We start from the raw sequence: 1,153,433 nt of genomic DNA, 5'->3' as shown, positions 1-1,153,433 counted from the left end.
TAACCTTTATAACAAAGGTGGAAAAGAAGTCATAAAAAATATTAATTATTAATTTAATTAATTAAAATTGATTTTAAATTTTGAGGAGAAAAGAATATAAAGGAGCAATAAGATTATTAATAAAAATTATATTTTAATCGAAATTTATACATTTCTTTTTCGCCACCGCGGAATATTCCTGTAAATTTGTTTCCAGAATAGAAAAGGAGATAAAATTTAAGCAATTTTAAATAATGATATTAAAAGAGTGGATGTGTATATATTATATGTTCTTTATATATTGTTGAATACTAAGATTTCGAGAAGAAAATTTCTGCCGTGTTGCAAAAATATGATCCTGAGCCCCAACTTGAAGCGCATTATCGTTACATCCTTTTAGTACTGAGAGAGTTCTCAAACAAGAAGGTGAGAAAAGAATAATAATAAAAATGGAAAGTGTAAATGTATTTGAATTTTCCGCTGCAATGACTGCATTGGAGTTAGTTCGAAATAATGTGACTGATAGTGATTCTTTGCTGTCATTTAAACAAGCAGAAATTCAACAGAAGCTGCAAACCAGAATCCGGAATGGCGAACGTGGGTAAGTTTACTTATGTTCTCTTTCTATTTGATGTTTGTAAAAAAAAATTAAAGCATTAATTAAATTAGTTCTGAAAACCGAGGTATAATTTACTAACAAGTTCTGGTTTTATTATTTTGAATTCACATTTGTCCTTAATGAAGTTAAACATTTATATTCTCAAAACAACCATTTAGCAAAAAAAAAAAATTTTTTTTTTTTTTTTTTCTTTTTTTTTTTTGATTTCTTTTACTATAAGTATTTTATTAGTAATTGTAATTTAGTTATATTATCATAATTGTCCAAGATTGTTAATATTTCGTTAGGATTAATAATTAAAAAAAAAAATTTTTTTTTTTTTATTATTATTATTAATTGTTAAACCATTTATAAACAAGATAATTATTTCTAAAAGCTTTACAAAAAATTATTTTCTGATAACGATTAAGAACATGATTTAAAGGAAATCAATTTTATGGTTAATAGATCATTTCCATTATTACAATATGTATAAGACACAAACTGAAATTTTTTTTAGTGTTCATGTAACTGTCTCACACTGGAAAGAGGCACCTCCTAGGGCTGATTGGCATTATTGTTGGCCCTTGGACGAAGAGGCGTCCAAAGGGACTCCCTGTGCCCAAGAGGATTACACTTGGACACAAGAATATCGTTGGGTATGGGGACAACGTTATGAGACGAGGAATTATTGGTGTCCCTCGTCATTCATATTTCCATCAGTGATTGCCATTCCGCAATCAGAGCAAATGGAGAAAGTCATTGGTCCGTTGGGCGTAAATATCTCCCAATTGTAAGTAATACGTTTATTAAATATTTAGTAAATTCTTCCACAATTATTTAATAAATTAACTCAACCGACCCCTGGAAGACGCACACAAAAGGCAAAAGAAAAACACTCTATACACGTCCCCCAAAAATCGAGAGAAAAAAAAAATCAATTTAATATTACATTTATTTTAATAAAATGTTAATCTATATATATTTGTACCTTACTTTCTGTTCTATTTCAGCGATTATTGTCATATTTATGCAATTCCACGGCGTCGGGGATACCGCCCTGTAAACCCGGCGATTGAATTGATTTTTATACAGGAGTATGAAAAAGATTGGGAAGAATTAACCTTATTGCGTCATCGCTGGGAAACAGTGAGTAACAAATATACTAACTACTTGAAAAATTAATATACGAGTTTTTCTTTCTTTAATGTTGCTTTCTCTCCCCTTTTTTTTAGAGATGGGCTGTGGAATTGAACACCGTTTGGTTGGGGTGTTAAAATAAGGTTGGCTGGGACATGTATAATCAGGCAACGTGTTTTATAAGTATTAAATAAGCAATAAAAATTATTTTATATCAATGTCTTATTTTAACGAAACTTTAAACAACACAAAAAAAAATTGTGGAACTATATTAATGTATTTTATAAGAATTGACATTCAAGTATTCTAGTGTAACCTTCAGGTGAATTCTTGAAATAAATATAGTAGTCTCTTTTATTTTTGCAATTCTGCTGACGTGTTTAATTCATGATCCCACGTCTTTATGTTAGTACACACATTAGTATATAAATTGTAACTTTTCTCATTTAACTTATTTATTCATTTGTTTTAAAGAGGTCTTTCTAGATTTGAAATTATTTGTTAAGAATCCATCAAATCATTTAAAACTTTAAGAAAATTAAGGTTTAATACTATCTTAAAATGAAACAAATTGTTCGATAATAATTAACGTCATACCAATTTTGATTAGTTATGATTTAAGAGAGGGAATAAAATTCTAGATTTTAATATAAAAATAATTATGATGCAAGAGAAAAACAAAAACAACAACCAACAACCAATTACGACAACCTTTAATATTTAAATTTTTAATATCCAAACAAATATGTCAATAACGGCTAGGGTCATATTACTAGATTTTATTTTAACTAAAATCAATTATTTCTCATATATATATTTAAATAAGTACAATTAAAAGCTTCAAATTTTGTTTTGTTGATTATGATCTAAAATAAAAAAAAATGCAAGGTCAAGAGACAATTATTTGTTTAATAATATGCATATATTTTTAATACCATATTTATTAAATATTATTTATAACCATAACATTAAATCATTAATTATTTATTTATTTTACTTAAATAAATTTTATTTATAATTGTTTATTAATCTGTTTATTTGTTAATGTAATTATTTCATTACTAAATCTACATGTTAAACATATTATAATATTCTTAAATATTAGAATTAATTAATTAGTTAATTATTGTGTTATCATTACTAATACATAGCATATTATTTATTGTATTAATAAATTTAATATTTTTATATTGTACATCTTATTGTTATTGTTGAAAATTTATTAATTGGGAAATTAATAAAATAAAAATGTTGAAAATTAATTGCAATTAATGCTAAAAATCATATCGTTTAACTATAATTTTAATAAAACTTATTTTTAACTAAATTCAATTATTTACATATAGGAATAAATTAAAATAATATTTTATAAATTCACTTTTGTTAAATTACTTATTTAGCTTTTTTTTTTTTTCTTCTAAATGATAATAATTATATTAATAATAATTTTTTTTATTATTGTTTATTATAATTTTATTTACACATATATTTTTTTTTATATGCTAAAACTTCTATCCTAAGAATTCTACTATATATATATATTTTTATTTTTTTTATTTTTACTTAATTTATTAAATTTATAATTATAATTTAATTAGTGATTGTAGAAATAATATAAACTAGCCATCCACCTGGACTTAGATAGCTAGTGTTATTATCATGTCTATTATTTTTGAAAATCCTTAATTATATTTGTTGATCATATTATCTTTATTAAATAATTAAGTTTTACTTTCATTTATATTTATTTACTTATCGATTATTATTTATAATATAAAAAAAACTTATTTACAGTTTAGCCGATATTACAATTTAATTGACTTAATTTTATTTCGAGGTTGATGTTTTGATTTATCATGATTCTTAAATCCTTTGAAAGAATCACAAATATTTTAATTTTTTTTTTGTAACTGTTTTTCTTTTCCATTAATAAAAGACATTTATTAACTGTTAGTAAAAAAAAATAAAAATAAATTTTTAGTTGTATTGTATTGAAATATTAATTTTCAAGAGAGAGAAAAAAAGTTGAAATAAAAAAAAGATAATTTAACAGATTGTTATTTACTATTAGTTGTATTTGAGTATTTCTTAAAATTATGCGGAAGATTATAATTACAAGGACGTAATGATGTGACCCAGTATACTCGCGTTTAAAGAGTCATGGTCGTTCTTTGTAACTCGATACATGAAGAATGATGACAAATACTTTCTTGCATTTAATAGAGGAAATAAGAAAACAATTATAAAATTTAAATCACACCCTTTTTTTTAGGAATCAAAGAAATTTTAAATTAAAATTGCAAAAATTTTAAATTTATAAAATTAGATATTTATGAATTCCAAATGACAGGTTTCTTTTCAACTGTTTTTTTTTTGATAGAATAAAATTGGAGTTGCGATATTTTTTTTTTTTTTTAATGTTAATAATCTATTGTTTATATTGCCACTAGAAAAATATTTTTTTTTTTTTATGAATAATTAGATTATTCTTGGAGACAAATTGGAGAGCATTATAAACCAATTAATTCATAACTGATATTTTATTCATTTGCATACAAAAAAAATAAGATGAAATAAGGAAAAGCATATAGGGAAAAATATTTTCCTTTCTTTCCCGATTCTAATTCCATTTTTAAATTAGTGATTATTTTTCATCGCCACCGCGGAATATTCCTTGTAACTTGCATGGAATACGCATAAAAAAAAATGGAAATGGAATCAAGAAAATACTTATTCTCTTATAATATGTGATTCTAAATTTTGATTCTGTGTTAAAACAGAAAAGTCCAAAAATAAAAAAAAAAGAAATTCTCCCAAAAAAAAATTAGAGAAAAATTGTTAGTTGGAAAATGAAAGGTTGCAGGGAAAATTGTCTGAGAGATGGTAGAGTTTTAGAAAATTTTACCGCTTTTCCATCTAATGAAAAATTTCCTTCTGTTTATTTATAAGTACAAATATAGATTGATTTGATTAGAATTGTCATATTTGATTTTTCTCTTTGGTCTATTCTTTCTGCGAGTTTTCTTTTCTCTTTGTCTAAAATTATTCGACATTGTGATTTATCATAGTAACAAAAATTCTTCTCATTCTTTCACAACAAATAAAATATTTTTAGGATTATTTTGTAATAGATTTTCGGAGACTTGTCTTCCAGTAAGCGAATCACGGAGACTTGTCGTCACGGACTATCTATAACAAAAATCAAAAATTAAAAATTAAACGTCTAGTTTGAATTTTTAATTTATGAGAGAATAAAAATATTTTTATTTGAGAGAGAATAATTAGAGAATGTATTTAAGAATAAAAATTAAACAACACCTTATTCTTTCCATAGAGTGATATATTATTTTAAAAATTATTTTGTGATAGAATTTCGGAGACTTGTCTTCCGGTGAGCGAATCACGGAGACTTGTCGTCACGGACTATCTATAACAAAAATTAAAAATTAAAAATTAAACGTTTAGTTTGAATTTTTAATTTTTGAGAAAAGAAAAAAAATATATTTTCACTTAAGAAAGGATAATTAGAGAATTTACTTAAAAATAGACCAAAACACTTATCCTCTCAACAAAAGGAATGTATTGCTTAGGATTATTTTAAGAGTAGAATTTCGGAGACTTGTCTTCCAGTGAGCGAATCACGGAGACTTGTCGTCACGGACTATCTACAATTAAGGTCCCAAAATTGAATTAAAATAATTTTTAATTCCATTTCAACATACCCATTGTTAGAAAGAAAGAGGTGATATAAAGAAATTTGAAAATTTAAAAATAAGAAAGAATTATTAAGTGAAAATTTCGAAAGGAAATAGAAATCCCTTATAAGAATTCCTCCCTTAAATTCTGAGGGGTAGCAACGTCAGGAAAAATCCCACCGCTGCCACCATCAGTTTGTTACGAACGAGAAAATATTTAAATAATTAATATAGTTGATTTAACTATAATGATTATTTTGGGCTTTTGAGATGGCCCTATTTTCCAGTTTGTTGGAGGAATTCAAACTGCCAGAGCGTGAGCTCTGTTTAACTTACTGGGATTCGTGTTTCCTAGTTGCCAAAATTCAGAAATTTATTAGGAAGGGGGGGGGGGTAAAGAGAATATAGGAAATTAATAGAAAGAAATTTAAGAGTAATAGTTATGATTTATTGTAAATTAAAGAAAGGATCCATCCGCCTCTCAAACAATAAAAGAAAGGAGGATGGGGTAAAACTAGCCAGAACGATACAGTTACTTACCCGTTCTGGAACCTTAAGTCTACCGCCAGAATTCTCCCGACGGGCGAAGATTTCACAATACGCACTATTTATTGTCCTTGAAAAATTGTTATAAACAGAAAATATTTTGTAATTAAATATATTATAATTATTAATATATTTAAACACCGTGGGCTTTTGAGATGGCCCTATTTTCTTTAATCAATTTCCTAAGTTAATTCCTCAAACCATTAAAACAGGGCGGACGCGGCAACAACCGAAACCGGCCGGTCTTTTGACAAGAAAGGATTTTTATTAAATTTATTTCCCCACTATTTTAATTTTTGAGACGACCCCGCGGATTTCGAGGTGTTTAAAATTTTATTTTACGTCCGGCCAAATTGCTTGTATAAGCATACAATCAATTTGGATCCTGTATACCGGACGGGAACGTTATAGGAAATTTAAAAAAATTTTAATCCGACAGAGTTCAAGTCTCTGTGCTGTGGGAAACCGTACTGTTCTCAAATTTTGAAAATGGCCTCCGTGGACTTCGGAGTAATTTGTATTTTTATTTTCGTCCGACCGAATTATTCGTGTAAGCACACAATTAATTCGGATCCTCGGTATCGGACGGGAACGTTATAGGATTTAAGAAATTTCTTTTACACCGATGCCAGAGTCTAGCCTCTGGGGGTCGCGGCAACCGAACTGAACAATTTAGATATCTAATTAATGTGCTTATATAGTTTTACTTCCTTAAGAAATATGGAAAGGTGGGGACAGGGCGTTGGTCCTGTTGCCATGCCAAAATTGCTGAACTTGCATTTTGTGGAATCGGTTCATTGCACTATGTTGAAATAAATTCCTTTTTCTTGTATTCTTAGAAAGAATATTTTCTTTTTAATATTCTTTTAATTATTGAAACAATTTTTAATTTGTTTATTTATTTATTTTTTTAATTAATCTCTTAAAATAGGATTAATGTAAGTTGGAAATAATGGACATTTCAAAATAGAAATTCCATTCTATTTTGTAACCCTAAAAAAAAAGGTTGTTACAATTCCAACGTTAAATCATTTGTCAATAATTATTTTAATGTGCATTGGAATCTTCCGCAAGTTTGCAATTTATGGCGGGCAAGGTTTATAAGCTAGGTTGGTACAGGGAAACGAGAGATAAATTATATTTTTGAAAGAAAAGAAATAATAATAGAATTAATAATAATAATAGCCTAAACGTTCCCATCTTTATATATCGTATAATTGTTAATTGTATAAATATTTTTAATTAAGGTTGGGCCATCATTCACCCTGTATTTAAAGATTTAAAGAATTAAAAGATGCATTTTAATTTTTAAAAGACGATTACAATAGTATTCGCCATTGGTAAGAGGGAGAAAGAGCTACAGGACAGAAAGAGTACGCAATACTCTGTAAGAACAATATGCCTGAGAGAGAACGCTTCGATGCTATACACAATCTTCTTTCTCTCTCGCACAATGTCAAGGGGAGCGTGGGGAGCGCGGGAAGTCTTCACTCAACGCGTTGAGTGTAGCCTCACGTCTATTCTTCGTGTATATATATATATATATATACATATATATATTGTATTTTATTATTTTAATTCTAATATAGTTAATAATTTTTCCTTTACATTTTATTTTAAATAAAATAGGCAACATATATATATATATATATATATATATACACGTATACACACACACTCATTTGCTTATGTAGTTGTTGTTTCTTGAATCATAAAAATAATAAAAATGATAGCCCTTGATTAATTGATTTACCTGAAAGTCATGAAAATAAAACAATTTAATTGCTGAAATAGTACTTTCAGACGGAAGAAAAGGCTTACGGTCTTTGAACCGAGTTCATTTTCTGCGCGATTTCAAAATGCTAAGCATGCATTTCATTAATTACTTTTAATTAATGATAAATAAAATATAAAATTTTTGTAAAATTTTTGTTACGATAATGTGGCGTAACAGTAAGAAAATCCAACAAATCAATAAGATTGCATTTATAATTATTTCCACACCAATAAATCTAAGATTATTCCATGTAAATTAATATGCTGCAAGGTATCTTATGCGATTCGAAATATTATAAAGCTACAAATAATATGTAACATAAAATAAAAACTGTAAAGAATAGTTAATAAAATTAATTAAAATTAATAATTCCCAGTGATTATTTGATGGTTGTTTTTATATATATAGTCGAATAAAAGATATATCCTATTAGAGGTTATCCACGGACCTTATATAGTTGGGCAACTAATTAAAAGGCAAGGAACTTTAGCGTGAACCAGAGGAAACGAGTTTAAATCTGTTTCAGGCTAGTTTTCAGTGCGAGTACCTTAGTGGCTCCCTCGTGAATCGTTTCCAGCGTGACTGCACCCCCAGCACTTTATTACAAGTCTAATCTGTCTCAGCGCGAAACCTTTGGCGCGGTAGATATTTAACCCTCACGCTTAATTGCTAACTTGCAACTTAAAGTATTTAAAACCCAGGACCCATTACAACAAAACTTGTACTCCAAGTTATACATTGTTTCTTCCTTTCTTTCATTCTTTCTTTCTTGACTTCGCGAATTATCATTTCAAATGAAAACTATGTAATGCAATTTAACTAGCTCACAATTATCAAAGCATCTCTTGCCAATTATGAAAGTATTTAAAGTCACAATTTATTTTTTTCTTTTCTTCATAATTGTTTGAACAGAAAAGAAATATGTTAAATTTGTTGCATGTAGTTTTCAAGATGGTGTTATTTTAACATAATTCTGGTTTTATTTTAACGCTCGTTAAAAGTATTAATTAATTTAACACACTTCAGTGTTATTTTAACACCAAATGTAGTATACTAATTATATTACACTGCATGATTAGTTGCAGTTATTTAAACAAAATGTCATTAAACCGAACTGTGAATTTGACAAAGTTGACATTAAGTTTTCAAGGTCATGATGAAGGGATACCACGAAAATTAAATTTTGCTTTTCCCTGATTTACAGACAAAGTTTTGATTTTTTCCTGACCCTAAAGAATATTCTGATTCACTTTAAAAATGATTAGATTAAAATAAATATTTAACTATTATTATTTTTCCATTGGAATTAAAATTTTTAAAAATTTCAAATTCAAACATTTTTGAAATTTTACAACTTATAAGAAAATTATTATTAAACTTCTTCAAAATTATTTTAATCACTAGCAACAATTCGCGCGCTAAAGCACGCGGCTAACTTTTTAGGATAGAATTAGCAATTTTAAAAATAATAGAATTTAAAAATTTGTAGTTCAAATTTTTGTTGAAAACACTAAAAAAATCCAATTTTGAAAAAATTACAAATAATTGCTGAAATTCAATTATTTTCAAGAGTGATAAAATTCTTCCCATAAAATTTAATTATCTTTCAAATTTAAAAAAAATTCTCGTCAAAATCACAATTATCTTTATAAATAACAAAATTCTTCCCCAAAGTTCAATTATTTTCAAATCAATTTTAAATTTCCAAAAATAGTACGCAAACATTTAATTATTTTCATAAATAATAAAAATTTCTTAAGAATTCAATTATTTTCATAAAAAATAATTAAAAATTGTAGAAAATAATAATTGATTTGTAATAATAATTTATTTTCCAAAAGAAAAGAATGAGTTTCTGAACAATATTGTTATTGAGAAATATAAATTGCGCATAAAATTGGTATATTTTTTATTTCTTAATTCTAATTTTTTAACAATTAACAATTTTCTCATATTTTTTATAAATAAAAAAAGAGAAAATTATAGTAAATTTTAATTTAATTATTATTTTCTATAATTTTTAACTGAAATTCTTCTTTAAATCAATTATTTTTATTAATTTTTGAAAAAGTTCTTGGAGAATTTTTAAATCAATTTGTTCACAATTCAATTTTACGAAATTTCGATTACTCGGGAATTCTTCAATTAAATATTTATTTTCAATAGAAAATAAAAACGTAAAATAATTTTAAAAAGAATTCAATTAAACTTTTTCAAAAAAAATTAATTCTACACAATTGTCAATTAAAAGTATAAAAAAAATTCATATTTTCAAAGATTTTAATTTGAAACCTTTTCAAAATTTAATTATTTCTTTGAAATTCATGCCATAATGCTTTTAATATTCAATTATTATCAAAAATTTTAACTAAAATTCATTTTTAAATCAATTTTTATTAGAAAATTCTACGAGAATTCAATTATTTAAATACAAAAATTAATAATTTATAAAATAAGATTGAATGTTTCTTAAAATTGAATTCTCATAAAGAATTTTATCAACAAATTTTTAAATAATTCAATTCTTTCGACGATTTTTAATAAAAGGTTTATGAATAATGATATACATTTTCGTGGAATTCAATTAAAATTGTATTACAAAAAATTAAAATTCTGCAATGAGTTTTATTATTTATGAAAATAATTGAATTCCTAAAAAGAATTTTATTATTTATGAAAATAATTGAATCCCTGTAAAAAAAATTTTTTATTTATGAAAATAATTAAATTCCTAAAAAGAATTTTATTATTTATGAAAAAAATGGAATCTGTGTAAAAAAATTTATTACTTATGAAAATAATGGAATTATTGCTAAGAAATTTATAAAAAATTTGTAAATAATTAAAGTCCTGTGAAATTTTCATTATTTATGAAAATAACTAAATGTTTGCGTAGAATTTTGTCCAAGTTTATTTAAATAATTGAATTTTTTTGAAAAGTTTTATTAAAATAGTAGATAATGACATAATTGAATTTCTACGAAGAATTTTTTTACTTTTGAAAATAATTGAATATCGACAATCATTTGTAACTTCCTCAAAATTCAAATTTATTCTGTTTTTAACGAAAGTTCTTTCTATAAATCCATTATTTTTAATAACTAATTAAATATATTAAAAAATGTAACTAATTTGTTCATAAGAATTTGAATTATTAAAAGTTTTCGAAAATCTAAGTTCTTTTAAATTTCTAATTAAATTCATTCAGAATTGAAATGGTAATAATTTAATGTTTGTTTTTCAAAGAATTAAGTTATTTAAAAAGAAATTGTCAGAAATAGAAAAAATTGAAGGCCGACGACACAATTAAAAATTAACTGGAATGTCTTGAAACTTGTTACTCGGGGGTTTCTGAGGTTCCTGATTACGAATTTTATGTCAGTTTTTAAAAATTTTAAATGCCCTTTTGAATTTTTAAAAACTAATTCCAGATTCGTAATAAGGGTCCTCAAAAACGCACGGGTAACAAGTCTCAATCCATTTCAGTTAAATTTTAATTTTAAATCCACCATTTTGAATTTTGAAAAACCGATGTCAGATTCGTAATCAGCGACCAAAAAACCTACGAGTAACCAGTTTTAGGAATATTTGAGAAGTTTTTAATCACTTTTAAGTTGTGCATATATACATCTTGAGCACTTTTGACCAGATCCAGATCCAGATCGTATATTTAACTAATAAATCGGTTAAATGAAATTTCGGTCGAATTCGGTCAAATGACACTGATAAAATTTCAATTGAAAATTTTCGGTACTACGCAGGAATGTTATCTGAACCGGTTTGATTTTAACTCCCATTCGAACAGACAAATTATTATCGCAATTATAATAAAGTTAACCACAATTTCCTAATTTGTTTCAGAAAGAATAGTAATTTCATCCGTAAGATTATATTCAATACAAGATAATTTTTAATAATGGAGATTCGAAAGTAAAAAAACCAAACTTTTTATATAGGTGTATATTAAAAAAACGTTTCAATAATAAATATATCTGTTTCGCCTTGAAAAATATTGAATCATTTATATACCGGATATAAAATACATAAAACATTTATCATTAAATCATCGGATAATAAAACATTTTGCATATGTGGGACTATATTAAAAGCATTCACACTTTATGGGGAAGAAAATAAAATAACAAGACGGTCAGCGAAGAACTGCGGGACATGTGGTGGACGTGACCCATGCCCAGGGCTAGGAGAGAGTGATAGAGGAGGGGGGCCCTTATTATTCATAATTGCATCTTACACCAATACGCAACGAATTACCAGGTAATATATTACCCTAAATTATAGGCGATATCCGGCGGGACATTAAATTCGCCACTATTGGACCAGATGGGTCGACGGTTTTCGGTGGCATCATCGGGCATCGTGGCATATGGGACCTCATAAATATAGACACCTATTTATGTGATTTCTGCGGTTCGAGAGCCAAACAGCAGGTCCGAATTCTCGCCGGGACGACTATTTCTCTTCCAATCGCGCAGGATCTTTGACTTTTTAAACTTTAAAAACGAATTCACAAGTGTGCAGAGAATTGATAAATCACTAAGATGCCTCATCTACTTTCACTTCTTCAGCAAATTAACCCTCATCTTCATCATGTTTTTAATCCCTTTTTTCACGAAAGCTAATCATTTATTTTTTGACTCAATGACTAGATTTATTAATAATTAAGGGTCTCGTTTCTTTTTCAATTAACAAAAATTCTATTCAATTAAGAATTTAACTATTAAAAACACTTTAGAGACAATAAAATGACAAATTGTTTCTATACTATACAAAATCCATCGAGTAACAAATTTTAATAAAATCCAAACACTTTTTAATATTTCATATAAATTCAAATTACTTTGAAATGCCTTTTAATGTTATCAACCTTATTTTCAAAGTATTGTTTTAGTTTTTGAATTACTCAAAAGTTAAATTACATGAAAGATGCAATCCCTTACATAGTTATGTCATAAAAATGGAAGAATTTCAAAAATGAAATTTAAAATTTGTTTACACAGTTTCATGGTTAGTTATTCCACGTTAATTAAAGTTTTTCAAACACAAGGTTGCTAAAAAAAATTTAATTTTGTTTTTCCCTGACTTTTCCCTGATTTTCAAACCAAATTTTGACTTTTTCCCTGACCCTGAAGAATATCAAAAACTTCTTTTTTAAATAAATATTAAATCATTATTATTTTTCTATAGGAATTAGGATTCTCAAATTCAATAACTCATGCGAATATTATTATAAAATATGAAGAAATCGATCACTCCCAGTCGAAGATTCTTCTTCTTCTTGTTTTATAATAAATTTAAGATGACAGAGTGATAAAATCATTATTGTATATTATAAGAATATTGTTACTATAAATTCAAATTTTCAAAGATTTTAATTTGAACCCTTTTCAAAATTCAATTATTTCTAAAAATTCACTCTATAATGCTTTTAATATTCAATTATTATTTAAAATTTTAAGTGAAATTCATGGTTTAATCAATTTTTATTAAAAAATTTTTCGAGAATTTAATTATTTAAATACAAAAATAAATAATTTATTCAATAAAATTGAATATTTCAAAAAATTGAATTTTTATGAAGAATTTTATCAAAATTTTTAAAAATAATTCAATTCTTTTCGCAAATTTAAAAAAAAAATTAAGAACATATGCAATTTTATATCACTTTATTTAAAATTGTGTAAAAAATAATTGAAATTCTGCGATAAGTTTTGTTACGAATTTTATTTAAAAAATTTTTAAAGAATTGAATTCCTGTGAAAATAATTGAATTTCGGAAAAAAATATTATTAGGTATTTATAAAAATAATTAATTTGAATTCTTTCGAGAAATACCGTAAGTGAGGCTAAATTCGCTCAATTTTTCAATTCTTTTTTAAATAACTTCGGGAAACGATGAAAATAAACATTGGCACTGAAAATATATAATCTTTAACCCTTTATCTTTCCTATTACTGCATAAAGAAATTGAAATATGTTGCAGAAAATTATTTATAAGCCGTTTTTTTGTGAGCGAATTTACCTTTAAATGATGGGTAAATTCGCTCACCATTATTATTCTGGCAAAATATATTATAATCTGCAAAAATGAAACTAAATATTCTTTAGAATCAATAAAGAAAAAAATTAAGAACAATATTCAAAGTTATTGGAATAAATATTTAATATTGTTTTATCAATAAGTAATTAGATTCAATCATTCAATCAAACGTACTCATAACCATAAAAAAACAAGGTTAAGTTTGACAGTTTAGTGCTTAAACCGTTTTAAATCGTTTAATTTTCAGTTATAAGAGTACTATTATTTAAAAAAATCGAATTATAAATTAAAGTAATTAACATACTTAAAATATCCAGGCCCAAACATCTTTTTTGTAGACTTATTTCCTGAGCGAATTTACACAACAAATTTGAATTTTTTTTTTTAATTGATTTTTTGCAGAATCTGTTTATTGCTTTAATTTTTGTGCTTTATGAATATCATGTTGGAGATACAGGAAATGTAATGTTCAGAAGTATTCAACTTAAAAATTTTGAAGTAAAGCTTTATTTCCTACTTTTTCATACTACTTGTTCAATATGAAAATTATTCACTTGTGTTTTAAATATAATTTCTACTGAAAGTTACCAATGAATTTGCTGCAAATAAATTTTAAATTAAAGTTTACCATTTATATTAACCAAAACAATTGTAAATCTTAAATATTTCTGTCTAAAAAGTATGTTAATCGAATTTTAAAAAATAGACATCGGTTGAGCGAATTTACCCTACATGAGCGAATTTAGCCTCACTTACGGTATCATGAAAATATTTTTAAAAATAATTGAATTGGCGCGAAGAAATTCATAAAAAATTGGTAAGTAATTAAATTCCTGTGAAATTTTTATTAAAATTTTGTTTAAATAATTGAATTGTTTTGGAAAATTTTATTAAAATAGTAGATATTAAAAATAACTCAAATGAGGAAAATTTTTGAAAATAATTGAATTTCAGAGAAGAATTTTATTAATTATATAAAAGATAATTGAAATTTTGACGAGAATTTAAAAAAATGTTTTAACATAATTGAATTTATGCGAGGAAGTTTATCACTTTTGAAAATAATTGAATTTTGTATAATTAGTTGTTTTAAAAAATTCTATATTTAAATTAATTAAAAATTGAAATTTTCTAAAATTGCAAATTGAAATCTTTGAAGTTCGTCTATTTATGAAAATTGCAAACACAACTCTTTTGAAATTCAATTAATTTTGAATTTTTTAAGTAAAATTATTCATTACATAATTTATAAGTAATAATTTTATGATAGTTCTTTAAGGGGACCCGCACCCGAAATTTCAACTATAACAGAATATATAATTGAAAAAATTTGGTATATTTTTTTTCTGACACTATTTTGATTCAGAAATAAGGTGAACAAAGAAAAAAAAATTTCATGATTTTTTCGAAAATTAAAATTTTTTTTTTTATTTTTTTTTGTAACTTTTGACAAAATTAAAATTTTACAAAATCCATGCCCTTAATTGTACAGGGGGTTGTAAGGAACTCATTAAAACAAAAACCATGAAAAAATAATATAATTTGTGAAAGAAGAAGCATTTTTTTGTAAATTTATGGTTTATAATGTTATACCATAAACTTATAAAAAATGCTTCTTCTTTCACAAATTTTATTATTTTTTAATGGTTTTTGTTTTAATGAGTTCCTTACAACCCCCTGTACAATTAAGGGCATGGATTTTGTAAAATTTTAATTTTGTCAAAAGTTACAAAAAAAAATAAAAAAAAAAATTTTTTTAATTTTCGAAAAAATCATGAAATTTTTTTTTTCTTTGTTCACCTTATTTCTGAATCAAAATAGTGTCAGAAAAAAAATATACCAAATTTTTTCAATTATATTCTGTTATAGTTGAAATTTCAGGTGCGGGTCCCCTTAAGAATTAAGTTATTTAAAAAGAAATTATTGTCAAAAATAGAAAAAATAGGGAAAAAACAGGAATTCTTATTAAAAGTGCTAAAAAAAATTAAATTTTTAAAATTCATAAGAAAATTCTAAATTTTTGTGTCTTTTTAGTCTGACTCATAAACCATAAAATTGACACGAATTCTAATACAAAACCTACAATCTTTTTAATTTCTGCCATAAATCTCTTTTTAAATAACTTAAATCTTCAACAACTAGGGTAAGTGCGGGTATAGTCGAACAGTACTAGTAGTCGGACACTTTCATGTTTTTTGGCAAATAAATAATAATGCATTGTGATATTTACTTAAAAAAATATACTGGACGAATGTGTAAAGTTTATATTTTATGAAATTAGTGTTATTTTACAAAATAATTAAACAATAAATATTTTATTTAATATTTTAAAAATCGTGGTGTCCGACTATAGATACAACCATTTTCGAGTAGCGCGATGAGTGGCACAAAGTTTTGTTGATAATTAATCATAAATATTAAAACGTATAGGGTCTAAATATTATATTAATAACTTCTAATATGCTTTAATTCCATTTTCCAGCAGATAGCAATTAAAAAATTATCTTTTTCACTTTATAAATTCAACATATCTAAAAGATGTCCGACTATAGAAACAAGGGGAAAAAGTGTCCGACTACTAAAGCATTCGTAATTTTTCATTAAAATGTTTATATTTTATTAAATACTCAAGTATTTGTAACAAATTTATATGATTTTTAATCCTAAAGAACTCCTTTAATTGATAATGTGCTTATAAACACAGTAGATATTTGTTATTTCAAGAAAAAAAGCATAATATAAGATCGTATCCTTAAGTGTCCGACTACTAGTGCATTTACCCTATTTGTCAATATATATTTAATTAATTATTTAAAAAAATAAAAAAATTCTTCAAAATTAAATTATTTTCAAAAATTTTCATAAAATAAATTCTTGTCAAAAATTAAATTATTTTCAAAAATGATCCTCAATTCAATAATTTTCAATATATTCTATTTTAATAAAATTTTTCATAAGAATTTAATTTTTTTAAACAAATTGTAATAAAATTCGACGCAAACATTTAATTATTTTCATAAATAATAAAAATTTTACAGAAATTCAAATATTTACAAATTTTTTATAAGTTTTTTCTCAATAATTCAATTATTTTAATTATTAGTTTTAAATGATAAAACTCACAGCAGAATTTCAATTACTTTTAATTAAAATTCATCAAAAGAATTTAATCATTTAAAAATTTGTTAATACAATTCTTTATAAGAATTAAATTTTAAGAAACATTCAATTATTCAGTAAATGATTGTTTTCGAATAATTTTACAATTAAAGATATTCGTAAATAAATTTAACAGAACATTTTTTTCAATAAAATGTTTTCCTTTATATTTTCTAAAAATTCAAAAGTTTTTAGTTTTATTTTCAATCAAATTTTCCAATTGACAAATATAATTTATAAACATTTTTTTTATTTTGAAAAAACTTTGAATTTTATTAAAACAATTGAAAATAAGAAATGGAATTGATGCAAATTATTTCCTTATGAAAATTGAGAATTTTCTACAAAAATATTAAGGGCATTTGAAACTTGATGACGTCACACATGCTTTGCACAAACTAAAACGTCATCAAGGTTTAAATGCCCTTAAGAAACGGGAATATCTCATGTTTTTCTTTCCAAAAGAAAAAAATGAGTTTGTAAATAACATTGTTATTGAGAAATAAAAATTATGCATAAAATGGGTATATTTCCTACTTCTTAATTATAATTTTTTAACAATTAACAATTTTCTAGTATTTTTTATAAATAAAAATGAAAATAATTTGCATAATAATTTAGATCAGTCAAACGAAAGTTATTATAGAAAAAGCATAATTATAATAATCAAAATGGGTATATTTTTCATTTGTTAATCATAATTTTTTTTTAAATTTTCTAATTTCTAATATTATTTTATTATGAATTATGAAAAAATACCTTCATATTTTCGATTTGTCAAACAATATTTAAAAAAAACAAAAAAAATAATTTCAAACTGCGGACAGAATGAATAAATTGCATTATTGAAAAGAAATTACAATTTGCGGGAGGAAAAGAAATTTCTCTAGATAAAAAAAAGTTTTTGACGATTAGGGACTTGAGAAGGTTGACTCGTTTCAAGGCAATTACTGGGACAGCTAATTTCCAGGCGGACTCCATGGCCGCTAACTTCGTTAATGCATAATTCCGGGGTGGTTCCCCGGGGCAGCGTTGGCGTGATATAAAATCAGTAAGCTTTAGTAAATTTCGTTTAAACAATCCAGTAAACAATTTTCCGGCCAGTGCTCGGCAAAATAATGATACCCATGTGGAAACTCTCTTTCTCTAACATCTATTTCGAGTTTATAGCGTTTATTCATAGCTCGACAAAGTATTTTCTCTCAAGTACACTCAGAATTCGATTTAACTTTTTCATTTATATAACATTAAAAAATCAATATTGTCCCGAGAAAATAACATCTCACAAGCAACTCGGTTTGGAATTCTACTGAATTTCATTTTGTATTGATCGACACAATTCTTTTACTAAATTTAAAGTTCCTGTCGTTCAACCATGAATTGTTATACAGAATTTAGTTTCGGTTCAACCTAACAATTCTTCTACAAAATATAATTTCACGATTACTTGGCTCAAAATTCTTCTACTGTATTTAATTTCTTAATTTCGAGTCGATTCTATTAATAAAATTAATTTCGTGTCACGAACAAAATTGTTCTGTAGGATTTATTTTTGATTCAACACGACAATCGTGCAAAAAAAACTTAAAAGACTTAAAATTCATGTTCTGAATTTAGTTTCGTAAAAATCCGTCAGTTACCTTTCGTGTTATGTTGATACAAAAACACTAACCACATGACGCACTTTATGCCCATTTGAAACAAAAACTAAACGAATAAATTTCCAATCCCTCGGAATGAAAATAATATTTACGAGATAAATTTCGTGTCACGATGCATTACAAAACTGAAAACAAATAAGTACACCAATTTATAATTTCATCTCAGTGTTGTCATCAGAAAAAAATAATCCCCCCCAACACTAAATCCCATTTCAATAAAATATAACACTCAATATTTCAAAGCCTACCCAGTACGACAGCATCAATACTTTCTAATCCTTTTATTAACAAATCTACCAACGCCTTCTTTACATACGCTATAATAATCATTTCTCATTAAATTTTTTTTTTTTTTGGTACATTCTAAACGAAGTGTAAAAACATTTCTCCGCAGTTACATAAAATTGCAATGAGAGACAGATCTCGACGACTCGCGCGGGACGGGAGTTAAAATAAAAATAAAAAAACTTCCATTTGCCAAAGTTCGATGATGTATCGACTTGTCATCAATGCATACCAGTAAATATTAGTGAGACATGGCGTTTCACTGAACACGTGTATGCACACACAAACATTTATACATTTACAAATATGTACAGATATGTATATATACAATTCAACCCACACTTTTAAGTTCTGCGGGGGTTCATATATGCCGCGCTGATGCATTTTCGTCATAAATAACATCTCGCTCGAATAAATAAATAAACCTGATCATCGTAACTCACAATTATTCCGGCGGTTTTCGCGGACCGATACCGCGAAACCGTCACTTTTAATTTGACCCCCATGCCCGGTGTTTGGCACGTTTTGATTTGGAATTTATGGCTGTGATCACGAGCTGAGAGATATATGATTTATCGAGTCGAATATAAACGCGGATAGGTTATTGCGCGGGCGCCAGGTGCATTTTCAAAACGATCGATACTATATATACTCGGTGGAAATCGATCGATCAGAAGCATATTCTCATTCTTTTTCATTTATGAAATTATAATTCTATGTTACTTCTATTCTAAGGACTATTTTTATTGAAAGAAGTAATTTTCATTATTTAATAAGAGTTACCATAGAAATTTAATTTTGTTTTTCCCTGATTTTCAGACAAAATTTTGACCTTGTCCCTGACCCTAAAGAATATTCTGATTCACTTTAAAAATTATTAGATACAAAAAAAATGTCCTATCACATTTATTTACGAATTTCTTTAATTAATAACTTCTTTTTAAATAAATCATTATTATATATATATCATTATATCATTATATATCATTATTATTTTTATATAGGCAGGGCTGGAACCAGTGAAAGTATTTAAAAATACGAACTTTACGGACCAAAAATAAAAAATTAAGGACCATTTACGGGACCAATTGCTGACAAAAATATAACCAGTTAGAGTTAAATAAGAGAACCCAGTGATAAAATTATTATTTTCAAGAATTTTTAACTAAAATTCTTCTTAAAATCGATTATTTTTAATAATTTTCGAATAAGTTCTTTGACAATTTTCAAATCCATTTGTTTACAATATTCAATTTAACGAAATTTCAATTATTCGTAAATTCTTCAATTAAATATATGGGGCCTTGAAATTTAAGGTCAAATTCTTAATTTCAATATATCTCAATATCGATTTTTTTTTATTTTTTTTCTAACCTATCCCAATGGAAAGCTTACCTTTCTTCCTATGAGCCATGTAAAAATCAGAGTGGGACCATGAAAATTTTTGAAGAAAATAAATATAAGTCATCATTTTCTATATAAAATGTAATGATAAATTATTTACTTCAAAAATTTTTATGGTCCCACTCTTATTTTTATATGGTTCATAGGAAAAAAGGTAAGTTTTCCATTGGGATAGGTTAGAAAAAAATAAAAAAAACGATTTTGAGATATATTGAAATCAAGAATTTGACCTTGAATTTCAAGGTCAAATTGAAAGAAAACAACTTTTTTTCATCACCAGCTTATAGCTCGTGAAAAACCCTATAAAAATCACTAATCATACTTTTAATTTGATTAATTTTACTTATCAATATATTAAATCGAAAAAAGATATTTTCAAAAAAATCAACATTTTAAAACTCCATAACTCAAAAAATATTTTATCAAATTCAAAAAAAATTTATTCATTGTTTTACCTGGGCAGTTGAGGAATTTTGCCCCATATATTAGAAAATAAAACCTTCAAATAATATAAAAAATCCTCAATTAAACTTTCTCAAAAAAAAAATTAATTCCACAGAATTGTTAGTTAAAAAATTTAAAAATTCAAATTTTCAAAGATTTTAATCTGAAACCTTTTCAAAATTCAATTATTTCTAAAAATTTATGCTACTCTAATTCTTTTAATATTCAATTATAATCTAAAATTTTAACTGAAATCTATTTTTAAATTAATTTTTATTAGAAAATTTAACCAGAATTCAATTATTTAAATTAAAAAATAAATAATTTATTGACTAATTGAATGTTTGTTAAAATTGAATTCTCATAAAGAATTCTATGAAAAAATTTTTAAATAATTGAATTCTTTTGACGAATTTTAATAAAATTTTTAAGAATAATTACATTTTTTCGAGGAATTTGATAAAAATTGTATTAAAAATAATTTAAATTCCGCAATGAATTTTATTATTTATCAGAATAATTGAATTTCTAATAAGAATTTTATTATTTACGAAAATAATTGAATCCCCGGAAAAATTTTACTATTTATGAAAATAATTGAATGATTGCGAAGAGATTTATAAAAAAATTTGTAAATAATGAAATTTCTGTGAAATTTTTATTATTTTTTGAAAATAATTAAAGATTTGTGTAGAATTTTATTAAATTTTTTTTTTTTTGAATAATTGTATTCTTTTGGAAAATTTTATTAGAATAGTAAATACCTATTAAAAATCATTAAATTGAGGAAATTTTTTTAAAATAATTGAATTTCGGAGAAGAATTTAATTATTTCTAAAAATAATTGAAATTTTGACGAGTATTTTTAAAAATTGTTCAACATTATTAAATTTTTGCCAATAATTTTATTACTTTTGAAAATAATTGAATTCTTACAATCAGTTGTTTTTAAATGATTCAGAAGCAAAAAGTCAGTTACTGATTGTCAGTTAAAACTATGTGCTTCAACTAATTCAAATTTAGAAAGTGGCCTCAACTATATAGAGTTGAGAAAGAATTCAGACATTTTTTCCTAATTGCTAATAAGATCCCCTTTAAGATTTCTAATTAAAATAACCCAAAATAGGTCAATTTCTACAAGGGGAATAGTGTGGAATTTCTATTTCACTTGAGTAGAATGATATTTATTTCGCCAAATAACGATTCATTTAAATAAAAATTCGGTTACATGCATTTCATTCCCCAGGTGAACGTCGACAACAACCGTAAATTTTATCCCATTTAGAGTGAAATAAAATTGCTTACCCAGTATACAGAGATCCTGCGCCAATTTTCCGTAAAAATCACCTTCCAAATTGCAAACACTTTTTATCTGAAACAAAAGAAAAACAAATTGCAAATTAATAATTTTATAACAATTAAATAAAATTTAATGCCAATTAAGGGGCCGTTCAAAAAATACGTAACGCTTTAGGGGGGGGGGGGTCAATCTATTTGTTACGGTCAGCAGAAAAAATGGCGCTAATGTATACAACATTGCGTTACATGGGGGGAGGGGGGGTCCAAATTTCCGAAAAATAGCGTTACGTATTTTTTGAACGGCCCCTAAAAAAGAATAACAATAATAACAATAATAATAATAACAATTCAAAAAGAGTCTAGAGTACAAAATTGATACGAAAAATGTGGATCAAACAAAAAATTGATCCAAATTTTTGATATCAACCTGATAGGGCCCAAATCGGACCATTAATTATCTATTAGGACCAGTTTCATACATTTCTACCCGTACTTTTATTAAGTAAACTTTATAAAATTCATCTACAATTCGAAAATAATTTACGATATTTTAATTACAGAGAAATGATTTAACCTATCATTCTTAATCCTGTCACGAAAAAGATAAAATTTCAAGAGACAAGGAGTTAATTTTTCATTTAAGGAGCAACTTCTCACTCCCAGGTGTCTACTTTGGAACACGACTCGTCCATCGACCTTATAGCGTCTCTTGACTTAGTCGCGCCGTTTTCGAATAAAGGTTGGATAAGAGTCAGTGAAGAGAAAGAGAGAGAGAGAGAGGAAGCGAAAGGAGGTGGAGGAAAACCCTTTAACGAGGAAACTTTTCTCGAAACGAGGTGCTTCTGAATTTTAGAGGGTAGCTTTAAATATTCGAAAGCGCCCACTCTCTCCCATATCCGCACTAATTTAACGCCAGCTTCCCACTCCTATTTTTATATACCACATACTCTCTCACACACACACTTCATCCATTCGAAAAAACACCACCTCTCTAATAGAGTTGGTGGACACTATAGAATTGTGTCAGTACGTGAAAAACTGTGGTTCCAATATAGTCTAGAATACAGAGAAACAGGGGAAAAAAAGGATTGAAAATAAAATTAAAAAAACAAAAAAAAAAGTATATAGTAAAAGAAATTCTCAATCAGGAAAATTGGCCCCGGGAGCAAGAGGAATAGCAGGAGCGATCTAACGATTTTGATTTAAAATTTGAAATTCCATTCGATACTCCAGGGGATTTTGGACGTATATGTGTGAGTGTGTGTTTAATATGTAGCCGATAGGAAAAAGCCGACGTCGAAATTGTCGTGAAACGAAATGGAAGAAACACGGGCATAATGAAAATTTTCAAATTTTACGCCCGATTATCTTCGTACCGGCTGCAAGAGGAGAAGGAAAAGGGAGAAAGAGAAGGAGTGTTTCCTGTGTGACATTTGGCACATTAAAATCATAATACCTTATCTCGAGAGCCCTCACACACCGCACTGTCTCGAATTCATTATAATCGCTTTCAATGATCTATCGACTTCTCCGTTGAAAGAAGAATAGTTTACACTGTGATTTACATTTCTATTATTGACGCAAATTCACATTTAATTTTTTCATAAAATTTCTTCTTGTACAGGACCTCGTCAATTTTCTTAGTTTGAAAAAAGTAGAAATTATCTCATTGTTTTTCAAATTGGTAGGTATTTATTAAAAAAATTTGTTAACCACCAAGGGGATATTTACTGGTGTATCATTTCTCAAGTCCTGAATACGACCTAAAATTTCGAAAATAACTTTCTAAATTCTAATTAGAAATAACTAATTTTATAATAAAATCTAACTAACTTAATAGTAACTAATTATAAGTTAAATTCACATTTAGATTATGTAAAAATAACTGAATTGGTAACTAATTCAATTAGTGAAATTTGACTATTTTTGTAGTTTATTTGCTAATAATTAGTTATTTTTTACTAATTTCTGAAGCAAAAAGTTAGACATGATTTTACTAATAAAATTAGTTATTTTTAACTAATTCAGATTTAAACTCTTTGCTTTTGAATTAGTATAAATTTTACTGATAAATTAGTAGAAATTACTACTTATTAGTAAAATTTTATTATTTCAAAAGCAAAGAGCCAGTCACTAATTGAAATTAGTAAATATTTTTACTATTTAAAATTTAAACTGAAAAAAATTAAAAATAATTTTTAAAATATTTACTAATTTATATGATATTGATTATTTGAGTCAATTAAATAGTATTTTCTTTAAAAACTGAAATTATTGATTCAAATACCATTTAATTGACTCAAATAAAAATTATTTGATTCAAGTAAATATTTAATTAATACAAGTAATCGGTTATTTGAATAAAAAGAAAATTTTTTCTTTCAGTGTAATTATCATAAAATTATCACCTATAAATTATTTAATGAATAATTTTACCTTAATATTTCAAGATTAATTCAATTTTGAAAGAGTTGCGTTTACAATTTTTATTAATAAATAAACTTAAAAATGTTGAAATTTTAGAAAATTTCAATTTTGCATGAATTTTATTATAAATATTTAAAAAATTAGATTTTTGAAAAATTATTAAAATTCAAATTCTTCTAAAAAAAATTAGTTATTTTCAAAAGTTATAAAATTCTTTGCAGAAAATTTTAATAGAATTTTTGTCAAAATTTCAATTATTTTCAAGAATTTTCTTCATTTCCATGTTTTTCAATATCTACAATTTTAATAAAATTTTCCAAAAGAATTTAATTATTTAGAAAAATTTTTGTTAAAATTCTACGCAAACATTTAATTATTTTCATAAAAAATGAAAATTTCACTGGAATTCAATTATTTACAAATTTTTTTAGAAATTTCTTAACAAAAATTCCATTATTTTCATAAATAATAGATTTTTTGACAAAAATTCAATTTTTTTCATAAATAATAAAATTCTTTTTAGGAATTTAATTATTTTTATAAATAGGTAATAAAACTCATCGTCGCAGAATTTCAATTATTTTTAGTACCTACAATTTTAATCGAATTCTTCGAAAAATGTTATTATTCTCAAAAATTTTATTAAAAATCGTCGAAAGAATTCGATAATTTAAAAATTTGTTGATAAAATTCTTTATGAGAATTCAATTTTAAGAAACATTCAATAAATTATTTATTTTTGTATTTAAATAATTGAATTCTCATAGAATTTTCTAATAAAAATTATTTTAAAAATGAATTTCAGTTAAAGTTTTAGATAATTGAATATTAAAAGCATTATAGCATGAGTTTTAAAGAAATAAATGAATTTTGAAAAGGTTTCAAATTAAAATCTTTGAAAATATGAATTTTTCATACTTTTAACTAACAATTCTGTAGAATTATTTGTTGTGACATTTGAAAAAGTTTAATTGCTGAGTTTTTTTGAAATTATTACAAGTTTTTATTTTTATGAATGGATTTGAAATTCTCAAAGAACTTTTCCAAGAATTATTAAAAATAATTGATTTAAAGAAGAATTTTAGTTAAAAATTCTGAAAAAACATTTTATTCGTGCAAATAAATATTTATTTAAAATTCAATGCACCTCAATGTAAATCTAAAAAAAATTGTCTTCTACATTTTTGAAAAGAAATGAAAAGCTTAAAGGAAAATTTAAAATCAAAAAGCCGTTTCAAATCATGACATTTTTAAAACATTCATACAAGAACTTATTACGAAAAGAAAAATATGTTTGATATGTAAAACTGTTTCACTAAAAAAAATATTAAAAAAAATGTGTAAAATAAAAGAAACATGTGCCCTATTTCTAAAAACTAATTTTATTACGCTTACAATTTTATTAATTTTTGGAAAACCATTTTTGCTTTCATTGTTATATAAAATTTCAATTCATAATTTTATTAGCGTGTAATCTCCTAAAATTACATCTAAATTCTTCAAATCACTATTAATACAATAATAACATCCAATAAATAAACTGTTAGACGATAAATTATTTATATTTCCTTTTCGTACCTAGTAACTTTTAATTGTCTGGATTTGAAATGAGGAGAAATCTTTAAAGGATCTTTACGGATCATTAACCCTCGTTCCCTATTGAATTTCCTCACACGTTCAATTCTCTAAACGTGATGGACTTTATCTGACTTTAAGTATCGTCAGCAATACACTTAAATACGTCAACGTGTATACATTTGATTTCGAGTTTCTGTATTGGTCCATGTAGTTTGAAATTTTTGGGGTCAGACAAGGAGAGAAAGTTGAGATATCGAGACAAAACGGATGGACAGATGGTCGTTTTTGGTCTCCCAACTGTAGAACCACGCGCAACGACAGGTTGCCAAGGTCCAGGGCACTACCAGCATTTCGTGGTTCATTTGCGGTACCCAGGGGTGCCATCTATTATGTGGGATGTGATTCCAACACTATCGTCTATATATACATATATACTCCCCCTAAAAAGTTCTCCATCTTCAACAGCACGCAGGGGGTTGTTTACATTTTTACCCCTCTCTCAAGGGCTAAGTCAATTTAATTTTCTGATTATTTTTTAACGAGAGATGCTCTTTTCTCCAATTTCCTTTTCATTACACGCAATAAAAAAATACTCTGCATTTTCATTGACACAGTGCTTAAATTTTGGAAGGGTCTAAAAATTCGTTAAATAATAAAAGAAAAACATTTTCACAGAAGGTTTTTGTAGTAGAAAGTGTAGGTTGAAAGTGGAAATATATAGTAGTGCAGAGTAGCCACAAAAATTTAATTTTGATTTTCCCTGATTTCCAGACAAAATTTTGACTTTTTCCCTGACCCTAAAGAATATTATGATTCACTCTAAAAATTATTAGATACTCAAAAAAATGTTCTATTAAATTTATTTACCAATTTACTTGGAGAGACCGGTGAAATTTCAACTCATCTAAATTTTTGTTTTATGGGTGGTTAATATTTCTCCTAACAAATTTTGGTATTTTAAATTATAATATGCTTCGAAAAATTAAAAAAAAATTTAATTAGTTAAAAAATTTTTAAATAAATATTAAAATTTCCAAAAAATAAAAATCTGAACTACTCTCGTAATTTTGATTAATTTTTCATTGTCGATATTTTTATATAGGTACTTATTTCATAATTCTGAACAATCAATCGTATAGATTTTCAAAAATTTTGATTTTTTCAAAAAAATAAATTTTTTGAAAAATAAAAAAAAATTTTAAATCAGTTAAAAAATATACTTTTATTAATTTTTTATAGTGTAATATGATTTCAGATACTGAAAAAGTGTAAAAAAAATGTTGATACCCCTAGAAATGGTCGCATTTTTGATTGGCTCAAATTTTACAATTAGTTCTTAAAAAATTCATCTACTTCCACATTTTTTATTATTCTTCGTTGACAAATTTTTTATAGGCTCTTCTTACGATTCTAAATAATCAATCGTATGAATTTTAAAAAATTTTCATTTTTAAAAAAAATAATATACCGTGTTACAAAATCATTATTAAATATTATAAGAATATTGTTACTGTAACTTCTTCAAAATTATTTTCATTATTTCAATTCAATTATTATTTTCTAGAATTTTAAACTAAAATTCTTTTTTAAATCAATTATTTTTAATAGGTATAGTTTCTGAAAAAGTTTTTTGAGAATTTTCAAATCCATTTGTTTACAATTCAATTTTACGAAATTTCGATTATTCCATAATTCTCCAATTAAATATACATTAGAAAACAAAAAATTGAAATAATTTTCAAAAATTTTCGATTAAGCTTTTTGAAAAAAATTAGATCCATATAGAATTTTTAATTAAAATTATGAAAAAATTTGGATTTTCAAAGATTTTAATTTGAGACCTTTACAAAATTAAAATACTTCTAAAAATTAAAATTATTAGTAACTTCTCCAAAATTCAATTATTATCTAAAACTTTAACTGAGAAATTAATTTTTAAATCAATTTTTATTAGAAAATTCTACTACAATTCAATTACTCAAATCCAAAACAAAATAATTTATTGAATAATTGAATGTTTCTATAAAATTGGAATTTTATACATAATTTTATCAACAAATTTTTTAAACAATTGAATTTTTTCGACGAATTTTAACAAAATTTTTAAGAATAATTACATTTTTCGAGGAATTGGATTATAAATATATTAAAAATAATTGAAATTCTGCAGTAAGTTTTATTATTTATGGAAATAATTGAATTATTACGTAGAATTTTAAATAAAAGTTTCAAATAATTGATTTCTTTCGAAAACATTTATGAAAATTATATTTTTAATAATTGAATTCTTGTGAAATTTTCATTATTTTAGAAAATAATTGAATATTAGCGTATAACTTTGTTAAAATTGTTTTTAAATAATTGAATTCTTTTGGGAAATTTTATTAAAATAATAGATATATACAAATTATTGAAAAGAAAAAATTTTGCAAATAATTGAAATTTTCTAATTAATTTTTTTTTAAATTTTTGAAAATAATTGAATTTTATTACTTTAGAAAGTAAATGAAATCTTGTGATGAATATTGTTATTTATGAAAATAATTGACTTCTTCAGAATGATTTTATTATTCATGAAAATAATTAAAGCCATGAAAAGAATTTTAAAATTTATGAAAATAATTGAATCATTGCAAAGAATTTAATGCCAAATTTTAGAACATTTAATTTTTTCGAAAAAATTTATGCAAATTTTATTTTAAATAATTGAATTCTTGTTAAATTTTTATTTTTTGGAAAATAATTGAATGTTCGTGTAGAATATTATGAAAACTTTTTTTTAGTAATTGAATTATTTTGGGAAATTTCATTAAAATAGTATAACATTAAAAATCATTGAATTAAGAAAAATTTTTAAAAATAATTTTTGAAACTTTCCCATCAATTTTATTTAAATTTTCGATTATAATTGAATTCTTGTGATGAATATTGTTATTTATGAAAATAATTGAATTTTACAATGATAACATTACAATGTTATAACAATTATAACAATTTACAATGATACATTTTCATTTTACAATGAAAAATTTTTACAATTTTTTTTAAATTCCTGAAAACAATTAAATTTTGTCGAAGAATTTTTCTGTTCATTAATAAAGATAATTGAAATGTTGACAATTTTTTTAAGATTTTTTGAAAATAATTGAATTTTTGCGAAGAATTTTATAAATTTTCAATATAATTGAATTATTGTGATGAATATTGTTATTTATGAAAATAATTGAATTTTACAATGAATTTTATAAAAATTCCTGAATATAATTGAATTTCGGCGAGGAATTTTGCTATTTATAAAAATAATTGAAATGTTGACGAGAATTTTTTTTAGATTTTTTGAAAATAATTGAATTTTTGCAAAGAATTTTAATATTTATTAAGATAGTTGAATTTTTTCAAAGAAATGCGTTAAAATTTTTAAAATTGAAAGTAATTTCAACAGAAAAATACTTCATTAAATGATTTATATTAGGTAATAACTTTGTGGCAGTTCTTTAATAGAATTAAGTTATTTAAAATAAATTATTGTAGAAAATAGAAAAATTTAAGGTTTTTTAGAATTTGTGGTAATTTTAAATTTTATAAGACAACCAAAAAAGACAAAAATTTAATTTAAAAAATTGTTTTTAACAATCTGTAGTTAAAACCGGGTAGAAGCAAAAAATACATAAATAATAGTGAAATGTTCTTTAACCTTTTGATTTTCCCAATAGTAATTAACAGATATAATATTAATAGAAAAATAAAATTCAAACAACTAGGGAGAAAGACATCCAGAGAACTATTATTTAAACTTGGTAAAAAATTGAACCAGTTTCTCTGGCGTGTGAAAAAACAAGAAAAAACCATCAGGAGAAAAGGTGAAATAAAGCGAAGGGAGTAGGACAACGTTAGACGATTACAGGTCAGTAATTAAATCTAAGTAAATTAGGCCAATCAGCTGTCCTGAGTACTTGACGTCGGCCGGTGCAGTGAATCAGGCCCCCTAACAGCGCGCTAAACCTGCCTCTTGCCCTCAAAGTTTTCCTCTTAATTTCCATTTTCTCTTTTTTTTCCAACTTTTTTTTAATCTTATTTTCTCACTTTCAATCCCTTCACTTTGTTCCATCCTTCTTCTCTTCTGTTGTCTTGTCCACGAGTATATAGGATAGTCCCTTTTTACCCACGTTCCGATGGGCCTCATCCTTTCGTGCTTGCCGACGCCTAAGGCCGTTTCATTAATCTCGCGTCTCTCAATTTATTTTTGTGTCTTGTTAGGTGCGAGCCATGGTGGTTACATCTCACTCTGGGTGAGCGCGTGTGATCCAGACACGCGAGAAATAAAAACATAAAAAAAAAGAGGTGGAAGAAGAAGAAGAAGAAGGATCTTATATACTTCAGAGAAAGCAATAAAAGAACATGTTGTAAAAATCAAGTTATAACTTAATTTTCAGAGAGAAAAGAATTGAAAAATTAAATCATATTTATATAAAAAATTTGAGCACCAAATGTTGATGATAATTGTAATTTCTATAACAAGGTCCATCAAACAATTATCAGAAATATCTAAACAAAAAATGTCAATGTACAATTACAGGGTTGCTACAAAAATTCGCTTTTGTTTTTTCTTAACTTTTCTGATTTTGAAACAGAATTTTAACTTTTTTTCTGTGAACAAGGCTCAAACCAGTGAAAGTATTTAAAAATACGGTCTTTACGGACCAAAAATAAAAAATTACGGACCAATTGCTGACAAAAATATAACCAGTCAGAGTCAAATAAGAGAACATTTTACTTAAAACAATAAATTAAATTTTAACTATAAAACATGACCCAGTGATAAATTTATTATTTTCAAGAATTTTTAACTAAAATTCTTCTTAAAATCAATTATTTTTAATAATTTTCGAAAAAGTTCTTTGACAATTTTCAAATCCATTTGTTTACAATATTCAACTTTACGAAATTTCAATTATTCGTAAATTCTTGAATTAAATATATATAAGAAAATAAAAACTTCAAATAATATAAAAAAATCCGCAATTAAACTTTTTTAAAAAAAAAATTAATTCCACAGAATTGATAGTTAAAAATATGAAAAATTCCAATTTTTAAAGATTCGAGGAATTCAATTAAAATTGTATTAAAAATAATTGAAATTCTACAATGAGTTTTATTATTTATCAAAATAATTGAATTCCTAATAAGAAATTTATTATTTACCAAAATAATTGAATCCCTGTAAAAATTTTATTATTTACAAAAATCATTGAATGATTGCGAATAAGAGATTTATGAAAAAATTTGTAAATAATGAAATTCCTGTGAAAATTTTATTATTTTTTGAAAATAGTTCAAGGTTTGTGTAGAATTTTATTCAATTTTTTTTAAATAATTGAATTCTTTTGGAAAATTTTATTAGAATAGAAAATATCTATTAAAAATCATTGAATTTTTGAAAATTTTTGAAAATAATTTAAACTTTGCCAAGAATATTATTAAAATTTTTGAAAATAATTGAATTTCGGAGAAGAGTTTAATTATTTTTAAAGATAATTAAAATTTTGACAAAAATTTTTAAAAATTTTTTAACATAATTGAATTTTTGCCAAGAATTTTATTACTTTTGAAAATAATTGGATTTCTACAATTATTTGTAATTTCTCTAAAATTATCCAAATTATATGGTACAATTTACGGACTTTACTGACCTTTTTTACGGACCTAGTTCGAGCCTAAAAATTATTAGATACTCGAAAAATTTCCTATTACATTTATTTACAAATTTCTTTAGTTTTGTAAATTATTCGAAAACATCAATAACTTCTTTTTTAAATAAATTTTTATTAAAAAATTCTACGAGAATTTAATTATTTAAATAATTTATTGAATAATTGAATTTTTTCTCAAAATTTAATCTTTTATCAACAAATTTTTAATTTAAACAGTTGAATTCTTTGAACGAATTTCAATAAAATTTTTAAAATAATAACATTTTTCGAGGAATTCGATAAAAATTTTATTGAAAATAATTGAAATTCTACGAGGAGTTTTATTAGTTTTGAAAATAATTAAATTTCCAAAAAGAATTTTATTGTCTATGAGAATAATTGAATCTCTGTAAAAAAATTTTTATTATTTATGAAAACAATGGAATTATTGCGAAGAAATTCATAAAAAATTTGTAAATAATTGAATTCCTGAGCAATTTTTATTATTTATGAAAATAATTAAACGTTTGCGTTAAATATTATCAATTTTTTTTTAAATAATTGAATTTTCAATTGTTGAAATTTTTACAAGAATTTTCTTAAAATTTTTGAATTTTGGAGATTAATCTTAATATTTAAAAAGGATAATTGATATTTAGACGAGTTGTTTTTAATTTTTGAACATAATTGAATTTCTTAGAGGAATTTTAGTACTTTTGAAAATAATTGAATTTTTGCAATCATTTGTAACTTCTGCAAAATTCAATTTTCTTTAATAATATTAACTAAAATGATTACTTTAAATCCATTATTTTTAATAATTAACTAGATATATAGTACAAAATTTAACTAATAATTTAGAAGAATTTGAATTATTAAAATTGTTCAAAAATCTAAGTTGTTTAAAATTTCTGATTAAATTCATTCAAAATTGAAATTTTATAAAATTTTAAATTAAAACCTTTTGAAGTTCATCCACTTATAGAAATTGTAAACGCAACTCTTTTAAAATTCAACTAATTTTGAAATATTTAAGCAAAATTATTCATTAAATAATTTATCAGTAATAATTTCATGATATAGTTCTTCAAAAATAATTTTGTTTAAATTTAAAAAGAAGTTATTGTCAGAAATAGACATTTCCCTAATCTGTAGCATCCCTGCGATTAACAGCATAGTAAATCATTGCATTTGATATACTTAATGGTCTCAATTTAAGATCCTCAAAAAACTATATAAGATAAAGATTCGTAAATTACCGGATTTGTTAATTCTGTTATAAACATTAACAATGTTAGTTTAAAGTACCAAATTGCAACTAATTGATACTAACAAAAAATATATTAAAGCATAATTTGATCCAATGTTTGTAACAATTTAAATTGAACAGGATTCCAGTTATGGTATTAATTTGATAAGTTCTCTAAAGAAAACTGTGGATTCGAATTTAAAAAGTAAATCTCAAATAACAATTTTTCTAAGGATATCAAATTGAGACAAAAAAAGAATCAAAAGTGTTGCGAAGCAACCTTTTGATTCGTTCTTTGTCTCAATTTTATATTCTTATAGAAAAACTGTGATCGCAATAAAGAATTCAAAGATCTATTCAAAGAGTAAAAATAAAACAAATTTCCTCTAATTTCCCGGTTCAAAGATCATCATCAACGCTCTTAATGAAACATCAATTTACACATTCACAAGTGTGTATGCATTCAGAAAGAAATTTTGTCATCGCGTTGTTTATGGCTCATGAAAGGAAAGAAGAGATCAAAAATAACTAGACTTATCGGATTCATTGATCTTTCCATTGCGGTGGTTTGCTTGGAAGATGATTCCCAATGGGCCGGGAAACATTGTTGCCAGCACTATTTTGCCGACTGACGAGACATGTAACGACAGGCTAACCAACATTCACCCTATATACACGCGTATATAACTGTATAATATAGAGGAAGGGGAAATCCCGTATGAACTGGCTGGCAAAAAAAAACAGAAGAGCCGAGAGACTAACGAATAGCGCGTTATACAACGAGTGTTATTCGATTCGCACCCCTGACCCACGGGGTTTACTATGCGCTATGCTAGATTGTCATCCCTCACAAGAATAAATGTGTGTTGTTGCGGGAGCACGAGCCCGCACCTTTTGTGTCCAGAATCATGTTTCCTGGTTATACGATAGATGTTTTCGTCACGCTTCACTATATACATTTCCTCCCCCGCGCTCATGATTTGCAACTTTTCATTGTACCAAAAACACCAATTAAATTGTATAACTCCTGTCATTGTATAATTAGATGGTATATAGACCATCTAATTATACAATGACAGGAGTTATACAATTTACTATTTACAAATTCCAAGTTTTTTTCTCTCTTTATATGGGAAAAAAAGAGACGAAATTTTATGAAAAAGGAAATGTAAAAACCTTTCCTTTTTCCTTATCAGCATGACTGATATTTTTATCATACTTGCGATAACATTAGATGTGTGAATGTTTATAGTAAAAAGTTCTTCAAATTTTACAGCAACAAATCAACTAAATGATTATTTTAATTTTAAAAATACTAAGAAAAACATAATCGCATAATTGCATTTCTCTTTTTGTGAAAGACAAGCAGAACAGCATAAACTGAACTTTGATATAGAAAAACAACTGAGTTGGTATCAATTCGGTCAAATTTGGTATCAATTTGTTATCTTCAAGAAAACATTACTGTTAAATTGAGATCATAAAGTATATTAACAGCATAATTAATTATGTGATTATTAGGTTCTCAATAGTAATTTTTTCGATCACTTTTCTCTTTAAATATTTAATAAATTCAGCTGAAATTTTGTACGAAAGTCTAAAATGTAATAAAGAAGGGCAGTGCAAAAGTTTTAATATTTTTAAAATTAATTATTATAAATCACTTTAAAATTATTAGTTGTCACGGTCACTTCTATATCAATTTCTCTTCTTTACCGATTGCAAAGTGTTTTATTATAATTTATTTTTGAATTATTAAAACTTTTCAACATCACTGCCCTTCTTTATTATATATTTTAGACTTTGTTACAAAATTTCAGCTCAATTTATTAAATATATTTAAAGAGAAAAGTGATCGAAAAAATTACCATTGAATTTCTAACCGTCACATATGCTGTTGAATGCAATATTTAAAAGTTGTTAATCGCTTAAATAAATTCTATAATAAATTTCTTAAAGTTCTTAATTGCAATCATTAAATCTTTTAATAATTGGTAAATAATTGAATTTTATCAGTCACAATCGAATGCACAGAAAATTGTTGGGTATTATACTTTAACACCAAAATGGATTAAAATAATCTCATCAAAGGATTATTGTATCAAAATATTTTTAAAATAATTTGGTTTTCATTTAAACACATTTTTTCCATGAAAGAAATTAGTCCAAAAATGAATTATTTTAATCTTATTTGGTGTTAATTAAGGCTGCAACACATTTTAACACCTTCTAGTTTACTGTGCCACAGCATGGTTGACAATTAATATCTATGTCATCAAAATTAATTTAATTCACAAATCATAAAAAGAAACCAAAGCCGCGATAATCAGCAGAAGATGAAAAATTATTTTTTAAGCGAACTTTATCTTCTGTTTACTAACAATTGTTAGTCAACAAATTTTTTACTGGACCCAAACTATTGCTAAAACAATTCCAATTAATATCTGTCGGGTGATCAAAATTAATTTAATTCACAATTCATATAAAGTAACCACAGCCGATAATCAGCAGAAGATGAAAAATTATTTTTTGAGCAATCTTTATCAGCTGTTTAACAACAATTGTTAGTCAACAAATTTTTTACTGTTCCTAAACAATGTCTCGAACAAAATTTTCTCAAAATCTTTAAAAACAGGCAAAATTCTTTCGTTTATCAAAACAAAAAAAATACTTAATTTCACCCCATGGGAAATATTATTATCTTGTGTCAAGAAAATCCCATATCTATATACAATTTCATAAAATTGCATAAACTTTCAAATTTAATTGAATAAATGTAAATTAGTTAAGTACAATGATTATAATATGACATACGTTTAAAGACGCCGAACTCTAAAATCAGAAACATCAGTCACACATTTATTTCCATCAAGATGCTTGTTTATCGACAAATTAATGTCAAGAAAACGAGAATATGATGTGGTATAAAAATTGTAGACACGTGCAATTAATATTTTTAAAACAAGACGGAAGTGAATGTCTTGTTTATAGAAGAAACCTCTTTCTCTCTCTCCCTCTTTCTCCCTCAAAATACACCCATATATGAAAATCATAATTTAACGAATTCGTGACACTGTCACAACATAAACCGCGCGCGCAGGAATATACAACTAGTTGTGAGATAAGCGGGTAATTATATTGATTACATATTTTCCATATAAGATACGGGTCAATAATTGCCCAAGTATTTATATACATGCATATATATATGTCTATACATACATAAATACATACATATATTTATACAAGGAATGGATATATTTAACCGGGCGCGAAACTTGTCAAGACTTTATATTACGAGTACAAGCATCATTAAGGGCATCGCACTTCATTATTGCTGTAAATACATGTGACAAGACACTAAGAGAATGAAGAAATGAAATAAGTAGACGAATAAGAAAATAAAGCGTAACTAAGGAAACGACAGGCAGATGTGGATTTAAAAGCACAAAAAAAGTGGATATTAAGCCAAAGGATCTGCTGTCGGTTTTCTCTCTGATGCGCACATAAATACGTTTACAGATCGCGTGAGTTCGTCCATATACATATAAGTAAGCGCTTGCATGAGCTCAACTCGTTACCGGTTTTGTCCCCGTAAATTAATTACATTCCCCATTTAATCTATTTTCACCAGTTACTGACACATAATTGCGCGCGAAAAGCAGACGTACGTATATACTTATATATATATATATATATATATATATATATATATATATATATATATATATATATATATATATATATATATATATATATATATATATAAAGACAAAACCACTTTGCCTCTTTTATTACTATATCTCTATTTTTCAAACGTCTTACAACCCACACGCTCATACTCTCCAACACAAATAAATGCGAATATTATTCATTTGTAAATAATATTAATTTAATATATATCTTGTTTGTGTTTAGAAAAAAAGGAAGTGTCTTTAAACGACCATGATGCATCAGCGGGTATTTTACTTATTTTTTTTTATCTAATATTTTATATCTTGTATCAAATTTCATGCATGGGAAGATTGTTTTTATTGCATTTTAATAGCAGGTTACCATGTTTGTCAGTATGCGCGCACAGCCCCTATATGTGACGTGCACCAGTTTTTAAAGACGTTTCCTATATTAAATGTGCAACAGTTAATACTTTTAAAGTGCATGTCATATATCGAGAACGGCATGAAATTTTTTATAATATCTTCATCTTCGGTTGTTATTAAAGCAATTTTTAATTTAGCATTATACTTAACTAAAATGTATTTCCCTCGTAAATAATATTTTAATCGTAAGGGAATGGAAGATATAAGTGCGTGCGCATATTAAACAGGTGTCATTAAACTTGTGCACATTATAATATTCTTTTTAGTGTGTGTTTAAAGCTTTTTAATAGTATATATTACATATTAATAGTATAAATATTAAAATGATCCGAAATTATATGTGTTATAATAGTAGAGAAACATATTGCAATAATATTCTCTCTGCGAAAAAAATTCCACAACTTATGCGCATAGAACAAAATTTCATATGTCAGATATACACAATCTTGAGTTGTGTGCTAACAACTACATAGAATAAACGAAGTTTGAAACTTTACATATCTTAAAATCAAAATAATTGAAAAATACACGGGAAAAAAGCTCCTGGAACAGCGAGAAATTTCACTGGAATAGCGAAAGTTCCAGAGGTGAAGCATTATTTCCGTGTAGCTTATTTTTAAGCTTAAAATGTTAAGTCAATTTTAGGAATTGCAATGCAATCATACCCTCAATGCTAAAATTCAGATTAAAAAAGATCCCCTGTCGGTAATGCAGAAATTTATTTCAAAATTTCGCAGTAAAATTTAGAAAACAAATACTAGAGGCATTTAGCTTATAGACATTATGAAACCGAATAAGATTAAAATTTATAAAAATTAACCTATAGTTTGCGGGAATTCTAAAAGAAACTGCGCTAATTTTTAAATATTAAGGGGATGGTAAAGTCGTTGCGATTTTTCTATTGAAATTCTTTGTAAACAGTCCAACGACTTTGACATCCCCTGGGGGTGTAAATACCATTGTGATTTTTCACTTAAGCTCCAAGCAGAAATTTTATCAACTTTCACATTTTCTTAAAGAGATCAAAGTAAATCGTAAGGTGTATTAAAATAACACCTGGAATGGATTAAAATAATCTAGAACAGTTTAATCCCTTTAGGATTAAATTAACACCAAAAAAAAGTCTTATTCACAGTTTTTATGAAAGTTTTATTCAAAGTCTTTGTCAAAGTCTTAGTCAAAGGGAAAGACTTATTAGTATTATACACAGTAAAAAGTAAATTTTAATTTAAGAGCTGCCTTAAATTCAACACTGTCTGCTATAATGTTAAAGGATACGAAAAACGTGCGTAAATTCAACATTGACTGTCTTAAAAATGTTGCATCTTAATTTAAGGCAGCTTTCGTGCCTTAAAATAAGATTTTCTTTTTACTGTGTAGACTGTGACTACGACTTTGACCAATACTTAGACTTTGACCAAGGCACAGACTAAGACCTTGACTAAGACTAAAACTTTGACTAAGACTATAAGACTAAGACTCATCGCTTTGACTTTCTTTTACTTTCTTTGACAAATCGTTGGCTTCGTTTTGAATTGAAGTCAAACATTCATATAGTAACAAACATTGAAATGGATTATTTTAATCTTTTTTGGTGTTAATAATAATCTGCAACGCTTTTTAATACGACAAATTTACTGTGATATCAAAGTCGATGCGATTTCTTCACAGAGCAACATTATGGAAAAATATGGCATTGACTTTGACACTCTGGCCCCATAAACTGTTTTCATGCAATAATGAAAAGTTCCTATCTGCTGTCGATAATTCTGAGATCAACCTTAAAATTTCTTAGTCAAATTCAGAAAAATATGAGAGGCACTTAAGTCAGACATTAAGTATTAATTGAATAAAATAAAAATTCTGTAAATATGACTTATAATTTGCGAGAATTCAAGCAGAAAGTAGCAAGTACACACTCTCTAAATTTGAATCAGCGAAAAGTCGCTGATTCACCAGCCCAGAGTATGCAGCTGATGAAACAGCGTATATACGCTGGAAAATCAGTGCATATACGCTATTTCATCAGCTGCATACTCTGGGCTGGTGAATCAGCGACTTTTCGCTGCGCTGATTCAAATTTAGAGAGCACTGTAAAAAAAGGGAGTTAAATTTTAACTCCCCAGGGAGTTCTATAAAAGTCGCACTAATTTGGGAGTTGAAACGAAGGAAGTTGGATGAAAAGAGTTGAAATTTACACAGTAAAAATAAGAAGTTATTAAATTAACTCCCTTTCGGAATTGACTTTTAACTCGAAAAATTTCACTCCCAACTCCAGTGACCGTCAACTCCCTAAATTTTTTACAGTGCGCGCACTATAAAAAATTTAGACAGTTGACGAAAGAGAGTTTTTGAAATAACTCCTTATTTTTACCATCTGCGTGACTTTTATAGAATCCTCTGAGGAGTTGAAATTTAACTCCCCTTTTTACAGTGTAGAAAAAATTATTCTTCTTTCCTACATGCTATAGGAACAAATTTCTTTACCTTCTGTCAATAATACATAAATCTAACTCAAAAATTTCGTAGTCAAATTTGTGAAAAAAATATTAATGGCATGTAGCTTTAGACACATTCAAAGAATAACATCAGAATTTGAAACCTTTCACTTTTAGTAAAGGAAAATTCGTGTACAAAAAGTTCACTAACTTTCCGAACATAATTCTCCAAATTATAAAGAGACATTTAATAAAGGGCATAATTATTTAAATCCTTGCATTCTCTTCATTGACGCTTCATACAATAATAAAGAAAGAACTTTGTCGTGCATGTATGAATAAGAAGCTAAAACTAATTCTGCTTTACACGCAGAAAATAAAGTTTAACACTTGATTAAAAATAGTGTTAATATAACACGCAACAAATATAACTCTTCTGTAGTTGGCGCCACGTTCTATGTGAAATTAAATAATTTCACACGCAACAAAAATCGCAGCAAATACTTTTTTTCCATATACCCATTCTAAAATTTCTATTTGAAAAGAATCATCTGAGAAAAGCATATATTTTGTAAAACATTTTCATCAAAAATGCTGAATTCTTTTTCTACTGTGTAGCAAAAAGTTCCTATTTTCAAACACGTATGAAAAAAATCTTCTAAGTAAAAATAAACCCATAAAAAATAGCAAAACATCTTTCAGCGATGTACTATTTCCTTTTTCAACATGAACCCAACAAGGCTAAATTTATCAGAATTAAGTACGGGAATCAAGTTGAAAATTGCGAAAAGAAGACCAATCATCTTGATCGATTATTAAGAGGGTGAGAATATGCGAATAGGTTTTCATCAACGGTGGCCGGGTAAGTACGAAACTGAAAAATCGAGTCGAGCGGTGGGGTAATAACGTGAAATTAGTAGCTAATGTGGATCGATGCCCCGTTCTGGCTCGGTTGTTTTAAGAGCGATAATAAAAATGAAATGATTCTCGACAGCATAGCGTCAAGAGGAGTAGGAGGTGGGGGAGGAGAGGAGTGGAAAGTAAACGGGAAAGAGGGACAGAGAGGGAGAGAGGGAGCAAGGAGGAGAAGAAATTAGGAGTAGGAGAAATAAAGGGGATTGTAGCAAAATGGGCGGGACTTGAAATATTAAGCCTCGACCTCTTCGTCCGTTTTGGCCCACCCCCAATCCCCCACTCCAGAAATGCCCCTATTCGCAGGCAACCCCTCTTTGTGATCCTCGGCTCGATTTCCAACTACCAGGCGCGTGACGCGTAGTCATGGTAACCCTCCCGGATCGGTCCGGGATTGTTCGAAACAATTATCCCGCGTTCAATTCCATTCGGACGCGTTCTGCCGTCTTGCCCGCGCGCCACGCCGCCGCAAATCGTTTTCGCGAATAAAAATCCCTGGCGGCGCGGAATTATTTTTAAATCACGCCTCAAGTGCGACACCGCACGACTTTCTTGAGGCATTCCGAGAGAACATATACCCACACACACACATATATTTATACACATATATAGCTATACAACTGAAACTGGTTATACCGCACCCTGAAATCGATGGATCATAAAAGATGGGCGTAAATTTAGATGAAGATGTAGCTTGGCAGTTGAAGGGCTATTAAGGATTATTAACACGCCATTACTGAAACGATCTTTGGGATCAATAAAGGTTCATAAAGAGATGCAATCGTACATGTTCGCTTCACTGTTAACGTGTTTGATTTTTCAGAGTCCTTAATATGATGGTTACATCTCACAAATGAAGGTTACATGAAGGAAGACTAATAATTTATGTTGTTTAACAGATGTATGTATAATTACAATTATCAGTCTTTCAAACTTGACTGATTTTATAAAACATAAAAATAAATTTTGACACTTAAAAGTATAGTAATTTGCAATTTATGTTTAACAAATAAACAAATCTGAAAATTGTACCTAGGGGGAAAAATTTAGACGTTGAGGATAAATTTTCCAACATCCAACAATGTATATTACACAACATTTTCTCTGAATTAGACAATTTTTTATTGCTAAAACCACTCACGAAATTTTAACATATCTTTCATATATATATAAATATAATAATACAAATTGCAAACGTATATTCTGTACACGCGAAAGGAATAGTTTTTCTTCATACTCTGAATTCTCGATACCTCCTATTAAAATGGAATTCGGCTCAGAGATCTAGTTATAGGAGTTATGGCCAAAAGCCACGTATAGAGATTCGCGTGACTAAAGGCGCCTTTTCCCGTTCGAATAAATGCGTTTCACGCTTGGCTAAGCGACGGCTCGATTTGAAATCAAGGTGGATGTATACATCGTCGCGGGGAGCTCATTGGAATATAAAGCGTATATCACATATACATGCACGTACAATAGCAGCGTCTTTCTGAGAGAAAAATTTTATTTCACGTTCCTCAACAAAATGTTGATGATTCTCGCATATATGTCCATGGTAAATAAATGTGTAACTTGATCCATGTTAAGGCATTATCGATCCAAGATCAACGCGGCTGTATATAAAAGTTCTCGCACAAGATCGTCCCGGCGCAAAATGGGTGCAATTTCGATACAGAAGATTTTTCATATTCTTTTTTTGATACTGATATCTAATAATCGTCCAGAATCCTTGCCAGGACTGTACAAAACGCTGTTATTTTGTGTAAATCGGAATATCGTTTCCGCGTCACGTCTATGCTATTCGCTTCGGTTCACCGCGAAATAAATAAGCACGTATCCTTTATCGCACCCCAGACTATATCCTCTTCGGTATATACCTTTTACTCTTATTTATCGATTGTACTTGATAGATCTCAGGCACTGAAACAAGTGCATTTAATTAAGCGCATAGATCATAGCTACTTCCATACATATTTCAAACTTCTAATCTATTGATACAAAATTGGAATTTTGAAAAGCCCATTAGCTTTTCGGGTAATACCAGCATCAACTGCAGTTGCTAATATTGAAGAAAGAGAAGAAATAGAAGAAGAAAAAGAAGAAATGAAAGGAGAAAAATGGATAACAATTTAGAATCTATATAATGTTATAACCATAATCTCAATTCTCCAATTGAGCATCCAACGATTAATGTTGTTGAGGACAACAACAACAACTGATCACTGGTAGTAATGTGCAGGATAATGTATGCAGTGCTTGTATATATCAGGGCATGTTTCCTGGTAGTTTGGGAAACAATACCAACGAAACATCAATAACAATCTAATCACCCGGGTATATATAGGACCAATCCGCTTGGTCCTGCGCAATTTCAACCTAAGCGTTTGCAACAAATCACACCTCGCGATTCGGAAATCCCAGCCAACATTTAAACTCGGCTGGATTATGGTTTTAGAGACCCCGACTACGTGTATAACCAGCGATTGCTACTGAAACTATTTGGCACACGGCAAAGGAAGTCGATAAAATCCGAATAGAATTAGCTTTTTACTTATAAGAAACCTTGTTTCTTGCTAAATTACACAACTTGTTTTTTGATACATAAAAAGGAACCAGAAGTTTAAGAATCTAACATATTTGCGTATACAAACTAAGGCGATACAATAGTTAAAATGTCCGTCTGTTGTATGATATAATGTCTTATCCAAATAAGTAGAAAAAGTTATTTTCAGTTTCGACTTACTCCCTAAATTAAAATCAGCTAAAAATCATAGTTTTAATTGACAATCAGTGACTTTTTGCTTCTGAATCAGTTAAAAATAATTGATTATCAGTGAAAGAATGACTGATTTCCAGTAAAATAAAACTGCAAAATTAGTTAAACTAGACTAATTGAATCAGTTAAAAAATCTACTGAAACATCAATTATTTTTAACTAAATGATGTGGATAATTATATTACAATATAACCTCTACACTGCAAAAACAAGTGTCTCATTTTGAGACGTTTTGTCCCCATATTTGAAACACATAAGATGTTTTAGTCCACATATTTGAAACAGATATGTGTCTCATTTTAAGACGTTTCAAAGTGTCTTACACATTTATCAATGCATTTTGGGCCACGAAATGTGTTTCAAGTATCCGTCTCACACTAAGAAGACGTTTTACGTGTCTTATACGCATTGAGTTATATATATTTAATGTCTTAAAATGAGACACGAGATGAAATTAAATGTCTCAATATAAAACAGATTTTGTATCTCAATGGTTTAAACACTTAAAGCAACTCATTTTAAGACACAAAAGAGATACCAGTTTTTGCAGTGTATTATCCAAACTGTAAATCAATGTTTCCATCCAAACTTCCATTATCCGATCTTTTTGGTCATGTTCAACCCAAAATATTTTTTACATTATTATCGGTATAAAAATCTCAAAAAATAAGGATATTTTATTTACTGATTTTTAATGTAAATACCAAAAACAAAAACAGATATAAATGCCATTCAATAATGCAAAGCTTTAAAAAAATCATTTATCCATAAATACGAAAAAATTTGCAATTTCTATTATATCTGAACTATCGGTTATCAGATGGCAAAATTAGTTTGGGTAATCAAGGTTCATGTAGATAGATTTATACCCAATATTTATTACAATAAAAATGATTCCTATTCTCAAAAAAACACCTTTTTTCCAAAGTACAATAAATCATCATCGATGTATGCAAATTTTATAACCCAAAAATCGAAAGAAAAAATGTGTTTTATTATATAAAAAGCATTATTTTTAATTATAGTATCCTCTATTATTCCTTAAAATCTGTAGTGTCTATATGTATATATGTATAACAATAATCCGTTTAAACGCAGGGGTCTATATAATTTCGCCATGTTCATAAATCCACTTTGGTGTGTAACAGTAGAGAGGCAAAAAGGAGGGAGAAAAAGAAATAATTCTTCCTGAATTGGTTTTGTCAGCGAATATAAACGAAATAACGATGAAATATAAACCAGACAAAAGGTCCAAGTATTGTCTCTCTTAGTGAGAGAGATGAATAATAACTATTCTGTTGAAAAATATTTATAATGTTAGACGATAAAAATTTTCATCAACTGACGAATCTCAACATCTATAGAAATATCAAGAATCAAGTAGAGAGAGAGTAATAACATCAAAGTTTTAATTTGACATTATAAATAAATCTAACTTGGGATAAATCAACTGATTTCAAAAACCAATTGTTTACATATGCGAGTGCAAATATTAGTTATAGAATTGATATAAATGCCACAGTAACTATGTGCTGGGATTTTCAGATAAATTCCAGACAAAAAAATTGCTATTCTGGCACTGTCATATTTACTAAATTTTTACTATTTGTTCAAAAAATTATGATCTCGAATTTAATTAATTATGTGAACTACAAAAGTCGAAATTTACAAATTTGTCTAAGTCCGATGGCTATTAGTATAGCTATATACTGCTGGCGGTTTCGCAACAGCGCAAGGTCCAGGGATCGAGTCATCGCAAATACGAATTTTCTTAATTGCAATTTTCAAACGTAAATTGTCGTGTTTTTGAAGATGCCATAAAGAATTAAACGATAAGAAGATTTTAATTATTTCCAGTTGGTCATATTTCAAGACCGACTGATTATGTGTAATTCCCGTGCAGAAAATGCCCCACTTTGCCCTATTTAAAACAGGGTTCTGGTCGGGGCCTCGACAGTTTTCCCTATTAAAATTTTTTTTTTTAATAAAGTTTTTAGAATTCCTTTTTGTTGCAGAAGCTATTAACAATGAAAGGCAATCATTATTTTAGTTATTTAATAATTTTTTTATTTTAGGGGTTTGACTAGAATTCCTAGCCAGAACCCCAGGTAGGGTGTTCATTAGATTTTAGATAGGGTACTGATCAGGGCCTCGACAGTTTTCCTTAAAAATAAAATAAATAAAGTGTAAAAAATTAAATCTCTAAAATTACTTTTAATAAAAAATAATGAACAATTGAAGAATACAATTAAAGGGAGTAATTATACTATCGTTTTAATAATTTTTTTATTTTGTGGGTTTGACCAGAATTTCTTGCCAAAACCCCAAGTGAGGTGTTCACTAGATATTAAATAGGGCTCTGATCAGGGCCTCGACAGTTTTCCTCGTTTGAATAAAGTGTAAATGAATTAAGTTTTTTAAATTAGTTCCCATAATAAAATTATAAACAATTGAAGAAATTAATTAAACGGAGTAATTATACTACATTTTTAACAATTTTTTTATCTAATGGGTTTGACTAGAAATTCTGGCCAAAACCCTAAGTGGGGTGTTCACTAGATATTAAATATGGCTCTGATCAGGGCCTCGACAGTTTTCCTCGTTTTAAAAGCATGTAAATAAATTTAATTTTTTAAAATTAACTTTTTTAAAACAGTTATTTAAGTTAAAAAAGCGTGTTCTTTTAAAACACTTTATAAAATAATTATGGTAATATATTTAAAAAACAAAAATACATATAATTTTTTTTTCTTTAAGTACAATATTATAATAAAGTTTATTCATTAATAATAACAACTAAATTATAAATAACGAATAATAATAGTTATTAAATAATTAATTATTATACATTTATTTAAAAATAAAAATTATGAATTTAAAAAATAATAATAAATAAACAATTATTAATAAATTATACTTAATGAATTTTAATAATTGTTCATTTATAGGATGAATTTATCATTTGGTTTGTGTATATATATATATATATATATATATATGGGACGTTTCACGTTAAGTGTGCCACCCCGTTGGCCAAAATTGAGAGCTTCCTAAAAAATTGGTTATACCCAAAAGTTATTCATATATATAGGTACTTTCGAAAAATATGTGGCCTTTTGAAAAATCCAATATGGCGGCTCCAATATAACCTATAAATGTATCTAAATTAAAAAAAAGCGGCCTAAAAGTGCTAATAAAAAGGGATTGAATGAGGAAATCACCTATGAATTGGGGGTAAAATTAGCACAAGGATACATACTTTGTATTCTATAAGCAAAAACGTTAATTTGATATCGAATTTCCGAAAATAAATATGGCGGATCCAATATGGCGGACAGAAAAATTTTAAAATGCATCGGATTTGCTTGAAAGTTGTTACTCAGGGGTTTTTGGGGTCGCTGATGCCGAATCTGATGTTTATTTTCAGAAATTCAAAATGGCGGATCCAATATGGCGGACAAAAATTTTTTTAATTCATCAGATTTGATTGAAAGTTGTTTCTCAGGGGTTTTTGGGGTCGCTGATGCCGAATCTGATGTTTATTTTCAGAAATTCAAAATGGCGGATCCAATATGGCGGACAAAAATTTTTTTAATTCATCAGATTTGATTGAAAGTTGTTTCTCGGGGGTTTTTGGGGTCGCTGATGCCGAATCTGATGTTAATTTTCAGAAATTTAAAATAGCGGATCCAATTTGGCGGACAAAAATTTTTTTAATTTATCAGATTTGGTTCAAAGTTGTTACTCGGGGGTTTATGGGGTCGCTGATACTGAATCTGATGCTGATTTTCAGAAATTCAAAATAGCGGATCCTATATGGCGGACAAAAATTGTATTAATTCAGAAGATTCGGTTGAAAGTTGTTACTAGGGGATTTTTAGGGTCGCTGATAAAGTGTCTAATATTGGTGTTTAGAATTTAAAAATAGTGCATACTATATGGAGGACAAAAATATTAATAGTCTACCGTATTCGGTTTAAACTTGTGTCTTCAGTGTTTTCAGGTAGAATTGTAGTATTAAAATAAAATCCTAATACTCCACAGTATTTATGGGTACTGTCGCACCAGAAAATCGCATCACTTGTAATTTTTTATTTGGAAGAACGTAGAATGCATGGCAGCTTTGGATTTTTTTAACATCAGGTGCTGCGGAAAATCTTCTTGTAAGATGTTTTTGCATTTTTTTGTGTTTTTGTTTGTCGTAATAAAATATTTTAATATCTTCCAAAGACTGAAATTCCAAGAATATTTTTTCCAAAGACCAATATTGGTCATAATATTGTCTTTAAACTTTCTCTCCATATTTCTATTTGTCTCCTTTATACATTTTTTGAATCTTTAATGTTTTTTAAAATTTTGGTACTTTACATATGAGTAGTAAGTTTTAAAAATCTGATAAATCAATATTTTGTCATTTCAAGAAATTTAAACAAATGAAAATTATCACATATCCATTAAAAATAACTGCAATGTAGAAAAATTATAATCAATTATTCATTTTTGAATATTTTTTCTATATTTACAACTTTCTGTTTGTAATGAAAGTATATTGTAAGAAGGGATTTTAAAGATTTTGGTATTTTTTCCAAATAAAAAAATTAAAATTAAAAATCGTCAAGGTTAGGTAATAATAAATTTTAATATTATGAATATGTTTATCTCAATTTTTAAAAAAATTTTACTCCTCATATATTGGAAATTATATTGGAACTTTGGTATTTTGGAACTTTTGTCTTTTTGTTCATTTTTATTTTGGACCTTCTGTATTTTGAAACTTTCGGATTGAAACATTTGTCTTGAAACTTTTTACTTGAAACTTTTGTTCTACAATCGTTTAAAGAATTGAAAAGATTACAGTAACAACAATTCAATACATTATTTATCCGTAGTAATCAATAATAGTGATTTATCTTAATGACTTCACACTTTTTTCCAATATAAAAAAGACGAATGACTTGGTGTGTATTATACTTAGAGTACATATATTGACAATAGTTATACATGAACAATAAGATGAACAATAATGAACAATAAGAAGTGTAAAAATAAATTTTTTTCCTCAACTATTAAAAATCATAGTAAAATTCAGCTTTTAATTCAATTTAATTATTTAATTATTTAATTATTAATTAAATATTAATATTAATAAATTATTATTATTATAATTAATATTAATAAATTAATTCAATTAATTAAATTATTTTGCCTAATATTTGGTTTAATGAATATCATTAGACTATGTTTTAACCTGAGTCAATTTCAATATTTTTTGAGATGTTTTAAATTTCTATACTCATTTTATAAAAAAATCTTGAAAATTATTTAAATAATGTATTAAAAAATAAAAGAAACAAATAAATAAATTTTTATTCACAATAATTATTATGTATTATTATTATTTATATCTTGACGTTAAGTTTGTGTTTCTAATGCAGTTTAAATTTCGCGCGTCATTTGTTTAATTTACGCTGTTGTCCGCTAGATGTCGATCATGATTGTATTCATTTCTATCTCGCAACTAACATTGAATCTCCATACATTAAATAGACGTGCTTTCGTGGCTATTCTTTTTTACGTGGTTAACCATTGACGCTTATTTAGTGTATATACCTTCGTAATTTTTTCCACATTGTAAGTTTGTTTCGAATTTCAGTTTTTTCTAATTTTCAGAGGATTAAAATTTTTTTTTTTTTTTTTAAACACTGAATATTTGCTTCAGACATATTTGAATCAGTCCTTTTCAAGACGAATAAATTTTAAGCAAATACAAATGAGCATTTGAATTTCGAATTTAGAGTTTCAAATTTCAGTTTTTTCTAATTTTCAGAGGATTACAATTTTTTTTTTTTTTTTAAACACTGAATATTTATTTCAGACATATTTAAATCAGTCCTTTTCAAGACGAATAAATTTTAAGCAAATACAAATGAGCATTTGAATTTCGAATTTCGAATTTCAGTTTTTTCTAATTTTCAGAGGATTAAAAAATTTTTTTTTTTTTAAACACTGAATATTCACTTCAGACATATTTGAATCAGTTCTTTTCAAGACGAATAAATTTTAAGCAAATAAAAATGAGCATTTGATTTATATTTTTGTTGCTCAATTGTTTTGCTAATTTATTCGTATTTAATTCCAATAAAATATTGCAGCAGTCGTGTATCAAAGAAATATTAAAATGAGTTCTTTGAAATCCAAAGTTCGGTCAGATAGATGTGCAAATCCTTTCCAAGAGGATGGGCACATTGGTAAAGACTTACGAAAAATTTCAAAACTCATGTTAAAAGAATTTTCTAATTTACATGAGAATTCGAAAATTTGTAAAATGTGTAGAACAAGGTTTTCACAAAATTGCGATTCGACACTCTCGACTGAAAACTTGAACGACGTGGTGAGTTCTGACAATGATTATTCAGATGTGGACGATAATGACTCTCCGAAGAAAAAATGTTACTCTAGACAGGATGAATTGGAAGAAATGTTAAATGATCTTAAAGATAAATATTCTAGTCTAGATGTAAATGATCCGCAACGTATTATGATACTCACGATAGCTCCAAAGTGCTGGAGTGCTCGTAGAATAGCTAATGAATTTGGCTCGTCCAGAAGAATGGCAAAAAAAGCTAAAAATCTCAGAAAATTAGAGGGTATTTTAGCTATGCCAGCTTTAAAAACTAGAAAATGTTTACCAGATGCAACGAAAAAGAAAGTTAATGAATTTTATTTGAATGACATTAATAGTAGGATCATGCCTCATAAAAAGGAGTTTGTAAATGTCACTATTGATGGACGTAAAGAGAAAATTCAAAAACGATTGTTGCTTTGCGATATAACGAGCCTACATAAACAGTTTAAAGATGAAAATCCAGAGCATCCAATTGGACTTACGAAATTCGCAGAACTGCGACCAATAAATTGTATAATTGCAGGAGCGAATGGTACACATAATGTATGTGTTTGCACTACCCATCAAAACTTCAAAATGATGTTTGATGCGGCAAATATTTCACGACTTACAAATGATCGTGAGACTAAACTATCGGATTACAAAGACTGCTTTCAATTGATCATTTGTAAAGTGCCAACAGATGCTTGTTATTTAAGAGAATGCGATCAATGTCCAAGTATCGATGTATTTTCTGATTATTTAACGGAAATACTTACAGAAAGAGCGTACTTCAGAAATTATTTTCAGTACATGGCAAAGTACCGACAGGTGCACTTTAAAAAAAGAATGCCTCTCTACCCAAGAGTTTATTTTAGAAATGTGCAATCGTTTAGAAATTTTACTCCCTCATCATTTCATTTCAAAAAATCAATCGAAATACGTCTCAGATCGAAAAAACAATTTACAACCAGACGAAGTTCTAGTTCAATTCGACTTTTCTGAAAACTATGCTTACGTTGCACAAGATGCAGCGCAAGCATTTCATTACAACAATGATCAATGCACTGTCCATCCGGTTGTCTTTTATTATGTTAATAATAAAAATGAAATTGTACACCAGAGTCTTATCTTACTATCAGATAGCACATCTCATGATACGGCTGCTGTGCGAGTAATGCAGGAACTTTTAATTCCTGAAATAAAAAAAGTTCGTCCTAATGTAAAGAAAATTATATACTCTACCGACGGCGCAAAACAACATTACAAAAATAAATTCCAAATGATAAATCTAGTTTATCATAAAGAAGATTTTGGAATTGAAGCAGAATGGCATTATCATGCAACATCACATGGCAAAGGAGCATGCGATGGATTAGGTGCTATTCTAAAAAGAGAAGCTACGCGTGCAAGTCTGCAGGCTAAACCGACCGAAGCTATCTTAAATTCAACAGATCTTTTTAAGTGGGCCAAAGCAAAATTTAAAGATATTAAAATATTTTATTACGACAAACAAAAACACAAAAAAATGCAAAAACATCTTACAAGAAGATTTTCCGCAGCACCTGATGTTAAAAAAATCCAAAGCTGCCATGCATTCTACGTTCTTCCAAATAAAAAATTACAAGTGATGCAAAAAAATCTTACAAGAAGATTTTCCGCAGCACCTGATGTTAAAAAAATCCAAAGCTGCCATGCATTCTACGTTCTTCCAAATAAAAAATTACAAGTGATGCGATTTTCTGGTGCGACAGTACCCATAAATACTGTGGAGTATTAGGATTTTATTTTAATACTACAATTCTACCTGAAAACACTGAAGACACAAGTTTAAACCGAATACGGTAGACTATTAATATTTTTGTCCTCCATATAGTATGCACTATTTTTAAATTCTAAACACCAATATTAGACACTTTATCAGCGACCCTAAAAATCCCCTAGTAACAACTTTCAACCGAATCTTCTGAATTAATACAATTTTTGTCCGCCATATAGGATCCGCTATTTTGAATTTCTGAAAATCAGCATCAGATTCAGTATCAGCGACCCCATAAACCCCCGAGTAACAACTTTGAACCAAATCTGATAAATTAAAAAAATTTTTGTCCGCCAAATTGGATCCGCTATTTTAAATTTCTGAAAATTAACATCAGATTCGGCATCAGCGACCCCAAAAACCCCCGAGAAACAACTTTCAATCAAATCTGATGAATTAAAAAAATTTTTGTCCGCCATATTGGATCCGCCATTTTGAATTTCTGAAAATAAACATCAGATTCGGCATCAGCGACCCCAAAAACCCCCGAGAAACAACTTTCAATCAAATCTGATGAATTAAAAAAATTTTTGTCCGCCATATTGGATCCGCCATTTTGAATTTCTGAAAATAAACATCAGATTCGGCATCAGCGACCCCAAAAACCCCTGAGTAACAACTTTCAAGCAAATCCGATGCATTTTAAAATTTTTCTGTCCGCCATATTGGATCCGCCATATTTATTTTCGGAAATTCGATATCAAATTAACGTTTTTGCTTATAGAATACAAAGTATGTATCCTTGTGCTAATTTTACCCCCAATTCATAGGTGATTTCCTCATTCAATCCCTTTTTATTAGCACTTTTAGGCCGCTTTTTTTTAATTTAGATACATTTATAGGTTATATTGGAGCCGCCATATTGGATTTTTCAAAAGGCCACATATTTTTCGAAAGTACCTATATATATGAATAACTTTTGGGTATAACCAATTTTTTAGGAAGCTCTCAATTTTGGCCAACGGGGTGGCACACTTAACGTGAAACGTCCCATATATATATATATATATATATATATATATATATATATATATATATATATATATATATATATATATATATATATATATATATATATGTATATATATATATATATACAGTCAACTCTATGAATAGTGCCGCAAAATTGCACAGCGTTTACGACTTTTCTTGGAACTGTAGTACCCCCACTGTTTGTATATTTCTCTCTTAGGGGAAACTCGAAATTCAGAAGCCGTGCTAGAGTCGCTAAAGTGGGGATAGAGCTCGAGCGTGAAAGAGGAGAAGTGGCACTATTGATAGCGGCACTATTCGTAGAGTTGACTGTATATTATTTTAATAATAATAATTATTTTATATTATATTAGCTTAAAGTGAGAAAATGATTCGGAGAGATTGTTAAATTTGACACCTTCAATATTTAATAACTATTTTTTAAACATAGTTAATAAATTTGAATAAAATATTTATTAAATGAATATTAATTATTACTTATACATTTGAAAACAAAAATTATAACCTTTATTAATATTATAAAATTAAGGAGGCAGAAAGGAGCGACAACCTCCAAAAGAAAAATGAATTAATCATAAAACCAAAAATTATATTTTTCAAAAATTTTTAAGTTTTTCTATTCTTGAAATTATATTATTTTTATCATTTTCACTTTTAAATTAGTCAAAATGACTATAATACCTCATTATGTTATGTATAAATATGTTGTATACACGGAGAGACCGAGATTACTAATTTTTGTATAAAATCACACTAGAATTTACTATTTTCACATTGCAACCACCGGAAATAAGGGGACTTTTTGTATTTTTTACTATTTTCTACACTAAGTCACTAATCCCGACAAATGTTCACCAAATTAGCAAAGTTTCTTACTATTTCGTCCAATAGTTCCAAATAACTGTAGTAAACTCAGAAGCATTGTGTACGTAAAATTACTACAGTCGTTTGTAAATGCAGAAAGAAAGAGTGAAAGAAAAAATACGGATTTTTGTCGCCGGTTTCCCGTCAATTCTTGACTAATGGAGACAAACTGGAAGGATTTTTACATACACAGACACACACACACTTATATATTTGAAGACACACACATGTTTATTTCACTTATATATATAGACGCGGTTAATTAATACACTAATACACAACTGCACGCACGACAACGAATTTCACTGAAAGTATACATCTTTGTTTCCTTATATATTGAATGATGAAAATTTACAGCACTTACGAGAAAGCAATTTACTTTTAACAACTTACTATAAGACATAGTTCTTGGGACAGGAATAAATGCAAAGTTTATTAATTTATAATGGTCAATTTCTGAGATACCGAACGACCTACGTTTCACTTTATATTTAATTATTGTAGATAATATCCAAATTTATTTTACATACGCGAAACATAGTCACTGTCAATGATCGGATGGCGTCGGCTCATTTACGGAGATTGACGAAGTTAGCAACCAATAGAAATGCAGGCGCCATATGACTGCACTCGCTAGCCACACTTGCTCACCAAAAATTACTACAGTGGATCGTAGGTTTTAGTGGAAAATGTTTTCATTTGTCAGATTTTGTCTAATTAAATTAGAGAAAACTATAATCAATTTTTGCTACATTTACAACTCTTACACAAAATATTAAAACTTGCTATTTCAATGTAGCAAATTTATCTATTTCTTTTGTAAATTTATCTAATTCTGTAGCACATTATGCTAAAAGTCCCCTTATTTCCGGTCATTGCAACCATTTTTAGTAATTTTTACGAATGTGGGTCTCTCCGTGTATATATAATGAATATGTTCATTATGTTTCTAATATAATAATATTTTTAATTACAGTAATTTTATTGTAATTTATTTTGAATAAAATTAGCCTCACAAAATAGGGCAATTTTAAGAAAAACTGACGAGGCCCTGACCAGTTTTTCCCTAAGTAGGGCACTGGTCAGTTTCTCTACCCAGATTCACACCAGAGATCGGGAAAACTGTCCAGTACCCTATCAGGCCCACATTTTAATTTCTGCACGGGTTATTCAAAAAATTCTAGGAAAATTTATATTTGAAATAAACTCTATATTTTCTTAAAAACTTAATTTTTAGATTATAATTGGTATGACTGTAAAAAAATCTTATTTTAAACCCAATTTCGAATAAAACAATTAACATTAGTCCAAATTGTGGGCCTAATTTCAAATTAGAAAAGTATATTAAAGACCTAAAGTTGCCTTACTTTTATTTAAATAATGAGTTGAATTTAAGAAAAAACGTATTTAAGTTGTAAGTGCTTTAAGATTTAGCTTTTAGTCAAGGTTTTCACAAAAATTTGTTTTTATTCTTTCCTGACTTTTCCCTGATTTTAGATAAAAATTTGATTTTTTTTCTTAGCCCTAAAGAATATTCTGATTCACTTTAAAAATAATTAGAAACACAAGCAACTGTTTCTAATGCATTTAATTGTGTATATATTTTTAATTATATAATTATTAGAAATATCAATAATTTTTCTAAAATAAACATTTAATTTCTTTAATTTATTTAATAATTCATTAATTTTGATTCAAATTTCACAAATTGAAATCTTCCAATCTTTAAAAACGTGTCAATGAACCTCTGAAAATTAAAGTTGAAAAAATCCGTATTTGCGAAGAATCGAACCTTGGACCTTTCTGTTACAAAGTAATACAGTCACTGAGCCATCTCACTCGCTAAAATTTAAAAATTTCGACTTTCGGAATTTACACGATTTTGAGTTTCAAAATTCTAAATCTTAATATTTACTATTTAATTAATTAATAATTTATTAATACAGGTACTGTTCAATTATTTTTCTACCAGAATTAAGATTGTCAAAAATTTAAAATTCCAAATCTTCTAAAATTCAATTATTTATAAAAATTACAAACGCAACTCTTCCAAAATTAAAGATTGCTGAACACCAAAGTTCAGAATTTATTTTTATTAATTCTAGCAATTTAATGCGTGTTCCAGGTAGAGTTGAACCTGCCGGGATGCAACTCTATTTAAAATTTTTTTTTTGCACTCAAAAATGTCAAATAAGAAGGATTTTTACTTAATTTCCGAACATTGTAAAAATATTACAAAATTAAATTATAAAAAAATGTTTTAAGAATTGTTTACTGCAATAAAATTTATAAAAACGACTTGCATTCCGACAAGTTTCACTGTGCAGTAAATTTTTGGTTTAAAGAAATAATTTTATCGTTAAGATAAAATTTTTGATTGAACCAAAAATATTGTCTTTATTTAACTAGAAATTAGAATACGTTTATTTGTTTCATTTAATCAAAATTCAGTTGTTTAAAATAAATTTTAGATGATTCACCAAAAATTCAGTTATTTCAAATAAATTTTAGTTGATTCAATCAAAATTAAGTTGTTTCAAACAAATTTTAGATGATCCAACAAAAATTCAGTTGTTGCAAATAAATTTCAGTTGATTCAACCAAAACTTAGTGGCTTCAAATAATCTTTTCCATGAGACATCAACCAATGCTATATTACTTTCTATCGGAATGACAAATTTCCACACAAACATGTTGAAATATTCCTAATATCAAAACAATAAACATAAGTAAAAAAATTGTTATTCCTTTTTTTTATAAAAGCACAAAAACCCTACAGGTCGTTATTTAAATTGGAATATGGGAATTCGCGATTATATACATATACATTCGGATGGTACGTGAACCGGCTGCAGATTAATTGTAACTGCATCGCGGCTACCGATTTGCCTAATTAATTCGGTTACTAATGGCTACCGTGGAACCTAGCACGGATCGAACGTGGCTAGCTTATCTCTATAGTTACATCCGTCCGGCTGCATGTAGTTGGTTATATAGATATAAATATATATATATGTATGTATATAGATGAATCCAAGTACCACGCTCTGCAGCGAAATTGAAGCAAAATTTAATTTCCTTCCGGAGTCTCGCGCAGAAATTCGATATAGCATATATATAGTCCACGGCTTTGAAAATGTGTCTGAATTTCGTATAATTATTCAGAAACTAAAACGAATTAAATTTAAAATTTGATAACGACACTGTTGCAACAACCAAATTACCATTTATGATTAATAAAACTTGTATATATAGGTATATATGCGAAAAAACAATTTCGTTATCAAACGAAATACTTTTCAATGCTCGCGGCTCACATCTCTTTTTCTATATGGGAATTTAATAATATTAAAATATAATATCAATGTTTAATAAAATAATCAGTGTAATCAAAATTAAAATTCACTTTTAACAAAGCGAAACTTATCAGTTATGGTCTTTAAAATAATTAAAAATAATATCATTATGATGTCTGTAAAGGTCTGCTGAATGATAAAATTAAATTATGCAATTTTTTAAATTGGACAAATTATAAAATTTTTTTCTACTTTTTAAGCCCCTTTACCAAATGTAATAATACCAGTTAATACTAAAATATTGAAAATAATACTGAATGTAATCCTATATCATTTAACCTTCTTGACACGCTTAATTTTTGCCACGTCGTTGACACACTGGGTCAATTTGACCCTAAATTTATCATCATGTCAGTTGCTAACAGCCCAGTCAATCTTTTGAAATAAAATTAATAATTATACTTTAAACTATTATTAATATGATTGCCTTCTCTCTAAATTAAAATCAGTGAAATTTCACTTTAAAAAAAGTTGGGATTTAGAGACTAAAGCACTTCAATAATTTTAACTGAAATTCAGTCGTATGTCACTAAAAACCAGTGAAATTATTACTGATTCAAACAGTTAAATCTATTTTATCTACAGTCGGTAAAACAGATTTGACTGTGTGACTCAGTAATAATTTTACTGAATTTCAGTTAAAATTCTACGGAAGTGCTTCAGTCTCTAAATTCCAACTTTTTTGAGAGTGAAATTTCACTGATTCAAATTTACAGAGTTATATTAAGTTTAAGAATATTTTATTAAACTGATTTAAAAATTAATTTATGAACTGGTGATTAACAGAAATTTACAGAATAAGCTACACTCTCGACATAAAAATTTAAAAATAGAAATTTAAACTTCATTTTTAACAGAATGAAAGGAAACATTCTTTTTAGATAAAAGAAGTATTTCGTAATCAATAATGAAAATTGAATTTAAAAATTTTTTATTTATTAAATTTGAATTGAATTAATTTTTAATCCGGGTCAAAATGACCCAGTCCAAAAAGGATTGTAGGACACTTTTCTCAAAACAAGTTTCCCAACGATTTCTTTTCCCAAAAAAACCAAGGATAAAATAACTCGCGCGGGTGTTGATGAAGGGAGTTAGTAAATTAACACTCTTTTGGAGTTGATTTTTAACTCGAAAAATTCAACTCCTGAGTCCGTTAACTCCCTAAATTTTTTACAGTGTAAGACAATTTTTATTTGTTTGGGAAAAGATTTTGGGAAAGTCATATTTCTTGGGAAAAAAGATTTTTGGGAAAAGAAATCGTTGGAAAACTTGTTTTGGGAAAAGTGTCCCCCTACCCCAAAAAGATAGTATTTTGAAAAAAGTGCGGACAGTAACTCAAAAATCATTTTTTGTTTATTTTTGATATGGGAGTGGTTTCCAATATATTTTTGTCCACTTAACACAATCCTGGATCTCAAAATTGACTGACACTTCTGAATTTTGAGGAAAGTGGGGGTAAAGATCCAAAAAAACGTTTTTTTACGAAGGATTGAAAGATATTTTTTTTCTTGGTAACCTGACGTGCTAAAAACTTCCAAGAGGTCTTAAATTATTTGAAACGTACACTTAAAAACCTCAATGCTCAATACCAAAAAATAGTATTTTGAAAAAAGTGGGGGTAAAGACTCCAAAAACATTTTTTGGTTATTTTTGATATAGGAGTGGTTTTCAATGTATTTTTGTCAACTGAACACAATCCCGGATCCCAAAATTGACTAACACGTCTGAATTTTAAAAAAAGTAGAAGTAATGACCAAAAAATTTTTTTTTTTAGCTTTAATAAAATTTTTCTGCTATTGACTTTAAATAAACAAAAAATTGCGTATATTTTATTATTGCTATATTATTATTACTCTTTTAATTCTTAAATTTTTCTTTCAAATTTGAGTAATTTCAATTTAAAGCTAGTTTGAAGTCATTAATTTAAATTTAGGTATAAGAGAACATATTGATAAAAACCACTGACAGAAAATAACATTTTTAGGGATTCAGGATCCATTTTTTTATGGTAAAATATTTTTTTATTACTTCACATATGAGGCATTTCAAGTGAAATGTCCTAAGTTGAAATTTCAACTTCTTGAAAAAAATTGAAACTCGAGGAATTTGTTGTTCTATCAAGTAGAAATGTGACCCAATAAATATTTTTCATTTTTTCGAAAAATTGGAGGGGGTAAAGGGGGGTCAATTTGACCAATTTTGCCAACATCGGCTACTTTGTGAATTTTTTCTGAACATACTTGTAATGGGAAAAATTTTTTAGAATATGTTTCTGAAAGGTTTTTTTGTCCTCTTTCCAATGGTGTATTTCAATTGTAATTTTCCATTAAAGCTTTGTGTAGAAATAGCATCAACTTCGACATCACCTTAATTAAAATTCTCTAAAATATTTAGGTTAAAAAGAAAAAAAAATCTATTTTTGTGATCTTTACCCCCACTTTTTCAAAAATCCTAACGAGACCCTATAAGCAATTTCAGGACCCTGGATCATGTTCATCAGCAGACAAAAATACATTAGAAACCACTCTGATATCAAAAATAAAAAAAATCATGCAGACCTGTATTATAGAAAGGAATGTTTTCAAACTCTTTATTGCTCTATATATATTGAAAATAGAAGTATATAAAAAAAGATGAGAATATAAATATATTGGCTGTATCGTCGAACGCGGTGATAATGGATTTTACAGTGAGAGGCGAAATAAAGCAAAATCGAAGCTGACCGCAACATTCGCACAATTGCTTAGCGAATGAAACTGTGTTCAGCCGTGAGAGGGCAAAAGAGAGGTGGTCCTTTCGATCAAGATCGCTGTTATGTACATGAAGTGGAGAAGGTTGTTGGATTAAAAAAATAAAAATAAAAGGAACGCGCACCTCTCATGATGTTCCAACGAGAGACCGTGAAGAGAAACGGTATCCGATCAAAAGCGGTTTCTTTGAGAATGAGGCATCTTTTACCAAAGACCGGTAGTCATAACAAAAGATCGTATATATACTGGTAAAGTCAGAGCCCTACAGCACCTGTCCTGTCGATATACAATATACATCACGCAGCGTTCGATAATTTACCCTGCTTTACTTTCGAGAGGTAGTGAAAGCATTCGATATAATTATATTTATATGGGAGTTGCAAGAAAAGATTCTTTCAAAGTTTCATAAAAGGATTAATTGAATTCGCTAGTATATATTTTTAGTGACATTGCGCCATTGAAAATCCCCACACTTGTTCTTTTTCGTTTATTGTCAGTATGAAATTAAATTCAATCTTTTTCTATTATATTTTATGGATTGTAAGAAATTTTATTAATTCCATTGTGCAAAAGAAATTACATAAGAAAATTAAACATTTTTTGCGCAAATTAAACTAAATGATATAACGTGGCGCCACCTACAAGGTTTATTGTTGCTAGTTTTTAAAAATAGTGTATTGTACGGAGATTATTTTAAATTCAAATTTTTTGTGCTCTAAATTTTTTGACTTAAATAGTTTAAAATATCCCCACTTGAAAGAATTCTATTTTAAGAGAAGAAACTATAATACCTGTGGGTCAATTATATAATTTTATTTCTTCTTTAACTTTCATTTTCACTTTTACTTTAAGTACATGAATATTCCCAAAATCATATTTAACATAATAGTCATTTGACACAAAACCGCATCTAACATAAATTTCATTTAACATAATTAACATTTGATATAAAATTCATTTGACATACATTTCATTATAGACATTAGTTTCGTTTATCATAAAATTCATTTGACGTAAAATGTGTTTTACATAATTGTCATTTGACGTTAAGTTTGTTTAACATAAATGTCATTTGACATAAAACTTATTGAACATAATTTCATTTATCATTAAAAACCATTGACATAAATTTCATTTATTTGTCGTAAAATTCATCTAACATAACTGATATTTCACATAAAGTTTATTTAACATAAATTCATTTAACGTAATTCTCACTTGACAAAAATTTCGTTTATTATAAAAATCACTTGACATAAATTTAATTTGACTTCAAATTCATTTGACATAAAAGTATCGGCCCGAATTTTTAAATTAATCAATCAGATGTTATGAAGAAAACTAAGATTGGACAATTATTAAATTCGCGCCTTTATTCTTATGTCAAATAATCTTTATATCAAATGAAAGTTATGTCAATCTTATTAGGTGTCATACGAGAATTATGTTAAAGAACTTTTATGTCAAATAAAGTTTACGTTAAATTAATACCAAATTTATACCAAATTAAATGTATGTCAAATGAATATTATTTATTTATTTAGTAAATATAGGCGGGCTTACATTATTGCCCTTATATATTATGTCAAATGAAGTTTACGTTAAACTAATTTTATACCAAATTAAATTTATGCCAAATGAATTTTATGTTAAATAAAATTTAAGTCCAGTGAAACTTATCGAAAATAAGTTTTATGTAAAATGAAATTTGTGCAAAATGAATTTAATACCAAATAAAGTTTATGCAAAGTGAATTTTATGTCAAATAAGAATTATATTAAATAACTTTTAAGGTCAAATAAAATTTATGTCAAATGAAACTTATTTCAAATGAATTTTATGTCTACTATAGTGAAATTTATGTCAAGTGATTTTTATGTCAAATAAAATTTGTCATGTGATTTTTATATCAAATAATAATTATGTTAAATTAGTTTTATGTAACATGAAGTTATGTTAAATGAATTTCATGTCAATTTTAGTTATGTCAAATGAATTATATGTGCGATGAAATTTATGTCAAATGTACGTCATGTTAAATGAAATTTAAGTTAAATATTTTTATATCAAAACACTATTATGTCAAATAAGATTTCGGGAGTATTCATACGTCTCTTTAGTTCTCATTTCCCCTTTGATAGATTTTTATTTTCACTTTGACATATTTTTGATCTCACTTTCATATTTTTACTTCAATTTTCAATTTCATTTCAATGGATTTTTATTTTCGCATTCACTTTTATTTTCACTTTCATTTTTATGTTCACTTTAATAGAAAGTGGAAATAAAAATCCAGCGAAGTAAAAGTGAAAAGAAAAATCTATCAATGTGACAGTGAAAATCATAACGTATATCAAAGTGAAAGAGAAAATAAAAATAAAAATGTCATTGTGAATGTGAAAATGAATGACAAAATAAAAACAAGAATTTATAAAAATGAAATTGAATATAAAAGTCAAACTAGAAATATAAAATTACATAAACAATCCCCTGGTGTTTCAATACATTTTTGATAATAATTTTTCTTACTCCCCGAGTAACTTTTATTATTTCTGAAGTAAATTTCACTATAAAAATTAAGAAAATATCCTCCCGACCGTATAGTAAAATCTACTCTACAAATATAGTCAAAACTATCAAAAAAAGCTCAAAACGATTAAAAATATAAATAAAACTCAAATAATATTAAAAAAAATCCACACCAATAATTTTCTTCTAAACTTTCCACATATAAATTTCCCAAATTTCAAGCGCAATGCTATAAAAAAAAAACTTTTTTAAACTTTTCCCGAAATTTTGTCAAAAAAAGTTTGCCTCCCAGTTTTGATTATTGCGAATAACTTTATAAGAGAATAGAGATTTGCTGTAGATTTGTGAAAAGTATATAATATAAAGATGAGGGAAAAAAAATAAGGGGGTTGGTTACAGGGCGAAAAAGTTTTTCTTTTCGTGGGTTGGAAAAAAAAAGTCGGCTACCACGATTGCTGCCACGCAAAACTTCTCTCCGTAGTCGCCTGGCGCCGTTCTTTATTCAAAGTTGTAATAACGTTTGGCAGATGTTTCTGATATAGTGGGCTTTCTCGCGCGCGCGGACCCCAAGCCATTTTATTCCACCAAGTTTTATCGAGTCAATTTAAGTTGCGGCCCGGGACCATCGCCCGGGTCTTACTCGTACCTTTCGTGTACCTTATATATTCTAGCTACATAAAACTACCACAAATATACCAAGACTGGGTGAAATTTTTTTTAAAATTCTCCAATTACACAGAAAATTTACATTCCTACACTGTCAGATTAAAAATTTTTTTTGATTTACTTAAATTTTTTTCTTAATACAGTTTTTTCACTCTTTTCTAATTGGAGTCCTATAGCACTAAGTTTAGAAATAAAAAATAGTATCGAAAATGTCATAAAATGTTCATAATAGTTGCAAATACTCGCACATTATTTTTGAAAAACAATAAGTATGTTTTGTGTTTAAATAAAAAGTGTTATAAAAGTGCACTAAAAAAACGATTTAAATTATTCTCTTAAAAACTTTTTTTTTTAATTATAAAAAAATTTTTGAGGAATGTGAGGTTAAATTTCTCCACTTGAGAAAGCCAAGGTCATCATTAGGTGGTGTGGAATCCGGTTTTGTCAACTGAACTGCCATCTAACGGTGACCTTGAAATTCGCAGGTGGAGAAGAGAATCTCCATATTTAATCTCAAGATGTTCTTCATTCCATAATTATTAATAATCAAATTTAGAGAGTTTGACAATTAATATATTAAAGAATTAAAATTTTAATTTATTTTAATTTATGACATCTTTATAATTATTCTCCCCTTTTTAGTGTCTTAGAATTAATTTCTTCGCTAAATAAATTTATATTTAAATCTTGGTTTAAGAAAAGTACCATTAGTGACTTTTTTTAATAAAATAAGTGACATTAATAACTTATTTATATTAAAATAGTAGCTAAGTAGTTGTAATAGGTGAAAAAAGTATCAATATAGTCACGTGAATCCGAGGCCTGCGCCTGTAATTGTCACGCGCTCTGAAGAAAGGTTCCTAAGAAGCAAATCATTTTTAGGTTATGTTTGTCCTTGTTTTTACCTTAATTGAAAGATTTTATGTTTAATTTAGAAATAAAATTAGTTTTTATTAATTATTTAAGTGTAATCAAGACTTAAATACGAGTGTTTAATATTAGAGTAGATCCCCTTTGTGTATTTTCATTCCAAAAATTACAAACATAACCTCAAATTTTTTGTATCTTAAGTACCTTTTTTCGGAGCGCATCACAATTGATACAAAAAGAATTGAAATTGATAGAAAAGAAATTTGTTTACATTCTCATAACATAAGAAAGTATTATATTCATCTATATACAAACATTCAATAGAACAATAAGCACAGAATTTTCATCGTATAAATAGAAAAGAATAAAGTTTTTGCAATGAAATGTCACGCGCCACGTGTTACTTCTAAGCATTGAACTATTCAACAAGAAATCATCTTCATTTCGCCTCACGTTCAAATCCAATACGAGACACGATTTTCCATTTCAAATCGAGCGTATATCAAAAGCCGAGCGTCTCTCATCCATATCAATCGTTACAGTTCTGAGTTCTGTCCTATACTGTATACATATATAAGACTGCGAGGATAAGATATAATATTTAAAAAAATCTGGTTCACGCTCAGTAAAAAATATGAATAAAAAGTATTTAGGAGCAAAAATAATCTAATATATATAACCTGGTGTCAAAAAATAAAAAAATCCCTTAAAAATAATTCTCGAAGGAAAAAAAGAGTAAGTATATAAAAACGTTATAAATTACAAATTTATAAATCGAATATAAGAAAATAATTTAAGGATAAGTGAACCAATTATTGCGCGTACACGCTTCATAATTAATTAATTCTTCGTTCAAAGAGTTAAACGTAACAATTTTTAAAAAGTATAAGTTCAGCAGCAATAATAAAATTTTAAAAATCCAAAATGGAGCATGCAATTTGTCGTACTTTTTTAATTTGTTGAATTCAATGTTTTTTTAGGACGTTTATTGCGAATTTGACATAAAATTCAGATTTTGAGGTTCTAAAAGTCCCTGAAGTACTAAGTTAAAGAAGTTTCAAGCGAATTTGGTGAAGTTTAAAAAAGATTGACTGCCATATTTGATTCTCCATTTTGAATTTAGAAAACCTGATGTCAGATTTGAAATTAGTAACCTCGAAAGTTGTCAAAGATTTTTTTGTATACTTTAAAGTTTAAAAGAATATAAATTAAAAATTAGATTCTAATTAGTTTTTAGTTGTCATAATGATTTTTTTAATTACTTAAATTAAAACGGCTCTAATTAGTTTATGAATATTAGTGAAACACATATTTTATGGCGCTTGTGCGCGGATAATATTGCTAGTTATAATTTTAATTGTAACTAAAATATTATAACAATAAAATTTATAATAATAATAATAAAAATGATAATAATAGTGATAATTATAAAAATAATAATGTTAATAATAATTATTATTATACTCTGTAATAATAAAAATAATAAGAAATATGATGATATAATCATAGCGATAATCAGAAAAATAAGAATAATAATAGTACAGAAAATATTAAACGTAAAAATTTAATAATTATTTCAGTAAAGGAAACTTTTAGTAGATACGAGGAATCGAATTCCAAATTAATTAAAATGTTTTTTCTTTTTTTAATAATAAAATCGATAATGAAGTCTGATAAAGTCATTGGCTATGCGCTTATTAGAATAATTTTCTAATTTCGTGTTTCTAATTTACTCTATTTGAACAGTCTGGAGAGTGCTGTGCATTTAGTGTATACTATATTCGGTGGAGCTGATCACCTATTTGTTAGACCAATTCTGACCAGATTGTACTTTGCTAAAGTGTGATTCGATGTTTCGATTATCTTGCGCTCTCTCAGACAATCATATATACATAAGTCTCATTTACGCAAGAACATTGATAACGTGAGTCTATGTAAATTATATATATATATATCAGAGAACAGAATAATGAAAGTGAGCTACTGAATGTACACATATGATTATAGTTTCAATGATTTTTCTCAATTTAAGATAAGCTTTTAATATTTATGAAAGAAATTATTGTCCTACATTTATTACTCATTTCAGATAAAAGATTTGATGCATTTGCTTTTTAATCAGATGCCAAAACCAAAAATTTGGCTTTACTATTGTCATAATTATTATTAATAAAAAATATTATTTCACAATTAAATAATTGAACAGTATTTTCCTATTATTTTTAAAGTATAATAATTAAAAATGAATAAAATATTAACGGTAAACTATTGTTTATCATTAATATATTTATTGTTTCATTGTTCGTTGAGTCAAGTAATATTCTTTTGAACCATCAATAAAATAAAAATTAGTACACTAAAAAATGTATTAATTTTAAATAAACAATTGCTTGTTTATCATAAAAAAATATCTCTTTGTATGGAATAATTTTTATTTATAACTTAATGAAATGGTATTTGCTTTAAATAATGAAATTATTAGTTCAAATACAATTTATTTGATTTAACATTTTAACCAACGGAAAGCACATGGGGTCATTCTGACCCCACGATTTTTTACGAATGATAATATAATTTGATAATATAATATTTTTTATAAGAATTTTAAAGTATACAGACTTATTTTACAGATTTTAAACTATATTTTTAAAAAATTCTTATTGTTAGTTTGGTCAGATAAACAGTTTAAAATTGGTTGAGCATTGAAAAATGATCTAAAAAAGAGGTGTTCTCCAAAGGTTAAATAAAAATTATTTTATTCAATTCTAAATATTTATTTCTCTAATATAAATTATGTCATCAATAAAAATATTAAGCATATGTATTATTTATATATTTATAAATTAATAATAATTTATGTAAATTATATTCAATGATATAAATATTAATAATAAAATAAAGTACCCCACATATAATATTATCAGTTCATAAAAGGAAAGGGAACTTTTACATTAATATTCAATTAATAAAATTGATTTCATAGAATTGTGGTGGCCTCTAGGTTTTAACCTTAACACTGAAGAAGAGGAATCTCTTCAAAAAAGAAGTGACGGTTTCGCCAGCTGGTATTACAGAAATCCTACTAACATCCTTTCACAGATACCCAAGTCTCCTTCCTTTAGAAGGTAAAACAAAAATTTAACTGACTCTTCTACGGTAAATTTTAAATAGACTTTAAATTATCAACAGTTATTAATATAAATTTTCGTTTAGCGATATACTTTTTTCATACAAAATTATTAACGAAATCATTTATTGTCCTGCATTCTTAAATAGCAAATATTATGCTTTTTTTTAATGCGAATTCTCTCTCTTTTATTTTCAACTTTGCCAAACTGATTGCTGTAAAAATTCTGTAATAAGGCGATTGCGTGGAGAAGCTAATATTTATTGCGCTGATGTTTAATTTTTTTGTACGAGAGGGCATTGACCGTTAAGCTTTAAAATGAGTAAATAAATTAATAAATGTACCGCACTTCAAAGAAAGGTACCTAAGAAGCAAACAATTTTAGGTTATGTTTATAATTTTTTGAATGAAAATACACAAAGGGGATTAACTCTCAATATTAACCTCTGATATTTAAGTCTTGATTACACTTAAATAATTAATAAAAACTACTTGTAGTTTCACACAATTAAACAAACTTCTAATGAAGGTAAAAATAACACAAACATAACCTTAAAGTTATTTGCTTCTCACTCTCTTAATCTGAATTACTAGAATTCTACTAAAAAATAGTAAAATTTTATTAATTATTGTAGCAATTTTCATGAACAACTTTTCCCCTTTGGGGCTATTTAATCAACTGTTTCCATAGCAATTGTTGTTATGAAAATGGTAACCTAGCAACCATTGCTATGAAAATAGTAACCACTAATTTTTTAACAGAATTTTACTAATTGCAATAGTTATCTAATTCACTAATTGAATTAGTGAAACTGTTTAATTCACACAGTAAGAAATAAATCTTAATTTAAGATCAGTCTTAAATTCAGCATTCACTGAGAAAAATAAACATGACTGGGTACTGTCTAGACAGGAGTGGTTCCTGTCCAAAAAATTTTTGTAATTAGACAGTACTCTTTGCTTTCTGGACAGGAACCATTCCTGTCTATAAAGGAATCAGTAATGTCTGGACATTAATCGTTCATGTCCAAACAGCACCGACAGCTGCCAAACTCAATTGTTTTTTTGGACAGGAACCATTCCTGTCTGGACAGCACCCAGTCATGTTTATTTTTCTCAGTGTTGAATGCTTTAAAAATGTTGTATCTTAATTTAAAACTGCCTTGGTCTTAGAATAAGACTTTCTTTTTGCAGTGGACTATTACTAAAAACTACTAATTTTAATTTAGTAGATAATTTAAATTAACTACTAATTTCTTAAAATGTGTTAAAAGTTTAAACTTAGAAAAACCCTTGTAACTTCTTTAAATATTAATATTTTGCAATGAGTTTTATTATATTTATCAAAATAATTGAATTCCTAATAAGAATTTTATTACTTTTGAAAATAATTGAATTCCTACAATTATTTGAAATTTCTCTAAAATTATCCAAATTATATCGCAGGTACAATTTACGGACCTTTTTCAATCAAATTACGGACTTTACGGACCTTTTTTTTAAAAAAACGGACTTTTACGGACTGCAAGCAAACTTACGGACTATTACGGGATTTACGGACCTAGTTCGAACCCTTTAATTAATTAACGTTTAATTATTTAAAATTTATTATTAATAGTAGGTATTTCCTATAAAAACAAAATCATTAATTTTCTTGCAAAAATATTGACAATCAAAAATTTTATTTATTACATACAATTTACATATAATCCATATATTTTTAATCATACCGCTTCTACAGAATTTTTTTTAAATGATTCAATTTTAATGTAATATGACTTATTTTCTTCAAAAAATAATTCTCTACAACGTCACCGTTCTGATTTTTAATAAAGCGTGTTGTTTTGAAAACATGCTTATTTGTTTAAAAAAACAAAATTTTCTTTTAAATAAATAAGCATATTTTTTAAACGGCGTGCTTGTTTAAAAATCTGAACGGTGACATTGTAGAGAATCATTTTTTAAAGAAAATAAGCCAGATTATATTAAAATCGAATCATTTTTAAAAAATTCTACAGAAGCAATATATATGACAAAGTATATTTGAATCCTATATGTAAATCTTTTAAACAAATACATTTTTTGATTATCAAGTTTTTTTCTTGAAAATTAATATTTTTGTTTTCCTAAAAACTACTATTAATACTAATATTTTAATTATTTTAGTGATAATTAATTCTTTCTTTAAAGATCTGTATTTCTATGGATAATCGTGTCCTTAACATTTCCGATATGTAAAAATTGTTAATTCTTCTGTAGTAAATTACAATAATACAGAGGTAATATAATAAAATAATAATAATAATAATAAAACTTGTTGATAATAAACTGACATGATTGTAAAATGATGTATTTCTTAGTAAGTCCATAAATTAATATTCCCTATCATACATTAAATGTTAGATAATAGTGAATATAGTATTATATTAATTTTCCTAATCGAGAAAGTAGTCAAATGACTTTTTTTTAAATTAATAATTTTCTATTTATAATTTATAATTGTTGATATAAATTTCTTGCAAAACTAGTTATCGCATGTGTGCTTGTTGATATTTCATTTTGTATATTTCTGTATCTTAATCCCACCGATTTTATTTTCTTTCTTTTTTAACACTTTTATGGAAAGTCTTAATGTGTCGTTATGCACACTCTCAGATATAGATTATATATTTTGAAAACAAACAATTTATGAGAGTCACATATATCGTGTATAAACGGTGAATTTCAACTACATTATATCTAGTTTATTATATTATATATATATACATGATGCACACTCACATACCAAATAAATTTTTATGGTCGCATTCTTTAAGACTAATGAAGAACAACTATAATGAGTTAACGCACTCAGCATATCCATGACCTTATTCAAGAAGAAAAACATTGTAATGCACATTCTAAACTCTTTTTGTCCATCGTATACAATATACATGTATATAATATAAGGGAGAGTTAGATGTTTCAAGGTTTAGACTCTTTTCTCCTTTCAAATCAGTCATATTATTCTCACAACACAATATCAACGTTTTAAACGAGTTTAAATTTAAAATTACATCAATTTTTTTATTTTATCAGAAAAACTGTGGTAATTGTGCTTTTTAGAATAAGAGAAAAATTTTATAATTATTAATGAGGTTGGATAAAATCATCAAAAGAAGAAAATTAAAATATAAGAGAAAAAAGCTTCCGTGAAGTTTTTTTTTTTGTTTTCAATTTATAATTTCAATAATAACGTTTCTTTATTGAAACGCAATGAAAATGTACATAACAGAACAATACAACAATAGTAATTCAACTGACATTAAAGAATAACATGCTTTATTAATTTACAAAATTCTTTATTGAAAAATAAAAAATAATTTCGTCTGATATGTTATATTCACACTGAATGTTTTCTCACCACAAAGCATCATTATCTCAAACAATTATTGTATTAGGTTTATTACACTCTTTTAACCATTTTCTATTGTATTAAATATAAATCTTGCAACTTTTCTCAGAGTGTAAAATATATGTACCGCTTATATCCGACCGGTTAGAGTAAGTTCACTTTCCATGTTGTTTCAATATATTCAACATATTCCTAAATTAACGGATACTGAACTTTAAAAGCAAAAAGAAAAGAAAAATAAGAAGAATCAAATAATATTCTACATTTAGAAACATGTATGGGAAATGTTTAATTTCACTCCAAAGTCAAACGACACAAGATGTAGAGCATATATCAAATGTGTATGCATACCTTATCTTTTATATGCATATGGAATAAATATTATATTGAAGAATGACATACATATCTGGAGTAACTAGACTAATGATTCAAACTGTGTACTTTCAAATATGTACAACATCTCATTACTAAAAATAAAAAGTGAAAAAGTCATTTTAATATCGACAAAGATCATAAAAGCAAGCGTTACTAATTTTTCTATTTTGATATTCCTTACAGATATAATGTTTCTTTTATAGTTTATAAACTAATGGAGAAATTCTTGATGACCATTAATCTATCTGTGGAAGATGTTACAGATGAGATTATTGATTAATGATCATTTTTCAAAAATTTCGTCAAATAATTCAACTAAATGAAGAGTCGTTTTTCAAATCAGGATTTCCATACAGAAATCAAAATTAAAAAATTTATATATACTTTTCCTGGTAAGATTTCAGATAACCTTTTATAGTGAAATTTGAAACTTTCCACGGCCTATAAAATATCTTACATCTAATACAGTAATTAATGTAATGTAATTATAAACAAATCTGCTTTTTAAAATAAAATCAGTGAAAAAATGTGATTTAAAAACCTTGTAGTAATGTCTTAATAAATTAGGGTTGAGAATCCTGAATGGTTTTTTGTAAAAGAATTATAAAATATTGTAGTAAATTCTTGTAATAGAATCTTGAGTAATAAACATTATAAGCAGAATTAAAGTAATACTGTTTTTTATTTAACTCAAATAAATTATATTTGGTTTAAATAAAATTTTTCTCTGGGTGTGGACTAGTATACGGCAAATGTTATCTTAGATCTGCAAACCTCTACACTGAGAAAAACATATATTTGAGTTAAACATATTTTGTTTAAATCAAACAAAAAAATCAACTAAGAGCCAAAACTAATGTAAATACTGCGTAATCCTTTTATAATAAAATAAAAATTATAAAAACTCATAAAACTATAATTTTGTTAATTTTAAAGTTAATTCTATTTTTAATTTTTAATTTTTAATTATTAATTATTAATTTTTTTAATTGTTAATTTTAAATTTCTAAATTTTTAAAACTTAACTTCTTATAAATTTCAATGTGCAGCATTACTTTTAGAATGTTATTCACTTTAACAACAATTTTTATCAGATGAGTTATTTGAAGAAATCTTTGTAATAATACGCCAAAACTATTCTTAGAAATCATGGAATTTATATTAGAACTCATAGAATTATAACTTTTTAAAATTTCACTGTAGTATCTCTAACGGATTTTTTGTTTAGAGCAAACAATTTTCAGAAGAAAATAGTACGATTATTTGTACAACTATATTTATAAATTTCAAGGTGTAACATAATTTTCGTATTCTTCAATGTAGAGCGAATTTTCACCTTTTTATAGAATTGAATAACAGAATTATTAGAATAATTATTTGTCAAAAAGACAGAATTTTGATTTAAATTTACGTAGAACAGTTTTGGAAACTTTGAATTTTAAATTTTTTGAAAACTTTTTTTTGAGAAAGAACTCGTACAACTGCGATTTGAACTCATAGATTTTATAAATTTTGAAAATGCAGCAGGTTTTTGAAATTCAAAAATTTATAATAATTAAAGATAACCGAGTGATAAGATCATTATTTTCCACTCAAAAAAATATTTTTACTGTAAATTCTTCAAAATTACTTTCAAATTATTTTTAACTAAAATTTTTCTTTAAATCAATTATTTACAATAATTTTTTTAAAAAATTCTCAGAATTTTTAAATGTATTTGTTTATACAATTTAATTTTACGAAATTTCATCGATTATTCGGAAATTCTTCCAATTAAATATATATTTTAAAATAAAAACTTTGAATAATTTCAATTAAACATTTTGAAAAAAAATAATTCTACAGAATTATTAGCTAAAAATGTGAAAAATTCAAATTATCAAAGTCTTCAATTTAAAACTTTTTCAAAATTCAATTATTTCTAAAAATTCACGCTACACTTTTAATATTTAATTATTACGTAAAACTTTAACTGAAATTTACTAAAATCAATTTCTATTAGAAAATTCTACGAGAATTAAATTATTTAAATAAAAAAAATAAACAATTTATATTGAATAATTAAATGTTTCTTAATATTGAATTCTCATAAAGAATTTTATCAACAAACTTTTAAATAATTAAATTTTTTCGACGAATTTTAATAAAAAATTTTTAAGAATAATTACATTTTTCGAGGCATTTGATTAAAATTCTACTAAAAATAATTGTAATTCTGCGATGAGTTTGATTATTTATTTATGAAACTAATGAAATTATTGCGAAGAAATTTATAAAAAATTTGTAAAAAATAGAATTCTTGTGAAATTATTTTATTATTTATGAAAATAATTAAACGTTTGCGTAGAATTTTAATAAAATTTTAAATAATTGAATTCTTCTGGAAAATTTTATTAAAATACTAGATATTGAATATCATTGAATTTAGAAAAAATTTTGCAAATAATTGAAATTTTGCCGAGAATTTTATTAAAATTTTTGAAAATAATTAAACGTTTGCGTAGAATTTTAATAAAATTTTAAATAATTGAATTCTTTTGGAAAATTTTATTAAAATACTAGATATTGAATATCATTGAATTTAGAAAAAATTTTGCAAATAATTGAAATTTTGCCGAGAATTTTATTAAAATTTTTGAAAATAATTGAATTTTTTAAATTATTTGAAACTTTTTCAAGATTCAGATTTTTTTTTTAGTTTTTTTAACTAAAATTCTTTACGATATCTATATTATTTTAATCATTAACATAAAAAAAACATATTTATATTATGTTGTGGTGTTAATAATCTGAATCAGAAATAAAACGCACTGAATTCTATAACATTGAGTCTAAATTTTATGATTACACTTTGAAAAAGGTTTCAAAAAAAGAAAAACTTATTTATTTTTGATTAGAAAAAGGTGAAAAAGTGGTCAAATCAGCGGAAAAAAAAATTCAAAGAATTATTTGAAAACTTAAAGAACTATAAATTTTGAAAATTTTTTATAATACTTTTGAAGATACATCACTTATAAGAAACTTATCACAGGAAAAAAGAAGTGTTATTTTAACATTAAAAGTAGTGTTAAAAGTACACGCAACATTTTTAACCAAAACTGTGTGATTTTAGCACAACATTGGTGTTAAAATAACCATAGAGTGTGTTAAATTAACACTAGAGGGTGTTAATATACATTTTTAATGGGGTTAAAATAACACCAAAATTGTGTTAAAACAACACCATCTGAAAACTACACGCAACAAATTTAACACTTATTTTTTTCTGTGTTTTTTGGTATAGAGCAAACTGTTTGCATATAGGATGATAATGCACTGAGAAAAGAATTTGGTTTTGACAACAAAACGTTTGGTTGGTACTTAAGGAATCAAAATTTTATTGGCACAACAATACCATTATGGTTGCATTTACAAAAGATTTGTCGTCAAAACCAAACTCTTCGTTCATTGTACTTTATTAATATTGTAGAACTCTTAGTAGTAATGTGATAACTCATATCAAGAGAACTCACAGAGTTCTATCATATTTTAACAAAAACAAATCTACACAAGATTAACTTTTGGATACGAAACGCTTGTAGCTTCATTTCTGCGTATATTCTTCAAATTCGCAGTAATGAACAAACAGTTCCTTATCAGACAATAAGTCCATTAAAATATCGATTGCCAATCGGTATAGGCTAACAAGAACATAAAAACATAAAATACATCGCCAACGAGAATTATCAGTTGTTAGATCCACTTTCTTATAAATATTCATAACTAATCAACAACTGAGCCTCTAATTACCGATTCCGCCTTTATACACCTGATCTATCTAGGTCTCCAGGAAGTTTAACAATCTCTCATTTGAATGACCCCCTCAAACCAGAAATAATTCTTTCTTCTAAAAACTAAACATTGTACATTAAAAATTAACATACTTCGATTTCATTCTGAGAAATTTAAAAGGTCTCTAGGTTAAGAATACTTGATATGAAGGTTGCATATATATGCATGACAAGCGAAAGATGGTCAACTACAAACTGGGGGACAATGGCCTGACGACGCGATTAGATGACCTCTTTGGGGGTCTCCACACCACTTTGTAAAACCTCTCTCGTCGAGAGTATTTGGGAAACAAGTGTGTGCGGATACAGAGGCCAGGTCCCACCTTGGAATGTGTGTTTATCCAAGTCTACAGGTATGAAAGCCACCTGTAATATACGCGTAACGGTACAGATGGAAGGTGGCGCCACGTGGAGTTGAAGGAAACTACCTCCTAGGCGAGGTCGACCGCATACCTCAATCTGATCGCGTCCGAAAGGCATCCAGTGCTCCGTTTTGCCTTTCGGAAACACAACATTTTTTTGCATTTTCAAAAAATACGGTTCAATAGAAAAAGTTTTCAAAAACAGTGCTTCCAATTATTCCTCACTGACAAAATTTATCTTATTCATCAAAACTCGAGAAGAAATCTGGATGATACCAGAAATTTTTATTCTCCCTGGTGACATCGATTAAAGATCCTTCTTAATGTGATTCAATGATAAAACAAATCATCAAATACTCTGGATATCAAAAATTATCTACAGGAAGTTTCATAACTTTACAAGTTTCATAAGATTCCATATAGGAAGTGCAATTTGCGAAACGTTTTCACTTTTCTTCGTTTTTATTTGTTTGTTACTACATAGTTTGTTGGGTGTTCATTTAGTGGATTCTGGTTTCTGTGAAATCTGTGCAAGGATTGAATTTCACTGGTGGTTCATAACGCTGGAAATCATTTCTAAATTGCAAGGTAGGTACTATACCTATACAGAATATATAAAAGAAAAAAAAAGTTGTACTTCAATTTCTTGTGCCCTGTGGAGAGTCGTCGTCGTCGTTGATGTCCGGTTCGACTACCTGCATGGTTGGTTCAAGTCTGGACCATCAGGTTGTAAAGAAGAAGCAAAGAAATATTAATATTATGCGCGGGGAGATTAAATTTTTTCAAACGCTTCAATATTTCTTAATTTGAAACATTAAAAAAAACTAAATTACCATTCTCATTACAATTAATAAAAATAATCGAATGAGAATAAAAAAAGGCATGTGGATGTTGACCTTCAATATCAAGCATACATATATTCGAAACCTTGAAAACGAAATTAAATTTCGCGAAACTTATTAATGAATCACTTAAGGAATATTGATACCAATGTTAATTTCTTCCTTATTGCAACAAATAGTAAATTATTCTGGAATTTGTGCAAATTTTTAAGGAAGGCAAGGCTGTTTTCTCTTTTTCTTAAAGCTTGCATATAATATCTTTAACTCTCTCCTATTCTATTCAGAAACTTACGTGTATATTATGAAGGCAATCTGCACATTAGTTTGCAACAAAATTCTATACTCTAATCATCTATTTGCATGTTTATTACCGCATAATTCGTGTCAATTGTATACAAAGGCCATTGAAGGAAAAAATGAATACCTCTTAAAGAAAGATTACTCAGTATTTAGCATTTTAGACAATATTATAGAAAATAACTTCTTAGTCGATAGAGACAAACGTTTCCAGAAAAGCAATAAAATTATGCACCATTTTTTCTCATTTTGCTTCAATTTGCAATACAATTTTACCATATTTATTGTTTCCTTATTAGAGAAATACTGTCTTAATTGAAACTGTTTAAAAGTCAACCGAAAATAATTTTTAAAAAAATTATCAACCTAAAAATACCGTTAATCCTACATTTAAACTATGATTCTACTATTTAAAATTCTTCTTCTTTTACGAAATTAATGAAAAAGATAAAATTCTTTTAGAGAAATAATGACAATATTCGAATATTTTTGGAAAGCGTTAAATGTACATTCAGTTAAAAATTCCAAATGAATTCAAATTTGAAAGCGTAGAAAATTAAACGTTTTCAAATGCAAATATTTAAAAAAAAACGCATTCAGCTCTGCCTAAATGTTCATTTTGACGCCCATTTTTTCTCTTAAACTATAATTAAATAAATTCAGCTAGTTTTTTGTGAATAAATCTAAAATGATGAGGAAGGGTAGTACTAGTGAGATGCAAAAGTTTAAATATTTATAAAATTAATTATTATAAAACACTGTACACAATTATTAGTTGTGACAGTCACTTCAAACCTCACTTTTTCTTTTACCAATTTGAAAGTGTTTTCTAATAATTAATTTTAAAAGTATAAAAACTTTAGGACATACCCTCCGTCATTATGTTTCAGATATATTCGTTAAAAAGCGGCTAAATCCATTCAGATTTTTAAGAGAAAAATCGGCACCAAAATTAACATTGAGGATCTAACAACCACATGCTGCTAAAGCGTTGCATATTATTTGAATAAATTTTAGTGTTTAAATTATTTACTTTAAAACTTAACAATAATTTCAGCCATGCTAAAAATACCGATGCCAACTGTTTAGGTATTTTTTCGAATTAGGAAAATCGAAAAGATTTAGAATCAGTAGGACTGTGATGGTAATCATCCGAACTAGAATTATTAATTTTTAGCGCAAAAATTAAAGAAATGAGGACAGTTGAAACATGTTTTCCGCAAAAGAAGGTTTTTGGACAGTTTGTCAGTTTAAAAGGATAATAAAAATTAATATTTTTACACAATTCTAGTTTCGGCGAAGATGTGGTAAAAATGTAGTAAGAATTGGTTCAGTATAGTTTCAGAGAAAAACATTACACAGCACAAAAAAATGTGGTTTTAAGAAAAACTCGTTTTTGTTGTTCAAAAACGCGCTTAAATAACGTCGTAAAAAATTTAGACAAGGTTCCTACAGAACCTATAGAAATCATGCAAATCCCTATAAAAGAACGATTTTTAAAGCTAACAAAACGGTATGAACCCTTAAATCCTTAAATAAAGGAAACAAAAACAAAAATTAACTTTAATCCTCTATAAAAAGAAATGAAAATTACAGTAAACATGTTATCTGATTATAAAAATAGATAAAGGAGACATTATTTCTGAGAGATATGACCTTGCAATAAGAGATGATGAAGATGATAAAAATTGCATTAATTCATATCGTTAAGGACACGCAGTGAAATGAAATGTCATTTGCAGTTGAAAGCATGGCGGAGATTAAAATAGCAAGATGGTAAATCATCTAGCGTGGAAATTCACTGTGACGGATCTTCAAGATCCGTTCAAGGATCTGTTAAGATTCCTTTCTCCACCTCGTGTGTTAGCCGATTAAATCGTGTTCGTACAAGAGGATCCTTATTCGCGTCACGTTACTCCATCGAGCCAACACTGCACTGCACTCTGTGTCCTTATAGACCAAGAATTATCGTGACAAAACTATCGCTCGTATCATTCGCATATTCTCTTGGACAATAAGGACAGTTTATAAGCTTCAGACAAATGGCGACTTATCCTATTTCATTTTACTCTCTGTAATATTTCACTTTTTGCATCTTTAGATCACTCCTAATGTCTATTGTAATCATTAAAACAATTTATTTTACACAAATATATATATGCCGCATTCACAGGGTTGTCACGCTTTTACACTCACGGAAAGAAATCTTTACCTGGAACAGCGATAAGTTTCTCTGGAATAGCGAAAGTCTTAACTGAAACAACTAAAACTTTCGCTAATATAGTCAAACTTATATTTGTTCCAGGTAAAGTTTTCTTAGCGAGCTTTTCAAATTCCCTGACTTTTCCAGGTTTTCCAGGTTAAAAAACGGAATTTTTCCAGGTTTTTAAAACGAAAATTATTCGAAAACATCAATAACTTAATTTTTAAATAAATATTTAATCATTATTTTTTTTAAAGAAATTAAGATATTCAAAAATTTGAAATTCAATAACATATAAGAATATTATTATAAAACATGAAGATATCGATCACTCCGAGTCAAAAATTATTTTCCTCATTACGGTTATTCATTTCTAGAATTTTCAACTGAAATTCTTCTTTAAGTCAATTTGTTTTAATAATTTTTAAAAAAGTTCTTTGTAAATTTTCAAATCCCTTTGTTTACAATTTAATATTACGAAATTTCGATTATTCTGACATTCTTCAATTGAATATATTAGAAATTAAAAACTTCAAAGAATTAAAAAAAATTTCATTAAACTTATTAAGAAAAATTAATTCTATAGAATTCTTAATTAAAAGTATGAAAAGTTCAAATTTTCAAAGATTTTAATTTGAAATTAATTTTTAAATCAATATTTATTAGAAAATTCTACGAGAATTCAATTATTTAACTGGAAAAATAAATATTTTATTAAGCAATTGAAAGTTTCTTAAAATTGAATTTTCATAAAGAATTTTTAAATAATTGAATTTTCATAAAGAATTTTATCAACAAATTTTTAAATAATTAAATTCTCTTGACAAATTTTAATAAAATTTTTAAGAATAATTGCACTTTTCGAGAAATTTGATGAAAATTGTATTAAAAATAATTGAAATTCAGGATTGAGATTTATTATTTATGAAAATAATTGATTCCCTGTATAAAATGTTATTATTTATGAAAATAATTTGTAAATAATTGAATTCCTGTGTAATTTTTATTATTTATGAAAATAATGAAATATTTTTGTAGAATTTTATTAAATTTTTTTTTAACTAATTATTGAATTCTTTTAGGAATTCTTATTAAAGTAGTAGATATTAAAAATCATTGAATTGAGGAAAGTTTTTAAAAATAATTATAATTTTGCCAAGAATTTTATGAAAATTTTTAAAAATAATTGAATTTCTGCAATAATTTGTAATTGCTTCAAAATTCAATTTGTTTTAGTATTTTTAACTAAAATTCTTCGATAAATCCATTATATTTAATAATAAATTAAATATATATTAAAAAATTTAACTAATTTCAGAAGAATTTTATTTTAAAAAGTTTTTTTAAATCAAAGTTTTTTTTATATTTTTAATTAAATTCATTTAAAATTAAATTTTAGAAAATTTTAAATCAAAATCTTTTGAATTTCAGCTACATACTTATGAAAATTGTAAACGCACGGAAAAAACGAATAAAATAACTTTTACTATAATTTTGTAGTGAAAACTAAAATCAATTTTTTTTGGGTAAAAGTTTGCTTTAAGTTGAAAAATTAAACAACAATGTTATCTTTGAAATTTATAAGAAACTAAATTATTAAAGATTAGAATTTTAGGATTTATTATTATACCTAATTTTTTGTGAGTTTTGATAAAAAAAAAGTTTTACATCACGTTACAAATAGATCTACAAATAATTCTACTATCTTCTTCTGCAAATATAGTTTGCTCTATAAACGAAAGCACCGATAAAGATACTACACTGAAATTTTAAATATTTAGAATCTTATGAGTTCAGATTAAAGTTCCTTATGTTCTAATAATAAATAGGGCATCATTACAAAAATTTTCTTAAAAAAATCTTAATAACAATTCTCTACAAACTGAAAATGCAAAAAAATAATGCTGCTTTTGAAAATAGAAAACAAAATTTTTGAAATTTTAAGATTTTGAGTTCTAATTATCTAAATTTCTATGAGTTTCGATTAGAGTTCTAGAATTAAAATTACAAAGTGTTTACTACAAAAAATCCATTCGAATTTTTTATCAGTTTGCTTTTGAGTAAAAATTTAAATAAACGACATTCAATTTTGACCTATTAATTACTATGTGCACTTTGACATTTTCAAAATTTAGAGTTCTATGAGTTCTGACTGTGTGACACAAACAGTATTACAAATAATCCTAATTTCAATTAGCTCTAAAATGTTAGCTCTAAGCAAGTTAACACTAAAAAGATGCTAATTAATTATATATACGAAAAGACCTTTTTGCACATGAAAAGATTCAAAAATTTAGAGTTTTATACAAAGTTCCATGAGTTCTAACAAGAATTCTACTTTCAATAAAAATTCATTAAAATTTTATGAAGAAATTTGTCCCGGTAAACCTTAAAAATGCCTACTGGAATTTAAAATTTCGATCTCTGTCTTATATTATAGGTATCCCGAATAGGTGCGCTATCTCTAATGTACATACAATGATAATTTATACCTAAAATTAATCCTATTAGGGAAAATATTTGCGGTTTCTGCGAGTCGTAAAAGTTTCTAAATTATCAAAAATACTTTTTCGAATTATACGAGTTTTGGGTGTCTACTTTTTGTTTATAAGAAAAGTTCAAAAGGTGTGATAATTATCATTCAAACTGTCAAGATTATTCTACAGTTCCATTGGCCATCATAACCGGTTATTCTCGGTCATTTTTCTAACGGGATGATGATCGTGAGAATGAAAAACATTGACTTTAGCCAAAACATCAACTTAAGTTATTTGCAAAAAACAAATTAAAATTAACAAATTTTGATGTAAGCAAATAATTTATATACATAGTAATAATTTTTATTGCTTATTTAGTCATCAAGAGTATAATTAATCATTTGGATTAATTTATTTTAGTCAATGCAATGTGGAAATGAAACTAAAACTATTTGCTACTTGAGTCCAGTCAAATTTGAATTTTTTCGAATCTGTTTCGTTTAGTACTACCTAATAAACTTTTTATTTGAACCAAATAAAATTTATTTGCAATAAATAAAAATTCTAATTAGCTCAAAATCAAATATAGCTTTTTCCCGCGGTATTATTAGTTGAAAGAACAAAGTTTCACTCTATTAATTAGTAAAAATTTTACTATAAATAAAATTATTCACTTTCTTCTATTAAATAAGAATTTTTCTACTAAAAATTAGTAAAAATTTTACTTGTTAATTGTTAAACGAATCAACACTCTTTAATTAATAAACAGCAACTAATTCAGATTTAGAGAGAATAATTAACAATTAGTTATTTTTAATTATTTAATTTTATTAATAAAATTATAAATATTGAAAATAGTTAAATTGCCTCTGTGAAAATGTTCCTTTTTTTTAAAATTGAAAATAGGGCAATGGATTCTATGACTGAAATGCCTCAAAGGCATTTAAATCTCCAGGCAATATGTCCCCAAACATCTACTAATCCGAATCCGAAAAGACATTCAGCATGAAAAGGTATATATTGATAAAAATCTTTAAAAGTAAAACACCAAGAATTTTCAAATTATTTTCTTTAGCATTAATTTTTTTAAATTAATCGTTTCAAAAGAAAAAAAATTTAAATAAAAATCTTTTTAAATCTAAAATTTTTTTGCATAGTAATTATTAATTTAAAAAAAAAAATTTTTAATAAACTTTCTGATTTTATATAAATAGATTTTTGAATATCCAATACAGAACATTGAAAAAAAATGTATTTGATTCAAATAAACGATTACTTGTCTATTATAAAATAAATATTTTTTTGTATCAAATAATTTTTATTTAAGTCAATTAAATATGCTTTAAATACTGAAAATATTGGTGCAAATACAATTTATTTGATTTAATATTTATTTGATTCAAGTTAATATTTATTTGATTCAAATTAATATTTATTTCATTCAGGTTAATATTTATATGATTCAAATTAATATTTATTTGATTTAAGTTAATATTTATTTGATTAAAATTAAAATTTATTTAATTCAAGTTAATATTTATTTGATTCAAGTTAATATTTATTTGATTTAAGTTAATATTTATTCAATTCAAGTACCTCACTATTTATTCGATTCAAATAAATATTTATTCAATATTTATAGAAAACTAAACGTTTATTTCAATCAAATAATTTTTTTTCAGTGTAAATCTTTTACACTGAATATGAAATAAATCTTTAATTGATTTAAAATTAATAAAATTAAACTTTTAATGAAAATATTATTTATATAATAGTTTAAAAGACAAACAAAAGAACTTCCTTTTAAGTGTTAAATTCCTGACACGTTTTCAAAATCTCTTATTTTATTATACAAATTCAAAAACTGAATTTTCTTTTTTTTGAAATATATTTTTTACGTGCTCCGAATGAGACAAGATTGGGTGAAAGTATTAGTGAGGTCAATGGATCGTGTGACCCCATGGCATTGTCTTGCGAGATGCATGCTTCATTATCAGTATCCTGCTTTTTCCTTAATTGCTATTGAAGCATAATTATATCACAAATGCGGAAACAAAGCTATAATCAAGTTTGTAACTTTTTATATAATGTATGAATAATTAATAATATCAAGTGAAACTTTTGTTTAACAAAATCTATATGACAATGTAAATAGGAATAAAAAAATATAGGAATAAAACAAAGTCAAAGTGTAACTAATTAGATAAAAAAAATTGGTATTCAACTCTATTTGGAAAATAAACTAATGAAATAATATAATTATTTATTATTATCGTTAAAATTATAATTATTATTATTTATATTATTATTATATTTATTATTATTATTATTATTATTAGCTACGAAGTACTATATTCTTTACTCTGTTAACTTTTTATCGAATAAATTATGGGAATAATTTTTTACTTAATGTTATAAACACAGAGAAAAAAATTAATTGATTCAAATAACAGATTATTTGCCTATTATCAATTAAATATTTACTTGAATAAAATAAATTTTTTTTAGTGAACCAAATGAGTAAATAAATAAAAACATTATTTCTACATAATATTATTATTATTATTATTATTATAAAAATAATAATATTATTATTATTATTATTATCATCAAATATTAAATTAAAAAGAGCTAAAGTGTAGTAAAATTCTGATTATTATTAAAGATTATTTTTTTTTTAAATTTAAAAATTAGAATACGAAAAAAAATTTAATAGAAAAAAATAAATTATCTCTTGGATCGTATATAACATTATTTTACGTTCAGATAAACGGAAGTTGCTTTGCAAATAAGTTTGTGACATCGAGTTAAAATATCTATGCGATTGCAAGGAGATAATAATGTGTTGCTTTACTGAAGAATTAACGAACTGTGTAAACGTAAACACTGGTTGAAATTAACGGAATAGAAAAATTAATCGCTGCTTCACGTATCACGAGAAGTTTTTTTTCCTTTCATCACAACTTTTTATAAGCGTATTAGTTTAATTAGGTTAAATGATACCGTCCAATATACAGCGTTTATTTACGTATATAATTAAACAGACACTTTAATAAATAATATATTGTACTTAAACTTTTTTTTGATAATAATATAAACCCCCATTTCCTTATAATGGACAACTCATTAATTATTTGAAATTAATGACTATTATTTTCATTCAATTACAGTTGTATTTGCTTTTAGAGGCAAATAATACAACTTTCCTTCGAAATTATAGAAACAATTTTTTTATAATATTTAAAAATAGATAGATATAAAAGAAATCGTCTTCTTTTTTTTAAAAAAAAAAGGTGTTAAAACCTATAATATAATTCTATATAATAGAAAAATAAATTGGTGCCTGTAAATATAATTACGAAATTTCGGTTTTATTGAAACTTCGAGTTTATCTTAATTTCAGGAGCTATAAAAACACTATTTTTTAATTATTCGAGTTTTTAATATTTAAATCCACTAAATATTGATACTTAACAGTCATTCAAAATTATAAAAGAAGAAACAAATTTTTTTCAATGTTAAATTATTCATTCTTCAAAAATACTTGAGAACAATTTTTACCATCATTTATCATAAGTAAAAAATTAAATTATTATTTTAAAAGACAATTATTTTTAAATAATAATAAACTAGAAATAATTTTTGCAATCTGACAATAAAACAAAACTATTTACAATACCTAAAAAATCTTTTTTTAAATAAATAATACTTTGAAATAATTGTTACATTCAAAGTTTAAAAGAAAAAATCAAAAACTAGTAATTATTATATTTAGAAAATATATATTTTTAAATAATACTGGAGATACAGTTTTTACATCCAAATTTAAAAATAAAAAGTACGAATTATATTTTTCAAAATGTTTTAAAATTGGTCCAATTTTACATTTGAAGTTGATAATGTTTTAAAAAGCATAAATTATTTTATTGTAAAATAATTTATAAAACAGCTGTTAAAAGTAATTATTTACACTTTTGATTTTGATTTCTAGCTTTGAATGTAAAAATATTGAAAAAACATTTTTTTAAATTATATATTTGAAATTATGTTCACATCGAAAGTTGAGAGTAAAAATCAAAAGTATAAATAATTACTTAAAAACCCCGTTTTTTTAATTTAAAGAAAGTAGCATTTTTCTATAAAAAAAAAATGAAGAGTTCAAACCATTAAATGGAATATTTTATCATTAATTCGACTAAAATTTACGACTCTTGAAATTAAAATTGGATATAAAGGAGAAAGTTTCTCAGGGCAAAGAGGTATATCTCTAAAAAGATCGCCAAGAAAGTATATTATAAGAAAAACAGAATAATTAACTGTGTCATTCTAATTTTATGATCAACAAGTTTTTCGAGTTATTAAAGATGAAAATCTTCTATACTTTGCACAAATGGATTGAAATCAAGTTCTTTCAGATCGGAAAATCAGAACTATACTAAGAAATTCGTCCTTTTTATTTAAAATTTTTCAATTTTATTTTTCCCAATTTTTAATATTTCAATTTTTCAATTTTAAATTTTCTAAAAGTTTTAGACTTTAAGGAAAAATCTGACGGACAATCAAAACAAAAGTTAGTAAAATGCTATAATTTCGTATTTTAAAATAAAAAATGAATAAAAAATAAATTTAATAAATTTTAATAAATTCGTTTTGGTGGAAAGAAGACTTTAATTTTCAATATTTTAAAGAATTGAACGTTGCATTTAAATAAAAATTACAATTTTGTCATTAAAGACCATTATTGTCATTAAAGACGATTATTGAAATCGTTTCTTATTGACAAGAAATTGTAATTTTCATTCAAATACAACAACAACTTGTTTAAAATATTAAAAATTAAATTCTCTACCCTTCCACCAAAATAATTTAAAATTTAATTAATTTTCTTCATTTAAATTACGAAATTATGGCATTGGACTAACTTTTGCTTTGACTGTAGGTCAGATTCATCCTTAAATTTATTTAATACAGTATAACTACAGTAAAAAGTATTAATTTATTAATTTTGCCTTTGAAAAACTAGTTCAATTAACAGAGAGAGTTTAATTAAATTAAAGTTTAATTATAATAAAATATTAAAAGAATTTGTGATCAGAATTAGTAAAACTGAGTTACTTTCGAGTGAAAATTTTTTTTCCACACAATTTCAAAATTGCATTCAAATAAGATTCAATTTCTCGAATTCGAGGAAGTCTGAAAATTAAAATGAAACGCATAATTTGACGAAAGATAATGTATTCTCTCGAAATTATATACGAACTTCTGTGAGGTGACCTAGACTCGAAATGGAGCAGGCAATATTAGTTTCAAAAATTTGCATCGATCAGTAATTCGACTCGAGTTTACATGTAAAGATAGTATTATTCAATAAGTATAAAACAAAATGACAAGCTACTACTTCAATTTATGGTGATTTTGTTCCCCATTTTCAAAATCCTGCTCCACTCTTGATTCTACATAGGAACGAACGGAATTTTAGAGAGACACAGTCAAATGTATGCAAAGAAAACACAAATTATTCTCTCTCTTTCTGATTATAATCGAAAGCTTTATCGTTATTAAATTATTATAAACTTACAGGCCTCGGATTGAGTATAAGTCGCAAAAAATGGCTTTAGTTGATTATAAGGATACAAAAACAGTCGAAACAGTCGTTTATTCTATTTAGCCTTGTCGAAAAATTTCATCTTGTATTTCCCTGACCTTTCACTGATTACTATAAATGCATTTATTCAAAACTTAAATAATTTTGTTAAATAAATATGTAAATATTATTTATTTATTATTCTACTGGAATAAAAATGGTTTTAATTTGAATTCCAAACTTTTTGAAATATTTAATTATTTCTGAAAATTACATCTGTAATTTCTCCCATTCTCCAAAATTTAATCAATTTCTACAATTTTTAACTGAACTTCTCTAAGTCAATTATTTTATATTTACTTCTTTCTGACTTTTTTAAATAAAATTAGCAATTTTAAAAATAATAGAATTTAAAGATTTTCTAATTTAAATTTTTGTTGAAAACACTAAAAAAATTCAATTTTGGAGAAATTATAAATAATTGCAGAAATTCAATTATTTTCAAAAAAAAAAATAAATAAATAAAATTCTTCTTATAAAATTCAACTATGTTCAAAATTTGAAAAAAATTCTCGTAAAAATCCCAATTATCTTTATAAATAACAAAATTCTTCTCCAAAGTTCAATTATTATTTTCATAAATGGCAAAAAAATTCTTGTCCTGATTTAAATTATTTTCAAAAATGTTTCTAATTTCAATTATTTTCAATATCTACTATTTTAATAAAATTTCCCAAAAAGAATTCAATTATTTAAAAAAAATTTTAATAAAATTGTATGCAAACATTTAATTATTTTCATTAATAATAAAAATTTCAAAGGAATTCAATTATTTTTATCAATAATAAATTGTTTTTAAGGAATTTAATTATTTTTATAAAAAATAATTTAAATTCCTGTGAAAAATCTTGTTCCAAAAATAAGATTAAAAATAAGAATTGTGCAAATATTTTTCTTCTTTTTCTAAAACAAAATAACATTTAAATTATTATAGCTAATTATTTTTCGAAATTTCTTCGAGAATTCAATTATTTAAATATAAAAAATTCAATTACTTATAGATAAATAAACTGTAAATCTTTACGGTTCTTTTTTAAAAATTATTAACAGGAATTATTTAAAATATGTAACCAAATATAATGAAAATAATAGTTATTTAAAAACTTACAGTAAAAAAATTCTTAAAATTAGTTTTTTAAGAAACGAATTTTAAGAATTTTCTTATTTTAATTTTAAAGATAATAGATTTTTCAATTATATATAAATGAAAAAAAATCCAAATAATTGAAATTTAGTAAAATTTTTGGAAAATAATTTGATTTTTGAAAAATATAATAAAATAATCAATTTGAAGAATTCTAATAAAAATTTGATAGAAAACCAGATACTTTAAAAATTTAAATTTACTTTTTTCGAAAATAATTAGATTTTATAAAATTAAAGGTACCAAATAAAAAAATTCTGAGAAAAGTTTTTCTAAAAACATTGTGATGTTTAATTTTTTATTCATCGAAAATAATTGAATTTGAAGACAATTTAACAAACTAATCAATTTTTGACAGAATTATAATTAAAAATTTGTTAAATGATTATTTTTTCCAGCTTTTTCATAATAATTTTAACAAATTAGATTATTTAAAAAATGTTATTATTGTAATTGTTTCTTGTAGATATATTTGAATTTTCGAAAAAATGTAATTGAAAATATTGAAAAGAATTGAATTTTAAAAAATTATAATGAAAAAATTCTATGAACTACTTAATTGTAAAAAATATTTTTCAGTTATTGAAAGATGGTAAATTTTTTAATTATATATAATTGAAAAATTTCGAAATAATTATTTGCAATAATTTAGTAAATTTTTTGAAAATAATTGAATTTTTTAAAAGAATTAGTTATTTTTAATTCAATTATCAGTATAGAAAATTACTATTTGAATGAGTGACTCGACTAACATTTTCCTTACGAATCAGTTACTTTTAACTGATTAAGATTTAGAGTTTAATTTTCAGGAAAAATTCGCTAAAAGATTTTTTAAAAATTTTAATTCAACTTTTTTTGAAAATAATTGAAAATTCAATTTAAAAAAATTATAATAAAAAAATCTACTCTTTAAATTTGAATTAGTGACTAACTTCTTGCTTTTTAGTAAATACCCTGAAAAAAATTATTAGATTCAAATAACCGATTACTTGTCTATTATCAAATAAATATTTACTTGAATTAAATAATTTTTATTTAAATCAATTAAATGGTATTTGAACCAATAATTTCAGTATTCCATTCAAATACCATTTAATAAACTCAAATATATAAATATTTGATAAACAAAATAAAAATTATTTGATTCAAGTAAATATTTAAATTATAATAGAAGTAATCGTTTATTTGAATCGAATAAAAAATTTGTTCAGTTTAAATTTCATTAATTCAAAAGCAGAAAATGAGTCACTAATTCAAATTAGTAAAAAATTTTACAAACAGAAATTTAGAGAATAAGAATTAATTTTTAAAAACATTGTAATGTAATTTTTCGAAAATAAATTAATTTCTTAACAGAATTTTTAGACAATTAAAAAAAATAATCAATCCTCAGAAGAATTTTAATTATAAATTTCGAAAATGATTGCCTTTTCCAACATTTTCATATTAATTCTAAAAAAAAATTATTTATAAATTTTAATGTACCTGATTATTTTTGTAGATATTTTAAATTTCGAAAAAAATTTTTGAAGCGGATTTTCATTAATTTTTATTTTCCAATTTTCATTTGAAGATTTTACATTAAAATTTTTTGAGAGAACTTAATCATTGTCAAAATTTCCAATTAAAATTCTTAAAAATACAATTCGAGGCCTGAACGTATAAAATAATTATAAAAGAGAATAAAAACTTAAATATATAAACTGACTGTATGTGATATGATCAACCACATATTATAGGGAAAGTTAATTCGCAAAAGGTGTTGAGAATATACTTTGAAAATTGATCTTAATTAATAAAGAAAAAAAAAGTCTTGCATAAAATTAAATTGGAATTATGCAACCATCTTTAGAAATAATTATTCTGCAATGTAAAGGTATTTACAACATTTACACTATATAGCTTTGCCTCTCTCGACGATTATCGCAAGTCTCGACTCTGTCAAGTAATGGTATTGCGTGCCCATAGTGGTTTTTGTGAACCCCGAGGATATAAGTGGTTATGAATTCCAGCCGAGGGATTTTGCACACAGTGATTACTATCGATATTCCTTGCCACCTCGAAAAATATCCTCCGCCCATTTAACATCCCAAATAACTCATATAAAAAAAGAAAAAGGACAAGATTTCCTGGTCTAAAGTGTAATAAAGTATAATTTCGTGAGTTGAATGAACTTCGGGTAATTGTACAGTTTTTTTCAGCAATTAAATTTAATTAGGTATAATTTAATTTAAACGAAATGGAAATTAAACGCAAATTGAAATTTAATGTTTATTTTAAATTATTATTTTGAAAAAAACTAAAAAAAAGTATTTGTAAAATAGTAAAAAAGTTGAAAGGGGATAAAAATTAGTGAAATTATTTTACATGAATGAATCCCTTTTTGTGTGCAATTTTAATGGTTTGTCTGGAAGAACCAGACTACTAGATGGTATCATCAAAGAATCAGGGTTTCATTTCGCGAAGATATCGAGGTCAGACAGAGAAAGCCAGCAGCTCAACCGTGTTAATACAAGATGCTTATGTAATTTATAATCGCGTCTCTTATATCAAAATAAAATCTTTTCAAGATGTGTGCTTCACGACGTTTAAGAAGCTTATTCTTTTTTATCAGTTTACTGATCTAACAAATTTTTCCCTTTATGAAATCTTAAATTGTATACAAGTTTATAAGACAGTTGAAAATTTATTAAATTACTATTTCCAAATAAAATACATTCATGGATATTTATATAAATAAATTTTTCAATATTCAACAAAATTTTTAACAGGGTTGCCACGCTTTTACTTATTTGAAATTCCCTGACTTTTAGTTTTTCCAGATTAAAAAACAGAATTTTTCCAGGTTTTTAAAACTACATTTATTTTTTATCAAATTAAATAACTAATAAATTTTTATAAATAACTTCTCCAAAATTATTTTCATAATTTCAGTTTAATTATCGTTTTCCAAAATTTTTAACTAAAATTCTTCTTTAAATCAATTGTTTTTAATAATTTCTGAAAAAGTTCTTTGAGAATTTTCAAATCCATTTGTTTACAATTCAATTTTACGAAATTTGTATTATTCGGAAATTCTTCAATTAAACAATTAAAAAAAAATTTTTTTTTAATAATTTCAAAAAAAATTCAATTTAACTGTTCCAAAAACTTTTAATATTCAATTATTATCTAAAATTTTAACTGAAATTAATTTTTATATCAATTTTTACTAGAAAATTTCTGCGAGAATTCAATTCAAATATTTAATATTCAATTATTATCTAAAATTTTAACCGAAATTAATTTTTAAATCAGTTTTTATTAGAAAATTCTACGAGAATTCAATTATTTAATTACAAAAATATATAATTTGTTGAATTTATTGAATGTTTCTTAAAATTGAATTCTCATAAAGAATTTTATTAACAAATTTTTAAATAATTAAATTCTTTCGACGAATTTTAATAAAATTTTTAAGAATAATTATTGCATTTTTCGAGAAATTTGACTGAATTTATATTAAAAATAATTTGAATTCTTCGATGAGTTTGATTATTTATGAGAATAATTGAATCTCTATAATAAATTTTATTATTTATGAAAATAATGGAATTATTGCAAAGATATTTACAAAAAAAAAATTTTGAAAATAATTGAATTCCTGTGAAATTTTTATTATTTATGAAAATAATTAAATGTTTGGGTATAGAATTTTATATAATAATTGAACTTCGAAGAAGAATTTATTATTTATAAAAGTAATTGAAACTTTGACGAGAATTTTTTACAATAATTTTTTAAAGTAATTGAATTTCTGCTAAGAATTTTATTACTTTTGAAAATAATTGAATTTTTGCAATCATTTGCGAAGAAATTTATAAAAATTTGTGAATAATTTAATTCCTGTTAAATTTTTATTATTTATGAAAATAATTAAATATTTCCGTAAAATTTTATCAAAATTTTATTTAAATAATTGAAATGTTGCCAATAATTTTATTAAAATTTTTGAAAATAATTGAATTTCTAAGAAGAATTTTATTACTTTTTCAAATAATTGAATTTAAAAATTTTTTTTAAATTTGTAACATAATTGAATTGCTGCATAGAATTTTATTACTTTTGAATAATAATTAAATTTCTGCAATCATTTATAACTTCTTCAAAATTCAATTTTTTTAGTTATTTGAAAAGAAATTATTGCCAAAAATAGAAAAATTTGAATGTTTTGTATTAGATTTCAAGAATAAACACAATAACCTTGAAAACAACAATTTTTCAGGATTTCGATCAAAATTCCCTAACTTTTCCAGATTTTTTCAAGATTTATGAAATTCCCTGACATTTCCATGTTTTCCAGTTTTCCATGTTGCGTGGCAACAACTCTATTATTTTACTAATTTATAAAATGTATATTTTTTTATTTTTCCTTATTTAATAAATTAATAATAAATCATTTATAAATTCAAGAAAAAATTTTGTTTAAAAGATTTAATTCAACTGTTTGAATTTTCAATAGTAAATATTTTATAAGATGAAAGAAAAATAAATGACATTCCAAAAAGCAATTAGAATTTTAAATGAAAGAAAAAGGGATGAGACGGTAATAATTAGAAAAAGAGAAAATCGTCCTTGTGGCTGATAAATCTTTTCCTGGATGATTTTCTCTCGTCGCGGTAAAGAAAGTCGTCTCATTGTATATATAAACGGGAGAATCAACAATAGGACAATTGTCAATGACGAAATAGCCAATATTGCTATAGGCTATTGTTCAAAGAATTTTTAAACACTCACTAAAGTTTTATTCCTACGTCAACCCCACGCGTTGATCGAGGGTGACTAACGAAATTAGCATAAAATTGTGAAATGCATTCCTTATTGAGAATGCGAGAATGTTATATTCTTATGGAATAATTTTCCCAGTATTACGCATATGTTGTTCGATAATATCGATAATATCAATAAATTTTCAAAATAATATAATCATTAGATTGTAAATGTAAGTATTTACCTTATTTTTTATTTGTTGAAATTCATAATTTACTCACACATTCCTCTTTGTTGCTCAAGTTGTCGTGGATAAAAAACATAACCTCAAAATTTTCCGTCACCGGCATTCTTGTAATTATTGCACTACTTTTTTCTGATTTCTTCTGATTTTGTATATTATGAAACGATGAATTCTTTCTAATTTACCTGAAACACGATAAAATATAGGAAATTCGAATTAAATATTACTTTTCGTGTTAAAAATCGCAATTTTCTGTGTTACAACGTATTCGGAAAGTTGCACAAATAATCAATTATTTCCACATAATGTACAAAATATTAACCTTATTTTACATAAGTTACTTTAAATTTCATCAATTCTGAGATAATTTGTTTAAAAACAAGGAATAATTAGGAAAAAATCAACAATTTTAACACTTCCGATGCGTCAGGTTGAGAAAAACAAATGCGGGAAGGAAGAAGAGAATGGGTTGCATATATACAGGGGCAATTTGTTATTCACCATTAACGATCTTTTGGCTATTTAATCAAAAATTTGGAAAAATATTACTAAAAAAGACTCACGGATATTTGCTACCAGAAATATTTTGAACACCATCTCAATTTAAACGGAATTATTACCAGAAAGGTGTATTTCGATAAACGCATAGTCTCCCCCACTCCATCCTCCCTCAAGCCTCACAATAACCATGCAAATTGGAAATTTTCGTAAAAAATTATTACTTCCGACTCGAATATTTTAATACGAAACAAATCTAAAGGCGTTAAAAACGTAGAGTATTAAAATTTTCATAGCAGGATGTTAAAAATATTACTCTTTTTTTCACTCCCGTGCGTTTCACAATTTTAGTGTCGATTTTCTATACCTACTTACCAATAATAAATATTGAACACTTTTCTTCTAATTTCACTAAATTTACATCATTTACATCAACTGGATAACTATTCTCGAAAAGATTTAATATTTTCGTGAATATGTAGTGAATCAGAACGTAAAATTTTCTAACACTTCTTTGTTATTGCAAAAAAGAATATAAATAAAAAGTTGCCATATTGGAATAATATATATAGAACTTCCGGTTTTGTCTTGTATCAATCGTACCAATCTAGTAAAATTAAAAATTTCCCCACCCCGATCAAAAAAAGTTCATTATTTACCAAAAATACATTTTACAGATTTGTTTTTATAATTTATTGCTAAATAAATTTAGAGAAATATAAAAACGAATAAAAATGAGAGAAAATCTTACAGGATGTAAGAAAACTACTGTTTTGTATGTAAAAAATATGAGATGGGTTTTGGCGGACATTCACGATTGATTAGATTATTGATTCTCTATATTTTTCTACAAATCCTGTACATTTATGTTAAAAATTAACGAAACTTTCTTTAAATTAGATCAGAGTTTCATAAAAAAATAATTATTTTTGTTAAATTGTTTATAATTACCACTTCATTTGTAATAAATCTGCGGAGTATCCTCCCTGAATAGCATCGCCCATGACAATGAAAACGGATGTAGCCATTACTCATATCAATTGAGCATCAGCATTCTGATTGGTGGATTGTAAATCGAACTTCCGGTTTTTTGAATACTAGATTCAAAACTTCAATTTGATTTTTACTTCTTTTTATTATTTATTTATTAATTATATATGAAAAATAGTAAAAAAGTTATTTTATTTATCTATTATTAATAGTTATTAATAACTATTATTAAATAAGATTTTTAGTTTTTAGAAAATAGAAATTTTATTTTTCTAACGGTTTAAATTTCGTTTCTTGTATAGCGGAAGTACAATAGATGACGCTTTAGTATCCATCAGAAAAAATGGCTACTTCCGCTTGACAACAACATGGACAAAGTTGACAAAGTTTTAATCTTTTAACATTTTTGGAGATATTTCTTGTGCAGAAGATTATATTATTCATAAGTGTTCACAATTTGGCAGGGTAATATTTAGTTTCCTGTAAAAGTAACAAAGTTTTGAGAAAATGGACAAAATGATCCGGAAATTTGGTTGCGGAATATTTCCTAACCTCAACGTTTTGATGCGTATTAGAAATTTAATTTCGCTGTTTCTTCGGTGAGTTGTAAAATTAATAAATACAGAATTTCTATAATAATATTATCTCTTTGAACTTAAATATTTGTATATAATATCGAAAAAATCAACGGGAAAGTGTTGAAATTGTGTTTGTATTTTGTTTTCAAATCTGTCAGACATGTCCTCGCGGAATCAAAATCTAAAATAATTTATACAATGGTAAATCTTCCATGAATGACTTTAAAAATTCAAAAATCTTGATTGACCGGTAACACCGCTATTTCTGAATCGCTCCACACATAGTTCGAGGATATTCGTTTATAAACTTGCAAGGACCACATTCCACCTGAATGTCAAGGCCACGTCAACAGACTGAGTAAATATTAGGAAACATTGAAACACTTTTCGCAAGAAAATTATGCCATTTTGTGACACACTTTTCTTTAGAATGCTCGTTTTTCATTTACATTCAAGGTTTATTCAGAGGTAAGCAAATAAAAGTTATAACAATTAAAAGTAAATAATAACTTGAATTTATTTTCACAATTTTTTCCCCACATTTTACAAACAATTTTATTTGAACTACATTTTAATAATACAAATAATCTCAGCCTATAAACACACGATAATTTACATACAGGAATTACAGGATTTGAATGTAATCTCAATTTCAAGTTTTGTCAACAAAAAAAAATACAGACTTTCACCAAGTAGTATAGAAAATACGTATATAATAATTTACAAACTTTGCAAATTCGCTTATATACAAAATGCTTTCACTACAAAACTATACGTCTAATGAAAAAAAAATTTGAATACTTTTAAAATGACATGGGGTTAAAGGGAAAGTTTTCTACCCTACAAAACTTGAATAAATTATAAACATTAAAATGACATTTTGTGAAAATTGTTGATTTAGAAACATAAGAGTCGTGAATCTTTGAATATAACCGAGTAATTTAATATTTTATTTTAGCAGAGTGTATTTTATCATGATTATATAGTGTAGATACTAAGTGGTATTTTAACAGATACCTGCATAATTTGTAGATCATGAAAACTGACAAGGTATTAAAACTTTAAAATACCTTCTAAGAATTAATAATCACTTGAACACGAGACTGTTTGGAGTCCAAATAGTCTTTACTTTACTTATTTCAAGTGATCATTAAAATCCTAGAAGGTACGTGCAAAATCCTTGACACATTTTTATTAAATCTCTTGTTATGACAAATTGCTTTAGTTTCAATGTATATTATTTTAATCAAATAAATATATTAATAATCAAATATTAATTAATTAAAATTAAACTAATGTCAGAATTTTTTTTTAATTTTATCCGTTTTTTCAGAAATTTTTATTGATATTGTCATTTTGATTACAGAAAAGAGTCGGGGTTACTACAGGACAGAAAAATTAAAGGGATCAGGGAAATGTCAGGGAGTTTCGTCAAAATTATTGGAAAAATACCAAATTTCTAGAATTGTTATAAAAATTCTGGTTTTTAATGTTCAGAAACATTTTTGAAAAACTTAACCTTGAATTTTCATTTTTTTCATTTTCAGAAATATATTTCAGAAGCAAGGTTTTAATTAAAACTTTTTGAAAATTTCAATTGATGTGAAGAAAATATCTAAATATTTAGAAAATTATTTAAGTTTTAAATAATTTTATTTAAAGTTCTGTAAAAATTAGATTTCTGAGAAAATTTAATTCAATTTTTCAAAGATACTTGAATTTAAAAAAAATTCGATTAAAGAATGATCAAATTAATTGAAATTTTATGAAATTGAACTGAAAATAATTATATTTATGTCAGTAAAGTCAGAAAAACAAAATTTTTGTGAGGAAAATGACGGAAAAAAAATTTTTGTCAGGGAAATTAAAAAAATTCAGACGTTTATCGATTTATTTTCAAAAATTGAGACTTTTTCGACTTTTCTTGTAAATATTGCAACAACATACCACATTTTTTAGTATAAAATGCAACTTATTTCGATTTTTATAGTGCGAAAAATAACTAAACAAATCTTTTTAAATAATCGAAGTTTAGTAAAATTTAATTGAAAATAATTAATTTTTTCAAGTTTTTTTTACAATTTTTTAAAATCATCTTTTGAAGAATTTTAATTGCACATTTTTAAAATAATTAAATTATTAAAAATGTAAATGAAAAATCTTTAAATGTATATTTAAAATTATAAATTAATGAAAATTAGCTTCTAATTTTTTAAAATTCAATATTTTCAGTATTTTCAATTAGAAAAATTAGAAATCAAATTTTTGTTTAAATCCTGACAATTACAAATTAATCATCAAAATGTTAACAGTCATTGCAAACCAAATGATTTACTGACATAATTTTTTTCAAATTTTTAAAATAATTTTAATCTTTTGGTTTATAGAGACATTTTTTGAACTTTATCAAATTTTTTAAAGAATTTTAATAATGTTGTCATTTGGTTTACAAAAATTTTTTCAAACATTTAAAAATTGTGAGAAGAAAAATGTTGTGTTTTAAGGTAATTAACATTTTGATGATAAGTTTGTAACTGTTTTTCTGTAATCAAAAGACTTTTAAAGTATATAGTTGCATGGGGGTAAGTTACGACGTGACCAGAAACGATAGAATCGTTTATGGCTTTCGTCGTCCAGACAGGTTCGATATAACGGAAGCATATACATAGCTCTGTATTTAATTACTTAGCGACTTCCGCAATTGCCCCTGTGTATTGATGTTGTTTTATTTAAAACCTAAGTGCTTCTTATCGATTATATTCTAGACAAACTGCTTGTAAAATTTACACGCACAATTTTCTCATTCCATTGAGAGAAATAAAAGAAATCTCTTTACTTTATACAAACATAAGCATGCATGTTATTTAATTGTGATTTATTATCGTCAGAAATCATCCCAGTCTCAAGGTTGAATAAACTCGTTCATGTTTTTCAACTATTTTTCAATCCTACTTTTAATATATTCATTAAAATACTATTTAGCTTTGATTTTATTTTATATTTTGAAAATTTACAATTTTTCTCTTTTTTCTTGCAGGGAAACGAAGAGCAGAGTAAAAATGAAGTGTTGTTCTTTTCAAGGATTCTAAGGACTATTCAGAATGCATTCCGAGTGGCTGAAGGTAAAAATTTGTCCTTTTATCAACACTTGTAATAAATATCAATTCATCAAAGTAAGTGATCCTAAAATTCCGAAATTTATTTATTTCTTATTCAAATTAAATTTTGTCACGTACAAAAAAAATAATTATAAAGTTTTTAAATGTAAAACTTTTATTGCAATTAGTAATTCATAAAAACTCATTCATTTGAACGTTCAAAACTTGTTGAATATCAAAGTAGTAAATTTAATATTTTTGCAGTAATTAGAAAATAGATTTAAAATTAAACAATAGTTATTTAATTTTGACATTTAAAAGAAATGGGGTAGAGAAAATTTTTTAGGGAGAAATTAGAGAAAACTTGAGAAGACGAATTCAAATATGAAGAATATTCATCAAGTTAAATAGAGGTAAAGGAGTGACCTTTCTCTCTAAATCGACAGAATGGATGGAAAACGAGTTGTGTATATAGAGAGAAAGAGACGAAGCATCATTTGCGGGGCGCATCTTTCGACATAAACTTATACGCCGTTGTTTGACACCAATCATAGTCGTACAGCTAAAAATTCCATTTAAAAGAAGAACTTTCACCGTGAAGATCCCACAGCATCAAAAGGCATTTGACCGCGCGACATTGCAATGTTGGGTGTCGTTTGCTCGTAATCGCGTGTTTTGTGTCGTCCAGTTGTCACGTGGCAGTAAACAAGCATGCAACATGTGCAAGGATTTACCGCAGGCATGTAATGAAACGTCGCTGCGGAGTCAATGATCTGTGTGTATATGTGTACTTCTTTTAAAAGTTCTTTTATAATACGTTCGTTGATATAAGCACATTGGCACGCACCGAAGAATCGCCTTGTGTGCTTGGCAAACTTTCCCAATGACTTGTATGCGGCAATCACGTTGCTTTGGAACTAGCAACATTTACCACCCGTATAACGAACGAATTCCTAGCGGACACACCAAGGAAAATGTTTACTATTTCATTTCTTTCTCTTCAAAAAAAAAAGAAAAAAGAAGGCACACAATTATATTGAGGAAAAAATTTATTTGCCTCACTGCAATTAATCAAATCTTAAAATAACAAAATCTTCATCTTGCTTCAATTTAAACCCGAATTTTTAATTTTTATGCAATGGAAATTGTATAAAAATAATACAAATTAAATTAAACAAATAAAATTTGCAGGGCTCGAACTAGGTCCGTAAATCCCGTAAAAGTCCGTAACTTTCCTTGAAGTCCGTAAAAGTCCGTTTTTTCGAAAAAAGGTCCGTAAAGTACGTAAATTATACGATATAATTTGGATAATTTTAGAGAAATTACAAATGATTGAAAGAATTCAATTATTTTCAAAAGTAATAAAATTCTTCGCAAAAATTCAATTATGTTCAAAAATTTTTAAAAATTCTCGTCAAAATTTCAATTATCTTTAGAAATAACTAAATTCTTCTCCGAAATATCAATGATTTTCAAAAATTTTAATTATTTTCGAAATTTTTCTACAATTTAATGATTAGAATTTAGATATTATTTTTAATAAATTTTTAATTAAATTTCTTTAAAGAATAAAATTATTGCATTCAAAATTTGTAATTCAATTCTTTGCGTAAATTATCAATTATCTTCATAAATAATATAATTCTTCTCTAAAATTGAATTATTTTCAAAAAATTTAATAAATTTCTTGGCAAAATTTCAATTATTTTCAAAAATTTTCCCTAATTTAATTATTTTTAATATCTACTATTTTAATAAAATTTTGCAAAAGAATTCAAATTTTTTGAAAATTGATTGATACAATTCTTTAAAAGAATTCAATTTTAAGAAAAATATGTAATTATTCAATAAATTGTTTTTTTTTACTTAAATAATGAAATTCTCGTAGAATTTTCTCATAAAAATTAATTGAAAAATAGATTTCAGTTAAAATTTTAGATTAGAATTGAATATTAAAAGTATTAGAGCGTAAAGTTTTAGAAATAATTAAATTTTGAAAAGGTTTCAGATTTAAATCTTTGAAAATTTGAAGAATTTTAGTTAAAAATTCTTGAAAACAATAATTGAATTGATAATGATTTCATCACTCTATCTTTAATTATTATAAAACATGAAGTAATCGATCGCTCCGAGTCGAAGACTCGGAGTTATCGATATCTTCATGTTTTTTAGTTATGAAAAAATCTAATTTATAGTTTTAAGTAAAATGTTCTCTTATATATTTTTGTCAGTAATTGGTCCGTAATTTTTTATTTTTGGTCCGTAAAGTCCGTATTTTTAAATACTTTCACTGGTTCGAGCCCTGAATTTGAGAAAAATAATATAAAAATTAAACAAATAAAAATTGAAAAAAATAATATAAAAATTAAACAAAGTGTTAATTGGACAAATGGAAATATTCTGCCAAGGAAAAAATTTAAATTGCAAGAAAGAAACATTCGAAGATGAATATTAAAGGAATACAAAATTACATGAATGTATGAACTCTTTTTAAATAGTATTGAGAGCAGTTATATATTCGAAAGTAAAGAGCATATAAGCAACTAAACAATGCATCGATCTGAATCGAAGTCGTCAATCAGCTGACTGAGAAAGTCTCCGCAGTTTACAACCATCCGTACCAATCCATCAATTTTATCTGCCTGATAAATTAATTTATAGCATGTCAACGTACATAAAGAATTATTCGGTAGTATTTTCTAATGCACATCTGATTTACATTCACATTATTGAGAAAATTATCATTTCGAAAGTTTCTCAATTTTAATAATACATTAGAATATTTAAATATAATTAAATATTTTACCGTAAATAAACTAAACTATTACTAAATATGAAAAATAAAATATTAAATATGAAACGTAAAATACAAACCTCGGATTGTTTAACTTTTTCGACTTTTTTCGATTCATTTTCAAAAAATGCGACTTTTTCGACTTTTTTTTAAATATTGCAAAAATAGGACTCGTTTGTTATAAAATGCAAATTACTTTAATTTTTATAGTGTAAAAAATATTTGTCGTCAAATATTTCAAAAACTATTTTTGATTAATTTTTCTAATAGTTAAACTTTTGAAATATATAATTAAACATTTTTTAAATAGTTGAAAGTTTGTAAAATTTCATTGAAAATAATTAAAATTTTTAATTAACTAAATTTTGAGAAAATTTAATTGCAAATTTTAGAAATAATAGAATTCTCAAAAATTATGATGAAAAATCAAAATGGAAATTAGTTTTTTAAAAAAGAATATTAAGAAATTATTTCAAATAAGTAATTCTCGGAATTTTGTATTATAATCTTTTAAAATTCAATGATTTTCAATATTTTCAATTACATATTACCGAAAATTCAAAATTCGCAAAAAATAATTACATTATTTTATAAATACTCAATTTTTTTGGATTTATTATTAAAATTTTGAAGGAAACACTTATTTTCAAATTTATTAATAAAATTTCATCAAAAATCTAATTAATTTAAATTGTCCAAAAATTCTCTTAAGAAATTCAATTATTTTTGAAAAATAACTTTGTAATTATGTACAAAAAAAATTTTTAAATGTGCTTTAACATTATAGACTTATGATTAAAATTTTTAAATCATATTTGCAATTAAAATTCGTCAAAAAAAACTTGATTATTTTTTACTATTTTGCAAAAATTGTTTTAAAAATTTTTACTAAATTTCAATTATTTGAAAATTTTTGAATTATATATAATTAAGAAATTTATTATTCAAAAATAATTTTTTAATATTTTTACAAAACAAATTTTAAGAATTTTTTTTATTAGAAATTCTTAAAAACGATTATATTCAATATTTTTGGTTACATATTTTCAATAATTATATTCTTAATAATTTTATTATTATTAATTATAATTAATGTAATTATATTCTTAATAATTTTAGAGAGAAATTAAGTTAATACAATTTTTTGTAACAATCCTGAAATATGAACGACTTTTTCCATTTTTTTTAATCTTCAATCGACTAAAGAGCCTTAAAGTCAATCCGAGGCCTGAAAATATTAAATAATTAAAATATTCAGAAAATAATTTCAAAATTGTTTGCTTATCAACAAAGTTAATAGAATTTTCCTTTTTATAATTTTTGCAATTTTTAATAATAAAATTAAAAGTTTCATTTATTGATAATTTAAATTTATTGACATGATAATTTTAATTTTCTAAATTATCTAAATTTTCATCTCTTTAAGAATCGCTTAGTTCCGTTAAAATGACAAATATAAAATTAATTTGATAATTAAGATGCGAAAGAAGAGAAGATAATCGTATTCAACTTTTAATCTGTATAATTTGTTTCTTGGAAAAGACATCAAAGCGTCAAAAATTGAATAAATCAATTTCTCACTAACTTTTCATTTGAAAGCGAGCGTGAAAAATGTGATTTCCACAACGTGATGAATTTGATATTTTATGTATAAACTTTTTAGTTTAGTTTCTATCGACATCTATAAAATAAACAACTTCAACAATTTTCTCTAAAAGCAAGAAAAAAGTCTAAAGCATAATATAATAAACGGTACTTTCAATTGATTGTAGTTTCCAATAAAATCTATACTACTTTTTAGTTTCTAACAATCGTAATTTCAATAAATGACACTTATAATTGATTGACGCTTTAATTGATAGGTTTATTTTACACTTTATGGGAAAAATTAAAATATCAAAACAATTATTTTACTGTCGAAGAAAAATTAATTTATTAATTGAATTGTATTTTTTTAAAATCTGAAATTGAAGTGTAAAATCAAGTTCAATTAAGTGTAGTTTTACAACATTCGAGATTAATTAAAACTACAAACGGAAGATACAATTAATTAAGATTGCTAACAAAGTCAGTTTCAATGGAGAGTTATTCCAATTAATAATAATTGTAAATAATAAAATTATTCATTTTTGAATGTTGCAAACAAATATTCACATTGCATGAAATATTTAGAGCAGAAGAAATGGAATAATTAAAATAGAAAAAGAAAGAATGATAGAATGGTTGTTTGAACTGTGAGTGCCTTTTTTTCTAATGATGATTAACCAATATTGAAAGGTCCTAATTACCAATCGTGAAATTGTAATCGGCCATGAATTCCATTGATGATCTCCGGTTCAGAAGCCTCGTTAGAGTCATTTCCCGTTTCTTCTATTAAAGCGAAGTCTGCACTATCCCTGTCTATCATGCACTGTGCCTACATGCAAGCGCGTATTTAGCGCGTAATTTATATAAGAAGAGGCACGCTTGGTTCCACCCCAAAGCACTTCGATTCACTGGCGTCTCCAAAGCTTAATTTAAAAATGAAAAAAGCGATTGCAAAATGCAAAATATTTTACAATTTTTCCGCTAATCTTGAACTGTACATATCGTCCCCACTCCGTAGGAGTTGCATTAATTTTTTTTCTTCTATGAATTCATCCATCCGTGGATTTTCCACACATCCCATTGCGAGTATCTCCAATTAACACTTAACTTTTTTTTTTTATTAAAAGCATACGCCAATGTGCGGAGGTAGCAATTGTTGCGAAGAAAGACTAGACTTGCAGTGTTGCATTGAACATCTTCGAGTTCAGATCGGTTGTGTTTTATTAGACGTGTGATTTTTTTTTCATATTTTATGTGACAACAGTTTTTTGAAATTCTTCTTTTTTTCCAGTTGGAAGATCTTTACTAAAAGGGAAGTCGCATTTTTACAACGGGAGATTATGAAAAATGGAACGTTATTTTATTCGACGGTCGTCTCACGAGTGCAGAAGTTTATTGAATTGGACAGGAATCTTTTTTTGTGCGACCTGTTGATCTCGATAACGTGCGACAGCTCGGCCTCTTAACTTCCTTTCGGAAGATTCAAGTATAAACTTAACATTCATGACGTGATTCACGTAACGACCTCGAAGTCACCGATAGTCTCGTTCGAGTTTATGTCGAACTAGTGCAGAGATTATATACCTTGTTTTTGTGTCTGATGGTAAATTATGACGATGATATATTGCATTTTGGACCAGAAATATTGAGAGAACTCTTGTTGTCAGTTGTAAACATAGAGTAATTTAGAAGGATGAAGTACCTGACAACGACGACCTTCGTTACTTTCTAACAAGAATATGAAAACTTTTCCATATAGACATATGCAAGCAAGATACAAATGCATTTCTCAAGAGACGAGACGTGGGTCGCGCCTCCGTTGGACGTTTCTCCGCGATGCTTGCGCACTCGAGCGAGCTCAATTCCTTGGAAAAATCGAGTCGACGACTCGCAGAATCACCGCCGCGAATCGACCTCAAAAGCAGAAAATCAATTTCACTCGAAAGCAGGAGCTTTCTATTTGAAACCGTTACCCACTCGTCATAAGTTGCATAATTTAACATCTGCTCGGATTCTCCAATGAATTTTTTGTTAGTCTTCTGAGGACTAATATTTTGATTTCCAGGGCTCGAACTAGGTCCGTAAATCCCGTAAAAGTTCGTGAATTTGACTGAAGTCGGTAAAAGTCAGTTTTATTGAAAAAAATGTCCGTAAAGTCCGTAATTTGTTTGAAAATGAAGGAAAAGTTCTTAAATTGTACGTTGTAATTTGGAGAATTTTTGAGAAGTTCCAAATCATTGCAGAAATTCAATTATTTTCAAAAATAAAAAAATTCTTCGCAGAAATTCAATTCTGTTCGAAATTTTTTTTAAATTCTCTGCAAAATTTCAATTATTTTTATAAATAATAAAATTCTTCACCAAAATTCAATTATTTTCTAGAATTATAATAAAATTCTTGTCAAAATTTCAATTATTTTCAAAAATTTTCCTCAAATCAATGATTTTCAATATCTTCTATTTTCATAATATTTTCTAAAACAATTCTATTATTTAAACAAAACTTTGATAAAATTCTAGACAAATATTTAATTATTTTCATAAATTATAAAAATTTCACAGGAATTCAATTATTTACGAATTTTTTTTATGAATTTTTTCGCAATCATTCCATTATTTTCAAAAATTTTTTACAGAGATTAAATTATTTTTATAAATAATAAAACTTATTGCATAATTTCAATTAGTTTTAAAATAAAATTTTCATCGAATTCCTCGAAAAATTTGATTATACTTCAAAATTTTATTACAATTCGTCGAAAGAATCTAATTAAATTTTCATTTGTAAATGATTGGAAAAATTCAATTATTTTCAAAAATAATCAAATTCTTCCCAGAAATTTAATTATGTACAAAAATTTTTGAAAATTCTCCTCAAAATTTTCAATTAACTTTCATAAATAATAAAATTCTTCTCTGAAATTCAATTACTTTCGAAAATTTTCTTCAATTCAATGATTTTCAATATTTACTATTTTAATAAAAATTTCAAAAGAATGCAATTTAAAAAATAATTTTTTTAGAAATAATCAAATTTTGAAAAGGTTTCAAATTAAATATTTTGAAAATTTGACTTTTTCATATACTTTTTAATTAAAAATTCGATAGAACTAATTTTTTTGAAAAAATTTAATTATAATTCTTTTGAAATTAGTTGATTTTTTAAATACATATTTAATTATTAAAAATAATGGATTTATAGAAGAATTTTAGTTAAAAAAACTAAAAAAAAAGTGAATTTTGAAGAAGTCACAAATGATTGCAGAAATTCAATTATTTTCAAAAATAATAAAATTCTTCTTAAAAAAAATTCTAAAATTTTAGAATTTAATCTTAATTTTTGTAAATGTTTAAAATTAAAATTTTTTTTTCTTCTTTAAATTCAATTATGTTCAAAATTTTTTAAAAATTCTCGTCGTAATTTAATTTATTTTTTTAAATAATTAAATTATTCTCCAAAATTCAATTATTTTCAAGAATTTTAATAAAATTCTCTGCAGAATTTAAATTATTTTTAATACAATTTTAATCGAATTTCTCGATAAATGTTCAAAATTCTTCAAAATTTTATTAAAATAATTTTAATTATTTTTTTAAATATTAAATTTATTCTCCGAAATTCAATTATTTTCAAGAATTTTAATAAAATTCTCTGTAGAATTTCAATTATTTTTAATACAATTTTAATCGAATTTCTCGATAAAGTTTTAAATAAATAAATTTTTTTCAAAATTTTATTAAAATTCGTCAAAAGAATTCAATTATTCAATTATTTTTAAATTATTTTTAACTTTATTGATAAAGTTCTTTATGAGAATTCAATTTTAAGAAAGATTCAATTATTTAATAAATTGTTTATTTTTTGTATTTAAATAATTGAATTCTCTTAGAATTTTCTATAAAAATTGATTTAAAAATGAATTTAAGTTAAAATTTTAGATAATAATTAAGTATACCTAATAATAATGATTAAAATGTTCAATTGAGTTTTTTTTTAAATTATTTGAAGTTTTATTTTCAAATATTTATTTAATTAAAAAATTTCCGAATAATCGAAATTTCATAAAATTGAATTGTAAACAAATGGATTTGAAAATTATCAAAGAACTTTTTCAAAAATTATTAAAATTAATTTATTTAAAGTAAAATTTTTGTGAGAAATTCTAGAAAATAGTAATTGAATTGAAATGATGAAAATAATTTTGAAGAAGTAGAATATTCTTATCCTATAATATAAAATAATGATTTTATCAATTTTCCATCTTTAATTATTATAAAACATGAAGAAATTGATGACTCCGAGTTATCGATATCTTCATGTTTTATATTTATGAAAAAATTTAATTTATATTTTCAAGTAAAATGTTCTCTTATTTGACTCGGACTGGTTATATTTTTGTCTGTAATTGGTCCGCAATTTTTAATTTTTGATCCGAAAAGTCCGTATTGTTAAATACTTTCAATAGTTCGAGCCCTGGATTTCGGATAATTTATTTTTATTTCAGATATTTTAGTTCTTAGTAAATATTTTTAAAGTTGATATTTTATCCAGGAAATAAAAAATAAAAATGAAATCAACACGTACGAAATCGTCAAACTATGGATCACGTAAAGATTTATCCCGTCAACGTTCAGTCCCCTCAACGACTTCCGAATCCTCCCTCGGTAATCCAATATCACGAAAGGAAATCATAAGAAGATGTTCCAAGTCCGAGGAAGATTCCATAACCAAATACAACGGATCGTTAAGAAATCGTTGGCGTCGTCCATTCGATGCGCCAGAGAATTCTGATCTTAGTCAAAATTCCTCACTTCGTCGACCGACAACTCTACCCTCAGTTCGTCGGCGATCGACAAACAGTGAAACATCAAGTCAACCCCGCCGCATATCAAGACAAGAAATAATAAAACGTCGCTCTGATGATTTTCATTCAGAAAAGAGGAATCACACCCTAGACAATCAAAAGACATTCGTGAAAAATGTCTCCGGTTTCTCCCGATCGAAAATTCTCGCCCGAAGTCGTGAGCGCTTCGAAACATCAGATTCAAGATCAGTTTGTGATTTTGGACATGAAGAAATTGGAACTCTCGTCCCCAGGCCCTCGACACTGCCAAAGATAACAAATTCAAATAAAAATTCGAGAATTAACGAAGAATCGATTATCATAAGATCGAACAAGGATTTGGGAAAAAAAGAGGCGCCAATCTACGGGAGGATTAGACGTAAGAAAGCATCACTGCCAAACGTGTCATGCGATCAGGATGTTACGAGAAAGAGCTTGAGTCTCGATACGAGGAAACAAGCAAATTCATCTAGAGACAGTGTTTCAACCAGCGAGATATCATTTCAAAGAAAGACTTATCGTTCGATTCGTGACCCGGTGAATGATCCAGTTTACAGACCCAGGTCACTATTGGACATGGAAGAGGTGGAGCGGAAGGAAGGTGTGATTTACGGAAGAGTTGCCGCATCGCGAGACTTTCAAGGTCACGATGATAGGCGAGAATGTCTCGACAACAACGAGAGGAGAAATCCAGACGTTTGCAATGTTCATCGGCAAATGTCCCGGAGGCGTATTATTAGAAACGTTGAGGATGTTCGTGAATTTAAAACACTTGGTAAACCAAAGTCGAAAAATTTTTTAGAACCCGAAAATGAAGATGAAGTACATTCACACACTCTTCCTGGTACATCACACGATCACGAGAGAATTAAACGTCGTCGTTCGTTGATGTCGACGAATGGAAAGAAGGAGCAAATTGGTGTAAATTCGAAAACTGATCGTTTTCGTTGGTCGAGATCGATTATTGATAGTTTCGAGAGTCCGGGTACATTATTGGGTTTCTCGGGTGGTGATGAAGTTTCTCGAACTCTACCGAGTTATATGAAGAAATCACGGAATTCTTATACACCGGCGAGAATTGACTCGCGAACAAGGGAAATAAGTCAGAGTTCTGCAACATTAAAATTGACGAAGGAACGAACCAATCAAGAGCGAAAGTCAGTGTCTTCTCATGCGAAAACTTTTAGTGATGCGATTAGTGTGCGTTCAAATTCGCCTGGCATGTCTTCATCAATATTTGCATTTTGCACTGGGAAACGAAAAGTTGTCTCACGTGTTCCTACCAAGGATAAGGATCATTATTATCGTGGTCGTACTCTAAAATTGGTGCGCTTGATTTTTAATTTCATTTACAAATTGAGAACTTTTATTTTGAAAACAAAATAAATAAAATGAAAATGAATCAAAATTAAATAAATAAAATGAAAATAAATAAAAATTAAATAAGTAAAATGAAAATAAATTAAATTATGTTGGTGAAGTTTACAACGATTAAAAAGAAGAAATAATTTTCTACTCAAATTTTTGCCTTAAGAAATTTTTTACAATGTTTTTTAAGCAATAAGTTAAAAAAAATTATAACGTAAAATATTATGATTTTCTGGGTAAAAGATTGTTAACTAATAGAAAGAATTTTCTACCAATCGTTAATGATAAACGTTGTTAATTTCACCCACGCAATGAAGTTAAGACAAAAAAGGGAAAAGTAAAATTGAAAATAAATAAAATTAAATGTTCCTGAAGTTTCGAACGCTCAAAAAGGAACAATATTTTTTTTTGCTTCTTTTAACTATTTTTATTAAATATAATTTTGTACCTAAATTAGAAAATTGATTTTTAACTAAGTAAAAGTTTAATTAAAATTATTTTTCTTTTTTGTGTAGTAATTTTGAAAAATAATTAAATAGAAAAAAAATTATGTTCATTTAAACTCGTCCAAGAAGTTGGCAATGTCATTAAATTTCCAAAAAAAAACCAATATTTCTGCTGATTTATGCCACTAAATTTTTTAAATAAAAGAAGAGTTGGAAATAAAAAAACAATTTTATGTCTAAAAAAAGACAACTTTATGAAATTCTAAATCAAAAGTTTTATTAACATGAAATTAAAATCGTGATTCGATCCCAAAACATAATTAAGTGGAGGGACCGGTGAAATTTCAGCCCTTCGATAATTACGTTGTTAAAAGGGGCCAATTTTTTTTCTGGCATTATTTAGGATCTAAATTTATTCTATATAGTTAAAATAAAAAAAAAAAATTTCGGACAGTTTGAAAATATTATTTTTTGAAAAAATTAAAATTTTTAATTTTTAATTTTAAATTTTAAATTTTTTTATCCATACGATTGATTATTCAGAATCGTAAGAAAAGACAAAAAAAAATTTGTCAATGAAAAATAATAAAAAATGTGGAAGTATAGTTGAATTTTTAAAGAATACTAGTAAAATTTGAGCCAATTAAAAATGACCATTTTTAGGGGTATCAACATTTTTTTTACACTTTTCCAATACCTGAAATCATAATTACACTATAAAAAATTAATTTAAAAGTAATTTTTAACTGATTTACAATTTTTTTCTATTTTTCAAAAAATTTAATTTTTTGAAAAAATGAAAATTTTTGAAAATCTATACGATTGACTGTTCAAAATTATGAAAAAAGTATTTTAAAAAATCGGCAATGAAAATTAATAAAAATTACAAGAGTAGTTTAAATTTATATTTTTTGAAAATTTTGATATTTATTTAAAAAAATTTTAACTAGTTAACTTTTTTTAATTTTTCGAAGCATATTATAATTTAAAATACCAAAATTTATTAGAAAAAATATTAACCACCCGTAAGCAACAAAAATTTGTATGAGTTGAAATTTCACCAGTCCCTCCTCTTAATTACACAAATTATTTAATTTTAATCAATTAAACTACTAATTTAATACCAAAAATTTGCAAAAATGATTTTTTCATAATTAAATTTGTCTTAGATTGTGTTTATCTGTAACACAAAAATAAAATTGTAATACCATCTCAAAATTTCATTAATTGCACAAATTTTTCAATATTATTACTAACTACCATTAATTTAATGTAAAAAATTTGTAAAAATGACTTTTTTCATAACTAAATTTTGTTCTAAATTGTGCTAATCTAACACAAAATAAAATCATGATTCTATCACAAAATATTACTAATTTTAGAAATTTTTTAATTTTCAACACTAATCAACTTTAATTTAATACTAGAAATTTGCAAAAATTCTTTTTTTCGAAATCAAATTGTGTGCTACATTTCGCACATTTAAAACAAAAATAAAATCGTGATTCATTCACATAACAGTTTTAATTACACAAACTTTTTAATTTTATTCTTAATTAACATTAATTTAATATCAGAAAGTTGAAGAAATTATTATTAAAAAAAATATTTCTGTATTAAATAATAAAATTGATTAATGAAATTTAAAAATTTTGTTACTTTAAATAATAAACGCTTTTTTTAAATTTCTTGTAATTAGATTTTAAGAACGATTGACAATTTTATTTTTGTGCTAGATAATCAAAATTTGGAAGAAAATTTATTTATGAAAAAAGAGTCATTTTTGCGAATTTTTTATATTTAACTAATGTTAATTAGTAAAAAAATTTGTAAGTTTCGAGATTTCACAATTTATGTTTTGTGATTTTATTTTTGTGTTCATAACATTTTTTATTTAGTTGCATACAATTGGAATTTTGTTTGGAGTTAAAAATGTTTTTCAATTTTCATCTCTAAGTTCTTTGAAAACTTTTTTTTCAAATTATCACAATTTAGCATTTATTTTGCTTTTTTTTAAACTGAAACTAGAAATTTTTTTTATTTTGCATTTATGCAAAAATTTTTAAGTTTAACAATTTTTTTCTAGTGGTAAATTACCATTCGTATTTACTTAACATGATTTTTATTTAGTATCATATAGTTGGCATTTTTGGGCCTTAAAATTGTTTTAAAATTTAATTTTAATTTTTTTGAAAAATTTTTTATAACAAAAATTAGTACAATTTGGCACATATTTTTTTTGTTGAAAATTAAATATAGCTTTGGGAACTTCTTGGACGTAATTTAAACGTTTAAAACTTTAAAAGAATGAAATGAGAAAAAATGAAAAAAATTTCTTTTTCAAACTTAAGAGCTAAGAACTAGAGAAAGAGAAGATAATTTCTAAACTAACAAATAAATTTGTTTTCAGGGTGATTTGGTGTGGTTTGATCCGGGAGTCGGTCATGTTCTACCAGGCGAGGTTCTGGAGCATCACAAAGCGGCGAACGTTTTGTCAGTTCAGGCAGTCATCGCTGGAAAGGTAAAGAAAAAGAAAAATAGAAAAACATACTCTTCCCGAAGACCTGATTTAGAAATCTCTGGATGTTAAAAACTGTAGTGTGTACGAGAATGATCAATGGTGAACGGTTGACGACGTCCTCTATGTGTATGTGAGTTGAATTTACAAACCATAACGAGGATATGTAGCTCAATGGAATAGAAAATACCGCGGTCGCCTAGGTTTTAAGTTGATCTCTGCCAACGCGACGTTTGTGCTTGAGGCTAAGGAACAACCGGTTAGACTGCATTTCCTTAAAACGACGCCATATAGCCACATAGAACGACTGGAGGCGATTGCTCACTGCGTTTATGTCGTCACTAGCATTTACCATATTTTCCAATGAATGACTTCTACCATTCATTGGGAAATCTTTTTTTTTATTAACTATTAAAGCGACCATCTGTCTAACGATTCATTAACGATTTGTTTATGAATGTTGAGAATTCGCCGCGTTAATGTTTGGAGTTATGAAATCTCCATTAGACAACTTTTGCCAGGGAAATATTTGAGACATGACTGTATTTTAAGGTAGTTCACCTCTGAAAGGTAGTTGTTTGACAAAAGCTTATACTTGAAGTCAAAATTTATCAATTCTTATTAAGCCCCGTTTTTTATTAATTTCTCATTTTATTATTTTCTCATATTTCTCATTTTCTCCAAAAATTACACTTTTTATTATCTTTTCATTTTATTTTTTCGTTCTTATAAAAATGATCGTATATTTAAAAATATAATAATTATTTTCAATTTTTCGTATATTTTTCCTACTTAATTTTTAATAAGTCAATATTTTTTTCTATTCTAAAATTTTATTACTCGCAGGCTTCGCACTCATCTACTAAAACCTATTATTTACTACTTTTTTACGTTATGCTACTATTTTGGTACTTTTTTTAGATTTCAGCCACTAAAAGCTACTATTTATGTTTTTTTTTCTTTTTTGAGAATTTCCACTACTTAAAATTCGCTAATACTAGAAATCAAAAAACTATTCTCAAAAATTATAATCAAATTCTTTAAAACGATTCAATTATTTTCAAAAAAATATTCGAAATTCAATTATTTTCAATATCTAGTATTTTCATGAAATTTCGCAAAAGAATTTAATTTTTTAAAACAATTTTTGATAAAATTCTAAGCAAGAATTCAATTATTTTCATAAATAATAAAATTCATCGCAGGATTTCAATTATATTTAATACAATTTTACAAGAATTGCTCAAAAAATGTTTTTTTAAAATTCTTTGGAAGAATTTAATTATTTACAAAAATATTAGAATTTTTCACAGAAATACAATTATTTTCAAATATTTTAATAGAATCGTTCGAAAGAAATCAATTATTTTAAATACAATTTTAATTAAATTTTTTTTTAAATAATTCAATTATTCTTTTAGATTTTATTAAATTTCTTCCCAAGAATTCAATTATTTACATAAATGAATCTTCGAAAGAATTCAATTATGTCGATAAGTAACAAAATTATTCCCAAAAATTCAATTATTTTGAGGCATTTTAATAAAATTTTTTGCAAAATTCTATTATTTTCATAAATAACAATATTCATCATATGAATTCAATTATTGTTAAAAATTCTTTAGAGAATTTAATTATTTACAAAAATATTAGAATTTTTCACAGAAATACAATTATTTTCAAATATTTTAATAAAATTGTTCGAAAGAAATAAATTATTTTAAATACAATTTTAATTAAATTTTTTTTAAAAATAATTCAATTACTCTTTTAGATTTTATTAAATTTCTTCCCAAGAATTCAATTACTTACATAAATGAATCTTCGAAAGCATTTTAATAAAATTTTTTGCAAAATTCAATTATTTTCATATAAATAACAATATTCATCACATGAATTAAATTATTTTTAAAAATAATAAATTTCTTCTTATAAAATTCAATTATTTTTAAAAATTCTAATAAAATCGTTCACGAGAATTCAATTATTTTCATAAATAATAAAATGCTTTTTAGGAATTGGATTATTTTCAAAAAAAATTTAAAAATTTTCCAAACAGAATTCAATTATATAAAAAAAAATTTTGTAAAAATCTTCGTAAGAATTCAATTTTTTTTCATGAGTGATAAAAATTTCTCAGGAATTCAATTATTTAAATTGAAATTTGCATAAAATTAGTTGAAAGAAATCAATTATTTATAGAATTCTTCGCAAGAATTAAATTACTTTTATAAATATTTAAATTCTTCCATGAATTATAAAATTCGTTGCAGGAATTTAATTTATTATCAGGATGAGAAAGAAGTAATAATATTTTTAATAAAAATTAGGAAAAAGTCAGGAAAATAAAATATAGAATGGAATTTTTGTCAGTTTTGTGAAGTGTCTAAAACGAGTTTTTTTGGTCGTCAAGTTTAATTTTTTGATAGCTACTTTTTTACTACTTTTTTTAGTTTTAGTGCTACTTTTTGCTACTTTTTTAAAATTAATTATCCAGTGCGAATAAACAATAAAATTTTTTAAAAAGATTTAATTATTTTCGTAAATACTAAAATTCTTTTTAGGAACTCAATGATTTTCATAAATAATAAAACTCATCGCAGAATTTCAATTATTTTTAACACAATTTTAATCGAATTTCTCGAAAAATGCAATTATTCCTAAAAATTTTATTAAAATTCGTCCAAAAAATTTAATCATTTAAAAATTTGTTGGCAAAATTCTTTATGAGAATTGAATTTTAAGAATCATTTAATCATTCAATAAATTACAGTACCGTCCGAAATTGTCAGTCCACCCATTTTCAAAGGAATGACAAAAATTTTTTAACATAAAATTCATGAAAAGTAAAATTTTTTTGGTTTATATTTTGAAAGACGATAAAATTTTGAAAAGAATAAGACCTTACAGAAGTCATTTGGCCAAAATTTGTAGAAGATATTCTTAAAAATCGTCATTTTCAATGTTTTACAAAAATTTGAATAACTTCTAAAATAATGAACGCTTTTTAATAATCTTAGGCTTATTTTAAAGACCATTTTCTACAGAATAAGAATTACTTATAGGCATTAACCTGCAATTTTTAACTTGGAATAAGCATGACGTCAAAGTTGGACAAAAAAATTCAAAAAATTTGAAATAATATTATTAAAAGAAAAATAATTTTTGAAATTCAAACATATATTTTTATTAAATTTTCTTGAAAAATCTACACCATATCATGTTTTATATATGTTCTAGAATAGTTTTTAGTACAAAAAATTAATTTCAAATTTTTCCAATTTTTTTGTCTAATTTTGACGTCATGCTTATTCCAAGTTAAAAATGACAGGTTAATGCCTATAAGTAATTCTTATTCCGTAGAAAAAGACCTTTAAAATAAGCCTAAGATTATTAAAAAGCGTTCATTATTTTAGAAGTTATTCAAATTTTTGTAAAACATTGAAAATGACGATTTTTAAGAATATCTTCTACAAATTTTGGCCAAATGACTTCTGTAAGGTCTTATTCTTTTCAAAATTTTATCGTCTTTCAAAATATAAACCAAAAAAAATTTTACTTTTCATGAATTTTATGTTAAAAAATTTTTGTCATTCCTTTAAAAATGGGTGGACTGACAATTGCGGACGGTACTGTATTTATTTTTATATTTAAATAATAGAATTCTAGTAGAATTTCCTCATAAAAATTATGATTTAAAAATAAATTTCAGATAAAATTTTAGATAATAAAAGAATATTCAAACATATCATGGCTCATATCATAGCTTTTTTCCCAGGTGCATCGGACCCTTAATAATTGAATATTAAAAGCATAAAAGCGTGAGTTTTTGGAAATAATTAAATTTTGAAATTAATTTTTTTAAGTTTAATTGCTGATTTTTTTGAAATTATTTAGAGTTTTTATTTTCTAATATATATTTAATTGAAGAATTTATGAATAATGGAAATTTCGTAAAATTTAATATTGTAAACAAATGAATTTGAATATTGTCAAAGAACTTTTTCGAAAATTATTAAAAATAATTTATTGAAAGAAGAATTTTAGTTAAAAATTGTAGAAAATAATAATTGAATTGAAATGATGAAAATAATTTTGAAGAAGTACAATATTTTTATAATATAAAATAATGATTTTATCAATTTTCCATCTTTAATTATTATAAAACATGAGGAAATCAATCCTTTTTATTCCTTCATGTTTTATAGTTATGAAAGAATTTAATTTATATTTTTAAGCAAAATTTTCTTTTGATTTGACTCGGACTTGTTATATTTTTGTCAGTAATAATTGGTCCGTAAATGGTCCGTAATTTTTCATTTTTGGTCCGAAAAGTCCATATTTTTAAATACTTTCACTGGTTCGAGCCCTGCGAAAGACAAATTCTATTTATTTGTATTTTTGTAGAATTTATCATAAATTTAAAAATTCCCTTCTTAACTTAATATTGAATAAGAAAGACACTAATTTTTAAAATTTTCAAATCGTCTGGTTTTTTTATTGACACTTATAATCAGAGTAATTTCCGTAAATCAGCAATTTTATGGATTTTTTAATAAGAAACAACTTTTTCTTCTTTTGAAATAATTTTTTATACCCAATAATAAAACAAAGATAGTAAAAATAATTTTTATTGTTTGTAATTTCTTCTTTGAACTTTTGATTAAGACTGTATCAGGTGAACTACCGTAATACGTTTTGTTTACAAATCTCTGGAATTTACATCTGTAAATGGAATTTATACGCTCTAATTCGTATCTCTATAATCGGCTACTCGTCTCGTTAAATTGGACTTCACTTGTGCAAGTTAACTTTTTTTTTGCGAGTTTCCACTCACTAATTTTAATCAATTAAACCAAGTGGAAATTTCAGTTGAATAACGTCCATACGCATTCTTGGCGATTTGAATTCTTTATTATTGCCTAATAGCCGAGTGTTTATGTGAATCTTTTATATTTGTTGGGAATGTGAAATATTCAACTTCACAAAGAATATTATTGACTTTTATTCGAGTATTTCTCATGGAAAAAATAATAATATGATGAATGAAAATTTCTTCTAACAATTTTCATAAATTTTACGTATATAAATATTTTTCCTCAAGAATTAATTATATACTTTCTTCAATTACGAAAGAAAAAATTTCTATTAAAGATATAGAATTTAAATAGTGAATGGCTTAACAAATTTAATCAAAATGAAAAATGAAATTGTTAAATATTTACATATTTACAAAAATTTGCTAATTGGGATAATTTAAAAAAAAAAAAAAAATTAACTTTTATAGAATAAAGAAGAAATGAAGGTGTGTTTATTATGGGTGGAAGAAAAAAAAAATTTGATTTTACAAGTATATGTAAAAGGGGAGTTTCTCTGGCAATACATCATTCTTTAATTCAACCTGAAATGAACAGGAGGCAATAATTTAATTTAATTTCGTCTCCTAACGGTGCATCAAAAACTCTTGAGGATGGCTCGATTATATGTAGAAAGTCGTAACAAGTTTCAAATTATTGGAATACCGTGCATACTTGATGAAATATATGGCACTTCCGTGAAAGTAACCGGCCTCTATTATACCAAAGTGCGTTTTGCTTACAACTTACAAACGAAGTGAGTGGGATGCCGATAATAATTCTCCGCGAAAGTATATACAATTGTACAAACGTAACGTTGATTTACAATTTACTCTCCTAGACGCATAATCGCAAGAAATTCGCGAGAAAGTTTATAGATCTTCGATAATCGTTTTATTGTCTCCAAATTCACATTTTCTTTCATATAATTGCAGAAAATATTATTTTCAGTAAATTGGTAAATTAAAATTAATTTAAAAACACAGGCCTCGGATATTATGACTTTTTCGAATTTTTACGACTTATTTTTATAAAATGCGACTTTTTCTACTTTTCTTACAAATATTGCATTAAATCACCACTTTTAGTAAAGATATAAAATGGTATAAAATATAAACTATTTCGATGTTTATAGTGAAAATTAACTATAATCAATTCTTTCAAAAATAATTGTTTTTTAATAATTTTTTATTAACTAATTTTCAAAATACATATATAATTAAACAGTTTTTAAATAATTGATTTTTTAAATATTTTATTAAAAGTTTTGATAATCAAATTTTGAAGAATTATAATTACAAATTTTGAATGTAATTGATTTCCTAAAAATTTCAATTAATGTAATTTTTAATTGAATTATTATTATTAATTATTAATCATTAGTTTTTTATTAATTAATTTAATTTAATTTAATTATTTAAACAAAAATCTATGAATGAAGACATAATAAAAGTTAGCTTCAAAAGTTAATATATTTTTAAAAAAAAGTAAATCTTAGAATATTTTATTGTATATTTTAGAATTCAATTATTTCCAATATTTTCAATTACATATTTCCGAAAATTCAAGTACTCAAAAAAAATGAAATTACAAATAGAAAAATTAAATTACAATAATTTCCAATTTACAAAAAAAAAATGAAAAAAAATAATACGTAATTGAATTTTTAAAAATTTTAATAAAAAATATTGAATTGAAAATTTGTAAATGAAAATTGATGAAAATTACCTACAAAAATATGTTCAAATATTTTTTAAAAGAATAAATCTTGGAATTTTTATTATTTTTTATATCGGTAATTAAATCTTTTCGAAAAGTGAAATATCTGGAAAAAATAAGATTACAAAAAGAAAAATTAAATCCCAATAATGTATAAATTTACAAAAAATAAGTAAAATAATAATTGAATTTTTAAAAATTTTAATAAAAAATCTTCAAACGAAATTTAAAAATCTAATTTATTGAAAATTAGCTACAATAAATTAAGTTACAAATTTTTTTAAAAAAGTAATTCTAAGAATTTTTTTATTAAATTGTTTTTTCAAATTTAATTATTTCCAATATTTTTGATTATTTATTTCCGTAAATTCAAATATCTACAAAAAAAATAATTACATATTACAAACTTTTCTAAAGAAATCTATTTTTTAAAAATTATTATTAAAATTTTGGAACAAACAATCTGAATCATTATCAAAATTTTTAATCAAAATTCTTTATAAAATTCAATCATTTTCCAAACGATTTTACTAAATTTCAATTATTTCGAAATTTTTCAAATGCATGTAACTAAAAAATCAATAATTTAATAATTTACCTTAATAGCTTAAAAATGTATAAAGAGTTGCACAAGTTTCCGAAAATTATTAAAAATTAGAGGTGTGCAAAAAGCTCGAAACCCGAAGCTCGAGCGGGTATTTTCGAGCTTTTCATTTTTCGAGCCGAGCCGAGCCTATTCAGTTCGAGCTCGAGCCGAGCTCGGGCCGAGCCGAGCTTTATAAAAAGCTCGAATAATTTCGGGTACTCGAATTTTTCGGGTACCCGAAACTTTCGGGTACTCGAAATTTTCGAGTACTCGATTTGATTCGAGCCCTTGAGAAAATCCAAAATTTTCTACATTAATTTTTAATTAAATTTTTTTTTGTAAAAAAAAAAAATTTTTTTAATTTAAAAGCTCGAATTAAATCGAGTACTCGAAAATTTCGGGTACCCGATACATCGAGCCCGGCTCGGGCTCGGCTCGGCTCGACTCGAAAAAATTGCGGCCCGGCTCGGCTCGGCTATTCGAGCTTTTTGCACACCTCTATTAAAAATAATTGATTTACAGAAAAAGTTTAGATAAAAATTCTAGAAAATGGTTAAATTTAGAAGGATTACAATTGTAATTTTTAAAAGTAAATAAATTTCAGGAGATGTTAAATTAAAAATTTTTTTCAAAAAGTAAATAATATTTATTTGAAGCTTGAAAACACGAAATTATCACAAAATTAAAATTTTCCAACATTGAATTATTTCAATTTAACTGAATTTTATTCATCAGAATAAATTCGTCCAAATTGAAATTCCTTTTCAAATGAAAATTGTCAAAATTTCGTTAAAAAAAATTTACAAAAAATTAAAAAATTCTGTAAATGAAAATTTTTATTTATTTTGTGAACGAGAAGAATTTTTTTTCATAGTCGTAATATGGAGCAATTCGCAAAAAGACTACAAATTTTTTCCTCTAGTTTCCTATATGTACCCTGAATAATTTTATATAGAAAAGATCGTTCATCCGTTCTAGAAATATTTCTTTATTATAAAAAGGAAGAATTTTTTTTTTTCAAATATATGTACGTGATGTATCAATTCAGTTCCTGTGATTGGAAAATTATAGAACCCGTTATATCTGCAATGAGATGTTATTTGCAAACGAAGGTTGTCGACTTTGTTATTAAAAAAGGAAAAAGAAAAAAAGAAAAAAAATTGAGGAATGAAAGAAAACATAACAGAACATATCAAACTTTATGCATCATTATAAACATTTCCTCTCTCGACCGGTTTTAACGAAATTGTGAGATCAAATCGAGGGCATTGAAGGGTATTACGTGTGCATAATTGATAGATTGAATATAAGCGTCTCACGACAATCCATTTAAAATTTAATAATTTTTTTTTCTTCATCTTCTGTTTCTTCGTTCTTTATAATATCGCTGCACACCGTTTTCTTGGTGCAGATATTATGGTGTATGGTCGTTGCGTGGCAAAACTGTAGTTGGGGCGGTGTCCTATTATACAAAAGCGTAGGGACAAGAAATATATATATATATATATATATATATATATATATATATATATATATATATATATCGAATTGCTGTATGTTGTTTACGATCCTGGAGAACATAGCACTTGATGTTCTTGAAACTCCTAAAGGACATGCACTTTAACCCTTTACACGAAAAAAAAATCGCACTCAACTTTTTTTTTCACCACTTCCTAAAATGGAAACTTGTTTCAAAACTTTATGTTGTCTATAGTTTTTTTTTTCTTTTTGTTAAGGTTTTTCTTCATTTTGCAAAAAAGTTGTGTTCAAATTTTCTCTAGAGTATAAATAACTTATGGAAATTATGAAGCTAATAACTTGTTTTAATAATCTGGTTCTAGTTATATTTTATACTTGAGAAAGTTCTTCTTGAAGAAGTATACACACTTCCTTTAGCGAAAAAAATTATATATTTCTGATATAAATTATTGAAAAATTAATACTAAAAAATTGTGTAAATATTAAAATTTATATGCTAATTAAAAATGTAATATTACATTTTTCATAATTGCAATAATATTTATGTCCAAATAAGCGTTCCTTCCATAAATTTGTTTATATCGTTTCGAAAAATTCTACTTTGCAAAACAAAATAGAAAATTCTGGTTTAATTAAATTTTTTTGCTTCAAAATATTTTAAACATTATAAAAATCTTAAACAACTGTAAAATACTTTTTAATTATTTTATTATGTTTTTGATTTAATAGTTAATTAATTATTAATTAAGCAGTTAATATAAATGTAAATTTAGTTTATTAACTTAATGGTTAACTTAATTATTAATTAATAGTTAACTTAATTGTTAATTAATTATTACTTAATTGTTAATTTAATTATTACCTAATTGTTAATTTAATTATTATTTTAATTGATAATTTAATTTGTTAATAAATTATTTACAATCAAGTTGCTAGTCACATTTTGTTAATTTAATTTATTAAGTTAACAAATAAATAATTAAATAATTATTAATTGAGAAGAAGGGATCTCCCCAAAATAAAATCAGCTTGTTATCAATATTTTGATATTTACCTAATAGTAAAATAGAACAAATTCTGCGCCAATGGGATTTCAAAGCCGGTATCCGGTTGGTTCTCCAACTAAAGTGGTTCGCGAGTCTTATGCGCTCGTGGATTCGCGCGATAGATCCTTTTTTTCCCGTGAAATTCTCTCAAGTTGCATTCAAAGAGACACTGAGAAAGCTGTGAAAAAAATCAGGAAAAGCGGAGACTCCAGACGTCATGCGAAATATATAAATAAACGCTTTTTTTTACACTCGTGATTCTCATATTTTTTGCGAAAAAAAATTAAAATGATCTGCTCTTGGGAATTGTTTTTTTTTTCGAAAAAAAAGCTCTTTAGAATAATTAAAATATTTCGTATTCTATTTCAGAGATTTTTAAATTAGGCCACTTTTATAAATAATTTTTTTAGGTGGAAAAATTTTGATTAGCAAAAAATTGTTTAGTAGTAGAAATTTAATTGTTTAGTAAAGAAAGAAATTAATTTGAAAAATACTTTTTTTAGCCTCAAATCTTCACACTGACGAATCTTAGTGGAGTGAAACCAAGACAGGACTTGGGTCAAAATGGTGTTGAGGACATGATTCAACTCTCGTAAGTTATTTAATTAATTTTTTTTTATAAGAGAACGCGAATTTGATATCCTCTTGTATTTATAAATTTTTGTTTCTTTCCAGCGACTTGAACGAGGCATCTTTATTATGGAATCTGAAAATTCGTTACGACAAAGAATTAATTTACGTGAGTCATTAATTTAAATTACATACCCTCTTTTAGAAAATAATTTTTATTATCTTTAAAACCAACTTTTTTTATAAGCATTTAACTTTTATTTTGAAATTACTGATTAATTATTATGGAACTACTCTTCATAAGTTTTAAATTCAATGAAGATTTATCGTGAATTAAAAATGTTATTGACAATTAAATTTAAAATTAAATTTAATTATCAGAAGTTAATTTTAATTAACAAGTAAATTTAATTAACCATTAAACTTTTATATAAACTGAATATCCAATTATTGAGTAATAAAATTATTTTAACTTTCAGACCTATACTGGAAGTATCCTAGTCGCCGTCAATCCATACAAGATGTTCGATATTTACGGTCTGGACCAAGTGAAATTATATGAGGGTAGAATCCTGGGAACATTACCACCGTAAGTTTTACTCTTTAAATTTTATTGTCGAGACGAAGGTATATAAAAATTTTTTTTTTTATTGTAATTGTGTACTTTTTTTTAACAGGCATCTTTTCGCCGTTGGATCATCGGCCTACAGTCAAGTAAGTGCTGCCAACAATGCAAGTGCCAATCAAGTTGTAGTGATCTCCGGTGAATCTGGTTCAGGGAAAACCGAGTCGACGAAATTGGTAATGCAATATCTCGCGGCCGTAAATCGAGCGCCTAGTAATTTAGTTACAGAACAAATTTTGGAGGCTGCACCGCTTCTCGAGAGTTTCGGAAATGCCAAGACCCCGAGGAACAATAATAGCAGTCGTTTTGGAAAATACTTAGAAGTCCATTTTCGAGAGTGAGTAACGCTTTAAGGGGGGAAAAAAACGTTAACGAGACGTATTTTGATTGATGCGACAGTTTAAAACAATTTTCAGAATTTTTATAATTTATACTTCTTAAAATTGATGTAAAAATGAAACAAAAATTGAAAATTTCCTCTTTTTTCAGTGGAGTTATTGTCGGAGGAAGAGTCACGCAGTATCTTCTGGAAAAAAGTAGAATCGTGACTCAAGCCACGGACGAAAGAAACTACCATGTTTTCTATGAACTTTTAGCCGGTCTTGATCAACAATTGAGGGATAAATACGGACTTTTGAAACCCGATAAATACTTCTATCTAAATCAGGTAATTCAGATTTTAGATAATTAATTAAAGTATTGCAGGGTTGCAACGCAACCTGGAAACCTGGAAAAGTCAAGGAATTTTGATCGGAATCCTGGAAAATTATTGTTTTCTAAAGTTATTGTGCTTATTCTTGAAATCTAATTTTACTTAAATATTTCAAAATTAATTGAATTTTAAAAGAGTTGCGTTTACAATTTTCATAAATAGGTGAACCTCAAAAGGTTTTAATTTGTTTTCGTTTAATTTGCCTTAAGTTTTAATTTGAAATTTTAGAAAATTTCAATTTTGAATTAATTAATTAAATACTAAAAATTCAATTATTTTCAAAAGTAATAAAATTCTTCTTTAAAATTCAATTATTTTCAAAAATTTTAATAAAATTCTTGGCAAAATTTCAATTATCTTTATAAATAAAAAAAATATTCTTCAAAATTCAATTATTTTCAAAAAATTTAATAAAATTCTTAGCAAAATTTCAATTATTTTAGAAAAACTTTTCTCAATTCAATTAAAAGTTTTTTAACAGAGATTCAATTACTTTTAATGCAATTTTAATCTAATTTCTCGAAAATGGAAATTATTCTTAAAAATTTTATTAAAATTCGTCAAAAGAATTTTAATTATTTAAAAATTTGTTGATAAATTTCTTTATGAGAGTTCAATTTTAAGAAACATTCAATTATTCCATAAATTATTTATTTTTGTATTTAAATAATTGAATTCTCGTAGAATTTTCTAATAAAAATTGATTTAAATATGAATTTCAGTTAAAATTTCAGATAATAATTGAATATTAAACTCTAAATTTTAATTAGTAAAAATGCTTTCTAATTTGAATTAGTGACTGACTTTTTGCATTTGAATTAACAAATTTTACCAATAAATAGTCGTTTCTACTAATTTAATAGTAAAATTTACTAATTCAAATGCAAAAAGTCAGTCACTAATTCCAAAATAGTAAACATTTTTACTAATTCAAATTTAAATTGAAAGTATTATATAGCGTGAATTTTTAGAAATAATTGAATTTTTAGAAGGTGTCAGATTAAAATCTTCGAAAATTTGAATTTTTCATATTTTTAACTAACAATTCTGTGGAATTAATTTTTTTTTCAGAAAGTTTATTTGCGGATTTTTTTTATATTATTTGAAGTTTTTATTTTCTAATATATATTTAATTGAAGAATTTCCGAATAATCGATGAAATTTTGTAAAATTGAATTGTAAACAAAAAGATTTGAAAATTTTCAAAGAAATTTTTTAAAAATTATTAAAAATAATTAATTTAAAGAAGAATTAAAAAATAAAAAAAAAATGAAAATAGTTAAAAATTTAAAATTCTAGAAAATAATTGAATTGAAATGAGAATAATTTTTATGAAGTAACAGTAATAATATTGTTATAAAATATAAAATAATGATTTTATCAGTCGGTCATCTTTAATTATTATTATAAAACATGAAGACTATGATTGCTCCGAGTCGAAGACTCGGAGTGATATCGAAAAACATGATATCGATAAACACTCGAGTGATCGATATCTTCATAAATTTTTTCAAAATTGTTTAACTTCAAAAAGGTTTGAATTTGAAATTTTTGAAAATCTTAATTCTTATGGAAAAATAATAATCATTTAATATTTATTCAAAAAAGAAGCAATGGAACATTTTTCTGAGTAATAATTTTTAAACTTATTGAGAATATTATTTAGAGTCAAGAAGTAAGGATTTTGTCTGGAATTTAATTTTGTCAGGGAAAAAGAAAATTAAATTTTTGTTGGCAACAAAATAATGTAGTTTTAAAAATCTGGAAAAATTTCGTTTTTTAACCTGTAAAACCTGGAAAAGTCAAGGAATTTGAAATGAGCAAAAGCGTGTGGCAACCCTGTTATTGTGTTTATTCAATTGAAAATTTCCAGGGAGGTAATTGCGAAATCGATGGTAAAAATGATACACAAGACTTCAAAGCTCTTTTATCGGCCATGCAAGTCTTGGGGTTCACGTCCGAAGAGCAGGATACGATATTTAAAATTCTAAGCAGTGTTCTTCACTTGGGAAATGTTTATTTCCATCGGAAGCAAATGAGACACGGCCAGGAAGGTGTTGAGGTAGGATCGGACGCTGAAATTCGCTGGGCTGCTCATCTTCTTCAAATTAACGCCGACGGTATCATCAGGGCCCTGACGACAAAAACCACTGTACGTAAATAGAAAACAATACAAATATTTTTTTTTTGCACTATCTTTGAAGAAAAAAATTTACGTACTTGAAAGAAATTAATTAACTTAATTGAGGTAAAAATAGAAAATGACTGTAATTACTTGCTTAATTTACTTTTTTTATCTTCAATGACTTGAGTGAGAAACAATTAATTTGCAGGAAGCGAGAAACGAAAGAGTATTGACTGCATTGAATATTGATCAAGCTCTTGATGCAAGAGATGCATTTGCAAAGGCGCTGTACAGTTCTCTATTCTCTTGGTTAGTTGCTCGAGTTAATCACATTGTTTACAAAGGCACGAAACAAACATCGGCCATTTCAATTCTTGACATTTTTGGTTTCGAGAATTTCACCGAAAATAGCTTTGAACAACTTTGCATTAATTACGCTAATGAAAATCTGCATTTTTACTTCAACAAACACATTTTTAAACTCGAACAACAGGAATATGCGAAAGAGAAAATCGACTGGACTACAATTAACTATACCGTAAGAATTAATTACATTAAATAAAATTAAATACAATAAACTTTCAATTTTATCCGATTTTAATTTATTATTTATTAATAATCTTATTCTCATTATCGATACTTTCATTTTGCGTATTTATTTATTTTTTATTTTTAGTTTCTTTATTATTTATATATTTATTTATTATTATTTCTTTATTTTAGTATCTCTTATATTTTATATATTTTGTTTTTTCTGTTTGGTTTTATTTTTACTGAAAACGTACTTTTTGCGTTGTAGGACAATTTTCCGGTCATTCACTTGATAGCGAAGAAACCAGTGGGAATTTTGCATCTTCTCGACGATGAGAGCAACTTTCCAAAAGCCACGGATTTGTCTTTCCTGGAAAAGTGCCATTACAATCACGCTTTAAGTGAATTGTATTCAAGGCCAAGGATGAACTCGGCTGAATTTGCAATCAAGCATTACGCCGGACAGGTTTGGTACAACGTTGACGGATTTTTGGATAAGAATCGAGACACATTGAGGTCCGATGTTGTCGAATTGCTCATTAGTAGCAAAATTCAGGTAATTTCTTTTTGTAATGTTAAAAAATACGAAAAATAGAAAAAAAATTACCTAATTATCCTGATTATTCTCTTCGTAGATGGTGAGCAAAATGTTTCAGCACGTGAGAAATACTCATGAAGCGAACAAAACCGTGAACAAACCAAATGGTAGATTCGTCACGATGAAACCAAGAACACCAACCGTATCTGCTCGATTTCACGATAGTTTGCAGCAACTCCTCGAATCCATGTCCCAGTGTGTATTTTGTTTATTTCATTTTTCTATTTTAATTTTTATTTGCAAATTTTGTTTTCCAAACAATTGTTTTTAAGCTTTTATTTTATTCTAAATGTCATTTACATCTAAGGAACAATTTAATTAACGTCGGTACAACTATTTATTAAGAAAAAAAAATTATTTTACAGATGCAATCCGTGGTTCGTTCGTTGCATAAAGCCAAACACTGAGAAAGCTCCAATGAAATTCGACATGCCTTGCGTTCTTGAACAGCTTCGTTACACGGGAATGTTGGAGACAATTCGCATTCGTAAAACCGGATACCCAGTTCGTCTTCTCTTTGCTCATTTTGTTGATCGATATCGGTATTTGGTTCCGAATCGGCTACCAAGAGGTGCACCAAATAAGGAACTTTGTCGTCTTATTCTCGAAAAAGCTGCCCCAAAGGAGGCTCAAAATCAATATCAACTCGGACTAACGAGGGTCTTTTTACGGGAATCACTCGAGAGAACTCTCGAATACAATAGAGCTTTGATTTTGGAAAAAGCCGCTATCACCGTTCAAAGGTAAAAATAATCTCAATAATTAAATTCTTCAGATTTTATTTACTCCCAAAGATTAAAAAAAAAGAATTTTTGTTTCTGAATAAGAGAAAGGAAAATTGAAGAAAAATAATCTAATTACGAGATAATTTGATGAAAAAATATTCATGTCAACAGTATCATGAGTTTTTCTAACTACTGTAATCAGTTGAAAGGTAACCACGTGGGCTGATAATAATTTGCGTGGCAACGCCGTTACCATGTGATATTTGAAGGGAACTCAAAACAGACGCGCAGGAAAACGTATTAGTCACACATCTGCAACTAAATACACCGCTTTCTGAATTCTTTTTTTGCTCTTATTTCATTTTAATCTAATTTATCAATTATCAATTTTGTTTTTAAATGCAAAATTGCGAAAAAATATTTTGTATTTAAATCTCTAGAATCGTAAAATTAATTTATGAAAAGAAAAATTTTTAACTATCGTCAATTTCGAAATTGGATTCTTAAGTAAATACTTCTAAACAAGAGAATGCTTAATTGGAATTTTTTTTGCACGTGACAGATACACTCGGGGCTTTTTGGCTCGAAGGCGATTTCTCAATATTTCCCGAAGTACGGTGCTATTGCAAGCAGTGTATCGTGGCTACAGAGAGAAAAAGAAGTACAGGGCACTGAAGAAAGGTGTACTCATGGCGCAAAAACTCTACCGTGGCAAAGTTGAACGAGAAAAATTCAATATTTTGAAAGAAGAAATGGCAAAACGAGCCGAAATTGAAAGAGCCAGTCGAGAAAGGGCCAAAGCAAAACAACAACGAGAGGAACAGGAAAGAGCCTCGAGAGCTGTCGCCGGTGTCAATCATCTCGAAATTCCCGCTGAACTTGCTTTTATTTACAGCAAACTTGACGGTGAGGAAATAATTTAACTAGTTAAATATTAATTAACATTTTTTTTATTTAAATAACTAGCAATTATTTTCTTTTCTTTATTTAAATAACTAACAATTTTTTTTATTTAAATAACTAACGATTATTTTTCTGTTATTATTGTTGATTATTAATTTTTTTTTCTAACTCTTGCAGACTGGCAGCCAACTCACACGGAGAGGAACTTGATTAAAGTTGTTGGTACAGTTGTTCCATTTCCATACAATTACAGTTTGCCCACTGACATTGATCAGCATCAATTCTCCAAGTTTACGAATATTTATTTCAAGAGTCATATTTTTGGAATGAAAAGGGAGCCAATTAAAACGCCATTTTTGGCGAAGGCACGCGATCAAGACTACACCGATTCTCTAATGATATTCAAAATGATTCTTCGCTTTATGAACGAGAATAATCTCAGTGGCAAGAGAGAGCAAGCCCTTGGAGATTATATTATTAATAAAGGAATTGTCAATGAAAAATTACGTGACGAAATTCTCTGTCAATTGTCAAATCAAACGTGGAAAAATGAGAATGACGCCAATAAGGAGAGAGGATGGTTATTGCTTTCAAATTGTCTCTCCGCTTTTCAACCTAGTCCAACACTTTTTAAATATTTACTCAAGTAAGTCAATCACTTAAGTAATTAATTGCTTAATTAATGAATGAGTGAATTAATTAATTAATTAATTATAGAAGTTTATTTTTTAAATATTTTTTTTTAAATATCAATTTTGTGTCAAAATGGAATCATAATTTTAAGTTTCCTCAGTTTTAAATAAAAGAAGATTTCACATATTAGGAAAATCAGGGAATTCAGGAAAAAGTCAGGGAGTTTTAATAGAAGTACAGGAAAAATATTAAATTTATAGAATTTAGAAGAAAATACTGGGTTTTGATCATCGGCTTTTGAAAATATTTAAAAGATTTAATTCTTCTTGAATTTCTTTTGCTTGTTTATAAACTTTAAAGTCCTAACTAATTTTTTCCTTTCTGATAATAATTGATTTTAAATAATTCAAGTCGTGAAGAACTATCATAAAATTATTACTTATAAATTATTTAACGAATAATTTTACTTAAAAATTCCAAAAAAAAAAAAAAAAAAAAAAAAAAAAAAAAAAAAAGTTATGAAAAGTTATGTTTACAGTTAATATAAATAATTGAATTTCAAAAGGTATAAACTTGAAATTTTAGAAAATTTTAATTTTAAAAAATCTAAAAAATTTTGAAAATGTTAGTTTTACATTGTTTCACATTGCATTATAAAAATTCTACTTTTTAGTGAATTTTGACCATATTAAAAATCATAAACTGTTCTTGAATTAACTTTTCAATATTAAAAGCTTAAAAGAAAATAAATGAAGAGAGTCATTTGAAATTTTTATAAGAATTGGAGTTTATTGAATTTTCAAAGAAATTTCTGAAAATTATTCAAAATAATTAATTTAGAGAAAAATTTTAATTAAAAATTCTAAAAATTGAATTTTGAAAGAGATGTAGAAAAAGTTTTTGAAAAGAATTAAATTTTAGAATTCTGAACAATTCTGTTTTTCCAAAAGTTTCAAAAAAAGGTTTTGTAAAATTGAATCGGAAACCATTAAAATGAAATCTGTTTCAAATTAGTTGAATTTTTGAATATAAAATTAATTGAAAAATTTTCAAATAATCAAAATTTTGTAAAATTGAATCAAAAAGAGTTGAATTTTAAATTCTTATTTAAATGAACTTTCCTTTTCTTTTTTTAATACTTCAATTTTCAAAGAACTGTCTAAAAATTATTAAAAATAATGGATTTAGGAAAGAATTTTAAGTTGAAAATTCTATAAAATAATTGAATATTAAAAGTGTTATAGAATAAATTTGTAGAAATAATTATGTTTTAAAACGTTTTCAATTGAAATTTTTAATGATACTAATTTTCAAATTTTTTAAGATTAATTATTTCGACGGTTTAGAGTGCAAACCAGCTAACTCCACTTTTTATCAAATTTGAGATTCTTTTTGTATTTGATAGATAAAGAGGTGATACATGAGTTAAGTAAAACAGTTTGACGAAATTATGTCTCTAAATTGCTAAAAAAGTGTTGTGAGTAAAACAGCTAACTCCATACCTGTCAAATTGCACTGCTATAACTCCACATAATATATTGTATTGTATTGAAATGTGTCTATATTTTGAGTGTAAGAGATATCAATTAAAATATATTTCAAAAGGAAATATATTAAAGTTAGCAGGTTTGCACTCTAAACCGTCGATTTATGATTTCGTAAAATTAAATGGAAAAAATTGAATTTTAGACGTATTATAATCTTTAAGTGCACTTTCTTGGACTTGTATAATTGCATTCTTAAAGAATTGTCGCAAAAAAATTTAAAAATAATTAATATAGAAATCTATTTTAGTTAAATATTTTAGAAAATAATTCAATTAAAATATTGAAAATAATTTTGGAGAAGTTGCAGTATTAATTCTTATGAATTGTTGAATTTTAAAAGGTTTAATATTTGAAATATTAGAAAATTTTAATGTTTATGGAAAAATAATAATAATGATTAAATATTTATCTAAAAAAGAACTATCGATGTTTCGAATAATTTTACAATTTTACATTCACAAATAAATGTATTAGAAACTATTTTTGTCTAAAAATCAAGGAAAAAAGAACTTAAATTTTTGTGACAAACCTGTAAAAGTAAATTAAAATCATAAAAAAAGTTAACAAAATAAATTCCATTATTTTTACAAACATTATTAAAAAGAAAAACAAATTTTGCTTTAATTTAACGATGTTAGGAATTGTATTTTGATTTTTCTTGCAGATACGTCTCAGATCATGCTTACGACGGGTACAAAGCTTTCTGTCAGCGAAAATTGCTCCAAGGTGAGAGAGCTTTACTAAGAGCGACAAGCAATGGTCAAACGACCATTCAACACGTTCCAAGAAATTATCCACCTTCCGTTTTGGAATGGCGAGCAAACAGAAATCGCGTAAATATGGCTCTAACCGTTGGATTCTACGATGGTAATGAAGTTTAATTATTCTTATTTTTAAATCCGTCGAATTTTGACAAAATTCCATGCACCGGCAGTTAATAATTTATTCCAATTTTTTGTATTTTTATTTCAAATTTTATTTCCACTTTAAACGAAATTTGCGAATTAATTTACTTTGGATTGAAATCTATATTTACGATTTAAATGAACAATTTTTGTTACTATTAAAATTATTAAAATCATTTGCGAATAAGTTGCTTTTGCATTTGAATCTATATTTACGATTTAAATGAACAATTTTTCTAACTATTAAAATTATTAAAAGTATTTCTTATAAATAATTTTTGTTATATAAATTGAAATTATTTTCGTTAGGTTTAGAATTAATTTTTGAATAAATAATTTTCTTCTTAAGGTGAAACCACAACATGCGCTGTCGATTCATGGACGACGTGTGAAGAATTGGCGAATCTAGCGATACGCAATCACGGCGTTGAAAATAACGGTTGGACAATAACATTGTGGAATCAATTGGACGGACCAGATGCAATTGTCACTGAGACAAATGGCTTTGATTATGTCCTTGATCTTATTTCCGAAATGGAATTAGCTCCCGCATTCCCTGCCGCTAAGCACATGTTTTTGGAGCAGAGAAAGAATAGCTTCCCGCCAATTAAGAAGAGAGAGGTAAGCCTTTTACCTTAGCCGGAACATAGATGATGAGTTGGGAGAGGGATATTAATGAGTGAAATGAGAGTACGAGCGTGAGAATCATTTTGTTATGATGATTAAACATTTTTCAGCACACACAAGTCATTCGTGAATTGGAACAAAGCAATGAGACACCTGTACTCAAGACATTTCAGCCACTCGAGAGGAAACCAGTGCCAAAAGTTGTTGACAAACCGGTCGAGCCGGAAATTCAATCACCAAGACGTCCGGCGGTACCACCACCTCAACCTCCAATTTCAAAAGCACCGGTGAGTCATTTTTATTTTCCTAATTTTCTTTCGTTACATTTTATTTGCTTAATATTTAACCTAGTATAAAAAATACCTACTTAGTGAATTTTCTATTTTACTTTTATTACTTTGCCTTTTTTTTGTATTTCATTTTTACACTATTTATCTAATTAAAGGAACAATTAATTCATATTTCATCCACTCTTCTTTGTTTGTTTAACAAAAATTTTTTACTAAATGATAACAAGTTTTTTTTGTGTGAGACATTGTGAAGGAAACTACTCGCGTCTTACGTGTTTAAAAAATAATATAACAATCGCACAATTCACAGATGAGAAAACAGTCACACGAGGGCATTCTAGAAACGACCGAAATGGGATTGTCGAGAAAGTCGGCATTAAACGACAGATACTTTGAAAAGGAAAAGCAACGAAGTAGAAGTTTGGATAATCTTCTACAACCAGAGATTATTGTACCTCCTAGTAAACTCGCTGGTTTAGGACTATCATCATCGAAATTAAATGAACGCTATCATAGTTTGGAGAGAATAGGCGAAGCGCCAGCTGTAAGTAACGTCGAGTACATGACAAGAAATGAAGTTGTGCAAGAGAGAAAGTACAGCAGAATTACAAGAAGTTCCGAGCCAAATATTCTCGAGGAGGAAGATCTCACCATTGATTTTGAATATCCCGACATTCAATCATCAGTCAGTCAGACGGGAAGATCCGAGGATGATAAAAATAGTTACATTCGATCGCAGACTAGATTCATAAAGTCGCAATATCCAGGTAAGAAGAAAGAATTTTAAATATTAAAAAAAGTTTCCTTCTTTTTATTTAAAAAAAAGTTCTCTTCTTTTTATTTAATATTAATTATTTATTTTTAGGAAAACGAGCATTGCCAGGAAGTCAATCAAGTAGAGCATACATAGAAAAAAGTGAATACGGACTAAAATCGTCTGCAATGTCAGACACGAGCGAAGCTCCATCCCTCGCATCACACGTTCGTCGTGTACGCGTTCCTAGTCAAGCATCGGATGTCGATCAATTTTTGGACGATCTTTTTATGCCAGTTCTCGATGGTAATTTAGATGAACTTTCAGACGCGAGAAGTCTCGCTGCCAGTATCAAAGGGACATTCGATAATTGTGCAATTGAATCGAAGAAAACTTCAAGTGAGGTGAATACAGTTGATGATTTTGTGAAAGTCATGATTAGTTCTTATGAAAGAGATGAATCACAATTGACAACGAGATTACTTGTGGAGAAAATAAAAGGCGATGGCAATATGGATAATGCAAATCAAAATGCGGCGTTTAATTTCAACGCACTTGCACATGGAATGATGCCACCAGCAATGATGATGCCAATGTTCAGTCCACCTGCACCCGTTTCGCCAGGACAAAATCAAAATATGAACAGTATGAATATGTCGTCGGGTTTTATGCCAATTCCTATCTATAATATGCAAGGTCTCAATTTACAGCAGTTCTCAAACTCACCACCAAATCAGAACAGTGACATGATGGCGTATCAACAAAATCTTCAGAGAGCATTTTTGCAGCGTGCAATGGCGCAGAATATTCAAATTCAACAGCAAATCTTGGCGCAAAATCAAGCTCTCCATCAGCTTTTGGTTCAAAGTCCACAGAATGCATCGCAAACGGTAAATTTCTCTACATTTATTATGAATAACTTTTTCTATTTGAGGTTTATTTTACTTTCAATCATATTTTATTTTTATTTTATTTTACTTATTTATTTTATATATTTAGTTACTTGTTTTATTTGATATTTTACTTCAAGGATCACAGACAGTCACATTTTCACCTTTTTTTTTAATTTTGGAACCTATTCCGTTAATTTTTACCTATTTCACACATTCTGAAAACTTTTTATAATATTTTCAATATAAACTAGTTTTTAAAAATTTTTAATGAATTAAATTTCAATAAATTTCAATTCTAATTTGCTAAAACTTTCATCGATTTAAATCTTAATTTATTCTGAATTTAATCTTTAAATTCAAAAATTTTTTGAATTCATTCTGTATTTCATTTTTAATTAAACTGAAATTCAGCTAGAATTTCAATTTTTTGAAACTTTAAATTTTAATTTTAATTTTCAATTCAATTTCTTGAAACTTCAATTAAGAAAAAATTTTAATTGATTTATCAGTTTGTACATTTGTCATGTTTAAAATATTTTGAACATTTGAACAAAATATTTTCAAAAATTGTTGATTTAAACAAAAAAAAATAAATAAAAACGTAATTTTTTAAACTTTATAAATTGTTTTTTATAAAGGTAATTCAATATCTTTTATAATAATAATAATAATAATAATAATAATAATAATAGTTTTATTCCAGATGTCTGTTATTGTTTATTTTGTTTGCTTTTTTGTTTTCTACAATTTTTTTTTATAATTATTCTTTTTAAATGTTTTTTTGAATTTTAAAATCTTAATGAAAATGTAATTTTTTTAATATTAAATACTAAAAAAAATAATTTAACGAAATTGCTTTGAATTAAAAATCGTAACTTAATATACACATTTCATTTAACAGTCCAAAACTGAAAAGAATTATTATTTATGAAGATAATTGAATTCTTGCCTTGAAAGTTATTAAAATTCTTGAAAATAATTGAATTTCCGCGAAGAATTTTGTTATTTATGACAATAATTGAATTCTTGCAAAAAATTGTATTAAAATTCTACTGAAAATAATTTAATTCTTATAAAATAGTTTTAGTAATGTTTTTGAAAATAATTGAATTCTTTAGAGAAATTTTATTAATTTTAAAAATTTTATTGGAAATAATTGAATTCTTGCCTAGAAAGTTTTAAAATTCTTGAAAATAATTGAATTCCTGCGAAGAATTTTATCAAAATTTAAAAAAAATTGAATAGTTTCAGAAAAGTTGATTGAAACGTTTAAAAATAAAAAAATAATTAATTAGTTAATTGTATTCATAATTATAATAACTTGAAATACAATTTTTTTGTCATCTTCTTGTATCCTACTTTTAGAAAATAATTTACCTTTTCATCTATTTTAATGGAAAAAGATACTGTGATCCTTATTGCTCTATTTTAAAATTTCATAAAGAATTAAAAGAGTTTTTCTAAAATACTATTTACAGGAGTCAAATGAAGCTGATCTCTGGTCACCGGAGAAACGTGCAATGCCCTCGCATTCAACGCCAATAAATCAGCGGCAAGAAACTGTAATGGTAAAAGCACAAGTACATCGATCTCAAAGTCCACCGAAGAAAAATTCTGATTTGAGAAAAACTAGCGCTGAATATGGACCGAGGAAAATTAGTATTGATAGAAAAGCCATGAATTCAACACCTGATTTAAAGAGAAGTGGATCACATAAAGGAAACGTTCAAAATAATTTTACAAACGTTCTCAGTGAATTGAAAAATCGAAAAAGTAGTGTTGATAATGGTCTTGTTTTCAATAAAGGCGTTCCTCCTCCACCACCAATGCCACCACCTTTAGAATCTCACGATCCATCCGAATCAAGACCATTTTTAGATCCCTACGGACGAGCGAAAACAGTTCGCATTGGAAAATGGCGGTAAACTATTTTTTTTTTCAGTCAAAAAATTTACAATTATTCAATTTTATCAGTAATTTCATAATATTTCAATTTGTTATTAAATTAATACTAAAATAAAAAATATCCTAAATAAATAGGAGAATCAAAATAATAGTTCGATTATAATTTCGAAATAAATATTTAATGTTATGAAAAAAGTTAATACCGTTTTCTACAACTTCTATGAATTTTTTGTTGTTATAGTTGGCCTCCATTGAATGACTCAAACGATGGTCAGAATCAAGACAGTTTTATTGAATTTAAAATGCGACAACACCACCAACAAAGAAAAATTACTCCTCACTATCAAGAGTATCAAGACGGCGAATCAATGACCGAAGGTGGTGTCGAATGGGAGGAATTTGAGATTGAAAATATTTCCAGTAATGAAGAGAGAACAATAGTCGTTCACTCGTCAACTGCTGTTATTAAAAGACACGAAAACGGCTATAAAGAAGACTCAGACAAGAAAAAGAAGAAATCAAAGTAAGTAATATCGATCAAGTCGGTACTAAAATGCAATAACTGAATATGTTTTAAATTATAATTATTATATAATTATTGAAAATAAATTTAAAGAATTAAAGAAATATCTAATTAAAATTATAGTTTGAAAATTAATTAACTGAATTGAATTATTGAAAATTGAAACATTTATTTTTACGAAAATAAAGATTTTTTTTTTTGAAATTCTTAATGTGTGGAATAAATTTGTTCTTGTCAGATCTGGATTTGAAGTAGGAGCGCAAAGACCTTCGCCTGGTAGCATAGGGAAACTAAAATTAAGTTCAGAAATGAAACAGAGACTTGAGATGGTAACTGCTAATCACAGTGTGAGATCAACAAAAACAACGGAAAAGCCAGCTCTTCCGAGAGAAGATGGCAAGGTTAAGAGGCTAGAAGACAACAGGAAGATTCTTCTTGAGCAACAACTTGGTAGCTATTTTCTTTTTTTATGCAAATTCATTTCTTACAAAACGAGCATATTTCTACAACACTATTTTTCATTTCTCTTTTTTTCATAGTAATATTTCTTTAAGAATACTTTTAAATGCATTTAATTTTATTTTTTAAATTAAACAAATTTGTTTTTAAATTTATTGCAAGATTTTTTTAAAAAACTTTTTTATCTATATTCTTTTTTCATTCCTCTACCTATACCGTCTTTTAATTTTTAGTATTGTTATTATATTAATATTTTGAAAAATAATATATTTATACTTGTAAAATTTAATGTTGTTGTTTGATAAAAAATTAAGTTTGATGTAATTTTTGGAAATGCTCTTAAATTTCCGGAATATGGCAAATTTGGAAGGGTGTAAAAAATTTTTGCGAGGATATTTTGGAAGGTTTGATTTTTTTATGATTTTTAGGAGGCCGATGGGACGATTATGCCTCGACTGTTGATGACACGCAGAGTGTAACTTCGAAGGGAACAACGGACATGATGACACAGGCGCAAGTTGTAAAAACTCAAATTGAAAGGATGGAGAGACCGATACCTCCACCTCCGCCAATTACGCCTCCCGAACCTCCCAGTCCAAGGGGCGGAAGTGTCTACAGCAACAGGTTTGTTTTAAATTGCATCTACTTGCTTTCTGTTTATCCACATAAAAAAATTTTACGAAAAGAAACCCCCTGAAAAATTAAAGTTTTGTAATAAAAAGAATCTTCAAACTTTACTGACAAAATACGGCAAAAAATTTTTGCTTTTGTTTGAAATATTTTCATTCTTTTTTTAATTCTTGGAGAAATTTTTATCGTATTTTCGATTACATATATTTTTCAAATTTCATCTTAATAACTTTTAAAAAAGAACTATAAAAAATTGGCGTTATAATTATTAAATAATTTCATTTTATATATAAGTAATTGAATTTTTGAAGAACTTTCGGAAAATTATTATAAATAATTGTTTTTGAGAAGAAATTTATTTAAATATTGTAGAAAATAATTAAATTGAGGAAGAGTTTACAGTTGTAATTTTTAGAAAGAATTAAAGTTCAGAAAATTTTAAATTCGTGTGGAGAAAATAAATAATAAATATTTAAATATTTAGTTAACAAAATTAGTGAAGTCGTGAATAATTGATTTTAGAAATCAAAGATAGTTCAGGGAAATGCAAAATCGAATGTTTGTGTTAACACTGAATAATGGAACGACTTTTTGTACTCTGTTTTTTGTATCTTCAATCGAATACAGAGACTTTTTTGCTCCTTAGAGTTAATCCGAGGTCTGAAAATAAGAAAAAGAAAATAGTTTTTTTTCGACAACAAATAGGATAATTATATAATTATAATTCCTCATTTTTTATTCTATCAAAAAGTCAGATTTTGAGTATAAGCAGGGTTGCCACAGGTTAGGGAATTCAGGGAAAAGTCAGGGATTTTTAGTAGAAGTACAAGAAAAAATTGATTTTTTAAAATTCATGAGAAAACTCTGAATTTTGATGTTTTTTTTTTTTTGTTTGACTCGTAAACTATGAAATTACCACGAATTTTAATCCAAAACCTTCAATTTTTTCTATTTCTGACAATAATTTCTTTTTAAATAATTTAATTTTTCAAGAACTATAATAAAATTATGACTTATAAATTATTTAATGAATAAATTTTACAATTTTCACAAAATACTAGATTGATAGAAGAATTTTAGTTCAAAATACTAAAAAAAAATTGAATTTTGGAAAAGTTACAAATGATTCCAGAAATTCAAATTATTTTCAAAAATTATAAAAATTCTTCGCAGAATTTCAATTATCTATGTTAAAAAATTTAAAAAAAAATTCTCCTCAAAATTTCAATTATCTTTATAAATAATAAAATTCTTCATCAAAATTCAATTTTTTTTTAAATTTTAATAAAATTCTTGGCAAAATTTCAAAGGAATTCAATTATTTACAAAATTTTTAATAAATTTCTTCGAAAAAATTCAATTATTTTTAAGAATTGAATTATTTTTATAAATAATAAAATTCGTCGCAGAAATTCAATTATGATAAAAAAAAAATTCTTGTCAAAATTTCAAGTAGGTATCTTTATAAATAATAAAATTCTTTTCCGAAATTCAGTTATTTTAGAAAAATTTTAATAAAATTCTTGGGAAAATTTTAATTAATTTCATAAATAATAAAACTTATCGCAGGATTTTAATTATTTTTGATACAATATTTTAATCGAATTTCTCGAAAAATGTAATTATTCTTAAAAATTTTATTAAAATTTGTCAAAAGAATTCAATTATTTAAAAATTTGTTGGTAAAATTCTTTATGAGAATTCAATTTTAACAAAAATTCAAATTATTCAATAAATTATTTATTTTTTAATTTAAATAATTGAATTCTTCTAGAATTTTGTAATAAAAATTGATTTAAAAATGAATTACCGAATAATCGATTTATTATTTATGAAAATAATTGAATTATTGCAACGAATTTTATTACATTTTTTTAAATAATTGAATTTTTTTGAAAAATTTTACTACTTGTACAAATAATTGAATTCTTGCGAAGGATTTTGTAAATAATTAACTTTTTTAAAAAAAATTTTATGGTAATTTAAATTATTATAAAACATGAAGAAGGTGATCGCCTTTTTCATGTTTTGTAATAATATTCTTATAAGTTGTTGAATTTCAAAAAGGTTTGAATTTGAATGTTTTGAAAAATTTTAATTCCTACAGAAGAATAATAATGATTAAATATTTATTTAAAAAAGAAGTTACTGATTTTTTTAAAAATAATTTTACAATGAAAGGAATTTGTAAATAAATGTAATAGATCATTTTTTTGAGTATATAATAATTTTTAGAGTGAATCAGAATATTCTTTAGGGTCAGGGAAAAAGTTGAAATTTTCTCTGGAAATTATGGAAAAGCCAGGGAAAAATAAAATTAAATATTTGTGGCAAACCTGATAAGAAAACTTGTAATTTTCCTAAAATTAAATTTTTTTTCCTCCGCAACAAATACAATCTTGATTCTAAGATTTGTTTTATTTTTCTTAAATCCAGTCAATCGGGAGTACCTCAACCGAAATCGCCGCCCGCACCAGTTGAGCCAAAGAATAGGGACATGTTCCGAAGTTCGCCCGATTCCGATACATTCGATCATTTTGCAAAGAATCAACGCGACATGTTCAGTCAAAGTCGTGACATTTTCGCCTCTCAACAGCATTTACGTGATAATCATGAATACCGTAACGAATCAAGAATTCAGGAATCAAAATCAAAGGACTACTTTGGCAAGGACAGCACTGATTTGGCAAGTTCAACTCGCGATAGAAATTCTGATTTCGATTCACGTAGAGATATGAATTCAGACATATTCTCCGAAGCGAAATATGCGAGAGAAATTTTTGAGAATAACAACGCTAAACGCGATCCATTTGGAATGACAAGGGATGTATCACCAAAATCGAGAGATAGTTTTGGAATGCCATCGCCACGTGATTTTGGTGTTGTTCCAAATACACGTGAATCATTCACTGTCACTAGGCAGAGTTTCAAAAAAATGGATAACGATATTGATAGACGATCGAGCATTGCCTCGACACATCGAACCGATAAAATGGAACGAATTGAAATTGAAGAATGGCCCGAATTTTTGAAACCCGTTTTGCCACCTGCCGATAAACCCGAAATTGAAAAGGTTCAAGAGATTTTGGACACGAAATTATATCCACAGGCGTCACAGGCGCATTTTACTTATAATAGAGTCACGTGGACTTTGCGAGTGAAGAAGGAAGTTTTTGCGCCCAATGAGAGTTTAACTACACCGCTCGCTTTGCATTTGGTATTTTGTCAAGTTGCCTACGATGTCTTGGCGACTTCGAATATTCGAATTTCGAAGGAGGACAGGCAAAATATGCTCAAACTCTTGGACAATTACGGAGTCACTCTCGATAATCTTCAAAGCACTCAACACAAGATTACGATTAAGAAGAATATTGTCGATCTGGCCAAGCAGTGGCCTCTTTACTTCGCTCGAATTTTCCCCGTTTCGGTAAACTAAAAAAATTTCTTTGGATTTAAAAAATACACTTATTTTCTAATCTATATGTTTTCATTCTAAAAGCATTCTTATTTAAACTCTTTATTTCTTCAGATTTGAAATATTCTCTAATTTTCTAACATATTTTTTCATTCCAAAAGAATTCTTTTTTAAATTCTTAATTGTCCTTTTAACAAATTACGCTTATTATTGTTTTTAAAAATTCTTTATAAAAAATTGTTTTTAGAAATTCTTTGTAAAAAATTGTTTTTAAAATTTCTTCTACAGATTTTTTCTATGAATTCTTTCTACAATTTCTTTACATATTTTATTAACGAATTTTATATTTAATAAAAAGTCAGTAATATTGAATTTATGATGTAGATTGGACCCCAGCATCCGGAAGTTCAGCACGTGGCGGTTTCGCATCATGGTCTGCGATTAATAAAAAGAAACTCGAATGGCAATTTAACGATCCTGGAAACATTGCCATTGGAGGACATCGTCTCCGTCGGCACATCAAGGGCTGGAGTTTGTATGTTGCAAGTTTCTTCTGGAGTGCGACTACCACTTCACACTAATCGTGCACCACAACTCGCCGATATGATTGGCAGATACATCCGGCTGGTGAGTACAAAACTAATTATTGTATAGATTTTTTTTTCAATCAATATGATAATGATCGCTGAGGTCATGAAGATGACATACCGATTGATCACTTACGTCATTTACAATGACAAACTCATCATTATTTTCGATGAACTTATTCCTCTCTCGTGTGTGCGTCTTGTTTATATTTCAAGGTTTATGTTTGATACAAGTTTTATAAAAAGGAGAAAAAAAAATTATTTTATTACGCAAGATGGTAATAATGCGTTAACGAGTACGTCCTGTGTTTGAGAGGTAAAAATTGTGGGTGCGGTCGACCTCAGAGTGCCTTTTCTCTAATCAACAATGAAGCGTTTCTCGACACGCATTCAATGCAGAAAGACGGATGTTTACTTTCAAATTCTAGAACGAGTATCGGTTTTTAGAAAATGGGAAAATATGAATGAATATTTGAAAAAATTCTATGAAGAGAAGTTTTTCTTTTTTTTATTTCTTGTTTACTAAATTGAATAGTCAACTGAATGAAAACATGCAATTAAATTTTATCATTTTTCTTCTTTTTGTAAATTTATTTTGACATTTTTATTTCTGCCAATCGATCATTAATTAAATTTCAATATTATTTTTATAAAATATTTTTAATCATTTAAAATTTTCAATTACCACAAATTACAAAAATTAAAAATAGTAATTTACAATTATTTTTTTAAAATAAACGAATAATTTAATTATTAAAAAACAGAAATTATAATTTGTAAGTTTCACAATTTTTTCATTTTCAAAAATCAATGTAAAAAAATGTAATAATTATAGATTAGAGAAATCAAAAATTATAATTTGAAATTTTCGCATTTTATTCAACTTTTTTTTCGTAAAAATTGTAAAATTAATATTTTAAAAATAGTTACTTTTAACTTTTCTACTTTTTCTACTTTCTATTTTTCAAAACAAAATGCAAAATTTATTTATAAAAAATTGAAAAAATGCGAAATCGTAATTTGTATTTTTTCAAATTTTTTGTATTTTTTAAAACAAATCAATTTTATATTTAAAATCCACTTACCTATTACCTAATTATTATTTATTAGTTTTTAAAAATTTTTTAAATTCTTCACAAGACTTCAATTATTTTTATATAAATAATAAAATTCTTTACAGGAATTCAATTATTTTTGTAAATAATAAAATTCTTCGTAGGAATTTAATTATTTTCATTACCTAAAATTTTAATATAATTCTTTTCAATACAATTTTATTTAAATTCTTCGCGAGAATTCAATTTTTGTTTTTCTAGATAATAAAATTCTTCGCAGAAGTATTCTATTATTAATTCAAAAATTATGATAACAGTTTTTATAAAAATTTAAATATTTGTAAAAAAAATTGAATAAGATTTTTCGCATGAATTGAATTATTTTTTATAAATAATAAAATTTTTCATAGGAATTCAGTTACATATTTTCAATACAATTTTAATAAAATTTCTGGAAAAGATTCAATTATTTTTGAAAATTTTAATAAAGTTCTCGAAAGAATTCAATTATTTATCAAAATTTTAATAAAATTCTACGCAAGAATTCAATTGTTTTTAGTTAAATTTTTATATAATTTCTCCGAATAATTTCAATTATTTTGAAAATTATTTGTAAAATTCTTTAAAAGAATTAAATTATTTTTGAAAACTCTAATAAAATTCTTGTAAAGATTTCAAATATTTTTATAAATAAAAAAAATCTTGCCATGAATTCAATTATTTTTCATAATTATAATTTTTCCAATTTTTATATTTTATTATTTTGCAAATCATATTTGGTAATTCAATTATCAAAAATTGGAAAAATCATAATTTGTAATTTGTGTAAATAAAAAAAATTCATTTTAAATGTAATTATCAAGAATTGAAATAATTATAAATTTCAATTTATAATGTATTTCAATTTTTTGCATTTTGCGATACAAATATAGGAATTAAGTTACAAAAAAGTTTGAAAAATCACAGTTTATAATTTGTATAATTAAAAAATTGTTGCATTGAATTATTCTTTCTATTCTACGCTTGTTAATTATTCTAAATTTCATTAATTGACTATTGAAATGAATAAGAAAAATATACCCTAATTGACAGAAGAAAATAAAAATAACATTTTTGTATAAAAAAATAAATATTGGAAACATTCTATAAACAAAAACTAATTTCCAATATAAGAACCAAACGTATAAAACTAATTTTTCAAACCGCACAGTATTACCGGCATTAACTTTTGACTGTATGGTAAAACGAACGAAACAACCTAAAAAAATATTACGTACTTTCTGGAATGTGTTTATTTATTAACGTTCTTTAAATTCCATTGGTTTTCGGTGCTTACAAATGTCAATTATAAAGTTACGACTATTTTAACTTCCGAGAAACGTGAAACTAAAACTTTTATGCTTTTGACTTGAGAATAAAAAAAAAATACAAAAACAAAACAAGGGAAAATTCAAATAATTGCGGTTTGCAACTTTTTTTGTGTGAAGATAATTTTATCTAGACCAAACTCGCGCGAGTTATGAACATAAGAATGGGGGATGGTCTTAAAGGAAGTTGAATAAAAAGAACATTAGATGAAGAAGAAATAAAGAAGCCGTTGGCCAGCATATATGACCACTGACTGGAAATTTACAGCGGGCGTTATTCCCTATTACGTTAGAGAAGTCACGCCGTTATGAATCTCGGCAACATACCGATTATCGTTAATTGGTCGAGCGTTGAAAATTAATCGGTTGGACGGATCGTTCCTGAAATCTAGAATAGATCATTGGCGAGGTATCGTCTTTTGCACATACACAGCAATATTTCCGGCCTTTTTCAAATTCATCTCGTTGAATGTTATAATAGCAATATCTCTTCAAAAGGTTCAATTAAATATTACATTGTTCTTTAATAACACCTAGGCCTCTAATAGTATAACTTTTTGAACTTTTTTCGACTATATTTATAAAAGGCGAATTTTTTCCACTCATTTTCGAAAATTCGACTTTTTTTTGCAAATATTGCAATAAAGCACCAATTTTTTGGAATAAAATGGAAATTATTTCGATTTTTGCACTATGAGGTAGAATTATAGTTGTCAAATCTTCCAAAAATTATTTTTGAATCATTTTTTTAAGTTGATTAAATTTTTTTTGCAATACATAAAATTAAATAGTTTTTAAATAATTGAAGTTTATTGAAATTTTATTGAAAATAATTTATTTTTTTTAATATTTCATAAAAATTTTTGAAATTTTAATTTATGAGGAATTTTAATTGAAAATTTTGACAACAATTAAATTCTCAAAAATTTTAATGGGAAATCTTCAAATGAAAATTTAAAATAAAAAGTAATGAAAATTAGCTTAAAAAAATTATATTCAAATATTTTTTAAAAAGGAATTCTTAAAATTTTTTTATTATAATTTTTTTAAATTCAATTATTTTCAATATTTCAATGATATATTTTGGAAAATTCAAATATCTGTAAAAAATAATTGCATTAACATTTTCTGAACAATCTAATTATTTGGAATTATATTGAAAATTTAAAAAAATTATTAAAAATAATTGTCTATAAATTCTTTTAAGAAATTCAATTATCTTTAAAAAAACTAAAATTAAAATTTTTAAAAAATCTACTTTTTTTACTTTATAGCATAAAAATTTTAAAGAAATCATGTATTTTTATTGAAAAATAAATTTAAAACTATGAAAAAATGTGTATTTTCGTGAAAAATTCTGCGAAAATTCAAATGTATTTTCATATTTATAATTAAAATTTTTCAAAGACTTGATTTTTTAATATTTTTATATTTATAATTAAAATTTTTCAAAAACTTGATTTTTTAATATTTTTAAAAAAATAAACAAAAAATTTTTAAAATAAATTCAAAGTAAATAAATATTTATTTTAGAAAATAATAGAAATTTTGAATAATTAAATTTATAAATGAATGAAAGGTCAATGAAATACAAAATAAAATTTCTATGATATAAATGTTTGCGTAGAATTTTATCAAAATTTTTTTTAAATAATTGAATTCTTTTGGAAAATTGTAGTAAAATAGTAGATATTAAAAATCATTGAACTGAGGATAAATTTTTGAAAATAGTTGAATTTTGGAGAAAAATTTAATTATTTATTAAAATAATTGATATTTTGAAGAGAATTTAAAAAAATTTTTGAAAATAATAGAATTTCTGCAATTATTTGTACATTCTAGAAAATTCAATTGTTTTTAGTGTTTTTAACTAAAAATCTTCTATAAATCAATTATTTTTAATAATGAATTAAATATAAAAGAATTTAACTAATTTCAGAAGAATTTGATTTATTAAAATTTTTCAAAAATCCAAGTTCTTTAAAATTTCTAATTAAATTTATTCAAAATTGAAATTTTACAAGATTTCAAATTGCAACCTTTTGAAGTTCATCTAATTATGAAAATTATAAACGCAACTCTTTTAAAATTCAATTAACTTTGAAATATTTAAGTAAAATTATTGATTAAATAATTTATAAGTACTAATTTTATGATAATCTTTGAAGAATTAAGTTATTTAAAAAGAAATTGTTGTCAGAAATAGAAAAACTTGAAGGTTTTGTATTAGAATTCGTGGTTATTTCATAGTTTATAAGGCACACAAAAAAGTCAACTCTGTCCTCCCTTGAATAAAGTGATCGATGGCAAGTAATCGCAAATAAATAAAATAGGACAAAATAATATAAAATGAAAGTTGTAATTGATGAAGTTATTTTCAAAATAGAAACTCTTCAATTTTCTCTAATTTCTATGTTTCAGCACAACATCAACTTGAATATTTATTTACAAAAATAAAGTTTTCGTTGAAAAAATCCATTTCATTGAGAAACGTAAAAATAAATTACATTTCTTTGACTGCAATTTTCACCTATAGAGTTGTAAATAAATTTCACATGTATGAGTTACAATATACACATTCACTTTGACTCATATAATAAAGTGTACATTACTAGAAATCCGATCTCTCTGACTTGCACGACACACACACCGACTGCAGGTTTTCTCTCTCTCTCTCTCTCTCTCTTTCCCTTCTGTGCGCTTAAAAATTAGCCGACGTTCCGGAGGCATAATTATCGTTCAGCATAAGGTGTGCGATCAAGGTCATCAGGGTCAAAAGGAGAAGGCGCGCTTTTACCCATGAATGTGCGTTATATAGTCGAAATATCGAATTATTCACATTGATTATACGTGTTTCCTTCTCTTCTTTGGCAAATTTTAATATTCCAGTTTTGCCTCCTTCATATATATGAATAAAACGACTATACTTCATTGATTACTTCCTACATGCGGAGAAATTGCAATTTTATTATTATATTTCCTTTAATTTTTCTTTTTTCGCCAATAATTAGACTCGAGTTATTTTCTGCTGGATTGATAGCGAGACACACTGGAATTTTAAAAAACTGTGAAATAAAATATATGTGAAGAATTCACGAGAGGAATTAAATACACGCATTATGTAGTAATACGGAAATTATTGACCTAAATCATCAGGTCTGTTTCCTTTAGAAACAGTTTTCATTGTATCTAATTAAGGAAACTTTTTGCTCTTCTTTTTGCAAAAAAAAGAGCTAAATAGATTCAAATAAATAAAAAAAAAAAAAAAATGAAACTTTTGAAAGAGTTTCATTTAGGAAGAAATATTTAGATTTTAGAAAAAAATTATTTGATTATTGAGAAATTAATTTTAAGAAAGCGGATTAATTTTAAGAAGCATAAAAAGTCGCTAAGTGAAAAAGTTCGAAAAAGTCGTTTATGAGCGACTTTTTCGACCATTTGTATTTTTTGTATTCAGTGTTATCATAGATAAATGATTTAAAGAAGAATTTTAGTTAAAAATTCTAGAAAGTAAAATTGAAATGATGAGAATAATTTTGAAGAAAATACAGTAACAATATTCTTATAATATAAAATAATTATTATATCACTCGGTGACCTTTAATTCCTGTGGAATAATAATAATGATTAAATATTTATTTAAAAAGAAGTTATTGATGTTTTCGAATAATTTGACAAATAAAGAAATTCGTAAGTAAATGAAATAGAACATGTTTTTGAGTGTCTAATAATTATTTTTGGAGTGAATCAGAATATTCTTTAATTATATTCTTTTCAGGGAAAAAGTCAATATTTTGTCTGAAAATCAGTGAGAAATCAGAGAAAAACAAAAGTAAAATTTTTTTATCAACTCTGGAGAAATATTTCCCGTATTGAACAAGAAAAATTAAATTTTATTTTTTTTTTAGTTGAAATTCGAATATTTCCGAATATTCTAATTGTACGATTTCAATTATTATTGGAAGTAAATGAAAATTTTTTTGTCTTATCATTTTAATATATCTCGTGTGTATAACACACCTATTATTTTTAATAGCCACGCTGAAGTTCTAGAAACATTGCTTGGAATCGTGATTTCCTAACGTTATTTTTCTCTCCTCTCTCTCTCTCTCTCTTTCTTTGCTTTTGTATGTTGCAATTCTTAATGCCATAAGTGCTGCTAATTCGCATCGCTGTTCGCTATCTTAGATTTCCTTCGACGGGTTCTCAGTTCAAGTAACTCATGTTTACAAGTGCACTCTTTCTTCTTACAATCAGTCAGACATTTAACCATAGACCGGAAGTTATTTAAATTGCAAATATTTAAGTATATTTTTCTGTTCGACATTTGGTTCTCACTATAATGTTTTTTTTCCGTTTCATATTCAAGTATTTCTGGTTCGATATTTTCATACCAGTTGACTTTTTAGCAATTTTTACGAAAATTTCCCTCCAATTTAGAAATTAAAATTTATATCATAGAAAAAAATTATTCCTGTTTTTCCTCATCAAATTGAAAATTTTGTGTTAAGGAAGCTTGACTCTTATCTATCGTATAATTCTAACACCTATACAGTTAATTGCAAAACACTTTCACGAATTGGATTTCCAATTAAGTGGATAGAAAGAGATTTTTCAATCTTTTTCAAATTCAATTAATATATTGCTGCGAGACAAGTTCTTTTTTCTTAAATAAAGATTTATTAAATCTGCTTCTCGATAAGAATTTCACTTTTCTTTCGTCCTGAACAAGTTTTTATTTTCCGCAAAATACAATAAAGCATTATTGACTTTTATATGAAAAAAAAAAAAAAATGAGAATGTAAGAACTAAAAGTATTGTAAAAGTGAAAGAACTAAGATAAACTTTTTTTTTCAACTAAATACAAAAATGAAATTTAGAAATTTAAAAGTGGTATAAGGAAATGAAAAAAATCGTAAATTGAGTCATAGACACAAAGAATTATTCTTTTTAAAAGAGCAAAACGTTATACACGCAGTTATATTCTTTTCACAGTGCGTCAAATGTCAACGATCTTGTGGTACGAGCAGAAAGTACAAAACGTGCACCTGTCCATTTCACTGGAAAAGGGAACTAGATTCGCTGTCTTAGAAAAAAAAAACTGTTCCCTGGGTGCCCGCCCGGCGAGAGTTTTCTAGGATCGATTCTACGACCGGTTTAACTGGAGAAAACCGTCTATGGACATCGGTAAATTAAAGTCTGAAAAGATTTCGTTCGATGTCCCTTTTTGCAAAGCAGAAACTGTATATAAACTTCATTTACGTCAACAGAAAAAAAAATGGAGGAAAAAAAGTCGGCCCGCACAAATTAAAAAAAAATACCTCGCATAGAACATAGGAACCGGTCGCGAGAAAGTATTTACAAATATAAACCGGAAATTGATTGGTGTAGTATAGAATACTATCAAAGAGTGGAATGAAGTTTGATATGGTACAATATATTTGTATATATACAAAGCCAGCACTGTTTTTTAATATTCGTGCGAGAGAATAAACCTTGGAAATACGAGTATATACCTGCTGCAGGTTAGTGCACCTGCCGGCGACGGAAACGGGCGATTATGTTCACCCGAAAAGGGAGTCGTTAACGTACTACATATACTCGCCCTTTCAAAAAATCTTCCTTCTCATTCTTTCTCTCTCTCTCAAAAAAAAGTCAATCCTATGGTGAAAATCAATTTTTTTTCGGTACTCATCAAAGGATCAGTTTTACCTCAACTTTGAGAATTTCAAGAGGCACCCCACAGACTGTATTATGTGTGCATTAAAAAAAAAGGTGTATACAATCTATTCTCGAAAAACACTTCAGACACAGACTTTTTTTTTCTACAAAGGGGCCCAATTCTAGTAAATTATAGCCATTGATCGTTTTATCGTTGTTTATTTTCAAATTTCGAAAAAAAGCAAAAAAAAAAAATCTCGACAAATTGTTGTGTCAATATTTACTCTTTTTCTCTCGCTTATTATTGAAAGAATTATTTTTCCAAAGAAGAGAATTTAAAAGGTAGTAGGAATTAATTATTTTTGAATTCTGAATTTAAGGGACGTATTAACTTTACGAAGAAGTAAAAATAAATTTTTAAAATGGAGTAGTTAATTATTTTTTGAAATTTAATTTTTTTCAATAAATAAAAATATGAAAAATTACCCCCGCGAAACATGATATTCAATTTATTATTAATATGTAAATTACAAAATTTTTTATTTTCAAATATAAACTTCAATTTTTTAAATAATTTCAGATTCAAAATTTAATTTTACTTATTACGAACATAAATAATTATTATTTTTTATTAATTTCAAGAATTTTAATAACATTTTTCGCAAGAATTCTATTATTTTCATAAATAATCATATTCTTCGGAATAATTCAACTATTTTTATAATTAAATAGTAAAATTCTTTGCAGGAATTCATTCTTAAAATTTTGAATGAAGTTTTTCGAACGAATTTAATTATTTCCTAAAAGTTTAATAAATTCTTCGAAACAATAAATTCAATTATTTTTTTAAAACTTTTAATAATTAAAGATTTTCGAACGAATTGAATTATTTTCTAAAATTTTAATAAATTCTTTGAAACAATCCAATTTTTTTAAAACAATTTTAATAAACGTCTTCGCCAGAATTAAATTATTTTTAGAGATAATAAACATCTTCTCAGAAATTCAATTATTTTCAACACAATTTTAATAAAATTCAACAAAATAAAATTTTTAATTTCAATTATTATTAACAGGCACGATTATTTTAAACACTTAAAAGAAATTCTTTATAAAATTGAATTACCAACTTTCACAGTTTTCAATTAAAATTATTAAAGAGTCTCCATTATTCACAAAAAATTCAATGAAATTCTTCTAAAAATAATTTTTAAATTAGGATTTTCAAAAATTTTAATAATAGGTATTCTTCGCAAGAATTCAATAATTTTTAAACTTAAATAAATTGAAAAATTCTTTGCAGAAATTCAATTCTTTTTGAAAATTCAAATTATTTTCAAAATTCAATTATTTTCATAAATAATAAAATTCTTTGAAGGAATTAAGTCATTTTCAAATTTTTTGATAAAATCTTAGCAAGAATTCAATGATTTTTAATTCATTAATTTTAAAATTGAAAAGATTTAAAAAGAAAAATTATTTAGAAAGTTAGGAAACACAAAAGGAAACAACAAACTTCAAACTGCGAAAAAATTACCGGAATACCGGATTATTATTAGGTATAAAATATATTTTAAAAATGAAAATTGCTTTTCTGGAAATAGAATAATTATTTCCCAGTTTGATTGGAATAAGTAAATTAAAAAAAAATTTATTAATTGAGTGAAGTTATTTTTCTGCAAATGGAATTTAAAAGTAACAGGGAGTAATTATTTTCGGAATTTGGTTTTTGTTTGGAATAAATAAATTTAAAAGTGGGTAATTGGAAGTAATTCATTTTGATTTTTTAATTTTAAAGAAAAATTTTTCAAAAATCGTTAACAGATTAGATTATTTATTTTTGAAATTTGAATTGTTTTCAATAAATAAATTTGAAAGTAATTTCCTTTCTAGTAAAATTGAAAGTAACAGGGAATTATTATTTTTGAATTCTGAATTTTAAAAAGTAATTATCAATTTTATTCAAAGTTTAAAAAAAAATTCTTAACGGAGTGTTTATTATCGAAATTTCAATTTTGTTTTGAATAAACAAATATTTTAAGGAAATATTAATTAAATTAATTTTCCTGAAAACAAATTTAAAAGTAACGGAGTAATTATTTTTTGCATTTTGTTCCGAATAAATAAATTTTAAAGAAATATTAATTGTGAAAATTATTTTTGGATCACAGAATTTTAGAGTAACAGGAAGTAATTATTTTTGCATTTTGTTTCAAATAAATCAATTTTAAAGAAATATTAATTATATAGACAATTATTTTTCTAATAAGAGAATTTAATAGTAACGGAGTAATTATTTTTGAAATCTAAACTTTGTTTAGAGTAAATAAATTTGAAAGTAATAGAGTAATAAAAAAAAACTATTTTTTGAATAGAGAATTTAAAATTAACGAGGTTTATTTTTGAAATTTGAATTTTGTTTCGAATAAATTAAATTAAGAATAATAATTATTTTTGAATCTTGAATTTGAAAGAATTTTTTTCTTTCTTGAGGATTAAATTTTTTTTTTATTTCTAAAATATCTAATTTTTAAAAATAATTTTCCAATGTTTTTTTTTAAATCTCGAGGATTTAATTTTTATTTATTTGTATTTCCACCTTCGAAAAATGTTGATGAATAATTGAAATTAATTTAATTGTCTAAAATTCTATTTTGTTTGAAGAAAAAAGAACTTTTCGTAAAATCGAATTCAATGGACATTATTTGTGGTTCTATGTTTAAACAAGCAATGAGAAAGAGAACAGTTTATTTTTTTCAAATCTCTAAATTTATTTATAAAGGAAACTGCAAATGATATTCCATTAGGTTACTTTCTTTCGATAAATTAATTACATTTGAAATTATAATTTCCCGTGTGGTACCTATGTGGTAGTCTTTTATAATTGAAACATGGAAACGGAACTAATATTATGCAATTATATACACTTTGTTGGCTAATGAGAGATCAAATTAACGTTAACATTTATTATCTAGTTGCTAATAAATAAATTGAGATCTACATTTTCTCGTACATGGCACAATTTTTCGTTAATTTATATTTACAAATACTGTCGCTATAATGTAGCTCTTCTTTTTAAAAAAAAAAATTCAAAAAAACAAGAAACGATTAAAATTAACATAGTTTAAAATATATTTATATACATACACCTCTTTATAGATATATGTGAGAAAAATTTTGCGGTACAATTTGAAATTCTTTTTTGGGTCAAATTTGTTTCACTTTTTTTTAAGGAGATAATTAAGGCGAAAGTCGACCGAGAGAATTTATTAAACTGACAGAGAAGACATCGTCGTTGCACTTTTATATTGGTAAAAGCAATTTGTGGGTCTTCTCCCTCTCAGCGAGAGATGAAACTCATTTTTTGTATCAATTACATCTCATCAATAATCCAAGAGACAGGGGCCGAAAGTCAATTTGAATTTAAACTGCGCGTCAATTTTTATGAAAAAGATTTTTTTTTGCTAATTTTTGAGAAAGCGACTTACACACACAAAGTTTATTACGAAACTCGATTAAAACGGGTCAGAAATTCATCTAATACATAGTCGTTTCTCATGTTGCGATTCTTTTTTTTTTAGAAATTTTACATTTTATTGGTTTTAGAATTTAGAAAATTTTGTTTTTCTTTGCAAAAAATATTTCGTAGTTTTTGCTACGTTCGAAATACGTTTTTCTAATTTTTACAAAAAATTTGTTTCGAAAGGAGTAAAATTTTACTCCGCAGGAAGTAAAAATGCGCTGAAATTACTGACCGATTTTTAAAAAAATTTTTTTCACAAACAAATTGAAGGAAAATAAATTTTTGAATTGGTTTCTAAACCGAAAAATTTATTTTCCATTCGATTCCAACTGAAGTGGAAGCAAAATTAATTTTTGATTCGATTCACCTCGAAATCGAGACAAAAATAATTTTGGTGTCGTTTTGAAAAAAATAATTAAATAATATTGAAATTAATTATAGAAAAATTTTTCCACTCTGCTGATTTTTGAAAAAAGCGAAAATTTAAATTTAATTTCAATGAACAATTCTAACTTTCTAAATGATTTTTAGATTTTGGGCGAATTTCAACGGAAGACAATTAAAATTTTCTATAGTACACGCACGTGAAGCAGTTGTACGGTTCATTCCTCGCCGGAAGTGTCACGTCACTGATACAAATCAACTCAAAATGTGTACAACGAGACATTGTGAACAGATAATTCCACTGCGTTTTCATCAAATTCCGCATGAATATTCAAAAGAATTTAAAACACACAACACACACACACAAATATAAAAGAAATTGAGCGTCAGAATTAAGGAAGATTCCCACGTTTCCTCGTGTGTAAGAGACCTGACACGACCTCTTCTCTCCATTTCTATGCCCCTTGTACTTTTCTCGAATCTACTATGAAGAGAGCCTGAAGGATTTTAGAAATCACATATAAGAATTTTATATTGGATTTATAGAGGAAGAAAAACGATTGTGCGTCTGTCGAGAGATTCATCGTGTGTCAAGAGGGCAAAAGTGTGAAGAGTTATAAATTACTCTGGAAATTTTTATTTTGCCAATATTGTATTTGTTTATATCAGAAAAATTGAAATTCATCTTAAGCGAGGAGAAAAAAAATTGTTCCACATGAGCTATTGTCATTTCCGGCATTTCTCCGTCTGGACAGACCTCCCTTATCCGGAGTTGATTTCTATTTCACTGTCATATAGACGCGCGAGAGTCTCGCTCACATTTTCCCCGTGGTTACAATTGTCCTTTGTTTTTTTTACGCATTTGTCTTCACCTTGAACGCCATTTTCGTTATTCTCACTTTTCACATTCAATTCGTTTCTATTTTCTTTCTTCGGCGTTTTTTCTGAGTCGAGACATTAAATGTTTTTTAGAAATCAGAAACATTTTTTTGAAATCAAAAAACCTTTTTTGAATTCAAAATAATGTTTCGGAATTCAAAAAAAATTGTTTTAAATTATCTGTTTTACTAAATTTTTCTCTTTCGTTCTATGTTTCCCAGATAGTTTTTTGTACTTTCGTTCTTCGTCGCATTTCCTTTTTCTAAGGCGAAATTTTTATTCTTAAATTCTTCTTCGCAAAATTCGTTAAATTTCTCTTTTTCTATTTCTTTGTTCTGACTCGAAAATTACTTGGAAATAATTTTTTGATTAAATTCTTCGCAAATTTATTAAGTTTCTCTTTTCCTTCTTTTCTCTTCAAATGTTATTCGACATTTTTTTTAAATTCTACGTGCAAATTTGTTAAACTTCTCTTTACCATTTCTTTCTTTATCGCATTTCTTTTTTTAAACCTCGTTTTAAACTACAATTTTTTTTTAAACTCTTCTTCCCTAAATTTGTCAAATTTCTTTTTTTCTCTTTAAATGTTTTTCGAAAAAATTACTGTTTCTTAAATTTTTCTTCACAAAATTTTTTAAATTTCTCTTTTGCCTTTTTTTATAACTAAAAAATGTTTTTCTAACTCGAAATTTTTTTTTTAATTCTTCTTCGTAAACTTTGTTAAAGTTATCTTTTCTCTTTAAATGTTTTTCTAACTTTTTTTAAAATTCTTTTTCGCAAAATTTGTTCAATTTCTTTTTTTTGTCTAACTTAAAAATGTCTTTCTAACTCGAAATTTTTTTCCTTAAATTCTTTTTCGCGAATTTGTTAAATTTCTCTTTTTCGACTTTTTTTATTTCTTTCTTCTAATTCGAAAATGTCTTTCGAAATTATATTTTTTCCATAAATTCTTCTTCGCAAAATTGATTAAATTTCTGCTTTTACATTTCTTTCTTCTAACTCGAAAATGTTTTTCGAAATTATATTTTTTCCATAAATTGTTCTTCGCAAATTTCTCTTTTCCTATTTCTTTTTTATAACTCAAAAATGCTTTTCTAACTCGTTTTTTTTTAATTCTTCACAAATTTGTCAAGTTTCTCGTTTTCGACTTTTCCTATTTCTTTTTTCTAATTCGAAAATTTTTTTTGAATTTATATTTTTACCGAAAAGGTCTTTTTCGAAATTTATATTTTTTCCATAAATTTATCTTCACAAAACTGGTTAAATTTCTCTTTTCACATTCTTTTTTTCAACTCAAAAATTTTTTTCTAACTCAAAATTACATTTTTTTTCATAAATTCCTCTTCGCAAAATTTGTTAAATTTCTCTTTTCCCATGAGATATTTTTTGATGATGAAAAACTAATGCCAACATTTTCAAATTTGAGAAATACCGGTTCTGTTGGTTCGTAATCGGTAGACCCCGAAAAATTACTGTAATTACCTTTTGCATAATAAATGTTATTATTATGTGGAGTAAGAGGACACAGCAATTTACCGAGAGCACGCTTCCATTATTTGTTCTTTGGATTCTTTCCAGGGGAAATTATGCCGGCGACCTTTCTTATCTTTTTCTTTTTCACTTTCCAAAACTTTTCTCTTGACTATTTATTTATTTTTGTCTTTTAAATGAGATGAATTTAAATTGCCATTAATTTTAAAGAAGACGATAATTTCTTTTGCATAAGAATTTTTTTTTCCATATTTATTTATTTTTTTGAATTTATTTATTTTTTTTTTAAATAAATCATACAGTTATTGAAGAAAAATATTATTAAAATCAAATAATCATTCTGTATTGATATGGTAAAAAAAGGGAAGGATCAACAATTATAAATTCAAGTATAAAAAAATGCTAGAAAATAATATATTGGAATTAGAAAGATAATGAGAAATTAATATTCTTGAATGTATGAGAAATTTATATATTTATACGATTTATACTTTGGGTGGTCCATTCGAAATGAGAGAAATTTATTTGAACCGCAGATATTGAAAATGTCTCTCGAGATATTGATAAGGAAAATATGAGAGTCATCTTGTCTATTGAGATACATTTTATTGACACAATAAATTTACATGTAGGTGTTAATAGTCATTGAAGTTCGAGATGATTACTTTTTCTTCGATTTTCCCCGCACACAAGATACCATGAGATTATATTATTTGTCGTGGTGGGGTACGACCCAGATATCTTTCGAAGGCTCTACACACTGCCTTCTACCAAACTCCCCAGGTTTTACCTTCGTGTTTGTACTAACTACCTATCGGAAGCGAACACCAGTTCGTCGACTGTCGTTGTACCGTATAGACTAACTAACGTTTTCTCGTGTCTATTTCAAAAACAGGATTACTAATAGTGCTCACTAAGTTTTAAGATTAAATGGTGAATTAAGTGGACTTTATCTCTTCTCTAAATTAAAGCACACATGTTGAGCTCGATTTTCACTCGAAATGTTTACTTTTAAATTTACAATTTTTAACATTTATTTAATCTATTGACGATTTTTTTTTTATTATTCCACTCAAGGAAATATTTCTAATCGAAATATTTACATTTCGTTCCCAATTTGTCTTTTCTCTTCTAATCAAAAACTATAGTTCATTTGAATTAAATTGAATATTTCGTACGTTTTTCTAATTTTTAAAAAATTATTTTGAATTTAATTTAAAAATAATTTTTATATACTATATAAATTATTTTTCTTTCTATTCTAAATAATTCTTCTTATTTATTTCAAATTAGTTTGAGTTTAAGTAAATGAAAATTGGATAAAAAATATTCAATTACACATTTTTTTAATTGGTTTAAAATTATTGTAAATTTATTTCAAACTTGATAAATTAAATAATTTAATAATTCGTATTTTTTTTTATTTATTTCAAATTTAACCTAAAGAAAATTATCTTGAATAAAAATTATTTTATCGCACATTTTTTCTAATTTCTTAAAAATTCAAAATTTAATTCAAACGTGATTTTCTAAATTTAATAATTCGGATATTTTTCCTTATTTACTTCGAATTTTTTATTAATTCTAAATTTTTAATTTCTGTGTTTAAAATATACTTTTCTCTCGATTTTAATTTAATATTTGGACTGTTCTTTCAAATTTGTTTTCAATTTTTTTTTCTTTTATTCAAAAGTAATTTGAGTTCAATCTAATATGTCGCATATTTTTTCTTATTTATTTCAAATTATTTCGAATTTAAATAAAAAAATTAAACTTGAGTTAAAATTAATATTTCTCTCACTTTTTTTATTTTTAATTATTTTCAATGGAAATCAAGAATAATTTGAACTAAATTTCCTAATTCGCAGATTTTTCCTTTTTTATTTTGAATTTACGAATTGTTTCTCTATTCGACTTTTGGAAATCAATAAATTTACTCATTTTTTAGAACCAAATTTAATATAATGAACTATTTTTCTTAATTTATTTTCAATTTTTTAAAAAATTTTATTCAAAAATAATTTCACTTGAATTTAATGTCTCATATTTTTTCTTATTTCTATTTATTTTTAATTTAAATAAAACAAAAATATAATTATTATTTCGAACCCTCTTTTCTATTCTAAATTATTTTCAATGAAATTCAGAAATAATTTGAACTAAATTCAACAATTCGCAGATTTTTACTTTTTTATTTCAAATCTCCGGATTTGATTTCTGGAAATCAAATTTTTTTAGAGCCAAATTTAATATTTCGACTATTTTTCCTCATTTATTTTAAATTATTTTTAGTTAAATTCAACAAAAGAATAATAAAATTGAATTAAAAACATTTCGCTTGTATTTCCTCGTAGTTTATTTCAAATAAGAAATCTAATTCTATAGTTTTATTATTCTTTTGTATTTTAATTCAACAAAAAGAAATTGTATTCAATTAAATAATTCGTGCTTTTTATTATTTACTTTTAATCAACCGATTTTTTTTCTACTTGTTGAAAATCTACTTTTTTCGAATGTATTTACAAATCTAATGACTTGCATAATTTTTTTTATTTTTAAATCGATTGTTAATTATTAAATCGATATTTCTTAGTAGAAAAAAAGATTTTTTCCACAGAATTTATTTCAAAGAATGAAAATTTATTACTATCAGTTAAAATTTCATTTCATTTTTAATTTCAAACAAAGAAAATTTATTTACACGCAGAAGAACTTTCGATTGTATGACTCTTTTTTATTTGTTTTATCTAGATCTATAATTTTTTTTAGGAGAGTATTATGAAAGACAAAACTATTATAAATTTAATATAATAGTACACTTTTTATGATTTTTCAATTTTCTTTTTATTGTGAAGTGCGTCACGTTTTATTTATTTGTCAAGTTTTAATCAATTTTTTGAAAATTGGAAAATTTTATTCCTTTTTTTTTTTTATTTTATTATTTTCTTATTTTCTTATAAAGTGAAATATTAGGTAAAAAATTTTTTCTCACTCGGACGTTTAGAAATTCTAAAACAAAGATTGACTATTGGACTTTTCCTCTTTGAACAATTATTGTGTCAAAGATCTCTATTGATTCGAAACTTTCTACAAATTTCCTGCTAATGCAAAATTTATTGGTCAATACTGTTTTCTCTGGAGAATTTTTCTTTCTTTAAAAAATTTTATTTATTATCAAGGAAATGAATTTTAATATTCTAATTGAGAAATACAAATTTTTGCTTTTTCAAAAAAAAAGGAAAACGTTTACTTAAAAAAGCGAAAATTAGAAAGAAAAATGTACGATTATCATCTAAAGGCTTCTGTTGTGTAAAATAAAAATTCTCGGCACTTGCTTGCGGAATGTATCAGAGGAGAATTTTTTTTTTCACTCAGGAAGAGATTAAGGGAATGCGATTCTCTCCTTTCAATTGCGTAAGAAATTGCGTACCTGTGTCCTAGCCTCGAGAATTGCACGATTACTTGATCGGATTGACTTTCATATAGTCACGGTGTAAGAGATAGTGTCATTCTGGAATCTGACTCTATGTACAAACTCGAGAAGCTGCGTTATTATTAAAATTGAATATTGAATGAATTTCGAAAGGATTGAATTCCAATATTTATTCTCATACAATATAGTATCTTTTTTTGAATTAGTTCTAATTTGTGTTTTTCGTTGCCTGTATTTGGAAATCTTTTTTCTCTTGAATTATTTTGTATATTTAATTTTTCTATTCTCATTTTCTCATGAAATAAATCTTTTTTAGTGAATTTAGTCGAATTAGTTCTAAATGGTATTTCTTCTTTTTTTTAAAAAGCTTTTCTCGATTTTGTATTTAATTTTTTTTTTAGAATTTTGATAATTGAGATTTAATTCTAACGTTATTTTGAAGATTTATTGTCGGTTTCTTTCATTTTTCGGTTCGAATTTTGAAGTTCACCGTTATAAGGAAACGGTCTTTTACCAAAAAATTTATTGTGGGCGATTTTTATCTCTTTTCGTCAATTATTTTTTTTTTCTTTGTGTTGTCTCTTAATGATGACAAAAGAAACGTCTCCCCTTTTATCTTGAGAAAAATGTTTCCTTCACTTTTTATTTTCCACGCGTGTATTTTTCAAATTTTTTTTTTTAATTTCGCCAAAAAAATATTTTTTTGGGAAAATTTTGCTCTTTAGTTTTGAAATTTCATTTCAATTCCTTTTATTGTACTCTACAGGTCTCGAATAGTATGAATTTTAGACTTTTGGATTTTTTCTGACGATTTTCAAAAAAGTCGACTTTTTTCAATAATTTTCAAAAAAAGAAACTTTTTAGACTTTTCTTCCAAATGTGGCAAGAAAATACCACTATTTTTGGTATAAGTAGTAACTTATTTAGGTTTTTATATTTTATACAATAAATAATAATCAAATGTTAGAAAATTATTTTTTAATAATTTTTTATAATTAAATTTTATTGAAATATATAATTAAAAAGTTTTTAAACAATTGAAATTTTGTAAAATTTTATGGACAATTTTTTTATCTACCTATTTTATTAAAATTTTTGGAAAATCAAATTTTGAAGAATTTTTATCACAAACTTTTGAAATAATTAAATCCTTAAAAATTTTAATAAAAAATTTTCAATTGAAAATTTGAAAATGAAAATGAATCAAAATTAGCCTAAAAAAAATTCTTAAAATTTTTTCATTACACTTTTTAAAAATTTAATTATTTTCAATATTGACAAATTAAATATTTTCGAAAATTCAAATATAAAAAGAATTACAATTTATTCTCGGAAAATTCTTTTAAGAAATTTAATGATCTTTGAAAAATTACATTACAATATTTTTAAAAAACTAGTTCTTAGAATTTTTTAAATTAATGTTTTAAATTTCAATGAAATTCAGAAAAAGTAAATGAAAATTTTTCCAAATCTACTTTTTTAGACTTTATCATTAAAATTTTAGAGAAATCATGTATTTTCATATTTTTAATTCCGATTCTTTAAAAACTTGATAATTTTTTAGTATTTTCCAAAAAATTTTTAAAAAAATTTAATGATCTTCAAAATATTTAACTAAATTTCAATTATTTGATCAATTTTCAATTATGTGTATTTAGAAAATTTATTATTTTTATAATACATTCAAAAAACTAATTTTAAGAATTTTTTTACTATAATTTTTTAAAAAATCATTAAAATTATTTAAATTAATTAATTTATTAATTAATTAATTTTTTAAATTATTTTTTATTTTAATTATTTTCAATTATTTTAATTACATATTTCCGAAAATCTAAATATCTACAAAGAATGTATTTTAAAAATCTTTATAAAAATCTAATTTTTTAAACTTTTTAAAATTTTGAAGAATTCAATAATGTTTAAAATTCTCAATTAAAATTCTCCAAAAAATTGATTAGTTTTTGAAATTGTCCAAAATTCTTTAAAGAAATTTAATTATTTTAGAAAAATTGCATTGCAATATTTTAAAAAAACTAATTTTTAGAATTTTTTTCTAATTAATTTTTTAAAATTCAATTTTTTTAGAAAAAAATAAATGAAAATTTGTAAAAAATCTACTTTTCTTGACTGATTAAAAGTTTGGAGAAATCATATATTTTGATGTAAATATTTGTAATTAACTGTATTCAAAACTTTATTTCAAATAAACTTTGATTTGAAACTTTTTCAAAACTTTAATTATTTTTTTACGCATTTTTCAAAAATTCTTTTTCAAAAATTTCATTACTTTTGGAAAATTTTACTAAATTTCATTTACTTGAAAATTTTGTATATAGAATTGAAAAATTTGTAGTCTCTCAAAAAAAAGCCATTTGCTTATTATAAAAAATTGAATCGTTGTATTTAAATAATTGAATTTTCAAAGAAATTTCAGAAAATTATTAAAAATAATTGATTTTGGAAAAAATTTTGATTTAAAATTGTGGAAAATAATTCAATTTTGGAACGGTAGCGGTTGTAATTTTTAGAAATATTTAAATTTCAGATGGTTTGAAATTGAAATTTAAAAAATTTTAACTCATGTGAAAACCTTAATAAGTTTTCAAATATTTATTTAACAAAATTATAGTTTTTTAATAATTGAATTTAGAAATCAGTAAAACACAAAATGAAATTTTTTTTGAAGACTGAATAAAATAATCGACTTTTTTTTATTAAAGCAATTTTTTGCGCTTTAAAATCGACCTTTCTTCTATTTCGAATTCAATTTTTTTATTGGAATTGTAATTACGAATTTAATTTTCTAAATTAATTTTCCAATGTTTCATTTCGTTTACTTCCTCATTGATCGTGACAGTTTTACGATTTTGAATAGGGTAAACGATTTCCGGGTGCAAAAACTTATATGGTTGTTGTTGTTTTGTGCGTACCAGACGACGAGCTTTCCCGTTCGGTGGCGCAAAAGAGTTTGTTAGCACGAGATCATTATAATTAAAAGTGCATATTGTTCGCGGTACCGGATCTCACGAGAGAGTCCCTCTCCCGATTTCTCACGGCGTGACGAAGAGGCGCACTCAAGGAAGAAACAGAGAAAACGAGGATTAAAAAAATTAAAGGAACAAAAAAAATAGGGATTAAACGATGAAGAGATTAGGTAGGGATTTTCCTTCCGTGAGTTGTCAAGTTTAAGATCCAGTTTTACTCGATTTCGCCATTTCAGGCGTTTAAATATCTTTAAATCCTTATTTGGCTTATGATGATGATGATGAGCCAACAGCTGTTACATATTGTCGTTTATTTATCAATTAGATCGTTGTATTATTTTTTCCTCATTCTCAAATGTGACAAAATGGATTATGCTATTAATTATAGCTTTTTTTCTTCTTCTCACGGATAATTATCAAAAATTTCTTTGCGTGAAGTAAAATGAAAAAAAAATTGCTCTGTTCCGGTATAAAGTACGCAACGATGCTTAAAATCGAAAAATCATAACTGGACGTGTGAATTGGGTTTTGGTTGTAAATTAGCTAACTGATTTCTTAAGAATAGTGAATAGTTGCTTGGTTAACGGGGTTTCAATTGAAACTTTTGATTCAATGTTTTTTTTCCACTATAGGTTCGAACGTGATTCTGGGACAAATCGACTTTTTGATAAATGCATCGTCACTCGATTAATGCGTACTACAATTTCTTGTGAGGTCACGTGAATTCTTTTGCTCATAGTCTTTTATACCAACATGAGAGAATACAGAGTCATTCGAGACAAATTAATATCTATCCACCATTCTCTTCCGGTGGATGTTCCGAAAGTACGATTTCTAATTTCTCCTGTAAAACACTCTTTTCTTTCCTCTTTTTTATTTTCTCATACATTTCCTCTCTGAATCGAAATTTTTTCCTTCGTTTTTCTATATATGCAAATTTTTTGTCATCTATTTTTTTGTATGCAAGTTTTTTAATCGAGCTCAACAAGTGTTTTAATATAAGAGAATTTTTTAATATCAACAAAATTAAAAAAAAAAATTGTTACAGTGAAGAAATGGACTATTTGAAAGTGAAGTGATTGGAAAATATTGAAAATGGAACGTGAAGTTTCGGACACCGAGGGAATTTTTACCCGAACATTGTCAGCGAAAACTTGGGCTGAATTACCAACAACATTGAGACGACGTCAAAAGCACAGACCTGAAATTCTCAGTCAATTTACCGATTTTTCTGAATCATCAGAAAATGAATTGCGTAAAGTTGAAACAAAACCGACAAACGTCCAACGAATTGTCAAGAGATCGGAATTTTTGCGAAAACTCGAACTCAATGAAATTCGTAAAAATGATTTGAATCATCATCACCATCACCACCATCATCATCATCATCAAGAAAAAAATGATCGTCGTAAATCGGATCATCGATCGACAAACGACGGCAAGAATAATTATTACGACAAGGAAAAATTGGGTCAACAGAGACGAAGTCATTTCACAAAATTTGATTATAAAAATTTTTCCGACGACGAACGAAAAACAAATTCACCTGATAGTCTTCTGGTGAAATCATCCGAATCGGAATCAAGTAGCGATGAATATGGTCACACTGACGATTCGGGGGCATTTTTGGAAAAAGTCTCAAATTTCGAACGTGGCTCGCGACTAAAGAAATATAAAAATCGAATTCTCTGCGAACAAGGTTTACACAGTAATGGATTTATTAAATTTTTTGCTAAAGACGAATGGAAATTGAAAGCAGGTCACGATGAGAAGTCATCATCGATTGTTGATGTTAATAAACTCGATGTAAATAAAAATATAAGAAAAAATTCCAAGACTGATGTTAAAAATATGAAAATTTTCGGTGGCGATGATACAATGAAATCGAAGGAGAATAAGAAGGATTATTTGCCACAAAAATACGAATACGAAAATATACCGAGAATCGATATTTCGAAATTAGATCAGAAAACGAATAATTTCAAGGATTTTGATGATCGCAGTCAACCGACGACAATTGAACAGCTACGAATCGAGCAAGGCTGCCAGCTGAGAAATACCAAAAATTCTGTTATTTCACAACAGGGTAACAGATCATGGAATAATAATGTTAAAGGTGTGCCTTGATTTATATCTAATTCGGTCAGCTTGATACTTAATAGTGTAATTTATGCTTGATAATGGCAATTTTTCTCGGTAGATCTTGAATTTTCTCGCAGCAAGACATTGAAGTCTTAATTTAGGTTTAACACAATTTAACGTGAAGGTTGGTAACGATAATAATTTATAGAAAAATAATTCTTTATTTCAATTCAGTTAATTATTTAATCTAAAATTCATTTTGTTTCTCATGTTTAACTTTTTTCTGATTTTAACATTAATAGTTAATTTCGAGACTAATATCACTTTAATCAATTTTAACTAAGCAAATCTTACACTTTTTTTTATATTCAGAATTTTTTTATTCTTTAAATTTCAATTTTTTTAATTTTTCATATTTTAAGTTTTTAATATTTTTATTTTTAATATTTTATCATTTTAATTTCTGTTTTATCAATTTCATTTCCTGTTTTATGAATTTCACCGAATGAAATCTAACACTATGTGAATAATTAAAAATTATAATTTTTTTAGCCAACAAAAAAAGTTGCTTTAATTCTTCAAAATTATTTATCTTTCTTTTAGATTTTTTTAAATTTAGAATTTTACTCTCTTTTAAATTTCAATTTTTCATATTTTTAATTTCCTAATAAATTTTAATTTTTAATATTTTATCATTTTAATTTCTTTTCTATAATTTATTTTCTTAATTTTCTTTTCTAATTTTAACGAATCTAACACTTTGGTAATAATTGAAAATTGGAAATTAATTTCTTTAAATAATAGAAAATGTTGCTTTAATTTTTCTAAATAATTTTTTCTCTGTATTTAAAATTTTTCCATAGTTTTAATTTTTTTTTTTTTTTGTATTTTTTAAAAATCATTTCGATAAAATTAGAATGATTTCAATTTCTTCAATTTCTATTATTGATTTTTGTCAGTGAGCAAGTTAACAACCTTAAAATTCCTCACATTTCGAATTTTCCAATTAAAGAAGTTTTCTAGAAAGTCATTTACGTAAGAAGAGAATTATAAAATCTTATTTACGTGTATCAAGTAGTCATTAAAAAAGTCATTATTATTGTTATTATGGTGATCCGGAAATACCTTCCGAAATTGGAAAATTATAGTTTTTTTACATTTTATTATAAACATTTTTTTTTCTTTTTCTAATTCCATATGAGAATTTGTCTACAATTTTTTTTTTAATTTCACAAATTATTCTATTTTCTCTGGGAAACTCAATTATTTCCTTAGATTCACATACCAATGAAAATAAAATTAATTTCGATATTATAAATAGAAAAATAAAAATTTAATTTTTTCAATTTTGCGAAAGTTAGAAAAAAAAATAGAAATTATCAAAAATTGGAAAGTTTTTTCATTTTTAAAACGAAGAGAAACATAAATTACTTTGTCTAAGAAATTCGATTATTTGAGATTATTTGAGAATTAAAATTAATTTAGATATTGAAAATGATAAAAATCAAAATTAAATTTTTTTACTTTGCGATAGTTAGAAAAAATGAAAATTATCAAAAATTGAAAATTAAACTTATCAAGCTGATTGAATTTGGAATATTTCGTAAAAGTTGATATTCTTTTTCATATTTTGTGAATGAAATTTTATTTTCTATTTTTTGTTTATAATGAATTTGAAACGATCGCAGATCACGTTAATGGGGATTCATTTGATCGATCGCAACAACCGTCGATTGGAGAATTACGACTCGAAGGTCTCATTCAAGATTTATACAACAGCGATCAGATGTCGGCGAAATCGAATTCGGAACGAAAATTGGGTAAAATGGAAACAATTACTGAAGAGCACGATGGCAGTAAGCTGAGCGTTCGGGAGATTCTTAAACGCTTTGAGGATTTAAGAACAAGAAACGACTCCTCGCACAATGGAGATAAATCCGGAGATCAAACACTCATGTCGATTCAGGAAACCTTGGACAAACTTGACGAGAAGGTCAAGAATTATCAGGTCGAGACTTATTTTTTTTTTCCTTACTTTTTATCAGATTCACGTACATAATTTTTAGTTTAATCGATCGATCGTACAATGGTGAGACCTTCGATTTCTCTTTTTAAGTTTCGTATACGCATATAAATACGTATGGCGAAAAAAAATTGACTGATTCGTCGCGAGATGCATTTTTTTTTGTTTTTGATTCTTATCTTTTTATAACGAGAAAAGGTTTTTTAATTCGAGCAATTTGTGCTTGTTGGGGACAAAAGTTTGTGACAGTGAAATATTTTTTTAACAAAAGAAGTTTATATAATGGCAAATTTTTTTAACTAAAAGAATTTATTTGCAGTTTCTTTGCTTGTTTTTTTTTTTGTTGAAAATAATTTATTCAGAGGTGTAGAAAAAATATTTGCAAAACTAAGAAATTTTTCTTTGTATCGGAAACTTTCTGTATTTACTTTTATATCGTTTTTTTTACAATTTTTTTCGACATTACCTTTTTACATTGCCTTTCAATTTTTGAATGATTTTAGATTCAAAATTTAAAAACATCCACCTATTAACAAATTAATTATTATTATTATTCTTATTATTTTCTAAAATATGAATGAAATTCTTTGAAACAAGTCAATTATTTCCAACAAAATTTTTTGCAAGGATTCAATTATTTTCATAAATAATAAAATTCTTCTGCTAGAAATTCAATTTTGTATAATTAAAAATAATTGAATTCTGACAAAAAATTGTATTATTTATAATTATTTGTAATTTTATCATTTATGGAAATAATTTTAAAAATTTTATTAAAATGTTTTAAAAAATTGAATTGATTTAGAGAAAATTAAAATTCTTTAGAAGAATTCAATAAATGATAACGAAATTCAGTAATAGAATTTTAATTTTCTTCGCAAGAATTCAATTTTTTTCAGAAATTCAATTATTTTTAGTACAATTTTTATCAAATTTTTCAAAAGAATTTAAATTTTCTTTGAAACAATTGAATTTGTATTTAATAAATTTTTTTTTATTTTTCTTATATTTTATGATAAAATTTGTTTAAAATTACCATTTTGTTTATTTTCAAAAATCTTAGTAAAATTAGTTTTTGTTTAATTAATTTTTGTTATTTTTTATTCTTCAAAGCATTAAATAAAAATTTCATAAATTTTAAAATTCAAAACATTTAAAAAGTAAAATTATCAAAAAAATAGGAAACGAAAGAATAGATAGAATTATTTTCGTGATTAGGTCTATGGCTTACTATTGTTATTCTTCTTTTTTCCAACAAGGCGGCTTTTTGTATTCTTTTTCATTTATTCTCGTCTCCAATTTATTTTCTTTTATTTGTATTCAAATCAAATTTCAAACGAAATGATCGAATTTGCATTTTTTAACAATCGTATATTTTTCTGGAATGATTGTACAGACGGATAATGCAATGATTTTTTTTTATAATACAAAGTTATATTAAAATGAAGTCACGTATCTTCAGTACCTATATATTTTGAAAAACCACATTTTTCAATAGTCGCAGTACTTTAATTTTATTTTGTATTTTCTTTGAGGTTTTAAAAAAAAAATTTCTAATTTTTTTTTTCATTTTTCAAAAAATTGAACACATTTTATGAAGTGTGAAAGGAATGTAAATGAAAGAAGATGGTCGATGAGTTAACGTTTTTGCTCCTTTTAATGCTCCCGTTATATACAAAACGCGAAAAATTCTCGTGTCTTCTCTTTTTGTATAACCACACCCTATATGATGCACTTGTTGGTACGCCAATCTATAGAATTCAGTTAGTAATTTCCACATTGAACTTGTTGCTCAAACTGGCAATTAATATAATTACGTAAAATGTGTACCACATTTAATGTAAGAAAGTCGATATAGAAAGGAATAATTTTTCTTTCATTAATATGTTGAACTTTCTTGAACCATTTCTTGGAAATTTTTTCTTTAATTACCTACATTTTTTTTGGCTGTAATTTGAATAAAATAAATTATAAACTAGAAAATGTTACGCGTGAAACGTGATATTCAGTTTATTAATGTTATGCAAATTGCAAAATTTTTTATTTTCAAATATAAATTTTTTAAATAATTTCATAATCAAAACTTAAAAAATTTACTTATTAAGTACAAAATTATTTATTACTGTTCATATTTTCAAAAATTTTAATAAAATTTCACGAAGGAATTCAATTATTTTCTAAAATTTTAACAATTCAATTATTTTTTAAATAGTAAAATCTTTACAAAAATTCAATTATTTTCAAAAGAATTTCAATTGAATTCCTCGGAAGAATTCAATTTTTTTTTTAAATTTTAACACATTTCGAAAAAATTTAATTTTTTCTAAAATTTTAATAAATTCTTCAAAAAAATTCAATTATTTTTATAAATATTAAAATTCTTCGCAAGAATTCAATTAATTTCAATACAATTTAAACTACATTCCGCGAAAGGTTCTTAATTTTCATCGAAAAAAATTTTAATTTAATTAAATTTAAATTTAAAAATTATTAAAATCTTTTAACCCAATTGAATTCTATCAAGAAATTTTATAACTCGTGAAAATAATTCAATTTTTTGCAACGAATTTTTTAAAAATATTTGAAAAGTTTTTCAATAAAATTTTTCAAAATATTTAAATTCTTTAGAGAAGATTTATTAAAATTATATTAAAAATAATAGAATTCCTGCGAAACACTTTATTGTTTATAAAAATAGTATAAAAAAATTATTAAAAAATATAATGAAAGTTTTAAAAATATAAATTCTATTATTTCAAAGAAAATTTAAATTCTTTCGAAGACATTAAATAAATTTTTGAAAATAATTGAATTCTTTCAAAGAATTTTATTAAATTTTTTTTAAATAAAATAATTGGATTCTATCAAGAAATTTTATTTAAATTGTATTGAAAATAATTTAATTCTTGCAAAGATTTTTATTAAAGTTTCGGAGAAAATTAAAATTCTTTAGTGTCATTGAGTTAAAATTGTGTTAAAAATAATTTAATTCTTCTAATGAATTTTTAATTTTTTTGGAAACAATTCAATTTTTTCGAAACTTTTAATAAACTCCTTCGCATGAATTCAATTATTTTCATAAAAATAATTAAATTCTTCATAGGAATACAATTGTTCGCAATTCAATTTTAAATAATTTTCTCAATATAATTTAATTATTTTCAATACAATTTTATTTAACTAATTTCTTCTAAGAATTCAATTATTTTAAAAAAATTTAGTAAATTTCTTCATAAGAATTCAATTATTTTAAAGAAAATGTAAATTCTTTCGAAGAATTTAAATAAATTTTTGAAATTAATTGAATTCTTCCAAAGAATTTTATTAAAATTTTTTAAAATAATTGAATTCTATCAATAAATTTTATTGGAAATAATTGAATTCTTGCCAAGAATTTTATTAAAGTTTCGGAGAAAATTAAAATTCTTTAGCGGAATTAAGTTAAAATTTTATTAAAAATAATTGAAAGAAAGAATTTTTATTTTTTTTTAAATACCTAATTCAATTTTTTTCAAAATTTTTAATAAATTCCTTCGCATGAATTCAATTATTTTTCTAAATAATAAAATGCTTTGAAGGAATTCTATTATTATCAAATTTTTTGATAACATTTTTTGCAACAATTCGACGATCTTCGCGATCTTCCGTACATTAATTTTAAAATTGAAAATATTTGAAAAGAATAATTATAAAAAAGTTAAGAAACAAAAAAACAAACAACAACTAACTTCAAACTGCGAACAGATTACCGGAACATGTACTTTATTATTATTAATTAATTTTTTTTTATTATAAATTTTTTTTTTTTTTATCATAAACGCTAAAAATCAAATTAAAATTTCTTTTTGATTATTAAAAAATACAATTATTTTTTATGCAAAAAATTGAGTATTTCTTTTATTGACGGTAAAATAATTCTGTAGGCATTATAATGGAATTGTTGTATTTTTATGCGAAATGTTCTTTGAGGCATAAATAATGAGTATTCGCTATAGGCTTCAATCAATTTTCTATGACCAATCAAGTTTACTTAATTTTTAATAATGAAACATTCCTCGTGTCTCTTGATTAATCTCAGCACATACACACGATGTGTTGCAAGTCAAATTAGATACTTATAATTTACGTTATAAATCATTTTGCGGAAAATTTACGTCATGTAGATTTAGAAAATTATGTACACATTACATTCGACGGTAATAATAATAATAATTTAGTTGTAATGAGGCAAACGTTTACTATTTGTTAATTTGGCACGTTTATCTTGACGCAAGAAAATTTACTTGCATTCATCAGCATATTGAAATCCTCTTTATATTTATATACATTATCTTCAAGTGAACTTCTCTGCTTACTCAACTTTTATTCCACTGTATATTCAAATTATAATATCAAGATTTCGGTACAATATATTTATTGCTGACTTTACGGGGAAATTATAAATGCGACTATTTTTATTATTATTATTACTTCACATATAATTATGTCTTGGAATATAGTGAAAGTTACTACTGTGACATTTAGACTTCGAAGTTCAATTAATTAGCTGTATTTTCCAGGAGATTTAAAAAAATTTTCCTAAATATCAAACATTTTCGTTTTCTTCGTTTTCTTTATATTCCGATTAATAATGAATTCCGGGAACTCGAATAATGAATGAAATTTTTAATTAAATGCAATTTTTTTTTATCAAGATAATATTTTTCATCAAGAAAGTATTTTTAATTAATGCGCACATTTTTAGAATTACAATTTTTCAATTAACGATGTTAATTAGCGGAAAATTCGACTGAATGAACTTCGAATTAACTATTAACGGAAGTTTCAATATTGAAATGTTCTAATGTTAATTATGGTTTTTATATATTTTTTCAGTGTTCTTCTTGATGATGATGGTCAGTTGGCGAAAATTTGTTAGGTGTTGAAAAAAAAAAATTGTTGGGGAAAATTATATTAGGAATAAAAATCATTGCAGCATGACGATAATGATAGAAACGGGAACTACTGGTGGTAACTTGGATTTTATAATATTTTCACCGTAAAGATATTTATAACTGGTCATGAATATTTTCTTCCTGGACACAAGTAAAATGATCTTAAGGCGTTGCATATTGCGAGATAAAAGGAGCGTAATCCAAATGCTTTTTTAACGTTCTCCTTAATCACAGCAAGTAACTGTATATTCAAAGCGTCATTATACGACGAATCTGGATGCATTAATGATTATGTAGGTCAGGGTCGACATCTCTTGCATTCTACTCAGTACTTTTAGAAAATTAGCCAGGAATTTATGCTGTGAGAGAGTAATGACTTCCTCGCTTTTCATCAACTGAAAATTGCATGCACATAATACGTGTTTACGATTTGCAGTCCTTGGATAGCATGACTTTTTCCACTAGTTTCAAAAAATTACACTTTTTTCGTAGTATTTTGATAAAATGTGACTTTTTCCAATTTTCTATCATATGTTGCAATAAAATAACACTTTTTTTTGGTATAAAATGCAATTTATTTCGATTTTTATAGTGTGAAAAGTAACTGTAATCAATTCTTTTAAAAATTGTTTTTAAATAATTTTTTTAAAATACATAATGAAAAACTATTTGAAAGAATTCAATTATGTTCAAAAATTTTTAAGAATTCTCGTAAACATTTCAATTATCTTTAGAAATAATTAAATTCTTTTCTGAAATTCAATTATTTTCAAAAATTTTAATAAAATTCTTGGCAAAATTTCAATTATTCTCAAAAATTTTAATAAAATTCTTGGCAAAAATTCAATTATGTTAAAAAATTTTTTTAAATTCTCGTCAAAATTTCAATTATCTTTAGAAATAATTAAATTCTTCTTCAAAATTCAATTATTTTCAAAAATTTTAATAAAATTTTTGACAAAATTTCAATTATCTTTAGAAATAATTAAATTCTTCTCCAAAATCCAATTATTTTCAAAAATTTTAATAAAATTCTTGGCAAAATTTCAATTATTTTCAAAAATTTTAATAAAATTCTTGGCAAAAATTCAATTATGTTCAAAAATTTTTAAAAATTCTCGGCAAAATTTCAATTATGTTTAGAAATAATTAAATTCTTCTCCAAAATTCAATTATTTTCAAAAATTTTAATAAAATTATTGGCAAAATTTCAATTATTTTCAAAAATTTTCCTCAATTCAATAATTTTTAATAGGTATTTATACTATTTTAATAAAATTTTCCAAAAGAATTCAATTAAAAAAAAAAAAATTGAAAAAAATTCTACACAAACCTGTAACTATTTTCAAAAAATAATAAAAAATTTCATAGGAATTTCATTATTTACTACAAATTTTTTCATAAATCTCTTCGCAATCATTCAATTATTTTCATAAATAATAAATTTTTTACAGGGATTCAATTATTTTGGTAAATAATAAATTTCTTATTAGGAATTATTTTGATAAATAATAAAACTCATTGTAGAATTTCAATTATTTTTAATACAATTTTAATTGAATTCCTCGAAAAATGTAATTATTCTTAAAATTTTTATTAAAATTCATCAAAAGAATTCAATTATTTAAAAATTTATTGATACAATTATTTATGAGAATTCAATTTTAAGAAACATGCAATTATTCAATAAATTGTTTTTTTTTGTATTTATATAATTGAATTCTAGTTGAATTTTCTAATAAAGTTAATTTAAAAATTGGATTTCAGTTAAAATTTTAGATTATAATTGAATATTAAAAGCATTAGAGCATAAATTTTTAGAAATAATTGAATTTTGAAATTAATTTTTTTGAAAAAGTGTAATTGAATTATTTTATATTATTTGAAGTTTTTATTTTCTAATATATATTTAATAGTAAAATTTACGAATAATTAAAATTTGTAAAATTAAATATTGTAAATAATTGGATTTGAAAATTGTCAAAGAACTTTTTCGAAAATTATTAAAAATAATCGATTTTAAGAAGAATTTTAGTTAAAAATAATTTTATCACTGGGGAATCTTTAATTTATTATAAAACATGAAGAAATCGATCACTCCGAGTCGAAGACTCGGAGTTATCGATATCTTCATGTTTTATAGTTAAAATTTAATTAATAGTTTTAACTACAAAAAATTTTAGGTAATACTAAACCTGTATTTGAATTATTGTTATTACGTCTAAAAGTTGTCTAAAAGTTACTTTAATAAATTGAATTACTTTCGAAAAATTACTTTCTTAGAAAGTTTTTATCATATAATTATTCAAAATTTAAACTTTAAAATTAAAACTTTTTGAAAAATTTACTTTTAATTTGAAATTAATTAAATTAAAATTCTTTAAATACACGAATGTTTTTTTATTTTTTAATAAATATCTTTAAAGATGTAATTTTTTTCAGAAAATTTTACCAAAATTTTAATTATTTGGAAATTTTTCAGCTATTTGTAATAGAAAAATCTGTTTTCTTTTGAAAATTATTTTTAAATATTTTTTTTTTAAATTATTTTAAGAATTATTTTATTATAATTTTTAAAAATTTAATTTTTTTCAAATATTTATTGTTACCTACAAATTTTCAATAATTCATCTTAGTAAGATGTTTAAAAGTCCATAAAAAGTTATAGTTACAATTATTATAAAAGAAGATTGTTAATTTTTTAAAACATCTAAATTATTATAAAAAAATGAATTTTTGTATTTAAATGCAATTCAATTCTAGAATAACATTCTGAAAATTATTAAAAATAATTGATCTAGAGAAGAATTTTAGTTAAAAATTCTAAAAAATAATTGAATTTTAGAAGAGTTATAATAAAAATTTCGAAAAATATAATTAAATTTCAGAAGCAGGTATCAAATTAAAATTTTTGAAAATATGAATTTTGAGTAACTTTAATTAAAACTTCTAAAAAACACAGTTTTTTGTAAAAATTTTTTTTAAAATAGTTGAATTTTTGAATATTGTTATTTAATTAAAATACTTTTAGATAATTCAAATTTCGTAAGATATAATTGAAAATATTTGAATTTTAGTAGAATTTTAAGTGAACTTTCTTTTTTTTAAATAAATTAAATTCAGAAAGCTTTTTCAAAATTCTTAAAAATTATTGATTTAGAGAAGGATTTCGATTAGAAGTTCTGGAAAATAAAAATTAAATTTTAGAAATGTACAATAGAAATGTTTAGATATAATTAAATTTCAGAAGGTTTAATATTAAAAGTTTTTGATAATATTTAATAATATTATTTAAATACTTATTTAAAAAATCTATTAAACTTTTAAGTAAATTTAGTTAAAAATTCTAGAAAATAATCAAGTATTAAAAGAGTTATATAGTTGTAATTTTCAAAAATAATTCAATTTTTATCAAGAAGAGATTTTAATACAATTTTTAAAAGTAATCGTGTTTTTCGAAAAAAAAAATTGTTAAGAAGTGTGAAAAAATTATTTGAAAATAATTGAATTTGATGAAAACTGAGAATTGAAGTCATTATTAGAATGAAAGAAAAAGTTAAAAAAATTCTAGAAATTAGGGGAAAATCAAGGAAATGAAAAATCAAATTTTATTCACAACTCTGATTAAAATAATCGATTTTTTCGACTTTTTTGTACTTTTAATCGACTAAAATGACATTTTTTGCGCCTTAATGTCTCAAGGCCTGGATTTAATTTATTTTCTTTTATTTTTGGAAAAATATTTCCTGAATCGTTTATTTTTTTATTTGATTTTCTTCGGTAAAAATTCCTTAAAAGTCGAGCTTTCATTTTCTGTAAATGAGTAAATTAATCTCGTGAAATTGAAGTATAGTTGTGTGATCAGAATAGAATCCGGTAATTAGGTAATGCGACTCGATTACAAAATAATGCTCCATATGAGATGAGAAACGCGGAATTAAAGATTATATAGCCAAGTTGTAAGATCAACGCATTCCTTGCGATGAAACAAGTCAGAAATGGAAGTCTGGCATGCGAGTTTTAAGTACCGGTATTCGATCGCGTGGAGGAACAAGTTCTTCGTGTTTAAGAGATCAATTGGAATTTAGACGAATTTGAGAAAAGTAATACGATTTATTACAAAATTGTTGTTGCTTTTCAAATTTAAGAAAAAGAATCTTTTTTTTTGAATTTTCAAGAAAGAAAAAAAGAAATTGTCCAGTTTATGATCAATCAATTTAATTTTGAATTTTATTTTCTTCAGGTCGAGCATAAACCATTACACAAGGCAATTCATCACGAGAATCATGTCTCGCAGATCACCAAATCGATTCAATCGCAAGCGAATCACGTATCATCTCACATGGTACACAACCAGTCGCACAACCAATCCAATTTCAATCACGTAAATGATCATGAAGGACATACGTCTGCGTCGAGGATTTCGAATCATGTGTCAACTGGAAATCAGATCAACAACGTTCATCATCAGAAGAATCAGATGAACAAAAACGCTGAGAATCAGGAGTGGCGGCATCAGGAAGAGACTGGCCGATCTCAGGAAGAAAGTATTTACGAGAGTGGACCAGTTGTCAATGATGGAAAGCATTCGCTTCTACAATACGCAATGCTCAATTTCCGACAAAGTACCGAAAAGTGAGTATTTTAATTTTTTTGCTTCAAAAGTAAATAAGAATTTAATTGAACTTTTTTTGAGGATAAAATTTCGTGTATAGAATAAGTGGAAACACTGAAGAAAAAAAAGAGTTTTTAGAATGGTGGTTTAGTAGTAAAATTGGGTAAAAGCAAACTCCTCACCATGCGCCTGACGAAGGGTTAAAGAATTTTATCAAAATTTTTGAAAATAATTGAATTCTTTTAAGGAATTTGGAATAATAAAAATGAAAATAATTTAATTCCTCTGAAAAATTTTATTACTTATGAAAATAATCTAATTTTCTTGGACGAATTTTATTCAAATATTTGAAAATAATTCAATATAGTTTCAAAGAATTTTATTACAACTTTTAAAAAAAATTTAATTGTTTCCAAGAAAAGTAAATTTCTCTAGAAGAATTCAATTAATTTCAATACAATTTAAACTACATTCCGCGAAAGGATTTTAATCTTCATCGAAAAAAATTAACATTTAATTAAATTTAAATTTAACAATTTAGAATCTTCTAACCAATTGAATTCTATCAAGAAATTTTATTAAAGTTGTGCTTAAAATAATTGAATTCAGTCAATAAATTTTAAAACTTATGAAAATAATTCAATTTTTTGCGACGAATTTTATTAAAATATATTTGAAAAGTTTTCATTAAAATTTTTCAAAATAATTGAATTCTTTAGAGAAAATTTAATAAAATTGTATTAAAAATAATTGAATTCCTGGGAAGCACTTTATTGTTTATAAAAATAATATAAAAAAATTATTAGAAAATATAATAAAAGTTTTCAAAATACAAATTCAATTGTTTCAAAGAAAATTTAAATTCTTTCGAAGAATTTAATTAAATTTTCGAAAATAATTGAATTCTTTGAAATAATTTTGATAAAATTTTTCAAAATAATTTAATTCTATCAAGAAATTTTATTGAAATTGTATTGAAAATAATTGAATTCTTGCCAAGAATTTTATTAAAGTTTCGGAGAAAATTAAAATTCTTTAGCAGAATTAAGTTAAAATTGTATTAAAAATATTTGAATTCTTTTAAAGAATTTTTAATTTTTTGTAAATAATTCAATTTTTCTCAAAATTTTTAATAAATTCCTTCCCATGAATTCAATTATTTTCATAAAAATAATAAAATTCATCATAGGAATACAATTGTTCGCAATTCAATTTTAAATAATTTTCTCAATAGAATTTAATTATTTTCAATGCAATTTTATTTAATTAATTTTTTTTAAGAATTCAATTTATTATTTTCATAAAAATAATATAATTCTTTTCAGGAATTCAATCTTTTTCATATTCTCGATATAATTCAGTTATTTTTGAAGAATTTTAATAAATTTCGATGCAAGAATTAAATTCTTTAAGATTCAAAATTTTTAAAGTTACAAAAATTAAAGTAATAAAATTATTTTAACCCGTTGCCTGTTTCCGACCCACGGGTGGGTCGTGAAAAAGTATGGCCATAACTGTTTCCGACCCACCCGTGGGTCGTGTTCACTATCACTCAAAATAAATATAATTTGTTTATAAATTGATAGATATTTTTCTTTATATCAATATTATAGGACATTATAAGGGTCATTAATGATATTTTAAAAAATAATTGAATAATTAGTTATAATTTAAATATATTATAGGTACTATTTGAAGAAGTATTAGATTCCGCTGGGCAGTTTGGGACAATCATGTTGTATTTTCCTCAAACAGTTAAGGGGTTAACAAAAGTTTTATTTTTTAAAATTAAAAACAATTCATTTTTTAACTAAAAATTGTGAAAAATAAAATCATTTCTAAACTTTTCTTGCAAAAATAGTATTATTACTAAACTTATTCACTAAATCTGAATGAGGGTATAGAAATAGAATTTATTTATTTTCAATACAATTTTATTTAATTAAATTCTTCTAAAAATTCAATTATTTTAAAAAATTTTAGTAAATTTCTTCATAAGAATTCAATTATTTTCATAAAAATAATAAAATTCTTTTTAGGAATTCAATCTTTACATATTCTCAATATAATTCAGTTATTTTTCAAGAATTTTAATAAATTTCCATGAAAAAATTAAATTTTTTAAGATTCAAATTTTTTAAAGTTACAAATATTGAAGAATTAAAATTTTTTTCACAAGTTTTATTTTTTTAAATTAAAAACAATTAAGTTTTTAACTAAAAATTGTGAAAAATAAAACTATTTTTATGTTTTAAAATTGTTAAATTTTGTAGGATCAGGGAAAAAGTTAAAATTCCATCTGGAAATTAGGGAAAAAACATGAAAAACAAAATTAAATTTTTGTTGAACTCTGTTTATATCTTACTCACTGAATTCAAATTTTGAAAATTTGTCACGCTTTATTTATAGAATTAAATTTTATCAAAATTTGCCTTACTTCTCTCTATAATTTGTCAAGATATTCTAAAAATGTTTGGAAATATTTCTATGAATTATTATTATCTAAAGAAGTCATAAAATTGATTTAATATTCAATATCAGATAATAATGAAATATTAACTGGACTTAGTATAAAAATAAAATTTAAATAAAATTAAAAGCCTTAAAAAAGATTCTAGTCCTGTATTTTATACGAAGAAATACAGTCAAAAAATACAAAAATACAAATACAAAAAATATCTAAAATTCGAATTCGACTTGAATTCTAACATCAACTTGAACTATTACATTCCAGTCAGTTGGGAAATTTACTAAATTAGCTATTTACATACATGGTGACTGGAAGATTTGAGAATATCATTTGAAGTGCAAGAACAATGGAGATTTTGCGATGAAATAAAGTGCGTCAAGATTTGACTGCATACGATGATATCTGAGAATCGTGAATGTTATGCTTTCTCAACACGACTTTTATATAAGAGCACAACAACAAAAACAATTCCGTATTGACGTTAGTTTAAATTAATAAATTCCAAATGCTTTAAATGAACACACAATTATTTCTGAAATGTAATTAAATATTTTTTTTTTTATTATTTATTGTAATGTTAATTATACTAGTAATAATAATAGTGATAATAACACAAAAATAGTAGATAAAATCTGTGAAAATTCGTCTACCTTTGATTATAGGATATTGAATTGTTTTTAATATTCCCTGAAGCGAAAACTCAATTTGCAAAGAACAATCGACTATTAAAAAGTAAGAAGGGGGGCTTTTTTTTAAGGAGAAAGGGAATTGCCATTTTCCGACTTTCTTTAATTAGCATGAGATATACTTTTTTTTATGTAACACTCATCAACATTTCTCGGGAAGTGCGACCGTGAATAACGAGAAACTCAAAGTGTAACAAAATTTTATGGGCAATATCTTCAACAGACGAATAAACCGCACTTGTAAATATATTGCATCTTGTTTCCTGAGGCGAGATTCTTAATTAACAATCCATCGTTAACGTCGAATCTGGTTTTTTTTTCTCTTTTTTTTCTAAAAGCTGAGTGAAATCTAAATGAATAAGGAAATGCACATATGGTTGACTACTGATTTGTATTCGTTATCAGGGAGCACTGTTTTTTTTCTGTGACGGGAATGTAAACACTTTCCAACGAAAGTTACATTTTCTCGAGGAATTCATGCATACATATACACAAGATATATCGAAACTGATAATTATAAAACGAGTATTGGCGAAAAAGTTGAAATTCGTGTTTTTATTCAGTGAAATCATGCTCAAGATTTTTTTGTTCCTTTACAATAATTCATGTGCGGTAAAATTTCTTGCCTTAGTAGAGTTTCTAGAAAATGAAAAAAAAAATGGGAATAAAATATAAAATTATACATATACTGATGATAGATTAGATGTATACATATTAGTTTACAAAAGGAGCTTATATATTATATGACTTCGTGATAGGAATTTGTGTGTCATAAAATGTATGCACATGTATATATGAATTGTAAAATAACTTTCTTTATTTACTTCACCTGATTATTAAAATATCTCGAGGAAACCTAGTTTACTGACATTTTCTGATGGTTGAAAAAGAAATTGCTATCTTGTGGTCTATTATAGTGCTCGCATTAATTTTAATTGTACCATTGTGTACCTAGAATCAATTATGATTTTCTCATGCGAGATTAGACAGTGAAGGAAATTAATGGATTATTCAAGACATAAATTAGGAAACGATGTCATAAAAAAATACTCTCCTTTTTGGATAAAATTCAACCTTAGTTGGAATTCAAATATTCCAAATTCTTCTTATAAACAAAACTATCCAATTTTACGAAGTGTTCAATTTAATATTAGAATGCAAATTGCTAAATTTTTTATTTTTAAATATCGACTTTAATTTTTGAATAGTTTCAGATTCAAAATTTTAAAAAATGCAATTTTTAACTAATTAATTACTATTAATTACTTTCCAATGTTTTAATAAAATTCTTCGCAAGAATTCAATTATTTTCATAAATAATAAAATTCTTCGCAGGAATTCAGTTATTTTCATAAATAATAAAATTCTTCTCAGGAATTCAATTATTTTCAAAAATAATAAAATTCTTCCAAAAAATTCAACTATTTTAACAAAATTTTAATTAAGTTTTCTATGAGAATTGGAATATTTTTATTACAATTTTAATTAAATTCCTCGAAAAAATCCAATTATTTTTTAAAATTTTAATAAAATTCTTAGTAACATTTCAATTATTTTTATGATTTATGAAATTTTTCACAGGAATTTAATTATTTTTAAAAATTTTAATAAAATTCTTGGCCAAAATTCAATTATTTTCATAAATAATAAAAATTTTCAAACGAATTCAATTACTTTTATGAATAATAAAATTCTTGGCGGGAATTTAATTATTTTAAAGAATTTTAATACAATTCTTCTCAAAAATTTTATTGTTTGGAAAAATTTCAATAAAATTCTCTACATAAGAAAAAAAATTAATTAAATATTTTGAAAAAATTAAAATCTTTTCCTCAATAATAAAATTCTTCATAGAAATTTATTTATTTTTCACTTCAATTCTAATAAAATTCTTACCCACCTTTTTAGTTATTTAATAATTTAGAACATTCCTGAAAAAATTCAATTTTTTAAGAATTTTAAGAATTTTTAATGAAATAATTAATTGGAAGAAAAATGTTTGTTAAATAATCTAAAAAATAAGTGAATATTGAAAAAGTTATAGAAAAATGTTTAGATCTCAAATGTCTACAGAATAATTAGAAATTAAAGTTTTTTCAAAAATCTAATTGAAATTAGAATTATTATTCTAATTTTTGAAAAACCAATCAATTTCAAAATTTATAATTAAAATAATTTTTCAAAAAGTTTATTTGTTTTCGAATTGTGTAAAAATTCTTTTAGAAATTCAATTTTTTCGAAAAATCACATTACAATTTTTTTAAAAAACTAACTCTAAGAATTTTTTATTATATATTTTATTAAAATTTATTTATCTTACAAAAAAGGATTTTAGATTATTAAAAAAATTAATTTAGAGAAGCATTTTAAACTAAGAATTCTAGAAAAAAATTGAATAATGCAAAATTTATGGTAAAAATTGTTCGACATTAATTTCAAAAGGTTACAAATTAAAATTTTTAAGAATTTGAATTTTGAGTAAGTACCTTTAATTTAAAATTCTAGAAAATTTGGTTTTTTAAAAAATATTAATTCTAAATTTTTTTAAATTAGTTGAATTTATGCATGAGTATTATTTAATTAATAAGCTGTCGAGTAATATAAAATTTCGTTATATTTACAATTGAAAACAATTCAATTTTATACGAATTTTAAGTGAACTTTTCTTTTTTTGTAAATAATTAAACTCTCAAGAATGTTTCTGCAAATTATTAACAATAATTGAGTTAGATAAGAATTTTAGTTAAAAATTCTAGAAAGTAATTGAATTTCGAAGAAGTTACAGTAGCAATTTTTAGAAACAATTATACATCAAAAGCTTTCAAAGAAAATTTTTGAAAATTTCAATTGAATTTTATAAAAACTTACAATTGAAACCATTATTTTGATGAGGGATAAAGTTTATTTTTATAAAAATCAAGAAAAAAGTCAGAAAAGTAGAAAATAAAATATCTATTACAAATCTAAATAAAATAAACTACTTTTTAGAATTTTTTTGTTCCTTAAACCGATTAAAATGCCTTTTTGATTCTTAAAGTCGATTTGAATCCTGCTGATTAGAATCTCTTTTTCTTTCTTTTGAGATAGTAATATTTAATTGAATTTACCATTAATTGAAATATTGACAAACCAAATCAATTTAATAGAACAAAAGGAATTCCAAATATTTTCAATTAAATTTAAATTGTTCGATTAAAATCGATATCTTCGTGATTCAATGCTTCGAAATGAATCTCAGGAATCTATTGAAAGTGCGCTAACGATCTGAAGAAATTTCAATCACGCTGTATATTCCATTGCCAGTGGAAACAAACTTTCAAGATTGTTATATTGTATTACGAAACATATTATTTTATCGTATTTGTAGATATAATTTTGAAAATGATACTTAAAGTAATTTGCCTCGTACACTTTGTTTAACATGAAATTACGCATGAGATGAACCGGAAGAGAAAATATAAAGAGAATATATATATATATTTTTTTTTAATGTGAAACAAATTATATATAATAGAAAATTTGTAATATATAATTTTAAATTGATTTTTTTTAAATTTCAGGTTCGAAATGATGAAAACGGCAGATGGTTCAATTAGTGGTTCTTTAAAAGTAATAGAATCATTGAAAAGTAAAAAGAAGAATAAAAAGAACAAAGGTCAACAGGATAGTGCAGAATGGACATGGAAGGAACAGGTAGACCTAGTTAAGTACTCGGCAGTTCCTATTGAAAAGAGTCTTCTACGTTTGGACAACGAGTTGAGTGCCCTTGCTGTAGAATGCTTCCTGTGTCTGATGATGTACATGGGCGATCAGTCACTTCCGCCAAGCATGAACGAAGTAAAGTGTGTCTACACAATACTAAAGGTGAGCAAAAGTTTAATCACTGTTTAAAACAAAAAAAACATCACTTTCTATAAATCTAAAATATCATTCAATTCCTCATTCCGGAAAATTTTAATTCAGAAAACTTTTTTTTTCAAATTTTGTTCTTCAAGGTTTTATTTATCGAAAGTAGACTTTTTATGAATTTATGGATTTTTTCAATACATTAAATATTATCAGGGCTCGAACTAGGTCCGTAAATCTTGTAAAGGTCAGTAATTGTGCTTCAAGTCCGTAAAAGTCAGATTTTTTTAAAATATGTCCGTAAAGTCCGTAATTTGATTAAAAAGGACGAAAAGTTCGTAAATTATACGATATAATATGGAGAATTTTAGAAAAACTACAAATGATTGCAGAAATTCAATTATTTTCAAAAGTAATAAAATTCTTCGCAGAAATTCAATTGTGTTTAAAATTTTTTAAAAATTCTTGTCAAAATTCCAATCATCTTTATAAATATAAATTAAATTCTTCTCCGAAATTCAATTATTTTCAAAAATTTTTATAAAATTCTTGGCAAAATTTCAATTAATTTAAAAAATTTGCTTTAATTCAATGATTTTCAATATGTAATGTTTTAATAAAATTTTCCAAAATTTTTTATAAATTTCTTCACAATAATTCAATTATTTTCATAAATAATCAAATGTTTACAGGAATTCAATTATTTTCTTAAATAATAAAATTCTTTTTAGGAATTCAATTATTTTCACAAATATAATAAAACTCATTGCAGAATTTCAATTATTTTTAATACAATTTTAATCGAATTTCTCGAATAATGTAATTATTCTTAAAAATTTTATTAAAATTTATCTTCAAAGAATTCAATTATGTAATAATTTGATGATAAAATTCTTTAGTAGAATTGAATTTGAAGAAACATTCAATTACTAAATAAATTATTTATTTTTGCATTTAAATAATTGAATTCGAGTAGAATTTTCTAATAAAAATTGATTAAAAAATAAATTTTAGTTAAAATTTTGTATTATAATTGAATTTTGAAAAGGTTTCAAATTATAATCTTTGAAAATCTGAATTTTTCATATTTTTAACTAACAATTCTGTGGAATTAATTTTTTTTTATAAAGTTTAATTGGGGATTTTGTTTTGAAAATATTTGAAGTTATTATTTTCTAATATATATATTTAATTCAAGCATTTCCGAATAATTGAAAACCTTTGTAAAATTAAATTGTAAGCAAATGAATTTGAAAATTCTCAAAGCACTTTTTCAAAAATTATTAAAAATAATAAATTTATGGAAAAATTTTAATTAAAAAAAAAAAAATTAATTTTGGAGAAGTTACAAATTATTGGCAATGAAAATTACCACCGCGGGCTCGGTGTCGCTAGTGTTTTACACCAAAAATGGACGAAATGGGTGTACAAATTTAAAAAAATATAAACTTAAATTGTGACTTTTCGGTTTTAATTTTAAGTAGTTTTTCAATAAAAAGATAAATAATGAACAACAATCTTAACAAATATTTCTTAAACATTAGAATACTTTAAATATTAACATTTTTTTCAACCTTGTACACCCACAGCAGCCATTTTTTTTAGTTCACTTTATGGTCACTATGTGTCGCATTGCAATTTTAAATCCCCAATTGCAGAAATTATTTTCAAAAATAATAAAACTCATTGCAGAATTTCAATTATTTTGAATACAATTTTAATCGAATTTCTCGAAAAATGAAATGTTACTAATCTTACTAATGAAATGTTTTATTTTACAGCACTGTCATGATTTTGAACAGTTGTGCGATGAAATTTATTGTCAACTAATGAAGCAAACGACAAATAATAAAAGTCCAAATCCAGAAAGTTGTCAACGTGGATGGAGAATTTTTAGTATTATCGCTGCATATTTTAATTGTAGCGATGGACTTAAGCCGTATCTCACGAAATATTTGGAAACTGCCGCCTATGATAAGAGACGAGCGTATCATGGTACGGCAACCGTTTGCCTGCAGAATTTACGAAAAACGGTTAAATACGGAGGCAGAAAGATTATTCCCAGCGTTGAAGAAATAATGGCAATTAGTGCTGGAAGAAATGCCAAGAGACAAATCTATAGATTACCAGGTGGAACTGAGAGAGTAATCAATACCAAGTGCACCACTGTTGTACAAGTTAGTACCAAATTTCATAATTATTCATTATTTTCAATTATTTATAAATGTTATAGATATTTAAAAAAATTTTCATTCAAATTTTTTAAAAATTATTTCAATTTTTGAATATATATTTCAATGAAAAATTTTCGAGTAATTAAAATATCGTAAAAGTTAATTAAAAACAAATTTTATGCGTATTTAAAATAAAATTTCGTTTTCTTTCGAATCATATTGAATTCACAAAAAACTTTCAAAATTACAAAAAATAATTGCCTTGGAGAAGAATTTTAATTAGAATATTTTAAAGAAATTTATTGCAATTTTTAAAAACTGTCTTGTCTTTAAAGGAAAAATATTTAAAAAACACAAAAAAATTATTTCAAAGTCATTAAAAGTCAACTTTTAAAACCTGAAAAAATAAAAAACAATTTGTAATTATTTTAATAGTTTTTAATTAATTTTTGAAAGAAATTGAAACAATTTAAAAATGTAAATTGAAATTTACAGGATGTTATTGAAGAAATGTGTAACGTGATATCCGTAAGAAGTCCAAATGAAATGGATGAGTTTCTGCTTTATTGCATCATTGATGGAGATGCCTTTACGATGCCTTTAGCTCGAGATGAATACGTTTTGGATGTTACTACCGCGCTTTATATGAATCAACAGGTGTTCTACCTAATATTCTGCAGGTATTATTTTTCAAATTAACTTTTTTTTCTCTTAATTACTATTCTTTCGTTAAAAACAGACAATAAATAAATACAATGAGAATATATTAAGTTTTCTCCTCTCCAAACAAAAAGACATGAATTATAAAAGAAAAGAACAAAAAGTCTAATATTTATTTTCCCTTGGAGAATAATTTTACTTTTTAAAGAGAATATTTGTGAAAGTAAAAGTTGCTCTTTTTGACCAATTTTTGAAAAAGGGGATAATTTTTTTAATTTCTAGATCCGTCTGGTATTATCCGCTTCGTCTTGATGCGCCTTTGTACATAGAAGTCATTTTCAATCAAATTGTACCAGATTATGTGGAAGGCCTGCTATTAGTTTTACCTGGTGATCATTTACCACAGGAAGTAATAGTGAGTAGAATATTTTGAATTAAAAAAAAAGAAATTAATGCCTTAATTTAAAAAAAAAGAAAATTCTTTGTTTTTTTACAAAGGAATTTTGGTAAATTATTAAAATGTAATTTTTTACAGTACGACATGGCGCAGATCGCAGCACTTTTACACAGGGCAGCGGATTACACACATGAACCAACCACGAAGGAAGTTAAGTACCTTCTTCCTAAACCAGCTCTCAGTTTAAGGGAACCACGACCACAGCAATGGAGCAGTATGGTTCAACAAGCGTGGAACAACGTTATGCATAATCAATCCGCTAGTTGTAAAGCTCAAGTTCTAGGTAAAATTTAGTATTTGTATTTTTTCTTTTATTTTCATTTTATTTCTATTTATTTTTTATTATTATGCTTATTTATGATATTTATATTTAAATGTATTTCTATTTCTCTTGTGATTTATATAAGAAAATATTTATGGTTATTTATAATTTATTTTTATTTATTTATTCCCAGATTTTCAAGAATGTTTGTTTTTATTTTTCTAATATTAATATTAAGCGGAATATTATATAAAGTCTGGAATTTTGTTTCGTTTTTATATAAATTTTTTTCTTTAATAAAATTTGATCAATTTGATAGGTAAATAAATTTTAAATTTTCCGTTAAAATTTAAATCAATTCATATGAAAATTTTCTTTTTTCAACAGAAATACTGTCTAAGTGGCCACTATTTGGATCCAGTTTCTTTGCAGTGAAGAGAGCGCCAGAGGGAAAAGAAGAAGGCGGAGACCACATCCTTGCTCTAAACAGACACGGCGTTCTTTTTATCGACCACATTACGCATGTGAGTTTTTAATTCACTTTTATTATTTTTGTTTTCTATTAGATTTTTCATTTTATTTCACATTTGCTTTAGTTTTCAACGTGCAATAAGATCTCTTAATTTGAATTTTACTCTTTACCTATTAAATTAAATGCTTAATAGTTTTGAAAATTAAGACCAAGCGGAAAATTAAAAAATTGAATAGTGCATGGCTAGAAAATAAAATTTGCTAATATGGTTTCTGTGCGAATGGAGAAATGGTTATAGGTAAATGTTTTCACTTTAGAAATAAGGCGACTCATCTCACGTAGTGCTTTCAAAATTTTCATCAAAAGGAAAATTCGAAAATCTCCTCGTAATTTGGAAAAGGAAATTACTTTTGGAGCTACTAATTTGCAATTCTCTACTGCTTAATCTTCTGCTTTATTTACTACTTTATCAAATTGAGACGAAGATACAAATTAAGTGAAATACTAATCAACTCAGCTGCTAATTTATTAATTACACTACTAATTATCTCAAGTAGTATTTGCAGAGCTCGAATCATTGAAAATATTTAAAAATACGGACTTTTCGGACCAAAAATTAAAAATTACAGACCCATTACTTATAAAAATATAGCCAGTCCGAGTCAAATACTATTTTCCAGAATTTTTAACTAAAATTCTTTTTTAAAACAATTATTTTTAATAATTTATGAAAAAGTTCTTCGAGAGTATGAAAAATTCATATTTTCAAAGATTATAATTTGTAACTTTTTCAAAATTCAATTATTTCTAAAACTTCACGCAATATTTTTTATATTCAATTATTATTTAAAATTTTAACTAAAATTCATTTTTAAATCAATTTTTATTAGAAAATTCCACGAGAAATCAATTATTTAAATACAAAATCAACAAAGTTTAAAATAATTGAATAATTGAATTCTTTCGACGAATATCAATAAAATTTTTAAGAATACCTAATTACATTTTTCGAGGATTTCGATTAAAATTGTATTAAAAATAATTGAAATTTTGCAGAGAATTTTATTAAAGTTTTTGATAATAATTGAATTTCGGAGAAGAATGTTATTGTTTGAACAAATAATTGTAATTTTGCAGAGAATTTTATTAAAATTTTTGAAAATAATTGAATTATTTGAAAATATAATTGAAATTTTGACGAGAATTTTAAAAAAATTTTGTAAATAATTGGATTTCTAAGAAGAATTTTATTACTTTTGAAAATAATTGAATTTCTGGAATCATTTGTAACTTCTCCAAAATTCTCTTTTTTTAGTTTTTTTAACTAAAATTTTTCTTATCTATTATTTTTGATAATTAAATAATTAATAATTAAATATGTATAAAAAATCAACTAATTTCAAAAGAATTATAATTAAATTTTTTCAAAAAAATTACTTCTGCAGAATTTTTAATTGAAAAGTAAGAAAAATTCAGATTTTCAAAGATTATACCTAATTTGTAACTTTTTCGAAATTCAATTATTTCTAAAAATTCATGCTACAATGCTTTTAATATTCAATTATTATCTAAAATTATAACTAAAATTCATTTTTAAATCAATTTTTATTAGAAAATTCAACAAGAATTTAATTATTTAAATACAAAAATAAATATTTTATTAAATAATTCAATCTTTCTTAAAATTGAATTCTCATAAAGAATTAAATTTTATTTTATCAACAATTTTTTAAATAATAAAATTCTTTCGACGAATTGTAATAAAATTTTTTTGAATAATCACATTTTTCGAGGAATTTGATTAAAATTTTATTAAAAATAATTGAAATTATGCAACAAGTTGTATTATTTATGTAAATAATTGAATCTCTGCAAAAATATTATTATTTATTAAAAAAGTTGAATAATTCCGAAGAAATTTATAAAAAATTTGTAAAGATTTGAGTTCCTGCGAAATTTTTGTTATTGATGAAAATAATTAAATGTTTGCATAGAATTTTAGCAAAATTTTGTTTAAATAATTGAATAATAATAATAATTCTTTTGGAAAATATTATGCAAATATCAGATACTGAAAATCATTGAATTCAGGAAAATTTTTGATAATAATTAAAATTTTGACAAGAATTTTATTATAATTTTTGAAAATAATTGAGTTTTGGAGAAGAATTTTATTATATTTATAAAGATAATTAAAATTTTCACGAGTATTTTTAAAAATTTTTGAACATAATGGAATTTCTGCGAAATATTTTATTACTTTTGAAAATAATTTGATTTCTGCAATCATTTGTAATTTCTCAAAAATTCTCCAAATTATAATGAACAATTTACGAACTATTCGTTCTTTTTCAAATAAATTACGAACTTTACGGACTTTTTTTAAAAATACTGACTTTTACGGGCTTCTATCAAATTTACAGACTTTTACGGTATTTACGGACCTAGTTCGAGCCCTGTATTTAATTAGAAGACTTATTAATTGAAGCAAGTAGCTAAATTAATATTTTAATTAGTACATTAATTAAACTATAATTTAATTTGAGTACTTAAAATAATAATTTTAATGTCAATGAACTAAAAATGCTAATAACTAATTTAAATCGCACCTAATGAAAATGCTTATTAAGTAAATAAAAATGGGTTACGAATTTTTTGATCAAGAGATCGAAATGATCCAATCTGGAAAATTAAACGCTACCTAATGAAAATGCTTATTAATTAAATATAAATGGGTTACGGTTTTCTGGAGCGACAGATCGAAATGATCCAATATTGAAAACTTAATTGCAGGAGACACTCTATCATTATCCATATTCCGAGGTGATTTCAACTCGCAAAGTGAAATCCGAGGAAGGAACTTTATATTTGGACATGAAATGCGGCAATCTGATGCAGCAGCGAATAACGAGACTTCAAACTGAGCAAGCTCATGAGATTTCGCGTTTAATAAGACAGTACATCACAATGGAACAGAGATCGACAAATAATCCGGGTCCTCCTATGGGATTCGATCGATTCAGATAAATCATCGACAAATCTTCTAATACAAATTTTTTGTATATCAGGGGAAAAGTTCATCTAAAGGGATCAGCCATTATTCTTACTTTATATATACGAGAACGATGTTCATTTATAGGATAGCGGTTCCAGAAGAAAAAAGAGATAGAGAGAAAAAAAACAAATGCTCAAATAATTAATCGAATTATCGATTTTGTAAATACGCGTAGGCACGGTTAGAATAAAAAAAAAGATTGACGACGACGACGACCACCTCTAGAGAACTTTGATTCATCGAGGTAAAATTATTGTATACAACCTCGAGAATTTCTAGATCAGAACAAGTGAGTTCTCTACAATCAAATATTTGTCCGACTGTTTTTAAATCTTTCGGTTGTTATTTGAATGTGCAGGAAATTAAGATGTCACGATTGTAACGTGAATCAGTCGTAGTTATTTAAAAAGAGAAGAAATACATTTATTAATTAATAATAAAAGAAGAGAGATCTGTTGTAAGTCTTTAGTAGCGAATGTTTTTATTTATAAAGAGTAAGAAAAAGGATAAAAAAAATGAAACTGCAAGTTACAGCAAATTATTTGTTTGTTAAGAAAATAAACATGTATAATTAGAAACTAATCTTAACGATTACGTTGTTAAGACAAAGACTAACAGCTTGCGAATATTAAAATTTTACATTATTGATAATGTATATGATGTATTGTCGGAGAGAAGATATCAATTTTTATTAAAAATTTTTATGCCAATTTTTTTTTTGATTTCTTGATATTTTCGAAGGAGACTATTGTCTCATGAATGAATTACAGTCTTATTTTAAATAAACTTTAACATTATTTATAAATATATATATTTAATATTTATGTATTTTTTCAACAATTTTATAAATTTTATTATTTAATTCAAAAATAATAATTGAATCCTTTAAATATTTTTAAGTCTGTTTAAATTTGAATACTTCTGCTATCATTTAAATCGAAACTTTTTTTCAAATTAATCAAATTTAATTTAATTAATCAATTAATTTATACCTAATATTAATTTTTTTTCCTTTCGCCAGGACAAACCTTTTTGATTAAAAAAATCGAATCTATTACAAATCTTATTTGCTAGTTCTTAATAAATCTAATTTTTGGATTTCAATACAATGCCAATATTTTTGATTTGCATTCTTATCAAAAGTCGTTTATATCAATGAATCCTTTATGAAGTAAAGTATTGATTTTTCTTGTAAATAATTTCTTTCCAGTGAGAAAGAAATGATTAATTCTTAAAAATAAAAAATACGATATGGTGGTATTATAATACTACTTTAAGTTCATTATTTTTTTGTAAAAAAAACTTCTAGCCAACTATTTGTAGCACACATTTTAAAAAAGACACACATAATAATTTTATAAATTTTCAGGCAGTTCACTTGTTGTATAGCTTTTGACAAAGTTAATTTTAATAGGAAGATTTGAAAGAATTATTTTAATTTTATTTGAATAAAAATTAGAATAATAAATCTTTGTTCAGAAACTTTTTAGTTATTTTGTTATTTTTTAAATGTGTAATTAAATTTTTCAAGACTTTTAATTATTTTTTTATTATTACAATATTTTAATTGAGAAAAATTTGAATCAGGAATTATAAAACTTGTTACCCTTTATAATCAGTTTACAAATATTAATTTCAGTTATTTAAAATAATTTTTTAATTTTTAATTTGAATTTTTAACAAATTTTTTAACTTTGTTCTTAGATGACAAATATTATTTTCATATTCTTTTAAAAAAAATTTTGTAATAATTATTTTAATCAAATCATGAATATTCAATAGGGCCGAACGTTGTAATTAAATAATCTGAGTTTTAATTTATAAAACAATGTATTAACCAATTACTTATTATTATTTATTATTTTTAATAATTTAGTAGGACTTTGATATTTTTATTGCAAAAATTTAGTTATTTTTTAAGATTTTACTAAAATTCTTCGAAGGAATTCAATTATTTCCATAAATAATAAAATTCTTTGCAAGAATTCCATTATTTTCAAAACTTTTAGTAAAATTCTCTATAGAAATTAATTTATTTTTAATACAATTTTAATTGAATTTCTCGAAAGAAATACATTACTTTGAGAAATTTGAATATAATTCTTTGCAAGAATTCAATTATTTTCAAAAATTTGAATGAAATTCTTGGCAACAATTCAATTATTTTCAAAAATAATACAATTTTTTCACACAAATTCAATTATTTAAAAAATTTTAATAAAATTCTTCGAAATAATAATTTAATTACTTCAAAAATTTTAAGAAAATTTTATATAAGAATTTTTTAATTTTATTTATTTTCAATACAATTTTAAGAAAATTCCTCGAAAGAATTTAATTATTTTTAGAAATTTTAATATTTTCATGTTTTAGAATACAATATTAAATCTACAAAGAATTTTTTAAATATTTCATCTCTATTTTTTAAATATAATAACATTTTTATAAACATTTTGAAAGTAGATATAGACACCCTTAAGGTTTAAATTAATTGTTTGCTTCTGAACATTATTTTTTTCATAATTAATTGAACTCCTTTTGAATTTTTTTATAATGATCAGAAAGAAAGTCAAAATTCTGTCTGAAAATCAGGGAAAATCGATTTAAAATTTTTGTCGCAACTCGGCATTTTTGAAATTGAGCCCTTTTTGAAATTTATGATTCAAATATTACTTTAATAATTTTTAAAAATAATTTTAATAATTTTAATAATTGTCCAATAATGTTAATAAATTTTATTTAAAAATTAAAATTGTATTTTCTAGATTTTTTTGGTGAGCAAATAGATTTTTGAAATTTTCCTTAAAAAAAAATTAACTTGTGTCAAAAAAAACACAATTTGGTAAAATTAAATTACCATAGATCTTTAAATTGAGTCTAATTTAAAAATTTATATTCTATCTCGTTCGGGACTTCCACCAGGTGTTTTGATCCGTTGATTTTGCGGCCAATTGCTGGCCGTATGACGAACATAACCCGGATCATTTGGCGACGAAGGCAATCGACTTCCCGTTTGTGTTCCAATTGACGCTGTTCTAAAATTATTAAAATACTCCTCGAGCATTTCAATTTCGTCCTTGGTTTCCTTCTGATGCTTGTACAATCTACTTGGCCTAGGAACACTGAAGACTGCGTCACGATTTTTTTTCGTGAATCCATTCGAGGTGGAAAATATTCGCGTAGGTACATTGTCATACTGACTTGAATTCGAAAGTCTGCAGAGGAAGAGATTTGACAAAAGAAATTATTTTATAAAAAATTTCCAATTTTCAGCAAAATAATTAGTGAGTATTAATTCTTTTTCTATTTATTAATTTCTCTCTATTAATTTTTTTTTAATTTGATTAATGAAATTACAAATTTATAATTAAGAAGCTCACCTGTAGTTTTCGATTGTTTCTTCAACGTCACGATCGACTCGCATAATTTTAACACCGGGATTAACGATTTTTGCAAAAATTGGTTCCTTCTTTTCTAGGGTCGCTGGAAAACGTGGAGTATCCAATTCGTCAATTGGTCGTTGATAAATGTCCTGAGCACGTAATCGTTGTCCAATATCAAAAGTGTCTTCGGTGTCTCTCAAGTGTCGACGATAATTATTATCAATATTCTGCGGATGATAATCCCGAGTCTGTTTCTCAGCGTTTTGAAATTTTTTATTCTCATCCTCCCTCGGAATTTCGGTTGACCTAAGACTAGTCAACTGATTCAGTTTTTTTTTGTCAAGCAAGTGCAAGAAAAAAAAATGGAAGACAGGGAAATATAACCGAGATTATAAACAATGTGAATTTTTATAGGAAAAAATCTCTACAAATTTTTCTCAATTCTGATTAAATAGAAATTATATAAAATTTTACACGAATTTAATTTTTATAGAATTAATTAGATAATAAAATTTTATAAAACTGTTCGAAAAATAAAATTATGTTAATTAACCACTTCACTGGCGGGGCGTTCCAAATGGCGTTCCACGCGCCGAGGCCCAGACTGGCAAAAACACCGAAATGGCGTTCCTAATAAAACTATTATTTTTAAAGAGTGTACACTACTTTTAACTTATACAAAGCAATATTTCTATAGTTTAGACATCATGGAACAAGATTATCACAATAAAAATTTCAGTTTTTGGGATTTTCAATGTTTTTTCAAACAATGAAATAGTCAATTTTTACCACTTTTCACCAAATGGCGTTCCACTTTTTTTCAATTTTTACACAGTAAAACTCATATTTTTTATTTAAAAAATATATTTACATACAAAACATTATAATATAATAATGTAATAAGTAAAAAATAAATATAAATAATTAATAAATAAAATTTAATAATTATTAATAATAACAAAAGTGGAACGCCATTTGTTAAAAAGTGTTAAAAATCGACTATTTCAACGTTCAAAGAAACATTGAAAATCTCAAAAACTGAAATTTTCATTGTGATAATCTTGTTCCCTGATGTCTAAACTATAGAAATATTGCTTTGTAGTAGTAAAAAGTAGTGTACACTCTTTAAAAATAAAGTTTTATTAGGAACGCCATTTCGGTGTTTTTGCCAGTCTGGGCCTCGGCGCGTGGAACGCCATTTGGAACGCCCCGCCAGTGAAGTGGTTAAACTAATTTTAATTACAGTGAATTAAACTGTAATGTAAATATTCACAACATTTAATATTAATGTAAATTATAAAAATTTTTACAATCGAAATTAGAATGAAACAAAGAATTTTGTCAGGAAAAATGAATACATCCGATATTTTTTGTTTTCCAAGTAATATATTTGTCCAATGTTACAATTTTCTTTTTAATATTCTACATACAAAATATAAAAATAAATCCATCCCGTAAAGTATTTTTTTAAATTATCTTGAAATTACAATCGTGTTTTAAAAATAATGAATAGAATATTCTTTTTAATACTAGTAAAATATTTTTTAGAGTTAATAAATAATTAAAATACTCGATTTTTCATAGTCTAAAAGGGTTAGCGAATAATTTACAATAAAAGTATATTATTAGATAAAAATAATAGAAATTAAAAAATAATTGAGTATGCATAGAAATTCTCGGTGATATTTCTCGAATTTAGAAAAAATTCCTTCTACCTATTACGCCTTTGCTCGTCTCTAGTGAAATTTCTATCAGTTGTGGGTCGATCAATATAATCAATACCCTCCAAATTGTCGTGCAGTCGAGATCCTTCAGATTTTTTAAATCCATTAATGACTTGACCCTTTGAATCGCGAGCATCATCCGCTTTTTCCGCACTACCATTGCTTTTTACAATTTTTGTCTCCTTTTCCACCACCAACGTTGTCATCGGCTTGACTGCATTTTAAATAATTAAAAAAAAATTATTCACACATTGGATAAAATTCAATATCATTATAGAATTGCTGTTAATAATAATTGACACGATTCACACCATTTTGCAAAAAGAATTAGAATAAAATTCGAAAAATGAAATGAAGAATTATTAAAAGATCTAGAGGAAGAAAATATGTTCTTTAATGGAAATTTTTTCTTATTCTCGAAGGTTGATGAAGAAAATGTAATGTTTTTATAATTAGGACAAAAAAGCTCTAAATCATTTTCTTGGCTCTTGAAGATAAAAAGATTAGGCCTTTTTTAGAATAATGTTGTTAAGTGAAGAACTTATAAGACTCCCGTAATTTTTATATAAAAATGAGTAAATTAATAAAAACGTCCCTGATGAAGGACCTTGATGTGCCCATGACGGGCGCCACCTTTTCCACGCCCTAGTTACGTCTTTCAATAGTGTTAACGAATTAACAATAATACAAAGCATTCGCTTTAAATCACATATCAGATTTTTTTTCTGTTATTTTTTTATGGCACCACATTAACCACACGTCTCTAAGAAAAATTACCGTCTATTTTATTTTTAGTACTTTTAATTCAAATTTAAAAAATAATGTTAAAAAATATTAAGATGTAAGCAAATTATCAATAAAAAAAATGTTAAATTATGTAGAAAATTTGTTAAACGAATTATTAAATTCAATATTAATTTAATATTAAATTCCTTAAGTTAGATATTAAAAAAAAATTAGATTTTGAAAATTATTAACGATTGAAATAAATTATTTTTAAAATGTTAGATAATTGAATAATTTGTCATTTTTTGTTAAAAAATTACAAATTAGAAAATTACTAACTGAAGTAAAATAATATATTCTGTGTGAATTTTTGGGAAAGAAAAATGCAAAACAGTAAAATTAGAAGATACCTGAAAATTTTGAGAACTTATCGGTGCTCTCGAGTTTTTTAATACTCTTCGAGTCAAATTTATTTACGTACTCCCTTTGTACAGTTATTTGTTTTGTTACCAAGCCTAGAGCAATAACTTTAATGAGCGTTACCAAAAAATATAATATAAAAAAATTAAACAAGAAATTTTTGTTCTTGAAATTATTTAGAATTTTATTTTTTATACAAATAAAAATTTCATTTCTTATTTTTTTAATAACGCGAGAATATTATATTTCATTCAAAAGAAAATGAGCAGAGAAAAATAATAAACATAAAATTGACCAAGAAATTAAAAAAAAGTTTTATTTTTATTACTTAAATACCAGTGGTTAGATAAATAATTAGTAATTGAAATTTGAATTTTTGCATTATTTAAATATTTATAACTTGGTATTGACAAAATATATGAAGAAACTCTCGTCTTTGACAAAATGAAAAAAACAGTGAAATAATAACTTTATTTCAAAATAATTGAGATTTGAAATTAATAAATTTTTTGTTCTATTTTTTAGATACTTGCCATTTTCTTTACTGCCAAAAGTTTGGGTGGCATCATGCTTTTTGCCTTGATGAGAGCTCATTAGTAAATCAACAATGAAGACCAAGGCTGTGAGGAGACACAATGTTCCAAGGACTGCTGCATTGTCTATTAAATCTTGCGGAACACTGTCTAAGGAAGCCAAACAAAGGCCTCCAACTATTCCAAAAAATATCACCCCCAAGCCAAGAAGAAAACATTCCTTGAGAACGAAAAACAGAAAAAATGGTATTTATTCATTTATTTTGCACTAAGAAAAGAAATTAACAAAAAAAAAATCAAAAAAAATTTCCGGAAAATTGAAAAATTCGGTTTTGAAACAATTGATTTTATATTTTCAAGAATAAAACATCAATTTTTGAATGATTACAGATTCAAAATTTAAAGAATACAATTATATTTAAAAATATTAATTAAATTCGATTATTTTCAAGAATTTTAATATAAATTCAATTATTTTTGACAATTTTGATGAAATTCTTTTTAAAAAATCATTATTTTCAAAATTTTTAATAAAATTTCTTCAAAAAATTAATTTATTTTCAAAAATTCAGATAAAATTCTTCGAAACAATTCAATTATTTTTAAGAATTGTAAAATCCTCCACAAGAATTCAATTATTTTCATAAATAATAAAATTCTTCAAAGGAATTAAATTATTTGTATAAATAATAAAATATTTCGGAGGTATTCAATTATTTTCAAGAGTTTTAATAAAAATTAAATTATTTTGAACAATTCTGATAAAATTCTTTGAAACAATTCAATTATTTTTAAAAATTGTAAAATTCTTGGCAGGAATTCAATTATTTTCATAAATAAGAAGATTCTTTGCAAGATTAAAATATTTTCATAAATAATAAAATTCTTCAAAAGAATTAAATTATTTTCATAAATAATAAAATATTTCGGAGGAATTCAATTATTTTCAAGAGTTTTAATAAAAATTAAATTATTTTGAACAATTATGAGAAAATTCTTCGAAACAATTCAATTATTTTTATTAATTTGAAAATCTTCCACGAGAATTCAATTATTTTTTTATTTTCAATACAATTTTTATAAAATTTCTAGGAAAAAATTCAATTATATTCAAGATAATTTTAATAAAATTTCTATAACAGGTTCAATTATTTTTAAAAAATTGTAATGAAATTTTTTTAAACAATTCAATTATTGTTCTCAAAAGTTTTTAATAAAATTCTTTGTAAATTTCAATTATTTTCAAAATTTTCAATTAAAATTATTTATATAAATTACATTTATTTTTACAAAATTTAATGAAATTCTTTTTAAAAAATGTAGGTAATTATTTACAAAAACTCTAATAAAACTGTTTAAAAGAAATTAATTTTCTATGAATTATTTTAATATAATTTAATAGGAAAGTTATTAATTAAAATTAATAATAAACACGACTATTTTAAAAACTTAAAAGACATTCTTGACAAAATTCAAATGTACTTTTAATATTTTCAGTAAAAATTATTTTAAAAAACTCTATTATTTTCAAGAAAATTGAAATAAATTCTTCAAAACAATTCAATTATTTTAAAGAATTTTAATAAAAATCTTGCCAAGAATTCAATTATTTTCATTACAATTTTAATTACATTTTCTCGAAAGAATTCAATTATTGAAAAAAATTTTGATAAAATTCTTGAAATGAATTAAATTATTTTGAAATTTTTTTATAAATACTCTTTGTAAGAATTTAATGATTTTCAGTACATTAGTTTTAAAATTGAAAACCTTAAACTATCCTTGAATTTTCTTTTTTAACTTAGCAAATATTTTAAACAAAACCATAAAGTGTTACGATTTCCAATTTTTATGAAAAAATTAATTTTTTTTATTTTTATAATTGAATTCTCCAATAACTTTCTGTAATTTATTAAAAGTAATTAATTTAGAGAAGAATATTGTAAATAAGTTATAATAAAAATTCTTAGAAATAATAAATTTTCAAAAGGTTTTAAATTACAATTTTGAAAAATTTTAATTTTGAGTATATTCTAATTAATACAGTAGCAATTTACAGAAATAATTAATTTTCAAATGGTACCAAATTAAAGAATTTAAAAATTTTAGTTGTATAAATTTAATTATAATATTCAAATTCTTTTTTTTATATTAGGTCCAATTTTTGAATAAATTGAGTTAATAATTCTAGAAAATAAATGAATTTTTGAAAAATTACAGTTCTAATTTTTCGAAATAATTATAATTCGACTTTTTTTATATTTTGAATAAACTAAAACGATTTTTTTATCCTTTAAAGTCGATCCTAGGTCTAAAAGTACACCATTTAATTTTGAAAAAGGTACAATTAAAAATTTTATTTAAAAAGTGACAACTTGTACAAATATTATAAAAAATTTATTATAAAAAAAATTAAATTTTTTTTTGAATCGAAGTTGCAAAAATTTTTATTTAAAAGAATCAAGAATTCGATTAAAAATAGTTGAATTTTTAAATAATTTTTCTGAAATTTTTAAAAATAATTAAGGAAAATTTGCCACATTACTTTAGACTAATGTTATCTTTAAAATAGATAGACAAAATTCTGTCTGTAAATCAGGGGAAAGTCAGAGAAAACCAAAATCAAATTTTTGTGGCAAAAAATAGAAAATTAAATTTTCTCTTCTCATAAATCGAATATTAAAATATTAAACGACTTTTGAAGGAAATAGAGACTTAATTTGAAAGAATATGACGGATAAGGGCGGAACCGAGAAGTAATATCGAGACCCAGATATATGACTCATTAAAGTTTATTGTTGCAAATAGATTACGTGTCTAATGATCGTTAAGATGGGATGTGGTTTGTAACTGCATACGCGTGCCTCATTATATTAAAGATAATTTCAACCTTGCCTTTCAATGACAACTTTCTTGGACACCTCCTTGTTATGTTATGCTAGTAAAGTTCTCACGATACCTTCTCTTGTTGCCGTTATGAAAAAAAAATAAATAAAAAAAAACTATCAACCGATCTTGACAAATCTCAATAATTCTACACTTTTTATATTTCACCTATTCTCAAGCATTCTTATAAATTCATTTAATATAAAATTCCTCGCGCATATACAAAAATTATGCAATGTCTCAGAAATGCTTTAAATAAGTATATAGTACAAGCGCGAATTTCATAAGGCAACTTTACGATTAACTGCAATTATAGTCATTTTAAATCTTATTTGGAGAGGAAAAAAAATATTTCACGTAATTTGAAATTCAAAAATACAATGAATATTGTTTACAGTTAAAATAGAAATAAAAATCTAATTCTTCAATTTCGAATTATTTTCTAGCTTCGTTGTCAATTTTCATCAAAATTAAATATTTTGGCAGAATTTATTGTTAAGAAACACTGCCAATATATAACTTTTTTATTGTTAAATTTTTTGATATTTTTTTTATCTACTTTTTAATTCTTTATTTTCAAGTTTTGAAGATTCAAAGGAACGAATATTTTTTTCTCCTTAAATATTTTCGATAATTACTAGAATTGAATAAAAAATAAAATAAATTCGCCATTAATTTTCAAAAATTAACAAAAAATTTTTAATTTTAACGAAATATAAAAAAATTGTTGTTCTAACATTTGAATATTTTGGGTCAAAATTCTTTTTATTTTAGAAGAATATATTTTTTTGTAATTATGGAATTTTGTTCTTTATTTCTTTTATTTATTCTATTCCTCATCTTTTACATATACTTTTCATGTTAGAAGATTTATGTTTAGAAGTAAAAAAAACAATGAAATGTCATTATAAATATCAACAATTCATAAAAAATTATTTCCTCTACAAAACTACATCAAGGAAAAAAAAGAAAAGAAAAATAAATTACCTAGTCAAAAAGTATAATTTACCGTAAAATGGAGGTTGAATTTTTAATACATACGACTGAATGTTATTTAATTTTATAAATGCGAGGTTCATTTTTAAACGTGTCAGGTGAGAAAACAATGACACACTTGTTTTTAGATTTAGAACACATACATTCCTCATATATATTATTAAGCGTAAGAAGAAAAAAATTATTATCAAGGTCCTGAGAATTGTGTATTTCGGTGCGATGGTCAAAAGTGTAAACAATATCATTTTATACCTATAATCGTGTTAAAAACATGCATATTGAGCAATTCATTCCGTGACGAATTTTATTACATATAATTGAAGACAAAAAAAAAATTGAAATCAGGAAAAAAGAATTAGTCTCACCTTATATGAATTTAAATTCGTACAATAAAAATCTATATGAATTGTAAAAAAAGCAATAACAAAGAAGTTCATTACCTCATAATGCAAGAACATTAAAGCAAAACGTTGTGATAAAAAGTTTTCATTTTTTATCACTTGCTCTATTTTTGTCACTGATTGTAGAAAATAACATTCATTATAATACTTATTTTTACTATTATTTTAATTCTCATAATTATATTAATTTTATCTCCTGGAGATGTTGATTTGATACAAAAATTAATTAATTATCAATAATAGTTATTATATTAATTTATTATTTTATTTATGACTATTATTTATTTTAATTTGATGTATTATATTTTGTAATATTAATTATTAATTTATTGTTAATTATTGTTATTAGAAATGAAAGTGGAGAAAGGAAGAAACTTACTGTTTTGCGACCTCTGAGTTCTCCAGAAGCGGCGGCAATAAGAAGACCTATTGTTATAATAAGATAGCCCCCACATGTGGTTGTCGCAAAAGCTTGTCCTAATGATGAGAACAAAGCACAATAGTATTAAGAGAAATTAAAAGACAAGGCGTAAAAGAAAAATGCAATTCATTATTTATACCAAAGGCTCCCCATGTTACGTTGTTGAGCAATGACCATTGGAGACTACGATTTCTGAGGTAATGAAAAACTCTTTTTGTCTCATCGTCAGTCACCCTCAATGCCACTACACATGACACACATAGTAACTAAAAAAGAAATTTTTTTTCCATTATTAATATTTTATTTTTAATTGAATAATTTTGTTAATTTAAATCAATTAATTAATTAATTAATTTTGTTAATTTAAATTTTCATTTCATTTTTTTTTCTATGTAATTATGACAATAAACGTTTTTTTAAAATTTGTTTTCTTTATTTCAGAATAAATGATAGAGAAGAAAAATTGACATCACTATATAAAACTTCCTATGAGGAAGCAAAAGAAGGAGAAGAAAAAGAAAAGAGAACAAGAAGATTAGAAAATAGAAGAAGAAGAATTTTAGAAACAAAAGAAAATCAAGAAGTAGCTAAAAATGAGATCGAAGGAGAGGTAAAAAAATAATATTACACAGTACAAGTAAAAATCAAAGAAATTGGAAATTTAGAAATTAGAAAGAAAACAGAATTTAGAAATGTAGAGAGAAATAAAAGAGGAAAAGGAAAGAAATAAAAAAACCATCTGAAAATGAGGTCGAAGGAGAGGTAAAAAAAACAATATTACACAATACAAGAAAAAATAAAAAAAGTGAAAATTTAGGGAAAAAAAACAAAAGAAAACTGACTTTACAAAGTGCACGGAGAGAGAATAAATATTAAATTTTGTAAAAGTATTTTACAAATTGGGAAAAAATGCGAAAAAGCGAAATTTTGATATAAAAAATACTAAAATTTAAAAATATTAAATTTAGTAAATTTTTATTAAAATTCTTTAATTATTTTTATATTCTATTATTATCTAAAATTTAAACTAAAATTCATTTTCAAATCAATTTTTATTAAAAAAATAATACGGGAATTCAATTATTTAAATTGAAAGTAAATTATTTATTGAATAATTGAATGTTTATTAAAATATAATTCTTATAAAGAATTTTATTAACAAATTTTTAAATAATTGAATTCTATTGACGAATTTTAATAAAATTGTTTAGAATAGTTACATTTTTCAAGGAATTTGATTAAAATTGTATTAAAAATAACTGAAATACTACAACGCTCTAATACTTTAAGTAATCAATTATTATTTAAAATTTTAAATAAAAATTTATTTTAAAATCAAGTTTCACTAGAAAATTCTACGAGAATTCAATTATTTAAATATAAAAATAAATAATTTATTGAACAATTGAATGTTTCATAAAATTAAGAATTTTATTATTTATGAAAATAATGGAATTTCAGTAAAATTTTTATTATTTATGAAAAAAATTAAATGTTTGCGTACAATTTTATTAAAATAGTTTTTAAATAATCGAATTCTTTTGGGTATTTTTATTAAAATAGTAGATAATGAAAATCATTGAAATGAGGAAAATTTTTGAAAATAATTGAATTTTGAAGAAGAAGTTTTTAATTTATAAAGATAATAATTGGTATTTTGTCAAGATATTTTTGTAAATTTTGAACATAATTGAATTTCTGCAATAATTTGTAACTTCTTTAAAATTCGAATTTTTTAGTGTTTTTAACTAAAATTCTTCTATAAATTAATTATTTTTAATAATTAATTAAATACGTATATGTGACGCGACACGAGAAAAGGGACCTATCGCCGCAAAAGAGAATTTTACAGGGAGAGCGTTTAAAGCGACGCCATGCGCAGAAAACCCGTGTATTTACGCGTACATGCTTAACTTTCGGGCTTTATATTATTAACACTATTTAAGTTTTTCAACTTTTGATTTTTTCACGTGAAAGAGCAAAGAATAATCTATCGAATAGCACCATAATCTCAAAATCGATTTTTTTAACGATAGGTCCCTTTTCTCGTGTCGCGTCACATATTGACAAATTTAACTAATTTTAGAAGATTTTGAATTATTAAATTTTTTCAAAAATCTAAGATCATTAAAGTTTCTAATTAAATTCATTCAATTTGAAATTTTATAAAATTTCAAATTGAAACCGTTTTTTTTAAAGTTTAGTATTTTTTGTATCATATTTTCGCATTTTTCCCAAATTATAAAATACTTTTACAAAATTTAATATTTATTATCTCTCTGTGTAAAAGAGAAATAGAAGAGGATAAAGAAAAGAAATTAAAAATGCATCTGAAAGAGAGGTCGAAGAAGTATAAAAAAAATTATTTCAGTAAAAATCAAAGAAAGTAGAAAAATTGAAAGAGAGATAGAAAAGGAAAAAAATTGTAAAAAGCTACTGAAATAATGAAATCGAAGAAGTAAAAAAATTGCGATAATTCCACCAAAGAATCTGAGAAAGTGGAAAAATTAGTAAAAGAGAAATAGAAGAGGAAAAAACAAGTAGATTGTAGAAATTACGGGAAAAGAAAACAAATTTAGTAGTAAAAGTAGCAACAAAAAACTTAAAAAAGGAGAAAAAAACAAAACAAAAACAAATGTTAGAAAAAAAATTATCTTCAAACAATTAAGAAAAGAAATATTTTGAAACTTTACGCTATTATAGGTCAAAAAATTAAAAACTGCAATAATTATTTATTTATATGATTTTTCCACTAAAGAGGAAAGAATTATTATTTAGACTTTGTCACTTTTTTCGAAAGCTCGCACATAAACTTGCGCATAAATTTTATCGCTTGTTGAGTTGATCAGTTTAACATGTGTGTGCATGAAATAAAGTACGTTTTAAATATCTTCGACCTAGTAAAGCAGTCACACCTATTATATCCTTGCTTTTGTTAAAAAGAAGTAGAAAAGAAAAACAATCATAACTTCGATGAATGAACATGTCTAATACGTTAAATGATTTCTTCTAACTTGTTCTCTTTTTCTTATATTATACAATTTGTAAAAGACTTTAAAAACGTGAGTCACATTCTTAATATATATATATGATCTTTTGTGGTGACTTCAACGACGGTTTATACTTCTAGAGGATGAATTGTATCTGTCTATGCAGATATTCCGTCTTACGAATCACCAAGTAGATCGACTCTTGCGAAATACAATTATTTTCATGTATACGTGATAGGGAGGAATGTGAAAAATGAAATTTTTTTTTAATTTAATGCGAGAGACGTGGAAAATTTCAAAAATAAGTTTTAATGGATTTTCTTTTGCCATGTTATTTTTTATTAAGTAATGCTATTAATTTGCAATTTCTTTTCTTTCTTATTTTTTTATATTTTTTCATTTCTTCTACTTTTTATATTATTTGCTTTTTTATATTTTGAAATTAAACAACTTTTTGTTTACCAATCCAAAAGTTGATTGATACATTTTTATTTTATTTCAAAAGAAAGTTATTTTTTCTTTTTTTTTCTTTCGATTTGATAAAAAATAGAATTAGTTTCTTTGCCAAATTTTTTTTATTTATTTTTTGTTGATGATAATTTATTATTTTTTTATATTTTCAATTAATTGAAGATTATGTTTATTAAGAATGAAACTAGTAATTTTAATTTAATTACCAATTTATTTTTTATTGTTTTCTATACTTTCAATTAATTGAAGATAATGTTATAAAGTAAGAGTAATTATTTAAACGTACCACTTCAATAATCCTGATGAATACTTTTCGATTCCACATGATTCACGCAACAGTAACACAATTATTCAAAAGGGAAAAAAAACTTATCAGAATGCACAAATTTTATTCATTGTCACTTTTCTCATAACATTAAGCACAGGCGTAACGAAAAATTACTTCCATTTTTTTCCACTTACAGAAAAACTGAAGTAATTATAAATTCGTCCATTTTTGAACAAATAATTTTGGATAATTCAAAATTTACAAATTTTAAATGTCTCGAAAAAAGATTCTTTGTTGAAGAATTGTTTCATAAAATTTTCTCCAATGAAGAAACTCTTAAAAATATAATATACAAATTATTTTCAAAAAAAGAAATTCTTGATTGAAGAAAAAAAACTAATTTTTCGTTGTATAGTTTAAAAATTATGGGGAAAAAAACCTCTTTACTGAAGAAACAATTTTCTAAATTTAACCTAAATTTCAGGACTAAATTTAGAAGTGGAAAATCTTGAATTACTAATTGTAAATATCGAAAATATTTTTCTTTGAAAGGAACTACAAAAAACTTGTTTTTTAATTTGACTGAAGAATTTTTTTTAATTGTAATTTCTGTAAAATATTAAACAGAAAAATAAAATAAATTTGTGAATGAAATTTGTGAATATGAATTATAGTCTATGGGAAAAAAAGAAGTTTTATTGGCAAAAATGTAAAAAAATATTTTTTCAATGCGGAAAATAAAATTAATAGAACCGTGAGAATTATCGAAAAATTATTGATTTTTACCGGAAGAAAAGAGGTAAATAGACACTACGAGTCTAAGTGTTGGACAACGACTGAAGAGATAGCAAGGTTCATATTGCATAGACATACGTAATAAGGCCTCCCGAGTATACAAGTTGGAAACAATACCATTATCACACGACGCAATGGCGTCGGACAATGCAAATTTCCATGGGCAACCATAAAAAATTCACTTTTCAACTGATTTGTATTTTGAAAATCCATTTCTTTTCCTTGCAATGGAAAATAGAAAAAAAATATTTTTCTATTTTTGCCATATATTAACTTCGATTCATCATTAAACTTCTATTAAGTAGATATTGAATGGATTGTTTCATAAACTAATTTTATGTATTAAACTTAATAAATTAAGAATCTAAATAATGTTAATTTACTATTCGATAATTAATTTATAAAACATTAAGAATCCGATATTAATTGTATTGTAATTGTACGCTTCTTTAATTTTAACATCTGAAATAAATTCTTAAGGATGACACACATGGTCATTGAAACGTGAAAAAAAAATACTTTTAAATTGACTAACCGAATCGATATTGGATTCTTAATTTTAAAATCTGCTAATAATTGTTCCTAAAAGAAAAAAAAATTGTAAAAATTGTACGTCTTTATTTCGTTTTCTTATTGTAGATCGTAAAATTATTTGAAATTAAAATTGGAAACTATTTTTACAATTACTCTTCATTAGGCTAATTATAGAATAATTTGTCGATTAATAGATTTTTTTAAAATGCAAAATACTATGTTTAATGTAAATATAAATATTTTATTGGCGCCGTAGGGTGATTCATTCAAATTTAATAATTTGAATGCGAATGAAGTAATCAAGTAATCGTCAATCTAGACATATAGGTATTAATCTTAAATAATTACAGTTGAAGACGGAATATAATTATTCCAGACGGAATATAATTATTCCCGTGAGTAAAAGAAAAAATGTCGGTTCAATAAACGTCACCTATTTCCGGCGTGATAAATTGACGTCATTTTTTATATAATTTTCTAAATACTTTTTATTGTTTGTTTTAATATTATTCTCTTAAGGAAACGTTTTCTTTCAAAATTCACACATTTTTCAAAAACTTTTAAATATGCATTACAAAAACAAACAAATAAATTTGAATGATGCGAAAAAATAGTACAAATTAATAAATAATTATTATTGTTTAATAATAAATTATATAATAATAAAAATAAATTAAATAATAAAGAAAATTACAAAATGTCTGACCAAATTTATTTGTTTGCTTTTATTATTTATTTATTTCAGTAATATTGTTATTTTTAATGATTAATTTGCAATAATGTAAAATTGACTAATTAACTAATTAATCGATTATAATAAAAAAAAAGTGTAATAAAAAAACGTTTTAATTAAAGAGAAGCTATAATGGCAAAAGAAAATAAAATTAATGTTCCTTTTTTATGAAAAAGGAAAAGCTTCGACCATGAGGGGAAAACAATGAATCTAAACATTGAATCCCACGTGTAATTGGAACGTGGGTACTTTCGCTAAATTGTGACCCCCATATTAGAAGTGAAGAAATGTTGAAGATCATTTTTGGAAGAAACGTTTTGTCTTCCTTTTATGTTTTACAAACGTCCTTGAATTTCTCTTTTTTTTCATATAATAAACATTCCATTTTGTTTTCCTAACATTGCAATTTAATTATCAACATTGAAAAACATTTAATTAATCATAATTGCTCTAATAAAATGTCAAGAGGAAAAAAAAACCTGCGTATATTGCATAATTGAAGACAATGTGCACTTCGAATTTTTTTTTCCTGAGAGGAAAGTTTAAAATTTATGTGAAATATTAATTAAAAATGTTGTGACAAAAATTTAACAGCTAAAAAGAATTATTTATAAATATAACTGTATAAAATAAATAAATTATTTTTATTTCTGAAATAATGCTAATTAGTCATTAAATTACAGATTTTAATTTTTTAAGTTTATATAATTTTGATAAAAAAAGAGAGTGAGAGTTAGAAATTAATTTTAGAGATTTAAATTAATTATTTAAACTCTATAAAATTAATAAACAGATTTATAAAATTTATGATTGAAAGAAAAATTGAAAGTTTAAATTTCGTTTTTCAAATTTCGCGCTCTTTCGGGGAGTCCCAAAATTGAAGTTTTAAAAAATTCAAATAAGATATGAAAGTTGTAAGGATTTTTAATAATATTGCCTCACGAGTTTAAATTAATAAATAAGTAACTAATTTCCTTAATTTAAAAAAGTACCTAATACGTAATTAAATATTTGAATTTAAATTCCAAGGGGGGATAATTGGAAATTTTGCCACGGGGTTGTTAATTTTATCACTAGAGGCAACACGATCGTTCTTTCTGGTTTTGCATGGTCGTCTGGTTGACACGCATTTGCAGGTTTTTATTATTTATATTATTTAAAAAATTAATAAATTGTTTATTTTACACTTTTAACAATTGTTTTGAAACTTTATTGTTAAGATTAGCGATTCACGTTTGTTTTTAATATTCATAAATATATCGAATTTGAGCTTATAATTTTTCAAAGTTTCTCTCACATCTCTGATTATATTTTTTGTGTTTTAACCGTTTTAACAAAAGCGTGTTTTTAATTATCAATTTCTTTTTTTGTTAATTAACGCATTTCTGTTTTATATACTAATTGCGTATGAAATTCCGTAAAGATAAGTAATTAGTATTTCGTCTCTTTTCTTATGTTTCCAAATGTTTTCTACGTCGGCATTTATTTGTTTACATTTTTCTAATTTTGTTATTTGTTTTTAAAGAAAGTTCTAACAGTAAAATTCAGTTTATAAAATATATTTTTAGTCATTATTGTGAACAATTTGATACAAGTGGAAAATTTTAAGGTTAGATTTAATAATTTTGGAACGTGGTTTTCTTTTTGGAAATTTTTTTCCCTTATCAGACTTCATTTTCATCTATACTAAAACCTACTATTTACTACTTTTTTTACGATTAGCTACTATTTGGATACTTTTTTTAAATTTGTGATGCTAAAAGCTACTTTATTTTATTTTTTTTTAAAAATTTGCACAAATTTAAATCTGCTAATAGTTGAAAAAAAGTATATTCTCAAAAATTTTAATAAAATTCAAAAAATTGTAATAAAATTTTTAATTACAATAATTAATAAATACTGTTATTTTAAGAAATTGAGATAAATTCTTCATAAAATTAAGTACGTTTAAAAGTTTAATTTAAAATTATCATTTAAATAAATTAGTCAAAAAAATTTAAATATTTTCAAAAATTTTAATAAAATTCGTCACAAGAATTTTATTATTTTTATTAATAAAAAAGATTCTTACCAGGAATTTAATTGTTTCGTAACAAATTTTAATAAAATTGTTTAATTACATTTATTAACAAAAACGATTATTCAAAAAAATTGAGATAAATTTTTTGAAAAAATTTAACTAATTTCAAAATTTAAATAAAAACTAAATTTTCAATTAAAATTTGTTAAAAATTAGTTTATTTTTAATAGAATTAAAGAATTTATTCAATTTTTTAACAATATTTTAATAAACTTTAATAATAAAATTATTACTTAAAAATTTTTAACAAAAGTAATTTAATTTAGAAATTATAAAAAAATTAATGGTTTGAAAATGTTTTAATTAAATTTTTTCAGGAAAATTCTCTTAAAAATTAAAAAGTTTTTATTTAAATTTCGAATCAATTGGAAATTTTGTCAAATTTAATTGAAATAAACTTTATATTTAAATAAAAATTATTTTTTTACTTTTAAGAATTATTTTTAAATATTTAAATATGTACGTATTTTAATAATATTTACTAAAAGTAACATTTTTACAGATCGTGAAATTTCCGGAAAGGTGAACGCGAGTGGAAAACAGAAAAATGCCATTTTCTCCGAAATCGAGTCAACGGATTATTGCTGCGCCAGAAAGAATTAAACCGAGTCAATTACCAAGATCTGTAGATACAGATAAAGTCTCACAATTTAATTTATTCGAAAATTTTACATTTTCAACGTCCGAATCTCATGAAGGCGATGTGGCAGCTTGCTCGACAAATTATTCAAAATCGATGACAAATCAAGTGCAAAAAAATGGACAATTAAAAAGTAATTGGGAAGAAGATATGCTCCCTCGTTTTTCAAATATGAATCTTCAATCCGCAAGTGTTTCAACAATTGATCCCAAAGCGCCGGATTTTGTACCATATGGAAAATGCATTGTTCCGAATAATAAATCGCAACAAATTTTCATAGCAGACGGAAGATTGTATCAAGGAAATCCAAATGGATATCAATACGTTTGCGGAAATCATCCTGCATATTATATGGTTCAATCACAAGGACCTTACGTCGAACCGTGGCCGGTGAGGAATGTACAGCAATTTCCTAATGGCGGTGGAATTCCAATTCCAACTCAGTTCTACGTAAATCATTTGGATGAACACAAAAACTTTTATCCAACTATAAATTACAGAACTGATATGTGCAACGCGATAAATTTCAATCCAAATTTCCACTATCAGGAGGCAGTGCCACCAATCGATTTTCCCAAAAAGGATATTGCTCACCAACAAATAGAGGAGGAGGCATTAAAAAATAAAATAAAAAATAAAGCAAAATCACAACAAACGACCGCAAAACCATTGAAGCCAATAAAAAAAATAGGTTTTCCAAAATTCCCTCGTCGTCGAAATTTTACACAAGAAGTTCAAGATGAGAATATTTTTTGCTCGACAACGCCAAATCCTCCAATTCCAAAAGGAGCGAGACCAATTTTATCAGCGAGAAAGTAAATATAATTTTACTTGGTAATTTACTTTATGATTTTTTATTACACTCAAGGAAAAGCATGTTTCCTCAATTTTTTTTTCGTGATTTTACACTTGCATTTAAACACTGGTCGCTAATTTGGAAAAAACTTTTTTTTTTGTTTCTCTCATTATGATTTTTGTTTGTAAGTGATTTTTATTTCTTTTTTTCTTTTACATGATCAAGAGTGACATTTCAGTGTAAAATAATTTTGTTAGAACTTATAGGATCGACATTTAATATAAAAAAAAGAGAGTTTATAGAATCATTTTTATACATTTATCGTATCTAAATGAAAATTTCGTATTTTATGTTTTTCGTAATTCGTAAATTAAGAATTTTGAGAAATTATCGGATTTTTGAACTATTTTTGCTCAAATATATATTTTATTTCGAAAAAAATCTATAATTACACAGAAAATGTTCTAAACAATTTAAAAATATTATAAAGAAAATGGGAAAATATTCTCAAAAAATCTTAATATATTTTGAGTGAGAAAATTTAATTATCAATATTTCAAAAAAGTTGATTTTTAAATAACACATCTGTTCAGTGTGATTGTTTAAACTACGAGAATAATGATTTTATATAATCATATTTTATTTAATTATTGTTGACAAAGTTTATATAAATTTTACAGTATTGTAACGATAACTAAAACCAATATATTTGATTTTGGTAAATTAATATTCTTTTTTTTTACTTTGAAACTTTGCTTATTGTATTATCGATGGTTAAAATTTTTTTTAATTATTTAATTGTAATCGACATTATTATGGAGTATTTGAATCTAGATGTATACTCAAGGAGAAAATATTTATAGACATGTAATTTCTATTGTCTGATTTGAGAAATGATTGTTAATTTGGTTTTTGTACCATTAAACATAGTATTTGAAAAAGTTCTTTTTATTAAAAAGAAAACAGTTTATCGACAATTATTATTATTGTTTACTTTATCAATATTTAAATTCTAATCGTTTATTGTCTTAATTTTTATTATTTGTTAAACGAACTTCGTACTTTTATTATTTTGTAAACGAAAATTAAGTGCATGTTTGTTTTTCTCGTTCGTAAATAAAAAAAATTTTATTAAACAAATTTACTTTAATTAAAACAAAAAAACCAATATGAAAATAATCATCTAGAAGTAAATTGAATATTATCGAAAAAATTGAAAATTTTAAGAAAGGTAAATTTTTTATTTTCCATATGAAAGATTTAAATAAAGTATTATTTTATTTATGAAAGTTTAATGGTAATTTTAAGTTTTGCCTTAGCCTAAAAGTATGCAACCTGACCAACATTAGTGCATGATGTAGTTTGATTATTTGTAGGTTAGGTTAGGTTTGTTAGTCCGGTGCAGTTTAAAAAGTCAGCTGACAGAAGACACATTTCTTTCCGCTTTCGTTTTGCGGCTTTCTTTTGTTCATAAAAAAAGTGTTTTAAGTGAGAAAAAAGTAACAATGAGTAGTTCAAGTGTTCAAATTTGTAACCACAGTGAATATCAAACACCTCTATCCACTCGTTATGCATCAAAGGATATGCGCTATAATTTTAGCGATGATAACAAATTTAGCACGTGGCGAAAACTCTGGATCTATCTCGCTAAAGCCGAGATGGTTTGTATTGTTTACAATTTCAATATCTCTTATTAATTACATAAAATAATTTTTCCAAATCGACTAAAACACTAAATCTTGCGCAATGCAAATAGTCAATAATTTTGAGGTTAGAAATTAAAAAATTTAATGTCTATTCGCCTATAAATAATCAATGAGATAATAATAATTGGAAACTATTTAATACATTGTGCCATAATCGTATTGAAATTTAGTTTTAGAAAACATTTTGAATTTGAAATTTTTGCAATCTATTGATAATTAATACCTCCTGCAAAGACGAAAAACAAATTCGGAATGAGGTTATCAGTATAGGTCGTTTGTTATCGTTTTTATCTTTTTCTTAATATGTTCAATTATTGATAAATATTTCTAAAATTGTTATAAATTAATTAAAATAACATTTTAGTTCTGTTTAGCACTGTCTTTTAATAATTTAATTTCACTAATTATAATTAATGTGATTAAATTTCTTTTATGTTATTTGACATTTTTCTAAAGTTTTGATCTTTTAAATGAACGAAATTTTGTTATATTTTTAAAAATGACTATCAAAAGAAGAAAAACAATTAGAATTAAACATTTATATAGTTGAGAATTAATTTTTTTAATATACAAAATAATTTTTGTAAAAAAAATACAAATTAAGAGTAAAAAAACTCGTCGTTCATTTTAACTCCAGTAACTTTAGGACATTATTTAACAATAATTAATGATCAATTATAATTAACTTGCTGTGAAATTGTTTAAAATATGCACAAATATAAATGAATTCATATATTTCATATTCACGTACAATTATATTGAACTATGATAAATATATTATCGTTAAATATTACTTAATATTTATATTATAAATTAATTAATTAATTTGGTAATCCTGATTAGAATTTCAATTTTTGTTACATGCTGGACATTTACAAGGCTGTAATTTAGAATTATATTATTGTTAATTATTATAATATTATTATTGTTTTGTTGTTATTATTAAATTAAATATAAACAAATACTCACTGGACTGAGTACTTTGCGGCATTCATAACATTTAATACACTTTTTCGCTGAACATGCTAATTTTTGAGGTATCTAAAAAAAATTTTTTTTGTAAATTTAAATTTAATTATCCAATTATTTACATCGAATTTCTGTTAATTACGTACTCTTATTGATTCCGGGGTTGCACACGTTTCACAAACAATTTTTCCCATTCGAGTTTGAAAAATATATTGAACTTGAATGGTGCACAGATCATGCTGTAAAATAATTATTTAAATCAATAATTTATTTATTAATTATGATTTGAAAATTATGTCTCACTCACTTTTCTTTTTTGTGTGATACACGAACATATTTCTTTAGATTTCGAAAATTGTTTCTCATTTTGATTTCCACAAATTTCCACTGTTGTTGTTTTTTCCAAAGGAAGTCTTAATTTTAAAACAGTTTCCCTAATTATAAAGGAACTTGAATAAAGAACCAAACTCAAAATTTGTAAATAAAATTTTTCTGTATTTTTAATTATTAGCTTACTTAATAATTGGCGGTAAGATCACATTGTTAGAATTAATGGGTTCAATTTTATTTTTTTTGGCGAATAAAATTGAGTTTGGTGTCGAGGAACTTAATTTTGAATAGGAGGCGGTTGAGAATAATAAATCATCTTGACTGTTTGGGAAAAAAAAATTTTTAGATTTAAAATTTAGAAAAAATTATTAAATAAAAAATAAATTCTTACGTTTTAGTTTTGCTGTAACTTCCAGGGGCTGAGAGTGTTTCTTCGGCTTTATTTATTGCTTCTTGTGACATTTGAATAATTTTCTCAGTCGTTGATAATTTATTGTCTTCACGTACATTATTATTGTGCAAAATTTCTGAATTTTTCTTGTTTACTGTAATTTTTAAATTATTATTATTTTAATAATGAGTAAAAATATTTTTCCAAAATATGATCCACAAGTTTTAAACGTTCAAATGAACGAAACACTTTTTATTAGAAATGTTTTTATAATTTATTGTTTGCAATAAAAATTAAAAACTTAAATTTTACACTTAGAAACTTTATAATTCATTTATTTTATATCGACAAATTATTGTAATAAATATTCAAATTAAAGAAGAAAATAAATAAATTTCGTTCATTTGAACGTTCAGAACTTTAGGATCATTCCAAAATTTTGATTCGTAGTGGAAATTAAATTTTTATTTTTCAAACCTTTTTTTTCGTTTGGAATATCGTCAGTCAAACTTTCTGTTCTTTCGTTTGTGTTTAGTTTTTTGTCTAATTTTCCATTTTTTAGTTGAAATTCTGTTTCTTCGGTAAAATTTTTGTCAGATCTGAATTCATCTTCTGTATTTTCAGGGAAATTTGTTTGTGTATTATTATTTCGTGTGTGATGGGAAAATACGCTTAATTTAGAAACTTTTTTTGTCAACGTTGTCTGTGAAGATAAATTGCTATCAAATGTTGGACACAAACCTGGAAAGTAAAGAAAAATTAATAAACCTAATTAATTAATTAAAGTTTATTCGAAAGTATTTGAAAATTAGAAATTTAGGGATAAAGATAATTTATTCCGTAACGTCTTTTTTGTAATTTATGTTGAAACTGGAACTTAAATAATAATTATAGTTTGATCACTTCGCTTTACAGGTCGCCTTATCTGCTCCTTTATTTTGGTCCACGAAAGATTCCGATGGTGTTAATTCTCTATTAGTTGATTGAAGAAGTTGAAGTTGTAAATGTTGCTGTTGCTCATGCATCATTGGTCCTTCGCATCTACAACTAAAATTTATATTTTTATTCGTTTTGCAATCTTTATTGTCTTCTTTTCTTTATCTTTATGAAAAATATTTCTGTTTCAGATTTATTATTTTCGACGAGTATTTTATTCATTTAGTTTTGAGACATGAATTACATTCTCAGATACTGGGATGCCATTTCTCCTCTCATTAGTTGAAGGACAGCAGGACATATAGAATTTGTTGATGGAATTACGCAGGAGGGCAAATCAGTTCGCAAATAATTTTCAGAATGCTGCAAAGTCTGGACGGGAGTTTCCTTTAATTCCAGTTTGTGAGTCTGATAAAGAAATTTCCTGTATAATTCATTTCGTAATGATGAATTATTTAATTCGTAAAAATGAAGCAATTTAAAGCAATTCGCGGAGAAATAATTCGTTAATAAAAAGAGGAATTCACTTTTGAATAAGAATTTTTGGAGATAGTGCATTAAATTAAGAAACGAACTAGAATTTTGATAAAAATACCTGAGATTCGGCAACAAAAATTTTTCTTGGTTCTGTTTGAACTTGAACACATTCTCCTGCTGCTAGAGTCGGAGTATTTTCTGAAAAATCTGCATATTCTTTTCGACGAGCCATTCCGATTTTTCTATACATATGATCGTTTTTGCTATCTTCGTATTCAATTGGTTGATTGAAATTACTAATACTCGTTGATAAATCACACTGAAAAATTTTGAGGAGAAAAATAAATCGGAATTAAACTGAATTTTGCAAAATTAGAAAAAAGAATTAATCTGATAAATTCTTTAACTAATTAATTCGTTTATTAAAATTTATCAAATCGAAATTTTCATTTTTTTTTAAAATTTAAAATTCAATTTACTTTCGGTTGTTTTTTACATCTTGTATCTTTCAATAGATGAAAAGTGTCTGCATCAGGATATTCATAATCTTCTATAGTTTGAGGATAACATTTATTTTTTTTCAAATAAATTTCTCTCCAGTAACTGTAAATAAAATAATAAAATAAATAAATAAACTAGAGAGTAAAATTCAAAGTTGTATGAAACTAATTTAAATTGGAAAAATTAAAAAAATATTCATTGAAATTTTTATTCTACTCGTCGTTTAGAGAGAATATTTTTATTATTTGATATAAAACTAATAATTCTTACCTGAAACATAAGATCAAGTCTGAGAGAAAAAGAATTGTGGATATGATGCATAAACACAGAATCATTATTATCACCCAAGTCGAATCACTTGTTATCATATAAAATATTATTATAATTGATGTCATTGAAAATAGGAGAAATCCCACAAAACTGAAACCAGCCATCTGATAGAAAATTTGTTTTTCAAATTCATTCAAAAAATTCTATTTATTATTTATATTCCTAAAGTTCTGAAAACGTTCCAATGAACGAAATTTATTTATTTCTGCTTCAAATAAAAATTTAATTTCAATAATATAACGTCACGTATGAAAAAAGTTCTTAATTTTTTTTGCAATCATTTTGAAAATATTTTGAAGCAAATACTACATTTTGTTTATTTGAACGGTCAAAACTTGTGGATCATGAATATTTTTATAAAATTAACAAATTATTACTGGTGTTTCTGACAGGCCATTTTTGTCAAATTGATTAATAATATCCACAGCAAGAACAAATACAAAAACTGTTGTCAAAACAAGAAGTAAAATGGAAAAAATAATTGTCAACGTTGGAGTGATAGTTTCATTTCGAAAAATTAAATTTGTCATGTAAACAACGAAACTGAAGAAAGTCAGTAACACTAACTGAAAAATGAAAACCATGAACAAATTAATCAAACTAGAGTTCTTTTATAAATAAATCAGTAAATTATATATTATATTAATTATATTATTATTTATTAATATTTATTAATTACATTATTATTTATTAATATTTATTAATTATATTATTATTTATTCATATTTATTAATTATACTATTATTTGTATTATTATTATTTATTTAAATAATTTACCAATTGTAGTACTCTAAGAGGTTTTGCAAAAGGTGGGATTTGAAAATCCGTCTTGTTACTTGCTCTATAAGATGATTTATTCATCTTGACGTATTTTATGTCATTGTAAATGTTAACTTGAAGAAATTATTTTTTTTTATGAAATTTTACAGATAAAATTGATAATTTTTCACGATAATCGTAATTGAACTTTCATGTATTCTTATTGTATTGAATATTGAAACGTATTGAACTATTATGTAAATATTTTATTAATTTTTACTACATTAATGTTACTTCTAAATTTTCTAATATTAATAATTATTTACTTTCTAGTTGATAATTTTATTAAAAAAATCTTTTTAATAAATTTTTTATTTGTGTAAAATATTTTCTTTTTCACATCAATCTGAAGTGACACTATTTATCTTTAGCCTTTTGTTTTTTATTCAACTCAATTAGGTCAAAGTAATTCATTTAAAACCGTTTAAGTATCACTATATTATTAAGTAAAACAATAATCATAATCATAATTTTAAAAATAATTGAAATTTATGACCAATTTCTTTCAAGTTTCTAAAATAATCGTGTTCTTTCATGAAATTTTTTCGAAAATAATTGAATTCTTGCAAAGAATTTTATTAAAATTTTTGAAATTGATAAACAAGAATAATTAATTAGTAAATTTGTTAATAATTGAATAATTTAAAGTTTGAATCTGAAATTATTCAAAAATTCATATTTGAAAATAAAAAATTTTTGTTATTTGCATAATAATAAATTGAATATCACGTTCCGCGCGCGTAACATTTGATAGTTAGGTAATAATATTAATAATAATAGTAATAGTAATAATAATAATAATAATAATAATAATAATAATAATAATAATAATAATAATAAAATAAATAAATAAATAATGTGAAATATAGCCATTTTTATATTAAAATCATTTATTTATTTACAACAGCGGAGGATTTGTAATTACAAAATAATTTTTCAATTAAAAATTACATTTTCTTATGAATTTGTGAAGTAAAAAAATGAAAATTGAATTAAAATGAAAATGTCAGTAGCCATAGAGGAAGATCATAATTACATCAAAAAGAAAGAGTAAAGAAGCTGCTGATGATAGGGCAATTGAGAGTGTTAATCTCCACACATCCTCGACATTTTCTTTTCTTGCAGCAAAATAAATATCCACTGTAGCAATGACATAGAGTAAAATACCTACCACGCCAAATAAGAACATCTGTATTAAAATTTTTTGTTGTATTTTTAGTTCATTTTTAAAATTTTCTATATCAAAAATTCAATGATTCCTCTAATTGATTTTACGTAATAAATAATTTTTTTCAATCCTTTTGCAAAATTCAGGAAAAAAGAAAAATATTTGAAATTCTTACTGGAGTCTCTGGTATGGGATCGCCTCCAATTTGACTAATTATATCCACTAGTGTGATAAACAAAAAACTTCCAAAGAGCACGGTTAGAAGAGTTCCTTCCACTTGATAATAGGGAGAATTTTTTGAAATCGTATAAATTGTTAGCGTAAATAAAATGCTTACCAGCAGCTATATAAGGGAGAAAATATTTTTTCTAAATCATTATTTTCGAAAAATGAGAATGTAATTATTGATTTTTATTTAATTTTCAGTAATTTGTGAAATATTTTTTATTCAATGGTTTTGCACTCACAAATTGAAATATTCTTATTGGTTTAGCCATTGGCACTGTACAAGGTTCTTCGCAACTTTCGATAATTGGTGGAGCACAATTAGAATTAAATCCACAAGTCGGTCTCATCATTTTGCTGAATTTTTTGTAATGTTCTTAGAAAAAAAATCTAAGAGAGAATTTTTAAATTTGCATATAGTTTCAAAATTTTTCGAGTTTGAAAAATAATCAAAAAAGTTAATCCTAATTTGACTGAAATTTTTTTAACCTTTTATAATAAAAGTGATAATTTGACAGCTTTTTTTTGTTTACGAACCGGAATTTTGAATTTAGTAGCCAAAGAGAAAAATAAGGACAACGTCAAGGAGATGTATTAGAGCGTTAAGAAAGCTTATTATTCCAATTGCAAGAAGTAAACTGGATGAATTTTTCGGAGATTTTGCAAATGTCGCTGTACTTCCGCCACATGCGATTAAAAATAATATCACTCCACACAAGCCAAAAACAAACATCTGAAATATAATATTCGCATTTAGAATTTAATTTTTTCCTTTGTGGAGATTTTTGCAATTTTTATTGTTTATTTACCGGTGTATCCGGTATGGGATCATTTCCAAATTGACTGACTGCATCGACAATTTCAATGACAAAAAAACTGAAGTTTATAATTCCCAGGAGGGTTAAATTTCCATAATCAAGAATTCGATGCGATGGATGTGTCAAACCAATCGTCAGTCCAAGCAAAACACTCGAAAAAATCTGGTAAGAATAACGCCAATTATTTAAAAAGAATTTAGAACCGAAATTTTGAAAAAAAATTAAAGATTTTGTTTTTATTTTCTCTGAAAATATCAAAATTTTCTCCAAATAATTACTACTTTTTCATTCTTCTACTGTTTACTAATTATTAATTAAAAATTAATTCATTTTAATTATTTAATTAATTTTTTTATTTTATTTATTAATTTATTATTTTTGCAGGTGAATTCGTCTTACGAGTTGAATAATTCGTATTGGTTTGACACGAAGATGACTTTGATTACTACAAGATTTAACGATACCACTTTCGCCAAATGGATCGATTTCAAAATTTTCTTCAATGGATTGACACTCCATATTGAAAACAAAATCTTTCAAGGAAAAAACAATTTGATTTTCTTCAAACTACAGCACGGAGAATTTCAATTAAATAATAAGAGAATATTGCTAAATTCGTGATGGGCAGGAAAACAATGGACATTCATCGTAAAATTGTTTTAATAAACGAAAACAATTTCTTATAAATCAATATCAGGAAGATACATCTTCGTTTCTGAAGGTATATATATCAGAAATTTAAAATTTCAAATATTTGACCAAATACATAAAACTAATAATTTCGCTAATAACAATTAGCGAAATTGGTAATTACTTTTTAATTAAATTAAATTTTTAATTCTGTATAAAATATTTATGAACCTACATAAAATGGAAATATTTGATCAAATATTAATTTTAAACGACATTTTTATTATTCAAAAAAATTTTAAATACTTCCAATGAAAATATAAATCTGAAATGCATTCAATAGACAAATATTTTTATATAAAATTGAAATCTAAAATGCATTTAGAAAAGAAATCTCAAGTATATTTAGAATAGAAATCTAAAGTACATTTAGAATAGAAAACTAAAGTACATTTAAAATAAAAATCTAAAGTACATTTAATCGAAATATAAATTTAAAATACAAATTTAGTACTTACAGAAAAAGTAACAGTAATTATGCACAATTACTCTTGGTAATAATACAAGTATATCTATATCTAAAGACAGTAAACTGTCATATTCTAATCTCAATTGGACGGATTGCGATTCTCAAGTAAAGATATTATTTATCTTGCATAAAAAGATAAAAATCTTACAAAAAACAAAATTACATATAATATATATTTAATATTTAAATATAAAAATAGGACGGAGTGCCTGATACTTAATTAATATACGAAGTGAAATTACATGAAATCTACAAGCTTATAAACTTTGGATTACAGCATTGTACGTTGAAAAATAATCGACACCTGAATTTTCGCTTCCTTTTTTGTAAAGAAAAAAAAATTTGGTGTTATGTACTGCAATAATCGTGAAATTTACGAATTTATAATTATATAGAAAATATTTTTAATTTTTATTTGTATTTATAATTATTTTGAAAATTATAACATTTTGTAAAATATTGTATCAATAATATATTAGTCGGATAATTATCCGTCGATAATTTATAATCTTTTGTTATATTTTCTAAATTTCACGATCTACGATTGACATTTTTTTTTATGTACAATTGCAATAATAATTGTCTTTTGTACTTCAAAGGCGATATACTCGTGGTATCCTTCATGCGTTTTAAACGTTAATTATAAAAAAAGCAAACACATTCGCCTGAGACTTAACGTTTCAGCGAAAATATTTTCCTAACTAGTAAGGCATTAAGATTCTGATTTGACAATTTGGATGCAGTGTAAAAATGCATATTTTTAAATTCTATTCGTTAAAAATTCAATATCTTTTCTATATTTCTATAAAATTTCGTTTCTTAAAAAAATTGAAATTTTTTTTAAAATTATCATTAAATAGTAAATTTGGTTTTAACTGTGCTTTCATTTTTCCGCTTATAAAAGTTGGAAGTTATTTTATTTTTTAATTATTATTCAAATGTATTATTTAAATAACTCATTCTTTAAATTTATTATTTAAGTCATTCTTATTTAGATTTATTATTTTGTCAGTTTGGATTATTAACTGCATCCAGATTTAAAATTCGTTTCTTTAGAATAAAACAGGAGAGAGCAAAATACTCTACAGTCTTAATTTGTTTTTTTTCTTCAATTTTTTACTAGTATCGAATGGTGACAAAAGCTTCAGCAACAAAAGCGGCAAATGTGACGAAAGCAAAAACTCCTCCGGATATTAACATGTCTAAATATTGTTTACTGCCGTACGTTTCATTGTTGTATGTTGAAATCAATGCTCCTTGCATTTTTCGCCAATTGTGAACAATTAGACTCGCGGCAATAATGTGAAAAAGACATCCCACTGTTGTGAACATCATTGCCTGTAAAAAAAAATTATTGTTATTAATCAAAACAATTTTTTAAAATTAAATTTTCAATGTTTTGAATTTTAAAATTAACGCAATTCTAAGTTAATGTTTTGAAGAAATACCAAACATTAATTAAATCAAATTGTATTCAATTAAACATATTTCTTTTATAATTTTAAATCTGAAATAATTCAGATCTTATAAAGAAATTTAAGTATCCAAATTTTTCGAAACAATTAAATTTCTTGCACAAAATTTAATTAAAATATTTAAAATTAAATCTGAAGAATTTTATTATTTATGAAAATAATTGAATTTTGGACAAGAATTTTATTAACATTTTTTAAAATAATTAAATTCTTGTGAAGAATTTCATAAATCATGAAAATAATTGAAATCTTACTAAGAATTTTATAAAATAATTGAATTTTTTCGAGGAATTTAATTAAAATTGTATTAAAAAAATTTCAATTCTCATAGAAAATTTAATTAAAATTTCTTAAAATAATTATATTTTTCCGAAGAATTTTATTGTTTTCGAAAACAATAAATAATTATATAATTAATTAGTAAATTAGTTAATAATTGTATTTTTAAAAAATGTTGAATCTGAAATTATTTATAAATTGAAATTAATATTTAATAATTAAAAAATTTTTTTTTTTGCCTAATAATAAGAAATGAAATATCGCGTTTCGCGCGTAAAATTTGCTAATTCATAATAATTACAAAACTTAGTTAATTAATTAAATTAATCGATTTTTTATTTCATTTATTAGTTTAATATTTAAATGTAGAAATATTTTTATTTTTCTAGAAATATGTAGAAATATTTTTTGAAAAACTGACACACTTCCTGTTCATGTAAATATTTTTTAAGTAGAAAATTACAGACGAGTGATGATGAGAACAATTAGTGAGGAAATTAACCAAGGTCTTTATAATTCCGTTAATTACAAAATAGGGCTAGTAATTATTGAATCATATAAGTAGGGCGTGCCTTTTTTTTGTCCTTATAAAAATGCAAAAAATGCAATAAATTTCCGATGACGGTATTCTATTTTCTGTTTATTCAAAGCTATAATGAAAGTTTTCGATTTAATCGCATCTATTGAATTATTATTTCTATTGTATCTATTCTTTTGATTATTTTAATCATTGTCATTTTGAATTTTTCTACTTATTTTTTTTTTTTAAACAAAATGCTACTTACCAATCTTTTTGGAATTCGCTCTCCCAAAATAGCGTGGAAAATGAGGAAAATTGTATTAATTATTAAGAATGATCCAAGTGTGATGTAAATGAATGCTATGTCGTCCAATTTTGCCGATCTGTGGCCATATGAAATTTTATGGAATGAATTGAATGGATCGACTATTAATCCCACTGAGAAAATGGCGAAAACCTGAAATTTAATTATGTTCAATATTATTTTCTGTGCTTAATTTAATATTTTCATATGAGGGGAGAAAAATATTTTTATTCTTTTTTAAACTTGGAAAAATTAATTTAATATTTGAATACAGGAAGAAAAATATATTTTGACTTGGAAACATTAATTTAATATTTCTATATAGGAAGAAAATTATTTTCATTCTTTTTTAACTTGGAAAAATTGAATTTGATTGTTTTGGAGGCAAATGAAAATTGCTTTTACCACTTGCGCCACTTTAGCCAAAATTGGATAAGTTCCTAAAAAATCTGATTCTGAACTTTGCACTCCGTCTTCTGCCATTCTGACTTTTTTGGGTTTCCTCGGGTTATCTTCCAGTTTTGTAATTTATCCACTAGCTTATCCTTTCGTAAACGTGTTTGTATTTGTTTTTGTTATTGAAAGTGAAGATTTGTCAAAACTTCTGTAAAAAAAATAATTTCCATTTTAGATTCTAATGTAATTATAAATTATAAATATATTTATATCTAAATGGATATATTTTTAAATAGTCTCACAAATGTTTCAAAAGCTGTGGAAAAATAATTTAAATAATAATTTTAGTAATTATATTATATTAATTTACATATAATAAATATCTGGTTTTCAATATTTGAAAAATTAAGAAATCAATTTTTAAATGCGACAATTAAAAACGCAATGCGATTAGTCATAAACAGTTTATAATGCATTTAGTTGATAACGCTTGTGAAAGCATTGAGAAATATTTTTGATGTAATTTCTAAAATGCAGTAAATTAATACTTTGAAAAAAAAAACTGTTACAGATCTCATTGAGAAACGTTTCTTTCCCCGTTTGGAAATGATTGCCAGGACAATAAAATAAAGGTTTTAAGCGCCCAGCATCGTTTATCAAGATAGCATATTCAGAAACTACAATCAACTTGGATAACTATCCACCTTTTGGGAACCACTGCTGGGTTATGCTAAGGTCTTTTGTACGAGGAATAACCGCTTCATCCACAACTTGTTTACTACTTGGAATTTACACGTAGCATGACGTGATCGAGGACACTCTCTTCCTCTCTAAATCTCATTAATTTACACAAAAATGAGAATGTGAAAATTCAATTCTGCGATGAAAATTAATTATCAAATAAATTAATTCTGTTCCGGAATTTGAAGAATCTTTGATCCAAGAAATTTCAAATGTGATGTCTGGATTTATAGAATCATCGGAGTGTGAGTAATATTTAAATTCATCGTATCTGCAAATTGGAGTATTTTTTGACTGGAATATCTTTGAAATAGAATATCTTCGAATTGGAATATCTTCGGACTGAATAATATTTAAATTTGCAGTACATATTTAAACTGGAATATATTTTAATTGGAATATCTTTTGAATTGAATTATCTTTGATTTGAAATATATATGGATTGGAATATTTATAAACTGAATACTATTCACATTCGTATTATCTTTGAACTGGAATATTTTTGAGTCTAATATTGAAATGCGAATTGTCTTTGAACTGGAATATTTTTCAGCCTAATATTTAAATTCCAAATATCTTTGAACTGGAATATTTTGGAGTCTAATATTTAAATGCGAATTGTCTTTGAACTGGAATATTTTGGAGTCTAATATTTAAATTCGAATTGTCTTTGTACTTGAATATTTTTGAGACGAATATTGAAATTCGTATTATTTTCGAACAGGAATATTTTCGGATTAGAATGTCTTGTAATATCTTTTGATGAGAAATGTCTTTGAAATTTTTGAACAACTTTAAATTGCAGTATCTTATTTGAATTTGAATATTGTGGAGTTTAAAACTCGATATTGCACTCGATTGTAGCAAGCATCTCACCTGGATTTAAATTTAAAAAAACAAACAATGCCTCAAGGAATGTTACTCCAAAACCACGTGTACTTTTGGCACACACTCATACACACAATACTATTCCATTTAAGCAGTGGTTTTCAATCGTTAATAACGAAGAAGCACTTGGATAACACACCTATGGAATTCTGAATGAAAGAAAAATCACACTGTAAACAAATCACTGTATGGAGAGAGAGACAACGCCCGATAAGTATAAAGTTAATTTTTATTAAATTCTACTTTCTCTACCTGGATTTTGAAGAAAAGATCAATTTTTTCAATGAGAAGAATTTCGAAAATAAAAATAACAATTATTTTCTAGGTTTTTTTTTTGTTTTGACTTGAAAATAGTCGATGTTTTCAAGCAAACCGGACCGTGGTGTGAGTTTAACTGGAACGCCAAGCGTGACACGGTGTCACGACAAGCCTGCGCAGGTCTGCTAAGCAACTTAAGCCGTATACAATTCCACTGCCTACGTTTTATGTTGAGAAATTCAGGCATGTGGTGTTGCTTTTTTTTATTATTTTTTCTATTGACTACGTATGAGTGCGTAGTACGCGAGAGAGTAGAGAATATTAATTTTGAGAAGAATTTGTTTTATGGCGAAAGGGAGAGCTGATGAATGACAAAATTGACAATTAAATAGTTGCAATAATTAATATGCACGTTTGGGACAAAAAAAAAAATATTGTAAGAATGAGATGTTCTTGAGTTGCATATAAATGAAGGGAATTACTCACTTGTTCACCGTAAAGATTGTCTTTGGAGGTGGAAATGTAAACACGTGATGTATAGTCGCAGGAGGCAACGCCACGTTCTTTAGGTGGGTCGTAGGTCTGGGCGCGGTCATTCCTCGTGTTAGTCAGGTCCTTCTTTTTTGTTATTAGGGATCATCCTGACCTGATTTTTACGGTTGGTCTGTACTCTTCACAAAATCTCCATCTCGATATCGAATTATTTTTTATTTATTTCTTGCTTTCAAAAATTTGTTTGATTGTTTTCATTTTATGTTTGTCAACAATTTGAATTTTGTTTTTTTAAATAGAGAATAGAATTGTCATAGGTCAGGGTAATGAGCGAGAAGTTAGGTAAAATTAAATTGATTAAAAAAGTTAAGCAAATGTCAGGAAATTTTATCAAAAGTGATGGAAAAATATCAAATTTCTAGAATTACTACAAAAATTCTGATTTCTGGTATCAAAACATTTTTGAAAAACTTGAAAACATTGAATTGCTTGACGTTCAATTTTTTTTACCTTTAAAACTTTTAAATCACAATGATTTTTAATATAATACCTTGATTTTTATTTCTATCAATAATTAAATTGATAATAATTATCAAAATTTTTCAAAACAATTGAATTCATTCGATGAATTTTTTTAAAATCGTATTGAAAATATGTGAATTCTTCCGAAGAATTTACTTATGAAAATAATTGAACTGTTTTAAAGAATTTCTTTAAATTTTTTTTAAGTAATGGAGATTTTTTAAAAATTGGAAATTTGGAATAATTGTTTTCTGGAAAATATAAATCCCAATTTTAATTTTTAAAATATTTGTATTCTTTAAAGAAATAATAAAATTTGCATAACCGAAGAATAATTACAAATTTAAATTAAAAATGTAGATAATTATTCAAATTTAAAGTAATTAAATTATTTTTCATTCTTTCTTTCTATTTTTTTAAAATTTTAATTAAATAATAAAGCAATCAGTTGATTTCATTTTATTTAACAATCTACTTTTTTCATTTTATTATAAAAACTTCAATTAATTGATTATTTAAAATTACATTCCATTTATTGCTTTTATTAAAAAAAATTTCTCCTTTAGAAGACGTTATGTAGATTAGAAACTATATTTGTTTCGAAGTGAATGAAATTAGATCATTTGAATTTTTCACCATTGACGTTCATGTTTCTATACCCCTATTCATATATTTTATTTTTGTCTAATTACGACGTTTAGATCAATTAACTTTGTCGTTTGTAATCATACTGTTAACCATCCGGATAGTGGGTGTAGGTCCTGTCAAGCATATCCTCAACGAGGTCAAGTAGATTAATTATAGTAGACGATCATTCGTACATTTAAATACATATTTTAAGAAACTAAAGTCACAGACACCTCCTTTAATAATAATCAAGTCTTACATTCCAAAGAAAATTAAATTAACACACCATATGAAATTGAAAATTAAATTTAGAAGAAAATATCAAATAATCATTTTTTCAATTAAACATTTCTATTTTATTAATATTAAATAAATAATTACTAATTATCCAATCAGCTCAAGTCAGGTCAAAGTATGACTTAGACTTTTATAATTAAACGTAATTATTTATATTAAATCTCTAAAAAAATTAAAACTAAAAATTAATTTCTATTATATTAAAAGATTTTTTTTTTTGTATTTTTTGTATAGACATTTTTTTGTATAGAAAATTTTATTTTATATTAAAAATATTTTACATAATGAAAGACTTACACTAAAAGTAAAGATACCTATACTTAATAAAAATTCATTTAATTAAAATATAAATAGAGAATTTGGTTTTTCTATTATAGAGAAATAACGTAGACATTTAATGATAATGTGTTTTTTTTTCAATTGTCAAATGAGTCAGTAACTCTTGAATTGAAAAATCGTGCGTTCCTCGAATGATTGTGTTAGTGTGTGAAAATTGTACTTTCATGACTAATGCTCTATTGATTTCAGTTTTATGTGTAACGTGATTCACTGCTTGAATGAAAAGATGAGATCGTTTTTCGTTGAATGCACCTTAATTATAAGAGAGTACCAGACAATTGTCATAAGTACGAAATAATTTCGAAATACTTTTTTCTAAATGCAGTAAAACAAAAGGAAACTGAATTTAAGTAGATAATTTGAAATTTTGTCAATTTAATTAATTTTACTAAACTAAATTTGTCTCAATTTTTTTGTCGTATTTAAATTTATTTTTCTAATTTTCTAAATAATTTTCTAAATTATTTAATTTCAATTAGATTGAAATTGTGAATATAATAAAAATCGAAAATAATTTAACGATTTTCAATCAGTTTGATTGAAATTTCAAAAAAATTTTTTGGAGCAAATTTTTAATAGTCAGGAACTTTCGTTTTCTTTTATCAATAGTTTCTTTAAAGATTTGTCTCTTAAAATTCTTCTTTGGCAAAATGTAAGAAACTCAAAATTAAGTCGATTAGATACGCCGCTCCTTCGACGACACAAAGTGAACCCAACGCCAGTCCAACCTGAAAATAAATTTTTTTCTCTTTGAATACTTTATTTCATATTTAAACATTTCCATAAACGGAAGTTGGTATTTAAATTTACCTGTCTTTCCGTTGTATCGTACATTAACTTATGCTCTGGTTGATAACCATGCCAATAATGAAGGGCCGTTCCACCAACGGCAAGAAACATAATCATTCCAACAAAATTCATAATAATTTCCTGTAGGGAAAAACAAATTTTTGTTAGAATTTTTTTTACTTTTAGAAAAGTTTAATTAATTAATTTTGTTATTTCTAGAAGAATTGAATTAATTAATTTTGTTAATTAATTGCAGATAATTACAGTAAGACTTCGTTTTTCTTCGGTACTTCCAAAGCAAAAGCCAAGTAAAATTACAGCCGTGTAAATGAAAAATCCAACAAAAACACCAGAAGCAACAATTTCTGCGTCTGGATTTTTGTCTTCATTTAAATTCCATGTCCCTCCAACTCCAAGAAATTCTCCCGAGTATCCAGTTCGGTAGAGAATCAAAATGATTAAATTTATTACCTAAAAGTGAAATGAATTTCAATTATTTTCTAATATCTAATTTTTATTTATTTAAATTTATTATTATTATTATTATTATTATTATTATTATTATTTCTTTGGAAAAATTTCTATTTTATTTTTATAAATAGTAAAATTCGTCGCAGAAATTTAATTATCTTCAAAACAATTTTAATAAAAATTCGCGAAAGGATTCAATTATTTTAAAAAATTTTTTGATAGAATTCAATTATTTCCTAAAATTTTTAAAGAATTCTTAGAAACAATTCAATTATTTTTACATAATATTGTAAAATTCTTCGCAAGAATTAAATTATTTTTATGTAAAATAATAACATTCTTTGGAAAAATTTCTATTTTATTTTTATAAATAGTAAAATTCGTCGCAGAAATTTAATTATTTTTAATAAAATTTCTCAAAAGGATTCAATTATTTTAAAAAAATTTTCGATAAAATTCAATTATTATTTCCTAAAATTTTGAAAGAATTCTTAGAAACAATTCAATTATTTTTACATAATATTGTAAAATTCTTCGCAAGAATTAAATTATTTTTATGTGAAATAACATTCTTTGGAAAAATTAAATTTTATTTTTATAAATAGTAAAATTCGTCGCAGAAATTTAATTATTTTTAATACAATTTTAATAACATTTCTCAAAAGAATTAATTTTAATAAAATTCCTCTGAGGAATTTAATTATTTTCAAATTTTTCGATAAATACTTCGCAAGAATTCAATGATTTTCAATACATTATAATTTTACAATTCAAAAAATTTAAAAAGAAAACTTATATTTAAAAAATTAAGAAAAGAAAACGCAAACAAAAACTAACTTCTAAACAACTACTATAACAGATTACCGGAATACAACGATTATTAATATAAAAGGTTTTTGGTTTTTGGTATCTGAAAACATTTTTGAAAAACTGAAAAACCTTGAATTTTCTTTCAGTCTTTTTATCTTAAAAACTGTTAAATCCCAATGAATTTTAAAATTTATTAAAATTATTAATTAATTATTAGGTATAGTTTTTTTTATATTCAAAATATCAATTTTCTTTTCTACATCCTACAGTTTTGCTTTATACAATTTATCTAATTATCTACGTTTTACAAATATTGTGTTATCATTATCTGATAAAAAGTGAATCACGAAAGCGTGTAAAATACATTTTGAATGAATTTATTGGTTTTAATAAAATCTCTCGCTAAATAAACAGAACCAATTGCATAAATATTATTTTCTTTCACTAGCAATATTGTTTTATTAGAAAGAGATTTTTTTTTACAAAATTTATTATTTTTAATTGGAAAGAGATTATCTCAATTTTCAGAAAAAAATTTATCCAAAAAATTAATTTTACAAATTTTGATTTACAACTTTTCCTAATTTTCATTTAGTTAATATTTTTAAATTATTTATTATTAAATATTATTGTTATTAATTATTAATAATCATTAGTAATTATTACTAATAATCATTAGATAGTAATTATTAGTATTAATTATTAGTAATTATTCCTTTTATTATTAATTATTAGTGATAATTGTTCTCATTAGTAATAATTACTGTAATTATTATTATCATTATTATTAATTATTAGTGATTTTTGTTCTCATTAGTAATTATTATTTTTATTAGTAATTATTGTTTTGATTGTTAATTACATTTATTTATAATTTAAAAAATTATTTAACTTAAAATGATAAATTTAGCGGTTTAATAATATATTTAGTTAGTGACTCAACAGTGACTGTTTAAGTTTTTCATGAATCGGAACAAATTGAAGGAAACTTGGAAAAAGTTTTTTACTATTTAAAAATTCTTGTGTTGAAAAATGATTGAAGGGAATTGTATGTGATTTTAATGCACTCACCAATTTTAAGGCTTTTAACACTATAGTTCCAATAGTTTGCACTGACACCATTTTTGTTTGTTTTTTTTCGCTTTTTTGTATATAAAACTTTTTTTGAACCAGTTCGTAAAGAGATGATAAATGAAATGCGATTCACATCGAGTTCGATGGGTTGTGAGAACCAAGCCCTCTTTATCTAATCAGAAAAGATGTATGTTAAAAAAGAGATAAAACAATGAGGCAATATACCTGAGCGCAAGCGTAAACTGAATGTCTTAAAAAAAGTTTTTTTAAGTCTTTTTATTATTCATGAAAATTATTATTTAAATATACTTCCTTTCGATTATAGTTTCAATGTAAGAAGGAAAGAAATACGGAAATAACTTTTCGCTTCAGTGTCTATGATTCTTCATAATACGAAATTTAAGGGAAATTATATCGGATCTGATAATTTATTATTTTATTTAATTTAAAATATAATTTGAAACTTAATAACTCATTTAAAATAATTTCCAAAGAAATATGGAATGAAGAAATAATAATGAAGAGAAGAAGGAAAGGGATAGGAAAAATAGAAGTTTTTACAAACTTGAATATGTGTGAATTTATAATTCTGGAATTTTTTAATATAACGTAATTAAATAATTAACAATTGAGTATTAAATGTAATTGTTTTTTTCAGGAGTTGGGATTGAGCGTAACGCAAGATCAAATTGAAGAAATGGAGGCCCACGTTAATGACATCGATTATGAGGCAGCGGCGAAGGAGGAAAGTTTAACGAGACACGATGTCATGGCTCATGTTCACGTTTTTGGAAAATTATGTCCAAAGGCATCGCCTATAATTCATCTCGGTGCCACAAGTTGCTATGTTGGAGATAACACCGTACGTTTTTTTTTCTCATCGATAAAAAAAATCAGTCTTCGCACTTAATTAGAATTTTTTTGGACCGGGAAAAACCGGGAAACAACAGTGAATTTTTATCTTGACCGGGAGTTTTGAAATTTTTTGTTAAAAACACTGATTTTTTCTAAGAAAAAATAGAAATATTTATTTTAAGACTTATTAATTATATTTCATTAAAAAAGATTGAACGATCTTTTATAAAATTGTTTTATTTTGTCAGGGAATTTTATCAAAATTATCAGAAGAATATTCAATTTCTAGAATTTATAAGAAAATTATGAATTTTGTGGTCTAACTTAACAGACTTAAGAAAAAAGAAAATATTCAATTTAATTTTAAATTCTTTCTATTTCTAACAATAATTGAACAAAATACAATTTTAATTAAATTCGTAGAAAAAATTTGAAACAGAAAAAATTTCACATCCTATAAAATAGTGAAAAATAAATCAATTTTTGAATTTTTTTGAAACAATATTATTACAAAACAAATTTGAATTAATAAAAATTTGAACTAATTAGAACAAAAGTGATACGAATTTTCTAAAAATTAATTTTTAAATAATAAATAAAGTAAATAAAAATAAATAAAATTATTTTTTCCTAGAAAATAAATTTCTAAAAAAGACGTATTTTGCATTAATATCAATTCGTTTTTCTACAAGAATTTTTAAGTAACTATTTCTATATTTTAGAATGTTAAATTATTATTACTAATATTAATATAGATTGAATTTTAAAAAGTTTTAGAAAAGTTGAAAATTGTAAAAAAATTTAATTAAAAATTCTGAATAAGTTAGTTTTTTGAAATATTTTAGTTAACATTTCTAGAAAATAATTGAATTGAAATCTTGAAAATAATTTTCAATAAGTTACAGTAGCAATTCTTATAAATTATTCATTTTTAAAGGATTTGAAATTTATTGAAATTTGAATACCTGAGGAAAAATACATAATAGATAATAATGAAATATTTATTAAAAAAATCTATTCAAGTTCCAAATGATTTTACAATTAAAGATATTCAAAAAAATGTATTAAAAACATTTTTTGCAATTTCAATTATTTTTGAAATAAACTAAAATATTTTTAGAGTTTTGGACAAAGTCAAAATTTTGTTGTGAAATCAGGGAAAAATAAAATCAAGTTTTAGAGACAACAATATTCATGTTTCATGTTGATTAACAAACTATGTATCAATATTTACTATACTTTCATCTTTCATGGAATAATTTATTTTGAGAGTTATTCTTTTTATGACCGGGAAAAATAATTCATGACCGGGAAATGACCGTGAATTTTTTTTTTTATGAAAAAAGAATATAAATTATTTAGTCTATAAAAATACAGAAAATCTACATAGGCTTTAAAAATATAAATTATTTAGACTGTAAATAAACATTCTGAATAGAAAAAAAAAATTTCTGAAAATAGTTCATCTTTTTCTTAATTTTTATACAGGATTTGATTGTTATGCGAAATGGATTCGATATTTTGTTGCCGAAAGTTGCGGCTGTACTATCTCGGCTCTCGAAATTTGCAATGGAATATCGTTCCTTGCCAACATTGGGCTTCACTCATCTTCAACCGGCCCAATTGACGACAGTTGGCAAAAGGGCAACTTTATGGATGCACGATTTATTGATGGACGAAAGAGCGATTCGCCGTGCCAGGAATGATCTCAGATTTCGGGGCGTTAAAGGCACAACAGGAACTCAAGCATCGTTTCTTCAATTATTTAATGGTATCATAATCGCTTTTTGTATAAATTGATCGAGAACTAGTTTTTTTTATAAATGATTCAGTTTAATTTTTAAAAAAGAGATTTTTCATATTTACTATTCAAAATAAAAAAAATCGAAATTAAACATGTTATTTAGAAATTCTGAAAAATCAGGTTTTTAAAAAATCGTAATTACAATTTTTTGAAAATTCTTAAATTCTCGAAAATAATTTTAAAAAATTGAAAAAATAGTAAATTTTCTCAAATTTCATTAAAATAAATTTTCAATTTCAAAGAATTTTATTTTCTCACTTTAAAAAATTTTTTTTGAAATATTATTGTAATTTTTTGAAGAATTGCAACTAAAAATTTTAAGAATTTTAAGAAATAATTAAATTTTAAGAGGTTTTTAAATTTAAATCTTTTTAACATTTTAATCGCAGTAAAAGTATAATAATATTTTAATGTTTATTTAAAAAAAATTAATACATTATTTTCCTTTAAAAATGATTAACGTTTTGAATAATTTTATTTAAAAATTCTAAAAAATAATTGATTTTTGGAAAAATTACAGTTGTAATTTTTAGAAATAATTAAAATTAAGATAATTCAAATCAATCAGTCCGTGATCCCTGAAATTTCTCTTTTGAGGAAATAGAATAAGTTTTAGTGTTATTACAGATATTTCTCAGGGAATATTAATTTTATTTTTACTTTCCCAGGCGATGGTGAAAAAGTAAAGCAGTTGGACTCATTAGTAACAAAAATGGCTGGATTTGATAAATACTATTCCGTAACTGGTCAGACTTATTCTAGAAAAGTCGACGTTGAATGTCTTAGTGCTCTGAGTTCTCTTGGTGCTACTGTTCATAAGGTACAACTCTTTGTGAAATTAATTAGTTACACATTATTGGGAATTTAATTAGATTTCGATTTAAAGTTAACTTAGTTCCCTTTATTTACATTTGAGAGACAATTTCTGTTTCATTACAAAATTGAATCTAAGTTTCTTTTTTTAAGGAAACAAAAAATTGTCTCTCAAATGTAAATAAAGGGAATTTCTCGATGATTAATAATTTATTTATTTTCTGTAAATTATTAAACATCGAGAAAGAATAAATTGAAATTTAATTAGAATTAGAAGAAAATATTGAGGAAAATAATAATTTTGCACTGATTGTATAGATTTGCAGTGATATTCGAATTCTCGCGAGTAGAAAGGAAATTGAAGAACCTTTTGAGAAAACGCAGATAGGATCGAGCGCAATGGCCTATAAGAGAAATCCAATGCGCTCTGAGAGATGTTGCAGCATTGCACGTCACTTAATGGTATTAACAAACAATGCACTTCAAACGGCTGCGACTCAATGGATGGAAAGGACTCTCGACGACTCTGCAAATCGACGCATTACTCTTGGAGAAGCTTTCCTAGCTGCCGATTCTATTTTGATGACTTTGCAAAATATCTCCGAGGGCTTGGTTGTTTATCCCAAAGTCATTGCCAGATTTGTCTCTCAAGAATTGCCTTTCATGTCTACGGAGAACGTTATCATGGCTATGGTCAAAGCTGGAGGCGATAGACAGGTTAAAAATTCATCCCTTCATCATAAACTCAGAGAATGAATATTTTTAATAATAAACTTTGGAGAAATTCAATTATTTAGTTCGATAATTCAGAAATTAGATAGAATTTTAAAATAATACCAAGTATTCAATAAAATATGAAGAAATCGTTTACTCCGAGTAGAAGACTCGGAATGATCCATTTCTTCATGTTTTACAATAATATTTTTATTAGTTATTGAATTTGAAATTTTTGAAAATCATAATACCTATGGAAAAATAATAATAATTAAATATTTATTTAAAAAAGAAGTTATTGGTGTTTTTGAATAATTTTACAATTAAGGAAATTCGTAAATAAATGTAATACAACATTTTTTTTGAAAATCTAATAATTTTTGGAGTGAATCAGAATATTTTTTAAGGTCAGGGAAAAATTCAAAATTTTGTCTGTAAATCAGGGAAATGTCAGGGAAAAACAAAATTAAATTTTTGTGGCAATCCTGTATAATAATAAAATTATCTGTAAATCTTTTGCTAGTAATAGATAAAAATTCAGAACTGAGAATGTGCAATTGAAAGATGAAAGTATTGAGATAATTTTTGTATTGTAGGTTTGTCATGAGAAGATTCGAGTTTTATCTCACGAGGCCGGAGCTCAAGTCAAGCAACACGGATTGGATAATGATCTTGTTGAGAGAATAAGGAAAGATCCGTATTTTCAGCCAATAATAGAACAACTCGACAATCTATTGGATCCTTCGACATTTGTGGGAAGAGCTCCAGAGCAGGTTTTAGAATTTCTAGAAGACGAGGTGCAACCCGTTCTGAATTTGTACAAAGATTTGGATTTAAAGACAGTCAAGCTAAGTATTTAGTAGATCTGTCAATTTTTGAATGGAAAAACGAAGGGAATCAATAAGTAATTCTGCAACAATTGTGAATAATAGTTATGCTCTTTTTTTATTAAACAACGTATAAATTGTCTTTATATTCGTTAGATAATACACATATTTTTTCATCAAGAAAAGGAAATTTCACGATTTTATTACTAAATATCGATGAATTAAGTACAAAATAAACTTTTAAAAAACTTAATATTTTTTATATTTGAAAAAACTTAAATTTAAATGCCTTTTCGTAGTACATTTTAAATTTTCATTTTTTTTTTTTTTTTTTTTGAACACATTAATTGATGTGATAGCAAAAATACGGTAAGACATTGGAGAGGGGAAAAGTAGATTGTAGAGATAAAAGATTTTTAAGGGAAAGAAAAAAGAACGAAAGAAAGAGAGAGAGAGAGAAAAAAAAAGAAAAAACTAGATTAAGAATTGATACAAATGAAACCATCATCTTGGAATTTACTTCTTTATGAGCTATTGAGATAAGATAAGATAGAAAGAGATACACACAGGTAGAAAAAGATACTAGAAAAGGGGAGATAGATAGAATGTTGAGATTTTTTAGAGTAAGAATATTTTGAAAATGAAAATGAAACAAGAAATATCGAAGTTTAGGTAAATTGTTTTATCGCGTAAATAGCAGATATTGGTTTCGTTTGGAAAAACTCTATGAAATTTATTTTACAGAAATGATGTAAGAAAAGAAGTTCAAAGATTCATTAAACATTGGAGAGTAAATAGAACAACAAAAGGAAGAAAAGGAGAAAACGATAAAAGAAAAAGTCTGAATAGTAGAAGAGAAAAGAGATAATTGAGTTTGAAGAAAGAAATGAAGAAATAGAAAACGAGGAAACAAATCAAGAAAAAAGGAGGAAATAAATAAAGAAAAAGAAGAAGAAATAAAAAAGGTAAAAAACAGAAAAGAGAATGAAAAAAAAATCAAGAAAAAGAAAACGAGAAAATAAATCAAGAGAAGAAACGAGGAATTAAATCAAGAAAAAAAGAAAAGATAAAAGAGATAAAAAAACAAGAAAAATTAAAAAAGGTAACGAAAGTAATAAAAATAAGAGATAGAAAATAAAAATTTATAAAATGAAAGAAATAAAAAGGAAGAAAGAAAAGATAAAAGAAGCTAACGAAAGTAAGAAAATAAAAGGAAAGAAAAAGAAAAGGGAAAACATGAGAAAGCAAATAGTAAAAAGAAGAAATTAAATTCAGAAAAAAGAAACTAAGTTTGAGAAAATAAAAGTGTAAATTGAAAAAAGAAGTAAAAAAGAAAAAAGTAATGTCAAGATATAGTTACAGAAAAAAATACTAGAAAAAAGAAATATTGAAAAACTAGAGGACGTAGAATAAGAACTGTGAAAATTTAAAAGTAATAAAATGTAAAGAAGAAAAAAAGAAATAAGAAGAGGAAGAAAAAGAAAAAAAAACTAGTTTAAAGTGAAAATTGGAAAAGTAAAGAGAAATATTTAAAAAAAGTAATAAAATTAATAGAAGAAAAAAGTGATAAGAAGAGGAAAAAGAAGAAGAAGAAGAAAACTAGAATAAAAAGAAAATTTGAAAAATAATAAAGAGAAATATTTAAAAGTAATAAAATAAAGAGAAGAAAAAAAGTGATAATAAAATAAAGAGAAGAAGAAAAGTGATAACAAGAGGAATAAGAAGAAGAGGAAGAAAAAGAAAACAAGAAGAAAACAAGAATAAAAAGAAAATTTAAAAAAAAATAAAGAGAAATATTTAAAAGTAATAAAATAAAGAGAAGAAAGAAAGTAATAACAAGAGAAAGAAGAAGAAGAAGAAAGCTGGAATTAAACGAAAATTTGAAAAATAATAAAGAGAAATAATAAGAATAATTACAGCAAGGTGAAGAAAGAAATATAAAGAACATAATTTATAATAAAGAAATAGAAGTAAATAACAAAAATAAATTTATGTAAGAAATGAGAAAAGAAAAGAAAATAAATTAACAGTAAAGAAAATAAGAATATGAAAAGAGAAAATAATAGAATAAAATAAGAAGAAAGATGTATCTAGGAAAAAGAAGAAGAAAGTGAAAAAAATAATAAAACAGATATAGTAGAAAGGAAGAAGAAAAGAGAAAATGAAAAAATACACAATTTATAACAAAAGGACAAAACAAAAAGAAAACAAAATGAAATGAAAGTAAAGTGTAAGGAAGCAGCATGTAAATAAAAGAAACATGAAAAATAAAAATAATGTAAAGTAAAAATTGTAGAATCAGAATAACAAAAGAGACAATAAAGAAGAAAAAAGGAAAAGCATACTGAAACGTAAAGGAAAGTAAAGGAAATTTTGAGAGAATAAATTGCATTGAAGAGAAAATCGTGGACAGTAAAGGAGAAAATACACAAATGAAAATAGGAAAGAAAGATAGCGGTTTTTTTAAAGAAAGATAGAAAAGAAAGAGAGCATTTTCAGTTTATTGAGAAGTAAAGCTCAGTGTAGACAAAATGTACATAAGAGTTTGGTAACACTACCGATTGCTACTAAATTTAGTAGTAAAATTAAGTGACAGCTGAACATAAAAATGAAAATGATAGAATATTTTTTGTAAAAAAATAATAAAACTGATCACAAATAAAATAGGTACATTTTGAAAGAATATGATAATAGTTATTTGTTGAACAGAAATAAGAAATATGAGAGAACAAGAAATCACAGCATTTGCTAAGAGAGAAATATATATGAATAAAAAATATTTAAAAAAATTGCATAGTGAGAAAATTATTCTCTATACGCAGTATTATTTTTGTGAATTTTTTTTTATAAATTTTGTTTTTTTAATTAATTTTTTTTTTTGTTTTTTGTAATAATAAAAAAAATAACAATACATAACATATCCAAAACCTTCTCATTTTTTATGAGAATGTAAAAATAAGAAGAAGAAGAGAGAAATAATCAAACGGATAAAAATATTTTTTTTTAATAAAAATAATAATTTTAACGAGAAGAATTAATAATGAAATTGTGAGAAATGATTTCTAAGAAAAGTGAGAAATAATAAATGACATGTATAGAATTGAATGTTTAAAGCATATTTGATCACAGCATTTAATTTATATATGGTATGAAAGACAAGTATGGTAAAGACACCAACAAATCCAAGTAAAGCGACATCGGTGAAATATTTCAGGCAAAAAGAGTCGAGTGAAAGGAGAAAAGTAGAATAGCCGTTGAAAGTGGAACGTTGGTTTCATTTTAAAAAGATATATGAAGAAAATGAAAGTACAGTACAGAGAAGGAAAAAAAGAGTAAAAGAAAGAAAGAAAGAAAATAAGGAAGAAAGAAAGAGAGATAGGGAGAAAAAGAGAAAAGAAAGAGGAAATAAAGAGAAAAAGAAAAGAAAAATAAATCGAAAAAGAAGCAGAAAGATAAATAAAAAAATAGGGTCAAAGAAAGCTTAAAAAAGGAATTTGAAAATGAGGCAGAATATAAAAGAAAACCAATAGTCTTTGAGAAAAAAGAATTCATAGTTGTAGTTTTTAAAAAGAAAATATAAGAAAAAAAGAAAAATAGAAAGGTAGAAAGGAAAAAAGAGATAAAGAGATAAAAAATTCATGAAAGAAAGAAAGAAAGAAAAGAAAGACAGAAAAAAAATGTCAAGGTAAGGAAAATGAAATTCGAAGTTAAAGAAAACTAAGAAAATGAGAATAAAGAGAAGAAAGAGAAAAAGAAGAAAATAGAAAAAGAACAAGAAAAAGATAGACAATAAAAAGGGAAAAGTAAAAACAAGATAACGAATAAGAATAGAAAAAAGAAGAGGAATAAAAATAAGAAACAAGGTGAATAGAAAAAGTAATAAACAAGAATTGAAAAGGTAATCAAGAAAGAGAATAGAAATATAAATGAGAAAAAGAATAAAGAAGAAGAGTAGAAAAAATAAACAAGAAAAAAGAATAGAAAAAGAAGAGAAAAAAGAAAAGGAAAAAAGTAGTTACAAGTAATCAGGTACAATCGTAAAACAAAATTTGAAAAAAGAATATCTAGAAGAAATGAAAAAGAAGTTAGAAATAAAGAAATAGAAAATAGAAAAGAAGAGTTGAAATCTTAAACGCGGCAAGAAGCGGCTAACGAATAGAAGATTAATACTGATAGGTGAAAAAGAAAAAGAATTGGAAAATTCAAAAGAAAAGATCACAGACAATAGATAGAAAATGAAGATAAAAGAAGAAGAGTGAATATTGGTACAGTAGAGGAAAGAAATCACGTTTATATATACAGAATTCTACACAGAAGACAAGAAAAAGTTCATAGACAGAGAAAGAAGACGGGAAAATAGAGAAATTGAAATGAAGAACGAAGAAACTTGAAGAAACGGAAATGATTGAAATTGAAAGATATAAAGTGAGTGAAATTAAAGAAACCAAAGTGCTTGAAATCGATAAAGAAATAGAAGTTTAAAATATAAAGAGTGTAAACAAACAGGAACATTGGAATAAAAAAATTACTTGAAAGAAAGAAATTTAACTAAAATAATGAAAAAATTAACAAAAAAAAAGGATAAAATTGGAAAAAAATAACAAATTTCGTTTTTTTTAAATTAAAAAAAAAGAAATCAAAACGATTTCCAAAATGATCTGCTATCACAATACGTTGTCGTTAACAAATTCTGACGAACGCGTTTATTTTGAGCGACCGCTTACTATTTCTAATTTTCTCAAATTATCAAAATTGCAAATTACAAAAGAAAATTCTAAAGAGTTTGAAATTTTACAAAGTTTGTTCTTCTTTTACATTTAATCGGATGTTTAAAACGGTCGTTTATTGCCTTCTTTTCGAAAAGGTTCTAAGTCATGGATGTGGAATATAGAAGTCAGTAATAGTTGTTGTGGTAAAAATCGCTTTCGGTCCAGTGTGTGTGTGGGGGATAAAATTTGTATAATAATTGAGAAAAAAATCACTTTTTCGAAACTCGATATCCAGAGAAAGTGGCTCCGCCAGTGATTTTTCCTTTTTCAACAAACACTGACAATTGATCGCCAACGTCAACGTCAAGAAGTACCAGATTTGAACCACCTCCTTGTCCCACACTCGCCACTGTTGTCCATTTTTCCGATTTATTAAGTTTTCGTTTTAGAATCAATTGTAGTTCAGAATCGCCATAGCCGGCGAAACTGAATTGATAGAGACCTGGACAATGAGTGGTGAATATGCCCGTTTCAGCGACGTATCCAATTCCTTTGTCAATCAATGTCTCGGCGAGGAGTAATTTTGAATCCTGAAAAAGTAATTATTATTATTATTATTATTATTATTATTATTTTAATTGTTATGAAATTCGTGAATTAATTTTTATTCCTTTTTTTTAGCAGAAGAAAAATTATAAGGAAATTTTGGAGAAGAATTTTGAACGTACTTTAACGGAGCCTTGAGTTGCTGAGAAGGCAATAACACCAACGCAGTCGGTTGCAGTTGCCAATTTTTTTGAACCAACGGTCGTGATACCGGAAGTCTTCGGATCTGATACAGCAGCTTCGGCCAAGAAGGCCACTGCCGCTAAAATCAGCGCCGTCCACACCACCCTGGAAAATTGGGAATTTATTATTCTCCAAACATTTTTATTTTTGAGGATTCTTGAAATTATGGTGAGAATCAATGGAAACTAATTAACTAAGTTAATTAATAACTTGATTAATAACTTAATTTTAGACAAGTTAGAAAAATTCAAAAATAATTGAATTCCTAGAAGAATTTTACTATTTTTTAAAAATAATTGAATCCCTGAAGAGAATTTTAATATTTATGAAAATAATTGAAGTATTGTGAAGAATTTTGCTAATTATAAAGATAATTATAATTTTAGCGAGAATTATTTAAAAATTTTTGGAAATAATTGAATTTCGGTGAAGAATTTTGCTATTTATATAGATAATTGAAATCTTGACGAGAATTTTTAAAAAAAATTTTAAGAATAATTGAATTTCTGGGAAAAATTTTATTCCTTTTGAAAATAATTGAATTCTTATGTTAAATTTTTGTTATTTACAAAAATTAATTGAATTCTGCAAAGATTTTTATTAAAATTTCTGAAATATAACGGAATTTCTGAGGAGAATTTTGCTATTTATAAAGATAATTATAATTTCACCGAGAATTATTTTAAAATTTTTAGAAATAATTGAATTTCGGTGAAGAATTTTGCTATTTATATAGATAATTGAAATCTTGACGAGAATTTTTTAAAAAATTTTTAAGAATAATTGAATTCCTGGGAAGAATTTGATTCCTTTTGAAAATAATTGAATTCTTATGTTAAATTTTTGTTATTTACAAAAATTAATTGAATTCTGCAAAGATTTTTATTAAAATTCCTGAATTTTTTTTTTAAAACTTATATAAAATTATTATTTAGAAATTATTTAGCGAAGAATAATTTTAGTTTAAAATTCAAAAAATAATTAAATTTTGCAACTGTTGCGTTTGCACTTTTGATAAATAATTGAATTTCGGAAGGTTGTAAATGGGACATTTTTGAAAATTTTAATTCCAGTGAAAAAAAATAATTATGTTTAAAAAGAAATATTGATGTTTGGAATAGTTTTACAATATTGAAGATATTTTATTATTGAAAAAAATTTTCGTTTATTTTTAGATTTTAAAAAGTAAAAGTAATTTAATTAAGACACAAATTTTAATTTCTTTTTCGTAATACTTACTAATTGCTTGGTATAAAAATTATTTTTAAATATTTGGTATAAAATTGTTCGAAATTATTCGATTCAAAATTATTTTAAACTATTTGATATTTAAATTTTTTGAAAATATTCGGTGAAAAATTATTTTATTAATTTGGTATAAAATTATTCTTAAATATTTGGTATAAAATAATTTTCTTTGAAGACCTTTTTTTATTTCTACTTTTCCGCTTAAATTTTTATCGTCAGTTAATAGTTTAATGTACGAAAAGTAAATTGAGTTTTAGAGTCTATAGGAGCATTTGTTAACGATCGTCTAATCAATGTACTTTGGGATTTCTTATAACAGAGAAAGCGAGTTCAACGTTACGCAACTGTCCTTTTTTTTATATTTCGTTTCTTTTCGTGCGCTACAAAAGTTTAGATAGCTCACCTAACCAGTGGTTCCTTTCACTTTAACCAAAAACTAAAATTATTTCCTTTGTCACTGATGAATTATTATTTTCATGTCTACAATATTATATTGAAGAATTACGAAAAAAAATTAAATCTCATTTATATTAATTTCATTCTAATCAATTCTTTCTGTAAAGAAAAGAAGGAAAAATTTAAAATCTATATTCAAGAATTCGAAATTTCGAAAGTGAAATTCAGTAAATTTTTCCTACTCGTATTTTTCTAATTTAATTTCCATTTTCTCATTCGAAGTCAAGGGATTTAAAATTCATTTTTTACAAAATATAGTTTCACTTTTCAATGGAGAAATTTAGGTAAATAAAATTTATTTTTTAAATTAATGTTACCACTGATGGAAAATTTATAAAACTAAAAAGTACTTATAACATAAAAGGACAGTTTCAGAATTAAAGTAATGATTTAGATTAGATTTATTTTCTCAATTGTGCACTTAATACAAGTCTTACAATTTATTTTCATTATTATTATTAGTTTTAGTATTAGTTAGTATTACATAAAATTAGATTAAAAATGCAATTCGCTTAAAAAAAATCAGTTTTGTTGCAACAAAATCAAATGAAACAAATTTGTTTTCAAAAAAAATAAAATCCCATTAAATTCGCGAATTATTGAAAAATGAACTATAATTAGAAATAAACACGAATAATGTGCAATTTTCCTTCCACAATAACCGGTTTAATTATTATAAAACTTGCAATGTGTCTGTTGCATATTTCTTCATTTGCATCTAATGAATAAATAAATACCGACTGTAGGAACCGGTAAAATCAGATATCAAAAATTTAATCGTATATATATGTGCATGATCGATTAATTTCAATTGATCTACTCCACTTTCTAGCGCATATGTACAATATTCAAACATGGGGGAAAGTTTTTTTTTCTTTTTTCTTGCGTCTCTAATTGCAAAAGATATATAATTTCGCGTTTTAATCGCTTTGATTTGTGAGCTTAATTTTCTTTGAAAGCATTGAAAAATAGGGAGAAGAAAATCCCAATTGAATAAATGATCGTTCGCAAATCAAGAAATGGTAATAACGGGACAATCGGACACACGGGACATGCAAAACGTGATCTCGCAAATCGTGTCGATCAAGTTGGGTGCGAGTTTAATGTTAGAAAATCCTTTCACTTTCCCGAGTTTCAAGGCAAGTTCGTGATATGTGAACGTCTCTTCGTAAATACAACATGTACACCTTTCGCTTTGACATATAGTGGCGAAACACGTGTCTATTGAAAAACGAAAATTAAAAACAAAAGAATAAATAACATTAATTGTTAAGAATTTTATTTTTATATCTTTTATTATTATACTTATTCCCAAGAAGCGAGTTTCAATTCTTTTTGAATTTAATTTACTTCTACTCTCCTTTCACTTCTTTTTCACATGCTCTACGATAAGAAATAATAATTTCAAGAAATTATAAATTTATAAATGGAGTAGGAAAAAACATAACGATAAATGCAACAATAATTATATAATGAAAATATTCTAAAATAAAATATTAAATAATTCGAAATAGAATTAAATAGAAATAGAAAAAGGTAAAAATCAAAATGTAACGATACAAAAATTATAATAGAAAAAATAAAGTAATTTTTGATAATTCGCTTTGTAATGCACTAATCAAAGAGTATGTGGTACATTTCTATTTACTAACAGTAGTCTTTCCTTTTTCAGGTCACTTTGATTGAATCAATCTATTCATCTTCGCAGCGAACGATTTTCTTCTCATTACATCTCGATGGTTTACATAATGAGAATTTAAATATGTTGAATATATTATCCAAGCAAAATTCCATTATTGACGTGTGGGATTAACAATTTCAATCATTGTATCATAATAAACAGCGAGAGAAAAAAATATACATACTTTAGATGCAGGTCAGTAAAAAACAAAGATCGTGACACCAATTATTTACGCAATTAATTTACATATATTGATTAGTAGATTTTTTCTTTTGTCTTAAAGAAATTAAAAATAAATTTCTACAATATTTTGTTACGTTAACGTAAATTTTTTTATTTCATAAGTTGGAAATTAGTTTACGTAACTTGATTCATTTTGTATTTTCACATAGGCAAAAAAAACAAACAAAACAAAAAATCTTGTTGTTAATTTAATCAAATTTAATTAATTTGATTCTATCCAACTGTAAAATCTTATTTAAGAAAAGGAAAAGTAAAAATTTCACTTGTCACTGTAAAATATTATTTTAACTCTTCTTTACCACAATGAAAAGGAATATTTTATTTTAAAAAATCATACTTTTTAACATTAAGGGCTGGAATTTCAACAAAATTTAACAAAATTAAATAAAAAATGTTTTAAGTTTTTTGATTCGTATAAAAAAATGTTTGGAAAAAATTTAATTATTCTAAGAAACGAAGAAAAAATACAACTAAGTTGTAAGCAAGGGTTAATAAATTTCATTTAAATTTTACAATTGGAAATATTTTGTGTAAAAAATCTGATTTAATTATTACTAATTTGATTAATTATTATTATTTACATTGATTATAAAATTAATTTAATTTAATTTTAATTTGCAATTGAAATTAAGTCTTGGATGGAAATCAAAAAGTAAATTAATAATTTAGGAAATTTATTACAAAATGTAAATTAAAATTTTTCTGGGAATTATTAGAAGATACATTTTTTTATCTTTGTTACAAAGCATTGAAAATTTGCACTTTTGATATTGTTTTTTTAATAATTAAAAGCCATTTGTTAATTTATAAAATTATTAAATATTGTATTAGCGGATAATTTTAATTATTTTCGAATTTTTTAGTAATAATTTTGAAATTATTTTCTATTATTCCAAAGATCACGTATTTTTGAATTTTCGTTTAGTAATTATTTAATTTTATTTCCAGTAATTATGTTTGGATTTTAATTCTAGTAATTATTTTTGAATTTAGTTTTTAGTAATTATTTTCGAATTTTGTTTAGTATAATAATAATTGAATTTTCATTTCAAAGCTTATAAATTATTATTAAAAATTTTCTAGGAAGGACTTACATGATGGTCGAGTGTGGTGTGGGACGGAGACACTTCCTGACCGAACTGTTGGTGTGATGTTTCCAGTGAACGATTTTCAGGTGCGCTAAAGTTGGTCGGAACGACGAAGGCCTTTATATCACTTCCGAGCTTAAACTACCTGATCTCCTACCCAATGCACACAATTCTCTCTCATTTCTTCAATCTCCCTCTCTGTTTCATTTCTCCCGCTCTCGTTGAATTATGTCCCACCTAATAAAACGGTTCTATTTTACGACTTCGGAGCACATTGACAATCGTCAATGACCGTCAAGATTATATTCCCCTGTCAGAGATAATAATTACAATCGAAGAGAAAAAAAAGAACGTTAACCATTTCGTTTAAAGTGCAACTAAATACAAAGAAGTTCCAGTGAACTACTTTACTTAATGAGCTTACTGTTTATTTTAGTTTCGCTTCTGAAGCGAAGTCTATTAAGAATAGCCATTGGGAAAATTAAAAGTTCTTAATTGTAATTTATTGTCGATGAATATTGATGTGACACTGTATCTTACTCGAGATTTTATTAATTAGTATTTCAAGTTTAATTGGCCACTGTTCAAGTAGTTTTCAATTATTTTATTTATTATTTTTATTTCTTCACTGAAAAAGCGAATAAAAAAAAAATTTTACTACAATCATAAAATAAAATCTAAACTATCTCTAAATTTTACGCACTTCAACGCTATTTTTTACTATTTCAAAAAACAAAAAGTAAAAAAAATTTTTACTTTTACTTTTTATAAAGTTTACATAGTTCTTTTTAGTATTTTTAATAAATTATTAAAATTTACTTCAGAAATAGAATGTTTGATAATATAATAATAGTTAATATTCACTATTTATCTGAAAAAAATTATTATTTACATTTTCGTAGTATTTTATATAGTTTTTCAATGAATTTACATATTTTTTCAAAGTATTTTAGTAAATAATTATTAAAATTTACTTTAGAAATAATAAATTTGACAATATAATAATAGTTAATTATATAAATTTTTTTTTTATAAAATTCTTCGTAATAATTCAATTTATTTTCATAAATGAGTTTACGCAGGGATTCAATTATTTTCGTAAATTATGAAATTCTGCTTTGGAATTGAATTATTTTCATAAATAAGAAAACTCATCGCAGAATATCAATTATTTTTAATACAATTTTAATTCAATTGCCTGAAAAATGTAATTATTCTTAAAAATTTTATTAATATTCGTTGAAAGAATTTAATTATTTGAAAATTTGTTGGTAAATTCTATATAAGAATTCAATTTTAAGAAACATTCAATTATGCAATAAATAATTTAATTTTGTATTTAAATAATTGAATTCTAGTAGAATTTTTTAATAAAAATTGATTTAAATATGAATTTCAGTTAAAATTTTAGATAATAATTGAATATTTTAGAAGCTTTATAGAATGAATTTTTAGGAGTAATTGAATTTTGAAAATTTTAATTTTAATTAACAATTCGGTACAATTAATTTTTTTGACAAAGTTTGATGGAAATTTTTTTGAAATTATTTCTAGTTTTTATTTACTAATATATTTAATTGAAGAATTTCCGAATAATCGAAATTTCGTAAAATTAAAATGTATACAAATGGATTTTAAACTTCTCAAAGAACTTTTTAAAAAATTATTAAAAATAATTTATTTAAAGAAGAATATTGTTCTCATGAACAATTTTATATTGTGGAAAAAAAGCTTTTGAGAAAAAAGTACTTTGGGAGAGACTTTTCTTTGGGAATACGATTTTTTGGGAAAAATGTCAGAAAAAAATTATTTTTTTATAGTACCTACTTTATATATTTTTTTTAGTAAAGTTTACATAATGTTTAAAAGTATTTTAGTAAATTTTAGTAAACAGTAAATTATTAAAATTTACTCCAAAAATAATAAATTTGACAGAAATACGTAGAAATAAATTTCCTTCAGTTTAGATTTTGCTTTGTAAATAGTAAAAATTACTTTATAATTTTTTCGTACTGTTTTCCTCAAACGTTTTCACTTTTTTGATACCTAAAGATAGAAAAAATTAATAAATAATCAATTTTTACCATTTATTTCAGTTTTGTATTAATTTTTCAGTCAATTTTAAATTAAAAAGCTTTTTCAAAGAACTTTGAATTTTGTTAAACAAAAATTTTGATATCGAAATTAATTTAAAGATATGATAAAATTTTTTATCTGTTTAGGAAACTTTTAGAAGTGGAATAATTTTAAATTTGTATCAAATTTAAAAATTTTTTAAATGAAAAGGACGGTAGTACCGTTGAAAAAGAAAAAAAGTTCTTTTTGTTTTTTATATCAGATGGACTGATAATTTTTCTCTTCTTGTTATTAATTCTAAAATTCATTTGCATTGGATTAAAATGTACTTCGTGATATTAGGTCAGCTCTCCTAAAGTATTGTTATTTACATATTATTAGTATTTTCTTTTTCTTCTTCTTCTTCTATTATTATTTTTTTTAAATTACAATTTGTTATCATTTTTTTATTAGTTAAATAATCTTTAACGCCCTAGATCTTTTATAAAATAAGACAAATATAATTTTTTATTCTTTCAATTAATTTTATTTTTATTTTATTTTATCAATATTAAATTCCATTATAATTTTCTGACTCCATCGTCAGGGCATAACATTAAGTCTTCGTTTATTTTAATTATTAATTTTTGGTAAGATAATTATTTATTTATTGTTAAATTATTTTTTTATTATTATTTTTATGTTTCTTGGATAGACTCCCCGAAGAGGAAATCATTCAGATTTCGAAAATTTTATTTGCCTTATTTTTTTATTATTACTTATTCTTTTCTGTCTTATTATTGCTATTATTATTATTAAAATAATTGATATTATCATTATTATTAATTTTCCCTCGAATCTTTTACACGTTGTTTAACATTTAGTTTAACTTTTTAAATTCTCATTACATTGTGAAGTTTAAAAATTTCCTTACTCGAATTTCTTTAATTTTTTTCTCGTGTTTCCTGAAACCACAATTATAAGTTATAAATTCATTGAAGCATAAATTATCGTAGCGTTACATTTAAAGTATTGGCTCATTAATTTTCATGTCTCGAGTCCGCTTAGTAATGTGAACGACTTTTTGCAAGAGAAGCTCGTAAGCGTTTTGAATACCAATTCAAGACAAGTGTTCGTAGATTAATCGTTATGTCGCAGTCAATAATATATATTTCTTCTTTTTTTTTATCACGAACTGTTAATTAAACATTAGAGAAAAATTATATTAGAAAATTAATGAGTCTAGTGGTAATTAATGACTAATGGCAACAATTATTTCTATTGAATATTTTTGAATTATTGAATTTTGTAATTTTTGATTTTTTTAATTTTTTGATGTAATTTATTTGATTTTTCGAGGTCTGTAAGTTGATATTAGACAATGTTTCTATTTTTATATTCAAATGGACGTTGAATTTTTTTTTTAAAGATAAAATTAGATTTTGGTCTTTGTGTTTTGTTATCAAAATAATTTCTTGACGAAAATGTATCAGTAGGTCATTTACAGCACCCTCACTTTTGTCGACACACTTTCTTTCAACGGTAGGATAGAGGTACTTGGTTTTATTCCCTTCTATCGCGCCTCCTTTCTTCCTCTTCTTTTCACTTTCTTTTTCTTTATTTTTTTTTCTTATTTTCGTTTCAGAGAGAGAGAGAGAGAGACAAGTTCTTCGCAGTCAAATATAATCAACGGTATATTAATGAAGCACAACATCAAAAAAGCGTTCTTGAAATCATTTGAATAGAACGTGTGTGCTATGGAAAGTTGTACAGTGAATAATTGAATCTCTCTCTTTTTTTTGATGATTTATTTCGACATCGAAGATCGAAAAACTGGGGAAATAGATTTTAAGAAGTCTAAGGAATAAAAAGAAGAAAAATAAATAAACGAGTAAAAATAAATAATTAAATAAAAAGTAATTTTAAAGAAATATTTATCGTACTTTGGGATTTGGAATATTTTCAATGAAATAATTATTCAAAGCTCTCTTTGGTGGATTTTTCTTCCTGAAAGACTGACAATAATACTTTAGAACCTTCCGTATTTTTTTTTTATTATTAAAATTGACTTTCGTTTTGTAGTTTCACTTGCAGGAATATTAATGTTATGAAACCTGGTCAAGTTTTCTTTATCTTCAATGCAACCGAGTCATACGAAGTTTAGGTGGAATAATTTTTATGATGCAAGTTTCAAAGTTAAGTGTGCGTGTAAAGTTGAAAGGATTTTAATTTATCAGCTTTATCAACAATCGCACTTTCAATTTCTGTAGATTTACTATTATTTTCTCTGGTGGAAAAATAATTTTAATTTATAATTACATTTCAAACTACACGTTTATAATTTTATCTGCAATTGTGTTTATTATTGTATTTAAAATTTTTTTACTATATTTATTATATTATAATTATATTTGTTTAATTACAAGAAAAAAATTTTATTTAATAATATTATTTATAATTACAAATATTATAATAAATATTTATACAAATATTATAATTACAATTATTATAATAATAATTGACAATTAATTTTCAACTGGACCAGAAAATTAATTTTGAACTGGATTTTTAAATAAACGTTAATACAAAGAAAAATTCTTCAAGCTAAGGAAGGTGATGGATTATTTTCTGTCAATTTTTCCGCGATCATCAAAGGGTCATTAAACTTTATTGTTAATATTCTCGAGTTTGAAAATTTAGTTGTTTCATCAGAACCTGCTTGGATTTATTATTTATCTTATGTGACTTGGTGAAAGTAGTTCAAATAGAGACTTATAATTTGTTCTTTTTGTCTCATTAATAGTTTAGACCACAATTATTGTTATAGGTGATTTTTTATTGTCTTTAAAATGTCCCTCAGTTTACTAAAGTTTTAGCGGTCGGTGAACTCGGCTTTCTATTGACCTGTGTCTTTTTCTCTTTTCTCTCTGTCTCTCTTTCTCCTTTCATGTACATTTGGAAATTGAATGGAGACCCCAACTATTGTAATTCTCTAAAATTCGGATACGTAACAAAGTTATTTACTTTATTTTTTTACACTAATCAAAGAACATCGACGATTCGGTTCGTCGCCCTTCCTCGAAAGTTTCGCATTTGTCATTTTTGCTCGATTTCGAATGCTGGTCGAGCATGAAAAAAAGAAGCTATAATATTATTGAACTGTATTCAGGAAATTTAACTCGACTTTCTTAACTTGCAATGCTTGCAATTAATATTCTTTTTTATTTTATTAATTAATAATTTATTCAATAATTAATATTTAATTATTTACTATTTCTTACTAAGCATGATTTAATTATTTATTCATTATTATTTACTATTTTTTGTTTAGAATTTATTTATATTATTATTCATTATTATTATTTATTATTCACTCTTCAGTATATATTAATTATTTATTCGCAAATTATTATTTATTTCTAGATTTTTTATTATAGTTTGAATTTAATTTAATAAATTTTTGTTTTGTTTTCTAATGAAGTAAACGAGCTCGGGTACCAAATTCAACGATCTTTATTTATAAAATCTGATTAATAATTCCTTTAACTCATACACTTGAAATCGAGAGAGCAATTATGACTTGCTTGTCGATTTTATAACTAGGCGAAAGTTTTATTTAGAACACGCATGAAAATCCGATATATGTATATTCTTTTTTTTTACTATTTTTCTAACGCCACTTTCTCTCTCGGCTGATAAGTAAAGTCGATTTACAAATAACTATAAGGCGATTTACATTTTACCATATAGTGTAGATAATAAAAATGATTATGAAAATTATGAAATATTTTTCATTCTTTTTTTAGTTCCCCATGATTCATGTAATAGCGAATCATAACAATTTGATATTGTACGTTTTGGTAATAATTTTCAATAACGTGGAATTACAAATATATATTTAAAGTTAATCTGCAATTTTAGTGAATCGTAAAATTTTTAAATTGAACCATAACTTTACGGAGTTTTTCCTTTATTTGAGTGGAAACCATTACGAATGGCATTACGTATTATTATGAATCATAAACGAATGGCACGTTATTCGTTCCATCACTAATGATATTAGTGTTAAAGAAATAATAAGTAGTGTCAAATTTAGCATTTTTTCGCAAATATTTTTTTTTTTTATTTCTACTTCAAAAAGAAAAATTCTTTATATAAAATATTTTCATCGTTAAAATTAGTTTATTATTGCGATAATGTTTTTATTTAAATTATTTCATTTAAGTAAACTAAAGTAAATGTAAAGAATAAAGTATAATTATTTTATCTTGTTTTATTTTATTTTGAGAAATAATTCTCGTGCATCTTTGTTAAGAGCTATAAGAGTCAGTATTACAGAAAAAATTTTATTTACAAAAAAAAATCAGTATCTAGTCTAAAATAGCGGTAACTATGGAGTTTTGATTCTTGTCTAATTCTATAAAGAAACAATGAAAATGAAAGAATTCTGAAGTTTTTTGTTTGAAAAAAAGAATCTTTTGATTCATGTTTCTTTTTTTTTTCTCTAATCGAATTCTATACGAGAGACGAAGTTATCATAAATATGTGATATGTACAAATTTTGAAGAAAATAAGATAATTATTTACATTATCATGGTCCTGTAGACCAACCTAAGGAAACAAATTTTTTTTTTCGAATCCGAAATGTTACATGAAAAATAAATAAATGAAGACATATTAAATTCCCTGCTTGAACTTTTAAAGTGATATTTTATGATCTTGAAGCAGGAGAAAGTTACAACTTTGTATCATCTTTCAAAAATTTTTTCGAAAAAAATTTCCCATGAGAAGGTTGGTTCGATTCATTTACGTTTATCTAATCTTCTAATCTCTTAATCTTCTACTTTTTAGATATTCATTCAAAAATTAATTTAAAATTGAACAAAATTTTCAAATTTGCATGGTTTTTTTTTATAGTCGAGTTTTTGAACTTTTTCAATTTTAAATTAATTTGAATTTTAATCTGGTGTTATATAATTTCAATTAATTGATTCACTCGGTAGAGAATAATTAATTAAAACTATAATGTAAATTAATTTTGAAATTTCAAGTTCTAATTATGAAAATTAAAATTAATTTAATAATGTAAATTTTATTCTAGGTTTTTTTGTTGAGTTTGAGCATTTTAAACGAGAAGATTGTCATCCTGACAGGCTGGACCTTTACTTGGCCAGTTACAAGCTCCAGCCGTTGAGTCAAAGGTTAAGTGAATTGGACAATTGAAAACGTGTCGAGAGAATTTCTGTTTCCATTCGTCCCAATGACACACATAGAATTTATTGCAAAGCTTTGGATGACGGAAAAGTCCTGGTCTCGCACATTCGCCATCATCATTATCAATTAATGAGGCGGCGTCGTGTTTGCTAATTTCAAATTTCTTCTTTCCTCTATCATTTGATGCTGATGGTTTGCCAAAGAGGGATTTGCCAGATCTACCATTTGCTATTCTACTGCCAGTAGCAATTGATGCACTTGCAACATTATTATCCGTGTGAATTATATATCTTGATGATCCTCGATTTTCACTTATTGGACGTCCCGATGTCTGTGCTGATGAGACAGGAGATGATGATTCTTCTGCCTCTGATTCTGTAAGACGAGCCGGTTGACCTGAAGAAATAATTACTATTATTATTTACTCTACTATAATTATTTCAATTATTTCAATTATTTTTAATTTAACATAGTTAACAATTTTCTAGTAATTGAATATTACACATTTTTTCTACATAGTTCATGCTTTTTACGTCGGTGAAATTTTCTATATTTATAAATGATCGACGATTGAAGGAAAGAAAATATTTTTCTTGACAAGAACAATGAAAAGTTTTCCTTATTAGATAATAAAAAAAAAATAAATAAATAAATAAAATATTTTGTCTATAAATTTTTCTTGTTCAAATTATTGAACTATTCATAAAAAATTATTCAAAACATTTTTTATACAAAAATATAGAAAAATTTAAATAGAAAAATATTTTTTCTTCTAAATCGTTGATTATAAACGTGAACTTCATACCAAAATATGCTTTTTGACATTGAACAAGAAAAAAATATTTAATTAATACGAATTTTTATCTGACAAAATTTTCTTTTCAGCAAATTTCTACTTAAAGTAATTTTTATTGAAGAAAGATTCTATTTTCTATCTAGCAGAATTTCTATTTAATGTAATAATTAATATTTGATTCAGTTTATTATAAAAGAAAAATTCCACTGAATAAAAATTCTGCCAAACGGAAATTCGAATGAAAAAATATTCCACGAAAACTAGTCAATAAAATAATAATTTTATTGACTTGTTTTCGTGGAATATTTTTTGATTCGAATTTTCGATTGGCGGAATTTTCATTCAGTGGAGTTTTTCAATTTTTACTCGGTAAAATATTTAATTATAAAAATTCCAATTAACGAAATTTGTATTTCATAAAATTCTTTTACAGCAAAATTGTTGAAAGGAAAAATTTTTTTCAATAGAATTTTAGTTAAATATTAATTTAGCTTATTTTAAAATTCTAAAAATAAAAATTATTATTGAATTTAAATATTTTGAAAGGCTATTCAATTTATTATTTATTTTAAATAATATTTTGCAATTTAGAACTTGTTAGTTCATTTAATTTAATTTAAACATTTTGAAAGACGTGTCAAATTTTTATTTTGTTTCAAAATTTCTTAAATTGTTACATGAAGTCAAATTTATTTCATTAAATTAATAAAATTCATTAAATTTTGAAATTTAATGAAAATTCTTTATTTTTTAAAAAACAATTAAGAGTTTTTCTTTAAATTTAATTATTTGAACAACTTGTATAGAAATCGCAAAGATATTTCTAACAGCAACTTGAATGTAAGATATTTTTAATTAAATAATTGAACTTTTGAGTTCAATTCTAAATTTTAAAATTCAATTATTTTGCAAATTTGCAATTGGAAGTCTTCAAAAATACGATTATATTTCAAAATAATTTTTAAAAGTAAACAAATAAAAGTCATTAAAATATAAAATTTATTTCAATGAAATTTGAAAAAATTTTCAGTTGTTTCAATTTTTCGAAATTATTTTCGGAAATACAATACAATTTTTTAAAAATAATTTCAAGTACCTCCTTTTTTGTCAAGAAACAATTTTTCGGGATTTTTAAATTAAATTATTCAAAACTTCAAAATTAAAAACTAATTCTTATTTATTTTTTGACAGGAATTAAAATTTCATATAATTTCAATGAAAAACCTTTTGAAATTGAATTATTTCTAAAAATTGCAATTGCAATTCTTCCTAAATTCAATTATTTTTTTTAGCACTTTTGAATTAAATTATTCGAAACTTTAAGAATTCTTAAAGAAAAATAATGTAGTTAATAATTTTTTAAATAAAACTTTAAACATTTTTAAAGTTCTCTAATTTAAAAACCTTTTAAAATTTAATTAATTCCTAAAATTCCTGTTATAACGCTTTAAATATTCAATTATTTTCTAAAATGTTAACTGAATTTTTTTTTAAAATCAATTCCCATCAGAATTCAACGACGAGAATTGAATTATTTAAATAGAATAATTTTTGTAAATTTATAAAATAATGTATATTCAAAAATTCAATTATATTTAAAGATAATTTTAAAGATGAAAAAATTATTACAGTTTTAACTAAAATTCTTTTTTAAATTTAAATTTAATTTTAAATTTTTTAAATTTTTTAAATTTAATGTTAAATTCAGTTATTTAAATATAAAAATGAATAATTCATAGAATAATTGATTATTTTGAAAAATTGCAACTGTACTTTTTTATTGAGTTTTTGAAATCGGAGTTTAATTTTCTTACTTCACTTTCTTCACTTATTTTATTATTTACAAATTAACTATCAAATTTTTGACATAATAATTCGAACTATAAAACAAAAAATTGGAATAAAACAACACTAACTTCAAGTGAGGACAGATTATGTCGATTATTATAATATAATAATTGATTTAAAGAAGAATTTTAGTTTTTACCTTGATGATGATCATAAACGCGGATAATCGGGCCATTGTACTTTGGAGGATCCTTCTCGTCCGTAGGACAAGGTGTAGTGCTTTCTTCGAGTTTCTCTAATCTCTCATCCGACTCTTGACTAATTAGCTTCTCAGCCTTAATTTGTCCCATAGATGCTTCAGCTTTTATTCTCTCAATCGCCTTATCAGCCTCGAGATCAACATAAACGTCGGATTCATCATAATTCGCTAAGTCAACAACTCCGCGTGACGATGGTATTGACACGTGCTTTCGCCTTGGACCACGGAATATATCAAATGGATCCGATTTACATGTACATTCTGCGCCCAATTTTCCAATTAAAATCGGATGTAAATCGGTCAGTTTCACTATTATCTTTCGACCCCTGCCATTCGTTTCTTCCGCCGATAGAGATTTATCGTCTTCGTACTTGGATGTTGTGGGAGATATTTTTCGATAATTTCCATGATAGGTGGTAATTGATGGTGTTATGGCTGTTGTGTATTGAGATTGTTTGTTATCAATAGGTTTCGCAGTGCCAAGGTATTTGGTTTTCATTTCATCAACATATGCGCTGTTTGGTGTGTACTTGATGGAGCCACGATTTTGATGATCGTAATCGAATTTCGTTCCATCGATGGCTGTGGTGATGGCATCGGAGCCTGCGAGTGTTTTACCAACCGTCGAATATTTCTCAGACGAATACGAAGGCGTTGTAAAGCTATATTCTGTCGTGTATTCTTCCGCATCTGTTGGACTATTTAGTGGAAATTGGGTTGTAAATGGTCTTCTATAGGTCACGCCACTCTCTGGAGAAATTGTTGTCGATGGAATGTACACCTACGAAAAAAATTAAAATAAATATTGTATTAAATAATATTAAAATAATTTATTTTAATTTCTTAAAATAATATCAAATGTAGATATTAATAACAGGGTGGCCGCTGAATCGGGAAATCGAGAAATGACGTGGAATTTTTTTGACCTGGAAAAAATGGGAAATGACAGTGAATTTTGATCTTGACCGAGATTTTGGAATTTTTTTTTTAAAAACACTGATTAATTTGTGAGAAAAAATAGAAATATTTATTTTAAGACTTATTAATTATATTTCATTAAAAAAAAATTGAATGATCTTCTATAAAATCGTTTTATTTTTTCAGGAGATTTTATCAAAAGTACTATAAAAATATTCAATTTCTAGAATTTATAAGAAAATGATGAATTTTGTTGTCCAACGTAACAGACTTAAAAAAAGAAAAAATTTAATTTAATTTTAAATTCTTTCCATTTCTAACAATAATTAAACAAAATATAATTTTAATTAAATTCGTCGAAAAAATTTGAAAGAGAAATAATTTCACATCTTAATAAAATAGTGAAAAATAAATCAATTTATAAATTTTTATGGAATAATATTATAACAAAACAAATTTGAATTAGTAAAAATTTGAACTACTTAGAACAAAAGTGATAGAAAATTTATAAAAACAAATTTTTAAATAATAAATAAAGTAAATAAAAAAATAAAAATAAATAAAACTTCTTTTCTTAGAAAATAAATTTTTATAAAACCTTATTTTTCATTAATATCAATTTGTTTTTTTACAATTAATCATAAGCAACTATTTCTATATTTTAGAATGTTACATTTTTAAAAATTCCTGGATGCCAAAAACTAGAATTTTTTTTATCAATTCTAGAAATTTGATATTTTTCCTGTCCTACTAATAAAATTTCCTGATTTCTGATTTCTGTGATTTTCCATAAATTCCCTAACCTGTAACAACCCTGTAAAAAATAAAATCCAAACAAAAATTAAAAATGTTCTTTTTTTTACAAGTAAAATTTTCGGTTCATAGAAAAATAAAATTTCTTTTTCCGGTCAACTTACGACTTCTGCATCTGTAGCTGATTCTCGATCATAATTACTCGACGTAACGTAATTTCGTTCATCATTTTTCGAAACTGTATATCCAGTTGTACTCGAACCACGATAAATCTGAAAAAGAATTTTTAAATTTATATTTTCGTTTCTACGTGCTTCGGATCGACTTTAAAGAACAAAAAAAAGTAAACCAAGACCTATAGGGGAATGTAGTCAAGGTTGGCCTACTGTCTAGGTAGGCCACTCGCGTTTTTTTTTCAAGTTCACTAGCGCCACCTACGCGCATTTTTGTCGAAGCTTGTCTTAGTGAAACCTAACTTTTTGTTCAATTACATTTTCGGAAAATCGAAAATTGTGTTTTCTGTGACGTCGGTACAAAAAAAGCTCAAAAAAAGTTTTGTGCATAATGTGAAAAACCATTAATAAAAGATAAAAAACAAATTGAATCGTCAAGGCAAGTATGCAGAAAATTTGTGGGACTCATGGTTGAAAGGAAAACAAAGTAAAAAATCGAATCCCGAAACGTATTTCTTTATGGTTACAACAATTCGGTAATGTTACTTACTGTCAAGGTCGGCCACTATGTGTTTAAAATGCGCAAAGTTGAGGACGAGCTACTTCATTTGCAAAAACTGCAATTCTGTATAACTCATAATATAATTGATCATCTTATTAATATTTTTATTTAATTTTATTAATATTTTAGTTCAAAACTTTTTTTTATTTATATTTATTTTTTTATATTGTTTATTGTTATTATTTTGTTATTTCATTAAGTTACAAACTGTAAACAATAAAGAATCAATTTTCCGTAACTCCAAACATGTTATTTTATTTTTTAACGATTAATGCCCTTTGAATTTTAAACATGGCCGACCTTGACTGTAATGGCCAACCTGGACTACAATTTTTTTTTTTTTTAAATCTTTATAACTTTTTCATTTTTAAACCTGTCAATTTACTTTGTACAGAAAAAATGTTCCTATTAAACAGGACTTTCCAACCATATACTTCAATTGTCCAAATTCATTTTTAAAAAAAAGTTATAAACAAAAGTCAAAAAGGTGGCCGACCTAGACTATGTTCCCCTATTATATCCATAGTTGTTACAAAAATTAGATTTTTTATTTCCTTTATTTTCACGATTACTTTTAAAAAATTGTAATAAAATGTTTTAAAACATAAAATTCATTTCAATAATAAAAATTTAATAAATTATTTCTAAACATTACAACTGTAATTCTTATAAAATTATATTATTTTATAGAATTTTTAACTAAATTTATTTAAAAGTTTGATAATTTTTAAAAATTAGTGTTTAAATATTATTGAATATTATCAATTGAAATTTTCAAAAATTTTAATTTGAAACCTTCTGATATTTTATAATTTCCAAAAACTGCTACTATATTTTCTTCAGAATCCAATTATTTTAAAATAATTTTTAGAAAGTTTTTTGAGAGTTTAATCATTTAAAAAGAGGAAAATTCACACAAAATTAATATTTTTAATACTCAAAAATTTTTAATTTCAAACCTTTTAAAATTTAATTATTTCTAAAACTTTTTATTATAAATCTTCCAATATTGAAGTAGGTATTTTTTTTAGAATTTTTAATTAAAATTTTTCTCGAAAAGAATTATTTTTAATAATTTTCAGAAACTAATTCGAAAATTCGAACATAATTTTTTTTTTAAATTCAATTGGCAACAGTTAAATATTAAGAAATTTTGATTATTCTATAGTTTTTTAATTAAATAAGAAACGTTAAAAAATTCAACTAAATTCAAAAGAATTTGAACTAAAATTTTAGAAAAAACTGAGATTTTTAGAATTTTTAATTAATATTTTCAATTAAATATTTTTAATTATACAAAATAAGTATTTTCAATTATTAAAAATTTTTAATTTGACACCTTTTGAAATTGAATTATTTCTAAAAATTCTTACTATGATTCTTTCAAAATTCAATTATTGTCCAGAATTTTAAAACTAAAATTCTTCTCTAAATTAGTTATTTTTAATTAATTGCAGAAAGTTATTGGAGAATTCAATCTTTTAAATACAATAATTCAATTTTTTTTATAAAAGTTGCAAACAGCTTATGGTTTTTTTTAAAAATGTTTTAAAATGAAAAAGAAAATTCAATGACAATTTAAATTTTGTAGTATTTTAAAATAACACCAAAAATCAGAAGTTTTTTACAACTTCTAGAAATTTGATATTATTTTACTACTTTGAATAAAATTCCCCAACATTTCTGATTTTTCTGATAACTTTCTTATTGTTAAAATTCATAAAATTGTAAATATAAATCTAACTCAAAAATAAATGTTGGAAAATATTTAAAACTAATAATTTATATATTTGTTTTAATTAATAATAATTTCTCTTTTTAGGACAAAATACTGTTTCATGCGTTAAAAAACTAGTAGAACATTATAGTTATTTTAATACTGTGAAAGTCAAAATAAATTGCATTTTATGCCAAAAAAATGGTTTCTGGAGAAAAAACTGGAAAGTCATATTTTATCAAAATAAGTCAAAAAAATACTATCCAAGGCCGGTATTTAAGTTCCCGTGGATAATTTTTCATCCTACCTGTCCCTTTTCTGCCTGGGCCGAAAGACTAACAGCCATATTCGGTTGACTGGTCTCTTTGTGTCCGAAAATTCCCCTATCATTAGCAGTAGTTGTCGCCTGTGAATAATCATTCGTTACTTGCGTTCGCTGATAAACAGGAGTTTCAATACGCGACGGTTTCACCGTAGAAATAGAATTTTGACTATCGTATTTCGCTGGTGTGACAATAACAGGAATTTTCGTCGATGAAACAACTGTCTTGTAACCATTGTCAACAATCGGTTGAACTGAAGTGCCACCGGGAATTTTCGCCGCTTGATAAATAGTTGTTTGGAATTGTTCCTTAGTTCCAGTTGTGTATCCCACTGGAACTATTGGCGACTGGTAACCACTTTGCAAATTCGATTGCTTATAATCCGTTGATTGATAAACCGTAGACTGATAATCTGTGCTGGTTCGATCAGAATTCGTGTACGATCCCTGATAGTTTTCGGATGTTGGCTGATAGTTTTTGTCTGATTGATAGTTGGGTCTGTTGTAATTGTTCGTAGCGGATTGTTCTCTATAATTGCTGACAGTAGATTGATAACCTGGGTTTCGATAATCGCTGGTAGCGGAAGGTTGATAAGTTTTGTCATTAACGATAGCGGAGGGTTCGTAACCTGGTTTTCTGTAATCGCTGGTAGCAGAGGATTGATAGACTGGTTGATTATAATTGTTGCCAAATCCTCTTTGTTCATTTACGTCGACGGATTGTTCTCCAGCTTGGTAGTTACTGTTACCAGATGGTTGCTGACCCCCTGTTTGGTACTGTCCAGCTCCCGTTGATTTGACATCGTAAGGTCTATCAGTGGCAGCAGAGGATTTTACTAGTACGAAAGTGCCGATAGGTCTGCTAGTAATTGCTGAGTTTTTAATTGGTGCAAAAGTGCCCACAGGTCTGTCAGTGATAGGAGAGTTTTTAATGGGTACAAAAGTACCTGAAGGTCTGTCAGTTATAGCAGATTTAATTGGCACAAAAGTACCTGACGGTCTATCACTCACAGCCGCCGATTTTACTGGTAGGAAAGTACCTGAAGGTCTGTCAGCTATAACAGAAGATTTAATTGGTGCAAAAGTACCTGAAGGTCTATCAGTTATAGCAGATTTAATTGGCACAAAAGTACCTGAAGGTCTATCACTCACAGCAGCCGATTTTACTGGTAGGAAAGTACCTGAAGGTCTTTGAGTAGCAGAGCTTTTAATCGGTACGAAAATACCTGAAGATCCATCAGATCTAATTGGTTCGAAAGTACCGGCAGGAACGTCGGTAACACCTGGTTGATATTGTCCTCCACTCAACTCTACATCACTGTAAGCGCCCGTGGGTCTCCCAGTAAAACTATTAGATCCAATTTCCTCAAAAGGTCTTTCAGTAACAGAACTTTTTATTCCCACAGAAGATTTCACTGGTTCGTAAGGTCTTTCGGTACCAGCAGACGACACGAACGGTTGATTTGTGGCAAGTACCTCGGCACTTATCAAAGGTGCCAATGTGGTAGCTTCCTGATACGAACTCGTTGAGAGCGACGGTTGAGTAGAATAAGATCCGGATTGAATATTCAAACTGGGAGTGGAAATACCATTGGATTGTGAAATTACCCGATTGCTATAACCAACATTGCCGGCGAAGGCATTTTCTCCAATATTATCCAGATTTGGTCTCGGTCTGGGCGAGGTGCCAATTACGTAACTTCCACTGCCTCCCAATTGAGCGGTCGTGAATCCAGTTCTTGTTGGTCCGGTTTTTGTAAAGCCTTCCGGAGTGAAGACACCCGGACCGGCGAATTGTTGCGGAGAAGTTGAAAGACTGGTGTCTTCGATGTCGGGAATAGTCTCTAGGGATGGTGAGAAATTTCGAAAATCGCTCTCGGGTATTTTAGTGACGACGAAACCGTTATTGTATCGAATGGTACCACGTCCGCCATTATCGTGATATTCATTTATTTTGTAGCCGGAGTTTTCTCTGTTGTAAACGGGCGTTGTCTGGGAACCAACTGGAATCGTTTTGGAATTGGTGCCTCCACGATAGGTGGTAATTAGTGGATTGGCTATGCGATGATCGGCTGTGAAGAGATTTGGACCACGATATGTGGTTATTGGTGGACCGGCTGTTACAGAATTTCCTTGATTAATTTCCGGTTGATTATTTTCTGCGAATATGATTCTTCCTGAAGAGGTTTGACCTGTTGAATAGTAAGCAGGTGTTGATATTACTCCTACAATTGGACTGTTTGGTACCGGATTCTTTTCTGCCAGTGCGATCCCTCCTGGAGAAGGTTGACCTGCTGGATAGTAATCGGGTGTTGTTTTTACTCCTAGAATGGCACTATTTTGTGCCTGATTCGCTAGAAAAACATTATTGGAATATCTGTTTGGATTCGTATAATCCGTTCCTGTATTAACATATTCTGGTTGATTGGCATTTCCTCGGGTGTAGTAAGAACCAGAGGAAGAAACTGGAGGTTGATTGGTATTTCCTCGGGCGTCGTAAGGATCAGAGGAAGAAACTGGAGGTTGATTGGTATTTCCTCGGGCGTAATAAGAACCAGAGGAAGAAACTGGAGGACTTACGAAGCTACCTGCAATTTTTCCGTTATCTGATCCCTCGAATTGACTAGAAGTTACTCCATTTGTGGAAGTGATATGAACGTTTGGATAACTGTTGGATATTGTTTTATAACCCGCTTGGTTGTAGATAGTTGTCGGAGTAGGTCCAGTGAATGCGGTACTTCCAATTCCGACAGAATCGGCAGGAATCCTGGATCCGTACTCTCCTGTTGAGTAATCGACAGTTGGTTGTTTAGAACCAATTGTTCCTGATGCATCAGAAGAGCCATAGTTGTTTGGTTGGTATCGATCATTACCAGTCTGTTGCCTTGTTTTTGTATAATCAGTCTGAAAACCAGATGAAGTGGAGTATTTGTTACTATCTTGATCTGCTTTTCCAGATGTTGCGAAACCTTGTTGAACTTCGGAAAATGATGGACGAGTTGAGTATACTTCACCTCTTGATCCAGTGTAGCCTTCAATTCTTGATCCAGTGTATCCTTCACCTCTAGAACTTGTATATCCGGTTCCAGTCTGTTCACTTATAGTTCTTCCACCAGATGCTGTGGAATAAGCAGCACCTGCCGAAGTACTTGAACCATACGCAGGAGTGACTCCTTTTATTTTTCCCGTGTAACCAACATTAGCTGAATATCCTGAGGAACCTTCAGGTCGTACCGTTGAAACTCCAGAACTGAATTTTGAGGATCCGTCAGCAGTGAATCCAGAATTTACCGAAGCAGGACGTCTTGTAGCTCCTGAATAACCCGCATTAGTCGAGTATCCTCTAATGGAATCGTCTGACGCGGTATTTTCCACTTTTCCATTAGCATGACCCGTGTATTGTGGACTTTTGTAAACAGATTGTGAACCATGTCTTCCTTTGTTTCCTCCCTCGGGAGACAGGGAGATTCGATGCGATCCCGCTGCAACTTGCTTTCTACCAGATCCAGAATTAATTTTTCCAGACGAAGGACTTTTTCTAAACTCTGATGAATCATTCTTCTTTGAACTCTCAATATAATCGTAATTACCAACATGACTGTAATCTCCAAGACTCTCGCCACTTTCATCGTGTTCTGCTGCTTTTGTTGTGTGCTCATCGGAACCAAATTCCAAACCAACGGTGACGTCATGATCATCTTTCTCATTATTGTCGTAACCAACGGTTGTGTAGTGGTCGTAATCGGAAGTTGTGTGATGGTGATAATCAGTAGTTGTATGATGATCATCTTTAGTAGTATGGTGATCATGTTCAGTAGTATGATGATCATGTTCAGTAGTATGGTGATCATGCTCAGTAGTATGATGATCATGTTCAGTGGTATGATGATCATGCTCAGTGGTATGGTGATCATATTCAGTAGTTGTGTGATAATCATGTTCAGTGGTTGTGTGATAATTATGTTCAGTAGTTGTATGATAATCATGTTCAGTGGTTGTGTGATAATTATGTTCAGTAGTCGTATGATGATCGTAATCATGTCCCTTGTCCTCATCACTGTGTTTATCGTCGTCATCTTTTCCGTGTTTATCATCATCATCCTTTCCGTGTTTATCATAATCATCATCCTTTCCGTGCTTGTCGTCATCATCATCTTTACCTCCGTGTCCTTTGCCAGGAAAAACTGGACTTGTATCGTGTCCACCGTAATTTTCTTCGGAATCGTCGTCTTTTTCTTGATCATCATGTCCTCCATTTCCACCTTTGTGACCACCTTTACTTCCTCCGTTACCATTATGACCGCCATGCCCTCCATTTCCACCATTGTGACCACCTTTGTTTCCTCCGTTACCATTATGACCGCCATGCCCTCCATTTCCACCTTTGTGACCACCTTTACTTCCTCCGTTACCATTATGTCCGCCATGACCGCCATTACCGTCATGTCCCTTATGTCCTCCGTTACCATTGTGCCCTCCATTTCCATCATGTCCTTTATGTCCTCCATTACCATCATGTCCTTTATGTCCTCCATTTCCATTATGTCCACCGTTTCCATCATGTCCCATGTGCCCTCCAGATCCACCGCGACCATCGTAACCTCCGTATCCACCGTGACCTCCATGGTTTCCGTCACCATCATGACCTCCCTTAACTCCATTGCCTCCAGATCCTCCATGCCCATGATCGATCATTCCGTAGCCGCCACCAGGAGAAACAGGACTCACGTGATGTCCACCATAACCATCGTCATCTCCATAGCTTCCAAGGCCTCCATAATCACCTTCTCTTCCATAACCTCCTCCATTATCTCCATTGCCCCCACTGCCTCCATGACCTCCATTACCCCCACTGCCTCCATTATCTCCATTGCCCCCACTGCCTCCATGACCTCCATTACCCCCACTGCCTCCATGACCTCCATTATCCCAACTGCCTCCATCACCTCCATTTCCATGACCTCCGTTATCCCAACCGCCTCCATCACCTCCATTTCCATGACCTCCGTTATCCCAACTACCTCCATGACCTCCGTAATCCCAACTGCCACCATGGCCTCCATAATCTCCATGTCCACCATGATCTTCATGACCTCCGTAATCTCCATTTCCACCATGATCTTCATGACCTCCATAATCATCATGTCCTCCGTAGCCACCGAAATGAGTATAGGTGTAGCCACCACCTCCGCATTTTGGCACTAGCCAAGGCCACTCGCAGATCAGTTTATCTTCATCGAAGACAAGTCCGAAAGGACAACGGAATTCGTATGGTATCATGTGTGGTCCACCTAAAAAAATGTACGAAATTTGTAGTATTGTGCGAATATTAGGTCAATATTAAGGCAATGTTTTGATAATGTTTAGAGAATACTAAAGCATTATTATTATGTGATAGTATTAAAGCAATACTGAGGCAAAATTGTGTCAATATTAAGGCAATACTGTGACAATATTATTACAGTCTTAAGGCAATACTAAAGCTACATTATAAAATTATTACTAAGGCAAAATTTAGAAAATATTGTGACAGTATTTACGCAATACTAATGTTATACATTGTAAAATTATTAAAGCTTAATTAAGGCCCTGCATTATCGTTAAGAGTATTAAGCAGGATTACCACAAAAAGTTTATTTTGTTTTTTCCTGATTTCCAGACAAAATTTTAACTTTTTCCCTGACCCCTAAGAATATTCTGATTCATTATAAAAATGATTAGATACTAAAAAAAATGTTTTATTACATTTATTTACGAATTTTCTTAATTGCAAAATGATTCGAAAATATCAATAACTTCATTTTTAAACATTTATATTTAATCATTATTATTTTTCCATAGAAATGAAGAGTTTCAAAAATTTCAAATTCAAACCTTTTGAAATTCAATAACTTATAAGAATATTTTATTTATTTATTTATAAAACATTAAGACCGAGTGATAAAATCATTCTTATATAATGTAAGAATATTCTTACTATAATTTCTCCAAATTTTTTTCATCATTTTAATTCAATTACTATTTTCTAGACTTTTTAACTAAAATTCTTCTTTAAATCAATTATCTATATTTTTAAAATAATTTTTGAAAAAGTTCTTTGAGAATTTTCAAATTTATTTGTTTACTATTCAATTTTACGAAAATTCTTCAATTAAATATATTAGAAAATAAGAACTTCAAATAATTTGAAAAAAAAATTCAATTAATCTTTTTTAAATAATTAATTCTACAGAATTCTTAGTTAAAAGTATAAAAAATTCAGATTTTTCAAGATTTTAATTTGAAACATTTTCAAAATTCAATTATTTCTAACAATTCTCGCTATAATTCTTTTAATATTCAATTATTATCTAAAATTTTAACTGAAATTGATTTTTAAATCAATTTTTATTAGAAAATTCAACGAGAATTAAATTATTTAAATACAAAAATTAATAATTCCTAAAAATTAATCAAATAATAGTTTTCTGTAATTATATCAACCTAAATCGAAGCAGGCGAAGAACCATCGACAATTTTCTGGATCGGCATAATAGCCGGGATGATCGGGACACTCGAATCTTGTTTTTGGTACTGGTGCTATTTCACTACTTCCTGGACATGGTGAGCCTTTTGAGAGTGATCCTGGCCACACGCAAACTTCTGTTATTTCATCAAATGCCAATCCTGCAGGACAATCAAACTCAAATACCGAGTAATCGTCTATCTGCTGATTGAATTTCACACAGCGGTAAAATCTGTAAAAAATTATTTTTTATTTTCATTTACGAATAATATAATTTAGATTTTTTTTCACTTTTTTTTATTTCTTAGTAGTAAAGGTAATTTTCACTCAGACAATGTTTTTAATTCTTGTAAATATATTTTTATTATTTTTTATTCAGTAGTAAAGTTCATTTTCAATTAATTAAATTATTAATTAATAATTAACCAATTAATTCAAATTTAATTCAATTTCAATTCAAAAATTTTCAATTCCAATAATTAAAATTCAATTTATTCATTTAGCAGCACAAAATAAATAGTGAAATTTAGTATTTAGTAATAAAATTAGTAATAAAAACAGTTGAAGTCAAAAAAAGATAACATTTTCTAATTTTAGTATCAATTAAATAAATTAATTACAGTCAAAACAATTTTTTTATATTTACTTATATTATTAAAAATAATTAATTAAAAAATGATTTTTAATAAATAAATCCCGTACACCGTTAAATAAATTGTTATCGTTTTTGTTAAAGTAGTAAAACTTAGTTTTAGTCAGACAAAACGGTAAATATCTTTGCAATTCTAGTGTCAGTAGTAAAAGCAAATTTCAGTCAGACGAATAATATTTTAACAATTTAAATATCAGTGATAAAAATTATTTATAGTCAGACAAAGCAGTTAGTATCATCAACTTTTGGTATCAGTAATATAAGAAAATTAAAGTCAGACGAAAAATATTAATTTTTGAAGCAGTAGAAACAGTGAGTTACAGTTAAACATTTAAATTCTTTTGTTTTTCCACATACGTAAAATTGCATTGCAATATTAGTATTTAAGTAATAAAAGACAGTATTAGTCAGCCAAAACGAATTATATTCTTATAATTTGAATATAAGTCTAGTTTTTAGAGAAATTTCGTGAAAATTGAAAGACCTTGTTTTAAAGACTAAAATTTATTCTCAAAAAGCAGTTAATTTAAAGTTTTATACCTATTACAACTTTTTGGGTGCACAAAATATCCCTGCCTCGTGCAAGTAAATTCTGTATGTGAATGCTCACGAGTTGCATGAATGTGTCCTTTAGTATCAACGACTCGAGTTATTCTATATCCACTTGGTTTCACATGGTTTGGATACGATAATTGCGTTGTCTTTAAAAAAAAGAATATTAAATGTTATTTAATTATTATTTACAATAGTATCAAAATAGTAATAATAATAATATATTATATTTTCAACATTTTTATTTCACTATTACAATTATTGTTAACAAAATTCAGTTTTTTTTATAGTAATGAAGGAAATTTTTTTCTATAAATCCGGTTTGTTAATCACAATTTTTAATTGAAACTAAAACAAGATTTTTATTAAATAAAGAAAAAAATTTTTCATAAATTCCATTCTTTAATAATTTTTTTGATATGAAATGTTCAGTTTTTTATTAAAACAAAAAACATTTCTGAAAGTTCTATATTTTTAAATTTAAATACAATTTTTAAAAAAATTATAATTTTGCTTAAATTAATGAAAAAATTTGCATAATTTCTACTTCATAATCATAATTTTTATACAATATTATTCTATTTTTCTTCCTTCTTTAAAAAAGGACATAAATTCAAACTATTTATATTTCTCAATTACAATATTTTAATAAGACTTACAGTTTATTTAGAAATGAATTTTAAAAAAATGTCATAATTTCTATTTCTTTGGCATATTTTTTTTAAATAAAATCTCAAGTATTTTAAAAAGTAAAAGAAAATTTTTTTAGAAATTCGATTTGGAAAATCAAAGTTCTTAATTGAGAATAAAATTGAGAATTTGAAAGAGTTTTCTAAAATAATAGGAAAAACTTTTATAATTTTGATTTGTCGATCATATTTTTTAATTGAAACTAAAACAAGATTATTATTAAATAAAGAAAAAAAATTGTAATAAATTTCATTCTTTAATCATTTTCTTGTTATGAAATGTTTAGTTTTTTGTAAAATAACATTTCTGAAAGTTCTTTATTTTAAAATTTAAAAACAATTTTTAAAAAAATTATAATTTTGCTTTAATTAATGAAAAAATTTGAATAATTTCTACTTCATAATAAAAATTTGTATACAAAATTCTATTTTTCTTTCTTCTTCTTCGTCTTCAAAAAAATAAATTCGGACTATTTATATTTTTTCTCAATTACAATTTTTTAATAAATCTTACAGTTTTTTTTAGAAATAAATTTTAAAAAAATTTCATAATTTCTATTTATTTAGCACAATTTTTTTTAACAAAATCTCAAGTATTTTGCGAAATAAAAGAAAATTTTTTTATAAATTCGATTTGGAAAATCAAAGTTCTTAATTGAGAATAAAATTGAGAATTTTAAAAGAGTTCTTTAAAATAATAGAAAACAATTTTTATAATTTGATTTGTTGATCATATTTTTTTGGTTTTCAATTTTTCAGTTTATTTTGAATACAAATTTCTATAATTTCTATTTCTTTATCACAATCTTTTAACAAAATCTCAATCTTAGTTTCCTAATAAGTATTAATTTTGGATTTTTATATAAAAAAATGAAAATATTGGCATGTTTTTGATTTGTCAATTACAATTTTTATATTACTACAAAATTATAATTTTTTTTAAATAAGGAATAAGAATGAATTATATTTAGTATTTTTTAAATAGATTATTGATTTTATTTTTTTTTTGCTCTGTTACGACAAGTTTTGAAAGAAGAAAGATAAATCATGCAAATTTTTTTCCTTATTTAAAAAAATTATAATTTTATAGTAATATAAAAATTGTAATTGCCAAATCAAAAACATGCGAATATTATCATTTTTTTCTATAAAAATCCAAAAGATTCATTAAAAAATTTTGTTTTACAAATCGAAATTATGCACGATTTTTTTTTTATTTATTTCTAATAAAAATTTAAAAATTATTGAACAGGGGTTAGTCCCTCATTTTTTTATAGTTTTCATTTACAGAAATTAGTGAAGAAACTTTTAAGTATTTTTTTAAAGTTAAAAAATTTACATAATTTCATATTTTTTAAACATGGTTTTTAAAAAATAGATTTTATCGAAATTAAATTTAAAAAAATTGTAAATCAAATTTTTTTTTACATTTATTTAAAACAAAAATTTGTTTAAATAATTTTTATATTTTATATACACCGAATTTTTTAATGCCATCTGTTAGAAACATTCACAAGCGCTACGGAAAATAACTTGGGTAACTTATTTTATTGCCTACAAGCAATTAGAAAGTAAATTTTCTTAGCTCTGTTGCTCAGTTTACCTAGAATCATGAAACTTATTTCTTGAAATTATAGATGGCACTATCAGATAATTTACTCGATATTAAAAAAAATTTAAACAAATAATTTTAATTTAAAAAAATTGTTTTTAAATTTAGAAAGTAATATTAATTGGCAGTATAGCTATGTATATAATTAAATACTATTACTTTTACAAATAATCTACAATTTAACTGATTTTTACTTTATTATCTACGTGCAATTAGAGATTTTTTTAAATTTGATGTAAAATTGTTCCAATTATTTATAATGTTACTTCCTCGTAGAAGACGATTTTCTAGAAGTATTTTAATATATTTAATGGCTCCTGATAAATATTCATAAATATACATTTATTAAATTTTTGAATGAAAAACTATTCATTAAATTACTTGTAATTCATTTTTATTATTTAATTTTATTAATATATTTAATAATTTTATATTTTTAATAATTCATTCATAAATATATATTTCATAAATATATATAATCAAATTCTTGCATGAAAAAAAATTCGTCAACTTACGTGCAATTCATTTTCAAGGGAAGACAGAACAGCTTCTCGTGTTTTTCTCTTTAAATTAGTGAAAGATTGAAAAATTTCCTGAGTTATTGGTTTACTGCAATTATTCTTCATATCATTTTCAATATCGTGAATTCCCAATCCTGCGAGATCTCGAAGGGATACGTATTTTCCCTAAAAAAAAGCAAGGAAAAATTGTAAAAAAAAAATTTTCTCATTTACAAAAAAAAAGTTGTAATTTGTTATATTATTTTTTGTTCTCACCTTAATTCCAATCGACGTACGATCCTCAAAGGAAATCCAATTTTTATTATTGAAAGCATAGGGCGCTGTGAGATCATCATCCCTTTCTAAAGTCCATTCATCAACGCTCATTAAATCGCACAGCTGAAAAAAAATATAGCGATTTACATAAGTGAAATTTGCAAAATTGCATTGTAAAATTTAATATATTCACGAATAATATAAGTAAAACGCTTATTCAAATAATGATTATACATTATAATACTGTATTTATATATTGGAAATTTTTATAATTTCCTTATTTTGATAGATTGACGGGGAAATATTTTTCCTGTAAAATATAATATTGTATAATGCAATCACTCAATAATAAATCAAATAAGAGAGTTTATAAATATTAATTTTTGTAAAATTCAAGGAGAATCGACAATCATTTTATCTTATTAATTTTTTTTTTTCATTAAAAAAAAAAAAACCACAAGTTCTCTTTTCTTTTAAGAATCGTATTATTTTTCTTCTCTATATATAGGAAATTGTTTACTGTAACTAACGGATTTTGTTTTCAGCGATGACTTTTCTTGTAAATAGAATTTTTTTTGTAAACATTGAATAAGATGCGATGGAAAAATCACCGATGACAGCATTACATCTCTTCTTTTTGTCCGTCTAGTTCGATTGTTTGGAGTTGAGAATTTTATTTTTATTTATCGATTATATTTAACTTGGCTTTTAAACCTTTTCTAAATTGTTGATATAACTAGCAAACTTTTAAATATCAACTTTAGTTTTTTATTAATTACAGGTTCGAAAGTTTTAAAAATCCACTTATTAACAAATTGTTTATTATTATTATTTAAAATTTTTTAAAAATTTGATAAAATTCTTCGAAACAATTCAATTATTTTTAAAAAGTTTGATAAAATTCTTCGCAATAATTCAATTATTTTTATAAATAATAAATTTCTTCTCAGGAATTAAATTATTTTCACAAGAATTTTTGTAAAATTTCTTGTGAAAATAATTGAATTCCTGAGAAAAAATTACTTTTAAAATTTCTCATTAAAAAAATTATTAAAAAACTAAATTATTCAATTCTTTATCAATAATTTTAATAAAATTTAATAATAAAATTATTAATTATTAATCACGTAAAATTATTAACGAAATCGATTATATTACGAACATTGAAAAAATAAATCAAAGAATTAAATTGTTTTCAAAAACTTTAATAATATTATTATTCTAAAGAATTCAATTATTTTTATAAATATAATAAAATTCCTTGAATGATTGCAACTATTTTAAAAAATTGTAATAAAATTTTCTACAAATTTTATAATAAAATTTTCAATTAAAATTATTAAAAAATTAGATTATTTTAAGAAGCTTTAAAGAAATTCTTCATAAAATTCAATTAAGTTCAAAATTTTTAATAAAAATTATTTAAAAAACTCCATTATTTTCAAAAAATTGAAAAAAATTCTTTAAAATAATTCAATTATTTTCATAAATAAGGAAATTCTTCACAATAATCCAATTATTTTTATAAATAATAAATCTCTTCTCAGCAATTCAATTATTTTTACAAGAATTTTTAAAAATTTCTTGAAAGATTTCAATTATTTTTAAAATAAAAATTTTAATGAAATTCGATAATCAAAATTTTAATTAAAACTATTAACAAACACGATTATATTATTAAAAACTTAAAAGAAATAAATTCTTCGTAAAATTCAATTACTTTGATATTTTCAATTAAAATTATTAAAACACTACATTATTCAATTTTTATCAATAATTTTAATCAATTATTTTCTAAAATTTTAATAAATGTTTCTAAACAATTCAATTATTTTCTTAAATAGTAAAATCTTCGCAAAAATTCAATTATTTTCAATACAATTTTAATAAAATTTCTCAGAAGAATTCAATTTTTAATACATTTCGAAAAAATTCAATTTTTTTCTAAAATTTTAATAAATTCTTCGCAAGAATTCAATTAATTTTATAAATAGTAAAATTCTTCGCAAGAATTCAATTAATTTTATAAATAGTAAAATTATTAGCAGGAATTCAATTATTTTCAAAACAATTTTAATTGAATTCCTCGAATGAATTAAAATATTTCCATAAATTTCAATTATTTCCTAAAATTTTAATAAATTCTTCGAAACAATTCAACTATTTTTATAAATACCAAAATTCTTTGCAGGAATTAAATAATTTTTATTACAATTTAAATAAAATTACACGAAAGAATTTAATTATTTTCAAAAATTTCCATAAAATTCAATTTTAACAAGAATTTGAAAATCTCTAAAAATAATTCAATTATTCTCAAAATATTTTTAAAAAATTCTATTTAAAAACTAAATTATTTTCAATGCAATTTTTAAATGTATTCGTAAAAAAAATTGAAAGAATTCAATTATTTTAAAACAAATTCTTCGCAAGAATTCAATTATTTTCAATACAATTTTAATAAAATTCTTCTTCATAAAATTCAATTGCTTACAAAATTTTCAATTAAAATTATTAAAGAAACTCTATTAGTTTATAAAAATAAATAAAAAAAATAAAAGAATTTAATTAGGTTTTTAAAAAAATTTATTATTCTAAAGAATTCAATTATTTTCATAAATTTAATAAAATGCCTTGAATGAATTCAACTATTTTAAAAAATTATAATAAAATTCTGAGGAGAATTACATTATTTTGTAAAAATTTTCATAAAATTTTTAATTCAAATTTTTAAAAAATTCGATTATTTAAGAAGCTTGAAAGAAATTTTTCATAAAATTCAATTATGTTCAAAATTTTCAATAAAAAGTATTTAAAAAACTCCATTTTCAAAAAATTCAAAGAAATTCTTTAAAATAATTCAGTTATTTCCAATTTTAATTTTATTCATTTAATTGATAATAATTCTCGAAGGAACTTAATTATTTTTAAAAATTATAGTACAATTCTTTATAAAAATTCAATTATTTCCAATACAATTTGATTAATTATCGAAAGAACTTAATTAGTTTTAAAAATTATAGTAAAGTTCTTTATAAAAATTCAATTATTTTTAATACAATATTTTAATTAAATTTATTAAAAAAATTTTCAAAATTTTAATCAAATTCTTTGCAAGAATTATTGTTCTAATGTTTTAGATTTTTAGAATGTTAAAAATTAAGTTTACAAATTAAATTATGATATTTAATTAAAAACAATTTTGTTTATTTAATGTTTGTTATTATTTGTTATTATTGATCTTTATTTAATCTTTAGAACATTAAAGTAGAATTTCATTCATTTTAAAATTCAAAATATTTAAATTGAAAAATTATCAAAAAATTAAGAATCAAGAAAGCAAACAAAAAAACAAATTCAGACTACGAACAGATATTCGGATTACAACGAATATGAATATAGAAGATATTTAATAAAAATAAAAATAACAAAATAATAACAAGAATAATAAACAATAATTAATAATAATACATAGTTAATCATAATTAAAAAATAAAATATTTTTTATTTTTCGTTTTAAATAGTATTTATCTATTTTTTTTTGTAATTTGCAATTAAATAATTTAAATATTATTTTTATTATTAAATTACAAAATGCAATTATTATTCTATTATTATTTTATGTATTTTAGTATTTTATTTCAAAGATCTTTGTTTGGAAAAATTCTTTAAAAAATTAAGAAAATATATTTAAAATTGTTATAAAATTTCTTTCAGTATTAAAAAAAATATTGTTATTATTGTATAGTTTCTTGATTGATGGCTTCTGATTTGTTACCTGCTTTCGATTGAGAATAATTGGCTTTTCGTCATTTGTCGGTGATCTGGGAGTATTTTCACCTTCATTCTTGAGAGCAAATTTATAGGCACTCGCTGGCACTGACATGATGATTTTTGATTTTGGCACTCCCAAACCTATTGTTAAATCGATTACACTGTCAGTGTTGAGCATATCGAACAAGCCCATCAATCGTGAGGGATGAAATGTACGAAAGGCCTCATCTTCATCCACCAAATAATGTGTCGATGTCGTGAAGAAATCAACATATCTAGACAAAAGAAGAAAATCAAAAATGTAATTTTTACGATAACGGAAAATTCAATTTTTATAAACAATTATTTTTAATTACATGTAAAATGTAATAATAAAATATAATAATAATATTAACAATATAATAATAAAATATGTGCAAAATAATGTAAAATAAATGAAATAATTATTATTATAAATATTATAATCTAATTTTAATATTTTAATTATTTTATATTTCTTTTAGATATTTTTATTGTCACCACGAGAAAAGTTCTTCGGATGAAAAAAAATCTGATTCCGAACAATTTCTTCTTCTAGACAATAAATTGATTTAAAAATTTAGTTTTTCAGGAAAATTTTTTGTCGTCTATATAAAATAATATGGAATTAATTTGAATAATGATTCAGGAAAAGAATTGCAGTGCGTAACGTCTGCCCATAATGAGAAGGATTGAAAGTCATTTCTTCTTTTTTCTTTTTTTTGTGGTTTTGAACGTGTGCCTCATGCCATTTATTGCAGTTCCTTAAATAGAGTAAGTTCAATTGCAAAAAGAGAGGAGCGTAAGAAATATTATTGCATATCATTATAGACGTACAAGACAGTAAAAATGTTTTTCCTAACGCATAAGTATATTCTTCGCTCGTTAATAACATCAAGGTGGACATAGAAATAAAGAATATAAATACTAGTGTATAAATTTTAATATACAGACTAACATTAGAGTCTTTGAATTTATTTTCTTTCGTTTTCGCAGAGAAATTTACATCACCCAGGAAAAATTCAAAATAAGAATTAATTCACTTACTTCAGTCAAGATTTATTTAGTTTTCAGTTGTAACGAGGTGAATCGTTACTTATTTCTCCAAATCTGTCGTGTGTAGGAAAAGTAAATTTCATTATAGTAAGTTGTTCGTCGTTCTCTCTCTTATCATAGTTTTGTCTTGTTTTCTTGTCAAGTCCCTTGTGTGTGTCCTTGGTTCAGCAACCCGAGACCTGTGTCATTCGTGAAATCTGAATTTAAATGATTTCGCGCATGATTAATTGCCAGAGACCGTCACATGACCAATGACCCTTTCCAAGACCATTTTAGGTGCTGTACAGTGGGGATAAGAAAGAAGGGTTTTTCCCAATTTTTCCATAGGAAAAAGGAAGAAGCAAAATATGATGAGGAAGCCAACCGGTGATGAGGAGATCGGATTTACACTTGCTTGTCACTTACTTGCAGAGGTTCAAGTAGTCGCGACGTGGTTTTTGACTAGTGTCAATTATCAAGATTTTTGTTAAAGATATTTTATTTTATATTTTGTTATTTAATTTAGAGTTTATTTGGTTTAATTAATAAATGGGTTTTATTTTTATGAATTAAGAGTTTTTAGTGTTTTATTTCTATTTTTTGTTTGTGCTGTAAACGGTTGAGAGTGCCAAAGTCGTTATAATTTGGTAGCGTCTCAACGGTCATTTGTGTAAAAAGGAATGGTCCATTGACAAAGTTGTTTTTACATCGCAGCTTGGAGAAGAGGAACTCCCCGATGAGATTTGTGAAGATTTTGTTGTGGTGAAGTTAGTTTCGGAGTAACGGGTCGAGATGTAAATTTGTGACGTTTTATTTTTCTTTGAAAAAATTCTATATTGCAAATTCCACCCTTACACAGTTTTGTGAATATTTCTTTATAGAATTAACTTCAATGAATTGTGTAATTTAAATAATTTAAATAAATAATAAATAAAATATAAATTAAGTAAATTACTAAATTGAGTGAAAATAATTGATTAATAATAATTAATAATAAAGTACATGTTCCGGTAATCTGTTCGCAGTTTGAAGTTAGTTACTTTGTTTGCTTTTTCATTTCTTAACTTTTTTCTAATTTTTCTTTTCAAATATTTTCAATTTTAAAATTAATGTATTGATACAATGAATTTTATCAAAAAATTTGTTAATAATTTGATAGTAATTTAATTTGATAATAGAATTCCTTCAAAGAATGTTATTATTTAAGAAAATAACTGAATTCTCGCGAAAAATTTTATTAAAAATTTGTAAAATCCTAATTAAATTCTTTTGAAGAATTTCTTTGCATTTTTTAAACTAATGGGAGTTTCTTTAATAATTTTAATTGAAAATTTTGTTAAAATTTTATTGAAAATAATTGAATTCCTGAGAAGAATTTTACTATTTATAAAAATAATTGAATTGTTCCGAAGAATTTATTAAAATTTTAGAAAATAAATGAATTTCATGTTAATATTTGAAAATTTAAATTCTTTCGAGGAATTCTATTAAAATTGTTTTGAAAATAATTGAATTTCTGCAAACAATTTTACTATTTATAAAAATAATTGAAACTTTTCGAAGAATGTATTAAAATTTTAAGAAATAATTAAATTGTTATTTTTTATGAAGAATTTTATAGAAATATTTAAAAATAATAAAATTTTTTCGAGAAATTCAATAAAAGTTGTTTCGAAAATAATTGAATTTCTTTAAAGAATTTTATTAAAATTAAGTATATTCAAAATAATTGAATTCATCACAAGAATTTTATTATTTTTTTGAAAATAATGGAATTCTTTCAATTTTTTTGACGAATATATTTAGAAATTTAATTGAAAGTAATTTAATTTTTATATAGATAATATTTTATAACTATTTTGAGAATATTTGAATTATTTTTAGAGAATTTAAAATTCTTGTTGAAATTGAATTTTATGGAAATTTTTGAAAATAATTAAATTCTTTCGTGTAATTTAATTTAAATTTGATTAAAAATTATTTAATTCCAGCAAAGACTTTTAGTAATTTATAAAAATAGTTGAATTGTTCTGATGAATTTATTAAAATTTTAGAAAATAAATTAATTTTATGTTAATATTTGAAAATTTAAATTCTTTCGAGGAATTCTATTAAACTTGTTTTGAAAAGAATTGAATTTCTGCAAACGATTTTACTATTTATAAAAATAATTGAATTATTGTAAAGAATTTTACTATTTATAAAAATAATTTAATTTTTTCGAAGAATTTATTAAAATTTTAGAAAAGACTTAATTTTTTCGAAATCTGTTAAAATTTTTTTTAAAAATTGAATTCTTTCGAGGAATTCTATTAAAATTGTTTTGAAAATAATTGAATTTCTGCAAACAATTTTACTATTTATAAAAATAATTGAAACTTTTTGAAGAATGTATTAAAATTTTAAGAAATAATTAAATTGTTATTTGTTATGAAGCATTTTATAGAAATATTTAAAAATAATGAAATTTTTTCGAGATATTCAATAAAAGTTGTTTCAAAAATAATTGAATTTCTTTAAAGAATTTTATTAAAATTAAGTATATTGAAAATAATTGAATTCATCACAAGAATTTTATTATTTTTTGAAAATAATGGAATTCTTTCAATTTTTTTGACGAATATATTTAGAAATTTAATTGAAAGTAATTTAATTTTTATATAGAATTTTTTAAAAATATTTTGAGAATAATTGAATTATTTTTAGAGATTTTCAAAATCTTGTTAAAATTGAATTTTATGGAAATTTTTGAAAATAATTAAATTCTTTCGTGTAATTTTATTTAAATTGTAATAAAAATTATTAAATAATTTTTAAATTATTTAAAAAAAAATAATTTAATTATTTAAAATTATTTAAATAAAAAAATTTAAATAAATTTATTTATTTATTTATTTAGTAAATAATTTTAATTAAATTTTAATTCCTGCAAAGAATTTTAGTATTTATAAAAATAGTTGAATTGTTCTGATGAATTTATTAAAATTTTAGGAAATAAATGAATTTTATGTTAATATTTTAAAATTTAAATTCTTCCGAGGAATTCTATTAAAATTGTTTTGAAAAGAATTGAATTTCTGCAAACGATTTTACTATTTATAAAAATAATTGAATTATTGTGAAGAATTTTACTATCTATAAAAATAATTGAATTTTTTCGAAGAATTTATTAAAATTTTAGAAAAAATTGAATTTTTTCGAAATGTGTTAAATTTTTTTTTTTTAAATTGAATTCTTTCGAGGAATTTAATTAAAATTGTTTTAAAAATAATTGAATTTTTGTCAAGATTTTACTATTTAAAAAAATAATGGAATTATTTAGAAGGATTTATAAAAATTTTAGAAAATAATTGAATTCTTTCGTGAAATTTTATTCAAATTTTTGAAATTATGAACAGTAATATTTAGTTTTGTACTTAATAAGTGAAATTTTTAAATTTTGATTATGAAATTTTTTAAAAAATTTATATTTGAAAATAAAAAATTTTGTAATTTGGATAACAATAATAAATTGAATATCCCGTTTTTTTAAAAAAATAAAAATTTTAACTAATAAACATAAATACAGTCGATTGTGACTCTTTGAAAAAGTCAATTTTTAGTAAATTCGATTCAAATATCATTTAAATGATTTAAAAAAAATTATTTGATTCAAAATATTTATTTGACAATAGACAAGTAGTAATTAAATTAATAAATTAAGAAAATTAAAAAAGAGTTTATTCTACATCCCTCAAATATTTTGTCTTTAAACTTGAATTAATTAAATTAAGTCAATTAATAAATATTTATAAATAATAAAATATATCTAATAACATAAATTAATAAATTAGTTGAATAATAAAGTAATTAAATTATTAAATTATTTTTAATGTAGTAATTAATTATTTAATTAAATTAAATTAATTAATTAATTAATTAAGTAAATTAATGAAATAATTTAGTGAATTAAAAATAAAGAATTTTACTATGAAGATTTATTATGAATAAAATTAAGATCTGTAATCATAAAAGCAAAGTAGGATTAATTTTTTCCTTTTAATTACATTATTATAGGAGTAGATAATAATAAAAGAAATTAAAAAAAAAATAAAAAAAAGAACCATCTTTGAAATGAATATGATATCGAACTCACTTGGAAAGCTCCTTAAGATCGAATTGCTTTGCCAACAGTTCTGGTTTCGCGGGCAACGCAAGAAAAATGACCTTCTCGTTGGATTTTCTGATCATCTCGTCCTTCAACCCTTTCACGAAGTGGACGAGTCGTTCTTTTGAGCCGGCAGTTACGTTCAACTCAACCCCATCGACCTTGAACAAAATCATAAAAGTGAAGAACTTGAGGAATGAAGTTGACTATAAAAAATTAATACCATTTTATTTTTACATTTCAAAGGAAAAATGTTAATAATAGTCAAAATTACTATAATTAAAAATTACCTTTCTTTTTTACTGAGAATATTTTTTTTATCATTTAGATATTAGGGATGATTATATAGGTCAACATTTATTTCGTCCATACAATAATAATTATTATTAATTTCGGAATTGTTTTGTTATTATTATTATTTTCAGCATTTTTCCTTTTCTTATTTTTAATATTTATAAGTGTATAATAATATTTATTTATTTTTTTGTTATCTAATAAATAATTTTTTCTTCTTCAAGGTTCGCAGAAAAATTTGATTCCGTTTTTCCCTGATTTCCAGAGAAAATTTTCATTTCCACCCCAAATCCTTATAAAAAATTTCAAAAAAAATTCGATTCTTTTTAATAGAATTTTTGGAAATTTCAATTATTTCAAAAATTTTCAATTATTTATTTACAAAAGTAAATTATTTATTTAATAATTATTAAATTCAAAATTCTTTGAAAAACTTTGAAAATCAATTCAAAATCAAAATCTTTCTTTGAAAATCTTTAACTAAAACAGATATAAATTTGACTATTAGTGAAAATAGTTGCTTCAATTAATTGTCAATTTTTTGCATCGTAAATAAAACAATATTCCAAAAATTACGATTTGAAAAAAGTATTAGTTTAAAAAGAAATTATTTGTTTTTATTTGATAATAATTTGTTTTCCTTAGATGGAATTTTTATCTTCAAGTAGGAACGAAATACTCCCACACACGAAAGTGGAAGTCTCTTAAAAACAATTAAAGAAAGTAAAAACGCAAAGTACCCCAAGGCGAATGCTCAGAGCGCGTCGACTTTCATAATCGCGCAATTGCCCATGGAATGCTTCCTTACTTTATAAATTTTACGATCAATTTCCAAGTAGCTTCTTCTGCTACTTGTTCTTGTTGTTCTTCTTTTTTCTCTTCCCTTTTATTCTTCTTTTTCTTCTTCTTATTCGACTTTACAGGGAATGCTGTCAAGAAGAGCAAAAACGGATTTAATGCAACAAGATTCTGTTCCGATTTTAAAGTCATACGTCAGACTAGAAGTAGACATAATTCCATTACCATAGCTTTAAACCCTTTTTTTCCCCTCTATTTTTAGATCGCGTTTGAATAAATTGAAAAAATTTGCATATATAAGAATTTCTTCTTGTTCTTCTTATTTTTTGTTTTATTTCTTGTAAAGCTAATAAAATTGGAATTTTTTCCGAAATTTGATAGAAGTAAACATTTTTCATAATAATAGAAAAATAATCATTTTTATTTATTTATTTATTCGCGAATTTTCAAAAAAATTTCGAAAAAAAATTATTTAACAAAATTTTATGCTATTTATTTTTCACAATAATTCAATTACTTTCACTAATAATAAAATTTTTCATGAAAATTCAATTTTCAAAAAAAAATTTGTGATTAAATTCTAAGCATGAATTTAATTATTTTCATAAATAATAAAACTCATCGAAGAATTACAATTATTTTTATTACTATTTTAAATTAATTATCGAAAAATTCAGTTATTTTCACAAATTAAGTTTTCCACAAGAATTCAATTATTTAAACTAATAAAATTTTCATAATATTTATTATATTTCGAAAAAATTAATTATTTAAAACAACGTTCATCAAATTCTTATAAGGAATTCAATTATTTTCAAAAATAATAAAAATTTTCACAGAAATTCAATTATTTTTAAACATTTTAATAAATTTTTCCGCAATAATTCAATTATTTTCAAAAATAATAAAATTCGTCTATGTAATTCAATTATTTTTGAGAATTATAATAAAATTCCTAGCAACTATTCAATTATTTTAATAAATAATAAAATTCATAGCAGGATTTCAATTATTTTTAATACAATTTTACAGGTATTGCTCAAAAAATGTAATTATTCTTAAAAACTTAATTTCAATTCCTCGAAAAAGTCAATTATTTAAAAAAATGTTTTTTTTGAATATTTTTTGGAAGGATTGAATAATTATTTTAAAAAATTTAATAAAATTATTCGAAAGAAATTAATTGTTTTAAATACAATTGTAATTAAACTTTTTTGAAATAATTCAATTATTTTTTTTAAAGTCAATAAAAATTTTTCTAAGAATTCAATTATTTACAAAAATAATTTTTCGAAAGAATTCAATTATGTCGATTAATAAAAAAATTACTCCCGAAAATTCAATTATTTTGAAGTATTTTAATAAAATTCTTTTCAAAATTCAATTATTTTCATAAATAACAAGATTCATCACAATAATTCAATTATTTTTAAAAGTAATAAATTTCTTCTTGGAAATTCCATTATTTTAAAAATTTCTAATAAATCGTTCGTAAGAATTCAATTATTTTCATAAATAATTAAAAAGTTTTTTAGGAATTCAATTATTTTAAATTTTACGAATTTTTGTTTTGAATTTTCTTTCTATTTCTTTTAAATCTTATTTCCTGTTTTTGTTGTTGATTATCTTGTACATTTTTTGATTTGCATTATTCGAATTTATTTTTTTTTAAATTAATCTTTTTATTTCTTCAATGTTTTTTTTAAACAATTTTCTTTTTTTTCCATTGTCTGGAAAAAATTTTCGCAAATTTTTTTAATTTCCTTTTCTTTACTTTGTTGAGTATTTGCTTTGTCATTATTCTTGTTCATCATTTTTCATTTCCACTTATGAAATTTATTTTTTTTCTTCATTTTTTCTTCTTTGATTTTTTTCAACTTTTTTGGCAATTTTCTTTTCAATATTTTGTTCACTTTTTTAATTTTATTTTTTTATTATTCAAAATTAAGTATATTTTTCTTAATTTTTCTGTTTTTGGAAATTCTTCATTTTTTCTGAAACAATTTTTTTCTTGTCTTTGTTTTTTTTAAATTAATAAATTTAGAGATCTTCAAATTTAAAAAAATATTTAATTTCAGTTTTTTAATTTTAATTAACAGATTGGAAATCTGGAATAAAAAAAATAACGAAATGTCCTTTTTTATTGTTTTATTTTCTTCATTGTTTTTATTGTAAACTTTTTCTTCTTCTGTTTTTGGTTCGCATTTTTAAAATTCTCTTATTTCTAAATTTTTAGATTCTTCACTGATTTTTACAATATATTTCTTCTTTTGTATTTTTGTTTTCATTTTCCAAATATACTTTCTTATATTTCTTTAGTATTTCTACTTTCTTCTTGAATTTTTGTATTTTATTTTTTCCTCCTTTTGTTATCAATTCTCTTCATTTCAATTTTCCTTTTTATTTTTCAAATTCATTATATTCTTGTATTTCTTCTTTTTTATTTTTTGTTATCAATTTTCTTCTTCTCAATCCTTCGTTTGCATTTTCCAAATTTATTATATTTTTATAAAACTTCTTTTTTTTATTTTCTTCATTTTTTGGTAGCAATTTTCTTTTTCTCCATTTTTTATTCGTATCTTCAAAATTTAAATTATTCCATTACTTCTCCTTTTCCTTATTTTCGGCAGTAATTTTCTTCTTCTCAATTTCTTCGTTTGGATTTTTAAAATTTGCTTCATTCCCTCATTTTTTCTTCCCCTTTAATTTCTTCAATATTTTTCTTAAAAATTTTCTCCTTTTCCATAAAAAATAATTTTTAGAGATGAAAATGCTAATAATTTTTTTTAACTTCTAAAAAATTTGAATTTATTTTTTCACGTTTGCTTCACTTTTGAAGATTCTTTGTCGGTCACTTTTCCTTATTCTCAACAAAATAATTATTGTGGCGTATACATATAATTGTATAAAATAAATCACGAAACAAAAAATCAAATTGTGAAGTAAGAGAAAAATATAAATGAAGTTTTATACTAAATATTTGAGAAAGTTATTCTAACAATTCCAAGATCGCGAGTTCCGGTTGTCGTGCAGAATCAGTATAAAAAAAAAGAAATAAAAAAAATCCAGCAGTGACTAGATCCAGAACGTAAAATGACATAACAAATCATTCATCATTATGTCTCGATCAGTTAATCACGTTTAAAGAAGCTACCATAATTATTATATTGTCAAGATTACATCAAATTATATCATTTTATTAACTTTTTTCGCTATTTTTCTTTATTTTTTTACCGTCATTGCTAATTTACAATAAATAAAAGTTATTTTCGAACATTGTTTAAAAATAATTATTTCAATTTTTGTATTTTTTTTCATATTTTTAACTTTTATTTTTTTCTAAATTTTGCTAAGCAAAAAAATAAACACAAGGAAATTAATTAAATAAATATAATTTGTATCTAAACAAACGTATAAATAAATAAAAAATAAATATGTAAATAAACATATAAATAAATATATAAATAAACATATAAATAAATAAAATTTTAAACGTCCTATTTATTGCAACTAATTACTAATTTTCTAAAATTCATTATCCCCAATAGCAGGAATATTCCAAGAATCAAGGAATGTGAGTGACAAATTCCGTGCTATTGATGAAGAAATTAAAAAAATTGTTTTTTTTTTAAATCTTATATAAAAACTTATTTACCTCAGCCAAAATTGTTGCCAAACGTGTTGCAGCTTCCTGTCGCATTAAACCGGAAGTTCTGAGGAAACCACGAATATCACTCACGGCAATAACAAATCGAAGGTCATTTTTTTTCTCCTTCAAAGAATTCCTCAGATCCTTGAATCCTGTAAATTAGAAATATTTTTGAATTAAATAACAGGGATTATTGCATAACAACTAATGATGCATCATCGGCCGGCACATTGAACTAGATTCTTGTCCTGTTTTAAAAACAAGTCGACTATAATAGGATTCATCGAATCTCACACGTAAATAATTGTGCTACTTTTTTTACAGAGTGATCAATTTAAAAGACAGATTTATATATATAAATAAAAATAAAAAAAGTAGACAAACCACATTATAGACTATTTGTCTCGTTTTATTTTATATTAATTAGAATGACGCCATTCTTCGTCAACCTACTGCATTTTCTATTATCCGATACATAAAATCAAAATGTCATATACAATGACAAATCCTCAATGATAACCGAATGAAAATATTACTTAATGTAAAAAGATATTTATAAATATTAAATATATAAATATTTATATTAATAAATATTACATAAACCCCGCCGATGGTTGTCCACTACCGAACATCATCGATGTCTTTGATGTGCTGGGAGAAGTGGATGCTTATCCACTGCCAGACATGATTGACATCATGGATATGTTCGGTAGACCTTGCCGTGGTGGCGGGGCTTTTCACTAAAGGGCAACCAACAGGGTGGTTCCCTGATTCTAAAACCAAAAAAAAATGAATGAAATGGATAAAGATTCAAATAAATTACTCCAAGCGGGTACCTCAAATGAGGGTAATCCCGTCACCGATTCTGATCGGGTTCAAGCCCCGGTAGTCGGTGCAGACGGCTCCAAGGATTTTGGAGGGAGCCAAATAAAAAATTCTGAGGATGTGGGACTTAGCAGATTCGAAGAAAATGTTTTAGAACAGGTCGATCTGATCCCAATAATACTGGATAGTATGTGGCGTGCTTGCAAAAAGCAAAAAAACATTAGCAAGGATGTTAAGGATGGAATGGTGGCAATGGAGAAGGTGCACGAGGTGCTTTGCAGAAACCTGCGATTTATACCTAAGCCCTTCATTAGCCCAAGCAAACCAAGGTCGAATCCTGAAACTCCTAGATCGATGTCGCACGCCACATCCAGCGAGAGCAAGTCCATCGACCCAAGGAAGCGCCCTAGAGAGTTTGAAGGTCCGGAGACTGATTCTTCTGTGACCACTCCCAAGGGTAAGAGGGTTAAGAGCAAGGAGACCAAGGCAAACCCTACTGTTATGGAGACGGAGGTGAGTAAGGCTGCTTCGGCCAGGGTTGCTTCTTATTCGGAGGCAACTGTGGCAAATAAGCCTGAAAACGAAAAAGACTTTGAAACTGTCTCCAATAGGAAACGGGAGGCCCGTAAGAAAAAGGCCTTGAAGAAAGCGGAGGAGAGGGAGCGACTTCAGAAGCGCCCCCCCAAAATTAGAACAACGGAGGCAATAAAAATTGTGGCCCGGAATCCAGAGACCTACCATGATCTCATAAAACTGGCAACAACTTCGGTAAAGCCAGAGGAAACTGGAACAGAGATTGTGAAAATTAGGAGAACTCTTAAAAAAGAGGTTCTTGTTGTTGTGAAAAAGGGGGGTGAAACTTCAAAGTTCGCTCAGAATCTTACCTCCGTTCTTCTGGACAAGGCCGAGGTTACGGCTCTTGTCAGTAAAAAGACCCTCGAAATTCGGGATCTTGTCGAAACAACTTTAGAGGAGGACGTTTTAACCGTCTTAAAGCAGAAGTTGCAAAAGCCCGAATTAGAGGTGACTTGCCGACTTCTGACACGTTTTGGTGGTACGAAAGTGGCACTAGTACGCTTGAATGAAACGGACAGCGAGAGTCTGCTTAAGCTGGGCAAAGTGCGTATTGGCTGGATAAATGCATCCATCCGAACGCACTTAGAAGTGACAAGATGTCAAAAGTGCCTAGCCTATGGACACGTGACCCGAATTTGCAAGGGCCCCGACAGAACAAAAAACTGTCGGAGATGCGGCGAAGCGGGACACTTCTCCAAAAAGTGTACTAATGACAAGCCAAAGTGCATAACGTGTACAGATTTGGGAAAAACGGAAGTCAACCATATCCCTGGAAGAATTTCCTGCCCGGTTTACAAGGAGGAACTGGAGAAACTTAAAAGGGCAAATCCTTAAAGCTCCTTCAAGTCAACCTGCATACAAGTAAGGATGCACAGGTGCTCCTGATGCAAACAGCTAGGGAAAATGAGGTGGATATCCTGTTCTGCAGTGAGCAGTATCAAGGAAGCGACCTCGCACCTTGGTATCAGGATAAGGCGAAGAGAGCCGCCATCAAGCTGTGCAACCCAGAATTGCGGGTTGACAAGTTCTTGGAGACAAGCAGCGGGTTTGTGTGGATAGAGGTGGCTAACATACGTATGTATAGCTGCTACTTCTCACCCAACGACCCGCTGACCACCTTCGAAGCCAATATAGAAGACCTAGAATCAAGCCTCATAGAATCCAAGCTGGATGTCATCATCACTGGCGATTTTAATGCAAAGTCGCCAGAGTGGGGTGAGACGAGGCTCGACAAGAGAGGAATTCTGATTGGAGAAATGATCTCCAAGAACGATTTATTAGTTGTAAACCGGGGAAAAACATGGACGTTTAGACGAGGTGCGATCGGATCGATAATAGATCTAACGATAGCATCGTCTAATATATTTAGCCGCATAAGCGACTGGCGGGTCTCTGAGGAATATACAGCAAGTGACCACCAGTACATTGAGTTCTCAGTCTCAATGGGAGACACACGAGGAGGAAAGAGACAGGAAGCTCCTAGTCGCAAAACCTTCTCGTGGAACATTAAGAAACTCGACAAGGAGAAGTTCAGCCGGTCCCTAAAAGAATCTATCTTAATTGAGGATTCTGGTTGGGTGAGGAGGCCGAAAAGTCTAAATGGAGAGGTGCGAGCGGTGCGAAATATAATCGTCACCGCTTGCAATGCGTCGATGCCACGTCGCAAAGGCGCCTTTCCAAGGAAAAAATCCTTGCACTGGTGGTCAGAAAAACTGTCCTCCTTGAGAAAGGAATGCCTCAAAGCAAGAAGGACATATACCCGTTCTAAGGGAGATCCCTTGCTGAAAGAGGCTTTTAAAGAGGCGAAAAAGAACCTCAAGAAAGAGATCCGCAAGTCGCGACGCCGTAGCTGGAAGGACCTAATCGAGGAAGTCGATAAGGACCCATGGGGTCTGGCTTTTAAACTCGTTACTAAGAAATTAGTGACGAGGCAAAAGACCCCCGGCCTGGACAATCCCGATTGGGTCAGAAAGATAATAAATTCTTTGTTTCCTCCTGCAGAGCCATACCTTAGAAGGGACTGGAGTTATTGCAAAGTCAAAGAGGAAGAACTCTTCACACTTAGTGAACTGCAAAAAGCAGGCAAAAGATTGAAAACAGGCAAGGCGCCTGGAATCGATGGGATAAGTAACGAGATCCTAAAGTTGGTAATCGACACTTCACCCCAGATTCTGCTTCGATGCTTCAATCTTTGCCTTGAGAGAGGAGAGTTCTTCCGCGACTGGAAGCGACAGAGGTTAGTCCTCCTAAGGAAAGGTGAAAAACCTCTAGATAAGGTTTCATCGTACAGGCCTATATGCCTGCTAGATACGATGGGTAAACTTCTAGAGGATATGGTTCTCCAGAGAATGCAGGGCCACTTGACCGAAGAGAATCGTCTATCCGATTACCAATTTGGTTTCCGTAAAGGCAAGTCCACAGTTGATGCCATCCAGGCAGTTGTGGACATAGCCAAAGCAGGAAAAAACAAATTGGGACCTGGGAAAAAGAAGTGCTTCTGCGCGTTGGTAGCAATTGACATACGCAACGCGTTTAATTCCGCAAGATGGAAAGATCTCATCGAGTCGATGGAAAAGAAAAACATGCCGCCCTACTTGTTGCGGATAATGGATAATTATCTTAGCGACAGGTGGGTTATATATGAGGGAGACACCTGCACTCTCAGGGAAGAGATGCAGCGTGGGGCTCCTCAAGGCTCGAGGGTGGGTCCATTTGTATGGAATGTATCTTACGATGATTTTCTGCGAATGGATTTGCCCGAAGGTGCGATGATCATCGGCTTTGCGGACGACGCGTTGTTCGTGTGCACTGCCGAGAGTGAGGAGGCTCTTGGGACATTGGTGAACGAATGTCTGCGACTAGCAAAAAGCTGGCTGGATACCAGAGGTCTTGAAATGGCCCTGGAAAAGACCGAGGCACTGCTAGTCACAGACAGACGTGGTTATGAGCTCCCACGAATCGTGATAGACGGATTCGAGGTCAAGTGGAGTAAACAAATTAAATACCTTGGTGTGGAGTTGGATGGAAGGTTAAACTTCCACCACCACATGGCTACGGCGTCGAATAAGGCGATCGAGTGTGCGGCTAATCTTTCACGGTTAATGCCAAATGTTGGCGGACCCCGTGAACAAAAAAGAAGACTGGTGGCGAGTGTCGCCCACGCTAAAATGCTCTATGCAGCACCAGCGTGGGCCCCATCCCTGAGGAGTAAAAGATGTGTTACCATCTGTGAAAAGATACTGTCGGCGCAGAGATCGATAACAACGCGTATCATCTCAGCATATAAGACGGTATCTACGAGTGCTGTGCAGGTCCTTGCAAGTGTCCCGCCAGCAGATCTCTTGGCGAGGGAAAGGGAAGAAATGTTTCTCTTTTCTAAAGAAAGCAGTTCCTGGGATCAGGAATTAAGACCAAGCAAGGGCCTGATCCGCAAAGAAGCGAGGCACAGGCTCATAGAAAGATGGCAGGAAAGATGGGATGGTGAGGGAAAAGGTCGATGGACCTATCGCCTTATCCCGGCACTCGCCACCTGGATAAATAGGAAACACGGTCAGGTTTCCTATTATTTGACTCAGGCGCTCACAGGTCACGGGTGTTTTAACTCGTACCTGTGTCGCTTTAAATTACGCGAGAACGAGGTGTGTGCATATTGCCAGTTCCCTGAGGACAACGCGGAGCACACCCTCTTCTCATGCAAAAAATGGGACTTGGAGAGGCGGGCCATGTTCGAAGGTGTAAACAGTCAAGTTACACCGGAGAATATGGTATCGCTGATGACCCAGTCGGAAGAGAATTGGCGGCAAGTCGAGAACTTCATAATCTCGGTTATGTCGAGGAAGGATCTCGACGGCCGCCAAAAAGCGTAATTTAAACAGCTTTTAATTTGTTTGTTTGTTTTTTATTAATTTATTTTGTGATTTATTTGTCCCTATACATTTTTTTTAATTTGTTTTGTTTTTTTTTATTCATCTTTGTACAATTTTATGTTTTCAATATTTTATACGCGTTTATTTTTATTTTTTTTTTTATATATCCGTTTATAATTTTATCTTTTGACTTTTTAAACTTCTTAAAATTTTTGTTTTTTATTGTTGTTGTGCTGTTAATTCCGCTTTTATATTAAAATAGTTTTAAATTTTTTAACTATTGACGCAGGAGAACCGCAGACACAGAACAAAGTCGCAGCAGCGATAGAGTTGGAGCGCCTCCCTCGAAGGCTAAAGTCTTACGACAGTTCCGAGGGAGGGTAAAGGGCTCCAAAAGAAGGGTTACGGGTTTTAGTGGGTCGGGCTGGTAGTAGGTCGCCAGTTTATTAAATTTATTATAACATTTATTTATTTATCCTTTTTTTTAAATTCCCTTTTTTTTATTTTACCAACCCCACATAACCTTGGAGTGCGGAATCCAAGGTATCTGTAAACAGATTTCCCAAAATTCCCTAAGCAAAAAAAAAAAAAAAAAAAAAAAAAAAAATATTACATAAATATTTATTTGTATGAAATAATTTTTTTTAAATCAATTAAATGGTATTTGAATCAAATACTAAAATTATTGATTCAAATATAATTTGTTTGATTTAAATAAAAATTATTTGATTCAATATTTATTTGATAGACAAGTAATCGGTTTTTTTTAAAATCAAATCAATTTTTTCAGTGCAACCATACATTGAATATTCCAAAAAGAATGTTATAACCATACTGAGGAAATATATAAAATAATCCAACTTTGGAACGATCCAAAGGTGGTTGGCATAGGAATATTGTACGAATATTCCATTGGAATATTCATAAATATTTCAGAGTACAGAAAAACAATAATTATATCGCAATTAAATTTTTTTAATAATAATTAGTTTTTTTTGTATTACAGAAATTAGAAACAAATACTCCACGAAATATTTCATTAACATTTCTAGAATATTCCACTGAAACATTAGAAACATTCCAAAGAAATAATCCATTGGAACATTTGGAATTTTCCTTTCACATTTTAGGAATATTAAAGTGTACGACCTTTGAAACGTTCCATTAAAATATTGTTGGAATATTCCATTGGAATTTTGTAATTGGAATGTAGTATAGGAATATTTTATTGAAATATTATACGAATATTCCAATGATTAAAAATATCATTAATAGCATTAATAATAATAAATAATATTTTGACAAAATTCCAATGGAATATTCATAGAATATTTTGAAGGAATATTTCTTTATTATTCCAAAGGAACGACATTTTAATATTCATTCTATATAATTTAAACATTCTCTTCGAATATTCCAGGAATGTCAATGGAATTTTCCATGCTATTGGGAATATAGTATTTTAATCATATAATAAACAATAAAATTCTTTTAGAAATTCAATTATTTTCATAAATAATAAAACTCATTGCATAATTTCAATTATTTTTAATGCAATTTTAATCGAATTCCTCGAAAAATGTATAATTATTCTTAAAAATTTTATTAAAATTCGTCCAAAGAATTTAATGATTTAAAAAATTTGTAGATAACATTTTTTAAAAGAATTTAATTTCAAGAAACATGAAATTAATAAATTATTTATTTTTTAATTTAAATAATCGAATTCTCGTAAAATTTACTAATAAAAATAGTTTTAAAAATGAATTTCAGTTAAAATTTTAGATTATAATTAAATATTAAAAGCATTATAACGTGGATTTTTAGAAATAATTAAATTCTGAGAAGGTTTCAAATTAAAATCATTGAAATTCTTAATTTTTCATATTTTTGACAAACAATTCTGTAGAATTAATTCTTTTTAAAAGTTTAATAGGATTTTTATTGAAATTATTTCAAGTTTCTATTTTTCAATATATATTTAATTGGAGAATTTCCGAATAATTGAAATTTTGTAAAATTCAATTGTAAACGAATGAATTTGAAAATTCACAAAGAACTTTTTTTAAAATTTTAAAAAATAATGGATTTCTTGAAGAATTTTAGTTAAAAACACTAGAAAAAAAATGTAATTTTAGAAAAGTTACAAACTATTGCAGAAATTCAATTATTTTCAAGAGTAATAAAATTCTTCTTAAGGATTCAATTATTTTTACTAATAATAAAACTGATCGCAGCGTTTCAATTATTTTTCATACAATTATAATTGAATTCCTTGAAAAAAGTAATTATGTTCTTGCAAGTTTTAATAAAATTCGACAAAAAATTCAATTATTTTAAAATTTGTTAATAAAATTCTATATGAGAATTGAATTTTGAGAAACATTCAATTATTCAATAAATTATTTACTTTTGCATTTAAATAATTAAAATCTTGTAGAATTTTCTAATAAAAATTGATTTTCATAATATGCATTTAGTTAAAGAATTTAGGAATAATTGAAATTTCGTGAAATTGAATATTGTAAACAAATGGATTTGAAAATTGCAAAAGAACTTTTTCCAAAATTATTAAAAATAATTGATATAAAGTAAAATTGTAGTTAAAAATTTTTGAAAATAATAAAGCTTCGTTCATAAATTAAGTCACACGTTTTTAGCCCATTTTTGACCCCCTCCCCCCCCTTTGTCACACTACGTAACATCTGAAGGAACTCCCTCCCTCTAAATTACGTCACAATTCGTAAACCCCCCTTTAAAAAATTTGACTTTTTTTTAAAAATTGGGGGGGGGGGTAGAGGGGGGCCAATTTTACCAATTTTGCTAACACCGCTTACTTTGTGAATTTTTTCTGAACATACTTGCAATAATTTATTTTTAAATAAAACGGACCGATTTTTGGGAAATTGAAAATTAAATATTAATTATCAAAAATTAGGGTAAATTTTTAAAATATTAAAAAATAAAATTCACCATTGGAAAAGGGACGAAAAAACCTTTCAGAAACATATTCTAAAAAAATTTTTCCATTACAAGTATGTTCAGAAAAAATTCACAAAGTAGCCTTGATAGAACTTGATAGAACAACAAATTCCCCGAGTTTCAATTTTTTTCAAGAAGTTGAAATTTCAACTTAGGACATTTCTCGTAAAATGCCTCATAATAATTAGTACACTTTTTAATATTTTAAAAACAAGAAATATATTTGATATTTTTATTTATTACAATTTTCTCATTATAATAAATAGAGTATAAAGTGTGACATAACAAAATAAAAAATCCCCACCCCCCCTTTTGTCACAATTAGTCACATTTTCATAGACCCCCTCCCCCCCTAAAAAGTGTGACGTAATTCATGGACGAAGCCTAATTGAATTGAAGTAATGAAAATAATTTTGAAGAAGTATAATATTCTTATAATATACACGGAAAAAATAAGTCGCGAAAATTTTCCTCGACTTTGTTGAAGACTCTCGGATTTAGTGGAAAGTGTTTTAAAAATCATATTCACAGTTTTTGAAGAAATAGACTACATTTGAAGAAATTTTCCGCGACTGTCGAAGAAAATGAAGACTCCACGCGCATGTAACCGATTCCGCCACAGTCGCGGAAAATTACAAACCTGAATTTACTCTACAGCGTTCTAATTTTTAATTGACAGTCGCGGAAATTATTTAGAATTTTTTAATGTATATATTAATAACGACACATTGAATAATAAAAATAATAATAATCTTGACAATCAATTGCCATAAATTGTTAAAAAAAAATGTTAAAAAAACAGTGTTTATTGGTTTTAACGCGCGCAACTTTTGTGCGCACCATTTTCCGCGACTCGTCGACGAAACCTTCTATGAAGTGTTAGAATAATTCCGAGACTGTTTTCCGCTACTAGGTTTCTAGAAAGTCCTCGACTTTTTTTGGAGAATTTCTGCTAAAATCGTAGAACATTTCTAAAAGTCTATAAAAGATTCGTTCATATCCGAGAGTCTTCGATTAGTCGCTGAAAATTTCTGCGACTATTTTTTTCCGTGTAAAATAATGATTTTATTACTTGGTCATCTTTAATTATTATTATAAAATATGAAGAAATCGATGACTTCGAGTCGAAGACTCGGAGTTATCGATATCTTCATATTTTATATAGTTATAAAAAAATTTAATCAACTAAAATTTCATTCATTGTAAAAAATAACACCAAAATTGATTATTTTAATCCTTTTTGGTGTTAATTTAATCTGCAACACTTTTTAATACCTCACGATTTATTGTGATACCAAAGGGGTAATATTGGCACAAAAATAAATATAGTTATGACAATAGTCATGATGTAGTAATTTTTTTTCAATATATCGGGGTAATAACTGTAATTTATTCAATATAAATCCAACGTATTTTTAATTAACAAAAAAAATTTTCTATATAATCATTGCTTCAAAGTAAATCACTGAATAATAATTCTTAAAATTTTTCCCCATTAGATGAATAACATTTCTATAATTATTATTAATTATTTACATGTGCGGATATATGAATGAATTTGATTTCCTGAAATGTGAATCAATATATATATGTCTCAAGGATTTATATATACATATTATAAATTATAAAAGATATATTGTTTTGGTATATATAACACCAATTAGTAGGAAAGTTGAGCGATTAGATCTTTAAAGGCAAGAATCCCGTTTATGTCGACGATAACGATTACCGATAGCTGGAAGTAAGTCCCAAGCAATGAAATCGAAACTAATGATAGATGTCTTAATTGATGTATATATACACGAACGTACACACACGAAGAAGGGAGTTTGTGAATGATTTTTATTTCATTGTGTATCGACTTTTAATTACAATGGGAATTTGAAAGGTTTTTGCCATTTCTTCCTTTCAATATTACACACATATATATAGCTATATATGAGGTTTCACTTTTATGATGAAACTTGTGTGGAATTGCTCACACTAGTGTCCACCTGGATTTGTTTTGTGATAGAAAAATAAATTCTCCGTATTTTTTTTTCTTCCTTTCGATTGAAGTAAGAAAAAAAGAGAAAAATTCTCATACTTTAGTTTTTGTCATGAAACGAATTGATTTCCATTCAAATATAGTAGATGATTCCATTTTTAAACAAACGGAGTTGACGATTACGTATTTTATTCTTTTAGGAGAGTATTTTTTTTCTTTTGCTTTTTTTTTTTTTATAAAAAAAGACGTTTTTAGCAATACACTATATAAGTGCAGAATCCTGAGAAAAAGTCTCGTGATAAAAAGAGAATTATATTTCACCGGTGAGAGATTTCAACCTGTTGAGTTTTGTATGTTTTGCTCTCGTGAATAAAAGTCATTCACGAAGTTCTGAATCATTTAACAGAAAAAAAAGAAGAAGAAATAGTCGTAAAAGGAATAATAGAATTTTAATTTATAATTTTTTCTTCAGGGAATCATAAATATAAAAGGGGACGTAAAAAATTGAATGATGGTGTTATACATATGGGGATCTTTTAATTTTTATGTTCCTTCTTTGAATCAGTTAAATATTTGAGTATGGAAAATAGAATTTTAAAAGTGTATTTTTATTTCTTGCATTTTAAATGCAAATATAAAATTGTCATTTTTAATCATTTTGTTGTTTTTAGCTACAAATTTTTTACTATTTATTAGTAAAATTTACTAATTTAAATAAATAAATAAATAAATAAATTCAAAAGCAAAAGTCAGTCAATAATTATTTCATAATTTTCTAAATTAAATTAAAATAAAAAATACAATAATTTTTTTAAAATAAATATTTAAATACCTATTTATTTTTCTGCAAGAAATAAAATATTTTAATTGATTTCAACGGTAAAGCCTTTTTGAAATTTTATATTTCTAAAAATTACAAGTGCAATTCTACCAAAATTCAATCATTTTTGTTGTTGAAATTTTTAAATAAAATCATTTAAAAATTTAATCACTTTATTTAAAAATAAAAATTTTAATATTATTACAGTTTTATAACAATTAAAATTTTCAAAGATTTCAATATAAAAATTCTCTGAAAGTTAATTATTATCTGAAATTCTAATTGCAATTCAATTTTAAATCAATTCTTATTACAAAGTTCCACAAGAATACAATTAGTTAAATACAAAAAAAATTAACTTATTGAACAATTGAATATTTCTTTAAATTGAATTCTTATAAAGAACTTTATCAAAATTTTTTAAAATAATTGAATTCATTCGAAGAATTTTAATAAAATTTTTAACAATATAGTTGCATTTTTACAGTAATTCATTTAAAATTGTATTAAAAATAATTGAAATCCTGTGATGAGTTTTATTATTTATGAAAAAAATTGAATTCTTGTAATGAATTTTATTAAAATTTTTAAAAATAATTGAATGATAGCATAAATTCAATTATTTTCAAAAGTAATCAAATTATTTTCCAAAATTCGATTAATTTTAAAATTTTCAATAAGATTCTTGGCAAAATTAATTTTTTTTTAAATTATTAATAAAATATTTGTCAAAATTTCAATTATTTTCAAAAATTTTCCTCAATTTCATATGAATTTGATTCTTTATAATTTTTTTTATAAATTTCTTCGCAATAATTTAATTATTTTCAATAAATAATCAAATTTTTTACAGGTATTGAATTATTTTCATAAATAATAAAATTCTTTTTAGGAATTCAATTATTTTCATAAATAAAATTCATCGCAGAATTTCAATTATTTTTCAATACAATTTTAATCGAATTCATCAAAAAAATGTGATTGTTCTTAAAAATTTTATTAAAAATCGTCAAAGAAATGAATTATTTAAAAATGTTTTGATAAAATACTTTATCAGAATTCAATTTTAAGAAACATTAAATGAATTATTTATTTTTGTATTGAAATAATTGAATTCTCGTAGAATTTTCTAATAAAAATTGATTTAAAAATAAATTTCAGTTAAAATTTTAGATTTGAATATTTATTATTCAAATTATTCAAATATTCAAATAATATTTGAATATTAAAAGCATCATAACATGAATTTTAAGAAATAATTGAATTTTGAAAAGGTTCTAAATTAAATTCTTTGAAAATCTTAATTTTTGATTCTTATAACCAACAATTCTGTATAATTAATTATTTTGAAAAAATTTAATTGAATTTTTTTCTGAAATTATTTAAACTGTTTTTTTAATACGTATTCAATTGAAGAATTTCTGAATAATTGAAATTTCGTAAAATTGAATTGTAAACAAATGGATTTGAAAATTCTCAAAGAACTTTTTCAAAAGTTATTAAAGATAATTGAGATAATTTTGAAAAAATTGCAGTAAAAATATTCCTATTACATAAAATAATGATCATATCACTCGGTTACCTTTAATTTCTTCATGTTTTATAATAAATATTTTTATAAATTCTTAAATTTCAAAAAGGTTTGAATTTGAAATTTTTGAAAATCTTGATTCCTGCGGAAAAATAATAATGATTAAATATTTATTGAAAAAAGAAGTTATTGATGTTTTCGAATAATTTTAAAATCGTTTTTAATAAATAGAATTTTTGTAAATACTTTTTCCAAAATAAATATTAAAATATCTTAAACAAAATTTGATTTATAACATTTTTTTTACTTAAAACTTGTACTTTGTTTATGAATTGTAATTGAAAAGCAGAAAATGTGCAAAATATTTTCTTCTTTCTAATTTTAATTGTGCAAACATTTTTTAATTTTTTTTAGAAAAAAGGAAAAAAATATCTGCATAATTTCAATTTGTCAAACAATTAAGTTTTTCATATTAAAAAAAGGATAATATTTTGCAGGATTTACATTTGTTAATTACCTAAAACGTTCGTCACAAAATGCTAATTTTTTTGAAACAAAAAAATAATGAATAATAACATTAATCATATTTTTAGATTAATAAAAATATTTTTGAATTATTTGAAAAAAAGATAATATTATTTTTATTATTTATTAAATAAGTGCAAAAATAAGTTTAAAAAATAAGTATAATAATAATGAATTTACCAATTTTTGTATTCCGTTCAATATAAAACAAAAAAATAGCCAAATTTCTTTTTAAATTTTAAATTATTTTTAAATATTATTTTACAACCCATCAAAATATCGTGTCAGTAATTAAATTCACACGAACTGATATTATAATAATCCTATTATTAAAAAAAAATCATGTAAATGAATCAAATGAATGACCCCTGTTCTGCACGATTTCCTTATTAAAGTGTAAAATAGCATCAACTACCACGTGCTAAACGGCTTTCGGTACATTATTATACCAATTACGATTATTTCGGCGGGCAATGTCTGGAACAAATTACTTTCACTTTTCGTATATATCGTTACGTTTCTTTCTCATGTAACTTTTAATATAATAATTTACAGTTGGATATCGCACGTTTACTTTTATTAATGAAGAAAATTTGTTTTATATATATAAACATTCATCCCGGCGGGTCTTTATAATCAACGTAATATATAGACTTTTCTCCGTAAAAATTATAAACAATGTTTATGTATATAATTATAATATACAAAATGAATTTTTTTTATGAAAGTTAATTTACAATTGTTACAATAACATGTTTAATATATGGTGAGAAAATAATTGAATAATACATGTGCTGCGAGTCAAAGTGTTTAACGATGTTTGACAATGATAAATATGTCATCAATATTGCATTTTTTCTTTTTGTATTTATTGTTTACCGTATATAATTATTTACCTGCTGTAATATTTCAGAGCAACCATTTTATAATAATTTATTATATTCGATTGTTAAAAATTAATAATGGAAACGAAATATTCCGGCAGTTGGACATAATTAATATATTATATAATATTCAATAAATTATAAATTACAAATAGGAATAATTAATAAGTATATTTAAACATTAATACCTGCATTATAATTGCAATTTATTGTATAATTAGTTATTATTGTTATTATTATATATATTGTGTATTTATTTTTTATACTAGTGTTTCGTCTTCCAACGTTTATTATTTTAATAATATTATTATAATTCTTCTTCATCTTTTTCTTTTTCTTCTTCTTCTTCTTTTATTATTATTATTATTTTTATTATTATTATTATTATTATTATTATTATTATTTTATTCTTATTATTGTATTATACTATTAAAATATAATTTCTAATACAGTCGAACCTTTCGGAGCGCAACTTTATTTAAAATTTTTTTTTGGATTTAAAAATTTTTCAACAAGAAATAAATTCACTTAGTTCCAGAATATTATAAAAATATTACAAAATTAAATTATAATACAATTTTTTAAGGATTGTTTACTGTAATATAATTTTAAAAATCAAGTTGCATTCCGAAAGGTTTCACTGTATATTATTTTCATAAAGCACATAAACTGAAATAAAGTGTAGAAATAAATTTCTAAATTAAAGGGAACTTTAGTTATGAAAATGGAACCAAATGACGATTTAATTTGCAACATGAGTAATCATATAATAATAATAATAGTATAAAATTATACCAAGTATACATTTATTAGGAAATATAGAATTTTTCAACGATTTTTTTTTAAAATAATTTTTAATCGAAAATTAACTTCTGATCGCTTTAATTAAGTTTGACATCATAAGTACCAAAAGTTTAATTAGAAATGTCAAGATAGTCTCACGAGTTTTATGTATAATTTAGATCACAATAGGGTTCAATTAAATATATATAAAACAAAGAGCATACTATAATAGTAAATAATATGAATTGCACTGAGAAAATAATTTTTTTTAATCCAAAAATAGGTAGCCGCAAACAAAAAAATATTTTTGAATAAAATATATTTTATAATTAAAATAAACGTGTAATTTTTATTGAATCAATTATTATGTGTTGAATCAAAATTATTATTTTTAATTCAAAAATAATTTTTTGTTGACTGTATAACAAAAGTAATACGAGTGATAAAATCATTTACAATTAAATTATTATTTATAAGAATTTTTAACTAAAATTCTTTTTTAAATCGATTATTTTTAAAAATTTTCGAAAAAGTTCCCTGACAATTTTCAAATCCATTTGTTTACAATATTTAATTGTACAAAATTTCAATTATTCGTAAATTCTTCAATTATATAAAAATTAGAAAATTAAAACTTAAAATAATATAACAAAAAAATTCCATTAAACTTTTTTAACAAAATTAATTTCAAAATTCAATTATTTTTAAAAATTCACGCTACATTGCTTTTAATATTCAATTATTATCTCAAATTTTAACTGAAATTCATTTTTAAATCAATTTTTACCATAGAAAATTCTACTAGAATTCAATTATTTAAATACAAAAATAAATAATTTATTGAATGTTTCTTAAAATTCAATTCCCATAAAGAATTTTATCAACAAATTTTTAAATAATTCAATTCTTTTGACAAATTTTAATACAATTGTTGAGAATTAATTAGATACATTTTTCGAGAAATTAGATTAAAATTCAAAATTGTATTAAAAATAATTGAAATTCTGTGAAGAGTTTTATTATTTGTTAAAATAATTGAATCCCTAAGAAGAATTTTATTATTTTTGAACAAAATATTTAATTTTTGCGAAGAATATTATTACTCTTGAAAATAATTGAATTTTCGCAATATTTATAATTTAAAATTTAATTTTTTTTCGTGTTTTTAACTAAACATCTTCTATAAATCCATTATTTTTAATAATTTTTGAAAAAGTTCTTCAAGAATTTTTAAATTCATTTGTTTACAATTCAATGTTGCAAAATTTCAATTATTAGTAAATTCTTTAATTAAATATATATTAAAAAATAAAAACATTAAATAATTAAAAAAAAAATCCGCAATTAAAGTTTCTCAAAAAAAAAAAAAATTAATTCCGCTGAATTGTTCGTTAAAAATATGAAAAATTACAATTTTCAAAGATTTTAATCTGAAACCTTTTCAAAATTTAATTATTTCTAAAAATTTACGCTCTAATGCTTTTAAAATTCAATTATAATCTAAAATTTCAACTGAAATCCATTTTTAAATTAATTTTTATTAGAAACTTCAACCAGAATTCAATAATTTAAATACAAAAATAACAATTTATTGAATAATTGCATGTTTCTTAAAATTCAATTCTCATGAAGAATTTTATCTATAAATTTTTAAATAACTGAATTCTTTGGACGAATTTTAATAAAATTTTTAAGAATTTTTTCGAGGAATTCGATTAAAATTGTAACTATTAAGAATAATTGAAATTTTGCAATGTGTTTTATTATTTATGAAAATAATTGAATTCCTAAAAAGAATTTTATTATTTACGAAAATAATTGAATCCCTATGTAAAAATTTTATTATTTACGAAAATAATTGAATCCCTGTAAAATTTTTATTATTTATGAAAATAATTGAATGATTGCAAAGAAATTTATAAAAAAATTTGTAAATAATGGAATTTCTGTGAAATTTTTATTATTTTTTGAAAATAATTAAAGGTAATTGTTTAGAATTTTATTAACTTTCTTTTTAAATAATTGAATTCTTTTGGAAAATTTTATTAGAATAGTAGATATCTATTAAAAATTCTTAAATTGAGGAAAATTTTTGAAAATAATTTAATTTCGGAGAAAAATTTAATTATTTCTAAAAAATATTTAAAATGTTGACAAGAATTTTTAAAAAATTTTGAACATAATTGAATTTCTGGGAAGAGTTTTATCACTTTTGAAAATAATTGAATTTCTGCAATCATTTGTAATTTCTCTAAAACATAAAATTCAAAATGTCTCCAAAAAACCCTCGATTAATAAGTTTCAAGCAAAGCCGAGTAATTTCTAACTTCTCTGTCCGCCACATTGAATCCGACATTTTGAATTTTTAAAAATGAACTTCAGATTTGTAAATAGTGACCTCGAAACCTCCGAATAACAAATTTCAAGCAAATCCTATTTATTTCTTCATTTTTTTCGTCAGTTTGTTTCCACCATTTTTAAATTTGACGAATTAGGGTAAATCTAGCAAGCAATGGATTCGAACTCAGCGTAAAAAATACGTTAAATTAAATATAAATTAAGTTAATTAAACTTAATATATGAAATTCATTGCTATCTAATCAATATAATTATTTACATATAAAATAAACAATAAATTATAAATTTTTTCTATCATATTAATTACAATTATGATTTATGAAAAATAAAATTCAACTATGAATAGAATTATTTGTATATATATATATATAGCAAATGAAGATAATGAGGTATTAGAACTTTGATTAATTACTTAATCTAATGTATTTATCTAAATGATCCAATAAACATAATAACTTTCTATATTAGTGAAATTGAAAGTAAAGTGATTGTTGAGTTCAAATTCAAGTTTACTTAAAAATTTTATATTCATATAAATAAATTTATAATGAGATTTTCCTTGCGATGCTTCGTTGGATTTTATATTAGTTAAGCTATTTCACACCCACTTTAAATATTTAAGTTGTACAATAAAATTCATAAATTTGCATAGTACATTTTTTCAACATAATATCGAATATAACAAAATTTGTAAAATATTTAAAAAGAAAATACTTTTTAATTTTCTCAAGAAGATTAAAATCGCTCATATTTTAATAATTATAAAATAATTACTTTTTTTTAAATACTTTGTATAAAGGGCCTGTCTCGTTTATTTTCTCTTTTTTTTTATTTTGTTTTTTAATATTCTAATAATTATAAAATAAGTAATTTCTTTTTAATACTTTGTATGAATAAAGGGTCTGTCTCGTTTATTTTCGTATATAAATAAATAAATAAATAAATAAATAAATAAATAAATAAATAAATAAATAAATAAATAAATAAATAAATAAATAAATAAATAAATAAATAAATAAATAAATAAATAAATAAATAAATAAATAAATAAATAAATAAATAAATAAATAAATAAATAAATAAATAAATAAATAAATAAATAAATAAATAAATAAATAAATAAATAAATAAATAAATAAATAAATAAATAAATAAATAAATAAATAAATAAATAAATAAATAAATAAATAAATAAATAAATAAATAAATAAATAAATAAATAAATAAATAAATAAATAAATAAATAAATAAATAAATAAATAAATAAATAAATAAATAAATAAATAAATAAATAAATAAAAAAATAAATAAATAAATAATTAAATAAATAAATAAATAATAATGTTTTTAATAATATTAAAATTAATTAAAAAATAATAAATAAAACAATACTAATAATGAATTACAATTACCATAATAGTTGAATTATAGAAAAAAATATAATTTTTTCCCCACTGGAAATAAAGATAGAAATTGCACGTGCGGAAGTTGTTATTACAATCGAAGAGTTGTAATAGACGGTGATTATAACGAAATCAATAATTTACACTCTGCCGCCCAACTATTTTGGCAAAACTCTTTGTCTTGTACTTTGGAGTAAAGTTTAAATTACTCACACGATTCTTTGTTTGTCCTTGTCCCAATTTCGTATAAAACTTCCCTTTCGTAAATAATGAGGATCATTAGAATTATTATTGCAGTGATATTTTATTTTTATTATTTATTATTATTTTTTTTTTTTTGTAAAGTAAAAAGAAACTGGTGTCAATTATAAAAATGTAAAAAAGAAAGAGAAAAAAGATGACATGTGTATATATGGAAGAGTACGATAGAGTGTGTAAAGAGAAAGGAAATTAATACACACACAATATAATGTGAAAATTATTATACTGGACATAATGAATTTATTTTGACATGAAGGTTTTGAATCTGAGGATACAATATCCTGTTGCAAGTGCAAGGTTGAGTTTACGGTATGCGGTTATGGGATTCCTCGAATGTGAGTATATCTTGTATGGCCTTGCACTTTAATGATAATCTCATTGAAGATACGGAAAAGTCATATATTATATAAATAGCGTAATTTATATTATGAGCCGCACAGGTTATTAATTTTGCGAAAATTTATTCCCGTTATTTGTTATATTATTAATTTTTTATTTCGTAATATTCATTTTATTATTTATTTCGATGTTCGTAAATTAATATAAACAGGGTTGACACAACAATTTAATTTTGCTTCTCCCTGATTTTCAGGCAAAATTTTGATTTTTTCCTTGACACTGAGGAATATTCTGATTCACTCTGATTATTATATTCAAAAAATACTCAAAAAAATGCTTTATTAGGTACATTTATTTACGAATTTCTTCAATTGTAAAATTATTCTAATTGTAAAATATCAATAACTTTATTATTAATAATGAAATTAATAATAAAATAATAAAATATTTATTTTTAAATAAATATTTTATTATTATTTTGCCATAGGACAAAAGATTTTCAAAAATTTCAAATTCAAATTTTTTATAATTCAATAACTCATAAGAATATTATTACAAAACATGAAGATGACCCAGTAATAAAATCATTATTTTATATTATAAAAATATTGTTACTGCAACTTCTTCAAAATTATTTTCATCACTTTCAATTCAATTATTTTTTTCTAGAATTTTTAACTAAAATTGTTCTTTAAATCAATTATTTTTAATAATTTTTGGAAAAGTTCTTTGAGAATTTTCAAATCCCTTTGTTTACAATTCAATTTTACGAAATTTTCATTATTAGGAAATTCTTCAATTAAATATATTTTACATAATAAAAACTTCAAGGAATTTAAAAAAAAAATTCAATTAAACTTTATCAAAAAAATTAATTCTACAGAATTGTTAAAGTTACAAATACGAAAAACTTCAAATTCAATTATTTCTAAAAATTTACGCTTTAATGCTTTTAAAATTCAATTATAATATAAAATTTTAACTGAAATCCTTTTTTAAATGAATGTTTATGAGAAAATTCTTTTAGAATTCAATAATTTAAATACAAAAATAACAATTTATTGAATAATTGAATGTTTCTTTTAATTGAATTCTCATAAAGAATTTCATCAACAAATTTTTAAATAATTGAATTCTTTCGACGTATTTTAGTAGCATTTTTACAAATAATAAAAATAATTGAAAATAATTGATTTTAATAAAAGAATTTTTATAAAAGTAATTGAATTCCTGTAAAAAAAGTTAGTATTTATGACAATAATTCAATTATGGCGAAGAATTTATGAAAAAAATTTGTAAATAATTGAATTCCTGTGAAATTTTTATTATTTATGTAAATAATTGAATTCTTCTAGAAAATTTTATTAAAATATAGGTATTGAAAATCATTGAATTCAGGAAAATTTTGAAAATAATTGAATTTCTGCAATTGTTTATAATTGCACAAATAATTGAATTTCTGCAATTATTTATCATTCAAAAATTCAATTATTTCTGCAATTATAAACAGTTACAGAAATTTTTTAATACCTTTGTATTACAAGAATATATTGTTACTGTAAATTCTTAAAAATTATTTTCATCATTACAATTTACATAATTATTTTTTTCTAGAATTTTGAAGTAAAATTCTTCTTTAAATCAATTATTTTAAATAATTTTTGAAAAAGTTCTTTGAGAATTTTGAAATCCATTTGTTTATAAATAGATAATTTATTAAATAATTGAATATTTCTTTAAATTGAACTCTTATAAAGAACTTTATCGAAAAATTTTTAAAATAACTGGAATTTATTTTAAATTGTTTTAAAAATAATTGAAATCCTGAAATGAGTTTTATTATTTATGAAAATAATTGAATTCTTGCAACGAATTTTATTAAAATTCTTAAAAATAATTGAATTTCTGTGAAAATTTTATTATTTATGAAAATAATAAATTGAATTATTGCGAAGAAATTAATAAAAAATTTGTAAATAATTGAATTCCTGTGAAATTTAATTATTATTTACGTAAATAATTGAATTCTTTTGGAAATTTTTATTAAAGTAGTAGGTATTGAAAATCATTGAATTGAGGAAATTTTTGTAAATAGTTGAAATTTTGCCATAAGAATTTTGTTACTTTTGAAAATGATTGAATTATTTTCAAAAGTAAATTTTTTATTAATTTCTTTTGCAAATATTTATAACTTCTCCAAAATTCAATTTTTTTTAGTGTTTTTAACAAAATTTCTTTAGTACCTAAATCCATTATTTTTAATAGAATTTTATTTTTTGATGTTTCAATATTCAATTGCTTTAGACTTTTTACACCCTTAGAATAGATAGATATTATTAAATTGAATTATATTAAAGTATTTAAAAATTTTTTAGGTAAAGTAAACTAATCTTTCTACTTTTTAAGGAGTATTATAATTTTTTCAATTTAAATTTTATAATTTATGAATTACTTTTCAATTATTTATTTATAAATAATCCTATAAGTAAATGTAGTTAGAAATCTTATTTAAACTTGAAATTTGATGAAAATTAATAATTTTTATTGTTCATTATTATAAATTAAATTCATAAATAAATAAATTGTTCTATTGAATTATTTTTTTTATTTATTTGCTAATAATTATATGAGTAAATGAACTAAGAAAACTTATTTAACATGGAAATTTGTAGAAGAAAAAAAGTAGAAGAAAGAGAAGAAGAAAAAGAAGAAAAATAATGTTCGACTTTCTGGCGTAAAAGCATTGAAAGACTTATAAATTTGTTCAGGCTTGGTAATCGATTCATTAAAAATAAATTAAAAAAGTAAAATAGAATGTACAAAAGAAAGAAATAATTTGCGAATAAATTCTTACCGGAATCAGGTAGATTCTGAATATCGTGACCTTGATGAACTAAAACTGTACAACTGCAGATAACATCTTCCAATCGTTGTATGTTGTAACTTTCAGTGTAACAGAGAATTTCCTTGCCGGGCGAAGTTCTCTGCCTCGGACATTCTGCAATATTTAAAAAAAATTATAAACTGAAGAACATTTCTCGACAGTTTTTTCTTTTTATTTTTCCAATCATTTTTTATATTCCATACACCAAGAGAAAAATTTTGTTTTAAACCAAATTTAATTTATTTAAGTTAAATAAAAGTGTATTTGACTCAGAGCCTACTAAATTATTTATTTGTTTTAAATACAAATTTTATTCGTCACAAATAAAACTTTTATTTGAACCAAATAGAATTTATTTGAAGCAAATAAAAAGTCTAGTTGGCTCTGAGTTAAATATATCTTTTTTTTACGTGTAGTAATTAATAAAAAATTAATTTAATTATACAAAAATTAAATAACTCGCTAAATCTGAATTAGTAAAAATTTGTAACCATTTTGTTTAGAAGTTGTAATTTTCTTTTTAATAAAGTTTTATAATGAAAAATGACTAAAAAATTAATAAAAAGCACTACTAATGTGAATTAGTTGCTCAATCTTCACTAATTCGTATTTAAAGAGAGCAATACAATAAATATACAAAATGAATTAAATTAAATATAAAAATTAGATATCAATAGAATAAAATTGATACATTTGTGAAATGGAAAAATTATCTTCTTCTATTTGTAATTTACAGAGAACCGGTTAGAAATATAGTGGAGAATCTTTTTCTAATTAGCATACTCGACCTGATTACAATGTGTATTATATTGATTAAATATTGATAAAAAAAATTTTATAGAAATAAATGGACTTCAAGTAAAACTGACTTGTCCCTTTCTCATCCAAGAAATGACAGATAAAATAAAATTTATAATTGTAATAAAACAAAAAAAAAACTGCGAATGTAAAAAAAAAATAATAATAATAATAAATGATTATAACCAGGCTTATTATATCCCACAAATGAAGTTGACTCAAATGACAACATTTTCTGTGATGTGCAAGCAAATGAATTTAATTTCAACAATAAAATCTTTCGCACAATTTCTCTCCACTAAAAAAAAATATAAGTTTAATTTTATTTTCTTAAAAAAAATTCCCTCTGTTTCATTTAATTGTACGAATTTTAAAATGTTGGTAAAAATGAAATTTTTGTGCAAAATTTAGAACACAATTTCGAAAAATCATAATTTTTTACCAAAATGTAAATTAATTTAATAAAAAAAATAGATAATTAAATAAAAAGTAGTAAGAATAAAATAAACACTCAGAGAAATGTTTTATTTAAACCAAATATAATTTATTTGAGTAAAAAAAAAGTATATTTGTCACAGAGCCTATAGTAAATCATTTATTTGAAACAAATAAAAATTTTATTCGATAAATAAAATTTTTAAAAAATTTTATTTATTGAATAACATTTTTAAGTGAACCAAATAAAATTTATTTTAAACAAATAAACAATTTAGAAGGCACTGAGTCAAATACATCTTTTTTATGGGTGAAAGTATTTAAAAAATGTATATATATAAATAAAATAACAACAAATTAATTTTTAAAATTATTTTCGAAATAAAATAATTAAATAATAAAAACAATAAAAAAATTACCAATAATCAATATTAATTGACAAAAAATAAAGAAACAAAAATTATAAAAAAATTTAAACAAAAAAGTAGTGTAGGTACAAATAAAATTAATTTCTAATTAATCGCGAGTATAAGAATTTCTAAGGAAATGTAATTCATCGGTGCGTTTATATGGAATATTTCTATATTAGGTAAAGAATATGTGATTAAAAAAAAGTGAAGTAATTGACATGATATATGTGAAAGAGTTGTTTAATTAAGAACTAATTATTTTTTCCCCCCCAAAAAAAAAAACATTTGATCGCCATAAATCAGGAAAACGGAATCTCCTCAACATCTAACAATAAAGATGTATGAGGTTTTTATTTATATATCAATTTATAGTTTTATTCCATGCGTTTGAAATCAATTCAATATATAAATATTACGTGCCTATTATTAAAAATTTTAATTCTTCTTCCTTCCTGAAACTAAAATTTTTTTTAGCGTATTAATTTTTCCGCAAAATTCATATCATTTTTCTCTCGCAAAAAAAAGTGCGCTAGCACTCTCGCTATTACGATAATAATTATTCAGCCTTGTCAAAAAATTTCAATCTCCTTAAATATTCAATCGACGTTTTCTGTTCTACAAAATTATTATTAACATTTTTTTATTTATTATTAATATTTCTATATTTATTATTAATATTAATTAATGATTTTTATATTTTAAGTATTATTGGAATAGTAGGTAAAAAAGTACACGAATACATTGAGACAAGTGGTTTTTTAATACAAAAATTGTTTTTATAAAATTCTTCGTAATAATTTAATTTATTTTCATAAAGGAGTTTACGCAGGGATTGAATTATTTTCGTAAATTATAAAATTATGCTTTGGAATTGAATTATTTTCATAAATAAAAAAGCTCATCGCAGAATAATCAATTATTTTTAATACAATTTTAATTCAATTGGCTGAAAAATGTAATTATTCTTAAAAATTTTATTAATATTCGTTGAAAGAATTCAATTATTTAAAAATTTGTTGATAAAATTCTTTACGGGAATTGAATTTTAAGAAACATTCAATTATTCAATAAATGATTTAATTTTGTATTTAAATAATTTAATTCTGGTAGATGTAGAATTTTCTAATAAAAATTTATTTATTAGAGATGAATTTCAGTTAAAATTTTAGATAATATTTTAATATTAGAAGCTTTATAGAATGAATTTTTAGAAATAATTGAATTTTGAAAATATTAATTTTAATTAACAACTAGCAACGATTCGCGCACTAAAGCGCGCGGCTAACTTCTTACTGCCTTTTTTTAAAATAAAATTAACAATTTTAAAAATAATAGAATTTAAAAATTTTCTAATTTAAATTTTTGTTAAAAACACTAAAAAATTGCAGAAATTCAATTATTTAAAAAAAAATAAAATTCAACTATGTTCAAAATTTGAAAAAAAAATTCTTGTAAAAATCCCAATTATCATTATAAATAACAAAATTCTTCTCCAAAGTTCAATTATTTTCATGAATGTCAAAAGAATTCTTGTCATAATTTCAATTATTTTCAAAAATTTCTCTAATTTCAATGATTTTTAATATCTACTATTTTAATAAAATTTCCCAAAACGAATTCGATTATTTTAAAAAAAATTTTAATAAAATTGTATGCAAACATTTAATTATTTTCATAAATAACAAACATTTTACAGGAATTCAATTATTTTCATAAATAATAAAATTTTGTTAAGGAATTCAATTTTCATAAAAAATAATTTAAAATTCTATAAAACAATAATTGAATTAAAATGATGAAAATAATTTTGATGAAGTTACAGTAAAATAAAATTCTTATAATAAAAAATAATGATTTTATCTCTCGGTCATCTTTAATTATTAGAAAACATGAAGAAATCGATCACTCCGAGTCTTCGACTCGGAGCAATCGATATCTTCATGTTTTATAGCAAATACTTTTATAAATTGTTTAATTTAAAAAAGGTTTGAATTTGAAATTTTTGAATTTGTTAATTTCTGTGGAAAATCCTGTTCCAAAAATAATATTAAAAATAGAAATTGTGCAAATTTCTTCTTTTTCTAAACCCAAATAATAAAATTTCTAGTTTTTATTTACTGATATATTTAATTGAAGAAATCATTTTTTTTTTTTTTTTTTTTGAAAAATGGCCGTTGGGAAAATGGGTTTGAGAAAAGTATTAAATAAAAATACAGAAATAATGTAAACTGAGGATAAAACGAATTATGATATAATTTTATCTATTTGTTTTACCTATTTTTCTATTTATTCTTAATTTGATTTTCATTTTCGTTTTTATTTCCTTTACTACAATTTTTATTTTTTAATTTAATTCAATTAATTAACTTAATTTTTCTATCTTCATTAACACATTTTATTAATTTAGTATTTTATATTTTCAGTTACTAACTCCAAATGTTACATTCCAATTTTTGGCTAAATTTTTAATTCCTTCGACATGTATTGTAAAACTTTTTATTTATTGGTAAGTTATATTTATTGTTTCTTTTTTTCTTTTGTTTTCATCAGTTTTCATTTTTATATTCATTTTAATTTTAATATTGTATTAAGTTCATTTTGGTTCCATAAGGAAAAATTTGATGTTTTTAAATTATTATTTAAAGTCTTCGTGTATTCTAATTATTGTTTTCTGTATTATTATTTTATTTATTATTTAAAGTTTCAAAATTATTATTAAACGTCTTCGTGTTTTATTTTCAATTTTTGTTTTCTGTTTTATTATTTTTATAGACTCCCTGAAGAAGAAATCGTATTGCTTTCGAAAAGTTGGAGTAATTTTTGTATTTAAAAAACACTCGGACGTAATAGTTTGTTTAATATTTAAATATTATTATTGAATTATTATTATTTATTAATTGTTACTTTTAAAAAAAAAGAATATTGCAGCAAAATGTTAATTCAATGTTGCCAGGAGATATTTAAAAAGTTAAACAATTTTTTTTTTTTTTTGATGAGATTTCTTTTTAATTGAAGATGCTATAAAATTCTAATATAAAAATAGATGCTTTGGAATGGCATCTTTATATATGAATAAGGAATTGAAATTTTGTGACACATACGACGTCGTCCTTGTGAGATTGTCTGCTCCATTTATCGGTTTCGCAACCCTACACTTAGAGAATACAACGAAATGCTCTTGATCATTAAGATCAATGCATCATTTTCGATTTCTCTCAATATAATCTCTCATAGGTGACATTGAATTAAAATACCACAGCAAAGATAATAAAAAGAAATACAAATAATAGAGCAAATCAAGTTCAGATCGAGCGATTAAAAGAAATGCGATACAATTATAAAGATAAAATTCTGCAGTCGCATAATATTACTGCAATTTTTATGTAAGTTTACATAGAAATAGTGCCTGAATATTTAGTCAACGTTGCACCTTCAATATTAAAATATTAAAGGTAATATTATTTTTGTGTTTAGATTTATCTTGATTAAAAGTTCTTTTTTTAATAATGTAAATTTTGAAACCAATTTTTATTGAATATTTTGGATGTAATAAAGATTTGAACTTGAATAATTTATAATAGTAATCGATACTCTTTCTGTATTTTTACTCCAAAAATTATAAACATAAATAAATTATAAATTATTTATAAAAATCTAAAATATGTAAATAAATAAATAAACAATAAATAAATTATAAATAAACTATTATTTTTTTACTATAAACAATTATCAGTTAGTTGAAATAAAAGTATTTTTGACAACACAAAAACAGTTCGAAATATTTTGCTTATTAATAGTTGGTAAAATTAAAGGCAATTTACTTATAGTTTAATTGAGGCAAATAACAGTCATTATACAAAAGTTAAGCTTTTTTCTAATTCCTTAATTGAAAAAAAAATTTTTTAACAGCTTTAAAGAAACATATTTTACGTCCTATAAACCAACATATATATTTTTTTTACTTCACTTTTAAGAAGAATTGTTAGTTTTCATTTTCAAATAAAATATTTTCAAGTTTATTCAAATAGTCTTGTAGACTAATTTAAATATTATGTTTATTATATGGACGTTCATTGATCCGTGCAAGAAAATCATTTTACGGATTATTATTATTATTCTACCTATATATAACTTTTAAGATTCAACTTTTCAGCTAATGAAATAAGTAATGCGCGAAATTTAATAATCTACATATTGTAGACGATTTGGTGAAAGAATACGAAAATTGTTATTTTTTTTTTCTTCAAAAGTTACAACAGGAAGTTGAATTTTAACAATGAATAATGAATTATGTATATGCAACTTTAAAGGAAGTCATACTTCACTTCATGATGATACCATTTTAGTAATACTTTATTCTCTGAGAAGAGAAGAATGAATTTTAATCTTTTAATTGCTCAATAATAAAATTGAAAAGTAGAAAAAAAAACAAAAATTTTTTATAAAAATGAGTAGGAAATTATTTATTTTTATATTTTCATTTAACTTTCGATGATTTTAAATATTTGCTAATTTTCTTTAATATTCTTTGATAATTTTATGTACTTGGTATTTTTTCATAATATTTATACTTTAAAGAAAATTATAAATATTGTAATAAACATTATGAATATTAAACCTAGAGAAATGTTTCACAATCAGAAATAATTTATTTGAGTAAAAAAAAGTATATATTTGTCACATAGCCTACTAAATTATTTGTTTGTTTTAAATATAAATTTTATTTTAGCACAAATAAAATATTTGTCTGAACCAATAAAATTTATTTGGAAGAAATAAAAATTTTAAAAATCCATTTTTAATAATAATTACAATTCGAAAGACTTGGTGACAAAAAGTCAGTTGCAGAAGTCAATTGCAAATAATATTGGACAACTTTTTATAAACAAATTTAAAAAATAATTTATTGTGATAAATATAGAATAAAATATCGATTTCACAAATGTGCACGAAATGTTTAAAAATGTATTTCCAACACAACAGGAAAAACGTGTGTTATATTCAAGTATTCTTTTCACATTTTTTTTTTTTTTTTTTTGAATTTAAAAATTATAAACAAATTGCAATTTACAGTTTTATCTTTCAACTATATGCGTATAATAAAAAGGTTCTAAAAAATAGACTAAATTAATAAACAAATCTTCAATTGTGCCTTTAATTTGTAAATTTCATTAGTGTAAATTTTATTTTAAACAATTTATTAGAAACGAAAATATATAAGTTTATTTTGTCTCCCCTCTGCTATTCATCATAACTTATTTATTATTATTATACCAATTATTGTAATTTATTTATTAATTAAATTTTCAATATTTTAGTTCTTTTATTCAAATTCTTTATGAGTTAATAATGAATAAGCAAACATATAACAAAATAATGTTTTATATTTTCAGTAAATAAAAAATAGAATATAAATTTCAATATAAAATAAATTAACAAATAATTTGTTAAATATATGTTTCGATGTAATAAATGAATTCATATATTGATGAATTCTTTGAAAATAAAACAAATTTTAATAAATTATTTGCAAATAAAACAAATGTTAATAAATTATTTGCAAATAAAACAAATATTAATAAATTATTTGCAAATAAAACAAGTATTAACAAATTATTTACAAACAAAACAAATATTTATTGGTTATTTACAATTAAAATATTTGTTGATAAATTTAGAAATAACAAAATTGTTAAAATTCTTAAACTATTTAATAATTATTAATTAATAAATTATTGTTTTAATCAAAAATTTATATTAAAAAATTAATAATTGTTTTAATCAATACTTTATATTAAAAAATTATTAATTGTTTCAATCAAAACTTGATATTAAAAAATGACAAATAGAAATAAAAATAGTTGCAATATGATCAGTTTTTTTTGGAAAAGATTCTTTAATAAATATATTATTTTTGCTGAACATTAATTACGAATTAAGACTTAGATCATGATTGACAAAGAAATTATTCTCATCTGTCATAGAAATAAAATCATTAATAAATTATATTCTGAGCACGCTTTATTGATTTTTCCGACAATATCACTTCATATACAATGAGTAATTGCATTTTATTGTTATCACTTTGAGTAGTATTTTTCAAATTTTTTTTCTGATATCATAATGTCTTCCTTCAACATATAATAACAATTTAATATCTAAATACTAACTATTTAATTATAATTTTTTTTTACTTTAAAATTTTTTTTAATCTATTATTTTTTTATTATTATTTATTATTATTATTAATTTCGTATTATTATTTATTTATTAAATTTTATTTTTCAAACATTGTTTTTATAATAAATAAAGATAAAAAATTTAATATTTTATATTCTTTACAAAAAAATAACAAAAATAAAGAGGAACTAGTTTTTATTTTTAAACAAGTAATTCAAAAACATTTTCTATAAATTTTCCATTATTATAGCTTGAAAAATAATATATTTATTTATTTTCATTATTTTTATTTTTTTCATTATTTTTTAATCAATCAATTTGATTAATTACTTAATTTTGTTGATTTTAATAATATTAATATTATTGATTTAGTTTATTAATAGAACTTTTAAACAAAAAGATTATTGTTTTTTTAATAATATTCTCCGAATTTAAATTAGTAAAAATGTTTACTAATTAGAATTAGTGACTGACTTTTTGCTTTTGAATTAGTAAATTTTACTAATAAATAGTTTCGAATTTTAATTTTCTAATTTCTACTAATTTTTTAGTAAAATTTACTAATTCAAAAGCAAAAAATCAGTCACTAATTCTAATTAGTAAACATTTTTACTAATTCAAATTTAGAGAGATAGTTCATTTTTAATCAAAACGTATCATTCATGACAAAATTTTTATTTTTTTTTATTAAAAAACAATTTTAAATAGTCTTTTTAAATAATTAATAATAATTAAGAACTAATAATAATTAATTATAAAATAATGATAATCAACAGAGAATTAATAATAGTTAATTAAGAAATAATAATAATTAATTAAAAAATAATAATTAACGAAAGATTAATTAATTAATTAACAATTATTTTGTTGCATAAAAAAGTAACTTGACTCACTTGCAGCAAATCCAATGTGCAGCAATCCCAATAAAAGGGACACTAGCCAAAGTCGCCCCATCCCCTAATTATTCTCCCCCTCACACTTTCCTTCACTTCCGTGTCAATTTAAATAAAATTTTAAACAACTCTCCCGAGATTAAAACCGGCGAATTACGACAAGAGTCCACACAATACAAGGTGTCACAATTCGCACAAAAATTCAAAGCTCCGGACATCGGAGCTGTTTAATTAAAAAAAAAAATTAATTTCAAAATTATAAATTTTCCCCCTTAAAAATGGTATTATTATATTAAAAAAAAAATAAATAAGGGACAATGAAAACAAAAGAAATAATTTTTTCCAAAATATTTTCTTCGAGGGATTAGAGACACCTTCGAGTTTCAGTGCGCAATTGAAACTAAACCCTCTTTGAGGTAGTTGGTGTGTTCGGCTATAGACTTAAGACTATAGTGAAACCACGGGTGCAAGATCGAATGTGAGCGTGAGCCAAAGTCACTCCCTGCCTTGAGAGATCAAGATTCCTCTCCTTCCAGGACGAACAGTAGAAACACACCGCGGCGACCGAGGTCGTCGGACCTTCCTTCCGTCACACACAATGCCGAGAAGGGGTTCAACCTGCCCCAGTTTGCTTCATTGGGACGTTCATTCGACTGTAAATTTGCCAATCAGTCCATGTACATATATATATGCTTTTCCCAGAAACAATATTGTTCCGATCTTTTTATTTCTTCTTCAAAACAAATTAAATACGAACCCTTATCGTCCTTCGCTTTTTTCCAATTAAGAGAAGAAGAGAGATTTGTTCCTCAAAATTGTTGTTGTATGGGATGGTAATAATTGACAATGATAAGGAATTTCAAATAGTCGTTGTGAGAATATTTTTGGGAAATTATTTTCTTAATTATGTACATAAAGGATATCCTAATTATTCTTTTTCTATAATTAACCTTTCTAATTAGTAGGTTATTTTAATTATATAAATAAGAGAGAAGTTTTTATTGAGGGTAGTTTTACATTTTCGAGAGTAACTTCGGAATACTAAATTTTGCGTTTTCTGTTCTAGTTTGTTCTAATCTTTGACTCTGCTTGATACTCAAAAAACTGTTCTATTACATTTAATTACGAATTTTTTTAATTATAAAATCATTCAAAAACATCAATAAATTTTTTTTCAAATAAATATTTAATCATTATTATTATTCCATAGGAATTAAGATTTTCAAAAAATTTCAAATTCAAACCTTTATGAAATTCAACAACTTATAAGAATATTATTATAAAACATGAAGATATCGATCACTACGAGTCGAAGACTCGGAGTTATTGATATCTTCATGTTTTTGTATTAATTTAAATTTACATCAAATTTTTCAAAAAAAAAATTAAATTATTTTAAAAAATTTTAATAAAATCCTTCCCAAGAATTTAATTAATTTTACAAGTAATAAAATTTTTCATATGAATTCAATTATTTAAAAAAATTTAATAAAATCCTTCCCAAGAATTCAATTATTTAAAAAAATTTAATAAAATTCGTTCTAAGAATTCAATTATTTTCAAAAATAATACAATTTTTCATAGGATTTGAATTGTTTTTAATACAATTTTAAATAAATTCCTCAAAAAATTTAATTATTTTCAAAATTTTTTTGCAAGAATTCAATTACATTTCACAAATATGAAATTCTTCGCTGAAATTCAAATATTTTCAATATCTACTATTTTTATAAAATTTCTTAAATGAATTCAATTTTTAAAAAAAAATGCAATGTAACGCGTTGCAAGAATTCAATTATTTTCATAAATAATACAATTCTTTACAGAATTTCAATTATTTAAATAAATGTAATAAAAATTCTTTACAAGAATTGAATTATTTTCCTAAATAATAAAATTCTTCACAGGATTTCAATTATTTTTAATACAATTTTCAGTAAATTCTTCGAAAAATGTAATTATTTTCAATAATATTCAAAAATCAATTATTTTTTAAAATTCATGCTATAATTTCTTTAAATATTCAATTATAATCTAAAATTTTAACTGAAATTCATTTTTAAATCAATTGTTATTAGAAAATTCTACGAGAATTCAATTATTTAAATACAAAATTAAATAATTTATTGAATAAATGAATGTTTTTCAAAATAGAATCCTCGTAAAGAATTTTATCAACAAATTTTTAAAAAATTGAATTTTTTCGACGAATTTTAATAAAATTTTCAAGAATAATTACATTTTTCGAGAAATTCGATTAAAATTGTGTTAAAAATAATTGAAATTTAATGATTTGTTTTATGATTCATGAAAATAATTGAATCTCGGTAAAAATTTTATTATTTATGAAAATAATTTAATGTTTGCTTTAAATTTTATCAACCATTTTTTTAAATAATTGAAATGTTTTGAAAAATTTTATTTTAAAGTAGTAGATATTGAAAATAATTGAATTGATAAGATTATTTGAAAATAATTGAAATTTTGTCATGAATTTTATTTAAAAATAATTGAATTCTATTACTTTTTAAAATAATTGACTTCTTGCTAAATGAATACTATTATTTATGAAAGTATAATTAAATTTTGCAATTAATTTTATTAAAATTCCTGAAAATAATTGAATTTTGCTATTATTCATTTATAAACATAATTGAAATGTTGGCAATTTTTTTAGAATTTTTTGAAAATAATTGAATTTTTTTTAACAGGATAAATTGATTAGTTTTAAAATGAAGAAGTGATAAAGATTTTAAAAAAATTTAGTCAAGGTTGGCCCTTATAGTGAAGGTCGGCCCATGTTTGAAATTCAAAGGGCATTACCGTTGAAACTAACGACTAACAAATTATTTAAACACAAAAAAGTAAATTATTTATTGAATAATTGAATGTTTCTTAAAATTTAATTAAAGAATTCTTTTGACGAATTTTAATAAAATTTTTTAGAATAGTTACATTTTTCAAGGAATTTGATTAAAATTGTATTAAAAACGATTGAAATTCTGCGATAAGTTTTATTATTTCTAAAAATAATTAAATTATTGAGAACAAAACTTATAAAAAATTTGTAAATATTTGAATTCCTGTGAAATTTTTATTATTTATGAAAATAATGAAATGTTTGCGTACAATTTCAAAACAAAATTGTTTTGAAATAATTTAATTCTTTTGCGTAATTTTATTAAAACAGTAGATATTGAAAATAATTGAAATGAGGAAATTTTTTGAAAATAATTGAATTTTGAAGAAGAATTTTTTTACTTATAAAGATAATAATTACGATTTTGTCTAGACTTTTTTTTGTAAATATTGAACATAATTGAATTTTGTAATAAGAATTTTATTACTTTTGAAAATAATTGAATTTCTGTAAAAAATATTATTTATTAAAAATGTTGAATTATTCCGAAGAAATTTATAAAAAATTGACAAATAATTGAATTCCTGGGAAATTTTTATTAGTTGTGAAAATAATTAAATGTTTGCATAAAATTGTATCAAAATTGTTTTTTTAAATAATTGAATTCTTTTAGAAAACTTTATAAAGATAATAGATATTGAAAATCATTGAATTCAGAAAAATTTTTGAAAATAATTCAAATTTTGCCAAGAATTTTATTGAAATTTTTGAAAATAATTGAATTTTGGAAAAGAATTTTATTACTTTTAAAAGTAATTGGATTTTTTACGAGAATTAAAAAAAAGTTTAAGAACATAATTGAATTTCTACGAAGAATTTTATTACTTTTGAAAATAATTGAATTTCTGCGAAGAATTTTGTTCGCTTTTGAAAATAATTGAATTTCTGTAATCATTTGTAACTTCTCTAAAATTCAATTTTTTTAGTGTTTTTAACTAAAATTCTTCTATAAATCCATAATTTTTAATAATTAATTAAATATATATTAAAAAATTTAACTAATTTCAGAAGAATTAGAATTATTAAAATTTTTCAAAAATCTAAGTTCTTCAAAATTTCTAATTAAATTTATTGAAAATTCAAATGTTATAAAACTTCAAATTAAAACCTTTTAAAGTTAATCTATTTTACAAAAGAATTGTAAACGCAGCTCTTTTAAAATTCAATTAATTTTGAAATATTTAAGTAACATTATTCATTAAAAATTTTTAAGTAATGTTTTTATGATAGTTCTTCAAGATTTAAGTTATTTAAAAAGAAATTTTTGTCAGGAATAGAAAAAATTGAAAGTTTTGTATTAGAATTCGTGGTAATTTCATAGTTTATAAGACAAACAAAAAAGACACCAAAAATCAAAATTTTCTTATGAATTCTAAAAATTTAATTTTTCCCAGTACTTTTCCTGACTTTTTCCTGAATTCCCTGAGCTGTGGCAACCCTGAGTATAGAACAGAATAACGCAGTAACTGAAGCACAACTGATACAAGAAATTAGTACGAGACACTTTTGATATTTTTTTAATCAAAATTCAAATTGTAATTAAATACTCTATTTTTTAATCAAATTTGAATTGTAATTAAATTCTCTATTTTTATAGAGTACTTAAATGTAAATATTTTTGTAAAAATTTCTCAATAACACAAACTATTAGTTTAACTAGCCAAACTATCCGCGCGCAAGCGCGCGGGAATGTTGTATGGGGCTGCTTATTTTAAACAATTTAAAAAATTTTAAAGAAATAATTATTATAACCTAACAAAGAGATTTAACTAACTAAAATTCAAATAATTTCACTCAATGGTCTCAATTTAAATAGAATTTACATTACTAGACTTAAACTATGGCTAGAACAATTACAATTAGTATCTGGGTCATCTTTTGCATTGCTTATTTTATAAAGCCATTTTAAATTAAATACTTTTTAAAGAAATAATAATTATTACACACTGAAAAAAGTTTTACTTGAAATAGCGATAAGTTTCTCTAGAATAACGAAAGTATTAATTGAAGCACTGAAAAATTTCGCTACTAAAGTGAAATCTGTAGTTCATCCAGCTAAATATTTTTTGCCGTGCATAACGAAAAAAGAATTAAATTAACATCAGATTTTCTACATTAAAAAAAAACGAATTCAAATAGAAATTAATCATTTTACAAATTAACCAAATTCACCCCAGAAATCACTGAATTCGATAATTTAGAAGAAAGTCAGACAAAAGCAGGGTTCCTACAGAATCTGGAAATCAGGGAAATCATGGAAAAGGCCTGGAATTTTTAAAAGTTTCTAAATTTTTTCAGTTTTCCATTTTTTCTCTTGAATAAAAATTCAAAATATAAAAAAGCTAAATGTCATAAAAGAAAAGAAAAAACAAAGAATTTTAAGAAATTCGATTTTTCGGATTTTTGATAATTTTTGATAATTTTAGATTTTTTACAAAAGAGTCGAGACAATTTAATAAGTAAAGTATTTTCCAAAAGCACAAAAATAATGAAGCTAAATCCCATAAAAGAGAGGAAAAAATGTTGAATTTTAAGAAAATCGGATTTTTGAATTTTTGATAATTTTCGATAATTTTAGATTTTTTACCAAAGAGTCGAACAATTTAATAAATAAAGTATTTTTCAAAAATCACAAAAATAATGAAGCTAAATCCCATTAAAGAGAGGAAAAAATGTTGAATTTTAAGAAATTCGGATTTTTGAATTTTTTCGAATTTTTGATAATTTTAGATTTTTTACCAAAGAGTCGAGACTATTAAATAAGTAAAGTATTTTCCAAAAGCACAAAAATAATGAAGCTAAATCCCATAAAAGAGAGGAAAAAATGTTGAATTTTAAGAAATTCGGATTTTTGAATTTTTTCGAATTTTTGATAAATTTAGATTTGTTACCAAAGAGTCGAGACAATTTAATATGTAAAGTATTTTCCAAAAGCACAAAAATAATGAAGCTAAATCCCATAAAAGAGAAAAAAAAATGTTGAATTTTAAGAAAATCAAATTTTTTCGAATTTTTGATAATTTTAGATTTTTTACCAAAGAGTCGAGACAATTTAATAAGTAAAGTATTTTCCACATTAAAAAGTTTGACTTAAAAAAATATATAAAAAATGCTAATACTTAACCCACAAAATTAAATTTTCAAAACAAACAAATGAATGCAGAAAAAAAATATAATAATAAAATAAAAAAAATTAAAATTAAATTAAATTAAAATTAAATTTAAATTAAATTAATTATATAAAAATTATATAATTAATTTGCTAACGGAAAGGAAACTTACGATTATTATAATGTATGTATATGTATATGTATATTTCTATTTTCTATCAAAACGTATAAAAAACAAAAGAATAACTATAACTAACTTCAAGTGTGGACAGAGATCCGGAAATCTGGAATCACGACGATTATTATATATAATTTTCAATTTCTTCGATAAAATGTTTTGTTCATCTAAACAGAAAATACATTAGTAAAAACACCGCACTAATTGATACAGTTATGATTAAAATCTTTAATACAACAAAAAAAAAGATCGGTTTTTAAAAGTAAAATATGCTTTTTTAAAGAATAAATATGAATTTATTAGAAAATGACTGGAATTATGGTATTAGAATCATTTTATCAGAGAACTCACTAGAGGGTAACAGTTATTATAATGGTCTATTAGCATATCAACATTGTGATTTTTATCTCGTATAAGGAGATTCATTGCGCGAATTCTTTACCAACAGGCAAACACTCTTGTAATCGTGAGAGAGGGAGTTGATGGCAAACAAAATTGCAACGGTAGTTTGCTCCAATGAACCGCAATCTTAAGTGACTGACAACCCTCAGGCACAAATCATCAATTTCTTTCTTTGTTATTGTATAACTATAGTGACAAAACAATTTCTCTAATCCCAAAATAGAAGATATTATTTTTACTGAAATTTTAAAGAAAAATTTTATTAAAAAAGTTATTAGAAAAGTTATCCTTTAAATCGTATAATAGAATCTGTCATTTTTTATCTGTTCTGTTGGATATTGTTCTAATCAGTTTTCTCCTAAATTGTTGTTTTTATTTTATTTTATACTCTTCTTATCTGTTCTATTAGACTATTTTTTATTTCTAAATTGTTCTACCCAGTCCGAACAATTCAAGTGGGTGTTGATAACAAGCTGAAATGTTTAGCTTCATAAAAAATTCTTTAACTTTTAAAATTTAATTTCCAAAGTTAAGTGGGTGCTGAGTTTAGTGTGTGTTAAGCTTAGTGGGTTTCAGCTTCATCAATAAATAGTAATTTCTACTAATTTGTTATATTTGTTATTGTTATTCCACAAATTAAAATTTACTAATTCAAAAACAAAAAAGTCTGTCACTAATTAAAATTACTAAACATTTTTACTAATTCAAATTTAGAGAGTGGATAAATTTTGAATTGATGTCAAAAAAGAAGAATAGAGAAAAAATTCACCTAGAAGAAATTAGCGCTATCGAACAGAAAAAAAATATGATTGACGCATGTTGAAATAGGAACGAAATGGGTGTTAATCGAGACGATACCATCGAAAATGGAGATTGATAAAGACATACATACAAAATCAACGAGAAGGTGGATACTTTGGCATTTGCAGACACCGTACATATAAGATTAATGCATCATCATCCGTTAAGGACGTTTGTGAGGCGTCAACTATATAATATACTCACAGGATCATCAACGAAATTTTTTGAAAGTTTATAATATTTGTTCTCATTTGCGAAATTACATCACATAGACATTTAAAAAATTGCGTCTGTCTGGGAATTTTTTTTGTTTTAAAAAAAAAAAAAATACAATAAAAAGAAATAATGGCTAACTGAAATCATAACAGGTCAAATTAATCTTTTGCTTTTATCAAATGCACGCGCATTAAGATAAAATGTGTGCTTCATTGAAACAAGAGATGCTACTTTCGTTTGCAGGATTAAATTTCCTACGACGTCAGAGGTGAAGAAATTGAAATTTAAAAACACTTTTACTTTTCGGTTATAGCTCATCGCAGATTTTTATCTGCTTATTCGGTTCTGAAATAGGTTTTTATCTGTTTGGGTTTTGGTTTTATTTTTTGGTCCCTTTTTGGTTTTGCTCTATTTGTTTTGTTCTTTTTAGCCCTTTTTCATTCGGTTTCGTACAAATTTGATCAGTTTTGTTTTATTCTGTTCGGCTCATATGATTCCTATTTTGTTCGGTTTTGATCCGCATTTTCTGCTTGCTTTGTTTTCTTTCTGTAATGTTCTGATCGGTTCTTTTCTATTCTGTCTAACCTCGATCATTTCTGTTTAATAGAGTTCTGATCTACTTGGCTCTTTTTTGTTTCGATAAAACAAAAATAAAACAAACACAATAGAAAATAACAATAATGATTAGAACAGTATAGAACAAAATGAAACAAAGCTAAGAGGAAAAAAATAACACAACATATCAGAAAAGAACATAACTGATTAGAATAGATTAGAACAGTTTGGAACAGAATAGAACGAATTTTAGTGGACCAAAACAGAACGCATATGCAGGGTAGCCACAAAAATTTTAATTTGTTTTACCCTGACTTTTCCCTCACTTTCAGACAGCATTTTAACTTTTTCCCTGACCCTGAAGAATATTCATTTCAAAAATTATTAGATACTCAAAAAAATTTTCTATTACATTTATTAACAAATTTCCTTAATTGTAAAATTATTCGAAAACATCAATAACTTCTTTTTTAAATAAATATTTAATCATTATTATATTTCTATAGGAATTAAGATTTTCAAATTCAAACCTTCTGAAATTTAATAACTTATTAGAATATTATTGTAAAACATGATGATATCAATTCAATTATTTTTACAAGTAATAAAATTTTTCATATGAATTCAATTATTTAAAAAAAATGTAATAAAAATTCTTTACAAGAATGGAATTCATTTTTTAATCATTTTTTAGTGGAAAATTTCTCGAGAATTCAATTATTTAAATACAAAAATAAATAAATTATAAAATAATTAAATATTTCTTAAAATTGAAGTTTTATGAAGAATTTTATCAAAATTTAAAAAAAATTGAATTCTTCTTTCTTTTCTAAAATAATTAAATTCCATCAAGAAATTTCATTAAAAAAATTGAAAATAATTGAAATCTGACGAAGTTTATTACATTTTTTTTTAATAATTGAATTTCTGTGAAAAATTTTATTATTGAAAAGAATTGAATTTTTGGGAAGAATTTTATTAAAATTTCTTAAATAATTGAATTGCTTCCGAAGAATTATATTTTTTACGAAAATAATTAAATTGTTTCGAAGATTTTTACAAACACTTTTAACAATAATTTTATTTCTAGGAAGAATGTTATATTTTACGAAAAAATAATTGTATTCTATAATCAATTTTATTATAATTTTTCAAATTTATACAGCATTTTATGAAAATTTTTTAAAATAATAAATTGATTACTTGCGAAAAATTTAATTAATATTTTTTTCAAATATAATTGAATTCCTATAAAAAATGTATTATTTATGAAAATAATTGAATTCTAAAGAAGAATTGTATTGAAAATAATTGAATTATATAGGAAAATTTTACTAAAATTGCAATTTTATGAACTAAATCTTTTAAAAAATTTTGTCAACATTTTTTTAAATAATATAATTTTTAAAAGAATTTTTATTTTAATTTTTCAAAATAATTGAATTTCTCAGAACTATTTTTTTCAATTCTCTGAATATATTTGAATTCTTTCGAGAATTTTCATTAAAAAATCAAAAATAATTGAATTGGTGCGAAGAAATTTATAAAAAATTGATAAGTAATTGAATTCCTGTAAAAATTTTATTAAAATTTTGTTTAAATAATTGAATATTTTTGGAAAATTTTATTAAAATAGTAGATATTAAAAATAATTGAAATGAGGAAAATTTTTGAAAATGTTTGAAATTTTGACAAGTATTTTATTAAATTTTTTGAATTTTTTAAAATTTTTGAACATAATTGAATTTAGGCGAAAAAGTTTATCACTTTTGAAAATAATTGATTTCCAATAATCAGTTGTTCTTAAAATTTCTATTTAAATTTATTAAAAATTGAAATTTTCTAAAATTTCAAATTTAAACATTTGAAGTTCATCTATTTATGATGATTGTAAACAAAACTCTTTTGAAATACAATTGATTTTTAAATTTTTAAGTAAAATTATTCATTAAATAATTTATTTATTTTATGATAGTTGTTCAAGAATTAAGTTCTTTAAAAGTATTAAGTAGTTTTAGAAATGTTTTTTTTTACTAAACTTTTAGTGCAAAATCACTAAAAATTAGAAAGTTTTGCAAATATTTAAATTAGTAGACGACTTTTTATTTAATTCAAATTTAAAGAGAAGTAAAATTCCAAGGTTTTTCCGCTTTTAACGCTAGAAAACAATTTTGAAAAAAAATGGGAAAAAATTATTTAACTCATCGCAATCAGCAAATAACTATTATACAAACGCGTAGTTATTTCTGCGTCTGATCCGCTTGACAATTATTTCTGTCGCAATGAGAAAAATAATAAAAATAAAACGACGAGTTCTCTCTCTCTCAGTCTCTCTAGTTTTTGCTTTTTCTATATTCCTCTCTTTGTCCTGTTCAAATAACTTTGTCACTGCCCTTATACAATAAATGTGGCTGATAAATCCGTGACACTTTTGCGCACATACATACAATTTTAACATTATTGTAAAAGTGTGAAAGGCCCTTGAGCTAAATATTAGGATGAGGGTGTGGTCCAATTCTGCTACTGGCATCGATTATCAATCAAGATTAAAAATCTCTTAATTGAAATTGATTATGAAGAAAGAAATTGTTGAGGACATTTCTTTCTACACAATGTCGTACTGTTTTTAGAGTCATTTTATATTATAAGAATATTGTTACTGTAACTTATTCAAAATTACTTTCATTACTTCAATTCAATTATTGTATTTCAAAATTTTTAACTAAGATTCTTCTCTAAATTTATTATTTTTAATAATTTTTGAAAAATTGTTTTGAAAATTTTCAAATCATTTTGTTTACAATTCAATTTTACGAAATTTCATCGATTATTCGGAAATTCTTCAATTGTATATTAGAAAATAAAAACTTCGAATAACTTAAAAAAAATTCAATTAAACATTTTCAAAAAAAAATTAAATCTACAGAATTTTCAGTTAAAAGTATGAAAAATTCAAACATTCAAAGATTATAATTTGAAACCTTTTCAAAATTCAATTATGTCTAAAAAGTCAGCTATAATATTTTCTCTCTAAATTTGAATTAGAAAAAATGTTTATTAATTGGAATTAGTGACTGACATTTTGCTTTTGAATTAGTAAATTTTACTATTAAATTAGAAGAAACGACTATTTATTAGTAAACTCTGCTAATTCAAAAGCAAAAAGTCAGTCCACTAATTCAAATTAGAAAACATTTTTACTAATTCAAATTTAGAGATATTTAGTTTAATATTCAATATTATTATCTAAAATTTTGACTGAAATTCATATTTAAATCCATTTTTGTTAGAAAGTTTTACGAGAATTCAATTATTTAAATATAAAAATAAATAATTTATTCAAGAATTGAATGTTTTTTAAAATTGAACTCTCATAAAGAATTTTATCAACAAATTTTTAAATAGGTAATTAAAAATCTTTTGACGAATAATTTTAATTTTCGAGAAATTATATTAAAATTGTATTAAAAATAATTGAAACCCTGCGATGAGTTTTATTATTTATGAAAATAGTTGAATCTCTTTAAAAAAAATTAATTATTTATGGAAAATAATTAAATTATTGCGAAGAAATTTATAAAGATTTTGTAAATAATAGAATTCCTGGGAAATTTTTATTATTTAATTAATTCATTCAAAATTGAAATTTTACCTTCTGAATACTATCTAAAAACTACAACTATAGTCCTTCCAAACTTCAATTATTTTCTACAATTTTTAACTAAATTTCATCTCTAAATCAATTGTTTAAATACAAAAATTCAATTTTTTATAATAATTGTTTATTTTAAAAAATTATTAAGGTATAATATTTTCAAAAAATTGTAATAAAGACTTTCTTAAAATTAATTTTTTAAAAATATTTTAAAATAATTTTTGAAAACTTATAGTGTTTTAATTAAATGTACAATTGAAAAATTTCCAAATAATTATAATTTGATAAAATTTAATAAAAATAATTGAAATTTGATAAAATCTATTAAAAATAATTGAAATTTGATAAATACTTTTTAAAATAAAAGAATTTAAAAAAAATATATAAAAATAAATAATAAAATTTTTAAAGAATAATATAAACATGTTTTTTTCCAAAATTTTATTGAGTCTAAAAAATTAAACTTTTAAGAATTTTAATTTACTTTGTTCGAAGATAATTGATTGTTAAAAAATTATGATAAAACATTTCTAAGAATTAGCTTTTTAAAATTATTGTACTGTAATTTTTGGAAAATAATTGAATTCCTTTAAGTTTAATAAAGAATTTCTGTAAGTTTATGAAAACTAATAAATTTTGTTGAAGAATTTTAATTAAAAATGTTGAACATTATTGTGTTTTTAAAAATATTAAAAATAATTCGAAAAAATTTTAATGTTATTATTCTTTGTGTGTATTTGGATTTTTTGAAATATATGTAAGTGAAAATGATGAAATATTTAAAAAATTTTAAAATTAGAATAGAAAAATTCTAAGAATTTCTATTTTCTAAAATTTTTTAATATAATTGCTAGAAGCAAATTGTCATTAATTTTCATTTTAAAATTTACACTTGAAGATTCTTTATTAAAATTTTTGAAAATTCAATTATTTTACAAATTTGCATTTAAAATTCTTCAAAAGTTGATTTTCAAAACTTGTAATAAAATACTTAAAAATATAAACTATTTTAAATTAAATTTTACAAAATTTCAATTATTCTAAAATTCTTTTAATTAAAAATATGTACATTTTAAAAATTTTATTATCTTAAAAGAATTATTCAAAAATGTAATTTTTTAAAAATTTGTTAATAGTTATTTTTCACACTATAAAACTCGAAATAAGTTGCATTTTATATTAAAAATGTGGTATTTTGTTGCAACATTTGGAAAAAAGTCGAAAGAGTCGCAATTTTTGAAAATAAGTCGAAAAAAGTTGCATTTTTTGAAAATAGTCGAAAAAAGTCATAATATCCAAGGCCTGAAAACGATAATTGTAAAGAACACAATTAATTTTATTGTGACAAAAACAAATTAGGTCTGTCACACTTTTCGACTATAAACACGTTAAAAATCACTCGCGCCCCAAAATGGTGCGAGTGTAATTTTAAAAATTTAAAGGATCATTGCTTTTAGTAAAATTGAGAGTGTTCTATAATAATAAGACGATATAGCACACACAGCTCGTCAATCATGAAATATATTGCTTTAGGCAGTTCTGGTGTAATTCTGACATGAGTGGTGTGTATAAAATAAGGGAAAGGTATATTTTAGAAAATTACAAATCTCCAATGCATAATCATGTAAAAAATTGTAACATCGAACTCATTGAAATTTATATCAGAGGTCAAATTTCATCTCTTGAAAAAAAAATCTCACTTTTTTTCATACCGACTCGTTTAAATTAATTTATTCTACATATATATACAAGATTTAATTAATTTTATCGCGCGGCTATAAATAATAATATACGTGTGTCGAAGGCAATTATATTTGAGTTATTTGCAATTAATTATTATTGATTTGTGATTTTTTATTTTAATTTTTTAAAATATGTATATTATCTAGATATATTGGGAAAATAATATTATTATATACTGAAAATAATATCAAACAATTTTCCTGGATTTTATCGCAAATGAAAAAAAAAACATTAGGAGATTCATATAATTCAGGAATACTTTCCCACGTAAAACGGACGTGAGGACTGATATTGAATACCAAAACAGAGGTGCAAGTCTCTAATAATATAAAGTTGTGCAAGAAATAATAACGATAATTATTTCTCAATATAAAGTATATCGCAGATTTTTTTCTATTTCAAATTTTTTGCGTGCGAAAAAATTATTTTTTTCCTAATCGCAAATATCACAAAACGAGAACTTTTGACGAATGTTTTATTTAAATTTTTAAATTTCTTTTTAAAATTTATTAATTATATATTGTAATCAATTATTCATTTTACTATTTCTATTATTATAATAATGTATAAAACCAATAGTAAAATATAAACAATTATAATTATTATTTAATATATGTTTATTTGAACCGTTTTTTAATTAGATAAATAAATAATGTGAAGGCTCATAATTATTATCTATTACAAATGAATAATATTTTTTTTCCCTCATCAATTTTTTGAGAAAACTGTTTTAAAAATGAAAAAAATGAATAAGACAATGTCAAATAATTTGCAAAAAATTTTTATTGTAACGATTAACGGTTATATTTCATTGATCTTAAAAAAAAGAACAGCGCATGAGTAACCTTTCTCCGAAAAAAAATTATGCTTGTCATCTTCACCACTTGTGCAGAAAGAAAGCTTAAAAAAAATAAAATTCGAGAATTATGTTACAGAATAATAACTCCATAAATTTCTGTATAAAATTTCAATTTTGTAATTTAAAAATTGTTAAATTTTTAATTGTTGTCCTCTTGCACTGTTCTTTTTCTTAAAAAAAATATAATAATAAATTTAACATCGTGCTTCAATTCTTGTAAAAATTTTTAATTACACATTCATTTTTCACCCAATTAAATGTCGTCACCGTGACATTAGTGGGCTAAAAAAATTGTATCGCAGAGAAAGTACCATTTCAAAAACAAAAAGAAAATAAATACAATCAATTTTTAAAGTTCACTAATTAATTTTTTAATTATTCAATTATGAAAATTGCCAAGGCCAATAAACAACAATTTGCAATAAAATTTTAAGACTGACGTTAAAAATTTATTTTATTTATTAAGTATTTTAATAATAATAATAATAATAATAATTTTTTTTATTATTATTAAGGGTTACGGTAAAAAAATACAGAAAAAATACAACATAAAAAATAAATAATTATAATTGTAATTGTAATAATTAATAATATTAATGATGAAGATGATAATTATTATTATAAGAATCATAAATAAATAAATAAATAAAATAATAAAGGATATAAATAAACTGTAAGTACGAAATATTTCCAAACGAATACAAATTCGAAAATTAGAAAGTACAAGCGAGAGAAAAAAAATTGAAGAAAAGTGTTTGCAAAAGAGAAAAATAATATGTTTCGAGATTTTGAGTGCACAATGTGTATAATGACAAAAAGAATGGCAGTGTATCATAATATAATTACGCGACTGCCTTAATTTTTACTTGGAGGGGAAAATTAAAAAAAAGCAAAAAAAAAATAGTTTAACCCTTCAGGCCGAAATTACATAATCAAAAAATCCACGCTGGCTGTTAATAGCATTATATAGTTTGTACTTGACAAGTGCAATCGTACATATAAGTTTCAATTGAAGTTTCACGATCGTATAAATACACTGAGCGGAGAATGTCGCGGCAGGTGGGTTAAAATTACGATATTCTTGTTTTTTCCCTCCCCCTCTTTCTTATAATGCGTCCAGAATAGGATTTTTTAAAACATAAAAACAAACGTTGCAAAAATGTGACACACAATACACAATTCAATTATTGCAAAAATATACTCAAAATAGGCTTTTTATTTATATTTATTTGTTACTTTTTTATTATATTTATTTCATATTTTTTACTATATTTATTTTAAATTTTAATTTTAGCGTATTTTTTTAATTTTTGCGTATTTTTCCGTATTTTTGCGTATTTTTTGTATTTTTCCGTATTTTTTTAATTTTAGCGTATTTTTTTAATTTTTGCGTATTTTTTTAATTTTTCCGTATTTTTTTAATTTTTCCGTATTTTTGTGTAATTTTTCATATTTTTTGTATTTTTCCGTATTTTTTTAATTTTTGGGTATTTTTCCGTATTTTTGCGTACTTTTTTGTATTTTTGCGTATTTTTTTAATTTTAGCGTATTTTTTTAATTTTGGCGTATTTTCCCGTATTTTTTGTATTTTTGCGTATTTTTTTAATTTTAGCGTATTTTTCCGTATTTTTTGTATTTTTGCGTATTTTTTTAATTTTAGCATATTTTTCCGTATTTTTTTAATTTTTGCGTATTTTTTTAATTTTAGCGTATTTTTTTAATTTTGGCGTATTTTTCCGTATTTTTTGTATTTTTCCGTATTTTTTGTATTTTTGCGTATTTTTTTAATTTTAGCGTATTTTTCCGTATTTTTTGTATTTTTGCGTATTTTTTGTATTTTTGCGTATTTTTTTAATTTTAGCGTATTTTTTTAATTTTAGCGTATTTTTTTAATTTTGGCGTATTTTTCCGTATTTTTTGTATTTTTGCGTATTTTTTTAATTTTAGCGTATATTTTTAATTTTGGCGTATTTTTCCGTATTTTTTGTATTTTTGCTTATATTTTTAATTTTGGCGTATTTTTCCGTATTTTTTGTATTTTTGCGTATTTTTTTAATTTTGGCGTATTTTTCCGTATTTTTTGTATTTTTGCGTATTTTTTTAATTTTAGCGTATTTTTCCGTATTTTTTGTATTTTTGCGGATTTTTTTAATTTTAGCGTATGTTTTTATTTTTGGCGTATTTTTCCGTATTTTTTGTATTTTTGCGTATTTTTTTAATTTTGGCGTATTTTTTCGTATTTTTTGTATTTTTGCGTATTTTTTTAATTTTGGCGTATTTTTCCGTATTTTTTGTATTTTTGCGTATTTTTTTAATTTTAGCGTATTTTTCCGTATTTTTTGTATTTTTGCGTATTTTTTTAATTTTAGCGTATATTTTTATTTTTGGCGTATTTTTCCGTATTTTTTGTATTTTTGCGTATTTTTTTAATTTTTGCGTATTTTTTTAATTTTGGCGTATTTTTCCGTATTTTTTGTATTTTTGGGTATTTTTTTAATTTTAGCGTATTTTTTTAATTTTGGCGTATTTTTCCGTATTTTTTGTATTTTTGCGTATTTTTTTTATTTTAGCGAATTTTTCCGTATTTTTTGTATTTTTGCGTATTTTTTTAATTTTAGCGTATTTTTTTAATTTGGGCGTATTTTTCCGCATTTTTTGTATTTTTGCGTATTTTTTTAATTTTTGCGTATTTTTTGTATTTTACTGTATTTTTTGTATTTTTCTGTATTTTTCTGTATTTTTTGTATTTTTCTGTATTTTTTGTATTTTTTTGTATTTTTCTGTATTTTTCTGTATTTTTTGTATTTTTTTGTATTTTTTGTATTTTTCTGTATTTTTTTATTCTGTATTTCTGTATTTTTTGTATTTTTTCGTATTTTTTGTATTTTTCTGTATTTTTTGTATTTTTCTGTATTTTTTGTATTTTACTGTATTTTTTGTATTTTTCTGTATTTTTTGTATTTTTCTGTATTTTTTGTATTTTTTTGTATTTTTCTGTATTTTTTGTATTTTACTGTATTTTTTGTATTTTTCTGTATTTTTCTGTATTTTTTGTATTTTTCTGTATTTTTTGTATTTTTTTGTATTTTTCTGTATTTTTTGTATTTTTCCGTATTTTTTGTATTTTTCTGTATTTTTTGTATTTTTTTGTATTTTTTGTATTTTTCTGTATTTTTTGTATTTTTTGTATTTTTTGTATTTTTTGTATTTTTCAGTATTTTTTGTATTTTTCTGTATTTTTCTGTATTTTTTGTATTTTTCTGTATTTTTTGTATTTTTCTGTATTTTTTTGTATTTTTCTGTATTTTTTGTATTTTTCTGTATTTTTTGTATTTTTCTGTATTTTTTGTATTTTACTGTATTTTTTGTATTTTTCTGTATTTTTTGTATTTTTCTGTATTTTTTTTTTTTTTTGTATTTTTTGTATTTTACTTTTTTTTTTGTATTTTTCTGTATTTTTCTGTATTTTTTGTATTTTTCTGTATTTTTTGTATTTTTTTGTATTTTTCTGTTTTTTTTGTATTTTACTGTATTTTTTGTATTTTTCTGTATTTTTCTGTATTTTACTGTATTTTTTTGTATTTTTCTGTATTTTTCTGTATTTTTCTGTATTTTTTGCATTTTTTTGTATTTGTATTTCGTGTAAGTATTTTTTTTGATAAATAATTAAATATTCACAGGAATTGAACTATTAACATTTTTTTTAATTTTTTTGATAATAATTCAATTATTTTCATAAATAATAAAATTTTTTACCAAGATTTAATTATATTTATGATTAATAAATCTCGTCATATAATGTAAATTAATTTAATTACAATGTATCTCGACTTTTAATATAATTTTCAATTTAATTACATTCTCATAAAAAATGAGAAAGTCTTGGATTTGTGCGATTTTGAGCAATGTCTAATTTTGCTAAATCTTTACGTTTCATGACCCCCTGATTCCGAGAAAATGGTTTTTGAAAAGTGTCTGTCTGTCTGTCGTCTGTCTGTAAAAAATTTGTCTCCACGATAACTCGAATAAATTTTTATGAATCGTCTTGCAATTTGGCACACTTTTTTAGTCAATGAAAATGAAGCCTCAGTTCGTTGAGCAGCCCATTTCGTTAATTAACAACAAAAATACAAAATTTTGAAATTTTCAAAATTTTGTATTTTTTACAATTTTCAAAAAAATTTTTTTTTTTTTTATTTTTTCCCTAAATTTGGCACCTTAAATTTGGTCGTCGAAGCGCGACGAGATTTATTAATTATAAAAATAATAAAATCTTGGTAAGATATTTTATTATTTATGAAAATAATTGAATTATAATCGATAAATTAAAAAAAAATGTTAATGGTTAAATTCTTGTGAATATTTTATTATTTATAAAAAAAATACTAATACGAAATACAAATACAAAAAAATACGAAAAAATAGAAAAATAAACGAAAAAATACGGAAAATTGCAAAAAAATCCAATTTTTGTATTTTTCTGTATTTTTTGTATTTTTTCGTATTTTTTGTATTTTTCTGTATTTCTTGTATTTTTTCGTATTTTTTGTATTTTTCTGTATTTTTTGTATTTTTCTGTATTTTTTGTATTTTTTTGTATTTTTTGTATTTTTCTGTATTTTTTGTATTTTTCTGTATTTTTTGTATTTTTTCGTATTTTTTGTATTTTTCTGTATTTTTTGTATTTTTTCGTATTTTTTGTATTTTTCTGTATTTTTCTGTATTTTTTGTATTTTTCTGTATTTTTTGTATTTTTTTGTATTTTTTGTATTTTTCTGTATTTTTTGTATTTTACTGTATTTTTTGTATTTTTCTGTATTTTTTGTATTTTTCTGTATTGTTTGTATTTTTCTGTATTTTTTGTATTTTACTGTATTTTTTGTATTTTTCTGTATTTTTCTGTATTTTTTGTATTTTTCTGTATTTTTTGTATTTTTTTGTATTTTTCTGTATTTTTTGTATTTTACTGTATTTTTTGTATTTTTCTGTATTTTTCTGTATTTTTTGTATTTTTCTGTATTTTTTGTATTTTTTTGTATTTTTCTGTATGTTTTGTATTTTACTGTATTTTTTGTATTTTTCTGTATTTTTCTGTATTTTACTGTATTTTTTTGTATTTTTCTGTATTTTTCTTTATTTTTCTGTATTTTTTGCATTTTTTTGTATTTGTATTTCGTATAAGTATTTTTTTTGATAAATAATTAAATATTCACAGGAATTGAACTATTAACATTTTTTTTAATTTTTTTGATAATAATTCAATTATTTTCATAAATAATAAAATTTTTTACCAAGATTTAATTATATTTATGATTAATAAATCTCGTCATATAATGTAAATTAATTTAATTACAATGTATCTCGACTTTTAATATAATTTTCAATTTAATTACATTCTCATAAAAAATGAGAAAGTCTTGGATTTGTGCGATTTTGAGCAATGTCTAATTTTGCTAAATCTTTACGTTTCATGACCCCCTGATTCCGAGAAAATGGTTTTTGAAAAGTGTCTGTCTGTCTGTCGTCTGTCTGTAAAAAATTTGTCTCCACGATAACTCGAATAAATTTTTATGAATCGTCTTGCAATTTGGCACACTTTTTTAGTCAATGAAAATGAAGCCTCAGTTCGTTGGGCAGCCCATTTCGTCAATTAACAACAAAAATACAAAATTTTGAAATTTTCAAAATTTTGTATTTTTTACAATTTTCAAAAAAAAATTTTTTTTTTTTTCTTTTTTCCCTAAATTTGGCACCTTAAATTTGGTCGTCGAAGCGCGACGAGATTTATTAATTATAAAAATAATGAAATCTTGGTAAGATATTTTATTATTTATGAAAATAATTGAATTATAATCGATAAATTAAAAAAAAATGTTAATGGTTAAATTCTTGTGAATATTTTATTATTTATAAAAAAAATACTAATACGAAATACAAATACAAAAAAATACGAAAAAATAGAAAAATAAACGAAAAAATACGGAAAATTTCAAAAAAATCCAATTTTTGTATTTTTCTGTATTTTTTGTATTTTTCTGTATTTTTTGTATTTTTTCGTATTTTTTGTATTTTTCTGTATTTTTTGTATTTTTCTGTATTTTTTGTATTTTTTTGTATTTTTTGTATTTTTCTGTATTTTTTGTATTTTACTGTATTTTTTGTATTTTTCTGTATTTTTTGTATTTTTCTGTATTTTTTGTATTTTACTGTATTTTTTGTATTTTTCTGTATTTTTTGTATTTTTCTGTATTTTTTGTATTTTTTTGTATTTTTCTGTATTTTTTGTATTTTACTGAATTTTTTGTATTTTTCTGTATTTTTCTGTATTTTTTGTATTTTTCTGTATTTTTTGTATTTTTTTGTATTTTTCTGTATTTTTTGTATTTTACTGTATTTTTTGTATTTTTCTGTATTTTTTGTATTTTTCTGTATTTTTTGTATTTTTCTGTATTTTTTGTATTTTACTGTATTTTTTGTATTTTTTGTATTTTTCTGTATTTTTTGTATTTTTTTGTATTTTTCTGTATTTTTTGTATTTTTCTGTATTTTTCTGTATTTTTCTGTATTTTTTGTATTTTTTTGTATTTTTTGTATTTTTCTGTATTTTTTGTATTTTACTGTATTTTTTGTATTTTTCTGTATTTTTTGTATTTTTCTGTATTTTTTGTATTTTACTGTATTTTTTGTATTTTTCTGTATTTTTCTGTATTTTTTGTATTTTTCTGTATTTTTTGTATTTTTCTGTATTTTTTGTATTTTACTGTATTTTTTGTATTTTTCTGTATTTTTTGTATTTTTCTGTATTTTTTGTATTTTTCTGTATTTTTTGTATTTTACTGTATTTCTTGTATTTTTTCGTATTTTTTGTATTTTTCTGTATTTTTTGTATTTTTCTGTATTTTTTGTATTTTTTTGTATTTTTTGTATTTTTCTGTATTTTTTGTATTTTTCTGTATTTTTTGTATTTTTTTGTATTTTTTGTATTTTTCTGTATTTTTTGTATTTTTTCGTATTTTTTGTATTTTTCTGTATTTTTCTGTATTTTTTGTATTTTTCTGTATTTTTTGTATTTTTTTGTATTTTTTGTATTTTTCTGTATTTTTTGTATTTTTCTGTATTTTTTGTATTTTTTTGTATTTTTCTGTATTTTTTGTATTTTACTGTATTTTTTGTATTTTTCTGTATTTTTCTGTATTTTACTGTATTTTTTTGTATTTTTCTGTATTTTTCTGTATTTTTCTGTATTTTTTGCATTTTTTTGTATTTGTATTTCGTATAAGTATTTTTTTTGATAAATAATTAAATATTCACAGGAATTGAACTATTAACATTTTTTTTAATTTTTTTGATAATAATTCAATTATTTTCATAAATAATAAAATTTTTTACCAAGATTTAATTATATTTATGATTAATAAATCTCGTCATATAATGTAAATTAATTTAATTACAATGTATCTCGACTTTTAATATAATTTTCAATTTAATTACATTCTCATAAAAAATGAGAAAGTCTTGGATTTGTGCGATTTTGAGCAATGTCTAATTTTGCTAAATCTTTACGTTTCATGACCCCCTGATTCCGAGAAAATGGTTTTTGAAAAGTGTCTGTCTGTCTGTCGTCTGTCTGTAAAAAATTTGTCTCCACGATAACTCGAATAAATTTTTATGAATCGTCTTGCAATTTGGCACACTTTTTTAGTCAATGAAAATGAAGCCTCAGTTCGTTGGGCAGCCCATTTCGTCAATTAACAACAAAAATACAAAATTTTGAAATTTTCAAAATTTTGTATTTTTTACAATTTTCAAAAAAAAATTTTTTTTTTTTTTCCCTAAATTTGGCACCTTAAATTTGGTCGTCGAAGCGCGACGAGATTTATTAATTATAAAAATAATGAAATCTTGGTAAGATATTTTATTATTTATGAAAATAATTGAATTATAATCGATGAATTAAAAAAAAAATGTTAATGGTTAAATTCTTGTGAATATTTTATTATTTATAAAAAAAATACTAATACGAAATACAAATACAAAAAAATACGAAAAAATAGAAAAATAAACGAAAAAATACGGAAAATTGCAAAAAAATCCAATTTTTGTATTTTTCTGTATTTTTTGTATTTTTTCGTATTTTTTGTATTTTTCTGTATTTTTTGTATTTTTTCGTTTTTTTTGTATTTTTCTGTATTTTTTGTATTTTTCTGTATTTTTTGTATTTTTTGTATTTTTCTGTATTTTTTGTATTTTTTGTATTTTTCTGTATTTTTTGTATTTTTCTGTATTTTTTGTATTTTTTGTATTTTTCTGTATTTTTTGTATTTTACTGTATTTTTTGTATTTTTCTGTATTTTTTGTATTTTTCTGTATTTTTTGTAATTTTCTGTATTTGTTGTATTTTTCTGTATTTTTTGTATTTTTTTGTATTTTTTGTATTTTTCTGTATTTTTTGTATTTTACTGTATTTTTTGTATTTTTCTGTATTTTTCTGTATTTTTTGTATTTTTCTGTATTTTTTGTATTTTTCTGTATTTTTTGTATTTTTTTGTATTTTTTGTATTTTTCTGTATTTTTTGTATTTTACTGTATTTTTTGTATTTTTCTGTATTTTTTGTATTTTTCTGTATTTTTTGTATTTTTCTGTATTTTTTGTATTTTACTGTATTTTTTGTATTTTTCTGTATTTTTTGTATTTTTCTGTATTTTTTGTATTTTTTTGTATTTTTCTGTATTTTTTGTATTTTACTGTATTTTTTGTATTTTTCTGTATTTTTCTGAATTTTACTGTATTTTTTTGTATTTTTCTGTATTTTTCTGTATTTTTCTGTATTTTTTGCATTTTTTTGTATTTGTATTTCGTATAAGTATTTTTTTTGATAAATAATTAAATATTCACAGGAATTGAACTATTAACATTTTTTTTTAATTTTTTTGATAATAATTCAATTATTTTCATAAATAATAAAATTTTTTACCAAGATTTAATTATATTTATGATTAATAAATCTCGTCATATAATGTAAATTAATTTAATTACAATGTATCTCGACTTTTAATATAATTTTCAATTTAATTACATTCTCATAAAAAATGAGAAAGTCTTGGATTTGTGCGATTTTGAGCAATGTCTAATTTTGCTAAATCTTTACGATTCATGACCCCCTGATTCCGAGAAAATGGTTTTTGAAAAGTGTCTGTCTGTCTGTCGTCTGTCTGTAAAAAATTTGTCTCCACGATAACTCGAATAAATTTTTATGAATCGTCTTGCAATTTGGCACACTTTTTTAGTCAATGAAAATTAAGCCTCAGTTCGTTTGGCAGCCCATTTCGTCAATTAACAACAATAATACAAAATTTTGAAATTTTCAAAATTTTGTATTTTTTACAATTTTCAAAAAAAATTTTTTTTTTTTTTATTTTTTCCCTAAATTTGGCACCTTAAATTTGGTCGTCGAAGCGCGACGAGATTTATTAATTATAAAAATAATGAAATCTTGGTAAGATATTTTATTATTTATGAAAATAATTGAATTATAATCGATAAATTAAAAAAAAATGTTAATGGTTAAATTCTTGTGAATATTTTATTATTTATAAAAAAAAATACTAATACGAAATACAAATACAAAAAAATACGAAAAAATAGAAAAATAAACGAAAAAATACGGAAAATTGCAAAAAAATCCAATTTTTGTATTTTTCTGTATTTTTTGTATTTTTTCGTATTTTTTGTATTTTTCTGTATTTTTTGTATTTTTCTGTATTTTTTGTATTTTTTTGTATTTTTTGTATTTTTCTGTATTTTTTGTATTTTTCTGTATTTTTTGTATTTTTCTGTATTTTTTGTATTTTTTCGTATTTTTTGTATTTTTCTGTATTTTTTGTATTTTTCTGTATTTTTTGTATTTTTCTGTATTTTTTGTATTTTTTTGTATTTTTTGTATTTTTCTGTATTTTTTGTATTTTACTGTATTTTTTGTATTTTTCTGTATTTTTTGTATTTTTCTGTATTTTTTGTATTTTTTTGTATTTTTTTGTATTTTTCTGTATTTTTTGTATTTTTCTGTATTTTACTGTATTTTTTTGTATTTTTCTGTATTTTTCTGTATTTTTCTGTATTTTTTGCATTTTTTTGTATTTGTATTTCGTATAAGTATTTTTTTTGATAAATAATTAAATATTCACAGGAATTGAACTATTAACATTTTTTTTAATTTTTTTGATAATAATTCAATTATTTTCATAAATAATAAAATTTTTTACCAAGATTTAATTATATTTATGATTAATAAATCTCGTCATATAATGTAAATTAATTTAATTACAATGTATCTCGACTTTTAATATAATTTTCAATTTAATTACATTCTCATAAAAAATGAGAAAGTCTTGGATTTGTGCGATTTTGAGCAATGTCTAATTTTGCTAAATCTTTACGTTTCATGACCCCCTGATTCCGAGAAAATGGTTTTTGAAAAGTGTCTGTCTGTCTGTCGTCTGTCTGTAAAAAATTTGTCTCCACAATAACTCGAATAAATTTTTATGAATCGTCTTGCAATTTGGCACACTTTTTTAGTCAATGAAAATGAAGCCTCAGTTCGTTGGGCAGCCCATTTCGTCAATTAACAACAAAAATACAAAATTTTGAAATTTTCAAAATTTTGTATTTTTTACATTTTTCAAAAAAAATTTTTTTTTTTTATTTTTTCCCTAAATTTGGCACCTTAAATTTGGTCGTCGAAGCGCGACGAGATTTATTAATTATAAAAATAATGAAATCTTGGTAAGATTTCATTATTTATTATATGGATTCTTTATTATATGGCCGCTAGTTAAAGCACGTGTTCGTGTTCTCTCAGATTGGATTAAGTGAAACTGTGACATTTTTCGTGTTTTTTATGCAGAATTTTTCATTATCCACATTCTGTGTTTGTTTTTTTTCTTATTTGAGTAACTGTGACTCTTTAAATGTGATATTTAAGTGTTTATTTTGTTGTTAATAACTTTTTGATTCTGTATATAACTACTACCCACTTTACATAACTTGACCAATGTGTCAGGCTCGTATAGTGTTATCTTAGAACCTGTCACTTGTTTCAACTTTGATTTCTCTTGAAACATGTCAAGCTCTCGTATGTGCACCGTTTGCAATTATAATATTGCGGGTGATGCTTTTTCCTGCCCGTGTGGAACCTTCTACCATCCAGCATGTGCAACTGCTGCTGTTAGTAAAAAAACGGGAAAAAGAAAATGCTGCTCCCACGTAAACACTTCTAATTCTCGGTCATTATCACCTAGTGGTTCCGGTAACATTACTATTGAACAAATTAGTCAATTATTAAATGACAAATTTGATAAGGCCAGGGATGAATCGGAAAAATTTTTTAGTGATAAATTGGAGTCTGTTATGTCTGTCTATTCTGACAGACTAAATGATGTTGTAGACAGAGTGGATAATCTTGAAGTGAGGTTCCAAGAATTTCAGGATAACAATATTAGATCAGATAATAGTTTACACTCCATCTCTGAAAGTGCTATTTCAACTAAATGTGTGGCCGAAATATCTGATAGACTAAAAAGAAATAAAAATCTAATCCTGTTTGGACATACTGAGATCGCTGATGATGGTAAGCAAACGAAAGAGACATTAAATAAGCTAGATTCTAACTATATAAATAGCTTAATTAAAAGCTTCCATCCGTCGCATGATCCAAATTCCTTAGTTTGCTCACGATTTGGTAAACATCCACAGGACTCAGCCCCTCCTCGTCCTATACGAATTACTTTCAACAAAGAAGACATCATGTGGGAAACCCTTCGAGCATACTGGAGAAAGAAAGCAGTTTTGGTTTTGGACAACCCGCGGATATCTTTAGTCAGAGATTTGACCCCACTACAGAGAACCATATGGAAGGAGAAACACACGGAACTTCAAGACCGTCAGAAGAGAGGGGAGTTGGACTTAGTGATAAGAGAGGTGAGAGGAGAGTTTATAATTGTGAAGAAGCGGAAACCGGCGAATGCTCCCTCTACCAAATAGAATCAACATTGATAGAGGGGAGAGAGAATCACAGCTTTAATTGTACGCATGTGGTTGACTTGGATTTGCTCAGTGAAATCGTCATATATTATCAGAATGTACGTGGTATAAACACTAAACTCAATCTCCTTCGATCTGGATTGGATGTTTCTGATTATGATATGTTGATTTTTTCAGAAACGTGGTTAAATTCTAGTGTTCAAAGTTCCGAAGTTTTTGATTCTAATCTGTTTAATGTGTATCGAGATGACAGATTATCTGGAAGGGGGGGAGGAGTGTTAATAGCAGTGAAGTCAAAATTAGAGTCTTCTAGTATTGATATGTCGCGCATTGTTGCTTCTGCTCCCAATATTAACGTAGTTGCAGTTAAAATTTACTCTGAAGGGAACACCTTCCTTATCTTTTCGATTTATATCCCACCAAATATGCCTTGGGAACATCTGGAGGAGTTTCTGGATTCTATTTCTACTTCATCATTGTGTTTGGACTGTAGGGTTTTGATTGTGGGTGACTTTAACATTCCTAATTTAAAACAATTTATTGACAATAATAAACCTGACCGAAAATCATCCATTTTAAATAATTTTATGGTTTTGAACAATTTACATCAATATAATGATATTAATAATATAAACGATAGATATTTGGATTTAATTTTATCTTCATTTCCATGCGAAGTAACAGACAATGACCTGCCTCTTTTACCAGTTGATAATTACCACCCGCCTCTTATCATTAAATTTGAAGTTGCTATTCCTTTTGATTGTTCTAATACTAAATTTAACTTTAATCCAAATATTTCAATGTACAATTTTAAAAATTGTGATTACTCTAAATTATACATTTTATTAACAAACACCGATTGGTCACAACTTCGAGAATCTCAAGATGTCAATTTAGTCTTGGAAAAGTTTTATAGTATAATTTATAGAATTTTGGATGCTGAAGTGGGCTGTGTGAAAAGTGCATTTATTTTTGGTTTATATCCTCATTGGTACACCAAGCACATTGTTTCTCAGATTCAATTGAAAAATAAGTTTAGAAGAAAGTATAAAGTCTCAGGTAATGAATATTTTCTTCAGATTTACAAAAATCTTAGACGAAACATAAAAAATGAATTACACAAACAGTATAATGTATATCTTAAAAGTATAGAAAATGAGGTTATTGGTAATCCAAATTCAATATGGACTTACTTCAATAAGTCTAAGAAGACTTCTAGAATTCCTGCTGTAGTCTACTATAATGACCTTGAGATAATTGATCCGCAAGAAATAGTCAATGCATTTGCTCACTTATTTGTTGGTGTATATAAGCCTTCTACTTTTGATATTAGTTCTATTTGTTCAGATAATTTTGTCCATTTTGGAGATGGAATGCTAATAAGTCTCAATGTAATTAAATCGAAAATTCGTTCCCTAAATAACAAGTTTACTTCGGGTATGGATAGATTACCAAGTTTTTTTATTCGCAAATGTTGTGATGCATTTGTTGAACCACTTTATATTATAATTAATCTATCCTTAGCTACAGGTGTTTTTCCGGATATGTGGAAGCGAGGAAAGATAACTCCTGTCTTTAAAAACGGTAACAAATCTCTTGTTGTGAATTATAGGCCTATCACAATATTGTGTAATTTTTCTAAAATACTTGAATCTGTCATTGGGGATATCTTGTGGTCCTATTTTTCTCCTTCACTTTCTTTACATCAGCATGGTTTTGTACCACGTCGCTCAACAGTTACAAATTTATTAACTTTTTTAAACAAAATAGAAACTTTTCTTTTATATAATCAACAAGTTGACGTCATATTTACTGATATATCTAAAGCCTTTGACACTGTTAGCCATGAAAAAATTATTTTTAATTTGGAACAACTTGGGGTTCCAGATAAAATTCTTAAACTTTTGTGCTCTTATTTGGCTAACAGGGTCATGACAGTTAATTATAATGGTTACTCGTCATTTGAATTTACGCCTACCTCTGGAGTTCCGCAAGGGTCCAATCTTGGGCCCATGCTGTATGTTATTTATATGAATGACTTAGAGTTTGCTTTGAAGAATGAATTTTTGTTATATGCAGATGATGCCAAATTGTTTAAACCTATCAATTGTATAAAGGATTGTGAAGATCTCCAGCTTGATGTTGATAATTTTTATGATTGGTGTAAAAAGGCTTCACTCGATGTTAATTCTAAGAAATGTAAGATAATGACCTTCACGAGGGCAAAGACAGCAATTGATTTTCAATATAAGATTGGTGATAAACCAATAGATAGAGTCTTTGTCATCAAAGATCTAGGAGTTCATTTTACGCCTAATCTTAAATTTAACACTCATGTTGACACAATCGTGTGTGAAGCTGGTAGGATCTTGGGGTTCTTATTCAGAACCTGTAAACATTTTAAAAATGAATATGCTTTAAAAATTTTGTTTTATTCTCTAGTTCGGTCCAAATTAGCTTTTTGTTCAGTAGTATTTCGTAATTATTTACCTGCCTACTTATCGAGTGCCATTGACAAATGTCAAAAACGATTTTTAAAGTTTTTACACTACAAAAAACACGGCATATGGATACCCCCTGGATCAGACTATGCACAATTGTGTCAACGTTTTAATGAAAACTCCCTTGAATCTCGAAGAACAATTGATACAGTGTTGTTTTTATTCAAAATTATTAACGGTTTAATTAATAGCTCATATTTGTTATCGGAGATTCCTATTGCTGTTCCTCAGTTCTTCTCGCGAGGGTCTTATCCATTTTATACGGGATTAAGAAATGTAAATAGAACAACGCCAGTATTAAGTATGTGCAATGAGCTCAATAGCATATATAATTATAATTCAACAACTTTCGACATCTTTGATCAATCGCTTGATTCTTTTTTAAAAGCAGTTCTCCACTTTATTAAGGAGAACCCGATGCTATAATTATTAATTGTTTTGCGCCATTTTCGAAATTAAAATAATAACCGATAATCCTGTAATTGGTCTTTGTGACTGTTGGATTTATTTCAATAAAGTTAAATTAAAATTAAATTAAAGATATTTTATTATTTATGAAAATAATTGAATTATAATCGATAAATTAAAAAAAAATGTTAATGGTTAAATTCTTGTGAATATTTTATTATTTATAAAAAAAAATACTAATACGAAATAAAAATACAAAAAAATACGAAAAAATAGAAAAATAAACGAAAAAATACGGAAAATTGCAAAAAAATCCAATTTTTGTATTTTTCTGTATTTTTTCGTATTTTTTGTATTTTTCTGTATTTTTTGTATTTTTCTGTATTTTTTGTATTTTTCTGTATTTTTTGTATTTTTTCGTATTTTTTGTATTTTTGTGTATTTTTTGTATTTTTTCGTATTTTTTGTATTTTTTGTATTTTTCTGTATTTTTTGTATTTTTCTGTATTTTTTGTATTTTTTTGTATTTTTTGTATTTTTCTGTATTTTTCTGTATTTTTTGTATTTTACTGTATTTTTTGTATTTTTCTGTATTTTTTGTATTTTTCTGTATTTTTTGTATTTTTCTGTATTTTTTGTATTTTACTGTATTTTTTGTATTTTTCTGTATTTTTTGTATTTTTCTGTATTTTTTGTATTTTTTTGTATTTTTCTGTATTTTTTGTATTTTACTGTATTTTTTGTATTTTTCTGTATTTTTTGTATTTTTCTGTATTTTTTGTATTTTTTTGTATTTTTCTGTATTTTTTGTATTTTACTGTATTTTTTGTATTTTTCTGTATTTTTCTGTATTTTACTGTATTTTTTTGTATTTTTCTGTATTTTTCTGTATTTTTTGCATTTTTTTGTATTTGTATTTCGTATAAGTATTTTTTTTGATAAATAATTAAATATTCACAGGAATTGAACTATTAACATTTTTTTTAATTTTTTTGATAATAATTCAATTATTTTCATAAATAATAATATTTTTTACCAAGATTTAATTATATTTATGATTAATAAATCTCGTCATATAATGTAAATTAATTTAATTACAATGTATCTCGACTTTTAATATAATTTTCAATTTAATTACATTCTCATAAAAAATGAGAAAGTCTTGGATTTGTGCGATTTTGAGCAATGTCTAATTTTGCTAAATCTTTACGTTTCATGACCCCCTGATTCCGAGAAAATGGTTTTTGAAAAGTGTCTGTCTGTCTGTCGTCTGTCTGTAAAAAATTTGTCTCCACGATAACTCGAATAAATTTTTATGAATCGTCTTGCAATTTGGCACACTTTTTTAGTCAATGAAAATGAAGCCTCAGTTCGTTGGGCAGCCCATTTCGTCAATTAACAACAAAAATACAAAATTTTGAAATTTTCAAAATTTTGTATTTTTTACAATTTTCAAAAAAAAATTTTTTTTTTTTTATTTTTTCCCTAAATTTGGCACCTTAAATTTGGTCGTCGAAGCGCGACGAGATTTATTAATTATAAAAATAATGAAATCTTGGTAAGATATTTTATTATTTATGAAAATAATTGAATTATAATCGATAAATTAAAAAAAAATGTTAATGGTTAAATTCTTGTGAATATTTTATTATTTATAAAAAAAATACTAATACGAAATACAAATACAAAAAAATACGAAAAAATAGAAAAATAAACGAAAAAATACGGAAAATTGCAAAAAAATCCAATTTTTGTATTTTTCTGTATTTTTTGTATTTTTTCGTATTTTTTGTATTTTTCTGTATTTTTTGTATTTTTTCGTATTTTTTGTATTTTTCTGTATTTTTTGTATTTTTCTGTATTTTTTGTATTTTTTTGTATTTTTCTGTATTTTTTGTATTTTTCTGTATTTTTTGTATTTTTTCGTATTTTTTGTATTTTTCTGTATTTTTTGTATTTTTCTGTATTTTTTGTATTTTTCTGTATTTTTTGTATTTTTCTGTATTTTTTGTATTTTTTTGTATTTTTTGTATTTTTCTGTATTTTTTGTATTTTACTGTATTTTTTGTATTTTTCTGTATTTTTTGTATTTTTCTGTATTTTTTGTATTTTTCTGTATTTTTTGTATTTTACTGTATTTTTTGTATTTTTCTGTATTTTTTGTATTTTTTTGTATTTTTCTGTATTTTTTGTATTTTACTGTATTTTTTGTATTTTTCTGTATTTTTCTGTATTTTTTGTATTTTTCTGTATTTTTTGTATTTTTTTGTATTTTTCTGTATTTTTTGTATTTTACTGTATTTTTTGTATTTTTCTGTATTTTTCTGTATTTTACTGTATTTTTTTGTATTTTTCTGTATTTTTCTGTATTTTTTGCATTTTTTTGTATTTGTATTTCGTATAAGTATTTTTTTTGATAAATAATTAAATATTCACAGGAATTGAACTATTAACATTTTTTTTAATGTTTTTGATAATAATTCAATTATTTTCATAAATAATAAAATTTTTTACCAAGATTTAATTATATTTATGATTAATAAATCTCGTCATATAATGTAAATTAATTTAATTACAATGTATCTCGACTTTTAATATAATTTTCAATTTAATTACATTCTTATAAAAAATGAGAAAGTCTTGGATTTGTGCGATTTTGAGCAATGTCTAATTTTGCTAAATCTTTACGTTTCATAACCCCCTGATTCCGAGAAAATGGTTTTTGAAAAGTGTCTGTCTGTCTGTCGTCTGTCTGTAAAAAATTTGTCTCCACGATAACTCGAATAAATTTTTATGAATCGTCTTGCAATTTGGCACACTTTTTTAGTCAATGAAAATGAAGCCTCAGTTCGTTGGGCAGCCCATTTCGTCAATTAACAACAAAAATACAAAATTTTGAAATTTTCAAAATTTTGATTTTTTACAATTTTAAAAAAAAATTTTTTTTTTTTCATTTTTTCCCTAAATTTGGCACCTTAAATTTGGTCGTCGAAGCGCGACGAGATTTATTAATTATAAAAATAATGAAATCTTGGTAAGATATTTTATTATTTATGAAAATAATTGAATTATAATCGATAAATTAAAAAAAAATGTTAATGGTTAAATTCTTGTGAATATTTTATTATTTATAAAAAAAAATACTAATACGAAATACAAATACAAAAAAATACGAAAAAATAGAAAAATAAACGAAAAAATACGGAAAATTGCAAAAAAATCCAATTTTTGTATTTTTCTGTATTTTTTGTATTTTTTCGTATTTTTTGTATTTTTCTGTATTTTTCTGTATTTTTCTGTATTTTTTGTATTTTTCTGTATTTTTTGTATTTTTCTGTATTTTTTGTATTTTTCTGTATTTTTTGTATTTTTTTGTATTTTTTGTATTTTTCTGTATTTTTTGTATTTTACTGTATTTTTTGTATTTTTCTGTATTTTTTGTATTTTTCTGTATTTTTTGTATTTTTCTGTATTTTTTGTATTTTTCTGTATTTTTTGTATTTTTCTGTATTTTTTGTATTTTACTGTATTTTTTGTATTTTTCTGTATTTTTTGTATTTTTCTGTATTTTTTTGTATTTTTCTGTATTTTTTGTATTTTACTGTATTTTTTGTATTTTTCTGTATTTTTCTGTATTTTACTGTATTTTTTTGTATTTTTCTGTATTTTTCTGTATTTTTCTGTATTTTTTGCATTTTTTTGTATTTGTATTCCGTATAAGTATTTTTTTTGATAAATAATAAAATATTCACAAGAATTAAACCATTAACATTTTTTTTAATTTCTTGATAATAATTCAATTTTTTTCATAAATAATAAATTTTTTTACCAAGATTTAATTATTCTTGTGATTAATAAATCTAATTAATCTTTATTATTTATAAGAATAATTAAATCTTGGTAAAATATTTTATTATTTATGAAAATGATTGACTTATAATAAAGAGATTTAAAAAGAATGTTCATAGTTAAATTCTTGTGAATATTTAATTATTTATTAAAAAAAATACTAATACGAAATGCAAATACAAAAAAATACGAAAAAATGAAAAAAAAACCAAAAAATACGGAAAATTGCATAAAAATCCAATTTTTGTATTTTTCTGTATTTTTTGTATCTTTCTTTATTTTATGTATTTTTCTGTATTTTTTGTATTTTTCCGTATTTTTTTAATTTTAGCGTATTTTTTTAATTTTTGCGTATTTTTCCGTATTTTTGCGTATCAAAGCTTACCGCGTCGCATGATGATTTAAAACAGAAAGTTTCTGATTTACATATGTTGACGCAAAGCAAGCTCTGAAAAAATGTGACAGTTTAGAAGTGAATGTGAAAAATTTGGAGTCTGATGTTTCTTTTATTTCGAAGAAAATGAGGGAAGATAATATCATTTTGTATAATATTCCCGAGGATTTGATTCAAGATTCGGTTCTGATTAAAGCCATTTTTTCCATTTTTAAAAAACTTGAGTTGAATATCCCGGATTACGCTATAAAGGACTATTATCGCCTGGGAAAAAAACGGAAGATGTGGTGCGTCCCATTCTGGTCAAGCTCGCAGGCTCAAGATGGTCCAGATTGATCTTCTCAAAAGCAAAGGATTTTAAAAAGCAAGGAGTTTTCATTTCGAGAGATCGTACTAAGGAGGAGAGATCTGCATGGAAGGAGATGCGTGGTTTGGTCCAAAAGTTAAAGGATCTAAATTACAGTCCCAAAATTGTACATAATAAAATTTTAATTGACGGTAAAGTTATGGAAATGTCTATGATTGATAATTTATTAAAGAAGAAGAATTTATCAAAAGGCCAGGCATTTGCTAATGATCGTCAAGAGGAAAAATTCAAAACACCAGAAGTACAATCGACCAAACCACGCAAAGGTCGTCCCAAGGGCTCTTACAAGGTGGATACCAGTGTCCGTAAGCAGTTGACAAATTTCTTCAAAACACCTGTACAGAAGCAAAATAGTGAGGAGAATACACAATAGCGATCTCAAATCGACAGTATATTTGGTAACTTGGCTGAGTCATCCTTGAGTTTTAATTTGAATTCTGATGTGGTGGGGAAATGTATCTTTTGGAATTGTCACGGTTTCAGGAATCTCAAAGACATTCATGGTGTAAGTAAAGATACTGACATTATATGTTTGTATGAAACGTGGTTGCTGGACTTGTCAATTTCTAGTATACCGTTATCATATCGATATGTACATATTCCGGCAAAAAAAGTTAAGTTGTATGGAAGAGCAAGTGGAGGAATTTTAATATTGTATAAAGAAAAATATTACTCCATCAATGTTATTGAGAAAACAGAAGTTTATATGTTCTTAAATGTCCGTACTATTAATAATAATTTTATTTTGGGAATTGTTTATCGTCCTCAGTCAGTGAGTGTAAGAAATTTTGTTGATGATTTGTCATTGTCTTTGGAAAAATTATTTTATTCTTTCCCGAACTTGGAAATTATATTGGGGGGAGATTTTAATTGTCGCGTTGCGCAGTTGAATCAAATTGATAATGTAGTAATTGTGAACGATTGTAATCTCTCAGCGACTAGATTCTCTTGTGATGAAGTTCTTAATGGTAATGGGAGGGAATTGACAAGAGTATTGGAGTCGTTTGGTTTCTTACTGCTGAACGGTAGAACTAAGAATGATTGTCGAGGAAATTATACCTATGTGAGTTCAGTTGGTACTAGCGTGATAGACTTGGTGTGGGTTTCGGTGAGTGGGGTACATCTGATCGAGGATTTAAAAGTAGCTCCAATTTTGACAGGCTTGGATCACTTTCCTGTTATAGTGTCATTTAATTTCAACATATTAAAAACTAGAAAAAAATGTGAAAAAAAAATAAAATTAATGAATCATATAAATTATTATTTGATGTTAATAAAGAGAATGACTATTATTTTGGGATAGAAAATTTTATTCAGGAGTCGAGTTTGTCTGATGATGTCGACTGTATGGGAGACTTTTTTAGTTTTGCAATAGATTATGTAGCCTCTTCCTTAGATATGAAGAAAAAATTAAGAACAGTTTCTGACTATTCTCATGTAAATAAGCCTTGGTTTGATAGAGAATGTATGGATAAAAAAAGGCGGATTAAGTCTCTTTTGAATCTTTGTAAAAAATTAAATTTTGAAGGAAATTGTAAATTGGACTATTTAAATTTGAAAAGAGATTATAAGAAATGCTTATTGAACAAGAAACGGTGTTATGAATTAAGTAGGGTTGATCAATTATCAAAAGCAAATTGCCCTGTCCTCTTTTGGAAAATTATAAATGAAGTAAAATTAAAAAAGGTTAATTCTAACGATTTGAGTATGGATGTTTGGGACCAGTATTTGCGGAACTCTTTTCCACCTCAGCGTACGCTTGAAACTAAATTAGATTTTCAATCTGATTCATATTTGGATTCTCACATATCAATAAATGAGGTAATACAAAGCTTGTTGAAATGTAAAGGCAATAAAGCTCCAGGTGTGGATAATGTAAAAGGAATTTTTTATAAAAATTTACCTCCTTCCTGGATTGCCTTTATGTGTAAATATTTTAATAAAATCATGGAGGTTGAAAGGGTTCCGGAAAGATGGGGTCATTTACAGATGTTTATGTTATTCAAAAAGGGTGATTCACAGGACCAACTTAATTATAGACCTATAATAGAATTAATCAATATATGATAGAAAATGATTTGTATTCTGAATTTCAGACGGGCTTTAGAAAAGGAAGAGGCTGCATGGACAATTTATTCACATTTTTTTCTTTGATTCAGATCCATGAGTATAATGAGAATAAAGCATTTTATTTGCGATATTTGTCGACTTTAAGAATGCATTCCCATCTGTTCGTCATCATTTGTTATGGTCTAAACTCCATTCTTTAGGTATAAGTTCAAAAATTATTAATATACTGATTGATTTTTACAATAAAGCTAAAATTTGTATAAAGTATAAGAATGAAAAATCTGAGTCAGTGTGGGTTACGAGAGGTCTACTGCAGGGCGAATCGCTGAGTCCATTGTTATTCTCAGCGTTTATGATGGACCTGGAGGAGTTCTTGATATGTGAGGGTTGTAGAGGAGTTTTGATTAATAAAGTAAAGGAAATTTTTTTATTGGCTTATGCAGACGATCTAGTTATATTTGCAGATACTCCATGGGAATGTGCTCGCAAGTTAAAGGCTTTATCAAAATATTGTAAGAAGTTTAGGTTAACTGTAAATACATCTAAAACAAAGATAATGATATTTGAAAAGGGTGGAAAACATACAATTAATATAAGATCATTTTTATTTGAAGAAAAACCAATTGAAGTAGTAAGGGAGTTTGTATATTTGGGTCTTACAATCTCAGATTCTCTTAGTTTTGAAAATATGACAAAAAGGGTAATTAGTTCAGCTAATTTAGCAATCACTTCTTGTATAAAAATAATAAACTCTATAAAAATAGAGAATTGGGAGGCTTGTGATAAACTTTTTCAAAGCTTTATTATAAGTGTATTGACCTATGGGGTGCAGTTGTGGGGTTTGATGTTTGTGGAGAAGCTGGAGTCTGTTCAATTAGCATTTTTGAAGAGAGTGTTGGGCCTTCCCATGAATACCTCTTCAAGAGCGTTAAGATGTGAAACAAATGTACTCCCGCTGTCCTGTACAATATTGAAGCTCACTCTCTCGTGGATTAAAAAATTGCACGTCATGGATGGGTCAAGATACCCGAAGATTTGTATTGAAGAATTGATAAGACAAGCACACCTGAATCCAAATAAAAATAATTGGTATATTCAACTTAAGACAACATTTAATTTAAGCGCCTTTTTGGATGTATGGGAGTCTTACTCTATAAAAAATATAGCAGAGAGTTCAGACGTAATTCTAGATTTTTATTGTAAAAGCTTGCGAGAGCATGATAGAAGTTACACTACAGTCTCTAAGAGTTTGCAATTTTGGCCTCACATTACCCTTAATGCACCTCGTGATTCATATATATTTAAAAAATTACCTAATAACTTTTTATACAAATTTTTTTATTGTATAATAACCAGTTTTTATAATTTTATTTAATTCGAATAATTATTTCGTATAATTTTTTTCTTACCGAAATTATATTTTAAATAATTTTTTTTATCGATTTTTTATTTTTCCTAATATTTATTTTTCCAAATAATTCTTTTTCATAATTTTTATATTTCCTAATTTTTTTTGTATTTTTCTGTATACAAAAAATACGGAAAAATACAAAAAAAAATACAGAAAAATAAAGAAAAATACAAAAAATACGGAAAAATACAAAAAAAAAAGAAAAATACGGAAAATACGGAAAAATACATAAAAATACGAAAAATACGGAAAAATACAAAAAAATACAGAAAAATACAAGAAATACACAAAAATACAAAAAATACGAAAAATACAAAAAAGACAGAAAAATACAAAAAAATACGGAAAAATACAAAAAATACAGAAAAAATACAAGAAATACAGAATAATACAAAAAATACAGAAAAATACAGAAAAATACGGAAAAATAAAAAAAATACAGAAAAATACAAAAAATACAGAAAAATACAGAAAAATATATAAAAATACGAAAAATACGAAAAAATACAGAAAAATACAGAAAAATATAGAAAAATACAGAAAAATACGGAAAAATACGGAAAAATACAAAAAATACACAAAGATACAGAAAAATACGGAAAAATACGAAAAAATACAAAAAAATACAAAAAATACAGAATAATACAAAAAATACAGAAAAATACAAAAAATACGGAAAAATACAGAAAAATACGAAAAATACGGAAAAATACAAAAAAATACAGAAAAATACAAGAAATACACAAAAATACAAAAAATACGAAAAATACAAAAAAGACAGAAAAATACAAAAAAATACGGAAAAATACAAAAAATACAGAAAAAATACAAGAAATACAGAATAATACAAAAAATACGGAAAAATACAGAAAAATACAAAAAATACAGAAAAATAAAGGAACTTTATTTTTATTTTTTTACTAGACTTTTTACCTTACTTTTTACTTAACTTTTTACTGTACTTTTTACTTAACTTTTTACTAGACTTTTTACTTAACTTTTTACTGGACTTTTTACTGTACTTTTTACTGGACTTTTTCAAATTTTTTCTACAATTTTTAAAAAATGTGCAAAGGTTGAAAAAAATTTAAAAAAAATTTTAATTTTAAAATTTTTTTGTCAAATTTGTGGATTGCTGCAATTTTTGTATAAATTATAAAAATTTTCAGTAATGTATCATTAATCGAAGAATTTAATAATCTTTCGAATGTTATATTTGTAAATTTTCTGACATTTGTATTTACAAAATAATCTTGATTTAAAGATTGGTATGTTTTTGGGCCGTGCGTATGCAGCCGTACCGATAATTCCCGACGGTAGTGTAATTTGAAAATTTAATTCTAATTATTTTTTCAATTATGTGTCATAATAAGTATTTCTTTAAAAATTATTTAAATTAAAATAATTTGAAATTGTTTACAATAATCAGTGCAATGAAACATTCCCGCGCGGATAATTTGACTAATAGAAATAATTAAAATAAGAAAAAGAACAAAAATGAAGAAGAAGATGAAGGAAAAGAATAATAAGAATATTGCCAGTTGTGATTTGTTGTAGTTATTATAGTAATTTTGTCAGTAATATTATAAATAATAAAACTACTAACTAATCCCAAACAATAATTTAAAGATTATTTTCTTCTTCATAAAAAAGGTGAGAAAAAATCAAGCGAAAAAAAAGAATAACCCGGGGGCAAAACGAACACAAAAGCCTAAAGCCATATAATGCTTTCCTTTTCTACACCCGACAGCTTGTAATTTACAAGTAAGATTTTTTTAGATTCTCTCGTAATCTCCTTCCGTATCTGAATTACATCCATCCGTGCTGAGAATATATTCAAAGATTAATTTATTATCCCCTTTAATAATACAGTTTGTAAACTTTTAACTTTTGTCACACTTATGTAATCTATATATTTATATTTTTGCTTGAATTACAATTAAAATATGTGGAACATTTTTTTTGTCACTACTATATACATATACGTACATTGAAAAATATTTTTGTTGTTATTTGTTTCAAAATAAGAAATTTAGGTGTCAAAAATAATTTCGAAACTAATGTTTATAAACAATATTGTACTCAATTTTAATAGAGAAGAAAATATTAATTATTGATTGATTTATTGTTTACCGAAAAAAAATATCGAGAGAAACAAATATATCTCGCTCTCGAGTGTCAGATAATTTTAACTCATTGTCCAATTAACGAATTTTTATTTTATCACCGATTTTGCGAATATTTTTAAGTTTTAAAATTTTTTACAGTTGAAAAAGAATTATCAAGGGACTTTTACTTTATTTCTTGAGTAAAATTTAAATTGTCTGGAAATATTGTCAACTTTTATCATATCTCTGGAAAGTATAAATTATACTGATAAAATAATTAAATTCAGAAATTGTAAAAATTACTCTGGAAGTAATAATTATTTTATTTGTAAATAATAATAAAAATTACTTTTTTTATTTTTTGTAATATTAATGTTTTGTTCTAGAATACAATAAACTGGAGGCACGAATGATAGAAACTTTGTTCAATTCTTTTTTTTTTAAAGACCACATTCTGCAAGGGACAAATATTTAACGGTCCGTATACTAAATATTGATGAGATATAAAGATTATCGAGAGAGAGAGAAAGAGATAAATCCTATCAATAGATTCATCGATTCAATTGTCAATTGTGTAGCCGATGCTGACTTCCATTTCACTTTAAAATGAATGAACGTACACATATTGTATTTATATATATAAAATCCTTATTTTGATAAAATTCTTGTTCGAATTAAATTTATATATGCCATGTATCCTTTTTCGTTTTTCTATTCCTCCAATATAATGTTAAATACTTAAAAAACTATTAAACATCAACAACAAATACTGATTACTCAATCACTACTATTCGATTCTAATGATTGGATTGATTTTGCGTCTCAATGTCGATTTTGTCTCAGTAGTGTAACAGAGTGAATTATTGACTTCTAAAGACGGACATTGGCGAACATTGATCCAAAGAAAATCGATTTATGATCGACTCGCGCGGGTGCGAGCACTGATTTTATTCTATGGCGGTTTGAAAAAAAAGATTCTTGAATTTCACTCTTACGAAACGAAATAATAATGAAATCGAAAAATCAATTCAATGACAGATTTACAATAAGCTAAATATTAATCGGAGACAATGTTCATTTATTTGGATATAATTCTGTGTTTCCGACAATGGAAGCAAATGGTGGCTATTATGTGATACATCGGAAATTGTATTCTATATTAGTAAAGGACATTATTTTAGTACAAGCACTTATTTTCTTTTTTTTTAATCTAAAATTTATACTATATATTTTTATTACAATTACTAGCAACAAATCGCGCGTTAAGGCGTGCGGTTATAATGGAAATAAAGAACAGTTCTAGAACGGTTCCAGAATTGTTCCAGTACGTGCACACTGGGAAGCAAATCCAAGTTATTTTTATATTTACGGCCACCATGATGAATCCGCCATTTTGAATTTTTGAAAGCAAACATTAGATTCGTAATCTTTAATACCGGAAATATATTTAAAGTAGATTATCGCTTCTTTGAGGTTTTTTATTTTGATTTTTAATAACAATGGTTAAAAGTAATAAAATTCTAATTATCTCAAAAACCGGAATGTGGATTCGAATTCAGCGTTAAAATTTTCCCTCACATTGCTATATTAAATAATAAATTTCAACCATTATTGTTATTTATTTGTTTTTCTTTTCATCTTCTCAAAGGAATGTAAACACTGACTTCATCATCAAAGTGAAAGTCTTTTACACGTGAGCGTGAATCTAGCTTATGAGATAATTTTCAATACATCAATGTGTATATATGTATATTATAGGAATTACATATACAACGTCCGGATCTAACGGTTTTTAAAAATGAATCGCGAATAAACCTGTGCAACGGTGACGTCCTTCTCCAGCCAGGAATAGAAGGACATTATATTGCAAGAGACTTCGAAGGATATAGTGGTACATGCAGAGTGCCTAATATAACGGGAAACCAATAATAATAATAATTGTATATGTGTATGTATAGAGGCGCCGATACATTCTGTATCAGAAACAATCGAAAAAAAATTCCCTTCCGGAAGAGAGATAAGGGCACGCTAAACAATAGGGCATTGCACACGTCTTTCATGTTTGAGAATATTTAATATGCTTTTTAATCATAGAGTGAGAATATTTTTTTTTTAAACACATTGATGCTTATAACTGGGTCGCATATATTTTTGTCATTTTTCCATTTTCATTTCATTTTTATTTTTCATTCAAAAAATTAGAAATATAAAACTATCAGTAAAAGAAATTAATAATTTTATTTCCATTTTATATAATTTTTAATTTTCCAAAATAATATTTTTTATTTTAATAACTTAAGAAATAGTCATACAAAAACAAAAATTGTAAAATTCAAAAACTAATAAAGTAATAAGTAATAAAAACATATAATAATAATAATACTCTCTAAATTTAAATTAGTAAAATTGTTTACTAATTTCATTTAGTGACTGCCTTTTTACTTCTGAAATAATAAATTTTACTAAAAATTAATAATCTCTACTAATTGATTAGTAAAATTTATTACACTGAAAAAAAAATTTATTTTAATCAAATAATTTTTATTTAAATCAAATAAATTTTATTAGAACTATAATTACAGTATTTGAAACACTACTTAATTGTCTCAAATAAAAATTATTTAATTCAAGTAAATATTTAATTGATAATAGTCAAGTAGTCGGTTATTTAAATCAAATAAATTTTAATCAGTGTAATTCAAAAGCAAAAAATCATTCACTAATTCAAAGTAGTGAACGTTTTAACTAACTCAAATTTATAGAGTAAGTAATTTAAAAATTTATCGAGAAGTTTCAATATACTTAATAAATAATTTTTTCAATTCTAATATTATTTTCTGTAAGTTAGCAGGTGGATTTTTTTGTATTTAAAATAAAATTATACCATATTTTTCTGCTTTTAATAAAAAGCAATCTGACTCAGTTAGCGTTGACGGATTTTTCTACTAAAAGGAAACAGCATGTCTGACCCTAATGTCTTTATCTACTTATAAATTCTAATCTTCCGCCAGAAAAAACTTCTCTTAAAAAGAAATGTTTTTTCACACGTGATAATTTCTTTTACCATTTTCTTTTAATATTACAAAAAATTTTGTTGTTAAAAGATAAGTGCTCAGTGGGTTTTTCTACTTAAAATCAAATTCATAATTGACTTGATGTCTTTTTCTATACTTAAAATTTATGATTTTAGCTAAATTAAATTATAATTCTTATCAGAAAAGCATGTTATTACATAATTAAGAAAATAATTAAATGTTTGCGTAGAATTTTATTAAAATTTTTGAAAATAATTGAATTGTGGAGAAAAATTTAATTTATTTATAAAAATAATTGAAATTTTGTGTGAAATTTTAAAAAAATTTTAAACATAATTGAATTTCTGCGAAGAATTATATTACTTTTAAAAATAATTGAATTGTTTTTTTAGAATTTTATGGAAATTTATGAAAATAATTTAATTCTTGTGAAGAATTCTTTTTAAAAATAATATTCAAAAGAATTTAGTAAATCTGAAGAATTTTGCTATTTATGGAAATAATTGAATTCTTTCGACGAATTTTAATAAAATTTTTTAAGAATAATTACATTTTCCGAGGAATTCAATTAAAATTGTATTAAAAATAATTGAAATTCTGCAATGAGTTTTACTATTTATGAAAATCGAAGAAATTTTAATTATTTTTAATAAAATGTAAAGAAATGTCAATTATTTGTTTATAAACATTCAATTATTTTGAAACAATAGAAATTGTAGAATTTCATAAATCTTATTTTTCAGAATTAAAAAAAAAAACTTTGCGAAAATTCAATTTTATTAAAAAATTTTAAGTGTGTATCTTTTTTTAAATTAACTAATAAAAAATTTAATTATTAAACTTCGCACTAAGAAACATGAAAACATTAGAATGTAGTTGTTCCCCTTAGAAAAATTTAGATAAGTTTTTTATTTTTTAAAAAATTCCTAATCAAGTCCAACAAAAAGATAAATATTTCAAAGATGGGAAAAAAGTTCCTCATTTCTTTTTTTAATTGAAAAATATTTTTACCTGTAAGAGTAATCATGCAACTAAAATTTCGACTTTTTAGTTAAAATAAATAAAATTCCTATTCCAGTCAATTAAATGAAATAATAAATAAAGTTCAATTCTCCTCACAGCTGTAATTTTTTTTCATCATGAGAATTCTTTTTTCTCGATTTCGCGGAAAGATACAAGGCGTATACTCAATATCATTATATACATCGAACATTATTAACTGAATGAGATGAAAATGTCGCTTTGAAGAAAACTAATTACATCTCTTGGGACACTTTTATATAGCAGAGAACAATGAGAGTATTTTGTACATATATAATTTGAAAGCAGGATGGTGTAATCTAAAAATTGTTCACTACTAAACTGATGTCGAATATAATCGAGCAAAGATTTTTACTATTGAAAAAGTGAAACTAAAATGGAAAACTCCTTAAGATTATTATACTACACACTCTACATAGGAAAATGGACATTTTATATTCTGTAGATATATATAAAAATCAAGAAGGGTATACATGATCCAATTTGCATTTATATTTTCATCATAAATTTCCTCTGCTTCTATTTACGGTGCATAGACAACTCTTAAACATTTCTTTTAAGTGGCTTCTGCCAATTCTCTACTACTTTTGGGCGAGGCACATGAGAGAATTTATATTTTGTATACATTTTACGTAAAACTGACATTGAGAACCGAGCGAACGGTAAACGTTTTCAAATCAAGTTCAAATAATAAATACTGCTTTACCAAATAAGATATTTACTGTCGTATTGTAAATTGTACTTTATTGTTTGTAACGCCAGTTATTTAACTTCACTTTAAGAAATACACACAAATTTTAATGATTTATAGCACAAAATTATGTAAAACACCACTCAATTTTGATTCTCTAAATTTACATTAATTAAAAGCAGGGTGTCTGATATTTTCGTTCAACAAAATTCCCGGTTTTTTTCCGGCTTTGTCCTGGACTCTAAATCTGAATCTGAAAATTTCACTGATTTCAAATGAGTGGCCCAGTTTTCTTTAATCCATCAGTGGAATTTCACTGAGAATCAGTAAAAACCACTGATTATCAGTGAAATTCCACTGATTCATCAAAGAAAACTGGGCCACTGATTTAAAATTGGTGAAATTTTCACTGATTCAGATTTAGAGTGTATAATTTTTCCCTGTTTTTTTCTCATCAAATTTAGATTTATTTGATTTCGAACATAAATAAATCTACAAATGGCTTCAAACATTTTTATTTGAGTTTTTATGAATAATAAAACTTTTTTGATGAGTTTCTTAAATTTCTTAAATTTAAAATTTTTTTTAAATAATCTTCCATGCTTATAATAAATTATAATTGAAAATTTGATTTTTCAATTTTATAAAAATTATATTGATAATATTTGAATTTCTGCAAAGAATTTTACTATTTATAAAAGTAATTGAATCCTTCCAAAGAATGTTATTTATAAAAATAATTGCATTCTTGCGAAGAATTTTATTAAAATTTTTGAAAATAATAAGCAGTAATAATTATTTACTTAATAAGTAATAAAAACTTAATTTGTTCAAGAAATAAATATAATTTATTTGAACATTCAGAAATTTTAAATTATATAAATTTAAGATTATTTTATCATTATTTTATATTTTATAAGAATTTGGTTACTGTAACTTCATAAAAATTATTCTCATTTCAATTCAGTCATTTTCTAGAATTTTTGACTAAAATTCTTCTTTAAATTAATTATTTTTAATAATTTTTGAAAAATTTCTTTGAAAAATTTCAAATCCTTTTGTTTACAATTCAATTTTACGAAATTTTATCGATTATTTGAAAATTCTTTAATCAAATATATATTAGAAAATAAAAACTTGAAGTAGTTTTAAAAAAGTTCCAGTAAACTTTTTAAAAAAATTAAATCTACAAAATTTTTAGTTAAAAGTATGAAAAATTCAAACTTTCAAAGATTATAATTTGAAACCTTTTCAAAATTCAATTATTTCTAAAAATTCACGCTATAATACTTTCTCTCCAATTTTGAATTAGTAAAATTTTTTACTAATTTGAATTCGTGAATGACTTTTTGCTTTTGAATTAGTAAATTTTACTATTAAATTAGTAGAAAAGACTATATTTATTAGCAAAATCTGCTAATTCAAAAGCAAAAAGTCAGTCACTAATTCCAATTAGAAACCATTTTTACTAATTCAAATTTAGAGTTTAATATTTAATTATTATCTAAAATTTTAACTGAAATTAATATGTATTTAAATTAATTTTTATTAGAAAATTCTATACGAGAATTTAATTATTTAAATACAAAAATAAATTATTTATTGAATATATAATAATTGAATGTTTCTTAAAATTGAACTCTCATAAAGAATTTTATCAACAAATTTTTAAATAATTAAAATTCTTTTGAAGAATTTTAAGAAAATTTTCAAGAATATTTTCATTTTTCGAGAAATTAGATAAAAATTGTATAAAAAATAATTGAATCTCTGTAAAAAAAAATTTGATTGAATTGAGAAAAGTTTTTGAAAATAATATTGAAATTTTGCCAAGAATTTTATTAAAATTGAATTTATTGAAAATTTGAAAATTTGAAAATTTGAATTTATTTAATTTATTGAATTTATTGAAAATAATTGAATTTTGAAGAAGAATTTAATTTATTTATAAAGATAAAGATAATTAAATTTTTGACGAGAATTTTTTTAAACTTTTGACCATAATTGAATTAAAAATAATTGAATTTTGATAAATTATTGAAATTAATGTAATTCTACGAAGAATTTTATTAAAATTATTTTGAAACAAAATTGAATTGTTAAACAGAATTTCACTAAAATTTTTAGAAATAATACATAAATTATAGGAAGGCTTTTTAAAATAATTGAATTTTTTTTTTATGAATTTTAATAAAATTTTTAAGAATAATTACATTTTTCGAGAAATTCGATTAAAATTGTATTAAAAATAATTGAAATTCTACGATGATTTTTATTATTTATGAAAATAATTGAAAACCTAGGATATGAAAATAATTGAAAAACTTTAAGAGGGACTGTATATTTTAAAAATAAAATTATAAAATTACGGTCACTAACTTTCCTTGATTAATTTTCGAAAAATTTAAATAAAACTCTTTATAAAAGAATCTAATTATATTTAATAGAATGTAAAGAAATTTCAATGATTTCAAAAAGTTTCAATTATTTGTTTATAAAAATTCAATTATCTTGAAACAATAGAATTAAAAAATTCCAAAAATCTTATTTTTCAGAATTTTTTATAAAACTTTGCGAAAATTTAATTTTATGTATTTGAAAAATTTAAATTTGTATCATTTTTTAAGTTAACTAATACAAATTTTAATTATTAATTTTCGCACTTTTTTGTAAAAGTATTTTACAATTTAAGAAAAAAATTCGTCAAAGCGAAATTTTGATTTAAAAAATACTATAAACTTTAAAAAAAACTTATGTGAAATTTAGTATTAGTTACATCAAATATATCAAGATAAATATTAATTAAATTTTAATATAATTTTACTGAATTTCACATAAGTTTTTTTTAAAGTTTATAGTATTTTTTAAATCAAAATTTCGCTTTGTCGAATTTTTTCTCCAATTTGTAAAATACTTTTACGCAAAAATAAAAATGTGATTTTTAAGTTCCTGAGGTCAAAGAACGTAAAGAAAAGTGAAAAAATCGAGTTTGAAAATTTTTGCTAAAACAATGCTTCCATGAAGAAGTAAAATAAATACATTTTTCGTACGTTGTTTTTAAATTAAAAATTTTTAAATACAAGCAAAAAACTGTTAGATATAAAACACAAAACCAAAATTTAATTATAAAAGAAAAGCACACAGTATTTCTCAGAATATCAAATTGAGACAAAAAAACGTATGAAAAGTGTTGCGAAGCAACGTTTTGATACGTTTTTTGTCTCAATTTTATATCCTTAAAAAAACTATGTCGTAAATTGAAATGAAGCAGTAACAAATATTAACAATCAATAAATTTTCTTAATTCCAGTAATAAATAATTAATTGAAAAAGTGAAAAAAAAAGAAAGTAATTGCTTATTGAAGCTAATTTGCGATGATTAATATCACATAAGAAATGAACGTAGTTGACAAGTTTTGGAGTCGTAGAACAAGTTCAGTTGGCCTAGCCACACTGGCACGTACCAAGTCAATAGGTATATAGAAATACCTTATTCGCGAAACTCGTTCAAAGTCAACTACGTGTTTACATGAATCACAATTTAATCCAATATAGAATCACCCTATTTTTTAAACTCTTTTACGATGACACCAATGTTTACATTTTTTTTTTAATTGATCAACTCTAAACGTCTGTGAAAAGATTCCTAGAAAAAAATCAAGGTTTTGTTCTCAATCCTTTTTATTCTAATTTATTAATCATTACTATATACTCTAAACGTGAAAGTTCTTCCTTTCTTTTTTGGAGAAGAAAAAAATTTTTTTTTTAAATTACATAAGAATATTTTTCTACAATTAAAAATAGATTATGCAATACATTCGCAGTAGCTCTGCTCTGTAATTTAAAAAAATTTGGCAGAAGACACTTGAAGAAGAAAGAAGTTAAAATCACTTGGAAGAAATTAATTATTCAAAGGATGAAAGTTGAGTGTTAATGATCAATTTCTTAAATGATCGACTGAAGAGTCTTTTTTAGTTTTTTTTTGTAGAAACTTGAACAATGCTTGACAAGGATTCAAAGATTATAAAATGTATTTTTTTTGTAGAAGAGTGATTCGTCTTCATATTACTTTTAACATTTAAGATTTATTATTTGTAAATCGATCCGTGTGGATGAGATTTCAATCTTGTACTACTTACAATTTTGTAATCCCTCTCTTTTTATAAAATAGATGATAATTATTTCCGAGATGAGTTCATAAAAGTAACTGATCATACTTAGCATTATCAGATTATTACATGACAATAACATTATAATTGTTTCTTTTTAACTTGGTGGTAAAAATATTTAATCGTATCGAATTTATTTATTGATTATTATATAACAATTAGCGAATCAATATAGCTTACCATCTACCATATCAACTACCATATATAATTGCCATTGTTTATAACTGCCATTTTTTTACAATTATCATTGTTTATAACTATCAATAATCATAACTTCCAATGATGTGAAAAAAATATTAATTCTTTGCATTATTATAATTATTAATGAGTAATAATATTTTTAAATAATAATGAAGTAACCGATAGAAGTAAATTTGCCGGAAAACAAAAGAATAAGAAAAAAAATGTAGTGTGACTCATGGGGAAAAAATATTGATGCAACATTGTGAAAAAAAGTAATGGCACACTACTTTCCTTTTGCAAATTCAAGAAATTAAAATGATAAGACAAGAGGCTTTATAAAAGTGAAGAAATTCTAAACGTGATTTGAAATTGAAGTGAGTGCAAATATCAAATCGTGTGATGGAATGACTCTGAAATATTTTTCTTCTTTAAAACAAACTTCAATTTTCTCATGAATGCCCTGAAGACATCTCGAAAATACTTTTGTTGTACCTTTTTGATCTCAAAAGAAAATGAATTTCTATCTAACTATATATATATATACATTTACCACAAAGAATAATTTATTATTGTCTATTATCTCCGTGGACAGATTTCTAATCTACAATAACATACACACATAATTTTCAAGTCAGATTTAAGATTTCTTCCTGGTTATGATAATAATGTTTTATTATAAAATTAAGATAATGTAATAAAAATTCCATGTAATTAATTATTTTATCTTGTATTACTTTAATAAAGTTGTATATGATACAATAAAATAATATAATATATATAATTAGAAATAATACTACAGAAAAAATAAACATTTTTCCCAATCGTAAAATACTCATTATTGTTTCTTTTACATTTAGATCTTTTAAACTTTTCTTCTATATGAGTATTCTCGTGAGTATTACAATGTTGTTAATTATTATTAAATATTCATTACAAAAATTATTAAAAATGAATATATGTAAATAGATATCAATTTTAAGTAATTTTTAATAATTAATATAAGTATTCAAAAACCACTTTTTTCACCAAAAAAAATTCGCGGTTATGAATTATTTTTCCCGGTCATAAAGAATGACTCTGAAAATAAATTATTTCATGAAAAATTGAAAGAATTCCCTTTTTTTTAGACGAAACTTTGACTTTTTCCCAAACCCTATAAAAATATTTTAGTTTACTCTAAAAATAATTGAAACTCCAAAATATGTTTATAATACATTTTTTTGAATATCTTTCATTGTAAAATCATTTGGAACTTAAATAGATTTTTTAAAATAAATATTTAATAATTACCTACTATTTTTCCATAGGAAGATTTAAAAAAATTAAAATTTCAAATCCTTTAAACACGAATAATTTTTAAGAATTGCTACTGTAACTAATATTTAAAATTATCGCTTCAACATTTCAATTCAATTATTTTCTAGAAATTTTAACTAAAATATTTCTAAAATTCACTTGTTTACAAGACAATTTTATGAAATTTTAAAGAATTTGAAATTTTTTCAATTTAAATTATATATTTAAAAATATAACTAATTTGAAAAAAATGGGAATAAAAATGTTTCAAAAAACTTTATTCAGAATTTTTAAAATCTTTTAAAATTCAACTTTTCTAAAACTTCAATTTGAAATTTTTTAAAATTCAGTCTATAATAATATTAGTAATATTAATTTAACATTATAAAATATAGAAATAGTTGTTTATGATTAATTGTAAAAAAACGAATTGATATTAATGCAAAATACGGTTTTTTTTAAAATTTATTTTCTAAGAAAAAATAGTTTTATTTATTTTTATTTACTTTATTTATTATTTAAAAATTAATTTTTATAAATTTCGTATCACTTTTGTTCTAATTAGTTCAAATTTTTACCAATTTAAATTTGTTTTGTGATATGATAATATTATTGCAAAAAAAAATTATAAATTGATTTATTTTTCACTATTTTATAGGATGTGAAATTTTTTCTCTTTCAAAATTTTTCGACGCATTTAATTAAAATTATATTTTGTTTAATTATTGTTAGAAATAGAAAGAATTTAAAATTAAATTTAATATTTTTTTTTAAGTCTGTTACGTTGGACAACAAATAAATATAACATTGTTATATTTAATATAATATTAAATATTATATTTATATATATATTAATTAATAATTTTTTTGATGAATAAAATTTATATCATAAATATTGTATGAAAAAAAATTGTGTAAAAGATCTAAAAATAAAAAAAACAAATGAGTACTTTACGAGTGGGAAAAATATGTTAATTTAATTTTATTAAGATTACACAGGCCGACAAAATTTCATCAATTGCATGTTGCCTAAAATGTTATTGCCGATTCTTATAGGATTTTGTCCGTAGAATCCAAATTTGACCTTGAAAATATTGGATTGGCTCTAGTTTTTAAGCAACTTACGTTTCAATACGCAAAATACGCATTTTTGGCATTTTTTGAATGAATGTAAAACCAAATACTGAAACAGTAAATTTGTCCGCATAGGACCAAATTAAAGCTTAAATACTGCTCTTTAATATCCAAAAACAAAAAATTTAATTTATTTACAATTTAACCTTTAATGTCCAATGGGACATACGCTGTTCCATAAACGTATTGAAAATAACATTACTTTTGACCAGGTAAGGCAATTTAAGTAAAAATTAGTCTCTCTGAAGGTTTTTGTGGTCGCTGCTTATAAATCTGCTATGAAATATAAAAATTAAAAATTTCGGACTAATTTTTAAAAATAGTTTACACCTTTATGATAAAAATGCCAAATAAAAAAAAAATTCGCCATATTAAATCCGACATTTTGAATATTAAAATCTGAATACGGATTTCTAAGCAGCGACTACAAATACCCCCAGAGAGACAAATTTTTACTTAAATTGTCTTACCTGGTCAAAAGTAATGTTATTTTCAATACGTTTATGAAACAGCGTATGTTCCATTGGACATTAAAGGTTAAAGTGTATATAAATTAAATTTTTTGTTTTTGGATATTAAAGAGCAGTATTTAAGCTGTAATTTGGCCCTATGCAGACAGATTTACTGTTTCGGTATTTGGTTTTACATTCATTCAAAAAATGCCAAAAATGCGTATTTTGCGTATTGAAACGTAAATTGTTTGAAAACTAGAGCCAATCCAATATTTTCAAGGTCAAATTCGGCTTCTACGGACAAAATCCTATAAGAATTGGCTTCCATTGGTTGGGCAACAAAATTTTGTTGGCCTGTGTTATATTTCGATCGACATTATTAAAATTTGATGTCATTGTTTTCTGGTATAAGGCTGACATGATAAATGTCATACATCATGTCACCGATATTTCAGAGCGAATACGTCTGTTTAAAATAATGCAATATTATTTTTTTCTCCGTATCCATGTGTCTCAAAGGTAAACTGGGTTGTCACAATATAATAATTATAATTGTAATCCCGAGAGTTCAACGAAAATAAGAATATTGTGCGAATTATGACGTTTGCTTTTAAAATCATTCATTGATCATATACCAATTGATATTTTTCATTCCTAATCGCCATTGTCTTCATAACTATAGAAAAAAAACCATTCTTTTTGCAACAATTATTTTAAAACTTCTTTAAAATATCTTTAACAGCACAGTTTTTCTAAGGATATCAAATTGAGACAAAAAACGAATCAAAAGTGTTGCGAAGCAACGTTTTGATTCGTTTTTTGTCTCAATTTGATATCCTTAGAAAAACTATGAACATGTAACTGTTAGATAGGCTACAATTAGGTATAATAATAAAAATTTCTGTTAATAATTAATAATTTGAAAATAATATAAAAAACAATAATAATAATATAAAAATAGTAATAAATAATTAATATAATAATAATATAATATCAATAATGATAGTTCTGATAAAATGTGATAATTTAATAGTGTAACTGTATTAAATTTTACTTCAACGCCTTTTAAAATATTTTCCAATAAAAACTAAGTAGCTTCTAATTGAAACAATGCAATAAATATTATTCCAAACAAAGAATACACAATTTTACTCTCCCATCATAAAAATCAGTTAATATCTTTTTCTCATTTTTGCAAATATCATTCATTATTTAGCAAAAGGAATTAGATGATGAATCTTTTTCTCTCCTCATTTAAAAAAGTCCATTACCAGAAAATTTTCTGAAGAGTCAATAATATAATACATGTACTTTCACCTATAATACTTTGTATATACATCGGTTTTAAAACAATATTGTTAAGTTTCTTTTCCTATAGCAGAATTTTTTTTTTCCACAAAAACGAAAATGGTACCAGGAAAAAATCATAATCACCATTGTAGAAAAAGAAATCATTAGACTTTTTCATGTTAGGAGTAATTACAGAAAAAAATAGTTTCTAAGTTTTCTTATCCATATATCTTTATATGTATGTTATCTATGACGATGACTGTATCGTCATTGCTTTTACTCACAATCGCGCAGTTAATATTATTTCGCCTGGAGGACTATTTTTTAAAGCGAAAGTTTCGTTGACCTTTATTCGGGGATTTTTAATTCCTTTAAGTGATATTCTAAGATTGCAAATAATGGAAAAATTAACTACCATTAATTATAATTGCCATTGATAACTACAATGAACTGTAGCTATCATTGACTCTAACAACCGTTGATTATAATTATAAATTATAACTACTACTACACTACAATAATTTGAGAGACCAAAATGTGGAACAAAGTAAAAAATTGATCTAAATTTTTGTATCAAATTGATGCACTTTAGTATCGATTTGATACTTTCAAGAAAAGTGTGATAATTAATTTTTTTTAAAGACTATTAAAGACAAATCAGACAAATGTTGACTCTTGAAAAATATTTGAAGTTCAATAAAACCAAACATAAGTATTTCAAGAATATATGATTCAACATTTTGTATTAAAGTCGTTATTAAATCAATCATATCATGAACTATAATAGAAATTTAATATATTACATACATTATGACATTGATGTAAGTCTATAATTGAGAGGGTAGGAAGGTCGATATTTATCAAGATATTTATCTGTGCAAGGTTAACGCAGGAGGAGAAAGTTACGAATGCAAATTATTTTTGTGAAATATTCCCATTGTATTTGTAATCATAACATTTTGTTGTTAATTCAACAGTCATTAATCAAATCAATGCAGTTCAACGCGAAATTTTGTCCTGAACAAATATAAATTCTATAAAAAATAGTGCTGAAAGATTTTTAAAAATATTCATATTTCGAATGTGAAAAATGGAGCAGTAAAATAATTCATTTCTTATTTATTATCCTATTTTCTTTACTATTTTACTATTTTTTTTTATTTTATACTTTTACTATTAGTTTATTATTATTATGTTTTTATTTATTTTTTATTTTTTTTAATTTTATAACTTTATTATTTGGTATTCTTGTCTTGTTTCATTTATTTCTTATTGCAGATCAACGTATTTTTCTTTCGATTACTAAAAAATTTGTAAATTTACTAAAATTTGTATTAAAAAAATTTGTATTAAAATATTTGTATAAAAATTTGTATAAAAATATTTATATTAAAATTTGTAAATTACTAAAATTTGTATTAATTATTATTAATGCAATTATTTCATTGAAGAAATATGATGATTCAATAAATTGATATTTGTAAAATTAATACAATTAGAAAAAAAAATTTTGTTAAAGATAAAAAAATAGTTTTCCGGGTTTACAAAATTAAAAAAGGTGATAAATATTGCAACGTTTGTTTACCAAAAAGAAAGAAAAATGGAAATTTTCTTAAGACAATATATATTTATAAGAATGAAAATATCAAATTTATGTGACAATAACTATTTTTTAATTTATGCTTATAAAAAATTTTTTGTACAAAAATTCCGGAGAAAAGGAATTTTGTTGTTTGTATCTTTTTTTTATAAATTATAGTGTAATGAGAAAAACAAGTTTTATGATAAACTTTTTATTATATAGGTATTATTATTATTATTATTATTAATGCACTTGTCCTCAAGGATAGTATTTTTAATTACATTGTTTGAAAAAATTAAGTATATTTATTTAATATTAGGTATAGATTTCGATTTTTTTATAAAAATTTAAAAATTGTGTAAATTATTGATAGATTTTTAACAAAATTTTGTCTATAAATTATTCAAATGTATATTTGGAATGAAACTGTTTACCTGAACGAATTTTTTAAATAAGTTTTTCAATAAAAATTTTTAAATCAATTATTTAATGAAAATAGGTAAACAAATTTTTTAATAATCATTTGTAAACAAATTTTTAAATAAACATTTGCAAAACGAATTTTTTAATAATCATTTGTAAAGAAATTTTCCAATAAATATTTGTAAAACGAATTTTTTATTATAAACATTTGTAAACAAAGTTTTCAATAAATATTTGTGAACAAATTTTTTGATATGAAAATCTGCCAATAAATTTTTTAATAAACATTTAGAATAACGAATCTTTCAATGAACACTTGTAAATAAATTTTTCAATAAAGATTTTTTAATTAAACTTTCTGATAAAAATATCAGAATTTTTCAAGAAACATTTGTAAACGAAGTTGTCAATAAATATTTATTAACAAATTTTTCAGTAAACATTTGGAAATTAATTTTCCAATGAAGACTTTTGTAAAAAAAAATTTCAATGAAGATTTTTTAATTAAACGTTTTGATAAAAATTTGTTAAAAAATGTTTAATATCCTTATAATAAAAAGTGAGAATTGTATTAAATCGCTTAAGTTATTTCTCTGAACAAAAAATGCGATAATTAAATATGTAACCAAAACTGGATATGTCTTTTTGTAATTAAGTTGGTATTTCTAGAGTTACAGTAGAAAATTACTCTCTTCTAAATCTTGTCATGTGAATCATCATAGATTGTGTCAAAGAACAATTTGCACTATTTTTAATCGTATAAAAAGTATATTATATACTTTTTATATTTAATATTTATTATTATTATTAAAATTACAAAATTTTTTATTTTCAAATATAAATTTTTTGAATAAAGAATAAAGAATTCAATTATTTTTAAAAATTTTAATAAAGCCTTCTAAACAATATTCAATTATTTTTTTAAATAGTAAAATCTTTACAAAAATTCAATGATTTTCAAAATAATTTTAATTGAATTCCTCGGAAGAATTTAATTTTTTAAAAAAATTTTTTAACACATTTCGAAAAAATTCAATTTTTTTTATAAAATTTTAATAAATCCTTTAAAAAAAATTCAATTATTTTTATAAACAGTAAAATTATTCGCAATAATTCAATAGTATTTTCATAAATAGTAAAAATCTTTGCAGAAATTTTAATTGAATTCCTTGGATGAATTCAAATATTTTTAAATATTTCCAAAAAATTTTAATTATTTTTATTTAAATACTGAAATTCTTTGCAGGAATTAAATAATTTTTAATCCAATTTAAATAAAATTACACGAAAGAATTTAATTATTTTCAAAAATTTCCATAAAATTAAATTTCAACAAGAATTTAAAATTCTCTAAAAATAATTCAATTATTTTCAAAATATTTTTAAAAAATTCTATAGGAAAATCAAATTACTTTCAATGCAATTTTTAAATATATTCGTTAAAAAAATTGAAAGAATTCAATATTATTTTCAAAAAATAATAAAATTCTTGTGATGAATTCAATTATTTTCAATATTCTTAATTGTAATAAAATTCCTTAAAGAAATTAAATTATTTTCGAAACAACTTTAATTGAATTTCTCGAAAAAATGTCATTATTATCAAATATTTCTATAAAATTCTTCATAACAATTTAATTGCTTCTTGAAATTTTAATAGATTCTTCGAAACATTTCAATTATTTTTATAAATAGTAAAATTCTTCGCAAGAATTCAATTAATTTTATAAATAGTAAAATTCTTTGCAGGAATTCAATTATTTTCAAAACAATTTTAATCGAATTCCTCGGATGTATTCAAATATTTAAAAATATTTCCATAAATTTCAATTATTTCCTAAATTTTAATAAATTCTTCGAAACAATTAAATTATTTTTATTTAAATACTAAAATTCTCTGCAGGAATTAAATTATTTTTAATCAAATTTTATTGAAATTCTTCTTCATAAAATTCAATTGCTTTTAAAATTTTCAATTATTATTTAATTAATTAAATAAAAAATTAAATAATTAAATAATAATTTTTAGTGGTTATTAATATTAATATAAATGAAGTCCATTAATTAATTTAATATTATTTTCTTTAATATTTTGTTCTTGGTGTACCTAATCATTTTTTATATGTCATAATCTCATTCATTATTTTATAATTGGAAATTATTAGTAAAAATTGTTTATTATCAATAAAGCTTTTGATCAATTTAAACGAACAAAATTACGATTAATATAATATATGAATAATTTAATGTTAGTAAAACTAGAAAAGTAATAAAAAAATGCTGTAAAAACAATAAATAAATTTAGAAAATTTAAATAATAGCAATATATTAATTTTTGGGAGTTCAATAATCAGGGGTACCAATTTTTGGCCGTTTTCGGGAATTCCCACTAACCTAAAATCGAAGGAAAATTCGGAAAATCCTTTCATTTAATTCTTAAAATGTTTATATGACTTTATATTGCACTTTAAATTGTAGAAATATTGCAATCATCCCTAAATGTTAATATATCTCTGAAATATTAAAATATTGAGGGTAATATAATTATTGACATTGCTGCAAGTTTTGGTATATTTTTCTAGTTCTCTACAGAACTAAGCCGAATAAAATTCTTAAACTAATATCTTAACTATTCTTTAAATATCTTCTTATAATATAAAAGAAATATTATTGAAACTTACCCATAGTAGATTAAACAAGAAATCTGCCGTTAGGAAATTATTATAGTTAACCTCTTTATCCGTGTTCGCAGATTAAACATTTGGCGACATCTCTTGCTATCATTGAAATAATCCTCACTGACACTGCCTTTACTTATAAACATTTCTATTTATATTGTTATTAAACTTTTACTTAATGTACTCTTGCTTTTTTTTAATTTATTCACTTTTATTTCATGGATTTCATGTAAAAACAACGATGCAAATTTTGAAGAACAACAATGAACAATCTGAAATTGTCGAGAATCGATACCTTTAAATCGATTACCTCACTCGTTGACAACTTCAGTTCGATACAACATTCGATAGTGACGTATTCGATAAATATCCAAGAGGGCCGGGTTTGTTTACGTGTAAAAATATGTTAAATTCAGAAAAATATTTTCCTCATTAACAATAATGAAGTAAAAAATGAAAAACTATCAATTACAGTCATGAATGTAATGAGGTAGTATAATGTGTAAACGTTGTCTTTATCGATTAATAGACACCTCTAACAAAATACATTGACGAAGAGAGGTTATGTCCCATGACATATGCATATAAACATATACTTTCTTCTAATTAAAACATTATCTTTTATTGATAAAAAATAATTATACAGAACAATAGAAAAATGAGGCCAGGAGGAATGTTTGATATTTACGAGTTTGGAAAACGAATTCGCCGATTACTCGACGGCAATTACTCGTATCGAAAAATTTTAGTGCTCTTAATTATTTTTGGAGCAATTCTCCTCTATCTTGGACCACCTTTTGCTCAATGGCTTTTTTCAAGTAATGGCAAACCCATTGAAGGTAAATGTAAACAAAATTTATTCTTAAATTTATTTTATTTATTTTAAACATATATTTATTTTAAATTTATAAACATAACCTCAAAAGAAAAATGAATTTCTTTCAGCTTTTGAAGATCATTGTATGAACGAAAGACTAGCTGGCTTTCATGTCGATATTATGGATTACAATGCAAATGTTCTTCACGATCCTCCGAAAGAAACGGATCATCATTATTTACCTTATATTGGAAATGGTTTTATTGGTGTTCCCATTCTGCCGGAGGCATGGTTTTACATAAAGCACAAAAGAACGTTATCTTTACCTGTTTATTGGCAACCATTAATAACTGCTATTTTACCAGAAAGTAGCTCTTATCGAGAAGCTACTGTCACACATTATACCTCGGGTATCGTTTATAAATATCAGTGCCTTAGAGATGGTTATTATATAGTCTCCCAATACTATGCTCATAGAAGTTTCGATGGTATCCTCGTTCAGGATGTCAAAGTTGTTAATCCCTCAGCATTGTCACAGGAAGTTTTTCTAAAATCTCAAACATCAACACACTGGCCTGATACTCAGATTGAACCTATTAAGTGAGTATTAATCAGGCACCACAGTTGGTACCCTTTTGTCCCCTTTTTTCAATTTTGTTTGACGATTTGTCACCTTTTTCCCCTTTTTTGCTGATTTGTCCCCTTTTTCACATTTTTTCTAATAAAAAATAAAGTTTTTTTTTAAATCTTTTTCAAAGTGTAATCATAAAATTTAGACTCAATGTTATAGAATTCAGTGCGTTTTATTTATGATTTAGATTATTAACACCACAACATAATATAAATATGTTTTTTTATTTTAATGATTTAAATAATATAGATATCGTAAAGAATTTTATAAATTATAAGGTGGTTCATTAAACAGAATGCAGACCTCTAGAAAAATAATTAATTAACATTCAAATAATTCAAATATTATTATTAATTGTTTTTTCTAAAGAAAAACAAAAATTCTATTAAAAAACCTTCAATTTTTTCCATTTCTGACAATAATTTCTTTTTAAATAACTTAATTCTTGAAGAACTATCATAAAATTATAACTTTGAAATTATTCAAGTATTTTATTTATACATTTCAAAATTAATTGAATTTTAAAACAGTTTCGTTTACAATTTTCATAAATAGATGAACTTTAAAAGATTTGAATTTTAAATTTGATAAAATTTCAATTTTGAATGAATTCTGAAATTAGTTAAATTTTTTATAATATATATTTTATTAATTATTAAAAATAATTAATTTATCGAGGAATTTTAGTTAAAAACACTAAAAAAAGTTTGAATTTTGGAGAAGTTTCCAATAATTGCAAAAATTCAATTATTTTCAAAAATAATAAAATTCTTCTCAGAAATTCAATTATATTCAAAAATATAAAGAAATTATCATAAAAATTTCAATTTTCTTTATAAATAATAAAATTCTTCGAAATTCAATTATTTTCAAAAATTTTAATAAAATTCTTGGCAAAATTTCAATTATTTGCAAAAATTTTCCTAAATTCAATTCTTTAAAAAACAATTTTCATAAAATTTTTCGAAAAAAATCAATTATTTAAAAAGATTTTTATAAAATTATTTGCAAAAATTGAATTATTTTTAAAAAATGAATAATTCTTCACAAGAATTCAATTATTATTATAAATAATAAAATTCTTCTCGGGATTTCAATTATTTTTAAAATTTTTAATAAAATTCGTTGCAAGAATTCAATTATTTTCATAAATAATAAAACTCATCCTAGGATTTCAATTATTTTTAGTACAATTTTAAATGTAGGTATTCCTCGAAAAAATGCAATTAATTTAAAATATTTTTTTTAAATTCTTGGAAAGAATAATTTCTGAATAGTGGAAATTTTTGTAAAATTGAATTGTAAGCAAATACATTTGAAAATTCTCAAAAAGTTTTTTTTTAAAATTATTAAAAATAATTGATTTAAAGAAGAACATTATTTTGAGTATCTAATTATTTTTAGAGTGAATCAGAATAAAAGATTTGAATTATTATATGCAAGTTGTATAAACAAATAAATTTTTGTTACCTTTTTGAGGAAAAAAATTCCCCTTTTTTGATAAAAAAAATATTCGAATGAAAAATATATATTCTAATTTGTTTTATTTTTACAGAATTATCTTGGATGGAACAATTTTTGAATTCAATTTGATTTCGGGACATGTGTCATTACCCGAGACAAATAAAATTATTGCTATATCAATTGTTTATAAAACACCGCCGAAGGTTATTCAAGTGAAAGCGAGGGGTTCTTCGAGTTTTGAATATCTCACTAGTATTAAGTTCAGTGAAGCTGTAAATCCAGAACAATATCACGTTGAACGTGACATAATTCAGAAAAAGGCGATAGAAGTAAAATTTCATTTATTTATTACCTATTTATTATTTTATGCTTTATTTATTTTTTAAATTCTATTATTCGAAGAATTGAATTTTCAGTGCTTTTTTCAAATTTCTTATAAAATTATTTAACTTTAGTGTATAATAAAAAGGCCTAATATACAATTTTTAAATGCAGGCAATGAAAAAAGCTTTAATACGACAAGCACGTGGATTGAAGACCGAACACACTAATCACTGGCAAAGTTACTGGTACACTGGCTTCAGAATAAGTGAATCAAAAGCAAAGGGCGCAATCAATGGTCATAAAATTAATTCCACATTGTACTATGTCTTGTCGCAAGTGCCAAGAAGTATTCCAGATGTCGAGAAAGTAGTGTCAAATAGTGAAGGTTGTTACAAAGGTCATCACACATTGTAAGTTTAAATTTTCTTCAAATGTCGAATTAAAAAATAACCTTTTAAAATACTTATTTTAAAATTCATTCAAAAAAATGAAAGTGAAAATGGAAATAAATCCACAAGTTTTCTAAAGTTATTGTGCTTATTCTTGAAATTTAGTTTTTCTTAAATATTTCAAAATTAATTCAATTTTAAAAGAGTTGCGTTTACAACTTTCATAAATAGATAAACTTCAAAAGGTTCAGTTCTAATTTGAAATTTTGTAAACATTCAATTTTTTATAAATTAGTTAAATAATAAAAGTTTCACAGGAATTCTATTATTTACAAATTCTTTATAAATTTCTTCGCAATAATTCAATTATTTTCATAAATAATCCAAATTTTTTTACAGAGATTCAATTATTTTCATAAATAATAAAAAACTTTATAGGTTTACAATTATTTTCATAAATAATAAAACTCGTCGCAGAATTTAAATTATTTTTAATACAAATTTTAGTGGAATTTCTCGAAAGATGTAATTATTCTTAAAAATTTTATTAAAACTCATCAAAGAAATTCAATTACTTTAAAAAGCCTTCCTATAATTTATGGAAATATTTTCAATAGGAAATATTTCCTTCATTTGAACGTTTAAAACTTGTGGATCAGAACTTTGGTAATTTCAAATTCATTTTAGAAATAATTTTTTAGTTTTAAAATTTAAATAAAATCTTCAATTATTCAATTCAATTTGACATTTAAAGTTAATTGTCAAATTATTGTTGCGTGATTGAATTAATTTTTAAGTAAGCAGAAATTTAAGTTTATTTTACATTTGTTTTAAATCATTATAAGCAATTTTTACTCTAACAATTTTTTAATCAATTAGAAATGCGCCGAAATTGTGGGAAGACACTTCTTCGATCGACCAGGTAAACGATGTTGTTCAAGCATGGCTAATAACATTAGAAAAACAAGGTTGTCATCGTCTTACAACCGGAAGTCCCTCCGCCGTTCAACAAGCAATCGTCCTTAGTTTAGGCAGCTTACGATTTACCAATCAACATTTGGAATTCAATATGGAACCTCAATATCTTCACCGCGACTATTTATTCAGGTATATAAATGAATAATTTTATTTATAAATTTTTAATTTTATTTAATTTTATTATATTATTTATTTTATTTTATTTTTAATTTTATTTTTAAAAAAATCTCCATAATTGAAGGTCCCGATCAAAGAACTGATTATATCTTAAAAAATGTTCTTTGATTACAACCCTCGTTAAAAGTAAATCTGAAATTTTATAAATAGAAGCAAAATTAGAATTTTCAAAGTTTAATATTACATAAATTAAAATTATTAACATTAAATTTATTTTGGTTTACGATAATTACGTTTTATGTAATTTTAAAATTTCCCATTGTTCTTTTGGTTATAATTGGAAAATTTAATTTTCAGGAGAATAAGTTATGGAAACATTACACATTTGAATATATCGGTGTCTGTCAATGAAGATAATCGAGCAATTTTGGGAGTGACAATAGATCGCGGTGATAGCGGTTTTTACGCGTGCGACGCTGGTTGTTTAGATGATCCAATTTCCCTTAGTCAAACCTACACGAATTTTCCAGTTAAATTAACGCAACCGTTTACATCTGTTCTTTATATTACATCAGATTATCAACATATTCTCGATCTCCGAAAGACTCTGCATGTTCACACTATTGATGAAGGTAAGGAACAATTTTTAATTATTCTCGAATAAAACATCAAGTTTATATTAATTAAGTAGCAAATGTTACTAATTAAGTAGCAAATATTACAAATTTAGAAGCAAATTATATTAAATTTGTTATTATGCAAATTAAAACATTTTTTATTTTTAAATATTAACTTCAATTTTTGAATAATTGAATAATTGAATTTTTTCGAAAAATATTATAAAATTTTTTTTTAAATTTGAATTCTTTCATGAAATGTTATTAAAATTGTATTAAAAATAATTGAATTTTTGAAAAGGAATTTACTATCTATAAATATAATTAAATAATTAGTTATTAAATTTTTAATAAATTTTTATTAAAGTTTTTATTAAATTTAGTGAATTAGTGTAGTTTGTTAATTTAGTATTAAAAATTAAATTAGTTTTAAAAAGTAAATTAGTATTCAAAAGAGAATTAATTTGTTAATTGTAAAAATATTTTCTCTAATTTAGCACCAGCTCATGATCATCACGTAATTGCGTTACACAAGCACGGACATCAACTTGGAGGTTTACCAACATTCTTTTGGGTAACTATAGGCTTTTTAATAGTCGTCTTTCATCTCTTTCTCTGTAAGTTAATGATCACTGAATATCGGGGACATCAAGATCGACAAAAAGTCCGCTATAATAAACCATAATTCAGTAAACTATGTAAATATTCATTTCACTAAGATGTACATATATATTTTTACGAAAAGAAAAAAAATGGAGAACCAATTGTGATTAACTATTTAGATGAACTAGCGATCTAGAAGTTAGATTTCTTTTCCTCGACATTTATTATAGAAAGAAAAAAATATTAACATATTTAAATATGATAACAAACTACATTCAAATACAAATTCGAAAATAATTCAAAGGAAATTTAGTAATTATAGAAAAAAAATCACTTTCAAATTTTTCATTATTTCGTAATTTACAAAGTAGAATTGTCTTTTGATAAATGAAAAATATTTTTAATATATTTTATTATTAAACTTTACATTATTTTTACTCTTATTATTAGTTTTCATTACTTCAAAAAATAAAAAAATTATTTTATAAAAAATATTTTAAGAAATTTTTCCAATTTTTATTTTTTGGAGAAATGGAAAATTATATATTTATCAGGGTTGCCACAGGTCAGGGAAAAGACAGGGATTTTTATTTAAGTAACTGAAAAAAATTGAATTTTGGAGAAGTTACAAATGATTGCAGAAATTCAATTATGATCAAAAATTTTAATAAAATTCTTTGCAAATTTCAATTATTTTCAAAAAAATTTTCTCAATTCAATGATTTCCAATATCTGCAGTTTTAATAAAATTTTTCAAAAGAATTCAATTATTTAAAAAAAAAATTTTTGATAAAATTCTAAGCAAACTTTGCAATAATTCAATTATTTTCATAAATAATAACATTTTTTACAAAAATTAAATTATTTTCATGAATAATAAAATTCATCATAGAATTTCAATTATTTTTAATACAATTGTAATTGAATTCCTCGAATAATTTAATTATTCTTGAAAATTTTATTAAAATTTCTCGAAAAAATTCAAATTTATTGATAAAATTCTTTCTGATAATTTAGTTTCGAAAAACATTTATTTATTCAATAAATTATTTATTTTTGTATTTAAATAATTGAATTCTTGTAGAATTTTCCAATAAAAATTGATTTGAAAATGAATATTATAGTTAAAATTTTAGATAATAATTGAATATTAAAAGCATTATAGCATGAATTTTTAAAAATAATTGATAATTGAATTCTTTCGAAAAATTTTAATAAAATTTTGGAAAATAATTACATTTTTCGAAGAATTTACTTAAAATTGTATTAAAAATAATTGAAATCCTGTGAAGAATTTTGATTAATTTATGAAAGTAATTGAATTCTAGCAATGAATTTTTTCAAATTTTTTTTTAAATAATTGAAATAATGTAAAGAATCTTATTATTTATGAAAATAATTGAATACCTGCATCGAAGTTTATTACATTTTTTTAAATAATTAAATTCTTTTGAGAACTTTTATTAAAAAAGTAGATTGTGAAAATATTTGAATTTCAACGAAGAATTTCATTATATTCGTGAAATGTAATTAAATTCTTACAAAAAAATTAAGAGAATAATTCCATTTTTCTATGAATTTACTTTAAATTGTATTATAAATAATTGAAATCCTCAGGAAAATTTTATAATTTATGAAAATAATGGAATTCTTACAACGAATTTTATAAATTTTTTTTAAATAATTGAATTCATGTGGAAAATTTTATTATACTTGTAAAATAATTGAATTTATGCAACGAATTTTATTACATTTTATTTAAATAAAAATTATATTCTTTTGAAAACTTGTATTAAAAATGTAAATTTTGAAAATTTTTGAATTTCACCGAAAAATTTCATTATTTGTAAAATGTACCTAATTTAATTTTTGCAAAAAATTTTTGAAGATAATTTTATTTTTCGAGAAATTTATTTAAAATTGTATTAAAAATAATTGAAACCATGTGAAGAATTTTATTATTTATGAAAATAATTGACTTCTTGCAACGAATTTTATTGTTTGCGAATAATTTTACAATTTAAGAAATTCGTAAGTAAATGTAATAGAATGTTTTTTTTTTGAGTATCTAATAATTTTTAGAGTGAATCAAAATATTCTTTATGGTCAGGGAAAAAGTGAAAATCAGTCAGGAAAAAGTCTGGAAATCAGGGAAAAGTCAGGGAAAAATAAAATTAAATATTTGTGGCAACCCTGAATTATTCATTTTCTGCTGGGAAATAATTTTCGATAGATGATAATATAACGATAGATTTTTTTTTTGTTTTGTTTATTTAATACTATTAAGACTTAAAATGTAAAGAAAAGAAAGTTGAAGTAAACATAGTTGATAATGAATTTGTATATTTACAAAGGGAAAGGAAACATTTTTCGTGGTGACTAACTAATTTCGAGTTTGCGATTTTATCTAAAAATCTACAACCACATACTAAACAGAGTATCTCGACTTTCGCTCTTTAAAGTGCGAATTTTCGCTTTTGTGTACAAAGATAATGACACTTTTTTTTAATAACAATATTTAACAATTTTTGCTTCAATTTTTTTTTATATATGAGATTTGATAGAGGAGCGATTCGTAATTTCTATTAATTTTTTTCTTTATCGTCATTCTACATTCACTCGATTTTCTTTAATCACTTTAAAATTTATTCGCTGTAATACATCTTTCTTTTTATGATAGATCGAAATTTTTTGGTAAATTACAGATGAATTTCATCATTAAGAAAAAATTCTTTTTTTCTTATGAATATATTCGCGTGTTTTCATGAGTTTTTTAAAAAGATTTTTCAAAAATCTTTTTTTTTTCTGAAATTCAAGTACATAGTTTCAGATGTGTAAAATTTGTTTTTGATTATAAATAATTTGATCTCTAAGATTTTTTTTTTTTGTTTTATGTACAATACGTTACAAAATCGTGTTTAAAATCAGTCCAGTTGAGGCAATTTATTTTCTTTTTTTAAAGTAATTTTCAACAATTTTTTGATGAAATTTATTTTTATTTTAGTTAAATAGAAACTTTGTTTCTATTCAATTAAAACAGGAATGCTTCGTTAAAATAATTCAAGTTGTATTTTTGAAAGTTATTACATTAAAAATGTTTAAAATTGAAATATGAATAATTAAATTACCTCGTGGAATTTGTTTGTAACGTCTAAAGCTTTGTCCCATTTTCATTGCAGTTTTTTTTCCTGTTTTTTCTGTTTTAACATTTACATTTATAAACATATCTAACGTACGCATTCATACCATTTTGAACATTCGACTTAATTATTATTAATTAATAACAGCCTAAGATTTTCGATTTTACGTATCACGCGAATTAATTTTTTTCATATGCTAAAAACATTTTTTTTTGTCTCAAACACAGTTAACGTGCATCTTATATTATTTTTTCGCTGAACGTGTTATTTGACTATTTTTTTTTTAATTGTAGGACTAATATTTTTTTTATTTATAATATATATATTTAGAATACTTCAGCTGTAGTTAACAACTCGTAATCAATCGACAGTAACTTGATAATGATTTGGAGCAATTATTTGTTTAATAAATAATTTAATAAAATATGAAAATATGTAACAAATTTATATATTATAAACTATATATATATATATGATTAAAGAGAATAATAAATAAGACTGATTGTTAAAAGAAAATCGACTGCTTTTTTATTTCGTAGATTTTAAATTGAGATTTTCTTTTAATTGAGAGTGAATAAATTTCACTAAGTGATGAAATAAATAATAAATATTTTTCGAGAGTATACGAACAATTATTCTATTAGTTTTTTAACACTGAATTTATTAATACTGCCAATATGGTATTAATATTTTTTTTTCATTCTTTGGCGTTTTCTAACAATCAACCATTTAATTTATTTTTATTTTATATATCTCTTATACGTGTATATATTATTTAATATATTGTATGTATATATATTTCTCGAAACACATCCGACAGATTTGAAATCTGCACAGAAGATTTTAATTTAAAGGATCATTTTCTTTTGGCGTTTTCTTTTATATTTATGTTCCATTTTCTTTGGTTAAGCTGTATGACTTTTTTCGTATATAATTATTAGTATATGTAGAGTTTAATTTTCTAAAGTCTTGAATTACAAAGATTGCTCCTCATTTATTTTATTTATTTTATTTATTATTATTTTTTTTATATCGACGATACGATTAAAACTAAGCCACTTGAAAATCAAGAGGCCTAAATGCTATTTCAGTTTCATCACCCATAGTCTTTCATTTTATTTACAAAAAAGTGATTAAATATATCTCACTAAATAAATTTTTGAAAAGAAAGAATATTTTGTTAAAAAAAAAATTCAACGTTTTGAGATTGATTCATTTTCTCTATTTTTTGCATGAAAATTAAGATAAATAAAAATTGAGATTTAGAAAAAAAATATTATTTACACATTGATATAATTATTTTGATTATCATAATTATACGATTATATTTACAATTTATTTTGTTCGTCTATATCGAGCGTTTATTATAATTATAATCATCGACAGTAATTTTACTCTTAACTAATTCTAATATGTACAAATTTCTTAATTATTTATAGAATAGACTTTAGCTTGTACTATGATTTTATTTAATTACAAAAACAAATTATTTTCACGTACGTGTATAATTTTGAGAAACACTCCTTTTAATGAAAACGCTGGGGTTGATTTTTATAATTGAAGAACCTTATAATCAATTTTTCTTTTCACTTAAAGTTAAAATTTAAACAATTTTCTAATGCTGTATTTAAAAATTTTTTAATTTTAAATAGTTAAAAAAATTTAAAGAATAATATTTTTTTTTAATTAAAAAATTTTTTTTTGTATATTAAATATTAATTTTTTTTTTAATAAATTGTCACAAAAATTTAATTTTGAAAAAGTGTTTCTCTAACGAATTTTTTTGAATATTTAATTTGTCAGACCTTTATTGGGCTTGAACAATGCCTTATCTAACAATTCTTTTTGTGCCGCAAGTTGATAATTGTTTTTTTTTTTAAATATTTTATTTCACGAAAATGACGAGTAGTAGATAACAGATATTTACTTTACACGTGTATGTAATTAGTTTTTCTTTAATTAATTAGCTTCAAATTCGAGTTTTTCTCCCTATTTGAATATTATATATATTTTGGTTTTCATGTCATTGTTGATTATTATTTTTAACATGACGAAAGCATTTTCAAAATGGCAAGTACGTTTCGCATTTAACTATTTTATATCTATATATTAATTTAAAAACAAATTTCTTCGCAGTTTAATTTGAAATTGAAAATTTATTTTACATAAAATATATGGAAATATTTAATTTCAATTTTATTAACGAGATAAATATAACAGTTTATTTTGGTAAAAGAATAATTAATATTACAATTCTATTAATTAATGAACGATAAATAAAATAAAAACCAATAAATATTTTTGAAAAAAGAAAATAAAATTACAAAAAAGCGAAATAAAAATGTTGCCCTTTTCTTAAAAAGTTAACTAAATTAAATGCTTACTTTTTAAAAACTGAATTTATTATTTAATAATTGCTTTCATAGTGAAAAAGTATAATAAAAATGGGGCAACATTGTTTTAAACATATTGTTTGCTTTTGTAATGTTTAAAAACATAAAATTTATGACATTGTGATATGAACATTTTTTTTCTTTTTTTGACGAAAAAATGTATTTTTATCGCATTTTATAGTCACTCTTTGTATGGTTTAAACGATCCGCGAGTTTTAAATACAAAAACTGTACAAAATTGCAGTCTATATGCACTGTTTGCTTTATAAAAGCCAGTGGCAGATATTCTTTGAATAAAATCGAATCTTGTTTTTTCGAATTTTGCATATTTTTTTGTCCCTCTATTTGTAGGTTTTACTGTCAGGCTCAATATTCGTTACAATCAATATTTTCTTTCGCAATTTTTTTTTCGCTTACTCGCTATTATTACGATTTAAAAACTTAAAAAGAATTCATTTTAGTCGAACAAAAATTAATTTTATATAAAAATTAATTTCATACAATTAATTTTATACAAAAATTAATTGCATACAATTAATTTTATACAAAAATTAATTTTATACAAAAATTAATTTTATACTAAAATTAATTTTATTCAAAAATTTTCTATTGTTATCACAAATTGGATAAAATTAATTTGACTCAACAAATTGAATGCGATGAGTTTTTGAGATTCGATGAAAAAAGAATATAATAATTGAAAGGATAATTAAAGAGAAAATTATTTGAATTTGATATAGGAGTGAATAGTGTAGAGAAATGAAAGAAAATTGTTCTTTAGGAGAGAAAATTGCTGTGTATATGTGAAAAGTGGAGACATTGCAATAGGGACGTTTGGTCATTCCAAACAAAATCAGCTAATGATACTGGAGATATAGTCGTGAATTGTTGTTGCATTCCAATAATGATCAAAATAGACTTCCTACGCAAGCATAACATCGATCTGAATTCACTGAAGGCTAGTTTATTATGGTACAGTGATTGCCTCGAGTTTGGAATAAAGTTTTGTTTCAGAAATACGTGATGAAGCAACTAGTTAATAATGATTTTATTACAAATTTCAATTTACTGAAATTCAAAATTCAATTAATAGCCATTTAATTGTTTCCAATAAAAATTATTTCCATACTTTATGTAAAATAGCTGTCAATTTTTCAATTTTTAAACTTACTTATAATCATATTTTTGAATTTGAATTTTTTTTTCAGTGGAAATCAAAATCAAAAGTTCCAAGCCAAAAGTTTCAAAAAGTTTTTTTTCTCAAGACGTTTTTTGATTATTCGATTATTTTCAAAATTTCTTCGCAATAATTCAATTATTTTCGATAAATAATCAAATTTTCTAAAGAGATTCAATTATTTTCACACATAATAAAACTCATCGCAGAATTTCAATTATTTTTAGTACAATTTTAAGAGAATTTCTCGAAAAATGTAATTATTCTTAAAAATTTTATTAAAATTCAACAAAGAAATTCAATTTCTTGAAAGAATTAAATTATTTTCCAAAAATTTTTATGAAATTCTTTTTAACAATTAAATTTTTTTTAAAAATAATTTTAATAAAATTCTACGTAGAAATTTAATTAATTTCATATTTTCAATCTCTACTATTTTAATAAAAATTTCACAAAAGAATTCAATTGTTTAAAAAGAAATTTTAATAAAATATTCGTCTCAAGAATTAAATTATTTTCAAAAGTATAATAAAATTCTTCGCAAAAATTCAATTATGGTCGAAAGTTTAAAAAAATTCTCTTTAAAATTTCAATTATCTTTATAAATAATAAAATTTTTCTCCAAAATTCAATTATTTTCAAAAATTTTAATAAAATTCTTGGCAAAATTTCAATTATTTTCAAAAATTTTTATCAATTTAACCAAATTTTTTACAGAGATTCTCAATTATTTTTAATACAATTTTAACATAATTTCTCGAAAATTAAAATTATTCGTCAAAAGATTTTTAATTTTTAATTATTTTGTGACGCTATAAGTACCTAATAAAAAAAATCTTTTAATATAAAATAATGATTTTATCAGTCGGTCATTTTTAATTATATTATAAGTTGTTTAATTTCAAAAAGGTTTGAATTTGAAATTTTTGAAAATCTTAATTCTTATGGAAAAATTATAATGACTAATTATTTAATTTTGTAAAATATAAATGAAGTTTTAAAAGCCTGGAAAAATTCCGTTTTTTTACCTGGAAAATTTAGGGAATTTGAAATGAGCAAAAGCGTGGCAACCCTGAAAAAATTTGAATAAAATTCTTTAAAAATTCAATTATTTGCAATAAAATTTTAGGAAATTTCAATTATTTCGAAAATTTTCAATTAATTAATTATAATAATCGTTGTATTCCGGATGTTTGGATATTTCTAATTGCTTCTTCGTTTCCTAATTTTTTTAATAATATTTCTTTTTCAACGATTTGAATTTTAAAATTAATGTAATTATAATTAAATGTTTTGAACATTAAGTAATAACGAAAAATAATTCAACTTTATTTTGAATTAAAAAACATAATTTAATTAATGTAAAATAACAGAGAATGTTATTTATTTTCTAAGAAAGACTAGATTTTATTTATTTCAATGTCTTGTTTTATTTAGAACTAAGAAATAATTTTTAGAAATTTCACATCATTTTTGTTCTAATTAATTCGAATTTTTTATTAATTCAGATTTAGAAAATAAATTTTGTGATTATTGCAAGAAAAATTTAGAAATTATTTTATTTTCCATAATTTTGCATTAATAAAGTTAATTTTTTTTTCATTTTCAAAAATAACGGTTTTGTTAAAAAAGATGTTACTATTTTTGTGACAGTTATAATTTTGAATCTGAAATAATTTAACTCTTGTATAGAATTGTTTCAAAAATATTTTCGAAAATAATTGAATTATTTCGCAGAATTTGATTAAAATTTTTGAAAATAATTAAATTCTTTCCGAGGAATTTAATAAAAATTGCACTGAAAATAATTAGATTCTTATAAAGAATATTTTAAAAAAATTTAATTCTTTCGAAAAATTTAATTAAAATTTTTAAAAGTTTATTAAATTTGATGAAAAATGTAATTTTAATTTAATTAAAATTCTATTCAGAATAATTGAGTTTTTATAACGAATTTTGTCTAATTTTTTTGAAAATAATTGATTCCTTGCGAAGAATTTTATTAAAATTTTTAAAAACAATTGTATTGATTCGAAGAATTTTATTACAATTTTTTTCAGGTTTGAAACTAAAATTATTTAAAACCTCAAAAATTTTAGTTTAAAACCTTTTGAAATTTACAATTATTTGATTTCTTAACTAAAAATTTTCCAGGTCTTTCGACACAACAAAAGTTTGTGTCAGGTTCCCTGACACAACAAAAAAATATTTTGAAACTTTTATTTAATTTACATTTGTAATCAATTATTCTTGGAACTTCTGTGCTTTTGTCACGAACAATCATTGGAACTGATATTTTGTAACTTTTCTACCCCAAACTTTTTTTTCAATTTTTTTTTTCTATTTTTAGAAGGGAAGCAAATTTTTGGAAATAGAAAAAAATCCCACAAAATTGTAAATTTTTTAGAGAAAAAAAAATTTGTTAAAAAGAAGAAAAATGTAGAAAAAAAATGTTACTTGTAAAGTTGAAGAAATTGAGTTGTAATTGACTTGATTCGGTTTTCTTTCTTCCTGGAATGAAACCTCTTCAAATATTGAAATAGTCGAGAGATGAAGACGTCAGAAGCTGTTAAATTGTCACATATAATCTTTTTTTTAAGAGAGAGAGAAAATAAACTACTACTAGAATAGAGATGAGAGTTTTAGTAAATATTTTTTTTGATCGTGGGAATATTTTTTTTTTTTTTTGGAACGAAGAGAATTTATATTTGCCATGACGATTAGAGTATTGAAAAGATGAGTCATGTGAAATGTCGATATGGGTTTTTGCGGATAGCTTTATAAATGGCAGCAGACATCGATACCAGTGTGTGGATCAAGTAACCTATTGATTTCTCCTGTGACGTCAGAATTTCCCTTATTTGCTTCCCTGTTTTCTAAATTCACTGAAATGTCAAACTCCTTTTCATATATATTGGCCAAGAACGGTAAAAAAAAAGAAACCACTTTTTTTTATTCAATAACAAAAAATGTTTCTCAAATTTTCTGAAATTTTTCATCAAATATTGAAAAATTGGGAAAGTAGATTTTGTTTTTGCGAAAATTGCAAAAAAAACTACTGAAGAAGAAAATGTCATCGAAAATCATTTCTGGGGTAAAAGGATAAAAAAAATTCCTAATGCAAATGTCGAGTAAAAATATTCTAACAATAAGTTTTCTTAAGGAAACAAAGCGGATATACGATTCTGAATAATTTCACAACATCCGTAATATAGATTTTTGAGAGAAAAATGGAAGACATTAACGCATGATGCACTTATTCGTTCTACTTTGTAGCCTTCCGTGCTTTTTCAAATTTATGTTAAGATCTTGAACTCTATTTTAGAAATTATTTAAGAAAGGAAAAAAATATATTGTCACTACACGAACAAAGCCAATAAAATACAAATTTTTATAAAATCTAATCTAAAAAAAATAATTCTTACAATATTAATACATTTTTTATCCTATTAAAAAAAATTCGAAAACAAATCAAACAATTTTCTCTTTCTTTCTTTTTTAATAAGACTGGATGCATTTTTAAAATGTTTCTTAAAAATTCACACTTAGTCTTTTTCATAAAAAATGCCTCTTTTGGGAGCATTTTTTTTTATACATTATATAAATGACAATTTAAATGTCAAAATACAGATGGAAACAGTCTTGAAAGATTTTCTATTATAGAAAGATCTCAGGGTTTCGATATGAAGATAAATTACTCAATTTCATGAAATGTTCAAAGTTCTTGATTGGAATTCCCTGAGAACTGTCGTCATTTCGCTAAAACGGACGTTAAATATAAGTTGTTTCTCTCTGTCTCTGTCTCTCTCTCTCACTCACTCTCTTTCATTGGGTGGAAAATTTGGAGATGGTTGGAGGAGATGAACTTGACATTTGCTGTATTTGATCCTCAAAGGAATAGTCCACTGGCGATGATCTCGCAGCCACCTTCTCCGAAATACTGGGAATGATTTCCATGTCAACATTCTCCAGGGATCCAGTGACCTTAAAAAATAAAATACAATACAAGATAAAATAATTGCAACTATATAGAGAAGAAAATAATTTTAATTTGTTTTCGAAATTTTATTTTTTCAATAGGAAAATTTCTACACTAAATTTCTAAAATTATTTCAAGATAAAATAATTGCAACTAGAGAAGAAAATAATTTTAATATGTTTTCGAAATTTTATTTTTTCAATAAGAAAATTTCTAAACAAAATTATTGTTTTAGATATAATTATTTTTGTAAGTAATTTTTCTTCGAATCTCTGTTGTTTTATAAAACATTGAAGGAAACGATCGCTCAAATTTCTTTGGCAATAATATTATAAATTTCGAAATAAGGAAAAAAAATATTTAAATAATTTGTAAATAGAGTATTTTTAATTTCAAGAAATGTATTTGTAGTCTATTAAAATTATTTTCGGAAAAGGGAAAAAAATATTGATTTCAATAAGGAATTTCTAAATTCAAAACATAAATTTAAAACTAAAGAATTAATTTTAATTAATTAGTTTTAATCAAGAGAAAATATTAAAACGATTTTCAAATAGAAAAGTAGAAATATTTGTTCTGCTCATATTTTTTCAAATTCCTTTTTAAATTTTAATAAAATTGCTTTTATACTTTAAATTAGATAAATAATTAAAGAAAGTTGATAATTCTTGACAAAATTCGAAAAAAAACTAATAGCATAATATTAAATTAAATTTAATAATAAAAATAAGATTTAAAAAACGAAAACTTCAATAATTATTAAAATAGAATTCGGAAAAAAACAAATTAAACTACAGACCTTGGATATGACTTTTTTGAATTTTTTTTTGATTATTTTCAAAAAGGGCGAGTTTTTTTTCACCTATTTTCGACTTTTCTCTTTCAAAAATTGCAAACAAAATGTCACTTTTTTTGTATAAAATGCAACTTATTTCAATTTTTCTAATGTGAAAAATAAATCAAACCTTTCACATTTTTTTCCAAATTTTTTCAACAATTTTGATTTGAATAATTTCTTTAAGATAATTAAATTTTTAAAATAAATACAATTGAGAAATTGTTAAATAATTGTAATTTTGTAAAATTGGTATTTTTATCAAAATAATTGATATATTTCATTAAAATCTTTGAAAATCAAATTTTGAAAAATTTTAAATGCAAATTTTTGAAAATAATTAAATTCTCAAAAATTTTGATAAAAAATCTTCAAATAAAAATTTGATAATAAATATTAGCTTTAAAAAATTATTTCAAAATATTTTTTAAAAAAGTAATTCTTAGAATTTTTTTCATTATTATAAATTTTTTAAATTAAATTCAATATTTTTAATTACATATTTCCAAAAATTCAAAAATTTACAAAAATAATATTAAATTTTTTCAAAAAATTTGATTTTTTAGAATTATTATTAAAATTTTGTAAAAATAAGTCAATTTCAAAATTTATAATTGGACATTTAAAAAAAATTGATTAGTTTTTTAACTTGACCAAAAATACTAAAATTAAGAAATCCAATTATTTAAAAAAAAAATATATTATAATGTTTCTAAAAACTAATTCTTAGAATTTTTTTAATCTTTAATTATCTTCAAAAAATGTAAATTAAAATGTTTAGAAATCGACTTTTTAGACTTATTATTCAAATTTTGAAAACTTAATGTGTTTTCATCTAAATTACTATTCTTATAAAAAACTTGATTGTTTATTAATATTTTTCAAAAATTCTTTTAAAAAATTCAATTATTTGAAAAATATGTTGTAGATTTCAATTTTTTTGACATTTTCCAATTATGTACCTATGTATAATTAAGAAATTTGTTATTTTTCAAAAATTCTTTTAAAAAATTCAATTATTTGAAAAAAATTTAGTAGATTTCAATTTTTTGGACATTTTCAAATTATGTAACTGTATTTAAAAAATTTATTATCTTTCAAAAATTATTTTAAACTATTTTTAAGAAACTAATTTAAAAAATTTGTTTCATTATAAATTTTGAAAAATAAATTATTTTGAATATTTTTAGTTAAAGATTTTGAGTAATTCACCTTAGTAATTTTTAGAAAAACCTTGTAGATTTACAGTTACAATTATTATTATAAAAAAAATTGAATTTTTTGTATTTATTTATTTATTTAAATATTTAATTTAAATAATTGAATTTTCAAAGAATTTTCGAAAAATTATTGAAAACAATGATTTAGATAAAATTTTTAATTAAAAATTCTTGAAAATAATTCATTATGTTTTAATAAATATTTATATACTGAATAAGTAAATAAATAAATTTTGAATGTATTACTACTAAAATAAATTTTTTAACAAGTTTTGATTTCTAACATTTTTTTTTATTGTAATTTGTAAAATTCTGTAATTTTTTCAAAAGTTTAATTATTTTTAAATTTCTTTTAAATTGCTCGTGAATAACAAAAACAATTTTTATAATTTCATTAGAATTTTTAGCTACAATTAATTCATTTAAATTACATTTATTAGCAGAAATTCAATATTGTTAGAAATAACAATTTTAGAAAGTGACTTTCATTAAAAAGAAGCATTTCCGAAATTCATCTTCATTTGAAAAAAAAAGTTTTATAAAATAGAAAATTAAAAAAACTCTTCCTTAATCGAAAATACAGAAAAATAAAAGAATACTAAATCTGATACTAATTAAATAATTAAAAATGTAATTAATTAATTAGCAATTATAATTAAAAATAAAAAAATGGTTATTTTCGATTGAATAGTAAATTTTCATATTGAGTTCAAAAAAGAATAAATATAATAAATATAAATATACATAAATATACATTATAATAATCGTAAGTTTCCTTTCCGTTAGCAAATTATCTGCATTCATTTGTTTGTTTTGAATATTAATTTTTGTGGGTTATTTTCATTTTTTTTAATGTCAAAAAAAAGAAAAAAAACTCGTTTTATTCACTTCGCAAAATTGACAAAATTTCCATTCCATATTTTTTATTTTCCTGATTTTTTCCTAATTTTCATAAAAAATATTTACTTTTTTCTTATCCTGCTAATAAATTCAATTTCTGCTACGAATTTTATTATTCATGAAAGAATTCAAAATAATTTAATTCTTGCGAAGAATTTTATAAAAATTTTTAAATAATTCCTTTCTTTCGAATAATTTTATGCAAATTCTAATTTAAATAATTGAATTAATGAAAATTTTTATTATTCATGAAAAGAATTAAATTTTTACAAAACATTTTTTAAATAATTTAATTCTGTTTGGAAATTTTATGAAAATAGTATATATTGAAAATCATTGAATTGCGAAAAGTTTTTAAAGATAGTTAAATTTTACAAAGAATTCTATCAAAAAATTTGTCAATAATTGAATATCTGTGGGAAATTTTACATATTAAATTTTTTTGAAAATAATTAAATTCCTAAAAAACAGTTTATTATTTATGAAAATAATAGTATTATTGCAAACGATTTATTAGAATTTTTTAAAATAATGGAATTTCCAAGAAGAAATTTATTATTTTTAAAAATAATTGAATTATTGTGATGAACATTGTTATTTATGAAAATAATTGAATTTTGAAAAAAAATTTATTAAAATACCTCAAAATAATTGAATTTTCGGGGGTAATTTTTTTATTTATCTTTAATAATCTTTAATAATTTTTCTTTCGAAAAATTATTCGTGTAAATAATTGAATTCTTAGAAAAATGTTATTAAAATTTAAAAAATTGAATTATTTCAAAAAAAATTTAATTAAAATCGTATTTAAAACAATTAATTTCTTTCAAACAATTTTATTAAATTTTTTAAAATAATTATTCAATTCTTCCATAGAATTTAAAAAAAACATTTTTTTAAATAATTTATTTTTTCGAAGAATTGAAATTAAGTTTTTAAGAATAATTAAAATTTTTGAGCAATTCCTGTAAAATTGTATTAAAAATAATTGAAATCCTGCTATGAATTTTATTACTTATGAAAATAATTGAATGGTTTTTAATTTGAATAGAATTTTATTATTATTCTCAAAAATAATTGAATTGCAGAGAAGAATTTTCTTATTTTTGAAAATAATTGAATTATTGCAGAAAATTTTATTAAAATATTTAAAAAGAATTGAATTTTTGTAAAAATTTTTATTATTTTTGAAAGTAAGTGAATTCTTTATTAGAATTTTATAAACATTGTTTGAAATAATTATTTTTTTCGAAATATAATAAATATTATGAAAATTTTATTATTTTAAATAATTGAATTCTTGTGTAAAAACTTTATTTGTGAAAATAACTGAATTTTTCGATTATTAATTTAAAATAGTAATGAAAATAATTGAAATTCTTCGATGAGTTTAAAATAATAATTAATAATAATAATAATAATTTTAAATAATAATTTATGAAAATAATTAAATTCTTGCTTAGAATTTAATGAAAAATTTTTTTTAAAAATTGACTTTTCATGAAAAATTTTATTATTAGTGACAGTAATTAAATTATTGTGAAAAATAAATTGCATAAAATTTTGTTAAATAATTGATTTTTACGAAATTTTTTTGAAAATTAGCGAATTTATGGTAGTAAAAATTCTCTAAAAAAAAATATTATTTATATTCTTTGTTCAGAAAGTTGAAGATTATTTTTAATTTAGGTATTAAATATCAATTTTTGAGAAATTCAATTTACCTCGTACAAGAAGTTTTCAATTTTGAAAATCTGATGTAAAATTTGAAATTAGTATATCAAAATTTGTTAAATTTTTTGTATGTACTTTAAAGTTTAAAAATATAATATAATTTGAAAATTTAATTCTACTTATTAGTTTTTTAGTTATGTGTCATAATAAGTATTTCTTTAAAAATTACATAAATTAAAATGACTTGAAATTGTTTACAATAAACATTGCAATTTGGCTAGTAAATATAATAATTAAAAAAAGTTTGGTGTCATTTTCCTTTTCACTTAAGAAGTTGGAGGAAATAAAAATAAAAGAGGAAAATAAAAAAAGCTAAAGAAAGGAAAATGGGAAACTTACGGAGTTGGTGAAAGAACCATTTCTGTAGTCCTCGGAATCCTGATTGGACTTGAGAGTCTGAGAGGGTGGGCTGGAGAATTCAGGAAGCTCAGGCACCGTGGAGAGTTTACAGTCATCCTCGTCGGTTCTTTTAATTCCATACACCTCCATCTCGGTCTTGTGCATCTCAGAGCCTTGTGCATGATGCTCTAGACAGAGAGGGAGATGTACGAGGGCGACCTAGCTAAGGGAGGTTTCCTCTATGGATGGGCTTGCGGCGAGGCTCCGTTGCGGCTCACCATTTGCGTGCTTTGGTTCACCTCCGCTACGTGAACCTGCACGAGGTAATGTGGGCGGTGGGCTGCTCCTCGAACCCGACGTTACACTCAGCATTGTCTGACTCCGACCCGCTGTAAACCGCATACTGTAACCTGGCCGTTGGGCACCTTGAGTGGCACTTGTCTGTAACAATTCGTAACAATAAAACGATTCGATTTTAGAACTCAATTTTCCTTTTTCTTCTAGCTCTTAAGGGCATTTGAACCTTGATGACGTTACACTTTGTGCAAAGCATGTGTGACGTCATCAAGGTTCAAATGCCCTTAATCATTCCATTAACACTCGTCAAATTCAATTCAAATTCAATTCTCACCAAAGAAAAATAAATAATGTATTATTGAGTAAAAGGCTTATCGGTCGTGTTTTTTTTTTAAAGTAAAAATTCACTTTTTTTATTTTGGAAAATATTTTCATTAACAAAAGTGTCGACGCGACGTTTCGGGTCGGTATCGACCTAAAAAAATAAATAATTACTTAAAAAAACAATCAAATTCACCAAAGAAAAAAATAATAATTACACAGGCACACAAAAAAATAAAACTGGTCAGTTTATTGAACCAGACCTTCTTCTTCTTCTTCTTCTTCAAAAAAAAAAATTTTTTTAATTGTTTTGGCTTCGTATAAACAGGCCAATTCACAGTATTTTTGCCCGCTGAAAACGAATATGATGTTAGAATTGCTCCACCAATTTAAATTTTTTTAAAATCGAAAAAACTACCCTTAAATGTACAAATTCAAAGTTTAAACAGGGTTGCCACAGGTCAGGGAATTCAGGGAAAAGTCAGGGATAGTAAAATTGGTCAGGGAAATCAGGGAAAAGTCAGGGATTTTTAGTACTGGAAAAAATTGAATTTTTAAAATTAATAAAAAATTCTGAATTTTTGTGTCTTTTTTGTTTGCCTTATAAACTATGAAATTACCCACGAATTTTAATACAAATCCTTCAATTTTTTCTATTTTTGACAATAATCTCTTTTTAAATGACTTAATTTTTCAAGAACTATCATAAAATTATCATACTTATAAATTATTTAATGAATAATTTTGACGATTTTCATAAATACGAGATTGATAGAAGAATTTTAGTTAAAAATACTAAAAAAGAATATTGATTTTTGGAAAAGTTACAAATGATTCCAGAAATTCAATTATTTTCAAAGTTTTAAAAATTATATACGCAGAATTTCAATTATGTTCAAAAATTTAAAAAAAAATTCTCCTCATAATTTCAATTATCTTTATAAATAATAAAATTCTTCATCGAAATTCAATTATTTTAAAAAAATTTAATAAAATTCTTGGCAAAATTTCACAGGAATTCAATTATTTACAAAATTTTAAATAAATTTCTTCGAAATAATTCAATTATTTTCTCATAAGTAATAAAAATTTTCACACGAGTTCAATTATTTAAATTTTAAAATATAAAATTTCATAAAATTTTTCGAAAAATATCAATTATTTAAAATGATTTTCATAAAATTCGTCGCAAGAATTCAATTATTTAAAAAAATTTAACAAAATTCTTTTCAAGAATTCAATTATTTTTATAAATAAAAAAAATTCTTCACCGAAATTCAATTAATTTTAATAAACTTGAATAAAATTCGTTGCAAGAATTCAATTATTTATAAAAAAATAATAAAATTCTTCACAGAAATTTAGTTATTTTTATAAACTTGAATAAAATTCGTTGGAAGAATTAAATTATTTTCAAAAGTAATAAAATTCTTCGCAAAAATTCAATTATGTTCAAAAATTTTTTTAAAAATTCTCCTCATAATTTCAATTATCTTTATAAATAATAAAACTCTTCTTCGAAATTCAATTATTTTAAAAAAATTTTTAGAAAATTCTTGGTAAAATTTTAATTATTTTCTTAAATAATAAAACTCATCGGAAGATTTTAATTATTTTTGATACAATATTCTAATCAAATTCCTCGAAAAATGTAATTATTCTTAAAAATTTAATTAAAATTTGTCAAAAGAATTCAATTATTTAAAAATTTGTTGATAAAATTCTTTATGAGAATTCAATTTCAACAAACATTCAATTGTTCAATAAATTATTTATTTTTGTATTTAAATAATTAAATTCTTCTAGAATTTTCTAATAAAAATTAATTTAAAAATGAATTACCGAATAATCGATTTATTATTTATGAAAATAATTGAATTATTGCAACGAATTTTATTACCAACATTTTTTTTAAATAATTGAACTTTTTGAGAAATTTTACTACTTGCAAAAATAATTGAATTCTTGCGAAGGATTTTATTAGGATTTTTGTAAATAATTAACTTTTTTTTGAAAAATTTTATGGTAATTTAAATTATAACAAATCATGAAGAAGGCAATCACTCCGAGTCGAATTTTAATCAAATTCCTCGAAAAATGTAATTATTCTTAAAAATTTTATTAAAATTCGTCGAAAGAATTCAATTATTTCCATAAATAGCAAAATTCTTCAGATTTACAACTAAATTCTTTTGAATATTATTTTAAAAAAAAATTCTTCACAAGAATTCAATTATTTTCATATAAATTTTCATAAAATTCTTCGCAGAAATTCAATTATATTTAAAAATTTTTTTAAATTCTCCTCAAAATTTCAATTATTTTTATAAATATAATTAAATTGTTCTCCACAATTCAATTATTTTCAAAAATTTTAATAAAATTCTACGCAAACATTTAGTTATTTTCATAAATAATAACACTCCTTGGAAGGATTCAATATTACTTTTATAATTATAGTAAAATTCTTTTTTAGAAATTTAATTAGTATCAATACAATTTCATGATTTTCTTAAAGTTTTCCAAAATTTTTAATTAAAATTTTTCACTGAATCAATTATTTTGAATCATTTTCAGAAAGTTATAAAAAAATTCAATTATTTAAAACTTTAAATATAAAAATTGGAAACTGTAAACCAGGAAAATTGACGATTTTCACTATTTTCAAAGAACACAAAAAATCAGAATTTTTGTAATATTTCTAGAAATTTGATATTTTTTCACTTTGTACACAATTCCGTAACTTCTCTGATTTTTCTGACCCACGGCAACTCTGTTATCGTCAAAATTCATAAAAATCTAAAATCAAATCTCACTTGTAAATAAATTTTGAAAAATATTTGAAACATTTAAATATTTAAATTATTTTAAGTTTATTTTAATGTATAGGAATTTCGCTTTTTGGAACAATAAAAAAGAATTTTCAAATTAGAATAAAGTAGTTTACAATCAAAGTCATTTTTAGATAGACATTAAAATAAAAATTAATAAAAATTTATTTCTCAAAATTTTTTGCTGATATTTAAATATTCAGAAATATTAAATTCAAATTATTAATATTAAAATTAAATTAAATTAAAAATTCAAATTAATATTGAAAATAATTAAATTTCAAAAAATTATAACGCTAAAATTCTAAGAATTTTTAATTAAAATTTGAGAATTTAATAATTTTCAAAATTTGCAATTTTCAAGGTCTGAAATTTGTAAAAAAAATTACTGACATGAGAGAGTTGACAAAAATACAAAAGTGATTAATGAGAATTAATCAGAAATGTGAAAATCGAAACATTAACGAAGAAAACCGACTTATTACGACAAAATTCGAATGTGACCTCATAACTATATGTCTAAGAGAATTTATTCGAAAATAAAAATTTGTTCGAGAACTACGGGAAGTTAAACATCGACTGCTCTTCAGTTTTATCCGATCAATCCAAACGTAAATATTTTGTTCAAGAAGCTCTGTAGAAACGATGAATCAATTCAATGCTTTTGTTGTAAGTACCGAAATAAATTTTATTCTAACGAGCCAATAAAAATATTTAACAATCACTAAGTTGTTTTACTAAAATTGTTTTTTACAATAAATTAAAAACTCAATTAAAAAAGTATTTTTTAAAATTTATTTATTGCTAGAAATTCATGTTTTACGCATGCAAAAATAGAAAAAGAGAAAGAATTTTTTTGTTTAATACTATTTTCTGTGTGAAAAAAATTGCAATTTTGTAATTTTTTCTTTAAAATTTTCCTAGTGAAAAAAATTTCATTCTCAAATAATTGATTAATAATATGCAAAAAATATTATAAACGAAAAATGGAACACGTGAAAATTGATGATTAGATTCTAAAGAGTAAAACAGAGCGCAATAAAGAAGATGTGCTTGAATCAAAAATACGAGAAATAATTTGCGGGAATTCTATTGGCATTGAATAAAAGCGAACACTCATCTCTGCAATTTACTCCGTCATTTTCTAAATTTAGGTCAAGAATATTGATGATCATTAAAAAAGTCCTATCAAAAATATTGACTGCGAACAAAAAGAAAAAGTGCAAATCAATAATAACAAAAATGTCGTCACGAAAATTTCACATAAATTTTACAAAATTACACAATTTTTACAAATTGATTATTTTTCTTTCTCTTTTAATTATTTTTCATGTTCTGTATTTTTACAGTCTGGAAAATTAATCTAATTTTAATTTTATGAAAATCATTTTTTTCTTCCTTCTTTTTTTTTATAGATGATGAAGAAAGTAAGTTTGATATGTAATCTATGTGGAAGTGAAATTCCTGTGCCTGGATTGAAAAATCACACTGATCAGTGTAAATCCAAGGACCGAAACGAGTTTGAAAATCGAATGGAAAATGGGAATTTTGATCAAGAACAAAATATGGCGAAAGAAAGATTGCAAATCTTATTAGGGTATGGAGAAAAGTTTTTTTAAACAGCCGAGAAAAAGTGAGAAAGAGAGAGAGAGAGAGAAAACTCGGAGAATGAAAATCTGGATATGATCGGGATTTCATCAAAATTTATAGGCTCTATATAGAAATATATTTCGAACTAAACTGCGAGAAATCATTTTTTTAAGAAACAAAAAATTTTGTTTTTTTTGTGTATATTATATTGACTACCAAGTAGAAATTGTTAATTAAATACGAGTATTATTAATTTGAATTTAATAATAATAATTATAATCGAAGATTATATCCGTCATTTACTGGAATTGACTCGAAATAAATAAATCTTTAATTTAAAAAAATGTTTTTTCTCAATTACACCGTTTATTCTAAGTTCAAATTGTCTTATTTGAATAGTCAATTTAATTATTGAAATTAATTAACTATAATAATCAGATAATTTTTTAAATTAATTGTTAAATTTAGATATCAAATTTCTGAATTCAATTATTGAATTATCGAACTTAGTTAATTACTGAATTTAATTACGAAAATCAATATTATTCAAATAATATTAAATAACTAGCAAATGTTACGTTCGCGAAACACGATATTAAATTTTATTATTAAAATTTATTTTCAAATACCGATTTCAATTTTTGAATAATTTCAGATTCAAGGCTTAAAAAATTCAATTATTGAAAAATTTATCCAATTAATTATTAATATTTATAATTTTCAAAAATATGAATAAAATTCTTCGCAAGAATTTTAATATTTTCATAAATCATAAAATTTTTCTGACGAATTAAATTATTTTTCAAAATTTAAATAAAATTCTTTATAAGAATTCAATTACTTCCAGTGTCATTTTAAATCAATTCCTTGAAAGAATTTAATTATATTTTCAATACAATTTTACTGAAATTTGTTTATTAAAATTCAGTTATTTTCAATACAATTTGAAACAAATTTTTGGAAAAAATTAAATTGTTTTCAAGAATTCAAATAGAATTCTATCTAGAGAAATCTAAAGAATTCAATTATTTTCAAATTTTAATAAAATTTTTCAAAAAAATTGAATTTTAAATTTTTATAAAATTTATCGAAACAATTCAATTATTTTCGAAAATTTTGATTAAATTTTTTATATAAGAATTCAATTACTTCCAGTGTAATTTATTTTAAATCAATTTCTTGAAAGAATTTAAATATTTTCAATAAAATTTTAATAAAATTTATCAAAAATTGAATAAATAAATAAATAAATAAATAAATTAATAAAAATTCAATTATTTCCAATACAAATTGAAATAAATTTCTGAAAAAAATTTAATTGTTTTTAAGAATTCTAATAAAATTCTTTGAACAAAGTTAAATATTTAAAAAAAAATTAATAGAATTCGTCGCAGAAATTCAATTATAGTAAAAATTTATTCAATGAATTTAATTATTTTTAAATTTTAATAAAATTCTTCAAAAGAATTGAATTATTTTTTAAAATATTTATAAAATTTTTCATAAGAATTAAAATATTTTTAATACAATTTTATTTAAATTCCTCGAAAGAATTGAATAACAAATTTTTAAAATTTGAATAAAATTCATTAAAATAATTCAATTATTTTCAAAAATTTTAATAAAATACTTTGAAAGAATTGAATATTTACAAATTTTTTTTGCAAATTCTATGGAAGAATTAAATTGCGTCAGATTCATAATTATAAAAGTTTCCAAAATTATAAAAGATTCAAAAATAACACTTTTTACTATAAATAATATTGTCCTTTAAAATAATGAAAAAATTTCTTAATAACGGAAAATTATAGAAAACAAAGAAATGTATAAATTTTTCTTACAAAAATATTAAAAAGAAAATCAGAAAAACAATAAAAAATATCCACGAAAAACATCCAAACCTCCGGAATAAAACGATTTTATTTTGCAATAAAAATTCCTAATTACTTTTTATTTAATAATAATTATAAAAAACGGTTTTCACAAATAGTTACAATTATCAATAAATATGATTAAATAATTATTAAATTCAGCAAAATTGAATTACTCATTTGAATTTTTGCGAGCTATTTAAAAAATACAGAAGTTAAAATAGTGGAAAATAGTTAGAAATAGTTTTAAAAAAAGTATTTTAGAAACCGCACACTAAATAAATAATTTCAAAAATACTCTAAAAAGTGAATTGAAGATTAAAATTAAAAATCAAATTTAATATTCAATTCTAAAAGTGTTGTCTTGATTTCTCTAGAAAATTTCAAAGTGTTTGTAGAAAATAACATTTATTACAGTACATAAAGTCTTGCAGGAAACTTTCCTTCAACTTGCTCTCTCAGCTCAACAGTAAGTTACATTTTCCAACTACGAGTTTAAAATTCCACGTATATATATATATATATATATGTGCGCTTTCAGAAATGTATATGAGATTATCGACATATGTACATACTATGTACACATTCTGAACTGAATATTACATATTGTAAAATTTATATATACACACAAGATGTGTATATAATATATATTCACCCACATAATCAAACTTTGTGCCAAATGCTATGAAGGCAATCAACGATTTATATTCCATATCCTGATATTCTCGAAGAACTGCCCTGTACATTCTGATTTATTCTTATTTTCGACAGCTTCACGTCCCGCCCTTATAGAATATTTTATTAAAGCTTTTCTTCAATTTATTTTCATTTAATTTCGTAAAAAAATACCAATTACTAAAAAATTACCAAATCTTTGAAAAAATTCAATTTTTGTCTAAAATTTTTAAAAATCCTTTAAATGAATGCAATTTAAAAAATTTTTAATAACATTTTTCGAAAGAATCCAATTATTTTCTTAAATTTTTATAAATCCTTCGAAACAATTCAATTAGTTTTAGAAATAGTAAAATTCTTCATGCAAGAATTAAATTATTTTTTATAAATAATGAAATTCTTTTCAGGAATTCAATTATTTTCAATACAATTTTAATAAACTTTAATAATCAAATATTTAATTATAATTATTAACAGACACGATTATTTTAAAATGTTCAAAAAAATTCTTTGTTTAATTCAATTATTTGCTAAATTTTCAATTAACAATTATTCAAAAATCTACATTATTTTCAAAAAAAACTTGAAGAAATTCTTTAAAAGAATTTAATTATTTACAAAAACTTTAATAAAATTGTTTAAAGAGTTTAATTTTCCAGCAATAATTTTAATAAAATTTTAATAGTAAAATTATTAATTACAATTATTAACAAAAACGATTATATTCAAGAAATTAAAGAAATTCTTTGAAAGAATTCAATTATTGTCAAAATCTTTAACAGTATCCATTCCTCGAAAGAATAAAATTATTTTCTTCACTTTAATAAGATTCATTGAATGAATTAAATTATTTTAGAAAATTCTAATAAAATTCAATAATTAAATAGGTATTTAATTTTAATTATTAACAAACATGATTATTAAAAAAAAACTTGAAAGAAACTGTTCATAAAATCAAGTACCTTAAAATTTTTCAATTAAAATTATTAAAGAAACTCCATTATTTTAAAAAATATTCAAAGAAATTCTTCGAAAGAATTGAATTAGGATTTTTAAAAATTTTAATAAAAAGCTTTCAAGGAATTCAAATATTCTCAAATTTTTTGATAATGATTCTTTTCAAGAATTCAATGATTTTCAATATATTAATTTTAAAACTTAAAATATTTAAAAAGAAAAATTATTAAAAAAGTTATAAAACAAAAAAGCAAACAATAACTAATTTTAAACTTGTTTTTTTAAATTTAAACTAATTTTACACAGATTACCGGAATACAACGATTATTAATACAGATTTTTTAATCTTTAATTTTAGAAATATTAAATATTTTAAAAAAAAGACTGAATATTTTTGTATTTTTTCCAGTGGTAAACAATTTACATTTGATTTTTGTAATTCCAAAGAGGCAGAATATGAATATAAATTAATATATAATAAAAAAAAATATGAAACTGAAACTGACACACAGTTATTATAGCATTAAAATTTATTTAATATGCTAAATTTAAAAGAACTAAAGAATTTAAAAAAAATTGTTTTTCTTTTTTTCTTCCTCTGACTAACGATCGTATTAGTTAAAAAAGAAAATAAATTATAACCCTCCTTTTCGCATCCTTAAATTTTTTTTGTTAATGTCGCAAAACTTTTTTCTTCGAAGGCAAAAGAAAATTTCTTTTCTCATATCGAGGAAGTAGATTGAAATTACGATAATAACTGGAAGAGAGCTTACACCCTAAGAAAGTAATCTGCAAGGCTTATCGCATTTCAAGTTTTAATGCAAGTTTGAACGAGCTTTTTGGCAGAGTGAATAATCGCCTAGAAGAGGAATATCACAGGCACGTCACCTCTTGACAAAAAAAGACAAAAAAAAAAAAAAAAAAATGAAAAAAAAAGAAAAACTTTTTTCCGGAGAATAAACTTACATGAGATTGACCGGATCTGACATTTTTGTAAGGTTGAAATAGCACCAGGTACACCTTAGGAGATAAAAGGCAGCCGAGGGCAACAGTCGCCGAGATGTTGATGCACATACACATACTCGCTATTTGTATCTGCAATAAAGAATATATTCCTTGTTATTTTGCAATTTTTCCAGAAAATTATAAATTTAATCATAATTTTTGAAATTTAACCAAATTATGTAATTTGAAAGAATTAAAATTAAATTAAATGTTTAGTTTTTGAATTTAAAAAAAAAATTCCTTGTTATTTTGCAATTTTTCCATCACAAAATTATAAATTTAATTGTAATTTTTGAAATTTAATCAAATTATGTAATAATTGAAAGAATTGAAATTAAATTAAATGTTTAGTTTTTGAATTTAAATTTAAAAATTAAATTTTTGTTTTTGAAATTAAATTGAAAATAAAATTTTTGTTTTTAATATCTAGTAAAATTATTGAAGATATGACTCAGCGATAATTAACAATAATGATGAAAATATCGATCATTTTAACTGATCGCTGAGTAATTATTTAAACGAAATTGAAAACTAAAATTTAATTTTTGAAAATAAATTGGAAATTAAAGTTTAATTTTCAGTAATTAATAGTAAAATTATAAATTTATTACTCATCGTTAATTAACAATTACGATTATATCGACCACTCTGAATGGTTTAAATTAACATTTTAAATTAAATTAAAAATTAAATTTCAATTTTTAATTAATATTTTAATTTTTAATACAAAAACATTTGCAAGAAGAATTTTTTTTCAGTTCAAAAGAAAAATAGAGCTTCATCACGAAAAAAAATACACTTTTTGTAAATTTGCAAAAATTTAATTTCAATTTAGAAGCAAATGTGAATTGAAATATATATGTGAAAGAAAGGAAAAATAAAAACCTTGTAGTCGTTATTGGTGCCAAAATAAATTGGAACAAAGGCCAACCACACAATACAGGTGGAATACATTGTGAAACCAATGTATTTAGCTTCGTTAAAATTTTCCGGTATTTTCCGTGTTTTAAATGCGTAGAGTGTGCACATGAGAATGAGAAACATATTGTAGACCAATGACATCATGAGAGAGAATGTTGACACACGACATGTGAGTACGGCCGTCAGTGGATACGGATGAATTTCCTTGATATCAGGCGGTTCAATTATTAGCCAAAAAATAGCACCAACCAGCTGAACTGCAGTAAGCCCTGTACAAAGACGGGTGTTACATAATTCGGAGCTCACCATTCATTATCACGATTTTCCTCAGATTTCCCACGAGTCTACATTTTCGTTTTTTTTTTCATCACCGTTGGTATTTATTTAAATTGTATAATAAAGTTAAAAGGTAACTTCTCAAAATATTATTAATTTACTGATTGTTTTTTTTCCTCCAAATTACTTAATTTTCCTTGAGGGAAATTTTAATTTAATGTTATAATTTTTTTCAACACGATTTAATAATTATTAATATAATTATAAATACCAATTGGATACAGTTTTTCTAAAAGGCATTTTCTAAAACTTTTTTTTTCCAATGAAGGTGAATTTTAGAAGTCTTTTCTCTAATGAAGGTCATTTTTAAAAAATTTTTTCTAACAAATTTTGAATTTCTACTAATAAATGACTACTAATAAAATAATACTAATAAATAATTCTACTAATAAATATTAAATAAATTAATTTGAAAATTTTTAATATCAAGTTTATAAATTCACAGTAAAAAAAATGCTTGTTTAATATTACACAAAAAAAATATATTTTACTCAAAATCCTAACTAAATTATATTTTTTGTCTAACAAATAAATTTTATTTGGTACAAATAAAAATGTTATTTGTATTGAATAAAATGTTCATTTAAAACAATTAAATAATTTAGTAAGTTCTGTGAAAACTATACTTACACTGAAAAAAAAAATTTAATTGATTCAATTAACCGATTAATTGACTATTATCCATTAAATATTTAATTGAATCAAATAATATTTATTGGAGTCAATTAAATGGTATTTGATTCAAATAACTGAAATTATTGGTTCAAATACCATTTAATTGAATCAATTAAATTTTTTTTAAGTGCATATTTGACTCAAATAAATTACATTTGGTTTAAATAAAACACTTCTTTGCTTGTAAATCTTTATAGAAACTCAATTTTAAAATAATTATACTTTTAGAGCAATTTTAGAATTTCATAAATTTCAAAACAATAAATTCTAGAAATCAAAACTTGTCGGGGTAATTCTAAAATAAATGATAAAAATCATAACTCGACAGAAGTAGGAAATAAATTTTAGACATCAAAACTTGGTAAAAATTGTATAATAAATTTTAGAAATCAAAACTTGTTAGAAAATTTATTTTTAGAAAAACTTTATTTGCGAATTTGATTTTGTTAGAAATTATTTAAAATATATTTTATTTAAAATTTATTTAGAAAAAAAAGAATTAGAAAATGGTAAATTAGAAAAAGTCACAGCCTAACAATTAAAAAATATATTGAGCAATTCCACGTGAAATGATGAAGTAAATATTTTAATTTTCTGGTATTGTCTTGAAACTCTGGTAAATTGTTGTTTTTATATAAAAGTTTATAAAATCCGAAATTATTAATTTTTTAAAAATAAATCACAATAACTATGGCGACTGCAATTGTGACGTTTTAAGTAAAGCTTTTAATTTCGATCAAACTTACAATTAATTGATTTTAAAATTTATAGAGTGAATTTGAAAGCATTATTTGTGCAATTTTCAAAGCCAAACAACTTTCTTCAAAACAAGAAGAACGAAAAGAAAAAAAATATAAAGGTTTTTTAACACTTATATTTTTTTCTTTCTTACCTCCCTTTTTTAAAAATAAATCTTATTTTTAAATTTTTATAAAAACTGCATTTTTTTTTCATTTTTTAATCATTGTCATTGGAAAGCTAATATTTTTGTCAATAAAATATATAAAACCAAAAATGAAAGTGAAAGAACAATATAGGTACTTAAAAAAAGTACATATTTTAAACCCTTTTTTTAATTTTCTTAAAAATCCATTGTTGCCCTATTTTCAAAAATTTTTGTAAGAAAGCACGTCGTTTTAATAAAAATGATAAAAATAAAAAGTAAAAAAGAATTTTACTAAAAGTTAAAAAATGAGATTATTTACTTTCGAAAAAAGCAGGGTACCAATTTTTTTATTACTTAATATTTTAATTTTTATTTATAGATATATTTTTTAAACTTAATTTTGTGATAAACAGGAAATTTTCTTCATTTAATGGAAAATAATCATTTGTTAATTTTTGAATTTTTCAACTGATTATAATAATTATTAACTAATTAATAAATTACATTTTTTTTAATTAATAATTTTCTTACTTTACAATTTTTTTAACTAACAACATTTTTATTCTGTTTTTTTTAGTTTCGTGTGATTTTCTATTGTTTTTATATTTTTTTATTTATCTATTTTTTTTAGTTTTACTTGTTTTTCTTTTTTATTTCAATTTTCAATATATTATTGAATGTTTCATTTTTTTCAATTTTATTTTCATTATTAAATATAATTTAATATTATACTGACTATTAATTATTTACAAACAAGAATATTTATTATAAAAATGTATTTTTTCATCGTTTTTATCACTTTTACTGGAAAGATAAGATTTTTATTAATTAACTATAATAATTTGAATGTTCTTTTGTCTATACTTTTGTTTTTTGTTAACTTTAGATAGATTGTATATTATATTATTATGTTATGATTATTTATATTTTATAATTGATTGAAAATTGTAATGACAAATAGAAATCATCAGAATTTTTTTCACCTCTTTTCATTAAAAGACTAAAATTTTGTTAAATATTATGTTTTGTCAAATTGAAATTATGCAGACTTTTGTTCTTTACTTCGAAACAAAATTAGAAAATTGTTAAACAACTGTGATGAAGAAATAGAAAATTTATTTATTTTGCATTATTTTTCTTTATGAATCACAATTTTTTTAACAAAATTATTATTTTGTTTTAGAAAAAGAAGAAAAATATTTACACAAATTCTATTTTTAATCTTATTTTTGGAACAGGATTTTCCACAGAAATTAAGACATTCAAAAATTCAAGATTCAAACCTTTTTTAAATTAAACAACTTATAAAAGTTTTTTTAATAATTAAAGATGACCGAGAGATAAAATCATTATTTTATATTATAAGAATATTGTTACTGTAACTTCATCAAAATTATTTTCATCATTTTAATTCAATTATCATTTTCTAGAATTTTAAATTATTTTTTATGAAAATTGAATTCCTTAAAAAAATTTTATTATTTATGAAAATAATTAAATGTTTGCATAAAATTTTATTAAAATTTTGTTTAAATAATTGAATTCTTTTTGGGAAATTTTTTAAAAATAGTACCATATATTGAAAATAATTGAAATTAGAAAATTTTTTGACAATTATTAAAATTAGGACAAGAATTTTTTTGACATTTATGAAAATAATTGAACTTTGGAGAAGAATTTTGTTATTTATAAAGATAATTGGGATTTTTTTTCAAATTTTGAACATAGTTGAATTTTATAAGAAGAATTGAGGCCTTGGATCCAATAACTCGCCCGACGCTCGGAGGAACGCGCGACTGCCAGTCAGTGAGCAGTGAGCGCCTCTGGGCCACTCACTGCTACCCGACTAGTATTAGCGCGTGCCTCCGAGCGTCGGGCGAGTTATTGGATCCAAGGCCTCAATTTTATTTTTCTTTGAAAATAATTGAATTTTTGCAGTTATTTGTAATTTCTCCAAAATTGAATTTTTTTAAGTGTTTTCAACAAAAATTTTTCAAAAAAATGTTCAAAAAGTAATTTTGTTTCTTTCTCGAAAGTAGATTGTTGTCTCATTTTCATTATTTACATATTTAATTGGAAAAAATCTCAGCTTTTCAATGAAAATAAAATAGTTTTAGTAAAAATTGAAAAATTACACTCATTTTTGAAAAAAGAGGGGTTACAACATTTTCGTTTGAAAAAAGATTGTTGGCATTGAAAAGTACTCAGAAAAATTTTAAAAACTTTAAATTGACTTTAAAGTTTAAAAATTAAAATCCTTTAATTTTTGTCGAAGCTACATGAAATTGAATATAACAATCTCCATAAAAATCTAATTTTTTCGATTACATCAGTTTACGTAGAATTGCTCTATTCCTATTTTTTCTATTTTCGATCGAGAAATCCAAATATTAAAAAAATAATATATAAAAATAATATATTTATAAAATAAATAAATTAAATATATATTTTAAATTTTTATGGTTTGAATTTCATCGAGAAATGAATTGAGCGCAATTTTGTTTAATTGATTACGTGAGAGGGAAAAATGTTGGATTCTTATTATTTAGAAATAAAAAGTTCTCACCGATTGTTATTGCCACTTGGCTTTTTGGCGATGTGAATGATGGTCGTTTCATTTGCCGACCCTCGTTGAAAATTCTCGAAATGCGGTTGGTTTTTGTTAAAATTGCACTATAGCAAATGCTTAAGCAAAGACCGAGACCAATTCGCAAGTAGGTGCAATTCCAGAATGTTGGCTTACTGAGAATTATAAAGCTCATCCCATAGCAGGAAAGGATACCAACCAAAAGCACGTAGCAGAGTTCACGACCAGAGGCCATGATTACTGGAGTTCTGTTGTACCTGTTCTCGACAGAAATAATAATAATCCAACATCATTAACGCATTTTTCTTCAAGCAATTTCAAGCGCATATTACAAAAGTCGCAAGTTTAGTTTAATCTTGCTTTTAATGTAAATTAAACAGAGATTCAAAATTGTTTTCAACAGTATTTTTTTAAACCATTAAGAAAAATTTTTTCTATTATAATAATATTGCACTATTTATTACAATTTATTACTATACAATTTTTAAACAATTTTTTAACAATTTCTTACTATTTATTACAATTTATTAAATTATTAATATTTCATTACTAATTATTATAATTTAGTCAAAAAATAAAAGCAATATTAATAAATCGTTGTGTTCCGGATGTTTTTAATTTCTTTTTCGTTTCCTCATGTTTTTGATCATTTTTCTTTCTAAACGTTTTTGAATTTTAAAATAACTGAAATTCTAATTAAATCTTTGGAAGATTAAATAATAACTTAATAATAAAAATTAATTAAATAAAATTGTCTTGAATTAAAAATTATAATTTAATTTGAAAACTTAATTAAACATTCTAAAACATAACAGTTACTTTTGTTACTAAAATTTCAATTTATATTTTCACTTGACCTTTTACTTATTTCTAAATTCAATTATTATTCAAAATTTCAATACTTTTTTGTAAATAAATATTTAAATATTTTTGTTGCTTATTTATTTTTTATTCACGGAAATTAAAATTTTTTAATTTCTATTTCAAACCTTCGCAGAAATTTAATTATAATTATCTAGAAATTACAAAATGTCGCCCTCCCGACGTTTTATTATTTTCTAGAATTTTTAACTGTGTCTTTCCTCCAAATCAATTAATTTAATAATTGATTAATTTCGCAGAAATTTAATTATAATTATCTAGAAATTACAAAATGTCGCCCTTCCGAAGTTTAATTATTTTCTAGAATGTTAAACTGCACTTTTCCTCCTAATCAATTATTTTTAATAACATTTCAAAAGTTTTCGTGAATTCAATTATTTAAAAACAAAAAGTTAATTAGACAAAATTGCTTTGAATTAAACATAATTTAATTTGTAAATTTTTTTAACATTCTCAAATATAAAAAGAGTTTTACTAAATTTTTGTGAAGTTAAACTTATTTTTATTAAAATACAGATTAGTATTATTTTTTATATAAAAAAATTGAATTTTGTTTAATTTAATTTAATGTTTCGGAAAAATTTATTAAAATTTTTTCAAAGTATAATAATTGAATTCTTTCAAGAATTTTTTGTAAAATTGTATTGAAAGTGATTGAATATTTAAAAAAAATGTTATTTAAATTGTTGAAAGTAATTAAATTGTTTCGAATAATTTTATTAGAATTTTTGAAAATAATAATTGAATACTTATAGAATTTTTAGCAAAATTTTATTAATAATAATAATTGAATTTCTGTGAAGAATTTTATTATTCGAATTTTATTGTGAAAATAATTAAAATTTTTCAAAGAATATTATATCTAAATTGTTGAAATTAATTGAATTGTTTCGAATAATTTTAATAAAATTCATTAAAATAATTCAATTTTTTTTCAGAATTTTTAGTGGAATTGTATTGAAAATAATTGAAATCCTATTAATTAAATTTTATATTATTAACGAAAATAAATGAATTATTGTTATGAATTATTTCATTAAAATGTCAGAAAATAATTAAGTTCTTGAAAAAATTCTCATAAAAATTTTATTGAAAATAAATGAATTCTTTCGCGAAATTGGATTAAAATTTCATTAAAAATAACAAATAATAATTAATAAGTTAATTAATTTATGCTAACTAATTAATTGAAAACTAATTAATAATTAGTTAATTAATGAATTGTTTAAAATTTTTATTCTAAAATTAATAAATTATTCAGAGTTACAAAAAATTTTTTAGGTAGAAGAATTTTTTCCCTTACTCCCCCACCCCTTCCTACTCATCTTTTTATTTGTGTTGTGTGAAAAGAATACGAAAGAACGAACAATAAAAGTTTTTAAACATGAAAAATGAAATCAAGAGCTTATGTTTATGATTTAATTTATATCCTTCTCAGTTGGCAAGAGTTGTGTTAATTGATCAATGTTACGCGAGAGTACTCTCGAGAAAACTAACGCCCGAGTGTTAATTTACCCGCGTTGAAAATCACACCTTGTCAATTAGTTAAGAAATTTATAATTAAAATTATTGAGGTCAATTTCAAGTTTCTTTCGCCCGAGTCGTGTACTGACCTATAAAATAAATTCTAATTTACACTTTAAGTTTTCTAAAAATAAATTTAAAACTCGCATTTTATTTATAGTCTGTCTCTATCTAATAATACTAATTTTGCGGATTTGATATTTTTTTTTCCTGGCAAAATAATATTGTAATTGTAATTTTTTGTGATTATAATTGTAATTCATTATTTTTTTCAATTCGAAACAATTGTAATTGGAATTTTTATTTGTTATTTGTAATTGTAATTGTATTTGTAATTGTAATTGTAATTGTAATTGTAATTGTAATTGTAATTGTAATTGTAATTGTAAAATTGTAATTGTTATTGTAATTGAAATTTTATTTGTAATTGTAATTGTAATTACAGTCGTAATTTAAATTATAACTTTAATTCATTAAATTTAAAAATTAATAAAATTAATCGAAGAAGATAAAACCATTTTTTTACAATTCTAATTAACACCTTACAATAAAATTTTCCATTTTCTCTATTTCTAATTTTTTACTTTCGTTTGTTGTTTAATTCATGCAAAACTATGCAAACTTTCTTATTAAAATGAACTATCAGAGAGGAAAATGTATAGAAGAATTTTTTTTAATGGTTATGAAAAATGCTTTATCATTTTTTGTTCTAAAATGAAAAATTCTTTAGTAGAAAAAAAAAATGTATAAAAGGGTGAAAATTGGAAAAAGATTAGGAGAAATTATTTACCGAATAAAAACGGCAGTTGTAAAGAGAGTACTGAAGATTCCAATGGAGGCATAAGCGAGAGGAACTATTGCCCAAGGACTCGTCCAGGGAATAACCTCGGGTGTTAATTTTATACAATTTGTTTTATTATCATTTGGTGCATAACCGTCAGCACACCTTTGACACGAGTCATTAAAAACGTAAGCTTCTTGGGGACACTGCACACAACTCCAGCAGCATGCTTCCTGAAATTGAAAAATAAACAGAATAAATTACCATAAAAATAATAATTACAGTGAAAATTTAAACAGTAAATAGAATCAAATTGTAATGAAGATCAGAAAAATATATAACGTTTGAAAATATAATATAATAATCATATCTAATTTATTTATATTGATCTTGCTTAAACTCAAACAAATTAATTAATTTAATTAATTAATTTAGACTCAATTAATTTATTTGATTCAATTAATTTAATTACATTCAAAAAATTTAAATTAATATTCTTGAATCACCAAATTTTAGAATTTCTTAATTAAACTATTCAAAACTTCTTCAATATTTTTGTTAAAAAAATATTTAAAAAACATTTTGCTAGTTATTTTAATTGAAATTTCAAATAATTTAAATGTAAAACCTTTTGAAATTTAATTAAAAATTACAATTGCAATTTTTTCAAAATTCAATTTTGGAATTCAATTCTTCTCAGAATTCAATTACGAGAATTGAATTATTTAAATACAAAAATTTTTTTTTAATTTTTGTAATAAAATAATTTTTTCTTGTAAAATTTTTCAAATCTATATTTAAATTAAATTCTAAAAAATTCTAGAGAAAATGATGTCAGAAAAATTTTAAAAGAATTTATTCTAAAATTATTTACGAGGAATATTCTTCTATATTAATAATCATTGTATTCCGGTAATTTGTTCGCAGTTTGAAGTTAATTGTTTGCATTTTTGTTTCTTAACTTTTTTTAAATATTTTACTTTTTAAATACTTGTTTTTAATTTTAAAATTAATATTAATATTGAAAATAATTGAATTCCTGCAAAGAATTTTATCAAGAAATTTGAGAATAATTTAATTTCTTTGAAGAATTTTATTAGTTATGAAAATAATTGAATTCTTGCAATGAATTTTATCAAAAAATATGAGAATAATTGAATTCATTCGAAGAAAATTATTATTTACCAATGAAAATAATTAAATTCTTGACAAGAATTTTATTAAAATTATCATTTTATCTTTATAAATAATATAATTCTTCGCAGAAATTCAATTATTTAAAAAAATTTTTCTGTATTCAATGATTTTCAATATCTACTATTTTATTAAAATTTTTCAAAAGAATTCAATTATTTTGAAAAAATCTTAAAATCAATATAATTTTCCATAAACATTTAATTATTTTCATAAATAAAAAAAAATTTCACAGAAATTCAATTATTTACAAATGTTTTATAAATTTCTTCGAAATAATTCAATTATTTTCATAAATAATAAAATTCTTTACAGGAGATTCAATTATTTTCATAAATAATAAAATTTTTTACAGAAATTCAATTATTTTCATGAATAATAAAATTTTTTACAGAAATTCAATTATTTTCATAAATACTAAAATTTATCGCAGAACTTCATAATTATTTTAAATATACAATTTTTATCGAATTCCTCGAAAAATATAATAATTATTCTTAAAATTTTTTTTAAGATTCGTCAAAAGAATTTAATTATTTAACAATTTGTTGATAAAATTCTTTATGAGAATTCAATTTTAAGAAAAATTTTTAAAATATTCAAAAGAAAATTTTTTCCATCGAATTGTAATAAAATGAAAAGTAAAAAGTGAGAAACAAATAAAATAACAAAATAAATTTAAATAATAAATATGTACAATTAAAAGTATATTAAAAATTTTTTACATAAAAATTATCTAGGATTTGTTAATATATTTTTCATTAAAGTAATTAAAAAATTGCTCGATTTTCTGAAATTGGAAATCAAACCAAATTCAGAAATATTCTTGAGAAATTGTTTGAATAATATTTCAGGAGAATTATTCATAAATTTTTAAGTTTTCCTAAAATATATGTTTTTGTACAATTGGAAAAAACATGAAAAATGAAAGAAATAAAATAAGAAAGAAGACCAAAAAGTTCGAATAAAAAATAGAATAATAAATAAATAAATAAATAAAATTAATAATAAATAAATTAAAAATAAGTAAATAATTGAAATAGTAAATAGACAAAATAATTATACAAATTATAATAAAAAATATCTGTTTATTAATTTACTTTATTTATTTCATACACTACAAGTTGAGCAATAAAATTAATCCCCTTGAGTTTTTACTTTATTTTTGTGATTTATAAACCTTTGGGAAAAAGGTCTTGGAAAAAAAGTTTTCGAAATTGTAAAAAAAATTAAATAAAGAAATAAAATAAGAAAATACGATAAGTGAAAGAAAAATTAATAAAGAAATAGTTAAAGAAATACTTTCAAAAAATCTTAAACGGTCAACATAATTAGAAAAAAGCCAAAATAAAATTGAAAAAAACCGAATATCTAATTATTATTCGGTTTTGTTTTCCAGATGCCTTATTGGTTTTCGAATTCGCAAATTTCAATTAAGGAGCGAGGGTTAAAATTATTGTTTCTTAATTTATTAAAATTTTTAAAAATGGCTATTTTTACACATCATTTCCTTTTATTATCTTTTATCTTTTCCTGAGGAGGGGGTTGAAAAAAAAATTTTTCCCCACCTTATTTTCCGAATGGTCTATTATAGCTTCTGAGGATACCATTGAGAGAGCAGATTCTTGTAAAAAAAAAAAAACGAAAAGAAGGGAAGAGAAAAAAAATCTTGTAAAGAGCAGAGGGTCTCTTTATTCAATATCGGTTAGGGAAGCAGGAAATATTTCATTGACTACGTTTCCTCTATTCATTGACCATCTTTCTCTCACTCTCGAGAGACAGAAAATGAGATCTACATTTTATTCAATTTTTTTTTATTTCTTCCTTTTTGAGGTATATGCTTCCGAATTTTTTCGAAAGTGATGAGATTTTTTTTTTTTTCTTTGCTTTTTCATGAGAAAATTTTCCTTTTTAGCTTTTATTCGCTATAGAAAACCTGTCGGTGACTATTTTCAGAGAATCTATAGGTCGTTCCCTTGAGTATCTTTTCTTCTCTTCTCGCCCACATATGTGTTGATATAAATTTATGTATGTATGCATAATATGTAGTTGCATTGAAAAGCTAAAGCTCACAACCTCGGGGATGGTATATAGTATATATGTGTATGTAGAAAGAACACGAGATACTTGAGATCATTGCTGCAGTGATGATTTAAATATATTGGCCTCTCAAAATTTTTTAGAAGTGTTTTTTTAGCAATTTTTTTTTTTGTTAATTTTCAACGTTTCCATTTGTGAATTTTTTTTTATTTTAATTTTTTTTTATTTTCTTATTGTTTTATTTCAATTCTTTTATTTTATATTTTATTGTTTTTATTTCAAATTTTTCTTCAATTTTATTTTTTGCTATTATTTTAAAAAAATTTCTTTTTGAAATTTAATGGAAATTCTTCATTTTTAAAAAAGTATAATTTTTCTAACAGTATTTATTTAAATTTAAAAAAAATTAAGAATTATTTGAACAATTCGTTTAAAAATCGCCATAAGATATTTCTAACAGCAACTTGAATGTAAGATATTTTTGATAAAAAAAATAAAATAATTGAACTTTCGAGTAGGTATCACTGGAACAATCCGAAAAATAATCAGTTTAATTCTAAATTTTTTTGAAAATTCAAATTATTTATTTTCCAAATTTTCAACTATAGAACTCTTCAAAAATACAATTATATTTATAGATATATTATTATTATTTTATTTTATTTATAGCTTACTACCTTTTTTAAATAAAATATGCAATTTTAAAAATAATAGAATTTAAAAATTTTCTAATTTAAATTTTTTTTGAAAACACTAAAAAAAATTCAATTTTGAAGAAATTATAAATAATTGCAGAAATTTAATTATTTTCAAAAGCTATTTTGATAATTGGACCTCAAAAAATATTGAAATTACAATTTTTTTTTGCTCTTTTATAATAAAAAGAAATTTTATTACAAAGCAATTTAGATAAAAAGCGTTTTTAATTTGTAAAACAAAAAAAAAATGATTTCCCACGCAAAAGGAAAGAAAGGAAAATTAAAAAAACAATATTTTCGAAAATAGTTTTGAAAATAAAATGAGACTTTGATCACAGGAGCATAAATATACCAGAGGGGACTAATTACGGCTTGACTCTCAAATCCACCCGAAAGTTTTGTTCTTTGAACAATGTGAGAACTATATATATGTATATATATCAAGAATTTTGCTATGTACATATAGTACCTATAGCTCAAGTAATGATTACAGTGATACGCTCGTAATTTTCGTGATTCGCTTTAGGCCAGTAATTCGCGAATCTATTGACAACCGTGATTTTATCGTCGATATCCGCACTGACATATGATGCCCATTACAGTCATGTTCAATTCTCTTTCTCTCCATGTGTGTGCTTGGAATGTGGGTTCTCACAAATTGATGCAATTTACTTCGTTTTATCCATCGAAACGTATATGGATCTTTTAGGATATCATTACAATAAAAAGTCGTCAGACTTCTTTGGAGGAATTTTCCTTTATTGTTTTCTCCAAGAACGAAAAAAAAGAAGAGAAGACATTTTTCTCTTCTCAGGGAATATAAATTTGTTCAAAATCGAATAGTGCGAAATAAAAGAATTTCAAAGAAAAAATATTTTTTTTAATTAATTCAATTTAATTTCAATTACCGGGAAATCAATTAAAAATTTTTAATATTTTATACTTTCGGTCATTTTTTTTAATCCAAAAACCAGAAAAAAAATATCCCAAAGAACAAAATACAGAAAACTGTTATCAAGCAAATTAACAAATTTTTTCTTTTTAAATTTTTGAATAATTTAACAATAATAAGAATATAAAAAATCCACTTGTTAAAAAATTTAATTTCTTACACTGAAAAAAAATTTATTTGATTCAAATAACCGGTTAATTGACTATTATCAAGTAAATATTTACTTGAATTAAATAATATTATTTATTAGAGTCAATTAAATGGTATTTGAACCAATAATGTCAGTATTCGAAGCAATTACCATTTAATTGACTCTAATAAATATTATTTGATTGAATTAAATATTTAATTGATAATAGTCAATTAATCGGTTATTTGAATCAAATAAATTTTTTTTTAGTGTAGTTAATAAATTATTATTATTTACAATTTTCAAAAATATGAATAATATTCTTGAAATTTTTTTTTTTTTTTTTATAAAATGTCTCCTAAGAATTCAATTCTTTTTCAAAATTTTTATAAAATTCTTCAAAAGCATTCATTTATTGTCATAAATAATAAAATTCTACGAAAGAATTCATTTATTTTCAGGGACTGAAGAAATTATTTAGGATTTAAATTTATTTTTTATTATTACAATATGTTACAATTTTTTTAATTTAATTTTCAAATATATTAAAAAAAATGAGTTGAAATTTTACTGTCAATTTTCCTTAAAAATAATTATTTTCAATTTTAATAACATTCCTCGAAAAAGTTCAAATGGTATTCAAGATATTAATAAATATTAAAATTTTTAGTAAAATTCTTCGAAAGAATTTAATTATTTTTATAAATAATAAAATTTTCCAGAAAATACAATTATTTTCATAAATAATAAAACTTTTAAGAAGAACTCAATTTTTTTCATAAATAACAAAATGCCTTACAGATTTCAATTATTATTATAAAAAATTTATATAGAATTCTTAGAATAAATTTAATTATTTTCAATTCTTTGTAGGCACTCAATTATTTCATTTTAATAACAATTCTCAAAAAAATCAATTTATTCAAAAATGAAATTTTTTGAGATAATAATTAATTATTTTCAACAATTATAATGAAATTCTTCACGAGAATTTAATTATTTTCAGAAACAATGAAATTTTTCAGATGTTTTCAATTATTTTTATAGATAATCAAATTTTTCAAAAGAAGTAAATTATTTTCATAAATTTTAATACAATAACTGAATTACTTGAAAGAAATTCAATTATTGTAAAATATTTTAATAAAATTCTATGCAAAAATTCAATTAAATTAAAAAATAGTAAAATTTCTTGCAAAAATTAAATTATTTTCATTACAGTGTTAATAAAATCTCACAGACATTGAATGATGTTCAAAAAAATTTATAGAATTCTTTAATGTATTTTCAAAAATTTTAAGAAATTTCTATAAGCAATTAAATTTTATTTTCATAAAATTAAATAAAATTATTTATAAGGTTTCAATTATTATGTCAATGTAATTTTAATAAAATTCGTCGAAACAATTTAATTATTTTAAAAAATTGTAACAAGTTTTTCGATGCAATTCAATTATTTTCAAAATTTTAATAAAATTCCTCATAAGAATTGAATTATTTTTATAAATTTTAATAACAAACTAATATAACAAAGAATTCAGTTATTTTTATAATAAAATAAAATTCTTCTTCTGTAAAAATTAAATTATTTTAAAATTATAAGGTTATAGTAATATTTATAAAATTTTAATTATATTAATTTATAAATTTTTTTTTAAAAATTAACTTATACACGCAAAATTATGAAAAATATAATAATTTCTAAATATTATTTGCAAAATTTATTCTCTAAACCTGATTTAGAAAAAATCTGAACTAAACATTAAGTTATAGAATTTGTAATTTATTTTTATTATATTTTTTCATTTGATTTATTATTTATTTATTACACAAATGGGGCCAATAAAAGACTCTTATTGTATTTTATTATTATTTTATTTTTTTGCAATTTTTAATGAAAGCGAGAAAATTTTGCACTAAAAACTACATTAAAAATTTAAAATATATTTTTATTAGTATTTTATACAATTTTTTAAAGTTCGTTTCACCTTTACTTTATTTTCCATTAATAATTCAATTCTTTATTTAACATTATTTTATTTTCTCTTTCTCGGTACACTTTTATTTAAAATATATTTTATTTTTATACAATATTTAAAGAGAAAAAAAAAACTTTTTTTGTAGATAAAATATCGACATCGGAAAAAATACGTTGTTTGTAAAATACTTTCTTCACTAAACAAATAAGTTGGAAAATTTTTATTTACACTTTTCCTGAATGTTTATTTCTGAGAATATTCTATTCAGCACATGGCGTCATTCTGTCGCTTCAATAAACAATTGTATTTGGGTTACGAGATCATAAACTGAATGAGTGTGGTGTATGGAACTTTGAATTTGCACTAGGTAAAATATTAATAAAATATTATTACTCTCTCGTATTGTTAATTTTAGGATTATTAACTTTAAAAAATAAAGTGAACACATAATAAAATTTCAAAGTGAAAGAATTTTTTAATTTGAAAATATATTTTAAAAATAGTTTCTGTTAATTAAAAACTTTTTTATTAAAAAGTAATATAATATTAAATTGTAAAGGAAAATATTTTCTCATATTAAATATCCGTCAACCTTTGTAGCGAGTAAAAATTTGTTGTAATTAGAAAATTTTTTCTATCTTTGTTTTGCTATATATGGAATTTGCAAATATTGCTATTTGAACAAATGGAAACTAATTTTCCATTGTCCCATTGAATGGTATTGCTAATTTTGTGACAAATTGTCGAGAGATAATTTAACAGCTGGTTAGTCACCGAAAGTCAAGTGCAATATTCAAACCGCAATAATCGAAGTTACTGTTAGTATTTCAAATGTGTTGTTTACTTCCCTTTGGCGGGATTACGTCCGAGTTTGAGAGAGTGAGTTGTTTCCTGTTTCGATATTAACTTCTGTCGATTTGTTTAACTTTGAAAACCGGAAGGAAAACTCAACTCTTATATCTTTCTCTCTTAATGTTTCCTTTAAATTGATAGAAAGTTATTTTACTTTTATATTTCAAGAAAAAGAAGAAACAACAAAATGACAGGTTTATTTCATAAAATGATTATAGAAAAATTTAAGAACTCGATTAAGAAAGTTATTTCAATTTCTCGTCTTTTTTTTATAGCTATGTGTAAAAAACTTTTTGCATCGTGAAGAATCCTTTCATCGCCAATAAATAAAAACAATGAAATATTGATAAATTGACGAGAAAACGATTTTTAAAAAGTTTCTTCTTTCAAAAACTTATGTTGGGGATATTTTCTCTTATATAATATCTCGAAGAAATTCTTCTTCTCAACATGGAAAAATTGTAACGTATCATCTTCTTTGGCTGAATATGTCCTTTTTTTTTATCTACTTCCAATTTACTTTAATATCGTTGATGCCCGAGAAAAGCGATATTCCTGATACCAGGACGATGACAGTTTTTTCCCTCCTTCTAGCACATCGAAACTGCTAGTTGAAGAATTTTTCCAAGTTGTGTGATATTGTGTGTAAAGCCGTGCGATGCAATTCGCTTGCAGTCAGCGAAATCATATCATAAAATATGTCTCGCCAAAATAAAGAAACGAGAGGAAAATTATTGCTTTTTTTTATTATTATACGATATAAGTAAAAATATGTCAAAATTTCTAATTTTACAGTATTTTATAATATTTGGTAAATTTAAATTTTTTTTTTCTTCGGAAATTTTCTAATTCTTATATATTTACTTTTTAAAATGAAATTAGCAATTTTAAAAATAATAGAATTTAAAAATTTTTAATTTAATTTTTTGTTGGAAAACACCAGTTTTAATATAATTTCACGAAGAAATTTTAATAATTTTTAGAATATTCTTTATAGAATTCTTCAAAAGAATTAAATTATTTTCATCACCAAATTTAATTCTTTGCAGGCTTGCAAAAAAAAATGAAATTCTAAATCCTTTTTTTTTATTGAGAGATCGAGAGTTTTGAGTTTTAAAATATTATAACTGTTTTCTTGATCAGAACCTTCAATTATATTTAAAAAATTTAATAAAATTCCTCAAAATTATTTTCATAAATAATAAAATTTTTTTAAAGAATTCAATTTTCATAAAAAATAATTTAAAATTCTAGAAAATAATAATTGAATTAAAACGATGAAAATAATTTTAATGAAGTTATACAGTAACAGAATATTCTTATAATATAAAATAATGATTTTATCTCTCGGTTATCTTTAATTATTAGAAAACATGAAGAAATCGATCACTCCGAGTCTTCGACTCGGAGCAATCGATATCTTCATGTTTTATAACAAATACTTTTATAAGTTTTTTAATTTAAAAAAGGTTTGAATTTGAAATTTTTAAATGTCTTAATTCCTGTGGAAAATCCTGTTCCAAAAATAAGATTAAAAATGGGAATTGTGCAAATATTTTTCTTCTTTTTCTAAAACAAAATAATAATTTAATTTAATTTTTTTTTGTTAAAAAAATTGTGATTCATAAAGAAAAATAATGCAAAATAAATCAATTTTCTATTTTTTTTGTCACAGTTGTTCAACAATTTTCTAATTTTGTTTAGAAGTAAAGAACAAAAATCTGCATAATTTCAATTTGACAAAACATAATATTTAACAAAATTTTAGTCTTTTAATGAAAAGAAGTGAAAAAAAATTCTGATGATTTCCATTTTTCATTACAATTTTGAATTAATTATAATATAAAAATAATTATAAATTTATAACATAATACATATCTATACATACATTATAATAATCGTAAGTTTCTTTTCCGTTAGCAAATTATCTGCATTCCTTTGTTTGTTTTGAATATTAATTTTTGTGGGTTATTTTTATTTTTTTTTAATGTAAAAAAAAACGAAAAAAACTCGTTTTATTCACTTCTCAAAATTGACAAAATTTCCATTCCATATTATTTATTTTCTTGACTTTTTCCTAATTTTCATCAAAAATATTTACTTTTTTCTTATCCTGCTAATAAATTGAATTTCTGCTACGAATTTTATTATTCATAAAAGATTTTAAAATAATTTTTTAAATAATTGAATTCTATTTGGAAATTTTATGAAAATAGTAGATATTGAAAATCATTGAATTGCGAAAAGTTTTTAAAGATAATTAAATTTTACAAAGAATTCTATTAAAAAATTTGTCAATAATTGAATGTCTGTGGGAAATTTTATTAAATTTTTTTAACTTAGAATGTTTTCAGGACCTTAAAAATTTTCAATGTTTTCAGGACAAATTTATTTGATTAAATTTTTTTGAAAATAATTAAATTCCTAAAAAACATTTTATTATTTATGAAAATAATTGAATTCTTGCAAACGATTTATTAGAATTTTTTTAAATAATGGAATTTCCAAGAAGAAATTTATTATTTTCAAAAATAATTGAATTATTGTGATGAATATTGTGATTTATGAAAATAATTGAATTTTGAAAAAAAATTTTATTAAAATACCTCAAAATAATTGAATTTTCGGGAGTAATTTTTTTATTTATCGTTAATAATTGAATTCTTTCGAAAAATTATTTGTGTAAATAATTGAATTCTTAGAAAAAATGTTATTAAAATTTAAAAAAATTAAATTCTTTCAAAAAATTTTAATTAAAATTGTATTTAAAACAATTAATTTCATTCGAACAATTTTATTCAATTTTTGAAAATAATTATTCAATTCTTCCATAGAATTTAAAAAAAAACATTTTTTTAAATAATTTATTTTTGTTGAGGAATTGAAATTAAGTTTTTAAGAATAATTAAATTTTTAAGCAATTCCTGTAAAATTGTATTAAAAATAATTGAAATCCTGCTATGAATTTTATTATTTATGAAAATAATTGAATAGTTTTTAATTTGAATAGAATTTTATTATAATTCTCAAAAATAATTGAATTAAAGAGAAGAATTTTGTTACTTTTGAAAATAATTGAATTATTGTGGAAAAGCTTATTAAAATATTTAAAAAGTATTGAATTTCTGTAAAAAATTTTATTATTTTTGAAAGTAAGTGAATTCTTCATTAGAATTTTATAAACATTGTTTTAAATAATTATTTTTTTCGAAATATAATAAATATTATGAAGATTTTATTATTTAAAATAATTGAATTCTTGTGTGAAAACTTTATTTGTGAAGATAACTGAATTTTTCGATTATTAATTTAAAATAGTAATGAAAATAATTGAAATTCTTCGATGAGTTTTATTATTTATGAAAATAATTAAATTCTTGCTTAGAATTGAATCAAACATTTTTTTTTAAATTGATTTTTCATGAAAAATTTTATTATTAGTGAAAGTAATTGAATTATTGTGAAAAATAAATTGCATAAAATTTTGTTAAATTATTGATTTTTCGAAATTTTTTTGAAAATTAGCGAATTTACGAATGAAAATACATTCAAATTATTATAGTTAATTAATTAATTTAAAAAAATAAAATATAAAAACTGTTTTGTAAGAGACAAGGAATTGATACGAGAGAAAACATAGAAGAAACGATTTGAAGTTGTTACGTCCCTTAAATGAAACTTTTCATAAATTGAACTCAGTTTAAAGTTGCAAACAAATTTTAGTTATAGTACTTTTCTATTAGATTATCTGAACAGTAAGCTTGAAAAAGTTTTCTTATAAATTTACAAGTTTGACCTCCTGCAGCAGACTTTTGCGTATTTCTCTTTGGGCTTTTGTTGAATATTCCTCGCTTCTTATGCTTCTTCAACTTCCATTCTTCTTCTCCTCGTTTTTTTTCACCTCTTCTCTTCCATACCACCTTTTCAGTAATCGATTGGTTTTGTCTCTTGTAAATAAGGAAGTTAAAGTTCGAACGTGTTTCGCTGCGATTAGAGAATGAAAGAGAAAAGAACTGGCTCGAATTTATGAGACCATTTCACCTGGCAAACGATCTTAACACCCTCACCAATTCCGCATTTACACAAGCCTCCACGATTACCCCAACAGTTATCGCACAAATGCTTCCGCTCTCGCTATAAAATACACATAACTCGCCAACAAAAGGCAGAAATTTCATGTGTATTGTCAAAATGAATTGAAAACTTTTAATGGCTCTAATCTTCTCCCTTTTTTTTTTTTTTACCTTTTGGAAAAAGAATTCCAATGGAATCTCGAAAAAGTTCTTTAAAAAAGAATTTCTATTTTTCAGAATGATTAAACTTTTTAGAGAGAAAAAATAAAATTTATACCTATTAAATTTTTCAATTTTATTTATGATACAAAATTCAAAAAGAAAAATTACTCGAAAATTTTATCTATCTTTTAATAATCGTATTTCGGATGACTGATATCATTTTAAAGTTGGCAGTTTTTGTTTGCTATTTCGTTTCCTAATTTTTGTGCGATAATTTTTCAATAATGCAAATGTTTTGAATTTCAAAAATTAAGGAAATTCTAATTTAACCCCTTCACAGTGTTTGACGTCTATAGAGGCAAAAATAATTCGTGCCCCCAGTGTGTATGACCGCTATAGTGGCATCGAAAAAAAAGATATATAAAAGTTAACGAATCTTGCTAAAAATGCCTACTCGGGAGTTTTCGGGGTCGCTGAATCCAAATCCGTTCTTGAAAATTTTAAATTCAAAATGTCGACCAAAATTTTTTTTAAGTTTACGAATTTGGCTGAAAATGCTCATTCGGGGGTTTTTGAGGTCTCTAAATCCAAATATTTAATCAAAAATTCAAAATTCAAAATGGCGGCTCTAAAATGACGACCAAAAAAATTTAAAGTTCTCAAATTAGTTCTTAAAACTTAAAGCAGAGGAATTAATATGTCCGATGTTTTAAAACATTGTGAAATATTCAAAATCAATCTATATTGACAAATTTAATAATAGTAATTAAATTAAATAATAATAAATAAATAATATTAATTAATTATCGATAAATTTAAATAAATAATAAATTAAATAATAGATCAAAAAAATGAAATTATTAAAAAAAGTAATGAAACGAAAAATAAAATTAATAAAGAAAAAATTAATTAATAAAAATTAAATAGGTAATAAATTAAATAATAACTAATAATACATATGATATTTTTATTACATAATATTTAAATAACGTTAAATAACTTTTTTCTAAGTTAATTAAACTTAGTGAAGATTTCACTATTTTTAAAAATTCGAGCATTTTTAGCCAAATCTGGAAACTTTAAAAATTTTTCGGTCGCCATTTTGAAGCCGCCATTTTGAATTTTAAAAATTTAACAAGATATTCCAAATCAGCGACCCCAAAAACTCCCCAATTGAGCATTTTTAGTCAAATTAGGAAACTTTAAAATTTTTAAAGCCGCCATTTTGAATTTAAAAATTTTGATCAAATATTCTGATTCAGCGACCCCGAAAACATAAAATATAATAATATCAAGTAATTAAAAAAATAATTTTTTTTTGCACCTTTGTGGCACGAAAAGCTTATTTTGACTACACTGCTAAGGGGTTAATGTTTTGGAGATTTTTACTAATTCAAAATTAGAAAATAAGATTTGTATTTTGTAATACTATTTTGCAAGAAAAATTCAGAAATCATTTTATATTTTATAATTTTGCGTTAATAAATTAAGTTTTTTTAAATATAACAAATAATATTTTTGTTACAAAAAGTATTATCATTTTTGCAACATTTATAATTTTGAATCTGAAATAATTTAATTCTTGGAAAGAATTTTAATAAAAATAAGTCTCGAACCCTACGTTTGCAGAGAGAGTGTACAAACTATATTTTATATTGAAATACCTACTCTCTAAATTTGAATTAGTAAAAATGTTTACTAATTTGAATTTCTTGAAGAAAAAAAGTTATTTATAAAAATAATTGAATTTTCACGAAGAATTTTATTAAAATTTATGAAAATAATTGAAATCAATTGAAAATATTTATTAATTTTGAAAATAGTTTAATTCTAGCGAAGTTTTTTATTAAAATTGTTGAAAATAATTAAATTCTTGAAAACGAATTTTATTTAAAAATGTTAATTTTTTCCTAGAATTTTTATTAAAATTGAATTGAAAATAATTAAATTATTTCAAGAAATTTTTATTAAAATTTTATTGAAAATAATTTAATAATTGAATGCCTGCAAAGAATTAAATTTGTCGATGAAAATAATTTAATTTTTTTGAAAAATTTTATACATTTTTTTTTAAATATTTGAATTTTTGTATAAAATTTTGTTATTTATGAAAAAAATTGAATTACAGTAGAGACTCCATTATCCAGACCCCTATTATCCGGATATTCGATTATCCGGACAAATTTAAAATTAAAAAAATTTTTTTTAATATAAAGTTTATAAGGTCTCAAGCCGTTAACTTCTATTTTAAATTTCTCCCCGACAACAAACACGAAATGTTGCGTTTTAAAGTGTTTTAATTATTTTAAGAAAATGTTTATGTAAATATTTTGAAATATTTCTAACTAAATATTTATTAATGTTGACTTTAAAAGTTTTAGTTTGTTTCAGTCTTATTTTAATACATATGCAAATAAATATGTACATAAAATTATGAATCAAAAATTTGTTTAATTCGTACTTTACTCGATTATCCGGATTTTCGATTATCCGGACAAGTGCCTGCATCCATTAGTCCGGATAATGGAGTCTCTACTGTAGGTATTTTAAAGAATTTTATTAAAATTGTGTTCAAAATAATTGAATTCTTTCAAAGAATTTAATTAAAGTTTTTAAATAGAATTGATTCTTTTGAAAAAATTTTCTGATAATAAAAAAATTAATATTGAATTCCTATGGAAAAGTTTCCGTATTTATAAAAATAATTGAATTCTTGCGAACAATTTTTTAAAAAAATTTTCATAAAAATTAAATTGTTCCGATAAATATAATAATTTATGAAAATAATTGAATTTTTTCGAAGAATTTTAATTAAATTTTTAAAAATAATTGAATTGAATAAGAATTGAATAAATAGTAATAATTAATTGAATTCTTTCAAAGAATTTTATTAAAGTTTTAAAACAGAATTGAATCGTTTGGAAAAATTTTCTGAAATTAAAAGAAATAATTGATTTCCTATGGAAAAGTTTTAGTATTTATGAAACTAATTGAATTCTTGCGAACAATTTTTTAAAAAATTTTCCATAAGAATTAAATTTGTTCCGATAAATATAATGATTTATGAAAATAATTGAATTCTTTCGAAGAATTTCACTAAAATTTTAAAAAGAATTGAATTGAATAACAATTGAATAAATAATAATAATAATAATAATTAATTAGTTATTTAATTAATAAGTGACTTTTTTAAATTTAAAATTTGAATTTATTCATATAAATTAAAATTTTAAATTTAAATTTAAAAATAATAAATTTTGTAACTTGCGTAATAAGAATAAATTGAATAGAAAGTTTCGTACACTGTCCTGGGTAAATTTGCTATTTTTTTTTTTATTTTGCAAAAATAATTGACTTTCTGAAAAATATTTTCTTGAACCATTTCTATAGAGAAATTTATTTGATTTATATAAGAATAAAAAAATATGTAATATTTCTATTACTGATAGACTTTTCGAAAAAAGGTTCAATAAAAAATGTTTGCTTAAGATACTAAAAAAATATGGTTTACTCACTTGAAAATTACGAACGTGTCCCAAAGGACAATCATCGCTGCAAGCACTACGGGGAACATGAACCTCTCCAGGACCAGTAACCCATTCAGTCAAATTGACATCGAAGTCCAATCTGCATATTAATATCACAAAAATTAGAAATCTTTTTTTCCTTCCTTTGCATTTGGATTTTAATTTTTGATTCCATTTTTTAAAAAGACTTTTTAAAAACAAATATTTAATATTTCGAGAAAAAAATTATACTTTAAAAAAAAAACAATTGAAACTGGATAACAAGCCCGTCTATTCATGTAAATAAAAAATAATAATAAAAATGCGGAAAATATAAAAATATTACAAAAAAAATTTGGCATCATATTTATTCTTATACAGACCGCAGGATTTGTTATTTATTTATTCACTTTTGTATTGCCAATGGAATTAAAAATTTCTAGAGAATATTATTTGCTAGATTTTTCATCACTGGTACTTTACTGTTACCTCTGATTTGATTTGAAAACAAATTTTATTTCCCCCCTTTTTTCTATCCCTGTTATTTTGAAACAAACAGTTATCAGGTTCACCTGTTATATGAAGTCACAAAAGAATCATTTCCACTGGTAGCATTTTTGTGTTCTGTTTTTTTCATGGAGAGTTTACTGAAAGGAAACCTGGAATGTTTTGTTTCATTAAACGTTACTATGTTTAGAATTCTCGATAGAGAAAAATTTTCGCCAATGGAAATGGTGTTTTTTTTTCTCCATCTAGAATATTTACTAACTTTCTGAATGTTGAGAACAAATTTACCAAACTAATTTAAATTTTTTAACTTTCTGTTTCTCTCTTTCTTTTTTGCAAAAAAAAAATTCCTTTGGTCGATATATTTAAATTTTTAAAAATGTATTTGCGAATGAAAATAATAGAAAAATTGACATTATATGAAAGAAATTGAGTATTTTTTTGTTGTTGAAAATATTGAAAATGAAAATTTGAAAAATCTAGAGAAAGTAATAAGAGAAAAATTAATTTAATATGAAGGAAAATTAATTTTGTAAAAAATTTTGAAACGCAAATATGTTAAATGCAAGTGTCGTAAATTTTCTTACACTTCTTTCCAAGTGCCAATCAGTGTATAATTGAATCGCCCTTCTTCACCACGTTGATATTGATAAATGTTGTAAAATCCGTAGGCATCGCCGTCGGCGTTAAATCTAATTTCAGTCCCTTGTCGACCTGAAACAGAAAAAAAATTCCCGTGACAGACAATAAGTTTCCATTTAGGATCTCCTTAATGGAGATCGCTTTCTGAAACACTAAATAAAATGCAATTATTACTTTCAGTTTATTATCAGAAATTAACCAAATAGCAGAAAATTTTTAAAAAACAATGCATTTATTCAAAATAAAATTCACAATTCAAAATTTTTCTTAACTTTTTTATAAGTTTTCTTTTCAAATATTTTCAATTTTAAAATTAATGAATTTGAAAATCATCGAATTATTGCAAAGAATTTTATCAAAAAATTTGATAATAATAGAATTCCTTCAAAGAATTTTATTATTTAGAAAAATAACTGAATTCTCGCGAAAAATTTTATTAAAATTTTTAAAAATTCTATAATTAAATTCTTTTGAAGAATTACTTTGATTTTTTTTAAAACAAATGGAATTTTTTCTTAATAATTTTAATTGAAAATTTTGAAAGCAATTTATTGAATTTTATGAAGAATAATTTTATTAAAATTGTATTGAAAATAATTGAATGAAATTCAAAATCAGAAATGAAATCAAAATAAAATTTGAAATTAAACATGATAATAAAAATTAGAAATGAAATACTTCCTCTATGAGGAAATAATTCAAATAAAATTAAAAAATTCAGAATGCAATTCTAATTTAGAAATAAATTTAATAATTAAAAATGAAATTGAAATTAAATTCGAAACATTAAAAATCAATGTATTTTGAAATTATTCTGTTCTGAAGTTTTTAGACAAGAAGATAAAATTTTTTGTGCTGTTTTAAAATGCAACAAAAAGTTGGAGGAGTCAGAATTCGACCTGAGAAAATAAGAGAACAAAAAACCACCACCATCAACCAATGTTAACTGAAATCGAACAAGAACTGAAGTAACTTCGGATCGATAAATAATTTAGATTGCTCCAACAATTGAATCACTCGTCCTATTTACGCAGAACAATTCAGCCTTTTCGAAACCTCACCAAATCAAAGATTTCCATGTCACTTTCAATTCACTTCCGCTGAAGAGAATTTCTCTTAAAAAATATATGTATATATATATCGGAGCGAAAAAATAAAAAAAGAAGCAAAAATCGTTTTCTGTTCAATAAAAAACTGTTCCGATTTATTCTAGACAATAATAATGGTCTTTTTTTAAGACAACAAAAATCGTCCTAATTTCCCTCTTTTCTTAATTGTAAATTTGTCTCATTTAGTAAATTTAATTAAAAAAGAATAATAGACGCGTTTTCTCGCAATGTTTGCGACAATTTGAATGAATGACAATTTTTTTACAATAGAAAAACTGCTTCATTGTTTTTAGTTTAAAAAAATTTCCATTTTCATTAGATTAATTAAAAAAACGAAAACAACAATTAGAAATGAAAATGAATTACTTTAATTAAAATGTAATATAGACAAAAAATCTCGTTCATTACTCGAGAATAATAATTTTTTTGATTTAATTTAATTATCAAAATATATAATTCAAGTTTTTAAATAATTGAAGTTTTGTAAAATTTCAATGGAAATAATTAATTTTTTAAATATTACATTAACATTTTTGAAAAACAAATTTTAAAAAATATTTAGGATCGTAAATGAAGAAAAAAATTAAATTCTCAAAAATTTTAATAGAACAGTTTTAAATGAAAATTATAATAAAAGTTGTCTTAGAAAAATTAAATTATAATTTAAATTGAAATTAAATAAAAAATTTTTTTTAAAAAAGTAATTATTATAAGAATTTTATTAAAAGTTTGTAAGATTCAATTATTTTCAATTATTTTTAATTACACACTGGAAAAAAAATTTATTTGATTCAAATAACCGATTAATTGACTATTATCAATTAAATATTTAATTTAATCAAATAATATTTATTGGAGTCAATTAAATGATATTTGCTTCAAATACTGAAATTATTGGTTCAAATACCATTTAATTGACTCCAATAAATATTATTTGATGCAAGTAAATATTACTTATACTTAAAAAAAAAAATAATTTCCAATTACATATTTCCTAAAATTCAAATATCTTCAAAAAATAATAAAATTCAAATATTTTTGGAAAATCTAAGTTTTCTACAAATATTTTTTAAATTTTGGAGAAATCAATCATTTTCAAAATATTTTTAATTACCTACAATTTTTCAAAAAATTTATTAGTTTTTTTAATAATTTAATTTCTTTGCAGAAATTTAATTATTTTCAAAAATTTGAATAACATTTTTTTATTTTTTACAAAAATTGAATGATTTTCATTAAAAAAATGAAAATCTTCACAAGAATTCAATTATTTTCAATACAATTTAAATTTAATAAAATTCTCTTAAAGGATTCAATTATTTTTCAGAAATTTTAATAGAATTTTTCGTAGAAATATTGGATAATTTGTAATACATTTTTAATAAAATTACTCAAAAAAAAAAAATAATAATTTTTAATTACATATTTCCTAGAATTCAAATATTTTTGAAAAATCTAAGTTTTCTACAAATATTTTTTAAATTTTGGAGAAATCAATCATTTTAAAAATATTTCTAATTATCTACAGTTCTTCAAAAAATTGATGATTTTTTTTAATTATTTAATTTCTATTCGCAAGAATTCAATTATTTTCAATACAATTTTATAAAATTCTTTCCAAAAATTCAATTAATTCCAATATATTCGAAAAAAAAATTTCTACAAGATTTTTTTATAGAAAAAATGCATTCGATAAAAAATGTCCTATAAAAATTTTTGTAGAAACAAATTTTCTATAGTTTTCATAGAAAAAATATATTCGATAAAAAGTGTTCTATAAGATATTTTATAAAATAAAGTTTTCTGTCATTTTTATAGAAAAAATGTATAAGAAAATTCTATGTAGGTTTCTTAAAGAAAAATATAATTTTTATGAAAAATATTTGTCCTAATAATTTTTTTTGTATAAAAATTATTTTCAAAAAATTTTTTCTTTTCATAAATATTGTAAAAGTTTGGAAAATTGAGCGATTCGAGTTATTTTATAAATATCAAGAATTAAATTAGCCGTGACAACATATATATATGTATATGCATCGCGAAGAAAAATGCTTTTTGGTTTACGCTCTACATTTTTACCGCCCCAGAAGAAGATGTTGCGCCATAAACATAAACGTATAAAAATTTATAGCCACCGAGAGACACGAACAGAAAAACCATCGACTAGAATGGATTTTTTTTCTTCAAAACGCAACTGTGCTCTCGACATAAATAAAAAATAATAAAATATTTCCAAAAAAAAAAAGAAGAGAAAAAACCCCCAAATTTCTTTAAGTGAGAAATTACTTATTTATACAAAAATAGTAATTATTTGCGTATAATAAAACGCTTAGGGTAAACAAAAATGCAAGTTTGTAACAAATGCCTTTTTGGGGGAGAAAATTCCCTGAAGTGGAGTCAAGGATGTAACGAAGAGAAAAATAAACTCAACCGTCTCGTCCATTACTCGTTCTTGAAAATTAACCATTTCCCCAGTGACATTTTAGCTGAGAAATAAATTCACTATTTTTTTTCTTCTAAAAAAAAAAAATGTCCCTCTTTCACCTATTCCAATCGAGTGTAATTTTGAAAATTGACAATAAATTTCAGTTCGTGGTTTCTATCAGTAAAAAAAAATTTTTTGATTTATTAAAAGTTGATTAAAAAATGAAAATGTAATATTTTCTGTCTCTGAGTAACACTATACTTTTAATGTTAAAGAAATAGAAGTGTTCCCTCATAAAAAATTTAAACTCACCTCGTACAGTGAATATTTTTAATTCTAAAAGTACTCGTTTGTGCGACAGATTGCTTTCGAAAAGAAGCAAAAAAAAAAAAAAATAACAAAAGAATATTCCAAGGGTTTGATAAATTTTTTTTTACAATTTCGTTTTCTGCTCAATCTGCCTTTTTTTGCTGCTTTAGCATTTAATTAAATTTTTAAAGTAAATCGTATCACTGTAAAAAAGTATGTCGAAACATCTGAAGCTAAATTTTTCCCATATGCAAAAGGTAAAAAAAAATTCAATTAAAAGATGCAATGCGCATATTAATGAAAATTATCCCAGATTAAACTTTTCTATCGTTTTTTTTCCTGCTCTTTAAAAAAAAGTATTTCGTTTGAAATGAAAATTTTCAAAATCAATGGGATTTTAGTGCATGTAAAATATGTAAAAAAAAACGATTTTCAAGTGAGAAGTGATTCGAAAATAATAAATAAAATTTTTCTGAAAATTTTGAGTATAAAAATAAAGTATATATATATAATATTGATTTAAGTCTTTCATATAGAAGTACTTATTTGCGGTAAAAGGAATTCGTTTACAATGGATAGTAGGAGAAAAGAATTTCATTTAGATAAAATCCTTTTTATGTTACGTTATAACCGAGAGTTGACTTCCTTAAGAAAATTTATTAGTTTTCATAAAATGATGAATTTTGAGCAAACACTTTATTCTCTCGAAATGCTAATCGAGACGGTGAATCATCTCGAATAATTCACTTTCGAGTTATAATAAAAAACGAGGAAGTTAATTTAAAAAAATTAATTTACACTTTATTTATTTTGCAATATATATCAGAATAAAATTTAGTAATTATTTCTTTTTTACATTTTTCAAGATGATGTTTTTTTTAAATAAACTGAAGTATAATAACAGGCCACGGATAGAATTTAAGGTGCAAAAAAAAGTCGCTCTAGTCGATTAAATATACAAAAAAAAGTCGAAAACGTCGTTTATTTAATTCAGTGTTATCACAAAAATTTCAATTTGTATTTTCCTTACCTTTCACTGATTTCTAAATTCAATTATTCAAAACGACAATAATTTTGATAAATAAAAATACTTGTTCTTTATTTTTCTACAAGAGTTAAAATTTTTTAAATTTCAAACCTTCTGAAATTTCAAAAAATTGCAACTGTAAAATCAATAAACTAATTTTTAGAAATTTCATATTACTTTTGTTCTAATAAGTTCAAATTTTTACTAAATTTAATTTAGAAAATCAGTTTGTCATACAATTTTAGCAAAAAAAAATTTAGAAATTACTTCATTTTCTATAATTTTGTGTTAAAAAATTAATTTTTTCTTGTAATTATAAAAAATAACATTTTTGTTAAAAAAAATGTTACCAACAATTTTTGTAAATTTTATCATTCTAAATCAGAAACAATTTAAATCTTGAATAGAATTTTAATAAAATTGTGGAGAATAATAATTAATAATAATAATTGTTGTGAATTATCTAAAAATTGCATTGAAATAATTTAATTCTTATAGAGAATTTAATTAAAATTTTTAAAAATAATTAAATACTTTCGAAGAGTTTTATTACAATTTTTTAAAATAATTGCATTTTTTGGAGAAAATTGATTAAAAAATGTATTACAAATTATCCAATATTTCTACGAAGAATTTTATTAAAATTTCTCAAAAATAGTTGAATCCTTTGATAGAATTTTATTAAAATTCAAAAAAATAATTGAATTTTTTCGAGAAATTTTATTAAAATTGAAATTGTATTGAAAATAATTGAATTCTTGTCAAGATTTTCATTTTTTTAAGAAAATCATTCAATTTTTGTAAAAAATGTTATTCAAATTTTTTAAAATAATTAAATTTCTTCAAAAAATTCGATTTTAAAAAATAATTTAATTTCTTTCTGAAAAATCTTATTAAAACTGTATTGGAAATGCTAAAAATAATTAATTAATTTAATAAATTTCCTGCAAAGAATTATGTTAAAATTTTTGAAAATAATTGTATTCTTTCGAAGAATTTCATTAAAAGTTTAAAAATAAAATTAAACTTTTGAGAGAAATTTTATGAAATTGTATTGAAAATCATTGAATTCCTGCGAATAGAAATTAAATAATTAAAAAAACTAATCAATTTTTTGAAGAATTGTAGGTAATTAAAAATATTTTTAAAATGATTGATTTCTCCAAAATTTAAAAAATATTTGTAGAAAACTTAGATTTTTTAGAAATATCTTAATTTTATTATTTTTTGAAGATATTTGAATTTTAGGAAATATGTAATTGGAAATTATTTATTTTTTTAAAGTAATTTGATTAAAAATGGATTAAAAATTATCCAGTACTTCTACGAAGAATTGTATTAATTAATTAATTAATTAATTGCATTGAAAATCATTCAATTCTTGTAAAAAATTTATTCAAATTTTTGAAAATAAATACATTTTTGCAAATAATTTGTCGATTTTAAAAAATAATTTAATTTTTTCTGAAAAATCTTATTAAAACTGTATTGGAAATGCTAAAAATAATTAATAATAAATTTCCTGCGAAGAATTTTGTTAAATTTTTTGAAAATAATTGTATTCTTTCCAAGAATTTCATTAAGAATTCCAAAAATAATTGAATTCTTTAGAGAAATATTATAAAATTGTATTGAAAATAATTGAATTAAAAAAATAATTGATTAAAAAAAATATTTTAATTTAATTATTTTTGGCAGATATTGAATTTTAGGAAAAATGTAATTGAAAATATTGAAAATAATTGAATCTTACAAACTTTTAATAAAATTCTTATAAGAATTACTTTTTTAAAAAATATTTGTATTTATTTTTAATTTAAATTTTAATATAATTTTTTAAAGACAACTTTCATTAAAATTTTCATTTGGAACTTTTCTATTAAAATTTTTGAGAACTTAATTTTTTCTTAATTTACAATTAATATTCTTTAAAATTTGTTTTTCAAAAACTTTCCGAAGTTTGCAATGAAATAAAGTCAAATAAAATGAAGTAAAATAAAATAAATTAAAATGGAGTAAAATAAAGTGAAATAAAAAAAAATGTAAAGTAAAATAAAGAAAGTAAAAATAAAATAAAAATGAAAAAAACGGATTAATTAAGAATAAATTTGACTCTAAACGATAAATGTTTTTATTTGGCGGTAAATTTAGCTAAGAGACATGGAAAGGGCTTAAGAATATCTCATAAATTTTAATCTGATAATAATTGGGTTTAACACCGGATTTTAATACATATTGTAATTAAAACGTTCATTTTCCAGGAGGGGGGAGAGAGAAAGATAACGATCAAGCCTTATTGGTTACATGGGATTCTGTATTAATGCACAAATTTGGAAATTTTAGCCTGATTTCGTTTAGTGCCTCGTTGTAAACGTTAGTAATTGCCTCTCGGAAAATTGGGAAACTAAATTGATCCTCCATAATTTAGTGAAGAAAATTGAACTCGATTAAAGTCTTATCAATGAAAAAGAATAAATAATTATCGCAATCATTTTTTTTCTCATAGATAACAAACAGAAAAGGCAATGAAATATATTATCAATCAATTTTATTTCCTATATATCTTTCCCACAACAATAGATACGCTAATAATAATATTTTAATATAATAGAAAAAAAGAAAAATATTTTTTTTAGTGTCACTAATTTTTCATTTGAAAAATCTACAAAATTTAGTTTGTCTCTAAGAGATATATTTGACAAATGACTATTTCTCTGGGTGAAAAAGTGAAAACTATTAAAGAGAAATTACATGCGAAACGAATAATAAATAGAGTGTGACAAGTTTGTATGAATGACGTAGAAAAATATTCAATAGAAAGAGAAAAAAAGTGTGAGATTAGGAGTCGTTACTTTTGACAATGATATTTCATCGTATGAGAGAAATTGGACGACACACTATAAAGCTCGTAATTTTTCCTATCGAAATCCATCATTTTTCTTTGCAAAAGCGCCAAGTGACAATAATAACACGACTAGCGAGGTGTTTTTTTTTCTTCTTTTTTGTTGTTCTCTATTGTAAAGGACATGCTTTTTGGCGATTCGACACGAGCCAGTGAAGGTACGAAAAATCTCTGATTTTTCTTTTTTTTTTTTTATTTGACCTTTTTCCTCGTTCGAGATAAACGAAACACGTAAATATACCATGGCCACTCACTATATAGAAATTTATTTAGTTTCCATGATTTTTTCTCGAGAAAAATTGCTTCTATTTTATTGCAAAAATTTTTTTTATTCCTCTTTAACAATTTTTTCTCTTTATTACTTTCAATTTACTTTAATTTACCAGTTGACTAAATTTTCAAAAAATACGCAATTTCCGAAATTTTTTTGATGTAATTCTTTATGTTTTTTTGTATTTAATTTTATATAATGTAATTTTGTAAAAAAAAAATTTTTACTTTGTAGTTTTTTTGTTAATAAATATAAAAATAAAATAAATATAATATAACAAAATAATAATAATAATAATAATATTATAATAATAATAATAATAATAATAATAATAATAATAATAATAATAATAATAATAATAATAATAATAATAATAATAATAATAATAATAATAATAATAATAATAATAATAAAAATAGTAAAAATAAAAGTAAGAATTAGAAGAGAGTAGGAGGATTTTTAGCAGAAATGTTGGATTTAATATTTTAAAAATGGTAATCATAAAAAAAGTGGAAATACTGTTTTTTTTTAATCAAAGAGAGAATGTTTGAAAGCTTTTGATGTCTGATCACACCTATCAGTCAGCAAACATTTCAGGACGTATTTCTCTAGTTTGAATGATCATTGATTACTGTTAGCTTGTAATTTATAGAAAGGTAATTACAAATTTATTTTTAGCTCTCTATTCTTTTTTATAAAATCACACTTTTACATTTCTGTTGAAAAAAATTATTAAAATTTTTTTTTTTACAAACTATTACTTTATTGAAGCTTTTGTTTTTAATTGATTTCTATCAGAGTAATAAAAACAAAAAATAACAATAATTGAAGGAAAAAAAAGATTTATCTTTGATACAGCTATGTGTAATATTTTTATTCGAAATATTTCATTTTTAAAAAAATATTTTTAATTTTATTTCAAATTGTTAATTTGAATTTAGGATTTTATTTAAAATTTAAGTAAAAATTTGGAAAATAATTAAATTCTGTCGAGAAATTTAATAACAAATTGTTTTGAAAATAATTAGGTAAATTCTTTTGAAAAAATTTGAATAAAATGTTTCAATTTGTTCGAAGAATTTTATTATAATTTTTGAAAATAATTTAATTCTTTTAAACAAGTTTTATGAAAAATTTTGAAAATAAATGAATTTTTCTCGACGAAGTTCATGAAAATTGTAATGAAAAAAATTAAATGTCTCTCATGAATTTTCTTCTTTATGGAAATAATTGAATTCTAGTGAAGAATTTTATTAAAATTTTTGTATATAATTAAATTCTTTCGAAGAATTTAATTAAAATTGTATTCAAAATAATTTAATTTCGGCAGAGAATTTTATTACATTTTTTTTTAAATATTTGAATTTTTTCGAAGAATTTTATTATAATTTTTGAAAATTTTATGGAAAATTTTGAAAATAATGGAATTTTTTTCGACAAATTTAATTGAAATTGTATTGAAAATAATTGAATTTTTATAAACAAGTTTTATCGTAATTTTGGAAAATAATTGAATTCTTTTAAACAAGTTTTATGGAAAAGTTTGAAAATAATTTAATTTCGGCCAAGAATTTTATTAAATTTTTTTAAAAATATTTGATTTTGTTCGATGAATTTTATTATAATTTTTGAAAATAATTGTTAATTCTTTTAAAAACAAATTTTATGAAAAATTTTGAAAATAATTGAATTTTTTTCGACAAATTTCATGAAAATTATAATGAAAATAATTAAATTTCTTTCATGAATTTTCTCTTCTTTATGGAAATAATTAAATTCTAGTAAAGAATTTTATTAAAATTTCTGTGTATGTATTAAATTCTTTTAAGAAATTCAATTAAAATTGTACCTATTGAAAATAATTTAATTTCGACAAAGAATTTTATTAGGATTTTTTTAAAATATTTAAATTTGTTCGAAGAATTTTATTATAATTTTTGAAAATAAATGAATTCTTTTAAAAACAAATTTTATGGAAAATTTTGAAAATAATTGAATTTTTTCGACGATTTTCATGAAAATTGCAATGAATATAATTAAATGTCTCTCATGAATTTTCCTCCTTATGGAAATAATTGAATTCTAGTGAAGAATTTTATTAAAATTTCTGTATGTAATTAAATCCTTTTGATGAATTTAATAAAAATTGTTTTGAAAATAATTAAATTCTTATAAACAAGTTTTATGGAAAATTTTGAAAATAATTGAATTTTTTCGACGAATTCCATGGAAATTGTATTGAAAAAGTTGAATTCCAGCGAAGAATTTTATTATTTATTAAAATAATTGAATTTTTCAGACAATTTTGTTGAAATGTTTAAACATATTTGAATTTTTTTGAAAAATTTTAAATTTGCATTGAAAATAATTAATTCCCGCTGAGAATATTATGTTTTTTTTAAGAATAATTGAATATTTCTGATGAATTAGAAAATTTTTTTAAAAATAATTAATAATAATTAATTTGTTAATTAGTTAGTAAGTGATTTTCTTTTAATTTTAAATCTAATATTATTCAAATATAGAAGTTGATTTTTGAAAGTAAAAAATTTTGCAATTTGCATAATGAAAAAAAAATGTAAGTCCATATTTGACGCATGAGCATATGACATTGGTAGATAATAAATAAATTAGTAGATAATAAATAAGTGAGCAATTAATAATAAATACAATAATAAACAAAATAAATGAAAGAAATCCATGAAAGGATAAATTTTTTATATGTAAATAAATAAATGAATGAAGAAATAGATAAATAAATAAATAAAATTGAAATTCAAAAAAATAGTTTTCTCTATTTTATGCTATAAATATTTGCTTTTTGGCATTTAAAGTTAATAATAATGTAAATATGCAAATTAAAATTACGGTAAATTTTAAAATTCCGCTAAAAAGTGAATCGCAATTAATTTCAAGTAGTATTTAAAAAGAAAGACTCATTTTCCTAATGTAAATTTAATTTAAGAAAAGAGAAAAATATGTTTACGATAAGAAAAGGTAATTATACGAAATTTTTATGTATCAAGGTTAGCATTGAAATAATTTACGACGTCTTTTGTCATAAAAAAAAGGAAAAAGGCAAAGAGTTCACGTTTACTTGAACAGTGACTCTTGTGTTTACTTTCCATGAAATTAGAGTTCTGCAAAGGTAAGTGGTAATATTTACCACGCTAATATTTAATGAAATTGAGAATTCTTTCTTTTCTTTTTTTCTTGCTTTGCAAATAAAGGTAAAGTGCAATATTGATTAAAGAATAATTGCTTGAAGAAGAAGACAGAAGAAGACTCCTGGTGTTTAAATATTGATCACATTGGACCACCGTTTAATGAAAACGAGAAGGGGGTAAAAGGGGGAGAGAAAAAAGAGCACGAAATTAACGAACCTTTCTTTTCTTCCTAATGGTCCTACATTCTTTATGTCAGAACAAAGTTGGAAGAACGTTGATAATTAATCAAAGCGAGATAAAGAGCAAAATGTGTGTTTGAATTTTCCTTGATTAACCTCTGAATTGATATCGATTATCTCAAATACAATAAAGAATAATTTCTATTTTTCTTCAACTTCTTGTTTCGGATAATTTCATTTTTAGTTTTTGTGAAATAAAAAAGAAATTTTGAATTATTATTAAAAATTATTTCTTTTTTTTTTTTTTTTTGGTTTTTCTATTTTGACATTAATTTTTCATTATAGAAAAATATAGTTCATGTATCAATTTGTTAAGGGTAAAGTTTTCACTTACCTATAAAAGTGACGTTACGAATATATTGCAAAAGTTGTTGCCCCCGGGGTGCTGGTTTCAAACTGTCACATAAATAATGTTCGGATTCGTCGGTTTCGACACACACGTCCTCAATCAGATTATGAATCCCATGTGCCATTGCATAAACAGCATCCACTGTGAAAAAGAAAAAATTATTTTAATCTTCTCTTTCATAAATTTTGTCAAAAAAAAAATAATAATAATAATAATAATAATATTGTTACTTTAAAAAAGTTAACAAAAATATTTTTAAAAATACCCTCAATTTTTTAAATTAATTACACAGGAATACAAGGTTTTTGACCCGAGCAACAAAGGTAAATTTGAACGCTGAATTCGAATCCACAGTCAGTTTTTTTTACTACAGGGCGCAGGTTATTGAGATAATTGCATTTTCATTTTTTTATTACTTCAAACAATTATTTCTACAAATAAAAAATATTTATATTTATTGTTATTATTATTATATTTAATGTTAGTTGTTTTTATTTGCTTTTTCGTTAATTTTTATATTTATTTTATTGAAAACAAAAAATTTATTAGTAGCAACATAATTTATTTTATGAAAAATTTGAACTGTTATTTTACTTATTGATTCACCTTCTACAGAATTAATAAAAATCAATAATAATTTTAATTAGTAACAGACTTTTTGCTTTCGAATTACTAAAATACTACGTAATAAACATTTTTCAAAATCTATTAATTTTATAAGTAACTTTTAATTATTTCAAAAGCAAAAAAACAGACATTTATTCTAATTGGTTGAAAATTTTACTAATTCAGATTTAGAAAATCAGTATTGTGATACTATTTTTGCAAGAAAAATTTAAAGATTATTTAATAGAAATATTTGGAAATTATTTTATTTTCCATATAATTTTGCGTTAATAACTAAATTTAAAAAAAGTTATATTTTTTATTTTAGTAAAATTGTATTGAAAGTAATTGAATTTCTGTGAGGAATTTTATTTTAATTTTGATAATAATTAAATTCTGTTGAAGAAATTTATTAAAAGTTTTTAAAATAAATGAATTCTGTCAAGAAATTTAGTTAAAATTGTTAAATTTTAGAAAATATTTGAATTTTTGTAGAGAATTTTATTTATTTATGAAAATAATTAAATTTTTTAAAGGAATTTAAATAAAACTTTATAGAAAATTATTGATACAGGATTTTATGAAAAATTTTTTAAATAATTAAATTATTTCGAAGAATTTAACTGAAAGTTTTTAAAATAAATGGATTCTGTTAAGAAATTTAGTTAAAATTGTTGAATTTTAGAAAATATTTGAATTCTTGTAAAGAATTTTCTTTATTTATGAAAATAATTGAATTCTTGTAAAGAATTTTCTTTTTTTATGAAAATAATTGAATTTTTGTAAAGTATTTTATCAAAACGTGTAAAAATAATTCAATTATTATGAAGAATTTGTTAAATTTGTGGAAAATAATTAAATTTTTTAAAAGAATTTAATTAAAACTATATTGAAAATTATTGAATTTTTATAAAGGATTTAATCAAAATTTTTTAAACAATTAAATTATTTCGAAGAATTTAACTGAAATTTTTTAAAATAAATGGATTTCTGCAAAGAATTTTATTAAAATACTTGAAAATAATTTGTAAAAATAATTTAATTTTGTCAATAATTTTACTAAATTTTCAGAATAATTAAATTAGTGCGAAGAATTTTATGAACATTTCTGAAATTAATTAAATTTTTTTTGAGGAATTTTATATAAATTGTATTGAAAATAATTGAATCCCTCTGAAGAATTCTATATTATTTTTATAAAAAGTAATTGAACTCTTGCGAGGGATTTTTAGAAAAGTTATGACAATAATTGAATTGTTTTGAATAAATTTTTTGAAATTCTTTAAAGTAATTCAATTTTGTCTAGGAAATTAATTATAATGATCTATTAAACTAAAAAGAATGTAATTTTTATAAAAAATAAAAAATTTTTTTTTTGAAATTCATGAATTCTTTCAAAGAATATTATTAATGTTTCAAAAATAAATAATTGAATTTTGTCGAAAAATTATATTAAAATTTTTGAATAAAATTCTACTCCTCTGATAAATGTTATTAACTATAAAAATTGTTTAATTTTTTTCGAAGATTTTTATTAACAGTTTTGAAAATAATAGATCATAGTAATCAATTAATTACTTAATTATTATTAAGTGATTTTTTGCAATTTTAAATCTTTTTTGCATTTAAAATATTTAAAAAATAAAGTTGTTATTTAAAAATGAAAAATTTTGTAATTCGCATGATTATAGTAAATTGAGTAAAACATTTATCGTCCACATAATATTTTCCAGTAATAAATAATTATTTGATAAATAAAAAAAAAATAGTCTGAAAAAATAATTTTACGAGTGAGAAAAATTGATGTTTTTCTTGGATCATCAATTCACTTGGGGAGTAAATTTATCAATGGCCGAAAATAATGAGAAGAGAAAATAGTGTCTTTATATAAAAACGACGAAATGAATGAAAGTTTAAAGGATAATTGGATAAGGATGTTATATAGAAGTGGCTTGAAGCAAAAAAAAAAAAAAAAAAGAAAGAAAAAAAATTCGAAAGGAATAAAATGTATAAAGGATGTGGAAATATTGGTGTCAAGTTGAGAAAAAGAGAGAGACAGAGAGAGACAGAGAGAGACGAAAGAAGGTTTTGGAGGATAGTTTAGAGAAATACTGGGAAATTCGAGACACAACGAGAACGATAATGATCACTAGAAGAACTGAGCTTTTCAAAAGAAGAAAGAGATAAGGGTAGACAAAGCGTTTTCATGTGAAAAAAAAGAGAGAAGAAAAGAATCCGGGCGCGGGTGTAGATATGTAGAGCTAAAAAATTCACTGCTAAAAAGAAAAGTTGTTTTTCCTTAACACTAAATAGAGAGAATGTTTCTAATAAAATGACAAAAATATACAAATTTTATTTTCTTTCAGAGAAAAGAAATTTACGAAAAAGAAAAGAATTTACAATATTTTATATAGAAACATTTTTTCTGATTTATTTTGTTCTATACTTATTCTATTTTTATTCTATTTTTATTCTATTTTTTATTCTTTTTTATTCTTTTCTATTCTTTTCTATTCTTTTCTATTCTTTTCTATTCTTTCCTATTCTTTTCTATTCTTTTCTATTCTTTTCTATTCTTTTCTATTCTTTTCTATTCTTTTCTATTCTTTTCTATTCTTTTCTATTCTTTCGTAATATTTTTTTACAACTAGAGAAGAAAATTCTTAATGTAAATAAAAAAAATCTTATTTCTACTTACATTTTTCGTAAAGAATTTAAAAAATTAGAAATACCAGTTAATTAATTAACAATAAAGATTAAGAGATAAAAGATCAGTTAAAACAAAGGTTTAAAAAGAATTTACTGTTTGAATTCTTTAGAAAGAGAGAGAGAGAGAGAGAAAATAGTTTTTTCTACTCCTCTTGTGAAAAATTCTCTTCATAAAATATCTCCGCGACAGCTGTGATCTTAAGTCTAATGAATACCTTATTCTAAAGGCGTGACACCTTGGCAGTCATAAAGCGAAACATAAAATTTTGAAACGTGCCACTCAAGAATCGTGAATAACCTTTCTCTCTACCGATTCGAAAATGTGAACCATATATATATATATATATATATATATATATAGGTTGACAGAGCAAAGTGTGCTAAAACTCTTGGGACGAAAACAGGGTAACAAAATTGAAATTACGCAGTAAACTTTTGCCGCACACTGAAGTCAAACCAAGTAAATGACGTAAATTTTATAGTAATTGGAAAATGTATTTTCCTCAAGTGTGAGTGATATATATTTAATTTAAGAAGGTGAATAAAATATTCAGACGATTATGTAAAAATAAATTAAGTATTCCGAATCAATCACTAAAATTAATTATTGCACTTTCGTTTGGGAAAAATCTCTTTTTAATTTTGATACAATTTTTTTTCGTTATATTTACTTATTTCTTTTTCTCAATTTATCTATACTTATATGTTAAATATGTAAATTATTAATTAATTGAATAAAAATTATATAACAATAAAATAAACAAAATGTAAATAAAAATAAAATAGAACGAATAAAAACTAGAAAATTTTCCATTTTTTAGAAAAAAATAAAAAATGTTTGGTTTATTATTTCCAATAAAAAATTATTATTAAATTATTAAATTATTATTTTAAAAAAATTATTTTTTACATTTCTCTTTTGATTTTAATAAAATAACAAAATTGTAATTTTCGATTAGAAATTATTTTATTTTAAATTTCAATAAATTTTATGTTTTGTTCTATTTATTTGGAATTATGTTTTAATATTTTGTTTTAATTTTAATGAGTACGTTTTCTTTCTTGCCTTTTGATAAATTTGTTGGCAATTATTTTGGTTAAAACCTTTTGTTACGATTTTAATTAATAAATAATTTGCCAACGATTAATTCATTGTAAATTATTTTTCAAATTTTTCGTTGATTTTCTGATATTTAATAATTGAAAATTTTGCTTCGCTCTATATCCACCCTCATTATTCACTCGTCGATGTAAATTGTTATAATATTTATCAAAACCTAATAAAACATGAAAAATTTTAGTTTTTAAATTTTCGATTATTAATGCCCTTTTCAAATTCAGTGGAAAATTTACGTTTCCTATGGAATTCAATGAATAAATTGGTATTCGAGTAAATATTACAATGTTAATAAATAAGAGAATAAATTTATATGTAAACAGACAAATAGTTATAATTAAATAAATACGTAAATAAAAATTAATAAGTATATAAATAAATAGATAAACAGATAAGGAAATAAATAGAAAAATAAATAAGTAAATGAATAGGTAAATAATTAAATATGCAAATAAATAAATAAGTAAATAAATAAAACAAGAAAAAAAATAAATAGAGTAAAATGAAATTAAAAGAAAGTGAAAATAATATAATTTTAGGAAAAAAATGAATGAATTACCAACAAAAGGTACCAATCCTTCTTGCTCGTAATTTCGTAATTGCTCCTTGCCCGTGCACTGTGGTTTTCCATCTTTTTTCGGTCCAAAAGAACATCGATGATGCTGCTGCCAAAATTCGCGAAACCAAAGATTTCGACAATTTACTATTTTTCCCGGCAACGTTGGATGTTCGACATTTTGCTCCGCTTGGTTTCCGCACTCGTCGTTCATTCGTGGACGCAAATTGTTGTAATACTTGTCAAAACCTAGAAAAAAGATTAAAAATTCCTTAATTATTATTTTTTCCATAAGACTTGAAGTATATTTTACGATACTAAATGAAGTAATTTTCACTTAAAATAAGTTCTGTCTGAACAAAAAATTGACTTGTTCCCCTTTAAAACTAATCACACACTAGAGGAAGATGGAAAATTTACCGTCTGACTAGAAAAATCTTTTACTACTGCAAATGAAAGACGTAACTTCTGCTTGTCTGACTTAAATGTTATTTTACTACTGAATGCACTAATTGTTAGAAAAAATATTCATGTTTGACCTAAAATTGACTTGTTCTACTGCTAAAATAAAACAACAATAGATTTTCTGACTCAAATACTGTTTTTCTATTTGATACTAAAATTAGTTCAAACAGGTTGAATGCAGATCAAATAAAAATTGATCTAAATTTTTATCTACAATTGATATTAGTATCAATTATTAATTATTATTAATTATTATTATTATTATTATTATTACTATTATTAATTATTATTATTATTATTAATTATTATTAATTAAATTAATACTTTCAAGATTCCTGCTTTTTCTGTATTTTAAATTGTATTTTGCTAAACTGAAAAAAAATTTATTTGATACAAATAATCGATTACTATTAAATTGACTCAAATAAAAATTGTTTAATTCAAGTAAATATTTAATTGATAAAACAGTCAAGTAATCGTTTATTTGAATCGAATAAATTTTCTGTTCCATTGTACGAAATACACTAATTGCACTTAAAAATAATTCTGTCTGATCAAATATTGACTTCTTCTACTGCGAAACTAATCGTACAGCAAAGAAGAATAAAAAAATTTACTGTCTGATTAAAAGTAAATTTTACTATTGCACATAAAAAAATTTATAAAATCTGACTAGAAACTGTTTACTATTAAAAAATGCAAATGCAAAATTATCGTCAGACCGGAATCGTCTTTTATTGATGGATTTTAGTATTAGTCCGAATGTACTTCTGTTCGTCTGACTTAAACCGTATTTTACTACTGATTTTAATAATTTCAGTTAAAATGGTTTTGTTTGATAAAATGTTGACTTGTTCTACTGCAAAACTAATCGCAAAGCAAATAATATGTTAAAAATGTCCCGTATGACTAAAAATAATTTCCACCACTACAAGATACAAATAGAATGCGTGAAAAATTTAGAATTTCCGCATAAAAATTATCTACTATTGTAAGATATAAAAAAAAAATTTTGTGTTGAGAGAAATTATCTTTTATTACATGATTTCAGTACTAGACTGAATGAACTTCTGCTTGTCTGACGTAAACTGTATTTTACTACTAATTATACTAATTACACTAATTGCACTAAATACATTCGTGTTTCACCGAAAATTGACTTGTTCTACTGCGAAATTAATTGCAATAAACAGAATGGTAAACATTTTAAACGGTAAATTTAAATCAGCGGAAAATCGCTGATTCAAATTTAGAGAGTAAAAATTTTAAAAATTTTAAAAATTTAAAATAGTAAAAAATTTACTACTAAGAAAAAGCAACTTAAAATATTTAGAAACTTGAACTACAAATTTTTTATTATTCACAAATACAGTTTTTTTAAATATATAAAATTTTGATACATTGTTTGTCTCAATTTAAAATCGTTAGAAATCCACTTAAATTCCACTTAAATTATTCCATTTAAAATAGTGTATGACCAAAAATTGACTTGTTCTACTGTGAAACTAATAACAAAGCAAATAACAATGATATAAAATTACCGTCTGACTAAAAATAACTTTTACTACTGCAAATGAAAAATATGTAAAATGTTTACAGATATTCACAATAGAAACAGTTTATTATTATGAAAAATACGGAAATCTTCAATGATGTCTGACTGCAATTGACTTTAACTACTGGATTCTAAAATTATTATTCCTAGTGAAGTTCTGCTTGTCTGCCATAAATAGTCGTTTTTCAATTTTTTGGTGTCAATTTATTTTTTCTTTAGAAATTTCTAAATTTATATTGTTAATAACTAATAACTGTATATACTGAGAAATGACACTTAAATGTGTGGAGTCTGAGTAAAAATTGACTCTTTCTACTTCAAAAATAATTAGAATTCTAAAAAAGAAAATTAGAAAACAATAAAAGAAATTGATCACCTGCGTACAATGAATGTTACTGCTCCAGAAAAAAACGAAAATATTTGAGACTTTAGATACAATCTTGTCTGACTATAGTCGACTTGTACTACTTGATTTCAGAATTAGTCCAAACTAATTAGTTTTTTCCTGACTTAAAATATAAATTTGCTTACTAAATACACTAATTTTACTTAAAAGAGACGTGTCTGACCAAATATTGACTTGTTCTACTGTGAAACTAATAACAAAGCAAATAACAACGATAGAAATTTCCGTCTGACTAAAAATAATTTTTACTACTGTAAATGAAAAATGTAAAATGTTTAGAGATTTTGACAAGAAACTATTTATTATTGTAAAAATAAAATACGTAAATCGCTAACGATGCCTGACTGAAATCGACTTTTACTACTGAATTCTAGTATTAATTCCAATGAAGTTCTCCTTGTCAGACATGAATAATAAAAAATAATAAAAAATTGTTGTCTGACTGAAAATGCCTTTTACTACTGCAAGCAAAAAACGTACAGTATTTAAACATTTAGAATAAAAACTACGTTTATTTTTCAAATATACAAAATACAAAAGAAGTGTCTGACTAAAAATTTATAATACAATAATCATTGTCTGACTTTCTATTGACTCTTACTACTGATTTTGTTACTGAATCGTTTACTACATTATTAGAGATTTAAATCTTCTTTTACTGACTATATTATTCGATTTTACAATTTTTTTTTCTGCATTTAGAAAATCATTATTCAATTTTAAGTAAACAATAATTAATACTGATAATAGTATTCAGAGGCCTTTTAATATCGTAAAAGGCTTCTGAATACTATTATCAATATTATTAAAAAAACGGTTCTTAAATAAATTTATTAATAATTAATACTGTTTTTAGTCCCATTTTATAACCGAAAAAAACCATATTTTTTTAATGTTCAAATATTTTTTTACAACTATTTACTATTTAGTAATTTAATGCCGTAAGTCCTCAATTTTAATAACAAACAATTAATAATTATTTATTCAATTAACTTTTGTTTTTAATTTTTATAAATTTTATTTTTAAAAATTTCATTACACAAAATTTTCACAAAAGAATATTAAAATCAGCAATCCCTATAAAAATTGCACCTAATTTTCTTCCAGAAATAAATTAATAATAATATAATACATATTGAAAAAAAATAAATCCCCGATGTTGCCAATAAATTATATTGAATTTAAGAAATAAAAAAAAAAAGAATGTTAAAAAAATTGAAATCCGAGGGAAATGGTAACGATTGAAGATAAGCGTTATGATTGTCGTCTTGAGAAATGAGAATAAAATTGCAAATGATGGGAATAATGAAATTCGGCAAAAGGAGTGGCGCGCATTGTCAATAATCTTAAAGAGATGGATGCGCGATATCAAATTTTATTAGGAATCGATTCGTTTAAAATGCAAAATCATGAAAACGCTTACTGGCAATTCCGTCGAGACGTGATTATAAAATCGTGTGTATATGTATACATGTGTATATGTACGTATATATACAAAGGTCGATTTATTCGTTGACCCCTGTTAATTCGAGGTTGTCCTATTTGTAGGAATAATTTCTTTTCTGTTATCTGAAATTGTCTTTATTTTCGTTTACGTTATACTTTCAAATATTTTCAGTCTCTATAAAATATTTATGTATTTTTAAAATATTTGTAATTAAATTAAATTAAATTAATTATTTTCAAATCTGCTTTCAACTTTCCCACAAAATTAATATTCAAAATGTTTTTTAGTAATATTATAATCGAAAAATAAATTTTTTCTTTGAAAAGAAAGTTGACTTAATTGGAAACGACCCAAAAAGTGTACTTTCCTCGATTCTTCACACAAGAATCATGAAGTTTAATATGATTTATTTTACACAAAGCCTATTTTAATCTTGTTTTTATTTATTTCATATTCGAAACTTATTCTCAAAAAGTAAGTTTTCTTGTGTTGTTTTCCAATTTTCATTTATAAATTTGTGTAAAAATATTTTTTTAATACTTTCCCCGCTATTTTTTTATTTGGAAGTGGAGTTTACATTTTCATTTGTTTTCCTTTTTTTCACATTTTCAGTTCGTTTTTACTTCCAATTTATATTATTAAGGGCATTTGAACCTTGATGACGTTACAGTTTGTGCAAAGCATGTGTGACGTCACCAAGGTTCAAATGCCCTTAAGTTAAAAAGTTGTATTTTATGTAAGTGTTTATTTTTATTTAAAAATTTATTTTTTCTACCGTTCAAAATTGTTAAAAATTGTTTTGTTTTGAAATGTTTTGTAATATTATTTAATTGTCGATTAATAAGCTTGATTGGAATATATTTTATTTGTTTTTTACACTATTTATATTATTAATAGACAAAATTTTATTTTTCTTAATTTATTATTTAACCTCTAAACGAAATTTTTCAAAATTGTTTATATAAGATTAAAATATACATTTAAGTTCAAATATCAACAAAATAATTATTTTCAAGCTTTATCATAAAGATCTACAACGAAAATTTTTTCAAAAATATTAACATTTTTAGAAAAAACTATAGTCAAAAGTTACCACTTCGTATGGAGAATCACACAAATAATGAATTGTGATTTAATTTGAAATTACAGTTACTATTAATTTATAAATGAATAAAGCAAACATACAAGTGACAAGCAAATATATAACCTACAAGTATACCCAAACGTTTGTATATTACTATTGTATTAATATATTTAATGGGATTTAGATAGTGATTAATAGTTGTTCGTGTTGATAATAATAATTCAAAATTAGTACCTAACTCGACCCTTCAGGGCGTTGCAACTAGATGTTACAAATTAATGATATGAATGATAGATTAGGAAAATGTCATGTGATCTCGAATAATTACATGCCGATTAACGGCTCTCCAGTGTATAACCGTAAACAATTCAGAGAATCTGCATCTGAAATGTCTCACACGCCTGGTCCAGTTTACTGTTGTAAGTAAATTCTATATGAATTATACCATATCCGCAAACCGCATCATTATACCTATGCTTTGAATATTACACGCAATCACTACAAGAATTAGTTACTACATTACAGGAGAGTTATTCTTTTAAAATCAACAATTTCAATTTAAATATTAAGTCAACATTTATTCTACTACGATTCAAATTCAAATGTTAATAAAAATAAAATAATAATTTATAACAATAATATTAATAATATTTTATATTATGTAATATACTAGTCGTCGAACCCGCCTTCGAAGCTTTTTGGTATACCTGACATTGCATTTCAACTATTTTCTTTACTTTACATAAAACTTTTGTTTAAAATTTATGAGATTTTTAATTATTAAAAAGTGCTTAAATACAAATATTTTCAAAATATTTTTTCCAAGATGTGATACGTAATGATACTTATAATGAAACGTCTAAAAGAAATAATTTAAAAACAAGATTTCCACAAAACTTTAATTTTGTTTATCCCTGATTTCCAGACAAAATTTTGACTTTTTCCCTGACACTAAAGAATATTATGATTCACTCTAAAAACGATTAGATACTCAAAAAAATGTTCTATTATATTTATTTACAAATTGCTTTAATTGTAAAACAAAAAAAAAATCGTAAAAAATGTCTTGTGATAAAGTTCTTTTGAGAAATTTCAAATTCATTTGTTTACATTTACGAAATTTAGATTACTCGGAAATTCTTCAATTAAATATACATTAGAAAATAAAAACTTGAAATAATTTTAAATTAAATGTCGATTAAACTTTTTGAAAAAAATTAGTTCCATAGAATTTTTAATTAAAAGAATGAAAAATTCAAATTTCCAAAGATTTTAATTTGAAATTTTTACAAAATTTAATTATTTCTAAAAATTCGAATTATTAGTCACTTCTCAAAAATTTAATCATCTAAAATTTTAACTGCAATTAAATTTATAAATCAATTTTTATTAGAAAATCTATACGAGAATTCAATTATTTAAATTTACAAACCTAGATAATTTATTGAATAATTCAATGTTTTTTAAAATTTAATTCTCATAAAGAATTTTATCAACAAGTTTGTAAATATAATTATATTCTTTTGACGAATTTTAATAAAATTTTTTAGAATAGTTATATTTTTCAAGAAATTTGATTGAAATTGTATTAAAAATAATTGAAATTCTGCAATGATTTTTATTATTTATGAAAATAATTGAATTATTGCGAAGAATTTTTTAAAAAAAGATTCAAATAATTGATTTTTTTCGAAAAAATTTATGCAAATTCTATTTTTAATAATTCAATTCCTGTGAAATTTTCATTATTTTAGAAAATAATTAAATATTCGTGTAGAACTTTGTCAAAATATTTTTTTAAATAATTGAATTCTTTCGGGAAATTTTATTAAAATAATAAATATACAAATTATTGAATTGTGAACAATTTTTGAAAATAATTTAAATTTTGTAATAAATTTTATTAAAATTTTTTAAAAATAATTGAATTTTATTAATTTTAAAAATAATTGAATTCTCGTGTTGAATATTGTTATTTATGAAAATAATTTACTTTCTCCAAATGATTTTATTATTTATAAAAATAATTAAATCCCTGAAAAGAATTTTAAACTTTATGAAAATAATTGAATTACTGCGAAGAATGTTGCTATTTATAAATAAAAATAATTAAAATGTTGACGCGAGAATTTTTTTCGTATTTTTGAAAATATTTGAATTTTTAGAAAGAATTTTAATATTTATTAAGAAAGTTAATTTCTTCATGTTCTATTTTATTAATGATTTATGATTTTAAGAAATTTCGATTTTTCGGAAATTCTTCAATTAAATATTATTGGAAAATAAAAACTTCAAATAATTTAAAAAGAAACATTTAATAAAAGTTTTTCAAAAAAAAAAATAATTCTACAGAATTGTTAATTAAAAATTAGAAAAATTTAGATTTTCAAAGACTTTAATTTGATAACTTTTCAAAATTCAATTGTTTCCAAAAATTCAAGCTATAATAATTTTTATATTCATTTATTATCTCAAATTTTAATTGAAATTCATTTTTAAATCAATTTTTATTAAAAAATTCTTGGAGAAATCAATAATTTAAATAAAAACATAAATAATTAACTAAATAATTGACTATTTCTGAAAATTTAATTCTCATAAAGAATTTTATCAACAAATTTGAAAATAATTGAATTTTTTCGACGAATTTTAATCAAATAAAACATGAAGAAATCAATCATTCCGAGTGATTGATATCTTCATGTTTAATAATAATTAACGATGATCGAGTGATAAAATTATTATTTTATATTATAAGCATAGAATTTTTAACTAAAATTCTTCTGTAAATCAATTACTTTTAAATTTTTAATAATTTTTGAAAAAAGTTCTTTAAGTATTTTTAAATCCATTTGTTTACAATTCAATTTTACGAAATTATTTCTGAAAATCTATAATGCTTTTAATATTCAATTAAATTATCTAAAATTTTAACTGAACATCATTTTTAAATAAACTTTTATTAGAAAATTCTACAAGAATTCGAATATTTAAATACAAAAATTAATAATTTATTGAATAATTGAATGTTTCTTAAAATTGAATTCTCCTAAAGAATTTTTTCAACAAATTTTTTAATTGAATTTTTTCCAAGAATTTTAATAAAAGTTTCAAGAATAATTACATTTTTCGAGAAATTCGATTAAAATTGTATTAAAAATCCCGCTCATTTCCTTCACTAATTCTATACAATAATAAATTAATCTTTAAAATAATAATTAATACTTAAAATTTGTAATTATAATTCGGATAAGTACGAATATAGTTTTCTATTTTTTCAGCAATAGTACTAAAATATTTTACCATTAAATTATTATTGATAATATTATTGTGGTGAATAAAAAAAATTTTCAATATCTCAGTAAAGCAAGAGTTAATAATAATTTAGAAAAAAACAATCTCTCATCTCCTGAGAATGTAACAGAGTAAAAATTACAAAAATACCAACTGGTAACGCTTATCTCTAAGAATAATCATTTTTAATTAAATTTTTCATAAAGAAAGAATGTTTAAAAAGAATGTTATCATTCTTAAAATAACAGAATTTTCAGTACATCAAGAAGTGAATACATTTTTTAATATAATCCCGATAGCTATGTCTAAAATAACTGCCAGTGTCTGGATTTATTATGCGAAAAAACTTTTATAAGAAACATCTTTAAAAAACTGAAAAAAACAGTTTTCTATTATTTCAGTGAAATAATTTCTTTTTCCATTTTCGAAATAATGTTTTTCAAATAAACATCAATACTTCATTTAACGTAAGAATTTCGAATTTAATTCCAATTATACGATTTTGAATTGTTCTCTTGATTATTCGAAACTATTTTTCATTTGTTTCCAATTAATTCTCAGTAATCAAATAAATTTGAAGTATCATTTTAATGAAAATTCTTTGTGTTCGAAATTTTTTCATTATTCTCAAAAAAGTAGTGTATTTTTCATTTTGATTTAAATTATATTTTCTGTTCTATAAAAAAGTTTTTATAATTAAACAATTTTTTTTCTAATTTTAATTTTTATTTAATTGTAAAGTTGACTAAGAATTATAAAGAAAAAATTGTGTGGGAATTTTTTTTTTCATTTGTAAGGAAAAAATAAAGCACTATATTTTGAATGCGCGTCTAAGAAGGATTCGAAATTTCCCATCATCTTGAAATGATTAACGCTTTTAATCTGATAAGGAAGAAATTACACTCTTTACCTCAAAGTGAAACTTTCAATTACGCTAAGGACGACAGTTTGGTTAGATATCGCTCTGGGGGGAGAAAATAGTTAACAGAGAGTAACTGGGGCAAAGCAATGGACGTTAAATCTTGGACTTAGAATTGAAAAAACGTTGAAAATAAATACAATTTTCAATATTTTAATTCTCCTTTGAATAATTATTTTCTTTTTTGGAAATAATTTTTAATTGAAAAATTAACTATAATAATTTGAATGTTCTTTTATTCATTCACTTTTTCTGCGCGGGACGTGATATTCAATTTATTATTGTTATGCAAATTACAAAATTATTTATTTTCAAATATAAATTTTTTTAATAATTTCATAATCAAAATTTAAAAAATTCACTTAAGTACAAAATTAATTATTACTGTTCATATTTTTAAAAATATTAATAAAATTTCACGAAAGAATTCAATTATTTTCTAAAATTTTAATAAAACCTTCTAAACAATTTACTTATTTTTTTAAATAGTAAAATCTTTACAAAAATTCCATGATTTTCAAAACAATTTTAATTGAATTCCTCGGAAGAATTCAATTTTTTAAAAAAAATTGTAACACAATTTGAAAAAATTCAATTTTTTTCTAAAATTTTAATAAATCCTTCGAAAAAATTCAATTATTTTTATAGATAGTAAAATTCTTGGCAAGAATTCAATTAATTTTATAAATAGTAAAATTATTTCAATTAAAATTGTTTTGAAAAAAATTGAATTCCTCGGATGAATTCAAATATTTTTAATTATTTCCATAAATTTCAATTATTTCCTAAAATTTTAATAAATTCATTGAAAAACAATTCAACTATTTATATAAATAAAAAAATTCTTTTCAGGAATTATATTATTTTTAATCAAATTTAAATAAAATTACATGAGAGAATTTAATTATTTTCAAAAATTTCCATAAAATTTAATTTCAACAAGAATTTAAAATTCTCTAAAAATAATTCAATTTTTCTCAAAATATTTTTAAAAAATTATATTTAAAATTAAATTACTTTCAATGCAATTTTTAAATATATTCGTCAAATAAATTGAAAGAATTCAATTATTTTCAAAAAATAATAAAATTCTTCTGATGAATTCAATTATTTTGAATATGGGTACTTAATTTTAATAAAATACTTAGAAATTCTATTATTTTTGAAACAATAACAATTTTCATAACAATTTAATTATTTCTTAAAATTTTAATAAATTCTTGAAAACATTTCAATTATTTTTATAAATAGTAAAATTCTTTGCAATAATTCAATTATTTTCAATTCACTTTTAATAAAATTCTGCTTCATAAAATTCAATTGCTTTCAAAAATTTCAATTAAAATTATTAAAGAAACTCCATTATTATTATATTTAGTATTATTACTATATTATCGATATTATTATTATCTGTCGAGAAGCAAATTTTATTTTCTACACGAGTTTACTTAAATTTATTTCACGTATGTACATAATTATAGATTATTATTCTCGGAAGAGTTGAAAAAAAGGGATTATTGCAGACACTGAAAGTAAATAACGTTGTTTGCGAATTTCAAAAAGTTTTGAAAAGCTAATAAAGAATATACTTGGTTCGGCCTTTAAATGTAAATAGAGAAAGAAAATTTTCAAAAATAAATAGCAGTGTAAAATTCAACAAGAAACTTAAATTATAAATTAATAAAGCAAATATAATATTAAATACTCGTGTTCCATTAGAAAATGAACATCAATATTCTATAAAATTATATTATTCATAAAGTAAATTATAAAAAAAAATTGTTTTTCATCAAGAAACGCATAGAAAATATTGATATGAGAAAATAAAAAATATATATTAATTATAAATGAATGTAAAATGAAAATAATATCATCCATTTGTATATCAAAATAAATAAAAAGTAGAAAAAATAAAATAAAATAAAATATAAAATAAAAACAACAAAAAATATAAAATAAAATAAATAATGAAATGAAATGAAAAATAACAGAAAATAAAAAAATAAGGAAAGTAAAGAAAAATAAAATAAAATTCGAAATGAATAAAACATTCCAGTAACAAATAACAAAAGAAAGAAGGTAAATAAAACAAAAAAAATTATTAGTAAGTAAAAGGAAATAATGAATAAGAAGAAGAAATTTTTTTCCAATAGAATATAGAAATGAAACGAAAATCCCGTAAACACACAAAATGAATTTAATTTCGCTCAAATGGATTCAATTTTCATTCATTAACGATGAAACTTTGTAATGAGTTTCTGATGTCAATTCAATCGAACTAATAGACAAGTTTATATACAATATTTAACGTGATTGACAAAATTTTTCTTATCTTCTTTTGCACAATAAAAAAATATTAGTTTATTAAAAATAACTTCAAAAAATTATAGATTTTTTTGTACTTAAAGGCTCTTTGTTGTTTAAGAAATAAATAAAACATAAATTAATTTATTAACAAATCAGGGCAATAATGACAATATTAATAAAGTGAAATATTAAATACAAAGAAAAATAAATAAAAATTCATTTGAATTATTGTTAAAAATACGACGAAACAAAAAAAAAAAATGTTTTACCTTCGAGAGAATTTTTAAAAGGTAAGATTGTGATTGCTCCCTCTGCGGCGAATTCTTGTTCTTTGACAGGATGTGCTTTAGCTCCCCAGGAATCACTACCAATCCACATAAAATGACCTGTCCGATTGGCCTTTATTGTAGCATGCAGCAATTTCCTGAAACAAAACAAAGTCCAATTCGAAATAAATAATAACGTTTTTTTTATCCTAAATTAATTGTTCAATTAGAAATATATTAGATTTTATAATATGAAGATTATTTCGATTAATTATTATTAGTTATTTTTTTTTTTATTATCTATTTTATTATTCATCATTATTATAATATTTATTAATAAATATAAAAATTACAAGTCAATAAATGGTTTTTGTTTAAATAAACGTAAATAAACGAATAAACAGAGAAACAAAATTTTAAATAATAAATATTAATATTAGTTCACAGTAAATATAATAATTAATATTCAATTGCTGTCATTTTTAAGAATATATTCATTTTCCCTTGTTTAAAAAAAAATTCTTCATAGTGCTACTATTAATAATAATTATATTTTTTGTTAGACTATTTATATATAGAGAAATAAGAAAATAAATAATATTAAAATATAGGTATTTATTTTAAAAAATAAACAGCAACTCTTAAATCAATGTGCGAGAATTGATTTTGGAAAACTCAAATAATTCCTCTGTATTTTCAGGGATAGTTTTAGAACACGTCAACAAGTCGGGAAAGGATTAAATGCTCTCGAGAGGCAATCAATTAAGTGATTAATAAAGTTTTAAAACTAAATTCCAGAGATAAGCCTCGAGAAAAAATAATCGCTTGTAATTTAAATAAACTTTTAATTATTATTACACTAAATTTTATTGTAACGAATTATTTATTTTAATTTTTTTTTTCAATGTAATTAAAGTTGTTTCTAGTTATTTAATTTATTTTCTCATTTATAATATTACATGATTTTTATTATATATATTGTAGATCATGTGCTTACATTTAATAATAATTATTAATTATTATCTATTAATATTAATTATTTTATTATTATTAATATTATTATTATTATTACTAGCAACAGATCGCACGCCAAAGCGCGCCGCTAAATTCTTACTTACTTTTTACAATAAAATTAGCAATTTTAAAAATAATAGAATTAAAAAATTTTTAATCAAAATTTTTGTCGAAAACACTAAAAACATTCAATTTTGGAGAAATTACAAATAATTGCAGAAATTCATTTATTTAAAAGAAAAGAAAAATCAATTATGTTCAAAATTTAAAAAAAATTCTCGTCAAAATCCCAATTACACAAACATTTAATTATTTTTATAAACAATAAAAATTTTACAGTAAAAACAATTTTAGTCCGACAAACAGAACTTCAATCGTATTAATACTAGAATCTAGAATTTATGGTTTATCAAGTAGTAAAAGTCGATTATAATCAGACAAGATTGTATCTAATCTAAAGTCTTAAATATTTTCGTTTTTTTTCTAGAACAGTAACATTCATTGTATGCTGGAAAGCAATTTCTTTTATTGTTTTCTAATTTTCTTCTTATAATTCTAATTATTTTTAAAAGTAGAAAGATGATTTTTTATTCTGACGTAATTCTTTTATAAGTGTAATTTTTTGAGTAATTCTTTAATGACAAAATATTTTAAGAAAAAAAAGCCCAACGTTAAATTATTGACACGGAAAAATTGAGAAAGTGTAACAAATAATACGTAGGCTTGGAATTCGCTTTCATTCTTAAAAGCAGAAATTGAAAATTCTCAGTTTGTCAACTTTTCGTTTTTCTTTCTCCTCTCTTTCTCTCTCAGCATTTTTCGATTTTCCATCCTACCATCTTTCAATCTCTTTCTTTTCATTATCGATAAAAGTACCTCGTAGTGCATCTTGAGTTATTTTAACCATTCGAAAAGCAAAAATAAAAAAAGGAAAAATTAAAAAAAAATTGAAATATAGAAACAAAATGAAATATCATTTTTGTATCTTTCAACTGTACACTGAACAATGTAAAAGAATATAGAGAATGAAATTTTAAATTTATAATTCAATTTAAAATTACTTTTGCTTTATCTCCAAATCGGTATTGCCCTTTGGCTCTTTTCTTTCTTTTCTTTTTATAAGTCAATTGGTTTCTTACAACTGAAGAAACTCCTCGTGCAAGCTTGGGAATTTTCTTATTTTTTATTTTATTGAAATATGCTACTAAAGCACTTTTCAAATCGTTGACAAAAATAGATCGTAATCAGAAATTTTCAATTGTTTTTATTTTATATTCCTCATTTTTATCTGAATCGAAGAAAATTAAGTAACAAAGAAAGTAATGAAATGTGAAGAATAAAGTAAGCTAGAGAAAAAATATAAATAAGAAATAAAGTTAAAAAAAATAAATAAAAAGAAAGTAATAAAAAATAAATAAAAAAAGAATGTAGAGAATGCTAAAGACGTAATAAAAAATAAATAAAACAGGATGTATTGGAAAATAAATAAAGATGAGTGTGGACAAATAAATAAATTCACTTAAATTCATGAAATAAAATACGAATTAATGTAAAAAATGGAATAAAAGAATTCACGTCAAAATTTTTATCAGCATTTTTTTCATGATTTTTTTCATGATTTTTATCAGGATTTTTATCAGGATTTTTTTCATGATTTTTTTCAGGATTTTTTTCAGGATTTTTTTCATGATTTTTTTCATGATTATTTTCAGGATTATTTTCATGATTTTCTTCAGGATTTTTTTCAGGATTCTTTTCAGGATTTTTTTCATGATATTTTTCATGATTTTTATCAGGATTTTTTTCAGGATTTTTATCATGATTTTTTTCATGATTTTTTTCATGATTTTTTTCATGATTATTTTCAGGATTTTTATCAGGATTTTTTTCATGATTTTTTTCAGGATTACTTTCAGGATTTTTTTCATGATTTTTTTCATGATTTTTTTCATGATTTTTTTCATGATTTTTTTCATGATTTTTTTCAGGATTTTTTTCAGGATTATTATCAGGATTTTTTTCACGAGTTTTTTTAAGATTTTTTTCAGGATTTTTTCATGATTTTTTTCATGATTTTTTTCATGATTTTTTTCAGGATTTTTATCAGGATTTTTTTCATGATTTTTTTCAGGATTTTTTTCAGGATTTTTTTCATGATTTTTTTCATGATTTTTTTCAGGATTTTTTTCAGGATTATTATCAGGATTTTTTTCACGATTTTTTTCATGATTTTTTTCACGATTTTTTTCAGGATTTTTATCAGGATTTATTCATGATTTTTTTCAGGATTTTTATCAGGATTTTTTTCATGATTTTTTTCACGATTTTTTTCAGGATTTTTATCAGGATTTTTTTCATGATTTTTTTCATGATTTTTTTCATGATTTTTTTCATGATTATTTTCAGGATTTTTATCAGGATTTTTTTCATGATTTTTTTCAGGATTACTTTCAGGATTTTTTTCATGATTTTTTTCATGATTTTTTTCATGATTTTTTTCATGATTTTTTTCATGATTTTTTTCAGGATTTTTTTCAGGATTATTATCAGGATTTTTTTCACGAGTTTTTTTAAGATTTTTTTCAGGATTTTTTCATGATTTTTTTCATGATTTTTTTCATGATTTTTTTCAGGATTTTTATCAGGATTTTTTTCATGATTTTTTTCAGGATTTTTTTCAGGATTTTTTTCATGATTTTTTTCATGATTTTTTTCAGGATTTTTTTCAGGATTATTATCAGGATTCTTTTCAGGATTTTTTTCATGATATTTTTCATGATTTTTTCAGGATTTTTATCAGGATTTATTCATGATTTTTTTCAGGATTTTTATCAGGATTTTTTTCACGATTTTTTTCATGATTTTTTTCAGGATTTTTATCAGGATTTTTTTCATGATTTTTTTCATGATTTTTTTCATGATTTTTTTCAGGATTTTTTTCAGGATTCTTTTCAGGATTTTTTTCATGATTTTTTTCACGATTTTTTTCACGATTTTTTTCAGGATTTTTATCAGGATTTTTTTCATGATTTTTTTCAGGATTTTTATCAGGATTTTTTTCACGATTTTTTTCAGGATTTTTATCAGGATTTTTTTCACGATTTTTTTCATGATTTTTTTCACGATTTTTTTCAGGATTTTTATCAGGATTTATTCATGATTTTTTTCAGGATTTTTATCAGGATTTTTTTCATGATTTTTTTCACGATTTTTTTCAGGATTTTTATCAGGATTTTTTTCATGATTTTTTTCAGGATTTTTTTCATGATTTTTTTCATGATTTTTTTCAGGATTTTTTTCAGGATTATTATCAGGATTTTTTTCATGATTTTTTTCAGGATTTTTTTCAGGATTCTTTTCAGGATTTTTTTCATGATTTTTTTCACGATTTTTTTCAGGATTTTTATCAGGATTTTTTTCAGGATTTTTTTCAGGATTCTTTTCAGGATTTTTTTCATGATTTTTTTCACGATTTTTTTCAGGATTTTTATCAGGATTTTTTTCAGGATTTTTTTCATGATTTTTTTCAGGATTTTTTTCATGATTTTTTTCAGGATTTTTTTCATGATTTTTTTCAGGATTTTTTTCATGATTTTTTTCAGGATTTTTTTTAGGATTTTTTTTAGGATTATTATCAGGATTTTTTCCAGGATTTTTTCAGGTTTTTTTTATGATTTTTTTTAGGATTTTTTTCAGGATTTTTTTCATGATTTTTTTCACGATTTTTTTCAGGATTTTTATCAGGATTTTTTTCAGGATTTTTTTCATGATTTTTTTCAGGATTTTTTTCATGATTTTTTTCAGGATTTTTTTTAGGATTTTTTTTAGGATTATTATCAGGATTTTTTCCAGGATTTTTTTCAGGATTTTTTTCATGATTTTTTTCAGGATTTTTATCAGGATTTTTTTCATGATTTTTTTCAGGATTTTTATCAGGATTTTTTTCATGATTTTTTTCATGATTTTTTTCAGGATTCTTTTCAGGATTTTTTTCATGATTTTTTTCACGATTTTTTTCACGATTTTTTTCAGGATTTTTATCAGGATTTTTTTCATGATTTTTTTCATGATTTTTTTCAGGATTATTTTCATGATTTTTTTCAGGATTTTTTTCAGGATTCTTTTCAGGATTTTTTTCATGATTTTTTTCATGATTTTTTTCATGATTTTTTTCAGGATTTTTATCAGGATTTTTATCAGGATTTTTTTCATGATTTTTTTCAGGATTTTTTTCATGATTTTTTTCAGGATTTTTATCAGGATTTTTTTCATGATTTTTTTCAGGATTTTTTTCAGGATTTTTTTCAGGATTTTTTTAAGGATTTTTTTCAGGATTTATATCAGGATTTTTTTCATGATTTTTTTCATGATTTTTTTCATGATTTTTTTCAGGATTTTTTTCATTATTTTTTTTTATGATTTTTTCAGGTTTTTTTTCAGGATTTTTTTCATGATTTTTTTCATGATTTTTTTCAGGATTTTTATCAGGATTTTTTTCATGATTTTTTTCAGGATTTTTATCAGGATATTTTTCATGATTTTTTCAGGTTTTTTTCAAGATTTTTTTAATGATTTTTTTCATGATTTTTTTTAGGATTTTTATCAGGATTTTTTTCATGATTTTTTTCATGATTTTTTTCAGGATTTTTATCAGGATTTTTTTCATGATTTTTTTCAGGATTTTTTTCATGATTTTTTTCAGGATTCTTTTCAGGATTTTTTTCATGATTTTTTTCACGATTTTTTTCAGGATTTTTATCAGGATTTTTTTCAGGATTTTTTTCATGATTTTTTTCAGGATTTTTTTCATGATTTTTTTCAGGATTTTTTTTAGGATTTTTTTTAGGATTATTATCAGGATTTTTTCCAGGATTTTTTCAGGTTTTTTTTATGATTTTTTTTAGGATTTTTCACTGTATTATTTACTACATTTTTCAGTATCTTTTTCTGTAATTTATTCTGCATTTTTTCTGTTTTCTTTTTATTTAATAGTTAGTAATATTTCCCTAACTGTTAATAAATAATAATAAAAAATTTATAGAAAGAGGATGCAGAATTTTAATAGAAAAGTAAAGAGAAAATGATAAAAGAAATTAAATTATTTTATTTATCGTACATATTATTGTTTATTTTTTTCTGGATTATTTCTGCATTTTTTCCATTTAATAATCAGCAATATTTCTCTAATTATTAATGAAGATTAATAAAAAACTTGAGGGAAAAAGAATGGAGAAATTTAATTGAAAAATAAAGGAAAAAATGGTAAAAATTTAAATTTGGTTTGTTTTTTTGTATTTTCTTCTTCATTCGTTTCTAGGCTTTTTTCTGTAATTGTCTTTAAATTTTTCTACATTTTTTAGCTTTTTTTAGCAAATCGTTTCAGCATTTTCTTCTGGATTTTTATCTAATTTTTATCTTATTTTTATCAGGATTTTTTTCAGGATTTTTATCAGGATTTTTTTCATGATTTTTTTCATGATTTTTTTAGGATTTTTTAAGGATTTTTTTCAGGATTTTTATCAGGATTTTTTTCATGATCTTTTTCAGGATTTTTTTAAAGATTTTTTTCATGATTTTTTTCAGGATTATTATCAGGATTTTTTCAGGATTTTTTTCAGGATTTTTATCAGGATTTTTTTCACGATTTTTTTCACGATTTTTATCAGGATTTTTTTCAGGATTTTTATCAGGATTTTTTTCATGATTTTTTTCAGGATTTTTTTCAGGATTCTTTTCAGGATTTTTTTCATGATTTTTTTCACGATTTTTTTCAGGATTTTTATCAGGATTTTTTTCAGGGTTTTTTTCATGATTTTTTTCAGGATTTTTAACAGGATTTTTTTCATGATTTTTTTCAGGATTTTTTTCGTGATTTTTTTCAGGATTTTTTTTAAGGATTCTTTTCAGGATTTTTTTCATGATATTTTTCATGATTTTTTCAGGATTTTTATCAGGATTTATTCATGATTTTTTTCAGGATTTTTATCAGGATTTTTTTCATGATTTTTTTCACGATTTTTTTCATGATTTTTTTCAGGATTTTTATCAGGATTTTTTTCATGATTTTTTTCATGATTTTTTTCAAGATTTTTTTCAGGATTCTTTTCAGGATTTTTTTCATGATTTTTTTCACGATTTTTTTCACGATTTTTTTCAGGATTTTTATCAGGATTTTTTTCATGATTTTTTTCATGATTTTTTTCAGGATTATTTTCATGATTTTTTTCAGGATTTTTTTCAGGATTCTTTTCAGGATTTATTCATGATTTTTTTCAGGATTTTTATCAGGATTTTTTTCATGATTTTTTTCACGATTTTTTTCATGATTTTTTTCAAGATTTTTTTCAGGATTCTTTTCAGGATTTTTTTCATGATTTTTTTCACGATTTTTTTCACGATTTTTTTCAGGATTTTTATCAGGATTTTTTTCATGATTTTTTTCATGATTTTTTTCAGGATTATTTTCATGATTTTTTTCAGGATTTTTTTCAGGATTCTTTTCAGGATTTTTTTCATGATTTTTTTCACGATTTTTTTCACGATTTTTTTCAGGATTTTTATCAGGATTTTTTTCATGATTTTTTTCATGATTTTTTTCAGGATTTTTTTCACGATTTTTTTCAGGATTTTTATCATGATTTTTTTCATGATTTTTTTTAGGATTCTTTTCAGGATTTTTTTCATGATTTTTTTCAGGATTTTTTTCAGGATTGTTTTCAGGATTTTTTTCATGATTTTTTTCAGGATTTTTTTTAGGATTTTTCTCATAATTTTTTTAAGGATTTTTTTCATGATTTTTTTTAAGATTTTTCACTGTATTATTTACTATATTTTTCAGTATCTTTTTCTGTAATTTATTCTGCATTTTTTCTGTTTTCTTTTTATTTAATAGTTAGTAATATTTACCTAATTGTTAATAAATAAAAATAATAATAATAAATTTATAGAAAGAGGATGCAGAATTTTAATAGAAAAGTAAAGAGAAAATGATAAAAGAAATTAAATTATTTTATTTATCGTACATATTATTGTTTATTTTTTTCTGGATTATTTCTGCATATTTTCCATTTAATAATCAGCAATATTTCTCTAATTATTAATGAAGATTAATAAAAAAACTTGAGGTAAAGAGAATGGAGAAATTTAATTAAAAAAATAAAGGAAAAAATGGTTAAAAATTAAATTTCTAATTTTTTCTTGCATTTTTCAGGATTTTTTTCAGGATTTTTATCAGGATTTTTTCATGATTTTTTTCATGATTTTTTTCAGGATTTTTTTCATGATATTTTTCATGTTTTTTCAGGTTTTTTTCAGGATTTTTTTAATGATTTTTTTCATGATTTTTTTAAGGATTTTTATCAGGATTTTTTTCATGATTTTTTTCATGATTTTTTTCAGGATTTTTTTCATGATTTTTTTCAGGATTTTTATCAGGATTTTTTTCATGATTTTTTTCAGGATTTTTTTCATGATTTTTTTCATGATTTTTTTCAGGATTTTTTTCAGGATTTTTATCAGGATTTTTTTCATAATTTTTTTCAGGATTTTTTTCAGGATTTTTTTCAGGATTTTTTTCATGGTTTTTTTCAGGATTTTTATCAGGATTTATTTCATGATTTTTTTCATGATTTTTTTCATGATTTTTTCATAATTTTTTTCAGGATTTTTTTCAGGATTCTTTTCAGGATTTTTTTCATGATTTTTTTCAGGATTTTTTTCAGGATTGTTTTCAGGATTTTTTCAGGATTTTTCTCATAATTTTTTTAAGGATTTTTTTCATGATTTTTTTCAGGATTTTTTTCAGGATTTTTTTCATGATTTTTTTCAGGATTTTTTTCATGATTTTTTTCAGGATTTTTTTCATGATTTTTTTCAGGATTTTTATCAGGATTTTTTTCATGATTTTTTTCAGGATTTTTTTCATGATTTTTTTCAGGATTTTTATCAGGATTTTTTTCATGATTTTTTTTAGGATTTTTTTCAGGATTCTTTTCAGGATTTTTTTCATGATTTTTTTCACGATTTTTTTTAGGATTTTTATCAGGATTTTTTTCAGGATTTTTTTCATGATTTTTTTCAGGATTTTTTTCATGATTTTTTTCAGGATTTTTTTAGGATTTTTTTAGGATTATTATCAGGATTTTTTCCAGGATTTTTTCAGGTTTTTTTTATGATTTTTTTTAGGATTTTTCACTGTATTATTTACTACATTCTTCAGTATCTTTTTCTGTAATTTATTCTGCATTTTTTCTGTTTTCTTTTTATTTAATAGTTAGTAATATTTCCCTAACTGTTAATAAATAATAATAAAAATTTATAGAAAGAGGATGCAGAATTTTAATAGAAAAGTAAAGAGAAAATGATAAAAGAAATTAAATTATTTTATTTATCGTACATATTATTGTTTATTTTTTTCTGGATTATTTCTGCATTTTTTCCATTTAATAATCAGCAATATTTCTCTAATTATTAATGAAGATTAATAAAAAACTTGAGGGAAAAAGAATGGAGAAATTTAATTGAAAAATAAAGGAAAAAATGGTAAAAATTTAAATTTGGTTTGTTTTTTTGTATTTTCTTCTTCATTCGTTTCTAGCCTTTTTTCTGTAATTGTCTTTAAATTTTTCTACATTTTTTAGCTTTTTTTAGCAAATTGTTTCAGCATTTTCTTCTGGATTTTTATCTAATTTTTATCTAATTTTTATCAGGATTTTTTTCATGATTTTTTTCATGATTTTTTTTAGGATTTTTTAAGGATTTTTTTCAGGATTTTTATCAGGATTTTTATCAGGATTTTTTTCATGATTTTTTTCAGGATATTTTTAAAGATTTTTTTCATGATTTTTTTCAGGATTATTATCAGGATTTTTTTCAGGATTTATTTCAGGATTTTTATCAGGATTTTTTTCACGATTTTTTTCACGATTTTTATCAGGATTTTTTTCAGGATTTTTATCAGGATTTTTTTCATGATTTTTTTCAGGATTTTTTTCAGGATTCTTTTCAGGATTTTTTTCATGATTTTTTTCACGATTTTTTTCAGGATTTTTATCAGGATTTTTTTCAGGGTTTTTTTCATGATTTTTTTCAGGATTTTTATCAGGATTTTTTTCATGATTTTTTTCAGGATTTTTTTCGTGATTTTTTTCAGGATTTTTTTTTAAAGATTCTTTTCAGGATTTTTTTCCTGATATTTTTCATGATTTTTTCAGGATTTTTATCAGGATTTATTCATGATTTTTTTCAGGATTTTTATCAGGATTTTTTTCATGATTTTTTTCACGATTTTTTTCATGATTTTTTTCAGGATTTTTATCAGGATTTTTTTCATGATTTTTTTCATGATTTTTTTCAAGATTTTTTTCAGGATTCTTTTCAGGATTTTTTTCATGATTTTTTTCACGATTTTTTTCACGATTTTTTTCAGGATTTTTATCAGGTTTTTTTTCATAATTTTTTTCATGATTTTTTTCAGGATTATTTTCATGATTTTTTTCAGGATTTTTTTCAGGATTCTTTTCAGGATTTTTTTCAGGATTTTTTTCAGGATTTTTTTCACGATTTTTTTCAGGATTTTTATCAGGATTTTTTTCATGATTTTTTTCATGATTTTTTTCAGGATTTTTTTCACGATTATTTTCAGGATTTTTATCAGGATTTTTTTCATGATTTTTTTCACGATTTTTTTTCAGGATTTTTATCAGGATTTTTTCATGATTTTTTTTCATGATTTTTTTCAGGATTTTTTTCACGATTTTTTTCAGGATTTTTATCAGGATTTTTTTCATGATTTTTTTCAGGATTCTTTTCAGGATTTTTTTCATGATTTTTTTCAGGATTTTTTTCAGGATTGTTTTCAGGATTTTTTTCATGATTTTTTTCAGAATTTTTTAAGGATTTTTCTCATAATTTTTTTAAGGATTTTTTTCATGATTTTTTTTAGGATTTTTCACTGTATTATTTACTACATTTTTCAGTATCTTTTTCTGTAATTTATTCTGCATTTTTTCTGTTTTCTTTTATTTAATAGTTAGTAATATTTCCCTAATTGTTAATAAATAATAATAATAATAATAAATTTATAGAAAGAGGATGCAGAATTTTAATAGAAAAGTAAAGAGAAAATGATAAAAGAAATTAAATTATTTTATATATCGTACATATTATTATTTATTTTTTTCTGGATTATTTCTGCATTTTTTCCATTTAATAATCAGCAATATTTCTCTAATTATTAATGAAGATTAATAAAAAAACTTGAGGTAAAGAGAATGGAGAAATTTAATTAAAAAAATAAAGGAAAAAATGGTTAAAAATAAAATTTCTAATTTTTTCTTGCATTTTTCAGGATTTTTTTCAGGATTTTTATCAGGATTTTTTTCATGATTTTTTTCATGATTTTTTTCAGGATTTTTTTCATGATATTTTTCATGTTTTTTCAGGTTTTTTTCAGGATTTTTTTAATGATTTTTTTCATGATTTTTTTTAGGATTTTTATCAGGATTTTTTTCATGATTTTTTTTCATGATTTTTTTCAGGATTTTTTTCATGATTTTTTTTCAGGATTTTTTTCAGGATTTTTATCAGGATTTTTTTCAGGGTTTTTTTCATTATTTTTTTCAGGATTTTTATCAGGATTTTTTTCATGATTTTTTTTCAGGATTTTTTTCGTGATTTTTTTCAGGATTTTTTTTAAGGATTCTTTTCAGGATTTTTTTCATGATATTTTTCATGATTTTTTCAGGATTTTTATCAGGATTTATTCATGATTTTTTTTCAGGATTTTTATCAGGATTTTTTTCATGATTTTTTTCACGATTTTTTTCATGATTTTTTTCAAGATTTTTTTCAGGATTCTTTTCAGGATTTTTTTCATGATTTTTTTCACGATTTTTTTCACGATTTTTTTCAGGATTTTTATCAGGATTTTTTTCATGATTTTTTTCATGATTTTTTTCAGGATTATTTCATGATTTTTTTTCAGGATTTTTTTCAGGATTCTTTTCAGGATTTTTTTCATGATTTTTTTCACGATTTTTTTCAGGATTTTTATCAGGATTTTTTTCATGATTTTTTTCATGATTTTTTTCAGGATTTTTTTCACGATTTTTTTCAGGATTTTTATCATGATTTTTTTCATGATTTTTTTCAGGATTCTTTTCAGGATTTTTTTCATGATTTTTTTCAGGATTTTTTTCAGGATTGTTTTCAGGATTTTTTTCATGATTTTTTTCAGGATTTTTTTAGGATTTTTCTCATAATTTTTTTAAGGATTTTTTTCATGATTTTTTTTAAGATTTTTCACTGTATTATTTACTACATTTTTCAGTATCTTTTTCTGTAATTTATTCTGCATTTTTTCTGTTTTCTTTTTATTTAATAGTTAGTAATATTTACCTAATTGTTAATAAATAAAAATAATAATAATAAATTTATAGAAAGAGGATGCAGAATTTTAATAGAAAAGTAAAGAGAAAATGATAAAAGAAATTAAATTATTTTATTTATCGTACATATTATTGTTTATTTTTTTCTGGATTATTTCTGCATATTTTCCATTTAATAATCAGCAATATTTCTCTAATTATTAATGAAGATTAATAAAAAAACTTGAGGTAAAGAGAATGGAGAAATTTAATTAAAAAAATAAAGGAAAAAATGGTTAAAAATTAAATTTCTAATTTTTTCTTGCATTTTTCAGGATTTTTTTCAGGATTTTTATCAGGATTTTTTCATGATTTTTTTCATGATTTTTTTCAGGATTTTTTTCATGATATTTTTCATGTTTTTTCAGGTTTTTTTCAGGATTTTTTTAATGATTTTTTTCATGATTTTTTTAAGGATTTTTATCAGGATTTTTTTCATGATTTTTTTCATGATTTTTTTCATGATTTTTTTCAGGATTTTTATCAGGATTTTTTTCATGATTTTTTTCAGGATTTTTTTCATGATTTTTTTCATGATTTTTTTCAGGATTTTTTTCAGGATTTTTATCAGGATTTTTTTCAGGATTTTTATCAGGATTTTTTTCATAATTTTTTTCAGGATTTTTTTCATGATTTTTTTCAGGATTTTTTTCATGGTTTTTTTCAGGATTTTTATCAGGATTTATTTCATGATTTTTTTCATGATTTTTTTCATGATTTTTTCATAATTTTTTTCAGGATTTTTTTCAGGATTCTTTTCAGGATTTTTTTCATGATTTTTTTCAGGATTTTTTTCAGGATTGTTTTCAGGATTTTTTCAGGATTTTTCTCATAATTTTTTAAGGATTTTTTTCATGATTTTTTTCAGGATTTTTTTCAGGATTTTTTTCATGATTTTTTTCAGGATTTTTTTCATGATTTTTTTCAGGATTTTTTTCATGATTTTTTTCAGGATTTTTATCAGGATTTTTTAATGATTTTTTTCAGGATTTTTTTCATGATTTTTTTCATGATTTTTTTCAGGATTTTTATCAGGATTTTTTTCATGATTTTTTTCAGGATTTTTTTCATGATTTTTTTCAGGATTTTTTTCATGATTTTTTTCAGGATTTTTATCAGGATTTATTTCATGATTTTTTTCATGATTTTTTTCATGATTTTTTCATAATTTTTTTCAGGATTTTTTTCAGGATTCTTTTCAGGATTTTTTTCATGATTTTTTTCAGGATTTTTTTCAGGATTGTTTTCAGGATTTTTTCAGGATTTTTCTCATAATTTTTTTAAGGATTTTTTTCATGATTTTTGTTAGGATTTTTATCAGGATTTATTCATGATTTTTTTCAGGATTTTTATCAGGATTTTTTTCATGATTTTTTTCACGATTTTTTTCATGATTTTTTTCAAGATTTTTTTCAGGATTCTTTTCAGGATTTTTTTCATGATTTTTTTCACGATTTTTTTCACGATTTTTTTCAGGATTTTTATCAGGATTTTTTTCATGATTTTTTTCATGATTTTTTTCAGGATTATTTTCATGATTTTTTTCAGGATTTTTTTCAGGATTCTTTTCAGGATTTTTTTCATGATTTTTTTCACGATTTTTTTCACGATTTTTTTCAGGATTTTTATCAGGATTTTTTTCATGATTTTTTTCATGATTTTTTTCAGGATTATTTTCATGATTTTTTTCAGGATTTTTTTCAGGATTCTTTTCAGGATTTTTTTCATGATTTTTTTCACGATTTTTTTCACGATTTTTTTCAGGATTTTTATCAGGATTTTTTTCATGATTTTTTTCATGATTTTTTTCAGGATTTTTTTCACGATTTTTTTCAGGATTTTTATCATGATTTTTTTCATGATTTTTTTCAGGATTCTTTTCAGGATTTTTTTCATGATTTTTTTCAGGATTTTTTTCAGGATTGTTTTCAGGATTTTTTTCATGATTTTTTTCAGGATTTTTTTAGGATTTTTCTCATAATTTTTTTAAGGATTTTTTTCATGATTTTTTTTAAGATTTTTCACTGTATTATTTACTACATTTTTCAGTATCTTTTTCTGTAATTTATTCTGCATTTTTTCTGTTTTCTTTTTATTTAATAGTTAGTAATATTTCCCTAATTGTTAATAAATAATAATAATAATAATAAATTTATAGAAAGAGGATGCAGAATTTTAATAGTAAAGTAAAGAGAAAATGATAAAAGAAATTAAATTATTTTATTTATTGTACATATTATTGTTTATTTTTTTCTGGATTATTTCTGCATTTTTTCCATTTAATAATCAGCAATATTTCTCTAATTATTAATGAAGATTAATAAAAAACTTGAGGTAAAGAGAATGGAGAAATTTAATTAAAAAAATAAAGGAAAAAATGGTTAAAAATTAAATTTCTAATTTTTTCTTGCATTTTTCAGGATTTTTTTCAGGATTTTTATCAGGATTTTTTTCATGATTTTTTTCATGATTTTTTTCAGGATTTTTTTCATGATATTTTTCATGATTTTTTCAGGATTTTTATCAGGATTTATTCATGATTTTTTTCAGGATTTTTATCAGGATTTTTTTCATGATTTTTTTCACGATTTTTTTCATGATTTTTTTCAGGATTTTTATCAGGATTTTTTTCATGATTTTTTTCATGATTTTTTTCAAGATTTTTTTCAGGATTCTTTTCAGGATTTTTTTCATGATTTTTTTCACGATTTTTTTCACGATTTTTTTCAGGATTTTTATCAGGATTTTTTTCATGATTTTTTTCATGATTTTTTTCAGGATTATTTTCATGATTTTTTTCAGGATTTTTTTCAGGATTCTTTTCAGGATTTTTTTCATGATTTTTTTCACGATTTTTTTCACGATTTTTTTCAGGATTTTTATCAGGATTTTTTTCATGATTTTTTTTATGATTTTTTTCAGGATTTTTTTCACGATTTTTTTCAGGATTTTTATCAGGATTTTTTTCATGATTTTTTTCACGATTTTTTTCAGGATTTTTATCAGGATTTTTTTCATGATTTTTTTCATGATTTTTTTCATGATTTTTTTTAGGATTTTTTCAGGATTTTTATCAGGATTTTTTTCATGATTTTTTTCAGGATTCTTTTCAGGATTTTTTTCATGATTTTTTTCAGGATTTTTTTCAGGATTGTTTTCAGGATTTATTTCATGATTTTTTTCAGAATTTTTTAAGGATTTTTCTCATAATTTTTTTAAGGATTTTTTTCATGATTTTTTTTAGGATTTTTCACTGTATTATTTACTACATTTTTCAGTATCTTTTTCTGTAATTTATTCTGCATTTTTTCTGTTTTCTTTTTATTTAATAGTTAGTAATATTTCCCTAATTGTTAATAAATAATAATAATAATAATAAATTTATAGAAAGAGGATGCAGAATTTTAATAGAAAAGTAAAGAGAAAATGATAAAAGAAATTAAATTATTTTATATATCGTACATATTATTATTTATTTTTTTCTGGATTATTTCTGCATTTTTTCCATTTAATAATCAGCAATATTTCTCTAATTATTAATGAAGATTAATAAAAAAAACTTGAGGTAAAGAGAATGGAGAAATTTAATTAAAAAAATAAAGGAAAAAATGGTTAAAAATTAAATTTCTAATTTTTTCTTGCATTTTTCAGGATTTTTTTCAGGATTTTTATCAGGATTTTTTCATGATTTTTTTCATGATTTTTTTCAGGATTTTTTTCATGATATTTTTCATGTTTTTTCAGGTTTTTTCAGGATTTTTTTAATGATTTTTTTCATGATTTTTTTAAGGATTTTTATCAGGATTTTTTTCATGATTTTTTTCATGATTTTTTTCAGGATTTTTTTCATGATTTTTTTCAGGATTTTTATCAGGATTTTTTTCATGATTTTTTTCAGGATTTTTTTCAGGATTTTTATCAGGATTTTTTTCAGGGTTTTTTTCATGATTTTTTTCAGGATTTTTATCAGGATTTTTTTCATGATTTTTTTCAGGATTTTTTTCGTGATTTTTTTCAGGATTTTTTTTAAGGATTCTTTTCAGGATTTTTTTCATGATATTTTTCATGATTTTTTCAGGATTTTTATCAGGATTTATTCATGATTTTTTTCAGGATTTTTATCAGGATTTTTTTCATGATTTTTTTCACGATTTTTTTCATGATTTTTTTCAAGATTTTTTTCAGGATTCTTTTCAGGATTTTTTTCATGATTTTTTTCACGATTTTTTTCACGATTTTTTTCAGGATTTTTATCAGGATTTTTTTCATGATTTTTTTCATGATTTTTTTCAGGATTTTTTTCATGATTTTTTTCAGGATTTTTATCAGGATTTTTTTCATGATTTTTTTCAGGATTTTTTTCAGGATTTTTATCAGGATTTTTTTCAGGGTTTTTTTCATGATTTTTTTCAGGATTTTTATCAGGATTTTTTTCATGATTTTTTTCAGGATTTTTTTCGTGATTTTTTTCAGGATTTTTTTTAAGGATTCTTTTCAGGATTTTTATCAGGATTTATTTCATGATTTTTTTCATGATTTTTTTCATGATTTTTTTCACGATTTTTTTCAGGATTTTTATCAGGATTTTTTCATGATTTTTTTCATGATTTTTTTCAGGATTATTTTCATGATTTTTTTCAGGATTTTTTTCAGGATTCTTTTCAGGATTTTTTTCATGATTTTTTTCACGATTTTTTTCACGATTTTTTTCAGGATTTTTATCAGGATTTTTATCAGGATTTTTTTCAGGATTTTTTTCATGATTTTTTTCAGGATTTTTTTCATGATTTTTTTCAGGATTTTTTTAGGATTTTTTTAGGATTATTATCAGGATTTTTTCCAGGATTTTTTCAGGTTTTTTTTATGATTTTTTTTAGGATTTTTCACTGTATTATTTACTACATTCTTCAGTATCTTTTTCTGTAATTTATTCTGCATTTTTTCTGTTTTCTTTTTATTTAATAGTTAGTAATATTTCCCTAACTGTTAATAAATAATAATAAAAAATTTATAGAAAGAGGATGCAGAATTTTAATAGAAAAGTAAAGAGAAAATGATAAAAGAAATTAAATTATTTTATTTATCGTACATATTATTGTTTATTTTTTTCTGGATTATTTCTGCATTTTTTCCATTTAATAATCAGCAATATTTCTCTAATTATTAATGAAGATTAATAAAAAACTTGAGGGAAAAAGAATGGAGAAATTTAATTGAAAAATAAAGGAAAAAATGGTAAAAATTTAAATTTGGTTTGTTTTTTTGTATTTTCTTCTTCATTCGTTTCTAGCCTTTTTTCTGTAATTGTCTTTAAATTTTTCTACATTTTTTAGCTTTTTTTAGCAAATTGTTTCAGCATTTTCTTCTGGATTTTTATCTAATTTTTATCTAATTTTTATCAGGATTTTTTTCATGATTTTTTTCATGATTTTTTTCAGGATTCTTTTCAGGATTTTTTTCATGATTTTTTTCACGATTTTTTTCACGATTTTTTTCAGGATTTTTATCAGGATTTTTTTCATGATTTTTTTCACGATTTTTTTCATGATTTTTTTCAAGATTTTTTTCAGGATTCTTTTCAGGATTTTTTTCATGATTTTTTTCACGATTTTTTTCACGATTTTTTTCAGGATTTTTATCAGGTTTTTTTCATGATTTTTTTCATGATTTTTTTCAGGATTTTTTTTCATGATTTTTTTCAGGATTTTTATCAGGATTTTTTTCATGATTTTTTTCAGGATTTTTTTCAGGATTTTTATCAGGATTTTTTTCAGGGTTTTTTTCATGATTTTTTTCAGGATTTTTATCAGGATTTTTTTCATGATTTTTTTCAGGATTTTTTTCGTGATTTTTTTCAGGATTTTTTTTAAGGATTCTTTTCAGGATTTTTATCAGGATTTATTTCATGATTTTTTTCATGATTTTTTTCATGATTTTTTTCACGATTTTTTTCAGGATTTTTATCAGGATTTTTTTCATGATTTTTTTCATGATTTTTTTCAGGATTATTTTCATGATTTTTTTCAGGATTTTTTTCAGGATTCTTTTCAGGATTTTTTTCATGATTTTTTTCACGATTTTTTTCACGATTTTTTTCAGGATTTTTATCAGGATTTTTATCAGGATTTTTTTCAGGATTTTTTTCATGATTTTTTTCAGGATTTTTTTCATGATTTTTTTCAGGATTTTTTTAGGATTTTTTTAGGATTATTATCAGGATTTTTTCCAGGATTTTTTCAGGTTTTTTTTATGATTTTTTTTAGGATTTTTCACTGTATTATTTACTACATTCTTCAGTATCTTTTTCTGTAATTTATTCTGCATTTTTTCTGTTTTCTTTTTATTTAATAGTTAGTAATATTTCCCTAACTGTTAATAAATAATAATAAAAAATTTATAGAAAGAGGATGCAGAATTTTAATAGAAAAGTAAAGAGAAAATGATAAAAGAAATTAAATTATTTTATTTATCGTACATATTATTGTTTATTTTTTTCTGGATTATTTCTGCATTTTTTCCATTTAATAATCAGCAATATTTCTCTAATTATTAATGAAGATTAATAAAAAACTTGAGGGAAAAAGAATGGAGAAATTTAATTGAAAAATAAAGGAAAAAATGGTAAAAATTTAAATTTGGTTTGTTTTTTTGTATTTTCTTCTTCATTCGTTTCTAGCCTTTTTTCTGTAATTGTCTTTAAATTTTTCTACATTTTTTAGCTTTTTTTAGCAAATTGTTTCAGCATTTTCTTCTGGATTTTTATCTAATTTTTATCTAATTTTTATCAGGATTTTTTTCATGATTTTTTTCATGATTTTTTTTAGGATTTTTTAAGGATTTTTTTCAGGATTTTTATCAGGATTTTTATCAGGATTTTTTTCATGATTTTTTTCAGGATACTTTTAAAGATTTTTTTCATGATTTTTTTTCAGGATTATTATCAGGATTTTTTTCAGGATTTATTTCAGGATTTTTATCAGGATTTTTTTCACGATTTTTTTTCACGATTTTTATCAGGATTTTTTTCAGGATTTTTATCAGGATTTTTTTCATGATTTTTTTCAGGATTTTTTTTCAGGATTCTTTCAGGATTTTTTTCATGATTTTTTTCACGATTTTTTTCAGGATTTTTATCAGGATTTTTTTCAGGGTTTTTTTCATGATTTTTTTTCAGGATTTTTATCAGGATTTTTTTCATGATTTTTTTCAGGATTTTTTTTCGTGATTTTTTTCAGGATTTTTTTTTAAAGATTCTTTTCAGGATTTTTTTCCTGATATTTTTCATGATTTTTTCAGGATTTTTATCAGGATTTATTCATGATTTTTTTCAGGATTTTTATCAGGATTTTTTTCATGATTTTTTTCACGATTTTTTTCATGATTTTTTTCAGGATTTTTATCAGGATTTTTTTCATGATTTTTTTCATGATTTTTTTCAAGATTTTTTTCAGGATTCTTTTCAGGATTTTTTTCATGATTTTTTTCACGATTTTTTTTCACGATTTTTTTCAGGATTTTTATCAGGTTTTTTTTCATAATTTTTTTCATGATTTTTTTCAGGATTATTTTCATGATTTTTTTCAGGATTTTTTTCAGGATTCTTTTCAGGATTTTTTTCAGGATTTTTTTCAGGATTTTTTTCACGATTTTTTTCAGGATTTTTATCAGGATTTTTTTTCATGATTTTTTTCATGATTTTTTTCAGGATTTTTTTCACGATTATTTTCAGGATTTTTATCAGGATTTTTTTCATGATTTTTTTCACGATTTTTTTCAGGATTTTTATCAGGATTTTTTTTCATGATTTTTTTCATGATTTTTTTCAGGATTTTTTTCACGATTTTTTTCAGGATTTTTATCAGGATTTTTTTCATGATTTTTTTCAGGATTCTTTTCAGGATTTTTTTCATGATTTTTTTCAGGATTTTTTTCAGGATTGTTTTCAGGATTTTTTTCATGATTTTTTTCAGAATTTTTTAAGGATTTTTCTCATAATTTTTTTAAGGATTTTTTTCATGATTTTTTTTAGGATTTTTCACTGTATTATTTACTACATTTTTCAGTATCTTTTTCTGTAATTTATTCTGCATTTTTTCTGTTTTCTTTTTATTTAATAGTTAGTAATATTTCCCTAATTGTTAATAAATAATAATAATAATAATAAATTTATAGAAAGAGGATGCAGAATTTTAATAGAAAAGTAAAGAGAAAATGATAAAAGAAATTAAATTATTTTATATATCGTACATATTATTATTTATTTTTTTCTGGATTATTTCTGCATTTTTTCCATTTAATAATCAGCAATATTTCTCTAATTATTAATGAAGATTAATAAAAAAACTTGAGGTAAAGAGAATGGAGAAATTTAATTAAAAAAATAAAGGAAAAAATGGTTAAAAATAAAATTTCTAATTTTTTCTTGCATTTTTCAGGATTTTTTTCAGGATTTTTATCAGGATTTTTTTCATGATTTTTTTCATGATTTTTTTCAGGATTTTTTTCTTGATATTTTTCATGTTTTTTCAGGTTTTTTTCAGGATTTTTTTAATGATTTTTTTCATGATTTTTTTTAGGATTTTTATCAGGATTTTTTTCATGATTTTTTTCATGATTTTTTTCAGGATTTTTTTCATGATTTTTTTCAGGATTTTTTTCAGGATTTTTATCAGGATTTTTTTCAGGGTTTTTTTCATTATTTTTTTCAGGATTTTTATCAGGATTTTTTTCATGATTTTTTTCAGGATTTTTTTCGTGATTTTTTTCAGGATTTTTTTTAAGGATTCTTTTCAGGATTTTTTTCATGATATTTTTCATGATTTTTTCAGGATTTTTATCAGGATTTATTCATGATTTTTTTCAGGATTTTTATCAGGATTTTTTTCATGATTTTTTTCACGATTTTTTTCATGATTTTTTTCAAGATTTTTTTCAGGATTCTTTTCAGGATTTTTTTCATGATTTTTTTCACGATTTTTTTCACGATTTTTTTCAGGATTTTTATCAGGATTTTTTTCATGATTTTTTTCATGATTTTTTTCAGGATTATTTTCATGATTTTTTTCAGGATTTTTTTCAGGATTCTTTTCAGGATTTTTTTCATGATTTTTTTCACGATTTTTTTCAGGATTTTTATCAGGATTTTTTTCATGATTTTTTTCATGATTTTTTTCAGGATTTTTTTCACGATTTTTTTCAGGATTTTTATCATGATTTTTTTCATGATTTTTTTCAGGATTCTTTTCAGGATTTTTTTCATGATTTTTTTCAGGATTTTTTTCAGGATTGTTTTCAGGATTTTTTTCATGATTTTTTTCAGGATTTTTTTAGGATTTTTCTCATAATTTTTTTAAGGATTTTTTTCATGATTTTTTTTAAGATTTTTCACTGTATTATTTACTACATTTTTCAGTATCTTTTTCTGTAATTTATTCTGCATTTTTTCTGTTTTCTTTTTATTTAATAGTTAGTAATATTTACCTAATTGTTAATAAATAAAAATAATAATAATAAATTTATAGAAAGAGGATGCAGAATTTTAATAGAAAAGTAAAGAGAAAATGATAAAAGAAATTAAATTATTTTATTTATCGTACATATTATTGTTTATTTTTTTCTGGATTATTTCTGCATATTTTCCATTTAATAATCAGCAATATTTCTCTAATTATTAATGAAGATTAATAAAAAAACTTGAGGTAAAGAGAATGGAGAAATTTAATTAAAAAAATAAAGGAAAAAATGGTTAAAAATTAAATTTCTAATTTTTTCTTGCATTTTTCAGGATTTTTTTCAGGATTTTTATCAGGATTTTTTCATGATTTTTTTCATGATTTTTTTCAGGATTTTTTTCATGATATTTTTCATGTTTTTTCAGGTTTTTTTCAGGATTTTTTTAATGATTTTTTTCATGATTTTTTTAAGGATTTTTATCAGGATTTTTTTCATGATTTTTTTCATGATTTTTTTCATGATTTTTTTCAGGATTTTTATCAGGATTTTTTTCATGATTTTTTTCAGGATTTTTTTCATGATTTTTTTTCATGATTTTTTTCAGGATTTTTTTCAGGATTTTTATCAGGATTTTTTTCAGGATTTTTATCAGGATTTTTTTCATAATTTTTTTCAGGATTTTTTTCATGATTTTTTTCAGGATTTTTTTCATGGTTTTTTTCAGGATTTTTATCAGGATTTATTTCATGATTTTTTTCATGATTTTTTTCATGATTTTTTCATAATTTTTTTCAGGATTTTTTTCAGGATTCTTTTCAGGATTTTTTTCATGATTTTTTTCAGGATTTTTTTCAGGATTGTTTTCAGGATTTTTTCAGGATTTTTCTCATAATTTTTTTAAGGATTTTTTTCATGATTTTTTTCAGGATTTTTTTCAGGATTTTTTTCATGATTTTTTTCAGGATTTTTTTCATGATTTTTTTCAGGATATTTTTCATGATTTTTTTCAGGATTTTTATCAGGATTTTTTAATGATTTTTTTCAGGATTTTTTTCATGATTTTTTTCATGATTTTTTTCAGGATTTTTATCAGGATTTTTTTCATGATTTTTTTCAGGATTTTTTTCATGATTTTTTTCAGGATTTTTTTCATGATTTTTTTCAGGATTTTTATCAGGATTTATTTCATGATTTTTTTCATGATTTTTTTCATGATTTTTTCATAATTTTTTTCAGGATTTTTTTCAGGATTCTTTTCAGGATTTTTTTCATGATTTTTTTCAGGATTTTTTTCAGGATTGTTTTCAGGATTTTTTCAGGATTTTTCTCATAATTTTTTTAAGGATTTTTTTCATGATTTTTGTTAGGATTTTTATCAGGATTTATTCATGATTTTTTTCAGGATTTTTATCAGGATTTTTTTCATGATTTTTTTCACGATTTTTTTCATGATTTTTTTCAAGATTTTTTTCAGGATTCTTTTCAGGATTTTTTTCATGATTTTTTTCACGATTTTTTTCACGATTTTTTTCAGGATTTTTATCAGGATTTTTTTCATGATTTTTTTCATGATTTTTTTCAGGATTATTTTCATGATTTTTTTCAGGATTTTTTTCAGGATTCTTTTCAGGATTTTTTTCATGATTTTTTTCACGATTTTTTTCACGATTTTTTTCAGGATTTTTATCAGGATTTTTTTCATGATTTTTTTCATGATTTTTTTCAGGATTATTTTCATGATTTTTTTCAGGATTTTTTCAGGATTCTTTTCAGGATTTTTTTCATGATTTTTTTCACGATTTTTTTCACGATTTTTTTCAGGATTTTTATCAGGATTTTTTTCATGATTTTTTTCATGATTTTTTTCAGGATTTTTTTCACGATTTTTTTCAGGATTTTTATCATGATTTTTTTCATGATTTTTTTCAGGATTCTTTTCAGGATTTTTTTCATGATTTTTTTCAGGATTTTTTTTCAGGATTGTTTTCAGGATTTTTTTCATGATTTTTTTTCAGGATTTTTTTAGGATTTTTCTCATAATTTTTTTAAGGATTTTTTTTCATGATTTTTTTTAAGATTTTTCACTGTATTATTTACTACATTTTTCAGTATCTTTTTCTGTAATTTATTCTGCATTTTTTCTGTTTTCTTTTTATTTAATAGTTAGTAATATTTCCCTAATTGTTAATAAATAATAATAATAATAATAAATTTATAGAAAGAGGATGCAGAATTTTAATAGTAAAGTAAAGAGAAAATGATAAAAGAAATTAAATTATTTTATTTATTGTACATATTATTGTTTATTTTTTTCTGGATTATTTCTGCATTTTTTCCATTTAATAATCAGCAATATTTCTCTAATTATTAATGAAGATTAATAAAAAACTTGAGGTAAAGAGAATGGAGAAATTTAATTAAAAAAATAAAGGAAAAAATGGTTAAAAATTAAATTTCTAATTTTTTCTTGCATTTTTCAGGATTTTTTTCAGGATTTTTATCAGGATTTTTTTCATGATTTTTTTCATGATTTTTTTCAGGATTTTTTTCATGATATTTTTCATGATTTTTTCAGGTTTTTTTCAGGATTTTTTAAATGATTTTTTTCAGGATCTTTTTCATGATTTTTTTCAGGATTTTTATCAGGATTTTTTTCATAATTTTTTTCAGGATTTTTTTCATGATTTTTATCATGATTTTTTTCAGGATTTTTTTCATGATTTTTTTCAGGATTTTTATCAGGATTTTTTTCATGATTTTTTTCAGGATTTTTTTCATGATTTTTTTCAGGATTTTTATCAGGATTTTTTTCATGATTTTTTTCAGGATTTTTTTCAGGATTCTTTTCAGGATTTTTTTCATGATTTTTTTCACGATTTTTTTCAGGATTTTTATCAGGATTTTTTTCAGGATTTTTTTCATGATTTTTTTCAGGATTTTTTTCATGATTTTTTTCAGGATTTTTTTTAGGATTTTTTTTAGGATTATTATCAGGATTTTTTCCAGGATTTTTTCAGGTTTTTTTTATGATTTTTTTTAGGATTTTTCACTGTATTATTTACTACATTCTTCAGTATCTTTTTCTGTAATTTATTCTGCATTTTTTCTGTTTTCTTTTTATTTAATAGTTAGTAATATTTCCCTAACTGTTAATAAATAATAATAAAAAATTTATAGAAAGAGGATGCAGAATTTTAATAGAAAAGTAAAGAGAAAATGATAAAAGAAATTAAATTATTTTATTTATCGTACATATTATTGTTTATTTTTTTCTGGATTATTTCTGCATTTTTTCCATTTAATAATCAGCAATATTTCTCTAATTATTAATGAAGATTAATAAAAAACTTGAGGGAAAAAGAATGGAGAAATTTAATTGAAAAATAAAGGAAAAAATGGTAAAAATTTAAATTTGGTTTGTTTTTTTGTATTTTCTTCTTCATTCGTTTCTAGCCTTTTTTCTGTAATTGTCTTTAAATTTTTCTACATTTTTTAGCTTTTTTTAGCAAATTGTTTCAGCATTTTCTTCTGGATTTTTATCTAATTTTTATCAGGATTTTTTTCATGATTTTTTTCATGATTTTTTTTAGGATTTTTTAAGGATTTTTTTCAGGATTTTTATCAGGATTTTTTTCATGATTTTTTTCAGGATATTTTTAAAGATTTTTTTCATGATTTTTTTCAGGATTATTATCAGGATTTTTTTCAGGATTTATTTCAGGATTTTTATCAGGATTTTTTTCACGATTTTTTTCACGATTTTTATCAGGATTTTTTTCAGGATTTTTATCAGGATTTTTTTCATGATTTTTTTCAGGATTTTTTTCAGGATTCTTTTCAGGATTTTTTTCATGATTTTTTTCACGATTTTTTTCAGGATTTTTATCAGGATTTTTTTCAGGGTTTTTTTCATGATTTTTTTCAGGATTTTTATCAGGATTTTTTTCATGATTTTTTTCAGGATTTTTTTCGTGATTTTTTTCAGGATTTTTTTTAAGGATTCTTTTCAGGATTTTTTTCCTGATATTTTTCATGATTTTTTCAGGATTTTTATCAGGATTTATTCATGATTTTTTTCAGGATTTTTATCAGGATTTTTTTCATGATTTTTTTCACGATTTTTTTCATGATTTTTTTCAGGATTTTTATCAGGATTTTTTTCATGATTTTTTTCATGATTTTTTTCAAGATTTTTTTCAGGATTCTTTTCAGGATTTTTTTCATGATTTTTTTCACGATTTTTTTCACGATTTTTTTCAGGATTTTTATCAGGTTTTTTTTCATAATTTTTTTCATGATTTTTTTCAGGATTATTTTCATGATTTTTTTCAGGATTTTTTTCAGGATTCTTTTCAGGATTTTTTTCAGGATTTTTTTCACGATTTTTTTCACGATTTTTTTCAGGATTTTTATCAGGATTTTTTTCATGATTTTTTTCATGATTTTTTTCAGGATTTTTTTCACGATTTTTTTCAGGATTTTTATCAGGATTTTTTTCATGATTTTTGTCACGATTTTTTTCAGGATTTTTATCAGGATTTTTTTCATGATTTTTTTCATGATTTTTTTCAGGATTTTTTTCACGATTTTTTTCAGGATTTTTATCAGGATTTTTTTCATGATTTTTTTCAGGATTCTTTTCAGGATTTTTTTCATGATTTTTTTCAGGATTTTTTTCAGGATTGTTTTCAGGATTTTTTTCATGATTTTTTTCAGAATTTTTTAAGGATTTTTCTCATAATTTTTTTAAGGATTTTTTTCATGATTTTTTTTAGGATTTTTCACTGTATTATTTACTACATTCTTCAGTATCTTTTTCTGTAATTTATTCTGCATTTTTTCTGTTTTCTTTTTATTTAATAGTTAGTAATATTTCCCTAACTGTTAATAAATAATAATAAAAAATTTATAGAAAGAGGATGCAGAATTTTAATAGAAAAGTAAAGAGAAAATGATAAAAGAAATTAAATTATTTTATTTATCGTACATATTATTGTTTATTTTTTTCTGGATTATTTCTGCATTTTTTCCATTTAATAATCAGCATCATTTCTCTAATTATTAATGAAGATTAATAAAAAACTTGAGGGAAAAAGAATGGAGAAATTTAATTGAAAAATAAAGGAAAAAATGGTAAAAATTTAAATTTGGTTTGTTTTTTTGTATTTTCTTCTTCATTCGTTTCTAGGCTTTTTTCTGTAATTGTCATTAAATTTTTCTACATTTTTTAGCTTTTTTTAGCAAATTGTTTCAGCATTTTCTTCTGGATTTTTATCTAATTTTTATCTTATTTTTATCAGGATTTTTTTCAGGATTCTTTTCAGGATTTTTTTCATGATTTTTTTCACGATTTTTTTCATGATTTTACTCATGATTTTTTTCACGATTTTTTTCAGGATTTTTATCAGGATTTTTTTCATGATTTTTATCAGGATTTTTTTCATGACTTTTTTCAGGATTTTTATCAGGATTTTTTTCATGATTTTTTTCACGATTTTTTTCAGGATTTTACTCATGATTTTTTTCATGATTTTTTTCAGGATTTTTTTCATGATTTTTTTCAGGATTTTTATCAGGATTTTTTTCATGATTTTTTTCAGGATTTTTATCAGGATTTTTTTCATTATTTTTTTCATGATTTTTTCAGGATTTTTTTCAGGATTCTTTTCAGGATTTTTTTCATGATTTTTTTCATGATTTTTTCAGGATTTTTTTCAGGATTCTTTTCAGGATTTTTTTCAGGATTCTTTTCAGGATTTTTTTCATGATTTTTTTCATGATTTTTTTCATGATTTTTTTCATGATTTTTTTCAGGATTTTTTTCATGATTTTTTTCAGGATTTTTATCAGGATTTTTTTGATGATTTTTTTCAGGATTTTTATCAGGATTTTTTTTATGATTTTTTTGATGATTTTTTTCAGGATTTTTTTCAGGATTTTTGGTCCTATGTTGTTGGAAATGGTTTTTTACATTCTCATCACATGAGAAGATATGGGCGAATCCACGGAACCGTGCGATTTAAACATAAAAATATAAATATTTTTAAATTACAAGCACACTTTTTATTTTTAGATATATATGTTCGAAATTTATTCAAGAACAAAATTTTCTGTGCGTGAATCATTTTTATTTACTGCTGAAAGCATTGTAATTAAAAAAGTATATTGAAATTTTGATTGGCAAGATGTCATTTTTGAACTGAAAAATCAAATGAAGACAACTGAAATATGTATAATAATCAATTATATTCTAGTCGATTTTTCTAAGTAGAAAGTTTTTACAAATGTTTTTACCTATTTTTATTTATTTCTTATAATTTACTTCAATAGGAATGATTGTTTATTTGTATATTTATTTTATATTTCTTTTACGAGTTTTAAAGTGCAAACAATAAAATTATAACGTATTTAACCATTCAAAATCTTTATTTTCATAAAATATTCTTAACATTTTACTTTTTAAAACTTTTTTAAATTGAAAATCAAAAGATTATTTGCTTACCATTGTGAAAAATATTTTCTAACCCGTATTTCTAGAAATTGACATTTCTGAATATAAACAAACATATCGACCTTCCAATAATTGAAAACTGATATATTCACACTTATGAGATCGAGTCTTTTAAAGATGAAAATTCCACAACATTTTTATATTTAATATTTTTAAAATGTTTTAATTGGAATACATATTTAGCATTTAGAATCATGAATATTTATAATAATATCTACCGTTCACACAAAGTTTCAACTGATTATTTTTTAAGCTATAAGTGTGCCATTAAAAAAAGTATAAATTTATAATCATTCACGTTTGAAGGTGTAGACATAATTATTGTTTTATTATCTTTATTTTTAAAAGCACACGGTTAAGTAAGATCTAAATTTATTAATTTTTTCATAAGGAATAAGCTCATTCAAAAAAATTAGAATTGCATTACCGCTGAAAGCACAAAATGAAGAAAACCTTGGGCTTCCTGTTACTGAAAAATGGGAGTAACATTGCTTGAATTGCTGCCATTTAGTTTTAATAAAGGAGCACATATTTCTTTCGATATGGAATAGATTTTAGAATATTAGAAGAATTATTTACAACTTTTCTTGGACGATTTTAATTTACGCTGAAAAAGTTATACAAGTTTAAGTCGAAGAGAAGCCCAAAGTAACAAATCAAATTTAATTTTTTAAGTACACATATGACTTTTTATTTAACATGAAGATTATACAAATTATGGTTTTATTTGACTATTCTGTTATATATGTTATCTAAGAGACATTGACATTAAAAAACATTATATAATGTTAAAAAAAATTGTTTAAATGAGGAGTAACATGAAATCACACGGTTCCGTGGATTCGCCCATATTAGATTTGGTGGAAAACTGACTTTTGCTAATTGTATGAAATCTTTGCGTTTTGAGGTTCCCTGAATTCCAAAAACATGGTCCGGTGATTACGTCTGTCTGTAAGCCTGTCTGTCCGTCTGTCCGTAGACAATACTTTGTTCCGACTACAACTTTTGAAAAACTTAATTTTTTTAAGTTTTTTCGAATTTTTGAAAAGTTTTAACTGAATTTTTTTGAAAATTATTTCATGTTTTTATTTTCTAATATTATAATTAATTGAAGAATTTCGGAAGAAACGAAATTTCGTGTAAAATTGAATTGTAATCAAATGAATTTGAAAATTATTAAAAAACTTTTTCAAAAATTATTAAAAATAATTGATTTAAAGAAAATTTTTTGTTAAAAGTTCTAAAAAATAATAATTGAATTGAATTGATGAAAATAATTTTTAAAAAGTTACAGTAACAATATTCTTATAATATTAAATAATGATTTTATCACTTGGTCATGTTTTATAATAATACTAGCAACTTTTTATGATAAAATTAGCAATTTTAAAAATAATAGAATTTAAAAATTTGTAATTCAAATTTTTTTTGAAAATACTAGAAAAATTCTTCCCCAAAGTTCAATTATTTTCAAATCAATTTCAAATTCCCAAAAATAGTACGCAAACATTTAATTATTTTCATAAATAATAAAAATTTCTCAGGAATTCAATTATTTACAAATTTTTTATAAATTCTTTCGCAATAATTCAATTATTTTTATAAATAATAAAATTTTTTCAATTATTTTCATAAAAAATAATTAAAAATTGTAGAAAATAATAGTTGATTTGAAATTATGAAAATAATTTTGAAAAAGTTACTGTAATAATATTCTTATAATGTAAAACAATGATTTTATCACTCGGTTATCATTAATTATTATAAAACATGAAGAAATCGATCACTTCGAGTGATCACTCGAAACTCGGAGCAATCGCTATCTTCGCATGTTTTATACAAATATTCTTATAAGTTATTGAATTTAAAAAGATTTGAATTTGAAATTTTTGAAATTTTTAATTCCTGTAAAAAAATAATATTGATCATATATTTATTTTTAAAAAAAGTTATGGATGTTTTCGAATATTTTTACAATTAAAGAAATTCGTAAATAAATGTAACAGAACATTTTTTTGAGTAAAATTTTTTCCTTTATTTTCTAAAAATTTAAAAAGTTTCAATTTCATTTTCAATTTAAATTTGTAATTGACAAATAGAATAGAATATGTAATGTTTCTTTATTAAAAGAAAAGAATGAGTTTCTGAACAATATTGTTATTGAGAAATATAAATTATGCATAATATGGGTATATTTACTATTTCTTAATTCTAATTTTTTAACAATTAACAATTTTCTCATATTTTTTATAAATAAAAAGGAGAAAAATTTGCATAGTAATTTAGATCAGTGAAACGAAATTTTTTGTATAAAAAAGCATATAATAAACAAAATTTATTTGTTAATCATAATTTTTGTATATTTTCTAATTTTAAATATTGTTTTATAAATCATGAAAAAATACCTGCATTTTTTCGATCTGTCAAACAATTTAAAAAAAACAAAAACAAAAGCATACACAAAAACTAACTTCAAACTATGGACAGACAGAATGAAAGAATGAAAATAAATAAAAAAATGTTTTAATTGATGTGATTGCTACCTCAGTGTTTGTAGGGGTAAAGGAAAATAGTAATTTTTCTTTTTGTCGCATCAAACTTTTCATCGGCGAACATAATGTAGAGTTTGAAAGGAGTACAAGAGTCTTCCATTTTCAGTGTTCGTGTTCAATTCTTTAGTTTGAAATCTTTACAGATCCGTTTCAAGTGAAACTAGGTGCGCGCACAGAGAGACACCTTAAATCGAAATGGTAGTTTGCCTGATTTATGATGCCTTTCTTGCAGCAAAAGCGAATTCGAAATTTGTCAAACTTCAACCCTTCATCCTCTTTGATACTCGCAATTCAGAGGCATTAAGTATCTCCCACTCTTATTCTTTCTTAGAAAACCTTTATTTCTAAAAGCTTTCCTTCTCACTCCCTCTCTCTTTCTTTTTTTTCTTTTTCATCACCCTCTTTCACTCTATTTTTTTTATTTTTTTTTTTTTGATTGAAGAAAAGAAACTTTAAGAGGGGCCTAAGGAGGACTTTTCTTAAATCTTCGACATGCGGACACTTCTTGTGTCCGGTCTTTTTCGGCGATAAATAACTGCAGTCGCCAGAAAAGCGTCACGAGCAGCAGACCATGAAAACGCCTCTCGTATGAGGGAGTGAGAGTGGGGAAAAAAATTAGAAAGAAAGAAGAAAAAAACATATTCAGCTGATCGTGATACGTTATCGAATTCTTGTCTGTTTTTTTATTTTAACAGAGAGGAAACTTTAACTCTAAAGAAAATTTTTAGAACTATGAGAAGTAAAAATTGAAGATAAAAAAAGTTGTCTGCAATATCGTTACAATTACGAAATATAAATAAAAAATGTTTATTCAGAGGAAAGGTGGACAAAATTTTGTGTAAATTGTTTGAATTCATTATTTTCCGCTTATTTGATAAAAAAAAAAAATAGTAAAAAAGAAGAAAAAAATAATAAAAACAAATTAACAATTAAAATGTCGAAGAAGAAAAGAAAAATTAGAAAAAATTAGTTTTGTCTGACTTAAAATTATTCTTACTACTGAGATTTCTAAATACATTTAAATGTGTTTTTGATTAAAAATAACAAGAACTAGTATCAAAACGAATTTGTAAAATTATTACAAGGTATATAGTTTTACTCTAGGTAATAAAAATAGAGTAAAAAAATTTTACCGTCTGACTGAAAACGTCTTTTACTACTGTGAACGCAATTTTAACAGAAAATTAATCCGTTTTCGTCTGTCCGAAACTTTTCTTTTATTACCAAGTACGCTAATTACAATTAAGAGTTTCGTGTCTGACTGAAAATTACCATTACTACTGTAACAAGACGAATTAAGAACTATTTTATAATACTGATTGTGAATTACTAATTTTTTCGATTGATATTCTAAAAGAAGAAGAGAAGTATGTTCTGTCTGAAAACGGATTTTAGTGCTGATTATAAATTAAACGGAATTAACGCAATTTACATTGTGTCTGAACATAAATATTCTCTTCTACTAATGAATTAAGAAAATTTGCTTAGAAAAGTTGTTTTACACTCTTACCGAAGTAGTAAAAAATTTAAGTTCATCATCGTCTGACTAAAAGTATTCTTTACTACTGACATTATACAGAGAAAGTTTTAGAGAGAATTCGAAAAAGTTCTTGTTGAATAAAAATAGAAAAACATGCTTACATATTAATTCGTCTGAGTAATTTTGAACAATAATTATTTTCTTTCTCTAAAAAAAGGAGAATTTCTCAGAAAATCGAATACAGAATTCAAAAAAAAAAATTCAGTACAACAAAAAATGACATTAAATAACAAAGTAAAATAGAAAATAAAAGCAAAATAAAAAACAAAATACAAAAATAAATGAGTAACGTAAAATAAATTAAAAAAGTTGTTTTTATTTTAAATATTGAAAAATAGGGACTTTCACGAAAAATTCCTGTTGTGTCCATGTCGTACTTTAAAAATTATAAATTTAAGAAATTTTATTCAAAAACATTTTGAAGAATTGAATTTTGGAGAAGTTACAAATGATTAAAAAAAAAAAAAAAAAAAAAAAAAAAAAGTGATAAAATTCTTTTTACAAAAGTTCAATTATATTTAAAATTTAAAAAAAATCCTCATCAAAATCACAATATTATCTTTATAAATATAAATAACAAAATTCTTCTCCAAAATTCAATTATTTAAACAAATTTTCCTGATTTCAATGATTCTCAATATCTATTTTAATAAATTTCCTAAAAGAATTCAATTTTTTAATAAAATTTTACTCAAACATTTACAAATTATTTTCATAACTAATAAAAATTGCACAGGAATTTAATTATTAAAAAATTATTGGGAATTTCTTTTCAATAATTCAATTAATTTTATAAATATTAAATAATAAATTTTTTTTATGAATTCAATATTTTTTATGAATAATAAAGTTTTAGGAATTCATTCCTTTTCATAAATAATAACGCTCATCGCAGAATTTTAATTATTTTTAGTACAATTTTAATCGAATTCCTCGAAAAATGTAATTATTCTTGAAAATTGTATTAAAATTCGTCAAAACAATTTAATTATTTAAAAATTTGTTGATAAAATTCTTTATAAGAATAAAATGTTAAAAAACATTCACTTATTGAATAAATTATTTACTTTTGTATTTAAATAATTGAATAATTTTGAAAAGGTTTAAAATTAAAATATTTTTGAAAATTAGAATTTTCTATCCTTTTAACTGTCAATTTTGAAAAATTAATTTTATGAAAAAAATTTCCAAATTTTTTTTACAGTGTATTTAATTGAAGAATTTTCGAATAGTCGAAATCTCGTAGAGATGAATTGTAAATAAATGGTTTTTAAAATTCGGAAACAACTTTAAAAAAAATTTTAAATATTTTGATTTAAAGAAGAATTTTAGTTAAGAATTATAGAAAATAATAATTAATTTGAAATGATAAAAATAATTTTTAAGAAGTGACAATGACAATATTCTTAATATAAAATAATGATAATACTTTTATAAGTTTTTTAATTTCAAATATGTTTGAATTTGACATTTTTAAAAATCTTAATTCCTGTGGAAAAATAATAATAATAAAATATTTATTTAAAAAATAAGTTATTGATGTTTTCGAATAATTTTACAATTTAAGAAATTCGTAAATAAATGTAACAGAATATTTTTTGAGTAAATTTTTTTCTTTTATTTTCAAAAAATTAATAAATTTTCAATTTCATTTTCAATTAAAATTTCCAATTGACAAATAGAATTTATAAACATTTTTTTTCCTTATTTTTAAAAAACTTTAAGAATTAAGATCAGTCGAACAAAATAAAAATAAATAAATAACGAAAGGTTTCTTTTTATAAACCAGCTTATCGAAATAAATAAATAAAAACAGCATAAAGTAAAAACAGTGTAAAATAAAAAATGAAAAAATACCGCAAGATAAAAAGTGAAAGAAATAAAGTAAACTATAAAAATAAATAATGTAAAGTAAATGTAAATAAATAACGGAAGGGCTCATTTTATGGAAAAAGAACCACTAAAGAAATAAGTCAGAAAAAAAATTAAGTACGAGAAAAAGAAAGTTAAATACAAATAAACAAAAATAAAAAATGAATAAAATAAAATAAAAAAAGCACATGCCCTGAAATAAAAAATGGCGAATAAATAAATTAAATTCCAATAAAATCGAATGAAATATGTTACGTGAATAAAATTCACTTTATCGAAAGTGTTTACGAAAATATCGATTTCGTTTAAAATGAGTATTATTATTATTATTATTATTATTATTATTATTATTATTATAAAGTGGCATTTATTCAGTAAATTTGAACGACATGAGCGAGGAGGGATACTAGTAATATATGTGATTTTATAGTGATCAGTAAACGTGGAAGTTATGTTCAAAACCTTTTATATATATGTGTATAACTTCCATACAAACGAATAGTGTGAAATTCTATATTTGACTCTGCTCTTTCCCGTATATATTAGCAATATATATTCGCTCATTTTCTGTCTATTGATGCCATCTGTTTCAGGCCGCCTATGATCTCATGCATAAATTCACAACTTTTTCACGTCACGACATAAAACGTGCGCCTTTTTTCGAGTGTTCACTAAAAGGAACACATTGTCCTTTCCAATTTTTTCAAAATAAAGGAAAAAATGTTTATAAATTATATTTGTCAATTAGAAAATTTATTTGAAAATGAAACAGAGAATTTTTAAATTTTTAGAAAAGAAAGAAAAAATTTTATTAAAAAGAATCTTCTATTAAATTTATATTTACGAATATCTATTTAATTGTGAAATTATTCGAAAACAATAATTTCTTTTTTAAATATTTTAAATATTTAATTATTATTATTTTTCCATCCATTCCATAGGATTTTAAGATTTTCAAAAATTTCAAATTTAAACCTTTTTAAAATTAATTAAATTTAAAAATATTGTTATAAAACATAAAGAAAACGATTACTCCGAGTCTTCGACTCGGAGTGATTGATTTCTTCATGTTTTATAATAATTAAAGAGGATCGAGTGTTAAAATTATTATTTTATATTATAAGAATATTATGTTACTGTAACTTCTTAAAAATTGTTTTCATATTCTATATTATTATCTAAAATTTAAACTAAAATTCATTTTCAAATCAATTTTTATTAGAAAATTCAACGAGAATTCAATTATTTAAATACAATAGTAAATTATTTTTTGAATAATTGAATGTTTTTTAAAATTTAATTCTTATGAAGAATTTTATTAACAAATTTTTTAATAATTGAAGTCTTTTGACGAATTTTAATAAAATTGTTTAGAATATTTCCATTTTTCAAGAAATTCGATTAAAATTGTATTAAAAATTATTGAAATTTTTCAACGCTTTTAATTCTTTTAATATTCAATTATTATTAAAAAATTTAAATAAAAATTTATTATACAATCACGTTTTACTAGAAAATTCTACGAGAATTCAACTATTTAAATACAAAAATAAATAATTTATTGAACAATTAAATGTTACTTAATATCAAGAATTTTATTATTTATAAAAATAATGGAATTTCAGTAAATAATTTTTATTTATGAAAAAAATTAAATGTTTGCTTACAATTTTATTAAAATTGTTTTTAAATAATCGAATTCTTTTAGGTATTTTCATTAAAATAGTAGATACTGAAAATCATTGAAATGAGGAAAATTTTTTGAAAATAATTGAAATTTTGACACGAATTTTATTAAAATTTTTGAAAATAATTGAATTTTGAAGAAGAGTTTTTTAATTCATAAAGATAATAATTGGTATTTTGTCGAGATATTTTTGTAAATTTTGAACATAATTGAATTTTGTGATAAGAATTTTATTACTTTTGAAAATAATTTCATTTCTGCAATCATTTTTGTAACTTCTACAAAACTCAATTTTTTTAGTGTTTTTTACTAAAATTCTTTTGTAAATCCATTATTTTTAATAATTAATTAAATATATATATATATATATATATATATATATATATATATATATATATATATATATATATATATATGTTGACAGATTTAACTAATTTTAGAAGATTTTGAATTATTAAATTTTTTCAAAAATCTAAGTTAATTAAAATTTCTAATTAAATTCATTCAGCATTGAAATTTTGTAAAATTTTAAATTGAAACTGTTTGAAGTTCATTTATTTATAAAAATTGTAAACGCAACTCTTTTAAAATTGAATTAATTTTTACATTTATGTAGGGGAACATAGTCTAGGTCGGCCACCTTTTTGACTTTTGTTTATAACTTTTTTTTAAAAATGAATTTGGACAATTGAAGTATATGGTTGGAAAGTCCTGTTTAATAGGAACATTTTTTCTGTACAAAGTAAATTGACAGGTTTAAAAATGAAAAAGTTATAAAGATTTAAAAAAAAAAAAATTTGTAGTCCAGGTTGGCCATTACAGTCAAGGTCGGCCATGTTTAAAATTCAAAGGGCATTAATCGTTAAAAAATAAAATAACATGTTTGGAGTTACGGAAAATTGATTCTTTATTGTTTACAGTTTGTAACTTAATGAAATAACAAAATAATAACAATAAACAATATAAAAAAATAAATATAAATAAAAAAAAGTTTTGCACTAAAATATTAATAAAATTAAATAAAAATATTAATAAGATGATCAATTATATTATGAGTTATACAGAATTGCAGTTTTTGCAAATGAAGTAGCTCGTCCTCAACTTTGCGCATTTTAAACACATAGTGGCCGACCTTGACAGTAAGTAACATTACCGAATTGTTGTAACCATAAAGAAATACGTTTCGGGATTCGATTTTTTACTTTGTTTTCCTTTCAACCATGAGTCCCACAAATTTTCTGCATACTTGCCTTGACGATTCAATTTGTTTTTTATCTTTTATTAATGGTTTTTCACATTATGCACAAAACTTTTTTTGAGCTTTTTTTGTACCGACGTCACAGAAAACACAATTTTCGATTTTCCGAAAATGTAATTGAACAAAAAGTTAGGTTTCACTAAGACAAGCTTCGACAAAAATGCGCGTAGGTGGCGCTAGTGAACTTGACAAAAAAACGCGAGTGGCCTACCTAGACAGTAGGCCAACCTTGACTACATTCCCCTATGTAAAATTATTTATTAAATAATTAGAATTCGTGGTATATATATATATATATATATATATATATATATATTAGAATTCATGGTAACTTTATAGTTTATGAGTAAAACAAAAAAGACACAATAATCGTCGTAGTTAGTAAATGTAAAAGGTAATTATAGTTAATAGAATATGTACATAACGTTCTGAACGTTCAGATGAATGAATTTTTTTGTTACTTTTTTTGAAGTTCGAATTTTGTAACAAAATGTCAATTTAAACATTAAAAAATTAATTATTTACTTAATAAATGTTGAATTTATTTTTATTTCTTATTAAGATACAAGAATAGTAGAAAATATTAAAATAGAAAAATTTTTCATCATTTGAACGTTCGAAACTTTAGGAACATAATTAAAAAAAAAATAAAATACAAAAAAAATACAATAATTATCAATTAATAAATTAATAAAAAATTAATTAATTAATTTAATTTTTATTAATTATCAATTATAATATTAGTAGTAAAATCAGTTTTATTCAGACAAAATGTTCGAATTTAACTTTTGTCTTTAATGTCAGTAGTAAATGACAATTTTGTATTAGACAGAACAATTGATATGTTCTTAATTGTAATATTAATTATTGTAAAATGGATTCTTATTAAGTAAAATCTACTTTCTCTTTTTAATCTCAAGTGTTAGTGAAAGATTCTACTATAGTCTGAAAAAACCAGGAAAAAACAAAATTTTATTTTTATTGCATTATTAGTAGTTGTACCTATAAATCGATTTTTGTCAGGCGTATAGTGCCCTATCATTTTTCTATTTTCAGTAGTGAAAGTAAATTATAATCCGACATAATGAACATTATTTAATAATAACATTAAACATAACAACTTTAAGTAGTTAGGGTCGATTATAGTCAGACAAAAAAAAACTGCAATAATATATGTAGTTGAATTCGAATACCAGTAGAAACATACCTTTTTAGTCAGACAAAAAAAAATATTTAAAAAACCCTTTTTTATGACATATTTTAAGTGCGTCGTTAAATTTTAGTCACAAACTAAGTATTTATAATTTTGGTAGTTATTCAGTAGTAAAGGTGATTTACAGTCAGACATGTCTAAAATGTGTAAAAAATGAGATTTACGATATAATAACAAAAGACTATTTAAACATGAAACTTTACGTGTATAAACATATATATATATATATATTTCTCGCAAAATTTACGACATTTAAACATGTGTATACGTGTATATATTACATCCGTTAAAATGAAAACAGTTTTTGAAATGAAACTTTACTCTTTAATAAAAGTTATCAGGCAATAACTAAATTAGATATGATATGTTCCACGCAGAGTATACATATAACAACTTTACAAAACTGAGTACAAACAGTAGAGTAGAGTTGAACTGGGTATCATGAAAGCAAGTAGTAACAGCTTGTGTGTGGCCAGACCGCAGCGAGCACACGAAACCTCCATCAGTACAACAGGTGTTTTTATAGTTTTTCGAGAATTAATGAAAACTCAATTGAAAATCATTTATCTTTTTTTTTTTTTTATTCCGTTATGTGTGCTTTTTTCAAGAATAGAAAATTGAAACAAAGCTAAAAAATTCTAAAAAACAATAATCAAAAATTAAATTAAAAATTTTAATTATAATTTGATTTTTTGAACTCTTTATTTGTTTTATTTTGAAATAAAATTTTGGTCAAGAAAAAAAAGTTTATAAAGAACACTAATACAAAAAATACGAAAACACAAAAAAATTTAGTCTGACTGATATTGTCCTATACTACTGACATGAAAAAGAAACAAAGAAAAATTTTCCTGTCTGACTAAAATTGTATTTCACTACTGATAAAAAAATTAACAGTATAGAAATCAGATTGAAAGTTTCCTTTATGTTTTTAAGAATTTAGTGTCTGACTAAAAATCATTTTTACTACTGTGACATCAAGATCATGAGTCAATTTAAATTAAATTTTTAAATATCTCCGATTTTCAAGAAAATTTTATTTTTAAACAGTAATTAAGATGAGAAATAAATCAAAAAAGTCCATAAGGCTATTTTTTTTAATCGGCAAATATGTAAGAAGTAATTTCAATTAGAAAAACCAATAGTTTTAATAAAATTGAAACACGTCTTTTTTACAAATAGAAAAAATGTATTTGTCAGTATTCGTAATTGAGTTTTGTTTTTGATTGATTTAAAAAAATTTTTTACTTAAAAAAAATTCTAAAATGTATAAAAAAAATTTTTTAGTTTCATCAATAGAGAATATTTTTTTATCACAAAAAAGTAACATAGGAAAAATTGACGTCTGCCAATAACGAAAATTTTGATGGATTAACATTTCATTGGTTCTTTTCCTTAAAATATAGATTTACTGATTTATCAATATTGAATTTTATTGTTTTATAATTCATAGATTGATAGTTAGATATAAATAAACGAATTGTTAAAAGCCGTCAGTGACAAGTTATTCATACCTGTAGATAATTTTTAAATTTTTTATCTTTATCTATGTTGAATTGCCAGTACCACCAAAAAAAAACAAAAAAATTTCATTTTAAATTTAAATTTTTTGAAAAATAAAATGAAACATCTAAATAAAACTTAGCGCATTTGTCTTAACCACAAAATAATTATCAAAAAAAATTTTCTGGAATTTTCTGGAGTTTTTTGTCTGATTCTGCTTTTTTGAAAAAAAAATCAAAAAATCACAGCGGGCATCGAAATCATTTAGAGAGTAAACTAAAAGAAACATATTTTGGTAAAAAATAAAATGGCTGCGTTTTTTCAAATTTAGACGATTTTTGGTGATGCCAAAAATAAACTCTTGTATATCAAAAAAAATTTTATCGATAGTTCTATAAATAGTTCTTTTAATGTTTTTTTCGAAAATCGGCAGGGCCAAAAAAAATACAGTAGAATATTAAAAAGTAAATTTTTTGTAATATATTTTTCTGTGAAAATAAATGTGCAATGTTTCATTGAGATATCTCTTTTTATTTTGAAAAAACTGAATTTAAAAAAAATATCTGTTTTTAAGTTTAGACTGTCCCCTTAAAACTTTTAAAGTTTTATAACTATTAAAAATCAAGATTTTCGAAGAATTTAATTTGAAACCTTTTCAAAATTCAGTTATTTCTTAAAATTCATGTTATAATGCTTTCAATATTCAAATATTATTTGAATATTTGAATAATTTGAATAATATATATTAAAATCTAAAATTTTAACTAAAATTTATTTTTAAATCAATTCTTATTAGAAAAATTGTACAAGAATTCAATTACTTAAATGCAAAAATAAATAATTTATTTAATAATTAAATATTTCTTAAAATTGAATTCTCATAAAGAATTTTATCATAACATTTTTAAATAATTGATTTCTTTTTGCGATTTTCAATAAAATTGTTAAGAACAATTACATTTTTCGAGGAAATTAATTAAAATTGTATTAAAAATAATTGAAATTCTGCGATGAGGTTTATTTATGAAAATAATTGAATTCCTTAAAAGAATTTTATTATTTATGAATATAATTCAATCCTTGTAAAAATTTTCTTTATTTATTGAAAATAATTAAATTATTGCGAAGATATTTATAAACAATTTGTAAATATTAGAATTCATATGAAATTGAGGAAAATTTTTGATAATAATTGAAATACCAAAAATTTTAAAAAATAGAATTTTGCCAAGACTTTTATTAAAAATTTTTAAAATAATTGAATTTTGAAAAAGAATTTGATTACTTATGAAAATATATGAATTCCTAAAAAGAATTTGATTATTTATGAAAATAATTCAATCCTTGTAAAAATTTTCTTTATTTATTGAAAATAATTAAATTATTGAGAAGATATTTATAAAAAATTTGTAAATAATAGAATTCATATGAAATTGAGGAAAATTTTTGCCTAATAATTGAAATATTGACAAAAATTTTGATTAAAATTTTTAAAAAATTGAATTTTGACAAGAATTTTATTAAAAATTTTTTAAATAATTGAATTTTGGAAAATAATTTGATTATTTTTGAAAATAATTGAATTTACGCAATCATTTATAATTTTTCCAAAATTCAATTTTCTTTTAGTGCTTTTGAGTAAAATTCGAAATTAATTTTAAAAAATTGAAACTATTGTGAATTTTGTAAAATTAAATTGAAATGAATTTTCTATTTTAAAGAATTTTATATTTTTACTTTAAAAAATTTTTTTTTTTCATTTCATTCTTTTTTTGAAGAATTCTAAATTAAAATTTGATAAGTAATTGAATTTTATAAAAATCTAGAATTGAAGCTAATACCAGATGAAGATAAAAAATAATTTTCTTTCTGGAAATGAGGAAAATTCAGAATAAAATTTTTGTAATAACAATGAATAAAATAAGTTCCCTTTCTTGCACATTGAATCGTCTAAAACTAGTATTTTTAGTTGTAAAATTCAATTTTTTGATAACTACTTTTTTTTACTTCTTTTCAGTTTTAAAGCTACTTTTTAAAAAATTAATTAACGAGCGAAAAACGTGCTTAGTAAAGTTTTCCCCTTTTTCGTATTTGTTTCATTCCAGTTTCGCCTGGAATCAAAATTCCTCTTTGAAAAATTGGTGCTCGCTGAAAATTTTATTTAAATTATCTCTGAAATACCGCGTGTAGAACAAGAGGGAAAAAATTAAAAACATTTTCAAATAGCATTAAATACAGAATTTTTTAATTTTTTACAAATTGCGAATTTCTCTAATTTTCGCAGAAATACTCTCGCATAATTTTCCCTTTAGTTATAATTATAAAATACCAATGTATATTTGTATTATTGAAGATAATTAACCAGCGGAATAATTTGAATTTTCCATAATAGAAGCGGAAAATGTATTCGCAGGAGGAAACAATAGTAAAGTTTAATGGATATGGAATGTTATGTTTGGATTGGTGGTTCTGATCGATTCAATAAAATTAGAAATTCAGTAGCTAGATGACTTAGGATAGATGTAAGTTAATCATATAGTGAATGTTAAGGTTTAGTGCCTCAGGGAGTTTTATATATATATATATATATATAGGTATACATATGGACGCTCTCTTTCTCTCTCTCTCTCTCCTCACTCTTTCATATTGCATTGCCAACACCAGTATTAGCATGCATCGCACGGAGAAGTTTGGAACAATAATGAACAAAAGAGGAAGTTACACGCGGCACCGACGAGATGTGCATTTCACGCTCCGCTGTCTGCGGTGGCATTTATCTTGAAAATTTTTCTGAATAGCTATTCTCAAAACTTTCTGCGGTCTAATTTTCTAAATGGCAATATTTAATAAAATTTACCTGGCCAATTAATCTTCTACTTGTTTTATTTATTTATTTATTTATTTCTTCACTTTTATTTCAATGCTTTTGTATTTCTATCCTACAATAGTTTTCATTTTTTTTTTTTTGTAATAAACATATATTGGTAATACAAACGGTTTTATGTATTATTAATCTCAGTAGTATAAGGAATTATGAGTGAGACAATTTTTTCCCCTTTTTGTAAATAGTATAAGAAAGTACTTGTTACAAAAACATTAATTTTTCTATTAATTTAGTGTTAGAAGTTTAATAATAGTACTAGCAACAATTTGCTTTTAAAAATAAAATTAGCAATTTTAAAAATAATAGAAGCATAAAAATTTTTAATTCAAATTATTTTTTATAAAAATAAAACATGTCATATATTCTGACAAATAAATTAGAAAAAAAGTCAGGAATTTTAATTAAAAGTACTGAAAAAAATTAAATTTTTAGAATCATAAAAAAATTCTGAATTTTTGTGTCTTTTGCTTGATTCATAAATTATAAAATTGCCACGAATTCTAATACAAAACCTTCAATTTCTGACAAAAATTTCTTTTTAAATAACTTAAATCTTGAACAACTATATCATAAAATAAATAAATTATTTAATGAATAATTTTACTTAAATATTTCAAAATTAATTCAATTTTAAAAGAGTTGCGTTTACATTTTTCATAGATAAATGAACTTCAAATGGTTTTAATTAAAAATTTTATAAAACTTAAATGTTGAATGAATTTTAATTAGAAATTTTAATGAACTTAGATTTTTGAAAAAATGTAATAATTCAAAATCATTTAAAATTAGTTAAATCACAAAATTCAATTATGTTCAAAAATTACAAAAAAAATTTCGATAAAATCCCAATTATTATTATAAATAAAAAAATACTTCTTTAAAATTCAATTAATTTCAAAAATTTTCCTCATTTCAATGATTTTCAATATATCTAGGGGAACATAGTCTAGGTCGGCCACCTTTTTGACTTTTGTTTATAACTTTTTTTTAAAAATGAATTTGGACAATTGAAGTATATGGTTGGAAAGTCCTGTTTAATAGGAACATTTTTTCTGTACAAAGTAAATTGACAGGTTTAAAAATGAAAAAGTTATAAAGATTTAAAAAAAAAAAAATTTGTAGTCCAGGTTGGCCATTACAGTCAAGGTCGGCCATGTTTAAAATTCAAAGGGCATTAATCGTTAAAAAATAAAATAACATGTTTGGAGTTACGGAAAATTGATTCTTTATTGTTTACAGTTTGTAACTTAATGAAATAACAAAATAATAACAATAAACAATATAAAAAAATAAATATAAATAAAAAAAAGTTTTGCACTAAAATATTAATAAAATTAAATAAAAATATTAATAAGATGATCAATTATATTATGAGTTATACAGAATTGCAGTTTTTGCAAATGAAGTAGCTCGTCCTCATCTTTGCGCATTTTAAACACATAGTGGCCGACCTTGACAGTAAGTAACATTACCGAATTGTTGTAACCATAAAGAAATACGTTTCGGGATTCGATTTTTTACTTTGTTTTCCTTTCAACCATGAGTCCCACAAATTTTCTGCATACTTGCTTTCACGATTCAATTTGTTTTTTATCTTTTATTAATGGTTTTTCACATTATGCACAAAACTTTTTTTGAGCTTTTTTTGTACCGACGTCACAGAAAACACAATTTTCGATTTTCCGAAAATGTAATTGAACAAAAAGTTAGGTTTCACTAAGACAAGCTTCGACAAAAATGCGCGTAGGTGGCGCTAGTGAACTTGACAAAAAAACGCGAGTGGCCTACCTAGACAGTAGGCCAACCTTGACTACATTCCCCTACTATTTTAATAAAATTACCCAAAAGAATTCAATTATTTAAAAACAATTTTATTAAAATTTTAGGCAAACATTTAATTATTTTCATAAATAATAAAAATTTCACAGGAATTCAAATATTTATATATAAATTTTTTATAAATTTCTTTTCACTAATTCAATTATTTACAGGCATAGTAAAACTCATCGTAGAATTTCAATTATTTTTAATACAAATTTAATCAAATTCTTTAAAAAATGTAACCATTAAAAATTTTTTATTAAAATTCGTCAAAAGAATTCTATTATTTAAAAATTTTGTTAATAAAATTCTTTATAAGAATTGAATTTTAAAAAACATTCAATTATTCAATAAATAATTTACTTTTGTATTTAAATAATTGAATTCTCGTAGAAATTTTAAGAAACATTCAATCATTTAATTAATAATTTACTTCTGTATTTAAGTAATTGAATTCTCGTAGAAATTTCTAATAAAAATTGATTTGAAAATAAATATTTGAATATTTGATTCAAATATTTGATTTGAAAATAAATTAGATAAGAATAGAATATGAAAATAATTAATCGTTTTCTTTATGTTTCATAACAATATTTTTAAATTTAATTAATTTCGAAAATGTTTGAATTTGAAATTTTTGAAAATCTTAAAATCCCGTGGAATGGATGGAAAAATAATAATAATTAATTTCATTTGTAATTAAATTTTCTAATTGACGAATATAATTTATAATCATTTTTTTCCTTTATTTTTTAAAAAACTTTGAATTTTAATAAAACTTAATTGAAATTAAGAAATAGAATTGATGCAAATTATTTCCTTATGAAAATTGAAAATTTTTTACAAAAACATTAAGAAACGGGAAAATGTAATGTTTTTCTTCCCCAAAGAAAAGAATGAGTTTGTGAACAATATTGTTATTGAGAAATAGAAATTATGCATAAAATGGGTATATTTCCTATTTCTTAATAATAATTTTTTAACAATTAACAATTTTATTTAATATTTTTATAAATAAAAAGGAGAAAAATGTTTGTAATTTAGATCAGTCAAACGAAAATTGTTATAGAAAAAAAAGCATATAACAAACAAAATGGGTATATTTTTTATTTGTTAATCATAATTTTTTTTAAATTTTCTAATTTGTAATATTTTATTAAAAATCATGAAAAAATACAAATTTTTGTCAGACAATTCTTTCTTTCAGTAGTTTAAGTATAAGTAGTATAAAATTGTTTTCTTCAGACAAATATTTAAAAAAATTTTTAGTGTAAGTAATTAAAAATAGTATTTATCAGACACATTTTTATTGTAATTTTATTATAAGTAGTATAAGCAAATTTATGTCAGGCAATTCTTTATTAGTAATTTTAGTGTAAGTAGAATAAAAAAGTATTAGTCAGACAAATGTTATATTCATTTCTTTAACTGTGAAGTCAGTAGTATAAAGAAGTTTCAGTCAGACAAACAGTTTTATATTTTTTAGTGTAAGTAGTTAAAAGCAGTATTTATTAGACAAACTTTTTTACAATTTTATTACAAGTAGTATAGACAAGCTTATGTCAGACAATTCCTTATTAATAATATTGCTGTAAGTAGAAGAACAAAGTATTAGTCAGACAAATGTTATTTTAATTTATTATTTTTTTAATATTATTTATTTATTTTTATTTTTCATTTCTTTAACTCTGAATTCAGTAGTATTCAGTAAATTTTTTAAAACTAAAAAAATTTTAAATTCTATAAATTTTTAATAAATAAAAGAATTCTAAATTCTATAAATTTTTAATACATAAAAATTTTTTATATAAAAATTTTTAATACTACTATAAATTTCTTGTTATATAATAATTTCAAAAAAATAGAAAGTCTTAGACTTTTTTCAAAAAACAGAAACATTAAAATGAAAGTTACGAAAAAAATTAATTCAATTATCATAAGGAATAAAAATACGTTTTCAATTTTGTGTTTTCTGCACTTTTATTCTTAAATGACCTTCTCAAGTAGTGAAATTGACTAGTTTTAGTGCAAAGTGCAAGATTTCCGGCGCGTTACCAAGGAAACGCTTTTCCTCCAATCTACTCCTAATGGCTGCTCACCTGATACTCTATTTTGTGTATAGTCTTGAGAAGATAATGGACTAATGGACAAAAAAAAGAAGGGAAGATAAAATTTCCTTCGAATTACAAAAAGATCATTTACTCCCGGAAGTCTTCTCATTCTCAATTCATTTGTAATTAGTTACAACCTGTATACGTAATTAACAAAATTAACCGTTTTTTCAAAATCACAGATTAATTTTAAATAATCTAAAATATGTTAATTTTACTTTCAGTTTTATATATATAAATATATATATATATAGAAAGTTAAATTTACTTCCAAGAAGTTTTGAGGTAGATAAATGTCTAAAAAAAAAATCTCACACCGAATCCCTCTGGGGGTTGACGAGTTTCTCATACATTATTCAAATCGTATTAAGAGAAGACTAGAAAATAATAGTATATAATACCAGTATCCCTCAGCGAAAAAAAAACAACCCAAGACTGTTAAAATGAAGAAATTTCCCCTTATTTTATTTTCTACACATAAAGTTAGATGTTCTAAAAAAACTGTCAACTGCAATCGTGAAAAAATAAAATCACATTAATATTAAAATCTCTTTATTCCATTTTTTTTCCGTTGCTATCGAATCAGATTTTATTTTCTATTTTAGATAAAAATCCTGATTGATCACGAGAAAAAGCATAGCTTTTATGATAAATAAAAAAATTCAATTTAACTTTACGGTGAAAAAAAGTTGTAAATGACAGAATTTTTACTTTTTAAAACGGGAATATATTTCTGTTTTGTTCTTTTTTTTTATTATCCTTTTTTATTTTCAATCTTTAAGTTTTAAGGGACCAAAAAAAATTTTATTTAATATATTATTATTTTATAATTTAAATTTTATTTATTTTTTTCTATTTATAATAATTCTTAGAATAAAAAATAATTTTATCTTAAGAAAAAAGTTTTTTTTTTAATAATTTTATGCAATTTATAAAGTTTTTATAAAACTCTGCGATCTCATTTTATGAAAGTTTTCGATTTTCTTTTTCTAAACTTATCTCTCATTTATAAAATTTTTTAAACTTATCAATTTACTTTAATTTAAGGACATAAACAAGGTATGAAAATAGGGGGAAAAAGTTAAAGAAAATTTTTACTTGTGAAAATTTAATAAAAAAAATATTATAATAATAATTATTGTTTTAAAATCTTTTCACTTTGAGTGTAGAAAATTTTTCTTAACTTATTTTATTACTTCTATTAGAAGAATAAATAAATAAGAAAAAGGGAATTTATTTCTTCAAATTTTTTACAATAAACTAAGAAAAAAAAATTACCTGCCTATTGTCAAATAAATATTTACTCGAATTAAATCGTTTCTATTTAAATCATACAAATTGTATTTTAGATATTTTTAGTATTTGATTTATTCAGAATTTGAAGAAAATTCCATTTAATTAAATTGAAAAAATTATATAATATAAATAAAAAAAAAAATTATTTTATAGTAGACAAGTAATCTTTTATTTGAATTAAATAATTATCTTTTTAGTGCATTAGTAAATTTTTAATTGTTTTTGAAATAAATTTCTATATTTCCAAATGTTTTTAGTACATATTAATTTATGTTGATTTGAAAAATCTTCTCATTAAAATTTTCAAAATATTAAACAAATAATAAGCGAAAATTATGAATATTAATTAATATTAATATTATTTTTATTATTGACATTATTATTATTATTATTATAATGTAATAATAATAATAATAATTATTATTATTATAATAATGTAATAATAATTATTATTATTATTATAATGTAATAATAATAATAATAATTATTATTATTATTATTATTATTATTAATAATTAAAATAAATATTAATATTTGACACTAAGTTTTAAGTTTTTTTACAGATAGAAAAACGAATGTCAAAAAGTGTAATGATAACAGTAATGTGAGCTTTAAAAAACAAAAACAAATTAAAAGCAATTAATTTTTTTCCTTTTTGTGTAAATGTTCTCTTTTAGAAAAAAAGAGGTTGACCACGTAAAAGTAGAAAATTTACTACTTATACGAGAGACCTAATGTAACTTCGGGAATATGAAAAAATCCTATTAAAAGCTCTCTCAGAACACTTTAATATCGCTGTTAATTTTTTCTTTTTAGTTTTTTTTTTTTTTTTAATTTTATGCTACGTTAAAATGCTTTTTACTTTGAAACGAATATCCGTAGTTATTATTTCGTTATAGAATCATTGAGACAGGAAGTTTTTAAAATGAACACACATTTTTCCAACAATACAATCCTATATACTACTTGATTGGGAGAAAAAATTTTTTTTTTTATTTTTTGTTAATATCCGGCACAAGATGAGTTTTGCTCTGGGAATCTTGTGTGGATAATCTGAAAACTGAGAGAGAAAGAGAGGGATAGAGAGAGAAAGAATGGACAGAGAATGAAATGGAGCATGAGTTGAATATTGCGCTAGTTAAAAAACAAAAAAAAAAATTATTCGAAATTTGATCAATTTTTCTTTCATTGCTTGACTTATACTTTTTTATGCTACTGATAGGATGATTGTAAAAATAGAAATTATTTGTCTGACTAATACGTTCTTTTACTACTTGTACTAAATAAAAACTAATAGAAACGTATGTCTTTTTTTTTGGTTAAATTCTGCAGGGCTCGGATCGTCTTTAAGACTCAAAAAAAGTCGCTTTAGTCGCATAAATTTTTAACAAAAGTCACGAAAAGTCGCATAAAATTTCCGTAAAAGTCGGAAAAAAGTCGCATGAAATCTTAGAAAAAACGACAAAAGGAAAACACGAAATTGACAAAATTGTAAAAAAAAATCACATTTCTCCACAACAGATACATTAATATCGAACAATCCGGAATAAAATTAAAAAAAAATTAAATTAAATTCATAGCAAAATTTTAATTAGGTTTTTAACATTTTTAAAAAAAAATTATCTTTTAAATGTCAATTATTTTTATAAATAATAAAATTCTTCTCCGAAATTCAATTATTTAAAAAGAATTTTAATAAAATTGTTCTCCGAAATTCAATTATTTAAAAAAAAATTTAATAAAATTCTTCACAGAAATTCAATTATATTAAAAATTTTTTTAAATTTTTCGTCAAAACTTTATATATAATAAAATTCATCATGGAAATTTAATTATTTTCAAAAGTTCTGATAAAATTCTTTGCAAAATTCAATTATTTTCAAGAGTAAGAATATTCTTGTCAGAAATTAAATTATTTTCAAATTTTTTTTTAAATTCTTCTCAAAATTTCAATTATTTTTGTAAATGTCATAATTCTTCTGTAAAATTCAATTAGTTTTAAACATTTTCAAAAAAATCTGTTCAAAATTTCAACTATCTTTATAAATAATAAAATTCTTCTCTGAAATTCAATTATTTGCAAAAATTTTAATAAAATTCTTGTCAAAATTTCAATTATCTTTATAAATAATTAAATTCATCCTAGAAGTTCAATTATTTTCAATTTTTTTTAAATTTCTTGTCAAAATTTTAATTATCTTCATAAGTAATAAAATTCATACTGGAAATTTAATTATTTTCAATTTTTATTAAATTTATCTTTAAAATTTTAATTATTTTTATAAGTAATAAAATTCATCCTAGAAATTCTATTATTTTCAATTTTTTTTTTAAGTTTCTTGTCAAAATTTTAATTATCTTCATAAATAATAAAATTCCTACTGGAAATTTAATTATTTTCAAAAGTTCTAAAAAAATTTTTTGCAAAATTCAATTATTTTCAAAAGTAAGAAAATTCTTGGCAGAAATTAAATTACTTTCAAAATTTTTTTATAAAGTCTTCTCAAAATTTCAATTATTTTTATAAATATTAAAATTCTTCTGCAAAATTCATTTACTTACTAATGTTTTATAAATTTATTCCCAATAATTCAATTATTTTTATAAAAAATAATTAAAAAATTTTTTTTATAAAGTTTTTAATATAAAATAATGATTTTATCACTCGGTCATTTTGAAATATTATAAAACATGAAGAGATCGATTGCTCCGAGTCGAAGACTCGGAGTGATCGATTTCTTCATGTTTTATAACAATTTTTTATAAGTTGTTTAATTTCAAAAAGGTTTGAATTTGAATCTTTTGAAGAATTTGAAAGAAATTTGTAAATAAATGTAACCGGCCATTTTTTACTCAAACTTTTTCCTTTAAATTTTAAAAATTTTTTTAATTTCAGTCGCATTTTACTAAAAAAATCTTGAAAAAGTCGATTAGTCGCATTTTTTCACATAAAAGTCAAAAAAAGTCACATTTCCTTAGAAAAGTCGAAAAAAGTCGAAAAAAGTCGCACAATCCGAGCCCTGATTATAAACACTATCGTTAATAGAATGAAAAACATTAAGTCTGACTAAGAACGTCTTTTACTACTTACACAAACATTACTAAAAAATTGTCTGACATAAATTTGTCAGACTAAAACTTTTTTATACTACTGAATTATAACTTCTTTATACTACTAACTTCAGAGTAAAAGAAATAAAAGTAACATTTGTCTGACTAATACTTTCTTTCACTACTTTCATTAAAATTTAAAATTGACTGAAAATTGAATGAAAAAAAATTTAACTGTCAAAAATTTTATTTATTATACTACAGTCAGTAATATTACATCAATAAATTGTTCTGACAATTACAATTTTATACTACTTACACGAAAATTACTAAAAAAAAATTTGTTTGACAATAAATTTCCTTATACTACTTACAATTCAGTCACAAAAACATTTTATCTGACAAATACTATTTTTAACTACTTAAACTAATAAAAATAAAAAAGAATATTTTCCTGAAAATATATTTGTCTACATTTTGTCATTTGCTTAGAATTTATAATTTATCTTTTGAAATCCAATGTAGTTAAATAAATAGAGTTCTTCTACTTAAAAAAAAAATCGTTTTCTATAGTTCTTCTTATCTATCGTGATGATCTACATAAAAGTCCCAACTCGTAGGTTTTCTCTCAATTGTAATAAAAGTCGTAGCAAACTTTATGGCTGGTTGCCGAAATCACTTAGTCGAGACCGTATTACTGACCTTCACATTACTTAACTGTTTCATGTTCTCATATAATTACTGAATTTGTTTATAAAATTGATTATATTTAAAAGAATAATTTTATTATTCAAAATAATAATCATTGATAATGAAAACGCGTGATAATTATTTATCATTTTTTGTTTGTTTTAATTAAAGTTGCTGCGTGGAAAATCATTTACAAAATTTAAAATAAAAGGACACACTGTTTGAAAAAAAATGAATTTTTATTACAGACAAAATTTCAATTTTGATTAATCATATAAAACAATTTATCCCCTTTTTCGAAAACAATACATAGGACAAAAAAAAGTATAATTCTAGCTTTTAAAAATTATTTATTGTTGACACTGAACTAGTGTGCTGAAATGTCTTCCTTTTATATAAAGAAATTTTTCATTTCTGATTTTGATATATGTGGAAAATGTTATAATTTTTTTTCAATGAAATCTTTTTTATATTGTCATTTTTGTTCCGAAATTCTTTTCCCCAGACTTCGAGGGGTTATTAAAAGAAAACACATTGAAAATAATAGTAGAAGAAAAAAAAATTGGAGAAAAACACAGTACTAAATTGTTCGAGAAAATTACAAGAGAAGAACAAAAAAAAAGTAATTCTAGCTTTTAAAAATTATTTATTGTTTTGAATTGGTAAGAGCGTTGTAGCAATAAATTTTTAAATTTCAGTGAAATTTCCTATAGAAAATAAATGGTTATCGACTCTTTCTTTCTTTCTCTCTCTCTCTCTCTCTTTTTTACAGTTAAAGTTCCCTTTAAACTAGCGTTTGGCGATTAATCGTTAGCAACTATTTCACCTTCCGACTCTTCTCTATATCGACAGGATGTTTAAATCTTACCCTCTTCGCTATGTGTGTATTTATGTAAGTATGAGTTCAAGCTCGTTGCGAATGGATAAAAAAAAACTTGCTTACCACACGATAGATCGATGTTTAACAGACAAGTGAAAAATGAATTTTCATTTTTTTTCTCTCTTCAAAAATTGCATCAGAAATTTAAAACTCATGATTCTCTAAATTTTTTTTTCAATTTTGAATAGTCTCTCTCTCTCACTTTTACTATATATTATAATATATTTAAGAGGAAGAGATTTGTTAATTTTAGAAGATATTTGGAACTTTTTTTGTAATTCCATTATAAGTAGTATAAGCAAATTTATGTCAGGCAATCGTTTTTTAGTAATTTTAGTGGATAACAAAGTATTAGTCAGCTAAATATTATTTTCATTTATTTTACTCTAAAGACAGTAGTAAAATAATGTTTTATTGATAGACAAATAATTTTTCAGTTTTTTAGTGTAAGCAGTTAAAAATAGTATTTGTCAGACAAACTTCGTTTAAAACTGTATTGTAAGTAGTATAAGCAAATTTATGTCTGACAAAATTTATTTTCATTTGTTAGACGCTGAAGTGAGTGGTATAATAAGATTTTTGTCAGACAAATATTTTTAAATTCCCTGACTTATTTCCAGGTTAAAAAACGGAATTTTTTCAAATTTTTCAAAAGAAAATTATTCGAAAACATGGTTTGCGCCCATTCGCCCGAATCCACGCGCCCGAATCAGAAATCCCGAATATAATTTCGCCTGAATGATAATTCACCCGAATCCAATTCCCCGAATGGTTTTTCTCGAAGTCATTCGCCCGAATAATATATTTGCCCGAAAAAAGTAAATATTAATAAATATAAGAATGAAAATAAAGAAATTAAAGAAAATTAAATTTTAAAAATTCAATTGTTCCAATAACTCGAAATGTACTAATTAAACTTCAGGGCGAACAAAAAACAATAGATCATTTGTTTATCAAACCTCCTAAATTTCCTGTCAGTCTATATCAATTTAATTGGTTTTTGTGTTGAATTGTTGATCGAAATTATTAGTGTATTTTAAAATGGATTTAAACGTTTCCGTGCCGCGAATTGCTGGCAATAAATTGTATATTCACTTCTTAGTCAACTTCAAAAAGAACAAAGGGAAACCGAAACTTTTCTTGTGGAGCTTGGTCTTGGGCGCTCTGTTAAAGCAGCACCACGTAGAAAATGGATTGCGATGCAACGCCGGTACACTACAATAGCAGAATCCTATGAGCATTTTAAAGAAGAAGACGAAATCATGAAATATTTAGAAAATTTGGCTCATAACATTCAATTATAATAGCACCTGGAAAATTGCAACTAATGTTTTTATTTACATAAATGCACTTATTTTTTTTGGGCATAATACTCTTCGGGCTTTTTGTTTCCAGGCACATGTATTCGGGGATTTTTTTTTGGGCAAACGGTTTTCGGGCGAATATCTATTCGGGCGTGTGGATTCGGGTTTTCGTACGGGAACCCGAAAACATCAATAACTTCATTTTTAAATAAATATTTTCACATTATTTTTTTATAAAAAATAAAAAAAAAATTTTCTTAAAGTCAATTTTTTAAAAATAATTTTTGAAAAAGTTTTTTGTGAATTTACAAAATTCTTTTGTTTACAAATTAATTTTAAAAAATTTCGATTATTCTGACATTCTTCAATTTAAATATATTAGAAATTAAAAACTTTAAATAATTAAAAAAAATTCCATTAAACATATTTGAGAAAAATTAATTTTATAGAATTTCTAATTAAAAGTATGAAAAGTTCAAATTTTCAAAGATTTTAATTTGGAAATTCATTTTTAAATCAATATTTATTAAAAAAATTCAATGAAAATTCAATTATTTAACTATAAAAAATAAAAATTAATATTTTATTAAACAATTGAATGTTTCTTAAAATTAAAGTTTCAAGAATTTTATCAACAAATTTTTAAATAATTGAATTCTTTTGATAAATTTTAATAAAATTCCTAAGAATAATTGCATTTTTGAGAAAGTTGATAAAAAGTGTATTAAAAATAATTGAAATTCTGCAAAGAATTTTATTAAATTTAATAAGAACACTAAACATTTTTAGTTTCTTAGAATATATAACAACATACAAACAAATAATTTTATTTCAAATAGTTTAAGTAGTATAAAGATATAATATTTATCGAATTATCACAACTCTGCGGTAACATTGCAGATAATAATCATTTTCTATCCCTGTTTCCTTAAGTTTATCCTGTTGGAGGGCGTCACGCAAGTATTTAAACGAATCTACTGATAAAAAGTTGAGGACAAACTGATGAAAAAAGAAAAGTATCGGAAAGAAGAAAAAAAAAATAGCGGCAAAATATAGAAAAGGAAAACCACCCCGCAGAGTTTATCAAAAGCGTGATTCTAAGATAGGTATGTGTATACCCCCTAAAACTAGTTTTTATCGTGATAAACGTGACCTTTTGATATAAGCGTTACACTTGATCCTTTCAACTTCCCTTTACTTGACACACGACCTATCAAGCACACTCGTCTAAGCCTGTTTCCACTTTTCTCTCATCCCTCTTGTGTTCAATCTTTTCCGACAATCTTGCAGCTTCCCTTTTCTTCAACACTTGTAACCATTTCACGCCATTTTTTACACATATATATATATAACTTTGACGAATTTATAAAATTCGATATTTTAACTAATGAAAGTAATTTTAAATAAAGAATCAATTCTTTTTATTTTATTCTGCTTGTAAAATAAAATAAATAGATTTTAATATTTAAATGTATTTAATAGATTATTCAAACTTACTGATTAATACACTTTTTCTTCACATTGCTTGAAAATTGTTTTAAATTTTAGGAAGTTAATTTTATGTCGTTGTGCTCATTACTCGAAAAAATGTGTAGCGTCTACTTTTTACTATTTATTATTATTTTTACTATTTAATATTTATTACTATTTTTACTATTTCTTACGCAGACGAACGTGTTTTATATAAATTACTATTAGTAGTATAAGGATTCACTACAGTCAGCTAAATCTTTTTTGTATAAGTTCACTGCAAGTAGTAAAAATGATTATTAGTCCGACAATTGTTTTTTAATTTTGAAAATTTGATGTCAGTAGCCTAATTCTTAAAATCAGTAGTTAAAGTCACTTTTCAGTCAGACATTTGCCTCATATTTACTTTGCTATTTATTTCGACTCCTCTTTTATTATAAAATAACAAAAATTCTATTTTGTTAAACAATTTTAAAAAATTCAAGAATATTAAATATTAGTATAGTAGAAGTAAGTTTCAATCAGGACAATTTTTTTTTTTACATTTGTTGTAAAATTTGTAGTAAATTTTTAGTCGTGAAAAACTGTCACAATTTACCCTCAATTCTATTGTGTAAAGTCTGTCAATTTTGATTTCATATTACAATAAATAAAGAAAAAGAATTTCAATTTCGAAAAAATTCAATTGTTCCATGAGAAATGGAAAATAAATCAAAATAAATATTTCCCAGCATAGTATATATATATATAATCAGTTTCCTGGCTCTCATCGACATTATACAAGTTGAATAAAATATTGAAAATTTGTCTCGTCTTCTTGGCGAGCGAAGTGAAGGATTGGCTTAGTTCCAAACACTGAATGGGATACACTTGAAATCTTTGACGATTTTTATTGTATACAGTTTGTTAAGAAACGCCCTGATACATATTTTCCATTCTCAATGTAAATTATATGTATATTCTCCTTTTTTTTAATTAACATTGCAAATTATTCATATTGAATTTTCATGACCTAAATATGTAAAATTAAAAAAAAATTTCCCTTCAAATATTTCTCCTTTTTATATCAATAGAATATATGGAAGAAAATATTTTTATTTAAAAAGTGAAATTAACATTTCTTTCGAGGAAATTGAAATTTTCAATTGAAAATTGAAAAATGCAGTGTAACAAATTGTTGGAAGGATTCTTTTTTTGGGGAAAAAAATTTTTTTTAAGTTATATGAAAAAGTAAAATGTGCTTTTTGATCGTGCACTTGTGAAGTTCATAATGTCTATAGTTATGGCAAAGTGCCACGCAAAGCGGATAATCATTGCTTCATAGAAGCTCGAGGGTGTAATTAGGAAATATTCCAAGATAATAATTAAAACGTAGACTTTCATTTAAATTCTCCTCTGCACCTGTTAGTGTGAAAATCAAACTTCTTCTTTTTCTTAATTGTTATCATTTTCAAACACAATTCGTCACTATTAATTAAATCCGTCGCCAATGAGTTTCAATATTTTTTTTTTTTTGTTAAGTTCATCAGATTTCCGCAGAAAATTATTACTTTAACCTCGGCAAAAAAATTCATTGCATAATTTACGTGAAATTAAATTTCAATTATTGATAATTATTAAATAATTATAATCAATTTATCACAATACAAATATAATAATAAAAATAATAATTTATAATTTGTGTAAATTATTTTTAATAAATTATTAAAATTTAAATAATATAATAATGGAACTAATAATAAAATGAAATAATAATAATAATAATAATAATAATAATAATAATAATAATAATAAAAATATTAAAAATTAAAATTATTAATAATTTTGAAATTGAATTAATAATTTAATATAAATACTTGAATAAATAATTATTAAATGGAGGTTTCTTTAAATGTGATACATTGCTTTGTTGCATGAGAAAAAAGTTAGATTGATTGATTTAGCAAATAAAAAGAAGAAGAGAAGGAAAGAAATGGAAAAAAAGTTGAAGTGCAATCTCTGTAAATTGTCCTCGTCTGTCAATAGAGCGAAAGTCTAAACAGCTTCCTCGATACTTTGATTTTGACACGTTTTGTGTTGGGAAGTACACGTCGAATCGAATAAAGCTTAGAAAAAATGAAATTTATTTTTCTCGCGACTATATGGATAAATATTTGAGGTTCTATTATATATATTATTTTTTTCACTTTGCTCTTATCTCACAAAGAAGTCAAATAAAATTTTCAACAAAGAAATATTATTATTATATCAATTAATATTTTTATAATAACGATAATGACAATTATTAGATATTAAATGCTTTTTGCTAAAACCATTTTAATTATTTTAAAAGAAGGCCTAAATAATAATAATAATAATTGCTATTGTTATTTTTATTAAATTTTGTTATTATCATTATTATTAATTTATTACTATTACTAAATAGTAATAATTGTTATTAAACATATAAATGTAAGTAAATAAAAAAATGAAAAAACAAAATATAAATTTTTATGTTTCGTATTTATGTCTTTAGTATTTGTATTGTAAAAATTAAATATAAATCACTCTCGACGATAACAGGAAAGAGGAGTGAAAAAAATTTCTTTCCGAATATAAAGCATTCTTAAAGAAATCGATTCGTTCTTGGCAGATTTGTTGGAATTTTTAATAATTTCCCAGATGCTGACTATGATGGATCTTTTAGTGAGATAATAGCAAAAATAGTTTTGTACTGCTGTCTTAAAATGCAAGTTGAGGAATAAAGAAAGCAACGCATTATATTAGAAAAGTTTTCTTTGGCAATATTTTCACTGGGGATATTTTTTGCTTGGAAACTGAATTTTTAAATGAAAATGATATTACAAAAGAAAAATAGAATAGAATTCCGCAACACGCATATTTTTCATACGATTGAAAGAATGTTTAATTTTAAATATTTACTAACATTTAACATTATTAACAATTTAATATTAATCATATTACTATCGACAATTCCCGCGCGGCTGACTTCTCACTCACTCTTTTAAATAAAATTAGCAATTTTAAAATTAGAATTTTTGTGTCTTTTTTGTTTGACTCATAAACTATAAATTTACATAAACTAATGTTGAATGAATTTAATTAGAAATTTTAATGAACTTAGATTTTTGAAAAATTTTAATAATTCAAAATTTTCTAAAGTTCGTTAAATTCGTCAATAAATATTTAATTAATTATTAAAAATAGTGGATTTATAGAAGAATTTTAGTTAAAAACACAAAAAAAATTGAATTTTTTAAAAGTTACAAATGATTGCAGAAATTCAATTATTTTCAAATGTAATAAAATTCTTATCACAAAATTCAATTTGGTTCAAAATTTACTAAAAAATCTCAACAATATACCATCTTTATAAGTAAAAAAATTCTTTTTCAAAATTTAATTATTTAAAAAAATTTTAATAAAATTCTTGTCAAAAATTCAATTATTTCCAAAAATCTTCCTCATTTCAATAATTTTCAATATCTACTATTTTAATAAAATTACCCAAAAGAATTCAATTATTTAAAAACAATTTTAATAAAATTGTACGCAAACATTTAATTATTTTCATAAATAATAAAATTTTCACAGGAATTTAAATATTTACTTTTTATAAGTTTCTTCTCAAAAATTCAATTATTTTCAGAAATAATAAAACTCATCGCAGAATTTTAATTATTTTTGTAATACAATTTTAATCGAATTCCTTGCAAAATGTAACTATTCTAAAATATTTTATTAAAATTTATCAAAAGAATTCAATTATTTGAAAATTTGTTAATAAAATTCTTCATAAGAATTAAATTTTAAGAAACATTCAATTATTCAATGAATAATATACTTTTGTATTTAAATAATTGAATTCTCGTAGAATTTTCAAATAAAAATTGAATTGAAAATGAATTTTAGTTTAAATTTTAGATAATAATGGAATATGAAAATAATTTTTAAGAAGTTACAGTAACAATATTCTTTTAATATAAAATAATGATTCGGTAATTTTTAATTATTATAAAACATAAAGAAATCGATCACTCCGAGTCTTCGACTCGGAGTAATCGTTTTCTTTATGCTTTATAACAATATTTTTAAAGTTGATTAATTTCAAAAAGGTTTGAATTTAAAATTTTGTGAAAATCTTAATTCCTATTGGAATGCATGGAAAAATAATAATAATTAAATATTCCAAATATTTAAAAAAAAATTATTGTTTTCGAATAATTTTATAATTAAAGATATTTGTAAATATATTTAACAAAACATTTTTTTAATAAAATTTTTTCCTTTATTTTCAAAAAATTGAAAAATTTTCAGATTTATTTTCAATAAAATTTTCCAAATGACAAATATAATTTATAAACATTTTTTTCCTTTATTTTTAAAAAAACTTTGAATTTTATTAAAACAATTAACTGAAATTAATATATAGAATTGATGCGAATTATTTCCTTATAAAAATTGAGAATTTTCTGCAAAAATATTAAGAAGTTGAAAAAATAAGTAGTCGAATAGGATTTTAGTCAGGCAGGTTCGATTGTTTCATAATAATTATTATTTAAACAAAAAGGGTGATATGATTAGATAACATTTTTTTTCATGTATATGCTTAGAATCAGTAGTAAAAAAAGCACAAGTTCTTCAATTTATAACTATTATAGTAGTAAATATCAGTTTTAGTCAGACAGGTTTTTTTTACTCCAGTGTTAGTAGTGAGAGAAAATATTAGTAGGTCACACTTTTTTATTTTGTTCTCTTGGTACTTAGTAATAAAATGAAAAGTACAATAATAATAAATAAATTAGATTGTAATTATTTGTATTATCATCAGTAGTAAAAGTCGTTTTTCGTCAGACAACAGTTTATTTACTGAATGTTTTTTTTTAATTTAATTTTTATTTTGATTTACTGAAAATTTTATACTGTCAGTAGTAAAAAATGTTTTAGTCGAACAAAATAAATAGATTATTGATTATTGGTATTATCAGCAGTGAATGAGAAGCTTTAGTCAGACGGTCAATTTATAGCTCGTTATTTGTCATGTCTGTGGTAAAGAACAAAAAATAAAGTAGAAAAAATAGAAATAAGTAGAAAAAATAAGAAAAACAGAAGCAGAGGAACAGAAAAAATGTAGAAATAGAAAAACAACGAATAACGTACCTAATTAATATTTTTTATCAGTAGTAAAATATGGTTCTAGTCAGACATGACAAATTTATACATTATTACATAGTATAAATAATATAAATAATATTCAGACCTAAGTAAATTCTAAATTTATTATTTTAAGTAGTGAAAGACGGTTGTAGTCAGACATGACAAATTAATATCATGTTATTTAAAATTTCAGATTAGTCAGACAAAATTAATTAATTTTTATAATTATTCTCAATATGAGTAGTGTAAGTCTATTTTAGTCAGACATAGTCAAAATAATACCTCGTTAATCTTCTCAAAAGTAGAAAAATACAAAATAAGTCAGACCAGTATTAAAAGTTAACGAAAAAATATTTTCAATTTTCTAAATGATGATATTGTAATACCAGAGTCTAACAAAAACTTTTATTTACTCTCCTTTCCAAGTAATAAATGTTGTCGATTTTGTGAAGCCATGCCGAGTATTCAATTTAGAAGTTTCCGGTGCATACTTTGAATAACAGTTTATGAAATTGCGTTATTATACCTTACGCGAAATATTAAAGCGAAATGTGAATACTTTCATTATTGAAAATTTTCCTAATATACGCAAAATCTTTCAATTTGCAAATAAAATTATACTCCTTTACAATATAATATTTCACGAAATAATTAACTTCAATTTTTATATAAATTTCAAGTTTCATATTTCACTGCGCGCCTCTTTAATTGAAAACTAGTGTCTTTGAGAGAGTTGAGAAATTTTTCGTCTTGTTTTTTTACTTTTTCAACCAAACTGCCACACGTAAGAGAAACTTTTTCGATTTTTCTAGACGTTGTATGACACTTCAATCACTTGTGCAATAAATCATCTTCTATAAGTTTTTTTTTCTTAACTTCCTGTCACAACATATGAGTTATGTCAGTTTATAAAACTGAAATCTAGAGTTTTGTCTTTTGTTTATAGAAAATTTATCGAATTTTCTCTATTAGCAAAAAAAAAAAAAATTTGTTTTGCGAAAAAAAACTTAGACTCTAAACTCCAGCATTTATTTTCACTCTTAAACAAAGATTCGATTTCTTTTTAAAGGTACCTTTAATTGTGGAAATTCTCTAAAACTGGAAATTTTTGATTAAAAAAATGAATTTTTTTGGAATCGAGGAGAGATTTCTGTTAATGGTGTCTTTACAATAGAATATTATTAACTTCATTGTGGAAATAATAGAAAAATAAAAATTTAAATCTTCATTTTAATTTCAGGCATGCAGGTAATGAGAGAAATACTTTTTAATGGTACCTTTACAATAGAGTATCATTAATACTGTGGAAATACCCTAAAAATATCAGATTGGATTCTCTACCTAATTAAAGGAAGAGAAAAAGTTCTTTTGTAACGGTACCTCTACAATAGAGAATCATTAATCCCATTGTGGAAATACCCAAAAGAAGCAAGAAAGAGTTAGGAATCGATAAAAACGTATATTTTAAACTAAATTTCTAATGGTCTTTCTACAATATAATACATAGAATAATTACAATTTTAAAGCTATTAAAGGAGAAAAAAGAAAAAAAATTGAAATCTTCTCCTCTAAATATAAACAATACTTACACTTGTGTGGAAAAGTGAAGAATGGCATATAGTTTTACCTATTGTGTTTTGTTTAAAGGAGAGACACAAGCCATTTTAAGTACACCTAGAAAGTCTTAATGAAAGCGCATTAATTAATCACTCAAATGCTTGATGAGTCTTTCAAAAGTTTCCCAGGCTTATTTACATGGGCAGAATTCAAATTGCTTCCATTATACTCCGACAAAACTAATTTAGATTTACTCTTTTGAAAATGAGACAGTGGAAAAACATCAATTACACGAAAATAGTCGTAATTTAATTTTAATTTATAGCAATTAATTTCAAACAAAAATTATTTCAGGTGTTAAAATTTTATAATGAGAAAAATAATTTTTTAATTATAACAATATATAAAGAGAAAATAAAGTAAATAATAGAATTCATAAAAATAAATAAATAAATAATAATATAAAAGAACATATTGTATAATTAATAAAATAATATGTTACGTATCTTTTATATCATTTTTATAAATATTAAAAATTTGTTAATTTAAAAAATTTTATTCTTGAAACTAATTATTATTCAAGGATTGTAAAAACCACTAAATTCAAATTTTATGTTAGTCTTGTAATCAACGACCCTGAAGAACAATGAATTCGAGTAACTAATTAAAATAAAGTCCAATAAATTGGACTTTCAATTTTTAATTTCTAAAATTTTACTTCAGATTTTTCATCATTAGAAACGACTTTCATGTGAATCCGATAAATTTTATTATTACTATTATCACTGTTCAACTTTGTTTTTGTGCTGGTAAAATTTAATTTCGCAAACATTGTTATTCAATAACTTCATTTTCGAAATAATTTTAATATAAAAAATAATTCTGATTAAAAAACTTTTAATTATTCTGAAAAATAAAAAAAAATATTCCATTTAACTTTTTGAACAAAGAATTCTTTTCTCTTTTAAAACTTTAATAATTTCAACTAACTAAATTAATTTAAAAAAGAGAAAATAAAATAATTTTTAAATTTTGCAAATTTCATAATTTTACTAAATGGTCTCATTTTAAATAGTGTTCTCTGGGTAAAAATATATTCGAGAAATAATATGATTTATAAAAATACTAGCAAATACTTTTAAATTATTATTTTATTATTTATAAAATCAAAGTATTTTCAATATAATTTTAATTCAATTCAACAAAAGGATTCAATTATATTTTTTAATTTTTAATTAAATTTTTTCGGAAAAACTCAATTATTTTTTGAAATTTTAATATATTCTTCGAAATAATTTAATTGTATTTATGAATAAAAAAAATTCTTCGCAAAAATTAAATTAATTTTACCTACAAATAATAAAACTCTTCACAAAAATTAAATTAATTTTACAAATATAATAAAATTCTTCTCAGAAATTCAATTATTTTCAAAATTTTCATTTAAAATTTTATTAAAAAGAAGAACTGCATTAATTTCAAAAAAAAACTTAAAGAAATTGTTGAAAAGAATTTAATTTTCTATGAATATTTTTAATTTAATTTAATGGAAAAATTAAAAATTATTTACAATTATTAACAAAAATCGATTATTTCAAAAAATTAAAGAAATTTTTTGAAACAATTCAATTATTGTCAAAACCTTTATAATAGTATCTATTCTTCGAAAGAATTAAACTATTTTCAATATTTTAATAAAATTCCTTAAATGAATTAAATTATTTTAAACAATCGTAATAAAATTGTGAGAAGAATTCAATTATTTTCTAACAATTTTTAAAAAATTAAATAATCAGATGTTCCATTTTAATTATTAACAAATACGATTATTTTAAAAACTTGAAAGAAGTTCTTCATAACATTCAATTACTTTCAAAAATTTTATTTACAATTATAGAAGAAATTATTTTTAAAAAATGCAAAAAATTCTACAAAAGAAGTTAAGTAGGATTTTCTAAAATTGTAATAAAATTCTTTAAGAATTTAATTATTTTCAAAGGTAAATTTAATAAAATTATTCAAAAGATTGAAATTATTTTCAAATTTTTTCATGTTTTGATAAAATTCTTTTCATGAATTCAATAATTTTCAATACATTAATTATTGAATTTAGTTCTACACAATTAAACAGAAACTTTTAATAAAGGTAAAAACAACACAAACATAACGTTAAAATTATTTGCTTTTTAGGCAAATTTTTTTGTTTGTGTAACTTTTCTAATTGACGAGAGTCAGTACTCGACACGGTTTCGAATGATATTGACATGAATTATTGTTTTTCTTATTGGAGTGATTATCTATCAAACACTATTATTAATATTGAATTTTTTTGTAATAAACAATTTGTTCCAAGTTTCTGCAATAAATGTTCAGTGAAGATATTTTTTGGTGTACAGTCATTTTTTACGTAGCCACACATTCAAAATAATCATTTTATAACGGTTTGAATTGTGTAGATAACAGTTTGTTTGTGCAAATTTTTGAGATTTAAAAACCTATAATTTTTAACCAATTTTTTTTAATATTAAAACTTTAAAATTGTTAACCTGCATAAATGAATTTTATATATTTTTTTAAATTCAATTAAAGAATTCTTTCAACTGTAAATTCCTTCCGCTCCACAAAATATGTTAACATCGCAATAATAATGTAAACATTTATTTTTCATTTATACTTTTTATTTAACAAATGATGCTTCCCAGTGAAATTTATAAAATAAAAAAAAAATTCGACACAACTGTTGAAAAGTAAAACGTTCAAAAAAATAAATAATAACAATAACAAAAAAAATATATTAATTTTCAAAACTAGTAAATGAGAAAAAAGTGGAAGAATATGCTAACAGGATTGAAAACTTCAAATTATATTTTAAAAGGAAATAATTTTAGAACTTATTTAAATTTGATGGAAAACTGCATCGAATAAACTGTTAAAAAGAGCAATTTTTTTATTTAAAGGAAAATCGATTGGAAAATAAATTGATGAAAGAAAAAATGTATCGAGTTCTAGAATTTCTTTAATCTAAACGGAACAGAAGATTCGGCAAAGTTTTCAACTAGCAGGAAAACTTGAAAGGTTATTATTCTTCTTTTGTGTGAATGTACACGATTCGAGGGCAATAATATACATATATATATTTACAAAACAAATGGCGCAACATTTGATCGAGGGTCGTCGAGAATATTTTTGCCAACTATAATTGAAATTGCAATAAATATACGTATATAGACAAACATTTATACAACCGTACTGCGTGTTTGCTAAATGCACTTTTTGTAAATTCATCATATTCACTAATTGACGTACATGCATTTTAAATTTTAGTTCAATGACAAATCGAACGATATGTTATTTGAAAACTCAATCCAGTGGAGGAATTATTCTCTTTCAATAAAAGTACCAATAAAAATATATTGGGAAAATTTATCCAAACTTAAAATGTGTGTGATTTCGAAAAAATTTAAGTTTTTTAATAATTTTAGTTTTAATACTGAAAGCAAATTAAACAAAATTTTTAATTATCTTTAGTAGTAGTAGTAGTAGTAGTAGTAGTAGTAGTAGTAGTAGTAGTAGTAGTAGTAGTAGTAGTAGTAGTAGTAGTAGTAGTAGTAGTAGTAGTATAAAGAGTTATTGGTCAGACGATTATTTCGCATTTTCAGTGTCAGTAGTGTAAGCAAATATTATAGTCAGACAATTTTTTTTATTTTTAATACTTCAGATTAAAGTAGTAAAAGAAAAATATTTTTTATTATCTTTAGTGGCAGTAGTAGAAAAAGTTAATAGTTTGACTAATTGTATTTTTTTAGCGTCAGTAGTAAAAGAAGTTATTAGTCAGACTTTTTTATATTTTCACTTTCAGTGGTAAAAAAATGGTCAAAATTATTTTATGTTTTTTTTATACCACTGAAAGTGAAATTATAAAATATGTCTGACTAATAACTTCTTTTACTACTGACACGTTTAAAAAACAATACAATTAGTCCGACTATTATTAACTTCTTCTACTACTAACACTACAGATACAAACAAACATTTTTCTTTTACTACTTTAGTCTAAAGTATTAAAAATAAAAAAAAAATTGTCTGACCAATAACACTTTATACTACTGCTATTAAAGACAATTAAAAATAAACAATTTTTTGTGTCTTGAGTTTCAGTAGTAAAATAAGAAATCAGTCAGACTATTTCTTTATATTTTCAGTGTCAGTAGTATATAAAATATTAGTCCGACTAGTTTATTTTGGAATTATTGTGTAAGTAGAATAAATTATTTAAGTCAGACAATTTTTATATTTTCAATGTCAGTAGTATGAAATATATTAGTCAGACTATTTTTGTATTTTTAGAGTCAGTAGAATAAAACATATTAGTCAGACTAGTTTATTTTGTAATTATGTTGTAAGTAGTATAAAAAGTTATAGTCAGACAATCAGACTAATTTTCCGCGTCTCTAATTGAAAAAAGCATTAGTATTTTTAGTTTATTATTATTTAACTGACACATTAGTAGTTGTAAATAATTTCAGTCAGATCAGACGATTTTCTCTAATGATTATTTAAAGAACTAATAATAAAATTGAGCGTGAAGCTTTTATTAATAAATCCCAAAGGAAGATCAATGTGCTTATACAGTTAAAATCTGAAATTCCGTTCTGAACCAACTCGCGAGGGATTTTGGTTATATAATGCATTTCCTCGAAACAGAATAATTAGTGATGTGAAAAGAGAGAAAGAATATTTCAAGTCTGACCGTGCACTTAAGAATTTTATAAAGTTCGAATTTTTATTTCACAATAATTCTGATATTCTATCAATAAAAAAACAGAATAAGAGATTAATATAGTTAATTATAATATTATTAATATTATATTATTATTAATTATTATAGTAGGTAATATTAATTTATAATATTAATGTTTAGTATTTATTAATGTTTAGTAATGTTAATGTAATTACTAAATTAATGAAATTTAGTAAAGTATATCTACTAAAAAAAATATTGAACTATTAATATAGGTATTACAATGGAAATTGAAATAAAATAATATAATATGACAATATCGAGACCTTTGAAAATTGTAATACGAACATTTACGTGCCGAGGACTTTAATGTCATTGAGTTTAGGTATTTTTCAATTCAAACCGCAAACAACATTCGAAAAATGCATAGAAAACGTTTCTCGTTCTTCTTCCTCTTTTTTTTATCATACATTCTGCATTTTTCTTCTCATTCTAAAGCTCAACTCGCGCGCAGCTTGTACCATTTTCCATCGATAGAATTTCAAATCATTCTCCTTTCGATTTCGAAATCGAGTGTGTCTCTTTTTCTATTTACATCTTTAAAATTCTTCTCCTTTTTTCGTCTGCGCAGATTATCATTTTTTATTCAAAAAAAAAGAAATAATAAATTATTTTTTAAATCCTATAAAAGAATTTTCTATGAACCAACTTCTATTTTTTCTCTTTTCATTGAAATATTATCATAGCAGAAATTTTTTTGTTGTGACATAATTATACTAGTAGGAATAGTAAGAATAATTAAATAATAATAATAATAATATGATAATAATAAAAATACTAGTAATAATAACAATATAATAAATTAATAATAATAATAATAATAATTGAGATTGAACTTGCTGGGAGGATTAATTAAGCTTGTTCTAAAGGCGAAAATTCAACTTCATCAAAGGAATCTTTTAAGTAAATTTAAATTAGTCTCTTATCTTTAGATACCGAGCCATTTTGATGGCCCTGAATGAATTCCAACTTGTCCAGAAGACGCGCAGTAAAATACTCGAAAATTATTACCCAAGTTTCGTGGAAGCTAGAAGCTAATATCTGCCAGTAGGTGAAGCTAGATGGTCAATGGAGCCTTTGTAATCAAGACAATGCTAGAAGAAAAGCTTATTCAGTTACTCCCTCTTTATGTACCAACTAATTGATTAAATTTTATTTCATTTTTCTTGTTATTATGTTTTCGATCTATTATTATAATTTTTATTATTATTTCTCATCAATTCTGCTCTATATTTTTTAAAACAATGTTGTTTACTAATTATTATTATTATGATTTATACTAATTTTTTTATTGGTTTACTGTTTCTATTATTTTTTATTAAAAAATACTTAAAATAATAAAAATTAAATTAAATTAAAAATTAAATTAAATTAAATTAAATTAAATTAAATTAAATTAAATTAAATTAAATTAAATTAAATTAAATTTTTTAATTTTTATTTTTATTATTATTTATTTTTTATTAAATTTAGGATTTTTAATGTTTATTTTATTATTTTTTGGTAATGTATTTTAATGTATTTTAAAATTTTATTTGTATTGTTTTTTTTGGCTTTTTCCTTTCTTAACTTCCTTCAATTTTTTAATATTCCATTACTTTATTAATTTACTAAATTCTTTCTTATTATTTTTAGTAATTTTTCCTAAGATTTTTATTATTATTTTTAGAATTTTTACTTAAATCTTTAGAATTATTTTTAGGATTATTATAGTAGAATATTTCTTATGAAAATAAAAAATTTAACGAACGTAATTTGTCAAAATTCCAATTATCTTTATAATTTATAAATAACAAAATTCTTCCCCAATGTTCAATTATTTTCAAATCAATTTCAAATTCCCAAAAATAGTACGCAAACATTTAATTATTTTCATAAATAATAAAAATTTCTCAGGAATTCAATTATTTACAAATTTTTTATAAATTCCTTCGCAATAAATCAATTATTTTTATAAATAATAAAATTTTTTTTAAGGAATTCAATTATTTTCATAAAAAATAATTAAAAATTGTAAAAAATAATAATTGATTTGAAATGATGCAAATAATTTTAAAAAAGTTACTGTAATAATAATAATAATAATAATAATAATAATAATAATAAAAAAAGATTTGTATTTCAAATTTTTGAAATTCATAATTCCTATGAAAAAATAAAATTGATGAAATATTCAATTATTAATTAATTATTCTTGTTTATTAATTTCAAAAATAAAAGTTTAATAAAAAAAATAAATAAATAAAAAAAAAATTTTAATACAATTCTTTGCAAGTATTCAATTATTTTCATAAATAATAACATTCATCGTAAGGATTCAATTATTTTAAGAAACATTAACATATTTTGCAAAAATTCAATCACTTTCAAAAAAATTTCACGAAAGAATTCAATTTTTTTTAAATTCGTTACAAAATACTTAATTACTTTCAAAAAATTTTCATGAAAGAATTCAATTATTTTCTAAAATTTTAATAAATCCGTCGAAACAATTCAATTATATTTATAAATAATAAAATTCTTTGTGAAAATTCAATTATTATCAAAAAAATTTCATGAAAGAATTCAATTTTTTAAAATTCGTTACAAAAATTCAATTACTTTCAAAAAAATTTCAGGAAAGAATTCAATTTTTTTTAAATTCGTTACAAAAATTTAATTACTATCAAAAAATTTTCATGAAAGAATTCAATTTTTTAAAATTCGTTACAAAAATTCAATTACTTTAAAAAAAAATTCATGAAAGTATTTCATTTTTTCTTATCTTTATAAAAAATTATTTTCAAAATTTTTTAATTAAAATTATTAAAAAAAACTCCATTATTTAAAAAAAAATTGAAAGAAATTCTTCAAAAGAATTTAATTAAGATTATCAAAAATTTTAATAAAATCCTTGTCAAGAATTCAATTATTTTCACAAATAATAAAATTCTTCGGAGAAATTCAATTATTCTCAAATTTTTTGATAAAATTCTTTGCAAAAATTCAATGATTTTCAATAGATTAATTTTAAAATTGAAAAAGATATTTGAAAAGAAAAATTATTAACTATTATTCTCAATATTGCAATAATGTTAACATTAAATTATAGACACATACCTTTCGAGTAAATGATGATTATTAAATTTAAAATTCCGATACTTATATGACAATTATAAATATTATAATTTTGGTGAAATCATGCGCTCCTAAATTTTATAAACCTAACCGTTGAAAAGTTTTACATTTAAAAAAAAAATAAAAAATGACAATAACCCACAAAAATTAATTTTCAAAACAAACAAATGAATGCAAATAATTAATGTATTAATTTATAACTCCATAGTAAATAATTAAAATAAATATTCAAATAAATCTTTATTTAAATTTTATATACCTACATATATTATATATGCAACCAAAAATTGATTTTTTTAAACTAAATTATTATTTTCAAAAACTTTTATTGCGAGGAAAATTTTTATTGCTTTCATTTCATCTCCTCGAAGATATAACGAACCGTATAATAAATAATGACATTGTAAAAAGTGACCTGCACTTTAAAGAGTTATCTATATATAAGAAATATTAAGAGAAGTTTTTCGCGATAGTAAAACAATCATGAGTATAAAAATAATGAAAAATGGAGATGTATTTTGTATATTGCAAGAAAGAGTTTTATGTAATCGTTCCCTAGAGACTTAATGGTTAACAATATAATACACAATACTTTTCAGATAAAACAATAAAGGGAATTCTTGACTATTCAGGAGAATACTACGGTTACATTTAACGTATCATATATTGTCAATCATTGCAATGCTATAGCAACAATTTATGTGACAAGTTATGGTTGTTATGCGGTTTAAAGTTCCAAGTTTATGACCTTTGGTTTATTGTTCGGTTGAATGCGACCTCAAGATATCCGCAACAGAATCTCTACCTAACAATAGAGGAACTATCCAGTCAGGACTAAAATCTTATTTCAATATAAATTTGAAAATGGATTTTACCGAATTTTTTATTTCTTTGTAGGTTATTCATTTTATTTACTTATTTATTTATTATTTATCAGTTAGAAAAAAAGGAAACTTGAGTTTTTATTTTGTAAATTTAAAAAAAAATAAGTAGCTCAAAAAATGTTCGAACGAACTTTCATTTTCTTTGCAAATTATTATAATATTTAATTTTTTTTTTTTAATTTTAATTGTCAAGATGATGAAGAAAAATGTTCTTTCAAGAAAAAAGAAAGATTCATGCGTTACCGGAAAAAAATAGTTTGCTTTTGCCTGGTCAAGATTACCTTTTCTTCATTATAAATATATATATATACCTAACACAGCATCTAGGACGCTTATGTATAAAGAAAGTGTACACGAACGACCTAAAATATGCTGCGGGGGAAAAACAAAAAGACGTATACTAAAAGGTTGCACGAACTCTTTTTGCAACGGAAACTTTACTCGACACGCCTAACTAAAGCTGTTTATAAACTTCCCTTTATGACTCTCGCGAACAGAAACGTTCACAATTACACTTTACATAATGCACTTTACTTGACTTTCAACCAAAAACCTTTCACTTTTTTTTTCTTTCTAAAATTAACCTCACTTGAGATTGTAAATTAGAAAACAAAAAAAGAAAATTCTACTAAATTTCGGGTCCACTCGTAAAAGATCAAACGAAGCGTGAAAAATAATTTTCAAGCTTCACAATTATATTTCAATTTTATTATAGAATATAAATATTTTTTTGGCACTTTTCAAGTTGAAGAGTAAATATAAAAGAAAATAAGAATAAAAATATAATTACATTTTTAATAATTATTAATTATAACTAGCAAAAATTCGCGTATGGATAACTTTTTGCTTATATTTTTAAATTAGCAATTTTAAAAATAATAGAGTTTAAAAATTTGTAATTCAAACTTTTTTTCATAAAATAAAATATGAATTGGAATATAGTTTTAATACTATTATAACTGTAATAATCATATATTCTGAGACAACGAATTCTGGGAAAAGTAGTCAGGTATTTTTATTAAAAATACTGGAAAAAATGTAACTCTTAGAATTCGTAAGAAATTTATGAATTTTGGTGTCTTTTTTGTTTTCCTCATAAACTATGAAATTACCACGAATTCTAATACAAAACCATCAAATTTTTCTATTTCTCACAATAATTTATTTTCTTAACTAAATTCTTGAAGAACTATCATAAAATTATTATTTAGAAATTATTTAATGAATAATTTTACTTAAATATTTTTAAATTAATTGCATTTTAAATGAGTTGCATTTACAATATTTATAAATAGATATCAACTTCAAAAAGTTTTAATTTGGAATTTTATAAAGTTTCAATTTTGAATGAATTTAGTTAGAAATTTTAAAGAACTTAAAATTTTGAAAAAATTTAAATAATTAAAATTCTTCTGAAATTAGATAAATTTTTAATATAGGTATATTTAATTAATTATTAAAAATAATTGATTTATAGAAGAATTTTAATTAAAAACACTAAAAAATTGAATTTCTTCTCCAAAATTTAATTATTTTTAAAATTGTTTCTCAGTTTAAAGATTTTTAATATCTACTATTTTTATAATAAGTTTTCCAAAAGAATTCAATTATTTAAAAGTTTCACAGGAATTCAATTAAAATTTTATTTTATAAATTTCTTCGCAATAATTCAATTATTTTCAAAAATTGTAAAATTTTACAGGGATTCAATTATTTTCATAAATAATAAAACTTTTTTCAGGAATTTAATTATTTTCAAAAATAATAAAACTCATCGCAGAAGTTCAATTATTTTTAATTCCTGTAATTTTAATCAAATTCCTCTAAAAATTTAGGTATAATTATTTTTAAAAATTTTATTAAAATTTGTCAAAAGAATTCAATTAATTCAATAAATTATTTATTTTTGTATTTAAATAACTGAATTCTCTTAGAATTTTAAGATAAAAATTGATTTAAAAATAAATTTCAATTAAAAGTTTATAGATTGTAATTGAATATTAATTGCATTAAGCGTGAATTTTTAGAAACAATTGAATTTTGAAATGGTTTCAAATTAAAATCTTTAAAACTTTGAATTGTTTATATTAAAATTTAGTAAAATTTATTCTGAAATTAATATGGGTACAATTTGTAAAAAATTCCAAACAATATGAATTTCTCTTAGAATTAAAAGTTATTATATATTTGTTATACCTTTTATGCCGAAATTTCTAATCTTTAAGTTTCTAAATACTCAAATTTTTCCAAAGTTTGCGAAAAGTAAACATTTTTTCTTTAAGTATGTATAAGTAAAAATTTTTCAAACATTTCATTATTTTCATAAATAATAAAAATTTCACGGGAATTCAAGTATTTACAAATTTTTTATAAGTTTCTTCTCAAAAATTCAATTATTTTCAGAAATAATAAAACTCATCGCAGAATTTTAATTATTTTTTTAATACAATTTTAATCGAATTCCTTGCAAAATGTAACTATTCTAAAATATTTTATTAAAATTTATCAAAAGAATTCAATTATTTGAAAATTTGTTAATAAAATTCTTTATAAGAATTAAATTTTAAGAAACATTCAATTATTCAATAAATAATTTACTTTTGTATTTAAATAATTGAATTCTTGTAGAAATTTCTATTAAAAATTGATTTGAAAATGAATTTTAGTTTTAATTTTAGATCATAATAGAATATAAAAATAATTTTTAAGAACTTACAGTAACAATATTCTTATAATATAAAATAATTATATATAAAATAATGAATTTAACACTCGATACTCATTAATTATTATATTATTATTATTTATTATTATTATATTGTTATTATTATTAATTATTATAAAACATGAAGAAATCGAGTCGTTGACTCGGAGTAATCGTTATCTTTATGTTTTATAACAATATTTTTAAATTTGATTAATATTTCAAAAAGGTTTGAATTTGAAATTTTTGAAAATCTTAATTCCAATGGAAAAATAATAATAATTAAATCTTTAAAATATTTTTTAAAAAAATTGTTGTTGTCGTATAATTTTACAATTAAAGATATTCGTAAATAAATTTAACAGAAAATTTTTTTTAATAAAATTTTTTCCTTTATTTTCTAAAAATTCAAAAATTTTCAGTGTCATTTTCAATTAAATTTTCTAATTGACAAATAGAATTCATGAACATTTTTTTCCTTTATTTTTAAAAAACTTTGAATTTTATTAAAACAATTGAAATTAAGAAATAGAATTAACGCAAACTATTTCCTTATGAATATTGACAAATTTTCTACAAAAACATTAAAAAAAGGGAATATATCTAATGTTTCTTTTGCCAAAAGAAAAAAAATGATTTAAAAATAAAAATTATGCATAGAATAGGAATATTTACTACTTTTTAATAAAAATAATAAAAATAATAAAAATAATAAAAATAATAATAATAATAATAATAATAATAAAAATACTAAAAATAATAATAATAATAATAATAATAATAATAATAATATAATAATGATGATAATAATATAATAACATGATTAATAATATTAATTAACTATATTGGATAAAAGAGATTTTTATATTTTTTGACTAATTATCAAAATGCTTAATTAATTCTCGGGCAACAATAGATGAATGAAGAGAGTGAGAAAGAGGGGAGAAGAGAAAGAGAGAGGTGAAATGGAAATTCTATATTCTATAATCGGGATTCATGTTACGTTACCTTATATTATCCTCATCGACGAAAAGAACAACAGCACGAGCATTTGGTTTAGAGCTGAGCCGATCCACAATCCTCTCGAAATCTTCGGTCTTTGCGTTTCTCAGGATCTTCTCACTGACAGCCACACAAATATTATATATGGCTGCAAGGGCGATAAAGCTGGCAATACCCTGAAAATGGTGATAACCCCAAAAAAGGGGGAGAAGATCAGACGTCATAAATTAATTAAAGTGAATAAAAGTAGACGGAAAAAAAAATTAGAATTTGTCACATTTTTTTATCGTTACAAAAATGAACAAACAAATATCGATACATACTTCGCTATTTATTTGTTCATTTAAAATGATTATTTTACCGCAAAAGAAAATTTCTCTATTTTTATTATTATTCTATTATATTATATATTATTTTTCATTCTATTTTATTGTTCATTAGAATTAGAATTTTTTTTAAAGAAAATATAATTTTTACGTTTAAAATACATTTTTATTTATTTATTTATTCGCTTTTTAACTGTCTGGAAGTTTTTTTTGTATGCACTTTAAAAAATTAATAAAAAACACTTTCAAAATTTTTTCAATGAAGGAAGATCCTTTTATTGGCAAATTCGCCCATGACTTTTCTATTTAACATGATGTAGCTTCTGAATTTTTCACAAGACCAAGAAAGTAAAGTAGTATCGTGTGAAAGTAATTTACAACCGCAATCTAAATTGAGGTGAGATAAAATTCTCTTCTATATAGGTCTTCAAAGCACACTTTTAATTTTAGATTTATCATTGTCAAAATTTTTACACATTATTCCGCTACGTGAATATTTTTTAATTATGCAAATAACAATCAATCATAATTTCCAAGACGTAAAAAAAAAATAAAAATAATTTTTCCTCGATTCAAAAAAACTTTATTAAAAATTTCCATTAAAAACGTAACGTTTTTTATAAATGATATGTTTTTTAATTTTGTAAATGTAAATTATTATCAAGATGGAGGGGATGAAAACTGATGACACGAGACAAAATTGGCTTTGAGTTTGATGCCAATTATTGGGTACGTTACTTCATCATCGCTTTTTAACGAACTTAAAGTGTCACGTGTTAATTAATGAATTTACGAGCCTCCAGCTTCCAAGTCTAGTACAAATATTTAAGTAATATCTATTACATACGCATGATTAGAATTTAAAAATTACAGTAGAACTTTTTTTTTATTTCCAATTAAAAATTTTTCCAATAAGAAAAAAAATATTAAATATATTTTTTGTTATTACAAAAAAATAGTTTTCTCTGAAAATTGATTTCATTTTTTTGTTATTACGTTATTGATATAGTTTTATTTTATTAATTTTGATCTATTTTTATTGTTTATTTTGTACTAGCAACAATTTTCGCGCGCTAAAGTGCGCGGCTAACTTTTTAGGGTAAACTGAGAAATTTTAAAAATAATAGAATTTTTAACATTTTTTACTTACTTTAATAAAATAAAATTAAAAAGTAAAAGGCAGAATTGTAAAAATAATTTTTTGAAACAATTAATAAAGCATTACTATGTCAAACTGTATTTAAATATTATTCTTCATTAAGTATTAATATTAATAATTAATATTGAAATGGATATTATAAATCTTTAAGTATTAATATTTATTTATGATTATTTTATTTCTGTCTATTATCATCGCTAGTTCTAAAAGAACTTTTTACAGAACCATTTATTATAAAAGAACTTTTTTTTAATTCATGGATTATTTAAACAATTATTTAAATATCATTATCATAATTTTTAATTTATTCTTTTGTTTTAAATTGAAAGGAGAAGATAATATCTAATATTACAATATGCCAATATAATACAAGTTCTCTGTAAATAATATTAAAATATTTCCTCCGCCATAAAGATAAAATAAAATAAATTTAATTCTATTCTTTACAATAGATAAATATTTTCCCTTCAATTCAAATAATAAATATTTTTCTTTAGAGAGATTTCTCTCTCTTGTGTTACTTTATTTTGTCAAAAAGAAAAGATATTTTTCCAAAGACAAAAAATATATTTAAAATATTTTTCTATATTTTTCGTAAAGGACGAATAAGATGCAAGAATAATTATAAAAATATATAAGTTTCTGTACGATGTTAAAAGAATTTTATTTTTTTTCTTTCTTTTTTTCTATGTAAAAATTATAAAGTATGTACTAATTTTTTATTTTAGTGGTGGAAAAAAGGCGCATTTTTGTATAATTATAGAAATTTCATGTGAATTGAGAAGGAAAACTAATGAGTACATTATTTAGTGACAATTTTGCTCCCTTATTTCTTTTTTTTTTTTTTTTTTTTGATGTCAATGCTTGAACCACATTTTTCTCTAGTCCCTTGCTGATATACGACCCACCATTGAGAATTAGATGTCCCTCTGCGATCTTTGTATTGTTCCTTTATCATGTTTTTTTTTGTTCTTCCAGAACACGCGCTATTCATCAACGAACAGAAATTTTCTACAAGACTTGATTCTTTTTTCGATTTTTAATAATTGCTTACTTGGTCTTTAATAATTAACAAGCATTTTTAAATTTAATAAATTCCCAGTCCCCTCGAATTTGTTTCCAAAAATTTCTCATCAATCATGAGTTCCAAAAAAATAGCAAGTAATAAAAATAGACTTTAGAAATAGATTTTAAAATTGAAAAATCTGAGTAATTTCTGGATCTTCATCACAATTTTTAACGAAATTAAAATCTTTTTTTTTAGAAATTATTAAAAAATTTCCATTATTTTTATTTCATAATTACAAGTCTTATACAAAATCAATTTTTTTATTTTAAAAAAGAAAACAAACGTAAATTTGAACCATTTATATTTGTTAATAATCGCAAATTGAAAAAAAAATATTCAGTTTTTTAGTAATAAATAACAAAAATTTACATGATTTCTATTTCTTCATCAAAATTTCTTATCAAGCTCTCAGATATTTTTAAAAATAAAAGAAAACATTTTTCATAAATTAATTCAAAATTTTTAATTGAAAAAAATTGTGGAATTAAAAACATTTTTATAAGATAATAAAAAAATTCGAGTAATTTCCGTTTTTTAATCACAATTTTTAAGGAAATTACATTTTTTTTAGAAATTAATGAGACATTTTTGTATACATAATTTCTATTTCATAATTTCGTTTTTTTGGAGAAAGAAGAAAAAATTAATCAATTTGGACCATTTAAAATTCTCCATCATAAGTTTTTAACAGAGCTTTATAACATAATGGGAAAAAATAATAATAATATTGAATTGGCAATTACATTGTTTTTACTAAATTTTTAATATTTTTTTTTGCATAAATTCGATTTGTCAATCACAATTTTTCTTTGATAATAAAATTGAGATTTTTAGTTTCTTTTGGAAAAAAGAAATTCGTAATTTCTCTTTTTTAATTGAAAATAAAATTGAGAATTTTAAAAGACTTTTATAACATGATGAGAAAAATTTTTCATTAATTAAACTTGTCAATCACAAATTTTAATTGTAAATAAAACTGAAAATTTGTATAACATTATTTTATTAAAGAATGAGGAAAATTGTTCATAATTTTTATTTGTCAATTACATTGTTTTTAGAAAAATTTTAGTTTTATTTATATTAGACTAGCAACAATTTGCGCGCTAAAGCGCGTGGCTAACTTCTTTCTTTTTAAAATAAAATAAGCAATTTTAGAAATAATCGAATTTGAAAATTTTTAATTCAATTTTTTGTTGAAAACACCAGAGGAAAACACTAAAAACATTAAATTTTGGAGAAATTACAAATAATTGCAGAAATTCAATTATTTTCGAAAAAAATTCAATTATCAAAATTTTAAAAAAATTCTCGTCAAAATCCCAATTAATTATCTTTAGAAATAATTGGATTCTTCTCCGAAATTCAATTATTTTCAAAAATTTTAATAAAATTCTTGTCAAAATTTCAATTATTTTCAAAAATTTTTCTCATTTCAATGATTTTCATTATCTACTATATTTAAATAAAATTTTCCAAAAAGAATTCAATTACTTGAAAAAATTTTAATAAAATTGTACCTACACAAACATTTAATTATTTTTATAAACAATAAAAATTTCACATGAATTCAATTATTTACAAAATTCTTTTACAAATTTCCTCGCAATGATTCAATTATTTTCATAAATATAAAAATTTTTCTTATGGAATTTCAATTATTTTTATAAAAAATAATTAAAAATTCCAGAAAATAATAATTGAATTGAAATGATGAAAATAATTTTGAAGAAATAGTTATTATTAACAATATTATTATAATATAAAATAAGGATTTTATAATTCGTAATTATTAATTATTATAAAACATGAAGATATCGATTGCTCCGAGTCGAAGACTTTTATAAGTTATTGATGTTGCAATTAAAGAAATTCGTAAATAAATGTTACAGATCATTTTTTGAAATAAAATTTTTTTCTTTATTTTCTAAAAATTTCAAATAATTTTTTAACAATTAACAATTTTATTCAATATTTTTATAAATAAAATAGAAGAAAATTTTCATAAATTAGATCAGTAAAAAAAAAATTGTTATAGAAGAAAGCATATAATAAATAAAATTTATTTGTTAATCATAATATTTAAAAAATTTTTTTATTGTTGTCTTGTTCTATATAATAAATTTAATATTTTTTAACTTTTGGCATTTTCTTTAGAACAGGAAAATGTATATAATATTTAATTAATTGAATTAAAATTGTCAGAATAGTAAATATATTTTGATGGTAAAAGACAAATAAATTTTCCGAAATTCTTTTGAATTTCTTTGAACATTTTTTCGGTTATTTAATTACAATTTCCATTTTCATTTTTTTTTCCTTCTTTTTTTTGTCATTTTGTTTTCTGCATTCCTACTATATTATAGTTCTGAAATAGAAAAAAATAAAATTCCATTCGATAGAAAAGAGTCAATTAAAATTGACTATCACGAAGGAAAAGAAAATTTTTTTTTTTTTGACGTCTTTTTCTATACAACACGGAATGTGAATCTGTTTCATCGATCATTAGCAAAAGCGTAGTTGAATATACGTTGTTTTGCAGATCGAATGCTAGAGGCAAAAAGAGTTTTTGAAAACGGACTCTACTCTCTCTCACTCACTCTTTTTTTTTCCTCTGACCATTATATGTGGCGGTTCTATTGATTTTCCATCAAAGAATCGTATATGTACACGTATCTGCATTTTGCCGGGCATGTAAAAAAGCAAATAAGCCTAGTCACACAATTTTCTCTGCTTTATTTTTTTCACAACTTTTTAAAGAGTGTAATTTTTTTTTTATATTATTTTCAGTCAATTTTATTTTGTCATATAGGGGAAATAGTTTTTTACAGCTTTTTGTTTGCTTTCGTCACGATTTTTATGCATGGTTTTTTTTTATCATTTTTTTTCGGTTTATTTTTGTGTTGGTATAACATTTTCTCATGAATGGAAAAAGTATTTTTTTGTTTTGTTAAAAAAAGAAGAGAATAATAGTTCTATAAAGTGAGTATAGAAAAATGAAAATAAAAGAAATTAAAAAAAGAAATTAAATTATTAATTAATTTAATTTTCTTTTTGGAAAATTAGAAATTAATTAATGAGTGTAAAAAATTAAGTGGCCAATATGTTTTCCAAGTATTTCCTTGCACACTGTCCTTCTTATTTGCATTTAAATGTAAATTGTACTTTTCTTTTCGATTCTAATTACTATCGAGGTACTTCTCCAGTTGGATTTAGAATGTAAAATTACCGTTTTTCGAAAAGAAGAAAAGTAAATAAATACCCGTTCTACTTTTAGAATTATACGCGCGACTCGTGGTGATTCAAATACGAATAAGTCTCGTAAGTTCTTGTCATCCGGTGGGAGCGTTAAAATAAAGTGTCAGACCATTGTATATAATTGAACCAATTTCTTGGGTATTTTAAATTTTTTTTCTTTTTCTTTTATACACGTACATATATCTAATAATACTTTTTTTTATTCTTCAGGAAATTTTTTGTCAACTTTCAGACAAATTAGATTCGTTAACTCTTCCATTTTTTTGTAAAAGAAAAATGTCCAATTTAAAAAGGAGAAAAATATTGCTGACAAATTTTAAAATTTTTTCAATAATTATTGAATTCTTTCGAAGAATTTTAATAAATTTTCAAGAATAATTGAATTTTTTGAAGAATTCATTTAAAATTGTATTAAAAAGAATTGGAACTGCCTAGTGATAGTTTCAATTAATTAATTAACCTATGTGGAAATTTTATTATTTATGAAAATAATAAGAAAAATAAAATTTGTAAAAATAGAAATTCAATTGTTTCGAAGAAAATTTAAGTTCGTAGGAGGAATTAAATTAAAATTGTACTGAAAATAATTGAATTCTTCTCAATTCACGCAATATTTAAAAATAAGTGAATTATATCAACAAATTTAATTAAATGTTTTGAAAGTAGGTAATTAAATTACATCAAGAAATTTTATTTAAATTGTATTAAAAATAATTGAATTCTTCCAAAGAATTTTATAACGTACGGAAATAATTGAATTCTTGCGACGAATTTTCTAACAAATTTTTTGAAAATAATTGAATTGTTTCTATGAATTTCATTAAAATTTTTAAAAATAATCAAAGTCTTTTAAAAAATTTAATTAATAATGTATGAAAAATAATTATTAAATTCTAATAAAAAAATCATATCGAAATTTTTTTAAAATGTTTAAATTCTTTGAGGAAATGTAATAAAATTTAAGAGTAAAATTGCATTTTTTGAGGAATTCATTTAAAATTGTTTTTACAAATAAAGGAAATCCTGCGATGATTTTTGTTATTTTTGAAAATAATTGAATTCTTGCAATAAATTTTATTGAAATATTTAAAAATAATTGAATTCCGGAGAAAAATTTTATTAATTATTAAAATAATTGAATTCTAGCGAAGAATTTTATAAAAATCTTTTTAAATAATTGATTTTTTTATTTGATAAATTTTTTGAAATTTGTGTTTTAAATAATTGAATTCCTGTGCAAATTTTATTATTTATGAAAATAATTGAATTCTTGCGAAGAATTTTATAAAAATCTTTTTAAAGAATTGATTTTTTTATTTGATAAATTTTCTGAAATTTTTGTTTTAATTTTTAAATAATTGATTTTTTTATTTAAACAATTTTCTGAAATTTGTGTTTTAAATAATTGAATTCCTGTGAAAATGTTATTATTTATGAAAATAATTGAATTCTTTCGAAGAATTTTATAAAAATCGTTTTAAATATATATGACTTTTTTTGAAAAATTGTATGATAATTGTGTTTTAAATAATTGAATTGCTATGAAAATTTTATTAAAATGAAAATAAATGGAATGTTAATAAAAAAATTTTATAAAAATGTTTTTTAAATAATTGAAGTATTTTTGGAAAATTTTTTATTAAAATAATAGATATTTGGGGAAGAATTTTGTTAATTATGAAGATAGTTGGAATTTGGACGAGAATTTTTTTTAAATTTGAAAGATAATTGAATTTTATGAGAAGAATTTTATCACTCTTGAAAATAATTGAATTTCTGCAATTATTTGTTATTTTTCCGAAGTTTTATTTTTTTAGTGTCTTCAACAAAAATTTGAATTAAAAATTTTTGAATTCTATTATTTTTAAAATTGCTAATTTTATCCTAAAAAGTTAGCCTCGAGGTTTAGCGCTCGAATTGTTGCTAAGTATTAATTTTAATAGCTAATTAACTCGAGTATAATAAATTAATATATAAAACGATAATATTTAATTATTTCAACGAAAATTTTTCTTTTCGCTTGTAATAAATTTTAAAGAAGCGATTGTGAATTATTAATAATAAACAGCAGCTGCACAGAAAATTTGACGATAAATTCTTTTGAAATTAAGTAGTATTTTATTGTTTTTTTTACAAGCAATCTCTCTATTTATATACTTAAATGTTATCTAGAAAGATAATTTTGATTATTAAATGAGAAGAACATTGTATTTCAGTAACAATGAGAGAACACTAGTGGATTTTAATGCCTGGAGCAGAAAATGGATATAAGGCTTTTTTGTGCCAAATGAGAAACGGTTGCAATTGTTCATAAGGATTTACGTTTTGCTATGCTTATCGACCAATAAATTCGGTCCGTATAAATTCGCATATATATATAGGTACTATAAACACAAGTCGCATCAAAAACAATAAACTAAATATGAATAGTGTACACACGTATATTATTTCACTTTCAAAACTGTAATAATAAAAAAAAATTTTGTTTCTTTTCTTTTTTTACAGAAACATTTTTCATTACCTGATCATCATAAAGTGAATTTATGAAAAACTATACTCAAATTTGTGTAATGCTGCTTTTATTACTTCCGTTACTGCAACTTACATCTTTTATTACTCTTTTTCTTACTTTCCATTTTACTACCCATGATTCTTTTTTCATATCACTAAAGTCTATTATTATAACCTTTTTAAATCATATGCGTTCAGGGAAATATGTATATTTATCGCAGCATAAAAGTAAAGTTTTCGATTAGAAAAAAATTTCTGAATATTATCGCCAACAAAAGTTGTGTAATAAATATTTTAAAATTGCCCCTTTTTTTAAAAAAAATCGAATTGAATTCAGTGATTTTTGGAATTGCTTAATTCGAATCTGACATGAAATTTGTCTTTAGAGATTATAAAATTATTAAATAGAATTTTAATTTAAAAAAAGTTTTCATTAAAATCTTTAATTAGTAGAAAACTCCAAATACAGATTCAGAGGGTAAAAAATAATCTAATAAATAAATTTAAACTCACAGAAATATATAATACGTTTCCTTACAATCTTAGAAGGGAAAAACAATTAAAATTCTATTAAAAAACAGTAATTAAATAACATTTTTCCAATAAAAATATTATTAGTCAAATTTAAAAAAAATTAGTCAAATTGATTTTCTAAATTATTTCCAATTTCTATAGTGAAATAATATTCATTCAAAATGACAAAATTCAAATTTTCAGTGAGTCTGTAAATTTATTATGTACAATCGAATTGTAAATTTTGTACTTAACGAATCAAACGCAGTCGATCTGTCGCAGACGTCCAATTAAGTAAATTAGCAAACGAGCATAATTGATCGATTAGTACCTTAGTGTTGACAACTAACGGAGTTAGGATTCTCGTATTCAAACGGTCTATAATTACTTTCTGAGAAATCAATAGCAGACGAAATCATTGAAATAGAGATTGGAGTGAATCGAAAATTAAATTCAATCAGAAAAATTAATCACTTTCAATTTAACGATTATTATATTCATCAAACTGTATATATATATAATCGCTGCTTGATTAAATTATTTCTTGGAAGACTAGAGTAAATTTTAATTAATAATTTTTATAGTAATAACTAATTAGGTGAGTATATTTTATTTGTTTATGTAATTTATATTAATACACACTTTTATTAAGAGTTATTTATTTATTTATTTTATTAAAATTATTTTATTATTTTTATAACATAGAATTTAAAAAATAATAATAAATATTAATATTTATTAAATATATTTTTGAAGTACTGAAATATATTAAGAAATATTTATTATTTATATGTTATTTAATAAATATTAATTTTTATAAATTATATTGAAAAAGTAAAAATAAATTTCATTAATACAACAAAGAAAATATTGAACCACATTTTTTTCATCGGTCGTCCACAAATGACATCGCAAACTTTATTACAGGGTCATTAAAATTTTAAAACTCAATTTACTTTTTTTTTCTTTTTCTTCTTTTTATAATAAAACTTCAAGTTCTAAAAAGCAATAAGAAAAATGAGAATGTAAAAAAAGTGGGGAAAAATGTGAAAAATATAAAAAAGTTTTGAGAAATTATTAATTTCAATTATCGAGAAAGTTGATAGCGAACATTTAAAAAAAAGAGATATAAAAAAAAGAAAGTAATAAATTATTTTCGCTTATAGCAAAAGAAGTGTTTAAAAAATTGTTCCTTTAAATCTTTTGAAAAAAATACAAAAGAGGAATCAAAACGAAAAGGAATGAATAAAATACAAAATTGCTTTTTTTGTATGAAAGGAAATTTGAGAGAAGTAGGAAATAAAAAAAAATTCGAAAGTAAAAACAGGAAAGGTATCATAAACAATAACAAAAGAATTAAAAAATAAAAGGATTTTATAAAAAAAAATTTTTTAATTCTACTAAAGACAGTAAAATGAATTTACTTTTTTTATTTCCAGAAATTGTCTAAATTTTCAGGGATTAAAATCTTAATTTTGGTATATATGGGCAATTCCACGTGAGATTTCAGTCGACCTCTTAAAATCGGCCAAAAATATTTTTTTTCTATTCTGTATTGAAAAAAAACAGATACGTATTTTTTTATTATTTTTTTAGAGGCCAAATTTTTAAGTTATGAATTTTCAAAATTTTCGCTTTTTAAATGTAGGTATATTTTTAATGTCAGATAACTCAAAAAATATTGCTTCTTTTCATTTTTCGACAAGAAAAAAAAAGTTTTGTTTTTCTCTCTACTTTTGAATAATCATAACAAAAAAATTTTTTTTTGTTTTTTATTAAAAAAATAAAAAAATTTTATAAACAAATTAATTTTTTTTTACTTTGGGTATGATAAATTTTTAATTTTCTTTTTTTAAAACATACCTGGAAATGATAAGAAGGTTTTGCAAAAAGTTTCAGAGTGGGCCTGACAAGTTTGATGGGTCCAAAAAAATATTTAAGCTGTCCGTGCAGGTCGCACGCACGTGGCACAATGGGATTTTTTTACAATTTATTATTAAAAATTGTCTAGAAACTACAAATTTTATCGGATTTTGATTATTATTGAATTTTTAGGCTCTAAACAATTCTTAATAATAAATTGTAAATAAATCCCATTGTGCCACGTGCGTGCGACCTGCACGGACAGCTTAATTATTTTTTTGGACCCATCAAACTTGTCAGGCCCACTCTGAAACTTTTTGCAAAACCTTCTTATCATTTCCAGGTATGTTTTAAAAAAAGAAAATTAAAAATTTATCATACCCAAAGTTAAAAAAAATTAATTTGTTTATAAAATTTTTTTATTTTTTTAATAGAAAATGAAAAAAAAATTTTTTTGTTGTGATTATTCAAAAGTAGAGAGAAAAACAAAACTTTTTTTTTCTTGTCAAAAAATGAAAAGAAGCAATATTTTTTGAGTTATCTGACATTAAAAATATACCTACATTTAAAAAGCGAAAATTTTGAAAATTCATAACTCAAAAATTTGGCCTCCAAAAAAATAATAAAAAAATACGTATCTGTTTTTTTTCAACACAGAATAGAAAAAAAATATTTTTGGCCGATTTTAAGAGGTCGACTGAAATCTCACGTGGAATTGCCCATATATAAAACTCGAGAAGATAAAATTAATAATGCTAAGTCACACTGAATAACCTTTCTCATAGTGGAAAGTTTAAAAATTAATTTTTTTTTTATTAAATTTATATTCTTCGCATTTTGTCTTTTAGAAGAACTAATTTTGAAAAGTGTTTTAAAATTCTAGAGGAGAATTTCTTATTACTGAAGAAAAGATAAATATCGAAAAAGGGGGTCTTTTTCTCATCACTATTTCTCTCTTACTTTTTAATATTATTTTTTTTTCTTTTCTTTTCTTTTCTTTTCTTTTTTTTTTATCAAAGACGTGAGGTAATTTGTGGACGACGTCTTACTCACCCCAAACTCACCTTCTCCCCATAATCACCCTCAACTGCAACAGTGGAGACGTATTTCCAGCCGAGTTCATGCACCACCTCAACGATCGCTTGAGCTTGAAAATTATCAGGAGGAACGACTCGACTAAAATACTCGAAACGACTCTTATCCGAGAGTTCAGTACTCGTTGATGCATAGCTGACTTGTGGTATCTTTAACAAAAATCAAATGCAATCAATCAGCCACTTAATCTTTAAATGATTTCAACTTCAATTCGTCTCACTTTTTTCTCTATTGGCTATAAAAGTTTTTCTTCATAAATTTTCATAATTTAGAATTTAAGTTTACAGACTCTATAAAACTCAAGTTTTTATCTTTTATTTTAAAGTTTTTCTTTCTCATTTTAAAAGAGTAAATTTTATTTATTTATTTTGTTTGTTTAAATTTAAATTTCGAAGACAAATTAATTATTCTCGAAAATTAGTTTACGCATAAGTTGCTTTGTTTTTAATATTTTTATTTATATATTTAAATAAGTAAAAAAATTATGTTTAGTAGAAAACTAATTGTCCGTGAAAAATATATACTTAACATGTAAAATAAATTAAATATTTAATAAATTAAAAAATATATACAACTTTTTAAAATAATATTCAACTTTTTTCAGAATTTTTTTAAGTAGATCAAAATTTTTTGGTCAGACATGTCAATTTTAAAAAACAAAATTTTGTTTCCAAACAAAGCAATTTTATCTTATGATATTTTGTATTTTTTTCTTATATATTTTATAGAATTTTTTAATTAGACAGAATATTTTTAAGTAGAATTGAACTTTTTTAGTCAGACCTTCAAGTAGATTAGAATTTTGATTAGATATCCAAATTTTAAATAGATATTTTTGTTGACAAATTTTTCTGAAGGTGGGAAATTTTTTTTAATTGAGTAGGACATTTTAAGTAGAACTAAACATTTATTGTCAGACATTCAAGTAGATCAAAAGTGTTTAGGGAGACATGTCAATTATAAAAAGAAAGTTTTGTTGAAAACGAAATAATTTTCTCTTAAGTAGAATCAAATTTTTAAATAATTAAAAAAATTTATTTTCACAGAACATTTTTAAGAAATATTAAACTTTTTTTAATCAGACTTTCCAGTAGATTAAAAATGTTTGGTCAGACATGTAAATTTACAGCAGAAAATTTTGTTTCTGAACAAAGCAGTTTTATCTTATGATGTTATATATTTTCTAGAATTTTTTCATTATACAGAATATTTTTAAGTAGAATTAAACTTTTTTAGTCAGACATTCAAGTAGATTAGAATTTTAATTAGATATCAAAATTTTAAATAGAAATTTTGTTGATAAATTTAATAATTTTTTCTACGAGTAGAACCAAATTTTAAAATTAATTAAAAAAATTTCGTTACACAGAACATTTTTAAGTAGAATTATACTTGTATGGTCAGACTTCCCAGTAGATACAAAATGTTTGGTCAGACATGTAAATTTGAAGAAGAAAATTTTGTTTCTAAACAAAGCAGTTTTATCTTTTCTAGAATTTTTTAATTAGACAGAATATTTTTAAGTAGAATTAAACTTTTTTAGTCAGACATTCAAGTAGATTAGAATTTTGATTAGATATCTAAATTTTAAATGGAAATTTTTGTTGACAAATAAAACACTTTATCTGTGAGTAGGAAAAATTTTTTTAATTGATTAAATCATTTTCAGTAGAACTAAACATTTATTGTCAGACACTCAAGTAGATCAAAAATGTAGAGTGAGTCTTGTCAATTATAAAAAGAAAATTTTGTTGACAAACGTAATAATTTTCTCTAAAGTAGAACTAAATTTTAAAATTAATTTTTAAAAATCTGGTAACACAAAACATTTTTAAGTAGAATTATACTTGTATGGTCAGACGTTCAAGTAGATCAAACTTGTTTGGTCAGACATGTAAATTTTAAACATAAATTTTTGTTTGAAAAAAAAACAAAATTTTTTTTTAACAAAATTTTTTTAACAAAATTTTTTTAACAAAATGTTATAATTAGGCAAACAATATTTTTGCATTATTGTATATTTTTCGTCAAACGTTCAAGTAGATCAAAATTGTTTGTACAGACAAGAAATTTTAAGACGAAAATTTGTTTAAAAAAATAAACATTTATATTTATAAATAAAACAAAATTTTTTAATCACGCAGAATATTTTTAAGTAGTATTAAAGTTTTTAATTTAATTTTTAAAGTTATTCTCAAATAACAATCAAGTAGATCAGAATTGTTCAGTCAGACATGTAAATTTTAAGAAGAAAATTCTGTTGACAAACTAAACGATTTTATCTGTAAGTAGAATCAAATTTTTTTAATTAGAGTTAACATTTTGGAGTAGTTTAATTTTTGGTTAGACTTTCAAGTAGAATGAAAATTGATTAGTCAGATATTTTAATTATAAAAAGTTTTTTTTTCAACAAACAAATAACAATTGTTCTTTGGTCTGATATGCAAATTTTTGTTTCCAAACAAAACACTTTTTTAAGTAGAAGAAAAAAACTGTTTAGTTAAACTAACAGTTTAGTTTAACTAAACAGTTAATAGTTTTAAGTAGTATTAAACTCTTTGGGTCAGACATTTTAGTTCATGAAAGTTGCTTCTAGTTAATCGTGTAAATTTTGAGTAAAACAAGTTATTATTTTAAGCATCGAAAATACTTTGAAAGCACAGAAAATTCGAAAATTGATTAATTTATTCTTATTTATTGTTAATTTAAGCTGCAACGCTTTTTAATACCTCATAGTTTATTGCCACAGTTTTCTTAAAAGTATCAAGTTGAAACTAAAATGTATCAAATTAAGACTAAAAATTACTATCAATTTGTTTATTTGAGCCACAATTTTTGGTATCAACTTGTTGCTATTTAATAATAATTTTAAAATAACAATGTGTGATGCAAATACATTTCTTTATTATTGCCAGTAGAAATAGTATGTGGAGATTATGTAATTAACGTCAATTTATAGAAATTTTATTAAAATATACCAAATAATTGTTTGATGAAATTTTAATTTAATATATCTAAAATTATGTGGAGAAAATGAAATAAAATTCATAATTTCAAGTTATGTTTATCGTGAACTGAATAAATCACCATAAATAATGAAAATGTAATTTTATTGTATACAAACGTGGTGGAATTAAATGAAAATTTAGCAACAGAATTTCCAGTACATGAACAAAGTATTTGATATTCCCTGAGTTCCCATGTTCAAATTCATATACATTGAGAATCCTGCCTTCTATATATATAAGCGTCGTCCCTCTTTGGAAGCTTACACATGCTACGAAGAGAATTTCTATTTAATAACGAATAATACTCCCGAATATTGAATATATACTGTAAATTAAATGTACCTTCAGGTTCTTTTTTATATATACAATATAATACCTTTGTAACAAAAGAAACGTAAGGTTTTTGTTTTAAAAATTTTGTTTTCTTTCTTGGCGGGAGAAATATACTCGTTATGGGATTAAGTCTCTGTATATAATATATAATACTAAAACAACTTTAGTTCAGCAACTAAAGGACAACAATACGAGAGACAGCAATAAGAGAGAGCCTTCGCAGTAGGTTTATAATACGCTGAGGCGTGATAAGAAGGTAATAATAGTGATAACAGTACACCAAAGAGAGAATCATATCTGACAGGGAGGATCTTTTCCGTTTCTCGTTCGCTTCTCTCATTCTCACACTCTCTCGCTCTCTTTCTCGCTAGACTCTCGAAATTACCAGTAACTAAAGCTATAAATGTTCTTAATCATCCCGTTCAACTATAGAGCTTTAATTAAAGTAAATACTCTAAATCCACAACTCTCGATCAACAATTACATTCGCTTTTCAAATATCTCTGCAAATATCCGCTTTGTGAAAATTATTATTTTACCCGCTTTTCCTTATGTTGGCATTACTTAAATGCCGATAAATATTTACTACGTATTATTATTCGCAACGAATTCAATTAAATATTCAGAATGGCAGGTGGGCATTTGTACTAATAATTAACTTTAATAATCTTCGTATTCCATTCTTTCATTCTATCTACACTTTGAAGTTAGTTTTTGTGTATACTTTTGTTATTTTTAAATATTGTTTGAAAATTCGTAGTTTTTCATGATTTATAGTAAAATAATAAGTATTTAAAATTAGAAAATTTAAAAAAAAAAAAAAAATTAAAAAAAAAAAATTTTAATTTAAAAAAAATTATATTTTTTATTTTTTTCATTTTCTTTAGCACAGGAAAATGAATATAACATTTAATTAACGTTTTAAAAACCAGTACTGGTTCCCTTATCAGAAATGTAATCTGTAAAATAATACAGTTATTCTTAATTTACTAATTTGTATACTTGTTCTTAATTTGTTAACTTTAAGTTTTTTTAAAAGAAAATTATAATTTTTATTTTAAATATTTTCATATCATCTATTCTAACAAATTTTAATTCAGTTAATTAAATATTATATACATTTTCCTGCCCTAAAGAAAATGCCAAAAGTTAAACAATATCAAATTTATTATATAGGACAAGACATCAATAAAAAAACTTTTAAAAAATTATGATTCACAAATAAATTTTGTTTATAATATGCTTTTTTTATAACAGATTTCCTTTTACTGATCTAAATTATAAAAATTTGCCTCCTTTTTTTTATAAAAATATTTTTAAAAATTTTTAATTTGTTAAAAAATTATTTTAAATGTTTAGAAAGTAAAAGAAAATTTGTTATATAAAAAAATGTTCTGTTACATTTATTTACGAATTTCTTTAATTGCAAAATTATTCAAAAACATCAATAACTTATAAAAGTTTTGTTATAAAACATAAAGATATCGATTGCTCCGAGTCGAAGACTCTGAATGATCGATATCTTCATGTTTTATAATAAATTAATAATTACGAGTGATAAAATCATTATTTTATATTATAATAATATTGTTATTGTAAATTCTTCAAAATTATTTTCATCATTTCAATTCAATTATTATTTTGTAGAATTTTTAATCATTTTTTTTTTTAAATAATTGAATTCCTTAAAAAAAATTTTATTATTTATGAAAATAATTGAATTATTGCAAACAAATTTATAAAAAATGTGTAAATAATTAAATTCCTGTAAAATTTTTATTATTTATGAAAATAATTAAATGTTTGCGTACAATTTTACTAAAAATTTTTTTTAATAATAGAATTATTTTTGGGAAATTTTATTAAAATAGTAAATGTTGAAAATCATTGAAAGGAGAAAAATTTTTGAAAATAATTGACATTAGGACAAGAATTTTATTGACATTTTTGAAAATAATTGAACTTTGGTGAAGAATATTGTTATTTATAAAGATAATTGGGATTTTTACGAGAATTTTTTAAAAATTTTTATATAATTGAATTTTATGAGAAGAATTTTATTACTTTTAAAAATAACTGAATTTCTGCAATTATTTGTGATTTCTCCAAAATTCAATTTTTTTAGTGTTTTCAACAAAAAATTCTATTAAAAATTTTTAAATTCTGTTATTTTTAAAGTCTTTCCACACTTTGAAGTTAGTTTTTGTGTATGCTTTTGTTTTGTTGTTTCTCTTTTCCTTTAAAAAATATTGTTTGACAAATCGAAAAAATGCAGGTATTTTTTCATGATTTATAATAAAATCATAAATAAATAAATAAATAAATAAGACTCGGAGTGATCGATTTCTTCATGTTTTATAATAATTAAAAATGACCCAGTGATAAAATCATTGTTTTATATTATAAGAATATTATTACAGTAACTTTTTCAAAATTATTTTCATCATTTCAAATCAATTATTATTTTGTAGAATTTTTAATCATTTTTTTTTTTAAATAATTGAATTCCTTAAAAAAAATTTTATTATTTATGAAAATAATTGAATTATTGCGAAGGAATTTATAAAAAATTTGTAAATAATTGAATTCTAGAGAAATTTTAATTATTTATGAAAATAATTAAATGTTTTTGTACTATTTTTGGGAATTTGAAATGGATTTGAAAATAATTGAACATTGGAGAAGAATTTTGTTATTTCTAAAGATAATTGGGATTTTGACGAGAATTTTTTTTAAATTTGAAAGATAATTGAATTTTATAAGAAGAATTTTATCACTCTTGATGATAATTGAATTTCTGCAATTATTTGTCATTTTTCTAAAATTGGATTTTTTTAGTGTTTTCAACAAAAATTTGAATTACAAATTTTTTAATTATGCAGTATTACAAGTAATATCAAAAATATAATAATTTCATTTTATGTTTATTTATAATAAAAATTCGTATTTATCTTCAAAAGAATTATCCATTAATTATTTTCGGCAAAGTTGACGCTAATTATTGTGAATTATATCAAATCTGATAAATTAGTGCAGCAGAATTGTTTTGCAAAATTAATAAATAACGTCAATATTGAATTAAATTGCGAAAGTAAATTATAATCCATTTTGATTAAATTCACTTTAAATTGAATAATTTCTAAAATGTGATTTCATGAAGATGCTAGTTTTAATATTATACATATATCTAGATGTATACTATATATAATAAGTATTATATTATATATTACATGTATAGTAAGTTCACAATTCAACTTTTCCTTGTTTGTTACTTGAAAAGACAACTAATGAAGCAATTTAGCAAGAAATGTTTTTTATTACATTCGAAAGAAAATTTCCAAGTTTCTTTGCGAGGATTTATTATCACAAATTGCTAATTAAGCAACGGAGAGGTTTTACTCTCTATATTTATTTTAAAAAGAAGTTGTAAGTAATGTAGTTTATATTCTTAACAAATGTTAGTTCATAATACTGTGACACATACAATTACGAATAAAAAAGAAAATTATTATTTTTTTGTATAAAAAAAAAACAAAAAATTGCTTTTGTGTAAAAAAAAAAATTTTGTTGCATACAAAAAAAATTATTGTTTCGTTAGAAAAAACTTATTCTTTGGTCTAAAAAGAATTATTTGTTGTTAAAAAAGCAAGAAATTATTGTATGTATAAAACAAGTTATTTTTTTGGATAAAGAACCATTTGTTTTATAAAAAATTTACTTTTTGTATAAAATAAACAATAAATTATGTTTTGTTTCAAAGAAAAAAGTTTATTTTCATTCTATTAAGAAAAAATTATAAACAGGATTTCCAAACTTTAAAGGATAAAATAAAAACAATTTCTGTGAAAACAAAAGCTGAAATTATCTCTAAAAAACTGAAAAATCGATACCGAGTGTCTAACAATAAAAGACAATACAAAATTAAAAAGATAAAAGCAAAATTTAAAATTCTAAAAAAAGCCAAACCAAATAATAAAACTTTCTCTTTTCAAAAAAAAGTTTTCGCCTCCGTTTTTAGTGATAATTTATTTTTAATTTTCATTGTTAAATATTTTGATTTTTCCTCTTTCAATCTTAAAATACATAAATAAAAAAACATAATCGTAATCTAAAATACAAGAGAATAATAATTATTTCTCATCTAAGCGAAAAATTTATGGAAAAGTTCCAAAAAAAAGTGATAAACAAATTTAAAGCTTTTTCTTTTTCTTTTTTAAATTCTCACCACGCTGAAATAGAAATTATTATTTATAACTCTGTAAGAAAAACTATAACATTCATGTTCAAACATAAAATTTCAGACTTTCTCATTTCTAGATTCAAAAAGTTTTTAATTCTCCAGCGACACATTTACACAAACTAGCTCTCTAGAAAAGTACAATTCGCTTTAAAAACGCGCAACTTTCAGTTAAGTCAACAATTTTCTTTGAAAATTTTTCCCTCCATTGTATAAAAAGGGAAAAAATAAGACTTATTCGTAGAAACTTGAAAGTTTTCGTACCGAAATAAATTACAACAGGAGCATCAATATGCACATATATATATATATAGAAGAAGAAAAAGAGAGAGGGAGCAAGAAAAATTTAATGAAGTCAAAAAAACAAGTTTAATCCCTCCTTTGGACTCTTTAGAAAATTATATACGAGGATTTTTCTTTTATTCAATTATTTATCCGCGCTGGAAAATATTGGTCACTGTGTGTATCTTGTATATATATATATATATATATACAACAGAAAAACTTATTCAAGTGAATTATCAATATTTTAGATTTATGAGACCAACATGTTTTTGAAATGCATGTCAATATCGATTTTATCAGTGTACACTCATGATCTATTCGTATCTATATACATTGTTTATATACATATACATATAGTGAAAGGACATTTCAAACTCGGTAAATCCCCGGCATCGCATCGAAATTCAATATGTTGAACAGATTTGCATGGGCAAATGTAATCGAAAAACACATTCGCATAATATCAAGGCGAAGCGTCCGTGTCACTTCACTGTACCTATTTCAATTTTTTTTTATTATTTAAAGACCAATTATTTTTTTTTCTTTTTAGCACTGACATAATACATTTTTATTTTAATTATATTAATAAGAATCACGTGTTCTTTTTTTCCATAATTTTTTGTTTTTTAAATTATTATTAAAAATCTACTTATTAATTACTACTACTACAAGTTTCAGTGGTGAAAATAAATGTTTACACGAAAATATCGTTTTGTCTGACTGAAACATTACTTTTACTACTGAATTTAAACAAATTTAAGCAATTCAGTTCGATTAACAATTTTTTTCTAGATAAAAAATACTATTTTTTAAATAAAAATTATAAATTAATGAATGCAAACCAACCACAATTCGCGCGGCTAACTCCTTCCTTGCTTTTTTCAAAATAAAATTAACAATTTTAAAAATAATAAAATTTAAAAATATTTCATTAAAATTTTTTTCATAAAAATAATATATGAATTGGAATATAGTTTTAATACGATTATAACTTTATAATAATTTATTCAAAGACAGGGAATTCAGGAAAAAGTCAAGAATTAAAAAAAAATTAAAAAATTAAAATTAAAATTATTAAAAGTACTGGAAAAAATTAAATGTTTAGAATTAATTAACTATAATAATTTGAATGTTCTTTCATTCATTTATTTTTTCTGTCCTTCACATTCTGAAGTTGTCTTTTGTTTAAACTTTTGTTTTTTGTTGACTTTAGATAGATTGTATATTATGTTATAATTATTTTTATTTTATAATTAATTCAAAATTGTAATTACAAATAGAAATCATCAGAATTTTTTAAAATTCTTTTTATTAAAAGACTAAAATTTTGTTAAATTTTATGTTTTGTCAAATTGAAATTATACAGATTTTTGTTCTTTACTTCTAAACAAAATTAGAAAATTGTTAAACAACTGTGATTAAGAAATAGAAAATTTATTTATTTTGCATTATTTTTATTTATAAATCACAATTTTTTTAACAAAATTAATATTTTGTTTTAGAAAAAGAAGAAAAATATTTGCACAATTCCTATTTTTAATCTTATTTTTGGAACAGGATTTTCCACAGAAATTAAGACATTCAAAAATTTTTAATTCAAACCTTTTTAAATTAAACAACTTATAAAAATATTGTTATAAAACATAAAGATATCGATTGCTCCGAGTCGAAAACTCAGAGTGATCAATTTCTTCATGTTTTCTAATAATTAAAGATGATCGAGAGTTAAAATCATTATTTTATATTATAAGAATATTGTTACTGTAACTTCAACAAAATTATTTTCATCATTTTAATTCAATTATTATTTTCCAGAATTTTAAATTATTTTTTATGAAAATAATAATTGAATTCCTTAAAAAAAATGTATTATTTATGAAAATAATTGAATTCTTGTAAAATTTTTATTATTTATGAAAATAATTAAATATTTGCATACAATTTTATTAAAATTTTCTTTAAATAATTGAATTCTTTTTGGGAAATTTTATTAAAATTGTAGATATTGAAAATAATTGAAATTAGAAAAATGCATTTTATTTTTGAAATTAATTGAAATTAGGACAAGAACTTTTTTGACATTTATGAAAATAATTTAACTTTGGAGAAGAATTTTGTTATTTATAGAGATAATTGGAATTTTTAAGAGAATTTTTTTCTATTTCTGACAATAATTTCTTTTTAAATAACTTCATTCTTGAACAACTATCATTTCTTAAAAAATAAAATTAAAATTTTGAGAAGATTAAAAAACTTTTAATTTTACTTAAATATGTCAAAATTAATTGACTTTTAAAAGAGTTGCGTTTACAATTTATTCATAAATAGATTAACTTCACAAGGTTTTAATTTGAAATTGTAAGATTTTAATTTTCAATGAATTTGATTAGATTGGAATTTACTTTCTGAAGAAATTAAAATTTCTATAACAATCGTGATTCAAAAATATAAGTTCTCCAAGGTTTTCACTCCTTTTAAACAAAATACTCAAGATTTTCTTGAAAAATGTGATTAATCCCATTTTTCAAGAAAATCTAAAATCTATATAAATTTTTTCCTTTTTTTCCAAAAGGAAATTGAAATTTTGTTAAAAATTTATAATTGATAAATCAATTTTGATATAAATTATAAAAAATCTGTTCTTTTATTTTTAAGAACTCTTTGAATTTTGTTTAAAAAAATTGTAATTGAGAAATAGAAATGGTGGAAATTAGTTCCTTTTTATAAAAGATAAACAGAATTTTATACAAAAAATAATATTAAAAATAGGAATTATGCAAATATTTTTTTTCTTTTTCCAAAACACATAATATTTAACAAAATTTTAGTCTTTTAGTGAAAAGAAATTTAAAAAATTCTGATGATTTCTATTTGTCATTACTTTTCAATTAATTATAGAATGAATATAATTATAACATAATAATATAATATATGTACAATCTATCTAAAGTTACCAAAAAACAAAAATATACACAAAAGGCAACTTCGGAGTGTGAGGGACAGAAAAAATGAAAGAATGAATACGAAGATTATTATTGTTAATTGCAATACCAATAGTTTATGAGAGTCTGCCTTAAATTGTCTTTTACTACTGAGAGCGAATAAATAAAAATTTAGATTTTGAATTATTACTGTCAACTCCTATTTGAGAATTAAAATTTATAAAAAAATTGACGTCTGAGGTGAAATTTACTTAAACTACTTAAAACCAATTTTGATAGATTCGTCTGATTAAAATCGACTTTTACTACTGGAAGAAAAATAAATTGTTTTGTGAAAAAAATACGACATGAAATATAAAATATGAAAAAATAAAATATGAAAAAAATTTAATCCAATTAATAATTGTTTACTACTAAAACTAAATATAAAAATAAGGTCTGATTAAAACAGTCTTTAACTACTGATTTGAAATATAATTATAAATTGTAGGAGAATAATAAAATGAATGCATTCGTGCAAGTGGTTTTTGATAAAAAAAAATGCTCCAGCGTTATTTGAATAAAGCAGTTTTTACTATTGAAAGTAAATATAAATAAAAATATTGTCTGATTAAAATTGACTTTCACTATTGAATTTAAATTTACACGGAAACATTGCCTGCATGGAGAACAAATTATACTAAAAAGATTTAAAACGATTTAAAATGATTAAAACGAAAAGTCGTTTTGCTTAACTGAAACTACATTCTATTATTAAAATTAAATATAAAAGAAAGTATTTTCTAAATTAATTAATTTAAAATAATTGAGAAGGTAGTGAACGATTTTTCATTAAATCAAAATTTAGAGAGATCTAAATTTCAAGAGATATATTCAACCAGCAAACAAATTTCTCTTCTACTATAAAAACAATTTTACATAATTTCTGATTAGACAAAAAATTATTTAATTGTTTTTTCTAATTTTTTTAATAGAGTATCATAACGAATTAAAATGCAGAGAATATAGTAGTGCAACAAACATTGTTTGTCAGTGAGGCACGTGTCTTCCTTCAAGTTCCAAGAGCCATTGTATAATTTTCCAGTTGACGGTTTCACATGGCTAATCAACGAAATCAATACGCAATTAAAGTTCCATTGACGAGCAATTTCAAGTATTCATTTAATTATAAGTGTATTCCAGATGCTATACACACACATATATATATATATATGTTTATATTTTGTATATACTACTAATTTAATAATTTCATATTCTCATAGTGTTTCTTTGGAAAAAAGTACACACAAATATATTACACTATATAATATTGATGGATATCAAGAAAATTCTCATATTTCATATCTCCCGAGGTTGTTATTTCTCAAACCAGTAAAGTGTGAAATAAAGTCATCGATCACATTTTTTTACAGTAGAATATATAATTTTTATCCTCTATAAAGAAATATTGATTACTGATTTAAATGAGAATTAGATGTCAATTATTTTCGAAAAAAATGAATAAATGAAGTAAACATGAAATATAAATCAAGCATATATAGTTAATTATTAAGTAAAAAGAGAAAAATATGAAAAAATATAAAACTTTAGAATTTAAGAATGTAATTTTGATTGAACACCAGTTTATCCAATCAATTATTTACAAGAATCTTTTTTTCCTACAATTTTTTTTTTCAAAAACCTTTTTTTTCACTAATTCTTTTTTCCACCAATTTTTTTTCCAAAAACTTTTTTTCCGCCAATTATTTGTTCCACAAATATATTTCATTATATTCTTTGAGTTTATATATTTTTCAAAAAATTTTATTAATATAATATAAAATAAATAATGTTTAAAAAATTAAATATACTTTAGACCCCTTGATGATGCTTTAACCTTTAAAAAACATGAAAACATTCATCTCTAACTCCTTATTTTTTAAAATTTAATTCTTTACAAAGCATTCTACAGAATATTTTTTAAAATTTATCTAAAAATACTTTTTTTAAATTCTTCACGAATTCTATAAAATATTTCTAATCAAATTCTATAGAATTCGTGAAGAAATTAAAAAAAAAATATTTCTATAGATAAATTCTATAAAATATTCTGTAGAATGCTCTACATATTCTATAGAATTTTCTATAGAATTTTGAAAAATGCAAAATATAAAAAATTAAGAATACAAAAATTTAGGAAATGTTAAAATTTTTAAATGTTAGAATTTAGAAAGAATAAAATTTTCAAAATGTAAGAATTTTAGTAAAAATAATAATTTTTGAAATTAAAAAATTTATGAATGAAATAACTGAAGAATATAAATATTTGAAACTATAGGAATTTAAGAACATAAGAATATAGAAATAAAAAAATTTATTACTACCGACAGAAATTAAATAATAAAAAAGTTTCAAAAATATAAAAAAAAAATTTTAATCTTAAAAATTAAATTTTTAAAATATTACAAAATTTGTAAAATAAAATCTACGGAATAAAATTATAAATAAATGAATACTCACTGTTCGCACCATATAAAATTCTACATACATGTATAGAAGAAATTTTTTACTTTCAGATATTTTAAAAAATTCACAATGCTTTTTCCTTTACACAGTGCATGACAAAGGTGGAATATTTTTTTCTCGTTTTGTTTTAAAAACATTGTTCGGATTATTCCCAGGATCATAAAACTTTCGTTTCTTTTAAGAATTTTTTTTTTCCTTTTTCTATTTCCTTCTTCTTTTTTTTTTGTTTTGTTTGTTTGTTTTTATTTTCATTCTTTTGTGTAGTTTTATTTTCTTTCAGTTTCTACTTCTTGTTGAGGGTGGATCAAGAAGTGTAACTCTCAAAGATGTCGACAGAGAAATGCACAGAATTGCTTGCCTGTGACCGGAAGCTGACACTTTATAGTTGTAGTCGCTTTAAGAACGATAGAAATTGCAACGACAGCTTGAAAGTTTCATTCGTCATTTTTTTTTTCATTCCCCCATCCAATTATATTTTAGGCAAAAAAGATTTTTTTTTCAAAGTCTTTTTAAAATTTTTCTAAAAGATCAAAAATTTTATTTCAGACGCATTAAAAGTTTTTTTTGTTCCCGCAATTTTAGTTTTTCTTTTTTTCTTAATTTCAGTAGAAAATTATTCTTCAATCAATAAAATTGATAGTTTCTTTTCTCGATGAAATGTGAAAATTGGAAAAAAATTTTTTGAAAAACAAACAAAGAAAAGTGTGTCAACATTAATGAAAAATGTTGAATAAATCATTGGAGGTAAACAGTCGAGCAATTCATTTGAAAATGAAATTTATTTAAGGAACAAATTCAAAATTAAATGAAAAGTGATATATTAAAGTTAAATTTTACACGGATTATAATTTGAATGACGTGTGTTTAATTTCTCCCCCACGAAGAGAAAAAAGAGCAGAAAATAATTTCAAATAAATTATCGACAATATTTTCTCTTATAAATTAGCAAAAATAAACATATATTATATTTTTTTCCATCATAAAATATCGTTGTGTTTATCAAAACTTTGCAATGATTAATAAAGCAAACATAAGTTACAAAGAGTTGAAAGTTGTTTTAACAAATTTTTTTTTCTTTACCAATTTAAATTGATTAAACATTCCTAATGCAAATTACAACTTTTAATGAGTGTGATAACTTTTGCTCTCTCCTATAAAGAGACTGAAAGTTTTCATTTCTTTTTTGCGAAACTCTCCTGAATGAAAAAAGCAGAATAGAGGAAAAAAAAAGTGTGAAAAGTTCATGAAACTTTTCGTTTTCTCTTTTTCTTTGACGACAAATATCGTTTAATTTCACATTATGACAGAATATGTAAATAGCAACTTTGGAATTATAATAGAATAATAAAAAAGATTTGAAATATTTGCGAAGAGAGAAGAAAGTGGAAAAATTAAATTATAATTGATTTCTTTGTTAGGGAATTTTTTTTTTTTTTTAAATTATGAGAAATTAAAAAAAAGAATTTAATTTTCTTAGAACATGTCGACTTAATGAAGAATAATAGATGAACGAAATTTTTCAAAGCTAATCCACTTTTTTCTTCTCTATTGCAATTCATCTTACTGTCCACAATTTTTTCTTTCTTTCTGAAAACTTTTTTTTTCACCTTATAGAAGTTGAATCTTCATTGCAAATTTTCAATTCTATTCTTAATATTAAGTCTCGTATATATTCTTTTCAATCTAGTAAAAGTCTATTTACTTTTTTTTCAAAAGCGTATTTTTCTTATAAAATAATTATTTAGTCAAATAATTCTTTGTCACGAAAAATAATTTTTATCTTTTTTTTCAACCATTCGTATAGAATGACAATATTCAATAATTTAAATAATTTTTAATAAAGAAAAATTATTTAAAAATTTAAAGTAGCAAATGTTATTTTTTATAAAGAATTATTTGTAGAAAGCATTTGTTTCCTTTCAATTAGTAGTAAAATGGTACAAACAGTAGAAAACATTTTTATTCTGAAAGAAAATAATGTTTATACAAAAAAAATTTTAATTCTAATTCATCAAGAAATTAAAAAATTTTTTCAAGTTTTTCCAATTTAATTATTGTAAAAAAAAAATTCAAGGAATAGAAAAAATTTAATGTTTCTTAAAAGAATTATTACTTTTTTTTAATGAGGAAAATTTGTGATAAATTTCGTAAATTATTCAACGATTTTATTTCCTCATTGAAACAAAGTAAAAAAACAGATAATGAGATCCATTAAAAAATAAATGAATTGATAAAAGTTCATTTTCTTATTCAACGATATCAAGCACACCATTTTCAATTTGATTTGTAAATATAAAATTCAAGAAAGTAACTCAACACTCATTAGTGAAATAATTAAAAGAGCTGCATTGAAATGAAGATCTATTTTCACACTGGAAACTTCAAATATAACTTTCAAAGCGTCTCATCATTTTAACATTCATGAAACACTTGTGAGCTATTTTAATCAAAAATTTAAAGCACGTATACTATTAATGGTTTCCTTCATAGAATTTTGCGATATCTTTCGCCTTCTATATAAAAGAGAAAAAAAAATATTCATTTTATACGCAGAAAATTGCAAAAAAAAAAAAGAAAAAATTTCTTTATACAAAGCAAGGAATAAATTACACAAAGCTTGCTTTCATATTTACATTATAAACAGTTTGACACTCTTACTGAGATTAATATTTTTTTATTGTTTTATATTATATATATACACGTTTCTTATATGGTCCTGCATAATTACTTAGAAAGTAAAAGCTTGGGAGAATTTTTAAGTATTTTTAATTTTAAATTTATAAAGAGCCGAAGAACCTTCTTATTTCCTCTCTCAGCGGATTAATTATCCGTTGAAAGAGAATTTAGTATAAGTCTTGTACTTGAAACGACCAATTTTTTCTCTTTTGAAAATTGTTGAAAAAAAGAAGTTTCCTGCGAAGGAGACGAAAAGCAAAAAGAAAAAAATGGATAGCAAATGTATAAAAATTCGTATGAATAAAAGAATTTTACTTTTCCATTATAGCACTCTACTGACAATTGGAGAGAATATTTTACTCAATTTTCAATTTTTGAAATTTCGAAAAAGGAGAAAAAAATGCTCGAACTAAGTCTATAAATCCCGTAAAGATCCGTAAATTTGCTACAAGTCCGTAAAAGTCAGTTTTTTTTTTAAAAAAAAGGTCCGTAAATTCCATAATTTGATTAAAAATGAACGAACAGTTCGTAAATCCTACTATATAATTTAGAGAATTTTAGAGAAATTACAAATAATTGTAAAAATTCAATTATTTTCAAAAGTAATAAAATTGTTTACAAAAATTCAATTATGTTCAACAATTTTTTAAAATTCTCATCAAAATTTCAATTATCTTTATAAATAATAAAATTCCTCTGAAATTCAATTATTTTCAAAAATTCTAATAAAATTCTTAGCAATATAATTCAATTATTTTTCTAAATAATAAAATTCAATTATTTAAAAATTTGTTAATAAAATTCTTTCTGAGAATTTAATTTTAAGAAACATTCAATTATTCAATAAATAATTTATTTTTGTATTTAAATAATTGAATTCTAGTAGAATTTACTAATAAAAATTGATTTAAAAATGAATTTCAGTTAAAAACAAATAAATTTGAAAATTCACAAAAAACTTTTTCAAAAATTATTAAAAATAATGGATTTATAAAAAAATTTTAGTTAACACTAAAAAAAATTTAATTTTGGAGAAGTTACAAATTATTGAAGAAATTTAATTGTTTTCAAGAGTAATAAAATACTTCACAGAAATTTAATTATGTTCTCAAATTGTAAAATTCTTTTTAGGAATTCAATTATTTTCAGAAATAATAAAATTCTTTTTAGGAATTCAATTATTTTCATAAATAATAAAACCCAATGCAGAATTTCAATTATTTTAATTATTTTTAAATACAATTTTAATTAAATTTCTCGAAAAATGTAAATATTCTTAAAAATTTTATTAAAAATCGTCGAAAGAATTCAATTTTTTAAAAATATGATGATAAAATTCTTTATGAGAATTTGAATTTAAGAAACATTGAATTGTTCAATAAATTATTTATTTTTGTATTTAAATAATTGCATTCTAGTAGAATTTTCTAATAAAAGTTAATTTAAAAATGAAGTTCAGTTAGAATTTTAGATAATAATTGAATATTAAAAGCAATATAGTGTGAATTTTTAGAAATATTTGAATTTTGAAATTAATTTTTTTGAAAAAGTGTATACCTAATTGAATTTTTTTTTTATATTATTTGAAATTTTTATTTTCTAATATTTATTTAATTGAAACATGAAGAAATCAGTCACTTCGAGTCGAAGTCTCGAAATAATAAATTAATAATTAATAATTAAATAAATTAATAAATTATTAAATTAAATTAAATTAAATTAATAAATTAATTAATAATTTAATTTACTAATAGTAGGTACTAAATACATATAAAAATATGGTCTGACTGATGATATGTTCTACTACTAATAATTATAAGCAAAAATTTATTTTTACTTTATTTTTATTTCCTATTTGAAATGAAACATAAAAACTACTGTACTACTTATTTTCTACTGAAAGATCATGTTCAGCTAAAATTCTGTCTGACTAAATTTAAACTTTACTACTTAAACTAAATGTACTCAAAATTATTGTTTGGATAAAAGTGTTTTTTGCTACTGCATTTAAATTTATTCAACAAAAAAATATGTCTGACGTAAACTGTAATTTTCTACTGAAATTCTCTACCAATGTTCTAACAAAAAATATTTTTAAAAAGTAATTAAATTAAAATATGTAAAAAAAAACTTTTGTTTTTTCTTAACTCTAGATAGATTGTATATTTTATTATTATGTTATAATTATTTTTATTTTATAATTAATTCAAAATTGTAATGACAAATAGAAATCATCAGAATTTTTTTCACTTCTTTTCATTAAAAGACTAAAATTTTGTTAAATATTATGTTTTGTCAAATTTAAATTATGCAAATTTTTGTTCTTTACTTTTAAGCAAAATTAGAAAATCGTTAAACAACTGTGATTAAGAAATAGAAAATTTATTTATTTTGCATTATTTTTCTTTATAAATCACAATTTTTTTAACAAAATTATTATTTTATTTTAGAAAAAGAAGAAAAATATTTGCACAATTTCTATTTTTAATCTTATTTTTGGAACAGGATTTTCCACAGGAATTAGGACATTCAAAAATTTTAAATTCAAACTTTTTTTTTAAATTCAATAACTTATAAGAATATTTTTATAAAACATGAAGATAGCGATTGTTCCAAGTCGAAGACTCGGAGTGATTGATTTCTTCATGTTTTCTAATAATTAAAGATGACCGAAAGATAAAATTATTTTTTTATATTATAAGAATATTGTTACTGTAACTTCATCAAAATTATTTTCATTATTTTAATTTAATTATTATTTTCAAGAATTTTAAACTATTTTTTATGAAAATAATTGAATTCCTGTGAAATTTTTATTATTTAGGAAAATAATTAAATGTTTGCATACAATTTTATTAATATTTTTTTTAAATAATTGAATTATTTTTGGGAAATTTTATTAAAATAGTAGATATTGAAAATCATTGAAATTAGAAAAATGCATTTTATTTTTGAAAATAATTAAAATTAGGACAAGAATTTTTTTCAAATTTATGAAAATAATTGAACTTTGGAGAAGAATTTTGTTATTTATAAAGATAATTGGGATTTTTATAAGAATTTTTTCAAATTTTGAACATAGTTGAATTTTATAAAAAGAATTTTATTTTTTTTTTTTGAAAATAATTGAATTTTTGCAATTATTTGTAATTTCTCCAAAATTGAATTTTTTTTCGTGTTTTTAACAAAAATTTACATTAGAAAATTTTTAAATTCTATAATTCTTTTTGGAACATTGTTGCCATTATCGATACAGAGTGCAATGAAAAGCAATTAATAATAGAGAAATATCCCTAAAGGTATCGCTAGAGAACTAATAGGGAGAATTGTATTTTCCACTAATACGCGACTAAAATTGACGAGAAATTGATATCCTCTAAGCTGAATGTGGAAATGGAATAATTTATTTGAGACGGATAAGATCGTGAAACAGATGTGACGTTACAGGGAGATTATACAGTTACACACACATTCACAGAGAGAATAAGTGAAAGGGAGAGAGAGAGAGAGAGAGAGAGATACGTCGAAGACTGTCAGGCTTTTAGTAAAATCTCCCTCTCTTGCATATTTTGAGCGACTGAGAAAAAAGAAGAAAAAGAAGATATTGTATAACCAAAATCGAGCGAAAAATTCCCAATCTTTAAAAAAAGATTTTTTTTATGTAAATTTAATTTCCGTAGTGAAAGACAATTTTAGTCAGATGATATTTTTGTCAGACATTTTCTATTTGATTATTTGTTTTAAGAATTAAAAAACGAATTTTAGTTTATAATAATAATAATTGTTGAGCGAAATTTTCTTCTCACTTTGAGATTTTATTTTTTCTGTATAAGAAAATTTTAATTAAGAAAATAGTAATAGGAATTTTTATCTTCGGAAATATATGTTTCTGAAACTGAAAAATTAACAAAAGTGGATAGGAACCAAAAACGACGTATATATAATATTTATTTCTGCGAAAAGGCAGAAGCATTATTTACGATTTATTTAATAAATATTATTTTATTGATTAATAAAATCTCGTCCAAAAGAAGTGAATTTTGATTTTTGAATTTATATCGAATACAAAAAAATGAAATCTTAAGTTAAATAAAAATATCGTTTTTAAATTTTTCAAACAAATGTTCACGTATTTCTCTTTATATATATATATATATATATATCGACAGAAAGAAAAACTGTATATTTCCCAAGAGAGTTAAAGATGTAATTTGATTAGGGAATTGAGAGAGAGAGGTTACTGTGAAGATGAAATTTAACACTATATAAGTAAAAGAATCAATCGTATATAGATTTTTATTATATCATAGGTGTCGATTTTTCGAAAAAAAACAAAAAAAAATGTAACTCCGATGCGATGATAAAGGTAAAATAATAAAATTTTGCTTCGGTAACAAATTTCTATTTATAAATAAAAAACCAGAAAATATTTGTACAAAGTTTTTGGAAAAATGAAATCTATAATCAGCTAAAAATGTTTGTTGTCTATTAAACAAAATTTAATTACATCAAAATAAGTTTCTAGAATTAAAAATTTAAAAAAATTTTAATCTAAAACTTAATTTGATTATTTAAATAATTTATTTGATTATAAAGCAAAAAATAATTATTTACTTAAAACAGAAACTTTTAATTTAAGGTAAATAAATTTTACTTGAAACTAGTTATTCTATTATTTGATGTAAATTCCAATTAATATTTAATAATATAATTAATTAATTAAGGGTTCACCTACATAATGAGGGTTCACCTAAATTTTTAACTATATCAAGAAAATTATTTAAATCTTTATTAAATTGAATATTTACAATAATTTTTTTAAAGGAATTCAATGGTCATAAAATAAAATCGATCAGAAAATATTTTGACCATTTTTGAATTTTTACTTTTCTTAAAAATTGTTAGATTTTGAAAATCCTTCGCAATTTTCCAGAAAATATGTTTTTGAATCCACAAAAAAGTTTTCAAATGAAAAAATTTATTTTTATTATTATTGAAATTCAATTATTCTCTAAAATTTTAATAAATCCTTCTAAACAATTCAATTATTTTTTTAAATATTAAAATCTTTACAAAAATTCAATTATTTTCAAAACAATTTTAATTGAATTCCTCGGAAGAATTCAATTTTTTTTTATAAATTTTAACACATTTCGAAAAAATTCAATTTTTTTCTACAATTTTAATAAATCCTTCGAAAAAATTCAATTATTTTTATAATTAGTAAAATTCTACGCAATAATTCAATTAATTTTATAAATAGGAAAATTCTTTGCAGGAATTCAATTATTTTCAAAAATTTCCATAAAATTAAATTTCAACAAGAATTTAAAATTCTCTAAAAGTAATTCATTTATTCTCAAAATATTTTTAAAAAATTCTATATAAAAATTAAAGTACTTTCAATGCAATTTTTAAATATATTCGTAAAAAAAATTAAAGGAATTCAGTTATTTTGAATATACTTAATTTTGATAAAACTCTTTAAAGAAATTTAATAATTTTCGAAACAACTTTAATTAAATTTATCAAAAAAATTTCATTATTTTAAAATATTTATATAAAATTCTTCATAACAATTTAATTAGGTATTTCTTAAAATTCTAGTAAATTCTTTAAAACATTTCAATTATTTTTATAAATAGTTAAATTCTTTGCAATAATTCAATTATTTTTATAAATAGTAAAATCCTTTGCAGAAATTCAATTCTTTTCAAAACATTTTTTAATAGAATTCCACGAACAATTCAATTATTTTTGTAAATAGTAAAATTCTTCGCAACAATTCATGTATTTTCAATGCAATTTTAATATAAAATTCTTCTTCATAAAATCCAATTGCTTTCAAAATTTTCAATTAAAATTATTAAAGAAACTCTTAAAGAAAACTTTAATTTAAAAAAAAATTCAAAGAAATTCTTCAAAATAATTTAATTAGGATTTTTAAAAATTTTAATAAAATTCAGTTATTTTCCTAAATAATAAAATTGTTTGAAGGAATTGTATTACTATCAAATTTTTTGGATAAAATTCTTTGCAATAATTCGACGATTTTTGATACATCAATTTTAAAATTAAAAATATTTGGAACGAAAAATGATAAAAAAGTTTAGAACCAAAAAGGCAAACAACAAATAACTTCAAACTGCGAACAGATTACCGGAATATGTAGGTACTTTATTATTATTAATTTCAAAAAATTATGCTTTAAAATTAGTAAGAAAAATGAACAAATGAATTTCCTATAAAAAAATTGAATAACAATACTATTTTTTATCATTTTCAACCTAAAAAAATTTTTAAAAATGCCTCAAAAATAGTAAAAATCAATTTTTACATTCAACAATTTTTTGCCTATACAAAAACATATTTTCTACAAAATTACGGATAAATTTTAAAATCTAAGAATTTATGGACATTGAATTTCTTTCAAAAAATAACTATAAAAATAATTTTATGGAAGATTTAAATTATTTTTTTGATAAAAAAGTGTAGGCGAACCCTCCTCTTAAATAATTAATTAAACTTATAGTGTTCACTTAAGTGTGAAAAAGTTATTTGATTAGTCGATTATGTAATTTATTTCCAATTTGTCTTTTATTTTCACTTTCACTTGAAAGGATTTTTTTCACTGTCATTTTCACTTTCATTTTGACTGCTTATTACTTATTATTATTATAATAATTATTACAAATATTATTATAATATTTATAATAATATTATTTATAATAATATTATTATTATAAAAATTTATCAGTGACAACGAAAGTAAATAATAATCTCTGAAAGTGAAAACGAAGATGAAAGAAAAATCTCTCAAAGTGAAAGTAAAAATGAAAGTGAAAATAAAAATTTATTATGGTGAATTTGACAGTAGAAATAAAATAAATATCAAGTACATGAAATGTACCTTTGAGTAATTTATTTAATTTGGTTGAACGTGTTATTTATTAATTTATAATAGTGTGTATAGTAATTTATATAAATTTCTAAGTAGTGGTCAAAGAAATTTCTTTTGCACTAACAGTTAATTTAATTTTAGAGTAAAAATAGAATTTTCTATAAATCGAATATTTTTTTTTATCTCTAATACATAAGCGCTTTTAGCAAAGTAAGGGAAATGTTAGTTAATAAGAGTAAGAAAAACAGAGGGATAAAATAGAAAAAGGAAAATTTAATATTCTCATCACGAAATAGACCATGTCCTTCCTGGGCTAAGTTGTCACTATTCTTTTAATCTCATTTCCTTGAGACTTTCTCTCTCTCTCTCTCTCTCTCTCTTCTCTTAGCTTGCCTCTAACAACAAGCTACATCAACTAAGTGCGCACCATAGTCTTCAGAAAAGTAAAGAAAAAGAAAAAGTCAATTTCCAACATTGAGACTTTCTTAAGGAATATTTTTCTTTTTCTTTTTAAACACATTTTCCCGAACATCCTTTAAATATTTCCCCAAGACCTTTCAAGTGTCTCTTTATTCTTTTATGCACTTTTAGAAAAGTAAATGTCATTGTTAATAAACAGTGGAAAAAGATTTTTTTCCCCTTCTTTTGTGATATTGAATTGATAATAAATTTTAATCAAATCTCTGACTAAAATGATCCAATTTATACATTTTATACTAGTGATTTATGGATAGAAAGTGGAATAATTTGAAACTTGTCTGACCTAATTTGTATTTTACTACTCATTTAACAAGAAGAATTACAGAAATTTCAAATGATTTGTCTTACTGAAATGTTCTTTTACTACTCATTCTGAATTCTACGAGTTCGATAAAATTTTGCATTACTTAAATTACTTTAAATTTGTGAAACTCGAGATAAATGAGAAAACAAAATTTCTTTAGTTTATTTGTGACTGAAAGTGAAACTGATTTTGTTTACTTGTAATTGGATTTTATCCAGTGAGTGTGAAACCACATAAACTGGAAAAGTTTCTTGTCTGACTTGAAATATTGTTACTACTGAATTTTAGTATAAACTGAATTTCCACCGAACTGCAACTGAATAAAAAGAATTTTCTAACGGAATTCTCTGACTAAAATAGTTTTTTCTACTGCAGCGAAAATTGGCGCAAATTTATGATCGCCTTGTCTGTCGAACAAATTTTTTCTACTAAAATTGAAGTAGCTATTTGTTAAAATTCTCTTGTCTGATTAAAACATTTTTGTCTGACCAAAGCAGTATTTTACTACTGAAATTAAAATGTTGCTTTAGAAAGAGTATAAAAAACACATTATAACTTTTTTGCTTCAACTTCAACAAATTTTTTACCATATGAAACATGATTCCATTCTAGAAACTACGTATAATCAATAATGTTGTCTGACTAATACAGAATTTTATTACTGAAAACAAATAAAATTGAACAGAAAAAGTGAATGAATGAAAGAACATTTAAATTATTATAGTTAATTTAAAAAATGTCTGACTAAAGCTACACTTTACTACTGAAATTAGTAATGAAAGAAATCACTGTTTGATAAGAAATGTCTTTTGCTACTAAATTTATATAATTATAAGAAAAAAAGTGTGTCTGACTAAAGCAATTCCTTTACTACTGATGATAAATGTAAACTCAACAAAATTTGTTTTTCCTGAAACAGTCTTTCAATACCAAAACTAAGAATAAATAAAATATATATACATATTTTTTTACTACTTTATCTAAATGTTCACAACAATATTATTTAGTTAAAATTGCCTTTTACTATTTAATTTAAGTGAACACTTCGTCTACATTTTTAACTATATTAAGAAAATGATTTAAATCTTTCATAAAATTATTTTTATAGTTATTATTAATTATTTTTATCTTTATAGGAAATCATTGGTTAGAAAATAAAATTAGTTAAAAAATGTTTTGGACACTTTTTGAATTTTTATTTTTCTTAAAAATTGTTAGATTTTAAAAACCATTTGCAATTTTCTAGAAAATATGTTTTTGTATTTACAAAAAATTGACGAATAAAAAACTTAATTTTTACAATATTTGAAGCATTTTCTTATATTAAAAAAAAAACATTGTTTTTAGGTTGGAAATGCAAAAAAAAATACCAAAGTGAATTTCCATATGAAAAAATTGAATAACAATGGTATTTTTTTTAAACATTTTTAACCTAATAATAGTAAAAAATTTATTCAAAGTCTAAGATTTCCTACTAAATGTAAATATAAAAGAATAATCGTCTTGTCTGACTAAAACGTTTGTTTACTACTGCAACATATCAATATAAGAAGAAAAAAATATATTTCTGACTAAAAATGTAGTTTTCTACTAATTTAATTATAAAATTCTTCGAAAATATTCCCTCGAGCCAGAATAATTAAAGAAACAACAATTTTGTCCTATACTCTAACTGTCACTTACCACTGCGATAGAAATAAAAATAAATCGCAAAAAATTTTGTCTGACTAAAATTCTCCTTTTCCACTTGGAAAAGAATTTAGAAATTGTAATTCACTAATATTTTTTTTTTCTACTATCTCATGGTAGATTAAATTGAATTTTTTTAAGAAATAAAATGTTTTTTTAAACAGTTATTTCTTCGAGAGAATGAAGAAAAATTTTAAAAGAATTGTTTTGTCGTCACTGTCTAAGATTTTTTTTTCTTGCAACTCTCAGGAGTTAAGTATAGAGGATTTTCTGTTTAAACTTCATGTCTCGTGTATGTATTTTTCCAAGTAGAGTTCTCCACTCATTCTATGGGATAATTTCCACCCGAGTTTGCCTCTCTTTCTCTCTCTCTCTCTTCCTCACTTACTTTACTGGCAGATCGCTTATTGCACTTTCGTGTCCCATTTCGTTCATTCTGTTTTTATTACCGTTGGAAAAAAGTTTCACATCAACTGAAATCCGGATAGTAATACAGCGCCAACTATCGAAATCGTTATGTTTGTTTTGTTTCACATTTCACTGTATTTACTTCCGCTTCGAATTTTATATTCACAATTGTCTTAAAAATTTAAAATCAATGTAAAATTAATTATTTCAAAAAAAATTTCTTTTTACATACATTCAAAAAGATGTTTGCTCTCTTAATTTTTATTCCATTTAAAAATCAATTTATAATATATTTTTAATTTTAATACTTTATTATTAATTCTTGCAGTTTTGTACAATTAAAAATTTATTCTTTTTTCCAATTTTTCATTGATAGTCAACGTCTCGACATGTAAAAAAATTCTACAATAAAATAAAAAGAAAAATTTCTCCCAAAAAAATTTACATTGAGGGGGAAAAGAAAATTTCAATAGACAATAAACTTTAAAAACAACCGTCACAACTAATTTTCCAGAGAGAAATACACTTTGAAACTTGTTTTGTAACATGAGCCGAATATATATCTTGAATGTTGACTGAATGTTGTGCTTAATTTGTCAACAGATCTCTCGAATTTCGTTTAAAGTACCTCCTCTCGAGTATAATTTTAAGCTAATGGAGTTAACAACGAATAATTGAGCATCAAACGAAATACAATATGTTGGGAAAAAAAAATACATTACTAATGCATAAACAAAATAATATTCTACAGCCAAAAAAAAAAAATAATTACAAATAATTTATTCATAATTATTGTTTACAAAATGAAAATAAATACAAACAGTACTTTTAATTAGAATTTTAATTTTATTTTAATTAAATTAATTAAAAGATATTCACGGTAGTCATTAACAGTAATTAAATTTCTATAGCTGCTTTAGAACAAAAATAAACAACACGGGTCTGTTTATAGTGCAATCTGTTGAATATACAATGAATTTATTGTCTATAGAAACAATATTTTTTAAATAATAGAAAAGTTAATTAACCTATTAATTAATTGTTAAATTTTGTTTCCATTTAAACTTTTTGATAAAAATTCCCAGTATTAAATTTTTTATTCAGAGTTCTGAGAGAAGTAAAAAAAAAACTTTTTTTTTAATGAAAGGCAAAATAAATAAAAATTGTGTCAGAAGATGAATTTTCAGTATAAATACAGTGAATGTACTTTGACTGTTGCGTCTACCTTTTTATAAATATTTTTTAAAAATAAATATTTCTGAATATTGTAAAAAAAGCACATACACGTTTATAAATTTTTTTTATCCGATAAATATGGTTCACGCGCAAAACAAAAGAAGATTACATAATCAGAATATAATCGAATTATTCTAGATTATCGATTTGAACTCGCTATCTGGGTCCTCCATCGGGCGAAAAAAAAAAAATGGTTCGTTAAAATCTATGAACCAGTGTGTAGTCTTTGATTTCAAACGGAATTTTATTAAAACAGGAATAAAAGTTTAATTAAAAGAGCATTCATCTATGAATTTCAAATTTTTGAAACAAGTATATATAATTTTATTTTATTATTTTTTATTTCATATTTTTCCCGATATGCATTAAATTGTATCTGCATGTATTTTATTCAAATTTTATTTTTATATTAAAATGATGAATTTTAATGAAATAAAAAAATTGTTTTTTTTTTAAAGGGGAAAAAGGTACAGAATTACAAAAATTGAAATTAAAGTCAGTGCCTCAGGGTTTTGTCAGTGGAATATAAATTTTTTTCAAGGGAATTTTGTTTCTTTTTCTTTTGATTATTAATGAGGTAAGAAGGGAAAAGACCACGTATATAATAACGGAAGCAAACAATTTTAAGAAATTATTATTCTGAATTGAAATTTGCAAACTGACACATTTGGACAGATTCCAGATGTTGGGCGGATGTTAACGCTTCGTCTATCCACACTTCCGGGTCCGCGAACTCACATCGTATATCGGAATAGATTCAATACGCTTCAAAGATCATTCGACTCTTCGTTTAAAGATATATATTCCACTTGAATGGTATAAAATCAATATTTTCATTTTTTCGGATATTTTTTACAAATGAAAATTTTACTTATTTTTTCTATTATTATTTATTTTATTATTTTGACAAAAGAGTTTATTATTATTTTATCACTAATTCTTTTGAATAATAAAAAATGTATTATTTAATTAGTATATAGTTATGTATTTATAGTAATTTTTCATTTATTATTTACACGTTTCATTGTCTGACTAAAAATGTACTTAACTACTTTTGTCTGACTAAAAATGTACTTTACTACTTAAATTATATAATGCAAACAATATTTTTGTCTGACTAAAAATGTATTTTACTACTGAAACTAAGTGCACAAGAAACATGGTCTGACTAAAATGAAGAAAAACGAAAAAAAATTGTCTGGCGCAAACTTTCATTTACTACTGCAACCTAAATGTTTTGTCTGACTAGAATTGCACAAAACTACTGAAACTAAATCTACACAAAATATTGTCTGACTAAAACTGTACTTAACTACTAAAACCGAAGGATACAATAAAATTTAGTCTGACTGAAACTGTACTTTACTACTGAAATTATATGGTGCAAAAAATATTTTTGGCTGACTAAAACTGTAATTTTACTACTGACACTGAATGAACAGAAAAAACGGTTTTGTCTGACTACAACTGGACTTTACTACTGAAACACAATATTCAATACTCAAACTGTTCTTTTCTACTAAACCTAAATTAAAAAGTATTTTAAATTAATTATTTTTATTAATTATTATTATTATTATTATTAATTATTAAATTAAAAAGTATTGTAAGTAAATAAAATTGTGCTTTACAATTGAAACTATTTCAAAGTTTCACAATTTTATCTTACAATTAGTTTCAAAAAAACTTTATTACTTTTATTTATAGTTTTGTTTCTTTTATTATATTTAAAATATATAGGGTAAGTGCGGGTATAGTCGGACAGTACTAGTAGTCGGACACTTTCGTGTTTTTTGACAAATAAATAATAATGCATTGTGATAATTGCTTTAAAAAGTATACTAGACGAATGTGTGAAGTTTATATTTTATTAAAATAGTGTTATTTTCGAAAATAATTAAACAAGAAATATTTTATTTAATGTTTTAAAAATCATGGTGTCCGACTATAGATACAACCATTTTCGAGTAGCGCGATGAGTGGCACAAAGTTTTGTTGATAATTAATCATAAATATTAAAACTTATAGGGTTTAAATATTGTATTAATAATTTCTAATTTGCTTTAATTCCATTTTCCAGCAGATAGCAATTAAAAAATTATCTATTTTACTTTATAAATCCAAAATATCTGACAGATGTCCGACTATAGAAACAAGGGGAAAAAGTGTCCGACTACTAAAGCATTCGTAATTTTTTATTAAAATGTTTATATTTTATTAAATACTCAACTATTTGTAACAAATTTATATGATTTTTAATCCTGAAGAACTCCTTTAATTAATAATGTGCTTATAAACACAGTAGATATTTGCTATTTCAAGAAAAAAAGCATAATTTAAGATTGTATCCTTAAGTGTCCGACTACTAGTGCATTTACCCTATATGATTATTTTTAATTTTTATTATTAATTATAATAATAATAATAATAATAATAATAATAATAATAATAATAATAATAATAATATATTTGATAAAAATTAAGAAAAAAGATTTTTTTATTTAAAATTAATTTTTTGATTTTATACCACAGAGAAAAAATAAATGGTTATGAAAAATTAGTTGAAAAAATTGTCATTTACCTTAAAGAGTCTGAGAATATTGGCGACCATAATGGAAACCCCACTAAAAGAAGCTCCAATAACACCAGTCACTGGCTTATGTGGAACATACAGGGGAGATTTTCCACTCTCGCATTTGTACTCCGATATGTCCTGAAAAAGACACAATGTATCATTATCAGATTCTGACAATGGAAACGCGTACTCCATTTTCTGATTAAAATTCTCTTCGCAAAAAAATGTCATCTTGAAAACTTTTTTTTTTTTTGTTAGTTTACTTATGCTACATCTTATAAATCTAGTTTATATGGAAAAAAGAAATATTTAATTTATATTATTCTGTTTCTTAAAAATAACGACTTAATGATAAATTTTTGTATAATTTCAATAAATGCGAAAAAAAAATTCTTTTAACTTAAAAAAAAACTGTTAGAAAAAAAAATTTGATTTAATTTAAAAAACTCTTTTAAATTAAAAACTGTGTTAAATATTGCAAAACTTTTTAAAATTAAAAATGCTCTTATGAATAAAAAATACTCTTTAAATTCAAAGAATTATTTTAAAATTAAAATATTAAAAAAGTATTTGAAATAAAAGAATAATTTTTAAATTAAAAAACTGTTTGAAATAAAAGAATATTTTGAATAAAAAGAAGTTATTGGTGTGAGGCATAAAACAGATGTTTAAACAAATAAAGCAAAAAATATATAAACTATATTGAATTAAATATTTTTTTAAATAAATAATATTTTTTAAATTAAAAAAAATTCTCTTTTCCCGAACGCACTTTAAACTGTATTGTAATCTACGATGGTCATCGTTGTGATGCTTTTTTCTCTTTTTCAAAAATAGTTCAAGAAACGTGACTTTTTTTCACAAATAGAAAAAGAAATAAATTTTTATTTTACAATGGCTTAAATGGCTTTTTATTTGTGATATGTGTTTGTAAAATAAAATATTGAATGTAAAAAAGAAAATCGAATCGATAGGCTCGTAAATCATATAAAAAGTAGTTAAAATTTTTTTTCATCGGCAATAAGATGGCTTTTTTTTATATGTTTGCGTATAATAGAGGTTTCTAGATCAATTGATCTCTCATCATTTCAGGAGAGTAACGACTGGAAAAAAGACAAAATTCTCCCATTTGGATCGTAAAAAGGACGTTTTCAATTTCATACATATAGAAAGAGTGAGAGAGAAGAAGCTCTCATGTCATTTTTTTTATTAAGTACTTATTCATATATGGAGCTGTCAGTTAAAAGAGAATGTGCCGTATTTTACATTCAGGTACGATAGGGAAAAAAAAATTTTTTTTTACTGTCCCTCAAATGGGACACTTATCATTTTTGAAAATATTATCACGCATTTATATTTAAATCTATTCATTTCTAGAAAATAACTTTTCATCCCTTTCGTAAAAAGGAAATCTGTAATTTTTTTTTTTTTGGGAATATATTACATATGGAAAAGTAGATACTAAAAAGGAATTAAAGTTCTTCGTATGAAGAAAATTGTTTTTTTTTATACTAATAAAATTTCTTAGAATAAAAAAACCAAAAATTGTTTTTTTCATATTAATAAAATTTCATTAGGATAAAAAACCATTTTCGTCAAAGAAAGTTTATAAAGTTTTGTTTATTTTTTAAATAAAATTTTCCACTATTGATGTAGATATATATTTTTTCATACATTTTACCTTTCTGAGTGAAAATTGACTTTTCCACTTATATAGTGAAAGGTAGAACATAAAAATAAATGACAAAAACGTGTCTGACTGTGACGGACCTTTACTACTGATACTGCGCGATATAAGATCAGAAAATACTCTGTCTGGCGGAGAATTTTTTGCAACTACTGATCTTCTTTTCGATTGAAAATTAGTCTACTTTGTAAGATATAAAAGTTCTATTACTACTTGTTATATTAAAATGACAATTATAATTACACTATCTTACTAAAAACGACTCCTACCACTGTTAATACGTAACATAAAGCCATTTGGCTTTTACTTCTGATACTAAAAGTTCAAAATGGAAAAGCATGTCTGACTAAATGGGGTTTTTACTACTGTCCGTAGAATTAATTTGGTTTGTCGGACAAAAATTACTTTATATTACTTATATTAAAATTAATTAAGAAGTTTAAAACTAAAAAATAGTTAAAAACTAAAAAAAAGTTAAAAACTATTTTTTCTAACTGAAACTTAAAATATATGCAAATAAAATTTATTCTGTCTGATGAAAATATATTTTTACTACTGAAACAGAAAATACATGGAAATCAAATTTATTCTGTCTGATGAAAATTTTTCTTTAGCACTGAAACTGAAAATATATTCGAATAAAGTTACTTTCGTCTGACAGAAGCTTTTTTTTTACTACTGACACGAAAAATAAATTCGAAAAATAAATTTATTTTTTCCTATATTAAAACTTTTTTTAATATTCTTCAATTTAAAACTAAAAATATGCCAAAAAATTGATTTTTAATTATAATTTTTTACGACTAAAATTGAAAATTGAAAATTGAAAATTGAAAACTAAAAACCTGATTTGAAGGACTAAAACTGACTTATACAACAGTTACTAAAATTTAACTGAAAACTGTTTCTGATTAAAAAACATTTTGTTTGACTGAAACCTTACTTTACTCCTGAAACTGAAAATAAATAAAAATAAAATTTACTGTATGACTAAAATTTGTCATTACTACTAAAATTGGAAATATCTGTCTAAATACAAAATCCCAAAGAAGAATATTTATATTGTCCGACAAAAGCGATAATTTACTACTAAAAATCTGTCAATGTTATGGAAAAAATTGGTTTTACTGAAACTAATTGAGTTATAATTGTAAGTAATGCGGATAAAATGAATTATCTTTTAAGAATATAATATTATTTGTTGAATACACAGAGACATGCGATTGTTTGCCAAGAAAATCTGGAATATTAACTATATTCAAAGTTCTTCAAATAACAGAAACTTCAAGTTTACCTCCGAGCCATTGAATTTTTCGTATAAGTAAACAAGTAAATTTCAAAAGTACATAAATTATCAGAAACGTGAGAAAAATAAAAAATAGCCAACTGATTTACAACTTATACATATAATTATATTAATAAATAATGTATTTCATAAAATATATAAAAAATATTTATTTATTTATTTAATATACTTTTAATCAATCATTGTTAAAAAGTTGAAATCTGTATTTGTTCTATTTCAAAATATTTTTCATATCATAAAAAAATTATGAATTTTTGTGTCTTTTTTTGTTTCAGTTATAAACTATAAAATTACCACGAATTCTAATATAAAACCTTCAATTTTTTCAAATTTCTGACAAAAATTTATTTTTAAATATCTTAAATCTTAAACAACTATCATAAAATAAATAAATTATTTAGTGAATAATATTTTACTTAAATCTTTCAAAATTAATTCAATTTTAAAAGAGTTGCGTTTACAATTTTCATAAATAAGTAAATGAACTTACATTTTTAAAAAATTTTAATAATTCAAAATTTAATTAATTATTAAAAATAATGGATTTATAGAAGAATTTTAGTTAAAAACACTAAAAAAATTGAATTTTGAAGAAGTTACAAATGATTGCAGAAATTCAATTATGTTCAAAATTTACAAGAAAGTCTCGACAAAATCCCAATTATTATCTTTATAAATAAAAAAATTCTTCTTCAAAATTCAATTATTTTCAAAACTTTTATTAAAATTCTTGCCAAAATTTCAATTATTTTCAAAAATTTTCCTCATTTTAATAATTTTTAATATCTACTACTTTAATAAAATTCACCCAAAAGAATTCAATTATTTAAAAACAAATTTTAATAAAATTGTACGCAAACATTTAATTATTTTCATAAATAATAAAAATTTCACATGAATTCAAATATTTACTTTGTTATAAGTTTCTTCTCAATAGTTCAATTATTTTTAGAAATAATAAAACTCATTACAGAATTTCAATTATTTTTCATACAATTTTAATCGAACTCCTTGGAAAATGTAACTATTCTAAAAAATTTTATTAAAATTCGTCAAAAAAATACAATTATTTAAAAATTTGTTAATAAAATTCTTTATAAAAATTAAATTTTAAGAAACATTCAATTATTCAATAAATAATTTATTTTTGTATTTAAATAATTGAATAAAATTTAATTTAATTTAATTTAATTTAATTTAATTAAAGATATTCGTAAATAAATTTAACAGAACATTTCTTTCAATACAATTTTTTTCTCTATTTTCTAAAAATTCAAAAATTTTCAGTTTCCTTTTTAATTAAATTTTCTAATTGACAAATATAATTTATAAACATTTATTATTGTTATTATTATCATTATTATTTTTTATTTTGAAATCATGAAAAAAGAACATTTTTCAATGGCATTTAGAACACTAAATAAGTAATTAGTTGATTAATAATTAATAATTAGTTTGATAATAAATTTATTAAAAACGTGACAAAAATCATTTAATGTCAATAAAGAAATAAAAGACACGCCCTAATTTTATAATTACTTATTATTCTTTTTTCTAAATATATAAAATCGAATTATTAAATAATAAATTTAGAAAATTGAACCGTAAATTAGAAATTGAATGAAATATAAATTCAAGTATCGCGTGAACGACTGAAGCGCAATTCATTGAGAAATTATAGTTTGATTAATTTTCCAGCAAAACTTTTAATTAATTACAGAGCGTGGCTTATGAACTTGTGTAATAATATAAGGGATGTGCGGGCACTCTAGTGTTATATCAAAGATGATGGTGGACAAGTTGTGTCTACTTAATCAGAGTGAACGCCTTTAAGACAACACGAAACATGAAAGGCTTAAGATTGAGTGACGGGCGTATGCTATTTGAGAATAGGGGAATAATGAACAGCCAATATTATACCCGCACACCGCAAATCGATCACTCACTCACCTACACACACATACACACTACTACCCTTCATATTATTTTCCCACTTGCCATCAAAAGCAGAAAGATTACATTGGAATCATTTTTTATCTCACAAAAATTCACGAAGCAAAAAAAAAAAAAAGATTTTTTCCAATATTCCCTTTTTGCTGTATTTTGCGTTTTCTTTTTTCTTTAAATTATTTTTCAATAAACTTTTTTTTTAAACTGAATAATTTTGTTCTAAAAAGGTGTTATGGGAAAAAATGTATTTATTGAAAGTAAAAAAAAAAGAATTTTACATTTTTATCTGCATTTTAATTTGAGAAAAATTGAGGAATTGCATCATTTACTGTGGATGCTGCAGTTACTGCGTTTTTGTAAAATGGGTTATTATTTACTGTTAAAGAATAAGTAAATGTTAAATTAGATTAAATAAACTTTGGGCTTAAAATCTTCAAACTTAATTTATTTTTCCAGCACCGAAGATATATTTCGTCCTGAATACCGCAGTAACTGGTACAGTTGCCCTAGAAACGAAAAACTTAAAAAAAAATATAAATAAACAGAGCAAAAAAAACGTCTCTATGACCGAAGAGTTTCAAAAAAACAAAATTAGCTTCAATTTTCTCAAATATTTAATATTCTTTTTGTGTAAAGAAAAATGATTTTTCCATCTGGTGTCAGATGGTGAGATTTTTTTATTTCTAATACGCTTCGCTCTGTTTACTGTTAATATTCAGTCAATAAATATTTCTTTCATTTTATAAAATTGATATTCGAATTTAATTTTGATCCTAACGCAAAAATCTATTTCAATAATAACAGAAAACATGAGATTTAATGAATAAACTAAATAAATAACTAAAGCAAATAAATAACTAATAGATCAAAATTAAAAGAAAATATTATTTAAATCTTATTTACAATTAATTTATTTCAAGTCGTCTAAGTTGTAAATTATAAAATTATAAACAATTCGAATTCGAGAAATATAATTTTTCATATTCAGTTTTGTTTTTAGATTTGAAAAAAATGTAAATTTATAATTATAGTTGCAAAAACTCTTGAATTCAGGAAAATTAGAATTATAATCTGAATAAAAACAAAAAATAAAATTATTAGGTAAATTATTAATTAATAATTTTTAAGTTTAGCAAAATTTCAATTTTAATATAAAATACGAGATAAATTATAAACATTTTTTTAGTTTAGTTTATAAAAATTGTCTGTATGTAATTGTAAAAAAAAGTAATTTATTGAACAATTGAATGTTTCTTAAAATTCAAATTCTCATAAAGAATTTTATCGAAATTTTTTTAAATAATTGAATTATTTGGACGATTTTTAATAAATTTTTTAAGAATAATTACATTTTCCGAGAAATTTAATTAAAATTATTGTATTAAAAATAATTTAAATTATGCATCGAGTTTAATTATTTATGAAAATAATTAAATTCTTAAGAAGAATTTTTACTATTTTTTAACATAATTAAATTTCTGCGAAGGATTTTATTACTCTTGAAAACAATTGAATTTCTGCAATAATTTGTAACTTCTCCAAAATTAAATTTTTGTTAATGTTAACTAAAATTTTTCTATTAAAAATAATTTTTTAATAATTTTTGAAACTGGTCTTTAAGAATTTTCAAATTCATTTATTTTTAACTGAATTTCTTTTTTAAATCAATTTTTATTATAAAAGTCTACTAGAATTCAATTATTTAAATACAAAAAATTGTTTATTGTATATTTCAATGCTTCTTAAAATTGAATTCTCATAAAGAATTTTATCAACAAATTTTTAAATAATTCAATTCGTTTGATATTGAAAATCAGTAAATTAAGAACAATTTTTAAAAATAATGGAAATTTTGCCAAGAATTTTATTAAAATTTTTGAAAATAATTAAATTTCTGCTAAGAATTTTATTACTTTTGAAAATAATTGAATTTTGCAATAATTTGTAATTTCTCTGAAACTCTAAAAATTTCCACACTTTAAAGTTAGTTTTTGTGTATGCTTTTGTTTTTTTGTTTGTTTTTTTTTTCTTTAAAAAATATTGACAGATCGAAAAAATGCAGGTATTTTTTCATGATTTATAATAAAACAATATTTAAAATTTTCAAATTTTCAAAAATTATGATTAACAAATAAATTTTGTTTATTATATGCTTTTTTCTATAACAAATTTCGTTTGACTGATCTAAATTATGCAAATTTTTCTCCTTTTTATTTATAAAAAATAGAAAATTGTTAATTGTTGAAAAATTATTATTCATAAATAGAAAATAAAAATCCATTTTATGCATAATTTATATTTCTCAATAACAATATTGTTCAGAAACTCATTCTTTTCTTTTGGAAAAGAAACGTTACATATTCTACTCTATTTGTCAATTACAAATTTTAAATGAAAATGAAATTGAAACTTTTTAAATTTTTAGAAAATAAAGGAAAAAATTGTACTCAAAAAAATGTTCTGTTACATTTATTCACGAATTTCTTTAATTGTAAAATTATTCAAAAACATCAATAAGTTTTTTTTAAATAAATATTTAAATATTATTTTCCGTAGGAATTAAAATTTTTCAAAACATTCAAATTTAAATTTTTTTAAATTCAATAACTTTTAAGAATATTTTTATAAAACATGAAGATAGCGATTGCTCCGAGTCGAAGACTCGGAGTGATCGATTTCTTTATGTTTTATAATAATTAAAGATGACAGAGTGATAAAATCATTGTTTTATATAATAAGAATATTATTACAGTTACTTTTTAAAAATTATTTTCATCATTTCAAATCAATTATTATTTTCTACAATTTTTAATTATTTTTTATGAAAATAATTGAATTCCTTAAAAATATTTTATTATCTATAAAAATAATTGAATTATTGCGAAGGAATTTATAAAAAATTTGTAAATAATTGAATTCCTGAGAAATTTTTATTATTTATGAAAATAATTAAATGTTTGCGTCCTATTTTTGGGAATTTGAAATAATTGATTTGAAAATAATTGAACTTTGGGGAAGAATTTTGTTATTTATAAAGATAATTGGGATTTTGACGAGAATTTTTTTTAAATTTTGAAAGATAATTGAATTTTATGAGAAGAATTTTATCACTCTTGAAAATAATTGAATATCTGCAATTATTTGTAATTTTTCCAAAATTGAATTTTTTTTAGTGTTTTCAACAAAAAGAATTACAAATTTTGAAATTCTATTATTTTTAAAATTGCTAATTTTATCCTAAAAAGTTAGCCGCGCGCTTTAGGGCGCGAATTATTTCTAGTTCATGTAGAAATTCTTTAGAATTAAATTAAATTAATTAAATTAAATTTTCTTCTATAAAATTAAAAAATAAAATTGGATAAACATACCTCGTCATGAATGAAAATGAAAAGACATTATTCAAAGAACAAAGTTCCCAAGGTCTATATTTGTATCGTTTATATAATCAATTGTTTGCTGGTCAGCATATAAGGGAGTTTACGGTTTATTCTCTCATTGTCAAGTAGTTTCTCTATAAAGTTTTAACATTGCCATGTTTATCCGTTTCGAAACTTTTCACTCTCTGAAGACCATTTGTCATTTACTGAGTTATTACAACTTTTATTCTTGTTTCTTCACTTTGGATTTGCAATAAATATAAACTTTTCAGCGTCATAGAGAAGACAGAAAGAGAGAGAGAGAAAGAGAGGGGGAGTTAAGAAACTAAAACAAGGATGATGCTACTTACAAAACTTGTTATCTGATAATTTCACACTTAGCACATATTTCAACTTTGTAACTCCTCTATTATATAAAGCTGAAAAGTTATTCGTGTTAAAAAAGTTCGATTTAATAATGCATTGTTTGATCAACTATGTGACAAAACTAACACAATTGCTGTGTATAATGTGACAATTATTTAATAGAAAAATTTTAATTCAATAATTCATGCGAATAAAATCTTTCTGGAATGTTTGAAAAGCGATTTTTTTTTAAATCTTAACAAGATAAATTATTAATAAATTAAATTATTGATTTTGGAAATTATTTTCATTATAAATGCAACATTTTACGAAAATTAATAAAACTAAATTAGCTTCGTTCTGTATGCTACAATAAAAAATAATAATTCTATTTAGAGAAATTTTCCATTTATTTATGTATTTTTTAATAACTATTTTTTTATGTTTTTATTCGTATAAAAATAAAAAAATTAACATTTATTAAAAAAGAAATAAAGATTTTAAAGTTAGTAAACATTCACATTTAAAATTTTACTAAACTTATTTAGAAAAAAATGTGGATAAATTTTTTTTAAATTTATTTCATAAAATTTTTATATAAAAATATTAAAAAGAATTTAATTTAAAAATTTCGATAACCAAATGTCGATTATCAACATTTTATTATATTGAAAAGTGCGCAATAAATTGAGATCATTACTATCTATATCGGAGTAAATTTACATGGGTCTTAAAAATAAAAATGAAAAAAAACCAATATATACGAAAAAAATAATAATTCTCACTGAGTTATATATATATCAAAAAGGTAATTTGTGTCAATGATGAAAAAATACTGCGTATATTATATTGCTGGAAAAATAGAAGCGTATTTACGGCCTCCCGCTAACTGTGGTTACCCGACATCTTCTTTATATAAATATAATCACAAATCGTCAAATTGGTTTTAATTATTTAATTAAATTCAATTTTTTTAGTCAAAGACATAATAAATTGTCTTTTATAATAAATCAATTAGCAATCAATTAGGGCGACTAGAGAAAAGAGAACGTTAATAAATCCACAAACAAATAATAATTACATAGATGGCAAAAGAAATTTCTTTAGTTCAAATAATCGACTATTTGTCTATAAGCAAACAAACATTTACTCGAATCAAATAAATTACACAGTGCAACATTTTTGAGGTCATCGAATGTGCACTAAGTTTTGACTTCAGTTTCTGAAAGTACTTATCAAAACTAGCAAAAACCTATTTCAGTTTTTAGTACGAAAAAAATTCATAACTCGAACAATTTTTGACCAAATTTTTTTTTTCAATGGCAGAAACTAGGGAGGAATTACTGCTCTTCAAATGGTGACCATTGCAAATTTTTTTTATAAACTTTTAATAGCCAGCGTTTCCACCCGCTTTATCAAAAAACCGAAAAATGTGAAAAAGTCAAAAAAAATTCATAACTCGAACAATTTTTGACCAAATTTTTTTTTCAAAGTCAGAAACTAAAGAGGAATTATTGCTCTTCAAATGATTACCACTGCGAATTTTTTTTTATAATCTTTTAATAGCCAGCTTTCTCACCCGCCCGCTTCATAAAACCAAAAAATGTAAACAAGCCAAAAAAAATTCGTAACTGGAACAATTTTCGACCAAATTTTTTTTTCTTTCTCTCTAATTAAAGAGGGATTATTGCTTCTCAAATTTTGACCATTGCGAATTTTTTTAATAAACTTTTTATAGCCAGTGTTCCCATCAGCCCGTATCAGAAAACTGAAAAATGTGAAAATTCAAAAAAAATTCAAATGTCGATAAAATTTAAATCCGAGCTAATCTAGCAAAACTGAAATAGGTTTTTGCTAGTTTCGATAAGTACTTTTAGAAACTGAAGTCAAAACTTAGTGCACATTTTATGTGTTGCACTGTGTTATTGTTTTCTGCTTTTTGACCAAAATGATAATTTTTGACGCAAAAATAAAAAAAAAATTTGTCTAACCAAAACTATCTTCTACTACTTGATACCAAAGTTTAAAAGAAATTCAAAAAAGATTCTGAAATAATGAAGCATTTGACACTTTATTTCACTCCAGAGATAAATAATACTTTTCTTGTCTGTTTTGTTTGACTGATAGACTCGAGGTGATAACTTGAATATAATGACAAGTTTTCGAGAAAGAAGTGAGTGACTGAGTGCGTTATTGGGAGATTGAGCAGCAGTGGTTTGAGGTGAGGACAAGAGAAAGAGAAAGATAGAGAGAGAGAGAGAGTTAGACGGATGCAGTTTATATGCTCAGCGAAACGTGAAAATCTGTAGAGGTTCGGCTTTCGTCGTATACCTCGATCACGCTTGAATAATGTTGATTGCAACGCTCTAACATCATGGCTAGATCTCTCGGTCATAGATATATGTACATATACGTGTGGTTTTAAGCATCCCTCTCTGCAAATTGGATAAAGGAACCTGATATTGCCCTGGGCAAAAAACCAACAAAAATAAATAAACAAAAATACCTCTTAACACAAATTAATTCCAAAAAGTATTAATTTTAATCATTAAATTGCAAATAAAACTCAATTATTATATGACAGTTATTTCCTCATTAGAAATTGTCAAATTTATTAAAAAATAAATATTCAAATTATAATGACCGCACGAAAAATTGGTTTCATTAAAAATTTAATTCGAGGGAAAATGGAAAGCTTTTTCAAATAAATAAAAAAATAATACTATTTTAGTTAAAACAGTAAAAATAATCCACTAATTATTATTCAAAGTTTATTACTTTATTATTTATATTATTAATTATTATTATTATTATTATTATTAATGAATAAATTAAAAATAGAAATTCACATTATTTTCATGACCGAGTACGTTTTTCATTTGCTTTCAAAAACCTCTGCATTTGGTGAATTTGACACAATGAAACTTAACACAATTCACTTTATTGCACATGCAAGATTACAAGTTCATGGCAAACAAAATGAACCACAAATGTAAATAGAATTTATAAAATTCATTCACTGATAATAAAACTAGATGATATGTGTATATTGTTTCGCAAAGTAAATCCCGCACAATACAAGAGAATTTAAATTAAAAATTGGAAAGATTTAAAAAAAAAGAATTATTTGTTTTTGTATTTTTATCGCAAATATATATTTTTTTGTATTATAAACACATTTTTTTGTATTGTGTTCATAAATTTTCAACCGAAAAATATAATTATTCAAAAAAAATAGTAGAAAAAATAAATATTCTCATTTTATGAAGTAAAATATTTCTTTCCATCGAATAAAAGAATTTTTTTCATAAGGTAGAAATTTTCATTTTATGGAATAATAGAATTTTTCTGTATTGAAAATGTACTTCATTAATAAATTTTATTATTGTATTATACTCATTGTCGATTATACTTATTATTTATTATATTTATAATTAATTAACTATATTAATCTCCGTATTATTTCATTCATTTTTTCCGCAGTTTAAATTTAGTTTCTGTGTAAACTTTTTTGTTTTTTCTTTAATTAAAAAATATTGTAGAAAATTCTCAATTTTCATAATGAAATAATTTGCATCAATTCTATTTCTCAATTTCATTTGTTTTAATAAAATTCAAAGTTTTTTTTTAAATAAAGGAAAAAAATTTTTCTAAATTATATTTGTCAATTAGAAAATTTAATTGAAAATAAAAATGAAAATTTTTGAATTTTTAGTAAATAGAGGATTAAATTTATTTATTGAAAAAAATGTTCTGTTTAATTTATTTACGAATATCTTTAATTTTAAAATTATTCGAAAACAATAATTTCTTTTTTAAATATTTAATTATTATTGTTTTTCCATAAGAATTATGATTTTAAAAAATTTCACTCGGATTGATCGATTTCTTCATGTTTTATAATAATTAAAGAGGATCGAGTGTTAAAATCATTATTTTATAATTATAAGAATATTGTTACTGTAACTTTTTAAAAATTATTTTCATATTTTATTATCTAAAATTTAAACTAAAATTCATTTTCAAATCATTTTTCATTAGAAAATTCTACGAGAATTCAATTATTAAAATTAAAAAGTAAATTATTTATTGAATAATTGAATTCTTTTGATAAATTTTAATAAAATTTGTTAGAATAGTTACATTTTTTAAGAAATTTGATTAAAATTGCATTAAAAATAATTGAAATTCTGCGATGAGTTTTATTATTTCTGAAATTAATTGAATTATTAGGAAGAAGCTTATAAATAATTTGTATAATATTTGAATTCCTGTGAAATTTTTATTATTTATGAAAGTAATTAAATGTTTGCATACAATTTTATTAAAATTGTTTTTAAATAATTGAACTCTTTTGGGTAATTTTATTAAAATAGTAGATATTAAAAATCATTGAAATTAGGAAATTTTTTGAAAATAATTAAAATTTTGACATTAATTTTATTAAAATTTTTGAAAATAATTTAATTTTGAAAAAGAATTTTTTGTCTATAAAAATAATAATTTATATTTTGACGAGATTTTTTTGTAATTCTTTAACATAATTGAATTTTGTGATAAGAATTTTATTACTTTTGAAAATAATTAAATTTCTGCAATCATTTGTAACTTCTTCAAATTTCATTTCTTTAGTGTTTTTAACTAAAATTCTTCTATAAATCCATTATTTTTAATAATTAATTAAAAATATATATTGACAAATTTAACTCATTTTAGAAAATTTTGAATTATTAAAATTTTTCAAAAATCTAAGTTCTTTAAAATTTCTAATTAAATTCATTCAACATTGAAATTTTATAAAATTTCAAATAGAAACCGTTTGAAGTTCATTTGTTTATGAAAATTGTAAATGCAACACTTTTAAAATTGAATTAATTTTGAAATATTTAAGTAAAGTTATTAATTAAATAATTTATTTATTTTATGATAGTCGTTCAAGATTTAAGTTATTTAAAAAGAAATTTTTGACAGAAATTGAAAAAATTGAAGGTTTTGTATTAGAAATTTAGAATTCGTGGTAATTTTATAGTTTAATTGTTAATTTTATTTAAAAAAGTGTGTGAGAAGTCAGCCGCTCGAGAATTGTTGCTAGTTTATAATATTATTCAATTTATAAATATTCTTTAATATTGGATTTTTTTTTATATTTAAGAATTATCATCCAATAGCAAAAATTTCGTTTGACAATCTTTTCAATTCCAACAGGTGAAAAAGTTTGATAAGAATTTTAATTGACAATTTTTCAAAAAATGTTTCGAAACAAATTTATAGAACGATTATTTTCAACAGTTTTAAAATGAAAAAAGTGAAGGACTTTTTTTTCATTTTCTTCTCCGAAAATAAAACTGTGTAACTGAAAAAATATTTATTAATTTTGTAAGCGGAAAGTAAGAAATCGTAAAAACATAAATAAAAGAATACAAAAAATATTAGATTAATTAATAAATAAAAATGCTTAAATATAACTAAATAATGGAATAAAGTGAAAAAAAGTTTTATAAAAGACAAATTACAATGAATTGGACTTTCTGTGATTGAATTGTCAAAGCATCTGCAAACAGATTCCATTGCATGTGCACGGTACGTGAAATACACGTTAATGCATAGAAACCTCTATGTTACAGCTCTTCCGCAAACATTAGCTTATGTTCCTAGGATTTTGGCAAATATCAGCCAGAAATTATGGCAAGTGAGAAATCTTGAATCTCTAAATCTTCAATGTTGACAATTGCGGGGTCTTAATTATTTTCTCATACCACAATCACCACACAATTTTTTTTTTTTTCATTGAACGAACAAATTTCCAACCGAGAAATATAATTTTTTATTTATTTTCTTGTTGTACGAATAATTCATGAAAAAATAAAACAAAGAAATATTTCCAAACAGCAGAATTTTACACAAAAATTTATTCTGTTCAATAAATAAGTTTATTCCATTGAATTCAAAAATTAATAGATTTTTTATTCAATAAAAAAATAATTTATTTTCAGAAAAAACTAAATTTAATTTTCTTTTATCAAATTTATTTTATTTAGCAGAAGTTTTTCCATTTAACATCAACACAATTTTATTCATTTAATTCCATTTAGTTTTATACAATTTAATTTATTTTATTAGATAAAAATGTGATTTATTAAATAAAAATAAAATCGACTCCGATTTCTTTTTTTCTCGTGCACGGGTCATGAGGTGTCAAGGGGTTTTAAAAATTTCGAAGAGAAAAATTTTTTTTTCAAATATTTCATTTTCTATGTACATAATATATTGAATTATTTCGATTTTAACTTTAACTCTACTCTTTTGGGCATTTCGTTACTAACTATCTGTCACAAAGCGACGGTTTGATATTCCCAGCTGCAATTTTTCTCAAGTTTAATCCGTCGGGAAATTTCTAGTAACGTGTGAGTAACGAATTTTTCGACTTTACTTTCATCAGATATACATAAAAGAAAAGAATGTTATTCCCACGCTTCGAATATTCGAGAATTTGAAAAATAGTTTTCAATCTACAACAAATTTTATTTTTTTTTTTTCATCAAAATTTATTTTCAATATAATTAATTACAACAAGAGAATTTTGCTTTGTATTTTTAATTTTTAATAAATAAACTAATTCTTAATTTATTTATAACAAAAATATTTTTATAAATAAATATAAACAGTTTTTAATTTTTATATAATTATTTAATGATATTTTAGATAATACTTATTTTTGAAAATAATTCTTTAATTTAAATAATAATAAATAATTATTCGAGTAAAAATACCTTTTTGATAAGAAGCCTATAATTTATTTACCAATTTTTGACTCAAAAGCTCTATTCTTATTTCTGAGAAAACTGTGCAAAAGAATTGATTTCCAAGTGAGAAAATTTATTATATTATGTATTTATTCAAAATTTAACCAAAATTATTGCAAAAATTATTTAATATTAATTAATTATGAATAAATAAATATGAAAATATTACTAATGTGAAAAAATATATAAATAATAGATAATGGTCAGGAAACATGGATTATTTGAATGAAATAAATTTATTTCTTTTCATGTAATGAAAAGGAGATGATAAAAATTACAGCAACTTTTTCGCAACGAGAAAAAATAAATGGAACTTTTTCTTTTAATTTCATATTAAAAGAATGCGTTTCGTCTTCAGTCCTACGAGTTTAATTAAAGGTTGTTAAAATTTACAATTACTTTCTACAAAGAGAATCCCTCAGGCGGGACATTTAACGTCAGAACTGTGACATAAAGGTACCACTTTTTGACTCAATAGCACTAGTCTTTTTTTTTTACTTTTTTGAAAAAAACTACGCCAAAGAATTTACTTCTAGGAAAAACGAAATAAATGAAAACGTTTATTACTAAAAACCATATTTTCCAAATAGAATTATTTTATTCATTACATTTGTTTTGTAGGTATTATTTTTACAATATTTTTAATTAAAAAAATTATAAATATTGTAAAAATAATACCTACAAAAAGTATAAATAATTTATTGACAATTATATAAGAAAAGAATATATAAAGAAATATTTTCTTCTCATTAAAACCGTATCTCAAATATTTTGTTGTAAAAATGGTTTAAATAAGCTATAAATATTTAAAACTATTTTACTTTTTTTTAATGAAAATTTTTTTATATAAATAAAATAATAAATAAATTCCAAAAATTACAATACAAAAAAATTGAACATACAATATAAGAATAATCCAAAAAAATATTAATTAAAAGTGAATAAACAAATTATCAAATTTTAATTATTTATTATTTTATTTACAATATTTATTTGGAATATTTATTGAAAATATTTATTTAAAACAGATTTTTTTATTTACTCTGTTTAATTAAATAAATTGACTCTTCGTAATTTGTTGTCACCAAAGGAAATGCACTTGAAAAAGTCGGAATTGTTTTGTTGACAAAAAAACACTCGTTTCCCGATAACAGACGAGTCGTTTTATTTTTTTTAACAGATGGTGAATAATTATTACCCGAGTAAACATCGATTTATCTTCCTAACCGCAAGTGACAAGATTGGAAACTGTAAAATAGAGACTTGGACGAACGGAAGTTCATTTAACACTTCTCATCCAAATTCCAATGCAATAGTGGTACATCACTGTCAAGTGAAATCAAGAGGAAGGTAGTAAATTAATTGAATCGTGAATTCTACCCAAACTTATACAATTGCTTAGAAAGCATTTATGCATTACAAAGTAACTTTACTTACAATCATTTATTTAGCAAATTACTAATGTTTAATTTTCACTGTTTGAAATATTTATTAATTTCAAAAACGTTATGAAAAAAATTCGACATTTTGTAAATATTTTCCTGGTAGAGAAAAATGTATCGAATTTCTACTATTTACTTTGCTAATTGTAAATATTATCTTAATACAAATAACTAATATCTATTTAATTTAAAAATAATATTTATTTACTTTATGAATATTTATTTATTTTACAAATATTTATTTACTTTATAAATATTTATTTATTTTATAAATAATGTTTAATTGATTTGATTAATTAATAATTTTCAATTAATTGAATTAATCAAGGGAGGCAACTAAATTAGTTGGCTGATTTTTAAACAATATTAACACAACTAGGTAAAATTTTTTATGGTACATAAACATACTTAAAAACATTTTTCATTTTCATATTAAATATTGAAAATATTAAATATTCAAATAATATTTGAAAATAAAAATAAAAATTATTATAAGCAAGAAAAGGTTAAATGTATACTATAATTAATTAATTATTAAAAATAGTGGATTTATAGACGGATTTTACTCAAAAACACTAAAAAAAATTGAATTCTGAAAAAATTATAAATGATTGCATAAATTCAATTATTTTCAAAAGTAATCAAATTATTTTACAAAATATAATTAATTTATAAATTTTAAATAAAATTCTTGGCAAAATTCAATTCTTTAAAAATTTTTAATAAAATTTTTGGAAAAATTTCAATTATTTAAAAAAATTTTCATCAATTTTATACGAATTCTATTATTTACAATTTTTTTTATAAATTTCTTCGTTATAATTTAATTATTTTCAATAAATAATCAAATTTTTTACAGGCATTGAATTATTTTCATAAATAATAAAATTCTTTTTGGAATTCAATTATTTTCATAAATAAAATTCATCGCAGAATTTAAATTATTTTTTAATAAAATTTTAATCAAATTCATCGAAAAATGTGATTGTTCTTAACAATTTCATTAAAAATCTTAAAAAGAAATCAATTATTTAAAAATGTTTTGATAAAATACTTTATGAGAATTCAATTTTAAGAAACATTTAATAAATTATTTATTTTCGTATTTAAATAATTGAATTCTCGTAGAATTTTTTAATAAAAATTGATTTAAAAGTAAATTTCAGTTAAAATTTTAGATTTGAATATTTATTATTCAAATTGAAATTTTTGTTAAAAACACTAAAAAAAATTCAATTTTGGAGAAATTACAAATAATTGCAGAAATTCAATTATTAAAAAAAAAATAAAATTCTTTTTATAAAATTCAACTATGTTCAAAATTTAAAAAAAAAATTCGTAAAAATCCCAATTATCTTTATAAATAACAAAATTCTTCTCCAAAATTCAATTATTTTCATAAATGTCAAAAAAAGTTTGTCGTAATTTCAATTATTTTCAAAAATAAAATGCATTTTTCTAATTTCAATTATTTTCAATATCTACAATTTTAATAAAATTTCCCAAAAAGAATTCAATTATTTAAAAAAGTTTTTAACCTTCGCGCTACCAACGATTTTTTATAACGCGGGCTCCGATTTTCAAAAATAAAATTCATCGCAGAATTTCAATTATTTTTTAATACAATTTTAATCGAATTCCTGGAAAAATGTGATTGTTTTTGACAATTTTATTAAAAATCGTCAAAGAAATCAATTATTTAAAAAAGTTTTGATAAAATACTTTATAAAAATTCTATTTTATGAAACATTCAATAAATTATTTATTTTTGTATTTAAATAATTGAATTCTCGTAGAATTTTTTAATAAAAATTAATTTAAAAATGAATTGCAGTTATAATTTTAGATATGAATATTTATTATTTAAATTATTGAAATGTTCAAATAATATTTGAATATTAAAAGCATTATAGCATGAATTTTAAGAAATAATTGAATTTTGAAATGGTTTCAAATTAAATTCTTTGAATATCTTAATTTTTTTTTTTTTTTTTGTTTTTATTGTTTATACTCCTGCCCTATTGGCCTTACGCACTTCGACAAGAGTCCCCGAGAAATACTTTTTTTGGATTAAGCATAACCATTCTACATAAATTTTTTAGAATATCTTAATTTTTGATACTTTTATAACCAACAATTCCGTTGAATTAATTATTTTAAAAATGTTTAATTGAATTTTTTCTGAAACTATTTGAAGTGTTTATTTTTGAATACGTATTCAATTGAAGAATTTCTGAATAATGGAAATTTCGTAAAATTGAATTGTAAACAAATGGATTTGAAAATTGTCAAAGAACTTTTTCAAAAATTATTAAAGATAATTGATTTAAAGAAGAATTTTATTTAAAAATTCTAGAATAATTGATTTGCAATGATGAAAATAATTTTAAAAAAGTTACTGTAATAATATTCTTATAATATAAAGCAATGATTCTATCACTCGGTTATCTTTAATTTATTACAAAAAATGAAAAAATTGATCACTCTGAGTGGAAGACTCGGAGTAATCAATTTCTTCATGTTTTATAATAAATATTCTTATAAATAGTTAAATTTCAAAAAGGTTTGAATTTGAAATTTTTGAAAATCTTGATTCCTGTGGAAAAATAATAATGATTAAATATTTATAGGAAAATGAAGTTATTGATGTTTTCAAATAATTTTACAATCGTTTTTAACAAATAGAAATTTTGTAAATATTTTTACCAAAATAAATTAAAAATTTCTTGAACAAAATTTGATTTATAACATTTTTTGTTACTTAAAACTTGTACTTTGTTTGTGAATTGTAATTGAGAAGCAGAAAATGTGTAAAATTTTTTCTACTTTCTAATTTTAATTTTCTAACAATTTTTTAATTTTTATTTTAGAAAAAAGGAAAAAATAGCTGCATAATTTCAATTTGTCAAACAATTAAGTTTTTCATATTAAAAAAATGATAATATTTTGCAGGATTTACATTTGTTAATTACCTAAAACGTTTGTTACAAAATATTAATTTTTTTAGAAACAAAGAAATAATGAATAATAACATTAATCATATTTTCAGATAAGTAAAAAAATTTTTAATTTTTTTGAAAAAAAGATAATATTATTAAATTTAAAAATAGGAAAAAATTAAAAAGACTAAACAGAATACGACGATTATTATAGTTAATAATAATAATAATTAAGAATTAATTTTTCTAAGTAGAAGAAGACTGCTTTAGTCAGACAGAAATACAGTTTAAATGCACTGCCAGTACTGGAAAATATCTCCAATCAGACAAAATTATTTTGTTCTTTTTAATTTTTGTAATTCTAGTTTCAGTAGACGTGACCAGTAGTAATAACGAGTTTAAGTCAGACAAAGTTTATTTTTATTCCCAGTAGTTTTATTACTCAATCAAAATGATAATTGGTGCTTATTCTTTTACTGTATGAGAAAGAAAATTTTATATTTAGTTCAAAATTTATTTTCATCTTGTATTTTTAGTAACACTGATAGAAGTCAGTTCAGGTTCAAAAATGGATTTTTTTTAATTATATTCTAGTTTATATTTAAAAGATATAAAATAAAAGTTGAATAAAAAGTTTGAAAATTTAAGTGATAATAAAGAAATAAAAGAATTTAATAATATTGTAATATTCTTACTATCACCTGGATACTTTTTAATAAATAAATAAAAGATAATATTAAATAATAAATTTAATTAACAATAGAAAATAATAAAGAATAATGAAAGAGAAATAAAGAAAAAAATTTCATAACGAATTTAAAACTGCGATATAATTCAATAAGGAATAAAATGTAAAAATGACGGATAATCAAAACAAAAGTTTCTCCAGATAAATTCTTTATTATTTATTTTTTATAAAAAACAATTATTTGAGTTTCAAGTTTAAAATCCCCTTTGGTGATAAAGTTAAGAATTTTATTCAAATGCAACTTTTAATTGTTCAAAATGATGAAAATAAAATTCTCCATATTTTTATCAAAACGCATTTAAAATTTTAATCGTACTTTTTTTTACTACAAAATATAAAAGTATGCAGTTGAACTAACTTTTGCTTCAATTGTTTGTCGGATTTTCCCTTAAATGAAATGTAATTTAATTAAAAAATTTAATTAAAAAAACTTACGTTATTCAAGAGACAAATAATTTTTTTTAATGATAATACTGAGCTATTATTTATACGAGGAATAAAAAATTACAATTAAACAATAGTAATTATTTATTTTTAATTAGTTAAATTAACTAAAAGATCTTAATTTTTAGTTTCTTAAAAAAAATTTACTAAAAATTGTTATTATCACTAGTTATAAAAGTTTGAAACGTTGAATAATAAAATCCGTGTTAAATTTTCTCTTAAACATTTCGAAATTTCATTTAAAGCAATTTCTCAACAGAATTATCGAAATTCTCTCTAGGCAAATATTTCCTTCTTATTTTATTCTCTCATAAAGAGGAGTGAAAATAAATACATCAAAGTACTGTTTGTAATTGTAAAATCTTGTTTGAAAAATAATGAAGAATAATAAAAAAAAAAGTAAAAAAAAAGAAGAAATGCGTGATTTGAACAACAACTTTGCTTGCATTGTTTTTTAAGCAGTCGATCTTTTTTTTACGAAAAAGAAAAAATACATGAAGCCTTTGATTCTAATAAATCTCATAAGATAAATCGATACTTTCACTTATTGTGAGAATTCGTTTAAAATGTTTTCACGTTAACGAGACAAATTTTCCTACAATACAGTAATAACAATGATAATAATAACTTTAATCTCTCTCGTCTGCAAAAAGGGAAGCGAATTCAATATCAGGAAATGAAAGAAAAAAAAAGTAAATAATTGTCGACAAAGAAGAATTTTGTACGTTTTTATCATCATAAGAAAACGAGAATTGAAAAAGAATTGTTCGACAATTAATTTTAATAATTTGAAAGATAAACACTCAGACCTGATTTATTTTTCTGAGAAAAAAGAATATTTATTTCAATTTCAAACGTAAATTTTATTTGAAACAAATAAATTACTTCCAAGGATTCTTTGAGACAAATATGCTTGTTTTAAATTAAAAAAATTTTTATCTGCATTTAATTAAATATTTTTTTAGGATGAAGTAAATAAGTGAAATAAATGAATGAAAATTACTGAAAAATAATTAATAATTTTAAAATTAGAAATTTAAAACAATAAAAAAGTTGAATTTTTTTAACTTATGCAATTTTTTACAATTGAATAATAAATAAATAATGTAATATACATATTTTTTATGCGTAAAGATTATTAAGTTTATAAAAAAATAATCTTAAAAGTAAATAACTGCTAAAAATAATATTTATCAAAATTTGTTAGTACCTATATGTTTAATTTGTAAATATTTATTATATATGCAGAAAATTAGCTAATTGAAAATGAATATTTAAGATCCATTAAAAATTAATCTGTATTGAAATGCATTTTCATAATTTCCATTAATACGAAATAAAATAATATCCTTCTTATTAAAATTATTTCTATCGTACATTTAAAATCACCTTTTTGATGAAAATGTGTTTGAATTTGAATTTAAAAAAACAAATATTGTATATATTCGAGGTAATTTCAGGCAGTTACGAATGAATTCACTAATTTTGTCAAAGCAATAATGAGAAAATAAAAAAAAAAGTTTATTACTTTTAACTTCATATTGAAAATGGATAAAATCCATTTATAGCATTTTAACAATGAACACAATAAAATTTTTATTTTTAACCCTTGTATTACAATTCCAGAATATTAATTTTAACATTTTCTTCTTTTTTCTATATAAAATTTGTCGATTTTTGTATTTTATTCAGACTTCAAATACCTATTGAATTTTTTGATTTTCATTTGTAGAATATATTTTATTGTGATTCACGAATGTTTTTATTTATATTATTTAAAAATTTATTATAGAATCATTCTTGAATTTCTTGAAAATCTATTATTTACAATTTTTTTAAAATAAATTTCTTCGCAATAATTTAATTATTTTCAATAAATAATGAAATTTTTTACAGGCATTGAATTATTTTCATAAATAATAAAATTCCTTTTAGGAATTCAATTATTTTCATAAATAAAATTCATCGCAGAATTCCAATTATTTTTTAATACAATTTTAATCGAATTTCTCGAAAAATGTGAGTGTTCTTAACAATATCATTAAAAATCGTCAAAAGAAATCAATTATTTAAAAATGTTTTGATAAAATACTTTATGAGAATTCTATTTTATGAAACATTCAATAAATTATTTATTTTTGTATTTAAATAATTGAATTCTTGTAGAATTTTCTAATAAAAATTGATTGAAAAATGAATTTCAGTCAAAATTTTAGATTTGAATATTTATTAATTAAATTTAAATTTTTGTTAAAAACACTAAAAAAAATTCAATTTTGGAGAAATTACATATCATTGCAGAAATTCAATTATTTTCAAAAAAAAATAAAATTCTTCCTATAAAATTCAACTATGTTTTAAAATTTGAAAAAAAAATTTCGTCAAAATCCCAATTATCTTTATAAATAACAAAATTCTTCTCCAAAAGTTCAATTATTTTCGTAAATGTCAAAAAAATTCTTGCGTCTTAATTTCAATTATTTTCAAAAATTTTCCTAATTTCAATGATTTTCAATATCTACTATTTTAATATAATTTCCCAAAAAGAATTCAATTATTTAAAAATTTTTTTAGTAAAATTGTATGCAAACAGTTAATTATTTCCATAAAAAATAATAAAAATTTCACAGGAATTCAATTATTTTCATAAATAATAAAATTTTTTTAAGGAATTCAATTATTACCTATGTTCATAAAAAATAATTGAAAATTTTATAAAATAATAATTGAATTCAAATGATGAAGATAATTTTGATGAAGTTACAGTAATAATATTCTTATAATATAAAATAATGATTTTATCTCTCGGTCATCTTTAATTATTATAAAAAATGAAGAAATCGATCACTCCGAGTCTTCGACTCGGAGCAATCGATATCTTCATGTTTTATAACAATACTTTTATAATAAAGGTTTGAATTTGAAATTTTTGAATGTCTTAATTCCTGTGGAAAATCCTGTTCCAAAAATAAAATTAAGAATAGAAATCCAGTTTCAATGCACTGTACAATGATTTCAGTAGTAGAAAATATTTCCAGTCAGACAAAATTCTTTTTTCTTTTTAATTTTTGTAATTATTCTAATTTCAGTAGTACTGATCAGTAGTACAAACGAATTTAAGTCAGACAAAGTTAATTTTTATTCCCAGTAGTTTTATTAGTCAATCAAAATGATAATTGATGCTTATTCTTTTAATTTGTGAGAAAAAAAATTTTGTATTCGTTCCACAATTTATTTTCACCTTGTATCTATAGTAACAGTGATAAAAGTCCGTTGAAGTCAGACAAATATTAGTAATTTTTGATTAATTACACTATCAGTAGAGAAAGATATTTTTAGTCAGACAAAAGTTAATTTCTTTCTATTTTCTTCTCTATTATTTACGAAAATCAGTCTTAGTCAGACGTGTAATCTTTTCAAATCTAGAAATTTTTTTTTTTTCAGTATAAATTTTTATTTGATAATAGACAACTAGTCGGTTATTTGAATCAGAAAATTTCTTCTTCAGTGTATTATTATTTTTTCCAATTGTAGAATTTTGAAAAAGACAAAAACACTATCACTTGTCTAGAAGAGAAAAAAGTAAAGCACTTTAGACAATTGAAAATGTTTATTTTATCATTTTAAATCTTGTACAAAACAATATATATATATATATATATATATATATATATATATATATATATATATATCTATATATTTTGGAAGTCGGGTTTCTTTGAACTGAGATGTTTCACCTTATCGAAAGTGCAAAGTGCAATCTTGTGTACCATTTAAAGGGTCGTTTAAGAATGCAAGTACCCTGAAGGGAGAGTAAACCTTCTCTTGCTCAGCTTAGCGATGAAAAGCTGTTTCTTACACGCGATAGCTCAGGATATAAATACGATTATTCAACACTAGCCTCGAGGCAATTTTACCATTATGTTTATGCCTTTATCTAAAACGAAGTGCGGTTCCTAAAGAATTTTTCTAGACATTTTTTTTTCTTACAAAATTCATTTATTCTTTACTTCATGTATTTTTTTGTTTCTCTATAAAATTCAAAATACAGAAAAAGTAAATCAATATTAGATATTCCCAAAAAATAGGGTGTTTTTATTTAATTCTTTCAATTTTCTATTCATTCCATTATTAACAATTTTTTTTAGTTATTTTTTCCTTTCTGTTTATTTATTAATATTTAGCTACATGTTTTTATTTTAATTGCTTATTTACATCTCTTGTACAGGGAGAGTAAATAAATATAAATACTTATTTACATCTAGGTATTTGTTTTAGTTTTATTTATGATACCCAAATTTTATATTTATTTTATTTATTTATATTTATTTACTTATTCATTCTATCATTTTCTCTCTATTTATACATCGCATTTATTTAGGTATATTTACCTTTTTCTATTGATTTATTTATTCATTTAAAATTATTATAAATAAGAAAATATGAAGTCATAAAAATTAATTTTATACCGAACTTTTATTTCAATCATAATATCTTCTAGACAGAACTATAAAAGCGCAATAAAATTCTGTTCGAAATGAAATTTCCTGCAAAGATTATTATTAAGAAACGAAAGACCTTAAAAAGGAAAAAATTAAATTAAATTAAATCTTCAATACCTGTATATTTATCGAAATAAATAGAGAACTTTTTTTCTTTACGAACGACATATATTCTCTAAAAAAAACATACCTTAAAATTTCATTAAATTACTTGTCAAGGAAGACTAAATCGATCGTTGAATTAAGATAGAAAATAAAAAGAAAAAACTTTTAGTAGTTAATAGTTGAGCCCTCTCTCTCTCACTTTAAGACTCTCAAACCTTCAAGTCCTTTTTTTCCACAAAGCATCGAATTTGCAAAGAGTTTCATTTGAAAATAAATTTAATACGATTTAAAATCCAGCAGCACTGGGATAAATTTCTTAAGAGAAGAAAAAAAAACATCTTCTCATTCCTCGTGGTTTACATTTTCCCTGGCCATCGAACCCCAATATGTGATTTTATTTATCCCATTTGGCCAGAAAAAAAAGTATCTTGCGTGTGCAGATTGAAAATTATTCCCGCAATTGCTATAAGAGACGGAATTGACATCGTTTTCGAACACCTTATTGGAATTCAATTCTAATCCCTGTACAATTTCCTTCTAACCTTTTAAGCCACGTGATTTTAGAAATAACCTAGAATATTATCAGATCAATGGACAAATATATTGTAACAGATAAATCGAAAAAAAAATTAATTAAAAATTTACATTACATCGATCAACAAGTAATCAATTTTTAAAAATCAACATTGTATTTTAAACGTCAAGAAAGTAAAAATATTTCTGTAAACAAAATTAGGTCAAAAGTCGTAGGTTAAGAGATAAGATACAAAATTTGAAGATTGCGATCATATCTTAAGTGGAAATTGTAGGTTCAAAGAAAAGTACAACTTTAAATTTAGAACTAAAATCACAGGTCAAGAGACTCTAGAAACTAAAATTTCGGTTAAAAATCGCAGGTCAATTTAGAACAATAGTCGAACAAAGAGTAAAAATAATTTAGGTACAAAATTATTAATTTTCAAATTTTAGTCAAAAATTGCAAGACAATTTTTAAAAAAATTTTAATTTTCAATTTTTTTTGTAGAAGAAACAAAGAAAACAAAACTAGGTAATAACTTAGAGGTTAATTTTTTTTAAATGTAAATTTTATAAATTTAGTTAAAAATTACAGGTCAATTTTTTTTACAAAAAACAAAAAAGCAAAAATGTAGGTCAAAAATTAGAGGTAAGTTTTTTTAAAAAAAAATTTTCAAAATTTTAGTTGACAAATTGCAGGTTATTTTTTTTCCAAAAAAAAGCAAAGAAAACCGAAATGTAGGTCAACAATTAGAGGTTTGTTTTTTAAAATGAAATCCTCCAAATTTCAGTGAAAAAGTGCAAAGTCAATTTTGTAGGGGAAAGGCATGCATGTTGTCCCACTTTCATTATTTTTTATTCTAAAAGTGCGATAATTAAAAAAAATTGCAGGTTGACTCACTTTACGACTTGCAGGTTGTCCCACCTGCAATTAATAATAATGCAATTGATAATTTGGAGTAAATTTACACAATTTCCGAAATTTCATTTTCTTTTCATATTTCTTTTTTTTTCGTTTGATTTTCAATTAAAAAACAAATTTTTATTTTTCAGACAAATTTTTTTAATTTTATTTATAAATAAATTGTTTAAAAAATTTAAATTTAAATTATTATGTTCAGAAACATGGAATGTAAGTGAAATTTAATAAGACAACATACCATCGCAAAGAGGACCTGAAAAAGCTACTAATTCGACTCAGAGATAATTTAATTTGGCAAAAAATAAAATGTTTACATCAAATTTTAAAAATGCTTTAAAATCAACGTTTCGAAATTTAGTTATTCCATATTATTATCAATTAGCAACAATTCGCGCGCTAAAGTGCGCAGCTATAACTTTATAGGATAAAATTAGCAATTTTAAAAAAAAGAGAATTTTAAAAATTTGTAATTCAAAGTTTTGTTCAAAACACTAAAAAAACCAATTTTGGAAAAATTACAAATAATTGCAGAAATTTAATTATTTTCAAGAGTGATAAAATTCTTCTCATAAAATTCAATTATTTTTCAAAATTTTAAAAAAATTCTCGTCAAAATCCCAATTATCTTTATAAATAACAAAATTCTTCCCCCAAAGTTCAATTATTTTCAAATCAATTTCAAATTCCCAAAAATTGTACTTAAACATTTAATTATTTCCATAAATAATAAAAATTTCTCAGGAATTCAATTATTTACAAATTTTTTATAAATTCGTTCGCAATAATTCAATTATTTTTATAAATAATAAAATGTTTTTTAAGGAATTCAATTATTTTCATAAAAAATAATTAAAAATTGTGGAAAATAATAATTGATTTAAAATGATGAAAATAATTTTGAAAAAGTCACTGTAATAATATTCTTATAATATATAAAACAATGATTTTATCACGCGGTCATCTTTAATTATTATAAAACATTCTTGTAATTTAAATGATTTAAATTTGAATGTTTTGGGAAATTTTTATTCCTACGGAAAAATAATATTTAAATATTTATTTAAAAAGAATTTATTGATGTTTTCGAATAATTTTTACAATTAAAGAAATTCGTAAATAAATGTAACAAAACGTTTTTTAGAGTAAAATTTTTTCCTTTATTTTCTAAAAATTTAAAAAGTTTCAATTTCATTTTCAATTAAAATTTGTAATTGACAAATAGAGTAGAATATGTAATATTTCTTTTCCAAAAGAAAAGAATGAGTTTCTGAACAATATTGTTATTGAGAAATATAAATTATTCATAAAATGGATTTTTATTTTCTATTTCTAAATAATAATTTTTCAACAATTAACAATTTTCTATTTTTTATAAATAAAAAGGAGAAAAATTTGCATAATTTAGATCAGTCAAACGAAATTTGTTATGGAAAAAAACATATAATAAACACGATTTATTTGTTAATCATAATTTTTTTATATTTTCTAATTTTAAATATTATTTTATTATAAACCATGAAATAATACCTGCATTTTTTCGATCTGTCAAACAGTATTTTTTAAAGAAAAAAAAAACAAAAAAACAAAAGCATTCACAAAAACTAACTTTAATGTGTGGACAGATAGAATTTCTGTTTAAAATAAAAATGTTGAAATTTGAGTAAAAAATTTTAGGTTTTTTTTTTGTTATAAAAAGCAAGAAAAGGCGTTAAAGTGAAGGGATAAGAACTTAAAGAATAATTTTTTAAAATGATGAAGTAAATATAAAGATTTAAAAATTTAGGTCAAAGGTAGAGTAAAATAGGAAAATACATAACTTTTGAGAACTTATAGCTTTGAGTAGATAGTTTCATGAGTTGAATGAAAATTGATTAAAATTGTAAGGATTTTTGTATTACACGAAAATATGAAATAACAACGACATTTATATTGTTAACCGATTATGGATGATGAAATTAGTGAAACAGAGAGAAAGAGATAGAGAGAGAGTGCACTGAGAGAAATGGATAGTCAGATTTTGATGTTAAAAAGATGATGTTACACGATACTATCATTATGCTACTCCCAACCATCCCAGATGCTAAAAAAAATATAGTTATGCTACCCCGTACTACCAAGATGTTACTCCTGATGATATTGATGGTAACGGTGACTATCTAGATAGCTGTCTGTATACGTAGCATTAAAGATGGTCACCCTAACCACAATTATGTTACCCACTACTATAAATTTCTCTCCGTGTGAGAGAGATAGAAAATAAGTTGCATTAAATTAATATACATCATCTATACATGAATGTTAAATTTGAATCTGCTGGTTAGTGATTTAAATCCAGTTCTCTGTCAGACCGGCTGACCAAAATCGCTTGTAACTATTATATAACAAATACACTGAAATTCGAGCAAGTATTTAGTTGTTCGCGTGTAAATGAAATTTCGATGTTATTATGTTCATTATAAAATCAAACTGCCTTTCTTCGAAATTAAATTAATTTTACATATGTTTTCATATCGGATGTCAGTTCATTATTATTTCCCTAAAAAAAAAAATTTAGTACTCATTTTTAAAAGTGATGAAAATAAAATAAAAAATATCTCAAAATTAAATTAATTTTACATTCGCTTTCATATCGGATATCAGTTCATTATTATTTCCCCATAAAAAATATCTCAGTGATATTTTAATATTTATTTTAAATTAAATATTTTTTTATTCAATACTTGTTTTTAAAGTGATGAGAAAGAAAAATTTTATTGAAAATCTCACTTTACTTTGAAATAAGAGAAAAAAAATGTTATTTGAAGGTAGAAATTAAAAATCAAAAAGAACTTTAAAAATTCATATTAAAAAAATAGAAATTTTGCCAGGATGGAAATTATAGAAAGAAATACAAGATAAATAATAAATTAACATAAAATTTTTAGAAAAATCAGAAAGAGGCTAAAAATTATTAAAAATTGTATGAAAGTAAAAATCAAAAATAAAAAAGGAGTTGGAAATAAATATTATTTGAAGATGAATGTAGAATGTAGAAATTTAAAAGCAGGAAAAATATTTAAAAAGTTTAAAAATAAAAATTTTGAAAATTCATAATTATTTTAATATGAGAATTAAAAGGTTCGAATTATTTTTCTTTATAGGAATATTTTTCTTTGAAAAAGAAATTCTAGAGAAAAATTTCAAAAATAAAAATTATAGAAATTAAAAGAGAAACTCAAGGGAAAAAATAAATTTTATAGCATCTGAAGGTAAAAGATAAAAAATTAAAAATAAAAAAATATAGAATACAGAATTTTAAATTAACCGTATTTTTTAAATAGTTGGAAAACAATTCTAATTTTCTACCTTCGCTCTTGATATAAATTTTTTGTTTTTACTTTGTGATTTTTTTTTTGTTTTTTTTTTAAAGTCCGCGCATATTTAACTGTCACACGAAAAAAGCGAAATGTGTTCCTCTAGAATTTTTTTTTTGTTCGTTTAATCTAAAAAATGCTGAAGATGTTAAAAAACTCTCGAGAACTGCTTTTTATTTTTAAAGAGGATGAACCAAAATGAAATTCAACGATAGACGTCGCACAGTGAAATGAACAGTCGAAAAAAAAAATTAACCTCATTGAAACACATCTCCACGAATTTTTCGTTCCAGTTAACCTAGAGACTCTTTTTGAAGCTAAAGCCCCCTTTTTTTCAAAGCCGACATTAGCACACGAGGAGATCTCCTAAAAGCGTTTCATTCTAACTTTTAATTTTATGTATTCTTAATAGGGCACTTTTTCAAATTAATGCGCCATGACAAATACTCTTAAATTTTTTTTCGACAGTTTAATCTTTTTTTACAAATGGTTTCAAATTTACTTACAATTCACATTTAAATAAAAGAATTTTGAAATTTAATTCTTTAAAGTAATTTGATAAAAATGAATTTTTAAAATTAATTTAAAAAGTGAATTTTGGAAAATAATTTCATAATTAAATTTCTCAATTCTAAAAATGTTAAAAATAATTTATTTAATCTTTTAAAATAATATTTACTAATATTTTGATTTAAAAAAGTAATAATAGTTGAGTTAAAAATTAACACTGTAATTTGGAAAATTAAAAGAAATAAAAATTTGTTTTAAATTAAAAAAATTTTAATTGTTTTAAATTTGTGTTTTTTTTTTAATTTTCTTAAATATTTCTTGTTTTCAATTAAAGAGAAAATTTCAAACATGTTGTTTGTCGAGTGGTGAATATTAATATTCACGAGTTTTTCTGAAGACATTTTCAATTTGATGATTCATGATATTGTGTAAATACAACACGAGACTATTTTTCATTTGCTTTTCAAGAGAATATTTCGAAAAAATATTTATGACTTGATCCATTATGAAAGTTTGTATACACTTCTGCTTTTATTCGCGTGAAGAATGTTACGAAGGTGAAAATGCAAAGGCTGCATGTTAGAGGGGAAGGTTCAAGAGGAGACGTTGATTCATCGACTTAAAATTCAGCCTCAGTAAAAACCCTCATTGTTAAGTGTCACTTATGCAATAATTCAGATAATTCCTGATATGAAAAAAAAGTTGCATAAGAAAAAAAACACATTTTTGCTGATTAATTCTTTTTTTTTCTTTTAAAATAATTTTATTGAAATTTGTTATTTTTTCTTAAATGTCTTTTTGAAAGATCTTCTTTAATATTCAAGATGTTCTGCTATCTTGAAGATTATTTTTTAATCTTCAAGAATTTTCTTTAATCTTCAAAATCTAAGATCTAAGAGGTGAAAATTATCTTTTATTTCAGAAAAATATCTTTAGATTAAAGAAAATTTTTCTCCCATAAGAATTTTTTTTTATTTTAAATATCATTTTTTCCTTAATTTAATAATATTGTACAAAAAATATTTTATCAAGTAAAATAAAATTTCTTTTCAATTAAAATTATTTTTTTATTACTAAAGTTTATATAAAAATTACAAACAAAAATTAATGACAGAAAAATATTGACTGACGAAAAATGTCTTTTTCTACTGACAATATCTATAAATGTAAAAATTTAACTACACACAAAAATAAATAATAGAAAATATTTGACTGACCAGAAATATCTTTTTTTTTAACTAAATTACTAAAAATAACTATAAAATTGAAAAAAAAGAACAAAAAAAAACTATTAAAAAATTCGTGGCTGATCAAAAATGTGCTTTTCTACTAATTTTTTTTTTCTACTTTTTCTATAAAAAAAATTTCTATTCTATTATTTCGATGAAAGAAATTTTCTTAAATACTGAAAATTTAATAAAATCTATTCTAAAGGTCAAAGAATATAATTTTATTAAAATGAAGAAGAAAATTTCACTTTTTCTCAAAAAGCTGCATTGAATTGTAATATTCATCAAATTCCCTTTGATATTAATCTGAGCGTTTAACTGATAAGAATTCAATTTCGATTGGTAGTCCTGCTGCTTGAAATCCACATGCATATGCATGCATCTTTAGCTTTACATAAATGAGCAGATATGTTCATCCGTAGAGTGTGTCTATTAAATTTCCAGTCGCTGAGATACACAAAGCTTTGTGAGTTTCTATCAAAGAAACTTTTTTTTTTTTCCTCCGAGGAATTTCATTATTATTTTCAATCAATATATATTCTAGTATTTAAAATCGTATAAATTTGATAAAAAATCACTCAATAAATATTTGAAATTTTCTTTTTAAAGATAAAAGAATATACATAGAATTATATAGAATTTTCAATAGAATTAATAAAAAATTATTTCAATATATTTTTATAGAAGAAAAAATGAATAAAAACTTTGTGAGAAAAATGATATTTTATGAAATATTTTCCTTTTTTTTGTTCAACGAAAAAAAAAAATTTCTACGCTTACTTTTCCCTGTGAAAAGCTTTTGTCTCTTCTGAATTACATAATGAATTGTATTTTAAGAAAACTACTTTTGAAATAAAGCACACTTTACTTCCTTACTACCCTCTTTAGAATCGCGTTTCTTCTGTTTGTGTAGAAAAATTATACTCCTGCTTTAAAATTCTGCAATTCAGCAAAAATTTCTGAACATAATTTACTTTTTGATGTGTGTTGTAAGTTTGAACGAAAGTTGTGGAAAATATTCTTTAAAAAAAAGTTTATAGTTATATTTTTCTTTGACTTTTATATATTTTTCAACATAAATTCAAACATTATATGTAATTTTTAACCTTCTTTCAATTATTCACTTTATAAACTTTCAATTTTGAACATTTTTAACGAGTTCTTTCGTTTGTTTTTCGCGTAAAAGTTTCGAAACTAGAGGAGAATTTTAAAACTGTAATAAATTTAAAATACTGAAGTAAATTTGAAACTAAATGAAAGTCTTTTATTGTAACTGAAGTAAATTTGAAACAAAAATTATAAATTTTTAGACAAAGTAAATTTAAAATTAAAATATCTGATTGTAGTTACTGATAATCTACTGATAATAACTGATATCAATAATAATTAATTTCTGTCAGACCAAAAATTTCGTTTGTTCTGCAATAATGTAAGAAATTCCCTAACAAAAGCAGAAAGAAATATAAATTTTTGCTAATCAAAAATGTCATTTGCTACTAATATTAAATTTTTTAATATTTTTTTTCAAATCTTAAACTGTGACATTTTGTTACTATTAAAACAATAATTAGCAAATGATAAAAAAATTTTAATCTGACAGAAAACAAACAAAAAATCTACAATTAAATTAAAACTTTGCGTCTTTGCATGACAATAATTTGGAGAACAATTATAAAAGTGAAAAATAATATCAAGAAAAAGCAAAAAAAAAAATCAAAATTTTTATCTGACCGAAAAGAGAGCTTTTTTTACTGACAAAATTACGTTAAGAAAAGTGTAGAAAAAAGAGATTAAATCAGTTTACTGCTAACAAATTTTACAACTACAATAAAAAATTATACGAACTTGTAAAAAAAATCTAACATGAAATAAAACCGTTGGCTGACAAAAACAGAGTTTTCTACTTAAACTAGATTTTCTAAAAATTCTAGTCTCATCGAAAAAATTTCAACTACAAAAATTTAATTACAAAAAACGTAAACAAAAAAAAATTTTAGCTTACAAAGTAAACCTTTTATCTGAGTAAATGTTCTTCTTCTACTGACAGTAAAAATACTAACAGTCTGACCGAAACATAACTTTAACTACTAATCCAAGAGCTGCATAAAACTAAATCCCTTGTCTGACGTAAAACTGATATTTTCACTATTCTGTCAGACTCAAACTATTTTTTACTACTGAATCGAAACAAGCATTTTTTTAAATATTAACAACTTAACATACTTGATAATAATTATAATTTTTAAACAATAGATAATAATTCATTGTTACATATTTAATAATAATTGTTATCTACACACTTCAGTGAAGAAAATGGATTTGATTCAAATTAAATTTCATTTGTTAAATGAATATTTTAAATAATAATTTAATAATTGTTTAAAATAAATATTTAAATTTATTAATTTTACAACAATAAAATTTTCAACGACTTTAATTCAAAAAATCTTCTGAAATTTAATTATTTATAAAAATTTAAACTAAAACGCTTCTAATATTCAATTATTATCTAAAATTTTAACTAAAATTCATTTTTAAATCAATTCTGGTCAAAAAGTTCTGAGAGAATTCAATTATTTAAATAGAAAAATAAATAATTGAATAAACAATTAATTATTTCTTAAAATTCAAATCGTGTATAGAATTTTATTAAAATTTTTATAAATAATTAAATTCCTTCCAAGAATTTTAATTTGTTTTTTTAAGAATAATTGAAGTTTTCGAGGATTTTATTTCTATTTGTATTAAAAATAATTAAAGTCCTGGGAAGAATTTAATTATTTGTGAAAAATTGAATTCTTGGAACGAATTTTATTAAAACTTTTGAGAAAGTTATAATTTTATAAATTATAAGTTATAATTTTTTATATTAGAAGATTTAAGATAGTGCTAATTTTCAAAAAGAAGAAAAAATAACGTTTAGTGGCTGAAATATAAAAAAAGTATACAAATAGTATTAAAACTTAAAAAAAATTGAAATTTATTAATTGTTCCATAATTGCTAATAATGAATTATTATTAAATTTGAATGATAGAAATTAATATCAATTGTTACAAATTTAAAGACAATAAATTTTTACACACATATATTTAAAAATTGATTTAAAATTGATTACCTATTATTTTATCATTATTAACACTATTAAATTAAAAGTATGAAAGTGCAACAAATTGATACCAAAAATAGAGATCAAGTCAAAGATTGACCCAAATTTTTGGCATCAATTTGATCCACTTTAGTATCAATTTGATACTTTCAGGAAAACTGTGAAGCAGTTATAAATCTTCTTGCTAATAATTCAAGTCTATTATTGACTTTACCAACAATTATTCCACATATCTTTTTTATCATTCTAAGAAAAAAGAAGAAAAAAAAGAAGAAATTTAAAATTCTTGTCTCAAACTCTTGACTGATATTCCTTGGGACATTTTATATATTCGCTGAAGATTAAGAGATGCACGTTCCAAAGAGAGCGTGACGCCAAGAGAATAAGTAATGATACGTACTATCGATTTTGTATCAAACTCTTGTCGTTTCCATCGATAATGAAGAGAGAGTGACTGTCACCGCTTCTAAACGTTTCTAATGGCATTAATGTCATCGATATCATATTCCTCGAAATATTCCCAACAAGTTTCGACTGATGCTTTATGAAAAATTCTATATATCAATAAATTGTCGTGCAGGTATTCAAACAAAAAACAAATACGACTGATAAAGAAATTAATATTTTTATTTTCAGTCTTCAAGTTTTCTATGTTTTATCATAAAATCTTCCATTTATAGTTTTAAAATTTTGTTTGTTTATTCTTCAAATGTTCTACTGTTGATCTTAAAACGTTTTGACTTCTAGTTCAAATATTTTATTTTTAGTTTCAAAACTTTTCACATTTATTCTTAAAATTCTACATTTTTAGTTTTAAAATGTTCTATTTTTACTGTTAAAAATTTCTATTCTTAATAATAAAAGTCTACTTATAAATTATAATCTTCAAAAATGTTCTATTTTTAGTCTTAAAGTTTTTACGATCTCGGCCTTAAAATTTTCTACTTTGAATCTCTTCTATTATTTTCATAAATAAAAAATTTTTTTTTACAGAAATTCAATTATTTTCATAAACAATAAAATTTATCGCAAAACTTCATAATTATTTCAATTACAATTTTTGATCGAATTTTCTATTTTTGCTCTAAAATTATCTATTTTTAATTTTTAAATTTCTATTCTTCGTCTTAAAATTCTATTTTTCGTCTTAACAATTTTGCAATTTCGGCCTTAAAATTTTCTAGTTTGAATCTTAAAACGTTCTATTTTTCGTTTTAACATTTTTGTGCCTTTGGTCTTAAAATTTTCACCTTTTCATTTTTAATTTTCTATTTATAGTTTTCAAATTTACGATATTTAAATTTGAAAGTTTTACTTTTAGTCTTAAAATTTTCTATTTTTTTAGACATAAAATTTTTAAGATTTTAGCCTTAAAATTGTCTATTTTTAATTTTTAAATTTCTATTCTTCATTTTGAAATTCTATTTTTTGTCTTAAAATTTTCTAGTTTTAATTTTAATTTCAAATTTTCTATTTTTCTTTTGCCTTGAAATTTTTATGATTTTAACCTTTAAATTTTCGATTTTATTTTTTAAACATCTATTCTTGGTCTATAAATTATCTACGTTTTTAATCGTAAAATATTTTATTGGTCGACAAACGCTGCCTGTAAATTTTGACAAAAGGAAATATTTTAAAGTATTTTTGTCAAAAATACAACTCTAAAGTTTGGTCGAAATTAAAAATTCACAAGGTTGTCAAAACTGAATAATTGAGGTCAATAAACGCTTATTTTTATACTAAACATTTTTCTGTCATTTAGAAAAAATATTTTTAATTTAGACTTAGAAAATTAAGATTTTTCAAAAATTTGAAAATAAATAACCAACTTATAAAAAAAACTAACTTTTAAGTTAGTTTTTTATTTTCACATTTTTGAAAAATCTAAACCTTCTAAATTTTTCAAGTTTAAATTGAAAATATTTTTTCTAAATGAAAGAAAAATGTTTAGTATAAAAAAAAATTCTTATTATTTTTTTTTTTTGCTGCAAATGAAAATAAAATGAAACTGTTTAACCAATAGATTTACTTGCAAGTAAAATTATAGATGAGGGGATATAAAATGGAAAGAGAAAAAGAAAAGTTTCCAAAACAAATCAGGTTGTCTCTTTTATATATTCTTTGAGACTCATAAAATAAAAATGTGTTGTTAGAGGCTCATGCGAGAAAGCATTAAAGTGAATTTCTTTTATGTACCATCGACCAGCTTCGAACAACCCATTTAATACTACACTTAAATTTAATCGAATCTTTAGCCTGAACTACCATTTTACTCTACAGGTAGCGATTGAATATTCTCGTTTATACAGCGTGTTTACGATGAGAAAAAGAGTGAGAGAAAGAAAAGGAAAAAAAAGAGGGTGGGGGAAGGAAAACATTTTTTTCTCCAACAACTAAAAAGTAAATTACCGAACGTTTAACGGATAATTCGCGGGTATTTTTCAAGTGTTGCAAACTTGCAAGTTGCAACTGATGTTAAGTGTAAGTGCTCAACTTAATTACCACCCCTGTTATATTTTATATATACTATATATATATATAGAGAATTCTCATTGTGGAAATTTTCAGGAAACGAAAGTCTCATTACTTTAAATGGTTCAAGGATTTAAATTCTTAAATACTTCTCGCTTTACGGTGAAAAAAAAAATTATTCAAGATTTTAATAAAGCCACAAAGTTTAGGGACGATAAAAAAAAATTTGTAAATTATACAAAATGAAAATGAGTATCAATAAAATTTTAATTTTCTAAGCGAAATCTTAATTTTCATCTTTTTCTTCTTCTTTCTTGAATTCTCGTAAAGATTTTCCACTTTTATATTAAAAATTAAAATCATTTTCAAATTAAAAGATGTAATTAATGTTTCATTAAAAAGTTTTATAATTTCATAAAAAATATTCAATATTAAAATTTATTTAATAGCAGATTAATTTTATTTAACAGAAATATTTTTTGTTTAGTATTTAAAATATGTAGGATAAACAAATCAATATTTCCATTAGGATTATTCATAAAAGTGAAATTTCATTTATGTGATGAATATAATGTATTAAAAGAAAGAATACCTAAATAATAAAATTCGATTCAAAGAGACATTTTTAAATTATTATTTAAAATTGACAAATTATAAAAAAATGAAAAAAAACGTAATTAATTAGAAATTTTTTTAATTTATTAAATTTTTCATGCTCTTTTTTCGATTGTCTGCACATATTTTTAATTTAATTAACAAAAATAGAAATAAATACTTGTCCATTGGGTAAAATATATATGAAATATAAAATATATATGAAATATAAAATATATATGAAATATAATTTTAAGTAATTCTCTAAAAGTTTAATAATACAAAAGCATTTTTAGATTAATAATAGCAGGCTTATTCGTAATCGATAATTAATTTTCAAAAAATTGCAAAATGTGGCTTAAAGACTGAAAAAACTAGTGAAATGTATAGCTATCGAAAAATTAAATTTGACGCCTAAAAAAAATTCATTTTAGACAATTTACAAAAATTTGATTCTGTATTTTCCTGACTTTTCCCTGATTTCCATAAAAAATATTTACTTCTTTTCTTATCTAATTTCAATTTTTAATTTTTCAAAAAATTCAATTGTTTTTCAAATTTTTAGTTAGAATTTTTCAAAAATACATTAAAAACAATTTTTAAAAGTAAAAGAAAAAATTCTTTATAATTTTAAATTCATTTCAATAAAATTTGACAAAATTTCCAATTACTTGTAAATTTATTTTAATCTTTATAAATTATATGCAGGAATTTAACTATTTTCAACAAATTTTAGTTGCAATTTTTCAAAAGACTGAAATTGTTTTATAATTTCTAAATGAAACGATTCAAAACTTGAATAATTTTTTTAATAAATATTTTAATTAATAATTTCATAACTGTTGAAAATAAATATTTAAATATTATTAATTTAACAACAATTAAAATTATCAAAGACTTCAATTTAAAAATCTTCTGAAAAAATATTTTTTTTAATTTATACTAAAACGCTCCTAATATTCAATTATTATAAAATTTTAACTGAAATTGATTTTTAAATCCATTCTGGTAAGGAAGTTCTAAGAGAATTCAATTATTTAAATAGAAAATTAAATAATAGAATGAACAATTGATTATTACTTGAAATTCAATTCTTATAAACTATTTTACCAAAAAATGTGTAAATAACTGAATTTTTTCGAAGAATTTTATTATTTGTGAAAATAATTGAATTTTTGTGAAAAATTTAATTATTTATAAAAATTTGCACAAAAACGCGTCTGATATTCAATTATCAAAAATTTTAACTGAAATTCATTTTTAAATCCATTCTGGTAAAAAAGTTCTAAGAGAATTCAATTATTTAAATACAAAAATTGAATAATTGAATGTAGAATCATTAATTAAAATTCAATTTTTATAAACAATTTTATTAGAAATTTTATAAATAATTTAATTCTTTCGAAGAATTAAAAAAAAAATTTAATAATAATTGAATTTTTCGAGAAATTTATTTAAAAATGTTTTAAAAATAATTGAAGTCCTTGGAAGAATTTTATTATTTGTGAAAATAATTGAATTCTTGTAAAGAATTTTATTAAAATTTTTTCAAGGAGTTTCTTTGCAATTGTATTCAAACTATACGAATTCTTATAAACAAATTTAATTAAAATCATTAAAAATAATTGACTTCTTTCGGAGAATTTTATAAAGATTCTTTCAAATAATTAATTTCTTTCAAAAAAAAATTTACGAAAAATGTAAGTATTTTAAATAATTGAATTTCTGTAAAAATTTTATTATTTATGAAAATAATTGAATTATTGGGGATAATTTTATTTAATTCTTTTTTTTATAAATAATTGAATATTGTGAAATCTTATTAAAATAGTATAGATATTGAAAATTATTGAACTCTCGGGGAAAATTTTTCTTCAAATTTTTGAAAATAATTAAATTGTTTCAAAGAATTTTATTAACATTCTTGAAAATAATTTTTTATTTCAATTATTAGGGGATTTAAGTTGGTGTCAATTTTTGAAAAGAAGGAAAAAGTATCTTTTAGTGTCACAAATCTAAAGAAAAAGTATCCAAACCGTAGCTAGTAAATAGTAGAATTTAGTAGATGAGTGCGAGCCCTAATTATTTAATATTGATTTCTAAATTATAAACATTATTACAAAATTATAACAATTTATTATTATTATTATTATTATTATTATTATCATACCGATTTTTATTGTAATAAAATTATAATTGACAATTTTTATTATTGCACCTATACAATAATTAATTATAATTAATTTTATTTATAATTTTTTTTTAGTAATTAATTTTACCTATAGGTAAAATTAATTACTGTAGTTCATATTTAAGTTATAAATTATATTTACTTTTTATTTATTATATTATATAAAATAATAATAATAATAATATTTTTTTATTTTTATTATAATTGTTTAAATATTTTATACTAACAATATTTATTTTCGTCTGTTTTGCTTCTGTTTGCATAAATTTTCAGGTTCTTGGATGTTTTCAGGTTAAAAAAAGTGGGAGAAGTGTTTTTTGTAATGATGCTTCTACAATAGTAAACAATTAATTAAATTGTGAAAGTATATTATGAAAGCGGCGAATTGAAACAAATATTGAAATAGAGACAGTGATAATATTTTTTGAAATTTAAGATTATACTATCATTATAATTGGCAATATTATAATTTAGTTAAAATATTGATTCACATTTCATTTTATCAAAACACAGTTGTAATGAGCAGTATTCTAATTAATATTCATTGTTTGGAATTGAAATATTTCAATATCAATCTGAATATTAAATAATTCAATATCAATCAGAAATGGTATATATGTACATATTTTGAAATTAACGAATTCTATTAATAAAATATGATAGAGAAAAAAATAGAGAATCAATTTTAAATTAATTGAAATTTCACGAGAAATGGAATATTATATATGAATTTTAAATAATACGGGATACAATTATAATTAGGGGGCGAATATTGTTGGCGGTAGATAATAATTTTTCTCAAAAGCACTTATATAAAATATAATTAAAATTTTATTTGTTTTTTATTTAATATTTTTTTAAGGTAAAATGAGAATCTGCCATTTTGAATAAAATGGAAGATTGAAAATAAAATGTTTCAAAAAAATTAAGTTTTTTAATTGTTTCCTGGGGTTATTTTATTTTTTTTTTATTCTCATAGGTATGTAACTTTTTACGCATGAAATAAATATATGAAGAGTTTATGAGGAAAAGTAATCTTCAGAGACCTACTTTTCTCGCGCAATTTTTCATAGAGCTATTTACATGCCAAGAAAGATAAACGAGACTTTATCTCCAAGTGACTTGTATTATCGTTATTGTCAAATTTTTCAAATGTCTCCGATGTAAGAAACTCGCGAATATCAATTTTTATTAAAAAATATATATATATATGTGTGAGACCTTTTGCACTTTAAAATTCTTTTCAAAAGAATCGAAGGAAAAATCACTGGCTCTCATTTTTCGTGTCACATTTCTTCATTGTTCGATAAAATAGAAGTTCATTTTTTCCTTTCCTTCAATATTTTCTTTCATTGAGTGAAAAAATTCATTACTTCTAAAATTAAATATCCAATAAAATGAAAATAGAAAGCAAAAGAACAATAAATTGAAAAACAATTAAAAAAAATAAATAAATAAAATAATGTAGGTAAATCAATTAACAAAAATATTTTTTCTCTACTATGGAAAAAAGTTTAATTACGATTAAAAATGCAATTTTCAATTTTGTAGGGAAATTAATGAAAAAATTGTTTTATCATCATTATTTTGAAAATATGTACATGAAAGAAATAACTGTTAATTTATAAAGTGGTTCGAAATTAATTTATTACGTTTTACATTAAAAAATGATGCAAATATTTTTTAATTAAAAAGCGTAACTTGTTTGTAAAACATTCTCATATGCATTGGACTTGCAAAATATTTTCATTGCGAGGAATCACGTAAATTTTATCTCATTAAAAAAAATTAATGGCGCACACATACACACATTTCCACTGTTTAAATTTCAACGAATGTTAGTTGAGTGATATTTGAAAAAATCAACACTAAACACATTAATGTATATAAATTATATACATTAATGTATACAATTATATACATAGATAACAAAGTACAAAAAAATGTAGTAAACTGAAATTCACATTTTAAGAATTTAAAAAAAAACTTATAAACAATGTAATTATTTATTATTAAAATTAATAATTATTGTAATTAACTTTTATAAAAATTTAAAAAAAAATTAACTTTTATGGTAATTAATTATTATTATTATTGTAATTTGTTATTGTAATTGTTTATTTATTTATTATCTATTAAATTAAAATAAACAATAAAGTAATATAATAATTATTCCCTATATCGTTTTTCGATTTATTTATTGAAACAGAATTGTTTTAATTACTGATTTTTGTAATCATAGTGATTATTATAATTATTTAATTTATTTTTTTATAATTGTTTACTGTTGTAATTATTAATTTTACGAATATTTATTATAAAATGACTAACTTGATTCATGTAAGATCTGACGAATTCCATGCTTTGATCGAGAGCATGTGTGTCACTACTGCAAGAATCCAGGATCAAGGCACCCAGGGTGGTATTGGGGAGGAGTTCGTTGTCACTGTTAATTAGATCCAACGCATACAACATTGCTTCCAATCGTTGAACACCTTTTTCCTCTTTCACAGCGCCACATGGTGATTCAACATTGACATTGGTTACCTGTAAAAAAAAGCAAACACAAAAATTCATCAAAAATTTAACTAAATGTTCACTAAATTTTTTATTTTTCTACATAATTTAATTAACTATTCTACTAAATTTACATTAGAACTAGAACAGAATTGCCTTTTTGTATTTTGACCTTTTTCTCATTCAAATTTAATTCATTATTATTAATAATTTTTTTTATATTTATACTTTAATTATAATTTTCAATTATTTCTATTATTGATTTTAAAAGGAAATTGAAATTGTATAGAATTATTTTAATTCCAATATTAGTATGTGAAATTTTTTATTTCATTTAATTTAATTAAATATTAAATAATTTTTTAATTAATTTATTATTATTATTATTTATTTATTTATTATTTATTTTTATTTATTTTTTTCATTCATTTTTTATAATTTATTTAATTTTTTATTAAATTTTTAATTTATTTATTTCTTATAATAATTTTGAAAATATAATATAAAAATTTACAAAAAAAACTTAATTTTCTAGTATCTTTTTTCTATTTTCTATTTACAATTTTTTCGTTACTTTACGTTTTCTTTATTTTCCATTTTATTATTTGTTCTTTATTTTCTTACATTGTATTCGAATTAACAATTTTTGTCTCATTTTTTATTCTGGTATTGTTTCAACATTTAGAATAAAATAATTATTCAGTTTCAAAAGAAACGAAGATTTCACTTTAAAAGACACTTTAAATGTATTTTATTCTTTAAAGACGTTTCATAATTACAAAGTTTCTTACTTTAAAAGCTTAAATTCGTGATTTCCATAACTCTTGATTATTTAAAATGTTAATTTCTTTTCAAATAAGTATATCACTTAAAAGAGTTCACTTCGGTACTTGAAGTTTAACAATTTATTTTTTCCATTAATATAACGGATTATTAATTTTATCTGAGAAAAACATTTTTTTTACTGAAATTATTAAATTTTGAATTAAATTTTCTCTACTCCAAGTTCCCTTCTTCAAATTTACAACGATTTGAAATTTAAATTGTTTAAAAAAAATTTTTAATAAAATTGTATGTAAACATTAAATTATTTTTATAAATAATAAAAACAATACTTTTATATGTTGTTCTATTTAAAAAGAGGTTTGATTTTGAAATTTTTGAATATTTTAATTCCTGTAGAAAAATAATAATAATCAAATATTTTTTTTAGAAATAAAGTTTTTGATGTTTTCAAATAATTTTACAATGAAAGAAATTCGTAAATAAATGTAACAGAACCTTTTTTTTAAATAAAAAATTTTCCCTTTATTTTCTAAAAATACAAAAATTTTCAATTTCACTTTCAAAGAAAATTTGTAATTGACAAATAGAATTTATAAACATTTTTTTCTTTTATTCTTAAAAAACTTTGAATATGAAATGTTTTTTATTCCCAAGCAGAAAAGAATGAGTTTGAGAACAAATTTTTTATTGAGAACTAAAAATTATGCATAAAATGGGTATATTTCCTTTTTCTTAATCATAATTTTTAAAAAATTAACAATTTTTATTTAATATTTTTAAATAAAAAAGAGAAAAATTTTTATAATTCAGATCAGTCAAACGAAAGTTGTTATAGAAAAAAGCATATAATAAACAAAATTTATTTCTTAATCATAATTTCTATAATATTTTCTAATTTTCTAATTTAAAATATTATTTCGTAGAATTTTCTAATAAAAATTTACTTAAAACTGAATTTTAGTTAAAATTTTAAAAAATAATTGAATATTAGAAGCATTATTGAGTGAATTTTTAAAAAGAATTGAATTTTGTAAAGGTTGCAATTTAAAATATTTGAAAAGCTGAAATTTTTATACTTTTTACAAACAATTTTGTAGAATTAATTTTTTTTTTAAAAGTTTAATTAAATTTTTTTTTTCTTGAAATTATTTAAAGTTTTTATTTTCTAAAATATATTTAATTGAAAAATTTTCAAACAATGAAAAATTCGTAAAATTGGGAAAATTTTAATTATTTAAAAAAATTTTCCTCAATTCAATGATTCAATATTTATTTCAATATCTATTATTTTAATAAAATTTTCCAAAAAAAATTCAATTATTTAAAAAAAAATTTAATAAAATTCTATGCAAACATTTAATTATTTTCATAAATAATAAAAATTTCACAGAAATTCAATTACATGTAAATTATTTATAAATTTCTTCGCAATAATTCAATTTGCTTCGCAAATTATAAAATTCTTTTTTGGTGTTTAATTATTTTCATAAATAATAAAACTCATCGCAGAAATTCAATTTTTTTTATGTAATTTTAATTGAATTCCTAGAAAATTGTAAAAATTATTCTTCAAAATTGTAATAAAATTCGTCAAAAGAATTTAAAAAGAATTTAAATTTAAAAATTTCTTGTAGTTGAATAATTGAATTCTCATAGAATTTTCTAATAAAAATTAATTTTAGTAAAATTTTTTGTTCAAATTTTAGATAATAATTGAATCCTAAAAGCATTATAGCATTAATTTTTAGAAATAATTGAATTTTGAAAAGTTTTTAAATTATAATCTTTGAAAATCTGAATTTTTCATAATTTTAAATAACAATTCTGTAGAATTAATGTTTTTGAAAAGTTTGCTTCAATTTTTTTTTAATTATTTGAACTTTTTATTTGCTACCTATAATTTGTTTTTAGATTTATCTATTTATTTATTTTCCATCTATAATTGATTCATTTGAAAATTTATTTTTTCTACCATATATAGTTAAAAATTGATTAGTGTTTAAATATTTTGAAATATTACTTAAATGTTATTTAATAAACCTGCTCAGAATACATTTTATTTTTATTTTTACACTATTGATAATATTAATCTTTAAAACTTGACTTTTTTAAACTTATTATTTAACCTCCAAACTAAACATTTAAAAATTGTTTATTTTAAAATTAAAAAAAAATCTAAGTACAAATATCCAGAAAATAATTATTTTTAATCTTTATTAAAGAAATCTACTTTGGGAAACTTTTTGAAAAATTAATTTTTTTAAAAAAAAGCATTAGCCTTATTTTACATTCTAGCCATATTATATAAAAAAATATTAATATTGACCGAAGTTATGACAATTTTTAAAAATTCGAAAATTCAAACTTTTTAATTTTTTGATATATGTATTGTAATTAATTTCACTTAAACTTGGTACAGGGTTAATATTAGTGTTTATTAATGTTTTATCATTAGAATAGTAAAATTGCAAATTACAAATTCAAAATGTTAGACTTAAATATTTAAAGCTCAAAAAATCTAAAAATCAATAATTGAAATTTTTTGAAAATTCAACATGGTGGACGATATGTTTAAAAATTTTAAATTAAAATTAATGCAATTTTTATGAAATTTGTTAAATTTGCTAAATTACGAATCAGAAGTTAGATTTTAAAAATTCAAAATGGCGGATCCAATATGGTGGAAGATATGTGTAAAATTAATGTAATTTTAATGAAATTTGTGTTTCTGGGTTTTTTAAGGGTCGACAATTAATTTTTCGCCAAATAAAAAATATATTACATAGTAAATTTTACTCAAGTTTTAAGGAATGTAAAGAAAAAAGTTGAAATGCAATGGCAAATATTTTTTAAAAATGAAAATGCTTTTAATTTACATTCGTGAAAGGAAAAATTGGAATAATTTCACTTTTCAAAGTTTAACGTGCGTCAAAAAAAAAAAAAAAAATGAGATTTCAATGAGGTTAAAAAGTCAGTGGAAAGTTTTCACCAAGTTGAAGTTCAGTGGACAGCGAAGTAACCACTTCTGACTCACTAGAGTCACTAGTAAACCGAGTTGAATGCTGAATGTATACATATATATATATGTAGTATAGTGTGGCAAACATACTCATAAATCCTGTGACAACGCGATAGCTCGACTATTGTAATGCTTGCAATGCTGAGATACGTTCACTCCTCTTGCGCTTCTATATTTATATATATGTATATGTATATATATGACTACTAGACCGAAACTCCCTTTCGTTGCTTTAACGTTAAAACTAGTCAACGCCTCACACATTCCCCTCACGAGCGCTTCGATGGAAAGGAAAGTTTTTAATTAAAATACACGTTTTTGCTGACAGGCAATTTTACTACCTTGACAGTTGAAAAAAAAAAATATTTTAATTCCATATATGTGTATCAAGCTAATAGATAATTCAAAAATATAATCTCTCGAGAAACAACTGTCTGGGTATTATTAGTTTCATAAATTTTAATCAATTTTGATATAAGATTTAATTAATTTCAATTAAACTTTACAAATTTATATCGAATTTTAATAAATTTTGATCAAGTTCAATTTACAGAAAATAAAAATTAAAAAGTGTTATTTTAACACTGAATTTGGGGTTAAAATAACATGCAACAAATTTTACCCTCGTAGGTGGCGACACTTTCTATTTTTTTTAACATTGGATAATTTTAAACGCAACAAAAATCACACCAAGTTTTTTCTGTGATTTAATTGGAATAAGTTTTAACGAATTTTAATTTTTATAAATTTTAATAAATTCTAATAAATTTCAATTAACTTTATGAAAAACCTAATAAAATTTTACAAATTTTAATGAACTTTATTGAAGCTTAACAAAATTTTATAAATTATAATGAAGTTTAAAAAATCTTACCAAATTTAAAAAAATTTTAATAAGTTTTACTAAATTTTAATAAGTTTTGGTAAAATAATAAATTTTCATTAAACTTATCCAAATTTTAATAAATTTTAATAAATTTAATAAATTTTAATAAACTTAAATAGTTTTAGCTAATATAAACAAATTTCAATAATCTTTAATGAACTTTAATAAATCTTAACATGTTTTTACAAAATTTTAATGAATTTTACTCTCTAATTTGAATTATTAAAAATGTTTACTAATTGAAATTAGTAACTGAATTTTTTTTTGAATTAGTGAATTTTACTATTAAATTAGTAGAAATTACTACTTTTTAGTAAAATTTAATTCAAATGCAAAATATCAGTTACTAATTAAAATTAGTAAACATGTTTACTAATTCAAATATAGAGAGTAATAAATTTTATTAGATAAATATTAACTAATTTCAATAAATTTTAACAAACTTCAATAAATCTGTATAATTTTTTATAAATCTTGACAAATTCTAACAAATTTTAACAAATTTTATTAAATTTTTATACAATTTTACAAATCTTAATAAATTCAAATAAACTTTAGTAAATTTAGTAAATTTTCAATAAATCTTAACAAGTTCTAAAAAATTTCAAATAACATTAATAATATTAATATTAATTTTAATTTAAAAAAAAAATTTAAGAAACTTTTTTTGGAATTAAACATTTACTTTAGGAGAAAGATGAAAAATAATTAAACTGTGCTTAAAAGTTAATAGTGAATGATTAAAATAAAAATTTTTAAAATTGGAAAGAAATATTTATAAATTTGATCTAAGTGAATAAAGAACAAACCTGATGTTCGTGCATAGGAAATATTCCTCCAAAAATAACGTCGCCGACGATTCGAATTAATTTTGAACCATCTTCGTCACTGTTATTTCTATGTAATTGGGTGCACTCAACGAGCACGAGGAAGCACCACATCGGTAGAATCCTCTGTAGGCTCATTTTGAGCACCTCACGAACGGAAACCAAGGATCCCGATGACCAACCACCGGGACCCCGCTGAAAATAGAGAAAAAAAACACGTTTAGTTCATTGATTTTCTTATGGGCGACAATAAAATTTATACATAATTGAAATAACAAAAAAATTAATTGCAAAATTATTTGTAAATTAATTAGAAAAAGGTTTAGATGAATTTAATTCGATTATATTTCAAAATCCAATTGATTTTATTGGATTTTATTCGATTGGATTCATTTGAATGAGATTTATTTAGATTAGACTTGATTAAATAGTATTCCATTGAATTCAATTGTTTTGTGTTTGATCTTTCATTGTATTCGATTGAAATTACAACCGTTCAAGAAGAACTGTGATCGATTGAATTTTATTGAAATGCATTAAATTAAAAATCCTTGGATTCAGTTATATTGGATATGATTTGTTTGAATTCCAAAGAATTCAATTCGATAGGATCCCATTAAAAAGTATTGAATTTAATTGAGTTAAATCGAATCGAATTGAATTGAATTGAATTGAATTGAATTGAGTTGAATTGAATTGAATTGAATTGAATTGAATTGAATTGAATTGAATTGAATTGAATTGAATTGAATTGAATTGAATTGAATTAAATTGAATTGAATTGAATTGAATTGAATTGAATTGAATTGAATTGAATTCAAGTGGATTGAATCAACTATTAACTATTTATCCATAATTAAAAAAAAAATTTCAAAAAGTTCTAAAACGTTAAACTTAAATGTTAAACAAATCGGAATTTGTAATAGAAATAAAAAATAAATAAGCATTGAGAAATATGCATTTTTTGTCAGACAAAATATAATCTTTTATGCACAATAAGCTCGAGTGCCTGACAATATTTACATTTTAAGTAGAAGAAATTTTGTAGTGTCAGACAAATTGACTTTTTCAAGTATAGAAAAAAAGTTGTCGAGCAAGACAAAGTGCAATATTCAAGTAGAGCAAACTTGTTATGTCAGACAAACGTCAGTATTTTAAGTAGGAAAAAATGCGTTAGGTCAGTCTTAAGACAAAATAATATTTATCAAAAAATAAATGAAAAAAAAGTAGAAGAAGAGAATAGTATTAATTATAATATTATATTAATATTATATTAATAATATTATATTAATATGTATTATTATATTAATAATATTAATATTAATAAATATTAACGTTAGAAAAAAATATAATTAAAATACAAACTTAATTTTAAATTTACCTACTAAAGAAAATTTTGCTCTATAGAACAAAACTATTTATAGCCTTAATTAAATACTGCTTAAGAGGGTGTCAAAGTCGATTCGATTTATTTCATTGAAGCTCTATGTAAAAATTACATCGACTTTGACATCCCCTTAAAGTAGAACAAACACAGTTTGGTCAGACAAATAAATCTTCAAGTATAAAGTAACTTTAAAGTACAAAAAAACATTTTATTCAAATAAGTTACTTTCAACAGGAAAACAAAATTTTTTTAAGAGAATTATTTACTAAGTAGAAAAAAATTTTATTTTCATTCAAATAAGTTACTTTCAACAGGATAACAAATTTTTTTTAAGAGAATTATTTACTAAGTAGAAAAAAAATTGTTTAGTCAGACCAGACAATTTTTAAGAAAAAATCAATTTTATTTGCTCTAAAATATTTTTTTCTAGTAACAAAATAATGTCACAAGAAAGAATACAAGCAATATTTTAAGTAGAAAACGAAATTTTTAACGCCGATGATTTTAAGTAGTACAAAACTATTTAGTCAGACAAGATAAAAAAAAGGAGAACATTTTTTATAGAAAGCATAAATATTTTAAGTAAAATATAAAAAATTTTAAGCCACATAAAAGTAATATTTAAGTAGATCAAAATGATTTAGTAAGAAAAAACAATTTTTGGAAAAAGAATACATTTTCTCATCGAAAAAATACTTTTAAGCATAACAAAATAATATTTAGTCACAAGAAATATTTTTTCATTAAAACAAAACGTTTTTGTGCAGATAAAATACTTTTAAGTAGTATAAAATTATTTTGTCAGACAAGTAAATTTTTATAATTACAACAAAGTTATTAAATCAGATAATTTTTTCTTTTTAGTTAAAAAAAGAGAAAATTGTTTCGTTAGGGACGTTGATGACAAATTATTGCCTTTCACAATTTTTTTTTTAATTACAAAAATTATTTAATCAGAGTGGTGAATAGTAAAAGTGAAATGTCAAGAAAAGAAACGTTCTAGTAGTAGAAAATCAGTTTAGTCAGACAAGTAAAATTTCAGTAGAGAGAACTTATTCTCTCGCGAAATTCATTTTCAAACAAATAAATTTTTCCATGTCAACTTTCAAGCACAAAAATAAAATACAGAAATTAATTTATAACGAAGGTAATTTGTGCCTTCAAATCAAAACATTTTTAAGCAGAAGCTTATTGTTTGTCATAGAATTCAATTTTATGTAGACAACTAATTTTCAACAATGAACAAAATTTTTGTCAAATTACTTTCTTTATTGCAAAAACGACGATTTAGATAAGTAACTTTTAGGTAAAATCCAGACTAGTTAGATGTATAGTTTTTCTAAAACGTATTTTCTAATTTTTTATTTTCTAAAAATTTTTGTAAAATTTACTTCGAAAGTAGCAAAATTTACGCAAAATATAGTAAAAATTACCAGAAATGCTTTACCGGAAATTTTTTACTATAAAAGTAGTAAAAGTTACTTTATATTTTTCTCCGTGTAATTTTCAAAATCTTTTTTTAACAATATTCAATTTTTGCGCGCGGCTAACTTTTTAGGATAAAATTAGAAATTTTAAAAATAATAGAATTTAAAAATTTGTAATTCAAATTTTTGTTGAAAACACTAAAAAAAATCCAATTTTGGAAAAATTACAAATAATTACAGAAATTTAATTATTTTCAAGGATGATAAAATTCTTCTCATATAAAATTCAATTATCTTTCAAATTTAAAAAAAATTCTCATCAAAATCCCAATTATCTTTATAAATAACAAAATTCTTCCCCCAAAGTTCAATTATTTTCATATCAATTTCAAATTCCCAAAAAAAGAACGCAAACATTTAATTATTTTCATAAAAAATAAAAATTCATCCGGAATTTAATTATTTACAAATTTTTTATAAACTCTTTCGCAATAATTCAATTATTTTTATAAATAAAATTTTTTTTTTTAAGGAATTCAATTATTTTCATAAAAAATAAATAAAAATTGTGGAAAATAATAATTGATTTGAAATGATGAACATAATTTTGAAAAAGTTACTGTACTATTATTCTTATAAATATATAAAACAATAATTTTATCACTCGGTCATCTTTAATTATTATAAAACATGAAGAAATCGATCACTCCGAGTCTTCGACTCGGAGCAATCGATATCTTCATGTTTTATAAAAATATTCTTATGAGTTATTGAATTTAAAAAGATTAGAATTTGAAATTGAAATTCTTAATTTCCGTGGAAAAATAATATTCATTAAATATTTATTTAAAAAAAAGTTATTAATGTTTTCGAATATATTTACAATTAAAGAAATTCGTAAATAAATGTAACAGAACATTTGTTTTGAGTAACATTTTTTCCTTTATTTTCTAAAAATTTAAAAAGTTTCATTTTCAATTAAAATTTGTAATTGACAAATTAAAATAGTTAAAAATCATTTTCTCTTTTTTTGACTTTTCGCTTCACGATTCTTATGATTTTATAGAATATTAAAATTTTGTCCTTTCATTATTTTTTCACTCAGAAGTTTTTCTTTTTCAAGACATTTTATGTAATTTTACCAAATCGATTGTTGAAAGTCAAAAAGAGATAGATTCTTTTTGCAGGATAAAAAAAATTTATAAATAAATTAATTTTGGAAATTTTAATATAAAAATTATGCAAATTATTATTTTTTTTTTACAAGAAAATACAAGTTGTGATAAAAAATAGTAATTTTATAACATTTTTTTCTTCTTTTTCAAAAAGAAACTTATAATTTTGTAAAATAAAATTGTGATTGAGAAACAAAAAATATGCAAAATAATTTTTATTTCTTAATCTTAGTTTTTTTTTAACAATTTTCTAACTTTCATCAAAATTATGGAATTTTACAAATTTTAGGAAAATAAATATTAGAAATCATAACTTCTTCGAAAAACTTTTTTTAAAAAACAAATTTCATTAGAAATCGATTTTTTAGATAAAAAGGATTAGAAAATAATTTTTAGAAAAAGTGACCACCAGACTATATTGGTCAGATAAATTACTTTCAAAAAATAGTTTCTTTGATTCCAGACAATATAAATTTCAAGTAGAAAAATTCATTTTCCTTTAGACAAGCAATATCGTTTTTAAGAAGTCAGACATGAGACACAGTAAAAGAATTTGTTGTGTTGACGACGAGACTTTAATAATAACTTTCATTGCTAAAAATAGTTGTTTTACGTACTCTCTATGAGTCATAAGTATATTACCTATGAGGAGACTATTCACAACATGCGTTTTATTCACCGCAATCTCAGTATATTCATTCTACTCTCCCATTCAGATATGTATCTTCAATATTCTGTTAAAATATGAAATCCATATTTGAGATTTGTGGAATTATGATTCTGTGAAGTGAGAAGTTTTATTATTCTATACATAACGAAACTAGAAAACTGCTGTCGTCTATGTCCTCGTAAATCGGAAGAATCCAGTTTACTACTCAACATAAGTAATAAAGAAAGCGAACTTTTACGATAGGCGATAGTAGTTTGACTTTATAACCCTCGTAACCTCACTAGGAAAAATTTCAAATCATCGCAAATTCTTATCTCCTTGGAAAAACTTTTTTTTTCACTCATTATAACATATTTATTTCAATTATTTCCCATTATCTGGTTTATTATAGGAAAAAATTTTTAATTAACAGGAATATTATTACACCATTCAGTGAATTCTCAATCAAGTGACAATGAGTAATACTTTTTCTTCTCTTTTTAAAATTTTTTTTCATCTTTTCTTTCCTTTTCTTATTGTCTATTTATTTTTCATTTTTTCCTTTTTCTTTTCTCTCAATACTTTCCTTTCTTCTACATATTTTTTTTTATTTTCCTAAATTTCTCTTCTTATCCTTCTCTCTATTCTCTATATTTTTGTCAGGCAAATCACTTTTAAGTAGAGTAAAAACCGTTAGACTGACAACTAACTTTTGCCATGTCAGCCAAGTGTCTTTTAACTGAATCAAAAAATGTTTGGTCAGAAGATTTGATTTTACGAAGAAGAGAATAGTTTAGTCAAATAATTCAGTTATAATAGAAAACATAATTATTTAGTTAAAAGATCCAATTATAGGTTTAAAAAAATTTTAGTCAGATAATTGAACTAAATATTTTAAGTAGGATAAAATAAAGACAAAAAAGAATTGTTTAGATAAGGAAAAATTAATTTTTTCACATCAATTATTTTTTTGTAGAACAAAATTGTTTTAAACAGACAAATCACTGTTAAGTAGTATAGAATATTTTAGTCAGACAGAAGAATTTTTAAGTAGAATAAAACATTATTTAAGTGGAGGAAAATTTTTAAGTCAGACCAGTGGACTTTTGGTTACAATCAATTTTTTCTGTCGATTAATCAATTGTTAAATACAAGAAAATTGTTTTGTTAGCAGAAAAAGTAGTTTCAGTAGTGTGTAATGGTGCATTTACTATTTATACAACAATTTTTAAGTAGAACAAAGTTTTTTAGTCAGACAATTGAATTAAAAATTTTTTAACAGAAATAAATTTTTTTTCTCGGTACAATTATTTTTCAGAACAACGAAAACACTTTACATAAAGAAAATGCTTTAAAGTAGTTTAGGATTGTATAGTCAGACATATAAATTTTTAAGTAGAACAAAATCGTTTGATCAGACTATTCAATTTTGAGAGTAAATAAATTTATAGTTAAATTCTGTTGAAAGACTTTAAAGGCAAACAAGTAATTTTTATGAAGATTAATATTCTTCAGCAAGGCAAAACAATTTTTAAGTGGAACAAAATTTTTAAGTCAGACACATCATTTTTTAGCAGAACACATTTGTTTTGTCACTCAATTTATTTTTAAGTAGAATAAATTTTTTCAATTACAATAAAAGTAGTTTTAAGTAGAAAAAAATTAAATTTCGATTCAATTCAACATTTAATGTAAAGTTGAAAGAAATTGTTAGAAGGGAATAATTATTTTTCAGTAGAATAAAATTGTTTAGTTAGACATTATAGTTTTAAAAGCAAAATAAATTTAAATAGTTTCATTCATTTTATTTTAAATTTCAGTGAGACAATAGAACTTCAGGTAGAAAAAATTCAGGAGTCAAAATAATGTAATTGAATAGTTAATTTTTTAAGTAGAACAAATTTTTCGCAGAAATTCAATAATGTTCAAAAATTTTTAGAAATTCTTGACAAAATTTTAATTATCTTTATAAATAATAAAATTCTTATCCGAAATTCAATTATTTGAAAAAATTTTAATAAAATTCTTAGTAAAATTTCAATTACTTTAAAAAAAATTTTTCTATTCAATTATTTTTAATATCTATTTTATTAATAAAATTTTCCAAATTAATTCAATTGTTTAAAAAAATTTTAATATAATTCTAAGCAAACATTTTTTTTATAAAATAATAAAAATTTCACAGCAATTCAATTATTTACAATTTTTCTATAAATTTCTTCGAAATATAATTAAATTATTTGTGTAAATAATAAAATTATTTACAGGGATTCAATTATTTTTCTAAATAAAAAAATTCATTTTAGGAATTAAATTATTTTGATAAATAATAAAATTCATCACGGAATTTCAATTACTTTGAATAAAATTTTAATCGAATTTCTGGATAGTAATGTAATTATTTTTTAAATATTTTATTAAAAATCGTCGAAAGAATTCAATTATTAAAAATATTATGTTTATAAAATTCTTTATAAGAATTTATAATTTTAAGAAACATTTAGTTATTCAATAAATGATTTATTCTTGTATTTAAATAATTGAATCCTCGTAGAATTTTCTAATAAAAATTGATTTAAACATAAATTACAGTTAAAAACAAATGAATTTTGTAAATTCTCAAAGCTTTTTTCAAAAATTAATAAAAATAATGGATTTATAGAAAAATTTTAATTAACACTAAAAAAAAATTTAATTTTGAAGAAGTTACAAATTATTGCAGAAATTCAATTGTTTTCAAGAGTAATAGAATCCTTCTTCGCAAAAATTTAATTATCGTCAAAAATATTAAATTCTTCTTAGGAATTCAATTATTTTCATAAATAATAAAACTCGATGCATAATTTAAATCATTTTTAATACAATTTTAATCAAATTTCTCAAAAAATGTAATTTTTAAAAATTTTATTAAAAATCGTCCAAAGAATTCAATTATTAAAAAATATGTTGATAAAATTCTTTATGAGAATTGAATTTTAAGAAACATTCAATTGCTTAATAAATTATTTATTTTTGTATTTAAAATTTAAATAATTGAATTCTCGTAGAATTTTCTTATAAAAATTTATTTAAAAATGAATTTTCGATAATAATTGAATATTAAAAGCAATATAGCGTGAACTTTTAGAAATAATTGAATTTTAAAATCATTTTTTTGAAAAAGTATAATTGAATTTTTTTTATATTATTTAAAGTTTTTATTTTCTCATATATATTTAATTGAAGAACTTACGAATAATTGAAATTTTTAAAGTTGAATATTGTAAATAAATGAATTTTGAAAATTGTTGAAAAACTTTTTTGAAAATTAATTGATTCAATGAAAAATTTTAGTGAAGAACTATTAAAAATAGTAATTGAATTGAACTGATGAAAACAAAAAAATTCAATTTTTTTCTATTCTGATAAAAGTAGGAAAATTCCTTTAAGAATTGTTCTTCAGTAGAACAAGCGCCGTTTTAGTCAGCCAAGTAATTTTTAACTAGAAAATATAAACAAAACTTGTAATTAGTATAATTAGCAGAACAAGAAATGTACTTTTTTAAAGTAAAAAAATTTCTCCTTTCTCTATGTTTGATCCAAATTTTTTATTTTTTATTTCTAAAAAGTGTCATTCCCAACCAAGTGAAAAATCGTAACCAAAAGCATATAAACGGAATTTTTCAAAGAGTGATTTAGTTGGTAGGAGCAATTTGGACGGATTTTATTTTTGAAGCAATTTTTTTTTTTTATTTTTTTTAGGTGTGTAACGAATGTATGAGAACGAAACTACAGCAAATGTCTGCGTCTGTATTGCTTTAGGTTGTAGGAAAATTTTTTTTTTTAAGTATACAACGATGGAAGGCCAGGTAAAACTGTTAACTATTGGATGAAAGGAAAGTAGTCGACTGTAATTGAGACTTGGTATTAAAAAGGAACGAGAAAAGTGTAGAAGAGGAAAAAGGCTTGGCGATGGCTTGAAAAGAATTTACGTCGAGATATGCGCTATAAAGTACGTTATATATATACAAAAATGAAAGGATGGAGTTAAAGAGGCAGATTTTACACCTCGTTCAAAATATTACCACAATCGTGCACTGTGTAGAAATGCATTTTTCCGCAATGAAATCTCTTGACAAATCTACTACCTTTCTTGAAAACTAAATATCGAAGGTTCTTATTTTGTCTCAAAAAGAAAGGAGAGGAAAAAAATTATTCTAAATCAAAATTTATTTGATATAATTATCAAAAAAAAAAAAAAAATTTTAATCCAGTTTTCGTAAAATTTCCAACAAAAATTGTTAATTAAAATTTTAAATTATATAAAAATCATTCAATTTTAACTGTCAAAACCCAAAAAAATAAAAAATACACAAAAGTGATTATAAATTAATTAATTAGCAATTATTTATCTCCTTATAATTGTGTAAATTTAAGTAAGAGAAAAATTTAAATTTGTCACTTATGTCAAAATTTATAGATCAAATATATTTCGTGCAATATTTGAAAACGCTTTTATTATAAAATTGAGCAAATTTAAATAAGAGGCAATTAATTTTTATTGTAGTGCTGAATATATGTCGATATAAAAATTAAAAAAAAAAACTATTTGAAGAGTATTTGAGGCAGAAAAAAAAATTAAAAGTAAAAATCTTTCATTCACTAATTGCACTCGACAAGTGCTAATTCAAATGATTAAAAAATTGATTACCGTGGTCTGTATATACTCATCACAGATTAACATCCCATCACCGACCTAAACCCCATAACGAGATCATCAACGTTAGCGGATGACGTAGTAATATAACCCACTAATCACAAGTGCTCGATAATTAATATCACCAGTGTGAAGGTATTTGCTAAAAAATCTAGAAAAAACTATCGGGACAAAATACAGTAAGCAAATAATAAGAAAAGGCAAAAAATATTATCTTCTTCCCAAAAGATTGTTAGAATTACATTTGCATTATTTTTTAAATTCATTTGATAAATAAATTTATTTATTTATTATTAAAGAAAGGGAATTTATCATCAATTTATTTATTTATTTCTCTTGTTCATTATTTTATTAACATTTTTTATTTGTTATTTTCTTTATAACACAATAAAAAAAAAAATTTATGATTTAAATAACCTACTTGTCTATAATCAATCAAAATTTTTAATTAGAGCTGACTTCGTTATTAAAATCGAATCAAATTACTGATTAGTACCAAAATTAAAACGAAATAATTACCTTTCTTTTTACAACAAATATTATAATATTGATAAATAAATATTGAGTAAAATAATTTTTATTCAAAATCAATTAAATAGTATTTGCTTCAAAGACTGAAATTATTCATTTAAATGCAATTTAATTGACTTTAATAAACATTATTTGATCCAAGTAAATATTTATTTGATAATAGTCAAGTAATTGGTTATTTGAATCAAATGAATTTTTTTCAATGTATAGATTTTGTACTCCATTGTTAAACTTTTTGAAAATTTTACAATAAATATTACGTATTAGAAATACGTAAGTTCAAACATAAAACAAATAAAATTTTAAGTAGGGGAACAGAGTAGAGTTCATTTTTAGCATATAAAAACCAACAGTTTTTGTCTTTTCTTAAATAAAACAGAGCTATATGATTGAAGGAAGGGATTTTTTTGGTGAACAGAAGTTGAAGAAAATTGTTTTGACCGACAAGGACGTCGGTCGAAAAGTTTGTTTTATACATAAAGTACTTTTCGATTAATATAAATAGGCATTTGTTATTAGACCAAATTTTAAGTAGAACAAACCAATATTTAGTCAGACAATAGTGTTTAATGTAAAAAAAACACAGTTTATCCAGACAAATTAATTCGTAAGTAGAAAAAGCATAGAATAATTAATTTTTAAGTACAAAAACACAGTTTAGTCAGACAAATTAATTTTTAAGTAAAAAAAGCACAGATCATAAAAACAAATTAATTCTTAAGTAGAAAAAACACAATTTGGCTAGAATAATTAATTTTTAAGTAGAAAAACACAGATTAGGTAGAGAAATTATTTTTTAAGTAGAAAAACACAGTTTAGTCAGACACATTAATTTTTAAGTAGAAAAGCACAGATCATAAAGACAAATTAACTCTTAAGTAGAAAAACACAGTTTAGTCAGACACATTAATTTTTAAGTAGAAAAAGCACAGTTCATAAAGACAAATTAACTCTTAAGTAGAAAAACACAGTTTAGTCAGACACATTAATTTTTAAGTAGAAAAAGCACAGTTCATAAAGACAAATTAACTCTTAAGTAGAAAAAACACAATTTGGCCAGAATAATTAATTTTTAAGTAGAAAAACACAGATTAGGTAGAGAAATTAATTTTTTAAGTAGAAAAAGCACAGTTTAGTCAGACTAATTAATTTTTTAAGTAGAAAAACACAGTTTAGTCAGACAATTTAATTCTTATGTAGAAAAAGCACAGTTCATACAGGCGAATTATTTTTTAAGTAGAAAAACACAGTTTAGTCAGACACATTAATTTTTAAGTAGAAAAGCACAGATCATAAAGACAAATAACTCTTAAGTAGAAAAACACAGTTTAGTCAGACACATTAATTTTTAAGTAGAAAAAGCACAGTTCATAAAGACAAATTAACTCTTAAGTAGAAAAAACACAATTTGGCCAGACTAATTAATTTTTAAGTAGAAAAACACAGATTAGGTAGAGAAATTAATTTTGAAGTAGAAAAAGCACAGTTTAGTTAGACTAATTAATTTTTAAGTAGAAAAAGCACCGATCATAAAGATAAATTAATTCTTAAGTAGAAAAAACACAATTTGGCCAGAATAATTAATTTTTAAGTAGAAAAACACAGATTAGGTAGAGAAATTAATTTTTAAGTAGAAAAAGCACAGTTTAGTCAGACTAATTAATTTTTTAAGTAGAAAAACACAGTTTAGTCAGACAATTTAATTCTTATGTCGAAAAAGCACAGTTCATACAGGCGAATTATTTTTTAAGTAGAAAAACACAGTTTAGTCAGACACATTAATTTTTAAGTAGAAAAGCACAGACCATAAAGACAAATTAACTCTTAAGTAGAAAAACACAGTTTAGTCAGACACATTAATTTTTAAGTAGAAAAAGCACAGTTCATAAAGACAAATTAACTCTTAAGTAGAAAAAACACAATTTAGCCAGAATAATTAATTTTTAAGTAGAAAAACACAGATTAGGTAGAGAAATTAATTTTTAAGTAGAAAAACACAGTTTAGTCAGACAAATTAATTTTTAAGTAGAAAAACACAGTTTAGTCAGACAATTTAATTCTTATGTAGAAAAAGCACAGTTCATACAGGCGAATTATTTTTTAAGTAGAAAAAACACAATTTGGCCAGAATAATTAATTTTCAAGTAGAAAAACACAGATTAGGTAGAGAAATTAATTTTTAAGTAGAAAAAGCACAGTTTAGTCAGACTAATTAATTTTTTAAGTAGAAAAACACAGTTTAGTTAGACAAATTAATTTTTAAGTAGAAAAAGCACAGTTTATACAGACAAATTATTTTTTAAGTAGAACGATTAATTTTTAAGTAGAAAAACAGAGTTTAGGCACACAAATTTAATTTGTTAGTAGAAAACTATGGTTTCGCGATACAAATTAATTGTTAAGTGGAATAAACTTTTTAGTCAGACTAATTAATTTTTAAGTAGACAAGATAGTTTATCTAAACAAATTAATTTTTAAGTAGAAAAACATAGTTTTGCCAAACAAATTAATTTAAATGATCAAAATATGGTCTGATAATAAAAATTTAAGTAGAAAAAGTTAAATAGTCAGACGTCAAAAAAGTAACTTTTCAGACAAATAAATTTTTAAGTAGAATAAAAATGTCGAGTTAAATAATAAACTCTTTAAGTAGAAAAAATTAAATAGTCAGAGTAGAGGTGAGTAAAGTAAAGTAATTAAATTTTAAAAGTAAATTTTTGATGAAAAAAGAATATTTAGTCTGACAAATAAATTTTTGAGCAGAAGTAGAAAAATTAGACGAGTTCAGGCAAGTAAATTTCGTGTCTATAAAAGTTTTTAGTTAGATAAATAAAATTTTTGCCTGAACAAAAAATTGAAACGTTAAAAAATACATGTAACGCCTTCTTTAAGTAGAATGAAATTGTTTTAGTCAGGCCGGTAACATATCCTCCCGAAAAAAAGTAATTCATTTAAAAAATTTAATTTATTAAGTGGAACATATTTTATTTGACAATAAAAATGTTTTTAAGTAGTGAAAAAATTATTTGCCAGATATTTTAATTTTTAAGAAAGACGAAATATTATTGAGTCAGCAAAAGTAACTGTCAAGTAGAACGAAATTGTACAGTCAAGCAAGTATATCGTATGTAGAACAAAATTACTCTGTTAGCTTACAATTTTCAACTAGAATAAGATTTTTCAGTCAGACATTTAAAAAAAATTTTTTTTTTTATTTCTGATACACTGAAAATAAATTTAATTTTAATATCCATTGCCTATTATAAAATAAATATTTACTTGAATCAAATGATTTTTATTTAAATCAAATAAATTGAATTCTACCGAATAATTAAATTAGTAATCAACATACTATTTGAAGCAAATACTATTTAATTAAATTAAACAAAAATTATTTAATTAAACTAAATATTTATTTGATAATAAACAAGTAATCGGTTATTTAAACCAAATAATTTTTCTTTCCAGTCTACAATTTCCCTAAAATCGAATTTCTTTTTTCGTTTGTTATTTTCCCAAAAAAATTTTTTTTTATTTTCAATAAAATTTTTAAAATATTTTTTAAACTACAGCTTGTTATTAGTCTATCAAGTGTACTAGTTATTAGTAAGTGGCATAAGAGTTCATCTAAATATTTGAGCAATCTTTAGTCCAAAAAATATTAATTCTTTTTAGTCCTTCTTAATAAAAAAAAATAAATTTAAAATTGTAGATTCTCTTTAAAGCAAAAAAGCACCAAGTTTCGTGCGAGCTTTAATATTTCTCTGAGTATCTACTATGTGAAAGGCATTTATGTTTTACTTGTTTCGCAAAAAGGGAAGATTAAAGCAAATATGCATTGCATACGATGTCGTGGTTTTACATCATATTTTTTGTACAAAAATAAAATTAAATGCGTATAAAATATAATGTGAAAAAAGTTGCTGCAAAACAATCAACTCAGAATAATAATAATATGTAATATAAATGATAATACTATTTATAATAATAATAATAATAACAAATAAAAAATATAAATAACTTATAAAATTATTATGAATAAAAATAATATAGTAAAAATATAAATTAATTAATAATAATAATTATACGTTCTACCAATTTTTTTTTTTATTTCAATAAACTGCTTTTAATTTAATTTTAATTTAATTTAAATTTTATTTTACTTAATTTTAATATAATTTTAATTTAATTTCAATTTAATTTCAGTTTAATTTTATTTTAATTTTAGTTTAGTTTTCTATATAATCTACATTTGAATTTTCAATATTATTAAATATGAATAAATCTTGTGCTTCTTTTTAATTAAATGTACAAAATTGTATTTAATTTTTTAAATTTCCAGTATGGGATACTACTTTTGCAGTCAACTAACAAACAGTAATTTGGTGAAATGGAATCGTCATCAAAATACAATTGAGCGTAGAAATCGAATTTAAGGGAGCTCGAGAAGTAAAATGCTTTGGAATCCAATAGTAAATCCACGACACTTTGCTTCGCAATCGGTCATTTCATTTAACATTGTTTTGATATTGGTATGAATGAGTGAATGAATGATTAACTCCTGTGTGTAGACTTCACTTTATACAATGGTGTTTGTATTAATTTGAATGCCTTTTTTTTGTAATTTGACCGTTTGTTCTTGGAAATTTCTCGATGTTTTTTCAGTTTTGCAAGAGTGCGAGGAACTTATAGTCGCATAATAATCGACTTAACTTTTAATTGATTAAATTCACGAAATTGGTGTTTTCTTTTGAACTCAAGTTGTTAATAATAATAATAATTGGTGAACAATAACTTTGTGTAAGTGGTCTTACCGCGAAATTGACTTTAATTAATAAATAATGAATTATTCCTTTGTTAATTGAACTGACGCTATTTTATTTCTATCTTTATAACCCAAATAAATGATTAATTAATAAATTAATTAATCCGAAAATTCAACATGGTCCTTCGAGCCGGATTTGGAGTGAATTGAAGTGGAATAGTTTATAAAAAAGGACATTATTTAAATAATCGCAGTTGTGTAAGACATGTGCTCACCAATACAAATGCAACAGTGAATTTTATATATATATAAAACATTGTGGTTCCTCGCTAAATTTGACATTTTTTTTTTTTGGTGGGAAAGTATTATGTGTAGCATAGAATTATTTGAATTTGAAAGCATGGTGCTTTCTACATAAATACATGTATATGTATACTATGTAACACGGTTTCCCGCCGACGCCAAGTGATAACGCTATAGAGGGAAGCTAGGAGAGATGAGGGGAGTGGAATACGTCATTGGTCAGGTGATTCAATCGTCAGTCGATCTTCTGTCTCAATCTTCTGTCTCGTTTTACTTCTACTGTCCAGGCTACCATCTCCAATTCAAATAATTCTGAGTGGGGATCAGTCGACGCTGTCCATCGCTTCATGATGAACTGGAGAAGTATATGAATGTCGAATGTATAGTCTAGTATACCGTTTCAATATAGTCGCCTTGTTCGATTATAAGTATACAAATTTTAACTGAATGATCTTCAGCAATTATTAATCTTGTATGTTTTATTATTTAATTAACTCTTGCAAAATTTTATTGAAATTTTTTAATTGTTTGTCCAATATATACAATTTTAAATTGTGACAAATTTTATTCACAAAATTGAAAGAAGTTAAGTTAATTAATACTTCTTTTCTTGTGTTTTTGTTTGTAGTTTTGTCAATTATTGTCCTTATTTATTTATTTATTTATTAGTTGGTTCAAGTAATTATTTATTATTTATTTAATGTACGATATTTTAAAATGGAACCATATTTTATTGAAATGGAAACTATTTTCCAAACGATAAGTCGCACAGAATCAAATTTTAAAAAAATCGGCAAATTAAACATAAATGAGTCTGTCATTAAGGGACGCATTGAATTATTGAACCAACGATGGATAGTTGCACAAGCTATAGATTTAAAAATTCAAATTGCAGCGGCTAAAGAGGACAAACAGAAATATGATTATTTTAAGCAAGCTCAATTTTTGCGAGTAGAGGAAACATATTTATCCGCGCTTGATTTTCTCAATTTACAATTGCATAATATTATTACTCCTGTAATTAAACCTGGTAATTTTAAACCTGTTGAAAATAAGGGAAATGAATCTGTCAATGTTAAATTACCACAAATTAGTTTGCCAGAATTTTCAGGAAGTTATGGAGATTGGGAAAGTTTTCGGGATTTATTTTCCGCACTTATTATTAAAAATGATAGTTTATCAAATGTAACGCGTTTTCATTATTTAAAAACAGCGTTGAGTGGAGAAGCCGCTCAATTGGTGAAACACATTGTAATTACTGAAGCAAATTTTTCTAACGCGTGGGAAATATTAACGACACGTTATGAGAATAACAGAGCACTTATTACTGCTCATATTCAATCTTTTATGGACATTTCAAATGTTAGTAGTAATTGTGTAGATAGTTTAAAATCACTTCGGGATACGACGAATGAAGCTTTGTCAGCGCTAAGAAATTTAAAGAGACCTGTAGAACAATGGCAAGATTTATTAGTTTTTATAATTTCACGTAAACTCGATTCTCAATCACTTAAAGAATGGGAAATGCAGCTTGGTTCTAGTTCAGAATATCCAACTTATGGAAATTTAAATGAATTTTTGTCAACAAGAATTAGAGCTTTGGAAGCAATTCAAGCTTCAAAATCATCATTTGATAAAAATAAAACTTCAAAATCAAACTTAGTGAAGAGCCATGCTGCATCTTCCAAGTCTAAATGTCTTATGTGTAAAGAAAATCATCCTTTGTTTAAATGTTCTCAATTTAAGGCTTTGCCAGTAGAAAAACGTAAGGAATTAGCACAGAAAAATAATTGTTGTTTTAATTGTTTAACCCCAGGACACAAGCCGTCGTCTTGTTATAGTAAATTAACATGTGTAAAATGTCGAAGAAAACATAACACTCTACTGCATTATGATTTTACAAATAATAATGTTTCTCATGTTTCTAATAATAATCAAAATAATGTAATAGAATCAGCTGATGATATTGGGAGGGAGGAGTCTTCTTCAATAAATGCTAATCAAGGTTCAGTAAATTGTAATGATACGGTTTCAGGGTTAAATACACATTCTAAATTCATGGGAAGTACAATTTTAGCAACGGCTCTAATAGATGTTAAAGTAAATAATGGAAAATTACATAAATTTAGGGTTTTATTTGATCAAGGTTCTGAATGTTGTTTTGCTTCAGAGAGAGCAGTTAAAATTTTAAAACCAAATTATGATCGTATTAATACACTAATTTATGGAGTCGGTGGAAACTCGGTTGGTCTTGCAAAGAAATTGGCTCATTTTCAGTTCCTACCTAAAGAAAAGGGTTGTAAGGCCATATCTATTGAAGCTTTGGTTTTGTACAAGCCCACCTCTTATTGCCCACCCACTAAACCGAATTATATATTAAATTCAGAATTGAAAGACTTATTTTTGGCAGATCCAGATCCATTCAGTAATGAACCGATTGATTTTATTGTGGGCGCAGATAAGTTTGGTTCTTGCTTGTTGCCAGGCCTTAAACATAATGTTTTTGGATGCTTAACTGCACAGCCCACAATGTTTGGTTGGATTCTTTCAGGGTCATTTACTGTATCTAAAGCACCTTCAGTACTGTCTATGAACACTAGCACTAATATTTCAAATGAGAATTTACATGATGCATTAGTTCGTTTTTGGGCGTTAGAAGAAATTCCTTTTGTTTCTTCTTTAACAGAAGAAGAATTAAAATGCGAAGAATATTTTTCTTCAAATTTTCAACGGTTAGAAAGTGGGAGATATATGGTACGATTGCCATTTAAAAATGGTCCACCTATAAATATTGGCCGATCATTCGGAAGAGCAAAATTAATTTTAGAACGTGTTTTAAGTCGTTTAATAGAAAAATCTAAACAGTTGGAAATGTATCGGGAATTTTTAAATGAATATTTGCAGTTGGGTCACATGTGTTTAGTGAAGGAGAGCGAATATAATGATTCTTCCCAAATTGTTTATTTACCACACCATGCTGTAATTCGCGAGGATAGTTTAACAACTATATTGAGAGTCGTTTTTAATGCGTCAAGTCTCACTTCTAATAATACAACTTTAAACTCTCACTTTCTTATTGGTCCACCCTTATTAAATGATTTAATCTCTATTTTAATAAAGTGGCGTATGTTTCGCTATGTTTTGGCGGCTGATGCTGAAAAAATGTTTCGACAAATATTAATCGATCCAAGGGATGTAGATTACCAACGCATTTTGTGGAAGAATTCAGATGGGCAATTGATAATTTATCAATTACTCACTGTTACTTATGGTACCGCGTGTGCCCCATTTTTAGCTAACAGAGTAATAAAGCAATTAGCTCAGGATGAAGGTGAGAATTTTCCGTTAGCCAAACCTATTTTGGAAGAAAATATTTATGTTGATGACGTCTTTTTTGGAAAGGATGATCTTCAAGATGCTAAGGAAACTAAAGATCAATTAGTTAATTTAATGAAGAGTGGGGGTTTTAATTTACGCAAGTGGTCTTCTAATGACAAATCTTTATTAAGTGGTTGTACTTCTGAAAATCACGAACGAGCATTAGATGAACAAGCATCTGATAGTGCATCATTAAAAGTATTGGGCTTAAAGTGGGAACCTTCTTCGGATTGTTTTCGAATTGGGGTAAATTTGGAATCAATTAATGTACCTACTAAACGATCAGTTTTATCAGTCATTGCTAAACTATATGATCCTCTTGGATGGATAGCACCAGTTGTTGTAACTGCAAAACTTATAATGCAGGAATTATGGTTACGTAAATTAGATTGGGACGAAACATTGCCTCCGGATTTAATGAAACAGTGGTTTGATTATTATGATCAACTAGAATCTTTAAAAAATTTAAAAATACCACGTTGGGTAGGTGCAATTACGACTAGCTCAAATAGCGAATTGCATGGGTTTGCAGATGCATCAAATCGTGCTTACGCAGCTAGTATTTATCTCCGTGTTATTGATGATTCAAATGAAATTCATACTACTCTTTTAATCTCAAAATCTAAAATTGCACCAATTACTCCTGTTAGCATCCCGCGTTTGGAGTTATGTGCTGCCGTTTTGTTATCTAGAGTCATGAAATATGTTCTTACGTGTTTAAATTTTCAAGAAATTCCTCATTTCTGTTATACTGATTCAACTGTTGTTTTAGCGTGGTTAGGAAAACATCCTTCTACCTGGAAAACGTTTGTTGCTAATAGAGTAGCTTTGATTAACGAATTAGTACCTCAAGCACAGTGGCATCACGTAACTACTAATAATAATGCTGCTGATTGTGCATCCAGAGGTCTGATGCCAAAGGAAATTGTTGATCATTCTTTGTGGTGGGGAGGGCCCGAGTGCCTTTCTCAGGATTCTAAAAAATTATCTAACAGTCATAAATTGATCAATGAATCTACTGAATTAGAGAAAAGAACGGTAAAAACTCATTGCTTGCAAAGTTCTCAGAAAGTTTGTTCCGAAATCACTGATAGATTTTCATCATGGCCGAAACTTTTACGTGTGATGTCCTATTGCTTTCGTTTTATCAACAAAATTAAAAATTCTAAATTAAAATCTAATTATGAGTCCATATCTCTTACTACGTCGGAAATTAATCAAACACGTTTGTTTTTCATAAAATTAATACAATACGAGAGTTTTCAATCGGAATTAAGAGATATTGGAAATCAGAAGGCTTTAACAATGAAATCTCCTATTAAAAATTTGAATCCTTTCATAGATTCAGAGGGTATTCTTCGTTTGGGGGGACGATTACGAAATGCTCCTATTCGATATGATGAAAAGCATCCAATTATATTACCAAAAAATAAGATTAGTCATTTAATAGCATTGCACGCTCATGTAAGAAGTATGCATGGAGGTATCCAATTGAGTTTACATACATTGCGACAAAATTATTGGATTGTTGGAGCGCGTTCTGTAATAAAATCAATAATTAATAATTGTATTACTTGTGTTAGGCAAAGAGCAGCTGTTAGTCAACAACTTATGGGCGATTTGCCTGATTTTCGCGTAACTCCCAGTCGACCTTTCAGTCATACTGGAGTTGATTATGCAGGTCCTTTTGATGTAAAATTGAGCCCAGGTCGTGGTTGTAAAACTCGAAAAGCCTACTTAGCATTATTTGTTTGTTGTTCTACTCGTGCAATCCATATTGAACTCGTTTCTGATGGTTCTTCTGCAGCTTTTTTGGCTGCGTTTCAGCGTTTCGCTTCTAGAAGAGGTAAACCTTCAAATATTTATAGTGATAATGGACGGAATTTTGTGGGAGCTGATAGTGAGTTAAAACAGTATTTGGTAAAATTGAGAGCTGATAATGATTTGCTTGATCAACTGACTTCCGATGGAGTTTCATGGCATTTTATACCTCCTAATGCCCCTCATTTTGGGGGATTATGGGAAGCCGGGGTAAAAAGTGTGAAATATCATTTACGTAGAATAATTGGTCTTCAAAAATTCACTTTTGAGGAATTTTATACACTGTTAACTCAAATAGAAGCAACTTTAAATTCGCGTCCTATAGCTCCTCTCTCTGAAGATGCTGGGGATTTTGCTTATTTAACACCGGGTCATTTCTTGATTGGCGCACCAATCACTAGCATACCTGAGCCGTCGCTTGAGTTTACTCCTGAGAATCGATTAACTCGCTGGGGATTAATTCAACGTATTTTTCAAACTTTTTGGAAAAAGTGGCGCATTGATTATTTACAATGTTTACAAAAGCGCCATAAGTGGAATGTTGTTAAACCAAATATCAGGGTTGGAAATATGGTGTTGTTGCGAGATGACAATTTTCCCCCAACTCATTGGCTTCTTGGTAGAGTTATAGAATGTATTAAAGGATCTGATGAACTTATTCGTGTTGTAAGAGTAAAGACAGCTAAGTCTGAATTAAAACGACCATTGAGTAAATTATGTTTACTTCCGATTAGATCAGCGAATGAGAATGATTTGTAATGGATTTTTTTTATTGTAGTTATGAGTTTTTAATTGTTTATAATTTTCTATTTTTTGTTAGTATTTAGCATGGCGGGCGGCTAAGACCACATTAACTTAACTTAATTTATTGTCGATATTATGCGAGGCGAGCGGTATGTTTTGATATTGGTATGAATGAGTGAATGAATGATTAACTCCTGTGTGTAGACTTCACTTTATACAATGGTGTTTGTATTAATTTGAATGCCTTTTTTTTGTAATTTGACCGTTTGTTCTTGGAAATTTCTCGATGTTTTTTCAGTTTTGCAAGAGTGCGAGGAACTTATAGTCGCATAATAATCGACTTAACTTTTAATTGATTAAATTCACGAAATTGGTGTTTTCTTTTGAACTCAAGTTGTTAATAATAATAATAATTGGTGAACAATAACTTTGTGTAAGTGGTCTTACCGCGAAATTGACTTTAATTAATAAATAATGAATTATTCCTTTGTTAATTGAACTGACGCTATTTTATTTCTATCTTTATAACCCAAATAAATGATTAATTAATAAATTAATTAATCCGAAAATTCAACAAACATGGTGAATTTTTCAGGGCAAAAATAACACAAAATTTATACACATTAACTATTTGTAAACTATAAAATACAATTGTTTTAATTATTATTTATTTATTTGAAAATTTATTCATTATTAAATTACTAAATTTGAAAAAATAATTTTAAGTCGTAATACCTACATTCTTCAGTTAGATAAGTAAATATTTTTAAAATAACAAATTGTTGTGAATAAGGCAAAATATTTTAAAGTAGTAATATAATTGTACATAGAAAACGTGTTTTTATATCCACTAAAAAATTGCCTAATCAAAAAAAAATTTTTTTACTATTTTTGAAGCATTTTTTTAAAATATTGTTTTTAGGTTAAAAATACTAAAAAATACCATTGTTATTGAATTTTTTACATGAAAAATGATTCGTTTATTTTTCTAATTAATTTCAAATCATAATTTTATCATAATTTTATTATTTATTCGAAATATTTTGTCTGATTGAAAAAAAATTTTGTTTCCCTTAAAATATTTACTTGTCTGACTGAACAATTTTGTACTACTTAAATCAAATTTTTCAACTTAAAAAAATTCTGTCTGTAAAATTTTTTGAAAAATTAAAAATTTCTAAAAATTTACTTGTTACAAAAAAATTTGTAATAATTGTAAAAATTTACTTGTCTGACTAAACAATTTTGTACTACTTAAAAAAAATTACTCAATCAACTAAAGGATGCACTTTTATAAGAGAATGTTTTTTCATTCATTCTGAATACTTTCTTTTTTGATTTATCCTTTGCACTAAAATTAGAAATAAATTTTTCCACTCTGCTCACAATTTAGAGTTTCAGGCAGAGAGAAAATTGAAAAAGTACCGACTTTTTCCCAAATCGATGATATAGTCGAAGAAAGAAAGAGGTACATCTAACTTTTATTTACTACACTCAATCACTATACCCGTATACCTACGTCTATTCCCAATGCAATCTTTGGAAAAAGTTAAACAATTGCAGTAAGTAAAGTGGAACTTTACAATTTTTGGTCTCAGGACAATTGTAGAAAAACTGTTTTTCACAAATGTTTGTATATATATAGAGTCACTTTTGTTTCAAAACACTAGAATTTTACATTTATTTTCATTTTCTAAATTGGAGTTTAAAAACAAAAAATTCCAATATCTTTTAGTATTTTTCTGTACTCACAGTTTTTTATAAAGATATCAAATTTAGACAAAAAAATACACGTAACATTTTGGCACTACATTTGGTGTTAAAATAACACAGGAGTGTTAAATTAACACTGGTTATATTAATTAGTTAATTAACTATATTAATCTCTGTATTCTTTCATTCATTCTGTCCGCAGTTTGAATTTAGTTTCTGTGTATGTATGTTTTTTTTTTCATTAAAAAATATTGTTTGACAAATCGAAAATATGCAGGTATTTTTTTAATTTTTATTATTTATAATAAAATAATATTACAAATTAGAAACTTTTTAAAAAATTATGATTAACAAATGAAAAATATACCCATTTTGTTTATAAAATATATTGCTTTTTTCTATAACAAATTTCGTTTCATTGATCTAAATTATTATGTAAATTATTCTCCTTCTTATTTATAAAAATACTAGAAAATTATTAATTTTTAAAAAAATTTTATTAAAAAGTAGGAAATATACCCATTTTATGCATAATTTTTATTTCTCAATAACAATATTGTTTACAAACTCATTTTTTTCTTTTCGGGAGAAAAACATGAAATATTCCAGTTTCTTAATATTTTTGTAGAAAATTTTCAATTTTCATAAGGAAATAATTTGCGTTAATTCTATTTCTTAATTTCAATTGTTTTAATAAAACTCCAAATTTTTTAAAAATAAAGGAAAAAATGTTTATAAATTTTATTTGTCAATTAGAAAATTTAATTGTAAATGAAATTAAAAATTTTTGAATGTTTAGAAAATAAAGGAAAAGATTTTATTGAAAAAAATGTTCGGTTAAATTTATTTAAGAATATCTTTAATTGTAAAATTATTCAAAAATAATAATTTCTTTTTTAAATATTTTAAATATTTAATTATTATTTTTCCATAGGAATTAAGATTTTCAAAAATTTCAAATTCAATTTCAAACCTTTATGAAATTAGTCAACTTTAAAAATATTGTTATTTTTATGTTTTATAATAATTAAAGAGGATTGAGTGCTAAAATCATTATTTTATATTATAAGAATATTTTTTCTGTAACTTCTTAAAAATTCTTTTCATATTCTATTCTTATCTAATTTATTTTCAAATCAAATATTTGAATCAAATATTCAAATATTTATTTTCAAATCAATTTTTATTAGAAATTTCTACGAGAAATCAATTACTTAAATACAGAAGTAAATTATTAATTGAATGATTGAATGTTTCTTAAAATTTCTACGAGAATTCAATTATTTAAATTTTAAATACAAAAGTAAATTATTTATTGAATAATAATTCAATGTTTCTTAAAATTTAATTCTTATAAAGAATTTTATTAACAAATTTTTAAATAATTGAATTCTTTTGACGAATTTTAATAAAAAAATTTAGAATAGTTACATTTTTCAAGAAATTTTTTAAAAATTTTATTAAAAATAATTGAAATTCTGCGATGAGTTTTATTATCTCTGAAAATAATTAAATTATTGAGAAGAAACTTATAAAAAATTTGTAAATATTTGGATTCCTGGCAAATTTTTATTATTTATGAAAATAATTAAATGTTTGCGTACAATTTTATTAAAATTGTTTTCAAATAATTGAATTCTTTTGGGTAATTTTATTAAAATAGTAGATATTGAAAATCATTGAAACAAGGAAAAATTGTTGAAAATAATTGAAATTTTATCATGAATTTTATTAAAATTTTTGAAAATAATTTAATTTTGAAGAAGAATTTTTTTGTCTGTAAAAATAATAATTCATATTTTGACGAGATTTTTTTGTAATTTTTGAACATAATTGAATTTTGTGATAAGAATTTTATTACTTTTGAAAATAATTTAATTTCTGCAATCATTTGTAAGTTCTTTAAAATTAAATTTTTTTAGTGTTTTTAACTAAAATTCTAGAAATCCATCATTTTTAATAATTATTTTGAGTTATTAAAATTTTTCAAAAATCTAAGTTCATTAAAATTTCTAATTAAATTCATTTAACATTGAAATTTTATAAAATTTCAAATTGAAACTGTTTAAAGTTCATTTATTTATAAAAATTGTAAACGCAACTCTTTTAAAATTAAATTAATTTTGAATAATTCATTAAATAATTTATTTATTTTATGATAGTTGTTCAAGATTTGAGTTATTTAAAAAGAAATTTTTGTAAGAAGTTGAAAGAATTGAAGGTTTTGTATTAGAATCCGTGGTAATTTTATAGTTTATAAGTCAAACAAAAAAGACAAAAAAATTCAGAATTTTCTTATGAATTCTAAAAATTTAATTTTCTTCATAAATTTTAATAAAAATTCCCGACTTATTCCTGAATTCCCTATGTCAGAATATATGATTATTATAATTATAATAATATTAAAAATATATATTCCAATTCATATTTTATTTTTATCAAAAAAATTTCAATACAAAATTTTTACATTCTATTATTTTTAAAATTGTTAATTTATTTAAAAAAGTGAGTGATTAATGTTAAATTAATACTTATTTTTATTAGGTGTTTAAATAACACACACAAAATTTAACACATTTTTTTCTGTGATATTAAAATAAACCTAATTTTTTTTTAAAATTCTTCCTTAATTAAAAAACTGTTGTTTCTCAACTGCGTGTAATTGACGATAAAAAGAGAAATTTAAAGAATAAAATGATGTGTCAGAATTTAATAATTTCGAATTGCCTTCTTCTAAATTGCAATAAAAACAACAATTTTAATTAAAATCTCAAATTTCAAAGAAGATTTTTATAGCGAGAAGTCAAATGGATCGTTTCGTTAGATAACACGTGGAAAGTATCGATTCTCTATCTCATTCTCTCTCTCTCTCTCTTTTCTTTTTATCCTTTGACTCTTTTTTGCAGATTGGTTACGTCAGAGAAAAGGTAAAGTAAGGCAAAGCGCACTATTTTCTAAAAAGCGCTCTCTTTTACTGCCAAATTGTTTTCTTCGATTTTTAAAATCGTTTCAAATCACTACTGTGATCACTACTCTGACTTTGTTTGTCGCAGTATCGTAATTACTTTTATGTTTTTTTTTTTTTTTTTTTTTGCAAATTACAAAAAGCTTTTACGTTTCGGAAAATGTGTAAAGAAAAACTTTGCAATTCGAATAATGTAATGAAAGTAAACGAAAGTATCATTGGAATTTCTTCATTTGCCATACGATTGGAAAAGAAAAATTCTTGTGACAGAATTTTATTCAGATATTTGAGAGACAAATTTTTTTGAAAGTAGAAAAAAACAATTTTTTATTCATTAAAAATCAGATAAAATATTTCAAAATTCTGCATCGTCTTTTAGTAAGTATTTTAGGTAAAAAGGAATTTTTAGTTTTTTATTACTTATTAGTTACTTATTAGTTTAGTACTTATTACTTATTAGTCGAAACGGTACAAAATTTTTAGATCAGACATGTAAATATTTTCTAAATGATAAACTAACTTTAAGTATAGTACGAAATGTTTTTAGTCAGACAGAAGGAATCTTTGAGAACAATTTTTTTAAGTAGTAAAAAATTATTTAGTCAGGCGAGTGAATATTTTCTAGAAAGCAGAATTTTTTATCCTTTTTTATCCCACTCTGACTCACTAATAAATTTGACTATTGAGAATTCAATCAGACACGTATAAAACGTTTCTGCAATCAATTATATGATACATATATATATGTTTTGAATGGTGAAACTGTGAAATTGATCGAACTAGATTTCCTCTATTTGAATCACTTGCCAAAACATTATAACTGATGTGCATGGTGGATATATTCTCCACTATCAGAGGCTCATTGGACATCCATAAATGCATTCTCTGCACGTATACTTGTTATGTGTACTAGGTTCCCGGGATTTTGTGCTTCAAGCTCGGTCAAGGGATTAGAAAGAAAGATTTCCGTTTATGGATTTAGAGACGGATTTACCTCAACTTTTCATATCAAAGCGAATATTTACTTTTTTACTCTTTCAACTAAAAGTCAGAACTCTATTTACCCCCTTTTCCTCCCTCCCTCCCTCCTACTACCCACCGACTCTTTTACCCCCTTCAACCAACCAACAAATCCTTCTATATCTTCATCTTTTTGCTCTTTATGCATTTTCTATACGGAAAGCGTAGAGCATTGCAAACACGAAAATATCATTTTCTCCTTTGCCGTAACATTTACACTTGTATTTAGATATCAAATTTAACGATCTCAAAAATTGCTTATATAGTCTTTGATTTTTTAAACGTTTCATCTTTAAACACATTGCGATGAAAATAAAAACGGAGATAATGGTAAAAATAATATTTATAATAAAATACTAATAAAAAATAATAATAATAATAATAAAAATAATAATGTAATAATAATAATAATCATAATAATAATTTTGAAAATAATAATAGTAGTAGTAGTAATAATAATAATAATAAAATGTTATGACAAACTTTTAGATAAGAACAAGATGTAAAACAGGGATGGAGGGTCGATTTTCTACAAAAGTGACTTTTTGATTTTATTGGATTTTTACTTTTCTTCTTTCTTCATTATATTTTTATAAAATTTTTATTTATATTTATATTTTATTTTTATTTATATTTATATTTTATTTTTATTTATATAATTTTTATAAAATTTATTGTTCCTAATCATATTATTTAGTAATGTATAAATTTTCTAAATTCTAAGATTTCTAACTTTTATTTTCTCGAAATATCATTTGTTATAAAACTTTTGTCTCAGAAATGTTTTTGAAACTAATTTTAACGTTTTCGAATTAACATTCCTTATCATTTTCTTTACTTCTAATTATTCTTCTTTATAATTTCTATATTTTCTAACTTGTATTTCTTGTAACTATAACTTTACCGAATTGTCACTTCTCATAATTATTATTTTATCGAATTAGTATTTTTCAAAATTTTTGTAATATCAAATAATTTTTTATACGATTTTCTTTATTGTAGAATAACCAGTTTTTATAATTTTATTTTATTCAAATAATTATTTTGCATAATTTTTTTGTTACCGAAATTATATTTTAAATAATTTTTTATTACTCGAATTGTTATTTTTTCTAATAATTAATTTTTATAATTTTCATTTTTCCTAATTCGTATTTTAGATAATATCCATTTTTTCTAAGGTTTAAAACTAATTTACAGTTTTACGAATCGTTATTTGACAGAATAAGAATAATAATCTTCGTATTTCATTCTGTCTGTCCACACTTTGAAGTTAGTTTTTGTGTATGCTTTTGTTTTTTTTTGTTTTTTCTTTTTCGTTAAAAAATATTGTTTGACAGATCAAAAAAATGCAAGTATTTTTATGATTTGTATTAAAAGAATATTTGAAATTAGAAAATATAAAAAAATTATGATTAACAAATAAATTTTGTTTATTATATGCTTCTTTCTATAGCAAATTTTCGTTTGACTGATCTAAATTATGCAAATTTTTCTCCTTTTTATTTATAAAAAAAAGAAAATTATTAATTGTTAAAAAATTTTATTAAAAAAATAGGAAATACACCCATTTTATGCATAATTTATATTTCTCAATAACAATATTGTTCAGAAACTCATTCCTCTCATTTGGAAAAGAAACATTACATATTCTATTCTTTCTGTCAATTACAAATTTAAATTGAAAATGAAATTGAAACTTTTTAAATTCTTATAAAATAAATGAAAAAATTTTACTTAAAAAAATGTTAAGTTACATTTATTTACGAATTTCTTTGATTGTAAAATTATTTGAAAACATCAATAAATTTTTTTTTAAATAAATATTTAATTAATATTATTTTTCCATAGGAACTAAGAAATTCAAAAATTACAAATTCAAATCTTTTTAAATTTAATAACTTATAAGAATATTTTTATAAAACATGAAGATAGCGATTGCTCCGAGTCGAAGACTCGGAGTGATCGATTTCTTCATGTTTTATAATAATTAAAGATGACCGAATGATAAAATTATTGTTTTATATTATAAGAATATTATTACAGTTACTTTTACAAAATTATTTTCATCATTTCAAATCAATTATTATTTTCTACAATTTTTAATTATTTTTTATGAAAATAATTGAATTCCTTAAAAAAAATTTTATTATTTAAAAAAATAATTGAATAATTGCGAAGGAATTTATAAAAAATTTGTAAATAATTGAATTTCTGAGAAATTTTTATTATTTATGAAAATAATTAAATGTTTGCGTACTATTTTTGGGAATTTGAAATTGATTTGAAAATAATTGAACTTTGGGGGAAGAATTTTGTTATTTATCAAGATAATTGGGATTTTGACGAGAATTTTTTTCAAATTTGAAAGATAATTGAATTTTATGAGAAGAATTTTATCACTCTTGAAAATAATTGAATTTCTGCAATTATTTGTCATTTTTCCAAAATTGGATTTTTTTTAGTGTTTTAAACAAAAATTTGAATTACAAATTTTTAAATTTCATTATTTTTAAAATTGCTAATTTTATTCTAAAAAATTAGCTGCGCGCTTTAGGGCGCGATTTGTTGCTAGTTCATTTATAATTCACGAAGCAATAACAATAAAATTAAAAAAACGAAATTTTATTAACCTAATTTTAATTTAATATTTCAAGAGTAAAGAAACAAGATTTCTACTGATCCTGGAAATCTTAAACATATTTTATAATTAAATTAAAACTCATTTTTATCGAATCAAACTCATTATGTATTCAATCAAAATTATTAAGTTTAATTCAAAAATAATTTTTAGTTGACTGTATAACAATGAGAATTATGTTTGATTCAAATATATTGTTTTCTTATTTTTATCAAAAAATTTATCGTTTATTAATTTCCTTGAAGTATTGATTAAAATTTATTAAATTCAAAGCTAAATAAGATTTTCTTATTTTTCTTTTGAAATTTTCATTTAAAAAACAAATTTAAAAAGAAAATTTAAAAAGTAAACGCCTTTTGAATTGAAGGTAATACGAAATAAAAAGAAATGTTATGCAAATGTGAAAAAAAATTTTAATTTCAAGTTCTCTTTATCATTTTTATATTAAAAAGAAGTCCAGTTTCTTTTTATGTGGAACAGAATAAGACAAAGAATATATATATGGAAACTGTGAAAATAGAAACAGAAGTTAGTTACAAACCTGAAAATGTTTCAAATCTACGTAACGTTTCCCCTTATCTTCACTACATTTACGCCAAAGAAACAGTCACAAGACACGGAATTTCCTTTGCTCATCTCTGCAGAAAGAAATTCCAACGTTCTTTTATGTTTCCGTCCCTCCCCCACAGGGCTGACACGACCAGCTTACATAGTGTCCAATGTGTTGAAAATGGCCACCAGATGTCGCTAGTAGTAACTTTGTCCATTCCGCGTTCTGCTATTCTACTCCTGTTTAAATTGTTTCTTGTTTACATCACGTGTTCAAGTCGTTCAAATCGTTGAAATAATTTCAGTTTAATGGATTTAATTCACTGAATTTCATTATTATGGTTAAATGCATCGCTCCCGGATGCAAATCTGGTTACGCAAGTAATCCAGAAAAAGTGCATTTCTTAACCGTACCAAAAGAGGAATCTGTATTAAAATTGTGGCAGAAAGCCATATTGCGGAAAGATTTTACCGTCAAACCCGGTCAAAGTGTTTGTGAAAAACATTTTCAAAAGGACGAAATTTTATTTGAAAAAATAATTACAGGACCTGACGGAACTATTCTAGGAAGGGTAAGTATCGACCGTATCGACTAAATTAAATTGTGAGTAAGTAAATTATATTGCTAATACAGTCATTGTCGTTTCCTGAAATTTCATTCTCTCTATCATAAATAATTTATATTTAAAAGTCATTAATTACAATTTTTAGAAAGTATATTATTTATATTTTTTATTAAACGAGTATTTTGTAATTTATATAAATTTTGTTGATTGTTACTGATTTTTTTGTATATTATTTAATAATCTTACAATTTTTTAATGTAGAGTCCTTATAAATGTGCAAGATTGAAAAAGGGAGTTTTGCCGTCAATATTTCCTGGCTGTCCTGCATATTTATCGAAGGCTTCTACCAGTACTAGAAGACCACCAACGAAACGGAATTTTGAAAATAAAAATAATGAGTGTGATGCTGGAAGTACGTCGAAGAGGAAAAAGAATGATCAATGCATCAATTTAGAAATGGAATGGGATAAAAATGAAAATGAAACGAATAATGAAAAATCTGAACACAATCCACAATTTATTTTTGCTACTCTTTTGGAAAAGAACGATATTTCTTTTCCAACTTCTTGGTCTCGACAAAATATTTCTTCCGAAGGAATTAATGTCTTGCAATTCAGTCAGTGGATCGTAAGAAAAAAGGATACTGACTTTGAGACAGTGTGTACCAAGCAAGTCATTTTAAATAGCACTATGGAAATTAAAATTAAAATTATGGGCAAAAATATAGAGACTGAAAAATTTAACTTAAAAACGAATGAAATAACTGCAATAAATGAACTCGAGGATGTAATTAAAACTGTTGATGAACGTAGGGTTTGCTCTGGCTGTGCAAAAATAAATGCTGAAGAAAATATTATAAATTCGATTACTTTTCGTGATAAAGAAGGATATTTACGTCATAAGTCTTGTCCTTTTCTTTTAGAGACTGACGAAAAAAATAATGAGTGCAAATTTTGTATTCGTGTAAGGCATACTCTAAATCAAAAAAAATGCGTATTCAAAAAAAAAAAGAGAGTACAATGAAATATTTAAAAATAAATAATCTCAGCCCAGAAAGAAGAAGACAAATAGAGTATTTAAACAGGAGATTGCAGTCTAAAAAAAGAGCAAATAAAAGAGCAAAGCAACGAATTGACGACTTAAAAAAGGAAGTTGAATGGCATCGACAAGAATTGAACAAAACAGACACTGAAGTTCTGAAGAAAATTTTATCAAATCAAAAAAATGTAAGTTCTAATGAGCATACAGTAATAATGGCAATTATCGCGGCTGCTGAAAAAAAAAACCCGAAAAACAACAGATACTCTGATAAATGGGCAATTCTGTGTCTACTTTTACACATGCGTTCACCTGCGGCCTACAGATTGTTGAGGGATAATAAAATATTACCATTGCCGTGTACGAGAACCATCAGAAGGTATTGAAAATTAATTATCATAAATATTAAAAAATGTTCATTCAAAAAATAAAATAATAGAAATTTAATTTATATTAAAAAAAATTTTTTTTATTATAAAGTTCATTACTAATGCAAATTATTTTCAATTAAACTTTTCTCAGGTACTTGTCTCACATTGACATTCCGTGTGGTTTTGATCCACGTTTCTTTGAAGTTTTAAAAAAATATTTTGAAAACAAATCTGAAGAAGAACGTGACGGGTTAATAATATTGGATGAAATGAAGACACGGAAAGGTTTACTTCTAGATCAAAATACTATGAAATATAAAGGTCTTTCAGATCTTGGTCTTGAAGAATCACCACAAGATATTACCCAAGATATGGCGAATTATGGATTAGTAATTGCTTTTCAACCACTTTATGATAACTATACACAGCCAATTGCTGTTTTCGCTTCCAAGGGACCTGTCACTGGCGATGTTTTGACAAAATTATTGCTCGAAGCAATATGTTTCTTGGAAAAAATTGGAGCAAGAGTACACGGATTAGTTACAGATGGAGCGTCAACTAATAGACGAATTTGGACTGAACTAGGGTGTAGTGGGAAAATGTCGTCATTAAAGTGTTCAATAGAGCATCCGACAGATGAAAAACGTGAATTTTTCTTTTTTTCAGACACGCCTCATCTAATGAAAAATGTTAGAAATTGTTTAGCAAATCGAAAAAAATTACTAGTAAGTTTTTAAAAAATAATCAGGGTGGCCACAAGTTTCAGTTTATCAATTTCCCTGACATTTCCCTGACAATTTACTGACATTAAAATTACTTTCCCTGACAAAATTCTTTTTAAAGGAAAATATGAATGTTTACGGAAAATGGGTAAAATTTATGAATTTGAATAATTTCTAAAAATTACAATTATAACCCTTCCTGAATTCAAATATTTTTTACAATTTTCAACTAAACTTCATCTCTGAATCAATTAATTTAAATAATTTCCCAAAAGTTCTTCTAGAATTCAATTATTTAAATACAAAAATTAAATTTTTTTTAATAATTGTAATTAGATAAATATAATAGTTTTTCAATTTTGATTAATTTCCAAACAATTAAAATTTGGTTAAATCTTTTAGAAATAATTGAATTTTTGAAAAATATAAATAAAAATTATCAAATTTTTGAAGAATTTCAATTATAAACAGGACTCCAAAAAGTAAAATTTCATAAAGTTTTATTTACATTGTTCGAAGATAATTGAATCTTAAAAAATTATTATAAAACAATTCTAATAATTAGTTTTTAAAAATATTTTAATGTAATTTTTCGAAAATAATTAAATTCCTTAAAAAAAATTTTGTATAATTTAAAAAACTAATTAATTTTTTTTTTAATTTTAATTAAAAATTTTGAACTTTATTGTATTCTCCAAAATGTTAAAAAGAATTCTAAAATGTTATTATTTTTGTATGTATGAACTGAATTTTTGGAATTATGTAATTGAAAATACTGAAAACATTGAATTATAAAAAATTAGAAGCTAATTTTCATTAATTTTCATTTTTAAATTTACCTTTAAAGATTTTTCATTAAAATTTTTGATATTTCAATTATTTTCAAAATTTGCAATTAAAATTCTTCAAAAATTGATTTTTAAAAATTGTAAATAAATACTTTAAATACTTGGAAGAAAAGTCGAAAAAGTCGCAATTTTTGAAAATAAGTCGAGAAAATTCTCAATTTTCTTAATTTCCCTGACAAAAATTTTTTTCCTGACATTTCCCTGACTTTACTGACATGAGGCCACCCTGATAATGTCGAATATTTAATTTAAATAGGAAAGGAAATTATAAATCAATTTTATATCTGTTACAAATTACTTTTAATTAAACTTTTTCTAGGCACTGGGCTCACATTTAATATCTATTTTTTTTTATTGTTTACTCTTTATCTAAATTAGACTTTTGAATTTATTTTAGGTAGATCCAAATGAAAGTCCTATAGAGTGGGAATATTTTGAAATTCTTCACAATTTGGATAAATTACAACCAGCTTGTAATAGACGATGCCCGAAAGTATCTGATGCTCATATTGACGTTGCTAAAAATAATTTAACGAAGATGAGAGTTTCGCTTGCAGTGCAAGTATGATTGAACATTGTTCTATAAATTTTGCAATTGTGCTTGATTTAACATGAATATTAATTTTTTCAAATCATTTGTTCTAGATCTTAAGCAAATCTGTAGCTGAGGGTTTACGCTTTTATAGACCATATGAGGACCGTTTGAAGAATTCGGAGTCAACTGCAAAATTTTGCGAAATTTTCAATAATTTATTTGATGCTCTGAACCGAACATCTGTTAACACAGGGTTGCATCTAGGCTGCGCCGATTTTGAAGTAAATATATTTCTGGTCTCTGTAACAGCTGATAAAATATTTTTCAGTTTTTCTACATTTTAACACCTCTTATAATTTTAGGTTCTTGAAGAAACTTTAAAATGGTTAGACAAATGGGAAAAAAGAGTGGCAGATAAAGAAATTGATTCCCAATACTTTCTTACAGAAAGTACAGCCAATGGTATTCGAATGACTATTCACTCAACAATATCATTGGCTAATTATTTATTAAAAGTAAAAAAGTACAAAGAAGTGCTAACGGGAAAAATTAATCAGGACCCTCTGGAGGTAAGTACATAAAATACAAACCGCTACAAGGTTGAAATTGGGTTTACTTTGCTTCCTCATGAAGATTTTCTTCTTTTTTATAAAATTAACTATTCTGAAAATGCCAAAAACTTATTAATTTAAAGTCGCTTAGAGTTCAAAAATAGATCAAATTTACAATTTTAAAAATATTTTTAACTTCCAAATTTTCGGTAAAACAATACTTTCAAGAGGAAGCAATGAATAAAGTGAATTTATGGGTATTTAAATCTTCATAGAATAAGTTAAATAAAAAATAAATTAAACCGTTTTTGTCTGTGTTGTGTTGTCCAATTTTTTGCGCAGAGGTTTTTTGGGACGATCCGATTAGCTGGAGGTACTAATGACCACCCTGCCACTCCGACTTTTCTTCAAGTGTATAAAATTTTAACATTTTACAGTGTTCTAAAGCCACCTCCTACAGGAAACTGCAAAATTGATCCTTCGGCACCCACTGAACCCTTACTACCCATATCAAAATTAAAAGAGATTTATAAAAAAGAGAAGAAAAAGGATTTTTTGAAAATAATTGAAGAAAAATTGAATAAGGTGATCGCGCATGAAGACGGTGATTTTTCCGATTTCACAGATGCTGTGGATCACGATTATGATCTACCTTATATAGTAGATTGTTTGATGTACTATATAACGGGACAGATCTGTGAAAGAATTAAAAAAAGAAATTGCGTCAACTGCAATTCAGCTCTGTTCTGTGATGAAAATGCCAATCAGAAAAATCATCCAATTTCAAAAATAATTACTTTCAATCAAGATAATGAGCTTTGTCATCCTAATTTTAAATTATTTTTATTTATAAAATTAATTGAAAATTCGTTTTCCGTTCACTGTAAAAACAGTAACGTTTTTGATCTAGTCATTGATGACATAACTAGAAAAAATGCCTTTTTTATTAATTGCAATGAGCATGGAAAAGAAGTTTTAGCTTTTATTATCCTCTTCTATTTACAAAATAGAATGAGGCAGTTCAGCAAAATTTTCTTAGCAGATGCTAAGAAGCAAAATTTGCAAAAAAAGAAAGCAGCTAAATTAGCTGATGGTTAATTTAATTAACTGTTTCACATTATTGAGATAATATAAATATGAAATATAAAATATTTTATATATAGAGTAAATAAAAAAACATATTAGAAGCTCAATAAAGCTGTAGAATACCTATTTTTAATTTAAAAAATTATTATTATTATTATTATTATGTGTCTTCACCTAATTGCATCTATTCTAATATTTATTTATTTATTATTTTAAAAAATCAAATTCAGATGGTTTCTTTCCTAATAATTTTCGACTTTTTAAATTTTTGTATAAGTTTTTTCATATAATCTCATAGGACAAAGCGGACAAAGTTACTACAAGTGACCTCTGGTGGTCATTTTCAACACATTGGACACATTGCACCATGGTGAAGCATAGATCGTGTCAGCCCCGTGCCCTCCCCAAACATTTCTCGTTTCCTTCTACTAATTCGGAAATGTTGACGATAAATTACATAAAAACTCCATATTTGAAATGACTTCGTATTTTTTTTCATGTTTTTCCAAAATATAATTAAACAATTTTGATATTTCATTATGTAATTTTTTTTAATTGAAATTGAAACTAAAACCGCTGCCACACTGAAAAAAAATGTTTTCAAATTTAGAGGATTCCTCTTTTTTTGCAGCATTTTTCTCTCTTACATATGGGCACTAAACTTTTTCTTTCTAATTGAGAGGATTTTCCTTTTTTATATTTGTTATTAAATGTCATATCACTTTTTAAACCGTTTGAAGCTGCGTTCAGAAAAACAAAAAACAACTTAAAAATTTTTTTTCTAGTTTGAATGTCTTTCATTCATTCACTTTTTCTATCCCTCACACTCTGAAGTTGTCTTTTGTTTATACTTTTGTTTTTTTAACTTTAGATAGATTGTATATTATATTATGTTATGATTATTTTTAATTTATAATTAATTCAAAATTGTAATGACAAATAGAAATCATTAGAATTTTTTTCACTTCTTTTCATTAAACGACTAAAATTTTGTTAAATATTATGTTTTTTCAAATGGAAATTATGCAGATTTTTGTTCCATACTTCTAAACAAAATTAGAAAATTGTTCAACAACTGTGATTAAGAAATAGAAAATTTATTTATTTTGCATTATTTTTAATTTTACTTTTTGGAACAGGATTTTCTACAGGAATTAAGACTATTAAAATATTAAGAATATTAAAAAAATTATTAATAATAATAAATAATACATAAAATCATGATGCTAAAAATAAATACAGTAATAATTTTGACTATAACAATACTCGTAATAACATTTACCGATATTAATTCTTGTATACGTTTATTAATTGATGGTAATGATAATCATAACTTTTATCATAAAACAAAAAGTTATAAAATAAAATTTTATAATGCTTTTAAAATCCGGCAGTAAATAAAGCACTAAAGTTTTATGCACAATATATAATGAGGTATAATTATTTTAAAAATGTCAATACTGCGTTAACTAATTACACATTTTAATGAACATACGCTGCAAAGAATGAAAATGTAAAAAATTCTATGGAAATATATAAAAAGATTTTTTGAATAGAAAATTTTTGTGCAATTTTTTTATTGTATAAAAAAATTTATTATATATACCTACTATTTTTGTATATTATTCTTTAATAAAAATATTAGTTTGAAAATGATAATAAAAAAAGAATTAATAAAAACGAAACTTTTTGTATAGATAAAAATATTTTTAATTAAAAGGAATAATACTTTTTAAATTAGAGAAAATGGTAAAATTATTCATTTGAAGAAATTTTGTTTAATTTTCCTTAAAAATTACTTCTATTATAATAAATTTTATTTGACGGAATGGAATGAACTTCGATTAAAGAGGAATTCTATTAAATTCGAAATGTTTGTTCGATTCAAAAAGCATTTATAAATTTGATTCTGGAGGGTATTTGGACATTTTTAAGAATTTCACATTTAAACGAATTGTAGTTAATTTTACAATTTAGAATTTTAGAATTTTCTTATTAGAAGATGAAAAAATTTTTATCTGAATTAAAAAAACTTTCTTGTAATGTCATTTATATTAATCAGACAACTTACTTTAAAGGAGAATAAAATATTCTAGTCAGATGTAAATAAGTAAATAAGTAAGTAAACAAAATAAGTAAATAAGTAAATAAGTAAAAAATAAGTAACGAAGTAGAAAAATGTGAAAAAGAAAGAAGAAAAAAAAAGATAAAAAAATAATTATTTTTATGATAACTAAAGTATACTAAAGTATACATTTAATTATCGAGGAAGACTATTTCTACAAAAATATGAATTTCTGTTTAAATAAATAAAATAATTATCAGTTTCTAATTAATTATAATAGTTTACAGAAAATCCCATTTCTTGACCCACATACATGTAAAGCTAGTTCCAAAAAGTTTTCGTCTACATTGTAAACATTATCCCTAGTAGAAATTTGTCGTGGCATGACTAGATTTATTCAAGTTACTGTACAGTTTTAGTCATGGAAGTTTAATCTAGCTTAACTGGCGAATTACTAGACAGCTACTGCATAACACTGTTAAAGAAAATATAAAGTTGAACTTGATTATTACTGCATAGAAGTCCTGTACAGTTATTTTCATGGCACTGTCGAGGCGTTCCGAGAAATGATGTTCCAAAGTTTGTCGTGGCGTTAGCGCTACCGCCAGTTTCAGTAACTAAACAGTTGTGTATTGACATTTTCGAAATATTTTCTATAAAATAAATCTTTTGGTTTTACAGTTTATAGTTTTTATAATTTTAATTTTGTTCTTTTATTTTACTGTTGACAACTAAATAACAAATTTTTTAAATTATTTAATATTAAAATTTTGATTTAATAATAAAAATTTCTTTTCAATCAAAATTTATTTTTAATGACAATTCCTTTAGAAAAAAAAAATTTTTTTAAAATTCGCTTCAATTAATTGAGTTAATTAAAATAACTAATTTTTTAAATTCAGAAGACAATTTCTTTTCAAGATTATATACTCTTATTATATGTATAAATATTAATTTAACAAACCTGTTACATACAAAAAGTTAGAATTGGTCCAATAAAGTGAGGTTATGTTTTACATTGATGAATTGACGTTGACATATGTATAGCTCTCCGATCTGAATAACAGAACTGTCTATAATTAATGACAGTAGACAGTAACAATTTATTACTAATTCCTTACGGAAAAAATAGACATAATTCTAGTTACACCCGCGAATTATTTCTTTCAGTGTATACTCTGATGTATTTATGGAAAATGTCTACACAACACTGTTCAGTTGCTGGACTGACGGTAGCGCTAACGCCACGACAAACTTTGAAACATAATTTCACGGAACGCCTAGACAGTACCATGAGAATAACTGGACAGACAGAACTTCTATACAGTAATAATCAATAAGTTCAACTTTAGAGTGTTATGCAGTAGCTGTCCAGTAATTCGCCAGTTGAGCTAGAAAAGATGAAAAAGGGAACTGCTTTACCTGCCGGTAGAGTATGGTTCTTATTTTTCCGGAATCGTCCATCGACTAGAACGGCCGTGATGCGTAAAGCGTGCGTTTAGGTATTTCGTCCCAGTGTGACCCGAGTTCGCTCCCCGAAACCGCTAGATATTTTTCGTTTGAACTGAATTAATTCTTCATATTAGGGTTTACTTATAAGTTTGTAGTGTGATAAAATAATAATATTTATTTCAGTGTTGTGCTTAATTAAAGGAAAAAGTGAATGTTGTTTAATGTAAAAAAATGACATGTGTTCAAGAATCAGTAATTTTTATATTTTTTTTTAATTATGTAGTTATTTAAAAATAATTTTACAGATAATTTATTATAAATCATTTATTATACGGAACAATAGATACACCAACAGTAAAAATATAGTTTCGTAAAATTTTAATTTATTTAATTTGTTGACAAAAAAATTTAACGTTATATTTTCAAATTTGTACGTGTTTAATACGTAACGTCAATATAAAGAAAGTTTTGACATTTCCAAGTGAATTATTTTGTATAGTTTTTCTACAGGACTGATGATCAGAAACTGTAAAATTTGACTGGACAATAACTTGAAGAAATTAGCGTGACATCACTTTATAGTTTTTAGCCAGTTTAACTGTAAAGTGCCTCGAAATTTTCCAGTGGAACTGTCCAGTGCCCTTAAAGATACTATGACAAATTTCTACTAGGGATATATTGACATTTTGACTTTTGGCTCGTAAATTGAAATAAATTGCCCGTATTGGTATGCAAATAGAAGGAGTCCGTAAAGTCGAAGAAGCTGTTTAATTACTCGGACGTTCAAGCATCACTGGGACGAAGCGTTTAAAGTTCCTGAACCCTCGTGATGGTTGGAGGGCATGTTCGTATAGTTTCATGTGCAGAGGCAGTGGAAGCATACAACGCAAAGTGAAATTGGAATTGTTCTGCGTATCCTGATTAATGGATGCTACGAACGTGCCAACTATGTGTGTACTCTCCAGCATCGTTTTATTTTTATCTCTCTTACTCTTTTTTCTGCTACTCTTCTTTTTTAATCACTTTTTTCATTTTCTGCGCATAAAATCGAAAACTATCATTAAAAATACTCCTGCGGCTGGTTTTTCTACTGTGCCATGATCTCGTTTACCTTTTTTTTTTTCTGAAAACAACCAACTTTTTTATGCACACCACATAAATAACAATAAACCCAAATAACCATAAAAAAAGGATTTTACTCATAAAAATCACATCTTTTTATGTCAGACGCAGAAGTAAATTTTTTTCATTTTATCACTTGCAGTCTTTAATTATAATGATGTACGTGCACGTTCTTTGGAAATTAGAAAACACACTTTTTGCATATATCCTATAATAAAAAAAAATTAAAATTAAAATTAAAATTAAAGCTCGTGCCATTTAGATAATAAAACATTAATAAAAACTTTATAAAAATTGATTATTTAAACAAGTTAAAGCAATAAAAAAATTATATCAAAATCGTAATTAATTAATTATCAATAATAATTATTAATAATATTAATTAATTAATAAATAATTTTAATATAATATAATATAAAAATTTAATATAATATAATATAATTTTAAGTAATTAATTAATTTATTAATAATTATAATTATTAATTATTTATTATCGTAATCAATTACTGCGAGATTAGGCCAATTACAGCGCGCCAGTTACTGCGATGAAAATAAAAAACAATGAATGAGGATAAAAATTCAATTTTTCGAAAAAAAAAAATTTTTTCCCAAAGAAAGACATCTTTTATTCTCTCCAACTTTTCAGAATTTATTGGTACTAATGTTTACTATTTAACATAAAAATATTATTTAGTATTATTTTGCTTATTGAGAGAAAAAAATTATTTTCAATTTTTTACTAAAAATTCTAAAATTTCGCATCTTTTCAAATTTCTATACTTGTACCTTCGATTATTAATTTTTACATAATTTTAAAAAATATTGTCAAAAGTAAAGAATGTAGATAATTAACAATAATATTAAACTTTAAAAAACAAAAAGTTTTTAGTTTAAAAAAACAAAAAATAGTGTTTTAAAAGAAGCAAGAAGAAAGAAGTCTTCCACTTATTTTTTTGACATTATAAGTAAATTTTAAGTAGAATAACATTTTTCAGTCAGACAATGAGTTTTAAAGTAGAATAAAATTTTTTATTATCCCAAGTAATTTTAAAGTGAAAAAGGATCGATTATTGAGAAAAAAATATTTTAAGTAGAAGAAAATCGTTTGGTCAGACAATTAAATTTTAAGTAGAATAACATTTTTTAGTCAGACAATTAAATTTTAAGTAGAATAAAATTTTTCAGTCAGATAAGTAAATTTTAAGTAAAATAACATTTTTTAGGCAGACAAGTAAATTTTCAGTAGAATAAAATTTTTCAGTCAGATAAGTAAATTTTAAGTAAAATAACATTTTTTAGGCAGACAATAAGTTTTAAAGTAGAATAAATTTTTTTATTATCCCAAGTAATTTTAAAGTTAAAAAGGATCGATTATTGAGAAAAAAATATTTTAAGTAGAAGAAAATCGTTTGGTCAGACAATTAAATCTTAAGTAGCATAACATTTTTTAGTCAGACAATTAAATTTTAAGTAGAATAAAATTTTTCATTCAGATAAGTAAATTTTAAGTAAAATAACATTTTTTAGGCAGACAAGTAAATTTTCAGTAGGATAAAATTTTTCAGTCAGACAAGTAAATTTTAAGTAGAGTAACATTTTTCAGTCAGATAATAAGTTTTAAAGTAGAATAAAATTTTTTATTATCCCAAGTAATTTTAAAGTTGAAAACGATCGATTATTGAGAAAAAAAATCTTTCAAGTAGAAAAAAATCGTTTGGTCAGACAATTTATTTGTAAGTAAAAGGAAATTAAATTACTCTCAAGTAAAACAAATTTATTTAGTCAGACAGTAAATTTTTTTAAATTAGAAAAAATCTTATGTTTTTTAATCACGTAGAAAAAATATAAATATTTTTTAAGAAATAAAAAAAAGATTTAAAGTAGAAGAAATTTTTTTTAGTCAGACAAATTACCTACTTTTATGTAGAACAAATTTTTTTTTAAATATAATTACTTTAAAGTAAAAATTTTATTTCGTACAATCTTTTTTTTTTGTTATCTCATTGTTTTGACAAAATCTGTAGTTATAAATAATATATAGATCGTCAAGGGGTTAAATATCATGATTATTCCTTCAACCTTTTAATTTAATTTTACCTTGTAACGGATAAGATTAAACTTGTTGCACTGACAATAAAAATTTAATTACTGTCAATTATCCATTTTTCACATGAAATTAACTTTACTTGTGCAATTTATAAAAATACAGTGAATAAAAAAGGAAATCCATTTTAAAAAATAAAGTTCAAGTCTTCAATTTAAAAAGTTAGGTATAGTCCATGAACCCTTTTAGAGTTCTTTAACTCAATATATGTGGATGGGGTGGAAAAAAAAATATATATATACAAATGTGTCTGTGTGTGTGGAAAGAAAAACTTCTGGTACTCTTTTCTAGAATTACTTTATAGTGCACCGTATAAGTTAGTGCTAAATCGTTTTTATTTTATGCTCTTTCATCTGTTTACATTTACGAGGATAGATCCTCGTAAATTACATCTCATTCAATGAAGACTCTTTCAATAAACTCATATCCGTTTATTAGTACATTGATGCCATTTTCCTCCTTCCGCAACGACTTTTAATAAAATCTGTTTTCTGTTCATATTGAATTTAATATTATTTTTAAACAAAAAATCTCCCGAAAAAAATTGAACGTTTATATTAGTTTTCATATAGTGAATTTCTTCAATAAAAAAAAAAGTTTTTTATTTTTTAACAAAAAAATGTACATTTAATTCCATTTTTCAAAACAAGACTAAAAAAATATTTTCTCTAGGTACTTGATTTTATTTATCAGCAAAAAATGCACTTAATCCCTAATTTTTGAACAAATAAGAGGAGGAATAAACTCTTTCATATCAAAGTTGAACAAAAAAGAATTAAAATTTAAAGGTCAATTAAAAAAAATTGGGTTAATATTAAATTAAGATCAAAATATATTTTAAGTCTAATGAAAAAGAAAGAATCGTAAAAACAAAAATCAACGAACCAGAGGCTAAAGAACATTTCGGTTTATATTAACAAATAAAAAAGAAGAAAATAATATCGCAATTTCAATAAAAAAAATTATAGGTACTTGAAATATTCTATTGGTCAAAAGGGAAAATAGTCTTAAAAATTTTAAGTGAAATATTGATAAAGTCAAGAAGTGAAGTATAAGAAAATTTATAAAAAAAAATGACAGAGGTCAAGTGATAAAATTTAAAAATTTATATTTATAACTTAATGGTGAGAGAAATGGCGAACAAAGTCTTAAAATTCAGGTCAACATAAAACTCATATTCGTTTATTATTATTGGTGCCCTTTATTATTCCTTTTAGCAACGACTTTTAATAAACTCCGTTTTATTATAGGGATCCATATTAAATTTATAAATTTAATATTATCTAAAACAAAAATTATTAAATAAAAAAAAAAAATATTAAAAAAGAAAGAAAATTTTTTTTTAAATTAGTTTTAATATGGAAATTTGTTTTTTTCAACAAATTTTTTTCACCTTAATGAAAATCAACTTTATTTTTCGAATAAAAAATTCCATTTTATTCTGAAAAAGTATTTTATGTTTTCATTTTACATGTTATGTGAAAATTATTTTATCTATTTGATTTTCTATATCTGAAAAATGTTTTATCTATTTTATTTTACTAGATTTTACTTATCAAGGGAAAATACGATTAGCGTATAAATTTGAATCTATTACAAGAGGGGTAAACTTAAAATTCAGGTTTAAATTGAAAAAGAACAAGGACGGAAAAAGTGTATTTATATTTAAATTTTTAGGTCAGAATTCACACCTGTAACGGGTAAAAAAAACCACGAATTAAAAATTTTAGCTAATTTATTTTTATCAAAGTTTTTTGCTTCATTTATTAGTAAAAATAATAAATTGTTAGTAAAATCTCATTAAAATTTTTTTATTATTTATTTATAGGGCAATGATTTTTAATTTTAACTGAAAAAATTATGAACATACCTGGGGTTGGACTATCTTTTGATAATTGTTTATAATTTTTTTTTTTAAATAAATTTAAGAATACTTTTGTTGAATATCGAATGTTGATGGGTCTAAAATTAACAAAAGTTAATATAATTTTTCTTAATTTAGTCAATGTTGGACCTTATAGTCAGACTTGGACCATGTGTTAAAATCGCAGCGCATTGTCAATAAAAAATTCAGTTTTTGAATTCAATTTAATAATTTCGTTTTTTGAAATATGCTTCAATGCAGTTTTCCTGTATACAGTTGAACAGTTGGCCTGGTTCTTTAATTTAACCCTCACGGGCTCGAGCCGGGTCCCTCGGACCCGGAGGAAAGTTTTTTTGATCTACTTCCGGTTAAAAAAATATTATTGGAAAATCAACTTCACATTAGGCTTGGGGACGTAAAAACACACATTTTTCATCAATATAAACAATTCTTTATTTATAAAATATTCTGGAAAAATTACCTTTTAAGTCGAACATACGTAAGGGCTCAAGCCGGGTCCGAGGGACCCGGGCTATGAAAAAAATTTAAAAATTTGCAATTTTTATGCAATATTGGATTTATTTATGGTATTTTTATCAACAACTGCCATAATAAGTGATAACATATGCTTAATACATCGGGGGCAAAATTCCTCAATTGTCCTAACTTAAAATCGAAAGTCTTCAAATCGGGCTGATTTTTGCACAAACTTTAATACTATGGGAGAGAACTTTACCCATAAAATATTAAGATATTTTATTAAAAATTGTAGGGGGGAGAGGGGGTTAAAGTTTTTGGTAACATGTGGACAGTGGATTCTTTTAGCTAATATGGCTAAAATACAGTAGAGTGGACAAAATTTTGACCTATATGTTTTCGAAAGGTTTTTTCCTCCTCTTTCGAATAGTGTAAAAATTTTTTTTTTTAATTAACAATTTAACTAATTTTTTTCAAAATTAAAAATATTTTTCACTTTTTTTTAAAAAACGGCATTTTTTTTTCTCTTTTTTTTGCTTTAAAATAAAGCTTAATATGTGTACTTTCCATAACTGATTCTGAAAAAATGACGTTTTTTTTTGTTTTCGAATTATTAATTAATTAATTAATAAAAATCAGAAAAAAATTACTAAAAAATGAAATATTTTTTAAGCAAGTAAACTTTTCTGAATTATGAGATTATCATCGTAAAGCTTACCTAATTCCGCATCCAACAAGTATAATTACACCTATTTTTACAAATAATTGTTAAATAAATAAATAATTGAAAATTTATTTATTAATTTTTTGAAATTGTTTATAAAAAATAGTTAAAAATAAACTTGTTGGGTGCGGAAGTTGGTAAGCTTTACGTTTGCAAGCGCAAAATTAAGAAAAGTTTATTTCTTTGAAAAATAATAATTTTTTAAAATAATTTTTATTAATTAATTAATAAATAATACAAAAAGAAAAATGTCATTTTTTCCTAATCGGGTATTAAAAGTACACATATTAAGCTTTGCTTGAAATAAGAATAAAAATAAAAAATGTCATTTTTCCAGAAATGAATGAATAAATAATCAATTATTTATTTATTTAACAATTATTTATAAAAAACAGTTTAGTTTATGCTTGCTAGGTGCGGAATTTTGTAAGCTTTACGATGATAAGCTCATAATTATGAAAAGTTTATTTGCTTGAAAAATATTTAATTTTTTAGTAATTTCTTACTATTATTAATTAGTTAATTAATTAATTAATTAATTATTCGAAACACAAAAGAAAACGGCACTTTTTCCTAATCGAGTATTGAAAGTACACATATTGAGCTTTATTTTAAAGCAAGAAAGAAGAAAAAAATGTCCTTTTTTCAAAAAATAAATAAATAAATTTTCAATTATTTATTTATTTAACAATTATTTGTAAAAATAGGTGTAATTATACTTGTTGGATGCGGAATTAGGTAAGCTTTACGATGATAATCTCATAATTCAGAAAAGTTTACTTGCTTAAAAAATATTTCATTTTTTAGTAATTTTTTACTGATTTTTATTAATTAATTAATTAATAATTCGAAAACAAAAAAAAACGTCATTTTTTCAGAATCAGTTATGGAAAGTACACATATTAAGCTTTATTTTAAAGCAAAAAAAAGAGAAAAAAAATGCCGTTTTTTAAAAAAAAGTGAAAAATATTTTTAATTTTGAAAAAAATTAGTTAAATTGTTAATTAAAAAAAAAAAATTTTTACACCATTCGAAAGAGGAGGAAAAAACCTTTCGAAAACATATAGGTCAAAATTTTGTCCACTCTACTGTATTTTAGCTATATTAGCTAAAAGAATCCACTGTCCACACGTTACCAAAAACTTTAACCCCCTCTCCCCCCTACAATTTTTAATAAAATATCTTAATATTTTATGGGTAAAGTTCTCTCCCATAGTATTAAAGTTTGTGCAAAAATCATCCCGATTTGAAGACTTTCGATTTTAAGTTAGGACAATTGAGGAATTTTGCCCCATCGGTAAATTTAATAGAACAAAAAATACACATTAAAAAAATCTTGCTTAATAAGTATGTAGTTCGATTTATTCAAAATGACTCATTAAATTTATTAAACAAATTTTAGTTATATCTTGATTACTTTTTAATATTTAAAATTTTTTATGCAATTATATCATTAAAATTGTATTAAATATGGAAAATATGAAGCACTTTGCTATTAAATTTTTTTTTTATTGCATTGAAACATCCGGGTCCCTCGGACCCACCTTGTGCGCGCATTTTAAAAATCGAACTCGAGCCTGTGAGGGTTAATTTTCAAGTCCATGCGTAATTTTGAAAAAAATATGATTTTGTTTTTGCAACAAAATTTGTCAAATGAAATATTTTATTTTTTCTATACTTTTGAAGCATTTTCTTTTTATAGAAAAAAAATTATTCTTAGGCTAAAGATACCAAAAAATACTCTCATTATTTAATTTTTTTATTTGAAAATTCCTTCCTTTATTTTTCTAATTAATTTCAAATCATAATCATAAACATTTTTTTTAATATAAACAATGCTTCAAAAAAAGAAAAAAATAAATTTTTTCATGCGGAAATTTTTTTAAAGGGTTTTAAAAACATATTTTTACAGTTATTTTTTTCGTGTTGTTTAGTTTGTTTTCCAATTTTAATTGATTAATTTGTGTAAAATATTTTTTTTAAACCGTAAAAGTCAATTTTTTTTAAAAAGGTCCGTAAATGTCCGTAATTTAATTAAAAAAGGACAAAAAGTTCGTAAATTGTACGATATAATTTGGAGAATTTTAGAGAAATTACAAATGATTACAGAAATTCAATTATTTTCAAAAGTAATAAAATTCTTCGCAGAAATTCAATTATGTACAAAAATTTTTAGAAATTCTCGTCAAAATTTCAATTATCTTAATAAATATAATAAAATTCTTATCCAAAATTCAATTATTTAAAAAAATTATAATAAAATTCTTGGTAAAATTTCAATTACTTTCAAAAAGACATTTCTATTAAATTATTTTTAATATCTATTATATTAATAAAATTTTCCAAAAAAATTAAATCGTTTAAAACAATTTTAATATAATTCTACGCAAACATTTAATTATTTTTATAAAATAATAAAAATTTTACAGAAATTCAATTATTTACAAATTTTCTATAAATTTCTTCGCAAATCGCAATATAATTCAATTATTTTTTTAAATAATAAAATTTTTACTGGGCTTCAATTATTTTTTTAAATTAATAAAATTCTTTTTAGGAATTTAATTATTTTCATAAATAGTAAAACTCATCGCAGAATTTTAATTATTTTTAATAAAATTTTAATCGAATTTCTCGATAAATATAGTAATTATTAAAAATTTTATTAAAATTTGTCAAACTAATTCAATTATTTAAAAATTTGTTGATAAAATTCTTTAAAAGAATTCAATTTTAAGAAACATTCAATTATTCAATAAATTAAATAATTGAATTCTCGTAGAATTTTCTAATAAAAATTAATTTAAAAATGAATTACAGTTAAAAACAAATGAATTTGAAAATTCTCAAAAAACTTTTTCGAAAATTATTCAAAATAATGGATTTATAAAAAATTTTAATTGAAACGAAAAAAAAATTAATTTTGGAAAAATTGCAAATTATTGCAGGAATTCAATTTATTGTTTTCAAGAGTAATAAAATCCTTTGCAGAAATTTAATTATGGTTCAAAAATAATAAAATTCTTCTTATGAATTCAATTATTTTCATAAATAATATAATTCAATGCAGAATTTTAATTATTTCTAATACAATTTTAATCAAATTTCTCGAAAAATGTAATTATACTTCAAACTTTTTATTAAAAATCGTCTAAAGAATTCAATTATTAAAAAATATGTTGATAAAATTCTTTATGAGAATTGAATTCTAAGAAACATTCAATTATTGTTCAATAAATTATTTATTTTTGTATATTTAAATAATTGAATTCAAGTAGAATTTTGTAATAAAAATTTATTTAAAAATGAATTTCCGTTCAAATTTTAGTTAATAATTGAATATTAAAAACAATAGGTATAGCGTGAACTTTTAGAAATAATTGAATTTTGAAATTAATTTTTTTGAAAAAGTGTAATTGAATTTTTGTTATATTATTTCAAGTTTTTATTTTCTAATATATAATTTTATTGAAGAATTTACGAATAATTGAAATTTGTAAAATTGAATATTGTAAATAAATGAATTTTGAAGAAATTTGAAATTTGAAATTTGAAGAACTTTTTTGAAAATTAATTGATTTGAAGAAGAATTTTAGTAAAAAATTCTTAAAAATAATAATTAAATTAAAATAATGAACATGATTTTGAAGAAGTAAAATATTCTTATAATATAAAATAATGATTTTATCAATTTGCTATGTTTTATAGTTAGGAAGAATTTAATTTATACTTTTAAGTAAAATTTTCTTTTATTTGACTCGGACTGGTTGTATTTTTGTCAGTAATTGGTCCGTAGATAGTCCGTAATTTTTTATTTTTGGTCCGTAAATTCCGTATTTTTATAAATACTTTCACTGTTTCGAGTCCTGTTACTAAGTTACATGAATTACATACATTTAAATGATATAAACAATTTTTAAAAATTGTCCTAAAATTTGTCCTATAGAAATCAAATGTTACTTGTCCATTTTTTTTTTACTTTTTTGCAGCAAGTTTGGAAAAAAGAAATTGGAATAAAAGTTGGTTCGGAATAAATGTTTACACGTTCATGGATTTTCATTATTTTTATTCAAATTTTTAGTGCGATTTTACTTACTATTTATATTATCAAGTTAACAAGTTGTATTTTTGTTAAATTTGCACAAAGATATTTCTTTATGCAAATTTAACATAAATACAACTTGTTAACTTGATTTTTTTAGATATATTTAAAACTACAAAAATAAGAAAAAGAATATTAGACAATTTTTTTATTTAATATATATTAAGAGAAAAATGATGGAAAAATTAACATTGAAGATCTAACAGTGATATACTATACTGTTAATAAGATCTACATATATAGAAAATTATAAAAAAAAAAAAATTAATTTACAAAAAAAATTACCGTATAGTCAAAAGTTACCACTAAGAATGAATCGTATCCACATAACATTCTAAGTTTCAGGTCAATATTAAAAGATCAAAAAGTATCTTGTACGTTACTAGGAGATAAACAAAAACAAATCGATAGTAAATTTGCACACTCAATTTCAGCTCTATGCATCCAATAATCTTTCTGATCTGTAATAACAAAAGCATGGCGTGACAACAACAACAACCTCTGTAATATAATGGATACAGTCGTCTTTTGTAGTCTCTAACAAACTATCGTGTGTCATTTCCTGGTTAACTTCATTACAGCACAAATAGCGATACCACTAAATCACTTCTCTCCTCTCTCTCTCTCTTCCTCTCTAATATTGACTTTACATTTATAGAGGGTTAATTGTATTCAAAGATATGTCCGTCTTTACCAGGTTTGAGACAAGAGTATGATGGGAGGGGGAGGTAGACCCAGGAGAGAAGAGAGAAAGTGAATAAGGGTGAAGGGGGGGAGGGAAGGGGAGAGGGATTTTACCAACAAGCATTATCATGCATGAACTCCACTTACCACTGACTTGACAATATTAGTTGGAAGCTTCGAATATTTCGATCGATCTCCTCTCCACCCTTCACCAACTTCCATTCCCCTCCCCCCCACCCCTTTGCCTGACACCCATTTCCCCGAGACAACTACCCTTGTAAAGGCTTGCCCAGACATGGATATTGACAATGTTTCAGGCTTTCGTGAGCATTTCCGTATACATCACACGTTCCCCAATATGGGAATGACATTTAATTAGAATTTATGTGTCATTGCACAATACCAAAAGCTTTCCAATTTATATATCTAGTTGATCTAGTTCGATAAATCGCAAAATAAACTTCCCACAAATCCCACCGATTATATTTGTTTCATAATGGGACAATTATATTACAATAATCTGTATATTGTTATGTAAATTGTCAACTGTTATACGAATAATAATCATTTTTGTTCTAATAATATTAATAATAATAATAATAATAGGGTCAGTCCATTATATTTCACCTGAAGCCGTTGCGGCCTATTTTTAAAAAAATCTCATAATTTGTAAAAATGATGTTTAATATCCATAGAATTCATTTTTGAGAATTATTTTATAAAATATTTTAAATTTAACTTACAATTTTAATTTATTTTAAGTTGAGTTTCACAGAAAAAAGGTTGGATTGACAGTTATGAAAAGAAGGTCAAACTTAAATATTAAGACAAAAATTGGATTTTTTAATCTTGCACCTGAGAAGAAATAAGTGATTAAAATCACTAAAAATCATGAAACACTCAATATTAAAGGTAAAATTTTTCATATTTCTTTATTATAAAATTAAAAAGTTAGCACATAATATGAAAGTACATTGAAAGTACTTTAAATTATGTAGTAATAAATTTTTTAATATTTATAAACTTTTTAGAAAAATTTAAATAAAATGTAGTGATTTTTGACACTTCATAGGTAAATTTTAAAATCAATTTTTATCTATTATTTTGGGTATGTTTACATAATAATCTATTTATTCAAGTAAATTAGCTCATTTTTAACAAATATCAATCAAGAAATTTGTATTATCTAAATTATCTCCATGCTTCTTTATTAAATTTTCATAACTGTCAATCTAACCTTTTTTCTGTGAAACTCAACTTAAAAATTAAAATTCTAAGTTAAATTCAAAAAATTTTATAAAATAATTCTCAAAAATGAATTTTATGGATATTAAACATCATTTTAACAAATTATGAGATTTTTTTAAAAATAGGCCGCAACGGCTTCAGGTGAAATATAATGAACTGACCCAATAATAATACTAATAATAATTCATAAAGAAAAATAATGGAAAATAAATAAATTTTCTATTTCTTAATCACAGTTGTTTAACAATTTTCTAATTTTGTTTAGAAGTAAAGAACGAAAATCTGCATAATTTCAATTTGACAAAACTTAATATTTAACAAAATTTTAGTCTCTTAATGAAAAAAAGTGAAAAAAATTCTGATGATTTCTATTTGTCATTATAATTTTGAATTAATTATAAAATAAAAATAATTATAACATTAATATTATTAATAATAATAAAGAACATGTTCCGGTAATCTGTTCGTAGTTTGAAGTTAGTTGTTGTCTGCTTTTTTGTTTCTTAACTTTTTTATAATTTTCCTTTTCAAATATTTTCAATTTTAAAATTAATGTATTGAAAAGCATCGAATTGTTGCAAAGAATTTTATCAAAAAATTTGATAATAATAGAATTCCTTCAAAGAATTTTATTATTTAGAAAAATAACTTAATTCTCGCAAAGAATTTTATTGAAAATTTTAAAAATCCTAATTAAATTCTTTTGAAGAATTTCTTTCAATTTTCTTTAAACTAATAGAGTTTCTTTAATAATTTTAATTGAAAGTTTTGAAAGCAATTGAATTTTATAAAGAAGAATTTTATTAAAATTGTATTGAAAATAATTGAATTCTTGTGAAGAATTTTACTATTTATAAAAAATAGTTGAATTGTTCCGAAGAATTTATTTAAAATTTTAGAAAATAAATAAATTTATTGTTAATATTTGAAAATTTAAATTCTTTCCAGGAATTCTATTAAAATTGTTTTGAAAAGAATAATTGAATTTCTACAAAGAATTTTACTATTTATAAAAATAATTGAATTATTGCGAAAAAATTTACTATTTGTATTTATAAAAATAATTGAAGTATTTTGAAGAATTTATTAAAATTTTAAGAAATAATTAAATTGTTATGAAGAATTTTATAGAAATATTTCAAAATAATGAAACTTTTTCGAGAAATTCAATTAAAGTTATTTTGAAAATAATTGAATTCTTTCAATTTTTTTGACGTATACCAATATATATATTAAAAAATTGCATTGAAAGTAATTTAATTTTTATATAGAATTTTTAAAAAATATTTTGAGAATAATTGAATTCGTTTTAGAGAATTTTAAATTCTTGTTGAAATTGTATTTTACGGAAATTTTTGAAAATATTTTAATTAATTCGTGTAATATTATTTAAATTGGATTAAAAATTATTTAATTCCTGCAAAGATATTTAGTATTATTAATTATAGTAGTATTATTAATAGTTAAATTGTTTCCAAGTATTTATTAAAAGTTTAGAAAATAATTGAAATTTGTGGAAATATTTAAAAATATTTGAATTCATCCGAGGAATTCAATTAAAATTGTTTTGAAAATAAATTAAATTCCTGCAAAGAATTTTATTATTTATAAAATGAATTGAATTCTTGCAAAGAATTTTACTATTTATAAAAATAATTGAATTTTTTCGAAGGATTTATTAAAATTTTAGAAATAATTAAATATTTTCGAAATGTGTTAAAATTTTAAAAAAAATTGAATTCTTCTGAGGAATTCAATTAAAATTTTTTTGAAAATAATTGATTTTTTGTAAAGATTTTACTATTTAAAAAAATAATTGAATTATTGCGAAAAATTTTACTATTTATAAAAATAATTGAAATGTTTCCAAGAATTTATTAAAATTTTTGAAATTATGAACAGTAATAATTAATTTTATACTTAATAAGGGAATTTTAAAAATTTTGATTATAAAATTTAAAAAATTTATATTTAAAAATAAAAAATTTTGGAATTTTTATAACAATAATAAATTGAATATCACGTTCCGCGCGTAAAATTTTCTAGTAATATAATATCTATCTAAAGATAACAAAAAACAAAAGTATAAATAAAAGACAACTTCAGAGCGTAAGGGACAGAAAAAGTGAATGAAAGAACATTCAAATTAATATAGTTAATAATTAATAATAATAATAATAATAATAATAATAATAATAATAATAATAATAATAATAATAATAATAATATTTATTAATTATTATTATATATTTTTAAATATATTTGAAATTTCAGTTTTGAATGGATTAATAAATACTTTGTTTTAACTTAAAAATCAATAATTTTTGTTTTATAACTAAAAATAGGGAAGAATTTAGGTAAAAAACAACAAAATTTTTTAAAAAATAGTTTCGCGACCAACTTAGTTGAAATATAATGGATTGACCCTAGAGGGAGAGAAATTTTTTTCAAAATAAAAAAAATGTGTTTGGTCGGAAAAATTAATTTTTATAAGGTAGCCAATAAGTCAAACAATTTTAAGTAGAACAAACTTTTTATAGTCAGACACGTATATTTTTAAAGTAATCAAAACTATACTGGCAGAAAAAATTTTTTCTTTCTTCAGATTTCAAAATTGCTGATCTAATATGGCGATCAAATATACCGAATATTGCCGAATTTGAATAAAATGTTTAATCAAAATTTTTTGGGGTCACTAAATCCAAATTTGACATCAAAATTTAAAAATTTAAAAATTTTATATCAGTCAGAGAATTTTTTTTTATTCAAAAAATTTATTTCCAAGTAGAATAAAATTGTTTTCGTCAGACAACTAATTTCTAAAAAGAAAAGAAACTTAGAAATAAATATTTTTAGATAGAAAAAAAAATATTTTTATGAAAAACTTTTTTAAGTAGATTTCCTCGATCAAAGAAGTGATTTTTAAGTAGATAAGTAAGATTATGGTCAGACAATAAGAATATTAAAGGCGAACGAAGTATTTGACGACTGATTTAAAATAATTAAAAATCTTCAACATTTAGAACTCTTTGTGTTAATTTGTAAAAGAGTTTCAAACTTTTTTTTCTCTCCTTCTTATTTAAAATTACAAAAGAGGTGAAAGAATGAAAAAAAAACGTGAAATTTAATAATTCACGCTTTTTAACCGCCCTCGCGAAACTGATATGCCGTCAAAAGTTCGTTAGAGCATTAGGTTCAGAACTTTTGTAATTCCGCGCTTGTGTCTTACATTAACTGTGTACATATTCATGAAAGGCATTTTTTATTGGAAAGTGTCTTAAGTCTTTTTAAAAACATGAATAGGAGAAACTTGAAATTTCATTACATATATATCTATCTTCTAACTTACGGTAAAATTTGAAATTTAAATTGCCAAGCGTCAGTAGAGATGGAGAGAGAGAGAGAGAGATTTTATAAATAATTTAAATCGAGTTAAAAAGTTGAATAATTATTATTACCAACATTCAAATTTACTTTGTTTTGTACGTATTTCAAATTATATTAGTTACGCTATTTAAGAAAACAACAACAACGACAATTTTAAGTTTTTTAATTTTTTAATTTTTCAATTTCTTAATTTACCTAAAAACTCCTAAATTTCTATATTCTTTAATTTTTTTGTTTTCAAGCTTAAAAATTTCCTTTTAATTTTTCAATTTTTAATTCTCATCAATTTTCCAATTTTTAAATTTATAAATTTCCTTTTTACTAATCTTTCCATTTTTAAGATCTTGAATTTTTCAATTTTTCGATGTTTCTTATATTTTAAAATTCTTCAAATGTTAGCTTTTATATTTCTTACATTTTTTTAATGCTTTAACTTTTAATTTACTAAATTATCAAATATTAAATTCCTCAAAATTTCTTAATTTTTCTAATTTTTAAAAATCGCCTGCGAGGATTTTGAAGCATCAGAAAAAAAATCATAATAACTCTGACATTTTAATCCATCACAACTATTTCTTTTGTGAAGAATATTTTTAATAAAAAAAATTTTTCTGTAATAATTAAAAATAAAAAAGTTTTATCTCCATCTGCTTTAAAATTAATAACTTTTTTAGATTTTCCTTACTTTTCTTCTCATTATTTTTTGAAAATTTTATTTATAATTAATATAATATAGTAAGTGAATGTAAACTAAATATGTTTTAAATATGTTTTCAAAAATAATTTAAATTTTCAAAAATTTTTATTTTCAATTTCCAACTTTTCAACTTTAAAAAGAAATCAAATAAATAAAAATGATAAATTGATAGAAATATATATAAAAATAAATTATAATATAATAATAATAAAATTTTAATAAATGTAATGAAAATTTAAATTCATATTTTTTAAATTTGTCAAAAAAAAAATATTTTTATGTTTATGAATTTTTATAAATATATAAAATTATAATTACAGTCCAACCTGTCAAAAATGCTACTCTATTGAAATTTTTTTTTTTATTCAAAAATGTTCAATAAGAATTATTTTCACTTAGTTCTAGAATATTATAAAAATATTACAAAATTAAATTATAAAACAATTTTTTGCAAATTGTTTACTGTAATAAATAAAATTTAAAAAGTCGAGTTGTATAAAATATTTTTTAAACTTTTTATATTTTCGAAATCGTATATTTCATAATAATAAATTATAATTCAAAAAAATAAAGTTATTTAACAAAGTAATGAAAAAAGAAATTTGAATATAAAAATTATTAAAACAATAAAATATGAAAATGAATGAAATGATTCTTTAATACAATTTTAAAATTAAAAGTACTTAATGTACAAAAGAGCCTGTCCCGTTGATTATATAAAAAAATAAATAAAAACTTATCATTGTTTTAATTATTTCAAAAATTAAATATGAAATACAATACAAATAGAAATAAAGTACTTTTTATTATTAACCGACAAAAATTATTAAAATAAATTATCAAAGACACTAAAAGTGCGAGAATATAAAAAAAAATTGATAAGCGAATTATCAACACAATAAAAAAGTAGAGCATTTCATAACCGAATTATAAAAGATTATAAATATATAATAATAAATAAGAAATTAATATTAAAATTATTAATGATAACAATAATAAGAATAATAAAATGAGAAATTAATATTCAAATTATTAAGGATGACAAAAATTAGAATAAAAAATAATCAATAATATATTTTATTTCATTTTTTTAAATTTGTCTTTCTGGTCTTTCTCCATTTTTTCCCCATTTTTCTCCACTTGGAAATGGAATGTTGGCTGGGAAAAATTTTTCTAAAAGCAAAATTTTGTTTCTAAAATCCAATTCCCTAAAAAGCAATATGAAAATACCCGTTTGCGAGGAAAAAAAATCACTTTCGCAAATGGAACGGGAATAAAAAAAATTGTTTTGAAAGTATAAAAAAAAAAAAAAACTCTGGACACGATGTTGAAGATAACGATTAAGGGGTCCAGAGAGGTAAATTAACAAGAGCGATTGGCATCAGTGGACGAGAGTAGATGCCCCAGGAAGCGGAAATGGAGATTCGCAGTCTCGCGCCAATCTATGACGAAGTGAACCGAGTGAAACCGAAGTCATAAGGACGAAGGATAATCGATGAAACATGTCGACGACCTTCTCCTATCTCTGCAATTTCTCTTGAATCCTATAAATGCAAATTTTTCAAATTCGTCGCGTTCAAAAGCAACGTCTAGGAATGATGTAGTATACACACGCGTCCATTTATTATATATTTAACCTTTTAGAAAGAAAAAAAAATTTCCAACAAAAAGAAATGAAGAAAAGAAAAGTTGTTTCTATTTTTTTTTCTTCGTCATTCATGCACCATTCATAAGACGTATATATATGTGTGAAAGAAATTTGTGCGCATTTATTGCTTTCCATATTTTTCCAATTTGTCAACGAGTCACGTGTTTTCACACGAAAATCATATATTTCGATTCAAGAAAATCACTGACAGGTGAATTTTCCCCGAAAAGAAAAAATTAATAGTAATCTTTTTTCGAGAAGACAGTTTTATTATCTCGTTGAAAAACGATTCTTTTGCAGTTATTTGTTAGAGATATTTTTTTTCACCTTTTCTCAAATCGACTCAATTTAATGTTATTTTAATTATATTAGTTAATTTTGATAAATTATAAATATTTCTCCTTAATTATTATTTTAAAGATTTCATTTTTAGTAATTATTTCTTATAGAAAATTTTCTTCATAGTTTATTTTATTTTTCTAACAAATTTATTTTTTGTTAACTACATTATTTTACTTTTTCAACAATTTTATTTTTTGTTAACTACTTTATTTTACTTTTTGAACTATTTTATGTTGTTTATTCTAAACATTTTAAATAGAATCATTATTTATTGTTTCAATATTTATTAGGAACAATAAAAAGTGGAAAAATTATATATCTAAAGTAATTTTCACTATTTTTGCAGTAAAACCTATGTAAACTATTTGTAATTTTCACGAAAAGCCGATAACAAATTTTATTATATCCGAAGGAAATTTTAGTACGTTCGAAATAAGATTTACTAATTTTTACGACAATTTACTTCCGAAAGTAGTAAAATTTACTCTCAGGAAATAGTAAAAAATTGATATCAGAGATGCGTGGAAACTCAAGGGAGTTTCGTTTTCATGAATATAGTAAAATTCATTTTATTTATTAGTTTTTTCGGTGTAGATAAAAATTAATTTAACAATTTTAATTTTTAATAAATAAATTATTATTTGAAAGACACAAATATATTGTCGAAACACATTTTTTTCATATCGCTCTTATTTTTATGGTTGCAATTAATGTTGACGATAAAAATTATGCTTAACATTATTATTTAAGAGGAAACACTTGTACTTTTTAATTGCACCAAAAAAATAATTTAAAAATTCCATAAAATTATTTTTATAACGTAATTTTTCATGAATAATTCAATGGACAGGAAATAAAATCGGTAATTTTGAAAATATACTTTTGAATCGACAAACCTAAAAAATTTAACTGAACTTTGATTTTAAGAAAAATTTTATGTCCTTAAAAAGAAGAATACGAACGAAAATAATTAAATAAAATAAAGAAATAGTAAATAAAAATAAATAGATAAATATTAAGAATAATAAAGAATTATTAAGAATAATAAATTTATAAATAAAATAATAATGGAAATAAGTAGCAAAACTCCGTTTTTGTTTAAACAACTTGAAATTGGACCTTATGAATTTCAAAGCAGAAATTCGGACTCATGATATAAAATATGAATATTCATAGGACTCAATTTATATAAACGGTTCCGAAATTCGATCGTTTTGTAAATTTGGTTAATATTCGAGGAGATAAAAGACGAATGTGTACAATGTAAATTGGAGAATAATTTTATTGGCGAATAGGGGGTGCAGTTATTGAAGATTTCGAGACACTCGTATAGGTCCAGTGGCTTTTGGGAGGCTTAATGCATCCAGAGAGTGAGTGAGCGAGAAAGAGAGAGAAAGAGAGGAGGGAGAGTCCGATGGTCATTTTGACGTTGTTGGTGAAGAGGTGCCTTGGTGGTTAGTAAGCTCTTAACGCGACTCTCTGCTTACTTGCTAATTGCTTTTCCCTGTAACTGTATCCTCACTTTGCCTCTTCAACGAGAAATCTAAACTAGGCATATACACGCACTTCTATTATTACTCTTTTATAGTATCATTTACAAAGTCCTAACATTCGACATTTTATTTCGTCTCAAGTGCCCTTCACTGCCAAGATTTTCCCTATTATACATTTTTTTATAGTAGGGGTAAAATTTAAACGAACGTTTTCTTCAATTACTAACGAATTATTATAATAATTGATCGTTTTGGAGAAGAATAAAACATTTTGAATTTTTTTTTTTTTTATTTCAAAAGTAGCAGAAGTCATTAAAAGACAGACAAGTAGTTTTTAAAAAAATTAGTTGTATTTTTTAAAAACATTTGTCAATGTAATTTCAGTAGTAAATTAACTATTATAATTTGAATGTTCTTTAACTCATTTACTTTTTCCGTCCCTCATTATATTATTATGTTATAATTATTTTTATTTTATAATTAATTTAAAATTCAAATGACAATTAGAAATCATCAGAATTTTTTTTACTTCTGTTCATTAAAAAACTAAAATTTTGTTAAATATTTTGTCAAATTGAAATTTTACAGATTTTTGTTCTTTACTTCTAAAGAAAATTAGAAAATTGTTAAACAACTGTGATTAAAAAATAGAAAATTTATTTATTTTGCATTATTTTTGTTTATGAATCATAATTTTTTTAACAAATAATTATTATTTTATTTTAGAAAGAGAAGAAAAATATTTGCACAATTCCTATTTTTAATCTTATTTTTGGAACAGAATTTTCCACAGAAATTACGACATTTAAAAATTTCAAAAAACCTTTTTTAAATTAAACAACTTATAAAAGTATTGTTATAAAACATGAAGATATCGATTGCTCCGAGTCGAAGACTCGGAGTGGTCGATTTCTTCATGTTTTAAAATAATTGAAGATGACCAAGTAATAAAATCATTATTTTATATTATAAGAATATTGTTACTGCGACTTCATCAAAATTATTTTCATCATTTTAATTCAATTATTATTTTCTAGAATTTTAAATTATTTTTTTTTAAAACAATAATTGAAATCCTTAAAAAAAAATTTATTAATTATGAAAACAATTGAATTCCTATTGTGAAATTTTTATTCTTTATAACAATAATAAAATGTTTGCACACAATGATATTAAAAAAATTTTAAAATACCTAATTAAATTCTTTTTGGGAAATTTTATTAAAATAGTAGATATTGAAAATCATTGAAATTAGGAAATTTTTTGAAAATATAATTGAAATTAGGACAAGAATTTTTTTGACATTTTTGAAAATAAATTGAACTTTGGAGAAGAATTTTGTTTTTTATAAAGATAATTGGTATTTTTACGAGAATTTTTTTTAAAATTGAAAATTTTGAATTTTATAAGAAGAATTTTAATTTTTTTTAAATAATTGAATTCCTGTGGAATTTCTATTATCTATGAAAATAATTAAATGTTTGTAAACAATTTTATTAAAAATTTTTTTTTAAATTTGAATTCTTTTTGGGAAATTTTAATAAAATAATATATATTGAAAATCATTGAAATTAGAAAATTTTTTGAAAATAATTGAAATTTGGACAAGAATTTTTTTGACATTTGTGAAAATAATTGAACTTTGGAGAAGAATTTTGTCATTTATAAAGGTAATTGGTATTTTTGCGAGAATTTTTTTAAATTTTAAACATAGTTGAATTTTATAAGAAGAATTTTTTGAAAATAATTGAATTCTTGTGAAATTTTCATTATTTATGATAATAATAAAATGTTTGCGTACAATTTTATTAAAAAATTTTTTAAAAATTCAATTCTTTTTGAAAAATTTTCATAAAATAGTAGATATTGAAAATCATGGAAATTAGAAATATTTTTAAAAATAATTAAAATTAGAACAAGAATTTTTTTGACATTTATGAAAATAATTGAACTTTGGAGAAAAATTTTGTTATTTATAAAGATAATTGGTATTTAAACGAGAATTTTTTTTCAAATTTTAAACATAGTTGAATTTTATAAAAAGAATTTTAATTTTTTTGAAAATAATTGAATTCTTGTGAAATTTTTATTATTTATGAAAATAATTAATTTTTTTTTTTAATTAATTGAATTTTTTTGAAAAATTTTATTAAAATAAGAGATATTGAAAATTATTAAAATTAGAAAAATTTTTAAAAATAATTGAATTTAGGACAAGAATTTTTTGGACTTTTATGAAAATAATTAAACTTTGCAGAAGAATTTTGCTATTTATAAAAATAATTGGGATTTTAACGAGAATTTTTTTAAAATTTTCCACACAGTTGAATTTTATTACTTTTAAAAATAATTCAATTTTTGCAATTATTTGTAATTTCTCCAAAATTGAATTTTTTTAGTGTTTTCAACAAAAATTAAAAATAGAAAATTTTTAAATTCTATTGTTTTTAAAATTTCTAATTTTATTTGAAAAATGTCATAAATTGCAAAAAAGAAAAATAAATAAAAAATTATGGATAAAAATTTTTAAAAATGAAATTTAAAACTCGACAAAAGCATATAGAATAGAATAATTCATATAAATTTCTAACAAAGTAAATAAAAATGAAAAAATATTTTTTGTTTGAAAATTGAATAAATAAATAAAATTAAGAGTTGTTTCTCGAAAATGTTTGTTTACTACCAATACTAAAACTTCTGTTAATAAAATTCGACAAAAAATATTTTGTCTGACTAAAATTTTTTGTTACTACTTATTTTACTAAACTAAAGAAAAAAATCATACTGATCGTCTGATTGAAATTTACTTTTACTACTAATACTAAAATTATATATAAATAATTTAAAACACACACAGAAAAAAAAAATATTGTTGATTTAATAACAGTATTCTTCGTTCTTTATTAACAATCCTATTAAAACAATTATCGATAATAAAATATTTAACAAAATTCTTAATTGTTGGAATTTATTTATAAATAATCTATCTTTATGGACATTTAACTTTTGTTTATTAAAACGTACCACTTTCATAAATTCTAAATTTATTTTTTTCAACATAAATGTCATATTTTTTATTCAAAAGTTGTCTTGACTGAAGTCGCGCAGTAATTGGTACATTTACCCTATGCTTTATATAGTGAAATTTAATTTTTTTTAAATTAAAATTTTTTAAATAGTATTTTTGATTTACCCAATGTTTGTTTAGGCATAAAAAATTTTGTTATAATAACAATCGAAATTTGTTAGTTCGATATTAATAATCTTTTTTTTTTCTTTATGCATGTCGGACGGAAATTTATTTTTGCTTCTGTATGGTAAAAATTAATTATCAACATTGACAATACTTCGCAGTGAATAGAAATAGGGAAATTCTCACGCCTGAGAATTTATATCTTAATATGAAACAACATCATAAATTAATCGTGCGAAAGCTATTATATATCACAAAACGATCGTAAAAGTAATCTAAAGTGATATATCCACGGTGAAAATTCCACAGTGATCGATAGTGTCTCAAGAATAGTCCGAGAGAGTAAAAGAGAGAGAGAGAGAGAGTATGGCGAGGAGTATTAATTGCAAAGAAGTTGCTTTGAACTGTATATATACGAACAACTTTAGAGAAGATGAGAGAGCAAAAACACTGAAATTTTGCTTCGCTTTCACGTCTTTTGAAAAATGATTTTCTCACACTATTTGTGAAAGAATAAAAACATTCTCACGTTTCAAGTTCATTTTCAGTAAATTATTAGTCATCTTTGCAGTTTAAAATAAGAAAGGTGAAAGAAATAGTAGTATATTAGTTTTCAGTAGTGAAGTCCAATTTCAGGCAGACATTATTTTCCATTATTTTCAGTTTCATTAGTTAGATAATTTTTCATTTTCAACAGATTTTTAATGAAACACACAGTAAACTAAAAGGTATTAAAAAATGTTGCAGTTTGAATTCACAACAAAAAATATTAAATTAATTTTTGGATTAATTTTTTTCATGAAAAAAATGTGTCTATAAATAAAAATCAAATAATTTTTTTAAAACATTTTGAAAAAATAATCTTTTTAATGGATTATTTTAATCCTTGATGAATTTTAATTCATTGCAGATTATTTTAATCCATTTTAGTCTCCACAATTTTCTGTGTAAATAAAAAATATTAATTTTCTAAAATTCTAATTTTTTATTTTTTTTATTTTTAAATTTTCAAGTTAAAATTTTAAAATATACAAACTTTAAAAAAAGTTAAATGTTCAAAATTATTAGATTTACTAATTAACTAACTAAAGCTATATTTTCCAGTCCATTGTTACTTTACAAGATTTGCTTTTTGAAATTTAATGGAAATTCCTCATTTTTAAAAAAATATAATTTTTCTAACAGTTTGTCAGTTTTTCTTTAAGTTTAATTATTTGAACAACTCGTATAGAAATCGCCAAGATATTTTTAACAGCAACTTGAATGTAAGATATTTTTTTATTAAATAATATGAAATATCCTGGTAATAGGTATATTCTAAATTTTTTTTAAATTCAATTATTTTTCCTAATTTGCAATTAGAATTCTCCAAAAATACAATTTTATTTCAAAATAATTTTTAAAAGTAAACAAATAAAATTCATTAAAATATAAAATTTATTTCAATGAAATTTGACAAAATTTTCAATTGTTTCAATTTTTAAAAATTATTTTCGGAAATACAATTATTTTTAAAAATTTTATTACATTTTTTCAAGAAAAAAATTTTATCGGAATTTCTTAATTAAATTATTTAAAACTTCAATACTTTTTTGTTAAGAAAAAAATTAATAACTTATTCTTATTTATTTTTCAACAGGAATTAAATATCATTTGAATAAAAATCCTTTTGAAATTTAATTATTTCTAAAAATTGCAACTGCAATTCTTCTAAAATTCAATTATTTTTTTAAAATGTTTGAATTAAACTATTCAAAACTTGAAAAATTTAAAAAAAAAAATAATGTAGTTAATAATTTTTTTAAATAAAAATATAAATATTTTTATACTTTTGCTTCCCATAAATTTTCAAGGAATTTAATTTAAAAACCTTTTAAAATTGAATTCATTCCTAAAATTCCTGTTATAACGCTTTAAAAATTCAATAATTTTCTAAAATTTTAACTGATTTTTTTTTTAAATCAATTCCTATCAGAATTCAACGACGAGAATTGAATTATTTGAATAGAATAATTTTTGTAAATTCATAAAATAATGTATTTCAAAAAATACAATTATATTTAAAGATAATTTTTAAAGATGAAAAAATAAAATTTTACAAAATTTCCAATTGTTTCAATTTTTTAAAATTATTTTCAAGAATGCAAGTATACCTTCAAAAAATTGTAATTAGGATATTTTTCAAAAATCTAATTTTTTCAGAATTACCAAATTAAATCTTTTAAATTTTAATATTTTTTGTAAAATAAATATTTAAATACTTATTGTTCTTGTTTTGCTTAAAATTTCGAAATACTTTCAATGTACTTTTGGAAAAATCTTTTATAAAAATTTTTAACTGCAAGTCTTCTAAAATTCAATCATTTTTCTAGAATTTTTGAATAATATTATCCAAAACTTTTAATTTTTAAGGAAGCTAACAAATTAATAATTTTTTATATTTAAATATTGTTAAACTTTTACAGCAATTAGATTTTCAGAGGTTTAAAATTTAAAAACTTTTTGAAATTTAATTATTTCTAAGAATCCTACTTGAACACTTCTATATTATTTTCTTTAAAGTTTGAACTGAAATTCTTTTTTAAATCAATTCTTATCAGAATTCAATTATTTAAATAAAAAAATAAATAATTCACAGAATAATTAATTATTTTAAAAAATTGCAACTGTACATCTTTAATAATTTTTTGAAATTGGGGTTAAATTCATTTCTTACTCCACTTATTTTATTATTTACAAATTAACTGCCAAAATTTTAACATAACAAATTTTAACTATAAAACAAAAGATTGGAATAAAACAAGACTAACTTCACGTGAGAACAGATTATGTCGATTATTATAATATAAATAATTAATAGAATATTAATTTTTTTCTGCAATATTAAATAATAGGGGAAAGTAGTCATAAATTAATGACTTATTTTCCTAATTTTTGTTCACAAAAATTGTAAATTTAGTGACCATGTTTACAGTGATTGAAACAATTTTTTATTTGATTAAAAAAATATTAATTCCATATTTTATGAATAGAAATATTATAAATAAATTCGTTTTCATTGATGATTTTTAATTATTAGTTATAAAATTTTCCAAGTACTTAAATATTTTGAATGTGATAAATTTCAAAAGAGAAGTATAAATAAATCGAAAAAATTAACCTTTAATCTAACAGATAATATTTAATATATTCGAACTAAAAATTACCTACATTGTTTTTTTTTTTATAAAAAAACTTATCAATGTTTTGTTAATTTTTAATATTACGAGAGGATATGACAACATGATTAATTTCCACCTTAACATTAATCACTTTTTTTCTTTTTATATATAGAGAAGCTTTTCATTTTCAATGAGGAAATAGAATAGAGTTCTTTGCGAAATAAAAAATGAAAAAAAAGAATGAGTCTATTGGAGCTTTGGTGCAATTATTAATTGAGTTGGTTCAAGGTATATATCTATATGTATATAAAGACGGAGATAAAGACTTTCTTTTCAGGAAACACGCTGACTGATGGTTAATTATTTTCTTAAAATTGAATGCCTGTCAGATACTTTTATCATGCTGTGTTCAATTAGTGATGAGTACTTGTTAATTTATCAAGAAACTCTCATCTATTTGATATTTTTGTTTTAGTTTAAAAAATTTTAATCGAAATTTAAATTGGTTTTTTAATTTTTCATTAGGTTAAAAATTTATTTTATATATGGATGTAAACCAAATTGGTTGATTCTCCAAAACAAATTTTTATTGCTCGGACAAAAAATATTTTTCTCAGTGCAAAATATAATAAAATTTTACTATAGGTATATCCAAATAGAAAATGAAATCAATACAAAAAATTATAATTATTATTTATATTTTAAAGAATGAAAAAATTTCAATAGATTTGATAATAAATTAATTGAAATATAATTTTAATTTTTTTTTTAAACATTTTTTTCTATATATTTCTATATTATTAATTATTAATTTTTTTTTTTTTTTTGTTGACTTGTTTCATTTTCAATTTAGTAAGCACAGTAATTTCACAATATCTTATAGTTTGTTAATGAAAGACATGTTTTTCTTTATCGTTTTTGTTCTTTCGAGACAAGGAAAAAAGGAGAGAAACTTTCTCTCGATCGTATACTTTTGCTGACCAAAGTTTACTTTGAGAGGAGAGGGAGTCTTAAGTTGCTAGTTAGGTTCTCAAGTTAATTCGAACAAATTGAAAACTTTCTTACGATTGTCAGTGATAGTGGAAAGTCGTTTTTGGGGAGAAAAGAAAATTCAGCAGATATTTTTTTTTCTTCTTCTATAATTATTAATTTTTCAAAATCCATATAGAATGAAAATTTATTTTTCCTTTTATTAAATTCTAATCACATGAGAAAGTGTAAAACAAAAGCATAAGAACTATCTTTAAATTGCGAACAGAAAGAATGAAATAATTATTTTAACAAATTAATGAATTATTATTTTAAATATATTAATTTAGAAATGTTCGTTTATGAATTTGAGGATTTAATATTACATTAATATTATCGATAATTCTGGTTTCGAGAAATCCTATTTTCTAATAACTACATTGCAGTCGAATTAATTAATTACATGATTATCCATTCATTATTTGGCTCCATTTATGAAAATATCTGCACTGCATTATGCACCTAATTAAACAAATATTTAATTAGGTTTTAGTGGATAGATTAGTCTAATGCAAAATCATACTTGCGAATAATATTATATATGTATACATGCATATAATTATATAAATAAAGTTATTTGCATACAATGAATTCTCGTAAAATAATTATTCATTGCATACCTAAAATATTAACTTTAAATTAATATGAATTGTTTCTTTCATTAAACTTTTTCTTCTTTCGTTTTTTATTTATTCTCCTTTTCTACTTTAATTTGCTTTTTTTTAAAAACATTATTTTATTATACAAAATAGTAATACAATAAAATTTATTCAAATTGAGGGGGGAGGGGAAGTTTATAGAAAATGTGGAAAACAATGTATAATGAATATTTTGCATATTATTATTTTTTTAAGAGATTATAATATTTGCAAAACGAAACATTCTGTTTGAACATATATATTAAATGTAAATTTTCGAATATGTAAACATTATTCATTCTTAAAATATTCATGCGTTTTAAAAAACATGGTCTTAGTAATTCGATGTGGAAAACTTTCTTGGCATGATAAGTTGAAAAGTTTTCTGGCAGCCAGCATAATTGCTATGAACTCCTTTTACTGATTTTCAATCGCTTCTGAATTTCTTCAATCGAAATTCACAATATGCTACTGTCTACGTGAATATTTTTTTGGGCAATTAAGAAAAAAATTATTAAACTTACGAAATAGAGTAACAATTTTTTTTTGTCGATTTAAAAAAAAAAAATTTTTAATTATTGTTTATTTGTATTTTTTATGTTACGCAACCCGCTTATACAATTAACTTCTTGATCAAAAAAAAAAAAAAATTTTGAAAATTATTTTCTTTTTTTTCTGTTACATGAGATACTCGCATCAAAATTGAAATTAAATATATGTGCACACTTCTTTTACTCTTTTTTATTTCGAATTTTCTTCTATTTTTTTTTTATCAATATCTCGCGTGGATTTTATTTTTAGCATTCGTTACGCCAATCAACGCGGCAGATTGGGTATAGCGGATATTGTAAATTTAACTGAAACAGTGGGCACGTGCTAATACAAATTCTCGTTTCGAAACTAGCAATTGTTCATCTGCTATGTTCTCTGGACCTAGAATTAAAATGAAAATAACGAAATCGTTCATCAAATATTGTTAATCCATCAATCGGCAATTATTTACCAATGTCCCAAACATATAGAAAATACGAGCAATTATTATTGATCGTCACTATTGATGTAAATTTTGCAACTAACTTTATGTAGGCTTTGCATTTTCCATTAGAGTTTTATTTACATTTTCTCTTAAATAATTCTGTTAATTCGTTATTTTATTTATATATTTATTTAATTTTCAAACAAAAAATATTTTTTCATTTTTATTTACTTCGTTAGAACTTTATATGTCGAGTTTTTAATTTCATTTTTTAAAATTTTTATCCCTAATTTTTTATTTATTTATTTTTTTTTGTTGCAATTTATGCCATTTTTCAAATAAAGTTAGCAATTTTAAAAATAATAGAATTTAAAAATTTTCTAATTTAAATTTTTGTTGAAAACACTAAAAAAAATTCAATTTTGGAGAAATTACAAATAATTGCAAAAATTCAATTATTTTCAAAAACAAATAAAATTCTTCTTATAAAATTCAACTATGTTCAAAATTTAAAAAAAAAATTCTCATAAAAATTCCAATTATCTTTATAAATAACAAAATTCTTCTCCAAAGTTAATTTATTTTCAAAAAAAATGTCAAAAAAAAATTCTTGTCCTAATTTCAATTATTTTCAAAAATTTTTCTAGCAGTTGTTGTCTGCTTTTTTGTTTCTTAACTTTTTTATAATTTTTTTTTTCAAATATTTTCAATTTTAAAATTAATGTATTAAAAATCATCGAATTTTTGCAAAGAATTTTATCAAAAAAATTTGACAATAATAGAATTCCTTTAAAAATTTTTATATTTAGGAAAATAACTGAATTCTCGGGAAAAATTTTATTAAAATTTTTAAAAATTCTAATTCAATTCTTTTGAAGAATTTCTTTAAATTTTTTTTAAACTAATGGAGTTTCTTTAATATAATTTTAATTGAAAATTTTGAAAGCAATTGAATTTTATAAAGAAGAATTTTAATAAATTTGAATTGAAAATAATTGAATTCTTTCGAAGAATTTTACTATTTATAAAAATAGTTGAATTGTTCCGATGAATTTATTAAAATTTTAAAAAATAAATGAATTTTATGTTAATATTTAAAAATTTAAATTTTTTCGAGGAATTCTATTAAAATTGTTTTAAAAATAAATGGAATTCTTTCTGCAAAGAATATTACTATTTATAAAATTAATTGAATTATTGCGAAGAATTTTACTATTTATAAAAATAATTGAATTTGTTGGAAGGATTTATTAAAATTTTAAAAATAATTAAATTTTTTCGAAATGTGTTAAAATTTTTTAAAAAATTGAATTCTTCTGAGGAATTTAATTAAAATTGTTTTGAAAGTAATTGATTATAAATTATTATAAATTATTATAAATTTTCTATTTAAAAAATTCCTATAAATTTTATTGCTATTGAGAAAAATTTTTTCAATCCAGAAAAATACCACAAAGAATTTGAAAATTAGAGATAAAAAATTGTTGTTTCAAATTATGCTCGGGAATTCTTTTTTCATCCTTATTTTCCAGCTACTTTTCTTTTGTGTGAGATGCTTTTTTTTAGATTTTTTTTTGTTCAGTATTTTCCTCGAGAAGAGTAGGAGATTTTATTTGTGTACTTAAATTGGCCTAGGAGCTTTGCTCTTTTGCTTGGAACTGCCTCGAGTCAAACTTTATATGCACCAGGTGGATGATAATGCGACAAACTAGGAAACAAGACTGGGAACATAGGTAGTGATAATTATTCAAGTCACCAGTGTAGATATAACTTTTCGTTAAGGCAAAGTAATACATTATTACACCTTGTTCTCGCGAGAATTTCAGTATTTACTCTTTAATTTCGTAAAATAGAGGGAAACAAAGTTTTGTAATTTCAATCGAATTTAGAATGCATTTTTTTAAAATTATTATCTAGTAACATTATTTTAGTAGCTAAATATTTTTTTTCCCTAGCTTTTTAATATTTTGAACATTTTCTTTTATACAAGTGGAAATAAAAAAATAAAAAAATTAAATTTAATAATTTCTAAATCAATACTCTTAATAAAAAAATTATTACTTCTTTTACTGAAATTAAAAAAAAAAATTTAAATAAAATTCACAGAATGAAAAATTCTCTTGTTTCATTCAAAAATAATATTCCAATTTAATAATTAATATTAAATATAAATAAATCAAATAAAATATTTTATTAAAAAATTTTCCAATATAATAATTTTTGAATGGTAATTTCATTGAAAAATTTTCCTTCGCTTTAAAATAATTACATTTTTTTACGTATATTTCTAATTTATTTTTCATCGTATTCATTAATTTACTTTAATAATTTAATATTTAAAAAATTTCAATAATTTACTTTCAGTTTAAATCACTGAAAAAATTTTCATTTATTTCAAATAATGAATTACGTGAGTATTATAAAAAGAAATATTTATTTGTATCGAATAATTTTTTTTTTAAATCTAGATATGAAATAGAATTTCATTCAAATTAAAACATTATTGATCCAGCGACAATTTATTTGATGAATATGAAAATAACTTTTTGGAACAGAATATTTAATTAAGTATTTAGCTAAATAACAAAAAAGTACTAAATATAAATAAAAAATCAATATTTTTTTATTTATCTAATTAATTATTATTTTGTCAAATAGAGTGGTAGTAAGTAATTGATTATTTAATTCAGAAAATAATTCTTTTAACTGGTACGCTTTTAATACCTATATGTACTTAATAATATTTCATACAATTAAATTTTATCATTGTATTAATAAATTAAATAATAATAATAATAATAATAATAATAATAATAATAACATTATTGTTATTATAAATTAAATATAATTATATAATTTTAATTAAATTATATTATATTGCAATTATAATATTATTATTTAATAAATAAAAAAACTTTTTCTTAATTTTTAAAAGTAATAATTTTAACTTCATGATAAAAAATTTTACACTAATTTGTAATAAGTTAACTGTTAGAAAGAAGAGAAAAATTATAAAATATACCAACTCTTTATTTTTGAACGAAAAGCAAAAAAAGAAAATAAAGTTCAACTTGAATCTTTCGCGTGAAAAGTTGCAAATTTTTTGGCAAAGGTTTCACGAGTGGCTTTTAATCTTCACGTTATTTTTTGCTGTGTAAAAGAAAAAAAATGACAAGACGGCTCAAAATTCAGTCGACTATTCATCTACTTAAACTTTTTTTTCGTCTTTCCCTTTTTCGTACCATTGCTTTTTTTGCCTACTTTCTCTTAAGATTAAACAAAATTTATACTGGTATTTTCTTATTTAGTTATAATATTATTAAATTTATTTAATAAAAAAAAAATGTCTCGTGCACTGTGAATAGTTTTTTTCTTTCTCTTTAAAAATTAAGGTGAAAATAAAATAAATATAAACAAACAAAAAATATATGAATGAAAAAATAAATTGCATGTGAAAAAAATTAAAAGGCATAATTAGCGATTTTCGAATTATTAGACTTCTTTTTAAATTAAAATTGTCAAAATAAAATTAATTGAAAATAATTATTTTTAATTTTATTTATTGGTTTTTATTTTTCTGAATATTTTTCTAAACTAGCAACAATTCGTGCGGCTAACTTTTTAGGATAAAATAATTAGCAATTTTAAAAATAATAGCGAGAATTTAAAAATTCGTAATACAAATTTTTTTGAAAATACTAAAAAAATCTAATTTTGGAAAAATTACAAATAATTGCAGAAATTCAATTATTTTCAAGAGTGATAAAATTCTTCTCATAAAATTCAATTATCTTTCAAATTTAAAAAAAATTCTCGTCAAAATCCCAATTATCTTGATAAATAACAAAATTCTTCCCCAAAGTTCAATTATTTTCATAAATGTCAAAAAAATTATTGTCCTAATTTCAATTATTTTCAAAAATTTTTCTAATTTCAATGATTTTCATTATAAAAATTTCTCAGGAATTCAATTATTTACAAATTTTTTATAAATTCCTTCGCAATAATTCAATTATTTTTATGAATAATAAATTTTTTTTAAGGAATTCAATTATTTTCATAAAAAATAATTAAAAATTGTAGAAAATAATAATTGATTTTAAATGATGAAAATAGTTTTAAAAACGTTACTGTAATAATGTTCTTATAATATAAAACAATGATTTTATCACTCGGTCATTTTTAATTTATTATTATAAAACATTCTTATAAGTTATTGAATTCAAAAAGGTTTCAATTTGAATGTTTTGAAAAATTTTAATTCCTACGGAAAAATAATATTTAAATATTTATTTTAAAAAAATTTATTGATGTTTTCGAATAATTTTTACAATTAAAAAAATTCGTAAATAAATGTAACAGAATATTTTTTTTGAGTAAAATTTTTTCCTTTATTTTCTAAAAATTTAAAAAGTTTCAATTTTATTTTGAATTAAAATTTGTAATTGACAAATAGAATAGAATGTGTAATTATATTTCTTGTCCAATAGAAAAGAATGAGTTTCTGAACAATATTGTTATTGAGAAATATAAATTATGCATAAAATGAGTATGTTTCCTATTTCTTAATTATAATTTTTTAACAATTAACAATTTTCTCATATTTTTTATAAATAAAAAGGAGAAAAATTTGCATAATAATTTAGATCAGTCAAACGAAATTTGTTGTAGAAAAAAGCATATAATAAACAAAATGTATTTGTTGATCATAATTTTTTTATATTTTCTAATTTCAAATATTGTTTTATTATAAATCATGAAAAAGTACCTGCATTTTTTCGATCTGTCAAACAATATTTTTTAAAGAAAAACAAAAACAAAAAAACAAAAGCATACACAAAAACTAACTTCAAAGTGTGGACAGAAAGAATGAAAGAATGAAATACAAAGATTATTATAGTTAATATTTTTTATTATTAAAATAGAAATAAAACAATTCTCGCACATTTGGAGCTCATTTCATATGTATAAGATTTAACGTATGTGAGTAGAAAAAATTTCAAATACGTTTAACAGTATACTTTATATGCATTGAAAAATATTTAACATTATACAACCAAATAGAAATTTCTCTCAAACATAAAATTTTCATTTTTCAAAGAGCTATTGTAACATCTAGAAAAATGGGAATTTGAATATAAAAAACGGAATGTGAAGATTGTAGGTATTCTCTGGAAAAGTATTGTAAAGAAAAATGTCACGTTTTCTGCACTCGGAAAACTATATGAATAGGGGTACAATAAAAATTCTGTTAACTCTGAAAAAAAAAAAATTTTTTTTTTTTATTATATAAACGCAAAATATTTTTTTTATTATTTTATTTTTATTCTTATCGTTATAAGAAATTTTATAATCCAGAGAGGCGAAATTCTCGAATTCTCGAAAATGTAGCGTTACAAAGAAAATCAATTCTTTTAATTTAAATTTTAATTTTAAATTAATTATAATTAAGTAGATAATTTTAAATAGTGGAACAAAAATAGTTTGAAATTTTTTTTACAAAAAGAAGAAACTATATGTATAGTTTAAAATAAATAAATTTCTTTATGAGAAAAATATTTTGTAAATTTTTTTTTTCAAAATTAATTTTTTTTTGGGGAAAATTATTATTCATGGAATAATATTTTTCACTTCTTGGCTCAATGTTTTCTGTTTGAATTCACATTTTATTTGGCAACATTTGAGAAAACCATGGACTTGTAAATGTTGGAAAGTTTTCATTTTCCTCTATCCATGTACGAGTTAGTCTTGTTCCTCAAATAAAGTATGCAAACAAGTATCTACTTTACTTATGCAAATTTCATCTTTTCATTACATTTGTCGGATCTCATTTTTCACTTTAGAATTTTTAAATAGTTCATTTCAAAGAAATTCCTTTTTTCCCCTTAATAATTTTTTTTTTGAATTTTTTTTTTGTCAATTCAACTTTTTAACATATTTTAATACCATCCCTTTTTTTCACTCGGAAAGAATTTTTCTCAAAAAAAATTTTTTCTTTATTAGCGATAAAATGAATTTTAGTGTAAATTTAGGATAATAATTAAATATTAAAAGCATTATTAAAATAATTATTAAAATAGTAAAAGCAATTATTAAAAGTAATTAAATTTTAAAAAGGTTTCGAATTAAAATTCATACTTTTAACTAACAATTCAGTAAAACTAATTTTTTTGAAAAAGTTTAATTGAAATTTCTTTGAAACTATTTAAAATTCTTATTTTCTAATAGGTATATATTTAATTAAAAACAATTTTCGAATTATCGAAATTTCGTTAAATTGAATTGATAACTATTGAATTCTCAAAGAACTTTATTAAAAGTTATTAAAAATAATTGAACATTTTTTTTTAGTATTTCAGCATTTTTAAAGTGAATCAGAATCAAAATATTTATAAAGAAATTTTTTTCGATTTTTGGAAGATGGAAAAAAATTTCTTTATATATAAATATTATAATGGAAGGAAAAACTATTTCAAATGAATCAGAATTTTATTAAGATTCAGGGAAAATGTGAAAATTTTGTCTGGAAATCAGGGAAAAGTCAGAGAAAAACAAAATTAAAATTTTTTGGCAATCCTGATGTGGTTAATGGTCGGAATACGAAGAAATAATTGCGCAATAATTTCGAGTGAAGAGTTTAACGTTTATTTAGCTTTTCGCAAATGGGTATACAACACTAAATTTCTCACTCGATTATTTTTCTTCTCATCTTCAATTTTATTTGTAACTCTGTATATATGCGAGTTTTGTGGCCATTTTAATCAACAATCATCAGTGCGAATAATCTCATTTTAAAAGTGAAGCTCACGTTTATTTGGTGCCTAGAAAATATGCGAATCACGCACCAGAGGTTTCGTAACTTGTTTCGTTTTCAAAAACATGGCTTTGTCGACACGCGTCGTGTGCTCTATTAAACTTTATCGTTCACTATACAGAGAGAGGGCCAAACTCGAAGCTTTGGAAAATAGAGAAAATTCCCAATGGGGTCCAGTTTCCCATATATATATATACATATACAAAAACCTAAACCAATTTCAAATATGTAGAAACGTCAAAATTTCATTCGTATATGTTTTTTCCTATTGCAATATATTTGTCAATTTTTTATTTTTCGAATTTTAAATTGGTATTTTTAAAAGACTGAACAGTGAGACTGAACGAATTCCTTTGAAATTTTGTTTTCAATAGTAAAACTCAATTTAGTTGATATTCTTTTTGTGTTAGTAGAAAAAGTTAGTTTCAGTCAGACTCGATTTAGTTCTCTTTGTGTTACAGTAGAAAACTTTTAATTTAGTCAGACTCAATATTTTTTTAAATCTTATTTCTGTTGTTTTTATTGTGTAACAGCTAACAGTAGAAAATGATAATTTCAGTTTCGATTACAAGACAAAAAATCTAAAAAATCCAAACCAAAAAATTCAGACCGAAAAATCCAAGAAAAAAGTTTAAAGTACAAAAAATCCAAAATAAAAATATCGAAAGTAAAAAAATCCAACATAAATAAAAAAAGTCCAAAATAAATAATAATGTGAAAAAGCCACGTTTTTACTTTTTATGCTATAAAATCGAAATTTAAAATAACGATTATGTTAAAATCGCAGGATTTTAATTATTTACATAAATAATAAAATTCTTTACAAAAATTCAATTATTTTCATAAATAAAAAAATTTCTAGAAATATTTCAAATTAATCTATTTTATATAAAATTTTTAAAACAATTATTCCAAGAAATATAATTATTTTCAACAATTTTGATAAATTTATTTACAAAATGTCAATTATTTTTTTCAATGTAATTCCAATTAAATTATACTCGATTAATTCAATTATTTTCATAAATTACAAATATTGAGTTTATTTACTTACTTTCGATTCACGCAGTCATCAAAATGAGCAAGTCAAGAAAAAGGACAATTTTATTCAAGACAACCATTTAAATTTTTGTATCTCAATTTTTTTCATTGGATTTTTAATTTCTTTGGACTTTTTGACCAGGACAAAAAGTCCAAAGTGAAATTATTTATTTTTATTTTTTTGGATTTCATTTACTTTGGATAAATTATAAATATTAACGAACCTAGATTTTTGAAAAATTTTAATGCTTCAAATTCTTCTGAAATTAGTTAAATTTTTTAATATATATTTAATTAATTATTGAAAATAATGGATTTGTATCTAGAAGAATTTTATGTAAAAACACTAAATAAAATTGAATTTTGAAGAAGTTGTAAAATAATAGCAAAAATTCAATTAATTTTAAAACTAAAAAAATTCTTCACATAAATTCAATTATGTTTAGATTTTTTTTTCAAAATTCTCGTTAAAATGTTAATTATTTGTATAAATAATAAAATTCTTGGCAAAATTTCAATAATTTTCAAAAATTTTCCTCAATTCAATGATTTTCATTATCTACTATTTTAATAAAACTTTCCAAAAGAAATCAAATATTCAAAAAAAAAAAAAAGATTTGATAAAATTTTCCAAAGAATTAAATTATTTTTTCTATACATAATAAAATTCTACGCAGACTTTTAATTATTTTTAAAACAATTTTAATCGAATTCCTCGAAAAATGTAATTATACTTAACAATTTTATTTAAATTCGTCAAAAGAATTCAATTAATTTAAAATTTCTTTATAAAATTCTTCACAATAATTTAAATATTTTTATAAATGTTAAAATTTTTTTCAGGGGTTCAATTATTTTCATAAATATAAAGTTCTTTTTAGGAATTCGATTATTATCATAAATAATAAGAATTTCAATTTTCAATTATTTTTAATACAATTTTAATTGAATTTCTCGAAAAATGTAATTATACTTAAAAATTTTATTAAAATTCGTCGAAAGAATTAAATTATTTAAAAATTTGCTGATAAAATTCTTTATGAGAATACAATTTTAGGAAGCATTCAATTATCCAATAAATTATTAATTTTTGTATTAAAATAATTAAATTCTCGTAGAATTTTTTGTTAAAAATTGATTCAAAAATGAATTTTAGTTAAGATTTTAGATCATAATTGAATATAGAAAGCAATAATAGCATGAATTTTTATAAATAAATGAATTTTAAAAAGGTTTTAAATTAAAAAATTCGAAAATCTGAAATATTCGTACTTTTAACTAACAATTTTGCGTAGAATAAATTTTTTCAAAAAATTTTAAATGAATTTTTTATGAAATTTTTATTTTCTGTAATGGCTACAGATAAAATTTTCTCCGTGTATTCTTGATATAGTTAAAAATATCGGTGTACCCTCCCCTTAAAGGGGGTCCAACTCTGACTATGCAAAATCAAAAAAATAAAATTCTATTTTGCAGAAATTACAAATAATTGCAAAAATTCAATTAATTTAAAAAAAAATAAAATTCTTCTTATAAAATTCAACTATGTTCAAAATTTGAAAAAATTTCACTTAAAAATCCCAATTATCTTTATAAATAACAAAATTCTTCTCCAAAGTTCAATTATTTTCATAAATGTATAAAAAAAATTCTTGTCCTAATTTCAATTATTTTCAAAAATAAAATGCATTTTTCAATTTCAATGATTTTCAATATCTACTATTTTAATAAAATTTTCCAAAAAGAATTCAATTATTTAAAAAAAATTTTAATAAAATTGTATGCAAACATTTAATTATTTTCATAAATAATAAAGATTTTAAAGGAATTCAATTATTTTTATAAATAATAAAAGTTTTTTAAGGAATTCAATTATTTTCATAAAAAATAATTTAAAATTCTAGAAAATAATAATTGAATTAAAATTATGAAAATAATTTTGATGAAGTTACAGTAACAATATTCTTATAATATAAAATAATGATTTTTATTACTTGGTCATCTTTAATTATTATAAAACTTGAAGAAATCGATCACTCCGAGTCTTCGACTCGGAGCAATCGATATCTTCATGTTTTATAACAAATACTTTTATAAGTTGTTTAATTTAAAAAAAGGTTTGAATTTGAAATTTTTGAATTTCTTAATTCCTGTGGTAAATCCTACTCCAAAAATAAGATTAAAAATAGAAATTGTGCAAATATTTTTCTTCTTTTTCTAATACAAAATAATAATTTTGTTAAAAAAATTGTGATTTATAAACAAAAATAATGCAAAATAAATAAATTTTCTATTTCTTAATCACAGTTGTTTAACAATTTTTTAATTTTGTTTATAAGTAAAGAACAAAAATCTGCATAGTTTCCATTTGACAAAACATAATATTTAACAAAATTTTAGTCTTTTAATGAACAGAAGTAAAAAAAATTCTTATGATTTCTATTTGTCATTACAATTTTGAATTAATTATAAAATAAAAATAATTATAACATAATATACAATCTATCTAAAGTCAACAAAAAACAAAAGTATAAACAAAAAAAAAACTTCAGAGTGTGAGGGACAGAAAAAGTGAATGAATGAAAGAACATTCAAATTGTTATAGTTAAATAGTTAATTTAGAAATTTTTGTGGTCAGGTAATAAATTATTCGAATTTTTTTCAGATTTTAAAAATTGTATGTAAATTATTTGATTTTAAACCCACAGTTAAAATGAAATGGAACAATTTCTAAAATTATTTAAAAAATTTACCTCCAAAGATAATTGGAATTTAAAACATTTAATTTACAGTGCGTGTATATTGACTAAATATAATGAGAGAGTGAGGATAAATAATTTAATGAAAGAATAAACACATAACTATGTTGTTTATCAAACTCGTAAACATAAACTGCTTTTTGCGTGTAGATAAAGTAATTTTACTCAATGTTACATACTTTATGGTTACGAAACATATTGGTGGATCGTGTTACACAATACGAGCCCTCGAACATATACTGCACATTTATATGTATACATTTATATAGATACATGTGTCAATGGGGAATGGAAAAGTTTTTTCTTTTTCCTTCTGATGCATCAAAAGAGCTTTTTATATTCCTCTCGTATAGTTAAACGATCTGTTGCCGTAGGCTCTAGCAAAGGGATTTATTATTATGGATCTCTGCCAAAAGGTTTTGAAAATCGTTAGTCAAATAGCTTATCCCCAGATAATTGACGTCTTAGTGCGGGGAAGGATCACGGACCGATATATATTCAAGATTTATACAAATTTTTTTCATTTTTATATTTGAAAATATTTATTTTATCCCGCAAAATTATTTTTTTTTTTTGAAAATTGAAATAATATTTTCGTTCAACAAAATTCTCGGTTTTTCCCGGATTTTTTTTCTCATCAAATTTTAATTTATTTGATTTCGAACAAATGGCTTCAAAAATTTTTATTAGAGTTTTTATATGAATAATTAAATTCTTTTGACGAGTTTCTGTAAATTTTTTGAAAATCATGTTTTTTTATTAACTTTAATTAAAAATTTGGAAAATAATTGAATTAAACAAAGAATTTTACTATTTATAAAAGTAATTGAATCCTTACAAAGAATGTTATTATTTATGAAAATAATTAAATGATTGAGTAGAATTTTATTAAAATTTTTGAAAACAATTGAATTGTGGAGAACAATTTAATTATTTATAAAGATAATTGGAATTTTGAGGAGAATTTAAAAAAATTGCTTAAACACAATATTGAATTTCTGCGAAGAATTTTAATACTTTAAAAAATAATTGAATTATTGAAAAGAATTTTATAAAAAATTTATGCAATTATACTGTTTTAAATAATTGAATTTCTCGGAAACTTTTATTATTTATGAAAATAATGGAATATTTGAGTAGAATTTTATCAAAATAGCTTTAAAGTTTAAATAATTGAATTCTTTTGAGAAATTTTATTAAAATATTTAAAATATAGTAGATATTGAAAATCATTGAATTGAGGAAAATTTTGTAGAAGAATTTTGTTGTTTATAAAAATAATTGGAATTTATTTAATTTTTTTGTTTATAGTTTCAGTAGTATAATCGACATTTTAGTCGGACTGACACTTTAATATTCTTGTTTTTTCCAGAAAGTAGTAATAGTCAGATACAGTCAGACAGAAGAATTTGTCGTATACAAAATGTGTCTATATAGAAAAGACCATTGGTCATTGAGAAATAATTGACGTAATTTGTGAAATGAGGAAAGCTGATTGGATCGTGAAATGGATTTAACCACGACGCAAACCGTATCCAATTATCGAACCGTATTACCGGCAGTCACTTTGGTGGTGGGGAATAACACTAACCACATTAGCCTCAACCATGCTGTCGTATCATTATCGTCAACTTCACGTTACAGCCCTGATTTTACGGAAAAGTAAATAATTTTAATTATCTCCTTAATAAGACGTTGACATTTAATCGGACTGAATTTTCTCACCATAATTTTCCCACCTTTACCATTTAAATCGTAAATTTAGTCAGTAAATTTTCACTCAGTTTTTCATTTTTATTTTTTAGCGAGGAGAGAAAATTTTTTTTCTCACTTTAACGCAAAAAGCTGTAAAAAATTGAATTTTTAGAATTAAAAAAAAAAAATTTTTAATTTTCGTTTCTTTTTTGTTTGCCTATGAACTATGAAATTACCACGAATTCTAATACAAAACCTTCAAATTTTTCTGTTTCTGTGTATTTCTTTTTAAATAACTTAATTCTTGAAGAACATCATAAAATTATTACTTATAAATTATTTAATGAATAATTTCACATAAATATTTGAAAATTAATTGAATTTTAAAAGAGTTACGTTTACAATTTTTATAAATAGATGAACTTCAAGAGGTTGAAATTAGAAATTTAATGAAATTTCAATTTTTAATGAATTCAACTAGAAATTTTGAAAGAACTTAGACTTTTGAAAAATTTTAATGATTCAAATTCTTGTGAAATTAGTTAAATTTTTTTTTAATAATTATCTAATATTTTTAAAAGTAATGTATTTATAGAAGAATTTTTGTTAAAAAAACTAAAAAATGTGGAATTTTAGAGAAATTATAAATGATTACAGAAATTCAATTATTTTCAAAAAGGAATAAAATTATTCGCAAAAATTCAATTATATTAAAATTTTTTTTTTAAATTCTCGTCAAAATTTCAATTATTTTTCGAAATAATTAAATTCTTCTTCGAAATTCAATTATTTTCAAAAATTTTAATAAAATTCTTGTCATAATTTCAATTATTTCTGAAAATTTTCCTCAATTCAATGATTTTAAATATATCTACAATTTTAATAAAATTTCCCAAGAGAATTCAATTATTTAAAAAATTTATGATTAAATTCCATGCAAATATTCAATTATTTTCATAAATAATAAATTTGCTTCGGGAATTCAATTATTTTCATAAATAATAAAGCTCATCGCAGAATTTTAATTATTTTTAGTACAATTTTAATCAAATTACTCGCAAAATGTTAGTACTCTTATAAAATTTTATTAAAATTCGTCAAAAGAATTCAATTATTTAAAATTGTTGATAAAATTATTTATAAGAAATTAAAAAACATTCAATTATTCAATAAATTATTTACTTTATTAGTATTAAAATAATTGAATAATTTTGGAAAGGTTTCCAATAAAGATATTTGCAAATTTGAATTTTTTATACCTTTTACTGTCAATTCTGAATAATTAATTTTTTTAAATAAGTTTAAATTAATTTTTTTTCAAATAATTTGAAGTTTTTATGTTCTAAATATATTTAATTGAAGAATTTCCGAATAATCGAAATTTTGTAAAATTGAATTTTAAACAAATGTATTTGAATATTCTCCAAGAACTTTTTTAAAAATTATTAAAAACAGTTGATTTAGAGAAGAATTTTAGTCAAAAATTCTTGAAAGTAATAATTGAATAGAAATGATAAAAATAATTTTTTAGAAGTTACAGTACCTAACAATATTCTTAATATAAAATAATTATAAAACTTTTATAAGTTGTCTAATTTGAAAAACTTTTAAAATTTAAAATTTTTGAAAATCTTAATTCCTGTGGAAAAATAATAATAATTAAATTTGAAAAATAATTAAATTTAAAAGAGAAGTTATAAATGTTTTTGAATAATTTTACAATTAAAGAAATTCGTAAATAAATGTAACAGAACATTTTTTCTTTTATTTTTTGTTAAATTCTCAATTTTCAATTAATATTTGCAATTGACAAATTTTATAAGAAAATTGAGAATTTTCTACAAAAATATTAAGAAACGGAAATATGTAATGTAGTTTTCCCAAAAGAAAAGAATGAGTTTGTGAACAATATTGTTATTGATAAATAAAAATTATGCATAAAATTCTATATTCCCTGTTTCTTAATCATAATTTTTTAACAATTAACAATTTTCTAATATTTATTATAAATGAAAAGGAAAAAAAAATTGGCATAATTTAAATAAGTCAAACGAAATTTGTTATAAAAAAACATAATAAATAAAATTTATTTGAATTTTTTTTTTAATTTTCTAATTTGTAATATTATTTTATTATAATTCATGAAAAAATATCTTCATATTTTCGAACCTAAACCTCAAGGCTCTTGTACTTTTCGAAAAAATAGTAAAAAGTAGAATGTCAATTTAAAAAAAAAAGAAAATTTTTGCTCAGACAAAAAACAAATAAAAATTATATTCTTCGTTTCAGTGGTAAATGTCAGTTTTAGTCAGAACGATATTTTCAAAATCTTGTTTTTTTCTAAAAAGCAGAAAAGTTTTTAATTAAAGTTAAACACAAAAAGAAGTGTTAATTCTTTAAGTAAAAACGATTTTTCTTTTTGCTCAAAGAAAATATAATTAGACAAATAAAGTTAAAAATTCCAAGAAATAATTAGGATGGATATATTTTTCAAGAGTGTGGAAATTATGAAAATGATAAAGCACATAGGATGATAACGTGAAAGACTAATTTTGAGTCTCGAAACTCTTAGAGCGAGAGACAGGGGGGAAAGAGTGAGAGAGAGGGAGATATTCACTCATCTGTAAAATTAGTTAAGTGTCTTCGTTAGAAGTTTGCACAATCAAAAGGAAAAGGACGACAGGAAAGAGACGCGTGGGAGTTCGCTCGTTAACTAAAGATGCTGAATGTTCGGAATCTTCGCCGAGAGCCACGTTGCATGGCAATCTTGCATGTTCGTTATCGGCGACAAGGGAGATGCGATATTTTCCATATAGGAGGGCTTCCTGTCTCCCTCCTTGGCCCTTTCATCGTTACAGGGTCAATTTTATTCGCCCGAAAACATCAGTTCTCTGACCCCTTCATATTCTTTTTTTTTATATATATAATGAGATTTTTTTTCTATTCATTATTGCCCTAACACGAAACTCAATTTTACACGCAGATATTTTATTCATTGATCTTTTTTTTTATTAATAACTTTCGGGTTTTTTCATATCTTATATACGCTCTTCATTTAATATGCGAAACTTTTTTTTTTATGAATGGAGCTTGCCTCTTATTTACGACATATATTGCGTGTGTCAAAGAAAAGTTTTTCCTCTGAGAAAATATAATAATTTATTTGAAACCAATTTTACAACAGAGGAAACGAGAGAACGTGAGAGAGATAAAGAAAGAAGTAATAAGCTCAGTAAAAAATTTTTCAATATTAATCAAAGGCAGAAAAATATTGCCTGACTGGAATTGTATTTTAATAATAAAAATAATAATGGTAAATATGATTAATATTATAATGCTAATAATAATTATTATTATAATGTTAATAAAATAATTATTATAATGCTAAAAATAATGATTATTATTATAATGATAATAATACTGAAATTAACAAATTGTCTCCGTAAAACTGACTTTTACTACTTATGATGACTTTAAATAACATTTTAGATCGACTGAAGCAACCTTCTATCACTAAAATAAAAAAGCAAATTTTGATTTGAAAAAAATTATTTAGTTAAAACTTATATAAAAAAATAATTGAATTGAAATGATGAAAATAATTTTTTAAGTAGTTACGGTAACATTTCTACATCATTTCTATTTCTTAATTACAATTGTTTTAAAAAAATTCAAAGTTTTTGTAAAAATAAAGGAAAAAAATGTTCTAAATTATATTTGTCAATTAGAAAATTTAATTGAAAATTAAACTGAAAATTTTTGATTTTTTTAGAAAACAAAGGAAAAAATTTTATTGCAAAAAAAATTCTGTTAAATTTATTTACGAATATCTTTAATTGTAAAATTATTCAAAATCATCAATTGCCTCTTTTTTAAATAAATATTTAATTATTAAAGAGGATCGAGTGTTAAAATCATTAGTTTATATTATAAGAATATTATTACTGTAACTTCATAAAAATTATTTTCATATTCTATTATTATCTAAGATTTAAACTAAAATTCATTTTCAAAAAAATTTTTATTAGAAATTTCTAGGAGAATTCAATTATTTCAATACAAAAGTAAATTAATTATTGAATAATTGAATGTTTCTTAAAATTTAATTCTTATAAAGAATTTTATTAACAAATTTTAAATAATTGAATTCTTTTGACGATTTTAAATAAAAGTTTTAAGAATAATTATACATTTTTCGTGGAATTCGATTAAAATTGTATTAAAAATAATTGAAATTCTGCGATGATTTTTACTATTTCTGAAAATAATTGAATTATTGAAAAGGAACTTATAAAAAATTGGTTAATAATTGAATTGCTGTGAAATTTTTATTATTTATGAAAATAATTAAATGTTTGCGTATAATTTTATTAAAATTGTTTTTAAATAATTTAATTCTTTTGGGTAATTTTATTAAAATAGTAGACATTGGAAATCATTGAAATAAATTAGGAAAATTTTTGAAAATAATTGAAATTTTGACAAGAATTTTATTAAAATTTTTGAAAACAATTGAATTTTGAAAAAGAATTTTCTTATTTATAAAGATAATAATTGGGATTTTGTTGAGATTTTTTTGTAAATTTGGAACATAATTGAATTTTGTAATATGAATTTTATTACTTTTGAAAATAATTGAATTTCTGCAATCATTTATAACTTCTTCAAAATTCAAATTTTTTAGTGTTTTTAACTAAAATTCTTCTATAAATCCATTATTTTTAATAATTGATTAAATATTTATTGACAAATTTAACTAATTTAAGAAGATTTTGAATTATTAAAATTTTTCAAAAATCTAAGTTCATTAAAATTTCTAATTAAATTCATTCAACATTGAAATTCTATAAAATTTTAAATTGAGACCGTTTAAAGATGTAAATTAAAGTTTAAAGTTTCTAATTAAATTCATTTAACATTGAAATTCTATAAAATTTCAAATTGAAATCGTTTCAAAATGTAAACGCAACTCTTTTAAAATTGAATTAATTTTGAAATATTTAAGTCTGATTATTCATTAAATAATTTATTTATTTTATTTCGAGATGTAAGTCATAAAAAGAAATTTTTGTCAGAAATTGAAAAAATTGAAGGTTTCGTATTAGAATTCGTGATAATTTTATAGGTAGTTTTAGAGTCAAACAAAAATGACACAAAAATCCTGAATTTTCTTATGAATTTTAAAAATTTAATTTTTTTCAGTACTTTTAATATAAATTCTTAACTTTTCCCTGCATTCCCTAAGTCAGAATATATGATTATTCTAATTAGGTTTTTAAAAAAGTTATAAACAAAGTACAAAAAGTGGTTCAACCCTGACTATGTTTCTCTAGTAAATTAGGAATATAAAAATTAATAATATTATAATGCTAATATATTAATTTTAATAATAATAGTGCTTATAATATTTTTTGTAATAAAAATATTATTATCATTATTATTATTACAGTTAAATCAAGATACAAAAATAGAACGTACAAAAATAAACTATATTCTTAAAGTTCCGTGTCAAAATTTAATTTTAGATTTTTATTTCAGTAGTAAAAGTCAATTTTAGCCAGAAATAATATATTATCAAACTTTTCATTTTTTTCAAATTATTATTAGTTAGTATTTTAATTATTATTAGCATTATAATATTATTATTATTATTGTTAATGATAAAACATAAAAGTAATATTATATATACTCTACTCAAGTGAATCAGTCAAATTTGATTGATTTTCATTGACTCTATTTTTACTGATTAACTTTATTAAAATGTCTGACTAAAATCGGTTTTTATCACTGAAACTGAATGTTCATAAATTTAATTATAAATGAAATATGGAAATGTATGTAAATAAAATCCAGTTGTAGTCTTTAAGACTGAGGAATGACGTTTGTAAATAAATAAACAAATAAATAATTTTAAAAAAAAACTGAAAACTTTTATTTTCATGAAGAACTTGACTTTAAAATTTTTGTTTTTGTATTAAAATTCGATTTTATTTATACAATCTATTTTTTTAATTTTGCTAATTCTATTATTGTAGGTACCTTATTTTTTTTACCAAAATTTTAATATCAATAGTAAAAGTTGATATAAGTTTTTAAATTATTTAATAATAGTTTTACTTGAAATTAAAAACTAATAATAAAAATCTTTCTTTTGTTGTTTTCTGTCAAGTTACAAAAATTTAAAGTCACAGTCTAACTAAAATAACTTTTTACTACTGATACTTAAAGTACAAAAATAAAAAAGAGTATTATTTTTTACTGTATAAAATTGTACCTACAATTTCAAAAATTTATTTTAACTTTTAAATAGAAATCAATAAATAATTATATATTTAATTGGTAAATGAATCTACACTCTTTAATCAGTAAAAAAATACCAATTAAAATTTAGAGAGTACACATTTATTTCCACTGAATAATTTTTAAGTTAGTTCAATTTCAATGTTTAATGAAGTTTAATTATGTTAAAAATTATAATAAATTCTTTAAAATTCGTAAAATAATTTTTTCAAACATTATATTATTTGATAATTAAATTTTACATCTGATTTCAATGAGAAATTTTACGCAAGAACTTTTTCAGATAGGAAATAATAGATTCAAATAATAGTAATTTATTACAAAACAAATATTTTCATTTGACAATGCATTTCATTTTGAATGAAATAAATGTTTTCCGTCTTTTGTCAATTTAACATAATTTTCAATACACTTTATAAATTTCCGATTATCCACAATTTTTGTTTGTTTGTTGATTTTTCAATTTCAATATACAGTGGTACAGAATAATAATATGCGCCACAAAAATTGATTTTATTTGAAGAATACGAACATTTTTATATACATACATACGTATATATATATATATATATGTATATATATTATTGGGAGGTCCAATAAATGTGTAACCTCATGTTGGAACGCGTTCAACTGAATACGATTATAAATTCCATACATGACTTTAGATTTAATCAAATTTCGAGATTCAACCGTAATTCAATTATGATTTAATTTTATTATTATATTTAATAATTAAATCCTATTAAATTACCCATGTAATTCTATTTACTTCCAGAAAAAAGAAAAAAGACAAAATAAAAATTCAGTAAAATACATTAATTTTACTCTCGTTTTATTTTCTTTTTCTTGTTTGGGGTATTTTTATTCATTTTTTTTATGTACTCGTAGCTTTTATAATTCTATAAAAAAAACTGAGTTACATTTACTGCATATTGAAAAAGAAATAATATCAATTTAGTGTAATATTTTTCAGCGAACAATTTCAATAAAATATTAAAGGAAAGTGATATAAAAATTTATTTTATAATGAAAAAAAATGTATAACTTTTTTGATTTGTGAAAAATTGATAAAAAAATTCTGAATTTGTAGATATTTGAATCTATACAACTTTTTAATATCTTTTTTTATCATTTATAATCTAATATTTCTATAACTTACAAAATTATTTTTTTCTAACTAATACTTTATTTATAATTATAATTTATAATTTATATTTTATATTTATATTTATATTTATATTTATATTTATATATAATAATTTATTATTTATATTTTAAAAAAATTAAGTAATTACGTTCACAATTAAAATATACAATTAACAATTAAAATTTAAAACGTTACATAAATAAATTACATAGTTTAAAAATAAAAACTTTGTTTAAAATTTTGAATAAATAAAAATTTGTTAAATTAAAGAGCTAAATAAGCTTAATTAAAAAAATGCTTTTTTCACTTTTTAAATAATTTTTTTTTATTCCTCAAAGAAAACTTTAAGAATAAAACATGAATAGGTATATTCTCTACAATTTAGATCAAAAGAGACATGACCATTTTCTGTTTGACTTTAAAATCTATTAATGCTTCGATTCACTTTTGTTTTTCTCAAAGAAAATCGAAATAAGCTCTTTTTAACGTTGCAGTACAAGTAAACGACGAACACTTTGCATAATGCAGAAAACTTTTAAAGAATTTTTTTTTTCTACTTTCACGAAAATAAATTTTTAAACTTTGAAGCTTTTTCATTTTCTTCCTTTTAAATAGTCCAAAGAAATGAAAATCTTTCTTAAATTTAATTTTTCTATATTATACAAAATTTTATTTATTTAAAAATTTTAAATATACTTAGTATTAAATATTATTAATTTTAATTTCAAATATAATCCATTTTTTATTAAAAAGTTTTTCTCTTTTGTAAGTACATTAGCTTCCGCCCAACGATGTATAAAAAATAAATATAAAATATATTTTAATTTAAATATGAATTATAATGAATAATATTTTTAAGACCGAAAATTATTATATATATATATTATATAATTGAAAATAAAATTGCAAAAATTACAAAAATGTACAATGTATTTAATTTTAATGAAATTGTTAATTAAATTATGAATAATTTTTATTATTTAAATTTTACTAATACAAATTGACGAAATAGTGAATTATTCGTGACTACAGTTATAAAAATTTTAGAATATTTTTCAACTAAAATTATTTTATGCTTGATAAAAATTAAATTCACAGAAAAGTAATAAATTTATATTTAAATAAGAATAAACAAGTTTCAAGTCCGTTTGTATATTAAATAAATAAATAAAATGAAGAAAAAATGTAGAAACAAAAAAAATGGGATTAAAAGTCAATATACTTACAAGGCAGGTTATTTATACTGGGGATATAAATATTCATTCATATTTTTATTTATCTGAAAACTGATTTTATTGAAAATAACATAAACGCCTCATTGCCGCGAACATCCGTTTCGCGTGAGAAATATAACAATTGAAATTCTCTTTTGTATTCCACTATGCTACGAATGAATTCCGCATAACTCTGTCTCCAGTTCCATTTTCAATAACCATATCACATATATAAATTCAATTTCATTCACTTTGAGTGAATAAAATCATCAGCTAACCTCAACAGAACATACAATTTGACTAGTTTTAACGAAACTTTCAATTTACAAGTTTTTAATCAATTATTACACAATAATTATATTCAATGGTATTATTATTTTTTTTTTGTTACAATTATAAATAAATATATTGGAATATTCGATGATAAAAAAAGAGTAAAAAGAAAACAAAGGAAAATACTTAAACAGTTGAGTTAAAAACACAAAAATAAAAAAGGGCAAAATAAATACACCGACGAAAAAATTATCAAAAATAAATAATAAAATAAAATTTGTTCACTTTTTGCAAAAAACTAAATTTGTATTTTAAATTTGTATAGTTTTCGAATGAATAAATAAGTAGAATAAATTTTTTACTTTTAGATTAATGTTTCAAAAAAGAAATTCTTGACTCGATGAACAAAAACTGTTTTTCTCGAATTGAATTTGCAAATAAGTAAAAGTTTTGTAATTTCTGTCCCGGGAGTTTCCTATCCAATTCTATGCGCTTGCCTAATCACAACGATCGATCTACCTCTTGTGTAGAATTTCAAATTCTCTTCCTAAAATATTGACTTTAAAAAAGTATTTTTAATTTGCAAAAAAATGTAATTAATTTTCTCCTTAACGATCATAATTTTCTGCCTACATATTCTACTTTACAAATTTGTTTTTCTTTCAATTATTTTCATTTTTATTTTATTAGGGGAACATAGTCAGGGTGGACAACTTTTTGAACTTAGTTAATTAAATTGATTAAATTAGTTAATTGAGAAGTAGGGTTGACAAAAAACAAATTTCTTCCCCAAAGTTCAATTATTTTCAAATCAATTTCAAATCTCCAAAAATAGTACGCAAACATTTAATTATTTTCATAAATAATAAAAATTTCTCAGGAATTCAATTATTTACAAATTTTTTATAAATTCTTTCGCAATAATTCAATTATTTTTATAAATAATAAAATTTTTTCAATTATTTTCATAAAAAAATAATTAAAAATTGTAGAAAATAATAATTGATTTGAAATGATGAAAATAATTTTGAAAAAGTTACTGTAATAATATTTTTATAATATAAAACAATGATTTTATCACTCTCGGTAATCTTTAATTATTATGAAACATGAAGAAATCAATCACTCCGAGTCTTCGACTTGGAACAATCGCTATCTTCATGTTTTATAAAAATATTCTTATAAGTTATTGAATTTAAAAAGATTTGAATTTGAAATTTTTGAAATTATTAATTCCTGTGGAAAAATAATGTTCATTAAATATTTATTTTAAAAAAGTTATTGATGTTTTCGAATAATTTTACAATGAAAGAAATTCGTAAATAATTGTAACAGAACATATTTTTGAGTAAAATTTTTTCGTTTATTTTCTAAAAATTTAAAAAGTTTCAATTTCATTTTGAATTAAAATTTATTTGTTAATTATAATTTTTTTATATTTTCTAATTTTAAATATTGTTTTATTATAAATCATGAAAAAATACATGCATTTTTTCAAATAAGTGTTACAATTATTTTTAATAAAATATTGTTAAATTCATAAATGGTACGAATTTAGAATTTTAGAACAATCAATTTACGATGTTCAAAAAAAGTGTTTCCCTCTTTTTAGATCTTTCGAATAGTATAACTAAATTACCTATAAATTTATTTTTAAAAAAAGTTATAAACAAAGTAGAAAAAGTGGTCCAACCCGGACTATGTTTCTCTAATAAATTAGAAATATAAAAATTAATAATATCATAATGCTAATATATTAATTTTAATAATAATATGCTTATAATATTTTTTGTAAAAAAAATATTATTATTACAGTTAAATCAAGATGTCTGACTAAAATTAATTTTTACTACTTAAAGAGAAATTACAAGAATAAAAAGAAGTTGTGTCTGACTAAAACTTTTTTTACTACTAAAACCGTTATTACAAATTTAGAACAAAAATATTATTATTACAGTTAAATCAAGATGCCTGACTAAAATTACTTTTTACTACTCAAAGAGAAATTACAAGAATAAAAAGAAGTTGTGTCTGACTAAAACTTTTTTTACTACTAAAACCATTATTACAAATTTAGAAAAATTTGTATCTCACTTTTATTTTGAAAGTTTTGTGCTCAGTAGGTATGAACTTTCTTAAAATAAACATTTGTAAAATTTCGTGCCAAAACTTAATTTAAGATTTTTATTTCAGTTGTAAAATTCAGTTACAGTCAGACAATCTATTTTCAAAGTTTTTACTTTTTTTTTAAATTTTTATTAGGTAGTATTTTAGTTATTATTATTATTATTATTATTATTATTATTATTATTATTATTATTATTATTATTATTATTATTATTATTATTATTATTATTATTATTATTATTATTATTATTATTATTATTATTATTATTAGGTATTATTATTATTATTATTGTTATTATTATCATTATTTTTATTATTAATGACAATAGTAATATTATATACTTTTTTTTATTTGTTAAGAAATTTTAGTTTCAGTAGTGACAGTCTATTTTAGTCAGACATAATTTTTTAAATCTTGATTATTTGAAATAAAAAAAGCACAAAAAATATTTTGTTGTTTTCTGAAATTAAATACCTACTTTAAAAAAATGTCTGACTAAAATTTATTTGTATCACTACTGAAACTGAATGGTCATAAATCTAATTATAATCTGCATACATTAATTATAATCTGCATACTGTATGTCAATAAAATCCAATTGAAATCTTTATTAAGACTGTGCAATGACGTTTGTAAATAAATAAATAATTTTAAAAACAAACTAAAAAAATTTATTTTTGAATATATTTCATACATTGAATATGCCGTTTACTACGACAAACAAATGTTTCATTGAATTCAATAACATTTTATTTCAGTTTATAATTTTTTATTATAAATTTATATCTTATAATAGATAACTTAGACGCAATTGAGTTATTTTGTTGGAAAAATCTTCAAAAGAGGAACACTTTTGTTGAAAATCGTAAATTGATTGTTAAGAAATTAAAAAAGTTATTAACAATAAAAAAAAAAATTTGAAAATTTTTTCATTCATTTATTAATTATTTTTAATTATTTAAAATGTTGTTTTCAAAACGTTTATTTTTCAAAAATTTCCAAATATTATTGATAAAATAATATTTACATTCAAACATATTACCATAAAAAATAATAAATACTTTTTTATGTCAGATTTCAATAATATTTTTCATTTCAATTTTTCATAATAATGTCCTTATTGATTTTTCAATTTTCTAAATGGTTTTATTGTCATTATATTGTCGCAATGTATTTTGCACATAAAAAGCGGAAATACGAGGTTGGGATGTGACATCTTTTTACGATGTCACGGAAATCAGGTCGTTTCAGTCTAAACGGCGAAAGAGAGAAAAGAGAGAGAGAAAGAGATCCTACGTCAAACATTCGCGGGTTATCTTCACGAATAGATATCCCTAAACTCTCAGTATAAAAATGCTATATTTTCTCTTTACACATCGTTACCTCAAATATAGAAGCATTTTTCTTCATCGATTTTCTATATTAGCAATCTATTGTTTGCAAAAAAAAGAAAATTTTTTCACATTTTTCAAAGAAAATACAATAGGAAAAAGAAATTTATTTCCTGGTAAATTGATCGTTGAACGAAAAAATTCACATCGGTTCTCTCAAATTAATAAGAAATTAATTAATTACTGCACTAAATAAATTAATTAATCAGTTTTGATTACTTATGCCACGCGTAGAAAGCAATTTGATCACAAAATAATTGTATCTATAATAATAATTAATTAGGTAGAATAATCGACTACTAAATTAATAATTCATTAATTATACTTTATAATCAGTAATTCAAAATTTATAATTTTAATTTTTTTTTTACAATCAATAAGTATTAAGTAAATACATATAAGAAGAGGAGAAATTTTTTTTCAGAAGAAATAGGTATTTGACTGTATATTCAAGAAATTGTATTTTCACTTCTCGTACAATAGTAGAGAAATGTTTCGATAAATTAAATTGTCAATTCACGACATTAAACTTACTTCCGGCATATTAAACGTGTCACATCAGTTGTCACAAGAGTGGTACAATTAAGTGGTTCCACTTTATGACTCTACTAAAACCAAGTTAATTCCAACTTTAATTTACATTAAACGAAACTTCGTGCTGTTCCCACATTCTAATATTCAAACTGGATTAATTTTTATTCATACTTTTATTTTACTCAAAATAAATAGAAATGAAATGGAAATTAAATTTTTCCAATACAATGACGCAATTGTAATTATAAAAATTATTATAATTACTATAATTACTATAATTACTATAATTTATATAATAAAAACTTTTTTAGAAATGGAATTTTTGCTAGGAATTTTATTAAAACTTTAGTAAATTAATTTAATTCTTTCGCGGAATTCTATTATACAATTTTATATAATACAATATTCTTTCGACAAATTTTAAGAAACTTTTTAAAAATAATGGATTTTTTTTTTAGGAATTCAATTAAAATTTTTATAAACAATAATTGAATTCTTTTAAAGAATTTTAACAATATTTTTGAATAATAATTAAAAATTTCTCTGAAGAATTTTTTTATTTTTGAAAATAATTAAAAATTTCTCTGATGAGTTTTTTTTCTATTTTTGAGAATAATTTAATTTTTGTCGAAGAATTTTATTAAAAATTTTAGTTAAAAATTAAATTCTTTCGAGGAGTTCATTGAAACCTTTATGAACAGTTATTGAATATTCTTTTAAATAATTTTAATAACAAGAAAAATACAGACATGAACTAAAAATTTTCCCTCCTATTAAAAAAAGCATAAAAAAAAGGGGGATACTTCAAAAAATTGAATAAAAAAAAAGGTGAAAAAAAGAATTGTTTGCCCTAAAGTCTCGTTTCAATCTGTTGTCCCATAAATATCATAAGAGGCACTTAAATCACTTTTTTTCAATCAACGTATATATTTCTCGCGCTTTTATGTGTAACCCCGTTAAGGTTATAAAAAGATGGAAATAGAGCATTTTCCTGTTTATTTTTTCCGCAATAAAAAAAAATTGAAAAAAAAATATTACAAATTATTGTTAACATTCTTTGGAATTATTGAGACGATAATTTCAAGTATAAACGAAAAAATTTTGATAAAAGAAAATTCGATTGAATATTTAACTTTTGGACATTTTTTCACATTTTTTATGATTTAAAACCCAAAATATAAATATAATTGAAACCTTTTTGAAATTTAACTACTTATAAGAATATTTATTATAAAACATAATATATTTTTACTGCGTAATTTTTTCAAAATTATTTTCATCATTTTAATTCAATTATTATTTTCTAGAATTTTTAAATAAAATTCTTCTTTAAATCAATTATCTTTAATAATTTTTGAAAAAGTTCTTTGAAAATTTTCAAATCCATTTGTTTACAATAATTTAATTTTACGAAATTTCAATTATTCAGAAATTCTTCAATTAAATACGTATTAAAAAATAAACTTCAAATAATTTCAGAAAAAAATTCGCAATTAAACTTTTTCAAAATAATTAATTCTACAGAATTGTTGGTTTTGGATAAAAAATTAAGATTTTCAAAGAATTTAATTTGAAAACTTTTCAAAATTCAATTATTTCTTATAATTCATGCTATAATGCTTTTAATATTCAAATATTATTTGAATATTTAAATAATTTTCATAATAAATATTGAGATCTAAAATTTTAACTGAAATTAATTTTTAAATTAATTTTTATTAGAAAATTCTACGAAAAATTCTAAATTCATTTATTTAAAACTTTAAATGGAAAATTGAATAATAAATAATTTATTGAATAATTAAAAAAAAATTTATTAAAAAAAATTGAATTCTCATAAATAGAATTTTATCAAAAAATTTTATCAAATTTCTTTTGACGTTTTTTTTATTAAAATTGTTAAGAACAATTACATTTTTCGAGGAGTTCGATTAAAATTGTATTAAAAAAAAATTGAAATTCTGGGATGAGTTTTATTTATGAAAATAATTGAATTCATAAAAAGAATTTTATTATTTATGAAAATAATTCAATCCCTGGAAACAATTTGATTATTTATTGAAAATAATTAAATTATTGCGAAGAAATTTATAAAAAATTTATAAATAATAGAATTCATATGAAATTGAGGAAATTTTTTGAAAATAATTGAAATTTTGTTAAAAATTTTTAAATAATTCAATTTGGCCAAGAATTTTGTTAAAAAATTTTTAAATTAATTGAATTTTGGAAAAGAATTTGATTACTTTTTGAAAATAATTGAATTTATGCAATCATTTATAATTTTTCCAAAATCCAATTGCTATATAAGCAATTTCAATTGTCATAATAAGCAAAGTTATTCTAAATAACGTAAAATAACAAAAATTATGTCACGAAATTAGAATAAAAAATTCTATATTTTTATTTTCCAAAAAATATTAGAAACTCTCAGTGTGACATATTTTATACTAACTACGCAAAACTTCGCATCTGGAAAAATAAAATTAAAACATTATCCTAAAAATTATCTCGTAAATTAAAATTGTCCTTATAATAATTTCTATACTGTTCAAAATATTACGTATTGGAAATAACATTGATACAAGATATACTATTGAATTATATTATTTATTTAATGAAGCTGTCAATGTATTTTATTCATTAAATTTGTTGGAATGCCAATTGAATAAATAACCACTGAATGAAGCTATCATTTACCAAACCTGCTGGGAATAGCTATATTAATCGAAACTACCAGAGATTGTGACGGACAAAAATTAAAGGTATCGGAAACTTTAAGTACCATTTAATAAAAGAGTTTATTTATTTCTATCAACCGTTACTTTAAAGCTATTTTTAATTTTTAACTATATTTTTTTTTTTTGGGGGAATCTATTATGAATTTTTAACTATTATTTTTTGAAGCTATTATAAATCTTTAACTATCATTACTTGAAGCTATTGTAAATTTACAACTTTTATTTTTTTGAAGCTATTATTAATTTCAAAATTCTATTTTTTAATCTATTGTAAATTTTCGACTATCATTGATTGAAACTTGAAACTATTATAAATTTTTTACTATTATTACTTACAGAAAATTATTAATTTTCAACTACCATTATTTGAAGCTATTGTGAATTTTTAACTACCATTATTTACAGCTGATTATTAATTTGTGACAACCATTATCTACAGCTATTATAAATTTGTAACTATACTATTATTTACAGTTATTAGAAATTTGTAACTACCACTATTTGAAGCTAATATATAAATAATCTAACAGCTTTTAATCAAAATTATCATACATAAACTATGCAATAATAGTTAATTGAAACTATCATGAACTATAACTACCATAAATGTTATAGCAATTATTTACAACAACTATAAACTGTAAATACTCGTTTAATTATTCGTTTATTTACAGTTTTTCTAAGGTTCTCAAATTAAGACCATTAAATTCATCAAAACGTTCTATCGCAACAATTTGATTCATTTTGTGGTTTCAGTTTCAGATCCTTAGAAATCTGTGATTTTAATAAATTGTATCCTTAATTAAAGCAATACTATTTTAATTCTGTAACTACCATATAAATTAGTTAATATCTATTTTAAACTAGTGAAAATACATAATATTAGAAAAAAAGTAAAAACACTCTTTTGTAAATAAATAAAACAAAAATCAAAAAGAAATGATGATGAAGAAGAAAGAGAGAAAGAAGAGGAAAAAAAAGAAGAAGAAGAAAGGAATTGGAGATAAAAAGTAAAAGTATAGTAAAATAATAAAAATAAATAGATATTAATATAATGAAGTAAAAAATAAATAAAAACAAAAATGTAAAAATAAATAAAAATGAAGAGATAAATAAAAAACAAAAATAACTAATAATTAAAAAACTGTAAACAAAATGAGTAAAAAAAACCTACTAAATATTATGCGAAAGGAATAAAAAAAACATAAAAAAATTACATACAGCAGAATTTAAAAACCCTGTTTAGTTTTCCCTCTGCCGCCACTAAGAACAAGTTGTGTCGTTTTATAAAAGAGACATTCTTTTTTCTTTTCTTTTTTGATATACGATGCGTGCTTCGCAATCAGAAATATGCCTATAAAGCGTCTACTTGGCGTAAAAAAAATTTTATGTCCAACCGCACTTTCCACAAGTATCATCCTTTTTTTTTACTATCACAAAAGTGTTTTTCTATATAAAACTTACAAAGTAGCGTTTTTTTAAAATAATATCATACAAGCGAAGGGAAAATATTGTAAATATGTTATTACTTATTTCCAGTTTCAAAAAAAAGGATATTCTCAATATTCTATAAAAATACCTTCAATATATTTGCCTTTCAATATTATTTAAATAAAATGAACAGTTTGCAAAAAAAAAAATAATAGGTAATACAATATTTTATACACTAGAGAAAATAATATTGCAATTATTAAATATTACTAACTTTTAGTTAACGGGTCAGAATTCGTGAAAATTTCACGAAAAATAAAAAGTATATTTTTTTTTTAATTGAAATGTTGAAAAAACATTTCTATTTGGCCTTAGGAATGTGTCTACTAAAGAAGAGAAAAAAATAATTTTTTTTATAAAGGTTATTGCAAAATAAATTTCTTTGCAACTTTTTAAACAAAAATTTATTTCTCCCAAATGAATGAACCGATTTAATGGTTATATTATAATTGAATGAAAATTTTAATAAAATTTCACAAAAGAATACAATTTTTTTCTAAAATTTTAATAAATCCTTCTAAACAATTCAATTATTTTTTTAAATAGTAAAATCTTAACAAATATTCAATTATTTTCAAAACAATTTTAATTAAATTCTTCGGAAGAATTCAATTTTTAAAAAAAAATTTTAACACATTTCGAAAAAATTCAAATTTTTTTCTAAAATTTCAATAAATTCTTCAAAACATTTCAATTATTTTCATAAATATAGTAAAATTCTTCGGAATAATTCAATTACTTTTATAAATAGTAAAATTCTTCGCAAAAATTTATAATTATTTTCAATACAAATTTAATAAAATTCAAGTGCTTTCAAAATATTTAATTAAAATCATTAAAGAAACTCCATTTAGTTTAAAAAAAAATTCAAAGAAATTCTTCAAAAGATTTTAATTAGGATTTTTAAAATTATTAAACAATTTACTGTAATTTTCTATTACTATAATCATTAAATACTTAATTTAGTAGTTTTCGCTTTTGAAATCTTAAAATATTTTTCAATAAAATTTTAGAAAGGGAATTCAGGTAATCCTTCACTAAAGCTTCACAGCTACTTATAAATAACCCATCCTGCTTAGGTCAATGCTCATCAGGAATTTAATCAGGCATTAATTATTAAACTCCGAGTTCAAACAGCGTGTCCTCCTTGAATTAATAACAAAACATTGTTGCTTCAATTACTAAAATATTCAAATTAATTTAATCACAATAATACATAATTAATAATTGCACATACAACTAAAACATTAATATTCATTAGTATTATTATCATTATTTGTATTTTTATTATTATTTTATTATTATTTTTTTTTATTATTATCATTTTTAAAATTTAGTAGCTATTGATAATATATTTTAGTACAGAGCAAAATATTCAAAATAGAATAATATATCACAAGTGAAAAATAGGAAAATATTCTCAGTTTTCTTTCTTTCTTTAATTTATATCCTCTATTTTGTTAACCAATTTTTTCAATTTTATTATTTTTCAAAAAAATTTTATTTTCCCAAAAAACAAAATATGAAAATAACTTCAATGCTCATGAACAAAACAGAATAAGAACATCTACACATACAATGTATAAAAATAGTTTCATTCGCATGATTGGAAAATTATTCATTTTTTAATTTTACAAACGAAACATGATAAGATTGAAAAATTGTTTTCCAATTACCGCCGACCAATATTCCCTGTATTTTGATTTCTTCTTTGTTAGCCTGAAATTCTAATTATTTTTTCAATTCTACTTTCTTTTTATTTAAATTTTACTATTTTCTTTTTTCTCGTCCTTTTTCATGTTATTGTTTTATCTATAATATGTCATTTTCTTTTTTGTTTTTATTTTCCACGTCGAACATTTAGAATTGTCTGATATAAATAAATGTATATGTCAAACATAGTTTTACAAGGTTCAGTGATCTTAAACGACATGTGAATATCACTTTACTTGGACAGTTCCAAAATATATTTTTCAGAGAAAAATCCACATATTAATCACATTGTGGAAAATAATTATTGTTACTATTTTTAAAGTAACAATAATTATTTACTTTTTTACAAGAGGGCTGAGTTTTTTATTATTATTTTTATTGTTAAAATAATTATTTATTATTAATTATAATTATTTTTACACTTACAGTAAAAAACATTGTTTCAAACAACAAAATTTTAATTGAATCAGACAAACAAATGCATTGCTACACAGTTTGTTGAAAACACTAAAAACAATTTAATTTTGGAGAAATTACAAATAATTGCAGAAATTCAACTATTTTCAAAAAAAAAATAAAATTCTTCTTATAAAATTCAACTATGGTCAATATTTGAAAAAAATTCTCGTAAAAATCCCAATTATCTTTATAAAAAACAAAATTCTTCTCCAAAGTTCAATTATTTTCATAATTGTCAAAAAAATTCTTGTTCTAATTTCAATTATTTTCAAAAAATTTTTTAACTTCAATGATTTTCAATATCTACTATTTTAATAAATTTTCTCCAAAAAAGAATTTAATTATTTAAAAAAAAGTTTAATAAAATTGTATGCAAACATTTAATTATTTTCATAAATAATAAAAATTTCACAGAAATTCAATTATTTTCATAAATAATAAATTTTTTTTAAGGAATTCAATTATTATTTTCATAAAATATAATTTAAAATTCTATAAAATAATAATTCAATTAACATGATGAAAATAATTTTGATGAAGTTACAGTAATTCTATTAAAAGTGTTAAAAGTGTTTTGAAAAGAATTGAATTTCTGCAAAAAATTTTACTAGATATTTATAAAAATAATTGAATCATTGCGAAAAATTTTACTATTTATAAAAATAATTGAATCATTGCGAAGAATTTTACTATTTATAAAAATAATTGAAATGTTTCGAAAAATTTATTAAAATTTTAAGAAGTAATTAAATTGTTTTATAGAAATACTTAAAAATAATAAAATTTTTCGGGAAATTCATTTAAAGTTGTTTCGAAAATAATTGAATTTCTTTAAAGAATTTTATTAAAATTAAGAATATTTAAAATATAATTGAATTCTTATCAAACAAATTTTATTATTTTTTGAAAATAATTGAATCCTTTCAATTCTTTTGACGAATATATATTTAAAAATTGCATTCAAAGTAATTCAATTTTTATGAAGAATTTTTTTAAAATATTTTGAGGATAATAAAATTATTTTTAGAGATTTTTAAATTCTTGTTGAAATTGAATTTTATGATAATTTTTGAAAATAATTAAATTCTTTCATGTAATTTTATTTAAATTGTATTAAAAATTATTTAATTCCTGTTAAGATTTTTAATATTAACAAAAATAGTTGAATTGTTTCGAAAGATTTATTAAAATTTCATGATAATTGAAATTTATGGAAATATTTAAAAATATTTGAATTCATCCGAGGAATTCAATTAAAATTGTTTTGAAAATAGTTGAATTTCTGCAAAGAATTTTACTATTTATAAAATTAATTGAATTCTTGCGAAGAATCTTACTATTTATAAAAATATTTGAATTTTTTTGAAGGATTTATTAAAATTTTAGAAAAAAATTGAATTTTTTCGAAAGGTGTTAAAATTTTTTTCAAAAATTGAATTCTACCGAGGAATTTAATTAAAATTGTTTTGAAAATAATTGAATTCTTGTAAAGATTGTACTATTTAAGAAAATAATTGAATTGTTTAGAAGGATATTTATTAAAATTTTAGAAAATAATTGTATTCTTTTGTGAAATTTTATTAAAATTTTTGAAAATAATACACAATCTATCTAAAGATAACAAAAATATTATATATATTATATATATTATATATAATATTGAGTAGATTTTTTTCAACACGACAAAATTAAATCCAATCTTTATACTTAATTCCCTGAACCGAAAAATGCAATGCAGGGCTTACACATAAATCCTGGATTTTCGAGATGAAGAAAGATAAGATTTTATTCAAAAAGAATCTTTTCTATTTTATTTAAATTTTTTACGACTAAAGCCAAACACATGCAAGTACATTCTGTTGATGTCAGAATCTCGGTGGCAAAGGATTGCTTTCTGAATATTCAAATAAGCTAAATTATTTATTGACTCCTTCTTTTTTTATCATTTTCCAGCGAAGCAAATTTTCAGTCAAAAATATAATCACCAACAAGCTTCCATTAACATTAATAATTTTATGTTTATCCATTTCTTTGATAAATTTTTCATTCGTAATTATAATATGAACAGTAAATATTCACTTTTAAATTTATTTTTAAAATTTGAAAAATTAAGACTAGGGAGATTGAAACCCGGGACTGAAATATTGATTTATATGGAAATAAATATATATATTGAATATTAAAATTTATTATTTTTTTTTTTTACAAAAAGTATATAATTTAAATTAAATATCATTCATGTCAAAGTGATAAAAGTTTGAAAATAAATAAATAAATAAAGTTATTATTTTAATTAAATTTCAAGTAAATCGAAAAAGTTCGAGTCTTGATAATCTCATGCTTAAAATGAAAAATCAAAGTAATGCCACTCCAACGCAAGTTCTTTGAGAGTCAACTCTTTTTCTCTCTCTCCCTCTCTCCATCTCGTTGAAATGTGGAACGAAAAGTTTTCTTCTAAAAGATCCCCGAATGTTAAAAAATCACTGAAGCGAGTGCAACGCCTCTGAATGTTTTGTGTTGAATTCTAACGACTCCAATAGTGAACATAAAGAAAAGAAGAAAAAAAAGCGAAAGAATCCAAAAAACCAAAATGTAAAAATATATTGTAAACAAGAAATAATTCTCTCGAAATAAGGGATATTCTTGTGACTTTGACTTCAAACGAAATATTTTCTTAATCAGGACAAATTTTTTTTTTTCTATTTTTAATAATTCATGTATTTTAATTTTTAATAATTATTTTTGTAACTATTAAAAGTATGGAAAAAATATTTTATAAGCAAAATTTTTAGAAAAAACATAATTTTTTTATTTTTACCCTTAACGACGATTTTTCGAGTAATTCAATCAAGAAGAAAACAAAATAGTTCAGTTAGTTAATTTTTCAATTAATTAAAATATTTTTTACCTAATTTTAAAGAGTAAATTAATAATAAATTATTTTAAAAAAAATTATTCATTCAATTTATAAAATATTCAAACATGTAAAAATAACTAATAGTTTAGAACCACTTTAATAATTAGGACAGAGTTTAAAAAATAATTTCATTTTAAAGAATACATTGAAAAAGCCTTGTTGCAAAAATTGCTAAACGATAAACAACATTAAATTAAAATTAATCCTTAATAGTATTAACATACATCCGTGTAGAGTAATCCCAAAGATGTTAGAAGAAATGGCAGCTTATGAAACTGTAAATTTTTTTTTTTTTTTATTTCGTATTAATTAAAAAAGCGGCATTTCACTCAAAAATAAATAAATAAATAAAACCGAACACCGTCATGACGTAAAATCACACGTAGAATGAAAAACCGCGGAACCGGTACCGCGTACAAACTGGAATCTCGCAGCTGATGCTGTTCGTTTTATATCCTAAGTTACGCGCAGGGGCAACATTTGAGAAAGCGGAATGCGCGAAACCACCCAAATCCCACAACGCATGAGCATTCTGACCTCATATCTTTCCGATTCAAAAGAAAAACTATATATATACAGATATATGTGTGTGTTCACAGAAGATCCAATTCAACCCTCAATTAAAAACAGTATGAAAGTACAATATGTCAAAAATCGATGACTGATGATAAACAAAAAGAATGATTGAAAACATGTTCAAAATTACGCGTCACTTATGAAGATTTTTTAACTTTAAATTGGTTGGAAGAACAAATGTTTATTTATTGATAAAATTATTATTTAGGGTAAGTCCGGGGGAGATGGCCATACTTTTTTTAAAGTACTGTAAAAATTATAAAAAAGCGATTTATGTCTATAAACTTTTATTGATAATTAAACATTGAACACTTAACTTTAAAGTAACGAAAAATAAAATATTTTCATAGGAACAATCTCAAAATTTACATTTTGTAAAAAGTGTGTCCCGGAATGTCCGGGAGAGATGGCCAATATTTATAATTTTTTACTTTTAACTCAAACTTCATTTTTAATCCTTCAAATTACTTTTCTTTTATTTTGGTCACATTCTGAACATTTATCATCGGATAAATCCATATTGGATCCGCCATTTTGAATTTTGAAAATCTGACATTATATTCGTCATTAGCGAACCCGAAAACCCCCGAGTACCAAGTTCAAAATTGCAACAAATATTTAATTTTATTTTTCCCTGACTTTTCCCTGATTTCCAGAAAAAATTTTCACTTTTTCCCTCACACCCTAAAGAATATTCTAATTCACTCCAAAAATTATTAGATACTCATAAAAATGTTCTATTACATTTATTTACAAATTTCTTTAATTGTAAAATTATTCGAAAACATCAATAACTTCTTTTTTAAATAAACATTTAATCATTATTATTTTTCTGTATAGGAATTAAAATTCTTCAAAACATTCAAATTCAAACCTTTTTGAAATTCAACAATTTAAATTACCATAAAATTTTTTAAAATAAGTTATAATAATTATTTACAAAAATCCTAAAAAAAAATCTTTTTCAAGAATTCAATTATTTTCAAAAGAAAATTTCTCACAAAATATCATTTATTTAAAAAAAAAATGTAATAATACTCGTTGCAAGAATTCAATTATTTTCAAAAATAATAAATCGATTATTCGGTAATTCATTTTTAAATTAATTTTTATTAGAAAATTTTAGAAGAATTCAATTATTTAAATTAAAAAATAAATAATTTATTAAATAATTAAATGTTTGTTAAAATTGAATTCTCATAAAGAATTTTATCAACAATTTTTTAAATAATTGAATTCTTTTGACAAATTTAAATAAAATTTTTAAGAATAATTACATTTTTCGAGGAATTCAATTAAGATTGTATTAAAAATAATTAAAATCCTGCGATGAGTTTTATTATTTATATAAATTATTAAAATTTTCCTAAGAATTATATTAAAAATTTTCTAAAATAATTGAATTTCGGAGAAGAATTTTATTATTTATAGAGATACTTGAAATATTGACAATAATTTTTAAAAAATTTTTGAACATAAATGAATTTCTGTGAAGAATTTCATTACTTTTGAAAATAATTGAATTCTTCCAAAGAATTTTATTCAAGTTTATAAAAATAACTGAATTTCTGTGAAAAATTTTATTATTTATATAAATAATTAAATTCTTGCAATAAATTTTATTCAAGTTTATAAAAATAATTGAATTTCGGTGAAGAATTTTTGTTATTTCTAAAAATAATTGAATTCTTGAAATGGACTTTGTTACATTTTTTTTAAACAATTGAATTCTTACGACGAATTTTATAAGAATCTTTAATTGACATTTTTCGAAAAATTTTATGAAATTTTTTATTTTAAATAATTGAATTCCTGTAAAAATTTTATTACTTATGAAAATAATTGAATTATTTCGAAGAAATTTATCAATAATTTTGTAAATTTAAAGAGAATTTTCAAAAAAATTTGCAAAATAATTGAATTTCTGGAATTATTTGTAACTTTTCTAAATTCAATTTTTTTTTATTATTTTTAATTAAAATTCTTCCATAAATCTAGTATTTATAAAAATTTTTAAAATTATTCTCTAAATAATTTCTAAATAATAATTTTCTGATAGTTTTTCAAGAATTAAGTTATTTAAAAAGAAAATTATTGTTATAAATAGAAAAAAAATTCAATGTTTTGTATTAGAATTCGTAGTAATTTCATAGTTAATGAGTCAAACAAAAAAAAAAAAAAATTCAGAGTTTTCTAATGAATTTTAAAAATTCAATTTTTTCCAGTACCTTTACTAAAAATCCCTGACTTTTCCCTGATTTCCCTGACCAGTTTTACTTTCTCTAAATTTTCCCTGAATTCCCTGATCTGTTGCAACCCTGAAGTTTTAAACAAATCCGATGGATTTTTAATTTTCTCGTCCGCCATGTTGGATCCGCCATTTTGAATTTTGAAAATCTGACATCAGATTCGTAATCAGCGACCCCGAAAACCCAGAGAAATGACTTTCCGTTGAAACGTATCAATTTTAAAATTATCCGCCGTATTAGGTCGTTATATTGGATCCGCCATTTTGAATTTTAAAAAACTGACCTCAAATTCGAATTCAGCGACCCCAAAAACCTTATACAATATGATGAAAGCATATTCTTTTGTAAACTTTTTTTTCGGACCGTTTTAGGACCACAAACGATTTTTAACTAGACTGCGAAGGGGTTAATAAAATTTTACTAATTATAAGTTTCCACCGCTATTAATAGTTGTCGCAACTTTTTAATTAGTTGCCAAATATTTTAACATAGTAAATTGCGATAGTAAACATAAATTCAAATAATAAATATTTTCTTAAAAATCGTTCGATCCATTTGAAAGAAAAATTACGATTTTTGTAAACAAATTCAATTAAAAAATTGATTGTAAAATAAATTATAAATTTAATTTCAAGGACCTATGTTTTTTTATTTTTTCAATCAAGATGAATATATAATGCAAATAAATTTTCCTATATGGTTGGTAAAGAATGATTTATTTTATTTTCATTTTAGTCACCTGCATTTTTATTTTTCCAGAGATGCATCTGGATGAGAGCCAAATAATAATTCAGACAGTGAGCGTGCGGGAATCAAACTGAAAACTATTGTGAAGTAAGATCGTGTTTTACAAGAATTTTAAAAAATGACCTTCTACGATGGGACAATGGCACAATCTTATCTGTGGTTTTGGCTTTGTTTCCTCTATAGTTTTTTTTTTACTCTTATTTAAAAAAAGTTCTGTCATTTTTTATTTTATAAAATTATATTTTGGGTTGAGTATACAATTTTTATCCATAATGTATAAAAATTGTTTTATCGTCACTCCCCCAACTGGACGATAAAATAATTATTATAATTCTTTTAACGCATAAATTAGTCTTAATTATATTTTTCTATCTTAATAAAATATTGTTACTTAATTGTAATAGTAAACTTATTAAATAAAATTAGCAGTTTTCTACTACAATTTAGAAATTTCTACCATCAATTAGCAGCTTTCATATTAAAAAATTTTTTACTACTATTTAGTAATTTTTCTACCAATTAGTAATTTCTACTATCACTTTGCAGTTATCTGCTACAATTGATCTGCAGCTCCATTTAGTAGTTTCTATCAATCAGTTATTTACTGCTATCAATTATTTATTTTCTGCTGAAATACATCAGTTATCTACTATACTAGTCATATTCTATTAATTAGCATTTATAACTACTAACTAGCAAATTTTTACTACCAATTAGTAATTTTTTACCATCATTAAGTCATGTCTACCTAAAAATTATTTAAAAACGGTTAAACTAATTAATCTAACGAGCCAAAAAACACAAATAAATTATCTTAAAAACTAACTAAATAATTCAGATGTAGAGAGTACTGTGCGAGGAGATTACTATATAGAATGAATTTATATTACTTCTAAATTCCCACTGATGCCCATTTTAGGAATTGAAATGACGTTTTGTAATTAATAACAGGTACTTATTGTTCCGACTAATGTAAATGGAGTGGTCCAAGATTCAGTTTATTCATAACCGAGATTCAAGTTTTGGACAGATCAAAACGACGCTTTATTACAAGAATGGAAACGCGCGATATTCATTACCTTCAGTGATTTGCGCCACATTTGTGTGGATGGCTTTGCAACGACTCCACTGCGATATTACACGATTATAATAACAATAATGTCTCTCCATATTTGATAAGTTGGGCACATATTTCAGAACAATACACATATATATATGTGTGTGTGCGAGACTGAGAGAGCGGTATTACTGTATATGCGAGAACTAAAGATCTGAAATAATAGACAAATGAGAAATTCTAATTTATAATCTGCTTATTTATTATAAAGCTTTTAAGAGCGAATTAACGAAGAGAGGAAAATTTCATTTTCAAATTTAGTGTCTGTACTTCATTGCAGAGAGTAAAGTAAGTGGATTTAAGTTTTTTTTTTTAATTCCTTATGTCTAGTTAAAGAAATTCGTATTTAACTGATGAATTTACATTTAGCCGAATTTACATTTTACAAACATTTATTGTTAATCGAAGTAATAAGATTTTTAAATTAAAGTTCCTATCTTTTCCCTGATTTTCATTAAAAATCATACTTTTTTATGTTATCTAATTTCAATTCTAATTTTTCTAAAATTTAATTATTTTCTAAATTTTCCATTAGAATTCTATAAAAAATACAATTTGTATAACAACACTTTTCAAAAATAAAATTCTTTATAGTAAAAAACTTATTTCAATAAAATTTGACAAAATTTCTAATTAATTGCAAATTATTATTGCAAATTTAATTTAATATTTTTAAATTATTTACGGGAATTTAATCCTATATTCAAAAAATTTTAGTTATAATTTTTCAAAAAGACTAATTTTTTTCATAATTTCTAAATTAAACTGTTCAAAATTTGGATAATTTTTGTTAAATAAATCTTTCGAAATTTAATTATTTCCAAAAATTTATACTAAAACGCTTGTAAAATTCAATTATTATCTAAAATTTTAACTAGAAAATTCATTTTTAAATCAATTTTGGTCAAAAAGTTCGAAGAGAATTTAATTATTCAAAAACAAAAATAAATATTTAAATGATTAATTCCTAAGAATTGTATTAAAAATAATTGATGTCCTGGTAGAATTTTATTATTTGCGAAAATAATTACATTCTTGCAACGAATTTTATTAAAATTCTTTTTAAAATAATTGAATTTCTGTGAAGAATTGTATTATTTCAGGGTTGCGACAGGTCAGGGAAGTCAGGGAAAAGTCAGGGATTTTTAGTAAAAGTACTGAAAAAAATTAAATTTTAAAAATTCATGAAAAAACTCTGAATTTTGATGTTTTCAAACTTCATAAACTATATGAAACTACCACGAATTTGAATACAAAACCTTCAATTTTTTCTATTTCAGATTATAATTTCTTTTTAAATAACTTAATTTTACGAGAACTATCATAAAATTATGACTTATAAATTATTTAATGTAGGGTAAATGCACTAGTAGTCGGACACTTAAGGATACAATCTTAAATTATGCTTTTTTTCTTGAAATAGCAAATATCTACTGTGTTTATAAGCACATTATTAATTAAAGAAGTTCTTCAGGATTAAAAGTCATATAAATTTGTTACAAATAGTTGAGTATTTAATAAAATATAAACATTTTAATAAAAAATTACGAATGCTTTAGTAGTCGGACACTTTTTCCCCTTGTTTCTATAGTCGGACATCTTTTAGATATGTTGAATTTATAAAGTGAAAAAGATAATTTTTTAATTGCTATCTGCTGGAAAATGGAATTAAAGCAAATTAGAAGTTATTAATATAATATTTAAACCCTATAAGTTTCAATATTTATGATTAATTATCAACAAAACTTTGTGCCACTCATCGCGCTACTCGAAAATGGTTGTATCTATAGTCGGACACCATGATTTTTAAAACATTAAATAAAATATTTCTTGTTTAATTATTTTCGAAAATAACACTATTTTAATAAAATATAAACTTCACACATTCGTCTAGTATACTTTTTAAAGCAATTATCACAATGCATTATTATTTATTTGTCAAAAAACACGAAAGTGTCCGACTACTAGTACTGTCCGACTATACCCGCACTTACCCTATAATTTTTACAATTTTCATAAATACTAGATTGATAAAAAAAATTTTAGTTAAAAATACTAAAAAATTGAATTTTGGAAAAGTTACAAACAATTCCAGAAATTCAATTATTTTCAAAAGTAATAAAAAATTTTCGCAGAAATTCAATTATATTCAAAAATTAAAAAAAATTCTGGTCATTTCAATTATCTTTAAAAATAATTAAATTCTTCTCCAAAATTCAATTATGTTCAAAAATTAAAAAAAAATTCTCGTCAAAATTTCAATTATCTTTATAAATAATACAATTCTTCTTCGAAATTCAATTATTTTTAAAAACTTTAATAAAATTCTTGATGGCAAAATTTCACAGGAATTCAATAATTTACAAAATTTTTAATAAATTTCTTCGAAATAAATCAATTATTTTCATAAATAATAAAATTTTCACAGGAATTCAATTATTTATTAAAAAAATTTTGAAAAATATCAATTATTTAAAAAGAATTTTATAAAATTCGTCGCAAGAATTCAATTATTTAAAAAAAATTTAACAAAGTTCTTTTCAAGAATATAATTATTTTTAGAAATAGTAAAATTCTTCATCGAAATTCAATTATTTTAGAAAAATTTTAATAACATTTTTAGAAAATTTTTTAATTATTTTCATAAATAATGAAACTCATCGCAGGATTTTAATTAATTTTCGATAAAATATTTTAATCAAATTCCTCGAAAAATGTAATTATTTTTAAAAATTTAATTAAAATTTGTCAAAATAATTAAATTATTTAAAAATTTGTTGATAAAATTCTTTATGAGAATTCAATTTTAACAAACATTCAATTATTGAATAAATTATTTATTTTTTAATTTAAATAATTGAATTCTTTTAGAATTTTTTAATATAAATTCATTACAAAATGAATTACCGAATAATCGATTTATTATTTATGAAAATAATTGAATTATTGCAACGAATTTTATTACAATTTTTTCAAATAATTGAATTTTTTTGTGAAAATTTACTACTTTTAAAAATAATTGAATTCTTGCGAAGGATTTTATTAGAATTTTTGTAAATAATTACATTTTTTTTGAAAAATTTTATGGTTATTTAAATTATAACAAAACATGAAGAAGGCGATCACTCCGAGTCGAATAATATTCTTATAAATTGTTGAATTTCAAAAAGGTTTGAATTTGAATGTATTGAAGAATTTTAATTTCTACGGAAAAATAATAATGATTAAATATTTATTTAAAAAAGAACTTATTGATGTTTTTGAATAATTTCACAATTAATGAAATTTGTAAATAAATGTAATAGAACATTTTTTTTGAGTATCTAATAATTTTTAGAGTGAATCAGAATATTTTTTAGGGTCAGGGGAAAAGTGAGAATTTTGTCTCTGGAAATCAGGGAAAAGTGAGGGAAAAATAAAATTAAATATTTGTGGCAACCCTGTATTTTTGTGCAAATAATTGAATTCATGCAAAGAATTTCATTGAAATTTTTTCAACAAATTTAATTACAAATTGTATACAAAATATATTAATTCTTATAAACATATTTTATTATTAAAATCATTAAAAATAATTGACTTCAATTGTAGAATTTTATAAAGATTTTTTCAAATAATTAATTTCTTTCAAGCAAAATTTACAAAAACTGTATTTTAAATAATTGAATTTCTGTACTGAAAATTTTTTATTTTTTTTAAAAACATTAATTTGCTTGAGAAAGAAAAGATGTTTACTTTTTGTGGTACTAATTTTATATTTAACAATAATATGATATTTGATAATGATAAAATCTTCGTAGAATACGTTATAATTAAAAATGTTCAATTATTGTAATCGATATTTATTTAGTCTTTCTCTGAAAATTTTTCGTATTTAGTTTCTATACCAACTTTTGTAAAACTTAATTATAAATTTCAATGAACACTTTTCTTCTATATTCTTTTAGGTATAAATTATTAAATTAATAAAAAGACTATAAAATATAAAACACAGAGGGATAACAATGTTATTCCAACTCCTCGATATCCAATTATTATTTTATCAGAATCAGATTTCTCTTCTTGTCTAATTAAAATTCAGATATCTTATATATCTAGACGATTTTCGATTAGAATATGAATTCGAGTTATATAACATGAGATTATGAAAATTTCCATATAAATTACAATGAAAGCAATTTAATATATAAAAAGAAGAGAAGAAAAAAAAATTGAGCGTGACGTTCAAGTTAGCAAATTATCACTGATCCTTTATCTATATCCAGGACAACTTGACCCTTATTCGAGATTGCTTGAGGATCAGCATCAGTGATTGGACCACGTGCTATGTTGGTCAAAGCTACGATTTCGATAAGGAAGCATATACTGAGGCTTACTTGAAATGCAGGGGATAATAAATTCCAACCGCAAATGGGATATCAATGTGCGAAATTACTTGAAATTCCGTCATGAGTAACGAAATTTACATTCAAGTAGTCACTCTCTTTCTCCATTTTAACATTTTTAACACAAGGAGATGTGAATTTCCACTAATTGTCATTTAACTAAACTGTCATTTGACCGAATTGTCATTTAACAAAATAAACAATAAACACTCTTCAGTATTGCCATTTGCTCGAATTGTCACTTTACTTAAACCGTCAATGAACCAAATTAACATTTCACAATTTTCATTTATGAAATTATTTGTTTACCGAATTGTTATTCGACAAAATTGTCATTTTACGACAATTATTTCACAAAAATTATTAATGGCTAAAATATAATTTTGACTAATGATAAATTCGATTAAAAATAAATCCGGTAATGGTAAATTTAGCTAAAACTAAATTCAGCTAAAGATATATTTAGCTGAATATAAATTTGAACGAGGACAAATTCGACTAAAAATAAAATATGTTAAATATAATTTTGATTAACAATAAATTTAACAAAATATATAATCAGTTAAGGATACATTTGGCTTAAGTTAAATTTAACTAAAAAACTGTTAAAAATAATAACTTCGGTCTACAATACATTTGGAGAAATATGAATTCGGCAAAATAATTCCGTTACCAATAAATTTAGTCAAAAGTAACTTAGGGTAAAAACAAATTTTTTTTAAGGTAAATCTGGATAATGATAATAAATTTAGCTAAATAAAAATTCGTCTTACGATAAATTGGATTAAAAAAGATATGTTAAAGAAAACTTTAATTAAAAATAAATTTAGCTAAATATCAATTTCGCTAAAAGTAAATACAAAAAGGTAATTTGGTTAAAGTTAAATTCATTAATAACTGATTCGCCATTCGACAGAAGTAATATATTTAAGTGTAGTCACTTAAGAACTGCCGCATTCAATCAAATATTGTTATTTCTCAAAAATTATCAATATTTACTGTTAGGAAAAATGTTGTGGAACGAGCGCAAAGCGTTCATATATCTTGAGTGCAAAGCGCCCAATACTTTCTTGAGCGCAAAGAGCCCAATATTTATATTCTATACAGTGCAAGGCGCCCAATAATTCATTGAGCCTAAATTGCTCTATATTCTATACAGCGCAAAGCGCTCAATACTTCATTGAGCCCAAAGCGTTCATATATCTTGAGAGCAAAGCGCCCAATACTTTCTTGAGCGCAAAGAGCCCAATATTTATATTCTATACAGTGCAAGGCGCCCAATAATTTATTGAGCCTAAAGCGCTCTATATTCTATACAGCGCAAAGCGCTCAATACTTCATTGAGCCCAAAGCGTTTATATATCTTGAGCGCAAAGTGCGCCCAATACTTTATTGAGTGCAAAGCGTTCATATATCTTGAGCCGAAAGCGCTCAATATTCTCTACAGCGCAAAGCGTCCAATCCCTATGAAAATGTTGAATGTGCTTCGCTGTACAGTCTCATAGTGATATACCAAGTGAATAATTAAGGTGAAAAAAAGCGTAATGTAAAGTTCTACTTTGTCAACAGTGGATTTTTATCCGTACTGATATTTTACTGACAGCGCCTTCAGCGCGAACGTCGAAAGCTCCCTAAATCATATATGGTAATAGATCAACAGTACTCAGTCGGGTCGATCAATAAACGTGGAATCGAAAGGTTCAAGAGGACAGAATTGACCGTATCCCCCAATACCGTTTTCACTCGAAAACAAATAAAACTCACCGCCAATTTAATTCGCTCACGGCCAATTCTGACTTTTTTACTGGGTTCAAGAATGGTGGACCAATTGAGCGTCCGCCGGCAATAACTCGATCTGCACTCTAATGCAAGCGCTAATACCAGTCGGGGAGCAGTGAGCGCCTCTGGACTCACTGCCACCGACTGGTATTAGAGCGTGCGTCCGAGCGCAGATCGAGTTATTGCCGGCGGACGCTCAATTATAAGAGTTTTACCAGAAATTGTGAGCGATGCATGGTACTATCATTATTTTGAACGAGGATCACCTTTTGCGCCAAGATTCAATCGTATTTATCAGAAAGTGCTCGACAGTGGACTTCGAAGCACATTTAAGAAGACGGAAAGCTGGCGTACTGACGATGAATTGGATGATGAGGAAATTAAGAAAATTATGGAATTGTTGAGAATTTTCTTTTCTTTTCTTTCTTGTTTTTTATGAACTGAATATTATTCTTTTTGTTTCCGAGCGTTTTCTGTACCTAGAAGCGGTTTTTTTCGGTTAAGGAATCAGTTTTTTCATTTGCGTGTTTAACAAATGTTTTGCTATAATTTTTGTTGAATAATGAATTTTAAAATAAATTAAATGATAGTGCAAAGAATTAATCTTATTTGTTTTTCTATGCTATGATATCAAACATATTACTTTAAAGTTGCCTTTATTGAAGGTGAAGACATATTATTTTTGTTTATAACACAAATATAACAAATAGAACATTTCCACATGCATTAAGTATAATTTTCTTTTTTCAAAATCAATAATGTTTTCAGTTACAAATATAAATGTTGTTCTTGAAGTTAAATGGAATAAAATATTTCACAAAAATATTCATAACACATTTTTTACTTTTACTCCAAGTTTCTGAAGTTTTATATTGGAGAAATTTTATATATATTTGTTCCCTACCAGTTGTAGATTTTTGTTCCTAAGTGATTTTAAGAGAAAGATACACAAAATGATTAACAATTAAGAATTAATGTTTAAAGTTTTTAATAATGCAATTCGGGAAAATATTGAGCATTTTCATGATCTTTTGTCTTCAAAGAAGTTCGACGAATGCAGGATGGTTTCAGTATTTGCAAAACTATTTTCAAGTTGATTCATTTATTGGAAATTTTCAATTATTCAAATATTTTTGCAAATATTAAAATATTGTTGAAAAAAATTTAATTATTTTCATAAATAACACAATTTCTCGAAAGAATAATTCAATTATTTTCATGAACAATAGAATTCTTTCCAACAATGTTTAATTTTTTATTCTTTCGAATGAAAAATTAAATTTTAATTAATTTCCTGTTTGTTTGAATATGAGACAAAAAGCAGTTTAACAGCTAAGAGATCGAATTTTTCTTTAGTGTATAAATAATAATTTTATTAGGCTTAGAATTAATATATTTACAGGTATGTATTATTATGTTGGATGTAAAATATAATTTCTAAATTCTCAATGACGAGAATATTTTCTGCTTTTCAGTATACTATTCTTCACAGTGTGATTTGTATAATTCAGCAATCAATCTTGCTCCATTCAAATTAATATCTTCAAATCCATATTTTTCCAAAATTTTACCGCATCTCTCGTACCAATCATTGACATTTTCATAAGCACCAATGTCGAAACCACATTCCTGCGGGGAATGCGAATTTCATTCGCACAAAATTATTTATTTATAAAAATTTCATTTTTGAAGCATAATTAAATTTTTTTTTTACTTTTAATAAATTTTTATTTATTGAAGAGTATATTGAATAGTAAAAATTATCATTAACTTACGACAATTGATGAGACGGAAGTAATAATTGAAAAGTCGGCAATTGTTAAATCAGTTCCGGCCACGTAGTCATTATCTTGTAGAAAAATATTTAAAGTTTCGAAAGCCCTTTTAAGAGCTTGAACATCTTCTTCTGCAGCTTCAGTTTGTGCTCCAAAAGCAACCAATAGCTATATTAATAAAAATTGACAAATTTTTTGCAAACTTTAAACTTTATTAAAATTTCTTTCGCACTTCTAAAAACCAATTTTTATATCAATAGTAATGTTAATTAACAAGAATAACAATTATCACTGATAATGATTAATAATAAAAATTAATCGCATAATAATTAATAACGAAAATTAATATGATAATTATTAATAACAATAATTAATTATAATAATATTTAATGACAATAATTAATTATAATAATTAGTGATAATAATAAGAATAATAACAATTTTTAGTTATTCTTTTGGAAAATGAAAAAATATTACCCACATAGCATTTGTAAAAAAGATCATAAAGTGTTCCGACATCAAAGTACAGCCTTTGATCGATAATGCCTTTCTTCTGAGGATCTTTTGGATACAATGCGTCGTTTTTAGCATATCTGTTTACCAAATACCCAATAATTGCTCGACTGCGAAATTAATCAGACGACAAAATTAATTATTCAAAATTTCACGTGTGTTTGAAAATTTTACGTTTAATTTTCCTTTCTTGAAAACCAATAATGATAAAATAATAAAATAAATTAATTAATTATATTTATAAATATAAATACTAATAGTTATAAATAAATATTCCCGAAAATATCTATTTTTGAATTCAAATTTTTTTTAAAGAAAAAATATACAAAAGTTAACGCAAATTACAAAAAAAAAAATTAATATGGATTTTTTATATGTAAAAGTTAATAATTTGTGCAGTAAACAATAATAAATACTTACCTTTCACAAAAAATTAGTCCATTGTCATTAATTGTCGGTATTGTATGCTGCGGATTCAACTGCATAAAAATATGAAAAAATAATTTTTTTGCTTTTAAAAATTTGCAATTTAAAAAAAATGAAAATAAATATTTACTTCACTTTGTATTATTTATTATTATTTTATTTTATTTTATTATTTTTTATTGTTATTCATTATTTTATTTTACTATTTATTATTTTTTATTATTACCTATTTATTATAATTATTTTATTTATTAATACTGTTATTATTTATTTTTTTTTATTATTTATTACTTCACTAATTAAAAATTAATAGTTTCTTCTGTTTTCGAAAATTCCGAAACTTTTGAAATGGTTTTTAAAAACAATTATTTTCAAAAATTAAAAGAAAATTATTAAAAATAATAAAAAAATAAATAAATATTTACATTATTAATTAAAAGAAAAAACTAATATAATACCTTCAAAAATTCCGGTTTCATATGTTCGCCTTTCATTGGACAAACTTTAATGTAATTAAAATGAATTCCTAATGCTTTTGCGAGCATCATAACAGTCCGACATGGTGGACTTATGGGGAAAAAATAGAAATCAATTGTCATTGTTTAAAAATTAAATAATGAGAGATGAAAGAAAAAAAAGACAGAAATTCAAACAAGAATCAATTGAACTATGTTGCAAAAAAAAGACTGATTTTTGCTGCGAAATACGTTCAAAGTGTAAAGACCAGTTGTCACGACAACAAAAGCAAACAATAAACGTCAAACTTAAAAAATCAAATAGTTAAAAATAGTTTAATTTTTACAGTAATTCAATTAATTGTTTAAAATCGATTTTTTTGGTGCTTTTTTTCGTTTTTTTCCTTGAATTTAAAAAACTATTTTTACGATGTAATTTTTATTTTTATAATAAAAATTAATTAGTAATTCATAATTTTATAATACATAAAAAATAATTTAAACTCTGCTATAAATATTGTTATTTATAAAAGTAATTTAATTCTTGCAACGAATTTTATTAAAAAAATTTTTAAAGAATTGAATTTCTGTAAAAAATATTTTATTTGTGAAAATAATTTGAATTCCGGAGAAAAATATTATTATTTATGATATTAATTAATTTCTTGTGAAGAATTTTATTTAAATTTTTTAAATAATTGAATTTCTCGAAATTTTTTATAACATTTTGAAAATAATTGAATTCTGACGAAGAATTTTATTAAATTTTTTTTTAAATAATTAAATTCTTGTGAAAAGTTTTATTTTTGAAAAAAATTGAATTCTTGGGAAGAATTTAATTAAATTTTCTTAAACAATTGAATTGCTTCGAAGAATTTTATTTTTTAAGAAAATAATTGAATTGTTTCGAAGAATTTTACAAACATTTTTGACAGTAAAATTGTAATTGCTATAAGGAATGTTATATTTTACGAAAATAATTGTAGTCTATAGTTAATTTTATTAAAATTGCAATGTTATTAACTAAATCTTGTAAAGAATTTTGTCAAAATTTCTTTAAATAATAGAATTTTTAAAAGAATTTTATTTAAATTTTGCGAAATAATTGAATTTCTCAGAACTATTTTTTTCTATTCTTTGAATATATTTGAATTCTTTCGATAAAAACTTCATTATTAAAAATTAAAAATAATTCAATTGGTGTGAAGAAATTTATAAAAAATTGGATAGTAATTGAATTCCTGTGAAATTTTTATTAAAATTTCGTTTAAATAATTGAATTCTTTTGGAAAATTTTATTAAAAATAATTGAAATGAGGAAAATTTTTGAAAATAATTGAATTTCAGAAAAGAATTGTATTATTTATAAAAATAATTGAAATTTTGACGAGAATGTTTATGAATTTTTGAAAATAATTGAATTTCTGTAATCAGTTGTTCTTATTTAAATTCATTAAAAATTGAAATTTTAAAAAATTTCATATTGAAGCCTTTGAAGTTTATTTATTTATGCAGATTTTAAACGCAACTCTTTTGAAATCTAATTAATTTTGAAAATTTTTAAGTAAAATTATTCATTAAATAATTCCTAAGTATAATAATTTTATGATAGTTCTTGAAGAATTAAGTTATTTAAAAAGAAATTATTACTTAGAAATTATTTAATGAATAATTTTACTTAAAAATTTTCAAAATTAATTAGATTTCATAGTTTGTGAGGCAAACAAAAAAGACACAAAAATTCAGAATTTTCTTATAAATTCTAAAACTTAAATTTTTTCCAGTACTTTTAATAAAAATCCCTGACTTTTCCCTGACCAATTCTAATTTCTCTGACTGCAACCCTGTAAATAAAAGTATAGAGCCAACTAGATTATTTATTTGTTTTAAATAAGAATTTTATTCGACTAAAATAAAACTTTTATTTGAAGTTGAACCAAATAAAAATTTATATAAACCAAATAAAAATTTATTTAAACCAAAGAAAATTCTATTTAAACCAAATAAAATTTATTTTAAACAAATAAAATTAATTTTAAACAAATAAAAAAATCTAGTTGGCTCAACTTAAATGGAACTAAAATTAACGTAAAAGAGACAAATCTTAACTTAAAAGGTACTAAACTTAACATAAAAGGTTCTTATCACTAAATATTCAGTAAATAACAAATCAGAATAAAATTTCAACTTAATTTATTGTTTCGTTAGTTGTCATTACCGGTAGACACCTTATGAGAGGATTCGCGAAACATAATAGGATTCCGAGTATATTCAGTATCAAAAAGAGAACACACGGACGCAGAGCTAGAATTATGAATTTGGGGAAGGACCAGTCATGATTTTTTTTTTAAAAAAAGGAATTTTTTTTTTCCCTCAACATCACTGTTGATTATTCACGTGAACACTGGTTTTGCTTTCTTAACTTTTTTGAACCTTATTCTTTAATAATAATCAAAAGAAAAAGAAAGAAAGAAAAGTTGAGAAGCTTTTAATTCTACAATCATCAACTTAATTAACACGCGTAACTCGTTGTGATGTACGGACTTAACGACTAGAGTTTGCGAAATTGAACGCTTGAGGTTGAACATTTTTTTTTTTTTCCTTTTGTTTTTCGTTAAATCGTGATATAAAAACTCAGATTTTCCTTTCGCAAGATTCACAAACGATTTTGTATACAATTTTAAGTCGTGTATTTATATTATATATAATGCTTATTTTTTCTAAAGATTTAAAAAAAAGGAGAGAGAAAGATGACAATTTTATGATTGTGCTTATATATGTCAGTCATTGAATCGCAAAAAAAGGAGTAATAATTCTAATTACAACTTGTAAATGTGGATTTGGCAAAAGTATTATTCAGAACCTCAAAAAATATCGATTTTTTCATTTTTTTTACACTGTGCGCTTTCATTGAAGGAAAGGAAAATTAACAAAGAAAGAATACGAATTGCAAACTAATTAATTCATTAAGATGTTAGTTATTAGTAACTGAAGTTACTAATATTCAGCAAAATAATAGAAATTTAAGACAAATTCAAATTAATTCTTATTTATTACGAACTTCCATTTATTTATTAAAGTAAAAACTCAAAATAAATCAATTTCAACATTTACAAAATTATTTCTTGATATATTTATATCAAATTTTATTTTTAATTCTTCGAGAAACGAGAGAAATTGTTTCCTTTCAAATCAGTTTTTAGATCAAAGCAAAAAAAACACGATTTTTTTTCAAAGGAAAGAAAGAATTTGTCGTAAAATTAAATGATTCGTCGATTATTTTTCCACAATATATTTATTTGATAAACGCAATAAATATTGTTAGCGAATGAAGAATTTTGCCTGTTTTTGAGAATAATTTTTCTTTTGACGAATGATGATTAATAATAATTAAGAAGAAACAAAAAATTAGGTTTTTTTTTTGTTGTGAAGTGTTTAAACTGCGTTAAAAAAAAGAATCATTCTCACACATTGCTTACAGAAAAGAAATGGAAGCAAATATTATTATGTACATCATCGGGCTAATTTTTTTTTCTTAGCACTTGTGGAATGCCTGTCGCCAAAAAAATGGTTCGTCTAGATCACGTATAAATATATAAATATGAGTTTTATTCAGGATATGTTATAAGGGAGATTCTAAGGGAAACATTTGCGAAATTTCGAAACGATTCTGAATCATCTTATTCAAAGAGAATATTTACAATCTTGGCCTCTCGAAAACCAATTTATTCTATATAATTGATAATTGAAAGAAAGAAGAAAACAAGAGAGAAAAATTATCAAAAAATCGAGTCATTATTGATAAAAAAAAAGAGAAGGCAGAAAATTAAGTATCTTCAAAAAAAAATGTATTGTCATTAAAGAAACAAGCACAATTCCTTAAAAACTAAAATGGAAGGTCCGATTGATTGCAATTTTATGCTATGTACAATTTTCCGTGAATGTATTCGAGTATTAAATAATCCTATTTTTCTACGTTTTTATTAATTGAACGTTTAAAGCTGTTTTCGAATTTTTCGAAAAGGACAAAAATTAATAATTAGTCATTTAAAAAATTTCCAAAAAATTGGGGTTATTCCAAAGACAGGCAAAGCCACAGGTGCTTTAATACCCTATTCTTGGTGTCTGTAGTTTCAAAAAAAAAAAATGTATATAAAAACTGCAGAGAAATTATTTCGAGATCGCATTTATAAATAGCATCGAGATCGAGCACGAAATAAATCTAAACATTCACACACCGACTTGTCTTGCATTAAAAAGAAATTCCCTTTTTTTTATCATCAAAATCGACAAGAGAAGCATATTTGTAAATTTTGTTCTTACTTTTTACAAAACTACTTGTCTTATCTAAATTACAAAAACAAAAATAAAAATTCTAGAGCATGCAAGTTCCTACGAGCAGTAAATAGTATTGTCATTAAAAAATATCAATCCGGAATATATATATATATATTTGGCAAGCGTGCTCGTAAATTCTGGAAGATCGAATTCTTACAGAGAAGCGGTAATTTTTTGTTTTCAATGGTGATCGGATAGCAAAGCAATTCGCAATCCTTTCGAGCGCGCGTCCCAATATGAATAATTCTTACTAGAGTTCCATCCAAATTTGATCAGCTTATCAATCATTGAATTTGTTGAATAAAAATTGTCATCATGTAAATTGTCCAAGATCTCGAATATTGGTGTTGCTGATGATAAATGAAGTTTACTGATCGGTGAACTGAACATGAGTCGGCGGCATTTTTTTCTATTATCGGAATAATCGTTAGAATTCATTCGATCATCATTTCTATATGAACGATGATAGTGATTATTTTCATTCTTTAATTGCTTTATTAATTTACTGCTGGTGTAATAATGACAAAAATTCTTTGCCCGAGATCATTGTCGATATGCCTGCTGTGGAATTCCATTGCAAGGCGTCACATAGTCGCCAATCATCAAACTTGGATTCACTGGATAATGCGAGGTATTTCCAAGTACCAGCGACTGCTGGAAATTAACACCAAGCTGTAGATTTTTAGATAAAATTTAGTTCTCTTTTTTATTTTTTGAGGGGGTTCTTTCTTCAGAGAGAAAAAAAATTTAGCAGCAAAAAAGAGAAATTCAGGCCTCGGATTGAGTTTAAGGCGGAAAAAAATGCAAAAAAAAAAGGAAAAAAGTCACTTATTTAATTCAGTGTTGTCACAAAAAAATTATTTTCTATTTCCTTGACATTTCACTTATTTCTAAATTCAAAGAATTGTAATTTAAAACCTGAAATTTAATAATTTCTAAAAATTGCATATCCCTTCCAAAATTTAATTATCTTCCACAATTTTTAACTAAATTTCATGTATAAATAAATTATTTTTAATAATTTTCCGAAAGTTCATCTAGAATTCAATTATTTAAATACAATTATTCAATTTTTTATAATGATTCCAATTAATAATCATTTATAATGATTGATTTAATTATCTTCTACAATATTTAACTAAACTTCATCTTTAAATCAATTATTTTTAATAATTTTCCGAAAGTTCTTCAAGAATTTAATTATTTAAACACAAAAATTCAATTTTTAATAATAATTGTAATCCTTACAAAATTTAATTATTTTCTACAATTTTGAATTAAATTTCATCTCTAATTAAATTATTTTTAATAATTTTTTGAAATGTAATCAAGAATTCAATTATTTAAATACAAAAAATTCAATTTTGTATAATAATTGTAACTATAACTGTCCATGTTTTTGTTTAAAAGTTATTAAGATATAATATTTTCAGAAAATTATAATAAAGAAATTCTTAACATTGATTTTTTAAAAATATTTTTAAATCATTTTTGAAAGATAATATTTTTTCAATTATATACAATTACAATTGGAAAAGTTCCAAACAATTGAAATTTGGTAAAATCTTTTAAAAATAATTGAAATTTGATAAAATCTTATTATAAATAATTGAATTTTTGGAAAATATAAAAAGAATAATTCAATTTTTGAAGAATTTTAATTAGGTATAAATATGAACATAATTTCTACGAAATTTTAATAAGTCTAAAAAAGTAAATTTTGAAAAATTTTAATCTACTTTGTTTGAAGATAATTGAATCATAAATAATTATGATAAAACAATTCTAAGAATTGTAACTAATTTTTTTTTTGAAGAATCTTAATTAAATATTTTAATCCTGGTTGTTTTCTCCAAAATATTAAAAAAAAATTTTTAATTTAATGTTATTATTTTTTATCCGTATTTGAATATTCGGAAAAATGTAATTGAAAATATAGAAAATAATTAAATTTTAAACAATTAGAATATAAAATTCTAAAAAATATTTTAATATTATTTTTAGTAGCGGATTTTCATTAATTTTCGGTTTTAAATTAACATTTGAAAATTTTTCATTATAATTTTTGAGAATTCAATTCTTTTCTAGAATTGTTAACTAAATTAAATCTCTAAATAAATTATTTTTAATAATTTTTCGAAAGTTCTTCGAGCATTCAATTTTTTATAATAATTGTAACTGTAATTGTCCATGTGTTATTTAAAAGTTATTAACGTATAATATTTTCAAAAAAATATAATAAAGAAATTCTTGAAATTTTTTTTTTTTTAAATTTTAAAATAATTTTTGAAAGATATTAATTTTTCAATTATAATATAATTGAAAAATTTACAAATAATTGAAATTTGGTAAAATCCTTTAAAAATAATTGAATTTTTTAAAACTATAAAAAAAGAATCAAATTTTTCAAGAATTTTAATTACAAATATGAATATGATTTCGCCGAAATTTTAATAAGTCTAAAAATGTTAAATTTAATTATTTGAAGATTTTTCATTAAAATTTTTGATAATCCAATTACTTTCAAAATTTGCAATTCAAAATCCTTCAAAAGTTGATTTTCAAAAATTATACTAAAATACTTGAAAAAAAATTTATTATTTTGAATTAAATTTTACAAAATTTCAATTATTCAAAATTTTGTTAATAAATATATTTCGAAAATTAAATTAGAAAAATTTAAAAATTTTGCATTTTATACTAAAAATGAGATATTTTGTTGCAATATTAGAAAGAAAAGTCGAAAAATATAGCAATTTTTGAAAATAAATCGAAAAAAGTTGCATTTTTTGAAAATAATCGAAAAAGTCAAATATCCGAGGTCTGGAGAATAAAAAAAATGAAACAAATTTTGCGTAATTAAAAAAAAAATTACAAAACAATTTTGAAAAAAAAATTACTTCTAAGTTATTCAACTTACTGTGGCAGGAGAAGTGAACATATTTGGTGTAATGCCACCACCAATTAATTGAGCTGCTTGTGTACTTGTAGCCGTTCCGACTCTTCCGCGTCCAGTACTCGAGATCAAACCCGGATGAATGTTTGGCTGTCCGCCTATTATGAATAGTAAAGAATATATTTTAATAATTTCGCGAAAATCGTCAACGACAAAAAATACAGAGGAACTTTTGAATATTAATGACTTATTTAATGAAAGCCAGCAGCTCTTCGGCGAAAAATGATAAATTTTTTGCACACATTTGAAATCAAAGAAAATGCATTCATTAAATTAATTAATTAATTCTTAAATTAAATTCTTTAAATATTTTTTTAACTAAACATAAGGGCTCGCGATTACTTTTACATCACTAATTTTTTCTCTCTCCATTCAAATTTTAATTATTTTACATTTAATTCAATGTTTTGTCAATTTGATTAATAATTATTTATTTACTAGATTTAATTGATTTGTTGTCAATTTTAATCATCATTGATAATTCACTAAATTTAATTCATTTTTTTTTGCAATTTTAATCAACGATAGTTATTCAGAAAATGAGTGAAGATAATTTAAACTAAATTTTTGAAACGAATTTACAGGAGAATAATTAAAATTCGTCAAATTAAAAGAAAACAAAATCGACATATTTTTGATAAATAGGAAAACAAAAAGCAAGGATAATAAAAATTTCTTTAATAGATATTCGAATATAGTTTAATTCAGAATTAAAATTGAGTTTATAATCAGCGATAATAGAATTCGAAAAAAATAATCATGCGAGCCCCATTTAAAAATAAAATACAAAATAATGAATCAAAAACTCGATAAAAAGCATAAAAGATTTTAATGAATTTTAAGCCAAAAAAGAAAACAAAAATAAAAAAAAAAAAGGGAAAGAAAAAGAAAAATTAAAAACATTCTGATTATTCACGATGCAAAGCAAAGGGGCATTTTGAAATTGAGGATTAAAAACGCATTTACCTTCCCTAAATAATTCGTGGAGGTGTCTGGCATGCTCTAACGTCATTGACATTTTTTCTTACGGTAATTTATTACATCTAAAAGCAATTAAACTATTTTTTTTTCCTATACAGTTTTGTTTTTCGTTTCCTCTATTTGTATAAAGCGCCAAATCCGATCACCATTAGAATCCGTCAGCTAGGGCCGAAATGTGCTGACCCCATTGGTATTTTGCATCGCAAATACCTTATATAATGAAAAAATTTTTTGTATGTGTAATTTGTCTTTTTCTTTTTTTTTTAAGAGAAAAATAAACAGAAAAGAAAACAATTAAAAAGGTATTTACATCGCAAACACATAAGAGAATTTTTCTTTTTTTTTACACGTGCAACATCTATGAATTCCATTCATTCTTACCAATTGCTAATAAATTTGAGTTTACTCCTCCACTTGTATCCATTGATACTTCACCGAGACCATTAACTGACATTCCATTAACCATATTAACTGCCTGACGTGCACCTTGAGCATCTAAACTTGTCCAATATGATTCACTTGGCGAGGTATTATTTAAACCCGGTGGTGGCTGAGCCGCAGCTCCTGTATACCTAAAGTAGGGATTTTTCAAATCTAAAGTGTTGCTGCTGCTCTCCATGTTTGTTCCTTCGACCTTTAGATCAATTGTCACATCGTACGATTGCCTGGAAGGGAGAAAAAAAATTTATTATTCATTTGTTTTTTTGGGGAATCTGGAATTTAATAAAAATTCTAATTTAGTAGAAAAATTAAGATTTGACTGAATTGTGATTGTTGTCTAAATTATTACAAACCTTTTGTTAGCGACTAAGATAACTTTTCCTGAGAGTAATTGTCCACTTTTACAAAATAAGGGATTTTCAAGTAAACAGCGAACCTGATACCAATGAGTCAGAGGTTCCGTGGGAGCTGTACTCAACCAAACCTGTTGTGTTGAGCCAATGAATGCAACATCAAACCAAAATGCAAGGCCGTGGCAAGTGCCACTTTCTAGTATATGAAAATCGACATCTATTTCTAAAAGAGAAAAATTAAAATTAGAAAATATAAATAAATTTCTAGAAATAAAAATACCAATATTTATATTCATTTTTTTTTCTTTTTTATGAAAATAATTTTAATTTCACTTATTTTGTATTTAAACTTTCACTGATTTCTAAATTCAATTATTCAAAAAATCAAAAATGTTAAATAATTAATTTTAAATAAAAATATTTAAATACAATTGTTATTTATTTTTCCACAGGAGTTTAAATTTTTCAAATTTCAATCTAAAATTTAATTATTTCTAAAGATTAAAAATTTCCTTCCAAAATTTAATTATTTTCAATAATTTTTAACTAAACTTCTTCTCTGAATCAATTATTTTTAATAATTTTTCGACGAAGAATTTTTTGGACAATTTAAAAAACTAAATAATTTGGAGAATTTTAATTAAACATTTTTTAAATAATTGTATTCTTTAAGACTTTTTTTTAATAATTTTAATGTAATTTTTTTTTAATATTTGAATTTTTTAAAAAAAGTAATTGAAAATATTAAGAATAATAATTGAATTTTCAAAAATTGTAATAAAAAACTTGAAAATCTCCATTATTTTCAACTTAAAAACTTTTAAAAAACATTAAGAGTTGCAATTGAAATCTTTATGAAAAATTTAAATTTTATATTTCAACAAATAAATTCTCGAAAAACTTTCTGAAAATTAAATAATTTTAGAAAGAAGTTCGATTAGAAAATTCTAGAAAAGAATTAAATAATACAAGATTTGCAGTAAAATTTTTTAGATAATTAAATTTCACAAGTCTTTAAATTTAAAAGTTAAGTTAAGTTATTTTAAATAATTTTAATTAAAAATTCTAAACAACTATGAAAAATTATGATGCAAATTTATTATAAAATTAGTTAGGTACTTATTTGTATTTTTATCGAAATTTTTGAAGATATATATATATATATATATATATATATATATATTTGAAAAATCTTCGAATAATCAAAATTTCGTGATATTATTTTGAAAACAATTTTTTTTTTATATCATAAACTTTCGCTCTGTCGTATTTTCTCCCCAAATTGTAGAATACTTTTGCAAAATTTAATAAGTTTATATATTTTTTTTCCATGTACTGTTTTCGACTTTTTTGACTTCTTTTCGTAATCGTTTAAAACGACATTTTTTTGCGTTTTCTTATCGATCCGAAGACTGTAAATTCCTTTTTTTTCTTACCTATTTTATGTAAATCAGTCTCATCTGCTGTTTGGAAGTCTACAATGTGCCGGACAGATTTAGCCATGCAAATGCGAATGTCGAAGGTGTCGACAATAGGCTGTCTGAAATATTCTTTAATCGCGTTGTTCCTCATGGCGGAAAGGTCAACTCCGTGAAAACACGTTTGACACCAAAAATTGGCCTTATTAAACTGTTCCATGTAGAGACTGTCGTCCGAAAATGGAGCAATGTGAAGATCTCCTCTTGACGGAAACATTCTACCGCCTAAAATATTAAAATTGAATTTTAATCACCCTAGCCTCTTTTTGGAAAATTAATTCTCAAAATCATTAGTTTTTTTAATTCAATTCTAAAAACTTATTAATTTTTCGAATTCAATCCCAAAAATCATTATTTTTGAATTCAACTCCCAAAATCATTAATTTTTCGAATTCAGTTATTCCAAAATCATTAATTTTTGAATTCAATTAACAAAAATATTAACTATTGAATTCAATTTTCCGAAATTGGGAATTGAATAAACATTCCTGAAAAATTAATTCATTGAAGTACAATTTTCTCCTGGAAAATTTTTACCTGGAATGAGCCATTTTTTTGCATGAAGATATGTCTCGAGCATACGCTCATTGTACAACATGTAACCCATTGGCTCACTGACAATGCAATCAACGCGATCTGGCAGTTCAATTTCCTCAATTTTACCCGCAATCACAACAACTTTATCCGATAAATTATTTGCCGCTACTAATAATTCAGCGTGATTTGCCATATTACTCGCTTCAACGGCATAAACTTTCTTTGCTCCCGCTTGAACGGCAAAGAATGATAATATTCCCGAACCAGCGCCAACATCTAATACTATTTTGTCTTTGAAATCCGATATATTTCCAAGTATTGCCCGTTGATAGGTGCTGGTCCTTATATAATCCTGCATCATATTTTGCTGTTGCGATAAATATCCATAAAATTGAAAATACTGCATTGCCGATGATTCCTCGGTTCTTTCATTGAATGCCGAGACTCCTTTTCCATTTTTGAGCTTTAAAATTTGCGAATGGAAGTTTCGAAAGTCTGTGAAAAATCAGTTTCAATTTTCATTAGTTCAAGAAAACAGTGTTTGTTAATAATTTGTAAAAAAAAATTGTTAAAACAATTTGAAAAAAATTTAAAACATTTGATAAAAATTTAAATAATTTGATACAAATTCAAATAATTTGATAAAAATTTAAATAATTTAATAAAAATTTAAATATTTTGATACAAATTTTAATAATTTGTTATAAATTTAAAAGTTTTGATAAAAATTTAAATAATTTGATAAAAATTTAAATAATTTGTTACAAATTCAAATAATTTGATACAAATTTAAATAATTTTAACAACATTCAAATTTAGAGTTTTAATTTTTATTTCGTTTTTTATTTACCTGTTTCATTGGCGAATGATATTAATAAACTATCTGAATCTAGTGTAAATATATAGCTTCGATTTGAGACTCGAGAACATTCTGTCGTGTGTGTTACTGGAAATTCCAGTAACGAATTTTGATCTTTATCAATGTAGTCCCCTAAAAAAGAAAATATTAACGTTTAGTTGTAAATTTTTCATTACCTTGTATTTTTTCTATAGAAAATATTTTTTTTTTGCATTTCTTTATCTTGAATTTTTTTTATCTTGTATTCTTTTATCCTATATTTTTTATTCCATATTTTTTATCCTGTATTATTTAACCCATATTTTTTCCCTGTATTTTTTATCCAGTATTTTTTTCTTGTATTTTAAAGTTAAATTTAAAGAACAAGAGTTCTTTATAAAAAATAGTTTTTATAGAAAAAATACAATTATTAAACTAATCTCATTAGGGAAAAATAATTTTTTTTTCGAAATTTTACAGCAATTTCAGCGGTAGGAAATTAATTATAATTTCAATGTTTAAGTCTCGAAGGTAAAATCTATTGTGATTTAAGGTCGAAAAAAGAAATATTGAATTTGTAAATAAGGAAAAGACAAATTCCATTATCATTGTGAATGTAATCCGCATTTCTTACGTAACTATAGTCTCAAGAAATGTGGCTAATTAAAAGTTAAAAATATTTTGCCTCTTCTTCTATTTCGGAGAATTTGAGAAAAATTAAAAAATTTTCCTTGTCTTATAAAAAATTGGTGGAGGAAATTAAAATGTTTTATTAATGGAGGAAAAAAACTTGATTCTCTTACTTTTCCAATATTCGTTTCAAATTTCTTCAATTTTTCAATTTTTCACAAATAAGACAATATTTTTCACTAATTACTGATAATTTTTTGTAAATATTAATTTTTAACAAAGTTAAATTTTAATTCAGAGATTTTATAACAAAGGGAATTGCATTTTTTTTATTATTCACTAGGATGACAAAAAAGTTTTATTCAAAATTAGTCTTTGAAGGACATCAACCCTTTGGCATTGAACGAAAAAGCAAAAACTTAAAATATTTAATTATACAATTTAAATCGGATGTTTCTGCGAAAGCAATTAAATTTTGGAAAATTTTTATCGATCAGCTGTTTTGTGTCGCCAAAAAAAGCATTTCCTCTAACAGAGCCATAGCTTCTTTGCCCAAAATTTAATTACTCCTTTATTGCAAATCCGAAATAATTATCCCAATTTGATTTCTTATGAAAAAAAGATTCAATCCGAAAATGGTCGATTAAATTATCAGTTCTTGATAAATTGGAATCTTTCAAGTCATAATTGTCAGAATTTTTAAACAATTGGGAAAAAATCTCGCAAACTTTATAACAAAGCATAAGCATCGTTAGCGTCTGGCGAAGTGTGGTTAGATCGCGTCTGGTTGGCGGTAATGATGATAATGGTTAAGGTATTATCGATCGGAATTTAAACATCAAATGAATACCTGATACAAGCTCGATGCTGAGGCCCTGGGGATCATAATTAATCAAAAGCGTCACCGGCTTGTCGAATTTTGGTGTTGATTGTCCATTGTTTGACAAAGTCGACACTGTCACCGCGCGAAACACCTTCGCCATTTTTAGACACCGCGTGCGTTTTTGTGCGCTCCAGTCTTGTCAAGTCGGCGGGGGATTTTCTTTTATCGTTTCCTCGTGGTTAATAAAATGGTGTCTCAGTTATTAATGAGGAAACAGCTGACTCCTTTGTGAAAAATTAAAAACACGACACTCCCAGTTTGTGACGGGGCTGAGAAATGCCACTTAAGAATTTTCAACAAACGAGACAAAATCACGATGTCAGTCCCGCAGACACCGGATCGTCAACCAACCACCCCCGGTGCAAATTTACACACGCGCACATTATAAAATGTCCCTTCCCCTCAATAACGAGCAGGCACTTCAATGAACGGAAGACCAGTCCAGACAAAGAAAACGATAAGTATTTGGAGTTCCGATTTTCAAAATATCATAAGATTTAACAGTTAAGACTAGTGTGTTGAAAATCAATTTTGAGGTTATAAAACCCTGTAGTATATTGGAGGATCGCTGAAAAACTACTTTGGTAAATATACTTTTTTGTTTTTAATATTATTTTTAGAATAAAATGAATAAAATAGAACATAATTTACATTGTTGTTTCCCGCTTTCGTTTGTTAATCTGACAACACTGTAATTGTACCACGTGCAGGGTTGTCTAGTAAATATCATAAGTATTTATTTACGTTACATAACGTATTATTCGTTCCCTACTACATATGATTAACACCTCTTACCTTATCATACACACAAGCAGTGTATATTTTGAGTCACACCTACCCAACCCTGATCTTGCGACAAGATTTTCTAACCTCTAAATTTGTTTATATTTCGTTCAAAGTCAAAATTTTTTGTTCAGATTTTAATTGAATTCTTATAAAATGACAACTGTTTCATTATTATTATCAGTAAAAATACGTTTTTTAACATAATACTTCATAAATTATAACAAAGAACAATTTGTGATTGGTGTATTTTACATGACCTCAATGCGCAACCAATCAGGAAATCACTTTCAATTGGAAATCGGAATAAAAAATATAATTTTAAAATATAAAACTAATATAAATTTCAGTTATTATTAATTTCAAGAATTGATAAGTATAATTGTGTACTAAACAAGTATTAAAAGAGGCAAAAATTGCGGTTATGAAGAGAATCAAACATTTAAAGGTTAGTTTTTGTGGTTTTTGTAAATAAGCCACGTGGACGATTGTTTATTTTTTTAGAGTGTAAAAAAAAGAGTTGAAATTTGAAAGAGAAGAAATATAAAAAAATAGGTAAAAGGAAAGAAAAAAGGAAAAAATCATGAAAATTGATATGAAACGAAATAGATTAAGTTTGTTTACTTTTTTAATATTCGTTGTAACGAGTATTACTTTATTTATTTATTTGAATCGAGTGCAGCCTTATTATTTTATCGATGAAGTCTTTCATATTCCACAAACGCAACGGTATTGTGATGGCAATTTTACTAGTGTGAGTATTTTTTTGAAATTGAATTTGAATAATTTCAAATATTTTCTTGTCCGAGTTTGAATATTTTCTAGAAATTATTAAAAAAAATTATTTTCCAGTGGGATCCAAAAATTACAACACTTCCTGGCGTTTATTTAATAACGACTATATTTTTAGCACCATTTGGATTTTGCAATGAAACAATTTTCATCCGTTCTACAAATTTAATTGCGACTTTCTTAAATTTCTTCTTAATTTCTAGTATTTGTCGTTTAAAAAATTCTCAAGATTCGTTAATTAATCTCGTTAGTTCATATAATATTGTTCTTTTTCCGCCACTTTTTTTCTGGTTCTTTTTATATTATACTGACGTTTTCTCCGTGACGATGATATTGGCTGTGAATTTATTACACTTACAAGGCAGGATTAAATCCTCCGCACTAGCAGGTAAATTTTTCTTTCCTAATGATTTTGCTTATTCAAATGTTAAAAAAATGTTTAGTAAAAATTTGTAAATTTTCACCTACACAGGCCTTGGATATTAATACTTTTCCGATTTTAATCGACTATTTTCCAAAAATTAGACTTTTTCGACTTTTCTTCCAAATATTGCAAAAAAATACCACATTTTTAGTATAAAATGCAACTTATTTCGATTTTTATAGTGTGAAAAATAACTATAACCAAATCTTTCAAAAATTATTTTTGATTAATTTTTTTATTTAATTTTTTGAAATATATAATCAAAAAGATTTTGAATAATTGAAATTTTGTCAAATTTAATTGAGAATAATAAATTTTTTCCAAGTATTTTATTACAATTTTTGAAAATCAACTTTTAAAGAATATTCGTTGCAAATTTTGCGAAAATAATTTAATTCTCAAAAATTTTAATAAAAAATCTTCAAATGTAAATTTAAAACTAAAAGATAATGAAAATCAGCTTCTGATTTTGAATTCTTTGAAAAATTAATTATTTTGAATTTTTTAGGGTGAAAAATAACTATTAAACAAATCTTTCCAAAAAAATTATTTTTGAATAATTTTTGTATTTAATTTTTTGAAATATAAAATCAAAAAGATTTTGAATAATGTTGAAATTTTGTAAAATTTTATTGAAAATAATAAGTTTTTATCAAGTATTTTATTATAATTTTTGAAAATCAACTTTTGAAGGATTTTGAATTGCAAATTTTGAAAGTAATTGGATTTTCAAAAATTTTAATGAAAAATCTTCAAATATAAATTTAAAACTGAAAATTAATGAAAATCAGCTTCTAATTTTGAATTCTTTAAAAAATTAATTAGTTTCTTTAAAAATTATACAAAAATTCCTTTTTAAGACATTCAATTCTTCTGAAAAACTACAGTATAATATTTTTAAGAAACTAATTCTTAAAATTATTTTATCATAAATTTTTAAGATTCAATTATCTTCGAACAAAGTAAATTAAAATTTTATAAAATTTACTTTTTTAGACTTATTAAAATTTGGGAGAAATCATTTTCATATTTATAATTAAAATTCTTCAAAAACTTGATTATTTTTAAATATTTTTCAAAAGTTTAATTATTTTAAGAAATTTTTTGAAAATTTCAATTATTTGGAAATTTTTTAATTGTATGTAATTAAATAACTATACTATCTTTCAAAAAAGTATATAAAAATATTTTTAAAAAATTAAGTTTCAGAATTTCTTTATTGTAATTTTTTGAAAATATTTAACTTTGGAAAAAAGTACAGTTTGTATTTAAAATTTAAATACTAAATATTAATTTTTGTATTTAAATAATTGAATTCTCGATGAACTTTCGGAAAATTATTAAAAATAATTTATTTATACATGAAATTTAGTTAAAAATTGTGGAAAATAATTGAATTTTGGAAGGATTATTGTTGTAATTTTTAAAAGTTATTAAATATCAGCTTTTAAATTAAAATTTAAAAAATTTTATTTTTCTTGAAAACACAAATAAGAAGTATTTAAATATTTATTTCAAAATTATTGAACTTTCGAATAATTGAATTTTGAAATCAGTGAAAAGTCAGACAAATAATTTTTGTGCCAACACTGAATTAAATAAACGATTTTTTCCTCCTATTTTGTATTTTTAATCGACTAAAGCGACTATTTTTGCGTCTGAAAATAGATCCAAGACCTGTATCTTAAATTTAAATTTTTCTTAAATTCTACTTGAATAAAAATTAAATATAATTTGAAATATAATTATTATGTTTTTAATTTTTAGTAATTTTTTTTTTTTATCTTTTTATTAACTTGCAATGTTTTTCTTCAGGTGTAGTTTCCGTTATTGTGAGACAGACGAATATAATTTGGGTCGCTTTAATTGGTATTGAGGAAGTTTTGAATTTTCTTGAATTGAAAGCTGAAAAATCTCTTTCTGGCGATGTACGTAATTCATCGAAACATCTACAGGTAAAAATAATGAAGGAAGGTGGATTTTTTTGACAAATAGATTCAGATTCTATTCTTTTTGAAAAAGAAATTTTTTTTGTTAAAGAAACATTTGGAATAAATTGTTGTCAGGGGTCGACCACTCTGTTATTCATCGTGTTATAAATATTTTGCAAATTTATTCGTCGTATGATATAGAATAGAGAGTTGTCGAGTTCTGGAAAATTTTCGTCGACTTTTACAATGTAGAAAAATTGAAAAAGAGTGATAATTTAAAAAACTTTTTTTTTCCAGTGGCTCTTGGATACGATAAATGTTCAAGTTCGAAGGGGTCTATTGTCATTTTTAAAGTTCAGTATGGAAATTCTCTCAGCCTTGACTCCGTATATTATAGTTGGAATACTTTTCTTGGCTTTTATAGTCTGGAATGGCGATATCGTTGTTGGAGATCGTACAGCTCACGTTCCAACGATTCACGTGCCGCAGCTCTTTTATTTTTTTGCTTTTACATTTTGTTTTGCTTGGCCTTATATGTTAGCATATTTGAAAGCATTTCTTTGCGATTCACTGGAACATTGGATTGTGTCCAGTTTTATTTTTTCCCTTCTCGTGGTGATAATTCATTCGAATACATTGGTTCATCCTTATGTTTTGGCCGATAATCGACATTATGTTTTTTACGTGTGGAACTATTTTATGGGACGATATTCGTATTTTAAATATTTACCGATACCATTCTATTGTTTTTGTTTTTATGCTTTTTTCAAGTGTTTGAAAAATATGCGTTTCTTGAGTCGAATTTTATTTTTCATTTGCACTTGTGTTGTTTTAGTTCCACAATTATTACTCGAACCGAGATATTTTATTATTCCGTATATTATTTTTCGATTGAATTTACAGAATATTCGTCCTTGGCAAATTGCGCTCGAAACTCTGACAATGTTTTTGATTAATTTTGTTCAATTCTACATTTTTGTTAGTAAAGTTTTTTACTGGAAGGATCAGGAATATCCGCAGAGAATTTCTTGGTGATTATCAATTGTTTTGTACATATTTTTAGATTTGTCAGTTAATATAATAATTAATTTTTGATAGGTATTGATAAGTTTGTAAATAGAAATAATTTTGTAATAAAAACTGTATTTGAAAAAAGTATTTGAAAACCATTTGAAAACAGTATTTGAGAAGGAAAGTTTAATTACTTTTGGCGGAGGATATATTTGACGAATTTTAGTTCAAGGAAATTAACCAGAATTTATCTCCGTTACTAAGCAAATTTCTATGATTTATTGTTTTTTTTACATCTTATAAAGAAGTCTTAATTATTATTTAAATCTAGCGTTACTCAGTGTGTAAGTATTTTCTATCATCGCAGCACTCGTTTGAACATATAAGTATGATACAATTATGATACACGTTTCGAATTTGATATTTTCATGATTTTTTTCTTTCGCTTCTATTCTTGCAAAAACGTCCAACGTTTGATTACAAATAAATAATTCAAAATATCGTTTTTTAAATGTGAAAAATTTGCAAACAAAACTTATTGAAAATATTTTTCTTGTAATACTGACATAATTACATATTGTAATTATTTTTAACTGACATAATTTTAAAATAATTTTAAAAATTATATTTTAATTATTTTTTGTAATCCAACTTTCTCGCTTTTATAAATTCCTATTATAACTCTTAAAAGCACTCGCAGTCTGTGTTTAAAATGACATTTTGTACAAAAACAATATTTTTTTTTTGTTCAAAATTAAAATAGAATTTCAATATTTTTTTGTCGCAAAAATCATTAATAATGCACTTAATTTCAATCAAAGATGATTAACATTTTGATAAAGGCGGCTTTCTATCTATAGATTTTTATTGCTTAATATTATATATGCAGAATTTTTTTTAAATTTATGTAGCATTAGCGAATTTAGGGAAAGTATTTATAAGAGAGGAAAAGGAGAGAAAGAGATAGAGAAGAGATAAAAATTTAATAAGAGTTTTTCAAACTCTATAATTTTCTAAAGAAAATGTAAGATATTCCAGTAATTTAATACATATTTGGAATAAGAAAATGTTTTTAAAACAAAAATTCTTTTCGTTTCCAATTCTCATTTATTTAATAATAAAAAACAAAATAATTAAATAAAGAATTTCTATTTTTTTTTAAATAAAAAGGTACATAAATGAAAATACACCTAAACTGTACCTATATAATTAAATTTCACGCATAAAATATTTTTTTCAAATTAAATTTGAAGTTAATTTAAAAAAAAAACACGACTCTTTGTACAGTATACAAATTTTACGATAGGCAAGAAAGTTTGAAAAATGAATTAACGAGTAATTATTTGCTAATATTATTTATTATTTAGTTAATTAATTAATTAATAAGAAAATAATTAATAATTAAATGACTAATCAATAAACTAATTAATAATTAAGTAGTTTATAATTAAGTACTTAATAATTAATAATTAATAATTAAATAATTAATATAGTTAATAATTAAATAATTAATAGTTTGATAACTAACAGTTAAATTATCGAATTACTACAATAATTACTCGTTAATTTATTAAATTATTTTCATTAATAATCAATTTTAATCAATCATTGTAAATTATTAATTTCAACAATTTTTAATTGTAAATTAATTATCAATGATAATAATAATTTTTGTTATTATTAATATTGAAATACTGAAAAGAGTGAATAATACTGCTTTGCAGGAAGATTGGAGAATAAAAATAAATTTAAAAGAAAAATTATTTTTTTTCCAAGCTCTTTACGTTGCTTCGTTCCACAGCCTCTTATTTCTAATTAATTGTCAATATTTTTACCTACGTAATTATAAGAGATTAACATCTCATAAATAAATAATGGCTTATATGCATTTATAATACAATTGAACGTACACCCAGAGAAAAAAGTTATTTATTTTAACTAAAAGTGTATATTTAAGAAAAATTTATTTGTTGCAAATAAATATTTTATTTAAAATAAATAAACTAATATTTATTTCAAATAAATGCACTAATTAATCTAAAATAAAGAAATATATTTGCAATTTATGAAATAGTATATTTGTAGCAAATAAAAAATATATTTGATTCAAATAAATGTTTGTTTGACTTATAAGTAGACGCCTGCGCATATTGCATTGCTATAGTAAAACAATAAGATGTTTTGCTTTTAACAGTTTAACGCGTACAATTATAAGAGGTTTATTCATCATGAATAGTTAACAAATTTAATTGATTTAAGTACAGAATTTTTCTTTTTAAGTGAAAATTTTAATTAGTACAAAGTAACAGATTTGTATGTGATTTCATTTACATTTTAGTGTCTTATTTGAGATTTTGTGAGAAAAATGTGACAGTGGACTTTTACATATGAAGTGAAAAAGTAAAGTAAAATGACTAACAATAAAAAAACCTGACTTTATTTAACAAATATTCTTATAAAAATAAACATTTATTTTAATGAATATTAAAAGTTCCATTAGTGATTGTGATTGTTAAATTTATTTAAAAGTTTATAAGTGAATTTTAATATTTTAGAATGCTTACATGATTTATTAAAATGAAGTGTTTTTTATTTGCTCTAAATATAAAATATATTTAAAGAAAATATAAAATTTTTTTCATTTAAATAAAAATGGATATTTAAACGAAATATATTAATTCAAATAAAAAATATTATTTGAGCTAAATAAAAGTTTAGTTGGTTCTGTGACAAATATCCTTTTTTATTTGTTTGAAATAAATTTTATTTAATTCAAATAAATTATTTCTCTAGGTGTATAAATGGTTTTTTTTGTTCTTATAGAAATAAATATTAGGTATAATTTTTTTTTTATTTATGAAAAGACTCAATAATTATTATTATTAGACCATGAGAATTTCTAGAATTTATCACCAAAGCGTGATATTTTACATTATTGGTCATTATTCATTTTTTTAAGAGCCTATTCGATAAACTGTCTTTTCTTTAATATGATAATAGAGCAATACGTTTGGAAATTGAAAATTATTGTATCAATCTGACAATAATGTTTACAGATTTTTCTGATTTTAATTGTTTGATCTAATTATTTATTTAAATTAAAATGATATTTAATAAGCATTATTTACTTTTTGTAAATAATCTCGTATGGACAATTTTGTTGAAAGTAAATTTTTAGTTGAAGATAAGTACATTTTTGTTGAAAATATGAAAATTTTTCGTGAAAATAAATAAATTTTTGTTAAAGATAAATAAATTTTTGTTAAAGATAAATAATTTTTTGTTAAAGATAAATAAATTTTTGTTGAAGATAAATAACTTTTTAGTGAAGATAAATAAATTTTTGTTGAAAATAAATAATTTTTTTTTGAAAATAAATTTTTGCTGAACATAAATAAATTTTTGGTGAAAATAAATATATTTTTCTAAAAAATATATAAATTTTTGTTGAAAATAAAAAAATTTAGTTGAAAATAAATTTTTGTTAAAGAAAATAAATTTTTCGTGAAAATAAGCAAATTTTCATAAAAATAAATAAATTTTTGTTAAAGATAAATAATTTTTTGTTAACGATAAATAAATTTTTGTTGAAGATAAATAATTTTTTAGTGAAGATAAATAAATTTTTGTTGAAAATAAATAATTTTTTTTTTTAAATAAATTTTTGCTGAAGATAAATAAATTTTTGGTGAAAATAAAGATATTTTTCTTAAAAATAAATAAATTTTTTGTTGAAGATGAATAAATTTTTGTTGAAAACAAATAAGTTTTTCTTGAAAGCAAATAAGTTTTTGTTAAAAACAAATAAGTTTTTGTTGAAAATAAATGTTTGTTGATAATAAATAAATTTTAATTAAAAACAAATAAATTTTTTGTTGAAAATAAATAAATTTAGTTGAAAATAAATTTTTGTTTACAATAATTCAGTTTTTGTTAAAAATAATTTTTTTTTTTTGAAAATTTGAAAATTCTTGGAAGAGATTGTAAACTTTAGTGTCAGATTAAATACATAATTTTTTTTCCAATGTGATATTTACTGTATAATTGGAAAACTTACGATCCTATCTAATGTTTCTTTGCAAAAATCTACTTGAGCCTTAGTCCCAATAACAGAAACAAAATCATTCGATTGCATCTAATTATTCAATAATATTAGCACCAATAATCAAAAATTTTTTCTTATTATTAATTTTTCACTTTTTTTCAATTACAGGTTTTTTTTGCGTGATATGAAATACACGAGCCGACAATGTTTCTAAAATTGAGGACTAGGGCCGATTTTTGCAGGAACGGACTCGCAGCGTTAGGAACTCAATGTAAGTACCTATTTAATTAATTAATTAATTAACTAATAAATTAATTAATTAATTAATTAACTAATTAATAAATTAACTTATTAATAAATTAATTTATTAATAAATCAACTGATTAATTAACTAATTAAATATAACTAATTAATTAATTAATAATTCTACAATTAAGAAACGTGCCGCGCAAAAAAATAACGTGAGTTAGAGAAATTAAATGTTCGGAGAGCAGGAGCATTAAAAAAGAAAAAATGAAAAAAAAACTGCCTTCTCTATAAGAGAATTAACGGATTTAATCTAAGCCTCGGAACATTCCTTTTCTTAATAGCAACTAACAGTCTTTCTCAATAAAAAGATAACAGAAGTGTTTACAAGTCTTATTATAAGACCGTGAAAACACTCGTTTCAACAAACGTTATTTAACGATAAATTATTATTAAAAAACATCACTGTGAAGGATTATTGGCCTTCTTTTCTATACATGTCCGTCCCTGCAATTAATTAATTGTCGTTGGAAAGGTTGTCTATCGATAATAATCGTTCTCAAAAATTGTTCAAAGAAAGTTTTCAACCTTTTTTTAAAAAAATATAAACACAAAATGTTTATATTAAGTTACAATTGTTATACATATTTGTCAATTGTGTTAAATTATTTATACTAAATATTTATTAAAATAATATTAAGTATTATTTATTTAAATAACATTAATATTCATTTAAATAATATTATTATTTGTTTAAATAATTTTTATTTATTTAAATATTTTCATTTATTGAAATAATATTAAATATTATTTATTTACAATTTATATTAAATACTAGTTATATTAAATCACATCGTAAGCAAAGAAATTTTTTCCATTTTCTTCTACAAAAATAAATTTCTTTTTTTTGTAAAAAATTTTAATTTCCATTTTTAAAAATTAATTTTGAAAAATTGTTTTTCTCTGTCTTTTTATTTTAGTTGTTTAATTATTTATATAATAATTTGTCAACAACAGAAATCTTAATTTCGAAATAAAATTTTCAATGTTTATATTTTTCTTTTTTGAAAAATAAAAATTTGAATAACAGTAACAAAAAAATTGGGATATTTTATCAACTTTTCTCAACGATTATCAGCGATGAACAATCTTAAGACCAACGATACAAAGACGTACATTGCAAATTGGTATTTTTTTTTATTAATAATGGCCCAGTATTTTCGAAAAAAAAAGAAAATTTTTTTTCTCCCCGAGAAAAATTATTTTCAGGCACAAGATCACATTAATTAGCCAGTGTAAAATCTCGTTTGTGAATTGGATATTGATCCAGTTTTAAATATTCACGTGGGAAAAAAATATTTATCTGAAGCAGCTATAAATTTCACTAAATTAGCGATATTTTCAGTTTTAGTTTTCATATCGCTGTTTCAGGTAAATATTTGATTCCTCAGAAAAAAAACATGGATTATTGAAGACAAATGAAAATTGATTATTGTTCCTTGGGTTCTTTTCTTCATTTTTGTTTGAATTTTCTTGATTTTATCGGATCATGTTGTTATTTTTTTTCTTCTTCTTTTTCTGATATCATACAATTTGTTGCTTGAGTTTGACGAGATTTGTCGAGCCATAACGAGTCATATCGAGCGGTGCACTATGCTCATTTTTCTTTGTTTGCGTATGCCACGTTAGTATTTTTGTGCAATTATCGGCTAAAAGTTCTATCTCTTTGGGTTCAAATGGCGCGAGACTCCGAAGGAAACCATCTTCTTCGAAGCCAGCTTTATAGGGCATTGTGGCTTTTGGCCTCTCCAATAGGAATTTAATATTTACTGCAAATCCAGCCATGTCCACGGGAAATCGACGTCCCGCAATCCAACCATCGTAAAAGCCCTGAAATTTCCCGTCTTTCACGATTGGCGAACTTAAACCGTATTTCGTGCAGAGGCCCACGGGAAACATTGATACTCTTTTTGTTTTTCTTATCTGAAATCAGTAAAAGGGGATTTTTTTTTAGAATTTTTTTATTATTTTCTTTGAAAGCAAAAAGAATCATTTTATCTATTTTAAAACATTTTTTACATTTTTCTTTTGCAAAAAAAATCATTATTTCAATTTTCAAACATTTTTATCATTTTCTTGGCAAATAGAATTTTTTATTTGATTTTTCGAAAAAATTTTATTATTTTCTTCACAAAAAAGAATCATTTTTTTCATTTTAAAATATTTTCAACATATTTTTTGTTGCAAACAAAATAATTCCTTCGATTTTCGAAAATTTTTATGATTTTCTTTGCAAATAAAATTTTTATTTTGCTTTTTCTAAACATTTTCATCGCAAAAAAGAATAATTTTTTTCATTTTAAAACATTTTCAACATTTTTTGTTGCAAAAAAAATTATTGTTTCGGTATTCAAACACATTCTTATGGTTTTCTTTGCAAATAAAATTTTTATTTTGCTTTTTCGAAGGATTTTTGACATTTTTTTTGCAAAAGAAAATCAATGTTTCGATTTTCAAACATTTTATAATTTTCTGTACAAATTAAATTTTTTTTTTTTGCTTTCTCAAAAAAAGAATAATTTTCTCTATTTTAAAATATTTTCAACCTTTTTTTTACAAAAAAAACCATTGTTTCGATTTTTGAACATTTCTATGGTTTTCTTTGCAAATCAAATTTTTATTTTGCTTTTTCGAAACATTTTTAAAAAAAATCATTATTTCGACTTTAAAATATATTTTAATCTTTTCTTACAAATAGAATTTTTATTTTGATTTTTCGAAAGATTTTTACAATTTTTTTCGAAATTTCGTTTGTAAATAAAATTATTATTTTGGTTCTTTTTGGATCCTTTTTTCGCAAAATAAAAATCATTTGAATTTTAAAATATTTTTATTATTTTCTTTGCAAATACAATGTTTATATTTGAGTTTTTTAAAAAACATTTTTGTAATTTTTTCTTTGAAAAAAAATATCATTCTTTATATTTTTATCATTTTTACCATTTTCTTTGCAAATAAAATTTTTATTTGGGGTTTTTTGAAACATTTTTATTATTTTTTGCAAAAAAAAAAGATTGCTTTTATTTTAATCATTTTTACCATTTTCTTTGTAAGTAAAATTTTTATTTCAATTATTTGGAAGCCAAAAAATCATGATTTTGATTTTAAAACGTTTTTATCATTTTCTTTCTAAGAACATGTCATTATACTTCGATTCTAAAAAATATTTTATAATCGAAACAATGATTTTTTTTGTAAAGAAAATAATATAAATGTTTGAAAATCTTAATAATACACTTTTCTTTTCAAAGAAAATGATAAAAATGTTCAAAAATTTCAATAATTATTTCTTTTACAATGAAAATAATAAACATATGTTTGAAGATCGAAATAAAGATTTTTTTGCACAGAAAAAATGATAAAAATGTTTCAGAATAATAAAAATAAAAATTTGTTCTTTCAAAAGAAATGATAAAAACATTTTCAAATTGAAATAATGATTTTTATTTTGAAAAAAAAATTGCTAAAAATATAAAACTGATGTGAAAGCTTCTCATGCTTTCAAAGAAAATTCCAAAAATCTATTTTTATCATTTTGTATGCAAATAAAATTTTTATTTCGGTTTTTGAAAAGATTTTTATCAATTTTCTTTGGAAACAAAATTTTTATTTCAGTTTTGAAAGTTTTCCCCTATCATTTTCATTTGTCAGAAAAATCTTCTTCTTTTTATTTTGTTTTTGAATTCACTATACTGAAACAAAAAGTTGACATTGGTTCGAAATAAAAATTGTATTTGCGCCAAAATTTTAATTTTGACCCACAAAAAAATACATTTTATTTTGTGCCAAAATAATTTTATTTTGCGCCAAAATATATTTCATTTGTGTCAAATAATTTTGAGCCAATAAACACTTCATTTTATTTACATTGTGTCTAAATTGTGACTTTGTTGCCAAAATAATGTCATTTGCGCGGAAAAAATTTGTTGGATGTTAAATTTTGTTGAATTTGTTAAAATTAGATATAAAAATCTAATTGCAAGTGAATCGAACCAAAAAGAAATCAAAACGAAAAGAAAATAGTTTTTTAACTTTTAATTTATTTCTAATGTGCAAAATATTTTATTGTTTCTAAATAAATTTTATTTCTATACATTGATAATATTGTATCTTTTATGCAAAATCTTTTTATTTGCTGCAAAAGAATATTTGATTTTTTAAAAATAAATTTCTGTCTAATCAAGTAATTAATTCTTTAATTTATAATTTATTAATAATTCTTTTTTACATTCTCATAAAAACGGAGAAGCTCTTGGTTTTGCTTTAATATAGAAAAGTAAAAAAAAAAAATATAGAAAAAATATTGAAATGTGGAAAAATAAAATAAAATTAGAAAAAAAAGAAAATAATTTTTTAAATACCTATTTATTTGTTGATTAATACGCACCTCATCGAAAAGAGCAATGTCGTAGGTATTATCATCATCAGCAAAATAGAGAATTCCTTTTGTTGCGTTTGCACGCACCCATTGAAGACCTCGATTTCGATTAGAAACCCCACGTGGCTTTGCTCCTTTCTTTTGCTTGTACTGATCAGGCATTGGGGCTTAAATTTCAAAAAAAAAATTTTTCATTTCTTAAATTCATTTTATTTTTTTCCATTATCAGCATCAAGAATAAAAATATTCTATAATTGAAAAAAAACAAAATTATAAAAAAATGTCATTAAAATGTTTCATATTGAAAGAATTGCAGCCTAATTTATTTTTAATATTTTTTTTTTTTATAAAGAAGGCACATGCTATTTTGTAATGAAAATTTAATTACTTTATTAAAATTAGTGATGTTTTATTTTATCGCTGATGTCAGTTAAAAACCAAATGTATAATCACTTTTTTATTTTTGTTACGTTAATTTTTTTTGTATTGCGTATTATATTTTTATTTATTTTTTCTTTTATTATGCTTACTCTTTCTATTATATTTTTTTTTTATATTTTCTTATTATATATATTATTTTATTATGTATACTTTTTATTATTTATATTTTTCAATTATATTTATTTTTTACTGAATTTATTTTTTTAGCTTAGATAAAATAAATGAATGAAATTATTTTATTGATTAATTGAAAATTGGAAAAATAAAAAATTACTTGATCTTATTTTATTAATTCAAAATTTGAATGAAATTATTTTATTGATTAACGAATTGGTAATGGAAAAAATAAAAAACTGATTGAAATTGTTTTATTGATTAAATAATTGAAAAAAATTATTTTATTCTTTGAATACGTAATTGAAAGAAATTAATTTATTCATTCAATAATTGACTGTAATTATTTTATTGATTGACTAATTGAAAATTGAAAATTGAAAAATAAAGGACTAATTTTAATTGTTTTACTAATTCAATAATTTCTTTCTCAATTATTTTATTGTTTAAATAATTGAAAGTAATTATTTTATTGTTTAAATAATTGAAAGAAATTTATTATTTTATTCATTGGCTAATTGAAAACTGGAAAAACAATTTATTGAAATTGTTTTACTGATTCAATAATTTCTTTAAATTATTTTATTGATTAAATAATTGAAAGAAATATGTAATTACTTTCTTTCTAATTTAAATTTTAAAAAATAATAAAAATTTTTTTTATTGTTTCAATGTTTTCCTTCAATTATTTTATTTATTTTATTGAAATTATTTTATTGTGTTTTTGTTTTATAGATTAAATAATTTAACAAAATTATTTTATTGATGAACTATTAGTTGAAAATTGAAAAACTAAAAAACTAATTGAAATTAATTTATTGTTTAACTAAAATTGAAAATAAAAAAAATAAAAATCTATTTAAAATGTTTTATTGATTAAATAGTTGAGAAATAATTTATTATCGATCAATAAATAATTACAGAAAATTATTTAATTTTCGAAATTCAAGTTTCGCTTATAGCGAAGGGGAAACAAAAAAATATGCTAGGTAAAATGTTGATATTTACCAACTAAATGAGTAAAGTTGAGACCAGTTCTTTTAAGTAGTGAAGTGACCTGTGGTGTGGCATCTTTTGCATCCTCGATAACTAACCAGTTGACATTTTTAACTAGCATCAAAGTATGTGACAGCCTTGTGAGTTCAGCTATCTGTTCAGGTCGTCGATAAGTTGGTGTTACAATATAAAGTGGGTCTAAATATTCCTCAGGTTGATTGATATTTTTAACAGGTGTTGTTTCTTGATGATTAGCGAGGCCATTTTTACTTATTGATAACTGATTAACAAATTCCTGTCTTAGTTGTTTTGCCAAATCAGGACTGAGGCCATAATTTTTTTGCACTGTACTTACTACTGTACGAATCTGAAAAAATATTTTATTTATTATCTGAACATATAAAAATTATTAATTATTCTATTTATAATAGTATTAATAGTAATTACAATAATATTGACAGCTTTTTAATTTATTTATTAATTAATTAAATTCATATTTAGTGGTTTATTAACAATATTAATACTTAATAATATTTTTTTATCAATTAATTAATATTATTATTATTATTTATGAATATTGAATTTTAATAATTATTAACATTATTAATTAATAATATTAATATTTTTTACTTTAATAATATTAAAATCTATTGCTAATATTTATTATTTTACTAATAAAATTAATATTTTCTTTTTAATTCTTATATTTATTATTATGTTTATTATTTATTTCAAAATGTAAGGACTTAAAGCCTGCTCGTACAAAGTGATTAATATTTTGTAGTTACGAAATAATCCAAAGACAAAGTCCCTTTGTTGAATTATAATAAATAAATAATGAACTGAATGAATTAATAATATAAATCCAACTGATTTTCTACAAAGAAGTTTCATTGTCATTTGATATTAATTATTTTCGGCACACATTCAATTTGATGAATAAATTTTATTGTGAAACCTAATAAAGAATAATAAATTAAGGAACCACCATTAAAATCATATTTATAAAAGAAATTATTATTTTTTTGTTATTGTTTATCTCGTATTGAATTTATTTTTGTAACGGTGAAAAATATTATTCGAAAAAAAAGATGATTATTTATGAATGACTAATATTAGGATTTTATTACAAAGTTGCTGATATAATCAATTTTGAACTGGTTTGAAATACATCAAATATTTGAATGATTCCACTTTGGATATTAGCGTTTCGTGTAATATGTGTAGAAATTCAAATTGACGCATTCATGCGAAAATCATTTCAGAATAGAATTTATTTTAACAAAAACTGAAAATATCGCTTTTGATGTATTTGACATTTTTATTATTTATTTATTTATAAAAATTTTATTTATAAAAGTACTGTAAAATTATACGAAACGTTGGTATATTATGGAAAAATAAAAAATTAATAATAATTTTGTTATGGATATAAATATTTAATTTTTAGATTTTAGATTTTAGAATTTAGTAGCTAAAATTTAAAATAATTTTAAAAATTTTAGAGTAACAGATTTTTTAATACGATAAACTTTATTGACATATCTGTGAATAATTCTGGAAATAATTCAAAAATTTTATTAAAGTTATATCAAGGTAAAGAAATAAAAAAAAATTTCAAATAAATTTCATTAATAACATTTTATCTCAAATTAAATAAATAAAAAAAATTTTTAATAAAATTTTATTAAAATAAATGAAAAAATAAATTAAATTAAATTCGTAAATTTAATTAGAATTTTATCAAAGTAAATAAATGAAAAAAATTTTTAATAAATTTTGTTAATAAAATTGTATTAAAGTAAATATATGAAAAATATTTTTTAGTAAATTTTATTAAATTTTATCGAAGTAAACAAAAAAAAAAAATACTCAATTTGATTTCCATTTTTTAATTTAAATTTATAATAAAGTTTTCTTATTGATTTAAATTTATAACAAAATTAATTTGAATTCTTCTAATTCCTAAAAAAATTAATATAACTTTTTCATTATTTTCGATACAAAATACGTTTTTTTGTTTTTATTAGTGAACTTTTGGAACACCCAGTATAGTTTAAATGAATTTCCCAGTTAGTTGAAATGCATCAAAACAAAAGTGCGCAAATAGAGAGTGTCACCTTGAATTGTACAGATTATAATCACGACAATAATGATTTGAAAATAAATACAAAATTTTCCCTTTACATTTTAGCTCCTGCTTTTTAAAATTCAGCTATTGACCTATGCGTACATTGTTACGCGTTTCAAATTAAAAGGAAGAGAGAACGAGTATTTTTAATTAGGTAAATTATTTGCGAATTGTTTCGCAATATCGCAACAAATTCTACAATTTTTTTTTTTTTATATATAAAATTGTTTTACTTTTTGGGTAAAATTACAAGGGTATCCTAAAAGGCCCGAATATTTCAAAATTGTCGATAATTATTTTAATTTTGATTGAACTTCAGTTTCACTCCATTATTCTTTCTTTTTTGAAATCTTTATTATAAATTTGAATTATAAAAAATGAAAAATATAAAAGAAGTATAAAAATTATTTTTTATTTTTAGATTGTGTTCCTGGAGTTGGTGTCGAAAAACCGCAAAGGCAAACTGTGAGTTTTAAATAATTAATAATTATAATAATATTAGTAATAAGTTATTATAATAATAGTAATAATTTATTTTAAATTAATTATTTTTTTAATTCTTATACATAAAACAATCAAAGTAAGAATAATAATAATAATATTAACAACAAAAATAATAATATAATAATAATACAAATATAATAAATAATAATTAATAATAATAAATAATATAAATAATAAATTAAAAAATAAATAAATAAAATTTAAATAATAATTTTTCGTTTTGAATGAATATTTTTAACATCAATTTTACAGCGTATCGAATTTTGTTGAATTCATACATATAAATTTTAAATTAAAAACATACACAAAAATTGTTATTTAATTTGTAATAAATAAAATATTAAATAATTAATAAACTTGTAACCAGGAGTTGAATTTTTCAAGCAATACATCAATATTTGATGTATTGTTCAGTAACAATCAATAAACTCAGTGAATTGGTAAATTTAAAGTTATTGTTCTCTACTTTCAGCAGCATTGTAGTTAATTTTATAATTAAAAAGTAATTAAATTTTTATAATGGAAAAGAAAAGGAAAATAATTAAAAATTACTTTACAGTGAATGACAATAATATAAATTAATCGAGTATTTATTTTGTTTTATAATTGACAGGAGAAAAATATCTATATCCATGACTCATTAATACTTATTTTTTCTAAATTGATTTTCCAATCAATTTATTATTATCATTGCTACGATAGAAAAAAAATGAATCTCTGGTTAGAGAATATTAATAGGATTTGATAAATTGCATTTAAAAAGAAATTTAATCAGATTTAGTGAATTGGATGATAAATCTATTAGATTGTGGTTTGACCGCAATGGTTTTAGATGAATAAGAAACCTTTGAATATCGTATTTTCAATAGAGGTATATAAGTTTGAATCTAGGGAATTAATTGAAATTCAATTTTTTTTCGGAGAGAAATTTTGTTGATATTAATTTTATTCGGAATAATTTTAATTTTTTGATTAATTTTGTTGAGAATAATAATTTGGATAGAGTCCTTTTTTCATGCATTGACGAGTTAAAAACTTTTTTGTCAAGTACCAGCCAATTTCAACTCTATGGAATTCTGAATTAAAATAATAATAATAATAATAATAATAATAAATATCAAGTCTGATATGAAAGAGGCCAATAGTATTATATTTACACTTGAAATAACGATTTTTTATAGCTTTTATTACCCAGTTTTTTTAACTAATTTTTTTTATTTATTTAACAACTGGCAGTTAATTTTTGTATAGAAATTTGTTAGAAACTTTCTTTCAACGTAATACTATTTTTTTTATTGAAAATTATGAATTACAGAGTAAATTTTATGACTTCTGAAGGTTTTTTAAATTTTCATAAAGAATTTTTCTTCGGAAATAGTCAGTTATTTTGTAAATTTTCACTATTTTTGGAAGAAATTTAACTAATAATTAGATATTAATAATTATTTGATTTGTAGAAATTTTACTATAATAGTTGATTCAGTAACTGACTTTTAACAATCGTATTAGTTACTTTTAACTTTCCCTAATTGTTAGTAATTTTCATGTAAGACTTTTCCTATTTCGATTAGTAAAATATGACTAATTGTTTATAAAATTCTACTAATTTTTTTTTAGATATTTTTTGCTTTTGCAAATTGCTATTTCAATTTTTCTAGATTCACTAAATGAATTAGTGAAACTGTTTTATAGACTTTTAATTAAACAATAGTCTACTAATTTGCAATTTAAATTCTACTATAATAATTAGTAAAATTTCAATAATTGCAAAGAAAATTATTACTAAATCGTTTGGTGGACGATTTTTCGTCATTTTATTGGTAATAATACTTTCTAATAATTTAAAATTACTTTCTAAATTTGAATTGGTAACAATGCTTACTAATTTGAATTAGTGACAGAGTTTTTGCTTTTGAATAAGTAAATTTTACTAATAAATAATAGTTTCTACTAATTTGTTAGTAAAATTTACTAATTCAAATAAAAATTTAGTTACTAATTAAAAATAGTAAGCATTTTTACTAATTCAAATTTAGAAAGTACCCATTTATTAGCAATTAGTAAAAAATACTAATTATTAGTAGAAATATACATATGTACATTTTATTTAAAACTATAAATTAAATTTTTCATTCCTATAAAACATGAAGATATTGATAACTCCGAGTCTTCGACTCGGAGTGATCGATGTCTTCATGTTTAATAATAATTAAAGATGACCGAGTAATAAAATCATTATCAATTCAATTATTATTTTCAAGAATAATTTTTAACTAAAATTCTTTTTTAAATCGATTATTTTTAATAATTTTCAAAAAAGTTCTTTGACAATTTTCAAATCCATTTGTTTACAATATTCAATTTCACGAAATTTCAATTATTCGTAAGTTTTTCAATTAAATATATATAAGAAAATAAAAACTTCAAATAATATAAAAAAATCCAATTAAACTTTTCCAAAAAAATTAATTTCAAAATTCAATTATTTCTAAAAATTCACGCTATATTGCTTTTAATTATTTAAATACAAAAATAAATAATTTATTGAATAATGAATGTTTCTTAAAATTCAAATCCCATAAAGAATTTTCACAACAAATTTTTAAATAATTCAATTCTTTCGACAAATTTTAATAATATTTTTAAGAATAATTACATTTTTCAAGGAAGTTGATTAAAATTGTATTGAAAATAATTAAAATTGTGAGCTGATTTTTATTATTTATGAAAATAATTGAATTCCTAAGAAGAATTTTATTAATTTTGAACCATATTTAATTTTTACGAAGAATATTATTACTCTTAAAAATAATTGAATTTCTGCAATAATAAGTAACTTTTCCAAAATAAAATTTTTTTTTCGTGTTTTTAACTAAAATTCTTTAATAAATCCATTATATTTAATAATTTTTGAGAAAGTTCTTCGACAATTTTCAAATTCATTTGCTTACAATTTAATTTTACAATATTTCAATCATTCGTAAATTCATTAATTAAGTATATATAAATTACAAAATAAAAACTTCAAATAATTTCAAAAAAAAAATTTGCAATTACACTTTCTTAAAAAAATTAATTCTACAGAACTATTAGTTAAAAATATAATAAATTCAGATTTTCAAAGATTTTAATTTAAAATCTTTTCAAACTTTAATTATTTCTAAAAATTCACGCTCTAATGCTTTTAATATTCAATTATAATCTAAAATTTTAACTGAAATCTATTTTTAAATCAATTTTTATCAGAAAATTCTACTAGAATTCAATTATTTAAATACAAAAAAATCATTTATTAAATAATTGAATGTTTCTTGAAATTGAATTCTAATAAAAAATGTTATCTTCTAATTTTTTAATAATTGAATTCTTTTGACGAATTTTAATAAAATTTTGAAGAATAATTACATTTTTCAAGAAAGTCGATTAAAATTGTATTAAAAATAATTGAAATTCTGCAATGAATTTTATTCTCTATGAAAATAATTGAATTCCTAAAGAGAATTTATTATTTACCAAAATAATTGAATCCCGGTAAAACTTGTATTATTTATGAAAACAATTGATTGATTGCGAAGAAATTTATAAAAAATTTGTAAATAATTGAATTCCTATGAAATTTTTTTTATTTCATGAAAATAATTAAATGCTTGCTTAGAATGTTATCAAAATTTTTTTGACGAATTTTAATAAAATTTTGAAGAACAATTACATTTTTCAAGGAATTCGATTAAAATTGTATTAAAAATAATTGCAATTCAGCAATGAATTTTATTATTTATGAAAATTTGAATTCCTAAAAAAAAATTTTATTATTTTTAAACAATATTTAATTTTTGCGAAGAATATTATTACTCTTGAAAATAATTGAATAATTGCGAAGAAATTTCTAAAAAATTTGTAAATAATTGAAATTTGTTTTATTTCATAAAAATAATTAAATGTTTGCTTAGAATTTTATCAAAATTTTTTTTAAATAATTGAATTCTTTTTGAAAATTTTATTGAAATTTTTGTAAATAATTGAAATTTTGCCAAGAATTTTATTAAAATTTTTGAAAATAATTGCATTTTGGAGAAGATTTTAATATTATTTTTAAAAATAATTGAAATTTTGACGAGAATTTTTAAAACATTTTGAACCTAATTGAATTTCTGCGAAGAATTTTACTATACCTTTGAAAATAATTGAATTTTTACAATTATTTCTAACTTCTCAAAAATTCTCCAAATTATATCGTAGAATTTACGAATGTTTCGTACTTTCTTAAACAAATTACGGACTTTCCGGATGTTTTTTTTTAAACTGACTTTTACGGACTTCAAGCAAATTTACGGACCTTTACGGGATTTACGGATCTAGTTCGAACCCTGTATTAATAATTAGTTATTTGTTGTCAATAATTATATTCATTTTTTATTAATAATAACTAGTTACATTTGATTAATTGCTGAAGCAAAAAATTCAGATTTAGATTCGAAGAGTAGTAAACTTAATTTTCAACTAGAAACTATTTTCGGAATTACTTCCATCTAATAGAATACTTGAGTGTTATATTCTTTTTTTTGAGACAAAAAGAAAAGAGAATTATTCTACTCTAAATATAAAACAATCATATTTTTCTTTATTTGGAAAATTTTGAAATAGAGCGTGTAACACTTTATTATTTTTTTCATTGAAAAGTTTCTTTCTTTTCTCACCCTCTCGTGGTGTAGTATATATGTATTGTTGTAGATATGGGTTTTAAATTGAAGTCGAACAAAACGAAGAGGGACAGTTGCGGGATGAGCTTTTTTCGCTCGGATATTAGCTATAGCAAACTCTCTCGTGTCGTAACACACAATATTGAAATTGGAAATAAAGAAGTTACAATTATCACCATTTCCTCTGTGATTCTGGCTTCGAACTCTTCTCCAGTTTGTAGATTGGATGAATCGTCCAGTGAAGAGGCGGCGACGGCAGCAGCTTCATTGAAGCCTGTTACCTGATCTAGTCTTACTCTCATTGAAAGATGGTACTGGTAGAATATTAAACATATTCCGACCAAAGCCAGCATCCCCACCTTCATGGACGGATTCATCTTCCTCTGCATATCTGTATTGTGATAAAAAAGAGAAATTTTTTTTTTTATAAAAAGAAAAATGGGTGCAGTAAAATATTATTCGGAAATAATTGTTTTTCTGGTTGGTTTTATCTTATATTTATAGGAAATTGTTTCAAAAAATTTGTAATAATTTTTGGGAACAGTAACTGCAAGTGGTTTAAATTATGATTTTTAGTTGAAAGAGTCGTTTATATTCGAACTTGTTAAAAATTAAATTCATTGTTCTTTCCATTTTTAGTATCACTGTTTGTTTCAATTGCGGTGTATTTCAAATTGCATAGCATTTGATATTGGTTTCAAAAGAATTAAATATTAAACACTCACTATTGAAGTGTAAGAGTTTTGTTTAGTTTTCAGGATACAAATAATTTCGTTTCTTATTAGTACTTAATTAAAAATTAACTATATTAATCTCCGTATTCTTTCATTCATTCTGTCGGCAGTTTGAAGTTAGTTTCTGTGTATGCTTTTGTTTTTTTTTCTTAAAAAAATATTGTTTGACAAATCGAAAATATACAGGTATTTTTTCAAGATTTATAATAAAATAATAATATACAAGTTAGAAAATTAAAAAAAAATTATGATTATTGATTAACAAATAAAAAATATACCCATTTTGTTTGTTATATGCTTTTTTCTATAACAAATTTCGTTTGACTGATCTAAATTATGCAAATTTTTCGCCTTTTTATTTATAAAAAATAGAAAATTGTTAATTTTTATAAAAAAATTATGATTAAGAAATAGGAATTAAATACCCATTTTATGCATAATTTTTATTTCTCAATAACAATATTGTTTACAAACTAATTTTTTTCTTTTGGGAAGATAAACATTAGATATTCCCGCCTCTTAATATTCTTGTAGAAAATTCTCAATTTTCATAAGGAAATAATTTGCATTAATTTTATTTCTTAATTTCAATTGTTTTAATAAAATTCAAAATTTTTTACAAATGAAGGAAAAAAATGTTTATAAATTATATTTGTCAATTAGGAAATTTAATTGAAAATGAAACTGAAAATTTTTTAATTTTTAGAAAATAAAGGAAAATATTTTATTGTAAAAAATGTTCTGTTAAATTTATTTAAGAATATCTTTAATTATAAAATTATTCGAAAACAATAATTTCTTTTTTAAACATTTTAAATATTTAATTATTATTATTTTTCCATAGTTTTATATTATAGTTCATGTTTTATGTTTATAGTTCATTTTTTATAAATGTTAAAATCATTATTTTATATTATAAGAATATTGTTGCTGTAACTTCTTCAAAATTATTTTCATATTCTATTATTATCTAAAATTTAAACTAAAATTCATTTTCAAATCAATTTTTATTAGAAAATACCACGACACTTTATAAAGTTTCAATTTTGAATGAATTTAATAAGAAATTTTAAAGAACTTAAATTTTTCAAAAGAAAAAAAAAGAAAAAAAAAATTTTTTTAAAAAATTAAAAATTTAAGTTCTTTAAAATTTCTTATTAAATTCATTCAAAATTGAAATTTTATAAAGTTACAATTTGAAACCGTTTATGAAGTTTATTTATTTTTGAAAATTGTAAATGCAACTCTTTGAAAATTCAATTAATTTTGAAATATTTAAGTAAAATTATTCATTAAATAATTTTTAAGTAAATAATTTTATAATTGCTCTCTTCAAGAATTAAGTTATTAAAAAATAAATTATAGTTAAAAATTGAAAGATTCGAATGTTTTGTATTAGAATTCGTGGTAATTTTATAGTTTATGAATCAAACAAAAAAGACACAAAAATTCAAAATTTTCTTATGAATTCTAAAAATTTATTTTTTTTCAGTAGGGGAATGTAGTCAAGGTTGGCCTACTGTCTAGGTAGGCCACTCGCGTTTTTTTGTCAAGTTCACTAGCGCCACCTACGCGCATTTTTGTCGAAGCTTGTCTTAGTGAAACCTAACTTTTTGTTCAATTACATTTTCGGAAAATCGAAAATTGTGTTTTCTGTGACGTCGGTACAAAAAAAGCTCAAAAAAAGTTTTGTGCATAATGTGAAAAACCATTAATAAAAGATAAAAAACAAATTGAATCGTCAAGGCAAGTATGCAGAAAATTTGTGGGACTCATGGTTGAAAGGAAAACAAAGTAAAAAATCGAATCCCGAAACGTATTTCTTTATGGTTACAACAATTCGGTAATGTTACTTACTGTCAAGGTCGGCCACTATGTGTTTAAAATGCGCAAAGATGAGGACGAGCTACTTCATTTGCAAAAACTGCAATTCTGTATAACTCATAATATAATTGATCATCTTATTAATATTTTTATTTAATTTTATTAATATTTTAGTGCAAAACTTTTTTTTATTTATATTTATTTTTTTATATTGTTTATTGTTATTATTTTGTTATTTCATTAAGTTACAAACTGTAAACAATAAAGAATCAATTTTCCGTAACTCCAAACATGTTATTTTATTTTTTAACGATTAATGCCCTTTGAATTTTAAACATGGCCGACCTTGACTGTAATGGCCAACCTGGACTACAAATTTTTTTTTTTTTAAATCTTTATAACTTTTTCATTTTTAAACCTGTCAATTTACTTTGTACAGAAAAAATGTTCCTATTAAACAGGACTTTCCAACCATATACTTCAATTGTCCAAATTCATTTTTAAAAAAAAGTTATAAACAAAAGTCAAAAAGGTGGCCGACCTAGACTATGTTCCCCTACTTTTAATAAAAATTTTTGAATTTTCCCTGAATTTGAATTAAAAAATTTTTACTTTCTATTATTTTTAAAATTGCTAATTTTAATTAAAAAAAAGTGAATAAGAAGTTAGCCGCACGAATTGCTGCTAGTTCAATTATTAAATAACAATATTCATCACAAGAATTAAATTATTTTCATAAGTAAAATAAAATTCTTCAAATTCAATTATCCACATTGGTACATATATCAATTTGATACTTTTAAGAAGGCTGTGATCATAAAATTAGGATTAGAATACAATCCTAACTATAGGATATTGTAATTAAAAGAATTATAATTAGGATTAAGGTTAGGATTGAAATTTCAAAATTAAGTTTGAAATTGATTATAATAATTAGGATTGTAGTGTCATTAGGAATTTAAGAGTACGATCGAAATCCTAAAATTAGTTCTGGAATCGATTTACTCCCTAATTGCATAAAAATTAGGTGAATAAATTCTGAATTTCAGAATACCGTTTCACTTTATTGCAATCATATAATATCAGATGGATTTAAATCACAGGGAATAAAAGAAAATTCAGAAACTATTTTGTACGTGTGTGTGTGCTTTAACTTTTACGAACACTAACAATGGAAAAAAGATTGATACTCACACACACGCATAGAATTATATAGAGATACAGATATAGGAGAATTAAGTAGTATTGATGATAAAAATACATAAATGTAAATCATCTTAGTCGTAATGTTAAATTTACTTCCGTGACTATACGGATTGAAATCACGTCGTTAGAGAGCTTTGAATGCGCGTCGGAAATATTCGACGAAGCATGCGAACCAACATTCCATCATGAAATTCGCTGATACCATGTTTGTCAACTCGACAAATACACGTTGCATTGACGTATTCATAAAAAACACACACACACACATTCTAATCGGTATTATCATTTTAATAATAATTTATGTAAAATATAATTTAACATACTTTGAACCTTTGATAAATACATAGAACCTTTGATAAACAAGTAAAACCATTGATAAATAAATGAAATCTTTGATAAATAAAAATTAACCCATGACAAAAACTAATTTTTTTAATTTAAACCTCATGTTTTTAAATATAACCAGGGCTCGAACTAGGTCCGTAAATCCCTTGATTTATAGGACAAAAAATCCAATCCAAAAAATCCAAACCGAAAAATCCAAGAGAAAATGTCCAAAGTACAAAAAAATTCAAAATAAAAATATCCAAAGTAAAAAAAAAACCAAAATAAATAAAAACGTCAAAAATAAATAATGAAACATGTGAAAAGCCACGGTTTTTACTTTTTAAGCTATAAAATCGGAATTTAAAATGTTAATGTTAAAATCGCAGGATTTTAATTATTTACATAAATAATAAAATTCTTCACAAAAATTCAATTATTTTCGTAAATAAAAAAAAAAATTTCCACAAAAATTCAATTATTTTCATAAATAAAAATATTTCTAGAAAAATTTAAATTAGTCTATAAAATTTTTAAAACAATTGTTCCATGAAATACAATTATTTTCAACAATTTTAATAAAATTCTTTACAAAAATTCAATTATTTTTTTCCATATAATTCCAATTTAATTGCTTGATTACCTAATTTAATTATTTTCATGAAATAAAAAAAATTCACAGGAATTCAATTATTTACAAATTTTTTATAAATTTCTTCGCAATCATTCAATTATTTTCATAAATAATACAATTTTAACAGGGATTCACTTATTTTTGTAAATAATAAAACTCGTTTTAGGAATTCAATTATTTTCATAAATAATAAAATTCATTGGAGAATTTCAATTATTTTTAATTCAATTTTAATCAACTTCGTCGAAAAATGTATAATTATTGTTAAAATTTTTATTAAAAAATTCGTCAAAAGAAATCAACTATTTAAAAATTTATTCATAAAATTCTTTATGAGAATTGAATTTTTAACAGAATTTCAATTATTTTGAATACAATTTTAATCAAATTTCTCGAAAAATGTAATTATTCTTAAAAATATTATTAAAATTCGTCGAAAGAATTGAATTAATTAAAAATTTATTGATAAAAATCTTTATGAGAATTTAATTTTAAGAATCATACAATTATTCAATAAATTGTTTTTTCTATTTAAATAATTGTATTCTAGAATAGAATTTTCTAATGAAAATTGATTTAAAAATTAATTTCAGTTAAAATTTTAGATAATAATTATTGAATATTAAAACCAATATAGCGTGAATTTTTAGAAATAATAATTGAATTTAGAAATTAATTTTTTTGTAAACGTTTAATTGAATTTTTTTATATTATTTAAAGTATTTATTTTTTTTATGTATATTTAATTGAAGAATTTGCGAATAATTGAAATTTCGTAAAATTGAGTATTGTAAAGAAATGAATTTGAAAATTGTCAAAGAATTTTTTCGAAAATTATTAAAAATATTCGATTTAAAGAAGAATTTTAGTTAAAAATTCTTGAAAATAATAATTTAATTGATAATGATTTTATCACTCGGTCCTCATGTTTTATAGTTATGAAAAATTTAATTTATAGTTTTAAGTAAAATGACTCGGAGTAAATTGACTAAATTGAGTAATTTGAGTAAATTGAATTGAGTAAATTGACTCGGAGTGTTTATATTTTTGTCAGTAATTGGTCCGTAATTTTTCATTTTTGGTCCGTAAAGTCAATATTTTTAAATACTTTCACTGGAATGAGACCTGAAACAATATCAAAATAAAAATTTCTATGACAAAAACTAATTAAACTTCGTAAATTTTTTATGTTAATTAAAGAAACCTTTAACCAAAAATACTAAACATTTTTGTTTAACCTTTTGACAAATAAAAATACAAAAATGCTTCTTTAATAAAAAAATATCTGAATTTTCACCCAAAAGAATCATAATACAAGCATTGGGAGTTTGAGGATAAGCGCAAAAATTTCTAATTAGAAAAAAGAAGAAGAAGAAAATTTTTAAGTAAACTAACTTTTAATAATCTTACGTGCGCAATATATATAGACACATTTCCTTTAAACTTGTATCTTTAGTCTATACTAATTTGAAAAGAGCTTCATCTTTAAAGGATAATCAGTTGTCGACCCGACAGACGCTAAATCAATTTGTCTCCTCACCTTGTACAAGATCAAAGGACGAGCGTCAATAAAATTTCTCTTACTCCACTGGAATTTAAATTTAGGATATTTTCCGCGTCCTTTTAAAAATGTGATTTTCAAAAATTAAAAACTTTCCAGACATAAAAAATTTTAATGCAACGTTCTTAAAAATTCTTATCATAATGTAATTTTTCATTATTTTTTGCTTAATTTTAGAATTCTAATTTATGTTCTTAATTCTAATCTTGACAATCGCATGAATTATTAATCATGAGTCACGATTCACTGTAATCTGAAATTTTATGCATTTCTGTCTATTCCTATGGTCTGTGCACATATATTTGAATCAAATAAATATTTACTTGAATCGAATAAATTTTATTTTATTTTACAAAAAAATGGATTTTATTTCAACTGTTAATATCAGTATTTGAAGCAAATACCATTTAATTGACTTAAATAAAAATTATTTGTATATATGTATATATTTATTATATTTTATATCATTTTTCTTTCAGAAAAAAAGATTTCAGTAAAAATTATTAGATTCAAGTAAATATTTATTTAATAAAAGGCAATTTTTTTAATAATCGGTTATTTCAATCAAATAAAGTTCATTTAGTGTATTAAATTTGAATTTCGCGCCATTATATTTCCGTAAATTTCCGCCTAGAGGGCATGAAAACTCTCTCGTAAGCGAGATGAAGTGAACGATCAATTATTGCGTATAAAGTTCCTTTTCTTGTTTCACACTGAAAAAAAATTCATTTGATTCAAATAAACAATTATTTCTTTTATTATTGAAAAAAATTTTTTTTTGTACGAAATAATTTTTATTTATTTATTATATTTAATTGACTTAAATAAAAATTGTTTGATACAAAAAATATTTATTCAATAATAAGGAAGTAATTTTATTGTTTACTTGAATCAAATGAATTTTTCTTCAGCGTGAAACAAGAAAAGGAACTTTATACTCAATAGTTGATCATTCATTTCATCTCGTTTACGAAAGAGTTTTCATGCCCTCCAGGCGGAAATACACGGAATTAAAATGGCGCGAAATTCAAATTTAATACAGTAAATAAAATTTATTTGATTGAAATAACCAATTATTAAATAAATAAATCGTTTTCTATTTAATGAATATTTGCATTAGGGTCTGTAATATTTATTCGAAATAAAATTTATAAGTGATTATTATTATCATTATTATTATTAAAAAAAATAAATTAACATTAACATTAACTATAATTACTATAGCAAAACAAATTTGTTTCTTTAAAAATAAACCTTTAAGAAAATTAACTTTTCTAAAAAGCCTAATAGAAAATTAAAAAAGAAATGCATTGAGAATATTATTTTCTAATGCATTGTTTCTCATAAGCACTTATTTTGCACGCTAGTGCATTATTCCGATTGAATACATCACGCACATAAACATAAAATATACACAATCGATTCGAATTTCAGTGTATAGTGAGAATTTCTTTATGAATTGTAGTTATTTACCATGTTTTTTCCCTACTTTTAATTTTAGTGAAATAATATTATTTTTTAAACAATATGTCTCTGACAATGGTAGTTTGAAACAATCGTAAAGTTTTATAGCAATATTGTTATTTTAAAAGAATAATTTTATGCATTGAAAATATTCCCAAACAAATACACAATTTTTTTTTTTTGTATGATCTCAGATTGAGACCCACACCCAGAGAAAAAAGTTATTTATTTTAACTAAAAGTGTATATTTAAGAAAAATTTATTTGTTGCAAATAAATATTTTATTTAAAATAAATAAACTAATATTTATTTCAAATAAATGCACTAATTAATCTAAAATAAAGAAATATATTTGCAATTTATGAAATAGTATATTTGTAGCAAATAAAAAATATATTTGATTCAAATAAATGTTTGTTTGACTTATAAGTAGACGCCTGCGCATATTGCATTGCTATAGTAAAACAATAAGATGTTTTGCTTTTAACAGTTTAACGCGTACAATTATAAGAGGTTTATTCATCATGAATAGTTAACAAATTTAATTGATTTAAGTACAGAATTTTTCTTTTTAAGTGAAAATTTTAATTAGTACAAAGTAACAGATTTGTATGTGATTTCATTTACATTTTAGTGTCTTATTTGAGATTTTGTGAGAAAAATGTGACAGTGGACTTTTACATATGAAGTGAAAAAGTAAAGTAAAATGACTAACAATAAAAAAACCTGACTTTATTTAACAAATATTCTTATAAAAATAAACATTTATTTTAATGAATATTAAAAGTTCCATTAGTGATTGTGATTGTTAAATTTATTTAAAAGTTTATAAGTGAATTTTAATATTTTAGAATGCTTACAGGATTTATTAAAATGAAAAGTGTTTTTTATTTGTTCTAAATATAAAATATATTTAAAGAAAATATAAAATTTTTTTCATTTAAATAAAAATGGATATTTAAACGAAATATATTAATTCAAATAAAAAATATTATTTGAGCTAAATAAAAGTTTAGTTGGTTCTGTGACAAATATCCTTTTTTATTTGTTTGAAATAAATTTTATTTAATTCAAATAAATCATTTCTCTAGGTGCATAGAGTTTATCAAATTGTTGATTTGCAATATTTTGATGCTCTAAATGGTGTTCAATTTGAAATCCAATGGAAGAGGAGCATCGCAAAATTATTGTAATGTATTCAAAAAAAAAGTTTGTTAGAAAATTATTAGTTTAAAAAATTTTATTTTTAGTGATAATTTTAATATTTGTAAATAAATTTTCAATAAATAGTGAACGTCTATAGAAAAAAATACAGTTTCAATAAATAATTTTTTTAAAAATTGATAGTTAATTTATTTTAATTTATTTTAATTGTTTATCATTAATTATTGTTAGTAATTAATTAATAGTAATTAATTTCGAATAGTTGGTAAATTTTTGTATTCAAAAAAATTTTATAGTTAAACAAGATATAATTTATTTGATTTAAATAATAGTATATTTGTCGCAGAGCTAAATATATTTTTTTGCTTTAAATAAAAATATTCAATGCAAAAATATTTTCTTTGGGTATAAATTAATATTTAATTGAAACCAAATGTACAGAGAGAGAATTGTTTTATTTGAAGCGAGTATAATATATTTGTGTTAAATAAACGTATATATATTTATTTCACAGCCTGTTTAACTTTTTATTCGTTTCAAATAAAAATTTTATTTCGGACAAATAAACGTTTTTTTAGTGGTAGTAGACTTTTTATTTGAATCAGATGAAATTTATTTGAACCAAATAAAATTCATTTGTAACAAATAAATTTTTATTTGGCTTTGAGACGAATGTACAATACAATATAGAAATTTATTACACTGAAAAAAAATTTTTTATTCAAATTACCGATTACTTGATTATTATCAGTTAAATATTTACTTGAATCAAATAATTCTTATTTAAGTCAATTAAATGGTGATTCTAAAAGGAATTAAATATTTGATTTTTGTTTTTATAGTTGAAATGCGACGGAGCTTTTTTTCGGATTAAAAACTGTAGAGTATTTATAAGAATAAAAATTTGCCAAAAAAAAAATTTTTAATTATTTTCTCAAATTTTTTGCCATGTATAGATTTTTTATATGCATACATGTGTGATTGGATTTTATTATGTGAATTTGCGTGATTTTTATCGTAGTTTAATTCGTTTGGCAATAAAAGTACTGTGTAGCGGTTAGTATTTTTGGGGTGTTTTTAGCCACTGGATCGATGTATCGTGAAATTGAATTCTCCGAATTAACGGTGCTTACTTTCATGTCGTGTTTTTTTTCCATTGAAGCTTTCAAGGATGGTTTGATATTCATTTTATTTGTTGGAAAGCACGTTCAAATTGAACTCAAAGGCTCTCACTCTATTTTTTCATGAGTAAAAACGACTATTCAATATTTTATCTATCATTCCTTTTTTTTTGCTCCTTCTACATTCATCAATATTTTTGTATACTCATCATTTCTGTGTTGTATTTCAATCTCGGTGGATAATATCATTTTTTTTTAATTTGTCATTTTTTTTTTTTTTTTTTTTTTGAAAAGAGGAAAATTTTGCCCATTGGGAGATTCGTTAATTATTTGTAAAATTTTTGTAATTTTCCCATACTTTTAAACTTTGAAATAAAGGAAAATCATTTATTTGTTCTTTTTAATTAAAATTCAAATTCTTTTCTCAATATTTGTTTTTAATTCAAATTTTCTCTTGATAATTCATTAAAATTTTTGAAAATAATTGAATTGTTTCGTAGAATTTAATTAAAAATGTATTGAAAATCATTGAATTCTTATAAACAATTCCATCGAAAGTTTTGAAATAATTGAATTATTTCTAAGAATTTTATTAGAAGTTTGGAAAATAATTGAATTTTTGGGAAAAATTTCATTAAAATTTGAAAAAATAAAATTGTATTGAAAATAATTTAATTTTTTCAAAGAATTTTATAAATAATTCTTGAAAATAATTTAATGTTTCGAAGAATTTTAATGTAATTTTTAAAAATAATTGAATTGTTTTGTGAAAGTTTATCAAAATTGTATTAATAATTGAATTCCTGCAAAGATTTTCATTGTTTATGAAAATAATTGAATTCTTGCAAAGTATTGTATTAGAATTTTTGAAAAAATTCAATTGTTTCCAAGAAGCAAGAAATTTATTAGAATTTTGGAAAATAATTTAAATTCTGCGAGAAATTTTAATATTTCAAGAAATAATTGAATTCTTGCAAAGAATGTGATTAAAAATTCTTGAAAATAATTGAATTGCTTCGAAGATTTTATAAAAAATTTTTAAAATAATTGAATTTTTGCGAAGATTTTCATTTGTTTATGAAAATAATTGAATTTTTGCAAAGAATCGTATTAGAATTTTTGAAAAAATTCAATTGTTTCCAAAAAGGAAGAAATTTATTAGAATTTTGAAAAATAATTTAAATTCTGCGAGAAATTTTAATATTTCAAGAAATAATTGAATTCTTGCAAAGAATGTGATTAAAAATTCTTGAAAATAATTGAATTGCTTCGAAGATTTTATAAAAATTTTTAAAAATAATTGAATTTTTGCGAAGATTTTCATTTGTTTATGAAAATAATTGAATTTTTGCAAAGAATCGTATTAGAATTTTTGAAAAAATTCAATTGTTTCCAAAAAGCAAGAAATTTATTAGAATTTTGGAAAATAATTTAAATTCTGCGAGAAATTTTAATATTTCAAGAAATAATTGAATTCTTGCAAAGAATGTGATTTGAATATGATGAAAAATTCTTGAAAATAATTGAATTGTTTCGAAGATTTTAATACAATTTTTAAAAATAATTGAATTGTTTGGTGAAATTTTATTAAAATTTAAAAATAAATTTATTCTTGCGAAGAATTTTGTTAAAATTGTATTGAAAATAATTGAATTTCTGTAAAAAAATGTATTACTTTTCAAAATAATTGAATTCTTGCGAAGGATTTTATTAGAATTTAAAAAAAAAAATTGAATTATTTCGAAGAAATTTTTTTTAGATTCTTGAAAAATAATTGAAATCTAGATCTAAATATTATTAAATTTTCTGAAAAGAATTGAATTCAATTGAAGAATTTTATTAAAATTTAAACACAAATTGTTTTGAAAATAATTGAATTCTTTCGAAGAATTTTATAAAAAATAAAAAAAAAATTGTATTCAAAATAATATAATTCCTGATACGAATTTTATTATTTATGAAAATAATTTAATTCTTGCGAAGAATTTTATTAAAACTTTTGACAATAAATAATAATAGTTAACTAGATAATAAATAAATTTTTTTTAATTTTGAATTTTTCTAGCATTATAATAATTGGGTCATAAATAATTGAAAATAATTTATAAAGATTCAAAATTAAAATTTACTTTTTTAATTTTTGTTGCAGTCTGCAATTGTTTAATGATACTTTTATTGTAAAACTACTTAATTCATTTGAATATTCACAATTTTTTTTTACTTTTTTCTATAATAGAAAGTTTCTTAATTATTAATTATAATGTTAAAATTTAATTATTATTGGAAATTATTTTAATGAAAGCAGCGTGGTGGTATGAATAAAATTTATTTTCTAATAAAATTGTGAGGTAAAAATGATGTTTTCAAATATTTTCCGCAAGTTCAATATTCCAGATATATGCCATGTTTATTTAAATAATTAGTGTTTACCTTGATTTCGAGTCTATTTGTATTGCACAATCATTGCTGCATATTCCTTTTAGATGGTTTTTAATATATTTGCAAAAAAAAATTGTTGTTTTATTTTTTTATTGAGAAAAAAAAATTTATGATGGAAATATGAAATATTTCTATATATAAGAAGAGAAAATGATTTTTGAATTTTACTTGTAAACTTCTCTTTTCTTTTTTTTTTCTTAAATATTGATTCGTGAAATTTTTTGTGTAGCTAATAAATACAACTTGTTTGGTCAATACGATTCAGTGAAGCACATTTTGAAACTGTTTTCTGAATATTCGCCTCACAAGCAATTGTGTATTCACATTGTAGAATTTTTCTTCTATTTTTCTCGATTATTCCACTTCTTTTTTTTCCATTCAAAACTCTATGTGCGCATTTTACGTCACAAAACAAAAGAATGCTTCCATATCGATCAAATTAACTCTGTGATTTAAGAAACACATAAAAAGTTTATCGCAAAAAATTTTGAAATGTTCTCTCTCCCTAGATTTTTTGTATAAACATTTTTCTCTTTTTTCAATTTCATTATTTTTTTGCGCTAAAGTATTATTCCGTAATACCGATTACAATTTGATTTTTTTTCTCCTAAAATATTTCGAACTATACTGATTAATTTAAATTTTGAAATGCAAAATAATTTTTTAGTGAGAAAAATTAAATGAAAATTTTCAAATTTTTTTCAAAGACTATTAAAATTCGAAAATAAAAAAAATGCAATACGAAAAAAATGTGAATCAAAATTTTATAAAGTTGAATTTTGAAATTGAAAATTTCAAGTTTGTTTAGTTACGAAAAGTTAAATATTAAATTTTGGTTACAAAAAGTTTTGGTTACAAACTTTTTTCCAAAGATTATCAAAAATAAAAAGAATGAAATAGCAAAAAAAAATGTGAATCAAAATTTTATAGACTGTAAATAATTTTGAAAAGAAAATTTAAATAAGAATGACTGAAATATATAATAGATTTTATATCGGAAATAGTTGGAGAGTATTGAATTTTTTTTTTTAGATAATTGAATTTTATATATAGAATATTTTGCATATGTGATTGAAAAATGATGTGGAGATGATTGAAATGATTGAATGACTTGTCGTGTGTGTGTGCGATAAAAAATGGAAAAAAAAGAAAGATTTGCACTTTATTAATATTCATCGTGTTTAAAACGCGATTAGTAATTTTCGTTCCCATCGTGTTTGACTCGGTTGCTATAGCATTGCAAGCCCTTGTTTAACACATTATCGACTAAAGAAAAAGGACGGAAGGATTTCTGCAAAAGACGTTTTCTTACGTTTTACTTAATTAACCATCGTTTCATGTTCGGTCGCGGTATAAAAACTTTTCCTGTCTTTAAAATTATGTACAAACTTTTCTCTTTTTTTTAAAGTCAATTGCAGATATGTCAGTTAATTCTACTTTACATTAAAGTTTTTTTTTCTGGCGATATTTATTTAGTAAGAAGGGATTTTTTTCTGGATTATTTCAATATTTAATTTAGTTATTAATTTCATAGAATTATACTGAAAGGGAAATTTTTTATTTTATTTTTAATACATTCAGTTATTGCAATCAAATAAATTTTATTTAGTGTATTAAATTTAAATTTCGCGCCTTTATAATTCCGTATATTTCCGCCTAGAGGGCATGAAAACTCTCTCGCAAACGAGATAGAAGTGGGTGACCTAGTATTCTTTATAAGTTCGTTTTCATATTTTACAGTGATGAAAAATTCATTTGATTCAAATAAAGAATTACTTGTCAATTATCAAATAAATATTTGCTAAAATCAAATAATTTTTATTTAAATCAAATAAATTGTATTTAATTCAATAATATCAGTATTTGAATCAAATACGAAAAAATTGACTCCAATATAAATTATTTGATACAAAAAAATATTTATTTGATAAATAGACAAGTAATTGTTTATTTGAATCGGTTTATTAAATTTCAATAAAAATTATTTAATTCAAATAAACAATTACTTGTCTATTGTCAAATAAATATTTTTTTGCATCAAATAATTTTTCTTTAGGTCAATTTTTTTTTATTTGATTTAAATATTTCTTAATTTCAGATAAAATTTATTTGATTTAAATAACAATTATTTCATTCTAGTAAATATTTATTTGATCGTTGACAAGTAATTATTTATTTGAATCAAATAAATTTTTTATCCGTGTCAAAAAAGAAAATGAACTTTACACGAAATAGTTGATAATTCACTTCATCTCGTTTGCGAGAGAATTTTCATGCCGTCTAGGCGGAATTATACGGAATTATAATGGCGCGAAATTCAAATTTAATACACTAAATAAAATTCATTTGATTAAAATAACTGAATATTCGTAATAATAATTATTAAATTGTCTTTTATTAAATAATATTTAATAAGAAAATATTTAAGTATCAAATAATCTCTATTTAAATCAAATATAAATTGTATCTGAGCCAATAATTTCAGTACTTAAAATAAAACTATTCAGTTGCTAAAATAAAAATTATTTGATACAAATACTGATATTATTGGTTCAAACACAAGATTTATATAAAAAATTTTTTTTAAATTTGATTAAAATTCGTCGAAAGAATTCAATTATTTGTAGAAACTGTAAAAAAAATTCTTCTCAAGAATTCCATCATTTCCATAAATATAGGAAAATTCTTCAGATTTACTAAATTCATTTGAATATTATTTTTTTTTAAATTCTTCACAAGAATTCAATTATTTCCATAAATTTACATAAAATTCTAAAAAACAATTCAATTATTTTCAAAAGTAATAAAATTCTTCGCAGAAATTCAATTATGTTTAAATTTTTTTTTAAATCTCCTCAAAATTTCAATTCAAACACAAGATTTATATAAAAATTATTTGATTCAAGTAAATATTTAATTAATTTAAATAAACTAATATTTATTTATTTTAACATGAACAAGTAATCAGTTATTTGAATCAAATATTTATTTTTTTATAGGCAAGTAATTGCTTATTTAAATCCAATAAATAATTAATTGATAATAGACAAGAAATGGTTTATTATTAATTATGTTTATTATTATTTAAAATTTTTTAATTATCAATTGTAATTATTATTGTAATTATGATTGTTTATCACTCATTTAATTTTTTTTTATTATAATTTTAATCCAATAACTTTTTTGATTAATTTATTTTCTTTATCTCCTAAATTGCGTTTTTTCGTTTATAATCGTATCGATTTTTTTCGGATTTTATTGATTGTAATCGTTTTATTACTTTTTTCATTCGTCATGTAGAGATTTTATTGGTCACGATATTAGTAATTGAAATAATCATTTCTATTATTAATAACATCATTTCATTCATTGATTCCTTGGACATTTTATTTATCGGTCAAATATTGAATCAGTCGGTTGCCCTCATTTAGTCTCTTGATTATTATCATTTATGAATTATTAATTTTTCCTTTTTGTTTTTTATTTCGACAAAAATATACAGCTTAATTATTTTTGTTTAAATTAATTTCAACATTATTTGTATTTATGAAAAATGATTTTTTTTATTGTTTTTATTTTGCTTTTCATTAATTTGTTACTTAATTTTAATTTTGTTATTTTTTATGTTATTTTATGTTATTTTTGTTTTTAGCTTCCTCGTAAAGAAAGCTTTACTTTATTTATTATTTTTATTCATTTTCTTTATTTATTTTGTCCTTTTATTTTTAAGATAAAAAAATTTCTTTTTAGAAATAAAGTGATTAAATTAATAGAAAAGTTAATGTTTTCTTTCGACCAAAAAAATAATTTATGCGCTTTTTTCTCTTTAAATTGTAACATTTACGCTGTCAGTGGGTTATAAATGGTGATAATTGCTTATGGAAATATGAACATTTTCACTTGGGAAAATATATGTGAATTTAAATGACCTTAAAATGCAATGAAACAATGCATTAGAGTGCACTTTGCCTCTATATATATATGTATACAGTGCCGCTCAATAACTTTTGCCCACCCTACAGCGATTAAACACTTTAGAAAAAGTTTTGTATTTTGTTTATTATTAAAGTTAGAAAGTTCAAAAAGGTCTCCATTTAAAGCTCTTTTCCTAAGCTTTAACACTATGTAAAACAGTAATTAAAAAAATTAATTAATTATTGCTTAAAAAATATTATTGTAACATAAAATTTTTCAATTTTTTTGGTTTTTTTTAAAGTGATACAGTTTATTAGAAAATCATCGCATGTTAATCGCAATTATATCATTTAAAAGCTGGTTTTAACACCTTTAAAACGCATTTTTTAAAAAATTTTTACAATAATTTTTAAGAATAATATGATCATTTGTTTAAAAAATTAGCCATTTTTTTCAATTGTTGATAACTCAAAAACGGTTCGTTTAAAAAAAATTTTGTTCATTTTTACATGTAGAATCAAAAAAAAAAATATACAAATTTTTTTTTTGAAAAAAATTTTTTGAACGTATTTTTTGAAAAAAAAAATTTTTTTGCATTTTTTATATTTTTAAGTATTAATTGTAGAAATTTGCAACTTTTACTTACCAAATACCAAATTTCTACAATTAATACTTAAAAATATAAAAAATGCAAAAATTTTGTTTTTTCAAAAAATACGTTAAAAAAATTTTTTTCTAAAAAAAAATTTGTATATTTTTTTTCTGATTCTACATATACAAATGAACAATTTATGTTCTTAAAAAATTTTTTTTAAACGAACCGTTTTTGAGTTATCAACAATTGAAAAAAATTGCTAATTTTTTAAACAAATGATCATATTATTCTTAAAAATTATCGTAAAAATTTTTTTAAAAAAATGCATTTTAAAGGTGTTAAAACCAGCTTTCAAATGATATAACTGCGATTAACATGCGATGATTTTCTTATAAACTGTATCACTTTAAAAAAAACCAAAAAAATTGAAAAATTTTATGTTACAATAATATTTTTTAAACAATAATTAATTAATTTTTTTAATTTCTGTTTTATATAGTGTTAAAGCTTAGGAAAAGAGCTTTAAAAGGAGATGACCTTTTTGGACTTTTTAACTTTAATAATAAACAAAATACAAAACTTTTTCTAAAGTGTTTAATCGCTGTAGGGTGGGCAAAAGTTATTGAGCGGCACTGTATAGACTGCAGTTATAATCCTCCATTTGTTACTGTCATATATACATATATATATGTATACATATCTACATAGTACAATCTATGAATGATGGTTGCAGTTGGTTAGAAACAGAAACACCATCGCCAATTGATTTCCCAATTATCATAATAATAGTTCATCGTTGAACTCTATTCTATTAATAGAGCCAACTAAATCATTTTCTCATCATTCCACCAGAAAATTACACAAGATTCATGTAAACTGCTGAATTATGTATGCATATATACTTTCTGCGTGTAATTAGTTTGTAAACATATTGTTATTTTTATATATTTCTTTTAATATTATTTTTTCGTCTTTTGAATATTAGAAAATATAGAAGAAGTGGTATGGAGAGAGCTCATTTTTTAAGCAGGCAAAGTTTTTTTTTTTTTGTAAAAATGTTGAGTATGTAGCGAGAGTATAATGCTAAAAGTGAAGTATAAAAAAAATAAGAATTCATATTGTTCCTTTGAAGAAGAATAATAGTATTGCATTACAATGCACATATATCCGATACTTTGATATTGATCAAAGGGTCAAAGCACGAATCTCAAAATCCTATCAACCATATTGCATCTACGTATAGGATACGAGATGCAGTTTTCAATTTTAAATATTAAAAATAAAAATAAAAGAATTTATGAGAGATTAAAAGAGGGAAATTTTGTAATTTTATATGTATTACGCTTTATTTCGCGGAACTGCAAAATAGAAAATAATTATTGAGAAATAATACGCAAGTATAACTATAAGCCTTTTATTTTACTACAAATGTAAAATTTTCTTTCTTTTGTTTAGACAAAAAGTTTAAACAAAATTTAAAATAAAAAATAATAAATGTTTATCAAATGCGGTTTCATACAGAAAAGTTTGTACAGCTGCAGTTTTTTATTGATCAAAAGTTTAAAAATGATAATGACGTAATATTTATTGAGATAAATTTTTGAATTTATTTATTTTTAATTTGAATTTAAGAAATTTTTTTTATTAATGGAAATCACATAATTTAATCATATTTTTTTTATTACACTCAGAAAAAAATTTGTTTGAAATATTTGTCACAGAGAATATTAAATTATTTCTTTGTTTTACATAAAAATTTTATTTTGTATAAATAGAATTTTGATTTGAACCAAAAAAAAATTCGTTTGAAACAAATAATATTTATTTGAACCAAATAAAATTCGTTTGAAAGAAATAAAAAATTTATTTGAACCATAAATAAAGTCCATTTTGAAAGAAGAAAAATTTATTTGGTCCAAATAAAATTTATCGGAATCAAAGAAAATCTATATTTGAAAAAACTAAAATTTATTTGAACCAAATAAAATTGATTTCAAAAATGAAAAATTTATTTGGATAATAATAAAAAAAAATGTATTTAATAATAAAATTTATTTGGCCAATAAAATTTATCGGAACCAAATAAAATTCATTTGAAACAAATAAATAATTTAGTAGGCTCTGAGCCAAATAAATTTTTCCTGAGTAGAGATACTCATATTGGAAGGTAAAATGCAAAATCAAAAAATTAAATTCGAATAGTACAAAATTTATTAAAATGAAACTTTTTTTTAAATCAAACAAATATTTATTAAGGTTACAGAAAACTTATATAACTTCGTTTAAAATAACGTAGAAAATAAATAAAAATTTTAAAATAGAAAAAAAAATAGAATATTAGATTCAGAAATAAATTTCCCCTATAGGTGTAATTATTAATTAATTCATAGTCGTATAATTATTCAAATAAATTATTTTCTCATTAACTTACCGAAATACTATATTTGATGAAATTTTCGTCGATGCCTGTGTCCATGCAACTGATCACGTCCTTTGCCCTGTAATTTAATAAAATTCTAATTTTAAAATTAACATTAAATTTTGGTAATTCGAATTTTCAAAAATTAACACATTCCGTTGTAAAGTTCTCATTTGATTTCTGAATACTAAAGAGAATAAATTTCAGAAGTTCCATATATGAGCTTCTTGTTTTATTTTTGATTAAAAAAAGAAGCAGGAAACACATCCGCTATTTTCCTGATAAGATTTAAGTTATTGTGTATATAAAATATAATATAATATAATATTTTCACTCTTTGGTAACAAAAATTTAATTTAATTATTTATAATTCAATTATGATGAAATTTTTTACTCTTTTTGATAATAAAATTTTAATGTAAATGCAATTTATAATCCAATGATAAAATTTATTTAATTAATATTTGATAATTAGTAAAAGAATAGAAGGTAAAATGAAAGAATAGGAACAAAAATACAAAAAGTAAAATATTAAAAATTAAGAAAAAAACGAAAAGTAAAAAATTGAAAGGAAAAGACAACATAGAGGTAAAAACAGAATTAAAAGTAAAAAATTCGTTGATTAAAAATTATTTCTCTTTAGAAAAATGTTTTTAAATTTAAACGAATTTTATTGTCTGTCTGATTTTTCAAAGGAAAATTTAAAATATTTCGTTATATTTTATACAGTACACCGAGAACTATTGTGATAAAAACAATTTTTTCCACACATATAGTTCCTGTGTTTTAATTAAAGATTTTTAATTTGGTACTCTTTTTTAATACCAAAGAAAAGCAAGAAAGTATTATTTATTTGATTCATATGGAAAAATTTTTTTATACAAAGTTTCTATTAAATTAACATTGAAAACAATGTTCTTGTTGATTCAAAGTTCATTTCATTCAGCTTTCAGATGTTTTAAAACAAAAATTTTTCAATTTTAAAAAGTGGAAATCTATCTAGTTAAATAAATCTATAAATTTAATAAAGATTTTAATTTTATATTACTGAACTAGACTTTTGAATGAATTAAGGAGATGAAAATTTAATTGTACGACATAAAATTAATCAGATATAAAAGATCAAAGTTATTGTTTTTTTAAGGAAAAAATTTCAGTCTAATATGTTGAAAATATTTGGATAAAATTGTGAAAGTATTGAAATAAACGAAATTTTTTTTCTATTTAAATATTTTCAACTATTTTCAACAATTCGTCATGAGAAAAATATTATAAATAAAATAATAATGATAAATAAATAATAATTTTTTAATTTGTTTTAGTAATTTTTGAAATTATTTAAACTGAAAAAAGTTTTCAATAAAAAAAATAATAACTATAAATAAACTAGTAAGTAAAGAAGACCAAAATAATTATTCATAAAGAAACTGTGTTTAGGCTTTTTTTATTAGAAAGAAAATAATAATAATTTTCTAATTAAAATAATTATTTATATAAATAATATAAAAATGGAGTTGTTTAATCATTTAAGGTGTTGTCAATTATTTTCAAAAAGAAGGCAAAATTTACAATGAATTTTAATGAAATTCATTCTCTTGAAGGCAACCTTCTCTCTCTATAGATTTAATTTCAAAATAATGATTGTAATTAAAATAGAAATTTTAACAATTAGAAGAGAGTAGAATACTTTTTATCTTGGACTGCACTTTTCGTTTTTAATTACGATTCTTTAATCTTATCCAAAGTACCAGCCGTCTCATTTTTTCCCTGTTAAATAATTTGAGTATAATTATAATGCAGAAGACGCGAGTATCCAATTAGTTAATTCTGTCACAGATTGCATTATGCGAATTGTACAAATTTTATACCTATTCTTTTTTTAAAATTTTTATAAATTTCTAATATATCCTTTTCAGTATTATTTTTAATATATCCTGTTATCAATATTTACATGTCATTTTTTTAATTATAACACAAAATATGCACTTTACACTTGAAAAATAATTTTTAGATTATATTAGACAATATGTAATTATTATCAATAATTAACAATAATAATACTAATTATTATTTATCTATATACTTAATAGATTAAATTACCATTAGATTACTAATTGTTTAAAGAATTTTAGATTACTAAATTATTCATTTTTAAAATTGCAAAATAAAATTTTGTTAAATTTTCTTTTTTCGAATTTAGAAATTTTTATATAAAAAATAAGACTTTTGAAAAGAAATTATCGATATAATAATATTGTTCTTTGTTTTTGTAAAGAGAAATATAAATGAAAAGGTGATGTTATTTCAAGAATGTAAATTACAAAGTGTGCATACTATATATGCATTCTTGCGTGTGAAATTTCCATTAAACCTGTAAATGTAACATCTGTCATTATCAGACACCAGAAAATTACAGTTTTTTTTATATCATTTCAGTCACACAAAGCTTGATTAATTAACGTGTAATTAAATACATCGTGGTACAAAATTACCGTATATTTTTCTTTTTTTTTCCTTTTTAAAAGAACACTGTGTGTGCGTTAACATTGTCGATCGTTCTAATGCATATATGGAAAATAAAAAGAAAATTTAAATAAAAGTATTTAAAATTTTCACTTGCGAAAAAAAATTGTTGAGTAAAAATGATAAAAATTATAAACATATACCGATTTTAGCATTTTTACTAAATTATTAGTTTGATTGGATTAAAAAAAATTGTTTGTTTCAAGTAAATAATTATTTAATAAAATTTATTTATTTAATAATCGATTTTTTCAATCAAATAAATTTTATTTAGTGTTGAAATTTAAATTTCGCGCCATTATAATTCCGTATATTTCCGCCTAGAGGGCATGAAAATTCTCTCGCAAACGAGATGAAGAAATCAACTATTTACTTTAATTTCTTTTTTTTTGTTCCACAATAAAGGAAAAATTTATTCAAATAAACAATTACTTCTTTATTATCAAATAAAAATTTTTTTGGATTAAATAAATAAAAATAATATCAAATAATTTTTATTTGAGTCAAACGGTATTTGATTTAAAATAATAATTATTATTCAAAATAATAATTTAATAATACAAGAATAAAGGTAGTGATAATAATAAACATAAGTAAACAGAATATAAAAACTAAACACTTACATATATATTTTTTATTATTAAAATTTTGTTATACAATAGCAATTTTTTGGGAGTCGTAAACATTTTTTTTTAATTACTGTGAAAAAAAGTGGTATTTATTAATGTTTATAAACAAAATGATGGACAGAAGACTATTCATCTGATTAATCACTTCAGTGCTGATCGAAAAAATATTCAATCAATCATGTGCCAATTTTGTTTTCATCACCAAGAACATTTTGTGGCGCATTAAATAAAATATATTTTCAATTTAAACGCGACTTTGAAGAAAAAAAATTATTATATTAAAATATTTTTTTATTTTCCACATGTACTTCTTATCTTTACTGCATTAAAATAAGTTAGAAAAGAAAAACAATTCGCTCCCATTGTTTCTGTAGGGAATAATTAAAAAATTGAAACATAATTTTATTAATATTGAAAATTTAATAAATGTTAAGTGTATTTAATTTGTATTCTATTGTCTTTCTAATTCTAATTTTAGAATTTGAAATACAATCAATCCATCGATCTATTGACTGATAGAAATCGTTAAAAATTGTAAATTACGCAATTTTATGTGTACACTTTTTTTTATTATCTAAACGACGTACACCTACAATTTTCTTGCTTTATAAGCACATCTTAATTATTAGGTCGATGACGATTCTTCGTATAACATGCTACTAACCGAGTGCCCTCGTCTCAAATTGGCCCCGCGCTGAGAAAACCTTCACCTTCTCATAACGGACTTTGCAAATTGATTTTAACGAAAGTTGTGTATTATAATAAAGGCACTTGAGGAGAAATCTTTTATCGACCCCGTAGATATGAAAATTAAAAACAAATTTTAATATTCTATTTTAAAACAATGCCATTTAAATCACTGAAATAAAAAGTGTTTGAATCGAAAAATATTTATTTGATAATAGTCAAATAATTGTTTATTTGAGTCAAATTAATTTAACTTCAACGTGAATCAAGAAAAGGAACTTTATACGAAGTAGTTGATCATCCACTTCATCTCGTTTACGAGAGAGTTTTCATGCCCCCTAGGCGGAAATATAAGGAATTATAATGGCGCGAAATTCAAATTTAATACAGTAAATAAAATTTATTTGATTACAATAACCGATTATTAAATAAATAAATTGTATTTTATTAAATAAATACTCTAAAATGAATATTTAAAAATCAAATAATTTTTATTTTAATAAAAATATTGATAATAAATTTTGATTCAAATAAACGATTACTTGCCTAAGAAAAAATAAATATTTAATTCAAATAAATGATTACTTGTCCATGTTTAAATAAATAATATTCTTTTGTATCAAGTCATTTTTATTAAAGTAAATAGTCAAACAATGAAAAGAAATTTATTTTTTAATAATATTTATTTCATTCAGAAACTAAAATTATTGTTTCAAATACAATTTATTTGATTTCAATAAAAATTATTTGATTCAAGCAAATATTTATTGGATAATAGCCAAATAGCGTTTATTTGACTCAAATAAATAATTAAGTATTTTAAAATAAATAAATATTAGTTTATTTAAATTAATTAAATATTTACTTCAATCAAATAATTTTTATATAAATCTTGTGTTTGAATTGAAATTTTGAGGAGATTTAAAAAAAAATTTTTAAACATAATTGAATTTCTGCGAAGAATTTTATTACTTTTGAAAATAATTGAATTGTTTTTTAGAATTTTATGTAAATTTATGGAAATAATTGAATTCTTGTGAAGAATTTAAAAAAAATAATATTTAAATGAATTTAGTAAATCTGAAGAATTTTCCTATATTTATGGAAATAATGGAATTCTTGAAAAGAATTTTTTTACAGTTTCTACAAATAATTGAATTCTTTCGACGAATTTTAATAAAATTTTTTAAAATAATTACATTACTAAGAAACATGAATACATTAGAATGTGACTGTTTATAAAATTTAATTATTTATCAATTATTAAATTAAAATACTTTGAAAATTCGATTTGTTAACAAGTTTTTAATGAAATTCTTTAACAAATTTAATTATTTTCAGTTTAATTTCACAAAATTTCTATTAATTCGATAATTTTTCAAAAATTTATTTATACTATATTTGAATGAGATTTTTTACTATCAAATTAATTATTTTTAACTAATTTAAATTTAGAGAACAGTATAAATATCTACAAAAATTAAAATAAAAAGTGATTTTTTAAAAACAAATTAAAATAATAAAACTTTTTTTAATTTGGTTAAAAAATTCCTAGTTTGGCATAAAATTCCTGGTTTATTCCCGGTCAAATTAAATTCCCGGTTAGTAGACACCCTGTAAATATTTATTTGATAATTGACAAGTAATTGTTTATTAGAATCAAATGAATTTTTTATCACTGTAAAATAAGAAAACGATCTTATAAAGAATAGTTGATCATCGACTTCATCTCGTTTGCGAGAGAGTTTTTATGCCCTCTAGGCGGGAATATACGAAATTATAATGGCGCGAAATTCAAATTTCAACACTAAAGAAAATTTATTTGATTTTAATAACCGAGTATTTAGTAAATAAATTCTCTTTTATTAAATAAATATATAAAAAGAAATATTTATAACTAAAATAATTTTTATTTATATTAAATAAATTGTATCTGAGCCAATAATTTCAGTACTTGAAGGAAATTCTATTTAATTACTTAAATAAAACTTATTTTCTACAATTACAGAAATTATTGGTTCAAACACAAGATATAAATAAAAATTATTTGATTAAATTAAATAAATATTTACTTGAATCAAATAATTTTTATTTATTTAAACTCTTATTTTCCTATTATTAAATAGTTATTTATTCGAGTCAAATAGACGTTATTTGGCCATTTATTAAATAAATAGCAACTTGAATCAAATAATTTTTATTGAAGTAAAATAAATTGTATTTGAACCAATAATTTTGGTTTATGAATCAAAAAAATTTTCTTTTTTTTTGTTGCTATTTAATTGACTTGAAAAGAAAGTACTTGATGCAAAGTCTAGGATATATTTTAATACAATTAAATTTTTTTTATTAATTTTTAATTGACTTAAAAATTACTTGAAACAAATAAATATTCATTTGATAACAGGAAATTAATCGTTTTACTTAAAGCAAATAAATTTTTTTCCTCAGCGTGAGATTTGAAATAATATTTTCTGGTTTGAGAAAAAAATTTTCTACTCCCGTTATTGATTGCGTGACAATATCGAAAATTATAAAAGTTCACCATTTAATATCGGAAGTTTATGGCTCTTGTTGAAAACTTTATAAAGGCTTTACTGAACTCAATTTCAACGTTTAAAATTCTGTCTGTGAAGCTTTTCCTTAATACTCGCCAATTATGTTACAACGCAATAGTTCTTGATCCTTAAAATTATCCAAGTATCTCTTCTATAGCATTTTGAAATTCTGACAACGTTCTTATAAATTTTATTGCAATGAACAAAAGAAGAAGAAGAAGAGGAAGAAAAAAAACATCTCTAAGTTATTATCATTAGAAAAAATGAGTTCAACTTTTGTAATTTTATTTTATTCTTTTCTTTTTTTTTTGATGCTTTTGTAATAAAGTTCAGAAATTTTATTATGAAAACACTTGTTGTGATTCCAAATGACTTTAATTAGAAAGAGGAAAAGAAAAATTTTTTTCAAACAAGAAAAAAAATTATTGAATAGAAGAATTTGTTTACGATAATTTTTTTTTAAAGAAAGAGAACAAATTTTTGTCATAGAGAATAATTCTTTTGTACGATACTTTTTTTCCAGAAAAAAAATTAATAAAATTAATCCTCGAGAATAATTTTTCGTGTGATATTTCTTTTTTAAAATGTTTATAATTTAATTTATATTCTTTTGAATGTTTATAATTAAAATTATTCCTTTGAATGTAAATTCAGTTTTGCATTCTATAGTTTTCTTAAATAGAAGGAAAGCACAAAGTGTTCAAGAAAAGGAGTTGAGCAAAAAAGAAATCTAATTACACTTCTTTCTTTTTTTTTCTCCTCTATAATATGGACGTGAAGGAGGATAATAAAATTTTCTGAAATTTATTACAAAAACATTTTTGAATACACGAGATAAAGAGTTTTTTTTAATATATATATTTTTTTTTTTAGAAATCTAAAATTCAACGTAATTAAAAAAAAAGAGAGCCGGTTTAATTTGCAAAAAAAGAGGAATATAATTTAGCATCAAGGTTGCATCACAAAGTCCAACACAATAATACTTTTTTTATGCAATGAACGCAATTACAGATCCAGGTGTATAACGCTTTAGTGTTATACAAGAACATGTTTTTTGCATTTTTAGTCAATGAACAATTCCATTCATAGATGTGATCTTTTTATTGTATTCTAGAATTTTTTATTATTTTCTAAAAATGCATACGAATGGAAAATTTATTCAATAGAAGTAAAGTAAATAGGAAATCAAAATAATAAATTTTAATAAATAAAAATAATATAATAATAATAATTATTATTTTATTATTAATAATAAATAATAAATAAATTTATTTATTTCTAAATTTTAATTGCAAACAATTTTTTTTCCACGTAATTAAATTTTTTTTATATAAATAGAGAATTAAAAATATTAAATATTATAATTTATTTTACAAATAGAAAATTCAATTTTTTATTCTGTTAATTACAAATTTTATTCGTTTCTCTAAATTATTGGTGATTTTTATTTTTAAACTTTAATTATAAAAAAAATATTTTCACCCCGCACGTAATTAAAAACTTATAAATTAATCGAGAATATTCTATTGATTCTGAATTTATTTTCGTTTCTTTAAATCAGAATTTATTTTTACATGTTCAGTTGCAAAATACTTATATATATTCCACGTAATTTTAAACTTTTAAATAAATCCAGTAGAATTAATGATTTATTTTATAATTGTAGGAAATATAATTATTTTTTCAATTTTATATTCTTTTGATTAATTTTTCCTCGTTTCTTTACTATTATTCATTTTTATTTTTACACTTTTAATTGCAAAAAATATGTTTATTCCGCGTAATTTAAATATTTTAAATAAATAGAAAGAGATAGAGTTAGAGAGGGAGAGATTTTTTTTCTTGGAAAGAAAAAAGCGGAAATGAGAAATAAAAATCATGATTTATAATCAGAAGGATGGAATTACCTCAAAGAAATATTTTTTTATAAAAAAAAGAAACGTGTTTACATAAAATATTGTAAAAATAATGATTACTGATTGATTATTATTACGAAAATGGTATTTATTTAATATTTTATTCGAGTGTGTTACATATTGAAAATATTGATTTTATTTGAGAAGAAATTTTAAAACAAAATCTGATATATATTTATTTTTGAAAACTATATTTTAAACCCGATTTTTGTTAAAAAAAAGGGATTTTAAAATATTAATTTCAACATTTTAGTTCTCTAATTATAAAATTGCAATTTTTTTGGGGAAAATAATTTTTTAATAATTTTTTACAAAAAAATAATACCTATGCAAGAAGATTAAAAATAAATGAAGCAATCGAGAGAATTAATATTAAATAATATTATTAATAAAATAATTTTTAAATAATAATTTATCCAATTAGAGTAATAATGAATTAAGCAATCGAGGATGTTAATAAAAATATAAATAATTTATTATTAAAATAATAACTTTTAAATAATAATTATTATTTTATTATTAAATTATAATTTATGCAATTAGATTAAAACATATAATACGATGAAATAAATTAAGCAAGCGAGGGAGTTAAAAATATATATTCAATTTCCACCATTTGGATCTCTTTAAAATTTTATAAATACTCAGGTGGGAATTAAGTCTGGCATAATTTTTAAGTACTTTTTTTTTAAAAAAGCTTTTCATTAAGAGCCGTGGATATATGTAACGTAATTACTCGTGAGCAAAAGTCGATGAATTTGGCGTAGGAAACATTTTTTTTAAATACATTTTTTATTCTCCTTTTTTAAAATAAGCGGGTAGAAACGTTGGAAGAAAAAAAAATTTTTTTTTAGTTGAGAGTTGCGCTCACGTATATATATATTCTCAACTGTGAAGTTAATAACTTTCGTTTTCTCATCGTTGCGAAGGGTGAACGAGAAAAACTTGCATGCATATGTATAGGTATATTTGTAATTATTTTAAATAGAAAAAATAAAATTCTTTTCGCTTGTTTAGTGAAAAAATATTAATAGGCTTCAATTTAGGGGAGTAAATTCTTTTTTTTGAGCTTAAAACTGTTTTTCTTTTCAGTTTTTATTTCTTTTAGTTTTTAATTTTTTTAGTTTCTTTTCCTTTTAGTATTTTTTTTTTAGTTTTAATTTTTTTCAGTTTCAATTTATGCAGATTTAATTTTTTAGTTTCTACTTTAAAATGTTTATTTCTTTTAGTTTTTTTAGTTTCATTTTTTGCAGTTTGTATTTTTTGAGTTTATACTTTTTAGTGTTCATTACTTTAAGCTTTTTTAATTACTATAAATTTTTAGTTTATATTTTTTAGTTTCTAATTTTTTTTTTGTTTACACTTTTTTAATTTCCATTTCTACTTTTTTAGTTTTTATATTTTAGTTTTTTTTTGTTTCAATTTCTTTTAGTTACTGTTTTAAATTTTTTTTTTAGTTTTTATTTCTTTCAGTTTTTTTAGTTTCTTTTAGTTTTTTCTTTTTCAGTATTAATTTTTTAGTTCATACTTTTTCATGTTTAATTCTTTTAGCTTTTATTTGTTTTGTTTCTATTTCTTTTAGTTTCTATTTTTAATTTCTTTTTAGTTTTTATTTTTAATTTATTTTTAGTTTTTATTTCTTTTACTTTTTTTTATAGTTCCTTATAGTTTCTACTTTGTAGTGTTTATTTCCTTTAGTTTTTTTTGCTAATATGTATATTTTTTTATTTTTTTTCAGTTTCTAATATTTTATTTTTCTCCTGTTTTTAGTTTTAAATTTTCATTTTCTATTTTTAGTGTTTATTTCTTTTAGTTTCTACGTAGAATATTTTTTTATGTTTTCTATTTCTTTTGGTTTTTTTTTATAATTTTTTTTCCTTTCAGTTGTTTCTTAGTTTTTAGTTCTCTTTATTTTTTATTTCCTATTAGTCAGTATTTCTTTTTAGTCTTTATTTCTTTTTTTCATTCTTTTTATAGTTTTGATTTTTAAACAGTAATATTTTTCTCCGTCTTTTTTTTAAATAAAAAATGCTTTCTGGGGATAAAAAAAATTTTGTTTTTGATTTACTTGGAAAAGATTTTAATTTTATTTTTATGAATTACAATAATTTAGGTGGAGCGACTTTTTCGCATTATCACTTTTTGTAAATCATTTTTTATCTCGAGCTTCTATTTCTTTTGTGTCTGACTACACAATATTCGTGATGCACGAATATTTGCAAAGAAGCACGCACGAGTTAGAAAGTCAAATGTCAAGACTTTTTTTGTTCACATATTTTATTATGAGAAAAAACAGATCCTCGGTGTTAACGTTTGAAAATCATTTTGTTTATGAAACAAAATAATTAAGATCGTACGAGACCATTAGACCATTATTATCATTTGTTTTCCTTGGTAATTTTTACTACTGTTTATTTTTTTAAATTAAAACTTTGTTTTTCCTTAATAATTAATGAATTCTGAATTTAATTATTTTCCAATAATTAATAAGAAATTAAACTTGACATTAATTTTTTTTTTTAATAATTAATAATAAATTAAACTTAATTACTTTTCGATAAGTTTTATTTTTAATGATTTATTATCTTTTGGAGTCATTATATAATATGATAATAATAGGTGACAAAAAATTGAAATATAAAGAAAATTTTTCCAATATTGTGCAATATGCTTTGATGGAAAATATTTTTTGTATCTTAAAGGAAGAAAAAATGTCAATAATTTTAGAGACTCTTTAAATTAACAATTTTGTCTGATTTCCTAATTTTTCCTTTTTTTCAGTAAATATTTACTTGAAAATTTTGCTGAGTTTACATCTTCCTCAGAATTTCGAGTTTCGAGAGTCATTAGCAAAGTTAAACTCCTGTAATTTTCAGAAAAAGGGGAGACTTGAACACTTTACGCTCTCTCGGGATCTCTCAAAGTAAAAAACTACTGTGAACATCAAACAAAAAAAAATGAAGCGTTTACAAAAAGAAACATTCAATTTTTCTTAAATTTTCTATTTATCTTAATTTAAGAAAAATTGGCAAAAAATTCTATTGATAGTTATTTTATTTATTAAATTAATTTTATTAACTTTATTAATGTTCAGTTAAATTATTTTTTTTTAGTTTTTAATTCTATTTTTTCTTTTACGAATTAACGTTTTGCAATTAATATCTATACTTGATTAATGTCCGCACAAGACTCAATATAATGTCCGTTTGAGCGAAACAATAGTTACGGTTCGTTAAATTTCGACTAATTTTAAATGTGAAGGCAATCAGACGGGTTCCTTCAATTAACGAGTTTTTAACAAATCGTTTTGCAGTAGACGAGCTTGAAAATTGGAGTACATATCCATTATTAAGTGACATACGGTACTCCAATTTCCTGTTTCGTTTTTTTTTAAAGGAAGAAAATAAAAAAAAGAAATTTTGATCAAGTTCTAAATTTTCTGTAAATCAATCTATATTTGCAAATTTAGTTTTTAACTCGAATTTTGTTTAATGAAATGGAAATTTAGCTTTAAATGTTTTGTATCGTTTATTTTAATTTAATTTAGTTTTTAATTAAATAATTAAATTTATTTAGTAATTAAATAATTAAATTTAGTCAGCAATTAAACTTTTTTATTAATTAAAAAATATTTTTCTAATTAAAAAAAAATTGCACTGAAGAAAATATAAAGTAAATTTTTTCTATTTAAATAAATTGAAACCGCGTCTGAAATTTCTGCGCATTTCTGGCGTGAACTTTACTTGGCCGAGAGTAAATTTTACTATATTATTTTTTACTGAAATTTTCTCACGCGCGTCAATATTAATTATTAATTAAGAACAAATTGGACAGACAGTCAAATCAAAAAGTAAACCAATTATATATTCTTGTATTGTATTTTCATAGCAAATCGATAAATTTAATTAATAAATATTTTCCATGAGAAAAGTGTGAATAATTGTATTCTTGTCACTTTCGAATAATTAAAAGTAGACATTTATTTAATAAAAGAATTACAAAATTATTTTTGTAACATAATTTACGAATTTTTATTTATTTACACTAAAAAAAAATTTATTTGATTCAAATAACCGATTAATTAGTGAAATATGGTAATAATTAATAGTTAAAATTATTAATTAATAATTAATTTATAACAATTGATACTAATTAATAACAACTGTAATTATAATTAAAAAACAAACCAAGTTATTTTTCTTAATTTAAAAATTCTTTAATAGTACTTTTAGGATTAGTGAGTGGAAAATTTATATCAAGAATTAAGTTAAGCAGATTATGCAGAAAAGCGCTTTGAATGTTTTTTTTTAGAAACATAATAAAAAACATTAGTTTAAATAAACGTAGTATTTTTGTTATATTAATTGAAGCAACTAAAAAATTTCGTTAATATAGTAAAATTTGTATAGTTGTTCCAGGAAAAATTTTTTTTCGTGACTGCTTTCAATTTGTACTTTATTGAAGAAAAAAATTTATATTTTAGGTATTAAAATAATTAATTATTAACTAAGTAAATGTTAAATTTACATTATTTTTTGATTCCCTGTAGTAGTTTTTGAAAATATTTAAATAGAAAAAATATTTTTCTCATTTCGAACGTAAGGAATTTTAGCGAAATCAAAAACTTTCATCTTTATCAGGAAGCAAATGTATTTCATTAAATAGCAAAAACTTGAATGAGTAAATATATATTAGAAAATAACTACAAAATAGGCTGTGATTTTTTTTATTGTTCAATTTTGTTTAAATATAGTAATTATTTCAGACTGTCATTGAAAAAAAGTAATATAAAAAAATGATTCTAAACAATTACAGTAAGTTTAAAAAGTAGTTTTAAAAATTAATGTTAAAAAGTGGTTATTAAATATTGTGTTAAAAAGCAATTTTTAAAAATAGTTTCAACATTTCATGTTACAAAATAGTTGTGAAAAGTAGTTTTAAAAAATAATTAAAAAATTTGAAATCAAAAAACAGTTTTAAAAAGTAGTCGCAAAAAATACTATTTTAACATTATTTTTTAAAAAATAGTTTTAAAAGTTATTGTTAAAAACAGTAGTGAAAAGTAGTTTCAGAAAATAATGTTAAGAAGTAGTTTTTAAAAATAATGAAAAAATTTAATGTTAAAAACAGCAGTGAAAAGGTAGTTCTAGAAAATTAATTTTTGAAAATAATGATAAAAAAATAGTTCTTAAAAATAGTTTGAGAATATTTAATGTTAAAAAACAGTTTCAAAAAGTAATTAAAAAAGGAGTTTTTAAAAATGGTTTTCAAATTTCCCGTTAAAAAAAAATTGTGAAATTTTATTAACTTTTATTAAATTTATACAATATTATTGTGAAAAGTAATTTTAAAAAATAATTTAAAAATTAAAAAACAGTTTCAAAAAGTAGTTTCATCAAAATAAGGTTAAAAAGATTGGTTTTGAAAAGTAATTTTATAAAGTAGTTTTTAATAACAGGTTTACAGTTGAATGTTAAAAATTATAGTCGTGAAAAGTTGTTTTCAAAAATAATTTAAAAACAGTTTTAAAAAGTATTTTTAAAAAATAATGTTAGAAAGTAGTTTTAAAAAATAATGGTGAAAAATAGTTCTTAAAAATAGTTTGAAAATATTTAATGTTGAAAAACAGTTTAAAAAAGTAATTAGAAAAGGAGTTTTTAAAAATGGTTTGGAAATTCACCGTTAAAAAAAATTGTGAAATTTTATTAACTTTTATTAAATTTAAGCAATTGTGAAAAGTAGTTTTAAAAAATAATTGAAAAATTGAAAAACATTCTTAAAAAGTAGTTTCATCAAAATAGTGTTAAAAAATTGGTTTTGAAAAATAATTTTTAAAAGTAGCTTATAATAAAAGGTTTACAGTTTAATGTTAAAAAATATAGTCGTAAAAAATTGTTTTAAAAAATAATTTTATGAAGTAGTTTTTAAAAACAGTTTTAAAATGTAATGTTAAAAAACAGTTGTGAAAAGTAGTTTAAAAAAATAATGTTAAATAGTAGTTTTTAAAAATATTTTTAAAATTTAATGTTAAAAACCAGTTGTGAAAAGTAGTTTTTTAAAAAATAATGTTAAATAGTAATTTTTTAAAATATTTTTAAAATTTAATGTTAAAAACCAGTTGTGAAAAGTAGTTTTAAAAAGTAGTTTAAAAAAATAATGTTAAATAGTAGTTTTTTAAAAATATTTTTAAAATTTAATGTTAAAAACCAGTTATTTGAAAAAGTAGTTTTCAAAAAAAGTTATAAAAAATAATGTTAAATAGTAGTTTTTTTAAATAGTTTTAAAATTTAATGTTAAAAACCAGTTATTTGAAAAAAAGTAGTTTTCAAAAATAGTTTTAAAAAATAATTTTTAAAAATAATTTAAAGAAACAGTTTTATAAAACAATTAATAAAAATATCTTATATTTGCATCGCCCACAAATATTGTTTATAAATAAAATAAAAAAATTTTCTCAAAAAAATTTCTGCAATTAACCTTCATAATTATAGAGAACTTTTATTTAGAAATTAATAAGCAAAAAAGCCTTTGAATTTTATTAATTAAATAACTGGAAAATTATTTCTTATCAATCGGAAAATTGATTAGATTAGATTGAACCAATTTCTCTTGAATTTGTACCATAAACTTGTTTTTCCACTAATTTCATCATTAATTATTATTCACCTTCTACTTTTTTCGCACTAATTTTTAAGCAAAATTTATTAACATTTATTGCAAGTTAACTAAGTATATATACAAAACTTTTGTTTGTTTCTTTTTTTTCATTAAAGAATAAAGATGCTCCAAAATAGAATCCACTTTTGGTCCAAATATAAACTTTAAAAACATTCGCAGAGAAATCTCAACGAGTTATTTTACATTGCAGCAGATTTACATTTTAAGATAATCTTTTTAAAGTCAAGTATAAAAAAGAAAATTTTATATGAAGAATAAACTTTTTAGATAGGGAGATAGAGATAGAGAGAGAAAGAGAGAAAAAGAAAGAGAGAGAGAGAGAGAGAAAGAGACAAGGAGAGAAAAAGCATAAGCAATAAAGAAAATAGTCAATTTCTACTTTTTATGTTAAAATTTCATTCAAATCAAAGAAGAGTAATCTAATTAGGTTTTTCTTTGTTTACAGAATCGATTTGTATATAAAAGGGCGACCAAATCATTGGCTGTATCATCAACGTTGGACTGATCCAGGTATGTGTGTGTATATTTTTAGATTTTAAGAAGCAAAAAAAAAAATTCATTTGGCCTCAACGAAAAATGTTGTTAATTGAATTTGTGCATAATTTATATAAGTGTGTCATAAATGTCAAAGCTGTCAGTCAGTGCATGTGTCATTTGTTACCGGTAGCTTTGTGTTTGTTTTTCTCTCGTGGGAAAACGATATAGATGCCATTTGTCTAGATATAGGTGTACATATACTTGAATATAAAAATAGGTTGAAAAATTATATTAAATTATTAGTTAATTTTTATTAAAATAAAATTTTGAGAATTTTTTTTTTTTTCGTATTGGTGAAAAAAAACGTACCGGCATAGTTGTATGTGTTTGGTGGGTAGCTTCTTGAAAAAAAAAGATGATTCTTGTTTTACAGAGAGAACCTTGCCCAAGAGTTTGATTATATTGTGGCTCAAGTATCCGAGGCTGGTGTTGAACGCAAGTTGCCCCCGGAGCTTATGAGCTTCTATTTTCGGTTAATTTTTATCACAGAAAAAGAGCATTATTCACGTCATAGGGAGTTTTGAATGAGTTTATTAAGATGGAACAGGGGATAACGTAGCTTCAACACTGGTGTACCGATCTCAACTAGAGTCCAACTTGAACATTTCCCATGTACATTATACATACGTTCCCCTCCACCATTTTACCTCGATGGCGCACAATGACGTAGCTGCCTCATCAAACACCCCAACGAGAAAATATTTTTTTTTTTTAATATTATTGTTTGAAAAATTCTTCTTGTTGTTTGTGGGAAAAAAATTATTTTGTTTGATTCAAAAAGGAAGTTAGAAAACAAAAAAATTAATTAATTTTTTTAATTTTTGGGAAATTTGTTTTTTGTTATATCAAACACCTCACGAGAAAATATTTTTTGTTTTTTGTAGTTGACAAATTTTTCTTCTTATTTGTGGAGCAGAAAATTTTGTTGTTTAACTGGAGAAAAAAATTAGGAAAAAAAGAAATTAATAAGATTTTTTAATTTTTGGGAGGCCACTTTTTCACATCAAACACCCAAACGAGAAAATATTTTTTATTATTTTATTATTTGAGGAAGTTTTTCTTGGTTAAAGTTTTTAGGTTTTAAAAGTTTTTTTTTTATTTTTATTTATTTATTTTTTGTTATATCAAACACCTCACGAGAAATTTTTTTTTTTATTTTTCTGAGATATTTTCCTTGTTATTTGTGGAAAAGAAAATTTGTTGTCTAATTGGAAAAGAAAATTAGAAAAATAGTTAGAAATTAATTAAATTTTTGGAAGACCAGTTTTTTTCATGTCAAAGACCTTACAAGAAAATATTTTTAATTATTTTATCATTTGAGGAATTTTTCTTATTATTTGAGGAAAAGGAAAATTTTTGTTTAATTGGGAATAAAAATAAGAAAAAATAGAAATTTATAAGATTTTTGAATTTTTGGGAGGGTACTTTATCACATAAAAAAACCCCAATGAGAAAATATTTTTTATTATTTTATTGTTTGAGGAAGTTTTTCTTGGTACTTGAGGAAAAGAAAATTTGTTATCTAATTGGAGAAGAAAATTAGAAAAAAAGAAATTAATTAAGATTTTTTAATTTTTGGGAGATTAGTTTTTTTTATATCAAACATATATTTTTAATATTTTTTTATAAGAATGAAATGATAATTAAGATTGAATTACATAATATGAAAATGAATTAAAATGAAAATTTTAAAAGAGTGTGGAAATCACCATCAAGTGTAGAATTAAAATTTTTTTATTGCTATTAACCCAAAAGTTATTTTTAATAATCCAAAAGCTTTAATAATTCGTTTCATTTGTTTCTTAAATTTGAATTTCGCGCCACTGTGTTTCTCTAAATTCCCGTCCAGAGGGCATGAAAATTCTCTCACAAACGAGATGGTACTGACGAAGTATAAGTATCAGTGACTCACTGAGAGTTGATTAAGTTTACTTTCAGATATTTCTGATTAATAATTGCATTGTTAATAATAGTATAAAAAAGATTATTGTCAATAATTCGTTTAATAATGAAATTAAAAATAAATTTAGTAAGTAATTATTTAACATAATGTATTTTATAATGGAGTTAATAATAATGGAATAATTAATAATTCAGTCTTAGTTTAAATAATGTTATCATAGTTAAAAAATAAACTTTATTATCATAGTTAATAAAATATTTTTATTTTTTAATTAATTATTTAATTATTACTTTTTTGAGGTTTTTTAAGTGGATATATAAGTGGACTCTTTTTGTCGAATATTTAAATTTAAATTTCGGCACTCAGCCTTGGGCCAATATTGGCGATAATAGTTGCTCTATTTTTTAGCCTTGACAATTTCCTATATTAGGTAGAAGAGAATCTAGAGTAATTTTTCCATTTTAAGTATTTCTTATTGCAATTCTGATTTTGACTCAAAAAAAAAAATATTTTCATTTATTCAAAAAAAAAAAAAAAAAATTTCATAAAAGGAAAAAAACTAATTTCATAAAGAAGGAAAAGGTTAGATTAATTTTTTTTTCCTTTTGTAAAAAATAAAGGATATTTATATAATATTTTGATACACTCCTGATGCTGCAGCAGCCGGCAACGTAGGGGTCTGTGTCACGTGGTGTTTCACGCACGCGAAAAAGAGGATCTGATTCTATTAACTGGAAATAAAAATTCAGCAGATGAACTAAAAACCTAAGATCAGGTGTCCATCTGATGCTAGGCGAAAAGAAACCGTTATTATTGCCGCTCATCCCAAATTAAAATTAAGAATACAGTCTGAAAATTATTCTAAAAACTTGTTTTTATTTTACGATTATTCAAATTTTATTAAAAAGTTATTTATCTTTTTAATATTTGTAATTTTTTTTAAATTTTCTTTAATAAAATGACTAAATATTCATCTCTCTTACTTTGTTAAAGAAAATGAATAATTTATTAATGTTTAAATAATTATTAATTATCTTTTTAATATTTGCTTTCTTAATTATTTGTAATTAAAATATAAAAAAATATTTTGTATTGAAAAGCCTTAATATTTATCTTCTTATTTATTTGCCATAAAAAAATAAATAATTTATTAATGAGATTTAAACGAAAAATTTTTTAGCTATCGATATGGGTAGAATTTTTTCACCGCTATAGGTGAACAATGTTGGATTGTTCTTCAATGTTGAAGAATTAACAATCAATAGCTAAAGTAATAATTCAAGTTAATTTATTGTTTCAAGATTGATTGATAAATTCCTTGACATTTTAGAAATAAAGTTGTTAGGACAATTTTTTTTTTATCATGGCCAATTTAATTATAATTATAAGTATTTAATTATAAATATATCCAAATATAATGATAAATTTAAATAGTTACATTAAGTATTTAATTAAAAATAAATTAAATAATTACTATTTGTGTTCGGCAAAAATATGGAAAATTTTTAATTATTTAAATTAAGACATTTCTATTCTCATACTCCTTTGGAAAATTAATTTTGATTTATTAATGATCTATTAATGTATTAACTCCAATAATTTGATGTAATTTATTAATATTACCGAATATTGATAGCTCGTCAATATTTTTAAAAATGTTAAATGTTCTACTTTTGGGATTTTTAAAATTATTAATAGGGATTAATTATTAATAGGGAATGATTTTATTATTACATTAAATTTACTTTTATATTTTATTGAATTATTAATTTAATATATTAACATACTGATATATTGAAAAAGTTTATTTAAAAATAAATTTTCGAATGGGTAGCTAAAAATCTTTTATATTTTTAATATTTTTAATATTATTTTTCTATATTTTTTTTTATTTATAATTCTAAATAAGTAGAAAATCTAATAAATAAATTAAATCTAATATTTTTACTCAGAATTTAGTTTAAAAATAGTTGATTATAATTCGTTTAAGGGCATTTGAACCTTGATGACGTTACAGTTTGTTCAAAGCATGTGTGACGTCATCAAGGTTCAAATGCCCTTAAGTGAAACTAAAAATAATTCTGATGACTAATTATTATTAATTAGGACTTAGTTATTGTTTAAACTTATTTATATTATTTAAAAATTTATCTATTTCTTCATAGTTATTTTCTACTAATAATTAGTTGCTATTTAAAATTGACATTATAAGTGTATTTTTACTAGTTGTTACAAAAATAATTTTTGTCAATTTTTTACTATTAAAAATTATTTTTATTTATTTATTGCGATTTATTTCTTACAGTTTTATTTTATATTTTATTTACATATTTTACTTGCATTTCTTTTTCATTATTTATTCAGATTTATTGAGATTTACATTCAGATTTTGAATAATAGAGCTTTAAATAATTGTAAAGTTTGAGAGAATTTTCCTTTTATAAGGTAATAACAATTTTTAATTGTTTTATAGATTTCAAATAAAGTAAAATTTTTTTAAACTAAGAAAAAATTATATCAATAGATAGATAGTTTTATCGACTATAAAATTCCGAAAATGCTTCACTGAGTGCAAAAGAAAAAAAATATTAAAGATAAATTCCGCAGCAAAGAGAATTTTACGAGAAGATAAAAAATTTCTATCAAACAGAATTTTTTTTTAAATTTCGAATAAAAAATGGGTTCTTTTTTAATTTTGAATAAAAAATGGTTTTTTCTCATTTTGATCAAAGAAATGGTTTTTTTATTTAGTATGAAAAACAAATTGTTTAGTTCGAAAAGAATTTTTTTTAACAAATATTTTACCGAAGATTCTTTTACCAAAATTTTTTGTAAAAGGTATATAATTTTTTCCAATAATTATATTGAAAAAAAAAATTATATAAAACAAAAGGATTTGTTCATTGCAATCGTTTTGCTGAGGCATTGTTAAAAAAATATAATATCTGTCAAGGATACAAGAAAATGCTTGTTTACAAACTTTTAAGTGTTATTGATTTTATCAGTTCTGATGACAAAATCTTAATCAGAGATTATAAAATTATCCCCGTAATAAAGTTAAATATAATTTTTTTTTAATGAAAAGAAAATTTATCTAGGATTCAGTGTCAGATTTTATCAAATTATTATTTTAGTCTTTTCTTTTTACTTTAGATTTGTTATTATATTTATTTATTCTTTTACTATAATTATATAATATAAATAAAAATAATATCATAATAAACTATTGTAATCTGCCTATTATTTATTTATTTATAAATTTATAAATAAATATATGATAATAAATAATGATGTTCAATTTCATGTTTTAATATATAAATAATATTAATAATATTAATAATAATAATCATTATTATTATTATATTATTATAATTATTGTATTATTAGATTGACCTCTTACATATTGCCAAGTTTCGGTTGATTCGGTCGATCTGTTTTTACCTGATGCGCGAACAAAATAATATTGCATCGACAGACATTTTCCGTTTACATTTTTAGATTCTTGATTTTAGTTCAAAATGTAAAAATAAAAAAAAGAGAAAGAAACAAAATAAATAAATAAACATTGCAAAAAATACTTGAGTTTCCAAAGGAGAGATTTCATTTTTAAATATTGAATTTCGTTTACGTCCTCCATAACTAATTAACAAAGTTTTCAATTAGCCATTACCAAGAATAGATTTTTTTTTTAATAAATAAAAAAATCTGTAAAAAAGTTTTTTTAGTTGAAAACCGTCTCACTCTTTAGAATATGCATTTTTCTTCTTTACTTTTTCAAATAATTGAATATTACTTCAGATATTAATTAAAAGAATATTTTTTAAGTCTTGTGTTAATAAATAAATAAGTAAATAAATGAATAAATAAATAAATGATAAATAAATAGATTAATGAATAAGAAAAGAAATTTTGTAACAAAGTAAATTAGTGAGCTTCAGTAGCTCAGTGGTAGAGCGTTAGTCTGACAGTCCGTAGGTCGTAGGTTCGAATCCCCCCGCGTGCATTAGATTTTATTTATTTCGTAGGTTCGCGTTTTTTCCAAGTTCTGTGTATTGTATGTAAATAAATAAAGTTTCCTGATTATATATCATAATAAATAAACAAATTAGTAAGTAAATAAATATGTAAGTAAATAAATAAATAATGAAGTAAAAAAATAACCAAGTTAACTAAATAAATTTATGAAAGCAATAGGCAAAAATAAGCAAATAAATAAATATGTAAACAAATGATAAACTATATAAATAAAGCAGCAAATAAATAAATTCGTAAATAAATAAATTAATTAAAAACAAATAAATAAACAATAAAATAAATGAGTAAATAAATATTTAAATAAAATGATAAACTATATAAAATAAAACAGAAAATAAATTTCGTAAATAAATAAGTGCATAAATTATAAATAAAATAAATGAATTAAAAATCAAATCAGTAAACAACTAAATAAATAATAAAATACATTAAAAATCAAATAAGTAAACAACTAAATAAATAGGCAAATAAATAACAAAGTTAATAAATACTCATAGAAGCAATTAGTAAATAAATAATTAAATAAATAAACAAATAAAAATGGAAACAAATAATTTCGTACATAAATACGTAAATAAATTATAAGCATAAATAAATATGTGAATAAATAAATAAATAAATTCGTAAATAAATATGTAAATAAATAAGTAAAAGTTATTAATTCTTGAAAATATGAAAATCTCGCGAATCGTTTGATTGGCAGAATATAAAAAAAAATTTCCCCTGAAATTATATCCTTTACAAGAGACAAGTATCATTCAAGTATCATTCTTTGGTTTTTGACTATCAAACCTTATATACATATATATACCGATCGATAACCGTTCCTCTCAGACACCATGTGATATCTCTAATTTACTTTCTCTCTCTTGTACTTTTGTTTCTGTCTCACTTTCTCTCTCGCCCTTTTGCGACTCCCTCTCTAAATTTCTTCTCTCTTTCCCTCGTTCGTTTCTCTCACCTTTTATACACACCCACTCTCTTTCTCACCTTGCCTACAGTGTCGGTATATTGATCCAACCTGCACTATGCTTACATATGTGGTAGATAATGTTATATGTAATCTGTCAAGGCAAGTATTTTACGAGAAACTTTTCTTAGACACACACATATATGCGTAAATAATTGTTTATTTTTTTACCACCCCTATTTCTTCTACTACTTCTTCTTCCTTTTTATTACTATGAGAAAGGTGTCAAGAGCATATTTGCTTTTCAAAAGAACTAATCATTTTAAAACAAAGGTTGGAGCTTAAAAATCTATAAACCTGTTCACTTAGTTAGTCACTCTCTCAAGGTCATTGCAATTTCACCTCAGTGTGTGGCCATTGACGTGTGTTAGTCATCTAATTAGTTTGCCATTTTTGGTCTGCTTTGAATTTCAATAAAAATCTTTTTACTGTTTTTTTAGATTTAGAGATTTAAAGAAAAACAGCAAAAAGATTTTTTTTCGAGGCGAATTTGCTTTTTAGTGAAATTTATTATTGATCAGATTATTATTTTATTATTGTTAATTATTTTTTTTCCAGGTGAATTTATTTTTTATTGAAATCTAATACAATTAATAAGATGATTTATTTTATTATTGTTAATTACTAAATTTTATTTCTTCGAGTCGAATTTATTGTTTATTGAAAATCATTATAGTAAAAACATTATTATTATTATTATTTTTTATTTGAACCAACAAATTTTTTTTAAAGCGAATTTATTTCTTTTTGAAATTTATTATTATGATGATTAATATTTCATTATTGTTATTATTAATTTAAGAAGATTATTATTATTATTATTATTATTATTATTATTATTATTATTATTATTTATAATATTTATAATTAATATTTTATTATTATTTATTGTCTTACTAAACTTAATTAATTAAAAATAAATTAAAATCTTACTAAAATATGCTTAATAATAATTAGAGATAAATTATTTTATCATTAAAATTTTTGATATTGTTTATCAATTTTTCAATGTGGAAAAAATAAAATTTTATCGAATTTCAGGTTTTTTTTTGTAATTTTCTCGTCACTTTTGCGAGAAATGTTCTGCAAAGCAGCAGCAGAGAGTTGTGGTGAAGATTGGAACTTTAGGGCAAGTTTATTAATGCGTCTATGGGTAAAATTTAATAGGCTTGCGTGTAAGTTCGAATCTTCGCCACATTTCTGTGGTGAAGCTGTATTGAATATTTCTCGCAATTGAGGTAGCGTGGAAACTATAATAAAAACGACAAAAACGTAAATTAGTGAAAAAAAATCAATCAAAATAATTTTATTTTCTCTTTTAGATTTTGCCTTTACTTTTACTTTTCTTTTTGCTGAAAATAGAATTTCTTAACTTCCTTCCTCAGTTTTGAATAAAAATAAATAAAATAAAACCAAGTACCTAAATAATAAAAATAAAGAATAATCTAAGTTATTTTATATTAATTAGGAAAAAATAAATTTTAAAGTTTAAAAAATTTATTATTTTAATTAAAATTTGAAGCAATTAATTGAAAATTGATTTTATTTTCCACTTTGGATTTCTCTTTCAGTACTTTTTTAATATCCTTTCATTTTTTTAGTTTCTACTTTTAAATACTGAAAAATTTATTTAATTCTAATTTAATGTAATTTCATTTAATATTAATTTTATTGGACACTTCAATTTCTTTTTAATTTTTTTAAAATGTATTTTCTTCTTTAGTTTTCAAATTGAAAGTTTAAAAAATTAATTTTTATTGAAATTTGAAGCAATTCATTGAAAGTAAATTTTAGTTTAAAATTTTCATTTTATTTTCCACTTAGGATTTCTTTCTAGTATTTTTTTTGTATATTCTCTTCTTTTGTTATTTAATTTGGTTTTTAGGATGTTTTTTCAAAATATATGAAATTTATTGTATTCGGGGAATAAAAATATAAAAATTCTTAGTTTTTAAATTTAGTTTTTAGTTGCTTTCTCAAAAATAGAAATTCTTGAATTGGGGGGAGAAAAATATTAATAATTCTTAGTTTTTAAATATTAATTTAACTTTGTTTTTTTCAAAAGTATTTATTTTTGTACTTAGGACCAAAATATTGAAAGGTTTTAATTTTTAAATTTAGTTTTTAGTTTATTTTTCAAAAATGTAAATTTTTGTATTTAGGGGAAAAATATATTAATAAACCTTAGTTTTTAAAAGTGGTTTTTAGTTTTTTTTTTAATATACAAAATCATATATTTTTCACATGGGGAAAAAATATAAAAACTTAGTTTTTAAATTCCGTTTTTACTTTTTTCAAAAATGTAAATTTTTGTATTTGGAGAAAAAAAATAATATTTTTAACTTTTAAATTTGGTTTATAGTTTGTATTTTTCCCAAAATATATGAATTCTGGATTTTAGAGACAAAATATTAATAATTTTTAGTTTTTAAAATTTTAATTTTAATTTGGTTTCTTGAAAAATAATTATTTTTGTATTTAGAGAAACAGAATAAAAATTCTCAGTTTTTAAATTTGGTTTTTAGTTTAATTCTCAAAAATGTGAATATTTTCTATTTACGGGAATAATATTAATAATTTTTAGTTTTTAAATGTGGTTTTTGGTTTGTTTTTAAAAAAAAAACATGTAGTTTTAGGGAGTTAGTACAAAAACTCTTAGTTTTTAAAATTAGTTTTTTAGAAATATTTTTTGTTTCTATTTAGGAAAAAAATTGCTTGATTTTTAAATATTCGGTTTTCATTCTTCTTTCAAAAATGTAAATTTTTGTATTTGAGGAATAAAAATATGAAAATTCTTAGTTTTTAAATTTATTATTTTAGTTTTTTTTCCAAAAAATATGAATTCTTGAATTTAGGGAAAAATATTTCTGTTTTTGTAGACAAAATTTTTAATTTTCTAATTTTTAAATTTTATTTTCATTTATTTTTTAAATCTGAATTTTTGTATTTTGGCTTGGGGAAAATATTAATAAACTCTTAGTTTTTAAATGTGATTTTTATTTGTCTTTGTAAATAGAAATTTTTTGTGTTTTTGGGAAAAATTATAATTGTTATTAAATTTTAATTTTGGTTTTTATTATTTTTTTTAAATATACAGTTTGGTATTTAGGAGAAAAAAATATTTTTTGTTATAAAATTAAAAAATACATTTTATATTAAAAATTTTTAGTTAATAAAAAACAAAATTTACAAATTTAGTTGAAATTAAAAAATGTTAACTAAATTTGTAAATTTTGTTTTTTTAAATATGTTTTTTTTCGTATTTGGAGAAAAATAATTTAAAAACAATTTTTTTTAACCTAATTGCGAGAATATTAGTTCAGTTACATCTTCCATGTCATGACCAACTGCCTCAAGTTTATTAGGTACACAACTGTCTGCGACTTTTTAGTTGGTCACTAAAATAACGTGTTAATTTTACCTCTCTCACTTTTCACAAATTCGAAAAAAAAATTCTTTTTTCTCAATTTTCTTTTTATTCTTTCTTTTCTCAAAAAATTATTATGCATAAGATAAGATTTTAATTCGCACAAGATATTCTTTATAAAATATGTCAGCAAATGAAAAAAGTAAAGTAAGAGAGAGAAAGAGAGAGAGAGAAAAAATATACCCTTAAGCTTTTTGATAAAGTAAAATAAAGCAAAAATAAAAATTCAAATCCTCTCGACTCTGTTGTCGACGTCGAATAGAAGTTATCAAGGTTCGCTTGCTTTGTCACTTTAAAAGTAATTAAGACTCCTTTATTTTGTCTTACGAGTAACAGATTTCTCTCGCAGTCTTTCCTTTGAATATCGTTTTCTTCTTCGAGACAAGAATTTTCCATTTGAGATTCAAACGAAATATCTCGCGAACCAAGAATGCCAGGGGCTCAAGTTTCGATGCCTTTTGCAAAAGAGAATATAGAAAAAGAGAGAAAGAACATTTTTTTTAGTTTCAAATTTTATAATTTTTCATGGAAGAAAAAATGAAAAATTTTTCATTGCAAAAAATTTACAAATAAGTCTTTGAATTAATAGAATTTAGAAAAAATAGAAAATTTAGTGAATTTTTTTCTTTTCTTTTAATATATTTTTGAGAAAAGTAAATTATTTCTGTACATAATGGCACCATAGGTACATAATTCAAAGTCGCTTTGGCATGCTAAGTAATTAACAGTTTAGGTTTAGCTTTACTCAGAGAAACAATTCTCATTAAAGTCAATGGAATTCACAGCACATTCTCCAAGTTGTTAAACTTGCCGAAGGAAAATTAGTTGAACCAGTGAAAATTGATTATCGATAAGGGGTATCAGCTTAATTCGATAATTATTTTTTTTTTATTTTATTTTTTATTTTTTAAAGTCGTTTTCACATTTTTCTATTGGGTTCTTTTTTCTTTGTCTATTTCACACTTTGTTTTGCTATTTTTATTGATTTTTTTTCCCATTATTTATTTCTATTTATATATTTTTCACTTATTTTTTTTTTTACTTTTATTGTTTTTCTATTTTTCTGCATTCTATTTTTTCAGTTTTTATTTTTAGTTTTCTATTATTATTTTTACTATTATTATCTTCTTTTTTATACATTTATTTATTACGTATTGATTATAATTAAATTTATTAATAAATATTAATAAATATTAAAAATATTTAAAACATTACAATTATTTCCATTGTAAATGAATTTATAGTCAACATAAGTAACTATAATTATTTAATATTTTTGCCGTAAAATTATTATTAATTATTGCCCCGTTAACTACTTAAATAAATATAATTATAAGAAAAAAATAAACTATAAAATAAAAACAATAAATTATTATTGTTATAACGGAATAACAAATAATCGTTAAGCATTAATAATATTACTGTTATTAACTTTGATAAGAAAATGATGGTTTTATTTTAAAATGTAGAAGCCTCTTTAAAAATTAATTAAGAATAATAATACAATATTCAGTGAAATATTTTCGTTTGAGGAATAAATATGAGATTAAATTTAATATTAACTGTAGAATAATAAGAATGTTCTTTATGCATAAGAATAAAAATATTATCATAATAAGGAAAATATTCTTTTTTTTACCCTCTATTTTTGAATAGAAATTGGAAAATATCTAGAACAAAAGTTTCATTTTATTTTTGGATCAATGGTTCTTGTGTATGTAGTTAACGGTGAAGAAAATAACTGATGGTACTTTTCAAACAGGTCAACATCATTGATTCTATTGTTTTTCACATTTTTATTAAGCAAAAAAAAAAAAAAAAGAAGCAGAATAAGAAGAAGAAAAATATCTTTTCATCGATACACTTTTTATTATGTATAGACATGAGATGGTACTTTTAATTTCAAGAACATGCCTCGTTATTTCACCCCTCTATTTAATTTCATCAAAATCTTAGCTGGGTAAAATTCAAACTCATCTGTACAATGACTTCTTTTTCAAATTAAAAAATATATTAAATTTTTTTATATTAAAATTTCTTCCGGCTTTCTTATTTTCTTTTTTCATTCTGTTCTTTTATTATTATTTTTATTTATGAAGTATAAGAAATTGTTGAAAATAATTGCGAGAATTTATAAAAAATTCATTTAACAGGAAATTCTGTTTACAATATAAATAAATAGTTAATAAATAATTATAAAATAATATTAAATTGATGAATAATAATTTCCATAGAAATAAAATAGTCAACTTAAAGTGAAATTGAACTGCAGAAATTATAAATATTTCTAAACTGAAATTAAAAAAAATTACAAATTTAAATAAAATACAAATAAAAGAGAGTCAAAAAAAGAAAAAATATAATTAAAGAACGAAAAAAATATGAGTAAAAATTTATTAACCAATATTTAACAATTAAATAAAGAAATAAAATAAATAAAAAAGCGGAAAATATAAATAAATAAAATATTTTAAAAATAAAATCATAAAGTTTACATGGAGTTAAAAATAAATAAGTGAAGAAATTGTTACGAATAAAAAAAGAAAAATATAAATAAAAATAAGGGAAAAATGTAAAAATAAAAATAAAAAAGAAAATAAAAATAGAATAGAGTAAAATGAAATAAAAAAGTTTAAATTCAATAATAAAATTAGGTTTTTGAAACATAAAAATTAGTAATTGCACTGGATTCTCAAATAGAACGATAGGTCGTAATTTAAATATAATTTTAATTCGATCCAAAGACTCGAGTCACGAAAGTCGCTGCATATAATATCTTGACATCCAATGTGTATACGGCTTTTTATTGATATTACGCGACATATATAAAGTGAACCAAAAAGAAAAAAAATTTTTTTTTTTTCTTTAAACCTTTTTATATATTAATAAAATATATTGGAATAGCTCCAATTATTGATTTTCTCTCTTTTTTTTGGGGGCAAATAGAAAATATTGCTGGAATATTTACTCTCTTTTTTTGCGCAGTTTATTTGTTTATTTTTTTTTTTTTTAAGAAACTCTGATGGAAAAGTGAATTTTCAAATTTTCAATGCGGATGTTTGTACGTAATCTTGATTCCTGAAAGATGTAGACTTCATATTATGTTTCAGGTCACGTTTCTAATTTGTAGGGTACTAAAAACAGTGCACGAACTATGTGCATTAATATAGATGAACTTCAACTTGCCAACAGTTTTCTGAATAATTTTTTTATTTTTTTAAGAGTAAAAATTCGACTTTAGGATTTAGAATAAAGTCGCTGAGAGAAATGATGAATTGGTACTTTTTTTAATTATTTATTTTTCATCGACTTTATCGATTGTATTCAAAATATATCGCTTATATCGATTATATCGAATATGTCGATTATATTGAATATGTCGATTATATCGAATATAACGATTTATATTGAATATATTGACTGTAACGAATATATCGAATGACGATGAGATAAATTTGTCTCTTATCAATGAACATTATTAATTTACTCAATACGAAATTATAAAATTACAATAGATTGAATAATTCATTATTTTACATTATTTTAGTTCAATTTAATTTTATATTCTCCATGGATGTGGCTTTTATATTACATTAAATTCTCTTCTCTCCCATTAATATTAACAAAAGTAATTACTAATTGAGAAATCTTCATTGCATATTAATTTTAAATATTACTGGGTATGTGAAATTAATTTAATAATTGAAATTTATTTCACGAAAATGCAGAGAGTTTTTCTTTTTCTTTCCCCCTTTTTTTTCTTTTTTTTTGACACTTTAGTGAAGAAATGTAAAAAAAAGAATAATTTTATGGAAAAACGATGTTAAAGTCGAGGGAAAAATATATGAGAAAAGTCCATATTGCATGATTTTTAAAAAGCTTTTTAAATAATTGAAATTTTTTTTTTAAAGGTGAAATTTTGTTTATATTCTAAAAATATATTTTACCTTTTTTAAAAAATGAATTAAATATAGGGATTTTATTTTTATTAAAAACGATAACACATTTATGATTTATTTTGGATCGCGGAACTTTTTGTTGTAAAAAAAATAAATAACAATAAGTGTGTTTGGTAGAAATAGAAATTTTTCATTTTTGTATATTTTTCTATTAAAAAAAGTATTTTTTTTTAATCATTGGTGTTATTTCTGTTTTTTTAGATGTTAAAATTATTGGAAATCTTTTCACTTTGTTGTAGTTTTTTTTTTTTTTTTGGAAAAAGCATTTTTTATTATTATTTTCTTAATGTCTCTAGAACTTTCAAATGAACGATTGCTTTTTTTCTGCTTGAGTATTTTAAAAAAATTATTAGAAAAATTTTTTTTTTTAAATAAATCGAAAATTGTTGTAGAAAAGAATTAATTTTCTCAATTAAGAAAAGAATATTTTCTAGTAAATTTCAAATTATAGGAAATATTTTTTAATTCTTTTTATTTTTTGTTGTAAATTCTGCAAATACGTAAATAATTATGTAAAGGTATTTATTAATTATGTATATAATAATTTCGTTTTTTAAAATGGAGTATTATATTATTTTCTTTTTTCTTTTATTTTTTGATGCAGAGAGAGGAGAATTCAATTGAAAGTTTTTCGCCTATTGCATTATCCTTTATACTTATACTAGTTTTCCTTCCAGTGCCAAGTATAAGTTGGCACAAGAAATTTCAGCACTCGACCTGTACTTAATTCAACTTGCAACCGGGCACAGATAGAGAAGGTTCAACTTACAAGTTCACAACTTTTGCTATAGGCGACAGTTCGCATCTTTGCTTAAATTAATAGTGAGTGCACCGGATAAGCAAACAGACCGAACTGAATAGGCAAATAGGTTGAAGCAAATTAGAATGTAGAGCAACTTACATATTATATAACTATATTATATATATATACAAAATGTACAATATATATAGCTATATAGTTTTCATAATAGCATAATACTCACGATTTTCCGTGATTATTGCAATTTTAGTGGAAATTCGCTGGAAAAGTAGTCAGCTATTTCATCTAATGTCTGTGTGTTCAATGCAAGAACAATAGAAGCGTGGTAAAATGCTTCCTCTTAAAACGAATTTTTTTTTGACAAAAAAAAGTAATAAATCTTTTTGAATTATAATTGCGAAAAAATAGCGGGAAATTTGACGAAATTTTTTTTACATTACTTTCAAGTGAATGATTTTTTTAATACTTCCCACAGGGTGGTCGCTAGACCGGGAAAAACGGGGAAATGACAGTAAATTTTGATCTTAACCGGGATTTTGGAATTTTTTTTTTTTAAACCTCTGATTATTTTGTCATAAAAAATAGAAATATTTATTCTAAGACTTATTAATTATATTTCATTAAAAAAAGATTGAATGATCTTCAATAAAATCATTTTATTTTGTCAGGGAATTTTATCAAAAGTATACTATAAAAAATATTCAATTTCTAGAATTTATAAGAAAATTATTAATTTTGTTGTTGTCCAACGTAACAGACTTAGAAAAAGAAAATATTAAATTTAATTTTAAATTCTTTCTGTTTCTAACAATAATTAAACAAAATATAATTTTAATTAAATTCGTCGAAAAAATTTCACATCCTATAAAATATAGTAAAAAATAAATCAGTTTATAAATTATTTTTTTTTTTTGCAATAATATTATAACGAAACAAATTTGAATTAGTAAAAATTTGAACTAATTAGAACAAAAGTGATATGAAATTTATAAAAATTAACTATAATAATTTGAATGAATGGTCTTTCATTTTTTCTTTTGTTAGATATAATATGTTTTGTCAAATTGAAATTATGTAGATTTCTGTTCTTTATTTCTAAAGAAAATTAGAAAATTGTTAAACAACTGTGATTAAGAAATAGAAAATATATTTATTTTGCACTATTTTTTGTTTATGAATCACCATTTTTTTTTAACAATATTTATTATTGTGTTTTAGAAACAGAAGAAAAATATTTGCACAATTCCTATTTTTAATTTTATTTTTTGAACAGGATTTGTCACAGGAATGAAAACATTCAAAACTTAATTTTTTCAGTGTTTTCAATAACAAAAATTTAAATTAGAAAATTTTCAAATTCTATTATTTTTAAAATTGCTAATTTTATTTTAAAAAGTTAGTAAGAAGTTAGCCGCGCAAATTGTTAAAATATTGTTAAAATATTATTAAAATAATAAATAAAATAAATAAAAAATAAAAACAAATACAATTTTTTTTCTTAAAAAATAAATTTTTTAAAAACTGTATTTTGCATTAATATTAATTCGTTTTTTTTACAATTATTCATAAGCAACTATTTCTATATTTTAGAATGTTAAATTAATATTCTTAATTTTAATATAGATTGAAATTTAAAAAATTTCAAATTGAAGTTTTAGAAAATTTGAATTGTAAAAGATTTTAACTAAAAATTCTGAATAAGTTAGTTTTTTGAAACATTTTTATTCACATTTATTTCAAATTAGTTATATTATTAAAATATAATAATTATTTGAAAAACATTCAAATTATTCAAAACTTTATGAAATTGTCTTGCAAACAAGTGAATTTTAGAAATATGTTAGTTAAAATTTCTAGAAAATAATTGAGTTGAATTTTTGAAAATAGTTTTAATAAGTTACAGTATCAATTTTATAAAATTATTCGATTTTAAAGGATTTGAAATTTGAATTATTTCAATCTTTTATGGAATAATTTATTTTCAGATTTATTATTTAAGACCGGGAAAATTAATTCATGAAATGTCCGTGAATTTTTCATTTTGCAAAATAATTTTTAATACAATTTTTTTTTAGTAAATTATCCCACTTTTTTTTTGTTGGAAAAAAATTTTTTTTTATACTATTGTGTAAATTTTTGAAAATGTATTTATTTCCATCAAAAGAAGCTATGAATAATAAAAGTTCTTTTTGTATAAAACTTGTATTTTTCTTCTGTAAATAAAAAATTTTTGGTAGAAATGTTCAATTTATTTTATTTTTAATTTTTAGGAATTCTTTTTCTCTTTGTAAATATATTTAAACTAGGAAAAATTTGTCTGTAAATAGAAAATTCTTAATTGAAAATGTTCGATTTATTTTTTTTATTTTTCGCGTTAGAAAATTTTGTTTCTTCGTAAATATTTAAATAACAAAAAAATTTTTTTGAATTTAAAAAAAATTCTTAATTGAAAAAGCCCAATTTATTTTATTTTTCATTTTATGCAATTGGTTTTTTCTTTGTTAACTTTTTTAAGTAAAGAAAAATTTGTTTGTAGATATAAAAAATTTTTGATTGAAATGCTCGCAGTTTATTTTTTTATACTATTTAAATAAAGAAATTTTTTTTATTATAAAAACTTCTAAATTAAAAATGTATTCAATTTATTTAAGTTTTAATGTTATTGCAATTTTTTTTTGTATAAGAAGAAAAAAAATGTTTTTCTGTAGAAAAAAGATTCTTAAGTAACTGAAATATTAAATTTATTTTTGTTTTCATTTTATGTAATTTTTCTTCTTTTGTAAATGTTTAAATATGGAGAAAAATTCTTTCATTTGTTTTCGTAATAAAAAACCTTTAGCATATTTGCATATTCATCTTTTTCCGTTTCATTTCATCAATTTGATTCACTTCGAAATTTCAGGAAAAAATAAATTTCTCGAAATGAAAATTCAAAAAGAATTACGATCCACTTTGGAAAAAAATTTTTCATTTTAGAAAAGATATATTAAAATTTTCCAGAGAGAGAAAAAGAGAGCAAGAGAGAGAGAGAGAGAGAGAGAGAGAGAGAGAGACGAAATTTCCTTTTGCTCAAAAAAATATTTTTAATTTGATTTTGATAATGGAGAAAATGTTTGTATAAAAGATAAAAAAAAAAAATGAAAAAAAGAGTTTCTTTCGTGGCACGCAAAGACAATCAAACAAGAGAAAAGTCTCATTATTTCCGATTCACATTACTAGTTCAGAAGGGCCTTCTCTCATTACAGAAAGTAAAGTTTCTTAGAATCTGCAACCTGACGCTCAATCTCGATAGTTTTTCGAACTCTCTTACCAGAAATGGTGGGCAGCCGTTCGTAACTTTGCTTGTTAGCTACTTTAGAAAACTTGCGAATTAAAAGAAAACAAAGATATTGTCCCACACAACTGTTTCATATCTCGACACGTCTTTTCAAATAAAATCCTACTTTTTAAAACAATTTTTTATCCTTTTCTTTTGGAAAATAAAAATTCCCCACAAAAAGAAATTTTTTCTTTTATATTGAAGAATTTTTAAAAAAAGAAAAAATTCTTTCTGTGTGGAAAATTTTTATTTTTCAAAAGAAATAAGGATTTCTCAAAAATTGTGAGGCGAATTTTAATTATTTAAGACTTTTACCGTAAAATTGTTATAATTTAATAATTTATTTATTTATTAATAATGTGAAAATTTAAAAAAAAAACTAAAGCATAAGAAAATGAGTAGAACTTTTTTTCCTTTACCTAATTCTACTGAATATTTATAAATTTCTCGCGGCACTTTATGCAAAAATGTTTGAGGGACTAATTCATCATTTTTATATAATGCAATTAAAAAATTACCTAGTTTCGTATAGTATATGTGAAACATTAGCGTGAGGAACTTGTACTAATTAAAACTCGAAAAAATTCCACACTGCGGGTTATGGCAGAATTTCACATCTATAGTTTGCAAAAAGAGGGAAAAAAAAGGTGTGCGCGAAAAAAAAAGTTCCATCCCTTTAACTTTGACAGAAATTTTTTTCACTTTTACGCTCCAAAAACTCGGAAAAATGTAAAACTTCTCAACGAGAACGTCAAATTGTGGATATAATAAAGAGAAAGAAAGAAAAGAAAAAATAGAAGAAAAAGAATTTAAACTGAATTATTTTATTGTATTTAAGTGAGTAATAAAAAAAAAGACTTTTGGGACATTTTCTACTACATTTTTAATGATAAAAAATTTATTTTAATTATTAAATATTTTCTTTAATTAAACATTTTTATTTAACATTTTTTTTTTATTATTAAAAATTTTCTTTGATTAAATTAAATTTATTTATTGATTAATATTTAAACTCTGCTTATTCAATATCTATAATTATTAATTAATATTAGCGATTATTTTCCTGTTAAATATACATGACCCATTTAATTAATATCATTTGTTTGAATAGAATCATTATTCATAGTAATTGCTATTATTTGACGATTTTGTTAAATTAATAAGTAACCGAATTAAATTTTTTTTCTTTTTTTAATAAAGAGATAAAAAAATTAATTTTATTAAATTTTATTATTTTCTTTTTAAATAAAAAAAGAAAAAATAGTAAAATGAAAGAAAATTTATTTTTTACACATTTCTATTTGCGCCAAAAAAATATTTGATTTCTTCGAAAAAAATTTTTTTAATTAAATTATATTTTTTTTTAATATATAGAAAAGTAGAAAAAATGGAAAGAGTTGAAAAAAATAAAATTTTTCCTTAAAAAAAGAGGTCTAATTGTAATAAAAATAAGTGGATTAAAAAAATTATTTTTCTATTAAATATTTAATAAATAATTTTCCTCGATCAAAAAAATATGATACTGAAAAATTTCTCGACGTTTTCTTAATCAAAAAAGAATTTTTTTTTATTTATTATTTTTCCTTAATTTTTTTTTCTATTTTTTTCCTTTTGTATGTGTATGTGTGTGTGTGTGAGACTGTTTACTGGAAGAAATCTTCAATAAAGTACATAAAGAAAAGTTGAAATCAAATTCGAGAGAAAAAAAGAAAATATTAAAATAGAAGAGATAAAAGAGATATAAGCGAGAAAACTCCATTCTAGAGTAATAACTTTTCCGGTCTCTATTTCTTTCTGACTTCTCGGGAACATAAAGGAAAAAGGGTGTGGACGTCGACACATAATGTAACGATGAAAAATTGAATCTGTGTCAGATATAAAAAGATGAAGAAAGTAGGAATATTTTTCTCCACTGAGGAAATAATTGTCATCTTTTTATATTTATATCCATTTGAATTAATTTTCCTAATAATAATAATAATAATCAGAATTATAATGAACCCCTCTTTTTCGACAATCAAGTTTATAAATAAATATTAAAAAAGTTTAATTATTTATTTATTTATTTCAAATATTAATTTTCCTTATTTTTAATATTTTCGTTTTATTAATTTTTATTTTATTTATTTATCTGTTATTTTTTATTTTATTTTATTTATTTTAATTTTATTTAAAAATTATATTTTTATTTATTTTGTATTAATGCGTCTTCAAATTTTTAATTTGTATTTAAATCATTTATACCATTTTTTGTTAATTTCGTATTTTTTTATAAAATAATTTTTCGAAATCTAAACAATAATTATATTGTTTAATAATTTTTCTGTGCAGAAATCTTTGATTTTCAATACATAATTCCATTATTATTTCTCGGATTTTGTTTAAATTTAGTTTTCATGTAATTTGTCAGAAATTGGTTTGAAATTTACAATTCAGAATATGAATTTTATTTGGACGTGAAAATAGATCTTTAATTATTTTTAATTACCATTAAATATATTGATTACCTACAATTAATTAAATTTCGCTCGCGTGCGACACTAATTCTCTTGTCAGTGAAAATGTACTAATGGTAATTAATTATTTTTCATTATTATTATTATTACTGTTATTATTATTCTTAGTCTGAATATAATATAATAATAATAAATATAATAATAATAATAATAATTATTATTATTATTAATTTTTATTTGTTAATATTTTTATTGTAATTATAATTGCAATTATTATTATTTCAATTTTATTACTTTATCAAAAATTTTTTTCAATTATTATTACCATTATTATTTATATGATTTATAACAAAAATAATAATTAATCGAAAACTGTTTAAAGAAAATTATAATTTAAATTTACAGTTTTTTTTTGCCATTGAGAAATTCGTTTTCAAAAAATTTCTTTTTCTGTTTTCTTTAGAAAAATATATTTTTTGCTTCTTTGATATTATTTATTTGTTTATTTAACAATTTACAGGGGTAAATAATCTAGGAGTTTATTTGGACATTATTTATTTATAACATTTTTATAATAGCATTATCCTCGATTGTTGATTGAACAAATATTTCTTCTTTACAAATATTTACCTCGTTTAAGACCGGACTCATTTATTCAAATATTTGTATTCTAAGATTGATAAAGTAGAGTAGCAACTTGTTCCTTTAAATATTGTTGAAATATTTCTGTCAAAATTGTTTGGAATTTAAAATTTAAAATAAAAAAAAGGTATTTTAATTTTTGTTTAAACAGTCTTTGATAATATTGAAAAATTAATTATTCGTTGTTTCCTTTCTTTATTATTTAATCATTTTTTAAAATTTTTTTTATAGTTTACGCATTTTTCCTGTATTTTGAAATTAGTTTTTAGGTTCTTTTTAAACTTGTCGATATAATTATGAAAATTTAATTACCTTTTATTCTTTTATATATATTTTTCTTTTACATTTTTCCATAATTTTTGCAAAATTGAATTATTATGCATTATTTATTCCGTTTTTATGATTTTGAAGGGAGAAATTTTATTTTTACATAAATCGAAAATTTTAAAAATTCATAAACGTGATTTAATGTTTCTCTCGACTGCGATTATAACTCATTATTAAAAATTATTGAAAAATTGCTTCAAATAATTAATGGATTATGTAAAATTAGTTCTTATGAATAAATTAAAAATAAAAAAAAAAAAAAAGATACTGCAACGAATATTAAAAAAGTGAGGATTTTATAAACGAGTAAAAGCACAAAATTCAATTATTATTGTAAAATTATGTAACAATAAAATTGTTACAATAAAAAAATAACAATAATAAGAATATTAAATTTAAAAAACAACGATAATAAAGAAACATTACCAATAACAACAAAAGTAATGTTAAAAAAACAAAGGTAATAAAAAGCAATAACAGTAACAACAATAATATTGTTGAAAGACTACAATAATAAAAAAAAACATTACCAATAACAACAAGATATGTGTTTAAAAAATAAAGGTAATAAAAAACAATAACAACAATATTAATGTTAAAAAAACAACAATATAATAAAACAGTAACAACAAGAGCAATGTTAAAAAACAAAAATAATAAAACAAAAAATAACAACATTAAGAGTAATGACAAAAAACAATAACAACAAGAGTAATGACAAAAAAGTAATAAAAAATAATAACAATAGGAGTGATGTTAAAACAACAAGAATAAAAAAATAATATAATTATAATAATATTAATAAAATTTCAAAGTTTATTACTCTTCTTGTACATATATTGTGTAAAGATATGCACAAAAGTTTGATAGATTTTGTCATTACCGACTGAGTTTCATTTTACAAATATAAATAATTTTCAAGTAGATAAAAAATTAAATTTTATTATATATAAAAAAACTCACCATTTTATTTTATTTATTTAATTTTCTTTTTGTTGGAATTTTTGTTAATATACTATATATAGATAAACGGGTTTAAGAATTATTGTGGTATGAAAAAGAAGAGAGAGAAAGAGAGAGAGAGAGCGAAAAAAAATGGAATATCACATTTTCAGTTAGAAAATCTGCAGCCACTATTTTAATGCATATAAAAGGTATGCATGTTACCGCAGAACCTCAATTTCGCGCATGTTTCCTGCATTCTATACTGCACAACTGATGCGGTTCCGCAAGTAGGCGAGGTGAAACTAACAGTTAAGGGGCTGAAGCCAAGGTGGTTGAATTGCTATTCAAGGGGGGTTGGGGGTTAATGGGGGGGAAAACAAGAAACACACTTAAAGCTAAGAGCCAATTTTCAATCTAATTCTAGATAAATGCACTCCTTTTTTTTATTATTATTCCCCATTTTTTTTTTTTTGAATGTTTATTATTCATCGTATTATCGTAATATCTGATAAAGATAATAAATACTTTTTTTATATAATAATATGACGTTTTTTCTGCGGAGAATGTGGAATGAATGTAAGGTGGAATGATTTCTCTATTTTTTTTTTGATTTTTTTTAAGAAATAATATTTTATTATAGTAATAACTGTTGTTTTTAATAAATTTTTACTTTTTTATTTTTTTTGTTTTTAGTTTTATTTATTTGTAAATTTATTTTTTGATTTTCATGCTCGATTTTCTCATTTTATTTATTTTTTATTCTATGTATTTTCATTTTTTTTTAACAAAATTATTATTTGGTTTTAGAAAAAGAAGAAAAATATTTGCACAATTTCTATTTTAAATCTTATTTTTGGAACAGGATTTTCCACATAGGAATTAAGACATTAAAAATTTCAAATTCAAACCCTTTTTAAATTAAACAATTTATAAAAGTACCTATATTGTTATAAAACATGAAGATATTGATTGCTCCGAGTCGAAGACTCGGAGTGATCGATTTCTTCATGTTTTCTAATAAATAATTAAAGATGACTGAGAGATAAAATTATTAATTTATATTATAAGAATTTTGTAGCTAATTTTAAATTATTTTTATGTAAATAATTGAGTTACTTAAAAAAAAAAATTTACTATTTATGAATAAAAATAATTTAATTTCTGTGAAATTTTTATTATTTATGAAAATAATTAAATGTTTGCATATTTTTTTTAAGGGCATTTGAACCTTGACGACGTCACACATGCTTTGCACAAAGTGTAACGTCATCAAGGTTCAAATGCCCTTAATAATTGAATTTGTTTTTGGGAAATTTTATTAAAATAGTAGATATTGAAAATCATTGAAAGTAGAAAAATTTTTGAAAATTATTGAAAGTAGGACAAGATTTTTTTTGACATTTATGAAAATAATTGAACTTTGGAGAAGAATTTTGTTATTTATAAAGATAATTGGGATTTTTGCGAGAATTTTTTTCAAATTTTGAACATAGTTGAATTTTATAAGAAGAATTTTATTTTTTTTTCGAAAATAATTGAATTTCTGCAATTATTTGTAATTTCTCCAAAATTGAATTTTTTAGTGTTTTCAACAAAAAATTTAAATTAGAAAATTTTTAAATTCTATTATTTTTGAAATTGCTAATTTTATTTTAAAAAGGCAGTACGAAGTTAGCCGCGTGCTTTAGCGCGCGAATTGTTGCTAGTTTTATTTATTTTTAATTTTTGCAAATACTTATTTATTTTCACTTTATATATTTACAATTTTAAATTTTTTTTTAATTTTACTTATTTGTAAATTTACTTATTTCCAATTCTATTTTGTTTTAATTTTATTTATTGTTTCCTCGTGAAGGCATTGTTTTAATATTATTTATTTTTTATGAAAAAAAAAAATTATTAACTAGAAATATTAAAAGAAATATTTTCAAGGAATATTTCTTCTAATTTATTTTAATCTTATTTATTTGAATTTCATTTCATTTTAATTATATTCATTTAAAGTTTATTTATGAAAAGTTAATTTATTTATTTATTTTATTTACATTTAATTGCATTTGTTTTTTACTTGACGTTTAATTTAATTTATTTTTATTGAAAGAAAATTATTAAGTAGAAACATTAATTAATTGTGTTATGACATTAATTATGTCAAAGAACATTTCATCTTATTTATTTTAATTTTACTTATTTTGATTTTAGTTACTTTTAATATAATTTATTTTTAATGGAGAAAAAAATTATTAACGATGATAAAAAATAAATTAAAATAATAAAGGAAATATTTTCAAAAAATATTTCTGTATGCATTATATTTCATGCAAAAATTTTATTTTCTGCTATATGCAATACAAAATTTTCCTCTAATTTTCCACACAATGATAACATTCTTTTAACTTAGTTATAGATAAATAAATAAATAAATAAATGGAAAAAAAATATTAAAATAATACATTGGAAATTTTTTGTTTGTTATTATTATGATACAAAGTATGTTTTAAAATTGATACACACTTGTATCAACCGGAATTTATCAATATAAATTATATGGAAGTAAATTAAAAAATAAAAAATACATTTTCAATATAAAATGAGAATTAAAAATATGTTAAATTTCAATTTATTTGCATACCTGAATAAAGTTGTTTACAAATGGGTTTAAAATTATTGTTTTTATGAAATTTTATTTGTCACATTTAGCAAATTTAAGCATATTTATTTTATCTTTTTTTTCTCAAAAAATACAGTTATCAAACACAATTGTTACAATAATAAAAAATTGAAAATTATTATCACCCTTCGTGAGAGAAATTATTGAATAAAATTTATGTGTCTTTAATTAACGAAACAAAAATAAAATGGAATCCTCAATAAAATATGTTTTTAAATAAAACAGTTATATCGGTATTAATTTGTTTTCAATTTACAATGTTTCAATGAAATGTTTAAAATAAAAGCAATTTTTTTTTCTTTTATTCTCATTCTCAATATAGACAACAGTCGTTGTGTATATATATATATATATATGTATATGTATATAAAGGGAGAGAAAAAAAATTCCGAGAGCTTTAAAAATAACGTAACGTTCAATTATATTCAATTAATATTCTACAGTGACCGATATTTCAAAGTTTTTATAGATCGAATTTTATGTAAAAATACATTTATCAGACCTTCACCCTTTTATATTTTTTTATCTCTTTCTTTTTTGACGAAATCATCAGAAAAACATTTTATGCTTTATATTCACAATATCTTTCGATTTTATTCATATTTCATTAAATTATTCTCGACGGGTCATTTGATCAAGAATCGATTGTTTCAATTTACTCGGTCAATTTCATGTTTAATTTGTAACTATTTGATTGATTATGGCTTCACTTTTTTTCTTTTATTCACAAAGAGAGTCTTTCTCTCTTTCTGGGAATAAAATAAAAAAAAACAGAGAGTGGTATTATATTCGATGCAAAAAAAAATTACAATATTACAGTATTAATTCTGAAAATAGAAAATTTTTTTAATTTAGACATGAATTGGAATAATATTTTTTACCTCTTATTTCTTTTGTATGATTTATTTATTTATTTATTTTGTTATTTATTTATTTGTTTATTAAATAAATGATAACACAAATAAAGAAAAATAAATATAATAAAACAAAATAAAGTTAAATGATTTTTTGTCTGTTGACCTGTTTATTTAATAATAATAAATAAATAAATACAAATAAGAAAATTAAAGTAAAGAAAAACAATCTAAAATATATGGGATAATTTAATTTAATAAAGAATTTTGATTTCTATCTTGATATATTTTAATAGTTTTTTCTTTTCGAATTTTATTATTTTTTATTAATTTATAATTATTATTAGTTGATGATTATTAATTTATAATTATTATTAGTTTATAATTATAAATTATTTTCAATTATTTTTCATAATTATTAACAATCTTTTATAATAATAATTTGTATTATAATTAAAACTATCACTCTAGAAAATTTTAATAATAAAGTTGATAACAATAATTATTATTATTGTTCTTTAAAATTATTATTATTATTATTATTTTACTTATGACAATTATTATTATACAATTTACTTTCGAATATTTTTTAGCACTATAAATTGTTTATTAGAAAAAAAGTACAATATTTGAATAATTTTCACTTAGGATTTTTTTTATAATTTTTTTTTTTTGACAACTAATTATATAGAAATTGTAAAATTTTGTTTTTGTTTTACTATATTCAGGATGGATTTATTAGTTAGTCGATTTATGTGAATTTTCTAGTTTATCGAATATTTGGAAATATTTTTCTGTCACTTGACGCTCTCTGGTGTTTGCATTTGGAAAATTTTCAACAACCACCTTGTTGGTATAGTAGAGTGCGCGTATGCATTCTATAGGCGACGATTTTAGAGTTTTTTTTTAAATATTTAAAAAAAATAATAATTATGATATAATAAATTTAAATCAGTAGTAAGGGTCGATTGCAGTCAGACAAAACTTTTTACGAATGTCTTTGAATGTTTGCTCATATTAAGTAGTAGAAGTAAAACAGTAGTCCGACAAAAGTTTTTCTATTTAAAAAAAAAAAGTTTCTAGTGGGAGTCGATTGGGTTTTTCGAATTTTGAAAAATAAAATTAATGTCGTAATAGACGATTAAGTTTAGAATTTTACTAATTATTTTTTCTTGTTTTTGTATAGTAGTAAGAGTCAATTATATAGTCAGACATAACGTTACTAAATTGTAAAAAATAGAAATTAGTAGAAACAGTCAGTTACTGTCAGACAAAACTCTTATTATTTGGTATAAACTAGAAAACAGTAGTAGAAACCCATTTTTTGTCAGCCCAAAATTTGTTTAATTTTATCAAATGGGAATCAGTAGTAAATGTCATTTTCATTCAGCCAGATTTTGAATTGTTTTATTTACTTTATTTTTTTTACGGAGTTTAACAAAAATTCAAGTAGTTATAGACGATTTTAGTCAGGCGCATTTTTTCTTTATTTACAATTATGAAAGTAGTAGTAAAAGACGATTTTATCATCAGACAAACAGCTTTTTCTTTCATTAAAACAGTAAATTAAATAAGTAGTAAAAAATCAGTAATAAATTTAAATCATATTCAAACGAAACTTTTACAAAATCTAGAAAAATGGAAATAAGTAGAGAAAGTCAATGGTAGTCAGACAGATTGTTTACGAATATTTCTAAAAATAAAATATAAGGAATAAAATGCAATTATAGTCAAACATGTTTTTATTATCTAGTGAAAATTAGTAGTAAAACGCGATTACAAAGAAAAGTTAGTGAACAATTCGGGAAAAATGAAAATTAGTAGTGAAAGTCATTGGTAGTCAGACAAAAGTTTTACAAGTTAAGAAAAAATTGTAATTAGTAGTAGAGGTCAATAACAGTCAGACTAAACGTAAGGATCTGGGAAAAATACAAATAAATGGTTATAGACAATTATAGTCAGACATTTTCTTATTTCTTTTATTAAAATCAGTAGTAAAAATCGAATTTAGTCAGACAACATTTTTATAAATTCAAGAAGAATTGAAATCAGTAGTAAAGGTCAATTGTAAGTACACCAAACTTGTTTCGATTAAAGGAAGAGAAGTTAGTCGCAGACTTAATTTTTTTCTATTCCTTATAAATTAAAATCAGTAGTAAAAATCGATTTTAGTCAGACAAGATTTTTAGAAACTCAGGAAAAATTGAAATCAGGAGTAAAAGTCAATGGCTATTAAATGATTACAGTACTGACAATTTTGTTTTATTTCTTATTTTAAATAAAATCAGTAGTAATAATTGATTTTAGTCAGACAAAAGTTTTATAAATCCAAGGAAAATCGAAATAGGTAGTAAAGGTCAATTGTAGTCAGACTAAAAAATTTCCCTAATTAACTATAATAATCTTCGTATATAATTCTTTCATTTTTTCTGTCTGTTCACATTTTGAAGTTAGTTTTTGTGTATGCTTTTGTTCTTTTCTGTAGAAAATATTGTTTTTGTATTTGTTCTTTTAATTATTATAAAAATAAATAATTATAAAAATTATTTTCATCATTTCAATTTAATTAATATTTTCTAGAATTTTTAACTAAAATTCTTCTCTAAATCGACTATTTTTAATAATTTTTGAAAAAGTTCTTTGAGATTTTTCAAATACATTTGTTTTAAATTCAATTTTACGAAATTTCGAGTATTCGGAAATTCTTCAATTAAATATAATAAGAAAATAAAAACGTCAAATTATTTTTAAAAAAAATTAAATTCAACTTTTTCAAAAAAACCTAATACTTCAGAACTGCCAGTTAAAAGTATAGAAAGTTCAAATTTTCAAATTTTTTAATTTCTAACTTTTTCAAAATTATTTAATTATTTAAAAACAAAAGTAAATAATTTATTGAATATATGAATGTTTTTTAAAATTTAATTCTTATAAAGAAAATTATCAACAAATTTTTAAATAATTAAGAATAATTACATTTTTCGAGGAATTCGATTAAAATTGTACTAAAAATAATTAAAATTCTGCGATGAGCTTTATTATTTATAAAAATAATTGAATTCATAAAAAAAAATTTATTATTTATGAAATTAATTGAATTATTCCGAAGAAATTTATAAAAAATATGCTAATAATTCAATTCCTGTAAAGTTTTTATTATTTATGACAATAATTAAATGTTTGAGTACAATTTTATTAAAATTTTTTTTAAATATTTGAATTCTTTTGGGAAATTTATTAAAACAGTAGATATTGAAAATCATTGAAATGAGGAAAATTTTTGAAAATAATTGAATTTTGGTGAAGAATATTGTTATTTTTTTATTTATAAAGATGATTGTGATTTTGATAAGTATTTTTTTTTTAATTTTGAACATAATTGAACTTTGTAAGAAGAATTTTATTATTTTTGAAAATAATTGAATTTCTCCAATCATTTGTAACTTCTCAGAAATTTAATTTTAAAAAATTGTTTTAACTAAAATTTTTCTATAAATCCATTATTTTTAATGAAATTAATTAAATATATATTGACACATTAAAATAATTTCAAGAAGAATTTGAATTATTAACATTTTGCAAAAATATAAGTTTTTTATAATTTTTAATAAAATTCTTTAAAAATTTAAATTTTCTAAAATTTCAAATTAAAATCTTTTGAAGTTGATCTATTTATGAAAATTGTAAACGCAAGTTTTTTAAAATTGAATTAATTTTGAAATATTTGTTTTACAAATTTTATTTATTTTATTTATTTCATAAATCGTAAAATTATTCAGTAAATAATTTCTACGTAATAATTTTATGATAGTTGTTCAAGAATTAAGTTATTTAAAAAGAAATTATTGTAAGAAATAGAAAAAATTGAAGGTTTTTTATTAGAATTCGTGGTGATTTCATAATTATAGTTTATGAGACAAACAAAAAAGACAACAAAATTTAGAATTTTCTTCTGAATTTTAAAAATTTAATTTTTCCCAGTAATTTTAATAAAAATGTCTGACAAATAAAAAATGCAAATTTAGCAGTGACAGTATTTTTTATTAATTTTCTTTTATTCAATAATTTACAAATCTAATATACAATTAAGAAATAAAATTATTTAAATTTCAAAGGAACGGAAATACCAGCGAGGCACTTCTCTAATAATTCATTTCGAAGTTCATCTCGAAAAGTTTGTTGATTGTTTATGAAGTTTAACCAGATGCCAATCATTTCGAGCATGTACCATGGTTTAATGTTTAAGTCAGTGTCGTCCTCATCAGTTTGACTTGCAAATTCATGTTTATTTTCACTGTCAAAAGTTATTGGACACGGTAATTTCTCGAGACTTGCAATTTTAAAAAGATCTTCCAATATTATTCTATTTGCCATGAGAATGCGACGAATAATTGGATCACAAGACTCCAATAATTTATTGAAACGCTCCTCAGGTTTTACTCGTAATAAAATATTGAGATAAATTTCCTGTTTTAATGGTTCGATTTCTTCGGAGTGTTGATTTTTTAAATTTAAACGAATGTATTCGTGCATTGAGTGTAGCGAGTCAAATGGTATTATTTCAGCAAAACCGTCGAAATTTCGTCGATATTCTTTGACATTTTTTATGACAATGTCGTCGTTGTCGTCTTCTGCTTCTTGGGAAACTAGTCTCAATACTCGGGCCACTGAAAAAAATTGAGAAAATATTTTAGGGTTTTTTTCGAATAAAAAAATTTGAATTTTGAATTTTTGAATTATTTATTACAATATTTATTGTTTAACTGAAACTGCACTTTTTATTTTGATCATTTCTTATATTTTTTGTTTTTTTCACGTTTTCTTACAAACTCGTTTTTTATTTTTTGACATTTTATATTTTTATTAATATTTTTTATTAATTTCTATTTATTTTCATTATTATAATTTCAATTTTTATTTTAAATTAAAAAAGTTCATATTTGTTTATAAATAATTTTTTCAGTGTTTAACAATTTTTATAAATTTTCTCTTTATCAATTTTAAAACAAGTAATATTATAAAAAGAAATTTTTTTGCATATTCAAAGAAAAAATATTAGTTTTAATTTTTTCTGAAAATGAACAAAAAATGTTTTGAATAAAAATCAAATTTACCATTTTTAAGTGATTGAGAGACATCACAGTTTTCTCGAATTTCATCATTTATATCCTCAGATTCACTCTCCGAATCAGTGTCATAATTTTCTGGGTCCATTGTTATTGAATCTGGTTCATTTAATTCTTTTCTGAATCCTAAAAAAAATTATTTTCTCAATTATTTTTTGAAAAGTAACGACACTTAATTGTTATATAGAAAAAAAGTAAATAAAGTAAAATAAAGAAATAAATAAAATAAAGAAGCAAATAAAATGAGAAATTAAGAAAATAAATATGAAAAACTAAAAAATAAATTATTGGAAATCAATGAAAAATCAAATCATTAATTAATTAATTAAACATGATTAAATCAAATTAGAAATTATTTATAGTTGTTAAAAAATTTCTTTTACAGTTAAATTAATTTTTCATGAATAATCCACACTGAAAATTTACGTTCTTAACTAAAAATTACGATTAATTGATTACTTGAGATTTAATATATTGACGTTCTGAAACTCGAATAAAATTTTATGAGCAATCTGTCTTCTAATTTTATTTGGCAAACTGACAATGCAAGTGCCAAATTGTCCAAATGAATTTCTGACTCAATTGAATTCAATGTCAAGTGGCAATCGAACTTGAAATTGCGCCTTAAAAAATAATTAATTAATCAAACTCTTTATTTTACCTAAGAAATTTTTTTTTATTTTCTAATTTATTAATTTTATTTAATATTCTATTAGAATTAATAAAATTGTATATTATCAACTTTAAGAGTTTAATAAAAAAAAAGTATTCTTTTTTTTTTTTATCAAATGGGAAAACTTAATTTTAAATGAATAAAAAGTAAATTAGATAGGTAAATAAATTAATCAAACAAAATTAATAAAATAAATAAAATAATATTATTTTGTTTAAAAAAAATATTTTTTTTTTTGATTGTCACCTATGTAACTTTTAGAATTTAGGAGTACAATTTGTACGAAAGGGTTTATGACATGTTTATAAATAAATAAAATAAATAATTTACTAATTGTACGAAAAGGCTTGTCCCGTTAATAAATAAATTTATTTATTTGAATATTAAATAATATTCAAATGACTATAAATAACAAAAAATAAAAATAAATAAAAAAATTAATTAAATAAGTGGAATATAAACTAAATAATAAACATAAAAGTGATGAAAAAAAATTACAAAATTTTTTCAGTTCATAAATAAATTAGTTTTTAGCAATTAATTAATTAACGTTTATAAATTTTACCTTGATCAAATATCTCCTCATCCTCCTCCTCCTGAATGGGATTTTTGAAGAAGGGTGATTTTTTAAATTCATCGTGCATCACACGATTTGGGATCACGTCAGTGGCCATTTTGGCCTCTGTCGATTTTATCTGTACAGTTAACAGCTTGAAAATTTTTTAAAAAAAAGCACTGCCACTGAAAAAAATTTGAAAAATTTCAAGGTGTTTAAAAATTTTTGCAGAAATGTTTAAAAATTGCGTAAAAAACACTTTTAATTTTTTAATAATTGTAGGGATTGTTAATAATTTTTTTCCATTTTCTCCCCTTTTTATATATACTATATATAATATAGATTTGCTATTTCTTCTAAAACAAAACTGTCACTCACATTGAGAAATAAATGCGAAGCAATGCTTCCGTTCTGATGGCTCAAATGACAATTCATTAACACTCGATGAAGTTAAAAATAATTATAAATTCATGAGCACAATAAACAATATATAACGATTGTGTTTATAAATAATTTTTTTTTCATTTCTATCTCTCTATCTCTTTTCTCTTTCTCTCTAGATATTTCTCTCTACTATTGTCAGATAGAAACAGAAAGTAAACTAAATTTATTTTTGAAAAATGTATTTTGATATTTAATTTTATTATAATTTTATTATTTATTTATTTTAATTATTTTATTAAAATTTATAATTTTCTATTATTTAAAAGTTACAAATTTCCTATAGCTTGAAAATTCTTTGAGTGTAAAATAATTATTAAGATCTTTTTCTGAATTAATTTTAAAATATTTTCTAAAATAATTTTTGAAACATAATTATTAAACGGTATTTGCTTCAAATACTGAAATTATTTATTCAAATACCATTTAATTAACTCCAATAAATATTATTTAATTCAAGTAAATATTCAATTGATAATAGTCAATTAATCGGTTATTTGAATCAAATAAATTTTTTTTTTAGTGTATTAATTACATTATTTTTCTTTAAAATTCCTAAAGTTTGCAATTTTTAGAAATAATTAAATTTCATGAGGTTTTTCATTGCAATTATTTGAAATTTTGAATTCCTGTGGAAAAATAAATAAGAATAAGTTTTTAATTTTCTTTTAACAAAAAGTATTGAATAATTTAATTTAGAAATTCTGAAAAAATTTGATTCTTAAAAAAATGTAATTAAAATGTTTTAAAATTAGTTGTATTTCTGAAAATAATTTTAAAATATTGAAACAATTGAAAATTTTGACAAATTTCATTGAAATGAATTTAATATTTTAATGAATTTTCATTTGCTTACTTTTGAAAATTATTTTAAAATATAATCCGTATTTTTGAAGAATTCTAATTAAAAATTTGGAAAATAATTGAATTTATAAAAAAAATTTAGAATAAACTTATTACCAGGATAGTTCCAGTGGTACTCGAGTACCACCTGGAAAGTTCAATTATTTAATAAAAATTTATTTAATTTATTTATTTAATAATAATTATTAATAATCATTTATGGATGAATAGCGTTTAAAAATTAAGTAAACTTGGGTTTATTAATCAAAGTAAAAATTATAAATTAAAAAAAAAAAAATGGATCAAAAATAAAAAGCGAAGGAAATTGTTTAAATATCTTTATTCCGGTCAATCAGTTGGTTACAGTTAATTGGTACAACGACTTTCCATAATGTAATGTTTCATGTTTTTTTGTTTTTTCTTTTTTAACGTCTTAGATATACAAGTGGCAAGATGATTACGCGTCGCCTTTTTTTTTACGATCATAATATATTTGCTACATTATTTTGTTAAAACTGATTATATTTAACAATTACCAACTGTACATTAATTCATTATTTTCAATATACGTACATGTCGATAATAATAATTAATAATCTAAATTAGATTTCGCATTTTATTCTCCTAGGGCTAAAAATCTTTTTTTTTTTTTTTTGCTTTCATTTTCCAGTACAGCATTAAGAAGCAAAATTTGTTGCTTGTATTTGTTTTTGGTACTTGATATGAATGCAAAAGTTAATTATTATTAATTGAATTTTTTTCAATATATATTTAATTGAAAATTTAAATGTTGTTCATTTTATTTTTTTATTTTATTTTTGACTAATTTTATTTTATTTTTTTATTATTTTTATTTTTATTTACTTTTTTTTTGTCTTTCTTTGCTTTTTTTCTTTTACTTCTATTTTTTAATTTTTCCTGGGCAAACTTTTTTTCTTAACTTTTCATTCATATCAATTGAATTCACGTACCAAATAGAATTGTGTAGAAATAATTAACTTAATCTTCAGTTTATTAATTAATTAATTATTATGGCAATAAAACTGATAATTTATAATTAAAATGATGAATGATAATTATAGAATTATACTTAGAAAACTAGATAATAATTTAATGAATAATTTTATTTGGTATTACTTAAAATAATATTTATTTACTTTTTTTGTTACTTTTGTAAATTAATGACTAATTAAAATAATTATTAATAGTGTAAGTTTTCTATAGCGTTTTTCTTTTTTAAATTTACTGTGTTAATTTGGTGGAAATAATTGTCGTATAATAATTAAAATTAAAATTAATTTAATAATTATTTTTAATTAATTAAAAGAATAAATTATACTTTCTGGGTAGAATTTCAGGTAGAAATTTTTGATTGCAGATTTTTATGATAAAAAGTTTTTAGCATTTTTTTCAGTAGTAAACGTAGTAAGAGACGATTACAGTCAGACCAAATTTTTTTGTCTTTTTAAAAAGAATTAATGCCAGTAGTAATCGACAATTGTAGTCAGACAACAAATTCACGAAACAAAAAACAAAAATAGAAATCAGTAGTAAAAGACAATTACAGTCAGACAAAATTTGATCCTTTTCTTAAGAAAAAAAAGAGTAAAAGTCGATTGCAGTCAGACTGCATTTTTCCAAGTCGTAACAAATAAAAAAGTCAATTGTAGACTAAAAAATCATAATAATCAATTAATCAGTAGTTCGAGAAAATTATAGTCAGACAAGATTTTCTCTATTTTTGAAAAAAATTAATTTCAGTAGAAAAATCGCGATTTCTTTTAGCCACTAACAAATGAAAACCAGTAGTATAAGTCAATTAGAGTCAGACGTTAATTTTAGTGATTATGTAACAAATTGCAATCACATTAAAAAGCAAAATAAAAAAATGCTACCGTTAGAACAAAAAATTATTTCCCCACCAAATTACACTTTAAATATTTGCTCTATATACGCCTGATGATAAAAATCGCTTCGCGAACGTGTTAATTTTTTTTAACTTTCATATAATTTGTTTTTACGTATTATATCGAACTATCCATTCTATATATGTTTTTTATTTCTGTGTTTTAGAGTACGTTTATTAGTACACATTATTCCAGCAGACACGTCTCAGACGTGAATAATAATTCACAATAAATATTTTTAAAAATCTTTTTAGGAAATATAATCTCATAGACGATTAATCGACTATGTTTATCTAGTATTGTCAAGGAATATTTTTTTCTTTATTATTAAATTTCTTTTTTTTTGTATTTTTTGTTTGATAATTTGATATAATTTTTAGACGAAATTAACAGAAGTTATTTATATTTAGAAAGAAACGTATTTTTTTTGACATTATTTTATATCTTTTTTTTTAATTTCTAATTTAACTTTTATTTTTCTTTCTATAACCTCTGAAAATTCGTCTTTATACTTTCGGTTCAACTTTTCTTTTTTATATACGGTATATTTTCTTGCTTCCTCATGAGGAGGGAGCAAAATTTTTTTTTGTATTTTTTGTATACTTTTTACTTTATTTTTTAATATACTGTATATAATTAATATTATTTTAACTATATAATTGTATATTTTTAATATACTGCTTAATTTGTATTATTATAATGTATATTAATTTGTAATATAATACAATAGATAATTGTATTTTTATTTTTATATGTGTATATTGTCTATAAACTATTTTTCTAACTTTCTTTTTAAATTCATAAAATTTCGAAGGAGTTTTTTCCCCATCACAATAATTAATATGATTTTTTTTTTCGATATGTAAAATGTTTAATTTTTTTACATTTTACACATCTGGGATATGTAAAACAATACGTAGATTTTTTTTTGGAATGGACAATATTGTTTAACGAGTTAGAGTAAAATTTGACAAGAACACGTTTTTTTTGGATACATATGATTATTTAATATTAATTACATTTATTATCACTATATGGTATTTTACTTTCATTATTTTTTTTTTGATAACTGTCCTTTTCGATTGAACATGAAATCGATAGGAGAGCTTTTCAAATGGCAAGGATATATTTTTTCTTTGTAAATTCTTTGACAGAATTTAAAAAATTGCACAATTTTTTTTTCATAATTTCAAGAAAACTGAATTTTTTGAATTTCATACACTGGCTATAAAAAAATTTATGGAAACAAATATTTTTCTCTATAAATTTTTTTTATTTTGATAAAATTGTTACTTACGTTTCATTTTTTATATTTTTAACTTTTAACTCAGAAAAAAAATTCTATTTTTTTTCTGAATAAGAAATTAAGAATTCAATTACAAAAATTACGAAAAAATTTACAAATAGAAAAAAAAAATTAAAATAAAAAAATCCGTTTCAGAAAACATTTTAAAATTGTAAAAAAACATTACGTAGATTTTTTTTAAAATTTTTATCTATTGGTCATTTTACACTGTTTCAATTTCTAATCGTGGTAAAAATTTTATTTCTTTCCAAATGGAAATTTTGATTTAAAAATTATCGATAAATAGAGTTTACTAATTAATAGCAACTTCATTAAATTTTACGTACTTTCATGTTATTACTTTGTAAATATTTTTTAAATACACTTTGTTTTTATAAATAAAATAGTTAGAATTTTTTCAAATTATTTTTTTTCAACTTTCACACACCATTTTGATAAATAATTTAATGTAAACTTGAATAAACTATCGTATAAAGTAGATGATTTTATTGTCAGAATTTAATGAAACATTTCTTTCGTGATTAACACTTTTAGGTCGATAGGCATTTAATTAAAAACTGTTTTTCGAAACTAATTAAAACAGTTTTTAAGAAAAACTAATTTTTTTCAAAATTTTCGATATGAAGAATTTTAGTATCGATATGGTAAATATTACGTTGCTAGTCTTAAATATAAGATACTATAGTCACTGATAATAATCTAAAAATTAGGACCTGCTTCATTCTTTTTTTTTTGACATATGATTATGAAACTTATAATTATATTTCTCCTTGTACACTATATGTACACTGAAAACAAATTTGCAATTATTGAGTAGCAAAGGTACCCTAAGTAGCCATATTAAAAATTTTTTTTTTTTTTTGTAGAAAATGAAAAAAATCCTCAGCACCTGAAGTTTTTAAGGTAGATCACGCATTAGTGAAAAACTTACGTAATAATCGTTTGTCATTTTATTTTTTATGGAATTAAAAGTACAATAAAATAAAGTAACAAAAAGTTTTTTACTATAAGTAGTTAAAGACAATTAAAGTCAGACAAAATTTGTTGCTTTTCCTAAAAAAATTAATGTCAGTAGTAATAGACAATTACAATCGGCCAAAAATTCACAAAAAAATAAAAATCTGTAGTAAAAGTAGTAATAGACAATTACGGTCAGACAAAAAATTCACAAAAATAGACAAAAATAAAAATCAGTAGTAAAAGTAGTTAAAGACAATTACAGCCAGACAAACTTTATTCCTTTTCGAAAAAAAAAATTAATTCCAGTCGTAATAGACAATTAAAGTCAGACAAACAAATTTTCAATAATTTCTCGACAAATAGAAGTCAGATTTTGAAAAAAGTTTAAAAATTAAATTTTTACAGTTTTTTTAATCAAATATTAGTAGTGATAGACGATTATATTCAGACAGAACTTTTTCAAAAGTAGTAATAGACAATTATATTCAGAAAAAATTCACAAAAAAAAATAAAAATCATTAGTAAAAGTAATAATAGACAATTACAGTCAAACAAAAAATTCACAAAAATAGCTAAAAATAAAAATTAGTAGTAAAAGTAGTTAAAGACGATTACAGCCAGATAAACATTGTTCCTTTTTTAAAAAAATTATTGCCAGTAATAATAGACAATTATAGTCGGACAAAAATTGAAAAAATAAAAAACAGTAGTAAAAGTAGTAATAGACAATTACAGTCAGACAAAAAAATTTTCAATAATTTCTCGACGAATAGAAGTCAGATTTTAAAAAAAGTTTGAAAATTAAATTTTTACAGTTTTTTTAATCAAATATTAGTAGTGATAGACGATTATAGTCAGACAGAACTTTTCTAAAAGTAGTAATAGACAATTATATTCTGACAAAAATTCACAAAAAAAAAATAAAAATCAGTAGTAGAAGTAGTAATAGACCATTACAGTCAGACAAAAAATTTTAAAAAAAGTAGTTAAAAACGATTACAGCCAGACAAAATTTGTTCCTTTTTTAAAAAAATTAATGCCAGTATTAATAGATAATTATAGTCGGACAAAAATTGAAAAAATAAAAAACAGTAGTAAAAGTAGTAATAGACAATTACAGTCAGACAAAAAAATTTTCAGTAATTTCTCGACGAATAGAAGTCAGATTTTAAAAAAAGTTTGAAAATTAAATTTTTACAGTTTTTTTAATCAAATATTAGTAGTGATAGACGATTATAGTCAGAATTATTATAGACAGAATTATAGACAGAACTTTTCCAAAAGGAAACGTTGAAATCACAATGAAAAAATATTTATTTGATTCAAATAACCGATTAATTGACTATTATCAATTAAATTACTTGAATCAAATAATATTTATTGGAGTCAATTAAATGGTATTTAAACCAATAATTTCAGTATTTGAAGCAAATATGAATTGAACCATTTAATTCACTCCAATAAATATTATTTGATTCAATTAAATATTTAATTGATAATAGTCAATTAATCGGTTATTTGAATCAAATAAATTGTTTTCTCAGTGCAGTAGTAAACGTCTTTGAAGTTTTTATTTTATTATAAAATATATTTTTTTGATTGACTGCTTATTTTTTTAAATGAAAAAACAATTTTTTTCTTAGTGTATTTAAACGAAATTCCAAAAATTATTGTAACTGTTTTTTCGTTGCTGACACTAATGAATAACCTTCCTTTATTAGTATATTCAAAAACTGATAAAAACGAAAAAATATTGCACTGTCTTTGAGCTTCTTTTTTTTTGTTATATGGCACTATTTTTTATTTAATTGTGATTTTGGTTCCTTCGTTGTATGTACAATACACATTTTACTTTCTGTTTGATTGCTTATAAGTGTGTGTGTGTGTGTGTAGCGGTGCTTTCATTTTGGCCCAGGTACGATTAATTAGATTCTCCATTGTCGACTAAATTTCTCTCGGTCAAACTCAATCAATATATATGTATATAGTGACCGGACATGAATACACAATAGACTAATTGTTCTCTCTCTCTCTCTCTCTGTCTCTCTGATGTCGCAGGTTCATCAATTAGAACAAAACTTCAAAATTTCCCCCTAACAATTAAAATAGTTTTTTCCATTCTTTATTTTAAAAGGATTTTTTTTTGTGTTTTATACTTTTTTTCATGTCAGCGATTGAGACACGGAAGAAAGTTTTTTTGTTTTTTACTTTTGATATTGTTTAAACGTTAAAATAATTATTTATTTAATTAAATAATGAAAATAAATTAATTAAATAACAGTTGTCATTGTTTGAAATACTTTAAAAGAAATTTGTATTTTCATATTAAAAATAGAAATAAAAAAAAAATTTTTTTTGCAAATTTCTTTTATTAAATCAGAACTTTAATTATAATTTAATAAAACTTCATAATTTAAAGAAAAAATTGTTTTAAAAAATTTGTAAAAAACATTTAAATCCATTGAAAATGTTTAATTAGAAAAAGCAAGAAATTTTGCTTTGTTTTAATATCTAATATTTTTTGGGAAACTTCCAAATATTAAAAAATTATTTACATAAAGTGTTTTTCAATTTTTCAATATTTATTAAATAAAATTTTTTCATATTGAAAACTTGAAGACTGGAAAAAAAATTTATTTGAATCAAATATTTTTTTTTTAGTGAATAAACTAATAGTAATAATAATTATATTTAAAATTTATTCAGACATAGCTGCGTACTACAAATAATAATAATTACTAAAAATTTAATAATAATAATTTAATAATTCGAATAAATTAAAATAAAACTTAAAATTTTACAATATTTATTTATCTACTTAAAAATATTCTAATAAATTGTTTTAATGGTTATAAATTCAAATTTTAATTATTATTTTAATAATCGAAAATATTCCGTGCCTCGATCATAAATGTCATGAGATTTTCTTCTTACATTGTCAACAAGGATTCACAAAATTTTTTTATTTTTTTAGATAACTGCGCAACAATATTGTCAATTATTCTAAATTGAAATTTTGCCTGAATTTAAATTTACACAAATTCAATTTCATAGTCTATTTTTATTTTAATTTAAAAATTGAAATTCATAATTTAATTTTAATTTAAAAATTGAAATTTAATTTAATTTTAGTACAATCAATAAGAATTATTTTTCCTTTGTGTGAATTTAAAAAAAAAGTTTGGAAATGAGAGAAAAAGAATAAAAATTGCAATTAAAAAACCTTTGACATTTGGAATAAAAAATAATTTTATAAGTGACGCAATTATCTAAAATTGTATTTTTTTTTTCATGAAAATTGAAGAATTAATAAAATCGAAAATTGTTACTCAAATTTTTGCAAATGTAACAATCGTTTCGTTTTAATGTACAGCACTTGCATTCATAAGTATTTTTTTTTCATTATCTCACATTAACATTACATAGACTATATCTTAGGGACAAAATTTTTATTATATGTCTAGTATTTATATTTGGATCTTATGCCGTGTGTATATGATCTAAATCATTACAACAATGACTGATACGCTAGAAGACAATAACGAGTACATGTACAATGAGAAAATTGGCTAGAACACTTAATATTGTTTTTTTTGCTTCGCGTTTTTGTTTATTTTTAATATTTTTTTCTAGTTTATTTTTGATAATTTTCTCTCTTTATTTATTTCCTTATATTTTTCTTTGTTGTTTTTTTCTTTCCTTATTTTTTCTTTATTTCTTTTTCTTCTACTTTTTTTTTGTTTCTTTCTCTTTCCTTATTTTTCTTTCTTTATTTCTTTGTTTTTTCCTTTCTTTCTTCTTTTTTCCTTTCTTTCTTTTAATTTTCTTGCCTTTCTTTTTCTGTTCTTGTTTCTTTCTCTCATTCTTTTCGCAATTTTCTTGAAAGTATAAAATTGACACTAAAGTATCTTCTTCTTTCCTTTCTTTTTGTTTTCTTTCTTTCTTTTTTTTCCTTTCTTTCTTTCTTCTTCTTTCTTTTTATTTTCTTTTATTATTTTTTTAATTCCTTCCTTTTTCTGTTCTTATTTCTTTCTTTCTCTCATTCCTTTCGCAATTTTCTTGAAAGTATAAAATTGACACTAAAGTGCATCAAATTGATGCCTAAAATTTGGATCAATTTTTTATTTGCTCCACATTTTTGGTACCAATTCGTTAAAATTTGATGCTTTTAAGTTAACAGAGTTTATCTCTTTCTTTATTTCCTTCTCTCTTTCTGTACTGTACACTAAAAAAAAATTTATTTGATTCAAGTAAATATTTAATTGATAATAGCCAAGTAGACAGTTATTTGAATCAAATAAATTTTTTTTCAGTTGAAAAAAGTACTAAATTACATCTAATTTTTGGTATTAAAAATTAAAAAAGAACCAAATTACAATTTAGTAATTAGTACCAAAATTGATAATAAATTAGTAACATTCTTTTTACAGTGTATCTTTTCTCTTTCTTTCTTTCCTTGCTTCTAACTTTATCAATTATTTTTTTCTTTTAGTCTATTAATGAGATTATTTGTTTAGTGGCTAATGAGCAATGATTAATGCTCATATACATTTATATCACTATATTTTTCGATATTTCGAGCGAGTATCGAGGACTCGAGGATGACTATATAACGAGTTTAGTATACGAGTACTTTGGCAGCGATCTTTCTTTTCGTTTATAATTTTTTTTTTCTTTTTTAATCATCATTGTTCATTTGACTTATTTGAGCTAATGCAATTATTATAATTCGACAAGAAAATGGATTTGTTTTGTAATTGCTTTTTTGGATGATTTAAAAGAGCGGCTGAAAATTGTTTTTTCTTTTTTTTTCGTATCAAACTGGTGCACTTTTAGAAAAAATTTTTATTAAATTTAATACAAACCCTATCAAGTCACTTTCATGAATTTTTTGTTTTCTATTCAAAATTTATTAAATTGTAAAGTTGTTGACAAATTGAAGTCTAATCAAAAACTGAATTTAAAATTTTAATTTTTGATAATGAAATTTTTTTTTACTAAAATGACTTTGGATGGAAGTTATATATTAAATTGAAGAAAAATTTCTTTAGCGATTGTAGAATTTTTATTTGATAAAAATCGCTCATTTGGAAGTACTCTTAGAATAGAGTATTTTTTTTTATTGTCTGTGCAGACTTTTGATTTTCAATTGTAACTTTTGAACACTCGAGTAATTTACATAATTTACGAGCTTGGAAATATTTTTTCCTTTTTATGCTCATTTATTATCATTATTATTATTATTATTATATTGTTTCAACATTTTGATTATTGTTCGTGGTTTCTTTTGTTGTATTTTTATTAATTACAAAAATTAATTTATTAATTTATATTGTTTATAGGTTTAAATTATAGAATTAAATAATACGTTAATTTTTCTTCTTTTTTGAAAATAAATTCGATTATAGGAAAATACGTAAAGCCATCTTGTGCCGGACAAGAAGGAATAAAATACACATCTATTTTTTTTTAATTAACGTATTTTTCTTTTTTTTGTAAAGTCGCCTCCGCGAGAAATAATTTATCGAATATAAGAAAATAGTTTGTGCAGTAAGTCCTCAAAATAAAGCTCTTCTTTTTTCTTTTTTTTTGTTTGCTTTTAAGTTTTGACGGAACTCAAAAATTATCACATAATTCTTTGCGCGCATATACAATTTGATATGCTATTCATGTTCCGAAAGATTAAAGATTCTGATTTAATTAGAATTAGAATTATTATTATTATTTTAACTTTTTTTTTGTTTTCTTTTGCGTTTCTCATAAAACATTGCCGAATATCCAAAGATTGAATATTATTAAGCGAAAATGTGTGTGAGTGTGTGTCGAACACGCAAGGCGTTATAATCGCGAATTTTTATTTGTTTTTAACTGATTAAGCTCATATCGAGGTGGCATGATGATCGGATGTCATTTTATCCACTCGGGGTAGTGCTGCTAATTCATTTCTACTTAAATGATTCACTATTCCTGCTCCTAATGAATCGCCAAGTACGTTGACAGTCGTTCTGCAGCGGTCCCTGGAAAATAATATTTTTTTTTTTTAGTGAAGAAGTTTTGAATTTACTGTTTTTTTACTATTTTTACTATTTTTATTTTTTTATTTTTATTTTTTTATTTTTATTTTTACTGTTTTTGAAATTATTTGATTCTAATTTAATTGTTAAAAACATAAAATTCTTAAAATACTTAAAAATACGTATAGAAAAAGAAAGTAAAGTGAAAAAAGACGGTAGAGGTCAGACAGAATTGAAAAATGTTTGAATTTGAATTTTTAAAAATTTTAATTCCTGTGGAAAAATAATAAAAATTAAATATTTATTTAAAAGAAGTTATTGATGTTTTCGAATAATTTAAAAGAAATTCGAAAATAAATGTAACAGAACTTTTTTTTTTAGTAAAATTTTTCCTTTTATAATTGTAAAAAATATTATATGATTAAAAAAATTTTACTGTCTAATTTTTAGAATCGAAAAAAATGAATTTTTTTTTGTTTATAATTACTTACAATAACCAATCGACCGCTAGAATTGTAGCGACGTTTTTAGCGTCGATCCCCACAGTATCCAGTACCATAACCATTGTTACCAATCCCGCCTGCGGGATTCCTGCTGCGCCAATACTCGCAGCAGTTGCAGTGATACTGTAATTATTTTGAATTTATTTAATTACACTTTATTTTCATTAACGAGCTCTATGAGAGGAGAGTTTGCTTTTAACAACAAAACGTTCGTTCGGTAAGTTAAATTTTATTTGCACAACAGACAAAAATTTCTATTTACATATCAACCCAAATGTTTTGTTCTTCAAATCCGCAACTCTTTTCTGAATAAAAATTCAATGATTATATTATCAAGAGTTTTTAATTTTAAATTTTAAATTTTTTTTATATTTGTTTATTATTATAATTATATATAGTAATGATGCTATCACTCGGTCGATAAATTATTATTATTTGCTCAACAACCGAATAAAAGTTATTTTATTATTAAAAAAAAGTTATTAATTAAATTAAATTAAATTAATTTTAAATTCTCACTCTGAAATTCAATTATTTTCGAAAATTTTAATTAAATTCTTGTTAAAATTTCAATTATTTTGAAAAATTTCCCTCAATTTAAGAATTTTCAATATCTACTATTTTAATAAAATTTTACAAAAGATTTCAATTATTTAAAAAAAAATTTTAAATGTTCTACTCAAACATTTAATTATTTTCATGAATTAAAAAAAGTTTCACAGGAATTCAATTATTTACAAATTTTTTATAAATTTCTTCGCAATCATTCAATTATTTTCATAAATAATAAACTTTTTACAGGAATTCAATTACTTTCGTAAACAATAAATTTCTTCTTAGGGATTCAATTATTTTTACATAAAAAACAACTCATCGAAGAATTTCAATTATTTTTAATACAATTTTAATCTACTTCCTGAAAAAATGGAATTATTCTTAAAAATTGTATTAAAATTCGTAAAAAGAATTCAATAAATTATTTATTTTTGTATTTAAATAATTGAATTCTAGTAGAATTTTTGAATAAAACAATATAGCGCGTATTTTTAGAAATAATTAAAATTTGAAATTACAATTTTTTTGAAAAAGTTTGATTTAATTTTTTTTATATTATTTAAATTTTTTGTTTTCTAATATACATTTAATTGAATAATTTACGAATTTTCATACATTTTTGAATTTTCATTCAATTGAAAAAAGAGATAATAATTTTCCTTTCGTATTCAAAAAAGAAAAGGAAATTTTCTCTATATTAGGGTGTCTACTATTTTCATTCAACAAAATTCCCGGGTTTGTCCTAATTTTTCCCGGTTTTTTTTTCTGATCAAATTTAAATTTATTTGATTTAGAAAAATAAATTAATCTACAAATGTCTTCCAAAATTTTTATTAGAGTTTTTATGAATAATTAAGTTCTTTTGACAAGTTTCTTTAAATTTTTTGAAAATAATGCTTTGTTAATAATTTTAATTAAAAATTTGGAAAATAATTGAATTAAATAAAGAATTTTTTCAATTTTTTAAAATAATCTTTATAAAGATAATTGAAATTTCGAGAATTTTAAATAATTTTTAAACATGCCTAATTGAATTTTTGCGAAGAATTTTATGGAAATTTATGAAAATAATTAAATTTTTGTGAAGAATTTTTTTTAAAAATAATATTCAAAAGAATTTAGTAAATATAAAGAATTTTGCTATTTATGGAAATAATTGAATTCTTGAGAAGAATTTTTTTACAGTTTCTAGAAATAATTGAATTCTTTCGACGAATTTTAATAAAATTTTTAAGAATAATTAGATTTTTCAAGGAATTTGATTAAAATTGTATTAAAAAAAATAATTGAAATTCTGCAATTAGTTTTACTATTTATGAAAATAATTGAATATATTATCCGAAAAATTTTTTAAAAATAAAATTATAATTACGTGACTAACTTCCCTTGACTATTTTGGAAAAATTTAAATAAATTTCTTTAAAAGAATTTAATTATTTTTCATAGAATGTAAAGAAATTTCAATTATTTCAAAAATTTTTAATTATTTCTTTATAAAAATTCAATTAGGTATCTTGAAACAATAGAATTGAAAAATTCCAAAAATCTTATTTTTCAGAATTTTCAAAAAAACTTTGCGAAAATGAAATTTTATTAAAAATTTTTAAGTGTGTATCTTTTTTTAAATTAACTAATAAAAATTTTAATTAATTATCTTTGCACTAAGAATCATGAATATATTAGAATGTGACTATAAAATTCTATTATTTATCATTTATTAAATTAAAATACTTTGAAAATTCGATTTGTTAAAAAGGTTTTTAATGAAATTCTTTAACAAATTTAATTATTTTCAGTTGAATTTCACAAAATTTCTATTAATTCGATAATTTTTTAAAAATTTATTTATACTACATTTGAATCAGTGACTGATTTTTTACTATTTTTAACTAATTAAAATTTAGAGAACAGTATAAATATCTATAAAAATTGAAATAAAAAGCGATTTTTTAAAAACAAATTAAAATAATAAAATTTTTTTTAATTTGGTGAAAAAATTCCCGGTTTGGCATAAAATGCCTGGCTTATTCCCGGGTTTTCTCGGTCAAATTAAATTCCCGATTAGTAGACACCCTGTATATAGATTTAAGTTTGAAAAAACATTTTTTTCCACAAAAGTACAAAAGAAATATTATTTCTTTATAAAATTGGGAATTTTTCCATTTTTCTATTTTATGACAATAATAATAATAATAATAATAGTTGGAGTATTAATTCATTGAACTGTACGATATGTGGATATGGAAATTGGGTGAAATTTTGAATTATATTTGCCATGCACTCACCTAACAGCCACAATTTGACCGAGGCTCAAATCCTGTTTAAGCGTTTGCGAAATGAAGATAGCAGCCACAGCCTCATATAGAGCAGTACCGTCCATATTGATCGTTGCTCCTATCGGCATTACAAAACGCGTAACTCTCGAGTCAATTCCATTTCTATCCTCCAGGCAACCAATTGCAACTGGAAGTGTTGCTGAACTCGACGATGTTCCAAATGCCGTTACTAAAGCTTGCGCCATATTTGATACGTATGTCAATGGATTTCTTTTTGTTAGCATAAAAAATATTGTCGGCAGAATTACAAATCCATGAATACATAATCCAATTAAAACTGTCATAAAATACATTCCCAATTGTCTCACTGTTGTTTCAATTGATTCTATTTCAATGATTCTCGCCGCCACTAGAAACATTACTCCCATTGGCGATAGCCTGAAATTTATTATTGAAAAAATTATTTAAATATTAATAGTAAAAGAAAATTACAAATTTATTAAATTTTGTAAATTTATGTTCATTTGTAGTTCACTTTGTTCAATAATGAATGAATTCCATTATGTTTTTTTCGAAATGTGTGGCATTTTATTTTGAACTATGAAAATCTAATTACTATTATTATTTTATTTTTAAAATAATAATAAATAGATAATAATAACTTTTATGAATTTTTATAAAACTAAAAATCAGTAGTAAAAGTCAATTTTAGCCAGACAAATAATTTTATAATTATTAAAAATATTTTTTCAGTAAGAAGACAGAACTTTCAATAGATTTTCTAAATTGAAAAATCAGTAGTGCAAATAAATTTTAATCTGGCAAATCATTCTGCAATTTTCGAAAATTCTATTTTTCAGTAGAATCATTTTATAATTTTTTTATATTTCTTTTTGAAAAGAAACAAGTAGAAAAAATCAGAGAAAATATTAATTACGTTTATAAAACTAAAAATCAGTAGTAAAAGTCAATTTTAGTCAGACAAATAATTTTATAATCATTACAAATATTTTTTTAGTTGAAACAACTAAAAGTAATCAGACGAAACATTCATAAATTTTTTTAAAACTAAAAATCAGTAGTAAATAGTAAATTTTATGCAGACAAATAATTTTATAATTATTAAAAATATTTTTTCAGTAGAAACAACAAAAAGTAGTCAGACGAAACTTTTTATAAATTTTCTAAATTGAAAAATCAGTAGTACAAGTCAATTTTAATCATTCGAATCTTTATATAATTTATCTTAATTTAATTTTCAGTAGAAAAAACTAAAAGTAGTCAGACGGAACTTTCATGAATTTTTTTAAAGCTGAAATTCAATAGTAAAAGTCAATTTTGGTCAGATAAATAATTATCTAAGTTTTTTGCATTGTTTTTTAGTAGAAAAAGACAAAAAAAAACGTTAAAAAAATTTTTCATGAATTTTTGAAGCTAAAAAATCACAAGTGCAAATTAATTTTAATCTGGCAAATGATTCTGTAATTTTCGAAACTTCTATTTTTCAGTAGAATCATTTTATAATTTTTTTACATTTCTTTTTGAATAGAAACAATAAGTAAAAAAAAATCAGGAAAACATTAATTACGTTTATAAAACTAAAAATCAGTAGTAAAAGTCAATTTTAGTCAGACAAATAATTTTATAATTTTTACTTGGATCTGATAAATATGTATTTGCTTCAAATAATTCGAATTCAAAATCAGTAGTAAAAATTTAATTTAAGGTAAAAAAAATTCTGACTTTCTTGAATTCTGTTTTTTAAGTAAAAAAAAAAAAGCTCTGAAGTAATCAGACACAAGTTTAATTAGTTTTGTACAACTGAAATCAGTAGTAAATGTCAATTACAGTCGGGAAAAACTTCTACAAATTTTCTAAATTTCTTTTTTCAGTAGAAAAAGTTAAAAATAGTCAGACAAAACTTTCATGATTTTGTAGAAATGGAAATTAGTAGTAAAAGTCAATTTCAGACAGACAATCAATTCTATAATTAGTTTAAAACACTTTCTTCTGTGGAAACAACTAAAAGTAGTCAGAAAAAATTTTTTTTTCAATATTTAAAACTAAAAATCAGTAGTATAAGTAAATTTCAATCTGACAAATTCTTGTGTAATTTTTCTTCATCGTTTTCTCAGTAGAAAAAAACAAAAGTAGTCAGACAAAGTTTTAATTAATTTTAGAAATTGGATATCAGTAGTATAAATCAATTTCAATCAGACAAACTATTGTGTAATTTTATTTAAAATTTACATTTTTAGTAGAGAAAACTAGAAGTAGTCAGACGAAACTTTCATGATTTTGTAGAAGTGAAAATTAGTGGTAAAAGTAAATTTCAGTCAGACAAAGCATTCAATTAATTCCATTTTTCAGTAGAAATATCCAAAAGTTGTCAGACGAAACTTTCATTAATAAAAAAACATTGAAAATCAGTAGTAAAGGTCAATTTTAGTCAGACAAAGCATTGTATAATTTTCCTGAATTACATCTTTCAGGAGAAAAACCTAAAAGTATTTTTAAAAAAAAGTGTTTTTTATAGAAAAGTATTTTTAAAAAAAAGATTTTTTTATAGAAAAGTATTTTGAAAAAAAAATTTTTTTACAAGGGTAAGAAAATTAGGACTTACCAAACGACCCAGTTTGTAATAATCATCATGGCAGACGAAAGTGCTTCGAAAAAGTACAATAGAGGCTTTCCGGGTTGGCCCATTTTTCCTAAAGTGATGCCCAAAACTGCTGAGAAAACGACAAGGCCCAAAATATTTGTGCCACTCGCCGACTCGTCTTTTATTGTCCACGTAAATTTATCAGCTAAAATGATAATTGGAAATTTTATTTTTTGCTTGAAAGTAGAAGAAAAAAGAATCAACAGTTTAGAAGAGAAGAAAAATATTTTACAATTTTAATTTTTAGAAATATCTTTTTCTTTAAATGCTAATTAATTATATCTAGTTTAATTTTTAAAAATAATTTACTATTCAAATTTTAATGAATAATAATTTTATATTTTTATGAATATTTTTCTATTTATATATTGATAAATATTTTTCTATTTCAATTTTTGTTATCGAACACTTTTCTAAATTAATTTTTATAATTATCTTTCTGTTTAAACTTTAAATTTTGATAAACTCTTTTCTTTCTTAATTTTTATTGTAAATATTTTTCTATTCTATTTTCTAAAGTATGAATATTTTCCTATTTAACTTTTTATGATTAATTTTCTATTAATAGTTTTATAAACATTTTTCTATTTAAATTCTCATAAAATTTTGTTTAAAAAAAAATTATTACAAAGTTCTTTTAATCACGTCCACGTAAATTTATCAGCTAAAATGATAATTGGAATTTTTTTTTTGCTTGAAAATAGAAAAAAAAGAATCAACAGTTTAGAAGAGAAGGAAAATATTTTACAATTTTAATTTTTAGAAATATCTTTTTCTTTAAATGCTAATTTTTTCTAGTTTAATTTTTAAAAATAATGTACTATTCAAATTTTATTGAATAATAATTTTATATTTTTTATGAATATTTTTCTATTTAGATATTGATAAATATTTTTCTATTTTAATTTTTGTTATCGAACACTTTTCTAAATTAATTTTTATAATTATCTTTCTGTTTGAATTTTGATAAATTCTTTATTTTCTTAATTTTTATTGTAAATATTTTTCTATTCTATTTTCTATTAGTATGAATATTTTCCTTTTTAACTTTTTATAAACGATTTTCCTATTAAGCTTTTTATGGCTAATTTTCTATTAAAATTTTTATAAACATTTTTCTATTTAAATTATCATAAATTTTTGTTTAAAAAAGAAAATTATTACAAAGTTCTTTTAATCAACAATTGAAGAAAAAAAATTTTGAAATTAAAGTATTTTATTGATTATCGAGAGAAATCTTTTTTTTCTTATAATCGTTGATTATTAATGTTTTGCAAATATAAACGTGAATTCTTATTCGGAAATAGAATAGAAATAGAAATAGAAATAGAAAAATAAAAAATAAGAAGAAAAGATATAGAAAAAAATTACAGTTTATATTTTACTTTCTGAATTTAGGAAAAGTAACTTTTCATTTTTTTCTCCGAAGAAATGAATGAATATGATTAAGTAATAAATTATATAATTTGAAAAAATAAATTAAATAGTATGATAAAATATTTTTATATTATTATTATTATTACAATTTTGTAATTTATACTATAATTTTTCCTGCTATAATAATAATTTTTGTTATTATTTTTATTATTACTATTTATTGTTATTATAATGAAAATTTTTCATACTTGCTGACTGATTTTTCACTGGATCAGGATCGTAGTATATACCCGTTCGATATTGGGAAATGCAAGCCTCCACTAAATTCGGTGGAAACATATTTCGAATTAAATCTAATAATGTGTCAGGAGTTGTAACATTACGTTGTTCTTTGCTTTCGGCAACTGCGTCGAGTACAAGATCGCCACCACCGGGTCGAATACTAATTACCAAAATTATACCTTTAAAAGTAAATAATATTCTTTAGTTTCTTGAAACAAGAGAGAAAACTTCGTTTTATTATTAATTAATTCTTTGCAGAAATTAAATTTTTTTCAAATCAATTTTTTTTAATAGAATTCTTCAAAAGAATTTAATTATTTTCAAATATTAACATGAAATTAATTTATTTCCTAAAATTTTCATAAATTCTTCAAAACAATTCAATTATTTTTATAAATAGTACAATTCTTCGCAAGAATTCAATTATTTTTAAAAATAATAAAATTCTTCTCGCAGGAATTCAATTATTTTCAATACAATTTTAATCAAATTCTTCCTCATAAAATTCAATTGCTTTCAAAATTTTCAATTAAAATTATTAAAGAAACTCCAAAGAGTCAAAAGAAACCTTAATTATTTTATATTATTAAAAATCAGTAGTAAAAGTCAATTTTGGTCAGACAAATAATTATATTTTTCTATATTCCCTTTTTCAGTATAGAAAAATCTAAAATTAGTCTGACGAAACTTTAATTACTTGTGTATTCAATTGAAAAGAAATGTTGACAAATGACAATTAAATTAAAATTCTTTGAACTGATGGGAAATTTTTCAGAAATGAAAAACTATTTTGAAAGAAGATTTTTTATGAAAAAGTATTTGAAACAAAAAAAAAACAACTTTTTTTGTACCAGAAGTGGAATATTTATTTATAATAAATAATTTATAATTTATAATAAATAAATATTTATTATAATAATAACAATGAAAATCAACTCACCCAAAATAACAGCACTAATGGTGGTGACAAAATAATAGACTACTGCTCGACTTCCTATTTTTCCACTAAGAGAAAGATCTAGAGATCCAATGGCTGAGATCAAACTTGACATAATTAATGGTAGAATCAAACCCTTTAACATTCGCAAAAATAATTCCCCGGCATAATTAACGTACATCCGTTCTCTTTGACTCCATTTGTCGCGACTTGCTTTTAACGAAATTCCCAAAACAACACCGCCAACAACACCAAGAACTGTGAGTAATGTCAATGCATTGTGCGATAAACATGTCACCATCTTTTGTCTCCTTGTTCTTGGTAGCCTGCTTGGCTCCTGTGGATAATATGATTTTCTCTCATCTTTCCTCTCCTGGCCGTCGACACCCGACAATGGTGACCTGTGGAGAAAAAGCACACATTTAAAATAAATATATTAAACAAAATTATTTAATAATTATATATTAAACATATTATTATGTTATCTTTAGATAGATTGTATATTATATTATTATGCCTTCTCATTACTCAACAAATTATAATATTGTGTTATAATTATTTTTATTTTATAATTAATTCAAAATTGTAATGACAAATAGAAATCATCAGAATTTTTTTACTTCATTTCATCAAAAGACTAAAATTATGTTAAATATTATGTTTTGTCAAAATGAAATTATGCAGATTTTTGTTCTTTACTTCTAAAGAAAATTAGAAAATTGTTGAACAACTGTGATTAAGAAATAAAAAATTTATTTATTTTGCATTATTTTTCTTTATGAATCACAATTTTTTTTAACAAAATTATTATTTTGTTTTAGAAAAAGAAGAAAAATATTTGCACAATTACTAATTGAACTTTGGAGAAGAATTTTGTTATTTATAAATAAGATATAATTGGGATTTTTACGAGAATTTTTTTTAATTACTATTTTTAATCTTATTTTTGGAACAGGATTTTTCACAGGAATTAAGACATTCAAAAATTTCAAATTCAAACCTTTTTTAAATATTAAACAACTTATAAAAGTATTTGTTATAAAACATGAAGACATCGATTGCTCCGAGTCGAAGACTCGGAGTGATCGATTTCTTCATGTTTTATAAATAATTAAAGATGGCCGAGAGATAAAATCATTATTTTATATTATATGAATATTGTTACTGTAACTTCATCAAAATTATTTTTATCTTTTTAATTCAATTATTATTTTCTAGAATTTGAAATTATTTTTTATGTAAATAATTGAATTCATGTAAAATTTTTATTATTTATGAAAATAATTAATTTTTTGCATACAATAAATTTTATTAAAAATTTTGTTAAAGAATTGAATTCTTTTTGGGAAATTTTATTAAAATAGTAGATAATGAAAATAATTGAAATTAGGACAAGAATTTTTTTGACATTTATGAAAATAATTGAACTTTGGAGAGGAATTTTGTTATTTATAAAGATATAATTGGGATTTTTACGAGAATTTTTTTCAAATTTTGAACATAGTTGAATTTTATAAGAAGAATTTTATTTATTTTTTTTTTTTTTTGAAAATAATTGAATTTCTGCAATTATTTTTAATTTCTCCAAAATTGAATTTTTTTAGTGTTGTCAAAAGAAATTTAAATTAGAAATCAGTCAACATTAATTGATTGCCAGTGGAATTTCACTGATTCAGATTTAGACAGAAATTAAAAAAAATAAAGAAAGCAAAGAAGATACAGACAACAAAGAAAATAAATAAATAAAAGAAATTAACTAAATATAATTATATAAATCACTGAAAATCAGTCAAAATTCACTGATTGTTGATGAAATTTGATTAGATCAGATTTAGAGAGGAAATAAAAAAATGAAGATTATAAAAAAAGAAAATAAGGAAAATAAAGATAATAAATAAAATAAATGGAATAAAAAAGGTAAATAAATTAAATTAAGTAAATTAAGTAAATAATAATAAATAAATCATTGAAAATCTGTCAAAATACAATTATTTTCAGTGAAATATTTAGATTTAGAGAAAAAATACAAAAAAAATAAAAAAGCAAAAAAAAATATAGACAATAAAGAAAATAAATAAACTAAATATAATTACATAAATCATTGAAAATCAGTCAAAATTCACTGATTAGCAGTGGAATTTCACAGATTTAGAGATAAAATAAAAAAATAAAAGAATAAAGAAAATAAAGACAATAAATAAAATAAATACATTAAATGTACTAAATATAATCAAATAAAATGAATTAAATTAAAAAATTAAATTATAGAAAATAAATAAAAGATAAAAAGTTACAAAAATTCGTCAACGAATGATAATAATTTTAATATTAATTAATTAACTATAATAATCTTCGTATTTCATTCTTTCATTTTTCTGTACCTCACATTCTGAAGTTAGTTTTTGTGTATGCTTTTGTTTAAAATTCAAAGTTTTTTCAAAATAAAGCAAAGAAATGTTTTTAAATTCTATTTGTTCAATTACAAATTTTAATTGAAAATGAATTTGGAATTTTTTTAATTTTTAGAAAATAAAGGACAAAATTTTACTCAAAAAAATGTTCTGTTACATTTATTGACGAATTTCTTAAATTGTAAAATTATTCGAAAATATCAATAACTTCTTCTTGAAATAAATATTTAATTATTATTATTTTTTCACACACGAAGAGAGAATATATATTAAATTTTATAAAAGTATTTTACAAATTGGGGAAAAAGTGCGACAAAGCAAAATTTTGATATAAAATATACTAAACTTTAAAAAAACTGCTGTGAAATTTAGTAAAATTATATTATAATTTAATTAATATTCTGAATATTTGATATAGTTATACTAAATTTCACATAAGTTTTTTTAAAATTTAGTATTTTTCATATCAAAATGTCGCTTTTGTAACTAATACCTTCAGAATTAATTAATTAGTGAATTATTGATAAATAATTTCAGGTTTAGAATTTATTTATTTATATTATTGCTTAGGATTTATTTTTTAATTCATGCAAATAATAATCCGTAAACTGGAATAAAAAATTTTATTTCAATTTTCAGTTTTTTATTCAGGAAGCATTTAGAAAAATTGGTTTTATTTTTAAATAGTATTTTAATTATTTTACTTTTCTCTTCTTTTTTCTCTTAATATTTTTACACTTTTTTTATGGGATAAATTTAAAACAAGTCTGTTAATATTAAAATATATTTTGGAACTTTAGTCCTTTTGAAAATTTTCTATTTTGGAAAAATATATTTTGGAACTTTTAACTTTTGGATATATTTTTTAGCAATTTTTATTTGTTTTAAATAAAATTTTGTTTCGTATAAATAAATTTTATTTGGTTAAAGTAAAATTTTATTTGGTTGAAATAAAATTTTATTTGGTTGAAATAAAATTTTATTTGGTTGAAATAAAGTGTTATTTGGTGTAAATAAAATTTTATTTATGTCTGAAAAAAATTTCTATTTAAAACAAATAAATAACCTAGTAGACTCTGAGGCAAATATACGTTTATTTAATTCAAATAAAGTATATTTGGTTTAAATAAAATTTTCCTCTGGGTGTGTATGTTAAAAAGTTACTGCAAAAATAAAAATTTACCAGACGGAAATGTGAATGTGTCATTCTTTGAGGTATAAAGGAGAGAAAAAAAAATAACAAATGGGGAAGGTCTAGGTTATGAACTGACCATGAATTTAATCCTTTAATCTATTATGTTCACTAAAGTGCCAATAAAACGATATTTTTCACAAACCACAAAGTTAGCGTGATATCATCGCAGAGTGAGTACTCATATATTGTATAATGATGTGTATAACACAAATAGTAAATCATGTGTCTTTCATTATATATTTTGCTCTAAAACGAGTACTGTTAATAATATAGTCTCACGTTGAATGTATGATTAAACAAGATTATTAAAAAAGCATTTTTTTTTCGTTTTGTTGAAATAACCTTGAATTAAGGATTCGCGTGCATATCAAACACTATTTAAAAATATTTATAATTGCTATTATTCAACTCCATTAAAAACCAAAAACAATATTATTACATTCGTAGAAAAAATTGTTTTTTTAAATCATCGTTAAGCGTTTTGCTTAGAATAATAATTAATCATAATATTGAAAATGGTTTTTCATTTACAAATAAACACAATTTTATTTCAATAATAATTATAATTATATTAATATAATAATTAATATTATTTACAAATTTTATTTATTTTGAAAAATAAATTTAAACTATGAAAAAATGGAGGACTAACTCTCTTGGGGATCGAATCATTTTTATTTATTTTATTATTACTTAGGTAATAGTTGTAAATTTTTTTATTGTTTATAATTTTATACACTTTATTGTTACTTTGTTAATTTAGTAAATAAATTATATGATAATATGATTTAATAATTTAATGGAAATAACTTTTGATACTAATTTAAATACTTCACTCTAAGGAATGCAAAAATTTAATTAATTATAAAATTAAGGATAATTTGGAATAAATTTGCATCTTTTTTTTCTAAAATATCTTAATATTATTCTACTATGTGAAAAAATTACTTTTTCTCTAATTAATGTAGCCTCTCCGTATTATCTTTTAGACAAAACATGGAACACACAATGTTTTATCATGAATACTTAATTAAATCTAATGCTATTAAATTCGTCAAAAAGACTAACGAGAAATTTTAAGCAACACGCAGACGGAATTAATTAGTTTAACTAAAAAGGATGCTATTAATTAAAAAAATATATGTTAAGGTTTTTTTCTAAATGCCATTATGTTAAAGAAATATTTTAGGAAAAAATTGTTCAATTTAAATATAAAAATTTCAATATTGTTTAAAAATAAAGGAAAATTTCATGTTAAATTTAACTTGAATTTAAATTTGATTTTGATTTCAATAATTATAATTTGACTTTAATTTCAATTTAAATTTTGGATTTAATGTTCATATCAATTTTGCTTTAAGTTTATTTTCAATTTTACTTTTGATTTCCATTAAAATTTGACTTTAATTTCAATTAGGATTTTACTTTAATTTCAATTTAAATTTGATTTCAATTTTAATTAGAATTTTACTTTTAATAAAATTTAAATTTAATTTTAATTTCAAATTTTCAATTAAAATTTTACTTTCAATTCAATTTAAATTTGATTTCAATTTCATTAAAATTTTACTTCGATATAAATTAAAATTTTGCCTTAAGTTCATTTTCAATTTTACTTTTGATTTCAATTTTAATTTTACTTTCATTTCAATTTCAATTTTACAGTTAATTTTTATTAAAATTTGACTTTAATTTTATTTTAAATTTGATTTCAATTTCAATTAGAATTTTACTTTGATTTCCATTAAAATTTGACTTTAATTTCAATTTAAATTTTATTTCAATTTTCATTAGAATTTTACTTTGATTTCCTTCTAATTTGGAAAAATTTTTTTTAATTTTTTTTTTACTTTTGATTTCAATTTTAATTTTACTTTCATTTCAATTTCAATTTTACAGTTAATTTTTATTAAAATTTGACTTTAATTTTATTTTAAATTTGATTTCAATTTCAATTAGAATTTTACTTTGATTTCCATTAAAATTTGACTTTAATTTCAATTTAAATTTTATTTCAATTTTCATTAGAATTTTACTTTGATTTCCTTCTAATTTGGAATTGAAATAAAATTGAAATTGAACAATTTCAATTTTATTTCAATTTCAAATTAGAATTTTACTTTGATTTCCATCAAAATTTGACTTTAATTTCAATTTAAATTTGATTTCAATTTTAATTTGAATTTTACTTTAAATTCAATTTAAAATTGATTTTAATTTCAATTTAAATTCGATTTCAATTTTAATTTAAATTTGATTTCAATTTCAATTAGAATTTTACTTTGAATTCAATTTCAATTATAATTCTACATTGATTTCCATTAAAATTTGACTTTAATTTCATGTTTAATTTGATTTTAATGTTAGTTGGAATTTTACTTTAAATTCTATTTCAATTTTATTTCAATTTCAAATTAGAATTTTACTTTGATTTCCTCTAAAATTTGACTTCAATTTAAATTTAAATTTGATTTCCTTTTTAATTAGAATTTTACTTTGAATTCAATTTCATTTATAATTTTATTTTGAAGTCAATTAAAATTTGATTTTAATTTCAATTAGAATTTTACTTTGATTTCAATTTTACTTTTATGGAAAAAAAATCGTTTGTTGAGTTACAAAAAAAATTTAAAGAAAGAAAATTTTGTCTCAAAAGTAGTGCAACTAAAAATAAAAAATGATTATTTTTTAAAAATTTTTTGTATCTTTTTTAACTCCCTTAATGTCTGAAGGGGGTTTTTTTTAGGATAAACTGCACCTATTGGAGGGGAAGGGGTAGTATTACAGAGGATAAACGCTTTAAAATACTGTCCCCCATAAGTGAAAGAGGATTTTAAGGAAAAATTCTTTAAAATACTCCTCTCCCCAATAGGTGAAGAAGGGTGTGTGTGGGGGGGGGGGTATTTTAAGGAAAAATGTTTTTCCTATTTTAAGATGAGAAGTAATTGAATTTTATTTTATTTTAACGCAATTACTTCCGAATAGCTATAAAAATATATAATAATTTTTGCCTTTTACCAAAATTATTAACAATTTTTTTTTTCAGTCCCCGATTTTCTGATATAGAAATGCGTGGCTTATTATGTATATTCTATAAATATATGCGCGAATCATTTATATATATGTATATAATGTCTGAGTGGGGTAAAGAAGGAAAAAAAAAAAAAAAAAAAAGTGGCGCAAGCGCGACAAGCACGTGTACAAGTAATATACACGAGTCATCAACACACAGGACATGACATCATAAATGACGAGAAATTGCTCGCTCGTTAGTTGAAACGTTGGCTGCATGTGCTTACACGTGTAGTCGCTCATGTCATAACCATCATTCCATATGACGGGTATTAATGTGAAAGCTCCACCGTCGAAAAGCTTCAAGAATTGACCTATAGGATTATATATATATATATATATATATATATATTTATACACACTGAACTGAACTGAACCTTTTAACCGCAATAGAATGAATGATGAACGGCATTTTTTCGGATATCTTTTCCAGTTGTATGCTTATAATAATGTCTCATCCTATCATTTCTGGTTCATAAAAAAAATTTATGTCCTTTTTCAAATTTTTCTCCAATCGAACATTGCTGTGTTATTTATCATTTTGCATGGTTGACTGAATATCGAAAAAAATGGGCTTTTTTGGTCTGAGAAATTAGATTTTGGTAGTTTTCAAAAAATTGGGCTAAATAATATTTCATTAAATAAATAAATATTAAACGTTTGCATTTATAATAGAATTTCATTAAGAAATTTCAACGAAAGGAGTTTTATCCAAATTACAATCAAGAACTTATAAAATTTTAAAAAATTTAAATGACAATGAATTTCTTAAACGAAAATATCATAATAATCAGTTAACTATGACTAATACCTCTTTGGCAAAATTTTATGGTTTGCCAAAAATTCATAAAGATAATGCACCTCTTCGTCCTATTATTTCGCTAATAAATAGTCCAACTCATTTTTTGGCCAAAATCATATACGAAGAGTTAAAAACTGTAATTCCTTTACCAAAATCTCATGTAAACAATAGCTTTGAGTTAAAAGAAAAATTGAAGAATATTACTGTACCACAAGATTTTGTTTTACTTTCTCTTGATGTTAGTTCACTTTTCACTAATATTCCATGCGATTTAGTTATACAAAGCCTTGATAGAAGAAACAATATTATTCATAATAAATGTAAAATTCCTTTTGTTGACATTATTAATTGTACTGAATTTTTATTTGATAATACTTATTTTGTTTTTGATGAAAGAATTTATAAACAAATTTACGGTACTCCGATGGGGTCACCGATATCTCCATTTTTTGCGGATATTGTAATGGATGACGTGGAAACTGATTGTTTGAATTTGCTTAAAAACAATTTCAATTGTGTTCCTCTATTTTATTATAGATATGTGGACGACACACTTTTGTGCGTCCATAAAGATCAAGTCGAACTTTTCATTGACACTTTTAATTCGTTTAATATTAATTTAAAATTTACTCATGAACTAGAAATGGATAATAAAATTAATTTCCTAGATATGACATTAATAAAAAATAACAATCAACTCATCACTAATTGGTATCAAAAATCCATTTCTTCTAATAGATTGATAAATTATTTTTCACGTCATCCAATTCAACAAAAGAAAAACATTGTTTACAATTTATATGATAGAGCAATTTTATTGTCTCACAAGTCCTTTCATAATGAAAACATTAAACGAATCTTTAAAATTTTGCAAAACAACGATTACCCTTTAGAATTTATACAAAAAAATATTAAAAAACGAAAACATACATTAATTCATAAAACAATAGATAAAAAACAAACTAACAATGTCGTTAGTATTTATCAACAACTACCTAAAATCTGTATTCCTTTCAATGATATTTATTATCAATTATCTAATATTTTAAAAAAATATAATTTACTTTCTATTCCTATTGTGGAAAAAAGCTTAAGCTCTGTAATAAAATTAGGAAAGGACTTGACAAAAAAGTGGGATCGGAATAATATTGTTTATAAATTTAATTGTAATAGTTGCCCTGCAACATATATTGGTGAATCAAAGCGTACTTTGAAAAAAAGAATTAGCGAGCATAAAAACAAAAACCTCGAATCCGTTGTGAACAAACATCAAACTGAATATAATCATTCTTTTAATTTTGACGATGCAGAAATTTTAGATTATGAAACTTCTTATAAAAAACGATTAATTTCTGAGATGATTTATATTAAATGCAATAATTTTACTATTAACAAGAAGGAAGATATACAGTTTCTTAGTAATTCCTATTTTCCTTTGCTTAATAAATTGAAATAATGGTTATAATTCATAATATTTCGATTGCGGGTCATTGACCCCATCGACTGTATATAACGCGAAAATTGTCACCGGCTCAGTCAGTTTGACTAATCACTCGTTTTAATATGTTTGTGATTTGTAAATTTAAATATTTTATTTTTTTGTTGTATTGCGTTTATTTATGTTTTTAATTTATTGACGTGATGTTTATTTATTGACTTTAACTAGGTAAAAATTGTTTTTTATTTTTTGTTTAAATTTAAATTTTCAAAATTTTGTTGTATTAATTTTTTTAAAAAAATTTTTCTATTAAAGTGACCTGATGATGGTGGCGAACCTGACCACCGAAACGTCGTCTATTTTATAAAAAAGTAAAAGAGTGTTTTTCTTTTACCTTTTATATACGTCTTCCAAAAATCGAAAAAATTAATTTATTAAATAGAATTTCATTATTTATAATAATTATTAACTATAATAATCTTCGTATTTCATTCTTTTATTCTGTCTGTCTCTGTCCACACTTTGAAGTTATTTTTTGTGCATACTTTTATTTTTTTTCCATTAAAAAATATTGTTTGACAGATCGAAAAAATGCAGGTATTTTTGCATAATTTATAATAAAACAATATTTGAAATTAGAAAATAAAAAAATTATGATTAACAAATATGTTTATTATATGCTTTTTTCTATAACAAATTTCGTTTCACTGATCTAAATTATGCAAATTTTTCTCCTTTTTATTTATAAAAAATAGAAAATTGTTAATTGTTGAAAAATTATTATTTAGAAATAGAAAATAAAAATCCATTTTATGCATAATTTATATTTCTCAATAACAAAATTGTTCAGAAACTCATTCTTTTCTTTTGGAAAAGAAACATTACATATTTTATTCTATTTGTCAATTACAAATTATAATTGAAAATGAAATTGAAATTTTTTAAATTTTTAGAAAATAAAGGAAAAAATTTTACTCAAAAAAATTATCTGTTACATTTATTCACGAATTTCTTTAATTGTAAAATTATTCGAAAACATCAATAAGTTTTTTTTAAATAAATATTTAAATATTATTTTCCGTAGGAATTAAAATTTTTCAAAACATTCAAATTCAAATTTTTTTAAATTCAATAACTTATAAGAATATTTTTATAAAACATGAAGACAGCGATTGCTCCGAGTCGAAGACTCGGAGTGATCGATTTCTTCATGTTTTATATTAATTAAGAATCACTGAGTGATAAAATAATTGGTTTATATTATAAGAATATTATTACAGTAACTTTTTCAAAATTATTTTCATCATTTTAAATCAATTATTATTTTAAACAATTTTTAATTATTTTTTATGAAAATAATTGAAAAAATTTTATTATTTATAAAAATAATTGAATTATTGCGAAGGAATTTATAAAAAATTTTGTAAATAATTAAATTCCTGAGAAATTTTTTTTATTTATGAAAATAATTAAATGTTTGCGTACTATTTTTGGGAATTTGAAATTGATTTGAAAATAACTGAACTTTGAGGAAGAATTTTGCTGTTTATAAAGATAATTGGGATTTTGTTGACGAGAATTTTTTTTAAATTTGAAAGATAATTGAATTTTATGAGAAGAATTTTATCACTCTTGAAAATAATTGAATTTCTGCAATTATTTGTAATTTTCCAAAATTGGATTTTTTTAGTGTTTTCAACAAAAATTTGAATTACAAATTTTTAAATTCTATTATTTTTAAAATTGCTAATTGTATCCAAATGTTTGCGTACAATTTTATTAAAATTGTTTTTAAACAATTGAATTCTTTTGGCTAATTTTATTAAAATAGTAGATATTGAAAATCATTAAAATGAGGAAAATTTTTGAAAATAATTGAAATTTTGCCAAGAATTTTATTAAAATTTTTTAAAATAATTGAATTTTGAAAAAGTATTTTTTTATTTATAAAGATAATAATTAGGATTTTGTCGACATTTTTTTGTAAATTTTGAAATTAAAATGAATTAATTAAATTAATTAATTAATTAATTAATTAAATTTTTTGAAATTTTTTGATAAGAATTTTATTATACTTTTGAAAATAATTAAATTTCTGCAATCATTTGTAATTTCTTCAAAATTCAATTTCTATTTAGTGTTTTTAACTAAAATTCTTTATTTTTAATAATTAATTGAATATATATTGATAAATTTAACTAATTTTACAAGATTTGGACTTATTAAAATTTTTTAAAAATCCAAGTTCATTAAAATTTCTAATTAAATTCATTCAACATTGAAATTTTATAAAATTATAATAAGGGGAGGGAGAGAAATGGATGAAAGAAATAGAAAAAACTAGAGCGAGGGTGGGAACGTAGAAATAATTCTTAGTTTTATAATTGACGAAGCCAAATTGGGCACAAAGAAGCTGGAAACGGAAACCCAGGCACTTGGCAGATAGATTTAGTTTTTATATTAGGTTAAGGTTAAAATGTTAGAATTGTAAGTTATCTTTAAGGTTTTTTTTTGTATTGGAAGTTTTGCCTCGAACCCTGCGGCTTGTGCAGGGAGAGAGTAATAAATAAAAAAATAAATAAAAAAAAAAAATTATAATAATTGTAAACGCAATTCTTTTAAAATTCAATTAATTTTGAATTATTTAAGAAAAATTATTCATTAAATCATTTATTTATTTTATGATAGTTGTTCAAGATTTTCTTATGAATTCTAAAAATTTAATTTCTTTCAGTACTTTTAATAAAAATTACTAATTTTTCCCTAATTTCCCTATATTAGAATATATGATTATTTTTATAAAAAAAAGATTTGAATTAAAAATTTTTACGTTTTATTATTTTTAAAATAGATAATTTGATTTTTAAAAAAGTGAGTATTATTTAAATAAAATTATTCAATGTTTCTAAAAATATCACTGAGTTATAAATTTTTAATATTGTAAGAAAGAAATATTTTATTGTTATAATTTTAAAAGTATGTGTTTTTTTATCACACAAAAAATATTAAATTTAACACAATTTGTAAAAAAAATAATTTAAATAATAATACTCTCAAATTTCAAAATTTATAAATATTTGAAATAAAGTGTGTGTAGCTAAAGGTTAAAAAAAATGAAAAAAATAGAGTAAATCCTGCGAAGAAGAAAGAAATTAATATTCACGACTCTGTTCTCTTGAATAAAAAGCGACGCGCAATTTTTCAATTTATAAGTACGGGTTTTTTTTTATAACTATTGACTTATTCAAACAAACTGCCTTTTGTTGTGATTAATCTTAATGCCAGTTTTCACATTTTGTTTTTATACTTTTTCAATTCTGAATTGTACATTTCGTGAAAAAATATTCTTATACTTATTATTTTATGAAAATAGAAAAATTTGAAATTTAGAAATTAACCATAAAGTTAATTGAGTTTTGAAAAAAAAGTTATCAATAATTTATTTTCTCTTTTTTAATAATAAAAAATTAAAAATAAATTTTTGAAGAAATTCGAGAAAAATATTGACAATAATATATTATTTTTCTTTAATAATATTAAATATATATTTTGGAAGCAATTTGAAAATAATTGTCAGTAATATTTTTCTTTTTCTTTAATAATATTTTGGAAGTAATTTGAAAAGAAATTGTCAGTAATATTTTTTTTTTTTTTTTTTTAATATTTTTTTTTAATATTTTTTTTTAAATATTTTTAATATTTTTTTGTCAGTAATATTTCAATATATATTTTTGAAAGCAATTTGAGAAAATTTGACCATTTTTTCCCTCTTAATAATCTTCCTACTTGAATATATTTTGAATGAAATTTTGAAAAAAAAATTGACAATAATATTTTTCTTTTTCTCTATAATAATAAATTCATTTTTCCGAATTTTTTTTCTCTTTTTTTTCTGAAAGCTTGCCAACAATATTTCCTCCTTTTTAATATAAATATGATCTTTCGAAAAAACTATGAAAAATGGACAATAATATTTTTCTCTCCCTTTTCCAATAAAATATTTTGGAAACAGATTCAATGAATCCTATAAAGACAGAGGGCAGTATGTAAAATTGAAATTGAATATCGTTTTGCTTGCTGAATTTTGAAATCGATTTTACGTATATTATAAAGTATAACCCAATTTGTAAAATGACAAAAGCCCCTCATAACAATTTTAGTGTGAATGTAATCGTGAAAATAGATGATATATATACAATATCAAATCACGTAACTTACGAATGGACTCTTTGACGTGTGTAAAATAACTTCATTCAATGCATACAGTTATAACAAGTTTATCTCACAATATTAAATTACATTCAATTGTAAATTACATGATTTAAATAAGTATTGCCTGTGGAATATAAATGCCCGTCCATTGTATCAAAATTGAATAGAAGTTTTTGAAATTTTTTTTACTCATTTTTTTTAGAAAAAAGTATTATTATAGTGTCGAAATTTTTCAATGAGAAAAAGAGTTTTTTTTTATATTTTCCTCTTTATTCATTCTTTATAATTTTTGATAAAGTTTTTATTTTTAAATAATTATAAATATATATTCTATATACGAATAAATAATATAAATAAATAAATTTTTTATTTTAATTTCTAATTTTTTGTTTATTAATATTTAATTTTCAGTTCTTTTTATTATTATTTGATTCTATAAATGAATAAATAAATTTTTACTTTTTGTTTATTTTTGAATATTAATATTAAATTTTCAGTTCTTTTTATTAATATTTAATTCTATAAATGAATAAATAAATAAATTTTTTATTTCTATATTTTTTTGTTATTATTATTTGGCGTCAAAAATTCTAATTTTTATTTGTTTATATATTAATATTTAATTTACAGTTCTTTTTATTAATATTCAATTTTCAGTTTTTTCTTTATTTAATACTTTCTTACAAATTCTTTTTTCATTAATTTTTCTTTTTTGCTTTTAGTTTTTGTGAATAAAAATTTTAATTTTCTTTTATTGAATTTTAAAAAATGTATTAAAAATTTTTTTTTTTTATTTCTGTTAAAAAGCGGTCTTCATTATCTTGCAATTGTGTAAAAAATTGAGAATCTTTTTTGTACAATCATGAACGCTTTTATAATTTAGAGATCTCAAAGGATTTGCTGATTCACTGAAAAATAAAAGTGGAAATCGACTTAAAGGCTAAGTGATTTTTGATATTATGCAATTTTTGCTGAAAAAATATAAAAAGCAATTCTCCTTTTTAAAAAGAATGTAAAATTTTCATATTTTTCAATCAAAGTTCTTAATTTTTTTCTTTCTTTTTGTTTTTACTCTTCATTTTTTTATCTATTCTCTGTTTTTTTGCGATTTTTCTCATTTTTCAAAGTTCTTTTAATATTTTCTTTCATATCTCTCTTTCTGTATAAGTAAAAAAACTAGAACAAAATAAAATTAAAAATAAATTAATTTATGTTTATTAATAAAATGAAATAAAACAAAAATAAAATTAAAAATAAATTAATTTATGTTTATTAATAAAATGAAATAAAATAAAAATAAAACAAAAATAAAATAAATGAAATTAACAAAGAAATAATTAATAAACTTTTATAATCTACTGACAATTATAATTTTTTTTTGTCAAAATTAAAACTGGCATTAATATTTTATAAGACAATTATTAAAAATATAATTATTTTATTATTATTTATTGTTAACTGTATTAAATGGAAAATTTTTATCTAAATTAATGAACAAAATTATCCAATGAGATTAAAATATCAATTAACGAAACGTTTATTATATAAATAAATCAAAATGGTTATTGTTCTCTTATATAACTGCAATGTGGATTGATAATTTATATAGGATTGATTTTCTCTTGAAATTAAATTGAAATTGAAGCGATTTGCTGATGAGGTGATTCGTTTAATTAACAAATCATTTAAACGCGCATAGAAATAAATTAATTATCTATATATCTTTAATTTCGAACAAATTCTCTACTATTTTACATTGGCAGCAACAAATTTTATACAAATTCTCCTTGATGTTAATCTTATTTACCTTAAATTTATTTATTTTATTATTTACATTTGTTTATAGTTATTTATATTTATTTATATTTATTCATATTTAACGGACGAATTGAAAAATTATTGAAAACTTCTTATGATTATTTTTTGTTTCCTTTTCCAGATGCTGTACTACTTTTAAAAATTTAGGAGTGCTACGAAATTATGTGAGTAATTTTAATTTTATTTTACTTTGATTTATGTTTATTGATATTTTTGATATTGATTTATTGATATTTTTTATAAATATTCTGAGATTCATTATGGAGATGCTACTCTCCACCTGCGAACGCCAAGGTCACCGCTAGATGGCAGTTTAGTTTTTTCCTGGAATTTCTCCTGCCATCTAGTGGCGACCTTGACGTTCTCAAGTGGAGAAATTCATTTTCTCCCTCGAAAACTTTTTTTATAATTAAAAAAATTCCATTGCTTATAAATTAATATTTATAGACTATTATTTTATAATATAGACTATTTGCTACTTTATAGAAAACATTATTTGTCCAAAATTTCGAGGACATTTTAAAAATATTAAAAAAAATAAATATAATACTTTTTTCCTTTCGAAACGAAAGTTGAAAAATGTTTTTGTTATTTAATTTTGTCGGAAATATTTGACACTTATTGTCCTTGTAATCGTTGAAAGAAAACAAACGATCAGTTAATAATTCATAAATTTTTATTTTTCTTCTTTTTTTTTTTGATAGAAAATTTCTTGATGAATTATCGTAAATTGTATACGATTTTCCAAATAATATGAGAAATGTCATTATGCGAAAAGGTCTTTTGATGGCAAAGTGCCAACTTGGCAAAAATCATCTCGACTCTACTTTTTGCACTTGATTTGCTCTTCGTAATGAAGAGAGTCAGGACAGTGTAAAGTGTGACAAAGTTAAAGGCGATTTCCCTTGGGTGTTTCAAATATGCATTTGCCACAGTAGGTGAAAAAAAGCTTTCAAATACTTTCCTTTTTGCCCACACATATACATATATACATGTATATACTCCCAATATATCGAAATTCGATTCTTCATTAATTCCAGGCCTTGCATATATGCAAAACGTATACCAATCAAAAGTTTCCTCCTCTTCAGAATAAGCAAAGCTTTTCAATTGTCAACATTCCACGAATCAAAAAAAATAAAAATAAAAATAAAGCGAAGGAAAAAAAATTGGTGACTTCAAATCCTTTTTCCTTTGATGTGAAAATGTTTGTTTCTCTTTTACATCGCGCGAAATAAACAAATAAACAAAATTCAATTAACAGATGCAAATCAAGTTTATCGCATTTGAAAAAAAATGTTGAATATTTTTTTTTGTATACGTTAAAAAAAATGGAGCAAATAATTAAATGGTGCGAAAAATGCGAGGTGGTTGTATAAACTTTGTTGCTATTTAATAATTTTATTATTAATTATTACTAAGTAATAATAATTAATTATTAAAAGAAATTTTTTAAATTTAAATAAATAAATAAAAGTTCTTTGTAGTATGAAAAGGAAAAAAAGTAGTAAATAATTAAATAGTGCAAAAATAGTTGTTCGAATCAGAATAACTTTAGAAAAATTAAACAACAATTGAAAAAATTAAAATTTTGGACAAAAAGATATTTTTAATTTTTTCAAGCTTGTTTTGACATTTTAATGAATATTTTTAATTAAAATAAAAAGCAAAACATGTTCCCATTTTAATTTAGTGCTCATTTAAAAATACCTCAAATAAATTGAATTCCATATTTTAGTTATTTTTTTCAATTTGTAATTATTATATTTTCGTTTATTAAAATGTGATGCAATTAAAATAAATTAATTTAGACTTTTTAATTGGGATTTTGAAATTAAATTTTTTAATTCTAGAGAATTCCATATAAAGGTATATTGAATACAATATAAAAATGTTCTTCAAATAAATGATGAAATATCAACATTTTTTTTTCCATCACTCATTTTAATTAAAATTGTGATAAAAAATTGAAAAATGAAATAAAACTAAAGAAGAATTTTTTGAATTAATTGTGTATTGATAGATAAGGAACAACTGGAAAAATATTTCAAAATTTTTTAAAGACATAATAAATTTCAACTTTTGTAATAACTTCATTTAAATTAATTTATATTCCAATGAGACTTCTTTTTTTTTTTGTCACACTCCGAAAACTTGAACCTGTTTTGAAATGTCATTTCTGTCGTATAGACATTAATATATATATATATATATATATATATCAATTTGTGTAGGCTTCACATCGAAGCGAGAAAAAAAATTACCAGAGTTCAAATTTTTTTTATCTTGAATTTAAAATTTGAAAAATTTTGTTTGATTCATAAAAAAACATTTAATTGAAATATCAAATTAAAGTGCAAAAGAAAATGTTAATTGAAAAAAATTAAATCAATTGGAAATTTATTATATATTATTATTATTTTTTTCTCTTGTTTCGTATAATATTATTTACATTAATAATATTTTCCTTAGAAATTAAATTAAGTAAATAAATAAATAAATAATAAATAAACTAAAAAAATAAAATAAATAGGGAATAAATTAAAACAAACAAAAAGAAATTGTCACGTATGAAAACTAAAAAAAAATAGTGAGAGGAAGAAAATCAATCTCGAAAAAATCATTTTTCATTTTAATTCAAGATTATAATATATATTATAAAAAAAAACCAAAGTCTCTGAGATGTTACATTCTACTTATCGGGAAAAGCTTTTTTCTTTGAAGAAAATATACTGGATGCCTGACAATTGTACGCGCTTATGCTAAAATCTGTGCCATGACCTTAATTATTCTCGCAGCTGAAGGAAAAAACTGTAAGGAAAAAGATAAAAAAAGAAAAACTTCATTTGTTCGGAATTAAATGGAAAGCACTTTTTTGCTAACTTCTCAATTTCACTTTAGATTATTATATTTACTTACGAATTCTTCTTTTTTTTCTCTCCCTCAAAAACTTTTGTGTAAAAAAGTAAAAAAAGAAAAAAAAAATTAGTATTCAAAAAGATTCTTCGGTAATATCCAGTTATTTCCAGACTAATGGAATTTATCAAGGAGAATAAAAAACTTGTCTTCTCTCAATATAGTATATAAGAACTTCATGAATAAATAATCATTATTGAACATTTATTGGCAGAATTTCGAAAAAATTCACACTTTTTGAAATTTTTTCTTTCGCCTTATTTGAAATATTTGCTTTATGGCTCATTTCGATTCTATTTTGTCTTATTTATCGATATTATAGTGAAAAAAATTTATTTGATTCACATAAATAAATAATAAATTAAATTTATTGATAAATAAATAAATAATAAATAAATTTATTAATAAATAAATAATAAATAAATTTATTAATAAATATAAATAATAAATAAATATATTTATTAATAAGTAGGTAATTAAATATATTTATTATCGAATAAATATTTACTTCAATCAAATAATTTTAAATTAAATCTTGCATTTGAAGCAATAATTTCAGTATTTGGAAGCAAGTACAATGTAATAGACATAAGTAAAAATTAATTTGATTGAACTAAATATTTATTCGATTGAAATAAATATTTATTTGATAACACACATGCAATCGTTTATTTGAATCAAATTTTTTTTTCACTGTATTTGTAAGATAAAAAAACAATTAAAAAAAGTATTTTCATCGACAAGTTTTATATATATGCGGGTTATTCATGTAATTTTCTACATTCAGCAATTTTTACAGTTCACTGGATAATGAACTCTCTCAGTATTATAAACTCATTGACTGATTAGAATTTTAAAACATTAAAGAAGAAAGCAGATTTCAATTATTATTTATGTTTCTTAATTAAAAAATGAAATATAGAATTCTTTTGAATTAAATAATTATTATTATACTGAAAGTATAAATGAACTCATTTTACAGAAGCATTTTGATAGCTACGGAAGTTAAATATGAATTTTCAACTCTTGCATTCGTGATAACATTTCCGCTGAGTTATCAATTTTCTCGTAAATCGATTTTAATTAATCCAATCTAATCGAATTTCTCGCACTCGGCAATAACCAAGTCCTTCCTGCGTTGCGTTGATTCGAGATCAGTTTGGAAAAATTTCTTCTTTTTTATTTTTTTTATACTATTCTATTTGAAAATAAATACTACTGTATGCGAAATAAATCACCAAGATTCTATCTTTCGAAAATTTTTTTTCCTGCATGGTCGTTGATCAATTCTAGAAAATAAAATTTTTAAAATAAAATGTTAAATTTAGATTTTTTAATGTTTATTTTATATTTAGACGGAAATGTATCTTTCTGATTATTGGAGACATTAAGATTCGATTTTATCAAAAGTTTGTCGAAAAATTATTATTTATGTAATTTATTAAAATTTATAAATAAAAATTTTTTTTACTTTAATAATTAATTGACCCTTTAAATGTAGAAACAAAAATTCACGGATTTCAATATTCCTTCAAGAATTAATTCTATTTTGTTCGATTTGTCTTTTTAAATATTTTCAATTTTAAAATTAATGTATTGAAAATCATTGAATTCTTCCAAAGAATTTGAAAGTCATTGAATCTTGCAAAGAATTTTATCAAAAAATTTGAAAATAATTAAATTCCTTCAAAGAATTTTATTATTTATGAAAATAATTGAATTCTTGCGAAGAATTATTATTAAAATATTTGAAAATCCTAATTAATTTCATTTGAATAATTATTACTTTGGATTTTTTTAAAAATAATGTAGTTTCTTAAATAATTTTAATTAAAAATTTTGAAAGTAATTGAATTTTATGAACAACTTTTTTCATGTTTTTAAAATAATCGTGTTTTTAAATAATTGAAATTAAACATTTAATTATTGAATTTTATTAAAATTTTTAGAAAATAATTAAATTCTTTGGAAGAATAGATATTATTAAAGTTTTTGACAATAATTGAATTATTCTTTTAAAAAATTTCTTTAATTTATTGAATATAATCGATTTTGTTAATGATTGTAATAATTATAATTATTTAATTAATAATTTTACTATTCAAGTTTTATTAAAACTATTGTTAGAAAATAAAACTATTTTAAACAATTTTATTATATATTTTTAAGTAAAAGGCTTATCGGTCATGTTTTTTTTTAAGTAAAAATTCATTTTTTTTTTAAATTAATTTATTTATTAACAAAAGTTTCGACGTTTCAGGTCGGTAATTAATTTTTAAAAAAAGTTCATTCTTACTTTAAAAAAAACACGACCGATAAGCCTTTTACTCAAAAATATTTAATTAATAAACGGTCACTAACTTTAAGAATACATAATCTTATCAGAGTTTTTGTAAATAATTAAATACTTTTGAAGAATTTCTTAAAGTTTTTTTGAAAATAATGTAGTTTTTTGGATAATTTTAATTAAAATTTTTTTAAATAATTGAATTAAACAAACAAGTTTTTTCAACTTTTTAAAATAAGCATGTCTGTCAATAATTATAATTAAAATATTTGATATTTAAAGTTTATTAAAATTCTATTGAAAAAATTTGAATTCCTAAGAAGAATTTTATTATTTAAAAAAAATAATTTAATTCTTGGGACGAATTTTACTACTTATAAAAATAATTTAATTATTTCGAACAATTTATTAAAATTTTTAAAAATAATTGGATTTTAGAAAAATTTTATTAAAAATTTTTAAAAATTAAATCGTTTTTGAAGGATTTATTAAAATTTTAGAATATAATTGAATTTTTTCATGAAATTTTATTGAAATTTTGGTTGAAAATAATTGAATTTTTGCAAAAAATTTTACTATGTATAATTATAAAAATAATTGAATTGTTTCGAAGAATTTATTAAAATTTTAGAAAATAATTGAATTCTTACAAAAAATTTTATTAAATTTTTTGAAAATATGAACAATAATAATTAATTATGTAATTAATAAGTGAGTTTTTAAAAATTTTGATCATGAAATTATTCAAAAATAATTATTAATTAAATAAAATTGAATTAGATTAAATTAATTAAATTTAAAAATTATTATTAATATCGTTATTACTTTTACGTTTTGCATAGTTTTATTTAAGAAATTTCAATTAAAATTTAATAGTTATACCTAAAAAATTTTCTCTTTCAAGAAGAAAATTTTTTTTTATTTTTTTAAGATAAAAAAAAGTAAATTCTTTTTTCCTGGATGAAATTATTTTTTAATTCTAAGTGTCAGGGGTCGAAAATTATTCGAGACATTACTGATGCACTAATCCACCCACAATTTTCTTGTCCCTTTTGCTTTAAAGATGCGCTTTAGAGAATTTCTCTCTCTTTCTATACTTACGGGATGGTCACAACAACATTTATTATTATAAACTATGATGGCCGTGATTATTATTCGTCGCACACTTCCGTGTGAATATATATTAAGAAAAAAAAAATGTTCGAGACACATTGAATAGTTAAACATACTGTGACAAATGAAATCGACTCAATGAGATCTCGTATTGCGATTACAAGCATTTATGCAATAATTAGTCGTCTACTTTAATATTTATAACTTTTGTAATAATTGCTCTCGCATGCTATGAAAATTCAAACGATTATTCATTATTACAAAGCTCTGCGATGTTTTTCTAATTAATCTTCTATTTCTCTCACTCTTTTTCTGTCTCTCTTTGCATCTCACATTTTTAAATAAAATTGACAAATCATTTTATGTCAAAAAAAAAATTGATATATTGCAAAAAATTAAATTTATTAACAAATGAATAAAAATTGATTCATTTATATTTTATTCATTTAATATTTTATTATTAAAATACTTTTAATATTTATTATTAACTTATTTACTTAAACAATTTACGGTTGTATTGTTTATATTTTATTAAACAAATATTAATAAATTTATTTATATTTTTTATAATATTCATTAATATATATAATAGAAATGTAGAAACAAACATTTTAAGAGTTAAATATAACCTAAACAATTATTTCTACTCGGTTCGCTTTTTGGTTTTTTGGAATTTAAATTTCGCGCCTTTTTAACTCTGTGAGTTGCCGTCCAGATGGCATGAAAGTTCTCTCACAAGCGGAATGAACTGAACGAACCAATTTTAATTATTAAAAATATTATTTTTTACTATTAATTTTGTAGTATTAATTAAAAATTAATTCATTCAAAATGAATGAATGAATGAATTAATTAATTAGAAATTAGTAAAGTTCAATATTCTTGAAATAATTTCTAAAGATAAAGAAATGACTTATTTTGCATTGTTTTGATAAATAATTTCTGTAAGGTTGTTGTACAATTATTTTCAATTTGGCCGCTTGGTTTAATTTTAACGAACGATGAAACAAAACATTAGAAGTTGGCATGAGTTTGTAACACGTGTTTTAACTCGAATGACGAGGCCGTAATAATTTCAAAAAAAAAATAATAAAATAAGTGTACGATGCGCGATAATTTCTGAAATTTTATCCGTTGACAGTAACACGTTCTATTTCCTCATTTTGCAATACACTAGTTGTCAACAAAAAATGAAAACAAACGGAAATTATTGTCACCAACAATTTACTGTCACCTTAGCGGAAATGAATTTTAACTGTAGTGGCATAAATTTACATATATATATATTTATTGTAAAATACACACAGAGAATTAATTTTCTTTTTCCTTCTTAAAATTATTGTTCGAGTATTTCAAATAATAATAATAACAACAACAAAATAATAATCACATTAAATAATTATTCAAAATTTAGTGGATTTAAAAATATTTTCAAAAATAAGACAGGAGATTTAATAAAAAAGATATAGGAAAAATAAATTATATTTAGAATAGAAAAATTGAATTTTTTCATTGTTAAAATTTTTTTTTAATATTATAAATAATATTTATAAATTATAATAATAGTAATAACAAAAAAGACAAAAAAAATAGATGAAAAACTGATTAGAAACGATCGAGAAATCTTTTTGACCAGAAGAAATCTTTTTTGATTCAAAAAAGTTTTGATTAAAAAAAAACATTTTATATGAAAAAAAATATTATCCAACAGAGTTTCTTTGATTTAAACTACAAAAATTTTTAATTAAAAAAAAGTTTTCTCGTACTAAATCAAGGGGAATGAAAAATAAAAAGTAAATCTTGATAATAAAGAGAGAGAAATAACAGAAAAATTTATATAATTTTATTGAAAGGAATATTGTTTAAAAAAGAATTCGTTTCTTTTCATTTTTTTTCCTTACAAAAAAAAATGAAGGAAAATTTAATTAAAACTCACGGATTGAATAGTAATGAGGGGGAGGAGAGAAGAAGAGGGGGGGAGATCGATTTCCATCTTAGACGAATGCAATGTTAATTTGGAGAGAGGCTCCTTGAGATATTCAGTATTCTATCGATTTGAATAATTTGCTCCAATTGCGCACATGCATTTACGCACTTAGGCTCTCTATTTGTCTGTGTGTATATGAAAAGCATCCATCAAAGTTTGAAAACCATTTCATTTTCTGAATTCGTTCGTTAAAATCAGTTTGTGTATTCACTTGAAAGTGATTGCGCATGTTTGAAAGTGGAGGGAAAAAAAAATTTACTTTTTTCTCTCTGTGCAATCTTCCATTTCGTTTATTTTCTAGATTATGGTAAAACGTAATTAGGAAAATTAGATAAATGTAATAATTTGATTTTGAATAAAAATTGTGTGTCCCTCGTCCCTTTAAATGTATAGAAAGAAAAAAAATTTAGAGGTGAATATTCTTTCAAGAATTATTTCCATTTTGTTCGCTTTCTTGTTTTTTGAAATTTGAATTTCGCGCCTTTTAACTCTCTGACTTGCCGTCCAGATGGCATGAAAGTTCTCTCACAAGCGCAATGAATTGGACGGAATATAAGAACTTTTAATTCAACAAAGATTATATTGTGTCAAGTATTAATTATTTATAGTCAATAATTATATTGTTAATAAATAATTACTATTAGTAAAAATATTAATGTTATTAATACCTATAATTAAAGTAAATTGAATTAATTTTTAAACTAAATTAAATTAATTGAACTCAAAAATGATTATTACTATACTTTTTATCATTACTACTTTTACGTTTTACATAGTTTAATTTTAAGTTTCATATTAATTTTATTAAATGGTAATTATTTATTATTTATTTTACAGGGTTGCCACGCAGCCTGGAAAACCTGGAAATGTCAGGGAATTTTATAAACCTTGAAAACTCCTGGAAAAATCAGGGAATTTTGATCAGAATCCTGGAAAATTATTGTTTTCTAAAGTTATTGTGTTTATTCTTGAAATCTAATTTTTCTTAAAAATTTGATTAAAATTCATCAAAGAAATTCAATTATTTTAAAAAGCCTTCCTATAATTTATTTATTAGAATTTAAGTATTATTATTATTTTCAATACATTTTTAATTACATTTCTGGAAAAAATTAAATTATTTTCAAAAATTTTATAGAAATTCTTTTTAACAATTCAATTTTTTTTTCTAAATAATTTTAATAAAATTTTTTGTAGAAATTTAATTAATTTCAATAATTTATCAAAATTTAATTATTTTTAATATATCTACTATTTCAAGAAAATTTTACAAAAGAATTCAATTATTTAAAAAGAAATATTAAAATTCGTCTCAAGAATTCAATAATTTTCAAAAGTAATAAAATTCTTCGCAGTAATTCAATTATGGTTAAAAGTTTAAAAAAATTATTATCAAAATTTCAATTATCTTTATAAATAATAAAATTTTTCTTCAAAATTCAATTATTTTCAAAAATTTTTAATAAAATACTTGGCAAAATTTCAATTATTTTCAAAAACTTTTCTCAATTCAATCAAATTTTTTACAGAGATTGAATTATTCTTAATACAATTTTAATCTAATATCTCTAAAAATGTAATTATTCTTAAAAATTTTATTAAAACTCATCAAAGAAATTCAATGAAATTCTTTTTAACAATTCAATTTTTTTCAGAATAATTTTAGTAGAAATTTAATTAATTTCAATAATTTATAAAAATTCAATTATTTTCAATATCTACTATTTCAATAAATTTCACAAAAGAATTCAATTATTTAAAAATAAATATTATTAAAATTTGTCCCAAGATATTAAAATAATAAAATTTTTCTCCAAAATTCAATTATTTTCAAAAATTTTTTTTAAATTCTTGTCAAAATTTCAATTATTTTCAAAAACTTTTCTCAATTCAATCAAATTTTTAACAAGGATTCAATTATTTTTAATACAATTTTAATCTAATTTTTCGAAAAATTAATTTATTATTAAAAATGTTATTAAAATTCGTCAAAAGAATTTTAATTGCCTATTTAAAAATTTGTTGATAAAATTCTTTATGAGAATTCAATTGTAAAAAACATTCAATTCTTCAATAAATTATTTATTTTTGTATTTAAATAATTGAATTCTCGTAGAATTTTCTAATAAAAATTGATTTAAATATGAATTTCAGTTAAAATTTTAGATAATAATTGAATATTAAACTCTCTAAATTTGAATTAGTAAAAATCGTTTCTACTAATTTAATAATAAAATTTACTACTTCAAAAGCAAAATGTCAGTCACTAATTCCAATTAGTAAACATTTTTACTAATTCAAATTTAGAGAGAAAATATTATAGCTGAATTTTTAGAAATAATTGAATTTTGAAAAGGTTTCAAATTATAATCTTTGAATGTTTGAATTTTTCATACTTTTAACTGAAAATTGTGTAAATTTAATTTTTTTGAAAAAGTTTAATTGAATCTTTTTTAAGTTATTTAAAGTTTTTATTTTCTAATATTTGAAAAATTTCAGAATAATCAATGAAATTTTGTAAACTTGAATTGTAAACAAACGGATTTGAAAATTTTCAAATAAATCTTTCAAAAATTATTAAAAATAATTAATTTCAAGGAGAATTTTAGTTAAAAATAATTCTGGAAAAAAATAATTGAATTAAAGTGATGAAAGTAATTTTTAATATGTTATAGTAACAATATTCTTATAATATATAAATAATGATTTTATCAGTTGGTCATTATTAATTAATATAATTTGTTTAATTTCAAAGAAGTTTGAATTAAAATTTATTAAAAATCTTCCATGTATTTGTAAAAATTTATTGAAATTATTTAATTTTGTAGAATATAAATGTAGTTTTAAAAACCTGGAGAAATTCCGTTCTTGAACCTGAAAATGTCATGGAATTTGAAATAAGCAAAAACGTGGCAACCCTGATTAACTACTTAGAAATCTGTGATAACGAAATATATTGTAAATTAACTTAAGGTTAGACCAATTTTGAGAAAAATGTTACTATCTGGCTAATATTTGCTGCCCTCCCCCCTTGTGAATATAATAAAAATCCTAAACCTCGAATTTAAATATTTCCTCAAGAATGATTTGCATTTTGTTCGCTTTCTTGTTTTTTGGAATTTGAATTTCGCGCCTTTCTACTCTCTAAATTGCCGTCTAGATGGCATGAAAGTTCTCTCACAAGCGAAATGAACTTGTTCGGTGTATAAGTACTACTATTAATAACAAAGACTCTTCAGTAAATTGTTCCCTGAAAATTTATAAATGTTTTTCGAAACTTTATTTTTATTATTTAGAAATCGTTTTTAAAGAAACGAGTTTCTTTACCAGACGGATTATATGTTTCAAGTATAATTTTTCTTTTTTTCTGGTGTTGCTAAATGCTTGAAGGGAAAAGGTAAAAGTAAAAAGTGCAAGTAAATACGTACAACTCAGTGGCGACTTCCATGTTTATTTCCGCGGATCCTGACGAGACGCTCTGAGCCCGTTCACATGGACTGTGACTTCCGGTTGACCGGAAGTGCCGTGCGACGCGCTTTAATGGGGACGTGCGACGACGAGGTTGGAAAAAAAATGGCGGTCACTGATATGCTTCAGAGACAACGAAGATAAAGCAATATATATATATTTTGTTATCCTTCTCTCTTTCACTCTGCAGTAGACGAGAGAGCCTATATTATTGTGATGATTGGAGTCGATGGTTATCCGTGGCTGTTGGTTTTATCTCCGGTCCTGTCAGTAGGAGAGGATGTGTGTTGATGGGGCTCTCAATCTGTGCCACCTTGGGTGGTACGATTAGCTATGGCGATACTCTGATCTCCCCTACGACGATCCCTTCCTGCCTACCGTTTGTGCGGGGCCAATCTTTATAGTATCACAAATACCCGAGTATATAATACTATACTATGAACCCATCGAAACTAACCAGCCATTGTTTGCGCTCGTTCAAGTTTAGCTTTCCTCCGATCACTTTCTAGATGACTTGACGTCGACTACGACAACGACAACGACGACACTCCCTATCGTATATTCTGCTTGATCGGACTTCTTTTCTCAAATTACCACCTTCGCTCTATAAGTAGTATTTCTCTCGATTGCTCAGAAAATCTTTTTCTTCTTCTCCTTCTTCTTCTTCTTCCCCCACGCGACCTTCAGAATTCATTTTTGTTATTGGATATTGTCACAATTACTTTTAAGGGTTGCATCCGAAGCAGATGGACCACTTGATTTAAGATTGGACCAATTTTCAGAAAAATTTTACTTTCTCCCACCCCCTCCCCCTTGTGAGTGCAAAATCTCGAATTTAAATATTTCCCCAAGAATTATTTCCACTTTATTCGCTTTCTTGATTTTTGAAATTTGAATTTCGCGCCTTAAAACTCTGAGACTTGCCGTCCAGATGGCATGAAAGTTCTCTCACAAGTGAAATGAACTGGACCGAATATAAGTAGGCAATGATTTATTTTTATTCAAGATTCTGTTTTATGTAACAGGCGCGGAATTTTAACTCACAAAACATGTACTTTTTTACAAATTTATGACACTAAAAGCTACTCTCTAAATCTGAATATGTGAAAATTCACATATTTGTACGTTATAAGTCGTCTTCTCGATCAATAAGTGCATATACACTTATAATAAGTGAAATTTCACTCAGAATAAGTGAAAAATTCACTTATTTATAAGTGTATATGCACTTATTGATCGAGAGGACGACTTATAACGTACAATAAGTGAAATTTCACATATTCAGATTTAGAGAGTACTTTTTTCAATGTTTTTTTTCCAAAATTTGAACTACTTTAAAATCTAAATTCGCCAATAGTTGAAGTAAAACAGTTATTAATTAATTATTGATAAATATTGTTCTTAGAAACAATTCAAAATTTTTTTGCAAGAATTCAATTATTTTCACAAATAATTAAATACTTTGCTGAAATTCAAATATTTTTAAAATCTACAATTTGAATAAAATTTCTCAAAAGAATTTAATTATTTAAAAAAAAAATTAATAAAATACTTCGCAAAAACAAGTTTAATTATTTACAAAAATTTTAATAAAATCCTCGCAAGAATTAAATTATTTTTACAAATAAAAAAATTTATCACAGGAATTCAATTATCTAAGGGGAGGGACCGGTGAAATTTAAACCCTTCGAGAATTACGTTATTAAAAGGGGATAATTTTATTTACTGGCATTATTTAGGATCCACATTTATTCTACATAGTTAAAATTAAAAAAAAAAAATTTTAGACATTTTGGAAATTTTATTTTTTGGAAAATATAATAATGAAAATAATGAATAATGAAGAATCCATACGATTGATTATTCAGAATCATAAGAAAAGCCTATAAAAAATTTGGCAACGTGAAATAATAAAAAAATGTGGAAGTAGTTGAATTTTTTAAAAACTACTAGTAAAATTTGAGCCAATCAAAAATGACCATTTTTAGGGGTATCAACATTTTTTTACACTTTTACAATACTTACAATTATATTACACTGTAAAAAAATTAATAAAAGTTATTTTTAACTGATTTAAAATTTTTTTCTATTTTTCAAAGAATTTAATTTTTTGAAAAAATCAAAATTTTTGAAAATCCATACGATTGATTGTTTAGAATTATGAAATAAGTATATTAAAAAATCGGCAATAAAAGTTACAAGAGTAGTTCAAATTTTTATTTTTTGAAAATTTTGATATTTATTTCAAAAATTATTAACTAATTAAATTTTTTTAATTTTTTGAAACATAGGAATTTAAAATAATAATATTTGTTAGAAGAACCATTAACCGTCAATAAACAACAAAAATTTAGATGAGTAGAAATTTTACCGGTCTCTCCCCTTAAAAAAATTACTGAAATTCGTTGCAAGAATTCAATTTCTTTATAAATAAAAAAATTTTCACAGGAATTCAATTATTTAAAAAAATTTACTGAAATTTGTTGCAAGAATTCAATTATTTTTATAAATAATAAAATACTTCACAGATATTTAATTATTTATAAAAATCTACTGAAATTCATTGCAAGAATTCAATTATTTTCATAAATAAAAAAAAGTTTCACAGGAATTCAATTATTTAAAAAAAATTACTGAAATTCGTTGCAAGAATTCAATTATTTTCATAAATAATAAAATACTTCACAGATATTCAAATTTTTTTAAAAATTTACTGAAGTTCGTTGTAACAATTCAATTATTTTTACAATTATAATAAAATTCCTCACACGATTTCAATTAGTTTTAATACAATTTTAAATGAATTACTCGAAAAATGTAATTATTTTCAAAAATTTTATTAAAATTTTTAGAAAAATGTCAATTATTTACATAATTTTGATAACATTATTTACATGTATTCAATTCGAAAAAAATAATCATTTATTCTATCAATTATTTATTTTATTATTTATTTTCTAGTAATTTTAATTTCTAGTAATTTTTATTAAATTAAAATCTTTAAGAAAATGAAAAAATATAATAAATATTAGTAGAAATTAATAGATATTTATAATTGTAAATTTTATAATAATTATAATTAAAAATAATAATTATCTAAAATATAATTTTGATCAATAATAATTTTTTATTCTTTAGTGGTGAATTTTTTTTTTCAATTAGAGAAACGAATTAGACCTATATAAAATTGTGAGACACAAGTGACTATAATATATGGACAGTATAAACAGGATGTGAGGGATTTTTTTTCTTTCTGGAATTTTAACTGACATTTTATTAGTCGATTTACAAATTACTGAAAACAATGCCTTCAGTAATTCTGTCTAGAATTTCTAAATTGTCTAGAACAAAGTTTCTCAAATTACATCATGTTAATTATCTTAACGCCTGGGTAAATTAGTCGTTTACGTTATAATGGTTTTGTGCGACCATAGATAGAATAGACTGTGGGAATATATTTATATTGTTATACGCATTCCTATTTTCTAAATAATAAAAATGTCTTTTTATTTTTTTTTCTTTTCTTTTTGAAAATTTAAATATTTATTTTACTGAATATGAATATTTTAATTTTATATAAAAAGAATTGAAAATAATTGTTTTAAATATTATTTTTAAATTACAATATATTATTTATTAATAAAACAATATTTATTACTCTATAGACAAAAATTTCTTTCTGCATATTTTAGAAATTAATTTATATATATTTTTCAAAATTCTTTCACTTTTCGGGTTAGTATTTTTTTAACTATAAATTTAAAAAACTTTTTTTACTATAAAGACAAAAGGTCTCTTTTTACTATAAAGACAGAAAAGATTTTTTTATAAACACAACAAAGCTCTTTATACTATAAACAAAAAAGCTTTTTTACTATATAAAGAAAGAAAAGTTTTTTTTTACTATAAACACAAAAAACATTTTTTACCATAAACAAAAATGCCTTTTCCACTATAAAGGCATGAAAGTTTTTTTTTTACTCTGAGCAAAAGAAAGCTTCTTTTACTATAAGCATAAAAATATTTTTTTACTATAAACACAAAAAACATTTTTTACCATAAACAAAAATGCCTTTTCCACTATAAAGACATAAAAGTTTTTTTTTACTCTGAGCAAAAAAAAAGCTTCTTTTACTATAAGCATAAAAATATTTTTTTACTATAAACACAAAAAATCTTTGTCCATTTTAAAGTCAAAAGATCTTTTCTACTATAAACACAAAAAAGCTTTTTTTTACTATAAAAACAAAAAGTCTTTTTCTTTCTATAAAGACAAAAGTTCTTTTTACTATAAACGCACAAAAAAGCTTTTTTTTACTACAAAAACAAAAGTTCTCTTTTTACTGTAACTACAGAAAAGTTTTTTTTACTATAAACACAAAAAAGCTTTTTGACTATAAAGACAGAAAAGTTTTTTTTACTATAAATACCAAAAATCTTTTTCTAATTATAAAAGACAAGAATTTTCTTTTTACTATAAAAACAAAAAAATCTTTTTCTACTATTGTCAGTCAAAAAAGCTTTCTTTTTACTATAAAAAACCATGAAAAGGTTTTAATCTTTCCTTATGAAACGATTATTTATCGAATTATTGTACCGTGTAACGTCTATATCATATATAAGGATCACTTTCAGATTTACTTTTTTTTATGGGGAGAGTTTTATGAAAAAAAAAAAAATGGAAAGAAAAAATGAGGTCAGAAGAATCGACAAGACTCTTGCATCGAAGAAAAGCGATGATAAAATTGAGAAAAGGAGGTTCCGATAATGGAAGTGCTACGCGACCCTAGCAAACCAAGGAAATTGGAAAAATCACGTATCCGCGGCAACCAGGACGTATTCAAGAGCGTTCAAATGTAGAAACACGAGAAGCCCAAGCGTTAAGCAACGATAAGAGAAAAACACAATTTCATTCAAAGGACATTTCGAAAATTCATCAAAAACCGGGGGAATTCATTTTTTAATTTTTATATTAAATAAAAAATTGTCTCGTTGAGAATTTATTATAAAAATGAGATATTATTTCGAACAAATTTAATTGTATATACATATTTATTTATGTATTTATTTAAATGTTTATTACTTATTTATTTATTTATTTACTTCACCGTTTAGTTATTTATTTACTTTTTTATTTCTTATTCGCCTATTTACTTACTTATTTATTCACTTAACTGATTACTTATTACTTATTACTAAAATTGTTCGCAAAAATGCAATTATGTTCAAAATTTTTTTTTAAATTCTCATAAAAATTTTAATTATCTTTAGAAATAATTAAATTCTTCTCCGAATTCAATTATTTTCCAAAATTTTCCAAAAGAATTCAATTATTTAAAAAGAAATTTAATAAAATTTTACACAAACTGTTAATTATTTTCAAAAAAATAATACAAATTTCACAGGAATTTCATTATTTACAAATTTTTTTTTTTCATAAATTCGCAATCATTCAATTATTTTTATACATAATGAAAAAATTTAACGGGAATTCAATTATTTTCGTAAATAATAAAATTATTTTTAGGAATTCAATTATTTTCATAAATAATAAAACTCATTGCAGAATTTCAATTATTTTGAATACAATTTTAATCGAATTCTTCGAAAAAATTCTTAACCATTTTATTAAAATTTGTCAAAAGAATTCAGTTATTTAAAAATTTAGAGATGAAATTCTTTATGAGAATTCAATTTTAAGAAATATGCAATTATACAATAAATTGTAATTTTTGTATTTAAATAATTTAATTCCAGTAGAATTTTCTCATAAACATTGATTTAAAAATGGATTTCAGTTAAAATTTTAGATTATAATTGAATTTTAAAAGCAATAAAGCGTAAATTTTTAAAAATAATTGAATTTTGAAAAGGTTAGAGATTACAATCTTTGAAAATTTGAATTTTTTATATTTTTAACTAACAATTCCGTGGAATTAATTTTCTTTGAGAAACTTTAACTGCGGATTTTTTTTTTTTTTTGAAATTATTTAAAGTTTTTATTTTCTAATATATATATTTAATTGAAGGATTCACGAATAATTGAAATTTTGTAAAATTGAATATTGTAAACAAATGGATTTGAAAATTGTCAAAGAACTCTTTCGAAAATTATTAAAAATAATCGATTTATAGAAGAATTTTAGTTAAAAATACGAAAAGAAAATTCAAATTTTTAAAAGTTACAAATTATAATTGCAAAAATTCAATTATTTTCAAGAGTAAAAATTAAATATTCGCAAAAATTAAATATTGTTCAAAAGTAATAAAATTCTTCTTAGGGATTCAATTATTTTCACAAATAATAAAACTCATTGCAGAATTTTAATTATTTTTAATAAAATTTTAATCGAATTTCTCGAAAAGTGTAATTATTCTTAAAATTTTTATTACAATTCGTTGATAGAATTCAATTATTTGAAAATTTGTTTATAACGATTCTTTATGGGAATTGAATTTTAAGAAACATTCAATTATTCAATAAATTATTTATTTTTGTATTTAAATAATTGAATTCTATAGTAGAATTTTCTAATAAAAATTGATTTAAAAATTAATCTCATTTAAAATTTTAGGTAATAATTAAATATTTAAAGCAATATAGCGTGGATTTTTAAAAATAATGGCATTTTGAAATGAATTTTTTTTGAAAAAGTTTAATAGAAATTTTTTAATACTATTTGAAGGTTTTATTTTCAAATGTTTATTTAATTGCAGAATTTACGAATAATATTGAAATTTCATGAAATTGAATATTGTAAACAAATGGATTTGAAAATTGTCAAAGAACTTTTTCGAAAATTAGGTATTAAAAATAATTTATCTAAAGTAGAATTTTAGTTAAATATTTTTGAAAATAATAATTGATATCAAAATCGTTTACGTATTTGTTTACCTATTAATTGATTTACTTAACCGTTTAATTATTTATTTACCTATTTATGTATTTATTTACTCGTTTACTTACTGTTTTTATTTGTTTACTTTTACATTTATTTACTGCCTTATTTACTTATTTATTTTTTTTATATATTTACTTATTAGTTTTCTTATATGTTTACTTATGTATTTACTTATTTATTTATTTACTTACTTAATTATTTATTTACTTATTTACTTAAAAAATTAAGAACCCTCCCTCTCCTCGAAATAAACAATTTTAAAAAATATTTCGAATTTACTGTTAAATGAAAGTCATTTACTTTTGAGAGGTTGTAAAATTTATTATAATCTTTATAAACTCAGCAAAAATTGTAGGAAGTTGAGATAGTGGAAAGTTAAGGTAAAGAAAAAATATGATCCTAGATAAAAGTTAATAGATTATAACACTAAAGGAATATTCGCTCGTCTGGATAAGGTCAAGGATTTTAAAAAAGTTATTTTCATAAAATTCATTCAAAATATTTTTCTCAAGTGATTAAAAACTTTTAAAAAAAATTATTTTATTTCTAAATATAATGGAACAATTTTGTTTCTTAATATTTTAATAGAAATAAATTTTTCCCGTAATATTTAATATTAAACATTAATAATTATTAAAAAAAAATGAGAAAAAAGATCATGATAATTAAAATAATTGGAATTCAATATTATATTTTATATTTAATCTATTTAATGTATTTGTTCAATGTTTTTCTGAAATATCTGTATTTATTGAATAATAATATTAAAAATATTGAAAAACTATTGAAATTTGATATCATTTGAAAATTTAATTTCAAAATTGTAATGAGTGAAGTCATATGAAAATCTTGCTTTCTCGAGCTTGCAAGATATGCAGACAATTTACGGGTGGATGATCTTCCACTTGTGTACCCAGTGTAGAGATGACATTATCATTTGTGTCATCATCAATTTACTCGATTAATGAAAAAGTTTGTTTTTCTACATTTTTTTTTTGCGCAAATTGTCATCATGCATATGAATTAAAACTTTTTATTAAAATATCCTTGCATTCATTTGTAATGACAATGTATAGGCACATTTACATAATCCGATATTATAATCTCCGGAGAATTTAATTTTTTTTAATTTCTCATTTATTTTCATGTAATTTTTTTTACATCGTGTATATATATAAAATTTTCTTTAAGTAATAATTTTGCTACTGATTTCGAGTTAATTGAAAAATATTTGCATTTTTTTTGTCTTCCATTAAAGTACAATGAGGAATGATTTGTTTGGTTTAAATAGTCAAATGTGACTGTCCGCGACAAAAGGGACCTTAGCTCCATGTAAATACATAGGAGCTAAGGTCCCTTTTGTCGCGGACAGTCACAAATATTTGGCTAATTATCTAATAAATGTTTTCTTGAATCAAATGATTTTTATTTCATTTTAATATTTTTTAATTTCAATCAATAAGAAAAATTACTTGCAAATTATATGGTTAATATTAATATTAATTTCGTTTATTTTTATTAGAAAAACTGAATTTTATTATTTATTTAAATCTCATTTTCTATGTAGAATGAAAAAATTAATTTTCATGAATAAATTTTGTTCTAATTAGTAGATACCAAATTTAATTATAAATTTAATAATAATAAATATACTAAACAATTAATATGTGATAGTATGTTTGTAAGAAAAATAAAATTAAAAATTTATTTACATTTTCTATAATTTTGCATTAATAAAGGAATCTTTTTTTTAATTTTGAAAGATAATATTTTTGTTAATTAATGTTATAATTTAAATAACTTTTCTAATTTTAAATATTAAATAATTTAATTTCCACATAAAATTTTATTAAAATTTTTATGAATAATTGTACTTTTATAAACAAATTTTATAAAATTTTTGAAAATAATTAAATTCTTATAAAGAATTTTATGAAAATTTCGGATAATAATTCATTTTTTTCGAAAAATTTTATTAAATGTATTGAAAATAATAAAATTTCTTGAAAAAATTGTATTATTTATAAACATAATGATTAAATTCTTTCAAGAAGTGTTATTAATATTGTGTGGAAAAATAATTGAATTTCATCAAAAAGTTATATTATTTATGAAAATAATAATTGAATTCTTTCGAGTTTATATTTTTATTATTATTTATTATTATTTATCTTTATTAAAATTGTAATTGAAAATAATTGAATTCTTGTGCAGAATTCTATTAAAATATTTGAATATAATTGAATTATTCCGAAGAATTTTATTTAAATTTTTCACAATAATTGAATCATTTCAAAAAGTTTTATTAAAATTGTATTAGAAATAATTGAATTCCTATAGAGAAATTTATTATTTATGAAAATAATTAAATTTTTCTAATGATTTTCACTTAGTTTCTTAAATAATTGAATTCTTGAGAAAGATTTTATTACAATTTTTGGAAATAATTGAATTTTTAAATCATTTTATGAAAATTTAAAAGAATACCTAATAATTTAATTAATTAGAATAATTATTTAAATAATGGAATTATTCTGGTATTAAAAACAATTCCAAGATGAATTGAATTGAATTTTTTTAAATGATTAGAATAATAATTCCTGTGAAAAATGTTTGTAATTTGTAAAAATAATTGAATTCTTGCGAAAGATTTTATTAAACTTTTTGGAAATAAATTAATCTTTTTTAATCATTTTATGAAATTTAAAAAAATTATTAAAATAGAATAATGTTTTTAAAAAAATAAAAATTGTATTAAAATTAAAAATAATTGAATTCTAACAATGAATTTTATTATTTATGAAAATAATTGAATTCTTCCAACGAATTTTATTGAGTTTCTTAAATAATTGAATTTTTTTTAATCAATTATGAAAATTCAGAAGAATAATTCAATTATTCAGAATCAGTTATTTAAATTACGTTAAATATAATTGAATTAGAATTTTTTTAAAATTGTATTAAAAATAATTGAACTCCTGTTAAAAATTATATTATTTTTTAAAAATAATTGAATTTTTCCAACGAATTTCATTGATTTTTTTTTAAATAATTGAATTTTTTTTAATCAATTATGAAAATTCAGAAGAATAATTCAATTATTCAGAATCAGTTATTTAAATTACGTTAAATATAATTGAATTAGAATTTTTTTAAAATTGTATTAAAAATAATTGAATTCCAGCGATGAATTTTATTATTTATGAAAATAGTTCTCATAATGAATGTTATTAAGATTTTTGAAAATAATTAATTTTGTTTTAATTGAAAATAATGAATTAGATAAATATAAAACTGCATTAAAAATATTTGAATTTAATTAAAATTGCATATAGAATATATAATGGAATTATTGTTTTTTCGAAGAGGTTTATTAAAATTTTATCAAATATAATTGAATTCCTGCTAAGTATTTTATCAGTTATGAAAATAATTGAATTCTTGCCACGAATTTTATTAAAATTTTTGAAAATAATTGAATTATTTCGGAGAGTTTCAATAAAATTTTTGAAAAAGTAATAAATAATATTAATAATTAATTAGTTAGTGGATAGAATAAGTGGATTAATAATAATTTAACAAATAATAGCAAATTGAATACCGCGTTTCAGTAATAATAACTAATTATTTAATTAATTCGAGTATTAAAATTATATAATAATTAATAACTAAGTTTTTTTTTATTTTTTTTCACTTTGTTGTTAAAATTTTTTTAAATTTAAAAGAAAATTTTGTCCCAGTAATTCATCATTTGGTTAATGAACCAAGCGTACCGTGTATGATTGATAATATTATTGTCAGTGCACGTTTAATAATAGTAAACCCGTGACTCCCGTTACATGATTAGACAAATCTAATATTGTCTCGGTTGCAAAATCGTAAAATCTTATTGTACCGATAGCTCATGATAATAATAGTCACTTGTAGTCGCTACTATTGCAAACTCTCGACAAGTGTATTGACCAAAAAAAAAAAAAAAAAAAAAAAAGCGCAATATCTGACATATCATCGACTAGAACTAGTGCTTGCACCAGTTCCAAAGGATTAACGATTAGTAAATAGGTCGCTTTTACTCTCCCGTTTTTGAGTGGAAAAAAGCTTTCATCTATAGTTCACCGCGTGAGCCCATTTTTTTCCCTAATGTCGAATGACGAAACTTTTTTTTTCTGTGTCATGACAACAACAAAAAAAAAAAAAAAAAATAAAAATAGTCAAGAAGTTTTTCTCATCCTTTGTGAATTTTCTTGTTTTCCTTTCTTTTCATTCCCGTTGGTATTGCTTTTCAAGAGTTGGACCGCGCGCAATTATTGCACACAACTATTCCCTGGTACGTCGTCGAGAAAAGCGGATATTAAAGGGGATACGATAGACAAAAAAAAAGAAAGAAAGAAACTAGACATCACACACCCCTATAGAGATATACTATGCCCCCTCTTCTCTAAGCCGCCTAAAATTACCTGATAATTTAATTTTCTCCCTTTTCCATTTGTTACTTCACTTAGGGACTTTTGCTAGTGCTTATAAGAGGGAACTTTTTTTTTTCTTACACACACTGGGGTGAATGACAATAGATTGTAAGAGTGCCGTTAAAAATGAATAAATTTTTCTGGCAAAAAAAAAAAAAATTTCTTTATATTAACGTTTTCTTTGCGAGGACAAATGTTTTCATCAGATTCTAACGTTTTACGTATGAATATATTTATTTTTACATATTATCATTTTTCTTGAGTTTTTATTTATTATTTATTTTATTATTCGCTATTTATTTTATTGTTTATTATTTATTTTATTATTCACTATTTATTTTATTGTTTATTATTTATTTTATTATTCACTATTTATTTTATTGTTCATTATTTATTTTATTATTCACTATTTATTTTATTGTTCATTATTTATTTTATTATTCATTTTTTATTTTATTGTTTAATTAATTTATTATTGATTGTATTATTTGTTTACTTTATTTTTTATTGCTCTCGAAATTTAAATTAGTAAACATGTTTACGAATTTACTAAAATTATTTATTTATTAGTAACTTCAAAACAAGAATTATATTAAGATCTAAAAACTGACTTTTAACAAAAAGAAAAAATACTTTAAGTACATTATTAAAAACTATTGAATAAAACTCGTTAGTAATATTATTTTTTTAACTACTAGTTAACTAAAAATACTAAAAACTAAAAATAACTAAAAATACTAATAATTAAAAATACCTGTAGTTAAAAATGGTAAGTAGGTAAAAATGCTAAGTAGTTAAAAATACCAATAGTTCAAAATACCAGTAGTTAAAAATATCAATAGTCAAAAATACCATTAATTAAAAATACCTATAGTTTAAAATACCAGGTAGCAGAAAATGCCAACAGTTAAAAGTACCAGTAGTGAAAAATACTAGTAGTTAAAAATTCAAGTAGTTAAAAATTCAAGTAGTTAAAAATTCAAGTAGTTAAAAATACAAGTGATTAAAAATACCAGTAATTGAAGAAGATAATAAGTAAAAATTCCAGTAGTGAAAAATACTATTATACTAGTAGTTCCACTAGTAGTGGTACGTATACAAACGAATAGATAATAGAATTTGATAATTTGATAATAGAATAGAATTTTATAATAGAATGATAATTCGATTTAAATTTTACTAGGAAATAATACGAAAAATGGGAAAATATTTTTTCTACAAAAAGAATTGTTCTCGATTTCAATTAACTCATAATCAAATGCTTTATTGCTTTCTCTATGGGCACCGCGTTGGTATTCATTAAACACAAAACAATTTTCACTATCTATTCTTTATTCACTGAATTGTCACTTTGTATATGTATATATATATATATATCATGTGTGAAGAGGATTGTCCTTTACTTAATTTAATGATAACGAGGGGATTTTTTTTAACTATGATTTTTTCCATATAAAAAAACACGATTTTTTTCTTTTACTTTTCATTTTATTTTATTATGATATTCCACTTTGTTTCATTTTCATTTTTAGTTTAATATTCATTTTATTTTTTGAATTTTATTTCATTCTATTTCATTTTATTTCACTTTTTTTATTTTACTTTTTGTTCTATTTTTTTATTCCACTTTTAATTCTATATTTTTATTTTATTTTTTATATTTTTATTTTAATTGAAATAAAATCGATACATTTTTATTTTATGAATTTTTTTCATGTGTTACTGAAAAAGAAATTTAATATTCCTTTGTAATGTAAATCTTTCCATTATATATTTATTTTAAGTTTCAAATATCAAAATTTTGCCTTTGTTCATATTTTTAATTTCTGTACAGAAATTTTGAATATACTGTTTTATTTGTTATTAAAAAAAAATTTAATTCTTTTGTTTAGTTTTCTATTTATTTTTTAATTCCTTTTTTTAATTTGTAATTTGGAATAGTTCTCAGTTAAGAGTTTAATGTATAGTTACTTTTTAATTTCCTTTCCTATTTTTATTTTAATATTATAATTTTTCTGAAATATATCAATTTATTTTCAGTTTTTAATTTTTATATATTATGTTTTGTTAATTTCTTTCTTAATTTTGTTATTTTAAATTAAATGTTGAATTATATAAATTTTATTTAAAGGCAAATCGAATTTAAATTATACTAAAATTATAAATTTATGTAATTAACTATTAATTCGTTTTTGTTTATTTTGACTGCAAAATTGTATTTTTTTGTATGTTTGTTTTATAGAAACGACTGCTTAATGATAATTTTGTATATTTAGTATTTGAATTTTTATTTTAACTCTATGAGATAACGTATATTTTCATTTTAAGATAACGTTGTTTAAAAAGAACTCTTTTACTAAACAAATGTGCATAGAATTTTGCACAAAAAAAGGAAAAAATTTTTTTATCCGCTCTTGACATCATACAACGTTTTTGATCTTGATAAGAGTTGATTAATGTTCGAAAGTGATAACTTGTTTTCACTGTGTTACGAAATTTATTACTCGAAGGTGACAATTTTTCTTTAATTAAATATTTTTTATAAAATTCATCGATTACATTCTTTTTTAAATTTTAATTCGATTTTTAATTTTAATGTCAATTTTATTTTCAATTTCAATTAATTTTGAATTTTATTATTTTGAATTAATTTTGAATTATTATTTTCAATTTTATTATTTTTTATTACTTTCTTTATTTTCTATTTATTTATTTTATTTTACTTTCTATTTATTTTATTTATCGTTTTATTATTCATTTTATTTTACTTTTTTATTTATTAAAACTATAAAGTTCAACAAAAATTAAAACAAAAGGGAAAAAGATGAATTATTTTTCATTTAATAACAATTTTATTGGTTTTTTTCTTTATTGCATTTCTATTTATTTTTATTATTTTTCTTACTTATTATTTATTTTATTTTTTATTTATCAAATTATAGAGTTTAACGACAAATGAAAACAAAAAGGGAATTTTTATATTTATTATTAAAATTGTAACAAAAATTAAAAACAAAAGAAAAAATATGAATCATTTGTCATGACTTTAAAAAAATTGTAAAGTTTAAGAAAAATTAAAACGAAAGAAAAAATATGAATCATTTGTCATGACTTTAAAAAAATTGTAAAGTTTAAGAAAAATTAAAACGAAAGAAAAAATATGAATCATTTGTCATTACTTTAATTACTTATTTTGTATTTTCTATTTATTTTAATTATTTTAATTATTTAATTCATTTTTTGTTTATTAAATTATTAATATTTATTATTATTTTGTTTATTGTTTATTACAGAGATTAACGACAATTATATAAAAACGGAAATTATTTTAATTTATTAAAATTGTAAATTTTAACAAAAATTGAAAGAAAAGGGAAAAATATTATTCATTTGTCATTTAATAACAATTTAATGTTTTTTTTTATTTTTTATTATTATAGTTAGTTTAATTAGGTTTAATTATGTTTAATTCTTTTCTATTCAATTATTTTTACTAATACTGAATTTAGTTGTATTTAATTATATTTAATTTTTACAATTCGATTTCAATTTCTTCGGAACACTTGTAAAAATCGTATAAAAAAGACTTTAAGACGAGTGTATAAACAAATAAGTAAATAATTAAGTAAATCTTTAATTAAATAAATAAATAAATATTTAAGTAAATAATTATGTAAATAGATAAGAAATTTAGAGGAAAAAAAATTCTGTTTAAAAAATGACCATTATTTGGCAAAAATTTAAATCCCACCCCGGCACTCGATGAAAAATTCATCGCAACAAATGATATATTCACAAAAAAACACTGATTTTTCTAATATCGCGAATATTCAAGACAATTGAGTTTATATAACAATAAACAAATCCCACGTGTTGAATTTTGGTAGAAATTCACAAAAAATTCTTTTTTTCAACTTTTCATTTATCCATATCTCATCTGCTTCGAATGCATCATCATCATCACAATTGTAGACTTAATCCAATCAAAGAACATAATTATATCCTCAAGATTCATACCGACTAGAGCCTTATTTATCCCTTGGGCTCCGACATGCGCGCACTCTCTTCAACCCACTTGGATATGTCAATTTTCCCGGGACGGAAACAATTTACTTTTCCTTCCTTTTTATTTATTGTATTTCTTTCTTTCTCTATTTTTTTTTTTTTTTTTTTTTTTTTGAACTCTAATTGTCGGTGGGAAATTTTTATCCTCTTTGTCACGAATTGATAACTTTCTTTTGTTTTTTAAAGTGAAGCACATACACAAGAAAAAAAGGAAAAAAAAGGTTTTATAAAACTACACCGATTATTGGCACGCTGAAAAATGGGAAGGAAAAAAAAAAGAAAATTTTCGTTTTCCTCGCGCCGGTCGCTATTTTTGAAAACGAGAAGATCCTCGCGCTCGCACGCCACGAACACTTGTGGCGTGGAGCAACGCGAGAGTAGAGACCTATAGTCGTCATGGCCGTGCCCATCTTCCAATCGGAGCTTGAAACACAAGAGTCGCGCGAAATCGAGGACTCCACACACACACACAAACACAAAGAGCCACACATATACACATGTAGAAAATTTGTTCTTTGTCCCCGTTAAAATTGGGGAAAATCGCTCATTTTCAACCCCTCAATTTTCGATAATTTGCGTATATTCATTATTGTAATTGCCATATGACAATTTGTCTTTCACGAAATTACACAATTTTGCTATTCAAGAATAGGTTGTAAAGTGAAAAAAAATTTTTTTTTTTTGGGGAAAAAGAAAAATTTTAAAAAATTTTCAACTTTTAGTTGAAAAAATTGTCTGAATTTGAGATGAGAAATTAAGTAGAGGGGAAATGGACTGATTTTCAAAATTAGAATTGACTTATCTTCGCGACTAAAAAATTTGACTGTTTTTTAATAGCTTCGTTTTTATTTTGATAGAGACTTTTTTTACTTTTCTCTACCCTGTCAATTTTTTTTTTTTTTTAATATTCACTGACTTTTGAACGAGACAAACACAGTTTTTCCAAACGTATTAAATTGATTCCACAGTGAATCAAATTGATAACAAAATTTTGGAACGGTTTTTGATTTGATCTACACTTTTGGTATCAATTCGTTGCAATTTGATACTTTTAAGAAGTTATCAGTGAACGTTGGACTCTCAGATAACATTAGTAATTATTATCTTATTTATTATTATAATAATTAATAATTATTTATTATTATAATAATTAATTATAATTAATTAACTATAATAATGTTCGTATTTCATTCTTTCATTCTGTCTGTCCACACTTTGAAGTTAGTTTTTGTGTATGCTTTCTTTTGTTTTTTTTTTTCTTTAAAAAATATTGTTTGACTGATCGAAAAAATGCAGGTACTTTTTCATAATTTATAATAAAAACAATATTTGAAATGAGAAAATAAAAAAATTATGATTAACAAATTAATTTTGTTTATTATATGCTTTTTTCTATAACAAATTTCGTTTGACTGATCTAAGTAATGCAAATTTTTCTCCTTTTTATTTATAAAAAATAGAAAATTGTTAATTGTTGAAAAATTATTATTTAGAAATAGAAAATAAAAATCCATTTTATGCATAATTTATATTTCTCAATAACAAAATTGTTCAGAAACTCATTCTTTTCTTTTGGAAAAGAAACATTACATATTCTATTCTATATTTGTCAATTACAAATTATAATTGAAAATGAAATTGAAACTTTTTAAATTTTTAGAAAATAAAGGAAAAAATTTTACTCAAAAAAATGTTCTGTTGCATTTATTGACGAATTTCTTTAATTGTAAAATTATTCAATAACATCAATAAGTTTTTTTTAAATAAATATTTAAATATTATTTTCCGTAGGAATTAAAATTTTTCAAAACATTCAAATTCAAATTTTTTTAAATTCAATAACTTATAAGAATATTTTTATAAAACATGAAGACAGCGATTGCTCCAAGTCGAAGACTCGGAGTGATCGATTTCTTCATGTTTTATATTAATTAAGAATCACTGAGTGATAAAATAATTGGTTTATATTATAAGAATATTATTACAGTAACTTTTTCAAAATTATTTTCATCATTTTAAATCAATTATTATTTTCTACAATTTTTAATTATTTTTTATGAAAATAATTGAAAAAATTTTATTATTTATAAAAATAATTGAATTATTGCGAAAGAATTTATAAAAATTTTGTAAATCATTGAATTCCTGAGAAATTTGTATTATTTATGAAAATAATTAAATGTTTGCGTACTATTTTTGGGAATTTGAAATTGATTTGAAAATAATTAAACTTTGGGAAAGAATTTTGTTATTTATAAAGATAATTGGGATTTTGACAAGAATTTTTTTTTAATTTGAAAGATAATTGAATTTTATGAAAAGAATTTTATAACTCTTGAAAATAATTGAATTTCTGCAATTATTTGTAGTTTTTCAAAATTGAATTTTTTTAGTGTTTTGAACAAAAATTGGAATTAAATTTTATTATTTATGAATATAATTGAATTTTTCCAACAAATTTCATTAAATTTTTTTAAATAATTGAATTCCTGTGAAAAACGTTATTATATCTGTCAAGATAATCGAATTCTTCCAACGAATGTCATTAAATTTTTTTTAATCAGTAATGAAAATTTAGAAGAATAATTCAATTACTTAGAATCATTTATGTTAATTATGTCAAATATAATTTAATTAGGATTTTTTAAAAATTGTTTTAAAAACAATTGAATTTCAGCGATGAATTTTATTATTTATGAAAATAATTAAATTCTTCTAACGAATTTCATTGAATTTCTTTTAAATAATTAAACTCCTGTGAAACATTTTAATATTTGTAAAAATAATTGAACTTTTCCAACGAATTGCATTTCATTTTTTTAAATAATTGAATTTTTTAAAATTATTTTATGAAACTTTAGAAGAATAATTCAATTATTTAGAATTAATTATTTAAATTATGTTAAATATAATTGAATTCCTGTGATGAATTTTATTATTTATGAAAATAATTGAATTCTTCCAATGAATTCAATTAAGTTTCTTAAATAATTGAATTCTTCCAATGAATTCAATTAAGTTTCTTAAATAATTGAATTCCTGTAAAAAATACTAATATTTGTCAAAATAATTGAATTTTTCCAACGAATTTCATTGAATTTTTTTTAAATAAATGAATTTTTTTAATCAATTATGAAAATTTAGAAGAATAATTCAATTATTTAAAATCATTATTCAAATTATGTTAAATATAATTAAATTAGAATTTTTTTTAAAATTGTTTTTAAAATAATTGAATTCCAGCGATGATTTTTTTGTTATTTATGAAAATAATTGAATTCTTCTAACGAATTTCATTGAATTTCTTTTAAATAATTTAACTTCTGTGAAAAATATTATTATTTGTAAAAATAATTGAATTCTTTCGAAAGATTTTATTATTTGAAACAATTGAATTTCTCTAAATTATTTTATGAAAATTTAAAAGAATAATTCAAATATTTAGAATTTTTTAAAAATTGTATTAAAACTAATTGAATTCCAGCGATGAAATTTATTATTTATGAAAATAATTGAATTCTTCAAATGAATTTCATTGAATTTTTTTAAAATAATTTGACTCCTGTGAAAAACATTATTATTTGTAAAAATAATTGAATTCTTTCAAAAGATTTTATTATTTGAAACAATTGAATTTCTCTAAAATATTTTATGAAAATTTAAAAGAATAATTCAAATATTTAGAATTTTTTAAAAATTGTATTAAAACTAATTGAATTTCAGCGATGAAATTTATTATTTATGAAAATAATTGAATTCTTCAAATGAATTTCATTGAATTTTTTTTAACTAATTGAACTTATATACTATTTATTTACATTAGTTCAAATTTTTACTGACTTTCAGTAAAAATACTGTTGAATGACTTTTAGGTTATTTGTCAGTCCCAAAAGATAAAAAAAAATCTTTTAGCTTATTTATCCGTTTAAAAGGATACAGAAAATCCATAAAAATAAAATCAAAATTTAAGACCAGTCTTAAATTCAGCACTGCCTGCCAAAATCTTGATTTAAGACTTCCCTTCTGCCTGAAAATAAGATTTTCCTTTTAATGTCCAAGTCTGTCTTTGCCTAGCTAGGCTGAGTTCGTTCACACCTTAAATTAAGCCTCAAAAATGGACTGAAATCAAGAAATTTTTTCAGCATGAACGTGCAAATGTGAGTACACACATGAATTTTTCAAGAAATCAAAGCAAACGTATATATTCGTTTGGTTTATATAAAAGCACGCCTATAAGGTGGTGGGTAGGAGCTTTCACGCTACTGGAGCTTGCAGGTTTCAGATACGCAACAAGCGATGGTTTCGTAACCATGGCAACCAGCATCCCTCAGGATCAAACTCCAACATACTTGTGTCCTTTTCCCACCACCAGACTAAACATATATATATATTGATGGCACGAACGAAAAAATACAGAAAGTCAAAAGTCCATATATATAGAGCTTTTGCTTCTTCTTCTTCTTCTTCTCCTTAAGATTAATGAACATTCTGTCCCCGTAACTCTTTTTCGATTCACTAACTTTATAGTCATAAATAATGAACTAAAACGTGGATGCAATATATTTCTTATATCCTAATAGCTTATCAAAAATTCTTTTACAGACATTTTTTTTCCTCTTCTTCTTTCGGGATAGGAAACAATTTTTTTTTCGAAATTTGATTGACAGTTTCCTTCTATATCTAAAAGCCTCCTTTTATTTGATGATACTTTTATTTTGATTTCATAAATGTCAATTTTTTTCTTTCTATCGATTTTCATTTTTAATTGGACGCTTTTGCTTTGATATCGCGACTTTATCTTCTCACTTATTTAGACGAAGATTTGTGCTTTATTTTATGAAAAGATTTTTGCACAAAATGAAAAAAAGAAAAAAAAAAGAGAAAGTGGATGAAATTGAAAATTTTAAAAAAATGCGATCTTGATAGATTTGTTAATTGTTTTCTGTTAAATACTTATTTACAATTTTTTTTTTTTTATTATTTTTAATCTCTTATTTGCTATTTTCTATTTACTTTAAAAGAATAACTAATTTCAAGAATTGGATTTAATTAATGAAAGAATATTATTTAAAGTGGTGTTTTAATAGTTTACCGCTTTTTAAAATTTGAATTTCGCGCCATAGTAACTCTTTAAGTTGCCGTCCAGATGGCATAAAAACTCTCTCACAATCGAAATTGAGTGGACCAAGTATAAGTATATCACTGACACTTCGGGATTCTGATTATGTTTATTTTTAATTATATTTGGTAAATAATAATTAAATGAATAAAAATTTTTTTATTATCTTTAATATCTTATATTAAAAATAAAATAGTTATTACAGTAAAATAATAATTAGAATTAAAAAGTAATTATAATAAAATTTACATTAGCTATGAGTCTATGAATATAATAAAATTTATTAGCTATTTTTGTAATAAAATAATTATTAATCTATTATACTAAAAATTGATCTTTGGTTCCTGGGAATAATGTTTCTTTTTACTTTTTGGAATCTAATATAAATATTGGTTCATTTTGCAAGAATTTTTTTTTTTAATTTACTGTACCTTACACCACAATTATTGGCGATTAGAGTTAATCTGATCATTAGCCAATCGTCAATCTTAGCGAAAAAATTTCGCTCTTGAAAATATTTCCGAAAATTGTAATAAATACAAAATATATAAATATTAAGAATTTGGAGCGAGGTAACGAATTGATAAGAAAACGGGACACTGTGCGAGAAAAGATAAAGGGATACGTCATTATCAAGGATCCATTGAGGATTTAATGAGGCTTGAATGTAAAATGGAAACTCGAAACGCCTCGAGCTAAGGAATTTTTATTTTAACAAAGCCACCTCCGAGAAACGGAACATAGTTATTCCCATTTTAAAGGCACCACTAAAGGAAAAACGAGCGGCCCTTAATGATTTTTTTCGAATTTTATTTTTTTCATCTTTTTCTTTTTTGCTCGTGTCACTTTCAAATGACATTCGTTTATATTTTCCACTCAAGTGTCAATACCCTTATTCAAATTCGTATTTTAAAATGGAAAGATTTTCTTTAAAAAATATGTAATTTTTTTTAAATTTGGAAAGTCATGAATAAAATAAATAAATATTAAAATAAAATAAGATTAAAATAAGTAATTATTAAAATAGTAAATAAATATTCAAGTAAAAAATTAAATAAATAAATATTGAAATGAAAAAGAAACTAAAATTATAAATTATTAGTCATAAATAATAAAGTCCAAAAAAATACAGTGCAAACTTAGAAATAAAAAAGAATTTTAGAAAAATTAAATAAATTATTTTGTTTAGATTTATTTAGACACAAACAATTATAGATTATTTGTCATAAATTATAGAGTCCAAAAGAAATATAAAATTTATAAGTATACTTGAGAGAAAAATATTCAATTATTAAAAATTATTCACTAAAAATATTTCATTCAAGGAAAAATTTGATTAAAACAACTTTGTTTTCGTAAAATACGGTTTAAATTCAAATTAACCAAAAAATTTAAACAAGTGAATCAAATTTGAATTATTCTAAATTTCTAATCGAAATCAACAGTGTTTTATATTAAATTTTCGAAATTAATCTTGAAAACAATCGAGTTTAAAGATCGGAAGTAAAGGAAAAATTTAAATATCAGAAGGTTAACACTGTGTAGTAGGAAGGTCATTACGTAAGAAGTTTCATAATCCTAAATGAAATGATAATCTTAAACGTGTTTTTTAAAGTCCCTTAAAAGGCAGACTCAATATTTACATTTAAATTTTAAATACTGAATTAAAAAAAATTTACATTAAAAAGTATTTTGGTTTTTTTGTTCTTTCTTTGAGTGATTTTTTGCTTTTAATCGACGAACACTTTAATTTAACTGCATAAATTATTTGGAAATTTATAATTCTGCAATATAGACAATTTTTGATTGCTATTTAAAATTAGGCTCTCAGTTTTATTCTTTTGGAATGATTTTTTTTTTAATTACGTTGAATAAAAAATATTTTTTTATTTAATTTCATTTATTGACAGGATTATTTATATTCTTTTTTTTTTTTTAATCAATTCAAATTAAATTGAATTGTTTTCTTAAATTTGATTATTTTTCTATTTTTTCTATTATCTTTAATATTTATTTCAATTATTTAATTTTTTTGAGAAAAAAGTTTAAATTTCCTTCTGAATTTTTGGATTTTTTAATCCGATAATAATTTTAAAAAATTTTACTATGGTTTAGAAATTTTTAAATGAATGTAATTTATAAAATTCAGTTTTATAATTGTTTATTTAATAAATAATAATTCATGTACATCATTAACTATTTTATGGATTGAGAAAAAATTTCTTTGATTCAAATAATCGCGATTAATTGCCTATTATCAAATAAATTTATTTAATAAACAAAATTAAGAAAAAAAAAATTTCTATTTAAGTCAATTAAATGATATTTGGATTTTATACTAAAATTACTGGTTTAAATCCAATTTACATGATTTAGATATAAAAATTATTTGATTCAAGTAAATATTTACTTGATAATAAAGTTTACAAAAAATAATATTAAGCAATAATTAGTAATAATGATTTTAATTTAAAAAATAATAAATAAATAATAAATACATATAATAAATGATAAAATAAATTATAAAGAATAGAAATCTATAATTATTGCTGAAAATTGTAAATTCAATAAGTTTGGCATTAATATTTTTTTCTCAAGAACAAAATTTTAAAGAAAAAAATTTATACACAAGGGATTTTGAAAATAAAATTTTAAAAAAGTGAATATAAAATCCTATTTGGACAAAAATTATAAAAAATTTTTAGAAATAAATTAATTATAAAACACAAAATGAAAAATAAATTTAAGTACAATTTTTAATTGTAAAAAATTAAAAAGCTAAATGTACATTGTAAATAACTAAATAAAAAGTTAAATAAAATTACAATAATAAAATAATAAAAAGTAAATGAAAAGGGGTTCAGAAATGTTTCCTAAATATCAAAGAAAATCGAGAATTAATATGAAAAATAAATTATTGCAAATCATAAAGTCTGTATATTATGGAATTTAGATGTTCCTTATGTAAGAATTTCTCGGAAATTACGAAATTATTTTTACTGGGTCAAAATGAAGCAGATTCCAACATATTCGTTAAATGTTTTAAAATGACGATTTATAAATGATAAATAGCGTGTTGAACGATTCCAAAAAGGGTCACCCACGCAATAGCGAGCAACACCTCAATATTTCAATTTTTTATTTTGTTTATTTTTTACAATGCATTTCCCCTGCAAGTTGACAAATTGAGGAATCAATAATCTCATCATTTCACAAGTTTTTACACATCGAAAACAGATTCACTGATACCCACAGTACATTCGGGAATAGAATAATAGAAAAAAAAATACACGCGAGTGTGAAAACAGCTTTACACAAAAGTTTATTGTTCTTTTTTCTCCTAGTCTCTATAAAGAAAGTGGAGCAAAGTATTTTTTTTTTTTTAAGAAAAAAAATTACAAACAATTTTTTTTTCTCTACAGGGCTTAAAATTGTAAATCTCTCGGTGAAAGGAAAAAATAATTTTATCTCCAGAGATGTTTTTTGAGAATAAATGGAAATTTTTTAGAAATTCGAGAGGAAAATTTGTTAGGAAGAATTTATATTGCAATTTTTATATTTAAAATAAAAAAAATAAAAATATTCAATTTTTATTTATTTTTTATGAAATATGCATTTTTATTTAAAAAAAAATTAAAATTGGACTTGAATTAAAAGGCGCAGAAAACAAGTTTTGCAGTCCTTGATTAACTTATTATTCACAATCATGTTTGAATCGCAAAACGAATTTCGACCCAGAAATTTAATTCCGTGGAAATTTTTCTTTTTTCTTGCCTCAACGAAGCTTTATGAATTTATCGTTTAAAGAACTGGAAAAGTTAGTAAAAAAACAAGAAACAATAAATACTTTCATTGTTTAAAAAAATGAGAAAAATAATTTTCTTTATGGAATTCTATTTCATTTTTATCTCGAGATATTAAATATTTCACTGTATAATAAATGCTTTGTTTTTTTTTAATTTTCCATCAACATTTTTATTGTTTCTGAGTTTTAAACTCTAGAGAAAAACTCGTTGATAATTTTTATTTATTTTATTTTCATATTTATTTTTTTTTAACTGGTTCATAATTATTATTCCATATTTTCGAACTTTTTTTTAATACTTTATATTGTAGGTAATTAAAAATATTTAAGGGAAAATAAATAGCACAAATTATTCATTTTTATTATTCAAATATAATAATAATTTCCATTCTATTATTTAAAATTATTTGAATAATAAAATTAATGAATCATGTATTCTTTATTTTCGAAGAAAATTTTCATATTATTATTGTAATTAAAATTTTTTACAAGTAAAAAATAAATTAATTTAAAAAATTATATTTTTTATTATTTAAGTCATAACAATATTATATTAATTATTTGAATAAATAAAATAAAAAATTTATGCATTCTGTATTTTCGAGGAATATTTTTAACTTATCGCAATAATTAAAAATGTTTTAGCGAAAAAAAGTAATTAAAAAATAATTATTATTATTATTGTCTAATTAATTAAGTGAATAACTCGTGTATTCTGCGTATTTTTTAAGGAAGACTTTTGATACTATCATTAGCGTAATTAAAAATTTTTCACATTAAAAAAAAAAGCAGAAAAATTAAAAAAAATTTAATTAATTATTATTTGAATAATGAATATTTGACGTATTCTCTACTTTCCAGAAAATTTTTTTAATTTATAATAAATTACCATTTATTTTCATTATAGAAATTATAAGAAAATTTTACCCCAAAATAAAAATTAAAAAATAGTTATTCAATATTAATTATATTTCAATTATAATAATACTATTTTAATTATTATGATAATAATTAATATGATTTTATTTTAATTTTAAGATGCAGTAGAAGTTCATAATGCTAATAGTTTAAATGGGAAATTTTTGAAAAACAAAAAACCATTTTTGGGGGAATGAGTTTGGACCAATGAGTCAAAAAGATTAGGTATAACATTATTTTTTTATTTAATAAATTAAATTAAGACACTGTTATAGTATATCATTGACAGTAATCTCCCATTCTATTCTTTACAAAAAATAATGATTAGATTATGATGGTAAAAAGAAAAGTGATGAAACACACCCCAATGACCCAGATATGTCCATTTATATAGCAGAAATATAAAATGGTTTAAGGTCATGTGGAATAATCTTCCTTTTTTTTCTTCATCTCCTTCTTCTACTTCTTATTATTATTCTTATTAAAATAATAATAATGATAAATATTTACTTGAATCAAATAATTTTTATTTATAAACGAAATATATTACATATAAATATGTATTTAATATTATTATTATTATTAAGTATTTATTAATTATTAATAATTAATAATTATGATGATAATAATAGTTACTGTTATTAGTATTATTATTACTCTCTAAATATGAATTAGTAAATTTTACTAATAAATAGTAATTTCTATTAATTTATTAGTAAAATTTACTAACTCAAAAGCAAAAAGTCCGTCACTAATAGAAATTAGTAAACATTTTTACTAATTTAAATTTAGGGAGTAGAATTATTATTATGATTAATGTTATTAATAATAATAATAAATTAGTTATAATAATTATTTTTATTAATATTATTATGCTTATTATTATGATTAATGTTATTAATAATAATAATAATAATAATAATAATAATTAATTAGTAATAATTATTTTTATTATTATTATTATGCTTCTTATTATGATTACTATTATTGTTAAAAAAAAGTCTAAAGCTCATTTTATATCTAGTGAATAGAGCAATAACAAAACAGCATGTACAAAAAGAGAGAGATTTAATCATTCAATCATCTTAAATTAAGTATGAGATCACTAGTGATAGTTTTCTAACACTTGTAATTTTTATATGTGTGTGTATGTTTCTTTAGTGTTTCGTTGTTTATCGTGTTTTAAAAATATTTTTTGGCAACTTTCCGCCACTGTCAATATAATATATATTCGCAGTGACTATTAATTTCTGTCCAGAAAATTAATGTTCCTTTTCGTTTTCTCTATGAAGCCTTGTAGTTCTTATATATTTATTAGGGTCATTGTATTTTATGCACGATTTAACTTTCTTTAAAAAAATTTGCATGTTTTTTTTTGAAAAGTAAAGTTAATATTTATTTTTCATTAAAAATAATTGAAAATTTTTATTTATTTTATTTAATAATTGCTTTCTAATAGAGGAAAAATCCTTTCTCTATGAGAAATTATTATAATATATAATATATAATGCCTAATAATTATTATCATTATTATTGTTTCACTTTCATTGAAATGACTTTTTGTTCTTTACTGAAAACAAAATTTATTTGCTACAAATAAATATTTACTTGTTACCAATTAATATTTGAATCAATTAAACTGGTACTTTTTAAATACCAAATTTAAATTTCAAATAAAATATTTTTTTAACAATAAGGAATTAAATAAACATGAAAGAAGAAAGTAAAATAAATTAATTGATTCAATTGAAAATTATTTGATTCAAATAAGTTAGAAAGGAAAATTAATTTCGAACTAATAGTTCGAATTTAATATATTTATTCATTGACAATGTATTTCGTAAATTCTAATTTAAAAAAAATACTATTTAATTGATTAAAATCACAGTCGAATAAAAATAAATATTTATTTGATAATATAGTCGCACATAATTTATCATTCTAATTAAATTCTTTTCAGTCCATTATTTTGAAATCCATTAATTTAAATCGTTTTTTTTTTGTTTGCCTTCTGATTTTTTCTTTCTTTGAAACCAAGGGAAATTGAAATATTAATATTAATTAGTGTCACTGATATTAAAAGATAACAGTAATTAATAAAAATATATCAGAAGACAACACTAATTGACACAGTTATATTAATTATATTACCTAAAACAAACCACTAAATGCCCACACATGATTAATATTAATTACTCATAAATTCTCTCGGGAAATAGCAAATAAAGTGAAATATTTATATTATGATAAAATAAGAAAATTTAATATCTTCACTGGTATTACAGTAATACAATATTATACTAAATTGAATTAAATTACATATTATACATTTCGAGCATATAAATACCTTTTTTTTCGGATGATTCATACAATTATATATTCATTTGCTTAGAGAGAAAGGAAATATACTCATTGTCGCAGTGTATTAGACACTAGATTATTACAATATAGTGTTTAGTTCCAGTTTGGAGATCCTTTGTGTCAATGATGATGCAATTTGTTGCTACTGAATCTCAGGAATATCATGTTCATGTTTGGAATTTCCATCTGCTTCTGTGGTGTCCCGAAAGGTCAATTCATAATATTCTGGTCTTATTTTAAGGTTTAGAGCCGCTGTGGCCACCACACTCAGCCAACTAATTAATTTGTTGTTGCTGGAAACATTTTGAATTTCTCATTTGATTATTTGTAATTACCAAATATTTTTTATTTCACATAAAAACTTTTTAATTTAAAATTAACTTATTTATTATTTTATTTCTATATTTAAGTTATTTATTCTATTTCTTCTATTGTTTTTTTCTTCTTAAACTAAATTATTTTTAGTAAATAATTCTTATTAAATCATTACACTGCAAAAAGAAGTATCTTATTTAAGATGTTTTGGTAGTCATTTTTAAGTTATTTGAAATATCTTAATTTAAGATGTTTAAAGTATCTTCGTACACATTTTCTTCATATTTTTTGGGAAAAAAGTTTTGAGGTTAACTATGGGCTTATATGTAAGACATTTTATGCATCTTAGTTTTTAGTAACTTAAATTTTTTTCGCATCTTACAATTCACAAGTATCTTATCGCTAAACATCTTATTGAGACAGAAACATCTTAATTTAAGATACTTTAAAAAACTTACAGAAGTATCTTACTTTTTTAAGACAGAAGAAATATCTAAGACGTATAAAACATCTTAAAAATCAGTAAGATACTTTAGAAAACATCTTATTTTAAGATGTAAGATACCATTTTTCCATCTTACATCTTATTTTAAGATATCAAATAAGACACCTATTTTTGCAGTGTAGAGGCCTCGGTTTGACTTTAAGGCGCAAAATATTCGCTTCAATCAATTAAAAACATGAAAAAATTCGTTTATTTATATTTAATCTCAAAAATTTTATTTTGTATTTCCCTGATTTTCCGCTTTCACTATAATTTCGAAATTCAATTATTCAAAATTGGAATAATTTTATGTTAAATAAATATTTAAATACTTTTTATTTGTTTTTCTATGAGAAATAAAATTTTAAAAAGTTCAATTTAAAAACTTAACAATTTCTAAAAATTACAACCATTAACCCTTACTAAAATTCAATTATTTTCTACAATTTTTAACTAAATATCTCTAAATAAATTTTTATTTAATAATTTTCCGAAAGTTCTTCGACAAAAATTTTCGAAGAATTTTGTAATTTAAATAATTAAATGATGTAATTATTTAAATTACAAAATTTAATTTTTTATAATAATTGGGCGAAATTTGGTAAAATCTTTTAAAAATAATTGAAATTTTGTAAAATTTTATAAGAATAATTGAAATTTTGTAAAATTTTATAAGAATAATTGAAATTTCGTAAAATTTTATAAGAATAATTGAAAATTGGTAAAATCTTTAAAGAATAATTGAAATTTGGTAAAATATTTTAAGAATAATAGAAATTTGGTAAAATTTTTTAAGAATAATTGAAATTTGGTAACATTTTTTAAGAGTAATGGAAATTTAGTAACATTTTTTTAAAACAATTGAAATTTGGTAATATTTTTTAAAAATAATTGAAATTTGGAGAAATTTTGTAAGAATAATTGAAATTTGGTAAAATTTTTTTAAAATAATTGAAATTTGGCGGAATTTTGTAAAATATTTTTAAAATAATTGAAATTTGGTAAATTTTTTTTAGAATAATTGAATTTTGGTTCAATTTGGTAAAATCTTTTACAAATAATTGAATTTTGACAAAATTTGGTAAAATCTTTTACAAATAATTGAAATTTGGTAAAATCTTTTAAGAATAATTGAAATTTTGTAAAATTTTATAAGAATAATTGAAATTTTGTAAAATTTTATAAGAATAATTGAAATTTTGTAAAATTTTATAAGAATAATTGAAAATTGGTAAAATCTTTAAAGAATAATTGAAATTTGGTAAAATAAGAATAATAGAAATTTGGTAAAATTTTTTAAGAATAATTGAAATTTGGTAACATTTTTTAAGAATAATGGAAATTTAGTAACATTTTTTTAAAACAATTGAAATTTGGTAATATTTTTTAAAAATAATTGAAATTTGGAGAAATTTTGTAAGAATAATTGAAATTTGGTAAAATTTTTTTAAAATAATTGAAATTTGGCGGAATTTTGTAAAATATTTTTAAAATAATTGAAATTTGGTAAAATTTTTTTAGAATAATTGAATTTTGGTTCAATTTGGTAAAATCTTTTACAAATAATTGAATTTTGGCGAAATTTGGTAAAATCTTTTACAAATAATTGAATTTTGACGAAATTTGGTAAAATCTTTTACAAATAATTGAAATTTGGTAAAATCTTTTAAGAATAATTGAAATTTGGTAAAATGTTTTTAAAAATAATTGGAATTTGGTAAAAAATTTTTAAAAATAATTGAAAATTGGTAAAATCTTTAAAGAATAATTAAAATTTAGTAACATTTTTTAAGAATAATAGAAATTTGGTAAAATTTTTTAAGAATAATTGAAATTTGGTAACATTATTTAAGAATAATGGAAATTTAGTAACATTTTTTTAAAACAATTGAAATTTGGTAATATTTTTTAAAAATAATTGAAATTTAGTGAAATTTTGTAAGAATAATTGAAATTTTGTGAAATTTTGTAAGAATAATTGAAATTTGGTAAAATTTTTTTAAAATAATTGAAATTTGGCGGAATTTTGTAAAATATTTTTAAAATAATTGAAATTTTAAAAAATTTTTTTAGAATAATTGAATTTTGGTTCAATTTGGTAAAATCTTTTACAAATAATTGAATTTTGACGAAATTTGGTAAAATCTTTTACAAATAATTGTAATTTGGTAAAATCTTTTAAGAATAATTGAAATTTGGTAAAATCTTTTAAAAAAATAATTGAATTTTAAAAAAATTAGAATTTTTTTTTAATTCCACGAATTACTTTTTTAATTTATTTTAATATAATTTTTAGGAGTTGAATTTATAATTAATTTTCATGCAAAATTTAAATCGCAAAAAATAAATTTTTAAATTTAATTTTTGAAATAAATTTTTAAATTTAGAAAAAATAATTGTACCTTTTGGGTGTGATTTTTAGGAGACTTTGAGACATACAGGGATGAAGGTACAAAAAACATGTGCCAAGAATTGGATGAATCGCTTGAGACAATTCGGAATAATTTAAATTCTCATTTTCAAGTAGCTTTTGAGCCACTTCTACCGATACTGGATTGATTCCTGGACAATCTGTCGAGAAAACAAAAAAAAATTCATTTTTTTAAAAAGAAAAATTAATTATAAAAAAAGTAATAATAATAAATTAACAAATTTACTATCAACTAAAAACAAAAATTTAATTCGAATCGAAATTTTTGTTTTAAATTTATTTATGAATTCACAAATAAATTTAGTTATTAGAGTTAAATATTAAACAATTTCATTGAAACTTTTAGTAAAAAATGTAAAAACTACTAAATGAAATAGTAAAATTTTTACCGAAAATTAATGAAAATTTTTACAGGTTTAAAAAAATGGACAATTGTTTACTATATAATTTTAATTTAGAAACTATAATTATGAAAATGATTCATAAAATTATCGCTTGATAATTTTGATATGAGATATGAATTATATTTTTCCTAATAATTTCTGCTCCCTCATTGAAGAGAAAGAGGAGCATAAAAAATGGGTTTTCATATTTAATTTAATCTTTATTCATTTCCACTGATCAGATGTCATCTTAGCCCAGTTTAGGATTGTCTGCAATCGAAGGAACAATCAGCGCAGTAAGCGGACCCCACTTCCGTATAGATTAAGGTCTAGTGGTGATCAGTCGCTGATTCCGATGACTTTCATAAACCCCCACGTGCAATAAGACATCAATACTCTTTTTCCACGGAAAATTATTTCTCGTCTCAAAAACGAATAAAAAACAAAAAGTCAGCCACGACTTTTTACTAATAATTTAGTTAAATTTTTAACTAATTCTGATTTAGAGAGTAGAAAGTAAAATCTTGACTGAATTTTTTTACTAATCTCTAAAGAGACTAATCTACTAATTAATTATTAATTAATAAATACTAATCTTAATTATTTTTTACTAATTTGAGCAAAAAAAGAATTAGTTAAATTACCAGTGGAAAATAACTAATTGTTAGTAAAAATTTGGTTGATTTTTTGCTTCAGCAATTTAGTTATTAGTAAAAAGTTATTTTTTGTTAATTGCTGAAGCTAAAAGTAATAAATAATAAGTATAATTAGTTTAAAGTTTTTTTTTACTAATTGTTGAGGCAAAAAATAATTTTTAATTAATAGTAGAAATTTATTATTTTTGGTAAATAAATAACTAGGAAAATAGTCAAAACTAATTGAATTTGTTACTATTTAGTTAGCAAAATTTGTTGTTATTTTTCCAGAAACTAAAAGTGTCTATAATTAGTGAAAAGTTATGTTTTACTAATTGTTAAAGCAAAGAATAATTTTTTCGTTACCAGTAGAAAATAACTATTCATTAGTAAATAAATAATTAAGGTAATAGTCAAATTTGACTAATTGAAGTAGTTACTATTTAGCTGGCAAAACAACAATTACTGTTAAAGCAAAGAATAATTTTTAATTACTATAATTTTTTACTAGTAAAAAAATAACTATTTATTAGTAAATAAATAATTAAGAAAATATAGTCAAATATGACTAATTGAGTCAAAAAGTTCAAAATCATTAGCATAATTAGCATAATTAAAACTAAAAATTAATTGAGTAATTAGCAAAATTAGCATAATTAGCAAAATTTTTCGTTATTTTGACATCAACTAAAAGTGACTATAACTGAATAAATAATAATTATATCCAATTAAATGGATTTAATTATCAATATTTCCTACTATAATTGAATCTCTGATTAATTTTTTACTATTAAATTCAGGGTTGCCACGCTTTTGCTCTTTTCGAATTCCCTGAGTTTTCCAGCTTTTCCAGGTTAAAAACATAATTTTCCAAGTTTTTGAAACGAAAATTATTCGAAAACATCAATAACTTCATTTTAAAATAAATATTTAATCATTATTATTTTTTCATATAGAAATTAAAATTCTCAAAAATTTCAAATTCAATAACATAAAAGATAATATTATTATAAAACTTGCAACTTTATTACTGAAACTTCTTAAAAAATTATTTCATCATTAAGTTTATTCATTTCTAGATTTTTCAACTAAAATTCTTCTTCAAGTCAATTTTTTAAAAATAATTTTGGAAAAAGTTCTTTGAGAATATTCAAATTCTTTGACTTACCGAAAAATTTGAGTTATCGCGCTTTGTCTCATTAAATTAGAAATTAAAAACTTGAAATAATTAAAAAATAAATTTCATTAAACTTTTTGAAAAAAATTAATTCTACAGAATTCTTAATTAAAAGTATAAAAAGTTCAAATTTTCAAAGATTTTAATTTTTTTTTTTTTAAATTTATTGAAAATTCAATTATTTCTGAAAATCTACGCTATAATGCTTTCAATATTCAATTATAATCTAAAATTTTAACTGAAATTCATTTTTAAATCAATATTTATTAGAAAATTCTACGAGAATTCAATAATTTAACTACAAAAATAAATATTTTATTAAATAATTAAATGTTTCTTAAAATTGAATTTTCATAAAGAATTTTATCAACAAATTTTTAAATAATTGAATTCTCTTGACAAATTTTTTAAAAAATTTTTAAGAATAATTTCATTTTTCGAGAAATTTGATGAAAATTGTATAGGTATTAAAAATAATTGAAATTCTGTCAAAAATTTTAATAAAATTTTATTCATAAATAATTGTAATTAAATAATTGAAGTTAAATAATTTGAAATTCAAATAATTGAATTTCAGAGAAAAATTTTATTATTTATAAATATAATTGACATTTTGACGAGAATTTTTGTAAATTTTTTAAAAATAATAAGAATTCTTTTGTTAAATTTTATTGAAATAGTAGGCAATGAAAATAATTGAATTTTGACAAATTTTTATAAAATTATTAAATTTCTACGGAGAATTTTATTAAAATTATTTTGAAAAAAATTTGAATTGCTACGAAGAATTTCATGAAAATTTTTGAAAATAATTAAAATTCTTTGAAGAAAATTATAATTAAATTTTTTGAGGAATTCCATTAAAATTGTATTAAAAATATTTAAAAGTCTGCGATAATGAGTTTTACTATTATGTATTTATGAAAATAATAAAATAATTGAATCGTTGTAAAAAATGTTATTTAAATTTTTGAAAATAATTTAATTTTTGCGAAGAATTTTATTATTTATAAAACTAATTGAAATTTTGACGAGAATTTTTGTAAATTTTTTAATATAATTGGAATTCTGCGAAGAAAATAATTGAATTATTTCGACGAATTTTATTAAAATTTCTTTTAAAATAATTGTAATTCTTTTGTGAAATTTCATTAAAATATAGTAGACATTGAAAATAATTGAATTTTGATAAATTTTTTAAATTAATTGCGGGCCTGGAACGGATAACTGCCTTCTACGCATAGTTGAAAGGGAGAAAGGACTATACCAGTCAGACAACAGTGAGCGCCTCTAGGCCTCTCAGTGATGTCTGACTGGTATAGTCCCTTTCAACTATGCGCAGCAGGCAGTTATCCGTTCAGGCCCTCAATTAAATTTCTGTAACGGAGAATTTTAATAAAATTATTTTCAAAAAAAAATGTGAATTGTTACAAAGAATTTTATTAAAATTTTTGAAAATAATTTAATTCTTTGAAGAAAATTTAATTAAAAATGTATTGAAAATAATACGTAAATTCTAATAAATAAATTGTAGCAAAGATTTTTAAAATAATTTAATTTCTTTGATAAATTTTAATAAAATTTTTAAGAACAATTACATTTTTCGAGGAGGTCCATTAAAATTGTATTAAAAATAATTTAAAGTTTGCGTTGCGAGTTTTATTATATGTATTTATGCGAAAATAATTGAATCCCTGTAAAAAATGTTATTATTTATGAAAATAATTGAATAATAATTTATAAAAATAATTTGTAGATAATTGAATTTCTATGAAATTTTTATTATTTATGAAAATAATGAAATGTTTGCGTAGAATTTAAAAATTTTTTTTAACTAATTGAACTCATTTGGGAATTTTTATTAAAGTAGTGGATATTAAAAATCATTAAATTCAGGAAAGTTTTTGTAAATATTTAAAAATTTGCCAAGAATTTTATTAAAATCTGTTAAAATAATTTTCTAAGAAGAATTTTACTATTTTTGAAAATAATTGAATTTCTGCAATCATATCTAATTGCTTCAGAATTCAATTTGTTTATTGTTTTTAACTAAAATTCTTCTATAAATCCATTATTTTTAATAATCAATTAAATATATATTTATATATTAAAAATTTTAACTAATTTCAAAAGAATTTTAGTTATTAAAATTTTTTTTAAAATCTAGGTTTCATAAAATTTCTAATTAAATTCATTTAAAATTGAAATTTTACAAAATTTCAAATTAAAATCTTTTGAAGTTCATCTACTTATGAAAATTGTAAACGCAACTCTTTTAAAATTGAATTAATTTTGAAATATTTAAGTAAAACTAGATTTCAAGAATAAACACAGTAATTTTAGAAAACAACAATTTTCCAGGATTTTGATCAAAATTCTCTGATTTTTCCAGGTTTTCCAGGTTGTGTGGCAACCCTGAAATTAGTAATTTCTAATTTTTATCCTAATTCAAAAATTTCTATACCATCAGATCTCGAAAGTCGATAGCCAATCGACTTTCTTCTTCTAAAAATAACGAAAATCCTAAAATAATATTTCAATCTTCTTTTACGAAGTCATTTATTGATTACAGAAATTTAAAGAGATTAGCTTTATCGACTAACTGCCACGAAAGGAAAACTAGCTCGCTCTGTTGAATAGAATTAACAGTCTTTAGACAACTCCCTCAGTCGGGAACTATAGAGAAAGAAACTATTTTCTTTATTGAAAATTATTAATCCCAGAATAAATTTAAATAAAAAAAAAGTAAATAAATATAGATTAAAGGAAAATATAAAAATAAAAAAAAATTTCTTTCCCCACCGGAAGTTATTGAAAATTTTACCCGATTTCCATCCGTTGAAGTAGAGAACCGGTACACTGTAACTCATAGACCAAAGGATATGATGTTCCTTAACTAGAGGCCTCTCGAATGCAGAAGGAGCTTCAAAAGGATCTTCTCTCAATTCAAGACAAAGCTCATTTGACAAATCCTCTTCTGCCTTTAAACACGATTCACTGCACGGAAAGTCGATTGAAATAAAAGTCTTTTCTTGTCGCAATAGATAACCCTGTCCAGGAATATTCTACAAAAAAAAAAAAAATTTTCTCATGTTCAATTTTCTTCTTTCTTTTTCCTTCTTCTTCCTTTTCTATTTTCTGTTACCAATATACAAAACCTGTTTGTTCGCTAATAAAAATTCTTCACAGAATTTATTAATTAATTTATTTTTATTAAGAAATAAAAATTGACGAAACAACAAATATTTATTTATTTGTGAATAAATATTGTTTATTTATATTTTATTTTTACTCCTATTTTTAGTCTGCCGTTACATTGTTTTATTTTTATTTCCTTTTCTTTCTCTTCTGGTTTTATTTGAAAAACAGTTTTAATTTTTGGTTCGTCAATTTTTACCTATCTTGATTTCTAATTTCTTGCTAAAAAGTAGAAAAATTGTGATTGTGATAGTAGGAAATAAGTAATTGTGTAATTTTTTTTTTTCATTAAATCTAAACGCAGGAAAAATGTTTTGAAAGGAAGACATGTGAACGTATTTTCTAGTAGGATTGAGTAATATGTACATATATATATATCTATGTGTTGTATTCGATCGATCGTCTAACGAACGTACCTTGTCCCCTTCAAATTGCCAATGGTCGTCAATTGCATTCGATATTTCTATGATGCTTTCGGCATTTTCAACGAACTCTTCCCAAGTCATTGTTCCTGGTCCATCCATTTTTTTCCCCTCTAGCATAGCAAACAAACAAAAAATTCAGTTTGAAAACAACTTTTCATTCTCATAAATATTTGCCTAAGGCTATACGAAAAAAAAAGTTTTCTAATTCAGAAAAATTTTTATTTTGGAAAAATAATATCTAAATTTATAAATAAAAAGAAGTTTTACTTTTTTTGTTACTTCTAGAGCATTCACACACTGAATGACCTAAATTCTTATCGCTGTCAGTAATTTTTTCCGCACCTATTAAAACGACCAAAATTCGTTACAATAGAAGATTTGGATCGATTTCGAATTTTTTTTTTTCAAATTTGTGTTTCTTTTCTTGTGACAAGAATTTATGACAAGTACTTGTCAGTTGCTTCGTACCTTTATCAGTAATATGAACTTGAAAAGTTATACATACTTTCCTCAGTTTTATTTTCCGGTAAGAAATAGAATTAGATGAGAAAACATTAACTGACAAAGTTTACTATTATGCAAGAGAATTAAAAACAAAAAATTATTCACACTCAAGGTTTATTATATAAATGAAAATTATTGTTTTAAGTGACGTAATTAGTGGACAATCTATAAATATAAATAGTGAGGAAAAAGTTTTATTTCAAATGATCAAAATCTTTTTTTAAATAGGTACCATTTTTGTTTACGATTAATTTAGGCAACATTTTTTCAGATTAAACAAATTTAAATTTCATAAAGTATTTCGATTCGTTTTAATCATTTTTTTAATGGTTAATTTTTATCTATTTGCAAAGTTTTGATATCTATTTTTTAAGTTTTCCAGATTAAACAAATTTAAATTTCATGAAATATATTTCGGTTCGTTTTTAATAATTTTTTTAATAGTGGATTTTTATCTAATTTCGCAAAGTTTTGATTTTTATTTTTTTAATCTTGATTTTAATTTTTAATAATTTTAATTTCGGTTTACACTGTTTCCAAATATTTCGGTTTACTTTAATAATTTTTTTAAAACGTCGATTTTAATAAATTATAACTCATTTCCCAATTGGGAAATGAGTTATAATTTATAAAATCGACGTTTAAAAAAAAAAATTGACAGAAATTGACGATTAAGAAATAAATAAATTTCATTCATTAAAAAATAAAAAAAAAAATTTTTTTAAATAAACATCAACGATTCAAATCTACTATCTACTATCTACTATCTACTATCTACTATCTACTATCTACTATATATATAAAATCAGACTTTTGTCTGTACATTACTCAGAACATTAAATTTCACACATAATCATTCGTTTTGAGTATCAAGGATTCCAAATATACCAATAAAAAATTTCGTGTATGTATGTATGGATGTATGTATGTGTGTATGTATGTATGTATGTATGTCACAGAATCTTTGTTCGCGCATCACTTAAAAACGGCTAAACCATTTGCAACCAAATTTGGCAGAATGTTAGACCTTGGGCCAAGGAAGGTTTATAAATTTACAGATTTGAAAAATATTAATTAGAACGGGAGATATTCAATTTTTTCGAAAAATTCAAAAACCAAAAATTTTCAAATTTCACATTTTTTTAAAAAATGCTTTCAAACTTTCTATAATTGAGTATAACATGTTATTTAGTCACATTTTAGAATATTTTTGCACAAAAATAATGTCCTATAACTAAGATGTAAGTATAAAAGTGTTTTCAAAAATTTCAAAAAATCGAAATTTTTTAAATTTTATATTTTTTAATGAATTGCTTTAAAACTCTCTATAATTGAGTATTACATGTTATTTAGTCAAATTTTATCATAATTTTTCCAAAAATACTGTCCTCTAACTAAGATGTAAGTATAAAAATAATTTCGAAAAATTCAAAAATCGCAAATTTTATATTTTTAAATGGACTGCTTTTAAACTATCTATAAATAAGTATTACATGTTATTTAGTCACATTTTAGCATAATTTTGCAAAAAATAGTGTCCTAAATAACTAAGATTTAAGTATAATAATGTATTCAAAAAAAAGTCGCAAATTTTCAAAATTTACATTTTTAAATGAATTGCTTTTAAACTCTCTATAGTTGAGTATTACATGTTATTTAGTCCCATTTTAGCATAATTTTGCAAAAAATAATGTCCTAAATAACTAAGATTTAAGTATAAAAATGTTTTCAAAAAATTTTAAAAATCACAAATTTTCAAAGTTTACATTTTGTAATGAATTTCTTTTAAACTCTGTATAATTGAGTATTACATGTTGTTTAGTCACATTTTAGCATAATTTTGCACAAAAAAATCCCATGACTAAAATGTAAGTATAAAAATGATTTCGATATCAAAAAATCGAAAAAATTATAATTGTTATTAATTACTATCAAGCTTAATTCAGTAGTATTTTTGGGGTCTCTGATTAAGATTTTGTCATCAAAATAATACAATTCATAATTATTCATCCAATTCATTCAATATTCTTTAATTCAAACTTAACTTCTAAAGATATTTTGAGCAATGTAAAGACAAAAGTTAAGCATGGGATATATGTTTGTTTAAAAAAATTCCTGGCGTTGTCCAAATTTTACCAGGTTTATTTTTTTTTAACAAATTTAAATTTACTTGATTTTAAGTTTTAGTTATAAATAAATCTGCAGATGGCTACAAAAATTGACTTATTTTATGAAAATACTCTTTTTTAAGTAAATATGTTATATACCAGTACCAGTCTTTGAAGGGTTTTAGTTTCTACTAAAATACATTTGACAGAGTGTCTACCAATTGCGCGGGGAAACCGATAAATAGCCGGGAATTTAATTTGACCAGGAAAAGCCGGGAATTTTCTCTCCAAATTAAAAAAGTTTTATTATATTAATTTGTTTTTAATACCTACATTAATTGTAGTACTACAAACGCATAAAGTACTACAAGTTGACAAATACTGTTCCTGAATAACAAATTTGATAGAAAACAGTCTGTCACTGATTAAAATGGTAATATTTTCCTAACGAAATAGTTAATGTTAACTTATTATTAGTTTTTCACAGTAAAATTTAATTTCTGGTAAACACCCTTTCAAATGTATTAGCAGAAACTAAAACCCGTCGAAGACGGGTCCGACAGCTAGTTTTAAATATAATTAATTCAAATATAATTTAAAATCAACAATTGTTGATTTTAAATTATATTTAAATCGTTCATCTTTATTTTAAAATTTTTTTCTTTTATTTTTTAATGAATGAAATTCATTTATTTCTTAATTGTCAATTTTTGTTTATTTTCTTTATTACTAAGTATACGAATTTGACTTCGATTTTCGAAAATTAAAAAAAGGTTACAACCGTTTAGAGATTTTTTATTATTACCTCCAAAATTTTTCTGAAAAATTTTAAAAAAATGCGAATATTTTTTAAAACTCAATTGCCATATCAAATCTGCCATTTTAGAGTTTTTAAATCAAATTTTTAGGTAAATAAATTGAAATTACTTGAATTAGGTGGAAAAAGAAACTTAATTTTGTCTCCTAATAACAATTGTATCGAAAATTTTCAAAAAGCTCTCATTTTTATCCTCTAGGAAAAGATTAACCATTTAAGGACTTAACCGTGTGAGATGGTCATGTGGCTTAAGCTCTAGACTCGCGTGCACCAGGGCCAGGGTTCGATTCTTCCCAAGCGGATTTTTTTCTCCCTTCAAATTTTCGTTGATTTCAATTTTGAGTTTCATTTGGAGCAAAGAAGCAAAATAATTCTTGATTCATACAAACAAAAATGAAAATTTTTTCCCCAGACAAAATCTATGAAATAATATTTTCATTATGATCCACTACTTATCAATAATAATTATTATTTATTAATATAATAATAATAAAATAATAATTATTAGTAGCGATAATTCACTGCTTACTAATAATAACTGTAATCATTTATAATAATAATAAATCTTACTATTATAAATAATATTAATAATAATTATTGTTCTTTTAAACCTGATTGCCACATTTCATCTGCCATTTTAGAATGGCTTTATCAAAATACAAATTTTTAGGCAAATAGTTTGAAGAAGGTTAATAATTCCAACAAAATTTCTTGAATTAGGGGTAAGAATATACAATAATATTATCATTTTGTTTTCTAACAACAATTGTACCGAAGAATTTAAAAAAATTTCGCATTTTAATCAGCTGGGAAAATACTTACCACTTGAGGACTTAACCTTGTGAGATGGTCAAGTGGCTTCACCTCCCGACTCGCGGCTGCAGAGCCAGGGTTCGATTCTTCCCAACTTGTTTTTTTTTCCTTAAATGTTTGTTAATTTCAATTTGGATATTTGTTTGGAGCAAAGAAAAAATGTAACTCTAGATTCATGCAAACAAAAACAAAATATTTTTCCCAGAATATTTTCTCTACTATCCACTATTAATAGTAATTATAAATATTATAATAATTTATTGATAATAATTATAATAATAATAAATCTTACTATTATAAATAATATTAATATATTAATATTTGTAATATTATTATTAACAACAATAATCTTTTTTTTAATTTTGTGAGGAATATGTGACAAATCTGCAAACATACCAAGTATTATTATTATTATTATTCAACAATAAAAAGAAGTATTATTATTATTATTATTTATAAATAAGAATCAAAACATTGAGGATCAATTTTTTGAAGAAGTTAATATAGTATAGAGATTATAGTTTCAACTTTTTTTTTTCGCGAGCAAAAACAAGACCGTTCTAATTATTGCAATGGTGTTTGTGTGGTTGCATGAAAAAAAAAATTTCTTGTGTCTCTCTTGCACTCTCATCTTAGGAAAGAAATGCGAAACTTTCCCTTCACAGTTTTGTAGTGGCATTGTTTAAATGCAACGATACGTCGATTTGAAGATAAAATTGAAAAAGGGGAAGCGGTACAGACGAGAGAACGGCCCGGTGTGTATTTCCCGTCTTTCCGCTCGCCACCCCCCTTGAGCAACCTCGTCAATTGTCGGCTATTTTATATCGGCTCGATTCGGCTCGACTCGGGTTATTCCGCTTTTCTCTCTTTTGCTCTCCAGCAAAATGTATATGTATATACACACGCCGATAAACTTTCGCCTCTATGTGTGTGTGTTTTTTGAATATTTGTATGTGTTTTCTGTTTGTGTGTGTGTGTGTAACGCGTGCCCGTAGTAACGTTTTTTCAATGTATTGGTTTTGTGTGTGTGTGTGTGTGTATATATATATATATATGTTGAGAGCGGGTCCAATGGAGTCGAGGGAACGTGATCAGGGCTGTATCTCTCGTCAACTTATTCAATTCAACTTTGTTTTCTATCTTAAATTTTTTTTTTCAAATTCTTGTCTAATGTGGATCATTAAATTTTGACAAAATTATAAAATTTTTCTTTCTTATTTAAATAAATTTCTAGGATTAACTATTTAGGAAAATGTACCTTGATATATTTCGAAAGGTCGACAAAAAATTTATTTTTTGAAAATAAATTTTAATTTTCAAACTTATTTTCACTTAATTTTTTGTAAAATTCGCGAAAAAGAGAAAATGTCTCAAATAATTGGGTGGTTTTTTTTTAATTTTCATGACACAAATTTCTTAATTTCTTTCAGATAAATAATTATTAATTAATGACAACTATTATTTTTATTATAATTAGTATTGTAATTATTATAGTATAATTATTATTATAATAACTATTATTTTATATTTATTAGTATTTTAATTATTAGTATATGATTATTATTTTTATTATTTATTTATTTGAATATTATAATTAGTATAGTAATTATTATTATAGTTATCACAATACAATCGGCTATTAAGTCATGAATTTCGATCCCAGCCGATTTTTTTTCGTCATAATTTTTCAATTAATAATTTACTAATTGGTAAACAAATTCAAGAGATCATTGTTTAGTTCATTATTTGTGTATGCATAAATGAAATTTTACCACAATATATACATTGTAGTTTCAGACATTGAATTACCACTCGTTTTAAACTTTCACCAGTGGCGCCCCTTAATGTCTCCAAGGTGAGCACGTGACCACCTTAAAAGTTTCTTTTTCTTGACTTTAGAACGGTTACTAATTGAATTGCAAAAAAAAAATATGTTTTTGTCGAACGCCACTTTTCTTAATCTAGAAAATTTTTAATATCATTTTTAATTTCAAAATATGTGACGCGCTCCTAAGAAAGGTACCCAAGAAGCATTCAATTTTAGGTTAGGTTTATAACTTTGGAGTAAAAATACATAAAGAAAATCTATTATTAATCATTATTGATGTTCGAACCCTTATCACATCTAAAATATTAAATAAGAACTGGTTTCAAATTTACAATATAACTAAAGAACAAAGCCCAGCTCTGTTAACCCTTTGCGGCATAGTGACAAAAAAAAATTTTTTTTTTGTTGATAAAATAAATGTTATAAATAAATTAACTTAAAAAAGCGGTTTTTTACAATAAATGTAATTGTGTCTAACCACCAATATAAAATACTTTGATGATTATGTCTAGATAGTGTTTGAGGTCGCTGAATACGAATCTGAGGTCAGTTTTTAAAAATTCAAAAAGGCGGATCCAATATGGCGGACTTATTTTTTAAAATTGCTCAAATTCACTTGAAACTTGTTACTCGGGGGTTTTTGGGGTCACTGATTACGAATATGAAGTCAAATTTTAAAAATTCAAAATGGCGGATCCAATATGGCGGACTTATTTTTTTAAATTGCTTAAATTCACTTAAAACTTGATACTCGGGAGGTTTTTCAGGTTGCTGATTATAAATCTGGAATCAGATTTTCAAAATTCAAAATGGCGGATTCAATATGCTGGACGAATTTTTTAAAATTGATCGAATTCTCTTAAAACTTGTTACTTGGGGTTTTTTATGGTTGCTGATTACGAATATGAATTCAGTTTTTGAAAACATAAAATGTCTGATGCATTTTAGACGATCCCAAAAACTCCTGAATAACAAGTTTCAAGCGATATCGATTATTATTTTAAAAAAATTCCCGTCCATATAATTTATAATCAGCGACCCCAAAAACCCCCGAGTAAGAAGTTTCAAGTTAATTTGATCAATTTTAAAAATAAGTCCGCCATATTGGATCCTCCATTTTGAATTTTAAAAATATGAAAAATCCGACTTCAATTTCTGTGTCAGCGGCCCTGAAAACCCCCTAAAGTGTCGCATCACATATTCTTGAATTTATTTGAAATTTCTATAATGAATTCAAGAATATTTTGAATTAAAATGTTTAGAAATTTTAAAGGGCACCTGTAGAACTTTAATACGCCCCTGTTTTTAAAATGGCGTCACTTAGGATAAAAATGAAAATTTCCCACTTTATTTATAATTTACCGTTTATATACTTCTTTGAAAAAAAAAGAATAGAAAAATTAATTTTCTCTGAGCTGCGGTAAAATTTTATTTGGAAATGTAATTAGTTATAATGAAAGCATCACTTTCACCATTAGAATATAGTTCACACTTCAATAGTTTGTTGCGAAAAATTTCTACGTGAAAGCTACTTGAATGTCTGAAAACAACATTTAGGGAAAATATGAGAATGATACGAAAGATATAAACTGAATATAATTTTTTATATTATATATTAGTAGGTAAAATTTATAATTACCAAAAGAACGCCCAATTAGAGGTTAGAATAATTTTCTCAAGTCATCGATTTCGCGTTCCTTAAAAGAGTCACGAATGACACTAATATTTTTTTTTCGAATTTTCTTTAAAATGAACTTTGCTCTCTCTTTCTCCCACGCATAATTTCTATTTCAGTTTTTTTTAAGGATATTAAATTGAGACAAAAAATGTATCAAAATAGTTACAAAGCAATACGTTTTGTGTCTCATTTTCAAAAATGTATCAAAGTAGTTAAGCAGCGTGTTTTTTTTTTTGGTCTCAATTTGATATTCTGATAGAGAAACTGTGTTGACTATCAAAAAGGGAAAAATTTCCAGTAACGATTTTTCTCATCATCGCAAAGTCTGAGGGAAAATAAAGAAAATGGGAATTCCAAGGGGAAGGAGGATCATAACCTCTAAAATAAACAAGTTGTTAATTCTTTCATCAACATGGTTGCGATTTATATGAGTCTACCTTCGTGAATCTTTGTTGCAAAGAAAACGAAGCTACACTCCTTCCCAACTTGAATTTCTAGATATTCGATTTTTTCACAATGTAAAACCTAATCTAACTACGACACTGGGATCAGAAATTGTTGTGCGCGCGCAACATGGGCAAGGTGTGTGTGAGTGCTTGCCCCAGTGACGTACAAACTCCACGGCTATTACGTTTCTTTTACGTTTGTTAAAAATTTCTCTTAATAAGTCAGAAAAAATTTGTTTCTTTACAGAAAAGCGTTGGAGTATTTGGAAACTTAACAAATTTCTACCTCTTGTTGGAAAAAAAGGAGTAGGAATGGGCATTGAGAAAAGTAACTGTGGCGAGAAATTTAGTGATTATTTCAGGTAATTACGCCCCTGGTGCGTGTATATGTCCGACGCGTGGAAGTGTCAGATGCTCCGCAAAAGAGAACCAGAGTTCGGTGTACAACGAAGAGGCTGCTTTTTCTCTGGGTGTGTTTATGTGTATATGTGTGTGTGTTTGTGTTTGTATTCGAGAACGACCCTGTAGAAGTGGTAGGAAAAGAGAGAAGACACGACAGGACACGACGCGCGTCACGACGTGAACGTAGGTATCGAGGATTCGGGAATTGCCGTGTGCACAACGAAGTAAGTCTTCCCTGGAGAGGGGATGAAGTGTGGCCTCAGTGGGCTGAGTTGTCGAGCTCGAGGTGAAGAGAGTTAAGTGACCGAGTGACGAGAAGGAGAGAACGCGAAAAAGCAAGACTCGAGGGCGGCGACATACACGATCGCAAGTGCCAGGTTGGAAACAATAGAAACATTAGCCAGTGCCGTGCTCTTGGAAGCAAACCGGAAACAGTAAAAATAGAAATCCTAGTTCCACTGGAAAGAAAGAAAAAAAACTAGTTAGGAAACTGAGAGAAAGAGAGACAGACGAGAGACAGAGAGAGAGAGAGAGAGAGAGAGAGAGAGAGACAGTGTGTGTTCTTCAAAGAAAATCGCTCGTCGTCGTCAAGAGCGATGATGACGGCGCGCGTTCCTCTAATTTTTCATCCAAGACGGGAGTCATGCGGTTTTTTGATTTTGAACTTGTAGATCGAAGACACCGGGTGTGACAACGTACAAGTGACGCGAGTGCAAAAAACCGGGCGCGTGTGCCTTTTTTCCAGACGCCTTCGCCTGTGTCCCCACTCCACGTCCTTGTCGGACATTACTGAAAACGAGCCGACACGTTCGTGTGTTTACGTCGCGAGGATTACCAAGCCGTTACGATGTACACCAAGGCAAAAGGATCTGCTGTCCCCTCGGATGCTCAAGCCAGGGAAAAGTAAGCTTTTCACAAAAAAAAAATAAAAAAAATTTCTCTAAAATTAAAACAACACAATCACCACTTTAAGCTAGCAGCAAAACATTTACTAACCTGGGTTTTTATTGAAAACCAACCAAATTTACTAATCCGGCTGTACAAGCCACAATAACAAGCATTTACTAACACTCAATAGCACTGCGCAGGAGACAGTAACACAATAATGTATCACACTAATGTAACACATTAATGCTTCAAATATAACTGTGTAGCTTTGAAAAATATATCTTGATAATACATCTTGAGAATACATCTTAAAAATGTAGCATAACCTCATAATAAATTAGCATAAATCAAACGCATTTTTAAAACTAGACTAAGGTTTTTTAAGCCTTCAAGTTGTGGTTAAATAAACTTTAAGGCTTAAAAACCTTAAAGTATAAATACATCTTGTATATCTTAAAAATGTAGCATAAACTCATAATAAATTAACAAAAAACAAACTAGACTTTTTAAGGCTTAAAAGCCTTACAGTTGTGGTTAGCTAGACTTTAAGGCTTAAAAATCTTAGTTGTGGTTAACTAAACCATAAGGCTTAAAAACCTTAAAGTTATGGTTAACTAGACTTTAAAAAACCTTAAAGTCTAGTTTTAAAAGTGCAAAAGATTTTTGTAAAAGTAGATTTTTGAGTGCACGAATTGAAAATCGTTCTGCAGAAAATGAAGATTTTGAACTCGAATTGTACTATTAAATGTTTAATTGTCAATATTTTTATTTTGTGAAAAGACGCTGATTGGGTGGGTATAAGTGTGCGACTGATTCAAACAGCGTGTGTACGCTATTTTACTAGCGTATCTACGATGTTTCCATCAGGTTGCATGTCCTGATTATCATGGTGTTTATTGCTGTTTGAATCAGCTGATGGAACAGCGTTTATCGTTTATCGACGTGAAAACGCTATTTGAATCAGCTGATGGAATAGCGGTCCTAAATATCAGCGTACATACACGCTATTTGAAGCACTTGATGAAATACCGTATTTACGATACGATGTTTAGTTTTTGCTGATTATCAGCAGTCATGCGCTGTTTGTACCAGCTGCCTTCTTACAGCCACCCAATCAGCAATTGTTTTAAAACTAGAGTTCAAAGCTTTTAAGTCGTTGATCGACTTCCGATTTAGATTTAGTGATTGGACATTTAGAGTTAAACTCTATGTATGCTACTCTTTATGCTACAAAAGCACATTACAAATTTGACTAACTACTGTTGATTACTTAACAACCGCTTCTGTGACAATGTTTTCTAGCATTAACTCAACTGTAAATTTGTAGTAAATGTGTATTGTGTATTAATTTATTGTGTACAATAATTTATTCTTCATGAATTATGTAAAAAGCGAATTATATTAATGCATATTATGTCAAATACAAATTATACTAACTGCACATTATGTCAAATGCAAACTGCACTCACCTGAAGACATTAGGTTAAATACAAACTGTACTAACTTGAACAGCATGTCAAATACAAACTATACTGACTGGGCATTATACGTTAAATAATATTTATACATTTGCTATGTCAAATGCAATTTATGCTAATTTGACGTTTTGGCAAATAAAAAGTCGTGCTAAACAAACATTTCGAAATAATTATTACGCTAAACGAGAATATGCTGATTGTGCTAAATATTTATGCTGAGTATTTGTAAATATTTATGATAAATATCAATTTTGCCAAAAGGAGAAATGCTAAACGAACATTATGCTAAATAACAATATTTAAGTTACATTATCATTAAACATAGGAAAAAGAAAGTCATCTTATTTTAAGGCAGGAAGGCAGTCTTAAATTAAGACACATCATTTTTAAGGCAGTCAATGCTGCATTTAAGAAATGAATTTTGTATGATTTAACATTGGAGCAGACAGTGCTGAATTTAAAACTGATCTTAAAATAAGATTTACTTTTTACTGTGAATGGAGAAATAATGTTACAATCCAAACTACATTAAATGTAATTATATTTGAGGATTGTCCCAAAGAAAAATTATTCTAAATTCTTATTTGTTCGAACACAAAGACTAGAACAGAGAATAAATAAAATTATCGCCTATGCACTGATTCGAGTTAAAGTTACTTCTGTAAAAATAAATATGGATTTTCGAAGAACGTATTTGTTTTGATATATACTTATAAGAAAGAAAGCAATTGGAAAACATTGTTTACTCACTGAATTTCGGAATAGAATTTCTAGTTTCTATATCGACAAAAGTACCCACAGCATTGATTATCATTTACAATATTATATTTAGGCATCTTTTAACAGAAAGTAAAAAATTAATAATTAATAAACAAAGTCCGAAACCGTTTACATCTTAAAACTAATTAGGCTAAAGTCACCAACGTTTTTAAAAAACTAAAAATCAAAAAATAAATTTTTTTAAAATTAAATTCATCTCTACTTTTTATGTGCATAAATTTTTAAGAAAATTAAAATAATTTTTAAAGCCTAAATGATTAATTGACTATTTTAAAATTTAAAACTATTAAGTCATAACTTTAAGATTTAAAATAATACTCTAATGGCTAAAATGAAGTTAAAAATGTTTCTAAACATTCACTGTAAAAAATAAATCTTACTTTCCTACTATTTACTACTTTTTTACGTTGTACTACTATTTGGGTACTTTTTTAGATTTCAGCCACTAAAAGCTACTATTTTTGATAAAATTCATCAAAAATTCAATTATTTTTATATATAATAAAATTCCCACACGAATTCAATTAACGTAAAATAGAATTTAAAAAAAAAAATTTCGAAAAATCAATTATTTAACAAAATTTATATACAATTCTTCACAATAATTCAATTCCTACTTTCACTAATAATATTTTTCATGAAAATTCAATTTTTTAAAAAAGTTTTTGATAAAATTCTAAGCAAGATTTCAATTATTTTTATAAATAATAAAACTCATCGAAGAATTTCAATTATTTTAAATACTATATTTTAAATTAATTAATCAAAAAATTCAATTATTTTCAGAAATAAAGTTTTTGACAAGAATTCAATTATTTTAAATAAAATTTTCATAATATTTATTATATTTCGAAACAATTAATTATTTAAAACAATGTTTATAAATTTCTAATTAAGAATTCAATTATTTACAAAAATATTAGAATTTTTCACAGGAATTCAATTATTTTTTAATATTTTAATAAAATTCTTCCCAAGAATTATTCAATTATTTACATAAATATTTTTTCGAAAGAATTCAATTATGTCAATAAATAACAAAATTATTCCCAAAAATTCAATTATTTTGAGGCATTTTAATAAAATTCTTTGCAAACTTCAATTATTTTCATAGATAACAAAATTCATCACAAGAATGCAATTATTTTTAAAAGTAATAAATTTCTTCTTGGAAATTTAATTATTTTAAAAAATTCAAATAAAATCGTTCGCAAGAATTAAATTTTATTATTTTCATAAATAATAAACATCACAAGAATTCAATTATTTTTAAAAGTAATAAATTTCTTCTTGGATATTCAATTATTTTAAAAAATTCAAATAAAATCGTTCGCAAGAATTCAATTTTATTATTTTCATAAACAATAAAATGCTTTTGAGGAATTAAATTATTTTCAAAAAAAATTTCATAAAATGACACACAGACATTTACTTATTTTCAAAAAATTTTAATAAAATTCTTTGTAAAATTTAATTATTTTAAAAAACTATTCGCAATAATTAATGATTTTCAATATCTACTATTTTCGTAAAATTTCCAAACAGAAATAAATTATTTAAGAAATTATTTATAAAAATCTTCGTAAGAATTCAATTATTTTCATGAATAATAAAAATTTTCTCAGGAGTTCAATTTTATTTAAATTAGAAGTAGCATATGAAATTAGTCGACAGTAATCAATTATTTAAAATTCTTTATAAAATTCTTCGCAAGAATTAAATTATTTTTATAAATATATTTAAATTCTTTCATGAATAATAAAATTCGTTGCATGAATTCAATTTATTAGCAGGAGAAGAAAGAAGTAAATATTTTTTATGAAAATTAGGAAAAAGTCAGTAAAATAAAACATAGAATGTGATTTTTGTCAGTTTTGTAAAATGTCTAAAATGAGTTTTTTTTGGTCGTCAAGTGTAAGTAAAAATCTGATGTACAGTCAAAACAAAATGTTAATTAGTCCAATGTCATAATTTCGTAATTTACAAGAAAAAGACTAAATTTTAAATTCGTTTTGATGGAAAGGCGAAGAATTTTAATTTTGAACATTTAAAACGATTGAAAGTTGCATTTGAATAAAAATTACAATTTTCTGTCAATAATGAAACATATTTGTTAAATTTTAGGTTATGTTACTTATAATAATTTATTATTGACAAAAAAGTATAATTTGTATTCAAATATAACTTTAAATTGTTCAAAATGTAGAAAATTAAATTCTTTACGCTTCTACTGAAAAGAATAATTTAAAATTTAAAGTTTCTTTAAAAATTTTCTTTTAAAATACGAAATTATGACATTGGCTTAACTTTTGTTCCGATTGTTTGTCGGATTCTTCCTTAATTTTTCGATAGCTACTTTCTTAGTTTTTTCAGTTTGAAACCTTTTTTAGTTTGAAAGATACTTTTTTAAAATTATAATTATCGAGTACGAAATCTTTATTTAACATAATTATTTAAAAGATTGCGATCATATCTTACAACAAGTAAAGTGCATTTTTGACTTTTATTTTTTAGAAAATAAAAATATTTGGGTGAATAAAGATACTGGCAAATAATAGTTGAGAATCAATAAAAGGAGGGAGGGGGGGGGATAAAAATACTGGCGAACAATATTAGGGAGATTAATGAGAAGGAGAATAAACATAATGCCGACTAATATTGACAGGGAATAAAAATACTGACGAATAAAAATGGGGAGGAAAATAAACATAATGGTGAATAAAATGGGGGGGGGGTAAAAATACTGGTGAATAATATTGAGGGATTAATTTGGGGGGGGGATAATATTAGAAGGATTAATGGGAGGAATAAAAAATAAAATACTGAAGAATAATATTAGAGGAGGGGAGATAAAAATAAAAAATAATTTTTGTAAAGTATTGGTGAGAGAAAAAGAGAGAGAGAGAGAGAGACAGAGACAGAAAGAAGGAGATCATGGGAGCAGAAATAGAGAAGTTGAAGTAAGCGGTACGGAAATTTTCGACGTGCTCTCTTTCAATTCGATCCAAGTGTGCCATGTGACCTCATCCGCTCGCTTACTTTATGGTACAAAACTTCACCGGCTTTCCTGAATCGTTTATAAGCCGTTCTTTATAGTTAATGCCGTTTCACCAGAGTCGTTGATAACCTGCTTTCTCGCGATTTGAACTACACGGTGTGTTTAGCTTTTAAACTGACTGTCAGTCATCCGCTAACACGTGACGAATGTTCCAACTGAGCACCCCTGCCAGGGCAAGCAAAGATCCGGGATTGCTAACAGTACTCATTTCATTTTTATTCCAGAAAAACGCGCTATTACTAGAGCTCCAGTGTTGTTATATATATATATATCTATACATTTTCTGTTGGTATACATAAAGGAAATTTGTTATTTTCTTTTGTATCTTTGCTCTCTGTTTCTCTCTATCTTCTTCTGTATTGGAAAAGATAAAACTTTGTTAATATTTTTCATCTCTAAAAACCTTAAAAAAAAAAAAAATAGTTTTCGATGCTGAACGTCGACGTCCAGCATTGAAGACTATTTTTTATTTTGAAAATATTTAAATAGAAAATAAAGATTACAACACAAATTAAAAACATTATAAAAGCTTAATTTAGGAACACAAAAAAATACACAAAGTTACTTTCTGTATTTATTTGGAAATCCGGGAATTTTTTCACCAAATTAAAAAAAGTTTTATTATTTTAATATGTTTTTAAAAAATCTCTTTTTATTTCAATTTTTATAGATATTTATACTGTTCTCTAAACTTAAATTAGTTAAAAATAATTAATTTGATAGTAAAAAATCAGTCACTGATTCAAATTTAGTATGTAAATAAATTAAATAGGATGACCACATGACTGTAAAGTCAGGGAAATGAGAGTAGAACAAAATTTTTGACAGTAAAGTCAGGGAAATGTCAGGAAAAAAAATTGTTTGTCAGGGACATTTAGAAAATTAAGATTTTTTCCACTTATTTTTGAAAATTGAAACTTTCTCGACTTTTCTTTCAAATATTTCAACAAAATATCATATTTTTTAGTATAAAATGCAACTCATTTCGATTTTTATAGTTCGAAAAGTAACTATAAACAAATCTTTGAAAAATTATTTTTCAATTATTTTTCTATTTAAATTTTCGAAATATATTAAAAATATTTTAAATAATTCAAATTTTGTAAAATTTAATTGAAAATAATTAATTTTTTTCGAGTATTTTGTTAGAATTTTGTTAGAATCAACTTTTGAAGAATTTTAATTTGCAAATTTTGAAAATATTTGAATTATCAAAAATGTTAATGAAAAAACTTTAAAAATGAAAATGAACTTCTAATTTTTTAAAATGAAGTATTTTCAGTACTTTCAATTATACATATTTCCGAAAATTCAAATACACACAAAAAATAATAACATTTTAGAATTATTTTTAACATTTTGGAGAAAAAAATCATGTTCAAAATATTTCATTAAAATTCATCAAAAAATTAATCCTAGTTTTTTTAAATAATACAAAAACTCTTTTAAGAAATTCAATTGTTTACGAAAAATTACATTAAAATATTTTTAAAAACCACTTAATTCTTAGAATTTTTTTTTATAATTTTTTAAGATTTAATTATTTTTCAAAAAATCAAATAAAAATGTACTTCTTTGGACTTATTAAAATTTGTATAAAAAATTTTGTCAGGGAAAATAATTTTAATGTCAGTAAATTGTCAGGGAAATTGATAAACTGAAACTTGTGACCATCATGTTAAAAAAAAATTATCGAACAGAAATTTTGTGATATTGAACTGAAAATTATTAAATTTGTTAAATTATTAAATTCTAAGTGCCAAGATTAATAATAAAATTTTTATTAGTTAAGTTAATTTAAAAAAAGATACAAAATTAAAATTTTTTAATATAATTGAATTTTTCTCAAAGTTTTTTTGAAAATTCTGAAAAATAAGATTTTTGAAAATTTTCAATTCTGTTTTTTCAAGATAATTAAATATTTATAAACAAATAATTGAAAATTTTTGAATTAGTTGAAATTTCTGTACATTCTATATTAAAAATAATTAACTTCTTTTAAAGAATTTTATTTAAATTTTTCGAAAATAATCAAGGCAAATTAGCCACCGTAATTATAATGTTATTTTTTAAAATTTCTTCCCAATATATTCAATTATTTTCATAAATAGTAAAATTCATTGCAAAATTTCAATTATTTTTAATACAATTTTAATCAAATTCCTCGAAAAATATATGGAATTATTCTTAAAAATTTTATTAAAATTTGTCGAAAGAATTCAATTATTTGTAGAAACTGTAAAAAAAATTCTTCTCAAGAATTCAATTATTTTCATATATTTCCATAAAATTCTAAAAAACAATTCAATTATTTTTAAATTTTCCTCAAAATTTCAATTATCTTTATAAATAAATAAATTATTCTCCATAATTCAATTATTTTCAGAAATTTTAATAAAATTCAACGCAAACATTTAATTATTTTCATAAATAAGGTAACTTTCTTTGGAAGAATTCAATTACTTTTATAAATATTAAAATTTTTTGCAGAAATTTAAAATTAGTATCAAAACATTTTCATAAAATTGAATTAATAAAATTTTCAATTATAATTATGAACAGAGAAGATTATTTAAAAAAATTTTTTAAATTCTTTGTTTAATTTGAATTATTTTCCAAATTTTTAATTAAAATTATTTAAAAAAGCATTATTTTCAAAAAATTTAAAGAAACTCGTCAAAAGAATTTAATTATTCATAAAATCTTTAATATGAATTTTTAAAGCCATTTGTAGATTTATTTATGTTCGAAATCAAATAGATTTAAATTTGAATAGAAAAAAAAACTGGGAAAAATTAGGACAAAGCCAGGAATTTTGTTGAACGAAAATAATAGACACCCTGAGTACAACATATTGATATTGCATGTTGCTGGAAAGTAGATAAGAAATTTTAAGTTCATAATTTTTTTTGAAGATTATATAAAAGAAAATTGTTTACGTAGGAAGAGATAAAGTTTAGCAAACTATGGTAACAATTTTTAGTCTCTTCGATTAAAGTTTGGAAGCGAAAGGATGACTACAAACAGAGAGCAATGCAAATCATCATTATAAATACAATGGAAATTATAATTGGCGTCCTTAATAAGGACGATACAATAGTCGGAGAATTATTATTAGCAACATTTCTGCCGAAAGCATCGAAATTATTCATTGGAAAGTGCACATGATGCAGATGCAGAATTTATAATATACATCTCTAGAATTTGAATCAATAGTTTTCCGCGTCCTTTTTGGTATACGAATGTTTTTAAAAGGAATTTTATAGTTTGACTTAATATTTTTTATTCAAATATTTATTTAGCATAATCCGTAATTAGTTTAGCATAATTTCTATTTACCGTAAAATATAATTTTTCTTTGGCATAATTTTTTATTTCAATTATTTAATAAATTATTTAAAGATATATTTGAAAATAATGTTTCTTTATCGTACCTATTCCTAATTATATTTAATAATTATTTATCATAATAATATAATCCTTAAATATTATCCACAAAATCATAATCCTTAACTAGTTTAGCATAATTTTTATTTATCATAGTTCTTAAACTAAGTTTTTTTTCGGCATAATTCTTTATTAAAATAAATATTTAGCATAATTTTTCTATTCGTATTTTTTAAAATAATTATTTTTCGGCATAATTCGTTATCAAAATAAATATTTAGCATGATTTTCAATTAAAATAATTATTTAGCATAATTCATGGTTTAGCATAATCCGTAATTAATTTAGCATAATTTTTATGGATCATAGTTTTTAGAATAATTATTTAGCATATAATCTATAATTAGTTTAGCAAAATTTTTATTTAACGTTGTTCTTAAAGTATAATTAATTATTTTATGCAATTATTTTTATAACGTTCGTTTAGCATAATTAAAATTTACAAAATGTATAATTAGTATGATTACAATAATCAGTAATACAATTATTATTGCAATTAGTTGTACAGTTAGTACAAGTTTTTATGATAATCATTTGTCATAAATTAATTTCAATATAATATTTATTTTTCAAAATTTATTTAACATAATTCTAAATAGTTTTCGCTTAGTTTAATTTGTAGTCAACTCTAATTAACAAAACATTTTTTTTTAAAAAGGATTTGCTTGATAAAGTCATATAAGTTTGAAATAAATAAATAATTAAATAATTAAATAAATAAATAATAAAAAATAATAAATAAATTATTAAATAAATAATTATGTTGGAGAAAATTATTGTCAATAACTTTGTTAAAGAACATTGTATCAGTAATTATGTTAAAGAAAGACTTTATGAAATGTCAAATATTTTTATGCTGAATGAACATTATGGAAGGAAAAAATTTAGGAGTGAATTATGCCGATAGTAATATTTTGACAAAGTACAAAGATTCGATTTATAAATTTATTATTTGGTGAAATAAATTTTTGGAAACGTTTCTCCCATTATTGGAAGAATGTGCAGGCAATATATTTCTCCTTTTGTCATTAGTCAGCATTTGTCTAATTATTTTCTATTGTCTCGTAAATGAGGATCTCAGGTCAACTCATTAGAAACTTGAAACATTGTTTTCTTGGAAAATTTTATTCTTCCTTCCTATATTTTACACGTTGGTTGGAAATTAAGTTTTAGTTTCTGTTATAACTGTATTGTTATTTGGTCATAATGTTGTATATTTGCAAATATTTACCTGTAAATATTTACTATGAATACTTACCTGAAAATATTTTCAGGTAAATTATTATTAATAAATAATAATTAATTAAATTATGGTAATTATTATAAATAATTACCTGTAAATATTTATTTTAAATTTACCTGTAAATATTTATTTTAAATTTACTTGTAAATATTTACTATAATTACTTTTTAATGGTAACTATTTACTATAAATACTTACTGGTAAATATTTATTAGAAATATTTGCTTGTAAATTTACCTGAAAATATTTATTATAAATATTGACTTGCAAATATGCATGAAAATTTTTATTATACGAATTTACTTGTAAATTAACTTGTAAATAGTATAAATACTTACTAATGAATATTTACCTGTAAATATTTATTAAAAATACTTCATTGTAAATTAACTTGTAAATATTTACTATAAATTCTTACTGGTAAAAATATATAAAAAATATTTACAGGTAAATATTTACTATAAATATATATTTACTTTATGTAAAAATATTTTTTATATTGCATTATAATTAGCAAAAATTTAAAAAAAAATGGTGAATTGAGAAGAAAGAGTTTTTAAAAATTGTTTAGTAGAAAAAAAATGTAACGAAATAAGGAAATTTTCGCAAAAGAATAAATTATCAATTTAGAAAATTGTCATGTTTGGTTTACTAATTCTCTTTTTTTTCTATTTTCAGATTAGCTTTATATGTCTATGAATATTTACTTCATGTAGGAGCCCAAAAAGCAGCACAAGCTTTCTTATCAGAGGTAACTTCCTTTGCGACTTAAAATATAACGCATTTTATTTTATCGACCATAAAACTTGATATTTTGATTTTTTTCACAAATCATTTTTCTATGTTCTGAGAATTGTTTAATATAATTGTTATTGAATTATAATTTGTAATTAATTTTTATTTTGAAATTCAAATTAAATAATATTTATTATTATTAATAATAATTAATAATAATTTTATTATTAATAATAATTAATGATAAATTTATTATTAATAATAATTAATGATAAATTTGTTATTAAAAATAAAAGCAAATAATTAATTACAAAAAAAATAACTATAAATACAAATAAATAATTAATTATAGTATTTATAATAAATTAAAAATGATATTAACTATTTTTAAAAAAATATTAAAATGTTAAAATTTTAAAAAAGTTTCTTTCTAATTTATTTACAGATTCGATGGGAGAAAAACATAACTCTAGGAGAACCTCCGGGATTTTTACATTCTTGGTGGTGGTATGTGAACTGTTGGAAAAATTTACTCCCATTATTTTTTATCTTCAATTTTAAATTTTGCTCTGTGATATTAAATTTTTTTTTGCAAATTTTTTACTTTCAGTGTGTTTTGGGATTTATATTGCGCAGCTCCTGAACGTCGAGATTCCAATGAACACAGCAGTGAAGCCAAAGCTTTCCACGACTATGTTCGTATACACAAGTTTTTTATAATAATCGAAAATAATAACTACAATATTACGCAATTATTTATAAAATAATCTACTTTTTTCTAAAAATTAAAAAAATTAATTTTAAAAATTAATATATTATAACTTTTAATAGAATAGCATAATTTATTACAAAGATTCTAACAATATTTAATTATTAGTAAACAATATTTAAAAATTAAATATTAAAAAAAATATTTATTTTATTGATTTTGTTTATCTCCAGGGATTCGTGAATAGTGGTGGTTATGGAGTTAATGGTATTGCCCATGTAAGTAATATGAACACAAGTATTAATTTTATTTATACTTGAATTCCTCTTTTAATTTATCATTCAATTTGATAGTAGTTGCTTAAGTAAAAAAAATTAATTAACAAAATGCAAATAATTTTTTTGTTCCTCAAAAAGTATATTTTAAGACATTCAATTCACACAATTTTCAACAAAAATTTTAGTTTCATAATTTATTACCTAAATAAAAGTAATTTTATAGGAAAATAATTATTGGACAACTAATCATTATTTTTAATATTTTAATTATTAAACAATAAAGAAAATAAAAATAATCATCTTTCTACAAAAAGAAATAACACAGAAAAATAATTATTATTTTAATTTTTAACTAATAAAACGTAAAAATAAAATTATTTTTCTCCAAAAAGATAGAAAATAGAAAAATAATAATTATAATATTTTAATTAGTTAAATACTAATAAAAGATAATAATCATTTGTTTACAAAAAGAAAAAACAGAAAAATATTTATTATTTTAATATTTTGATTTTTAACGAATAAAAAATAATAATAAAAATACTTTTTCTATAAAAAGAAAAAAATAGAAAATTAGTCATTATTTTTAATATTTTAATTATTTAAAAGAATAATAATTTTTCTACTAAAAAAAAAGAAAATAGAAAAATTTGTTAATTTGATAATTGTCCTTTTTCAAGAATGCCGGACCAGCACCGTCTCCACTTGGACAGATGCCACCGAATGAAGGCATGCATGGCGGTCCAATACCACCAGGATTCTTTTCCGTAAGTTTCCCCGAAAATTGCATTTTGAGAAAAAATTTTCATTTTACATTTTATCAAAACCAAAATTCATATCGAGCATTTTGCATACGTCCATATCAATTTTTTTGTTCATTATATATACATATTATATTATATCTACAAATTTGTAAAAGTGAATTTTTTTTTCTTTTTTGTTCCCATATTTGAAAAAAAAGAAAATTCAAATGATCTCTCTCTAATGGTCAATATTGAAAAGAGGAGTTATTTATTTATTTTTTTTTTTATACTAATAGTCGATTCACTTTTTCAAAGTATTGTGCATAAAACTGTAGCTGCTAAGCCACCATATATATATACCATATTCTTTATATGCATTTTGCATCATATGTGCATTCATAATATGCCTTTCTCAGCTCTTTTGATGCACGCGTTTCTCCATCAGTTTTACATACGTATATAAATCTCATATACATTTCGAAAATTAAATTTAAACGTAATGAAACTTTTTCAAATTCAGTCAAAAGTTAAAATCAAATTTAGTTGAAAATTTAAAATAAAATTAAATAAAAATTGACACAAAATTAGTTGAAGATTGAAACAAAATTAGTTAAAGATTGAAATAAAATTAATTCAAAGTCGAAACAAAATTAATTCAAAATTGAAATAAACTTAGTTTAAAAATGGAAACAAAATTAATTATAGTTATAAAGTAAAATTAATTCAAAATTGAAATAAAATTAGTTACAAATGGTAGTAAAAATTAATTAAAAATTGAAAGAATATTTAATTTAAAGTCGAAATAAAATTAATGGAAAATTGAAATAAAATTCAAAATCGAAATAAAATTAATTAAAATTTATTTATTTGCTTGTAAATATAAACAGGATTTAAAATTGAAAAGAAAATTTTCCTCTTAAAAAAGAAATTAAGTTTAGTATAATTAAATATTTATATTCTATATTTGTTAAAAAAATTTACCATTAAGAAAAAATAATCCAAAAAAGTGTTGCATACAGTTAAAAATTTTGTAATTATTCTGATAAATTCAGAAAGAAAAATATATTTGAATTTATCACTCAGTGATAGTAAGAAAATGTAAATTACTTAATATTTGAGAATTATGAAAATGCACATTTTGAAAAGGTTATTTTTTTGTTTTGTATAAACGATGTAATTGACGAATGAAAGAAGAAGAATTTTTTTTTTTAATTTGTTGAAGAATAAATGCGGGTTAGTCAGTGGAAAAGGGAAATCTTCATCATGCATTAAAAAAAAAAAGAAAGAAAATAAAAGAAAAGGGATTCATCTTGAAAAAAACATTTTTTGAAGCCTTTCAGGTCATGCTTGTCTATTCTGTTTTTATGTACTTATTTTCTATCTGCTATGTATCTAACTCTTATTTGTGCATACGTGTACCTATTACTGTTTCGGGTGTATAAGTTCTGTCCATAAACAAGTCAAAAAAAAAAAAAAAAAAAAAAAAAAAATTCCTAAGTGTTAGAATAGTGTTAGTTTTAAAAAAATGATGGGGACAAAAAAAGGTTGAATATTGCAAGAGAATTTTGTATGATTTTCCACACCATTCACTATTATGATGACAAATTACTATTACGGCTGAATTTTACTTTTTGAATTTAAAAAATTGTTTTTAATTTTAACTATTATTAAATTATTATTTATTTTTAATTGTCTTCTCGAAAATAGTTTATTTGCAACTGTGTAATAAAATTGCCTAATATTGGGCATATTTTAGTTTTGTTTTTTATTTCTATTTAATTTATTACCAAATTAATGTTTAATTTTTATTTTCATTAATATTAATTGTTATAAAATTTTTTCATAGTTTATTAATTAATTAATCAGTGCATTACTCGTAAAGTGATGAATTTGATCATTTTATATTGTAGAATTTCAAATTTCTTCCTCTTGAAATTATTGTAAAGTTCAGCTTTTTCTCAGTTAAGAAAGAAATTGAACAGACAGTCAAATTAAAAGTTAGTTCAATTCTTTTTTTGAAATAAAAAAAAATATATACAAAATTCCTAATATTTCAGGAAAACTGTGATTAGTTATATTTTAAATTATTATTTAATTTATTTTTAATAATAAATTCGTTTATTAATTTTTAGTTTAATATTAATTATTAATAAATTTTTAACAAAATTTATAAATAAGTTTTATTAATTATTCATTGATAAATTTTGCAAAAAACATTTATTGTTTTGTCGTTAAATGTGCAAATTGAATAAAATTTGTAAATATTTCCGAGATTCAAAAACAATTCCAGAAATAAAATTCTATTGTTTCTAAATATTGAAATTTTTAATTTTATTTATCATTATTTTATAATCTTTATACACTCTTCATAAAGATTACAATTTTTTTTTCTTTTTTAATCATTCAGATTAGTGGAAAAATTGCTTACATTTTCCCTGAGACAATTTATAAATTAATTATTTTTTGAAAAATGGATTTTCTTTAAATAATACATTTTTTTGTTATGTTAAGTTTTAATTTTGCAAATGAATTTAAATTTTTTCCAAAAAGCTATTATAAAATTGCTTTTATTTAAATATAATTATAAAAAAACATTCACAAAAATTGATTTATTTAATTAATTAAAAAAAAGCAATTTTGAAATTTGCTTTTTGTTTTTTTTTTTTTTTGAAAATTTACTTCTTTTTTTGTGTATATAAAGTGTATAAAGAAAACAAAAGATAAATTTAATTTAAACTGAATTTTCAATTTGACTGACTGTCGAATTCCTCCTTAAAGAGAAATATAGAAATTCCATCGCACTTAAGAAAAATATAAAGCCTGCTTAGACAGTAGACTTAGAATCCGTAACAATTGGTATGAATTTTCTTTCACTAAAAAAACAATAATTTCAGAAAAAAAATCACTTGTTACGCTGATAATGATAAATATTTATAACCGAATAACGAAAAAAAAGGGAAAATCTTTCTCAAATTTTCTTTTCGGAATTTTAATTCACATTTTTAAATTGTAAAAGAAAAAGAAAATTTTAAACTCTAAAATTTATAAAATATTTATCAATTTGCATTTTAATTATTACTTTTGCATTTTTCCCACTAAAGTATCTCGATTAGTTTTTCCCATTTTCCACTTTTTTTTATAAATAGTACATTATTATAATGTGTAAATAGAACTGGGAATTTTTGGGAAAAATTTTTTTCGAATGTTTCTGAAAGAATAAATTGTAAGAAAGAATGGGAAAAAAAGAGAGAAAGGAAGTGAGAGAAAGAGAGAGAGAGAAAGATAATTTTTGATAACTTTTTGCTAGAATGGACCTTGTGAAAATCTAAAACTTTCCTATTTTTTTATTGGTACTTAACACATCTATCCCAAAGCCTTCTAGTCTCTAGCTGTTGCCTGGATCGCAGTGTTGCTACATGTCTGTCGTTTGCGTTGCTTGTTGCAGAACAACTCGACAATGCGACCATCTCCGCCCACACACCCCTCATCACAGCCATCCCCCCAGCACCCCCAGCCACCCCCGCCCCCACACTCGCAGATGATGTCCGCTCAGGTAAGCCTCATTCAACACCTACACTCTCACTCATTAATAAAAATTCACTCTTTAAAATTAATTCAGAAAGAGAAAAAAAATTATCATGGTGTCTACTAATTTGGAAATTGTTTTGCAAAATGGCAGAAAATTTTACTGGCAAGATTATTTTTTGACCTGAAGTCCTGTTTCCCTAATTTCCTCTATTTCCTTTCCCTTTTTCCCTTAATTCCCATCCCCCCCCTGTTTCCCTTTCTCATTTCCCCCCTTTCCCTTTTTCCCCTAATTTCCTTTTTCCCCCTTTTACCCTTTCCCTTTTTTCCCTAAATACCTTTTCTTCCTTTCTTATTTTTTCCCCTTCCCTTTTTTCCCCTTTTTCCCTTATTTTCACTCCTTTAAATTAATAAAATCTCATAAAACACCTAAAATCATGTTTATTCTCCCTTTTCTCTTTTCTTTAAAAAAAAAATTTCCAAAAATTGCCTTTTTTTGTAAGTTAAAATTTTTTTTAGTTATTTTGAAGAAAAAAATTGTTTGCAAACTTTTGAGACCTTTCAATTTTTTTGTAATTTGATAATACTTTTATATTATTTTCTCAGAATTTTTTAACTTGGAATTTTTTTTATTCAGGGCAACAAATAAAAAACCACTTTTACCATACTTAAAAAGAAATTTTTATAGTTTATAAAGTTTATAGTTATTAAACTATAAATGTTTATAAACTAGAATTTCTGTCAAATTGTATTATTTGTAGAATAAATTTTACTAACTTAAATATGTATTTTATTATTTTTTTTTTAATTTACATCGGAGTTATAAAATTGACTCTGGAGGTAACGATTTTTAATGGCAAATTTTACTTTTCTCGCAGTTAATTTTTGTTTACTAATTTTTTAAATTTTCTTCCAGAGAAGTAAAATTTGTTATTTATAAATTATTATTTACATAGTAAATTTTACTTCTAAAGTAAGAATTTTTAATCTTTATAAAAGAAATTTTCTTCGGAAATAGTAAAAATTATTCTGGAAATAAGAATTTAATAGTTAAATTTTACTTATTTTGGAGAAAATTTTACCAAGTTCAAAATAAAGTTTACTAATTTTTACTGTAATTTACATCGGATATAGTAAAATTTTTAGAATTTAAAAATATAATTGTAATTTTTAATTTATTAAATTAGTAAATTTATTATTAAACGTAAAGTTTTAAACAATAATTTGTTAATAATTAAATTAGGAAATTAATTATAAAATTTAAAGTTTTAAACCATAATTTGTTAATAATTAAATTAGGAAATTAATTATAAAATTTAAAGTTTAAAAAAATAATAAGTTGTTAATTATAGAATTAGTAAATTAATCATTAAATTTAAAGTTTTAAACAATAATTTGTTAATTTGTTAATTATAAAATAACGATTTTAAATAGTAAATTTTTGAATTTTTTCCATTCCAAAATCCCTTTTTTTATCTGAATTCTTTTTCAAAAAAATAAAAATTCCCTTTTTTCCTAATAGGACATGAAAAAATTGATTGTGATTCCTGAAAAAATAAGCTAATAACTAATATTATTAGTTTATTGTTAAAATAATTTTTATTATCCAATTTTTCAAAGATTTTTTTTATATTATTTTATTTCAAACTTGCCAGAGGAATTATTGTAAATATGATTAATTATTGAAAATGATTGCAAAGTATTCAAATTTATTACAAAGTATGAGAGACTACTACTAAGTACCTATTAAAAATTATTAAAATTAAAAAAAAACTTTAATTAAATAGTATTAAAAAATAAAAATATTATTATGAATAATTATAAAATTAGTAGACACCTTGATAATTTTTTTTAACTATAAATCATTACACATCGCACTATCGATTGCATTAAATCGTTCATTCGATCTCGCTTTTTTCTTCGGCTTTTTCTCATTAAAAAAAATTGGTTTCAATTTTTTTTTGCGCTAATCATTTGGTTCAAATAACTGACGTCGGTGAAAAACAAAAAATTTTAAGTGTTTCTCTTCATTTCGTATTTATTTTATTATTGCAATATTATTTTTACGACAATAATAACTTATAATTATTTATATAATATTTAATAATAATAATAATAATTTGATCATAATATTTGTATTGTTTAATTTAATGATTTATTAATTAATATTATTAATTCTAATATTCTAAAAAAATATTTTTAAATAATTTTAATTTAAAATTTAAATCATTGTTATTCCATATAAAAATGAAAAAAGTTCAAAAATTTTTATTATTTCGTCCACCAAATCGATGTCAGAAATTTGAATCAAATAACGAGATTGAAATATGCAGAACAGATTTTATTTATTTTTGGATTAGAATTGTAATGAGTAATTTAAATAAGTATACTAAAATAAGTATTTTCTAATATCAAGTTGCTAGAATTATTTATACGTTCATTATATATTATGCTTAAAAAAATAATAAATTTGTGAAAAAGTAAATTTTCTTGGATTAAAAAGAAGAAAAAGAAAAATAATGAATGTTTAGAAAAATAAATTTCTAGAAAAACTAAAATCTGTATAAATAATTGAAGAAAGTAAATTTTCGTTTTGAAAAGAATTGACCTAAAAATTGAACCGATTTGTGCTGAATCAATCACTATAGATAAAAATAAATACAAAGCCAAAAAAAAACAATTAAATTAAGAAAAAAAAACACCTAAATTTCATTTTTATCATTATTTTCTATATATTTAAATTTTGTAATGCATTTGGCACGAATCAGTTGTGTATAATATTAATCTATGGTCGATGGTAAAGGTAAGCTGAGAAAATTAATATTTAAAATTTACAAGAGAAATTAATTTTTTTCACACTGATGTTAAATACGAAGAAAACAACAATTATATAAGGTAAGATTAGACTATTAGAGATTGGCATTTTATTAATCCCGTGCATCTTCTCACTTTTTTATATTCCCAATTTATATTCGAATTTTTTTTTTGTCTATTATGAATATTAATCGGTTTTTTTTTCTTCTGTGTGAGTTTGGAAAATTCCTGGGTATTTTTGTTTTTTGTAAATAATTTTGTCAATTTTGGAGAGGGGAAAGAAATTGGGTCTTTTTCTGGGGGGAAAAAAGGGAAAAATTACTGTCTTTTTGTGTCCATATGGAAATTTCATTATTTATTATATATTAGTGTTTGTCTGATGCTTACAATGTCTAATCTGTCTGATCTTTGTCATTAACTATGTGGCTTTATTAACAAAATGAAAAAAATAAATAAAACTTTAAACAAACAAGGCTTATTATTTTCACAAGCTTTTACAAAAAAAAATAGTAAAATGTTAAAAGAAGATTTTTTTTTGTTAAATAATTATCTTTCGTTTCAGTACATGGGACCAAGATTTCCAGCTGGACCAAGACCAGGAGGAGTTCGTTTGGCACAAATGGGAAATGAATTTAATGGGGTAAGAAATTTTGTTCGATATTTTTTATTTATCTGAATTATTAATTTTTCTATCGACAATTAAATTAAAATTTATTTAGTGAATCATTTATTTCATTTATCAATTTTTAATTAATTAATTATTCTTTTTATCGTTATTATCATTCAAATCTAAATTATTAATTTTTAAATAATTTTTTTATCAATGTTTATTATTTATTTGATAATTCAAGTAATAAATTTAATAAAACCAATTAAATTCTCAATTCAGTTAATTATTTAATTTATGTCCTTTAATGTAGAGATTTAATTTATTTTTTCCCAATTTTGTTTCTTCTATAAATTTTTTTCAAATACGAAAATAAATAAAAATATAAATAAATATAATTTATTTAGTTAATTTATTTAATTTATCAAATTCCACAAGTTCGAAACGTTCAAATAAACAAAATATTTTTCCACGAGAAATATTTTTAAAATAATTTATTTATTTATTGAAATAATTACTGATTAGAATAAAAATTAAAAATGTAAATGAAATATTTTGAAAATTTATAATTTAATTTTTTGATTAAATAAATAAATAAATAAATTTTTATTTTGATAGTTTTAATTAATAAGTGAATATGATTTCAGCCACCAGGACAGCCAATGATGCCGAACAGTATGGATCCCACAAGACAAGGTAAGCGTTCGTATTTGCGATGATACTTCCCGTTTTCTTGGCATTGACGAACTTTGTGAAAGGAGAATGGCATACACGCATGCGTAAGAGAAAGCTCACAGCAATAAATGAGTATAATATTTAAAATAATTGGTTTGGATTGCTGTGATATGGAGTGGATTGGATTTAAAAAAAAATTGTCTAGTGGAAAAAACAGTGGTATATACTTTCATTTAAATATTTCAAATACAAGAAAGAAAACAAAAATACTTTTTGAAACTTTAAAAAAACTGAAAATTTCTATGAAAAAAAATTTTTATTACAAATATTAACCAAAAATTGCTATTACCAATTTTTGGCAAAAACTGTTAAATTACAAATTTTTATTAAAAATTCTTATTATAAATTTGTATCAAAAATTGTTATTACAAATATTGATAAAAAATAATTGCTATTACTTATTTTTTTCAAAAATTGTTATTACAAATTTTTGTCAAAAATTCATACTATAAATTTGAATAAAAAATTTGTTATTACAAATATTGATAAAAAATTGCTATTAATAATTTTTGTAAAAAATTGTTATTACCAATTTTTATCAAAAATCTTCATGTCAGATTTTTACTGCAAATTTTTAATAATAAGCAATTTTTTTAATTTGCAATAAAAAAAATTCCATTAACAAAAGAAAATGATTTTATCCAATTGTTACGATTAATTGAAGCAAATTTATTATTTAGAGAGAGAGAGAGAAAAAAAATCAGGGAGGCCACATGTCAGTAAAGTCAGGGAAATGTCAGGAAAAAAAATTTTCTGTCAGGGAAATTTAGAAAATTAAGATTTTTTCCACTTATTTTTGAAAATTGCAACTTTCTCGATTTTTCTTCCAAATATTGCAACAAAATATCATATTTTTTAATATTAAATGTAAATCATTTCGATTTTTATAGTGCGAAAAATAATTATAAATAAATCTTTCAAAAATTATTTTTGAATCATTTTAGAGAAAAAACTCATGTTCAAAATATTTAATTAAAATTCATCAAGAAATTAATTAGTTTTTTTTTAAATATTACAGAAATTCAATATTGTTTTGGAAAAATTACATTAAAATATTTTTACCTTTATTTATTTATTTATTTATTTACGGGCATTTTTAAAAACTACTTAATTCTTAGAATTTTTTCATCATAATTTTTTGAGATTTAACTATCTTCGAATAAAGCAAATAAAAATTTAGTTTTTTGGACTTAATAAAATTTCGGAGAAATCATGGTCATATTTATAATTAAAATTCTGTAAAAATTTGATTATTTTTATTTTTTGAAAATATTATACCTTAATAAACTTGAGAAAAAAACATGGACAGTTACAATTATTATAAAAAATTGCATTTTTGTATATTTAAATAATTTAATTCTCAAACAACTTTCTGAAAATTATTTAAAATAATTGATTTAGAGATGAAGTTTAGTTGGAAATTAGAGAAAATTATTGAATTTAGGAAGGGTTATAATTATAATTTTTAGAAATTATTAAATTTCATAAATTTTACTCATTTTCCGTAAACTTTCATATTTTCCTGTGAAAAGAATTTTGTCAGGGAAAATAATTTTAATGTCAGGGAAATTGATAAACTGAAACATGTGACCATCCTGAAAATATCAGACTTTTTCTTTATATAGTTGAAAATGGAATATTTTGAAGATTTTTTGAAGAAAAAAATCCCAGAGAGTAATTTTTGTAAATTAAATAGAATTCTAGATAAATTGCACCACTTTTGGTGCAGAATTTAGCTTTTTTTACCACTTTAATATCGCTTGAGAGAGAAAAATTAATTATCGCACTTTAATCAAACCTCTGATATTTCCACGTATTAAATTATGGAAAAAGAATGTATGCTACTAATTAATTTTATACAGTAATTATACCGACTATGAATCCTTCACCAGGTGTTATTAAATAATAAATAAATGAAAATAGTAGTAAATAGAAAAAATAAATTTGCATTTGAAAAGAAATATATATTTATTTAGAAAAGAAATTATTTTCATAGAATATTTTTTTTAAAGAAGCTATTTTAATATTTATTTAAATATTTAACTAAATATTTTAAATAAAAAATATATTTTTTAAAAGAAGCTATTTTGGAAAAAATATACTTAAATAAAAACTATATTTTTTTTAAAGAAAGCTACTTTGGAAAAAATATATTTTTTCAAAAAAAAAGCTATTTTTATTAAAAAATATATATTTTCAAAAGAATTTATTTTAAAAAATAGATATTTAAATAAAGAAAATATATATTTTTTCAAAACAAAAAAAAATCTTTTGGAGAGATGATTAGAAAAAAAAAAATTTTCGGGAAAAAAAGATGTAAAAAAAATAATTGACAATGCGGCTTGTGAAGGATTATGGAGAATAATGTTTTTTTTGCTACTGAAAGTATTTCAGAAAGATTTTCTTATGCCACTGCAAAATAACTAGACTTTACTGCCATCGATCTGACCTTACCTACCTGCAGTACTAATGTGTGCTCTTGTGTTCCTCAGGCGAAGCTGGAGAGTTTGTAGGGTGGCAAGGTAGGAAGCAACCCAGCAATCGAATCACACTGACATGACTTTAGAACAGGCCTCTATATATATTGTCTTAATTTTTCTATCCTCTATTGCCTCTAATTTATTATTATTTTTATTTCTCCTTTTTTAGAATTTCGCACTAGCTTTTTGTCTTACCGCATATATATATATATATATTTTTGTTTGTATATATGTTTTCCTCGTCCGAAAAATAATATTCAGCATCCGGCATGACGATTTTATAATTATTTAATTTTATCTTCTTTTTTTTTATTTTTTGCATTTATATGAAGAAAAAAAGTGTCTCAAATTTTTTTCTCTGCTAAAAATTAAAAAAATTATTCCTTACAATGTTTTTATATTTTTTATTTTTATCTCGTTGTTCCTGATGAAAATTAAAAATCGAAAATATCAAAATTGCACCTTAAAATCGTTTTTATTTTTGATTTTTAATTTTCAAGAATAAAAAAAGTAATAACACTCCTGACAATAGTTTTTTTTTGTTTTTACTTTTTAAATTTAAAAAAATTAAAAAAATAGAAATACTCCTTAGAATAATATTTATATTTTTTATTTTTGCTTTTTAATTTTCAGAAATAAAATATAAAAACACTCCTGACGATAGTTTTATTTTCTATTTTTTGTTTTTTGATTTTCAATTTTCAAAATTAAAATGAAACACTCCTCACATTTTTTATATTTGATTTTCGATTTTTAATTTTTAGCATTTTCGATTGAGACTGTCGCATTTTAAATAATTTATTTTGAAATTTATCCACAAAGGAAATATTTTTATTTTTACATTTTTTTGCCTTTAGGTGTATTTACATTCTTATTTTGAAATTGAAAAAAATGTTTTTTTCATCAAAATTCATTACTTAGTTTTTTTCGTATTTTTTTCTGGAATCAGTGCTTTTAAAAAAAGGTTCTTTCCAATAAGTCATGCAGCAGGTTCGTTGCACAATCCAACATCCGCACTCTTACTCTTCCATCAGTTTTTCCCCCCTTTATTTTCTTTAACTTCCTTGGCAAGGTGTTTTAGAAAACAATTGTAAATATTTGCAATTGTTCTTTTATTTTCGTCTCGCAGACTCATTGTACACAAAATCAATAAACAAATTGCTTTTTTTCATTATTAATTCGTAGAATAATTTGGCTTTTGTCATTTTAATAATCACGCCTTTTTGTAAAGAGAAGAATTTTTATTGAGAAAGAAAATTTTATTATGAAATTGTTTTCAAATATTTTATTCATAAAATGAACTAAATTGAAATATGTTTAAGTCAAATAAATTTAATTCGAATAAATTAAATTCGAATAAATTACATTCGAATAATTTTCATTTGAATAAAATTAATTCAATTAAAATAAATTAACTTGAAATAAATTAAATTCGAATCAATTTAATTAACTACTGAATAAATAAATTAATTGAATAAGTAAATAAAATAATTATTTTCAATTGTCGACTTAAAGTTGATACGTAATTAATTGAATACTTGTCATTTGTTGTATAACAAACAAAAATTTTTGTAACTAATCGAAAACGTGCAAATTTTCCGAATTTGTAATTAACTTCTAATTAAATTTTATTTAATCGACTATTAATTTTTTGAACTCTGCTAATCAGTCGAATATTTGTAATTTTTTAAACACTCGTAATTAATCGAATTTCTTTTAATTTTCAATTTTTTTCATTTTTTCAATACTATTTTTTAAAACCGAGTATTTATAATAATTATTTACTCGAATCCCTTTAATTGTTTGAATTTACTTAAAAATTAATTGCCCCGGTAGTAAATTAATTTTTAAAATTTTTTACTAAGAAAAAAAAGAAATTATTCATTGGTAAATACTAATGAATTTCTAAATTTTCGATGATTCACTTTTAATTAATAATTAAAAAATTAATTTGATATTTATAATGGAGTAATTTAAACGAATTTGTCGACTTAATGAAGAAAAACAATAAAAATAGTGAAATACTAAAATTAGTAAAAATAGTAAAAAAAAAAGTAAAAATAATTTTTTTTAGTAAAAGAAACAGATTAATATTCAATTGTTATTGCTACGAAAGAAAAATTACAAAACGCTTATAAGTTCATTGCATTTTTGTGTACCAATCTTTAGTACAAGCTTTGTGCTGTTCTTATTTATTTTTGTAAAAAGAAAATTAATTTATCGCTAATCTAGCATGTTAGCCATTTTGCTTGCGTCTATGCTTTGGCAAAGAATGATTCTTACTTTGCTTCTCGAAATAAAAAACCATTAAATTATTATCTAAAATTTATTCATTCATTCATTCATAATCTGAAAGAAATTATTTCATATTTTGAGAGAAACCACTTCATAATTTCAAAGAAATTTCATAATTGGAAATAAATTACTTTCACAACTTCAAAGAAAATTTTGGAATAATTTTTTGCATTGAATCACACGGATTTTGGATTTTTTTTTCTTTGCTGCATTGAATCATTTTCGAAAAAATAAATGTTTTTTTTTTTAAACGGATCATCTTTTGCCACATGTAGAAATTATTATTATAGTGATTAGCAAACTTTGTTAGTTTAGTGTAAAAGAAAAAAAAACGCAACCACAAAAAAACAATTATATAGTTGGCAAGATATTAAATGTGGTTTTGATTATTATTTTTATTAATAAAATATTTTGTATGTAGGACCACCGGGTATGAATCACATGACACCGAGAATGAATCCACCACCAAGAGGACCTGCGATGGGACCAATGGGTCCAGGAAGTTACGGCCAAGGAATGAGAGGTCCACCCCCCAATAGTAGTTTAGGTCCAGGAGGTCCCGGAGGACCAGGAATGCCACCCATGAGCATGGCTGGACCAGGAGGACGACCTCAATGGCAACCTAATACATCCACGGTACATTTTTATCTCCCTTAAATCACAGTCAATGAAAAAAAATTTTTTTGTTTTTAAAAATCAAAACTTTGGTGATGTTCACGTTTATGATCAACGATTCAGGCCTTGGATCGACTTTAACGAGAAAAAAGTCACTATAGTTGATTAAAAATAGAAAAAAAGTCGTTTATTTATTTCAGTGTTGTCACAAAAAGTTTATTTTGTATTTCCCTGATTCTTCACTGATTTTTAAATTTATTTAATCAAAACTTGAATAATTTTGATAAATAAATATTTAAATACTTCTTAGCTTAATCACGGGAATAAATAAATAATTAAAATAAATATAAATAAATAATTAAATTTAAACATGGGAGATAAAATTCAAAAAATTTCACCTTCTGAAGTTTAATAATTTCTAAAAATTACAACTACAAACCTTCCAAACTTTAATTATTTTCTAAAATTTTTAACTAAACTTCATCTTTGAATCAATTATTTATATTAATTTTTAATAATTTTCTGAAAGTTCTTCGAGAATTCAATTATTTATTTATAAAAATTCAATTTTTTATAATAATTGAACCTGTCCATTTTTATTTTTAAAAGATATTAAGTTAGAATATTGAAATTTGGCAAATCTTTGAAAAATAATTGAAATTTGGCAAAATCTTTTAAAAATAATTGAAATTTGATAAAATCTTTGAAAAATAATTGAAGTTTAATAAAATCTTTAAAAAAATATTTGAAATTTGGTAAAATCTTTGAAAAATAGTTTAAATTTGATAAAATCTTTTAAAAATAATTAAGTTTCCTAAAAATATATAAAAAAAATCAAATTTTTGATGAAGTTTAATTATAAATGATTTCTCCAAAATTTTAATAAGTATAAAAAAGTAAATTTGAAAAAATTTTAATTCACTTTGTTCGAAGCTAATTGAATCTTAAAAAATTATGATAAAACAATAATATTTTTTTGTTCATAATTTATGCCTTTTTAATTAGTCGATCAAGTTTTAGTATTCGTTGTATAATATAATTCGAAAATTTAGAATAAAAAGTATTTTTTTTACGCCGAAATTATTTTCGGCATATTTATTTTGTTTATAATTTTTTCTTTTTTAATTTGTCGATCAAGTTTTAATATTCGATTTTAATTTGTAATATAATTAAAAAATGTAGAATAAAAAGTATTTTTTCACGCCGAAAATAATATTTTTTGTTCACAATTTTATCTTCATTAATTTGTCGATCAATTTTGAATTTTGAATTTTAATTTGTAAAATTAAAAAATTTTGTAATAAAAAGTATTTTTTAAATTTAAGTGGAAAAATATTCGTTCTTCTAAAGAGTTTATTATAAAGATTTTGAACATCATCAATGTCGTTGTCGAATAATTCAATTCTGTAATTTAGAGTTAAAAAAATTAATGGAATTATTCTACTTTACAATTTTTTTATTATTTTTTTTGGTAATAGTTCTTTTTTAATTATTTTTGTTTGTAATTTTTTTTGTATTCTCTTGTAAATTAATGTTTGTAAATTAATTAATTAAAATTATAGCCTGAATTGATAAATTAATGTACATTTCATAAATTTTCAATAAGGAATAATTTTCTTAAAGAATAAATAATGAACTGTCAATTTTCTTTAGCCGATGAATTATTCTTCATCATCGCCGGGCAATTATGGTGGACCACCAGGTTCGAGTGGACCTCCAGGTCCAGGAACGCCAATAATGCCAAGTCCACAAGACAGCAGTAATAGTGGAGGAGAAAATATGTACACGATGATGAAACCTGTACCTGGAGGAAATATGCCCGGGGTAAGAAATAATTTTATTCTGAAGTTAATTTTTCAAAACACTTTGCAGGATTGCCACTGATCAGGAAAACTGTGGAAATTCAGAAAAAAGGCAGAGGAAGGAAAATTAGTGGGGCAATCAGGGGAAAGTGATGAAATTTTTTCAGAACTACTGAAAAAAGTATTAAAAGAATTTTCTCATTAACTAATTATTTTTATTTATTTTCAAAATTTTTTTATAAAATTCTTCATAAATAATAATTAAATCTTGTCAGAAATTGATTTATCTCAAAAATCTTTAATAAAATTCGAAGAAAAAATTGAATTACTTTAAAATTTTTTATAAAAGTCTTGGATTTTTTAATTATTTTCCAAAAATTTGAAAAAATCTTTAAAACCATTCAATTATTTCAAAAATTGCAATAAATTTCTTTGGGAGAATTTAATTTTTATTAAATAGTAAAATTCTTCGCTGGAATTTAATGATTTTTAATACAGTTTAAATAAAATTCCTTAAATTTGATAATATTTGAAAATTGCAATGAAATTTTTTCGAAAAAATTCAATTATGGTAAAGAATTTTAATATCTTTAAAAAAATTCAATTTTAATCACATTCCTTGAAACAATTTTCATTATTTTCAATATAATTTTAATAAAACTTCTCGAAATAATTAAATTATTTAAACTTTGTTTTTAATTCGGGATTCGGCTTAAGAATTCAAATATTTTCTAAAATTTGAAAAAATCTTTAAAACAGTTCAATTATATCAAAAATTTTGTTAAATTTATTTTGCGAGAATTCAATTTTATCTAATTATATCAAAAATTTTAATAAATTTTTTGCGAGAATTTAATTATATTCAATTCAATTTTAATTAAATTCCTCTAAACAATTTTTTTCATTTTTAAAATTTTTTAAAAATTCTTCGACAGATTCAATTATTTTTATAAGGAATAAAATTCTTCGGAGGAATTCAATTATTTTCAATACAATTTTAATTAAATTTCTGAAAAGAATTCGATTATTCTTAAAAATTGTAATAGAATATTTTTCGAAATATTGCAGATATTTAAAAAAAATTTTAATAAAATTCTTCCATAAAAATTGATTTATTTTCAAAATTTTTATGATAAAATTTTTTGTAAAGAATTCAATCACCTTTAATGTAATTCTAATTAAATTCCTAGTAAAGAATTTAATTGTTTTATGAAATTTTAATAAAATTCTATGCAAGAATTAAATTGTTTCAAATTTAAATTTACAAAAGTTAAAAAAAAATTATATCAATTTTTATCAAAAATCCTGAATACAGCGATTCGATTTTAGAAGGTTTTAAATTTACAATTTTCAAAAATCTCAATTCCTATTGAAAAATAATGATTAAAAATATTAATTGAAAAAAAATTTAATATTTCGAATAATTTTACTTTAGAAATTTAATTAATTTTAATTGAAAATATTTCCTAATAAATATATTAGAAACATTTTTTTGTCTATCTAGTAATTTTTAGAGTGAATCAAAATATTCATTTTAGGATCAGGGAAAAAGCAAAAATTCTGTTTTTGAAAATTAGGAAAAAAAGTCAAAAATCCGCCTGAAAATCAGGGAAAAACAAAATTAAATTTTTGTCCATGTGGCAATCCTGCTTTAGAATTTTATTTACCAAAGAAAATTTTTTCCCTCCAAAATTTCCATTAAACACTATTTGTACACTATTTGCCTAAAAAAAAATTGAAATTAAATCATTTTTCCTCAAATACAAATTATTAATCTACTTTTTCTTCTCTCAAGGATTTCCCAATGAGTGGAGGCCCAGAAGGTGGACCAATGGGTCCAATGGGACCCAATACAATGGGTCCAGTAATGAATGGCGACGGTCTTGACGGTATGAAAAATAGTCCTGCGAATGGTGGACCCGGAACACCGCGAGAAGACAGTGGCAGTGGAATGGGTGATTACAATCTTGGTGGTTTTGGCGGTCCCGGAGAAAACGTGAGTAACAGCAGGTTTTTTGATGAATTTGTCTAAAGAGTTGCGTCGCCTTTTTTTTTTGAAAAGAAAAAAAAAAGAAAGAAATAATAATCGCCAACAATCTACTTTTTTATGGTATGCAAAAGAGAAAATGTGGAATTGAACGAAAGAAAAGAAAAATTTGTTATACTTCATTTTTTGAATACATTTTGTTTTTCGACTTCAAAAAAAGAAAATAAATAATATTAGCAAAAAATGGCAAAAAAAAAAAAATTGTAAATGAATTTTCGAGTTCATATAAAAGAAAGCTTTTTGGCCCAATTAATATATATTTATACAATGTTTTCTTTTGACAAAATAATGATTGATTTTTATCAATGATTTTTTGGTGTGGGTTATGCGAGAATGTGACTTTGTCCGTTAAGATTTTAATTTTAAGAATTGATATTTACGAATTTGCGAAATTCATTAATTTCACTTGCGTCAATTTTTCTCTGTTTTTTGGAAAAGATTTTCAAGAAAGTTGATGCGTTTTTTGGAATCTTTTCAATTCTCTTTTTCTACAAAACGAGATTGTTGTTTGCAGGTGAATTGTGAAAAAAGTTCAATTTTAATTTGTCTTTCATTTCGACTTTTTGATTTTTCTACAAATTTTTCGCAGTAAATTTGCGACTTTTTTTTTTGATAAAGTGACAAATTTTTTTCTTAACACTGATTCTCTAAAAATTGTTTATCAACAAAATATTGTAATACGAGTAATTTATCAACACTTGAAATTAAGATACACTTTCTTTTGAATTTTTCAATTTAATTTTTGATTTCAAATTATTGATTGAATAAATAAAGAAATTGATAAATAAATGAGTAAATTGACAAATAAGTAATTTGATAAATTAACAAATTAAAAAAATTAATAGAATATATTTGGGAAAAATTAATTTCACGTGTAAAGATAATTTATTCGTGAACAATTTCTTCGAGAATCGTCGATTTGAAATGACAGAGAAAAATTATTTTCTTTTTGTAAAAAAAAAATTTATTTTCTAAAGAAAAAGAAAAGAATGGAATGTAGGGGTGGAAATTTAGGTTTGTTCCTGATAATTGAATATTGATTCGCAGAGTTTGTGTGTTCAGTGAGCGTGGTTGCTTGTTTGTTATATCTGAAAGTAATCGCATAAATGCATGTTCTCTATTTTCGACAGTTTTTTTAAACAATTCGTCCTGGCCTGCATCTTCCTGGTTAATCTCGCATAATGCGGAGGATCATGCGAATCGCTAACGAGCACATTTACGTACGTAGATTTGCACAAAAAAAATAACGGTTGTCGAGGCACCCTCCCACTTGTTTTGTGCAACAAAAAAAAAAAGAAAATCAGAACAAAATCTGATTAAAAAAAAAGAAAAGCAAAATTTAACGTGTTGATCACATCTCATTAAGCATTTGTTGTCAGTTGCACCCAATAATAATTGAAATAGGCCTAGCACTTAAGAATCTATTAATTGATATACAAGAGGAAAAAAAAGTTACTTAATTGCCACTATCGCCATACACAATTTATAATATATATACATATGCTTCACTAATACTCTCAAGGTTGCAAATTAGGATTAATTTTTTTATACAATGGTTGTTTCTAATTATTATTATTTTTAGATTTATGTCGTTTTTTTCTATAAGTTATCTCCTTTAGTTCGGTATTTTTATTTTTTTTTTATTTATATTTATTTGAGACTTAGCTTTTAAGCGAAGGTGCCTGGAGAACGAAAGGCTGTTACTCGTGACTGTCTGCTACTGTGATGTGGTCGTATAATATTTAATCGATTTTTTTACTTCCTTTTTTTTGTAGTTTAAAAAAAAGAAGCGATACTATAGCTTGCTTTTCAAGTCACGTTAGGATTATTCTTTCGTTCTAGAGTTATGAGAGAATACCGTGACGACGACTAACGAGCTTTGGTATCATTTACTTTGAAAAGTAACAAAAAAACAATTGTTTTTAAGTATTCTACTATTTTCTTGACTAGGTTACTATTTTTTTCTAGATATCTTAGTTTTATTACGGAATTATTTTTAATCTGCATTTTTTATTCACTTTCGTTTTATACTTTTTTGTACAATTTCATTTTTTCGATTTCATTTTGTACCTTTTTGTTTTAATTTAAGTTCATTTTTGTACCTTTTTTTATTTAAGTTTAATTTTGTACTTTTTTTTATTTAAGTTCATTTTGTTTATTCAATTTCATTTGGTGCATTTTTTTTTTATTAAATTTTATTTTTTGCATTTTTTTTTGTTCAATTTCATTTTGCGTGTTCTTTTATTCACTTTTTCATCAATTTCATTTTCTTTTCTATTATTCAACATTTCATTCATTTGTCCATTTTATTGCCTTTTAAAAAAAAACAAATGTAACTGTTTGTTTTTTTTTTTATCTTAAAGAAAACGAATTCAACTTCCACGTACCTGAAATAAAAGCTCAAATCAAGTTTCTTTATAGTCTTAAATAATTTTTTTATGAACTCGACTCTAGAATGAAACGATAAATCCGGTTGAATTCAAGACAGAGTCCCTCCAATCTGTTTGCTCATAATTCACTCTCCCTTATTAATAAAGAAAAAAGAAGAAGAAAAAAAAGAAAAGAGTGCAAAGTTTTCGAATGCATCGACATTTATAGTAAATTACTTGCTTCGCAATACATGAAAAAATAACGACAAATTGCTCAATTTGAATTCGGTTTGTTTTCTTTTTTGTTTTTGTAATTTTTTTTGTACATATTTTTTAAGTACAGGGAAAATTGAAAGATTGTAAATAAAGCGCTCGTCAATTTTTCTATTGATATTCGTGAAGTAATTGACATTATGCATTTAATATTGACAGAAAGTATTTAATAAATATTAATTAAATAATTAAATTAATAATTAATCAAATTAATAAATAATAATATTAATTAATACTTAATATTAATATTTAATTTGAAAAGAATTTTTGAATGGAAAATTAATTTATTTATACTGTCTCAGTATTGGGACGTTAATGAAAATGTTAATGTTGATAAATATATTGATTTTTTATTGTAAAAATTTATGATCAATATTAATGGAGATGGTAATTAAAAAAAATATTTCTCAGGGGGGGATTTTTTGTAATTTGCAAAACTTGTACTTTAAAACAAAGGCAAAATATCTGTGATCAGTTGATACTCAAATATAACTATTTAATCTCGATTACAAGATCTAGTTGAATAGATTTAAATTTTGAACAATAAAAATGTAATAGTTTTTTTTTAAATTGACAAAATATTATCATTTTTGTCAAAAATATTATTTTTGCAAAAATAGTTTTGTAAAAATATTATTTTTGCAAAAATATTTTTGTAAAAATATTATTTTTGCAAAAACATTTTTTTGTAAAAATATTATTTTTGAAAAAAAAAACAGTTTTGTCAAAATATTACCATTTTTGTCAAAATGCTACTCTCGAAATGTTGATTTCTTCGCGTTTTCTGCTAAATATTAATGAATTGCATAAAATCCGAATTCCGTCAATAAAATGATGAGTTGATAATGTTTGCGAAGCAAATAAGAGAGAAAAAAAATAAATAGGAAAAAAGCCCGAGGTAATACCGTTCAATTGACAAAGCAAGAGGAATGCTATGTAAAGAAACATTACTATTTTTATATGAATAAAAACATCGTAGACAGTGTGAGTACTGAACCTAAGTGAATGAGTGTAAGACGAAAAGAGAGAGGAGGTTTATAGCAGGATTTTTTTTTTTTTAATTTTTTTTTCTGATTTTTGGAAGGAAATGGAAAAAGAGGAATTAGAGGATATATGGAAATTTATCCGTCCGCAGGTGGTTATAGGTCAGTACCGGACTATGCTGTGCTGCTATTAGTTACTTTAATCCGAATACTAAAAAATAATTATTAATAAACTTATGTAACAAAAAAAAAAAATTGACTTACGAGAAAAGTGCGCCTGCCTATCAAACAGAAGTTTTGATTTTGATTCTTATTTGACAATTATTTCAAATCGAATTTTAAACAAATCAAAACAAAAATTTTATATTTTTTAATTTAATTGATTTTAATAATGAATTTACAAATTTTTTTGCAATTGCAAAAGTTGCAAAAAAAAAGTATTGTAATTAATTTCAATTTTTTGATTAAATTTTGTTGCAATTAATTACAATTTTTATTAAATTGCAATTGCAATTAATTTCAAATTCTATTGGTTAAGTAATTTTAATTGCAATTATTTTTAATGTCTTGTTTAAATTTAATTGTAAATACTTTCAATTTTTTCTTTAAATTTTATTACAATTATTTTCAATTTCAATTCATTGTATAATTGAAATTGAAATTTAATTGCATTAAAATGTAATTGAAGTATAACTGACATTTTTTTTGTTTAAATTAATAAATCAATAAATAATAAAAAAAAATTGATTTTTTTTTCTAAAAGAAATCGAGTCGTAAATATTTTTTATTCTCTGGTTTGCGCACTTTTCCTCTAGAGAAGTGAAGAAAGAAGAAGAAGAAGAAAAAACTTAAACGTGTTGACTTAATATACTCGACGTGAAAGGTACGCTTAGGTTCCAAGGTTCGTGCTCAATTTATTAGTGTTGAATAAAAAAAAAAAAATAAAAACAAACAAAAAAGAGAGAGAGAGAGTGAGAGAGAGAGAGAACGATGATTATGCTAATTATGATGATAATGATGATAATGTTGATTATACTGATGATATATGTTAAAGTCAGAAAGTAAGACGAAAGTACTCGCTAGATTAAGAAATATCGTTCAAAATTATTGTCAAGAGTACCAAGAAAATAGAATATGAAAGGAAACAAAACAAAAAAAAATCTTGTGTTCTGCTTTTTATTTAAGAAGATTATTAATTATTGAATAATAATAATTCTTTGATAATGCGCCTAACGCCTATATATATATAAATAAATAAATATTATATATAAACATATTATTTTAACGCGCCTTGGTACCTTTTTGAGAAAAAAAACCATCATTTTACTTGGATACTCCCACGTTGTAAAATATATTACACCTGGTGAACTTGATAACAAATATATGCCTACACGCAAAAAGGGAGATCGAGACAATAAATGTAATCCTGTTACACTGAGACTACTGAGTTTTCATTTTTATTTGTCAAAAAAAAAACCCACAGGGTGCTGGCTAATAGAATATTTATATATAACTATCTGCTTTAAATCAACGCACTAGCAATTTTTCTATAGGAAAAAATTCTCATTTTGCAAATCTCTTCTCATTGTGTTTCATTTTGTGTGACTCGATTTTTTTTTTCTATAAAACTGATTGTATAAACAAAAATTATATAAATTAGAAAAAATTAGATAAGAAAAAATATATAAACTACAGTTATTAATATATAAATTTTATATATTAATATTGTTAGTTTATTTATAATAAAAAAATTTTTATAACAAATTTTTAATAAATTAATAAATTAACTGATTATACAGACAAACAAAAGCAAGACTTCAAAGAATAGCCCAACAAATTTTTTTTTTTATTCAAATTCAATAATTTTTTTAATCAAATATTATTGAATTTGAATAAAAAAATTTATTTTATTCAAACTCAAATTATTCAAAATTTTATTCGAATTTTCTTTTTATTCAAATTATTAAAAAAAAAATTTTTTACGAGTCATGAACTCAAGTCATGAACGAATCTCACGAGAGAAGTGATTTGTAACAAAGAATTAAGAGTAAATTGCAAAAAAAAGAAACAATTGCCAAAAAGTAAAATGAATACTGTTTTATTTTTCTGACGATTTTTGTAGATGTTATAGTTCTATTTTTCAAAAAAAAAAAAAAAAATTATTTTTTTTACTGCGATAGCTGTATATAGTACTGGCCTGTACTGACCTGTAGCACATGGATGCGTGAGTCGAGCGATTGTGGACTGCGACAATATTTAAAGAAAAAAAAAAGATGAGTAAAGAAAAAAAAAGTAGACGCGATTCATATTTTAAATGTTATTTTTCATGATTTTGAAAATTAAAAAAAAAAGAATAATATTAATAATAAATCAATATAAAAAATCGGTGATGTGTGCGTGTGCGGGGGGCAGGCGATATCGAAAGGCAGTGAGAGCTGGCGACGAATGCAATGCGCCATTACGATAAATTTCATTTAACGTCCATGTGTTGTGGGTCAGAGCACCCTGATGATGATGATAATTTAAATATCTTTAATCCCAATTTCCTATTCTTACATCCAGAAAAAAAAATTTTTACAAAAAAAAACAATGCTTTTTTCGAGCCCAGCCCCACCGACGCACCACCACCACACTTTTTTTTTATAAATATCCGGACAAAATTCAATCATTAATTGATTGATTCTTGTTCGATCGCTTTCGATCCGACACTATTAAATTTGAATATATATATATAATTATTCTAATAATTATGTTCATTTATTTACCAAAAAATTGATGTTTTGGATGATAATTTTAGAAAAGGAATTTTTAATTGATTGCCTAATTATTAATTTATTGATTAAATTAGTTAATTATTAATTAATTTAACTCAATTAGTGAATCATTAATTAATTTAACTAATTATTAATTTATTGAAGTAATTAATTACTAATTTATTGAAGTAGTTAATTATTAATTAAATTATTAAATTAACACATAATTAATTAATTAAAATGGTTAATTTTATTTATTTATTACTTAAATTTACTAATTATTAATTTATTAAAGTAGTTGAATAAGAATTTATTAATTACATTGAGTAATTATTAATTTATTAAAGTAATTAATTACTGATTTATTTAGTAGTAAATTATTAATTTATTAAATTAACTAATTATTAATTTTTTAAAGTAGTTAATTAATAGTTTATTAATTTAATTAATTAATTAATTAATTAATTAATTATAGTAATTAATTATTAATTAATTAATTAATTAAAGTAATAAATTACTAATTTTTTAAAGTAGTTAATTAATAATTTATGTAATTAATAATTAACAATTTATTAAAAATAAAATTTCAAAATTAATATGAAAAATGGGCAATGTTTTAATATTGGTAGTGCAACAATTTTTTTGGTAAACTTGATAAAAAGAAATTAATTTACATTTGTTTTGTCTTGTTAGATATTTATGTAAACCTCGTTATTTTATTTAATAGAATTTCAACTATTTTTGAAATAGTTTCAATATTTTTCCAATATATTTAATATGCAGTCAATTTTTCTTTATGATTAATTAATTTTTATTTATTTATTTTTAAAAACAAAAAAAAAATGTTATAAAAATCGAGTGAATTTTTACAGGCAATATGAAAAAATTCGAAAATTCGAACTTTTTCAATTGGAATATATTCGAAAAATCGTTTATTAAGTTTTTTAAAAATAAAATCCAAATAGTATAGAAATGAAATTTTGAAACTAGACCTGGAATTCGAAAAATAAATTACTTTTTGTGAATTTAACAAATAATTAATTAATTTTTGAATAAAAATGTGATAAATAAGAGAAAGAGCAATGAAATTTAGAAATCCAATTACTTTCTGGAAATTAAAAACTCTTTGGACAGTAAAAAAAAAATTGAATTGTTTTTAATTACTCTACGATCATATTTTTAAATCAGACGTACACGACTTTTTGAAATTCAAAAATTAATTGACTTGAACTTCTAATTTCTGAAAATAATTAATTTCTATTTCTTTGTTTTTTTTTGCAATTATTTGGCAAAAAATTGTTTTCAGTTTTTGAAGATTGCTACTGAATAAAAAAAAATTAAAGCAAATGTTTTAAAATGTCAATAATTAATTAATTTTTTTGAAAACTCCAATAAAGCCATTAAATATAAATTTTTGTTGCTTTTTTATTTTTTGAAAAAATTTGCCAAACTTTGATATTGTAATTTTAATTACAAAAATGATTTATAATTTAATTGAAATTAATTGTAGTTAATAATAATTTAATTAAAATCAGTTATAATTTATTTACAATCAATTATAATTTAATTACAATCAATTATAATTTAATTACAGTTAATTGTAATTAATTTTAATATAATTTTAATTTAATTACAAATAATTATAAATTATTATAATTATATACTTTAAAAATTTGTTTTAATTAAAAAATTAATATGAAAAAAATTCAATTTTTGAAATTTAAAAACACTACGTCATTTTAGAAATAAAATATTACATAGAAAATAGAAAAAAATCTCTTCAATTATTTCTTTAGTTAAAAATATTTTCCATGTTAATGAAAAAATATTTTGCTAAATAATTCAAAAAATTATTAAATTGAATAAATAAAGTAATAGGATATAAAGTGATATGAATAAAAAAATAACAATAGTAGGTGATAAATAAATAAGTAAATAAACAAAAGACAAAAATACTGAGTAAAAAGTGCTTGATTAGAAAAATAGGAAATAAAAATTATAAAAATTTTTACTAAAAAAATAATAAATTCTATTGCAATATTGAAAAATAGTTTTTACAAAAATTATTAAAAATGAAAAAAAAATAAAATAAATTTAACGAGGTTTTTAAAAAGAATGCATAACAAGATAAAAAAATAATTAATTATATAAATAAATTATTAATATTCTAATTAATTAAATAAATTAGCAAAATTATAAAAAAAAGAAAAAAATATCTTTCAAAATATGTGTTGGATCGAAAAATCTTGCAATTTTTTGAATTAAAAAAAAACAGCTGAGTTAATTCAGCAAGGTTATTACTTGTGGATTAACGCTAGCTATAATGTGGTGTAACCGGCTGGTGTTGGTTGGTTCACAGGATCAGAACGAGTCAGCAGCCATTCTCAAGATCAAGGAGAGCATGCAGGAGGAGGCCAAGAGGTTTGAAAAGGATTCAGATCATCCAGATTATTTCATGCAATAACTCGCTCCACGAGTCTTAGGATCTCCGCTCCAGACCAAAATTAACTTTTAACGATTTCAAAGAAAAAAAAACAAAACTAAAAAAAAAAACCGAGAAAAACTTTTTCCCATCCCGCCACCGCCGCCAACGCACCCACACACCCTTTCGATTCGTCGAGTCCTCCGTGAAGAAAAAAAAAAAAAAAAAAAAAATAAGCACAAGTGAAAGAAAAAACAAAAATCATTCCTTCGCTCCTCCTTTTTTCGATGAAAATAAACAATGCACGGATATTATATATATAAATATAGTCGATAGTCCCAAATGTCATCCACTATTAAAAAAAAAAAAGAAAAGAAACTTCCTTCCCATTTTCGAAATGACATTATTATATAGAAAAAATGTTCTGTAAAATTTTTGTCTTTCAATATGCCAACTTTATCGACGCTTAAAAGAATGAAAAAGAAACAACCTTTTTTTAGTTCCTTCGGATCCGGTTCGACGCACAATTTTTTATTTACATTTCACTCCAGCAGAAAAAAAATGTGATTTCTGCTTTTTATTAGTATTTCTTTTTTTTTATTAATTGCCATTAAGAATAATTAGTGATGGATTCTCGGAAAATTCAAAAACGGAATTTTTATTTAATATTTCGCTTAAATTTGTTTAATTTTTTTTTCTTTTATTTATTTTATTTTTTCCTATCTTCAATTTCTATTACCTTCAGCAAAAAAAAAAAGAAAAAAATTACCTGTTTCAAATTAACGATTCTTTGTCTATTATGAATAAATTATTCATTTATACTCAAATAATTTTTATTGAATCGGTTATTTGAATCAAATAAATTTTCTTTCAGTACATTAGTAAATTAAAATAAATAAATGTTTATTTGATTCAAATAAATTATAATAATAATAAATAATTACTTGTTTATTATCAAATCGATGTCTTTCGTTGATAAAATCTTATTTCAATTGTCAAAGTAATTAATTTGAAATTTAATAAATAAATTAATAAAAAATTAATTTTGTTTATAATTCAAAATATTTCTGTATTTTATTCTGTATTTTAATACAGAAAAATTTTATTCTCCAGAATATAATAAAATTATAAATAGAAATTAAATGTTATTTTCTATTTACAATTTTGTTGATTAAAAATTAATTTCTTAAATAAAGAATTGTTTAAGGAATTAATTTTTTAAAATTTTTCTATTGTTTTCTACTTCTAATTTTTTTTTAAATTATAAATTTTTCTGTATTAAATAAATGAATAAAATTATAAACAAAGAAATTTTATATTTTTGTTTATTTGCAATTTTTCTATTAATTTATTTACTTATTTTTATGTTTTTATTTTTTAATAAATAATCGTTAACTAATTATTGAAAAGCATAAAACAATGTTACGAATGAAATATATTTTTACGTAAATTTAAAATTAATGACAAACAGAATTATATTAGACGGGGAATTTATTTGATTTTAATAAAAAAAAGCCCTTATAGAAACAAATAAATAAAAACAGAATAAATAAATAAAAATAAAGTAAATAAATAATAATAAAATAAATAAATAAAAATGAAAAAATGTAAGTAAATAAAAATACATTAAATACGTAATAAATCATTATTTATTTATTACGTATTTAATATAAATAATAAAAAATACTTGATTCAAGTAAATATTTATTTGATAACAGACAACTAATGGATTATTTGAATCAAATAAATTTTTTATCTCAGTGTTTATTTCGAATTCAACGAGACGGAAAAATAAGGAATAAAATTATTAATAGATTTTCTAAAAAATTTTTGTTATTCATAAAAATTATTTTTTAGTATTTTTATTAAATAAATGATTAAAAAAAAATGAAAAATAAGCGAAAAAAAAATTCCGTTTACATTTTTTTTCATATGCACATTTTATATATTATAAAAATTTTTTTCTGCTGGAGGAAAAGAAAAATTGTTGCCGGGACGGTGAAAGGTATTATTTACGCACAGTCCAAAGAATTGAAGTATTAAACTTAAGTTACTTAAGAGTGTGCAGGTTTGCTAATCGTCTCCTTTTCAGTTACACATACATACATATTTATATATATATAGACACATTTATATATAATTTTTTTTTTGTCGCTCGATTTTTATCGGATTAATCGAGATTAGCAAATTGTGCTTCCTTAGATAACTATCAGTTAAGTTACTAATATATATTTGCCGTCCTTGTTAAACTATTTTTCATAAAACTCTCCTTCTCTCTTTCTCTCTGTCTCTGTATGAATAAAGAAAAAAAAAATTCTTTGAAATTTTGCCCAGAGTTTTTTTGATAAATGCTTATAGAATTTTTGGAATACAAATTTTTAAAAAAAAATATATTGAGAAGGGGAAAAAAATAGTGTTTATTCCAAGTAGATTTTTATACTCCGTAGAAAAAAAACATTTTACAGATAAAAAAAAAAAAAGAACCATTGCTAAAAAAGAAAAAATCATTGATAAATAAATAAATTTATAAATGATTAAATTTATTAAATTTCTTAAATTTATTAAATTTATAAATAAATAAATTTACAAATAAATTGGATTTTTTAAACGAATTTTTGGGACAATTTACTGGGCAATAATTCGAAGTTTTTGCTATCGCCAAATAAGAATTTAGAAAAATTTTCTATTCACTGTAATTTTTTCTTTTTTATTTCCCCTCTCTTCGACTCGTTTCTCTTGAGAAACATTTTTAGGAAAATTTTTAGAGGAATTTAAAAATATTTAGAGAAATTAATAAAAAGAAAAAAATGTACAATTTAATAATAAATAAAGAAAAGGGAGAAATGGAGTAAATTTTTTGAGAGAGGAAGAAAAAAAATGGTGAATAGATTGAATTTCTGAATTTTTCTTTTTCTATCCCGTCTCCGAAGGAAGGATACGTCGATTTCGTTGATAATTTCCGGTCTCGTTGCGTCTCCCTAATCGTCGTGAAAGTTTACAGATATTTGATAAAACTTTGTTTGCTCGAGTCGCATTCAGTTCTCTTTTTTTTTTTTTGTCCGCATCGATATTAAATCGGTTTTTTTATTTATTATTTTTTCTGTAATTTTCTTTGTATTTTTTTTTTAAATTTTTTAAAAATTAGAAAATTAAAAGTAAACAGTTTTTAGTTTTCTTAAAATTAAAGTTTTTTAATTCTTTTGAAATTAAAAAATTGAAGTCAAAGTTTTTTAATTTTTTTAAAATTGAAAAACTAAAATTACAATTTTCTAATTTTTTTGAAATTAAAGAAAAATTTTTTTTTTAATTTTTTAATAAAACAGTTTAAATCCGAAGCTATTTAATGAATGTATACGTATGTGATCATTATAGCTCGAATCGAAGTATTCAATCGGATCTCTTGAAATCAGCGGTTCTCCTATTTCACAGTTAGAAAAATTACAATTTTTCTTTCAACTTTACTCCCCCCCTACGAGATATATTCAATGTGTGTGTGTAAAGTGCCATTTAATGTGAAAAAAGAGGAAAAAAGAAAATTAAATAAAAAAAAAAAAAAAAAAGATATCTGGTTGAGATGCGACAAATTCTTGTGCAATATGCAGACCGTGCAATTTGATTATCGCTGATCTCAAGTCTCATATATTTCATTTTCTGGCATCGATTTATTATTATAAGAAAAGGAAAATAAAATCGTGCCAAAAGAAATGACTTCGTAATTAAATAGAGCAAAGAAAAATGAAAATGATTAAAGAAGAAAAAAAAAGGGATTTGCCTCCAATTTGTAGCGCGGTACGGGCATTGGCCAGTGTGCGTTTTACCGCATTAGAGAATTTACAAATATAAATATTGATAATAAAAAAAGATTTTTTTTTTACTCTCCGGACTGCTGGTATTTTTGTCAGAATTTTCTATTTTTTTTCCCCCAATGAAAATTTTTTGTTGGGGGAAAAAATTCATTTAAGAAAAGAAATTATATTTGTAAAAAAATTATTTGTAACAACTGTTTGTATAAAAAATATTTGTAACAAAATTATTCGTTACAGAATTATTTTTTCAGTACAAAAATAGAAACGAAAAGAAATTCTATTTGTAAAAAATTTATTCGAAACAAAATTATTTGTAACAAAAACTGTTTGTATAAAAAATATTTGTAACAAAATTATTCGTTACAAAATTATTCCGAAAAACACTGATTTTTTCACTACAAAAAGTAGAATAGAAAAAAAAGCAGAAAGTAAATTTTCCGCAATAAATAAAAAATACTGTCGATTTCATAAAAAAAAATTTCTATTTTTTTTATTAAATCGACTTGAGATTCGACTTTGAAAAAAAAAGAAATGCAAAAATACAGGCAGTCCGCTATTGTTTTATTTTTTATTATAATATACATTTTTTTTCTAACGAGTGTGCGTTTTAAAAAAAAAATTTTACACAGAATCTTTTGCAAAATAAAGATGCTCAGTAAAAATACAGAATTTCGTATAAATACGTATTGCTCGTCCTAGTAATTTTTAAAATAAGTGTTCGTTTAAAACTATAAGGGGAGAAGAAGAAAAAAATAAAAAAAACGCGATATTTATTTACAATTTTTTCCATTTATTATTTGTATAATAAGAAATATTAATCCACGAATCGCGATCAAATTGTTTTCTCGCATTCAGGAATTTTTTTTTTTTCTGTCAAGTATTTAAAGAAAAACAAAGAAAATGTAAAGTACGAAAAGTAGGAGCATTTACGTAAAGAAAAAAGAAAGGAAAATAAAAATAAAAAATTTGTCACGTATTTGCTTTTATTATAGTTCCGTTTTGCGGGTAAGCTTTGCTTCTTTTTTTTTTAAATGAGACTTAAGTTTTTTTTAGAATCTTAAGTCCCAGGTAAAATTAAATAATTTAAAAACAAACAACTTTTAAATAAAGTATTTTTAGTTTCTACTGGACGCGAAAAGATTTTTAAAAAAATCAAATTTGTAATTTAATGTAAGCACTTTGTGATTAATTATACAACATATAAATTATTATTATTATTCTTTATGAATTTAATTAAATACAGATCGGTGTTAATTATCGATTTTCAAATTATTCTTTATATATAAAGAATACTAAATTATTTTCAATTTTCAAGTTAAGATTAGAATTAGTTTAAAATAGCCAAGAAAATTTTTGTTTAAATTATATATATATAATTATATATATATAAATATTATTTATATATTAAATATTAAAATGCAAGAATTTATAAAGAAACGAAAAAAATTTGTATATATAGCTTTTTGTCAAGTGGAATTTGCATAAGAAAAATTTCATAAATTATCAAAAATGGAATTTTGTAAATTAAAAATACTATTTTATGATTACTATTATTACTATAATTACTATTATTATTATTATTATTAATAGTAATAATAATTTTAATTATTTTAATATTATAAATTATCGCAATTATTTTGTAATAAAAATTATTTAAGTCTTTTTATTACAAATTAATTATTATTAATAATACTATTATCATTTTTACAACTTGGGACTTCAGATTTGCGTACATACTTAAGTTCTGTAGATAAAAATGTTTTTGTCCGTCTTTCCGAACAGTTAAAAAAAATTTATTTTCCATTTAGACGAAATTTTTCTAATTTTTGTTATAAAAAATTCATTTATAAAAATAGTGTTCTTCGATTTTGCTTCAATTGGAATTCACTAATTAACATTTACCCCTACTTTCCAATGATTGCTCAACAAAAAGGAGAAAATATCGATTTTTAAATATAAAAATTATTATTATGCAAAAATCAAATTATTATGAAATTATTATTATTATTATTATTATTATTATTATTATTATTATTATTATTATTATTATTATTATGTTTTGATTAAAATAATTATATATTTATATTTTACTTTTAAAAATATTTTGAAAATTGTTTTCAAAAGAAATAAATATTAATATAATAGCAGTTAATAAAATTATCTTTTTTTTGAAAATGTTTCAAAACATAATTTTTTAAAAACATAATTCATAATTTAATAATAATGAAAATAATTTTAAATAATAAAAATGATAATAATTTTATTAATAGTGAGAATAATAATAATAATTATTATTATTATTATTATTATTATTAGTAATAATGGTAATAATTAAATTAATAATAATTGAGAAATTCGGAATGAGCAAGTTGGGGAAATTTTAAGGAAACTTTTTATCATTTAAAATCGGTTGAAGATTTTTGGGATTTAATTGATATAAAATGAATTTTATTGGATTCAATTTGAGTTTCTTAGTGCTTTATGTGATAAATAAAAATTTGTCATCATTGTATTTAATAATAATATTTATATATATATATATATATATAGAAATCATTGTACACTGATACGAGCTATAAGCGTGCGCAAACTCACGCATTCTCTTTAAATTCTTGCATATAATTATTATCGACATAATTGTAGGTATCTATACGAGTTTAGTGGTAGCGTAAACAATAATTACGAGATAATAAAAAATAAATGTCATCTATCATAATTTATTTGTTTTCTTCCTTACCTCAAGCCACCAATTTCCAACTTTTCGCATTTTTTCTTTCATTGCAAAAAAAAATTATCATCCTACCTATATTATAAATTAATTATTAAATAAATTAATTAATTATGAAAATAAATATTTTATATTTAATAAATTATAATTATTAATTATTCCTCGCTACAAGGTGGTGAGGAATCTATGATTTTATCAAGTGAACTGACATTTGGCGGTGACCTTGGCGTTCACAGGTGGTGAAAAAATTTTATTTTATTCATATTTCATTATAATTGTTACAATTTAAATTATTCTCACCAAAAAAAAGCACTTTTTTCTGTATTTTATGAATTTAATGAAAAGAAAGGAAACTGCTCATGAAGGTAAGTGAATAATAATTTATATAAATTAAAATAAATATAGTTTAAATAAAAAGAGAAAATATTTTAAAACTTACAGACATCAGTTTCTTGAAGAAATTAACGAGCGTCTCACCATATCTCTCGTATTTTTCTCTTCATTCTGAAAATTAATTTTTTATAAATATCAGAAAATATATTACAGATGAACATACACTGAGCAAAAATTATATTTGATTTAAAAATTTAAATTATTAATTACAATTATTAATAAAATAAAAAAAAAATAAAACACGATTATTTTAAAAAAAGGAAAAAAATACTTTGTTTAATTCGATTATTTTCAAAATTTTTATTTAATTGGCGTTTAATTAAATTATTTTCAAAATTTTCAATTAAAATTATTTTAAAAGACTACATTTTTCTCAAAAAAAAGACATAAAAGAATTTAATAAATTAATAATAATTTAATTATTAAAGAAACTCCATTAAATATTTTTGAAAAATTCAAAGAAATTCTTCAAAAAGAGATTAATTAGGATTTTCAAAAATTTTAATGATAATCTTTGCAAAAGGAGGATGTTAAAAAAGGGTCGATTTTTGCCCCGAACCGAGAAGTAAATTTCAAGTGAATCCTTATACATTTTGAGCCCAGGAATCGAAATCAAAATAATTATCAAAAATTGTAATAAGAGTCTTGTCAAAATTTAAATTATTTTCAAAAATTTTCCTCAATTCAATGATTTTCAATATCTACTATTTTAATAAAAATTTCACAGGAATTCAATTATTTACAAGTTTTTTTATAAATTTCTTCGCAATCATTCAATTATTTTCATAAATAATAAAAACTTGTTCATAAATAAGTAGGTAATAAAAGATAAAACTCATTGCAGAACTTCAATTATTTTTAATAAAATTTTAATCGAATTCCTCGAAAAATGTAATTATTCTTAAAAAATTTATTAAAATTTGTCAAAAGAATTCAATTATTTGAAAATTTGTTGATAAAATTCTTTATGAGAATTCAATTTTAAGAAACATTCAAATATTCAATAAATTATTTTGTTTTGTATTTAAATAATTGAATTCTAGTAGAATTTTCTAAAAAAAATTGATTTAAAAATGAATTTCTGTGGAAAACAAATTAATTTGAAAATTAGTAAAAAAATTTTTCAAAAATTATTAAAAATAATGGATTTATAGAAAAATTTTAATTAAAAACTCTAAAAAAAAATTTAATTTTAGAGAATTTACAAATTATTGCAGAAATTCAATTGTTTTCAATAGTAATAAAATCCTTCCCAGAAGTTTAATTATGTTCAAAAGTAATAACATTCTTCTTAGGAATTGAATAATTGTTTTTATAAATAATACAACTCATCACAGAATTTCAATTATTTTTAATACAATTTTAATCGAATTTTTCGGAAAATGTAATTATTCTTAAAAAAATTATTACAAATCGTCGAATGAATTCAATTATTTAAAAATTTGTTTCTAAAATTCTTTATGATAATTGAATGTTAAGAAACATTCAATTATTGAATAAATTATTTCTTTTTGTATTTAAATAATTTATAATTCTAGTATCTAGAATTTTCTAATAAAAATTGATTTTCATTTCATAAAAATTAATTTCAATTAAATTTTTAAGTAATAATTAAATATTTAAAGCAATATAGCGTAAATTTTTAGAAACAATTGAATTTTGAAATTAATTTTTTTGAAAAAGTTTAATTGATGAATCTTTTTTCATATTATTTGAAGTTTTTATTTTCTAATATATATTTAATTGAAGAATTTACGAATAATTGAAATTCGTAAAATTGAATATTGTAAAGTGTAAACAAATGGATTTGAAAATTGTCAAAGAACTTTTTGGAAAATTAATTCATTTAAAGAAGAATTTTAGTTAAAAATTCTAGAAAATAGTAATAATTTTTCATTTTTGGTCCGTAAAGTTCGTGTTTTTAAATACTTTCACTGATTCGACACTTTAAAAAAAAAGGGTACGAATTTAGTACCAATTTTGGTACTAAATTGTAATTTGTTTTAATTTTAATACCGAAATCAGCTTTAATTTAGAACCATTTTTTTTGTACAGTGGAGCCCTGTTATTATTATTTTACTATTTTCTCTACTGTTTACAAAAATATTTTGTTATTCCAGTGATTAATCAGAAAATTATTTATTTTATTATGAAAAAAATTATTCCATTCACTCGAGAAATTTTTTTCCATCCCTTTTGCATTTTGATGAGAAAAATTACCAGTTTCAAATAAAATAAAACATTCGATTATTATGAGAGTAATAATTGTATCCGAATGAGTGTATATTATATGTGAAAGGCGAAAATCAGTAATCGGCAGAGAGAAACATAGAAAAAAAAGGAAAAAGATGGAAAAAGAAGAAGAAAATGTAGACTTTTCTTTGTAATAGTGTAATTGGAGAGGAATGATGGAGTCGTTGAAAATAAAGAGTGGTGGGTGAGAATGTGAGGTCAGAGGAAAGAGGGACGAGCGTGCTTATCGTGCATCGTCTCCAACCATCTCAAATGCTCTCCTCAACCACCTATAGGTGATAGATGCTGGTATAGCTCGTAGTAGGCAGTAAAGGTCCGCCTATTCCTCTCACCCTCATCATCCCCATTTTCACCTACTCACCTCCGTCTCCTCTTTGTTCCCTTTTTTCTTCCTCTCCTATTTTCTCTCTCTCTCTCTCTCTCTCTCTCAGCCACTCAGCTGACGTCCGCGAAAATCCGCGCGGGCATGTATACACGGCTGCTATCTGACAATTTTACAAATCTAATTTTCATGCTGATATACAAAAATAGTCTCTCAAACTGCCTATAATGACGTCTTGAGAAAAAAAACAAAAATTCAATAAATTCAATAATAGAAAAGGAGTTCTTTTTCAATATACTTTTAATCATTTTCCTTTTCAGTTTTTTTCAATTCAAAAATAGAAATTATTATTCCTATTTTTTGCCTATTTTTACTTTTTGATTCTAAACTATTTTCTATTTATACCAGCAACAATTCGCCCGCTAAAGCGCGCTGCTAATTTCTAATTTGCTAATTTCTATACCTGCTTTTAATTACAATTAGCAATTTTAAAAATAATAGAATTTAAAAATTTTCTAATTTAAATTTTTTTTAAAAACACTACAAAAATTGAATTTTGGAAAAATTACAAATAGTTCCAGAAATTCAATTATTTTCAAAAAAAAAAATAAAATTCTTTTTATAATATTCAACTATGTTCAAAATTTGAAAAAATTACAATTATCTTTATAAATAATAAAATTCTTCTCCAAAGTTCAATTATTTTTATAAATTTCAAAAAAAAAAATTCTTGTCCTAATTTCACAATTATTTTCAAAAATATCTACTATTTTAATAAAATTTCCCAAAAAGAATTCAATTATTTAAAAAAAAATTTAATAAAATTGTATGCAAACGTTTAATTATTTTCATAAATAATAAAAATTTCACAAGAATTCAATTATTTTCATAAATAATAGGATTTTTTTTAAGGATCTCAATTATTATTTTCATCAAAAATAATTTAAAGTTTTAGAAAATAATAATTAAATTAAAATGATGAAACATGAAAATAATTTTGGTGAAGTTAGAGTAACAATATTCTTATAATATAAAATAATGATTTTATCTCTATGTTATTTTTAATTATTATGAAACATGAAGAAATCGATCACTCCGAGTCGAAGACTCGGAGCAATCGATATCTTCATGTTTTATAGCAAAAATACTTTTATATGTTGTTTAATTTAAAAAAGGTTTGAATTCGAAATTTTTGAATGTCTTAATTCCTGTGGAAAATCCTGTTCCAAAAATAAGATTAAAAAAAGAAATTGTGCAAATATTTTTCTTCTTTTTCTAAAACAAAATAACAATTTTGTTAAAAAAAATTGTGATTCATATTTCATAAACAAAAATAATGCAAAAAAAATAAATTTTCTATTTTTTAATCACAGTTGTTTAACAATTTTCCAATTTTATTTAGAAATAAAGAACAAAAATTTGCATAATTTCTATTTGACAAAACATAATGTTTAACAAAATTTTAGTCTTTTAATGAAAAGAAGTGAAAAAAATCTAATACAAAACCTTCAAATTTTTCTATTTCTGGTCAATAATTTCTTTTCAAATAACTAAAAAAAAAATTGAATTTTGGAGTAGTTATAAATGATTGCAGAAATTCAATTATTTTCAAAAATAATAAAAATCTCCGCAAAAATTAAATAAAGTTTCAAATTTTTTAAAATTCTCGTCAAAATTTCAATTATTTTCAAAAGTAATAAAATTCTTCGCTGAAATTCAATTATTTATTTTTGAAAAATTTTAATAAAATTCTCGGCAACATTTCAATTATTTAAATAAAATTTTAATAAAATTCTGCAGAAAAATTTAATTATTTTCATAAATAAGTAAAATTTCCCAGAAATTCAATTATTTACAAATTATAAATTTCTTCGCATCGATTCAATTATTTTCATAAATAATAAACTTTTTTTTTACAAAGATTCAATTATTTTCATAAATAATAAAATTCTTTTTAGGAATTTAATTATTTTCAAAATTAATAAAACTCATTGGCCAACTTTCAATTATTTTTAAGAATTTTCCAAAAGAATTCAATTATTTAAAAAAATTTTTTTAAAAATTCTACACAAACATTTAATTACATTTATAAATAATAAAAATTTTCCAGAAATTCAATTATTTACAAATTATAAATTTCTTCGCAATAATTAATTTAATTTAATTATTTTCATAAATAATAAAAATAAAACTGATTGCAGAATTTCAATAATTTTTATTCAATTTTAATCCAATTCCATGAAAAATATAATTATTCTTAAAAATTATATTAGAATTCGTCGAAAGAATTCAAGTTTTTGAAAAATTTTTTAATAAAATTCTTTATAAAAATTCAATAATTTTAAGAAGTATTCAATAAATTATTTATTTTTGTCTCTATTTAAATAATTAAATTCTCGTAGAATTTCGTAATAAAAATTAATTTAAAAATGAATCTTAGTTAAAATTTTAGATAATAATTGAATATTATAAAAGTAGTATAGCGTGAATTTATAGAAATAATTGAATTTTGAAAAGGTTTCAAATTAAAATCTTTGAGAATTTGAATCTTTCTAATTTTTTACTAAAAATTCTGTAGAATTAATGTTTTTAAAAAAGTGTTTAATTGAATTTTTTTTGAAATTATATTTAAAATTCTTTTTCTAGTATGTAGGTATATTTAATTGAAGAATTTCCGAATAATTAAAATAATGTAAAATTGTTTCTTGAAAATATGTAATTAAAATTTTTTTAAAAATAATTTTAAAAAATTGATACAATAATTGAAAATTTTTCCAACTTTAATTGAAATAAATTTTGTATTTTAATGAATTTTATTTGTTTAATTTTTTAAATTATTTTGAACTATAATTGTATTTTTGAAGAATTCTAAATGAAAATTTCGAAAATAATTAAATTCAAAGAAAAATTGTTAGAAAAATTATATTTTTTAAAAAATGATTCAATTATTATCATTAAAATTTCACGAAAGAATTAAATTTTTTTTCTTAATTCGTTATAAAATTTTTCAAAAGAATTTAATAATTTTTAATACAATTAGGTAATATTTTTCGAAAAAATTCAATTATTTTCTAAAATTTTAAGTAAAAGAAAATACGATTTAAATATTTAAACTAAATATTTAAATATTTAAACTATTTAAGATAGTTTTTCTTTATTTTAATTTTTAATGTAATTAAAGGATATTTAGAAACTGAATGCGAAAATTATAATTATTTCTCTCCTTCTCTCTCTCTCTCTTTTTACGTATGGATTTTTTCAAGTAAGGGAAAAAATTCAAATGATTCGTTAACTGCAAGACTAGAAATTTTTGAAGAATCTCTTTGGACAAAGTCGAGTTGACAACCCGTTTACGTCAACGACTTAATGACGTCACTCGGTCTATCGAGAAAATCAGATAATTCGAGTATTGGATGCGCGTTCACCTTTGTATCTTCCTTCTTCTTTCTCTTTTCCAATTTCTTTTTTCTCCTATTTGCCTCACTCTTTATTAATATTATCATTTATTATTTAAAAAAGAAAACAAAGCACTGATTTTCAAAAGAAAAAAAATTTATTTTATCATTTAAAAGTCGTAGCAGTCGCAGCCTGTCGTTAGCAGAAGATCAAATTTTTGGGAAAAAGAAATTTAAATTCAAATTTTTTAAATTCTAGGTACAATTCGAGTAATTTCAATAGACTGAAATTTAATTGTTGCTAAACATCTTGAAGAAAAAAAAATTTTATTTTATTATTCTTTTTTATTTATATTATTATTATTATTATTATTATTATTATTATTATTATTATCAATATTGTTATTATAATTATTTTGAAAAAGGTCAACGATTTTGTGGACAAAAAAAAATGGGGGTAGGGAATGAAAAATTTTTGTCATTTGGCACACTCGTTTTTTGGGGTACGTCATAGGATTGAAGAAGCGTGACGTCGATACTGCGGTCGTTCTTGGGCTGGAATACGGAGGGAAAATGGATTGCTGAAGGAGCACTGAAAGTGCCTCGAGATGCTTCCGCTGGTGTATTCCCAGTTGCATAGGCCAGATGACCTGATTGTAGGAAAGAAGATGCCCTCGATGCCTCGTTACCACAAGGGACCAACTTTTCCCTTCCTTCCTTCCTTCCTTTCCCCAAATCAATTTCATTCTAACTAGCAAACATTTTACACCAAAATACCCCTCTAATTTTTTAAGACAATAGACAATAATTAACAGAATTCTATATAATTATAGAACCAACATTTCTTTCCAAAAAAATTTTTTTAAAAATAAATAAATAAATAAATAATTAAATAATTAAAAAGAAAAATCGAAAAATAATCCTAAATAAAAATAAAATAGTAAAATATAAATTAAAAAAACTAGTCTATTTTATATCGTCTTATATTTATTAGTTATTAAATTTATATAAGAGATTTTATATATAATTTTTACAAATAATTATTTATATATAAGAATATTTACACATTAAATTTTTTATTCTTTAGTACACTGAAAAAAAAATTTAATTGATTCAAATAACCGAATAATTGACTATTATCAATTAAATATTTACTTGAATCAAATAATATTTATTTGTGTCAATTAAATGGTATTTGAACCAATAATTTCAGTATTTGAAGCAAATATGAACTAAACCAATTAATTGACTCCAATAAATATTATTTGATTCAATAAAATATTTAATTGATAATAGTCAGTTAATCGGTTATTTGAATCAAATAAATTTTTTTTTTCAGTTTGGAGAAATTTTAAGCAAAAAATTGTGCTATTTTCGTCCTTCGTTTCGATACTGAATTCATAATAAGGCATTTCTTCGATTCTTTTCAGCTACTTCGGTTAGAAATGCGACACAATGTAATTAGGCGGGCTTTGTCAATTGTCGAGAGTACTAGTCTCACAACGTAAAGACGACTCCCCTTTATACACGATCGCTTTTTTTTTTTTTTTTTTTTTTTTTTTTTTTTTTTTTTTTTTTTTTTTTTTTTTTTTTTTAAGCGCAGCATTTGTCCATTAGCCAATACTTGTAGTGAAACTATTTTCAAATACCAACACAGTAAGGGATCATTTTTTTCTCGGATCGACTTTAAAACCCAAAAAAAGTCTCTTTAGTCGTATAAATTCACAACAAAAGTCGCGAAAAGTCACATGAAATTTTAGAAAAAACCGATAAAAAAAAGGTATGACATTGTAAAAAAATGTAAAAGAAAATGTCAAAATGTTAAGAAGGTTTTCTTTCAATTGAGCGTAGAATGTAACAAAATATTTATTTAATATTTACTTAATATTTTATGTAAATAAAAATAATTATTTTATTTGTATAAAATATCAAGAAAATTATCAATCCTCAAAGTCAAATATTAAAATAATAGAAACACAATTTTAACGTTCCAAAAAATATTTTATTTTTATTTCATTTGCAATGAGACACAAAAATAATTTTTAATCATAATAATTATTTTTTAAAGCAAAAAAATACTGAATCGAATAATCGGTTTTATTATTTATTGAAACATTTATTTTTCTATTATCTTTTTATTATTAAAAAAAAAAGTTAATAAAATTGTACCCAAACATCTAATTATTTTCATAAAATAATAAAAATTTCACAGGAATCCAATTATTTACAAATTTTTTATACAATTCTTCGCAAAAATTTAATTTAACTCATTGCAGAATTTCAATAATTTTTATTCAATTTTAATCAAATTCCACGAAAAATGTAATTATTCTTAAAAATTTTATTAGAATTCGTCGAAAGAATTCAAGTTTTTGAAAATTTATTGATAAAATTCTTTATGAAAATTCAATTTTAAGAAATATTCAATTATTCAATAAATTATTTATTTTTGTATCTATATTTAAATAATAAAATTCTAGTAGAATTTCGTAATAAAAATTAATTTAAAATTGAATCTCAGTTAAAATTTTAGATAATGATTGAATATTATAAAAGTAGTATAGCGTGAATTTAGAGAAATAATTTAATTTTGAAAAGGTTTCAGATTAAAATCTTTAAAAATTTGAATCTTTCAAATTTTTTACTAACAATTCTGTAGAATTAATGTTTTTAAAAAAGTTTTATTGAATTTTTTTTTTTGAAATTATTTAAAATTGTTTTTTCTAATACGTACATATTTAATTGAAGAATTTCCGAATAATCAAAATTTCGTAAAAATTCTAAAATCTTTTTAGTCAGACCATTGAAATTATTTTTTTATCCCAGTAGTTTTAGTCAATATTAGTCAGACAGCTTAGTTTGTACAACTTGTTGTCAGTAGTAAAAACCAGTTCTAGTCAGACGGACACGTTTTTAATTGTTATTAATTAATGTCGCAGTAGTAGAAATCTTTTTTAGTCAGACACAGAAATCAAATTATTTACAAATTTTTTTTTTATAAATTTCTTCGCAATAATTCCATTATTTTCATAAATAATGAAATTTTTTTTTAAGAAATTGAATTATTTTCATAGAAAATAATTAAAAATTCTAGAAAATAATAATTAAATTGAAAATGATGAAAATAATTTTGAAGAAGTTACCTACAGTAACAATTTTCTTATATTAAAAAATAATGATTTTATCACTCGGACATCTTTAATTATTATAAAACATGAAGATATCGATTGCTCCGAGTCGAAGACTCGGAGTGATCGATTTCTTCATGTTTTATACAAATTTTTTAAAGTTGTTTAATTTCAAAAATATTTGAAATTGAAATTTTTGTAAATCTTAACTTTTATGGAAAAATAATAATACTAATTCAAATTCAAATTTAGAGAGTAGGAAGATTATTATTTATAAAAATTTACAACAAAAACATATTTCTGATATTTAAAATTTCAGTCAAAAAGTAATTGAAAAATGTTAAAAAAGTCGATTAGTCGCATTTCACTCAAACAAATCTGGAGAAAGTTGATAAGTCACATTTTTCCCCAAAAAGTTGAAAAAAGTCGAAAAAAGTCGCTTTATTTAGTTATAATTATGTATATTTACTTAGTAGTAAATCGCAGTAGTAAGAGTCAAATTAAGTCAGACTTTTCAGTTATTAATAGTATTGTAGAAGTTAGAGTCAATTTTAGACAGACTATTTAGTTCAATTTAGTTAAAAGCTATGTTTCGCAGTAGAAAGAGTCGATTTTAGTCAGACTATTTATTTATATTTAATTAGTAGTATAGTTTTAATTCAAATTATAACAATAATTTTTATCTCAAGAAATTTTACTTTTGAGACTTACAAGAAATTAACAAGTCTGTCTGACTAAACATAATTTGTTCCACTGATAACGCAAAAATAATAACATTTGAGTAAAAAAATTTTGCCTGTAGAAAATAATTTTATACTGTAATTTTTATAATTATAGATTGAACATTATTTTTTGTTATAATAATTCTTATTACATTTTATTATTTTTTTGTCAAAATACTAAAATAAGTTTTTTTCATTTTTATTTTATTATAAAAAAATTCAAAAATGTTTTATCTAACTCAAATAACTTTTTACTAGTGAAATTGATTTTTACTACAGAGATGTCGCAATTTTCTAATGGTTCATAATCTGATCAAGACTAATTTTTACATATATCGGACTTACAGTTGACCTTTACTACTGAACAATGAATTTATTCAGGTTCTTTTACTTTTTCAAACTAATTAATTTGCATCAAATAAATTTTGTCTGACTTAAACTTATTTCTACTACTGACAAGGAAATTTTACTGAATTATCGAAAATTGACAATTCTGTATGACATAAACTAATTTTTTTCTACTTATAACAAATTTTAGTTTGTCCGACTAAAATCTTTTTCTACTACTAATCAATTAATTATTTGGAAAATATGCCAATTCTGTCTGACTTAAACTTACTTATACTACTAATAGAAGAATTCCAAGTTTGTCTGACTTAAATTGATCTTTACTACTGCAAGTATACAAAAAAGGTTTATTTAGAAAAATCTATTTTCAACATTTTTGTAAATTTTTAAATTAAAAAATGTTGATAAAAAATTGTATATCGTCTACTAACCGGGAAAATCGGGAAATAGCCGGGAATTTAATTTGACCGGGAAAAACCGGGAATTTTTTCACCAAATTAAAAAAAATTTTATTATTTTAATTTGTTTTTAAAAAATCTCTTTTTATTTTAATTTTTATAGATATTCATACACTATAAAAAAAGGTTCTAAATTAGAGCTGATTTTGGTATTAAATTAGAACCAAATTACGATTTAGTACCAAAATTCGTACTAAATTAGTACTTTTCTTTTTGCAGTGTACTGTTCTCTAAATTTGAATTAGTTAAAAATAATTAATTTGATTGTAAAATTTTCGAATTTTTAAAGTATATTAATTTAATAATTGATAAATAATTGAATTTCATAGAGTCACATTCAAATGTATTCATTTTTCTTAGTGCGAAGATTAATAATTAAATATTTTATTAGTTAATTTAAAAAAAGATACAAACTTAAAATTTTTTAATTAAATTGAATTTTTGCAAAGTTTTTTTTTAAATTCTGAAAAATAAGATTTTTGAAATTTTTCAATTCTATTGTTTCAAGATAATTGAATTTTTGTAAACAAATAATTGAAAGTTTTTGAAATAATTGAAATTTCTTTACATTTTATTAAAAATAATTGAATTCTTTTAAAGAATTTTATTTAAATTTTTCGAAAATAATCAAGGGAAGTTAGTCACCGTAATTATAATTTTATTATTAAAAATTTCTTCGCAATATATTCAATTATTTTTATAAATAGTAAAACTCATTGCAGAATTTTGAATTATTTTTAATACAATTTTAATCGAATTCTTCGAAAAATGTAATTATTCTTAAAAATTTTATTAAAAGTTGTCGAAAGAATTCAATTATTTCTAAAAACTGTAAAAAAAAAATCTTTTTAAGAATTTAATTAATTTCATAAATAGCAAAATTCTTCAGATTTACTAAATTCTTTTGAATATCATTCGAAAACAAATTCTTTACAAGAATTCAATTATTTTCATAAATTTCCATGAAATTCTAAAAAAAAATTTAATTATTTTCAAAAGTAATAAAATTTTTCACAGAAATACAATTATTTTTTAAAATTTCATTAATATCTTCGAAGCGATTCAATTATTTTCAAGAATTTTTATTCACATTCTTCCCAAGAATTCAATTATTTCTAGAAACTGTAAAAAAATTCTTCTCAAGAATTCAATTATTTCCATAAATAGCAAAATTCTTCAGATTTACTAAATTCTTTAGAATATTATTTTTAAAAAAAATTCTTCACAAGAATTCGATTATTTTCATAAATTTCCATAAAATTCTAAAAAACAATTCAATTATTTTCAAAAGTAATAAAATTCTTCACACAGATTTTTTTTTAATTCTCCTCAAAATTTCAATTATCTTTATAAAAAATTTAATTGTTCTCCGCAATTCAATTATTTTCAAAAATTTTAATAAAATTTGACGCAAACATTTAATTATTTTCATAAATAATAACCATCTTTTGAAGGATTCAATTACTTTTATAAATAGTAAAAAAGTTCTTTGCATAAATTCAATTAGTATAAATACATTTTAATAAAATTAAATTAATCAAATTTTAAATTATAATTATGAACAGACAAGAATATTTTAAAAAATTCTTTGTTTATTTAAATTATTTTCCAAATTTTTAATTAAAATTATTAAAAAAAACATTATTTTCAAAAAATTTATTTATTTTTGTTCGAAATCAAATAAATTTTTAATTTGATGAGAAAAAAAGCCGGGAAAGAACCGGAAAATAACCGTGAATTTTGTTGATCGAAAATTGTAGACACCCTGAATAATAGAAAATTAAAGATTTTCATAACATTCAAGCTTTAATTTTAAATATAAAAACGTTGAGCAAAAAAAAAGACTGTTAATTGCTGTTTTCTATTTATTTTAAATTGTTCTGACTCCGCTGTCAAATAAAAATAAATTGTCTTATTTTTAAAAAAAAAAATAAATTTGTTTTGTAATGACTGATTTTTGCAAAGTTAGTAACCCTTTGAGAGTCGATGATAAATCTCGATCGTGCGCTTTGTTTGACTTAAATCTCGTTCTTCCTCTTAAAACTCCATCTCCTGGCACTTCCTTGAAGAGTGGCCATTCGAGTGAGTGCAGCACGACACAACGGCTTTCTATTATCGCAGCACAATTTTTTATAAATCGATACATCGAGCGCGAGGTATTCACCGAAAAGAAGAGAGAGAGAGAGAGAGAGTGAGAGAAAAAGATAATCTGGTCTATTCGCTTCTTTTCTCTTTTATATAGTCTTCAAAAATACCGCGCGCTAGTTAGACATATGACCCCTGTCGTTGTTTCACCGGCTTTTCAAACACAAAAAGGGAAAAAGAAAAAGAAGACGAAGAAGAAGGGATGAAAGTCTTCTGTGACAGACTCTTTTGGTCATCATCATCTTCCCTTTTTCTCTTTGATACTTCACTATCTGTTTTGAGTAGAATCGACCGCTTGCGTCTTTTTTTTCTAAAACGATAATCGACATTGTAGGCCCTAAAAATGCTTTTTAATTGTCAGGTAACTCTTTTGTTTTAAAATAAAATAATTTCTCGATGGATTAAAGATAATAATAGTCTGACTAAAACTAGTTTTTTCTACTGACAACAAGTTGTAGAAACTTTACAAATTCTGTCTGACTAATATTGACTTAAACTACTGGAATAAAAAAGTAATTACAATCGTCTGACTAAACAAGATTTATACTACTGCGATATTAATAATAACTAAAAACGTGTCCGTCTGACTAAAACTGTTTTCTACTACTAATAACAAGTATTACAAACTTAATTAAATCTGTCTGAGTAATATTGACTAAAACTACTGGATAAAAAAAACAATTTAAAATCGTCTGACTAAAACTGTTTTCTACTACTGACAAAAAGTCATATAAACTTCACTTTATTTGTTTGTCTCATATTGACTCAAACTACTGAAATAAAAAATAAATTTTAATCGTCTGACTATAAAGATTTATATTTTATACTACTGCCACACTAATTCATAACAATTAATAATGTTACACGAAAATGTAAAAAATTGAATAAACTATGTCTGACTCAAATTGACTTAAACTACTGGGACTAAAATTTAAAAATTGATTTAAATCGTCTGACTAAAACTAGTTTTTACTACTGATATGAAAACATTAGAAAAAATAAATGAAAAATTTCTTCTGACTATAATTAATTCTATTACTAATTTATAAATTGTTTTTTAGATTGAAATTGACCTATACTAGTGACAAAAAAATACTAACGATTCAGAGAAATTTTAACTGATTCAAATGTTTTTTTATTATTCACGACAATAGTTCTATCACTTCGGTAAATTCTGCCCGAATCAAAATGATTCGGACTTAAAAGCATTCGGACTTTAAAGAATAACATTGTCTGACTAAAATTGACCTTAACTAGGTACTAAACTATTATTTTTGTAATTCTAAAGTCTCGCACTAAAAATGAATTATTCTACTAAAATATCAATTTCTCAAAAATTGACAATTATGTCTGACATAAACTTATTTTCAACACTGATAAAATTCCATCGGTTAAAAAATATTTTATTGGGCTTAAAGTGATTTTTACTACTGACAACAAAATTCTAACGATTCAGAAATGTTTTGTCTGACTCAAAAGTTTTTGTACTACTGAAAACAAAAAGTTTCTCCAATTCAGAAAATTGTTGCCCGAAATAAATTGATTTTTACCACTGTTACCAAAATTGAAATAAAATTATAACTACTCTGTCCGACTAAAATCGACTTTTACTACTGATTTTTTTTTTTTTTTTTAAATACAGTCAATTTGTAAAAAATTGCCCTTCCTGTCCGACGTAAAAGATTTTCTACTACTGAAAGAAAAATATTAAGAATTCGTGAAAACTTTGTCTGCCTCAAAATGTATTTATACTACTGAGAAAAGAAAATTTTACTAAATTGAAATTTTTTTTTCAATTTAACAAACTTTTAGTTTGCTTATACAAAAATAAAAATAAAAATTTGATTAGCCTGTCTGACTAAAATTGATATTTACTACTGAATTTTGTCAAAATAGTGATAATTTAGGTGCAGCTACCGACCCGCCATCCGCCAGACGCCTCACAAATCCATAGGCGTCGCAACTAAATAATACGGAATGATCAATTCTTCATTCTTTCTTTCTCGCGATAATTTCTTTCACTATAGACTTGAGTACAAATATTCTACGAACATAATTTAACATAAAAAATAATTGTTTATTAACAAATAAATTTTTTAACAGCGCTTAGCTTCGCAAAACTCGAAAATTCGATTGTCTGCTAATCTGCGGATGGAGTATTTTGACTAGTAATTTTGCCAAAATTAATTTACAAAAGTAATTTCTTGTTAATAAACATATAGTGAACAATAGACAACAACAAAATAAATTGTTTATTTACAATTGAAATTTTTAAAGCTCTTAGCTTCGAAAACTGGAAAATTCGATTGTCTGCTAATTGGCGGATGGAGTATTTTGACTAGTAATTTTTCCAAAATTAATACACAAAAGTAATTTTATGTAAATAAACATATAATAAACAATAGACAACAACAAAATCAATTGTTTATTAACCTTTGGAGTTTTTCGTATTATTTAGTTGCGACGCCTATGGATTTGTCAGGCTTCTGGCGGATGGCGTATCGCTAGCTTCACGGCACCGATAATTTGTCAAAAATGTTCAATTATGTCTGATTTAATCATTTTTAAAATTTTTTTTAAATATTTAGAAAAATTCTAACGTTTCAGAAAAATGTTGTCCGACTTATACGTATTTGTACTACTGACAACAAAAAATTGCATAAATTCATAAAATTGTTGTCTGAATTAAAATTGATTTTCACTACTGATAGTGTGTCTGACTAAAATTGTCCACTACTACTCATTTTTCTAAAAAATACTGAAAATTTGTCAGGAAATGTTAATTCTATCGGATTTAAACTTTTTTTTTTAAATACTGAAAGAAAAATAGCGAAGATTCAGCAAAACTTTGTCTGACTCAAACTTATGATCCACAAGTTTTGAACGTTCAAATGAATGAAACACTTTTTATTAGAAATGTTTTTATAATTTATTGTTTGCAATAAAAATTAAAAACTTAAATTTTACACTTAGAAACTTTATAATTCATTTATTTTATATCGACAAAAATTATTGTAATAAATATTCAAATTAAAGAAGAAAATAAATAAATTTCGTTCATTTGAACGTTCAGAACTTTAGGATCATTCAAACTTATACTTATACGATACTGATAACTGAAAATTTTATATAATTTCGGTAAATTGTTGCTCTAATCAAACTGATTTTTACTGATTCCAAAATTAAATTAAAATTTTAAATACTCTGTCTAACTAAAATTGACTTTTACTACTGAGTTTTGCAAAAATACTGACAATTTGTCAAAAATTTCCAATTTCGTCTGATTTAAACATTTTTTTTTACTGCTGGCATAAAAATACTAATGATTCAGGAAAATTTTGTCTGTCTGACTAAAATTGATTTTTACTACTGAGTTTTGTAAAAATATTGATAATTTGTCAAAAACTTCCAATTATGTGTGATTTAAACTTTCTTTCATTTTTTTTAATATTTAGAAAATTTTTAACGTTTCAGAGAAATTTTGTCAACCACTGTCAACACTCAAACGTATTTGTACCACTGTCAAAAAAATTTTACAATGATTCAAAAAAAAAAAAAAAAATTGTCCGACTCAAACTGATTTTTACTACTGACTGAAGAATTCTAAAGATTTAGCAAAATTCTGTCTGACTAAAATTGACCTTTACTACTGTGCTACAATTTTTTTTCAAAGAAAATCGCCTCTTATAATGGAGTAACATCAACGCCAGTGCAAACACGATTTACTCTCCTCTCTCTCTTCGTAAGAGAAAAAAATCTTTCGAGAAAGAAAAAATTGACATTCTAAAGAGTACCAAAAAAAACGCGCAATGTCTCAAGATACCGCATTGGGGTGAATTTAGTTCTAAATATAAATGTGTGAAGTTTGCCCGAAAGTGTCAAAAATATAAATTGTAGCGTGAAGGGGTGAGGGGGGAGAAAGAGAGAAAATAGGAGAGAGAAAGAAGGAAGGGGGAAGAAGGAGGGAAAAAAAGAGGGAAGAAAGTGAGAAAGAAAGAGAAAAAGAAGAAAGGGGGAAGAAAGAGAGAAAGAAAAGGAAAAAGAGGGAAGAAAGAGAAAAAAAAGGGAAGAAGGGAGGAACAAAGACACAGGGGGTTGATGATTTTAAGAGGACAGTGACGAAATCCCAAAGGATTATAAAATAGCCAGTAAAGAATTCACATCTATACGAAAATTCATATAGACCTATATACAATTGTACTTAAAACCCTTCCACCACATTTCCCCCCTCGAAAATGTACCGATCACGTCACACTGGTTACATCCCCCTTTTTCTTATTTTCGGTAGTGGGGGGAGTACATACCTACACGATCCCTCTTTCTCTTACACTTTACTCTTCCACCTCTATCAATCTCCCTCTTGCCTCTCACACCCTCACCCCCCCTGAGAGATACTTCTCACTCGAACCGATTCTGCACGTACAGCACAAAATCACAGCAAGAAAGTGTCAGTTAGTCAGTAAGTCAGTCAGTCGGTCGGTCTTCGTCATTGAGGGATTTTTTTGTTTTTTTTTTGCTTAAAAACTGGTGCTCGAAACTGTTTCCTCGAGATTTAAAGGGAATCCTGGTGCCTTGTAACTGGTACCGGAAAAGAACTTTTTGTTTCCGGTTATATCAGTGTAGAAAATGCGTTGAAGGGAAAATTAACAATGGAGGAGTCACGGGAACAAGGAGGCATGCCTTCCGTTTCCGTTTCTTCAATACTTCTTCTCCTTCTTGTTACTACCACGGATGCTCAGTGAGTCTCTTTCTTTTCTTCTTTTTTTTGAGAACGTCGAATAGTTTTTTTTCACTCTTTCTCTTCCTTTTCTACTTTCTATTTTCAAACCCTTTCTCTCCTTTTTCTATTTTTTTATATTTTACATCTTTCTGTCCTTTTTCTACTTTTTATTTTCTACCTCTTTCTGTTCTTTTTCTATTTTTTTATATTCGACCTCTTTCTGTCCTTTTTCTACTTTTTATTTTCTACCTCTTTCTGTCCTTTTTCTACTTTTTATTTTCTACCTCTTTCTGTCCTTTTTCTATTTTTTTATATTCGACCTCTTTCTGTCTTTTTTCTACTTTTTATTTTCTACCTCTTTCTGTCCTTTTTCTACTTTTTATTTTCTACCTCTTTCTGTTCTTTTTCTATTTTTTTATATTCGACCTCTTTCTGTCCTTTTTCTACTTTTTATTTTCTACCTCTTTCTGTCCTTTTTCTACTTTTTATTTTCAACCTCTTTCTGTCCTTTTTCTACTTTTTATTTTGTCTCCCGTTCTTTTCCTTTTCTACTCTTTATTTTCTTACCTTTTCTCTTCCTTTTCTACTTTTAATTATTCTTTGAAGAGAATTTTATTCACGAGTTTAATTTTTTTACTTACAAGAAATAGTTACAAAAAATTTTTACCATAAAGAATTGAATACAAAAATCCAATCAACGAGAAAGGAATAAAATTTATCTAATAATTTTAAGAACAAACAAAAATATTGTTTCCTTAATTTAGCACAAACGTGATATTTAATACGTCGACTATGAAAAATAATTTAATTATTTACTTAAAACTTATTAAAGATAATTGATAATTAAAAAAATATAATCGCAAAAAAATTACCATCAATCAATAATCTAATTATTATTAATTAAATCATGAGAATTAAATTTTATTTATAAATTAATTCAATTTATTAGTCATAATAATTTGATTAAAAAACGGGAAATTATAACGTAAATTTAATATAAACCTTTTTTAAATTAATACCTAATAAATTAATTCAATAAATTCGAAAATTAAGTATAAATTAATTAATTCAAAAAAACGGAAAATTGTGCGACGTAAATTTAATAGAAACGTTATGTAATTATACGGACTAGGAAAAATTATTTATTTTTGATTATATAACTTAAGTTTAAGTATTTATTTGGAAGTAATTAAATACGGGAAAATAGAGAAAATAAATTGTTTATTTAATTAAATAATAAATATAGAAAATCAAATTATTAGCATATAATAAATTAATTGCCGACTAATCGATAGATTAACTAAATTATTAATCAAGTCAATTAAATTTAATTCGAAAGAAAAAAATTAAAAATCTTCTTACTTTTATTTAGTGGAAAAGAATGATTTTCGCATTAAAAATTAATTTACTAAATGTAAATAATTAAAGATTTATAGATATTATTATTTTTGTTTTTAAATTTTTAATTAAAACTTTTTGTTGAGCAAAATGTAGCAAAATGTACTAACTTTTTTTTTCTTAATGAAAAAATGAAGAATGTACTAATGAATTTTTATTTTAATTAGTGAATATATTGAATGTGAGGAATTAGGTGACGAATGAGATCAAGTGCTGCCAGGTTATAAAAAAGTGCAAATTATGAACTTTCTTTTAATAATCAATATTTTTCTCGTCATTTTCTTTTTTTTCTTTGTTTAAAAAAAAAGAAACTTTATAGAATCGTATATTTAAAGCTGAAGTAATTTATTTTTTTTTTATTTTATTCTCTTTAAATAGAAAAGCATTTGTACCTGTTCGATGTAAATTTTTTTCCGTGTAAAAATAAAAAAAGTAAAAATAATAAAAAAGTAGGTAATAATAAAAATACTAAAAATAGAAATAGTAAAAATAATTAATTGACATTAACTTATTATTAAAATAAATTCATTATTTTGGGTAGCTTAAAAAAACATAATTTTGTATTTTAATTCTACTACAAACTAATATTAATATTAATTAATAATTCAAAATTATTATTAAATGTATTTATTTATAAAAAAAATTATTAATTTTTTTTAATAATTAATTATCCGTTTCTTTTTATTATTTAATCAAGAGTGATAATTTGTTAACAAAGTATAATTTTTATATTTTAATTTCGCCTCGCTGTTTCGCGACTATTCATGTGTAGAGTAATTATTTCACTTTCTTTTTATTTCATTGCCATAAAATACGAATTGGACTTGATTTGCAACTGACATTGGTGAGAAATCATGAGCCAAGGACAAAAACTTAAATCTAAGCTCTACTTTACACTCGAATTGAATGAGAAAAGAACAGACCTTGATTGAAGAAAGTGAAATAAGTTTTGTCACAATGAACGATTCAAAGTTTTCAAGTATGACGTCTCTCCAAAAATCATCGTTTCTTCTCTCTTGTTCTCACATAAAATTATCAAATATATGCATGTGAATTTTTGTATTTTTTTTTCATTAAAAAATTCTTAATAAATAATTATTTAGAAAGAAAAGTTTTGTAGAAAAAAATCGTTTTTGGTTATCAATTTCTTTAAATAAATTATTACGTATAAGAAAATCGATATTTTTAAATTAATTATTATTAATTCATTAATAATTTTTTTATTATTATTATTTTAAATTGTTTATTCAATCAAAAGAATAATTAAAAATTTGCTTCACTAGGAGAAGTTTGGAGTTTTATGACCTGCTACCAGAAGATCCAAAACTTTATGACAAGATGAGACCACCAAAACAAGGTGGACAAGCAACTGCTGTTTATTTTCACGTTACTGTCATGGGTCTCGACTCTATCGATGAAACATCGATGGTAGGCTTTTATTTTGATAAATATTTATTTACAAATACTTTTACAAAAGAAATTATTATTTTAAAAAATTATGCTTCTTTATTTTATTTTATAAGAAAAAATATAGTCTGACTAGAATTTGATTTCTACTACTGGAAACAAGTAGTACAAACTTAATTAAATCTGTCTGACTTATATTGACTAAAACTACTGAGATAAAAAAATAATTTCAATCGTCTGACTAAAAAAGATTTCTACTACTGCGACATTAATTAATAACAATTAAAAACGTGTCCGTCTGACTAGAACTAGTTTTTACTACTGACAACAAGTTGTACAAACTAATCTGTCTGACTGATATTAACTAGAACTACTAGGATAAAAATATAATTTCAATGGTCTGACTAAAAAGATTTATACTACTGCTACATTAATTTATAAAATTAGTAATGTTACTAATTGTAACGGACATGTGTCTGTCTGACTAGAACTTGATTTCTTCTACTGGTACCAAGTTATAAAAACAAATACTACTGACACGAAAATATAAAAATTGAACAAAATCTGTCTTACTTTAATTTTCTTAAACTACTGACAGCAAACAATAATTCTGAACGTCTTCTCTGACTGAAAATAATTTTTAATACTAATTTTTGAACTCGAATAATTAAAAAAAAAATTATGTCTGACTAAAACTTATTTTTACTACTGACACTAAAAAAACTACGAAAGATTCATTTCAAAATTCAATTATTTCTAAAAATTCACACTATATTACTTTTAATATTTAATTATTATCTAAAATTTTTACTAAAATTCATTTTTAAATCAATTTTTAATAGAAAATTCTACGAGAATTGAATTATTTAAATACAAACATAGATAATTTATTGAATAATTGAATGTTTCTTAAAATTGAATTTTCATGACGAATTTTATCAACAAATTTTGTAATATTCAAATTCTTTCGACGAAATTTAATAAAAATTCTAAGAATAATTAGATTTTTCGAGAAATTTGATTAAAATTGAATTAAAAATAATTGAAATTCTGCGATGAGTTTCATTATTTGTGAAAATAATTGAATCCCTGTAAAAATGTTATTATTCATGAAAATAATTGAATTATTGCGAAGAAATTTATAAAAAATTTGTAAATAATTGAATTTCTGTGAAATTTTTATTATTTACTCTCTAAATCTGAATATGTGAAAATTCACATATTTGTACGTTATAAGTCGTCTTCTCGATCAATAAGTGCATATACACTTATAATAAGTGAAATTTCACTCAGAATAAGTGAAAAATTCACTTATTTATAAGTGTATATGCACTTATTGATCGAGAGGACGACTTATAACGTACAATAAGTGAAATTTCACATATTCAGATTTAGAGAGTATGAAAATAATTAAATTTATTTTAAATAATTGAATTCTTTTAGAAAATTTTATTAAAATAGTAGATATTGAAAATCATTGAATTGTAGAAAATTTTTAAAATTAAACCTTTTCTTAATTGAATTATTTCTAAAAATTTATCCTGAAATACTCTTAATATTTAGAAATTATGTAAAATTTTAACTTAAATTCATTTTTAAATTAATTTTTATTAAAAAATTCTACTGGAATTCAATTATTTAAATTTAAAAATAAATAATATTGAATTGAATTTTTCTTAAAATTGAATGCTCGTAAAGAATTTTATAAAAAAAATTTTTTTTAAATAAGTGAATTCTCTCTACGAATTTTAACAAAATCTTCAATGAGTTTTATTATTTATGAAAATAATTGAATTCCTAAAAAGCATTTTATTATTTAGTATTTACGAAAATAATTGAATCCATGTAGAAATTTTATTATTTATTTAAAAAAATTGAATTATTGATAAGAAGTTTATAGATATTGTAAATAATTGAATTCGTGTGAAACTTTTATTATCTTATGAAAATAATTGAAATTTTGCCAAGAATTTTATTAAAATTTTTGAAAATAATTTAATTTCGGAGAAGAATTTTATTATTTCTAAAAATAATTAAAATTTTGAAGAGAATTTTTAAAAAATTTTTGACATAATCGAAATTCTTCGAAGAATTTTATTACGTTTGAAAATTTTTTAATTTTATTTATATTATTACTGACAAATAATGACTAGTAAAATTATAATAACAAAAATTCATGTATGACTAAAATTGATTTCTACTACTGAAATATTAATTTATCTGCAATTATCAATTCTGGCTAATTTAAAATTTATTGTACTGCTGAAAAAGAAATCTAATCATTAAAAAAAAAAATTTGTCCGACCTTAATTTCTTAGTACTACTGACAAGAAAATTGTTCCAATTTGGAAAATCTTTTGTCCGACTCGAATTAATTTGCACTACTGACAGAAAAATTCTAAAGATCCAAACGAACTTTGTCTGACTGAAACGTATTTATACTACTGACAGAAAAATTTTAATAATTTAACAAAATTTGTGTCTGACTCATATTGACTTACACTACTGGGACCAAAATTTAAGGTAATTTGAATAGACTGACTAAAATGAATTTCTGCTACTGATGCGGCAACATTAGAAAAATGAATTAAAGAAACGATAATTTAAAATTCACGTCTGACTGAAATTGACTATTACTACTGATAGAAAAATTCAAAAAACAAAGAAAAATTTTGTCTGACTCAAAACATATATTTGTACTACTGACAAAAAAAATTTTGACACAATTCGAAAAAGTTTAGTCTTATCCAAATTTACCTGCACTACTAAAAGAAAAATTCTCACGATTTGGAAAAGTTTTGTCTGACTGAAAATAATTATAAATAGATCGTCTATCTAATTTTGACTTTTTCTACTGACTACTGACAATTGTCAATTCTGTCCGACTTAAACTTGTTTTTACTACTTATAGAAAAATTCTAACGATTCAGAAAAATATTGTCTGACTCAAACATATTCGTACTACTGACAAGAAATTTTTATACACAATTAAAAAAAAAAAAAATGTCTGATTCAAACCTATTTTTCCATTCACAAATTTATTTTTTAGTTATAGTTTTGTTTTGAAAACAAAAAGAAAATTTACTTAAATATTTTAAATTGAAATTTAGTTGTTAATTTCAATTGCAAACAAATTGCTATAATAAAAGTAAATTTTTTTAATTAAAAATCGTTTATTATTACAGACCTACGCCGCGGACATTTTTTTCGCTCAAACTTGGAAGGACAATAGGCTGCGGCTTCCAGAAAACATGACGTCCGAATATAGGTGTGTAATATTTATAACAAAACTATTACTAAAAAATTAATATTTTCTATTTTATTGTTAATTAATTAAATTTTCTGTTTAATAATATTAATAATAATAATAATAATAATAATAATTTTCTGCCTTAATAAATAAATAAAAAAAAAATTCGTAAATTTTGTTTCATTTGTAAAAATTTTTTTTCCTAATCAAGATTATTAGAAGTCGATTGGCTGAAAAATATGTGGCGACCGGATTCGTTCTTCAAGAATGCAAAATCCGTTACTTTTCAAACAATGACGATTCCAAATCATTACTTGTGGCTTTATAAGGACAAAACTATTCTTTACATGGTCAAGTAAGTGGAATGGAGTTAATTTCAATTTTTCAATGAAAATTAATTAAATTAATTATTGGAGTTTAAGTAATTAGGTAAATTAATTATTAATTAATAAATTAATAATAAATTAATAATAAATTAATAAATTAATTAAACTCTATTGTTGAATTCCCATTAAATTTATTTTTAAATATTCGTTTAAAAATTTTATTCAGACTGACATTGAGGCTGTCTTGTGCCATGAATTTTCTCATATATCCACACGACACACAAGAATGTAAATTACAAATGGAAAGCTGTGAGTAATTTTTATAATTCTATTTTAAATATTAATACAATATTTCCTATTGTTTAAATATGTCAATATTCACTATATAATCCCATCGACTTAGAGAATAATTATAATTTAAATTACAAATGTTTAGAATTCATTATTTTTCTCCACTAATCGAATTATTTAAAATTGTTATTATTGAAAATTAAAAGAAAGAAAAATATATTTTAAAAAAATATAAAAACATAAAAGAAACAAAAATATGTTCAATGTATTGAAGAAGGAAAAATATGTTCATCACATTGAATCAATTCAATATAACGAAAAAATATTTTGAAAAATAGAAATTTAATTAAAAATTCAATTCATAATTTTGATTATAATTCACCATATTGATAATTTTTTTCCTCTCGACATTTTTTTTCTAACTTTGAAGAGAGGGAGAAATTTCAAATGAAATTGAAATATAAAGTCAATTATTCGCAAAAGTAGTTAATGTCATTATATGAATTTTTCTTTCCTATCAAACGCATATTCAAAAGCAGAGAGAGAGAGACTTGAAATTAAAGCGCTCATTAAAAATTTAATTTCCTTTGTGGTAATCACGATATTGAAAAGTCATTTTTATAAAGACAAAGTAATCTCGGTCGACAGTATCGCACACGACGGATGAGATGATTTTCCAGTGGGATCCCGACGTTCCCCTTGTTGTCGATGAAAACATTGAATTACCCCAGTTGCAACTCGTCAAGAATTACACGGCCGACTGCACGCAGGTCTATTCTACCGGTAACTTATACATTTTGTTAATTACTTAATTTACCATCATGAACATGAAGAGAATTTTTTTTTTTTTACTTCTTTCCCTCTTGACTTTTGTTCGAAATTTTACATTAAAAAAAGGAAATTTTTATTATCCGACTCAAATATTAAATGTTCAAATGAACGAAATTTTTGTTTTGTTTAAATATTTATCAATATTAGAAAACAGAGATGAAAAAAAAATTAAAACTAAACATTTACTTATTAAAGAATTATTTTTTTTTATATATATATTTATTTATAATTTTTTATAATTATTTATTTAATTTTTTATAATTACAAATTAAAAGCCACAGTTTTTCTAAGGATATAAAAAAAAATGTATCAAAACGTTGCTTCGCAACAATTTTGATTACAATTTTTGTTTATCTCCATTTTATATCCTTAGAAAAACTGGGAGTGAAAAAATATCGTCTTTCATTTGAACTTTTAAAACTTAAGGAATATGAATTATTGTTGGATCAAAAAAATAACAAATAATACTAATATTAATTTAATTAATTACTTAATAGTAATTTATTTCTTTCATTCATTAATATATTAATTAAAATGATCACAAAATATTCACTATTATTTATTATTTATTATTTATTATTATTTAATTGTTTATTGTTTTTTTCTACCAACAATAACTTTATGTTTTTAATGTGAAATTTAGAACAAAAATCAAAAGTGAAATTTAGTGGATATTTAGTGAATAACATTAAAAATAATAAATATCAACGAATAATTTTATTACTTTTCATTCATTTGTTATTTTTAATCCCTTTTATTTAACAATAATATTGCCTTCTGTTTTTTAAAAATAAAAAAAGCCTTATAAAAACATTGATTTCGATTTTTAAAAATAAAAATAGTTTATAAAAATTTTGATTCTTATTTTCAATAGGGAATTTCACCTGCTTAGAGGTAATTTTCGTCCTGAAACGTCGCTTGGGATATTATTTATTTCACACATATGTCCCAACATGTTTAATAGTAATTATGTCGGTAAGTGAAATTTAATTCTTTTTCTATATTTAATTTACTTTTCACATTAAAAAAAAAAAATTTCTAGTTAAATTTCTAGTTACATTTTCTAGTTAATAATTTAATATTAATTTTTTCTGTTAATTTACCTATAGAAACTAAACATTTTTCTGGAAAATTTGCAGATTTTTAAAAATAAATGAATTGTTTCGAAGAATTTTATCAAAAATTTTGAAAATAATTGAATGTTTGAATTTGAAAGAATTTTATTAAAGATTTTGAAAATAATTGAATGCAATCGAAAAATTTTATTTAAACGTATAAAAATAATTATTTTTTAAAGAATTAAAGAATTTGTTCGTACAATGGGAAAAAAAATTGTGTGGTGATTGTGGTATGAGAAAATAATAAGGACCGCGCAATTGTCAGCATTGAAGATTTAGAGATTCAAGATTTCTCACTTGCCATAATTTCTGATTGATATTTGCCAAAATCCTAGGAACATAAGCTAATGTTTGCAGAAGAACTGTGACATAGAGGTTCATTGACGTGTATTTTACGTACCGTGCACATACAATAAAATCAGTTTGCAGATGCTTTGACAATTCAATTACAGAAAGTCAAATTTATTTTAATTTGTCTTCTATAAAACTTTTTTTCACTTTATTCCATTATTTAGTTATATTTAAGAATTTTTTATTTATAATTTAATCTAATATTTTTTTTGAATAAAATTAACAATTAAACTATAAAATTACCACGAATTCTAATACAAAACTTTCAATTTTTTCAATTTCTGACAAAAATTTCTTTGTAAATAACTTAAATCTTGAACAATTATCATAAAATAAATAAATTATTTAATAATAATTTAGCAATAATTTTACTTAAATATTTCAAAATTAATTCAATTTTAAAAGAGTTGCGTTTACAATTTTCATAAATAAATGAAATTTGAAATTTTATAAAATTTTAATGTTGAATGAATTTAATTAGAAATTTTAATGAACTTCGATTTTTGAAAAATTCTAATAATTCAAAATCTTCTAAAATTATTTAAATTTGTCAATATATGTACATATTTAATTAATTGTTAAAAATAATGGATTTATAGAAGAATTTTAATTAAAAACACTAAAAAAAATTGAAATTTGAAGAAGTTACAAATGATTGCAGAAATTCAATTATTTTCAAAAGTTATAAAATTCTTATTACAAAATTCAATTATGTTCAAAAATCACAAAAAAATCTAAACCAAATCCCTATTATTATCTTTATAAATAAAAAAATTCTTTTTCAAAATTCAATTATTTTGAAAAATTTTAATAAAATTAAATGTAAAAATTTCAATTATTTTCAAAAAATTTCCTAATTTCAAGAATTTTTAATATCTACTATTTTAATAAAATTACCCATCAAAAGAATTCAATTATTTAAAAACAATTTTAATAAAATTGTATGCAAACATTTAATTATTTTCATAAATAATAAAAATTTCACAGGAATTCAAATATTTACCTAATTATTTATAATCTTCTTTTCAATAATTCAATTATTTTTAAAAATTTATAAAACTCATCGCAGAATTTCAATTATTTTTAATACAATTTTAATCGCATTCCTTGAAAAATGTAACTATTCTAAAATTTTTTATTAAAATTCGTCAAAAGAATTCAATTATTCAATAAATAATTTACTTTTGTATTTAAAATTTTAAATAATTGAATTCTTGTAGAATTTTCTAATAAAAAATGAATTGAAAATGAATTTTAGTTTAAATTTTAGATAATTAATTGAATATGAAAATAATTTTTAAAAAGTTACAGTAACAATATTCTTATAATATAAAATAAAGATTTTAACACTCGATTCTCTTTAATTATTATAAAACATGAAGAAATCGATCACTCCGAGTGAAATTTTTGAAAAATCTTAATTCCTGTGGAAAAATAATAATAATTAAATATTAAAAATATTTAAAAAATAAATGATTGTTTTCGAATAATTTTACAATTAAAGATATTCGTAAATAAATTTAACAGAACATTTTTTTCAAAAAAATTTTTCCCTCTATTTTCTAAAAATTCAAAAATTTTTAGTTTCATTTTCAATTAAATTTACTAATTGACAAATATAATTTATAAACATTTTTTTCCTTTATTTTAAAAAAAAACTTTGAATTTTATTAAAACAATTGAAATTAAGAAATAGAATTGATGCAAATTATTTCCTTATGAAAATTGAGAATTTTCTATAATATTTTTTAATGAAAGAAAATTATATTATAAATATAATAAATAATATGTATAATCGACAATAGAAATACTAGTAGAAATAGTAGTAGATAATAGTTGAAATAAATAATAATAATAATAATAGTAATGAATAAGGCAACTAAAGATATAATTTGACTCCAGTGGGTGTCGTTTTGGATAAAACCGGAAGCAGCCCCGGCGAGAGTGACACTTGGAGTGACTTCTCTGCTGACGCTTTCGACGCAGCATGCAAAAAGTCAAGCGTCACTACCACCAGTCTCGTATTTAAAGGCTGTCGATGCTTTCATGTCAGTGTGCACGATATTTGTGTTCATGGCCTTAATGGAATATTGTCTAGTGAATATCGTACTCGGCGATTTCGATATGCCACCAAAACCAAAATCAAAAGCAACCCCACCGGCACCCGCGCCCACATCATCTTCCGGTCCAGATACAACCAAACTGGACAAAATATTTGATATCGCCAGCAAGGTAATGCCATGCTGAACATTATATTATTTATCAACTGTAGAAATTTCTGTGCCTCGAAAAACTTTTTCAACGAGAACTTTCTTTTTATTGTTATGTTTCTATGAAAATCATTAAAATACGAAATAAATTAAAAAATATATATTAAAAATAAATTTAAAAAAAAAGAAATTATTTTTTCGCAAAGTTTTTTCAACCTTCAATAAATGAAAATTATTCTACCAAAGTTTTAAACATTGAAATGATCAATTTCTATTCTTTTCAACAATTCTCAAAAATCTATATAATTAATCGTTGTATTCCGGTAATCTGTTCGCAGTTTGCTTCTTTGTTTCTAAACTTTTTTTAATTTTTCGTTATTCAATGTTTTTAATAATTTAAAAATTTAAAGTACTGAAAATTATTGAATTCTTGCAAAGAATTTATCAAAAATTTTGAAAATAATTGAAATTTACAAAGAATTTTATCGAAAACTTTCGAGAATAATAATTGAATTTTTGAGAAAAATTCTACCTATATTACAATTTTTATAAAAATAATTGAATTGTTTCAACAAATTTTAGCATATTTTTTGAAAATAATTGGATTCAATCGGAAAAATTATTTGAAACGTTAAAATATAATTAATTTTTCTTAAGAATTATATCATAACTGATGAAAATAATTGAATTTAATTCATATTTTTTTTAAAAAATTGTATTCTTTCAAAAATTTTTATTAAAACTGTATTAAAAATAATTGAATTCCTCCGAAGAATTATAATATTTATGAAAATAATTGAATTCCTTTGAAAAATTTTAATATTTATAAAAATAATTGAATTACATTTTTTGAAACAATTTTAGAAAAAATTTTAGAAATAATTGTGTTTATTCAAACAATTTAATTAAAACGTTTAAAAATATTTAATATTTTTAATGACTTTTATCAAAATTGTTGAAAATATTGAAATGCAATTAATATTTTTAAATATACTTGTTAATTTCCAGAAATTTTATTAAAATTGGATTGAAAATAATTGCATTCTTCTGAGGTATTTTACTATTTATAAACATAATTCAATTCTTCCGAAAAATTATTTATATGATTATTTATATTATTTATAGGAAAAATTAAATTATTTTGAAGAATTTTTGAAAATAATTGAATGTTTTGAAAGAGTTTTATTAAAAAATTGGAAAACAATTGAATTTAAACGAAAAATGTTATTAAAACGTTTAAAAATAATTAAATTGAATTAATATTTTTAAAAATAATTGTATTTTGCGATGAGTTTATTATTTACGAAAATAATTGAATTTATCCGAAGAATTTTACTATTTCAGAAAATAATTGAATTCCTCCAAGAATTTTATCAAAATTGTTGAAAATAATCGAATTCAATTAATATTTTTAAAATGTATTGAATTTCTCCAATGAATTTTACGTTTTTTAAAAATAAAATAATTTTTTCGAAGAATTTTATCAGAAATTATGAAAATAAGTGAATTTTTGAAAGTATTTTATTAAAAATTTTGAAAATAATTGATTGCAATCAGAAATTTTATTAAAACGTATTTATTCGAGAAATCTTATTAAAATTGTATTAAAAATAATTAATTTCCTATCCGAAGAATTTTAGTATTAATAAAAATAATTGAAGAATTTTATTCTTTATGAAAATAATTGAATTCTCCCAAAGAATGTTATTATTTATAAGAATAATTGAATTGTTTTGAAGAATTTTTGAAAATAATGTAATGTTTGAATGAGTTTTATTTAAAATTTGGAAAATAATTGAACTCAATCGAAAAATTTTATTAAAACTTTTAAAAATAATTAAGTTGAATTAATATTTTTAAAAATAATTGTATTCTTTCGAGATATTTTATTAAAATTAATTGATTTGTTCCGAAAAATTTTATTATTAATGAAAATAATTGAAATTTTGCGATGAGTTTATTATTTATGAAAATAATTGAAGTTCTCCAAAGAATTTTACTATTTCAGAAAATAATTGAATTCCTCCAAAGAATTTTATTAAAATTATTGAAAATAATCGAATTTAATTAATATTTTTAAAAATAATTCTATTTTTTCGAGAAATTCAATTAAAATTGTATTGAAAGTAATTGAATTCCTCCAAAGAATACCGCGTTTCGTGCGCTGGCGAGCGTATCATTTGCTAGTTCCTGTAATGAAATTAAGAAAACAAATAAATTAAATAATAAACTTTGTTAAGAATTAATTTTTTTAAATTAAAAAAATATTTTGTAATAAAATTTAAATTTCAACTATGTATAAAAAAAATCATTTATTAGAGAGTTAAAAATTCCAAAATCAATTTGATATAGGGCAGCTCCATACGAAAAGCAAATGGTGGATCACCGATTTTTCTTAAAGTTTGTAATTTTGTAGTACTTGGGGTACTAAATAACTGTACCAAACAGTTTTGCAAAAAAAAATTTTTTTTGCAAGATATTTAGATTTGAAAAATCGGAAACTGAAAAAAATGACTTTTTTTGAGAATTTTTATTTCGAAAACTATTGATTCTACAAGAAAAAGTCATTTATTCAAAATTGTAGAGAAAATGCCAATTTTTTATAATATTAAAAAAAAAGTTAAGAAAAATTAATTTTTCAATAATTTGTTTAAACAATAATTTTTTATTGTTAAAAAAAAGAGCAAAGGACATCATGGAATATTCTAGAAAAATTATTTTCTCAAAATTTGAACCTTCCTTAATAAGTGGTTAAATTTTTAAAGAAGTGATTTTTGGTGTTTTTGAGAAAAAAATTTTTGAAGTTTGCACTACGAGTTTTTGTGCGTTGCGCTAACTAAGCAGCGCCTATATCAGTGTATTTTAAGAGATAATATGACCTTTACTGCTCGCCCCTAATACATTTATTAATTATATACGTATATATATTATTATTATAAACAGTTTAACAATATATTTTTAACTTTTTTATAAACATTATTTTCCTTTTTTTAACCCATTAATGCCCATGGGCACAGGAACGCAGGTATAAAAAGTAACTATTGAGATCCTGGCATAGGGTCTAATAATAATTTTTAACGTTAAAAATTTAAAAAAAAAATTTTTTTAAACAATTTGTTATAAACAAATGAAGAAAAATTGATTTTCATAAAAAACTGATAGCGCCATTCGATTCGACGCAAAAACTACTACGAGAACGTATATTACATAATTTTTAAAAAAAGAGATATTGTTCCAAAAATGTTATAAACAATTAGCCTGCATTTATACTGTATGAGATAGAAGGATCGTTTTTCAGGTAAAAATTTTGTTTAAAAAATTTTTGACGTCAAAAAGTCTCCTAATTAAACTAATTTTCTTTAAAAAAATTATTAACTTCAAAAACGATCCTTCTATCTCGTACAGTATAAATGCAGGCTAATTGTTTATAACATTTGTTAGAAATATTCAAATTGAGCCTCCCTTTTTATAACTTGTTTTATTTTATATCTGGTGGTGCCATCTGCTTCCGCTATATTTTTGTTTAATCGCCTGTTACGGCGTCTTTCTTTTTATTCATTCAGTTCTCATAGAGACGCTTGAGACAATAGTACATTTTTGTATCTAATTAATCTTTTTCGCTCATTATTAATAAATCTGTGACTTTACTTAAAACCGTGAATCTTTGGTCTTATTTCGTGATCCCTGGAACCTCGTTAATAACATTTTTACAACAATATGTCTTTTTTTAAAAATTATGTAATATACGTTCTCGTAGTAGTTTTTTGCGTCGAATCGAATGGCGCTATCAGTTTTTTATGAAAATCAATTTTTCTTCATTTGTTTATACCAATTGTATAAAAAAAATTTTTTTTTTAAATTTTTAAAGTCAAAAATTATCATTAGACCCTATGCCAGGATCTTAATAGTTACTTTTTATACCTGCGTTCCTGTGCCCATGGGCATTAATGGGTTAAAAAAAGGAAAATAATGTTTATAAAAAAGTAAAAAAGTAAAAAAAAAGTAAAGTAAAAGTATATTGTTAAACTGTTTATAATAAAATATATACGTATATAATTAATAAATGTATTAGGGGCGAGCAGTAAAGGTCATATTATCTTTTAAAATACACTGATATAGGCGCTGCTTAGTTAGCGCAACGCACAAAAACTCGTAGTGCAAACTTCAAAAATTTTTTTCTCAAAAACACCAAAAATCACTTCTTTAAAAATTTAACCACTTATTAAGGAAGGTTCAAATTTTGAGAAAATAATTTTTCTAGAATATTCCATGATGTCCTTTGCTCTTTTTTTTAACAATAAAAAATTATTGTTTAAACAAATTATTGAAAAATTAATTTTTCTTAACTTTTTTTTTAATATTATAAAAAATTGGCATTTTCTCTACAATTTTGAATAAATGACTTTTTCTTGTAGAATCAATAGTTTTCGAAATAAAAATTCTCAAAAAAAGTCATTTTTTTCAGTTTCCGATTTTTCAAATCTAAATATCTTGCAAAAAATTTTTTTTTTTGCAAAACTGTTTGGCACAGTTATTTAGTACCCCAAGTACTACAAAATTACAAACTTTAAGAAAAATCGGTGATCCACCATTTGCTTTTCGTATGGAGCTGCCCTATATTAAGAAAATCTCTAAAATATATTTCAACGTAATAGAAAATAAAGAAAATTATCTCATTTTCGAGGCACAGAATAAATTTAATTTGATTGATGATTTCTGATTACTGTCACACAGGAGAATGCAATGTTATTATCGGGCCGATCACAGAAATCGACAACTGGTCCACCACCGGGTCCACCGGGTCTAACACCAGCCCAAAGAGGGAAAATGCGCGCCGTCAGCATAGACAGATTTTCAAGAGTATTCTTTCCATTTTTATTCATTTCACTCAACGTTTCTTATTGGATTATGTTTGCCGAGTACATTTAAACAAACAAAAATTACAGAAAACATCATTAAAAAATTTGTCACAAAAACTAAAAAAAAGCGAATAAATTAAAAGAAGTATACGAATCAATTTAAAAAAGTATACGGATAAATTGAAAAAAAAGGATACACGAAAGGGCTTAGGGAAAGTAAACGAGAAAAAAATAGTAAATATGAAAAATGTCATCTAAAAAAATTAAAGGGAAGAAAAATCAAAAAATCAAAAAATTAAAGCAAAAAAGGGAGAAGAAAAAATTTGAAAAAAAAGAAGACTGACTGGAAAATATAAGCAAACGGAAGAATATAAATTCTTCTTCATTTTCTCTGAAACTAAAAAAATGTTCAATTCAAAGAAAAAAAGAGCAAAGAGCAAACATTATAAATGAAAAGCAGTCAATTTTCTCCAGCCCAAAATAATTATCCTTGAAAATATTCTAAACCAATTAATATATGCATTAATTGAGAATTCACTGCATTATAAATTTCTTTATTCACAATTAACTTGCAATTTTTAAATAAAAACTTTTTTAAAACCGAAATATAATAAATTACGTCTTGAATAATGCATCTTTAAAAATAGAAATATTCTTAATCGTTACATAAAATTTTAGTTTACTTTTATTAATTCAAACGTGAAATATTTTAATTCCAGAATATCAAGAATTATTTTGTTTTTGGATATTTATTAATTATTTTAAATTTGTCCCAAAAAGGTCAAATCTGCCAATTAATATTAAAACAAATAGATGCTAATTAGTAACTAACAAGTAACAAGAATATGTCAAATTAATAACTTATATAAGTAACTAATTAGTATCAATTGAGTAATTAATTATTATTAATTTTGTTAAAATTTTAATAAAATATTAATAAAATATAATTGAGTAAATAATAAGTACCTAACTAATTAGTGTCAATTGAGGAAATAATAAGTAACTGATTAGTGAAAAATTCGTAGAAAAGTAAGTAACTGATTAGTGGAAAATTAGTAAAAAAAATAAGTAGGTACCTAATTAGTTTAAAATTAGTAAATTATTAGAAATTAATTAGTATCTAATTAGAAAATTATTGGTGAGTAAATAATAATTTATAATTAATAATAATAATAATAATAATTAATGACTTATTACTGCCTAATTAGTATCTAATTAGTATGTATTTGGTACCTAATTAGTGACTAATTAATAGCTCACTGACAATTAACAAATAGCAAACTTCTACTAATTAGTTACTTATTTATTTATTTAACAACTAATCATTAGTAACTTAAGAAACTTAAGAAAATTAGTTTATTGTGTTCTCTCCAAATATGAATTAGTAATTTACTATTATTATTAGTAAATTTTACTAATTACGAATCAAAAAGTCAGTTACTAATTCAAATTAGTAAACATTTTCACTAATTCAATTTTTGATTAATTACATGTTTTTGTAGTGAATTAAATTAAATAGTCAATTATTTGATTATATAGTTTACTTAATAGAAGATTAATTAGTTGTTAATTTTGGTAGGTGGTCACTTTTTCTAAAAAATATTTTCTAATCTTTTTTGTCTGAAAAAAAGCGATTTCTAATGAAATCTGTTTTCTAAAAAAAGTTTTTCTAACAAGTTTTAATTTCCAAGAAAAGTTTTTTAAAAAGTTATGATTTCCAAAATTTATTTTCCTAAATTTGTAAAATTTCATAATTTTGATAAAAGTTAGAAAATTGTTAAAAAATTAAGGTTAAGAAATAGAAACTATTTTGCATATTTTCTGTTTCTCAATCACAATTATTCTGTTTACAAAATTATAAATTTATTTTTGAAAAAAAGACAAAATTTTATAAAATTATTATTTCTTATCACAATTTGTTAACAAAATTCTGTTCTTCTCTGAAAAAGAATAATAATTTTCATCATTTTTATACCAAAATTTACAGAATTAATTTATTTAAAAAACATTTATTTAGAAAATTTTAAATATCTTTAGGAAAAAATCCCTATAATTTTTATTTGTTAATTACGATTTTCAACTAGATTATTTAAAAATTTTGTTAAAAAATTTGCATAATTTATATTTTTTATTATAATTTGTTAACGAAATCTCAAGTATTTTTTTTAAGAATTAAAAAATTTTCGTAAATTTTATTTTTTAATCATATTATACTTATTGATCGTCATTAAAAAAATTAAATATTGTTAGAAAAAGCTGTTTGAAAAATTACCTTTATTAGAAGAAAAACAATTGGAAAATCACCTTTATTAGAGAAAAGTTGTTTAGAAATTTATATTTATTAGAAAAAAAATTTTTAGAAAATACGTTTTAGAAAAACTGTACCACAACTGTTAATTTAGATGATTAATTATATGATTTTAAAGTTAATTACATTAAATAATTAATTAATTTTTTGATTATGTAGTTGATCAAACTTATTAATTACTTGATTAAAAAAATAATTAGTAATCAGTTTTAAAAAATTTTCTTGACTTTATACTCATTACAAAAAAATTTTCCAAGGATATCAAATTGAGACAAAAAACGAATCAAAAGTGTTGCGAAGCAACATTTTCATTCATTTTTTGTCTCAATTTGATATCCTCAGAACAATTGTGAAATAATCTTAAATTTACAAAAATTAATTAATTACTCTCGAAAAATTAATTGGCAGAAAAATTTGAATACTTTAATCACTGTAAAGAATTAATTTTTTTAATTTTTCAACTAAAAAACTTTTAATCTAACCTTAAAAAATATTTTTATCTCTATAAAATCCTAATGCCGCCTCGCATTCTTTTATTGAAATAGAAAAAAAATTGCTTATAAAAAGAAACCGTCTTTTATGAATAATAAATTGTTGCAAATTTTTTGCAGCATTTTTTATTATCTAGATTGATGTTTATAATAAAAAAAACAAGTACCACATGATCATGGAAAAAGATTGAATTGTATCTTTACAAATCAAAATTATAAACAATTAATCTGATAAAAATACAACGAAACAAATTTAGAATTTTTAATAATCAAAATTTTTAAATTACAAATTTTGCCAAAAATTTATAGAAACAAAAATTTAATGACCTGTGGTACGTATAAATTATCTCTGAAATTTTAGGGGAAAAAATTCCAATTTTTTTTTTAAAAGAGATATTTACAAAAGAAGAGTACATAAAATAAAAAAAAATTGCGTAATATACAAGAAAAGAAAAGAGAAAAAAAAATGTAAAAATAGTCATCAGTCACAATAAAGATACTTAAGTAGGAAAAAATGAAGATTTTAAAAAAGAAAAGTTATATAAATTCGGACAGCGTGTATATTATAAATATATAAATAAATTATATAAATTATAAATATAAATCTCATAAATATATGAGATTTACAAGAAAATAATTATTGCTTGAATTAAATATATATTGAAAAAAGAAAAAAAATTTTAATTCTATTATTTTCAAGAAACAATTTTCAACAATAATTTGTTTCTTTGATATATAAAAATAAGACACATATGAACACACACACTTTTTTTCTTAATTAATTAATTATCGCGCTCTTTCATTTTGAATATAAACGATAAATCGATATCAATTTCGACTTTGTATATTAAAAATTAATAATATTAAAAAGCAAATGCTGATATCATGCATGTATGTTATAAGAAAAATGTTCAAATCAAGAATATTGTTGTATGTAATTTACTCCTAAGAGAATAAAAAGATTTTAAACTCTTCCGAGTCTACGCTTTATTTTAATTTTAAATTTAGTCCTAGTTTTAGTTTTCCCTTTAATTTTAACTACAGTTTCAGTTTTTAATTTTAGTTTTAGTTTTAGTTTTAGTATTCGTCTTTATTTTAGCTTTAGTTCTATATTTTTATTTTAGTTTTAGTTTTTAGTTTCAGTTTTACTTTTATATTTTAATTTCAGTTTTAGCTTTTTATTACCGTTTTTAAAAAAAGAATTCTTTTATGATTTTATTTTTCTGAAATATTTAATGAATAGTAAATAAACAATTCAAAACGTAAGAAATAAAATGAAATAAAATAATCAATGTTAATTAAATTAAGTAGGAAAAAATGAAGATTTTAAAAAAGAAAAATTATATAAATTCGGACAGCGTCAAAAAGAATTTTTTTAAATTAATTTAAAAAAATTCTTTTTGACGCTGTCCGAATTTATATAACTTTTCTTTTTTATTTGAAGTAGGAAAATTTTTTAAAATTCTAATTAAATTTCAATCCAATTTGAATCAAATGTCAACAAAATTTTAATTTGGTAAATTTTAATCAAATTTTAAGTGTAAATGTTAATTAAATTTTCATGTAGTTTTAATGGAATATTAATTAAATTTCAATCAAATTTTATTAAATTTTCACTAAAATTTGAATTCAGTTTTATAATTCAATTTCAATTAACAACTAATTAAATTAAAGTAAACTGAATAATTAATTGTGATAATTATATTATAATTAAATTACAATTATAATGATTACAATAATTATAATATTTATAATAATAATTATAATAATTACTATAATTATAGGTAATTATGTATTATTAAAAAAAATGTATAAAATATAAAAAATTGAATCATAAACTTTTTTTAATCCAAACTGATTGTTATTACTTTATTTAAAAATTATGTTCAATTATTCATTGCTGCTAATGAATAAAAAAAAGTATTTTATAAATTTTCACCAACAAGTGGTGAACTCTAGTGATAGAATTTCGTACAATCTCAATATTCTCCTTCGTTCCTCCGTCGATACTCTCTTCAAAAATCAGCTATTAATTCAAAATGTTTCAAAATATGAAAATATTAAATTCGAAAAATAATTGCACATTATGAATTTTAATTTATTGCAGAAATAATAAAAGAAAATAGTAAATTAAAAGAAATATAATAAAAATAATTTATGAAGAAACAAAATTATTTCTTTTTTTGGTATAAATATAATTAAGTTATAAATAAATATAATTATAAATATATAAAAAATTTTTTTGAATACTTATTTGGAAATAAGTGTTAAATATTAGACCATAAACGATTTATAAAAAAATTGTTTCGTGATAAATTGCAATGCTAATAGTATAAAGTAGCAAAGAATGAAAAGAATCATCTACATTTGTAGAAAAGAAAATATTTATTATGTAAATTTTATTTTGAATATAATTGGAAAGATCATTTTGTAAGAGTAGAAATTGAAAAATATTCATAAGAGTTCGAAGAAAATGTACGGAAAAAGAAGGCAATGGCATTTTCTTATCAGAACCGGGGTTACTCAGAGATAATAACCCACGCATCTCTTCCTTCCTTTTTGACACTAACGATTTTACATTTCGATGTCACTCTTATTCTCTTGAAATTTTCAATTAAATTCTTTGTATTAACCCAGATTTTATTATTATTATTATTATTATTATTATTATTATTATTATTATTATTATTATTATTATTATTATTATTATTATTATTATTAATATTATTATTTTTATTACCATTTATAACATAATTTTTTATTAATTTATTTCATTTATATTCTTATCTTTTAATTTTTAATTTTAATTTTCAAAATTTATAGCAAATTTTCTAATATTCTATTAATTCTATTAATTCTCTATCAATTATTTAGTACAAGACAAGAAATAATTATTTGACATTTATTTAAAATAATATTCAAATTTTTTAACTCAGTTCGAGAAATTCAAACACTGCTTTCTTGTTAATACAGAATTTAGAAAATTTCCTGCCTTAAAATTTAATTTATTTTTCGAATAAAAATTTTTAAAGCGAATATCCTGATATTTCACCAATTATTTAATATAAGACAAATAATAAAGTTTGTATGTATTTAAATTTATGTAAAATAAAAAAATTTTGAAATTAATTTCGAGAAATTTAAAGATTTTTGTTTTGTGTCTGAAAGAAGAGTATTTAAATTTAAAAGAAATCGATAAAAAGGAAATTATAATTTAAAGAACGATTGAAATTTATTAAAATAAAGTAATTTGCGAATTAAATAGGCATTAAACTGTATTAAAAAGGTGGCTAAATAGACTATTAACTCAACAAATTGAAAGGCTCATTTCGAGATTCAATGAAGATAAGTGGCTGACTTGTGCGTACTACGTATTTAACCCCCATTGATTTGATCGATTCATAAATAATTGACATAAATCATATTTCCCCTTACAAAAAAGCAAAAAAGTGCTTAAACTTTTCAAGAAAGAAAAACTTCCTTTTAATCTTTTTTTTTTTTTAATTTTTCCTTAAATCTTCCTTTTAATTTCATAACATTACAAAAAGAATTTAATTTCACTTTCAATTTTTCATAGAAATTATTATAAATTAATGAAATATAAATATAAATATAAAATCTGTAAATAAATAAAAAAATAAATAACTTTATCATTATTAATTTATTTTTAATTATTTATTTTTTACCTTTCAAATAATTAATTATTTATTAATAGTAATTAACATTCTCCTAAATTTTTGCTTAAATAATTATTTATCAATAGTAATTGATAATCTCTCAATTTGTTGTTTAAATAATTATTTATTAACAATTTAATCAGCAAATTAATTTATTAATTAGTTTTTTAAAATATATAATCAAATCAAATTAATAAAGTAATAATGGAATATTAAAAGAAAATGGAAAAACTAAATAAAAAGAAATGGTTAAAAAGAAAAGAGAAAAAATAATAATTAAATATTAAACTAGAAAACTAAATAAGTAATAGAAAAATAAGTTAAAAATCAAAAATTTATTTTTCTTGGACCTTGGAAACGTATCAGATAAACCGAAAAAGAATAAAGAAATTGAGAAAAGCCAGAGAATTACAAGTGTGCAACACGTGTTAACTTAGACCGCATCCTTTACTATTATATACCGAGTGTCAACTTTTTTCCCCAAAACAAAATTCTACAAAATAATGTCAAAATCGTTAAAAATTATAACAGTATTTGAAAAAACATTTTTTGAAACCCCTGAAAATTATAAAATTTATTCAATGAAAATATTAGGAATAATGAAAAATTAAATTCAATTTAATTAATTTGATAAATAACAATATTTAGATTTATTAATTGAAAAATTTTTTTAATCCAAATATAAGAAATTATTTTTCAATCATTTTAATTGAATAATAAAAAAAAAAATTATTGCTTATACATATATATTAGCAGGTAAATAATCTAGGATTATATTTATAATTTTTTATTTTACTTATTGAAACTGTTCTTATTTAACGAAACAAGAATACATCAGAAGAGAATTTTTTTTTGCCAAATTGTCATTCAGTTTATCGTACAAATGATTCTGAAAGAAAAATTAAATAAATACAATTTTTATAGATATAAAAAAAAGAATTTTTTTCTTAGTAAATTTTTTCAAAAAACTAAATTTTTCATACCATCTGCCTTTTATATAAATACGACAATGATTATTTTTGCAACGCGAATTTCGACAGCATTCATTGTCAGATGCACATCGACCACCTGATGTACACATTTTAATAAAATCAATAAGAAAGCAGAAATTTATTAAAAAAATTACAAATATTTTCAAAAACATTTCTTTTCTCTTCTCTAGGAGAATTTTTTTTAGGTTCTGGAATAATTGTTTTTCGTCTACTTTAAACTATTCTTATTTTGTTTTTAATACTTTTTTTTCTTTGCCACTCGGTTTTATATTTATGAACTATTCCTAATGTTAAAAAAAAATTTTTAGACAATTAAACAAAATTTATTGTTGACATTTCGATAATAGATGTTCAAAAAAAAGTTAATAGTATACAATAATTTAGAATATGTAACATTGTTTTTGCAAAATTTAAAAAAAGAATGTAAATTTTGTAAGTTTCAATGATAAGGTTATCATTATTTTAAACTATTTAGAATAAATTTATTGTTTACAAAATGTAAACAATAAATTTGTTTATTTATTATTTCTTACAAAAGATGTGATAATTTCTTTAGATTAATTAATTTAAAAATTAACGAAATAAATTGATGAAATGGAAATACGTTTATGTCTTTTTATATTTTTCAATTTGATTTTACATTATTTTATTGAATAAATATATATTAAAATTTATTAACAGATATGTAACTTTATAATAATATAAAATTATAATAACAATAATACTTAATAATCTTTTATTTTGTTTAATTTATTTTTAAGTAATTTTGAAGAGGCTTTTGTACGGTTTTAAATTACAACAATATTTTATTCTAGTCATTTTTTTTTTTATTATTTTATAATCATAATAAAGAAATATTTTTTATTTATATAAATTTCCCTTAGTAAATAAGTCATTATTATAAAAGAAATAATTAAAATAAAAAAACAATTATTTTTGCTTGAACTGAATAAAATAATAATTTTCCACAATAAAAATAATATAATAAACCATAACACAAGAGAAATTTTATCATTTTTTGCCAAATTGCCATTCAGTTTGTCGTACAAATAATTCTGAAAGAAAAATTAAATAAATATACAATTATTATAGGTATAAATAAAAAAATTTGTTCCTTTGTAAATCAAAAAAATTAAATTTTTCATACCATCTGCCTCGCATATGTACACGGCAAACATTTTTTTTACAGCGCATATATTGACAGCATTGACTGTCACTTGTACATTGACCACCTGACTGAGTACACATTTCAATAAAATCAATAAAAAAGGATAAATTTATCAAAGAAATTGCAAATATTTTCAAAAACATTTCTTTTCTCTTCTCTAGGCGAATATTTTTTTTAGGTTCTGGAACAATTGTTTTTCGTCTACTTAAAACTATTCTTATTCTATTTTTAATACTTTTTTTTCCTTGCCACTCGGTTTTATTTATAAACTATTTTTAATGTTTAAAAAAAATTTTTTTTAGACAATTAAACAAAATTTATTGTTGACATTTCGATAATAGATGTTGAAAAAAAATATGTAAACATTGCTTTTGCAAAAGTGAATGTAAATTTCTCAAGCTTTAATGATAAGGTTATCATTATTTTAAACTATTTAAAAAAATGTATTGCTAACAAAATATAAACAATAAATTCGTTTATTTATTATTTCATTATTTTGTACAAAAGATGTAATAATTTTTTTTTAGATTACCTAATTTAAAATTTAACGAAATTATTTTATGAAATGGAAATGTGTTTTTTATTTCATGTTTTTCATTTTTCAATTTTATATCTATCACATTTAGATCTAATTTACTTTATATTTTAATAATTAAAATTTATTAATAATATTTTTTTATTTTTTCAATGCATTTATTTTATTGTTTTATATTATTTTTTACTTATTTTAACATTATTTTATTAAATCAATATATATTAAAATGTATTAACAGAAATAACTTTGTAATAATATAAAATTATAATAACAGTAATAATTAATAATATCTTATTCTGTTTAATTAATTTTTAAGAGTCCTCTGTACGGTTATAAATTACAACAACAATTTTTTTATTCAATTCATTTTGTTTTTATTATTTTTTAACATTAATAAAGAAATATTAATTATTTATATAAATTCCCCTTCGTCCATAAGACATTATTATAAAAAAAATAATTAAAATAAAAAGTAGGTGAAAAACAATAACTTTTTCTTGAACCGAATAAAATAATAATTTTTCACAATAAAAATAATATATAATAAACCATATCAAAAGAGAAATTTTCTCATTTTTTACCAAATTGCCATTCAGTTTGTCGTAAAAATGATTCTGAAAGAAAAATTAAATAAATACAATTTTTATAGGTATAGGTAAAAGAATTTTTTTCTTAGAAAATTTTTCAAAATTCAAATTTTTTATACCATCCGCCTCGAACGTGTAAACGACAAGAATTACTTTTGCAACGCAAAAGTTGACAACATTGACTGTCAGATGTACAATATTGGCCTGACTGAGTGCACATTTCAATAAAATCAATAAGAAAGCAGAAATTTATTAACAAAATTACAAATATTTTCAAAAACATTTCTTTTCTCTTCTCTAGGAGAATTTTTTTAGATTCTGGAACAATTTTTTTTCGTCTACTTTAAACTATTCTTATTCTGTTTTTAATACTTTTTTTTCATTGACACTCGGTTTTATTTATAAACTATTCCTAATGTTAAAAAAATTTTTTTTTAGACAATTAAACAAAATTTACAGTTGACATTGTGACAGTAAATATTGGAAAAAACGTTAATCTTGTATAATAAATTAGAATTTGTGTAAACATTTGCTTTTTGCAAAATTTCAAAAAAGAATGAAAATTTCGTAAATTTTAATGATAAGGTTTTCAGTATTTTAAACTATTTAAAAAAAATTTAATAATAAATTCGTTTATTTATTAATTCATTATTTTTTACAAAACATGTAATAATTTTTTTTGGATTAATTAATTTATGAAATGAAAATGCGTTTTTTATTTTTCAATTCTATATGACATTTACAGCTAATTTATTTTATTTCCCATAGTATTTATTTTATTATTGTCTTATATTATTTTTTTCTTATTTTACATTATTTTATTAAATTAATATTAAGATTTATTAATAGATGTAACTTTAACATTTAAAGCCAATTGCTAAATAATATTGTTGAGTAAAGAATTTTAAAAGCAGGGGAGAAATAGACTATAAAATTTAATTAAAAAATTGTAATTTTCATTTTAAAACAAAATTTTCGTTCCTTTTTCGTGTATATAGAGAAAAAAATAGTTAAAAAATATTTCACAAAAACTGTTATAAATGTTATAGTATTTTTTTTTGTGATATTGGTAATTTTATGTGTTGATAAGAGATTTTAGTTTCGTAAACACAAATTACGTTAGTTAATGAATATGAGTAAAGATTTGGACCAGTGAAAATGATTTCATTTCATTAAAATCAGGACACAAGATAATAATATCTCCTAAATGCACTAAATTAGAGTTCTCACAATAAATAATTTCAAAAGAGTATTTTTATTCACTTTTTCTTACTTTATTAATATTATTTTTTGTATAAAACAAAATAATATATCATTATTATTATTAATAATAATAATATAATATAAAATTATAATAACAATAATACTTAATAATATTTTATTATGTTCATTTTTTCATTGTTTTTTAATATCAATAAAGAAATAATAATTATTTGCATAAATTCCCCTCGGTCCATAAGGCATTATTATAAAAGAAATGATTAAAATAAATAAAAATAGGTAAAAAAACAATAACTTTTCCTTGAGCCGAATAAAATAATAATTTGGAAAAATAAAAATAATGTTATAAATAATTTTTGTTGAACTAAATAAAATAATTTTTCAAAATAAAAATAATAATAAAATAATTTTTTTGAACTGAATAAAAAAATAATTTGTCAAAATAAAAATAATAATAAAATAATTTTTTTGAACTGAATAAAAAAATAATTTGTCAAAATAAAAATAATAATAAAATATTGTTTCTTTTTTCGTAAAGAGGAAAAAGGAAAGAGTTCGGGAAAATAAATTCTTTGTAATAAGTGTTTAGAACGTATATGTATAAACTATAAACGAACACATTATGAGTACATGTAACAAACCGGAAACTTTACAAAGCACAAATTTACAAGGTATAATAATGTAATATGTAACCCTTGCAAATATATAATGTGCTCCTTTAGAAAGAGATAATATACCGACCTGAGTCATTTTCACCCACGCACACTCTCATAGTAATTTGTATTATTACAGCCAATTAGAAAATTTTCTTGTCAAACATTTCAATCTCAATATCTCTTTTTCTCACCCTCTTCACCTTCTTGAGATGTAAAAATATTTTTTTAGAAACTAAAAATTATTGTATAATTATTGTTTTACTTCAATTTTATTATCGCCATATCCGTAAACACTTGTGTAATAAATAACGCAACTGGTAAAAAAAAGTTACAAAAATAATCATTTTAAAAATGAAGATAATAAGTGAATATTAATTAATATTTTTACAAATTTTATACTTTTTGTATATTTTTGTTTACATTTTGTATAATTTTATTGTTTACTTTCTGTAAATTTTTATTTATCCTTCAATCTTCTGACTTCTCTATGTATTATTTTACCACACGTATTAGAAAATGGATTAAATTTGAAATTCGCATTCATTCATAGAATATAATTTTTAATGAAAAACATTTTTTTAATTCAATTAAATTTGTTTATTATCAAATAAATATTTAATTGAATCAAATAATTTTAATTTAAATTAAATAATTTTTATTCAAATCAAATAAATTTTATTTGAACCAATAATTTCAGTATATTTGAAGCATAATAGCATTTAATTAATTCAGATAAAAATTATATTTGATTTAAGTAAATATTTACTTTAATAATTGACAAGTAATCCGTTATTTGAATCAAATTAATTCTTTTCTCAGTGTTTTTTAATGGTAAAATAATTGTAAATTTCAATCTATTTTTCTAAATTTCCTTTATGAAAACCCTCTTCAAAGTGAATATTTACCGTCTACGTCTTGAATCACCGACAAGTCAGTTGCTATTAATAGAAAAACTAAAAGTAGCCCCACTTTTCCCTACTTCTTTATAGTCATATTATTTTTCAGAAAATATTATTTCATTTCTATTAAAACTAAATAATATTTTTTTCCCTAATTATTTTTTCATAGAAATCGAACTTATGATTTTCTAAACTACTATTATATAAAATAATATTATTAACAATATAAAAAGTATATTAAATAATTTCTAAACTATTACTAAATGTATAATATTGTCCAAACTACTGAAGTAATTAAAATGTATTAAATGAATGTATCAAAATAATATATTAAATTAAATCTACCCTCTAAATTTGAATTAGAAAAAATCTTTACTAATTTGAATTAGTAATTGATTTTTTGCTTCTAAATCAGTAAATTTTACTAATAAATTGGTTGAAATATGATCCCCAAGTTTTGAACGTTCAAATGAACGAAATATTTTTTATTGAAGATATTTTTATAAATTACTAATCACAAAAAATTTAAAAACTGAAATATTTACAGTTAGAAACTCAGTTATTAAATTTTTGGATAGTGACGCAAAATAATTGCAATAAAAATTTAATTTGTAGAAGAAATAAATAAATTTCGTTCATTTGAACGTTCAGAACTTTAGGATCTTGTTGAAATTATTATTTATTAGTAATTTCTACTACTTTATTAGTAAAATTTAGTAATACCAAAGCAAAAAGTCAGTCAATATATTATTATTATTATTATTATCCTTTAACTAATGACATTATTATTATTATTATTAATATTAATAATAGCAACAATTCGCGCGCTAAAGCGCACGGCTAACTTTTTCAGATAAAATTAGCAATTTTAAAAATAATAGAATTTAAAAATTTGTAATTCAAATTTTTGTTGAAAACACTAAAAAATCCACTTTTGGAAAAATTACAAATAATTGCAGAAAATCAATTATTTTCAAGAGTGATAAAATTCTTTTCATAAAATTTAATTATCTTTCAAATTTAAAAAAAAAGTCTCGTAAAAATCCCAATTATCTTCATAAATAACAAAATTCTTCCCCAAAATTCAATTATTTTTAAATCAATTTCAAATTCCCAAAAAAAGTACGCAATTATTTAATTATTTTCATAAATAATAAAAATTTCTCAAGAATTCAATTAATTACAAATTTTTTATAAATTCCTTCGCAATAATTCAATTATTTTTATAAATAATAAAATTTTTTTTTTAAGGAATTCAATTATTTTTATAAAAAATAATTAAAAATTGTAAAAAATAATAATTGATTTGAAATGATGAAAATAATTTTGAAAAAGTTACTGTAATAATATTCTTATAATATAAAATAATGATTTTAACACTCTGTCATTTTTAATTATTATAAAACATGAAGAAATCGATCACTCCGAGTCGAAGACTCGGAGCAATCGCTGTCTTCATGTTTTATAAAAATATTCTTATAAATTATTGAATTTAAAAAGGTGTGAATTTGAATGTTTTCAAAAATTTTAATTCCTATACGGAAAAATAATATTTAAATATTTATTTAAAAAAAATTTATTGATGTTTTTGAATAATTTTTACAATTAAAGAAATTCGTTAATAAATGTAACAGAACATTCTTTTGAGTAGAATTTTTTCCTTTAAAAGAAAAAAAAATTTTCTAAAAATTTAAGAAATTTCAATTTAATTTTCAATTAAAATTTGTAATTAACAAATAGAATAGAATATGTAATGTTTCTTTTCCAAAAGAAAAGAATGAGTTTCTGAACAATATTGTTATTGAGAAATATAAATTATGCATAAAATGGGTATATTTCCTATTTCTTAATTATAATTTTTTAACAATTAACAATTTTCTCATATTTTTTATAAATAAAAAGGAGAAAAATTTGCATAATTTAGATCAGTCAAACGAAATTTGTTATAAAAAAAGCATGTGATTTTTTTGATCTGTCAAACAATATTAAAAAAAAAACAGAAGCGTACACAAAAACTAACTTTAAAGTGTGAACAGACAGAATGAAATACGAAGATTATTATAGTTAATTTTTAAATATTTTAATAACATTTTCTAAATTTGAATTAGTAAAAATGTTTACTTATACGAAGACTTTTTGTTTTAAAATTAGTAAGTATTTCTAATAAAGTAATTTTTATTAATTTATTAGTAAAAATTAGTAGTTAAGTTTTAGTAGTAAAAATGTTTACTAGTTTCAATTATTTACTGACTTTTTGCTTTTGAATTAGTAAATTTTTCTACTAAATAGTAATTTCTACTAATTTATTAGTAAAATTTAGTAGTAAAGATTTAATAGTAAAAATGTTTACTAATTCCCATTATTAGTGACTGACTTTTTGTTTTTCAATTAGTAAATTTTCTCTCTAATTTTGAATTAGTAAAAATTTTTACTAATTTGAATTAGTAAATGACTTTTTGCTTTTGAATTATTAAATTTTACTAATAAATTAGTAAAAAATTACTATTTAGAAGTAAAATTTACTATAATTCAAAAGCAAAAAGTAAGTCACTAATTTAAATTAGTGAATATTTTTACAAATTCAAATTTAGAGAGTTTGTAATAAATAATAATTTCTACTAATTTAGTAGTAAAATTTAGTAATTTAGTAAAAGTCAGTCACTAATTCAAATTAGTAAACATTTTTATACTTTTTCAAATTTAGAGAGTATATTATTAATAATAATAATTATTATTATTATTATTACACGGAAATAAAACCTTTACCTGGAACATCGATAAGTTTCTCTAAATTAGCGAAAGTCTTAACTGAAACAACTAAAAATTTTGCTAATTTAATTTATATTTATTGCAGGAAAAAATTTTTTTTTCGTGTATTAAAAATGAAATTATTAAAAAATTATTAAGAATATATGAATTAAAATACTTCCATAATATAAAGTATTAAAAAAAACAAAGCTAAACTTGAAATTACATAAAGTAATAATAAATTCAATTAATCCAAAGGATCCAAAGTCAGCATAATAAAATAATTATTAGTTCCAATCAAAAATAGTACCTACTATCGTTATTAACGATCTTAAATAACTAAATCACTTTTTTTTTCTCTCTCTCTCTCTCTCTCAGAAAAAAAATAGAAAAAAGGAAAAAACAGAAAGAAAATGGAAAATGGAAAATTTCTGGTCAAATTTTCGTGAAGACAGAAAGAGAGAGAGAAAAAGGCACACAGCATCCGGAGGCGCAGAGAGTAGATCCCAACTCTAGAGTGCAATCTTTAGCAGCACACACAGGCAAGTTGCCGTCCTGAGATTTAATCCCTCCCACCAATTCCCGGGTCCCCTGAACCCCCGCATTCGCTCGCCGACAGTGCCGAGTGCTACAGACTCTCTTGAGTACACATAGAACCGTCGTTTTTTAACTCACAAACGAGAGACGCGTCAGCGTCCAACATTATTTTCTGTCTGTGTGTGCTCGCTTTTGGAATATCACTGTTTTTTTTCAAAATAAAAAAAAAAGAAATAATATTATCACAGTTTTTTGGTGTTTTTTTTTATTACAAAATTAATTTCTAGTGTATAACAAAAACAACAACAAGAATTTTCTTTTTGAAAATTTGAAATCGAAAAACGGAAGGAAAATTATTGTGCACGAAGTGTGTGTGTGCTGTGGACCCAGTGGGTCCCGTTCGACTAAGATCGGACCCAACATCTCATACATACCAGGTACATACCGACTACCCGAATAGGTATAAGCAGAACACGCTTTATAGGTACCTCTCGCTATAGGAACAAGTGAGAGAGAATTGGAGAGAGAGAAACTAACCGCCAGAGAGAGTGAGAGAGAGTGTGTGTCAGAGAGAGAGAGAGAGAGAGAGAGAAAGAAATAAAAGAGAGAGAGAGAGAAATAGTAAGAAAAAGAGAGAGAAAGAGAAAAATAGTAAGAGAAAGAGAGAGAAAAATAGTAAGAGTAAAAAAGAGAAAAATAGTAAGAGTAAAAGAGAAAAAGATAGAAAAGAGAGAGAGAGAAAGAGAGATGAACAAAAAAAGAAGAGAAGGAGAGAGAGAAATTATGAGACAAACTCTTGGTATTACAGTCTGAAAGTAAACCTGTAAGAGGCTTTTCTGTCAGGCAAAAACCTCGTGTATACATAAGAGAGTGACATTTCATGAAAAAAAAAAAATAGAAACTTTTTAATAAAAATTTTAAATGTTTCTTTTTTTTCAAATAAAAAGAAACAATTTTTGTTTTCTACACTTGGATAACGTTTATTAAAAAATTATAGTACAGTGATTTTTTTTTCGCTCAGTTCAGTGAACGTGATATTACAATATTGTGTTTCCTGTGGGAAAAAATAAATTCGATTGCAATGCAATTTCATGCAGAAGAGACATATATTCTATACGCGAATGAGTGTGCTTAGTTTTTTTTTCATGATTTATGCATTTATTCTCTTCTTTTTTTTCTTCAAAACTATATTTATAAATAATTTTTCTTTCCTTCTTATTGTCATTCTTTCAATTTTATTCTCTTTCACGATCTTATTCCACGCACAGTGAGAATTCGAATTTAAACAAATTCCACAGTTATTATTTTTGGTTTTCAAGTATATATATACACTTTCAATATTCAGTTAATATAGAATTTTGTTTTGTTAATAACAGTACAGAAATTTCTTGTTATTACTATTTTATTATTAAGAATAACTCATCATTTTATTATTATTAGTATTGTATAATTATCATTATTATTGACATCTATATTAAATTATTATTATTCTTATTTCTTCTTTGAATAAATTATAAATACATTATTATTAATATTATTAAATACTGTAATAACAACTCTCTAAATTTGAATTATTAAAAATGTTTACAATTTTGAATTACTAGTGACAGACTTTTTGATTTTGAATCATTAAATTTTACTACTAAATTAGCAGAAATTATTATTTATTAGAAAAATTTACTAACTGAGAAACAAAAAGTCAGTCAATAAAAATTGAAATTAGGAAACATTTTTACTATATTAAAACTTTACTAATAAAAAAATTTTTAATTTACTAAAATTTTACTAATAAATTAGTAGAAATTACTATTTAGTAAAAAAATTTACTTATTCAAAAGCAAAAAGCCAGTCAATAATTCAAATTAGTAAACATTTTTACTATTAATTTTTACTAATATAGATTAATAAAAATTACTTTATTAGAAATACTTACTAATTTTAAAGCAAAAAGTCTTCGTATTAGTAAACATTTTTAATTAAATCAAATTTAGAGAATTGTTAATATTATATTTAAAAATATTAATATTAAATTATTAATAATAATATATTTTTAATAATAATAAAATTAGTTAAAGGAGAGTAAAAATAATAATATATTGTCTGAGTTTTTGCTTTTGAATTACTAAATTTTACTATTAAAGTAGTAGAAATCACTATTATTTTATTATAGTAAATTTTACTAATTCAAAAGCCAAAAAATCAGTCACTAATTCAAAGTAGTAAAATTTTTTACTAATTCAAATTTAGAGAGAATATAAAAATTTATTTTTATTTCTATTTTTACTATTTTATTTTTATTTTATTTACTTTATTATTATTACATTTTTATTAGTATTATTATTTGTATTCCCCATTTTATACCCCATTTTGGATTATTAATTTTAATACCCATTTTTTAAAATTTGCTGTTTTTAAACTCTTTTTTCATTAGTTTTATAATAATTAATAATAATAATAATAATAATAATAATAATAATAATAATAATAATAATAATAATAATAATAATAATAATAAAAATACAGTTTAATAAAATTAATTTTTAATTATTTTCCAAGAATAATTACCCCTTTTTTACATTTTTAGAATCCCCATTTTTATTGTCATTATTACTATTATTGTTATCATTCTCATAATTATTATTGCAGCATTATATTATTATTATTACTATTATTATTATTAATTATTAAAAAAATTTTCTACAAAGTTTTTTTAATAGAACTTTTGGGAAAACAGTTAAAAATAAATTTTATCAAATTTTTTTTTCTAGTAGGTAAATTTATTGAATTAAAAAAAAATTAAATTCGAAAGAAAAATATTGAAAATAATTAAAACACTGGCAGAAAATTTTTGTAATTTATAAAAATTGCTACATAAGAAAAAGGAAAAGCAAAAATAAAGAAAAATCTCTGTTGTGCTTTCAAAATTTAGTTTTTATAGAATTTTTAAAATTTTCTTCCGTAAATATTAATCTTAATATTAATATTATTATTATTTATTTTTAATATAAATAATCAGCTTATTATTAATTTTCCTTTTGATGTAAATATATTTATATAAAATAATATTAATAATAATAATAATAATAATAATAATAATAATAATAATAATAATAATATATTAATTTAGTATATTAATTAATTATTATTAATTAATTCATCTTGATATTAAGTTTTCTCAAATAATATTCGAAATCTTAAAAAGAAATTCACAATAATTGACACTAAAGCAAATTGTTTACAAAAATGTTGTGGAAAATTTGTTCATTTTTATTCTTTAATTTATTTTGTGGAAAAAACTAGTTTCGCAAAATTATTTCCTTGTTATATTTAATTATTTATAATACAGTACCGACAAGTAAATTAGTAATAAAAATAATAATAATAATTGTAACAATTGAAAAGATTACATTTCTTAGCTGAATTGAATAACTGAATGTAAATGTTTATTAAAAATATAAAACAAAATTAAAATTATCAATAAATTATTATAAATATAAAATTATTAAATTATAAATACAAAAATAAAATACAAATTTTATTTTCATTAATAAACTTTTTATATTTATGACTTCAAAATATGAATCAAAAAATGTTTGTCTTAATTAAAAATAATTATACTAAAATAAAAAAATATTTTAAAATAAAATCTACTGTACAGAAAATAATAAATTTGGATTTGATTTTATTTGATTACTGAAGAAACAGAAGTGGAAGTTATAAATAGGAAAAAATAATTATAAACAAATAGTAGTAAAGTTAAAAATAAATTATGCAGGCATTTTTAATAAATTTTTCATTCCTTTTGAAACAGATAAATAAAGATGACGTGGTAGCCATTTTCCAGTGGAACTGAAAACCGCAGAACTCGGAACCAGTTCACAATGGTTGGAGTTCGAAACTACATTTTAATAGGAAATTTTATTTTCCTTATCGCTATTTTTAGTTCAGGTAAAAAACATTTACTATAAATATTTTAAAAATTACAAAAAAAAAATGCTCTAAAAATAAAATTTAGACAATTGTCTTTTTGATAAATATTCCCGGATTCTTATTTGATTCAACATTTTTCATAAGAAATAAATTACGACACGGAAATTATCATCATATCACGTTGGGTCATTCGAAACTTCTCAAATTGATAACTAATTCTAGTTCTGAATGAAGAAAATTTAATCGAAAAAAAATAAAGAAAATAAGACACAAGTAGTGAAACAATTAAGAGACTTGAATTCTCAAGAAAATTTTTTAATTACAGAAGAATTAATAATTTTTTAATAGTAAATAAAATATTTTAACATTACAAAAAAGAAAAGAATTTTTTTTTTCAAAATTACATAAAAAAAATTTCATAATCAAATAATTGTAGGGCGAGAAATTTACGAGTATATATAGCCTACATTTTTTGTTCTCTTCCCTCGAACGACAAGAGGAGCCTTTTTATCCAAAACTGATTAGATATTTCCACGACCTTCCGACCCCATCTTCCGTCGATGAGATCGAGATTCGGAAAAAAAGAAATTCAAAACTCCCAAAAATACCGAGAAATAGATTATGTAAAAAAATCTAATGACCCTTTTGAATATTTATATCGAGTTCAATTTATAGGAATAAGTGCGTTAAAACAAAAATAGAAATTTTATTTTCCAAATAATAATAATCAGGAAATAATTTTCTTTTGTCAAATCAAAGAATTATTTATAATTTATTAATAATTTTTATTAATCAATAAAAATAGTTCCGAATAATTTATTTACAGTTTCCACTATTTTTTATAGTTTCTAATAGTTTATCTACAGTTTCACTATTATTTACAGTTTCTAATAGTTTATCTACAGTTAAAACTATTTACAACGTGAAAAAATATTTCCTAAAGGATAAAAAACATTCACGCATCTGTGATTTGAAATGTTATCCGAAGGGAGCACGTCACAAACATCCGTTTATTTCTCAAGATAAATAATTTTATGACAAAAAGCAAAAATGAGTAGCTTTTCTAAAATAGAGAAAAACTGACTAAAACAGAATATTTTCCTTAATTTTTATTGCAATTTTTCAATAAAATTATGCCACAAGTTTAAATTTATCAAAAATCTATTTCGAAAGTAAATTTTAAACAAAATAATCATAAAAAAAATAATTAAAAAAAAAATTAGTAAAATTTTAAGCAATAAATAATTAATAATTGAATTTAAACAATTAAATAATAAGACAACTTGTCCGAAAGTGTCAATAATCTTCTTGCAATGATTCATTAAAAATTTAATTATCAATTATGTAATTAAATAATAAACCAACTTCTTTGCAAGTGTCTTAAATTTTAAATTAATTAATTTTTATTTAATTTTTAATCAATTAAACAATTATTTATCAATTAAACAATTAAATAGTAAACCTACTTTTTCAAAAGTGTCTTTAATTTTCTTAAAATAATTAATTAAACAATTAATTATCAATTGAACAATTAAATAATAAACCAACTTGTCCCCAGGTGTCATGAATCTTTCTAGAATAATTAATTAAGCAATTAATTCATGATTACAAATAAATAGTAATAATTTTGTCCAAAACTGTCATGCATTTTTCTAGAATATTTAATTAAGCAATTAATTATTAATAACAATTAAAGAATAAACTAACTTGTCCGCAAATGTCGTAAATGTTCTTAAAATAATTAATTAAACAATTAATTAACAAATAAACAATTAAATAATAAACCAGCTTGTCCGAAAGTGTCATGAATTTTTCTAGAATAGTTAAATAAACAATTAATTTTAATAACAATTAAATAATAAACTAACTTGTCCGCAAATATCGTAAATGTTCTTAAAATAATTAATTAAACAATTAATTAATAAATAATAAACCAACTTGTACGAAAGTGTCTTTAATTTTCTTGAAACAATTAATTAAGCAATTAATTATCAATTGCATAATCAAATAATAAACCAACTTGCCCGCAAGTGTCATGAATCTTTCTAGAATAATTAATTAAACAATTATTAATTAATCAAACAAATAAATAATAAACCAATTTGCTCGCAAGTGTCAAAAAATCTTCTTAAAGTAATTAATTGAACCAGTTACATACAAAAATTTTAACAATTTTTTAAATAGTTTCAAACTTTGTTTAAAAAAAAATAATAAACAAATCATAATGAATAGTAAACAAATAACTTTTATAAATTTTAAAATTTATGAATTTTTTAATTTTAGGTTTCGGAGAGCCGCAATATGGACAACCAAAGCCACCGATAAGAGGTAATTTAAAAAAAAGAAATTATTAAACAATTTAATTAATAAATTTTAATTTAGTTAGTATAATTTATCAGAATCATATAATTTTTATTTTAATAAATTAAATTCTATTTGATTTGCTTACACCTTACATATGATAAAAAACTACATCTAATTATAATTAAATTCTATTTGCTTCAAATACTGAAATTTTTCAATTTCAATTTAAATAAAATTTTTCTTGGTTCAAATAAAAACGATTAAATATTTATTAATAAATATTAGTAAATAGTAAATATTTATTTTATAACTGACAAGAAATTGAATAATTAAATCAAATAAATTTTTTCAGTCTATTACTTTATTTTATTTATTAATTACTCTTACTAATTTATTATTATAATATTAGTATTGTTTTTACTTATTTATTTATAATAAAGTATTTATATATATTTAAAATATATTATATTTAACTATTACATTTGCTTTGTACATTAATTTTTTTTTTGAAATTTTTTTTTAGTTGAATTTTAATTATGTTATAAATTTATTAAAATGAGAGTCACGTATTAATGGGAGATTAAATCCTATATATATGGAAAATGTTACCCCGATAAGAGATAAGTTAAAGGGGTGTTATAGGTACTCGTTCGGTCCAGCGAGGAGACATGTCGCCCTTAGAGGCGTTTGGTGAAAATTATTATTCTCAATGGCCAATCGAGTCAAGTACTCAAGGTAGCTCAATTTACAGGAAATGAATTATTCAAATTAACCCTTGCACATTTTCCTGATTTTTTTTTATACACTTGGCACTTGGCGCACGTTAGCAATTTTATTGAATGATCACACCTCTCAAGTAGCGGTTTTCTTTTTTTTTAAACAAAAAGTAAAAATAATTAAACAAATAGCTTATGAAAAATCCTTGTTTTACAACCGGTGAGAGTACCTTTCAAAAATTTTTTTCCCTTTCTTTTTGCACAGAAAAAAAAAATTCTGCAAATGATCATTGGTATTGTTTTGTTTCAATCTTTCAATTCTACTTTATTCGAAATTTGCTAAAAAAAATAATTAAATAATATTTAAAAAAATTTTAGGGAGCAAATAAAGAAAAAAATTAAGGAGGAAATTAAGAAAAAAGTTTTTTTCTTAATTTCCTGCTTAATTTTTTTTATTTGCTCCCTTAAATTTTTTGTTGCGAGGCTACAATTTTAATAACGTTTTTTGTCTCAATTTGATATCCTTAGAAAAAATGTGAAAGAAAATTTTCTAAGAGTTTTTTACTGGAAAAATTTTGAACGAAAATAAAAAAAAAATGATCAATGATCAACGCTGCAGAAGACTAACTGTGGTGTTATTGGGAAAGTAACAAAAAAAAATTTTGCTCTGCAACCAAAGCTGTAATTAGTTTTCTAAAATGAAAAAAAACTTGCAAGCGAGATTTTTAATTTACGGAATTTTTTTGTTAAATTTGTTTTTTTTCTGAACTGAGAACGGATTTTTTTCTTTTTCAATTTTTAGGCATTAAACCAAAGAGAATTCATCCCTGCGAGCAGAGTTCGTGTTATCCTGCGACAGGTAATTTATTAATTGGAAGGACAGATCGATTAAAGACATCGTCGACGTGTGGTTTAAATGGACCAGAAAGATATTGTATTGTTTCACATTTGAAGGATAGGAAAAAGTGCTTTTTCTGTGATGCGTCCTCGCAAAAAAAACAACACAGTATTGAAAATATCGTCAGTGGGTGAGTAAATGAAAATTTTTACTAAAGTTCTTCTTTATCTCGATTTTTTTAAAATAATTTTCGAAAAATTTCTTTGAAAATATTTAAATTCATTTGTTTACATTATTAAATAAATAATTAAAGACAAATAATTAGATAAATAATAATAAATAAATAATTTCAGAGTTCCACACAGAACGTGGTGGCAAGCAGAAAATGGATTGGAAAATGTGACACTAACTTTTGATTTGGAAGCGGAATTTCATTTTACGCATATAATTATTCGCTTCCAAACATTTAGACCAGCTGCAATGTTAATTGAAAGATCTTACGATTTTGGTAAAACGTGGCAAGTCTATCGTTATTTTGCCCATAATTGCGAGCAATTTTTCCCCGGCATTCCAACTCATGCACCACAAAAATTAACGGACGTTATTTGCGAAACGAGATATTCACACGTTGCACCATCGCAAAATGGAGATCTTATTTTTAGGTGAACTTTGCAAAAATTCTTTTGAAATTAATTTTATTCACTAATAAATAATCATCAATTAATCACTAAAATTACTAATTTTATTCACTAATAAATAATCATCAATTTATCACTAGAATTACTAATTTCATTCACTAATTTTTTACTTCTAAATTCCAATATTTGAATATCAAAAATTAAATCAAATTTTGCAGTTTGGACCAGGATACGATAAAGTAAGCTCTTAAGAAATTAAGAAAAATAGTTTTAATTATTTTCTGTAATTATTCTCTAATTTAAAATAGCGAGCGAAAAATCTATTGTCAATTTACTTTACAGTCTTCCTTTGGAACCAGTGACGTAAGCTTCTGAAAAAATTAATTTTTTAGTCGCAAAATTAATCGTTCAACTCTAGTTTTTATATTTAATTTATCGAATATTTATTTAGAGTTAAATGTTAACAATAAAATGAGTGAATAAATAAATAAATGAAATTTAATAATAAACAAATATTTCAGAGTCCTACCATCGAATCTACTGATCAGCAATCCATATTCAAAGGAAGTGCAAAATCTCCTCAAGATAACGAATTTACGAATAAACTTCACCAAATTACACACACTTGGCGATGATCTTTTGGATAGTCGAGCGGAAATTCGCGAAAAATATTACTATGCAATTAATGATATGGTAATTAGGGGTTCATGCTCATGCTATGGTCACGCTTCACGTTGTCTACCGCTTCCCGGTGTTATCAATGAGGAGAACATGGTCCATGGCAGATGCGAATGCACACACAATACAAAGGGACTCAATTGCGAATTGTGCGAAGATTTTTACAACGATTTACCATGGAAGCCGGCAGTTGGAAAGCAAACGAATGCATGTCGTGAATGTAATTGCAATAATCACACGACGTCGTGCCATTTTGATCAGGCAGTTTATGAGCGATCGGGAAAATTATCAGGTGGTGTTTGCGACAATTGTCAGCACAATACGAGAGGACAAAATTGCGAGCAGTGCGCACTTTATTACTATCATGACGAGAGTAAACATATTTCGGATGCTGAAGCTTGTCAACGTAAGAATTTTATCACAATCTTGATCCTAATCCAAAACTAAATTCTAATCTTGAAGTAGAGACTAATTAAAATATTACGCTCATCTTACTCTAAATTTTAAACCTTATTTAGATTCTAATTTAGAGACAAATACTAACTTTTATTCGAATCTTAATTTGAATCCTGAACTGATACATGATATGATGTCTTAGATCCTAATGCTAATCTAGATCTAAATACCAACTTATATTCGAATCTACACTCCATGAAATAAAAATTAAATTTCCTTAATATTCTTTTAATGGATTATCCGAAGAGTAATAAATGAAACACTATTTCATTAGTTATGCAACACTTCGGTGTTCATCAGCTACTACAAGATACTTCTTTAAATCCATTCGACAACAAAGATTAAATCTCGTTTTGTTTGCAGCCTGCGAATGCGATCCACGTGGATCATTGGACGAGGGTATTTGCGACTCAAGAACGGATCTTCTTAGTGGTGAAGAGTCAGGAAGATGCCACTGCAAAGTAAACGTTCAAGGACGCCATTGTAACGAATGTAAAAATGGCTTCTGGAACTTTGACGAAAACAATCCCGAGGGTTGTCAAGGTAAGACTCCAATCTCACCTTAAAATTAAAGGTTTAAAGATTTTTAATTAAATCTAGACTCAATAAAAAAAACCACAAAGCTTCCTAATGAGAAATTCTTAGGAAAAGATAATGACAAATTTCCTGAATTAATTACTTTAACGGAATAGATCATTTCATCTAAATAAATAATTTTATCATTCAGCGTGTACGTGTCACATTCTTGGAACCGTGAACAATGAGGGTTGTGATGCCCTGACTGGCGAGTGCACCTGTAAGCGTCACGTGACCGGACGTGACTGTAATCAATGTTTACCGGAATACTATGGTCTCTCAGACGATGCAGATGGTTGTAAAGCATGCGATTGTGATCCCGGTGGTTCACTGGAGAATTCCTGTGATGTTGTCACTGGTCAATGTCGTTGTCGATCCCATGTTACTGGACGAACGTGTAATCAACCCGAGCAGAGTTATTATACAGGATATCTCGATTTATTGACATATGAAGGAGAATTGGCAAGAGGAACTGACGTAAGTCTCCAAAAAAGTCCCCACAAGAGAAATGAATACTATTTGAACCTAGCAAACAAATAAAATCAAACCATTTGAACCTGGGTCCAAATCTACCAATACCATTTGACAACAGTTTTTGTCCTCGAAAAAAATCGAAGTTTAAAATCAAAAAGGGAAATTAATAATAGTTTTTCAATTACAGAATTGCCAAGTGGTCATCAGAGAACCGTATAGAGATGGAAGAAACAACACCTGGACGGGAATTGGCTTTATGAAAGCCCTCGAGGGATCGACGTTAAACTTTACTGTTGACGATATCTACAGATCGATGTGGTATGACATTATTGTTCGTTATGAGCCGGTGCAATCGGGAACATGGGAAGATGTGCAGATTGTGATTGAACGCAATGAGCCTGTCGATCCTAATGGTCCATGCGCCGACTGGACACCGGACGATGACAATTTGTGGACCCAATTACCAGCGAACGCCAGGAGTGCAATTGCAATTCCTTCAGTTTGTTTGGAAGCCGGAAAACAGTACTCGATTCTGTTGACTTTAAGAAAATTCAATGGTCCTGCCGATACACCATCGGCTTCGATTCTCGTTGATTCGGTAACATTCCTCGCACTTTTATTCTTAAAAATAATACTTATGTTCAAAAGTAATCTTCCTTAATTTTGTTGATATCTTCAAGAATCGTTTTTGATGAAATTTTCTTTTAACGTTTTTTCCAGATTGTGCTGAGACCGAAGATCGATCTGATTCCGTTCTTCACTGAACCAGGTTTGGGAGAATTGCGACGTCATGAGTACGATGGTTACAGATGTAACGATTACTTTAGTAATGTTGGTTATAATCACGATTCACCGGAAAAATGTAACAAGTACTACAACAGCATCGGTTACTATGTTTATGATGGTGCACACTGTAAGTGTTTCAATGCAGAATTCTTAATTCTGTCTCCGAATTTAAGTCCTAATAGATCCCAACCCTAAGCATAATCTAGTTCCTAATATTTATCTGGATCTAAATTCTAATCTAAATTCTGATTCTAAAAGACTATTAAATCAGACTGAAAAACTTTCCGGAAACAAATCCGGATTCTAGTTGGGATTAAGACCTATGTTTGGATAAAGATTTTCATGTGCTCTGGCTATATAAACAACACTGAAAACTGTTATCCAAATCTAGATTCCAATTGAGGATCCGGATCGAAAAATTCGAACCCGCGACGGGCGAAGTCATCAATCTGAGTCCTCTATTAGAATCTAGATTTGGAAAAAGGTTTTTATGTTAGTCTAGATATAAATCAGACTAAAATTCTGTATCCAAATCTAGATTCCAATTGAGGACCCGATCCAAAGAATTCGTCCGACGCGAAGTCGATTTCTTCGATCCGGGTCCTCAATTAGAATATAGATTTGGATAAAGGTTTTCATGATAGTCCAAATACAAACCAAAACCCTGTATCCAATTATAGATTCCAATTAAGACCTAGTCTCGAAGAACTCGACCAAGTGTCAGGCGAATTCCTCGATTTGAGTCCTCAATCATGATTGGGATCCAAATTTGGACAGACGTCCCATGATTCTCTCAGTGTGGCTTCTTATTTTTAATTTCGATTATTTGTCATTAAGTAAATTATTGAAAAGATATTCGAAAGAGGAAGAATCAGTACTGATTGTGTAATTTTTTCCAGTGTGCGAATGTAATCCAACTGGATCACACAGTGCATTTTGTGACAGTTACGGTGGCAATTGTCACTGCAAGCAAAACGTAGTAGGACGACGTTGCGATCGTTGTGCACCAGGAACCTATGGATTTGGACCACAAGGATGCATTACATGCGATTGCGATGGTGTAGGAGCTTTGGACAATTTCTGCGATGTTGAAACTGGACGTTGCAAGTGTCGTCCGAATACTTATTCACGAACTTGTGGACAATGTGAACCTGGATTTTGGAATTTCCCCCATTGCCAGAGATGTGAATGTAATGGACACGCCGATAGTTGTGATTCACAGACGGGAGCTTGTCTGAATTGCAGAGACTCGACAGCTGGTCACAATTGCGATCGGTGCGTTGCTACATTCTATGGAGATCCAAGAATTGGAGTCGATATCCCTTGTCGGGCTTGTCCTTGTCCAGGTTAGTCCAAAGTGATTATTTTCTTAACGGCTAACACTCGATCTTCTGATCTTTCGGATCCTAATGTTGAACATAACTTTCAGTTGATGGAATATTTTTGTAATGATTTACAATTACAGGAACACAAGACTCCGGTCACTCGTATGCAGACAGTTGCTCTCTGGATCCAGTGACTCATGACGTCATTTGCGAATGTCGTGAAGGCTACTCGGGACCAAGGTGTGACAGTTGTGCTGAGAATTACTTCGGAAATCCGGAAATAGCGGGTGGAAGTTGTTCATCCTGTGATTGTAGTAACAACACCGATTTGTACCGTCCAGGAAATTGTGACCCTCACACTGGACGTTGTCTACAGTGTCTATATCACACTTCCGGGCCAAATTGTCAAATTTGCCAGCCAGATTATTTTGGTAATGCTCTATTGAAGGATTGTCAGCAGTGTAAATGTGATGTTCTTGGTACTGATCGATCAGCTGGTTCTTGCGATCATCGAACTGGTCAGTGTCCCTGTCTGCCTCACGTGGTCGGTCAACTGTGTGACTCTTGCGAAGAGAATCATTGGCGAATAGCCAGTGGTCAAGGTTGTGATCCTTGCGAGTGTGACGCCATTGGAAGTGTATCCGATAGGTAATGATCGAATCTTTTTCTATTCATTTCTAATCTTTAGCAAACTGGTAAATTTTCCCGTTCTCTATTTCAATCAGGTGCAATCCCTTCGATGGAACCTGCGAGTGTCGTCCTGGGTTTGGTGGCAGGAGATGTAACGAGTGTCAAGCGAATCACTGGGGTAATCCGAATGTGGAATGTTATCCCTGCGAGTGCGATCAGATAGGATCAGCCAGCCAGCAATGTAACCGCGAAACTGGTGCCTGTGTCTGTCATAAAGGAATCGGAGGTCACAAATGTGATCAATGCGATCGTAGTTACATTGGTTTTGCACCAAACTGCAGTCCTTGTGGCGAGTGCTTCGACAATTGGGACATGATTCTCGAGGGCTTGAAGAACAAGACAAATTACGTCATTGACGAAGCGTCAAGAATCCAAAAAGTCGGAACCACTGGAGTCTATAGTCAGGAATTTGACGATATGATGTCTTCCATCGAGCAAGTGAAAACCCTCATTGGAAATGCATCGGTCAGAAGTCAAGATCTAGATGAACTGAACAAACTTGCAGATGATTTGAGTAAAAATATCGCCGATTCGTCAATGACTCTAGAAAAGGCTGATGATCTCCTCAACAATGTCAAGCAACGTGTCAATCTAAACGACGTTGCTCTGAAGAACTTGAAGAATCGAACGCACAATCTTCACGAGAAAGCCGTGAATCTGAAGGAGAATGCAACATCATTACAGGAGGCGAACGTTCAGGGTGCTTTGAATGTCACTCGAATGATGTCCGAGCAATCTAGACAAGCTGAAAAAATGGCGAACGACACAACCAGTATTCTTGACGATGCCGAGCGGTACAAGAAACACACAGAATCATTGATTGCCAAAAATAGCGACGCCGTTGCTGAAGCACACGAGAGGAATAAGGAAGCTCTCCAAAAATTGGACGAAAAAATCAAGTCCTTTAATCGAATGATGCCCGATTTGAATCTGAATATGTGTGGACAAAATGTAACCGAATGCAGTAGTGTTTGCGGAGGTGCTGGTTGTGGATCTTGTGGTGGTCTCTCTTGTGATGCTGGGGCTGTCACCAAAGCTAATCAAGCACTCGACGTTGCTAAGAAGCAGTCCGCTAGGATCAAGAATCACAGAGATGAAGCTGAACAATTACTTCGAAGTGTAAGTATTCTTCTCCTTTTAATTTGTTATATTGTTAATTCCGCTTTTAACTCTTAACGTAGAGTATCCGCAGGGGACGAAGAAAGTCTTACGACTTTCTTCGTTCCCTGCGGATACTCTGCGGTAAAAATAGAGGACCTGAGTCCGTACGATTAAGTGGAAGCGTCAAGTCGATAGAAAGAGACAGAGTGTACCTAACGTCCCCTCATCAGAAGCAACTGCGCTTGCGCCACTATCAAGAAAGACAAAACGGGGGACGTTATGTACACTACCTATTTTTATCGACCTAATGCGTTTGCAGACCTCTCGCGCCCTATATCTGTAAACAGATTTCTCTAAAGTTCCTAAGGGCAAAAAATTGATCCACCAGTATTTAAAATCATTAGAAATTCTACTAGTCCTAATTTTTCAGATGATCGAAGTCAAGAATGACGCAACCTCTGCAAGAGGAAATGCCCAAGACGCCTTTAATTTCGCCTCAGACGCTCTTCAACGTTCCGATAGTCTAATGAAGAACATAACCGATCTATCAGAAAAAATTGCCAGTCTACTCGATCAAACCGAGAACAATGACCATCCAACACCAGCTCAAGTACGAACACTCGCTAACCAAGTGCTCGATAAGAATATCCCCCTGAAACCCGAGGAAATCACTGAACTCGCCGACAAAATCAAAAACATCGTCAGTTCCCTAACAAATCCGGACAAAATTCTCGAAGACACACGTTACGATTTAGATCGTGCCAAGACACTCGAAAGTCATGCCAATCAGGCAAAGAACGCCGCACTTGAGAAACAAAATCTCGCCAGTAATGTTGGCGATCTACTCAATGAAGCAAAGGAAGCGCAAGATCTCGCCGAATCGGCAATTACAAAAGCCAACGAAGACATAACACTGTCGGAGAAGGATTTAACGGAAATTATCGACGTGACAAGGGACGCGAAACAAAAGGCTGACAACACTTCAAGATCAGTCGATAGTCTAGAGGAGAGATTGAAAAAATTACAGACCCACGTTGGTAAGAATGAATTTATCGTGAAACAGGAAATATCACACGAGGGAACGCTAGTCGCTGAGGAGGCGAAAAAAGTGGAATACAAAACCAATCTACTGGGTAAGGAGTATAAGGAGGCGAGTGATTTGCTGAACGATAGAGTTGATAAGAGTAAGGAAAATATTCAAAGGGCAAAGAGACTTTTGCAGCAAGCTTCCGAACTCACTGCCGATACATCGGCGAAATTCAAAGATCTCGATGGAATGGAGAGTGTCTACAAGGATAATGAGAGAATTTTAAGTGGTCTTATGGCTGATGTTGATGCACTCACTGATGAGATGACACGTCAACTTGAAGGAATCGAATTGAAATCACAAGATTATCGACAATGTTCAACTTAGAATCAAAAGTCTTTTAGATTTATTGTTGCAAATTCAGTTTTTTTCAATCAATCGCATGAATTACCTGGAACTGCTTTCGAAGGAAGGGAAACAAAAAATTTATGCAACTTAGCCGTATTATGGTCACTTTATCTACCTGTACAGGCGCATAATAACTTCCCTTTTATAACACAGCGGTTAATAAAGTGCTTATTATTACCCTAGGGCAATTAATTGTACTTAATTGACCGCTCGCAGGTCAATAAAGTACAAATTATTATCTTAGGGCAATAAGGTACCCATTATTGCCCTAGGGCAATAAAGTTCTCATTATTACCCTTGGACAATAATTACGACTTTTTTGACTAGCTGAGTTGTATGGGGCAACTTTGCATACATAATACGCCTTAGTTGCATAATGTACAATTTTATTAAATAATTAATTAAATACAAGAAAACTTTTATGAAAATTTTTTTTTTAAGAATCTCGCAGGAGTTATATTAGTTTTGGCTCCCAGGCGATTTTTCTGTGACTTTACGTGACTCCTAACATTCTAAACAAGAAGTTAAAAATTCCAAAAATTATAGAAAAATCGACTGTAAGACAAAATTAATATAAATTCTGCGAGGTCCTTCAAAAAGGTAAAAAATAAAAAAGATAAAATTTAAAATTAATAATAAACCAAAATAGGTAAAAAATTTTATATTTCTCAAGAAAAAAGTAGAAAAGAAAAACAAGAAAATGCTTGTAATTATTCCAGTTCCAGGTAAATCACTTTTTGAATACTCCTTTCCAAGTATTTTTGATTAATATATTTTATATATTTTTTATATTGATAAATAATTGCTAAATAAAATTTAGAAAAAGAATTTAGACATTTTTTACATCTGAAAATAAAAATGAAATGAAATTAAAAATAAATCGCAAAAATAGAAAATTCTATTAGAAATGAATAAATGTTTTTAATTCTTAAATTTTCAAATTCATGGAAAAATTATATGTATTAATTAAAAATGAATGGATTTCCTTAAAAATAGTCGGAGATTTGTAATATATGTATAGAATTTAATGAGATATTTTGATGGAAAAATGTAAACGTGAAGGGGTATTTTCATATTATATATTTTTTGAAACTTAAAAAATTTGTTATAAAAAAAAATTTTAACAATAGTTTTCGAAAATTCAGTTATGAGTTAATACTAAGCTTTCTAGTTTTTTATCATCTAATTTTTAAAGCAACAATTAAATATCTCAAATTTTCCATTTAAATTCAAATTAATAATAAAAAATTAATTAAAGTTAGAGAATTGGAAAGAAATAATTAAAAATTATAAAGAAATAATTGAAAATTAAAAAAGAATAATTAAAAATTAGACAAAATTAATTGCAAATGTGAAAGAAATAGTTAAAAATTATACGAAAATAATTAAAAATTAGAAAAAAATAATAATTGAAAATTAAAAAAAGACGAGAAAGAATTAAAATTTTCCAAGAAAGTAATTCTTTTTCACAATTTTTTCTTTAATTTCGCAAATATTCCCTGAACTCTTCACATTTACATTTCTATTTTCTCCCAAAAAAAGATAGAATTTTGCAATTTCCAAAACCAAAACCAAAAAAAAATTGCTAAATTCTATCCTTTTTATTATTCAATGATGATTCTAAAGGCCTCTGATCTAATAAATTCTTCTGGCAATTTAACGTACTTATAAAATCCCCAGTGATGGATTTACAAAAACTGTAAATCGAAAACAGTGAAACGAATTTTTTGTTTTTTTAATTTAAAAATCAAATCGTATCACATTCAAGACTTGAGAAAAAAAATCATGAAAACATTCCGAATGAATGTTTATATACACTCAAAAAATAGAGTTTGGGACCAGTTTATACAAAAACAGAAAAAGGAAAAAATTCGTCTTTATTCCGTGACTCTGACTTTCTTACAAGTGCCATATATAAAATTTGGATCTAGGTCCAATAGCTTAAGAGGCAAATTTTTATATACTTTTTACTCGAACTTAACAAGAATGTACATATAAAGATATTATTACCAATTCACCGGAATCATATTCATATCTTCTACGCAGGATGCCTTGTACTCTCTAGATAAAAAAAAATTAGCGCCTAAGAATATAATTTAAGAATATTTGAATTTATATATATAAAGATGTTTTTTTGCACAGAGATTAAAAAAAAATGACCAGTAAATAAATAAATTTTAAAGAAAAAATCGTAAATGGAATATTTGAACCACATTTTCGGTTCGTATATATTCAAATATACATTTGTTATCATATTGTAAACTATAGAAAATCTAGAAAGAATAAAAGAAAAATTCAAAAAGAAATTTAAAAAATTTGTTTAAAGGGATATTTAAAAAGGTGGGTAAAAAATAAGAATTATAATTAATTATAATTAATTTGGAAAATATTTTGGAATTTTTTTTTAGAAAATTTAAAATTTGAATATAAAAAATTTCATTTAAAATTCTAAATTTTTTTAAAAAGAATTTTAGTAAATTTTGACTTTGAATCATAAATTCCTTTCATTATTTTTCTTCAAAAAATTTTCGAGCTTTTTTCTTTTCATTCAAATTTCTGGCTTTTATGATTTATTCTCTTTTATGAGTTGTTATTTGAACCACAAAGAAACGATAAAGTGAGAAATGCGATAGACCTGATGATAGTCCTCTATCTGAATAAATTATATTTCTTCCTCTTCCTTGAAACACCTGCAACTATTGCACCAGAAGAAAGAAACATTTTGATTCACCAATAAAATATTTTTATTTTTTTTTCAAAACAACATTTTTTCTTGATCAGACAAAAGTTTATTAAATTTTTTAATATATTCCTATTTTTTCTTTTAGACCACGGGGAAATTTTTTTCAGAGGAAAAAGTCGAAAGTTTTTTCCTACCTTTTTCTTGATTAGACAAATGTTTATAAAATTTTTTCCATCAATCATACTCTTTTTGGATTTTCTCAATTTTTAATTTTTTGAGCACAAAGGATTTTATTTTGATTTGGATAAAAATTTTCTTTTAATGTTTTTTTCATGATGGAGGGAATTTTATTTTTTAATTAATTATTATTTTTGAATGTTAACCACAGAGGATTTTTTTCATAAGAACAAATCGAAAAGGTTTTCCTGATTTTTTCTTGAAAAGACAAAAGTTTATTAAATTTTTTGCCTTAATCCCTATTTTGAATTTAATCTACAAAATATTTGTTTGAATAAACAAATCAATTTGGATAAAAAACCATTTTTTTGCATAAAAAATTTAATTTAATTTTCTTATTTTTTTATTCTAACAAATAATATTTACATATTTAATCTTATTTCATAATTTTCTCCGTTTTGAATTTTGACCACAGAGAATTTTTTTGGAAAATTATTTCCAGTAAAAATATTTTCTTCTTTAAAAAATATTTCTTCAACTTTAAAAAATTTCCGAATATCCGACTATCGAAAAGAATATTGAAAAAATTAGAAACTTCGCAATTCAACAAATTCGAAACTGTAAAAATACATATATAAGAAATGATATTTATCGTTTTTCTACTTAAGGATCTATTGTTTTTTTCTTAAATAGTTTTCTTTTCTCTTTCTAATGTGACCAGAGGTTGGCATTCCATGAATAGAAGCTCTGTTGAATCCAAATGGATGAATGCATTTTGAAGGGCTACGCGTACAATGGTCTCATTCAAACCACAAAGCCAGGGGATCTCAAAAATTAAATTAAAAAAAAAGTAAATAAATAAAAAAAAAATGTTTAAATCTTCCCTCCCCCCTTCCCCAAAAAGGGGGAAATATGCAATAAAATATTGGGGATAATTTTTAATTTGAGAATTTTTTCTAATAATATGGGAAAAATTAAGAAAAAGGGAGAGAATTGTAATATTTAGATGAGAAAAATTGAGATTCACTGATGAAGAAGAGGATCTTTTTGTCGTCAACTTATTGGACAGGATGTGTTGATGAATTATCGTTTCATAAATGAAGCTAAACGAAGTCATTTGTGTTCATTGATGCTTGTTGGATCATCAAAGGTGTTAAATTTTAATAAATTGTTTCTTAATTCCTCTAATTGACCGTACAGAAATATTTACTTATTTCTAAATTTGTTTCAAGAAATATTTTTTTCAAATTTTGAACATAGTTGAATTTGATGAAAAGAATTTTATTATTTTTTTTTTTTTTGAAAATAATTGAATTTCTGTAATTATTTGTAATTTCTCCAAAATTGAATTTTTTTAGTGTTTTCAACAAGAATTTAAATTAGAAAATTTTTAAACACTGTTATTTTTAAAATTGCTAATTTTATTTAAAAATGGTAGTAAGAAGTTAGTAAATAACTGTAAATAAGAAAGATTTAAAAAATCCAATGCGAAGGAATTTTGAAATTTATTTAGAAAATTTTAGAAAATAAAACTTTTTTGCATGTAAATTATTGAGGTGACAGATGCAAGTGCGTATCAATATATTCAAAAATTGATTCGCAACGATAAGGCGTTCATTCATTTGCGTTATCATTTGATATTATAATACGCGTACACCCGCCTTGTATTTATTTTACTCGTCAAACGATAAATAAACTTTCCTTCTCTTCCATGCGCTTCAAAAAGACTATTATTAACGAGACATATCGCCCCCGCGCAAAAATATCCTCTCTATGATTAATCACTGACCATTTAATTTTCTCTGATTGGCACCAAAGGAATCTCTGCATACCAATTTACATAAATGGAAGAAGAAAAAAATCATTTATCTTTCATAAAATTACAAACAATAGCAATAAATAATATTTCTCATTAAAAAAGTATAAGGTCAATAAATTATTTATCTGGCTGAGACAATGAAAAATTTACTTGTTCAAAGCAAAGAAAAAGGTTCCTTTGGATCTAAATTTTAAAAAGATGAAAAAAGAATTAAAAATTTTTTTTAGATATTTATATTAATTTTTATCCAAGGAAATGTAATTTAGTAAAAATTACTTTAAAAATAAATCCAAATTAATTGGTTGCAGATAAATCCAAATGTAATAAAAATTAAAAAACTTTAATAAAAGATTAATACAGTAATTGCTACTAAATAAATATAGTAATTGTTACCAAATAAATATTGTAAATATTACTAATATATGAATGCGTAGTAATTATTACTAAGTTTACATATAGAAATTGTTACTAAATTAATAGAGTAGTTGTTATTAAATTAACATATTAATTATTATATTATTTACTATAGTAATTGTTACTAAATTTACTTAGTAATTGTTACCAAATTCTACATAGAAATTGTTACTAAATTTACTCAGTAATTATTACTGAATTAATATAGCGCTTGTTACTAAATTTCATTCATTTTCATATATTAATCTTCCTTAAAGATTTTTTAATTAAAAATTTTTTGATTAACAAAAATAATAGAATATTTTGTTTTTTTTCGTTTTACGGAATTTTTTTTTACATCTGAAATATAATATAGTTCTCTACACATGAGGAGAAATATATATTCGCGATGTGAGGTTTCAGTGAGACGGAGGATTTAAGGATATTTCTGTTTGTACGAAGCCCGATTGTATTACGTTACCCCTGCCTTTTGGTAAATTGTATTTACTTTCCAAGGGTCGTCACGGCCATTACGAGGTTTTAGAAAGAATACGAAAAACTTTGACAATATTCCATATATTATGTATTTTCAAACTCTTAGGTTGTAGATTCGAGAAATATTCTCAAAATACCATATTAATAAATTAGAAAAAAATTTATACTCTATATCTATATTTACGTGGCATTTGATAGAATTTATTGGGAAATTCTATTAAATTATTTTTTTAGTGATATTCTGTAAAATGTTCACTTGATTTCATCTAGAATCATTCTAGTAGAATTATAAAAAATGTGGACTAGGAATTTAGACAATATTTATGTAAGGAAAATTTGTATCTATGACTTTTTAACTAAAAAATACCATTCTTAGGTAAGGGGACTCGAACCCTAGACGCAATTTTCCGTCGTTGGTCAAGTTCCTAGACCAGTGAGCTAAAACCTATTTTTTTAAATTACTTTCATTTTTCTGTATTTATCAACTAAATGTTTATAATAAAAAACTGTTTCATAACCGATTTGGCTAAAAAAAATACAAGACGAATAACAGGGTTGCCACAGGTCAGGGAATTTAGGGAAAAGTCAGGGATTTTTAGTAAAAGTACTGGAAAAAATTGAATTTTAAAAATTCATGAAAAAACTCTGAATTTTGATGTTTTTTTTTGTTTGCCTCGTAAACTATGAAATTACCACGAATTTTAATACAATACCTTAAATTTTTTCTATTTCAGACAATAATTTCTTTTTCAATAACTTAATTTTACAAGAACTATCATAAAATTATGACTTATAAATTATTTAATGAATCATTTTTCTAATTTTCATAAATACTAGATATTAATAAAAGAATTTTAGTTAAAAATACTAAAAAAAATTGAATTTTGTAAAAATTACAAATAATTCCAGAAATTCAATTATTTTCAAAAGTAATGAAATTTTTCGCAGAAATTCAATTATATTCAAAAATTTAAAAAAATTCTGGTCATTTCAATTATATTTTTAAAAATAATAAAATATTATTCTCCAAAATTCAATTATGTTCAAAAATTTTTTAAAAATTCTCGTCAAAATTTCAATTATCTTTATGAATAGTAGAATTCTTCTACAAAATTCAATTATTTTTAAAAACTTTAATAAAATTATTGTGAAAATTTCACAGGAATTCAATAATTTATAAAATTTTTAATAAATTTCTTTGAAATAATTCAATTATTTTCATAAATAATAAAATTTCCACATGAGTTCAATTATTTAATATACAAAATTTCATAAAATTTTTCGAAAAATATCAGTTATATTTAAAAAGATTTTTATAAAATTCGTCGCATGAATTCAATTATTTAAAAAAAATTTAACAAAGTTCTTTTCAAGGTTTCAATTATATTTTTATAAATAATAAAATTCTTCACTGAAACTCAATTACTTTAGAAAAATTTTAATAAAATTTTTGGGAAAAGTTTTAATTATTTTCATAAATAATAAAACTTATCGCAGGATTTTAATTAATTTTTGATACAATATTTTAATCAAATTCCTCGATAAATGTAATTATTCTTAAAAATTTCATTAAAATTTGTCAAAATAATTGAATTATTTAAAAATTTATTGATAAAATTCTTTATGAGAATTCAATTTTAACAAACATTCAATTATTCAATAAATTATTTATTTTTTAATTTAAATAATTGAATTCTTCTAGAATTTTCTAATAAAAATTGATTAAAAAATGAATTACCGAATAATCGATTTATTATTAATAAATAAATAATTTAATCATTGCAACGAATTTTATTACAATTTTTTCAAATAATTGAATTTTTTTGAAAAATTTCATGGTAATTTAAATTATAACAAAACATGAAGAATGTTTTTATGTTTTTTATGTTTTATGTTTTGTAATAATATTCTTATAAATTGTTGAATTTCGAAAAGGTTTGAATTTGAATGTATTGAAGAATTTTAATTCCTACGGAAAAATAATAATGATTAAATATTTATTTAAAAAAGAAATTATTGATGTTTTTGAATAATTTTACAATATTAATGAAATTTGCGTAAATAAATGTAATAGAACATTTTTTTTGAGTTTCTAATAATTTTTAGAGTGAATCAGAATATTTTTTTAGGGTCAGGGAAAAAGTGAGAATTTTGTCTGGAAATCAGGGAAAAGTTAGGGAAAAATAAAATTAAATATTTGTGGCAACCCTGAATAAAAAAATAAAATATAAATAAAAATAAATCGAAACAAAAAAGAACGAAATCATTTGTTTCCCTAATTAACCAAATAACGGAGTAAAAATTTCGCCAAACAAAAATAATTACACTTCCCAAAGGGGGGGCCATTATGTGACGTCTCTATCAAAACAGAGAATCAAGGGTCGAATATATAGCGAAATTTTTACCAGGACAATACCGAAAGTTATTGTTTTCTGGCGGAAATTGTATTTTTAACAGAGCATCGATCGTTTCCTGCATCCTGTCTGCATTAGGGTTTAACTTCTGCACCTTTGGTCGTTGGGATTATTTGCCATTGAGCCATTTCAGTGAATTGTTCGAAACGGGGAACAAACTCACTCTCTCACTCTCTCCTCTTCATTCTAAGGGTTGACAGCTGTTCCTGGGCTTTTATACATTATACCTTTTCTGCCAGTTTTGGTTCAGTGCTAAATATGTATGTATAACTAAACCAATCGGTGTGCGTTGAATTCACCTTTTACTTGCACTTCGACACTAAGCGATGTTACAGGCGCAAAAAGAAGGAAAAAAAAAATTTATGTTTGACGATGAGAGAGGTCTATTAAAGTACGATACGAATCTTCGTGCATGAGTTTCAACTACGCCGCCAAGGCGAACGCACGTGTTTTTTTTTCTGAGCTCAAAACGCTCATGATAATAGAATCTTTGTGATAATGTGCGATGATTTCACTGTGCTCATTTTCAAGAATTATTTTATAATAACAATACTGTGTTTATATCTCGAGGTAGGAATATTGCAATATTTTTTTTATTTTTTACAATAGTTTTTTTAAAATACAATTAAGTTTTGACATAAAAGTGGAAAATAATTAAAAAAAAGTGGAAAAAAGGATTAAAAGTTGATAATATAAGTGATTTTTCTAGAAAAGTAATCAAATGATTATATTAAAGGAAATTCGCTTCTCAGAGAGTGGAATGTCACTAATTTCGAGTTATTATATACAAAAAATTCTATATCTTACAGAGAAATTTATATCAGTAGAATAAGATAATTATTTTAATTTTGTAAAATTTTAATTTTTCATTCTTCCCCCTGGAAAAGGGATATATTTCACTCAGAGTCAATTAGACTTTTTATTTGTTTTAAATAAAATTTATTTGGTTTAAATAAAATTTATTTAGTTTGAATAAAATGTATTTAGTTTAACTAAAATTTATTTGGTTTAAATAAAATTTTATTTGTTTCAATTAAATTTATATTTGGTTAAAATAAAAGTTTTCATTTGCTGCTAATAAAATTTGTATTCAAAAAATAAAAAAAAGACAAATAAACATTTTATTTCAATCAAATAAAAAATTCACCAGACTCTGAATAAAATAAATTTTTTTCTAGGCGAAATAATAATCAAAATAATATAATACATTATAATAATCGTAAGTTTCCTTTCCGTTAGCAAATTTTCTGCATTCATTTGTTTGTTTTGAAAATTAATTTTTGTGGGTTATTGGCATTTTTTATTTTTTTTTTAATGTCAAACTTTTTAGGTGCCTATGTAGAATTTACAAGACGCATTCCTGTTCTCAATATTTGATTCTATATACAATTTATTATATTGAATTAAATTTTTAATTAACTAAATAATTTTATCATTTAGTCTAAAGGTTGGTGTCCATAATTTAATATTATTTATTATTTTAATATAATATTGTTAAAAGATATTTGATCAAAATTATTTTAATTCATTTTTATTTTTACTTCTAGATTCCCCAAGTATAAAATTATTATTATATTATTATCAGTTATTAATTTTAAATAATTATTTTTATAATTTGTATTTTTTATTCCTGACTTTTCCTAATTTTCATCAAAAATATTTACTTTTTTCTTATCCTGTTAATAAATTGAATTCCTGCAATTAATTTTAATATTCATGAAAGAATTTAACTAATATTTATAAAAATAATGTCATTCTTGAGAAGAATTTTATAAAAAATTTTAAATAATTGATATCTTTCGACTAATTTTACGCAAATTCTAATTTAAGTAATTGAATTTCTGAAAAATTTTTATTATTCATGAAAAATTTTTTTAAAATAACTGAATTCTGTTTGGAAATTTTATGAAAATAGTAGATATTGAAAATCATTGAATTGTGAAAAGTTTGTAAAAATTTTATTAAATTTTTTTGAAAATAATTGAATTCCTAAAAAACATTTTATTATTTATGAAAATAATTGAATTCTTGCGAACGATTTTATTACAATTTTTTTAAATAATGGAATTTCCCTGAAGAAATTTATTACTTTTAAAAATAATTGAATTATTGTGATGAATATTGTTATTTATGAAAATAATTGAATTTTGCAAAGAATTTTATTAAAATACCTCAAAATAAATTAACTTTCGGGAATAATCTTCTTATTTATCGATATAATTGAATTCTTTTGAAGAATTATTTATAATAATAATTGAATAGTTGCTAAGAATTTTATTAAAATTTTCAAAAATAATTTAATTCCTTTGAGAAATTTTATTCTTTTTGAAAATAATTGAATTATTGCGGAAAAGTTTATTAAAATGTTTAAAAAGAATTGGATTTCTGTGCAAAATTTTGTTATTTTTAAAAGTAATTGAATTCTTCATAAGAATTTTATGAACATTGTTTTAAATAATAATTAATTTTTTCGATATATAATAAATATTATGAAAATGTTATTAGTTAAAATAATTGAATTCTTGTGGAAAACTTTATTTGTGAAAATAAGTAACAGTTATTTTAGTTTCGAAAGATACGGAATTCTTTGTTTAAAAAGCTAAATAAATAATTATTTTTTTAATTTTTAGAATAATTTTTAGAATAATTTAAATGTTCGTAATCAAAATTATTTTTGAAATAAACGTATAAAATATGTAACAATTTTTGCGAGATTCAATTTTACTACAATTGTACTACAAGAAAGTAACAAAATTTATCGGATTCACTTGAAATTTATTTCTAGTGCGGTAAACATAACATTAAATTTTAGAAATTCAAAATAGAACTTCCATTCTATGACTTTTTTCTAATTTATCGGATTCAGTGATTTCTGGGGTGAATTTGGTAAAGTTTTGAGATAATTAATGTCTATGTTAAATTCGTTATTTTTACTTTACAAAATCTGATGTTAATTTAATTTAATTTTTTAATTTAGTGCTTCAATTAATACTTTCGCTATTCTAGAGAAAATTATCGCTGTTTCAAGTAAAAAATTTTTCAGTGTGTTATTATTATTTCTTTAAAAAGTATTTAAATTAAAATGGCTTTATATTGTTTAAAATAAGCAATACAAAAGATAAAATTCGCTCAAAAAATAATTTTTCACCTCCTGATGATTATCGGCTGTGGATTTTTTTTTATTGTTGTGAATTAAATTCATTTTTATGACCCAGATATTAATTGGAATTGTTTTAGCCATAGTTTAGGTCCAGTAATGTAAATTCTATTTAAATTGTAAATTTAATAATAATAATAATAATAATAATAATAATAATAATAATAATAATAATAATAATAATAATAATAATAATAATAATAATAATAATAATAATAATAATAATAATAATAATAATAATAATAATAATAATAATAATAATAATAATAATAATAATAATAATAATAATAATAATAATAATAATAATAATAATAATAATAATAATAATAATAATAATAATAATAATAATAATAATAATAATTAGAATGATAATAATAATAACTACGATAATAATAGAACCCCATTGTTAGAATTTAATAACAATATAAATGTTCTTAATCACAAGATGACTTCCGTTGTAACACACTCATATTTATTTTCTTAAATCAGAAATTTCTTTCGCAATCAGATGAATGATTCATAAATAAATAGAAATGACACATTTTAATTTTTTGATTATCTGCTCCCTTTATCGATTAAAAAAAAATTTATATAAAAAACTTGAAATATTCGATGAGATTTGCAATTATTTTTGAAGTAATTGGTCCAAATTTACGCAATAGATTTTCTAAAAAATGTGAAAGTTTATACAAGACTTGATTATGAATGTGAGAAAAATATGTATTCCACATAAAAAGAAGTTAACGAAATACAATAATAATTCTTTGTAATTTCGCAGAATACCGACAATCGTAAAAGTTTATTTAATTTAAAAGCATTTAAATTGCGCATTTTATGAATTAAATAACAATGAATTTTTTATAATTAAGACGAATTATCTCGCAACAATATTTATTATAATATTATGAATATTATTATTTTATAATTGTTTAATTATTATATTATTATTATAATTATTTTTATCATTAATATTTTTATTAGGTATTCTTATTATGATCGTTATTATTATTATTTTTATCGTATTAGTTTTATTATTGTTACTATTTTTTTCTCATTAGTTTTAGTACTTTTATTGTTATTTTATTTTTTCATTTATCACTATTTTTATTATGAATTGAACTAGTTGTTAAATTAATAATGAAAATAATAATAAAATAAAAAATTTTTTCATCATTTTTTATATTGAGTTGAATTTTTTCATTCAAACATAAAATTTTTTTTTTAAAGTACAATTTTATTGTCTGATTTTGTATAAATTTTGTCATATTATACTCAAGAATTAATATATCAATGAAAAAGAATACAATTGTTAAAAAATTCTCCAAATTAATAAATAAATATTTTGCATAGGTATGTGCAATTTTTTTTAATTTTTATAATTAATTATTTAATTAAATTTTTTTCAAATTGGCATTGACAGAGAATTTTAAAACAAGGACACGTTTTCACTGCCTAATGACTACATCTGGATGACATATTCGTTCTTCTTCAATAGCTTTGCAAAAAAAATATGAGAAAAAAACAAGAAACAAAAAAGTAAAAACTCAAGTGTGAGAAATTTGAAGTGGCAAATAATATAATATTATAAAAATAATTATAATTCAAAGTAAGAAAATTCGTTTTTAATAAATTCTAATGAAAATTAACTTTTCCTAAAGTAAAAACATAATAAAAAAATAGTATGCATTAATTTTCCTATAGACACTGAAAAAATTAAAAAACAAAACACTAGAAAATATTATTATTATAATTCCAAAAATAAATTCTAATTTTGAACACCAGGAACTATTTTCGAGTTTGACATAGGAACGAGAAAAATTAACGGGTTATAGACGTAAAGCAAAAGTTATTCTTAAACCCAGCTTCAAAAACTAATATCAAAGCGATTAGAAGAAGAAGACGTAGGAGAAGAAAAAAAGCATAAAAACTATATTGACTATGTATCTAAAAATTGATAATTTATCAACTTCCCTTTTATAATCGTCGATTAAAATAAATTTATTGCTCCTTGAGAACAGAGAGATAAAAATATTTTCTCAAGAAGCAATTTTCAAAATCATTGCGCAAAAAAAAAAAAATTCAACCGTGATTTTTAAATTTCATTTCATTAAATGCTTTATATTTTATAAATCAATAACTGCAAATTTTTTAAACTGTTTATTAATTTTATATTTTAATTATAGTAATATTTTTTTCCCGAAAAAATTTATTTTGTACACGAAAAATAATAAACAAAAATTAATACAAGAAGTAAAAATTTACTCCAATTTTACAGTTGAAATCTAATTTAATATTTATTAACTATTTGTTGATTATAATAATTTTTTAATTAATTTCATTTTCCCAAGAAAAAACTATGTTGCATTCGAAAAATAATTAAAATGTTGCTAATACAAGAACTATAAAATTTACTCTAATTTTACAACTTATATTTCATTCATTATTTATCTATTGTTTATAACAATTTTTGAATTAATTTAAATTTTATTTTTCCAAAGAAAACTATTTTGTATTCGAAAAAGAATTAAAATAGGTATTGCTATTACAAAAAGTGGAAAATTTACTCCAATTTTACAATCCAAAGTTTATTATTTATTTATTTATAATTTATTGTTTACAACAATTTTTTAATACTCTCTAAATCTGAATCAGCGATAAGTATGCCACTATTTCAATTAGCGTATATGCGCTGTGAATTAGTGAAATTTCACTAAATAATCAGTGAAACTTCACTGATTAATTAGCGCATATACGCTGTTTTAAAATAGTGGCATACTTATCGCTGAGAATCAGTGAAATTTCGCTGATTCAGATTTAGAGAGTAAATTTAATGTTATTTTTTAAAAAAAAAGATATTTTGTATTCGAATAAGAATAAAAATATTGCTAATACAAGAGATATAAAATTGACTGCAATTCTATATTTAATTAATTACTAATCACTTTTTTATTGTTTATATAATAATTTTTTAATTAATTTAATTTTTTATTTTTGAGAAAAAAACTTAGAAACATTAAAAATATTGCTAATACAAGAATTATAAAATTTACTCCAATTTTACAATCCATATACTTAATTAATTATTTATCAATTTTTTATTGTTTATACTGATAATAATTTTTAGTTTATTAATTATTGTGACTTCGAGATAATTACTTATTAATTATATTACGATTTATTATCATTTATAATTAATTATCGCTGATTTACTAATTTTAATTAATTGTAATTAATTAATGAATTATCAGATTAATAAATAAATAATTAAATAATTAATATTAATTGTAATTAATCAAACAAAAATATCAAAAACCCAAAAGTAATTAACAGACAATTTTCCTCATCTCAAATGGACCAAAAAATTGACTGACAGATTGTATATAATTAAAAACTAATTTTCTCCTCGATTTTCAAAGTCAAAAAAAAAGAAAAAGAAAATAAATATATTTTCCATTTGACAAGTTGTCTATATATATAAATGCATGTTGTTTAAAACACATGTTTGACGCACAGAGAGGAAAAACTAAAAGTAAGAAGAAGGAAAGGCGTAATTCTAGTGTTCGTTAGATAAGAGAAGGTCCCTCGTGCGTGTCCTAAGGCAAACTCTATAGTCAGTCTTTGAGAAGCAACTGCAGTTGACTGTTGTTTGCTTCTGTGAGAAGGATTATATATTGAAAGTATAAATATATCAACCAACAAAAAAAAAAAAGAAAAAAAAAGTGCTATATAAATTTAATGTGATAGGAAATATTACATCATAACTGCAGATTTTAAATCGAGGCTGTATAACTCGTTTTTTCAGTTAGAAAAAAAAATTTATTTTCAACTCTTTTACCGGGAGAACATAAACACCAGTGGGTACATTACATTCGCTAATCGCTGATTTAAACGCGTATTTTTGTTATTACTTTATAATTCTGTCAATTTTTTTTTATTTTTTATTTATTACAAGTTAACGGGTTATACTTTTAAACTAATTAATAATAATATAATTAATGATGTAAATTAATTTTTTTCTATTTTAAACTACTTACAATTTTAATGTAATTAATGAATATTAAATTTAATTAATATTATAAACGAGTGACAAAACTGGTAATTATTAATTACCAGAATTATTATTGTATTAATAATAATATTAATTAATATTGTTATTATTAATACTAAAAATAATATTATTTTTATTATTTTTTCTTTATTATATTAAATTATTTATTATTATTATTATTATTGAATTACATTATTTATATTAATAAACAGTAATTATTATTAATACCTATTAATTTATTATTATTAATATCAATATAAAAATGAATATATCACTCAGTTTAAAAAAAAAGTGTTATAAATTGTTTTCTATAGATTTTATTTATAAAAAGTGTCAAATTATTTTCTACACTTTTTAATTAAAAAAAAAGTGTCAAATTATTTTCTATAATTTTTAACTGTAAAAAAAAATAATAAACTATTTGCTGTAATGTTTAATTATAAAAAAACGTGGGCTATTGTTTTGCCAATGAAAAAATAGTCTAAAATTATTTTCTATAATTTTTAATTAGAAAAAAAGTGTCAAATTGTTTTCTATATTTTTGTAATAATTGTAAAAAAAAATTATAAATTATTTGCTGTAATTTTCAATTATAAAAAAGTTTCAAATTATTTTCTATAATTTTTAATTGTTAAAAATTGACATAAATTTTTTTGTCTAAATTTCAATTACAAAACAAGAGTCAAAGTATTTTCTAAAATTTTTAATTGTTTAAAAAAGTCGTAAATTAATTTATAGAATAATTTTCAATATTATGAAAATGTGTCAAATTATTTTGCATAATTTTTAATTACTAAAAAGTGTCATATATTATTTTTTTCTATAATTGAAAATACAAAAAGACAATTTGAAATTTCTATTTACACACAAAAGTGGTATTGAAAAATTTTTTAATAAATGATAAAATTTTTTCATTTTTATATTAATTTTATTTATTTTAAATTTTATACTTAATTGAAAAAAAAATATATGTAATTTGTTTAATTTGTAAATTTTATTTTCAGGGCAAATCCTAAAGGGATATGAGGCGCGAGGGAATTAAAAATAGAAGAAAAGAAAAATTTTATCGACCATGGGTGAAATTTTAAATGAAACAATTTTTGCTCAAGATGATAGTGTGAGATCTTTACCTCGATTTGTGACTATCATCGCAGCTGTGTGTGCTATATTGTTTAGCGTCATTGGAATTTTAGGTGAGATGCGCTCTTAATATGTATCTATTTCCCGCTTTTATCATTATATTCATTTCCTCACAAAAGAACTTTTTAACTTTATTCAAATTAATCAAAAAAAAAAAAAAATGAAAAAGAAAAAAGAAAGAAAGAAGCGTCATATTTACCTTTTTAGTTATAAAAATAGAACTTTATTTTAAAAATAAAAATAAAAAAAAGAATTTTATCACTAAAAGAAATTTTAGTTCTCATGTTTATGTGTCACGTGAATAAACTATTTTACCACAGAATAAAAAATGTGAGTCAATTTTAAATTATTATAAACTCTGTTTTATGTCCCCTTGAAGGTTCTAAATAAATAAACGAAACTCTCGCGAATTTGTTCCAATTTTTTTTTCTCATATTATTATTCAAATTATTGTCCTTAATATTATTCAAAATTTCTCAATTAATAATTATTCACTCGGTGGTTTTAGCAAAACTTTATGTCAATTTATTTATTTACTATTTATTTATAGTAATTTATATTTACAATTTTTTATTTATTATTTATTTTATTTATTAATTTTATTTAATTATTACGATGCATAATGAATAATGAATCGACACAAATTGTATGTTATTTTTAAATCTATTATTGATTAATTAATACCCCAAATTTTTCGGTTTTGGAAGAATTTCCAATGTTTGCAATTTTTAATTATTTTTTTTGTACACTTTTCCTAATTAATATTAAATAGGTAGCATAAATAAAAATATAAATGTCTAATTAAATTTAAATAAAATAGAAAATAATTAGAGTTCAATTATATTAGATTACAAAAAAAAAAAAAAAAATTAGTCTCGAGGTAATACGTATGACTTGTAATTTTTTAGCTGAGGTTCGATTCCTAGCAAATGTACATATTTTAATAATAATTAATAAATCATATTAAGTTTCAAAAAATGAATTAAAATTAAAAGAAAATAATATAAAGATAATTTCTATTTAAAAAGCCAAAAATAATAAATAACAATACAATAAAGAAATGAAAAATAGTATAATAAATAAATATGATAAATTAGTAAATAGTAATAATAAAAATTAATGTAAACATAATATAATAAAAACTCTAGTAAATAATGTAAGATTTATTAAAAATAAATCTATTCTAATTCTAAAAAGGATCTAATAAAATATAATGAATTAATAAATATTTATATTTTAGTACCTAAATATAAATATTACATTTATAAAAAATGTATAATAAATAAATTAATTTGCCTTGAAATTTGATAGTAAAAAAAAATTACACAATGAGAAAAAAATAGTTTGACAATCCATTAGAAGAAATAAATATTAGTCCGAGATTTGATGAGTCAATACATTATTATAGATAGTTTAAAAATAAAAAAAAGCTATCAGCAAACTGCATATCGATTGACTGCATTCGTTAATTAAACTCATTCTTTTTTTCAATCTAAGCCAATTTATGTCTCGATTGCTCAGCCATAGTGTGTCTCCCTTCCTTCAACTTTTTCTTCTCCTCGCCTATTGAACTTTCTTGTATATATAAATATATATAGAACCCTGTATATACTTAAGGACTTCCTTTTAAAATTATAAAACCCATTATAATTGTAATTAGGCTGATGACACTGACTGTCCAATCCAAGGCCACCCCATGATCAATTACGAAAATTATTTCATTTTTTTATAATAATAACAATAATAAAATACTGGTAAAAATAATAATAAAAAACATAATAAAAAACAATAGAAAATAGTAAAAAAAAAATAATAATAATAAAAAAATAACAATATAATATAATAACAATTACTAAATTGTTAAATTTTATAAAATAAAATTATAACAATAACCTACCTAATAATATAATATATTATATAATACATATAAAATCAATCTTAGCCAATTATAATTATAATTATAATATTATATAATATATATAATTAAAATTATAATTATTATAATTATTAATAATATAATATAATTATAATAAATAATAATAATAATAATTATTATTATTATTAATAATTATTATAATTATTATTATTATAATTATTTTACTTTATATATAATATAATATTATATTGTACTAGCTGTCGTACCCGTCTTCGACGGGTTGTAGTTTCTGATAATGCTCTCTAAATTTGAATCAGCGAAAAGTCGCTGATTCACCAGCCCAGAGTATGCAGCTGATGAAACAGCGTATATACGCTGGAAAATCAGTGCATATACGCTGTTTCATCAGTGTATATACGCTATTTCATCAGCTGCATACTCTGGGCTGGTGAATCAGCGACTTTTCGCTGATTCAAATTTAGAGAGTGCACTTAACAGTGTATCTACCAACCTAGAAAACCGGAAAATAGCCGGGAATTTGATTTGACAGGGAAAAAATAATAATTAGTTACTATTGTCTATTTCATTAGGAAAATAATACCATTTGAAACAGTGACCGACTTTTTATTATCAAATTAGTTATTTTTAACTAATTCAAATGCAGAAAACAATATTTCTCAATTTGTAGTACTTCAATCAATATAATGTATTAAAATAAATCTAAAATTTCCTCCAGTTTTTTGAGTTATAGTACAGTCTAATTCGAACTAATTGTATAGCAAGTAGATCCAGTTTTTCTTGGTTACATTAAATTCCCTGATATTTTACGTCTTTTCTGGTTGGTAAGCACCCTGTTAAATGTATTATTAAAAAAAACCCGTCCAGTAAACCAGGAAAAATTTGGACAAAGCCGGAAATTGTTTTAAACCAAAATAAACACCGTGTTTAACTTTTGTCTTTACATTGATCAAGATATCTCTAAAAGTTAAATCAGAGAGCCCACAAATACTATTGAATTAAGCTTCATAGCAATTGGTATCAATTATAATTTTTTCAATTTTTTGATATTCAAAACATTTTTATACTTACATCTTCGTTATAAGAAAGTATTTTTGAAAAATTATGCTAAAATGTGACTAAATAACATGTAATACTCAACTATAGAAAGTTTAGAAGCAATCCATGAAAAAATATAAAATTTAGAAATGATTTGTGTTAAATAAATTTATTTATTAGAGTCAAGTATTTATTTAATTAATCCAATTAAGATTTATTTGATTCAACTAAATAAAATTATTTAAACGAAATAAATTCTTATTAGATCGAAATAAAAACTTTTTAAATAAGATATTATTTTTCAAATAATTATAATTACTTGAATCATATAACTTTTTTTAGTGTAGCTATAGTAAACTAAAAGTTATTAATGTGAACGAACATTATCTATATTAATAAAATCAGATTACTATCTGTACATTGCTCCAAACTTGAAAATTTTTATATATTTTTTCGTTTTGAGACATTAGAATTCTAAAAATGTAAAAAAAATTTCTGTCTGTCAGTCTCTGTCTGTATGCAAAACTTTGTTCGCGCATCAATTGAAAACGGTTCAACCAATTAAATTGAAATTTGGCAGTCTATTAGGTATTAAAGTAACTTACAATCATAGCCTTATCCGATTAAAAAATATTAACTTGAACAAAAGTTATGACATTTTTCCAAAAAATTCAAAAAAACAAAAAAATGCAAATTTTTTATCTTTTGTAAAATGAATGAAAAAACTATCCTTAGCTAACTTTTTCAGATAAATACAACCCATTTCTACGATAAAATTTTTAAAAAAGATGTATTTTGAAATTTTTTTTCGTTTTTTTAGATCAACTTTTTTCTAAGAAAATAGTGATTTTTAATCTTTAAGCAAGCTTTTCAGGAAAAGTTATTAAAGTTTTTTATTTAAAGATCAGTATGTAAAGTAAAAAATTTGCTACATTAAACAAAAATAATTAGCTAAATGCCATAAAAAAGAAGGAAAAATGTTGAATTTTAAGAAATTCGGTTTTTTGAATTTTTGCTAATTTTCCATAATTTTAGATTTTTTACCGAAGGGTGGAGACTATTGAATAAGTAAAGTATTTTTTAAGAGCACAAAAATAATAAAGCTAAATGCCATAAAAGAGAAGAAAAAATGTTGAATTTTAATAAATTCGGTTTTATGAATTTTTGCTAATTTTCCATAATTTTAGATTTTTTACGAAAGGGTGGAGATAACAAATTAGGTAAAGTATTTTTGAAGAGCCCAAAAATAATGAAGCCAAAAGCCATAAAAGAGAAGAAAAAATGTTGAATTTTAATAAATTCGGTTTTATGAATTTTTGCTAATTTTCCATAATTTTAGATTTTTTACGAAACATTGAAGACTTTTAAATAAGTAAATTATTTTTGAAGAGCACAAAAATAATGAAGCTTAATGATATAAAAGAGAAGAAAAAAATGTTAAATTTTAAGAAATTCGGTTTCTCGAATTTTTTATAATTTTTGATTTTTTGCTAAAGGGTGGAGACTATTCAAATAGTATAATTATACTACCGAAATAGCTAATGGTAACTAATTATTAATTAATTAATTATTAACTAATTATTAATTATTATTAATTAACTAATTATTAATTATTAATTATTAATTATTAATTAATTTATCCCGGGTATTTTTGATTTTCCAGATTGGTAGAAACATTGTTAAATGTATTGGTAGAAACTAAAACCCGTCGAAGACGGGTACGACATGACAGCTAGTGCTATATATTTTCATAATTTTTAAAATTCAAAATTTATCTTTTGAAATAATTATTGTCATTAATTTTACTTAAATTTTATACAGGGTTAATTTTAGTATTTTTTATTACAATTTAGTCATCAGAATGAAATTTGAGTTTTTCATTTTTTGATCATTAATTAATAAAATTTAATAGCAATTTTGAATTCTGTGCAACATACTGACAAAAGTCTCATATTAATTATATGGATATTGTTAATATTCTGACCTAATAGAATTCTTTTAAGAAAGTAAACTTATGATTTCAACAACAAATTTTTATTGTTGACCTAAGAAATACAACCGTATAAAAATTAATTACAAAAAAATTTCCATTTTTAAACTTTTTAATTTTTCAATATTTAAATCTAACACTTTTTATTTGTTATTCAAAATTTTATTATTCTGACGATTAAATCTTCATAAGAAACACTAAAATTAACCCTGTACCAAGTTTAAGTACAATTCACTAAAGTATATGAAAAAACTAAAAATTTCGAATTTTCGAATTTTTGAAAAAATGGCATAACTTTTGTCCATATTAATATTTTTTAATCTACTATCGCTAGGATTTTAAGTTAGGCTAATGCCTAAAAGACTGCCAAGTTTCACTTCAAACGATCGAACCGTTTTTCCGTGATACGCGGTCGAAAATTTGCGGACATACATACACACATACACACATACACACATACACACATACACACATATACACATACACACATAATTTTCTTAATAGTATTTTCGCATTCCTTAGAGTGTAAAAAGAAGGAATATAATAGAAATTTTGAATTCTATGCAATGTACAGACAAAAGTCTGATTTTATTAATAAGGATATTATGAGTTCAAATTTTATATAAATAATGTATAATAATAATAAATTATTATTGTTACCAACATTATTAAACTATTTTTTTAATTAAATATAAGCAGAAGATGTTTAAATTCATTTTTTGGCCTAATTTAATTATTTTTTTCTTCAATTTTCAAGAAAACATCTTGAATCCTATGGTATCCTGCTAAGAAGTTCAAAACGAAAAGTCCAAACCAAAAAATCCAAAGTAAATGAAATCCAAAAAAGTAAAAGAAAATAGTTTCACTTTTGGACTTATTTTTTTGAATTTTTTGTCCTGGTCAAAAAGTCCAAAGAAATTAAAAATACAATATATTATATTGAAAAAATAATTGAATTTTTGTAAAAAATTTGATCGCAATTGTTAAAAATAATTGTATTTCTTTTTCTTGGAATAATTGTTTTAAAAATTTTATAGAATAATTGGAATTTTTCTAGAAATTTTTTTATTGATGCGAAGATAATTGAATTTTTGTAAAGAATTTTTTTATTTTTATGAAAACACTTGAATTTTTGTGAAGAATTTTATTATTTATGTAAATAATTAAAATCATGCGATTTTAATTTCATGTTTCATTATATATTTTGGATTTTTTGACTTTGGACATTTTTTTTGGATTTTTTGTCTTTGAACTTTTTTTCTTGGATTTTTCGGTATGGATTTTTTGGATTAGATATTTTTTGTCCTATAATCGAAACCTATTTCTATTTTAACTATTATTTTTTATTATCTTTTTTACTATTATTTTTTTATTATGGTTATTAAATTTTATGTCCGGAGATAAATTTTATTTGAATCAAATACAATTTATTTGAGTTAAATAAGTTTCATTTGACAAGACTAAAACTTTTATTTAGACCAAAAAAAATTTACTTAAACCAGATAAATTTTATTTGAAATAAATAAAGAGTCTAGTTTGGTCTAAGTCAAATATTTTTTTTTCTGGATGTACTTTAATTTTTCATTTAAAGAAAAAAAATATTGAAATTTTTCATTTATTCTAAAAAAATAAATTAAGAGTTCCAAATTCGTATTACAAAATAATTTTACTACAATATTATTTTTCATTTATAGAAAAAAAGTATTGAAATTAAAATTTTTCATTTATTCTAAAAAAATAAAGTAAAAGTTCCAAATTTGTATTTTTGTTATAAACAAATTTTTTATATAATAATTTATTATTTAGAGAGAGGATAATTATATCCTTTCTGGATTCACAAAGAAATTATTAAAAAAAATTTTTCAATAAATTTTTGACAATTTGAAATGAATTTTTAATTTTTGCTTTTTATAAATTATAAAATACTAATAAATTATAAAATATTATTATAAAGTAATTAAATATTATAAAATGATACAAAAACCATAATATAAAATTTTCAGCTAAAAAATTTGATTTTAAGAACAAAGGGGAATTAAAAATAGTAGTTGAGGGCTAATTTCCTGTTCAATCGAGTTGATAATATTAGGTACAATATATTAAAAGAATGATATCACATAATTGTGTGTAAGAAATGTAATGAGTCACGGGTGCAAGCAAGTTCTTACAAGCACCCATTTTATTGCATGAAATGCGGCACCAGTCATACTCTCTCATTACATTCTTTATATAGTTAGTAATAACACTTGATTTTTCTTAACTCACGTATATGAGACTTTTGACCCATTGAATTTACTCTCATTTAATGAAACCATAAGGGTCACATTTTTGAGAGAAAATTGTCCGCAGTGAGAAAAAACACCCACACAATACATTTTCCTCGTAAACCAATATTATTGAGATAATAATATTTAGTTTAACTTTCACTCCTAAAATAGTTTTAAACATATATTTTCGTGTTGTAATATTTCCTCACTTTTCGCTCATATTTTCTTGAATTTCGCATTGAAACCACTTTTTTCTAATTGAAACAATTTTTTCTAAAATTGAAATAATTTTTTTTTAATAGTCGAAACCGCTTTTTTATAATCGAAACAATTTTTTTAATAATTAAAATAATTTTTTTATAATTTAGAAAATTTTTGCTCCAAAAAAACACAAAACTCTTTTTATGACAAAAATAGAATATTTCTATTCTTGATTTTTTCTTTTACAGTGAATGAAAAATTCTAATTTCAATAAATATTTTTTTAAATGCAAATAATTTGAATAATTTCAATCATTTAAAAAATAATTTCAATAATTTGAAAATTAATTTCAATAATTTCAATAATTAGAAAAAAAAATTTTTCTAGGTGAAATTCTATGTTGCTTCAATAAAAAATGTTTCTTTGTTTCAGGAAATTTAATAACTGTTTTGGCCTTATTAAAATATGCAAGACTGAGAAAGCATGCAACGACTGCATTCGTAATAAGTTTAAGTGTTTCGGATTTAATATTTTCATCGGTTAATCTGCCATTAACGGCGAGTAGATATTTATACGAGGCATGGGTACTTGGTGACGCTCTCTGTCAAGTGTTTCCCTTATTTTTTTATGGAAATGTTGCTGTATCACTACTCAGTATGGTGGCCATCACGCTCAACAGGTGAGGAGATCATTTAAAACCATTATATTCTAAATTTATTCTCCAACTGAGACGAAAATTCCAATTGTTTTTTCTTTTTGTTGAAAATTTTATTATATAACACCGGTGAAATTCACAACATTCACAATCAAAAGTTAAGAAAGAAATTTATTTTTCCAATATTTCCATTAATATTTTGTTAAAAAGCTATTTTTTTAATTTTTACTTAATACCAAAAATTAATTAGACCAAATTGTTTTCAATTAAAAATATTTCTTTGATAATTTTGAACATGAAATAATTGAAATTTATCCTAATTTTTCTGCTCCTTCTATTCTTTTTCCTAATTTATTTCTAATTTTCTCTAATCTAATTTTTCAAATCTTCAAAAATAATTTAATTCTTAGGAGAAATTTAATTAAAATAATATTAAAAAGACTAGAGAAATATTATTGAAATTTTCCAAAGTAATAGAATTTTTGCGAACAATTTTATTAAAATCCATTAAAATAATTAAATATCCTGCGAAGAATTTTATTACTTATGAACAGAAGTTAATTTTCGTAAATAATTTTATCAAAATTTTTCAAAGTAATGGAATTTCTGCAAAGAATTTTATTAAAATTCTTTAAAATAATTCAATTCTTGACAAAAATTTATTAAAATTTTCGAAAATAATTGAATTTTTTTGAGGCATTTAATTAAAATTGCATTGAAAATATTTCAATTCTCATGAAGAATGTAATCAAAATTTTTCAAAATAATTGAATTTTTGCTCTGAATTTTATCAAATTTTGAAAAATAATTGAATTTTATGAGAAATTTTATTGAGATTAATTGACTTTCTGCAAAGAATTTTATTTTTTAGAAAAATAAAAAAATCTTTTTAAAGTATTTAATTGAATTTTTTTGGTAATGTTTCAAAATAATAACATTGTTGCGAACAATTTTAATAAATTCTTTAAAATAATTAAATTCCTGCGAAGAATATTATTATTTATGAACAGAATTCAATTCTCGTAAATAATTTTATCAAAATTTTTCAAAGTAATTAAATTTCTGCGAAGAATTTTATTAAAATTCTTTGAAATAATTAATTTCCTGCCAAAAATTTTATTAAAATTTTCGAAAATATTTGAATTATAATAATTTAATTAAAATTATAATGAAAATATTTCAATTCAGTAAATAATTTTATCAAAATTTTTCGAAGTAATTGAATTTCTGCGAAGAATTTTATTAAAATTCTTTAAAATAATTAAACTCCTGCGACAACTGTTATTAAAATTTTCGAAAATAATTGAATTTTTTCGAAGAATTTATTAAAAATTTTATTCAAAATATTTGAATTTAGTAAATAATTTTATTAAAATTTTTCAAAGTAATTAAATTTATGCGAATAATTTTATTAAAATTCTTTGAAATAATTAAATTCCTGCGAAAAATTTTATTAAAATTTTCGAAAATATTTGAATTATAATAATTTAATAATTTAATAATTATAATAATTTAATTAAAATTGTATTAAAAATATTTCAATTTAGTAAATAATTTTATCAACATTTTTCAAAGTAATTGAATTTCTGCGAAGAATTTTATTAAAATTCTTTAAAATAATTAAATTCCTGCGAAAATTTTTATTAAAATTTTCGAAAATAATTGAATTTTTTCGAGGAATTTAATTAAAATTATATTGAAAATATTTTAATCGTCACAAAGAATTTAACCAAATTTTTTGAAAATATTATAATTTATGCGAAGATTTTTATAAACTTTTCAAAAATAATAATTGAATTCTTTAGAGAAATTTTATTAAATTTTTCGAAAATAATTGAATTTTTCGAGGAATTTAATTAAAATTGCATTGGAAATATTTCAATTCTCCTAAAGAATTTAATCAAAAATTTTTGAAACAATTGAATTTTTGCTAAGAATTTTATCAAATTTTAAGAAATTATTGAATTTTTTTGAGAAATTTTATTAAAATTATATTGAAAATATTTTAATCCTCGCAAAGAATTTAACCAAATTTTTTTGAAAATATTTGAATTTATGCGAAAAATTTTATCAAATTTTTAAAAATAATTGAATTTTTCGAGAAGTTTAATTAAAATTGCATTGAAAATATTTGAATTCTCATAAAGAATGTAATCAAATTTTTTTTTAAATAATTGAATTTTTGCGAAGAATTTTATCAAATTTTAAAAAATTATTGAATTCTTTTGAGAAATTTTATTAAAATTGGTGTACAATTGAAGAAATTGTTAATAGAAAAAATGTTAATGAAAGCAGAATATTCTTTTCACACGTCAAAAAATTTTATCTTTTAATCGTTCAGTAATAGTTGTGAACTTCATTTGACGTTAGATAAAAAATTAAAAAAAAATAATTTAAAAATTTTCCTTTCAATACCTAAATAAATAAAAAAAAAGTATTTTACTCTAGTACAATTATTTTTGTATTCCAGGTACGTTCTGATATCGAGATCAGATCTCTATCCCCACATTTATACGAGTCGTGGAATAACTTTAATGCTGATTACAATTTGGACCCTGAGTTTCTCGCTACTGATTCCATCGTTACTTGGCATTTGGGGTCGTCTCGGATTAGACCAGACAACATTTTCGTGTACAATATTAAAAAAAGGCGGTACAAGTCCAAAAAAATTACTCTTCATTCTTGGTTTTCTTGTGCCGTGCCTCGTTATAACGGTATCTTATCTTTGCATTTACTATCGTGTGAGGAGTAGTCGAAAAAATCTCGAGGCCCATTCACGTGGCAAGAGAAAAAGTACTGGATTTCAAAGACGTGAAGATTCAAGAGTCACGAGGCTGATGCTAATAATATTCCTTTGCTTTCTACTCTGTTTTATGCCACTAATGATAGCGAATGTCGTCGAGGATAAAGTGAAATTGCCAATTTTTCATGTGATTGCGTCGGTATTGGCATGGGCATCGTCTGTCATTAATCCATTTATTTACGCCGGTACCAATAAACTTTATCGCGCAGCATATCGACAATTATTGTGTCGTGGAAGTCGAAAAACACCACAATTAGGACCAAAGCCAATTTGCTCGCAATCGAGTAAGTTCTCCTCTCAGCCCACATGACAATTAATTAATTCCGAGAGTTTGGATGTGATTTAGAAATTTCTGTAATCATTTGAAAGTGATTAATTTGATTACGACAAGAAGAAGAAGAAGAATGATAATTATCTCGATTTAAGACGAATTACCTTAATTCACTTAAGGCTCCAGATCTGGAATCACATGGGAAGAAAAGAACAGCGAAAGGGGGGAAAATACGAGAGAAAGAAGAATTAAATATTTTGTACGAGAACCAAAAATTTAGTTGATAATATTCTCGGAGTGAACTTGAAAGTGAGCTCTCTAAAACCAAGTATTATTCGATTTTATACGAGTGAAGTATTTAACTATAGAATTTATTGTAAAAATTACCTTTTCCAAGAACGAGTAGCAAAGGAATTTCATTTAAAAAAATCAAGACTAATTTTCTTTTGCAAAAAAAATTTCCACGTCAATTATAACTAAAAAAAAAAAATGTTTGGAAAAATTACTCTCTTCGGAAATAACTTCTGAAAATTGATAAAAATTAGTAATTAGTAGCATTTAAATTAATTTCTACTCCTAGAAATAGAGGAAGTAATTAAAATTTGTAAATTCAGAAAAAAGAAACAATTTTAATATAAAATGCAGTAAAATGAAATACAAAATTTTTTTTTTGGTATTACACTCGCTATAAACATAGTGAATCTGTATGTTTGTATATGTCTGTGGCTTTTAAGTACTGAAAGCTTTAAATTATACTTTAAATGTTTAAATGGAATGGACGAATACTGTAATGTAAATATACAGTCTACAATATTATTAAAAAATTGCAATTAAATTTGTCTTTCATTATTTACCAGCTAAATTAATTTAACACACAAATTTGTTCATTTTCGATTTTTTACAATTATTTTCTCATTATAATAGAATATGGCATAAAAATACGTTTTTATCGTTAATTTAATATGGGAGATTTTTCGAAAAATACAGTCGAGTTTCTTATATTATTATTTTTTTTTTTACTTTTTAAATGCACTTTGAATGATATTTTTCATTTCCTTGAGAGATTTTTCAATTATCAATATTTTTTTTTTAAATTAAAAGAAACGAAAAATTACTTCGAAATACATGAAATATTTTGTGACCAATTTCTTTTTCTTACATATAAAAATTGAGAGTAAAAATCGACATATTCTGATGATATTAATTATATTAATCTATCACTCTTTTGTTATAAATTTGTCCTTTGAATTCAATTCAAAATTAATACTAAAAAACTATAAAACTAAGAACACAAGAGTTAAAAATTCCAAACGAAATTTTCCAATGAGTCTGACTTCAGTCAATTGAGAATATTTATTAAATATTCAAAATTCAAAAAAATTAAAATGTTAGTTTTAAAAACTAAAAGAAAAGAAAATTTTGAATAATTAAATTAATAAAAATTAAAAAGAAGAAAATTTAAAAATTTTCTAAACTAAGAAAAGAAAAACTAAAAGTTAAAAAAGGAAAATTATAAATTTTAAAAACTAAGAGAAAGAAAATTTAAAAATTTTAAGTTAAAATAAAATAATTTAAAACAAATGTTAAATATGCACTATTTCTAAGAAATGTGTTTTCTTTTAGAGTCTAAAATAATCTTTGAAAGTAAACAATAGATATAAATTTTAATTTATAAAATAATAAAGTATTTTTTTTTTGTAGATTAGAAAAAAAAAATTATTGTCGATTAATATCGACAGAGTGAATCTCACTTTTTTCTTAAGTCTATTAAATATGGACGGATATAAATTTCATAAAAAAGATTCTTGATTACCTGTAAAATGAATGATATACGAAAATATGAAAGCGGAGTATATCGAATCAGATCTAAAATCTCATCAGCAATGATTTTTTTTGTTTAAAATACATTTGGTAACTCCTTACTTTTTTTTTTGCGCGCGTGGATAAAATACTTGATATTTTTGTTTGCTTATTTTGCCATTAATTAAAATGACATCTTGTTTATTCTAATTAAGCTCCAGGTCAGGTAAATAAGGCTCGGTGACTGTTGTAATCGGGCAGAGACTCAATGTATCCTGAAAGAAGAGAAAAATAAGAATTTTTTGCCGAAAAAAAGTAAGAAAGTAATTTGTAAATAAAAAAGTAATTTATAAATGAAAAAATAATTTAGAAATTAAAAATCAGTTTATAAATAAAAGAAAACTATGTTGGTGAAGTTCATAACGTTTATAATCAACGATTTAGAAGAAACAAAATTTTTCCATTCAAATATTTTTTTACTGTATTTTTTATTTTATTTCTTAATTAATATTGTAAACAATTTGTGTTCTTTTCTTGTTTGAAAAATATCTAAACCAAAAATATTATTATTTTTGGGTAAAAAGTATTTTTTTCACCAATTTTCAAAAAATCTTTAAGTTGAAAGCTTCTGAAATTTAATTTTACTAAAAATTGTTTAAATCAATTATTTTTAATATTTCGAGAAAATTCTTTAAGAAAAACAGAAAGTGTAGTTAAAATTGTATAAAATACACGAAATTTTGATGATTCGAAAATTATTCATTTTAATTAATTTCAAAAATTCCAAAAAATTACTGACAAGTTACTAATTTAAAAAAAATTTAATCTAGATTTTCAAATTTATTAAGAATTTTTAATTAAAATTATTTAAAATTCATATCTTAACAAATTTCAATTTGAAACCTTATGAAATTGAATAACTTTCAATAATAAATTGTTTTCTAGAATTTTTAATTAAAATTTTTTTCTAAATCAATTATTTTCAGTAATTTCTGGAAAGTTTTTTGAGAATCCAATTATTCAAAAAAGAAAAAAAAGTTAATTTAAAATACAACTTAAAATTCAATTTTTTTCAATTCAATTTCACAAAATTTCGAATATTTAACAATTTTTCAAGTAATTTTTTTTTATTTTAGCTAATTTCAAAAGACTTTATTTGAAAGTTTTTAAAAAACTGAATTGTTCAGAATTTTTAAATTTAAATATTTCCTAAAATTTCTACTGCAACTCTCCCAAAATTCAAATTTTAGAAGTTTTTATTAAAATTTGTCTCTAAATAAATTATTTTTAATAATTTTAAGAAAGTTTATTGAAAATTAAATTATTTTCCAAAATTTTTAACTTAAATTATTTTCTAATGCCATTATTTTTAGTACCTAATTTTAAGAAAATTTTGTGAGAATTTAATTATTTAAAAAATGAAAATTTCATTCAAAATAAATCTAAAATTAAATTATTTTCAATTCAATTTTACAAAATATCGAGTATTTTAAAATTTTTCAATCAATTTTAGACAAATTTTAACTATTTTCAAAAAGATTTTATTTGCAACTTTTTGAAAAACTAAATTATTCAAAATTTTGAACTTGAATTCTCACCGAAAATTTCTACTGCAACTCATCCAAAATTCAATTTTCTGAATTTCGAATTAAAATTGTTCTCTAAATTAGTTATTTTAAATAATTTTCAGAAAGCTCTTCAAGAATTAAATTATTAAATTATAAAAATTAATTTTTTTAAAGTTATTAATAAGAATTATTTTTAATATTTAACCAAAAATATTGAAAACAATTGATTTTTAAAAAATCTCTCAAAAATTGTAATTGAGTTTTGTCTAAAAAAAAATTCTAAAAATATGCTTTTTTAAAAAATATTTTAATAAAATGTAATAAAACTAATTTTTAATATAAATCTTTATTTTCAAATTTTGAGAATTCAATTTTTTTTTAAATTTTTAAATAAAATTTTTCTCTTTATTAAATTATTTCGAATAATTTTCAAAAAGTTCTTCGATTCAATCATTTAATTATAACAATTTAATTTTTTTAAAGTTATTAATAAATATTATTTTCAATATTTAACCAAAAATATTGAAAACATTTGATTTTTAAAAAATAAAAATAAAAAATTAATTTTTTTATAAATATTTATAATAATTTTTGTAAGATGATTGATTTTTCAATTACGTACAATTGAAAAATTTCCATGTAACTGAAATTTAGTGTAATCTTTCAAAAGAAATTGAATTTTCGGAAAATTTTTAAAAATAAAGTTTTTTAAGGAATTTTATTTGCCAATTTTGAAAAAATATCAAAAATTGTATAATTGAGTTTTAAAAAGAAATTCTAAAAATTGCTTTTCCTTAAAATATTTTAATAAAATTCTATGAAACTATTTTTTATTAATTTTCATTTTCAAATTTTGAGAATTCAATCATTTTCAAAATTTGCAAATTAAAATTCTTCAAAAAATTGATTTTAAAAAATAGTTATTGATACACAAAAAAATTACTTATTTTCATAAAAATTTTACAAAACTTTAATTATTTAAAAATTGTATTAATTAAATATTTGTAAATTCAATTATTTCGAAAAAAAATATTTAAAAGTAATTTTTTTATCAAATTATTCAAACATAATTTTTTAATAAAATGATTCAAAAATAATTTTTATATGCAATTTTATCTTCAAAAATCAAAATAAGCATCTGCAGTTTATACCAAAATGGTGGTATCTTTTTGCTGTATGTGAAAGAAAAGTCGAAATAGTCGCATTTTTTGAAAATGAGTAAAAAAGTCGCATTTTTTTCAAAAGTAGACAAAAAAAGTCAAAAATCATTTTACCCGAGACCTTCAAACCTTGTAAACTTTCACCCCCGCCGAAAAAACTTACCAATCGAACTAATTCATCAAAAGTCGGTCGCTCATGATCATCGACACTCCAACAAGAGAGCATAACTTCATAAACAGGATCGGGAGTGTCTCTCAATTGTTCGAGTCTCACTCCTTTCTCAAGAGCCTCCTCGACATCACTATCGAGCTGAAGATTCGAATAAGGAGTCCCTCCCATACTCAGCATCTCCCACAAAAGTACACCAAAAGCCCAAACAACACCAGCCTGATGTTTCTTTTGATTACTGAAACATTCAATAGCCGTCCATCGTGCATACTTAAAATCCTCCAATGCATATTTTCCAATTCCATGACCCATTACTTTCGGCGTCCAATCACTCGATATTCCAACACTCCTAGCGCACAATTGATTATGAATAATTTTATTATTCTCCAAATGTCTCAATGCCCCCGCAATTGCCGATCCAATTTTCAATATTTTCTCCGAGGGAAAAATCTCCCCCGATCGCGATGCAAGAAGTTTATTCTTCAGCGTCTGCGATGGCATTTCCATGGCAATAAACAATGTATCGGACGTTTCACAAGTGCCAATGAGACCGGCGAGGAATTTCATTGAACCGGCTTTTATGCAAATATCCAATTCGCGAAGCATTTGTCGTTTCTCCGATTTTTTGAGTGAAGTGTCGGAAATTTTGTGAACACTCGACGATATTGTAATTCCGTCTTTCTGCACCTGACCCCAGTGAATTGTACCAAATCGACTACGTCGAAGGGGCACGTTGTCGAAATTGAGAAAATTTCTCGGTATCGTCCAGATTTTGCTCTTCAAGTCCTGATAGTGATTTGCCTGTTCGGGCACGTCCTCGGGAATATAGGCCATATTATCGACTTCGTAGAGTGGACCCTGTAGGGTTAGTTCCTGTTGTTCGGGTAATTTATGCATTCGGCCCTGTCGATGTTTTCGCTTTAGGACAAAATACATGACGATTGAGATCAATAGCAGTGAGCTGAGAATTACTATCGCTATCCAGAGGATAATTGCGGTTATATTCACTGGCGATTGTGTGAATTTTCGACGATCGTGAAAACTCTTTGTCAAATCGGAATAACTGTATTGAACGCTGTCACGATTTCTCGAGACGATGACCAATCCAATTTGCGGTGTTACATCGACATCGAGAGGTGCATTAAAGTAGCCACCGATTGTGTTCCCATCGCCAATGGTGAATTTTGAGTAGCGAGGGAAATCGAAATCGTCAAATTCAGCGGTGACGTAGTAGCCGAGATCGTCTTCTTTATTCACTGTTTGCTCGTAACTTGGATAGGCGATATCGTTTCCTGTTGGAGGGAAAATTCCCGGTTGAACGACGACGATTTGATAGAATGTTATGGGTCCGTTTTCACTAAAGCCGCGTGTTAATTCGATTAGCATTGTTTTGCCTTTTTTCTCAATTAATCGAGGTGTTTCGGGTTTATTGGGTGGACCGATTAGAGTGCGATCGGTGTTGAATACTGGATCGCTGAATCCATTTAAATTGTGTGCGACGACGGAAATATTGTATTCGGTTCCTGGTTGAAGACCTTGGAATATGGTTGTGTTTGAATAGCCACCTTCGACTTTGATTTCAATCGGTGGCAATGGATTTGAGGCGAAAGTTTTTATTACCTCGGCTCTTAGGGTGTAGGAGGTCAAATTGCCATTTGGATTGTCAGGTGGTTGCCAAGTCACTTTTAAAGCACCCGGTCTGTCGTGATAGATGTCTATTCTCCTCGGTGGACTCGGACCTAAAGAAAAATTTAGCTTTAGAGACTTTATTTTAATATTTTTAAATTAATTATTATGAAACTTGAAGAAAATGATCTTCATCCAGAGTGTCTACTATTTTCGTTCAACAAAATTGAATATATTGCGAAGAAATTTTAATTATTTTTAATAGAATGTAAAGAAATTTCAATTATTTCAAAAATTTCCAATTATTTGTTTATAAAAATTCAATTATCTTGAAACAACAGAATTGAAAAATTTCAAAAATCTTATTTTTCAGAGTTTTAAAAAAAACTTTGCGAAAATTCAATTTTATTAAAAAATTTTAAGTGTGTATCTTTTTTTAAATTAACTAATAAAAATTTTAATTATTAATCTTCGAACTAAGAAACATGAATACAGTAGAATGTAATTCTTTATAAAATTCAATTATTTATCAATTATTAAATTAAAATACTTTGAAAATTCGATTTGTTAAAAAGTTTTTAATGAAATACTTTAACAAATTTAATTATTTTCAGTTGAATTTCACAAAATTTCTATTAATTAGATCATTTTTTAAAAATTTATTTACATACTACATTTATTTATTTATTTTTTACTATATTTATTGAGAATTTTCAAATTCATTTGTTTACAATTCAATTTTACGAAATTTCAATTCTACTAGAATTCAATTTTTTAAAAACAAAAATAAATAATAATTTATTGAATAATTGAATGTTTCTTAAAATTGAATTCTCATACAGAATTTTATGAAAAAATTTTTAAATAATTGAATTCTTTAGACGAATTTTAATAAAATTTTTAAGAATAATTACATTTTTCGAGAAATTTGATTAAAATTGTATTAAAAATAATTGAAATTCTGCTATGAGTTTTATTATTTTTAAAAATAATTGAATCCCTAAGAATTAAAATTTTTTGAACATAATTGAATTTCTGCAATAATTTGTAACAAGAAATCAAATATTTTTTTTTAATGGTAAAATACTTCACAGAAATTCAATTATTTTCTAATACTTTAAACAAAGTCTTGTTAAAAATTCAATTTTTTCTATGAATAATTGAATTTTTCATAGAAATTGAATCATTTTCATAAATAATAAATTTTTTCAATTTTAATTTGTTTCTACGAATAACATTTTTAAAATTACATAATTGAATTTGAAATATTTTCATAAAGAATTTTATCAACAAATTTTTAAAAACTTGAATTCTTTTGACGAATTCTAATAATTTCTGGAAAATTTTTGTTATTTATGAAAGTAATTAAATAATTGTGTAAAATTTTATCAAAAATTTTTTTTAATAATTGAATTCTTTTGGAAAATTGGTGAAAATAATTGAAATTTTGCCAAGAATTTTATTAAAATTTTTAGAAATAATTAATTTTCGGAAAAGAGTTTTATTATTTATAAAGATAATTGAAATTTTGAAGAGAACTTTTCTTAAATTTTGAACATAATCTAAAATTTTAACTGAAATTCATTTTTAAATCAATTTTTATTAGAAAATTCTACGAAATATACATATATAAATAATTGAAATTTTACAATGAGTTTTATTAATTTTGAAAATAATTAAATACCTAAAAAGAATTTTATTATTTATGAAAATAATTGAATTTTTTGTAAAAAAATTTTACTATTTATGAAAATAATGGAATTGTTGCGAAGAAATTTTTAAAAACTTTGTATATAATTGAATTCCTGTGAAATTTTTATTATTTATGAAAATAATTAAATGTTTCCGCAGAATTTGATTAAAATTTTATTTTTAGTCATTTGAAAAGAAATTATTGCCCAAAAATAGAAAAATTTGAAGGTTTTGTATTTAGATTTCAAGAATAAACACAAATTCAAGTTTTTTTGAAAAGAAGTTGAAGAAAGTTGCTTTTTTGAAAAATATTCCAGAAAAGTTTCGAAAATCGAACTATGCGAGGCCTGTACGGTTAAATAAATAGAATAAAATATTCTTGACAGTGAATAAAATACCTTTTCGACCGGTTGCATAAATACTAATTGCATTAAAAGATCCGCACATATTCGTGTCATTATTTGCACTCAAACATGGCATTGTGCAATTTTCCGATAATCCACTTTTTCCGAATGTGCTGCCACAATAGCATTTTTGACCAGCCATTAAACCGGCGAACCTGCAAGAATTTCTCCTTTTCAATTAAAAAAAATAGAAAGCACTTAACTAATGAACTACATAATTAAATTTCGTGCGATCAATATACTCAAAATTTAAATACTACATTTTTTTCCTTTTCAACGATAAAAACTCGTTAAATTCCGTTTAAGAAATTTTAAATAAGTAAATAATGAAAATAAATTTCTATAAAACAAAATTCCGCAAGAATTAAAAAACAAAACTAAAAGAAAAATTCATACTTATCTGTCCATGAAAAGAAAAAGAAACTATTTTTTGTTATCAAAACTCACATGAAATAATGAGATCGACATTCCTCGATGCAACCTTCAGGTGATCCAAAATCTTTCGAACTTTCCACATTTAATTCAGGATTATTTGCTGAACTTTTGTAACATCCGAGATATTCTAAACCAAATAGAACATCAACTCCAAAAATGATAATGAACCATATCGCAAACATATTGATTTTTCTTTTCATCCTTTTTTTTCTTTTTGACGTAAAATATTCACTCGCGTTTGATATTGAAAAGAATTATCGAGAAATGCAGCATGTTTTTCCGAGGAGAACAATGAAGTCTGAGTCAGCTATCAAATAGCTAACATAACAGAATAACATTATAAAAACATGATGCATTCATACCACGATTCATACACAAATTTTTGAGGTTAGATTCCAATTTCTTTTAATTGGATATATTCCTTCTTTAATAACAGTATTTTTGATATTTTCCACTGTGAGCACTTGTAATTGTCCTTTTATTACTGCATTCAATTGTTAAAAATATAAATACTTGCATGTAAACGAATTAAAATTAAACCTTGACATATTTTCTTTTTGAAAAAGTATTGTTTGACAAGTTTAACAACACTCTTCAGGGTGCGGTTGTGTATTTTCATTTGTTTGGGAAATTACCGCACGGGAATTATGGGAAGGAGAATATTACCGGGAATACCCGTTCGGCGCGAAAATTCAAATTCAAAATATTTTCTATCGACATTATTAATTAGTCTATTGTTTATTAACATTAAAATTTTATTCATATCTCCGTATATCATAATTCTAAGAAGTATTATATTAATTTTATTGCAATAACAAATTAATATAAAAATATTCCAAGGAAAATTGTTACATTAGATAAATTTTTTTCATAGTTATAAAAAATTAAAATAATAATTATTAAATTACGAAATGTATGTTAGTAATAAGTTTTTTTCTTTTTTCTACAAAAATTTCTCTTAAAAAAATAATTTTGTTCATAGGGAAAAAAATTTAAATAATTAAATCCTTAAATATACTTAATTAATAAATTATAAATAAACAATAATAATTATTAATAATAAATTTCAGAAATTAGGAACATAATTAATTAACTACAACAAATAAAATGCTATAAAAATTAAATTTAAAAAAAAATGAAATAATTGTTTTTAAAATTAAAACACTAAAAGATAATTAATTGACATTTATAATAATTGTAAAAAAAATTTATATTTGGAAAAATACTATGATTGTTAAAAACAATTGAAACAATTGTTTGTAATTATTAATTAATTAATTAAAAAGTTGAAAATTTATCATCATGAAAAAATAATTAATTGACAATTAATAATGATAATAATTGGCAAATAAATTTTTTTTAAATTCTAAGAAGTTGTATAATTGTAAAAAAAAATATAATTGTTAAAAACAATTGAAACAACTGTTTTTAATTGTGAAAAATTGAAAATTTAATATCATCACACAAAAATAATTAATTGATAATTAACAATTATAATAAAGTTGAAATAAATTTTTTTAACTGTCATAAATTATATAATTGTCAAAAATAATATCATTGATAAAACAATTTAAATAATTGTTTAAATTATACAAAATTAAAAATTTAATATCAATCACTGAGATATAATTAATTAACAGTTAAAATAATTATTAATGAATAAATAATTGTTATTACGTAAGTTTATATTTACTGCAAAATATAATATAATTGTTAAAAACAACTGAAATAATTATTTTTTATTGTAAAAAATCGAAAATTCAATTTCAGCACTAAAAGATGATTAATTAAACATTCGAATATAATTGTAAAATAAATTTTTATAATTGTAAAAAATAATGTAATTGTTATAAGTAATGTAATTGTGAAAAATAAAATATTAAAAGTGTTAAAACTAACGTAATTGTTAAAAACAATTGAAATAATTGTTTAAATTTTAAAAACATTGAAAACTTAATTTGTTTACTGAAAAATAACGAACTGACAATTAAAATAAGAAAATAATTTTTCATAACGCGGTGCAAAAAAGGGCACTTTTTTGCACCTTGTTATAAAAAATATCGTTCGTAACTAGTGCTAGCAGTTGCCAATTTTTGAACGAGCACTTTTTTTGGAACAAACTGTAGGCGAAGCTTCGCTTCGCCTACAGTTTGTTCCAAAAAAAGAGCTCATTCAAAAATTGACAACTTCTCGCACTCGTTACGAAATATACTATTTTGTAATGTAAAACAAGATAAACTTTATTGTTAAAAACAATTAAAATAATTCTTTAAATTGTAAATAATTGAAAATTTAATTTCGTCAGTAAAAAATAATTTATTTTTAATTACAATAATTGCAAAATTAATTTGGATAATTGTAAAAAACAATATAATTGTTAAAATTTAAAGTCAATTGAAATAATTGTTTTTAATTGCAAAAATCAAAAATTTAATTTCATCATTAAAAGAATAATTAATTTTCAATTACTATAATTGCAAAATTAATTTTTATAGTTGTAAATAATATTATAATTGCGTTCAAACAATTGAAAACTAAAATAAAAAATAAAAATAAAATAAAAACAATTCAAAAATGGTATTAATTCTAAAAAAATTTAAAAAAATTAATATCATCGTAAAAATCATAATTAATTGACAATTAAAATAATTGTAAAACAAATTTTTACAATTATAAATCAATAATTATTAATTCAATATCTGACAAGACCTGCTTTTCATAATAAATAAGCGAGGATTATCAAATGATTCATTTTTAAAAATTCAAAGAAAAAAATTATTAAAAAAAAACAATGATTGTTTCTTTTAATTTACGACATTGTCACTTCCAAGTAAGATATCTCTAAAATTATTTTAAAAAAATTGAATATCATAATTTGTCAAATATACAAAAAATAAACTATTTTTCACACTAATTTTTCGATAACTCGTAAACTCGTAAACAAAAATAAATTATTTTTTATATATTCATTATTAATTCGCATTATTTACATAAATAGTACAAACAGAGGAAAATGTAGGCAAAATTATTATCCACTGATAGCCATTAATGTCCGTACATTTAAGATAAAGTTAAACATTACTTTGATATTGTTATCTTTACAAGTAAAATGAACAATTTATTTTTTCAGCATCGACACTTTAATAAAAATTTTTACCTATTTTTTTGTTTTCTTTTTTTTTCTTACATACAATAAACACTATTTTACGTCATAGACTCTTAAAAGTTTATATTATTTGCATTTAAAAAGAAAATGTACACGCAATTTTTGTATAAGTGTCCTTATTTCTTTGCGGTAATTATTGATAAAACGTGTATTTAATCGAATGTTAATTTCAAATGTTTCCTTATATGCGTCTCAAAATATTGTTTTTCGTTATATAGATTGCTACCTTGACAGTACTATATATATAAAAGACTTCTCTTCATTCTTTTAATTAGTTCACTATATTGTTAACCGCATTATAGAAGTGCAGTTGTAACAATTTTTATCTCGAGGTATTCTTCAATGATATTTAATAAATAATAATAAAATTTAATCAAGATTCAAATTTACGAAAAATCGTTTAAATAACATTTCCTACTTTTATATTTTAAAGAATTAAAAAAAAACAATTTTAATAATTTTCCTTATTAATAAGCAAAATTTACATTATGAAAAATTCTCCTCTTTTTCATTTTCTACGTTTCATTTATATATAGAGGAGAGAAAAAAAAATCTGCAGAGAAAACTTGTAGTGCATCAACAGACTTCAAACTATTCAATAAATTGTGCAATTAACGAAAAAATTATTTATTATCTGCAAAATTGTTATAGAATATTTTGTATATTATAACAAATTAACATGTCATTGGTGATTGTACTTTAAGTTTGAATATTTATACGATAAATTAAAATATGATAATTATTTACGATACCAAGTAATAATAATGTCGGAATTTTTTTTTAATAGATGCGTCAATTAATACTGGTGATTGCAACTTGTTTAACTTATGCTGTCATAATTAGTGGACAAAGTAAGGAAATGATAAAATATTAATTTAGAATTAGTAATAATATTAATAATAATCATAATAATTTGTTTATTTTCTATTTATTTATTTACTTACGGGACAAGCCCTTTCGTAATATTAGTAATAATCTAATAATAAAAGAATAATAATAAAATAAAACCTCTCCTTCCCGAATACAAAAAAAAAAAATTAATAAAAATAATAAACATAATAAAAACAATAAAAAATAATAATTATAATAAAAAAAAAATTAAAATAAAAGAAAGAACAATAATTTTGACAATGATAATAATAATCAGATGAAGAAATATCAATCATCCAAGTCAAGAAAATGACTCGAAACTGTTTTTACATTTCGATTTTTCAATTCTCTATTGTAGAACGCAAAAAAATATTTAAATTTTAGATAAATTAAAATTAAATTGATTTAACTTCTGAAAATTGAGTGTGTTTCATTTTTGTCGGCATGAGTTTGATAATTAATTTTTCTAATTGCTATTATGTATTATTTTTTACTTAAGAAATAAATTCATTACAAAAGATGAATAATAATACACTGGAAAAAATTCTTTGATTCAAATAACCAATTACTTGTGTTTTAAATAAATAAATAAACAAATAAATATTTTATTTATTTATTACTATAAATCTTTATGTTCAAATAAATGTTTACTTGAATCAAATAATTTTTATATTTAAATCAAATAAATTTGATTTGCGTCAAATAAATTGTATTTGAACCAATTATTTCAATATTTGAAGCAAATATCATTTAATTAATTAAAATAAAAATTATTTTATTCAAGTAAATATTTGTTTGATAGACAAGTAATTCGTTATTTGAATCAAATAATTTTTTTTTTCAATGCAAAAAGTTTAAGAAATAATTATGTTTAAAAAATAAGTTAATTAATTAATTAAGTTTGAAAAATAATTATAATAACAATAACAACAAAATAAATAAATTATTTAAATGAGCAAGTATAAAAAAATAAAAAAAATAAAAAAATAAAATATTTATTTTAAATTAATAATATAATTATAAATACAGCAAAAATACTAATTTATAATTCAACTAAATTGAATTTAATTTGATATAATAAAATTCAATAAGACTAGAGTTTTGTCAAATAATTAAGTTAATTAATACCTAATAAATAAGCTTTAATTTTACAGAAAGAGTTGTTTGTTATTATGCAAGTTGGGCAACGTATCGTAAAGATGAAGGAAAATATGATATTGCAAAAATAAACCCATCACTTTGTTCACATCTAATTTATTCATTCATTGGACTTAATAATGATGGTACGATTAAAATTCTCGATGCATGGATCGATGTGAGGCAAAATGGATTTAAAAATTTTAATGCTCTTCGCAATAAGAGTCCGTCAACTAAAACATTAGCTGCAATCGGAGGTTGGGCCGAAGGCTCAGAAAAATTCTCCAAGTGAGTATTTTTTTAATAATAGAAAAAGATTTTTTTTTCAATTTTCAACATACATAATATTAAAATTATACCGAAACTTTAGTTATCATAAGCTTCAAAATCCTTGGCAGATGCAAATTATTTTCCTTTTTTTAATAAAAAATACTAGAAAATTGTTAATTGTTAAAAAATTTTTGATTAAGAATTATGAAATATATCCATTTTATGCATAATTTTTATTTCTCAATAACAAATTCATTCTTTTCTTTTGGAAAAAAAACACCCGTTTCTTAATATTTTTGTATAAAATTCTCAATTTTCATAAGAAAATAATTTGCATCAATTCTATTTCTTAATTGCAATTTTTTAAAATAAAATTCAACGTTTTTAAAAAATAAAGAAAACAAATGTTTATAAATTATATTTGTCAAATAGAAAATTTAATTGAAAAAGAAACTGAAATTTTTTTTGAATTTTTAGAAAATAAAGGAAAAAATTTTCTGTTAAATTTATTTACGAATATCTTTAGTTGTAAAATTATTCGAAAATAATAATTTCTTTTTCAAATATTTTAACGACGGTGAAGTTTACAACATTTATTATCAACTATTGCAAGAAATAAAATATTTTTCTTGACAAAAACAATAAAATATTTTGTTCAAAAATTTATCTATTTCAAATTAATGATAAAAAAATTCACGAGAGTTTTTTTTTGCAAAAATATGTAAAAACTTTGAATAGAAAACATTTTTTCTTCTAAATCGTTGATTATTATAATTATAAACGTTGTGAACTTCACCAACGTACATTTTAAATATTTAACCTCTAAGAAGAATTTTATTATTTTTTAATATAATTGAATCCTTGTGAAAAATATTATTATTTATGAAAATAATTGAATTATTGCGAGGAAATTAATTGAATTAAGTGAAATTTTTGAAAATAATTGAAATTTTGCCAAGAATTTTATTAAAATTTTTGAATTTTAAAAAACAATTTTTTTGAACATAATTTTGAACATAATTGAAATTTTGACGAAAATTATTAATAATTTTTAAACATAATTGAATTTTTGCAAAGAATTTTTTTTACTTTTAAAGATAATTGAAATTTAGACAAGAATTTTTAAAAATTTTTAAACATAATTAAATGTTTACATAGAATTTTATTAAAATTTTTTTTTTTTAATAATTGAAATTTTGCCAAGAATTTTATTAAAATTTTTCGAGAAATGAAAATGATTAAATTCCTGTAAAATTTTATTATTTCTGAAAATATTTGAATTATTGAGAAGAATGAATGCGTACAATTTTATTAAAATTGTTTTGGGTAATTTGATTAAAATAGTAGATATTGAAAATCATTGAAATGAGGAAAATTTTTGGAAAGTAATTAAAATTTTCACAAGAATTTTATTAAAAAAATTTTTTTTTTATAAAAGTTTTGAAAATAATTGAATTTTAAAGAAGAATTTTTTTATTTTTAAAGATAATAACTGGGATTTTGTCGAGATTTTTTTGTAATTTTTAAACAAAATTGAATTTTGTGATAAGAATTTTATTACTTTGGAAAATAATTGAATTTCCGCAATTATTTGTAATTTCTTCAAAATTCAATTTTTTTTAGTGTTTTTAACTAAAATTAAAATTCTAATAAAATTCATTCAACATTAAAATTTTATAAAATTTCAAATTGAAACAGTTTGAACTTAATTTATTTATGAAAATTGTAAACGCAACTCTTTTAAAATTGAATTAATTTTGAAATATTTAAGTAAAATTATTCATTAAATAATTTATTTATTTTATGATAGTTGTTCAAGATTTAAGTTATTTAAAAAGAAATTTTTTTTAGAAATTGAAAAAATTGAAGGTTTTGTGTTAGAATTTGTGGTAATTTCATAGTTTCTAAGGCAAACGGAAAGGAGACCAAAATTCAGAATTTTCTTATGAATTCTAAAAATTTAATTTTTTTCAGTAAAAAATTCCTAATTTTTCCTTGAATTTCCTGTGTCAGAATATATGATTATTATAATTAAAATAATATTAAAACTATATATTCCAATTCATATTTTATTTTTATAAAAAAAAAATTTGTATACAAAATTTTTACGTACTATTATTTTAAAAATCGCTAATTTTATTTAAAAAAGTGAGTGAAATAATGATTATATCGCTCGGTCAGTTTTATAATAATTTAAATACAAAAGTAAATTATTTATTGAATAATTAAATGTTTTTTTAAATTTTAGTTCCTATAAAGAATTTTATTAACAAATTTTTAAATAATTGAATTCTTTTGACGAATTTTAATAAAATTTTTTATAGAATAGTTACATTTTTCAAGGAATTTGATTAATATTATTAATTACTATTATTAATATTAAAATATTATTACCTAATAAATAAATATTATAAATAATATTATTATTAAATTATGTCTAAAAATTTCTTTTCAGTGTAGTAAGTAATCCAGGATTAAGAGCAAAATTCATCAACGAAGCTGTGAAATTTTTAAAAACTTACGGATTCAATGGTCTTGACTTAGATTGGGAATATCCAGGCCAACGACCAGGATCAAGACCAACTGATAAGGATAATTTTTCCCTCTTGGTGAAAGAACTTAAGGAGAGATTTAGTCGCGAGGGCCTAATTTTATCAGCAGCCGTGAATCCTACTCCATATACAGCTGGATTGTCTTATAATATTCGTGAAATTTCCAAACATCTTGATTTCATTAATTTAATGACATACGATTATCATGGAACTAACAATGACAAACGAGTTGGACACAATGCACCACTTTTTGCATCGCCACAAGAAACTCCCGATGAAAAACAATTGAATTGTGTGAGTATATTTTCATTGTTAAAAATTATAATCTGGATGGGACTTTCCTATACAGTGGAAAATATTCCAAGTAGTATTGTATATTTGAAAAAATACACATACAATATAACTTCCAATTCGTAGGAAAATGGGTCACTATAATATAATCGAATCTTCAAAAATCTTATCGAAACTGTTATAGAAATGTAAATTTTTTTTTTTTTTTTTTTGAAAATTGGAGTTTAATGGAAACTGTCATTAGGGTTTATTTATAATACTCATTTACACACGGAGAAAAATATAAAGTAACTTTTACTACTTTTATAGTAAAAAATTTCCAGTAAAGCATTTCTGGTAATTTTTACTACTTTTGGAGTAAATTTTGCTACTTTTGAAGTAAATTTTACTAATTTTTACAAATATTTACTTTAAACGTAGCAAAATTTACTCCAAAAGTAGTAAAAATTACCAGAAATGCTTTACTGGAAATTTTTTACTATAAAAGTAGTAAAAGTTACTTTATATTTTTCTCCGTGCAGTGAAACCTGTCGGAATCGATTTTTTAATTTTTTTTTTTCTTTTAAGGATGCCTCTGTGAAATATTGGATATCGCAAGGTGCACCACGAGAGAAAATTAATCTTGGAACTGCATTTTATGGAAGATCATTTACCCTGGCCAATCCAAATCTACATAAAAGAGGATCACCAGCAACTGGTCCTGGAAAAGAGGGACGTTTGACTGGTGCAGCTGGAACTTTAGGCTACTATGAGGTCTGTGAAAATACTGACAAGAAAGGATGGAAAGTCGAATACGATGCAGAGCAGCACGTGGTCTATGCTTTTCAGGGAAATCAAATTGTCGGATATGACGATGTCAAGTAAGATCTATTCTTTTTCTCTAAGAAAATAATAATTCCAAATATTGTCTCACTAAATTTTTTTACTAAAATAATACAAAATAATTTTTTACCATTTACATAGTAAAACCAGGCTTGGCACTCATCTACTAAAATCTATTATTTACTCCTTTTTTAGCATTATAGGTACTATTTGGATACTTTTTTTAAATTTATGACACTAAAACCAACTTTTTTCTATTTTTCTTTTTTCAAAATTTAAACTGCTTTAAAATTTAAATTCGCTAATAGTTGAAGTAAAATAATTATTAATTAATTATTAATAAATATTCTTCTTAGAAACAATTCGAAAATTTTTTTAAAAGAATTCAATTATTTTCACAAATAATTAAATCCTTCGCTGAAATTCAATTATTATTTTCACAAATAATTAAATCCTTCGCTCAAATTCAAGTATTTTAAAAATCTACAATTTTAATAAAATTTCTCAAAAGAATTCAATTAATTAAAAAAAATTAGTAAAATAGTTCGCAAAATTTAATATCTTGAATAATAAAATTTTCACAGGAATTCAATTATGTGAAATATAATTTAAATAAATACAAATATAATAATAATAATAATATAAATATAATTTAAATAAAATTTTTGAAAGAAATCAATTATTTAAAATATTTAGGTACATAAAATAATGTCTAAGAAATTATTATTATTTTCAAAACTTTTGATAACATTTGTTTATAAGCATTAAATTATTTTTATAAATAATTAAATTCATTGCAAGAATTTAATTAAATTTTTAATACAGTTTTAATTAAATTATTCCAAGTAATTTAATTATTATTTTAAATTTTCATAAAATTCTTTAAACAAATTCAATTATTTACCAAAATTTTAATAAAATCCTTCGCAAGAATTCAAATTATTTTTACAAAATAAAAAAATTTATCACAGGAATTCAATTATTTAAATAAATTTACTGTAATGCGTTGCAAGAATTCAATTATTTTCATAAAAAGAAAATATTTTTCACAGGAATTCAATTATTTAAATAAATTTACTAAAATTCGTTGCAAGGATTCAATTATTTTCATAAATAATAAAATTCTTCACAGAAATTCAATTATTTAAAAAAATTTACTGATTTTCTTTGCAAGAATTCAATTGTTTTCATAAATAAAAAATTTTTTTCACAGCAATTCAATTATTTAAATAAATTTACTGACATTCGTAGCAAGAATTCAATTATTTTCATAAAAAATACAATTCTTCACAGAAATTAAATTATTTATAAAAATTTACTGACATTCGTTGCAAGAATTCAATTATTTTTATAAATATTAAAATTCTTTGCAGAAATTCAATTATTTTTAATACAATATTTTAAATAAACTACTCGAAAAATGTAATTATTTCCAAAAATTTTATTAAAATTTTTAGAAAAATATCAATTATTTACATAATTTTGATAACATTATTTATAAGTATTCAATTCTATCAATTAATTATTTTTGTATTTAAATAATTGAATTCTTGTAAAAATTTCTAAAACAAGAATTAATTGAAAATTGAATTTTAGTTAAAATTTTAGATTATAATTTAATGTTAAATGCGTTATAGTACTTATGAATTTTTATATAAATATAGGTAAATTTAAAAACCCTTTACATTAAAATTATCAAAAATTTTAATTCCTGTGAAAAAATAAGTAAGTATTTATGTATTTATTGAACAAAAATTATTCAAGTATGAATAATTTTATTTTGAAAATTATGAAAAAAATTAGTTTCTAGAAAAATTTTAATTTCAATTTCTTGAATATAGTTAATTTGAAGTAAAAATTAAAAATATTTATTTAAATTTCTAATTAATTGGAAGTTTTTTCAAATGTAATTAAAATAAATTTTATATTTAGAAAAATATTTATTTTTACTTTTAAAAGTTATTTGGAAATATAATCGAATTTTTGAAGAATTCTAACTAAAAGTTTGGAAAATAATTGAATTTCATAAAAATTTTAAATTCAAGTTATGACAAGGTTAAGAAAAAAAGTGAATATTTTTTATGAAAATCAGGGGAAATACAGAATCAAATTATTTTACCAATTTTTGTAAATTGATTAAAATGTATTTTTCAGTCGTCAAATTTAATTTTTCGATAGCTACTTTTTTTTACTACTTTTTTCACTCTTAAAACTACTATTTGACACTTTTTAAAAATTAATTATTGAGTGCAAAGCTTGTAAAAACCTAAAGAAATTAAAAACATTTCTGATTATTTTTTGTCGATAACTTTTAATTTTTTAAACTTCCCTGTTTTTTTAAAATAAATTTTACTTAAATAAATAAATTTTAAAATCTTTTAAGTAAATTTTAGAAAAAACATTAGTAAAATTCAAGAAATATTAGAAAAAAAAACAATAAAATATTTTCGTATAAAAATGGTCAAAAATTGCAGATTAGTTTAGATTATACATTGTGAGCATTAAAAGTTACTCAAAATTTTTTTCTTCCTATATATTATAATTGAAAAGCGGAAAATTTGTGACAATTAAAAAATATCATCGCATAAAAAATTGTTAACGAATTAAAAATTATTTTTAGTTCCATTAAGGAGAAAGCACAATACGTGAAGAATAATAATCTCGGTGGTGCAATGATCTGGAGCATGGACACAGATGATTTCAATGGAAACTGTAATGGAGGCAAGAATCCTCTACTCAATGCTTTAAATAAAGTCCTAAGGAATTAAACCGCTATTTTCATATTCATATATATATTTATCTTCATTTGCCTTTTCTTCAGTATTCAAATACATCATTTTCATAAAATTCACGTGTTCATTTGAAAATAAGAAAAAAATCCTTTTCAGCAAAAAATTTGTACTTATAAATAAATTTTAAGTAACTAATTAAATGAGTTTTGTTTAAATTAATTAGTAATAAAAATTCCGTCATTCATTTAAATCCGTATTTTGGATATTATATCTAAAAATCCAAAAATAATAGAAATAATCTAAAATATTGATAGAAAGGACAATTTTTAACCTTTTTGTTTTAATTTTATTTTTAGTCACATTATGACGTAAATTTAAAAATTACACACAAAAAATATAAGGACTTTAAATAAATTAATTACGTTTAAATGTACATATAATAAAAGAACTTGAAGATTATGTAATTGTTATAATAAAAAAAATATCAAACTGAATTAACTTTGATAATTTTTCATTACACTTTTTGAGATTGAATCTAATCGTAATAATAAATCTATAATAGTTTTAAGTACCTTGGCCTTGGGTGTAAGTGTGAATTTAGCCGAAATTAAGTTAGTCACGATTGAATTTTTCATTGTCAGGTGATATTTCGTGTCATTAATTATATTGTCGCATATAAAAAAAGAGATGAAAATTAATTTAATGTATAAATTCGAATTTAATTACAAAATAGAAAAAAATCTTTATATACAAGTAAATATAAATATTCATGAAGATATAATATAGTCATCAATTGGAATTATAATTATAGTCACTTTTATTTTCAAAAAAAGTATTAGTGCCTTCGTTCAAGCTTAAGAATTAAAATTCAATGAATCTTTGCTGTTCTAATTTAATTTCAATTTAACGTTTACTGAGCTGTTTACAAAAATACTCTATAAATTGAACGATTCCAAAATTAGAAAATTTTAAAATTAAATCCATTTTTAATTAAATTTCTTGTTCTACCTAAAAACCCTTTTTTTAAGCTAAATTTCATTTTTTTTAAAGTAAAAAATATTAAATTTAATTTGCAGAAATTTTGAATCAACAAACAATTGTAGAAAATAATATAATTTTTATAGTCCAGTGACAAAGTATAGTCGTCAAACATTTTGCGGAGGATAAATATGTTTAACCGGCTCTTCCACGAATGTTATTTTCAACCCTGTTACATTTCCGCTTTTTGTTGTTGAAATTTGTGGAAAATCGATAAATTCTGAAGCAGAAGACTTAAGAGTGAAACGTGCTCTTGTCTTGATTATTATTGTAGATAACAATGAGTGAAATTTCCTTCACATTTTGGAGACTTTGGGACATTAAGAAGTACACTTTATTATGTCAAAAGGAGTTTCTCGTATAAAATTAGCGACACAAAAGTGTTCGATTCAGTTTACGGGGGAATTATTATCTCTAACACTAATAACGCACACTCAGGAAATTGAAAGAAAGTTTTAGAAGAATCAAAAGATTTTCATTTATAAAAAAAAGAAAAATTCAGCTATTTTTAATGAAATTCAATTATTTATGAAAATTAGTAAACGCAACTCTTCTAAAATTCAAAAACTTTTGTAATTTTCCAGTGAAATTATTTATTTAATTTTATGAAATTATTCATAAATATTTTAATTTTATTTTTTCGTTTTTGAAAAATTAAATTATTTGAAAAATTCAATTCTATATTCTGTGAAGATCAATTTTTATCAGAAATAGAAAAAATTTAAGGTTTTGTATTAAAAATCGTGATGTCAAATTTTATAAGGGAAACAAAAAAAAAATTCAATAATTTATTGAATAATTGAATGTTTCTTAAAATTCAACTCACATAAAGAATTTTAACAACAAATTTTTAAATAATTGAATTCTTTCAAAGTTTCGACGAATTTTAATAAAATTTTTAAGATAATTACATTTTTCGAGAAATTTGATTAAAATTGTATTAAAAATAATAGAAATTCTGCGATGAATTTTATTATTTGTGAAAATAATTGAATCCCTAAGAAGAATTTTATTATTTTTTAACATAATTGAATCCTTGTAAAAAATGTTATTACTTATTTATGAAAATAATTGAATTATTGAAAGAAAATTAATTGAATTAAGGGAAATTTTTGAAAATAATTGAAATTTTGCCAAGAATTTTATTAAAATTTTTGAAAATAATTATTGAATTTCGAAAAACAATTTTATTATTTTTAAACATAATTGAAATTTTGAGGAGAATTATTAATAATTTTTAAATATAATATTATTTTTGAAAATAATTGAAATTTTTACTAGAATTTTAAGAAATTTTTTAACATAATTGAATGTTTACATAGAATTTTATTAAAAATTTTTTTCTTAATAATTAAATTCTTTTGGAATATTTTATTAAAATAATAGGTCATTGAAAATCATTGAATTGAGGAAAATCTTTAAAAATAATTGAAATTTTACCAAGAATTTTATTAAAATTTTTTGAAAAATGAAAATGATTAAATTCCTATAGAGAATAATTGATTATTTACGACCATAATTGAATCCCTGTAAAAATTTTATTATTTATGAAAATAATTGAATGACTGCGAAGAAATTTAGAAAAAATTTGTAAATAACTAAATTCCTGTGAAATTTTTATTATTTTATGAAAATAATTAACGGTTTTGCGCAGAATTTTATTAAATTATTTTTTAAATAATTGAATTCTTTTGGAAAATTTTATTAAAATAGTAGATATTAAAAATCATTGAATTGAAGAAAATTTTTAAAGATAATTAAAATTTTGTCAAGAATTTTATTAACCCGTTGCCTGTTTCCGACCCACGGGTGGGTCGTGAAAAAGTATGGCCATAACTGTTTCCGACCCACCCGTGGGTCGTGTTCACTATCACTCTAAATAAATATAATTTGTATATAAATTGATAGATATTTTTCTTTATATCAATATTATAAGAAATTATAAGGGTCATTAATGATATTTTAGAAAATAATTGAATAATTAGTTATAATTTAAATATACTATACTATTTGAAAAAGTATCAGATTCCGCTGGGCATTTTGGGACAATCATGTTGTATTTTCCTCAAACAGTTAAGGGGTTAAAAATTTTAAAAGTAATTGAATTGCGGAGAGGAATTTAATTATTTCTTTCGACTAATTTTATGCAAATTCTAATTTAAATAATTGAATTCATGAGATAGTTTTATTATTCATGAAAAGAATAGAATTCTTACGAAGATTTAAAAAAAATGTTTTTAAATAATTGAATTCTGTTTGGAAATTTTATGAAAATAGTAGATATTGAAAAGCATTGAACTGCGAAAAGTTGTTGAAAATAATTAAATTTTACAAAGAAATTCTATTAAAATTTTTGAGAATAATTGAACGTCTGTGAGAGAATTTAAAAAATTTTTTTTCAAGATAATTGAATTCCAAAAGGGTTTTATATTATTTATGAAAATAATTGAATTCTTACGAACGATTTTATAAGAAATTTTAAAATAATTGAATTTCCAAGAAGAAATATATTACACTTAAAAATAATTGAATTCTTCTGAAAAATTCTAATATTTTTGTAAATAATTGAATTCTTCCAAAGAATTTTAAAAAAATATTTTTTAAATAATTGATTTTTTCGAGAAATTGAAATTAAATTTTTAAAAATAATTAAATTTCTCGAGCAATTCCAGTAAAATAGTATTAAAAATAATTGAAAGCCTACGATGAATTTTATTATTTATGAAAATAATTGAATAGTTGCAAAGAATTTTATTAAAATTTTCAAAAATAATTGAATTCCTGAGAAGAATTTTATTATTTATGAAAATAATTGAATTATTGCGAAAAATTTTATTAAAATGTTTAAAAAAATTGAATTTCTGTGAAAAATTTTGTTATTTTTGAAAATAATTGATTTTTTCATAAGAATTTTATAAACATTGTTTTCAATAATGAATTTTTTCGAAATATAATAAATCTTATGAAGATTTTATTTTAAATAATTGAATTCTTCGAGAAAACTTTATTTGTATAAGAGTAATTGCATTCTTCGATTAATTAATTTAAAATAGTATTAAAAATAATTGAAATTCTTCGATGAGTTTTATTATTTATGAAAATAATTGAATTCTTATTTAGAATTTTATCAAAATTTTTTTCCATGAAAACTGTTATTATTAGTGAAAGTAATTGAATTATTGTGAAGAATTGTATAAAAATTTGGTTAAATAATTGACTTTTTCGAAATTTTCTTGAAAATGCTATTCTAAATTAATTGAAGTCCTGTGGAAATTGTATTATTTATGAATGGAATTGAATTTTGAATGAATTTTATCAATTTTTGTTTAAAAAATTAAATTCTTTTGCGAAATTTTATGAAAAATAATTGAATTTTGAATATTTTTTGAAAATAATTCAATCGTTTTAAAGAATTTGATTATAATTTTTGAGAATAGTTTATTGATTTCTAGTATTAGTGAATTTAAAGTAGTGGAAATTCTCAAAAAAATATCAGAAATAGTAGCTTTTAGTGGCTGAAATTTAAAATAGTATCCAAATATAGTATCCTAACGTAAAAAAAATAGTAAATAGTAGGTTTCAGTAGAACGAGTGCGAAGCCTGAATACATTTTTTGCACTGCTTTGTTACTAAAAGTAATACCGATACATCTTATTTTAATCTGTTTTGGTACCAAAGTAGGAGCATTGGCTTTCAGTCACAGTTTTGGTTCTAAAATTTAGACCGATACAGCATATTTTTAATCTTTTACCATTTTACCTTTATTCCCCAAATTAAGAGCATTGTATTTTCCTCATTGTTTTGCTGCTATAAAAATAAGATGAATACATCTTATTTTAAATGATTTACCAAAATAAGAGCAGTGAATTTTTCCAACTGCTCTGTTACTAAAAACTAATACCGATACAGTTTATTTCAAACCATTTTGTTACTAAAATAAGAGCACATGGTGTAACAAAATAGTTATTATGCCTATATTTGTACAGCACAACAATTTTTTTCCTCTGTAAACTTGAACCTCATATACCAAATTACAGAAGATAGACCGAAATTTCCTTCCACCTTGAAATAAGTCAATGTCGACTATTATTCCTTCGGAAATTTATGCACAACTGAGGACATAAGGTGAGTTCAAGATCTATAGAAGGAAAGAGTGGCAAAAGAGTTTTTCTTCTATTAGAGAGAAGAGAGCGCGCAGGTCTCGTGTTGGAAAGAGAGAAAGCGAACCTAAACCAAAAGAGTTGAAACCTTTTCAACCTTCTTCACCTCCGGGTACCTATCGATATATGTATGTATATATGTGTGTACATGCAGGAAAGGTATTGTGTTCCAGTGGTGAAGGGGGGGTTTGAGTCTAGTCACGCGAACCATCGTCGTGTAGCAGTCGGGTTCGGAGAACCGCGGTATTACTTCCGAGGCCAATCAGTCAGTCTTGCAGAATGAAGTACACGGCATGGATGGTCGTCGCGCTTCTCCAGGAACTCATATTCCTTGGGATGCTTCCTGTCAATGAATCACAAAGGACTCATGCACGGCAGGGCATTGTTCGCGAGCCGCCAACAGTCAAGCTACCTGGACAGGGTGTCCTCGCCGGAAAGGAGGTGCGGATAACGCGTGATGACGCCTCATCCTCAGATTTTCTTGCGTTAGAGTGCATTGCATTTTATTCTTTCGCCTCACTGTTCGCACGGTAAATATTATTTACTTAACGCGCAGTCAATAATTTTCTCCTTTTTCTCCCCTATAGTCTTTTTTTTCTTTTTTTCCACCTTTGTTCTTTCATTTTTTTTTGTAGGAATTTTTTTTTCTTCTTTTACGCAAAAATGCATTAAAATTTTCTCTTTACATCCCTTTACTCTTTTTTCAATTATTTTCTATATTAGGAAACTTTTTTTCTCTTTCGTAAAAATACAAAAAAAAATTTCGAGAAAAGTCTAATTTTTCGACTCAAAAAATTGACAAAATTGATTAAATATTTTATGCACTCGATTAATGATAAAAATTCTGTTTTTTGGGGGGGGTTTTCTTCATATCAATTGAAAGGAAAATCGGAGGGTCTTTGCCAACAAGAAAAAAATGTTTGATTCAAACTTTCTTCACAGAAAAATTTTTTATCGATGAATATAGACCATCAGATTTCAATTTAATTTACAAATTATATTTTTTAATAAAATTTTTTCTGACTGAGAACTTCAATGTTAATTTCTCGACCACTTTTTTCTTAAAATATTAAATAAATTAAGCTAGTTTTTTGTGAATAACTGTAAAACATAAGGTGCTAAAGTTTTGATAATAATTCGTAAATTTATTATTATAAAACACTTTGATAATTTCAAACAACTGATAATTTCAAAGTGATTTATAATAATTAATTTTTTAATTATTAAAAATTATGTACCAGAGTGCCTTTCCTCATTATATTTTAAAGTTATTCACAAAAAACTAGCTTAATTTATTTAATATTTTAAGAGAAAAGTGATCGAGAAATTAACATTGAAGTTCTAACAGTCACATGCTGTTAGTTCTGATGGTTCAAATGAACGAAATTTATTTATTATAAATTTAAAATGTAATAATTTTTAATCTATTTTTAATTTTTATAACAATAATATTGAGTTACTGCAAAATTAATAAAAAATCTTTTTAAACGTAAAATTTAAGTTTTTAACTTTTGTTCAAGTCAGTAATTTATGACAATAGTTAAAACTATTTTCAAATAGTTGAGAAATAGACAAAAATAAATAGAAAAAAATATTTTGTTCATTTAAACATTTTAAACATTCAAAACTTGTGATTTGTGAATCATAATTTTTTATATTTAGTGATTGACTGACTAGTTTTTTTCTAAATTTCGACCAATGAGAATTTACATTTTCCTTTGTAAAAAAAACAAATTAGTTTCATATATTTTATGTAATCAAACTATTGTTAACTATTATTATTATATTAACCAAACTTAATTAATAAAATTTTTCCTACTTCATTAAAATTTCGAAACTTAAAAAATTAAATATAAATTTTTTTATTTTTGAATGAAAGTAGATTTATATTTTTCAAGTAAAGAATAATAGTTTTAAATAATAATAATTAATATAAATAAACCCAAGATTTAAAATAAAATAGTAAAAATAAGTAGGGAAATAATTAATTTCAAGTTATATTCTTAAAAAGTAGTAAATTCATTCAAATTTTAAATAAAAATAAATTTTAAACAAAAACTACGAAAAAATAATTTATAATATAAATAAATAAAAAAATAATTTAAAATATAAATAAATGACAAAATAATTTATAATAAAAATAAGTAGAAAAATAATTTAAAATAAAAGTAAATTCTAAGGAATTGTGAACTAAAAAATTGTTGACTAATAAGTTAACTAATAAATTCTATTCTAATAAGTTGTTAACTAAATAATTATAAACTAAAAAATTGTTAAATAAGGAATTTATTACTAAAAGAATTATTTGTGCAAACATTAAAAATTGAGAAATAGTAATGCAGAAAATAAAATTAATAAAAAAAATAATTATTTATAATAAAAATAGGTAAAAGAAATAATTTAAATTAAAAATATAAATATTAAAATTATAAAAAAAATAAAATAAAATATTAAAATATAAAATGTATAAAAAATAAAATTATTAAACAAAAAATTTAAAAAATCATTTGAGAAATCATTTTTATTAAAAACAGAAAGATTTATATTTTAAATAAAATTTTTTTTTTAAATTCTACACTTGCAGTAACAAAACTTTGGTTAATAAAAAAAAATTATTGTTTAATTCAATAATTTCCTCGCACCAATTAAAAATAGTTTGATTACATATGAAATATATGTCGATCAAATATGTTTATTTCTTAAAGAAAAATATAAATTACCAGTGATCGTACTTAAGAAGAAATTATCAAATTAATCATTCAATCATTGATATAAAAAATTTTTAATTTCTAATAAAATATAATTTGAAAATTGATTGAAGTATCCATTATCTAACATTATAATTTAAAATTGATATAATAAGATAATTATTTTTCAATATGATAAAATTGATGTAATAGAATCATTATTTTTTAATAATATGTTAAAATTGATTTAGTATAATACTAAATAAAAAAATTTAAAATAATAATAAAATTTAATAATAATGATAAAATTTAATAATAATGATAATAAGAATATTATTTTTATTTTTATTATTATTATTATTATTATTATTATTATTATTATTATTATTATTATTACTATTATTGTTAAATTTCATTATGTCATTATTAAATTCAGAGATAATTTTTTAATACTTTAAATTAAAATATTTAACGATTTTCTAATGCAAAAAAAAAAAATTTTTTCCTCAAAAAACCCTCAACTTTGTTTTAAAGAAAATACATTTTTTAAACACAAAATTTAATTGCACAATATTTTCAATCAACGACCCTCTAGATAATTATTCTATTTTTTTCTTCTAGATAAAATAAAAATTAATGCGCTTGAAATTTATGAAACACGCTTCACACGCTTCTTTTTGTTTTTGTTTTCTTTTTAGAAAAGAAAAAAAATCGCATTCTCATATAGTTATTTTGCGTTCATTATTGTCGATCACTATTTTTTGTGTGTGTGTGTGTGTGTGTGTAAAATATAACAGTTTCGTTCAAATACGTGAAAGCTGTGATGGGAAATGAGTGTTATCGGCTTATTCTCAATATATGAATAGAAAGTGTATCAGATTGATAAAATTATAGAGAAAGGATGTGTATATATGCAAAAGTTTGTTTATAATGGCGGCACTTCTTTTTTTTTTATTGTATACTTTAAGAAATAACTCGAAGAAAAGTGAACAATAATTTATTATAATGAATGGTTATATTTCATATATATATATATAAATATATGAATAGAATATTTTATTGCATACACAATTCTCTTTTTTACAAAAATATTTTTTTTATTGCCTACTTAAAGATTCAAATTTCTTTGCTGTTTATTATTATTCAATTATTTATTGTTTTTTCCCTCTTGTATTCAAATTTTCAAGAAAATAAATTACGATAAGAAGAAAATAATTTTGTAGTTCGGAGAATGGTATAATAATTTTTTTCATAGAAAAAAATGTTAATTTGTTTAAAAAATGATTTAAAAGGTTAATTAACTAGTTGCATATTATCAAAAATACTAAATTGAATAAAATATTTTTTTAGTCAAATTATTTTTTAGGTCAAATATACTTTTTGAGCGAAAGAAGTTTTTTATTTAAATAAGTTGTTGATTCAAATCATTTTTAAGATGAACAATTTTTTAGACAAACAATTTTTGAGTCAAATAATTTTTTTGAGTCATAATTTTTTTGAATCAAATAATTTTTCAAGTGAAATAATTTCTTAGGTCAAATTATTATTGTTTCGAAAAAATAAGTTTTCGAGTCAGATAAGTTTTTGACTCAAATAATGTTTGCGCCAAACATTTTTTGAGTTAAATGATTTCTTAGGTCAAATAGTTTTTTTGAGTTACAATCATGCGAATCAAATAAGATTTTTGAGTCAAATAATTTTTTAAGTCAAATAATTTTGAAGGTCGATTAATTTTTTAGGTCAATATAAGTTTTCGAGTAAAATAAATTTTTGACACAAATCATTTTTGAATCAATTTTTTTAGTCAAATAATTTTCATTTTAATAAAAATAATTCGAAGCTACGTTAAATTTCCGTATTGAAAAAAATGTCCAATTAAATAGACAGGATAATTAGTTCAAAAATACAAAAAAATATTTACTCGATAATTAATTAAGTATTGTTCGTAAAATTAACTTTTCTTTTCAGTCTTTTTTTCTATTTACTTTCATTATCAGTTTTTCTTTATTATACAATAAAAAAAAATTTACCCGAAAAAAGTGAAAATAACGAGTAATAAAAATTACATAACAAAAGTAAAAATAAAACAGTTGGAAGATTTTAGAAGCAGATTTTCTTCATAGTTCGCGTATATATAATTATTTCATTTAATGAAGTATGAAAAATTCAATGGAGGTTGATGTCCGCTTGTTTTACTTTAAAAGTAAACAAACTCATAAAAATTGCAATTTTAACACTTCTGTAATAATGTTAAATATACTTTTCCTGATAATAAAATGCATAACAATATATCAAAATTTATTTATTTATTATGTTTATTATTTATTTATTTCACTTTTTATTTATTTTATTTTTTATTTACTTTATTTTTTATTTATTTTAATTTTTATTTACTTTATTTTTTATTTTATTATACCATTTATGTATAATATCTACTATTTATTTATTTTATAAAAAAATAGATTTATCCTTCCTCGAAAAATTGACGAATTACCACATACAGAAACAAACTTTATGCATATATATTTCTTCTTTCTCTTTTCATTTGCAACGAAAAAAAAAATTAAAATAATGCAAGAAAAATTGAATGAAAATGTTTATTATTATTATATAAAAGCCAGACAAGTAATTTTTGATCAATTTCAGGGTTGATAAACCACAATTATTACCTTGAGTTATTCAAGCGCGTTGAATTTCAATAACATTAAATTGTACACTAAATGCATATGCTAATTCTAATCTAATACTTCATTTACGTAATGCCTAATGATAAAATGCGAAAAATTTTAAATTAATATTATTATAAAGAAAATTATATTTTCTTGAGAATTTATTATTTCAATTTTAATTATGATTTTTCATTCTAATTAGGATTTTCAATTTCAATTACGATTTTCAATTCTAATTAGAATTTTTAACTTTTATTCTAATATTAAGAAATTCAAATTTGAGAGTCGGTACCAAGACACAATACCAAAATTACCATAAAAATGTTACATTCTATGAAAATTAACTAAAGTTATTTAAACATTTCATTCGTTCAGTAAAATTTATTCGAACGTATTTATTTTCAAAAGAAGTGATATTTTACAATCATGGAAAAAAGGAAAAGGAATTTTTTACTGTTTTTTATATTAAAAAAGTTGCTGCTTAAAATATATTTTGTTTACTATTTTGCACATAAAGAACAATTTTCTTGTTACTTACCTTTACAAATAAAAGTTTATGTATTTTTTTTTACAAAATAATAATATATAAACTAAATTTTTTTCAGACAAAAAATTATATGATAAATTAATTAATTAAAAAAAAATTAATAAAACATTAATAATCAAAAAAATAGTGTAAAATTTAATTAATAAATCTTTACATAATAATAAAAATGGTAACAAACAATAATAACAAACATAAACTTTTTTATGTGGAAAATAACATGAAAAAATATTTTTTCATTTAAAAACAAAAACAATTTTTAAAAAATAAAGTATGTAACAACATTTTTAAATTTGCTATTAGTTTGCTATTAAAAAAATGTAACTTTAAAACTCTGAGAACATAAAATAAATGATTTTTAAGCTTCAACACATCAAAATTTTTCCAAAACTTGCAAAAAGTATAATTTTTTTTCTTTAAAGTAATTATTAATTATTTCAACTTACAAAAATTGACAATTTTTTTATAAATTTTTTTGTTTTTTGTTATAAAGGAAAAATGGAGAATTTATATCATTTTTCTAAAATTATATAATTATATCTATTCAAATTTATAATTTATAGGTACAATCTCTTTAAATTTAAATTCTTTTAAATTCTTTAGATGTTGTGGATCATAAATTAATAAAATGTCCTGAAACACGTAAATTTTTTTTTCTGAACATTCAAATGAACGAAATTCTTTGACAATATTAATATTTTTTAAAATTACAGACTTCGCACTTGATAATTAATTTTAAAAAAGTAGCAAAAAGTAGTTTTCAAACTAAAAAAAGAAGTAAAAAGTAGCTATCGAAAAATTAAATTTGAGGACCAAAAAAACTCGTTTTAGACACTTGGCAAAATTGACAAAAATTCCATTTCATTTTTTTTCCTGACTTTTTCCTAATTTTCATCAAAAATATTTACTTCTTTCTTATTTTATAAAAAAAATTTTAATTCATTGATTTCTTTCGACTAATTTTATTCAAATTCTAATTTAAATAATCGAATTCCTGAGAAATTTTTATTATTCATGAAAAGAATTGAATTCTTACGAAGATTTTTATAAAAAAATTTTTAATAATTGAATTCTGCTTGGAAATTTTATGAAAATAATATTTATTGAAAATCATTGAATTGCGAAAAGTATTTAAAAATAATTAAATTTTACACGGAATTCAATTAAAATTCTTGACAATAATTGAATTCTTGCGAACAATTTTATTAGAATTTTTTTAAATAATTGAATTTCTAAGAAGAAATTTATTACTTTTAAAATTAATGGATTTCTTATGACGAATATTGTTATATTTATGAAAATAATATTGAATTTTGCAAAGAATTTTATTAAAATAACTCAAATTAATTTAATTCACGGAAATAATTTTGTTATTAATAATATTCTTGGGAAGAATATTATTAAAATCTAAAGGAATAATTGAATTATTTCAAAAAAATTTAATTAAAAATGTATTTAAAAGAATTGATTTCTTTCGATCAATTTTATTAAAATATATTTGAAAATAATTGAATTCCTATGAAAAATTCTAATATTTTTGTAAGTATAATTGAATTCTTCCAAAGAATTTAAAAAAACATTTTTTTAAATTATTGGTTTTTTCGAGGAATTGAAATGAAATTTTTAATCATTTTTTGAGCAATTCCTGTAAAATTGTATTAAAAATAATTGAAATCCTGTCATGAATTTTATTATTTATGAAAATAATTGAATAGTTGCAAAGAATTTTATTAAAATTTTAAATAATAATTGAATTCCTGAGAAGAATTTTTATGAACATTGTTTTAAATAATTAATTTTTTCGAAATATAATAAATATTATGAAAATTTTATTTTAAATAATTGAATTCTTCGAGAAAACTTTATTTGTAAAAGTAATTGCATTCTTCGATTAATTAATTTAAAATAGTATTAAAAAAAATTGAAATTCTTCAATGAGTTTTATTATTTTTATGAAAATATTTGAATTCTTGCTTAGAATTTTATCAAAAATTTTTTTAAAAAATTTATTTCTTTAATACTTTAATACTTGATGCAATATTATTGCAATAAAATTTTAATTTGAAGGAGAAATAAATAAATTTTGTTCATTTGAAAGTTCAGAATTTGAAGGGGATAAAAAAAGGGGAAAAAAGGGAAAAAAGTAAACTAAGTCTGATCCCTATAATTATTTACTTTAAAAAATGAAATATTAAAATAAAAATGTTTAATTTAAAAAAAATATTACATTTTTAAAGTAATTTTGGTATTTTTGGCCCAATTTGGTTGAAACCGGTAAATCCGCGAAAAATTCAAGTCCAACTATCTCGCAATGCCTATAACGATTTAAGAACAATCTGTCTATTTTTAAAAATTTATAAATGAATATCTAAAAAAAGAGGAATAATTTTCTATTATATTTCTTGATTCTAAAGTAGGCTAATTAACTTTTGTTCACTCGTTGTTGACTTCTTGAATATAAGAAATCTGAGAGGAAATCAAGTAGAACTTGAGAAAAGAGAGCAAAACAGATTGATGTTGTTGCTCCAGAAAACGGGTGTGGTGAAAGGAAACAGTAGAATTTTATATTGTACATATATATATACAATATAATGATAGAAATATCTCTCTTTTATATTTAATTATAAATAATAATAAAAATCGTAACATTTAATGATGAGAAGAAAAAAAATTCTCCGTTTCTTTTTTCTCATTGCAAAAAACAGGTCTTGAGCAGAACAACAAGGGTAATTGTTTACCTTGGCATCCCTTACGCCCAACCACCAACTGGACCTTTGAGGTTTTCTGCTCCAGTTACCGATCCACTTCCTTCATGGCATGGCACTAGAAATGCCTCTCAATTTGCGCCGTCCTGTCTACAAATCACCGAGAGAAGAAAGTTGCATGAAAAATTATATATGCGACTATTGCCACAGGATCTTCCAGATCCTGGTTTCAGCGAAGATTGCCTCTATTTGAATATTTTTATTCCCGACGGTGAGTTACTTTTTGATATCAGACCGATAATTAGTTATTTAAATATGTGTATAATTATTGAGAAGTTTCTCAATAATTACACACATTTCAAATGCAAAGAAAAATATTCGCTCATCGTCAAATTAAAAGCAAAAATAAGAATTCATATATCATTTCATTAAATCTGCACTGGAAAAAAAAATTTATTTCATTCAAATATTTTACTTGTCTATTATCAAATAAATTTATTGCATTAAATGATTTTTTAATTTAAATCAAATTTAATTTCTTTAATTTATTTAATTCAAAGTTGTTAATTTCAATTAAAGAACTTTAATTTGAAATTTAATCAAGTTCTGCATTAAAAAAATAAAATCAAAAGTTTAAAGCCGGCCATTACTTAAAAAATTCTATGAGTTCTCAACTTCTGAACTAAAAAAATAAAATTAAAAGTTTAAAGCCAACTACTACTTAAAAAATTCTATGAGTTCTGATTAAAAGTTTTATGAGTTCTAGTTTTCTAACAACGATTCATAGAGTTATTATAAAGAGTTCTTTAAATAATTAGAAATAATTTCAACCAATTCTTTAATAATGTTCCGCGTGGAATATTCAGTATTTTAAATTTGTTAAAATTTATCAAATTTTATGAGTTTTCAATTAAATTTTATGAGTTTAGATTTTTAGTTCTACAAAATATTTTTCTAAATATTTTGCTCCGAATGCAAATTTAAAAAAAATCATTACTCTTACAATTTTTTAAAATTTAGAATTCTATGAGTTCTAATTAAAATTCTATGAGACTGAAGAACAAATCAAGAATTGTTAAATATAAAAGGTTTCTTAAAATTAATAAAAATTGCAACCAAATTTTTTTCAGTAATATTCTGCACTAAAAATTTACTACCTTGAAATTATCGACATTTTTAGAGTTCTATGAGTTGTGTACTTAAGTTTTATGAGTTTTAATTCATTTTTATATTGAAAAATTTTTCAACTGAAAAAAGTCCTTCAAACAATTTTTTTAAAAAACATATTTGCATCTCTAGACGCGAAAAAAACTGCTACACTTTCAACTATTTAAAATTTAGAATTCTATGAGTTCTAATTAAAATTCTATGAGACTGAATTAACAATTCCAGAATTGTTATACAAAAGATCTTTTAAAATTAATAAAAATTGCAACCAAATTTTTTTCAGTATAATATTTTGCACTAAATATTTACTACTTTGAAATTATCGACATTTATAGAGTTTTATGAGTTTTGTACCTAAGTTTTATGAGTTTTAATATATTTTTATACTGAAAAATTTGTCAATTGAGAAAAGTCCTTCAAATAATTTTTAAAAAAAACCTTTGTATCTCTAGACGCAAAATCGAAAAAAATGTCACAATTCCAATTTTTCAAATTTTTTAATTCTATGAGTTCTGATTAAAGTTCTATGAGTCTTCAAATTTTCATAAGAATTCTAGAATTAGTACCAAAGAATTCTTCAAATTCGCTAATTTCTTAAAAATTAGTAAAAATTTGAAACCAATTTTCTATTATGTTTCGAACTGAATATTCATCACTTTTGTTATTTTTGAAAATTTTTAGAATTCTATGAGTTTTTATTTTAGTTTTATGAGTTCTAATCAATTTTTACACTATTGCAAAAAGTCCTTTAAAAAATGTTTCTAAAAATATTTTACTCTAAACTCAGAATCTAAAAAAAATGTCAATTCCATTTTCAAAATTTTTAATTCTATGAGTTTTCAATTTCAATAAATTCTATGAGTTCTAATAACTGTTCTGAAATCTTTACAAAAAGCTCTTGAAAATAATCTTGATGAACGTTTGCTACTTTTAATTTAGAATATACGAAAAATGTTTTAATTTGCAAAATTATCAAAATTGAAATTTCTATGAATTCTGATTGCAATTCTATGAGTTATATCAACAGTATTATAATTTAATTAAAATTATATTTTTTAAAAATCATTGAATTTTTTTAAAGAATCTCATCAAAATTGCTGAAATTTTTCTAGAAATTTTTTTATTTATTTTATTTATTTATTTTGAATTTTTCGACTTTGGACATTTTTATTTTGGATTTTTTGTACTTTGGATTTTTTTCTTGAATTTTTTGGTCTAGATTTTTTGGATTGAATTTGTTGTCCTGTAATCATTCTATTTTGTTGCATAAATTTTTGCTTTTAGATTATTTCAAGTAAAGTTTGTTTAATCTAAATAAATATTTTTCTGATTTAAATAAACATTTGCTTTAGATTAAAAAATTTTGCGCTCGAACAAAAAAATTTAATCGTCTCAAGCAAATTTTTATTTGTTGGTTGATTCAACAAAAATTCTATTGTTTCAAGAAAATTTCTTTTCTGCATATAAAATAGTAAAAAAAAACATTAAAATTTTTTATTAAAGTAGCAAAATAAACTCAAATATACCAAAATAGGAAAATAAACTCAAATTTATCAAAATAAAATACTAAATTTTTGCCAAAATAGTACCAACAATTCTCCAACTTAAAAATTTGAGGTTTAGCATTAATTGTAAATGATTGTCCCTAATTTGTTTCGTTTATTAACGAAAAAAAATAGAAACTTTTTTTTTCAAACTTTTCTAATAAATAATGTTTTTAGAAGAAGGTTGAAGAGAATTATAATTTATTATATCGCGTGACTCATTGTATAATAAAATTGCTCACAGACTTTTCTCTGCGGCATAAGGGAGTGCTAGTATGTATGTAAACGCATGATTAAAATTTAGTGCAGAACAGTGTGTTATCCCTTAAGAAAAATCATTTAACGATTGCTTCAACACCGTAAATTTCATTCCTCTATATACTGTTTCTCCTCGATAAATCGCTTTTATTTTAATTTTGAACTCAATTCATTTCTTAAGTATACATAATATATATATACACAATATAGTGCACTATTTGAGTTAAATATTCATTTTCCACAGTTGATAAAAATCCTTTTCTCAACGTATGTTAGAAAAATAATTTTTAAATTTATATCTCGTTATTATTTTAATTTGTTTTAATATTGTTTCTCGCCAGAAGAAAATGGAATTTAAATAAGAAGTAATAATTACCCTATTAACTAATTAACAAAAAAATTATCATAATGTATTTATCTATATTGTTTTAACAAAATTATCAGTTTAAAAAAAAAATTGGTCTATTTTTAATAATCGAGTTAATTTTTCCATTAACAATAAAATTAATTTCTTTTTCTTTCGTTAAAATTTTTCAATTTAGAAAAGATTTTATTGTCACAAAAACCAAAGCAATTTTAAGCACATTTTCTATTTAGTTCTAATTTACTTCTATTAGGGAAACAATTACTTTTTTCTCTCCCCCCACATTATTTCGAGTATAAATTAACTTTCTTTTAAATAGAAAAATTTTGTTCCATTTTTTTCTCCCCATCTGTCATTTTTCGTCTATCTTTAAATAACATTAATTTATTCGAAAAAAAAACTAAACGACAAAAATGAAAATTAGTTTTTATTTCAAATGAGATAATCTTTCCCTTTGAGTAACTTCAAAAGAAGCATATATTAGAAAAACATGCAATGTCAAAAATATCCTTCTACTATAGTGGTAATAGAACTCGCTTCTCCTAAAACTTTAAAATTAAGCACGTGGAAAATTTTGTACCTTCCCCCCCAAAAAAAAACAAGAGCACAGTAATTACGTCACTTTGTATATGAGGTCAAATAATCATCATAATAAGATTTTTATCATTACGACACAAAAAAAACGGTATTAATTCATAACATGACTGTTTTTAAATGATGGCAATAAATAGAAAGATAAAAAACTTATACAGATCCTAAAGTACTTTATAATAGTCGCGACATATATAAACAATTTTCTTTGATTCGCGTGAACAATTTTGAGTCATATTCCGAAAAAAAAAATTCTTGGAAAAAAAATTGCATTTCTCAGTAGAAATAAAAAGTAGGCCAACTGGAAATAAAATAAAAATGCAGGATTCAAATAGCTCGATATATATGACTATAATATGTATATGTAGAGAAATTTAAATATACGCACGAAAAATGATTTAATATTTTCTTATTATCGATTGAAAACAAATTTTAGATATATTTTTTCTACAATTTTCGAAGAAGAAAAAATTATTAGACTCTAGTTTTTTTTTTAATAAAAAGAAAAATTTATTGAACTATAAATTCTTTGTATAGAAAATTTAAATGAATCTTTATATAATAAATAATGAAAATAATATAAATAAAAAATAATAGAATAATCAATAATAATAATGATAAAAATAATAATAATATATTATAATAATTTTCCTGAACTTTTGAACGTTCAACTCAACGAAATTTTTTAAAAGTATATATTCAAAAATTAATATAATAGAATGAACAATCAACGAAATTAATTGATTATTGAAAAACATTAATTCTATATAGAATTCTTAATTAAAAGTATGAAAAGTTCAAATTTTCAAAGATTTGAATTTGAAATTAATTTTTAAATCAATATTTACTAGAAAATTCTACGAGAATTCAATTATATTATTTAACTATAAAAATAAATATTTTATTAAACAATTGAATGCTTCTTAAAATTGAATTTTCATAAAGAATTTTACCAACAAATTTTTAAATAATTGAATTCTCTTGACAAATTTTAATAAAATTTTCAAGAATAATTGCATTTTTCAAGAAATTTGATAAACATTTTATTAATAAAATAATTGAAATTCTGACAAGAATTTTATTAAAAGTTTTGAAAATAATTAAAATTTTGCCAAGAATTTTATTAAAATTTTTGAAAATAATTAAATTTCTGAGAAGAATTTTACTACTTTTGAAAATTATTTAATTTCTGCAATTATTTTTGTAATTTTTTTAAATCTTAGTTTTTTTTATATTTTTAATTAAACTCATATTATTAAAATTGAAATTTTACAAAATTTTAAATAAAAATCTTTTACAGTTCATCTGCTTATAAAAATTGTAAACGCAATTCTTTTAAAATTGAATTAAAATCCTAAAATTTTTAACGTTCAAATGAATGAAATTTTTTTTGTTTAAACATTTCAAAAATTTATAATTATAATAAAATTAAATGTCAAAGAAATTAAATAATTACTTCGCGTTAATTTTCTTTTTTTGATTATCGATAGCAGAAAATTCCTAATTTTCTTTCATCGTAAATTTTTTAAGAAAGTTTTAAGAAAAAAAAATGTAATACTTCCTAGTTTCTTTTGTTATTAAAAAAAGTATTTATTGATCTATAAATTCGCAAAAGTATTGATTTTTTTTTCTCTCCATAATTATTATGATGAAAAAGAAAATGATTTGTAGAGAAATTTCTCAAATGGATTCAAAAGAAAAGCCAATTTCCTCCTCTCTTTTCTGATGGCAAGTTACAATTTGAAATTCAAGGCAAGAAATAAGTTACAGCTAATAATTCACACTGTTGGAAAGAGATGAAGGCAAGAATTAGAATGATTGCCAGAGGTGTGTCGAAAGGTGCCATGTCAGAAGCTCTTCAAGCCATTAAGAAAAATGAAAGTACCTGGCACTACCAAGAGGGTTCATTTATACATATATATATATATTTTTTTTTATAAATTTACCATTAATTATCATAAATAATATAGTTGACATTGAGATAAATTTTATTCTGAAGAATGACAAAAGAAATGACGTACTCAACAATACGAATCCGAATCGAACTCAAGTGATTAATCAAAGAAATGTTCCGTAAAAAATGAGTGATAAAATTAAAAAGAATTTTTTTTTTCTTTTTCCTTTATATTTGTACTTCTATTTGTTTTCACAACTAAAATTTATTTTACCAATTCGCTCTAAATTTTAATTGGTTTTTACCAATTAAAATTTAGAGCGAATGTTTACTAATTTGAATTAGTAATTGACTTTTTCTTTCGATTTTCGATTTAGTAAATTTTACTAATAAATAGTAATTTCTACTATTCACTAGAAATTTTACTAATAAACAGGAATTTCTACTAATCACTGGTGAAATTTACTAATAAATAATAATTTCTACTACTAACTAGTAAATTTTACTAAAAAATAGTAATATCTACTAATTTACTAGTAAATTTTACTATTAAATAGTAATTCCTACTAATTTACTAGTAAAATTGTTTAATTCAATAGCAAAAAGTCAGTCACTAATGAATAGAATTTAATTAAATTGAATAAATTTATGGTCTTTTGACCGAAGGGTAAAAAATAAATAAATAAAATTTAAAATTACCTTTAAACTTAAAATGAATAAATTATACTTTGAATGGAATTGAAATTTGAATTTTAAAACGATTTAACAGCATGTGACTGTTACAGAAATCAATGTTAATTTTTTCGACCACTTTTCTCTCAAAATATTAAATAAATTAAGCTAGTTTTTTGTGAATAACTCTAAAATATAATAAAGAAGAGCAGTGATGTGCAAAAGGTTTAATAATTCTAAAATAAATTATAAAAAATACTTTGAAATCGGAAAAGACGAGAAATTGATTAAAAGTGATTTTGAGAACTGATAATTTTAAAGTTATTTTTTAATAAATAATTTTAAAAATATTAAAACTTTTTCACATCACTGCCCTTCTTTATGATATTTTAGAGTTATTCACAAAAAACTAGCTTAATTTATTTAATATTTTAAGAGAAAAGTGGTCGAAAAAATTAACATTGAATTCTGTAACAATCACATGCTGTTAAACTGAGATAAATTAACATTTTTTATTAATTAAAATAAAAAATATATTAACATTTTTTGATTAATAAATGCTTCAAAGAAACAATAGAAGGATTTAAATAAATAATATAGATTTAATTAGAATTAAAATGAATTTAAATTTCGTCATTTTTTACTAAAACTTTGATAATAATTTTTTAGTAAAATTTTTATAAAAAACTGCCACTAATTCACTTTAGTAAGAATATTACTAATTCCTGGTAATTTATCATTAAAATTTTAGTAAGAATTTTTTTTTACTAATTTTTAGTCATTTTTCATTCAAATTTTAGTAAAAAACTGAGTTAATAATTAACTTTAATACCAAATTTTTATTAATTTTTATACATTTTTAAAAAAAAACTTTAGTAGGAATGCTTTACAAATTTCCAGTCATTTTTCCCTACAATTTTAATAAAAGTTTTTTTCTTTACTAATTTTTAGTCATTTTTCATTCAAATTTCAGTAAAAAACTTAGTTAATAATTAACTTTAATAAAAAATGTTAACTAATTTTTATACATTTTTCATTAAAACTTTAGTAGGAATTCTTTCCTAATTTCCAGTCATTTTTCTCTTCAAATTTAATAAGAATTTTTTTTTATTAATTTTTAATTATTTTTTACTAAAATTTTAGTAAAAAAAACTGAGTTATTAATTAAATTTAATATAAATTTTTAATAATTTTTATACATTTTTCATTAAAACTTTAGGAGAAATTCTTTACTAATTTCCAGACATTTTTCACTAAAATTTTAATAAAAAACAAAAAATTCACTTTAGTAAAAATTTTTATTAACTTTTAGTTATTTTTCATTAAAACTTTACTGAAAAAAATAGTAATTTAAACAAAATGGTAGAATTTTACTAATTTTTAGTCATTTTCCACTATAACTTCATTACAAAACTTAAGCCACTTATTTATTGTAGTAACATCTTTTAATAATTTTCATTCGTTTTTCCCTATAACTTTAGTAAGAATTTTTTTTCTCATTTTCAGTCATTTGTCCACTAAAATTTTAGTAAAAAACTTAGTTAATAATTAACTTTATTAATAAGCATTTTTTTTACTAATTCTTATACATTTTTCATTAAGACTTTTGTAGGAATTCCTTACTAATTTCCAGTCATTTTTTACTAAAACTTAAAAAAAACTAGGTCACGAATTCACTTTAGTAAAATTTTTTACTAATTTTTGTCATTTTTCTATAAAATTTTAGTAACAAAAAAAATAAAAAATTATAATTAGTAAACAAAATAGTAATATTTTACTAATTCTCAGTCATTTTTCACTAAAACGTTAGTAAAAAAACAACCTCAAATTTAATATAATAAAAATTCTTACAAATTCTTGGTCTTTTTCCCCTAAAACTTTAGATAGAATTCTTGCCTAATTTTCAATTATTTTTCACTAAAATTTTATTAAAAGACTGTGCCACTAATTCACTGTAGTAAAATTTTTTAATATTTTTCAATCATTTTTCACTAAAACTTTTGTAAAAATTCTTTACTAATTGTCAGTAATTTTTTAATAAAAATTTAGTAAAAATTTAATAATTAATTTAATTAATTTAATTTAGTAACTTCAGTAAAAATCTTTACTAATTTTTAGTCATTTTGTATAAAAACTGAAGCAAAAAAAAAAATATAACTACTAAACAAAATAGTAATTTTTAGGAAAATATTACTATTTTGTTTGATAATTACGATTTTTTTTGCTAGAAAACAATATATTTGAATAAAATCTGTGTTATACAGTGAATCAAACATTATTTTTGAATTAAACATCATAATTTTGATTCAATACGATATAAAGTTTGATTCAATAAAAATTTATTTAATTTATTTATTTAATTCAATTATAAAATATGTTTAATTCAAACGCATATTTTCTTGGTTGGCAACTTAATTTTGAATTTAAAAAAATTTATTTTCAATGTAACGTGATTTAATATTAATTTAATATTTTAATTTTAATTAATTTATTAAGGAAAAGAAAAAACATTTTTCAATTTTTTCCAGGTAATTCAGATTTAGATAGGAAACAAAATATGAAAAAGATAGAAAATAATAAAAAAAAATGGCAAAAAAAGGTGATCAAATTTTAATTAGCAGATGAAAAGTGAAGAAATAACAAACTGTGATACCTGTTACAAATAAATTTTCCGTCTCAATCAGTAAAAAATTATCCTTGATGCGTTTGTCGAAAGACAATTCAAACCTTTAAATTTCTAACCATGAAAATACATTTTCCTAAAAATCATTGTCAGAATAAAGAGAAAAAAAACAAGAAAAATTGCAGTGCAATTGAAAAGTAACCTAGGTCTGGGTTTTTTTTATGACCTTCAGGGGGGTTGCGAGATGGAAAAAAAATAAAGGAGGAAAAAAGTAGGAAATTTCACAATGGGCAATGGGACACAAGAAGAATCAGGGGGTTAATCACGCATTGGAACCCTACGTTACCAGGTCGATATTATAAGTAGTAACAGAAAACAGTAACTGGTGCACGCGGTGGCACGCGATTTTCTAGACTCCACACAGGGAATAGATGTCGAGATACGGGACACCAGTCACGAAAGTCCTCCGTTTTACCATTCTTCATTTACTTTTGTTAAATTCAAAGAGAGAAAAAGAGAGAGAGAGAGAGAGAGAGAGAGCAAGTCCAATAGATTTCAAAGCATATGTAAAATATGTCCATTCTAATCTCTAAAAGACAAAGCTTCTATAATCATATTAGCTCTAGAAAATCTACAAAACTCTAGACTCAGATAAATAATGGTAATTTAAAATATCAGCTCAATCTGGCCATTATTTCTCATCTTCCGGAGGTCAAGGTTAAATCCCACACAAATTAAGGTCACAATTTCAAAAAGGAAAAAAAAATAGGGAAAATAATAATTTATTTTTCCTCCTAAATTGTGCTGTGATCATTAACTGGTTTTTTGTCGTTAAAATTAATATCCATGATATAGACATACGAAATTTTTTTTTTTTTAGTAAAATTCTTTGTAATGTACCCAGAGAAAAATTTTATTTCAACCAAATATAAATTATAATTTACTTGAGTTAAATAAAAGTATATTTGTCACAAACACCTACTGAATATTATTTATTTGTTTCGAAAAAAAAAATTTATTCGGCACAAATAAAATTTTTATTTCAATCAAATAATGTTTTATCTGCACATTTTAAACCAAATAAAGTTTTATTTAAACCAAGTAAAATTTTATTTAAATTAAATATAATTTACTTGAGTTAAATAAAAGTATATTTGTCTCAAAAACCTACTGAAAATTATTTATTTGTTTAGAATAAAAAAATTATTTGGCACAAATCGAATTTTTATTTTAATCAAATAAAGGTTTATTTGAACATTTTAAACCAAATAAAGTTTTATTTAAACCATGTAAAATTTTATTTAAACCAAATAAAGATTTCCTGATTTAAACCAAATCAAATTTATTTGCAACAAATAAAAAGTTCAATTGGCTCTGAGTTAAGTATATATCTTATTTTTTCTTGTAAAGTTATGTTTTTGTATAAAAAAATTCGTAGAATTTAAAATAAAACTCATTTAATTTGAATATTTCAGAGCAGCATTATTTTTTCTTTTTCTCTTTAGAGCAAGTATTTATGAATTGTTTGTAAATTCTTTCTAATAATTTCAGAACTCATACAAGAACTCATAGCAATTTAGATATTCAAACCTCATAAAAATCTAAATTTTCTAAACATTTATTTTTTCAAAAATTTCAAAGTTTATTTGGATTTCCATTTTAGAGTGAAATAACATTTTTTTTAGTAAAAAATAAAAAAATAAAATAATTATTTATTCTTATTAGAACTCATAGAACTTTAAACAGCACTCATAAAATTTGAAATTTTCCGGGCAGCAAAAATTTTCTTTTTAGAGCAGAATTTTTTTTGGTCTTTAGAATTATTTATAAACTCTTTCTAATAATTGTCAAACTCATATATAAGAACTCATAGCAATTGAGGTAATCAAAGCTCATAAAACTCTCAATTAAAAAAATTTTATTTTTTCAAAAATTTCGAAGTGAATTTGGATGTTTATTTTAAAATAAAAAGTCATTTTTTGGTCATAAAAAAAAAGTTGAATAACTAAATAATTTATAAATGTCTTTGTAATTACAGAATTTTTAATTTTATTAATTTCAAAATGTGGAGCATAATTTTTGAATTTTCAGTTTAGTGCAAAATATCATTTTTTAAAGAATAAAATAATAGTCAATCGTTAAACAAATATTTGAATAATAAAAAAAAAAATAATTGTAAAACTTTTTATAATAATCAGATTTTATTTAAAAACTCATAAAATTTAAAATTTTAATAAACACAAAATAAACAGGAAATTTTTCAATTTTACAGCAAAATACAATTTTTTGTAGAATAAATTAATTGTTACATAAATATTTGATAAAAAATAGTTAATTAATTAATAATATCTAATAATAAAAAACAAAAAAATAATAAAAAAAGTTAAATTATAGTAAAATGTATACATGTAAATACTTTTATATTTAACTTCTGGAAAAATAAAATTTTAGAATTCTATGAGGTTTGATGATCTACATTTCTATGAGTTATTGCAATTATTAAATAAAAAATATCGCTGTCCCGAAATTTTCAAATTCTATGCGTTTTAATAAGAATGAATAGTAATTTTATTATTCTATTATTTTTTTATTACCAAAAAAGTGACTTGTTACACTACAATAAAAATCCAAAGATTCTTTAAAATTTTTAAAAAAAGAATTTTTTAATTTATAGTTAGAGCAAACTTCCATTTTTTTAGAACAAAATAATTGATGAATAAACATCTAAATAAAAAAATAATTATTTGTAAAACACTTCACAGAAGAATAATAATCAGAATCCTATTTAAAATTCATAAAATTTAAATCAGAACTCACGGAATTGTAAATTTTTGCAAAATTCAAATACAGCATCTTTTTCTCATTTTTTCTTTAAAGAAAAATATTTCTAGAAAAATGTCATAAAATTATTGTTAAAACTCTTTGGAATAATAATGAAAACTAATCAGAAAATTAAAAAAAAAAATTTTTGATTTTAAAAACTCTATTAGTTTGACACAATAATTTTAAAGTTCTAAATTTTGAAAATTTCAAAGTGCAGAATTTGATATAATTTATTTATTTATTTAAATTCAGATATTTTTAATATCATAACTTTTACCAAAAAAAAGTGCATTTTTACGTGATTATTCAATTTTTTCGGTGATTAAATAATCTAGAGGAAAAGATTTACCGAGGCGAACATAATAATTGTAAAAAGTTTCGTTCCGCAGACAAAAATTAAGACTGAAGTAAACTTTCAAAAGTTTTTATAATTCAATCTACGAAAATTCAACTTTCAAGTCCTAGATATCGAACTAAGAATGCAATTTTAATTTGCACCTAGAAAAATATTTTTATTTCAAAACAAACACAATTTCATTGTCCAAAGAATTTTCTTTCCCAAATTATAAATCTGACAAATATATTATTTTATGTATTTTTATTATAATAATATATAAAAAATAAGTATAATAATAAATAAAAAAATTTACAGAAACTTTTTGTTAATTAAAAGTCCTTTTTTTTGAATATTTACTTTAAATACGAGAATAAATATTTTTTTCAATTTATAGTAACTATTCAAAAAAAGACTTTTAATTATTAAAAAGTTTCTGAAAATTTTAACTGTTTTTTTTTTCTTATTAATTTTACTTGAATTTTTTACGAAAAACGAAATTCGCCTGGAACAGCGATAAGTTTGTCTAGAATAGCGAAAGTCCTAACTGAAATAACTAAAAATTTTGCTAATATAATAAAATCTGCAGCTGATCCATGTAAAATTTTTTGTCTGTGTTCTTAGCTGATTTTTTTCGTCCATTATATTTTTCTAATAAGAAAAATTTCACCTGGAAAAGTTAAAATATTTACAAAAATTCCAAAAATACACAAAAGTACACTTTTTCTCCCTTATGAGAAATAAAAAATTCTTTTCTAAATTTACCTTTTTTTCTTTGCTATATAACAAAGATTCAAACTGTATCTGTTTTGATATAAAAAAGTGAAATGCCTGCTCTCGCCGGGAGGCAACTTCTCAATACCATTTTTCCTCGACTCGCGAAAATTCTCATGAATTTTAAATCAAAAAACCAACATAAATATACAAGAAAACTAATCAATCAATTTGATTTAAGTATCCTTCAAGAAGAAGAATTATTATTCATTTTGAATTCCGGCTGAGTCATAGTTTATTCAAGCGAAGGTTTTCTCCAGTTACTTTTCTAATTTCTTGTTATACATAGTTGAATAATAAGGACAAAAGTGGCGATTTTAAGTGGCCTAGTGGCTTATCGTTTCATGTCACGTTTCCTATATTATGATTTCAGTTTAAAATTGCATTAAGAAAACGAGAGGCGAAAAAAAACAACACCTTAGTTTAATTAATCAAATATTTCAACTCTAACTCAAGATTAAATCAATCAAAAATTTCTTTCCATTCGAGTAAATCATAATTTTTCTGCAATTCAACGAAAAATTTATTCAATTTAATTTATTGCTTTTAATTTGCGGCAAACGAATGTTTGGCTAATTTAATTAAATGTAATCTAAAATTTAATCCAATTCAATACGAATTTTTATTCTAAAAACTGAATAAAAAAAAATTCTTAAAATTTTGAACGACAATATTTTTTATTTTAATTTTTTTCTTTTGTACAAAAAAATTATTTTGTACATTAAACAAATTAATTTTGAACTAAGTGTTTAATTTTAATTATTTTTCGTTTTTAGATAGTATTTTTTTTACAAATATTTAATCAGAAAAAAAATTCGTTCATTTCAACTTTCAAATGATTTTTGAAAATTATAATGATTCAAATGATTTTTTTCAATTGTCAAAGAAAATATGAATAATTTAATTTTTTTATTAGTTGGTAAAATAATTAATAATTGAGTAAAATTAATAATATTTCATTAATTAAAACAATAATATTTTATTAATTATTGTTATTAATTGTTAATGATAATATTTAATTAATTTATAATTAAGAATTCAGGAAATAAAAGATTTTAAACAAAAAATATTGTTTTTTGCGTAAAAAATATTTTTAATTCTGAAAATAAAAAATTTTATGCAAAAACTATTTGAAATTCTGAAAATATTGAATTTTAAACAAAAAGTATTTTCAAATTCAAAAAATAAAAAAATTTTTAGTTAAAAATATTATTTTCTGCACAAAAATATTTCAATTTCAGAAAATAACAAAATTTAAGCAAAAATATTATTTTCTGCGCAAAAAAAATTTTAAATTCAGAAAATAATCAATTTACATAAAAAAATATTGTTCTCTGACCCAAAAATATTTAAAATTCAGCAAATAATCAATTTGCATAAAAAAATATTGTTTTCTGAACAAAAAATATTTCAAATTCAGAAACTAAAAAATTTTATATAAAAAATATTTTCAAATTCAGAAAATAAAAAAATTCTAAGCAAAAAATATTATTTTCGGCGCAAAAATATTTCAAATTAAGAAAATAACAAAATTTAAGTAAAAAATATTGTTTTCTGAGCCAAAAATATTTGAAATTTAGAAAATAATCAATTTGCATAAAAAATATTGTTTTCTGAACAAAAAATATTTCAAATTCAGAAACTAAAAAATTTTATACAAAAAATATTTTCAAATTCAGAAAATAAAAGAATTTCAAGCAAAAAATATTATTAGTAAAAAATATTGTTTTCTGTGCAAAAAATATTTGTAATTGAGAAAATAATCAATTTACATAAAAAAATATTGTTTTCTGAAAAAAAAAAATTCCAAATTTGGAAAATAAAAAATTTTAAACAAAAAATATTTTAAATTCAGAAAATAAACAATTTTAAATAAAAAATATTGTTCTCAGAACAAAAAATTTTTTCAAATTCAGAAAATAAATTTTAAAACAAATAATATTTTCAAATTCATCAGAAAATAAAAAAATTTTGAGCAAAAAATATTATTTTCTACGCAAAAAATATTTTAAATTTAGAAGATAAAAAATTTTAAACAACAAATATTTTAAATTCTAAAAATAACAAATTTTATGCATAAAATATTTTTTTCTGCGCAAAAAATATTTGAAATTCAGAAAATAATCAATTTTACATAAAAAAAAAATATTGTTTTCTGAACAAAAAATATTTCAAATTCAGAAACTAAAAAATTTGAGCAGAAATGATTATTTTCTGCGCAAATAATATTTTAAATTTAAAGATAAAAAATTTTAAACAGAAAATATTATTTTCTGCGCAATAAATATTTTTTTTCCCTCCTTTGATTATAAACGTTGTATAGACATCACCCTCGCTGACATTTCATGAATTTAATGAACTTAATATTTAATTAATACAATAAAAAATGTTTTTATTAATTCATAAAATTAATATTTAATAAATTCAACAAAATTATTAAAAAAATTAATATTACTTAATTAATTTGATGAAATTAATATTCAATGATATTAATAAATTAAGATATTAATAAAATTAATAATATCTAATTAATGAAAAAAAACCTAATAAAATTTAATCAATTCAATAAAATTAACAATATTTAATTAATTCAGGAAATCGACCTCCCGATGGATGGCCAGTGATCGTGTGGTTTCACAGTGGAGATTTTAATACGGGAACGCCGGCAATTTGGGATGCATCGGTCTTCGTCACCAAGCAAAAGGTCAAGATCACAATACTTAATTCTTTCATGGTCTTATTTTTTTGGAGTTTACAATGAACTCTTGTTGAATGTCGATTACATGTCATTAAGTATAAAAAAATTACAAAGGGCATGTCAATGCATTTCGAACGATATGCAAGGTCACCGTCTGACCTTGTAGTCAACATCTCGCGAATATTTCCACGACACACGAAATAGTTTCTTGTTAATCAAACCTATCGACTTTTTTGCTGATTGAATTTTATTTTTAGTTTTTTACCCTGTTAGACTATCTTTCTTTTATTTCAATTTCTCTCAAAAGTTTTTCCATTTCTTATTCTCGCATATTTACTTATTTCTATTCAAATATTTTTTTCTCCTGTATAGTAAACGGAAGTAGAATTTCGTTTGGAATTATTCTTTTTCTTTCTGTATTTTAGCCTTGAAATTTATTTTTTTTTCGAAATGAAAAATTTTTACTTGAAAAAAATAATGTTGGAATTAAAAGTAAAGAAATTTTTTAATGTGAAATTCTTTGAAAAAAATTTTAATTAAAAGAAAGGAAAAACATTTCCTTCCCTTAATTTTTAACTAAATTAAAAAAAAAAATTTATTTGATTTGTCTAAAAGATTTTCTACAGTTTCCTAAGTTGAAAAAATATTTCTCTAGTCCCTGTAATTTTTTTCTTTTTTCTTAATTCTATATTTATATAATTATATTTTTTAATTCTCGCAATTTTTTTCTTCTTTTTTAATTCTATATTTATATACATTGCAATGACGAGAGAATAACAAAGTTACTTTGAAGTAGGGCACACGGACTATTAAGAAAAAAAAAAGAAAGGAAGTCAGTGAACGCATTTACAACAGATTGCATAAACTGAATATAAGAGGTATTACATGCCTCATTTATGTTAATCTTTTCCAAGCAATTTCAATTAGCATCAGAAATGAAGAAAAGCAGTAAAATAAAAAAAAAATTAATTCAAATCTTCAACTACTGATATAAAAAAACACAAATAAAAATAAATTAAATAGTCAATTTTTTACAATTTAAAAATTATCCCCTAAAAAAATCTCCTTCCCTTAATGGAGAGATTATTTAAATTCGTAATACTAATGTATTTTTTAACACAACTTTTCTTTAATCTAATTTTCTGATCTTTTCATAATTCTTTATTTATACACATGCTTTATTTAACGCTATATTTTTTAATTAAAAAAATTTTTTTTTCTTGTTTTTCGATTTTTTATATTTTTATTTTGTTTGTTTTTTCTTCAATCAGTAGAAAAGTCGAATTTTGATTCTTAATATTCCATCATTAACTATTTGTGTCAACTAAATTATATAATTAATATAATAATTTATTCTTAATAATAATTCTTTAATAATAAAATTCTATGTAATGTCTCCATTTTCAAAGATAACATTTTCGTTTAAAAAAATGTTATGATTTCTGTAACTTTCATAATAATAAATCTGAAATTTAATTAAAATTATATTGAAAATAATTGAATTCATTCGAAAAAGTCAATAAAAATATTTTAAATAATTAAATTTCTGAGAAAAATTTAATTATTTCTGAAAATAATTCAATTTTTCAAAAAATTTTTACTAAAATCTGTAAAAATAATTGAATTTTTGCAAAGAATTTTATTTATTTATGAAAATAATTAAAATATTCTTAAAAATTTATCATAACTTTTGAAAACGATTAAATTCCTGCGAACAATTTTATTTTTTATACAAATAATTGAATTATTATAAAGAAATTTATGAAAATATTTTAAATCATTGAATTTCTGTGAAGAATTTTATTATTTGTGAAAATAATTGAATTATTGTAAAGAATTTTTAAAAAGTTTTCAAAAAGAATTGAATTATTATAAAGAATTTGATCAAAACTTTCTAAAATAATTGAATTATTTCAAAGCATTTAATTAAAATATTTGAAATAATTGAATTTCTGCGAAGAATTTAATTAATTCTGAAAATAATTCAATTTTTCAAAATATTTCACTAAAATCAGTAAAAATAATTGAATTTTTGCAAAGAATTTTATTTATTTATGAAAATAATTGAATTATTGTAAAGAATTTTTTTTTATATTTTTAAAAAGAATTGAATTATTATAAAGAATTTAATCACAACTTTCTAAAATAATTGAATTATTTCAAAGCATTTAATTAAAATATTTTAAGTAATTGAATTCCTCTGAAGAATTTTTTTATTTAAGAAAAGAATTGAATTTTTCCGAAGAATTTTATTATAATTATCTGGAAATATTTAAAATACTATTAATATTATGATATTATAAAATTCTTTAAAAGAAATTGAATTATTTTGAAGAATTTTAATTAAATTTCTAAAAATAATTGAATTCTTGCAAACAATTTTATTATTTATGAAAATAATTCAAATATTATAAAAATTTTATCTAATTTTTAAAAAAAAATTAAATTCCTGCTAACAACTTTATTATTTATAAAAATAATTGAATTATTATAAATAATTTTATCAAAATATTTGAAATAATTGAATTTATTCGAAGAATTTTAATAAAATAATTTAAGTAATTTAATTCCTCTGAAGAATTTTTTTAAAAAATTATACTAAAATTTTTTTTAAAAAATTCATTAAAATCTCTCAAAATTATTGAATTTCTGCGAAAAATTTTATTATATCTGAACATACATGAAATACTATTAAATAATTGAATTCTTTCGAAGAATTTCATTTAGATTTCTAAAAATAATTGAATTCTTGCAAAAAAATGTTATTATTTATAAAAATAATTGAAATATTATAAAAATTTTATCTAATTTTTTGAAAACAATTAAATTCCTGCTAACAACTTTATTATTTATAAAAATAATTGAATTATTATAAATAATTTTATTAAAATATTTCAAAAATAATTGAATTTCTACAAAGAATTTTATTAAAATATTTTAAATAATTTAATTCCTCTAAAGAATTTTTTTAATTTTAAAAATAATTGAATTTTTTTAAAGAATTATATTAAAATTTTTGACAATTATTAAATTTTTTTAAAAAAATTCATAAAAACCTCTCAAAATTATTGAATTTTTGCGAAAAATTGTATTATTTCTGAAAATAATTCAAATATTATCAAAATTCTTAAAAATAATTGAAATCTTGCAAAAAATTTTATTATTTTAAAAAATAATTTAATAATAAAAATTTTGTTATTTATCAAAGTAATTGAATTTCTGTGAACAATTTTATTGAAATCTTCGAAAAGATTTGAATTGTTTCGAAAAATTTTATTAACATTTTTGAAAATAATAAATAATACCTAATAATTAATTAGTTAATTAGTAAGGAAATCTTTTTAAATTTTGAATCTAAAATTATGCAAAATAGGAAACGCATATTGGAAAATAAAAATTTTCTAAAGTGAAATAATAATAATATCTAATAAACTAATTACTGCTTTTCGCGCGTGTTTCATTTACTAGTCATTTAATAATAAATTTTGTTTAATTATTATTATTTAACAATCAAAATTATTTAAGAATAATTATTTAGTTATAAAAATTCATGTTCCTAAAGTTCTGAACGTTCAAGTAAGCGAAATTTATTTTCTTCTTCTTTAAATTAAAGTTTTGTGTCATAAAAAAAATTAATTATAAATTTTCTAAATATTAGTTTCTAATTTTTTGTACAAAACATATTTTTAAAGAAAAATATTTTCTTTATTTGAGCATTCAAAACTTGTATTTCATAAATTAATTCGTAATTTCATGGAAATATTAAAATTCACAGGTAATAGTCGTGACGGTGGCCTATCGCCTGAACGTTTTCGGCTTCTTCACAACAATGGATGGCGAGGCACCCGGAAATTATGGAATGCGTGACCAGATAGCGGCTCTCGATTGGGTGAAAAGCAACATAGAATTATTCGATGGATCATCATCAAACATCGTGATCATTGGTCATAGCGCCGGAGCAATAAGCGTGGGCCTACACATTCTAAGTCCCTTGAGTCGTGGTAAATTCACAAAGGCAATAATCATCAGTGGCGATGCAATTGGCTCAGTTCGTACACCCGATCAGGAAGCGTCGGTGGTCGATTTTATAACCGAGAAATTCGGTTGCAATCGTTATCCAACCACCGACCTCATGGTGTGTCTTCGTCGACAGAGAGATCAGGATTTATTGGATTTCCTCAAAGACATCGAAACCTGGGGTCCCATTATTGACATCGACACAAACAATTCATCCGATCCATTTCTGCCCAAAGATCCAAAGGAATTAATAGAGACCGGCAGTTTCACCGCAGTTCCCATCATCACCGGTTTCACGAATAACGAACAAGCTCTGAGTTACATCGAATCAATTGGCAGTGAAAATGTCGACGGTCGATTGAATTCAAATAAATTTGAAGAAATGATCAGATACGATATCGAGAATGAAATTGGATTACCAGATGAGAATGATACTTGTCAATCGAAACCGGAAATTGTCTCCGAAGCTGTTTTATTCTACTACAAACCACATCCACCAACCAAGGATCAAACGGTTTTACGAGATCGTTTCCTCGACATGCAAACTGAGAAGAAATACGCCGCTGGTTTAACATTCCTTGCGGGTAAAATAGCAAAACAAGAGGAGGCCTATGTTTATCGTTTTGATTATCGTCCGAAAACGGAAGTTGTCTCACGTGACGTTCCAAAATGGGCCGGAGTACCGCACATGTTCGAGCTTCCATTTATCTGGGGTCTTCCCTACTCGATAAGCACGAATATCCAATGGAATCCGGCCGATAAGAAAATGGCCGAGAGTATGATGGCAATGTTGGCGAATTTCGCTCGCACTGGTAATCCATCGTTGCCAACTGTCAAGTGGGATCCTTACACCGAGAGAAATCCCGGACTGTTGATAATTAAGGATATTAAATCCGAAATGAGTGATTCGAAAATCATCGACTATAAGGCATTGTCCTTTTGGAATGATTATTATCCAAGAGTTGTTTACGAAGCGACGCATATTTGCTGCAATATGACAAGTGGATCCTCGAGGCAAATCTCTTCAATCTACGTCAATGGGTTTACTTTTTTTATCTTCAGAATTGTTTCCAGATATTTTTAGTTATTTTTCTGTTCTTTGATTCGTAAAATCGAAAATTAAAATTGAAATTAAAATTGAAACAAAAGCGAAAATAATGAAGACAAATCAGAATATTTAAAGAAGACGGAAGAAATAATCATACAGAAGATGAAATATTTGGTAAACAAAATATTTGATAAACAAAATATTTGGTAAACAAAATATTTAGTAAACAAAATATTTGGTAAACAAAATATTTGGTAACTAAAGTCAAAACAACGTAATTTTTTACAAAATCCTAAAACAATGAAAAAGAAACGAATACAAAGAAGAATTTTACAATCCAATTCTCAACATTTCATCCGGAAAAAAACAATTTTCCATCTAACAAAACAAGTATCAACGATTAAAAGCAAAAATACTTTTCTTAAGCCAAAAAATATTTTCTTCAATTAACAGAAGCTTTCGACTTCTGCTTTTTTAAATTATTTTCCTAAGTTATTGATCTAGAAATGTAAACATTTTTTTTTTCTACACAAAAAAAATTCGAATGGAAAAATATTTTCCCCTCAAAATCGTTGATTAAGAGATAGAAAAAATTGTGAACTCAACTAACGTCGACATTAAGTGAATAGTCTAGTCTTTTTTTGAAAGAAACACGGAGAAAAATACGCTTTACAATAAAGCGAAGGTCAACAAAACGTCGAAGCGAAAGAAAAAAAAACGAAATAATGTAAATAAAGTAATTAATGTGTGTGAAAACTAGAAACAAATAGTTAGTAAAAAATGTGTGAAATGAAAAATAGATAGTAAAGAAATGTGGTTTTTGCAATAGAATCAAGAGTATGAACGAATCATTAAATAACAATATTTCTAAACAATTTTCTATGAAATTATTTCTTTTACTAAAAAAACAAAATCTACAAACTTAAAAATTGTAAATTCGAAATCTGTATAGAAATTTTGAATTTTAAAACAATTTTCAATGGAAAAATTCAAAAAAAAAATCTACAAAAATACACATTAAAAGTGAATTTTCAAATTTGAAATTTGTAGAGGAAAAAAGAAAAAAAAAGTCTTAGTAAATATATTAAAAAAGAGCGTGTGTGATATATGACTATAAGTAAAACTGAATTAAAATTATTAAGTAAAAAAAAATATTTTCAGGTAATTTAAACAGAAATACTTAAATAGTCAATTATTCACGAATTTTGCAGTGTAATGATGCATTTTTATTAGAAAGAGTGTGGTGCTCGCGCGCATTAAACAAGTGAAAAGATCAATTTTCTCTTGCACAATAAAAAAAAAGAACTCTCGTCGAATATCGACGAAGAATCTTCTACAGATTATATATATATTTATATATAGTGTCCAGCTTGATGTGTCACGCAGTACAAATTAAAAATTCGTAGAAAGAATCGTTCTTTTCTGTTCTCCAATTTTCTTTTGCCTAAAAACATTTATTATATTTCAAAAAATGTATAATATATATAGTATTTAAAAAAAACATCATGAAAAGTACTTTCCTGAACATGCCACTATTTTTCAGATCTAAACATCGACGAATCGTATTGTTTTTTTTCTTTTGTTAAAGGGAATAGAGATCAACCGCTTTTAATAACATTTACTCAATTTTTATTATTTTGCTTTTTAATATTTTGAAGAGATATAGAAAAAAAACATATTTTATTTTGAGAAAAACAAACGGTTGAAAACTTATGAATTATTTTGATGCATCGATAATAATAATAATAATGATTAATTAATTAATTAATAATAATAATCATCATCATCAATGTATGTATCGTCTATGTATAATTATTATATTATATATAAGAGAAGTGCGCGGCGAACAATTTTTTTTTCATTGGGGGCTGGTGAGCCAACGCACGCGCACATCCAAACATTTTATTTCTCCTCTTTTTTTTCTCCTAAATATATATAATATTAATTAATCATCTTTTTTTTTTCTTCTTTAATGCAAAACTCCTACAGTGATAATCGAGTGTCTCGGGGGTCGGTTTTAACTTTTTTGTGCGCAGTTGTTTGCGCCTGCCAGATTAAACCACCCCGGGACTAACGTATATACAATAATATTCAACCCTCTCGTTTCATTATTCTCTTATAGTCGTCTATTCTTGCTTTACAGCCATCATACGCTTTTTTTACCCCCTCCCCTCCCGCCCCTCCCAACCCCCCCTCATCAATTGTTATTCATCTTTTAATTCGTTATCAGACCCCTTTTTTACTCTGCTTTGCGGTTTTATTTTATTTTATTTTCTTTCACTAATTATCCTCTTGATTCTTTTTTCATTTTTTTTTTGCATTTACCCTCACCAACCACTGGTATCTCCTTCGGATTATTTCGCGAGAGAATATGGCCTAGGCCATTACTACTTTACAACAGTAGGCACACCGATTTCTTTTTCTGCTTTATTTTTTTCTCCGGCGATTTTTTGTTGATTTGTCGCACCAGGTCGTAGAAGATCTAGAAATAAAAGAATTATACATTAATACGAAGACAAATATATTTTTCTAAAATACTTCTCTAAATACTTTTTCTAAATTCACAAATATTTATTTTAAATAAACAAAAAATTAAAATAAAAAGTACAATAAATAAAAAATAAAACTAAATAAAAATAAAAAGTAAAATAAATAAACAATAAAACTAAATAAAAATTAGAAGAAAATAAATAAAAATACAAATACATTAATTAAAAATTACAAATAAATCTCTATGAGAAAGCAAAATATAAAATTGTTTCTAATAAAAATTAAATAATAGGGACAATAATTAATAAAATCTATAAATAAATAAATAAAATTAGTTATATTTCCAATAAATTAAATAACAGAATTTCAATACCAAGAGAAATATATTTTTTCAATATTATTAAAATCGAAAAATCTGTGTAAGCGGACTAAATACAATAATTTTAAGAAAAATTCCAATAATGAATATTTTTATCAATAAAACTTTATTAACTACCTATTTAATAAATGAAATGAGACGAGTAAAATAAAAATTAGGCAATTAAATGAAAGTCATGTAACGAAATAGAACTCAATTAATTGAAATGTAACTAAATATTAACTGCTTTTAAATTTAATTAATTTGTACAAATTGGTATTTCATGTTTTCGCAGTGGCATTTTCAATTTCACCATGGCAAATGCTTTTAAAAACAAATAAATTATCATTTCAAAAATAAATAAATAAATAAATAGTGATCCTTAAATTTTCACTAATTATTAAAAAAATAAATAAAAAGATATCTAAAATTTTTATTTTTGAAATGCTAAATAAATAATTTTTTAAAAGTATTATTATAAGTATTTGATTTAATACAAAATAAAAATGGGAAAAGATTTTTTAAAAAAATTTAAAAAGTTTAAAGTCTTTTAAATTAGAGTCTTTTATTGAATATTTTTAGTCAGTTTGGTAAAAATATTTGCTTTACAATATAGGCAAATTATTGCATTGCAAAAATGTTTGTTATCTTTCGCATTAACACCAATTAACGACTATTTTTAGTCTTTTTGATCAATCCACTCACTGCATTAAAGTTATTTTTTTAAAATTTAACATCATTGCGACTGACTCTTATATTTCAATATTTGAAAATATTAACATTTTTTATCGGTTATTTGGTTTAGAAAAAAATAAGTAAATCTAAATTTAAAATAACTGTAAATCTTACAAAAGTAAATGTTGAATTAATTTCTTGTTTTACCTTTTCATCACATTTCAAAGTGTTATAAAAAATTTTAAATGATCCACAAAATTTGAACGTTCGAACAAAATATTCATAAATTACCGATTATGAAAAAAATTTTTTAAAAAATATAAATTATCTATAATTTATTTTCTTTCTAGTGACGCAAAATTATTGCAATCAAAATTGAATTTGAAGAAGAAATACATAAGTTTCGTTTCTTTGAAAGTTCAGAAGTTTAGAATAATTCATTTTAATGGTAATTTAGGTAATAATTTTTTAAAATAAACATTCTCCATGAAACACCAATTTTTTGTCCAAATTCTACATTGCAGGGCTCGAACCAATGAAAGTATTTAAAAATACGGACTTTACGGACTAAAAATGAAAAGTGATCGATTTCTTCATGTTTTATAATAACTAAAGATGACCGAGTGATAAAATCATTATCAATTCAATTATTATATTCAAGAATATTTAACTAAAATTCTTCTTTAAATCGATTATTTTTAATAATTTTCGAAAAAGTTCTTTGACAATTTTCAAATGCATTTGTTTACAATAATCAATTTTAAAAAATTTCAATTATTCGTAAATTCTTCAGTTAAATATATATTAGAAAATAAAAACTTCAAATTCAATTATCATCTAAAATTTTAATTGAAATTCATTTTTAAATCAATTTTTATTAGAAAATTCAACAAGAATTCAATTATTTAAATACAAAAAGTCAAAATTAAATAATGTACTGAATAAATGAATGTTTCTTGAAATTCAATTCTCATAAAGAATTTTATGAACAAATTTTTAAATAATTGAATTCTTTAGACGAATTTTAATAAAATTTTTAAGAATAACTCCATTTTTCGAGAAATTTGATTAAAATTGTATTAAAAATAATTGAAATTCTACGATGAGTTTTATTATTTGTAAAAATAATTGAATTCCTAAGAAAAACTTTATTATTTTTGAACAATATTTCACTTTTGCAAAGAATATTATTACTCTTGAAAATAATTGAATTTCTGCAATAATTTGTAATTTTTCCAAAATTACATTTTTTTTCTTGTTTTTAACTAAAATTCTTCTATAAATGCATTATTTTTAATAATTTTTGAAAAAGTTCTTTGATAATTTTCAAAATTTGTTTACAATTAAATTTTGCAAAATTTCAATTATTCTTGAATTCTTCAATTAAATATACATTACGTATAAAATAAAAACTTCAAATAATTTTGAAAAAAAATCCGCTATTAAACTTTCTCAAAAAAATTAATTCCACAGAATTGTTAGTTAAAAATATGAAAAATTCAAATTTTCAAAGGTTTTAATTTGAAACCTTTTCAAAATTCAATTATTTCGAAAACTTCACGCTATAATGCTTTTAATAATCAATTAAATTTTCTAAAATTTTAACTCAAATCTATTCTTAAATCAGTTTTTATTAGAAAATTCAACGAGAATTCAATTATTTAAATATAAAAATAAATAATTTATTGAATGTTTCTTAAAAATAAATTCCCATAAAGAATTTTATCAATAAATTTTTAAATAATAGAATTATTTTGACGAATTTTAATAAAATTTTTAAAAATAATTACATTTTTCGAGGAATTTGATTAAAATTGTATTAAATATAATTGAAATTTTGCAATGAATTTTATTTTTTGTGAAAATAATTAAATTCCTTAAAGGAGTTTATTATTTACGAAAATAATTGAATCCCTGTAAAAATTTTAGTATTTATGAAAATAATTGAATGATTGCGATAAGAAATTTATAAAAAATTTGTAAATAATTGAATTCCTGTGAAATTTTTATTATTTTATAAAAATAGTTAAAGGTTTGCGTAGAATTTTATTAATTTTTTTAAATAATTGAATTCTTTTGGGAAATTTTATTAAAATAGTAGATATAGAAAATCATTGAATTGAGGAAAATTTTTGAAAACAATTGAAATTTTGTCAAGAATTTTATTAAAATTTTTGAAAATAATTGAATTTTGGAGAGGAATTTAATTATTTCTAAAGATAATTGAAATGTTTTCGAGAATTTAAAAAAATTCTTGAACAAAATTGAATTCCTGCGATTAATTTTATTACTTTTGAAAATAATTGAATTTCTGCAATCATTTGCACCTTCTTCAAAATTCTCCAAATTATATCGTAGAATTTATTAATTTTTCGTACTTTTTTGAAACAGATTACAGACTTTACGGATCTTTTTTAAAAAAAAAGGACTTTTACGGATTTGAAACAAATTTACGGACTTTTTTGGGATTTACAGACCTAGTTCGAGCCCTGTCATTGTCATAAATAATTACAAACATCAATTGAATAATTTCCCTTGGCAGTAAAAAAAAACATTACCAAAAAATAAAATACAATCCTTCCTCAATGAGAAAGCAAAAAAAAAAAAATCAAAAAACCACTTAACCTGATTAATTGCCCACACAAAGATAATTAAAATCGTGCTCTGAATGAAATTAAGAAAAAAAGAAAACTAAGAGAAATTATTGTATTGCATACGATATTCTTACATCAACAACATTAATTTTGGCTTTGGCAGAAGTCTCCATGAAGGCGCAATTGAATTGCCGAGCAAGGTTGACGCCCTGGTCTTTGCCCACTACCCTCTCATCTTCCAAATCACATTTGTTTCCTACCAACACCATTGGCACATCATCTGTGTCTTTTACCCGCAGGATTTGTTCCCTCAAGTCTTGGAGGTCGTTAAACGTTGACTGTGCCGTTATCGAATACACCAATACAAAGCCTTGGCCATTTTTCATATAAAGGTCCCTCATGGCTGTGAATTGTTCCTATCAAAAAAAGAAGAAACATAATTAATGATAAAGTCCCAATTTCCTCTTGATAAAAAAAAAGAAATAAGTAGCTGAGTAAATAATATAAAAAGTGTCTTTCACAATACTTATCCAAGTATGAGAGAATTGCATTAATCTTTTCATTCTTCTTCAATTTTTCTATTTATTTTTACTGTCTCTATTACTACTGTGTCTCGAATTAAATGCTGTCTCTATGAAATAAATTGAATATTTATTTCTACTGTCTCTTTGAAATAAAATTTAAATATTTATTTATACTGTCTCTATGGAATAAATTAAATATTTATTTATACTGTTTCTATTAAATTTAACAATACTTTCGAGGCGGGAAAAAATTATATTAATTACAATTTTTTCCGATTTTCTAAAATTAATTTCAATAACTAAAAATTTCTTTAATTTTTTTTTTATTTTCCCGAGAGTTTTATTGAAAAAATTACAATTTCTCTAAACTTTTCTAAGGGAAATTAAAAATTAAATTTGCTATTTACAGACAGAAGAAATTATTGAACATTGCTCTAGTATTTTCTTCAGTGGAAAATTTATCAAAAAAAAGACAAAATTTTTTAGTTCTGTTTGGAATATTTTTAATTTTATAATTTAATTTTGGCTGAAACTATTAATTTTCTTTTACAAATTTTAATTATTGAATTAATTTATAACTAAACTTCCATATTTAGAAATTTTCGATTTAATGTTCACTTTCAAGAGTTTTGTCTTTGAAAAAAAAAATTTAATTTAATTCTCTAAATATTTGAAAGAAACAATTAAAATTTAATTTGTCATTTACAGTTTGAAAAGTATTATTGAAAATAGCTTCAGAATTTTCTTTGGTGAAAGATTTATTAGAAAGAAACGAAATTATTGAGTTCTAATTAAAGTAGTTTTAATATCTTAATAATCTAATTACGATAATAATTATAAAGCTATAAATATCCTTTTTCTATCAATTTGAATTATTGAATTAATTTAGAATCTAATTTTAATTTAGTTTTTTCCTTCTGTCCAGAGTTTTGTCTCTTGAACAAATAATTTCTTTTCCTAAACTCTTGAAAGGAAAAATTATAATTTAATTTGTGATTTTCAGTAAATAAAATTACTTTTAAAAAATATTTTTACAAATTAATTTCTACAAATTACTTCTTCAAATTAGTTTTACAATTTGTACGATTTACTTTCACAAATTAATTTTTACAAATTACGTTCTCAAATTGGTTTTACAAATCAATTTGTGCGAATTACTTTCACAAATTACTTTTACAAATTAATTTTTACGAATTACGTTTACAAATTACTTTTACAAATTAATTTCTTTAACAAATTTTAATTATCCGATTCATTAAGAACCGGAATATATAAAGAACAATTAAAAAAATAATTAGCCAATTAACGAAAAATGCAAACTATCAGGAAATTTAGAGAGAAAAAATACTAACAACTTCTGTATTCCTCGAAAGTAGTCAATCTAGTGGAGAACAGAAAAAAGTAGATATCAACGTACAAAAAAATGTATTTCTCGTGTCAAACAAGGAGCGATGAGTGAAAAGATTTTTGCAAAGTGTACAATGAAAGTAAAAGAAAAAAAATTTGTAATAAAAAAGGACACGATAAATCAAGTTGAAGTAAAGACTGACCGTTCCGGCTGTGTCTAGAATTTCCAGCATGCATTGCTGCCCATCAACCTCAACTTGCTTACGGTAACTGTCTTCTATGGTTGGATCGTATTTTTCGACGAAAATTCCTTGTACGAATTGGACAGTGAGGGCAGATTTACCAACACCTCCGCTGCCCAGTACCACTATCTTATATTCACGCATCTCTCTCGCTCGCTCTCTCTCTCTTTATTTCTCTTCTTTGTTTTGTCTTATCTAGCTATCTGCTTCTTCGTATCACAGCCAAGGGGTCACCGAATCCGCCACGTCTTGTCCTTTTTCACTTTCAGCGAGATAGATCTGAAAACATTTATCACTTGTTAGAGCAGAAAAAAAACATTTCTCCATTTAATTTAAAACTCTGACGCATGCAAGAACTTTATTTTTTCAAATATAATTGACGAAAATTGGAGGAAGAAAGGAAATAAATAAAATTCAAACTAAAAATAAATTAAATTAGAACTCAAAAAAAAAAAAAAAAAAATCAAATAAATAAAATTCAAACTAAAACTAAATGAAACTAAAAGTATCAAAATGAAAATTTAAAAATAAATACAATGAAAACTAAAAATAAAAAAATTCAAATAATTGTAATGAAAAATAAAAACAAAAAAAGGAAACTGAATAAAATAATTAGAACTAACAATAAATATAAATTTAAAAAAATGAAGAAAATAAAAACTAGAAATAAATAAATAAAAAAGAGAAGTATGAAAATTTCTCCTTGAACAATTACTTCGAATTTCTAGCAAATAAAAATCCATTACAGGAAAAATAAAAAATAATAATTAAATAAAAACAAGTCCGTCAAATATTAATTATATTCTATAAAAGTTAACCAAATAGAAATTTTCACTCTAAAAAAATTCCACAGAAATTCGAAATAAATCACTGTTGAAAAATATTCATTCATCCCAAATAGAAAATAAGTTTACAAAAAAAATAAATTTTTCTCCAAACAAAAAAAGTGAAACAATGAAGAAACGTTAAATAAACAAAAAACCATCAAAATAATGAAACAAAACCAAAAATAAAGCACTGTGAACAAAACTAAAAAATAACAAACAGAAATTAATTAAATCCAAAAAGAAAAAATATAATAAATAAAAAAATAATATAAATATAATAAAAATAAAAAAATAATTAAAAAAAATTAAAAAAATAATATAAAAGTAATAAATAAAAAAATATATATAAAAGTAATAAATGAAAATATAAGAAAAATTAAAAAAAGAGTAATAGAAAAACAGATAAAAAAATAACAGAAAAATAATAAATAAAAAAAAATTTAAAGATATTAATAATTGGAAGAAAAAAAACCACTATAAGGATATTTTGAATCAAGCGGAAAAATAATTGGAATTCAATTGATTTTGATGATGATGGAAAAAAATGAAAAAAAAAAATTGTTTCGACAATATAATTGGACGAAAAAAATGAAAAATGTAACTCACTCGTAAATGGATTCTTTTTGCAGGATCTTGGAACTTGGTGGGAAAAGATGATTTCTAACATTCTCTTTAATAGAGGATGTGAGTAGGATTCTCATTCTTATATATAGTTTGAGACAATAAATTGTTCAACTTGGAAATTAGCGAACTCCTTGTCAGTAAATTCGCAATGCTTCGTTGAGAGGATTGGATCGAACGATGAGTAATCATTTAATGTATAATATAATAACGTCTCTTCTCTCTTGTCACGCGTTATCAACACATTTCTTCTCATTCAATGATAAAACATTTATTGTTTATATTAATTTTTAATTTTTAATTGCTATTTTAAAAATTAAATTCAATAGTAATTAATTATATAAAATAATATTAATTAGTAATTATATTAATAAATATTCATTAATATTAATTATTTAATAAGTAAATTCATTATTAACTAATTATTCAATAATTATATTCAATATTAATTTATTATTTAACCAGTAAATTCAATTTTTTCTATCTACTTATTTAATAAGTAAATTTAACATGAACTAATTATTTAGTAATTAAAATAAAAATTAATGTTCCTAAAATTTTAAATGACGATATTATTTTTTTATTTCTTTTAATTTGTAAATTTTATTTGAAAACATAATTTAACATTTTTTCATTTGAAAAAGTATTTTGTATATTAAAAAATTGATTCTTAACTAAGAAAAGACTTAAATCGAAAAAACTTTTGTTCATTTTAAGATTGAAAACTTTAGGGAAATATTAATTAATCACTGAATAAGTGAGATCAATATTAATTAATTTTTTAGTAAATTGTAATTGAATTTAATATTAATTAATAAATAACTTATTAATATTAAATTAAATATTAACTAATTACTTAATAATTAAATTAAATACTAACATATTCGATAAAGTTAATATTACTATCGCATTGAATTAATATCAATGATTACACGCCGAAATAAATTGAAATAAATTTATCAAATTAAATTGAAATTGAAATAAAATTTATTATTTTATTATGATAAAAATAAAAAATAGCAAAAATGAAATAATATGTAAATGTACGTATACATATAGTAAATAAATCGGCACCGTTCGCGAATCAAGTGGTCGGATGAGAATGATAAAGGACACTGGATTTTATCGGTTGTTTTTGCATGCGGCAAATCTTACCGGCAGTGGTTCGAGATTAATTCAGCTTTTGACCGTTTATCGATTAACCCTTGCGGGTACAAAGATCCGAGGTGTGCAAAGACGTTGAACCTTCGCCACTTGGGCAAAAAATTAATTAGGCCAACTTTACTGCAGTGGTCGCTTGATAAAACGATTCTAAATCCCGAAAAAAAACTTTCCACAGTTTTTAAAAGAGCTTTGGAGGAAAATTAGAAAAAAGCACACGGGAAAAAAATGGGTAAAAAAGCACAAGAAAAAATAGATGAAAAAAAAACGAAAAATGTGGGTAAAAAAACATTCTTTTCAATATTTAAAATTTTCAATTTTATAATATTTAAAAAAAATATTTTTTTGTTGCACAATAGTATACAATTAGTAAAAATGACTCCAAACAGTACGGGACCACTGGAAAATATTTTCCAATTTTTTTTTTTGGTTTTTATACTAATTTTTATAATTAATTAAATGATTTTTACAATTAAACAATTGTAATAAAAATTATTTTTACTTTCTTTTAATTTTTACTTTTTTCCCGAACTTTTTGGAATAAAAACAATAAGTAGTAAAAATTCACATGCATCAAAAAAAAGTTTTCGTTGATTTAAAGGAATTATTTTCTTTCACTTGTTTCTTCAATTAAAAATTGATTTTTCTTTGATTCAAAGAAAATTTGTCGATTAAAAAAATTTACTATATTCAAAAACGATTTATTTCCTTTTTATTAATTTATTTAATTTTATTTTTATTATTCATTATTTATTTATTTTACCATTTCTATTTTATTAATTTCAAAGAAATTTTCGTTTTCAAATAAAAAAAATTATTTCTAAATTTAATTATTTCTTCATATTATCATACAATTTTTTTTTATTTCATAAAATTTCTTTGAAGAAACAAATTTCTTGGATTTAAAGAAAATTTGCTTAAATCAAAGAAATTTGTTGAACTTGTTGTTTAAATCAAACAGATTTTCTTTGAAACAAAAACCCTTCTTTTGTTTGAAAGAAAAATTTATTTTGAACGAAACGAAACGAGTGTAACAAACTGATTTCTTCAAATTTACAAAAACTTTTTTTAATGAGAGTGTATGAAAAAAAGGATGCAAAAAAAATTTTGTAGAATTTATTACAATTTTTATAAAAATATTAATAAATTTTGGTTTTTACACAATTTTGTTTTATGCTGTATAAATTTTATTCATTTTTTTTTGCATGCTTTTTAATTTAAAAAAAATTATAGAAGGAAGGAAAATAAGTAATACAAATAATTTGCAGAAAAATTTGACATTCCCAAGTAGTATACAAAAAAATATAAAGTACAAATGCAAAATACAAAAAAACGAAAGTGAGTGTACAAAAATACAAGCGAAAAATATAAAAATACAGACAAAAAGTATAAAAATATAGCAAAAATATATAAATATATATGCTGAAAATATAAAAAAGCTGAAATTTAAAAATAAGCATAAAATATAAAAATACAAGCGGAAAATACAAGAAATACCATCAGGAAATATAAGTGCAAAATACAAAAAGTACAAGTTATACAAAAAAAATAAGCAGCAAAAAATACAAAAAGTACAAGTTATACAAAAAATAGTAAAAAGTACATGTTATACAAAAAATTATCAAAGCAGCAGATAATACAAAAAAGTTCAAGTTATACAAAAAATGTAGCGTCACAAAAAATACAATAAGTACAAAATACAAAATACATGTGTAAAATACAAAAATAAATCACAAATGCAATTCAATATCATTTCGGAAGTTAAAAGTTTCGTCTAAAATTACTTTCGCAGTACAAAAAAGACAAAATGATAAAAACGTATAGATAAATTTTTCATGCGTCTGTGAATAGAAAAAAAAGAAATGAAAAGCCGTATTAGGAGAAACGAGTGAATTATTCGTTGAAAAGTAAAAGCTCGAGCTTTCACCGCGTCACACGCAAGTAGCGATAATGATCCATATTTTTAAATGTCAAAAGCATTACAAGCATTAATTTCCACCACAGCTGCTTGGATATTATATAGAAGGCTTTATTTACTATGTACTGATCTAATAATACCAGTTTGCTCAAAGTCTATTGAAAGAAAAATTCATTTCAGAGCATAATTCAAAGTTTCATCCAACAAAAAAAAAAAAAAAGAAAAGAAAAAAAACCCAAGAATTTTATTACAAAAAATTCTTTCGTGGGCGAAATTAATGATTTCTCGCATTAATTAATTGGATCGTAAGAAAAAAAAGAGAGGAGAATAAATGTCAATTAGACCTAAAATAATTGTTAGAATCGAGAAAGTCACGTGCGTGGGTTTTTCAATTTAAAAAAATTAATTTTCTAAGTTAGTAAATATGTTTTTCTTGTTTCTTTTTGACTTTTTTTAGGGTTATTTTCGCAAAAGAGGAAAAAAGAATTTTTTTGGGATTTCTCTTTTCAAAGGAATAAGATTGACATCTCGTTTTTTTCCCGAGATAATAATCATATATATGAAGACGTGTTCTTGTACTCTCTGGTAAATTCAGAGTTGCTTCGAGACACGTCGAATGTCCACTTTGAGCTGTAAATACGTTATCTGCTCGAACGAGTCTCGATACACTTGATTGGACTCGATCACTTCTACATCAAACCGCAGGTCCTTTTTCCCATCTAAACTACATTTTTTTTTTTTTTTTTTTTTTTTTTTTTTTTTTTTTATTTTAATAATGTCCTCATCTTTCAAAAAGAGATCCAATGTTACCTTCGAGAGGTATAACTCGAAACAAATTACCATTTTATAAAAAAGAAATATTTCTATTTGCAACCACCTAGTTTGTATTTTTCAAAAATTCGTAACGTTTGAGCAAAATATTTTTTTCAATTCTACACCAAGAGGAATTTTTTATTCCAACCAAATATAATTCACTTGAGTTAAATAAAAAAAATTAGGGTTGACACAAAATGATAAAAATTTAATTTTAATCTTTCCCTGATTTCCAAACAGAAATTTGATTTTTCCCTATGTCAATTAAAATAATTTTGCTATACCCTAGAAATTATTAGATACTCAAAAAAATATTCTAATACATTTATTTACGAATTTCCTTTATTCTAAATTTATTCGAAAAATTAAAAAATAAATTTTAACTTCAAGTAATTTCAAAAAAATTTAATAGGTATAAAAATTTTCAAAAAAAAAAAAAAAAAAAAATTGGATCGACTGAATTATTAATTAAAAGAATTAAAAATTCAGATTTTCAAGATATTAGTTTGAAACCTTTTCAAAATTCAATTCTTTCTAAAAATTGTAAGTATTCGTAATTTCTTCAAAATTCAATTATTTTCTGGAATTTTTAACTAAAATTCATCTTGCGATCAATTTTTTTTAATAATTAAATACAAATTTTTAAAAATTTTAAATTGAAACCTTTTGAAACTTAATTATTTTTAAAAATTATAATAATATTCTGGATAAGAATTAAATTATCTTTAAAAATAATAAAATTCTTCATGGAATATCAATTATTTTCAATTTAATTTTAATTGTATTTCTCGAAAAATTCAATAATATTCAAAAACTCTATTAAAACCCTTGAAAAGAATTCTATCTATCTTTAAAAATTTTGATAAAATTTTTTATCAGAAATCAGCTAAAAAATATTTAATTATTCTATCAATTATTCTTTGCAGGAAGAATATTAATAACCACTATTTTATTCAATTTTCTCTACACAATTCAATTATAAAAAAAAGGTTAACAAAATTTTCACAGAAATAGAATTATTTGAACTATAATTTTTATAAATTTTTTAGAAGAAATTAATTATTTAAAAATTTTTTTATAAAAGTCTCAGTAAGAAATCAAATATTTTTTTAAAAATTTATAAAATTTGTTTATAAAAATCTCCGTAAGAAATCAAATATTTTTAAACAATTTTATAAAATTTGTTTATAAGAATTGAAGGGCTACATAAAATAAGGGGACGAACGCGAGGCTTGGAAGGGATAGTACCAGTCGGGTAGCAGTGACAAGCCTTGAGCCGCTCGCTGCTACCTGACTGATATTATCCCTTTCAACCACGCGTTCGTCCCCTTATTTTATGTAGCCCTTCAATTCATTTATTTCCAATTCAATTTTAATTATATTTCACGAAAGAATTTAATGACCTTTAAAATTCTAAATATAAAATTCTTCAAAATAATTCGATTATTTTCAAAAACTTTAGTGAAATCCATAAAATTTTTCGGAACAATTTAATTATTTTCAAAAATTTAATAAAACTCTGGGCTAGAATTCAATTATTTTTATAAATTTTAAACAACATTCTTGGCAAGAATTCAATTATCTTTAAAAATAGTAAAATTCTTCGCAAATAATTCAATTATTTTCATGAATAACAAAATTCTTTACAGAAAATCAATTATTTTAAAAAAATATAATAAATTTTTTGCCTTGCAAATAATTATTTTTAATACAATTCTTATAACATTTTTGTCAAGAATGTAATTATCTATATAAAAATAGTAAAATTTTTCATAGGAATTTAATTATTTTCAAAAATTTGAATAAAATTATTCGCAAGGATTCAATTCTCTTCGTTAATAACAAAATTCTTTAGAGAAATCCAATTATTTTCTGGAATTTTTAACTAAAATTCATCTCGCGATCAATTATTTTTAATAACAAAATACAAATTTTTTAAATTTTCAAATTGAAACCTTCTGAAACTCAATTACTTTAAAAAATTCTAATAATATTCTTGACAAGAATTAAATTCTCTTTAAAAATAATAAAATTCTTCGCAGAAATTCAATTATTATTCCACAGAAATTAAATTATTTGAACTTCAATTTTTATAAATTTTCAGAAGAAATTAATTATTTAAAAAACTTTCTATAAAAAACTCCGTAAGAAATCAAATATTTTTAAAAATATTTTATAAAATTTCAATTCTCTTTGTTAATAACAAAATTCTTTAGAGAAATTTAATTATTTTCAATACAATTTTAATAAAATTTCTAGATAAAATTTAATTATTTTTAAATATTGTAATAAAATTCTTCGAAAGAATTCAATTATTATAATTTTATTAATTTTGATGAAATTCTTGACTTTGTCTTCATTGAAAATTGAAAATTATTTTCTTCATAAATAATAAAATTCTTCTTTGATAATCAATTATTTTTCCAATTTTTAAGTAAAATTATCCATTAGATAATAATTGATAAGACTCTGTCTTATCCCTGAAGATAATTATTTTGTCCAATAAAAACCTACTATTTATGTGTAAAAAAAATTTTATTCGTCTAAAATAAAATTTCTATTCGAACCAAATAATATCACTGTTTTTCTAAGGATATCACATTGAGACGAAAAACGTATCAAAATAGTTGCGAAGCAACGTTTTGATAAATTTTTTGTCCCAATTTGATTTCTTTAGAAAAACTGTAATTTTATTCAAATACAAACAAGTATCCGAGACTTGAAAATGATTTAAACATTTTTTTTCCACTATTTTCGAGAGAAATAATTTAAAAGCTAAAAGAGATAAAAAAATTCACCCCACCAAAAAAAAAAAAACTCATTTTAGAAAAGAGATTTTAGGCGGAAAAAAAATTCTGACATTATTCAGCTGCTATATATATTGGAGTCATTTTGGAAATTGAAGACTGAAGAGTGCAGATTAGAAGTCGAGAGACTTAAATGAAATAGCCGGGACGAAAAAGCCTCGTTTTTTTTTTTTTTTGCTTTATCCTCTGTTAACGAGGCAGGATTATGGCGTCCTCCGAAGAGTTATATGCGCTTGATGACCCACATCCTACATTCTCTTCAAGAAGCATTTCTTTATAACACTCCAAGGACCATCATAAGTCGAGTAATTTCCTTCAAAGTCGATTTCTATATTTGTATTTATATGAAAATTTATATTTACATTCACATAAAATTTTCATCTATCGAACCAAATTCTCTCCGCTTGGAATTGATATCAATATTATATAGACTACTTTTAACTAATGAAAGAAGGTAAAAAGCCCTCAGTCGTGAATTAATTTAATTTTTTCCTTGAGCATATGAAAGAAATAGATAGAAATATTCTAAATTCGGTCCAGTGATAATTAGAAATTGAGTACAAATTTTATTTATTTATTAGTACGCTCAGAAAAAAGATACATTTGACTCAATGTCTACTAAATTTTTTATTTGTTTCAAATAAATGTTGTTTGGTTCAAATATAATTTTTTTTCGGTTTTATCTATTACCGGAGTAAATTTTATCAATTTACTCCAGAAATAGTAAAATCGAAAAAAAATTAAAACTATTACATTCAGAATTTTAATTTCTACAAAACTAGGCCTCGGACTGAATTTAGATAAATAATTTTACTTAAAAATTGGAAAAATAATTGATTTTCTAAGAAGAATTTTATTATTTATGAAGAAAATAATTGTCAATTGTCAATGAAGACAATGTCAAGAATTTCATCAAAATTTATTATAATTATTGAATTCTTTCGAAGAATTTTATTACAATATTTAGAAATAATTGAATTTTATTGAAAAATTTTATTAAAATATTGTATTGAAAATAATTAAATTTCTCTACAGAATTTTGTTATTAACGAAGAGAATTTGAATCCTTGCGAATAATTTTATTCAAATTTTTGGAAATAATTTAATTCCTATGAAAAATTTTACTATTTTTATCAAGAAAATTACATTCTTAATAAAATTTTTATTAAAATTATATTAAAAATAATTGAATTACAGGGCAAAAAATTTATTAATATAAATAATTAATTTTCTTTAAAGAATTTTGTTATTTATGAAAATAATTAAATTCTTTGCGAGGAATTTTATTAAAATTTTTGACAATTATTGAATTTTTGAGAAGAATTTTAATATTATTAAAAATAATTAAATTCTTGCCAAGACTGTTGTTTAAATTTATAAAAAATAATTGTGTTCTAGCCCAGAGATATATTAAATTTTTGAAAATAATTGAATTGTTCCAAAAATTTTTAAGAATTTTACCAAAGGTTTTGAAAATAATAACTGAATTATTTTCAAGAATTTTATATTTAGAATTTTAAAGGTCAATAAATTCTTTCGTGAAATATAATTAAAATTGTATTGCAAAAAAATTAATTCTTATAAACAAATTTTATAAAACTTTTTTAAAATATTTGATTTCTTACGGAGACTTTTATAAAAAAATTTTAAATAATTAATTTCTTCTAAAAAATTTATAAAAATTGCAGTTCAAATAATTCAATTTCTGTGAAAATTTCGTCAACATTTATTTTTGAATAATTGAATTGTGTCGAGAAAATTGAATAAAATAGTGGTTATTAATATTCTTCCTGCAAAGAATTATAATTATTCAATTAATAAATAATTAAATAAATGAAATTTTAATTATTTTAATTATTATTATTAATAATAATATTTTTTGTAATTTCAAATAAAATAGTTTTTGTTAAAATGGAGGTTTAATTTCTTCACTTGAGAACGCCAAGGTCGTCACTAGGTGGCGAGAAAACTGGCCATCTAGCGGTGACCTTGGCGTTCGCAGGTGGAGAATTGCATCTCCATATTGAATCTCAAAACGTTCGTCATAATTATTTATAATTAAATTTATAGAGTTTGTCAATCACTATAAACGGATTTCAATGTTTTATTTACGAGTCCTTTTTCGAAGAAAATTCTTCTCGGAGTGCACAGTTTTTTTTAAGGATATCAAATTGAGACAAAAAATTTATCAAAAAAGTTTCTTCGCAACATTTTTGATACGTTTTCTGTCTCAATTTGATATCCTTAAAAAATCTCTGTGTAAAAAAAGAACCAAATATCAAAATTGATTGAAAACTCTTTTATATTCATATTCGGGAAAGAATTTAAAAAGTTATATTCAAGATGTAGAAACAAGCTGAACGTTAAATCGTAGACAAGTTGATTAACGATCAACAGTGGAAAGCTCAACTTATTTTCTCGAAACTCGCTTTTCTAAATCTCAGAATATAGTAATACAAGAGGCGCCTTTTCAAAGTCCGCTTAGCAGGCTTTTAAATCTGCTAACCAGCATATATATAGTGCTCGCTGTACAAGGCAACAGATGTTCTAGCAACATTTTTCTCATACAACTTTTAACCTAAACATACAGACATATATATACATATACACTTATACAGGAAATTTTCTTTAAGTTTAACTTCTTCTTCCTCTTGTTCTTCTTTTACAGAAGCAACGAGAGATGAAGAAAAAAACAAGAAAGTTACAAAACTAGAATGATATTGTTGATATTAAACAAAAACTCAAGGGATGATAATTAAGTTATGACTTGTGGAAAATTTTCCGAGAAAATGTAAATTAGTGGTGAAGATTACATAAAAGTAAAAACAACATTTCGCTACTGGGTGTAAATAACTAAATGAAAATTTACTCTCTAAAAATTGCAATATAAATCGTATCTTCAATACAAAATGATAAAATTACACAATGTCCTCAGATTTTTTTTTTTTTGCTCTTTTTGGATAAAATTCTCTATATAGATTCACTTCAATTTCGCAATATCTGATTCCATCAGGAAGATCGAAATCTAATTCAATTAAGAATTTTCTTTCATCTTCGAGAAACGATTTTTATGAAATGAAATATCAAACGAATCCAAAACGTTTATTTAGTTCAACTAAAACTTTGCTTCTGATTGCCAAATTCTTTCTTCGAATTTATTTTCATTAAATGAAAATTTATTAAACGGACCCAAATGTTTATTTAAATCAAATATTTATTCAATTTAAACAAACTTTATTGCCAACAATCTAAAAATAAGTCTTTTATACGACAGAATAGAATATTGGATAAAAACATAATTTCTTTCTGAGTGGAAAAAAAAATTCTTTGACAAAACGAAAATTTTGAAAAAAATTCCTTGCCAAACAGAAAGGTTATGAAAAAAAATAGTTGTGTGAAAAAAATTCCTTGACAAGAAAAAAACGTTTTTTTTCAAAAAAAATCGTCTAACAAAAAAAAGGTTTTGTGAAAAAAATTATTCAACAAGAAAAGGTTTTTGAAAAAAAAAAAAATTCCTGGACAAAAAGAAAATGTCATTTATGCGGATTCGAAGAAAAGAGAAATGAAAGACGAAAATTTGTATCATATATAATATAGAGATAAATTTTATTTTTATTGTATAAGAAAAAGCGATCGTGATCACTTTCATTCTGTTTTGTCGCTGTGAATGAAACGACGAATATTGTCGTGTGTCGCGGTTGTTGGACATGTTCGGACCGTTCTATTGTGTAAAAGTGTGTCACAGTGGCTCGTAATACTAAAAAGAGGAAGGGTGGAGTCAAGTGCACTCATAAATTCCCTGCACTTTTACGTATATGACAGGTTGGCGATTGAAAAATTGTGGATCTTAAAAATTCTTCCATACACTACAACACAAAAACTTTCTCGATTTTAACATTTTATATATATACGCAACTTTAATCTAAAATTGTAATTATAAGGATGAAAAAAAATTCCTACTTCTGAATGTACGAAGATTAAAAATTTAAAATCAAATCAAATCAAAATTCAACTCAATCAATTTCAGTTGAAATTCTATCAAAATTAATTTAGTATCTCCATGACTTTTTCAAGAAAAAAATTTTTTTTTCTTATCCTCGTAATAACGAAATAAAATAAAATTCTTTATAATCTTTTTAAATTATTGAATTCTTCAAAAAAATTTTCAAAACTAATATTTTGTCATAATTTCTAAATTAAATTATTCAACAATTAAGTAATCTTTATTAAAAATATATTTAAATATTTATTTGTCCATAGGAATTAATATTTTAAATAATTTCAATGGAAAACCTTTTTGAAATTTAATTATTTCTATAAAATTACAACTCTAATTCTTTCAAAATTCAATCACTTTTTGGAATTTAAATATTTTTGAATAAAATTATTCAAAACTTATAACAATTCTTTTGGAAATAAAAAAAAAAAAAATTTTTTATGATAAATAGTTAAATATAACTACAGTTTTATAACAATTGAATTTGTCAATTTAAAGCTGGCAATTTAAATATCTTTTGAAATTTAACAATTTTTTAAAATTCATATTATAACGCTTTTAATATTCAATTATTATCTACAATTATATCTGAAATTCAATTTAAAATCAATTATTCTTGTCAAAAAATTGTAAGAGAATTCAATTACTTAAATACAAAAATAAATAATTGATTGAATGATTGATTATTTATGAAAATTGAATTTTTATAAAGTATTTTATCGAAATTTTTAAAATTAATTAAATTTTTGCAACGAATTTTATTAACATTTTGTAAATAATTAAATTCCTGTGAAGAATTCTATTATTTTCTAAAATAATTAAATTATTCCCAAGTATTTTGTTATTTATAAAATTATTTAAAAAATTTCAAATTTTTGAAATTTTTTGAAGAATTTTTTATTAAGAATAATTTTAAAAGTGATTTGAAGTGATTAAATTCTTTTGAGTAAAAAAAATTACAATTGTATTAAAAATAAACTAATTCTTATAAACAAATTTTATCAAAATTATTAAAAATAATTGATTTTTTTTGAGAATTTTATAAAAAAAATTTCAAATAATTAATTTCTTTGAAAAAATTTTATAAAATTGTATTAATTGAATTTCTGCGTGAAAATTTTATTTTTTATGGAAATAATTGGAGTTTTTGTGAAGAATTTTATTATATCTTTTAAATAATTGAATTTGTTAATATTGAAAATAATTGAATTTCAGCGAAGAATTTCATTATTGGGGAAAATAATTGAATTCTTGCCAAAAAATGTTCCCAAAATTTTTGAAAAATAAAATTTAATCGTTTCAATGAATTTTCTGAATATTTTTTAAAGTGTTTCAAAGAATTTTATAAAAATTTTTCAGAATAATTTTACATTCTCATCAAAAATGATAAAGTCTTAGATTTTTTTTATTAAAATTGGTGAAAAAATTCAATTGTTACAAAGAATTATATTATTTATAAAAATAATTGAATTCTTTTTGAAAATTTTATTCTATAAGAAAATAATTGAATTATTATAAAGAAGTTATTAATCAAAATTTTTGAAAATAATTGAATTCTTGCGAAAAATTTTTCCAAGAATTTAATTAAAATATTTGAAATAATTGAATTATTTCGAAAAATTTTATTACAGCTTTAAAAATAAATAATAATTGAATTGTTTCCAAGAATTTAATTAAAATATTTGAAAAATTTTAATAAAATTTTTGAAATTAAAGTTCAAAATAATCAAATTCCTTGGCAAATTTTATTATTTATGAAAATAATTGAATGTTTGGGAAGGATTTTATAATAATTTTTTTAAATAATTGAATTCTTTTGGAAAATTTTATTAAAATAGTAGAAAATAATTGAATTTCGAAAATTTTTTGTAAATTGAATTGTTTCAAAGAATTTTATTAATATTTTTTTAAGTGTTTCTAAGAATATTTAACAAAATTTTGAGAATAATATTTTTTTATTTCAATTATTAGCGGATTTAAAGTAAAGGAATTTGTAAAAAAAAATGAAAAAAGTATCTTTTAAAGTCACAAATTTAAAAAAAAATACAAAATTACAGATAGAACCAAATCGTAAAAAAATAATAAAGTAAAAAAAAAGTTTTGGTAGGTTCAAATAAAAATTTTATTTGTGCCGAATAATACTTTTATTTAAAACAAATAAATAATTTAGTAGACCTTGATACAAATATATGTGACGCACTCCGAAGAAAGGCACTCAAGAAGCACATCATAATCTCTAAATACAAAAAAAAATTCTACATTAAAAAAACCCTACTAGCAAAATAAATGGAATAACAATCAGTGAGAATTTATTAACAATGAAAATTTTGTACCAACAGTAAATAATTTAGTGCAACTAATACTTGTGTGCAAAACAATACTCGAGTGTAAATTCCGTTAGACGCGGAACGGAAATGAAAACTAAATCACAACACTCCAACACTCAGTTGTTAAAGAATAAAGAAAAAAAAATTGAACTTAACTACGCCAATAAAATAAGATTATTGTAGACAAATAAAATTAAACGGCCAATAACCAAAGTGAAATGGGCAATTGAATGAAGAATAATAACCATAACATCATGTCATTATAAACTATATAGTTTTATCGACTATATATAGATCAACATTCCAAAGTGTATCAAACCCCCACACACGTGGCGAAACATTTACAACAATGTAATATCAAGTTAATCTTTGTACATTCCACACCTCACTATCAAAGAACTTGACTCTTTTATTATACCATTCGCACACAAAACTCTTCTGATTGGTTGTTAGTTGCGTTTCACTTTTCTTTGCACTATATGTCTCTTTATATGGTGCGTGCAGCAGTGAGAGCAAAATCAAATGTAAATAAATTAACCATCTTCAATGATCAAGTATGTCATACATTAATTTTATATTTTCAGGAGAAAATTTTTATTCCATCGATATATAAAATCAATAACAAAAAAAAAAGAAATTTATTAACATATATATGAGAGTAAAAAGGGTCCTTTGCAAAAATTCTTCTACTTTTTATAAGCACATGCAATTCCTGCTGATGACCTTGTTCTCATTTTCATGTCAGAGGAATCAACAATAATTATATTTACTATTTTTTTTATAATTACAGCACAAGCAACGTGAGAGGAACAATTAAGCAATTCTGTAATGATTTTAGAATGTGAGAATACAAAGTGCCATTCAATGTGTGTGTGTGTGTGTGTAGTGAACATAGGTGAAAATTTCCCAATGAAATAATGTATTAGTGCGCTAATTAATTGAAATTTTTTCAAACATATCTTGTTTTTTCGTGCGAATTGTGCGCTTTTTAGAAAGTGGGCTGAGAAAATTAGTATAAACAAATTATAAGGGTAGGATATATAAAGGAAATTCATGATTCTAATCTTTGGTTAATTTCCTCCTTTTTTTCTGATTCGTGTAATTAAAACATTTACAGTAGCAAGAGAATCAGTTCTTTTGTGGCGAAAAAAAAATTTGTTTCTTTATTATTATTTTATTATATTTTATATTATTATCACTATTATTTTACTAAATTTTATATTATTACCATTACCACTATTTTTTAATACTAAATCATTTTATACTTTTTTTAATGTTTAGAAGCTCTGCTCATTTTTGTTGGTAATATTCGCTACAATTTACTTTTCTCAGAGTAAATTATATTATATCAGGAAATTTTAATATACAACCAGTCAAATTTACTTCGAATGCAAAATTGTTTCCAAAATCCTAGTAAAATTGGTGAAAAATGAAAAAAATTAAAGAATATTATTTTTTACTAAAACCTGAATAACAGTCTAGAATTTTTGCACAATTTTAAATGGTAATTTTTACTTTTCTCAGAGTAAATTTTACTTTATCAGTAAATTTTAGAAAAAAAAACCAATCAATTTACTTAGAACGAAAAATTTACTACAAAATCCTATAGTAAAAATTGTCCAAAATGAGTCAAAATTAAAACAATAATTTTTAGTTCGCAAAATAGTAAAAATTATTTAAAAAAATTTTTTTTTAAGATAATATATAAGATTTTTACAAATTTCATTTGTTCGCAACTAATTAAATTTTCAATTCTTCGTTTATAATAACACCGCGGTATTAATTAATAGCAAACATTTTGCGAAATAATTGATGGCAAATAATTAATAATAGAGAGAGGGAGAGTCAACGATAGGTAATGAAGGAGAGATAATAATTTATTAATAACACACTATCAATGATGAAATTAAAGACAAATGAAAAATCTGTCAGTACAAAAAAAAAAATTCAATGCGGAGAATAATTATAGAGACAAATCGGAGAGCGATTAAAATTGAAATTCAGATAAATTTCTAAGGAAACAAATGAAAACAGAAATAAGAAACTACACGAAAAATGCATTTTTTGAATTATTAATTAACATCTACGAATTATAAATTCTTTTTATAATTTCTTTTTTAAAGTTAAATGTATAAATTAAATAATAGTACCTAATAATTATGATAATAAAATAAACATGCAGAAGAACTTTCTTAATTTGAATTAGTAAAAATGTTTGATAATTTGAATTAGTGACAGACTTTTTGCTTTTGAATTAGTAAATTTTGCTGATA

The 1,153,433-nt window shown here is 22.8% G+C and overlaps 28 protein-coding genes and 4 long non-coding RNA genes across 60 annotated transcripts in view; 15 read left to right on the top strand and 17 right to left on the bottom strand.

Annotated features, from left to right (window-relative positions):
- Positions 1 to 2,482, top strand: part of LOC122504591 — a 3,342-nt gene extending 860 nt beyond the window's left edge. Inside the window, exons 1-4 of the mRNA XM_043615768.1 lie at positions 1 to 580; positions 1,098 to 1,370; positions 1,591 to 1,726; positions 1,813 to 2,482. The exon at positions 1 to 580 is cut by the window's left edge and continues 860 nt beyond it. Coding sequence (XP_043471703.1) covers positions 429 to 580; positions 1,098 to 1,370; positions 1,591 to 1,726; positions 1,813 to 1,854 — 603 coding nt within the window. The 5' untranslated portion in view covers positions 1 to 428 and the 3' untranslated portion in view covers positions 1,855 to 2,482. The remainder of the gene's footprint in view (positions 581 to 1,097; positions 1,371 to 1,590; positions 1,727 to 1,812) is intronic.
- A 19,566-nt stretch (positions 2,483 to 22,048) lies between these two features.
- On the bottom strand, positions 22,049 to 93,640 carry LOC122504566. 2 transcript variants are annotated; one of them, XR_006301843.1, is made up of 3 exons: positions 93,585 to 93,640; positions 92,136 to 92,320; positions 22,049 to 22,118 (listed from the first exon to the last, which is right to left on the bottom strand). It is a non-coding gene; the product is annotated as an uncharacterized LOC122504566 (long non-coding RNA). The 2 variants fall into 2 exon arrangements; XR_006301842.1 differs by lacking the exon at positions 93,585 to 93,640 and adding an exon at positions 92,458 to 92,670.
- Positions 74,615 to 189,724, top strand: LOC122504565 (unconventional myosin-XV). The gene is made up of 34 exons (XM_043615724.1): positions 74,615 to 75,123; positions 97,239 to 97,323; positions 110,748 to 110,858; positions 121,045 to 121,133; positions 121,217 to 121,280; positions 121,591 to 121,700; positions 121,789 to 122,073; positions 122,226 to 122,403; positions 124,322 to 124,600; positions 124,782 to 125,111; positions 125,373 to 125,660; positions 125,740 to 125,897; positions 126,068 to 126,445; positions 126,990 to 127,333; positions 127,508 to 127,976; positions 130,175 to 130,377; positions 130,765 to 131,036; positions 131,153 to 131,329; positions 131,643 to 132,099; positions 132,198 to 132,976; positions 134,458 to 134,900; positions 135,126 to 135,407; positions 135,646 to 135,857; positions 136,295 to 136,490; positions 138,933 to 139,923; positions 140,296 to 140,538; positions 174,561 to 174,952; positions 181,649 to 181,952; positions 183,716 to 184,111; positions 184,604 to 184,788; positions 185,051 to 185,183; positions 185,304 to 185,508; positions 185,875 to 186,011; positions 188,753 to 189,724. Exons 2-34 carry the CDS (start codon positions 97,303 to 97,305, stop codon positions 188,984 to 188,986), a joined length of 9,345 nt encoding a protein of 3,114 aa, XP_043471659.1. The 5' UTR covers positions 74,615 to 75,123; positions 97,239 to 97,302; the 3' UTR covers positions 188,987 to 189,724.
- Positions 189,725 to 191,789: 2,065 nt separating this feature from the next.
- Positions 191,790 to 205,185, bottom strand: LOC122504597. Of its 4 annotated transcripts, none has more exons than XM_043615777.1 (9): positions 205,020 to 205,185; positions 204,252 to 204,422; positions 200,644 to 200,770; positions 200,463 to 200,560; positions 195,801 to 196,020; positions 195,258 to 195,362; positions 194,113 to 194,335; positions 192,395 to 192,709; positions 191,790 to 192,229 (listed from the first exon to the last, which is right to left on the bottom strand). In XM_043615777.1, the coding sequence occupies exons 2-9, from the start codon at positions 204,288 to 204,290 to the stop codon at positions 191,905 to 191,907; spliced, it is 1,452 nt and encodes a 483-aa protein (XP_043471712.1). In that variant the 5' UTR covers positions 204,291 to 204,422; positions 205,020 to 205,185; the 3' UTR covers positions 191,790 to 191,904. The 4 variants fall into 4 exon arrangements, with proteins under 4 accessions (XP_043471712.1, XP_043471710.1, XP_043471711.1 ...); XM_043615775.1 differs by having other exon boundaries at positions 204,252 to 204,568; positions 205,020 to 205,184; XM_043615776.1 differs by having other exon boundaries at positions 204,252 to 204,434; positions 205,020 to 205,184.
- Positions 205,186 to 207,375: 2,190 nt separating this feature from the next.
- Positions 207,376 to 209,888, top strand: LOC122504590. Its single transcript, XM_043615767.1, has 2 exons — positions 207,376 to 207,431; positions 208,878 to 209,888. Exon 2 carries the CDS (start codon positions 208,923 to 208,925, stop codon positions 209,832 to 209,834), a length of 912 nt encoding a protein of 303 aa, XP_043471702.1. The 5' UTR covers positions 207,376 to 207,431; positions 208,878 to 208,922; the 3' UTR covers positions 209,835 to 209,888.
- Positions 209,889 to 211,193: 1,305 nt separating this feature from the next.
- Positions 211,194 to 235,188, top strand: LOC122504586 (adenylosuccinate lyase). The gene is made up of 6 exons (XM_043615761.1): positions 211,194 to 211,472; positions 230,581 to 230,784; positions 232,266 to 232,548; positions 233,250 to 233,401; positions 233,713 to 234,111; positions 234,705 to 235,188. The coding sequence occupies exons 1-6, from the start codon at positions 211,317 to 211,319 to the stop codon at positions 234,966 to 234,968; spliced, it is 1,458 nt and encodes a 485-aa protein (XP_043471696.1). The 5' UTR covers positions 211,194 to 211,316; the 3' UTR covers positions 234,969 to 235,188.
- LOC122504589 lies at positions 217,426 to 223,897 on the top strand. The gene is made up of 3 exons (XR_006301848.1): positions 217,426 to 218,646; positions 218,866 to 219,202; positions 223,186 to 223,897. It is a non-coding gene; the product is annotated as an uncharacterized LOC122504589 (long non-coding RNA).
- Positions 219,564 to 225,102, bottom strand: LOC122504587. Of its 3 annotated transcripts, XM_043615763.1 has the most exons (5): positions 224,496 to 224,713; positions 224,232 to 224,392; positions 222,624 to 222,822; positions 222,180 to 222,371; positions 219,564 to 220,978 (listed from the first exon to the last, which is right to left on the bottom strand). In XM_043615763.1, exons 3-5 carry the CDS (start codon positions 222,699 to 222,701, stop codon positions 220,760 to 220,762), a joined length of 489 nt encoding a protein of 162 aa, XP_043471698.1. In that variant the 5' UTR covers positions 222,702 to 222,822; positions 224,232 to 224,392; positions 224,496 to 224,713; the 3' UTR covers positions 219,564 to 220,759. The 3 variants fall into 3 exon arrangements, with proteins under 3 accessions (XP_043471698.1, XP_043471700.1, XP_043471697.1); XM_043615765.1 differs by lacking the exons at positions 224,232 to 224,392; positions 224,496 to 224,713 and adding an exon at positions 224,988 to 225,102; XM_043615762.1 differs by lacking the exon at positions 224,232 to 224,392 and having other exon boundaries at positions 224,496 to 224,712.
- On the bottom strand, positions 226,689 to 230,086 carry LOC122504588 (protein snakeskin). The gene is made up of 4 exons (XM_043615766.1): positions 229,920 to 230,086; positions 227,832 to 228,038; positions 227,589 to 227,708; positions 226,689 to 227,506 (listed from the first exon to the last, which is right to left on the bottom strand). The coding sequence occupies exons 1-4, from the start codon at positions 229,968 to 229,970 to the stop codon at positions 227,408 to 227,410; spliced, it is 477 nt and encodes a 158-aa protein (XP_043471701.1). The 5' UTR covers positions 229,971 to 230,086; the 3' UTR covers positions 226,689 to 227,407.
- A 3,732-nt stretch (positions 235,189 to 238,920) lies between the features above and the next one.
- On the bottom strand, positions 238,921 to 245,465 carry LOC122504595 (complement C1q-like protein 4). The gene is made up of 3 exons (XM_043615774.1): positions 245,156 to 245,465; positions 240,373 to 240,538; positions 238,921 to 240,234 (listed from the first exon to the last, which is right to left on the bottom strand). Coding segments are annotated over exons 1-3 (489 nt in total). The 5' UTR covers positions 245,158 to 245,465; the 3' UTR covers positions 238,921 to 239,913.
- LOC122504596 lies at positions 240,108 to 244,030 on the top strand. Its single transcript, XR_006301849.1, has 3 exons — positions 240,108 to 240,242; positions 240,326 to 240,601; positions 243,810 to 244,030. It is a non-coding gene; the product is annotated as an uncharacterized LOC122504596 (long non-coding RNA).
- A 6,720-nt stretch (positions 245,466 to 252,185) lies between the features above and the next one.
- LOC122504569 (serine-rich adhesin for platelets-like) lies at positions 252,186 to 372,745 on the bottom strand. 3 transcript variants are annotated; one of them, XM_043615727.1, is made up of 13 exons: positions 372,515 to 372,745; positions 306,202 to 306,345; positions 284,214 to 284,359; positions 279,455 to 279,627; positions 274,271 to 274,541; positions 270,493 to 270,615; positions 270,232 to 270,402; positions 267,404 to 267,564; positions 266,190 to 266,443; positions 259,692 to 264,997; positions 257,097 to 257,204; positions 255,202 to 256,042; positions 252,186 to 252,814 (listed from the first exon to the last, which is right to left on the bottom strand). In XM_043615727.1, exons 1-13 carry the CDS (start codon positions 372,516 to 372,518, stop codon positions 252,330 to 252,332), a joined length of 8,187 nt encoding a protein of 2,728 aa, XP_043471662.1. In that variant the 5' UTR covers positions 372,519 to 372,745; the 3' UTR covers positions 252,186 to 252,329. The 3 variants fall into 3 exon arrangements, with proteins under 3 accessions (XP_043471662.1, XP_043471661.1, XP_043471663.1); XM_043615726.1 differs by lacking the exon at positions 372,515 to 372,745 and adding an exon at positions 314,948 to 315,404; XM_043615728.1 differs by lacking the exons at positions 279,455 to 279,627; positions 284,214 to 284,359; positions 306,202 to 306,345; positions 372,515 to 372,745 and adding an exon at positions 275,332 to 276,162.
- A 105-nt stretch (positions 372,746 to 372,850) lies between these two features.
- LOC122504568 (uncharacterized protein KIAA2013 homolog) lies at positions 372,851 to 378,612 on the top strand. The gene is made up of 7 exons (XM_043615725.1): positions 372,851 to 373,350; positions 373,457 to 373,928; positions 375,515 to 375,752; positions 375,919 to 376,157; positions 377,016 to 377,243; positions 377,589 to 377,863; positions 378,346 to 378,612. Exons 1-7 carry the CDS (start codon positions 373,170 to 373,172, stop codon positions 378,531 to 378,533), a joined length of 1,821 nt encoding a protein of 606 aa, XP_043471660.1. The 5' UTR covers positions 372,851 to 373,169; the 3' UTR covers positions 378,534 to 378,612.
- Positions 378,613 to 388,742: 10,130 nt separating this feature from the next.
- Positions 388,743 to 394,333, bottom strand: LOC122504581. Its single transcript, XM_043615754.1, has 2 exons — positions 394,169 to 394,333; positions 388,743 to 389,145 (listed from the first exon to the last, which is right to left on the bottom strand). Exons 1-2 carry the CDS (start codon positions 394,331 to 394,333, stop codon positions 388,987 to 388,989), a joined length of 324 nt encoding a protein of 107 aa, XP_043471689.1. The 3' UTR covers positions 388,743 to 388,986.
- A 54-nt stretch (positions 394,334 to 394,387) lies between these two features.
- On the bottom strand, positions 394,388 to 725,178 carry LOC122504579 (metabotropic glutamate receptor 7-like). 2 transcript variants are annotated; one of them, XM_043615752.1, is made up of 17 exons: positions 725,005 to 725,178; positions 622,259 to 622,471; positions 616,573 to 616,788; positions 573,706 to 573,837; positions 544,090 to 544,269; positions 532,336 to 532,505; positions 457,575 to 457,729; positions 445,832 to 446,077; positions 440,826 to 440,981; positions 428,988 to 429,114; positions 428,466 to 428,552; positions 427,903 to 428,014; positions 412,317 to 412,540; positions 409,100 to 409,377; positions 404,601 to 404,905; positions 403,677 to 403,805; positions 394,388 to 394,609 (listed from the first exon to the last, which is right to left on the bottom strand). In XM_043615752.1, exons 2-17 carry the CDS (start codon positions 622,412 to 622,414, stop codon positions 394,388 to 394,390), a joined length of 2,895 nt encoding a protein of 964 aa, XP_043471687.1. In that variant the 5' UTR covers positions 622,415 to 622,471; positions 725,005 to 725,178. The 2 variants fall into 2 exon arrangements, with proteins under 2 accessions (XP_043471687.1, XP_043471688.1); XM_043615753.1 differs by lacking the exon at positions 428,466 to 428,552.
- LOC122504600 lies at positions 637,948 to 643,167 on the top strand. Its single transcript, XM_043615781.1, has 2 exons — positions 637,948 to 638,974; positions 639,161 to 643,167. The coding sequence occupies exons 1-2, from the start codon at positions 637,948 to 637,950 to the stop codon at positions 643,165 to 643,167; spliced, it is 5,034 nt and encodes a 1,677-aa protein (XP_043471716.1).
- An 11,846-nt stretch (positions 725,179 to 737,024) lies between the features above and the next one.
- Positions 737,025 to 739,049, bottom strand: LOC122504578 (glutathione S-transferase 1-1-like). Its single transcript, XM_043615751.1, has 5 exons — positions 738,806 to 739,049; positions 738,342 to 738,400; positions 737,890 to 738,031; positions 737,409 to 737,576; positions 737,025 to 737,262 (listed from the first exon to the last, which is right to left on the bottom strand). The coding sequence occupies exons 1-5, from the start codon at positions 738,944 to 738,946 to the stop codon at positions 737,113 to 737,115; spliced, it is 660 nt and encodes a 219-aa protein (XP_043471686.1). The 5' UTR covers positions 738,947 to 739,049; the 3' UTR covers positions 737,025 to 737,112.
- Positions 739,050 to 740,978: 1,929 nt separating this feature from the next.
- On the bottom strand, positions 740,979 to 752,626 carry LOC122504570 (histone-arginine methyltransferase CARMER). Of its 4 annotated transcripts, none has more exons than XM_043615732.1 (8): positions 752,205 to 752,626; positions 750,737 to 750,877; positions 749,887 to 750,381; positions 749,308 to 749,574; positions 747,872 to 748,094; positions 747,459 to 747,742; positions 746,061 to 746,194; positions 740,979 to 743,791 (listed from the first exon to the last, which is right to left on the bottom strand). In XM_043615732.1, the coding sequence occupies exons 1-8, from the start codon at positions 752,335 to 752,337 to the stop codon at positions 743,684 to 743,686; spliced, it is 1,785 nt and encodes a 594-aa protein (XP_043471667.1). In that variant the 5' UTR covers positions 752,338 to 752,626; the 3' UTR covers positions 740,979 to 743,683. The 4 variants fall into 4 exon arrangements, with proteins under 4 accessions (XP_043471667.1, XP_043471665.1, XP_043471666.1 ...); XM_043615730.1 differs by having other exon boundaries at positions 740,979 to 743,812; positions 752,205 to 752,625; XM_043615731.1 differs by having other exon boundaries at positions 740,979 to 743,794; positions 752,205 to 752,625.
- A 299-nt stretch (positions 752,627 to 752,925) lies between these two features.
- On the top strand, positions 752,926 to 934,847 carry LOC122504572 (putative Dol-P-Glc:Glc(2)Man(9)GlcNAc(2)-PP-Dol alpha-1,2-glucosyltransferase). Of its 3 annotated transcripts, XR_006301845.1 has the most exons (10): positions 752,926 to 753,774; positions 753,873 to 754,200; positions 756,052 to 756,191; positions 756,465 to 757,198; positions 761,392 to 761,494; positions 769,653 to 769,743; positions 770,011 to 770,054; positions 809,630 to 809,694; positions 877,477 to 877,519; positions 934,252 to 934,847. XR_006301845.1 is itself a non-coding variant. In XM_043615735.1 (4 exons), the coding sequence occupies exons 1-4, from the start codon at positions 753,604 to 753,606 to the stop codon at positions 757,200 to 757,202; spliced, it is 1,377 nt and encodes a 458-aa protein (XP_043471670.1). In that variant the 5' UTR covers positions 752,928 to 753,603. The 3 variants fall into 3 exon arrangements, 1 of the variants encoding a protein (XP_043471670.1); XR_006301844.1 differs by lacking the exon at positions 769,653 to 769,743 and having other exon boundaries at positions 752,927 to 753,774; XM_043615735.1 differs by lacking the exons at positions 761,392 to 761,494; positions 769,653 to 769,743; positions 770,011 to 770,054; ... (1 more) ...; positions 877,477 to 877,519; positions 934,252 to 934,847 and having other exon boundaries at positions 752,928 to 753,774; positions 756,465 to 757,202.
- Positions 763,000 to 810,355, bottom strand: LOC122504575 (galactosylgalactosylxylosylprotein 3-beta-glucuronosyltransferase P). Of its 2 annotated transcripts, XM_043615740.1 has the most exons (6): positions 810,031 to 810,351; positions 794,206 to 794,272; positions 774,970 to 775,184; positions 767,471 to 767,825; positions 765,917 to 766,074; positions 763,000 to 763,452 (listed from the first exon to the last, which is right to left on the bottom strand). In XM_043615740.1, exons 3-6 carry the CDS (start codon positions 775,180 to 775,182, stop codon positions 763,054 to 763,056), a joined length of 1,125 nt encoding a protein of 374 aa, XP_043471675.1. In that variant the 5' UTR covers positions 775,183 to 775,184; positions 794,206 to 794,272; positions 810,031 to 810,351; the 3' UTR covers positions 763,000 to 763,053. The 2 variants fall into 2 exon arrangements, with proteins under 2 accessions (XP_043471675.1, XP_043471676.1); XM_043615741.1 differs by lacking the exon at positions 774,970 to 775,184 and having other exon boundaries at positions 810,031 to 810,355.
- Positions 840,010 to 842,762, bottom strand: LOC122504576. Of its 2 annotated transcripts, XM_043615742.1 has the most exons (4): positions 842,723 to 842,762; positions 842,354 to 842,529; positions 841,104 to 841,241; positions 840,010 to 840,656 (listed from the first exon to the last, which is right to left on the bottom strand). In XM_043615742.1, exons 2-4 carry the CDS (start codon positions 842,460 to 842,462, stop codon positions 840,088 to 840,090), a joined length of 816 nt encoding a protein of 271 aa, XP_043471677.1. In that variant the 5' UTR covers positions 842,463 to 842,529; positions 842,723 to 842,762; the 3' UTR covers positions 840,010 to 840,087. The 2 variants fall into 2 exon arrangements, with proteins under 2 accessions (XP_043471677.1, XP_043471678.1); XM_043615743.1 differs by lacking the exons at positions 842,354 to 842,529; positions 842,723 to 842,762 and adding an exon at positions 841,575 to 841,632.
- On the bottom strand, positions 851,613 to 904,934 carry LOC122504571 (excitatory amino acid transporter 1-like). The gene is made up of 8 exons (XM_043615734.1): positions 904,512 to 904,934; positions 889,087 to 889,807; positions 862,411 to 862,808; positions 861,437 to 861,649; positions 859,773 to 859,956; positions 857,159 to 857,587; positions 854,307 to 854,441; positions 851,613 to 853,818 (listed from the first exon to the last, which is right to left on the bottom strand). Exons 2-8 carry the CDS (start codon positions 889,104 to 889,106, stop codon positions 853,680 to 853,682), a joined length of 1,518 nt encoding a protein of 505 aa, XP_043471669.1. The 5' UTR covers positions 889,107 to 889,807; positions 904,512 to 904,934; the 3' UTR covers positions 851,613 to 853,679.
- Positions 916,727 to 980,525, bottom strand: LOC122504577 (ubiquitin-like-conjugating enzyme ATG10). Of its 6 annotated transcripts, none has more exons than XM_043615745.1 (6): positions 935,403 to 935,627; positions 930,062 to 930,160; positions 925,802 to 925,920; positions 925,012 to 925,252; positions 919,964 to 920,132; positions 916,727 to 917,055 (listed from the first exon to the last, which is right to left on the bottom strand). In XM_043615745.1, the coding sequence occupies exons 3-6, from the start codon at positions 925,907 to 925,909 to the stop codon at positions 916,905 to 916,907; spliced, it is 669 nt and encodes a 222-aa protein (XP_043471680.1). In that variant the 5' UTR covers positions 925,910 to 925,920; positions 930,062 to 930,160; positions 935,403 to 935,627; the 3' UTR covers positions 916,727 to 916,904. The 6 variants fall into 6 exon arrangements, with proteins under 6 accessions (XP_043471680.1, XP_043471681.1, XP_043471684.1 ...); XM_043615746.1 differs by lacking the exon at positions 935,403 to 935,627 and adding an exon at positions 933,520 to 934,151; XM_043615749.1 differs by lacking the exons at positions 930,062 to 930,160; positions 935,403 to 935,627 and adding an exon at positions 980,459 to 980,525.
- On the top strand, positions 934,449 to 973,801 carry LOC122504573 (single-stranded DNA-binding protein 3). Of its 4 annotated transcripts, none has more exons than XM_043615736.1 (14): positions 934,449 to 935,309; positions 945,979 to 946,051; positions 946,481 to 946,542; positions 946,646 to 946,730; positions 946,978 to 947,022; positions 947,703 to 947,789; positions 951,211 to 951,318; positions 954,667 to 954,744; positions 955,359 to 955,407; positions 957,939 to 957,968; positions 960,643 to 960,857; positions 962,490 to 962,660; positions 964,434 to 964,634; positions 973,423 to 973,801. In XM_043615736.1, the coding sequence occupies exons 1-14, from the start codon at positions 935,254 to 935,256 to the stop codon at positions 973,525 to 973,527; spliced, it is 1,365 nt and encodes a 454-aa protein (XP_043471671.1). In that variant the 5' UTR covers positions 934,449 to 935,253; the 3' UTR covers positions 973,528 to 973,801. The 4 variants fall into 4 exon arrangements, with proteins under 4 accessions (XP_043471671.1, XP_043471673.1, XP_043471674.1 ...); XM_043615738.1 differs by lacking the exon at positions 973,423 to 973,801 and adding an exon at positions 965,816 to 966,642; XM_043615739.1 differs by lacking the exon at positions 951,211 to 951,318.
- Positions 980,526 to 994,901: 14,376 nt separating the features above from the next.
- LOC122504585 (glycine receptor subunit alpha-3) lies at positions 994,902 to 1,014,569 on the top strand. Of its 2 annotated transcripts, XM_043615759.1 has the most exons (10): positions 994,902 to 994,925; positions 997,777 to 997,921; positions 1,000,585 to 1,000,729; positions 1,003,894 to 1,003,976; positions 1,004,170 to 1,004,313; positions 1,004,511 to 1,004,593; positions 1,005,224 to 1,005,358; positions 1,006,281 to 1,006,381; positions 1,008,778 to 1,009,107; positions 1,013,820 to 1,014,569. In XM_043615759.1, the coding sequence occupies exons 2-10, from the start codon at positions 997,833 to 997,835 to the stop codon at positions 1,014,012 to 1,014,014; spliced, it is 1,305 nt and encodes a 434-aa protein (XP_043471694.1). In that variant the 5' UTR covers positions 994,902 to 994,925; positions 997,777 to 997,832; the 3' UTR covers positions 1,014,015 to 1,014,569. The 2 variants fall into 2 exon arrangements, with proteins under 2 accessions (XP_043471694.1, XP_043471695.1); XM_043615760.1 differs by lacking the exon at positions 994,902 to 994,925 and having other exon boundaries at positions 997,163 to 997,921; positions 1,013,853 to 1,014,569.
- A 6,622-nt stretch (positions 1,014,570 to 1,021,191) lies between these two features.
- LOC122504584 lies at positions 1,021,192 to 1,021,596 on the bottom strand. The gene is made up of 2 exons (XR_006301847.1): positions 1,021,404 to 1,021,596; positions 1,021,192 to 1,021,309 (listed from the first exon to the last, which is right to left on the bottom strand). It is a non-coding gene; the product is annotated as an uncharacterized LOC122504584 (long non-coding RNA).
- An 8,225-nt stretch (positions 1,021,597 to 1,029,821) lies between these two features.
- LOC122504592 (laminin subunit beta-1) lies at positions 1,029,822 to 1,046,558 on the top strand. The gene is made up of 14 exons (XM_043615769.1): positions 1,029,822 to 1,030,200; positions 1,033,575 to 1,033,711; positions 1,035,977 to 1,036,021; positions 1,037,516 to 1,037,741; positions 1,037,905 to 1,038,213; positions 1,038,711 to 1,039,273; positions 1,039,687 to 1,039,866; positions 1,040,051 to 1,040,376; positions 1,040,561 to 1,040,971; positions 1,041,094 to 1,041,286; positions 1,042,059 to 1,042,505; positions 1,042,625 to 1,043,132; positions 1,043,210 to 1,044,293; positions 1,044,706 to 1,046,558. The coding sequence occupies exons 2-14, from the start codon at positions 1,033,645 to 1,033,647 to the stop codon at positions 1,045,687 to 1,045,689; spliced, it is 5,343 nt and encodes a 1,780-aa protein (XP_043471704.1). The 5' UTR covers positions 1,029,822 to 1,030,200; positions 1,033,575 to 1,033,644; the 3' UTR covers positions 1,045,690 to 1,046,558.
- Positions 1,046,559 to 1,054,051: 7,493 nt separating this feature from the next.
- Positions 1,054,052 to 1,073,990, top strand: LOC122504594 (protein trapped in endoderm-1-like). Of its 2 annotated transcripts, none has more exons than XM_043615772.1 (4): positions 1,054,052 to 1,054,261; positions 1,061,901 to 1,062,089; positions 1,069,859 to 1,070,105; positions 1,072,552 to 1,073,990. In XM_043615772.1, the coding sequence occupies exons 2-4, from the start codon at positions 1,061,969 to 1,061,971 to the stop codon at positions 1,073,192 to 1,073,194; spliced, it is 1,011 nt and encodes a 336-aa protein (XP_043471707.1). In that variant the 5' UTR covers positions 1,054,052 to 1,054,261; positions 1,061,901 to 1,061,968; the 3' UTR covers positions 1,073,195 to 1,073,990. The 2 variants fall into 2 exon arrangements, with proteins under 2 accessions (XP_043471707.1, XP_043471708.1); XM_043615773.1 differs by lacking the exon at positions 1,054,052 to 1,054,261 and adding an exon at positions 1,060,401 to 1,060,702.
- A 758-nt stretch (positions 1,073,991 to 1,074,748) lies between these two features.
- On the bottom strand, positions 1,074,749 to 1,082,608 carry LOC122504593 (putative tyrosine-protein kinase Wsck). The gene is made up of 4 exons (XM_043615770.1): positions 1,082,022 to 1,082,608; positions 1,081,569 to 1,081,729; positions 1,077,847 to 1,079,591; positions 1,074,749 to 1,075,230 (listed from the first exon to the last, which is right to left on the bottom strand). The coding sequence occupies exons 1-4, from the start codon at positions 1,082,207 to 1,082,209 to the stop codon at positions 1,075,162 to 1,075,164; spliced, it is 2,163 nt and encodes a 720-aa protein (XP_043471705.1). The 5' UTR covers positions 1,082,210 to 1,082,608; the 3' UTR covers positions 1,074,749 to 1,075,161.
- A 2,657-nt stretch (positions 1,082,609 to 1,085,265) lies between these two features.
- Positions 1,085,266 to 1,094,049, top strand: LOC122504598 (acidic mammalian chitinase-like). 2 transcript variants are annotated; one of them, XM_043615779.1, is made up of 7 exons: positions 1,085,266 to 1,085,507; positions 1,085,712 to 1,085,863; positions 1,085,963 to 1,086,026; positions 1,087,200 to 1,087,470; positions 1,089,908 to 1,090,298; positions 1,090,863 to 1,091,155; positions 1,093,738 to 1,094,049. In XM_043615779.1, exons 2-7 carry the CDS (start codon positions 1,085,855 to 1,085,857, stop codon positions 1,093,883 to 1,093,885), a joined length of 1,176 nt encoding a protein of 391 aa, XP_043471714.1. In that variant the 5' UTR covers positions 1,085,266 to 1,085,507; positions 1,085,712 to 1,085,854; the 3' UTR covers positions 1,093,886 to 1,094,049. The 2 variants fall into 2 exon arrangements, with proteins under 2 accessions (XP_043471714.1, XP_043471715.1); XM_043615780.1 differs by lacking the exon at positions 1,085,712 to 1,085,863 and having other exon boundaries at positions 1,085,279 to 1,085,507.
- A 5,050-nt stretch (positions 1,094,050 to 1,099,099) lies between these two features.
- On the top strand, positions 1,099,100 to 1,129,384 carry LOC122504583 (carboxylesterase 5A). Of its 2 annotated transcripts, none has more exons than XM_043615757.1 (4): positions 1,099,100 to 1,099,488; positions 1,107,653 to 1,107,923; positions 1,123,291 to 1,123,400; positions 1,127,170 to 1,129,384. In XM_043615757.1, exons 1-4 carry the CDS (start codon positions 1,099,327 to 1,099,329, stop codon positions 1,128,493 to 1,128,495), a joined length of 1,869 nt encoding a protein of 622 aa, XP_043471692.1. In that variant the 5' UTR covers positions 1,099,100 to 1,099,326; the 3' UTR covers positions 1,128,496 to 1,129,384. The 2 variants fall into 2 exon arrangements, with proteins under 2 accessions (XP_043471692.1, XP_043471693.1); XM_043615758.1 differs by having other exon boundaries at positions 1,099,348 to 1,099,577.
- A 687-nt stretch (positions 1,129,385 to 1,130,071) lies between these two features.
- Positions 1,130,072 to 1,136,968, bottom strand: LOC122504582 (ras-related protein Rap1). Its single transcript, XM_043615755.1, has 3 exons — positions 1,136,651 to 1,136,968; positions 1,134,711 to 1,134,992; positions 1,130,072 to 1,130,941 (listed from the first exon to the last, which is right to left on the bottom strand). The coding sequence occupies exons 1-3, from the start codon at positions 1,136,831 to 1,136,833 to the stop codon at positions 1,130,852 to 1,130,854; spliced, it is 555 nt and encodes a 184-aa protein (XP_043471690.1). The 5' UTR covers positions 1,136,834 to 1,136,968; the 3' UTR covers positions 1,130,072 to 1,130,851.
- Between the last annotated feature and the right edge of the window lie 16,465 nt (positions 1,136,969 to 1,153,433).

This window comes from Leptopilina heterotoma, unplaced genomic scaffold, assembly GCF_015476425.1.
Source record: "Leptopilina heterotoma isolate Lh14 unplaced genomic scaffold, ASM1547642v1 Lhet_305, whole genome shotgun sequence".
In the NCBI taxonomy this organism is placed as follows: Eukaryota; Metazoa; Arthropoda; class Insecta; order Hymenoptera; family Figitidae; genus Leptopilina; species Leptopilina heterotoma.
The sequence above is the reverse complement of the archived record's forward strand: the minus strand, read 5'-3'. Positions and strand labels throughout refer to the sequence as shown.

Excerpts from the sequence above, each read along its gene's own strand:
- LOC122504565 (XM_043615724.1), top strand. The coding sequence starts at position 97,303 with ATGCATTCCGAGTGGCTGAAG. Across the intron at positions 132,100-132,197 it reads CATAAAGTCGCAATATCCAG|GAAAACGAGCATTGCCAGGA; the intron begins GTAAGAAGAAAG and ends ATTTATTTTTAG. Across the intron at positions 181,953-183,715 it reads GTGTCTACACAATACTAAAG|CACTGTCATGATTTTGAACA; the intron begins GTGAGCAAAAGT and ends TTTATTTTACAG.
- LOC122504597 (XM_043615777.1), bottom strand. The coding sequence starts at position 204,290 with ATGTGGAATCGAAAAGTATTCATCAGGATTATTGAAGTG. Across the intron at positions 195,363-195,800 it reads TTTTGGCAGTAAAGAAAATG|GCTTGGTAACAAAACAAATA; the intron begins GCAAGTATCTAA and ends TTATTGCTCTAG. Across the intron at positions 192,230-192,394 it reads GAAACAATCGAAAACTACAG|ACTTTCGAATTCAAGTCAGT; the intron begins GTGAGCTTCTTA and ends CTTCCTCTGCAG.
- LOC122504590 (XM_043615767.1), top strand. The coding sequence starts at position 208,923 with ATGCCATTTTCTCCGAAATCGAGTCAACGGATTATTGCTGCGCCAGAA.
- LOC122504586 (XM_043615761.1), top strand. The coding sequence starts at position 211,317 with ATGAGTAGTTCAAGTGTTCAAATTTGTAACCACAGTGAATATCAAACA. Across the intron at positions 232,549-233,249 it reads GTTTCTTCAATTATTTAATG|GCGATGGTGAAAAAGTAAAG; the intron begins GTATCATAATCG and ends TTACTTTCCCAG. Across the intron at positions 233,402-233,712 it reads TTGGTGCTACTGTTCATAAG|ATTTGCAGTGATATTCGAAT; the intron begins GTACAACTCTTT and ends CTGATTGTATAG.
- LOC122504587 (XM_043615765.1), bottom strand. The coding sequence starts at position 222,701 with ATGGCAGAAGACGGAGTGCAAAGTTCAGAATCAGATTTTTTAGGAACT. Across the intron at positions 222,372-222,623 it reads TGGCTAAAGTGGCGCAAGTG|GTTTTCGCCATTTTCTCAGT; the intron begins GTAAAAGCAATT and ends ATTAAATTTCAG. Across the intron at positions 220,979-222,179 it reads AGCGAATTCCAAAAAGATTG|GCAATGATGTTCACAACAGT; the intron begins GTAAGTAGCATT and ends TTTTTTTTACAG.
- LOC122504588 (XM_043615766.1), bottom strand. The coding sequence starts at position 229,970 with ATGGTGTCAGTGCAAACTATTGGAACTATAGTGTTAAAAGCCTTAAAA. Across the intron at positions 227,709-227,831 it reads AAGAAAAACGAAGTCTTACT|GAAATTATTATGAATTTTGT; the intron begins GTAATTATCTGC and ends TTTTCCCTACAG. Across the intron at positions 227,507-227,588 it reads ACGATACAACGGAAAGACAG|GTTGGACTGGCGTTGGGTTC; the intron begins GTAAATTTAAAT and ends ATTTATTTTCAG.
- LOC122504595 (XM_043615774.1), bottom strand. Across the intron at positions 240,235-240,372 it reads CAACTCAAGGCTCCGTTAAA|GATTCAAAATTACTCCTCGC; the intron begins GTACGTTCAAAA and ends TTACTTTTTCAG.
- LOC122504569 (XM_043615726.1), bottom strand. The coding sequence starts at position 315,008 with ATGGGGCGACTTTGGCTAGTGTCCCTTTTATTGGGATTGCTGCACATT. Across the intron at positions 279,628-284,213 it reads TGGCAACAATTTTGGCTGAG|GTCGATGGGGTTGAGTTGAA; the intron begins GTAAATAAGTTT and ends ATTTTGTTCAAG. Across the intron at positions 267,565-270,231 it reads CCCTTGAAAATGAATTGCAC|ACAACGCAATTATCGTATCC; the intron begins GTAAGTTGACGA and ends TTTTTTTTAAAG.
- LOC122504568 (XM_043615725.1), top strand. The coding sequence starts at position 373,170 with ATGAGGCCAGGAGGAATGTTTGATATTTACGAGTTTGGAAAACGAATT. Across the intron at positions 373,351-373,456 it reads TAATGGCAAACCCATTGAAG|CTTTTGAAGATCATTGTATG; the intron begins GTAAATGTAAAC and ends AATTTCTTTCAG. Across the intron at positions 377,864-378,345 it reads TGTTCACACTATTGATGAAG|CACCAGCTCATGATCATCAC; the intron begins GTAAGGAACAAT and ends TCTCTAATTTAG.
- LOC122504581 (XM_043615754.1), bottom strand. The coding sequence starts at position 394,333 with ATGCACAAGACCGAGATGGAGGTGTATGGAATTAAAAGAACCGACGAG. Across the intron at positions 389,146-394,168 it reads ATGGTTCTTTCACCAACTCC|GTCACTGGATCCCTGGAGAA; the intron begins GTAAGTTTCCCA and ends TTATTTTTTAAG.
- LOC122504579 (XM_043615752.1), bottom strand. The coding sequence starts at position 622,414 with ATGAGCCTACAGAGGATTCTACCGATGTGGTGCTTCCTCGTGCTCGTT. Across the intron at positions 412,541-427,902 it reads GACACGTTCGTAATTTTCAA|GAAGCATGCTGCTGGAGTTG; the intron begins GTGAGTAAACCA and ends TTTCAATTTCAG. Across the intron at positions 394,610-403,676 it reads TCAGATCCGGTCAATCTCAT|ACAAGTGCCACTCAAGGTGC; the intron begins GTAAGTTTATTC and ends GAATTGTTACAG.
- LOC122504600 (XM_043615781.1), top strand. The coding sequence starts at position 637,948 with ATGGAAACTATTTTCCAAACGATAAGTCGCACAGAATCAAATTTTAAA. Across the intron at positions 638,975-639,160 it reads GGCTTTGCCAGTAGAAAAAC|AATCAGCTGATGATATTGGG; the intron begins GTAAGGAATTAG and ends ATAATGTAATAG.
- LOC122504578 (XM_043615751.1), bottom strand. The coding sequence starts at position 738,946 with ATGACAATTGATTTCTATTTTTTCCCCATAAGTCCACCATGTCGGACT. Across the intron at positions 738,032-738,341 it reads GGACTAATTTTTTGTGAAAG|TCGAGCAATTATTGGGTATT; the intron begins GTAAGTATTTAT and ends TTAATTTCGCAG. Across the intron at positions 737,263-737,408 it reads CTTCCGTCTCATCAATTGTC|GAATGTGGTTTCGACATTGG; the intron begins GTAAGTTAATGA and ends CATTCCCCGCAG.
- LOC122504570 (XM_043615730.1), bottom strand. The coding sequence starts at position 752,337 with ATGGCGAAGGTGTTTCGCGCGGTGACAGTGTCGACTTTGTCAAACAAT. Across the intron at positions 748,095-749,307 it reads GACTGATTTACATAAAATAG|AAATAGATGTCGATTTTCAT; the intron begins GTAAGAAAAAAA and ends TTTCTCTTTTAG. Across the intron at positions 746,195-747,458 it reads CTCAAATTTATTAGCAATTG|GCGGACAGCCAAACATTCAT; the intron begins GTAAGAATGAAT and ends TATTCATAATAG.
- LOC122504572 (XM_043615735.1), top strand. The coding sequence starts at position 753,604 with ATGAAAATTGATATGAAACGAAATAGATTAAGTTTGTTTACTTTTTTA. Across the intron at positions 754,201-756,051 it reads TAAATCCTCCGCACTAGCAG|GTGTAGTTTCCGTTATTGTG; the intron begins GTAAATTTTTCT and ends GTTTTTCTTCAG. Across the intron at positions 756,192-756,464 it reads ATTCATCGAAACATCTACAG|TGGCTCTTGGATACGATAAA; the intron begins GTAAAAATAATG and ends TTTTTTTTCCAG.
- LOC122504575 (XM_043615740.1), bottom strand. The coding sequence starts at position 775,182 with ATGCAGAGGAAGATGAATCCGTCCATGAAGGTGGGGATGCTGGCTTTG. Across the intron at positions 767,826-774,969 it reads CCAGAATCACAGAGGAAATG|ATTCGTACAGTAGTAAGTAC; the intron begins GTGATAATTGTA and ends ATATTTTTTCAG. Across the intron at positions 766,075-767,470 it reads CAACTTTACTCATTTAGTTG|CCCCAATGCCTGATCAGTAC; the intron begins GTAAATATCAAC and ends TTGAAATTTAAG.
- LOC122504576 (XM_043615742.1), bottom strand. The coding sequence starts at position 842,462 with ATGGCCACTGACGTGATCCCAAATCGTGTGATGCACGATGAATTTAAA. Across the intron at positions 841,242-842,353 it reads TGAGGAGATATTTGATCAAG|GATTCAGAAAAGAATTAAAT; the intron begins GTAAAATTTATA and ends AATTTTTTTTAG. Across the intron at positions 840,657-841,103 it reads CTCTCAATCACTTAAAAATG|TGGCCCGAGTATTGAGACTA; the intron begins GTAAATTTGATT and ends AATTTTTTTCAG.
- LOC122504571 (XM_043615734.1), bottom strand. The coding sequence starts at position 889,106 with ATGGAAGTCGCCACTGAGTT. Across the intron at positions 857,588-859,772 it reads ATTACAAACTGGGTCGTTTG|GCTATCGCCAATGGGAGTAA; the intron begins GTAAGTCCTAAT and ends AATAAATTTCAG. Across the intron at positions 854,442-857,158 it reads GGTCAAATTGTGGCTGTTAG|TATCACTGCAACTGCTGCGA; the intron begins GTGAGTGCATGG and ends AAATAATTACAG.
- LOC122504577 (XM_043615749.1), bottom strand. The coding sequence starts at position 925,909 with ATGGATGGACCAGGAACAATGACTTGGGAAGAGTTCGTTGAAAATGCC. Across the intron at positions 925,253-925,801 it reads GGCAATTTGAAGGGGACAAG|AATATTCCTGGACAGGGTTA; the intron begins GTACGTTCGTTA and ends TTTTTTTTGTAG. Across the intron at positions 920,133-925,011 it reads CTTCAACGGATGGAAATCGG|ATTGTCCAGGAATCAATCCA; the intron begins GTAAAATTTTCA and ends TTTTCTCGACAG.
- LOC122504573 (XM_043615736.1), top strand. The coding sequence starts at position 935,254 with ATGTACACCAAGGCAAAAGGATCTGCTGTCCCCTCGGATGCTCAAGCC. Across the intron at positions 947,790-951,210 it reads TACCACCAGGATTCTTTTCC|AACAACTCGACAATGCGACC; the intron begins GTAAGTTTCCCC and ends TGCTTGTTGCAG. Across the intron at positions 955,408-957,938 it reads TATGGATCCCACAAGACAAG|GCGAAGCTGGAGAGTTTGTA; the intron begins GTAAGCGTTCGT and ends TGTGTTCCTCAG.
- LOC122504585 (XM_043615759.1), top strand. The coding sequence starts at position 997,833 with ATGGAGGAGTCACGGGAACAAGGAGGCATGCCTTCCGTTTCCGTTTCT. Across the intron at positions 1,000,730-1,003,893 it reads CTATCGATGAAACATCGATG|ACCTACGCCGCGGACATTTT; the intron begins GTAGGCTTTTAT and ends TTATTATTACAG. Across the intron at positions 1,003,977-1,004,169 it reads AACATGACGTCCGAATATAG|ATTATTAGAAGTCGATTGGC; the intron begins GTGTGTAATATT and ends TTCCTAATCAAG.
- LOC122504592 (XM_043615769.1), top strand. The coding sequence starts at position 1,033,645 with ATGGTTGGAGTTCGAAACTACATTTTAATAGGAAATTTTATTTTCCTT. Across the intron at positions 1,038,214-1,038,710 it reads AATGGAGATCTTATTTTTAG|AGTCCTACCATCGAATCTAC; the intron begins GTGAACTTTGCA and ends CAAATATTTCAG. Across the intron at positions 1,040,972-1,041,093 it reads CTTCGATTCTCGTTGATTCG|ATTGTGCTGAGACCGAAGAT; the intron begins GTAACATTCCTC and ends CGTTTTTTCCAG.
- LOC122504594 (XM_043615772.1), top strand. The coding sequence starts at position 1,061,969 with ATGGGTGAAATTTTAAATGAAACAATTTTTGCTCAAGATGATAGTGTG. Across the intron at positions 1,062,090-1,069,858 it reads TAGCGTCATTGGAATTTTAG|GAAATTTAATAACTGTTTTG; the intron begins GTGAGATGCGCT and ends TCTTTGTTTCAG. Across the intron at positions 1,070,106-1,072,551 it reads GTGGCCATCACGCTCAACAG|GTACGTTCTGATATCGAGAT; the intron begins GTGAGGAGATCA and ends TTTGTATTCCAG.
- LOC122504593 (XM_043615770.1), bottom strand. The coding sequence starts at position 1,082,209 with ATGAAAAGAAAAATCAATATGTTTGCGATATGGTTCATTATCATTTTT. Across the intron at positions 1,079,592-1,081,568 it reads TTATGCAACCGGTCGAAAAG|GTCCGAGTCCACCGAGGAGA; the intron begins GTATTTTATTCA and ends ATTTTTCTTTAG. Across the intron at positions 1,075,231-1,077,846 it reads TTGATGAATTAGTTCGATTG|GATACATTGAGTCTCTGCCC; the intron begins GTAAGTTTTTTC and ends CTCTTCTTTCAG.
- LOC122504598 (XM_043615779.1), top strand. Across the intron at positions 1,090,299-1,090,862 it reads ATGAAAAACAATTGAATTGT|GATGCCTCTGTGAAATATTG; the intron begins GTGAGTATATTT and ends TTTTCTTTTAAG. Across the intron at positions 1,091,156-1,093,737 it reads GTCGGATATGACGATGTCAA|TTCCATTAAGGAGAAAGCAC; the intron begins GTAAGATCTATT and ends AATTATTTTTAG.
- LOC122504583 (XM_043615757.1), top strand. The coding sequence starts at position 1,099,327 with ATGAAGTACACGGCATGGATGGTCGTCGCGCTTCTCCAGGAACTCATA. Across the intron at positions 1,099,489-1,107,652 it reads GTGTCCTCGCCGGAAAGGAG|GTCTTGAGCAGAACAACAAG; the intron begins GTGCGGATAACG and ends TGCAAAAAACAG. Across the intron at positions 1,123,401-1,127,169 it reads TCTTCGTCACCAAGCAAAAG|GTAATAGTCGTGACGGTGGC; the intron begins GTCAAGATCACA and ends TAAAATTCACAG.
- LOC122504582 (XM_043615755.1), bottom strand. The coding sequence starts at position 1,136,833 with ATGCGTGAATATAAGATAGTGGTACTGGGCAGCGGAGGTGTTGGTAAA. Across the intron at positions 1,134,993-1,136,650 it reads TTCTAGACACAGCCGGAACG|GAACAATTCACAGCCATGAG; the intron begins GTCAGTCTTTAC and ends TTTTTTTGATAG. Across the intron at positions 1,130,942-1,134,710 it reads CCAAAATTAATGTTGTTGAT|ATCTTCTACGACCTGGTGCG; the intron begins GTAAGAATATCG and ends TTTTATTTCTAG.